The following is a 943,162-nucleotide window of genomic DNA, read 5'->3' on the forward strand; positions in this document are numbered from 1 at the left end:
AAATGGAAAGACGCGAGTGTGAGCGAATTGAGATGTACGGGAGTCAGAATGAAGTCTGAAAATTCTGCCAAAGAATTAAACACCAAACCGATGGCTTTGGTGCAGGCACATCCTCCTGCAGAGACAAAGAAGGAAATCTGGTAACTGACACAGACAACATGCTGAGGATATGGAAAGAACATTTTACCCAACTGCTAGTGTCCGATGTTGGCGGCGAAGAGGATACCGCAGAACCAATCCCTGATGATGGTATAGAATGTTTACCTCCTAGTCAGAATGAGGTCCAAGTAGCAGTAACCCGACTAAAGAACAACAAGGCAGCAGGAGCTGACGGGTTACCAGCTGAACTATTTAAGAGCGGAGGCGACACGCTGATAAGGCGTATGCATCAGCTTATCTGCGCAATCTGGCTAGAAGAACGCATACCCGATGATTGGAACCTCAGCATACTATGTCCCGTACACAAGAAAGGAGACAAGACGGAATGTGCCAACTACAGAGGAATAAGTCTCCTCCCCATCGCATACAAGATACTCTCGAGCGTACCGTGTGAAAGATTAAAACCTAAAGTCAATGAGATAATTGGGCCCTATCAATGCGGCTTTAGACCTGGTAAATCCACCCTAGACCAGATATTCACACTGCGCCAAATCCTGGAAAAGACCCGAGAAGGACAAATCAACACCTACCACCTCTTTGTTGTCTACAAAGCCGCCTTCGATACTCCTTGACGTTTACTTTAATAAGACTCTGCAGGATGACACTTGCTGATACGCGTTCCTCAGTAAGAATAGGAAAGAATCTCTCCGAACCATTTAATACCAAACGAGGTTTCAGACAAGGAGACAGCCTCTCGTGTGATCTCTTTAATATCCTGCTGGAGATTATACGAGATGCAGAAGTGAATAGATATGGCACACTAATCACAAGAGAGCACATGCTACTCGCCTATGCCGACGATATCGATATCATAGGTCGGTCACCGGAAGTAGTAACTGCAGCCTTTGAAAGAATCGAAAGAGAATCAGTGAAAATGGGTATGGCAATAAATGGAGATAAGACGAAATGGATGGGAACCACAACTTTGAGATAGTCAGTAACTTTATCTACCTCGGCACCGCCGTAATCGAAACGAATGACACCAGTTTTGAGATAAAGCGAAGAATAATACTGGCAAACAGATGCTACTTTGGACTAAGTAAGCAGTTTAGAAACAAGGCCACCTCTCGACAGACGAAGACTACACTTTACAAGACACTGATACTACCCGTGCTGTTATATGGTTCTGAAGCATGGGTACTTGTGAAAGCAGATGAGGCAGTGCTTGGAGTATTTGAGAGAAAGATTCTTCGTAAAATATATGGACCAGTTTGCGTTAACGGAGAATATAGGCGACGTATGAACAACAAGCTGGATGACGACGATAGCATAGTTACACGTATCAAAATATAACGGCTGCGTTGGCGGTGGTACACGCAAACCGGGAAGACCAAAAGCCCGATGGAAAGGTCAAGTGGTGGGAGACACCTCCAAACTTGGTGTCGGAGATTTTAGAATGAGCGCAGAAGATCGAGGCGCTTGGAACGCTATTCTACGTTCGGCTAGTGGAACAAATATTCTGTCGTAGCCAATTAAACACAAACAATTTGATTGCCTAAAGTCGTGGAAAAAATTCGAAAACCGAACAAGAGAAGACAAATTTTCGTCCTATCTTTACATCAAAATCGGTCCAGAGTTAGACGTTAGTTTTTCATCATCAGCTAAAATTATTGATGTTGGGGTATTAAGACATTTCCTATTTCCGCTGAGTTGCTACACATTTCATAATCAAATGCAACATTTGCCCATGAACATTCCATTAAAGAACAGGGGCAAACTTCAATCAACGAATAAGCCCAATGATTGAAGACCTTTTTATAGCCGTTTTGACTTCTCCCTTTGGTTATTGTCATGGGATTCGGATCCAATGTAATTATATATTTGCCATGTATGTATCGCCTAAGTTTCACTTCTTTCACATGATTTTCACTGCCATAACGAAGAAGACACATTTGTGAACTAATTTATTAAATATTTTGCATAAGACCTCGATGGTTCCCAGAATTCGTTTCAGGTTCAGATATAGCTCCAATGCAAATGCATTGTCCGATTTTTACATAGGGAGCAAAATAAATCACATTTATCGCAAAAAATTTACACAAATATGCGTTAAAAATTATATTCCACTGACTTCTTTTCAACTATTTTGGACTTATATCAACCTCGAGTATTAACTTTAGTCCGTGCATTATTATTACATTACATTCCAAATGCTGCACTTAGTAAAATATTACCTTGTTTTAGGGGCGTGACAAGAGGATATTATTCAAAATGCGTAGAAATTATTAATTTGTAAGTAGCATTTTTACAAGCGGATGATCTTTAAATGCGCATCGCAACACGGATGTGGTTGTAAGATTTTAAATGTTTAATGTATTCTTAAGAAGTGAATAACAATATGAGGTTTCGTTAGATTAAAAACTTCGATTCTCCTTCCTTTCCGATTTTTTTTTTTTTTTGAATACATTAGTCAGTTGTTTTGTTGTTATTACTTTTATAATTTTGGACATTATCAGATAAATGTTTATAAATGCTTTTCTTTGTGGCTTTGTGTAAGTGTGAGTGTGAGTGTGTGAATTTTTCTATTTTTTTGTGTTTTTATTATTGATTGCGCCTTTATAGCGGCAAGATTTTGAAAGTTGTATTGGCTGATTAACAATGATTTGCAGTTTCTTTAGGCATACAAAAAATACAGTATTTGCATTAAATTTTTATACTCAGTTTTAGCATTATATAGATATATATATTTATATATATGGGTATATATACTTGTATATTAAGGACCATATGCGGTATCAGTTGTGTTGTGGCTGTTTGTTTTTTCTTTTGGTAATAATTTTAACATTAAATTGTAAATAAGCTTAATACGTTTATGAATTACTCAATTTATTTACAGTGGTCAGTTGCTTCTTTTTATTTTAACGGTGAAATTGGCATTTTAGTTTTAATATTTTTCATTGCATTTTGGTTTTGTTCAAGGTACAGCACAAAATTGTTTTGTTTCGTTATTGTTATTTTTTCTAAAAAATATGTGAGTAACACTTTTTGAACGATTATCTCTTTTTAGTGGGTTCTGGTTGTTTTGTTCTTCATAGGTAAAAACAATGAAAATTCCCTAATATTTTATTAATACATTTCTTTTTTACTTTAGTATGGACAATTTAATATATATTTGTATTTTTTTTTTTTTTCATCTAGGCTAATTTGTTCGGTTAGGCATTTTGAGACAAAAGTAGCGGATCCACATTCAGTTAAGGATATTAAGAAAATTAAGGTTGTGTAACAATGGTGGACAAGCGGGAGACTATGAACGTTGTATGAACAGACTTGTAGTCAATAGTTAATTTGAAAAAACGTGTCATTCTTATTATCTACAAAGGACTGGAAACTATTTTTCCATGAAAGTATGCTGCACGCAAAAAATAAAACGTTTGAGACATTTTTACGAGAAACAAAATACTTTTATTTCGAAGTTTTTCATTTAGGTAACTAACTTTGTGTATTGTTAACGCTTTAGCAACTTCGACAGCTGTAAAAGTACCAAATTTTGTTGTAAAAGCAAAATCTCTTTAATTGCAAAAGCGTTTCGATAGGCGCAATCGAATATTCGTTTAACGGACAAATAATTATTCTCTTGTCCATCTCCTACTACAGAGAGAAAGTATTTAAGCGTATAGAGCAGTAATGGATATAAAATGATGTGTGGATGGTAACCTCGGAAATTGATAATTTTTAAAGTTTCGCCATAGGTACGTCCAATGACAAATATTATTAGAGCAACATGGAAGGCTTTTAATATAATTGTGTATTATAATGTCGAAATAAATCCAAATATATTCCGGAAGACTTAGAATTACCATGTAGATCTGCTTATAATTAGCAAAAATTTGAGTAAGAATTGTGTTACAACATAAATTGATTTGGTAATCTTTTCATATACGGAATCTATTTTAAAATTAAAAAGACTATACATATACATTAGCATGACGTTAAGCCAATTTGTAAGTAAAGAAAATCTAGTTGAAACTCCAAATAAAGTTTTATATATCAAGAATGAAAGGTATTTTCAGTGTTAAAAAACTTTAAGAAAATCCAACATTTTTAGAAAAGAAGTTTACTTGGCGAAAATTTCTTTTATGTGTAACGTTTTTTTTTTTGCTGGAATCTCGAAATTCACTTTTTGAATATATTTTTTAGGTCTAAAACTTTCCACATGGCGCCGGAGAGTTCAATTTCCGCATCAACCGTGTTGCAGTTGGTAGATAGTTCAACCCAAGCAATTAGAGTCTAATTAGTTCTATCTATTGAATGGATTTAAATAAATGGTGATTTCGATTCTGAAAAAAATATTACACAAATGTTGCACCTATTCGGGACAACATTTTGCAAATGTCGCCTCAACCCTCTCATAGTGTTTCACTCTTTGCATTTTCAATCGAACATGTTCACATGTCCATATGTAGTCATTTCGACCAAATATATTTCTCCGATTACTTTTTATACCCACCACCATAAGATGGGGTATACTAATCTAATCGTTCCATTTGTAACACCTCGAAATATTTCTCTAAGACTCCATAAGGTATAAATATTCTTGATCGTCTCGTCGTTCTGAATCGTCGTCGAAATCACGATAGAGGTCCAACGCGCAAAGCTAGCCGCATGAAATTTTGCACAGATACTTAATATCGGTGTAGATCGTTGGGAATTGCAAATGGGTTATATCGGTTTATATATAGATATAGCTCCCACATAAACCAATCTCCAAATTTGACTTCTTGAGCAACTGAAAGCCGCAATTTTTGTCCGATTTGGCTGAAATTTTGCATGTAGTGTTTCGTTATGACTTCCGACAACTGTGTAAACATCGGTCCAAATCGGTCTGCATAGCTCCCATATAAACCGGTCTCTCGATCATTCTTGTTCGGTTCCTAGAAGCTTTAATTGTTGCCAGTTTGACAGAAGTTTGGTATGTAGAATAAAATTATGCCCTACAACTTAATTTATTTTGTATAAATTGTTGGCCGAACATAGCACGCTTTTAGTTGTTTTAGTTAATAGATTTTAAAGCAAACTTCTTCTTCTGTTTTAACAAAATTTGCTTGAATGATAGCCGCTAATTTTAATTGTGACATTCTCCACCGTAGACTTAGCACGATGTTAAAAGTGCAACATTTTTTCAGGCTCTTTAGACAACGCGGTGTGGTTAAATTTTTTTGGACAAACGAACACAAAATTTCGAGTTCAGTGCAACGTGTCGAAAAAATTCAACATTTTTTTGCACAATCGAAATCACCATAAGTCATTCCTCAAATACATCTATCTAATCCTTTATCAAGCAATTGTATTGTCTAGAGATTTAGAGGCAGACAACAATAGCTTGTAAAATTTCATTCTTATCTACATTCAGATCTGACAAACGTGATGATTCTATGTTATGTTTACGACTGTGTGGCTTTTTGAATCTGGATTCTGACTGACACTATTTCACATCAAGTCTCTTTTATATTGTCTCCCTACCAACATGGGTTCCGGAAATCGAAATCGACGATAACAAATATTTTAGAATTTACCGATTTTAGTAAAACATTTGATAAAGTCAACCACAACCTTCTGTTAAGAAAAATAGATCTTATTGGTTTCAGTCCATCTTTACTAAAGCGGATCAGATCATATCTGACTAGACGTACTCAAAGAGTTAAATTTGGTTCTGCAGTTTCCAAATCAATTGTTGTCTCTTCAGGTGTTCCACACTCGAATATTTTGATGTATGCAGATGATGTAAAGATCTTCAGATCAACGAGAGACTCCGATGAACAGTGTTATCTTCAGTATGACTTTGAAGACCTTGGAATTCTTTTAGATCAACGCTTAAACTTCCGTTAACACATTTCAATGGTTGTAAACAAAGCACGTAGTGCTCTTGGTTTCATAAAGCGCTGAAGTAAAGAACTTAATGACTTCTCTGTGAAGAAAAACTTATATGCGTCGCTAGTTAGAAGTAATCTCGAGTACGGTTCAGTGGTATGGGATCCATACTACAATATTCATTCTGATTTGATAGAATCGGTTCAAAAACAATTTCTACTACAATATTTTGTTTTCGTCGAAATGGGCGGGACAGAAGTTCATTACCTTCGTATGAGTACCGATTAAATCTTATCAAGCTTCCTACATTAAAAAGTCGTAGAACCATGCATTACGTTTTTGACTAAATTAATTCATGCTCAAATAGATTCCTGCTTTCTTTTGAGTCGAATTTTCTTTGACGTTCCTATCAGACCTACCAGATATTTTGATCTTTTGAAAATTTCTTATTATAAAATCAACTATGCCTATAATGATCCTTTTCGGCATCTATGTTATCAATTTAATCAACTGAAAGATATAATAGATTTATCTGAGAATCGAGAAAGTTTAAAAAGGATGTTGTCTCAATGGAAAATTTTTCCGATATATTGTCTTCAAGAAATTTTTTTTAAATTATGTCTTTTGAGATATTAACCTTGATATTTTAAATTTCATTCAAATTTTGCTTTAACATTTCAGTTAACTTTTAGCACAATCAAAATAAAAAGACAATTTTATGGCGATTTTTTTAATTTGGCGCTTTTTCGCCAAAACACTGCCTACACTTTCTACATTGGTCAATGGTGAACGGCTCAAGTCTAAGTTGGGCATTGATTTCCACAGGCAAAAAAACAATTCATTTGCCATAAACGCAATTTTTGACAAGTAAACTTATTTTGTGCAAAACGTTGGAACTTTGTTCACGACAAAATTTGTCAAAATTTTGTGACAAATACAAAGTATATCCAATAAATACCATTCATTCCTACTGGCATAAACTATATTCTTATATACTTTTTTAATTTTAAAGGATATTAAGATATACAGTATACTTTAGAGCTGCGAAATTTTCGGCTAGTGATCTCCTTTTGCAGAAAAAACATTGGGCTTGTTTACGATGAAAGTACATGGTTTTTTTTTGTGATAAATGCATGACAGAATTCGTGGCAATTCCGTTCCATTTCACCTTTCCATCTTAATAAATAAAACCTTTATTTGGGGTTTCAACTAATTTATAACTTGCATATATATTCAATTGAATTTAATGCATATGCCAAAGGATATCTAATTATACCCTCCACCATAGGATGGGGGGTATACTAATTTCGTCATTCTGTTTGTAACTACTCGAAATATGTGTCTGAGACCCCATAAAGTATATATATTCGTGATCGTCATGAAATTTTATGTCAATCTAGCCATGTCCGTCCGTCCGTCTGCCTGTCGAAAGCACGCTAACTTCCGAAGGAGTAAGGCTAGCCGCTTGAATTTTTGCACAAATACTTCTTATTAGTGTAGGTCGGTTGGTATTGTAAATGGGCCATATCGGTCCATGTTTTGATATAGCTGCCATATAAACCGATCTTGGGTCTTGATATCTTGAATCTCTTAAAGGCGCAATTCTTATACGATTGTAATGAAATTTTGCACGACGTGTTTTGTTATGATATTCAACATCTGTGCCAAGTATGGTTCAAATCGGTTCATAACTTTATATAGCTGTCATCTAAACAGATCTGGAGACTTGACTTCTTGAGCTTCTAGGGGGCGCAATTCCTATCCGACTGGAATGAAATTTTGCACGACATGTTTTGTTATGATATCCAACAACTGTGCCAAGTATGGTTCAAATTGGTTCATAACCTGATATAGCTGTCATATAAACAGATCTGGGGACTCGACTTTTTGAGCTTCTAGAGGGCGCAATTCCTATCCGATTTGGCTGAAATTTAGCATGACGTATTTTTTTCTTACTTTCAACAACTGTGTCAAATAAGGTTTAAATCGGTTCATAACCTGATATAGCTGCCATATAAATCGATCTGGGATCTTGACTCCTTAAGCCTCTAGAGGTCGCAATTATTATCCGGTCTGTATCGGTCTATAGCCCGATACAGCTCCCATATAAATCGATCTCTCTATTTTACTTCTTAAGCCCCCAAAGGGCGCAATTCTTTTTCGAATTGGCTGAAATTTTACACAGGTCTCCAACATATAATTTAATTGTGGTCCAAACCGGACCATATATTGATATCGCTCTATTAGCAGAGCAAATCTTTTCTTATATCCTTTTTTTGCCTAAGAAGAGATGCCGGGAAAAGAACTCGACGAATGCGATCCATGGTGGAGGGTATATAAGATTCGGCCCGGCCGAACTTAGCACGCTTTTACTTGTTCAAATTAATGTTTTAAAATAATAACCAATTTACACTGACGGTTACAGCCGGATTTATGACTTACGTCTGTCGATTTTAGAAAGCGAAAACAGTTGACATGAGCCATCAATTCGTACTTAACCGTCGCACAGTGGGTCAAACGGCGAAAAATTTGGGAAGAAGTACACAAAGTCTGATCAAAAAGTAAACGTTGTTTCCAAATGCCACTATGGACATACACCTTAGGCAGTAATCGGCTTGTTGTGCGCTCTAAATATTACGAAAAATCCTTACAAAATCCTTAATTGTGTTTCATGCCACGCCCCTAAGTTGGTTCATGTCTAGTGTTGTGCCCACCTAAGTACCGGTGTGTTTTAGCCGTGAAAGCCGGGCATTGACATAGGAAATGGTCCAAAGTCTCATCATCTTCCCCACATGCTATCACTTGCCCTACCAATTTTGCATAAGTGAGCTCGTAGTCCTATGTGTCCCGTTACCATACCAAAAGCTATACTGACCTCCTTCTTACAGCGAATTTCGTGCGCTACGTATGTTCGATTATCTTTTTATACCCTCCACCATAGGATGGGGGGTATACTAACTTCTTATTAGTGTAGGTCGGTTGGTATTGTAAATGGGCCATACCGGTCCACGTTTTGATATAGCTGCTATATAAACCGACCTTGGGTCTTGATTTCTTGAGCCTCTAGAGTGCGCAATTCTTATCCGATTGGAATGAAATTTTTCACGACGTGTTTTGTTATGACATCTAACAACTGTGACAAGTATGATTCAAATCGGTCCATAACCTGATGTAGCTGCCATATAAACCAATCTTGGGTTTTGACTTCTTGAGCCTCTAGAGTGCGCAATTCTTATCCGATTGGAATGAAATTTTTCACGACGTGTTTTGTTATGACATCTAACAACAGTGCCAAGTATGGTTCAAATCGGTTCATAACCTGATATAGCTGCCATATAAACCGATCTTGGATCTTGATTTCTTGAGCCTCTAGAGTGCGCAATTCTTATCCGATTGGAATGAATTTTTGCACGTAGTATTTTGTTATGATATCCAACAACCATACCAAGTATTGTTTGAATAGGTTTATAATCTGATATAGCTGTCATATAAACTGGTCTGGGGACTTGACTTCTTGAGCTTCTAGAGGGCGCAATTTCTATCCGATTTGGCTGAAATTTTGCATGACCTATTAACTTTCAACAACTGTGTCAAATAAGGTTTAAATCGGTTCATTACCTGTTATAGCTGCCATATAAACCGATCTGGGATCTTGACTTCTTGAGCCTCTAGAGGGCGCAATTATTATCCGATTGGAATGAAATTTTGCACGACATGTTTTGTTTTGATATCCAACAACTGTGTCAAGTATGGTTCAAATTGGTCCATAGCCTGATATAGCTGTCATATAAACCGATCTTGGGTCATGACTTCTTGAGCCTCTAGAGAGCGCAATTGTTATCCGATTTGAATGAATTTTTGCACGTAGTATTTTGTTATGATATCCAACAACTATACCAAGTATTATTTGAATAGGTTTATAATCTGATATAGCTGTCATATAAACTGATCTGGGGACTTGACTTCTTGAGCTTCTAGAGGGCGCAATTTCTATCCGATTTGGCTGAAATTTAGCATGACCTATTAACTTTCAACAACTGTGTCAAATAAGGTTTAAATCGGTTCATTATCTGTTATAGCTGCCATATAATCCGATCTGGGATCTTGACTTCTTGAGCCTCTAGAGGGCGCAATTATTATCCGATTTGCCTGAAATTGTACGACGGATCGTCTCATGACCATCAACATACATGTTTATTATGGTTTGAATCGGTCTATAGCCCGATACAGCTCCCATATTAATCGATCTCTCTATTTTACTTCTTGAGACCCCCCAAAGGGCGCAATTCTTTTTCGAATTGGCTGACATTTTACACAGGTCTCCAACATATAATTTAATTGTGGTCCAAACCGGACCATATCTTGATATCGATCTTATAGCAGAGCAAATCTTTTCTTATATCCTTTTTTGCCTAAGAAGAGATGCCTGGAAAAGAACTCGACAAATGCGATTCGGCCCGGCCGATCTTAGCACGCTTTTACTTGTTTTTTTTTTGTCATATCAGCCATTTGGATTGTCAGTTTGTTTTTGACAGATAAACAGCTAGGACGTGTTTTGGTGTGCTCTTCGATTTTTGACTATTGATCAAATGGGTCACAGAAACTGTATTTAGATTTGTGTAAAAAGTGAAATGAAATGCGCAAGGACATTTGAAATGTTGACTGTGACGATTAGCGACTCTGCTATGAACAGAACACAAGTTCAATTGACAACAACCGATGAAAACATTGAAACAGTGAAGAAAATGATTTTGAAGACTCACTCGAATCACTAGAGTGGTTTTTGATGATATTGACATGGATGTTTTAGACATGAAACGTGCGAAGATTGTTCCAAAAATTGCTACATTTTGAGCAAAAATATAGTCGCATGGACATCGCTCAGGAGCTGTTGAAAATCGTCATCCAGATCATAACTGGTGATGAATTAAGGTTGTATGGCTATGACATTTAAACCAAAGCTCAATCATCCTAATGGAAACGTCCAGACAAGTCAGTCACTGTGTTGCATCATAAATTTTTGCCACAAGGTCGTACTGTCAATAAGGAATACTACCTTGAAGTTATGCGCGTTTTGCACAAAGCAATTCATCAGAAACGCCCAAACTTGTGGAAAACCCAATCATGGATTTTCCATAATAACGCACCAGATGCTTGTACTCAATCACCGTATTCATCGGACTTGGCCCTTGCTGACTCTTTCCTCTTCCCAAAACTGGAAAGAAAAAGCGATGATAGGAAAGCGTTTGCTACGATTGAGAGATAAAAGAAAAATCGAAACAGGAGCTGTTGGCTATACCAAAAAGCGCATTCCAGAAGTGTTTCGGGGGTTGAAAAAAAAAAACGCTGGTATTGGGGGGATTTCATTGAAGGGGACAATATAGTTGTTGATGAATAAATAATTATTTTTTGAAGAAATGTAAAATAACGGTTATTTTTTTATTATCGCACCTCCATATGAGCGGTAAAACATGTTCTAGACATTTGTAGGGGATAACATATGACTTACACGCAAAAAAATTATCTATATCGACCCATGTTTTGATATAGCTACCATATAGGTCAATTTCCAAATTAAACATCTAAATGCGTATGTTCAGATTTAGTTGAAATTTAGAACGGGAAGTTTTATTTGTCCAGTTCGGTCCAACTTTAGGTGTAGGTGCCATACAAACGTACACCCGATTTTTGGTATATTTGCTCTGGAAATCACATTTTTACTCCAATTTTTCTAAAATTTGGCGATATTCCTTCGGCATGGCAACAGAAGATTCCAATCCATGGCAAACCGATCAAAGATCGATCACAAATAGAGATTTTTGCACCGAGTTAGTGAAGTCTAGATGGAATTTAGAGTAGATAGAATCCAAGATAGGAAATGTTTTATACATCGTTGAAAAGGTATGGATACTTCCCTCAAAATAAGGTATATTGATTAAATAATGATCGGTTTTCATGTGTAATGGTGACAGGGACATTTATGTTGTCGGTTACAAAAAATCGGATAAAATAGTGATCTTTTCATGAGTCTTCTATGTTTTGCATACAAAGTGATATAGAGTTAATGTTCCTTATACATGTGTGCAATAATATGTGACGTAGTACTTGCCATGAATGAGGCCTATAGAAAAACCGTGCAATCAGTAGCAACGCGCCAGATGAAGGAGAGGTAGCAGGAGAAAAGGAGAGAGGAGAAACGTCTATTCCATAGAAAGAAAAAACGAAATGGAAAGACGTGAGTGTGAGCGAATTGTTATATACAGGAGTCAGAATGAAGTCCGGAAATTCAACCAAAGAATTAAACATCAAACCGATGGGTTTGGTGCAGGCACATCCTCCTGCAGAGTCAAAGAAGGAAACCTGGTAACTGACACAGATAGTATGCTGAGGATATGAAAAGAACATTTTACCCAACTGCTAGTGACCGCCGTTGGCGGCGAAGAGGATACTGCAGATCGTATCAATGATGATGGTATATAATGTTTACCTCCTAGTCAGAAGGAGGTTGAAGTAGCAGTGATCTGACTAAAGAACAACAAGGCAGCAGAAGCCGAAGGGTTACCCGCTGAACTATTTAAGACCAGAGGCGGCACGCTGATAAGGCCAGAAGAACGCATACCCGGTGATTGGAACCTCAGCATACTATGTCCCGTACACAAGAAAGGAGACAAGACGAACTGTGCCAACTACAGAGGAATAAGTCTCCTCCTCATCGTATACAAAATACTCCCGAGCGTACTGTGTGAAAGATTGAAACCTAAAGACAATGAGATAATTGGGCCCTATCAATGCGGCTTTAGACCTGGTAAATCCACCCTAGACCAGATATTCACAATGCGTCAAATCCTGGAAAAGACCAGAGAAGGACAAATCAACACCTACCATCTCTTCGTTGACCACAAAGCCGCCTTCGATACTCCTTTACGTTCAGATTTCAAGCCATGTCTGAGTTTGGCATCCCCGCCTAAAATTAATAAAACTCTGCAGGATGACGCTTGCTGATACGCGTTCCTCAGTAAAAATTAGGAAAGAATCTTTCCGAAGCATTATACCAAACGAGGTTTCAGACAAGGAGACAGCATATCGTGTGATCTCTTTAACATCCTGTTGGAGAAGATTATGCGAGATGCAGATGTGAATAGATATGGCACACTAATCACAAGAGAACACATGCTACTCCCCTATGCCGACGACATCGATATCATAGGTCGGTCACCGGAAGTAGTAACTGCTGCCTTTGAAAGAATTGAAAGATAGTCAGTGAGAATGGGTCTGGCTGTAAATGGAGATAAGACGAAATGGATGGTTTCAGCTCCCAAAAAGCCTTGCACAACCAAGCTTATAAAGAAAATGGAGAAAGTTGGGAACCAAAACTTTGAGACAGTCAGTAACTTTATCTACCTCGGCACCTCCGTAACCGAAACGAATGACACCAGTTTTGAGATTATGCGAAGAATAATACTGGCAAACAGATGCTACTTTGGACTAAGTAAGCAGTTTAGAAACAAGGCCACATCTCGACAAACGAAGATTACACTATACAAGACACTGATACTACCCGTGCTGTTATATGGTTCTGAGGAATGAGTACTTGTGAAAGCAGATGAGGCAGTGCTTGAAGTATTTGAAAGAAAGATTCTTCGTAAAATATATGGACCAGTCTGCGTTAGTGGAGAATATAGGCGTCGTATGAACCACAAACTGTATGACGACGATAGCATAGTTACACGTATCAAAATACAACGGCCGCGTTGGCTAGGTCATGTTGTCAGAATGGATGAAGAAGCTCTAGCAAATAAGTCGTTTGAAGGCAAAGACGGTGGTACACGCAAACCGGGAAGACCAAAATCCCGATGGAAAGATCAGGTGGTGGGAGACACCTCAAAACTTGGTGTCGGAGATTTTAGAATGAGCGCAGAAGATCGAGACGCTTGGAACGCTATTCTACGTTCGACTAGTGGTACAAATATTCTGTCATAGCCAATTAAAGTAAAGTAAGTAATTGGTTTAAACGGGGAAAATAACATTACGTTAAAAATCGACTTTTTCAACATTTTGGCTGCCACAACATCATTTATGGCTAAGATATGAAGAAATTTATTTTAAATTATTGGGAACATTTTAAGCTTTAATTGAAAGTAAAAAATGAAATTTAATAAAAAAAATAAGTAAAACCGTGCTAAGTTCGGCGGGGCCAGATCATGTATACCCTCCACCATGAATCGCATTTGTCAAGTTGTTTGGACGGATTCTCTTTATAGGCTGAAACTAAAAAAGGATAATGGGAGGCCATAAAAAGAAATCCCCAAGGGTTTTTTATTTTCTAGGATAAGAGTCGCGTTCTCTAGAGCCTCAAGAATTATAATCGGGAGATCGGTTTATGTGGAACCTATATCAGGTTAAGGATTGGAGCCAAAAATGGTACAACTTTGGGGTATCATAGACAAAGGTAACGTGCAAAATTTCAGCCAAAATGAATAAGAGCTGGGGCCTCCAGCGGCTTAAAAAGTATATTCGGTTGGTCGGTTTATATGGGAGCTATATTAGATTTTGGACCAATTGGAACCATACTTGGTGCATCGGTTGGATATCATAGTGCAAAATTTCAGCCAAATCTGGTAAGAGTTACTGCCTCTAGCGCCTCAAGAAGTATATTCGTAAGATCGGTTTATATGGGAGCTATACCTCAGGCGTCTAGCTTAACTCCTTCGAAAGGTAGCGTGCTTTCGACGGACGTACGAACGGACAGACGGACGGATATGGCAATATCGACCTAAACTGCAATGATGATAAGGAATATATACATATACTTTATGTGGTCTTAGACGAATATTTCGAGGTGTTACAAACGGAATGACGAAACTAGTACACCCCCATCCTATGGTGGAGGGTATAAATATTGGCCACATTGGTCTTGAGATAACGTGGTAGTTAGATATACTAGCACAATTTGTAATGAATTTCCAATTTCAACAACAATACAAAAAAGACAAAAATTAAACTATTCATTTCACGTTACCGCTGGCATCTTTAGATTTCGTCAAATTCTTTTTCCAGAGTATTAAATCAATATAAAAGAAAAAGATGTATAGCCCCTGGAAGGTTGGAGAGATGTAAAATACTCAACTTTGACAACCTGTATCTCACTCTGTGTTAAAGATATAGACCAACAACTCCATTTTTCTGAAAGGCTATGTCCTTCTTGTCCCTTACCTTAAGTACTGGCCCTGTTAAAAAGGAATAAAGACAATAAGTGAATTCTGATATGTGCTCTTATATTTTCTTTCCGTTATCCGTTTTGAAGGGAATTTTTATTGAATTTGACATTGTGTCAATAACCCTTCAGATATGGTATCACTTTACCTATATCTCTTCACTTATAGACCACGTCATCCAAGGTGTTGGACCCCGACGGAATCTCTACATTGATGTTGAAGAATCTGAATTCACCTGGAGTTGAGTACCTTACTACTGTCCTCAACCTGTCTTTAAACACTCTTATAGTTCCCGATGTCTGGAAAATGGGCAGTGATCCCGCTATTGAAACCTAGAAAGGATCCGAGTTTACGGGAGTCGTACAGACCTATCTCCCAAGTTTCGTAGGAGAATTTCCATTCGCCTAGCATTAACATGGATTTCGAAGACTGCATAGAACAACAACTGCTTTGCATGTAATAACAGCACACATTTGCCATGGCTTCAATCAGCCCAGGCCATGTGATAGGACGATCCTCGTGGCACTGTACCTATCGAAGGCATTCGACACGGTCAGCCAAGCCAAACTATTTTAGGACATCGCCAACACGTCCCTTCAGCCAGGCCTGGGTCGCGAATTATCTGTGTGATCGCCAGTCATTTGTGGAATTTAGGGATAAGAAGTTGAAGCACCGTAGAGTGAAACAGGGAGTTCCCCAAGGTGGGCGGATACCTCCGGCACTGTTTAACATCTACCTATCCTCCATTTCACCTCCTCCAGACGGCATAGAGATCGTATCATATGCGGACGATTGTACGATCATGGCATCAGGCCCCCCACCGATTGTTTACATATGCGATAGGTTAAACGTCTACCTCAACGAATTTGCCTCATATTTCGCTGCAAGAAATCTGAAGATATCTGCTACCAAATCTTCAGCCCCATTGTTCACTACAAATACGCGTGAGGTGAATACTGAGCTGACTGTGATGGTCGATGGAGAAATGATTCCGACCATCAAGTGTCCCAAAATACTTGGTGTCACATTTGTCACACATTCTCCCCACATAACACAGCAATTTGCGATAAAGTCAAAAGTAGAAACAAGGTCCTCAAGTCACTTGCTGGCAGCACTTGGGGTGCAGACAAAGAAAACTTGTTGACCACGTACAAAGCAATTGGCCGGTCTGTGGTAAGTTATGCAGCGCCAGTGTGGTCTCGTCAACTTTGTGGCATGCAGTGGAATAATATTCAGATCTGTCAGAATACCGCCCTCCGAATTGCGACGGGCTCCTCAGTTCTTATGTGGACCACCTCCATCAGGAGACAAAGATCAGTGCGAAGACATAATTACATGCTGTCTAACCAATGCTTTTTGAGCTGTTAGCGCAGAGACCATACAAATCATCATCTTGTCGATAGATATCCACCGCCCAGAAGCCTTAAGGTAGATTTACATGATCTAGAGCGTGAGGTTCAGCGCTACAAGAGAGAACCTCTAGATCAAGCGGCATATCAAGCAGGTCTAGACAACAGTCATGCAGACACGGTAGCAGATGCGTTGAATGGCTACCGGATGAATGTAGTTCTTGGAGAACGACCGCCTTACATTGCATCTAAAGAAATTGACTTCCCCCAGCAAACCAGAGTAGTTCTGGCTCAATTACGTTCCGGCAGATGCAGCCGCCTCAACTCCTACAGAGCAAGGATTGATGCCGACGTACAAGACGTATGTCCCGATTGTAACCAGTAACGATACACGTCATCTGTTGAACTGCCCAGCCAGATTCACTCGACTCAGACTCAGATCCCTGTGGATCTGAGTCTTAGTCGCAGAGTTCCTGGGTCTTGACACTCAACAAAATCAAGCAGACGAAAGGCAAAACACTGCTACAACAACAACTTATAGACCAAAATTAAGTTGGCGAATTTTTTCTTGAGCAATAGGCAGACGTATACCACATTAATGTAGTTCATTGCGTGGATCGGACTGGAGAAAGGGTAAGTAGCATATTGATATGCTTTGATAAATGTTAAATTTTACATAGATATAAGGAAGATCAGAAGAAGCGAAATACTTGTTGCACGAAAGGCGATCAGTTGTATCTCCATTCCCAAAACAACAAGGCCTATGAGCATAACTCCAGCCGACAAGTATGATTTTGAAAGCGCCAAAGAGAATACAGAATAGGGGGCAATGAAGGCGCTGGAGTGCAGCGGAATTGCCAACATGAGGTAAGAGAATGGACTCATCGGCGTAATGATAAGCAGCGATATATGACAGCAAAAAGCCAAAGCCAACAACAGGGCGAATGGAGCCCCTAGAGAGCCTGAAGGTCATATAATGCAGCACTTTATATTCAGATTATACAGTCCACTTAGAATTAGTTCTCAAAATTTACGAGAATTTGGGAATGATAAAATCTTAAATCTAAGTAGAGTCTATAATCCAAATGTGATAGTGCTGTATTTTACTGTTTCGTGTTTTTGGTCGCTCGTCGAATGCTTACAAATTTTAGAATGATTGCTTAGAATTTGGTGAATGAAAACTATCCGGAAAAGTACTGTCTGCAATGTAGTTGAATGGACAATTGGGAGTGATTGAAAAGAATCATATGGAATGAGCACACTACCTACCCAATATGGTTTGTATTTGATAGGTAAATTCAAAGGACGTACATTGGTAGGTTATATTTATATCGATATAATTGCAAAAGAGCGTCTGCGGATTGAATACCACTACTAACCAAGCTCGACGTTTTTTACCCCAACAGTCCCTTTCCATCGTACATATTCTGCTGTATCTATAAGTGTTGCGTACAAATATTGTAATTTTTTTAATGTTAACTGGGATTTAAGGCAATTGATTTACCATACGATCGAATTAAATTAAAAAAAGAAAACCAAATATGATATATGATAACAGATGCAATTCATCCTTTCAATAAATGGTTTTTACTTAAATGTTCGTGGTGGGGTTTTAAATGTTCCTTAACTATTTATATTCTTTAATCTTTTTTTCAAAACATTTTAATTGAACACAACCAGTAGTTTTTTAGACTATCTTCAAACAAAATTGCTCAACTGCAACGAATTTACATCAATAGCAAAGAATTTTTCTACACATGTAATGAACAGTGAGTAATTTTTTTTTTTTTTTTTTTGCATTATGGCAACCAATAAAACACTTTCCGAACAAACTCTTTGGGGGAACTGCAAAGGAATACACACATACAAACTTTGAATTTTGAACTATAACTTACGATATTTAGGCCTAAAATTTCTATATCAGATATCACTTTTTGCAGGCATCGTTAGATTTATTGATAGAGTCTACATTAAAATTGTTTCGAGAAAACACTCCGGTTTGGGCAAACATTTCTCACGATCCATAATTTATTCTCTTTTATTAGATTTATGAAACATTGTCTAGAGAAATTGAATTTGAAATTTCATAGTTTTGTTAGGAGATGCTTTTTGTGTAACTTCAAGTTTAGGACTATTCCGAGAGTTTTAGACGCGTGAACCGTTAATTACGTTTTATTAACTATGAAGTAGAATACAAAAATATTAAAATTAACTGTGGACGCCGACTTTATGGGAAAGAAAGAGAAAATAAAAAGCAAGAGGAAAGAGTAGGAACTGGCGGTTGTACAATATAGTTACAAGGTCGAAAATACCGATTTTAAAGTTGATTGGTGGTTTGAAACGGCGCTACGATACCATTGATAGGATCTGTGTTATTATGATAGTAAGGCTACACTGAAAGGAAAATGCTTCACCGCATCAATGCACGCGTTTCAATGAAAAGATACATTACTGTTCCTTTTTTTCATTTTGTGGTTTCATTAAATGAATGCAACAGAATTCATTGATCATTGATGGAATGAATATATTTTTTTCCAAAATAAAAATAAACTATGTGTATATTACAGTAATGATATCTATTACGATCCATCTAAAAGCAGTATAGAAGAAATTAAAAAAACACCAGTAAGGAAAGGCAAAAGTCGGTCGGTGCCGATTTTAAAATACCCTACACCTACCCTATAAGAACAAAGTGGAATCTTCTGGGTATTATAACTTAGTGCATTTGTTTGTAACACCCAGAAGGAAGAGAATAGACCCATGATAAGTATCGATTCAGAGTCACTTTCTGATTCGATTTAGCTATGGCCATCTGTCTGTCCGTCTGTCCATGTTAATTTGTGTACAAACTACAGGTCGCAGTTGTCATTCGATCGGTACCAAATGACCATTTTATTGCATTATTACTGCAAATCGGACGAATATATATATGGGAGCTATATCCAAATCTAGACCGATCTGTGCCATATTGCAGAAGTATGTCAAAGGTCTTAACTTAACTCACTGGCCCAAGTTTCGGCGACATCGGACAATAAATACGCCTTTTATGGGCCCAAAACCTTAAATCGAGGGATCGGTCTATATGGCAGCTATATCCAAATGTGATCCGATCAGAGCCAAATGAAAGAAAGATATCGAAGGGCCTAAGACAACGCACTGTCTTGAATTTCAGCAAAATCGAATAATAATAGTGGCTTTTATGGGCTTAAGACCCTGAATCTGAGGATCGGTCTATATGGCAGCTAAAAACAAATTTGGACCGATCCGGGCCAAATTAACGAAGGATGTCGAAGGGCCTAACACAACTCACTGTCCCAAATTTCAGCAAAATCGGATAATAAATGTGTCTTTTATTGGCCTAAGACTCTAAATCGGCGGATCGGTCTATATGGGAGCTATATTAAGATATAGTCCGATATAGCTCATCTTCAAAGTTTCAGCTCAATATCTCTAGTTTTGAAGACTGTAGCGTGATTTCAACAGAAAGACGGACGGACATGTCTAGATCGTCTTAGATTTTTACGCTGATCAAGAATATATAGGGTCGGAAATGGATATTTCGATGTGTTGCAAACGGAATGACAAAATGAATATACCCCCATTCTTCGGTGGTGGGTATAAAAATATGTGGAGTTTCAAACCGCATTGAATTCTACATTTAACTTTACTCAATTCAATCCACATATTAAACATACTTAAATATTTTGTGAAAATGTAGAGCCTGAATTGCCGTTATAAGTTCGTAATTTTTCAGGGGAGTGCAGACAATGGTTTTATTTGATAAAAACCGAATAGAGCCGGAGATATGAGCCAGTTGAAATCAACTTGTATGAATTTAATTTGGAATTTGCCAATTCAAACACTACTGATACAATCACAAACTCATCAAATCAATTGGCACTTGAATATTGTTTTGTCGTGTAGATCAGATTGAAGTTTTGCATGCATTTCGCTCAATAAAGTGCAATGCGAAAGGAATGGACGGGTTTAATCCAAAATTTCTTAAATTATTGTTACCTAAATGTCCAACTTTTTGTTCACATATTTTTAATACAATACTAACAAAGTCATATTTCCCTGCTTCCTGGAAGTTTTCGAAAATAATACAACTTCCAAAAAAATAGCGATTTTCGATCAATTACAGTTTTACTTTTTTTGTCAAAGGTATTGGAGAAACTTAGCCAGACATTAACTGAACGCCAATTTGGATACAGTAGTTGTATTACTGTTCTCACTGACCTAGTTGAAGAAATAAAATACAAAATGTATGCAAATGGCATGCTTACTAGTTTTACTGGATCACAGTAAAGCATTCGATAAAGTTAACCAAAAATTTTTGCTCGAGAATCTAAGAAAATCGACAAGCAGATTTAGAGATCTAAATCTGCTTGTCGATTGTTATCAACATGCCTTTGTATAAGAACACAATCTGTATGCCATAATAATCTAACATCGAATATTATAACAGTACATAGAGGAGTGCCACAAGGGTCAATCTGGAACCCTCTGTTGTTAAGCATGTGTGTGAATGATTTACCCTCAATTTTACGTCACTGTGATGTTCACATTTGCGCCGATGACGTTCAATTGTATGCCAGCTCTCAAAGCAACAATACGGTCCAGTGTATTAATGATACGAATAATGATTTGCCAAATATACATATACATTTTAACAACACACAACAAAGTAAATGTTGTGCGCCCACACGCATCGGATGTAACAAATCTCGGTGTAATCTTTAACAAAAGCTAAAACTGGACTAACCATATTTAAAGAAATATTGTTAAGGCATATGGCATGTTAAGAAATCTATAGGCTGTACAAAACTCAACCCCACTGAATATATGAAGGCTTCTTGCACAAGACCTATTTGGTGCCAGTGCTCCTGTATGGAAATGAATTATTTACCAACTGTAACTGTGCTAATAAACGTTTGTAGACCGAAGCGTATAATAAACGTTTGTCGACCGAAGCGTATAATATCAAAGCTAGATACATCTTTCAAAAAAGTTGGCGAGAGAGAATATCATCATACTCGTATAAATTTTTGACTTGAGCTCCCAGAATTTACTCAATTTAGGCTTGCCTGTTCCACAGAGCAGGAAGTCGGGAAACCTCAAACTTATGAATGAATCAAAAAAAAAAACCAAAACCTGCCTGAATCTATATTCCATTCTCCACGAATCGAATTTCTCATGTTCTTTCAACAAATTGTCGTATGCAAATCAGGCGATTTCATTCCTGTTCCTTAGTGGAATGTTCATGGGGAAAAATTTGCATTTCACTTTACTACCAAACGTCTTTTATTTGCGTCCAATATTGTCCCCAGTGACCAATATGGGTTTATTGGTAACCACTGTACTTCCGAAGACTTTTAATTTGAGTCTAAAATTGTCCCGGTCGGCCAATATTTCTCTTTGCACACAGAAAACAGATTCGTTGCCTAAACCATTTTTTTGCCAACCGAATGCTGATGGTTCCACATACTACGAAGGTTCATAAACAGTTCGGTAGTGAGAACCAATATGGAAATTGTGGTTATTTATTATTGGTACCAAAAATAGTACTGTATGGAAAAATTAAAAGAGCAGATTTTTAACATTTTTGTATTATTTATGTTTCTTTATTTAAAGAATCCCAATATGTAAATATGCAAGAAGATAATATCTTTTCTACAATAAACAGAGAAATATCTAGCAGGGAACTGCAAATTGCTTTCTCGTGCCTTGGAGCTATTATAACAAAATGGATTACGCCAACATGAAGAAATAGCTGCATCAGGTCAATAACCAACAACTGAACTATGCAGGCTTATCCAATAAAGTTAGTGAGCTCCTCGTAAATAATATGTGCACGAATTGATATACAGACTTCTTTAACTTTTACGTAGTATAATTGTTAAAGTCCATACGGGACATTTACTTTTGCACTTATAAATAGTACAATACTTAGCACAGTGAAGAAACAACTTTAATGCTTTTCCGGGTGTAAATGACAATAATACATTCGGTTAAAGTAACTGATTGGTTGCAGTACTAACTAATACCTTGTTTCCACTTGGGGCAAATCTAGATTTGCGACATTCCCATACATTTTCAATGTGAGCAAATATACTTATTTGAGGAGATTTGCAGCAAATCTCCTTCCAAATTCAACTGTAACGCTGCGTTTGCATTGAATACCAGTTATTATTGGGATGTTTGGGCAGCACTTTTTCTTAACATCTGGCGATTTCTTATTGAAATTATAAAATTTTGTAGTAATTTAATAAAATCGTTTCACAAACTTAATTACTAACCGCAATGTGTATGCTGAACACAATAAAAATGCCAATCACTATAAAAACGCTGTCACAAACGTCACTGTTGACAAATAAAAACCCCATAAATCGAAGTGGGAACGGATTTTGGAGATTATCTCAAATCAAGTGGATTTAGGCTCTAGTGGGAACATGGTTTAAAACAGAAATTGTATGCATATGACTAAAATCGTAATTGAGCTAACTCTTTGTTTGTGCTCTGTTAGGAGTTTTCAGATAATAAGTAGTTGATACAACAACTAGAGGCAAAACAAATTAATTTTTTATGCAGATGATTGGCTCAACCAATAGATTGGTTAATAGACATCTTCATTTAATGCTTTCAATAGTATCTTAATCAAGTTAACTACTGAATTAATATTTGGTGCAGACAATTAAAAATTATTTACCATTATCATCAATTTATACCTATAATCGAATTCCAACCAATGATTTCTCTGGGTGTGGCGGTTTGTTCGAAGGTTGACGCGCCCCTCAAGTGGGCTTAAGCCACTTGTAAACAACCGATTCGTACTCTACATCCAAATATAAAACGTTTCATTATTATAACTTACATTTTTTTTGCATAATGTAAGTGCCCTCGCAGTCATAGAATTTACATTGCATTAAAATTGTTTTTGTTGTAAAATCGAAACGGCTTGGATTACCGACACAAAATTTTAACAGAAGGTGGAGACTGTCGTCATTTATCGATTCCTATTAAAAACTGAACATCCCAAAATTTGGCACTTACATCTTTTTGGAGGTAAGGGAATGCGCTAGGATTTCACTTTTTTAATAAATCCAATCAAAATCAAATAAAATAATGGAGGGCGCCTTATTTGAAAACATAATAGCAGAAATAATAGCAGAAAAATTGGAACAGTGAGACCATAGAAGTGTCATGTAAAATACCACAACAAAAACAACTTTTAAAATTATTTTACTTTATGTTGGGCTAAACCATGAGGAATAATCTAAAATTTTAGTTCCTTTAAATGTTTGCCTGCACTTCAATTATAGCAATCATTTGTTTACCTTAATATTTCAACCGACATCCAATCCTATTTTAAGATGCGAAAATGGGCAACATGTGCGACAACATACAAAAGCTTTCATGACTCTATTCAATGTTCACTTTAGTGCTGACCAGAGGTATGCCCTCCAGCCGCGAACTAAGTTCTCGAAACAATTTTAAATTATATTGCAATTATGACGTGTGTGTGTGTGTGATAGAGAGAGTGTATGTGTATAGATATATATATATGTATGTATATAAAATTTGTAAGTTTCTCTTTATATTTGCTTTAAAAAAATATGTTTGTTGCTCCTATTTGTTGTTGCATTTTTATCTAGCTGTTTCTGTAGTTTTTGGGCTGTTCTTATATGAAATAACCTGAAGCATTGCCTTAAGAAGAATTTTGAATAAATTGTTGCATTTGTTTGCTTAAATGGGCGTTTTTAAATAGACATAATATTTGTGTTAATTTGGTTTCTTGTTGTAAATATATATAGTTTGAAGGGTATCGATGCTTTGGTATGAATTTAATAAAAGTGTATATGTTCTGTCGGGTCTATATTTTAAGTAATGTTAATAAATAAACGTTCTTTGTCCTTTTTCATGATCAATCCCAGCTGTTGAAGACCCATTAGCAAAGGGGCCTCTGTATTTGACCTCGTTGTGAGGGATCTGTGAGAGTGTATATGTATATGACTATGTATACCTGTGTATAAATATTAGGATAAATATTTGTCTACTTTGCTTGACGGAGTTCATACATGTATAAAAAACAGTGAAGCTGTATAATATTTGAAAATTTATTTAAGATTGTTGTTTCGGCATTTCATTGGATTTGTTTTCATTTTACCGAGAAGCTTAACTACAAATTTTACATATTCCAGTTTGGATGGTTGGTTTTGTTTTTTGTTTTTCTTTTGTTAGGTTGCTAGTGGGATCTGTAGTAGGAATTGTATTAGTAGTAGTAGGTATAGTTATGGTGTATGTATGTGTATAAGTTTTTACAATAGTACTTGTTAGTTCCGGCTGTCTGTTGCTTAAAAAAATTATTCAGACTAAAATACTGTTCATTGCTTTTCAATATTCACATTCAGTTTGACAATTCAAATTGTGTGGGAGTGTGGGGCGGGAGTGGCGAGTATTGTACAGGGGCATATCCTCCTACTCCCTTGGATGTGGCTTTCTTTAATCCTTCCTGGACTTGCGGTTGATTAATTGCTACGTTTTTGAGCCGTTGGCCTCATCCTTCTCCTCGTTGCGCTCATTGGAGTTATCACGTTGCAGCAAGGAACGATTCTCATCACTGGAACCACCTGCATCACCGCTGCCATCGTTGCCACTGTCTGCTGCTTCACCACGCAAATTAACGTTCGATGTAAATGTTGTTTCAGAATCTGTGAAAAGGCATGACAAGAAAATTTGTTTTTAAATCGAATCTTTTCACTTCTATAAATTAAGTATATAGTGACTGTACTCTGTACTTTGATGTTTGCCAATTATGTTTACATTATTCTACTTAGATTCAATGCACATATACGGCTAAAAAGTAAACGCTATGTAGCTATCAAAAACGTATAACACATATTAGACTTCGTATGTTATTACTAACAAATCCACAGTTGCGTAAATTACAACAATTTTGAAAATAATACAGTGTTAAGTCCACTACCACGCATTAATTATTGCACAAACTGGAAATTGTCTGCGTCAATGCTTTCAAACAGTTCCCACCTAAATCATCTTGCATGATTAGATTACATGACGCTACAGGTGAATTTGTTGAATCCTGAACTTGAAAAAGTCCCTAAGAAGGACCAAAAATAAGTAAAAGCGTACTAAGTTCGGCCGGGCTGAATCCTATATACACTCCACCATGGATCAAATTTTTCGAGTTCTTTTCCCAGTATCTTTGTTGTGCTGTTCAGGCTACAGACCGATTCAGAACATATTTGACACCTATGTTGAAGGTCATGGGAGAAAACGCCAAATCGGATAATAATTGCGCCCTCTAGAGGCTCAAGAAGCCAAGATCCCAGATCGGTTTATATGACAGCTATATCAGGTTATGGACCGATTTGAACCATACTTAGTACAATTGTTGGACATAACATAACAAAACACGTCATGCCAAACTTCAGCTAAATCGGATAGGAATTACGCCCTCTAGAGGCTCAAGAAGTAAAATATGGGAGCTGTATCAGGCTATAGACCGATTCGGACCATATTTGATATGTTGAAGGTTACGGTAAAAGCCGTTGTTCAAAATTTCGCCAAATCGGATAGTAATTGCGTCCTCTAGAAGCTCAAGAAGTCAAGTCCCAGATTGGTTTATGTGACAGCTATATCAGGTTATGGATCGATTTCCACCAAAAATTGCTCACTTGTTGGAAGTGATACCGAAACACGTCGTGCCAAATTTCAGCCAAATCGGATAAGAACTGCGCCCTCTAGGGGCTCAAGAAGTCAAGACCGAAGATCGGTTTTAGGGCAGCTATATCAAAACATTTGATAATAAACTTTTGAATTTCCAGACTAACATCAAGGAAATATTTGGACTCAAGCCTGTTGTTAAAGGTTCTACTACAAGTTTGCGTCAATTAAGCGACAGGCTAAACGCTAATATAAGGGCTCTTGGAACAATGTGTAAAAAGGAAGAAATTGCTGATGGTCTTCTGGTTTGCTTGGTTATGTCGAAGTTGGATACGTCAACACAGGCTAAATGGGAAGAGGGACTCCAGAACGATCCACTACCGTCATGGTCTTCGATGACTAACTTCTTCGAACGAAGATGCCGAATGTTAGAAAACCTTGAGCATACGGTTACACAAAAGGTGCCCAACCAAACGGTAAATAAGAAAACAAATAATTTTTGCCGAAATTCCCTTGTTGCTTCTGGCACTGCGTGCCATATTTGCATCCTTCGCGATGGTAAAGACAATATTATTACAAGCTGTTCTCATTTTTATACCCACCACCGAAGGATGGGGGTATATTCATTTTGTCATTCCGTTTGCAACACATCGAAATATCCATTTCCGACCCTATAAAGTATATATATTCTTGATCAGCGTAAAAATCTAAGACGGTCTAGACATGTCCGTCCGTCTGTCTGTTGAAATCACGCTACAGTCTTCAAAAATAGAGAAATTTTGCACAGAGTATTTTTTTGTCCATAAGCAGGTTAAGTTCGAAGATGATCGGATTATATCTTGATATAGCCCCCATATAGACCGATCCGCCGATTTAGGGTTTTTAGCCCATAAAAGCCACATTTATTATCCGATTTTGCTGAAATTTGGGACAGTGACTTCTGTTAGGGCCTTCGACACCCTTCGTCAATTTGCCCCAGATCGGTCCAGATTTGGATATAGCTGCCATATAGACCGATCCTTAGATTTAGGATCTTAGGCGCCTTAAAGCCACATTTATTATCCGATTTTACTTAAATTTGGGACAGTGAATTGTCTTAGGCACTTCGATATACTTCGTCAATTTGGCTCAGATCGGTCCAGATTTGGATATAGCTGCCATATAGACCGATCCTCCGATTTAGGGTCTTAGGCCCATAAAAGCCACATTTATTATCCGATTTTACTGAAATTTAAGACAGTGAGATGTGTTAGGCCCCTCAACATCCTTCGTCAATTTGGTCCAGATCGGTCCAGATTTGGATATAGCTGTTATATAGACCGATCCTCCGATTGAGGGTCTTAGGCCCATACAAGGCGCATTTATTGTCCGATGTCGCCGCAATTTGGGACAGTGAGTTGTGTTGGGCCCTCTGACATCCTTTTTCAATTTCACTCAGATCGATCAATATTTGGATATAGCTGCCATATAGACCGATATCTCGATTTTAAGTCTTGGTCCCAAAAAAGACGCATTTATAATCCGATTTAACTGAAATTTCACACATTGACTTATGTTAGGCTTTTCGACATGTTGTATGTGGTTCAGATCAGTTTATTTTTAGATATAGCTACTAAAAAGACCAATATTTTGTTATACATAACTGAGCATTGACTTGTACTTATTAGTATTTGGTCCTAATCGGATCATATTTCGATATAACTGCTATGGAACAAAAAGTATGGCCAAACTTAACGCCTTTTTACTTGTTTAAAATCTTTCGGCATCTTTGCGTCATTAGGAAGCAAAAAAGTTTGACCTTTGCCTTAATTGTCTGAGGAAAGGTCACCGATTATCGAAATGTAAATCAGGCACCTGTCGTCATTGCTCCATAAAACACAATTCGTTGCTACATATGGATAATAGTTCTGAAACGACCCCATCTATTGAAAACTATGCTGAAACGAAAGCCTCAGCCTCTCTAACAGGCAGTGAAGTGTTGTTGGCTACTGCTATTGTTTTAGTGAGTAATAAGTTTGGTGCTTTCATTGCCTGTCGGGCAATTTTAGATTCAGGGTCTCAGCTTAATTTCGTCACAACTCGTTTTGCTACTCAAGCACAGCTCAGAGTAAATTTGTCCCAGATTATAATATCAGGAATTGGGGAAGGTAGTTTGGTAGCAGACAAATCAACCGAGCTTGTCATAAAATCTTGCCATAATGAATATTCCACTTCGTTTGTTGCAGTGGTCATTCCTGCGATAACAGAATATCAGCCCAATTCGAATATCAATTTGAATAACTTTAATATTCCCACCAACGTCAAATTGGCAGACCCAGATTTCTATAAACGTGGAAGAATTGACATTTTAATCGGGGCTGGCCCATTTTTTTGAATTGATGAGCGTGGGCCAAATAAGATGTGGATACAATTCTCCAATTTTGCAAAAAACTTAACTAGGCTGGGTGGTATCGGGGGAGGCTCTACCCCATCGAAGTCATGTTCATTGGCAATTGCATGCAAGTCTAATTCTGATTCAAATAAAGAATCTCTGGTGGATTTGGTGAAAAGTTTTTGGGAAGTAGAACATAACTTCGAAGACAGCTCAAGACGATCAGACAAAGATAACTTTTTAGAAAGTCATTTCAAACAGTATACTACGAGACTTGACTCTGGTTAATACTCCGTCGCCTTACCTAAAAAGGAAAATATTTCTAGTCTTGGCGAATCTTATAATTGCGCTTTTAATAGATTTATGAATCTAGAAAAAAAACCTCAATAGACAGCCAAAACTCAAAGAGAAATATGTTGCATTTATAGATGATTACCTCAAATTAGGACATATGCCGCTTATCACAAGTCTCCCAAAATCAATTAAACTAAACACCGTAACATATGGTACAAAGCCTGCAGCATTCCTTGCAATATGAGCAATGCACTAGCTCTCTATGGACAAAGGAAGCTCCCTTCCAATCGGCACAGACATAATAAGGCGCGACTTTTACGTCGATGATTTAATATCTGGCGGTGATTCGATCAGAGAAGTGATCGAAATCAGAAAGCAAGTGACAGAGCTTTTAAGTCGTGGTAATTTTGATATAAGGAAATGGTGTACTAACGATTGGTCTGCTTTGGATGGAGTACCAATCGCTGATCGAGAAACGTTTTTGGAGTTCCACGATGGCACCGATATAACCGATGGGTTTAGTGCGGGATCCAAAATCTGACAATTTCATCTTTACACTGTCGCACATTTTGGACTCTAAACCAATAACAAAAAGAACTGTTTTATCTACCATCGCCGGTTTATATGACCTCCTTGGTCTAGTTGGCCCTGTAATCACTAAAGCAAAGATTTTTATGCAAAGTCTATGGAAAGACAAACTCGAGTGGGACGAAAGCTTGCAGCAGATTTTACATTCGGTTTGGCAGCATTACATATCATCTTTTTCTTTTGTTGATATTTATGTATTCCCAAGATTTGTTTCAATTTCAGGCTCGACAATCCAAATACACGGGACATGTGTGTACATAAGTTCAGAGATAAAGGGTGATTTTTTTGAGGTTAGGATTTTCATGCATTAGTATTTGACAGATCACGTGGGATTTCAGACATGGTGTCAAAGAGAAAGATGCTCAGTATGCTTTGACATTTCATCATGAATAGACTTACTAACGAGCAACGCTTGCAAATCATTGAATTTTATTACCAAAATCAGTGTTCGGTTCGAAATGTGTTCATTCACCGTAACGTTGCGTCCAACAGCATCTTTGAAAAAATACGGTCCAATGATTCCACCAGCGTACAAACCACACCAAACAGTGCATTTTTCGGGATGCATGGGCAGTTCTTGAACGGCTTCTGGTTGCTCTTCACTCCAAATGCGGCAATTTTGCTTATTTACGTAGCCATTCAACCAGAAATGAGCCTCATCGCTGAACAAAATTTGTCGATTCACTGAAAATGATTTCACTGAAAATGATTCACTGAAAATGATTTGGAAGCGTTGCTCGTTAGTAAGTCTATTCATGATGAAATGTCAAAGCATACTGAGCATCTTTCTCTTTGACACCATGTCTGAAATCCCACGTGATCTGTCAAATACTAATGCATGAAAATCCTAACCTCAAAAAAATCACCCTTTACAAGAGGAAGTAAAAGTAAATCTACTGTGCTCCAAATCTCGAGTGGCACCCTTAAAGGTTCTAACAGTACCAAAGCTTGAGTTGTCGGCAGCAGCGGTTCTTGCAGATCTGCTTGAATCAATTTCAAATACACTTGGAAAGCACATATAATACCACTGTTGGTCGGACTCTATGGTCGTTTTGTCGTGGTTTCAAGAGGAATCATCAAATTACAACATTTTCGTCACCAACAGAGTAAATCGTATACAAAAGTTAACAGAACATATGCTTTGGCATCATATTCCAACAGCAAACTACCCTGCCGACATTTTATCGAGAGGAGCCACGCCAGAAGAACTTCTTAGATGTAGTCTCTGGAAGGAAGGACCTAATTTTTTATACAAAAATCAGGAAGCTTGGCCAAATCGGAGGTAAGAAATCGGCAACCAAGAAAGTGCTATGTGTGCATATATGTGTGCTTCACAACAAAATTGGTTTTGGTTTCTGACCTATCGACATCATCTTTCCTTTCATCACTCAAGAGGTTTATTTCAATTCGTGGTAAGCCTAAAACCATTTGGTCCGATAACGCCACAAATTTTGTTTGGGGCCAAAAATGAGTTGGCTGAATTAAGGCAGCTATATTTTGACAAAACCCAGTTTCAAAAAATCCACAATCAATGCACGGAAGATGGAATAATTTGGAAATTCATTCCACCCCCATCGCCGCACTTCGGTGGCCTTTGGGAAGCCGCAGTTAAGTCGGCCAAGTACCACTTTAATAGAGCTGGGGGCCAATGTATTTTAACCTTCGATGAATTGCGAACTTTGGTATGCCAAATATCTGCTATTCTTAACTCTCGCCCTTTATGTCCGATTACGGAGGATCCAAATGACTTGGAAGTGCTGACTTCAGGCCATTTTTTAGCTAACGAGCTTCTCAGAACCAGATATTACAGACCTTAACATAAATATTTTAAACAGATGGCAAAAAGTTTGTAATATGCAACAAATTTTTTGGAAAAAATGGAGCAATTCCTACTTAACTCTATTGCAGCAACGATTGAAGTGAAAATCATCGAAAAACAAAATTTCTATTGGAGCAATGGTGCTTTTGGAAGACGAAAACCTTTCACCCCTGAAATGGCAAATGGGTCGAATAGTGGACACTGTAGCTGGGAAAGATGGTGTTGTGCAAGTTGTCTTGGTAAAAACTTCGAATGGAAGCTCGCGTCGACCAGAGGCAAAATTAGCGATACTGCCTATTGGAAATGAGAATGTTGAAAGTCATGGACTTCCAACGGGGGGAGGATGTTCAGAGAAGCCGCTGTGCCAGTCAAAGTAGTAGAACAACCAGTAGCAGCAAACACAACTGCATAGATTAAGGCAGCGACTGCATTTTAATCGTCACCAACCACTCGCCCACGCATATGTTCGTACATCGATATGTGTATGACTTACCATGCATTGATATGTACATCGATCTGTGTATGGCTAGCTGAGCATTTTTATGTATCTCGATCTGTGTATGGTTTGCTGTGTGTTTATATGTACGTCGATCTGTGTATGTTTTATCTATGCGTCTGGAGTTTGGAAACGTACATATTAACATCATTAAGGGCCATAAAAACCCAGCGGTCTCACTTAAAATTTATATGAAAATTTTTTGCATATTTTTTGCATGCACAAAAGAAATTGATTTTTTAAATTTTGTTCAGTTGCTACGCAGAAGTCAAATAAATCAATCGATTTCGATCGCAACAATTTGAAGTCTTTGTATACCCTCCACCATAGGATGGGGGGTATACTAATTTCGTCATTCTGTTTGTAACTACTCGAAATATTCGTCTGAGACCCCATAAAGTATATTCTTGATCGTCGCGACATTTTATGTCGATCTAACCATGTCCGTCTGTCGAATGCACGCTAACTTCCGAAGGAGTAAAGCTAGCCGCTTGAAATTTTGCACAAATACTTCTTATTAGTGTAGGTCGGTTGGTATTGTAAATGGGTCATATCGGTCTATGTTTTGATAAAGCTGCCATATAAACCGATCTTGGGTCTTGACTTCTTGAGCCTCTAGATTGCGCAATTCCTATCCGAATGGGATGAAATTTTGCACGACGTGTTTAGTTATGATATCCAACAACTGTGCCACGAATGGTTCAAATCGGTTCATAACCTGATATAGCTTTCATATAAACGGATCTGGGGACTTGACTTCTAGAGCTTCTAGAGGGCGCAATTCCTATCCGATTTGGCAGAAATTTAGCATGACGTATTTTATTCTTACTATGTCAAATAAGGTTCAAATCGGTTCATAACCCGATATAGCTGCCATATAAACCGATCTGGGATCTTGACTTCTTGAGCCTCTAGAGGTCGCAATTATTATCCGATTTGCATGAAATTTTGTACGACGAATTCCCTCATGACCATGAACATACGTGTTTATTATGGTCTGAATCGGTCTATAGCCCGATACAGCTCCCATATAAATCGATGTCTCTATTTTACTTCTTGAGCCCCCAAAGGGCGCAATTCTTATTCGAATTGGCTGACATTTTACACAGGTCTCCAAAATATAATTTAACTGTGGCCCAAACCGGACCATATCTTGATATCGCTCTAATAGCAGAGCAAATCTTTTCTTATATCCTTTTTTGCCTAAGAAGAGATGCGGGAAAAGAACTCGACAAATGCGCTCCATGGTGGAAAGGGCTAGAAAGGCAACTCTTGCACTTGCACAGTGCGGATTACACATTGGCTAAGCCGCTTTTTGATAAAAAATACTATATCTAAATATATCTAATAGAACCGATTGGAACTACAATATCCCTGGTACAAGAAGTTACATAGACCATAGAAGGATTATTTAAAAACTAGACGAGCAGGTGGTTGGGGTGTACTCTGAAGATCTACGACTGGTCATATCGAGAAGGTTACCCGACCACTGTAGTGTGTATCAAGCGGAGATCCTTGCAATTAAAGAAGTGGTGGAATGGCTAAGATAGAATTTCATAACAACTATTGGAATGAATATCTTCTCAAACTGAAAGGCAGTCATTAATTCCCTGGAAAACGTATTTCTGAATTCAAATACTGCCACTGTGGGTAACATGTATCTTCTGGTGAAAAGACAACTTCCGAACAAAATAAAAAATTTTAATCAAAATATCGAAGCAACTCGCCGAAATTTTTAATCAAATAACTGAATAGCCCAACCTTACAATAAGGCAAAGATATTCGCACAGAAAAATCTAAGTGTTTTTCTTTTTTGGTAACCAATACAAATGGAGGCCACCGTGGCGCAGAGGTTAGGCGGGCGCTATGACGCCGAACTCAAATCCCGGTGTGAACACCAGGAAAAATTTTTCAGCGGTGGTTATCCCCTTACAAATGCTGACGACATTTGAAAGGTATCCATCTAAGCACACGGTTTGAATTCTGCATTAAAAAGGAGGCCCCACATCATTGAGTTAAAACGTGAAAATATGAGAAGTTTGCCCCTGTTCTTTAATGGAAAGTTCATGGGCAAATTTTCAATTTACAATACAAAGTTTAACTTTTGTTTTATTATAAGGTCGCCGCCGATGAGTAACGACTACATTTTTTCATTAAAAACATTTCAATTATTTTTATCCATTTCACAGTTACATAATGATTTTGGGAATTTTTGGATTTCGAACAAAAATTTATATGAAATTTTCGCTAAACACAAAATTGTTAAGTTTTTTCGATAAAGACAAAATTTCTATAAATTTTTCTCTAAATACAAATTTTTGTTTTTAGTTGTGGTCAAAAAAATAGTTGCGCTAGCTATAGATAGACAGGCTTCCCTTAATAAATGAATTGAACTTTTTATAAAGAAATTTGTTATTTGGTTTCATTACACATTTCGATGGAATGCTCTGGTAATCGAATAATGTAAAAATCCTCATTTGACTATGTTCTAATTATGTTTAAAACTGCATCAAATAAAGATAGTAATCAAGTAATCCAAAAGATGAAATAAAAGCAAAGTCTACTCCTGTCCAAAATATAAATGAATCTAATCTTGGTCTCATCGGTTCTCTGACTCTCATTTATGACTTATTGCAAAGCACTTCACTTAACACTGCTTATTTTCGTCATTTAGCCTCTTAGCCATTTGTAATAACCAGTAAAACAAATTTGACAAATAACTAGTTTTAAGATACATCAAAGTTTATATGGTAGATGTTAAGAGAGAATTATTATCGATACAATGGATCAATTGGTAAATTTATCACAGAATTATGTGTGTATGTACATAGCTTAAGCTCAAATGATATCTTGGAAATGGAATGGGAATGGGGCTTGCGATGTGGCAAATAATGGATGCTATAATTCAAGAGTGCGGAGCAACTAAAAAACGAGTGCAAGTAAGTCATTTACGGTGCATATTTACATCATTGCATTTAAGTGGAATAGTTAGATCAACACATACAACATAAGGTACCACCAAACATTATTCGTTTCCACAAAAACATAACCAAGATATTGTAGAATATTCACAGACGGGCAGAGAGATATGTGGAGATAGGAAACATGCTTCATAGATGGTTTCGGTGTTAAAATGCGGCATCAAAAATGACTGAAGAATGTAAGGAACGAATGAGCATTCAAATAGTTTGGTTGAAATCGGAAAAAGATTTAGATCGATATTAAATTGATTGTATTCTGGATGGGACCAAACTGTTGCGTATGTGCTATTGATGCGAATATTTACCTAAACTACTGTCTCTATTCGTTGAGTCGTAACGGCTGCTGTCGCCCGACAAGTGGGAGGCGGCTCCTGCACGTGAAAGAACCGGCTTGACCTGTCGTAGGGCCTGCTCTTCCGCTGGGTAGCGTGGTGTTTGGAATTTCGTCGGCTTCGATTGTAGTGTTGCTGGGCCTGAGCGTTGCTGCATTAGGGTTCGATGCCTAAGGGGTGGTGGGGATATTGACTTAGCTAAAACTGAATGAGGTAATTTATTCGGTGAGTAATCACTGCCCGATTCGCCCTGTTAACGGAACAATGAAGGAATTATTTGGAGGCAACATGTTTTGGCATTCTGCAATATAATACTTACCATCACGGTGCCATTGTCGGAGACACCGGAACCAGACATGTTGTCCGCCAAGAGACGTTCACTTTCGGGATCCGCCAGAACTCGCGACACATCTGATTTGTTTTTCAGTATTGACTTTGATCTCCGATGGTGCTCCAAATTCGGTGATGCATCTATTGATTCTATCGATGAGGAATGTTTACTTTCAAATTTGGCTAAATAATTACAAGCAAGCAAAAACAACACCAACGTATATACATACATATATAGTATATAGAGGCAATTCCAGTAAATAATACATAGATACAAACATTACAATTAAAAGAAAATCGTTATATACACAAGGTACATTTATTCAAAAATGAATAAATAGATAAACACATAAATAGAAGGAAGAAAATCATAAGATATCGTATTGTTGCATCTTGACGCACAACCTAACGAGATTGTCGTGTGCTCATGTGTCAAATAAAATTTTTTACTTATGTTGAGATAGAGAGAGAACGGTAACGCGACTTTGGTAGAGCTACATCAAGTAAATTTTATCATCCAACTATACTGTTTATCGTCCAACTATGCTGTTCTTGGGAAGTTACTTAATTTTCTTGGATTTCATGTCCTTTTTTTACAATAAAAGTTTTTTTTTTACACCATAGAAAAGTTCAAGAAAACCGGGCTCCAAATCTTAATCAGCTGGTGAATTGACACTGACGCATTTAAATTGACCACAATGATCCCAAATAAACTTCACCATAAAAACAATAAGTAAAATTATAATGGTTGAAAATGGAAAAACAAAAAGCCTTATTTTTAAAATAGGCAGAAAATGTGTTGCTGTAAAAGCATAGACTGGTTTCCTAGATCGCGATTTCGTCTGGCACCACAACCAAACTCATCAGTAGGATCTGTTACACTGGGCACATGTTTTTTACAGCAAACTAAATGCAAATCCGTGAATTTTTATAATAAAGCATTGCAATGCCAAAGACGGTGGAAATCACACTATCCAACACAGATCAATTCTGTTATGACAACGTTGCCGAATACGAACTAATTCAGGAAATAACTAAAAAAGAGGTTTAAACCTCTGTAAAAATTCGAGAGCAATTATGTTTCCATATGTTCGTTCGGACATGCCAATAAAAGGCCGATTTGTTGCCATGTCCGATATGAACCGATTTGAACCATACTGAACACAGTAGTTGGAAGTGATACCAAAGCACTATGTGCACAATTTCAGTCAGATCCGATCTTAAATCTGCATCGGACAGCACTCATGTAAATTGCAAATTTGTCCATTAAAATTGCATTAAGGAATAGGGGCTCAGCGGTTCTCTCATATAAATGAGTGAGAGATGATTGTACATGGCATAGCATACCTTACAAATGTCGCCAGCATTGGGAGGGTATAGCCACTGTTCAAAATGTCCTCCTGATGTTCTTACCAAGACCTGAACCCAGGAATTCAGTTTCGTTAGCGGAAATGCTAACTTCTGAGCTACAGTGACCTCCAACAGCACTTTTTGGAATCAGAAAAGTATCCCCACTGATCCCTAATGGAATGCCTAGGATAAATTAGCATTTGCATCTACCAAGTATTAAGTGCTATTTTAATAAGAGTTTTGTATTCACAAAGCATTGCGTGGGGTAAAAAGTAATTAAAAAACAAGTAAAAGCGTGCTAAGTTCGGCCGGGCCGAGTCTTATATACCCTCCACCATGGATCGCATTTGTCGAGTTATTTTCCCGGCATCTCTTCTTAGGCAAAAAAGGATATAAGAAAAGAGTTGCTCTGCTATTAAAACGATATCAAGATGGACCATATCTTGAGGTTCGGACCACAATTAAATTATATGTTGGAGACCTGTGTAAAATTTCCGCCAATTCGTATAAGAATTGCGCCCCTTGGGGCTCACGAAGTAAAATAGAGAGAACGATTTATATGGGATCTGTATCGGGCTATAGACCGATTCAGACCATAATAAACACGTTTGTTGATGGTCATGAGAGGATCCGTCGTACAAAATTTCAGGCATATCGGATAATAATTGCGACTTCTAGGGGCAAGAAGTCAAGATCCCAGATCGGTTTATATAGAAACTATATCAGGTTATGAACCGATTTGAACCTTATTTGACACAGTTGTTAAAAGTAAAAATAAAATACGTCATGCAAAATTTCAGCCAAATCGGATAGGAATTGCGCCCTCTAGTAGCTCAAGAAGTCAAATCCCCAGATCTGTTTATATGACAGCTATATCAGGTTATGAACCGATTTCAACCATACTTGGCACAGATGTTGGATATCGTAGCGAAATACTTCGTGCAAAAATTCATTCAAATCGGATAAGAATTGTGCCCTCTAGAGGCTCAAGAAGTCAAGACCCAAGATCGGTTTATATGGCAGCTATATCAGGTTATGAACCGATTTAAACCATACTTGGCATAGTTGTTGGGTATCATAACAAAACACGCCGTGCGAAATTCCATTCCAATCGGATAAGAATTGCGCCCTCTAGAGGCTCAAGAAGTCAAGACCCCAGATCGGTTTATATGGCAGCTATATCAGGTTATAAACCGAATTGAACCATACTTGGCACAGATGTTGGGTATCATAACAAAACACGTTGTGCGAAATTCCATTCTAATCGGATAAGAATTGCGCCCTCTAGAGGCTCAAGAAGTCAACACCCAAGATCGGTTTATATGGCAGCTATATCAGATTATGGACCGATTTGAACCATACTCGGCACAGTTGTTGGATATCATAACAAAACACGTCGTGCAAAATTTCATTCTGATCGGATAAGAATTGCGCACGCTAGAGGCTCAAGAAGTCAACACCCAAGATCGGTTTATATGGCAGCTATATCAGATTATGGACCGATTTGAACCATACTCGGCACAGTTGTTGGATATCATAACAAAACACGTCGTGCAAAATTTCATCTCAATCGGATAAGAATTGCGCACTCTAGAGGCTCAAGAAGTCAAGACCCAAGATCGGTTTATATGGCAGCTATATCAAAACATGGACCGATATGGCCCATTTACAATACCAACTGACCTACACTAATAAGAAGTATTTGTGCAAAATTTCAAGCGTCTAGCTTTACTCCTTCGGAAGTTAGCGTGCTTTCGACAGACAGACGGACGGACAGACGGACGGACATGGCTAGATCGACACAAAATGTCGCGACGATCAAGAATATATATACTTTATGGGGTCTCAGACGAATATTTCGAGTAGTTACAAACAGAATGACGAAATTAGTATACCCCCCATCTTATGGTGGAGGGTATAATAAGTAAAAAGGCATTAAGTTCGGCCGGGCCGAACTTTGGATACCCACCACCTCGGGTATATATGTAAACCGCCTTTCATCAAAATTCGGTGAAAAATTCATAACTTATGTCCCATATCAGTTATATTAAAATATGTTCCGATTTGGACCAAATACAAAATGTCGAAAAGCCTAACATAAGACTTTGTCAAATTTCAGTGATATCGGATTATAAATGCGAATTTTATGGGGCCAAGACTTTAAATCGCGATATCGGTCTACATAGCAGCTATATCCAAATCTGGACCGATTTGGGCCAAGTTGCATAAAAATGTCGAAGAGCCTAACATAAAGCACTGTCTCAAATTTCAGCGACATCAGACAATAAATGCGTCTTTTATGGCCCCAAAACCTAAAACCTAGATATCGGTCTATATGGCAGCTATATCCAAATCTGGACCGATCTGTGAGATATTGCAAAAGTATGTCTAGGGGCTTAATTTAACTCACTGTCCCGAATTTCAGCGACATCAGACAAGAAATGAGCATTTTATGGGCCCAAAACCTTAAATCAGGAAATCGGTCTATATGGCAGCTATATCCAAATCTGAACCGATCTGGGCCAAATTGAAGACAGATGTCGAAGGGCATAAGAAAACTCACTGTCCCAAACTTCAGCAAAATCGGATAATAAATGTGGCTTTTGTGAGCCTAAGACCCGAAATCGGAGGATCGGTCTATATGGCAGCTATATCCAAATCTGCACCGATCTAGGCAAAATTAAGGCAGGAAGTCGGAGGGCCTAACACAACTCCCTGTCTCAAATTTCAGCAAAATTGGATAATATATGTGGCTTTTGTGGGCTTAAGACCCTAAATCGGAGGATCGGTCTATATGGCAGCTATATCCAAATATGGACCGATATGAGCCAAATTGACGAAGGATGTCAAAGGGCCCAACACAACTCACTGTCCCAAATTTCAACAAAATCGGATAATAAATGTGGCTTTTATGGGCTTAAGACCCTAAATCGGAGGATCGGTCTATATGGGGGCTATATCAAGATATAGTCCTATATAGCCCATCTTCGAACTTAACCTGCTTATGAACAAAAAAAGAATCTGTGCAAAGTTTCAGCTCAATATCTCTATTTTTAAAGACTGTAGCGTGATTTCAACAGACAGACGGATAGACGGACAGACATGTCTAGATCGTCTTAGATTTTTACGCTGATCAAGAATATATATACTTTATAGGGTCGGAAATGGATATTTCGATGTGTTGCAAACGGAATGACAAAATGAATATACCCCCATCCTTCGGTGGTGGGTATAACAAGTAAGAGCGTGCTAAGTTCGGCCGGGCCAAATCTTATATACCCTCCACCAGGGATCACATTTGTCGAATTCTATGCCCGGTATCTCCTTTTAGGAAAATAGAGAGAATTGAATATGAACTGTTATGCTATTAAAATTATATCAAGTTAAAGTCCGATTCGGTCCATAAACGAATGCTGAACATTGTGTAATATTTCCGTCCATTTGAATAAGAATTGCAACTTGCAGGAGCTCAAGAAGCAAAATCGCGAGATCGTTTTATATGAGCGCTGTATCAAGCTATTGATCGATTCAGATCATTCAGAATTTCTGCCAAATCGGATGAGAATTGCCCCCTCTAGGACTCAAAAAGTCAAGATCCCAGATCGGTTTATATGGCAGCTATATCAGGTTTTGTATTGATTTGCGCCATACCAATCACAGTTATTGGAAGTCATACCAAAAACAGTATGTGCAAAATTTCAGCCAAATCGGATGAGAATTGCGCGCTCTATTGGCTCAAAAAGTCACGATCCAAGATCGGTTTATATAACAGCTATACATATATAACAGCTATACATACAAACATAGTAGTTGGAAGTGATACCAAAACACTATGTGCACAATTTCAGTCAAATCCGACGAGAATTGCGTCCTCTAAAGGCTCAGGAAGTCAAGACCAAAGATCGGTTTATATGGCAGCTATATGAGGTTATGGACTGATTTGAACCATACTTGGCACAAATGTTGGATATAATAACGAAACACGTCGTGCAAAATTTCATTCCAATCGGATAAGAATTGCACACTCTAGAGACTCAAGAAGTCAAGAACAAGATCGGTTTATGTGGCAGCTATATCAAAACACGGACCAGTATGGTCCATTTACAATCCCAACCGACCTACACTACTTAGAAGTATTTGTGCAAAATTTCCAGCGGCTAGCTTTACTCCTTCGAATGTAATTTTGCTTTCGACAGACAGACGGACGGACGGACAGGCGGACGGAACCTGCCTTTACCTGACATACGTTGGAGTTTGTTTACGATAAAAGTACGTGCTTTTTGCGATAAATTCTTGCAAGAATTTGTGACAAATATAAAGTTGTTTACCCTGACAATACCTTTCATTCTTGATATACAGAACATTTTATTCGGGGTTTCAACTAATTTTGCACAATACAATAGGATGGGGGTATACTAACTTCGTCATTCTGTTTGTAACTCCTCGAAATATTCGTCTAAGACCCCATGAGGTATATATATTCTTGAACGTCGTCACATTTTAAGTCGAACTAGCCCTGTCCGTCCGTCCGTCCGTCCGACTGTCTGTCGAAAGCACGCTAACTTTCGAAGGAGTAAAATTTTGCACAAATACTTCTTATTAGTATAGGCTATATCGGTTCATGTTTTGATATAGCTGCCATATATACCGATCTGGGGTCTTGACTTCTTGAGCCACCAGAGGACGCAATTATTATCCGATTTGACTGACATTTTGAATGAGATGTTTTGTTATGACTTTCAACATCTGTGCCAAGAATAGTCCATAACCTAATATAGCTACCATATAAACCGATCTGGGGTTTTGACTTCTTGAGCCTCTAGAATGTGTAATTACTATCCAAATTGCCCTGAAACAGCATCGGGAGTAGAGTATAGCCTGAAACAGCACAACAGAGATACCGGAAAGAGAATTCGATAAATTTGATCCATGGTGGAGGGTATATAAGATTCGGCCCGGCAGAATTTAGCACGCTTTTCCACAATACTTAGCACAGTTGTTGAAAGTCATACCAAAACACGTCATGCCAAATTTCAGCCAAATCGGATAAGAATTACGCACTCTAGAGGCTCAAGAAGTCAACATCCAAGATCGATTTATACGGCAGCTTTATCAAAACATGGAGCGATATGGCGCATTTACAATACCAACCGACTTACTCTAATAAAAAGTATTTGTGCAAAATTTTAAGCTGCTTACTTTACTCCTTCGAAAGTAAGCGTGCTTTCGACAGACAGACGGACGGACGGATCAAGATTATATGCACTTTATGGGGTATTAGACGAATATTTCCAGGATTTACAAACAGAATGACGAAATTAGTATACCTCCATTCTATGGTGGAGGGTATAACAATTAAGAAAGGCAAGAGCCTACCTACTAAAGGCGGATCACACTACGTTATACCCTACACCACAGGAACTACGTACTCCTTTTAATATATATAACCTATTTAATTTGGCGGCTACCGTAGCGCAGAAGTAAGCGTGTCCGCCCATGACGCTGAACGCCTGGGCTCGAATCCTGGCGAGACCATCATAAAATTTGCAGCGGTGGTTATATCCCCTAATGCTGGCGACAATTGTGAGGTACTATGCCATGTAAAAACTTCTCCTCAAAAGAGGAGAAGGCCCTTACCATTGAGCTTAAACTTGAATCGGACTGCACTCATTAATATGTGAGAAATTTGCCCCTGTTCCTTAAAGAAATGTTCATGGGCAAATTTTCATTTGCAACCTATGTCTAAATATAGACATACTTTAATTTTGAATGGCTATTGAAATATCGAATAGAACCTTTTTAGATTTTCTTACGATTGTGGCTATTCCAGTCTCGAAAGCATATATCTGCTAAAATATATATATGGGAGCTATACGTAAATCTGGACCGATTTGTATGAAACTGTGCACACATGTTGGGACGTCAAATGAAACACCTCATGCAAAATTTTATAAAGACCGTAACAAAATTGTTGCTACTACCCTGCAAAACTAGGTAAGCGTATATCATTGCCCACTTGAATACCAGTAATCAAAATCTCATTACTCGTAGGATTACCTAAGATTATAAAATAACGAGTTACTTGTAATGAGTTAAATAATTCTGTTAAGTCTTAAAGCAAAATCAGTAGTTTTTATACCCACCACCAAAGGATAGGGGGAATATTCATTTTGTCATTCTGTTTGCAACACATCGAAATATCAATTTCCGACCCTATAAAGCATATATATTTTTGATCGTCGTATACATCTAAGACAATCAAGTCATGTCCGTCCGAATGTTTGTTGAAATCGCGCTACAGTCTTTAAAAGAGATTTTGTGCTGAAACTTTGCACATATTCTTGTTTTGTCCATACACGCAAAAAAAGTTTGGAAAATTTTTACGGCAAACAAAATACTTTTGTCATGTTTTGCTTTAATTGTAACCGTGTAACGTTTCGCTTCAACATATCAAACGTTAGCCATAAACGTGGTATTACTGAATGTAACTATGTGTATCTTAAACCCCTTAACAGATTCGTCTTCGGTTGAAGGACCTTCCTTTTGTTGTAAATCCAAAAACTTCTTAGCTGCAATAGTACTTCGATGCCGCAAACGATTATTCGTGTACCGTAGGAATAATTATTCTCTTGTGTATCTCTTGCTGGAGAAGGTGAGTATTTGAGCGTATAAACTAGTAGTTGGCAAAATACTCTATCTATTGCACGTTATATACGTATACAAGAAAATAATCCAAAACTTGCAAATAATTGCAATTATGTGCTAGTCACTGGTATAGACACATTTTTACACACAACATATTTTCCTTTTTTGTTCTTACTGAGCAAAAGCTGTCATATAAATCGATCTTGGATGTTGACTTCTTGAGCCTCTATAGGTCGCAATTCTTATCCGATTTGGCTGAAATTTGGCATGACGTGTTTCGGTATGGCTTCCAACAATTGTTCTAAGTATGGTGGAAATCGATCCACAACCTGAGATAGCTGTCATATAAACCGATCTGGGGTCTTGACTTCTTGAGCCTCTAGAATGCGTAATAACTATCAAATTTGGCCTGAAACAGCATCGGGGGTATAGCCTGAAACAGCACAACGGAGATATCGGGAAAATAATTCGACAAATTTGATCCATGGTGGAGGGTATATAACATTCGACCCGGCCGAACTTAGCACGATTTTACTTTCTTATTTATAGCATAACGAATATTGAAGGCTTTTATAAAACTGTGTTTCATAACATGGAAATAAATCCAAATATACTCTGAAAGGGTTTGAATTACGAACTGAGATCTGCCTACAATTCGTAAAAATTTGAGTTTGAATTATGGTAGAACATTAAATTGAACTTGGCATCATTTTCAATATGCGCAATCCATTATAAACGTTTGACTTTAAATTAATTAATAAATAAAAATAAAATAGTTGAAGCCCCGAATAAAATGTTCTATATATCAAGAATGAAAGGCATTGTCAGGGTAAACAACTTTATATTTGGCACAAGTTCTTGCAAGAATTTATCGCAAAAAGCATGTACTTTTATCATAAACAAACTCCAGCGTATTTCAGGAAAAGACAGGTTAAATTCGATGGGCTACATCTGACTATATCTTTATATAGCCCCCATATAGACCGATCTGCCGACTTAAGATCTTAGGCAAATTAAAGCCATATTAATTATCCGATTTCGCTGAAACTTGGGACAGTGAGTTGAATTAGGGCTCTCGAAGTCTTAGTTCAATTTGACCTAGACCAGTTGTTCGGTTTAAGGTCTTGGGCCCATTAAAGGCGCATTTATTGTCCGATTACTCTGAAATTTGGGAAAGCGAGTAGTGTGAGGCCCCTCGATATTCGTACTGAGTACGGTCAAGATCGGGCTACATTCTTAGATGTAGCTGTCGTATATACTGATCTCCCAATTTAGTTCTTGGGACCATAAAAGCACGTTTATGACTCAAATTCGCTGAAATTTGACAAAGTTGACTGAGTTAGACACTTCGTGTCCCATATGGCCCTAATCGGTTTATATTTAGATATGGCTGCGATATAGACCGGCCTGCTGATTTAAGGCCTTGGACATATAAAGGGCGCATTTATTGTCCGATTACGCTAAAAATTAACTCATGACAATCTTGACCTATATGCTTCAGATCGGTCTATATTAGGACATTGCTGTCATATATCGATCTCCCGATTTATGTTCTTAGGGTTACAATAGATGTGGTTTTTAACCGAGGAATTTGGTACAAAAAATTGTGTTAGACCCTTACATAGCATTCCTGAATATGGGGGAGATCGGACTTTATTTAGATATAGCTGCTATATAGGTTCATAAATGATGCATATTTCACCGTGCTATGGCGAAATGTGGTTAGTATATATATATTCGAAATGGTGGGTAACCATAGTTCGTCCAGGCCGCACATAATACCTCTTCACCTTCCTTTTATGATTTTGGGATTAATTTTGGGTTGTTTTTTAATTAATTAAACTTCCTTTAAACTGTTATTAAACATCTACACTTTTAAGAGTATTGAAATTTATCTGTTCACCCAAAAAAAATAAATGTAACCCCCAAACAAATAAATAAAAAAAAAAAATTAAAACCATGCTAAGTTCGGCAGGGCCGAATCTTATATACCCTCCACCATTGATCGCATTTGTCGAGTTCTCTCCCGGTTTCTCTTTTTTAACAAACAAAGGATAAAAGAAAATAATTGCTTTGCCTATTAAATTGAGTGTTGGAGACCACAGTAGGAGTCTATGTGTAAAATTTCAGCGAAATCGAATAAGAATTGGGCTTTTTAGGGCCTCAAAAAATAAAATAGCGAGATTGGTTTATAGGGGAGCTGTATCAGGCTGAAGACGGATTCAGACCATATTTGACACGTATATTGAAGGTCATGATAGAAGCCGTTGTACAAAATTTCAGCCAAATCCGATAATAATTACGCCCTCTTGAGGCTCAAGAAGTCAAGAAGTAGGCAGCTATATCAGGCTATGGACCATTTTGAACCATGTTTGGCACAGTTATTCGAAGTCATGACAAAACACCTCGAGCGAAATTTCAGCCAAATTGGTTAGAAATTGGGCCCTCTAATGGGTCAAGAAGTCTAGATCCAAGATCGATTTTTATGGCACCTATATCAGGTTTTAGACCGATTTACACCGTTTTTCGCACGCCATAACAAAATACCGCATGCAAAATTTCATTCAAATCGGATAGGAATTGCGCCCTCTAAAGGGCTCAAGAAGTCAAGATTGAAGATCGGTTTATACGGCAGCTATATCAGGTTATGGACCGATTTCAACCATACTCACCGCAGTTGTTGGAGATCATAATAAAACACCCTGTGTAAAATTTTAGCTAAATTGGATATGAATTGTGCCTCCTAGTGGCTCAAGAAGATCGGTTTATATGGCAGTTATGTCAGGTTATGGACCGATTTCAACCATAATTGGCACAGTTGTTAGAAACTTTAACAAAACATCTCGTGCAAAATTTCAGCCAAATCGGATACGAATTGCGTCCTCTAGTGGCTCAAGAACTCAAGATCCCCGATCGGTTTATATGGCAGCTATATCAAAACATGGACCGATATGGCCCATTTACAATCCCAACCGACCTGCAAAATTTCAAGCGGCTAGCTTTACTCCTTCGAAAGTTAGCGTGCTTTCGGCAGACAGACGGACGGACATGGCTAGATCGACTTAAAATATCATGACGACCAAGAATATATATACTTTATGGGGTCTTAGACGAATATTTCGAGTAGTTACAAACAGAATGACGAAATTAATATACCCTCATCCCGTGGTGGAGGGTATAAAAATACTTTTATTACGAAATTTTTCTTTTATTTTAATCGTTTCGCCTCAACAAATCAAACGTTAGCCATTAACGTTGCATTATTGAACTTTTCTTTTTTATTGTAGACCTCTTAGCAGCTTCGCTTACGATGAAAGAAAGTTATTGTTGTAAAACCAAATAAACAAATATTTATTCTCTTGTTTTATTCCTACTAGAAAAAAATTATGATTATTTGAGAGTACAGGCAATTGATGGGCAAAAATACTCGCATTACACTCACACTGTGTACGTAGGCAAGAAAATAATCCCATATAAGCTCATGCGTTTGCACCTACGAGTAACTGCAATTGTGTGCTTATCACTGGTATTGACATATAAAGACTCAAACATAACTTTTGTATACCCTCCACCATAGAATGGCGGTGTACTAATATCATCATTTCGTTTGTAACATATCGAAGTATTGGTCCAAGACCCCATATATGAGTTCAATGCCCACCATCGGGAGATCGATATATATGGCAGCTATATCCATATGTGATCCGATCAGCATCATATTCTGGGAGGATATTTAGGCGTTTCATATGGCACAATGTACTTAATTTCAGCAATATCGGGTAATAATTTCCTGTTTATGGGTGGAAGGCCTTCAATCGGGGATCGATCTTTATGGGGGCTATAACAAAAATGATCCGACTCAAAACATACTCGGCATGGACACCTTACACGGTAAGGTTAAATTTCTATGAAGTCGGGCCATAAATGCGGCATTTATGGGCCTGTGATTTCAATTAGATTTCCTTTTTTTGTGAATTAATTTGACGTAATTTTTATGTATGTTGGTTTTTTTCCTTTTTTTTAATAGAATGTGCATATTGAAAAGGATGCCAAGTTCAATTAAATGTTGAAACAATTCAAACTCAAATTTTACCAAGTATATGGTAATTTCATTTGACTATTTCACAACTAAATTTGATACACAATTATTGTAAAGGCATTCCATTTTTTCACAACTCCATTATGGTTTTGTACCATGATCAAAAATTACCTATGTGCGCTGTTGTTTTCGCACATTTAAATACCCACTTTAGGATGGACATTTCTTTATTGCGTAAATATTACCAAACGATGTATGTGCTTTAGAAATTATTTTCGCACTCTACCGAGCTGCTCAGTATACAGTCTTTTCTCAGTCAAAACAAAAAAGGAAAAAATGTTGTTTGTGGTAATAAGAGTGTTCGCGTACTCAAAAATTTGTGCACATTGTTTCGGGTATTTCATTTGCCAGCAAAATAGAACGGGACAGAGCAAAATTTTCAGAGTTTGGTAATTGAGAGCGTGCAAATTTTTACTGAAGGTTTTTTTCCCAGCAGAAACTTTCAGCATCGAACAGCTGTTTTATTAAAACCAGTTGTTTAATAGAACTCTCCTGTAAGTTTTTATTGGCAAATTTTTACGGGAAAACGAACTGACTTAATGTGTCTATACCAGTGACAATTGCAATTACGTACAAGCCTATGGCCTTGCTTGGGATTACTTTCTTGTGTACGTACACAGTAGTGTGCAATATTGTGAGTATTTTTTCCTATTACTGGTCTATGAGCTAGGATAGACCTAAGAGAATAAATATTGGTCCAGCAAACGAATAATCATTTTCGGCTTACGAAACACTTTTCCAATTAAAGACATTCAGGTTTTACAATAAAGTTAAGGTCCTTGTACCGTAGGTGAAGCTGCTAAGGGGTTTACAATAAACAATGTTAGTTATGTTCCAAAATACTACGTTTATGGTTTACGTTTGATAAGTTGAAAAGAAAAGTTACACGATTACCACATTAGAAAAACTTAATAAATAGAGCTTTTGCGAGCCTAAGGCGCTAAATCGCAGATCGGAATATATTGAGGACTATATCAGGATATAGTTCGATGTGGCCATAGTCGTACTTAACCTGCCTATGGACATAAAAATAATCTGTGCAAAGTTTCAGCTCAATATCTTAATTTTTAAGACCGTAGCGTGCTTTCAGTAGACATATTTTGCGATATTTGCGACGACCATGAATATTCTTTAGACAGTCCCACGTATTTTTCGATCTTTTGTTTCCAATAAGCAAAATATGCAATATTTTGGCGATCTAACTACTACTACTAAATTTCCTATGAACATTCCACTAAGGAATAGGGGATACTTCTAACATATGAATGAGTACAGTCCGATTAAAGTTTAAGCTAAAGATAAGGGGGCTCCTTTTTTATGCCGAGTCCGAACGGCTTACCGCACAGCTACACCACTTGGGAGAAATGTTTTAACATAGAGGGATACCTCACAAATGTTGACGGCATTACTAATAACCACCGCTGAAAATTTTTCTGATGTTCACGCAAGGATTTGAACCGAGGCGTTCGGCGTCATAGGCAGACATGCTAACCTCTGCGCCACGTTGGCGTGCGTTGCGATCGGTTAACGATTATCTGTTGACATGATTTCCAAATTTGACGTACTGATTTCTTGAGTATTTTCGGTCCTAGCACAAAATTGGCAAATAAAGGAAGCCTTCATGTGGCATTTATAATAAAAACTGTCTGTTGGGTATCCCTTCTATATCGTTTGGCTTTTTTTGTGATCAAGATAGAGATCGCATTTTTCATCCAATAATTTTCCATATACCACTTTTAAAGCTCATAGACAAATGCCATGAATTTTGGTAAAAATCGGTTCAGACTTAGATATACCTCTAATGCATATATTTAGGTCGATTTTCACTTATAATGATGTTTAGTACAATTTTCAAGCGATTTACACGATGTTTGGTATACCACGTTTTATTACCCAACTGAAAGCCTCTGTTAAATTTCAACTAAATCGGTATCGTGTTTGATTTATTGTGGTTTATAAACGGTGGATTTAAAAAACGTGGATTATAAAAAAATATTGAGTGCACTGTTTTTTTATACATACAACTGTTCCGTTCATTCCGTTTGCAACACATCGAAATATCCATTTCCGACCCTACAAAGTATATATATTCTTGGTCAGCGTAAAAATCTAAGACGATCTAGACATGTCCGTCCATCTGTCTGTTGAAATCACGCTACAGTCTGTAAAAATAGAGATATTGAGCTGAAACTTTGCACAGATTCTTTTTTTGTCCATAAGCAGGTTAAGTTCGAAGATGGGCTATATCAGACTTTATCTTTATATAGCCCCCATTTAGACCGATCCGCCGATTTAGGGTCTTAGGCCAATAAAAGCCACATTTATTATCCGATTTTTCTGCAATTTGAGACAGTGAGTTTCGTTGAGCCAGTCGACATCCTTCGTCAATTTGGCTCTGATCTGTCCAGATTTGGATATAGCTGCCATATAGACCAATCCTGCGATCTAGGGTCTTAGGCCCATAAAAGCCACATTTATTATCCGATTTTGCTGAAATTTGGGATAATTAGTTGTGTTAGGCCCCTCAAAATCCTTGTTTAATTTGGCACTGATCGGATCGGATTTGGATATAGCTGCCATATAGGCTGATCTCTCGATTTAAGGTTTTGGGCCCATAAAAGGCGCATTTATTGTCCGATTTCGCCGAAATCTGGGACAGTGAGTTAAGTTAAGCCCCTTCATATACTTCTGCAATATAGCACAGATCGGTCTTGATTTGGATATATCTGCCATATAGACCGATCTCTCGGGTTTAGGTTTTGGGGCCATAAAAAGCGCATTTATTGTCCGATGTTGCCGAAATTTGGGACAGAGAGTTAAGTTAAGCCCCTCCACATATTTTTGCAATTTGGTCTAGATCGATTAAGATTTGCATATAGCTGCCATATAGACCGATCCGCCGATTTAAAGTCTTGGCCCCAAAAAAGGACCATTTATAATCCGATATCACTGGAATTTGACACAGTCACTTATATTAGGCTTTTTGACATCCATGTTGTATATGGTTCAGATCGTTCTGTTTTTAGATATAGCTACTAAAAAGACCAATATTTTGTTATACACAATTGAACAATGACTTGTACTTATTAGTATTTGGTCCAAATCGGAACATATTTCGATATAACTGCTATGGGACCTAAGGTATGCAATTTTCACCGGATTTTGATGAAAGGTGGTTTACATATATACCCGAGGTGGTGGATATCTAATGTCTTTTTGCTCGTTTAGTTTTGGCCTACTCCTCGTCTGTAAGCTTTTTTTTCGATATTTTTGGCCGCAAAATTTCTAATAAAAAAATAATGTACGTTTTTGCCGGAGTATTAATTATAAGAATGTATTTAATTCTAAATTATGCCTATGGAAAAGACCTCCAGTATATATGGCAGCTTCTCATTTCGTCACACTGTCCACTGTTATGCAAATTAAGTACGCGAACGACTTTCGTAAACAAATAAAGTTTTCATCAACGGTTTATTTTTAGAATTGAAAGGTTTGAAATGCAGCGGAATAGATTCAAAAGTTTGCAGTAGTTAATACTAACAAAAATTCTGGGGGTACTTAGCACCCCCAGGAGCCCCCTATCAAATTTTTAAACAAATCTGGTGGTAATTGTGCCTTGTAGGAGCTTAAAAAGTCAAATTTGAGATCAATTTATTTGGCAGCTATTGGGTTGCTCAAAAATTAATTGCGGATTTTTCATATAGTCGGCGTTGACAAATTTTTTCAACGGCTTGTGACTCTGTAATTGCATTCTTTCTTCTGTCAGTTATCAGCTGTTACTTTTAGCTTGCTTTAGAAAAAAAGTGCGCGAAATTTTGTTTACATTTGTTTATTTGGCGTCAATTTTAATATGGGTACCACATGTATTGAAAGAAATTCATTTAACAAACCGAATCAACGCTTGTGATATGCACCTTAAACGCAATGAATTCGATCCGTTTTTAAAACGAATCGTAACTGGAGATGAAAAATGGATTGTTTACAACAACGTTAGTCGAAAACGATCATGGTCCAAGCATGGTGAACCAGCTCAAACCACTTCAAAGGCTGATATCCACCAACAGAAGGTTATGCTGTGTTTTTGGTGGAATTGGAAGGGTGTGGTATATTTTGAGCTGCTTCCAAGGAACCAAACGATTAATTCGGATGTTTACTCTTAACAATTGGACAAATTGAATACAGCCATCAAGGAGAAGCGACCAGAATTGGTCAATCGTAAAGGTGTCATATTCCACCAGGACAACGCTAGATCGCTCACATCTTTGGTCACTCGCCAAAAACTGAGTGAGCTTGGCTGGGAACTTTTGATGCATCTACCATATAGCCCTGACCTTGCACCATCAGACTACCATTTATTTCGAACTTTGCAGAACTCCTTAAATGGTAAAACTTTCGGCAATGATGAGGCTATAAAATCGCACTTGGTTCAGTTTTTTGCAGATAAAGGCCAGAAGTTCTATGAGCGTGGCATACTAAATTTGCCAGGAAGATGGCAAAAGGTTATCGAACAAAATGGCAATTATATATTTGATTAAAGTTCATTCAAAGTTTTATTAAAAATGCATTTACTTTCTTTTAAAAAATCCGCAATTACCTTTTCGGCAACCCAATACATCAGGTTATGAACCGCTATAGACCATACTTGGTACAGCTGTTGGATGTCAATGCAAAACATTTTGTGCACAATTTGAACGAAGTCAAGAAGTCAAGATCCGAGATCCGTTTGTATGGCAGCTATATCAGGTTGTGAACCAACTTAGACAATTCCTGGCACAGTTATTGAAAGTCAAAACTAAATAGCTCATCCGAAATTTTAGCCAAATCGGATAAAAATTCCGCATTCTACACACAAAAAAATTCGTTTGTGAAAGCATTAGACTTTTTACGATAAAAGTACAAATTTTCCTGTGCGAAAATCTTGCAAGAATTTAAAAGAAGGATAATCAATTTTTTTGCCAATTATAAGCAGATTTCAGTTGGTAATTCAAACTCTTTCGGAATTTTTTTTTTTTTTTGGGTTTATTTTAATGTTATGATACTCAATTATATTAAAAGTCTTCCATTTTGTCACAACTCCATTATATAGTTTGTATTATGATTTGTGTATTCCTTTATGCTTAAAAATAAATACTTATGGAAGATGTTTTTTTTTCTCAGCCATTAATATATATCAATTTGGGATGGATATAACTTTATTGCGTAGAAATTCCTGATTTGTTTTCTGTATCCAGCAGCTATTTGTCCGTTGTGCTAGTTATTGTTTCCATTGGAGATACCAGCATTTTTGGTCCTAAGGACTACTATTAAAAATTTAAATTTTCCAAGTTTACGCGCATTCGCACTCGACACAGTTGCCAATATACTGACTGCTCTATGGTCAGTAAAAACAAGTAAAAGCGTGCCAAGTTCGGCCGGGCCGAATCTTACATACCCTCCACCATGGATCGCATTTGCCGAGTTCTTCTCCCGGCATCTCTTCTTAGGCAAAAAAGGATATAAGAAAAGATTTGCTCTGCTATTATTATATTATTACATGTTGGAGACCTGTGTAAAATGTCAGCCAATTCGAATAAGAATTGCGCCCTTTGGGGACTCAAGAAGTAAAATAGAGAGATCGATTTATATGGGAGCTGTATCGGGCTATAGACCGATTCAGATCATAATAAACACGTATGTTGATGGTCATGAGAGGATCCGTAGTACATAATTTCAGGCAAATTGGATAATAATTGCGACCTCTAGAGGCTCAAGAAGTCAAGATCCCAGATCGGTTTATATGCCAGCTATATCAGGTTATGGACCGATTTGAACCATACTTGGTACAGTTGTGGATATCGCAACAAAACACGTCGTGCAAAATTTCATTCCAATCGGATAAGAATTGCGCACTCTAGAGGCTCAAGAAGTCAAGACCCAATATCGGTTTATATGGCAGCTATATCAGGTTATGGACCGATTTGAACCATACTTAGCACAGTTGTTGGATATCATAACAAAATACGTCGTGCAAAATTTCATTCCAATCGGATTAGAATTGCGCACTCTAGAGGCTCAAGAAGTCAAGACCCAAGATCGGTTTATATGGCAACTATATCAGGTTATGAACCGATTTGAACCATACTTGGCAAAGTTGTTGGATATCATAACAAAACACGTCGTGCAAAATTTTATTCCAATCGGATAAGAATTGCGCACTCTTGAGGCTCAAGAAGTCAAGACCAAAGATGGCAGCTATATCAAAACATGGACCGATATGGCCCATTTACAATACCAACCGACCTACACTAATAAGAAGTATTTGTGCAAAATTTCAAGCGGCTAGCTTTACTCCTTCGGAAGTTAGCGTGCTTTCGACAGACAGACGGACGGACAGACGGACGGACATGGTCGACATAAAATGTCGCGACGATCAAGAATATATATACTTTATGGGGTATCAGACGAATATTTCGAGTAGTTACAAACAGAATGACGAAATTAGTATACCCCCATCTTATGGTGGAGGGTATAAAAAGGAAAATATGTTGTGGTGAGTGAGAATATGACAATACCAGTGACGAGCACACAATTGCAATTAATTTCAAACCCATGGGATTGCTTGGGATTATTTTTTTTGTACGTACAGAGTAATTTGCAAAAGTGTGAGTAGGCTTTCGCATCACTGCTCTATACTCTCCTCGTCACCCTTTTTCCCTAGTAGGAGAGATGGTTAGGTTAGTTTAAAGTGTCGGTCCGCCATCAGACTCACTTAGACGTTTCCCAAATTGTGATACCACAGGAACAGGAGAAGGAAGATGCATTCTTGTTCCTACCGTTGAACCATTCGGATAGCTTTTAAACGACAAAGAAAATTAGAATTTTCAAATCCGCTAAATCAGACAAGTTCTCAAAGAAATGAGAAAATAAAGTGGAACTCCTTCTGACTGCCTGTACTGTAAGAGACACATACGACGTTCTTCCAGCTGCTGCAAAAGTCGTTACTTATGTCTGTAAGCATGTTTTTCGATCAGACATGTCGTCTGTTCTAGCCAGCAACAGTAAAGCGGTATAGATTAGGCTACATAACTTTAAATGTTCACAATTCCCATTTTGTGATCATCTATCATTTGTTGGCCTTCGGGCCTGATCCTGAAGACTTAGCTTTCCTATCGCTAGAGACATACCCACAGATTCCAGTCTCCATAGTATGTGTAGGGTAGTTCCTAATCTCGCAAGCTCGTCCAATTTACAATTCCCTGGATATCTCTGGGGCCAGGAACCCAGAACAGGGATATATTGAACTATTCAGCCATCACGTTGAGAGATCTGCGACAGTCGAGTACAGTTTTTGAATTCAGAAATATTGGGTTGCCCAAAAAGTAATTGCGGATTTTTCATATATTCGGCGTTAACAAATTTTTTCACAGCTTGTGACTCTGTAATTGCATTCTTTCTTCTGTCAGTTATCAGCTGTTACTTTTAGCTTGCTTTAGAAAAAAATGTAAAAAAAGTATATTTGATTAAAGGTCGTTCTAAGTTTTATTAAAAATGCATTTACTTTCTTTTAAAAAATCCGCAATTACTTTTTGGGCAACCCAATACGTTCTCCAGGGATTTAATGGCTGCCTGAGAGCCATTTATGCCAGTTGTCATTATCACATTATATCTTAGCCATTCCACCACTTCTTTGATTGCAAGGAATTCCACTTGATACACACTGCCATGGTCGGGTAACCTTCTCGATATGACTAGTTCTTCAGAGTACACCGCAAAGCCCATCTGGTTGACTAGTTTGGAACCATCCGCATATAAGTCTATGTAACTTCTATTACCAGGGATATCGTATTTCCAATATTGGTACAGTACTTTTTATCAAAAAACGATTCAGGCAGGGTGTTGTAATCCACACTGCCTGGATTATCAGACATTTAATCAAGGATAACACAGTGTCCGTTGCCGCCACATGACCAAAGAGAAAGATCCTTTGCCTTACAGCAGTGTTCGCCGCAATTTGTCTAGCCAGAGGCATTATGTGCAGCATTAAATTCTGTGCATCAGACGGTGTCGTCCTCAGTGAGGCTGTGATGCCCAATCAAGCCATCCTTTGGATCCAGTTGAGTATTGAACAGTAAGTGGACTTCTGAAGCGCCGTCCATCAGACCACAACACCATATAGCATTATTAGTCTGACAACTGTAGTATAATCGCAGTGCATGACACGCGATTTAAGCCCCCATCTTTCGCCAATGGCTATCTTACAGGTGTATATGGCAAGTGTTGTCTTACTTGCTATTTCCAAAATGTTGGATTTGAAGTTCAATTTCCTATACAGCAAAACACCAAGATATTTTGCGCTTTCAGTAAATGGAACATTCTCTCCTCCAAGGAGATAAGTTCCACTGAAAAGAATGCCTGCTGAAAAGAATTACCTCTGTCTTGCATGTATTTACGCCACTTTCGGTAGCCCACTTTCCTGTGACAAGCAGAGCTTCCTGAAGTATATTTTTAAGAGTGCTGTGAAACTTTTCCCTAATCACAATAGCCACGACATCCGCATACGCGACCACTGCTGACCCTACTTTTTAGATACACAGATCCTTAGCCTGCCGTAATGCATCTTTAGTAAGTAAGTTATTAATAAACTTTCTTACGGTAGAGTTGATGCTTAGAAACTTCAGCTCCTGCACGAATAACGTCGGTTGTACTTTATTGAAGCACCTTCAATGGCATGAAATGCCTTAATACAGTGAGCGATTGAGAGCGTGTGTGTTGGAAACAGGCGAAACTAAATGTGTTGAGAAATATGTCCGCCAATTTCCAAATGGATCCTGCGAAGTATTCGGATATAGGGTTTTTTTCACTTACTTTATAATTCACTTTCAATGGTTGTAGGTTCATATTTTACTTGTGGGAAGTTATAAGTGAACTAATACTTTGTAAAAACGATTTCGTAACTGTTAAGAAATTGTTCAACTCATAATTTTTTAGAGCTATTTGAAGTTCAACATTCCCTAAATTTTGTTTATTTTAACTGGTGTTGAGGTAAAATATTTTCTGAGTGTAGTATTCACAAAAAGTTTATGGCAAGGGACCTTCGTTTTATTGCCTATTCCGATCGGCTTGTCGCAGAGCAACATTATAAGTTACGACCGCTATCATGATCTGCACGTCCGTCTGTGAATAGACAAGGCTAGATCAACGTAGCATGTGAAGAATATATATGTACTTCATAGTATCGCAGGTCTATGTTTCGCGGTGTATAAACGGAGAAAGACTAGCTTAGTATATGTCCCATCCTATGACATACAAACATTGTATGTCCGCCTTCCTAATTTAGTGAACTCTTTTACCCAACAATGGCACGTAAGCATTTGATGGACGAAGTTGAACAACTTTTAATTTTTAACATATGATATGGAAGCAATCCAGCTTAAAAATTGTTTGCAGTCTATGAAATCAAACTAAATCTTTTAATAATAAATTTTAAAACAACATTGTGGACATATTTCATTAACTCAAAAAGCACATTCGCGGACATTTAATAATTAGGACTTTTGTATGACAGAACTTTAACACTTATATAGCTTTTAATGATGTCCTAGTGAGCCAAATAAAATGTTCTTCTAAAACTTTATTTGTAGAAATTTTACGAATTTACTATAATGTTGCACGAATTTACAAGTATAGTTAGACGACAAAATCCTGGATATTTTCATTGATGCCTGTTGACGCAGTTTTATAAAGTTGCATTTATTTTTGTACCTATGGTTCATTGACCTTCTAACCGAAGCAAATGAAGTTATTCACAAATGTACACAAAAATTTTGCGGAATTTTAGGAGTTTTGAAGACAAGCATATGAGTTTACCTTTGGGTCCAACATTTTGTATACCGAAGAGATGTTGATTTATAAGTTTGGTGGCAGTGGCTAGACTCTTGCCGGGCATAAATGAGGAACGTTTCTTTTTGCTGGTTGTACCGCTGGCCGGACTGTTTTCATTGCCCAGGTTATCCTGTGAGAGTTTGGAGTCTTCGAAACGGGCGCGAGGTTTTGAGATTTGCGTCGCCCCGGTGCTGGTGGAATGGGAGGATGACGAGGACGAGGGCATTACGGCTCCTGAGAAGCTCTGTTGGAATCGCGTTTTGCGATGTTTTGGCACTGGATTCTCGTTGAGGCTGATGTGACTGCCGCGATCGTGCGCATCGAAATTTTGATAGACATCATCCATGGGACTAAGACCGCCAGCTGCCAAGTTTCGCAAAGCCGTGTCACCAGATGCGCTCTTTTTCACATGGGCCCGTATCTGGCCCGAAGATGGCGTCGGCGGTAGACCCACCATATAACCGGTAGTTGTATTACCAGTCGAGTCTTTCTCCAGTGGATTTATATATAAATTATCCATGTCAATGTCCAGGGCACAAACTTCGTCGTTAAGATCCGACGTGAGATCGCCTTGAGACAAGAATGGGTGGGTTTGACAACTGGCATAGGTGTCCGAACTATCTACGCTTGCCAGATCGGCATTGTTATTATTGAAATTGTTATTCAAATTATTGTTGCTGAAATTGTTCCCCAGTGCTGTCACACCTTGTTGGCTTGTGCTCATTGGCAGCGGATGGCAAGTTCCCAGAGATGTTGTATTGAAATTGTTATTGTAATTATGATTAAAGTTGCTGATTGCGGCACTGGAACTGCTGCTCATATACGGTGGATATCTCAGAGTCGTATCTAATGGCAGAGCTATGGTTGTCGATGTTGTGGTGCCATACGATGACGACGTCGATGACGATTGTGAAATTGGCGCAAGGCCGGCGGCAGTGTGCGGCAGTGACGTTCTCACAACACCTCCACTGCCTGTTGAATACAACAGCTGACTTTGTGTCGTGCCTGTTGAGGTGGTCACAATGCCACCGCCCATCTGAAGCGACTGCAATTGATTAGGCATAAATACAGCGGTTGATGCCGATGGAATGGCGACTATAGGAGGTGTTGACGCTGCGGCAATGCCTCCAAATGGAAGTGAATTTTGTAGATGACGATTGGCTGCCTGCCGCATCTCATAACAAATGGGCTTATGGAAGTCCGATGTGGGAAGTGCTATAACACCTTCGGCATCTGTAAATTCCTTGAAATCCTAAAATGAATAAAAAAAAACCATTAGATATGTATTACGATTCGCATATTCAACTGCATACAGGTTTAGTACAGTAAGAAAATTTTGTAAGCAGCTGATATATTACTTCAAACTGTTTTCTTCTTATATAAAAAATACATACTGTTGTCTTTATCCGCAAACTTCAAAGAAAAAATTACTAAGATATCTCCATTTGTCCTTGTTATGAGAATTTTTTCTCAATCTGTATCTCAAAATTGCAGTTTTCCATACTTGTTGTTTTTAAGCATACTTAAAAACCAAAAATAAATTGTGTCCGAACATTTTTAACAAAAATCCCAAAAACAACCCTTTTGGCCAAAGATGGTTTCAAAATCATTTTAAGTAAATTTGTTGTGGAGGCTATAAATATTGTTACGTGCAAAAAATTTTTTCATGGGTTTAGGGGAAATCTGGAGTAAAACAAAAACATGTGCCTAATTGAGGAATCTGGAAAATTTGAGCTCGAGGGATTTTTCTGATTTTTTACTAAAAATTGCCTATTTTGAAGTACATGTATAAGTTGACATATCTTGTTCTAATTTTATTAAGAAGCATCTACAATATATACTCTCTTTAAACAAAAAAGAAAAAAATAAGGTATTTAAGAAAGTTTTTTCAATAAAGAGTAATCAATGAAATCACATTTTTGAACAAAAAGTGCAAAAAATACACTTTTTTCACATTTTTGTATAACTGTTAAATGAATAATCAGATGTGGACACTTTTTGGTAAAAATGAAAATCGAACCATTTGTATCGAATCGTATCGTATTCGAATCGAATGCATTTGTAAATTGCAAAATACGAAGCCAATCTCGCCAAAATTTCAACAAATACAAATTAAAACTCAAATATCCCCCAAACCAGTGGAGATTTTGTACACCTCTAGCGGGACTATTTGTATTTGTATTGTATATATTTTTATTGTGACAATACCCATACAAAAAACTAGGTCTTATATAAAGTATGGGTAAGGAAATCGTACAGTTTTGATTTGCATCTTAGCTATGAAGTACAAATTAAGTGATATATTTTAATTTTAACAAATTGAAGGCATCAATGAAAATTCAGAGATCAAAATAATACAAAACAAGTAAAAGCGTGCTAAGTTCGGCCGGGCCGAATCTTATATACCCTCCACCATGGATCGCATTTGTCGAGTTCTTTTCCCGGCATCTCTTCTTAGGCAAAAAAGGATATAAGAAAAGAGTTGCTCTGCTATTAAAACGATATCAAGATATGGTCCGGTTCGGACCACAATTAAATTATATGTTGGAGACCTGTGTAAAATTTCAGCCAATTCGTATAAGAATTGCGCCCATTGGGGCTCACGAAGTAAAATAGAGAGAACGATTTATATTAGATCTGTATCGGGCTATAGACCGATTCTGACCATAATAAACACGTTTGTTGATGGTCATGAGAGGATCCATCGTACAAAATTTCAGGCATATCGGATAATAATTGCGACCTCTAGGGGTCAAGAAGTCAAGATCCCAGATCGGTTTATATGGCAGCTATATCAGGTTATGAACCGATTTGAACCATATTTGACACAGTTGTTGAAAGTAAAAATAAAATACGTCATGCAAAATTTCAGTCAAATCGGATAGGAATTGCGCCCTCTAGAAGCTCAAGAAATCAAATCCCAAGATCTGTTTATATGACAGCTATATCAGGTTATGAACCGATTTGAACCATACTTGGCACAGTTGTTGGATGTCATAACGAAATACTTCGTGCAAAAATTCATTCAAATCGGATAAGAATTGTGCCCTCTAGAGGCCCAAGAAGTCAAGACCCAAGATCGGTTTATATGGCAGCTATATCAGGTTATGGACCGATTAAAACCATACTTGGCACAGTTGTTGGATATCATAACAAAACACGTCGTGCACAATTCCATTCTAATCGGATAAGAATTGCGCCCTCTAGAGGCTCAAGAAGTCAAGACCCAAGATCGGATTATATGGCAGCTATATCAGGTTATGGACCGATTTCAACCATACTTGGCACAGTTGTTGGATATAATAACAAAACACGTCGTGCAAAATTTCATTTCAATCAGGTAAGAATTGCGCACTCTAGAGGCTCAAGAAATCAAAACCCAAGATCGGTTTATATGGCAGCTATATCAGGTTATGGACCGATTTGAACGATACTTAGCACAGTTGTTGGATATAACAACAAAACACGTCGTGCGAAATTTCAATTCAATCGGATAAGAATTTCGCACTCTAGAGGCTCAAGAAATCAAGACCCAAGATCGGTTTATATGGCAGCTATATCAGGTTATGAACCGATTTGAACTATACTTGGCACAATTCTTGGATATCTTATTTGATCGGATAAGAATTGATCGGATAAGAATTGCGCACGCTAGAGGCTCAAGAATTCAAGACCCAAGATCGGTTTATATGGCAGCTATATCAGGTAATGGACCGATTTGAACTATACTTAGAACAGTTGTTGGATATCATAGCAAAACACGTCGTGCAAAATTTAATTCAAATCGGATAAGAATTGCGCACCATAGAGGCTCAAGAAGTCAAGACCCAAGATCGGTTTATATGGCAGCTATATCAAAACATGGACCGATATGGCCCATTTACAATACCAACCGACCTACACTAATAAGAAGAATTTGTGCAAAATTTCAAGCGGCTAGCTTTACTCCTTCGGAAGTTAGCGTGCTTTCGACAGACAGACGGACGGACATGGCTAGATCGACATAAAATGTCGCGACGATCAAGAATATATATACTCTATGGGGTCTCAGACGAATATTTCGAGACAAACAGAATGACGAAATTAGTATACCCCCATGTTATGGTGGAGGGTATAAAAAACAAGTAAAAGCGTGCTAAGTTCGGCCGGGCCGAATCTTATATACCCTCCACCATGGATCGCATTTGTCGAGTTCTTTTCCCGGCATCTCTTCTTAGGCAAAAACGGATATAAGAAAAGAGTTGCTCTGCTATTAAAACGATATCAAGATATGGTCCGGTTCGGACCACAATTAAATTATATGTTGGAGACCTGTGTAAAATTTCAGCCAATTCGTATAAGAATTGCGCCCATTGGGGCTCACGAAGTAAAATAGAGAGAACGATTTATATTAGATCTGTATCGGGCTATAGACCGATTCAGACCATAATAAACACGTTTGTTGATGGTCATGAGAGGATCCATCGTACAAAATTTCAGGCATATCGGATAATAATTGCGACCTCTAGGGGTCAAGAAGTCAAGATCCCAGATCGGTTTATATGGCAGCTATATCAGGTTATGAACCGATTTGAACCTTATTTGACACAGTTGTTGAAAGTAAAAATAAAATACGTCATGCAAAATTTCAGTCAAATCGGATAGGAATTGCGCCCTCTAGAAGCTCAAGAAATCAAACCCCCAGATCTGTTTATATGACAGCTATATCAGGTTATGAACCGATTTGAACCATACTTGGCACAGTTGTTGGATGTCATAACGAAATACTTCGTGCAAAAATTAATTCAAATCGGATAAGAATTGTGCCCTCTAGAGGGTCAAGAAGTCAAGACCCAAGATCGGTTTATATGGTAGCTATATCAGGTTATGGACCGATTTGAACCATACTTGGCACAGTTGTTGGGTATCATAACAAAACACTTCGTGCGAAATTATATTCCAATTGGATAAGAATTGCGCCCTCTAGAGGGTCAAGAAGTCAAGACCCAAGATCGGTTTATATGGTAGCTATATCAGGTTATGGACCGATTTGAACCATACTTGGGACTGTTGTTGGATGTAATAAGAAAACACGTCGTGCAAAATTTCATTTCAATCGGATAAGAATTGCGCACTCTAGAGGCTCAAGAAGTCAAGACCCAAGATCGGTTTATATGGCAGCTATATATCAGGTTATGGACCGATTTGAACCATACTTGGCACAGTTGTTTGATGTCATAGCAAAACACGTCATGCAAAATTTCATTCCAATCGGATAAGAATTGCGCACTCTAGAGGCTCAAGAAGTCAAGACCCAAGATCGGTTTATATGGCAGCTATATCAGGTTATGAACCGATTTGAACCATACTTGGCACAGTTGTTTGATGTCATAGCAAAACACGTCATGCAAAATTTCAGCCAAATCGGATAAGAATTGCGCACTCTAGATGCTCAAGAAGTCAAGACCCAAGATCGGTTTATATGGCAGCTATATCAGGTTATGAACCGATTTGAACCATACTTGGCACAGTTGTTTGATGTCATAGCAAAACACGTCATGCAAAATTTCATTCTGATCGGATAAGAATGGCGCACTCTAGAGGCTCAAGAAGTCAAGACCCAAGATCGGTTTATATGGCAGCTATATCAGGTTATAAACCGATTTGAACCATACTTGACACAGTTGTTGGATATCATAACAAAACACGTCGTGTAAAATTTCATTCTGATCGGATAAGAATGGCGCACTCTAGAGGCTCAAGAAGTCAAGACCCAAGATCGGTTTATATGGCAGCTATATCAGGTTATGGACCGATTTGAACCATACTTGGCACAGTTGTTTGATGTCATAGCAAAACACGTCACGCAAAATTTCATTCCAATCGGACAAGAATTGCGCACTCTAGAGGCTCAAGAAGTCAAGACCCAAGATCGGTTTATATGGCAGCTATATCAGGTTATGAACCGATTTGAACCATACTTGGCACAGTTGTTTGATGTCATAGCAAAACACGTCGTGCAAAATTTCATTCCAATCGGATAAGAATTGCGCACTCTAGAGGCTCAAGAAGTCAAGACCCAAGATCGGTTTATATGGCAGCTACATCAAAACATGGACCGATATGGCCCATTTACAATACCAACCGACCTACACTAATAAGAAGTAGTTGTGCAAAATTTCAAGCGGCTAGCTTTACTCCTTCGGAAGTTAGCGTGCTTTCGACAGACAGACGGACGGACGGACAGACGGACGGACATGGCAAGATCGACATAAAATGTCACGACGATCAAGAATATATATACTTTATGGGGTCTCAGACGAATATTTCGAGTAGTTACAAACAGAATGACGAAATTAGTATACCCCCCATCTTATGGTGGAGGGTATAAAAACAAGTAAAAAGGCGTTTAGTTCGGCCGGGACGAACTTTGGATACCCACCACCTCGGGTATATATGTGAACCACCTTTCATCAAAATTCGGTGAAAATTGCATACTTTATGTCCCATAGCAGTTATATTGAAATATGTTCCGATTGGGACCAATTACTAATAAGTACAAGTCACTGTTTAATTATGTATAGTAAAATATAGTTCTTTTTAGTATATATAGCTAAAAATAAAGCGATCTGAACCATATACAACGTAGATGTCGAAAAGCCTAACATAAGTCACTGTGCCAAATTTCAGTTAAATCGGATTATAATGCGCTTGTTTGGGCCCTAGACTTTAAATCGAGATATCGGTCTATATGGCAGCTATATGCAAATCTTTATCGATCTAGACCGATCTAACTCTCCATCCCAAATTTCGGCAACATCGGACAATAAATGCGCTTTTTATGGGCCCAAAACCTTAAGTCGAGAGATTGGTCTTTATGGCAGCTATATCCAAATCTGGACCGATCTGGGCCAAATTGACGAAGGATGTCGAAGGGTATAACACAACTCACTGTCCCAAATTTCAGCAAAATCGCATAATAAATGTGGCTTTTATGGGCATAAGACCCTAAATCGGAGGATCGATATGGCAGCTGTATCCAAATCTGGACCAAATTGACGAAGGGCCTAACACAACTCACTATCCCAAATTTCAGCAAAATCGGATAATAAATGTGGTTTTTATGGGCCTATGACCCTAAATCCGCGGATCGGTCTATATGGGGGCTATATCAAGATATAGTCCGATATAGCCCATCTTTGAACTTAACCTGCTTATGGACAAAAAAAGAATCTGTGCAAAGTTTCATCTCAATATCTCTATTTTTAAAGACTGTAGCGTGATTTCAACAGACAGACGGACGGACATGTCTAGATCGTCTTAGATTATTACGCTGATCAAGAATATATATACTTTATAGGGTCGGAAATGGATATTTCGATGCGTTGCAAACGGAATGACAAAATGAATATTCCCCAATCCTTCGGTGGTGGGTATAAAAAAAAGTTTAAAAATTGTACAAAATAACTATATAGTATATTTTTAATATTCGCAGTTTAACAATGTGTAGCTTATATAAATTTTGTTTAACTTATATAAGCTAATTAAAATTGTGCACAAATTGTTAAGAAAGATTGAATATGTTAAAAAGATTAAAAATCGAAGATTTAAACTGTTTTTTGTTACTTAAAGTTTGGATATTATTGGGAAGAGTTTTCCAGAGGCGTATTGCACTGATAAGAAACTGTTGCTCCGATATGCGATATTGGTGTCGTATTTGAATCACTTGTTTGTCTCTACTAGAATTAGCATAACGAACTATAGCAGGCAAATAAGACGGCTTATTTGTGTATATTTTTTTGTGCAGTGCCACCAGCGAACGTATTTTAAGGTATGACTCGAAAGTGACACCATATAACTGTTTGGCAAAGTCCCATATCCGATCTCTCCTACGCAAACCAAAAACATATCTAGAAACATCATTAAAGGCAACATATAATTAATTTTTAAGAACTGCATCACAATTTGAAAAAATTCCACAAGAATATAAAAGTTTTGGCAGGATATATGTTTTTGCCAAGAGCATTCTGATTTCTATGGGAGTATACGAGCGACTCATATATAAGGTCCTTAATACACCATACGCCTTGCCTACTGCCGAGTTAATATGATTCGCCCATGATAATTTATCATCAAAAACTACGCCAAGATTACTCGCTGAGGTCATCATATTGATTGCAGAACCATTAATTACAATATTAATATTTAGCGGCAATATTGTGCGATCTCTGGAAATGGCTATGCATTTTGACTTCGAGAGATTCAATTGAAGGAAATATTATTTTTAAAAATTTAGGATCCATTAGGTCAGATCCTACAGCATTATATTTAATTGATTTGACGGCATCGATGATGTCATATGGTTCAAAGTGTCCGAAATCAAAAAGCTGATTTGGAGTAATATCATTGTCTATGTAACTTAATACATTCCCATAAAAGTTAATACTGGGCCTTGGTAGAGATATATTTAAAAAACTTTCATTAATTGCATCCAAATCCACATTATCATTAACTGCTATATTATCGTCCGTTAACAAGCGTGTTTCTTCGATAACATTGCAGTTAAAATCGTAGACGAGCACATGGTATGTGTATGCAGATTGTAATTGAGTTTGTTTTTTCAATCGAATAGCCGCTTGCAGTATTTTATAATTCGAGTGTGTAAGATTTTCTTTTATATAGAAATTTGTGTTCGTATCAAAAAACAACATAGATAAAGATAAATTCAGATTAGTTTTCTTTCTTCTGAATTCACTCAAGATTAGGGAGCACTATCCACCCAAAATATAATTTTGAAAATCGGACCACAAATGAAGATTTGGCAGCCCGAACAATTTTCGAAATGCCGAGGTGACCAAATTTAGGGGCCTTCACACAATCTTGCTAACGCCTCATCTCTAAACGTTTCATATTTCGCTGGAATATGAAACAGTAAATTATATATTTAGACTCCCGATATCAGACCCATATATGGTCCAAATCTTACTTTATTAATATATAGCTGCTATATAAACCGATGTACTGATTTAGGGTCTTAAGAGCATAAAAGCCGCATTTATTACTCGATTTCGCTTAAATTTAAACAGTGAGTTGTTTTAAACCTTCTTTCATCCAACCCGAGTAGGGTTCATATAGACCGATATGCCGACATAGTGTCTAAACACGTAAAAGAATTTAAACAAGTAAAAAGACATTAAGTTCGGCCTGGCCGAACTTTGCAAACCCACCAACTCGGGTATATATGTAAACCATCTATCGCCGGTGAAATGCATTATCAAAGGGTGGCTACAAAAGCCAAATTCTTCAACATCTGCCTTATTTGTGCCCATGACCCGACGGAAGACAAAGGCGAGCAGACCAAGGATATTTTCTACGAGATTTCAACATAAAAATATCCACAAAGCCACATGGCTGTCACCCGATCAAAACACGAGGAACCAAATTGATCACGTTGCCATAGATGGAAGACATTCATCCAACGTGTTAGATGTACGATCGATCCGTGGAGCGAATATAGATTCGGATCATTACTTTGTTGCAGCAAAGGTTCGCACCCGTTTGAACATAGCGAGGAAAATACGATCTGACCCTGCACGGAAGCTGGACATTGAAAAGCTGCAAACACAACAAATGGCAGCGGCATACTCCTCTCGACTGACTCAACTGCTTGATGAAAGCACTCGTTGTTCCGATGATATAATGGCGCAGTGGCAAACTATTGTTCAATCCATGGAAAATGCCGCGAAATCTGTACTTGGGTACCGGAAGCCTCCTCCAAGAAACCCATGGTACGACCAAGAGTGTCGAGATGCTACTGAAGCCAAGAATGCTGAATATAGAGCAACCCTGCAATCAGTAGCAACGCCACATCAAGGAGTGGTATCGGGAGAGAAGGACAGAGGAGAAACGTCTATTCCGCAGAAATAAAAAAGAAATGGAAAGATGTGAGTCTGAGAGAGATGTACAGTAGTCAGAATGAAGTTCGAAATTCTACCAAGGAATTAAACATCAAACCGATGGCTTTGGTGCAGGCAAATCCTCCTGCAGAGACGAAGAAGAAAATCTGGTAACTGACACAGATAACATGCTGAGGATATTGAAAGAACATTTTACCCAACTGCTAGTGTCCGATTTTGGCGGCGAAGAGGATACCGCAGAACCAATCCCTGATGATGGTATAGAATGTTTACCTCTTTTTCAGAATGAGATCAAAGCGGCAGTGACTCGAATAAAGAACAACAAGGCAGCAGGAGCCGACGGGTTACCCGCTGAACTATTTAAGACCGGAGGCGACACGCTGATAAGGCGTATGCACCAGCTTATCTGCGCAATCTGGCTAGAAGAACACATACCCGATGATTGGAACCTCAGCATACTATGTCCCGTACAAAAGAAAGGAGACAAGACGGAATGTGCCAACTACAGAGGAATAAGTCTCCTTCCCATCGCATACCAAATACTATCGAGCGTACTCTGTGAAAGATTAAAACCAAAAGTCAATGAGATAATTGGGCCCTATCAATGCGGCTCTAGACCTGGTAAATCCACCCTAGACCAGATATTCACACTGCGCGAAATCCTGGAAAAGACCCGAGAAGGACAAATCGACACCTATCATCTCTTTGTTGACTACAAAGCCGCCTTCGATATTTCTTTACATTCAAAGGTATTTCAAGCCATGTCTGAGTTTGGTATCCCTTCAAAATTAATAAGACTATGCAGGATAACACTTGCTGATACGCGTTCCTTAGTAAGAACAGGAAAAAATCTTTCGGAACCATTTAATACCAAACGAGGTTTCAGACAAGGACACAGCCTATCGTGTGATCTTTTTAATATTCTGCTGCAGAAGATAATACGAGATGCAGATGTGAATATATATGGCAAAGAGAACACTTGCTACTCGCCTATGCCGACGACATCGATATCATAGGTCGGCCACCGGAATTAGTAACTGCAGCTTTTGAAAGAATCGAAAGATACTCAGTGAAAATAGGTGTGGCAGTAAATGGAGATAAGACGAAATGGATGGTTTCAGCTCCCAAAACGCCTTGTGCCTTGGGAACCATAACTTTGAGATAGTCAGTAACTTTATCTACCTCGGCACCGCCGTAACCGAAACGAGTGACACCAGTTTTGAAATTAAGCGAAGAATAATACTGGCAAACATATGCTACTTTGGACAAAGTAATCAGTTTGAAAAAAAGGCCACCTCTCGACAGACGAAGATTACACTATACAAGACACTGATACTACCCGTGCAATTGTATGGTTCTGAAGCATGGGTGTTTGTGAAAGCAGATAAGGCAGTGCTTGGAGTATTTGAGAGAAAGGTTCTTCAAAAAATATATGATCCAGTTTGCGTTAATGGAGAATATAAGCGACGTATGAACCACAAGCTGGATGACGACGATAGCATAGTTACACGTATCAAAATACAACGGCTGCGTTAGCAAGGTCATGTTGTCAGAATGGATGAAGAAGCTCCAGCAAAGAAGTCTTGTGAAGGCAAACCGGGAAGACCAAAAGCCCGATGGAAAGGTCAAGTGGTGGGAGACACCTCGAAACTTGGTGTCGGAGATTTTAGAATGAGCGCAGAAGATCGATGCGCTTTGAACGCTATTCAACGTTCAGCTAGTGGAACAATTATACTGTCATAGCCAATTAAAGTAAACTGAAGTAATATTGGGGCTATATCATGATATACTCCGATAAAGCCCATTTTTGAACTTAACCTGTCTATTGACAAAAAAAAAAAAAAAAAAAGAATCTGTGCAAATTTTCAACTCAATATCTCTATTTTTTAAGACTGTTGCGTGATGTCAACAGACAGACAGACGGACAGATGGACATGGCCAGATCGTCGCAGTTTTTTACGACTATCAAGATTATAAATACTTTATAGGGCCGGAAATGGATATTTCGATGTGTTGCAAACGGAAGGGCAAAGTAAATATACCCTCATTCTTCGTTGGTGGGTATAAAAAGTGAGTGGTGTTAAGATTACCGACGTCCGACCCAAATATGGTCTAGATATGGAACCCACCACCATGGATTCTGCGAAAATTTTCCACAAACCTGGATTAAGCACATATGTGTACTTTAAATACCAAATTTCTGCTAAATCATGTAAAAATTTAAATTTCTAAAGACCGTAGAAGATTATTCGGGGGATCGTTTTCTATGAGAGCTAATCAATTCAAGTGTTCTTCATACGTTATAAAAGGTATATACATAGATTTGTTATGTTATGTTATCTTCTAAGTAAGTAGTAACGAATCCTACAGCATGGTTTTTATTCAAACCGTCTGCCGGAAAATTGAGTTGTTGTTATACTTATTAATGATTTTATTTGAAATAATCAGTAGATAAACTCTTCTATTAGATCTTTTCTATATTTTAGTGCTTCTTTCAGGAATTTGTACAAGTTTAGCCAGCTTAAAACTTCCCCACAATTTAGGATATTAATAATTTCATTTCGGGACAAAAATATTTTGTTGAAGTATCTAACGCGTATACTTTTAAGAATTGGGCAATAACCCATAAAATGTTCCACTGTTTCTGCTTCCCCCAGGTTACACAGAGGACATCTTTGCTCATCTTCAGTCCTGTATTTATTAGAATTCAACCAAAGAAGATCTCCTCTAGCTTTCATTATTAAGGTCATTTGTACTTGGTCGTAATTATCATTGCAGTAAAGTGGGGCAGCCCTGAAGTCAAGGAATTCAAAGATGCGTTTTTCCCTTCGCTCAGCATGTTGCATACATTCAATATAGGCTTTGCTTTTTATTTCCGTCAAAAGTTTTTGTACTGCAGCCATCCAACAATTCTTATTCAATTTTACACTACTGCTCGGGATATTATACTCTGTTCGTTGACAAGAAAACTCCTTAAAACATGCTACATTTTTATCTGACAGTTTCGGCAAGTATATGTGGTAGTCTGTGACTCTCCAGATGAAATAGTACTTTTGCCAGGTATTGCAAATGTAGAGAATACGTAGGTATATATATATCCCGGCTCGTATCCGTAAACACGAACATTCCACTAAGGAATAGGGCCAAACTTCTCACATATCAATGAGTGCAGTCCGATTCAAGTTTAAGCTCAATGATAAGGGGTTTCCTTTTTATAGCCGAGTCCGAACGGCGTGCCGCAGTGCGACACCTCTTTGGAGAGAAGTTTTTCATGGCATATTACCTCACAGATGTTGCCAGCAATAGAAGGGGAAAACCACCGCCAGGATTCGAACCCAGGTGTTCAGCGTCATGGGCGGACATGCTAACCTCTGCGCTACGGTCGCCTACGGGATCCAAGGCAAAAACCTAATTTGGATTGGATTCAGGTTTTGTAGTTTCAAAATCCTCTTTATAAAATAGCGATACAGTTTATCCACCTCGCTAAAATATAAATACCCCCATATCTGTGCTCCGTAACTATGAATCGAACGGCAAACAGCTAAAAACATTTTCCATTTCGTCGTCAGGTTGATAGAAGGTTGAGAAATAATATTTCTCCATGTTGAATTTACTGACATTTTCGTTGCTTCTTCTTTTTTCAAGGTGCTTAGTAAAAGAAAATTTGGGTGTTAATATAATTCCCAAGTATTTATATTGGTTTACTATTCTTATGCTTTATCCTTTAAATGTCCATTTTTCATTAGCAGATAGCAGATTTCTGACTTATTCTGGTTCAATTCCATGCCCCATCTGTCACAGTATGATTCTAGGTTTTCTATCATCCGATGCAAAATTGCTGGGCTGTCAGCCATTATAAATATGTCATCCGCGTACATGAAGAGACGAATATTTGTTTCATCTACGAAAATACCGCTCTCAAGATGGTTGCGATATAAAGCAAATAGGATTGGCGACAATAATTAACCTTGATTTACACCAGTACAAGTATCAAAATACTCTGATATTTGGGTGCCTGACCAAACTGCTGACATTGTGTTTCCATAAATCTTTTCCACAAAACCGATGATTATTGACGACAGTCCTATTTCATGAACTCTATCGAAAGCTGCTTTAAAGTCTACGAGGAAGGCATAACCCTTTTTGTTTTCGCTTAATTTTAGATTGACTACTGCTGCAACGTTAAAGATATTATTGACAGTACAATAGCCTTTTCTGAATCCCACGTGTAATATGTAATATAATATATGTAATCATATATCATCAAAATACAACGGCTGCGTTGGCTAGGTCATGTTGTCAGAATGGATGAAAAAGCTCCAGCAAAGAAGTCTTTTGAAGGCAAACACGGTGGTACACGCAAACCGGGAAGACCAAAAGCCCGATGGAAAGATGAAGTTGTGGGAGACACCTCGAAACTAGGTTGGTGGGATTTAGCAGGCATATAAAGTAGTCTTTTAGTACTTCTATTGGGTTATAACAGGAAACATCATTATTATGCTGTCTGAGTTTATTCACCTGCGACCACCATGCCTTATTATTGGAAGTAACGTCTAGCTTCCTCTCTATTTGAGATTAATAATTTACTTTTTTGGCTTTACATAAATTACCATACGATTCTTTTGGTCCATGTAGGCGAACTTTTTGTATGTTAGAGCTCTTTGGATAAGAGCTTCGGATTTGGTGGTAGGGTTCAAAGTTTTCGATTCAAGGAGCTCTGAATCTTTGAACCATTATTATTTGTAAATGTAAACCTGCCTTCTCTATCACCTGGCGTTCGTCCATTCAAAATTATTAGCCCGTTATCATTACAAAATTTCAAATATTTTCTCCCATTCGAATTAATAATTTTATCATTTTCCAGCATCTCTGTAGGTACCTCTTGCTCCTCTCCGATCCGAACATTATGATCTCCCAATAACAATATTGCTTCCTTTACTACTCTTAACTCCGATTTCAAGTTATCGAAATCTTGATCCCAATCAGCACCTCTCAGCTATACTGGTAAAATTTTGAACCGAACCGAGTTAAACTCACATTGAAGGATAGCTTGAGCCCCTCTTCGTATAAAAACATGCTTGAAGTCATCTCTTTCTAAATCACTACGCACTCCATATAGTTGCCCACCGATGCCTTGACCTTTTGTGCTGTTCCTGGTAGCAGCATTCCAGTAAATTAAAAATAATTTTTAAATTTTCCTAAGTAGAAATTTTGTTTGGTTGTCTCAACATGAGTTTCCGAAAGCTTGAAAATATCATAGTTTTCTAAATATTCAAAGCTATATCAGATTATGGCCGGTCTTGTACCATACTTGGCACGAAAATTGTCATAACAAACACTCAGTGCAAAATTTCAGCAAAATCGGAAAATTAAGGCTTCTAATGGCTATATAAGTCGAATCGATGTACCACTTTATGTGGGAGTCATCCACTCCCATCCTATGGTGGCGGCTTTAAAAAGATGAATAACTTTTTTTGTTGTAGGCAGGTGCAGCTTATGCTTTACAGAAAATAGTTCTTAAGACCTTAAAAATAAAAAAACAAGTAAAAGCGTGCTAAGTTCGGCCGGGCCGAATCTTATATACCCTTCACCATGGATCGCATTTCTCGAGTTCTTTTCCCGGCATCTCTTCTTAGGCAAAAAAGGATATAAGAAAAGAGTTTCTCTGCTATTAAAACGATATCAAGATATTGTCCGGTTCGGACCACAATTAAATTATATGTTGGAGACCTGTGTAAAATTTCAGCCAATTCGTATAAGAATTGCGCCCATTGGGGCTCACGAAGTAAAATAGAGAGAACGATTTATATGGGATCTGTATCGGGCTATAGACTGATTCAAACCATAATAAACACGTTTGTTGATGGTCATGAGAGGATCCATCGTATAAAATTTCAGGCATATCGGATAATAATTGCGACCTCTAGGGGTCAAGAAGTCGAGATCCCAGATCGGTTTATATGGCAGCTATATCATGTTATGAACCGATTTGAACCTTATTTGACACAGTTGTTGAAAGTAAAAATAAAATACGTCATGCAAAATTTTAGCCAAATCGGATAGGAATTGCGCCCTCTAGAAGCTCAAGAAGTCAAATCCCCAGATCTGTTTATATGACAGCTATATCAAGTTATAGACCGATTTCAACCATACTTGGCACAGTTGTTGGATATCATAACGAAATACTTCGTGCAAAAATTAATTCAAATCGGATAAGAATTGTGCCCTCTAAAGGCTCAAGAATTCAAGACCCAAGATCGGTTTATATGGCAGCTATATCAGGTTATGGACCGAATTAAACCATACTTGGCACAGTTCTTTGGTATCATAACAAAACACGTCGTGCGAAATTCCATTCTAATCGGATAAGAATTGCGCCCTCTAGAGGCTCAAGAAGTCAAGACCCAAGATCGGTTTATATGGCAGCTATATCAGGTTATGGACCGATTTGAACCATACTTGGCACAGTTGTTGGATATAACAACAAAACACGTCGTGCAAAATTTCATTCCAATCGGATAAGAATTGCGCACTCTAGAGGCTCAAGAAGTCAAGACCCAAGATCGGTTTATATGGCAGCTATATCAGGTTATGGACCGATTTGAACCATACCCGGCACAGTTGTTGGATATCATAACAAAACACGTCGTGCGAAATTCCATTCTAATCGGATAAGAATTGCGCACTCTAGAGGCTCAAGAAGTCAAGACCCAAGACCGGTTTATATGGCAGCTATATCAAAACATGGACCGATATGGCCCATTTACAATACCAACTGACCTACACTAAAAAGAAGTATTTGTGCAAAATTTCAAGCGGCTAGCTTTTCTCCTTCGGAAGTTAGCGTGCTTTCGACAGACAGACGGACGGACGGACAGACGGACGGACATGGCTAGATCGACATAAAATGTCGCGACGATCAAGAATATATATACTTTATGGGGTCTCAGACGAATATTTCGAGTAGTTACAAACAGAATGACGAAATTAGTATACCCCCCATCTTATGGTGGAGGGTATAAAAATAAAATACGTCAAGCAAAATTTCAGCCAAATCGGATAGGAATTGCGCCCTCTAGTAGCTCAAGAAGTCAAATCCCCAGATCTGTTTATATGACAGCTATATCATGTTATGAACCGATTTCAACCATACTTGGCACAGTTTTTGGATATCATAACGAAATACTTCGTGCAAAAATTCATTCAAATCGGATAAGAATTGTGCCCTCTAGAGGCTCTAGAAGTCAAGACCCAAGATCGGGTTATATGGCAGCTATATCAGGTTATGGACCGATTTAAACAATACTTGTCACAGTTGTTGGGTATCATAACAAAACACGTCGTACAAAAAATTCCATTCCAATCGAATAGGAATTACGCCCTCTAGAGGCTCAAGAAGTCAAGATCCAAGATCGGTTTATATGGCAGCTATATCAGGTCATGAACCGAATTGAACCATACTTGGCACAGTTGTTGGATATAATAACAAAACACGTCGTTCAAAATTTCATTTCAATCGGATAAAAATTGCGCACTCTAGAGGTTCAAGAAGTCAAGACCCAAGATCGGTTTATATGGGAGCTATATCAGGTTATGGACCGATTTGAACCATACTTGGCACAGTTGTTGGATATAATAACGAAACACGTCGTGCAAAATTTCATTCTGATCGGATAAGAATTGCGCACTCTAGAGGCTCAAGAAGTCAAGACCCAAGATCGGTTTATATGGCAGCTATATCAGGTTATGGACCGATTTGAACTATACTTGGCACAGTTGTTGGATATAATAACGAAACACGTCGTGCAAAATTTCATTCTGATCGGATAAGAATTGCGCACGCTACAGACTCAAGAAGTCGAGACCCAAGATCGGTTTATATGGCAGCTATATCAGGTTATGGACCGATTTGAACTATACTTGGCACAGTTGTTGGATATCATAGCAAAACACGTCGTTCAAAATTTCATTCCAATCGGATAAGAATTGCGCACTCTAGATGCTCAAGAAGTCAAGACCCAAGATCGGTTTATATGGCAGCTATATCAAAACATGGACCGATATGGCCCATTTACAATACCAACCGACCTACACTAATAAGTATAAGTATAAGTATTTGTGCAGAATTTCAAGCGGCTAGCTTTACTCCTTCGGAAGTTAGCGTGCTTTCGACAGACAGACGGACGGACGGACGGACATGGCTAGATCGACATAAAATGTCGCGACGATCAAGAATATATATACTTTATGGGGTCTCAGACGAATATTTCGAGTAGTTACAAACAGAATGACGAAATTAGTATACCCCCCATCTTATGGTCGAGGGTATAACTAGGGCGAACATTTTTAAACAAATTTTTTCCTGAACTACTTAAATTCCTTCCACGAGGTTGTCTTAATGAGTAATTCAGTTTTGGCTAACTAAATATAAATGTCATATGATCATTATTTATATTCAAAAAAAAAAACATACTCTCACATTATTTTCATTCTAAACTTACCAACTTACTCACTTTCATACCCAAAATATTAAAATTATTAGAACAGATGCAGTTTTTAAATTTGCGTCATGAAACAAGGAAAAAGGCATAACCAAAAATTATTGGATTTGAACCCCTATTATACAAAACTACTTGGCATATTTCACATTAACAGTAATTGAATGTTTTCCAGCAAATTGCATCCAACTCCAAATAGCATTATAGGTATGACAACTGTTGGATAGAGCCAACACTTAGAGAAATTTGTAACAATAGAAATACTGCTGAAAATGGGACAGCAGATGTTTTTTTTGCTGACACAGCAAAGATTTTTTGCTATTTTCAGAATACAAGAAGTTGAAACATAAAAGCTTTTTTCACTTTGAAATAGGTTTATTTGGCAGTTCTATGAAGAAAATCTGTCACATAAACCTATTTCAAATTCTCATTAAGTTTTGTGAATAAGGCCGCAAGGGTATATTGCCCTCTTATCAATTAAAACAATTAATTTAATAAATTCTGCGTAATTATTCCAGGGAATCATTAATTTTTACATCCTTCACCATAGGATGGGGGTATATTAATTTCGTCATTCTGTTTGTATCTACTCGAAATATTCGTCTAAGACCCCATAAAGTATATATATTCTTGATCGTCGTGAAATTTTATGTCGATCTAGCCATGTCCGTCCGTCTGTCTGTCGAAAGCACTCTAACTTTTGAAGGAGTAAAGCTAGCCGCTTGAAATTTTGCACAAACACTTCTTATTAGTGTAGGTCGGTCGGGATTGTAAATGGGCCACATCGGTCCATATTGGGATATAGCTGCCATATAAACCGATCTTGGGTCTTGACTTCTTATCCATCATAAGATTTCATAAGATTTAATTTTAAGAAGCTAGGAGATGGGAAATATGACTTCTTCTTATGACATTGTCAAATGGCATGCTAAAATTAAAAGTACTTTTAAGTTTTAACTTGATGAACATTTTAACTTAATTTTTGTTCATTGCTATGTGTCTTAAATTCTCAAATAAGGAACTGCGTATAGTGCTTTATGTGGAAAAAATCCCTGGGGGCTCAATCATTTCCAATTATACATAAGCCAAATTTATCATTCGCCAAGTATCTAGTTTTGTGTTCTCTGGAATATCACTCTACAACGATCAGTACCTTGTGGAGTTTGCATTTGAAACAAGACAGTTCAATTTCTTAGTTTCTGTGTCATAATGTTCGTGTAGTGGCTAAGTATTTGATTTTTAATGGTGCATTTTAAAGCATTTAAATGAAAAAAAAGATATAATTGCATGCAGCAGATAATATGAAGAGTAAAGTGCAAAGAAGGTTTTGGTTTTTGTTATTGTGTTAACTTACCTCATGCCAATGTGCATACTCGTATATGGGTATCTAAATATCTTTGAGGTTGATTATTAACAAACTACCAAGGATTATCTAATTGATAATTTTTTACCCTATCTAGTTACAAAAGTGGTCCCAACATTTTTGAAAACGGCATACTTTTCAGAACATATATATTATGTGTCAATGTGCCACATTGACACAACGAGATTAAAATGGTTGACTTTCGATTTAAATCTCTCACCCAGTACCCAAAACACCTCCCATTCAGGATATATTTTATGACCTATCACAGCCTAACGAACAGGGACCCGACGATGGAACCATTAGCGACTTTATAAAGATTCGGAAGACTAATATAGGTAAAGAACCTAATACGAAAACATCAGGCAGTGCAGTGACAGGAAGGTCAATGCAGCCTATTCAGGTATACAGATAAACCTCCACTGGTGCGAGACAGCTACTCACGCTCTGATGGAGAAAATCAGAAAGGACAAGATTCATATTGGCTTAATTCAGGAGCCATGGACGACCCGGAGCAAAGTTTCTGGACTGAACCATATCAACTACCAATTATTCTCACACTGGTACTAGGCCGAGGACCTGTGTAAGGTTAGTGTTAAGTTAGGCAACGAGGTACTAATAGGGTGCGATTCGAATTCTCAACTTTTCGTGGGGTAGTACAATACTAATAAGCAGGGCCTATCTTTGGCAGGGTTCTTGAATAGTAACGACCTAATAACAATTAATATTGGTAATACCGCTACCTTTGTTAATAGGATCAGGAAGGAGGCTTTAGATGTGAAAATATGTATGGATAAACTAGTTCAGGTTCAGGATTGGAGGGTCTCCATGGAGCACCTTTCTCTGACCATCGCTACGTTAGGCTTAGAATAGCCCGCCAGCGCCGAATCCGATAAGCATCCGTAATAAGTTGAAAACCAAGTGGACAAAATTCGCAAGGCTCATGCAATACAATTAGAACACCAGAGCGGCAAAACGCGCCTCCTGGAAGCTTTATTGCGAACAGCTCGATAGCGTTAATGACGCTGCCAAGACTAAAAAGTCTCTCGAAAACCCATGTCCAAAATGAAACATTAAAAGACGAAATGGGAGTGAGACATGAGACTGCGGAAGACATATTGGGGCTTTTGATGAAAACACATTTTCCAGCTTCCAAACATTCAAGTCACCCGGATCAGATGGAATATTTCCTGTGTTTCTTGACATCTTGTCAATATTTTTATAGCGTGCCAGGGACTTGCATATACTCCGAAAGCCTGGCAGGAGGCAAGGGTGACCAATTAACCTTACGTCCTTTCTACTCAAAACCATGGAACGTATTGTGGACATCATGATAAAGAGTAGTACATCCAGCGAACTGCTCAAATACTAACAGCATGCCTATGTCAAGGGAAGGTCGTACACACTGGCGGTTTGCATTGACATCGTGGGGGCGTTTAACAATGCGCGGACCGACACATTGGTCGAATCCTTAGACCAGCGCCGAGTAGACCGCGTCCTTAGAGACTGGATAAACCATATGCTAAGAAACAGATGCATAAATTGCGGGTCCCATGATAAAAATATAAGGGAGGGAGTGGCACAGGGCACGCCACAGGGGGGGCATTATATCGCCACTCCTTTGGGTCACGCACCACGTTCTCTCCTTTGGGTGACGCACCACGTTCTCTCAATAGAACGATTTCAATATCTAACAAAGTCAAGTACTTAGGAATAATCTTGGAAAGGAAATTTAATTGGAAGTGCCACATCCAGGAGCATACTGAGAAGGCTCACAGGTGTTGAGCACTATGTAGACGGGCCGTAGGTTCGAAATGGGGCCTGAATCCGAGGATAGTCCACTGGCTCTACGGGAGCGTGATTAGACCAATACTTACTTACGCATTAATAGTTTGGATTGCTATGGAGAAAAAGTGCAACATAAGGATCATACAACAGGTTCAGAGAACATGTTGTCTTGGCATGGGCGGAGCGATGAGGACCACGCCCACCAAGGCACTGGAGACTATTCTACATATCCGATCTATGACATACAGATTTAGTGTGAGGCACCCACTGCGGCTATGAGACTTAAGGCGATGGGAGAATAGATTGAGGATGGGAGCAGCTCATACCATCGGACGCCCACTCTGTCCTCTAGCTTTGATCCATCCGTGCGGGTTTACATTGAGAGCCCATGGACTGAGATCTGTTCTAGGAGATCCAGGCGATCGCGGAATGCGTGAGGTGGCGCGGTGCTTACGCGAGAACGTCGAGTGTGAATGTCTTTACGGACAGTAAAATTGACATAAGGGCAATAACAACCAGGACGGTAAGGTTACGAACAATCTTGGAGTGTAAAAAGGAGATTAAAGCTTTCTCTTAGGATGGCACAATTCGCATCGTTTGGACAGGGGAGTGAGGTTGAATAAAGGGGCAGGTGATTTGGCAGTGAAGGTCAGCATGTAACACTATGGACCAGTGAAATAGTCGGTAGGAAGGCTCCGGAGGTGATCCGGATAATGAGAGGGCGGGGCTATTACTGAAAAGATGTAAGAAGGATGTCAGTATGGCTTTTGGTATCATCACGCGACACATAGGACTATGAGCTCACATATGCAGAATTGGTGGGGAGAGTGATAGCATTTGTTGGACATGTGGGAGGATGATGAGACTTTGGAACATCCCCTATGACATTACCCGGCTTTCGCGGCTAACAGATACCGGCACTTAGGTGGGGACACAATACCAGACGTGAACCAACTTAGGGGAGTGGTGCGGAAATCAATTACGGATTTGGTAAGTACTACGATATTCCCAACTAAAATTTTTCTTTTCGATGTTACTTTTTAGCATTTAGAGCGCACAACAAGGCGATTACTGGCTTAGGTGTATGCCCATAGTGGGATGGGGCGGATTAATATCCTCACCCTCTTTTCAATCTAACCTAACGGTCAGCAGATTTTTTTCCACGAGTGTAATAATTTTTTACAAACTTTCATTTCGACTGTCGAGATCACAATCTCAAACGAATATAGATATCCGCTTGAAGTTTTGCACAAACATTTCTCATTGATGTAGGTCGTTGGAGATGGCTAATGGGCAATATCAATTCAAATTTGGATACAGCTACCATACACACCGATCTCGCGATTTGAGTTCTTGATCCCATGGAAGCTGCAATTGTTATCCGATTTGGCTGAAATTTTGCACGTTGTGTTTTGGTATGACTCCCAACATGCGTGGTAAATATATGTATAATGTATGTATATGTGTATGACGTGTTATAGCTCCCATATATTCAGATCTCCTTATTAGCCTTCTATGGCCGCAAGAAGCTTCAATTTTAAGTACGTAAAGTACACATGTGCTCTTTAACAAAGTTCGGTTTTGTAATCTTTTAGTAGAATACATGGTGGTGGGTTCCTAAGATTCGGCCCGGCTGAACTTAGCATGTTTTTGTGTCGAATATACCATAACCATCCTACAAATGATAAGGGGCCTCCATCTTTATCCCGAGTCCGAACGGTGTGCCGCTTAGCGACACCACTTGGCAGAGAAATTTTAAAATGGCAGGATACCACACAAATGTAGCCAGCATTGGTAAGGGAATAACCGCCGCTGAATAATTTTTCTGATGTTAATGACAGCGTCATAGGCGGACATGCTAACCTCTGCGCCACTGTGCACAGTGTCACGACCGTAGCCAAAAAAACCCGAATGTAATTGATAGAGAATATGTAATTTGATAGAGAATACGTCAAGTAGTTTTATGTATATAGGGGTTATATTATGTTTAAGTGGCAGTCTGCCATCAGACTCACTTAGAAGTTTTCGTCCATTGGGATACCACAGGAACAGAAGAAGGAAAATGCCTTTTAGTTCCTACCGTTGAACCATCCAGATCGATTTAAAAAGCCCAACAACTTGCGAGTGTTCACATCCGCTAACAGACTGCTAGTGCGGGACACACATACAGAAGGTGTTCTATAGTATCTTCTTCCTCGATGTCCCTACAGCTTCTGCAAAAGTCGTTGCTGGCAACCTTCAGTCTGTCAGCATGTTTTCCGATTAGACAGTGACCTGTCAGTGACATGAGACGTCTGTTCTCGCCAATGACAGGAAAGTAGTAGACCTCTTCAAGGCCAGATAGTTTCGGTATGCTCACAGCCCCCTATTTGTGACCATCTATCATTTGTTGCCCTTTGGGCCTGGCCCTGAAAACTTAGCTTACATGTCGCTAGAAGCATACCCACAGAATCCAGTATCCCTGGAACGTGTAAGGTAGTTCCCAGTCTCGCAAGCTCATCTGCTTTAGAATATCTTTGTGGCCCGGCATCCAGAACTGGTGAATTTTGAACTGTTCAGCCATCTCGTTGATGGATCTACGACAGGGCGGTTTTTGTGTTCAGAAATACGTTCTCCAGGGTTTTAATGGCTGCCTGGCTGTCTGGGAAGATATTTATGCCAATCGTCGTAATGATATTATATCTTAGCCATTCCACCACTTCCTTAATTGCAAGGATCTCTGCTTAATACACACTGCAGTGGTCAGTGGTCTTCGATATGACCAGTTCTAGATCTTTAGAGTATACCCCAAAGCCCACCTGGTCGTTTAGTTTGGAACCATCCGTATAGAAGTCTATGTAACTTCTGTTACCAGGGATTTCGTGGTTCCAATCGGTTCTATCAGGAATAGTGATACAGTAATTTTTTAAAAAACCGGCTCAAGTAGGGTGTAATCCACATTGCCTGGAACCTCGGATATTGTATTAAGGATAACACAGTGTCCGTAGCCGCCACATGACCAATGAGAAAGCTCCCTTAACCTCATGGCAGTGGTCGCTGCCACAATGCCCAGAGGCATAAGATGTAGCATTAAATCCAGTGCATTAGATGGTGTCGTCCTCAGTGCGGCTGTGATGCCCAAACTAGCCATCGTTTGGATCCGGTTAAGTATTGAGCAGTATATACCCAATGCAGGACACGCGGTCTAAATCAACTTTTGCCAATGGCTCTCTTGCAGGTGTATAGGGCAAAAGTGGCCCTTCTTACCCTTTCCAAAATGTTGGATTTGAAGTTTAATTTCCTGTTCAGCAAAAGACCCAGGTATTTTGCGTTTTCTGTAAATGGAACATTCTCTCCACCCAAGCAAACAGGTTCCACTGTTGACAACTTGTATCTCCTGCTGAAAAGAGCTACTTCTGTCTTGCACGGATTTATACCCAGACCACTTTCGGTAGCCCACTTTGCTGTTGCACGCAGAGCTTTCTGAAGTATATCTCTTAGAGTGCTGGGAAACTTTCACCTAACCGCAATTGCCACGTAATGCCGTAATGCATCTTTTAGTTAGTAAGTTATTAAAAAATTTTCTTACGGTAGAGTTGATGCCCGGAAACTCCAACTCCTTCATGATTGACGTCGGTTTTACATTATTGAAAGCACCTTCAATGTCAAGAAATGCTACCATTGTGTATTCCTTGACGGCAAAAGAACCCTTTATGTAGCCGTCTAGGTCGTGAAGGGCTGTTTCAGTGGATTTGCTTTTACTATATGCATGCTGCTACCGCAACAGGTGATCTCCAGGGATCTTTGCCCTAAGATGTGTTTCTACCAACCTCTCAAGAGTCTTCAGCATAAAGGATGACAGACTAATAGGACAAAAATCTTTCGCCTTAGTTTGGTAGGGTTTTCCTGCTTTCGGAATGAAAATGACCTTAGTGTCTCTCCATCACACAGGTATATATGACATTCTGATACAAGCAGAATATATCTTCCTTAGCCAGGGATCCAGTCTATCAGACACAGCTTGTAATTCAACCGGTGATACATCATCAGAGCCTGGCGACTTAAATGAGTCGAAACTTCTTATCGACCAAAGGATTTTCGGCTTAGACACAATTTCCCTAATGGCCTCCGACGAATGCATCAGTGACAACCTCTTCTGGCGCCACGTTGTCCTTTGGAGAATTTCCCGGGAAATGTGTATCAACGAGTAGTTTTAGTATTTCCTCACTCACTTCTGAATATACACCACCGTAATAAGTATCGAGTACAGAATCTTCCTTAGCCTAGAGGTCTCAGATGTATCCTCCACGGAGCTGCAGAATTCTACCCAGGATTTGTTCTGAGCCTTTCTCAGCTCGCCCTTATATGTTCTTAGCTCAGCCTTATAGATGTCCCAATCGTTTTCTGCAGTCCTTCCCTAGACCAACCAGTTCTGGGATCCACCATGGCGGTCGCTGTTTGCCCCTTGGCTTGGCACTAGGACATGCTGACACAATCGAGTCATTCGGGGCCTTCGTGATCCGCTTGACCACTATGTCTATATCCTCCGTGGTTTCCACTTCCTTTTCTAGTCTTGAAGGCATAGTGGTGCAGAATTTATGCCGAAATTTATCCCAATCCGCCTCTCTTCGGTTTAGCCGCGGAGAGAACTAATACAACGATGACCAGAGAAGCTGTGGCCGTATTCTCCCACTTATATCTCCCGATACAAAGGTAATTCATCCTCACAAGATTCATTAGAACTTGTCATGATGAGGTGAGAAAGCCGAGGAATCACTATTCCTCAGCACACTGGGCACTTGCGGTCTGAACGATTCTCCTTAGAGTCTGCACTAACTGCTGCTGTCGAAGTACTTTCTGAGTTCCGTGCTTTCCCGCTGGCGCTCACTTTGAGCCCAATCCAACTTTGTGCCCCAACCACACAGGGCTTGTCGGGTCCCATTTCGATGGCATCCCCTCCTGTCTCGATTGTGTCAGGGGGATTTTCAGTCTCCCGCAATCCGCCAGAGTTTAACGATGTGGTCGATAGATCAACAGACAAGTGTGCAGCAACAACTGCTGAGTCGTCTTCTGATTCCCCATCCCCCCGCTTCTGTAGACCTTCAGTTTCAACTTGTTGAATCTGTAGGAACAACCCCTTCAGACTTGTTGAGGTCTGCGAGTCAGCCGGAGTTTAGTAAGAATACTGCATGTCTCCGGTCACCATCAGCCTCATCCAATCTATCAATCTTGCAGTTAGTGGTTGAAAGATTGGGATTACATTCCCTTAGTCTTCCAAGTATCGATTCAGGATCTAAGGGAATCCTTGGTATCCAAGCATGTGCCATTGGTCGAGAAGGAATATCTTCCTTCTTGACCAAATCTAGTGCTGCACCTGACCAGATATCGCCAACCTTTTTTAGCGCACAACGATACATTCCAATTGAGCGTAGATCGCCCAAGGCAATTAGTCTGTATCGGCCTCGATACCAGCCTGCATCGTCACAAACTGGAGGAGACCCAGGAAATTCCGAAAGGACATCGGAGTATACTGATGACAGTCCATTGACTATCCCACTCAAATTATTCCTAAGTATGCAGCCCAGTTTTTCTCCCTTGTCGACAATTGCCGTCAGGAAAGGTTCTTGGACCCATCTTACTGTTGTTCGCCCTAGTTCTTTTAGGCATGGGATGCCCTCTAGGTGACCGCAGCCTTTTGGCTGACTGCGGTGTAGTTTCCGAATCTAGATGTGTAGTCTTTAGAGTAGCCTGTGCAGCGAATCCCTGAGCCGAATTTATGGAATCTCTCTCCCTATCAGTGAGAGTCTTAGGATCATTCGCACCAAGCCTCTCAATAAACCTGAGAGCGATGCGTCGCCTATTATTCCAACCCCTTAAAGAACGTGTTGGTTTGCGCGGGGAAGGTCGATGGCCTAGGCAAATTATATGCATGCGAAGAAGTAATAGGTTCGGCCTTGTCTTTTAGACTCGAACCAGGTGTCTTCGTCAAAAGCCCCTTCTGACCAGTCGTCTATCGACTAGTGGAGCCTGGAGCAGTCGCTCCACCAGTCGAGGTTTCAGTAGCAGATAACATGCTACGGCCTGATACCACCACCGCAGCTGTTGGGTCTTTGGAGTCCATTCTAAGCCTTTTCCCGGGCTCTAGATCTGCCTCTCAACTGGAAACAGAAGCAAATCATCAACCGCATAATGGATACCTCTCTCCTTGAGTGACTTAAACCTTTCTTCCAAAAAAGGTGACCTATTACGAGTAGCAGGAAAATTCTTGTGGAATAACAATACGTCCGCTCCACTCAACGGTTCAAACAAGAGATCATATATGGGTTAAAATCCAAAGATTTTTTCTTTTTTTAATGACGAAAATTAAAAGCTACATCTGATCTCATAAATTTTAACATAAGGTAACGGTCGGTATAAAATGACTCAGTTGATTAGTTTGGAATGTAAATAATGTGGCAGTATGTTTTTATACCCTCCACCATAAGATGGGGGGTATACTAATTTCGTCATTCTGATTGTAACTACTCGAAATATTCGTCTGAGACCCCACAAAGTATATATATTCTTGATCGTCGTGAAATTTTATGTCGTTCTAGCCATGTCCGTCCGTCCGTCTGTCTGTCGAAAGCACGCTAACTTCCGAAGGAGTAAAGCTAGCCGCTTGAAATTCTGCACAAATACTTCTTATTAGTGTAGGTCGGTTGGTATTGTAAATGGGCCATATCGGTCCATGTTTTGATATAGCTGCCATATAAACCGATCTTGGGTCTTGACTTCTTGAGCCTCTAGAGTGCGCAATTCTTATCCGATTGGGATGAAATTTGGCACGACGTGTTTTGTTATGATATCCAACAACTGTGCCAAGTATGGTTCAAATCGGTCCATAACCTGATATAGCTGCCATATAAACCGATCTTGGGTCTTGACTTCTTGAGCCTCTAGAGTGCGCAATTCTTATCCGATCAGAATGAAATTTTGTACGACGTGTTTTGTTATAATTTCCAACAACTGTGCCAAGTATGGTTCAAATCAGTCCATATCTTGATATAGCTGCCATATATACCGATATGGGGTTTTGACTTCTTGAGCCTCTAGAGTGCGCAATTCTTATCCTATTGGAATGAAATTTTGCACGACGTGTTTTGTTACGATATCCAAAAACTGTGCCAAATATGGTTCAAATCGGTTCATAACCTGATATAGCTGCCATGTAAACCGATCTGGGATCTTGACTTCTTGAGCCTCTAAAGGTCGCAATTATTATCCGATTTGCCTGAAATTTTGTACGACGGATTCCCTCATGACCATTAACATACGTGTTTATTATGGTCTGAATCGGTATATAGCCCGATACAGCTCCCATATAAATCTATCTCTCTATTTTACTTCTTGAGCCCACAAAGGGCGCAATTCTTATTCGAATTTACACAGGTCTTCAACATATAATTAAATTGTGGTCCAAACCGGACCATATCTTGATATCGCTCTAATAGCAGAGCAAATCTTTTCTTATATCCTTTTTTTGCCCAAGAAGAGATTCCGGGAAAAGAACTCGACAAATGCGATCCATGGTGGAGGGTATATAAGATTCGGCCCGGCCGAACTTAGCACGCTTTTACTTGTTTTTGCCTAAGAAGAGATGCCGGGAAAAGAACTCGACAAATGCGATCCATGGTGGAGGGTATATAAGATTCGGCCCGGCCGAACTTAGCACGCTTTTACTTGTTTATACCTTACACTGCTGTATTACAGAGTATTATATTGTAACTTAGTGAATATGTTTTTAACACCCAAAGAGAAGAGTAAGTACACGAATCGACTCAAAATCATTTTCTGATTCAATTTGGCTGGGTCCGTCCGTCTGTCTGTCCATGTTAATTTGTGTACAGAGTACTGTTCGCAATTTCCATCCGTTCGCTTCAAATTTGGCACGGTCATTTTTTTTTTTTTGGCTTGAGACAAAGCGTATTGGAATTGGAAAAAATCAGTTCAAATTTGGATATAGCTACGATATTTATGTTCGTCAGATTCGGACAGATACTGCAATAGTATCGTCATTGAACAAATTCTCACGAAATTTGGCACTAGGGAGTCCCTTATCAGTCCCGACGTTACCGGTGAATTTGGGTGAAATTGGTTCATATACAGATATAGCTCCCATATATATCTATCGCCCGATTTCAACTTCTAGAGCCTCAACAAGCTCATGTATCAACCGATTTTCTCAAAACTTTGTACTACGCTTTCTTCTACGACTACCACAAAACGTTCAAACTTTGGTCCAAATCGGTTCAGCTTTGGATATAGCTATCGCATATATATTCTTCCGATTTGGACTAATATTGCAACAATGAAGTCATTTGTTAACCGATTCACATGAAAGGGCAGACGATTTGGCGGTGAAGGCAAGAGGACTGCCGTCAATAAACTTGGTTAACCCCAAACCTTTCAGGTCGACGCAGTCAGAGTTAAGGGAGTGGGCGACGAATGCGCATGCAACATTATGGAATAGCGAAACGGTCGGAAGGACGGCGAAAATCCTATGGGGGATCCAGATCGTGAGAAGACGAGGCTATTACTGAAAGGATGTAAGAAGCAGGTCAGTAAGCTATTGGAATCTTAAAGGGACACATGGGACTACGAGCTCACTTACGAAAATCGGTGCGGCAAGTGATAGCAGGTGAAGGGCATGCGGAGAAAATGATGATATGTTGGAGCATTTCCTTTGTCATTGCCCGGCTTTCGCCTCTAACAGATACCGGCACTAAGTTGGAGACGCAATACCAGACATGAACCAACTTAGGGGAGTGGCATTGAAAACAATTATGCATTTTGTGAGTATACAATATATAGCTCCCATACATATGTATCAACCGATTTTCACTTTTAGAGCCTTTGTCAGCCACCGTAGCGCAGAGGTTAGCATGTCCGCCTATGACGCTGAACGCCTGGGTTCGAATCCTGGCGAGACCATCAGAAAAAACTATCAGCGGTGGTTTTCCCCTCCTAATGCTGGCAACATTTGGGAGGTACTAGTCCATGTAAAACTTTTCTTCAAAGAGGTGTCGCACTGCGGCACGCCGTTCGTACTTGGCTATAAAAGGAGGCCCCTTATCATTGAGCCTAAAAACTTGAACCGGACTGCACTCATTGATATGTGAGAAGTTTGCCCCTGTTCCTTAGTGGAATGTTCATGGCCAAAATTTGCAATTTTTTTTGAGCCTTTGTCAGCGTATTTCTTAATAGATCTTCTCTAGATTTTGCACAATGTCTTTTTCTATGGTTTAAGCTACACTCGATCAAAATTTGTTATTCAAAACAGCAAAAATGTTTGCTAAAACAGCAGTTTTTATCTATTGAAAATGGGAAAGTAGACCTTACTGCTGTTCCAGCAAACATAGGACTGCTGCGTTACCAAATATTTCTTATTGCTATTTGAACTAATAAAATCTGCTGTTTTGAATACACAAGATTGCTGGAAAAAAATGTGTATGCTGCTTTTTATGGTTTGATGGTTTTGATTACTTTATCCATTTCTTGGAATTTTCTTAAAAATGTTGTTGGAAGAGATGATTATAATTTGTGGAATACTATTGTAATTAATGAAGCTATCTGATCTATTGGTATACATTTCGAAATATGGCTGAGCTAGCTCTCATTTTTATACCCTCCACCAAAGGATGGGGGCATACTAATTTCGTCATTCTGTTTGTAACACCCCGTCTGAGGCCCCATAAAGTATACATATTCTTGATCGTCATGCCATTTTAAGTCGATCTAGCCATGTCCGTCCGTTTGTCTGTCGAAAGCATGCTCACTATCGAAGGAGTAAAGCCAGCCGCTTGAAAATTTGCGCAAATACTTTATATTAGTGTAGGTCGGTTGGGATTGTAAATGGGCCAAATCGGTTCATATTTTGTTATAGCAGCCATATAAACCGATCTTGGATCTTTAATTCTTGAGCCAATACAGGGCACAATTTTTATCCAATGGGGCTGAAATTTTGCATGAAGTGTTTCGTCATGACTTCCAATAACTGTGCCAAATATGGTTTAAATCGTTCCATAACCAGATATAGCCGCCATATAAACCGATCTTGAATCTTGACTTCTTGAGCCACTAGAGGGCGCAATTCCTATCCGATATTATGATGTGCCAAGAATGGGTGAAATCGGGCCATAACCTGATATAGTTGTCGTATAAACTGATCTGGGGTCTTGATTTCTTGAGCCTTTAGAGGCCGCAAAACCTATCCGATTTCGCTGAAATTATGCATGACGTGTGTCGTTATGACTTTCAAGAACTGTGCAAAGTATGTTTTAAATAGGTCCATAACCTGATATAGCTGTCACATAAACCGACCTTGGATCTTGACTTCTTGAGCCTCTATAGGGCGCAATTATTATCTGATTTGGTTGAAATTTTGTACAACGGCTTCTCCCATGACCTTCAACATACGTGTTAAATATGGTCTGAATCGGTCTATAGACGAATACGGCTTACATATAAAACGACCTCCCAATTTTACTTTATGAGCCTCTAAAAGCCGCAATCCTTATTCGATTTGGCTGAAATTTTACACATTATTTCTACTATGGTGAGATAGCTCCAATAGCATAGCAATTCTTTTCTTTTATCCTTTCCTTGCTTTTGTTTGCCTAAAAAGAGACACCGGGATAGAACTTGACAAATGCGATCCATGGTGGAGGGTATGTAAGATTCGGCCCGGCCGAACTTAGCACGCTTTTACTTGTTGTTATTGCTCTGCTAATATGTACATGACTGGCATCGCTTTTTGTATCTAAATGAAAAAAGGGTTTTGAAAAGTATACATTTAGTGGTGATTGTAATCATCCACTGAGGCACACATTTACACTCGCCTTCATAATTAAGCAGCATTCATTTTCAGCAAACAACGGACTTTTCAGCAGTAAGCCTGCAGTACTACTATTGTAATAGCAGAACTACTGCTACAATAGCAGCAAAATCAACTACTAATATTCAGCAGAAAGTGTTTGCTTTTTTCAGCAAACTTTTTTCTATAAGTGTATGTATGCCAATTTTGGTTTTAATCTTTTAAGATTTATACAATATATATTTCTCATATATATCTTTAAGTCCCACAATATGTCGGTATTTTGGTAGATATCCTACATTTCATGCAATGTGCATACCCAATGTGGTGTAGGGTATCAAGAGTTCGGCTTCGCCCGACCTTAGCCCGTCCTTACTTGTTTTGAAGCTAAATATTGATCATATGGAAATTACAGTTTCTCAAAACTAAAATACTTGCTAGGACAAACTCGTGGAAGTGAATTCCAACTTAAGAGGATCAGAAAAAAAATTTTCGAAAAGGTTCGCTCTAGCTCCTTATTTTTATACCCTCCACCATAAGATGGGGGGTATACTAATTTCGTCATTCTGTTTGTAACTACTCGAAATATTCGTCTGAGACCCCATAAAGTATATATATTCTTGATCGTCGTGACATTTTATGTCGATCTAGCCATGTCCGTCCGTCTGTCCGTCCGTCCGTCCGTCCGTCCGTCCGTCCGTCTGTCTGTCGAAAGCACGCTAACTTCCGAAGGAGTAAAGCTAGCCGCTTGAAATTTTGCACAAATACTTCTTATTAGTGTAGGTCGGTTGGTATTGTAAATGGGCCATATCGGTCCATGTTTTGATATAGCTGCCATATAAACCGATCTTGGGTCTTGACTTCTTGAGCCTCTAGAGTGCGCAATTCTTATCCGATTGGGATGAAATTTTGCACGACGTGTTTTGTTATGATATCCAACAACTGTGCTAAGTATGGTTCAAATCGGTTCATAACCTGATATAGCTGCCATATAAACCGATCTTGGGTCTTGACTTCTTGAGCCTCTAGCGTGCGCAATTCTTATCCGATCAGAATGAAATTTTGCATGACGTGTTTTGTTATGATATCCAACAACTGTGCCAAGTATGGTTTGAAATCGGTCCATAACCTGATATAGCTGCCATATAAACCGATCTTGGGTCTTGACTTCTTGAGCCTCTAGAGTGCGCAATTCTTATCCGATTGAAATGAAATTTTGCACGACGTGTTTTGTTATTATATCCAACAACTGTGCCAAGTACGGTTCAAATCGGTTCATAACCTGATATAGCTGCCATATAAACCGATCTGGGGTCTTGACTTCTTGAGCCTCTAGAGGGCGCAATTCTTATCCGAATGGAATGGAATTTCGCACGACGTGTTTTGTTATGATACCCAACAACTGTGCCAAGTATGGTTTAAATCGGTCCATAACCTGATATAGCTGCCATATAAACCGATCTTGGGTCTTGACTTCTTGAGCCTCTAGAGGGCACAATTCTTATCCGATTTGAATGAATTTTTGCACGAAGTATTTCGTTATGATATCCAACAACTGTGCCAAGTATGGTTCAAATCGGTCCATAACCTGATATAGCTGTCATATAAACAGATCTGGGGATTTGACTTCTTGAGCTTTTAGAGGGCGCAATTCCTATCCGATTTGGCTGAAATTTTGCATGACGTATTTTATTTTTACTTTCAACAACTGTGTCAAATAAGGTTCAAATCGGTTCATAACCTGATATAGCTGCCATATAAACCGATCTGGGAACTTGACTTCTTGACCCCTAGAGGTCGCAATTATTATCCGATATGCCTGAAATTTTGTACGACGGATCCTCTCATGACCATCAACAAACGTGTTTATTATGGTCTGAATCGGTCTATAGCCCGATACAGATCCCATATAAATCGTTCTCTCTATTTTACTTCGTGAGCCCCAATGGGCGCAATTCTTATACGAATTGGCTGAAATTTTACACAGGTCTCCAACATATAATTTTATTGTGGTCCGAACCGGACCATATCTTGATATCGTCTTAATAGCAGAGCAACTCTTTTCTTATATCCTTTTTTGCCTAAGAAGAGATGCCGGGAAAAGAACTCGAGAAATGCGATCCATGGTGGAGGGTATATAAGATTCGGCCCGGCCGAACTTAGCACGCTTTAACTTGTTTAAATCTTAAAAACTATGTTCTTGAATGTGTAAACGTATAATTTGCATTTTCCTTCATTTACAAAAAGTTATTAATCTTTTTAATAACTACAACGCCCTCTTGAGCCTCTAGAGGGTGTAATTATGATCAGATTTTTCTAAAATTTCGCAAGATGACATCTGTTAAGAGTACCAAAATCTCCGCCAAGTATGGTCCAAATCGGTGTATAAACTAAGCTCTTGATTTGATTCACTGTTGAAAATTTCAATTTTGCCAGTCATTGCTTTAGTTTGCCTCTTATTTAAAACTTACGGTACAAGCCATTTGTTAAATTAGCTTTCAGTTATGTCATTTTTAAGATCTTGTTCTAAAGGGTGATTTTTTAGATATTATTTTCGGCAACACTGGTTTAAACAACTCACCCACGTTTCGTGTTTTGTTCCACTGTCAAACATCCTCAATTTGTTCTATAATTTAACCATGAATCGTCTTACAAACGAACAGCAGTTCCAAATTATTGACGTAAATAAGCAGAATTGTCGATTTTAGAGTGAAGATCAGCCAGAAGCATTGCAAGAGATACAGTTGTAATTATTACTGTACACCAACAAATTATTTATAAAACTACATACATTTGCTTTCTGTAAACTTATTGTCATATTCATTCCATATTTAACTTCAATAAAGACAAGACTGAATTCTTTGTATCAATAGGTTATGGGCCCAGACTCATAACTTGAAATTGCTAAAAGATAAAAGAGATTCGCGTTTGGTTATTCCAGTTATCCTGTGTGTCGGAGTAACGAGATTTTGCTGCTAGCTGGTTTGCTGCGTATTGGCAAAAATTTATTTTCGGAATAACGTTTGTCTAAGGATTTGGTAAATTGAAGAAAACATGGCCACGTACAATGGTCGAATTCCGCTGTTGAACGGGAATAATTTTGCAACATGGAAGACGCAGATGGAAGCGATATTGCACAAAAACAGATTATTGAACATCACTTCGGGAATAGAAAAATCTCCAGAAAGCAAGAGTCTGACATCGACTGCAACGAATGATGAAAAGATAGAATTTGAAAGAAAAGTCCAAAATTTCAAGGAGAGAGAAATGGATGCAAGGGCTGAAATTTTGCTGAGCTTGGAACCGAACATTGTGAACATGGTAAGGAACATCAAAACATCGAAAGAAATGTGGAGCTATTTGTAAGATACATTTGACCGCAAATCAACAAGAAAGAAAATCGAATGTTATAGAAAATTTTTGAATTTCAAAATGTCAGATAACCAAAATGTGTCAGAATTCATAATAGAATTTGACATTTGTGTATCTTCAATTATTGAAATGGGTGTCGAACTTGATGAAGATTTGCTGGCGGTTGTTTTGGTTGATGCGTTACCAGAAAAGTTTTCGGCGATTAAAGCTGCAGTGGATACAGCGAATGAATTTCCAAAAATTTCTGTTTTGAAATCAAGGCTGCTTGAAATCGGAGATAAGGATGAAACAAATCAAGATTCTGCAATGAAGGTAAATCATAATGGCAAAAAGAAGCAGTATGGATCCTCTAGCAATAAAAGAAATGGAGAAGAAGGTATGTTCAAGAATGTTATTAAATGTTATCGTTGTAAGAAAAAGGGACATAAGGCCAAAGACTGTAGAACAAATTTATCCCTTGAGAAGCCATCAAATGAACGATTTGAAGAAGATGCAAATAATTTTGGAGCCACAGAAAATGTTTTTTCTGCAATATCTTGTCACGATTGGATAATAGATAGCGGGGCATCCTCTCACATGTGCAATCAAGAATCGTTATTTGTCCAAATTGACTTAAGTTATAGAGGGACAGTCAAGTTAGCAGATAATACGGAGATTGATATAAAGGGCAAAGGGAAAGTCGGAATTTCCGTCACAGTTAATGGTCGTAGTAAATCAATTTACTTAGAAAACGCACTATTTGTCCCGGAATTGAAACATAGTCTTATATCAACAAGTAAAGCAACTGACTTAGGCTGTGAAATAAGGATGAAAGGCTCGAAAGCGATAATTTGCAGAAATGAGAACATTTTGGCAGAAGGTTATAAGCGAAATAACATTTATGTAGTTCGCATGAGTAGCGAGGTAACCAAATCAGTGCAAGCATCCGGAGAAAAAGACTTTAAATTATGGCATGGGCGTTTTGGACATTTAAATGCTAAAGATTTAATTAAATTGTCGTCTTATGAAATGGTCGTCGGGTTGCCAAATATAAGGAATGCGAATATAGACTGTACAACTTGCATTCGTGGTAAACAAAGTAGAACTCCTTTTCCACATAAGAACGAAAAATCATCAACAGAAATTTTGCAGTTAGTTCATACAGATCTCTGTGGTCCCATGAAATGTGAGTCGTTGGGTGGAAGTTACTATTTTGCAACGTTTATTGATGATTTTTCACGTAAAACGTATGTTTATTTTTTGAAACGTAAGGATCAATATTTGGAAAAGTTTAAAGAATTCAAATTGATGGCTGAAAATGAAACTAGCAAGAAAATTAAGACATTGCGTAGTGACAATGCTAAAGAATTGGTAAGCACTGAGTTCTCAAAGTTTTTGAAGGATAATGGGATAAAAAGGCAACTTTCTGCTGAATATACGCCGCAACAAAACGGAGTTGCAGAACGCATGAATCGGACTTTAGTGGAAATGGGTCGATGCTACATGCTAGAAGCAAATCTTCCAGTTAGTTTATGGGCAGAAATGATAAGTGCTGCTGTTTTTATTAGAAATAGATGTCCTACGAATTTAAATAATACAAAAACACCTGAAGAATTGTGGTCAGGAGCAAAACCGAGTGTGAAGCATTTGCGACAGATTGGATGCAAAGTATATGCGCTTAATAAGAAAAATAAGTCTAAATTTGATGCCAGAAGCGCTAAATATATACTGCTCGGATATTCAAATGAGTCAAAGGCTTATAGATTGTGGAAACCCGGAACAAAAACTGTCATAAAGAGTAGAGACGTTAGATTTATTGAGGACGAATTGTATAAACCCCAAGATAACACAGATGTTTAAATGTTTTACGAATTTCAATGTGCGAAACCCAACAATGTAGAAGCAAGAACATCGGATGACGTTGGTAATTCGGAAATTCAGGACAATACCATTAATGAATCCGGAAGAGGGCAAAATAATGAGATGTTGGATTGTGAAGATGATTTTGTTGACTCTATAAGTGGTTTAGAAGCAGAAAATGCTGTTGGATTACCAAATATCTCTGTGCAACCCACTGTACAGGGTGAGTCAATTAGAGAAAGGCTGAGATCCTGGGCTTTTAGAAATAAAAATGAATCTTCCAACAATGTATCTGAAAATTTAATGGACCCCAAGTCAGTACATGAAGCGGTGACTTCGAATGAAGCAGAACAATGGTATAAAGCAATGCAAGACGAATATTCGTCGTTAATGAAAAATAATACTTGGTATTTAACCGATTTACCAGAAGGGCGAACACCAGTGGGATGTAAATGGGTGTTTAAATCAAAAATTAAACCGGACGGAACAATACAGAAAAGAAAGGCCAGATTAGTAGCAAAGGGATACACCCAAGTACCTGGTTTGGACTACATGGATACTTATGCTCCTGTATTGAGGCAAACATCGTTGAGGTTACTTTACGCTTTAGCTGTTGAATATGACCTTCATCTCCGACAACTTGATGTGTCCACAGCTTTTTTAAATGGGAAGTTAGATGAAGAGATATACATGGAGCAACCCGAAATGTTTGTACAGGAGGCAAGTCGTAATAAAGTATGTAGACTTCAAAAATCTATATACGGGCTAAAGCAATCCGGAAGACAGTGGTTCAAATGCATAGATGCTGTAATCAAAACTTTTGGGCTTAACCAATCGAAATATGACCAGTGTATATACTATATACATAAAAATAACACAATTATGATTGTTGCATTGTACGTAGATGACATAGTCATTGCGAGTAATAGTATGGAATATACGAACGAATTTGTCCAGGCGTTACAATCGAATTTTGAAATTCGCGATTTAGGTATCCCTAAACATTGTATTAGTCTTGAGGTTGATGTAAAACCTAAGGAGGTGTCTATATCACAGTCGGGATACATAAAACAACTTGTGAAAAAGTATGGTTTGGAAAATTGCAAACCGGTACGAATACCAATGGATGCTAACATTAAACTGGAGAGCGAACCCATTTTTGAAAAAGAGGCAGAAAAAGTGGACGAGAAAGCATATCAGGAATTGATTGGATATTTGCTTTACATATCCCTTCACAGTAGGCCAGATATAGCGTGTGCTGTTAGCATGTTATCACAATTTTCCAAAAATCCACGGAAGCAACATTTAAACGCTGCTTTTCAAGTACTAAAATATCTCAGTACCAAAAGCAACGCAGTTATAACGTACAAAAAGACCTCAAAACCTATTATCGGATTTTGTGATGCCAGTTGGGCTCAAGACGTGAATAATCGAAAATCTCAATCTGGATTTTGTTTTGTGTTGGCAAATAGTGTAGTATCCTGGGAATCCAAAAAACAAAAAGTTGTTGCGACTTCTAGTGCTGAAGCAGAGTATATTGCTCTAACAGAATCCGCAAAAGAAGCATCATATTTAAACTATATCCTTGAAGAACTAGGATTTTCAAAAGAAGAACCGATCATTATATACACAGATTCTCAAAGTGCACAACAAATGGCTAAGTTTGGAGCTCATCATTCAAGAACCAAACACATTCGTTATAAATACCATTTCTTAAAGGATATTGTTGAACGAGGACTTGTTGAACTACAATATTTATCAACAGACAAAATGGTGGCCGATTTTTTCACGAAACCTGTGCCAAAGCCTAAACATTATTTTTGTTCAAACAATATTGGCATTAACTTTAATAGTTACGAATTTAATTTTTTAAAATGTTTGAAATGATTGTAGTTATAAAATCAATTATGTTGAGGAGGCATGTTGTAATTATTACTGTACACCAACAAATTATTTATAAAACTACATACATTTGCTTTCTGTAAACTTATTGTCATATTCATTCCATATTTAACTTCAATAAAGACAAGACTGAATTCTTTGTATCAATAGATACCAATGCATCCAGAAAAAGTCACAGTTTAGTGCGGTTTATGGGATGGTGGCATCATTGAACCTTGGGACGGCAGTACACCGAAAACTATGAGAAACAAAGGAATAGTAAAAACGGACCCCCTAACGTTTGCGACCTATGCAAACGAAAAAAGGTCAATGGTTTGCGGATTTGCGCCTGGAATGTTCCCACTCTTTATGGAGTAGGTGCAGTATACGCGCTGGCGGATGTATTAGAGAATACAACTCAGTTATTATCGCCTTTCAGGAAGTGCGATGGACTTGGAATGGCGTCACAATAACACCAAACGGTGACGAACTATACTATAGCTGCCATAACACGAGTCATGAATTTGGTTGTGGATTTGTGGTTAGTCGAAGACTGAAACACCTTGTCTCAAGCTTTACTCCGGTGGATGAGAGACTAGCCACAATCGGTATAAAAGCCAAATTCTTCAACATCAGCCTTATTTGTTCTCATGCCCCGACGGAAGATAAGAACGAGCAGACCAGACCAGTAGACCGAGCGCCTAGAGAGAGAATATGACCGCTGCTCCGCCCATGATATTAAAATTGTACTGGGAGATTTTAGTGCGAAGATAAGGAAGGAAGACATCTTTGGTCCGACAGTCGGAAAGTTTAGCCTCCACGAGATAACGTCCGATAATGGGTTGAGGCTAATAGATTTCGCCGCGACAAAAAACATGGTAGTAAGCAGCACCACCATGGCTGTCACCCGACGAAACCACGAGGAACCAAATTGATCACATTGTGATAGATGGAAAGCATTCATCCGGCGTTTTCGCAATAAAATCGGAATAAATACAGCATAAGAACGTATGGCCCTTGAAGCCTTCAGACCTAATATGGCTGATGAGTAATGGATATTTAATTACAAAATGCGTCCCATAGCGGTTGGTGTGTGTTGCGATCTCTGACTTTCCTTTCCCATTTGCAAAGAAAATCTCCGATCATTGAACTCGTCTCGAAAGAGATACAAACAAAAATTAAAAAAAAAATTAGTTTTTGGGAAAAAATATGTAAAAATATTAAAAAACCTTCGTACGAAAACTTCGAATATTTTTTTTAATCTTCTAATTTAAAAGGTTTTTGAAAAGATTAGTAAAATATTTCATAACAATTTTCATTTCCGATTTTTGTATTTTTGCATTTTTGTCATTAGGGGCAACGCTGTGCGCCGTTAGGACTCGGCTATTTAAAGGAGGCTCATTACAATTGAGCTTAAACTTGAATCGGACAGAACTCATTTTATCATTATATGTGAAATGTTTGCCCCTGTTTCTAAATGGAATGTTCATTGGTAACATTTGCATTGAATTGAATTTGCATTCATATTTTTAAAACCACCGCCATAGAATGGCACTAAGTAACTCCCATAAAATTGGTATTTCGGTTTGAATTCTTGACCCCTAGAAGCCCCAATTTTTAACTGAAACTTTACACGTTGTATTTTGTTATGACTTCCCCCAACCGTGCCAAGTATGGTCCAAATCTGTCCATAATTTGATATAGCTCCCATATAAACCTATCTCCCGATTTGGCATCTTGGCCCCCTGGAATCCATAACTGTTATACGATTTGGATCAAATTTTGCACGTTAGGCTATATTGAATTCCAACATCCATGTAAGGCAATCCAAAAGGGAAATGGGTAAAAGGAAAATGAAAACACTTAACTCTATATTAAACTATCCACAAACTAGAAAAACAATGTTAAAACTTCTTCAGTCTGCAGGAGTTCTTCGAGGTCTTGACGTCCTTCAAACGGTAAGTCTAATTTGTTGTATTAATATGATTGGAAATTTTTGAATTTGTATGTGCCACAAATTTGACATCTTTATCATTATGAGTTAATTTCCTTAAATAATTTTTCAACGCAAGGTTTTTAAGACAAAAAAAAAATAGAAAGGTAAAAAGTACAAGTCATTGTTCAATTGTGTATAACAAAATATTGGTCTTTTTAGTATCTAAAGGGTAATTTTTTTGAGGTTAGGATTTTCATGCATTAGTATTTGACAGATCACGTGGGATTTCAGACATGGTGTCAAAGAGAAAGATGCTCAGTATGCTTTGACATTTCATCATGAATAGACTTACTAACGAGCAACGCTTGCAAATCATTGAACTTTATTACCAAAATCAGTGTTCGGTTCGAAATGTGTTCATTCACCGTAACGTTGCGTCCAACAGCATCTTTGAAAAAATACGGTCCAATGATTCCACCAGCGTACAAACCACACCAAACAGTGCATTTTTCGGGATGCATGGGCAGTTCTTGAACGGCTTCTGGTTGCTCTTCACTCCAAATGCGGCAATTTTGCTTATTTACGTAGCCATTCAACCAGAAATGAGCCTCATCGCTGAACAAAATTTGTCAAAATTTGAACACATTTCGAACCGAACACTGATTTTGGTAATAAAATTCAATGATTTGCAAGCGTTGCTAGTTAGTAAGTCTATTCATGATGAAATGTCAAAGCATACTGAGCATCTTTCTCTTTGACACCATGTCTGAAATCCCACGTGATCTGTCAAATACTAATGCATGAAAATCCTAACCTCAAAAAAATCACCCTTTATATCTAAAAATAAACCGATCTGAACCATATACGACACGAATGTCCAAAATACCAACATAAGTCACTGTGTCAAATTTCAGTGACATCGGATTGTAAATGAGCCTTTTAGGGGGCCAAGATTTTAAATCGAGATATCGGTCTATATGGCACCTATATCCAAATCTGGACCGATCTGGGCCAAGTAGCAGAGCCTAACACAACTCACTGTTAAAAATTTCGGCGAAATCGAACTATATATGCGCATTTTATGGCGCCAAAATCTTTAATCGAGAGATCGGTCTGTATGGCAGCTATATCCAAATCTGTACAGATCTGAGCCAAATTAAAGAAGAATGTCGAAGGTCCCAACACAACTCACTGTTCATAATTTCGGCGACATCGGATAATAAATGCTCCTTTTATGGCCCCAAAACTTTAATCGAGAGATCGGTCTATATGACAGCTATATTCAAATCTGGACCGATCTGGGCTAAATTAAAGAATAATGTCGAAATATCTAGCACAACTCACTGTCCCAATTTTAGCAAAAATCGGACAATAAATGCCCTTTTATGAGCCCTAAACCAAATCTGGATCGATCTGGGCCAAATTGATGAAGGATGTCGAAGGCCCTCACATAACTCACTGACCCAAATTTCAGCAAAATCGGACAATAAATGTTGCTTTTATGGGCCTAAGACACTAAATCGGTGGATCGGTCTATATGGGGGATATATCAAGATATAGTCCGATATAGCCCATCTTCGAACTTAACCTGCTTGTAGACAAAAAAAGAATCTGTGCAAAGTTTCAGCTCAATATCTCTATTTTTGAAGACTGTAGCGTGATTTTAACAGACAGACGGACGGGCATGTCTAGATCGTCATAGATTTTTACGCTGATCAAGAATATATATACTTTATAGGGTCGGAAATGGATATTTCGATGTGTTGCAAACGGATGACAAAATGAATATACCCCCATCCTTCGGTGGTGGGCTTAAAAACCAAATATATATCCGATATTTTTTCCTCAATGTTTTCAATTTATTAGTAACTAGCTGACCCGGGCCGCTCCGATGCGCCTTCTTTTGCTTTATATAGAACAAAGTTTACCTTGTAATATATTTTCGACAATTAAAGAGCTTTTAGTAATATACCATGCTACGAAAATAGTATATCGCTTGACTAATAGTTTAACAATAAAAGTGCCTTTATCTGAATCCCATATGATCTTTATTGGTCTACGAATTTAAGTTTGGATGTAAAATGTACTCCATTCTTAAAATACTTTACTTCAGCCTTTACTTTAAAATATATATCGGATTCGTGTTCTACTCTAAAAGCCCTCTTATTTGAGCCTCATATTGCAATAGTCAGCAAATTCTTCCTATTTGGGTGGTGTTGTGGGGGTGGGGTGGCCCCATAGACACTTTTCCCTGAATATTGATATCAGATTCGTGCTTTACTCCCAAAGACCATTCATTTGAGTCGCATATTGCTATGGTCTCCTTTGGAGATGTTTTTGGGGAGAGGCGGCCCCCTAAACATTTGGACCCATATTTTCATATCAGATTCGAATTCTACACTTTTTATTTAAGCCCCATATTCCTATGGTCAGTAAATAAGTGCTGTTGGGAGGGTGTTTTGGGGAAGGGGTGGACCCCCAGAAACGAGGTCCCACATTTGGATATTAGATTCGTATTCTACTCGCAAATACCTTTCATTTGAGTCCCATATTGCTATGGTAGGTAAATATGTCCGATTTAGGGGTGTTTTGGGGGTTGGGGTGGTCCCCCTAACACTTGGTCCAAAAATTGGATATCAGATAAGTTTTCTAATCTTAATTATCTTTCATTTTAGTCCCATATTGTCGTGATTGGGGTATATGTATATGTTCGGTAGGTGGCCCCCCACCCTAGGTACCCCATCCGAAATTTGGATACTAAATTTTTAGTTTTAGGGTACTATATGAGAGCACACAAAATTTCGCTTAAATCGCACCGCCCATCTCCGAGATCTAGTGTTTCTGAAAATTAGGGTAAGGGGGAGGGTCCGCGCCCCTCTTCAGATATCAAAAAATACAGTACCCTATTTTCACCACGGGATCAGTAGGCACCATCTGTGAAAATTTCAAGAAAATCGGTTCAGCCGTTTCTGAGTCTATGAGGAACACACAAACATACAAACAAACAAACTGACAAGCAAACACAAATCGATTTTTATACCCTCCACCACAGGATGGGGGGTATACTAATTTCGTCATTCTGTTTGTAACTACTCGACCCCATAAAATATATATTCTTGATCGTCGCGACATTTTATGTCGATCTAGCCGTGTCCGTCCGTCTGTCTGTCGAAAGCACGCTAACTTCCGAAAGAGTAAAGCTACCCGCTAAAAATTTTGCACAAATACTTTTCATTAGTGTAGGTCGGTTGGTATTGTTAATGGGTCAAATCGGTCCATAACCTGATATAGCTGCCATATAAACCGATCTAGGGTCTTGACTTCTTGAGCCTCAAGAGTGCGCAATTCTTATCCGAGTGGAATGAAATTTTGCACGACGTGTTTTGTTATGATATCCAACTTCTGTGCCGAGTATGGTTTAAATCGGTTCATAACCTGATATAGCTCTCATATAAAAAGATCTGGGGACTTGACTTCTTGAGCTTCTAGAGGTCGCAATTCTTATCCGATTTGGCTGAAATTTTGCATGACGTATTTTATTCTTACTTTTAACAACTGTGTCAAATAAGGTTCAAATCGGTTCATAACCTGATATAGCTGCCATATAACCGCTCTGGGATCTTTACTTCTTGAGCCTCTAGAGGTCGCAATTATTATCCGATTTGCCTGAAATTTTGTACGACGGATCCTCTCATGACCATCAACATACGTGTTTATTATGGTCTGAATCGGTCTATAGACCGATACAGCTCCCATATAAATATATCTCTCTATTTTACTTCTTGAGCCCCCAAAGGGCGCAATTCTTATTCGAATTGGCTGACATTTTACACAGGTCTCCAACATATAATTTAATTTTGTTCCAAGCCGGCCCATATCTTGATATCGCTCTAATAGCAGAGCAAATTTTTTCTTTTATCTTTTTTTGCCTAAGAAGTGATGCCGGGAAAAGAACTCGACAAATGCGATCCATGGTGGAGGGTATTAAGATTCGGCCTGGCCGAATTTAGCACGCTTTTACTTGTTTAGTGTAATCTCAAAAGAGAAATGTTCTAGCATGACAATTTTTTTCTCCCTAGATATATAAATACATTACCATTACATATATGCATACATTACATATATGCATGGTTGCAAACCATTTAGTTGTTAAGATGCAGATCAGTCTCATCAAACAAGTTCGTATTTGATTCGAAAAAGAAAAGATAGACATAAGTATATACATATCAATATACAAATAGAATTGCACATAGGCAAGTTTGCTATGAATAAATGAATTGCATTGTTGGTTTAAATTGAAACATGAATCACTAAATTTTGTTTATTTTGCGGCGGTGATATAAGAAAAGAGCGAATAGATTTCGAGTAGGGGTCTTTACTAAGCCATTGATGCCGGTAAGACCAAGGTTGGGCGGGGTTATGATGCAATGTATTCCATAACACCAGGAATCTCATTATGTATTGTTTTTGTACTCGAAAACGACGATAGACAGCTGAGATGGGTTTCAACCATTTGGGGTTTCGTTTTTTGTTTTGATTGGTTGAACATATTTTTTTTGTATAAATTTCAAACTTCTTTTGGTTTTTTTCATGTTATAGTTTCAGATAAACGGGAGTCTATATAAATTATTTTGCTTATGTTGAGAGTAGGTACTGAGACATCAAGGAAACACGAATCCCCACCCGACTGAAGCTAGGCTCTTATGGCTCCCAGACTTTTTTGGTGTTCAGAGAACTTTGAAATACATATTTTTATTTGGGGACACTGACATAAACATATTGGTATAAAGAGCTCCAAAGGTTTTACTCAAATATGACCCGATTGGATTCGTTGACTGCTTGGAGAGAGGACTTAAATAGATTTCTGTTCCAAAGGTCAGCGAAATCGGATGACAAATATGTTTTTTATGGACTCAAGATCCAAAATCGAAAGCTCGGTGTTTATGGCAAATACGAGTATACCCAAATATGGTCCAATTTGGATCGCACTAGGTGCGGGCTTCTGAGAGGTGTAATATAAATCACTAATTCAAATATAAGTAAAGTCGGCTGAACAATAGAACTTTTATAGGCCAAAACCAATAATCGGTAGACCGATCTATATATCAGCTATATTAAGAAAAAAAAAAAAAACTATCCGATTTGACCCATATCTGGCATGGGAGAGGCTGGTCCAAAACAAGTTTTCGATTTAAATTTGTGGTAAATCAGTTAGAAAATAAACATTTTGTGGTCTCGGAAAGTAATGAATCTCTATAAAAAAGGAACCAGCAAGTTGTTTTTCCAAGGAGACAATTAGGAAAGTCAATATTTTTCAAAAGTATACTATCATTTTTATTTAAGGCACTTATATAACCGAACATGTTGCAAAATTATAATACATGATACAATTCAAATAAAGAAGGAAACAGTAAATAAATTAAAAAAAGTCACCAAGTGCAAATACTTTTTGTGATTGAAATCAAGATCTCCTTACACGTATATTAAAGCATTCATAGTTTCATTTAAAAACAATTAAATTTAACACCATCGCAACGACTTTGACGGTGTATATGTAGTTGTGTGTAGTAAGTAGTTGGCCGTTTGATAAAAATAACTCATGAGTAAAGGTTGGTACTATGTTCGTGAAAACTTTCTTTCAACATCATAAATGATAAGGAATTAATGCAAAAGAACAATAAATTTCAAAAATTTCTTGTGAATGTTCAGAAATAGAAATAGAAACAAGCCAGAAGTTGCTGCGGAGAGTAAACATAGTACCGGCCTAAAGTACATGTTGATAAGTACGTATATATAAATACATATACGAATATATATATATATATATATATATATATATATATACATGTGTGTGTGTGTATGTGTATTTATCTTATTCATAGATAGATAGTTAAGTGTGTAAATAAATAATTATGTTTGCACTTATCGTATATTAAACGTATAAAAAGATTTTACCAAAATTCTATGAATTTTCGTATGTCTTTTATATGTTGTTTTTGCAGCATTTTTGATTACTATTTTGTAGCATATTTTTAGGCGTTATCATTTAACCTTCAATTCAATAACACTAATAATGACTGACAATTTGATCTTAAAAACGAAACAAATAATGAAACTATATTAAAACAAGAACAAAAACAGCAAATTGAAATAAATATTACAGTAAAATAAGGCTTCTAAAATTAGTTAATTTAATTTTTACATATTTATGTATGTATAAAATTACTACTACATAAAACACGTATATTTCTCTATATTCACTATACTCTATGTGTTGGTGACATCTGGGATGCCCTTCGAGGTTTGGGTTTTGCATTAAGGTATTTTAATAAATTCGTCGGTACAGTTCGGAAATCGGCAGTCTGCCAATGTTAAACGGATAACTTGTTATGTTACTTTAGACACTATTCGCTCGCAATGGAATACACTCGCCTTGACATCTCTGATATCCCTTTAAAAAATGAATAAACAAACAAATTAAAATTTAATTGAAATGCAGAAAATAATTGAAAAACAGAAAATTAACCTAAAAAATAAAAAAACTAACAAAAAAAAAAAACCAATGCGAATATACATATATTACAAATATGCAAACATGTACATTTTAAAGTAAGCTTATTTAAAATGACCGTTGAAATTTGAATTTAATTATTTACACAATAACAAACACACACGCACTACAACAGCCGTTACCCTGCAAACATTTTTAGTCATGGACATTCCCGTGAATATATCTGATGTGACTGTTATATTCGCAGATAACATTGTGAAAAGTTGAAAGATTAACCGTTGTGAGAAAGTTTTTCTTTATCGTTCGCTTTTACTTCATTTTCTTTAAAATTAAGACGAATTGTTGCCTGGTATTCCCAATATTATTGATCTGCGTAAAAATCTAAGACGATCAATACATGTCCGTCCGTCTGTCTGTTAAAATCAGGCTACAGTCTTCAAAAATAGAGATATTGAGCTGAAACTTTGCACAAATTCTTTTTTTGTCCATAAGCAAATTAAGTTTGAAGATGGGCTATATCGGACTATATCTTAATATAGCCCCATATAGACCGATCCGCCGATTTGGGGTCTTAGGCCCATAAAAGCCACATTTATTATCCAATTTTGCCGAAATCTGGGTTAGTGTGTTATATAAGGCCCTTCGACATCCTTCTTCAATTTGGCTCAGATCGTTTCAGATTTGGATATAGCTGCCATATAGACCAATCTCTCGATTTGAGGTTTTGGGCCCATAAAAGGAGCATTTATTGTCCGATTTTTCTGAAATTTGAGACAGCGAGTTGAGTTAGGCTTTTCGACATCCTTCGTCAATTTGTCTCAGATCTGTCTAGATTTGGATATAGCTGCCAACCGATCCTCCGATCCTCCGACATCCTTCGTCAATTTGGCTAAGATCTGTCCAGATTTGGATATAGCTGCCAACCGATCCTCCAATTTAGGGACTTAGGCCCATAAAAGGAGCATTTATTGTTCGATGTCGCCGAAATTTGGACCAGTGGGTTAAGCCCGTTGACGTAATTCTACGTTAGGGCAAAGATCGGTCCAGATTTGGATATAGCTGCCCGGCCGAACTTAACGCCTTTTTGCTTGTTTTCACAACGTTTACTTTTCATAATAGGTCGGACTGGCCACCTTTTCATGGTGGGCTACCCAATTAACCTTTATTATTAACAATAAATTTTAGTAAAAGCCACAGAAAACTAGAATAGTTTGCATGCGTTTTCAAAAAGCAAGACAAAACAGTTGACACGTTTTCCTACATTTACGGTATGTTTACCAGAGCATAACCAGTCCTTAAGTCTGGGCAGAAAATATTACTGACATTTTGTCTTGAGAGTTCCCTAATTTATCCTTACGGAAATTTTGTCATTATTACAAATTTCATTAAAATTTGATCTTTAGAGACTTTTTTGTCTTTTGAGGAAAATTGCTCAAATTTGAACATTAACAGCGTCGCACTGACATTGCTCAGGAGATGTTTGAATCAGTCAGCGACGACCCAGATCTGTTAGATAGGTTCATAAGTAGTGATGAATCATGGGTTTATGGTTATGAAGTGAAAAACATAGCCAAGATCGAAAAAGTAGCGCCAAGTTCGGTCTACTATGAAGGTTTTGCTTACAGATTTCTTCGTTGGAAGGTGCATCATGAGTTCTTTGCAAAGCGTCGTACGGTCAATAAGGAATATAAACTGCAAGTTATACGGAAATCGGGGCCGATGAAAACTAATTGCTTTCTGGGATCAACGATCATTGATATGTAACGTTGCGCCCTAAGAAGAGATTGGTGAGATCTGGCCAGGGGCAGCACTGTATTTAGTCAAGAAGGAAAATATTCCTTTTCTAATCCATAGTTGCGGACTGTAACTCTATCCTTTCAACCACTGACTAGAAGATTGGTTGATTGGATGGGACTGGTGGTTATCGGAGACATGGAATTTTCGAACTAAACTCCGGCTGCTGCAAACCACAATAAGTCTGAGAGAGTTGTATCTTACGGTTTCAACAGTTGAAGCTGAAGGTCTATAGAACCGGTGGGGTTGGGAAACTGGGAGATGACCCAGCAGTAGCTGCTGGTCATATCTCTAAAGTCTGGCGGATTGCAGGACACATCCGGTTAGATTAGGCTCAAAGTAGACGCCATTGAGGAAGGATGGAGCTTATAAGTACTACGACGGCAGCAGTTAGTGAAGCATCTAAGGAGGAATCGTCCACACAGCAAGTCTCAAGCGCCCTGAAAAAGAGTGGTAAGGAAGCGTAAGGAAACTCATCATGACAAGATCGAACGAATCTTGTGAGGATGAACTTCGAGCGGACTCAGAAAACGAGGATTACGCAACAGTGGTGAAAATTCTTAATAATGACTATGGTCTGGTTTCTGCAAATAAATCTCCACCATTATAGGGCCGCACTTAAGGCCCTTCTGATGGCAGGAGGATTTCATATGGTTTCCTGGGATTTGATATGTTTCCTGGATTAATTATTCCTGGATTTAAACTACTCAAGGGTACGGGGAATGGAAGACACCGATCATGTATTCTTGCAAAGAGTCGTCTAAAAGTTTTTCTTCTTCCGTCGCTAAGCACCGAAGATTGAGTAGTATCCAACCTTGAAATCAATAAAACTCATTACTGGCTGACTTTCCTATATATGACACTCGATTCGAAGCCTTAAGTTGCTGGTCGAAACCACTTCTGCATGGAAAAAGAGCCTCAGTGTGGGAACTGATCTCGAATATATTATAACTTGCAATCTGGCGATCTGTAATAAAGGCAGAAGGTACCAGATGTTACCTTTGTATGTGAATGGGAAGTGTTAGATGACCATTGCTTCTGTGATGATCGTTATATTTGCTTAAGCAGGAGTTGTCCCGCGGCTAAACAGAAGAAATTTCGGCACACATTCTGCTTGACTATCCCCTTTAGACAGGAAAGCGAAGTGGCAATTGCGGAGGACATGGAAAAACGGTCAAGCGGATCACGAAGGCTATGAATGACTCGCTTGTGGCTTAGATCCAAATCAAGGGGCAAAAAGCGACCGCCATAATGGACGCCAGAACTGGTTGGTCTATGGAATGGTAGCGAAAAACACTTCAACGAGGGCACCACACGACTGGTTCGTGGTTTTCGCTTTTTTGAAGAGTTTTTCGCGACCATTCCATAGACCAACCAGTTCTGGGGTCCATTATGGCGGTCGCTGAGCTAATAAAATACAAGGGTGAGCTGAATGAACAAATTTCGGCAGGAATTCTGCGGCTCCGTGGAGGATACATCTGAGACCTCTAGGGTAAGGATGATCCTATCTTCGAAACCTATTACGGTGGGATACATTCCGAAGTCAGAGGATGTATGGACAATATCTAATGAGGTAACACTAGAACTATTCGTTGATACACATGTCCCGGGAAAATCTCCAACGCGCAACGTTGTGCCAGAAGAGGTTGTCACTGATATGCATTGGAAATAGGGAAAATGTGTCTGAGTCGAAAAATACTTTGGGTGATACAAAGTTTAGACTCCATTAAATCGCCAGGTCCTGAATATATATCACCAGTTGAACTACAAGCTGTGTCCGATAAACTGTCTCCTTGGCTAAGGGAAATACACTCAGCTTGTATCAATTAGTCTGTCATCCGTTCGTTCAATTAGTCCATCATCCGTTATGATGAAGACTCTAGAAAGGTTGATAAAAACATATCTTAGGGCAAAGATCCCTGGAGATCTCCTGTGGTGGCAACAGCATGCATATAGTAAGGCAAGTTCACTGAAACAGACTTTAACTTCCTAGTCGCTTACATAGAGGGTTCAAAATTTGAAACGGATGGACACGGAAATTAAATTTAAAGATAGCATCTTTGTTTTAAAATTTTGTTTCTTTCGCTTGTTTTCATTGCTAAAATCCTGCAATTAAAGAAAAATCTTAAATTTTGGGACACATTTTTTAGTGTAGGCATCAACACTACCGAAAGGAAGTTTATCAATAACTAACTTAGTAACAAGTAAAAAGGCGTTAAGTTCGGCCGGGCCGAACTTTGGATACCCACCACCTCGGATATATAAGTAAACCACCTTTCATCAAAATTCGGTGAAAATTGCATACCTTATGCCCTATAGCAGCTATATCAATATATGTTCCGATTTAGACCAAAGGTAAAAAGGAAAGAAAGGTAAAAAGTACAAGTCATTGTTCAATTGTATATAACAAAATATTGGTCTTTTTAGAAGTTATATCTGAAAATAAACCGATATGAACTATATACGACACGGATGTCGAAAAGCATAATATAAATCAGTGTGTCAAATTTCACTTTAAATCGAGAGATCGGTCTATATGGCAGCTATATGCAAAACTCGATCGATCTAGACCAAATTGCAGAAATATGTGGAGGGGCTTAACATAACCCTTTGTTCCTAAATTTCGGCAACATCGGACAAAAAATGCGTTTTTTATGGATCCAAAACCTAAAACCGAGAGATCGGTCTATATGGCAGCTATATCGAAATCTGAACCGATCTGAGCGATATTGACGGAATATGCCGAAGGGTCCAAAACAACTCACTGTCCCAAATTTCAGCAAAATCGGATAATAAATGTGGCTTTTATGGGCCTAAGACCCTATGTTGGAGGATCGGTCTATATGGCAGCTATATCCAAATCTTAACCGATCTGAGCCATATTGACGGAATATGTCGAAGGGTCCAAGACAACTCACTGTCCCAAATTTCAGCAAAATCGAATAATAAATGTGGCTTTTATGGGCCTAAGACCCTATATTGGAGGATCGGTCTATATGGCAGCTATATCCAAATCTGAACCGATCTGAGCCATATTGACGGAAGATGTCGAAGGGTCCAAGACAACTCACTGTCCCAAATTTCAGCAAAATCGGATAATAAATGTGGCTTTTATGGGCCTAAGACCCTATGTTGGAGGATCGGTCTATATGGCAGCTATATCGAAATCTGAACCGATCTGAGCCATATTGACGGAAGATGTCGAAGGGTCCAAAAGAACTCACTGTCCCAAATTTCAGCAAAATCGAATAATAAATGTGGCTTTTATGGGCCTAAGACCCTATATTGGAGGATCGGTCTATATGGCAGCTATATCCAAATCTGAACCGATCAGAGCCATATTGACGGAATATGTCGAAGGGTCCAAGACAACTCACTGTCCCAAATTTCAGCAAAATCGAATAACAAATGTGGCTTTTATGGGCCTAAGACCCTATATTGGAGGATCGGTCTATATGGCAGCTATATCCAAATCTGAACCGATCTGAGCCATATTGACGGAAGATGTCGAGAGGTCTTAGACAACTCACTGTCTTTAATTTCAGCAAAATCGGACAATAAATGTGGCTTTTATTGGCCTAAGACCCTAAATCGGCGGATCGATCTATATGGGGGCTATATCAAGATATAGTCCGATATAGCCCATCTTCAAACTTAACCTGCTTATGGATAAAAAAAGAATCTGTGCAAAGTTTCAGCTCAATATCTCTATTTTTGATGGCTGTAGCGTGATTTCAACGGACAGACGGACGGACATGTCTAGATCGTCTTAGATTTTTACGCTGATCAAGAATATATATACTTTATAGGGTCGGAAATGGATATTTCGATGTGTTGCAAACGGAATGACAAAATGAATATACCCCCATCCGTCGGTGGTGGGTATAAAAATTGCATTACGGCAGGTTTGTGATCTGCAGATCTAAAAATATGGGTCAGCAGAGGAATATCTCACGTAGGTGTATTGCTCCTTTACTTTGGAATATATCCATTAACAATGTATTATTGTCTCTGGAAGAAAAAGTTGTAAAAATTGGTATCGTGATGAAGTGACTATTGCGGTAAGGGGAAGGTTTCCCAGCACTCTTAGAGATATACTTCAGGAAGATCTACGTGTAACTGCAAAGTGGGCTACCGAAAGTGGTCTAGGCGTAAATCCGTACAAAACAGAAGTAGTTCTTTTTAGCATGAGATACAAGTTGCCTACAGTAGAACCTGTCTCCTTGGGTGGAGAGAATGTTCCATTTACAGAAAGCGCAAAATACGTGGGTATTTTGCTGGACAGGAATTTGAACTTCAAATCCAACATTTTTGGAAATGGCAAGAAAGTCAACTCTGGCCTTATGCACCTGCAAGATAGAGTTGGGGGTTTAAACGCGTGCCATTCACTGGTCTTGTGGACGGCGCTTCAAAAGTCCACCTTATGTTCAATATTCGGCCGGATCCAAAGGATGTTTTGCTTGTGCATCCCAGCCTCACAGAGGACGCCACCATCTGATGCACTGAATTTAATGCTGCACCTTATGCCTCTGGACATCGTGGCTAGCTTAATTGCTGTGAAAACTTCTATGAGGCTAAGGGAGCTTTCTCTTTTGTCATGCGACACCAAGAATTATGTTATCCTTGATACAATGCCCGAAGTTCCAGGTAGTGTGGTCTACACATTGCCTGAGCCGATTTTTAATAAAAAGTATTGTACCAATATTCCTGATAGAACAGATTGGAACTATGCAATACAATATCCCTGGTAATAGAAGTCACATTGACTACTACGCGGATGGTTCAAAACTTGACAACCAGGAGGTATTTGAGGTGTATTCTAAAGAACTTGCGCTGGTCATATCGATAATGTTACGCGACCACTGTTATGTGTATAAAGCAGAAATCCTTGCAATTAAAGAAATGTGAAATGGCGACGATTCGCATAAATGAACGACAATTCGCATAAATAAATTCTCAGAAAGCCAATAAATCCCTGGAGATCGTAATTCAGAATTCAAAAATCGACCTAGACAGATCTCTCAACGAGATGGCTTAGCAGTTCAAAGCCACATTCTTGTGGCCATCATAACAGGTGACTCTCTCATCGGAAAACATGCTTACAGGCTGAAGTTTGCAAGTAATGACTTCTGCAGATGCTGTGAGGACGTCGAAGAGCACTATAGACCATCTTCTGTGCGTGTAACCCGCACTTGCAGTCAGAAGGAGTTCCAATTTATGTTCTCTTTTCTTTGACAACTTGTCTGATTTAGCGGATGTGAACATTCGCAAGTTGTTGGGCTTTTTAACGCGATATGGATGATTCAATGGTAGATACTAGAAGATATCTTCCCCTTCCCTGTACCTGTAGACGAAAACGGCGAAAATTGGCTATTACACATATCAACGGCCCAGTTCAAGCATTGTTGTTTTTGCGCTAATTTTCACCAAAACACGCATTATTAATACCGTAGCCAATGTATTCCCGTACCTAGCTACATGTTACATTTTTATACCCTCCACCTCGTCTAAGATCCCATAAAGTATATATATATTCTTGATCGTCATGACATTTTAAGTCGATCTAGCCATGTCCGTCCGTCTGTCTGTCGAAAGCACGCAAACTTTCGAAGGAGTAAAGCAAGCCACTTGACATTTTGTAAAAATACATCTTATTAGTGTAGGTCGGCTGGGATTGTAAATGGGCTATATCGTTCGATGTTTTGATATAGCTGCTACATAAACCGATCATGGATCTTGACTTCTTGAGCCACTAGAGGGCACTATTCTTATCCGATTTGGCTGAAATTTTGCATGAGGTGTTTTATTATGACTTTCAACAACTGTGCTGAGTATGGTTGAAACCGGTCCTTAACCTGATATAGCTGTCATATTAAACTATCTGAGGTCTTGACTTCTTGACCGTCTAGAGGGCGCAATTCCTATTCTATTTGGCTAAAATTTTGCATGAGGTATTTCGTTATGACTTCTTACAACTGTGTCAAATATGGTTCAAATCGATCCACAACCTGATACAGCTGCCATATAAACCGGTCTGGGATCTTGACTTCTTTAGCTTCCGGAGGGCATAATTATTATCCGATTTGGCTAAAAAAAATACAACGACTTCTCCCATGACCTTCAACATACTTGTTTTATATGGTCCGAAACGGTCTATAGCCTCCCATATAAACCGATCTCTCTTTTTTACATCTTGAGCCCCTAAAGGGCGCAATTCTTACTCGAATTGGCTGAAATTTTACACAATGATTTCTACTATGGTCCCAACATTTAATTATGGTTCGAATCGGACTATAACTTGATATAGCTCCAATATTAAATCAATTATTTTCTTTTATCCTTTGTTTGCCTAAAAGGAGATATTGGGAAAAGAGCTCGACAAATGCGATATATGGTGGAGGGTATATAAGATTCGGCCCGGCTGAACTTTGCACGCTTTTACTTGTTTGTTTTTAAAACTGAAGAGCTCCATGAGAGGTAGACAACTATGTTACGATTGTGGAGATAAAAACTGCATCAAAGAAGGAGCTGAACAAGTTTGCAAAAATTTGGGCCATGGGAGGGAATTGTAAACTCGTCCGCTTTACAATTCACTGGGCCGTAGCCGCCACATGACATGATCTTAGCCTCACGGCAATGGTAGCAGCAATTTGTCTAGCCGCAATGTCCAGAGGCTAAAGGTAGTATTAAATTCTGTTCATCAGATGGTGTCGTCCTAAGTGCGGCTATGTTGCACAAGCAAGCCATCCTTTGGATCCGGTTGACTATTGAACAGTAGGAGGACTTTTGAAGCGCCATCCACTAGACCACAACACCATACAGCATTATATGTCTGACAACTGCAGTATATACCCAATGCATGACGCGCGGTCTAAACCCTTAATTTATTTGCCAATGGCCCTCTTGTAGGTGTATAAGGCAAGAGTGACCTTTTTTGACCTTTCCAAAATGTTGGATTCAAAGTTCAATTTCCTGTCCAGCAAAACACCCACGTATTTTGCGCTTTCTGTAAATGGAACATTCTCTCCATCCAAGGAGACAGGGTCCACTGTAGGCAATTTGTATCTCCTGCTGAAAAGAATTACTTCTGTCTTGCGCGGATTTATATCTAGACCACTTTCGGTAGCCCACTTCACTGTTGCACGTAGATCTTCCTTATGCATTGGATTGCCCAAAAAGTAATTGCGGATTTTTTAAAAGAAAGTAAATGCATTTTTAATAAAACTTAGAATGAACTTTAATCAAAAAAACTTTTTTTACACTTTTTTGTCTAAAGCAAGCTAAAAGTAACAGCTGATAACTGACAGAAGAAAGAATGCAATTACAGAGTCACAAGCTGTGAAAAAATTTGTCAACGCCGACTATATGAAAAATCCGCAATTACTTTTTGGGCAACCCAATATATTTCTTAGAGTGCTGGGAAACTTTTCTCTAACCGCAATTGCCACGTCATCAGTTTAGCGACGATTTTAACACCTTTTTCTTCCAGCGACATATGTTGTTAACTGCTATATTCCTAAGACAGTACACCTCCTTAAGGTGTTTCTCTGCTGACCCATATTTTTAGATCCACAGATCCCAAGCCTGCCGTTATGCATCTTTTAGTAAGTAGGTTATTAATAAACGTTCTTACGGTAGAGTTGAAGCCTAGAAACTCCAACTCTTTCATGATTGACGTCAGTTTTACATTATGGAAAGCATCTTCAGTGTCAAGAAATGCTACCATTCTATATTCCTTGACAGCGAGAGAACCCTCTATGTATCCGACTAGGTCGTGAAGGTCTGTTTCAGTGAACTTACGCTTACTATATGCATGCTGCTGCCGCGACAGGCCATCGCCAGGGATTTTTACCCTAAGATAAGTTTCAATTAACCTCTTAAGAGACTTCAGCATAAAGGATGACAGACTAATAGGACGATATCTTTCGCCTTCGTGTGGTAAGGTTTTCCTGCTTTCGGAATGCAAAATGACCTTCGCGTCTCTCTATCCCACAGTTATATATGACATGCTGATACAAGCAGGGTATATTTCCCTCAGCCAAGGAACCAGTTTATCAGAAACAGCTTGTAGTTCAACCGGTGATCATCAGGGCCTGGCGACTTAAATGAGTCGAAACTTCTTATCGCCCAAAGAATTTTCGGCTCAGGCACAATTTCCCTAATAACCTTCTACGAATGCTTACCAGTGACAATCTCTTCTTGCACCACGTTGTCCGTTGGTGAATTTCCTCGGGAAATGTGTATCAACGAGTAGTTCGTGTGGTGGTCTTGCGGCTTTCGCTCTGTCCAAGAGTTTTCTGCAGTCCTTCCTTAGACCGACCAGCTCTGAGGTCCACCATGGCGGTCGCTGTTTGCCCCTTGGCCTGGCACTAGGACATGCTGACACAATCGAGTCATTCAAGGCTTTCGTGATCCGCCTGGCCATTTTGTCAATACCCTGCGCAGTTTCCTTTTCTTGTCTAGATGGGAGAGACGTGCAGAATTTGTGCCGAAATTTATCCCAAACCGCCTTTCTTCTGTTTAGCCAAGGGACCACTACTGCAGTATTTTCTCCAAGGCTGAACTAATATAACGATGATCAGAGAAGCTGTGTTCATCCAACACTTCGCAGTCGCATATTCTTCCACCTATATCTTCCAATGCAAATCGCCAGATTGCAAATTATGTAAATTTATAAATTTTGCCCATGAACATTCCACTAAGGTACAGGGGCAAACTTCTCACACATCAATGAGTGCAGTCTGATTCAAGTTTAAGCTCAATGATAAGGGGGTTTTTTTATAGCCGAAGTCCGAACGGCGTGCCGCAGTGCGACACTTCTTTGGTGAGAAGTTTTTACATGGCATATTACCTCACAAATGTTGTCAACATTAGAAGGGGAAAACCAGAGCTAAAAATTTAAACTGATGGTCTCGCCAGGATTCGAACTCAGGCGTTCAGCGTCATAGGCGGACATACTCACCTCTGCGCTACCGTGGCCTCCGCAAATAATATTGCAAATTGATTGCAAATTATAATATATTTAATAAGCAGCTCACCCCTTTTTGACATCCGAACTTCCCCATATCTGGTGATGTGCATAAGCATCACTTCCTACAATGAGGCTCTTCTTCTCTACAGAAGCGGCTTCAACCAGCGACTTAAGGTTTGAAGGCGACATATCTGAATCTTGTGCCATATAGAGAAGCCAGCCAATAATGAGATTCATTTATTCCAGGGCTGGCTACTACTGAATCTTCAGCGCTTAGCGACGGAAGAAGAAAATTATTTAGACTACTCTTTGCAAAAATACAGGCTCTGTGTCTCCAATTCCCATACCCTTGAGAAGTATAAATCCCGAAATTCTTAGTCCACGTACCATTGCTCCACACACCCATGGTTCCATCAGGCCATCAGGAGGACCTTTAGTGCCGCCAAAGCGACCTTACAACGGCGAAAATTTAATTGCAGAAACCGGACCATAGTCAGGATTCAGAACTTCCACCACTGTTGTGTTAGCCTCGTCTTCTGATTCCACCAGGAGTTCATCCTCACAAGATTCGTTAGAACTTTTCATGATGAGTTTCCGTACGCATCCAGGGGCAGGTGAGAATGCTGTGGAACTACTCTTCCTTTCTGAGTTCAGTGCTTCCCCGCTGACATTGAGCCCAGTCCAGCATTGTGACCTACCCTGTGTGGGTGTCTTTTCAGTCTCCTGCAATCCGCCGGACTTTAGCAATGTGGTCGATAGTTCCTCAGGCAAGTGTTCAGCAAAAACTGCTGAGTAATAGTAGGGAATCTTTGGTATCCTAGCATGCACCATTGGTCGAGACGAAATATCTACTAAATCTAGTGCTGCATCTGGCCAGATCTCACCAATCTTTTTTTAGCGCACAACGATAAATTTATTTTGAGCGTTGATCTCCGAAGGCAATTAGACTGTATCGGCCCCGATACCAGCCTGCATCGACCCAAAAAATTCCGCAAGGACATCGGGGTATACTGCTGACAGTCCATTGACTATGCCACTACAATTATTCCTAGGTATGCAGCCCTGTTGTTCTCCCTTGTTGATAACTGTCATCACCAAACTATCCCTAACGACAAAAGCAAAGATTCTTCTACTCATCCTACTATTGTTCGTCCTAGTTCTTTTAGGCGTGGCATGCCCTCCAGGTGACAGCGAATCCCCGAGCCCAATTTATGGAGTCTCTTTCCCTCTAGTGAGAGTCTTAAGATCATTCGCACCAAGCCTCTCAATAAACCTGAAAGCGATGCGTCTTCTATTATTCCAACCTTTTAAAGAGCGTGTTGGTTCGCCGGGGAAGGCCAATGGCCTAGGTAAATTATACGCAAGCGAAAATAGAATGGGTTCGGCCTTGTCCTTGAATTAAAAAAAAAAATGTGAATAATTTTTTGTTTCTTTTTTTAACATTGTTAAACTTTAGTTTTTGTAATTTTTACGATGCAACCGAGTTGTTAAATGTCTAAATACTGCAGCTTGGCTGTTATACGTAGATCCTTCAGACAATCGAATATGGCTTTGTGGGATTGTATATTTGCAATAATTGGAAGGAATAAATAGATCTATTGGGCGATATGACATTTGTCGTTTTGGGCGAAATAACGCTACGTTGACATAAATGCATAGTATTGTGGTTGAGAACTTTGATGAACCATGAATAAATAATCACTTACTTAAGAAATGCAAAATTTGCGTTATTTTTGGAAAAAAACCGAGCTTATTTATTGTTTCATCGCCGTCGACTTTTTCGCAATTTTGATAATCACGAAAAATACCTTACAACGTATTTTCCAAATGAATGAAGCTATCTGCTCCAAATTTTGCAAGAGTTACTCTTACCGATGGAACTGTAAATTTGCCGATTTCTATGTACAATAAAGCTCTCATATGCGATGTTAAGCTCACAAAAACCCCTAGAAGGAAAATTGAATGTACTTTATTAAATACAGCCTTCTTTTATGGCCTTATACTTGATTTGATTTGGTTGAAATTTTGTTATGATATATTTACAACATTTGTGCTTCGTTTGTTCCCAATTGGTCAGAAATCTGATATTCCATAAAAACCGATTTGACTTCTTGAATACCCATAATATTGTTAGACATTTTGATGGCGGTTTACTGCTATGACTTACATACTTTTCGAGTTTGTTTGGGCTCCTTATAAACTGATCTCTTGGCCTCTAATTAAACCCTTTTAGAATCTACCAATGAAAAAAACGTCTAAAGAACTTGACCAATGCCATCCATGGCGAACCAAAGCGAACTATGGACTACAAGTCTATAATTTTTCGATAAAAAAACAACATAAATTCGTAAATAATACTTAATCCTAGTGGTTGCGTTAGTTTTTATACTCACCACCATAGGATGGGATTTTACTAATCTAGTCATTCCGTTTTTAACACCTCGAAATATTGATCGAAGACCCCATAAAATGTATATATTCCTGATCGCCTCGACATTCTGAGTCGATCTAGCTATGTCCGTCCGTCCGTATGTCGAAGCAATGATAGCGGTCGAACGCGTTAAGCTACTTTACTTTACTTTAATTGGCTATGACAGAATATTTTTTCCACTAGCCGAACGTAGAATAGCGTTCCAAGCGCCTCGATCTTCTGCGCTCATTCTAAAATCTCTGACACCAAGTTTCGAGGTGTCTCCCACAACTTGATCTTTTCATCGGGCTTTTGGTTGTTTGCCTTCAAAAGACTTCTTTGCTGGAGCTTCTTCATCCATTCTGACAACATGACCTAGCCAACGCAGCCGTTGTATTTTGATTCGTGTAACAATGCTATCGTCGTCATTCAGCTCGTGGTTCATACGTCGCCTATATTCTCCGTTAACGCAAACTGGTCCATATATTTTACGAAGAATCTTTCTCTCAAATACTCCAAGCACTGCCTCATCTGCTTTCACAAGTACCCATGCTTCAGAACCATATAACAGCACGGGTAGTATCAGTGTCTTGTAAAGTGTAGTCTTCTTCTGTCGAGAGATGGCCTTGTTTCTCAACTGCTTACTTAGTCCAAAGTAGCATCTGTTTGCCAGTATTATTCTTCGCTTTATCTCAAAACTGGTGTCATTAGTTTCGGTTACGGCGGTGCCGAGGTAGATAAAGTTACTGACTATCTCAAAGTTGTGATTCCCAACTTTTTCCATGTTCTTTATCTGCTCGGTTGTACAAGGCTTTTTGGGAGTGGAGACCATCCATTTCGTCTTATCTCCATTTACTGCCAGACCCATTTTCACTGACTCTCTTTCGATTCTTTCAAAGGCTGCAGTTACTAATTCCGGTGTCCGACCTATGATATCGATATCGTCGGCATAGGCAAGTAGCATGTGCTCTCTTGTGATTAGTGTGCCATATCTATTCATTTCTGCATCTCGTATAATCTTCTCCAGCAGGATATTAAAGAGATCACACGATAGGCTGTCTCCTTGTCTGAAACCTCGTTTGGTATTAAATGGTTCGGAGAGATTCTTTCCTATTCTTACTGAGGAACGCGTATCAGCAAGTGTCATCCTGCAGAGTCTTATTAATTTTGCAGGGATACCAAACTCAGACATGGCTTGAAATACCTTTGAACGTAAAGGAGTATCGAAGGCGGCTTTGTAGTCAACAAAGAGGTGGTAGGTGTTGATTTATCCTTCTCGGGTCTTTTCCAGGATTTGGCGCAGTGTGAATATCTGGTCTCGGGTGGATTTACCAGGTCTAAAACCGCATTGATAGGGCCCAATTATCTCATTGACTTTAGGTTTTAATCTTTCACACAGTACGCTCGAGAGTATCTTGTATGCGATGGGGAGGAGACTTATTCCTCTGTAGTTGGCACATTCCGACTTGTCTCCTTTCTTGTATACGGGACATAGTATGCTGAGGTTCCAATCATCGGGTATGGGTTCTTCTAGCTAGATTGCGCAGATAAGCTGATGCATACGCCTTATCAGCGTGTCGCCTCCGGTCTTAAATAGTTCAGCGGGTAACCCGTCGGCTCCTGCTACCTTGTTGTTCTTTAGTCGGGTTACTGCTACTTGGACCTCATTCTGACTAGGAGGTAAACATTCTATACCATCATCAGGGATTGGTTCTGCGGTATCCTCTTCGCCGCCAACATCGGACACTAGCAGTTGGGTAAAATGTTCTTTCCATATCCTCAGCATGAAAAACAAAGGAATAGTAAAAACGCGTTTAGCTAGCAGCTTGATTTGAATTTTGCACAGATACTTCGAATTGATGTAGGTCGTGGGGGATCTTAAATGGGCCATATCGGTTCAAATATGGATATAGCTTCCATATAAACCGATCTCCCGATTTGACTTCTTGAGCCTTTATAAGCCAAAATTTTTGTCCGATTTGGCTCAAATTTTGCATGTGGTGTTCTATTACGACTTCCAACAACTGTGCCAAATACGGTCCAAATCAGTCTATAACCTGATATAGCTTCCATATAAACCGTTCTCTCGATTATCCTTGCTCGGTTCCTAGAAGCTTTAATTCTTGCTAGTTTGACAGAAATTTGGTATGCGGAATAAAATTATGCCCTGAAACTAAATTTATTTTGTATAAATTTTTAGCAGAATCCATGATGGTGGGTTCGTAAGTTTCGGCCCGGTCGAACTTAGCACGCTTTTACTTGTTTGCCTTTATAAACGGTACCTGAAAATTATATTTTTGTCTAGAAATGTTTTTTGGAAAATATTTTATCAAACTACAAGGATCAGTAAGCCTAAAATATTACTCTACTTAAGCTTTTACTACATTTAAACCTACATATGTATATGGAAAAAACATACAAAATCAACCACTCTGGATTTTTAAGGAAATTTGGACTCCTTTAGCCTCAAAGAAGAAGTAATAGGTGGATATCTTGCCCCGTTGTTCCTGAGTTTTGACCTCTACAAAATTGCTAAAAACTGCTGTAGAGAACCTCTGTGAACTCCTTCTTAGCTCTGAACTCGCATTATATTGCTAAAGGCAACAGGGAAAACTTTAAGAAATGAAAGAATTCAAATTTTAAATGTAGTAAATTTTAGAATTAGTAAAAAACTTTAATGTGAGAAGTAATTACCACTCATCTTTCATTTCTTAAACAACTCCTGAATTTGTAAAAAACATAATAGATTTGAATGCTTAACAATTTGGTATTATCTTTGATAGTAGAAATAAAATACCGCATGCGATAGATGTACAATTGCGATTACAAACTGAACTGTTGAATAATAATATTTGTTGAAACAAGACAAATAAGAGGAACTTTAGAGCAATTTTCATTTTATGGTGGTCATAACTTAAAAAGGGCTAGTTTTGTTTTCAGTTGACTTGATACGTTTTTACCAGCTTGCAAAGTGAAAGAACTTTAAATTTTCTCAACTAGCCAGCCTTTGGGATGGGGAAATTTATAAGTGAAAGTTACTATTACCCCAATCCTCATAGATAGAGAATATCAAGTTTTCCTTCTTCTATCATACGCTTCAGTGCCATGTAGTTTTCAGGCGAAGGCGGTGGGCGTATCAGCCGCTTAAGCGGATACTCTTGGCCATGGAATGCAAATGAACGATCCTGGAATTTATGATTCAAGTTTACTAGAGGCATCCGCAATACAGCATCATATACATCTTGACATACTTAATTAATTAATGGACAATCACGACTTAATTTCATAACTTACACGTTACAATTTCTACAGATACAAAAGCTACACAACAACATAATGGGAAACACTTTTAGCGTTAGGAAGTACTTGGATGGCACCAACGAATATGTCAAGAGCCACTGCGAACAGTGCTATGTTACCTTATAGTACATACGAAAGGACACTTAAAGACAAAGTGAGCGTGTGTGCGTGTGTGCCTACGTACTGGGTAAAAACGACTTTGCGTAGTTCTGCTCTTTTATGGTATTGCAATGTATGAGTACTAGGGTGGCGACTTATTTTACAACCTCATATCCCTGCATCATATTTGGGTGAATTTTTATATAAGATTAGATAAAATCGTACATATAGGGTGATTCAATAAAAAAAAACCTCACGCACAAAATGATTTCAAATTTTTATTTCAACATTTTGGGCAATTTTAGAAGTCACTATAAGCAGTTATATAATTGAACACAAACTTAAGAGCTACATATATGTAACATTACATTGGATCATCAAACACACTAGGAAGTTTAATATTTACGTTGTCATTGGAGAGGATGAATTTTAGTGGGTGGTTGTCCTTGTTGCGGCAGAAGTTGTATAACTCTTGTATAACTTTGTTTCGGGAAATGTTGATTGGAGATTCATATTTTTTCCAACGTCAAGCATTTGAGAGCTTATGGGTAGTCATTTAGAGCTACAGAAAGTTCTTCTAAATCTTTAAAATATCTTGAGTACGATTTTTTTTATGCAACCTGATCCGGGCATCAGGCATCAGAATAAACGCAGGAAGAGTGAGAATGGTACGAGAGTTTTGGAGTGTATTGCAGATATTTAGGATCTGGCTAAACTTTACAAAAGGGATTTTATTCCTCTCGGTGATGTGACGGCTGCTTTTAATTGGTCATAATTTCTCTCCAAATCCAGCCCAAAGAATAAACCATCTTAAACATTCTATAGTCCTTCTGCGATTCTGTTCTCAAGGAGTTTCTTCTCCGTGCTTACCAAGTAATCCTTCACCCGAGTAGCTTTCTTTTATTGTAGATAGCCTTGTGGATTCCTGGCTGGCATGGGGTCGGGATGTTAATGCTCTCAGAGCAAAGCTGATGGCACACCGTTGCTGCCCATTGAAAAGACAGCGTTGAGCTTCTTTCATTGCATTTTCCCCTATATCTCTGTGGAAATGGTGATCCATTATTTGAGTATACTTTTAGGAACCACAGCCTACCTAGAAAATGCACCCATATCTATTATGTTGCCTCCATCAGGAGTTATGGCCTTATAAATATTCTGAGAGTTACGTTTTTTTATACCCACCACCGACGGACGGATGGTATATTCATTTTGTCATTCCGCTTGCAACACATCGAAATATCCATTTCCGACCCTATAAAGTATATATATTCTTGATCAGCGTAAAAATCTAAGACGATCTAGACATGTCCGTCCGTCTGTCCGTCTGTCTGTTGAAATCACGCTACAGCCTTCAAAAATAGAGATATTGAGCTGAAACTTTGCACAGATTCTTTTTTTATCCATAAGCAGGTTAAATTCGAAGATGGACTATATCGGACTATATCTTGATATAGCCCCCATATAGATCGATCCGCTGATTTAGGGTCTTAGGCCAATAAAAGCCTCATTTATTGTCCGATTTTGCTGAAATTAAAGACAGTGAGTTGTCTAAGACCTCTCGACATCTTCCGTCAATATGGCTCAGATCGGTTCGGATTTGGATATAGCTGCCATATAGACCGATCCTCCAATATAGGGTCTTAGGCCCATAAAAGCCATATTTATTATCCGATTTTGCTGAAATTTGGGACAGTGAGTTGTCTTAGACCCTTCGACATCTTCCGTCAATATGGCTCAGATAGTTCAGATTTGGATATAGCTGCCATATAGACCGATCCTCCAATATAGGGTCTTAGGCCCATAAAAGCCACATTTATTATCCGATTTTGCTGAAATTTGGGACAGTGAGTTGTCTTGGATCCTTCGGCATATTCCGTCAATATCGCTCAGATCGGTTCAGATTTGGATATAGCTGCCATATAGACCGATCCTCCAATTTAGGGTCTTAGGCCCATAAAAGCCACTTTTATTATCCGATTTTCCTGAAATTTGGGACAGTGAGTTGTCTTGGACCCTTCGACATATTCCGTCAATATGGCTCAGATCGGTTCAGATTTGGATATAGCTGCCATATAGACCGATCCTCCAACATAGGGTCTTAGGCCCATAAAAGCCACATTTATTATCCGATTTTGCTGAAATTTGGGACAGTGAGTTGTTTTGGACCCTTCGGCATATTCCGTCAATATCGCCCAGATCGGTTCAGATTTGGATATAGCTGCCATATAGGCCGATCTCTCGGTTTTAGGTTTTGGATCCATAAAAAACGCATTTTTTGTCCGATGTTGCCGAAATTTGGAACAAAGGGTTATGTTAAGCCCCTCCACATATTTCTGCAATTTGGTCTAGATCGATCGAGTTTTGCATATAGCTGCCATATAGACCGATCTCTCGATTTAAAGTGAAATTTGACACACTGATTTATACTATGCTTTTCGACATCCGTGTCGTATATAGTTCATATCGGTTTATTTTTAGATATAACTTCTAAAAAGACCAATATTTTGTTATATACAATTGAACAATAACTTTTACTTATTAGAATTTGGTCTAAATCGGAACATATATTGATATAGCTGCTATAGGGCATAAGGTATGCAATTTTCACCGAATTTTGATGAAAGGTGGTTTACTTATATATCCGAGGTGGTGGGTATCCAAAGTTCGGCCCGGCCGAACTTAACGCCTTTTTACTTGTTTTTGACTTGCATGGTCGTCCTCCAAACAAAAAAATTGATCCTCAGTATACTTTAAAGGCTATAAATCCTGATGGAAGTAACATAATGGCTTAAGGGAGCATATTCATGGTATATTGTGGTTCCTAAACGTAAGAATACTACAAGTATGGATCACCATTTGAATAGCTCTATAGAGAAAGCAATGAACTCATTTAGGGTTCACAACATGCCAACTTCATTCGTTATTATGGAAGATAATGCTTCAAAATGTGCCTCCAGTGACGTTAAACCCGAGTTTTTCTAATTAAAACATAGATTTATTGGTCTAACCCTCTCAGATCACCGTATTCAACCCTATTAAAAAACTCGCGATGCCCAGACCTTTGGTTCTGGGCATCGCGTTGCAAAATTGCAACTCTGCACACAAATCCCACAAAAGCAAAACGTTAAAGTTAAACAATTTTTAACTGCTAAAACCAATATCTACATGTGGCAGCCCTGAATGACGTTCATTTTCAAATATCAAAGTTGAACATTTTTTAACTTTACTGATTTGCTTTTGTGGAATCAGTGTGCAGAGTTGCATTTTTGCAAAGCGATACTTAAAAACAAAGCTCAACGCTCACATTCTGTTTTGGTCTTAAGTGTGCCGAATTAGCTATTCAAGCAAAAATTGAATTAAATACTTCATTGTTTTTTTATGAACCTCAGAAACTTCTTCGCCAATATTTTTTATTCCCACCACCATAGGATGGGGGTATACTTATCTAGCCATTGCGTTTGTAACAACTCGAAATATTCGTCTTAGACCCCACAAAGTAAATATATTCTTGATCGTTCCGACGTCCGTCTGTCGAAATCACAATAGTTGGAACGCGCAAAGATTGCCGCTTGAAATTTCACACCGATACTTAATATTGATGTAGGTCATTGAAGATTGCAAATCGGTTCAGATTTAGATATAGCTCCCATATAAACCGATACCCCGATTTGATTTCTTGAGCCCCCGGAAGCCTCAATTTTTGTCCGATTTGGATGAAATTTTGTATGTAGGGATCTGTTATGACTTGCCACAACTATGCTTAGTACGGTCCAAATCTGTCTATAATCTGATATAGCTCCCATATAAACCGATCTCCCAATTTTAATTCTTGAGACAAGCAGCAATTTTCGTCCGGTTTGGCTGAAATCTTGCACATAGTATTGTATAAAGACTTCCAAAAACTGTGCCAAGTACGGCCCAAATCGGTCTATAACCTTAACCGATCTCCCGATTTGACTTCTTGCGTACCTGGAAGCCTCAATGTTTGTCCGATTTGGCTGAAATTTTGCTTGTAGTGTTTTGTTAAGACTCCAAAAAACTGTGGTAAGTACGGCCCGAATCGTTCTAAATCCTGATATAGCTCCGATATAAACCGATCTCCCGATTTTACTTCTTGAGCCCCTGGAAGCCGCAATTTTTGTCCGATTTGGTTGAAATTTAGCACGCGGTGTTCTGTTACGACTTCCAACAACTGTGCCAAATACGGGCCAAATCAGTCTATAACGAGATATAGCTTCCATGTAAACCGGTTCCTAGAAGCTTTAATTCTTGCTGGATTGATTCAAGTTTGGTGTGTAGAATAAAATCATTCCCTTCAACTAAATTCATTTTGTATAATTTTTTGCAGAATCCTTGATGATGGGTTCCCAAGACCCGACAGGGCCGGGCTTTTTCTTGTTTATATACACTTTTTCCTGATCATGTCTTATGGGATTACCAATAAATTTTTTAATACCCACCACCATAGGATGGGGGTATACTAATCTAGTCATTCCGTTTGTAACACCTCAAAATATTCGTCTTATACTCCATAAAGTGTATACATTCCTAATCTGTGTCGATCTAGTCATGTCCGTCCTTCCGTCTGTCGAAATCACGATAGCGGTGTTCTGTTATGACTTCGAACTGTGGCTGATATTTTGCACGTAGTGTTCTGTTATGACTTCCAACTGTGCCAAGTACGGTCCGAATCATTATATAATATGATATAACTGCCATATAAATCGATCTCCCGATTTGACTTCCTGAGCCCTTACAAGCCGCAATTTTTGTCCGATTTGGCTGAAATTGAGCACGTAGTGTTTCGCTATGACTTTCAACATCTGTGCCATGTACGATCCAAATCGGCCCATAATCTTATATAGCTCAAATATAAATCCATGTCCCGATTTGACTTCTTGACCCCTTACAAGCCGCAGTTTTTGTCCGATATCGCTGAAATTGAGCACGTAGTGTTCTGTTATAACTTCCAACAACTGGCACGGCTCAAATTGGTCTATAGCCTGATATAGCTCCCATACCGATCTCCCAATTTGACTTCTTGAGCACTTACAAACTGCAATTTTTGTCCAATTTGGCTGAAATTTTGCACGTGGTGTTCCGTTGTAATTTCTATCAACTTTGCCAAGTACGGTCCGAATAGATCTCTAACCTGATATAGCTCCCATATAAACCGATCTCCCGATTTGACTTCTTGAGCCCTTTCAAGCCGCAATTTTTGTGCGATTTGGCTGAAATTGAGCATGTAGTATTTTGTTATGACTTTCAGCAACTATGCCAAGTACGGTCCAAATCGGTTTATAACCAGATTTAGCTCCTGTAATAACTGATCGCCCGATTTGCCTTCTGGAGTCCTTAGAGCCGAAGTTTGGAATATAGAATAAAATTATGCCCTTCAACTAAATTTATTATGTATAAATTTTTAGCACAATCCATGGTGGTGGGTTTTCAAGATTCGGCCCGGCCAAATTTAACCCGCTTTTGTTTTTTTTTTTCACTTAATTTCAATGAAACGTAAATTTTTCAAAATTTAAAACGGTGTCCCTAATTATATGGCCATCACTGTACTTTCAATTCAAAACGCTATACCTTCAACTAATTCTACATATAAACGAGACAGGTGAATCGATTTCTACGATCAATATCTCATTTTATTCATTCGTTATGCGGGTTTTCGCGAAGATTATAAGACATGACACATTTTTCAGTTTTGGATTTATATGATTTAAAATGAAAGAAAAATTTTATTTTTTTCACAAAGTGGTTTGTGCATGACCTTGGAATGGAATTAATAGGCAAGAACTGATTCATTCATGATACGGGAAATTATTTTTGAGAAAAAGAATCATCACCCTAATGAGTACAGTTGGTCTTTTCGGTTGGCAATTGATTATAAATGCACCGAATTTACGAAAATATTGACTTAGATTTTTATAAAGTACTAGCTGACCCGGGCCCGCTCTGCTGCGCCTTTTTTACTTTATATGCAACAAAAGTTTCCTTGGAATATTTATTTTAGACAATTAAAGAGCTTTAGTGAAATACCATGCTACGAAAATAGTATATCGCTTGACTAACAGTTTAACAATATAAGTGCCTTTATCGGAATCCCATATGATCTTAATTGGTCTACGAATTTAAGTTTGGATGTAAGGTGTACTTCATTCTCAAAATACTTTATTTCAGCCCGATATTCTCATGATATAAATATTAGCATCGCGCTCTTCTTTAAAATACCATTTATTTAAACCTTATATTGTCATTGGCTTAAAAGGAGTTTACAGGATTATCAAAGGTTTCAGGTTATCAAATTCTTTTTCTAATCTCAAATTCCTTTCATTTGAGCCACATATTGGCATGGTGGGAAAATTTTTTTCCTTTGGTGGTGTTTTGGTAAAGGGGTGATCCCTTTCCCTTATTGCAAAAGTCAGCAAATGTGTCCAGTTTGAGGTATTGGCCCTAAAAACTATGAATATTTAGTTCCACTCTCTTTATGATCCAAATTGTCTTGGTGAGCAAATATGTCCTATTTGGGGGTTGTTATGGTGGTGGGACGTCCGCTAGACAGTAAGCTCCTAATGTTGATATCAGATACGTGGTCTTCTCCCACATACCTTTAATTTGAGCCCCATATTTTCATAGTCGGCAAACACGACCGGCTTGGGGGGTGTTTTGTGGGATGGGCGGCCACTCAGTGAGATGGCCTTGAAAATATTTATCGGACTCGTGTTCCACTTTAAAAACCCTCTTATTTGAGCCTCATATTGCAATAGTCAGTAAATACTTCCTATCTGGGTGGTGTTGTGGGGGTGGCGTGGCCCCATAGACTCTTTTCCCGAATATTGATATCAGATTCGTGCTTTACTCTCAAAGACCTTTCATTTGAGCCCCATGTTGCTATGGTCGTATATTTGTCCCCTTTGGAGGATGTTTTTGGTGAGAGACGGCCCCCCAAACACTTGGTTCCATATTTGGATATCAGATTCGTATTCTACATTCAAATACCTTTTATTTAAGCCCCATAATCCCATGATCAGTAAATAAGTCCTGTTTGGGGGGTGTTTTGGGAAAGGGGTGGACCCCCAGAAACGTGGTCCCACATTTGGATGTCAGATTCGTATTCTACTCGCAAATACCTTTCATTTGAGTCCCATATTGCTATGGTCGGTAAATATGTTCGATTGAGGGGTGTATTAGGGGTTGGGGTGGCCACCCTAGCACTTGGTTCACCAATTGGATATCAGATGCGTTTCCTTATCCTAAATACCTTTCATTTGAGTCCCATATTGTCGTGATTGGTCTAAATATATGCTTGGTAGGTTTTAGGGTGGGGCAGCCCCCCTAGGTACCCCATCCGAAATTTGGATACCAAATTTTTATTTTTAGGGTACTATATGAGAGCACACAAAATGTCGCTGAAATCGCACCACCCATCTCCGAGATCTGGCGTTTCTGAAAATTAGGGTAAGGGGGAGGGTCCGCCCCCCCCTTCAGATATCAAAAAATGTAGTACCCTATTTTCACCACGGGGACCTTATGCACCATCTGTGAAAATTTTAAGAAAATTGGTTCAGCCGTTTCTGAGTTTATAAGGAACACACAAACAAACAAACAAACAAACCTACAAACAAACACAAATTGATTTTTATACCCTCCACCATAAGATGGGGGGTATACTAATTTCGTCATTCTGTTTGTAACTACTCGAAATATTCACCTGAGACCCCATAAAGTATATATATTCTTGATCGTCGCGAAATTTTATGTCGATCTAACCATGTCCGTCCGTCTGTCCGTCCGTCTGCACGCTAACTTCCGAAGAAGTAAAGCTAGTCGAAAAAGTAAAGCACAACTACTTCTTATTTGTGTAGGTCGGTTGGTATTGCAAATGGGCCATATCGGTCCATGCTTTGATATAGCTGCCATATAAACCGATCTTGGGTCTTGACTTCTTGAGCCTCTAGAGTGCGCAATTCTTATCCGATTGGAATGAAATTTTGCACGACGTGTTTTGTTATGATATCCAACAACTGTGCACAGTATGGTTCAAATCGGTCCATAATCTGATAAAGCTGCCATATAAACCGATCTTGGGTCTTGACTTCTTGAGCCTCTAGAGTGCGCAATTCTTATCCGCTTGGAATGAAATTTTGCACGACGTGTTTTGTTATTATATCCAACAACTGTGCCAAGTATGGTTCAAATCGGTCCATAACCTGATATAGCTGCCATATAAACCGATCTTGGGTCTTGACTTCTTGAGCCTCTAGAGTGCGCAATTCTTATCCGATTGGAATGAAATTTTGCACGACGTGTTTTGTTATGACATCTAACAACTGTGCAAAGTATGGTTCAAATCGGTCTATAACCTGATATAGCTGCCATATAAACCGATCTGGGATCTTGACTTCTTGATCCCTAGAGGTCGCAATTACTATCCGATATGTCTGAAATTTTGTACGACGGATCCTCTCATGACCATCAACAAACGTGTTTATTATGGTCTGAACCGGTCTATAGCCCGTTACAGCTCCCATATAAATCGTTCTCTCTATTTTACTTCTTGAGCCCCCAATGGGCGCAATTCTTATTCGAATTGGCTGAAATTTTACACAGGTCTCCAACATATAATTTAATTGTGGTCCAAACCGGACCATATCTTAATATCGCTCTAATAGCAGAGCAAATCTTTTCTTATATCCTTTTTTGCCTAAGAGGAGATGCCGCCAAAAGAACTTGACAAATGCGATCCATGGTGGAGGGTATATAAGATTCGGCACGGCCGAACTTAGCACGCTTTTACTTGTTATATATAAGATTAGGTGAATATATTAGGTGTCTGAAGCAGTAGTTGCCATTGTGTTAGTTTTTTCAGTATTTGTGTGCGAGATATCTCTTATAGCTACCGAAATATTAGAATTTAAATTTTTCGCCAAACTCGTTATCTTTTTTTTCAATTTATGTCCCTAGACTTATTTTCTGGGGGGCTACAACCGACTTATTGAAAATGACAAAAGACCACTATTTTAGTAATAGCTTTATTTACTATACCCACCAAATATTGATATGATACATAATATATTTTTATATTCTTTATCTCCTTTATATTTTAAGTCGATCTAGCCATGACCGTCTATCTGTGGAAATCACGATAGCGTTCGAACGAATAAAGATATCCGATCGAAATTTTGCTCAGTTACTACATATTAAAGCAATTCGTTGAGGTTTGCAAATGGGCCATATCAGTTCAAATTTTATTATAGCTCTGGAATAGGATGTTCATACGATTTGACTTCGTGAACGCCTAGAAGCCGTGATTAATATCTGGTTTGACAATAATTTTGTATGTGGTGTGTTTTATGATTTCCAACATCTGCGGAGAGTATGGTACAAATCTGTCTATAACTATTGGTTGCCCAAAAAGTAATTGCGGATTTTTCATATAGTCGGCGTTGACAAATTTTTTCACAGCTTGTGACTCTGTAATTGCATTCTTTCTTCTGTCAGTTATCAGCTGCTACTTTTAGCTTGCTTTAGAAAAAAAGTGTAAAAAAAGTATATTTGATTAAAGTTCATTCTAAGCTTTATTAAAAATGCATTTACTTTCTTTTAAAAAATCCGCAATTACTTTTTGGGCAACCCAATAGATACATGGGAGCTATAAACCAATTACCTTCTTATATATAAAATTGAATTTGTATTTGTTTGTCGGTTTGTTTGTTTGTTCCGTGTAGACTCAAAAACGGCTAAACCGATTACTTTGAATTTTTCACAGATTGTGTTTGGAAGGAAATATAGGCTATATAATTTTTTGATATCGGGAGGCGAGCGGATTCTACCCCTTGCCATCAAAGTAAAACTGCAAACTTTGCCCAAATCAATGAGTGCAGTCCGATTCAAACGTGGAGCGGAGTGGAGCGTGGAGCGGAGTGGAGCATGGAGCGGATTGGAGCGTGGAGCGGAGTGGAGCGTGGATCGGAGTGGAGCGTGGAGCGAAGCTGGCCTATTTTTGCAGGAGCGGAGCGGTGTTCAATCTCAAAATCCGACAAAATAGAAATCTTTAAACTAAAATTTTTTATACCCTCCACCATAGGATGGGGGTATACCAATTTCGTCATTCTGTTTGTAACTCTTCGAAATTACAGACCCCATAAAATGTATATATTCTTGATTGTCATGACATTTTAAGTCGATGTAGCCATGTTCGTTCGTCTGTCTATCGAAAGCACTCTAACTTTCGAAGGAGTAAAGCTAGCCGCTTGAAATTTTGCGCAAATACTTCCTATTAGTGTAGGTCGGTTGAGATTGTAAATGGGCCATATAGGTCCATGTGTTGATATAGCTGCCATATAAACCGATCTGGGATTTTGACTTCTTGAAACTCTTGAGGGCGCAATTCTTATTGGATTCGGCTGAAATTTTGCACGACGTATTTCGTTCCAAGAACTGTGCTATGTATGGTTCAAATCGGTACATAACCTGATATAGCTGCCATATAAACCGATCTTAAATCTTGGCTTCTTGAGTCACTAGTGGCCGAAATTCTTATCTGATTTGGCTGAAATTTTAGACGAGGTGTTTTGTTATGACTTTCAATAAATTTGTAAAGTATGGTTCAAATCGGCCAACAACCCGATAAAGCTGCCATATAAACCGATCTTGAATCTTGACTTCTTCAGCCAGTACAGAGCGCAATTGTAATCCGATTTGGCAGAAATTTCGGATGAGGAGTTTTGTTATAACTTCCAATAACAGTGCAAGGTATGGTTGAAATCGGTCCATAACCTGATATAGCAGTCATACAAACCGATCTTGAGCCTCTAGAGGACGCAATTCTTATCCGCTTTGGCTGAAATTTTGACGAGGTGTTTTGTTATGACTTTCAATAACTTAGTTAAGTATGGTTCAAATCGGTCCATATCTCGATATAGCTACCATATAAAACGATCTTGAATCTTGGATGAAATGTCGATTTGGATGACATTTTTCATGGTGTATTGTGTTATGACTTCCAACAAGTGTGCAACAAATATTTTTCAAATCGGTAACCTGATATAGCTGCTATATAATCTTGACTTCTTGAGCCTCTAAAGTGCACAATTATTTTCCTATTTGGCTGAAATTTTCTACAACGGCTTCTCCCATGGTCTTCAATATACGTGTTTAATGCGGTCTGAAGCGGTCTATAGCCTGATCTGCTCCCATATAAACCGATCACCCTATTTTATTTCTTGAGCCCCTAAAGGGCGGAGTTCTTATTAAAATTGCTGAAGTTTTACACAATCACTTCTACTATGATCTCCAACATTCGCCTCAATTATAAATAGTTCGAATCGGACCATAACTTCAGATATCTTCAATAGCATAACAATTCTTTTCTTTTCTCCTTTGTTTGCCTAAAAAGAGATATCGGGAAAAGAACTCGACAAATGCGATCTATGATGGAGGGTATATAAGATTCGGCCCGGCCTAACTTAGCGTATTAAAACAAAAATTGAAGAAAATTAAATTACCATGAGATAACTTAAGAGTCAACTTTCGTTAAATCTTTATCGAAAACATATGAGAGAACATAATTGTACCAATTTCAACTAGTTTCGTCTTAAAGTCGAAATAAGTGAAAACAAGCTAAAAGCGCTCTGGCCGAATTTTGAATACCATCCACAATTGATAGCATTTGTCAAGATCTGTACACGGTTTCTTTTTATAGACGGAAACAAAATAAGATCAAGGAACAAACTCAGTGAATTTTTATACCCACCACCATAGGATAAGAGGAATAGTCATTTAATCATTCCGTTTGCAACACATCGAAATACACATTTCCGACCCTACAATCGGTCGTCGTAAAATTCTAAGACGATTTAACGATGTGTGTATGTCCGCCTGCTGCTATCACTCTACAGCCTTTAAAAATTGACATATTGAGCTAAAGTTTGGCACATATTCGTATTTTGTCTCTACGCAGGTTGAATTCTTGAACGCATTAAATCGGATCATATTTAGATATAGCTAAATATCGATATCTCTCATGTATATCGATCTCCCAGTTTAGGGTCTTAAGCCCATAAAAGCCGCATTTATTATCCGATTTCGTTGAAATTTTAAACTACGAGTTGTACAAAGGCTTCGATATACGAACCCAAAATAGTCAATATCGGGCCATAATTGGATATAGCTGCCATATAGACCGATCCTCCGATAAAGGGTCTTAAACCCATAAATGGCCCATTTGTTACCCGCTGAAATTTGGAACAGTGAGTTACACTAGGCACTAGTGTAACTCACTGTTCCGACCAGAACATAGTCCAGATCGGATCATATTTAGATATAGCTGGCTTACAGATCGATCTGGCGAATTAGGGTTTTAGGCCCATAAAAGCCCCATTTATTACCCGATTTCGCTGAAATTTGAAACAGTGTTTTGCACTAGGCCTCTCATTGTCCGAACTGAACATAGTCCAGGGGCCGAATTACCGCATTCGTGAACGAGTAAAATCGTTGGAAATGAAAGCGAATGTTTAAATCGAGCATTATTGATAACAGATTAAACCTAAAAATTTCTATACAAGTGGTATAATACCCATTAACTACGAGATAAAATTTTATTCGACACGAAAGCGCTCTGGATCGATCGAAAGCCCCAGATCGGACCAAATTTGGATAAAGCTGGAAAATAGATCGATCTACCGATTAAGTGTCTTAAGCCCTTTAAAAGTCGTATTTTCCTATTTCGCTGAAATTAAGAGCAGTGAGTTGTATTAGATTTCCCATTGTTTGAACCAAGTTTTGTTCAGATCGAACCGAATTTGATGTACATTTGGAACATAGAGTTATACTAAGACACCCGATATCATAACCGCTTATGGTCCATATCAGACCCTATTTAGATAAAGCTGCCATATGGACCGGTTTGCCGATCTGGGATCTTAACCATTAAATCCTCATTTATAGTCTGATTTCTTTGAAGTTTTAAATTGTGACATATATAAACGTCTCGGTACCTACACTGAATATGAATCAAATCGGCCCATACTTGGACATTAATATAGATATACTAACAGGTTTATAATAAAATAATATAATAAATATGTTTATGGTGGTGGGTATCCAAAGTTCGGCACGGCCGAAGATGGATGATCTGTTTATATAGGAGCAATAGACAATGATTCAGACAATACTTGATATGGATGTTGGAGGTTATAGAAGTAATCACTGTGCAACATTTCGGCCAAATAGAATATAATAATTGCTCCCTCTAGACGCTTAGGAAGTTAAAACGGGAGATCGGATTATACGGGAATTAGCGGTAGAATTGCGCCCTCTGGGGGCTCAAGAAGTTCAATCGGGAGATCGGTTTATATGGGGGCTACAAACGGTTGAGAACCGATTGAGGCTTTACTTTACAAAAATGTGGGTGGTCATAAAAGAAACCGGTTTGCAAAATTTCAGCCAAATCAGATAAGAATTGCGCCTTGTAGAGCCTCAAGAAATCAATTCAGGTGTTCGGTGTATATGGGGGCTTCATAAGGAAATAAGCCAATATATGCTGAATATGGTGACGAATACATATAATTGGGGTTGAATATTGCTTGATGTTGTAAACGTAGTTACAAAATTTACAAATAAATAGTCAATTTAAATGTAACGGAGCGGAGCCAAAAACAAATGCCGGAGCGGAGCGTGGCGTGGAGCAGAAAAAAGTTTGCCGGAGCGGACAATGTACCCGCTCTGGAACCCTGGTTTAAAGTATCAAAGCTCGAAAATGGATGGATTAAAATTACAATCCACTGAAAAAAATATCTCGGGTAAACAGGTAAAACAGGTCTCTATTATTCCAAAAATATATATTTCTCATCCATAAACACCAGCGTTAAAGTCGGTAGTTTTTGGCGAATGAATTGGGTCCGCTTGCCGGAATGAATTTCAAATGTAGTTTTTTTCAATTTGAACGCATGATATATGTAATTGTATTACTCTGAAGTCGAAATGAAATTTCGGAATTTCATTTGAGGTATTGTGAATTTCAAAAAGAATAGATACTCCAAAATAGGATTTATTTAAGTTACAAAAGAATTTCAATTGAAGGGTTCTGAGTTGCATTCAAATGGAGTATTTGAACATCAAATAGGAATCAGAATTTATAATGGAATTTTCGGATAAAATATTTGAAGGTGAAATGGAATTTCTTAGTTTCGAATAGAATTTATAATTTTAATAAGTATGTTTTGAATTTTATTTGAAATGGTCCACTGTATAACACATGTATAAACTTAACATTGATAATTTGTTTATATTAATCTGGGTGTTTCAAAGATTTCTGCAAGTGTGTCCAATATTTATTATTAACTTTTGTCATATTACAATCTTCCTGAGAGTTCTAGCACACATAAATAAAATTATCTGAAAACACTAAGGGCTATGGTTACACGCATACACACGTTCACTTTACATTTTCAAGGACAAGACAAAAATAGAGTGCGAATAGCTCAATGCGAGGTAACCAACCGCAGTGATTCTCTTATTCTATGGTGCATGAATGGTGGAAACAAGTATTTTTTGTAGATACCTTTGTGGTGCAGAAGCAGCATTCAAACTCCACGGGCACATCCTGATCGTAGTTATCCAGGCGTTGGTTTTGCAAATTCTCTAGCGCCACCTGTCGACGCAGCTCGGCCACTTCCTACAAAATGTGTGTGGGGAGGACTTGTAGTGAATACATTCTCAATCGCAGATACAGTAATAAATTCAATTCAATTATTAAAATACAAATGCATAATTTAAAGATCAAATCAAAAACAATATCGGAAAAATAGTTGAATACATTGAAATCGTGTTTCATTGAACGGAAAAAAGGACATTTACTAATCTGTTACGCATATTCAGATCCATACACATGTAAATGTACAAATATAGATTCAATTATTATAATAAGAATAACAATGCGATAGTTATAATACAACAAATCAAAATATTGCAAAATGCTAAACAAAGGCGAGAAATGAAGACACGACACGAGACAAGAAGAAACCAATAAAACAAATCGAGAATCATAAATCACAAAAGTTAAGGATAAATCGTACAACAAATATAATTCAAGTGTGCAGATGCATTGGAGAGACTAAATAAGTATGCTACAAACTTAAATACATATAGATTGCAAGTGTTTATGCCGGCATGAAATATGTGTGCGTGCGTGTCATTTGATATGGCGCTATTGTATATTGAGGTGTGCACTGGCGGACGTAAGCAAGAGCTATGAGTACAATTCAAAATGTCATGTTTAATGCAGATACACTCTAAGTCGGAATTTAATAAACAGAGATTGCTTTTTATTAAACAAAAAAAAAAAAGAAAAACAAGTAAAAAGGCATTAAGTTCGGCCGGGCCGAACTTTGGATACCCACCACCTCGGGTATATATGTAAATCCCCTTTCGTCACAATCCGATGAAAATTGGATAACTTATTCACCCAAATTCGGCACGGACGTTGAGTGGACTTATAAATATAAGTCACTGTTGAATTTTGTATTTTAAATTTCAACAAAATCGGGTAGTAAATAAAGCTTTTATGAGCTTCAGACCCTTAACCGGCATATCGGTCTATATGACAGCTATATCTAAATACAGTCCTATTTTTACCATATTTAGGTCGGATGGCGGGTGTTCTAAAACTACTCACTGTTTCAAATTTCAGAGAAATTGGATAAAAAATAATGCTTTTATGGGCTTCAGACCCTTCCTCCCGATGAAGGGTCGGTCGGTCGGTCTAAATGACAGCAATATCTAAATAATCTCGATCTAAACCATATTTGGGGCGTATGTCGGGAGACCTAAAACTACAAACTGTTTCTAATTTCAGCGAAATCGGATAATAAATAGGGATTTTATGGGCCTTAGACCCTATATCGAGAGATCGGTCTATAGGGCAGCTATATCTAAATATAGTCCGATCTGAACCATATTTAGGTCAAATGTTGGCTGGCAAAAAACTACTCACTGTTTTCAATTTCAGCAAAATCGGATAAAAAATTAAACTTTTATGAGCTTCAGACCCTTAATCAGCAGATCGGTCTATATGACAGCTATATTTAAATATAGTCCGATCTGAACCATATTTGGGTCCTATGTTAGGAGGCCTAAAACTACTCACTGTTTCAAATTTCGGCAAAATCGGTCAAAAATATAGCTTTCATGGGCTTCAGTACCTTTATCGTGAGATCGTTCTATATGGCGGCTATATCTAAATATCGTCCGATCTGAACCCTACCCACTGTTACAAATTTCAGCGAAATTGGGCAATAAATAAAGCTTTTATGGGCTTCAGGCCCTTTATCGGCAGATCCGTCTATATGGCAGCTATATCTAAATATAAGTCGAACTGAACTATATTTAGGTAAGATGTTGGTAGGCCTAAAACTACTCACTGTTTTAAATTTCAGCGAAAGCGGATGAAAAATAAAGCTTTTATGGGCTTCAGACCCTTTATCGGCAGATCGGTCTATATGACAGCTATATCTAAATGTAGTCCGATCTGAACCGTATATAGGTGATATGTCGGGAGCCCTTAAACTATTCACTGTTTAAAATTTCAGCAAAATCGGATGAAAAATTATGTTTTATGGGCATTATACCCTTTATCGAAAAATCGGTCTATATAGCAGCTATATCCAAATATGGTCCCATTTAACCCGTTCAAGAACTTAACCAGCGTGTATCAAAAAGACGTATCTGTGCCAAATTTCAGCTCAATATCTCAACTTATGAAGCCTGTAGAGTGATTACAACAGACGGACGGACATACACACGATCCGAAATATATATACTTTGTAGAGTCGAAATATATATACTGTGTAGGTTGATATTTTGATGTGTTGCAAACGGAATGACTAAATGAATATACCCCCTATCTTACGGTGGTGGGTATAAAAAGTAAGAAAACACAAAAGTCGGGCGGAGCTAGCTATATAATACTCTACACCATCGAGCCTGTCTACCAGTATTAAGCAAATACGAGATCATGTTTAATTTTGTAAAGATTGCAAAAAAATTATGGCTACTATAGCCATAATAGTGCATACTGGTTGAAAGATCTGGTCCGATTTTGATGAAATGTGACACACAAATTGAGACAACAAATCAGGCCGAAACTGTGGCTGCTAAAGCCATAATGGGGCATATGGGATGAAAGATATGCAAAAATTTCTAGCCTTGGACTCCGACTCCAAAGAGAAAATTTATTTCGATTCCGACTCCGGAAAATATTTTTACGGTTTTTATTATAAGCATCATTTAGTCCCTCCGTTTACAGCTTATCAAAATATCCGTTATGGAATCTACAAGGTATACATATATATTCTCTATCGTCGGGAAAATCGAAACGCATTTACATATAACTGCCATATAGACCGTTATACCTTTTTAGGGTTTTGAACACATCACACTTATCTGATTTTTGGATGAAATTAAGTCCCTCGACATCCCTGCCAAATGTGGTCTCGATCGAACTACATTTATATTACATAGCCGCCATATTGACCGATATCGCTGAAATTTAAAATGGTGAGTTGGGCACTTATTATCCCATATCGCCCAAATTAAAAACTGTGAGTTGTATTTATTCTCTCGATATTCGGACCTAATATGGCCCCAATGGGTCCAGATTTGGATAAAGTTGCCATATAGACCAAATGCAAATTTGCCCATGTATATTCCATTAATGAGCAAGGGCAAACTTTTGACATATCAATGAGTACCTTTCGATTTTTATCTCCATGATAAGGGGCCTCCTTTTTATAGCCAAGTCCGAACGGCGTGCTGCTCTGCGACACCTCTTTGGAAATACGTTTTATATGGCATAGTGCCTCGCAAATGTTGCCAGCATTAGGAGGGGAAAACCACCGCTAAAAATTTTTCTGATATTCTAGGCAGGAATTGAATCCAAGCGGACAAGTAAGACCGTTGGGGTGTTAGTTCCAAAACAGGCGCCTTTATTACCCGGTTTGGCTACAATTGGGAGCAGTGAGTTTAAGTAGGCTTCCCGAAAACCCAAACGTATATAACCCATTGGCCCATCTGCTGATTTAGTGCTTTAAGCCTATAAAATCTGTACGAAATCTCGATTTCGTAAAAATTTAGTACAGTGAATCGCACTAGGGCCTCCGATGTCGGAATCCAATACTGTTTATAGACCTACCAGCCGATTAGGGTCTGAAGCCTCTTAATGTCGCATTCATTACCCAAATTTGCTGAAATGGTATGTATGGTCTAAAAACCATAAAAAACATTAATTACCAAAATCTGAAAGAGTGAATTGCACTATGCCATTCAATATTTATACCGGATATGGACCATTACATATATATAGACACTAATATACAATAAAATTATCTGTGGGTCTTTTCGAGTACTTGTTATTTTTACAACTTTATTTTAAATGTTTAAATAAAGAATAAACAAGTAAAAGCGTGCTAAGTTCGACCGGGCCGAAACTTGGGAACCCACCACCAAGGATTATGCAAAAAAATTTTTAAAAAAATAAATTTAGTTGAAGGGCATAATTTTATTCTTCATACCAAACTTCTGTCGAACTAGCAAAAAATAAAGCTTCTAGGAACGGAACAAGGGTGATCGAGAGATCGGTTTACATGGGAGCAATATCAGGTTATAGACAGATTTGGACCGTATTTGGTACAGTTATTTTAAGTCGTAACAGAACACCGCATGCAAAATTTTAGCCAAATCGGACAAAAATTGCGGCTTGTAAGGGCTGAAGAAGTCAAATCGCGAGATCGGTTTATATGGGAGCTATATCAGGTTATAGACCAATTTAGACCGTACTCGGCACAGTTGTTGAAAATAGTAACAAAACACTTCATGCTCCATTTCAACCAAATCGGACAAAAATTGCGGCTTCCAGGGGCTCAAGAAGTCAAATCGGGAGATGGGTTTATATGGGAGTTATATCTAAATCCGAACCGATATGGATGGCGGTATACTAATCTAGTCATTCCGTTTGTAACACCCCGAAATATTCGTCTAGGACCCCATAAAGTGTATATACTCTTGATCGTCTCGACATTCTGAGTCGATCTAGCCATGTCCGTCGGTCTGTCGAAATGACGATAGAGATCGAACGCGTAAAGCTAGCCGCTTGAATTTTGCACAGGAACTTAATATCGATGAAGGTAGTTGGGGATTGCAACTGGGCCATATCAGTTCAGATTTAGATATAGCTCCCGTATAAACCGACCTCCCGATTTGACTTCTTGAGCCCCTGAACGCCGCAATTTCCGATTTGGCATGTTATGGCTTCTTAAAACTATGCCAAGTATGGTCTAAGTCGGTCTATAACCTGATGTAGGTCCCATATAAACCAATCTCACGATTTGACTTCTTGAGCCCCTGTAAGCCGCAATTTTTGTCCGATTTGGCTCAAATTTTGCGGATAGTGTTCTGTTATGATTTCCAACAACTGTACCAAATACGGTCCAAATCAGTAAATATCCTGTTATAGCTTCCGTGTAAACCGATCTCCCGATCATCCTTGTTCGGTTCCTAGAAGCTTTAATTTTTGCTGGTTTGACATAAGTTTGGTATATAGAATAAAATTATGCCCTACAACAAAATTTATTTTGCATAAAGCATATTAGCAGAATCCATGGTGGTGGTTTCCCAAGAATCGGCCCGTCCGAACTTAGCACTCTTTTACTTGTTTATGTCCTAATTTACAATAATTCTACTAAATACGTAATTACATTTAACTATGGCCCGATCTGGATCGTACTTCTTTAAGGTTCCAAGAAATTTTACCAAAATCAGCCAATAAATCCGCCTATTAAAGGATTAGGACCTCAATGGTGAAGATCGAGCTTTGTTGTAACTGCGTCGAAGTACTGTCCAAACTGGACCGTTATTGGCAAGGATGTCAAGAGATCTAATACAACTCACTTCGGAATCATATTTGGCTAGGGCACGGAGGGGCTTAGTATATCTCACCGGTTCAAATGTTAGCGAAATCGAATAAAAACTGGGCATTTTTTGGGTCCAAGCCTTTGCATCGATCCGAATAAGACCTGCCTATGAATAGTAAGAACAAGTAAGAGCGTGCTAAGTTCGGCCGGGCCGAATTTTATATACCCTCCACCATGGACCGCATTTGTCGAGTTCTATGCGCGGTATCTCTTTTTAGGCAAACAAAGAATATTCAATAAGAATTATTGTGCTATTGGAGCTATATTAAGTTATAGTCCGATTCGGACCATAAATGAATGCTGAAAATTGTAGAAGTCATTGTGTAATATTCTAGTTCATTCGGATAAGAAGTGAGCCTTGTAGGGGATCAAGAAGCAAAATCGGGAGATAGGTTTATATGGCAGCTGTATCAAGCTAATGATCGATTCAGATCATATTAGACACGTATGTTGAAGGTCATGAGAGAGACCGATCGGATGAGAATTGCGTTCTCTAGAGGGTCAAGAAGTCAAGATCCAAGATCGGTTTATATGACAGCTATACCGGATTATGAACCGATTGGAATCATACTTAACACAGTTGTTGGAAGTGATACCAAAACAATAAGTGCAAAATTTCAGTCAAATCGGATAAGAATTGCGCCCTCTAGAGGCTCAAGAAGTCAAGACCCAAGATCGGTTTATATGGCAGCTATATCAAAACATGGTGGAGGGTATAAAAAATTAGCAAAAATGAGCGCGCGATGAACTTTCATAACAGACCACGAATTTGATAATTAAATTAGATAATTTGCAAGCTTTGTTCGTTTGTAATAGGATTCATGGTTAAGTTATAGACCAAACTGAAGATGTTTGACAGTGAAACAAAACGCGAAACGTGCGTGAGCTGTTTACACCAGTGTTGCCAAAAAGATAATAACTAAGAAATCATCAAATAGGGGTTTATCCTAATATAGCTCCCATATAAACCGATATTCCAACAATTGCTTCATTACTTGGCATAGCTCCAAGTTATCCTTTTTTTGCCTATAATGAGATATCGGTCATAAATGCGATCCACGGTGAAGGGCGTGCAAGATTCGGCCCGGCCGAACCTAGCACGCTTTTATTTGTTACTACTTGGATGTTGCAATGAATAAACAAATGTTAATTTTTTCCAGGTTTCGATAAGAAGAAATCGTCCACAATGGCGCAGAGGCAATCATGCCCGCCTATAACGTTGATCGCCTGTGTTCGAATCTTGCAGAAAAAATTGTCAGCAGTCGTTAGTCCCTCTCTAAAACTGGCGAGATTTGTGAGTTTTGTGCCTTGTAAAACTTCTCTCTCTTTCATCGCTCGACCTCTCGCCGTTAGAATTTGGCAATAAAAAGGAGGCCCCATATCATTGCGCTTAAACTTGAAATCTGGCACCACTCATCGATATGAGAGAGGTTATCCCTCTGTTATTTAACGGAATGCTCATGGACTTTCAAAGGGGAGCAAAGGGCCATGAAAAATTTACCAAGAGTTGGAATATCTCCAGAACAAAGAATTTGTTTCTTTAATCCTGTATAGGATTGCAGTAGGAAATGTGTTAAAGGTTAGAATGTGCGCCTATGACGCTGAACGCTTGGGTTCAAATCCCGGCGAGATTAGAAAAAACAAGTAAGAGCGTGTTTGGCCCGGCCGAATCTCTTTTTAAGCAAACAAAAGGCTCAAGAAGTGAAGATCCCAGATCGGTTTATATGGCAGCTATATCAGGTTATGTACCGATTCACGCCATACTTAGCACAGTTATTGGAAGTCATAACCAAATACCTTATGCAAAATTTCAGCCAAATCGGATGAGAATTGGCTCAAAAAGTCAAGATCCAAGATCGGTTTATATGACAGCTATACTAGATTATGAACCGATTTGAATCATACATAACACAGTTGTTAGAAGTGATACCAAAACACCACGTGCAAAATTTCAGTCAAATCGGATAAGTGTTCGCCCTCTAGAAGCTCAAGAAGCTCAAGAAGTCAAGACCCAAGATCGGTTTATATGGCAGTTAAATATATCAAAACATGGACCGATTTTCCTCATTTACAATCCCAACCGATCTACACTAATAAAAAGTATTTGTGCAAAATTTCAAGGACTAGCTTTACTCCTTCGAAAGCTAGCGTTCTTTCGACAGACAGACGGACGGACATGCATATTTCGAGGTGTTACAAACAGAATGACGAAATTAGTATACCCCCATCCTATGGTGGAGGGTATAAAAAATTCAAGCAGTGTTTATCCCCACCAAATGCTGGTGACTTTTGTGAGGTACTATGCCATTTGAAAACTTCTCTCCAAAGAGGTGTCGCACTGCGGCACGCCGTTCGGACTCGGCTATAAAAAGGAGGCCCTTTGTCATTGAGCTTAAACTTGAATCGGTCATCACTCACTGATATGTGAGAAGCATACCCGTGTTCTTTAATAGGTTCATGGACAAACCTTCTTCATTTGCATATCTTCTTTTTTGCCGGACTCTAAATAATAGAATAGATGAAATTCAAATTTTAAATTACGAAACTCAATATACAAAACACCATATTGAATGTTAAATAAAATAAATGTAGAAAACAAAAACATTCAAAATATATCCAAAAATATGGAGACATTCTTACAAATTTATCATAATATGTAAATAACTTTTATGGAAAAAGAACTGAAACGGAATGTTATTGAATATCAAATTGAAACATGCCTGATCCAAACCAAAATTCATATATAATCTTCCAAAGGTCTTTGTGTCGTTTTGATGATGTAAGCTTTGGTGGATGATCAAAAAGTCATGTACCGTATTTCACTTCTGTGGGTGACTGTCTATGCATGTAACAAAATTTATGACGATAGTTTTAAACTTTTTTTGGTGATAATTTCTTCTTAATAACGTTTGTTTTACGTAGACCTTAAACTGCCTGAATTGATTTTCTCTAATTTTTCACAAATTGTTACGAATGGTAATAGGGCACTTCATATTTGAAAATTGACCACCGTTCTTTCATTGAAAAACTAGTACGGAAAGGCAATAGTCGGGCGGTGCCGACTTTATAGTACCATACACCTACCTTATAAGTATAAAGTGGGCGGTTTTTCTAATTCTGAACCAATTTTGATGGACCTCGGCGGATGGAAATGGCAATATTATTGCAAATTATTTAAAATCTGACTAACATATTTATGAGAACTACATCTAAATCTGAACCGATTTCGACCAAACTTCTTAGATATTGCAGTAGGCATCGAGGAAAGCGTTGCACAACATTTTGGGAAGATCGATTTCTATGAAATTCACCAGAAATGTCGAGAGTCAAAAGAAAATCCATCCTGCCAAATTTCTATAGAATCGGGTAACAAATGGCCATTATACTGCGTTATTATTGCAAATCGAACGAACATATATATGGGAACTACATCCAAATCTGAACAGATTTTTTTCCAACTTCAAAAACTTCCAACTTCGTCTCTGCGCTAAAAAAAAATATGTACCAAATTTAAAGACGATCGGATGATATTTGCGACCTGAAGTTTGTACACAAATTAACATGGACAGACAGACACACAGGCGAACATAGCTAAATCGAATCAGAAAGTGTTTCTGAGTTGATCGGTATACTTATCAATGGGCCTATATCTCTTCCTTCTTGTCGTTACAAACAAATGGACTTAGTTATAATACCCTGTACCACAGCGGTCGTGTAGGGTTTCAACACCATATATATGCGCTGTTCTACTACTCCTTCTCCAGCAGGATATCAAAGAGATCACATGATAAGCTTTCTCCTTGTATGAAACCTCGTTTGGTGTTGAATGGTTCGGGGAGATTCGTGTTTCAGCAAGTGTCATTCTGCAGAGTCTTATTACGTTTGCAGGGATACAAAATTCAGACATAGCTTGAAGTACCTTTGAACATATAAGGCTTTCGAAAGCGACTTTTTAGTCAACAAAGATATGGTAAGTGTGGAGCTCTGTTTCTCTGGTCCTTTCCAGGATTTGGCTCAGGGTGAAATCCACCATAGACCAGAATGGTGGATTTAGCAGGCCTAAAGCCGCATTGATAGGGCCCAAATTATCTCATTGACTTTGGGGTTTTAATCTTTCACACAGTACGCTCGAGAATATCTTGAATGTGATAGGGAGGAGACTGTAGCTGACACATTCCGTCTTATATCCTTCTTGTGTACGGGACATAAGATGCTGTCGGTTCCAATCATCGGGTATGCGTTCTTTTCACCAGATCGCACAGATAAGCTGGTTAGGCATACGGCAAATCAGCGAGTCGCCTCCGGTCTTGTGCAGTTCAGGCGGCAACACATCGGCTCCTGCTGTCTTATTGTTTTCAGCCAGGTTAGTGCGGACCTTGTTCCGACTAGGCGATACACATTCCATCATCAAATTCTGAGATCTACCCATGGTCAACTTCATCAGACACCATCTGCTGGGACGCTGGGGAACAGCTATATATATATTCCCAGATTTCCTTCATTGTCTCTCCAGGGGGAGAATATACTGAAGGGCCTAGAGTCCCAATGTTAGCCCAGAGACGGCTCGAATCTGCCTGTTCACGAGGAAAAGGAAGGTCGGCCAATTTGAAGCACCACGTTTCCTTAATAGAACGATTTGGATATCTGACAAGGAGTAATCTTGGACAGGAAACTGAATTGGAAGTGCCACATTCAGTAGCGTACCGAGAAGGCTAAAAATTTTTGGACGGGCCCGAAATGGGGCCTGCATCCATGGATAATTCTCTGGCCCTACAGGAGCGTGATGAGACCAATACTTTCTTACTTCTCAGTAATTTGGCGGACTACGATGGAGAAAAATTGCAACGTAAGGATAATACAACAGGTTCAGAGAACATGTTGTCTTGGCATAGGTGGAGAGATGAGGACTTAAGGACAACGCCCACTAGGGGACTGGAGACTATTCTAGATATCAGACCCATAGACACACAGATTAAATGTGAGGCAGCAACTGTGGGACTAAAGGCGTTGGGAGAATGGATAGAGAATAGGAGCAGGTCATACCATCACGGTAAAATAGAGGCGAATAGAAGGAGGAATAGAGGGAGAAGGAATAGAAGAGGTTCCCGATAGGGCAGCTGAGATGACACTTGAAGTCGAGTGCGAGGCATAGCTGACATCGGCACAGTCATGAATAGGCGGAACTCTGGTATTGCCATCTGAAAGTCCATGCTTCTCAGACGGATCAGTCCTGCAGGCGGAGACCAGGGAGATTACGGAATGCGTGAGGCAGTGTGCTTTTAACGCGAGCACCTCTAGTTAGAGCTGGCAATATATCGATGACACTATCGATATTTAATTTTTTGGCAGAATATCGATTGATATTTTTCCGATGGATACTATCGCAAAATAAGCAATCCGACACTGTATCCTTTAAGATACATTGCGCCTATAGAGGGCGCAATTTCCAACTGACTTTATTAACCTTGGTTTAACTTGGTCTGTGCATTGATATTGCTTCTACATAAATCAAGATCAGATCAGTTTATATGGCAGCTATATCAGGTTATAGACTGATTTGAACCATATTTGTCAAAGTTGTTGGAAGACATAACAAACCACCTCATGCAAACCACCTTCAGCTAAATCGGATAGGAATTGCTCTCTGTAGTGGGTAAAGAAGTCCAGATTCAAGATCGGTTTATATGGAAGCTATATCAGGTTATGAACCATAAATAGCACAGTTTTTGGAAGTCATAATTAAGCACGACATGCAAAATTTCAGCCAAATATGATAAGAGGCTCAAGAATTCAATACCCTAGATCGGATTATATGACAGCTATATCAGGTTATAATCCGATTTGAACCATAATTGGCACAGTTGTTGGAAATCATAACAAAACACATCGTGCAAATTTCAGCCAAATCGGAAAAGAATTGCGTTCTCTAGTGGCTCAAGAAGTCAAGATCCCAGATCGGTTTATATGGCAGCAATATCAAAACATGGACCGATATGGCCCATTTACAATCCCAACCCACCTATACCAATGAGAAGTATTTGTGCAACATTTCAAGCGGATAGCTTTACTCCTTCGAAATTTAGTGTGCTTTCGACAAGCGGTCGGACGGACATGGCTATATCGATTTAAAATTTCATAACGATCAAGAATATATATACTTTATTTGGTCTTAGACGCATATTTCGAGGTGTTACAAACAGAATGACGAAATTTGTGTATTTTATTTATTTCATTAAAATCGGTCTAGATTTAGATATAGGTCCCATATATTTCTTTCATCCAATATGGTCATTCTAGGCTGTAGAAGGCATAGTTTTGGTCCGATCTTACCAACTTTGGTACGAAATGCTTTTTGTGACGTCTCAATATGTGTGAAAAATTTCATCAAAATTGGATTAGATTTATATATCTATAGTCCCATATATATATATATATATATATATATATATATATATATATATATATATATATTATCCGATATGCTCTTTTAAGGCGGTGTAAGCCACAATTTTGGTCCGATCTTCACCAAATTTGGCACGAAGTGCTTTTTTGACGTCCTAGTATGTGTGCAAAATTACATCAGAATCAGATCAGATTTATATATAGCTCCCATATATATCTTTCATCCGATATGGTCTTTAAAGGCTGTAGAAGGCACAATTTTTGTCCGATCATTAATAAATTTGGCACCAAGTGCTTTTTATGACGTCTCAATATGTGTTCAAAATTTCATCAGAATCGGATCAGATCTATATATAGCTCCCATATATAGTTTTCATCCGATATGCCCTTTTAAAGATGTAGTAGCTACAATTTTGGTCCGATCTCTACAAAATTTTTCATGAGATGTTTTTTTTTTTTTTTGTACCCACATTTAGTAGACTTCTTTATTGTAATTTTTCAATTGATTATTTGGGTGGGAGTAGAAAGTACGCTTTGGTAAAGTTTGGGAAAATGGTTTTAAACATAAAACCTGATGTAAACGTACTGCTCTAATTTAAATTACCTTTGACTTAACTACATTCACTGCTATTGCCATAGCTAAATTGCTATAAATTCTCAAAAGTTAATTTGCATTGCTTGTGGCACTTGTTTTATAATGCCAACCGATTCCGTATTGCTTGAAAAACTGCGATATATCTTTGTGCTAATAATTAAGAACAATTTCAGCTTTCAAGGAGGAAGAAGAAACATCGTGGGAATGATGAAAAATAAATGAATGAGTTGTAACCCAACTAAATATAAACAAGAATTTAAAAAGAAACAAATGAAATATGAATCTTTATTTAAGTCTCCTTTATCGGAATTTGAAAGGGTCTAAGTAAAAAACCAGAAAAGAAATATAAGAAGGAGAATGAAAGTATTTCGAAATAAAGCACATGTTCTGTTTGTAGAAGGAGGGGAAAAAAGCAATTTTTTCGTAATCGAAATCAAAGAAAATCTCATTCCAAATAACTTCAAAAATATATTAACTGATGTCCAATGATTAGTTTTGTTTTTATTTTTTCTCTTGAGCATAACCGGTGCCAATGTTAAAAATTTTCGCATTGTTTTTTTATTTAATTAAAATTTTATTTCCTTATAGCATTTTGTTTAAAAAAAACAGCCTCTAAATATCGTTCATGACATTATATAAATTAAATGAATGAAATTAAATTGGAATTGAATTAAGGAAAATACATAATTTGTATTTCAAAAAGTATTATTAAGTAGTAATTTTAAGGTATTTTATTATACCTCCTTACTCCGTCCCCGTAGAATCTATAATTTAAAAGGGTTTGTGTTTAAATTTTACAACAAATTCGTTATACAAGAGTTAAATACATTTGATATGGATAGTATGAAATCTTTACTGGCTATATATAAATGAAAAATAAAGCTTATCAATGAATTTTTACCAGAAATCCTACATGGAAAAAAACTAAAAATGCAAGTACCAAACGAAAAGGAATAAAAATGAAACTAAAATGAGGCCTAAAACAGAAACCTAAAATGTACATTTTGCCTGGTGTTTATTTATGTTGTTTTATTTTATAAACAAAACTTTAAAAAAATTACAACGATTATGTGTACAATGAAAAAGGTGGATAATTAACAACACAAAAACAATAACGGTTTCTTGAGTTTACTGAGATAACATTTTGATCAAAATATAGCTCTAAAAGTATCGTGTGTATGTATGCATGTACTTGTGTGTGAATTTGGGATAATGACTGACAATGTGTTGGATACATTTTCCGTTTTAAAATCCCACTGTGCATATGCCAAGAAATGTTCTGGCTTTATGTGGCATCTAATAAAAGTACAAATAATTTTTCTATGTGAATCTGTGTTTTTCACAAAGCTACATGGTCGATCACGTTGAGTGTTGAATGTACGATCGGTGCGGAAGCTAACATCAGTTCGGTTTGTTTTATTATTTTATATACGCCATAATCGTATTTTCTCTCTTATTTAGTGTGAAGAACAAGTAAAAAGGCGTTAAGTTCGGGCGGGCCGAACTTTGGATACCCACCACCTCGGGTATATATGTAAACCACCTTTTGTCAAAATCCGGTGAAAAGTGCATACCCATAGCAGCTATATCGAAATATGTTCCGATTTGGACCAAATACTATTAAGTACAAGTCATTGTTCAATATTGGTCTTTTTAGTAGTTACATCTAAAAAAAACCGATCTGAACCATATACGACACGGATGTCGAAAAGCCTAACACTCACTGTGTCAAATTTCAGTGAAATCGGATTATACATGCGCCTTTTATGGGCCCAAAACCTTAAATCGAGATATTGGTCTACATGGCAGCTATATCCAAATCTGGACCGATCTGAGCCAAATTGAAGAAGTATGTCGAAGAGCCTAACTTAACTCACTGTCCCAAATTTCGGCGACATCGGAAAATAAATGCGCCTTCTATGGGCCCAAAACCTTAAATCGAGAGATCGGTCTATATGGCAGCTATATCCAAATCTGAACCTATCTGTGCCATATTGCAGAGGTATATCGAGAGCCTTCACTTAGCGCATTGACCCATATTTCGGCGACATCGGACAATAAATGCACCTTTTATGGGCCCAAAAGCTTTAATCGAGAGATCGGTCTATGTGGGAGCTATATCCAAATCTGGACCGTTCTGCGCCAAATTGAAGAAGGCTGTCGAAGGGCCTAACACATCTCACTTTCCCAAATTTTGGCAAAATCGGGTAATAAATGCGCCTTTTATGGGCCCAAAACCTTAAATCGAGAGATCGGTCTATATGGCAGCTATATCCAAATCTGAACCGATCTGTGCCATATTGCAGAGGTATATCGAGAGCCTTCACTTAGCGCATTGACCCATATTTCGGCGATATCGGACAATAAATGCGCCTTTTATGGGCCCAAAACCTTAAATCGAGAGATCGGTCTATAAGGCAGCTATATCCAACTCTGGACCGATCTGGCCCAAATTGAAGGAAGAAGTCGAAGCACCTAACACAACTCACTGTCCCAAGTTTCAGCAAAATCGGATAATAAATGTGGCTTTTATGGGCCTAAGACCCTAAATCGCCGCATTGGCCTATATGGGATATCAAGATATAGTCCGATAAAGCACATCTTCGAACTTAACCGGTTTGTGAAAAAAATTAATCTGTGCAAAGTTTCAGCTCGATATCTCTAATTTGAAACATTTGTTTATAATTAAAATTTCTGTTTTGTTGTCAATTTGTTTCTATTAAACTTACAGACAAGCCATTAGAGTGAAATAAGACGAACCTGTAAAATACTTTGTATACCCACTACCGGAGTATGGGTGTATATTCATTTTGTCATTCCGTTTGCAACACATCGAAATATCCATTTCCCACCCTATAAAATGTATATTCATATTCTTGGGCGTCGTAAAAATCTAAGACGTTCCTACAATATCTATCCGTCTGACTGCTGAAATCACGCTACCTACAGTCATTAAAACAAGTAAAAGCGTGCTAAGTTCGGCCGGGCCGAATCTTATATACCCTCCACCATGGATCGCATTTGTCGAGTTCTTTTTCCGGCATCTCTTCTTAGGCAAAAAAAAAAGGATATAAGAAAAGATTTGCTCTGCTATTAGAGCGATATCAAGATATGGTCCGGTTTGGTCCACAATTAAATTATATGTTGGAGACCTGTGTAAAATGTCAGCCAATTCGAATAAGAATTGCGCCCTTTGAGGGCTCAAGAAGTAAAATAGAGAGATCGATTTATATGGGAGCTGTATCGGGCTATAGACCGATTCAGGCCATAATAAACACGTATGTTAATGGTCATGAGAGAATCCGTCGTACAAAATTTCAGGCAAATCGGATAATAATTGCGACCTCTAGAGGCTCAAGAAGTCAAGATCCCAGATCGGTTTATATGGCAGCTATATCAGGTTATGAACCGACCTGTTCTTTATTTGACATAGTTGTTGAAAGTAACAACAAAAAACGTCCTGCGAAATGTCAGCCTAATCGGTTAGAAATTGAGCCCTCTAGAAGCTCAACAAGTCAAGTCCCCAGATCTGTTTATATGTCAGCTATATCAGGTTATAAACCGATTTGAACCATATTTGGTACAGTTGTTGGATATCATAACAAAATACTACGTGCCAAAATTCATTCAAATTAGATAAGAATTGCGCCCTCTAGAGGCTCAAGAAATCAAGACCCAAGATCGGTTTATATGACAGCTATATCAGGACATAGACCGATTTGAACCATACTTGGCACAGTTGTTGGACATCATAACGAAATACTTGGAGCAAAAATTCATTCAAATCGGATAAGTATTCTGCCCTCTAGAGGCTCAAGAAGTCAAGACCCAAGATCGGTTTATATGGCAGCTATATCAGGTTATGGACCGATTTAAACCATACATGGCACAGTTGTTGGGCATCATAGCAAAACATGTCGTGCGAAATTCCATTCCAATCGGATAAGAATAGCGCACTCTAGAGGCTCAAGAAGTCAAGACCCAAGATCGGTTTATATGGCAGCTATATCAGGTTATGGACCGATTTCAACCATACTTCGCACAGTTGTTGGACATCATAACAAAACACGTCGTGCAAAATTTCATTCTGATCGGATAAGAATTGCGCACGCTAGAGGCTCAAGAAGTCAAGACCCAAGATCGGTTTATATGGCAGCTATATCAGGTTATGGACCGATTTGAACCATACTTGGCACACTTGTTGGATATCATAGCAAAACACGTCGTGCAAAATTTCATTCCAATCGGATAAGAATTGCGCATTCTAGAGGCTCAAGAAGTCAAGACCCAAAATCGGTTTATATGGCAGCTATATCAAAACATGGACCGATATGGCCCATTTACAATACCAACCGACCTACACTAATAAGAAGTATTTGTGCAAAATTTCAAGCGGCTAGCTTTACTCCTTCGGAAGTTAGCGTGCTTTCGACAGACAGACGGACGGACGGACGGACATGGCTAGATCGACATAAAATGTCACAACGATCAAGAATATATATACTTTATGGGGTCTCAGACGAATATTTCGAGTAGTTACAAACAGAATGACGAAATTAGTATACCCCCCATCTTATGGTGGAGGGTATAATAAGATATATTGAGATGAAACTTTGCACAGATTTTTTTCCGCAGGCAGGTTAAGTTCAAAGATTGGCCTAATAACCCATATAGACCGATCTGCCTATTTAAGATCTTAGGCGCATTTATTATCCGATGTCGCTGAAATTTGAGACAGTGAGTTGTGTTAGGCCCTTCGACATCCGTATTCAATATAGGCTTGATCGGAATATATTTGGATGCTAAGCCAATTCTTCAGAGGCCTTTCTACGTTCATGGCTACCATATATACAGATCTTTGGCCCATCCGCTGCTTTTTTAGACCCAAGAACTAAAATCGGGAGATCGGTATATATGATCATACGCGATAAGAATGTTGAGGGGCACACATCTCATTGTGGTAAATTCGAAATCGGAAAATGTATGGAAATTCGTTGGGGCAAAGATCTTTAATCATATGATCGGTATACAGTCGAGTCCGCTTAATAGAAAACAGTAAAATGCAAGAACTTTGTTTCAATTATCCGACGTTTTCAATTATGCGAAGCCCGGATAATTGAAATACGTTTCAATCAGGCGAAGTTTGTAGAATTAAAAATGTTTTCCATTAGTAGAACTTCTGTAACTTAAACGCTTTCTAATTAAGTGATCTGGAATTATAAAAATTATGAGGAATATATGCTGAGGCCACCGCAGCACAGAGATTAGCATGTCCGCCTATGACACTTAACGCCTGGATTCGAATCCTGGCGAGACCATCCGAAAAAATTTTCAGCGGTGGTTTTCCCCTCCTAATGCTGACAACATTTGTGAGGTATTATGCCATGTAGAACTTCTCTCCAAAGAGGTGTGGCACTGCGGCTCGCCGTTCAGACTCGGCTATAAAAAGGAGGTCGCTTATCATTGAGCTTTAACTTGAATCGAACTGCACTCATTGCTATGTAAGAAGTTTTCCCCTGTTCCTTAAAGGAATGTTTATAGGCAAAATTTACAAATTCTGTGAAGCTAGTTAGATACTAGTGCAATTAATTAAATCGTAACATTGACCAAACGAAAAAATATTTTAAGTACTGTTTTCAATTAAACGGACTTGATATCTTGGAATTGCGACTTTCTGGTATAACTTTGCATTTTAATTAAGCGAGTTTTGAATTAAAATCTGTTAAATTAAGCGCATTCGACTCTATATGATAGTAATGAGCATTGAAGGGCCTCTGGCGGGTGGGCTAAACATCCAAATATATTCCCATCAAGGCTGTATTGAACACGGATGTCGAGGGGCCTAATACAACTCACAGTCTCAAATTTCAGCGAAATAGGATAATAAATGCGCCTAAAGTCTTAAATAGGCAGATCGGTCACTATGTAGTAGTTAGCCCATCTTTGAACTTAACCAGCCCAAGGGAAAAATATCTGTGCAAAGTTTCAGCTCAGTATTTCTATTTTTAAACACTTAGCGTGATTTTAACAAACACACGCATGGCATTGCCAGATGGTCTCAGATTTCTACTGCGACTAAGAATATATTTACTTTTGAAGTGTCAGAAATTGATAGTTCAATGTTGCAAATGGCAAAATGAATATACACCATCATTCGGGGTATAAAAAAGGCTTCATATGAAGAATGTCCACATTGGACACGTCTAAGTTTAATAAAAGAAAATAGACTTTAAGCAAGTTTTTTCAATAAAAATTTTAAAATTTTTTGATCAAAAAATACATGTGCGACAAAAGACTTTTAAATTTTGTCGTAAATCCAAATCATGTATTAATAAAAATCGAACCACAAATGTTTTCGTAAATTGCAAAAATCGAAGCCGGCATTGGCGTAAATTCAAAAAAAAATTAAATTAAATATCCCCAAAATTAGAAAAGGTATTGTACAGTCAAGCGGACTATTTTGATGACATTTTTGAACACTATACAAAAATCAAGTATGGAAATCGCACCACGAATGAAGATTTGCCAGCCCAAACAATTTACCGAAATGCTGATGTGACCAACTTAAGGGCCTTGCCAATCACTATAAAAAAAACCAAATTGTGAAAATTGACCACAAATGAAGATTTGCAGCCAAAACAATTTACCGAAATGCTGAGGTGACCAAACCCAGCCCCACCTAGGACCTTGAAATTTTACACTTGATCTCGATAACACCTCAGCTCCAACCATTCAAAATAACAAAGTGTTATCTCAGCTCTTTCTCAAATGAAGGGTTCTTATAATTTTTGTTCGATTCTTTACCACTGGCACCGTTCAATAACAAATTACGTTTCGAACAACGAGACAGCTTACCGTGAAATATTTTAATATCCTGCTGCAGAATATTCTTCAAGGTGCAAATGTGAATAGGTATGGCACATTTTTCACAAAAGAATACATAATGGTCGCCTATGCCGACGACTTTGATGTTATCAGTTGGTCAGTGCACAGTGCAGTAACTGCATCCTTAGGAAGATCGAAGAAGAGATAATTAAATGGGTCTGTCAGATAATGGAGATAAACATAGTGGATGATACTAACGCTCGGAACGACCTGTAAACCAGGGCAGTGTAGGCGCAAAACCTCCTCTATGCAGACAACAGAAGAAGAGTACTTATAGTGGTTGAAAAAAACACTTTTCGTATCTGCTTTGATGGAGAATATTGGCGTCATGTGACTCACGAGCTGTATGACTAGTATAACGACGTTAGCTTATTCAAACGTATTAAAACACCACGATTATGTTCGCTAGATTGTGTTGTCGGAATGTATGAAGCCCCGGTTTGAAAGTCATTTCAAAATTAACTTGTGTACCATGCACGCAGAAAGAAAAGACGAAAACTCTGATGGAAAGATAAAGTGGAGGAAGGCATCTCGAAATTAGGTTCTGAAATAAGAGAACGAGCGCAGAAGATCAAGTTTCATGGAAATCTATTCTGTGTTCGGCAAGTCGAACAAATGTTTAGTGATAGGTAAGGTAAAAGTGGAAGACCTTTACACATTCAGTTAGACAATTCGTTGTTCATTGTGGTATTACAGTAGTGACGCACAGTGGGAGATCTAAAAAAAAAAAAAAAACTAGTAAAAAATATGCCGTGCTGAATCTCTTTAAAATTTGAAATGGTTAGAGCTGGGGTGTAAGCGAGATTGTGTGCACAATTTCCGGGCGCCTTTTGGCAGGACCCTAAAGTTGGTCACCTTCGTTATTTCGAAAATTTGTTGGGGCTGCCAAATCTTTATTTATAGTCCGATTTCGAAAATTCTTTCTTTTTCTGGATAGTGCTCAAATATATCTAAAATACGCTTGAGTTGTACAATATATCCACCGGTTTCTGGGATATACGAGTTTTAATTTTAAACAAGTATTTTCTTTGATTACCCTTTATTGTAATTTTGTTATAGTTGAAAGTCTTCTAACCAAAGACGAAACGCGTCCCATAGTGGTTGGTGTTTGTTGCTATCTGTGGTTTTCCCTTTCCATTTGCAATCTCCGATCATTGAGCTCATCTCGAAAGAAAAACAAACAAAAATTGTAAAATTTAATGATTTTCGCCTTAACAGGCGAAAAACTTGAAAATGAAAAAATTCGGCAGAGCCCGGTCAGGTTTCGAACCTGGGCATACGGCTTTCGCCGTTGCCGTTGTCTAGCGTTCGAAGCCATCAATACAACTTCCAGCAGATGCACAGAATCATGTGTACCACGGAAGTAGTGTCTATCAGAAAAAAGTCTGTCATTACACAAAAACACATTCATTGAGAAAAGTAAGCTGATTCTAGAACTAATAATGCAATTTGGGTAATTAATAAGAATCCTAGTAAAATTGTTGATAATGAAGGACCAGTATTTCCTAGTAATGTAAGTAATAAATGTCCAGCAATTATATTATCAGTTAATCGAACTGCTAAAGTTCCTCCACAGCTAATAGACAGGGTTGTAGAGCGTGGTTAATGTGGTAATTGTACCATAGATGCGTTTTCACAATTAATATGATTCAAATACTACATACCAACGCACGCCCTTGAAGCCATCACACATATGGTTGAAAAGTCTTCTAACCAAAGACGAAACGCGTCCCATAGTGGTTGTTGTGTTTTGCTATCTGTGGCTTTCCCTTTCCATTTGCAATCTTCGATCATTGAACTCGTCTCGAAAAAGAAACAAACGAAATTTGTTTCCTTTTTTGCTTGTGGAGAAGACCGTTTGTAGATGTTTTTTAAATGAAATATGAACAAGATATGTCAACTTATACGGGTGCTCTATGTACTTCAAAGTAGACAATTTTTGTTTTTTTATTCGGAAAAAATCCCTCAAGTTCAAAATTTCCAAAGCCCAGATCCCCCACTTGTTTACATGTTTTTTTTTTTTACCTCCACATGTCCCCTAAACAGCCTCCACAGCAAATTTACTATAAAGGATTTTGAAACCATTTTTGCCCGAAAGGGATATTTTAAGGGATTTTGTAAAAAAATTCAATTATTTTCGATTTTTTTTTTTTATTCTAAATTCTTTCAATTTAAATTTTCGTATTCGGAAATATTACATTTTTCCGCCATTTTTGGAATGAATGTAAGAGGCACGAATGTGAAAAAAGAATTACATGTAATAAGAAAAAAATACAGGAAAAATGCGATTTTCTGATACAAATTGAAAAAACAAAAGTATTTGCGAATGGTCCAGATTGGTGAATATTTTTATAAAACCCCAATATACCAAAAAAGCTGCATTTAATGGTTGATTTTGCTTAAATTTGAAAGAAAGAGTTGTTCTAGTTCCCTCGACATCTAAACCGAATATGGTCCACATCGAACCATATTTAGGTATTTTAGAGCCTTGAGGCCGTAGAAAGGTAATTTTTTCCAATTTCGCTGAATTTCCACTAGTTTTTCATGTGTTGAACTCTGAAGGGGGTCCACCCATACGAATTTTGAGCTTCGAGTTTAGAGGGGACATCTTAACGGTCTCCTTGTGGTGGGCATTGATCAAGTCTCCGTGACAAGTTTGGCTAAGGCACAAGGCATGGGGTACTCCGGGGCAATAGCCGTCTTTTTCAAGATTGGGAGGACTAGGATAGGCAAATGCTCTCATATTGAGCCATCGGGCGGTGCAGTGGCGGGACACTCGATAATGGCTAATAAACAGGGGGCCGACAACGAGGCAATCACCGACACTCTCAATATTGGGAAGACTAGGATAAGCAAAGATCCTAATACTAAAACATCAGGTAGTGCAGGGGCGAGAGACCCAACACAGTCTAACGAACAGGGACCCAACGACGGAACCACCAACGACTTTCTCGAGATTAGAAAGACTAGGATGAATAAAGATCCATCAGGCAGTGCAGTGACAGAGAACTCAATTCCGCCTAACGTACAGGGAGCAGACGCGAGACCATGACCTACTCTCAAGAAGCCCATTTACTCAAGATTTGGAAGACTAAGATAGGTAACGATCCTAATATTGGAACATCAGGCAGTGCAGGGACGGTAGATTCAATACAGCTTAACGAACAGGGACCCGACGATGGTACCATAACGCACTTTCTCAAGATACGGAAGACTGGGATAGGCAAAGATCCCAATATTAAAACATCAGGCAGTGTAGTGACGGGAAACTCAATGCACCCTAAAGAAAAGGGAGCACACGATTACACCATCACCCACTTCCAAGAAGCCCATACAATAGAGGACCAATGATTGAGGTCATTCACATAAACCCCCACCTGAGCAAGGCAGCTACACACGCTTTGATAGAGAAAATCAGCAAATGCAATATTCATATTGCCTTAATTAATGAGCCATGGACAACCCGGAACAAAGTTTCTGGACTGTACCATATCAGCTACCAATTATTCTATGCCAGCACAGGTACTCGGCCGAGGACCTGCGCTATTTGTCTGGCCAAAATTCGGAACACTTCTCAGAAGAAGACTTGGGAAAGATAATTTAGATTGTTCAAGCATAGAAGACATTGACGACAATGTCAACAGGATTACGACTGCACTAGTGGAGTCTTTCGAAGATAGTTTTCCTCTTCGAGAAAGGAAATCAGCCCAAGAAAACACCCTGGATGACCGGGGGAGCTCGTCGTAAAAAAAGCGAAGCTTTTCTGCGAATGCTATCGACCATCAATGACCCCGCCAACATGAAAAAGTTTCTCTCAAAAACCAATGTCCAAACTGAAACGTAAATAGACGACATGAGAGCGGAAACAACAGAGGACATGTTGAGGCTTTTGATGAAAACCCATTTTCCACTGTATACGATGAGACTCACGGAGACCGGAATTTCGGAAAAATTAGGTTGATCGAAGGCTTTTCATAACGGAATTTATGGTCAAGGAAGCCTTGAGGAGCTTCAAACCATTTAAATAATCCCCTTTGGACTGTATTTCACAGCTTAGCTGAGACTTGTATATACCCCAAAAGCCTGGCAGGAGGCAAGGTTGGTATTTATATCCAAGCCCGGCAAAGAAAGTTATTCGACACCGAAGGTCTTCAGACCTATAAGCCTTACGTCCTTTCTACTCGAAACCATGATAAAGAGTAGGACATCCAGCGATGTCCTACTCTTAACCGAACCAGCAATGCAGAGGGGCAGAAAAGGTCTTGCACATTGCATATGACTGGGCTAGACCCAGGGGTCTCAACGTTAACCCAGAGAAGACTGAAATATGCCTGTTCACGAGGAAGACGAAGGTGGGCCAATTTGACGCATCACGTTTCCTCAATGGAACGATTTCGATATCCGGCAAAGTCAAATACTTAGGGTGATTTTGGTTAGGAAACTTAATTGGAAGTGTCAGATTCAGGAGCGTACTGAAAAGGCTCACAGATTTTGGGCACTATGTTGACCTATGGGCCTGATTCGGAGGATAGTCTACTGGCTCAACAGGAGCGTAATTAGTTCAATACTTAATTACGCCTCAGTAGTATGGTGGACTGATATGGAGAAAAGTGTAACATAAGGACCATACAACAGGTTCAGAGAACATGTTGTCTTGGCATAGACGGAGTGAGGAGGACCACGCTCACTAGGGTACTGGAGACTATTCTAGATATCCGACCCATTGACATACAGATTAAGTGTGAGGCCTAACGTACAGGGAGCAGACGCGAGACCATGACCTACTCTCAAGAAGCCCATTTACTCAAGATTTGGAAGACTAAGATAGGTAACGATCCTAATATTGGAACATCAGGCAGTGCAGGGACGGTAGATTCAATACAGCTTAACGAACAGGGACCCGACGATGGTACCATCACGCACTTTCTCAAGACACGGAAGACTGGGATAGGCAAAGATCCCAATATTAAAACATCAGGCAGTGTAGTGACGGGAAACTCAATGCATCCTAAAGAAAAGGGAGCACACGATTACACCATCACCCACTTCCAAGAAGCCCATACAATAGAGGACCAATGATTGAGGTCATTCACATAAACCCCCACCTGAGCAAGGCAGCTACACACGCTTTGATAGAGAAAATCAGCAAATGCAATATTCATATTGCCTTAATCCATGAGCCATGGACAACCCGGAACAAAGTTTCTGGACTGTACCATATCATCTACCAATTATTCTTTGCCAGCACAGGTACTCGGCCGAGGACCTGCGCTATTTGTCTGGCCAAAATTCGGAACACTTCTCAGAAGAAGACTTGGGAAAGATAATTTAGATTGTTCAAGCATAGAAGACATTGACGACAATGTCAACAGGATTACGACTGCACTAGTGGAGTCTTTCGAAGATAGTTTTCCTCTTCGAGAAAGGAAATCTGCCCAAGAAAACACCCTGGATGACCGGGGGAGCTCGTCGTAAAAAAAGCGAAGCTTTTCTGCGAATGCTATCGACCATCAATGACCCCGCCAACATGAAAAAGTTTCTCTCAAAAACCAATGTCCAAACTGAAACGTAAATAGACGACATGAGAGCGGAAACAACAGAGGACATGTTGAGGCTTTTGATGAAAACCCATTTTCCACTGTATACGACAAGACTCACGGAGACCGGAATTTCGGAAAAATTAGGTTGATCGAAGGCTTTTCATAACGGAATTTATGGTCAAGGAAGCCTTGAGGAGCTTCAAACCATTTAAATAATCCCCTTTGGACTGTATTTCACAGCTTAGCTGAGACTTGTATATACCCCAAAAGCCTGGCAGGAGGCAAGGTTGGTATTTATATCCAAGCCCGGCAAAGAAATTTATTCGACACCGAAGGTCTTCAGACCTATAAGCCTTACGTCCTTTCTACTCGAAACCATGATAAAGAGTAGGACATCCAGCGATGTCCTACTCTTAACCGAACCAGCAGTGCAGAGGGGCAGAAAAGGTCTTGCACATTGCATATGACTGGGCTAGACCCAGGGGTCTCAACGTTAACCCAGAGAAGACTGAAATATGCCTGTTCACGAGGAAGACGAAGGTGGGTCAATTTGACGCATCACGTTTCCTCAATGGAACGATTTCAATATCCGGCAAAGTCAAATACTTAGGGTGATTTTGGTTAGGAAACTTAATTGGAAGTGTCAGATTCAGGAGCGTACTGAAAAGGCTCACAGATTTTGGGCACTATGTTGACGGGCCGTAGGCCCGAAATGGGGCCTGATTCGGAGGATAGTCTACTGGCTCAACAGGAGCGTAATTAGTTCAATACTTAATTACGCCTCATACAACAGGTTGATTACGGACCATACAACAGGTTCAGAGAACATGTTGTCTTGGCATAGACGGAGTGAGGAGGACCACGCTCACTAGGGTACTGGAGACTATTCTATATATCCGACCACTGCGGTTATGAGACTTAAGGCGATGTGAGAATGGATTCAGGATGGGAGCAGCTCATACCTTCGAGGTATAATCGAGGCGACGATAGGAAACCTGGACGGAAAGGAAGAGGTTTACCTGAGACGACACTTGAGGTTGAGTGCGAGGCACATATGACAGCGGCATAGTCTTGGACTGACGGAACTCTAATATTGCCATCTGGAAGATTATGTTACACGGATGGATCAAAAGTAGAGGACAGAGTGGGCCTGGGGGTCTACATTGAGAACCCAAGGACTGAGATCGGTTTTAGACTGCCTGACCATAATACGGTCCTGCAGGCGGAGATCCAGGCGATCACGGAATGCGTGAGTTGGTGTGTTGATAATGCGAGGACGTAAAGTGTGAACAACATTACGGGCAGTAAAATGGCTTTAAGGGCAATAACAACAAGGATGGTAAGATCATGAACAATCTTGGAATGTAAGAAAGAGATTAACGCCTTCTCTGATAATGGCACAATCTGCATCGTTTGTGTGTCGCGAGGTGGGCTCGGAGGCCACCGTAGAGCAGAGGTTAACATGTCCGTCTATGACGCTGAATACTTGGGTTAGAATCCTGGCGAGAACATCATGAACATTTTCAGCGGTGGTCACCCCTCCTAATGCTGGCGACATTGGGAGATACTGTACCATTTGGTATGGCAGGCATGTAAAACCTTCTCTACAAAGATGTGTCGCACTGCTGCACGACGTTCGGACTCGGCTATTAAAAGGAGGCCCCTTATCATTGAGCTTAAAAAAAAACTTGAAAACAGCACTCATTCCTTAATGAAATGTTCATGGGCAAATTTGCATTCTGGCCAGAAGACTACCGTCAATAAACTTGATTAACCCGAAGCCTTTCGGGTCGACGCCGTCCGAGTTAAGGGCGTGGGCGATGAATGCGCATGCAACACTGTGGAAGAACGAAACGGTCTGCAGGGCTACATCCTATGGAGAGATCCGGATTGTGAGAAGACGAGGGTATTACTAAAAGAAAGCAAATAGGATGTGGAGGAGGAGAGCTTTCGTCATCATAACAGGACACATAGGACTACGAGTTCATTTATGCAAAATGGGTGCGGCATCTGATAGCATGTGTAGGGTATGTGGGGAAGATGATGAGACGTTTGAGTATTTCCTATGTCATTGCCCGGCCTTGGCGGCTAAAAAACCCCCGTGGTTAGGTGGGGACACAATACCAGACATGAACCAACTTAGGGGCGTGGCAAGGAAAACAATTAGGAATTTTGTAAGTAGCACCGAATTCCAAACTTAGATTTTCTTTTTCGAGGTTACATTTTTAGTATTTAGAGCGCACAACAAGCCGATTACTGGCTTAGGTGTATGACCATAGTGGCATGGGGCGGATTAATATGCGCAACCTCTTTTTAACCTAACCTAACCTAACCTATATTTTTCTACACATAATTGCCTAAGCTTTGAAAAAATTAAAGCTTTATTTGTAACGAGCGTGGCACGTAAATGTAACGGGCGTTACGTAGTATCTTTATTTTTTAATTGTTTTTAATATGTTTTCTTAAACACAATGTAGTTAGACATACAACTTTCTCTTTTGAAAATATTCAATCGGACTATATCCTGATAGATCTATGGAGACTGATCTCCATATATATAACATCCGATTCACGGCGAAATTTGGTGCAATGATTCGTAAAAGACCCTCGGTATCCGAACAAGTAAGGGCGGCGACGACCAGAGAACGGTTTGGATGTCATTTTCATTGCCTGTGCCGTTCGTAAAAATAATGTATATTATCGTCTCCACACATCCTATCGAAACAACAGAATTCAACAATATTCATAAAAAGAGAATATGGCGAAAGCCGTACATTGCATTGCATGGCTTTTGTTTATCTCACCAAAAAAAGGCAACGCATATGCAGCGAATGGTGTGAATCATTTTAGTGTTGATTGAATAAAGCCTTATAGTTTTCAAAGAGAATATTTTTAAATACTTCGGACCCTCCCCCTTACGCCAAAACAACGGCCTAAACTAGAAGTATGCCGACCGGGACAATATGGAACTCAAATGAAAGCTATTTGGGAGAAGAGTACAATTTAGATATTTTAAATTGGATCCAAGTACTTAGATAGTCGCTTCGTCCACAAAACCACTCAAATAGGCATATTGGACGATAGTGAAAATATGGGACTAAAGTGAATGGTATTCAAGAGTAGTTTACGAATACGGTCTGTAAGGAGCAATATGCTATATAATTTGTTCTTATCGCAAGCGGATCTTACCCCTTACCATAAAACCACCGCCCAAAAATAAAATTGAATCGATAGGGACAATGTAGGACTTAAATGAAAGGTATTTGGGAGTAGAGTACGAATTTGATATGTAAGCTTGGGTTCAAGTATATAGTGAGCCGTCCCCACCCTAAACCCCCCTTTAAACATCCATATTGGTTGATAATGGCAACGTGGGACTCAAGTGGTGAGAATCATACGAATATGATATTAATATTTGTGTCGAAGTATCTGAAAAATATTTGAAAGAAGAGAACGAAACTGATATCTTTTTCAGAATCAAGTGTTGGGGTGGCCGCCCACCTCCAAAACACTCCACAAGTCGGACATATTTCTCGATCTTGGCAATGTTGGGCTCAAAAGAAAGGAATTTGGAAGTAGAAATTTTTATTGAATTTTGGTTCCAAGAGTCCGCCTCACCCCCATATTTAAATATTCTGAAAGCATGTCCTGTTCAGGAGTGTGGCGGAAACCTAGGCATTTGGCCCCAGAAGCGGATACCAAATTCGTGTTCTACTTCCAAATACCTTTCCTTTGAACCCTATATTACCATGGTCAAAAAATGTCCCATTCGGCGGCGTCTTTTGGGGCAGGGCGTCTTTTAAGGGAGGGTCCGGTCCCTTCCAATATCAACAAATTATATAGCCTATGGCTCCTTCCAGACCAATTTCCAGAAATAAATAAATTGCAAATTTTACCCACGAACATTCCATTAAGGAACAAGGGCAAACTTCTCACATATCAATGAGTGCTGTCCGATTCAAGTTTAAAGCTCAGTGATAAGGGGCCTCCTTTTTATATCCAAATCGGAACGGCTTGCCGCAGTGTGACACCTCTTTGGGGAGAAGTTTTTACATACCATTTTTATACCCTACACCATAGGATGTAAGTATACTAATTTCGTCATTCTCTTTGTAACTCCTCGAAATATTCCTCTGAGACCCCATAAAGTATATATATTCTTGGTCGTCATGTCATTTTAAGTCGATCTAACCATGTATGTCCGTCGACCGTCCGTCTGTCCGTCGTCCATCCGTTTGTCTTTCTGTCGAAAGCACGCTAAATTTCGAAGGAGTAACGCTAGCCGCTTGAAATTTTGCTCGAATACTTCTTATTAGTTTAGGTCGTTTGGGTTTGTAAATGGACCACATCGGTTAATGTTTTGATATAGCTGCCCTATAAACTGATCTTGTATCTTGTTGAGTCACTAGAGGGCGCAATCCTTATCCGATTTGGCTGAAATTTCGCATGAGATGTTTCGTTAGGATTTCCAACAATTGTGTTGAGTGTGGTACAAATCAAAACATAACCTGATTAAGCAGTCATATAAATCGATCTGGGGTCTTGAATTCTTCAAACTCTATAGGGCGCAATTCCTATCCGATTTGGCTGAAATTTTGCACGAGGTGTTTTGTTATGACTTTCAACACCTATGTTAAATATGGTTCAAATCGGTCCATAACCCGATATAGCTGCCACATAAACCGATCTTGAATCTCGACTTCTTGAGCCACGAGAGAGCGAAATTCTTCTTCGATTTGGCTGAAATTTTGCAAGAAGTGTTTTGTTGACTTCCCACAACTGTGCTGAGTATGGCGCAAATCGGTACATAACCTGATATAGCTGTAAACCGATCTGGAATCTTGACTTCTTGAGCATCTATAGATCGCAAATATTATACGAATTGGCTGAAATTTTGTACAACGACTTCTCTCTTGAACTTCAACATAAATGTCAATTATGGTCTGAATCGGTCTATTGCCTGATACAGGTTCCATATAAACCGATCTTCCTATTTTACTCCTTGAGCCTATTTTACTTCTTGAAGGCGAAATTTTTATTCGTTTTGGCTGACATTTTACACAACGATTTCTACTATGGTCTCCAACATTCAGATCAATAATGGTCTGGATCGGACGAAAGCTTGATATTATAGCTCCAATGTCATAGCAATTCTTTCCTTCTATCATCTGTTTGCGTAAAAAGACAAACAAAGAATATTGAATAAGAACTGTTATGCTATTGGAGCTATATCAAGTTATAGTCCAATTCGGACCATAAATGAATACTGAACATTGTAAAAGCCATTGTTTAATATTTCAGTTCATTCGGATAAGAATTACGCCTTGTAGGGGCTCAAGAAGCAAAATCGTAAGATCGATTCAGACCATATTAGACATGTATGCTGAACGTCATGAGAGAAGCCGTTGTACAAAATTTCAAATCGTATGAGAATTGCGCGCTCTAGAGGCACAAGAAGTCGAGATCCCATATCGGTTTATATGGCAGCTATATCCGATTTGAACCATACTTAGCACAGTTATTGGAAGTCATAACAAAGCCCTTCATGCAAAATTTCAGCCAAATCGGATGAGAATTGCGAGCTATATTGGCTCAAGCAGTCAAAATCCTAGATCGGTTTATATGGCAGCTATACTAGATTATGAACCGATTTGAATCATACTTAACACAGTTATTGGAAAAGATACCAAAACACCACGTGCAAAATTTCAGCCTCTAGAGGCTAAAGAAGTCAAAACCCAAGATCGGTTTATATGGGAGCTATATCAAAACAAGGACCGATTTGGCCTATTTACAATCCCAACAGACATACGCTTATAAAAAGTATTTGTGCAAAATTTCAAGCGGTTGGCCTAACGCCTTCGAAATTTAGCGTGGTTTAAACAGACAGTCGGACAGACGGATATGGCTAGATCGACTTAAAATGTCATGACGGTCAGGAATATATATACTTTATGGGGTCTCAGACGCATATTTCGAAGTGTTACAAGCAGAATGACGAAATTAGTATACCCCCATCCTACGGTGGAGGGTATAAAAAATGCATAAAAAAGCAATCGTAAAAAAATGAATGCATTTGAAAGCAACAGTGTTACATGCTGTTGTTGAATGAATGCAAGTCAAAAGCAACGAAAATATGAATCCGTTATAAAAGCGAATGGTCAATCAATCTGTTCTTTGGTACAGATCAAAGATGGTCAGTATGTCGGTATTTTGGGTTTTCGACTGTTAACTAGTGGTAAACGTCGAAAACGTCATATCTTATATATAACAAGTAAAAGCGCGCTAAGTTCGGCCGGGCCGAATCTTCTATACCCTCCACCATGGATCGCATTTGTCGAGCTCTTTTCCCGGCATCTCTTCTTAGGCAAAAAAAGGATATAAGAAAAGATTTGCTCTGTTTTTAGAGCGATATCAAGATATGGTGCGGTTAGTACCACAATTAAATTATATGTTGGAGATCTGTGTAAAATGTCAGCCAATTCGAATAAGAATTGCGCCATTTGGGGGCTCGAGAAGTAAAATAGAGAGATCGATTTATATAGGAGCTGTATCGGGCTATAGACCGATTCAGATCATAATAAACACGTATGTTGATGGTCATGAGAGGATCCATAGTACAAAATTTCAGGCAAATTGGATAATAATTGCGACCTCTAGAGGCTCAAGAAGTCAAAAAGTCAAGACCCCAGATTGGTTTATATAGCAGCTATATCAGGTTATAAACCGATTTGAATCCTCTTTGACACAGTTGTTGAAAGTAAGAATAAAATACTTCATAAAATTTTCAACCAAATCGGATAGGAATTGCGGCCTCTAGAAGCTCAAGAAACCAAGTCCCCAGATCTGTTTACATGACAGCTATATCACACCACCACACTTGGCACAGTTGTTGGATATCATAACAAAACACTTCGTGCAAAAATGCATCCAAATCGGATAAGAATTGCGCACTCTAAAGGCTCAAGAAGTCAAGACCCATGATCGGTTTATATGACAGCTATATCAGGTTATAGACCGATTTGAACCATACTTGGCACAGTTATTGGATATTATAACAAAACACGTCGTGCAAAATTTCATTCCAATCGGATAGGAATTGCGCACTCTAGAGGCTCAAGAAGTCAAGACCCAAAATCGGTTTATATGGCAGCTATATCGAAACATGGACCGATATGGCCCATTTACAATACCAACCGACCTACACTAATAAGAAGTATTTGTGCAAAATTTCAAGCGGCTAGCTTTACTCCTTCGGAAGTTAGTGTGCTTTCGACAGACAGACGGACGGACGGACATGGCTAGATCGACGATTAAGAATATGTATACTTTATGGGGTCTCAGACGAATATTTCGAATAGTTACAAACAGAATGACGAAATTAGTATTTACCCCCATTTTATGGTGGAGGGTATAAAAATCAATTTGTGTTTGTTTGTTTGTATGTTTGTGTGTTCCTTATAGACTCAGAAACGGCTGAACCGATTTTCTTGAAATTTTCACAGATGGTGCATAATGATCCCGTGGTAAAAATAGGGTACTACATTTTTTGATATCTGAAGGCGGGCGGACCCTCCCCCTTACCCTAATTTTCAGAAACGCCAGATCTCGGATATGGGTGGTGCGATTTAAGCGAAATTTTGTGTTTTCTCATATAGTACCCTAAAAATAAAAATTTGGTATCCAACTTTCAGATGGGGTACCAAGGGGGGCTGCCCCACCCTCAAACCAACCAAACATATATTTAGACCAATCACGACAATATGGGACTCAAATGAAAGGTATTAAGGATAAGAAAACGTATCTGATACCCAATTGTCGGACCAAATGTTCGGGGGACCACCCCAAGCCCTAAAACATCCCTAAATCGGACATATTCACCGACCATGGCAACTCAATCGAAAGGTATTTGCGAGAAGAGCACGAATCTAATAACCAAATGTGGGGAGACGTTTCTGGGGGTCCACCCCTTTCCCAAAACACTCCCAAACAGGACTTATTTACTGACCATGGTAATATGGAGCTTAAATAAAAAGTATTCGAATGTAGAATACGAATCTGATATCCAAATATGGGACCAACTGTTTTGGGTCCGCCTCTCACGAAAAACATCCCCCAAAAGGGGACAAATTTACGACCATATCAATATGGGGCTCAAATGAAAGGTCTATGGGAGTAAAGCACGAATTTGATATCAGTTTTCGGGAAAAGTGTCTATGGGACCACCCCACCCCCACAACACCACCAAAATAGGAAATATTTGCTGACTATTGCAATATGAGGCTCACATAAGAAGGTTTTTAAAGTGGAACACGAATCCGATATATATTTTCAAGGCCAACTCACTGGGTAGCCGCCCATCCCTCAAAACACCCCCCAAGTCGATCATGTTTGCCTACTATGGAAATATGGGGCTCAAATTAAAGGTATGTGGTAGTAGACCACGCATCTGATATCAACATTAGGGGCCAACTGTCCAGCGGACGTCCCATCATAACACCCCCAAATAGGACGTATTTGCTAACCAAGACAATTTGGGTCTTAAAGAGAGTGGAACTAAATATTCATAGTTTTTAGGGTCAATACCCCAAACCGGACATATTTGCTGACTTTTGCAATTAGGAGTTCAAATGAGATTACAAAACGAATTTTATATCCAATTTTGAGGGCAATGGCAATATGAGGTTCAAATAAATTATATATGGATATATGAGAATAGAGCACGTTGCTGATATATTTTCAGGGCTTAGTGTTTGGGGGACCACCCCAATCCCCAAAACTAAATCGGGCATATTTACCGACCATGTCAATGTGGAGCTTAAATGAAAGGTATTAGTGGGTAGAGCAAGAATTGATACCCATTTTCGGGACCAATTTTCTGGGGGAAAAATTTTTTCGACCATGCCAATATGTGGCTCAAATGGAAGGTATTTGAGATTTGAAAACGAATTTGATAACCTATTTTGGGACCATGTGTTTGGGGGACGCCTCATCCTGTAAACTCCTCTTAAGCCAATGGCAATATGGGGTTTAAATAAATGGTATTTGAGGGAAGAGCACGATGCTGGTATTTTTTCAGGGCCAAGTGTCTGTTGGACCACCTCACCGCCGAAAACACCACTAAATCAGACATCATGAGAATATCGGGCTGAAATGAAGTATTTTAAGAATGGAGTACACCTTACATCCAAACTTAAATTCTTAGACATATGGGATTCAGATAAAGGCACTTATATTGTTAAACTGTTAGTCAAGTTAACATGGTATTTCACTAAAAGATCTTTAATTGTCGAAAATAAATATTCCAAGTAAACTTTTGTTCCATATAAAGTAAAAGAAGGCGCAGCGGAGCGGGCCCGGGTCAGCTAGTACTTGTATAAAACGTATAAAAGGTAGTAATCATCATAAACCTCGAAAATGCTCCGCCACTTGTTTAGTTTCGACATCATATCATTGCTTAAGATTTGTTGTTGTTGCTATGCCGCCTATATACATTTTCCAAAACTTTAAATATGATAAAGAAAAAGTTTTTATTGTTAACCTATTTATAATCTGCCTTCCAGAGCAGTTTAACAACATTAAGATATTCACAAATGCCGCCAGTATGTATTAGTGAGGGAGAATAACAGTAAAAACAAGTATTGATGTTCTCGCCAGGATTGGAACTCATACGTTTTCTGTTATAGGATTGGAACTCATACGTTTGCTGTTCTGTTATATGAAAACAATTGCACGATTTCCTAATTATTTTTCAATTCTGTCAAAAACTTGTTTTTCGGCTAAGTTTATGACGTTTTTGACATACATATGTATTATACGTCGGAAATGTATATCATATGTGTCGAAGTTTCCGACAAACTATCACTGGTACAGACTATCCACATAAATCCGTGCACATCAAATTGGACCATATTTGGATATGGCTGCCATATAGATCGTTTCAATGTCTTGAGCTCTAAAAGATGAAATTTTATTCGATTTTGATAAAATATGGAACATGGAATGTAATGTCAAATAAAACAGTATCATACTGGTATTTAATTAAAACTACCATAAAGACCTGCGTTCCGTTTGACAAAAAAATGACAATTTTTTATACCCTCCACCATGAGATGGGGGGTATACTAATTTCGTCATTCTGTTTGTAATTACTCGAAATATTCGTCTGAGACCCCACAAACTTTATATATTCTTGATCGTCGCGACATTTTATGTCGATCTAGCCATGTCCGTCCGTCTGTCCGTCCGTCCGTCCCTCCGTCCGTCTGTCTGTCGAAAGCACGCTAACTTCCGAAGGAGTAAAGCTAGCTGATTGAAATTTTGCACAAATACTTCTTATTAGTGTAGGTCGGTTGGTATTGTAAATGGGTCTTGACTTCTTGAACCTCTAGAGTGCGCAATTCCTATCCGATTGGAATGAAATTTTGCACGACGTGTTTTGCTATGATATCCAACAACTGTGCAAAGTATAGTTCAAATCGGTCCATAACCTGATATAGCTGCCATATAAACCGATCTTGGGTCTTGACTTCTTGAGCCTCTATCGTGCGCAATTCTTATCCGATCAGAATGAATATTTGCACGACGTGTTTTGTTATAATATCCAACAACTGTGCTAAGTATGGTTCAAATCGGTTCATAACCTGATATAGCTGCCATATAAACCGATCTTGGGTCTTGACTTCTTGAGTCTCAAAAGTGCGCAATTCTTATCCGATTGGAATGAAATTTTCCACGACGTGTTTTGTTGTTATATCCAACAACTGTGCCAAGTATGGTTCAAATCGGTCCATAACCTGATATAGCTGCCATATAATCCGATCTTGGGTCTTGACTTCTTGAGCCTCTAGTGGGCACAATTCTTATCCGATTTGAATGAACGTTTGCACGAAGTATTTCGTTATGATATCCAACAACTGTGCTAAGTATGGTTGAAATCGGCCCATAACCTGATATAGCTGTCATATAAACAGATCTGGGGATTTGACTTCTTGAGCTTCTAGAGGGCGCAATTCCTATCCGATTTGGCTAAAATTTTGCATGACGTATTTTATTTTTACTTTCAACAACTGTGTCAAATAAGGTTCAAATCGGTTCATAACCTGATATAGCTGCCATATAAACCGATCTGGGATCTTGACTTCTTGACCCCTAGAGGTCGCAATTATTATCCAATATGCCTGAAATTTTGTACGATGGATTCTCTCATGACCATCAACAAACGTGTTTATTATGGTCTGAATCGGTCTATAGCCCGATACAGATCCCATATAAATCGTTCTCTCTATTTTACTTCGTAAGCCCCAATGGGCGCAATTCTTATACGAATTGGCTGAAATTTTACATAGGTCTCCAACATATAATGTAATTGTGGTCCGAACCGGACCATATCTTGATATCGTTTTAATAGCAGAGCAACTCTTTTCTTATATCCTTTTTGGCCTAAGAGAGATGCCGGGAGAAGAACTCGACAAATGCGATCCATGGTGGAGGGTATATAAGATTCGGCCCGGCCGAACTTAGCACGCTTTTACTTGTTTTATATTGTTATAGTTGGTTGAATATTTGGTTTTTGAGCTTCTAACAGCTTTTTTTTGTCAAACTTTACTAAAACTTGTTGTGGTTAGTTGTCTTACGCATCTCTATACCTATGGCAAAGACTGTATAAATCAATTTCTATATATGAATACTGCTAACACTTGTAAATGCCTTTGATGCGGATATTGTAATATGTGTAGTCAATTATAGTTAGAGATTTGGGGTAAAAGCAAGGTGGCGGTTATCAACCATCTGCACGAAATTAATGAATTTTTTTAATTTTTATTTTCCTTTTATGCGGACCTGCAAAACGAATGCACAGTGGGGAAAATTAACTTTTAGCAAAATGGATTGTGATGTTCTGGACTTTTTGTGTTGGCTGTGTGTGAGTGTGTGTGTGTGTTTACTACAATTTACAACATATAAGATATAGAATCGAAAGATAAACAAATTGATTGAAAGAATGAAAGTTGATGTGAACAGAACGTCATTTTACTGCTGCTTTTTGGTAATCTATACCATAATGACAGAGGGGAAGAGACTATTAAAGGAAGGCTACAGACGTTACTTACCCCTGGCTTTATCATCATTTGGACTGGCAGCTCTGAAGGTGGTTCATTTTCGTCGCCACCCGAGGTCGCCTGCACATTGCCGGTCGCCTGACTAGCAGCAGAGGGCAAGTGATGTTGCTGTTGCGGAACTGTGACATTGGGCACACTGGTCGTAACGGTGTTTGATGTCGGCACCAAGGCTGTGGATAGTGATTGACCAAGCTGGCCCTGTTGTTGCTGTTGCAACTGCAATGCTTGCTGCTCGCGTCGATAGCTTTCCATGGCCATCATAGATGTTTGCCGGGCGTTGGGGTTGTCGAAGGAATATGGTGGCACAGCATCCTGCTGATCTGGCCCTGTGGCATGATGCTGTTTAGGGGAGAAACAAACAAATGATATCAGAGACATGTGGCAAGTGCAAAGGTCACGATTTATTGTTCATGAAAATCCACGAAAGTTCGACACAATCGCAATCTATGATCGAAATTCCATGGACGGTCGCAACAAGAGAACATTAGACAAATTAAATTTACCTAAATTTTTAAAAAACAACATCATCATTATTAGTAGCACAAATTGGTTAGTCATTAAAGAGGGCGGTTAACATTTTTTTTTCGCTGCGGGTGGGACTGGGAGTAGTGGCGGCCTGGGGGCCAACCAAAAAATTAATGGAAAAAATTCATACTCACATGTGGTGCACTCGAGTTTCGCAGATTAGACACATGGTCGTAGTTCTTATAGCAACCGATGCCTGTCGTTGCCGGATTGCGTCCACTGGTCGAGTCACCTTCCGTGCTATTTCCATCCGTCTGCGAGAGATTGTGCCCTGTGGGTAACGATCGTCGTAGGGCTTTTGTTAAACGTTGCCAATTTTTAATGGATCTAGAGCGACTTTCACGCTTTTCTAACGTATGTACGTGGAAGTATATGTGTTGGCGTTTTATAGGTGTATATGTGTGTATGAGTGTGTTTTATAAATGTTGGCAATGGGAAGAGTGAGAGAAGGGGCAATGAAAATAGTAATTCGAGTGTTTTGTTTGTGACAAGCATATGTTAATGCAGATGACAAGGAGAATACCGATGATCATGGTTGGTGGCAGAGAACGGAGCAATATTGTTTTAGTTGTTGTTACGCAAGGAAGTAAGTTCGGAATGTTTGGGAGGGAGAGAGATAGAACGGACATTAGAAAGTTATGAACGTGCACATGGCCAGATAGTTAGGGTAGTTGTCAGTTGTTCAATTATTCGTTATTTAGTTCACAGGTGGTAGCAGTTACAAATGTCGTCATTGTGGCAATTTCACCACATTCAATTTAGTTTCGCAGGCCATAATTGGAGTGGGATTGTGTTGTTTCGTTTATGAACAATGTAGAATCGATCGATCGTTTGGTTTCCGTTATTTGTACACAGGAAATGATAGCAAATGTGTATGCGTGGGTTTTGATTAAAATGTCGTTGTAGTTGTTGTTTTCATTGTTGAGTTTTGATTTTGATTTTTTGTTAATATTCAATTTTAATTGATTCGAGCCGTTCATTGTTTCGTGTGGTTTTTATTAGATTTTGGTTTGACATTTCAGAGGCGGCCAGGAAGGAGCGAGCCAGCGAGCACACAATCAAGTTTACAAAAGAAAAAAGGAAATTTTGAATGAATTCCGTCTAGAATTGGCTTGGTGGGCATATTTAACACGCAGAACACAACAAACTTACAACACAAATGTATGTCTATATATATATACAGGGTGGCTGATGAAAGCCGCTACCAAAAAAAAATGTAATAACTTTTTTTCTATTTAATAATAATAATTTAATCATTAATTTAATTAATTAATTAATTAATTTAATTAATAATAATTTAATAATTTAATTTAACATGAATAAAAGAAAAATGTATTCCATACACCGAAAAAAAAATGTAGCAATATTCATCATTGTAGCAATATTCATCAGCCACCCTGTATATATATTGGCTGATTGCGATTGATTAACTGATTGATTGCATGAGATCGAGAATACAATTTTGTCGTTTTCGTCTTAACAGATCTAAGCCAACAAATGCATAGTAGTACAAGAGTTGTTGGTTACTTAGCAAAGTTAGGTTCGGGACGGGATTAAGAACACATACACGTATATAATAAGTTCGTTGGAAAAATCTCCAGTGGGATCAAGTTAATAAAACACTTATAGTAAATAACACACCATTTTAGTTACAACAAATACAAACATATTACTATATTAGCGATTACAAGACATGGCTTTCAAAAACCAATACTATTCCATGAACTCGTACGGCTTAATGAAGGGAAAATTTTATATATATCTCAAAAGTTATCCGAATAATTACAAACTGTAGTATGCTTAACAATGAATAGAAGTGAGTTTCTATTTTTCTTTATAATCTACATAGGATCAACTTGAACAATAAAGAATAACGCATATGCAATCCTCTCTTCATATGCCCAATTTAAAGAAATGATGAAGATACTCATTGGTGAATTGTCTGCTGATTTAAATTTTACACACCTTGACCAATAGGTATTGAAAAAATTACGAAAAAACCTAGAACTTAATGATATACACCTTAAAAGTAACTAACGTTTGATTTTAGCATTTCTGTTGCAATACTTCTACTGCAAGCAATTTACAAAAAATATTTCCTAACCATACACAAGAGTCTATAATGGTAAAGTCGCATCTATAATGGTAAAGTCGCACAAATAAATAAATTCAAAGGCGCATTTCACAATAAGTCCTTTAAGTCATTATTCCGCAGGAAACTTAATGACAAAACTCTTCAACGTTTTACGACAGGGAGTTTATGTGTACACACCCTGCATTTTAAAAAATACCTTGTTTTGGACAAAACTTCTCTGCTTTATTGCTTGTTAGAGGTTTTATCTTACGCTAAAAAAAAGGTTTATCTTACGCTTATGGGTGAACTATAAAACCATTTTATCTGTGCATTTGATTCCTTCTGCATATACAAAAAGGAAATCTTTTAATAGATACATGCTAGAATAACGCATACCCGACGTTTGCAACTTCAATTTACTATGTCCCGCATGGCTCTCGATGGAAATGCACTTGCCACATGAAACGACGGAAAACACGAAATCACCGGAATGGACATTGAGGTTCATCGAATGCTCATCATTACGGGCGTAATGGCAACCATGCATGTGGTGTTTGTACCCAGCCCAGCAAGGAAAGCTATGTGACACCAAAGGTTTGTAGATGTATAAGCCTAACGTCCTTTCTACTCAAAACCGTGGAACGTATTGTGGTTACCAGATCCAATCCTCGGACAATGGAATCCCTACAGACTGCATAAACCATATGCTAAGGAGCATATGGATAAATTGTGGGCGCCATAACATTAGGATAAATAAGAAATTGACCTATATGAGACCACCATGAATAAATATAAGGAGGGATTTGAACACGTTTGCTACGCAGACAATGTTATATTACATCGAAAGAGTAGGGATCCGAATCAGCTCTGAATAAAGGCCGATATGGCCTTGGAGACGGCATACTACTGGTCTAGTCCTAGGGCCCCGAAGACGAAGGTGGGCCAATTTGAAGCACAATGAACAGAACGATTTCGATATCCGACATGTTGAAATACTGAAAAGTGCTCTTAGACGCTTACCTGAACTGGAAGTTTCACATTTAAGAGCGTACTGAAGTTTCACATTCACTGTGATCCGTAGGCTCAAAATGGCACCGAGCATAATTTAAAGCAATACTGCCTTGTGTCTCAGTAGTTTGGTGAACTGCCATGGAGAAAAAGGCAACATAAAAACTCTGCAAGAGGTTCAGACAACATATTGTCTTGGAATAAGCGGGGCGATGAGTATCGCCCCTTCTAGGGCACTGTATGCTTTTCTAAATAACCGACCCATAGACATACAGTTTAAATATGAAGTAGGCGGCACTGCGGCAATGAGATTTAAGGCGTTGGGAGAAAGAACAGGAGTAGATCATACTATCGCCGCATAATCGAGATGATAATAAGATACCTAGATGGAATGGAAGAGGGTTTGGATCGAATTTCAAGACGACACTTGAGGTCGAATGTTATGCACTTCACCCAGCGGCACGGACTTTGACTCTGGTATTGCCATCTGAAATTTTATGCTATACGTAGGGATTAAAACTAGAGAAGAGAATGGGCCAGGAAGTCCACATTGTGAACTTAGGAGCTGAGATCTGTTTCCGACTGCTTGGCCATAACACGGTCCTGCTGGCGGAGATCCGGGCAGTTATAGAATGCGTGAAGTGGTATGGTATGGTAGCGCGGACATCGAGTGTGATTACTTTAAGGGCGGTAAACTGGCCGTCGGGGGTAACAAAAGGGGCCTAATTCCCGCGTTCGTAATCGACTTATTACAATCGCTTTTAGCATTTTTATGAAGATGATGACATCAATTATCGAATAATTCTATTCGAAACATCGGATAGAAATGTGCGAGTTTTTGCTCGCAGCAATTAACCTACCGTAAACTAAAAATTTTCATAGCTTTTCAAGAGATTGGGTAAAAAATAGGACATGGAAGTATATCTTTTGTAAAATAAAACAATAGTTATAATATATTCACACAATTAGTCCATTAGTTTGGACAAAAAATAGCTTTGAGCTTTGTGCAAAATTGGCAAAGCAAATTGTGATCAAATTGTCTACAAACATTACCAAAGCAAAACACCTAATTTTATTGCTGCTGGATATTTTTTTCAAGTAAATGCTTCTAACTTTATCCAATTATGAATTTAACCTTGACTGTTGTTGACGAAGAAAACAAACAATGATAAAGCACCATTGACTGTGATAAAGGCGACTTAAGCCTCGTATGTTTTAGGCCATAACGGAGTAAGGGAACACGAGAGGGCATAAAAGTTGGCCGAGGAGGCCACATGGAACTGTAAAACGGTCAGTAGGATAACTAAACCCCAAGTTAGGAGATCTGGATCATGAAAGGACGTGGTTATTAGTGAGAAGAAGCGTGAAGGAGGTCAAAATTGCTTTGGGTATCATTCGAGCACAGTTATACAGAATGGATGCGGCAAGCGACAGCGTGTGTAGGGCATATGCGGAAGATGATGAGACGTTGAAACATTTCCCATGACACAGCTAAACGACTTCGGCACTTTTGTGCGGATACGATATTAGATTTGAACCAGCTTAGGGGCAGAAAATGGAAACAATTAAGGACTACCTTTCCGATTAGGAGAACACAGCTGCCGTAGTTGTATGTCCATAGTGGCAAGGGATGGATTAGGATCCGCACCTTCTTTTCAATCTAATGTAACCTAAGGCGTAGCTACGTAGTCAGGGGTTGGGTTACGGGCCGAAAACTGAACGTACCTTAAGGCGTATTTCATTCATATTTTTTTATATGGAAACTGATAGTAATCCACTAGAAAAACTAACAGAGTACGTGCCCATTATGAAACGAATCACGCCAGTCTCCTCACTAGAGACAAAAATTGCACTACTCATGACACTGATACTGTTCTGAAGCGAAAGGAGACGGGGCAGCGTGAAATTGGTGGAACAGTTGGCGTTATTTGAGAGTAGTAGCGCAGTACGAACCATGAGCTGTTTGAAATTAGTGTTAAATAGTTTGAAATAAAGAACTCAGTATCCTAAAAATACACAAGCGAAGATGTAACAGCTGAAAAGTCTTGTTTATATAAACCTGCTGGGTCATGTTGAAGGAGAGGAATTACAACAAACACGTTTATTTTGTTAAAGGCGAGTATTTTGTGCCGATCTCAATTTGATGGGAAATTCTCTGGATCTGAAGAACAACTTGGCTTTTATATGCTTTATTTGGTTAAAATTAACTAACTGATAAATGATAGCTAACTCTTCGTTCACTACATACAATAGAAGATTACTCAGCTAAAGACTTTTTCCTTGGCCGAAGCATTGCGAGGCAACGAAACTTATCTTAAAAATTAAGATGCTATTCCTTAGTTAAAGTCTCTACAGTCTTCGCCCATTAACAAACTCTTGTTATTATTATCAAACTCTTGTTAAGTAATTCAATCGTTTTTTATGTAGGTTGGTATATGAAAATTTGTTCATCCACTCGAGGGGCCATGTTACTGGTCAACATTATGGATTTCGGCCAATTTTGAGAAAGATCCGTAGCACACAAGGGGTGTTACGGATATCTGAAAAAACGCAAAACTAGTTCCGACTTCTATAGGTCGGTATATGAAGAGTTGCTCAACGGCTAGATAAGCCTTAGAAGTTATTTTTCTATAATTCCGTAAAAATATTATTTACATGGACGAACAAAGTTTGATCCATACAAAGTATGTGTTCATAGAAATTCTTCCTTATAATTTTCTTCAAATTTCATATAGTTAATGTTTCTTAAATATCATATCTGTCCCTGAAATATACATACATTTCAGTTATAAATGAACCATGGAAATATATCATCTATGTTGTCGATCGGTATAAATACCAAATCAAATTACTTAAACGAAAGTTGAAATTGTCAAACTGTATTGCATCAACCTTTCTTAAAATAATAGAAATACATTCTCTCTTAACCATCATCGTAAAAATTTTGGAATAAAAACTTAATATAAGCCATATGTCCTTAATTTATATTATGCAAATATGTTATACTTTAACCTTTTGGCCCCTTTGACTAACAAAGTTACATGTATTGAACCCTCTTAGATCTCAATGAATGATCACCAAAAGGGTTCTCTTTTGCTAACCGATGACCTTCTGAAGTAGGTCAGCATGTCTGCTGTGAATGTAAATCAACCAAATCATCGAACCCTACATCACAAAAACATGCAATGGTCGCCTTTGTAGAATTAAAGCTTTTTTATGTAAATACAGGAAAGCTGAAACGAAGTGTTACCATTTAAAACGACCTTATTTTTGTATGAAAATATTTTTTAATGCCAAAAAAATGTGGAAGTAATCGTTATTTTAGAATCCAATGACTTATGCCCAATAAAACTATATTTTGCCTTGACTATTGCTTTAACCTTGACCTTTTGCCTTGACTTTTGCCAACAAGCGAATTGCAAGTTGCATGAATGTTATCTGACGGTGTTTTGGCTCATTCCGGTACAATGGCTTTCTTCAGCGCCTCCATACATGCATATTTTCATACCCTCCACCATAGGATGGGGGGTATACTAATTTCGTCATTCTGTTTGTAACTACTCGAAATATTCGTCTGAGACCCCATAAAGTATATATATTCTTGATCATCGCGATATTTTATGTCGATCTAGCCATGTCCGTCCGTCTGTCCGTCCGTCCGTCTGTCTGTCGAAAGCACACTAACTTCCGAAGGAGTAAAGCTAGCCGCTTAAAATTTTGCACAAATACTTCTTATTAGTGTAGGTCGGTTGGTATTGCAAATGGACAATATCGGTCCATGTTTTGATATAGCTGCCATATAAACCGATCTTGTATCTTGACTTCTTTAGCCTCTAGAGTGCGCAATTCTTATCCAATCAGAATGAAATTTTGCACGTAGTATTTTGTTATGGTATCCAACAACTGTGCCAAGTATGGTTCAAATCGGTTTATAACCGGATATAGCTGTCATATAAATCGATCTTGGGTCTTGACTTCTTGAGCCTCTAGAGGGCGCAATTCTTATCCGATTTGAATAAATTTTTGCAAGTAGTATTTTGTTATGATATTTAACAACTGTGCCGAGTATGGTTCAAATCGGTCCATAACCTGATATAGCTGTCATATAAACAGATGTGGGTACTTGACTTCTTGAGCTTCTAGAGGGCGCAATTCCTATCCGATTTGTCTAAAATGACGTATTTTATTCTTACTTTCTACAACTGTGTCAAATAAGGTTCAAATCGGTTCATAACCTGATACAGCTGCCATATAAACCGATCTGGGATCTTGACTTCTTGAACCTCTAGAGGTCGCAATTATTATCCGATTTGCCTGAAATTTTGTACGACGGATCCTCTCATGACCATCAACACACGTGTTTATTATGGTCTGAATCGTTCTATAGTCCGATACAGCTCCCATATAAATCGATCTCTCGATTTTACTTCTTGAGCCCCCAAAGGGCGCAATTCTTTTTCGAATTGGCTGACATTTTACACAGGTCTCCAACATATAATTTAATTTTGTTCCAAACCGGACCATATCTTGATATCGCTCTAATAGCAGAGCAAATCTTTTCTTATATTATTTTTCGCCTAAGAAGAGATGCCGGGAAAAGAACTCGACAAATGCGATCCATGGTGGAGGGTATATAAGGTTCGGCCGAACTTAGCACGCTTTTACTTGTTACTCCTTACCGGATTTTGCAAGCGCAGCAACTTCGTGTAGGTTAGTGTTCCTTTTGGAACTTGTCAGGCTTTGTATCCTTTCTCGGGATATTTTCAGATTTTTAGCCAATTTATTGCCACTATGGCCTGGATTTCGTTAAATTTGAGCCTTCACTAGCCAAACCATTCCAGGTGTTGTTGCAGTTTGTAACATATCGAAATATCCGTTTCCGACAATGTATATATATATATATATATATATATATTCTTGATCGTCGTAAAATTCTAATACGATCAAGTCTGTCTGTCGTAATCTCGAATACGGTCTAGATCGGATAATATCTTCATATAGCGCCCATATAGGCTGATCACCCGATTTAAGGTCTAAGGCCACTAGAAGCCGCATTTACTATCTGATTTCGCTGAAATTTGGCGCAGTTAGTTGTCCTCTGACCTTCGACATCCTTATAGCCCCGGAAAGACCGATCTCCCGGTTTAAGGTCTTAGCCTCACAGAAGCCGTATTTATAACCCAACTTCACTGAAAATTGGCACAGTATCACACATCTTAGGGCCCTCGATATCCGAATACGGTCCAGATCGGATAATATTTACATATACCACATGTCTTTCTGCTTGTGGTGTATTCGTTGGCCCCCTTTCCTTTCCCGCTTGGCGCGCAGTGGTTGACGCTATTGTCGCTGTCATCCCGCTGTTTAAGGCATAATACTAAACAGCAGGGGTATTCACGGCGATAAGAGAGTAGGTTTGAATACACTGTATACACTGATAACGTATACAATGTATTGGCGCAATTTTTGATGAGATTATAATACATTTTGCCAACAAACGAGGGTTTCGTTCGTAAATTATGACGTAAATTAATAGAAACGAGATCGTTCATTCTGACTAATAATTTATCGGTTAAATCAAAGGATACAATTTGGTGTAACTGGGCATGCAGAGATGCTGCCAGATCAAAAGAGGATGAATTAAGGACTTGGCGTCTGAACAAAAATTCCAATACCGAAATGCTGCGCAAACAAGCAAGAACTTCGTGTGTCAGTGTACTTAGAAACGAAAAGCTTCTTTACCAACATCGTCAACGTGTTAAAGTTATTGCTTCTCCGAACGGTCTTTCATAAAAAGAATAAAGGCCAACCCACACTTATCCTTGATAGTGTTCTTCGACGCTTGCTCATCTACCTTGCTTGCCGTACGGGAGTTTTCTCGGCGCGTTGGAAAATTGCGAACGTTCAGCCCACCCCAAAAAAGGTGGGGCGAACAACCCTGCGTATTAGCGGCCAATTGCGATATGCTCCGCTGTTACCAAGGTTATGAAGAGTATGGTTAACCATCATCTTGTTAGATACTTAGAGTCCAATGGCCGTCTTAGCGATAGAGAGTATGGGCTCCGCAGAAATCGCCCTGCAGGAGACCTAATAGCAGTTGGTGAGAGTAAGGTCGTGGCTCTGGACATCTCCTAGGCATTTAATAGGATCAGACACGGTCCACTTGTATCAAAGATGTAGCTTTTGGAGTCGGCAGTAACTTTGTTCGATTTATTTCGAGCTTTCTCAGAGATCGCTCTATACGAGTTGTTGTAGATGGATGCTCATCCGATGAGTATACATTGACAGCAGGTTTGCCACAAGGTTAGATTTCGAATCTAGTTTACTCATTTGCCGATGACAGTAGTCTGTATCACTCATATTCATTCGACCATAGGCCCAGTCCTCAAGAAATTGTCGACAGGAGGCGCATTATGGATGAGACGCTCTCCCAGGATTTGTTGGCCATTTCCGAGTGGGGTAGAATGAACTGAGTAGACTTGAACGCACAGAAGACTCAATACTGTTTCTTGTCTCACAAGCAATTCACTGACCCACTAAAATCGTCGATATCTATCGACGGTATAGATATTGAGCAGTCAGATGCTCTTGATGTTCTGGGTATGAATATACAATGTGATGTCCGTTGATCAAAACACGTATTGGAACTGTCGGAAGAAGCATTCAAGTTTTTGGGATTTCATAAGCAGTGCAGGAAGTACTTCACCTCTTCTGATCTTCTCAATATCTATACTACCTACATCAGGCCGAGGATGGAATATAACTCTCTTATAGGCAGGAGCTCCAAAATCATCCTTGGAGCTACTGGACCTGGTTCAACTGAGAGCGAGAGTAACCAACTCTATTGCTTCTCTGGAACATCGTTGAAATGTGGGTAGCGTTGTACTGCTCTACCGTTACTTTCATGGTGTGATCCAGGGATATTTGTCTTTTTATTACTGATGTTACAATGTTCACCAGGAATACAAGACTTGTCAGGAACTCACACCTGTTTGTAATTGATTGGCCAGTCGAACGAACCATGCATTACCAAGAATCCACTTCCGGCTAATGTCTTTCCCACCGACATTGACGTTCAGAACCTTAAGACGAATATCAATAAACACGACTTAATTTTTTCCCCTCCAATCCTTAACTTTCCTTATTGCCAACGCAATGCACTGCATATATAGGGGACATCCCCTGCGTGTTGGTAACGTGAGAAAAATAATACATAGGCTGATTTCACGATTTAAGGTCAAAGGACCATAGAAACCGCATTTATTAGCAGATTGCGCTGAAATTAAGAGCAGGTGGTTGTCCTCTGACCTTCGACATCCGTATTGAATTCATATTGGTTCACATCGGACAATATCTTCATATAGCTCCCATATAGACCAATTTCCCGATTGAAGGTCTTAGGCCCACAGAAGCCGCAATATTACCAAACTTCGCTGAAATTTGGCGCAGTTGTCTTGGGACCCTCGAAAGCCATACAGTATAAATCGAACAATACATTTTTATAGGCCCCAAATATACCGGCTCATAGAACTCGCTTACCCGATTTGTAACAAATTTTGAAAAGTGGGTCTTGCGACCATCGAAACTCGTATTGAATACGGTAAATATCTGCATGTAGTCCCCATCTAGGCCGATCTCCTAATTTAAGTTCTAAGGCACATAGAAGCCGCATTTTACATCAGGGTTTTGCTGAAATTTGTCGACTGTGTTGGAATCTTCGTCGTCCGTACGATCGTATGTTCAAATCGGATCATATTTGGCAATAGCTAACAGATACACTGAATCTACCGATTTATGATCGTTCACCAATAAATTGAGTATTTATTACACGATTTTGCTGAAGTATAGTCCTGTAGGTTGTATTAAACACCTACACGTCCGTCCCGAATATGGCGATGATCGAAGCATATCTGAATATAGCTGCCATATACACCGATATCCCGATTTGCGCACTTTCACTAATAAATGACATTTTTATATCCACCACCAAATGATGGGGGTATATTCATTTTGTCATTCCGTTTGCAACACATCGAAATATCCATTTCCGACCCTATAAAGTATATATATTCTTGATCAGCGTAAAAATCTAAGATGATCTAGACATGTCCGTCCGTCTGTCCTTCGAAATCACGCTACAGTCTTTAAAAATAGAGATATTGAGCTGAAACTTTGCACAGATTCTCTCTGTCCAACCACCTGTCCATAAGCAGGTTAAGTTCAAAGATGGGCTATATCGGACTATACCTTGATATAGCTGTCATATAGACCGATCGGCCTATTTAGGGTCTTAGGCCCATATAAACCACATTTCTTATCCGATTTTGCTGAAATTTGGGACAGTGAGTTGTATTAGACTCTTCGACATCCTTCGTCAATTTGGCCCAGATCGGTCTAGATTTGGATATAGCTGCTATATAGACCGATTTCTCGATTTAAGGTCTTGCGCCCATAAAAGGTGCATTTATTATCCGATTTTGCTGAAATTTGAGCAGTAAGTTGTCTTAGTTCCTTCCACATCTTTCTTTTCTTTGGCAATGATCGGTCCAGATTTGGATATACCTGCCATATAGACCGATCTCTCGATTTATGGTTTTGGGCCCATAAAAGGCGCATTTATTGTCCGATTTCGCCCAAATTTGGGACAGTGATTTGTGTTAGGCTCTTCGACATTTTTCTGCAACTTGGCCCATATCGGTCCAGATTTGCATATAGCTGCCATGTTGACCGATATCTCGATTTAAAGTCTTGGCCCCATAAAAGGCGCATTTATAATCCAATTTGACTGAAATTTGACACAGTGACTTATGTTAGGCTTTTCGACATCCATGTTGTATATGGTTCAGATCGGTTATTTTTAGATATAGCTGCTAAAAAGACCAATATTTTGTTATAAACCAAAATCCAAATTCCAAGTCCAAATTTTCGATATAACTGCTATGGGACATAAGGTTTGCAATTTTCACCGGATTTTGATAAAAGGTGGTTTACATATATACCCGAGGTGGTGGGTATCCAAAGTAACGCCTCTTTACTTGTTATTACCTGATTTCGTTGAATTTTAAAAGTGTTTGTCTTAGATCGGACTATATTTTGATTTACCTGCAACGGATTCATAAATGGTGCATTTTTACCGGGTTTTGTTGAAACGTGGATAATGTATACATCTGAGGTGGTGGGTAACCAAAGCTTAGTTGGTCCGAAATAAATGACTTTTTACGACCACCTGCCATTGCGTTTGGTAACGCTATCGATTTATGATACGATACACAAACATTTTGTTCACATTGAGAGTTTGAGTTTGTCAACAATAGACAGTTGTGATTTTCCAGCCAAATACACCGCAATCACAATATTAACAGTGCATTTCATCACAAATAAATTCAATTCAAAAAAACTCAGAAGCAATTGCTTTTGGTGGCTTGTACTTAGCTGCAATTTCTAGTTTGACTGAGATACCAGTGTGAACTTGATAAAACTTTGAGTCAGCTATCCTGCATGAATAATAGCTTTTTATGCTTATGCAACCCCACTCGATGCACAAGTCATGATACCATTAATTCAATCTTAACTTTATGATGAATGGCTATTAAATATAACTGAAGAAATAATTAAGTCTTATATACGCAGATGCTGGGCCGCTTACGGTAAGTGGAAAGTTCATTGACACACTAAGGGAACATAAAAATGCAAATTTTCCCATGAACATTCCACTAAGAAACAGGGCAAACTTCTCACATATCAATGAGTGTGTCCGGTTCAAATTTATGCTCAATGATAAGGCGGCCCCAGCGACATAATACTAACGGATTTAATTTTAAAGAAGTTGACAAGAAACGCAAGACCCAACATCAAATCAGAATTAGGACTATTTACAAGTTGTTAGATTAACCTTTGTATTCATTGACTGAGGAAAAAAATTTTCACTTCATCGGAAGAAGTGCTTTATCCAAAAGTGAGCTTAGTAGCATATAAGAACGAGATAGGTGTCAAGTAATTGTGCAGATCTTAGAAGTTGTTCTCTAAACAGCGATATATTTCCACAAATCTGTAAATGAGGTGTCGGATAAGTTCGATATCGGTCTAGAAATTCATAACTCTTATTAACGGTTTAAAACCAAGAAAAATGTTGTGCACTCTTTGGCTGTAGAATTGAGAAATTTAACAGATCATCATGAATAATAACATGGCTCATTTAAATGTCCTAAGGGAATTTAAATGCATACTCGTATGAAGGTAGGTAGTATGATAATTAGGAAAATGTGTTGGTCTGAGATTATATATGCGTGCGGGTGCTTTGTGAGTTCATTCAGAAAGGAATGTTGAAGAGCGGGTGGTGGTGATAGTAGTTGTAATGTTTCTGTATGAGGTAATTTTAAATTAACACAGTTTTATTCGATCGTATTGACCACCACGTTGATCAACAGATTCTGTTCTAGCTATACTCTGCGGTATACAAAAAAATACTTAATTCTCATGTGTCTCATCATATTTAAAACAAATTAAATATATACATTATGGGATGTGTTCTTTAATAGATAAAAAACAGATATATTTAGAGCCATGTATAGATCATTAAGCCGCACACAAACACTCAACCTGTGGAATGTGTTCAAAATAGGTAGGCAAATACTAAAAGTTGCGGGTAAAATCTTTAGAAAATTAATGGATATTTCAAAAAGATGTATTATTAAAAGGACATAAACTCTATAAGTAAAGGATGACACATTAATTTGATACAATAGGCAATTGATTTATTCATTGATTGCATGAAAGGTGTGATTACAAACAGAGTTGAAGTAGTATATGGGTAGTTAAAACCTTAAGTAATTGCAGAGACAAGTACCCACTAGGCAAGGAGACAAACAAATAAGCCAGTATTTTGTTACACATACACAACGCATACAATTAGTTTGATTGCAGTTTATATATGTTATACTAACGACATTGTACATATTATGTAGTATTAAGAATATGTATGCACAAATAGGTAAATTTAAAAAGTAGTGCATGCTTAAGATACGTTTTGAGAGATTAGAAAACATAACAAGGTTGTTAGTAAAGTGACGCAATTGAATAAAACAGACACAGTAAGAGAAAGAATTTGAAGAGCATAATCTCTACCATTTCAAGATAAAGGAACATTAAAATTTTTGTTTATGTCGAAATAGGTTATTTAAGGATATTTAGATTAAAAGAATGATGGTAGTTTGATATTGCATCTGTATCAAAAGCAATAAAACTAATAAACATTTCAATTAGTTCGTAAAAGTATTGCTTGGTCTTTTGCAAATCAGTTACATGATAGAAATTCCTTACAAACTAAACGATATCATCTAAATTTCATGTATTGAAATATAAAAAAACACATACAATACGATTAAAGAATCAAACAAACAACTTCATTCTTATTCAATCAATTACATATGTATTTGTAAATTGCTTTAAGGATTTTTGTTTTTGGTTTTAAATTGTGCCTGCAATAGACTTTCACACATTAGTTTTGTCAATTTTTTTGTCTCATTTGTGGGGCAATTTAATTTCTTGTAATTACACATCTGCACAATGATAGTTTTACCATTTAAGCATTCAAATACTCGTGTCAGACCTGATATGGGTTAACAATTGTTTTTGTAAAAAAGTCGTGCTATTTTTAATTCCACAAATGGAATCTTAGGCTTACAGCAAACGCGACGGGTAAAAGTGTTGTATCCGAAAAAATCCAAAGTCTTGGAGCGTGTCTGGCTACTATTATTAAGCAAATGCGAGAGCATGAATATTTTTTTAACAACCACACCATATATATATATATATATATATATATATATATATATATATATATATATATATATATATATATATATATATATATATATATATATATATATATATATATATATATATATATATATATATATATATATATATATATATATATACATATATATATATATATATATATATATATATATATATATATATACATATATATATATATATATATATATATATATATATATATATATATATATATATATATATATATATATATACATACATATATATATATATATATATATATATATATATATATATATATATATATATATATATATATATATATATATAGCGTTCGTCGTTGGATCAAAAAGGTGATAAAATCTTATCACAATTGGACAACAAATGAGACCTGCACCTGGATTACAGGAATACGTCGACGGACAGAAAGGCACACGAACAAAGCCATATCGAATCAGGAAGTAATTCTAAGCCGATCGGTGTGCTTACCAATGGTTCAAGCTTTTCTCCTTCTTAGCGTTGCAAGCAAAAGCACAAAGTTATCATACTCTATTCCACAGTTGCGGAGTTGCACGCAAAAAAAATTATCTGTTTCACATAAAATAAAATTTTGCCAAGTATACTTCTTTTCTGGAAAACATTGGATTTTGTTTACGATAAAAGTACATGTTTTTTGCTACAAATTCTTGCTAGAATTTGTGACAACTACAGTTTCTTTTTACACTGACAATTTCAATTGTTCGTGATATACGAAATGTTATTCGGAGTTTCAACTAGTTTTTCTTTAGTTCTAAATTAATTTAAAGTCATGCTTTTTCCTGTTATGTGGGTACACATATCTGTTATAAATGTTGGTAATATCAGCTATTTTGGATTGTCGGTTTGTTTTTGACTGATAAAAAGTTTAACCGTGTTTTGGTGTGCTATTCGAAAAAATGGATGAAAGAAACTATATTAAGATTTGTTGTTGTTGTTGTTGTTCTCGCAGTGTTTTAAACTAAAGCGGCAGCACCTGCCGATGAAGGAACCAAAAACCGCGGTTCAGAAGTGTTTCGAAGATTCGAAAAACGGAAAAAATTGGAAAAAAATCTGAGGAGGATTACTCTGATGGGGACAAAATAGTTATTGATGAATAAATAAATATTTGTGGAAAAAATTTAAAGTAAAGTTTCTTTTTTGATCAAGCCTTTTCCTTTTGATTTTTAAATAAATTATGCACATTGAAAATGCTACCAAGTTCAATGTAACGTTGCAACACAATTCTGACACAATTTTTTACCAATTTTAAGCAGATCTAAGTTGGTAATTTCAACTCCTCCAGAGTAATATATTCAATTTCCGAGTTAACCATCCGCCTATCAATTTCAATCAATCCTATGGTCTATAGGCTTTAATAGTCACCCTCTCTCTCTCTCTCTCTAGAAGGAGAGACACAAGAGAATAATTATTGAATTGGTAAACGAATAATCCTTTGCGGCTATCAAAACACTTTTGCCATTAAAGAGTTTTTGGTTTTACAACAAAAGAAAGGTACTTTTACCGTAGGCGAAGTTGCTAAAGGGTTTACAATAAACAAAGTTCTTTATATTCGATAATACTACGTTTATGGCTAACGATTGATATGTTGAAGCGAGACGTTACATAGTTACAATAAAAGAAAATCTTAGTAATAAAAGTATTTTGTTTCTCGTAAAAAACCTCAAACGTTTTATTTTTTTCGTGTGCGTATAAAATCGCAGGATAATCTTGATTATTGATATTACTTTTCTTACTGGCGAGCGTAGAAGTTAACGGTGAAGTTACCTACATAAACCTTTCGACCAATAGCAAATCTTTAATTTTTCGTGTTTGGCAGGAAGCATTGCTGTAAAAATTTTAGAGGCTGACGGCCGTTAAGTAGTCCGCTGAAGATTTACCTGTATATGGATTGGGCGTTGATCTGTATGTTACCACATACTAGCATAAAGCCTGCTCCTGATTTTATTGTTCTATGCTTATCTTGCTTAAGCGATCACTCCAATAATCAGGGAGGCCTGGGAAACAAACGCTGTCCCCACGGAATGGAAGAAGGGTCACAATCGCAAAGAAGGGTGACCTCACACAGTGTAAAAACTGGAGGGGGAATTACATTGTTCAACGCAATACATCAAGTGATGGCAAGCTTTTTTTCCGCGTATTTCGCCTGCATTTGACATCATATTGAAAAAGTAACAGGCAGGTTTTCGGCCAGGACGTTCTTCTGCCGACCACATTAACTCCCTGCACGCTGTTGAATAAGGGCATCCATGACAAAATCGTGACACTAAATAGGGAGCTATGTAGGAAAGCTGATGTTGCAGTCCGTTTCAATGGAAACGAGAACCGATATTTCGAAATCAACAAAGGAGTGCAAGGAGATGCAACCATGCGTCCTGTCACCGACGCTATTTCTAAGTATTAGAAGCAACCAATGCTAAGTCACTGTAAGGCATACGCTGGGGTATTAGCGACTTCCTCGGAGACATCGACTACGCGGATGATATATGCCTTTTTGCGCATCGCTTCGAGCACATAAAGGTGAAACTGGAACGATTGAATGAAAATGCTGCCAAAGTGGGCCTGAGGGTACAGATAGCAAAGACCAAGTTGAGTAGGATAGGAACATCAAATCTGACACCGCGCACTATATACGACCATGCCATTTAAGACGTTGACAACTTTTCCTATCTTGGCAGCAAAAAAAAATAATTGATCAGATGCAGACATACGCGCACGTATCATTAAGGCTAGAAGCGCCTTTCATTAACTGAACAAAGTTTGGAGATGCAGTGACATCTCACATAACACAAAAAACAGCATCTTCAACAGTAGTGTGAAATCCATTTTATTTTATGTTTGTACATCATGGAGCTGTGTCAGGCGACTACCCGCAAAGTTTTTATAATTCACTGTCTGCGATAAATACATTGAATTTTCCGGCCAAACCGTTTGTAAAATGAAGAATTGCAAATAAAAGCAAAACTTTTCTTGTCGATGTACAAATCCGGAAGTGAAAATGGACTTGGTTGGGTCATACCCTACCCCGCGCCATAATATAACCCATATGTCGTGGATTCAAGCCAAGGCTTTGGCTAACAATTGGATTATATATATACGTATATATATATATATATATATATATATATATATATATATATATATATATATATATATATATATATATATATATATATATATATATATATATATATATATATATATATATATATATATATATATATATATATATATATATATATATATATATATATATGTATATATAATATAATCCAATTGTAAATAAAGGACGTATATGTATATATATGCTTATCTTGGTAAAAGCTATCTTGAAAGCTAAAAAAAACGCTGAGCTTATCCATTTTAAGCTAGATGAAATAGGCCCGTATTGTCAAATGCTCAATAACCAATATTTGTTCGCCATAAATTTTTTTAGATAATAGATATTGCAGCAAAAAACATACTGATTTAATTCAATATGACATTCCCTCATTACTTATGATAAAATTTTAATAATTTTGCAGTGTTTCTAAACAGAATCGCGAAAAAAAAGACTTTGAACGCGAAAAATCTTACATAGTACGAGTCTGCAGTCGCAGTCTCGAAAAAACTTTGCAAAGTGGCTATAGTTGCTATAGTTGATGCCGAGGTAGCTTCTGATACTGACTTGGCGAAAGGAGATTTGGAATAAGAAACTACCGCAATAACCTACATTTTACTTAAAAATGGACTTGCAAGATCGATGTATTTTCTTTCCCATGGTTGTTCAGTTCCGGGCGATGAAAACACGTGTCACGGGTTTTTGACAAATACGCACCTATCTTCTAGCTACTTTTTTCATTCTAAATGCACCCCAATATCCGCCATCCAACATATTCTGTAGTTTTGAACTAAGTTAGTTTGGAACTATTTCACATGAATGTTCATTGCATGGGAGGAGTACAGCTTTTCGATAGTTAATGAATGTTTTCTTGCAAAATATGGACTTAAAAAAGCATATTTTCTGTTCTTTTCAGGCCAACCATATTTAGAATAATTTGCGATAACTTGTAAAATTTTGTCTTCTTTTGTATTCATCGATACAGCCGCAGAATCTGTGCCTTGTAATATACTTCATCAATATATAATACCTGTCATTCAGTTTTATCAAACTCTATGTCGTTTCTCATTGTTAGTCTTCATAATGCGTCTGTGTTCGTGTGATGAAATGTTGCTTTTAAACTTCATTCAATAACCATATGCTTGCAGTGCAATGGACCAACGTTAAAGTCGATACAATGTCATAAAAGAAAGTTTTCTAACAGGATTAAATACTATGGTAAGAGATTGATGATCTTTATTAACCCATTGACGCCTGACCCCCGGTTCCCCTGTCTGATTTTGATGAAATTTCATAATGAGTAATAATCTTTTTTAAGAAAACTAATTAAAAAAAAAAACAACAATTTCCTAAGCCACCAACATCAATTGCAAATTTTGCCCATGAAAATTCCGATTCAAGTTAAAGCTTAATGATAAGGGGCCTCCTCTTTATAGCAGTCTACTTTACGTCAATCCATTTCATTATGATACCTCTTTCCTAATTCGGGTCTAAGACAGCTCTATTCTTGGATATTTTTAATGGGTTAATACAAAAAGCTTGACACAGAAATATTGATGAAATTTCGTCACCCCAAAAATTTTGACAAGAGTCTCCTTCTTCATGTGAGAATAATTAACTTAATAGCCATTTAGTATTTTTGAGGCAACACATATTGCTTTTTCAGAGCCATCAGGAAATCTGTACGACAGAACTTACACCAACCCGCGTTTTGAGGTGTTGCAATAACTTAGTAATTTGTTAAGCGATCCTCACAAATTTTGTCACTATGGTTTCTCTTATGAATTTTCCGATAATCAGTAAATTTCATAGAAATCTGTTCAGATTTAGATAAAGGTCCCATATGTATGTATTTCCCGATCTTCTAAATATTTTGTACTACGATTTTTGTTTGTGTCTCCTACAATATGTCCGGATTTTGGTCGAAATTTTACATTTCTAATTTAAGCAAATTTTCGTTTGGACGACTCAACCTACAAACCTTAGCCCGTCCTTACTTGTTTTGTAATAAGTCTTTTTCGATTTTCTCAATACATCAAAAAGGGAATGAAAGACAATACGATAATATATACGAAATACGGTATTTGTATCCTGGATAACGGTAGTGTTGATAAGCGTACTATATCGTGCTCTTAGTATCGTGAAATTGTTTATTTAGTTACTCATAAATATCCCTTTGCATGACCGATAAAAGTTGCTCTTGTACAAGGTTGCTTCTCCAAAACTTCATCTATTCTATAAATTTATTGTTCAGAATCGATTAAAACATTGTTTCTCTCGTTTCATTGAGTTGGAGCGATATTACAAAGTAAAAAATTAATTAAACTCTTTCTAAAAGTTACAAAAATGCTCGCTTATTCATGTTGGTAATACCAGCTTGAACCTTACAAAAGGTCTGATTGGTATCATTGTTTTTCAGCAATGGCAAAATCATTTTATTGGTGGCATTTACCATTACAAGATAATGGAGTTTTCTCTGGAGGGCGTAAAAAGAACAACAGTTTTTTGATATAAAAATTTCAGGAAATAAAAAAGTCATTAATGTCCACAGATATCGTATATTGATAAAATGCAAAATTTTAATCAGAAATAAAACACGACAGTAAAAAAACCCGTTCTTGGCTAATTGTAATGTATAATAAAAACCAGATATATATATTAAAAAAACATGATAAAAGGCGTTAAGTTCGGCCGGGCAAAACTTTGGATACGCACCATCTCGGGTATATATATGTAAACCACCTTTTGTCAAAATCCGGTGAAAAATGCATACCTGCATGCCATGCATGCCCCATAGCAGCTATATCGAAATATGTCCCGATTTGGACCAAGTAAGTACAAGTCATTGTTCAATTGTGTATAACAAAATATTGGTCCTTTTAGTAGCTATATCTATAAATAAACCGATCTGAAACATATACGACACGGATGTCGAAAGCCTTACACTCACTGTGTCAAATTTCAATGAAATCGGATTCTTCATGCGCTTTTATGGGGTCAAGACTTCAAATCGAGATATTGGTTTGTCGAAGAGCCTAACACAACTCATTGTCCCAAATTTTGCCGATATCGGACAATAAATGCGCCTTTTATGGCCCCAAAACCTTAAATCGAGAGATCGGTCTATATGGCAGCTATCTTGACCGATTTGGGTAAAATTGAAAAGGGCTGTCGAAGCGCCTAACAGAACTCACTGTCCCAAATTTTGGCAAAATCCGATAATAAATGCGCATTTTATAGGCGCAAGACCTTAAATCGAGAGATCGGCCTATATGGCAGCAATATCCAAATCTTGACCGATCTGGGTAAAATTGAAAAGGGCTGTCGAAGGGCCTAACAGAACTCACTGTCCCAAATTTTGGCAAAATCCGATAATAAATGCGCCTTCTATGGGCGCAAGACCTTAAATCGAGAGATCTGTCTATATGGCAGCTATATCCAAATCTACACCGATCAAAGCCAAATTGAAGAAGAATGTTGAAGGGCCCAACACAACCCACTGTTCCGTATTTCGGCGAAATCGGACAATAAATGCGCCTTTTATGGATCCAAAACCTTAAATCGAGAGATCGGTCTATATGGGAGCTATATCCAAATCTGGACCAATCTGTGCCATATTGCTGAAGTATGTCGAGGCGCTTAACTTAGCTCAATGTCCCAAATTTCGGCGACATCGGACAATAAATGAGCCTTTTATGGGCCCAAAACCTTAAATCGAGAGATCAGTCTATCTATCAAATTGAAGAAGGCTGTCAAAGGGCCCAACACAACTCACTGTCCCAAATTTCAGCAAAATCGGATAATAAATATGGCGTTTATGGGCCTATGACACTAAATCGGCGGATCGGTCTATATGAGGGCTATATCAAGATAAAGTCCGATATAGTCCGTCTTCGAACTTAACCTGCTTATGGACAAAAAATAATCTGTGCAAAGTTTCAACTCAATATCTCTATTTTTAAAGACTGTAGCGTGATTTCAACGGACCGACAGACGGACATGGCTAGATCGTCTTAGATTTTTACGCTGACTATACATACTTTATAGGGTCGGAAATGGATATTTCGATGTGTTGCAAACGGAATGACATAATGAATATACCCCCATCCTTCGGTGGTGGGTATAAAATTATAAAAGCGAAAGTACTGATACGATATCTATGTCCAAAGATCCGTTGATCAGGCAATTTCTTTTCAGCAACTTTACAAAAATCAAATCTTTCCGCTTAACATAATTCTCAGGCTCATTATGCTCGACTCTACTGGGGTGAAAAAACAACTGATGTAAAGCTAGAACTCTCACATTTGACATTTCATATTCGTTCATTTAGGTACCAAAAGCAGGTATATATATAAACTACATAATCCGGTGAAAAATGCATAATGTATAAATTCATAGCAGCTACATCGAAATATGGTCCGATTTGGACCAAACTCGGCACGGACGTTGTGCCGGGGTCTAATACAATTTACCGTTCTAGAAACTAGAAAAGAATATTGGTCTATATGGCATCTTTATCCAAATATAGTCAGATCTCCACCATGTCACATCAGGGAGGATATGTAAGGGTCTAATACAGCTCATTTAACCAAATTTCAGCAAGATCTGTTAATAAATGCGTCTTTAAAAGGTCCATGGGCTTCAATCGGGAGATCGGTATATATGCAGCTACACATAAATATAGCCCTACCTTGACCATATTCTGTACGAATGTCGAGGAGCCTAGGGCAACACATGGTGTCAAATGTCATTTTATGGGCCCGAAACCTTAAATCGGCAGAGCGGCTATATAAAGATATAGTCCGATATAGCGCATCTTCGAACTATGGAGAAAAAAACTAATATATGCAAAGTAACAGCTTATTAATTTTATTTTTAAAGACTGTAGCGTGATTTAAACAGACAGGCGGGTGGACGGACCTGACTAGATCATCTTAGATTTTAACAACGATCAAGAGTATATACATTTAAAGAATGGTAAATATGGAGATCAATCTCCGTAGGGCTATATCAAAATATAGTCCGATTTTTCAAAAGAGTATGTTTTAAGTTTATCCTTTGTGATATAATGATAAAGATACTTTGTAATGCCCGCTACATTTAAGTGTAAATTGGGGGTATAGTATTAAATGATGTTCAGGTAAACTATTTCAAGGCAATCAAGAGGTTGGTGAAAGGCCTGCAAATTAAGCTATTTGTAAAGGCAACGCCCGTTATGCTAGTTTTGACGGACACTTTTCATACTGGCTGAACCCATGGTATAAAAAAGGCGAAGAAAATTGCACAAAGATTATATAAAGAGAAGCTTTTATATATAGATGTTCAGAAGATATATTCGTAGGTTTCAGTAATAATATAGCATTACCGTTTAAATGGAATTGAGTAATGAGGGAATATCCCACTGAACGAAATCAGCAAGTTTTTGCTTCAAAATCTGCTATCTAAAAAAAGTAATCACGAAAAGCGTAGTATCAGCCTTAAGGTATTAAACACGCCTGAATTCGGCAATCCCCTTCCTCATTCCGCCGTTGGGTAGTATTCATACATGGGTGTGAATATTTTTTTCTCTGTTTGGTGCTGGCAAACATGTGGGGTCGAACACAGTATGAGGCGAAAGGTCCTAGTCTCTTTTGTTTGCAATTTTTTTGTTGGCTGCTGGATAGCAAACAGTTTGTTTGTGGCTATAGAACATGACAATTTTTTGTGGATTTCACAGAAAATAAATATGAATAATTAATCAAACATACAGTATGGTTTTTATCTGTAATCGTTTTTATTTGGTTCCTTTGTTTGGTGATGGGGATGGTGGTGTTTATAACATCGTATCAGTGTCATACCAGCGGCGGTAATCATATCTTGTCAAGATTTGTAGGATCTATAACTAACATCTCAAACGCGTTTCTTTTTTGAAGAGAGTGATATACAATGAACCATATGGCAAAACCAATTGTTTTCTTTTTAGGGAAATTTTCCATTAGTGTACCATTGGTGTAAAATTTTCCTGCATAAGAAAGGAATATAGGAATGATTATTGCGTATTTTTGAGATATCTAAGAGTCCTTGTGGTAGAAAACTACTTAATTCCGCCGCTGGCATATTCCTCGGAGTATGCGGTGTGTGAAATTTCATTTTGACATAATTGTTTTCTTCTTTTTTGTTCATTTGAGGCTTACAACTTTTGTGTGCTTTGGTTTTTGGTTCTGGTTGCATTTTAATAACAGTTGCTAATAAAATTTGTAACAATATGTAGCATTGCGCACTAGCAATAATAATAATAATTATAAAACATTGTGTTGCAATCATAACATCTTAAGTATAATAATTAGAATAACAAATGACTATGGCTAAAATTGTATGCGGTTCGTTTACTTCGAAACTAAAGTGACATTTAAAAATCGCCAAATGTCATTTAACTTCGTGTCTATGTAAAACTAAGCTTTATTTAATAATAACAACAACTAAGTAACTAATATTCGCTAAATAAGGCATTGTCTTTCATCGTCGTCGTCAATTGTAAATGCATCTGCTAGAAATTTGATTCTGTATTGGTTTTTGCTTTCAATAACGCTTTAGGAACAAATTCGCATAAGTAATGTTGTCAGCAAAACTAAAAGTCTACACGTGAGAAGCAATAAAGGGTTTCAATATCACATGGAATGGGTAAATTATTTACTTGGAGCATAATGTAACGTTACGCACGCATCTTCTCATTAATGTTGAATCTCTTAATACTCACACCATTTCCAAACTAATATTTGCAAATTATAAAGGAACCCCCATAGAAGCAGGTCAAATTGTTTTAAACACCTCGTAATATTGATCTCAGTCCCAGAAGATACGGAGTTTTTCGGATCCAGCAATAAATGAACAAATCGTTTTTTCAGTATGCATGTATATTAGAACATTTTTGCCATAGACATTTTTTATACAAAACTAAAAATCAAAAAACAAAAAACACTTAGATATAGATATCATTAATGTCGAAACAAATGTTTGTGGCGTCAAACGACTTTGACCCCACAGAAACGGTCATTCCAAGAAAGCCAACGCCTAAGGATCAGGCGCTCTACCCACTAGGTTCCCATAATCGTGCATCCATATGGGAAAGCACCTCCTATTGTAATTCACATAAGATAAGAACTTTAAAAATATCTTCTTGCGTTGAAAATAAAAGGAATTATTTTCAGGATTTTTCGATTTGAAAACTATGTGTGGCGTCAGACACTGATACAAGTGTTTTTCAACTCTTTTATGGTGATATTATTTAGAAGTGTTCTTTCATAAGCCTGAAGTTTAAACAAGTAAAAGCATGCCAAGTTCGGAATCTTCTAAATATTTATACAAAATCAATATGTAGTTGCAGGGCATAATTTAATCTACATACCAAACTTCTGTCAAACCCGCAAAAATTATATTGTAGCTTTTAGGAACCGAACAAGGATGATCGAGAGACCGGTTTATATGAGAGCTATAACAGGTTATAGACTGATTTGGACCGTATTTGGTACAGTCGTTGGAAAACATAACGGAACACTACATGCAAAATTTCATCCAAATCCCAAAAAAAATTGCTGCTTCCATGGGCTCAAGAAGTCAAATCGGGAGATCGGGTTATATGGGAGCTATATCTAAATCCCAACCGACCTGCACTAATAAAAAATATTTGTGAAAAATTTCAAGCGCCTAGCTTTACTCCTTCGAAAGTTAGCTTGCTTGCGACAGACAGACGGACGGACGGGCAGATGACGACAAAATAAAGTGTTTTTTTGAAATATAATAAACTAGCTGAACCGGGCCCGCTCCGCTGCGCCTTCTTTTACTTTATATGGAACAAAATTATCCTTTGAATATTTATTTTCGACAATTCAAGAGCTTTTAGTGAAATGCCATGCTACGAAAGTAATATATGTATATCGCAAGAGCATAACAATATAAATTACTAACTGAATCCCATATGATCTTTACTGGTCAATGAATTCGCTCGCAGGGTTTACGGTCATTAACTATTGGGCGTTAGATATACTCCATTATTAAGTCTTTATTTCAGCTCGATATTGTCATGATATCCGATTTAAGGGTGTTTTCGGGGGCGCGATGGTCCCTTAAGTCACAAAATTATTATAGTGAGCAAATACATCCTATTTGGGCGTTGTTATGGGGGTGGGACGTCCCCCAAGCAGTTGGTCCTGAATGCTGATATCAGATTCGTGGTCTACTCCCAAATACCTTTCATTTTATCCCCATATTTCCATAGTCGGTAAACATGACCGGTTTCGGGATTGTTTTGGGGGATGGGGCAGCCGTTCAGTGACTTGGCCCTGAAAATATTCAGATTCGTGTTCTACTCTAAAATACTTCTTATTGGTCATCAAATACGTCCTATATGGGTGGTGTTGTGGGGGCGAGGAGGCCCCATACACACTTTTTCCCGAATATTGATATCTGATTCGTGCTTTACTCCCAAAGATCTTTCATTTGAGCTCCATATTGCTATTGTTATTTTTGGAAGGGGCGGCCCCCCATACACTTGGTCCCACGTTTAGATATCAGATTCGTATGCTACACTTAAATACCTGTTATTTGAGCCATATTGCCATGATCAGTAAATAAGTACTGTTTGGGGGGTGCTTTGCAGAAGAGGTGCACCCATAGAAATTTGGTCCTACATGTGGATAAATATGTCAAATTAAGGGGTGTTTGGGGGATTGGGGTGGTCCTCCAAACACTTAGTCCTACAATTGGATAGCAGATACGTTTTCTACTCTTAAATACCTTCCATTTGAGTCCCATATTGTCATGATTGGTCTATATATATATTTGGTAGGTTTCGGGGGTGGAGCTGAACTCTAGGGGGTACCCTATCCGAAATTTTTATTTTTAGGTTACTTTAAGAGAGCACACAAAATTTCACTTAAATCACGCCACCCATCACCGAGATCTGGCGTTTCTGAAAATTAGGGTAAAGGGGAGCGTCCGGCCCCCCTTTAGATATCAAAAATTTAGTACCCTATTTTCACCGCGGGATCATTATGCACCATCTGTGGAAATTTCAAGAAAATTGGTTCAGCCCATTTTGAGTCTATATAGAACACACAAACAAACATACAAACAAACAAACCGATAAACAAACACAAATTGATTTTTTATATAAGAGATATTTTTCCATCTAAAGAAAATTTTTAAATGCAGCACTTTACGTATTTATCATCCGCTCACAACCTCGTTTTTACCATATACGCTCACTCGCTCATATCTTCCGCCAAATGAAGGAGACACAAGAGATGATATTTACGATTAACGTTCAACGGTAAGGAGAAATGTTAAACGGTTACAATACAAATAATATTCCAAAACATGTTCCAAACGTTTTATTTTTTCCCCCGTACGGTCCAAATGATCACACAAGTGCAGGCAAATGTCAGAATTCATCCTTGATAAATTGTTTATAGCATGTAAATTTTTTCGATTATTTGAAAGGTCATATATAATCTATTGACGGACTATGCGAATAACGATTATTCGAGGGTACACCCTAGAAGATTAACAAACAACCACCATGGTGTTGTTGCTCGAGTTTATGTCACTTATAAATAAACTGGGACTGAGTCGGACTGTTTCTGAGATGACCGAGTATTTAAATATTAAAAAAAAAATTATTATTGGAAATGGTGTCGAGTATAACAAGAGCTTTCTGACTAAGGCTTACCGTGCATAATTTGTTTTTGTACGTATACACTAGATTTTGTTCGATTTAATATTTTTTCTATCTAAACTTAACTCGCATATGTTTTGGTTGTTGTTGCTGTTGGTATCCTCATCAAGTTTTTTCAATTAATTAAAAATCATTATCAAAAAAAGCTCATTTTGCTTTCATTGAGTCGTATAAACCTAAATTAATAATAATTTGTATACAATTTTATTATAATAATGTTTTTATAACAAATCCATATGTAAAATGTAAAGCGGATTATACCACACCTACATATATATGTTTATCTTTAAGGCATTATTGTAGTGTGATTTTTTTTAAGTTGCGTTTTCGAATGAGAAAATGAGTTTGCCAGACAAAGATATGCATGTAGGCTTAATGTGAGACTAACTGTAGGTTGACCAAAACTCTGGTTTTAGCCAAAATGATTATTTATTTATTTTGCTTGCTTTGGACGGAAAATTGTCTGAGAAAAGTTTTAAAATAATTTGATATTGCTATCACAACTGTTCATTTTGCAAAAGTACAAGTCTAAGTTAAAATAAAAACAAGTAAAGGCATTAAGATCGGCCGGGCCGATCTTTGGATACCCACCACCTCGGGTATATATGAAAACCCCCTTTCGGCACAATCCAGTGAAAATTGGATAGCTTATTCGACACGGATATTGAGTGGGACAATGAATATAAGTCACTGTTGAATTTTGTATTTAAAATTTCAGCAAAATCAGGTAATAAATAAAGCTTTTATGAGCTTCAGACCATTAATCGGTACATCGGTCTATACGTAAGCTATATCTGAATACAGTCCGATCTTTAATATATTTGGGTCGGATAGCGGGTGGCCTAAAACTACTTACTGTTTCAAATTTCAGCGAAATCCGTTAAAAAATAAATCTTTTATTCGCTTCAGATCCTTTATCGAGATAACTGTCTGTATGGCAGCTGTATCTAAATATAGTCCGATCTGAAGCATATTTGGGTCCTATGTTAGGAGGCGTAAAACTACTCACAGTTTCAAATTTCAGCGAAATCGGTTAAAAAATAAAGTTTTTATGGGCTTCAGACCTAAATGTAGTCCGATTTGATCCATATTTAGGTCGGATATCAGGAGGCGTAAGATAACCCTCTGTTTTAAATTTCAGCGAAATCGAGTGATAAATAAAGATTTTATGGGCTTCAGACCCTTTAGCGGCAGATCGGTATATATGGCAGCTATATATAAATATAGTCCGATATGGACCATATTTGGGTCCGATGTCGGTAGGCCTAAAACTACTCACTGTTTCAAATAAAAATAAAGAATTAATGGGTATTAGGCCCTTTATCGGAAAATCGGCTCATATAGCAGCTGTATTCAAATACGGTGCAGTTTGGCCCGTTCAAGAACTTGACCAGCGTGCATCAAAAAGACGTATCTGTGCCTAACTTCAGCTCAATATCTACATTTTTGAAGGCTTTAGAGTGATTACAACAGACAACAAGGACATCGGTCAATCGTCTTGAAATTTTACGACGATCTGAAATATATATACTTTGTAGGGTCGGAAATCGATATTTCGATGTGTTGCAAACGGATCGAACCCCTATCCTACGGTGGTGGGTATAACAAATGTGGACTATATTGAAATCGTACCTATCCATTTAATAAAAAAAGGGGGATTTTAAAATCAGAAAAAGCGCCTAATGCGTTGAACTTCTACATACGCCATAGAATGGTTTTATTGGCCTCAAACTAAATGAAAAAGAAAACTTAAAACTTTCAAATTTGTTGATAATTGTTGTAATTAGTTGCAAAAATCAACTTGGTAGATATTATGCGTCATTTGGGCATCACTTCAATTATTAACGCTTGGGGGCGTCGAAACTTTGTTGCTCAATTACGTTTTATAATTGCGTAAACCCTGTTTCATTTTTGTACCCGGTTTTATCAGCTGGAAAATAACAAACTAATAAAAGCTATAAACCTTTCTGTAAGATTGATTTTTCTGAAGGAGAACAAATTATTATGCAAAAAACAAGAACAATTCTCAGCATATGGCTGTTGAAAAACATGTCTGTCATTTGGCATCTAATCTCCGTTTTCAGTCATGTATGTAAAAGATTTTGAAACATTACTGATATGAGGGTTCAAAGTAAAGAATAAAACTTTACCTAAAATGGTCACTACATTACAATTATGGCTCAAGCATGTCGCATTGTAAACCCTACCAAAAAATACCATAGCATATCAATACTTTTATGTGCGCTTAGTCACAACCAAAACTCGATCTTTTTTTAATAAAGAATGCGATTGGTGACAGTTAGTTAAACGTAATGATTATTTAAATCAATTTCAAACTCACAGTGCAAAGAGTCCACCGATAATATTTACGTGCACAACTTTTACCATGTAATAGTTAATCTTCCTATGAAATAGCAAGTGATATATTGTATCAGTAATTTTCTTACACTTTACCAGACCAGTACCACAACCCCGTAACATATAACGAAAATCGTTTAGATAAATATGTTGAGTATCATCGTTTGCATTAACGATTATGGTATTAACAGAAATCGTTATCAAATTTTTTCTCTCTGGCAAATCTAACCAAAAAAAAAAAAACGAAAAACACAAAGAATAATCGACAAAATTAATAAATAATTCTTCTCATAGCCTAGAATTCTTCTTTTATATACCAAATAATTGGTCGTCGTTTAGTTAAAAAATGTTCTATTCGTTAGCGAAAACAGCTGATTTTAACGATGTCGATTATCGTTAAAAGTTGCTACTGAATACCAATTTCGATAACTGTTATCGCTTTTTAACTAAACGATTTTTGTGGACACCATATAACAATTGTGGAAAGAATATTAGTTATTTACTATCCTGTACAATGAAAATCTTAGCTGTAACAACATATATTTAGACAGATTCCCGAAAATCGTACTGCAACGAGCAGAAATGGAGCAAAGAAATATTATGCGAGGGACGAAAAGTGGTTGCTCCGCCAGGTAGCTGATAATACAAAGCAACGTACACCAAAACTTGCTGAAATTGCAGAGAAAAAAGTGTAATACTGAAACCATTCGACAAACCCAAACATCGCATAATTCGATAAGAGTTCGCTCCGGAATACGAAATCTGACACAGAACGAATACGGTCATGACTACCAAGCAAATATTTCCAAATGTATACCACTGAAGTGGTTCTGTAATGGTGTGGTTTTGTATGAGTGGGTCGCGTAGAAATTATTGTGTTAGTCGAAGAAATCAAGGATAACTTCTGAAAGATAATTTACAATATATGGCTGAATGTAGTTGTGATTGCGGACAACATTCACTGACTCCAAGTATAAATCCCACAATGTTCATGATTTATCCTCAACCCCTGGATTTGAATCACAGAAAAATATTAAAAACCAAAAGTGCTATGGGAAAATTCAGATTTCTTACACGAAGAACTTGGTCTATGCCTAAAACGTTCAAAGCTGGAAAGGAGAAGGAACTTGGTCTATGCCAAAAAGGCTCAAAGCTGGAAAGGATTTCTGACAAAACAACATATCTCGAAATACCAATTTTATAGGAAAGCGAAAAAAAACACATATATTAGCACAAAAACTCTTTGTGAATCAAGCTAAGCAAATGTGGGCAGCTAATAAGATAAAGTAGTCTCTGCAGATTTTTTTACACCAGGTTTCAAAATTCCAGCACTAACCGTTTCTGAAAAAATGTGTAAATAATAAAATATCAAATTTATTTTAAGCAACAAAAATTAAATTAGTGCATCCTATATCGAATTATGCTTTTTTGTGAAACTGACTTTCAATGAAAAAGTGGAAATATATCGAAATATGTTGCATTGTCAAAAGCACTCTTTTAAAAAAATTAGGGGCATACATTGAAATAAGTTATTTTGTCACAAGGATTTTTTTTGAATCTTTAAAAAAAAACGGGCAACTAAATTGATTTATGTTCTTTTGTCATATGCAATTTCACAAAAAAGCGGTAATGTGTTGATTTGACTAATTGGATAACTCTGCAACCAGAAAGAGTAGAAAAGCCCTGGTAAGACTGACTGATCAAAGGATACATTTATAATAAAAATCCTGGAAAATTCTCTTATCTCGAGATACGTTATTTTGCCAAATGTCCATTGATATAATACAAAGTAAACAATTTTTTCGCTAAAAAAAACTATTATTTGCGGATACTTTTGACTTAAAGAATGGAATAGATTTTTTTAACAATGACAATTTATATAAATATGTATTGTGTTAGCATGCAAAAAATAATAGATATGAGTACATTAATTAACTATCACAAATCGTAGTTTTGTAATAAAAAAAATCAATTGATAAGTTTATAGTAACTTTAATAATACATAATGCGCGATTACGGCTTAATTGATATTGCAGATTTTGCATGAGTTCAAACAAACACAATGCAGGACAAATGCTGCTAGAACCCATGATATGGTTAAAGCTCGATTCCTAATGAGAAATTAAGTTCTCAACGAATCTAAGTCAATTTCTTGCCGCTGACTTTTCATGTGTGTTAATTATAATTCCATTCAAGGCTTTGTCAAAAATCACATTACTGTGATATATGATTTAAGTCCCCTTGTTTATACTTTTCAAGAAACTAAATGAGATTATGTGCATAAGGTTAGGCTATAAATGTCTGCGGTAGTAATGTAGTCAATGACTGTAATGACTGAACCTATCGATAGGGTAGAGCAAATTTAAGAACCATTCCCGAATTACACTTATATTCCGGTTAAACAGGAACATAAAAGACAGTTCCTCGAGATAGACACCAAATCCTCATGTATTTTGTCTAGTGTTGATTTTTTTTTTCAGCTTTTCTATGTCTAGAATTTCACATGATGAGATTTTAGTATTTTATTCGGTGAAAATCGGACAAACTGGCAAAATAAGAAACGTGGTACATCGGCTGCAGTTATTGACATTCGGTGGCAACCTATGGTTAACAAAGGGAAATTCCAATGAATCTATTGTAACTATCTAAATTACCAAAAATAAGCAAGCTATGAAATGAAGACCGTAAGACGATGACCAGAGAATACGTTTGTATTGAAGATAGTCCTAACCAAAAATTTCGACTAAGGGTGTACCGATCCGCCAGTGTGTCTTGCAATATCTTTTCTGTAATCAATAAAAATCTTACGTTATAGCGATATTCATTCTCATTGCTATAAATTTCGACGCTTGACATGCTTGAGGCAAATAATGTAAAGAAATACAAAATATCAATGACTCGCCATAATAGTCAAATATAAGGTACATCAGCTTTAGTTTATCTGCTAAAATTGAAGCTTTTTCAAGGCCTAAATATACGTAACTCTGTACTTTTTTTGTTAATTTTCCGAATTTCTGTTTCTTCTGGTTAGATTTCATGTTGCCTATGGAAAAACAAGATTACAAGTTATCAAAGATGATAAAGATTTTCAAAGAGCAAGAGTTTGTAGAACAACTAAAGTTCCCAAAGTATTGTGATGTCGTTTTCAAATCATCGTGTTGCGGCCAATTTCAGGTAAGAACGTTTTAAAAAGAGTAGATAAATTGCACAGTCTTGCGTTTTCAATAATAAAAGTGATTAAATTTTCTCTATCAAGTGCTGATTATATTTGAAAAATCATTCATTCTTGTGCTGTACTTTTGCAAAGAAATGTGTGTAGCCAAAATAAACGTTACAAATTGAGCTTTGGAAAAAAAAACTTAAAAAGGCAAATTAATAGAAAAAGATTCAATGTCCTGACGAAAGCTTAAATCACAAACTAATTGAACAAATGCCTAGTAAGGAGCTGTTGTTCAGATTAGATTAGCAACAACAGAAAGGAGAGAAGTGTTTGGTGAACAACATTTAATACATATTTGGATGTTTCGGTAAGTTTTTAGCTTCGTTTACATTTTACAGGAATCACAACTGCAACTAAATTTAGTTGAAAAGATTTAAAATACCTTTTCCTTCATCATTTTTACATGGTCTCATTGATATTCTATGCTAACTTTCCTAGTACACCTAATAATTACACTATTGTATTACAGTAACATTACATGTAGTATGTCATTATTTGTTAACTTTTCATTCATGTTTGTTTTTTATTATTAATGGATATATAACTATACATACAAATGTGTTTGCGGGCGTCTTGCCTTATTGCAAAGATGTAAGATGTGGTTGTGGATCTTTTCTTTAATTTCATATATTTCTATACTATAGTTGTTTTTATTTTTCCTGATATCCGATCTATTTCTATACAAACCTAACTTGAACTAATGCTAATGTTTGCTGGAATGTTTATTGATGGCATATAAAATTTGGCATTCGATCGATGTTCCAAGGATTTGCATCGGAAACTGAAGATTTGTTTTAGAGGTATTTGTTTAAATGGGTGTCAAGTTCTTCCGAGGTACTAAGGTATAAGGTGCATGAAGTAAAAGATCTAAGACACGTTCATAATACGCTTTGTTGCAAAGGCAACCCTAACATAAGGTTTCATTTTCTATTCCAAAATTGCCGCTATATTTGTTAACTATTCGCATTGCGATATTTCTAGAAAGAAGAAAATGTGGTGAAATACCTTTAATCAACCCCCATTTTCGCATGGGTTTGCAAAACAAAGAGGTTATTTACTTCAAACTGTGTGGGAAATTATGTGAATTTTCGCCGTATATCATGTGCTGACATTAATTTAAGGAACAAATGGAAAGATCTTTCTTTTCGCAGTAGTGCTACAATAAACTAGATGGGAAACTATTTGAAATTTTGCCGTACATCATGTGCTGATATTAATTTGGGAAACAAATTGAAAAATCTTTCATTTCGCCTCATTCATAAGGGAATTCACTTCAATTAGTAGTCATTCATAACGAAAATATTCTTATAAAGCAGATATTCTTACGAACAGAATATAAAAGTTCACGAACCGAAAAACATTCTTAACTTTTTCCTCTGTCGTTAATAGAAGTGACAACTAGAAGAGGGATAAGTATTTGATCAGTTATAGATAATCGCTAGGATAAGATTTGGGTCCCTTTACATATACTAGGATTTGTTAAACCTGAAGAAGTCTAAAAAGTTAGACGAATTTGGTAAATTATTTTAAATGCTGAAAGTTAAACACAATATAAATGGGTTTACCACCTTCAAGATTTAATTAATTTGGGAAACAAATTGAAAGATCTTTCATTTCGCCTCATTCATAAGTGAATCCAGTCCAATCAGTAGTCATTCATAACGAAAATATTCTTATAAAGCAGATGTTCTTACGAACAGAATATAAAAGTTCAAGAATCGAAAAATATTCTTAATTTTTTCCTCTGTCGTTAATAGCAGTGACAACTAGAAAAGGGATAAGTATTTGATCAGTTATAGATAATAGCTAGGATAGGATTTGGGTCCCTTTACATATACTAGGATTTGTTAAACCTGAAAAAGTCTAAAAAGTTAGACGAATTTGGTAAATTATTTTAAATGTTGAAAGTTAAAAACAATATAAATGGGTTTACCGCCTTCATAATTTAATTTAATATGAAAGAAGTTGCTCTGAAGTTCCTTGCTTCTACAGCTGTATTTCAGTTTCGCCTATTATTAGTGCCCAATATTTCGGAAATTGGCCGTCTTTATAAATGACCGTATTTAAATTTCTTGAAATCTAAGAGACGATTTTTTTTGAATAATGTTTAATAAACTTCTAGTTTCTTTTCCTACTAAATATTATTTAATACTCGATGCTTAATCCCAACAAGTCCCAACTGCGGGAACTAGTTCCATCTCTTTCGTTCTTGCAGTTCCATAGTTCCATTTTATTTTGTGCACACCTTTTTTTAACATATCCATTTGTTCTGCCTTTTGTTAACTCATAGATCAACTGATTAATAAGCCATGTTTCTCAGTTTAATGCAACAACTAAATAAAAGTGTAATTTATTTAAATTACCAATAGCTTTCTATGTAATGATTTATGCAAAAAGGTGGTAATCACATTTATTGGTTTCCTATAATCAACATATCCAAATGGCTTTTCTACGCCTACATTCGTACTTTTTCCGCGTCGCAACTACTTGCTTAAACAGAGTATTCAGTTCGGCTTTCGGGAAAGTTGAGAAAAACTTTCACAAAATCTCAAAATTATTTTTAAAAATAATTGGATGAAATTTTGTCTGCAGATGAGCCATGACAAATTATAGTATTTGTACCGAGTATATGTAGAAATACAAAAATCTTATTGGAAATTTCAAAAATATCAGTTTTGCATGAAACCATAAAGATGGTCAAAAATTTAAAAGGAACTAAAGAACTAAGAACTAGTTGCTCTTGTGGAACGGAACTAAATGGATTGATCTCTAAAATTAACTAAAATTCCCACCTCTGAAAGTGACTGCTGCCAGGGGTAAATCAATTTTAGGCCTGCTGAAACAAGTAGTGTAACACAGCTAGGACCAAAGTAACCTTTTGCTCAAAATGTTTCCAGGATGAGTCGAAAATCGACACACATATCTACCTATTGTTGGTTGGGTGGATACTTCGAAGAATACTTTGCCACCGATCGAATAGCCAAAGGTCACCACCAGGAAATGTGTATTTCTGGATCTATGTATTGTAATGTTGTATTAACAAGGACATTGTGTTTTCTTATATTCTTAAAACTATTTTGTAAAATTAGGAAGTACTCTATCCGCTGTCATCGGCATCACTGTAACTGTTTTGCTGTTGACCGTCACGCTCCTCCAGAAGACTGCGATTCAGTTCTTGTATTCGGGCTGATAAGGCTCGGCGACGAGGTGTACAAAAGGATGGAATTGGTGGCGGCTCAATTAGAGTATTCTTTTCACCTGCGTGGTGCGGCACAAATTCGAATCAAATTTTTAATGGTCACCGATTTCATGTAATTGCACAGAACGACAGAGTATAGAAACCAAATTGATTGTATGAAAGGATTTTTAAGTAAGGCGGAGGTTGGTTAGGAAATTGTCATTTTGTTTTATGTTGCGTGAGTTTGGGGTAAAAGTGAAAGGATGATTGTCGAATTCGCATTATAGCAAAGTGGTGACAATGGAAGGGTGCCAATGTGTCGTGTGTGTGGAAATGTGGACAGTGTTGAGAGTGTTTTTTTTTTTAGGCCATTTGATGACAATGGGATTTTGATGGATTTTGAAATTAAAGAAAGAGACAAGAAGAAAAATTCAGTTTTACACATTTGTAGAATAAAACTTTCTATTTGTAATAAGTAATCGCTTCTTTTTATATATACTTGGCAAAGAAAAATTTGATTTGCTAAAAAATTTCAACTATAGAAATAATCTAGAAACTATGTATACGTATGTATGTAGTAGTTCATAAGAGTTTATACAATTGGAATAAGTACAACAGATGTATAGAAGTAAACATAAAGGAAACTATGCTAAGAAGCGAAAAGAAACGAAACCATAGTCAATAGTCTAAGTCTTGACCAAAGGTCCAATGTTGCCTTGAATCTTTCAGTTGATTATCTATAGTCGGGCAATATTGTTCTTCGAGCCATTTTGCACTCATAAACAAAAGATGCCGAAATTGTTTAAATTACAACTAAATATCATGCAATTTCTTCTCGGAATAGCTCATTTCTTATTGCTTTTTAAGATTTGTGTTTTTCTTTTATCCAACAGTTGTTGCTTCTACAACCTCTGTGGCTGCTGTTTTAATTTATTTCTTGCAATGTTACATACATAATTTATAATAATAATCAGCACTTGAACCAAACATATTTCAATTGGAAATAAACTATAGTAAAAGATCACAACTAAATTACACATTATAATTATTTTATAAGCTAATTTTTTTCGCAAGGTGTTGTATTGAAAGTGAATTCCTAGGAAATATAGTATAGTACACACTAGTTAGATGCAACAATGTAAAAAATGTCTTACTCAGAGATGCAGCTGGGCCAAAAAAAAAAAAAAACTTCAAATCTGATAACTTCATTATTAGAATATACGAGTGTAGTATGTTATTTACATAAATACTTTTATTCACAATGTAGCTCTTGACACTCCGCATGTATAATAACGGTTACTGGCAATTATTCTTACTCAATACTCTGTACAAAGCTTGATTTCGCGAATGTTTCGCAACCTTAATTTCTATGAAAGGAACATTGTGCGTCATTTATGAAGGAGATAATGGTAAAATAGTAAAAGTTTGCATAAATTTAAATAAATTCTTTGAGAATTGTGTTGTCAACATGATAATGATGTGGCGACAGAGAAAAAGCCTACAAAAACTGGTTAAACGGAATCTGTGAGACTAAGGGTATTTTAGAGCGACTAGCAACAGCGCAATATGCAACTGAACTGAAAATGATTTTTGAAATATTTTACCAGATCTTGTTAACGCTAATGTTCTCTGTGGTTTGAGTACATAAATAATAAGAGGACGAAATCTAAACTTCTGCCTCTCTCACTGATCACTTATTATTTGTTCGTAAAGTTATCTCCGTTTATAAGGGGTCTTGACAATTTGACTGAATTTAATTTGTGAACGCACTCTTACATGAAGCATCGATTTGTCACTGTCAGTTTAGCTGTAAACTCAATATTTTCATCATGTACTTTACCACGTGCGAACAACATCTACAAACCATAAACATTTACTACCGAAATTCGGAGTCGGCGAACGCTACTTTAAGAGCAATGAAGATTTTCAGTGACGAAGCTCATTTTTGGCTTTATTGGTTCGTCAATGAGCAAAGTATGCGTTATTGGTCAGGTGAAAATCCACATGTGCTTCACAAATAAATGTTTCATCTACAAAACTAACTGTTGTTTGGTATGGTTTACATTCCGGCGGCGTCATTGGTCCATACATCTTCGTCACGTTGCCGTAAATGGACAACGCTACCGCACAATGATCACTTGCCTTTTTTTGGCCTGAATTGGAAGATATGGGCCTGGACGACATATGGTTTAACAGAACGATGCCACACAGCACACGTTGCAATCGATTAATAAGAGAGTATGTTTGATGAGCGTGTTATTTGAAGAAATGCTCAAGTCGATTGGCCGCCTTGTTCATGCGATTTGACGCCTCTAGACTATTAACTTTGGGGCAACGGAAGTCATTGGTCTATGCCAACAAGCCGACGACAGGAAAAAGCGATTGTTTTGTCTGAAATGTGTGGCCGAGTCATCGAAAATTGGGTCCAACGTATTGACAGATGGAAACGTGACTGCGGTGGCAATACGATCGAAGTCGAGATCCATTCATAAAAGTTTTGACATAGTTTTAAAATATCTCAATCTAATTGGAAACCCCGATAAAAAAGAGACGCGTGACTTACTGGTTGCTGACTGACTGACTGATCATCGCCCAGACCTAACGGCTAAAGTTAGGATAATGAAATTTGACACCAATGTTGCTCTTGGGCCATAGGAACGGAATAAGTCGGAGTTTTCTGATATTCCTACGTTAAGGTACTAAAAACTACCAAACAGTACGAAAAGGTGAAAGCTTGCCCAGCGCGAACGGGATGGCCAAAAATTATGTAAAATTGTGTAAATGGTTCGAATTGATGAGCGTCTCGAAGAAATTAGATTTGACAAAATAATTTCTCAAAATAGTACAGGGAAAGGAGAATTAGTACGTTTAGTACCGCAATTGGTATTTTTTGGGACTTTCTTTGTAAATTGAGCAAGGGCTCTGAATTTTGGAACTTTGGCACACTTTGGCAACCTAAGTTGGTTGTTTTAATAAGTTTTTGGACATTTGTACATTTAGGTCCTAAAAAAGACCAAAAACGGAAAGAAATAGGTAAACTTTGCACAGGTCAAACAGTAAGAGATAGAACTCCGATATATGGCTTAACTGATTGTTGTTGCGATATAATATAGTATGGGTACATAGAAATAAATAAAAGCGTGCTAAGTTCGGCCGGGCCGAACCTTATTTACCCTCCATCATGAGTCATGTTTGTCAAGTGTTATGCCCGGTATCTCATTATAAGCAAACAAAGATTAATGGATAAGAATTGTTATGATATTGAAGCTATATAAGGTTGCGAACCGATACGAACCATTCATGATTTGGATGTTGGAGACCAAAGTAGAAGTCATTGTGCAAAATCAATCAGCTAATTCAGTTAAGAATTGCGCCCTTTAGGGACTCAGGATGGAAGATCTGAAGATCGGTTAGTATGAAAGCTATACCAGACTATGGACCGATTCAGACTATATTTGGCACGTATGTTGAAGGTCATAGGAAAAGCCGTTGTAAAAAAATTTCAGACAAATCGGATAAAAATGCATGTATATAACTGGAAGGTTTATATGGGAGCCATATCAGATTATGAACCGATTTACCTACACAGGATAGCTGCAAGCACCACACAGCCTGGAAAATTGAGGTCCGATCTGTCTAGTGTTCATTGCTGTCACGAAAAGCTTAGCTGCGAGCTACCGTCCACAGGTTGCGGAAAGTGGAATGCTCCATACGGAGCAGCTGCAAGGGCAGTCGCGGACAATCAGCGGGACCGATCGGAGAGTCTCATTGAGAGGGCGGGTGGCACCGGCTCTTGCACAAATACTGAGTGCCTATGATGCTCGATATGAAAAGGCGCCTTTAAATAACCAATGACCACCTTGTTCCCGCAGCGATCGGTCCTTTGGACGCTCTAGAGGCACAAGACGTCAAGACCCAAGATCGTTTGGCAGCAATACTAACATAGACCGCTATTTAGACCTACACTTATAACACACAGACATAGCTAAATCGACTTGAAATGCCAAGACGATCAAGAATTTACGATATTTACTTTGATACTCAGATCAAAATTTCGATGTGTCACAAATGAAATGACGAAATCAGTACACCTCCATCCTATGGTGCAGCGCATAAAAACATGAAAATTAGTACTGGAAACGGTTAAAAGAGTACGTTTAGTAACGCATGTGGTACCATCTTGTACTTTATTTGCGGATTAAGCTAGAGCTCTGAAATTTGGATTTTAGATACAGCCAGAAAATATATGTTTGACGACCAAATGATTTTTTGACATATCTTACATATTGGTATCAAAAAGTAATAAACAGTACGAAATAGTATTTTTACTTTTACAGAGAACGGAGACAGGCAAAATTAGATAATTTGCTCCTGATAAGGACATGGTAAGTTGTACCAAATACGAAATGCTGTAGTCGTACTTGTTTAAGTGCTGTAATTGGTATTATTTGGTACTTATTTTACATATTGAGCTAGAGCTCTGGAAAATTTGGCATATATGTAGGTACGACTTAACAGTATATATTGGGCGAGTGGAAGATTTTTTAAATTCGTACATTGGGGTACAAAGGCGTACAGATTGGTACTTTCTTTACGAATTGGGCTTAAACTTTAATGTTTGGGATACAGGTAACCTAGACAATATATATCGGCCGACTAGAAGAGTTTTTTTTTTAATTCGTACATTTAGGTGCTAGAACGTACAAAATGGTACTCTCTTAACCGATTAAGAAAAAGCTTTTAAAATTTGTCCATATAGGCACAGAAACGCACAAAATGGTATTTTCGTAACGGATTGAGCTACAACTCTAAATACAGTTACAGCTACAGCTCTAAAACAGTTAAAGCTCGTACATTTATTAATTAAAACGTACAAAATTATAATTTCTTTTCGGACTAAACTAAAGCTCTCAAGATTGGGGCACTACTGGCACACATTGGCAGTATAGATTGGGCAACAACATAGATTACTTGTCTGAAGTTCGAGCATTAAGGTACTAAAAAGCACAAAATGATACTTTTTACGGATTGGCTTAAAGTTTTCTAAATCGGGATACATTTATATCTTGACAATATATATTGGGTGACTTGAAGATTTTCCTGGGGTATCGTTATTCTTCGTAGTAGATGGTACTTTCTTCACGGATTGCTACAGATTTCTGAAATATAATGCGCAGTTATGAAAATATTCTATAGTCTGAGTAAGTCTTCCATTAAAACGAGGGTAGAACTTAAACAGGGTGGCGAAGCGGATCGGGATATGCTTGTTATAACATAATCATATGATCGTTATCTTCTCTTGCATAAGATGATAAGATGCATGATGTGAGGTTTTATTTAATACGATAACAAATTGAGCAACAAGAAGAAGCCATTAGCAATGCCGAGCAAGCCTTGTACCATCACCACCATGGAATTATAATTGTCAAATAAGTTATCAAATAAATCTTAAAAGTCATCCATTGTCAACAACACAGAAATGAATAATTGAGATATAAGTCTTTGGGCGATAATTTCAAAACTTATTAACTTAGCATTATCGCCGAATGGATAGAAACATATTCAGGAATCGAATTGTGTTAGAAAAATTCTTCCTCGTTTTAAAAAAATTCTTCCTATACGAATGAAACTATCTTAAAAAAAATTCACCGCCCATAGAATCATGTTTTGGCCATTCTCAACCACTGTGTCTGAAAGATTTTAAAATTTAATTAAAAAAATGTTTGTATTAAATAATGTCTTTATTGAAATTGAAAACATTTTAATCACAGTTAGTAAAAAAAAGTTCCGATTTAACTAAACGACCATATGAAATGGTCCTTCGATTTGAGCCCCAATCACAATCTTGAGCCGCAATTGTGAGCCGATTTGGCTAAAACTTTGCACGTAAAGTACTGTTATGACTTCCAATAACCGCTTTATGTACGGTTTAAATCGGTCTATAACTATATACAGGGTGGCTGATGAAAGCCGCTACCAAAAAAAAATGTAATAACTTTTTTTCTATTTAATAATAATAATTTAATAATTAATTTAATTAATTAATTAATTAATTTAATTAATAATAATTTAATAATTAATTTAATAATTTAATTTAACATGAATAAAAGAAAAATGTATTCCATACACCGAAAAAAAAATGTAGCAATATTCATCATTGTAGCAATATTCATCAGCCACCCTGTATATATATTAATGCTACTAAATTTCCTATGAACATTCCATAAAGGAACAGTTGTTACTTCTCTTATATCAATGAGTGCAGTCCGATTAATGTTTAAGCTCAATGATAAGGAGACCTCCTTTTTAATGCCGAGTCCGAACGGCGTGCTGCATAGCGACACCAGTTGGTAGAGAAGTTTTAACATGGCATGTAGCAGTTCAAAAATGTCGCCAGCATTAGTAAGGGGAAAACCACCACTGACATTTTTTTTCTGACGATCGGCACTAGTTCCATCCCTTTCACGTTATTTAATATATCAACAGCTGTTTTGATATTGAAGTTATCAATACCATTCACTTCATATCAGTCTTAATTTCATTTTATTATTAAGTTCTCATTGAAAAATTTGTAACAACTTTATTAAATATCTTATATTTTCTTTTTGTTTTGTAAAGACATATTGTATATGCGTTTAAGTGAAATTTGAACAAATTTGAACACAAAGACCAGACCCTTCATTTGGGTTTATGTAATTTGTATTAAATGTTCCTTAAACTCAGCCAATTTACTACAAAATGACGATTTTAAAAACATCTTTGCTGAAAAGGGTATTACTGTTTTTTTTTGTGAAAAATTCGGGTAGTATTAATTTTTGTTTTTTAAGGGCACTTTTATCTGCAAAATTCAAAAACTGATTTTTCTTAAAATTTTTTAAACTTTACAGAGATTTTATTTTTCCCTTAATTTTTATTCATTCATTTTATACATTCATTCATCTGACATATCCAAATGTTACCATCAATAAACAAATTTCTTGCAAGGCGGAGAGATCTTCTTTGTTTGTGTTTATGCTTTATTTGGAATCTAGGAATTAAATGGAACACTTTGCATTTTCTTTGCAGATTGCAGAGATGCAAAATAATTAAAAGGTTTTCAAAAATGTTTTTTTATTGTCAGCTATTTTCTAATTCTAAGATTTTACTCAAGCTTTTAATATAATTTTACTCAAGCTCTTAAGATAAATGACTGTGTAATTTGTAGAAATCCGCTGTTGATAAAGGGTGCAGTAGTTTATTGAAAACATTTTGATTTAAAACTAAATATAATAATAATGAAATAAAATCACCCATGGCTGTCAACTAATAAATAAGTTGGGCAACCATCGGTTTGGTAGTTATCCCTGCCAACCAAAAACAAATGATCTTGAACGCACGTAGGCAAAGACCTAAGGATTGATTTTTTCGATGAACGACTTTTCCCAAGACTACTATTTGATATCAGGAGCCCCTGAATGTTGCAATAGTTTGATTTAGCTGACATTTTGCACACAGTGTCGTGTTACAGCTTCCAACATTCATGATAAATATTGCCCAATAAGGTCTATAAACAGATGGCTCCCATTCAAATCGATCTCCCGATTAGTTTTCTACGGCCTCTTGAAGCTTTTATTCATATTTGATTTGGCAGAAATTTGGTACGTTTAGTACACATATGCCCTTCAACTAACTTTATTTGTGCACATTTTGAGCGGAGTCCATGGCGGTGGGCTCCCAAAGTTTGGTCCATTTTATACCCTCCACCATAGGACGGGGGTTTACTTATTTCGTCATTCTGTCTTTAACACCTCGAAATATGCGTCTGAGACGCCATAAAGTATATATATTCTTGTTCGTCATGTCGTTTAAATCGATCTAGCCATGTCCGTCCGTCTGTCTGTCGAAAGCACGCTAACTTTCGAAGGAGTATAGCTAGCCGCTTGGAATTCTGCACAAATATTTTTATTAGTCGGTCGGTTGGTATTATAAATGGGCCAAATCGGTCCATGTTTTGATATAGCTGCGGTGTTTTGGCATCACTTCCAACAAATTGTGCCATGTACGATTCAAATCGGCTCATAACCTGGTATAGCTGTCACATAAACCGATCTTAGATCTTGACTTCTTGAGCCAATAGAGCGCGCAATTCTCGTCTGATTTGGCTGAAATTTTCTACAACGGCTTCTCTCTAGATCTTCAACACACGTGTCTAATACGGTCTGAATCGATCAATAGCTTGGTACAGCTCCCATATAAACCTATATCCCGATTTTGCTTCTTGAGCCCCTACAAGGCGCAATTCTTATCTGAATGAACTGAAATATTACACAACGACTTCTACAATGTTCAGCATTCATTTATGGTCCGAATCGGACTATAATTTGATATAGCTCCAATAGCATAACAGTTCTTATTCGATATTCTTTGTTTGGCTAAAAAGAGATACCGCGCATAGAACTCGACAAATGCGATCCATGGTGGAGGATATATAAGATTCGGCCCGGCCGAACTTAGCACGCTCTTACTTGTTTTGTACTCTCCACCATAGGAGGGGGGTAAACTAATTTCGTCATTCTGTTTGTAACTCCTCGAAATATTCGTCTAAGATATTAAGTATATATATTCTTGATCGTCATGACATTTGAAGTCGATCTAGCCATGTCCGTCTGTCTGTGAAAAGCTCTTTTGAAGGAGTAAAGCTAGCCGCTTGAAATTTTGCACAAATATTTCTTTTTAGTGTAAGTCGGATGGGATTGTGAATGGGCTACATCGGTCCATGTTTTGATATAGCTGCCATATAAACCGATCATGGATCTTGACTTCTTCAGCCACTAGAGGGCAGAATTCTTATCCGATTTGGCTAAATTTTTTGCAGGAGATTTTTATTATGACTTCCAACAACTGTGCTGAGTATGGTTGAAATCTGTCCATATCCTGATATAGCTGCCATATAAACCGATCTGGAATCTTGGCTTCTTGAGGCACTAGAGGGCGCAATTCTTACACGAATTGGCTGAAATTTTACACAATGATTTCTCCAACATTCAGTTCAATTATGGTCCGAATCGGACTAAATCTGATATAGCTCCAATATTAAATCAATTATTTTCTTTTATCCTTTGTTTGCCTAAAAGCAGTTATTGGGAAAAGAACTCGACAAATGCGATCTATAGTGGAGGGTATGTAAGATTTGGCCCGGCCGAACTTAGCAAAAAAAATCGAATTAATTTCCAGCAAAAACTATGAAAGGACATATCATTACACACTGGAATGAATACCATTGATCAAAATCTTATTGCTCGTAGATTAAAACAATATGAGTACCATATCGCATAAATTGAAGTGGTTCAAAATTCAAAGGAACCTCTTGGACTCTTAGCGCGTCCAATTTATGGCCTTACCTTGCGGAATTCGTAATCAATAGGAATTTTCCACTACTTCGGTTCAGAGGATTTCCGAATGCCAGTGTCTGATAACCAAAACGGACTTCAGTTCGTTATCCTGAATTCAAATGATATGGGTTTGTGCCCAAATATGGGCAGGTCGTGCACCATAATCTAGAAGGGAATGTAGGGGTCCCACAAAACTCACTGTACGAAATTTCAGCAAAAGGGATATAAATTCTCCATTTATGGGTGAAAGTCCTAAAATCTTGGGATGTATTTATATGGGGTCAGTATCAAATATGTTCCGGTCTAAACCATACTCGACATGGTCTAATGCAGCTCACAGTGCAAATTTCAGCTAAATCGAGAAAAAGAAGGGGGTTTATAGGCCTTAAACTTTAAATATTGTCATCGGCAAATTTCAGCGAAATCGAGAAAATGAAGGGGGTTTATAGGCCTTAAACTTTATATATTGTCATCGGTATATAGGAGGTAAATATGTCCAAATCTAAACCTATCTGCACCATATTCGGCCGCAAAAAATCCCACTGTTCCGGATAGTAAATGCGCCTTTTATGGGTCTAAGACCTTAAATCGGGAGATCGGTCTACATGGGGGCTATCTCAAGATATAGTCCGATATAGCCCCTTAAAAATCTATGCCTAAAATAAATAACCAGTGCGAAGTTTTTCGCAATATCTTCTTGATTATCAGGGACAGATTAACAGATGGATATGGACATGGTAAGATCGTCTCAGAATTTAACGACAATCAAGATAAGTATATACACTTTGTGGGGTTGGAAATAGACATTTCGATAGAACGCCGAGTAAACATATATCGATATAGCCCATTTGCAACTAATAGGAACTATTCATGCAAGATTTCAAGCGTGTAGCTTTATTCCTTCGTGCTTTCGACTGACGAACGGACAGGGCTAAATTGACTCAGAACGTCTAGACGGTCAAGAATATATATACTTTGTTGGGTCTCAGATCAGTATTCCGATGTGGTACAAACGGATTGACGAAATTAGTATACCCCCATCCTATGGTGGAGGGTAGAAAAGGAATCGCTGGCAAGCTTTAGCTCGATTGATTTTCGATTTTAGCGTGATTTGATATGGTATATGGAAAGACGCGCAGATATGACTTATCAATCATCTTTGGTCAATTTTTAATGGCCAATTTGAGAGATGATTTCGCTCGAGCAGTCTCCAATAAGTTATTGTAATGAATATTGAGGATGATTTATGAATAGTGCAACATACTATACAGGCCCAGCCATTGTCGTTCGAGATTCGACATTCGCGTATATGCCATCTGGTGTATTTTACACATTTAATTGTACCATAAGATAAGGGGTCGTCTCTCGGCTTCTACAAAACATATTTTGACAAATAACTATTAGCGCGATACAGGCCCAGAAGTCGACGATATGCCAATCCAGAGTTTGCGGTACTTGTCTATTATGAAACTTTAGCCAACCGGTAACTGCGATCTATAGCAGGAATGGACTCAACATTGTATGCAGAGCCTGTTGATAAAAATAATAATACCCTGTACCACGGTAGTGGTGTAGGGTAGGTATTAAAATGTTTATTCTGTATAAATAGTTCACATCTCTCCCTGGTGTTGGGGTTCTCTGTCGGATATAAACGCTATTGGTCGTAACTTGGTAATGCGTATTGTAGCGCGAATGTGTTTGTGTGAGACATTTGTGGTGGATAATGCGTAACAAATAAAGGATATATCAGGTGAACTATGAGCCGTTTTGTGTTGGTGATATTTGGTGGTATACTGGGGTGTATGGGCAATTCTACTTATAAAATACTGCTGTATATTTATGTACATGTAATATGCATGTAAAGTTGTAACGTCGGTTATGTGTGTGTGTGTGTGTGTGTATGAGCTGTGTTGGTAAGTAAATTGTATGTACAGTTTGAAAGGTGGTTGATGTATTCTACTAACTCTATTCGAAAGCCATTGATTGCTTCAATAGTTAATTGATGTAATTAAATACTTTCGTACAACAGAGAGAAAGAAAATATGTGGAAACAACGAAAAAAGAAAAGAAGAAGATTCAACAAGAATTGGAATTCGTATTCACCTGACAGTTTTGAACTGAGGGGTTGTTTGGCTACATTTGTCGGTGTCTGTCTGGTTTTACCTTTGGGGTGTACGACGTTGGTTTGTTTGCTGCCTAGAAGAATACACATACATAGGTGGGTACAGAGGTAATGGCTTTTGGAAATTAGAACTGGTATTTTTTTGTTTTTAAATTTTTGTTTCGACTGGACGCAGTCTGGCTTACAACAAACTTAGCTGATGTTCAAATGTAATATAACTGAACTAAGAATTATTTTCTCTTTTGCGCTGTATATTGGTATTTGTGTTTAAGTATATATGCATTGTTGTTATTGTTTGTTGGTAACTTAAGGCGCAAATTTTCAACATAGCTTTAATCGATTGCACTTTACGATAAATCTAACGAAAAACTTTTGCCAAACTTAAAATAAAGCAATTTGGTTGATTGATTTCTTTGTCAGGGGTGTGTGTGCTCGTAATTGTACATAGGCCTCTGTCGCACTGTGTGTGAATTGTCTGTACACTGCATATATGTATTGTTAGTGTGTATATGCGTCTGTGTTATACTTTACAAATGCATAGTAATCAGATCAACAACAGCTTAATACGTTTATCTACTTAACTATGAACGTTTAAATTAAATGTAGCAGTACAAGGTATGCGGCGCCTGTCATGGTCGTTTTCGTCGTGTAATTTATGTGTGTACATTTAGGCAAATTGAATGGTTCTGCTTAAGGAAACACAATAGGATTACGTCTAGCATTGGCTAATACATTTGTCTTTCAATGGCTTATATCACTTCGCTAGGTCCAAGAGGCATGTAATTCCATGTAATTACCGACCACTGGTGATTGGATGCACATAAATGAAAAAATAAAGCAAACATATTATAGGAAACACTTTAAGTGGCCATAATTCGAAATTGATCGAATAAATTACAAATGCTAGCCAAAAGGAGTTTGGACCATCACGCAAGAAAATTGAAATTCGTTGTGTTTATGACTAATATCCATGTGATTTAAGAGTTTAATATCGTTTATTTTTTCACAAGGACGGTGACATAATCTTACTTTCAACACCCTATTCAAATCTGGACTGTGCTGGTATTATGATATAATTATTGTTCGTAAATGATTCATAAGTTTTAACGATGAAGCGAATTATTGTCTATCTTCAGCAACTTCGGATTCTATATTTGCCAATTAATGCATGCCATTTTAGCTCTGTAAATTTGACCGATGCACAATAGTTCAGTATCAATATCTACTGGCCAACAAAAGTCCACAACTTCCTTCTCAATTTTTTGTCTATCACATTAAGTGCCAAGCGGTCTTGACGAAAACCTTCCCAGGAGGACATTTTTTACTTAATAAAACCTCAAAAACTCATCCTAGAAGCATGAATGCTCTTGCAAAAGGATTTTTATACCCTCCACCATAAGATGGGGGGTATACTAATTTCGTCATTCTGATTGTAACTACTCGAAATATTCGTCAGAGACCCCATAAAGTATATATATTCTTGATCGTCGTGAAATTTTATGTCGATCTAGCCATGTCCGTCCGTCCGTCCGTCTGTCTGTCGAAAGCACGCTATCTTCCGAAGGAGTAAAGCTAGCCGCTTGAAATTTTGCACAAATACTTCTTATTAGTGTAGGTCGGTTGGTATTGTAAATGGGCCATATCGGTCCATGTTTTGATATAGCTGCCATATAAACCGATCTTGGGTCTTGACTTCTTGAGCCTCTAGAGTGTACAATTCTTATCTGATTGGGATGAAATTTTGCACGACGTGTTTTGTTATGATATCCAACAACTGTGCAAGGTATGGTTCAAATCGGTTTATAACCTGATATAGCTGCCATATAAACCGATCTTGGGTCTTGACTTCTTGAGCCTCTAGAGTGCGCAATTCTTATCCCATTGGAATGAAATTTTGCACAACGTGTTTTGTTACGATATCCAACAACTGTACCAAGTATGGTTCAAATCGGTTCATAACCTGATATAGCTGTCATATAAACCGATCTTGGGTCTTGACTTCTTGAGCCTGAATGAATTTTGGCACGTAGTATTTTGTTATGATATCCAACAACTGTGCCAAATATGGTTCAAATCGGTTTATAACCTGATATAGCTGTCATATAAACAGATCTGGGGATTTGACTTCTTGAGCTTCTAGAGGGCGCAATTTCTATCCGATTAGGCATTCATTGCGCAAGACGTTTTTTATTGTTACTTTCAACAACTATGTCAAATAAAGTACAAGTCGGTTCATAACCTGATATAGCTGCCATATAAACCGATCTGGGATCTTGACTTCTTGAGCCTCTAGAGGTCGCAATTATTATCCGATTTGCCTGAAATTTTGTACGACGGCTTCTCTCATGACCATTAACATACGTGTTTATTATGGTCTGAATCGGTCTATAGCCCGATACAGCTCCCATATAAATCGATCTCTCTATTTTACTTCTTGAGCCCACAAAGTGCGCAATTCTTATTCGAATTGGCTGACATTTTACGCAGGTCTCCAACATATAATTTAATTGTGGTCCAAACCGGACCATATCTTGATATCGCTCTAATAGCAGAGCAAATCTTTTCTTATATCCGTTTTTTGCCTAAGAAGAGATGCCGCGAAAAGAACTCGACAAATGCGATTCATGGTGGAGGGTATATAAGATTCGGCCCGGCCGAACTTAGCACGCTTTTACTTGTTTATATAAAAATCGCAACAAATTTTAGTGGTGTATATAAAAGAACTACAGGCTCTAAGCTCTTAGGTGTCGTACGGAGACGTACGATGTGCCACTCAATGTGCTATTTATTAGGAAGAAGGAAAAGTTTCCAGCACCCTTAGAGATATACTTCGGGAAGATCTAAGTGCGACACCGAAGTGGGCTACCAAAAGTGTGCTAGGAGTAAATCCGTCTAAGTCAGAAGTAATTCTTTTTTGCAGGAGATACAAGTAACCTACTGTGGCACCTGTCTTCTTGGGAGGAAATAATGTTTCATTTACATAAAGCGCAAAATACCTGGGTGTTTTGCTCGACAGGAAATTTAATTTCAAATCAAACGTTTAGGAAAGTACAAAAAAGGCAACTCTTGCCCTATACAACTGCAAGTAGGCGTTTTACATCGCGTGTCATAACTACAATGCTATATATTGTTGTGGCCTGGTGGGCGGCGCTTCAAAAATCCAGCTTCTGTAAAATACTCAGCCAGATCCAAAGAATGGTTTGCTTGTGCATCACAGCCGCACTTAGGACGACAACATCGGGTGCACTATATTTATTACTACACCTAATGTCTCTGGACATTGTGGCTAGACAAACTGCTGTGAGGCTAAGAGAGATTTCTCTTTGGTCATGCGGCGGCTACGGCACCGGGCCACAAAGATCTCCTAAAGCATTTTCATTCTCCTGTTTCTGTGGTATCACAATGGACGAAAACCTATATATGAGTCTGATGGCAGACTGCCACCTAAACCTAGCCTAACCTAACCGAATGATCGAAGTCTTTTCTTGCAATGTAAATGGAAAGTCGGGGGACATAACACACCAATCATTGTGCGACACTTTTCGTTCTTGGCAGAGGCTCATCCGGCTATTGAGGTGTTTGGACGCTTCAAAGGCAGAACATTGATAGATAGTGTTTGTATAGAGTTACTGCGAAAAGCATGTATTTATATTTTTCCACTCACCCACCGGACAGACAGACATGGCTAAGCAGAAGTAGGAGAGATTTTTTGAGTCGAATCGTACATTTTACCATAGCTACAGTAGTAGCACAGTTCATGTTTTATCCATAAATGCTATATAAATGTCTCCAGCTTTACTCCGGTGGATAAGAGACTAGCCAAAATTCGCAAAAAAGCCAAATTTTTCAACATCAGGCTTATTTGTGCCCATGCCCCGACGGAAAATAAGAACGAGCAGACCAAGGATATTTTGCAACAGTCGGATAACGTCCGATAATGGGTTGAGGCTAATATATTTTGCCGCGGCAAAAAACATGGTAGTTAGCAGCACCATCAACATAAAAATTATTCCCAAAGCCACTTGGTCATGTTGTGATAGATGGAAGGCATTCATCCAGCGTGTTAAATACACGATCGATCCGTGGAGCAAATATAGATTCGGATCATTACCTTGGTTCGCACCCGTTTGAATATAGCGCGAAAAGTACGATATGACACTGCACGGAAGCTGAACCTTGAAAAGCTGCAAAGAAAACAGATGGCAATGGCATACTCCACTCGACTGACCCAACTGCTTGATGAAAGCACTTCTTGTTCCTGATGATATAACAGCACAGTGGCAATCCATTGCCCACTCTGTGAAAAATGCCGCGCAATCTGTACTTGAGTATCGAAAGTCTCCCCCAAGAAACCTATGGTACGACCAAGAGTGTCGAGATGCTAATGAAGCCAAGAAAGCGGAATACAGAGCAACTCTGCAAGGACAGGTATCGGGAGTAAAGGAGAAACGTCTATTCCGCAGAAAGAAGAAGGAAATGGAAAGAGTGAGTGTTAGCAAACTGAGATGTACAAGAGTCAGAATGAAGTCCGGAAATTTTATCGAAGAATTAATCATCAAACCATTGGCTTTGGTTTGATGATTGCACATAATCCTGCAGATGCAAAGAAGGAACTTTGGAAACTGATACAGATGGTGTGCTGAGGATATGTAAAGAATATTTTACCCTACTGTTAGTGTCCGACGTTGGCGGCGAAGAGGATACCGCAGAACCAATGCCTGGTGATGGCAGCAGGAGCCGACGGGTTACCCGCTGAACTATTTTCGACCGGAGGCGACACGCTGATATGGCGTATGCATCAGCTTGTCTGCGCGATCTGTCTAGAAGAACGCATATGCGATGATTGGAACCTCAGCATACTATGTCTCGTACACAAGAAAGGAGACAAGACGGAGTGTGCCAACTACAGAGGAATAAGTCTCCTTCCCATCGCATACAAGATACTCTCGAGCGTACTGTGCGAAAGATTAAAACCTAAGGTCAATGAGATAAGTGGGCTCTATCAATTGGGCTTTAGACCTGGTCAATCCACCATAGACCAGATATTCACACTGCGCCAAATCCTGGAAAAAACCCGAGAAGAACAAATCAACACCTACCATCTCTTTGTTGACTACAAAGCCGCATTCGATAGCCCTAACGTTCAAAGGTATTTCAAGCCAGTTTGGTATCCCTGATAAATTAATAAGACTCTGCAGGATGACACTTGCTGATACACGTTGCTCAGTTAGAATACGAAAAAGTCTATCCGAATAATTCAATACCAAACGAGGTTTCAGACAAGGAGACTGTTTATCGTGTGATCTCTTTAATGTTCTGCGGGAGAAGATAATACGAGATGTAGATTTGAATAGAAATGGCACACTACTCACATATGGCACATGACATCGACGTCGATGTCTTTAGTCGGTCACTGAAAGCCTGCAGCCTTTGAAAGAATCGAAAGAGAATCGGTGAAAACGGGTCTGACAGTAAATGGAGATGGTATCAACTCCCAAAACGCATTTTACAACCGAGCACATAAAAAAAATGGAGAAAGCTGGGAATCACATTTTTGAGGTAGTCAACTATTTTTTCTGCCTCGGCACCGCCGTAACCGAAACGAATGCCACCAGTTTTTAAATAAAGCGAAGAATAATACTGACAAACAGATGCTACTTTGGATTGAGTAAGCAATTTAAAAATAAGTTCACCTCTCGACAGACGAAGATTAAACTATATAAGACACTGATACTACCCGTTTTGTTATATGGTTCCGACACATGGGTACTTGTGGTCCAGTTTGCATTGATGGAGAGTATCGGCGCTGTATAAACCACGAACCGTATGACGACATTGGCATAGTTAAAGGTATCAAAATACAACGGTTGCGTTGGCAGAATGAATGAAGAAGCTCCAGCGAAGAAGTCTTTTGAAGGCTATCACGATGGTGCACTCAAACCGGGACGGCCAAAAGACCGATGGAGGGATCAAGTGGTAAGAGACCCCTCGAAACTTGGTGTCAGAGATTATAGAAGCATCGCATAAGATCTAGGCGCTTGGAAGCACAAATCCCCTGTCATAGCCAATTAATCATAAACATGCCATATAAATGTGTAGTTTGTTTCCGAATTTCAAGCGCATCGATGTCAAGCGCTTTTACACAGCGAGGGTATGCAGGTGAGCCCGCTGCATACACCCAAAACACCTTGGGCGTGCGCTTAGTACACTTTAAAAGATTATAGGACCTCTAATCCTATTTCATACATCGTGTACCAATGAGTATTTTATATAGAGTTCAACACGCAGTGGTACAAATATACCAAGAAAGTGGTTAGAGGTATAGTTTTCTGTTAAGAAATCGCATTCGGGAACATGTACCTCCATTCACAAACGGGTCAAAACTAGTAAGAAATTATTTCACAATTTTATTCATAACAGCCCATATGAAGTTATTACGATGTTTCAACTCATAAAATTTACCACTGTGTATTTTATAAAATGTGGTACAAATCTACGAAGGATATGATTAGAGGTATATTTTTTTGTTCAGGCCTCCCATTAGCGAACGGATCAAATCCAGTATTGAATTATTTCATTCATAACAGCACACCTGAGGATATCACAATATTTTAGCTGTTAAAACTATTAATAATATTCAAAATTTAGGTTGAAAATCGAAATTGATACAAATATACCAAGGATGTAGTTTAACGGTTAAGTTTGAAGATCTTCATCGCTTTACAGAACCATACTAATGGAATGTGTATTAAACATGTGCAGAGGCCCTACGGAAAAATTGCAAAAATAAGTTGGTAACAGATAGATAAGAGTTTGACAGCTGATTTGCTATAAGCCGCTTAAACCCTTTGTTTCCCTACTCTCTGGGCGGAAGAATTGAATGTCTTGTCAATGCTAATACCTCGACCATCCAATTTTGGCCAAATTTGATATCACGATATTGAAGTGGAGTCGAAGTTGTCACTTAATAAATCAACGAGAAACTAGATCTGTCCTGTTTTGTTTTTTCATCGAAAAGCACTTCAACGATTTGTGCTGGAAGTTTTGATAAATCTTTTGTGGCAATCCCAATAAGAGATGGAAATACAAAAGAAACAGAATGTGATCAACTCTATAAAAAACGGTATAAATTTATGCATCAATGGTGTCATTGTCATACACAGACGTTGTTGAGAATATTGTCAACATGCCGGTTTGATTTTGTGAATGCGCTCTGTTGTTCCATACACCGGCCGTTGTGAACATCATCCATACAAAATGTGTATGCATATCAACCTTAAGTTCAAATGACACTCAAAACATTGTTTTAACATAGGAGGTTGTGATGCAATGCGGTAAGGCATCATGGGATGAATGGAACACAGATTCGATTCTCAGCAGCACTCAAAAAATTTGTTTCAATATTTAAAATATCTGTGCACTACAAGTTGAGAGAATATGAACGCCTGTGGACGTTTCGTTCACAAACACTGTTGTTGATTTAATAGCATTTGTGGTTGATCTGATAACATCTTTGTGTTGATTCATTTTTATGAACGCCGAGCTTGATTTTTTCTATGGATGTTGTATTATGAATGACAAGTCCAAAACTGTTATCAAAAAGAATACCACCAGGCTTAAGAATTTTGTATTTTCACATGTAAAGTTGGAGAAGAAAATCAGGTGAACACAAAAATAAAGTTCAACAACTAATTCAGTTATTCGTGTATAAGAAAAATGCTGTAAATTCGATGAAAATACCAATAGGTCTTTTGGTTAGAAACTGGAGTAAATACCATAAAGCTTGCAAAAACTTTTCAAGTTCAACTCAAGAACCAAATATTTTGTAACAATCGTCTTAGTTAGAAAGCAAATTCTTGTTTGAACCGTTGATTGAAGCGGACGTTTTATTATTTTGTTCCGCAAGAATATTCTGTAACTCATTTTAGGTAGTAATTTTCGGAAAAAGTCACTTAAGCAGAGCTACCATAGCATTATCCAATAGGCGGTTGATGATCTGCGACTGTTTCAAGTGGAGCTTCAAATCTAGAGCCCGGAAGTAGGTTAACTCCAAAGACCCAGCAGTTGCGATAGTGGTATCAGGCCGTAGTATGTTGTCTGCTACCGAGACCTCGATTGGTGGAGCGGCAGCGCCAGGCTCTACTAACCGACCGACGACTAGTCAGCAGGGACTTTTGGCGAAGACAACAGGTTACATACTTTAGGACAAGGCCGAATATATTCTATCTTCGCATGTCTATAATTTGCCTAGGCCATCGGCCTTCTCTGTCTAACCAATACGCGAATGATCCTAAAACTTTCACCGATTAGCAGAAAGGCTCCCTTTATTGGACACAGAGATTCGCTACTCAGGCTACCCTAAAGGCTACACGTCTAGATTCGGAAACAGCATCGCAATCGGGTAAAAGGCTGCGGTCTACCTGGAGAGCATCCCATGCCCAAATGAACTAAGGCGAACAATAGTAACATGGGTCCAAGGACCTTTGCTAATGTCGCTAAGGACAGTTTGGCGATGGTAGTTATCGCTGAGGGAGAAGAACACGACTGCATTCCCAGGAATAATTGGAGTAGGATATTCAATGGACTATCTTCTGTATACTCCATCATCCTTGCGGAATTACCTGGGCCTCCTTCAGTTTGTGGCGATGCGGGCTGGTGTCCGGCCGATACAAATTAATTGCTTCCGGGGATAAACGCTATATTGAAATGTATTGTTACGCCCTAAAAAGATTGGTGGGATCTGGCCAGGTGTAGCACTAAATTTAATGAAGAAGGAATATATTTTCTCTCGACCAATGGCACACGCTCGGATACCCTCAGATCCTGAGGCCGGAGACATGCAGTATTCGTTCTAAATTCCGGTTGCCCCAATTTCAACAAGTTGAAACTGGAGGTCTACAGAAGCGGTGCGCGGTTGTTGGCTGGAGGATTGCAGGAGACTGAAAATCCCCCTGCCACGATCGAAACAGTAGGGGAAGGCATCGAAACGGGACCTATCACGCCCTGTGGGGATGGGTCATCCGGTTGAATTGGGCTCAAGGTGTGCGCCAGCGGGGAAGGGTGGAACTCAAATGATACTTCGACAGCAGCAACTAGTGAAGCATCTAAGGAGGAATCGTCCACACAGCAATTGTCAAGTATCTTGAGAAAGAGTGGTTGCCCGGCTTTTTAACTGCCCCTGTATGCGTAAGGAAACTCATCATGACAAGATCGAACGAATCTTGTGAGGATGAACACCTGTCGGACATAGAAGAAGAGGCTAACAGTGGTAAAAATTCTGAACCATCTGTGTGTGGAGGATGGACTATGTATTCATGGATTTAAACTACTCAAGGGTACGGGAAATGAGAGATTCAGAGCCTGTATTCCTACAAAGAAAAGTCTAAATGTTTTTCTTCTTCCGTCGCTAAGCACTGAGGATTTAGTAGTAGCCAGCCTTGAAATAAACAAGTCTCATTACTGGCTGGCTTGCCTATATATGGCTGCCTTCAAACCTTAAGTCGCTGGTTGAAGCCGCTTCTGTAGGGAAGTAGAGCCTCATTGTAGGAAGTGATGCTAATACTCATCACGAGATATGGGGAAGTTCGGATGTTAATGAAAGGGGTGAGCTGCTTATCGAATATGCGATCTGGCGATTTGTAATAAAGGGGATAAACCGACCTCTATTACCGGACACAGGCAGGAGATACTAGATATTACCTTTGTATATGAAGAAAAAAAGAGCAAGAATATGCGACTGGGAAGTGTTGGATGACCACAGCTTCACCAATCATCGTTATATTAGTTTCAGCCTTGAAGAAAGTACTGCAGCAGTGGTCCCTCGTCTAAACAGAAGAAATGCGGATTGGGATCAATTTCGGCAACCATTCTGCACGACTATCCCTTCTAGACCCGAAAAGCAAGTGGAAACTGCCGAGGATATAGACATAATGGTCAAGCGGATCACAAAGGCCCGATGAGGCTCGCTTGTGTCAGCATGTCATAGTGCCAAGCCAAGGGGGAAATAGCGACCACCATGGTTAACCCGAAAACTGGGTGGTGTAAGGAAGGACCGCAGAAATCCCTTCAACAGGGTGAAAGTCACAAGTGAACCTCACGATTGGAACGTTCTTAAGGCTTAGCTAAGAAAATACAAGGGCGAGCTGAGAAGGCTCAGAACTATCCTGGGTGGAATTCTGCAGCTCCGGCGAGGACAATTCCGAGGCCTCTAGCCATAGGCAGATCCTATCTGCGAGACCTATTTAGGTCAGAGAATGTTTCGACAATGTCTAGTGAGGAAACAGTAGTCAAAAGTCCACCTACCATTCAAAAATCAGAGGGATCCGGATGTGCATCACAGCCGCACTGAGGTCAAAACCATCTGTTGCACTGAATGTAATGCTACACCTAATGCCTGTGGACACTGTGGCTAGACAAATTGCTGCAACCACTGTTGTGAGGCTAAGTGAGTTTTCTCTTTGGTCATGCGGCGCCTGCGGACACTGTGTAATTTTTGATACAATGCCCGATGTTCCAGGCAGTGTGGATTACAAATTGCTGATATAACCGATTAGAACTACAATATTCCTGTTAATAGAAGTTACATGGACTCCTATAGGGATGATTCCAAAAAGACGACAAAGCTGAAAAGCTTGGGAAGTGCGTATCAAGCGGAGGTTTATGCGATTAAAGAAGTGGTGGAAGTGGATATCTTCTGTGAGGATGTCGAAGAAGAAGAGATCAAAGAACATCAGATGTGTGTGTGTGTCGCGCACCGCCATTCAGAGGGAGTTCCACTTAAGGTTTTCATTTCCTTGAAAACTTCTATATATATATATATATATATATATATATATATATATATATATATATACGTATATATATTGGGTTGCCCAAAAAGTAATTGCGGATTTTTTTAAAAGAAAGTAAATGCCTTTTTTATAAAACTTTGAATGAACTTTAATCAAATATACTTTTTTACACTTTTTTTCTAAAGCAAACCAAAAGTAACAGCTGATAACTGACAGAAGAAAGAATGCTATTACAGAGTCACAAGCTGTGAAAAAATTTGTCAACGCCGACTATATGAAAAATCCGCAATTTCTTTTAGGGCAACCCAATATATATATGTATACATATATATGTATATAGGTATGTTGACAAGTTTAGATTGTGATTCCAGTCCCCAATTCACATTCATATACAATCCAATTTGATTGTATATATTATTTTTGTATAAAGATGTGAAGAAATTTTCTTCTAAGGAAACCTACTAGAGTTTTTTTACTCTCTCGGCCGTAGAATTTTGCGTCTGAACCAATGTGCATGTAAGCCTAGGAACGAGCTCTACATCTAGTGACATTTGCTGCCTCGCCTTACGATTATGTTACATTAATGAACAAACAGTCATTTTGAATGCAAATGTTCAAAATCGAGGCAGATACCGACGATTGAAAAAAAAAATAACAAATCCATTTCTATTTCAAAGCAATTCTATGTTCTTGTGAACTTTTTTTTTAACAATTTGCCTTCTGTTCTATATTGCTCACTTTTCCTAGCTGTGATACTTTTATATACATTTTAGAGTTCCTAGTCATGTCTTGACAAAATTCAAAGGCCATTTTACTACTATACATGTATACGTCTAATACTTAAAACTAAGCTATGAAGATTAAGGAGCCAAAGAAAAAATTAATGAACTGAATCAAACAAATATGGTTAAGGTGAGAATTTCTATCTTGAACTGATTTGTTTGTATTCAGTAAAACCAAAACAAAAGCGAAACATAAATATTGAAAATATGTTCGCTGCCTTTTTACAAATCATCGTAGTAGCACAAATTAGGAAAAAAAGTATACAAAATAAGGAGAGGAATAAATTGAAATAGGCATACAAATGAACTACCAATGAGCCTTGAAAAATAGAATATAAACAAAAATGCCATGCATTGTCTATTTTTCCCTGGCACATTATCCGACTATTACGGTGAACTAATTAAACTAAGGGCATGTTAATCGCTTCAGAGCTACTGAATGAATACAAAGATGGTAAGAAATGGCAAGATATCTAAAGTTAAGAAGCAAAATCGTATTATTACACTACAAAAAGTACCATGAGTGAGTGGTGATGGAAGACACAAAGGTGGGTCATAAAGTGACAGAAGTGATTGTGAACGCGATGTTGATGAGGGTCAAAAGCAAAAAAAAAACGGCATAACGGATTTGATGATGAAAATACACATTTAGACATTTCTATTATCGCTTATCGATTATTGCCCAAATGACAAATATGTGTGTCTTTTTTTTTGATTTTTCTCAAGTATTTGTGTGATTTATATATTTGATATCAAGATAAAAATAACAATATAAAAGTAAATATACGTATTTAGAGAGAGAGAGAGAATGAAGTATATAGGGACAATATGGATATGCTAGGTATGGATTTATACAGAAATACAATATAAATGGATTATTAGAAATTGAATTGGTGACTTACCTGTGTCGACGATGACATCGATGAGATCCATGGATTTGGCAAAGGCATCTTTCAGATTGATATGATGGAAAGAAACAATGCTACCCTCACGCTTCGCACGATCGAGCGCCTCGCGGCGTTTTAGCGCCTTCTCTCGCCGCATCTGATTCTTATAAAATTCAGCGAAATTGTTAACTATGATGGGAATAGGCAAAGCGATTACCAGAACACCGCATATGCAACACACAGTACCAATAACCTTTCCCAGTGCAGTAGTGGGATAGATGTCCCCGTAGCCAACAGTTGTCATTGTAATACCCGCCCACCAAAATGTTTCCGGTATTGAAACGAATTTTGTATCCTTTTCATCCTTTTCGGCAAAATATGCCAGCGAAGAAAATATGAGAACGCCCATAGCCAGGAACAGCATTAGTAGACCGAGTTCCTTATATGAATTGCGTAGCGTAAAGCCTAACGACTGCAGGCCCGTTGAGTGACGGGCCAGCTTAAGGATTCGCAGGATGCGCATGATGCGGAATACTTGCACCACCCGGCGCACATCCTGGAACTGGTCCGTTGCATTCTTGTTTGTCTCCAAGAGGAACAGTGAAACAAAATAGGGGAGTATTGCCAATAGATCGATTATATTTAGGCCGCCTTTGAAAAATTTCCACTTGTCAGGCGACGCACTAAACCTAAGTATATACTCTAGTGTAAACCACGATATACAAACGGCCTCAACCATAGCCAATTGTGGATTATCAGTTGGTGTACCCGTATCAACGTCATAATGTTGTAATTGTGGTAGGGTGTTCAACGTCAGGGCTATGGTAGACAGGACTATAAACAATATGGATATCACAGCGATAACCTGGACAGATCAATACATAGAAAGAGGGGGAGAGAGAGATACAGAAATATTTTGTTTTAATACAACCATAATTCGTTCACAAGAAAAACGACACCATACTCTAAACTACATATCGATATAATCGTTAGCCTAAATGTGATGGGATTCTCTAAATGTATCCTCCTTTTATTCTTTCTTTCATTTCTCGATTTGTAATTCTAATTGAATGGGAATGGGACATACTTAACCTACCCTACATGTGGGTCAGGGCAAGGGTCAAAGCCTATATTGAATGATCGGAGACAGAGTCTTCGTTTACACACACACTTCGATTATCGATTTGGGAGTTAGTCAGTTTTTGGGTTTGGGGAGTTTCAAGTCAAAAGCGCTGAAGATTGTTGTTGGATACTTTGTTGCAATAATGCATCTTAATATGTTAACATATGTCTAATTTTTCCAAGAAAACAAATTCGTATATATTCATTAAATCGACGAAAGAGGTTGGGGGGTAGGGAGGCAAATTGTTATTATTTTTTTTTTCGTTCAAAGGTGGGCTCAAACAAAACAAAAATCAGGGCTGGTTGGGATAAAATCTTAGAACAATTCATAAATAAAAACTTAAAACTGTTTTTTTCACAACATAGTTTTGTTTTTAAGTATTTTGTGTACGAGTATTGTTGATTTGTTCATACAAGTATGTATGTATTGACTGAATTTCGAAGCTGATCATGGTATTTGGACTATTTCGTTTCTTTTGGTCACCTAACAGAATGAAAACATGAAAACTATAAGTATGAAAAAAAAAAAACGATAGACAATAAATAATAAACAAAACAATACGAGATTCATTAAAACAAATTTAAAGAAATCTTACATTTTTGTATGAAATGGGATTGCTTTTAACAACTCGATCGACATTATACTTGGTTTACTTCCATTCATTTTTTACTGTGAGATCCATCAACTGCTGTGTATTTATTTGTAACTTCATCGCACAGCAGCTCAAACAAACGACTATTTGATCGCTTTATGGACAAATTATATGGCACATCAAATACTTCATCATGATATATGCAACTCGAATAAAGCTTTTGGAAAAGCTTAAAGATTCCGCACACATCATGTCCCTCAACATATGTGAAGAAATGATTACAAATTTCTATTTAAAATATGCATCACTTGACAACAAGCATAGGAAAACTCAAAACGATTTCGACTTTCAATCATTTGACCATCTGTACAAGTAATGCATACATATTTATTGTTATCAGTACATTTTTCATACATGATAAGATGTAACGTGTAAATTGCCCATAAGACAGATCAAGTATAACGCTTGCATTTGCAGATGTTTTTTTTTTGTAAGAAAAAAAAAACAAAAACAAAGATTTCAAATGCACATACCCTGCTAGGAGTTTCACCTTAGGTTCTCATTTCATTGAGAACCTATCTTATATAGGATGTAAACATTCGCAAGTTATTGGGTTTTTTAACGCGATCTGGATGGTTCAACGGTAGGAGTTAGAAGGCATCCTCCTATTTCTGTGCCTGTGGTATCGCATTGGATGAAAACGTCTAAGTGAGGCTGATGGCTGACTGCCACTTAAATCTAACCTACCCTGCCATTTTTTAACATAAGGTTCCTGAAATGTTAACAAACAAATTTCAGATTGAGCAACGCTCGTCAAGTTAACTTACTAGCTAAGATGTCGCTTTAATTTAACATAATTTTCCTATTTCGACTGCTAAGCACAAAACGCTCATTTTATTCGTAATATGGCTGAGGGTGTTTCCTTAAAGTGTAAAAAAATAATGTCTTCTAAACTAGTCTCTAGGCTTAATTTTTCAACAGGTGAAAAGTGAGAAGAAACCAATATTTAGACCTTTATCTCCTTGAGTAAGAACTTGTTTTCGTAGCTAGAACAAGTGGTCGTTACTAGGATACAAATGAATTGACAAATCCAGTAATTCAATTCAGGGTTAATTCATTTTAATTGTTCTTATTTTTTTTTTAAAGCATATCAATACACTGAGAAATAAAAAGTTTCTTTTTAAATGTATCATTTACTCAAAACATGTATTTTTTGCCAATAATATAAAGGCTTTTTTGAATAATTTCTGGAAAAAGAACTTAAGTTCAATTTAATTGTTTGATGTGGCAAAGAAATACTCGACTTCAGCGATGAAGCCTGGGGTAAAAGAGGGTGAGAAGTGGGATTTTGATTTGTCACAAATGAACTGTTTGATATTTGTGATTCGCGTACCAATTAACCTCCCCTCTTTTATTACATATGGTAAATGTTGTAGTTGTCAGACTTTATAAAAAAGAATATCCTCATTTGCAGGGTCAGAAATTCATATCCCGATATGTTTCAAATGGTATGAAATAATTAATAAACCCCCATCCTGCGTTGGTGGGTATAATATTATAAATAGCATTAGCAAATTTTAACACCTCGATGTGGAATAAGAGTAAAAAGCTTGTTGATCTCCAATTTGGGAATGTCCAGCAGCGATTCAATTGTCGAGTATCCCAAGCTGGTCTCGTATCTTTTATCACCTGGTAATGCAAATAGCAAATGTTTTGATCGATCGCTTATATCCGAATAACGGATGTGCAAAGAATGGCAAATTTGCTAACCTTTCGATGATAGCGTATGTGACAGATTCCAAAGGAACAAGCACAAGGCGTTGGTTTTGTAATATGCCAGCGAAAAAACTCCAAAACCGTGTCAACAGATAAAAACGCATTAAAATTGATACCCACCACTTTCGTTATATATACAGTCGAACTTCTCTATAACGTAGCAGTTGGAGATCGACGAAATAGAGAAAATAACAAAAATATTACCTAAGTGCTAAGAGAATACAGAAGCAAGTATTTGAATAAAAAGAAGTTTAGCTTTTCTTTTGCTGTGAAATATGAAGTAATTTTGATTGGTTTTCGTTTTTGCCACTTTTCTTTATCAACGATGTCTTCACAACGAGCAAGAAAAGAATAAATATGATCAGATTGTTGGTCCAGAAAGTGGAATGTTTTAATTATTTGCTGTTGTGATCTATCTCATCATGACTTTGTCATCATCTGAACTCAACTCAGACATTCTAATATTCGGAAATTTACTGAATTCAGTTGACGTACTGGTTTTTGAATGGTTTATTCTTTTTTAGAGTTTTCATCCGATTTGAATACACTGCTGCAATAGATAAACCTAAAGTGACATATTTCCCGTTTTGTTTGAAACGTTCCAATCAATCCGTCCGTCCACTTCAAAAATTATTTTAAACTGATATTATTCCTCACACACCACTGTTTTGTTTGGTTTTGAACATGCAACGCATTATTTGGTATATATGAAAAATGTATTTGAAAGTAATTTTTATTTTGTGGTTGTCTGCAAGTGCGTTGATGATCAACATTGAATGAGTTTTGTTTTGTTCCTATATTTTGGGGCAAAAGTCGGGCGGTGCCGACTATGTAATACCCTACACATACCCTATAAGTATAAATTGGGAGTTATATCTAATTCTCAACCAATTTTGATGGACTTGGGCGGTAGTTTTCAGATGGGCTATAAAAAAATCCGTATCAAATTTTGAGGAAACGGTTTTGCAAAATTTTTGGGAGATTAGCAAATAAATGCGTTTATAGTGGCTCTATAAGTGAAAATCGGGCGATCTATATGTATGTATATGGAAACTATATCCAAATCTGAACCGATTTTTTTCCAATTTCAATAGGCTTAATTTTTTGGCTTGAAAAACTGCGGGTGGCAAATTTGAAGATGATCAGTTGAAAATTGAACTAAGTTATAATACCCTGTACCACAGTAGTGATGTAGGGTATAAAAAGTTTGCCAAAAATTCGTTGTAATGAGATAAGTTTGTGGGAGAATTTGCACTTTAAAAAATCGTTGCAGAGAAATATTCCTTATTGGGAAATTTGTTTGGAGAGGTTAAACAAGGTGAAAATGGCTGAAAATTTTTTTGAAATCTGTATTGGTTAAAGAGAACAATTCGTTATAAATAATTTCAACTGTATATAAACCACTTCTAGTAAAAAATTGGTGAAAAATAAAGCTACACAAAAATATGACCCGCTCTTCACCAAATTCCGCACGGCTGTCGAGATCTTTCGCAAACCAAACGCAAATTTGTCCATTGACATTCTATTGATGAACAACGGGCAAACTCCTCTCATATCATTGAGTGCTGTTTCATACAAATTTCAGCCCAATGATAAGAGATCTCCTTTTTATTGCCGAGTAGTAGTAGTAGAGAAGTTTACACGGTTGATTACCTAAGAAAAATACCTCACTTGTGTCGCCAGCACCAGGAGGGGAAACCACCGCTAATAATTTATTCTGATATTCTCGCCGGGATATGCCCCAGGGGTTCAGCGTCAGAGTAAGACATGCTAACATATGAGCTGCGGTGGCTCCCTGTTCCAATTTTCAGTGAAATCTTAAATGATTATATGTGGCAGCTATATCCAAATATAGTCTGATCTGAAACGCACTCGGTAAAGATGTTTAGCGAAGTCGGCCAAAAAATGCGCTTTGTATGACCAAAGTCCTGAAATCGGAAGATTGCTACATATGAAAGCTGTATCCAAACAAAGTCCGATTTTAACCATCGATTAGTAAGATGGCGAAGGACTTGACATAACTTGCTGTGCCAAATTTCATCAAAATCGGGAAATAAATGCGGCTTTTATTGGCCCAAGACCTTTAATCGGAAATTCGGTGTATATAGCAGCTATACCCAAATATAGATCTAGATTGACTCGATAAGATATCGAGGAACTTAACGTAACTCGCTGTACCAAAATCCAACAAAATTGGAAAATAAATGCTCCTTTTATGAACATAAGAACTTACATCGACATAAGAACTTACACCGATATAGCCCATCTTCGAACTTTCAGCTCATTATCATTATTTTTTAAGACTGTAGCGTCGTTTCAACAGACGGACCGACAGTTAACCGCATATATAGATACGTTATGGGGTCGGAAACGGATATTTCGGTCGATACCCAACGGAACGACAAAATGAATACATCTCCATACATCGGTGGTGTGTATAAAAACAAATTTAATTGGCCGAATTGCTTCGAGGCGCTACCTTTGTTTTGGATCACAATTTATGGTAGCAATATAGTTTAAAATGACAAAGGGAATCTTTTTCGCTGATAGAGTATTGCGTTTTGAAAAGTCCCATGAGACGACAAAAACTATACTGTCAAGGTCAAGTTGTAGGTATAAAAAAGACGAATACAGGAAATATCTTGGGTACACAGTTGCATGTGGTAGACATCATGCCAGTTACCATTGTTGAGTTGCTAAGAAACGCATATGACTACTGGAGCATTCCGAATAAAAACCTTGTACGTGTAATTCAAATTAATAAACAAAAATAGCTGGCATTCATCGTTTCACAACTTGCAAAGTCGAAGCGTTTGAAATATCGGAAATTATTTCATCTTCAATAACCGAAAGATATTATAAGTTATCAGGTGATGGTAGTGCATGAGTGAAAAATGAATTTTTGCTATATGCAAATTTCATTTGTCCTGACTAAAGTTTCCATATATGTAAGATGCCTGATGCAGATATTCAGCAAAAGTAAAGTTATCCAAATCAAGGTATTTGCTTGGTCGCATCAACACCATGACAATCGATCCTAAGATCGCGCGATCTCGCGCCGCATAGCACCTTCATACGTAGGTTGAAGCATAATCTTGAATCGTAATTCAACAAATCGCCATCGCAGTCTAGACCATATGGCCAGATAACACTGCTCTTTTAGATAGGAGGCTGCTTGGAGAAAAGTTACAAATATGTTTATTTCAGCAAATGTAATATACATACATGCATCTTGTTGATGAATCTCATTTGGTTTATTGCACGATTTGAAGGAATAGAAGTTGGCATTTGTAATTCGTTTTGGCCGACAAATTTTATTTCATATAGCGCGCAATAAATTGTAAAAAATCAAAATTAAAAACCATTTAATTTGTTTGGCGTTATAAGAAATTTATCTTACTTTTTCACACAATCCGATTTCCTACAAATTTGCATAATTCATGTCATCTGTGTTCTTGGGAAAATATCAGTTTGGGAGAGGAAAATCAAAATTTTTCTTCTGGGTCGCCATCCACAGTGATGGCTGGTGTACATGGCAAATAGTTTCCTCCTACTTTCGAAGAGGAAACAATGGGCGTCTGTTGTTTGTATGTATGGTTTCAATGAGTATTCTAGAGTTTGGTATTATGTGGAGTGGGGGACCATGTGGAATGGTGCTGCGTGTGTGTGTGTTTTGGGACTGAGGATAAATGTCTCCGATTTTTGTTTTAGTCGGAAAAGGGGATAATTACGGTGAAGTTTCTTATAACAGTAATGCTCAACTGAAGATATACATTATTCGAATGAAAGAAAGAACAAAATGAGACGAAATTAATTTAACTTAAGATTAAGTAAATTTAACTTAAAACTATGACAAGAAACTCGAAGTAAATGCACATTGGTCTACGTGATAGTAGTGTATTTGTATGCGTGTCTGTGTTTGTGTGCGGACACAGTCAGTACTGGATACAAAGGACACTAGAGAGTGGGAGTTAGACTGATGAAAAAACGACGTTGACGACGCAAAGCAATTTGGACAAAATTACTTAACAAAAAGTTTGTAAATGATAAAGGAAAGCCAAAGCCAATCACAGATAGTTTTAAGGACGTTACAACAAAATCGTTAATTGAGTGTGAGGGGAGTTGGTATGATGGAAGGGAGGAAAGGGATAGGAGAAAATTGTGTAACGAATGGCAAAGAGGACAATGGAAACAGTACTAAATGCCCCTTTGGGTTCTTGTAGTTATTTTCAGGATTGGTGTTATACATGTTATTGTTGTTGTTGTAAGCAGTTGTTCGTTTTTTCAACCGGTCTATGGTACAGGCGTCGAACACAAAAAGTATGGAAATCAAAAAACATAAACGAATATTTAACGCAATTAAAAGACAGTAACAACAATAATAGTAATAATAGTAGTCGTTAAAGGAAGAAGAAGAAGAAGAATAAGAGAAGACGTAGAAATAGAGGAGGAGCAGGAGCAAGAAGAAGAAACTAGGTATTCTTCTACATGGTGGTACTTAAAAACAGGACGTAATGAGTAACTAATAACACACACACGAAAAATACTGTGAGCTCTCCATCCGCAATTTCTGAAGGTAGAGCCCCGTACAGAATGCCCAGGGGTGTGGCACTAATGCCACACACTGAGTCGGGGGCTTGGTGAGGAGCGCACGGTCTTTTTAGTGCTGTGGGTGACGTTGGTTCAAACTACTACGAGCATCTACAATTCCGGGTCTGCAGTCGATTTGATAATGATTTTAACAATGATTGCCATTGATTTGGTTGTTGATTAAGTTATAGCATTGTTTGTTCTTGTTCTTAATTGCATGACATCAATACTGATGATATCGTTGTCATTCATTCATTGATTTATTTATTCATTCTTTCATTTGTATTTGTTGTTTTGTTAAAACACAATAATGTTTTGCTTGATTGAAAAAAGAGTGTAGTTCGGGTTTTGGTGATACTAATGTTCTGTTGTGGTTACATTGTTTTAGTTTTTTATTGTTTCATAAACGAAAAACCAAATAAGGTCATAATGAAAGGGAACTCAAAAAATCCATCAATATTCAATAATTGATAATTGATAAAAAAAAGAGAATTGAACAACGAAAATAAAAGATCCTTATTCAACTAAACTCACTTCAATTGGGTGAACAAAACCAAAATGGAAACAATTTTAATGGAAACGCCATTGAAAACACACAGCGTTTCCAAATGAAACAACAAGGAGAAACCAAAGAAGCCAATTAATGCCACATAATATTGGAAGAAACGAACGAAAGGAACCAAAGAGAAACCTATAATTTAGTACAAAGGGACATGTATTTCAACAAGAGGATAGATAGGTCATGATACGTATCAATTGATGTAGTAGGTATAAAAAGTAATGTTTAACAAACAGCTCATTTAACAACATTGACAAAACGTTTTTCTTATTGATTTTTTTTCTTTCATGATATTTAAAATTACATTTTTGGTAAAAAAATAATAATGTTAGCTTTTCGCTTTCAAATCTTTCTTATTTAAACAAAACAAAAAACAAGTGTGGGTGTGAAAGAAAAATCCATAGGTATGGAAACGAATATAAACTAAAATTTCGCAAAAAAATGTCCACAGTTATATTTAGATAGGGAAATGAGGGAGAGAATCGAGTATTTTTCCACAAAACAGAATACATTTTGGAATTTCAAGATACAGATACATCCTTCTCAATCGCGGTTTATGGCTAGCACTTACACAAATCTTTTTCTGACCTGCCGATATTTGTCATATACGTGAATTTAGTTTTTCCTTTAAGCTCTACATCAGCACTGAATTGTTGGCATTAAGTTCGGCCGGGCCCAACATTGGATACCCACCACTACAGATATATTAATTAAATTTTCGGCAAAAATTCGCCATTAATGAAGTTAAAACATTTTTCGGGAAATCAGTATCTGCATATAACCAACAACGGTCCGATCTGGACCATTATTTGAAATGAAATTTAGGATCCAAGCACAACTCACTGCTACAAATTTTGCCACAACCGGGTAAAAATTTCGCTTTTTATGCGCGTAAAACCTTTAATCGAGAGATCTGTTATATGACAGCAATATCCAAATGTTGTCACATCTACCTCATATTCGTAAAGAAGATGAGGCGCTTAACACAGCCGTTTCAAATTTATTGTGGTTGCCTAGTGCGGCTGCTCAATTAAATAAATGAACGTTATTTCTCACTAGAAAGCAATGTATTTAATTGATTGCAAATGCAAATTTGTCCATGAACGATCCATTAAGGAACAAGGGCCAACTTCTCACATACCAATGAGTGCTGTCTGATTCAAATGATAAGGGGTCTCCTTTTTATAGCCAAGTTCGAACGGAGCGTCGCAGTGCGATGCCTCTTTGTTGAGAAGTTTTTAAATGGTCGCCAGCATTAGAAGGAAATAAGCACCGCAGAAAATTTTTTCTGATGTTCTCAGGTAAACCTCTGTGTTACGGTGGCCTCAGCCACTGAAAAGAAACTGCCAGACAACAGATGATCCCAGACAATACTCCTTCGGCGTACATTTCTAGGGTGGCCAAATGCTATCATCAGTACCGAAATCGGGTAATGAAGGAGTTCTTAATGGGTCCATGACAGCAAATCGGAAGATCGGACCATATTCGGCAAGGATAGATGTCAAATAAAACTCGCTATACCAAATCGAGTAATAAATGTGCGTTTTAAAGCGCCATCACCTGAAAACGGGATATAGGCCAATTTTGCAGCTAAACCCAAATTTTGTGCAATCTGAACTATATTCGACATAAATATCAGTGAGCCGAAGAGAACACTCGGTGCCAAACATCGGATTAAAAATTGTCCTTGAGTCTTGAGATCCGTCTATATGGGGCTATATCAAGATATAGTCCGATATAGCCGACTCCTACTCAATATACATATATATTTTGAAGGACTGTAGCGTGATTAAAACAGACAGACGGAGGAAGAATCAAGAATATATACACCTTGTATATTTCGATGTGTCACAAGCGGAATGACTAAACGAATATGCATACCCACGTTTTCAGTGGTGGATATGCAAATTTTTAACTATTAGTATTGTGTTTTCTCCAAGCAAAAAACACTTAAGTAACTGTGACAAAATCAGTATTATATTGCAACACTAAAAGCATATTCGATTCGTGTGAGCTGAATCGTATAGTCTCATTACGATAACGAGACTGAATATAAAATGTTCAAATATTCAAATATTCGAGACGAGCATCTGAATATAAAATATTCAAAAATAATTTTAGTTGAAATCGATGGAACATATATGTATGTACTACATCCTAGTTTGGTTTTATTTCTCAGAGCTATCATAGTATTCTCCTCTTAGCAATCTAAGTAATCTGTAACAAATTTACACATAATTCAATAGAATGTAAAACGTGCGTTTCCCAAGATTTCTAACAGATTCCAAGTCAATCGGTGCAAGTACTAACTGTTATATCTTACACTCAGAGAAATTTGTTAGTAAATATAGCAAACATGCTTGCTGTAGCCCCAGAAAATTTGCTGAAAATGTAATAGCACTAAATTTTGCTAAAACGGCAAACATTTTCTTCTGTTTTCAGACGAAAAAAAGTTGAAACTACCCTTACTATTTCATTAATATTTTAAAAATTTGTTTATTCAATCTTATTTTTAAATTTAGGGCATATGGTGTACATTTTTTTAAATTTTCAATAATCTTATAATTCTTTTGTGATTTTTAATAACAACAGACAATTTAAGAAATAAATTCATATTTATGCCTTCCATAAAAAAATTTTGGGCTTAAATTGCAAAAAAAAAATAATACTAATATACAGTAGAGGCTTTCATTGTCGCTTAGAAGTTAGAAAATTTGGTATTGTTTCCTTCAAAAGTTTTTAAAAATTTAATTTAAAATCAGAAAATCAGCAGGTTGCATCAGTGTATGATGATGGTAGCAAATTCATTTCTCTGAGTGTATGCCATCGTAGTGGTAAAGAACACAAACAATTACTATAGCCGCAATTATTTCAACAATTTTTAAATATAATATGCGATTTAAAAATTAGAAAATACCCTGTAAAATCAACAATTTACAGACAATATTCAGCTAAATTTTAAGAAGAAGTTTTTTGGTTCTTTAAGCGAGTAAATAATATCCACTTAAAAATGTTACGAAAAGTAGTTTGCCAACGTACAATTCTTTGACATTGAAAGTTTCTCGACATGTTTGTCAATACATTGAGGAAGTCAATAATCTCTTGTTAACGTTTTCTTCAATTTGTGGCATTTTTATTTGGCAAATGTTACCATTTTTAGTGTTCATAGAGCCTTCCACATTAAGTTTTTAGAAAATAACTCAAGCTTCTTCAAATCTCGCAAAGAAAATTTTATTCCCAGTACTTTGAAATTTTTTTTTTTTAAATCTTAAAAATGGAGTTTTAAGAGGTGTTATGGATAAAGAAGAACATCAGTCAAAGGGTCACCACGACCGGTTGATTCAAAATAACACCTCTTGTTGAAAACCTTATATTTCAATTTGAAGTCATTGTGTTATAAATGGTTAAGCAGTCGTAATGTAGTAAGACTCGGGTATGGGCTTATACTTCATTAAAAACAAAATTCGAAAAGTTATAATATGTCATGTAACAAATTTTAATCGGTATTTCCCTCACTCTCTTGTGAACTAATTATCTATTACTCAGTTATGTATCAATCGGGAATCTTTTATATGCTTGGAGTGCGATACAAGGAGAGATGATTGCATCGCAGGAATAACACGGTAGGTTGTGAGCAAACCAAAAGGCTTTGGGATGAACGATCGAAACGTTATGTATGCGAATAATTGTCTCTAGAGAAGATGCATGTGGGCGGAGTAATAGGAATCATTAGACGACAGAGCAGGTTAAGTACACATTTAACCGACATAAGCATTACAAAAGGTGATATCTGTCGATGGTGTCATAGCACTAACGTTCCGGAAGATAACTATCATTTCCTCAGCCAATGTCCAGCTTTATGTCGTAGCAGAAAAATGATACTTGAATCTTTCTTCTTTCGGGCATTAGAGGGTCTAAGAGGGGTAAGTCCAGTCAGACTCAATGACATCATGCTGGCGTCTAAATCGTATCAGAAAGTGCGTTGAATGAATCCGATGTAAACTCTGCGGCTGAAGTAGAAAAGATTGAGGAATCACATTGGGCCACATAGGGCCTCAGCGGACATGAATACTACGTTTTGGTTTCATCCTCACAAACCTAACCTTATCTATCAATTACTTTTTGAACTCAATCTTTTAGAATAAATCATGACGATGTACTAAACTGATAGATTGACGGCGGCAACAACTCGACAATTACTCATTGACATATTTTACAGCTTTTCGAAAAGTGAAAGGTGTCTTACTGATGTCCTTGCCTCCGTAAATGTATTGATCGATGTACATATTACTATAATTATTATTCAAATGTTTAAAAATCACGCATACATGCGCAATGTGCAACAATTCGAATCTGTTTTGTGGAAACTCGTTTTAAATGCAAGAAGGAAACTCAAAAACATTAAAACAACAAACCATTATTGAATTTCGTTGTAGTAACTAATCGATGGATAGTTTAGGTATTCCAAGTTATGTAGGAAATATGTACAGCAGTTGTGTAATCGCAGGTAAGTATTGTGAATGTTTTTGTACACCGGGTTCAAACGCATTCTCTACTTCAATGCATAGAACACATTTCTCCTCCGGCACGGTGGAATACATGGCATGGACTAGAGGAATGAAAACATAAAAGGGGTAGTGTGGTGGTGGCGGTGGTGTTTTTCCTAACATTTCCGTGGAAAAGTGTGAAGAGTCAGTACAAAGTAGTAGGTGTGTAGCGGTAAGTATACAAGTGGCGGTTAAAGTTTAAGAAAGCATAGGGGGATCCCTACCATACAAAAGATCATCATAGCGCATAGGTACAAATACATTTCATTAGGCTGTGGGGTGGGGGTTGGAATCGTTTTCAATCTCAACATACTCGGAAATATGTTAATATCTTTTCATATGTGTCCACATCTACCATGGAGACCACTGTACGCAACCACGCAGTAATTTAGTTTATAACTAAGTTATCAGCTGAAGCTTTCATTGCAAGAAAGTTTCATATCTTGATTGTAATGTTTCTTGTATCTGGCGTAAATAAGTGTTTCATAAAACCATTTTTTTTGTTTTGTTTACACACGGGTTGATAAATTGAAAATGTAAAAATTTTTTCTGTGGTATGAATACTGTTTTGTAGAGTTGGGGTTTCCACAAGGAGGGGAAATGTACGGAATTTGCATACAGTAGTGGGAGCATTAATATTTTTATTAGGGGTATTAGTAGTAGAAGTAGTAGCAGTATAAGAAAGTATAAGAGTATGATTAGTAAACATGCTTTCGTATAAATTGATGTATTTGGAAATATCGAGGGATCTTTAATTGCTTGTGAAATCACAAAAGTGTTCACACTATTTCGAAATAAAACTATCAATGGTTTTGGTAAAACCAAACAAAAATAAGAAGGGGGAAACAATGTTTTCGTTTAGCATTTGTGGTAGTTGTACTAGTGGGTTTTTTTTTAATTATTTGTTATTAAAATTTGAATAGTTCACGGAGATCATATCAGAGTATTTGCTTAGGAATGAAAATAAGGAAAACTAAAGAAAGAAAAAAAAAAACAACGATATCAAATGTCCAATACACAGGAACATTTCTTACAAGATAAAGTAAATGATAAAATAACCATTAATCATAGGATTAACTTAAATCAGGATCAGGAAAACAAATGTCTGGGAAAAAAATCAATAACGTAGTAGTGCTGCTTCTACAAAAGCACTCAAGCAACTAGAAAAAATTCAAAAACGAAATAAAAGTCATTCAAATCAGGACTCAGACCATGTTTGACATCAATCCATTCAAAAGGTACATCTCAAAATAAATGATTCTTCTAAGTGGTGGCGCACGAACATGCAAATCTGTTAAGGGGACTTCATCTTCTGGAGGGACTTAATCATCGACAAGGAATGATAGGGTTTTCGAAGAGGTGGGGTTGAGCAAAATTTTTTTTTTTTTTTTTTTTGCAAAATTACAAGGATCGTGCAATTTTTAATGACACAAATAAATAAAAAACATTCATACACAGGTACAACAATAAATACAGGTTTGTGTGTGTGTGGGTGGTTTGTGCATGGGTGTTGGAGCATCTGAGTTCTAGTGTATGTACTGTCTTGAAATTCTTCTCTCACTGAATTGATAGTTGCGGGGGTGGTGTGGGTGTATATGTATTAAGAAAGAGTGAGAGTTAGCAACAAATAAAAATTGAGCAAAAAGTTACAAAAAAATTTTATCAAGATTGAGAGGATTATACAGTAAGAGAAATTTGAATAAGGGCATATTTTATTTTGGAATATTTTTGTTTTTGAGGGAGCATGGGCGAATGATAGACTGGTAATGAGACTTACAACAAATAGAACAACAATTTTCAAATATAAATATGCCATTTATATTGATTCTTAAACAGTAAGCGTACCACATTACGAGGCTTTCTCTCTTCGTAACGGGTTTGCCCTTGGTATTATTCATTCATATATAGCTCCATAATAGTGACTTCCACGTCAATTATATTGCACTTAAGTTAACCTATGGTCATGAGCTTAGAAAGTATCTAAAGCACAAGTTTCATTAACAAACTCACACTAACACACAATTACATATGAGGCATTCCATTTAGTAAAAACGACTCACGGTGATTTGCATTAAGCTCTTTAATTTTGAATTGCAATTAGTAGAGTGAAGGTGCAAACACTTAGCCTAATCAAAACAAGGTTCATATTACAGCGTACCTGCTACAGAACAATGATGCAATCATGCCTTGACGAACGCATTCCCCATTATTGGTACCTGACACAATAAACGATGCATTGAACTATGAAATGATGGCAATTACTGGAATCCATTCGGGAAAGATGGATGTTGAAAGTAATTCCGAGGCATGACAGAGTTTGGCATTTGCTGCAATCCGTACTTCACAGTGGTCAATGGACCAAACTGAGATAGAACACTCTGTTAAATTAAAAATAACAGCTACAAGCTATTCTGTGGTAAACGAGATTTCATATAAAATTGTGTCATCCACTATAATAGGTACAATACGACAGACTACACATAGTACGGGTTTAAGGAGACAAAAATGATATCAAAACTGTAACCTTATAATTTGGATCACATGTCAAATAAAAATGAGTTATTTCATTACAATAGTAACATTACGAATATGGAAAAGGAGGCTCTAGAATAGCAATCGGGTGGCGGTTGATGCTTTGTAAAATTGTCCCAATTTTTATGTGGAATCTACATAAGATTCAATTAGTGAGTGTTATTAACTTCCTGAGCGCTATTGGTGTATATAAGAGAAGTTTTTTTGTATTCAAGTTTACGTGCTATTAAGTGATTGATTGGAAAATTTGAGTTATCTGTACGCACTTATTTAACACGACCTTTGATATAAACAAGGATACCCTATTCAAAGTAGCAATGTACAATTTCGTTTTTTTAATCCTGAAAGCGATAAGGAATGCATGCTGCACCATTTCTACATACAATTTGAATTCAACGTTTTGGTCATAATACTTCGTGTCCTCTTCTTATGTTTTTAGACAATGACTAACGAATACCTAGCATTTTAAATGGAATATGGTCTTTTAGATGGGCAACTGTGAGAGTTTACGGACTTAATTGTAACTTTTGGTGTTAATTGGAAATAATTTACAAGGAAAAATTCTAATTTAAACGAAGAAGAGCTCGTATTGAATAAAACAAAATATGTATGCAAGTTATAATAGATGTTTTTGAATTATTTTAAAAACGAACATCGTTGTATGCATACAGGTACATTACATAAAAACCACTGCCTTAGTTGTAAATTATACATCGTACATAGTTGCTTTCCGCCAGAGTCTAAAGCTGTCATTTAAATTTGAGCTCTCGGTTAAACGGCGAGCTTTGTAGGCGCTTGTTTGGAATATTCTTTATCCCTTTAAAGTATGATATCGACCTACCTCGGGATGATGCATAATGGCCACTGAAATCGTAATGTGAGACTTTCTTTTGAATAGTACTCAGGGTCCGAGATGCTACTGAAGCCAAGAATGCGGCGATGGCTTTGGTGCAGGCACATCCTCCTGCAGAGACAAAGAAGGAAATCTGGTAACTGACACAGACAACATGCTGAGGATATGGAAAGAACATTTTACCCAACTGCTAGTGTCCGATGTTGGCGGCGAAGAGGATACCGCAGAACCAATCCCTGATACTAATCCCTCAGCATACTATGTCCCGTACACAAGAAAGGAGACAAATCGAAATGTGCCAACTACAAGTCTCCTCCCCATCGCATACAAGATACTCTCGAGCGTACTGTGTGAAAGATTCAAACCTAAAGTCAATGAGATAAATGGGCCCTATCAATGCGGTTTTAGACCTGGTAAATCCACCCTAGACCAGATACTCACACTGCGCCAAATCCTGGAAAAGACCCGAGAAGGACAAATCAACACCTACCACCTCTTTATTGACTACAAAGCCGCCTTCGATACTCCTTTACGTTCAAAGGTATTTCAAGCCATGTCTAAGTTTGGTATCCCTGCAAAATTAATAAGACTCTGCAGGATGACACTTGCTGATACACGTTCCTCAGTAAGAATCTCTCCAAATCATTTAATACCAAACGAGGTTTCAGACAAGGAGACAGCCTCTCGTGTGATCTCTTTAATATCCTGCTGGAGAGGATTATACGAGATGCAGAAGTGAATAGATATGGCACACTAATCACAAGAGAGCACATGCTACTTGTCTATGCCGACGATATCGATATCATAGGTCGGTCATCGGAAGTAGTAACTGCAGCCTTTAAAAGAACCGAAATAGAGTCAGTGAAAATGGGTCTGTCAGTAAATGGAGATAAGACGAAATGGATGGTTTCCACTCCCAAAAAGCCTTGTACAACCGAGCAGATAAAGAAAATGGAGAAAGTTGGGAACCACAACTTTGAGATAGTCAGTAACTTTATCTACCTCGGTACCGCCGTAACCGAAACTAATGACACCAGTTTTGAGATAAAGCGAACAATAATACTGGCAAACAGATGCTACTTTGGACTAAGTAAGCAGTTTAGACACAAGGCCACCTCTCGACAGACGAAGACTACACTTTACAAGGCACTGATACTACCCGAGCTGTTATATGGTTCTGAAGCATGGGTACTTGTGAAAGCAGATGAGGCAGTGCTTGGAGTATTTGAGAGAAAGATTCTTCGTAAAATATATGGACCAGTTTGCGTTAACGGAGAATATAGGCGACGTATGAACCACGAGTTGTATGACGACGATAGCATAGTTACACGCATCAAAACACAACGGCTGCGTTGGCTAGGTCATGTTGTCAGAATGGATGAAGAAGCTCCAGCAAAGAAGTCTTTTGAAGGCAAACACGGTGGTACACGCAAACCGGGAAGACCAAAAGCCCGATGGAAAGATCAAGTTGTGGGAGACACCTTGAAACTTGGTGTCAGAGATTTTAGAATGAGCGCAGAAGATCGAGGCGCTTGGAACGCTATTCTACGTTCGGCTAGTGGAAGAAATATTCTGTCATAGCCAATTAAAGTAAAGTAAGTAAGTAAGTGCTCAGGGTCCTAAATTCGCGATGGAAATTTTAACGACATTCCGTACAAATCGGCGTCGATTGGTCTTCAACAAAAAAAAAAAAAAGTCAATCGAGACTAATGATGTAAATAACTAACACTTCAACTAATCTGTAATTTCTTCTGCTTCAAGTTGCTAAGTGAGATTTACGAGTTCTTTGAATTTTGTACATGTAATGGATGCTATGATATGACTTAGTTTTTAAATCGACTAAAATGTTAAATATGAACCTTAATAAAATCTATTGGTTGTTTTACAAAAGTTTGTTCGAATTCAGTTCACTTGTGATAGAATCCCTTGCTGCATTTTTATACCCTCTTTGGAGAGTATAAAAATTCAGCTGCTGCGCTGTCTAGGGTACACTGACCGATTTCGGCGCTTACTGATACTCCAGAAGGAACGTAGTGAAACGTTGCATACAGAAACAGACCTGTTAATTTGTGGTTATTCGTGGTTCACTAGAGAAACTTTAGATATATAACTTGAACTGCGAAATCATGGGTGTATATGAATTTGACAATTTAAAGACTACTATACTAAAATTTTAATTTGAATGAATTGACTAAAATTTGATGGGTTTTTTTTTGATTATTGCCTTTTATACTATTCTTCAAATTTAATAAGTAAGCCAGTTAAAGAAAATTTTGAAAGTACTTAATATTTTGAAGATTTCAATGTAGGTAATCGTCTGATCAAAAATTATGACAACCAGACAAATTTTAGCCAACTACAATGCACTCAACATATATAATCTCCCATAACATAACCGACTTATATATTGTTTTGGCAATATGTATATACAAGTTTTCGAAATTTTCTCATATATCTTGGCCCACGACATTTTCAAAATTTGGTGAAAATCATGTAGTAGGAAAAAGGTGTAAAAAAACTAATATCCCAATTCATAGGCGATCATAAATCAGCCCGTTTCAGATCTAATTATATTCTGCTGACCTTAAAAAACATTATTATCGATAACAGCATTTCAATTCATTTCAGGAAGTCATTTCTTAAACTCAAATTATTTGCAACGTTGCGGCCGTCCTATATGTAGCCCATATGAACTTATTGCAAACATTAGATGGCCAAATTGATTTGTTCTTGAAAATGAGGTATAGTAAGAACTAATCGAGTGACGTTAATGTGCTGACCCTAAGCCAGGGTAGGGGTGTAGGTTTTCGGCTAATCAGAGGATTACAGAAAGACGTTTTGGGAAAGGGACACTCATTTCCGGATTACCTAATCGATTTATCCCTAGTTCGTCTTGGATACTCTAATCCCACGAACGGAGTTATATGTGTTATCTTAGACATTACAGGATAACACAAAATTGTATTTAGTGGCACAGTAGCAGCGAGTAGCAACATTTTCAAGCACACTTGTTCAGCGACTCGATTTATGTTGATCCTTTTGTTTGGGTGGATGAACGGAGAGTGATTGCCTTCGTATGCACGTATCGAACATTCAGTTCGAATCACGTCATCGGCAATCAAACATGAATGTTTGAGTTTGTTCGGGACATTTGATTGTTCTACGCACATTCATCCAACTCGGTGCACATGCACTTAAAATAATAACAAACACTTGTTAGTTTTTCTGTTTCCTTAGGTTGAAATGGCTGAAAAAGTTGATAGTAGAAATTACACACCGTCTGGCCAACACAAAGTTCGGAGTTTTGTGTGGAGCATTTTGGCCGAAATTATTAAATCTGACGGACAATTATGTTAAGCGAAATTGTTTAGGCGTGACATTCCGTTATCAAAAAGACCATAATATAATTTATTTTGTTGTTTGTTGTTGTGTTATGGTTTCTAGTGGTCCACCAGCGTATAAATTCGAAAAAGGCTTATATGCATTGTTAATGAATTTGGTGTCCCAAATATTGAAAAAGTAAAATCTAGTTAATTTAATGAAATTAAATTTCCAATGTTTAGGTTTTTTGTTTTTTTTTTAATTTGTGTTAATTTATTGAAGCGAATGGCAATTTATGTAGCATGATTCCAATCAGACTTGTTCATTTGCACTTTGAACAAATCAAATCAAATACAAAAAACAGAAAAATCATATCAAGCACGAGCCTTAAAATTGAGCGTCACGTTCAGCAGAATCAATCACAGACCTCTTACCAAAACAAACATGTGAGTTGTTCGTTTGGAACCTAGTGCTTCAATCAATTCGATTTTGAATCACAACATTTTTGTTGGGTTTTGAGCGAGTTGAATAGACTAGTTTGACTTGTGCACACGATTGATTTTACTCGTTTTTCAAAACAATACACATGCATACTCGTTGCAGCTCTCTGCACAATACCAGCAGACTTGAGGATTTTTGTTTGGACCTATCGGTTGCTCTAGATCTGAACATGCTTATACTCCAACCAACCCTTTGGTTAGATGGTAATGGATTCGACGTTGTACTTATTAACATATCCTCCCTTGATAAAGACAGTGAATATAAGCTACAAAAGCTCAAATAATCGAAAAGGTATCAGAGTACATATTGTAGTTTAATAATTCATTGCTATTAGTTTTCGTATTTTATAGCGCCAAATGGTTGGGAAATATTAAAAAAAAATTAAATTGCAGTCCGTAATTTACTTCTGCAAAAAGCCATTGGCATCTGTTTAAAATCGGAGTAACTCCACGATAATAACTACATCAGATGTCCTCTTGAAATTTTAAACTATGTACATAAAAGTGATGACTTTCTTTCTTTCAAATTATTTTCTTTTGCATGAATGAATGAACTTTTGACTATTTAGGACTAAACAAATTTATTCGATTTATCACGCACAAATCTCTTTGAAATTATATTTTTGTGAAAATATTAATTTTTCTTTTTCTTCTTTTCAAATCATACAAATCCTAAACGGGAAAATGTGTCAAGTCTTATAACTTTCACAAAACAGCCACATAACCTATGAACAAAATGAGATATTGATCGAAAAAATCGGTTTACATACTTCTTTTTTATTAACAAATAAGTGAAGGTAGCTCTTTTGGAATCACCTTTGGAAAACCCGTTGACGACTTTTTAATGTTTCTCTGATTAAAAAAAAAATAGTGAGAAACAAAATGTTATGTCATTTTTATGATTAGGAAACTAATAAGCTCTGATAAATGTATGCTAAATTGCCTATTGGGTTTTTATCATAGCCACTCCGTTTACTTTCATTTTAATGAGCAAAATGAAAGAAATTTTTTTTATTGATGTGTGTGTTTTTCGTTAGCTACCTAATGTGAGTGGTTTTGTAACAGAAACCACATTTACAAAGGGTCACTAATTTGGAAGTTTTGAAAAATTTGCAACGTACATATGGTAACTCAGTTATATAGCCTCTGTTAAATAATAGGAGCCCATTTATAAATAGCCATTAATAAAATATTGAGGAATACGTGATATAAATTGGTGTTCATTGATCGGTTTGTGTCATGCAAGAAATTTCCCATTCAAGTTATTGACTACAATATAACATGTCATTAAAGTAGTGCTCTTTTAACACGGAGAACAGGTTCATTGTTCAGGTTTTCTTGTTCTTCTCCGTGTTTCAAGCACCATTAAGAAGATGCAACGTGGCAATTGTTAATGGGCCATTAAGTGAACGGAGTAAGTCGCATATAACTGAAAAACTACTAAAATTTCTAAAGTCCACTAATTGCTATAGAGCTTTAGTCGCTTTGGAGCAAAACATTGAACTTCCCGTTCAAGTCATTTGTGCAAAACTAACAAAACTTCTGAAAGACAACAAGCGCTGCAGAAAACACATATTTTTTAATGTACTGAAGGATGTGCAAAAAAGATGAGAACTACTACAAATTGAGAGCAAAGCCCCGCGTCGGCAAACCTGATGGTGCCAATACTATCCACCCATCCAAGCAAAAGAGGGCAACTCAGCGATGCTTGATTGTTCCAAAAATCGCACGGACTCATTCGAAAACAGTACAGAAAATCCTTGGGAGGATTACAATGCAACAATAAAACCAAAAATTTTGCCCATGAACATTCCACTAAGGAACAGGGGCAAACTTCTCACATACAGTCCGATTCAAGTTTTTAAGCTCAATGATAAGGGACTTCCTTTTTATAGCCGAGTCCGAACGGCGTGCCACAATGCGACACCTCTTTGGAAAAGAAGTTTTACGTGGAATAGTACCTCGCAAATGTTGCCAGCATTAGGAAGGGAAAACCACCGTTGAATATTTTTTCTGATGGTCTCGCCAGGATTCGAAACCAGGCGTTCCGCGCCATAGGCGGACATGCTAACCTCTGCGCTTCGGTGGCCCCGATTACAATGCAACATCAAGGAGAAAAGCGAAGCATAACGCAACAGGCAAAACGGCTTGTTGCAAACTCAAAGGTCTGTCATGCCATGTCAGTCAGGAATCAACAAGGCTATATACAAAGAAGCTGCTCAGGTGAAGGAGAACTTGGTAAGCGCGCTTTATCTGGAGAAGCATGCACTTTAACGGCAAACACCTTGAGAGCATTACCGTGGTCCTGAAGAATGTATCCAAAGAAATTAAGTTGACTGTGCTCAAACTAAAAGACTCCAGAATGTGTTATTCAAAACGGCTTGTTGCAAATTTAAAGGTCTGTCACCTGCTTTTCGTTGGCATTAAAGTCCCAACCCCATGTCAGTCAAGAATCAACAGGGCTAATTACAAAGAAGCTGCTCAGGTGAAGGAGAACTTGGTAAGCGCGCTTTATATGGAGGAGTAGAGCATGCACTTTGACGGCAAACACCTTGAGAGCGTTAAATATCAGTTCGTGGTCCTGAAGAATGTATCCAAAGAAATTAAGTTGACTGCGCTCAAACTAAAATACTCCAGAATGTATTATTCAATCGTGATGATAGTTGCCGATACAACAAGCGTGAATACCGGCAAAATGACAGGAGTTTTAGTTCGACTGCAGCAAATGTTCGAAGAAAACGGTCACACCCAAGCTCATCAGTTGCCAGCACCATGAGCTGGATCGCCTTTTTAGCGTTACCATGGACGATGAGCACTATGGATCGACTAGATTACCAAACATCGCGTACTTCTTTGCACACGAATTGATGAGTATTTATGGCAAATTGAAAGCAGCGTTTAGAAATTATAAAATTCAAATTAATGAAACAGGCGGCTGGAGAGAAGACATAAAGTTTCTCTTCCACCTCATTCGTGTCTTCCGTCACTTCACTGAGCGGAGTGAATTCCCTTTTGTAAAGTTTAATCAGACCTCAATCATCCGCAATGAACGCTGGAACCCTCGTGCCATTGTAGCTTTTCTTGCGTTTGTACTGATGCCCGAAACCCAAAACAGGTTACGTAAAATCTGTTAATTCATTTCTTACTCATGGGCTGATTATTAGTTTAGTAGTCAATTGTTTCGCGCTGAAGATATTGAAGAACTTTCTGTAACTCTGAATGACTACCCAAAAGCTCTCAAATATGAATCACTTTTTTCAACATTGCCCGGAGCAGCCAGTACTGTGAGCGTGCGTTCAAAGTTATGCAAGAGTTATATAACTCCTGCGGCAACAAAGACAACCTCCCACAAAATTTATCCTCTCCAATGACAAAGTGAATATTTAATTTCCTTGAGTATTTCATGATGTGACATGTATGTGGCTCCAAAAATTGTGTTCAATTATGTAACTGCTTACAGTGACTTCAAAAATTGCCCACAATGCCGAAATAAAATTTTTAAAAATCATTTTGTGCGTGAGGTTTTTTTTATCGAATCACCTTTTATTAAAGATTTTATCTTACGTTAAATAAAAGCTCATCAAAATATGATACAGGGAGATGAGGTTGTAAGAAGTCGTCACCTTAATGTACATATTAATACAGCTCAGTGCCAACAAACATTCCGTCGAAGAAGGTGCGACTTGCTCCTCCTTCTAGTAGCACAGCTACTTGTAGTAGCACGGGTACTTGTATTAGTACGGGTACTTGTAGTAGCACGGCTACTTGTAGTAACACGGCTACTTGTAGTAGAACGGCTACTTGTAGTAGCACGGCTACTTGTAATAGCACGGTACTTGTAGTAGCACGGCTACTACAGATTCATGGAAAGTAAGAATTGTGGTCTTGACAACATTAAAGAAGATATGAGACTATGTCTTCTATATTTTTGGAGAATTAAGATACCGGGCATACTATGGTCACTAACAAATAAATATTGTATATAAAATACTGTACGAAAATAAAGCTCTGTCATATACGTCACCATTTTTGAATAGACAAAACTTAACGGTCAGCCCCGTTGGTCATGTTAGTCGCAACTGTATTACAATGGACATAAAATAGTATTAGTGAGTCTGTTTAGAAAATTGACTCCCAATCCAATCTAACCTAATGATGTGCCCTACATGTCTCAAAGCTTGAAATATATAGTCTGATTTACGACTATATAGTCCAAAAATCAAGAAAGCAGGCTATTCAAAACTCATGAAAAGAACATGGATACCGGTAATAAAGGATACAATGGATGAAGTCTGTCGGATAATGCTATATTTCATTCCGAAGAAGGAAGAATTATGAAGGACAATGTCAAAATCAGCGACTGAACCTAACCTTGAATAAGAAGGATTAAAAGTAGAAGGTGTGAACCCTTGAAGCCTGACATGACTTCTTGACGATATATTTAAAGCTTTTCGACTTACAAATAAAGGGAGAACTTAAAAGAAGTTAAAACGACTTGAAACATACATCGATAAATCGATAAAATGCTCATTTTCAACAGCAATATAATATAAACGATAGACAGACGGATAAACACTCATGGGTCTGGTGACTGCGGATAACGTTTAGTAGCTAGGTGCTAAGATGCATGCTTTGAGCAGCACCTCCAAAGTGCAAAAAAGGCATCTTGGTTTGTAATTCCTGTATATTCTAGTTACGGCTAATCATTTGATTCGTTAATGACCTCATTTCGAAAATTATGGTAAAAGTCATCCAAGGAAAACTCGTCATCCTTAAGGAATCAGAAGACTGTTTCCAAATATGCCGGACTTGGGGTTCCATTGGGAAGTTAAGCAACAGATATGGATGTGATACGGAGAACGAAAACTTTTTCAGAGTGCTTTTTGTCAAGAAATTTTTGCAATTATGCATGTATATTGTCACGAACATTCGATTTCAATGTATAGTTTTTAATAAATAGACGTATTCCCTGAAGATGCCAACAAAACTTGAGGTAATGTAGGAGCAGATGAAACTTGAACATACCGCACTTTAAGGATGCCACAGGGAATGCCAATTTGCCCATGATCAAGAGCAAACTGCTCATCTATCAATGAGTGCAGTCCGATTCAAGTTTAAGCTTAATGATAAGGAAGGGTATAACCACAGCTGAAAATTTGTATACTGTGGCCTCTACCCAAGAAAACAGTGACTGATGTTTTTGAAACTAAACACAGGCCAAAATATACGAAGAAGAACTATCTCGAATCAGATATTTACAGACTGCATGGTGAACGGTAAATCGTAATTTTAAATGATTAAAAGGCAAAAATTTGCCACATTTAAATCATATTGGTTTGATTAAAGATCAATTGCAATTTATATTTGATATATATTACGCACAAATACAATAACATGTTACAATTTCTTTTTTTTTCATATATACATATATTTTTCTTTTGTAAATGTTGTTATTTTGATATTAAATGCATTTATACAAATCTCTCCCACTGTACAAAACATTAAGACATTGATTTTTGCAATATTAAATGTTATAGTTATTATTATTGTTAACTTGTTGATTGTGTTACAAACTTAAAATGGAAATAAATTCGAACAATGATGATGAGCAAATGATGGTATGATAACATAAAATCACAGACACCTCTAACGCAAGAAAGTACAACAAAGTACACAAAAGGAGCAACGGATTCAAATGAAACGGAAAATTCATATCGCTTTCATCTTACTTTATTTATTTTTTTTTTATTGCGAATAACATTTAGAATTATTTATACAACAAAAACCATAAAATATATTTTCTTTTTAACTTAAGCACACATAAGATAGCGAGTTGGAAAGGTTTTTTGCAAGAGTTAGAAGGGCCAAAACGATATGAATACAAACAACAAATAGACGATAATAAACTAAAGTGAACTTAATAGCTTACGGGGGTTGTGGGTGGGGTTTAAACTTCGAATTGTACAAGGGCACTCCTTCGTATATACGACGGACTACATACGAAACGGAAATGAAAATGTAAACGGAACAAATTGAATGAAATAAAAAACAAGAAAAAAAACAAAACGTCTGCTGCAATTATGTGTTTGAATTGATGGTTTTGTTTTGTTTTTATATGGGTTCACATACTTTTTTCGACCTTACTAAAAAACAAACAAAATTCGAGACAAACGGAATTGAATTTCAGTTTCAATTTTTTAGCAAACTTAAAATATAAGTTTGAGCACAGTTTGTATCATCATGTATTGTCTACAAGATATAACCATAGCCAATGTTTCGCTACGATACGAATTTGGTGGGAGATTATTATTTCATTTTTCTTTTTTTTTTTTTGCTTTGTTTTGTTTTGTTCTCAGCGTTGTGTAGCTCTATCGCTAGTTAGAGGCACTTGATCTAGGAAATTTTCGACTTCTAGACTATGTGGGAATGTTGTTATTGTTTGGCTTTAATTCTTTTCCAAAAATCAAAAATTCAGAAAACAAATAATGTGAAATAAATTAAAAAAAACGAAAATTTGCTCTTAATCGATAGTCATATGTACTATGCATTTGATAGAATAACTACAGGTCATATGTATATGTACTTTTATGCTATTTATCATCATATACATATATACACCCAAGGGTAAATGAAAAATTGTAAAAGTTACTTTCATTACTTGTAGTAGAATAGTACGTACATACATACATATGCACATGACACAATAACTGATTGTTTACAAGGCCACAATCTAAAAAAAGAAACTCTATGTATAAAAACTTTGGTGAAACGGAACCGAAACCAAAAACGTAAATCAGAATAGAACAAAACAAGACAAATCAAAACGAGAACTTAGTTCAATACGATCACTATCGGCAATTAAAAATTGGTGGCAAAAATCAAGAAAAAAAGTACATTTGTTCTCTTCCCGCGAAGGAAGAGGCAGAGAGTTGGCTGTTCAGATTTCTAACGAAATAAAATGAAAATCTAAAAAGCAAAAGTATTGGAATTGTTTGGAACTTAGGAGTTGAAGTTCTTGTATTGAATATGTATATAGTAGATATATATTATTTTTATTTAGTTGATTATGAGTATTCATTGACATTGACATTCTTATGCTGGGTGGTCTTTGTGGGAGTTATTTCATCTTTTTGTTTTTTTTTTTTGCTTTGTTTCAAGTTTTGAATTATTATTATTTTCTTGGTTACTTTCGAACGAAAACGACGAAACGAAAACGAAACGAAATACTGCCAAAACGCAAAGAGAAAACAAATAAACATAATGTTTTGTATACATACATATTACATTGTAAACAATTTGTTTTGGTTTTTTTTTTCTTTTTTTTCTGGTTTTACATAGTAATTTAATTTAAATGGTTCTCATATTTATCTTATTCTCAAAAAGGATGTGTTTAGGCGGTATATTAAGTTTTGAAACAAAGGCGTAAACAACTTAAAGTCAAATCAAAGAAACGAGTGTAACAAACAAACGTCTGGAATTTTGTTTGAATTCGTATCTTCTGGTGGACTTGGAAATTCAAAATCATAAGAAACTCAAAATGTGGGTACTTCATTCGTGGAACGATTGGAATAAAATTTTGAACAAACAAAAAAAATTACATAAAAGGTACAACTGGCAAAGAACTCTGGAAATTTTTCGCTTCTCTTAAAAAAGAAAGAGAAACAATAAATCATTTTTAAAAATAAAAACAAAAAAGTTGTAAAACCGCTAGTCACAGTAGGTCTGTGACAAGGACATGATGTCTCACGGGTAGTGTCGTTTGTTTTCCGGTAGAACATATTGCATTCGATTCTCATTTCACTGAAATGACTCAATTACGACTAGTAGACTTGAAGAAGGAAATCTAATTAATTGGTGAAAACAAGTTTATTGCTGGCACTTTGGACTGTTTGGACGCTTTGTTAAAATTCTGTTTTCGTTTTTCACGAAGCACTTTCAATTGAAAATATATAATGAAAATGTTTTGCACACCATAAAAAAAAAATTGAAAATTCATCTCAAACGGTTTAAGAAAAGAGTGATATAGGGGAAACTTTTTTGTCCAAATTTTTTTAGATTTGAGCCAAATATAATCAAAGATAATCAATTTTCAAACTTCTTAAGGAGATATTTCACTTGGTGTAAGATATTTCCCATAATATTAAGGAATTTTTTGTAAATATATTTGAAATATTAACTGTAAATAGGTTAAATGGATCAGTTTTATTTGATCTTCTTTTTTAAATTAACGGTACTACGTTCGCTTTTTGTGGGCTAAGTACCCCTCCCAGAAAAGTTTTAGCCCTCCCCCAGAATTTCAAAAATCGTATCGTGTTTTCACCTGTGAAAAACGAACATAATACCGGTTTTAGTAGTGAATCAAAAATCACATTTGGTATCAGTATCAATTAGTTTATTATTCTCTGCCGACCAAAAGATCGGAGTCGTACAGACATTTAAAGATTTTCTCCTTGATCGAAGGTTTTTGATAATGAACGAGACTGGAAAATAAACATGCTATTTTCATTTCGATAGCTGATTTATTCTCATTTTACTTAACAGATGGCTCCAAATTTCTTATTTTTTAATAAATTCAATTATTGAACTAAGCATCTTTATTTGTAAAAGATGCCATTGTTTTGATTTACCTGCCAATCGTTTAAGTGGGAATTTGATATAACTGCAAAAACCTTAAATTAGTGAATTTGTTCCCAAATTTCTACACAAATTATTCTTTAAGTACGAGTTTCATTTAATGACCCACAATATTTGTAAAGATGTGATAATTTTCACAAAAAAAAAAAAAAAAAAAAAAAAAAAAAAAAAAAAAAAAAAACAAGTAAAAAGGCGTTAAGTTCGGCCGGGCCAAACTTTGGATACCCACCACCTCGGATATATATGTAAACCACCTTTCGTCATAATCCGGTGAAAAATGCATATCTTATACCCCATAGCAGCTATATCGAAATATGTACCGATTTAGACCAAATAGTTATAAGTACAAGTCATTGCTCACTTGTGTTTAACAAAATATTGGTCTTTTAAGTAGTTATATCTAAAAATAAACCGATCTGAACCATATACGATGCGGATGTCGAAAAGCCTGACATAAGTCACTGTGTAAAATATCAGTGAAATCGGATTATAAATGCGCCAATTATGGGACCATGACTTTTAATTGAGATATCGGTCTATATGGCAGCCATATCCAAATCTGGACCGATTTGGGCCGAGTTGCAGAAATATTTCGAGGAGCTTAACTTATCTCACTGTCCCAAACTTCGGCGACATCGGATAACAAATGCGCCTTTTATGGGGCCAAGATTTTAAATCGAGAGATCGGTCTATAGGACAGCTATATCGAAAACTGGAAACAAATTAAAGAAAGATGTCAAAAGGCCTAACACAACTAACTGCCCCAAATTTCAGCAAAATGGGATAACAAATGTGGCTTTTATGGGCCTAAGACCCTTAATCAGTGGATCGGTCTATATTGCAGCTATATGCAAATCTGGACCGATCTGGCACAAATTGAAGAAGACTGTCGGATGGCCTAACACAACTCACGGTCCCAAATTTCAGCAAAATCGGATAATAAATGTGACTTTTTTGGGCATAGGACCCTAAATCGGCGGATCGGTCTATATGGGATTTATATCAAGATATAGTCCGATATATCCCATCTTCGAACTTAACCTGCTTATAGACAAAAAAAAAAAAAAAATCTGTGCAAAATTTCAGCTTAATACCTTTATTTTTAAAGACTATAGCGTGATTTCAACAAACAGACGGACGGACATGGCTAGATAGATAATCAAGAATATATATACTTTATAGGGTCGAAAATGGAAATTTTGGTGTGTTGCAAACGGAATGACAAAATGAATGTACCCCCATCCTTTGGTGCCCTTCACCATGGTTCGCACTTGTCAAGTTATTTGGCCGATATCTCTTTGTAGACAAACACAGGATAATGGATATGAATTGCTATGGTATTTCCGCTATTCCAAGTTATGAACCAATTGGGGCCATACTTAGTGTGGCTGTTGGAGACCAAAGTGGAATTCGGAAGATCGGTTTATATTGGAGCTATATCAGATGTGAACCGATTTGAGCCACACTTGGCGCCGTTGTTGAAAGACAGACGGACGGACATGACTAAATTGAAGAAGAATGTCAAGAATATATATACTTTGTTGGGTCTCAGATCAGCATTTCGATGTGTTACAAATAAAATGGCGAAGTAAGTATATCTCCTTCCAATGGTGGAGGGTATAAAAATAATTTATGCGAATGTTGTCAAACACCCACACATGCTGCACTATTCGGTGCCGAATAGGAGAAAACAGGGTTTCTTACTCAAACATTCACAAAAAAGGCAGAAAGGTGTGACTAAATATTACACTTTTGAACCAATACTGTGGCAGGTAGAAGAATCTGACAACTGTGAATTTTTTGCCTATAAACATAATAAAGATAAGTCCGAGTTTTGTTTTGCTTCCACAAATCGAGTGTTAAACATGTTTTGGGAGCTTAGACTATTGTGCTACGCTGTTGTTGTCCCAAAGACAATTTTTATACCTTCAACGATATATTGACATTCATTAAAAGATTGTTGTCTTCAATGAAATCACGAAAGGTTTAAGCCATACTAAGTACCATTTCAGATAAAAGTTTTTAATGCCAAGTGGATAGTTCCTTAAAAAATTTCGGAAATCTATAAAATAAATTCGCAGAACGCAATCTATAAATTCCGATTAGAATAACATATGTACAATATATCAAATCGGCAGATCCATTTATATTACAATTTTGTAATGTAATGCAAAATATCAACTAAATCGATTGAGAAATGCACCCTACAAGTCCAGTTTGTATAAGAGATACAAAAGATTTCGCTTAAAAGTTTAGCCAAATCAGATAAGAATTGCGCTCTCTGTATAGATCGATATGGCCCGTTTACAATCCTGACCGACCTACACTAGTAGAAAGTAATTGTGCAAAATTTCAAGCGGCTAGCTTTACTCCTTCGAAAGTAAGCGTGCTTTTCACAGAAAGACAGACAGAGGAACGGACATAGCTAGATCGACTTTAAATGTCATGACGATCAAGAATATATATACATTATGGGGTTTTGGACCAATATTTCGATGAGTTGTAAACGGAATGACGAAGTAAGTATACCACCATCATACGGTGGAGGGTATAACGACGAACAATCACACCGGCAAAGTATTTGTTTTTAAGCTTGATTGATTTGTGACAGCTATGAATAGTTAATCCTTCTGCTAACAATCCTCATTATTGATTACCATTTGCGTTCCCATTAATGTTTGATCCCAATTATTGTTGTTATTTTCCTTTTTATTATCTTTTTAGTTCACTGCAATTTTGTTTTACAAAAGGAGCGGAACTTCAGTATTCTACCAATAAAGATGACATTCAATTCGATCCTTATACTAAAGGGCCAATACCCATTTAATGTTTAGCAAATTTGTAAGAATCAAGAATTTTGATATGAATAACAATTAATGCAAATTTTTGTAGCAAGAGCCACTCGTTCACTATTTGATTGGCCAAAATTTGAGCGCTTCAAGTGTACACTGAAAAACTGTTTGTTCTAACGTCAAAGATTCAAACCAAAGATGTATATTTATATATGGGGCACCAACAAGCTCTCTGCATCTAGCTCTATTGTTGGCCAAAGTCTTAGCTAGATTCCACAATATATTGGTTGATTTCAACTCTGTTTTCGTGCAGCGGATTCATGTGTTTTTCGGGCGTCCCTCCTATGCTGTATTTGCGGCTTCTAGTCTATGACATTTCTTGCTTTATCACCGCGCGGTCGTCGTAGGATATGACGCAACAAGTCCATTTTCTCTTCCGGGTTTCTACATCGACAGGAGAAGTATATGTTCTATTTGAAATTTCTCATTTGATATACGATTTGGCCAGAAAATTTTAAGTATTTGTCGCAGGCAGGGATTTGGATTTGGATTTTGCAAGTAGTCGCTTGTGTCAAGCTTTAAGTTGGACAGACATATAATAAAATAGATTTCACACTACTGTTGAAGATTTTAACTTTTGCATTATATTTTATTTATATGAGATGTCACTATATCTGCAAAATTTTTTAATTTCGTCTTTGCTATGTTTGTTTATCTTCAGGCCTACTTTTCATTTAAGAGTTCCAATTTCGATGTCACTGTCTCCAAGAAAGTCGTATATCCAACGTATGTCCTAGGGTGCCTCAGCATTAGCAGCTTCTAACACGGAATCTAATAAAATTAAGAATAGCGTCGGCGATTTAATACAACCCTGCTTCACTTCTTTATCGATCCCGAAGGGTTGGCTCTTTTCCATTGAAGAGGACTGAAACTTTTGCATTCCTTTACAGCTTCCTAATTAGTGTCACGATCTTGTCAGGGATGTCCTTATTCAACAGCGTGCTCCACATTGAAGTTCTCGAAACTGTGTCAAACGCACACTCGAAGTCGATAAATAAAAGGTATAGGTGTGTATTAAGTTCTGCAGACTGTTCAATGATTATGCGCAGGCAGTTAATGTTGTCGGCACAACAACGTCCTGGCCAAGAACCTACATGTTCCTCCCTCAAGGTGATGTCAAGTACAGGAGAAATACGCTGCAGGAGAAGTCTTCCCATTTATTGGTTTATCGCGTTTAGCAATATAATCCCCCTCCAGTTTTTACACTGGTGATCGCTTGAGTTATGGGCTGTGTCCCATACCGCAACAGTGTCAGCGCCGGCAGATTTACCGTTTTTGAGTGGGATCAGAACGGTTACAATTTCATTGCAGGTGGCTGGGTTTGTGGATATATACCTATGAGGGTTTCGACACAGGCGCAGGGGGATTAGGAGTGTCGGAGTTTGCGTCCTCTGTGGCTGGTCCTTCGGAGCTGAAGAGGCCGCGCCATGGCTCCAACTGCTGTTCGGGTGATATTAATTCCGATCCTTCCTCTTATTTTATTATTGTCGTTTGCCTTATATTGATGCCGCTCATTTGTATTATTGACTCGTAAACACCACGCATGTTTCCAATGTTAGCTGCATTTTCGTCTTACTCTGTCAGTATATTAAAATATATTCTCTGCGAACTAGGCGTTTGATCAACGTGGCGGAGGCACGATATTCAGTCCTGGCTGCAGTTTTTGTTACACTTAAGTTTCCCCTTTTCCAATGTTTTATTTCCCCTATAGTTTCGTTGCTTATCCATGGGTTTTGGGATCGTCGAGCAATGCCTATGATAGAGGCCCATTATGTCGGTCCATGTATGGGTGTTATTTTGTAGCTCCTCCGTTAATATTGTCCTGTATTCGAGCGCTGTTTCGGGGTCTTTTAGGTTTAAGATTGAAACCTTTTTTGTTTGAAACCTTTTGACGACGGCTGGGCGTAGACGTAGAATGGCCACTACGAGCTTGTAGTCACTATTCAATAACATTAAAGAAATGTTATTGAATCTTATTTTCAATGGCATAAATTTTTGATGACGGTTAAAATATCGTTGAAGATTAGGAAATTGACTTTGGGCTAAGGACAACGTTCTACCTTAGTTAAAGACATAGAAATGCTTTACAAACGGGATCTTCTCTAAATGTTTACATTTTAAAAGTTAAGATGCTAAGTTCATTTCAATATATATTAAAAAAAAAATTGAGATCCATCTGCAAGGTAAAATTAGAAACAGTCTGCGATTGAAATTCGAATCGGAAGGTTATACTCGTATACTTATTGACACAAGTATAGCTACATTAATATATAAAGGGTGATTTTTGAAGAGCTATAGGAAAGTTTTTCCAAAAAAAAAAAAAAAAAAAAACATAAAATTCAGAAAAATTCACGAAATCTTTATTTGAGTCGATAGCACGGTCCATATAGTTTAATGTTTGAAGATTATTTCATGTAAATGTTGACCGTGACTGCGCCTCAAATGGTCCATCCGCTTAGTCCTATTTTGGCATACTCTTTTCAACATTTCGACTGGTATCTCACGAATAAATGCTTCAATGTTGTCTTCCAATGCGTCAATTGAAGTGGGCTTCTCTATATAGACATGAGCTTTAACATAGCCCCACAAAAAATAGTCTAAAGGCGTCAAATCGCACGAACTGGACCGGTCCCCGAGCGGACTATTGACCGGTCCCCGACGTGAAATAAATTTTTCACAGAACTCGGCTCTCAATAAGTCCATTGTTAAGCGTTCTGTGTGGCATATGACACCGTCGAGTTGAAACCATATGTCATGCAAGTTAAGCTCTTACATTTTCGGCAAAAATATGGATATCATCTCACGGTAGCGCTCACCATTCACAGTCACGTTACAATTCGCATTATCTTTGAAGAAGTACGGTCCAATGATGCCACCAGCTCTTAAACCCTCCAAACTGTGACTTTTTCTGGGTGCATTGCGATGTTTCTGGCGGATCTTCACTCCAAAATCGACAATTCTGCTTATTAACGTACCCATTGAACCAAAAATGAGCTTCGACGCGGAAGAAGAAGCGCGCGATGAACTTTCTTAACAGAGCACACGTTTTGACAAAAAATTCAATAATTTGCAAGCGTGGTTCATTTGTAAGACGATTCACGGTTGAATTATAGAGCAAATTGAAGATGTTTAACAGTGAAACAAAATGCGGAAAATGCGTGAGCTGTTTAATCCAGTGTTGCCAAAAAGATTATAGATAAAAATCACCCTTTAGAAAGCATCTTTATTTTGATATTTTGATTCACTTTTTTTGCTGGTAATCATAATGAAAATCCTTTGATCAAGAACAAAACCTTAAAGGTTTTATCGACATATTATTGGGTTGCCCAAAAAGTAATTGCGGATTTTTTAAAAGAAAGTAAATGCATTTTTAATAAAACTTAGAATGAACTTTAATCAAATATACTTTTTTTACACTTTATTTCTAAAGCGAGCTAAAAGTAACAGCTGATAACTGACAGAAGAAAGAATGCAATTACAGAGTCACAAGCTGTGAAAAAATTTGTCAACGCCGACTATAAGAAAAATCCGCAATTACTTTTTGGGCAACCCAATATTTTCAGTGTAAGTATGCAGTAAAATTTAAATTCTACATTGAAATGAATAAACTGCTTTCCGCCTTAAGGCAACCAATTGCAGGAAAATCTAATGAAATTTGTATCAACTAACCTACCTACGAAGTCTACAAAGTGTCACCAATAAATTTGCAGAAATTTGTTCAAAAAATTGTGCACAAAATGAAAGGAGGATCTTTTTGTAGCAAGTGGGCTTCTTTAAAAAAAAACATTTTCTGTATTAGTGGAATATTTTTAAATCAATTTTAGCAAGTTGCCGAGTGAATGAGTGTATGGAGAAAATGATAATTGCAAATGTATTTGTGGCAGATTGTCATTGCCAAAAATGTAATTTCCCTCTCCGTTATTGGGAGCGGTTTGCGAAGTATGAACTTAGCAATATGTTATACCTTAAACATGTTAGTATTTCAAGTAGGATTGCAATTTCTTTGTGGTCGTGGTATTTTCAATGAATGCTCAATGAAAATTATTGCAAAACGAAATTAAAAGTTTAATTGAACAAACTGAAAATAGAAAAGGAAAAATTATTGGAGATGTCCCCAAATATGTTGTAATTATTTCCATTTCGGGGTCCGTTGGGTAAGTGTGGAGCTAGCAATCTCTATCCAGGTTGTTAAAGCTTAAATTAAGTGAATATCAGAGAATGCTGAAAAGTGACGAAGGCAGAGAGAGAATGTGGAAGGCAGACAGAAGTTCAGATATTGTGGGCCAAAGGCTCGCTTGCTTGTGGTTATATAGAGAATAAAGCGTTTTATTTACAGACAAGCAGAAGCATAAGCATTGGGGCCGGGTTGAAGTCAGAATTGTTACATTGACAAATCGCTGTTATCGTTTACATTACAGCATTGTACAAGTGTACATAATTCTGGGGGCAGGGTCAAATCAGGTCACATCGGATAGTTGTTTAACGCGCTTTCAAATGGAAATGTATTACAACACGAATTTGGCCACTTCTCCCCAGAGGTCTTTATTCTACAATTATTTCGAGGATTTCTACAGCACACCTGCCGCCTGGTCATATCGCTTATTGCCCATTCCCAAACATTGTTGTTGATGTTGGTTGGTTAATTAGTTGTAGTTGTTGTTGTTGTTGCTATATGTTGCCCTTTGCGGTCTCCACCTTCAGTCCACCAACTTGGAGACCTTTTGTCGCACTAACATACTAACAACATATTTGGCTTTGAAATTTTCTCTTTATGAAAAAAACTCATTTGATTCGGTGATTTTGGTTAATATGTTATCTTAAAAAACTCTTATTATTGTCATTATTATTATTGTTATTGTTAATTGAAATATGGTAATATGATTATTAATAATATTGTAAGGTATTAGATAAAAAGGAATAGCAAGTGAATATATATATGATTTGTAAATTTCTCTCAACAAAATCCTTAGACTATAGATAATATATACTTTTGATTTTCTAGTTAATAAATTGAGGTTTTCTACCGAGTTAATATTGAGACAACGAAATGTCAATACAAATTTAAAATAAAAAGATAAGTAACTAAGCATAAACAAAATCAATGTAAACAATCGAAATTTGCAAATGAAATCAACAAATCATAACAAAGAAAGGGAGAAAGGATTCCAAAAAACAACGTTCAAATGTCGTCAATGACATTTCAATTATTCATCAACCCTACCGAAAAGAACTTGAAATGAGACGTTTTGTTTAAAGTCACACTTTTTAAAATGGGAAATATTCGCATTCGCGATAAAGGATGCTCGCTGCCCTTGTTGTGCATCAGAACATTTTTAAACACTCTAAGGCGAAACCCGCTCATCGAAATCAAGCACTTCCAATGAATATAGAAATATGAAACATCTAACATTTATATAAAACAACAAATTATTAATGAGGACAAACAAAAATGTTAATTATAATTCAATCGATTATTTAGAATAAAGGGTTTGTATGTGAGCATTGCTTGGAATATCGTTCGTTGTAAGTTATTCAAAAATGTAACAACTAACATATCGTCCCTTAACTGCCAAAAAGATGTAAGATGTATCACTTCTTTGGCTGATACATTTAGTGGTAAAAATGTATGTATGCATTTAAATAAAGATAACGCCGTTTTTTGACACTTACATCTTTTTCGCTGTCACATGATGGAATGGTCCAGATCGTACCTTTTTTATTTAGCTGTCGTATAGACAATCTGCGATTAAAAGAGAAAAGAATGGACCCAAACTGTACTTAATTCCCGATATCAACGAAATTTGAAACTGAGTTGTTTTGACACCTCAAAACCCTTGCCCGATTTTGGCTAGATCGGAAAATTATAAGTTTTAGAAAGATGCGTTATAAGTAGCGCTTTCGGCCTGGTTTTTAATTGTTTTATTTTGCTAGAGGACAGAGTGGGTCTGCATTGTGAACCCAGGGACGGAGATCTGTTTTAGACTGCCTGACTATAATACGGTCCTGCTGGCGGAGATCCGGGCAATCACGGAATGCGTGAGCTGGTGTGGTGTTAATGCGAGGACGTCGATTATGAACATCTTTGCGGTCAGTAAACCGGCCACCAGGTGATGATAAGTCTTTGCAGCATTTCCTATGTAATTGCCCGGCTTTTGCGGCTATCAGTTACCGGCACTTAGGTGGGGACACAATACCAGACATGAACCAACTTAGAGACGTGGCATAGAAAAAAAAGGATTTTGTAAGCAGCACGGAATTCCTAACTTAGATTTGGTTCTTCGAGGTTACTTTTTTACTATTTAGAGCTCACAACAAGCCAACTTCTAGCTTTGGCGTATGTCAATAGTGGCGTGAGGCGGATTAATAGCCGCACCCACTTTTCAACCTAACCTAACTGTTTTAGTAGTACTTCAACGGGGAATTGGCGCGGGCTGAAGTGACCAAAACTGGGCACTCCCTTCGTCCCATAAACACCAAATCCGTAAACTTCTCCCAAAGTTGATTAATTTAAATTCTACATTTTCCAATCGTCGGTTTGGGTGAGGGTGGGGCGCCTCTCAGATAATTAGTCCTATTTTTAAATATCCGATTTATTATGATAACTTAGATATTTTTTGTAGTTATTGCTTAATTTGTTTGAGGCGAAAATTATGTAAATGCGCTTCGCTGTCACAGAATTTATTTACCAAAATTAAAATGACACTTACATTAAAATTGTTTTTGTTGTAAAATCATAACGGTTGGATTATCGACACAAAATTTTAACAACAGGTGGTAACAGTCGTAGATTATCGACTCCTTTTAAAAGCTGAAAACTCAAAATTTAGCACTTACATCTTTTTTGGCGGTTAGGGGACGACATTTTCTGTTTTACCTAGAATATCAAATTATACTTTTCTCATATCAAGAAGAGCTGCCTGACTTCACCTTTGCTTAAGCACAGCCAAATGCAATTTGTGCACGGACAGAGCTCAAAATTCTCACATAACACTGATCGCTTAACCTTCGCCTAACCAAAGAATTTTGTGTACGCCATTTACCAATATCCACTCAGGTGACCCATTCACTAAAACAAATGTTTTAAGGAAAAAAAATGTTTTACATTAAAGGAAAAATTAAAAATGCTTGTTCTTGAAAGGAAAGAGAGCTTTGACTTACAATCACGAATGATTAAAAACAAGTAAAATCGCGTTAAAGCTTACATACCCTCGACCATAGATCGCAAATGACTGGTTCTGCGAATGACTTTTTCCAATATATAGAAGCTATACCAAGATATCGTCAAAACAAAGCATCTCATACAAAATTTCAGGTGAAGCGGATAATAATTACGCCTTCAAGAAGTCAAGAGCCGAGATCAATTTATATGGCAGCTATATGAGGTTATGGACCAATCATAATTGGCACAGTTGTTAGAAGTCAAAACAAAAATGCTAAATTGTAGCCAAATCGGATAGTAATTGCGGACAATCTAGAGGCTCAAGAAATCAAGATCTGAGATCGGTTTATATGACAGCTATATTAAAATATGGACCGTTTACAATCCCAACAGAATAGGAATTATTTGTGCAAAATCGCATGTATATTGCAAATTTGGCCATATATTCCACAGAGGGACAGCGAGGATACTTCTCTGATATAGATGAGTGGTGTTCGCTTCAAATTTTGGCTCAAAGATAAGAGACATCCATCTTTTTTTCTTTTCTTTATTTATCATTTGCTACAACTGAGTTGAAACTCATCAATTATTATTATTTATATTCATAAAGAGCAATGCTTATGGTTTTGTTGAGTAAGTAATTCATTAATTACACTCTAAAGGATTTTGTTTCTAAGACTTATACGATCAAATCCATGGGACATGTTCTTCGAAGTCTCGTGCCGTTACTGCTAATGTGTTCGTTAGCAGGCTTAGCACAGCCCCAAAGTTTAATATCATATAGCCATTAGCTTATTTTTAATAGAGACATTAGATATTGCTGAGAAAATCCAGTTGAGTTGTTTGAGCATTAGTTTTATTTCTTGAACTTTTTTCTTTACATGCTCTTTCCATTTAATTTTTGTATCTAGAGGGATTTGGATACAATTGATGAACAAAGGTGATGGGTTTATGTTGTTTTTATTAGTGAAAATCATGTGAACAAGTTACGACTTTTAATAATGTTTTTTTCAATTTACTTGTGGTAATTCTTCAATTTTCCCACATGCTAATTTTGCAATATCGCATGCAAATGTGGCTGTAGTGTGTGTATAGGAGAAATAAGAGTGGACCAAAAACACTACCTTGCTATTGTAGGTTTAAGTGACGAGTATTCAGACTCAATTTTTTACTCCTAAATACTGATCTTGTAGATATGATTTCAACATTTCATATAATTCTATGGGCAGGTATTTGTGAAATATATATAGAGACAAGCATGCCATATTTTATTAAAAGCTTGTCCTATCCAAGAAAACTGCGAAGCAAACTTATTTTCGTTCGATAGCTTTGTCAGCAATATTACGAATCTATGTGCCTGTTGAATCGTAAAATGGTGCTCACGATATCCGAATTGATGTGAGAGCATAAAATGTCTTATTTTAGGCATTGTTTTAATTCTAGAAGCAAAAAGCTTTTTCAAAAATTTTTGATAAATTTGGAAGTAAAGAGATTGGTCAGTAAGTTTTTGGTTCGTTCGGTATTTTACCGGGTTTTCCAACGTAGATTATTTCCGCAACTTTCCATTGTAGAGGAACGTGTTTCAGCCTAAAACATGTACAACAATTTGCGCAGCGCTTTTTCTGGTGGTTTTTTGACTATTTTTCCGGTTAAGTCATAACCAGGAGATTTGTTGATTTATAAATCTGCATTTTTCAAACTCTTCAGTTCACTAAGTGTAACTTTTTTGATGGTATGCGAATCTATTCTGTGATCCACCTCAACCTTTTCCTTTTGATGTTTATCTTGGCGGTGGACTAAAAACATTTGCATAATAAGTTGCAAAGTGCTTTCCCTTTTCTCTATCAGTTCTGATCCAATTTCCATGTCCATTTTTCAATGGCGGTAGTTTTGGCTTTACTTGGTTTAAATGCTTAGTTGCTTTCTTAAGTGGAAGAAAGGTTGCTTAAATAATGTGCCATGTTATTGTTTTCTATATCTCGCATTTAAATTCTTAGTTTAGAAGTTAATTGGTTAAAACTCCTTCTATTTTCGGGAGTTCTGTTTTTCTGCCACCTTTCTCTGGGCTAACGCTTGGTTATTATTAAATCTCGGACTATTTTGTGGGTAATTCTTGTTGTTTAGGTTTACATTTACATTTTCTAGAGTGCTTTTCCAACACGACTGCTGTTTTGACTGATTTAATTCCACTAGTTCGTCATCTGGTTCATTCGTTGATTTTAATGAAAATTTAAGGGCAATTTTTTTTTATCAAGAAGATATCTGAACAGATTCCAATTTGTTTAATATGATGTCAATCTAGCTGGTTTTGTCTTCTTTAGAATATTGCCTCCTACGGTCATGATAAATGGGGAATGATCTGATGATAATTCCACATATTTTGCAATATTAACATGGGATTTCTGTATATTTTTAACAACGAAGAAATCGACATTAGGAATAAGTAGGTTGACTCATTCCCTGATAAGGCGTGCCATTTAAAGTTTTCTATGACCTAGTATAATTTATATCCCTTTGTGATAGTAAGTCGGGATCCCCATAGCTTATTTTTGGCAATGAAATTTCCTTCTTATATGAAATGAGCTCCTAAACTTTTTAGCATTTTAGAACATTCTATTTCCCTTATTGAATATCATAGTGGAAAGTATACTGCTGCTATTTTAAAGGCATTGTTGGCTTTCAAATAAACAGTTACTAAAGCGATTTGGAAAAATGAGGTCTCCAATTTTATATCTTCATGATGTTGTCGAGTTTCTTTTATTATCACAGATGCTCCTTCTCGAGCTCGTTGCGATGGATGGATAGAGTTATAGATGTTATTGCCTTTAATGTTAGCGAAAGAAGAGGAAGTGATGTGACTCTCCGAAATAACAAGAATATAATTTTTGTCAGTTTTTAAGAACATTTCAATTTCACGTATTTTATTAATTAGAGTTTAACAGTTCCATGTTGAAACACGAAGAAACGGCATAATTTTATACATATTATTGTCGAGCGCAAACAATGTGCCGCAGATATTAGTGAAACCAGTCAATCACTATGGAGGGAGGCTAAAACACTTTGAATTTTGTCTAAAACAACATAAACTTTTTTATGGGCGCTAAGCCCACCCCTCACTGTCTTCTAACGCTTTCCCATGACTGAGAACCTCCCAATCTCGCCAGAAATAGTAAGGAGATAACAATCGATGAGAATTTTGCTGATGTTCTCGCCAGGCTTTCTGCGCCAAAAGCGACCATACCAAAATCTTCGCTTCAATGCCCCCATCGCATGCTTCATTCCTTCCAAACTATCTAAAACCCCGTTTACACTGCTCATTTAATCCGAATTTAAGGCTCTCGTGAGCTGATTTCATAAAGAGAAAACAGATGATCTAGCCATTAAAACCGGATTTAAAGAGCAGTGTAAACGGGGTTTAAGTGCGACATTAAACCATGTGACTCCTACTTCGAGGAACACTCTAAGAATTAAACAATATTTAGCAGAATTAATATTTAAACCAATAGCGAAATTGCACAAAAAGATATGTATATGTATAATATGAAATAAAACTTCTTTAAATGCATTTATTTCATTTAAATCTAAAGGGGTCACCAGGTGGGTATTGGTAATCAACGTAGAAATCTTCAAATATATTAATTTTAAAAGCGAAAATATTTTTCGAATTTAATTTCAAAAATATATAAAAATTTGGTCAGTGAGTTCAAGCCGCATCGAAATCATGCTAAAATTGAGTAGCCTCATATTTTTAGTAGCCGACATATAGGGGTCTTCTGTTATAAAGATTAATATCAAGGCCTTGTCCAACCTTTGGATTCCCGCAAAACGGACAATTGCAAGGGTGATCTTAACAGGTATTGCATGCTCTTGGAGCCATTGTATAACAAGTGTTGTTGGCCACGGTGTTTTTTTTCGATCACTAAACACCAAACAGTACATATTACACTTCTGTACCGATACCGATATGGGTACCATTGATTGAGAAAGTTGGAAAAGAATCAGTCTGTAAGCGGAGATATGGTTAATGGTAACTTCGCACCTCACGTCAAGTATGGTTCATATCTAGATGGCGACCATACTTTCTCAGCTGTTTTATGATTTAAAGAGCAAGCAGACAAATAAGTCTTTTTTTGTGCGTTCATACGGAAATCACTTCGTAATAGATTTAGCGAACCAGAATAATGGTGTGTTCCGACACTGACCTTTACAATCGCAACAATTTCAATTGTTGCCTTATCTTATTAAAATGAATATGTTATCGATTTAGGGTTGGAAAGAACGAAAAGGCGTGAGAAAAGAAGTGTTGTGGAAGTCATTTTAAAACTTGGTGTAGTACATTGCAGATCTGACGCAGACAATCGAGGTTCTGAAAGTAAGTATCAGTTTCCTTCTTTAATGGAACAGGATTCAATTAAAGGCATTCGCAAATGACTTTTAATGGAGTGGGAGTAAGAAGGAATAACTTCAACTTCTAAAGAACCCTTTCAATGATTGTGCAATAATGCAATGCGTCAACAGTAAATAATTTACTGATAGAAATTTTAGAAAAGTTGATTGTTAAGATGCCTTCATTGCACGGGTAAAAAGGTGCGGCTAATATACCTTAGAGAGATGGTCTTACCAAAAACACTCACATACAAACATTAGAATGAAACATTGAACTTAAGCACAAACTTAACAATTAACTGATAAAACATCTCCAATTTATAACACATCTTTAGAATAGGTACGCTATTTACAGTAGCATCTGAGAGCCATATATACACTATGTATGTAGTTCATAACGATCGCTAATTTGGCGATTTCTTTTGCTGTTGTGATGTTTTTGTGTCGATTTTTTTTTTGATGAGTGTTTTATTGGCCATTTACAAGTATGAATTGCTATGTTGACTTGGGTAAGATTTATTAGTAAACAGATTAGAGAGAAGTTTAAGTTTGCAGTTATAGGAAACTTGATCTCAACTCGATCGCACAACAAACAACAAAGCAAGAAAATAACTGAGAATAGCACAATTGACGGCAATAATTGGAAAAGGAAAGAAAAAAGACAATCCGCCTCGGATTCGTTATTATTGTATAGAGCGTGGCCACTGGTGAAGTAAGGCATTTTTACAGCTGTTTCTCGAAGAAGAAAAGGACCAGGAAGGGAAAGGAATAGAAATTGGGGAACCATTACAATAAATTAAGAAAAACCAACATAAAAGGTGATGGCTAATGAGAGAAGTTAGCGGAAATTCTTACACTATGCCAGTGGGCAAATAACATTTTCTTCAGTGCTTTAAAAACTAAAGAAAATCAAATGAAATTTTCCATTGGAGCAGAGAGCTTAGGTGCTCGATGGACTTGCCCATCACATTTAATGCGATGGGCGGCATCGAATAGTTAGATAGTGTAAAAACTTTTTCAATGAAAGGAACAAAAACAAATAATGATACAATAACTTGAAGGTAGGCACATAGGGAAAAGGACTTAACTTAAAACGAAAAAGTGAACTTAAGGTCAAAACTAAATCAAATATTCGTAAAAATACTTAAAAGGTGAGAGGAAATTCAAAGGTTAAAATTTGCATTGGTAGTTGCATTGAAAACCAATCGAACTTACCCTCGCTGCAAAACTTGTGTTCGGTTTCTCGAGCAACTCCCACAAGTACTTTTGATACTCAGCGCACTTCCCCTCACCGAATTCTTCTTCGTCCCGCTGCCGCAGTGATTCGGCTTCCTTGCGCATTTCCTCGTGCACATTTTCCTTGCGCTGGTGGTACTTGTGTTGACAGCAGGATTCCAGATAGAGCTCATCGACGCCCCAGTACTCGAGATCATCGCTAAAAGCGAGCACACACATCTCATCTACGATGTGCAGTTTGCCAGTGCGATAAAAATTGAGGATAGAACTGAAGCTTTTGGGATGCCGGTCGAAAAAGTACTCGTTGTCTACGAGCGAATAGTCATCGCAGAGTTCAATGATGGCCTCGTGGGTTGTGCATTCGCGCAGTCGTCCCAGGCGGGTGTGGGGAAGGCGTTCTAGTGTGCGCCAGAGGACTTCGTGTTTGACGCCGCCGACGTTGATAGACACGCGATTGTTCATTTGCTTCGACTGTGCTATCATAAAAGGCTCAGGAGGCGGGATGGAGGACATGGATCTGGAATGTGTCCGTTGGAGAGCGCCCGCATTGATTTGGCTCTGATGCAACTGGGAAGTTGTGGGATTCGAATGTGTGGGCGAGGTGATTGGGAATGGAGCGTAGCGAACTTCTTTGCCAGTGCCTCCACCAGAGGCAGATGTGGCGGTCGTGATGGCGGTGGTGGTAGGTGCATTTGTAGCATCTGGCGCCCATCCAACGGAAGCGACCGATGTGCCGCCCTGCATACCGCCAGCAGTGTGCGTAGTTGCGGCGGATGCGCCAGCAATGCTGCTACCATCAATATAATCCATGTTATTAGTAAGAGGGGCGCCGGGATTGTGGAGGGGCCCTCGGCCGTTTGCAGGACTTTGGCCAACGTTATAAACAACACTGCCAGCTGTTGGGAGAGATCCATCGCTGCTAATGTATGTACCAGTTCCACCGGTTCCCATTGCCCGGCTCCAATCGACATTACCGCTGGTGTCGTAGTAGGGCTGATTATCACAGCCGTCCCCGATATTGGCCGTTGTTGTGGTCGATGTTGCACTGTGACGTCCAAGTGTTTCGTTCTCGATCCAATTGTTGCCCTGTTGCTGTTGCTGGACGTTGAAATCCTGCTGCAGCTGTTGCAATTGTTTGTGCTTCTGCAAAACTTGCTGTGGCAGCTGTTGCTGATCGCGTTGTATTGACAATTGCTGTTGTTGCTGCTGTTGTTGTTGGCTTGTAGCCTGTCCACCATGCAATTGTCCCACCATTTGTAATACTCCATTATTGTATTGGGTCGGTGGTGTTGATGCACCCGTTTCCCAGCGTACCGTTTCACGGTCTCTATCACGTTCGCCGACCATAGATCCGCTAAATAAAAGAATAAAAATAGGATATTCTATTTAAAAACACTTCGAGTATTAAGTGAAATAATTTTCGGTGAACAGAAAACGATCGGTTGGGCCGAATCTTGAAATACCACGACCATGGTTTCTATTAAAAATTTTCAAAAATAAACAAATTTTTTGTTCAATTAGTCAAAAATGTATCCTGCGCTACGGGCTTCCATGGGCAGAAGAGGTCGGGAGTCATGAAAAACTTCTACGTTATATGTAAAATGTCAGCCAAAGCAATTGCGGCTTCTAGGGCGCCACGAAGTCAAATCGAAGGACCATTTTATACGGGATCTATATCCGAATCTGAACCGATATGGCCCATTGGCAACCCAACGACCTACGTTAATAAGAGGTGCAAAATTTCTAGTGAATATCATTATTCGTTTGACTGCTATCGAGATTTTAGCAGGCGGACTTGGTTCGATCGACTTAATATGTCGAGACGATCAAGAATATACAGTGGCTCAAAAAAGTTTTCGCAGTTGTTTAGCCCCGTAGCTCAGAGGTTAGCATGTCCGCCTATAACGCTGAACCCCTGGGTTCGAATCATGGCGAGAACATCAGAAAGCATTGCTCAGCGGTGGTTATCCCCACGTAATGCTGGCAACATTTGTGGCGTACTAAGCCATGTAAAAACTTCTCCCCCAAGAGGTGTCGCATTGCGGCACGCCGTTCGTACGCGGCTATCAAAATGAGGCCCTTATCATTGAGCTAACGACTTGAATCAGACAGCACTCATTGATATGTGAGAAATTTGCCCCTGTTTGTAAATGGAATGTTCATGGGCAAATTTCCAATTTTGTTTTACACTGAATATCAATAGAATGCACCATCGCTAACGTAAACGGTCTCCGCGACGTTAAATTCATAAAAATCTACAAATATAGCGAAAACCCTAAAATATATTTGAAGCCGATAAACATGGCCGCTAGTGCATTTGTCTTACAAATTTATTCTAATTTGTAATTATAATAAAGATTTTTAATAAATGAATAATTAATATGTGTGAAAATTAATATTAAAAGACACAATTATTTTTTGAAAAAGAAAAAAGTTTTACACGACTTTTGTATTTTGTTGATATTCCATTTCTCGTAATGTATGAATTTGTCTATTGGATTGGTGTCAGACGTTTTCACGGGTGTAAAAAGCACTCTACAATCATTTTTTAATAACTCTCGAACTCTGCAAGCCGTGTGTTTTGGGTCAACATTTTGTTGAAAATAAATTTTGCGTCAATTATGCCACGTTTTGAAAAATAAGTTGTGTACGTAAATTTTTTGACAGACTGTATGGAATTACAAACGGAATGACTAGACACCATGGATCGCATTCGTCGAGTTCTTTGCCCGTTATTTCTTTTAAGGCAAACAAAGGATAATGGATAAGAATTGCTGAATTGGTATTAGAGCTGTATCAAGTTATAATCCGATTCGGATCATAAATGAATTGAATGTTGAAGATCATAGCAGAAGTCATTGTGTAAAATTTCAGCAAATTCGGATGAGAATTGCGCCCTTTAGGGGCTCAAGAATAAGATCGGTTTATATGAAAGCTGTATTAAGCTAAAGACCGATTCAGACTATATTTGACACATATGTTGATCGTTATCGGAGAAGCCGTTGTGCAACTAAATCGGGTAGGCATTGCGCCCTCTGGAGGCTTAAGAAATATACTCGGGAGATCGGTTTATGTGAGAGCTACATCAGGCTATGAAGCGATTTCGACCGTTCTTGGAAGAGTTTTTGCGAGACAAAACAAAACACTTTATTCAAATCGGATAATAATTGCCCCTTCTAGAGGCTCAAGAAGTCAAGATCCCAGATCGGTTTATATGGCAGCTATATCAGGTTGTGGACCGTTATAAAGCATATTTGGCACAGTTGTTGAAAGCCATAATAAAACACCTCATGCAAAATTCATGCAAAAAAAAAATTGGATAAGAACTGCGCTCTCTAGTGGCTCAAGAAGTCAAAATTGGTTTATATGGCAGCTATATCAAAACATGGATTGATATAGCCCATTTACAATCCCAACCGACCTACACTTTGACGAATATTTCAAGGGGTAACAAACAGAATGACAAAATAAGTATACCTGCATTCTATGGTGGAGGTCATACAAATATTGGTCTTTCTGTAAGTTCAAAAATGATATAGTTTTTTCTTATTTTCGCGTCTTGGAGGAGAGCTTAATGATCAAGCGAACGTAACACACAAAGAAAAGGTTGCTTTTAACGTGTTTTTAAGAAAATAAATTGCCGGTTGTGTGGTAATGTTGTGGTAGGCACGCAGAGCTTGCCACAGTGACTGAAAGTGTTTGGGATTCACAAGACTAATTTGATCTTGAGATTTCTATCGTATCCAGGCGCCGTTGATAAAGCCATGGTAATACTCTTCCTCCGGGATAGTTCTAGTGTGGATGAACGTAACAACTTTGTTGAGCAGCTTCATCTACGGTGAAAGGACCTTCCTTTTGTTGTAAAACCAGAAACTCTTTAATTGCAAAAGTCATTCGATTGCCGCAAACGATTATACATGTAGCGGACGAATAATTATTCTCTTGTGTATCTTCTACTAGAGAGAATAATTATTCCTTCGGTTGGCAAAAATACCCACACTATTACACATTACTTTGTACGAACACAAGAAAATAATTTCAAGCAGGCTTGCAAGTAATTGCGATTGTGTGCTCGTCACTGGTATAGACATATTCTTACACACAACATTTTTATACCCTCCACAGTAGGATAGAGGTATACTAATTTCGTCATATATTCTATATTCTTGATCGTCGTGACATTTTATGTCGATCTAGCCATGTTCGTCCGTCTGTCTGTCGAAAGCACGCTAACTTTCGAAGGAGTAAAGCTAGCCGCTTGAAATTTTGCACGAATACTTCTTATTAGTGTGGGTCGGATGGGATTGTAAATGAGCCATATCGGTCCATGTTTTGATATAGCTGCCATATAAACCGATTTTGGGTCCTAACATCATGAGCCTCTAGAGGCCGCAATTCTTATCCGATTGGAATGAAATTTTGCATGACGTGTTTTGTTATGATATCCAACATTCGTGCCAAATACGGTTCAAATCGGTCCATAACCTGATATAGCTGCCATATAAACCGATCTTGGTCTTGACTTCCTGATCTTGTTCAGCATTCATTTATGGTCCGAATCGGACTATAACTTGATATAGGTCCAATAGCATAACTGTTCTTAATATACCCTGCACCATAGGATGGGGGTATAATAATTTCGTCATTTTGTTTGTAACACCTCGAAATATGCGTCTAAGACCCCATAAAGTATATATATTCTTGATCGTCATGTCATTTTAAGTCGATCTAGCCATGTCCGTCCGTCTGTCTACCGAAAGAACGCTACCTTTCGAAGGAGTAAAGTTAGACGCTTGAAATTTTACACAAATACTTTTTATTAGTGTAGGTCGGTTGGTCCATATAAGCCGATCTTGGGCCTTGACTTCTTGAACCTCTAGAAGGCGCAGTTCTGATACGATTTTATTGAAATTATGCACGTAGTGTTTTGGTATCACTTCCAATAACTACGCTAAGTATGGTTTACATTGGTCCACGTTTTGATATAGCTGCCATATAAACCGATCCTGGGCGCTTGACTTCTTGAGCCTCTAGAGGGCGCAATTCTTGTCCTATTTAACTGAAATTTTGCAAGTAATGTTTTGGTAGCACTTCCAATAACTACGCTAAGTTTGGTCTTAATCAGTCCATATTTTGATATAGCTGCCATATAAACCGATCTTGGGTCTGGACTTCTTGAGCCTCTAGAGGACGCATTTCTCGTCCGATTCAACTGAAATTTTGCACGTAGTGTTTTGGTATCACTTTCAAGAACTGTGCTAAGTACGATTCAAATCGGTACATAACCTGAAAAAACTGCCATATAAACCGATCTGGGATCTTGACTTCTTGAACCTCTAGAGGGCGCAATTCTCATCTTATTTGGCTGAAATGGCTGAACAATGGCTTCTCTGATGACCTTCAACATACGTGTATAATAGAGTCAGAATCAATCAATAGCTTGATACAGCTCACATATAAACCTATATCCCGATTTTGCTTCTTGAGCCCCTACAAGACGCAATTCTTATCCGAATGAACTGAAATATTACACAATGACTTATACAATGTTCAGCATTCATTTATGGTTCGAATCGGACTATAACTTGATATAGCTCCTATAGCATAACAGTTCTTATTGAATATTCTATGTTTGTCTAAAAAGAGATACCGCGCATAAAACTCGACAAATGCGATCAAGGGTGGAGGTCGAACTTAGCACGCTTTTACTTGTTCTTTTTTATTTTGACTGAGCAAAGAGCAGTATAATGAGCAGCTCGGACGTATGCGGATGGTAAACACGGAAACATCATTGTGGGAAAATGGAAGGTTTTAATAAAATTGAATATCATAACATCGAAATAAATCCAAACACACTCTTAAAGAGTTTGAATAACCAACTGAGATCTGATTGTAATTCGTAAAATTTGAGTTATATTATGTTACAGCATGAAATTGAGCTTGGTATCATTTTCAATATGCACAATCCATTTTAAACGTATGACGTTCAATTAATCTTATATAAAAATCAATTTGTGTTTGTTTGTAGATTTGTTTGTTTGTTTGTGTGTTCCTTATAGATTCAGAAACGGCCGATTTTCTCGAAATTTTCACAGATAGTGCACAATGACCCCGTGGTGAAAATAGGGTACTACATTTTTTGATATCTGATATATATGTTTGGTAAAGCCTACCAAATATATATATAGACCAATCACGACAATATGGGACTCAAATGAAAGGTATTTAGGATGAGAAAACGTATCTGATATCCAATTGTCGGATCAAATGCTAGGGGAACCACCCCAACTCCCAAAACACCCCTAAATGGGACATATTTATCGACCATAGCAATGGGGGACCCTCTCCCTTACCCTAATTATCAGAAACGCCAGATTTCGGATATGGGTGGTGCGATTAAACCGAAATTTTATGTGCTCTCAAATAGTACCCTAAAAATAAAAATTTGGTATCCAAATTTCGGATGGGGTACCTAGGGGGGCCGCCCCACCCAAAAAGCTACCAAATATATATAAATAGACCAATCACGACAATATGGGACTCAAATGAAAGTTATTTAGGATAAGAAAATGTATCTGATATCCAATTGTCGGACCAAATGCTAGGGGAACCACCCCAACCCCCAAAACACCCCTAAATCGGACATAAACAAACATGGGAAACTTTTCGCACAGCTTTTCAACTGACAAAATTTACTGCAAAACTACAGTCAATGAAAATTGTTATTCAATATAGCAAAAGTGTTTGCTAAAACAATAGTCTTTGTCAGCTGAAAATGGGGAAGCAGACCTGACTGCTGTTTCAGAAAACAAAGGCCTGCTGTTCAAGCAAACATTTTCGTCCGCTATTTCAACTTATAAAACCGTTTTTTTTAAATAAAAGAAAAAAGGATGGCTAAAGTCAGGCCAAACCGACCTTTTGGTACCCTACACCAAATGTAGGTACACAGGCTAAACGGACGAAATTAAAATTTGCTTTATATTCTAATGCCGAATTTGGACCAAAATCCGGTTGATAAATGCATTTCGATTAAGAAATGCGCTTCCAAAAGGCCCTAAAAGGCACTAGGAAAAGCGTACCAAGCTCGGCCGGACCGAATCTTGGAAATCGTCCATGGATTCTGCTAAAAATGTATACAAAATAAATTTGGTTCAAGGGAATAATTTTATTCTACGTACCAAACTTCTGTCAAACCAGCAAAAATTTAAGCTTCTAGAAACGGAACAAGGATGATTGAGAAACCCGTTTATATGCGAGCAATATCAGGTTAAAGACTAATTTGGACCATACTTGGCAGTTATTGGAATTCGTAACAGAACACCGCACGCAAATTCGACCAAATCGGAAAAAATTGCGGCTTGTAAGGAAGGACTCAAAAAGTCAAATCGGGAGATCGGTTTATATGGGAGCTATATCAGGTTATAAACCGATTTAGACCGTATTTGGCAGAGTTGTTCGAAGTCATAACAGAACACCATATGCAAAATCGGGAGATCGGTTTAAATGGGATTTAAATCGTACTTGACACAGTCGTTTAAAGTCATAACAAAACACTATGCGCAAAACTATAGCTAAATCGGACAAAAATTGCGTCTTTCAGGGTCTCAAGAAGTCAAATTGACCGACAGATCGGTTTGAATGGCAGCTATATTAGGTTATAGACCGATTCAGACCGTACTTGGAACAGTTGTAAGAAGTCTTAACAGACCACTGCAAATCGGACAAAAATTGAGGCTTCCAGGGGCTCAAGAAGTCAAATCGGGAGAGCTATATGGGAGCTTTATATAAATCTGAACCAATGTACCCCATTTGCAATTCCCAATGACCTACATCAACATTAAGTATCTGTGCAAAATTTCAAGCAGTTAGCTTTACGCATTCGACCGTAATCGTGATATCGACAGACGGACATGGCTTGATCGGCTCAGAACGTCGAGACGATCAAGAATATATATACTTTATGGGGTCTTAGATGAATATGTCGAGGTGTTACAAGCGGAATTGGATTAGTATACCACCGAGTCTACACACTGCTTTTAATACATAAAACCTATGTGAAATCTATTGGATTTACTTTAACAATAACACTTTGTTACTTTCATTTATTACTTTTTATGTTTTACCAAGATAGTCTTTGAAGTAATCTCTCACATAGCATACATATTTTTCATTTGAAAATATCTTCTTGTTACTTCTAATAAAACCTTTGAATTGAAAACAATTCGAAACATTCTTCGTCTTCTTGCATTAGCTGACCTCTTAATAGGTTATGGGCCTACGCTAAAATCTTTCGGGAACAGAACAATAATCCTTTGATGATTATTGATTATTATTGATATGATTATATAAAAGGAAGCTGAAAATGGATTTAAAGCTAACATTTCCCAAGTTAAGTACCAACAAGTAAGAAGGCGTTAAGTTCGGCCGGGCCGAACTTTGGATACCCACCACCTCGGGTATATATGTGAACCACATTTCGTCAAAATCCAATGAAAAATGCGTACCTTATGCCCCATAGCAGCTCTATAGATATCATCCGATTTAGACCAAATGCTTATAAGTACAAGTCATTGTTCAACCGAGAGATCGGTCTATATGGCAGCTATATCCAAATCTGGACCGATCTGAGCCAAATTGAAGACAAATATCGAAGAGCCCAACACAAGTCATTGTCCCAAATTTCGGCGACATCGGACAATAAATGCGCTTTTTATGGGCCCAAAACTTTAAATCGAGAGATCGGTCTATATGGCAGCTATATCCAAATCTGAACCGATCAGGGCCAAATAGAAGAAAGATATCGAAGGGCCTAAGGCAAATCACAGTCCCAAATTTCAGCAAAATCGGATAATAAATGTGGCTTTTATGGGCCTAAGACCATAAATAGGAGGATCGCTCTATATGGCAGCTATATCCAAATTTGGACCGATCTGGGCCAAATTGACGAAGGATGTCGAAGGGCTCAACGCAACTCACTGTCCCAAATTTCAGCAAAATCGGATAATAAATGTGGCTTTTATGGGCGTAAGACCATAAATCGGAGGATCGGCCTATATGGCAGCTATATCCAAATCTGGACCGATCTGGGCCAAATTGAAGAAGAATGTTGAAGGGCCTAACACAACTCACTGTCCCAAATTTCAGCAAAATCGGATAATAAATGTGGTTTTTATGGGCCTAAGACCATAAATCGGAGGATCGGTCTATATGGCAGCTATATCCAAATCTGGACCGATCTGGGCCAAATTGAAGAAGAATGTTGAAGGACCTAACACAACTCACTGTGCCAAATTTCATCCAAATCGGATATAAAATGTGGCTTTTATGGGCCTAAGACCATAAATCTGAGGATCGGTCTATATGGCAGCTATATCCAAATTTGGACCGATCTGAACCAAATTGACGAAGGATATTGAAGGGCCCAACGCAACTCACTGTCCCAAATTTCAGCAAAATCGGATAATAAATGTGGCTTTTATGGGCCTAAGACCCTAAATCGGCGGATCCGTCTATATGGGGGCTATATCAAGATATAGTCCGATATAGCCCATCTTCGAACTTAACCTGCTTATGGACAAAAAAAGAATCTGTGCAAAATTTCAGCTCAATATCTCAATTTTTAAAGACTGTAGCGTGATTTCAACAGACAGACGGACAGACGGACGGACATGTCTAGATCGTCTTAGATTTTTACGCTGATCAAGAATTTATATACTTTATAGGGTCGGAAATGAATATTTCGATGTGTTGCAAACGGAATGACAAAATGAATATACCCCCATCCTTCGGTGGTGGGTATAATAATTACCATTCCTGGAAATTTAATGTGGAAATGGTTCTCTTGGAAAGGGAATTGTGGAATCATGTTACGGACGCCATACCTGAATCCCCGAATGCAGCATGGACTCTAAAAGATGGTAAAGCTCGTGCTGTGTTTGGTTTGTCCATAGAAGATTCACAAAAAATTCATATAAGAAAGCTAACAACGGCAAAAGCATATTGGGATGCCCTCAAGACACAACATGAAAAGAAAAATTTAAGCAATCGTGTCAGTCTCCTCCGACAGCTATCATTGGAGCGTATGAACGAAAGCCAGTCAATGGAGAGTCACATCTCAGAATAATTGGAAATTGTGGGTAAATTGGAGGATCTCGGAGAAGAATTTCCCGAGCATAAGGTCGTGTCTTTCCTTCTTGGAAGCTTGCCGGAAGATTATAATATCTTGGTGTCAGCCTTGGAAGTTCGCCCGGAAAAGGATTTAACATTGGAGGTGGTAAAAAAAACTAGCGCAAGAGGCAAAACGGAGAAATGGTGCATTTGTCGGACAAGAAGCTGTGTTAAAAACCAGGAGCAAGAAACCAGGTTATAAACCGAAATGCTATCAGTGTGGTAAGAACGGACACATTAAAAGAAATTGCAACCAACGTCAAAATAAGCAGAGAGCAAATGCTAAATATACCTCAAAAGCGGTCTCAAATGCGTGTTTTGTTGCCGCTTCATCTCAAAATGAAAACATGTGGTTCATAGATTCCGCTGCAACTTGCCATATGACGTGTAACGGGAGTTTTTTCACGGAGCTTGATAAAAATTGTGCCAATGATGTGTATCTAGCTGATGGTACAATAAGCTCGCCAATGGTGTTGGCGAATGAATATTTTATGGTTTACATAAGGAAATTATGCCGAAATTGGAAAGAAGCTTTTTATTGTTGAAGAAAGAGAATGAACAACCTAATATACTACTTTGTATTGAATAATTAAAACAGAACATAGTTTGTTTGCTTTTGTAAATTTGTCATATTTTATAAATAGAAAAAATAAATTTTTTATTCGTTGTAAAACTCTTAACATAATAACAGGTTATGGGCCCTTCCGCGTTTTAAGATCGAAAATAAGGGTAATTCTGTGATTTATAACGAGGTCTTGAGCACAAGATGGCAACGAATATGCAATTGGAAAAACTTCGTGGAAGTGAAAACTTTGAAGACTGGAAGTTTGCAGTTGAGGCATATTTCCAAATGAAAGGTCTGTGGAAATCCCTTCAAGACACAGAAGAAAAAGAGGATAAGAATATTCAAGCAAAGGCGGAATTAATATTATTGGTTGACAAATCTGTTTATCCCCATATCCGAGAATGTGGTAGTGCGAAGGAAATTTGGACTGCATTAGCCACAGTTTATGAAGACAATGGTTTGGTAAGGAGAGTTGGATTAATTCAAAAATTCTGCTCAACAAAATTGAAAGATTGCACAAACGTTGAAGAATATGTGAATGAAATAATCAACTCCGCCCATAAATTGCGAGCTGTTGGACTTCATATGGACGAAGAATGGATTGGATCAATGCTTCTGGCTGGATTGCCCGACGAGTATAAGCCAATGATTATGGGAATCCAAAGTTCAGGTATTAAGATTACAGGAGATGCCATAAAACTAAAGATATTGCAGAATGTTAAGATTGAAGGAACCGAAATGGCGCTTGCAGGTAACAAAAAGAGAGTTGGAAAAAATAACAAAGGACCAAAATGTTACAATTGCAATCAATATGGTCATATTGCTGCCAAATGTCCTAGCAAGTCAATCAAGAAAACATTTAAAAAATACGAGAGCGGAAATTCTGGGATGGGAGCTTTTTCGGTACGTAATCTAAATAACAATGACTGGTTTTTTGATTCGGGTGCAACTGCCCACATGTGTTCAAGTTCGGAATTGTTTAGTAGTCGATATGAAGAAAAGAAAACAGAAGTAATAATTGCAAATAACACCACAATGAGTGTTGATGGAATTGGAAATGTTCACATGGTTTCGGCAGTAGGAAACTCCAGGGAAAACGTTTCGTTCAAAGATGTTCTTCATGTTCCTGATTTGTGCATTAACCTACTGTCAGTTTCAAAAATTGTTGAAAACGGATACAAAGTTGTATTTAACGGAAAAGGTTGGAAAGTTATCAATGATAGTGGCAAAACCATTGTTACTGGAGATTTGGTAGATGGAATGTTTCGTATGAATGTTTCAAGTAACAAATCTATGATATCTCAAAGAAAAGTTGAAGAAAGCAATTTGTGGCATAAGCGAATCGGCCATGTAAATAATGAAACGTTGAGAAAAATGGCTTCAGGAGCTGTTCTAGGTGTGAACTGTGAAATAAGCAATGATAACTGCATCTCTTGCTTAAAAGGTAAGATATCAAGAAATCCTTTTAACGACACGGGAACAAGAGTTGGTGGTACACTAGATTTAATACATACTGATCTCTGTGGTCCAATGGAGACATCTTCAATTGGTGGTTCGCAATATATTCTTACATTTATCGACGACTTCTCAAGAAAAGTATTTATTTATTTTTTGAAACGAAAATCGGAGGTTGCTGATAAGTTTGTTGAATTCAAAAGTTATGTTGAAAATCAAACAGGAAGAAAAATTAAATCCTTAAGAAGTGACAACGGCACAGAATTTTGCAATGGACAAATGAAGCGGATAATGATTGACAACGGCATTTATCATCAGACTACGGTACCATATTCACCTCAGCAAAACGGTGTATCCGAAAGAATGAACCGTACCATAGTTGAGAAAACGAGATGTCTTTTAGCTCAGTCTTGTTTGCCAAAAAAGTGTTGGGCTGAGCAGCAAACACCGCAGTTCATTTAATTAACCTGATTCCAACCAAAATACTCAACGATGTTTCGCCGGAAGAGGTTTGGTCTGGTAAAAAACCTTGTTTAAAGTATCTGAGAATTTTTGGATGCAAAGCCGTGATACACATCCCTAAACAAAAAAGGAAGAAGCTGGATTTAAAGGGGAAAGAAGCAATATTTGTTGGTTACGGTGATCATAAGAAAACTTACCGTTTTTATGATCCTGAGAAAAATAACATCGTATTGAGCAGAGACGTTAAATTTTTGGAGAATCAATTCTTTGAAGATGTGCCTAAAAATGACGATCCATTTTATAGTTTTCGCCGATGTGATACAGTGGGGGAAATATCTGATGATGATGATTTAAACGATACCTTGCAAGACTCAAATGATAAAACAGCTGAAGAAGATCAAAATGGGCAAGATAATTCAGAATCTGAATACTACTCGGACGAAGCGAATGGTTCATTACCTCATGGGCCTGCAAATGAATCTGAGAATGTAAATCCGATATCATCAGAAGTTGAAATCGCACCGTCGAAAAATTTACGAAAATCTACAAGAACTTCAAAGCCGGTAAGTAGATATGGATATGCATGTCATACATCAGATGAAGATGAGGAACCCAAGACCGTACAACAATCACTAGAAGGAATTAATAAACAAGAATGGAAAAAGGCAATGGATGACGAAATACAAGCCTTGTTACAGAATAGAACTTGGGAAATAACTGACTTGCCAAAAGTAAAAAAAACCAATTGATAGTAAATGGTGTTTCAAAATAAAACGCAATTCGAATGGTGAAATTGAGAGATATAAAGCTAGACTTGTCGTGAAGGGGTATTCTCAAAAGTATGGGATAGATTATGAGGAAACCTTCTCTCCAGTGGTGAGATATTTCTCAATACGTCTCCTTTTAAGTTTGGCAGTGCAACATAATCTTGACATAGACCAAATGGATGTAGTAACGGCGTTCCTTCAAAGCGACTTGAGTGAAGAAATTTATATGAAAATACCGGAAGGCCTTAAAGAAAACGATGGGAAAGTTTGTAAGCTACGGAAATCGTTATATGGTCTTAAACAAGCTAGTCGAATTTGGAATAAGAAGTTAGACGAAACTTTAAAGAAAATTGGTCTTACTCAGTCTAAAACCGAACCTTGCGTCTACTACAAATTAAATGAATTTGAAATAACATACGTTGCAATATATGTTGACGATATTTTGATTTTTACCAACAACAACGATTCTAAAATGAATATTAAGAAAAGACTATCAGAAAGTTTCAAAATGAAAGATGTTGGTGGTGCGCACTATATTCTGGGAATGAGAATCACAAGAGATAGAGAAAACGGAAAATTGTGGATAGATCAAGAACTGTATATCAAAAATGTATTGAAAAAGTTTAATATGCAAAATTGCAATTCTGTTTCTACGCCATTGGATGTAAATCAAAAACTAACGAAGGATATGTGTTCATCAAAGGAGAGTGAAACTTGTAACGTGCCGTATCAAGAAGCTGTAGGAAGTTTGACATATGCTGCACAAGTCTGTCGTCCAGATATATCATACGCAGTGGGGCTTTTGTCAAGATATAACAATAATCATGGAAAACCACACTGGGAAGCAGTTAAACGTGTAATGAGATACCTTAAAGGCACAGTGGATTATAAGCTTCAATTTTCAAAAGACAATAATGAGTATCTACAAGGATTTTCTGATGCAGATTGGGCAGGTGACCTTGATGAAAGGAAGTCTACTTCAGGATACGTTTTCATGTTTCAAAATGGGAGTATTTCCTGGAATTCAAAGAAACAGTCAACCACTGCATTATCAACAACTGAAGCAGAATATATGGCAGTATCAGCATCTGCACAAGAAGCATTATGGTTGGGATCCTTGTTCAAAGAATTGGGAAATTCTTCTTTTATCAAAATTAAATGTGACAACCAAAGTGCGATAAATTTGACCAATAATAGCACATACCATGCACGATCAAAACATATTGATATAAGACACCATTTCGTGAGGGAATTAGTCGAAGATAAAAAAATAGCTATCGAATACATAAACACTAATGATATGGTCGCCGATGTCCTTACGAAACCTTTATCAAGAATAAGACACTTACAATGCTGTGAGCTGATGGGATTAGGAGTTCAATCTAGTGGGGGTGTTGAAGAAAGAGAATGAACAACCTAATATACATACTACTTTGTATTGAATAATTAAAACAGAACATAGTTTGTTTGCTTTTGTAAATTTGTCATATTGTATAAATAGAAAAAAATAAATTTTTTATTCGTTGTAAAACTCTTAACATAATAACAGTTATCAGTCCCAAAGTTGACAATGCAAGGCTTCACAATAAAATTCGAAGGACAGAAGTGTTTGATAACTCTGAAAGGTGAGTTGTATGCTACTGCTACATTAAACGGAAATCTATGATACGGCTATGATGAAATTGTGTATTCACACTTGGCACCGTCGATTTGGTCACCGTGATATGGATGCAATAAAATCTGGTGTGAATAAGTCACTAATGTCTGGGATACAATTGGAGAGATGCAACTGTGAAAGTAAGTGTGAAGTGTGTTTAAAAGGAAAGATGACCCGGAAACCCTTTCTGAAGATTGCAGAAAATCGCGCAAAAAGCACACTCGACTTAATACACTGTGATTTGTGTGGTCCCATGCAAAATTGCACTCCAACTGGGGAAGCAATTCATAAAATCAAAGATTTTGTAGCATACACTGAAACAAAATTTGGTAAGCGTATGAAAACCTTGCGGACAGATAGAGGCGGAGAATTTTGCAACAAGGAGATGAAATCATTTCTAAATAGCAAAGGGATTCATCACGAGTTAACTGCTCCATATACACCCAAACAGAATGGTGTAGCTGAAAGGAAAAACAGTTCTGTTGCATATGCTCACGTCACAAAGAAGAAGCGCCAAAAGCTGGATGCTGTTGCAAGAAAATACATCTTCGTGGGATATTCTGATGAAACAAAAGGTTATCGTCTGCTGGATCCCAATGATAACATCATTATCATAAGTAGAGACGTAAGTTTTTTGGAAGAAGACAAGTCGAAAGTTGAATTTGCGGAAACTACATTCGAAGAAAATTGCGAAATCGGGCAAACATCAAATGACAACGAAGAAGTTATAAATGAGATACCAGATGCCATCGAAATTGCATCAGGAGATGAACCATTTGAAACCGCAAGTGATTCATTTACTTCCGAAGAAGATGAAGAAGAAGATGCAGTTATCCCAAAAAGGGTTTCACAAAGGTCAACAAAAGGTAAGAAGCCCAAGCGATATGAAGCGAATATGACAGCAATGAAATCAGAACCTCAAACGTACGAGGAAGTTATGAACCATCCAGAGAAAGAAAAGTGGATTCTTGCGATGAAAGATGAAATCCAGTCCATGTACAACAATAACACCTGGGATTTGGTAGAATTGCCCAAAGGCAGAAAAGCTATAAGTTGCAAATGGATTTTTAAAATAAAAACTTTGGTTGACGGAGGAAGTCGATATAAGGCACGACTTGTTGCAAGAGGTTTTTCACAGAAATATGGTGAAGACTACGACCATATTTTTGCTGCAGTTGTGAAACACGCAACCTTTCGAACATTACTTGCTGTTGCTTCACATAAAAATTTGAAAGTTCATCACATTGATATAAAAACGGCGTTTTTGAACGGGAATATTGACAGAGAAATTTTTATAAAACAGCCAAAAGGTTTCATCGAGGAAGGAAAAGAGAATCTGGTTTGTAAATTAAACCAAAGTATTTACGGACTCAAACAATCCGCTAGATGTTGGAATCAAAGAATTAATGATGTGCTCACAAATTTCGGATTCAGAAGGGGAAAAGCGGATAATTGTTTGTACGTGATGGAAGTGTCTGGTAATTACGTATACGTCCTAGTGTACGTAGATGATATACTTGTAGCAGCCAACTGCGATGATATTGTTCAAGAAGTAATATCATGTATATCGTCAAAATTCAAAGTAACATACATGGGAGAACTTAAATTGTATCTAGGGATGGAGGTATCAAGAGATGATAATGGATTATTTTATATATCACAAACTAGATATATAGACAAAATTATTAACCAGTATGCCCTTGATAAAGCAAAACCATCACTTATCCCGCTAGATACAGGCTACTTCAAAGAAACAAAGGATGAAGATTTATTGGAAACCGACAACAAATATCGCTACTACTTGGCTGGTAATTCCAGGCCAGATATTTCTGCTGCCGTTTCTATTTTATCGCGCAAAGTAAGCAAGTCGTCCAAAAGGGATTGGAATGAAGTGAAACGTGTGTTCAAATATCTAAAAGGGACCCGATGTGAAAAGCTTTGTGTAGGCACGAAAGACGTAAAGTTGACGGGTTATGCAGATGCCGATTGGACAGGTGACAACAAAGATCGCAAGTCAACTAGTGGATCTTTATTCGAACTTGGTCAAGCCACTAGCTTTGCAAGCCGAAAACAAAACTTCGTATCACTTTCATCAACTGAAGCAGGGATGGTGTCACTTGCGGAAGCAACACAAGATCTTATCGAAAAGCCACTTATATTTGAAGATAATCAAAGCTGTCTAAAAATACTAGACTCGGAAAGAATTAACCCACGCTGCAAGCATATTGATATTAAATACTTTTATATTAAAGATGTTAAGAATTCCAATGAAATAGAATATAAGTACTGTCCTACGGCTACTATGATTGCCGATATGTTAACTAAGCCATTAGGCAACATAAAATTGAGAACACTCAAAGAACTTGGCGGATTAATTAAATAATATTTATATAGTGTTATTGAGAAGGGGTATTGGATTTACTTTAACAATAACACTTTGTTACTTCATTTATTACTTTTTTTGTTTTACCAAGATAGTCTTTGAAGTAATTTCTCACATAGCATACATATTTTTCATTTTAAAATATCTTTTTGTAACTTCTAATAAAACCTTTGAATTGAAAACAATTCGAAACATTCCTCGTAATAAAATCAAGTCAGACTTTACTTGTGCTTACCTATTGATATATCGAATTGAACTTTTCTAAGATTTTCTTACGATAGGTGCTAAATTTTGGCAACTGCAGGTCATGTCGGATGAAAGATATATGTGGGAGCTATATCTAAATCTGGACTAGGACGTCAAATAAAACACCTAACGCAAAATTTTATTAAGATAGGAACAAAATTGTGGCTTCACAGCGTTAAAAGTTCATATCGGCTTCAAGATATATATGGGAGCTATATGTAAATCTGAACTGATTTTGATGAAAAGTCGCACTCACGGTGTAACGTAAAATGAAACACCTCACGCAAAATTTCGTTAATATCAGACCAAAATGGTTGCTACTACAGCCTTAAAAGTCAACATCGGATTAAAGATATATGGAAGTTATATCAAAGTCTTAACTGATTTTGTTCAAAATCCTTGGACCAAAAAATTTAATTTTGCTTAATTTTATGAAAATCGTACAACAAATGCGACCTGTACCTTGATCACAAAAATACATGGACAGACAGACGAACAGACGGATATAGCAAATTCGAATCAGGAAGTTTTTCTATGCCGATTGGTATACTTATCAATGGGGCTAAATCTTATCCTTCTTAGCGTCTTGTTTGTACCATTGAGTGGAGCGGACGTTTAGTTATTTCACTCAGCAAGAATTTTTCTGTAACTCGTAATTGGTCATTATTTGTGGAAGGAAAATTTAAGTCACTCAATGATAGCTACGATAGTGGTATCCATTAGGCGGTTGTTGATCTGCATATGTTTCCAGTGGAGCGGCAGATCTAGAGCCAGGGAGTAGGTTTAGAATGGACTCCAAAGACCCAACAGCTGCGGTGGTGTTATCAGGCCATCGCATGTTGTCTGCTACTGAAATCTCGACTGATGGAGCGGCAGCTCCAGGCTCCAACAGCCGACAGATGACTGGTCAGAAGGGGCTTTTGACGAAGACACCTGGGTCGAGTCTTAAGACAAGGCCGATCCTATTCTATCTTTTCGTGCCTATAATTTGCCCAACAGTGCCAAAGACCCAACAGCTGCGGTGGTGTTATCAGGCCGTCGCATGTTGTCTGCTATTGAAATCTCGACTGATGGAGCGGCAGCTCCAGGCTCCAACAGCCGACAGATGACTGGTCAGCAGGGGCTTTTGACGAAGACACCTGGGTCGAGTCTTAAGACAAGGCCGATCCTATTCTATCTTTTCGTGCCTATAATTTGCCTAGGCCATTGGCCTTCCCTGCAAACCAACACGCTCTTAAAGAGGTTGGAATAATAGAAGACGCATCGCTCTCAGGTTTATTGAGAGGCTTGGTGGGAATGATCCTAAGACTGTCTCTAATAGAGAGAGATGCTACCTAAATTGGGCTTGGGGATTCGCTGCACAGGCTACCCAAAGATTAGATTCGGAAACAGAATCGCTGTCGACCGAAAGGCTGTGGTCACCTGAAAGATATTCCTTATAGAAGCGGTGGGGAATCATGAGACAACTCAGCTGTTGTTGCTGAACATTTGCCTGGGAAACTGTCGACCACATCGCTAAAGTCTGGCGGATTGCAGGAGACTGAAAGTCCCCCTGCCATAATCGCCGCAGGAGGGGAAGGCATCGAAACGGGACCCGACAAGCCCTTTGTGGGTTAGACTGGTCTCAAGGAGTGCGTCATCGGGGGTGGACGGCTCTCAAAAAGTACTTCGACAGCAGCAGCTAGTGAAGTCTCGTGGAGAATTCGTCCACACCGCAAGTGTCCAGTGTCCTGAGGAAGAGTGGTTCCCCTGCTTTTTCACGTGCCCTGGATGCGTACGGAAGCTCATTATGACAAGATCTAACGAATCCTAGGAGAATGAACTCCTGGCGGAAGCAGATGACGAGGCTTATACAGCAGTGGTGGAAGTTCTGAATGCTGACTATAATCCGGTTTCTAGAAATAAATCTCCACCATTGTAAACCCGCTTCGGCGGCACTAAAGGTCCTCCTGATGACAGGTGGATTGGACGAGGTTCTTATCCGGGAACGATGGGTGTGTAAAGGAATGGTTCGTGGATAAAGAATTCCGGGATTTAAACTATACAAGGGTGCGGTGAATGGGAGACACAGAACCTGTATTCTTTCAAAGAGTAGTCAAAATGTCTTTCTTCTTCCGTCGCTTAGCACTGAAGAGTCAGTCGCAGCATTGAAATAAATAAGTTTCATACTGGCTCTCCTGTAGTCGAGAATAATGCTTCAAGCGCACAACTAATCGTCAGACTAATTAATGAGGAAGAGACGTATAAACCAGAGGGATGCACAGCCTTTAAGTTATGGTGGTGTTTCTGACTCAGATTCAGACAGCGATGGTGTCAAATAAACAATCATCTCAGTCGAATCGAGAGATGAGGGCAGCGGGATGACGGCAGATGTGAGCAATGGCTTTGCTAAGCTGACAAACAGATCGAAAAAGCGATCCGGGGCACGACGAAGAAGACAGCGGAGCATGTACCGGCAGCGCAATCGGGCGAAAGTGCAGGATGATGGAAGAGATAGAATTGACATTCCAAGCACTTCTACGGAAGATGGAAAAAGAATCGGATCACCCGAAGAGCATAACACAGCTAAATGCTGACTAAGAAAAAGAGCTCCCCGTTTTTAAGTACTTTGGGAAAACCAAGCCAGTCATCAATGCAGACCCCAGACAGTGTCCTGCGGAGGTAAACAAAGTCGGAACAGGAACGAAGGAAGCGCGTGCTGCCCCTTAGTCTTAATAGAGAACTATGACTTCTAAAAGGATGCCACAGCCATCACGGAAGGGGATGATGGTCGCCGAGAATAGTAAGGAGCCGTCCTCTTACGAGTGGCAAGGAAGCACAACAGAGATGAGATGACTTATGCAGTCATCAATACCGGCTGTGCATCCGGTAGGATTCCACCAGATCATCGGTCCCAAGTGGAGGATCTGATTAACGATCGGATTTTCGTACATGTGTGCTCTGTAGAGGGTCCACCCATACAAATGATGAGCTGCTGGTATAGAGGAGACTGTTTAGCTAAGACTAAAGGCATGTCGCAATACAGGAGCAAGGCTGTCTTTTTCAAGATGAGGGAAGACTAGGAAAGGCAGAAATCTTCATATTGAGACATCAGTCCGTGCAGTGGCAGGTGACTCACTACCGCCCAACAAACAGGGGGTTGGCGACGAGACAATCACTGCCACTTTCAATATTGGAGAGAATAGGATAAGCAAAGATCCTAATACTAAAACATCAGGCAGCGCAGTTGCGAGAGACCAAACACAGTCTAACAAACAGGATCCTGACGACGGGCCCATCACCGACTTAAAGATTCGGAATACTGGGATAGGTAAAGATCCTAATATTGAAACATTAGGCAGCGCAGCGACAGGGGTCTCAATGCAACCCAACGAACAGGGAGCCGATGATGGTACCATCACCTACTCCCAAGAAGCCCATTTACCTAACATTTGGAAGGCTAAGATAGGCAAAGATCCTAGTATTGAAACATCAGGCAGTACAGGGAATGGAAACCCAATACAGCTTAACGAATAGAGACCCGACGATGGAACCATTACCGACTTTATAAAGAGTCGGAAGACTATGATAAGTAAGGATCCTATTACGGTGAAACCAGGCAGTGCAGTGACAGGAAAGACAATGCAGTCTAAAGAACAGGGAGCGGACGATGAGATCATCACCCACTCCCAAGAAGCCCATCTAATGGAGGACCAATGATTGAGGTAATCGAGATAAACCTCCCAGCACTCTAAAAGATATACTTCAGGAAGCTCTACTTGCAACAACAAAGTGGTCTACCAAAAGGGGTCTAGGAATAAATCCGTGTAGTGGAACTTGTCTCCTTGGGTGGAGCGAATGTTCCAATTACAAAAAGAGCAAAATAAACACCGAGTGTTTTGGTGGACAGAAAATTGAACTTCAAATCCAACATTTTGGAAAGGGCAAGAAAGGCAACTCTTACCCTATACACCTGCAAAAGGGCCATTGGCAAAAGTTGTCATGTATTGGGTAAATACTGCAGTTGTCAGACCTATAATGCTATATGGTGTTGTAGTCTGGTGGACGGCGCTTCAAAAGTACACCTACTGATCAATACTCAACCGGATCCAAAGGATGGCTTGTTTGTGCATCGCAGCCGCACTGAGGATGACACCATCGGATGCACTGAATATAATACTACATCTTATGCCTGTGGACATTGTGGCTACCTAAATTGCAGGGAACACTGCCGTGAGGTTAAGGGAGCATTCTCATTAGTCATGTGGTGGCTACGAACACTGTGTTATCCTTAATACAATATCCGATGTTGCAGGCAGTGTGGATTACACCCTACCTGAGACGCTTTTTGATAAAAAGTACTGTACCTGATAGAATCGATTGGAACTACGATATCCTTGGTAACAGAAATTACATAGACTTCTATACGGATGGTTCCAAACTAATCGTCAGATGGGCTTTGGGATGTACTCTAAAGATCTAGAACTGGTCCAATCGAGAAGGTTACCCGACCACTGCAGTGTGTATTAAGCGGAGTTCCTTGCAATTAAGAAGGTGCTGGAATGGCTAAGATATAATGTCATTACGACGACTGGCATAAATATCTTCTCAGACAGTCATGCAGCCATTGAATCCCTGGAGAACGCGTTTCTGAACACAAAAACCGCCCTCGACCGTCGCAGATCTTCTTACGAGATGGTTGAACAGTTCAAAATTCACATGCATGCCTCTAGCGACATTTAAGCTAAGTTTTCAGGACCAGCCCCGAAGGGCAACGAATGATAGATGGTCACAAAGAGGGGGCTGTGAGCATTCCAAAACTATGTGACCTAATCTAGACTCGAAGAGGTCTACCGCTTTGCTGTCATTGGCTAGAACAGATGTCTCAGTCATTTTATCTGTCATGACATGTCACTGTCTAATCGGAAAACATGCTGACAGATAGAAGGTTGCCAGTAACGAATTTTGCAGAAGCTGTGAGGACATCGAAGAAGAGAGAGTATAAAACACCGCACTAGCAGTCAGAAGGAGTTCCACTTTGGGTTCTCATTTCTTTGAAAACCTGTATGATTTAGCAGATGTGAACTTCCGCAAGTTATTGGGCTTTTTAAAGCGATCTGGATGGTTCAACGGTAGGAACTAGAAGGCATTTTCCTTCTTCTGTTCCTGTGGTTTCACAATGGACAAAAACATCTAAGTGAGTCTGATGGCAGACTGCCACATAAACCTAACCTATCTTAAGGACCTAATAACCCTTAATATTAGTAACACCGCTACCCTTGTTAATAGGATTAGGGAGGAGGTTTTAGATCTGACAATATGTTCGGAAAATCTAATCAATGAGTTTCAGGATTGGAGGGTCTCAATGGAGCATTCCTTCTCAGAACATCGCTACATTAGGTTTAAAATAGCATGGTCAGCTTCTATAAGCTTCCGGAATAAGTTGAAAACCAACTGTACAAAATTCGAAAGACTACTCAGAAAAAGACTTGGGCAGGATAATGTAGATTGTCCAAACATAGAAGACATTGACAACAAAGCCAATACGATTACTGATGCAATTGTGGGGTCTATCGAAGATAGTTGTTCTCTTCGAGAAAGGAAATCACCCCGAGAAAACCCCTGGATGACTGGGGAGATTTGTAGCATTGGGAGATAGGTTCGCAGACTTTATAACAGAACTCGTCGTAAAAAGGCGGAAGTTTAATGGAATGTGTACTACACACGGCTCATGGAATGCAATAAGATTACCAGAGCGGAAAAAAGTGTCTCCTGGAAGCTATTCTGCGACCAGGTCGATAGAGTTAATGACGCCGCCAAGATGGGAAAGTTTCTCTCAAAAACCCATGTCCAAAATGAAACTTTAGTAGACGATATGGGAATGAGAGCAGAGACAACGGAGAACATGTTGGGGCTTTTGATGAAAATCCATTTTCCACAGGATACGAGTCCCGACTCACGGATACACCGGAATCTTGGAATAATGATGTTGATCGGAGATTTATAATTACGCAATTTATGGTGTAGGAATCCTAGAGGAGCTTCAAATCATTTAATTCACCCGGACCTGATAGAATATTTCCGGCCTGGCAGGAGGCAAGGGTGGTATTTATACCCAAGCCAGACAAGGCAAAATTTGCGTCACCAAAGGCCTATAAGCCTTACGTCCTTTCTACTTAAAACCATGGATCGCATTGTGGGTACCATGATAAAAATTATGACATCCAGCGGACTGTTCAAATACAAAGAGCATGCCAATGTCAAGGGAAGGTCGGTGGAGACTGCCCTGCACGAGGTTGTGTATAAAATAGAAGAATCCTTCCATGCCAAAACGCACACACTGTCGGTATGCACTGGTCCAATCCTTAGACCAGTACCAGGTGGACCCGGTCCTTAAAAGCTGGATAAACCATATGCTAACGAAGAGGTGGATAAATTATGTGTCCCATGACATAAATATGAAGGAGAAAGTGGAACAAGGCATGCCACAGGGGGGCCTTTTATCGCCACTTCTATGGGTGACCACCTTAAATTAACTATTACGGATGCTGACTGTTGGTGTAAGGAATTAAGGGGTAAGGAATTGAACCAGCTTTGCAGAAGAGCCGAAAAGGTCTTGCATATGGCATATGACTGGGCTAGACCCAGAGGACTTAATGTTAAATCAGTGAAGACTGAAATATGCCTGTGCACGAGGAAGGCGAAGGTGGGCCAATTTAAAGCACCACGTTTCCTCAATAAGACGATTTCTCACAGATGTTGGGCACTAAGTAGACGGGCCGTATCCGAGGATAGTCCACTGGCTTTACAGGAGCGTGATTAGACCTATACTGGCTTAAGCTTCAGTAGTGATGATGACAATGGAGCGATGATTTCTTAGTAAATGATTTTTACGGAGTAACGATCAATAGGCTGGTCAAGAAGGTTGAGCAGATGATAAGGACCCGGAAGGAAATGGTTCAGGAAAAAGGCAACAATAGCAGTTGCGCAGAATGAAGAAATCTGGGACTGCGATTGGAGAGGAAAGAAGAGTTTGGGCGCAGGGAGGAAGCAGCAGTAGGAAAAACGGCAATGCAACAGGAGGAGCCGTCAATAAGGAAATATTTTTTCCAAAAAATAGAAAAAATGGAGAAGAGATTGAAAAATGGTGAAGTCGATGAGAGAGATATCGAAGATAGTTTGCGGCAGTTGAATGGATTCTATGACAAACTGCTGGCAACGAATGAAATAGACGAGGAAGTCTTTGAACAATACGAGGAGATAACGGAGAGACATAGTATTCGACGAAATGTCATTGGAGAGTAAAAAAATGGAGAATGCAGAGGGAAAAGAAATTCGCAGCAACATCAGGTTAAGCGAAGTGAGGATCCCTAGTTCAGCGGCAAAATTGAGGATTGGGAGTCATTCCATGACTTATTTAAAAATTTGGTGCATAATTCTCTTCATTTTTCCGAAGTAGAGGAATTGTACAGGCTGAAGGCAGCCATTAAAGGAGAAACAGCTCAACTAATTCAACTTTTAAAAATATCCGAAACAAATTATGAAGCTGCTTTTGAATTATTGAAGAAAAGGTAAGAGAATAGGAAACGATTCTGGACCAACCAGTCAAGAATAGCGATACAGCGGCAAGTATAAGACGCATGTTTGACACTACCAAAAACTGTGTAATGGCGTTGAGGGGCATGAGTGTGTCTACGACGTATGCTGAACCATTTATTGCCAGAATAATGGTGAGAAAGTTTGATAAGGATGGGTTGCGGCGATATGAGCAACAAGTAAGGAAGCCGAGAGAAATTCAAACTTTGGATGATGTCTTAGAATTTTTGTAACAATAATACCTCGCGTTTGAAGTGGCGGGAGAGCAGGAAGTGAACGTGAAGAGAGCAGGAAGTGAAGAGTTATGGAAACAAAAATAATATGTAAACCAAATTTTGCTACTTTTGTGAGAAAAGTGGGCACGGAATAATAGAATACAGCAACATGGTGGCAATGACACCGGCATAGAGAAAACCTGCGGAAGGCGTGAAAAGAATTCGTTTCGTTTGTCTACTACACAGAACAGACAGAAAATGCAATAGTGTTGTGCGCTGCAACCAATGTGGAGGCAATCTCCATCATTATTTTCACAATGATGACCAAAAAAGCGATAATCAGCAAGTTAGTCCCACATCATCTATGGTAATTGAGAGAAAACAACAACAAGTTTTATTGGCAACAGCATTGGTGAAAGAAAGTGCGGGTAGCGACTGGAGAATTCGAGTTGCTACGGGCATAGATAGATCAACGGTCCCAGATAACATCAATTCGGAAGAAGCTTCGCAGATTTTGGGATTGCCAAAGATAAAAGAAAAAACGCAAATATACGGCTTGGGTGGTACTTTGGTTGGTGTGTCTAAGTACAAAGTAGTCTTAGATATAAAGCCAAGATTTCTAAGCAAACATGTATTCAAATCAATTCACCATCGATGGTACTACCTACGATAATGAGTCAGCAGCCAGGTGAATCCTTCGATATAGATATGAAGCAATGGCAAAACTGTACGTTTGCTGATCCATTCTTCAATAAATCCGATCGCATTTAACTATTAATCGGTGGAGACATTAACGACGACATAATGGAAGAAGGGCAGAAGAGAGAAAGCGGCCCGTTCTCAAAACAAACGAAACTTGGTTGGATAGTATCTAGAGCTCTATCCAATGGAATAAGCAAAGTGAAAAAAGTGCAGGTGGCTGCGACGAACCTTGAACGTTTTTGGGATGTAGAGGAAATGAAAGCAGAAGATCAGTGTACAAGTGATGACCAGTGGTGCATGCAGCATTTTGAAAAATTGACCGTTATTCGAGATGATGATCGAATTATGGTGTCATTAACTTTTGAGTCTGATATGGAACTAGGCGAATCCAAACCGCAAGCAATGACCAGGTTGTTGAATGGTGAAAAGAAGTTGGAGAAATATCCATCACTAAAAGCAGAATATATAACCTACATGAGAGGGTATCTGGAACTGTGTCATATGGTGCAAGTACCGATGGATATGAAAAGAAAATATTACTTACCGCACCAAAAAGTGGTTAGAGAGAATAGCCGAACAACGAAAGTGCGAGTGGTGTTTGATGCATCAGCGAAAACATCGAATCGAAGAAGTTTAATGACATAATGCACACTGGACCCAAACTTCAACGCGATATATTTGATATAATGTTGAAATGGCGTTTATGGAAGTATGTATTGAAAGGAGACGTGAAAAAAAGTGTATCGGCAGATTGTAGTGAGGCCAGAAGAACAAGAATATCAATACATACTTTGGAGAGAGAACAGAGCGGAACCAATAAAGCAATATCGCTTAACAACAGGAACATATGGCACATCAGCGGCGCCGTTTCTGTCAGTAAAGTCACTATCATGATAGGTGATTACTGCAAAGATGAAATGGTAAAAATATTATAAAAGAAGATTTTTATATGGATGTCCTCATGACTGGAGCGGATACTGTAGAGGGAAGTCAACATATTCTGCAAACAGTGGCACAGGAGCTGCAGAAGTTTAAGTTTCATTTGAGAAAATGACTTTCAAATGACCTAAAATTACGGAAATTGTAGCAAATCGAGGGCGCAATCAAGTTATATTGATTAAAGACGACGAGTCCATAAAAACCTTGGGTGTTGGGTGGGATCCCAATATGGACAACTTTCGATTCAACTTCAGCTTTAGTCATTTTGCACAAATGACAAAGAGAAAAGTACTGTCATTGGTGGCTAGAATTTTCAACCCATTGGGTTGGTTATCACCAATAACGGTGGTAGCAAAATTGATCGTTCAGAAGCAGTGGCTGTTAAATACAGATTGGGATGAGACGGTACCCGAGGAAATTTTGACGCAATGGCTAGAATTCGCAAATCATTTGGTTTCTCTTCATAAAATAAAAATCCCAAAATGGCTGGGTACATCGACAACTACAAAGTTCGAGCTTCATGGCTTTGCAGACGCGTCCGAGAGAGCATATTCCGCAGTAATATTCATTAAATGTGAAATGAGGGTGACTTTACTAACTGCCAAAAGTAAGGTCAACCCGATCAAAAATAAAAAGACGCTGCTAAAATTGGAGCTGTGCGGTGCACATCTGTTGGCGAGATTGTTGAATAGGGCAGAGAAAATCATAGGAAGAGAGACGAACATCTTTGCATGGACTGATTCAACAATCACGCTTGGGTGGATCCAAAATAATCGTAGCATGGACAAATTCATGAAAAATAAGGTGCAGGGTATAAATGTGCTAGTACAACAGCTACATGGAGATATGTGAGCACGAAGGAAAATCCAGCAGATATTATATCAATAGGTATTTAACCACATCGGCTAATGGACTATAAGCTATGGTGGAATGGTCCTGAATGGTTGCGGGAGCCTTCAAGTCAATGGCCTGAACTACCACAGAGGACTGCAGTGATAGCATCGACGATGGCAACAACAGAAGAAAGTTGGTTGATGTAATGACGAGATACTCGAGGTTTTCTAAAATGCGGCGTGTAGTAGCATACGTCATTCGATTTATCGAGAAGACAAGGAAAAAAACAAAATTTCATGAACTTATAGAAGCTGAAAACATATACTATCGCGCAATCAGCAAGTAATGTTTTCTAAAGAAATTGTATCTTTAAAAAGAGGATGTTTAATTGATCGAGGCAGCCGAATAGTTGGACTACATCCTTTCTTGGACAGAAGAGGCATACTTCGAGTTGGTGGTCGATTGCAAAATGCAAATATGTCCTTCAATCAAAAACATCTAATTGTATTGAATAAATCGAATCTGATTCGATTCCGCAATAGTGCGATCGTTTCATCTGGCAACTTTACATAGAGGAAACAGATTGACTGAAACCTCCACAAAACCCAGATATTGGATTATTGGCTTGAAGCAGCGATAAAAAGGTGTATACGATCATGCCCAAGATGTATACGTTACAGACAAGAGACGGCGAAGCAGATAATGGGTAACTTGCCAGATTCGAAGGTTACAACGGTGCAACCTTTCTCTTATACAGGAGTGGACTACGCTGGACCTATATGAATGAATTGTTCCAGGAACAGAGGGCAAAAGTGTTTTTAAGGATATATTGCTATATTTGTCTGCATGTCAACAAAAGCAATTCATCTGGAAGCTGTGAGCGATTTGTCCACATCGGCATTTTTGGCAGCCTTGAAACGGTTCTTTTCCAGAAGAGGAAAAAGTGCTAAAATGTATAGCGACAAGGGGACGAATTTTGTTGGAGCGAAAAATAGACTTGATGCTGACTACAGAGCAGTTATTCAAGGAAATCGAGACGTGATGCCAGTGCTGGCGGAGTGGCATTTTATTACCCCGGCAGCCCCTCATCAAGGAGGGATTTGGAAATGGAAATGGCCACATTACTGTGTCAAATTTAAGCGGTTTTAAACTCAAGGCCATTGGTGTATATGGATAATGAAGAAGTGGAATCTCTTGATTTTTTGTCACCGAGTTATTTCCTGATTGGGAGGCAGAGGACGGATGTAACGGAGCATGTAAACGATGTGGTAGGATCTCTCAACGAGTGGAAGCTGATAGAGAAGATGGAGAGAGATTTCTGGAATCGGTGGAAAGAGGAATATCTTTCAACGTTGCAGCAGCGAAGAAGGCGGAACCGGCCAGAGGTAAATTTGGCGAATTGAGATGTGGTCATCATTAAAAACGAATTGACACATCCAGTGAAATGGCCTATGGGACGAATCATTGAGACTCATCCGGGCATGGATTCTAAAGTTCGAGTTGTGTCCTTGAAGTTGCAATATTGCATATTAAAACGCCCTGTCCAGAAACTCTGGCTCGTTACAGCACATCCTCTTTGGCATGATGGATTCTGAGTACAGAAAAGTTGTAGAAGAAAACATGAGGAAACTATTGGGAAATCAGCATGACCTGAAATACCTTGTGCAAAAACAGATGTCTATTCTGGAATTGTCAGTGAATGTCATTCGCGAAACGACGGAAGAGGTAAACAGCAACTTTAAAAGTATAACAGAACGGGTGAACAATATGACGGAAGCGATGAAGGAGGTGTATTTGGTGTACAGCGAGTCCAACAAGTTTTTCATGGCGACGAAAAAATTGCACATAATCATAAGTGAGAAGCAGAGGGTACAAGCGAGGATAATCGCTGATAGATATAAATCATGGCAATGAAAATCCTTCATTGCTCACGCCAATTCAGCTCCAGGATAAGATACACCAGATGCTGGAGTATATACCTAAAAACCTGAGACTGCATGGAAAGAAGCATAATCAGCTAAGCACCATCTATGAAGGCGAAAGCACATATAATGGGCAATCAACTGGTGACATCTGCAGAAATACCATTATTCAACGATCACGTCTCCCAAATACACAGGGTAATACCTATGCCTGTTGTGTATATGGCATGATAGCAACGACGGATAGTCGTTGCAAGAGAACAGTTCATTCTATATAATTTTAATACGGATGCCTATCATTTGATGTCAGAGTTGGAATTAAGCAGTTGTCAGAGAATGTCTGCGGAAGAATACGTTTGTGATGGGGGATGGCCCTATATAGATGCGTATGATAATTCTTGCGAAATTTCGTCAGTGAAACCTCTTGCGCGTCATCAGTGCCGATTTGCGCCTACGAGTATTGAAACGTTCTGGGTTCAATTACATCAGCGAAATCATTGGTTATTGAAGATGTTCAACGCGACAACTGCTCACATGCAGTGTAAACCAGACACTCAGATGCTGCTGAAGATGCCATTGTATGGTATCATAAAGGTGGAGCACGGATGTCTTCTTCGAATGAAGGGTGGAGTAATACATGCTCCAATTAAATTAACATCAGAAAAGAATATGGAGATGAAGTTGAGCTTGCATACCGACGTGGAGAGTATGACCAGATGGAATGTGAGAACATTGGGGCCTATGACCATTGATCATGGAAAAGAGATTGGGCTTTTGAAGAACCAGATCAAAGAACTAAAAAAGGAGAAGTTCCTTATAAGAGGACTAAACTTTCATCATGTTAGCGGTCATTTATCACTAAGTATAATATTGGGTATTTTGATTATAGGTAGTATTATTTACTTATATTTGAAATGTAAATGTAAACGCAAGCAAAATATCGTTAAGATAGATTTAACTTCTCAACAGTCAACAGAAATAGTGTAATATTTAGTTTTTAGGCCCCGGGAAAATGTACATGGAACATGCTTTTGTTTATTCTCTAAAAATGTTACGTAAAATAAATCTATGAGCGTCAATGGTATTTTATGATTTGGGATAGCAGCCATTGATGCATCGAGCAGACACAGATTATTAGGATAATTAAAATTGAGTTGTGATAGGGAAGTAAAAACTGTGGAATGGAATTTTCCACTCATTTGAAGACCATGATAATGTTATCTAATGTTTGTTTAGGACTATGGCTAGGCTGACGCTAGCTAATGTTTGTTTAGGATCGTGACTTAGGCTGATGGGTTTGCTGTTGTAAAATATTTGGTTATGTTTCGTGGGGTATTCCGATTGGTTAGCTTAGGTTTAAGATTGAAAGAGAAAAGAGCTAGTTTAAGTTATATAGTTGTCTTTTTTTTACTTAGGATAAGAATTATTGTAGTTTATAAATTTTCAATAAATGATTGAATACTCAACGTCGAAAGTACGGAGATCCGGAACTATGTCGTCTTGGCATAGGGGGAGCGATGAGTACCACGCCCACTAGGGTACTGGAGACTATTCTAGATATCCAACCCATTTAAATACAGATTAAGATAAGGCTGCCACTGCGGCTATGGGACATAAGGTGATGGCAGAATGGAGAGAGTATGGGGGCAGCTCATACCATCGCGCCGATAGGAAACCTGGAAGGAAGGGAAAAGGTTTCCGATCGGATACCTGAGACGACACTTGGGGTCGAGTGCGAGGCACTGCTGCTAGTGGCACAGTCTTGGATTGACGGGATACTAATATTGCCATCTGGAAGATTATGTTATACGGGAGGATTAAAGCTAGAGGACAGAGTGGGACTGGGGGTCTACATTAAGAATCCATGAACTGAGATCTGTTTTAGACTGCCTAATCATAATACGGTCCAGCAGGCGGAGATCCAGGCGATCACGGAATGAGTGAAGTGGTGTGGTGCTAAAGCGAGAACGTCGAGTGAGAACATCTTAACGGCCATATGGGCAATAACAACCAGGAGGGTAAGGTCACGAACAGTCTTGCAGTGTACGAAGATGATTAACGCCGTCTCTGAAGATGGCAAAATCCTCGATGTTTGGGTGCCGGGCCATAATGGAGTAAGGGGGAATGAAAGGGCAGACGATTTGGCGGTGAAGGCCAGAGGACTGCCGTCAATAAACTTGGTTAACCCGAAGCCTTTCGGGTCGACGCAGTCCGATTTAAGAGCGTGGGCGACAAACTGTGGAACAGCGAAACGGTCGGTAGGACGACGAAAATCCTATGGGGGATCCATATCGTGAGAAGACGAGGCTATTACCGGAAGGAAGCAAGAAGGAGGTCACTATAGCTTTTGGTGTCAAAACGGGACACATACTACGAGATCATTTATGCAAAATCAGTGCGGCAAGTGATAGCATCTGGAGGGCATGCGGGGAAGATGTTGAGTAGTTGGAGCATTTTCTTTGTCATTGCCCGGCTTTCGCGTCTAACAGATACCGGCACTTAGTTGGGGACACTATACCAGACATGAACTAACTCTCGGAAAAGGTATTAATTAATGATTAAGGATTTGTAAGTAGCACGGAATTCCTAACTTTTTCTTTTTCGAGGTTATTTATTTTTTGTTTTTGTAGTTAGAGCGCAAAACAAGTTAAGTGTATGTCCATAGTGCAATGGGGCGAATAAAACTTTAGTTGCTGTAGGGAAGAAGCGCCTTATGTAGGAAGTGGTGCTAATGCACGTCACCAGATATGGGCATGTTCGGATGTCAACAAAAGGGGTGAGCTGCTTATCGAATATATTATTAGTTTCAATCTGGCGATTTGTAATAAAGGGGATAAACCGGCCTTTATAACCAGGAAGAGGCAAGAGGTACTAGTTATTACATATGTATCGAATGATATAAGCACAAGAATATGCGACGGGGAAGTGTTAAATGACCACAGCTTCTTTGATCATCGTTATACTAGTTTCATCCTTTAGCCATTCGGCTAAACAGAAGGAAGGCGGATTGGGATAAATATCGGCACAAATTCTGCTAGTCTATCCCTTTTGGACCAGAAACAGAAGTGGCAACTGCTCAGGATATAGACATAATGGTCATGCGGATCACGAAGGCCCTGAATGGCTCGCTTGTGTCAGCATGTCCTAGTGCCAAGCCTAGGGCAAGCAGCGACCGCCATGGTGGACCGTAGGTCTGGTTGGTCTAAGGAAGTACTACAGAAAACTCTACAACAGAGCGAAAGCCGCAAGAGCACCACACGATTGGGACATCTTAAGGCTGTGATGAGAAAATATAAGGGCGAGTTGGGAAAGGCTTAGAACGAATCTTGGGTAGAATTCTGCAGCTCCGTGGATAATACATCTGAGGCCTCTAGGCTAAGGATTATTCTGTCCTCGAGACCATTTACGGAGGGGTATATTCAGAAGTAAGAGAATGTATGGACAATGTCTAGAGCGAAAACATTAGAACTACTGGTTGATACACATTTCCCGGGTAAAGGCAAATCCACTGCAACAGCCCTACACGACCTATTTGGCTGCATAGAGGGTTCTTTCACTGTCAAGGAATATATTGGGTTGCCCAAGAAGTAATTGCAGATTTTTCATATATTCGGCGTTGACAAATTTTTTCACAGCTTGCGACTCTGTAATTGCATTCTTTCTTCTGTCAGTTATCAGCTGTTACTTTTAGCTTGCTTTAGAAAAAAAGTGTAAAAAATATATTTGATTAAAGTTCATTCTAAGTTTTATTAAAAATGCATTTACTCTCTTTTAAAAAATCCGCAATTACTTTTTGGTCAACCCAATATTATATTGGTACAACGGCTTCTCCCTTGGCCTTCAACATACGTGTGCAATATGGTCTGAATCGATCTGTAGCTTGATACAGCTCCCATATAAACCAATCTCCCGTTTTGCTTCTTGAGCCCCGTATCGGACAATAACATGAAATTGCTCCTCCTCGTCCTCCGTCCTTATTCATTATTCTTTGTTTGTCTAAAAAGAGATACTGCGCAAAAAACTCGATAGATGCGATCCATGGTGGAGGGTATAAACGATTCGGCCCGCCCGAACTTAGCACGCTATAACTAGTTAATACTCACTACCATACGATAGGGGTTTACAAACCAAACCATTTAGTTTGTAACATTTCGAAACATTGATTTGCGACAAATGCAGTACACATAATATTGACCGCTTTGACACTATAAATCAAACTAACCACGCCCGTTCGTTCGCCTGCACAGAAGCAAAGATACTTCTTTCCATTTGATGTAGGTCGGCAGGATTGCAAATGGGCCATTTTGGTTCCCATTTTTAGCAGAATTATTGGGGGTGGGTTTCCAAGATTTAGACCGGCCGAAATTTAGACGTTTTGGATTGTTTATGCTAATTAAATTGGTCACGTGTATATTATAATTGACTTACCGCTACATTTCATCTATGGCTCCTTCTTTCCGTTAGCACCAACAAAACCAACACTTGGAAAAATTCTTTATGATTAAGTTTTCACGTTCTCGTTATTCGCTTACATGCAGTTCTGAAACACTTTGCGTTGGTAATGGAAGTGTCTTTCTTAGCCTCCTGGGCTTCTGTTGTTATAGTTACTACTTCTTGGGCTTTAAAATTAAATCACAGGTGCTTTTCATAAATCGTATTGGATACTACGATTATGTCTTCTGCCTCATTGCAGGGAACAAATCAATCAATCTGAGCTATAGTTCCTCCTGCGACAGCCTTCTTTACTCAGGCGTCTGACATGCCAGCCACACGCTCTCTGTCCGAATGAAAGTGTAAAAACTGTCCTGCAAGTAGAAAAGAAAGAACACATACCATTTATGAAATACGACCAACTTATTGCGTTTATATGAGTGATTTAGCGGAGAGAATATCAAATGTAAACGCGTATGGCGATATTTTATGGTTAAATAAACCGATGAGGGCAGTTTAGTTGGTGGCAAAATATGTTTGATAACCGTTTAATCTTTTAACAAAGCAAATATTTATTCAGAACATTTACATTTTCTATCCCCATCAACCCCATTCCTCATTCCCTCGCACACACACAATTGCGTATTTATTTTATTTCGTTGGTTTATGATCCGATTACCTTTTTACTGCATGCGGAGTGCGCTACGACAAAACGATATCTCCCCCAACGAGACTAGACGCCTTCACATACATTTACATACATGCCAAAATATGCAACATTTGTTGTACCTTTGTTGTATGTTCTAATGTTTATGGTGAATCAAGTGCTAGATACGGTATTGAAATGGTATTTAGTTAGGGTGCTATCACACGACATGTATTTCGTACACCGTCTGCTACATATGAAACCATGAATGTGTAAATAGCGAACTGTATTTCTTTTCTCTTCATTGGCCAAACTAATTTCTGTCATTTGAATGAAAAGTCAGTTTCACAGACTTAACTTTATGTACTCGGAATAGAAAACCTATGTTTGTAGCAAGCATAAAATTTCACAAAATAACAACCAAAAATTTTAAATATTTTTGCTATTACTAATGTTTGCCTATAACGGCTGGTCATGTGTTTAACCACTTTAGTTATTTCTTCCCCCGTTAGGGAGTTGCATTATTGGGCATGAAAATTATGTAAGGAAGAAAAATTTGAATACGAGAGCTATATCTTAAACTGAAGCGATGTTCAACAAATTCACAGCATTTGTCCCTAGCTTAAAGAAGTGATATGTGCCAAAGTTTGGTAAGATTAGATAGCAAATGTGACCTGTACCTAGATTACAAAACACGGGCAGGCGGATTCGCGGTCAGACGGACAGGCTAAATCGAACTAGGAACTAATTCTGAGTCGATCGGTATACTATTAACTGCCAATTAGTGGTTCAAGGTGTAACTTGAGTTTAAGTAACAACGAGTGTCATATAAATGTTTACTTTGTGCTCATATTAAATTCTGAGACACAAACTCCTTCAATGGATCTCAAAATATGCAATTTTTACCAATTTTGGACGACCTGTTATCGATAATCGATTGTCATCATATGTCGTATTTCGCTTATTGAAATCAAAAGGAAGGGAGGATGTGCGTAAAAAAAACACTTTTTATACCCTTCTGTTTGTAACATTTCGAAATATAGGTAAGACCCCATCTTCCTTCCAAACATTTGGAAGTGACTTTCTCACTCCCTCCCAGAATAGTCACTTTTTAGGTCCTTTTGTATGATAGTTTGTAGAGATTATATGATTTACAACAACAAAATACATTACTGTCGGAATTCTATCATTTATGTTTCGCTAATTAGTTTCTCATAGTCAACTGTTATTGCTACAAATTTAAAAATAGATTTTTTGTTGTTGTTTTGGACGTTATCTCAAAAAACCCCAAACAAAAGAATGTATATTAACTGAGCCTTCTGTAATGAAGAAAGGCCGGTAGCACAGAGCGATAGCATACGCCTCACAATCGTAAGGTTGGCTGTTCATATCCCAGTCAGGGAAAATCGTTGCAAATAAAATCTTCGATTATTAATCTTGATTTGGAAAAGAAATAAATTAGAAAGAGAAATAAAAATAAGCCTCACCCTAAAAGGTAAAAAAAAAACATTAGCAAATAAAAATTTATTTTTTATTAATGACGCTGATAATCGAATTTTGCACTTTTTTAGTCCCTATTTAGTCACTCTTGTGTATATATCGCCAAGTGGAACGTTTTCTCCCGTACCGAGACACTTATAGGAGTAAAAAATGATATCGCCTGAGATTGTTTTCAACTTCAGTGAGTGCAGATTTAGTGACTCGAACGATAGAAAATGTTTGGAGGGTTCTTATATATAAAAATCAAATTATGTTTGTTTGTTTGTATGTTTGTGTGTTCCTTATAGACTCAGAAACGGCTGAACCGATTTTTTTTGAAATTTTCACAGATGGTGCATAATGACCCCGTGGTGAAAATAGGATACAACATTTTTTGATATCTGAAGGGGGGCGGACCCTCCCCCTTACCCTAATTTTCAGAAATGCCAGATCTCGGAGATGGGTGGTGCGATTTAAGCGAAATTTTGTGCGCTCTCATATAAAGGGTGATTTTTTTGAGGTTAGGATTTTCATGCATTAGTATTTGACAGATCACGTGGGATTTCAGACATGGTGTCAAAGAGAAAGATGCTCAGTATGCTTTGACATTTCATCATGAATAGACTTACTAACGAGCAACGCTTGCAAATCATTGAATTTTATTACCAAAATCAGTGTTCGGTTCGAAATGTGTTCATTCACTGTAACGTTGCGTCCAACAGCATCTTTGAAAAAATACGGTCCAATGATTCCACCGGCGTACAAACCACACCAAACAGTGCATTTTTCGGGATGCATGGGCAGTTCTTGAACGGCTTCTGGTTGCTCTTCACTCCAAATGCGGCAATTTTGCTTATTTACGTAGCCATTCAACCAGAAATGAGCCTCATCGCTGAACGGTGAATGAACACATTTCGAACCGAACACTGATTTTGGTAATAAAATTCAATGATTTGCAAGCGTTGCTCGTTAGTAAGTCTATTCATGATGAAATGTCAAAGCATACTGAGCATCTTTCTCTTTGACACCATGTCTGAAATCCCACGTGATCTGTCAAATACTAATGCATGAAAATCCTAACCTCAAAAAAATCACCCTTTAGTACCCTAAAAATAAAAATTTGGTATCCAAATTTCGGATGGGGTACCAAGGGGGGCCGCCCCACCCTAAAACCTACAAAACATATATTTAGATCAATCACCACAATATGGGACTCAAATGAAAGGTATTTAGGATAAGAAAACTTATCTGATATCAATCTGTCGAACCAAGTGCTACGGACACCACCCCAACCCCCAAAACACCCCTAAATCGGACATATTTACCGACCATGGCAATATGGAACTTAAATGAAAGGTATTTGCGAGTAGAATACGGATCTGATATCCAAATGTGGGACCACGTTTATGGGGTCCACCCCTTCCCCAAAACACCCCCCAAAAAAGACTTATTTACTGACCATGGGAATATGGGGCTTAAATAAAAGGTATTTGAGTGTAGAATTAAAATCTGATATCCAAATATGAGACCAAGTGATTGGGGGGCCGCCTCTCACAAAAAACCTCCCCCAAAGGGCCCCAATGAGGACACATTTACGACCATAGCCACATGGGGCTCATATGAAAGGTCTTTGGGAGTAAAGCACAAATCTGATATCAATATTCGGGAAAAGTGTCTACGGGGCCTCCCCACCGCCACAACACCACCCAACCCCTAAAACACCCCTAGATCGGACATATTTACCGATCATGGCAATATGGGACTCAAATGGAAGGTACTTGCGAGAACAATACGAATCTGATATCCAAATGTGGGACCACGTTTCTGGGGGGTGGACCCCTTCTCCAAAACACCTCCCAAACAGGACTTATTTACTGACCATGGGAATATGCGGCTTATAAGTAAAAGGTATTTGAGTGTAGAATTAGAATCTGATATCCAAATAATGGACCAAGTGTATGGGGGACCGTCTCTCCCCAAAAACATCCCCCAAAGGGTACAAATTTACGACCATAGCAATATGGGGCTCAAATGAAAGGTCTTTGGGATAAAGCACGAATCTTACATCAATATTAGGGAAAAGTATCTATGAAGCCACCGCACCCCCACAACACTACTTAAATAGTAAGTATTTGCAGACTTTTGCAATATGAGGCTAAAAAAGAGGGGTTTTAGAGTGGAACACGAATCCGATATATATTTTCAAGGCCAACTCACTGAGTGGGCGTCCATCCTCCAAAACACCCCCCAAGCCGGTCACATTTGCCGACTATGGAAATATAGGGTTGAAATTAAAGGTATTTGGGGAGTAGACCACGTATCTGATACCAACATTAGGGACCAACTGTCTAGAGGACGTCCCACCACCATAACAACCCCCAAATAGGACGTATTTGCTCACCAAGACAATTTGGGTCGTAAAGAGAGTGAAACTAAAAATTTATAGTTTTTAGGGCCAATACCCCAAACCGAACATATTTGCTGACTTTTGCAATGGGAGTTTAACTGAGATATGAAAACGAATTTGATATCCAATTTTGAGACCAATGGCAAAATGGAGTCGATGCTGATATATTTTCCGGGCATAGTTTCTGGGGGACCAACCCAAACCCCAAAACACCCCTAAATCGTTCATATTTACCGGCGATGTCAATGTGGAGCTTAAATGAAAGGTATTGGGGGGTAGAACAAGAATTGATAACCACTTTCGGGACCAATATTCTGGGGGTCTACCCCTTTCCCGAATTACCAGTCAAACAGCAATTTTTAGTGACCATCGTAATATGGGGCTCAAATAAAGGTATTTGGAAGTAGAATGCGAGTTTGATATTCAAATGTAGGACGATGTATTTAGGGCATCACCCCTTTCCCAAAACACCCCGAACGGGAAAAAATTTTTCGACAATGACAATATGTGGCTGAAATGAAAGGTATTTGAGATTAGAAAACGAAAATGATAACCTATTTTGGGGCCATGTGTTTGGGGGACGCCTTATCCTGTAAACTCCTCTTAAGCCAATGGCTACATGGGGTTTAAATAAATGGTATTAGAGAGTAGAGCAAGATGCTGATATTTTTCAGGCCCAAGTATCTGGGGGGATCACCTTTCCCCCGAAAACACCACTAAATCAGACATCATGAGAATATCGGGCTGAAATGAATTATTTTAAGAATGGAGTACACTTTACATCCATACTTTAATTCGTAGACCAATTAAGATCATATGGGATTCAGATAAAGGCACTTATATTGTTATACTGTTAGTTAAGCAATATACTATTTTCGTAGCATGGTATTTCACTTAAAGCTCTTTAATTGTCGAAGATAAACATGCCAAGAAAACTTTTGTCCCATATAAAGTAAAAGAAGGCGCAGCGGAGCGTGCCCGGGTCAGCTAGTAATATATAAACATGACATTAACGTCGATCTAGCCATGTCCGTCCGTCCGTCCGTCTGTCTGTCGAAAGCACGCTAACTTCCGAAGGAGTGAATCTAGCCGCTTTAAATTTTGCACAAATACTTCTTATTAGTGTAGGTCGGTTGGTATTGTAAATGGGTCATATCGGTCCATGTTTTGATATAGCTGCCATATAAACCGATCTTGGGTCTTGACTTTTTGAGCCTCTAGAGTGCGCAATTCTTATCCGATTGGAATGAAATTTTGCACGACGTGTTTTGTTATGATATCCAACAACTGTGCCAAGTATGGTTCAAATCGGTCCATAACCTGATATAGCTGTCATATAAACCGATCGTGGGTCTTGACTTCTTGAGCCTCTAGAGGGCGCAATTCTTATCCGATTTGGCTGAAATTTTGCATGACGTATTTTATTCTTACTTTCAACAGCAATATCAAATAAGGTTCAAATCGGTTCATAACCAGATAACCGTGTCGTATATGGTTGATTTCGGTTTATTTGTAGTTATAGCTACTTAAAAGACCAATATTTTGTTATACACAAGTGGACAATGGTTTGTACTTATAAGTATTTGGTCCAAATCGAAAAATATTACGATATAGCTGCTATGGGGCATAGGTATGCATTTTTCACTGGATTTTGACGAAAGGTGGTTTACATATATACCCGAGGTGGTGGGTGTCCGAAGACCGGCCGAACTTAACGCCTTTTTACTGGTTAAACTTAGGGTATATAATCGCATGCGTCTAGAAACCTCATTCACTATCAGTTTAATTCAGGGAACTCAGGTCCATTGTCTCGCCCCCAAAAGATTCAAAAGCGCAGAAGAACTCTGATAAAAGTTACGTCAGTACAATGCCAAACATTAAAATGAATATATTAGGAGCCAACATGCATGACAAAATGACCAGGCGGTCTGGAGAAGTTCTCTTCAATATTTAAATATATACAAATAATTTAATGTATGAAGATAATTTGGACGGGAGAAAAGGTATTTGTGTAGCCATAATCCTCCACCAACTCTAGCAATTTCAGGGCAGTCCCACAATAGGTGCTCAACCGTCTATGACACTTCCTCATCCCCACAAATCAGGCTTAAGTTCAAAGTCCTGACATCGCAATGGCTTTTCAGGATTTTCAGTTGTGAGAACGTCAGCTCCATCACATCTAGGAGAGGTCCCCTGAATAACCAAGTTACCTTGTATTGGGTACCAACTTGATCTTTCAGGGTTTACGTCAAGTCCATTGGCCAATTTTGGCAGCATACTATATGCACTCTGAATGACCGCACACCATGATGACAACGTCATACTCGTAGCCAACAAACTTTAACCTTCCTTTTCAAATGACCTGCAAATCCTACAGATATCCAAGGGCCAAAAAGGGGTACACAACCCTCCTTGTGCTGATTGTGCTCTAATCACAATCTTCCCATTTTTAGCCATTCGTTAGTATATGTAAACTATCCCGACTATCAATATCAGCATTCACTTGGTAGCTATCTACGGCTACAAAAGCCTATTGAAAACTATTTAAACCTGCCATCTTGGCGGTTTTGTGGGTAAAGCCGTTGAAGCTATTTGGAATTTTGGAAGTTTTTAAATTTTGTATTTCTTGCTTGGCACTCATTCTTTATTCTTGCTCTGATTGGTCGAATCAAATTTTCCGAAAATTTTAAATGTCACGGCGAATTGAATTTTCTTCGCCCTGTTTATAAATTTTGACATATCAAGTTCCCAAAAAAGATGCTTTGTGGTAACAATTCGCCGATGCGGACACCATATAAATACGCCTTGGCTTGGATGTTTCAGGTCATAGTAGAAGTCTTTGTGCAAAACTTCGCCCCATAGGGGCCCAAAAAATAAAATCGGTCGGGAGGTCGGTTTATATGGGAGCTATGCTGGTCATACTAACACGTATATTGGAAGTCATGAGAGAAGTCACTTCCCAAATTAAAAAAAAAAAAAAAACGGAAAAGAATTACAACTTCTAGAAGTATAATCTGGCGATCCGTTTATATGGTAGCTATATTAGGTTATGAACCGATTCGGACCATACTTGGCACAGTTGATGGAAGTCACGGCAAAACAAATTATACAAGATTTTAACCAAAACGGATTGCTAAAGAATTGCGCCCTTTAGAGGCTCAAGAAATCAATATCCTAAATCGGTTTACATGACTAACTGACTACACTAATAAGACAACCGACCTACACTAACGGACGGACATGGCTAAATCGACTCAGAATGTCAATATATATACTTTATGGAGGATCAATATTTCGATGTGTTAAAAACAAAATGACGTAATTAGTATACCGCCATCCTATGGTGGAGGGCAGCTTGAATTGAAAAACACCAAAATTAAAAATAAAACCGTAAAAATTTCAGAGAAACTTTATCGAAATATTGTTTAAAAAAAATATTTATGTGTTGTCTTTGAAGAGTATTGCAATAATTTTTCGCACAAAAATGTAATTAAAATTTAAAAAAAAAAGTAAAAAGTTTAATAAAAATTGATCTTAAAAAAATGCATTAGAATTTTGCCTTAAGGAAAAAATTCATTGAAATTTGTCTTTAGAGAGAATTGCATTGAAATGTTGTCTTTAGAAATTTAAAGAAAAATATCAATAAAATTTGTATCTTTAAAAATTTCTTGGTCTTAAAAAATGTCATCGAAATTTTGTGTTCGGAAAATTTTTTGTTCAGAATTTGTTTTAAAAATGGGTTCTTAAAAAATTGCATTAAAATTTTATTAAAAAAAAAACTGCATTGAAATTTTGTGTTTGGAAAAAATGTCATCAAAATTTTTTGTTTCGAAAATCATTAATTAAAATTTTATGCTTTAGAAAAAATTGTGTTATAAGAAAAACTGCATTGAAATTTTGTCTTTGGAAAGAGTTTATTAAAATATGCTCTCTATGTAGAATTTCAATCAAAATCCGTATTTTAGGAGTCATAGAGGGAATAGTTGTGCATAATTTTGAGAACATCTGTTGATAAATGCTATTGCAAAGGCTCTAGAATGGGAGCTGAACCGATTTCTATGTATTTCGTGAAAATCAGTTGACAAATGACGATATTAAGCAGTATTAGTCCAGATCGGACAAACATATGCATATTTGAACCGATTTCTTTCAATTTCAATAAAAAAGGACAAGCGGACAGATGGGCATAGCCAAATCGAAACAGAATGTAATTCTGAGTCGATCGGTGTGCTTCTTAATTTCTCTTTCTTGTACCACAGTTGAGGTGTAGATCAGAGATCTGCAGCGGTCGAATGCAACTCATGCCTCAACGCGTCATGTTTTAATTTTTGAAAGCCTCAAACAGAAAATTTCTATGTATTGAAAACAACACTACTTGAATGAACACACAAACACATGGCGTTTAAGGTGATGGGATTTTTAATACCCTACACCATACGATGTGGGTATACTACTTTAGTCATCCTGTTTGTAACTCCTCGAAATATTCGTCTTAGAACCCATAAAGTATATATATTCTTGATCGTCATGACATTTTAAGTCGATCTATGCATGTCCGTCCGTCCGTTTGTCTGACGAAAGCACGCTAACTTTCGAAAGGGTAAAGCTAGGCGCTTGAAATTTTCCATAAATACTTCTTATTTGTGTAGGTCGGTTGGGATTGTAAATGGGCGAAATCGGTATATGTTTTAATATAGCTGCCATATAAACCGATATTGGATCTTGATTTCTTGAGCCTCTAGAGGGCAAAATTCTTTTCTAATTCGGCTGAAATTTTGCATGAGGTGTTTTATTATGACTTTCAACAACTGTGCTGAGTATGGTTGAAATCGATCTATAACCTGATATATTGGTTGCCCAAAAAGTAATTGCGGATTTTTTAAAAAAAAGTAAATGCATTTTTAATAAAACTTAGAATGAACTTTAATCAAATATACTTTTTTACACTTTTTTCTAAAGCAAACTAAAAGTAACAGCTGATAACTGACAGAAGAAAGAATGCAACTACAGAGTCACAAGCTGTGAAAAAATTTATCAACGCCGACTATATGAAAAATCTGCAATTACTTTTTGGGCAACCCAATAGCTGTCATATAAACCTATCTGGGGTCTTTACTTCTTGAGTGTCCAGAGGGCGCAATTCGTTTCCGATTTGGCTGAAATTTTGCACAACGTGTTAAGTTATGACTTCCAACAACTATGCTAAGTATTTTTTAAATCGGTTCATAACCTGATATAGCTGCCATATAAACCGATCTGGAATCTTGGCTTCTTGAGCCCCTAGAGGACACAATTCTTATCCAATTTGCCTGAAATTTTGCATGAGGTATTTTTTTATGACTTCTAACAACTGTGTCAAATATGGTTCAAATCGATCAATAACCTTATATAGCTTCCATTTAAACCGGTCTGGGTTCTTGACTTCTTGAGCCTCCAGAGGGCGTAACTATTATCCGACTTGTTTGAAATTTTATACAACGACTTCTCCTATGAACTTCAACATACGTGTTAAATGTGGTCCGAATCGGAATAGTCTTCTTGAGCCCCTAAAGGTCGCAGTTCTTATTCGAATTGTCTGAAATCTTACACAATGACTTCTACTACTACTGTGGTCTTCAACATTCAATTCAAATCCGAATCGGACCATAGCTTGATATAGCTCCAATATTAAATCAATTATTTTCTTTTATCCTTTGTTTGCCTAAAAAGAGATATCGGGAATAGAACTCGACAAATGCGGTCAATGGTGGATGGTATATAAGATTCGCCCCGGCCGAACTTAGCACATTTTTACTTGTTTTTGTATGTTAACGCATGATACATGAAAAAATGATGAAACATTCAAACCAACGCTAAATTGCCATAAAATCTTACTTTGCACTCGTAAGACGGTGATGTAGTGTTACCGTTGTGCGACTAATGTCGGAATTTCCTGCCTTTTTGGAGTCAAATGACATTTAGTTTAACCTTTTAAAGCTGACAACTTTTCTACTATACTTCCTGCAAAAGTGCGACTTACAAATTCTTACAAGACCCTGTCTACTATTTTTTGAGGAAAAGTTTGTTTTTACTTCTTTTTAATCGAATTTTTATGCGACCTTTTCAAAAATCTCAACGGTAAACCTGTTTTAAACTATCAACAGAACTACCAAGATAACAATTTTCCATCCCAGACCATTACTAAAGCAACACCGCAGCATCATCACTATGATTTGATTGAATGCTCATCCTTTTTGTGCCATTCCAGGTGTTAGTTGTCTCTCTATTGCTCTGATTCTTTTATATACAACAACGCTTTTGACGAAATGTATGAAGGCAAACGATGTTACACGACGAATCATTTATACGAACAAACATCCAAACGTGCAAATGAGTGTCATGACTTTTATTCATATGCCTCATAAGAAAGTGCAGTGGGCTGTTGCTGAGTTGATTTCAGTTTGCGTTATGTGTTGACATCCATTTTTTGGAGTATAACGCAAATCAAAACAAGTAAAAAGGCATTAAGTTCGGCCGGGCCGAACTTTGGATACCCACCACCTCGGGTATAAATGTAAACCACCTTCCATCAAAATCCGGTGAATATTGCATAACTTATGTCCCATAGCAGTTATATCGAAATATGTTCCGATTTGGACTAAATAGTAAAAAGTACAAGTCATTGTTCAATTGCGTATAACAAAATATTGGTCTTTTTAGTAGCTATATCTAAAAATAAACCGATCTGAACCATATACGACACAGATGTCGAAAAGCCTAACATAAGTCACTGTGTCAAATTTCAGTGAAATCGGATTATAAATGCGCCTTTTATGGGGCCAAGACGAGAGAATCGAGAGATCGGTCTACATGGCAGCTATATCGAAATCTGCACCGATTTGAGTTAAGTTGCAGAAACATGTCGAAGAGTCTATCATAACGCACTGTCCCAAATATCAGCGAAATCGGATAATAAATGCGCCTTTTATGGACCCAAAACCTAAAACCGAGAGATCGGTCTATATAGCAGCTATAACCAAATCTGGACTGATCTGTACCATATTGCAGAAGTATGTCAAGGGGCATAACTTAACTCACTGTCCCAAATTTCGGCGACATCGGGCAATAAATGCGCCTTTTACAGGCCTAAAACCTTAAATCGAGGGATCGGCAGCTATATCCAAATCTGATCCGATCAGGGCCAAATTGAAGAAGGATGTCAAAGGACCAAATACAACTCACTGTCTCAAATTGCAGCAAAATCGGATGATTAATGTGGCTTTGCCCAAGACCCTAAATCGGAGGATCGGTCTATATGGCAGCTTTATCCAAATCGGGACCGATCTGAGCCTAATTCACAAAGGCTTAATACCCTGAATCGGAGGATCGGTCTATGTGGCAGCTATATCCAAATCCTAACCGATCTAAGCCAAATTGAAGAAGAATGACGAAGGGCCCAACACAATTCACAGTCTCAAAATTTTGGCGACATCGGAAAATAAATGCGCCTTTTATTGATCTAAAAGCTTAAATCTAGAGATCGGTCTATATGGCAGCTATATTTCAATCTGGACCGATCTTGGCCAAAATGAAGAAGAATGTAGTAGGTCCTAACACAACTCACTGTCCCAAATTCAACAAATGTGGCTTTTATGGGCCTAAGACCCTAAATCGACCCTATTTAGGGCCTAAGACCCTAAATAGGGTCGGAAATGGAAATTTCGATGTGTTGCAAACGGAATGACAAAATGAATATACCCCCATCCTTCGGTGGTGGGTATAAAAATTTCCCGTCATATAAGGCCTCAATGAAAATCAGCAATTGTTATAGCTCAAAAAATTTAACAAAATATTTTCTCAATATTCTTAATATTCTCAATATTTTTGGACACCGTTTTAAAGACTTGTTGCATTTGAAGGTTTCTTTATTTAAAAAATAAATTAATGGCGATAAGCCTACTGCTTTTGACACCAGGTGCGAAATTAGAAGTATTGCGGCTTAGAAATAACAAGTAAAAGCGTGCTAAGTTCGGCCGGGCCGAATCTTATATACCCTCCACCATGGATCGCATATGTCGAGTTCTTTTCCCGGCATCTCTTCTTAGGCAAAAAAAAAGGATATAAGAAAAGATTTGCTCTGCTATTAGAGCGATATCAAGATATGTCCGGTTTGGACAACAATTAAATTATATGTTGGAGACCTGTGTAAAATATCAGCCAATTCGAATAAGAATTGCGCCCTTTGTGGGCTCAAGAAGTAAAATAGAGAGATCGATTTATATGGGAGCTATATCAGGCTATAAACCGATTCAGACCATAATAAACACGTATGTTAATGTTCATGAGAGAATCCGTCGTACAAAATTTCAGGCAAATCGGATAATAATTGCGACCTCTACAGGCTCAAGAAGTCAAGATCCCAGATCGGTTTATATGGCAGCTATATCAGGTTATGAACCGATTTGAACCATATTTGGCACAGTTGTTTGAAATCATAACAAAATACTTCGTGCCAAAATTCATTCAAATTGGATAAGAATTGCGCCCTCTAGAGGCTCAAGAAGTCAAGACCCAAGATCGGTTTATATGACAGCTATATCAGGTTATAGACCGATTTGAACCATACTTGGCACAGTTGTTGGATGTCATAACAAAACACGTCGTGCAAAATTTCATCCCAATCGGATAAGAATTGCGCACTCTAGAGGCTCAAGAAGTCAAGACCCCAGATCGGTGTATATGGCAGCTATATCAGGTTATAGACCGATTTGAACCATACTTGGCACAGTTGTTGTATATGATAACAAAACACGTCGTGCAAAATTTCATTCTGATCGGATAAGAATTGCGCACTCTAGAGGCTCAAGAAGTCAAGACCCAAGCTCGGTTTTTATGGCAGCTATATCAGGTTATGGACCGATTTTAACCATACTTATCACAGTTGTTGGATGTCATAACAAAACACGTCGTGCAAAATTTCATCCCAATCGGATAAGAATTGCGCACTCTAGAGGCTCAAGAAGTCAAGACCCAAGATCGGTTTATATGGCAGCTATATCAAAACATGGACCGATATGGCCCATTTACAATACCAACTGACCTACACTAATAAGAAGTATTCGTGCAAAATTTCAAGCGGCTAGCTTTGCTCCTTCGCAAGTTAGCGTGCTTTCGACAGACAGACGGACGGACAGACGGACGGACATGGCTAGATCGACATAAAATTTCACGACGATCAAGAATATATATACTTTATGGGGTCTCAGACGAATATTTGGAGTAGTTACAATCAGAATGACGAAATAAGTATACCCCCCATCTTATGGTGGAGGGTATAAAAATATTTTTATTGAATATTTTTTTTAATCTTTCAAATTTGAAAAAAGGTTTAAATTTAAGCGCTCGGAGCCGAGCAATCTTCATGAAGTGGGAGTCGGGTCAAAACTGCTGAACTTCGCAGCCCTTGTTCAGATATCCCAACTTCTTGAAAAATTTAATTAGATTTAAGTTCACTTGCATACCTAAAAAAGGAATTGTATATACCAAACGACACAAAAAAAATCTTAAGGGCGAAATCAAGGGCCAATTTAACTACCATTGTGTTAAATTTTCATTTATATGGGGCTCACCTGTCCCTCTTCCTTAGTTGAATGTTCATGGGCAAATTTGCATGCCCCAGTAGAGATGCAGGGTGTAAAAATAAATTTTTAGGGAAATTGTGAATGCATAAAGGATGTTTTGTCCTTTCAAAACAAATGTATTTGACCGAGAGCATAAAACTCACACCTTATTCGCCATATTCTTACATATTGTACCCTAGTTTTAGTATGGTTAGATAAGTGAAATAAATTTTTCCTTGGCTATCACCTTAATAAAACTTAAGGCCACTCCATATATTATTTTCTATTGTATTTAAAAGTGTATTCCCGCTTTGGGCTTTTACAATGGCCCTTCAAGTTTTAAGTGGAATTTGTTCTCAGGTAAAATTTATTGTTTTGCTTTGTCGAGTTGTTGAAAATCTAAAGGTCATCTTCGAGTGGTATACTCATTTGTGCTGCATGACGAAGCTAACCCTGATAAGGTCCTAGTGCATATGCATCAATGTCCATGTATTTGCGCATTTTTGCAAGTCTACTACAAATAGTTCAACTATTTATAGCTAGTACGTATTCACCATGTGGCAATCAAGGATTTACACACTTTCATAGCTGAAATCATTAGGAGAAGGATGTTGCATACGACCGCATTCTGGTGTTTTCACAATGTCCATATACTCGCATGTGTAATTGTGTGTTCGTGAGTTTTTGCCTAAATGACTGAATAATTATTATTGGCAATTTTCCAAAAAGCATTAAAATGCAATTAATTTATTCAAATTGTATTGCTTTACTGCAGCGGATAAGCAAATCAAATGTGCTAATAGCATTTATGTGAAATACTGGCTAAAACAAAAAAAAGCATATTCACATGGACAGTAAAGCTTTCAAAGAGAAAATGAGACGATATATAACTGTGGGTAAACTATATCAGAGTCTGAGTCGGTATTGATAAATTTAAAACTGATGTACAGTGGGAGAAAATCGTGTGAGAACGGATAGAGATATCTCCAGCGTGATCGTGTGCAAAATTCCAAGGATCTTGGGAGTCTTTGGCAGGCCCCTAAAGTTGGTCACCTCGGTATTTCGAAATTTTGTTGGGGCTGTTGAATCTTCAGAAAAAAACGAATAGAGACATCATAAAAATTCTTTTTGAATTTTGCAGATGAAAGTGTCATTAAAACACCAAAAATTAATTCTGCCTGAATTTTGTTACAAATATCCCCAAAATATGAATATGAATTAAAAAAGTATTAGCCCGTATGGGAAATCTGGGTTTTGGAATTTGAGAACTCGAGGGGTTTTTTTAATTTTTTTAATAAACAAATGCCTATTGCCTATTGAAGCACGTATAGCACCCGTTTAAATTGACATATCTTGTTCAAATTTCAATTTAAATGCATCTACAATATGTCGTCTTCATAAAAAAATATTAAGGTATTCAAGCAAGTTTACCAAAAAATTCAGTTGACACGTTCTCACACGGCATATTTTTTACTGGTTTTTTTTCACTTTTTTCCGCAGTGGTTTCTAATATCAAAAACCGCTCCGCTCCGACGAAATGTAAAACCTTAAAATTCACATTCCCCATAGGATGGGGGTATACTAATCTAGTCATTCCGTTTGGAACACCTCGAAATATATTTTCAATTTTCTTGAAAGGTCCGCCCATCCGTCTGTGGAAATCACTATAGCGGTCCAATGCGTAATGCTAGCCTCCCGAAACTTTGCACAGATATTTTTTTATGCAGGTCATTGGAGATTGCCAATGGGCCATATCGGTTTAGATTTGGATACAGTTCCCATATAAAGCAGTCGTTCGATATGATTTCTTAAGCCCCTAGAAGCATTAGTTATTATCCGATTGGGCTGAAATTTAGCATGTGGTATTCTGTTAACTCTTTCGATAATCGTGCCAAGTACGGTCCGAAACGGTCTACAACCTGATATAGCTTCCATATAAACCAATTTACCGATTTGACATCTTAAGCGCATAGAAGCTTCATTTGTTATCCGATTGATCTGAAATTGTGCACAAGGTGTTCCGTTATGACGTCTAACAATCGTGCTAATTCCCATATAAACCGATCTTCCGATTTGACATCTTGAACCTCCGGAAGCCAAAATTGTTACCCGGTTTCGCTGAAATTTTTACCATAGTATTTTGTTATGACTTCCAACATCCTTGGTTAGTATTGTCCAAATCTGTCTATAACATGGTATAGCTCGCATCAGGGATGTAGTCAAGATTTTATTTTGGGGGGAGGGGTCCACGCCACATTTTTTCAAAATCGAAAATTGCCAAAATTCTTCTTTTACTGTGAAATTGGTAAGAAACCTCAAACTTTGTTTGAAAATGGTGGTCAATACTAGGTGCAGGAACTGGCATTTGGTTAAGGTCAGAGTTGAATTTTGTACTGCTTGCCGACACATTATTTATAAGCCGATCTCAATCTTCCAATGCTTTCGAAATGTGGGAGACTTTTCGAATATATTAGTTTTATATAGTTTTGGCGAATGTTTTGGCGAATCAGCTTCAGTATGATGAAATTTTGTCTTTTGGGCTCATCTGAATTTGCTCTCAAGCTAGTGTTATGATTTCAACAAGTTATTGTTTGTGTCGGTCAATTGGTTTTAAATAACTTTTATTTCCATAAAATTTTACGCAAACAAATTTAAAAAATTAAGCAAACTTTATTAAATTCGATCGAAAACCCCTTTTTGATGGAAAGGATGTCCGGTAAAAATTGCATCCAACTATTGGCGTACATGCCTACAATTTGCATCATGTCCTTATAAGTACTAAAGTTTTCCTTATTTATTGGAGATAATGTAATAAAAGGTGGTACAACTAAAAATCAGAAATACGAAGAAAATTTCCCGTTATTGCAGTTGTAAATTTTTTTCTTTCTTTGGCCTCTAATTTTTACTCGGTAGATGAAATAAATGACCACCGTAAGTGTAATGTAAAACTTGATCTCATAGATAAAAGTCTGCTGACTAATATTATATTAGCATATTCCTTACTTAAGGTTGGTATTAATATCTTTTCATTGTAATCTTTTCTTTATAAAAAGATTTTTTGAGAGAAAATCAATAATTCAAAAAGTAAATTTTAAAAGTTTTTAAAAAATAGTTTACTTTATCCCACACTACGGTCAAAGCCTACAGAACTAATGAATTTCTACGAAAATCAACGCTGCTTGCTATTGACTGATATATTTCGTTCTTAACTCTCTATGATCTCCGTAACAATTACAGAGAAGAAACGAAATGGTTTCATTTGAAATAATTATTTTTAAATGTACACTAAAGAAAACGGTCCTTAAAGAAAATTCTATAACTCATTAAATTCGAATGGATAGAAAAATACCCGAGAATAGAGCTGCCTTAGAAGAATTCCAGCTCGAGCTATGAAAGAGGTATCGTTACGAAATTTGGATTGGCGTAAAGTGGATGGCTCAAAATTGTTATAAAGGAATTTTTCCCATGATATAAGGTCATGTTTTGGGGGAAATTGGGATGTCGAAAGTTGGCAATTTTTTTGCATCAAACATTTTTCAAACAAATTTTTTTCCAAATTTTAAGAAATGCGATTTCTGGAATACTTTTGAGTGTCTTGTTTCTATATTAAAAAAAAAAACAATTTATTGGAATTAAATTAAATCCACCTTTCTTCGCTTGATGGTTATGTCTTGTTATAAATACATAATGGCTCAGGAAATTAAAAGATTTTTTATTTTTTCAAGATAAATTTTTTGTTTTTTAATCGTTGTAAAATAAAGTTTTAAAAAAATTACTTCGTCATAATAAGTGCCTTAAATTGTGAATATATTTCAAATTTCATCCAAATTGGACAAGGGAATCGAAGCTATTTAAGAAATTTATTGAAAATTGTCTAAGAAAAAATTTAAGAAAATGTTTCCGTTTATATATTACACCAGCTGACCCGGGCACGCTCCGCTGCGTCTTCTTTTACTTTATATGGGACAAAAGTTTTCTTGGAATGTTTATCTTCGACAATTAAAAAGCTTTTAGTGAAATACCATGCTACGAAAATAGTATATCGCTTGACTTACAGTTTAACAATATAAGTGCCTTTATCGGAATCCCATATGATCATTATTGGTCTACGAATTTAAGTTTGGATGTAAGGTGTACTCCATTCTTAAAATACTTTATTTCAGCCCGATATTCTCATGATATCTGATTTAGTGGTGTTTTCGGGGGTGAGGTGGTCCCCCAGACACTTGGCCCTGAAAAAATATAAGCATCGTGCTCTTCTTTAAAATACCATTTATTTAAACAACATATTGTCATTAGCTCAAGAGGAGTTTACAGGATGAGGCGTCCCCCAAACACATGGCCCCAAAATAGGTTATCAAATTAGTTTTCTAATCTCAAATACCTTACATTTAAGCTACATATTGGCATGGTCGGAATTTTTTTTCCTTTGGGGGTGTTTTGGGAAAGGGGTGATGCCCTAAATACATCGTCCTATATTTGGATATCAAATTCGTATTCTACTCCCAAATACCTTTATTTGAGCCCCAGATTGCGATGGTCACTAAAAAATTGCTGTTTGTGGGGTATTTTGGGAAATTGGTCCCGAAAATGGGTAGCAATTCTTGCTCTACCCCCCAATTCCTTTCATTTAAGCTCCACATTGATATGGTCGGTAAATATGCCCGATTTAGGGATATTTTGGGGATTAGGGTGGTCCCCCAAACACTAAGCCCGGAAAATATCTCAGCAACGTGCTCTATTCTCATATATATATACATAATTTATTTGAACCCCATATTGCCATTGGCCTCAAAATTGGATATCAATTTCGTTTTCCAATCTCATTTAAACTCCTTATTGCAAAAGTCGGCAAATATGTCCAGTTTGGGGTAATGAATATTTAGTTCCACTCTCTTTATGATCCAAATTGTCATGGCGAGCAAATATGTCCTATTTGGGGGTTGCTATGGTGGTGGGACGTCCGCTAGACAGTTGGCCCCTAATGTTGATATCAGATACGTGGTCTACTCCCACATACCTTTAATTTGATCCCCATATTTCCATAGTCGGCAAAAACGACCGGCTTGGGGGGTGTTTTGTGGGATGGGCGGCCACTCAGTGAGTTGGCCTTGAAAATATATATCGGATTCGTGTTCCACTTTAAAAATCCTCTTATTTGAGCCCCATATTGCAATAGTCAGTAAATACTTCCTATTTGGGTGTTGTTGTGGGGGTGGTGTGGCTCCATAGACACATTTCCCGAATATTGATATAAAATTCGTGCTTTACTCCCGAAGACCTTTCATTCGAGCCCATTCATTCGATGGTCGTATATTTGTCCCCTTTGGGGAATGTTTTTGGAGAGAGTCGGCCCCCCAAACGCTTGGTCCCATATTTGGATATCAGATTCGAATTCCACACTCAAATATCTTTTATTTAAGCCCCATATTACCATGGTCAGTAAATAAGTCCTGCTTGGGGGTGTTTTGGGGAAAGGATGGACCCCCAGAAACGTGGTCCCACATTTGGGTGTCAGATTCGTATTCTACTCGCAAATACCTTTCATTTGAGTCCCATATTGCCATGGTCGGTAAATATGTCCGATTTCTTATCCTAAATAAATACAATACCTTTCATTTGAGTCCCATATTGTCGTGGTTGGTCTAAATATAGGTTTAATGGTGGGGCAGCCCCCCTAGGTACCCCATCCGAAATTTGGATACCACATTTTTATTTTTAGGGTACTATATGAGAGCACACAAAATTTCGCTTAAATCGCACCACCAATCTCCGAGATCTGGCGTTTCTGAAAATTAGGGTAAGGGGGAGGGTCCGCCCACCCTTCAGATATCAAAAAAATGTAGTATCCTACATTACCCACGGGGTCATTATGCACCATCTGTGAAAATTTCAAGAAAATCGGTCCAGCCGTTTCTGAGTCTATGAGGAACACACAAACATACAAACAATAAAACAAACAAACAAACAAACATACAAACATACAAACATACAAACAAACAAACCTACAAACAAACAAACATACACAATTTGATTTTTATATATAAGATTTATGTCTTTAAGAAAAACTGTGTTGAAGTTTAGCCTTAAAAAAATATTACGCTAAAATTTTGTCTTTAGAAAAAATTTCATTAAAATTTGTTAGGAATATAAATTAAATAAAATTTTGTACCGTCAATCCAAGACTGTGCCGATGGCAGCAGTGCATCGCACTCGACTTCAAGGATCATCTCAGGTATCCGAACGGAAACCTCTCCCCTTCCTTCCAGGTTTCCTATCATCGCCTCGATTATACCGCGATGGTATGAGGTGCTCGCATCTTCAATCCATTCTCCCATCGCCTTAAGTCTCATAGCCATAGTGGCTGCCTCACACTTAATCTGTATGTCAATGGGTCGGATATCTTGAATAGTCTCCCTAGTGGGCGTGGTCCTATGCCAAGACAACATGTTGTCTGAACCTGTTGTATGGTCCTTATGTTGCACTTTTTCTCCATAGCAGTCCACCAAAGTACTGAGGCGGAAGTAAGTATTGGTCTAATCACGCTCCTGAAGAGCCAGTTGACTATCCTAGGATTCAGGCCTCATTTCGAGCCTACGGCTCGTCTACATAGTGCCCAGCATCTGTTCAAATCCCTCCTCAGTCAGCATCCGTAATAGGTTATTTATGGTGATCATCCATAGGAGCAGCGATAAAATGCCCCCCTTTGGCGTGCCCTGTGCCACTTTCTCCCTTATATTCATGCCATTGGACACACAATTTATCCACCTATTCCTTAGCATATGGTTTATCCAGTCTCTAAGGACCGGGTCCACCCGGTACTGGTGTAAGGATTGGATCAGTGTGTCGCTCCGCACATTGTTAAAAGCCCCCTCGATGTCAATGCATACCGCCAGTGTGTACGTTTTGGCATCAAAGGATTCTTCTATTTTATGCACAACCTTATGCAGGGCAGTCTCCACCGACCTTTCCTTGACATAGGCATGCTGTTTGTATTTGAGCAGTTCGCTGGATGTCATACTCTTTATAATGGTGTCCACACTACGTTCCATGGTTTTGAGTAGAAAGGACGTATGGGTCTGTAGGTCTTAGGTGTCGCATAACTAGCTTTGCCGGGCTTAGGTATAAAAAACACCCTTGCCTCCTGCCAGGCTTTCGGAGTATATGAAAGTCCTAGGCACACTGTGAAAATTTTCGCCAGACGAGGCGCCAGATAGTCTGCCTCTTTGTGTAGTAACGCCGGAAATATCCCATCAGGTCCGGGCGACTTAAATGGTTTGAAGCTCCTCAAGGATTCCTTCACCACAAATTTGGTTGCTATAAACCTTCGATCAACGTCATTATTCTAAGATTCCGGTGTCTCCGTGAGTCCCGTCGTATCCTGTGGAAAATGGGTTTTCATCAAAAGCCTCAACATGTTCTCCGTTGTCTCTGCTCACACTCCCATATCGTCTACTTAAACTTCATTTTGGACATGGGTTTTTGAGAGAAACTTTTTTTATCTTGGCGGCGGCATTAACGCTATCGACCTGTTCGCAGAAAAGCTTCCAGGAGGCACGTTTTGTCGCTCTGGTAATCTTATTGTATTTCTTGAGCCGTGTGTAATACACATCCCAATAAACTTCCGCCTTTTGACGACGTGCTCTGCTGACCTCTTTCCCAATATTGCGAATCTGCCCGGTCATCCAGGGTCTCTCTTGGGTTGATTTCTTTTCCCGAAGAGGACAACTATTTTCGAAGGATCCCACCAGTGCAGTCGTAATCCTGTTGACATTTTCGTCAATGTCTTTTGTGCTTGGACAATCTAAATTATCTGCTGACCTCTTTCCCAATATTGCGAATCTGCCCGGTCATCCAGGGTCTCTCTTGGGTTGATTTCTTTTCCCGAAGAGGACAACTATTTTCGAAGGATCCCACTAGTGCAGTCGTAATCCTGTTGACATTTTCGTCAATGTCTTTTGTGCTTCGACAATCTAAATTATCTTTTCACCATCGAAATAACTCCAAATAAACTATAATTGGCAAACATTTTAGTTTGAATTATGATACAATATTAAATTGGCATCATTTTCAATGTTTTATTTGTTTCCATGGATATAGAAAACAATTAGATTTAAGGGATCTGAATGTACTCCGATGCTACACCAAATTTTATGATGTGAACATGGGGTCGGGGCACAAAAAACCGACGCAATAGGAAATTTTTGTTTCGTAATAAAAGTCTTTTTAAAAGAATTGTAAATTTATCCCATAAAAATTATTAAATAAATAATAAATAATTAAATAAAAATGATGTAAAACCAAGAAGAGCGTGCTAAGTTCGGTCTTGTCGAATTTTGAAAGCCCACCACCATTGAATCTGCTAAAACTTTCTACATACCAAATTTTTGTATACCCACCACCGACCCTATAAAGAATACATATTCTAGATCGTCGTAAAAATCTAAGACGATTTAGCCATGTCCGTCCGCCCTTCTGTCTATTGAAATCACGACACAGACTTTGAAAATAGAGATATTGAGCTGAAACTTTGCACAGACTCTTTTTTGTCTTAAGGGAAGTTAAGTTCGAAGATGGACTATAACGGACTATATCTTGATATAGCCCCCATATAGACCGATCTACCGATTTAAGGTTTTAGCCAAATAAAAGCCACATTAATAATCCGACTTTGCAGAAATTTGGAACAGTGAGTTGTAATAGGCCCTTAGACATCTTTTTCATTTTGGCCCAGATCGGTCCAGATTTGTATAAAGCAGCCATATAGACCGATCTCTCGATTTAGGGAGATCGGTCTATAAAAGGCTCATTTATTGACCGATTTCGCCGAAATTTGTGACAGTGAGTTGTGCTAGGCTCTTCGGCGCATTTTTTGTCCGATTTCGCTAAAATTTTCGAAAGAGGCCAATATTTAGTTATACAAAATTGAACAGTGACTTGTATTAATTAGACCACTAAATGTCTGTACCGAATTTGGTCCAAATCGGACCATTTTTCGATATAGCTGCTTTGGGTGCATAAATAAAACATTTTTCACCGGGATATGATAAAAGGTGGGTAACATATATATATGGGTATCAAAAAGGTCGGCTCGGCCGAGTTAAATGCCTTTTTACTTGTTTTATAGCAGACAGATGTACACAGTTTTACTGTTTTTAAGTTCAACCTTGAGTTCTTCTTGTATTTTATTTAAATTAGAATTCGATATTTCATATCAAAATCGTGCTTTGTTTTTTATTTGGACATATGACATCTTAAAAATTCACTCCATTGAAACATTGATAAATAAATTAAATAAAAAGAAAACTGAGAGACCCGAGCTTAATTTAAAAATCAGCAACTTTGAAAACTAAAACAGTCCAAATATCAAAAAAAAAAAAAATTCTTAGAGAAATTTTTATCGAAATATTGTTTTAATTGCTACCATTGATTCTGCTAAAAATTTATACAAAACAAATTTGGTTGAGGGGCATAATTTTTTTCTACGCACCAAATTTCTGTCAAACTAGCTTAAATTAAAGCGTCTAGAAACCGAACAAGGATAATCGAGACATCGGTTTGTATGGGAGCTATACCAGGTTATAGACAGATTTGAACCAGTTTGTTGGAAGTTATAACGGAAATTTTAGCTAAATCGGACAAAAATTGTGTCTTCCAGTGGCTAAAGGTATCCTATGTGAAAAATTTCAGCCAAATCGGACAAAATTGCCGCTTGTTAGGGTTCACTAGTCAAATCGGGAGATCGGTTTATATGGGAGCTACATCAGGTTATTGACTGAGTTGGACCTACATGGCATAGTTGCTGGAAGTCATAACAGAACTTTGTGCAAATTTTTACCCAAATCTGACAAAAACTACGGTTTTCAGGGACTCAAGAAGTCAAATCGGGAAATCGGTTTATATGGGAGCTTTATCCAAATCTGAACCGATATGGCCCATTCGCAATCGCCAACGATCTACATCAATATTAAGTATCTATGCAAAAAATATGCAAGTGGCTAGCTCTACGCGTTCGACCTAATCGTGACCAACGGACGGACGGACGTACGCGCGGACATGGCTAGATCAACTCAGAATGTCGAGACGATTAAGAATATATATACTTTATGGGGTCTTAGATCTATATTTCGAGATGTTGCATGGTGGTGGGTATACAAATTTGAATAAAAATATTGTCTTTAGAAAACCTACTTTAATTGGCTACCACAGAATATTTATTCCACTAGCCGAACGTAGAATAGCGTTCCAAGCGCCTCGATCTTCTGCGCTCATTCTAAAATCTCTGACAAAACTTAATCTTTCCATCGGGCTTTTGGTCTTCCCGGTTTGCGTGTACCACCGTGTTTGCCTTCAAAAGACTTCTTTGCTGGAGCTTCTTCATCCATTCTGACAACATGACCTAGCCAACGCAGCCGTTGTGTTTTGATGCGTGTAACTATGCTATCGTCGTCATACAACTCGTGGTTCATACGTCGCCTATATTCTCCGTTAACGCAAACTGGTCCATATATTTTACGAAGAATCTTTCTCTCAAATACTCCAAGCACTGCCTCATCTGCTTTCACAAGTACCCAAGCTTCAGAACCATATAACAGCACGGGTAGTATCAGTGTCTTGTAAAGTGTAGTCTTCGTCCGTCGAGAGGTGGCCTTGTGTCTAAACTGCTTACTTAGTCCAAAGTAGCATCTGTTTGCCAGTATTATTCTTCGCTTTATCTCAAAACTGGTGTCATTCGTTTCGGTTACGGCGGTGCCGAGGTAGATAAAGTTATTGACTATCTCAAAGTTGTGGTTCCCAACTTTCTCCATTTTCTTTATCTGCTCGGTTGTGCAATGCTTTTTGGGAGTTGAAACCATCCATTTCGTCTTATCTCCATTTACTGCCAGACCCATTTTCACTGACTCTCTTTCGATTCTTTCAAAGGCTACAGTTACTACTTCCGGTGACCGACCTATGATATGGATATCGTCGGCATAGGCGAGTAGCAGGTGCTCTCTTGTGATTAGTGTGCCATATCTATTCACTTCTGCATCTCGTATAATCTTCTCCAGCAGGATATTAAAGAGATCACACGATAGGCTGTCTCCTTGTCTAAAACCTCGTTTGGTATTAAATGGTTCGGAGAGATTATTTCCTATTCTAACTGACGAACGTGTATCAGCCTTTAGAAAAATGTCATTAAAATTTTGTCTTAAGGAACATTTTTTTCATACTTTTGTCAATAAATTGCATTAGAATATTGTGTTAAGAGAAAAAAACATTTAAAAATTTATGTTCAACGCATGCCACTTTAATTTTGTCTTTAGAAAAAAGTCTCATTGAAATTTTGTATTTAGAAAAATTTAAGAAAAATTTTAATGTAATTTTTCTTTAAAATGTTTTGGGAAATTTTATCTTAAAAATGTTTTCGAAAGATGTTTTTTAAAAATTTTTTTATTAAAATTTTGTTTTTTAAAAGGTTTTCAATGAAAAAATCTTTGGAAAAAATTGCTTTGATAAAATTGAGATTCCATTGCAGGATATTGTAGCTTGCAGTGGCTTACGATATCAGGTTAAAAGCCGGTTTTGATCATACTTAGCACGATTGCTGAAAGTCGTAACGGAACACTATGTGCACAATATATACTTTCGAGGTGTTACAAACGAAATGAATAGACTAGTTACACCCATACTATAGTTATGAATTGATGTTTATCAGTTTTCTGGGAAACTGGACGTACTCCAAAACTGCACCAAAAATTTTTACTTCGTTTAGCGGATGTGGAACTAACAGACAATGGAATATTTTCAAAACTATGAGAATGAAAAACAGACAAAAATTCTGAAAAATCACGGCGTAGAAACTTTGAAAACAACTTAAAAACTCAAAAAGTAAAAAAAAATTATGTACAATATCCCAGCTCCTTGCTCAGAGGTTGCATGTCCGCCTATGACGATGAGCGCCTGGGTTCGAATCCTGCCGAGACCATTAGAAAAAATTTCCAGCGGTGGTTTTCCCCTCCTAATGCTGGCAACATTTGTGAGGTAGTATGCCATGTAAAAACATCTCTCCAAAGAAGTGTCGCAGTGCGGCACGCCGTTCGGACTCGGCTATAAAAATGGTCCCTTATAATTGAGCCAACGACTTGAATCGGACTGCTCTCATTGATATGTGAGAAGTTTGCCCCTGTTCCTTAAAGAAATGTTCATGGGTAATATTTGCATTCCATTTTTATACCCTCCACCATAAGATGGGGGGTATACTAATTTCGTCATTCTGTTTGTAACTACTCGAAATATTCGTCTGAGACCCCATAAAGTATATATATTCTTGATCGTCGCGACATTTTATGTCGATCTAGCCATGTCCGTCCGTCCGTCCGTCTGTCTGTCGAAAGCACGCTAACTTCCGAAGGAGTAAAGCTAGCCGCTGGAAATTTTGCACAAATACTTCTTATTAGTGTAGGTCGGTTGGTATTGTAAATGGGCCATATCGGTCCATGTTTTGATATAGCTGCCATATAAACCGATCTTGGGTCTTGATTTCTTGAGCCTTTAGCGTGCGCAATTATTATTCGATCAGAATGAAATTTTGCACGACGTGTTTTCTTATGATATCCAACAACTGTGCCAAGTATAGTTGAAATCGGTCCATAACATGATATAGCTGCCATATAAACCGATCTTGGGTCTTGACTTCTTGAGCCTCTAGAGTGCGCAATTCTTATCCAATTGAAATGAAATTTTGCACGACGTGTTTTGTTATTATATCCAATAACTGTGCTAAGTATGGTTCAAATCGGTACATAACCTGATATAGCTGCCATATAAACCGATCTTGGGTCTTGACTTCTTGAGCCTCTAGAGGGCGCAATTCTTATCCGATTGGAATGGAATTTCGCACGACGTGTTTTGTTATGATACCCAACATTGTGCCAAGTATGGTTAAAATCGGTTCATAACCTGATATAGCTGCCATATAAACCGATCTTGGGTCTTGACTTCTTGAGACTCTAGAGGGCACAATCCTTATCCGATTTGAATGAGTTTTTGCACAAAGTATTTCGTCATGATATCCAACAACTGTGCCAAGTATGGTTGAAATCGGTCCATAACCTGATATAGCTGTCATATAAACAGATCTGGGGATTTGACTTCTTGAGCTTCTAGAGGCCGCAATTCCTATCCGATTTGGCTGAAATTTTGCATGACGTATTTTATTTTTACTTTCAACAACTGTGTCAAATAAGGTTCAAATCGGTTCATAACCTGATATAGCTGCCATATAAACCGATCTGGGATCTTGACTTCTTGACCCCTAGAGGTCGCAATTATTATTCGATATGCCTGAAATTTTGTACGACGGATCCTCTCATGACCATCAACAAACGTGTTTATTATGTTCTGAATCGGTCTATAGCCCGATACAGATCCCATATAAATCGTTCTCTCTATTTTACTTCGTGAGCCCCAATGGGCGCAATTCTTATACGAATTGGCTGAAATTTTACACAGGTCTCCAACATATAATTTAATTGTGGTCCGAACCGGACCATATCTTGATATCGTTTTAATAGCAGAGCAACTCTTTTCTTATATCCTTTTTAGCCTAAGAAGAGATGCCGGGAAAACAACTCGACAAATGCGATCCATGGTGGAGGGTATATAAGATTCGGCCCGGCCGAACTTAGCACGCTTTTACTTGTTTAAACTGTCTATATAATGTACTTTCTTTTTAATTTTAAAGCAATAGGTATTATTAAATCTAAGCTATTATTTGTCATACTTCGGTATGTTTAGAGGTATGTTATTATTTTTTGCACTTCAGTATTTGTACGAAGTCTTCATTATTTATCATCTAGTGGCATGTATACTCTGAAGCACTTTCCTTGAAGGTCGTGCCCATGTTAAAGCATTATTGCGGATATATCCACTAGTAAGTGGTTACACAATCTTGTTTCGGGATATCCACTGACTTATGAATTATCCCTGACTTATGGGATAATTCATGCATTCGAAGGTGAGGGTAAAAAGATGGTGCGGATATGGGGCGTTTCAATATCCGCACCCTCTTTTTATCCTTACCTTTGAAAGAATAAATTACGGACACATACCTAAGCTTGTAATCGCCTAGTTGCGCGAAAGCCGGACAATGAATGTTTTAACGTCGCACCATCTTCCCCACACGATCTACATATGCTATCACTTGCCACACCGATTTTGCTAAAATGAGCTCGTAGTCCTATTTGTCCCGTTATTATACCGAAAGCTATACTGACCTCCTTCTTACTTCCTTGCAGTAATAGCCTCGTCTTCTCACGATTCGATCCGATCCCTTAACTCGGACTGCGTCGACCCGAGGGCTTCAGGTTAACCAAGTTTATTGACGGCAGTCCTCTGGCCTTCACTGCCAAATCGTCTGATCTTTCATTCCCTCTTACTCCTCTATGACTCGTCACCCAAACGTTGCAGATTGTGCTATCCTCAGAGAAGGCGTCAATCTTCTTCTTACACTGCAAGACTGTTGGTGGCCTTACCTTCCTGGTTGTTATTGGACAGTTAACTGTCGGTAAAGATGTTCACACTCGACGTCCTCGCGTTGTGTGATCGCCCGGATCACCGCCTGCAGGACTGTATTGTGGTCAGGCAGTCGTAGAAAGATCACAGTTCTTGGATTCTCAACGTAGACCGCCAGGCCCACTCTGTCATCTAGCCTTGATCCATCCGTGTAGCATAATATTCCAGATGGTAATACCAGAATTGCGCCTCGCACTCGACGCACTCAAGTGTCATCTCAGACATCCGATCGGAAACCTATTCCATACTTATCAGGTTTCCTATTGTCGTCTCGATTATACCGCGATGGTATGACCTATGACCTATCTCCTCCATCCATTCTCCCATCGCCTTTATCGGAATCGCCCTGAAACTTTTTGGTCAATTTTTATTTTGAAGATTTTTCATGACCTATTTTTGGGCATAAGCTATTCTAAAAACGACAAATTACCACTTGTTTTAAAGACGCACTTTCAGCCTGTCGAAATACATGCAAAAGTACGTCATAATGTCAAACTATTGCAATTTTATAATTAATAAATACTGTAAAAACTCATCAACATTTTGGCGTTGCCATATGACAAAACCTGAGCGATCCGGGTTGGGTCTCACAGCCTAAGTGGCTGCCTCACACTTAATCTGTATGTCTATGGGTCGGATACCCAGAATAGTCTCCACTGCCTTAGTGGGCGGGATGCGCTTGACTTCGCGCATTTCAAGACAACATGTTCTCTAAACTTGTTGTATTACACTTACGTTGCACTTTTAATACATCGCAGTCCACCAAACTGATGAGAAGTAAGGTATAATTGGTCCTATCACGCTTCTGTAAAGCCCGTCTGCATAGTATCCAACATCTGTGAGCCTTCTCGGTACGCTCCAGAATGTGACACTTCCAAGTTTCTTGTCCAAGATCACTCGTAAGTATTTGACCTTGTCAGATATCGATATCGTTCTATTGAGGGAACGTGGTGCCTCGAATTGTCCAACTCCCTTTTTCCTCGGAAACAGGCAGATTTTGAGTCCTCTCTGCCTTAATATTGAGACCCTTAGGTCTAGCCCAGTCGTATGTCATCTGCAAGACCCTTTCGGCCCTTCTGCATAACTGATTCGGATCCTTAACCTTAAGAAGTGTTATAACTAAGGCTGCGGAGTCGAGTAATTTTGACTCGACTTCGACTCCAGGGAAATTGCTCGATTCTGACTCCGGTTTCTGTTATGACTCTTGATTTAGCAAGCAATAAACTGTATTCTACAACAACAACAACAAAAAAACAAGACCTTGACCAAAATTGGAACAAATTTGGATATAGCTCCCACCAGGGATTGCGCCAGGATTTTATTTTCGGAGGTGCCCCATCCCACATTTTTCAAAATCAAAAAATAGCCAAAATTCTTCAGTTACTGTGAAAAATTGAATTAAAAAAAAAAAAAAAACACGTAAAAAGGCGTTAAGTTCGGCCGGGCCGAACTTTGGATACCCACCACCTCGGGTATATATAAAACACCTTTCATCAAAATCAGGTGAAAATTGCATACCTTATGTCCCATAGCAATGTATATCGAAATATGATACGATTTGGACCAAATACTAATAAGCACAAGTCATTGTTCAATTATGTATAACAAGATATTGGTCTTTTTAGTACCTATATCTAAAAGTAAACCGATCTGAATCATATACAATATGGATGTCGAAAAGCCTAACATAAGTCAATGTGACAAATTTCAGTTGAATCGGATTATAAATGCGGATATAATATGCAAATCCTGATCGAACTAGACCAAATTGCAGAAATATGTGGAGGGGCTTAACTTAGCTCTCTGTCCCAAATTTCGGCAACATCGGACAATAAATGCTCATTTTATGGACCCAAAATATTAAATCGAGAGATCGGTCTATATGACAGCTATATCCAAATCTGGACCGATTTGAGTGAAATTGAAGAAGGATGTCGAAGGGCCTAACACAACTCATTGTCTAAAATTTCAGCTCAATCGGACAATAAATGCTTCTTTTATGGGCTTAAAACCCTAAATTGGAGGATCGGTCTATATGGCAGCTATATCCAAATCTGGACCGATCTGAGCCAAATTGAGGAAGGATGTCGAAGTGCCTAACACAATTCACTGTACCAAATTTCAGCAAAACCGGACAATGAATGTGGCTTTTATGGGCCTAAGACACTTAATCGGAGGATTGGTCTATATGCAGCTATATCCAAATCTGGACCGATCTGAGCCAAATTGACGGAGGGTGTAGAAGGGCCTAACACAACTCATTGTCCCAAATTTCAGCAAAATCGGATAAAAAATGTGGATTTTATTGGCCTAAGACCCTAAATCGGCCGATGGGTCTATATGGGGGCTATATCAAGATATAGTCCGATATAGCCCATCTTCGAACATAACCTGCTTATGGACAAAAAAAGAATCTGTGCAAAACTGCAGCTCAATATCTTTATTTTTGAAGACTGTAGCGTGATTTCAACAGACAGACGGACGGACATGTCTAGATCGTCGTAAATTTTTACGCTGATCAAGAATTATATATACTTTATAGGGTCGGAAATGGATATTTCGATGTGTTGCAAACGGAATGACAAATTGAATATACCCCCATCCTTCGGTGGTGGGTATAATAAATAAATCTTGATCAATTTTGACGAAGAACAATCTACATTCTGCTTATATTATATCGCTTAATGCTCCTTCGAACTTCATTAAAATCGATCGAAAATGCATTTTTGATAGAAAAGATGTCTGGTAAAAATTGCATCCAACTATTGCCGTATATAATTTGCAACATATCTTTAAAAGTCCTAAGGTTTTCCTACTTTATTGGAAATAAAATAAGAAATGGTGGCAGAACTAAAAATCGGAAATACGAAAAGATTTTTACGTTTTTGCAGTTTTCATTTTTTTCTTCTTTCTTTTCTAGTAAAATTTTTTCGCCATTAATCATGTTTAAAAATAAAAATCGAATCATAAATGTGTTCGTAACTCGCAAAATACGAAGCTAATCTCGGCCAACATTTCCAAAAATAACAAATAAAAGCGTGCTAAGTTCGGCCGGGCCGAATCTTGGGGCTCACCACCATCAATTCTGCTAAAAATTTATACAAAATAAATTAGGTTGAAGGGCATAATTTTATTCCACATACCAAACTTCTGTCAAACGAGCAAAATTTAAAGCTTCTATGAACCGAACAAGGATAATCGAGAGACCGGTTTATATGGGAGCTATATCAGGTTATAGACTGATTTGAATCGTACTTGCCACAGTTGTTGGAAGTCGAAATAGAACACTACATGCAAAATTTCAGCCAAATCGGACAAAAACTGTGGCATCCAGGAGCTCAAGGAGTCAAATCGAGAGATCAGTTTATATGGGAGCTATATCCAAATCTAAACCATTTGCAATTCCCAAATACCTACATTAATAGTTAGTATATGTGCAAAATTTCAAGGGGCTAGCTCTACGCGTTCGACCGCTATCGTGATTTCGACAGATGGACGGTCATGGGTATGTCAAGAATATGTTTACTTTATGGGGTTTTAGACGAATATTTTGAGGTGTTACAAACGGAATGACTAGATTAGTATACCCCCATTCTATGGTGGTGGATATGAAAATTAAGAGTCGGATATCTCGAAACCAGGGGAGATATTGTAGATCTCAAGCGGACATTTTTTGAGGGATTTTTTAAGTACTATCCAGCAAGAAAAGACCGTAAATAAAGATTTGGCAGCCCGAACATATTTTCGAAATTCCGAGGTGACCCTGCCGAGAGGCGGTCGAACCACCTACGGCCTTGAAATTTTGTATATGGCTCCTAAGCACTTACTATTTCAAATTTCAAAGAGTGGTCATTTTCCGTTCTCAAATGGCATATTTTTACTAGTTTTTGCCGAAGTTACCTGTAAGTGACTTACATACTTTCTCTCTTGGAAAATTTTCTGGCGCGAATCGAACAAATTTTAGGGTTATTAACACAAATAATGAATTTATTTGATGAACCAGTTTTAGCGGTCAAACAAACAAACAAATTTAGAGAAATTACTTTTTTTCTCTGTGAAAATTGTGGAAAGTGTTGAATATGTAATAACATCGCATGCCTACTTTCCTATTAAAAAGGACAGTGATTCCCAATTGAGCAACGTAAGCCAATGTAATTTTAAAATGTCAGGGTCAGACAGGTAATTACAAGACTACTTCTGCTAATGTTACAACAATCCATATGATAATGGATAATACAATAACAAGTAATGCCTTTCAAACAATTTACAAACTTTCTTACCTTTTTAGTTTCCTCAGTTGTGGGTGGAGAAAACTTTCTGGAGCCAAAATAGCTGCCATTTTAACATTTCTATAAATATTTATTTGTTCGAAACTCTGATTTGCATAAATTGTGAGTCATGCTTGAGAGGTGTTAGGGCCACTGGCAAGTAAGTGAAGGTTAGGCAATCTGTTGTGTAATGTCGACGTAACGCCTAAATTTGTCCATCAGAATGGAGTTTTTATGCAAAACATTCACACGCACATTTCAATAATATATTGGTCAATGAAAATGAAAATGTAATGATGACTGCCACCAACACGGTATTTCGTCGGAAACTCCTGCACGAATATGGAAGAGCTTGTGGTCAACAGCACAGCTCAATGTACTTAAATCGTAAAAGCAAACGTTCCATCCTGGAATACAATACCCAAGAATGGCAGAGTCTTAAATTGTTCATTTAAAATAACCACTAAAAAAACGAGGGAGAAACGGTGAAAGTTCGAAATACTGACGAAGGATAATGGGGCATGGGGCTGGCATGCAAAATTGCCATATGTTTCAAAAGAACTAGTTAACACTTACATGAACTGGTTTTCGCCATGTTCTCAGGTACACATGTAACGCACATCGCCATGTTATTTTTAACTACACGGAAATACAGATCCCACAAACTATCGGCAGCAATAACAACTACTGTGTACGGTATGTCTGCCTAGGGGAAAAGTATATGCCACTGGCTGAAAAACTTTCACTTGAAAATTGCGACGCCACTGACCCAACCCTTGACAATGGTATGAATTTTAAAGCGCAAAGCTTTAACTCTACTTTGCAGTAATCAGCAAGCGGAAAATTAGCAAGGCGGTAGGAGCCGATGGGTTACAGGCTTCCGAGCGTACTGTGTGAACGATTGAAATCTAAGGGCAATGAGATAATACGACCCTATCAATGCTGCTTGTTCTGCGGTAGGCCAATGGCTTCGTGAAAACATTTCTTAAAAAATTTTAACTAGAAATTTTTGGTAAACAGATGATTGTCATTGTTCGCATTGTTCGAAGTCAGTCGTAGGCTTAAGAAAAAATCCACGTTAAGGGTTTGTTACTTATTCTTATGGTTAAATAAGATATGTGCGATAACGGACGATATCTTTAAGAACTAGACCTAGCGGTCGATATCTTTAAAGAGCTTAATTATATTTCATGTCTCGTTGGCATTTGCAGCCGCTTTCAAATTTCTATAATTCATGAAATGTTCATGCGCTACAACATTTTTAAGTGGCAATTTGGGACTCAATTTAAGAAATTTGTCTTAATTGCTTCAGCCACAGCCAAAATACAATTATCCAAACCAATTGACATTCTGTTGTTATTCCACTTGTTGGTTCTCGCTCCTCATTTAGGCTGTTTTGGCTAGCAAAAGCTGTTCCATCGCGTGCAAAATAATCAACATGAACAATAAAGCGCTGTTCAAATGCAAGGGTAGCGCCAGGTCTACCTGTCAACAAAACATAGAGCGCGCCCAATTAACATTGTTAATGACTGAAAAGAACGTGTAAATTACTTTGTTATAAGAAGTTCCTCCAAATTTATAAGGACGATTTCAGTTGAAGAAAACACCATCTGGGAAACCTTTAAAAGGAATTCCACATCGTTGCGAATATCTAAGGAAAGTCCCTCGTCACATCAAACTATTTTAACCCTATTTTGTTAAAAAGGTGTTTTTTAAATCACTGTACTCGACGCCACCATTGTGGTACAGGGTATTACAACTTAGTGCATTTGTTTGTAATACCCAGAAGGAAGAGATATAGATCCATTGATTAGCATAACGATCGTCTCAGAATCATTTTCTGATACGATTTAGCTATGTCTGTCCGTCCGTCCATGTTCATTTGTGTACAGACTACAAGTCGCAATTTTCATTCGATCGTCTTCAAATTTGGCACCTACATTTTTTTAGCGTTGAGACGAAGCCTATTGAAACTGGAAAAAATCGGTTCGGATTTGAATATATCTCCTATATATATGTTCGTCCGATTTAGACTAATATCGAAATTTGGCAGGAAGGATTTTGTCTTGGCTCTCGACATTAATGGTGAATTTCATTGAAATCAGCTCAAATATTGAAGATATTTGGAAAATGTTGCAGTCTAACTTGGCAGCAGTTTACACTCGGCTAACTTGGCAGCAGCTTATTTATTTTTGACCATTAAAGAGCTTTTAGTGAAATAACATATAACTAAAATAGCATATGTATATCGCTTGACTAACAGCATAACAATATAAGTGCCTTTATCGGAATCCCCTATGATCTTTATTAGGCTATGGATTAGCTCTCCATTCTTAAAAGACTTTATTTCAGTCCGATATTCTCATAATGTCCGATTTAGGGGTGTTTTCGGGGGTGAGGTGGTCCACCAAACACTTGGCCCTGTAAAAAATATCAGCATCGTGCTCTTCTCTCCAATGCCATTTATGTAAACCCCATATTGCAATTGCTTTAAGGAGAGTTTATAGGCCTCCCCCAAACCCTTGGCCCAAAATTGGTTATCAAATTAGTTTTCTAATTCTAATACCTTTCCTTTGAGCCACATATTGGCTGGTCGGTAAATTTTTACCCTTTGGTGGGTGTTTTGGGAAAGAGGCGGTGACCCAAATATTTACATGGTCGCACATTTGGACATCAGATTCGTATTCTTCTCCCAAATATCTTTATTTGAGCCCTATAGTGCGATGGTCAGTTCCAAAAGTGGGTATCAATTTTGTGCTCTACTCCCTAATATCTTTCATTTGAGCCCCACATTAACATGGTCGCCCCTGAACACTTTTGAAATACCTTTCAAATACCTTTCGAAATACCTTTCATTTTATACCCATATTGTCCCAATCGGTAAACATGTCCGTCCGGGTGTGTTTTGGGATGGGCGTCCCCCCAGGTTATTTGACCCAAAAATTTAATACCAATTTCGTGTTTTTGGGGTACCATAAGGTGGCATACATTAATTCGTTTAAATCGGGACGCGCATCTCTGAGATCTGGAGTTTTTGGAAATTTGTGTATGGGGGAGGGCCCGCCCCCCTTCGGATATCAAAAATGTAGTACCCTATTTTCAACGGGGGCCCAAATTCTGCCATCTGTGAAAATTACATGAAAATCGGTTTAGCCGTTTTTGAGTCTATACGGAACAGACAAACAAATAAATAAACATAGCGCAACAATTTAATTTTTATATAATAGAAGAAACATTTACGTTTGTCGCTAGGTCATTTGACATCAAATAATTGGCAAAGAAGGAAAATTTGTTTACAGTTGCAATAACGTAGAAATCTCTTGGTGTTGCTGATTTTTTGTTCTGCCACCTGTTCTTATTTTATTTCCAATAAATTAGGAAATCTTTAGGCCTTATAAAGACATGGTGGAAATTATAAACATATACGAAAATAGTTGGATGCAATTTTTAACGGACATCTTTTCCATCAAAACCGGATTTTCGATCGATTTTATTTAGGTTCGCAGGAGAAATTAGTGGCATCATTTAAGCAGAATGTAGATGGTTCTTCGTAAAAGTTGGTCACAATTTATTTTTATACCCACCACCGAAGGATGGGGGTATATTCATTTTGTCATTCCGTTTGCAACACATCGAAATATCTATTTCCGACCCTATAAAGTATATATATTCTTGATCAGCGTAAAAATCTAAGACGATCTAGCCATGTCCGTCCGTCTGTCCGTTTGTCTGTTGAAATCACGCTACAGTCTTTAAAAATAGAGATATTGAGCTGAAATTTTGCACAGATTCTTTTTTTGTCTATAAGCAGGTTAAGTTCGAAGATGGGCTATATCCGACTATATCTTGATATAGCCCACATATAGACCGATCCGCCGATTTAGGGTCTTAGGCCCATAAAAGCCACATTTATTATCCGATTTTGTTGAAATTTGGGACAGTGAGTTGTGTTAGGCCCTTCGACATCTTTTGTCAATTTGGCTCAGATCGGTCCAGATTTGGATATAGCTGCCTTATAGACCGATCCTCCGATTTAGGGTCTAAGGCCCATAAAAGCCACATTTATGGTCCGATTTCGCTGAAATTTGGGACAGTGAGTTGTCTTAGGCCCTTTGACATGTTTCTTTAATTTGGTCCAGATCGGTTCAGATTTGGATATAGCTGCTATATAGACCGATCCTCCGGTTTAGGGTCTTAGGCCCATAAAAGCCACATTTATTATCCGATTTTGATGAAATTCGGGGCAGTGAATTGTGTAAGGCCCATCGACATCCTTCGTTAATTTGGCTCAGATCGGTCCAGATTTGGATATAGCTGCCATATAGATCGATCCTCCGATTTATGGTGTAAGGCCCATAATAGCCACATTCATTATCCGATTTTGCTGAAATTTGGGACAGTGAGATGTGTTAGGCCCTTTGACATATTTCTTCAATTTGGTCCAGATCGGTTCAAATTTGGATATAGCTGCCATATAGACGGATTTCTTGATTTATGGTTTTGGGCCCATAAAATGCTCATTTATTGTCCGATGTCCCCGAAATTTGGAACAGTGAGTTAAGTTAAGCCCCTTGACATACTTCTGCAATATCGCACATATCGGTCCAGATTTGGATATAGCTGCCATATAGACCGATATCTAGATTTTAGGTTTTGGGGCCATAAAAGACGCATTTATTGTCCGAAGTCGCTGAAATTTGAGACAGTGAGTTTGGTTAGGCTCTTCGACGTCCTTCTTCAATTTTGCCCAGATCAATTTAGATTTGAATATAGATGCCATATAGACCGATCTCTGGATTTAAGGTTTAGGGCCCATAAAAGAGGCATTTATTATATACCCGAGGTGGTGGGTATCCAAAGTTCGGCCCGGCCGAACTTAACGCCTTATTACTTGTTTGAAATATTTTACAATTATACAATAGTTGCTTAATGTTTTCAGTTTGTTTGAGTAAAATGTTATGGATTTAAAAGTCATTTAAAACCAACAGACCGACGCAAACAATAACTTGTTGAAATCATAAAACTATTTTGAGAGCAAAAATAAGTTCAAACGAAAATATTTCATCAAAATAATGAAGCTGGTTCTCTGAAATGATCACAATAAATCTAATATATTCGCAAGGACTACCATACTTTGAAGGGTTTGAAAATTAGAATCGACCTATAAACAGTGCAATCAAATCTAAATTCAGCTCTGACTTTATGACCAAATGTCACCGCCGTTACAATTTCACAGTAACACAAAAGTTTTGGCAAATTTCAATATTGAAAAAATGTGAAAAAATAAATTCCTCACTGATGTGAGCTATTTCTTAATCTGAACCGGTTTGGAGTAAATTTGGCAGCCGTATCGAGACATCAAATAGTATACATCTTTTACCAAATTAAATAATGCTCGGACTAAAAATGTGGCTACTACAACCATAAAAGCACATATCGGACGAAAAATATATATATATGAACCTATTTTTTCCAAATTTTATATTTTTTATTCCTAGAATATTAAAAGACATTTTTGGTAGTTTTCCTCACGATTGAACGCTTCCCTGAATTGATCTCCACTGTGAATGCCAAATAACCCACTGTGCAATGCAACAACGTTTCGTCCCTTCTCTTCAATCCACAGCTGGTGGAAGTTTTTGTTTGTTATTCGAACGCTTCTTTATACCATACACCACCACTGTGCTACAGGGTATTACAGATTTGGGAATTTGTTTGCAACACTAAGTATGAGAAGAGCTAGACCCATCGACAAGTATACGGATCGGCTTAGAATGACTTCCTGATTCGATTTAGCTATGTCCGTCTGTCTGTCCATGTATTCTTATAACCACGGTATAGGTCGCATTTGTTGTCCGTTTTTCAGAAAATTTTGCATAAGTCTCATTTTTGATTGAAGGACGAGCGCTATTGATTTTGAAAAAAATCGATCCAGATTTAGATACAGCTTCCATATATATCTTTCATCCGATATGCACTTTTAAAGCTGTAGGAGCCACAATTTTTGTCCATAATTTGGCACGAAGTGCTGTTTTGTCATGTCCCAATATGTGTCCAAAATTTCGTCAGAATCGGATCAGATTTGTATATAGCTCACATATATATCTTTCATCCGATAAGCCCTTTTAAAGCTGTAGTAGCCACAATTTTCGTCCCATCCTTACAAAATTTTGTAGGGGATGTTTTTTTTTGACATCGCACTACATGCAACATTTCATAAAAATCGAATCAGATTTAGATAAAACTCCTATGTATATCTTTTATGCGTTTCGACTTTTAAGGCTGTAGAAGCCACAATTTTCATACCATCATAGGAGAATCGTAGAAAGTTCTATTCGAAATTTCAATAGGGATGCAAAATTAAAGTCTGACTAAATTTGGATATAAGTGCTATAAATTAAAAGAATTACGTAGACTCGGTGGTGTAGGGTATTATATAGTCGGCTCCACCCGACTTTTGCCTTTCCATACTGATTTATTATTACTGTTATTTTTCTTGAAAACACAGCAAAAACTGCATCACTTGAATCTGTTGTTGTAGTCACATTTTCATTTGGAGGTGGCGATCCTCGTCAAGCTCCTGTAGGTGAGCAAGTTCGTTCCGGTCCGGGAATCTGTGAAAGGTTAGCTTTCTTCCTTTGGGTATTTTTTCTGGTTGCGATATTTTTCATTTAAATCTTTTCTTCGTTTAATTTTATTTTTTTTATACCCTCCACCATAGGATGGAGGGTATACTAATTTCGTCATTCTGTTTGTAACTACTCGAAATATTCGTCTGAGACCCCATATATATTCTTGATCGTCGCGACATTTTATGTCGATCTAGCAATGTACGTCCGTCCGTCTGTCTGTCCAAAGCACGCTAACTTCCGAAGGAGTAAAGCTAGCCGCTTGAAATTTTGCACAAATACTTCTTATTAGGGTAGGTCGGATGGTATTGTAAATGGGCCATATCGGTCCATATTTTGATATAGCTGCCATATAAACCGATTTTGGGTCTTGACTTCTTGAGCCTCTATAGTGCGTAATTCTTATCCGATTGGAATGAAATTTTGCACGACCTGTTTTGTTATGATATCCAACAACTGTGCCAAGTATGGTTCAAATCGGTTCATAATCTGATATAGCTGCCATATAAACCGATCTTGGGTCTTGACTTCTTGAGCCTCTAGAGTGCGCAATTCTTATCCCATTGGAATGAAATTTTGCACGACGTGTTTTGTTATGATATCCAACAACTTTGCTAAGTATGGTTGAAATCGGTTCATAACCTGATATAGCTGCCATATAAACCGATCTTGGGTCTTGACTTTTTGAGCCTCTAGAAGGGGCAATTCTTATCCGATTTGAATGAATTCTTGCACGTAGTATTTTGTCTTGATATCTAACAACTGTGCCAAGTATGGTTCAAATCGGTTAATAACCTGATATGGCTGTCATATAAACAGATCTGGGGTCTTGAGCTTCTAGAGGGCGAATTATAGGAATTGCGCCCGATTTGGCTGAAATTTTGCATGACATATTTTATTCTTACTTTCAACAACTGTGTCAAATAGGGTTCAAATCGGTTCATAACCTGATATAGCTGCCATATAAACCGATCTAGGATCTTGACTTCTTGAGCCTCTAGAGGTCGCAATTATTATACGATTTGCCTGAAATTTTGTACGACGGATTCTCTCATTACCATCAACATACGTGTTTATTATGGTCTGAATCGTTCTACAGGCCGATACTACTCCCATATTAATCGATCTCTCTATTTTACTTCTTGTGACCCCAAAGGGCGCAATTCTTATTCGAATTGGCTGACATTTTAAAGAGGTCTACAACATATAATTTAATTGTGGTCCAAAGCGGACCATATCTTGATATCGCTCTAATAGCAGAGCAACTCTTTTCTTATATCCTTTTTTGCCTAAGAAGAGATGCCGGGAAAAGAAGTCGACAAATGCGATCCATTGTGGAGGGTATATAAGATTCGCCCCGGCCGAACTTAGCACTCTTTTACTTGTTTTAAATTTAATTTTTCTCTCCTTCTAACAACTCCATCAACAATTATGCTGTAGACATTTTCAGCAAACAAAAGATTCTTCAGGAGTTATTCTGCTATTCTGAAATTACAAACATTCAACTTTAATATCAGAAGTACTGCCGTTGTAGTAACAGTCAGCAGACATGTGAGCTATTATCGGCAGACTCTTTTCAATGAAACATATCATCAAAAAATTCACGCTGCAGTGGCAATCAAAAGACTAAAGATCTGAAAATATTCCGTGGAAGGATGCAAAATATATTGACATACAAGCTCAAGGTTAAGCGTTATAATTTCCATAAGGCATACGATCTTTCACCGAACAAAAAAGTTAGAATGGAAAGAGCAAAGAGTTGCAGATTTTGCCCAAACTCTCGTCGTATCATAGTGTTCATCAATTTCCAAAGGCTATTCGTAAACTGCTGTTTTTCACTTCATTTCGTCCACACAGTGGCTGCCCATTTGTCTGATGCCAATCCGATTGACTTTTTCTTATAGGGTCATTTTAGAAAGCAAAGTCAAAAAAATATGCCAGTTTTCAATCGTGGCCTACGAGTTCCGTGAAGGTCGGCCAAGCACGGTTATTGTATCAGAGAACATTGATGCCGTGCGTAAATTATATCATGTGACATACTGTCGGGTAGAGGTATTCTAAAGCATTTCTTCTACCAGCATGCGTTCTATATTGCATGAACAGATCCTGTCTATTAGTGCAAAGAAATTTTGAAAAAATACTATCGCGGTGCTTAAAAATACGTTTATAAGATCGTCACTAGTAGCGAATTATGGATCCATACGTATGAACTGGAAACAAAACAAGTAAAAAAGGCGTTAAGTTCGGCCGGGCCGAACTTTGGATACCCACCACCTCGGGTATATATGTAAACCACCTTTCATCAAAATCCGATGAAAATTGCATACCTTATGTCCTATAGCAGTTATATCAAAATATGTTCCGATTTGGACCACATACTAATAATAACAAGTCATTGTTCAATTGTGTATAACAAAATATTGGTCTTTTTAGTAGCTATATCTAACAAGTAAAAGCGTGTTATGTTTGGTCGGGCCGAATCTTATATACCCTCCACCATAGATCGCATTTATCGAGTTATTTTCCCGGCATCTCTTCTTAGGCAAAATAGGATAAAAGAAAGGTTTGCTCTGCTATTAGAGCGAAAACAAGATATGGTCCGGTTCGGACCACAATTAAATTATGTGCTGGAGACCTATGTAAAATGTTAGCCAATCCGAATAAGAATTGCGCCCTTTGGGGGCTCAAGAAGTAAAATAGAGAGATCGATTTATATGGGAGCTGTATCAGGCTATAAACCTATTCAGACCATAATAAACACATATGTTGACGGTTATGAGAGGATCCGTCGTTCAAAATTTCATGCAAATCGGATAGTAATTGCCACTTCTAGAGGCTCAAGAAGAAGTCAGCCAAATAGGATAAGAATTGCACCCCCGAGAAGCTCAAGAAGAAGTCCCTGGATCGGTTTATGTGACAGCTATATCAGGTTATGGGTCGATTTGAACCATACTTAGCACAGTTGTTGGATATCATAACAAAACACGTGGTGCAAAATTTCATTCCAATCGGATTTGAATTGCGCTCTCTAGAGGCTCAAGAAGTCTAGACCCAAGATCGGTTTATATGGCAGCTATATCAAAACATGGACCGATTTGGCCCATTTACAATCCCAACCGACTTACAATAATAAGAAGTATTTGTGCAAAATCTCAAGCGGCTAGCTTTACTCCTTCGAAAGTTAGCGTGCTTTCGACAGACAGACGGACGGACATGGCTAGATCGACATCAAATGGCACGACGATCAAAAATATATAAAGTTTATGGGGTCTAAGACGAATAGTTCGTGTACTTACAAACAGAATGACGAAATTAGTATAACCCCGTCCTATGGTGGAGGGTATAACAATAAAACGGTCTGAACCATATACAACATGGATGTCGAAGAGCCTATCATAAGGCACTGTGTCAAATTTCAGTTAAATCGAATTATAAATGCGCCTTTTTTTGCGGCCAAGACTTTAAATCGAGATATCGGTCTATATGGCAGCTATATGCAAATCTAGACCAAATTGCTGAAATACAATATGTGGAGTGGCTTAACTTAGCTATCTGTCCCAAATTTTGGCGACAACGTACAATAAATGCGCTTTTTATGGGCCAAAAACCTAAAACCGAGAGATCGGTCTATATGGCAGTTATATCCAAATCTGGACCGATCTGTGCCATATTGAAGACGGATGTCAAGGTGCTTAACTAAACTTACTTCCCAAATTTCGACGACATCGGACAATAAATGCGCCTTTTATGGACCCAAAATCTTTAATCGAGGGATCGGTCTATATGGCTATATCTATAGTTATATAGCTATATCCAAATCTGATCCGATCAGGACATGTCTAGATCGTCTTAGATTTTTACGCTGATCAAGAACACATATACTTTATAGGGTCGGAAATGGATATTTCGATGTGTTGCAAACGGAATGAGGGTATAAAAAAATCGACCCTGTGGGTCTTCGAAGATGGGCCAAATCCTACCAACGCTGATCGTGGTAGAAGCACTTCAAAGCAAACGGTCGCCTGTTCTTTCGGCAAAACGGGTCATGTAGTAACTTTTCCGCTTGAGCATTGTAGCACAGTCAATTCTCAGTGACACCCCACAATTTGATTGCCAGAAGTCTTCGGAGAAATTCGAAAAACGAACAAAAGAAGACGAATCATTGTTCACCATGACAATGCGAGCTCTCTCACATAGGCTCAAACCAGTACCTTTTTGACCGACAAAAACGTCTAATTGGTGGGTTATCCGCCACACAGCTCTGACTCGGTACATTAAGATAAAAATGCGTGGTCATTGATTTTCGTTGCCAGAAAATGCTTTTGAAGCGTTCGATAACCATCCTTTGGAGGTGTCTCAATAGGAGTTAAAAAGTGCTTAAAGAATTGGTTTGAATTCATGCAAAAGTGTATATATCTTGTTGGAGCATACTTTGAAAAACATTAAACCCATGATTGATGATAAAAATTAGAATTTTCTTTATATAGTAGCCCAGAAAATAATATAGTAGCCCGTAGGCTGACGAAAGTCCTTGTGCGGGAATGGGCCAAAATGCCGACAGTTTATATTCGTGCAGCTTGCAACTTTTGACCGACTTATGGCAATAGTCAAGGCACAAAGCGCTCATATAGAATAACAGAGATTGGATTCTGGCATAAAGATTATTTCCAAACGATTTTGTCATTTGAATCAATAAAAAATATTTCAAAACAAAAAAAAAAAAAATTGTTGAATTAATAACACTTCGTGTCAGCTAACTTGAAAAAAACAGTGCACAAAATCATTGAGCAATACCGAAAACTAAATTTGAAGAAGTTATCTGACACTCCAAAGATATTAGAGGAACGCGCTAGTTTTACAAAGCACGAGCATTTGACTATGAGAGAGCTGTGTTCAAAATGGGTTAACCAGTTGAACAAAAACACCAGTGTATCTCGTCACAAGTCGCTTGTTAACATGACTAAACTGAGCGAACTACGTTTCACATTGATTTCGGATCCCCCTTATTTATCAGATTTGACCTTTAGCGACCATCACCTATTCGCAAACTTATAAAAACCTTCGAATACAAATAAAAATAATTTTGAAAAACAACAGCTTTGGTCGAAAAACGGCAACAAAATTTGTTTATTTTACTGCAACAATTTATTTTGAATCTTAGCGACCGAAAGTACAAATTTGTTGTTGAAGGGCACTCTTTGCAACCCAGTGTGTAACAACAACAATATATCATAAGCAAGGCAGAAAACCATTAAACCAGCTACCACATGTGCATTGCTCCACGCATCGCAGATGGTTAATATATAAAGACGCACTCCAGGTGCAACGATTAGAAATAAACGAAGAAAATTAAGAGAATATTAGGAGAAGTAAGTCTTACGAAAGAAACACAAAAAAAAACGTTAGACTTCTAATCGTTGCACCTAGAAGCCATTTTTTTTTTTGGGAGAGGAAAATATTATCTATAAGAATCTTCTGTCTATGGCAGGCACAGCTTCGGTGCGGTGGTGTTTTTATTTTCTTTGCTCGGCTCGCGCTGCTTGTCTCGTTCGTTTACTGCCGCTCTCGGGCTTTTCTTTGTCACCCTCTCTATTATTACCCTTAAACACAAATTTTCATAAATTTTGAACTCATTATAGTTGGTAGTCTTGCACGCATCCTCTAGCCTACTGCCACCATCTTCCTCATGATGTAATAACTCAATAAGTATTAGTGCGCAGTAATAAGTGTGCCAATTAAAGTATAATACTTAATACTTTTGTCTGTCAAGTCTCTACAGGCCTACTTCCACAAATAATGTCTTGAATTCAATGCTTAAATTCGTTGAGAGTTTAAAGTTTCACATACAAATTTGGTAGTTGGTTTTTTTTTAAGAGTTATTTTTTCTGTGATGAAAAGAGATTGTCTCCAATGATAAGGTGATTGCTGAAACTGAAACCTATTTTGGGGATTTTTAATCCTTTATGCCCCCATCCATTTTTTTTGAAATTTTCTTCAAAATGTTCCTTATTTCATCCCTTTTGTACCCTACAAAGGAATTCTTGTGACGGCCATATTTGTATGAGATACAACTTATTTACAAGTAACAGTTTCAGCGAAACAGACAATAAATCCGCTTTTTAAGGGATTAAGTCGCTAAAATGAAATATCGGTCTATATGGCAGCTATACCTATATAGTGTGATCCGATTAACTCACTATTTCAACGGAATCGGCTAATAAAGCTTTTGTGGGCTTCAGAACCTTAATCGGCATATCGATCTATATGAAAGCTATATCTATTTATAGTCCGATCTGAGCCATATTTGGGTCGGTTGTCGGGAAGTTGAAACGAACTCACTGTTTCCAATTTCAGCGAAATTGGGTAAACAATAAAGATTTTATGGGCCTTAGTCCTTTTATCAGCAGATCGGTCTATATGGCAGCAATATCTAAATATATTTCGATCTGAACCATATATGGGCCGGATGTAGGAAGGCTTAAAACAATTCAATATTTTAGGAAAATCGGAAAAAATAAAGCTTTTATGGGCTTCCGACCCTTTATCGGCTGATCGGTCCATATTGGGGTCGGATGTCGAGAGACTTAACTCACTGTTTAAAATTTTAGCGAAATTGGGTAAGAAATAATGCTTTTATGGAAGCCACCGTAGCGCAGAGGTTAGCATGTCCGCCTATGCCGCTGAACGCCTGGGTTCGAATCTTGGCGAGACTATCCGACAAAAATTTTCAGATGTGGTTTTCCCCTCCTAACGCTGGCAACTGAAGTACTATGCCATGTAAAACTTCTCTCCAAATAGGTGTCGCACTGTGGCACGCCGTTCGGACTCGGCTATAAAAAGGCGACCCCTTATCATTGAGCTTAAACTTGAATCGGACTGCACTCATTGATATGTGAGAAGTTTGACCATGTTCCTTAGTGGAATGTTAATGAGCAAATTTTGCATTTCCATAATGCTTTTATGGTCTTTAGACCTTTTTTCGGCAGATCGGTATATATAGCAGCTATAATCATATATGATCGGATATGGCCCGTTCAAGAGCTTAACTTGCGTGTAGAAAAAAGACGTATTTGTGCCAAATTTCAGCTCAAAATCTCAAGGCCGTAGATGATTGCAACAGTTGAACGGACAGACGGACCGATGGACAGACACACTGACATCGTTATATCGTTTTAGATTTTACGACGATCCGAAATATATATACTTTGTAGGGTCGGACAACAAGCCGATTACTGGCTTGGGTGTATGTCCATAGTGGCATGGGCCAGATTAATATCTGCACCCTCTTTTCAACCTAATCTAACCTGGCGTAGGGTCGGACATGAATGTTTCGATGTGTTGCAAACGGATTTAATAAATTAATGTACCATCTTCGTCCGATTTGGACTTATACTGCAATAACATCGCAATTTCTTTACCGATTTGCAAATTGCAAATTTGCCCATGGACATTCAATTAGGGAACAGGGGCAAACTTCTCACATATCAATGAGTTCTGTCCAATTCAAGTTTAAGCTCAATGTAAAGGGGTTTCCTTTATAAAGCCGAGACCGAACGGCGTGCCGCAGTGCGACACCTCATTGTTGAGACGTTTTTGCATGACTGCCATACCAAATGGTACAGTACCTCACAAATGTCGCTAGCATCAGGAGGAGATTACCACCGCTGAAAAAATTTTTATGTTCTCGCCAGAATTCGAACCCAGGAGTTCAGCGTCATAGGGGACATGCTAACCTCTGCGCAACGGTGGCCTTCAACCTAATTTTGTTTACCGATTTAGTGTAGTCAAAAGCTTAATCCCGTTATATTACCGTTTAATGGCTATATTTCTCTTCAAATCCTGAACCTTCTTTAGCCAAACCTCTTTCAACAATTCACTCAAAATACAACGAAAAAAAAAATCAAACAGAGAATCAATGTATTTGTGCATAAACTGTCGTCTTGAGAAGAACCTCAAACCATTACACTGCGTATAAAAAGTGCAGGTGTTCAAGTAGATTTGTGTAAAGCCTTTTAAGAGAGATGTGTGTTTTGTCAGCGAGTTTGAGTCTGCCTTTGTGTGCTACTTACAGCCTAACACAAAGAATTTCTTCAAGATTTTGCTTATGGCAAAAAAAAAACTATTGTGTTAAAAACAATTTGCTAACAATGGTAAGTGGCGAATAAAGGCCCTAAGTTTCCTTTGTTTCGTATCTAAGATCAAAAGATGAATGTCGACAATGTCAGCGTACAAACACATCAAACAGAAACACGTTTTCGCCTGGATTCGAACCCTGTCATTCAGCTTCATGCATTTTATATCATGGCCATATTTTGATTTGGCCAAAGATAAATTTTTATAACATATCTAATAAACAGAACACTGACAAAAAGTTGCCCCAAAATTTAAGATTTTTCCTTATTTGTAGGACTTTAGTAATGAAAACGAGCCAGAGAACCAAAACTTTAAAATAAAGGTGCAATCTTTAAACTAAATTCTCTATTTACTAGCAGACATGACCATCCGTTTCAAATTTTGATCGCTGATTTTTTTATTGAAATTTTAATTTTTAAAGTATATAAAGGGTGATTTTTTTGAGGTTAGGATTTTTATGCATTAGTATTTGACAGATCACGTGGGATTTCAGACATGGTGTCAAAGAGAAAGATGCTCAGTATGCTTTGACATTACATCATGAATAGACTTACTAACGAGCAACGCTTGCAAATCATTGAATTTTATTACCAAAATCAGTGTTCGGTTCGAAATGTGTTCAAATTTTGACAAATTTTGTTCAGCGATGAGGCTCATTTCTGGTTGAATGGCTACGTAAATAAGCAAAATTGCCGCATTTGGAGTGAAGAGCAACCAGAAGCCGTTCAAGAACTGCCCATGCATCCCGAAAAATGCACTGTTTGGTGTGGTTTGTACGCTGGTGGAATCATTGGACCGTATTTTTTCAAAGATGCTGTTGGACGCAACGTTACGGTGAATGAACACATTTCGAACCGAACACTGATTTTGGTAATAAAATTCAATGATTTGCAAGCGTTGCTCGTTAGTAAGTCTATTCATGATGAAATGTCAAAGCATACTGAGCATCTTTCTCTTTGACACCATGTCTGAAATCCCACGTGATCTGTCAAATACTAATGCATGAAAATCCTAACCTCAAAAAAATCACCCTTTATATGTATGAAAGCATGCAAAGTTTGGCCGCGTCGAATCTTGGGAACCCACATCCATGGATTCTGCTAAAAACTAATATAAACAAGTAAAAGCGTGCTAAGTTCGGCCGGGCCGAATCTTATATACGCTCCACCATGGATCGCGTTTGTCGAGTTCTTTTCCCGGCATCTCTTCTTTGGCAAAAAGGTTACTCTGCTATTAAAACGATATCAAGATATGGTCCGGTTCGGACCACAATTAAATTATATGTTGGAGACCTGTGTAAAATTTCAGCCAATTCGTATAAGAATTGCGCCCATTGGGGCTCACGAAGTAAAATAGAGAGAACGATTTATATGGGATCTGTATCGGGCTATAGACCGATTCAGACCATAATAAACACGATTTGTTGATGGTCATGAGAGGATCCATCGTACAAAATTTCAGGCATATCGGATAATAATTGCGACCTCTAGGGGTCAAGAAGTCAAGATCCCAGATCGGTTTATATGGTAGCTATATCAGGTTATGAACCGATTTGAACCTTATCTGACACAGTTGTTGAAAGTAAAAATAAAATACGTCATGCAAAATTTTAGCCAAATCGGATAAGAATTGCGCACTCTAGAGGCTCAAGAAGTCAAGACCCAAGATCGGATTATATGGCAGCTATATCAGGTTATGGACCGATTTGAACCATACTTGGCACAATTGTTGGATATAACAACAAAACACGTCGTGCAAAATTTCATTTCAATCGGATAAGAATTGCGCACTCTAGAGGTTCAAGAAGTCAACACCCTAGATCGGTTTATATGGCAGCTATATCAGGTTATAAACCGATTTGAACCATACTTGGCACAGTTGTTGGATATCATAACAAAACACGTCGTGCAAAATTTCATTCCAATCGGATAAGAATTGCGCTCTCTACAGGCTCAAGAAGTCAAGACCCAAGATCGGTTTATATGGCAGCTATATCAAAACATGGACCGATATGGCCCATTTACAATACCAACCGACCTACACTAATAAGAAGTATTTGTGCAAAATTTCAAGCGGCTAGCTTTGCTCCTTCGGAAGTTAGCGTGCTTTCGACAGACAGACGGACGGACGGACGGACGGACGGACATGGCTAGATCGACATAAAATGTCGCGACGATCAAGAATATATATACTTTATGGGGTCTCAGACGAATATTTCGAGTAGTTACAAACAGAATGACGAAATTAGTATACCCCCCATCTTATGGTGGAGGGTATAACAAAAGTTACTTGAATGGCATAATTTTATCCTACATACCACACTTCTGTCAAAACAGCAAAAACAGAAGCTTTTAGAAACCGAACAGGATAATCGAGAAAATTTATATGGGAGCTATATGTTATAGACTGATTTAGACCGCACTTGACACAGTTGTTGAAAGTCTTAACAGAACACCCCATGCAAAATTTCAGCCAAATCGGATCAAAATTGCCACTTGTAAGGACTCATGAAGTCAATTCGACAAATCGGTTTATATGGAAGCTATGCCAGGTTATAGACCGATTTGGACAGTACTATATATATACTTAATGGGGTCTTAGATTAATATTTCGAAGTGTTACAAACGGAATGACGAGATAAGTATACCCCCATCCTATGGTGGTGCGATTAAAAATTTTACATTAAAAGACGCTCTTATTCGTAAGGCTTTTTATCGCCTTCAACTAGGGTTCACAGTTGTCGTGTCACAAGATCAATTTCCCAACTTTCAACGATATTTTGACCTTCATTTTAGAGTTTTGTGTTTAATAATAAGACGCAAAGTTAAGGATTTAAATTACCATTTATAATAAAATAAACTTACAATTAAGCAAAATGCCAATATCACCAAAGGGAATGTTTCCTTAAACAGTAGGAAAATTGTTCTATCTATCTATCAATATATTGGGTTGCCCAAAAAGTAATTGCGGATTTTTTAAAAGAAAGTTAATGCATTTTTAATAAAAATTAGAATGAACTTTAATCAAAAATACTTTTTTACACTTTTTTTCTAAAGCAAGCTAAAAGTAAAAGCTGATAACTGACAGAAGAAAGAATGCAATTACAGAGTCACAAGCTGTGAAAAAATTTGTCAACGCCCAATATATAACAAGTAATAGCGTGCTAAGTTCGGCCGGGCCGAATCTTATACACCCTCCACCATGGTTCGCATCTGTCGAATTCTTTGCGCAGTATCTCTTTTTAGGCAAACAAAGAATAATGAATAAGGACGGAGCAGGAGGACGAGGACGAGGAGGAGGAGCTATATCAAGTCATAGTCCGGGAGCTTTATCAAGCTATAGATCGATTCAGACCATATTGCAGACGTATGTTGAAGGCCATGGAAGAAGCTTTTGTACAAAATTTCAGCCAAATCGGATTATAATTGCTTTCGCTAGAGGCTCATAAAGTTAAGATCCCTGGTCGCTTTATATGGCAGCTATATCAGGTTATGTACTGATTTGCGCCATACTCATTACAGTTTTTGGAAATCATATCAAAACACCTCATGCAAAATTTCAGCCAATTCGGGTGAGAATCGCGCCCTCCACCGGCTCAAGAAGTCAATATAAAAGATCGGTTTATATGGCACCTATACCAGGTTATACTTTGCACAAATATTGGAAATGATACCAAAACACTACGTGTAAAATTACAGTCAAATCGGATAAGAATTGCGCTTTCTAAAAGCTTAAGATGTCAAGACCCAAGATCGGTTTATATGGCAGGTATATCAAAACATTCACCGATTTGGCCCATTTACAATCCCAACCGACCTACACTAGTAAGAAGTATTTAAAGCGGCTAGCTTTATTCCTTCAAAAGCTAGTATGCTTTCGACAGATAGACAGACGGACGGAGAGATGGAGGGACAGATGGACGGACAGAGGGACGGACATGGTTAGTTCGAGATAAAATGTTACGACGATCAAGAATATATATACTTCATGGGTTCTTGGACGCATATTTCGAGGTTTTACAAACAGAATGACGAAATTAATATACCCCCTTCCTATGGTGGAGGGTATAAAAATTAGTTTGTATTTGTTTGTTTGTAGGTTTGCAAATTTGTTTGTTCCGTATAGACTCAAAAATGCTAAACCGATTTCTTTGTAATTTTGACAGATTGTGGCGAGTTGTCCGGAAGGAGCAATAGTCTAAATAATTTTTTGATATCGCAAGGGGGGCGGACCCTCCCCCTTATACCAAAAGTACTACCCAAAAATAAAAGTGGATCGATTGGGACAATATGCGACTTAAATGAAAGGTATTCAAGAGTAGAGTACGAATTCCGTATTAAAAATTGGATTCAAGTAATTGAGGGGCCGCTCCGACCCCAAAACCGCACAAAATAGGTTTATTGGGCGATAATGACAATATGGGACTCGAATGAAAGGTATTCGGAAGTAGATAACGAATATGGTCCGGAAGGAGCATTATGTTATATAATTTTTTGATATCGCAAGGGGGGAGGATCCTTCTCCTTACACCAAAAGTACACAAAAAAAAAATATGGGACTTAAATGAAAGGTATTCAAAAGTAGAATACGAATTCCATATTAAAAATTGAGTCCAAGTAATTGAGGGCCGCCCCGACCCCAAAACCCCCCATATAGGTTTAGTGGACGATTGACAATATGGGGCTCAAATGAAAATTATTCGGGACTAGATTACGAATATGGTCAGGAAGGAGGTATAGACTATGTGATTTGTTGATGTTGGAAAGGGGCGGATCCTCCCCCGTTACCACAAAATCGCCACCTAAAATCAAAAGTGAACCGATAGGGACAATATGGGTATCAAATGAAAGACATGGAGATTAGAATACCAATGTGATATAAAATCTTTGGTTCAAGTATCCAAGGGGTCGCCCAACTCCAAAAACTGCTCCAAACAGACTACGAATATGACATATAAAACGAGGTCCAAGTAATTGATGGTCGCCTCATCCCCGATAAGCTCCCAAATGGGAATATTACTCGAACATAGCTTGATGAAAATCAAATGAAAGGCATTTAAGAGCAGATTCCAAATATGACATTAGACTTTGTGTCCAAGAATCTAGGTGGTCCTTCACCTCCCATAATCGCTTCCAATAGTTTATTTGACCTATTAAATAATGGGGAATCAAGTGATAGATTTTTTAGAGTGCGTCATTCATATTTGTGCTCGAGTAGCAGTGTGGCGCACAACCCTCCACGCCCTTCACAAAACGCCAATCATGACAATATGGGTTTAAATTAAAGGTATAAGGCTGTGAACTGCGAATCTGATATCATTATTCTGCTCATATATCTAGCGGACCACCTCTACCCAAAACAGTCGATCAATTATAATGACCTAACGGGACACTGTGTAATTTAACTAATGTGTGGGGACACAAATAAATGTAGGCCGCCATAGCCCCGGAATTATAACGTTCAGCGTGGTAGCAGGAGTTGCAAACCTTAACGTTCAGGTTGCAACCATTTTTAGCTCATCGATAGACAAGACCAAACGACGTGTTGCTGGGCAACACTTTTTTGTTCGAAAGTTTTATATGGTTTAATAGTAAGAATTATCGCCGCCGCACCAAATATATAGACTGGCAAATTAGTTCTTTACCACAGAAAATCGTTTAATATGGCAATTTGATTTTATTTAAAACAAGTAAAAAGGCGTTAAGTACGGCCGGGCCGAACTTTGGATACCCACCACCTCGGGTATATATGTAAACCACCTTTCGTCAAAATCTGGTGCAAAACTCATACCTTATGTCCCAGAGCAGAAATATGTGGAGGGGCTTAAGTTAACTCTTTGTCCACAATTTCGCCTACATCGGACAATAAATTCGCTTTTTATGGCCCCAAAACCCAAAACCGAGAGATCGGTCTATATGGCAGCTATATCCAAATCTGGACCGATCTGTTCGATAATGTAGAAGTTTGTCAAGGGGCTTAACTTAACTCACTGTCCCAAATTTCGGCGACATCGGACAATAAATGTGTTTTATGGGCCTAAGACCCCAAATCGGAAGATCGGTCTATATGGCAGCTATATCTAAATCTGGACCGATCTAAGCCATACTAACGGAGGATGTCGAAGGGTCTAAGACAACTCACTGTCCCAAATTTCGGCAAAATTGGATATTAAATGTGGCTTTTATAGGCCTAAGACCCTAAATCGGCGGATCGGTCTATATGGGGGCTATATCAAGATATAGTCCGATATAGCCCATCTTCGCAAAATTGGATAATAAATGTGGCTTTTATAGGCCTAAGACCCTAAATCGGCGGATCGGTCTATATGGGGGCTATATCATGATATAGTCCGATATAGCCCATCTTCGAACTTAACCTGCTTATGGACAAAATAAAGAATCTGTGCAAAATTTCAGCTCAATATCTCTATTTTTAAAGACTGTAGCATGATTTCAACAGACAGACGGACGGACATGTCTAGATCGTCTTAGATTTTTACGCTGATCAAGAATATATATACTTTATAGGTTCGGAAATGGATATTTCGATGTGTTGCAAACGGAATGACAAAATGAATATACCCCCATCCTTCGGTGGTGGGTATAAAAATACTAAAGGATGACTATTTAATAGTGGTATGAATGACTATTCATAGACAACCACCACATGATGATCCGCTCTAAGCGAGTAGCACTAACATTTAAATTAGCGCCATCTGTCAGTCTTCAATTGGATTTACTTTATCCAATTGAAAACAGCCAGTAAATGACGCTAATTTGGAGAAGCCAACATGAAAAGAGAGTGGGCAGAGTGATAAAATTTATTCATCCAGCATGTATTGTATATTTAATATAACAACCTATCGGTCCTTTGAATAAAGAAAAATATTGGGTTGCCCAAAAAGTAATTGCGGATTTTTTAAAAGAAAGTAAATGCATTTTTACTAAAACTTAGAATGAACTTTAATCAAATTTACTTTTTTTTACACTTTTTTTCTAAAGCAAGCTAAAAGTAACAGCTGATAACTGACAGAAGAAAGAATGCAATTACAGAGTCACAAGCTGTGAAAAAATTTGTCAACGCCGACTATATGAAAAATCCGCAATTACTTTTTGGACAAACCAATAAAATATAGGAATTTCGTTGCTGTTGTTTGCGGTATGATTTTTTTTTTCCCACCCAAGACGGTATTTAAGGTAGTTTAGTTGCCAATCTTTGGCATAGAAAAACAAGTAAAAAGGCGCTAAGCTCGGCCGGGTCGAACTTTGGATACCCACCACCTTGGATATATATGTAAACCACCTTTCATCAAAATCCGGAGAAAATTGCATACCCATAGAAGTTATATCGAAATATAATCCGATTTGGACCAAATACTATTGTAATAAGTACAAGTAACAAAATATTGGTCTTTTTAATAGCTATATCTAAAACTAAACCGATCTGAACCATATACAACATGGATATCGAAAACCCTAACATACGTCAATGAGTCAAATTTCAGTTAAATCGGGTTATAAATGCGCCTTTTTTGGGGCCAAGACTTTAAATCGAGTGATCGGTCTATATGGCAGCGAGTGATCGGTCTATATGGCAGCTATATGCAAATCTTGATCGATTTAGACCAAATTGCAGAAATATGTGGAAGGGCTTAACTTAATTCTCTGTCCCAAATTTTGGCAACATCGGGCAATAAATGCGCCTTTTATGGGCCCTAAACATTAAATCGAGAGATCGGTCAATATGGCAGCTATATCCAAACCTGGACCGATCCGATTGAAATTGAAGAAGAATGTCGATGAGGCTAACACAACACAATGTCCCAAATTTCGGCGACATCGGACAATAAGTTTGCTCTTTATGGCCCCAAAACCTAAAACTGAGAGATCAGCCTATATGGCAGCTATATCCAAATCTGGACCGATCTGTGCCATAATCCAGAAGTATGTCAAAGGGCCTAACATAACTCACTGTCCCAAATTTCAGTAAAATCGGATAATAAATGTGGCTTTTATTGGTCTAAGACCCTAAATCGGCCGATCGGTCTATATGGGGACTATATCAAGATATAGTCCGATATAGCCCATCTTCGAACTTAACCTGCTTATGGACAAAAAAAAGTCTGTGCAAAGTTTTAGCTCCATATCTCTCTTTTTGAAGACTGTAGCGTGATTTCAACACATAGACGGACAGACGGAGGAACATGTCTAGATCATCTTAGATTTTCACGCTGATCAAGAATATATATACTTTATAGTGTCGGAAATGGATATTTCGATGTGTTGCAAACGAAATTACAAAATGTATATATATATTGTACCTTCGGTGGTGGGTATAAAAATAGGTATAAATATATCTACCTTAATTTTCAAAAACGACTTATCTCGGAGTTGTGTGAGGCGACTTAAGCGAAATTTTGTTTGCACACTTACAGCGACCAAAAAACAAAAAATTTGGCATCAAAATCTAAATTGGGGTGCCTAGGAGGGCCGCACACAGCCAAAACCTGTCAAACGGATTTATAGACCAATCACTGCAATATGGGACTCAAATAAAAGGTATTTGAGAGAAGAAAACAAATCTGATATCCAATTACAGAATTAATTGTTTCGTAGGTCACCCCACCCCCATAAAACTCCCCAAATCGGACATATTTACCGACCATGGCAATATGGATCTGAAATGAAAAGACTTTGGGAATAGAGCATGAAATTGATTTTCACTTTTGGGACCAAGTCTCTGGGGGTCCACCACACCCCAAGAAGGACTTTTACTGATAATTGCAATGTGGGGTTTAAATATGAGGTACTTGAGTTTAGAAAATAAATACGAAAATTAGAATACAATTTCAACAACGCAGAAATTTTCGAATTTAGAGTACTCCTCTCCAACATAGCATAATCGGGCGCAGCAGAGCGAACCGGGCTTATATATAAAAATCAATTTGTGTTTGTTTGTTTGTGTGTTCCTTATAGACTCAAAAACGGCTGAACCAATTTCCATGAAATTTCCACTGATGGTGCATAATGATCCCGTAGTGAAAATAGGGTGCTACGTTTTTTGATATCTGAAGGGGGGGCGGAACCTCCCCCTTACCCTAATTTTCAGAAACGGCAGAACACGGTGATGGGTGGTGCGATTTAAGCGAAGTTTTGTATGCTCTTTTATAGTACCCTAAAAATAAATATTTGGTATCCAAATTTCGGATGGGGTACCTAGGGGGGCCGCCCCACCCTAAAACCTACCAAATATATATTTAGACCAATCACGACAATATGTGACTCAAATAAAAGATATTTAGGATAAGAAAACGTATCTGATATCCAATTGTCAGACCAAGTGTAAGGCTACCACCAAACCCCGAAACTCCTCTAAAACGGACATATTTACCGACCAATTACAGTCCCAATATGGGACTCAAATGAAAGGTATTTGCGAGTAGAATACGAATCTGATATCCAAATGTGGGACCATGTATTTCGGGCACAGCCCCTTTTCCAAAACACCCCCCAAAGAGAACAAATTTTGGGGCCAAGTTTTTGAGGACGCCTCATCTCATAAACCAATGGCAATATGGGATTTGAATAAATGGTATTTGAGCACGTTGCTGATATTTTTTTCAGGGCCAAGTGTCTAGTGGACCACCTCACCCCCGAAAAACCCCCCAAATCGGACATCATGCCAATATCCGGCTGAAATAAAGACTTTTGAGAATAGAGAATATCAAACACCCAAACGTTAATGACCCTAAACCCTCCGAGCGAATTCATAGACCAATAAAGATCATGTAGGATTCAGATAAAGGCATTTATATTCTTATACTGTTAGTTAAGCGATATACATATACTATTTTCGTAGCATGGTATTTCACCAAAGGCTCTTAATTTGTCGAAAATACATATTCAAAGCATAATTTTATTCCATATAAAGTAAAAGAAGGCGCAGCGAAGCAGGCCCGGTTCAGCTAGTCATCTATAAAGTGCAAATGCAAATTTTGCCCATGAACATTTCACTAGGAAACAGGGGCAAACTTCTCACATATCAATGAGTTCAGTCCGATTCAAGTTTAAGCTCAATGATAAGGGACCTCCTTTTTATAGCCGAGTCCGAACGGCGTGCCGCAGTGCGACACCTCTTTGGAGAGAAGTTTTACATGGCATAGTACCTCACAAATGTTGCCAGCATTAGGAGGGGAAAACCACCGCTGAAAAATTTTTCTAATGGTCTCGCCAGGATTCGAACCCAGGCGTTCAGCGTCATAGGCGGACATGCTAACCTCTGCGCTACGGTGGCCTCCAATCTATAAAGTAAGTTTGCTAATTTGTGACTCGAATCTCTAAAAATAGGACAACAATTATTTCAGTGTAGAGTCAACACTTTATTAAATTTGTTTCACAAATTTTACTTTGTAGACATGAATTTATAAGTTTTTATGTAAATAAGGTGTTCGTTTTTTAAATTGTAGTGTTGACGAAAACTCAAAACTGATAATGCTGATCAAAAATCGGAAACTACAGCCGATTTCCCAAAATATTCATTAGCATGATCAAGATACAATATGGAGAACAGCTGGCTCATCGCAATAATTTGAATAAAATAAAAACGGGTTTAAAATCAAATCCTAAGTCTTTCTACAAATTTTTTAATTGTTTAGTGGTTTACCTAACTTTCTTAAATATGGTTAAATGCCATCGAACACGGATTTAGATATACCAAACATTTTAGCCGATGTTTTTTGTGAATACCTGTTCTGATACACTTTGCACAGGCGACTAAGAATATCCTTCTATCATTGGATATTCTTTTAATAGAAATGTACCATTGATGGATGAAGACACTATAGAATAAAACTTACGGTCAATAAAATCTACGTTTCTTGCTAGTTCGGACGGTGTCCCGGCTAGCATTTTGAAACAGTGTGCCCATCAACTATCCTATACCTCATTGATACTGTTTAATCATTCATTAAGATCGGGATATCTACCGCAGATATTGAACAAAACTTTTATTATGCCATTATTTAAATCTGACTGTCGTAATGATGCCTGTAATTACAGGGGTATCTCCATACTTAGAGCTATTCCCAAGTTAATGGAGATATTAGCTGAATCTATTTCTCATCAGGCTTCCTCATTGCTTCCTTCATGTCAACACGGATTCAGGAAATCACACTCAACCGTAATAAATCTTTTTTGGAGTTTACGTGTCTTGTCGACTATGCTTTCAGAGGCAATATACAGATTGATACGTATGCACGATTTTTAGTAAAGCGTTCGATAAAGTAAATTATACACCCCTGCTGATGAAATTAGACTTATATATATTTCAGTAATTCGGTGTTAAAATCATATCTGATTGGCCGTACACAAAATGTGAAATTTGGTAATGCGATCTTTAAGACAATCATTGTTTCATCCGGTGTTCCCGAAGTAGCCATATCAGCCCGATCTTGTTTTGTCTATTTATTAAAGATTTACCTACCATACGTAATAAAGCATTTTAATTTAGATGTTTGCCGATGATGTGAAAATCTGCAGGTCCTTAAATAACCCAGATGATCAGTATTACCCAGCCCGACTTTGATCTCTTTTATGAATGGTTCGATATAAACGTTTTGCAATTGAATATTTCCAAATGCAAATTAAAACGTTTTTCAAGACGATATCCTTTTATTTCAAATTATTTTATCGGATTCTATGAGCTTGAATCAGTAGATTCATTAAATATCTTGGATTACTTATGGATCCTCGTTCAAACTTTCGTCACCATATCTCTATGGCAGCTGGTTAAGCTTACGGTGCCCCTGGTTTTACGAAACGTTGGAGCAGAGAATTTAATGATACTTCTGTGACCAAAAATTTATAAACTTCTAAAATACGTTGCAACCTAGAATACGGATCTACAGTTTGGGATCCTTACTGTACTCTTCACTCTTATCTGATTGAATCAATACAAAAGCAATTCCTCTTGTTTCGCCTCCGAAGACATGGGTGGGATCTCTACCTTCGTATGAGTTTAGACTGGGCCTTTTTAAACAACCTATATTGTCTAGCCGGAAAACAATGTTGAGTGTTACATTTGCTGAATACCATCCATGGAAAATTTGAGTTTGACTTTCAATGTCCCGATCAGACGTACCAGGTATTTTAAGTTATTACGTATAACATGTTATACAACAAATTTTCCAAACAGTGATCCTCTTCGTCGTATATGCTATCAATTCAACAAGTTCTATATAATATCATAAATATATCTGAGAATCGAGACACATAAAAAAAAAAATATTATATTGCATTTGAACAGTTACTCTTATATAATGTTATATATTTTTATACCCACCACCATAGGATGGGGGTATTCTAATCTAGTCAATCCGTTTGTAACACCTCGAAATAATGATCTCGGATCTCATAAAGTAAGTACATTTTTGATCGTCTCGAAATTCTAATTCCAACTACCCATGTCCGTCCGTCTGTCGAAATCACGATATCGGTCGAACGCGTAGAGCTAGCCGCTTAAATTTTGCACATATACTTTATATTGATGTAGGTCATCGGGGATTGCAAATGGGCCATATCAGTTCAGATTCGGATATAACTCCCATATAAACCAATCTCCCGATTTGACTTGAAGTCACAATTTTTGTGCGATTTTGCTGAAATTTTGCACATAGTGTTTTGTTATGACTTCCAACTGTACGGCCCAAATCGGTCAAGAACCTATATAGCAACCATATAAATGGATCTCCCGATTTGACTTCTTGAGCCCCTGGAAGCCTTAATTTTCAACTGATTTGGCTGAAATTTTGCACATAATATTTTGCTATGACTCCCAACGACGGAGCCAAGTACGGTCCAAATTGGTCTATAACCTGATAAAGCTCTCATATAAACCAATCTCCCGATATGACTTCCTGAGCCCCTGGAAACTGCAATTTTTGTCCGATTTGGCTGAAATTTTGCGCATAATGTTCTAACTTGACTTCCAACAACTGAGCCAAGTACGGTTTAAATTTATGTATAACCTGATACAGATCCCATATAAACCGATCTCCCGGTTTGACTTTTTCTCCCGACAATTTTCATTTGATTTGGCTGACATTTTATACATGGTGTTCTGTTATAACTCTCCACAACTGTGCCATGTACGGCTCACATTGGTCAAGAACATAATATAGGTCCCATTTAAACTGATCTCCCGATTTGACTTCTAGATCCCTTAGAAGCCGCGATTTTTATCCGATTCGGTCCGGCCGAACTTAGCAAGCTTTTACTTGTTTTATGTTATTTACAAAGAAATTCAAATTTCAGAGAAATCGAGTAATAAACGTACTTTTGTGGCCCCTAAAACTTAAATTAGGAGACCGGTAATATGGAAGCTAAATCCAAATCTAGGCCGTTTTAAACAGGGATCGCGAGGAGCCTAACACAACTAAGTGCGCCTTTTATGGGCCCAAAACATAAATCGAGAGATCTGTCTATATGACAGCTATATCTAAATCTAGACCGATCTGCGCGGTATTAAACAAGAATGTCCAGAAGCCTAACAGAACTTACTGTCATGAAATCCGATAAAATTTAACCTGCCATTTTCGAACTTAACCTGCCTATGGACAAAAGAAGAATCGGTGGAAAGTTTCAGCTCAATATCTTTATTTTCGAAGACTGTAACATGATTTCAACAGACAGACGAACGGACATGGCTAGATCGTCTTAGACTTTACGACGATCAAGAATATACATACTTTATAGGGTCGGAAATTGATACTTTGACGTGTTGCAAACACCCCCATCTTTCGATGGTGGGCATAAGAAGGTAAACCATATTTCAAATTTATTAAGAATAGCGATAATCTCGAGGAGAACAACAAAGAAAGCAATGTTTTTAATGTTGCTTGTTGTGATGTGATGAACCACTAAATATTTTAGAGCTACCATGTCGATATCTAAAGGATTGCAATGTTCGGTTTTTTAAAACTTCGAGCAATCAATATCGTCCTCCTCCTCGGGTCCTCCTTTTTATGCTGAGTCCGAACGGAGTGCCTCATAGCGCCACTTGGTAGAGAAGTTTTATCATGGCAGTATTCCTCACAAATGTAGCCAGCATTAGTAAGGGGGTAACCACCTCTGAACATTTTTCTGATGTTCACAATGGGATTTGAACCCTGGCATTCGGCGTCATAGGCGGACATGCTAACCTCTCCGCCACGGTGGTCTCCCAAATTTGCATTTACTTATGCTATTATCCGAGCTCATTTCAATGGCTTTGTCTATTTGGTACCACTTGACTCAATATTCGACATGTGTATATTAACACTATTTGTGGTTTGGCTTAATTGGTGCCAAATTTATTCTGACGAAGTAAGAAGGGCACGTGAAGTCGTTTAGGATAAGTGCCCTGGCGATAGAGAAGATGTCACTGATTACAGAAATGTTCTACCGACATCTCCCTCATCCTTAATACTTGGCACACATGTGACACCGAATATCACACGCGAAAGCTAAATAAATATTTGCTTACTTGGGCAGAAGAAGTTTGAGGAATGTTTATTAAATCGGCTGTTATCGCCCAATTAATAGGCTTTTAGGGATGGCCAAAAACAAACATGTGTACCATGTCAAACGTGTACATTTGGCAGTGGCATATGAGGAACATATTCCCCTTGAATAGATTTCATCGACGGACTACTCGGCAACAAAGAAGCCCGAAAGTACCTTTGAATGGCGCACACAAGTATCAATGCTCTGTTAGGCAGGCGGACTGTCACCTGTCTTGTTTCGGGTTCTCTTCTCTCACAACAAACTCTAACCCAAAGCCAAGGCAAGTGCTGTGGGTCGAACGTGTTCTTCCAGTTTAGTATGGTGGGCGACGTTGCTTTAATCACCAATATCATGATAAATAATGGGGAAAACACGGCAAATGTTTTCTATTGTTTTCTCGTTTTTGCGATATCATTATTCAATAATTTAGCAATTTTTGTTTTATTGTGAGGTAAACAAAAAACAAAAGCCAAATATTTGGACTCATAAAAGAGATAAATATGCTCTCGCCCCCCTCGCATACTCATTTTAATCTCTCCACCGGCTGTTGTCAGAGGTCTAAAAACATCTCAATACACACGTTCCTGCTTGGTATTCAAATGTACTTTTCCATCTTGTTGTTTGTTTTTTTGTTGTGGACGCAATTGTTTATATGAAATAACAAAATAAAAATATAATCGCTTTCGATGACGACGCTCGGTAGGATCATAATACGGTATCCAAGTATGAGCAAAAGTGTAGAGTATACCCTACTTAGGGCTGAGAGGAACTACCTATATGAAGTTAAGTCCAAAAGACGTAGTGGTTATAGGCACAGTGGAACATTTTCGGGCAAAATTTTAAAAAGTTGGTCATTTTCATACTTCTGAATACTCCAACATAGTATACCCTACTTAAGGCTGAGAGGAACTACCTATACGAAGTAAAGTCCAAAAGACGTCGTGGTGGTAGGCACAGTGGAAAATTTGCGGGCAAAATTTTAAAAAGTTGGTCATTTTCATACTTTTGAATATTCCAACATAGCAGATACTGGTCTGGGAACTTACAAAATATATATATGCTCTCGATTGCTATGACATTTTGATGTTGACCTGTCTGTCTGTAAGATACCACTATAGTGCAGAGGTTAGCATGTCCTCCTATGACCCCGAACCGCTGGGTTCGAACCCTGGTAAGAATATTAACTGCGGCACGCCGTTCGGCTATAATAAGGAGGTGTGGACGGACTGAACTCATTTGTATGTGAGAAGTTTGCCTCTGTTCCTTAACGGAATATTCATGTGTGAATTTGCATTTTTGTCCCTTTGTCAAGCTGAAATTTTGAACAATGATTATACGGCAAGTATGGCCCGTATCCGCCCATAACTTCTTACCGCTTCCATTAACACCGATCTCACCATTTGACTTTTTGCGCCCATTGGGAACACACATCTTTTCCGATTTTACTGACATTTTCAACTATCTCACCCGATCAAATCGCGAGAAAACTGGCTATTAGAACCAAAATGTCATTCTGATTCAAGTTTTCAGCCACCTCGTCGCTCTGGATTACAATAGAAACCTGAAGTGGTTGACTAAGCCAAGGTGTCGCCTCACTGGTCAACTTTGTTCCTTCTACTGATATTCACAACCAGAGAAATATGTCTTCTAATATCAGCAAACCTTGTCTGCTGACATTAATTAAAAATTATTTTTATTCTTTTGACCGAAACTATTTAAAATTTTTGTACCTCTAAACATCAATGGAAGCATTTGCTATACATTAATACACATTTTTGACAATTTTATGTGTACATTTCCTACACCAGAGCAGTTTTTGTCTGCTGTTATTCGAAATCGTAAAAAATTTTTCAAGTTGGTAAAAATTAGAAAAAAATTTGTGGCCTTGAAGAGGCCTACCGCTCTGCTGTCGCTGGCTGAAACAGACGTCGCAGTCATTGTGTCCGCCATAACGGGTCACTGTCTGAACGGGAAACATTCTCACGGAAGGTTGCAAGGAATGACTTCTGCAGAAACTGTGAGTATGTGGAGGAAGAAGAGACTATAGAAAATCCGCTGTGTGTGTGTCCCACACTGGCAGTACCACTTAGTTTCTCGTTTCTTTAAGAACTTGTCTGATTTAGAGAATGTAAACAGTTGCAAGAAGTGGGCTTTTTAAAGCGATCTGAAGTCAAACGATACGTTAAAAAGAGGATGTACATTTGAGGCTAAATCCTCGCTGTGCACAAATCTAAATATTTTTGTTTAGATTGAAACTGGTAGTTTAAAAAATTCTCATCCTAGCTGAAGCTATTTATGACTGACTATACCTATTTATGGCATGAACTTGGTGCTTTAGTGCGTTTGTTAGAGAGCATGAGTGTACTTCACATTCCAAACTGCACCTAATGTATGTACGTGAAGCAATACCTACACAAAATATCGCCAAAAAATGTCTCTAAATACTTATAACCCCCTATATAAACCGATTTCCTAATACGACTTCTTGCGCCTCTGGGAGTCTTAATAAGATTAGATTTTATTTATTCACAATAATACAGATACAATTGCGTTAATTAGTGAAACGTAAAGTACACCCAAAAACGTTTAGTGGAGAGATGTTGGTAAAAAACTTAACTGGATGTCTCTTCAACATATACAATTGATATTAAGGGTGATTCTTTAAGAGCTATAGGAAAGTTTTTCTAAAAACAAGTAAAAAGGCGTTAACTTAGGCCGAGCCGATCTTTGGATACCCACCACCTTGGGTATATATGTAAACCACCTTTCATCAAAATGCGTCTTTTATGAACCCAAAACCTTAAATCGACAGATCGGTATATATGGCAGCTATATTCAAATCTTGTGGGTCTTAACTTAACCCACTGTCCCAAATTTCGGCGACATCGAACAATAAATGCGCCTTTTATGGACCCAAAACCTTAAATCGAGAGATAGGTCTATATGGCAGCTATATCCAAATTTGAACCGATCAGGGTTCAAATTTAAAAAAGATGCCTAAGGGCCTAAGACAACTCACTGTACCAAATTTCAGCAAAATCGAATAGTAAATGCGGCTTTTATGGGCCTAAGACCCTAAATCGGCGGATCGGTCTATATGGGGGCTATATCAAGATATAGTCCGATATAATCCATCTTCAAACTTAACCTGCTTAACCTTAACCTTAACCTGTGAACTTAACCCTAAATCGGAGGATCGGTCTATATGGCAGCTATATCCAAATCTGGACCGATCTGAGCCAATAAGACGAAGAATGTCGACGGGCCTAACATAGCTCACTGCCCAGATTTCACCAAATCGGATAAAAATTTTACTTTTATGGGTCTAAGACCCTAAATTGGCGGATTGGTATATATGGTAGCTATATCTAAATCTGAACCCATCTGGGCCAATTTGCCGAAGGGCCCAACACAACTCACTGTCCCAAATTTCAGCAAAATCTGATAAAAAATTTGGTTTTTATGGGCCTAAGACCCTAAATCGGAGGATCGGTCTATATGGCAGCTATATAAATATATATAATCTGAACCGATCTGAGCCAAATTGACGAAATATGTCGAAGGGTCTAACACAACTCACTGTCCCAAATTTCAGCAAAATCGGATAATAAATGTGGCTTTAATGGGCCTAAGACCCTAAATCGGCGGATCGGTCTATATGGGGGCTATATCAAGATATAGTCCGATATAATCCATCTTCGAACTTAACCTGCTTATGGACAAGAAAAGCATCTGTGCAAAGTTTCAGCTCAATATCTCTGTTTTTAAAGACTGTAGCGTGATTTCAACAGACAGACGGACGAACATGTCCAGATCGTCTTAGATTTTTACGCTAATCAAGAATATATATTCTTTATAGGGTCGGAAATGGATATTTCGATGTGTTGCAAACGGAATGACAAAATGAATATACCCCCATCCTTCGGTGGTGGGTATAAAAAACGCATAAAATTCAGAAAAATACATGCAATCTTTATTTGAATCGATAGGCATGAGCTTTAACATAGCCCCACAAAAATAGTCAAAAGACGTTAAATCGCACGATTTAGGTGGCCAACTGACCGATCCCGAACGTGAAATAAATTGTTCACCGAACTCGCCTCTCAATAAGTCCATTGTTACGCGTGCTGTGTAGCATGTTGTTGTTGTTGTAACCACATTTTTCAAGTTATTAAAAGGCGCCAATAACTCGCCTTGTCATATCGAGCATCATAGGCAATCAGTATTTATGCAAGGGCCGTTGCCACCCGACCTCTCACTATGACTCTTCACTCGATTTCGCTGATTGTCCGCGACTGCAGTTACAGCTGCTCCGTATGGAGCATTCCACTATCCAACTGTGGACGCGGCCGGTAGCTCGCAGCTAAGCTTCTCATGACAGCAATGAACACCACACAGATCGGATGTCAATGTTCCAGCTAATGTGGTGCTCACAGTTTTGCCGTACTGGGCTGTGTGGCATGTGGCACCATATTGTTGAAACCACATGTCATGCCAGTCAAGCTCTTGCATTTTGGATAAAAAAAGTTGGATATCATCTCACGGCAGCGCTCACCATTTACAGTTACGTTTCGATTCGCATCTTCTTTGAAGAAGTACGGTCCAATGATGCCACAAGCCCATAAACCGCACCAAACTATGACCTCTTTCTGGATGCACTGGCAACTCTTGCAATGCTTCTGGCTGAACTTCACTCCAAAATCGACAATTCTGCTTATTTACGTAACCATTGAGCCAAAAATTTTTTCGATAAAAAAGTGGAACTTCATCCAACTTTCCAAAAGCCCCAAGAATGCTGCTTTGCGGTAGATCGTTCGGCTTCAATTCTTGCACCAGCTGTATTTTGAAAGGCTTTACACCTAAATCCTTCAACACAATTTTCCACGTTGTTGAGTAACAGATTCCCAACGAATCTATAACATTGGCCGATACAGCTGCGGGGAAAACCGCTGAACATTTTTTTTCTGATGTTCTCGCCAGGATTCGAATCCAGGCGTTCAGCGTCATATGCGGACATGCTAGCCTCTGCGCCACGATGGCCTTCATTTTGAGAGTAAAATTCAATACGTTCCAAGCGTTATTCGTCTCTAAGACGATTCATGGTTAAATTACAGACCAAACTGAATATTTTTGACAGTGAAACAAAACACTTAACGTGCGTGAGCGGTTTAAACCACTGTTTTCAAAAAGATGATAGCTAAAAAGTCACCCTTTATATTTTATATTAATTAAAAGTGATAAATACACTTTCTTATCTTCCTCTATTATCGTTTCCTGGAAAAGAAGTGTGCCATCTGCCATAAGTACTACCTGATTAGCAAACTGTAGGGCATCGTTTTTGTCTATCAATTTTTTAGTTTGGGATATAATAACGAACAACTGCGAATTTGAATGGCAGAAGCAACCATGAACAGACGTTTTGTGTTCTGATGGCTTAGTAGTGACGTCACTACAGTGTTTAAACTTATTTTCCAAGTTTCTGTTGATATTATTATTATTGCTGTTTGATATTCCGGCTGTTCGCCTGTTTCGTTGGTATGCCAAATTCGCTTTTGTTTTGTTGATTCTCATATTCCAACTTGCGATAACGATGATGAAGATGATGATTTCGATGATGATGGTGATGGCTATGGTAAGATGGCAATGTCGATGATGATAATGATGTTTGTTGGCATTGCTCCAGCAACTGCTGCAAACTTTTTTCATATTCGGTCATAGCACCGAAAACAACAACTGAAAATACTACAATTCTCAGTATGAGAATAAGTTTTTTTGTTGTTGCCTTTGTTCTCCTCTTCCTTTTGTATTGGAAGATAAAAAGTTTCTTAATTTTGTTTTAAATATCGCTTCTTGCCAACATATGATACCCGCACTCACACAATGTTTACAAATACCGGAGATAGCGTAAACAAAATTTTAACGGAGTACCGGTATTTATTTTGCACTCTCATTTATTTACAATTGTTTTTTTTCTTTCTTTTTTTTTCTTTCTTTTAGCCTTATTATTAACATGGGAAATAAATTTTAATTGCTTTATTTGAATAAGTAGCAATAATTTGCATATGAGGCTGTCAAAGTTCAGTTCCTTTTTTGAATTTAATAATAACTTTTTCCCAGCAATATACAAACAACAACAAAAAAACGAAGGCCGGTAAAGTCGCTTTTACCGGAAGATGAAATATTTGATCTCTATGAAAATTTACGAAGCTTACATTCACAACCTATAAAGGGGCAGTTAAGAGGAGACTAGCCACTTGAATGAAAATCAAAAAGGTAAAATTCTGGAGAGGTTTTATAATTTCACATAAAATGATTCCGCTGAGAAAATACTATTGAAAAATTAGCACAGTTTACCGGAGGTTAAATACTAAAAGGCAAAAGCCAAGTAAGTGAAATTTAGAGCTATACGGTTTAAGAAGTTATATTGGGCGTAGGACAGAAAATCAATCTTCAATCAAATTCGGTTCGGTAACTATTGGGTTGCCCAAAAAGTAATTGCGAATTTTTTAAAAGAAAGTAAATGCATTTTTAACGAAACTTAGAATGAACTTTAATCAAATATACTTTTTTTACACTTTTTTTCTAAAGCAAGCTAAAAGTAACAGCTGATAACTGACAGAAGAAAGAATGTAATTACAGAGTCACAAGCTGTGAAAAAATTTGTCAACGCCGACTATATGAAAAATCCGCAATTACTTTTTGGGCAACCCAATAGTAGTCAAGGCATACAACTTCACAAACTAAATTACTATTGGAACTCGAGAAGTCTATTAGAAAGATCGCATTATTTAGGAGCTTTAGTCGATACCGCACAACGGTTGTACGATTTAGTGAAAAATCCTGCTTAAGTGATACTTGATTGAAAGAACTATTAATTTTAAGAGAATTCGCTTACGCTTAACCGTAAAACAGCTTAACTGGGCTTTACAATTTGGGATTTTACATCCCAAATATTTTTTATGTGAATCTAAAATCGAATCTGTATTTGCAAATATTCTTGTCATCAATAAAATTTGCATTTCGCTCATAATTGGCCCAGGTCTTTTAAAGAGCACTACTGACCATTGCCCTTTTCAATTCAAGGAATTTTGTTCATTATAAATGCGGTAATATCAAAATTCGCTTTCACTTATGCATTATCGCATAAGTGCAAAAGAATTTCACTTCTACGAACTACGCTTTGCTGAAAATGAGGTAATGGTGGCAGTCTGCAAGAATACTCACTTCAACAATTTAACACAGGAACACGGTTAGAAATGCAATAGAGGACTGGATAACGATGTATTTTTCACATGATTTATTTACAAAATTGGATATCATTATCAATTATGGTATTAAAAAGGTACAAGTAGAAGGTCTAACAACAAAGGCTCTTGACCAAGACTTGTCAAATTTAGCAACTCTGAAAGTTGTACACTTCGTTTGTTACATATGAACGATTGATATGAACAAGTGTAAGCGCATTAAGTTCGACCGTGCCGAATTTAATATACCCTCCTGCATGGATCGCATTTGACACGTTCTCAACTATATAAGAGATACATCAAAAAATGCGACGTTAAAAATTTCAGCCAAATAGGATAATATTTGCGGCCTCTAAAGGCTCAAGAATTCAAATGGAGCGATCGGTTTATATGGGGCCTGTATTTGGTTGCAGACCGATAAGAGCCATACTTGGTACAGTTATTGGAATAGCAAATCTTTGTGTGCAAAATTTCAACCAAATCGAGGCTCAAGAAGTCAAACCTGAAGATCGGTATATATGGCAGTTATATTAAAACATGGACCGATATGGCCCATTTACAATACCAACCGACCTACACTAATAAGAAGTATTTGTGAAAATTTTCAAGCGGCTAGCTTTACTCCTTCGGAATTTAGCGTGCTTTCGACAGACAGACGGACGGACATGGCTAGATCGACTTAAAGTGTCGCGACGATCAAGAATATATATACTTTATGGGGTCTCAGACGAATATTTCGAGTAGTTACAAACAGAATGACGAAATTATTATACCCCCCATATTATGGTGGAGTGTATAAAAATGGCACATTTGAAAACAACGCTCAACAACACTTGATGTCTCATTCCTTGGCTTGCTTTTGCTTCATATGACACTCATCTGAGTTGTGCTTATGTTGAAAAACAGATCCATTGAACCATTAGCAAAACATTCGTGCATCTCTCACTCTATTGTATATGTGTTTCCAGCTAACTTTGTTTTTAGGTGGCATGTGTAACAGACAATTGCTTTAACCAAAGTGGCTATTGAGTGCCAAATTTTGGGTCTCTTGAAGATCTCTGTTAGGCCAAGGCCACGAAGTCGAAGATCTCTATGGATTATATTGCACAATGGGTATCATTTGGGTGCTTAGCCATAGTGGGTTAAGGGAAAATGAGCAAGTAAAAAGGTGCTAAGTTCGGCCGGGCCGAACTTTGGATACCCACCACCACGGGTATATATGTATATATCCACCTTTCATCAAAATCCGGTGAAAATTGCATACCTTATGTCCCATAGCAGTTATATTGAAATTTGGTCCGATTTGAACCAAATACAAATAAGTACAAGTCACTATTCAATTGTGTATAACAAAATATTGGTCTTTTTAGTAGCTATATCTAAAAATAAACCGATCTGAACCATATACGACACGGAAGTTGAAAAGACTAACATAAGTCACTATGTCAAATTTCAGTGAAATCGAATTATAAATGCGTCTTTTATGGGTCCAAGACTTTAAATCGAGATATCGGTCTACATGACAGCTATATCCAAATCTGGACTGATTTGGGCCAAGTTGAAGGAAAATGTCGAAGAAGCTAACACAACTCACTCTCCCAAATTTGTGCGAAATCGGACAATAAATGCGCCTTTTATGGGCCCAAAATCTTAGATGGAGAGATCGGTCTATATGGCAGCTATATTCAAATCTGGATCGATCTGAGCCAAATTGAAGAAGGACGTCGATGAGCCTAACACAACTCACTGTCTCAAATTTTAGCGACATCGGACGATAAATGCACCTTTAATGGCCCCAAAACCTAAAACCGAGATATCGGTCTATATGGCAGCTATATCCAAATCTGAACCGATCAGGGCCAAATTAAAGATAACACAACTAACTGTCCCAAATTTCAGCAAAATCGGATAATAAATGTGGTTTTTATGGGCATAAGACCCTAATTCGGAGGATCGGTCTATATGGCAGCTATGTCCAAATCTAGACCGATCTGAGCCAAATTGACGAAGGATGTCGAAGAGCCTAACACAACTCATTGTCTCGAATTTCAGCAAAATCTAAATCGGAGAATCGGTCTATATGGCAGGTATATCCAAATCTAGACCGATTTTGACCAAATTAACGAAGGATGTCGAAGGGCCTAACACAACTCATTATCCCAAATTTGAGCAAAATCAGATAACAAAATATATGGGGACTGTATCAAAATATATTCCGATATAGCCCATCTTCGAACTTAACCTGCTTATGAACAAAAAAGGAATCTGTGCAAAGTTTCAGTTCAATATCTATATTTCTAAAGATTGGAGCGTCATTTCAACAGATCGTCGTAGATTTTTACGCTGATCAAGAATACTTTATAGGGTCGGAAATGGATATTTCGATGTGTTGCAAATGGAATGCCAAAATGAATATACCCCCATCCTTCGGTGGTGGGTATAACAAAGCGAAATTAAAATAAACCTTACTGTATGACCCACAGAGGTTAGCATGTCCGACTATGACGCTGAACGCCTGAGTTAAAATCCTGGCTAGAACATTAGAAACAATTTAAAACATGCCAAGTTTGACCGGACCGAATCTTTGAAAGCCACCACAAGGGATTCTGCGTAAAATAAACACAAAATAAAATAAGTTAAAAGGGAAAATTTTACTTTAATAAAGCTTTTTCAGATTATAGACCGATTTCAATCGTACTTGGCACAGATGTTGGAAGTCATAACAAAATTTCATAGCAAAATTTCAGCCCAATCAGATAGCAAATGCAGTTTCTAGGGGCTAAATATGTCAAAACGGGACCTCAGTTTATATGGGAGCTACATCCAAATCTGAGCCGATACGGCCCATTTGCAATTCCCAACGATTTAAGAAATATCTTTTAAGAAGATAGCTTAATGCGTTCGACCGCTATCGTGATTTCGACAGACGGACGGACATGGCTAGATCGACTTTAGGTATATATACCTCATGGGGTCGCAGATCAATATTGAAAACGGAATGACTAGGTTAGTTTACTCCCCATCTTATGATGGTGTTAATAAAAAACGAAGCTAAAATAATTCTTACTGTATGAGCCACAGAGGTCAGCATGTCCGCCTACGAGGCTGAACGCCTGGGTTTGAATCCTGGCGAGAACATCAGTGCTGTTCTTCCCTCCTAATGCTGGGGACATTTGTGAGGTACTATATCATGTAAAAACTTCTTTCCAAAGAGGTGTCGCACACCATCTTTAAAGATGGTGTCAGCTCCGATTTGTGTAAAATCAATGAAACAAAGTTACATGCTGACGTTATCAACAAAATGTATGAAATGCATTGCTACGCTCCATGTAAGGGCAAAGAGCAGTTGTAGATCTACCAAATACTTTGGTATGTAAGTAATTTATAAAAAAATCTGATCAAAAAATAACCGTTATTTTAATTTTTTTAAAGTATTTATTTACTCATCAATGACTATCTTGTCCCCTTCAGAGTAATACTAACCTCATCCTTCCGTTTGTAGCTCATCGAAGTAATGATCTGATTAAGAGGTCTGATCAAAATTATGCGTTCTTGACTGTTTATCATTTTCTTGCCATCTGTCCACGAAGAGGATTTCTATACAGGAGATTTTTTTTTTTTTTGAAGTAAAACTATTAGAATTTATAGAACAAACATGTACTATCGCCTGCATTGATTCACTCTTCCATGTGATTTTGTGATTCCTAAGTTTCGCCTCATAAAATGTACATTAAATAATTCTGTTTGTTGACAAATATCTCATCTCTAAGGGAGCAAAAAAGGATCAATTACAGTTTGAAATTGAAACATTGGCCGTAATTGTTTCGAGTTAAAAGTTTTTTTTTTACCCCTAAACCCCATATCCGCTGTCAATTTCGCAAACTTATCCATGTGTGACGAAGACATTTTTCTGCGTGGCTGGCGGAGAATTCGTTTTGAGTTTCTCGCTCTGATATGTGCTTTCCCCGGCATTTTGTTCAAAGTGCTGCAGCAATAAAATTCTCGAAATTCTCGAAGACAGCTGCCGTTTGGAACACATGCTGGGAAAATTACAGAACATACAAAGCATGCACTTTCACAACACCCCAAGGACATGGAGGGCTGCAAAAACTGCAAACGCCAACTAACAATATGTCTCATAAAGATTTGAAGCCAACAACCCAGAACAAATATATAAAAAAAAAATCTTTCATGCTTTTTTGAGAATGCTGAGACAAAAAAAAAAAAAAAAAAACGGAATGGCATGGCTCGAAGAAGGAGAGAAACCCGCTAAAATCTCTTTATTTCCGTTGGTTGTCTTAAAAAGATTTGCAATTTCGTTGGCCCGAAACACAAGTTTTGATGCCAAAGTGTCATTTTACTTTCAATGTGAGTTTGGTTTTACGACATACTTAGCAACCACAGTATAAAGCGAATTGACACAGATTTAGAGTGGAACAATTCTTTTGCCACTGGTAAACCCTCCATCATCAGCCAACCAGCTAGCCAGCAAATGGACACATCAGACACCCCTTATCAAGGACATTAAAATCCTGTCAATATTTTTGAAATGCTAAAAGGAATATAAAGAATTCAAGTTTGTTGTTCAATTAGAAAACTTTTTAATTAATGCTGTGCAATTTACAATTATTATTCCTCCTCCAGTAACCTGAAAGGAAAGCCCAAAGTAGCAACACAGGACAATGTGGCAGTGCGACGACATTTTAAATTTAAACCATGAAATTTAATATGCTACACTCTCATCAGGCTCTCATTAACAATGCGGCAAAAAATCCACTTGAATCATAGGAAAATAGCAGAACTGCAGGAAGCCCAAACTCACAACGGCAGATTCTGTCTCTTCCCCTGGAAATTAAACTTTAAAAGATTAATTTCCAGGGGAAATTGACAAATATTCACGAAAAATTCTAAGATTTCGCACACGCACATATTCAAGGACATTCATACATACGAACATATATAGGCATTATGCCCTAAGTGGCTGTCAATGTCTGAACAAAACACTTGTTTATCATTTTTGTAAGCCGCAATTAAACAAACTGCTAGCCCGAACCCCCCAAAAGTTCATGGTAATGAATCAATCTCGTAGGCAGGAAATCACATTGACAAGGCTTTGGTATCCTTTTCATTAGATTCGGGATTTTCGAAGCACTTGTTCAAGGATAACACCCTAACAACCTGGAGGTGGTGTTCGTGGGCTTCAAATTTGTTGCATTGACATCAGCGGTTAGCTTTTTATTTGCATAACTTCGACAAGAAGAATCAGTGGTGAAGGGAATATGGTCGCATATCAAAATCTCAAATGGTTAAAATGTTTGCAGTTGATGTACATTCAGTCGATCGTTTGTAATTATTCAATAATATTAAAATGGGACTAAAATAAGAGATCAGGAACGGATATATGTGGAAGGAATAGTTATATTCTAACTAATCTTAACCATTTTTAGCATACAATAACTGGGAAAACCGATCAAATGTTTCAATATGAATATGTGTTTTCCGTTTTTTCAGTTTTTCGTGTTATGTTTTCTCATTTAAAATGTTTTTCATTACAGCCAAAACTAAAAAAAAACATAAGAGTAGCCGCATTTCCTCAGTTTAATGTCCTTTCTTGGTCATAAGATTTATAGATTTTCATGCATGATGAAAAGGCCAATTTTCATACCAAATTGAAATTGTTTAACTTAATATGAAACTTATTAAAGTTTCGAAAATAGTTAAGGCATTTCTACATGTTGAAACATTTTTTGCAATTTTACTCATGAATATTTCATGCTAAACCATATATGGGCAATTCCATTATAACGGGCGATACATTGTTACTGAAATATGCGAATGTTTCTGCAGCTAAATCAAAATTTCACGATCTGTCTTCAAAAGTTGATCATAATGTTACTTTTACGCTCATGGGAAACTTGTCCTCTCGTTCTTCCAATTTGGTTACACTGTGGAACACAATAAAAAATAACAGGAAAACTGCTTGGATTATTAAAGAAGAGGCAAAAACAGAAAACAGGTGCATCGGCGTTGATAGTTTACATCGGAACGTAACCAAACAAGAGTGGGTAAGTTCCTCGGTTCTAAATATTCCGCCACCGATAACTTGCAGTTCTTTAATTTTTGGTGTATGGCACTCTCCAAGGGGTCGTTTTGGTCTATTTTCTAAAAAAGTATTAAAAACAAATTAAAAATTAATTTGTGGCTGATCAAAACATTCAACAAAAATGTTCCCCATAAAATTCTACTAAAACTTCACAAAACTTCACCTAAAAGCCAGAAATTTTCCAAAATGCAGAGTACACTTTGGGGTATTAGGTTGATTAGGTTAGGTTGAAAAGAGGGTGCAGAGGGTGCATATTAATCCGCCCAATGTCACTATGGACATACACCTAAGCCAGTAATCAGCTTGTTGTGCGCTCTAAAAAGAAAGTTTTAAGTTAGGAATTCCTTGCTACTTATAAAATCTTTAATTATTATCCATGCCACTCCCATAGCTTGGGTCAGGTATCGTATCGTGACCTCACCTAAGTTCCGGTGTCTGTTAGCCGCGAAAGCCGGGCAATGACAAAGGAAATGCTCCAACGTCTTATCATCTCCCCAACATGCCCTACACATGCTATCACTTGCCGCACCGATTTTGCATAAGTGAGCTCGTAGTTCTATGTGTACCGTTTTATCACCAAAAGTAATAATTTCACGATCCGGATCACCCCATAGGATTTTCGCGACCTGAAAAGCTTCGGGTTTACCGACGGCAGTTCTCTGGCCTTCACCACCAAATTGTCTGCCCTTTCATTCCCCCTTACTTCGCTATGGTCCGGCAACCAAACGATGCAGATTGTGCCATCCTCAGAGAAGGTGTTATTCACCTTCTTACACTGGAAGACTGTTCTTGACCTTATCCTCCTGGTTGTTATTGCCCTTATAGTCATTTTACTGTCCGTAAGGATGTTCACACTCGACGTCCTCGCGTTAGTACCACACTACATCACGCATTCCGTGATCGCCCGGATCACCGCCTTCAGGACCGTACAGTGGTCAGGCAGTCTAAAACAGATCTCAGTCCTTGGGTTCTCAATGTAGACCACCAGGCTCACTCTGTCTTCTATATTTGATCCATCCGTGTAATATGATCTTCCAGACGGCAATATTAGGGTTCCGTCAGTCCAAGACTGTGTCGCTGGCAGCAGTGCCTCACACTCGACCTCAAGTGTCGTCTCAGGTATCCGATCGGAAACCTCTACCCTTCCTTCTGATTTCCTATCGTCGCCTCGATTATACCGCGATGGTATGAGTTGCTCCCATCTTCAATCCATTCTCCCATCTCCAATGCCCTAATTCGAGTGATTCTCATCGCTCCGCATATGCCAAGACAACATGTTCTCTGAACTTGTTGTATGGTCTTAATGTTGCACTTTTTCTCCATTGCCACCAAACTTCTGAGGCGTAAGTATTATATTGGTTTAATAACGCTCCTGTAGAAGCAGATGACTATCCTGTCGGATAGTCTGTGGACCTTCTTAATACGTTCCTGAATGTGACACTTCCAATTAAGTTTCCTGTATTAAGGAGCCATGGACGACCCCTTGCTGACTTTCTCCATCAGAGCGTGAGTAGCTCTCTCGCTCCGGTGAAAGTTTATCTAGATGACCTCAATCATTGGCCCTCCATTAGATGAGTTTCTTGGGAGTGGGTGATGGTGTCATCGTCTGCTCCCTTTTCTTTAGGGTGCATTGAGTTTCCCGTCACTGCACTGCCTGATGTTTTAATATTAGGATCTTTGCCCATCCTAGGCTTCCATATCTTGTGAAAGTCGGTTATGGTTCCATCAGCGGGTCCCTGTTCGTTAGGCTGTATTGAGTCTGCCGTCCCTGCACTGCCTGATGTTTCAAAACTAGGATCTTTACCTATACTAATCTTCCAAATCTTGAGTAAATGGGCTTCTTGAGAGTAGGTTATGATCTCATCGTCGTCTCACTGTGCGTTAGTCGGAATTGAGTTATCTGTCACTGCACTGCCTGATTTTTCAGCATAAGGATCTTTATCGCTCCTGGTCTTCCTAATTTCGAAAAAATCGTTGATGGCTCCGCCGTCGGTCCTTGTTCCTTAGGCTTTGTTGGGTCTCTCGCCCTTGCACTGCCTGAAGTTTTAGTGTTAGGATCTTTATTTATCCTAGTCTTCCCAATATATAGAGAGTCGGTGATAATCTCGTCGTCGACCCCCTGTCCTTTAGGCGTTTTTGAGAGTCTCGCCACTGCATCGCCTGATGGCTCAATATGAGGATATCTGCCAATCCTTGTCTTTCCAATCTGAAAAAAGACGGCCATGGCCCCGTAATGCGCCATGCCTTTAGTCTTAACCAAACTTGTCACTTGTCCTATCGAATGCACAGCTGATATCAATGATTACATAAGTCATCTCAACTCTGTTGTGCTTCCTTGCCACTCCGGCGTAAGAGGGCGGCTCCTTATCACAGTCCTCCATGAAGACTCAGGGTCGTTGCTGTTCCGACTTTGTCTCCCTCCTTTGTCTCCAAATTTGTTAGAGTAAAACTGGAGAATCAATTATATCAATATATATATCAATTGTATACCTATGATTTACCAGAACCACAAAATACTGTTGTTATTACCTTTGCCGACGATACCGCAACACTGGCAGTTGCAGATTCTGAAAGTGATGCAAATCATAACTTGCAGCACTATCTGAATAACATAAAAACGTGGGCAGAAACATTGCGAATAAAACTTAATCACAGTAAATCAGCACATAAAAATTTTACCAATATACACATCCAAAAATTGCCGTTGTATATAGACAACTTTGAAATTCCTTACTCGATCGATGCCAAATATCTCGGAATGACCTTAGATACAAATTGCGGTGCTAAGAAGAAATGTCAGGAGTGTTTAATATGCAATGGTCTAAACTTAAATATCTAATTGGTAGAAGATCGGTTCTAGCAATCGAAAATAAACTTTTAATCTACATCCAACAGCTGAAACCAATCTGGCTTTACAGCATGCAATTTTGCGGATGCACCACCAATGAAAACATCCAGCAAATCCAAACATTCAAAAACAAAGTTCTAAGAAGCATTGTAAACGCTCCTTGGTACGTCCGTAATAAAGACATCCATAAAGATCTTCAGGTGGAAACGGTAAGACACGTTGCCGTAAACCTCAATAATTCTGCAGGTGTACGTTGAAGACTGAACCGGAAGAAGCCGTGTGATCTTCTAAGTTTTTAAATTTTGTACATAAATATTAAATATTAAAAATATAATATATTATAACTATGTAGGTCTGGAAAAAAATTGCTTGTTATCATTAAGAACTAGTTGCAGTCACTAAATAGCACAAAAAAGCGAACTGGAGGGTTCAACGCTAGGAACTATAAGGCATCTTCCTTCTTCTGTTCCTGTGGTATCACAATGGACGAAAACGTCTAAGTGAGTCCGATGGCAGACTGCCACTGAAACCTAACCTTACCTTATGTTTATACGCAAGTCTGCCTAGCATAATATTTGGTTTTGTAGGAGGTTTTAAGTGGTATATAAGGATGTTATTTTTAATAAAAAGATTACGTGTCTTGAAAGCACTCATTCTGTAAAGAACTTGTTTTCTCTCTTTGCATATGGAATATAATTTTAGCGAAAACTGCACTTTATTACCTATGGTGGAAAACATTTACATTTTGTCTTCGAAATGGAGCGTCACGGAGATGCGCTGCCGAAAATTTATTTTGTGCAAATATTGGCCCAATGTCATATCAATAAACGAACTTCTTGTTCGTAAGAAATAAAAACCCAAAATGAATATGGATTGGCCATATCTTATGAAGACCCGATGGAGACATTGTTAAAATCGCACATCAATGTAACCCGCGAGGTCACCGACGTTCAGGAAGACCTCATATGTGATGGCCAAGATCTGTGGAAGGAGAACGCGAATCGCAGCAAAAACTATGGAAACAAGTTAAAAACTTTGCAAAAGAGCGATCGGTTTGCATAATAACAGGCATTAGATATCACTTATGTCTTTTTATGTGATAACTTCGAACATTCTGCACCACAGTATTGGTGTGGGATATGAACAGTGCTCAATTTAATAATACTTCAATCGATGGGTTTTAGCCCCTAAAAAGATAAATCTAGCTACGCCAATGCCATTGGATGAAAAAAAATTCTGCATCGTAGTCACTAAAAAAGCGTAACCAGAACAAACCCACATGTATCTCTGGCCGTCAAAAAAAGGACAACATCAAAACAAGAAGAGGGCGCCCTTTACCACGAGAACATTAAAAGCATTAGCTGTCAAATCTTATAACATGAAACTCTAATACAATAGCATGCTCAAACATAAACACAAAGATATTTTACTGCCCGAATGGCCGCCCATTCACCAAACTCACACAAGTCAATGAACCAACTTGTGGGCATTAACAACTTAATATATCAACTAAACAAAACAACTAAGCTTATACCACGCACTTGTTTAGATGTTGCCTGTTTTGACTTTTTCAAATAGATTTAAAATGTAAATATCCTACACCATTAGTGTGGTACAGGGCATTTGCTTGTTAGAGATAAATCTATTAACAACTATATGGACTTTGTAACACCCCGAAATATTGATCTAAGACCACATAAAGTGTAAACATTCTTGATCGTCTTGACATTTTAAGTCGTGTCGGTTCGTCTGTTTATCAGTCCATTTGTCGAAAGCACACCAATTTTCGAAGGAGTTAAGCCAGACGCTTGAAATTTTACACTAATACTTCAAATACTAATGTAGGTCGGTTGGGATTGCAAATGGCCAAATCGCGTATCAACCGATCTGCTGACCATACCTCTTGAGCTTCTAGAAGGTGCGATTATTATGCAATTTGGCTGAAATTCTGAATATGATGTTTTGTTTGACTCCTAACAACCGTGCCAAGTATGGTCCAAGTCAGTCTATCACCTGACATAGCTCCCGCATAAACTGATCTTCAGATTTGACTTATTGAGTGACTATAGGGCGTTGGAGGGTATACATGATTTGGCGATGCCGAACTAAATGCCCTTTTATTTTTATACCCTCCACCATTTCGTCATTCCATTTGTAACACCTCGAAATATTCGTCTAAGACCCCATAAAGTATATATATTCTTGATCGGCATGGCATTTTTAGTTAAGAGTGACACTCTATTTTCTAAACCGACTCACTTGGACTATTTTAGTCCATCGTGATAACAAAGTAGTGACAGACCTGGCCTCTGGTGGGAATCGAAGCCACGACCCCAGGGCTTGTAATCCGAGCACGCTTCCAACTCGGCTACCGGTTCGACCAGCTTTAGATATAGCTCCCATATATTCGTCCAACTTGGACCTAACATTGTTATAATGTGGATCTTCACAAAACTTCTCTCGAAGCATTCTCTTGACTCTTCGTTTCCGTTGGATTTTATCACTCAGTATGAACGTGGTGTTTATTACCATTGCAAGAACTCGAATTGCGATATTTAGCATTTCCGACGAACATGGTTACAAATCACCTCAAGGTTGCCTGTGTGTGCAAGGAAAATATAAAAAGAAATATTGGAAAAGTATGAGCAAAATCCAACGAAAGGGGTTCCTGGAAGAAACACTTCGAAGCAAATGGTCGCCCGTTTCTTGGATACAACTAGCCATGTGGCCACTGCTCCGCTTGAGTAACGTAGGAGGTCAATACTGACTCGTACACTATACTTTGTATGCCTGAAGTCTTCAACTTTTTCCTGTTGATGAAAATGTCAACAGGATTACGACTGCACTGGTGGGATCCTTCGAATATGGTTGTCCTCTTCGGGAAAGGAAATCAGCCCAACAAAAACCCTGGATGACCGGGCAGATTCGCAATATTGGGAAACAGGTCCGCAGACTTTTTAACAGAGCACGTCGTAAAAAGCGGAAGTTTATGGGGATGTGTATTACACACGGCTCAAGGAATACAATAAGATTACCAGGGCGGCAAAACGTGCCTCCTGGAAGCTTTTCTGCGAACAGGTCGATAGCGTTAATGACGCCGCCAAGATAAAAAAGTTTTTCTCAAAAACCCATGTCCAAACTGTAACTTTAGTAGACGATATGGGAGTGAGAGCAGAGACAACGGAGGACACGTTCAGGCTTTTGATGAAAACCTGTATTCCACAGGATATGAAGGGACTCACGGAGACACCGGAATCTTGGAATATTGACGTTGGTCGAAGGTTTATAATAACGGAATTTATGGTGAAGGAATCCTTGAGGAGCTTCAAACCATTTAAGTCACCCGGACCTGATGGAATATTTCCGCCGTTACTACAGTAAGAGGCAGACTATCTGGCGCCTCGTCTGGCGAAAATTTTCACAGCGTGCCCAGTAGTTTCATATACTCCGAAAGCCTGGCAGGAGGCAAGGGTGGTGTTTATACCTAAGCCCGGCAAGGCAAGCTATGCGACACCAAAGGCCAGACCCATAAGCCTTACATCCTTTCTACTCAAAACCATGGAACGTTTTGTGGACACCATGATAAAGGGTAGGACATCCAGCGAACTGTTCAGATACAAACAGCATGCCAAGGGAAGGTCGGTGAAGACTGCCCTGCACGAGGTTGTGCATAAAATTAAAGAATCTTTCGATGCCAAAACGTACACACTGGCGGTATGTATTGACATCGAGGGGGTTCTTAAGAATGTGTGGCAGCACAGAGGGGCATTTTATGAAATGACCTATTACGGATGCTGACTGAGGAGGGATTTGAACCTGTCTGCTGCACAGACGATGTTATAATACTTCTAAGATGTAAGGATCCGAACGAGCTATGCAGAAGGACCGAAAGGGTCTTGCATGTGGCATAGACTGGGCTAGACCCAGAGGTCTCAATGTGAACCCAGAGAAGACTGAAATATGCCTGTTCGCAAGGATGACGAAGGTGGGACAATATCAATATCTGACAAGGTCAAAAACTTAGGTGTGATCTTAGACAAGAAACTGAATTGGAAGTGTCATATTCAAGATCGTACTGAGAAGGCTCACAGATGTTGGGCACTATCTAGACAGGCCGTAGGCTCGAAATGGGGTCTGAATCCTAGGAAAGTCCGGTGGCTCTACAGGAGCGTGATTAGACCAATACTTACTTCCGTCTCGGTAGTTTGGTGGACTGCTATGGAGAAAAAGTGCAACATAAGGACCATACAACAGATTCAGAGAACATGTTGTCTTGGCATAGGCGGAGCGATGAGGACCACGCCCACTAGGGCACGGGAGACTATTCTATATAGATAGATATCCGACCCATTGACATACAGATTAAGTGTGAGGCAGCCACTGTGGCTATGAGACTTAAGGCGATGGGAGAATGGATTAAAGATGAGAGCAACTCATACCATCGCGGTATAATCGAGGCGGCGATAGGAAACCAGGAAGGAAGGGAAGAGGTTTCCGCTTGAATACCTGTGACGACACTTGAGGTCGAGTGCGAGGCACTGGTGCCAACCGCACAGTCATGGACTGACGGAACCCTAGTATTGCCATCTGGAACATCATGTTACACGAATGGTTCAAAGCTATAAGACAGAGAGGGCTTGTAGGTATACATTGAGAACCCAGGAACTAAGATCTGTTTTAGACTGCCTGACCAAAATACGGTCCTGCAGGCGGAGATCCGGGCGATCACGGAATGAGTAAAGTGGTGTTGTGCTAACGCGATGACTTCGAGTGTAAACATCTTTACCGACAGTAAAATTGTCATAAGGGCAATAAGAACCAGGACGGTAAGGTCACGAACAGTCTTGCAGTGTAAGAAGGAGATTAATGCCTTCTCTGAAGGTGGGAAAATCCGCATCGTTTGGGTGCCGGGCCATAACGTAATAAGGGGAAATGAAAGGGCACACGATTTGGCGGTGAAGGCCAGAGGAATGCCGTCAATAAACTTGGTTAACCCGAAGCCTTTCGGGTCGACGCAGTCCGTGTTGAGGGAGTGGGCGACGAATGCGCATGCAACACTGTGGAACAGCGAAACAGTCGGTAGGACGGCGAAAATCTTATGGGGTGATCCAGATCGTGAGAAGACGAGGCTATTACTGAAAGGAAGGAAGAAGGAGGTCTGTATAGCTATTGGCATCATAACGGGACACAGGGACACTTATGTAAAATCAGTGCGGCAAGTGATAGCATGTGTAGGGCATGTGGAGAAAATGATGATAATTGCCCGGCTTTTGCGGCTAACAGACATCGACACTTAGGTGGGGACACCATACCAGACATAAACCATCGAAGTAGCGTGGTATGGAAAACAATTAATGATTTTGTAAGTAGCACGGAATTAATGATTTAAATTGTCTTTTTCGAGGTTACTTTATAGTTTTTAGAGCGCACAACAAGCCGATTACTGGCTTAACATCTAAGCCATGTCCATAGTGGAATGGGGCGGATTAATATGTGCACCCCCTTTTCAACCTAACCTAACTTTTAGAAGAGAACAACTATCTTTAATGCAGGGTAAGATACATGGTGACAAAGTTGGCATCTTTCTACTTCACCAACATTCTGGGTACTATAACTTTTGACCTATTCAACCGATATGCATGATATATGATTCTGAAGAAAAATTACGCGTACATGACCATGACAGGGTGAAATACCTTGCATTTTTCCACTCTTTTGAATTGTATAATGAATTTATAATGTATATGCGTTAAATTCCTCAAAAATTCTGTCAGTATGCACAAAAATGATAACTTTTTTCGAATTTAGATATATCACCTATACATATCCTTTATCCGATATGGAGTTTTAAGGCTGTAGCAGCCACAACTTTGGTCCATTCTTTACCAAATATGGCACGGGGGGCTTTATTTGACGTCTTCATTTCATAAAAATCGTTTCAGATTTGGACTGTAGTAGGCACAATTTTGGACCGATTTTTACAAAATTTAGCGTGAGCTGTTTTATTTAAAGTCCCAAAGCGAGTGCAAATTTTCATATAAATCGGTCTAGATTAAGACATAGCTCCTAAGGCTATAGAAGCCACTATTTTAGTCCGATCTTAAAAAGATGTAGTACGAGGTGTTTTATTTGACGTCTTAATACATGTGCAAATTTCCCAAAATTCGGTTTAAATGTAGATATAGGTCCCTGATAAATCTTTCATCCGAAATAGACTTTAGCCTCTAGAAACCACAATTTTCGTTCGATATTGGATGGGACGTTTTATTTGACGTTCCAATACGTGCGCAAAATTTCATTAAAATCGGTACAGATTTAGATATAGCTCCAATGTATATATTTTATCCGATGTGGATTTTTTTGTCACATATCTACAATATAGAGCGTAAGATGTTGTATTTGACGCGTGTCTTCAAAATTGGCACTGTTTCCGATATAACTCGCATATAATCTTTTAACCGATATGACCGATATTAAGGATGTGGAAATCCAAATTTGTTGTACTATCGTAGGAAAATCTTACAATGTTCTATTTGATTTTTCAATAGGTATCCACATTAAAGTCTGACTAGATTTCGAGATAAGTTCTACATATAACAAGTAAAAGCGTGCTAAGTTCGGCCGGGCCGAATCTTTTATACCTTCCACCATGTATCGCATTTGTCGAGCTCTTGACACGGTATCTCCTGTTAGGCAAACAAAGGATATAAGAAAAGATTTGCTCTGCTATTAGAGCAACATCAAGATATGGTCCGGTTTGGACCACAATTATATTATATGTTGGAGACCTGTGTAAAATGCCAGAATTGCGCCCTTTGGGGGCTCAAGAAGTAAAATATAGCGATCGATTTATATGGGAGCTGTTTCGGGCTATAGACCGACTCAGACCATAATAAACACGTATGTTGATAGTCATGAGAGGTTTCGTCTTACAAAATTTCAGGCAAATCGGATAATAATTGCGCCCTCTAGTGGCTCAAGAAGTCAAGACCCCAGATCGGTTTATATGGCAGCTATATCAGGTTATTGACAGATTTAAACCATACTTAGCACAGTTGTTGAATATCATTCCAAAACACTTCGGGCAAAATTTCATTCCAATCGGATAATAATTGCGCACTCTAGAGGCTCAAGAAGTCAAGACCCAAGATCGGTTTATATGGCAGCTATATCAAAACATGGACTGATACGGCCCATTTACAATACCAACCGACCTACACTAATAAGAAGTATTTGTGCAAAATTTCAGGTGTAGGGTTTTATAAAGTGGGCTCCGCACGACTTTTGCCTTTCCTTACTGGTTCATAATGGCGTAGTTTCTACTTGTCAAATGTCAACGAATAAAAGCTTCGGTAGTTTTACCGGGATGATTCAAAACAACAACTCTTATAAGAAAACACTTTATGACGCATAGTGATTTAACATCCGCCCCATGCCACTATGGACATACCCCTAAGCCAGTAATCGGCTTGCTGTGCGCTCTAAATACTAACAAGTAAAAGCGTGCTAAGTTCGGCCGGGCCGAATCTTATATACCCTCCACCATGGATCGATTTTGTCGAGTTCTTTTGGCGGCATCTCTTCTTAGGCAAAAAAGGATATAAGAAAAGATTTGCTCTGCTATTAGAGTGATATCAAGATATAGTCCGGTTCGGACCGCAATTAAATTATATGTTGGAGACCTGTGTAAAATTTCAGCCAATTCGAATAAGAATTGCGCCCATTGGGCGCTCAAGAAGTAAAATAGAGAGAACGATTTATATGGGAGCTGTAACGGGCTATAGACCGATTCAGACCATAATAAACACGTTTGTTGATGGTCATGAGAGGATCCGTCGTACAAAATTTCAGGCATATCGGATAGTAATTGCGACCTCTAGGGATCAAGAAGTCAAGATCCCAGATCGGTTTATATGGCAGCTATATCAGGTTATAGACCGATTTGAACCATACTTGGCACAGTTGTTGAATGTCATAACAAAACACGTCGTGCGAAATTTCATTCCAATCGGATAAGAATTGCGCACTCTAGAGGCTCAAGAAGTCAATACCCAAGATCGGTTTATATGGCAGCTATATCAGGTTATGGACCGATTTAAACCATACTTGGCACAGTTGTTGGATATCATAACAAAACACGTCGTGCAAAATTTCATTCCAATCGGAGAAGAATTGCGCACTCTAGCGGCTCAAGAAGTCAAGACCCAAGATCGGTTTATATGGCAGCTATATCAGGTTATGGACCGATTTGAACCATACTTGGCACAGTTGTTGGATATCATAACAAAACACGGCGTGAATACACTAATAAGAAGTATTTGTGCAAAATTTCAAGCGGCTAGCTTTACTCCTTCGGAAGTTAGCGTGCTTTCGACAGACAGACGGACGGACGGACAGATGGACGGACATGGCTAGATCGACATAAAATTTCGCGACGATCAAGAATATATATACTTTATGGGGTCTCAGACGAATATTTCGAGTAGTTACAAACAGAATGACGAAATTAGTATACCCCCCATCTTATGGTGGAGGGTATAAAAATAAAGATATAGTCACAACAAGTAAAAGCGTGCTAAGTTCGGCCGGGCCGAATCTTATATACCCTCCACCATGGATCGCATTTGTCGAGTTCTTTTCCCGGCATCTCTTCTTAGGCAAAAAAGGATATAAGAAAAGAGTTGCTCTGCTATTAAAACGATATCAAGATATGGTCCGGTTCGGACCACAATTAAATTATATGTTGGAGACCTGTGTAAAATTTCAGCCAATTCGTATAAGAATTGCGCCCATTGGGGCTCACGAAGTAAAATAGAGAGAACGATTTATATGGGATCTGTATCGGGCTATAGACCGATTCAGACCATAATAAACACGTTTGTTGATGGTCATGAGAGGATCCATCGTAAAAAATTTCAGGCATATCGGATAATAATTGCGACCTCTAGGGGTCAAGAAGTCAAGATCCCAGATCGGTTTATATGGCAGCTATATCAGGTTATGAACCGATTTGAACCTTATTTGACACAGTTGTTGAAAGTAAAAATAAAATACGTCATGCAAAATTTCAGCCAAATCGGATAGGAATTGCGCCCTCTAGAAGCTCAAGAAATCAAATCCCCAGATCTGTTTATATGACAGCTATATCAGGTTATGGACCGATTTGAACCATACTTGGCACAGTTGTTGGATATCATAACGAAATACTTCGTGCAAAAATTAATTCAAATCGGACAAGAATTGTGCCCTCTAGAGGGTCAAGAAGTCAAGACCCAAGATCGGTTTATATGGTAGCTATATCAGGTTATGAACCGATTTGAACCATACTTGGCACAGTTGTTGGGTATCATAACAAAACACGTCGTGCGAAATTCCATTCCAATCGGATAAGAATTGCGCCCTCTAGAGGCTCAAGAAGTCAAGACCCAAGATCGGTTTATATGGTAGCTATATCAGGTTATGGACCGATTTGAACCATACTCGGCACTGTTGTTGGATATAATAAGAAAACACGTCGTGCAAAATTTCATTTCAATCGGATAAGAATTGCGCACTCTAGAGGCTCAAGAAGTCAAGACCCAAGATCGGTTTATATGGCAGCTATATCAGGTTATAGACCGATTTGAACCATACTTGGCACAGTTGTTGGATATCATAAGAAAACACGTCGTGCAAAATTTCATTCTGATCGGATAAGAATTGCGCACGCTAGAGGCTCAAGAAGTCAAGACCCAAGATCGGTTTATATGGCAGCTATATCAAAACATGGACCGATATGGCCCATTTACAATACCAACCGACCTACACTAATAAGAAGTATTTGTGCAAAATTTCAAGCGGCTAGCTTTACTCCTTCGGAAGTTAGCGTGCTTTCGACAGACAGACGGACGGACGGACGGACGGACGGACAGACGGACGGACATGGATAGATCGACATAAAATGTCACGACGATCAAGAATATATATACTTTATGGGGTCTCAGACGAATATTTCGAGTAGTTACAAACAGAATGACGAAATTAGTATACCCCCCATCTTATGGTGGAGGGTATAAAAAGTAACCTCAAAAAGGACAATTTAAATCAGCAATTCTATGCTACTTACAAAATCTCTAACTGTTTTCCATACCACGCTACTTCGATGGTTTATGTCTGGTATTGTGTCCCCACCTAAGTGTCGATGTCTGTTAGCCGAGAAAGCCGGCCAATGACATAGGAAATTCTCCAACGGCTCACCATCTTCTCTACATGCCCTACACATGCAATCACTTTGCATGCTCTCTGAACCTGTTGTATTATTCTTACGTTACACTTTTTCTCCATTGTAATCCACCAAACTACTGAGGCGTAACTAAGTATCGGTCTAATCATGTTCATGTAGAGCCAGTGGACTATCCTCAGATTCAGGCCCATTTCGAGACTACGGCCCGTCTACATAGTGTCCAACATCTGTGAGCCTTCCCGGTATGCTCCTGAATATGACGCTTCCAATTCCGTGTCCTGTTCAAGAGCACTCCTAAGTATTTGGCCTTGTCAGATATCGAAATCGTTCTAAATAAAATATGATTTATTGCTTTACCCGATTGACCTTACGAGAGTGAACGTAAGGCTCCGTACATAGTAAACAGACTATTTAAATTTTTATCCATGGCAATTAAAACAGAACCACAGATATATACATACTACTACCAAAGAAAATAATGTTTACTCACCTGTGGTTACAGCATTGTTTATTTTAAATAATATACCGAAAAAGATAAGAAAGACCAACATGAAAATCGGTTTTTAGTTAATTCGGATGAAATGTTAGTAGTCCAATGTGGAATATAAAATAATGTAATGGGTAGCATTTGGTATTTAAAATAAGCACAATGGAGAAAATTCTTTTCACGGATCTCAGTCACAGTGCATTTGCAGTAAAAATGGCAAAATAATGTTACGGTTGGACAAAAAGCAAGAACAAAGGTTTCATAGCCTCGACGTTGAATATGTTTCCATTAATTAAAATCATTCAAGTGTTTTCTGGAAGCTCCTTTATACTCTTCAACTGGAAGGAGTGTATTATCTCTCTCTCTCTCTCTCTCTCTCTCATTTTCTGTCTCTTCCATCTCAGAAAGCGAGGCGCAAGTGCCTTCATGGCAACAAGGAATCCTCTCGATGGGAATGGTAGGAATATAAAAAAAGTTTGAGAATTGTTGAAAATCCTACAAACTCAATTCCACCAATGCAAAAACCTTCCTCAGGGATAACACGATGGTTCCCCTTTGTTGGCAAGGGTTGAAACCCTGACACAGAATATAAACGATATGTTTCCACCGTGTAAAGAAGAATGTACAACCAGTGACGTCATCGGTCTCCTTCCTTTACCCCAATGGAATGTGTGAAAGAACATGTCCAAATGTATTTAAACGCTTATACACAGTCACAAAGACCGACACACGTTCACAAAAGTTACAACAAGGACGACCTAGATTCATCGAGGCTTTTTGACTCACACTCATACACGCACGCTGAGAGATACACTACAAAAGAATGGCAAAAGTAAATAAAACTAAACGGGAAAATATAGACGAAAACTCTGGGGAAAGAATTGTGAAAGATATGGGCGTAGGGAGGTTGTATCATAATGTTAGAGCAATACTCATGAAGTTTCGAATTTTAACTCTTATCTATTTTTATGTGAAGACGCAATCATGAAGGAATGAAAACTGCCATCGCATAGGTGTTACAAAAAGAGAAATAATTGAAAAGGCGAGACGGTTTCAAGGTCTGCTGCTTAATTATTTTCGATTACACTCAAAAGTAAAATGTGAAGAAAGTGTGATTGTTTACTCTTCACTTTGACAAGGTAATAGAGCAAATAGTTCTTCAATAATGTTTTATTCACTTTATAATATAAAGATTTGATCCATTTTGGGTTGGCATATTGGCGGGGGAGTTTTAATTTATTAATTATATATATTTTTTGCGTAAACTTACAAAATAAATTTTACAAAATAAATCTGATGGGTTGTCAGAAACTCTAACGCATATTACATACATTTTGGACCAGGTAAAATACCAGGTAAATAGCTAATGCTTGGGTATTTATTGAGTAAATTCCCAATATATAAATTTTTTGGGTATTTATAAATTTTCGGATATTATGGTAATGAAATCATTTTTAATAAAAATTTTGATGATGTCGTATTCTCTGTGTATAAACCTTACCTTCTGATCTCATAAATTCGTAACTTAGGTATATATAGCCGATATATAGACCGATATCCAGACTTAAAGTTTTACGGCAATAAATTAGTTAGTGTTAGTCATGTTAAATGTGGTCAAGATCAGATCATATTTGGATATAGTTGGATATAAACCGAGCTGAGCCTATAAAAGGGGCATTTTCATCCGATTTCGATGAAATTTGAAACAGTAAGCTTTGGTACCCCCTTACACCTTTTTGTTGAATATCGTGCAGATATTCGTGCAGATATGGATATAGCTGCAAACCGATTTCCCGATTTAGAGTATTGATCCTCCTAAAGGAGCAGTTTTCATCACATTTTGCTTAAATTCCCTACGGGAAATGGGACAGATCCCAAACCTGTCACGGGATAGGTCCTCTGGTGATAGGAACTGGTCCCAGTTCTCGTCCCCTTACATGGAAAATACCCATCACTTTTCTTAAGGTTTGTCGCTCGAGGTGACGAATTGCCACAATTCGTATACCGTAGGATAGGTCCTGGGACAGTTCGAAAAGGATGAGTATACTTCGCAAGTATTTTAAAGGGAGATAACATTAGTTAGCAAATATATTTGAGGGATAAGCATTTTTTAACAATAATTAAGCTTTTTTTTTTCAAAAAATAATTAAGAATCATAAGTAATGACAATTGAAACTTTTCATTCCCAGTAGGATATATCCTGTGACAGGTAACAAATTCTCCAGTTTCTCAAGACTTTAAGTCTGGAGATATATACATAACATAATTCCGATGTTTGCAAAATGTTTTTATATCCAAGATATCTGCAAAGTTATAAATACTCATCTTTTGGGTATATATGGGTAAACACCCGGGTGTTTAACCAATTTACCGGGTAAATGCCTTTTAGATATTTACCCATCGCCCATCTCTATACATACGTCGAAAGTCCGTAAACCTAACCAAAAACAAGTAAAAAGGCGTTTAGTTCGGCCAGGCCGAACTTTGGATACCCATCACCTCGGCTATATATGTAAACCACCTTTCGTCAAAATCCGGTAAAAATGCATACCTTATGACCCATAGAAGCTATATCGAAATATATTTCGATTTGGACCAAATGTTAATAAGTACAAGACTTTGTTCAATTGTGTATAACAAAATATTGTCTTTTTAGTAGCTATATCTAAAAATAAACCGATCTGAACCATATACGACAAGGATGTCGAAAAGCCTAACACTCACTGTGTCACTGCGTCAAATTTCAGTGCGATCGGATAATCTATATGACAGCTATATCCAAATCTGGACCGATTTGGAACAAGTTTCAGAAAAGCCCAACACAACTTACTGTCCCAAATTTCGGCAAAATCGGACAATAAAGGCACCTTTTATGGCCCCAAAACGGTCTATTTGGCAGCTATATCCAAATCTGGACCGATCTGTGCCGTAATACAGAAGTATCTCGAGGGGCTTATCTTAGCTCACTGTTCCAAATTTCGGCGATCAAGAGATCGGTCTATATGGCAGCTATAGCCAATTTTAGACCGATCTGTGCCAAGTTGAAGGAGGCTGTCGAAGGACCTAACACAACTCACTGTCCCAAATTCTGGCAAAATCGTATAATAAATGTGGATTTTATGGGCCTAAGACCCTAAATCGGCGGATCGGTCTAAATGGCAGCTTTATCCAAATTCAGACCGATCTGGGCCAAATTGAAGAAGAATGTCTAAGGGCCTAACACAATTCACTGTCCCGAATTTCAGCAAAATCGGATAATAAATGTGGCTTTTATGGGCCTAAGACCCTAAATCGGCGGATCGGTCTATATGGGGGCTACATCATGATATAGTCCGATATAGCCCATTTTCGAACTTAACCTGCTTATGGACAAAAAAAAAAGAATCTGTACAAAGTTTTAGCTGAATATCTCTATTTTAAAAGACGGTAGCGTGATTTCAACTGACAGGCGGACGGACATGGCTAGATCGTCTTCGTCGATTTTTACTCTGATCAATAATATATATACTTTATAGGGTTGGAAATGGATATTTCGATGTGTTGCAAACGGAATGGCAAAATGAATATACCTCCATTCTTCGGTGAAGGGTATAAAGATAGTTTTTGGAAGAGTTAAAAGATAATAAGAAAGTCGTACAACTACTTCCAACTTTCGTGAGCTTATGATTATGGCCACAATGGTGCATAGGTTAGATGGTGCGTCTATGACACAAAACGTCTGGGTTCGAATCCTAGCGAGAACATCAAAAACATTTTCAGCCGCTATTTCCCCTCACTAACACAGGTGGCATTGTAAATATCTGAAGGTGGTAAAAATGCTGCGCAATGTGGATCGCTGACTATTCGACAATCAAAACAAAGATTTGATGTCAAAACTGAATACTTATCTTAGTTTTATGACGCTTACTTCATTTTATGCAACTTTGACATTCACAACTTTTTGACAGGCGAAAAATTAAAAAAATCGTCATAGGACCATCTCTGATTCTTGCTCATTCTGGTATTACATGTCAAAACCAGCAAGGAAGGTCAAAATACTGGCGGTGCCAACTATATAATACCCTACTCCTACACTATAGGTACAAAGTGGGACCCATATCTAATTCTGAACCAATTTTGATGGGCCTCGGCGGATGTTTTTAGATAGGTTAGTAAACAATCTGTATCAAATTTCGAGCAAATATGCTCAAACTGTTGCAAATACAGTTGGCAAATTACAAAATTATTGCAAATTAGTCAAAATCTGACCAACTTATATATAGGAGCTACATCTTAATCTGAACCCATTTTGACCAAACTTCTTGGATATTGTGGTAGGCATCGAAGAAAGAATTGTTCACAACTTTGGCAAAATTGGATAATAATGCGCTTGCAGAGATCCTAGAAGCGAAAATCAGGCATTTCACAGAAATGGCTGAACCGATTTCTGTGAAATACACCAGTAATATTAAAGGACATTAAAAATCCTTGAGAGAATCGGCCCTTTACTGCAATATTTCTCAAAATCAGACGAACATACATATGGGAGATATATCTAAATCTGAACCGAATTCTAGCAAACTTCTTAGATATTGTGTTGGTCGTTGGGGAAAGCGCTGTACAAAATTTTGACAAGATTGGCCAATAAATGCGGTTGCAGTGAAAAAGTGAAAATCGGGCGATATATATACTTATATGACAGCCATATCTAAATCTGAATCCATTTCTATGAAATTCGCCAGTATTGTCAAGAGTCATAAGAAAATCCTTCCTGCCAAATTTCCAGAGAATCGTTTGAAAAATTATCATTTTATTCCATTATTACTGCAAATTGGACGAACATATATATGTGAGCTATATCTTAAAAGTCATCGAGGAAAGCGTTGTACAAAGTTTTGGGAAGATTGGTCAATAAATTCGCTTGCAGTGGCTTACACAACTCACTGTCCCAAAACTTGGATCCTATTCCTGCGCAAATTATATGCCGATTTGGATAAAACTTGGCCTGGGTTTGGAAGCCATATACTCGATTATATCACAGGGGAGTGAGAGTAATAGACTTTAATAGCAAAACACAATATTTCATTACTTCAATATTTATAAGCTTACTCGGCTGTCAGTAGGATATGACGTCGCAGTGATATATAATTTTATACAGATTCTCAATAGAATATTATATTCCTTCAACAGTTCACTTTTCAATTTTATGTAAACTCTTTATTTACTTTGCCGTTTACCTTTCGCTCGCCATTATTACGTTTATAATCATCATTTGTCGCCACTTAATTGAAATGGAACATGAACATCTGTACAATAACTTTGTTTAAAAAAAAGCCAAATGAAAATTGAAGCGATTTTTTTTTTCAATACAATTTTATGATGTACTATTTCGTGACACCCTCCACAGATTTGTCATTTTTAGCATTCGCTAATTATACGGAGAATGCCTACTTGGTAACATTCGGTCACGCGATTTTCACTGTGTCAAGTGTGAATGTGAAATGTTTAACATTTTATAGAAAATTGTAGTAACTAAGTGAAAAATACATAAAATATGTGGGAAATTGTTATTTGCCAGCTGGAAGTAGTTTAATGATATTGACAATTGCACAATGACCACCGTGGAGAGGAAATTTGCTTAGGGACAGCTGTATTACATCACTGTTGGACAAATTACTTCTCGTATAAGCTTTCAAGAAAGTCAATAAGGGTGTGAAGAATTGAACTCAAAATGAACAAACCAACTGCTTTGGTCTCCTCTCGATATGAAATGCAGTAAAAGAGATCCATTTGTCAGTACCAAGTAAAAATGTCAGTAAATTCAGATGGATCTACATTTTTATTTGTCCATGAAAGTGGAACCTACGGCAAACTTTGGCAAACTTCTGGAAGTTTTAATGATGGTCGTAACGAAAGGAGCCGACGACCCTGCGACATGTCAGCTTATTCTTCGCGACAATGCCCGTAGCGTAACGTATGACAGATGGGCACAAATTCGATAATCGCTGCATGGATATGTCGTTCAATCTAAATTTGAAGAAGCCTATGGCTTTACTGCCATTGTCTAGAAAAGAGATTTTTATACTTCCCACCATGGGATGGGGGTATACTAATTAAGCCATTCCGTTTGTATACTACGTTTGGGGGTATACTAATCTAATCATTCCTCGAGATATTCGTCTGAGATTCCATAAAGTATATATGTTTTTGATAATCTCGACATTCTGAATCAATTCGTCTACCGAAATCACGATAGCGGTCTAAGGCGTAAAGCTAGCCGCTTGAAATTTTGCACAGATACTAAATATTTATGTAGGTCGTTGGGGATTGCAAATTGTCCATATCGGTTCAGATTTAGATATAGCTCCCATATAAACCGATCTTCTGATTTGACTTCTTCAACCCCTGGAAGCCGCAATTTTTGCCCGATTTGGCTGAAATATGATAAAGCTACCATGTAAAACGGTCTCTCGATCAAACCTGCTGTGTGCGTGCCCTGCTCTGACTAAAAATAAAGGTTTTTGTCTTTTAATATCTGAATAATAATAGGCATACTTATTTCGTCATTCCATTTGTAGCACCTCGAAATATTCATCTTAGACCCCATAAAGTATATATATTCCTGATCGTCATGACATTTTAAGTGGATCTAGCCATGCCCGTCCGTCCGTCTGTCGAGAGCACGCTATCTTTCGAAGCAGTGAAGCTAGATGCTTGGTATTTTGGATTGTAAATGGACCATATCGGTTCATGTTTTGATATAGCTGCCATATAAACCGGTCTTGGATCTTGACTTCTTGAGCCACTAAACAGCACAATTTTTATCCGATTTGGCTGAAATTTTGCACGAGGTGTTTTTTATGACTTCCGGCAACTGTGCCAAGTATTGTTGAAACCGGTCTTTAACCTGATATTGCTCCAATATAAACCAATATGACTTTTATGACTTCCGACAACTGTGCCAAGTATTGTTGAAACCGATCTTTAACCTGATATAGCTCCAACATAAACCAATATCCGATATTGACTTCTGGAGCCACTAGAGGGCGCAAATCTTATCCGATTTGGCTGAGGTGTTTTATTATGACTTCCAACAACTGTGCTAAGTATGGCGAAAATAGCTCCTATATGAAGCGACCTCAGATCTTGACTTCTTGAGCCTCTAGAGGGAGAAAGTCTCACCCGATTTGGCTGCAATTTCGTAAAACGGCTTCTCCTGTAATCTTCAACATACTAATTGGACCATAACTTGATATAACTCCAATAGCTTAGCAACTCTTATCCATTATCCTTTGTTTGCCTAGAAAGAGATACCGACTAAAGAATTTGTCATATGCGATCTATGGTGGAGGATATATAAGATTCGGCCCGGCCGAACTTAGCACTCTTTTACTTTTATAATTTTACATGCTTCATTTCGCATTAAATCTTTTTGAATCATTTAGAAAACTCCCGAATTTTTGACTTTTCCACATAGCACTTATAATATTTAAACCCTACATCACAGGTGTGGTGTTGGGTATCATAACGTTGTGCATTTGTTTGCAACGCTAAGAAGGAGAAGAGCTAGACCCATTGATAAGTGTGCACAGAAAAAAATAGCTCTTGAAAACCCAGCTAACAAATCTGTATCTGAAATTCTGAAATTCTCAACGAATTTTAGCATTCAACCGAAGACATTATTTGGTGAAGTACGTAAGTAAGATTCTACAAGAGACTTGACAAACAAAATTATTGAAAGTTATGGAATTTCAACAAATTCTTTAGTTGGGGTGGTTTGAAAATAGGCGTACTACCATGTAGAGCACAAAACTCCCATTCCATTCATCACTTGCAAACCCAGGTTCGAGTCCCCCGGTCGGTCAAAAATAGTTTTTATTTTTTTTTTTTCATTAAACTTATTTTAGAAAATAAGTTTAATGAATCTTGATTTCTTGAGCCTCTAGAGGTCGCAATTATTATCCGATTTGCATGAAATTTTGTACCACGGATCCTCTCATGAACATCAACATACGAGTTTATTATGGTCTGAATCGGTCTATAGCCTGATACAGCTCCCATATAAATCGATCTCTCTATTTTACTTCTTGAGCCCCCAAAGGGCGCAATTCTTATTCGAATTGGCTGACATTTTAGACAGGTCTCCAACATATAATTTAATTGTGGTCCAAACCGATCCATATCTTGATATCGCTCTAATAGCAAAGCAAATATTTTCTTATATCCTTTTTTGCCTAAGAAGAGATGCCGGAAAAGGAACTCGACAAATGCGATCCATGGTGGAGGGTGTATAAGATTCGGCCGAACTTAGCACGCTTTTACTTGTTTGTAACTTATTTAATTGAAACACTTATTACTGTGCAGCAGTACATATTGATTTATTTTATCATAAAGAAGATGCTGTCGGTAGGGGCTAGAGGGTGCGTGCAAGACTACCAAACATGAGATCACGAGTTCAATACTCTGGGTACCAAAATTATTAAAATTTTTTATTAAGAGTAATACAATAGTAGAGAGTAACAGAGGAAAACCCGAGAGCAGCAATAAAACGAACGAGACAAAGCAGCGCAAGCCGAACAAAGAAAACAAAAACACCACCACTCGAAGCAAAGCATATGCATTGGCTGGTTGATGGTTTTTTGCCTTGCTTCTGGATATATTGTTGTTGTTGTTATATGATTGCTTGCAAAGAGTGCCTTTCAAAAACAAATTTGTACTTTGGGTCGTTGAGATTCAAAAAAAACAAGTAAAAGCGTGCTAAGTTCGGCCGGGCCGAATCTTATATACCCTCCACCATGGATCGCATTTGTCGAGTTCTTTTCCCGGCATCTCTTCTTAGGCAAAAAAGGATATAAGAAAAGAGTTGCTCTGCTATTAAAACGATATCAAGATATGGTCCGGTTCGGACCACAATTAAATTATATGTTGGAGACCTGTGTAAAATTTCAGCCAATTCGTATAAGAATTGCGCCCATTGAGGCTCACGAAGTAAAATAGAGAGAACGATTTATATGGGATCTGTATCGGGCTATAGACCGATTCAGACCATAATAAACACGTTTGTTGATGGTCATGAGAGGATCCGTCGTACAAAATTTCAGGCATATCGGATAATAATTGCGACCTCTAGGGGTCAAGAAGTCAAGATCCCAGATCGGTATATATGGCAGCTATATCAGGTTATGAACCGATTTGAACCTTATTTGACACAGTTGTTGAAAGTAAAAATAAAATACGTCATGCAAAATTTCAGCCAAATCGGATAGGAATTGCGCCCTCTAGAAGCTCAAGAAGTCAAATCCCCAGATCTGTTTATATGACAGCTATATCTGGTTAAGGACCGATTTCAACCATACTTGGCACAGTTGTTGGATATCGTAACGAAATACTTGTGCAAAAATTCATTCAAATCGGATAAGAATTGTGCCCTCTAGAGGCTCAAGAATTCAAGACCCAAGATCGGTTTATATGGCAGCTATATCAGGTTATGGACCGATTTAAACCATACTTGGCACAATGTTGGGTATCATAACAAAACACGTCGTGCGAAATTCCATTCCAATCGGATAAGAATTGCGCCCTCTAGAGGCTCAAGAAGTCAAGACCCAAGATCGGTTTATATGGCAGCTATATCAGGTTATGAATCGATTTGAACCGTACTTGGCACAGTTGTTGGATATCATAACAAAACACGTCGTGCAAAATTTCATTTCAATCGGAGAAGAATTGCGCACTCTAGAGGCTCAAAAAGTCAAGACCCAAGATCGGTTTATATGGCAGCTATATCAGGTTATAAACCGATTTGAACCATACTTGGCACAGTTGTTGGATATCATAACAAAACACGTCGTGCAAAATTTCATTCCAATCGGATAAGAATTGCGCACTCTAGAGGCTCAAGAAGTCAAGACCCAAGATCGGTTTATATGGCAGCTATATCAAAACATGGACCGATATGGCCCATTTACAATACCAACCGACCTACACTAATAAGAAGTATTTGTGCAAAATTTCAAGCGGCTAGCTTTACTCCTTCGGAAGTTAGCGTGCTTTCGACAGACAGACGGACGGACGGACGGACGGACGGACGGACAGACGGACGGACATGGCTAGATCGACATAAAATGTCACGACGATCAAGAATATATATACTTTATGGGGTCTCAGACGAATATTTCGAGTAGTTACAAACAGAATGACGAAATTAGTATACCCCCCATCTTATGGTGGAGGGTATAAAAATCCGCAGCGCAGAGGTAAGCATCTCCGTCATGAATGCTTGAGTTTGAATTCTGGCAGGAACATCAGAATAATTTTCAGCGGTGGTTATGCCCTCCTAATGCTGGCTTCATTTGTGAGGTACTTTGCCATGTTAAAACTTCTCCCCATAGAGGTCTCGCTCTGCGGCTCGCCGTTCGTCGAAATATCATCAAATCGGTGCAGATTTAGATACAGCTCCCATATAAATCTTTCTTCCGATATGGCATTTTGAGACTGTAGAGCCACAACCGCCGTAGCGCAGAGGTTATCATGTCCGCCTATGACGCTGATCGCCTGGGTTCGAATCCTGGCTAAACCATCAGAAAAAATTTTACAGCGGTGGTTTTCCCCTCCTAATGCTGGCAACATTTGTGAGGTACTATGCCATGTACAACTTCTCTCCAAAGAGGTGTCGCACTGCGGCACGCCGTTCGGACTCGGCTATAAAAAGGAGGCCCCTAATCATTGAGCTTAAACTGGAATCGGACTGCACCCATTGATATGTGAGAAGCTTTCGCCTGTTCCTTAGTGGAATGTTCATGGGCAAAATTTACAATTTATATTTTAGAACCACAACTTTGGTTAGAAAATTTAGCTGGAGGAGTTGTATTTGATGTCCCAGTATGTAATAAATATTTCACCAAAATTGGTCCAGATTTAAACATAGCTCCCATACATATCTTTCATCCGCTATGAAGCCGCAATTTTGGTCCCAACTTAACGAAATTTTGCATCATACGTTTTATTAGACGTCCCAGTATGTGCACAAAATTCCATCAAAATCGGTCTAGATTTAGATATATATATTTCATTCGATATGGCCTTTAAGGCTGTTACAGCCACAATTTAGATTCGATATTTCAGGCGGCGTGCAAAATTTAAGTCTGACTAGATTTCATCGTAGGTTCTTTGTGTTAAAAGTAATACGTAGACGTGGTGTAGGGTGTTATATAGTCGGCGCCGCCCAACTTTTGTCTTTCCTTACGGTTATTTTATATGCACATGCTCAAGCATATAATTGTCATTCACTAGGAATATACAATAGTTTTGCGCCTACAGGCAATGATTTCAAATTCCACAATCACTATGAAGTGATGACACTTGATAGTTAAACTTTGAATTGATAATAATACATAGAAATATTACTGTAATGCCTTTTACTGGGCTCGAAAACAAATTAAAACGACATGTTTAGTAATATTTTTTTCTTAGTGAATTTGTTTGTAACACCCGGAAGGTAGAGATCTAGACCCATTGATAAGTATACCGATCGACTCGGAATCATTTCCTGATTCGATTTAGCTGCGTCCGTCTATGTTGAATTGTTTACAAAGTACAGTTCGGAATCTTCACCCAATCGTCTTCAAATTTGGCACGGGCATCATTTTTGGCCTAGAGAAAAAACCTATTGAAATCTGAAAAAATTGGATCAGATTTGAATAAAGCTCCCATATATATGTTCGTCCGATTTGGACTAATACTGCAATTGTATCGTAATTTATGAACCGTTTCTCACGAAATTTGACACAAGGAAGTCTCATATAAGTCTTGACATTACTGCTGAATTTGATAGAAATCGATTCAGATACAGATATAGCTGCTATATATACCCATCGCCCTACTTTTAATTCTAGAGCATCGATCTTCTCAACTACCACAAAATGTGCGGATTTTGGTCGAAATTGGTTCAGACTTGGACATAGCTTTCTTATATATATTCGTTCGGTTTGGCCCAATATTGCAATAACGTGATCATTTGTTAACCGATTCACATGAAATTTGGCACAAAGGATTCCCTTATGACTCCCGAAATTGTAAAAATCAATATTACTTATAGAGCGTTTGTCAGCGTATTTCTTAACAGATGTTCAATAAACTTAGATAAAGTTAGCATTAGTTCATCCTATTTGCCTAATATTGCAATAATTTGGTCGTTTGTTAACCGATCTTCACAAAATTCGTCACTAAATTTTCTTTTATGTCTCTTCTGATCACTGGTAAATTTCATAAAAATCTGTTCAGATTTAGATATAGCTCCCGTATATATGTATGTATCTCCCGATGTTCAATTTTAAGGTCTTTGCTTACCCAAACTTCAACCGATCTTCTCAATATTTTGCACTACGATTTTTTCTATGACTCCCACGATATGTCCGGACTGTGGTCGAAATTCTACATTAGTAGATGAAAAACTTGTAAAATAGAAAGTCGATAGTTATTGGTGCAAACTAATTTTTAGTAAATATAAATTTTATGATTTTGTATTTCGTGATGTAAAATATTTTTTGTATCCATGTTACAGATCTCCTGCCGATAATTGACGATGTCAATGAAAATATCGAGGAGATCGAGGAATTCCAATAAAAATGTAACCTAAAGGCATTGTTTTGCCTTTTAATCACGGATCTATAACCGAACTAATTTGCGAAAATAAAAATCGTAGGTCAACCATAAACAACATAATTAAATTACACGGAAGTCACACCGAAAGGAAATAGTATAATCATGCTATATTCGACATTTAAACGCAAGTACTCCAATATTCCAGACACATCAAAATGTCTTCGGATTTAAAAACTTCAACAACATTTCTGATAAAGTGCAAACAAACAGGTATAATCCCCAATTTTCATTTCTTATGCAACAAAGAATATCCAAACCATATTCCAACAACAAAGTAAAATCCCTCCAAATATCGAGAGCTCTCTAAACAGACACATCGATAATTTTTATCTCAAAATCATAAAACTTCTCATACAAGAAAAGCACAAACAGACCCATGAAATGATGACAAAAATTCAGAGAACGCAAGAGAAATTATTAGACGAAGATGATTTGAGAGCTGTGTTAGGTTCTTCGACATTTTTCTGTAACTTGGCCCAAATCGGTCCAGATTTGGACATAACTGCCATGTAGACCGATATCTCGATTTAAAGTCTTGGTCCCATTAAAGGCGCATTTATAATCCGATTTCACTGAAATTTGACACAGTGACTTACGTAAGACTTTTCGACACCCGTGTCGTATATGGTTCTGATCGGTTTATTTTCAGATATAGCTACTAAAAAGACCAATATTTTGTTATACACAATTGAACAATGACTTGTGCTTATTAGTATTTGGTCCAGAACGAAACATATTTCGATATAACTCTATGGGACATAAGGTATGCAATTTTCACCGGATTTTGAAGAAAGGTGGTTTACATATATACCCGAGGTGGAGGGTATCCAAAGTTCGGCCCAGACGAACTTAACGCCTTTTTACTTATTAGCCTTACGATTTTCAAAAATTATGGTAAAAACTTTTCACTAAGCACATCCTATAAATGTTATAAAGAAGGTGATCCAAATTTCTGTTATCTCGCTGTAAGATTGGCCTTTTACAAATTTATAAGGAACATAGGGCCGTTACAATTGATTTCCAATTTAGTTTATCAAAGTAAATTATTTTTTTTTATTCCACCCAGAGTTTAGATCTCTAGTTGATGATATCGTTTGTGGATCCGCCAGTGTTGTCGACTTCCTCTTCCACTTCCTCTATAGTTTCATTATTCATCTGTAGCGTATGTGTTGTTGAGGCAATCGTGGCGCAAAGGTAAGCCGATCCGCCTATAACGCCGTACGCCTGCTTTCAAATCCTGGCGAGACCATTGCAAAATATGTTCCACGGGGGCAATTCCTCCTAATGCTGGCGATATTTGTGTGATACTATGCCATTTTAAAAAACGCATTCATGTAAAAACTTCTCCCCAAAGAGGTGTCGCCATACGACACGGCGTTCGAACTGGACTATAAAAAGAGGACCCTTATAATTGGGCTTAAACTTGAATCGAACATCACTCATTGCCTTGTGAGAAATATACTTTCTGTTCCTTAATGGAATGGTCGTGGACAAATTTGTCTGTGTTCGCTATGTTAATTCGCATTCTTCTGGCCTGCCCCATGCTTATTTTTAAACCAACTGCGGCGACCGTTTTTTTGGAGTAAGCTCCGCATATTTTGCATAGCAGAAAACGTGTGGGTGAGGTATATATATGTCGTAGGCATAGTCAATATCTTCAAGTCTCTTTAAGAGTTCTCACGTAATACCACTTTTGTGAGTGGTCGTTATCTGCATTACAATACACAAATACAAAAGACGCAAGCTTTTAGACATTTCTGTTGTCGTTTATTAGGCCTTCATGGTCTTCATTGAGTGTTTGCCTTCAGTGTTGACCTTCAGTCAATCGACTCTTCTACAATAACCCTTAAGCTTTTAACCCATTAACGGCGAATAGCTAGAGAAATTCCCACACAAAAGAGCTGGCTTAGAAAACTTCTAGCTCGAGTTAGGTAAGAGATATCTCAATAAAGATGGGAATAAACAAGTAAAAGCGTGCTAAGTTCGGCCGGGCCGAATCTTATATACCCTCCACCATGGATCGCATTTGTCGAGTTCTTTTCCCGGCATCTCTTCTTAGGCAAAATAAAAGGATATAAGAAAAGATTTGCTCTGCTATTAGAGCGATATTAAGATATGGTCCGGTTTGGACCACAATTAAATTATATTTATGTTGGAGGCCTGTGTAAAATGTCAGCCAATTCGAATAAGAATTGCGCTCTTTGTGGGCTCAAGAAGTAAAATAGAGAGATCGATTTATATGGGAGCTGTATCGGGCTATAGACCGAGGAGGCTCAAGAAGTCAAGATCCCAGATCGGTTTATATGGCAGCTATATCAGGTTATAGACCGATTTGAACCATACTTGGCATAGTTGTTGGATATCATAACAAAATACTACGTGCAGAAATTCATTCAAATTGGATAAGAATTGCGCCCTCTAGAGGCTCAAGAAGTCAAGACCCCAGATCGGTTTATATGACAGCTATATCAGGTTATGAACCGATTTGAACCATATTTGGCACAGTTGTTGGATATCATAACAAAATACTACGTGCAGAAATTCATTCAAATTGGATAAGAATTGCGCCCTCTAGAGGCTCAAGAAGTCAAGACCCAAGATCGGTTTATATGACAGCTATATAAGGTTATGAACCGATTTGAACCATACTTGGCACAGTTGTTGGATATCATAACGAAACACGTCGTGCAAAATTTCATTCCAATCGGATAAGAATTGCGCACTCTAGAGGCTCAAGAAGTCAAGACCCAAGATCGGTTTATATGGCAGCTATATCAGGTTATGAACCGATTTGAACCATACTTGACACAGTTGTTGGATATTATAAGAAAACGCGTCGTGCAAAATTTCATTCCAATCGGATAAGAATTGCGCACTTTAGAGGCTCAAGAAGTCAAGACCCAAGATCGGTTTATATGGCAGCTATATCAGGTTATGAACCGATTTGAACCATACTTGGCACAATTGTTGGATATCATAACGAAACACGTCGTGCAAAATTTCATTCCAATCGGATAAGAATTGCGCACTCTAGAGGCTCAAAAAGTCAAGACCCAAGATCGGTTTATATGGCAGCTATATCAAAACATGGACCGATAAGGCCCATTTACAATACCAACCGACCTACACAAATAAGAAGTATTTGTGCAAAATTTCAAGCGGCTAGCTTTACTCTTTCGGAAGTTAGCGTGCTTTCGACAGACAGACGGACGGACGGACGGACGGAGAGACGGACGGACATGGCTAGATCGACATAAAATTTTACGACGATCAAGAATATATATACTTTATGGGGTCTAAGACGAATATTTCGAGTAGTTACAATCAGAAAGACGAAATTAGTATACCCCCATCTTATGGTGGAGGGTATAAAAAAAAACCAGGCAAAAATGTTAAGTTTGGCCGGGCCGAATTTTATATAAACTTCACCATGAATCACATTTTGTAAAGTTTTTTGAATGACTTTTTCGAATATATATGAGCAACATCAAGTTATTGACCGATATGGACCGTATTTGTCATGGGTTTAAGAAGTCATAGAAAACTACGACATTTCAGGCAAATCTAGTAATAATTGCGCCCTCCAGAGGCTTAGAAAGTCAAATTAGGAGATCGGCTTATATGACAGCTATATCAGGCTATAAACCGATTTAGACCATACCTGACACAGTTGTTGGAAGTCATACAAAAACGATATATGTAGAATTTCATCCAAATTGGTTAATAATTGCGCTGTATAGAGGCTCAAGAAGTCAAATCTGGAGATCGATATATATGGCGGCTTTATAGGTTGTATTCTGTTTTTAGTTGTGAAAAGCTTTAACAAAATACATTTATTGGTTTGCCCAAAAAGTAATTGCGGATTTTTTAAAAGAAAGTAAACGCATTTTTAATAAAACTTAGAATGAACTTTAATCAAATATACATTTTTACACTTTTTTTTTCTAAAGCAAGCTAAAAGTAACAGCTGATAATTGAAAGAAGAAAGAATGCAATTACAGAGTCACAAGCTGTGAAAAAATTTGTCAATGCCGACTATATGGGCAACCCAATATTTACTCAAACAAATTTACGGCCAATTTTCTGCACCAACACAATCCTGCCATCATATTACACTCGGATTAATTGCTACTTTAAAGTCATTAGCCAATAAAAAGCATTTACATTTTTCACACAATTTCCATTTACACTTTTTTATATGGAGTTTGACAGTTGTTCACGTGAAAAATCAGTCAACCCTTATTGACTGATTTAGACCATATTTGGCAATTGTTGGTATCACACCAAAACGATATTTGTATAATTTCAGCCCAATCGTATGAGAATTGCGCCCTCTAGAAGCTCACGAAGTTTAATGGTGAGATGGGTTTATATGGCAGCTATATCAAGTTATAAACTGATTTTAACCATACATGACATAAAACTGCATGTACAAAATTTCAGTCAAATCCTACATGAACTGCGCTCTCTAGAAGCTCAAGAAGTCAATACCCATGATCGGTTTATATGACAGCAATATCGAACAATGGACCGATTTGGCCTATTTACAATCCTAGCCGACTAACACTTATAAGAAGTTTTTGTGCAAAATTTCAAGTGCCTAGCTTTACTTCTTCGTTAGCATGCTTTCGACAGACAGATGGACGGACATGGACTTAAAATGACGTTCAATAATATATATACTTCATGGGTTCTAGGATACCTGCATCCTATGGTGGGGGGTATAAAAATGTTCACGTTATATAAGTTATGTTGTGGTGGAAAATTGGCTTGAGGAAAATTAGGAATTTTCTACAGTTGCAAAGTTTATACAAAAAGTGTTCTCGAAATTGTTGGATCTAAGATTTTAGGAAAAAGTTAAGTGTGTTGTAGCATTTGATGGTTTCTATATTTAAAAATATGCTTTATGGCCTTAGCCCTTTATCTTGTTGAAAATTTTAGCTTTGTTAACCATTTCTTCTATCGGTCAGGTCAATTTTCTTAGGTAAGTATATAACCATTCCTTTTGTCAATTTTGTTAAAAATATCCATTATACCGAAAACTATGAATGAAGGGTAATAGTATTTGAGCGCTAATGTCGGTATATGTCATAAATAACTCGTGAAAATGTCCGGACATTTAGCTTTATTGATTTTCTGATTTTAAGGCTTCTTTTTTCTTATAGATATCGGGTAGGTTGCCAGAATTTATTGGTATTCTTCTGAATACTAAAGCTTGACTTTTTTGAGGTTATACCTACTCAGAACGTTTTGACATACGAGCGCTATTTGTGTTGTTTACAGTAATTTAAAAGATCTATCTCGTCCAAAAAATGGAATTCATTCGTGAACAGTTGATACAACCCTAAGGATAGTGGGGCCAGCATACATTCAATATTGCATGAACATGTGACCGTAAAAAAATTTGTTAGTTTCCTGATTTGGCACCGTATAACTTCTTTTTATTCCCGTACGTAAAAAATAAAATAATGGGCCAACGTTTTTCGACACCTGAAGAAGCGGTTGATGCGTTCAGAATGCATGTTTTGGAGATACCTCAATCAGAGTGGCAAAAGTGCTTCGACAATTGGTTCAAACGCATGCAAAAGTGTATAGATCACAATAAAGCGATTTTCGATGACCAATATTTGTTTTTGTTCTCTAATCCCGAAATATAAAAGGCAACCCTCGTATATAAAAGGAAACAAGTAAAAGAGTGCTAAGTTCGCACGGGTCGAAACGCGTTTGTCAAGTGCATTATAGACAAACAAAGGGTAATGGATAAGCATTTCTATGATATTGGAGCTACATCAGGTTATAGACCGAATCAGGCCATACTATGCTTGGATGTTGGAGACCATAGTAGAAGTCATTGCGCAAAATTTTGTCCTATAAGGTATCCAAAAATAAAAAGGAAAAATCGATTTATTTGGGGGCTATATTAGGTTCTGGACAGATTCGTGCCATACCTAACTCATAAGAAAAGCCATAATAAAAACTTTCACCAAAATCGGAAAAAAATACGGGTAAATTTTTCTTTACTTTAAGCGAAATATTGCTTTTAGAGATAATATTGTTGATGCATTGTCTTTAGAGAATCATTCAACAATTTTTTTTTTTCACAAAAATGTCATTGAAATAAAAGAAAAAAGCAAAGAAAATCTCCGATCATTGAGTAACAAGTAAAAAGGCGTTAAGTTCGGCCGGTCCGAACTTTGGATACCCACCACCTCGGGTATAATGTAAACCACCATTCATCAAAATCCGATGAAAATTGCATACCTTATGTCTCATAGCAGTTATATCGAAATATGTTCCGATTTGGGCCAAATACTAATAAATACAGAAGCTATATCTAAAAATAAACCGATCTAAACCATATACAATACGGATGTCGAAAAGCCTAGCATAAGTCACTGTGTCAAATTTCAGTGAAATCGGATTATAAATGCGCCTTTTATGGGGCCAAGACTTTAAATCGAGATATCGGTCTATATGGCAGCTATATCCATATCTGGACCGATTTGGGCCAAGTTGCAGAAAAATTTCGAAGAGCCTGACACAATGCACTGTCCCAAATTTCGGCGACATCGGACAATAAATACGCCTTTTATGGCCCCAAAACCTAAAACCGAGAGATCGGTCTATATGGCAGCTATATCCAAATCTGGACCGATCTGTGCCATATTGCAGAAGTATGTTATGGACCTTAACCTAACTCACTGTCCCAAATTTCAGCAAAATGGGATAATAAATGTGGCTTTTATGGGCCTAAGACCCTAAATCGGAGGATCGGTCTATATGGGGACTATATCAAGATACAGTCCGATATAGCCAATCTTCGAACTTAACCTGCTTATGGGCTAAAAAAGAAGCTGTGCAAAATTTCAGCTCAATATCTCTATTTTTAAATAACGCAGCGTGATTTCAACAGACGGGAGGAAGGACATGTGTAGATCGTCTTAGATTTTTACGCTGATCAAGAATACCCACCCTCCGGTGGTGGGTATAAAAAGGCGTTAAGTTAGGCCCGGCCGAACTTTGGATACCCACCATTTCGGGTATATATGTAAACCACCTTTCGTCAAAATCCGGTGAAAAATGCACAGCGTATGTCCCATAGCACCAATATCGAAATATGTTCGGATTTGGACCAAATACTAATAATAATTTCAATTGTGTATAACAAAATATTGGTCTTTTTAGTAGCTATATCTGAAAATAAACCGATCTGAACCATATACGACACGGATGTGGAAAAGCCTAACATAAGTCACTGTGTCAAATCTCAGTCAAATTGGATTATACATGCGGCCCAGACTTTAAATCGAGTATTGGTCTATATGCCAGCAATATTCAAATCTAGACCGAACTGGGCTAAATTGATGAATAATGTCGAAGGGCTTAACACAACACACAGTCCCAAATTTTGGCGAAATCAGATACTAAATGCGCCTTTTATAGGCTCAAAATCTTAAATCGAGCGATCGGTCTGTATGGCAGCTATATTCAAATCTGAACCGATCTAGACCAAATTGAAGAAGGATGTCGAAGGGCCTAACACAACTCATTGTCCCAAATTTCGGCGACATCAGACAATAAAAGCGCGGATCGAGAGATAGGTTTATATGGAAGCTATATCCAAATCAGGACCGATCTGGGCCAAATTAAAGAAAGATGTCGAAGGGCCTAACGCAATACACTGTCCCAAATTTCAGCAAAATCGGATAATAAATGTGGCTTTTATGGGCCTAAGACCCTAAATCGGCGGATCGGTCTATATGGGGGCTATATGAAGACATAGTCCGATATGGCCCATCTTCGAAGTTACCCTTAGCTTATAAAAAAACAAGTTCGGCCGGGCCGAATCTTATATACCCTCCACCATGGATCGCATTTGTCGAGTTCTTTTCCCGGCATCTTTTCTTAGGCAAAAAAGGACATAAAAAAAGATTTGCTCTGCTATTAGAGCGATATCAATATATGGTCCGGTTTGGACCACAATTAAATTATATGTTGGAGACCTATGTAAAATGTCAGCTAATTCGAATAAGAATTGCGCCCTTTGGGGCTCAAGAAGTAAAATAGAAAGATCGATTTATATGGGAGCTGTATTGGGATATAGACCGATTCAGACCATAATGAACACGTATGTTGATGGTCATGAGAGGATCCGTCTTACAAAATTCCAGGCAAATCGGATAATAATTGCGATCTCTAGAGACTCAAGAAGTCAAGATCGCAGATCGGTTTATATGGCAGCTACATCAGGTTATGGACCGATTTGGACCACACTTAGCCCAGTTGTTGGATATCATAACAAAATACTACGTTCAAAAATTCATTCCAATCGGATAAGAATTGCGCCCTCTAGAGGCTCAAGAAGTCAAGACCCAAGATCGGTTTATATGGCAGCTATATCAAAACATGAACCCATATGGTCCATTTACAATACCATCCGACCTACACTAATAAGAAGTATTTGTGCAAAATTTCAAGCGGCTAGCTTTATTCCTTCGGAAGTTAGCGTGCTTGCGACAGACAGACGGACGGACAATGCTAGATCGACATAAAATGTCACTACGATCAAGAATATATATACTTTATGGGGTCTCAGACGAATATTTCGAGTAGTTACAAACAGAATGACGAAATTAGTATGCCCCCCATCCTATGGCGGAGGGTATAAAAAAGAATTTGTGCAAAGTTTCAGCTCAATATCTCAATTTTTAAAGACGGTAGCGTGATTTCAACTGACAGACAAGGTCAGACATGGCTAAATCGATTTTTACGCTGATCAAGAATATATACACTTTACATGGATGGAAATGGATATTTCGATGTGTTGCAAAGGAATGACAAAATGAATATGGCTGATTGGATGAAATTCTGCACAGAGTTTTCTGTTATGACTTCCAACAACTGTGCCAAGTACGGTTGAAATCGGTCTATAACCAGATTTAGCTCCTATATTTTAGCAGAATCCATGGTGGTGGGTTCCAGAGATTCGGCCCGGCCGAACTTAGCACGCTTTTACTTGTTTTGTACTATAAACTGCCAACGACCTACATCAACCAGATATAACTGAAAGATTTCATGCGGATAGCCTTATTCGTTCGAACGCTATCGTGATGTCGACTATCTGTTGAACGGAATAACGGTAGACAAAATTAACCTGTTAACAACGAATAGTTGGAAATATACCCAAGAATAGAACTGTCTTCATAAAATTTTAGCTCGGGTTAGGAAATTATATAAAAAAAATAAAAAAGCAAAAATATTTGCTGTTTTGAACTAGTGAGGATGAAGCTGGAGGACATCACGCACCAAACTTGGCGAGGTTCGTTTCGCCCTTATTGGGGTTCTTAGTGCACATGAGTTGTGCATTCTTTAAAGGTCGCGATAACCGCAAGCCAATTTCTCTGGCTTCCAGGGGAAGTGACCAACGTTCTGAACTAGTTGCACAGCACAAATAAAACAACAACAACAAGTAAAATCGTTCTAGGTTCGGCTTGGCCGAATCTTGGGTACCGATCACCACAGATTCTGCTTAAAATGTACCCATATTAACTTAGTAAGTGTTTGAATTATTTTGTAACAATAAAATCAGGTATTGATTGAGGCTTCAATGTTCTCAAGAAGTCGTTTCGGGGTTTCAGGGGCTTATATATATTTATGAACCAATCGGGGTAGGATTCGTCGAAAGTATATGAGGAGGATATAGGTGTACTTCACATACAAAATTTCAGCCAAATTCGGAAAAATTAAGGATTGTAGGAGCTCAAGAAAATAAATCCGGAAATCGGTCCATATGATGGTTATATATACAGCGTACGCCAGAGAAATTTACTTTTTTGAAGAAACTCCCGAGCGATGAGTTGTTACTTACTCCAGTCAGTTGCAATCAAGCTCTGGTCTAGGCAGAAGCTGGCCTTCGCCTTCGAGAATTGTAAAAAATATATACCAAACTTTTGTCAAGCCAGCTAAAATTAAAGCTTCTAGGAACCGAACAAGGATAATCAAGAGACCGGTTTATATGGGAGGTCATAGACTGACACCGTCAGACAGAAGTCAAATCGGGATATCGGTTTATATGGAAGCTATATCAGGTATCGACCGTTTTGAATTGTAAATGGCACATTTTTGGAAGTCATAACAGAACACTATCTGTAAAAATTTTGCCAAAATGGACAAAAATTGCTGCTTCCGGGGGCTCAAGAAGTCAAATCGGGAGATCGGTTTATATGGGAGCTATTCAAATATGAACCTATGTGCCCATTTGCAATCCTCAACGACATATTTACATCAATAATTAGTATAAGTACAAAAATTCAAGCGGCTAACTCAACGCGTTCGACCGCTATCGAGATTTCGACAGACGGACGGCGGACATGGCTCGAGAGGACTAATAGTCGACGTGTTATAAATGGAATGAATAGATTAGTATACGCCCATCCTATGTTGGTGGGTATAAAAATCGGCTTAATCAGTATGAGGGGGTTGCCATTTAGCCAATTAAATTTTCAAGATTGCATGAAAAAAAGGGATATGACATTCTCAAAAAAAAAAAAAAATAATAATTAAAAGAATAACTTAAGTACTTTTGTTTTCATTGATTGGGTTTGACTTGACGTGAGGAGGGCACAAGTGTACTGTACGTACCAAATTGGAACCAAATAAAGTGAAAATTGAGGCTTCAGAACATAAGTTCTTGTGCCACGTATCAGCCAAGTAATTTACAAATTAAGTCCTCTAGAGGCTCAAGAAGTCAAAATCGGGGATGGGTTTTAGAAGGGCAATCCCCGAAAATCCACATCATTATCTTCATTCGCTCGAACGCTATAGTGATTTCGACAGACGGCTAGATAGGCTAGATCGACTCTGAACGTTAAGACAATCAAGAGTATATGTACTTTATAGGGTCTCTGATCAATACTTCGAGGTATTATAAACGTATACCACCCATCCTGTAGTGTTGGATATAAAAACTTGTAAATATATCGACGACCATGGTCAATAGGGGTTTTTTTAACTATCAAAATTACAGATGCAATTATGTTTGCAATAATAAGGACAGTATTGCCATATACACAAATTTTGTAAAATATGAAAATTCTGCCGAGTTTTGTTATGTTTTTTGTTTTCCTTAAGTTTTATATTTATTTATTTATTATACATATATATATATATATATATATATATATATATATATATATATATATATATATATATATATATATATATATATATATATATATATATATATATATATATATATATATATAAATCAATTTGTGTTAGTTTGTTTGTTTGAGTCCTTATAGACTCAGAAACGACTCAACCGATTTTCTTTAAATTTTCACAGATGGTGCATAATGATCCCGTGGTGAAAATAGGGTACTACATTTTTTGATATCTGAAGGGAGGGCGGACCCTCCCCCTTACCCTAATTTTCAGAAACGCCAGATCTCGGAGATGGGTGGTGCGATTTAAGCGAAATTTTGTGTGCTCTCATAAAGTACCCTATAAATAAAAATTTGGTATCCAAATTTCGGATGGGGTACCTAGGGGGGGGGGGGGGGTGCCCCACCCAAAAATCTACCAAACATATATACGCCATATAACATTTGGCATCGAACAGATTGAGTACTTTCGCCCTGATATGTTATGACCTCTTATAAACAAAACTATTTGAACATAATAATGATTATATTTCACCAAAATATGTCATGTCTAGAGATGGGCGAACGGTAAATAGCCCAATGTTATTTATTGGCTTGAATCCCATCTCTGGTCATGACCAAAAACTCATCCCAAATATTCACACTCGGAAATTTTTAAAAAGTCATTTGAGAAATAAATTGAAGTGAATGCTCACGGGCAAAATTATGAAAATGATTGATGGTGTTTATTTATTTAACAGCATGGATGCAAATGAAAATTGAAATTGGTAGACATTTGCTGTGGGCATTGCCAGGAGATCAATTTATGTCTAGTGGTCAACGGAAAAGATATTTGCCCATATTTGTTTATACATTGCTAGCAATGCTCTTAAACATGCATTCTTATACAAACCTTACTTTTATTTATTATAGAAAAAGATTTACAAAAAATCCATTGCTGAACGAAAACATCCCAATGAAATGAGACCCATCGATAAGCCATTATTACAATTGGGTGTGATGTGATTATCGATGAAAGCCGACGAGAGGAGAAACGGAGAGAAATGGTATGGAATTAAAAACAATCATTATCATTGTTTGGCAGCCAATACAAATATCATACATTGTAATAATCATATCCATATTAGTATGTATGTTGGCAATCTAAAATTATTTTGTTTATTATGGCCCAACCCCATATAAACAGTATCAATGCATTATATTCAAAAGTCTAACGAAAATTGTTTAAGAGAGCGTTACTAATTCTTGCTGTTGGACAAACAAAACCAAGCGACACATGATCATGTGTTCAATAATTTTAAAAGATGGCCTTAAAATCTAAATGAGATATTGTACAGCTTAACACCATCAAGTCTTGGGCTTTTTAAGAACTATTCAGACTAGCTGAACCGGTACCATGTCGGCTCCGCTGTGTACTACTACTGTGGTGCAGGAAATAACAACTGAATGCATTTGTTTGTTACACCCAGAAGGACGAGAGAAAGACTGGATGATAAGTATACGGATCGCAGCACTTTAACTTAATGAAGTTTTCTACAAAGACTAAATGTCCATAAAATTTTTTCTAAGGACAAAATTTCCAGAAAATTTTCTTAAAAAAAAAATCATAAAATTGTTGTAAAGACAAAATTTGCATGAAACTTTCGCTGCAGACAAAATTTTATTGAATTAAAAAAAAAATTAAGACGAAATTTCAATAAATTTCTTCTAACGACATAATGTCAATGAAATTTTTCTTAAGATAAAGTTGCTGTTAAATGTAGCGAAGGGTAAATGTCATAAAAATATACTAAAAAAAGACACAAAGGGTTCTTGGCCGATTTAAATATCTTAGTTCGGCCACTTCGTCAGCAGCACCATTCGAGTCAGCAATAAATTTGGTAGCATCAGCCTAACCAATTTGTTTACCTTTTTATACGCTCCAACAATCCTTGGTTTATCCTTGGTTTGTCTGTAAAGATATGCCTAGGATAGAACTTGATAAATGCGATCCTTGGTGGAGGGTTTATAAGATTCGGTTCGGTCGAACTTAGCACGATTTTTTAAATTTCTCTTATTCACTTTACGCTAATCCAAATTACATTGGGATAGCTCTTACCTAACTCGAGCTAGAAATTTTCTAAGCCAGCTCTGGTGTTGGGTATTTCTCTACCCGTTCGGCATTAATGGGTTAAAAGCTTAAGGGTTATTGTTAAAGAGTCGGTTGAAAGAAGGTTAACACCATATGCAAACGCTCAATGAAGGCCATAAAGGCTTAATAAGCGACTGAAATCTCTAAAAGCATGGGTCTTTTGTATGTGTGTCTTGTGATGCAGATAACGACCACTTACGGAAGTGGCATAACGTGGGAACTTTTAGAGAGACTAGAAGATATTGACTATGCCGACGAGATTAATGTGCTTCCTCACCGACACGTTTTCTGATATGCAAAACATACTGAGCCTATTCCAACAAGCGGTAGTCGCAGTAAGCTTAAAATTAAGCTTACGGAGGACGAAAAATATAAGAATTATCACAACAAACACAGATATGCTAAAACTTTGTCCACGACCATTCGATTAAGGAACAGAAAGTATACTTCTCACAAGTCAATGAGTGCTGATCGATTCAAGTTAAGCCCGACTGATTTTTAATTAGTAGATAGATTCGGATTGCTAACAAAATTTAGAATAATTTTTCTGTATCATATTTTGAAATCCGATTCTTCAGTTAAAAGTAATGCGATGACAAAAAATTTCCAGTCGGTTTACAAACTGTCTCACAATTTCAAATCGTTGTAGGTCCAATAACTTATAAACCGATTGAGATATACTAAACATTTCCGCATGTTTTTTGTAGAGTTTTATGTCCTCTATCTTTAAATATTTAATCAAGCCGATCGGTCCATAAATGACTGTTTGGCAAGTCAGACAAAATTTGACATGCTCGAGGTGGCCAAATTTGGAGCCCCATGGATCAGCCTTTGGACACTAGAGTCTCCAAATTTTGCATACATATTGGAAAACGCTTCAACACTGACTAACTATAGTTTATTATTTCCATGATTTTTCGATTTGGCAACACTGTGCGCCGTGACGTAATCCGACATCTCTTTGGGGAGAAGTTTTTACATGACTGCATTTTTTCCACTCAACAGGTAACCTCTTTCACCTGTGATCCCATATATGCAGTCCACAACAAGTTGATCGGATAATTTGTATAACTCTCAAACCATTGAACATACTTTCATCTCACTGGAGCGTCCCCTTTACTTAGTGGACGTCTCCTACATTTCAATTCACTGTAAAAACAAAACCTGGCCCTTGGAGGCCCCCGTCGAAATGTCTTTAAAGTAGGCTAAGTTAGGTTAACGACCTAATAACACTTAATATTGGTAACACTGCTACCTTTCTTAATAGGATTAGTAGGATTAGGGAGGAGGTATGAGATGTGACGATATGTTCGGAAAATCTAAACGATGAGGTTGAGGATTGGAGGGTCTCCATGGAACACTCTTTGTCAACAGGATTACGACTGCACTGGATGGATCAAAACTAGAGAACCGAGTGGGCCTGGGGGTTTACATTGAGAACCCTGGGACTGAGATCTGTTTTAGACTGCCTGACCATAATACGGTCCTGCAGGCGGAGATCCGGGCGATCACGGAATGCGTGAGGTGGTGTGGTGCTCCAACGTCTCATCATCTTCCCCGCATGCCCTACACATGCTTTCACTTGCCACACCGATTTCACATAAGTGAGCTCGTAGTCCTATATGTCCTGTTATGATTCCAAAAGCTTTACTGCCTTCTCACTTATTTCCAGTAATAGCCTCGTCTTCTCACGATGCGGATCTTCTCATAGGATTTTCCCCTTACTCGGCTATAGCCCGGCACCCAAACGATGTGGATCGTTCCATTCTCAGAGAACGCGTTAAGCTCCTACACTCCAAGGCTGTTCGTGGCTTTACCCATCTGGGTGTTATTGCCCTTATGGCCAATTTAATGTGGCGCGGTTTCTGCATTTTCGTCGCAAAAATCATATCTTTTGTGCCGAGTGAGAATGATCTAAGCGGCATATGACATTAAGGTGCTTAGTTATGGCTTATCAAATTTGTGGAAAAATGGTCACTAAGTGAAGTAATATTTATACCCTACATCACCACTGTGGTACAGGGTATTACAGTTTTGTGCATTTGTTTGCAACACTAAGAATGAGAAGAGCTAGACCCTCGATAAGTATACGGATCGGATTAGAATCACTTCCTGATTCGATTTATCTATGTCCGTCTGTCTGTCTGTCCACGTATTCTTGTAATCATGGTACAGGTCGCATTTGTCGTCCGATTTTCACAAAATTTTGGACAAGGACAAACGCTATTGATTTTGAAAAAAATCGGTCCAGATTTAGATATATCTCCCATGTATATCTTTCATCCGATGTGCCCTTTTAAAGCATTAGAAGCCACAATTTTGGTCCGATCCATACAAAATTTGGCACAAAGTGTTTTTTTACGTTCCAATATATGTGCAAAATTTCATTGAAATCGGTCCAGATTTAGATATAGCTCTCATATATATCTTTCATACGATAAGCCCTTTTAAAGCTGTAGTAGCTACAATTTTGGTCCGACCTCTACAAAATTTTTCGTGAGATGTTTTAATTGGCATCCCAATACGTGTGCAAAATTTCATCAAAATCGAATCAGATTGAGACAAAACTCCCATATATATACATTTAATGCTTTTCGACTTTAAAGGCTGTAGAAGCCACAATTTTCGTACCATTGTAAGAAAATCGTACAAGGTTATATTCGATTTTCAATAGGTATACAAAATTAAAGTCTGACTAGATTTGGATATAAGTCCTATTTATTAAAAGTATTACGTAGACTCGGTGGTGTAGGGTATTATACAGTCGGATCCGCCCAACTTTTGCCTTTCCTTACTGGTTTTCTTTGATTTTCGATTTTTTTCTTCTTTTTTAAGGTTTTAATATAATAATTATCAACCAAAATTAAAATTTTTTTTTTTCAAAAAATTTGATATTTTTTTTGCGGGAATTTTAAGTTATGAAGCCTATAACTTTTAGTAGGGAGGGCATTCTTTGTCGATTTTCTTGGGAGAATTTTGTAACTTTTCCAATGGTATAATCGGGTTTTCAATTGGTAAAGAAACAGTGCCACAATTCCAAAAATACCTACGATATCTTGACTGAAATCTTTAAAAAGAATTTTTATAACTCCAATATCTCATAAAAAGTCAAAGATATTCCAGACATCTATTCACGTTTTGTTTTTGTAGGATTTTAAGAACTCTATCTTCTGCAAAAAAAAATCGTGACGATCGGCATATAAATCCCAATTTGGCAGCACTATGAAATGCTAGAGGTGACCTATATTCACGTCCCATGTCAGCTCCGGGACCTACTAGTGTCTTCAAATTTTGCATAACTATTAAAAACCATAGCCGCATTCACTATATCAAGTTCCGTGTAGATATTCTTATCCGTTCAAATGTTATGATTATTCCAAGGATTTTCGACTGTGGGACACTTCTTGAAGCACGCTTATTCACATTTTTTGACTGTAAAAAAATTGGGGCAACTGCGGGCAGCAAAACTTTTTTGAATTATGGCGAGGGTCATTTGGGGTTATTTTTATACCCTCCACCATAGGATGGGAGGTATACTAATTTCGTTTGTAACTACTCGAAATATTCGTCTGAGACCCCATAAAGTATATATATTCTTGATCGTCGTGACATTTTTTGTCGATCTGGCAATGTCCGTCCGTCCGTCTGTCCGGCCGTCTGTCCGCCCGTCTGTCTGTCGAAAGCACGCTAACTTCCGAAGGAGTAAAGCTAGCCGCTTGAAATTTTGCACAAATACTTTTTATTAGTGTAGGTCGGTTGGTATTGTAAATGGGCCATATCGGTCCATGTTTTGATATAGCTGCCATATAAACCGATCTTGGGTCTTGACTTCTTGAGCCTCTAGAGTGCGCAATTCTTATCCGATTGGAATGAAATTGTGCACGACCTGTTTTGTTATGATGTCCAATAACTGTGCCAAGTATGGTTCAAATCGGTTCATAACCTGATATAGCTGCCATATAAACCGATCTTGGGTCTTGACTTCTTGAGCCTCTAGAGTGCGCAATTCTTATCCGATTGGAATGAAATTTTGCACGACGTGTTTTGTTATGATGTCCAACAACTGTGCCAAGTATGGTTCAAATCGGTTCATAACCTGATATAGCTGTCATATAAACAGATGTAGGGACTTGATTTCTTGAGCTTCTAGAGGGCGCCATTCCTATCCGATTTGGCTGAAAGTTTGCATGACGTATTTTATTCTTACTTTCAACTACTGTGTCAAACAAGGTTCAAATCGGTTCATAGCCTGATATAGCTGTCATATAAACCGATCTAGGCTCTTGATCTTGATCTTGACTTCTTGAGCCTGTAAAGGTCGCAATTCTAATCCGATTTGCATGAAATTTTGTACGACGGATTCTCTCATGACCATCAACATACGTGTTTATTATGGTCTGAATCGGTTTATAGCCCGATACAGCTCCCATATGAATCGATCTCTCTATTTTACTTCTTGAGCCTCCAAAGGGCGCAATTCTTATTCGAATTGGCTGACATTTTAGACAGGTCACCAACATATAATTTAATTGTGGTCCAAACCGAACCATATCTTGATATCGCTCTAATAGCAGAGCAAATCTTTTCTTACATCCTTTTTTGCCTAAGAAGAGATGCCGGGAAAAGAACTCGACAAATGCGATCCATGGTGGAGGGTATATAATATTCGGCCCGGCCGAACTTAGCACGCTTTTACTTGTTTTATTTTCCATTAAAGTTGAAAATGAGTGAGCACATTTTAAATAGTGACTTACCTGAAGAAGCTCAAAGAAACAATTATTATTTTCTATTGATAATTCTACACTTATTTAGAAAATCCTTCCATAGACAAAATAAAAAATTACAATTCATTAGCTAGTTTTTGAGATGTAACACTTGAAATCGAGCCAAATTACCAGAAAATTTTGTGTTTTTCTGAAAATCGATAAAGGTCAACTTTGAACGGCCGTATCTCCTAAACTGTTTTCCAAACCTGTTTCCTCTGCCCGCGCCAAAGTGCGTCGGCCCGATTTAACCGCGATACTTTGACCTGCTCCTATCATCTATCCACTCTCCCATCGCCCTTAGTCTCAAAGCCGCAGTGGCTGCCTCACACTTAATCTGTATGCCAATGGGTAGGGTATCTAAAAAAGTCTCCAGTGCCCTAGTGGGAGTGGTCCTCATCGCTCCGCTAATTTCCAGACAACATGTTCTCTAAACCTATTATGTGATACTTATGTTGCACTTTTTCTCCATAGCAGTCCACCAAACCACTGAGGCGTACGGAAGTATTGGTCTAATAACGCTCCAGTAGAGCCAGTGGACTATTCTCGGATTTAGGCCCCATTTCGAATCTACATCCTGATTGCGATACTCCAATTCAGTTTCCTTTCGGCCTGGGCCTCTGGGTTAACGTCGAGACTCCTAGGTCTAGCCCAGTAATATGCCATCTGCAGCACCCTTTCGGCCCTTCTGCATAGCTGGTTCGGATCCCTACCGCTTAGAAGTATTATAACATCGTCTGTTTAGCAGACGAGTTCAGATTCATCCTCAGTTGGCGTCCGTAATAGGTTATTTATGGTGATCACTCATAGGAGTGGTGATAAAATTCCCCCCTGTGACGTGCCCTGCGCGACATTCTTCCTTATATTTATGTCATGGAACCCACAATTTGTTCACCTGTTCCATTGCACATGGTTTATCAAGTCTACTAAGGATCCGATACCCCGGTACTGGTCTAAGGATTGGATCAATGTGTCGGTTCGCACAATGTTAAAAGCCCCCTCGATGTCAATGCATGCCACCAGTGTGCAAGATTTGGCATCGATGGATTCTTCTATTTTATGCACATCCTCGTGCAGGCCAGTCTTCACCGACCTTCCCTTGATATAAACATGCTGTTTGTATTTGAGCAGTTCGCTGGATTTCCTACTCTTTATCATGGTATCCACAATGCGTCCCATGGTTTTGAGTAGAAAGGACGTAAGGCTTGTAAGCCTGTAGGCCTTTGGTGTCGTATAACTTGCCACACTTGGCAGGAGGCAAAGTTTTCGGTACGCAGTGAAATATAGTGGCCAGATGGGGCGCCAGATAGTCGGCCTGCTGCTGTAGTAACACCGGAAATATTCCACCAAGCCCTGGTGACTTTAATGGTTTGAAGCTCCTCAAGGCTTCCTTGACCACAAAATCCGTTGTGATAAGCCTTCGATCAGCTCTATTTTCCCAAGATTCCGTTGGCTCCGTGAATCGCGTTATATCCCGTGGAAAATGCGCTTTCATGAAAAGCCTCAATATAATCTAATAACATTTAAGTTTGAACAGGGTTTTTGAGAGAAATGTCATTAACGTAATCGACCTGTTCGAAGAAAAGCTTCTAGGAGGCACGTTTTGCCACTCTGGTAGTCTTAGTGTATTCTTTGAGCCATGTATAAAACACATCTCAATATACTTACCCTTTTTTACGACGTGCTCTGTTATAAAGTCTACGGACCTCTTTCCCAATGTTGCGAATCTCCCCGGTCATTCTGGATTTTCACGGGCCGATTTCCTTTCTCGAAGAGGATAACTATCTTTAAAATACCCCACTACTGCAGTCGTAATCCTGATTACATTGTTGTCAATGCTTGAACAATTTTATTTAACTTGCTCAAGTCTTCTTCTGAGTAGTTTTAAGAATTCGGAGCTGGCCGATGGTCACAGAAGGAGTGCTACATGTAGACACTCCAATCTCGAACTTCATCGATTTGATTTTCCGAACATATTGTCACATCTTAAACCTCCTCCCTAATCCTATTGACAAAGACAGCTGTGTTACCAATATTAAGTATTATTTGGTAGTAAGTATTCAAGAATCCTGCCATGGCTTGGTCCCGCTTATTAGTACTGGTACTACCCCACAAAATGTGGTTAGAGTTCGCAACGCGCCCTATTAGTACATCATCTCCAGTTTCTTTTGCCTTCCTCACCAGCCGTTTTAGCTCCGACGTAGGTGGCGGTGTTGGAGAGTCGAAAGGCAGATAAAGTGGTGCCATGTATGATCCACCGTCTCCCTGTCTCATCGCTGTTGCATACTACGTTGACAGATAATTACTTTAATGTGTGGTACACAGATGTTTTTCTCCTGGAACATAAACTTGAGGTGCGTTGTTTGGCAAAGGTTCGAGACGAAAACTCAGCCGCAGGGTTGTTTCAAAAAATGCTGGTTGTCGGGTAGGGTGCTCTATGTTGTCGTAAAAGTGTGTTGTACCCTAATGTGGCAGCCCTTGAATGATGAAGGACTCTAGCGGGTTAGTAGTCAAATGTTCTGGATAGAATTTTAGTGCAAAGTCGTCTTGAATAGTCACCGATAACATGCAGATTAATCGTGATTTGCACTATATAGTACTAAAATAAATCACAGCAATTATGAAAGAAGGCGTATGGGGTCTAAGACAAGATCGTAATTAAAAAAGTTTTAATAAGATAATTTTCAGTTAAGATAAGTGTTAAAACAATTAATTTTTCATAAGAAGAAGTTAAAATTTTCAGCCACATCTTCTATTGAAAAAATTCGATTAAACAATTATTGAATTAATTATTTTTTAATTTTTGTTTGTTTCTTCTTCGAGGTGAGCTTAATGATCGGACACTTTTTTGCAAATGGAAAAGGAATGCCAAAAATAGCAACACATGCCAACCGCTATGGCACGCGTTTCGTCTTTGGTTAGAAGATTTTTCAGCCATATTAGGTGTGATGATTTCAAGGGCCGTGCTTTGGAATGTTGTATTTGAACGCATTAATTGCGAAAACGCCTCTATGATATAATTACCACATTAACCACGCTCTACAACAACTGTATTATTAGCTGTACTTTTTCCCAAAGCATGTGGTTTTGTGTAATGATCTTACACAATTCAATCTTACAATAAAACTTAGATATCTGCACGGCAGAATTTAGTCAGCCTGTAAATAGTGATTTGACAAGCAATTTAAATTTAAGCTCTTGTTTTATGGCCAAGTGTCGCAGCCAATAGGTCTATTCCTGAACCACGAATCGATTAAAATTTTCCATAAAAATTGGAGGTGTTTTCATCCATGTCACAGTCACATAAGTGTTTTGAGAAATTTTCGAACCACGATTCCAATGCGTGCTAGTTTTGGTTGAAATGTTTCAGGTTTATACATAGCTCCCTTCTATATTTTCGTCAGATTTACAATTATACTACAGTTATATTGTCATTTGCTAATCGATCCACACAAAATTTTGGCCGAAACTTTCTCTTGTGACTCTTCTTATCACAGAATTATTTCTAAGAAACGACCAAGATTTAGATAAAGCTCTCGTATATATGCCTCGCCTGATTATCACTTCTAGAGTTTTTACTAGCGCAATATCCAACAGATCTTCTTTAAACTTTACACAAAGCGTTCTCCCATATGTACGGATTTTCAACATAATATGTTCGGATTTTTGTCGCAATCGATTCGGATCTAGATATAGCTTCATGTACATACATGCTCATCCAACAGTATCTAATTCTGAAATAATCTTTTGATCCTTGGCGCTATCATATATATGTATCTCCCGATTTTCACTTTCTGGGCCTTTTCAAACGTATTTAAAAACCAATCTTCTTTAAAATTTGCACAACGTATCCCGGTATTTGGTGGAAATTCTTCATATCAAATTTTAATAAACTTCAGTTTCGACGACTTAGCATGCATACTAGGGTGATAACTTTATGATTTTTTTTTTATGTGATTCATTAAACAATGCATTCAAAGCATTGCTAAAAGTATTCCTGTTATTGAATATTATCTATCAATTTGATATTCTTGCGAAGTGAGAACTGAAGTATGCAATATGCTTATGATTTCGTCAGCGTATGAGTGCTGAAATTGCAGTTGGATCAATTCAATGTTGCTTATACGCAACCAGGTACTAATTGCTAAATATCTCAGCCAATTTGCCTTACATATACAGTCAGTCTAAAAAACGTGAATTTATTATACCCTCCACCATAAGATGGGGGGTATACTAATTTCGTCATTCTGTTTGTAACTACTCGAAATATTCGTCTGAGACCCCATAAAGTAGATATATTCTTGATCGTCGCGAAATTTTATGTCGATCTAGCCATGTCCGTCCGTCTGTCTGTCGAAAGCACGCTAACTTCCGAAGGAGTAAATCTAGCGGCTTGAAATTTTGCACAAATACTTCTTATTGGTGTAGGTTGGTTGGTATTGCAAATGGGCCATATCGGTCCATGTTTTGATATAGCTGCCATATAAACCGATCTTGGGTCTTGACTTCTTGAGCCTCAATTCTTGAGCCGGCAATTCTTATCCGATTGAAATGAAATTTTGCATGACGTGTTTTGTTATGATATCCAACAACTGTGCCAAGTATGGTTCAAATCGGTCCATAACCTGATATAGCTGCCATATAAACCGATCTTGGGTCTTGACTTCTTGAGCCTCTAGAGTGCGCAATTCTTCTCCGATTGGAATGAAATTTTGCACGATGTGTTTTGTTATGACATCCAACAACTGTGCCAAGTATGGTTCAAATCGGTCTATAACCTGATATAGCTGCCATATAAACCGATCTGGGATCTTGACTTCTTGATCCCTAGAGGTCGCAATTACTATCCGATATGCCTGAAATTTTGTACGACGGATCCTCTCATGACCATGAACAAACGTGTTTATTATGGCCTGAATCGGTCTATAGCCCGATACAGATCCCATATATATCGTTCTCTCTATTTTACTTCTTGAGCCCCCAATGGGCGCAATTCTTATTCGAATTGGCTGAAATTTTACACAGGTCTCCAACATATAATTTAATTGCTGTCCGAACCGGACCATATCTTGATATCGCTCTAATAGCAGAGCAACTCTTTTCTTATATCCTTTTTTGCCTAAGAAGAGATGCCGCCAAAAGAACTCGACAAATGCGATCCATGGTGGAGGGTATATAAGATTCGGCCCGGCCGAACTTAGCACGCTTTTACTTGTTTTTGTTTGTTTGTTTCTCTTTCGAGACGAGCTCAATGATCGGAGATTTTTCTTTGCAAATGGAAAAGGAAAGCCAGAGCTTGTAACACACACCAACCCCTATTGCGCGCGTTTCGTCTTTGGCTAAAAGACTTTTCAACCGTATTAGGTGTGATGGCTTCAAAGGCCGTACGTTGGAATGTTGCATTTGTATCGTATTTATTGCGAAAACGCCTCTATGATTCAATTACCACTTTAACCACGCTCGACAACCCTGTCCATTAGCTGTAGTTTTCCCAATGCTTGTGTTTTCGTATTATTACCGATTTTTTGTCTGCAACAATTACACTCTTCCATGGTATGCACATGATTCTGGGCATCTGTTGGAAGTTGTATTGATGGCTTCGAGCGCTAGACAACGGCAACGGCTCCCGCCGTTGCTCCGTGTGCTCAGGTTCCAATCCGGCCCGGGCTTTGCCGAATTTTTTCATTTTCAAGTTTTTTGTCTGTCAGGGCGAATATCATTAAATTTCACAGTATTCTGTTGTTTCTCTTTCGAGGTGAGCTCAATGATAGGAGATTTTTCTTTGCAAATGGAATAAAAATAAAGTGAAGTAATTTTTTTTATACACTTCGGTTATGTAGCAAAAAACCAGCTACAAATTCTCTTGACGTAACATATTGTAATAGGATTCTTTCCATTTTGCTGAATCGCATATTCATCTAGCCAATACTACGCACTAAACAAAATTTTCCATGAACATTCCATTAAGGAACAGAGAATACTTCTCTCATATAAATGAGTGCAGTCCGATTAAAGTTTAAGCTCAATGATAAGAGCTATTTTATGCCGAGTCCGAACGGTAGAGAAGTTTTAACATGGCAGAATACTTTACAAATGTAGCTAGCATTAGTAAGGGGTCAACCACCGTTGAAAAGTTTGTTGATGTTCACTCCGGAATTTGGTGTGCGAAAGCATTTGTGGTCCGATTTTTATTTTGATGCGCGATTTAGATTGGTGACAAAAATTATAATTTTTTGCCGCAGAAAGTGTCCATCTTTGATAACTCAGTAAAAAGTTATACAGTTTAGTATTCAAACAATTTGAAAAAAAAGTTTTTAGTTTTTATTGAGAAACCTTAGTATATGGGGAATTGAGGCTCTGCATTTTAATAACTCAAGAGGTTTTTCCAATTTTGTTAATTAAAAAAATGCCTATTTTGAAATGGATAAAGCATCTGTTTAAGTTGACATTTCTTGTCTAAACTTCACTTTAAACGCATTAACAATATGTCCTTTTCAGAAAGAACAAAGAAAAGATTAAGGTATTTGAGCAAGTTTTTTCAATAAGGACTAATCAATGAAAACACCTGTTTTGACCAAAAACTGCAAAAAGACACTTTTTTCATATTATTTGATGTCTAAGCTGTCTAACTTTTATCCAAGTTATCAAAGGTAGACACTTTTTGCTGCAAAGTAATTGTAATTTTTGTCACCAATCTAAATCATTTATCAAAATGAAAATCGAGCTACAAATTCCTTCGTTAATTTCAAAATTAAAAGTCGAATATCCCCAAAACCAAAAGTGATATTATACAATTGATGTAAACTTCATGTAGGGTTTTTTGAGCACTAGTCAGAAAAAAAAATTTGGAAGTTGGGTCACAAATGAAGAATTGGCAGCTATAACAAGTTTTCGAAATGCCGAGGTGACCAAATTAAGGACCTTGCCACGAGGTGCGCGGACCACCTAGGGCTTTGAAATTTTGCACATGATATTGAAGTCATGCAGGTTTCTACTCATATATTTATATTGGTAATGATTAACATTTATATTTAGTATCGTAGTTCCTTTTGGAACAAAGAACCATATGTTTTAATTGGTTTGGAGGGGCAAATTGTTTCAAACTTACTGAAAAGCAAACTCTATGTTATGATTTCCAAGCTTATTCCCTATTCTTAATATCTAGCCATGAAAAGAATAAACCGCTTAAAATTTTTGTTTTACTTCTCTTGTTCCACATGTACCCATATTTGGAATTAATATTAGTATACTGGCTTAATTTTTATACCCTCCACCATAGGATGGTGGTATACAAATTTCGTCATTCTGTTTGTAACTCCTCGAAATACTAGTCTAAGACCCCATAAAGTGTATATATTCTTGATCGTCGTGACATTTTATATCGATCTAGTCATGTCCGTCCGTCTGACTGTCGAAAGCACAGCTAACTTTCAAAGGAGTAAAGCTAGCCGCTTGAAATATTTCAAAAATACTTCTTATTAGTGTAGGTCGGTTGGGGTTGTAAACAGGCCATATCGGTCAATGTTTTGAAATAACTGCCATATAAACCGATCTTGGATCTTGATTTCTTGAGCCTCCACAAGGAATAATTCATATCCGATTTTGCTGAAATTTTGCATAAGGTGTTTCGTTTTGACTTCCAACAACTGTGTTAAGAATGAATCAAATCGGTTTATAACCTGATATAGCTGCCATATAAACCGAACTGGGGTCTTGACTTCTTGAGCCACTGGGGGGCGCAATTATTATCCGATTTAGCTGAAATGTTGTACAACGGTGTCTCCCATGACCTTTAACGTACGTGTCGAATATGGCCTGAATCAGTTGAAAGCCTAATACACCTCCCCTATAAACCGATCTCCTTATTTTACTACTTCAGCCCCTAAAGGGTGTAATTCTTACTAGATTTGACTGAAATTTTGCACAATGACTTCAACTATGGTCTCCAATATTCAATTCAATTATGGTGCCGAATTAACAATAAATTGATAATGTTACAATAACATATCAAATGTTTTCGTTTACCCTTTGTTTGCCTAAAACGAGATACCGGGAAGTGAGCTCGACAAATGTGATTCATGGTGGAGGGTATATAAGATTCGGCCCGGCTGAACTTAGAACGCAGTTACTTGATTTTTTCTCTTACGATGCAACAATACTTGGATTTTTTACCTATTGCATATGCACGATATAGTTGCCAAAAAAATAAAACTGAACAGAAACATTGGAAGTGCATGTTAAACAAGTGGTCATCACCGTTCTTCGCCATGTGGGTGCATTTAATTCAATTGGCAACAAAAATATTGTCGAACATGGGCATGGAATATTCATGAGATACATTTTTTACCTAACAAGAAAAAGAAAAGACAAAAAGTGCATAGGGATCCATACCAGAGGTAAGGAAACCCCGTGTCAAAGCCAGATAGTATTGTAAAAACAATATACAATGCTTTAATGCTGAGTGCGAAAAGTATATTAAGCGTTTATTTTCACAAAAGCTGGGGTACTCGCCAGTTTATTTAAAAAATAAACCATATTTCCATAGTAGTGACAGACTAAAGCCACTGGTGACTTCAAAAAGATACTATGCTCTGATATATGTATGTATGAATATGGTAGCAATATATTTATCTCTATCTGAACTTAGCGACAAGTAATTTGAGAATGTAAAGTGCAAATTTTTTGCGAAAATTGTTAACAGGTGATCAATCAGAAATATTTTGACGGCATTAAGAGGAAATAATTAAAAACAAGTCAAAGCGTGCTAAATTCGGCCGGGCCGAATCTTATATACCCTCCACCATGGATCGCATTTGTCGAGTTCTTTTCCCGACATCTCTTCTTAGGCAAAAAAAGGATAAAAGAAAAGATTTGCTCTGATATTAGAGCTATATCAAGATATGGTCCGGTTCGGAACACAATTAATATATATGTTGGAGACCTGTGTAAAATGTCAGCAAATTCGAATAAGAATTGCGCCATTTGGGGCTCAACAGAGAGATCGATTTATATGGGAGCTGTATCAGGCTATAGACCGATTCAGACCATAATAAACACGAATGTTGATGGTCATGAGAGAATAATTGCGACCTTTAGAGGATCAAGAAGTCAAGATACAAGATCGGTTTATATGGCAGCTATATCAGGCTATGAACCGATTTGAACCATACTTGGCACAGTTGTTGAAATTGAAAGTAAGAATAAAATTCGTCATGCAAAATTTCAGCCAAATCGAATAGGAATTGCTCCCTCTAGTGGCTCAAGAAGTCAATATTCAAGATCGGTTTATATGACAGCTATATTAGGTTATTGACCAACTTGAACCATACTTGGCACAGTTGTTGGATATCATAGCCAAATACCTCGTGCAAAATTTAATTTAAATCGGATAAGAATTGCGCCCTCTTGTGGCTCAAGAAGTCAAAATTCAAGATCAGATTATAAGGCAGCTATATCAGGTTATTGACCGATTTGATCCTAATTTAGCACAGTTGTTGGAAGTCATAACGAAACACATCGTGCAAAATTTCATTCTAATCGGATAAGAGGCTAATCTAGAGGCTCAAAAAGTCACGACCCAAGATCGGTCTATATACCAGCTATATCAGTTTATGAACCGATTTGAACCATACTTGACTCAGTTATTGGATATCATAACAAAATACTTCGTGCAAAATTTAATTCCAATCGGATAAGAATTGCGCACTCTAGAGGCTCAAGAAGTAAAGACTCAAAATCGGATTACATGGCAGCTATATCAAAACATGGACTGAATTTGCCCATTTACAATACCAACCGACCTACACTAATATTAGGTATTTGTGCAAAATTTCAAGCGGCTAGCTTTATTCTTTCGAAAGATAGCGTGCTTTCGACAGACAGACGGACGGACAGACGGACGGAGATAGCTAGATCGACATAAAATGTCAGACGATCAAGAATATATATACTTTATGGGGTTTCAGACAAATATTTCGGGTAGTTACAAACAGAATGACGAATTTAGTATAACCCTATCCTATGGTGGAGGGTATAAAAACGAAACAATGGGGGTTTTAATGAAAATAACATCTATCTCAGCATCTATGTAGACAAAGGAAGATTTGAGAAGGTTTCATTAATAAGATATTGTCCTGTAGGTAAACGGGGATGTTAGTCTTTTTAGTTATTCATCATTCCATACGGAAATTTTCATACAATCTTATATATAAAAATCAACTTGTGTTTATTTGTATGTTTGTGTATTCCTTATTTTTTCTTGAAATTTTCACAGATGGTGCATATTGACCCCGTGGTGAAAATAGGGTACTACACTTTATGATATCTGAAGGGGGCGCGGACCCTCCCCCTTACCCTAATTTTCAGAAGTGCCAGATCTCGGAGATGGGTGGTGCGATTTAAGCGAAATTTTGTGCGCTCACATATAGTACCCTAAAAATAAAAATTTGGTATCCAAATTTCGGATGGGGTACCTAGGGGGCTGCCCCACCCTTAAACCTACCAAGCATATATTAAACCAACCACGATAATATGGGACTCAAATGAAAGGTATTTAGGATAAGAAAACGTATCTGATATCCAATTGTCGGACCAAGTGCTAAGGGGGCCACCCCAACCCCCAATACACCCCTCAATAGGACATATTTACCGACCATGGCAATATGGGACTCAAATGAAAGGTATTTGCGAGTAGAATACGAATCTGACATCCAAATGTGGATCCATGTTTCTGGGGGTTCACCCCTTTCCCAAAACACACCCCAAAGAGGACTTATTTACTGGTCATGGGAATATGGGATTTAAATAAAAGGTATTAGAATGTAAAATACGAATCTGATATCCAAATATGGGACCAAGTGTTTGGGGGCCGTCTCTCAACAAAAACATCCCCCAAAGGCTAAAAATTTACGAACATAGCTATGGGTCTCAAATGAAAGGTCTTTGGGAGTAAAGCACGAATCTGATATCAATATTCGGGAAAAGTGTCTATGGGGCCACGCCACCCCCACAACATCGCCCAAGTAGGAAGTATTTACTGACTATTGCAATATGAGGCTCAAAGAAGAGGGTTTTTAAAGTGGAACACGAATCCGATATATATTTTCAATGCCAACTCACTGAGTGGCCGCCCATCCCACAAAACACCCCCCAAGCCGGTCGTTTTTGCCGACTATGGAAATATGGGGATCAAATTAAAGGTATGTGCGAGTAGACCACGTATCTGATATCAACATTAGGGGCCAACTGTCTAGCGGACGTCCCACCACCATAGCAACCCCCAAATAGGACATATTTGCTCGCCAAGACAATTTGGATCATAAAGAGAGTGGAACTAAATATTCATAGTTTTTAGGGCCAATACCCCAAACTGGACATATTTGCTGACTTTTGCGATAAGGAGTGAAAATGAGATTGGAAAACGAATTTGATATCCAATTTTGAGGGCAATGGCAATGGCAATATGGGGTTCAAATAAATGATATATATATATATATATATATATATATATATATATATATATATATATATATATATATATATATATATATATATATATATATATATATATATATATATATATATATATATATATATATATATATATATATATATATATATATATATATATATATATATATATATATATATATTTATATATATATATGAGATTAGAGCACGTTGGTGATATATTTTCCGGGCTTAGTGTTTGGGGGACCACCCTAATCCCCAAAATACCCCTAAGTCGGGCATATTTACCGACCATATCAATGTGGAGCTTAAATGAAAGCAATTGGGGGGAAGAGCAAGAATTGCTACCCATTTTCGGGACAAATTTTCTGGGGGTCTATCCCTTTCCCACAATACCCCACAAACAACAATTTTTTAGTGACCATCGCAATATGGGGCTCAAATAAAGGTATGTGGGAGTAGAATACGAATTTGATATCCAAATGTAGGACCATGTATTTAGGGCATCACCCCTTTCCCAAAACACCTCCAAGGAAAAAAATTTTCCGACCATGCCAATTTCGGCAGCTATATCAGGTTATGGGCCGATTTGAACTATACTTAGCACAGTTGTTGGATACCGTAACAAAACACGTCGTGCAAAATTTCATTCAAATCGGATAAGAATTGCGCACTCTAGTGGCTCAAGAAGTCAAGACCCAAGATCGGTTTATATGGCAGCTATATCAGGTCATGGACCGTTTTGAACCATACTTAGCACAGTTGTTAGATATCATAACAAACCACGTGGTGCAAAATTTCATTCCAATCGGATAAGAATTGCGCACTCTAAAGGCTGGAGAAGTCAGGACCCAATATCGGTTTATATGGCAGCTATATCAGGTTATGGATCGATTTGAACCATACTCGGCACAGTTGTTGGATATCATAACAAAACACGGTGTGCAAAATTTCAAAATTTCGGATAAGAACTGCGCACTCTAGAGGATCAAGAAGTCAAGATCCCAGATCGGTTTATATGGCAGCTATATCAAAACATGGACCAATATGGCCCATTTACAATACCAACCGACCTACACTAATAAGAAGTATTTGTGCAAAATTTCAAACGGCTAGCTTTGCTTTTTCGGATACATCTATACCTTGGCGACAAGTTTTGGGCGATCGAAAGATTTTTTTCAAAGTCGTACATTTAGGTACTTAGACATACAAACTTATACTTTCTCTATGAATTGAGCTAGAGCACTCAAAATTGGGATTGGGTTCACCTTGACATTAAATATAGGGCGACTAGAAGATTTGTTTTTAATTCTTGCATTCTGGTACCAAAACATCATTAAATAATTGAAAATAAATACATTTATGAAGAAACCAAAAATAATGTTTGTTTGTTTCTTCGTCTAAGGGCTGGTATTGTTTTCTGCTTCGGAATAGGCGCTGAAATTTTCTAATTTTTTCTCGAGCTAAATTTGACAGCAATTAAATGTTTTTGTTTGCATACCAAAACACATTTATTTATCTGCACTTCTTGTTTTCTCTATTTTATAAACTTTTTCTCAAATAAATAAAAAAAAAACGAACCACTGAAACCAACAAAACAAACAAAAATGATGCCGGCAATAGTTTTAAGTGTTGCCACTATAGTAGCTTTTTGCCATTTTCCTCGCTATAAGCAGAGTACTACTTTTTCGCCTATTTTCAGCCAAGATTTTGCCGCAGTTTTTTTTATATGGAGTTTGACAGCATTCCGCCTGAAAAGCTGAACAGAATACTCAGCTTAAGTTTACAAATTTGAAAACCCGTGCTTTGAAAATTAAAAAGTGTAACTGCAGAGTCTTACTTTACTTTAATTGGCTATGACAGAATATTTCTTCCGCTAGCCGAACGTAGAATAGCGTTCCAAGCGTCTCGATCTTCTGCGCTCATTCTAAAATCTCTGACACCAAGTTTCGAGGTGTCTCCCAAAACTTGATCTTTCCATCGGGCTTTTGGTCTTCCCGGTTTGCGTGTACCACCGGTTTGCCTTCAAAAGACTTCTTTGCTGGAGCTTCTTCACCCATTCTGACAATATGACCTAGCCAACGCAGCCGTTGTATTTTGATGCGTGTAACTATGCTGTCGTCGTCATACAGCTCATGCAGCTCGTGGTTCATACGTCGCCTATATTCTCCGTTAACGCAAACTGGTCCATATATTTTACGAAGAATCTTTCTCTCAAATACTCCAAGCACTGCCTCATCTGCTTTCACAAGTACCCATGCTTCAGAACCATATAACAGCACGGGTAGTATCACTGTCATGTAAAGTGTAGTAAAAAACTGCAGAGTCCAGCTGATAAGACTGATAATTCGTATCATGTTGCTTAGTTCTAGCTGTCCGCTCTCGCTGTAGGCTAGGATGAGTTATTTCGTACTATTTAGCACATTTTGATACCAAAATGTACGAAAGAACATTTTGTCACCCATTACGATCCGCATCGTTTGGGTGCCGGGCCATAGCAGAGTAAGGGGAAATGAATAAGCAGACGATTTGGCAGTCCAGAGGACTGCCGTCAATAAACTTGGTTAACCCGAAGCCTTTCGGATCGACGCATTCCGAGTGAAGAGCGTTGGCTGCGAATGCGCTTTTAATACTGTGGAATAGCCAAACGGTCGGTAGGAAGATGAAAATCCTCTGGGGACATCTGGATTGTGAGAAGACGAGGCTATTGCTGAAAGCAAGGAACCTGTAGGTCAGTATAGCTTTCGGTTTCATAACAGGACACATAGGACTATGAGCTCACTTATGCAAAATCTGTACTGCAAGTGATATCATGTGTAGAGCATGAGGAGAAGATGATGAGACGTTGGAGCATTTCCTATCTCATTGTCCGGCTTTTGCTGCTAACAGACACCGGCACTTGGGTGAAGACTCAATACAAGACATAAACCAATTAAGGGGCGTGGTATGGAAAACAATTGTACTAACCAATGTTCGCCTGACTATTCATAGCGTCAATCATATGAGAATTCTCATGAAGCCCTAATCTTAAATTTGTGTGGGTAGGTGTAAGAGCATTTTCGCTCAAGGGAAAAAAAGTCGAAAATATGTGTTTATAGCATGCATATTTTGAGAAGTTTTTACTGATGGAGGATTGACTCCTAAGGCATATTTATATCTCTACATGTTGGAAGCGATATGTGAATCCGCCACTGAGTTGTCTTTGTCCAAAAGTTTATTGATCAGACAATTTCTTTTCAGTAACTTCAATAATCAAGTATTCCCTTCCTTACATAATTCTCATGGCCATTAAGCTTGACTCTCTCTGAATAAGAAAAGAAAACAAGTAATGCAAGTCAAACGTCAGGCGGTGGCGACAATATAATACCGTACAACTACCCTATAAGTGTTAATTGGGCAATAACAATATATGGAAGCTTTATCTTATTCTGAAAGGATTCTGTGGGATTTTGACAGAAGTATTCAGATGAGTGATAAAACAATCGGAACCCGTATTCGGGAAAATCCGTTTTTAAGTTTAGTTTTTTTAACTGCGGGTTTATTAGTGCAAATCGGGGATGCACATATATATGTATACGGAAGCCATATCTCAATCTGAGCCGATTTCGATAAAATTTACTTGAAATTTCGACTGTCATAAGAAAGTGGTATCTGCCAAATTCCATGAGGATTGGCTGAAAAATACCCACATTATCGAAAAATTATTGAAAATCGTTTTTAAGTATACATATAATGGAGCTATATCTAAATCTGAACTGATTTCGGCCAGAACTTGTTCAAAAAGTGGAAGGCTATGGGCCGATTCGGACCATACTTGGACTGAATTTTAAGGGTTTTTTGAGTAATCATTGTGCCAAATTTCAGCCAGATCAGATAAGAAATGCACTCTCAAGAAGAACATAGCGAGATTAATTTATATGGAAGCTATATCTGATTGTTTGTTGAGAAAGAGTAAACATCAAATCGTCAGTGTTCAAATTTCAACCAAATCGGATAATAATTGCGCCCTCTAGAGGCTCAAGAAGTCATTATGATGGATGGTTTTATATGGGGGCTATACCCAAATCTGAATAGATATGGCCCATTGGCAGTACCCAACGACCTGATTTCGGAAGTGAATGCCGCCAACACTTTGTTTAACCTTGGGCTTTATTATCTTGCATATATAAAAAGACTCTTTAGTTATATACTACATTGCAAAAAGTGGGTATATAACATTTTTGCAGTTCCACTTGTTGATAACCCATATCCGTTTTTGCTGTCGCTATTGTGTTATCGCAACGAAAGACAACGACGAGCAGACCAAGGATATTTTCAACGAGCGCCTAGAGATTTTAATGCGAACATAGGGAAACAAAATATCTTTGGTCCAACAGTCGGAAAATTTAGCTTCCACGAAATAACGTCCTTTAAAGGGTTGAGGCTAATAGATTTCTCCGCGCCAAAAAGCATGCAGCACCAGATTTCAACATTAAAAAAAAATCACATAGCCACCTGGTTGCACCCATATCATGAAGTAAGAAATCAAATTGATCACGTTATGATTGATGGAAGGCATTCATCCAGCATGTTAGATATACCATCGATCCGTGGTGCGAATATAGATTGGGATCATTACCTTATTTTTAGTAAAGGTTCGCACCCGTTTGAATATGGCGAGAAAAGTACGATCTGACACCGGCAACAGATGGCAAGGGCATATAACACTCGACTGACCGAACCGCTTGATAAAAACACTCCTAGTCGCGATGGCAATCCATTGCCACTACTAATAAATTTCTCCGTTATGGAACACGGGATACTACTCTCAGATCAATGAATGCAGTCCGATTGAAGTTTAAGCTCAACTCCTGTGAAAATTTTTCTGGTGTTCACGCCGTGATTTGAACCCAGTCGTTCGGCGTCACTAGCCTTTGCGCTACGGTGGCCTCCGTAACGCCTTCATGGAAAATGACGCAAAATCCGTAATTTGGTGCCAGAAGCCTCCCCCAAGAAACCCATGGTACGACCTAGTGTCGAGATTTTACTGAAGCCAACAATGCGACACACAGAGCAACCCTGCAATGAGTAGCAACGTGCCAGATGAAGGAGGGGTATCGGGAGAAAAGAAAAAGGAAATGGAAATATTTAAGTGAATTGAGATGTACAGGAGTCAGAATAAAGTCCGAAAATTTTACCAAAAAATCACACATCAAACCGATGACTTGGTTCTTGCACATCCTTCTGCAGAGATATTCTGAGGTTATTAAATGAACATTTTACCCAGCTGCTAGTGTCCGACGATGGTGACGAAGAGGATACCGCAGAACTAATGTATGAGCGTACTGTGTGGAAGATTAAAACCTAAAGTCAATGAAATAATTGGGCCCCGGAAGGAATAGAAGAGGTTTCCGATCGGATACCTGAGATGATACTTGAGTGCGAGACATTGCTGCCAGCGGCACAGTCTTGGATTGACGAAACCCTAGTATTGCCATCTGGTTCGATCGAAGCTAGAGGACAGAGTGGACCTGGGGGTCTACATTGAGAACCTGGGAATGAAATCTGTTTTCACATCCTGACAATAATACGGTCCTGTAGGCGGATATCCGGGCGATCATGGAATGCGTGAGGCGGTGTGGTGTTAACGCGAGGACGTCGAGTATCTTAACGGACAGTAAAGTGGCCATTAGGGCAATAAAAACCAACACGGTAAGGTCACTAACAGTCCTTGTGTGTAAGAAGGACATCAACTCCTTTTCTGAGGATGGCACGATCCGCATCGTTTGGGTGTCCGGCCACAGCGGAGTAAGGGGGTATGAAAGAGCACACGGTTTGGCAGTGAAGCACAGAGGATTGCTATCAATAAACTTGATTAACTCGAAGCCTTTCGGGTCGACGAGTCCGGTCGGTAGGACGACTCAAATCCCATGTGGAGATCCGGATCGTGAGAAGACGAAGCTATTAGTGAAATGATGTAAGAAGGAGGTTAGTATAGCTTTCGGTATTAGAAAAGAACATATAGGAAAACGAGCTCACTTATGCAAAATCGGTGTGTATTTCCCAGCTTTCGCAGCTAACAGACACCGCCACTTAGGTGAGGACACATTACCAGACATGAACCTTCGAAGGGGCGTGGTATGCAAAACAATGTAAGTAGCACGGATTAGATTTTCTTATTCGAGATTACTTTATAGTAATTAGAGCGAACAACTAGCCGATTACTGGCTTAGGTATACGTCCATAGTGGCATGGGGCGGATTAACATTCGCACCCTCTTTTCAATCTCGGCACCGTCGTTACCGAAACGAATGACACCAATTTTGAAATAGAGCGAATAATAATTTAAATGCAACTTTGGATTAAGCAAGCAGTTTAGAAATAAGGCCACCTCTCGACAGACGAAAAATATATTATACAAGACACTGATACTGCCCGTATTGTTATAGGGGTCCAAGGCAGTGAGTACCAGTACTTAGGGTGTTTGAGAGGAAGATTCTTTGAAAATGTATGGACCATTTTGCATCGATTGAGAGTATTGTCGCCGTATGATCCACGAACTGTATAGTTGTCAAAGTACATAATACAACGGCTGCGTTGGCTAGTTCATGTTTTTAGAATGAATGAAGAAGCTCCAGAGAAGACGTTTTTTGAAAGCGATCACGGTGGCACATGCAAACCGGGAAAACCGTTTGGTCTTCCGATGAAAAATCAAGTGGTGAAAGACATCTCGAAACTTGGAGTCAGAGATTTTAAAAGGAGTACCGAAGATCGACGTGGTTTCTTAGTTCGGCTAATGGGACAAATGTTCTGCCATAGCAAATTAGAGTATGTGTCGGGATGCATAGGTAATTATTGTAAGGAATATGGCTATATTTACCCCAACTGCGACAGTTGTGCTTCTTTACGTATCCATTCAGCCAGAAATGAGCCTCATCCCTCATTTTTCAACAAAATTGTAGGATTCCATTGAGCTGGACATTTGCCACAAAGCACGAATTTTGATGTTAAATTTCATAGATTTGTAGTGATGAAAAGTCAGAGTATACGAAACCCTTTTCACTTTTCCAGATGACGTTTGGACACAATTATCATCTAGTGCTACCACCCCGAAGAACTAAATCCATTAAAAAATCAACCTTAAAGGTTGGTACTATGTTCGTTTTTCGCGATATTTATTCACGATTTTGTTAATACAATCGGTTTTTTTTTTTGTTTTCAGATAATAGATTTTGAAGCAAAAAAGCTTGCTCATTTCATTCTGTAGGACATTCCCTCATTACTAGTGAAAAATTTTAATAACATTATTATGTTATCATTGAGATTGTTAGAGTGTTTTACAAAAAGTTATAACGAAAACTTGTGATTTTGACTGAAAAAACGAACATTGTATCGGCTTTTATTTTAAAATTGGGTTGAACATGAAGCGATTTTACGTTTAGCTCTTCGGTCTTCTTGTATATAAAAGTTATACTGGCGTATTCCGTTTTCACAGAGGCTTGCGCATATAGGTAGTCATAAATTCATGCGATTTTCTTTTCATTTGTATTACGTTTCGTTTGCAACACATCAATAGCTGTAGCAGAAATGAGTGAATACGTTGTGTCTGCTAAAGCTGGTATTACGCGATATGTAGTTATATACATATTTTCAAATATGGCATCTCTGAAAGTTATACACACCGTGTGATACTTACGAAAAATTTTATATGGATAGTGGATTTTTTAATAAATACGAGTATGCAATTGCTTCGATTAAAGCGAGCATTTATTTAATCGAACTTGCATAGAACTTGCATGTCTAAAAAAAAATATACAATACATATGAGAATGTATGCCGATAAGAGCGAGCTCTGTTCGTATTTGTCGAAGTCTTCCGGATGCAGAATTGGACGGTAATTAGTAAAGCACATATCGTCTAATAGCACCATAAGAAAAATTTTATTAAATTTATTTAAACCAAATTGTTTAATAAGCACTTTTTCAAAAACTAACACATTTCTACTTCAACTACACAAATATACACGAGGACTTTACGAGGGTTGCATTTCGGGATTTGAGAAAAAACAAGTAAAAGCGTGCTAAGTTCGGCCGGGCCGAATCTTATATACCATGGATCGCATTTGTCGAGTTCTTTTCCCGGCATCTCTTCTTAGGCAAAAAAGGATATAAGAAAAGATTTTCTCTGCTATTAGAGCGATGTCAAGATATGGTCCGGTTCGGACCACAATTAAATTATATGTTGGAGACCTGTGTAAAATGTCAGCCAATTCGAATAAGAATTGCGCCCATTGGGGGCTCAAGAAGTAAAATAGAGAGAACGATTTATATGGGAACTGTATCGTGCAATAGACCAATTCAGACCATAATAAACACGTTTGTTGATGGTCATGAGAGTCGTACAAAATTTCAGGCAAGAAGTCAAGATCCCAGATCGGTTTATATGGCAGCTATATCAGGTTATGAACCGATTTGAACCTTATTTGACACAGTTGTTGAAAGTAAGAATAAAATACGTCATGCAAAATTTTATTCCAATCGGATAAGAATTGCGCACTATAGAGGCTCAAGAAGTCGATATTCAAGATCGGATTATATGGCAGCTATATAAGGTTATAGACCGATTTGAACCATACTTGGCACAGTTGTTGAGTATCATAACAAAACACGTCGTGCAAAATTCCATTCCAATCGGATAAGAATTGCGCGCTCTAGAGGCTCAAGAAATCAAGACCCAAGATCGGTTTATATGGCAGATATATCAAAACATGGACCAACATGTCCCATACCATACCATACAATACCAACCGATCTACACTAATAAGAAGTATTTGTGCAAAATTTCAAGCGGCTAGCTTTACTCCTTTGGAAGTTAGCGTGCTTTCGACAGACAGACGGACGGACGGACATGGCTAGATCGACATAAAATATCGCGACGATCAAGAATATATACACTTTATGGGGTCTCAGACGAATATTTCGAGTAGTTACAAACAGAATGACGAAATTAGTATACACCCCATCTTATGGTGGAGGGTATAAAAAAAATATTAATCATCGAAAATCGCTGTATTGTTTTTCAAAATATTCCCCATTGCGGTCTACACACTTTTGCATGCGTTTGAACCAATTGTCAAAACACTTTCGCCACTCTGATTGAGGTATCTCCAAAACATGCATTCTGAATGCATCAAACGCTTCTACAGGTGTCGAAAATCGTTGACCTATCATTTTATTTTTTACGTACGGGAATAAAAAGAAGTCATTCGGTACCAAATCAGGACTATACAGCGGATGACTCATCAATTCGATATTTTGAGTACCAACAAGTAAGAAGGCGTTAAGTTCGGCCGGGCCGAACTTTGGATACCCACCACCTCAGGAATATATGTGAACCACATTTCGTCAAAATCCAATGAAAAATGCATACCTTATGCGCCATAGCAGCTCTATAGATATCATCCGATTTAGACCAAATGCTTATAAGTACAAGTCATTGTTCAACCGAGAGATCGGTCTATATGGCAGCTATATCCAAATCTGGACCGATCTGAGCCAAATTGAAGACAAATATCGAAGAGCCCAACACAAGTCATTGTCCCAAATTTCGGCGACATCGGACAATAAATGCGCTTTTTATGGGCCCAAAACTTTAAATCGAGAGATCGGTCTATATGGCAGCAATATCCAAATCTGAACCGATCAGGGCCAAATAGAAGAAAGATATCGAAGGGCCTAAGGCAAATCACAGTCCCAAATTTCAGCAAAATCGGATAATAAATGTGGCTTTTATGGGCCTAAGACCATAAATCGGAGGATCGGTCTATATGGCAGCTATATCCAAATTTGGACCGATCTGGGCCAAATTGACGAAGGATGTCGAAGGGCTCAACGCAACTCACTGTCCCAAATTTCAGCAAAATCGGATAATAAATGTGGCTTTTATGGGCGTAAGACCATAAATCGGAGGATCGGCCTATATGGCAGCTATATCCAAATCTGGACCGATCTGGGCCAAATTGACGAAGAATGTTGAAGGGCCTAACACAACTCACTGTCCCAAATTTCAGCAAAATTGGATAATAAATGTGGCTTTTATGGGCCTAAGACCATAAATCGGAGGATCGGTCTATATGGCAGCTATATCCAAATCTGGACCGATCTGGGCCAAATTGAGGAAGAATGTTGAAGGGCCTAACACAACTCACTGTGCCAAATTTCATCCAAATCGGATATAAAATGTGGCTTTTATGGGCCTAAGACCCTAAATCTGAGGATCGGTCTATATGGCAGCTATATCCAAATTTGGACCGATCTGAACTAAATTGACGAAGGATATCGAAGGGCCCGACGCAACTCACTGTCCCAAATTTCAGCAAAATCGGATAATAAATGTGTCTTTTATGGGCCTAAGACCCTAAATCGGCGGATCGGTCTATATGGGGGCTATATCAAGATATAGTCCGATATAGCCCATCTTCGAACTTAACCTGCTTATGGACAAAAAAAGAATCTGTGCAAAATTTCAGCTCAATATCTCAATTTTTAAAGACTGTAGCGTGATTTCAACAGACAGACGGACGGACTAGACATGATCGTCTTAGATTTTTACACTGATCAAGAATATATATACATGATCGTCTTAGATTTTTACACTGATCAAGAATATATATACTTTATAGGGTCGGAAATGAATATTTCGATGTGTTGCAAACGGAATGACAAAATGAATATACCCCCATCCTTCGGTGGTGGGTATAAAAATGCAGTTTTGGAGCCGATGCGTGAGAGCTCTCATTGTCGAGGTTAAGAGTGATCAGTTTTCGGCGGTTGGTTTTCCTGATTTCCTGGAAGACAACTGGCAAACAAATGGTTGTGTACCACTCAGAATTGACTGTTCTAGTGCTACGATTGCGACACGTCCAGTTTTTCCGAAAAAACATGCGATCAGTTGCTTGTAAGTGCTTTATGCGCCAGTAACTTTTGTTGGATTGGGCTCATCTTGAAACACCCATACAGTCGATTGCCGTTTACTTTCAGGCTCATACACGTAAATCCACCATTCATCACCTGTCACGATGTCACTATGTCATAGACGTGTTTCGAAGCAGCGCGATCATACTTTTGGAGCATTTCTTTCGACCGATCGACACGAGCTTGTTTTTAACGCGATTGACAAATTGTATGGGATCAAACGCGAACAATTTTTGTTGACGGTCACATGTTCATGCAATATTGAATGTATGCTGGTCCCACTAATATCTAAGGTAGTCTCAATCTCACGATAGGTCACATGACGATATTGCAATATCAGTTGGCGCACAGCATCAATGGTTTTTGGAACAACAACTGATTTTGGACGACCTTCACGAAATTAATCTTGGAGTGAACTACAACCTCGGTTCATTTCACCATACCGTCGATAAACACTGGTCCTTAATGAAGCTTCATTGCCATCGGTGCACTGTTGTTCAGTTAATCCACGTCGAAGGTTTTAAAAAATAATCGCACGAAATTGTTGGCAATGTAATTCCATTTTTTGGGCGACATGAATCTTTTAAGTTTCTCTAAACGACACAAATAGAGTTCGTATGTCAAAACATTCTGAATACGTATAACCTCACAAAAGGTCAAGCTTTACGATAGGGCTGTCAGTTGCCAGATTGCAACCAAGGGCTTTCCAATCCCGAAATATAAAAGGCAACCCTCGTATCAGAATGTATATTTCCATTAATGTGATGTCAGAGCATCATAAGTATAATAAAGAAATCTGCCATGAAAGAATGTATATCGATATGGACTTTTTTCATTTTGTATGTATGTTCAATGAAATTTAAATAAACAATAATTCCCTATTCGCATATGAGAATTGAAACGAAGAGTTTAATGTGATAGCAACCACACAACGACAACAACAACAACAGCAACCACAAATACTGTGATCAGTGAGGCATAAAAACAATTCCAAGGTCATCAATTGTTTTCCTCGCAATTAATTTCATTTGTTTCACAACAAATAAAAGCGATTGCTTCTCAGGTTTTGTGTAAACAATAATAAGAGGACCAAAGAGATCCAATATGATTTTTCTTTGAAAACATGCGGTGCGTGATAGTCAATTGTGTACAAATAACGAAAACCTCAACACTTTTTGAGTCCCAATCGATGGAAAGAATTTCAGTGAATCGGCTGAAAAAGCCTCAATGTGGGATTATTCTATCAATTACAGAATTTATTCCATTTTTAATAGTAGCCCAAAATACTGACGCCAGCCTTAATAACATAGGCACCACACCAAGAATATGAACAAATTAATTGTTGTATCCCTCGCCACACACTGAGGGCGCAAAAAAAGAGTGGAAATAAGTCTGACATTTTTGAATCGGTAAAAATATCTCTGGAATACCACCGTGGTGCAGAGGTTAGAATGCCGTCCTATAACGCTGAACGATTGGGTTCCAGATCTGGCGAAAACATAAAAAAAATTTCCAAAAGATGTCTCTAAGAATTTAAATTATTGTTTAAGTTTACTTGTTAGAATTCCATAAAGCAGGAATTGGACGACTACTATAACTCAAAATGGATTTTGGAAAGCAAACGAGCGGCATTGAAATTGTCAGTTGACGAAGTAGGTTCTCACACGTTGCAGTTGGAAATTAATCGACATGAATAAAATAGTGTAGTAAAGAACAATCGACATTTGAAGCACAAAAATGCTCCGAGCTCAACCTATTATTGATGAAAAGAGAAAACTTAATGTAAAGAGTGTCATTCAACCGCATCTGAACACACATACAGTCGGACCTCGATTATCTGGAATGCCTAGGACCGGAGGCACTTTTTTTTAATAAAAATTAAAGTTTGTTTTATAATTTTATGCAAAAAGAGTAAATTATTGTGTTTTTTTATATTTCTTATAATTTTTAATAGAATATAATAATATTAAATTACGAGAAAGCATGTATAGACATATTTTTGGGCATCAGATTCATCTGAACATTTGTCAAATCTATAATTTCATAATGAAAAGAAAAAACAACGAATTGGGAAGGATTGTTGTTGCACCTGTCCCATCTTTTCATTTCCTCAGTGTTAAACTCATTCAATATATTTACGTCTGAAACAGGAGTAGAATAAATTTTTAAATCTATTCATTAATTCCGGTTATATTAATTTTCTGGGCGAGGCAATTTACCCAAGACATTTTGTAAAACTGCAGACTAAACAAATTTGCAGCCATTATCAATTGAGCAAGGTGTCTTCTTTATGCTACATGACTAGTCTTTGCACAATATATAACGAAATGCAATTTATTTATTTTATTTATGGATTTATTGTCTACACAACAAGATAATAATCTTATAATTAGATTGTAGATTTATTGTTATATAATACATCCGACTTAAGTAGTTTCTCAATAAATAAACTGGGTTACAATAAATAAAAAGTGAATCAAAACAGTGTTTACAAATAAAATATGTAAAAAAACACCTCGGGTATATATGTAAACCACCTTTCATCAAAATCCGGTGAAAATTGCATACCCATAGCAGTTATATCGAAATATGATCCGATTTGGACCAAATATTAATAAGTAAAAGTCATTGTTCAATTGTTTATAACAAAATATTGATCTTTTTAGTAGCTTTATCTAAAAACAAACCAATCTGAACCATATGCAACATGGATGTCGAAAAGCCTAACATAAGTCAATATATCAAATTTCAGTTAAATCGGATTAAAAATGCGCCGTTTTGGGGCCAAGACTCTACAACGAGATATCGGTCTATATGGCAGCTATATGCAAATCTTGATCGATTTACACCAAATTGCATAATATATGGGGAGGGGCTTAACTTAACTCTCTGTCCCAAATTTCGGCAACATCGGATAGTAAATGCGTCTTTTATGGGCCCAAAACATTAAATGGAGAGATCGGTCTATATGGCAGCTATATCCAAATCTGGACCGATCTGTGCCATAATCCAGAAGTATGTCAAGTAAAATTGAAGAAGGATGTCGAAGGGCCTAACACAATTCACTGCCCCAAATTGCGGCGACATCGGACAATAAATTAGCTTTTTATGGCCCCAAAACCTAGAAGAGAGAGATCGGTCTATATGGCAGATATATCCAAATCTGGACCGATCTGGACCGATAATCCAGAAGTATATCAAGGGGCTTAACTTAACTTATTGTCTCAAATTTCGGCGGCATCGGACAATAAATGCGCCTTTTATGGGCCCAAAACCTTAAATCCAGGGATCGGTCTATATGGCACCTATATTCAAATCTGATCCGATCAGGGCCAACTTGAGAAAGATGTCGAAAGGCCTAAGACAACTCACTGTCTTTAATTTCAGCAAAATCGGATAATAAATGTGGCTTTTATGGGCCTATGACCCTAAATCGGCCGATCGGTCTATATGGGGACTATATCAAGATATAGTCCGATACAGCCAATCTTCGAACTTAACCTGCTTATGGACAAAAAAAAAAAAATCTGTGCAAAGTTTCAGCTCAAAATCTCTATTTCTAAAGACTGTAGCGTGATTTCAACAGACAGACAGACAGACAGACGGACGGACATGTCTAGATCGTCTTAGATTTTTACGCTCATCAAGAATATACCCCCATCCTTCGGTAGAGGGTATGAAAATTTAGATTATTGTATTTATTGGGTATGTGCTCTACAAGTGAGTGGTAGTGTACATATATATGGCCCGATTTTTACTTCTAGAGCCACTGCAAGCATATTTATTGACTAATCTTCCCAAAAACTTGCACACCGCTTTCCTCATAGACTACCACAATTTCTAAGAAGTTTGTCCAAAATCGATTCAGACTAAGATTTATAGATATAGCTCTCATATAATCGTCCGATTATGAGTAATATGGAATAACGTTGTCATTTGTCAAACGATTTTCACGAAAATTTCACGCAATTCTCTTATAACTGTTGGCATTTTCGTTAAATTTTCAGATTGACATCTCGCTCAGAAAAATATCAAAATTGCTTTCAATCATGAAATTAAGTAATCCAAATAATTTTTTAATTGCAACTGCTTCAATCACGAAAATGATAATATTAAAGTTTTTTAAGAAGTAATTGAAAAAAAAAATTCAATTTAAACAAGTTAAAAGGCATTAAGTTCGGCCGGGCCGAAATTTGGATACCCACCACCTCGGGTATATATGTTAACCACCTTTTGCCATAATCCGGAGAAAAATGCTCCATTTATAAACCCATTGCAGCTATATTGAAATATGGTCCGATTTCGACCAAGCACGTCACCGACGTCCAGTGGTACAATAAATACAATTCACTATTCAAGTTGTTTAAACAGAATATTGGTCAATATGGCAGTTTTAATCATCTGAACCATATAGGATACGGATGTCGAAAAGCCGTAAATAGGTCGCTATGCCAAATTTTGGCCAAATCGGATAATAAACGCGCCTTTTATAGGCCCAAGACCTTAAATCGGGAAATCACTATTTGTATGGCAGCTATATCCAAATATAGACCAATGGGAGCCATATTGAACACGGACGTCGTAAAGCATAGCACAGCTCACTGTATCACATTTCAGAAAAACAGGGTAATAAACCCTGCTTTTATGGTCCAAGGACTAAAATCGGTAGATCCGTATGACAGCTATATCCAGCTAAGACCGATCTGAAACATATAGGGCACAGATGTCGTTAAAACTTACATAAGTCAAAGTGCCAAGTTTCAGCGAAATCGGGTAATAAATGCTACATTTATGCGCCCAAGACCTTAAATCGGGAAATCGGTATATAAATCAGCTATATACAAATACAGACCGATCTGATCCATATTGGCCACTGATGTCGAATAGCCTAACATAGGTCATTGTGCAAAATTTCTGCGAAATCGGGTAATAAATGCGCTTTTATGGGCTCAAGACCTTAAATCGAGAGATCAGTCCACATGGCAGCTATATCCAAATATAGCCCATACTCAGTACGAACGTCGAGAAGCTTAATAAATATGGCTTTAATGGGCTTCAAACTTTAAATCGGCAAATCTGTATATATAGGGGCTACACAAAAAAAAAAAAAACAAGTAAAAGCGTGCTAAGTTCGGCCGGGCCGAATCTTATATACCCTCCACCATGGATCGCATTTGTCGAGTTATTTTCCCGGCATCTCTTCTTAGGCAAAAAAGGATATAAGAAAAGAGTTGCTCTGCTATTAAAACGATATCAAGATATGGTCCGGTTCGGACCACAATTAAATTATATGTTGGAGACCTGTGTAAAATTTCAGCCAATTCGTATAAGAATTGCGCCCTTTGGCGCTCATGAAGTAAAATAGAGAGAACGATTTATATGGGATCTGTATCGGGCTATAGACCGATTCAGACCATAATAAACACGTTTGTTGATGGTCATGAGAGGATCCGTCGTACAAAATTTCAGGCATATCGAATAATAATTGCGACCTCTAGGGGTCAAGAAGTTAAGATCCCAGATCGGTTTATATGGCAGCTATATCAGGTTATGAACCGATTTGAACCACAGTTATTAAAAGTAAAAATAAAATACGTCATGCAAAATTTCAGCCAAATCGGATAGGAATTGCGCCCTCTAGAAGCTCAAGAAGTCAAATCCCCAGATCTGTTTATATGACAGCTATATCATGTTATGAACCGATTTCAACCATACTTGGCACAGTTGTTGGATATCATAACGAAATACTTCGTGCAAAAATTCATTCAAATCGGATAAGAATTGTGCCCTCTAGAGGCTCAAGAAGTCAAGACTCAAGATCGGTTTATATGGCAGCTATATCAGGTTATGGACCGATTTAAACCATACTTGTCACAGTTGTTGGGTATCATAACAAAACACGTCGTACAAAAAATTCCATTCCAATCGGATAAAAATTGCGCCCTCTAGAGGCTCAAGAAGTCAAGACCCAAGATCGGTTTATATGGCAGCTATATCAGGTTATGAACCGAATTGAACCATACTTGGCACAGTTGTTGGGTATCATAACAAAACACGTCGTGCGAAATTCCATTCTAATCGGATAAGAATTGCGCCTTCTAGAGGCTCAAGAAGTCAAGACCCAAGATCGGTTTATATGGCAGCTATATCAGGTTATGAACCGACTTGAACCATACTTGGCACAGTTGTTGGATATCATAACAAAACACGTCGTGCAAAATTTCATTCTGATCGGATAAGAATTGCGCACGCTAGAGGCTCAAGAATTCAAGACCCAAGATCGGTTTATATGGCAGCTATATCAGGTTATATACCGATTTGAACTATACTTGGCACAGTTGTTGGATATCATAGCAAAACACGTCGTGCAAAATTTCATTCCAATCGGATAAGAATTGCGCAGTCTAGAGGCTAAAGCAGTCAAGACCCAAGATCGGTTTATATGGCAGCTATATCAAAACATGGACCGACCATGGACCATTTACAATACCAACCGACCTATACTTATAAGAAGTATTTGTGCAAAATTTCAAGCGGCTAGCTTTACTCCTTCGGAAGTTAGCGTGCTTTCGACAGACAGACGGACGGACGGACAGACGGACGGACGGACATGGCTAGATCGACATAAAATGTCGCCACGATCAAGAATATATATACTTTATGGGGTCTCAGACGAATATTTCGAGTAGTTACAAACAGAATGACGAAATTAGTATACCCCCCATCTTATGGTGGAGGGTATAAAAAAATTTAGGCCTTTTTACGAGAAACAAAATACTTTTATTATGAAGTTTTTCTTTTGTTGTAACTATGTAACCTTTGGCTTCAACATGTCAAACGTCACCCATTCACGTTGTATTATCGAATTTAGCTAACATTATTTATTGTAAACCCTTTAGCAAATTCGCCTACGTTAAAAAAAAAGTGTTTCAATAGCCACAAACGGTGATTCGTTTATCGGACCAATAATTATTCTCTGGTGTCTGTCCTACTACAGAGAGAGAGAGAGAGAGAGAAGGTAAGTATTTAAGCGTATAGACCAGTGATGGATCAAATGTGATATGCGGATGGTAAACTCGGAATTTGACAATTTTTATAGTTACGTCCAATGACAACAAAACATGTAAAATCGTGCTAAGTTCGGCCGGGCCGAATCTTACATACCTTCCACCATGGATCGCATTTGCCGACTTCTTCTCCCGGCATCTCTTCTTAGGCAAAAAAGGAAATAAGAAAAGATTTGCTCTGCTATTATTATATTATTACATGTTGGAGACCTGTGTAAAATGTCAGCCAATTGGAATAAGAATTGCGTCCTTTGGGGGCTCAAGAAGTTAAATATAGAGATCGATTTATATGGGAGCTGTATCGGGCTATAGACTGATTCAGATCATTATAAGCACCTATGTTGATGGCCATGAGAGGATCCGTAGTACATAATTTCAGGCAAATCGGCAAATAATTGCGACCTCTAGAGGCTCAAGAAGTCAAGATCCCAGATCGGTTTATATGGCAGCTATATCAGGTTATTAACCGATTTGAACCATACATGGCACAATTGTTGGGTATCATAACAAAACACGTCGTGCGAAATTCCATTCTAATCGGATAAGAATTGCGCCCTCTAGAGGCTCAAGAAGTCAAGACCCAAGATCGGTTTATATGGCAGCTATATCAGGTTATGGACCGATTTCAACCATACTTGGCACAGTTGTTGGATATAACAACAAAACACGTCGTGCAAAAATTCATTCAAATCGGATAAGAATTGTGCCCTCTAGATGCTCAAGAAGTCAAGACCCAAGATCGGTTTATATGGCAGCTATATCAGGTTATGAACCGATTTGAACCATACTTGGCACAGTTGTTGGATATAACAACAAAACACGTCGTGCAAAATTTCATTTCAATCGGAGAAGAATTGCGCACTCTAGAGGCTCAAGAAGTCAAGACCCAAGATCGGTTTATATGGCAGCTATATCAGGTTATGTATCGATTTGAACCATACGTGGCACAGTTGTTGGATATCATCACAAAACACGTCGTGCAAAATTTCATTCTGATCGGATAAGAATTGCGCACGCTAGAGGCTCAAGAAGTCAAGACCCAAGATCGGTTTATATGGCAGCTATATCAGGTTATGTATCGATTTGAACCATACGTGGCACAGTTGTTGGATATCATCACAAAACACGTCGTGCAAAATTTCATTCTGATCGGATAAGAATTGCGCACGCTAGAGGCTCAAGAAGTCAAGACCCAAGATCGGTTTATATGGCAGCTATATCAGGTTATAGACCGATTTGAACTATACTTGGCGCAGTTGTTGGATATCATAACAAAACACGTCGTGCAAAGTTTGATTCCAATCGGAGAAGAATTGCGCTCTCTAGAGGCTCAAGAAGTCAAGACCCAAGATCGGTTTATATGGCAGCTATATCAAAACATGGGCCGATATGACCCATTTACAATACCAACTGACCTACACTAATAAGAAGTATTTGTGCAAAATTTCAGCGGCTAGCTTTAATCCTTCGGAAGTTAGCGTGCTTTCGACAGACAGACGGACGGACGGACGGACAGACGGACGGACATGGGTAGATCGACATAAAATGTCGCGACGATCAAGAATATATATACTTTATGGGGTCTCAGACGAATATTTCGAGTAGTTACAAACAGAATGACGAAATTAGTATACCCCCATCTTATGGTGGATGGTATAAAAATTATGCATAAGCATGACATTAATGCTACAATAGTTGAAGCCCTGAATACCATTTGTTATCAAGAATGGAAACTATTGTTAGTGCAAAAAAAACTTTATATTTGTCCCAAATTCTTGCAGGAATTTATCGCCAAAAAACATGTACTTTTATCATAAACCAAATCTAGCGTTTTTCAGAAAAGAAAATGCGAAAATGTCTTTTAGGTGGAACAAAGAATTTTTTTGCGTGTGTATACAGATAAAGTCTGATATAGCCCATCTTCGAATAAGGACAAAAAAAATATATGCAAAGTTTCAGCTAATTATCTTCATTTTTAAAGACCGTAGCGTGATTTCAACAGACACGGACATGTTGCAAACAAAATGACATATTGAATACACCCCCATTCTTCCGTCGACGTACATTCATTTAATGTATTCAGTTAATGTTTTAATTGATGAAATAACAAAAATTACAGAAGTTTTTTGGGATTGCCATTGGGTCTGCTATTAATTTACCGAAATGTGGAACGGTTTGACTTTTTAAATCTTCTTCAGGTTATATCACAAGTGGTCGCGTAAGCTGATGACGTGGCAATTGCGGTTAGGGGAATGTTTCCCAGCTACAGCAAGTGGGCTACCGAAAGTATTCTAGATGTAAATCCGTGCAAGACAGAAGTAGTTCTTTTCAACGGGAGATACACTCTGCATACAGTGGCACCTGTGTCTTTGGGAGGAGTGAATGTGTCATTTACCGAAAGCGCAAAATAGCTGGGTGTTTTGTTGGACAGGAAATTGGACTTTAAATCCAACATTTTGGAAAGGGAAATAAAGGCAACTCTTGCCCTATACACTTGCAAGAGTGCCGTAGACAAAAGTTGGGGGTTTAGACCACGCTTCATGCATTGGGTATGTTCTGCAGTTGTCAGACCAACTACTGTTCAATACTCAACCGGATCCAAAGGATGGCTTGTATGCACAAAAAAGCCACACTGAGGACGACACCATCTGATGCACTGAATTGAATGCTACATCTAATGCCTCTTGACATTGTGGCTAGACAAAATTCTGCGACCACTGACGTGAGGCTACAGGAGCTTTATTTTTGGTAATGTGGCGGCTACGCCAACTGAGTTATTCTTGATACAATGTCCGATGTTCCAGGCAGTGTGGGTTACACGCTACCTAAGGCGCATTTGGGTAAAAAGTACTGTACACTATCTCTGATAGAACCGATTAGAACTACGATATTCCTCGTAAAAGAAGTTACATAGACTTCTATACGGATGGTTCCAAACCAGACGACCAGGTGGTCTTTGGGGTGTACTCTAATGATCTAGAACTGGTCATATCGAAAAGGTTACCCGCGCTCAGATCTCTCATGGAGATGGCTGAACTGTTCAAAATTCAACTGTTCTGGGTGCCGGGCCACCAAGATATCCCAGATCTTTGTAGAGCGTTCGAGCTTGCGAGACTAGGAACTACCTTTCACATTCTAGGTGAACTGGAATTTGTGGGTATGCCTCCAGCGACATGTAAGCTTAGTTTTCAGGACCAGGCCCGAAGGAAAACTAATGATAGATGGTCACAAAGAGGGGGATGTGAGCGTTTCAAAACTATGCCCAAGGATATAATTGGTTAGAAAACTGTTACAATAACAAAAAGATTTTGTTTTCCCACAATGTGATCCACGGAAATATGAAATCAAATGCGTATTATTCGGAATTGACTGCTGAAGCTGTTCATAGAGATGGTAATGTTTTGTCTTTAAGAAGTAAAACACACGTTATATTGGCCCTCGCAGAACTTTGGTTAACGACCGCTATGGATGTTGTTAAAAATGTCCACAAATTCGCTCAGTTATGTGGTGGTAATTATACCCACCACCGAAGGATAGGGGTATATTCATTTTGTCATTCCGTTTGCAACACATCGAAATATCCATTTCCGACCCTATAAAATATATATATTCCTGTTCAGCGTAAAAATCTTACACGATCTAGACATATCCGTCCGTCTGTCTGTTGAAATCACGCTACAGTCTCTAAGAATAGAGATATTGAGCTGGAACTTTGCACAGATTCTTATTTTGCCCATAAGCAGGTTAAGTTCGATGATGGGGCTATATCGGACTATATCTTGATATAGCCCCCATATAGACCGATGGGCCGATTTAAGGTCTTAGGCCCATAAAAGCCACATGTATTATCCGATTTTGCTGAAATTTGGGACAGTGAGTTGCGTTAGGCCCTTCGACATCCCTCGTTAATTTCGCCTAGATCGGTTCAGACTTGGATATAGCTGCAATATAGACCGATCCTCCGATTTAGGGTCTTAGGTCAATAAAAGCCACATTTATAATCCGATTTGGTCAAGTTTGGGACAGTGAGTTGTGGTAGGCCCTTCGACATCCTTCGTTAATTTGGCCCTGATCGGATCAGATTTGGATATAGCTGCCATATAGACCCATCCTCCGATTTAGGGTCTTAGGCCCATAAAAGTAACATTTTCTATCTGATTTTGTTGAAATTTGAGACAGTGAGTTGTGTTAGGATCTTCGACAGCCTTTGTCAATTTGGACCAGATCGGTCCACATTTGGATATAGCTGTTATATAGACCGATCCTCCGATTTAGGGTTTTAGGCCCATAAAATCCACATCTATTATTCGATTTTTCTGAAACTTGGGGCAGTGAGTTGCCTTAGACCTTTCGACATCCTTCGTTAATTTGGCCCAGATCGGTCTAGATTTGGATATAGCTGCTATTTAGACCGATCTCTCGATTTAAGGTTTTGGGCCCATAAAAAGAGCATTTATTGTCCGATGTCGCCCAAATTTGGGACAGTGAATTGTGTTAGGCTCTTTGACATTTTTCTGCAACTTGGTCTAAATCGGTTCAGATTTGGATATAGCTGCCATGTAGACCGTTATCTCGCCTTAAAGTCATGGCCCCATAAAAGGCGCATTTATAGTCCGATTTCACTGAAATTTTACACAATGTTATGTTAGGCTTTTCGACATCCGTGTCGTATATGGTTCAGTTCGATTTTTTTTTTTAAATATAGCTATTAAAAATACCAATATTTTGTTATACACAATTGAACAATGACTTGTACTTATTAGTATTTGGTCAAAATCGGAACATATTTCGATATAACTGCTAAGGGACATAAGGTATGCAATATTCACCGGATTTTGATGAAAGGTGGTTTACATATATACCCGAGGTGGTGGGTATCCAAAGTTCGGCCAACTTTGGATACCCACCGAACTTAACGCCTTTTTTTGATCCTATAAGTTCGCTAGATCCAACAGAAGAATGATGATTGTACCCTTCCACATGTTTTGCAAGGTATCAGCAATGCACATACTTTTAAAACAGAATTTAATAAAAACTTATTTTCTAGCACTTCGCAAAATTTTATTTATTTTTTCGTTAATATAAAATTATTTTTTATAATTCTTTTTTTTAATATTTTTACTATATTTTTTGTGTCTTTGCTTTATACCTTGCTTATTAATAAGTACATTTTTTATATATTTTCTAATTTGGATGTGGATTTTGCTATTTTGTTGCAATTTTTATACCTTCCACCATAGGATATGAGTATACTAATTTCATCATTCTGTTTGTAACTCCTCGAAATATTCGTTTAAGACCACATAAAGAATATATATTCTGGATCGTCATGACATTTTAAGTCGATCTAGCCATGTCCGTCCTTCTGCCTGTCGAAAGCACGCTAACTTTGGAAGGAGTAAAGCTAGCCGCTTGAAATTTCGCACGAATAATTGTTATAAGTGTAGGTCAATTGGGATTGTAAATGGGACATTTAGGTCCATGTTTTCATATAGCTGCCATATAAACCGATCTTGAATCTTGATTTCTTGAGGTGGTTTGTTATGATTTCCAACAACTGTGCCAAGTTTGGTTGAAATCAGTCTAAATCCTGATCATTTGAGCCTCTGGAGAGCCCAATTCCAATCTGATTTGGCTGAAATTTGGCATAACATTTTCGTTATGACTTTTCTTAATATAGTTTAAATCGGTCCATAACCTGATATACAATAGCTGCCATATAAACCGAACTGGGATCTTGACTTCTTGAGCCTCTAGAGAGCGTAATTATTATCCGATTTGGCTTATAATTTGTACAACGGCTTCACCCATGACCTTCAACATACGTTTCAAATTTGGTCTAAATCGGTCTCCTCCCATATAAACCGATCTCCATATTTTACTTCTTGAGCCCAATTCCCATTCGAATCGGCTGAAACTTTACACAAAGACTTCTACTGCGGCCTCCAATATTCAGTTCCGAATCGGACCACAACTTGATATTGCTCTAATAGCATAGCAATTCTTTGCCATTATCATTTGTTTGCCCAAAAAAGAAGTTACCGGGAAAAGAATTCGACAAATGCGATCCAAATACAAATACAAATGGTGGAGGGTGTATAAGATTCGGCCGGCCGAACTTAGCACGCTTTTACTTGTTTAATAGAAAATTGAATAAATTTCAGTCACAACTGTAATTGAAAAATTTAATTATTAAATCATTTAATTTGGTAATTGAAAAATGTTTATATTTTTTTTCTGTGGATAAACATTGCCTTGTTTTCACTTTAGGAGCTATAGTTATTACCAGCTGAAAGATTTGCTCGAAATTTGATGAGGATTGTTTATAACCCATCTGAAAACTTCCACCGAGGTCCATCAAAATTGGTTCAGAATTAGATGTGTACTTATAGGGTAGGTGTAGAGTATTTTATAGTCGGAACTGCCCGTCTTTTGCCTTTTCTTACCCGTTTTTGACTGAGCAAAGAACAGTCAGTATGTTAAGCAGTTCGGTCGTGTGCGAATGGTAAATTCAGAAAATCACAATTTTTAAAGTTTCGCCTTCACTGCCAATCGTCTGCTCTTTCATTCTCCTTTACACCACTATGACCCGGTACCCAAATAAAGCGGATTTTGCCATCCTCAGAGAAGGCGTTAATCTCCTTCTTACACTTCAAGGCTGTTCCTGAACTTACCGTCTGGTTGTTTTCGTCGTGATGGCCAGTTTACTGTCAGTAAAGATGTTCATACTCCACGAACTTGCGTTAACACCACACCACCTCACTCATTCCGTGATCGCCTGGATCTCTGCCGACAGGATCTTATTATGGTCAGGCATTCGAAACAGATCTCGGTGCTTGGGTCCTCAATGTAGACCCTCAGTCTCACTCTGTCCTCTAGCATTGATCCATCTGTATAGCACGATTTGCCTGATGGCAAAACAGAGTTCCGTCAATTCATGACTTTGCCTCTGGCAGCAGTGTCTCGCACTCGACCTCAAGTGTCGTCTCAGGTATCCGATCGGAAGTCTCTTCTAATCCATTCGAATTTCCCATCGTCGCTTCGATTATACCACGATGGTATGAGCTGCTCCTATCCTCTATTCATGCTCTAATTGCCTTAAGTCTTTGGGTCGGATATCTTGTGGGCGTGGTCCTTATCTCTCCGCCTATTCCAAGACAGCATGTTCTCTGAACCTGTTGTATTATTCTTACATTGCATTTTTATACCCTCCACCATAAGATGGGGGGTATACTAATTTCGTCATTCTGTTTGTAACTACTCGAAATATTCATCTGAGACCCCATAAAGTATATATATTCTTGATCGTCGTGAAATTTTATGTCGATCTAGCCATGTCCGTCCGTCCGTCCGTCCGTCTGTCTGTCGAAAGCACGCTAACTTCCGAAGGAGTAAAGCTAGCCGCTTGAAATTTTGCACAAATACTTCTTATTAGTGTAGGTCGGTTGGTATTGTAAATGGGCCATATCGGTCCATGTTTTGATATAGCTGCCATATAAACCGATCTTGGGTCTTGACTTCTTGAGCCTCTAGAGTGCGCAATTCTTATCCGATTGAAATGAAATTTTGCACGACGTGTTTTGTTATTATATCCAACAACTGTGTTAAGTATGATTCAAATCGGTTCATAACCTGATATAGCTGCCATATAAACCGATCTTGGGTCTTGACTTCTTGAGCCTATTGAGGGCGCAATTCTTATCCGATTGAAATGAAATTTTGCACGACGTGTTTTGTTATGATACCCAACAACTGTGCCAAGTATGGTTTAAATCGGTCCATAACCTGATATAGCTGCCATATAAACCGATCTTGGGTCTTGACTTTTTGAGGCTCTAGAGGGCACAATTCTTATCCGATTTGAATGAATTTTTGCACGAAGTATTTCGTTATGATATCCAACAACTGTGCCAAGTATGGTTGAAATCGGTTCATAACCTGATATAGCAGTCATATAAACAGATCTGGGGATTTGACTTCTTGAGCTTCTAGAGGGCGCAATTCCTATCCGATTTGGCTGAAATTTTGCATGACGTATTTTATTTTTACTTTCAACAACTGTGTCAAATAAGGTTCAAATCGGTTCATAACCTGATATAGCTGCCATATAGACCGATCTGGGATCTTGACTTTTTGAGCATCTAGAGGTCGCAATTATTATCCGATATGCCTGAAATTTTGTACGATGGATCCTCTCATGACCATCAACAAACGTGTTTATTATGGTCTGAATCGGTCTATAGCCCGATACAGATCCCATATAAATCGTTCTCTCTATTTTACTTCGTGAGCCCCAATGGGCGCAATTCTTATACGAATTGGCTGAAATTTTACACAGGTCTCCAACATATAATTTAATTGTGGTCCGAACCGGACCATATCTTGATATCGTTTTAATAGCAGAGCAACTCTTTTCTTATATCCTTTTTTGCCTAAGAAGAGATGCCGGGAAAAGAACATGACAAACGCGATCCATGGTGGAGGGTATATAAGATTCGGCCCGGCCGAACTTAGCACGCTTTTACTTGTTTTTTTTTCAAGGCAGTCCACCAAACTACTGAGGCGCAAGTTAGTATTGGTCTAATCACGCTCCTGTAGATCAAGTAGACTATCCTCGGATCCATTTCGAGTCTACGGCAAGCTCCTTTCGGCCCTTCGGCATAGCTGATTCGGATCCTTACCTCTATGTTACATTGTTTTGTAATATTGAATAAGAGTGGCAGATTGAAATAGAGTGACAGAGTGACAAATTGATGAATCTTTGTTTGTCATATTGTATCAGGAAACCGAAAATTTCGCTGGAGATTCGTACGGAACTTGAGACAGTAGTTGTAAATTTTAGCAGAAGATATAACCCCCTTATGGTTTCCGTTTGCTGAAAGCGCAAAATACTTCATAGAGTTTCTGTACGAACAAATCCAGGACCATGTCGATTTTTACCTAGACCTAGGTTTTAATTATCTGATCAGAGTGCATGAAAGTGGCGGACCGTCTCAACGGTCAAAGTGGAATTATTATGCGTGCCTGGCTATGTGAATATTCCAGGTTATTTGAGAACAGATATATGTTTGGAACATCTTTACGACGAACAATATTATTCTTTGCTAAGTTTTTTGTTGTTGTTGTGATTATGTAACACATCCTTCCAATGTTAAACGTTAGATATAAATGTGCCACTATCTCCTTCTTATATATAACAAGCAAAAGCGTGCTAAGTTCGGCCGGGTCGAATCTTATATACCCTCCACCATGGAGCGCATATGTCGAGTTCCTTTCCCGGCATCTCTTCTTAAACAAAAAATGATATTAGAAAAGATTTTCTCTGCTATTAGAGCGATATCAAGATATGGCCCGGTTTAGACCACAATTAAATTATATGTTGGAGATCTGTGTAAAATGTCAGCCAATTCGAATACGAATTGCGCCTTTCGGGGGCTCAAGAAGTAAAATAGAGAGATCGATTTATATGGGATAAACACTTATGTTGATGGTCATGAGAGGATCCGTCGTACAAAATTTCAGGCAAATCGGATAATACTTTTGACCTCTAGACCTCAAGAAGTCAAGATCCCAGAACGGTTTATATGGCAGCTATATCAGGTTATGAACCGATTTGAATCATACTTGACACAGTTGTTGGATATCATAACAAAACACGTGGTGCAAAATTTCATTCTAATCGGATAAGAATTGCACACTCTAGAGGCTCAAGAAGTCAAGATCCCAGATCGGTTTATATGGCAGCTATATCAGGTTATGAACCGATTTGAATCATACTTGACACAGTTGTTGGATATTATAACAAAACACGTGGTGCAAAATTTCATGCTAATCGGATAAGAATTGCACACTCTAGAGGCTCAAGAAGTCAAGACCAAAGATCGGTTTATATGGCAGCTATACCAGGTTATGGACCGATTTGAACCATACTTAGCACAGTTGTTAGAAGTGATACTAAAACACTATGTGCAAAATTACAGTCAAATCGGATGAGAATTGCGCCCTCTAGAGCCTCAAGAAGTCAAGACCCAAGATCGGTTTATATGGCAGCTATATCAAAACATGGACCGATATGGCCCATTTACAATACCAACCGACCTACACTAATAAGAAGTATTTGTGCAAAATTTCAAGCGGCTAGCTTTACTCCTTCGGAAGTTAGCGTGCTTTCGACAGACAGACGGACGGACATGTCTAGATCGACATAAAATGTCGCGACGATCAAGAATATATATACTTTATGGGGTCTCAGACGAATATTTCGAGTAGTTACAAACATAATGACGAAATTAGTATACCCCCCATCCTAAGGTGGAGGGTGTAAAAATCAATTTGTGTCTGTTTGTAGGTTTGTTTGTTTGTGTGTTCCTTGTAGACTCAGAAACGGTTGAACTGATTTTCTTGAAATTTTCACAGATGGTGCATAATGATCCCGTGGTGAAAAAAAGGTACTACATTTTTTGATATCTGAAGGGGGGCGGACCCTCCCTCTTACCCTAATTTTCAGAAACGCCAGATCTCGGAGATGGGTGGTGCGATTTAAGCAAAATTCGGTGTGTTCTCATATAGTGCCCTAAAAATAACAAGTAAAAGCGTGCTAAGTTCGGCCGGGCCGAATCTTATATACCCTCCACCATGGATCGCATTTGTCGAGTTCTTTTCCCGGCATCTCTTCTTAGGCAAAAAAGGATATAAGAAAAGAGTTGCTCTGCTATTAAAACGATATCAAGATATAGTCCGGTTCGGACCACAATTAAATTATATGTTGGAGACCTGTGTAAAATTTCAGCCAATTCGTATAAGAATTGCGCCCATTGGGGCTCACGAAGTAAAATAGAGAGAACGATTTATATGGGATCTGTATCGGGCTATAGACCGATTCAGACCATAATAAACACGTTTGTTGATGGTCATGAGAGGATCCATCGTAAAAAATTTCAGGCATATCGGATAATAATTGCGACCTCTAGGGGTCAAGAAGTCAAGATCCCAGATCGGTATATATGGCAGCTATATCAGGTTATGAACTGATTTGAACCTTATTTGACACAGTTGTTGAAAGTAAAAATAAAATACGTCATGCAAAATTTCAGCCAAATCGGATAGGAATTGCGCCCTCTAGAAGCTCAAGAAATCAAATCCCCAGATCTGTTTATATGACAGCTATATCAGGTTATGAACCGATTTGAACCATACTTGGCACAGTTGTTGGATATCATAACGAAATACTTCGTGCAAAAATTAATTCAAATCGGACAAGAATTGTGCCCTCTAGAGGGTCAAGAAGTCAAGACCCAAGATCGGTTTATATGGTAGCTATATCAGGTTATGGACCGATTTGAACCATACTTGGCACAGTTGTTGGGTATCATAACAAAACACGTCGTGCGAAATTCCATTCCAATCGGATAAGAATTGCGCCCTCTAGAGGCTCAAGAAGTCAAGACCCAAGATCGGTTTATATGGTAGCTATATCAGGTTATGGACCGATTTGAACCATACTCGGCACTGTTGTTGGATATAATAAGAAAACACGTCGTGCAAAATTTCATTTCAATCGGATAAGAATTGCGCACTCTAGAGGCTCAAGAAGTCAAGACCCAAGATCGGTTTATATGGTAGCTATATCAGGTTATGGACCGATTTGAACCATACTCGGCACTGTTGTTGGATATCATAAGAAAACACGTCGTGCAAAATTTCATTCTGATCGGATAAGAATTGCGCACGCTAGAGGCTCAAGAAGTCAAGACCCAAGATCGGTTTATATGGCAGCTATATCAAAACATGGACCTATATGGCCCATTTACAATACCAACCGACCTACACTAATAAGAAGTATTTGTGCAAAATTTCAAGCGGCTAGCTTTACTCCTTCGGAAGTTAGCGTGCTTTCGACAGACAGACGGACGGACGGACGGACGGACGGACGGACGGACAGACGGACGGACATGGATAGATCGACATAAAATGTCACGACGATCAAGAATATATATACTTTATGGGGTCTCAGACGAATATTTCGAGTAGTTACAAACAGAATGACGAAATTAGTATACCCCCCATCTTATGGTGGAGGGTATACAAATTTGGTATCCAAATTTCGGATGGGGTATCTAGGGGGGCCGCCCCATCCTCAAACCTACCAAACATATATTTAGGCCTATCACGACAATATAGGACTTAATTGAAAGGTATTTAGGGTAAGAATATGTATCTTATATCCAATTGTCGGACCAAGTGTTATGGGAACCACCCCAACCCCTAAAACACCTCTATATCGGACTTATTTACCGATCATGGCAATATGGGATTCAAATGAAAGGTATTTACGAGTAGAATACGAATCTAATATCCAAATGCGGGACCACTTTTATGGTGGTATTCCCCCTTCCCCCAAATACCCCCAAACAGGACTTATTTACTGACTATGGGAGTATTTGAGAATAGAATTCGAATCTGATATCCGAATATGGGACCAAGTGTTTGAGGGGCCGACTCTCCAAAAACATCCCCACAGGCTAAAAATTTACGACCATAGCAATATGGGGCTCAAATGAAAGGTCTTTGGGAGTAAAGCACGAATCTGATATCAATATTCGGGAAAAGTGTCCATGGGGCCACCCCACCCCCACAACATCGCCCAAATAGGAAGTATTTACGAACTATTGCAATATGAGGCTCAAATAAGAGGGTTTTTAGGGTAGAACTCGAATCCGATATATATATTTTCGAGGCCAACTCACTGAGTGGCCGCCCATCCCCCAAAACACCCCCCAACCCGGTCGTGTTTGCCGACTATGGAAATATGGGGCTCAAATTAAAGGTATGTGGGAGTAGACCACGTATCTGATAGCAACATTAGGGACCAACTGTCTAGGGGACGCCCCACCACCAAAACAACCCCCAAATAGGACGTATTTGCTCACCAAGACAATTTGGGTTTTAAAGAGAGTGGAATTTAGTATTTATAGTTTTTAGGGGCCCAAACCGGATATATTTTCTGACTTTTGCAATTAGAAGTTTAAATGAGAATAGAAAACGACCTTGATATCCAATTTTGAGACCAATGGCAATGTAGGGTTCAAATAAATGATAACACCGGGCTTAGTGTTTGGGGGAACACCTCAATCCCCAAAACCCTAAATGGGTTATATTTACCGACCATGTCAATGTGGAGGTTAAATGAAAGGCATTGGAGGGTAAAGCAAGAATTGATATCCACCTTCCGGACCAAATTTCTGGGGATCTACCCCTTTCCCAAAAAACCCCACAAACAGCCATTTTTTACTGACCATCGCAATATGGGGGTCAAATAAAGGTATTTGGGAGAAGAATGTGAATTTCATACCCAAATGTATGGCCATGTATTTAGAGCAACACTCCTTCCCCAAAATACCCCCTAAAGGGTAAAAACTTTTCGACCATGCCAATATGTGTCTCAAATGAAAGGTGTTTGAGATTAGAAAATGAATTTGATAACCCATTTTGGGCCATGTGTTTGGAAGATGGCTCATTGTGTAAACTCCCCTAAACCAATGGCAATATGGCGTTTAAATAAATAGTATTTGAAAGAAGAGCATGATGCTGATATTTTTTCAGGGCCAAGTGTCACCCCCGAAAACATCCCTAAATCAGACATCATGAGACTATCGGGCTGAAATAAAGTATTTTGAGAATGGAGTACACCTTACATTCAAACTTAAATTCGTAGACCAATAAAAATCATATGGGGTTTAGATAAAGGCACTTATATTGTTAAACTGTTAGTCAAGCGATATAGTAGCATGGTATTTCACTAAAAGCTCTTTAATTGTCGAAAATATGTATTCCAAGGAAACTTTTGTTCCATATAAAGTAAAAGAAGGCGCAGCGGAGCGGGTCCGGGTCAGCTAGTTTAATGTAAAAGTCACTTTGCCACACCACAACTTCGTTTGTGGTATATGTAAAGGATGTTAGGAATTGAAAGGGCGATTAAGAAACCTAGTGGATTGTTTTATTAAGGGTCAATATCAGGGAATATTTGGCTAAAATATTTTATATTTGTCACCGAGTTTTGTGTGAATGTATCTTAAGATACTTAAGATATATTATTGTAAGACATTTAAATTTGGTCTGCGAACCCATGAAGTATATATACTCTTGATCCTCTTAACATTCTAAGAGGCAAGATCAGCCATGTTCGTCAGTCCATCCATCTGTCCGTGCTCCTGCCAGTACTTCTGTGGAAATCACAATAATGAGTGAATGCTAGCCGCTGGCAAATCTGCACACCTTTCACTTCTTATTGATTAAGGTTGTTGGGGCTTCCAAATGGGCCATATTGGTTCAGTATAAAATGGTCCTTCGACTTGAATCTCGAGCCGCCAGAAGCTACCATTTGTATCCGATTGGGCTAAAATTTTGCACGTAGATTTCTGTTACTACTTCCAACAATCGTGACAAATATGATCAGTGAAAAGTCGTTATAGCTCCCATATAAACCGACCGTAGTTGTTATCTCATTTGGCGAACTTTTTGCACGTAGTTTGTGTTAGGACTTTCGTCATAATTGGTTTGTATTGTTCAGGTCTATTATTTTGGGTAAACTTTTAGCAGAATCCATGGTGGTGGGTTCCCGAGATTCGACCCGGTCGAACTTAGCACGCTTTTACCTGTGCATTATGTTCTTGTTTGTCGTGCCGTTTTTGTGTCTCCTTTTTTTATACCCTCCACCATAAGATGGGGGGTATACTAATTTCGTCATTCTGTTTGTAACTACTCCAAATATTCGTCTGAGACCCCATAAAGTATATATATTCTTGATCGTCGTGACATTTTATGTCGATCTAGCCATGTCCGTCCGTCCGTCCGTCTGTCTGTCGAAAGCACGCTAACTTCCGAAGGAGTAAAGCTAGCCGCTTGAAATTTTGCACAAATTCTTCTTATTAGTGTAGGTCGGTTGGTATTGTAAATGGGCCATATCGGTCCATGTTTTGATATAGCTGCCATATAAACCGATCTTGGGTCTTGACTTCTTGAGCCTCTAGAGGGCGCAATTCTTATCCGATTGGAATAGAATTTCGCACGACGTGTTTTGTTATGATACCCAACAACTGTGCCATGTATGGTTTAAATCGGCCCATAACCTGATATAGCTGCCATATAAACCGATCTTGGGTCTTGAATTCTTGAGCCTCTAGAGGGCACAATTCTTATCCGATTTGAATGAATTTTTGCACGAAGTATTTCGTTATGATATCCAACAAGTGTGCCAAGTATGGTTGAAATCGGTCCATAACCAGATATAGCTGTCATATAAACAGATCTGGGGATTTGACTTCTTGAGCTTCTAGAGGGCGCAATTCCTATCCGATTTGGCTGAAATTTTGCATGACGTATTTTATTTTTACTTTCAACAACTGTGTCAAATAAGGTTCAAATCGGTTCATAACCTGATATAGCTGCCATATATACCGATCTGGAATCTTGACTTCTTGACCCCTAGAGGTCGCAATTATTATCCGATATGCCTGAAATTTTGTACGACGGATCCTCTCATGACCATCAACAAACGTGTTTGTTATGGTCTGAATCGGTCTATAGCCCGATACAGATCCCATATAAATCGTTCTCTCTATTTTACTTCGTGAGCCCCAATGGGCGCAATTCTTATACGAATTGGCTGAAATTTTACACAGGTCTCCAACATATAATTTAATTGTGGTCCGAACCGGACCATATCTTGATATCGTTTTAATAGCAGAGCAACTCTTTTCTTATATCCTTTTTTGCCTAAGAAGAGATGCCGGGAAAAGAACTCGACAAATGCGATCCATGGTGGAGGGTATATAAGATTCGGCCCGGCCGAACTTAGCACGCTTTTACTTATTTTCATTTTCACTGGTGGTTGATTGTCAAAGCTGTTTTGGCCGACACACAGTCTTCTATGGCTGGCTGCCATCATCACCCTTCACTACTCGTCAAACTTGGCATCACGATTGCGCATCAAGCGGACGATAATGCTGCCGAAAGTAATGCTGCCGTTATTCTAGGGCATTTTGCTCGACGCTCGTTTCTATTTTGATCTTGAGATTATTTGTTTACATGCATGCATTGGCCCCCCAGTAATTCTAGTATAGTTCAAGTGTAAATGTCATCCATTCGTCTGTCTGATGGTATAGCCTCCTCTCCCACGGCAAATGTTTCACATCATTATCAAGCAATAACACTCACATAAGTACTACTTCTTGCAAACATGTATAAACAATCATACAAAAAAAAAAAACATACATACTTACATATGTGAGTTCAAACAGAAAACCATATTTACGGGGATAGTTTTTCTGCTCACTTCAAGGTGGAGGTCAATACATTTCAATGTATATTGTTTAGACGAAAAGTGCTACAAACAGTATATCTAATTAAGTGTTTTATTCGTCCTTCAATGGTCTGGTAAGAATACAACACTAACAATTCTTGATTGGTAGAGCAAGAAGAACAACTAGCAAAAAGCCAATCTATGGCCACAAGATGACCATAAGAAACTCAACCGATTTAGTTGAATATTCTGGACGAGTTTCTGAGGCAAACTTGACGCACTATGTAAAAATGCGGTGCGGCAAGTGATAGCATGCGTAGGGCATGCGGGGAAGATGATTAGACGTTGGAGCATTTCCTTTTTCATTGCCCGGCTTTCGCGTACCGGTACCGATACCGGCACTAAGGTGGATACACAATATCACACATGAACCAACTTAAGGGAGTGGTTACAAACAATCAAGGATTTTGAAAGTAGCACGGAATTTCTAACTTAAAATTTTCCTTTTAGAGGTTACTCGTCACAAAACGGTCACAACATCTGTTAAGAGTCGATTATTATTAATTATGCATTTGAGCATAATAAACGAAGCCACGTTGTTGTTTGGATCGGATCGCAGAAAAACAAATTAATGCGTGTTATACCGAAATTCGTTTGACAGGCAAAGTATGATCCTGAGTATGGAATTTTCTAATTCGAATAATCGCCATGCGGAAAAGTTTGTTGTCTCTTTAAGGTCATTAATGGCATAATGCAAAATTAGAAATATCCATCAAATTCCAATGTTCGAATTATTACGGTATCGTATCTGGAACTGGTCAACCAAGCCCAAAATAAATGCGTCCCATTATTAGAACAACAAAGCACTGTTCCCCACTAAAAGTTGAAACAAAGCCACAAACCAAAGGAAACTATAGCATATGCCCACATTGCTGGTCGGAACTCAAGTGTTTGCTTCAGAACGTGCAGATATCACCCAAAGAATTCTATTTCACTGTATGGAATAGAAAATCCCAAATGCAATGACCTTCTTCTTGTGAATGCATCACGGCTATGCAATGACTGCATCGTTATTTTTCGCTCCGTCCACAGAAGCACAAAACAAACTTGCACCAGATTTGAGATGAAGGCATGCCTCATTGAAGGACGGACTCGATGAGCGTACATAACGTCACTGTTTGCTTGTTCATGTGCATTTGCCCACACCACCATCAGCGCCATAGCAAACGCTACGCCACGATGGTCTTATGAAGTCATATAATCCCACACAATGTGGCCTAAAGAGCTAAGAACATAAGACGGAAACGAAAGCCTTAAAAAAAGCTTTTGCAGCAGGTTCGCTAGATAATGTGGGAATAAAATATATTTTTTGGCAAGTGTTTTCCGTTCACACACCACTGTTATTCATTAACAAAAATGTGTGCTTATTGATAAAATACGAAAAACTTTCTTTTAAGTTGAATAACTTTTACTTAATCGAGGATAACAAAACTCATTAGATTGGCAAATAAAACACGTCTTATATGCTATTTGTGCAGCTAAATAAATATCGTGTCGAAACCAATTTTAGGCATAATTTTATTCAGCTCAATTGAATTCCACATTGAATTGGATGCAAAATAACAAGAAGTCGCTGAAATAAATGAAACTATTGATCCATCGAGCTGTGCACCTGAACAATTTATATTTATATTTGACACATCAAAAAACTTTTTTTGTTTAAGTTTATTTTTATTAAATTTCGTTTTTGGTATCACGTATGTAGCAAACATACGTGATACCAAAAACAAGTTAAATCGTTCTAAGTTCGGCCGGGCCGTATCATCTATATCCTCCACCATGGATGACATTTGCCAAATTCTTTAAACGACTTTTTCGACTAGAAAAATACCAGTCATATAAAACACCACTTCCAAAATTTTAGGCGAATCGAGTTATAATTGAAATAACAGCAATAACAGTTTATATACCGATCCAAACCACACTAAGAACAGTTGTTGGAAGTCATACCACAACGACATATGCAAAATTTCAACCATATTGGACAAGAATTGCGCCCTCTAGAAGCCCAGGAAGTCTAATCGGAAGATCGGTTTATATCGCGGCTATATCAGAATATAGACTGATTTAGACCATACTAAACACAGTTGTTGGATGTCCAAATAAAACACTTCATGCAAAATTTCTCTAGAGGCTCAAGAAAGTCTCAAGTCTATTCGAAAGATCGGTTTATATGGCAGCTATATTAGGTACTAGACAATATTCGGCACAGTTGTTGGAAGTCATACCAGAACATTATGTGCAAAATTTTAGCCAAATCGGACACAAATTCCTGCTTGTTAGGGCTCAACAAGTCAAATCTGGAGATCAGTTTTTATGGGAGCTAAATTCAAATATGAACTGATATAGCCCATTTGCACTCCCCAATGACCTACATCAATAGTAAGTATCTGTGCAAAATTTCAAGCAGCTAGCTGTACGGGTTCGAGGCCACCTTAGCGCAGAGGTTAGCATATCCGCCTATGCCCTTGAACGCCTGAATCGAATCCTGGAGAGACCATCAGAAAAATTTTTCAGCGGTGGTTTTTCCCTCCTAATGCTGGCAACATTTGTGGGGTACAATGCCATGTAAAAACTTCTCTCCAAAAAGGTGTTGCACTGCGGCACGCCGTTCGGACTCGGCTATTAAAAGGAGGCCCCTTATCATTGAGCTTAAAACTCGAAGCGGACTGCACTCATTGATATGTGAGAAGATTGCCCCTGTTTCTTAGTGGAATGTTCATGGGCAAAATTTGCATTTTAGCTGTACGCGTTCGAATGCTATCGCGATTTCGACAGAGACGGTGAAGAATATATGTGTATAAACTTTATGGAGTCTTGGATCAATATTTCAAGTTGTTACAAATGGAATGACTAGATTAGTATACCCCCATCCAATAGTGGTGGGCATAACAAACAAAAGTCCGGGATATAAAACAAGTAAAAGCTTGGTAAGCTCGGCCGGACCGAATCCTTGAAACCCATCCAAATGGATTCCGGTAAAAATTTCTAGTTCCACTTAAAATGTCACGACGATCAAAAATATATATATATACTTTATGGGGTCCTAGACGCATATTTCGAGGTGTTACAAACGGAATGACGAAATTAGTATACCCCCATCCTATGGAGGAGGGTATAATAAACAAAAGAGGTTTAATGATAAATATAATAAACAAGTAAAAGCGTGCTAAGTTCGGCCGGGCCGAATCTTATATACCCTCCACCATGGATCGCATTTGTCGAGTTCTTTTCCCGGCATCTCTTCTTAGGCAAAAACAAGTAAAAGCGTGCTAAGTTCGGCCGGGCCGAATCTTATATACCCTCCACCATGGATCGCATTTGTCGAGTTCTTTTCCCGGCATCTCTTCTTAGGCAAAATAAAAGGATATAAGAAAAGAGTTGCTCTGCTATTAAAACGATATCAAGATATGGTCCGGTTCGGACCACAATTAAATTATATGTTGGAGACCTGTGTAAAATTTCAGCCAATTCGTATAAGAATTGCGCCCATTGAGGCTCACGAAGTAAAATAGAGAGAACGATTTATATGGGATCTGTATCGGGCTATAGACCGATTCAGACCATAATAAACACGTTTGTTGATGGTCATGAGAGGATCCGTCGTACAAAATTTCAGGCATATCGGATAATAATTGCGACCTCTAGGGGTCAAGAAGTCAAGATCCCAGATCGGTATATATGGCAGCGATATCAGGTTATGAACCGATTTGAACCTTATTTGACACAGTTGTTGAAAGTAAAAATAAAATACGTCATGCAAAATTTCAGCCAAATCGGATAGGAATTGCGCCCTCTAGAAGCTCAAGAAGTCAAATCCCCAGATCTGTTTATATGACAGCTATATCTGGTTAAGGACCGATTTCAACCATACTTGGCACAGTTGTTGGATATCATAACGAAATACTTGTGCAAAAATTCATTCCAATCGGATAAGAATTGCGCCCTCTAGAGGCTCAAGAAGTCAAGACCCAAGATCGGTTTATATGACAGCTATATCAGGTTATAAATCGATTTGAACCATACTTGGCACAGTTGTTGGATATCACAACAAAACACGTCGTGCAAAATTTCATTTCAATCGGAGAAGAATTGCGCACTCTAGAGGCTCAAAAAGTCAAGACCCAAGATCGGTTTATATGGCAGCTATATCAGGTTATAAACCGATTTGAACCATACTTGGCACAGTTGTTGGATATCATAACAAAACACGTCGTGCAGCTATATCAAAACATGGACCGATATGGCCCATTTACAATACCAACCGACCTACACTAATAAGAAGTATTTGTGCAAAATTTCAAGCGGCTAGCTTTACTCCTTCGGAAGTTAGCGTGCTTTCGACAGACAGACGGACGGACGGACGGACGGACGGACGGACGGACGGACGGACGGACGGACAGACGGACGGACGGGGTCTCAGACGAATATTTCGAGTAGTTACAAACAGAATGACGAAATTAGTATACCCCCCATCTTATGGTGGAGGGTATAAAAAGGATATAAGAAAAGATTTGCTCTGCTATTAGAGCGATATTAAGATATGGTCCGGTTTGGACCACAATTAAATTATATTTATGTTGGAGACCTGTGTAAAATGTCAGCCAATTCGAATAAGAATTGCGCTCTTTGTGGGCTCAAGAAGTAAAATATAGAGATCGATTTATATGGGAGCTGTATCGGGCTATAGACCTATTCAGACCGTAATAAACACGTATGTTAATGGTCATGAGAGAAAACGTCGTACAAAATTTCAGGCAAATCGGATAATAATTGCGACCTCTAGAGGCTCAAGAAGTCTAGATCCCAGATCGGTTTATATGACAGCTAAATCAGGTTATGAACCGACTTGTACTTTATTTGACATAGTTGTTGAAAGTAATAATAAAAAAGTTCTTGCGAAATTTCAGCCAAATCGGATAGGAATTGCGCCCTCTAGAAGCTCAAGAAGTCAAGTCCCCAGATCTGTTTATATGACAGCTATATTAGGTTATGAACCGATTTGAACCATATTTGGCACAGTTGTTGGATATCATAACAAAATACTACGTGCCAAAATTCATTCAAATTGGATAAGAATTGCGTCCTCTAGAGGCTCAAGACGTCAAGACCCAAGATCGGTTTATATGACAGCTATATAAGGTTATGGACCGATTTGAACCATACCTAGCACAGTTGTTCGATATCATAACAAAACACGTCGTGTAAAATTTCATCCCAATCGGATAAGAATTGCGCACTCTAGAGGCTCAAGAAGTCAAGACCCCAGATCGGTTTATACGGCAGCTATATCAGGTTATGGACCGATTTGAACCATACTTGGCTCAGTAGTTGGTTTATATGGCAGCTATATCAAAACATGGACCGATATGGCCCATTTACAATACCATCCGACCTACACTAATAAGAAGTATTTGTGCAAAATTTCAAGCGGCTAGCTTTACTCCTTCGGAAGTTAGCGTGCTTTCGGACGGACGGACGGACGGACGGACATGGCTAGATCGACATAAAATTTCACGACGATCAAGAATATATATACTTTATGGGGTCTCTGACGAATATTTCGAGTAGTTACAATCAGAATGACGAAATTAGTATACCCCCCCCCCCCCCCCATAACTAACAAAATTTTGTTGAATGATATAATTTCATTCTACACACCAAATTTCTGTGCCAAGTTGTTGAAAGTCGTAACAGTAACCGCATGTAAAATTTCAGCCGAATCGGACAAAAATTGACGGTTTATATGGGTGCTATATCAGGTTATAGACCGATTTGGAGCGTGCTTGACACATTCATTGGAAACCATAATAAAATACTACATACTTAATTTCAGCCAAATCGGGAGATCGGTTTATATGGGAGCTATATCAGGTTGTAGACCGATTTGGACTGTACTCGATACAGTTAGATCGACTCGGAACGTCGAGACGATCAATAATATAAATACTTTATGCAGTTTTAGATGAATATTTCGAGGTGTTACAAACGGAATGACTATATTAGTGTACTTCCATCCTTTGGTGATAGGTAGAAAAAAGGGAACAGTTTAGTTTTTAATCCACCAATTCATGTTTTGAACACAATTGCGACGCGACAAACAGTCTCTATTTGATACACTAGTATCAAATCTATAGTTATTTAGACTGAATTAGTTGTCATTGTCTATATATATGGGTATAGCATTCGAATTTTGGATGAAACCATTCTTGTCGAGGTATGAGACAGGCTAGTACAAAACCTGATCTTAACGTTGGAACTATATAGCGATCATCAGTCTTGGAAGGCACCATTATCTAATTATTGATTTCACATTCTATTGCCTTGACTATATGATTCCGAATAAGCTTGATAATGAAGACGTCAATCCTTATAGTATTAGCTTTGTTATATAATATCGTAGTCGATGCAAGCTTTTTATAGTTATTTGATCCTGATCTAAAAGAAGAGGCACAAGGACGCAGGCAATTCCTTTCCAATTTAAGCATTCGTTCCATGTCGGATGCTGATATAGTAAACGATATTGGACAACTATATGTCAAAGTAGAACCTTCAAGGGTCTGGCACGGGATAGCTGTGAGCACCACACAGGCTGGAACATTGAACTCCAATTTGTGCTCATTGCTGTCACGAAAAGCTTAGCTGCGAGCGTCCATAGGTTCCGGATAGTGAAATTCTCCATACGGAGTAGTTGCAACGGCAGTCGCGTACAATTTGCGGTATCGAGCGGAGAGTCTCAGTGAGAGGTCGTGTGGCACCGGCTCTTGCACAAATTCTGAGTGCCTTCCATGCTTGATATGACAAGGCGAGTTATTGGCGCCTTTAAATAACCAATAGCCTCCCTGTTCCCGCGGTGGTCGGTCCTTTGGACCTACAGGAGCTTGACGAGGATCGCCACCTCCACATGAAAATGTGGCTAGAACAACAACAACAACAATAGGGGTTGTACACTATGATCTATATATCTAGAGTAAAACAAACATCCGTAATTGAAAAATGCCCATCTCGCCTTTTCTAATTGGATATTTACGTGTTTGTCGAAGTATAAAAATTTATCCATACTTATTCCCAAGTATCTTACGACCTCCTTATTGGGCATCTGTTCATTATTCGGGGAGCATATAGCAAATAGTTTTCAATGCTTTAGTAAATTGTGATTGCCTTTGCCGACTGGGGGACGAAATAAAATAGTTTCGCATTTGTCGCGTACCTACTAACCATATTTAATTTATGCTGAAGATGACATGAAATTTTTGAACACTGTCGACGTGATAAACGATTATGTCGTCTGCAAACCCTATGGATTTCCCTATTTTTCCAAGTAGATCAAAAATAAATATGTTAAAAAAGGTTGGAGCACACACTGCGCCTTGCTGAATCCCTTTTACCATGTAATACTCATGAGCACTGAGATCGTCAAGGCTGCTGATGGAAAAATGTCTTTCGCTGATCATGTCACATATAAAAACAAGTAAAAGCGTGCTAAGTTCGGCCGGGCCGAATCTTATATACCCTCCACCATGGATCGCGTTTGTCATGTTCTTTTCCCGGCATCTCTTCTTAGGAAAAAAAGGATATAAGAAAAGAGTTGCTCTGCTATTAAAACGATATCAAGATATGGTCCGGTTCGGACCACAATTAAATTATATGTTGGAGACCTGTGTAAAATTTCAGCCAATTCGTATAAGAATTGCGCCCATTGGGGCTCACGAAGTAAAATAGAGAGAACGATTTATATGGGATCTGTATCGGGCTATAGACCGATTCAGACCATAATAAACACGTTTGTTGATGGTCATGAGAGGATCCATCGTACAAAATTTCAGGCATATCGGATAATAATTGCGACCTCTAGATGCTCAAAAAGTCAAGATCCCAGATCGGTCTATATGGCAGCTATATCAGGTTATGAACCGATTTGAACCTTATTTGACACAGTTGTTGAAAGTAAAAATAAAATACGTCATGCAAAATTTCAGCCAAATCGGATAGGAATTGCGCCCTCTAGAAGCTCAAGAAGTCAAATCCCCAGATCTGTTTATATGACTGCTATATCAGGTTATGGACCGATTTCAACCATACTTGGCACAGTTGTTGGACATCATAACGAAATACTTCGTGCAAAAATTCATTCAAATCGGATAAGAATTGTGCCCTCTAGAGCCTCAAAAAGTCAAGACCCAAGATCGGTTTATATGGCAGCTATATCAGGTTATGGACCGATTTAAACCATACTTGGCACAGTTGTTGGGTATCATAACAAAACACGTCGTGCAAAATTTCATTTCAATCGGATAAGAATTGCGCCCTCAATAGGCTCAAGAAGTCAAGACCCAAGATCGGTTTATATGGCAGCTATATCAGGTTATGAACCGATTTGAATCATACTTAACACAGTTGTTGGATATAATAACAAAACACGTCGTGCAAAATTTCATTTCAATCGGATAAGAATTGCGCACTCTAGAGGCTCAAGAAGTCAAGACCCAAGATCGGTTTATATGGCAGCTATATCAAAACATGGACCGATATGGCCCATTTACAATACCAACCGACCTACACTAATAAGAAGTATTTGTGCAAAATTTCAAGCGGCTAGCTTTACTCCTTCGGAAGTTAGCGTGCTTTCGACAGACAGACGGACGGACGGACGGACGGACAGACGGACGGACATGGCTAGATCGACATAAAATTTCACGACGATCAAGAATATATATACTTTATGGGGTCTCAGATGAATATTTCGAGTAGTTACAAACAGAATGACGAAATTAGTATACCCCCCATCTTATGGTGGAGGGTATAAAATGCGCTAGTTCTCGTACTGAATTTCAACCAAATTTGGTTTCGAATACTGGGGACAACGCACAGTGGGAGAAAATCGAAAAAACTACTAAAATATATGCCGTGTGAGAACGGGTTAGGATATCTCTTTGAATTGCAGTGGTTATAGGTGAGGTGTTGGCAAGGTCGTGTGCAAAATTTCAAGTCTCTACCTTATTTCACCGAGACCTTCTTCGTATTTTGCAATTTACGAAGGCATTTGTGGTTAAATTTTCATTTTTAATGAACAAATTCTAAGAAAAAATTGTGAATTGTGCAGATTAAAGTGTCCTTAAAAAACCAAAACTATGCTCAGCACGATTTTTTTGCAAAAATCCGCAAAATACCCATTTCGGGAAAAGATGGTTTCAAAATTGGCATCTTTTTGTAAATTTTCTGTGGAGGCTACAAATACATTAGGTGAAAAAAGTTTTTTGCATAGGTTTGGATGACGCTTAAAGTAAAAAAAAATAATCCCAAACGGTGGATCTGGGCTTTGGAATCCAAGAACTAGGTGATATACATATGTATTACGAAATATATATATCACCCGTTTGAGTTGACATATCTTATTTAAATTTCACTTAAATCGCATCTACAATATGTCCACTTCACAAAAAAAAAATTAAGTTATTTTTTTTTAAAGACCAATCAATGAAAATACTTGTTTTGACCAAAAAATGCTTAAAATACAATTTTTAAATTTTTTTGATTTGTATAACTTTTAACTGAATAACCAGTTGTGGACACTTGTCGCGGCAAATTCGTTGTAAATTTTGTCACAAATACAAATCTTATATATATAAATCGACTTGTGTTTGTTTGTTTGTATGTTTGTTTGTGCGTTCCTTATAGTCTCAAAACCGACTGAACCGATTTTCTTGAAATTTTCACAAATGGTGTATAATGATCCCGTGGTGAAAATAGGGTACTACAACGCCAGATCTCGGTGATGGGTGGTGCGATTTAAGCGCAATTTTGTGTGCTCTTTTAAAGTAACCTAAAAATAAAAATTTTGTATCCAAATTTCGGATAGGGTAACTAGGGGGGATACCCCCACATAAAACCTACCAAATATGTAAATAGACCAATCATGACAATATAGGACCCAAATGAATGGTATTTAAGAGTAGAAAATGTACCTGCTATCCAATTGTCGGACTAAGTTTTTGGGGAACCACCCAAAAACACCCCTAAATCGGACATATTTAGTATCCAAATGTGGGACTAAGTTTCTATGGGTGCAACCCTTCCGCAAAACACCTCCCAAACAGGACTCATTTACTGATCATGGCAATATGGGGCTCAAATAAAAGGTATTTAAGTGTAGAATACAATTCCGATATCCAAATGTGGGAATACGTGTATCCCCTTCTAAAAACAATCCCAAAGAGGACAAATTTACTATAATATCAATATGGGGCTCAAATGAAAGATCTTTGGGAGTAAAGCACGAATCTGATATCAATATTCGGGAAAAAGTGTGTATGGGGCCCCATCCCCATAACACCACCCATAAAGGACGTATTGCTGACCAATAAGAAGTATTTTAGAGCAGAACACGAATCTGATATATTTTCAGGTCCAAGTCACTGAACGGCCGCCCCATACCCCAAAACATCATGTCATCATGTCATGTTTGCCGATTATTGAAATATGGGACTCAAATGAAAGGTTTTGGGAGAAGACCACGAATCTGATATTTACATTCGGAACCAATTCCCTCGGGGACGTCCCACCCCCATAACAACGGCCAAATAGGACGTATTTGCTCACTATGACAATTTTCGGTCTTAAAGGGATCTCGATATTGATAGTTTTTAGGGCCCATACGCTAAACCGGAGGTTTAGAGGTATATGTGAAAGGTATTTGAGGTTTGAAAACGAATTTGATATCCAATTTTGAGGCCAATGGCAATATGGGGTTCAAATAAATGATATTTGAGAGTAGAGCACGATGCTGATATATTTTCAAGGCTAAGTGTTTGGGGGACCACCCCACTCCCCAAAACACCCCTAAATCGGGCATATTTTCCAACCACGTCAATATGGGGCTCAAAAGAAATGTATTAGGGGTCTACCCCTTTCCTAAAACACCCCACAAACTTCTTGAGCCCCTACAAGGCGCAATTCCTATCTGAATGGACTGAAATATTACTCAATGACTTCTACAATGTTCAGCTTTCAATTCATTTATTGTTCGAATTGGACTATAACTTGATATAGCTCCAATACCATAACAGTTCTTGTTCACTATTCTTTGCTTGCCTTAAAAGATACACCCCGCAAATAACTCGACAAATGCTATCCATGTTGGAGGGTATATAAGATTCGGCCCTGCCGAACTTAACTCACTCTTATTTGTTTTACAGTACAATACTTTTACATCAGAAACCTGAACGAACGAGCTTAAAAGTTTCAAATGTTTATGGAAATAATTGAGGCACTCCAACAAATAACGGGAAAAAAAACATAGTACACGTAGATAAAAAACAAGTAAAGGTGTGCTAAGTTCGGCCGGACTGAATCTTATATACCCTCCACCATGGATCGCATTTGTCGAGCTCTTTCCACGGTATCTCTTTTTAGGCAAACAAAGGATAAAATAATTTTGAATATTGGAGACCATAGTAGAAGTCATTGTGTAAAATTTCAGCCAAATCAAGTAAGAATTGCGCAATTAAGGGGCTGAAGAAGTAAATTAGAGATATCGGTTTATAGGGGAGCTGTACTAGGCTATAAACCGATTCATACCATATTCGAAACGTATGTTAAAGGTCATGGGAGTAGCCGTTGTACAAAATTAGAGCAAAATCGGATAATTCTTGCGCTTCTAAGGGGCTCAAGCAGTCAAGACCCCAGATCGGTTTATATGGCAGCTATATCAGGTTATGTGCCGATTTGGACTATTCTTAGCACAGTTGTTGAATGTCATAACAAAACACCTCATGCAAAATTTCAGCTAAATCGGATAATAAGTGCGTCCTCTAGTGGCTCAAGAAGTCAAGACCCCAGATCGCTTTATATGGCAGCTATATCAGGTTATGCACTGATTTGAACTATTTTTAACACAGTTGCTGGAAGTCATAATAAAACAATTCATGCAAAATTTCAGCCAAATCGGATAAGAATTGTGCCCTCTAGCGGCTCAAGAAGTCAAGATTCCAGATCGGTTTATATGGCAGCTATATCAAAACGTGGACCGATATAGCCCATTTACAATCTCAACCGACCTACACTAATAAGAAGTATTCGTGCAACATTTCAAGCGGCTAGCTTTACTCCTTCGAAAGTTAACGTGCTTTTGACAGACAGACGGACGGATATGGCTAGTTCGACAAAAAATGTAATAACGATCAAGAATATATATACTTTATGGGGTCTTAGAAGAACATTTTCGAGGAGTTACAAACAGAATGAAGTAGGGTACACAACCGCATTTTATTTTGTCCGACAGTGTATATCCAAATAGGGGAGGCCACTGTGGTGCCAAGTTTAACATGTTCACAAATGATGCCGAACGGCTGGGTTGAAATCCCGGCATAAACATCAGAAAAAAGTTTCAGCAGTGGATTTCCCCTTACTAATGCTGTAATCATTTGTAAAGTATCCAGTCGTATTATAACTTCACTACCAAGTTTCTCGCTATGCGGCTTGTTGCAATTCACACAAGCATTTTGTGAAGTACGTAATCTAATGTGAATTAAGGCGGTAACCAACGCCTGTTATTAAATTTTAAACAGGCGAACAAGCAAAAAATTATTTTCTAGCCTTTCGATCCTCCCTAATATAACAAAAAAATGTGTCTGTGCATGTTACTTTTATTATTATTAATATATAATTCTGATTGTTTTAGTATCTCATTTTAATGCATTAAGCACGCGTGCGCTATACACATGTTGTATTATTTGTTATTCATATAAAAACAAATTTAAAATGTTAGCTGATGCTCCAACAAGAATCTAACTACACAAATGTTTGCACTATGTAGATTTTTTTAGTGTATATGCACTTAGAATGAGTTTATGCACATTAAAATGATGTCGATGATGCTCTTTCGAAAATAGATTTATGACGCAATGATGCTTACCTACCACAATTCTATCGGCTGATTCTCCCCACTATGTTTATGCTGAATCTGCAAAGAGAGGCGAATGAAGAAAATGAATAAAATTAAATGTGAATTGTAACACTTAAGTCAATATCAACATAGAAAACGTGTGTAAATTTCTGTTTTAAAAACTTCTGCATGACACATACTAGATCTAGAAAACGAATGGAATATTTTTGGCAAACTATACTATAACACAATATTTAAGTACTTGCACATTCGTATTTTGCACTTTTAAAAATACTATGAATTCAAAAGTCAAAATTCCCATTTCATCGACTAAATTTAGTTTTATTGTGTTCTGTGAATGGACTAAAATAAATGTAGAGAATGCAATATTTCTCAGTATCTATATTTGAATTTAATATTTATTGTCGCATTCATAATTTAACGGGAGAAAAGAAAAACAAGTAAAAGCGTGCTAAGTTCGGCCGGGCCGAATCTTATATACCCTCCACCATGGATCGCATTTGTCGAGTTCTTTTCCCGGCATCTCTTCTTAGGCAAAAAAGGATATAAGAAAAGAGTTGCTCTGCTATTAAAACGATATCAAGATATGGTCCGGTTCGGACCAAAATTAAATTATATGTTGGAGACCTGTGTAAAATTTCAGCCAATTCGTATAAAAATTGCGCCCATTGGGGCTCACGAAGTAAAAAAAAAATTCATTCAAATCGGATAAGAATTGTGCCCTCTAGAGGCTCAAGAAGTCAAGACCCAAGATCGGTTTATATGGCAGCTATATCAGGTTATGGACCGATTTGAACCATACTTGGCACAGTTGTTGGATATCATAACAGAACACGTCGTGCAAAATTTCATTCCAATCGAATACGAATTGCGTCCTCTAGAGGCTCAAGAAGTCAAGACCCAAGATCGGTTTATATGGCAGCTATATCAGGTTATGAACCGATTTGAACCATACTTAGCACAGTTGTTGGATATAGTAACAAAACACGTCGTGCAAAATTTCATTTCAATCGGATAAGAATTGCGCACTCTAGAGGCTCAAGAAGTCAAGACCCCTATATCACGTTATGGACCGATTTGAACCATACTTGGCACAGTTATTATACCCTCCACCATAAGATGGGGGGTATACTAATTTCGTCATTCTGTTTGTAACTACTCGAAATATTCGTCTGAGACCCTATAAAGTATATATATTCTTGATCGTCATGACATTTTATGTCGATCTAGCCATGTCCATCCGTCTGTCCGTCCGTCCGTTCGTCCGTCCGTCTGTCTGTCGAAAGCACGCTAACTTCCGAAGGAGTTTAGCTAGCCGCTTGAAATTTTGCACAAATACTTCTCATTAGTGTAGGTCGGTTGGTATTGTAAATGGGCCATATCGGTCCATGTTTTGATATAGCTGCCATATAAACTGATCTTGGGTCTTGACTTGTTGAGCCTCTAGCGTGCGCAATTCTTATCCGATCAGAATGAAATTTTGCACGACGTGTTTTGTTATGATATCCAACAACTGTGCCAAGTATGGTTCAAATTGGTTCATAGCCTGATATAGCTGTCATATAAACCGATCTTGGGTCTTGACTTCTTGACCCCTAGAAGTCGCAATTATTATCCGATATGCCTAAAATTTTGTACGACGGATCCTCTCATGACCATCAACAAACGTGTTTATTATGGTCTGAATCGCTCTATAGCCCGATACAGATCCCATAAAAATCGTTCTCTCTATTTACTTCGTGAGCCCCAATGGGCGCAATTCTTATACGGATTGGCTGAAATTTTACACAGGTCTCCAACATATAATTTAATAGTGGTTCGAACCGGACCATATCTTGATATCGTTTAATAGCAGAGCAACTCTTTTCTTATATCCTTTTTTGCCTAAGAAGAGATGCCGGGAAAAGAACTCGACAAATGCGATCCATGGTGGAGGGTATATAAGATTCGGCCCGGCCGAACTTAGCACGCTTTTACTTGTTGGATATCATAACAAAACACGTCGTGCACAATTTCATTCCAATCGGATAAGAATTGCGCACTCTAGAGGCTCAAGAAGTCAAGACCCAAGATCGGTTAATATGGGAGCTATATCAGGTTATAGACCGATTTGAACCATACTTGGCACATTTGTTGGATATCATAGCAAAACACGTCGTGCAAAATTTCATTCCAATCGGATAAGAATTGCGCACTCTAGAGGCTCAAGAAGTCAAGACCCAAGATCGGTTTATATGGCAGCTATATCAAAACATGGACCGATATGGCCCAGTAACAATACCAACCGACCTACACTAATAAGAAGTATTTGTGCAAAATTTCAAGCGGCTAGCTTTACTCCTTCGGAAGTTAGCGTGCTTTCGACAGACAGACGGACGGACGGACAGACGGACGGACGGACATGGCTAGATCGACATAAAATGTCACGACGATCAAGAATATATATACTTTATGGGGTCTCAGACGAATATTTCGAGTAGTTACAAACAGAATGACGAAATTTGTATACCCCCCATCTTATGGTGGAGGGTATAACAAGTAAAAGCGTGCTAAGTTCGGCCGGGCCAAATCTTATATACCCTTCACCGTGGATCTGATTTGTCGAGTTATTTTCCCGGCATCTCTTCTTAGGCAAAAAAGTATATAAGAAAAGATTTGCTCTGCTATTAGGGCGATATCACGATGATTATGTTGGAGACTTGAGTAAAATGTCAGCCAATTCAAATAAGGATTGCGCCCATTGGGGGCTCAAGAAGTAAAATAGAGAAATCGATTTATATGGGAGCTGTATCAGGCTTTAGACCGATTCAGACCATAATAAACTCGTATGTTGATGGTCATGAGAGGATCAGTCGTACAAAATTTCAGGCAAATCGGGTACTAAGTGCGACCTCTAAAGGCTCAAGAAGTCAAGATCCCAGATCGGTTTGTATGGAAGCTATGTCAGTTTATGAACCGATTTGAACCATACTTGTCACAGTTGTTGGATATCATAACAAAATACTTTGCGCAAAAATTCATTCAAATTGCGCCCTCTAAAGGCTCAAGAAGTCAAAACCCAAGATCAGTTTATATGACAGCTTAATCAGGTTATGAACCGCTTTGAACCATACTTTGCACAGTTGTTGGAAATCATAACAAAACACGTTGTGCAGAATTTCATTCCAATCGCATAAGAATTGCGCACTCTAGAGACTCAAGGAGTCAAGACCCAAGATCGGTTTATATGGCAGCTATATCAAAACATGGATCGATATGGCCCATTTACAATCCCAACCGACCTAGATAAATAAAAAGTATTTGTGAAAAATTTCAAGCGGCTAGCTTTACTTGGGAATGTTCACATCCGCTAAATCAGACAGGTTCTCAAAGAAATAGGAAAGTGTTGTGTAGTCTCTTCTTCCACGACGTCCTTACAGCTTCACCAAAAGTTGTTTTTAGTAACCTTTAGTCTGTCAGCATGTTTTCCGATCAGACAGTGACCTGTCATGACGGATACAATGACTGAGACGTCTGTTCTAGCCAGCGACAGCAATGCGGTAGACCTCTTTATGTCTAGATTTGGCCACATAATTGTGAAATGTTCACAACCCTCGTTTTGTGGCAATCTATCATTCGATGCCCTTCGGGCCTGATCTTGAAGATGAATATTGAACTCTTCAGCTATCTCGTTGAGAGATCTGCGACAGTCGAGTGCGGTTTTTGTGTTCAGAAATTCATTCTCCAGAGATTTGATGGCTGCCTGGCTGCCTTTTTCCCATTCCCCTCTCCTTTAATTGCAAATATCTCCGCTTGATACACACTACAGTGGTCGGGTTACCTTCTCGAAATGACCAGTTCTAGTTCTTTAGAGTATACCTCAAAATTCACCTGGTTGTCTAGTTTGGAACCATCAGTATAGAAGTCTGCCATTACTAGGGATATCATAGTTCTAATCCATTCTATCAGGAAAAGATGTACAGTACTTTTTATCAAAAAGCGGCTCAGGTAGGTTGTAATCCACACTACCTGGAACATCGGACATTGTATCAAGGATAACACAGATTCCGTAGCTGGCGCATGATCAAAGAGAATGCTCCCTTAGCCTCACAGCAGTGGTCGCAGCAATTTGTTTAGCCACAATGTCCAGAGGCATTAAGTGTAGCATAACATTCAGTACATCAGATGACGTCGTCTTCAGTGTTGCTGTTATGCGCAAACAAGCCATCCGTTGAATCCGGAAGAGTATTCAACAGGAGGTGGATTTTTAAAGCACCATCCACCAGATTACGAGTACAACCCCATATAGCATTTTAGGTCTGCCAACTGCAATATACTCAGTGCATTGCACGCCGTTTAAACCCCCAACTTTTGCCAATGGCTCTCTTGCAGGTATATAGGACAAGAGTTGCCTTTCTTGACCTTTACAAAATGTTGGATGTATAGTTCAATTTCCTATCCAGCAAAACACCCAGGTTTTTTGCTCTTTCTGTAAATGAAACCTTCTCTCTCCCAAGGAGACAGGTGACGCTGTGGGTAGCTTTTATCTTCTGCTGAAAAGAACAACTTTCATCTAAGCCGGATTTACGCCAAGTCCACATCAGATAGCCTACTTCGCCGTCGTGTGTCGAGCTTCCTGAGTAAGTAAGATATTTATAAACCTACGGCTGCTTCATGATTGACGCCGGTTTTATATTATTGAAAACACCTTCAATTTTAAGAAATGCTATCATTGTATATTCCTTGACAGCGAGAGAATCCTCTATGTAACCGACTAGGTCGTGAAGGGCTGTTTCAGTGGACTTGCCCTTATTATATGCATGTTGTTGCCGAGACAGGCGATCTCCAGGGATCTTTGCTCTAAGATATTTTTCTATCAAACTCTCCAGGGTCTTTAGCATAATGGATGATAGGACGAAAAATTTTCGCCTATGTGTGGTGTTTTCCTGCTTTTGGAATGAAAATGACCTTTGTGTCCCTCCGTCCCACAGGTATATACGACATGCTGATACAATCAGAGTACATCTCCCTTGGCCAAGGAGCCAGTCTGTTGGACACAGCTTGTAATTCAACCGTTGATACATCATCAGGGCCTAGCGACTCAAAAGAGTCGAAACTTTTTATAGCCCAACGGATTTTCGACTCAAACACAATTTCCCTAATAACCTCCGACGTTTGCATACAAGACAACCTGTTCTGGTGCCACATTGTACCGGAAAATCACGAGCAGTTCTGTATCAACGAGCAGTTCTAGTTTTTCTTTACTAGACAATGTCCATGCATTCTCTGACTTCTGAATATATCCCACCGTAATAGGTCTCAAGGATAGGATCTTCCTTGGTATACAGGCCTCAGGTCCGCTGTGATCAGCTTGACCCTTGTGTCTATGTCTTCCGCAGTTTCCCCTTTCTTTTCTGGTATAGAAGGGATAGTCTGTTTAGCCGAGGGACCACTTCTGCAGTATTTTCTCCAATGCCGAAACTAATATAACGATGATCAAAGAAGATGTGGTTATCCAACACTTTCCCGTCACATTTCCTTCCGCTTATATCCTCCGATACAAGGGTAACATCTAGTGCCTCTCGTCTATTCCTGGTAATAGAGGTCGGTTTATTCCCATTATTACAAATCACCAGATTGCAATTTATAGTATATTCGATAAGCAGGTCATCTATCAGAACTTCCCCATATCGGTAATGTGCATTAGCACCACTTCCCACAAAGAGGCTCTCTTTCCCTGCAGAAGCGGCTTTAACCAGCAACTTAAGGCTTGATGGGGGCATCTCCGAATCGTGTGTCATCTATTGGATCGCCAGCCAGTAATGAGGCCTATTAATTTTAAGGCTGGCTGCTACGGAATCTTTAGTGGTTCACGATGGAAGAAGAAAACCATTTGGACTACTCTTTCCGTACCCTTGAGAAGTTTAAATCACGGAATTCTTAATCCACGAACCATTTCTCCACACACCCAGGTTTCCTGGCTAAGAACCACGCAAAATCCTCCTGCCATCAGATGAACCGCCGAAGCGGCCTTATTATGGTGAAAATTTATCTGCGGAAGCCATACCATAGTCAGGATTTAGAGTTTTCACCACTGTTAGCCTCGTCTTCTGGGTCTGCCAGGAGTTTATCGTCTCAAGATTCGTTCGATCTTGTCATGACGAGTCTCCTTACGCATCCAGAAGCAGTTGAGTAAGCATTGAAGACACTTTTCCTCAGGACACTTGACACTTGCGGTGAGAACGATTCTTCCATAGATGCTTTACAAGCTGTTGCTGTGGTAGTTCCGTCCTTCCCCGCTGGCGCTTACCTTGAGCCCAATCCCACACAGGGCTTGTCTTGTCCCATCTCGACGTCTTTCACTTTACTCCTGCAATCCGCCTGACTTTAGAGGTGTGGTCGATAGTTCTTCAGATTATCTTCCTTCTTGACTAAATCCTGTGTCGTCACAGACTGGAAGAGGTGCAGGCTTATCCGCAAGGACATAGAAGTATACAGATGACAACCCATTGACTCTCCCACTCCAATTGTTCTTAGGTATGCAGCCCTGTTCCGCTCCCTTGTCGACAAATACCATCACCAAGCTGTCCTTGAAGACATAAGCAAAGGCCCTTGGACCTATATTACAATTTTTCACCTTAGTATTTTTGGGCGTGAGATGCTCCCCAGGCGACCGCAGAATTTTGGTGGGCATCGGTGCTGTGTCCAAGTCCAGAGGTGCAGCCTTTGGTGTGGGTGTAGGTCGTTCAGCGAATCTCCAATTCCAATTAATGGAGCCTCTCTTCTTATCAATGACAGCTATAGGATCTTTCGCGCCAAGCCTCTCAATAAACAGCATAGCGACGAGCATTTTAGTATTCCAACCTCTTAAATAGTGTACTGGTTTGCCAGAGAAGGCCGATGGTCGAGGCAAATTACAGGCATGTCGGAATAGCAATAGAACAAATTCAACCGCACGTTTTTATAAAGATCCACCATTGGTTTATATGGGAGCTGTATCAGTTTACGGACCGATTTAAACCATTATTGGTTCAGATGTTAGAGGTTATAGTAGAAATCGACGTTCAAAATTTCAGTCAAATCGGATAAGAATTGCACTCTCTATATGCTCAAGCAGACCTAAAAGGGAGTAGGTCTAGAATAGACTCCAAAGACCCAACAGCTGTAGTGGTGGCATCAAGCCGTAGGATGTCTCCAGCTACTGAGACCTCGATAGGCGGCTGTGCCAGCTCCACTTGTCGACAAACGACTGGTCTGCAGGAGATTTTGGCGAAGATACTTGGTTCGATTCATGATGGCATACCGAATCTATATTTTATCTTCGCATGTCTATAATTTGCGTAGGCTTTTGGATTTCTCTGGCAAACTAATACGCTCTTTGTGGGCTTTTAATAACAATAAAAGTCGCATTCCTCTCAGGTTTATCACAGCACAGACTATCCCAAAAGCTACACGTCTAAATCCCCAAAATAACTAAAGCGAACAACAGTAAGAATAGCTTAGTGATGATTGTTGTCAACAAAGAAGAAGAACAGGGCTGCATACCTAGGAACGATGTAGTGATATTATTAATGGACTGTCATCTGTATACTCCGACGTCCTTGTGGTTTTTCCTGGGCCTCTTCCAGTTTGTGACGATGCAGGTTGGTGTCGGGGCCGATCCAGCGTTGATCCGCGAAGACAATTAGCTTGCCTGGATACGTGGATACCAAGCGTGGCATAGATCCTGACTCTGTACTTATGAATTTAAGGGACTGTATTAATAATATTTCAACCATTGGTAGATTGGAGTCTGACGGCAATCGTAGATCTCAACCAGCCTGAAGGAGTTGTATTCTATGGATTCAACAAGTTGAAGCTGAAGGTCTAAAAAACCGAAAGGGTTGGGGAATCAAGAGAAAAATCGGTGATTGTTGCTGAAATCTTGTCTGAGGAACTATCAACTACATTTCCAAAGTCTGGCGGATTGCAGGAGACTGAAAATTCCCCCCGTCACGATCAAAATAGGAAGGAAAGGCGGCGAATTGGAACGCGACATCCTCTGTGTGTGTGGGTCATACGGTTGGATTTGGCTCAGGGCGTGCGGCAGCGGAAAAGGACAGAACTCAAAAACGTACTTCGACAGCTGCAGCTGGTGAAGCATCTATGGAGGAATCGTCCACATCGCACGTGATTAGTGTCCTGAGGAAGAGTGGTTCCACGGCTTTCTCAACTGCATGTGGATGTTTAAGGAAATTAATAATGACAAGATCGAACGAATGTTGTGAGGATGAATTCCTGGCGGACTCGGAAAATGAGGCTAGGCTAAGGAAAATCCTATCCTCGAAACCTATTCAGAAGTAAGAGATTGTATGGACAATGTATACTGAGCAAACACTAGAATTACTCGTTAATACACATTTTCCCCGAAACTCTCCAACGGACAGTGTGGCGCCAGAAGAAGTTCCCACTAATATGTATTTGTTGCAGTTTATTGAGAAAATTGTCTCTGAGACGATACAATTTTTGCAAGGACCTAATGTTGTATCAACGGTTGAATTACAAGCTGTACTCGTATCCCATAGACTGACAACTTCGCTACATACCCTCCACAACGCATCGCATTTTTCAAGTTATTTGCCCGGTATCTCTTTATACACTTAAAGAATTTTTTTAGTAAACGAGCAACATTAATTAAAATTGCAGTAGAAAGTCTGTTAAAAGTGGGACAGCAGTTTTTTTTTTGCTAAAAGCGTTAAAAGTTAAAAAAAAGTATAAAAATTTCAAATCATTTTATTTCTCATCCTATGTTTCAATTTTACAAGCATATACCGTACAACTTTTTCAGTTTTCTACAATTTGGTACTATTTGAACGAATTTAAATACCAGCAGACGAAATAATTAATACTACTAACGGATTCGCACAGCGAAAAATTTACGAAGTTTGGATGAAGCTGAAATGATCTGGTTTGTAAAATTTCAAGTGTGAACAATAAAGCTTAAATTGAAATGCATTAAAATCGTTTGTTCTGGCTGAAATGTTAGGGTATAATACAATAGACCGTACGAATAGACCCTTTGAACCGAAGCCATGGGCAATATTTACAAGAAGCTATTTTTTTAAAATAAATGGCAAAAAACCAATTTTGAGTTTTTTTTATTGGATTAAAAAACTATCCTTGAAAACCATTTTTTAAAAATTATGTTAATCTAGTCACAAAAAGGCTGTATTTTAATTTAAACTTGAATCGCACCATGCCACATCTTCCTCAATGAAATATTCGTGGGCATATTTGCCTTTGCAACTAGAAGCAATTTCATGGTAGGTTGGGATTATGTAGCAGTCTGCCATCAGGCTCATGTAGACGTTTTCGTCTCTACCGTTGCACCTACCAGATGGCTTTAAAATGCCTAATAATTTGCGAATTTTGACATCCGCTAAATCAGACAAGTTCTCAAAGAAATTAGAACCTAAAGTGGAACTCCTTCTGACTGCCAGTGCGGTACGCACAGCCTACTTTAGTCTCTTGTTTTTCGATCCTGCCATGACGGACACAATGACTGAGACGTCTGTTCTAGCCAGTGACAGCAAAGCGGTAGACCTCTTCAAGCCTAGATTAGGCCACATAAATTTGGAATGCTCACAGGCCTCTCTTTGTGGCCACCTATCATTTGTTGCCCTTCGGCCTGACCCTGAAGACTAAGCTTACATGTCGCTAGAGGCATATCCACAGATTCCAGTTCCCCTAGAATGTGTTAAGTAGTTCCTAGTCTTGCAAGCTCGTCCGCTTACAATTTCCTGGGATTCTTACGGTCGTGTTGATTCCTAGAAACTCCATCTCCTTCTGGATTGACATCGGTTTTACATTATTGAAGGCATCTTCAATGTTAAAAAATGCTATCATTGTACAGCGAGAGAAACCTCTGTGTAGCAGACTATGTCGTGAAGGGCTGCTTCAGTGGATTTGCCCATAATATATGCATGTTCTTGTCGAGACAAGCGATCTCCAGGGATCTTTGCCCTAAGGTAGGTTTCTATCAACATCTCAAGAGTATTCAGCCTAAAGGATGACAGCCTAATAGGACGAACATTTGTTGGCTTCGTGTAGTAAGGTTTTCCTCCTTTCAGAATGAAAATGACCTTCGTGTATCTCCATCTCGCAGGCTTATATACCATGCTGATACAGGCAAAGTATATCTCCCTAAGCTAAGGAACCAGTCTATCAGTCACAGCTTGTAATTTAACCAGTGATACATCATCAGAGCAACTTAAAGAAGTCGAAACTTTCTATCGCCCAAAGGATTTTCGGCTCAGACACAATTTCCCTAATAACCTCCGACGAATGCAAACCCGTGACAACCTCTTCTGGCGCCCCCTCGTCCGTTAGAGAGTTACCCGGGAAATGTGTATCAGCGAGTAGTTCTAGTGTTTCCTCCCTAGACATTGTCCATACATTCTCTTACTTCTGAATATACTCCACCGTAATAGGTCTCGTGGACAGAATCTTCCTTAGCCTAGAGGCCTCAGATGTATCCTCTACGGAGCTGCAGAATTCTACCCAGGATTTGTTCCGAGCCTTTCTCAGCTCGCCCTTACATTTTCATAGCTCAGCCTTATAGATGTCCCAATCGTGTGGTGCTCTTGTGGGCTTCGCCTTTATTAAGAGTTTTCTGCAGTCCTTCCCTAGACCAACCAGCTCTGGGGTCCACCATGGCTATCGCTATTTGCCCCTTGGCTTGGCACTAGGGCGCTTACATCTTCCGATAAAAAGGTAATATCTAGTACCTCCTGCCTGTTCCTGGTAATAAAGGTGATAAACTTTATTATAAATCGCCAGTTTGCAACTGATAAGCAGCTCACCCCGTTCCTTCATATCCGAATTTCCCCATATCTGGTGATTTGCATTAGCATCACTTCCTACAATGAAGAGCCTCATTCCCTGCATATTTAATGCAATAGAAAAATTGTTCGTAGTGTATTCCAAATAAGCGGCCCTAATCGATCCAAATATACAAACAAACAACAAAGAGTTGATTTAATGGTAAACTCTAAATCATCAGATTCGTTGTAGAAAATCGCACAACAGAGAAAACACAGCATTTTCCCCTCGTGCATTATATACAAAAATGCTCCAAGAAACTCGAAAAGCGGATGTGCCGAAACTTAAAAATAGTTTGAGGAAAATTCATTCGCATCTAAATTTAGTTGTAAATGTTGTCTGTTTGTAGAAAGAGCACATCAACCACCTGACGGAATACACGGCATACATTGGCCACAAGCATTTTATATGCCATGTACGATGTAAGATGAACAGCGTCGAAATCGTCAGAAATACACACAACAACAACTTGTTTCGTTTCAGTTCATGACGTTAATTCTGATGGCGATGAAGATTATGATGATGCTGACGCTGACGCTGACTATGATGGCGGTGGTCACTTCATCACCACATCGAAATGCATCTGGGTGATATGAATACATTTGCATATGGCCACATAAGTTCGAAGTCATAAAAAACACAACCATAATTTGTTTATACAACACCAAGAATGTAGAGCCAGATTAATGTGCCCTTCTTAGGGGAAGTAGGATTCTGGCTTTTTCTCAGTATATCGCATTATCGTTTGCCATCAGTTTGAACGAAAACAAGCAAAAGCGTGCTAAATTTGGCCGGGCCGAATCTTATATACCCTGCACCATAGATCGCATTTGTCAAGTTCTTCGCCCCCATATCTCTTTATATAGGGCTAAGAGTTGCTATGCTATTGGAGCTATATCGTATAAGAATTGTGCCCTCTATAGGTCCAAGTATTGTAATCGGGAGATCGGTTTATATGACAGCTATATCAGGTTATGAACTGATTTAAACCATACTAAGCACAGTTATTGGAAGACATAACAAAGCACCTCACGCAAAATTTCAGCCAAATCGGATAAAAATTCCGCCCTCTAGTGGATCAAGAAGTCAATATCCAGGATCGGTTTATATGGCAGCTATATCAAAACATGGACTGATATGGCCCATTTACAAACCCAACCGATTTACACTAATATGAAGTATTTGCGAAAAAGTTTGAAGCGCCTAGCTTTATTCTTTGCTTCGAAGGTTAGCGTGCTTTCGACATACAGAGCTAACGGATGGACGGACGGACATGGCTAGATCGACTTAAAATGTCATGACGATCAAGAATATTTATCCTTTATGGGGTCTTTGACGAATATTTCGAGGTGTTACAAACGGAATGACGAAATTTGTATGCCCCCATCCTATGGTGGAGGGTATAAAAAAAAAAAAAAAAACAAATTTGTATGAACCGCATATAAAATAAGACTTTCTCCGCACTGCTTAAAATTCAAGGGCTACTATTACCTACTAATTTTAGAAAATTGTTTTGTTTTGGAAAACATGAATGTATTTCACTACATACGATGCTTAGGGACATACGTATTCAAATCAGCATTTCAAGCTTTTAAGAGTTATATTAAACAAGTAAGAGTGAATTAAGTACGATCCGGCCGAATCTAATATACCCTCCACCATGGATCGCATGTGATAAATTCTTTGAATGACTTTTTCAAATATATTAGAGCTATATCAAGATAAAGACCGATCCATACGGTACGGTCAGTCATGGAAAATTCCAAAAACCTGCAAAATTGCAGGCAAATCGAGTAATAATTGCGCTCTCCAGAGGCTTAGAAGCAACATTGGGAACATTTAGAAGCTCAAGAAGTCATATCGGAAGATCGGTTTACATGATTTAGACCATATTTGGCACAGTTGTCAAATGGCCCATTAACAATTCCAACCGACCTACACTAATAAGTAGTAGTTGTGCAAAATATCAAGAGCTTAGCTTTCAACTTTTGAAAGTAAGCGTGCACTCGACAGAGAGACAGATAGACATACAGACGGACGGACACGGCTAGAACGACTCAGATAAGATCAAGAATATACATATATACTTCATGGGGACAAATATTTCAAGGTTTCACAAACGGAATGACGAAATCAGTATACCAACATCCTATCGTGGATGTTACCCCATCGAGATTTGAGCCAATTCGTTTAAGACACATACATAACGACGGAAACCTATTTCCCTCATCTCTGATCAATATTTGAACAATTCCATGGCTCCTTTCAGTGCCGAAAAACGTTTACCATGTGATCTGACCGAATATGGACATAGTTATAGCAAGGTATATTTAGTGTTTCAGCATAGAAGATCTCATCGGTGACATCGTAGATGAGGAGAATTAAGCGTGGACGATTCGCACCTTCCAGCCGTTTAAATCGCCCAAACCAGACGGGATAATCCCTGCGCTACTGCAGGAGTTCCTGGGGTCACTCTGCCATAACTGGAACGGATTTTTAGGGCAAGCCTGACAAGGGAGGTCAGTGTGGTATTTATCCCCATGCCGGTATAAATAAGCCACATTACTGCAAAGAATTAAAGGCCAATCAGTCTGTCATAGTTTTTTCTTAAAACACTGAAAAACTGATTGACCTGATGGTAAGGGAGGAAGTGAATCCGAAGAATATCAGTGGGGCACAACATGCAGACCTCAAGGGGAGGTCGGTCGAATCGATCCAACATGAAGTGGTACGAGATGTCTCTCCGGCAGAGGAAGTACACGATGGCGGCCTTCCTCGATATTGAGGGAGCATTAAATAACGTGAAGATGGGGTCAATAGTCGGTGCCGTAGACCGCATGGGGATCCACCCGAGTGTCTCTAGGTGGACTGATAATATGCTTCGCGGCAATATTATTGATGTGGAGTTGAGAGAAAGCGTGATCAGAAGGCGGGGAACACTTCAAGGAGATGTGTTTTCGCCGATTCTCTGGAAACTGGTGATAAAATAAGTACTATTGCATCTCAACGGATATGGCATGGAACAAATAACATATGCGAACGACGTCGTCCAGCTGATTCGAGGCAGATTTCTATCGACGATCATCGAGATTATGGAAACGTCACTGTGGAGGCTATAGAGATGGGCTACGTGAAATGGGTTGATGACGAGCCCAAGAAGACGGAGTTGACCCTCTTCACTCGGAGATATGAGACACCGGATTTCAGATTCTCGTGTTTGGACGGGATCACTCTGCATTTGTCAAAGAAGGCGAAATACCTAGGACTAGACTAGAAACTGTCCTGGAAAAGGAATGCGGAGAATGTGCTCACATATGGAGCACTGGTAGGTTGGAAGGCTGTGGAGAAGTGTACACGGATCAAGGCGCTTCGAAAAGTACAGAGACTGGCCTGCGTCGAGATCACGGGAGCGTTAAGATCCACACTGAAGCGGGTCTGGAGGCAATATTCAGTTTACAACCTGTTGAGGTATATACAGAGATGTTGTTTCGCATTCGCTTTCCCGGAAAGTAGAAATGGGAAGCGTCCCAGTCTGGGACGGGACTGGGATTTTACTCGGTATATATGTTAGTTAGATTGCCTGATGAGTGCACGATCTTTCAGGCAGAGGTCTTAAACGTTATGTTGGGCGCGAAGTAGATCTGGAGGATGGACCGGCACCTTCGAAACTCAGGATGATGTATGTGATCAGTATGGCGGCGCTGTGATCGGTATGGCGGCAACTCAAGGACTATGAGGTCAAAGTGTGCGACGGAGGGTTTTGGGGCGCAGAAAAGGCTCCTGGCTTATGACGTTGTGTTGGCTTGATTTCGCGGACACATTGGTGTTCTGGGGAATGGGAAGTTGGACGAGTATGCCAGGAGGCTCATATGTCTTCTGTCATAGTAGAGGAGTTGTCCAGTTGGGAGGCGGTGGCAAGGTGGAAGATTGTGGTTCGTTATTGGATTGCCAAGACACTTTGGCTAGCGGTTGCCCGGAAGAGAACGAGGGAGTTGCTTAAGTGGTCACTGAGTATGATTACAGGTGTCATAACCGGACACTGTGCAATAGGCCATATGGCCGCGGGCATAGGAGTCCCGCACTACGACTACTGTGCACAATATTTTGATGAGGAAGAGGAGACGATCGAACACCTGCTCTGCTCAAGCCCGGGTATACAGGGGCATAGGCTTTCCATCGTATGGAGGCTGTGTCTCTAAGGAGTCTTCTCAGATTCGAGGATAAGACATGTTTGATTCCCCTTCGGACGGAGCGGAGGGCAGTGTATCATCATGATTTTTCACCAGGTCTTGCTTTTTCCCTTTTCTTCTTTTTCTTGCTAGGGTGTCACAATGATACGGACTGGCCTCCGAATGAACACATCTTTCGGGGTGGGCTACCCATTCAATCTAAACCTTAAACTAGTGTTTCAGCTGATATATGAAATTCAACTTGGCTTAAGCAATAACAACATTTTGGATTCCTGTAAGAACCATAAGGTTCATTGCTGTAGATCAGGCGTGCACAAAGCTAAAATTTTCATTACGATAGCGTTGATGCTCAATCCACACGTATTCTTATTATTATTATACACATGCATGAGTGTACGCATACTTTTCAACGTTGGACAAGAAAGGAAAAGTTTTCATTTTCTTATTTTTATGCCAGGTGCATTTATAAGGTGACCGCTTCGGCGAATTGCTTCAACAAATGATCTTTTTTGGGAACTAAATATGTCAACATTTGTAACAGGGCGAAAAAAATTCGATTCGCCTTGACATTTGAAATTTTCGGCAAATTTGCTTCGACCAATCAGGCAAGAAGAAAGAAATTTTTTATTTTTTGGGTGTCAAGCAAGAAAAAATATATTTAAAAATTTTTCAAATCCCCAGAAGCTTTACCCACAAAACCACCAAGATGGCAGGTTTAAATAGTTTTCACGAGGTTATTGCAGCGGGAAAATAGCTACCTTTGAACTTCCACGGTATACCATGGTAGTTCTAGCTCAATTCCTATTGGGCTGAAATTGGTTCCAATTTCATAGACGTGTTTCTCGATTAAAACCAGGGACCACACATGACATGAGTCATGCTCTTGGATATTTGCGTGATTTACAGTTCAATTGCAAATTCAAGACTTTAACGTCGCGCTGGACACATAGCGGAATTAAGCATTAGAGACGGTTGAGCACGTTTTGTGGCACTGCCTGAAACTGCGGGGGTAGGTGCAGGATTATAACTAAACGAACAGCAATTTTCCTGTGTAAATTATTTTCAATCTCATAGTCCTTTCGACATTCTTGATTACAAAAAGGGCTTGAAATGGCAGATTGAAGAGAACTTCTCCAACCCACCTGGCCCCCATTATTTTCATGCATTTTGGCTCTTTATCAAAAGTCATTTTCGTTCCGTCAAATACAGTTGAACCCCGATTATCCAGGCCTCAATTAACCGGTTGTCCCTGTTAACCGGCATGCTGTGATTTTGGTTTTGGACCTCTATTAACCGTGCTTACCACTACTTTTATCATGTGCACTTCGCACATGATAAAGGGTGATTTTTTTGAGGTTAGGATTTTCATGCATTAGTATTTGACAGATCACGTGGGATTTCAGACATGGTGTCAAAGAGAAAGATGCTCAGTATGCTTTGACATTTCATCATGAATAGACTTACTAACGAGCAATGCTTGCAAATCATTGAATTTTATTACCAAAATCAGTTTTCGGTTCGAAATGTGTTCAAATTTTGACAAATTTTGTTCAGCGACGAGGCTCATTTCTGGTTGAATGGCTACGTAAATAAGCAAAATTGCCGCATTTGGAGTGAAGAGCAACCAGAAGCCGTTCAAGAACTGCCCATGCATCCCGAAAAATGCACTGTTTGGTGTGGTTTGTACGCTGGTGGAATCATTGGACCGTATTTTTTCAAAGATGCTGTTGGACGCAACGTTACGGTGAATGAACACATTTCGAACCGAACACTGATTTTGGTAATAAAATTCAATGATTTGCAAGCGTTGCTCGTTAGTAAGTCTATTCATGATGAAATGTCAAAGCATACTGAGCATCTTTCTCTTTGACACCATGTCTGAAATCCCACGTGATCTGTCAAATACTAATGCATGAAAATCCTAACCTCAAAAAAATCACCCTTTAAAAGTAAAATTCTGGGATTCTCCTTTTTATTTTGAGCTAAAGTTCATCTGTCCGAATGTAATTGGAAAATGGCAGGTCAAGGTCTTTGTTCGAAAATGGCTCCAACAATAAAAGAGAAAAGAAGAGATCGAGAAATTCTTTCAATTCAGAAACAATTAGAACTGATAAAAGATCACAGTATATATACATCTCTGTTGGTTTGTAATCAGAAAAATATGATGTAGCCAAACAAACGTTACATAATAATACAAATGGCTAATAGAAGCGAAGAATACGAGCAATTGGGAATATCAAAGAATCAGACGAAGGACCCAGAAATTCCGCATAAGATTAAGCAATAGAGGTATACAGTGTTATATTCGAATTTTTGAAAACAAAATTAGTCCACAAAATTTCAAAGCTATATTTGCCCAGGTTCACACATAAAAAAACATACATAATGAAATTTAAAAAAAAAACTCTATTAATCGCGTTTTCGCTTTTCCGTGCTAAGCTTGGTCCCGATCGAACCGGATAATCGAGGTTCAAGGGTAATTTTAATTTTAGTCACGGAAAGAGTTAAAACAAGTAAAAGCGTGCTAAGTTCGGCCGGGCCGATTCTTATATACCCTCCACCATGGATCGCATTTGTCGAGTTCTTTTCCCGGCATCTCTTCTTAGGCAAAAAAAGGATATAAGAAAAGATTTGCTCTGCTATTAGAGCGATATCAAGATATGGTCCGGTTTGGACCACAATTAAATTATATGTTGAAGACCTGTGTAAAATGTCAGCCAATTCGAATAAGAATTGCACCCTTTGTGGGCTCAAGAAGTAAAATGGAGAGATCGATTTATATGGGAGCTGTATCGGCCTAAAGACCGATTCAGACCATAATAAACACGTATGCTAATGGTCATGAGAGAATCCGTCGTACAAAATTTCAGGCAAATCGGATAATAATTGCGACCTCTAGAGGCTCAAGAAGTCAAGTTCCCAGATCGGTTTATATGGCAGCTATATCAGGTTATGAACCGATTTGAACCTTATTTGACATAGTTGTTGAAAGTAACAATAAAAAACGTCTTGCGAAATTTCAGCCAAATCGGATAGAAATTGAGCCCTCTAGAAGCTCAAGAAGTCAAGTCCCCAGATCTGTTTATATGACAGCTATATCAGGTTATGAACCGATTTGAACCATATTTGGCACAGTTGTTGGATATCATAACAAAGAACTACGTGCCAAAATTCATTAAAATTCGATAAGAATTGCGAAGTAAAGACCCAAGATCGGTTTATATGACAGCTACATAAGGTTATGGACCAATTTGAACCATACTTGGCACAGTTGTTGGATATCGTAACAAAACACGTCGTGCAAAATTCCAATCGGATAAGAATTGCGCACTCTAGAGGCTCAAGAAGTCAAGACCCCAGATCGGTTTATATGGCAGCTATATCAGGTTGTGAACTGATTTGAACCATACTTGGCACAGTTGTTGAATATAATAACAAAACACGTCGTGCAAAATTGCATTCCAATCGGATAAGAATTGCGCACCCTAGAGGCTCAAGAAGTCAAGACCCAAGATCGGTTTATATGGCAGCTTTATCAGGTTATAAACCGATTTGAACCATACTTGGCACAGTTTTTGGATATCATAACAAAACACGTCGTGCAAAATTTCATCCCAATCGGATAAGAATTGCGCACTCTAGAGGCTCAAAAAGTCAAGACCCAAGATCGGTTTATATGGCAGCTATATCAACACATGGACCGATATGGCCCATTTACAATACCAACCGACCAACACTAATAAGAAGTATTTGTGCAAAATTTTAAGCGGCTAGCTTTATTCCTTCGGAAGTTAGCGTGCTTTCGACAGACAGACGGACGGACGGACGGACATAAAATTTCACGACGATCAAGAATATATATACTTCATGGGGTCTCAGACGAATATTTCCAGTAATTAGAATCAGAATGACGAAATTAGTATACCCCCCATCTTATGGTGGAGGGTATAAAAATGTAAAGAGCATAAATCACACATACAATCTCATTTTTATACCCTCCACCATAGGATGGGGGTATACTAATTTCGTCATTCTATTTGTAACTACTCGAAATATTCGTCTGAGACCCCATTAAGTATATATATTCTTGAGCGACATTTTATGTCGATCTAGCCATGTCCGTCCGTCTGTCCGTTCGTCCGTATGTCTGTCGAAAGCACGCTAACATTCGAAGGAGTAAAGCTAGCCGCTTGAAATTTTGCACAAATACTTCTTATTAGTGTAGGTCGGTTGGTATTGTAAATGGGTTATATCGGTCCATGTTTTGATATAGCTGCGATATAAACCAATCTTGGTTCTTGACTTCTTGAGCATCTAGAGTGCGCAATTCTTATCCGATTGGAATTTTGTACGACGTGTTTTGTTACGATATCCAACAACTGTGTCGAGTATGGTTCAAATCGGTCCATAACCTGATATAGCTGCCATATAAACCGATCTTGGGTCTTGGCTTCTTGAGCCTCTACAGTGCGCAATTCTTATCCGATTGGAATGAAATTTTCTACGACGTATTTTGTTATGATTTTCAACAACTGTGCCAAGTATGGTTCAAATCGGTCCATATTTTGATATAGCTGCCATATAAACCAATCTTGGGTCTTGACTTCTTGAGCCTCTAGAGAGCGCAATTCTTATCCGATTGGAATGAAATTTGGCACGACGTGTTTCGTTATAATATCCAACAACTGTCTCGAGTATGGTTCAAATCGGTCCATAACCTGATATAGCTGCTATATAAACCGATCTTGGGTCTTGACTTCTTGAGCCTCTAGAGTGCGCAATTCTTATCCGATTGGGATGAAATTTTCTACGACGTATTTTGTTATGATTTTCAACAACTGTGCCAAGTATGGTTCAAATCGGTTCATAACCTGATATAACTGCCATATAAACCGATCTGGGATCTTGACTTCTTGAGCCTCTAGAGGTCGCAATTATTATCCGATTTGCCAGAAATTTTGTGCGACGGACCCTCTCATGACCATCAACATACGTGTTTATTATGGTCTGAATCGGTCTATAGCCTGATACAGCTCCCATATAAATCGATCTCTCTATTTTTCTTCTTGAGCCCCCAAAGGGCGCAATTCTTATTCGAATTAGCTTACATTTTACACAGGTCACCAACATATAATTTAATTGTGGTCCAAACCGGACCATATCTTGATATCGCTCTAATAGCAGAGCAAATCTTTTCGTATGTCCTTTTTTGCCTAAGAAGAGATGCCGGGAAAAGAACTCGACAAATGCGATCCATGGTGGAGGGTATATAAGATTCGAACCGGCCGAGCTTTGCACGCTTTTACTTGTTATTTTTTGCACTTCTGCTGTAGGTCAGCGATGCCACACTCTATACGGTAGCGTAGATGACAATTCACACGCGTTCTTATACGACTTCAAAAAGTATATATGTATATTCTTGATCGTCACGAATTGCGAATCAGCGGTCGGATGAAAATAGATATCCACTTTTTTGCACAGATACTCGTACTTCTTTATTGATGCAGGTAGTTAGGAATTGCAAATGGCCAACATCAGCCTTGATTTGTATATAGATTTGTATATTGAGCCCCTGGACCGCCATTATTGTCCTATTTGGCTGAAATTTTGTACGTGGTGTTGTGTTGCGACTTCTAAAAACAGTGCTTAGTACGATTAAAATCGTTCTACAACTTGATATAGCTCCCGGAAGCCGCAATCGTTATCGGATTTGGCTGAAATTTTACACATAGTGTTCTGCTACTTCCTTCAATCACCATGTCAAGTACGGTCTCCCGATTTGATATCTTGAGCCCCTGGAAGCCGCAATTGTTTTCCAATTTCGCGATATTCTGCAAGTAGTGGTTTATAATGGCTTCCAACATCCATATAACGTGAAATAGTTCAAACATAAACTGATCTCCCGATTAGCCTTCTACATCCCGCAGAAGCTCAAATTTTTGGCTGATTATGCAGAAATTTGGTAGGAAAAGTACACATATACCCTTCGGCTAAGATGATTCTTTTTTTTGCAGAATGTATGGCGTAGAGTTTCCAAGATTCGGCCTGGCACATTTTAGTTCGTTCTTGGTTGTTACATGTTGTAATTCTTAGACTTTGGCAGGCATTTCTTCTAAATTCTATTTTTACGGCACATCAAAGAACTTTGTGCCTCTCATTTGGAATTCTCATTTAAATTAATATTCGAAAACACATTATTTACGCCCAAAAGTGCATATATTGGTGAGTTCAAGGACTTTTACGCCACTGTTTAATCAACAACAATATGTGCTGCACCCCAACGTTTCTGTACCTGTACCGGATCAATGTATTGTACATATCTGAAGGGTGCTTATCTCAACAGTCACAATAGTCGCAAACTAATTTTCTTAAGTTGTCTGCTGTTGTCGATTGTTTTTGCCCTGTTACTGACGTTTCCCAATATGAATAGTAGTTTATATGACATTTGTTGAATTGTGCCCGCCATGTCAACTGGTATATGGTTGTGCTGAACGATCCCATCAATAGGACACAGCAGCGACAACAAAGGGCGATGCGTGCAGACACCAGTGCTTTTGTGTTTTGTGCGATGTGACCCCACCAATACACAGTGGAATAGAATCGAAAAATACTAGTAAACAAGTAAAAAGGCATTAAGTTCGGCCGGGCCGGGTACCCACCACCTCGGATATATATGTAAACCCCATTTCGTCACAATCCGGTGAAAATTTGATAACTTAAGCACCCAAATTCGGCACGGGCATTGAGTGGTCTAATATATATGACAATATTCAATTTTGTAGAACAATATATTGGTCTTTTTGGCAGATATATCCAAGTATAAATTGATCTGCACCATATTGAGGTTGGATATCGTGAGGCTCAAAAAAACTCACTGTTTCAAATTTCAGCGAAATTGGGCAATAAATGAAGCTTTTATGGGCTTCAGACCCTTTATCGGCAGAACGGTCTACATGGCAGCTATATCTAAATATAGTCCGATCTGAACCATATTTGGGTCAGATGTCGGGAGGCCTGCTGCTACTCACTGTTTGAAATTTCAGCAAAATCGGATAAAATATGAAGTTTTTATGGGCATTAGACGCTTTATCGGAAAATCGGTCTATATAGCAGCTATATCCAAATATGGTCCGATTTGGCCCGTTCAAGAACTTAACCAGTGTGCATCAAAAAGACGTATCTGTGCCAAATTTCAGCTCAATATCTCAATTTTTTTAAGGCCTTAGAGTGATTACAACAGACGGACGGACATCGTTAAATCGTCATAGAATTTTACGACGATCCGAAATATATATAGACTTTGTGGGGTCGGAAATTGATATTTCGATGTGTTGCAAACGGAATGACTAAATGATTGCGTTTGCCATTGCGAACGGATACAGATAACTCTTTAAAAATTTGAAATGATTAGAGCTGAGGGGCTATCGAGATCATGTGCAAAATTTCAAGGCACCAGGTGGTCTGGGCGCCTCTTTGTGGGGCCCTTAAGTTGGTCGATTTCTAAAAATGTTAACACATGATTCATTTCCACATTCGTGCCTCTGACATTCATTTATACCAAAATAAATTCTGCCGGAGTTTTTTGCACAAATCCCCAAAATTCCCATTAAGGGCAAAGATGATTTAAAAATCGGACTTTTTAGTATATTTGCTGTGAAGCCTACAAATATTGCTTGGTGCCAAAATTTGTTTGCATATGAAGTAAAAGGAGCAAAAGCTAGAATGGGGGATTCTGGCTTTGAATTTTCAGAACTCAAGGGTGTTTTACCAATTAAACAAAAAAAAAAAAGAGATGAAAATTTTGAAGTACATATTTTAACCGTTAAAGTTTACATATCTTATTGAAACACCTACAATATGTCTTCCCTACAAAAAAAAAGGAAAAAGTTAAGGTATTAAAGCAACTTTTTTTTATAAAGACTAATCAATGAAAATACTTTTTTTGACCAAAAAATTCCAAATATCTTCTTTTTGACATTTTTGACATTTTTGACTTCTAAACTGTATAACTTTTAACTGAATTATCAACTGTTGACGCACCAATCTAAAAACCGCACCATGACAAAAAAAAACTGAAAATCAAACCACAAATGCCTTCGTAAATCGCATAATACAAAGCCAAAATCGGGCAAAATTTCATGAAATTAAAATTAAAATTCGATTATTCCCAAAACTGGAGATATTGTATACTACAAGCAGGCATTTGTAGCCACTATCTATTTCAAGTTTCAAAGAGTAATCTTTATCTGTTCTCATATGGCATATATTTTAATAGTGTTTTTCGATTCTATCACACTGTGCAATAGTCCTTTTGAACCAGCAACAAAATATAATCAGACTGATGGCTTATGCACATCGCGTGAGTTTGCCAATCATAGAACCATACATGTCTGCAACTCTCAAAGCGCCACAATGGGGGTAGGTATACAATATCATGTGTTGGTAACAGTTTTTGGTTAAATTTCCATTCAGAAAGGTTGTTTAAAATAGCCACATTCAAGCATTGGCCAATTGAAAATATATCGGAGTAGGAGTACGTAAAAAGTATAAGTTGGAAGTTTTATCGAGTTGTTCAAAACTCATTTTGTTCACTACAGTAAACGACTACACATAATCAGGCCTGAAAACAGCTCTTCAAAGGCATTTTAATCGAAGGACCGCATGCCTTCTAAAATAAAGCTTCCAAGAGAATTACCTTGCAACTTTTAAAAATTTGACAAGGGGTGCCTCAACCAGGGATTTTGAGCGGAACGCAAGTATATTCTTGCCTTCCTTCAGACCCCATAAAGTATATATATTTTTGATCATCATGACATTTTATGACGATCTAGCCATGTCCGTCCGTCTGTCTGTCGAAAGCACTCTAACTTTTGAAGGAGTAAAGTTAGCCGCTTGGAATTTTTGCAAAAATACTTCCTATAGGTGTAGGTCGGTTGGGATTGTAAATGGGACATATCGGTCCATGTATTGATATAGCTGCCATATAAACCGATCTTGAAAATTGACTTCTTGAGCCACTAAAGCACGCAATTCTTAACCGATCTGGCTGATATTTGGCATGAGATGTTTTTTTATGATTTTTAACAAACGTGTCATGTATGGGTGAAATCGGTGCTTAACCTGATATCACTGTCATGGGGTCTTGACTTCTTGAGTCTTAAAGAGCGCAAATTCCATTTGATTTGGTTGGAATTTTGCACGACATATGACTTTCAACAACTGTGCAAAGTATGGTTTAAATTGGTCCATAACCTGATATAGCTGCCATATAAACCGATCTGGGATCATGACTTCTTGAGCCTCTATAGAGCGCAATTATTATCGGATTTGGGTGAAATTTTGTACAACGGCTTCTCCCATAACCTTTAAAATACGTGTCAAATAAGGTCTGAATCGGTCAATAGCCTAATACAGCTCCCCTATAAAACGATCTCCTTATTTTACTTTTTGAGCCCCTAAAGGGCGCAATTCTTATTCCATTGAATCGAACCATAATTTGATATAGCTCCAATAACAAAGCAATTATTTTCGGTTTACATGGGAGCCGAATCAGCCCATACTGGACATGGATTTTGAAGGACGTAGGAAAAATTATAATGCAATATTTTAGCCAAATCGGATAAGAATTGATTCATGTGGGCGCTATATCAAAACCCTAACGACCTACATCGAAAGGAAGTATAAGTGCAAAATTTCAAGCGAATAAATACTCGCTATCGTGATTTCCACAGGCAAATAAAGAGATGGACGGATAGAAAGGCTTGGCTAAATCGTCTTTATATGTCATGACCAGTGTTGCCATTTTGGGTAGGTTCCTACCAAAATTGGTAGGGTTTTATTCTCTTGGTAGGTTAGTAGGCTGATTTCATTTCTTGGTAGGATTTTCCAACATACATATACGTAAATAACTGAAAAAATCACCAGGAATAACTCAAAACTAATTCGCTTAATGTATTTTCTGTGTATTCGTTAGGAGTGCAAAATAAAACCATGGATGTGACTGCTTCAAATTTCAGACAAAAGGGTGTATGCATTGATATTGACACTAACTGGTACGAGTATTAAAGGATCTCTTCTAAATTTCGTAAAACTGGGTAGAAAATGGGGGGTTTGTGCTTTTAATGCCTTCAGTCGGAAGACTGGCAAATGTGGTAGCTGAATCCAAATATGGCCAAGTCTGGTCCATTTAACTCAGTGTAACGGCGGAAATGGGTAGTAAAAGAGCCTTTCTGAGCTCAAACACTTAAATTGGGAGATCGCTTAATCCAAACTCGGTACGGCTGTTGAAATTTAAATTGGGGACGAAGTACGATTTACCAACTCAAGAATTCTCATCGGGAGATCAGTATAAAGGGCTTTATATCAAGATATAGACCATTTTTATACCCTCCACCATAGAATGGGGGTACACTAATTTCGTCATTCTGTTTGTAACACCTCGAAATATGAGTCTGAGACCCCATAAAGAATATATATTCTTGATCATCATGTCATTTTAAGTCGATCTAGCCATGTCCGTCAGTCTGTCAGTCGAAGGCACGCTAACTTCCGAAGGAGTAAAGCTAGCCGCTTGAAATTTTGCACAAATACTCTTTATTTGTGTAGGTCGGTTGTTATTGTAAATGGGCCAAATCGGACCATGTTTTGATATAGCTGCCATATAAACCGATCTTGGGTCTTGACTTCTTGAGCCTCTAGAGGGCGCAATTCCCGTCCGATTTCACTGAAATTTGCACGTGGTGTGTTGGTATCACTTCCAACAACTGTGCCATGTACGATTCAAATCGGTTCATAATCTGGTATAGCTGTCATATAAACCGATCTCAGATCTTGACTAATTGAGCCAATAGAGGGCGCAATTCTCACCCGATTTGGCTGAAATTTTGCATGACGTGTTTTGTTGTGAGTTCCAATAACTGTGCGAAGTATGGCGTAAATCGATAAATAACCTGATATAGCTGCCATATAAACCGATCTGGGATCTTGACTTCTTGAGCAATTCTCATCCGATTTGGCTGAAATTTTGTACAACGGCTTCTCTCATTATCTTTAACGCACGTGTCTAATATGGTCTGATTCGATCAATAGCTTGATACATATAAACCTATCTCCCGATTGTGCTTCTTGAGCCCCTACAAGACGCAATTCTTATCGGAATGGTTCACTAATGTCTTGTCCCAAGGTCAATTTCCAAACATTCAATGATATTTGGGCCTTCATTTTAGATTTATGTCGCTAATAATAAGGAAGCAAAGTTAAGGATTTATAAACCTACCATTGAAAATAAACAATCCTTAATATAAAGGAAAGTATTTTTCACCAATGGGAATGTTTCCTTAAAAAGTTTGAAAATTGATAATTATTAAATTAAGTTAGTTAATATCTGGCCCGAATCTTTAAAATAAGGACATTAATTCTCAATGTAGAGTATATTTTGTTCAAATTGGATCATTTTCTAACCTTTTAAAATAACGGCAAACAAAATATCTGCTTATATAATATATACTATGGCAACACTGGTTTAAATAGCTTACGCACGTATCATGTTTTCTTTCACTGTCAAACATCTTCAGTTTGGTCCATGAATCGTTTTAACCATGAATCGTCTTTCAAAGGAACAACGTTTGCAAATGATTGCATTTTATTATCAAAATGCGTGCTCTGTTAAGAAAGTTCATCGCGACGAAGCTCATTTTAGGCTCAATGGGTACGTAAAGCAGAATTGTCGATTTTGGAGTAAAGCATGGCAAGGGCTACCAATGCATCCAGATAAAGTCACAGTGTGGGCTGGTGGCATCATTGGACCGAACTTCATCAAAGATGATGCGAATCGTAAAGTAACTGTGAATGGTGAGCGCTAACATGAGATGATATCCAACTTTTTTTTTTTGCCCAAAATGCAAGAGCTTAGCTTGCATGACATGTGGTTTCAAGTCGTAACAATGGACTAATTAAGAGGCGAGATCGGTAGACATTTTATTTCACGTTCGGGACCGGTCTATCGGCCACCTAGTTCGTGCGATTTATTGTCTTTAGATTATTTTTTGTGGGGTTATGTTAAAGCTCATGTCTATGCTCATGAACATTCCACTAAGAAACTGGGGCAAACTTCTTACATATCCCTAAGTGCTATCCGATTTAAATTTTAAGCTCAATGATAAGGGGCCTCCTTTTTACAGCCGAGTCTGGACGGCGTGCGCAGTGCTACACCTCTTTGGGGAGAAGTTTTAATATGACATATTACCTCATAAATGTCGCTAGCATTAGTAGGGGATAACCACCTCTGAAAATTTTTCTGATGTTCTCTCCAGGATTCCAAACCAGGCGTTCAGCGTTATGGGCACATGCTAACCTCTGCGCTACTGCGGCCTTATTCGCAAAATACTTGCCGAAATGTTGGAAAGAGTATGCCAAAATTGGACTAAGTGGATGGATCATTTGAGACGCAGTCACGTTCAACATTTGCATGTAATAATCTTTAAACATTAAGTTATATGGACCGTACTATCGATTCAAATAACGATATCATCCATTTTACTGAATTTTATGTGTTTTGTTTTAACAACTTTTTTATAACTCTTAAAAAATCATCCTCTAATAGTAGTCTAGATTACCCGCTTCTTTGCATTTTATTTTGAATTTTGTTTCAGGTAACCGGCATTATTATAGATAAAAGGTCTCTTACTATTTCAATGTATGTATTTAGTTATGAATGTTGTGTAATCCGTTAATAACCAGTAAGGAAGGGCAAAAGTGCCGCTGTATAATAACCTACATATAAGTACAATGTGGGAGCTAAATCCAATTCTGAACCAATGTTGATGGACTTCGGCGGATGTTTTCGGATGGGTTATTAAACAATCTGTATCAAATTTTGAGCAAATATGTTCAAACTGTAATAACTACGGTTCACAAATAACAACATTATTGGAAATTACCCAAAATCTGACGAACATCTATATGGGAGCTATATCTAAATCTGAACCGAATTCAAACAAAATTCTCAGTCATCGGCGAAAGCGTTTTGGCAAGATTGGTCAAAAAATGTATTTGCAGTGGCTCTAGGAGTGAAAATCGAGCGATATATATATATATATATATATATATATATATATATATATATATATATATATATATATATATAGATATATATATATATATATATATATATATATATATATATATATATATATATATATATATATATATATATATATATATATATATATATATATATATATATATATATATATATATATATATATATATATATATATATATATATATATATATATATCGCTCGATTTTCACTCCTAGAGCCACTGCAAATACATTTTTTGACCAATCTTGCCAAAACGCTTTCGCCGATGACTGAGAATTTTGTTTGAATTCGGTTATATATTCGAATATATATATATATATATATATATATATATATATATATATATATATATATATATATATATATATATATATATATATATATATATATATATATATATATATATATATATATATATATATATATATATATATATATATATATATATATATATATATATATATATATATATATATATATATATATATACTAACTGAACCGGGCCCGCTCCACTGCGCCTTCTTTTACTTTATATTTGGAACAAGATTTTCTTTTGAAGATTTATTTTCGACAATTAAAGAGCTTTGAACGAAAATAGTATATCGCTTGACTAACAGTTAAACAGTATAAGTGCCTTTATCTGAATCCCATATGATCTTTAGTGGTCAACGAATTTAAGTTGGGATGTAAGATATACTCCTTTCTTAAAATACATTAGTATTTTATTGCCGATATTATCATGATGTCTAATTTAAGGATGTTTTCGGGAGTGAGGTGATCCCCCAGACACTTGGCCCTGAAAAAATATCAGCATCGTGCTCTTCTTTCAAATACCATTTATTTAAACCCCATATTGCCATTGGATTAAGGGGAGTTGACACGAAGAGGCGTACCCCAAACACATGGCCCCAAAATAGGTTATTAAATTCGTTTTCTAATTTCAAATACCTTTCGAAATTTATCAGTAAAGTGCTCTATTCTCATATATCATTTATTTGAACCCCTTATTGCCATTGGCCTCAAAATTTGATATCAAATTTGTTTTCTAATCTCAAATACCATTCATTTAAACCCCTTGTTGTAAAAGTCAACATATATGTCCGGTTTGACGTATGGGCCCTATAAACTATGAATATGGAGTTCCACTGTCTTGAAGACCCAAATTGTCTTGGTGAGCAAAAACGTCCTAGTTGGGGGATGTTATGGTGGTGGGTCGTCCCTTAGACAGTTGGTTCCGAATGTTGATATCATATTCATGGTCTACTCCCAAATAAATAACATTTGAGCCCCATTTTCCACAGTCGACAAACGTCGGCAAAAGTATGGCAAATGAGATCCATGGTAGAGGATATGTATGATTTGGCCCGGTCAAACTTTTCCCGCTTTTACTGTTGTCACTCGATTCGTACGCCTAGTCATTGAAAACAGCTTATTTCCCTTTATAATATCAGCTGTTTCAATGACTTGGCGAACGAATCGAGTGACAAAACGACTATTAAAAGGAGGCTCTTATATACTTCATCCCAATTTTTAATACCATATTTGTATTCTACACCCCAATACCTTTCATTTGATACCCATATTGTTCCTATTCCACTTTTGATTTAAGGTGGTGTTTTGGAGTAAAGGGGAGGGTCCGCCCCCTTCTAAAAATCCCTTTCTCCTTCCTCACCATTTTCGTAATCTTCTCCCAAATACCTTCCATTTGAGTCCCATTATTGTCCATTACACCTATTTTAGGGGGTTTGGCGTCGGGGCGGCCCCCCAGTTACTTGGATCCAATTTTTAATGTGAAATTCGTAGTCTACTCTTGAATACCTTTCATTTGAATCCCATATTGGTTCTCTTTTATTTTGGGGTCTACACTCAAGTACGTCTTATTTATACCGCACATTGTAATGGTCAGTAAAACTCCTTCTTGGGGGGTGGTGGACCCCCAGAGACTTGGTCCCAAAAGTGAGAGTCAATTTCGTGCTCATTTCCCAAAAACCTTTCATTGAAGATGCATATTGCCATGGTCGGTAAATATGTCGGATTCGAGGGGTTTTATGGGGTTGGGGTGACGCACGAAACACTTAGTTCCACAATTGGATATCAGATTCGTTTTCTACTCTCAAATACCTTGAATTTGAGTCCTATGTTGTAGTGATTGGTCTATAAATCAGTTTGCCGGGTTTTTGGGGTTGGCGGCCCTCCTAGGCATCCCACCCCAGATTTCGATATAAAATTTTTTGTTTTTAGGTCGCCGTAAGTGTGCAAACAAAATTTAGTTTAAATCGCCCTACCCATCGCCGAGATCTGGTGATTTTGAAAATTAGGGTAAGGGGGAGGGTCCCTCTCTCGTCACAAAACAAAAATTACGTTTCCTATTTTCATCACAGGTCCACAATGCACCATATGTGAAAATTTCAAGAAAATCGGTTCAGGCGTTTTTAAGTCTATATATTTTACACATAAATAAAGAAATCGACAAACAAACAAAAATTAACTTTTATTTATATATTGTAGATAGCTGAGCCCGGCCCGCATCGATGTGCCTTCATTTTCACCACGCGGAAAATATGGTTCTTATTCTTACTCTAACATTTTGACAACTTTTTAACTAATAAGACTTTTTTGCAAAAATTTTTTTTTTCTATAGAAATAAACTACCTTAAGTACCGTCTTGGGTGAAAAAGTTAAAAAATTTAAAGGACCGATAGGTTGTCATAACAAAGATACATGCTGGATGATTAATTTTCTCTCTGTTCATGTTGGCTTCTCCAAATTAGCGCCATTTACTGGTTGTTTGCAACTAAATCCAATTGGATCACGTAAAACCAATTGAATTAAATGTTAGTGCTGCTCGCTTAGAGTGGATCGTCATTTGGTGGTTGTCCATGAATAGTCATTCATAGACAACCACCATACCATATGACTACCTATTATATAGTTATCATTTTTTCTTTTGTATACCCTCCACCATAGGATGGGGGTATACTAATTTCGTCATTCTGTTTGTAAAACCTCGAAATATGCGTCTGAGACCCCATAAAGTATATATTCTTGATCGTCATGTCATTTTAAGTAGATCTAGCCATGTCCGACCGTCTGGTATTTTGCACAAATACTTTTTATTACTGTAGGTCGGTTGGGATTTTAAATGGGCCAAATCGGTCCACGTTTTAATAAAGCTACAGTTTAAACCGATCTTGGGTCTTGATTTCTTCAGCCTATAGAGGGCGCAATTCTCGTTCTATTTGACTAAAATTTTGCACGTGGTATTTTGGTATCACTTCCAATAACTGTGTTTAGTATGACTCAACTCGGATCATAACCTGATACAGCTGCCATATAAACCGATCTTGGGTCTTGACTTCTTGAGCCTCTAGAGGGCGCACTTCTCGACCGATTTGACTGAAATTTTGCACGCAGTGTTTTGGTATCACTTCCAATAACTGTGTTTAGTATGATTCAACTCGGATCATAACCTAATACAGCTGTCATATAAACCGATCTGGGATCTTGACTTCTTGAACCTATAGAGGGCAGAATTCTCATCCGATTTAGCAGAAATTTTGTACAACGGTTTCTCTCATGACCTTCAACATAAGTGTTTAATAGGGTCTGAATCGATCAATAGCTTGATACAGCTCCCATATAAACCTATCTCTCGACTTTGCTTCTTGAGCCCCACAAGGCGCAATTCACACACATACACAATGACTTCTACAATGTTCAGCATTCATTTATGGTCCCAATCGGCCTATAACTTGAAATAGCTTCAATACCATAACAGTTCTTATTAAATATTCTTTATTTGCCTAAAAAGAGATACCGCGCATAGAACTCGACAGCGAGTTCTGCGATCCATGGTGGCGGGTATATAAGATTCGGCCCGGCCGAACTTAGCACGCACTTACTTGTTTTTAATCAAATCAAATTGCCATGTTAAAGGATTTTCTGTGGTAAAGAACTAATTTGCCAGTCTATATATTTGGTGCGGTGTCGATAGTTCTTACTATTAAACCATGTAAAACTTTTGAACAAACAAGTAAAAGCGTGCTAAGTTCGGCCGGGCCGAATCTTATATACCCTCTACCATGGATCGCATTTGTCGAGTTCTTTTCCCGGCATCTCTTCTTAGGCAAAAAAAGGATATAAGAAAAGATTTGCTCTGCTATTAGAGCGATATCAAGATATGGTCCGGTTTGGGCCACAATTAAATTATATGTTGGAGACCTGTATAAAATGTCAGCCAATTCGAATAAGAATTGCGCACTTTGTGGGCTCAAGAAGTAAAATAGAGAGATCGATTTATATGGGAGCTGTATCGGCCTACAGACCAATTCAGACCATAATAAACACACATTCTAATGGTCATGAGAGAATCCGTCGTACAAAATTTCAGGCAAATCCGATAATAATTGCGACCTCTAGAGCCTCAAGAAGTCAAGATCCAAGATCGGTTTATATGGCAGCTATATCAGGTTATGAACCGACTTGTACTTAATTTGACATTGTTGTTGAAAGTAACAATAAAAAACGTCTTGCGAAATTTCAGCCAAATCGGATAGAAATTGAGCCCTCTAGAAGCTCAAGAAGTCAAGTCCCCAGATCTGTTTATATGACAGCTATATCAGGTTATGAACCGATTTGAACCATACTTGGCACAGTTGTTGGATATCATAACAAAATACTACGTGCCAAAATTCATTCAAATTGTGGAAAATTAATGGTGGGTTCCCAAGATTCGGACCGGCCGAACTTAGCACGCTTTTACTTTTCTTTGCATTTTTCATCTTTACGTGTAGGGAAATTCCAATAAAAACTTTTGAATGGCCTCTGCTCGAATGCTATCTCCAGGCATTTTGTCCCATTCCAGTACTATGGCTATCTTCAGAGCATCCATACTGGCTTATTTTTATACCCTCCACCATAGGAAGGGTGTATACTAATTTCGTCATTCTGTTTGTAACTCCTCGAAATATTCGTCTAAGACCCCATAAAGTATATATATTCTTTATCGTCATGACATTTTTAGTCGAACTAGCCATGTCCGTCCGTCTGTCCGTCCGTCCGTCTGTCTGTCGAAAGCACGCTAACTTTCGAAGAAGTAAAGCTAGCCGTTTGAAATTTTGCACGAAGACTTCTTGTTAGTGTAGGCCGGTTGGGATTGTAAATGGGCTATACCGGTCCACGTTTTGATATAGCTGCCATATAAACCGATCTGGGATCTTGACTTTTTGTGCCGCTAGAGGGCACAATTCTTATTCGATATGGCTGAAATTTTACATGAGGTGTTTTATAATGACTTCCAACGACTGTGCTGAGTATGGTTGAAATCGGTTCATAACGTGATATAGCTGTCATATAAACCTATCTGGGGTCTTGACTTCCTGAACGTCTAGAGTACGCAATTCCTATCCGATTTGGATGAAATTTTGCACGACGTATTTTGTTATGACTTCCAATAACTGTGTTAAGAATAGTTCAAATCGGTCCATAACCTGATACAGCTGCCATATAAACCGATCTGGGATCTTGACTTCTTGAGCCGCTACATGGCGCAATTATTATCCGATGTAGCTGAAATTTTGCATGAGGTGTTTCGGTAAGACATTCAACAACTGTGCTAAGAATAGCTCAAATCGGTCCATAACCTGATATAGCTGCCATATAAACCGATATGGGATCTTGACTTCTTGAGCCTTAAAGAAGGGCAAGAATTATCCGATTTTGCTCTAATTTTGTACAACGGCTTCTCCCATGACCTTTAACATATGTGTCGAATATAGTATGAATCGGTTTATAGTCTAATACAGCTCCCCTATAAACCGATATGCCTATTTTACTTCTTCAGCCCCTTAAGTGCGCAATTCTTACTTGATTTGGCTGAAATTTTACACAATGACTTCTACTATGGTCTCCAATATTCAATATTCTTTTATCCTTTGTTTGCCTTAAAAGAGATACCGTGGATAGAGCTCGACAAATGCGTTCCATGGTGCAGGGTATATAAGATTCGTCCCGGCCGAACTTAGCACGCTTTTAATTGTTTTTTTGTACCCACCACCGAAGGATGGGGGTATATTTATTTTGTCATTTCGTTTGCAACACATCGAAATATCCATTTCCGGCCCTATAAAGTATATATATTCTTGATTAGCGTAAAATTCTAAGGATCTAGACATCCGTCCATCTGTCTGGTGAAATCACGCTACAGTCTTTAAAAATAGAGACACTAAGCTGAAATTTTGCACAGATTCTTTTTTGTTTATGAGCAGGTTATGTTCGAAGATGGGCTATATCGGACTATATCTTGATATAGCCCCCATATAGACCGATCTGCCGTTTTAGGGTCTTAGGCCTATAAAAGCCACATTTATTATCCGATTTTGCTAAAATGTGAGACAGTGAATTGTGTTAGGCCCTTCGGCATCCTGCGTCAATTTGGCCCAGATCGGTTCAGATTTGGATATAGCTGCCATCTAGACCGATTCTCTGATGTAGGGTCTTTGGCCCATAAAAGCCAAATTTATTATCAGATTTTGCTGAAATTTGGGTCAGTGAGTTGTGTTAGGCCCTTCGACACCCTTCGTTAATTTGGCTCGAATCGGTACAGATTTGGTTATAGCTGCGATATAGACCGATCCTTCGATATAGGGTCGTAGGCCCATAAAACCAACCTTTATTATCCGATTTTGCTGAAATTTGGGACAGTGAGTTGTGTTAGGCCCATCGACATCCTCCGTCAATTTGGCCCAGATCGGTCCAGATTTCGATAGAGCTACCATATAGACCGATCTTCGGATTTAGGGTCTTAGGCCCATAAAAGCCACTTTTATTACCAGATTTTGCTGAAATTTGGGACAATTGGCCCTGATCGGATCAGATTTGGATATAGCTGCCATATAGACCGATCCCTTGATTTAAAGTTTTGGGCCGATTTATTGTCCGATGTTGCCTAAATTTGGGACAGTGAGTTAAGTTAAGACCCTTGACATACTTCTGCAATATGGCACAGATTGGTCTTGATTTTGATATAGCTGCCATATAGACCGATCTCTCGGTTTTAGGTTTTGGGGCCATAAAAGGCGCATTTACTGTCTGATGTTGCCGAAATTCTGGAAATTGGTCTAAATCGATCAAGATTTACATAAAGCTGCCATATAGACCGATATTTCGATTTAAAGTCTTGGCCCCAAAAAAGGCGCATTTATAATCGGATTTAACTGAAATTTGACACAGTAACTTATGATAGGCTTTTCGACATCCATGTTGTATATGGTTCAGATCGGTTTATTTTTAGATATAGCTACTAAAAAGACCAATATTTTGTTATACACAATTGAACAATGACTTGTACTTATTCGTATTTGGTCTAAATCGGAACATATTTCGATATAACTGCTATGGGACATAAGGTATGCAATTTTCACCGGATTTTGATGAAAGGTGGATTACGCCTTTTTACTACCTTACCTTGCTCTCCAAAATGGCACATATAAAAACTTCCGTAGGCTTGGCATCGCAATGAAGTGCGGAATATTATTTTTTAGCCATTCTTGGTTTACACGTGTTTTTATACCCACCACCGTAGGATGGGGGAATATTCATTTTGTCATTCCTTTTGCAACACATCGAAATATCCATTTCCGACCCTATAAAGTATATATATTCTTGATCAGCGTAAAAATCTAAGACGATGTAGACATGTCCGTCCGTCTGTCTGTTGAAATCACGCTACAGTCTTTAGAAATAGAGATATTGAGCTGAAATTTTGCACAGAGTCGTGTTTTGTCTATAAGCAGGTTAAGTTCGAAGATGGGCTATATCGGACTATATCTTGATATAGCCCCCGATCCGCCGATTTAGGGTCTTAGGCCCATAAAAGCCACATTTATTATCCGATTTTGCTGAAATTTGCGACAGTGAATTGTGTTAGGCCCTTCGGCATCCTGCGTCAATTTGGCCCAGATCGGTCCAGATTTGGATATAGGTGCCATATAGGCCGATCCTCCGATTAAGGGTCTAAGGCCCATAAAAGCCACATTTATAATCCGCTTTCGCTGAAATTTGAAACAGGAATTTGTGTTGGGTCCTTCAACTTCTTTCGTTAATTTGGACCAGATCGGTTCAGATTTGGATATAGTTGCCATATAGACCAATCCTCCGATTTCGGGTCTTAGGCCTACAAAAGCCATATTTATTATCCGATTTTGATGAAATTCGGGACAGGGAGTTCTGTTAGGTCCTTCGACTTCCGTCGTTAATTTTGCCTAGATCGGTTCAGATTTGGATATAGCTGCCATATAGACCGATTTCCTGATTTAAGGTTTTGGGCCCATAAAATGCTCATTTGTGGTCCGATGTCGCCGAAATTCGGAACAGTGGGTTAAATTAAGCCCCTAGACATACTTTTGCAATATCGCACAGATCGGTCCAGATTTGGATATATCTGCTATATAGACCGATATCTAGGTTTTAGGTTTTGGGGCCATAAAAGACCCATTTATTGTCTGATGTCGCTGAAATTTGAGACAGTGAGTTTAGTTAGGCTCTTCGACGTCCTTCCTCAATTTTGCCCAGATCGGTCTACATTTGAAAATAGCTGCCATATAGACCGATCTCTCGATTTGAGGTTTTGGGCCCATAAAAGAGGCATTTATTGTCCGATTTCGCCGAAATTTGGGACAGTGCTTTAAGTTAGGCTCTTCGACATTTTTATCCAACTTGGCCCAAATCGGTCCAGATTTGGATATAGCTGCCATGTAGACCGATATCTCGATTTAAAGTCTTGGCCCCATAAAATTCGCATTTATAATCCGATATCACTGAAATTTGACAAAGTCTTATGTTAGGCTTTTCGACATCCGTGTCGTATATGGTTCAGATCGGTTTATTTTTAGATATATCTACTGTACTTATTAGTATTTGGTCCAAATCGGAACATATTTTGATATAACTGATATGGGACATAAGTTATGAATTTTTCACCGAATTTTGATGAAAGGCGGTTTACATATATAGCCGAGGTGGTGGGTATCCAAAGTTCGGCCTGGCCGAAATTAACGCCTTTTTACTTGTTTATGATGGTGCCGAATCTTGTTGGAAATATATGGGTGCAGCTTTCAAAATGTTTTCCGTACAATAAAACACAAATACTTTGCAGCCAGGCTTGATGAAAACGAAACGATTGGAGAGCGGTTTTCAGAGGTCACAGCTGCCCATTCCATCACTTAAGATGGAAAATATTGCGGATGGCTGTTTACTCAAATTCTCGTACCTGCGCTCGGTTTGCTAAGCACGATCGGCTTAGTAGTTTATGAATTGCTTAATTGGGAAATTGTTTCGAAAAATTTTAGCTCAGGAAGTTAAATCCTGAGATTTACTATTCATTGGAATCGCACATTCGCAATCTCCAATGACCTACACCTATAAGGAGTGTCCAATCCAACATTTTAAGTGGATAATTTTTTAGTTCGAAAGCTATGGTGATTTCGACTAAAGTATAAGTGAACGACGAACGGCCGTCGCACAATGGGACGTATTTGACTCCAAGACAATTCGGGTTTTCAAGATAGTGGAGCTCTATATTGATAGTTTTTAGGGCCCATAGCCCAATGTATTTGAGATTAGAAAACGAGTTTGATATCCAATTTCGAGGTCAATAGCAATATGGGGTTTACATAAATGATATATAGATATATTAGAATAGAGCACGATGCTGATATATTTTCAGGGCTAAGTGTTTGGGGGACCACGCCACTCCCCAAAAGATCCATAAATCGGGCATATTTACCGACCATATACCCATAATTGATACCCACTTTCGGGATCAATTTTCTGGAGGTCTGCCCCTTTTCCAAAATACCCCACAAACTGACCATCGCAATATGGGGCTCAAATAAAGGTAGTTGGAAGTAGAATACGAATCTGATATCCAAATTTGGGACCATGTATTTCGAGCACGCTCCTTCCCCAAAGGGTACAAATTTACCGATCATGACAAAAGTTATGTGAAATTAGAAAACGAAATTGATAACCAATTATAGGGCCAAGTGTTTGGAAGACGCCTCATCCTATAAAATATCGCTAACCCAACGGCAATATGGGGTTTAAATAAATGGTATTTGAGAGAAGAGTCAAGCGATATGTATATATTATTTTCTAGCATGGTATTTCACTAAAAGCTCTTTAATTGTCAAAAAAAAAATATTCAAAAGATAATTTTGTTCCATATATGTAGAGTAAAAGAGGGCGCAGCGGAGGCGGCCCGGTTCAGCTATGGATGGAAAAAAAATAGTGGAAATAAGTCTATCATTTGTGAATGGATAAAAATATATTCACGAAATTTTAGATAGTTGTAGCTGTGGTGTAATTCATTGGTGGGCCTTCAGTGTTAATCACCTCGGCCCTACAAAATTTTGTTCGCACTGCCAAAAGCCCTTTATAGGATTTTTAATTTTTTTATTTGCTTTAAAGGTGCTCAGACATTCTTACAAAAAATAGCTAATTTGAAATCTTTAAGTTAATTTTTGTTTTAAACGAAAGAATAAATTTTTTTGACAAAATATGCAAAAAATTTTCTTTCTTAAATTGTTTGGTTTTTAACTGTAATAACTTTTGACTGAAAAACCAAACATAAACATTACTGCAGCAAAAACTGTTTTCAAATATCCAAATCAGTTAAAAAATGAAAAATCGGTTAAGAAATGCCTTCACATTAACAAATTAAGAGACCAGCCTCTGGGAAAATTAAAAAAAAAATGGTTGAATTTCTTTGACACTTTAAAATATAGCTCGCACACAAAAGCATGTTTTTGTGGGGATTTTCAATCCCTTTCCAGAAAATAAAAAATGTTGAAATTGGGTCCATAACAGCAGCCGTAACAAAATTTTTTTGGGCCGGGTGACCAACTGGGAAGACCCACCAATGAGCCCACTCGCCTTCCAGATCGCGTGCCAGATCGATATTTTAAGTTGCTACAAACTAAATGAGAGACTTATATGTATACACAAGGGTAGACCAGCATTTCCAGTAAAATTGAATTTAAGTAAAACTACGCCTATGGTGATTGCATAGGCAGAATGCATGAAGCCGAAGTGGAAAATGTGGGTAAAAAATCCTTTTTATGAACAAACAGGTGCACACCCGAATAAAAAAAATCACCTGGGTTAGGATGTGGACTAATATGGGTGCGTACAAACTCCATATTGCATGAAATTTGACAGAATGGTGGCGATGTTGTGATGTGGTTGCAAATTGCAAATTTTGCTTATGAACATTCCACTAAGGAACAGGGGTAAACTTCTCACATATCAATGAGTGCAGTCCGATTCAATTTTAAGCTCAATGATAAGGGGCCTCCTTAGTATAGCCGGGTCCGAACGTCGTGCCGCATAGTACCTCACAAATGTTGCCAGCATTAGGAGGGGAAAACCACCGCTGAAAAATTTTTTTTCTGATGGTCTCGCCAGGATTCGAACCCAGGCGTTTAGCGTCATAGGCGGACGTGTTAACCTCTGCGCTATGGTGGCCTGTGATGTGGTTGCAGGATCTTTTTCCCGACTTAAGACTCGAGATATTGACTGTTATGATAATGTATAAACTTGAAGCTAATTACATCAATGGTATAAGCGTTTTGTTAAAGTTCAATCGACAAATTAAATATCGTAAATATGTTTACGCTACTGAGGTTGGGCACACATGCCTTGTAAATTAAATATTAAATCAACTTGAAATCGCATTTGTAACTGAAATTCCCATACCCTATATTTGGTATAGGGATTTTCACAAATCCACAGAGTTAAAAGTGTTACATTTGTTAATCTCAAGAAAGCAAATATATAGTGATATGTCTCTTTAGGAGTTTAATCAATATATAGTCCGATTTTGTTCATATTCTAACTTAGCCAACCACGGTAGGGTATTTGGCTCTCATAATGGCGCTTAATTGGAGTTTTTAAATCTCCGATACGTATAATAATCGATTTTTGATATACGACAAAATACCCATAATTCGAAAACGATATCCGAAAATACAGCAATAATTCGTTTACTTTGATCGCTACGATTGCTGAAAAATTAAACGTTTTCAAAGTTTCTTTGAAAAGGGAACAAAACGGAAAATTGCATAAACTAAATTAAAAAAAAAAAAACAAGTAAAAGCGTGCTAAGTTCGGCCGGGCCGAATCTTATATACCCTCCACCATGGATCGCATTTGACGAGTTCTTTTCCCGGCATCTCTTCTTAGGCAAAAAAAAGGATATAAGAAAAGATTTTCTCTGCTATTAGAGCGATATCAAGATATGGTCCGGTTTGGACCACAATTAAATTTTATGTTGGAGACCTGTGTAAAATGTCAGCTAATTCGAATAAAAATTGCGCTCTTTGTGGGCTCAAGAAGTAAAATAGAGAGATCGATTTATACGGGAGCTGTATCGGGCTATAGACCGATTCAGACCATGATAAACACGTATGTTAATGGTCGTACAAAATTTCAGGCAAATCGGATAATAATTGCGAGCCCTAGAGGCTCAAGAAGTCAAGATCCCAGATCGGTTTATATGGCAGTTATCTGATTATGAACCGACTTGTACTTTATTTCAAATAGTTGTTTAAAGTAACAATAAAAAACGTCTTGCGAAATGTCAGCCAAATCGGATAGGAATTGCGCCCTCTAGAAGCTCAAGAAGTCAAGTCCCCAGATCTGTTTTTATGACACCTATATCAGGTTATGAACCGATTTGAACCATATTTGGCACAGTTGTTGAATATCATAACAAAATACGTTGTGCAAAATTTCATTCCAATCGGATAAGAATTGCGCCCTCTAGAGGCTCAAGAAGCCAAGACCCAACATCGGTTTATATGACAGCTATATAAGGTTATGGACCGATTTGAAACATACTTGCCACAGTTGTTGGATATCGTAACAAAACACGTTGTGCAAAATTTCATTCCAATCGGATAAGAATTGGGCACTCTAGAGGCTCAAGAAATCAAAACCCCAGATCGGTTTATATGGCAGCTATATCAGGTTATGGACCGATTTAAACCGTACTTGGCACAGTTGTTGGATATCATAACAAAATACGTCGTGCAAAATTTCATTCCAATCGGATAAGAATTGCGCACTCTAGAGGCTCAAGAAGTCAAGACCCAAGATCGGTTTATATGGCAGCTATATCAAAACATGGACCGATATGGCCCATTTACAATACCAACCGACCTACACTAATAAGAAGTATTTGTGCAAAATTTCGAGCGGCTAGCTTTACTCCTTCGGAAGTTAGCGTGCTATCGACAGACAGACGGACGGACGGACGGACAGACGGACGGACGGACGGACAGACGGACGGACGGATGGACAGACGGACGGACGGACGGACAGACGGACGGACGGACGGACAGACGGACGGACATGGCTAGATCGACATAAAATTTCACGACGATCAAGAATATATATACTTTATGGGGTCTCAGACGAATATTTCGAGTAGTTATAAGTCAATGATTTTTTTTTAATATCAAGCCTTCAACTTCAGTTATTCAGCAACCTAAAATAGTTATTTTACTCTACAATTGTCTCTCGGAATGATTTTTTAAACTTTTTCAAAATTGATCAAATTTGCACATGTATTGGAAAAAAATCATTCTGAGAAATTTTAGATATACCTAGCTGTAAACTTACTCACTGTGTTCGTGAAAATTGCAACATTTTTAGTTTTTAATGGCTACCAGCTGAACCGGGACCACTCCGCTGCGTCTTATTTTACTTTATATGGATCAAAATTATCCTTTGAATATTTATTTTCGACAATTTAAGAGCTTTTCGGGGCCTTTTCGGGGTGAGGTGGTCCTTTAGATGAGATGAGATGAGGCGTCCCCAAACATTTGGCCCCAAAATTTGTGTTTTGGGAAAGAGGCGGTGCCACAAATACACGGTCCCGCAGACTCGTATTGTACTACCAAATACCTTTATTTGAGCCCCATATTGCGATAGTCAGTAAATAATTGTTGTTTGTGGGGTATTTTAGGGAAGGGGTAGACCCCCAATACATTTAATTTGAGCCCCACATTGATGTGGTTGGTGAATATGCCCGATTTAGGGGTGTTTTAGGGAATGGAGTGGTCTCCCACACACTTAACCTTAAATATATATTAACATCGTGCTCTACATCCTAAATATCATTTATTTGAACCCCATATTGCCATTGGCCTCAAAATTGGATATCAAATTCGTTTTCTAACCTCAAATACCTTTCACATAAACCCCTAAACCACCGGTTTAGGGTATTGTCATGGTGAGTAAATACGTTTTATATGGGCGTTGTTATGGAAGTGGGACGTCCCCTAGGCATTTGGTCACGATTATTGATATCAGATTCGTGGTCTACTCCCAAATACCTTTCATTTGAGCCCCATATTTCCATAGTCGGCAAACATGACTGGTTTCGGGGGTGTTTTGGGGGATGGGGCGGCCGTTCAGTGACTTGGCCCTGAAAATATTCAGATTCGTGTTCTACTCTAAAATACTTCTTATTGGTCAGCAATACGTTCTATATGAGTGATGTTATGGGGGTGGGGTGGCCACATATACATTTTTCTCCCAAATGTCGATATCAGATTCATGCTTTGGTCCCACATTTGGATAGCAGATTCGTATTCTACACTTAAATACCTTTTATTTGAGCCCCATGTTGCCATGATCAGTAAATAAGTAAGGGTGTTTTGCGGAAGGGTTGCACCCCTAGAAACTTGGCCCCACATTTGAATACCAAATTCGTATTCTACTCGAAAATACATCTCATTTGAGTCCCATATTGCCAAGGTCGGCAAATATGTCCGATTTAGGACTGTTTTGGGGATTGAGGTGGTTCCCCAAACACTTAGTTCTACAATTGGATAGCAGATACGTTTTCTACTCTTGAATACCTTTCATTTGAGTCACATATTTTCATGGTCTATATATATATTTGAAAGGTTTTGAGGGTGGGGCTGCCCCCCTAGGTGCCCCATCCGAAATTTGGAAACCAAATTTTTTTTTAGGTTACTTTAAGAGAGCACACAAAATTTCGCTTAAGTCGAACCACCCTTCACCGAGATCTGGCGTTTCTGAAAATTAGGGTAAGGTGGAGGGTCCGCCCCCCTTCAGATATCAAAAAATGTAGTATCCTATTTTCACCACGGGATCATTATGCACCATCTGTCAAAATTTCAAGAAAATCGGTTCAGCCGGTTTTGAATCTATAAGGAACATACAAACAAACAAACCTTCAAACAAACACAAATTAATTTTTATATATAAGAAGATTTCCAATTTTCGAATAGTAACAAGTAAAAAGGCATTAAGTTCGGCCGGGCCGAACTTTGGATACCCACCACCTCGGATATATATGCAAACCCCCGTTCGTCACAATCCGATGCAAATTGGATAACTTACGCACACAAATTCGGCACGAACATTGAGTGGTCTAATAAATATAAGTCTCTGTTGAATTTTGTATTTTAAATTTCAACAAAATCGGGTAATAAATAAAGCTTTTATGTGCTTCAGACCCTTAACCGGCATATCGGTCTATATGACAGATATATCCAAATACAGCCCGATCTTTACCATATTTGGGTCGGATGGCGGGTGGCCTGAAACTACTTACTGTTTCAAATTTCAGCGAAATGGGATAAAAAATAAATTTTTTATTCGCTTCAGACCCTTTATCGGGATATCCGTCTGTATGGCAGCTACATCTAAATATAGTCAGATCCGAACCATATTTGGGAAGGACATCGGGAGACTTAAAACTACCCACTGTTTCAATCCAAACCATATTTGGGGCGGATGTCGGAAGACCTCAAACTATCCACAGTTTTAAATTTCAGCGAATCGGGTAATAAATAGAGCTTCAGATCCTTTATCGGGAGATCGGTCTACATGGTAGCTATTTCAGCGAAATCAGATGAAAAATAAAACATTTATGGGCTTCAGACCCTTTATCGGCAGATCGATCTACATGGCAGCTATATCTGAGCTATATTTGGGTCCTATGTTAGCAGGCCCAAAACTACTCACTGTTTCAAATTTCAGCGAAATTGGTCAATAAATGAAGCTTTTATGAGCTTCAGACCCTTTATTGGCAGATCGGTCTATATGACAGCTATATCTAAATATAGACCGATCTGAACCATATTTGGGTCAGATGTCGGGAGACCTACTACTACTCACTGTTTAAAATTTCAGCAAAATCGGATAAAATATAAAGTATTTATGGGCATAAGACCCATTGTCGGAAAATCGGTCTAAATAGCAGCTTTATGCAAATATGGTCCGCTTTGGCCCGTTCAAGAACTTAACCAGCGTGCATCAAAAAGACTTATTTGTGCCAAATTTCAGCTCAATATCTCAATTTTTGAAGGGTGTAGAGTGATTATAACAGACGGGCTGACGGGGGGACAGACACACGGACATCGTTAAATCGTCTTAGAATTTTCCGACGATCCGAAATATATCGAAAATTTATATTTGGATGTGTTGCAAACGGAATGACTAAATGACTATCATACAGTAGTGGGTATAAAAATAATATTCGGCACGTGTTTTCGGGTGAAAGATATATATTGGATCTATAGTACATCGATTACCAAATTTGGAAATGATCGGATGAAAGATATATATAAGAGCTATATCTAAATCTGAACCGATTTCGATGAAATGTGGTAGAGGTATTGAAACATCAAATTGTACATCTTTTACCATATTTGGTAATGATCGGACTAAAATGTGGCTTCCACAACCATAAAATCACATATCGCATGATAGATAAACATGGGAGCTATATCTAAATCTGAACCGATTTTTTCCAATTTGGATATTTTTCGTTCCTTGGCCATAAAAAACATTTTTGGATTTTCATCAAGATTGGGCGCTTTTCTGCATTGATCACCATTTTGAAAGCACAATACCCCACTTCGCTTTCTAAGAAACTGAGTGAACCGATTTTAATACCCTCCACCATTGGATAACGGTATACTAAATTTGTCATTTCTTTTTAAAAACCAAGAAATATTGATCTTAGAGCACATAAAGTATATATAATGATGTTAATCACATTTTAAAACGAGCCTGTCATATCCGTTGGTCAATCGAAAGCACGCAAACTTTCGAACGAATAAAACTAGCCGCTCAAATTTTACACTAGTACTTCTTATTGAATGTCAATGAGCCAAATAGGTCCATGTTTTGATATAGCTCCCATATAAACCGATCTCCCGATTATAGCTCATGAGCTTGTAGAGGGCGCAAATCTTATCTGTTACGGCGAAATTGTGCATGATGACTTTCATATTACCTTCCTTCAATAGCTGTAACAAGTATGGTCCGAATCGATCCAAAACCTGATATAGCTCTCATAGCAACATATCTTCCGATTATATTTCTAGAGCCTCCAAAGGGCGCAATTCATATCCGTTTTGACAAAAATTTAGCAATAACTTTTTTTATGACGTCTAACCGTACTCCCAAGTATGGTTCGAATCGGTCTATAAACCGATTTCCTGAGTTGACTTCTTGAGCCACTAATTATTACCCGATTTGAAAACTTTGTCTTCAACATCCGTGCTAACCTGATATAGCTCCCATATAAATCGATCTCTCGATTTGACCTCTACAGCACACTTTGAAATTCTATCCAAATATACAAAAAAGAGTCCATGGGATTTATTGATCTGTTTTTAAAGAGAAACTGTGCACAGAAATTTAGAAACGCTATCCATGACTGAGGGTATACAAGATTCCGCCCGACCGAACTTAGAACATTTTAACATGTTTTCAACTTTTTTGCAAAATTTGAAAAAACCGATCAAAATAACGATCTGTTCTTTGTACACAATTCAACATGGACGGGCAGACAGACATGTCTAAATTGAATCAGCAAAGATTCTTAGTTGATCGATATGCTTAACAACGGCCCTAAATTTTTCTTCATTTGTGTGTTACAAACAAATTCACTCAATTATATTGCCCTGTAGCTGGAGTAGGTAATAAAGATAATTTTTCCTGATATCCATAAGCAAAGATTACTATCTCCCTTTGTCATATCGAGATACTATGGAAAACAAATGCGATCAAAGCACTTGACTATATTTTGTGCTTCAACTACAAAGGGGGGATTGTTGTCAATACAAAATGTTATAGGCGAGTATGAGAAGACAAAACAAGCTTATGGCGGCTTAGCGCTAAAGTATCATAAAAGTAACACTTATGACATTTTCAAGACATCTTAATGACTTAAAATTGTCGGCATTGTGGGGATTTTATACCGTTTGCATGCCTTACGAGTGGCTTCATTTGATAGCATCATCCGTACAAGTGGCACATGAGAACTCGCAAATAAATGGCTTGTGCACTCTTGAAAATGCAAAAGGAATTGGATTGGTGGCCAGCGATTGTGGCACTGAGTCCTTCCGGCATTTTATGGCAATTTTGTCTACCGAGAGAGTGTGTGCTAGAAACTGGGGTTTGTTTGGTTTAACGCATTTGAGCTATTCAAGATTTTAATCGTCGTAGTTTTTTCCTTGTTATCATGCTGTCAGGATGCTTAAAATAGTGGCGAAGATGTGTGGATATGTGAGTGCAACTAAAAACAAAAACACTTAAACACTTAAACACAAAACCACAAACATTGCTAAGGGTTAGTAACTGGTTAAGTTTATTTCATGATAACTCAACATTATAGATGTTTTCAACAAAATTCAAATTGTCTGTCAGTATTGATAAAATTTTTCACTTTCACAGTGCAACCATTTTACCAATTGTAAACCGCTAGATATATAGACGTATTTTCCTTAGTAAACGGAGAAAAATAAGAACGGATAAGTGAATGGTTCGGCATGTAATCAATCTGAAATTCTTTATGAAGGCAGGTGTTCGAGGTTTTCTTCCCTTCGATAAAAGCTCAAAATTTACTTTTTGCACCCAACGCATCAGGCGTTTGTAATATATATTTTTTTCTATCAACCAACACGCAAGGGATGTCCCCTATGAATGCAGTGCATTGCGTTGGCGAAAAGAAATTAGGAATTGGAGGGGGAAAAGGATGCTGTGTTTATTATACCCTCCACCATAGGATGGGGGTATACTAAATTCGTCATTCTGTTTGTAACTACTCGAAATATTCGTCTGAGACCCCATAAAGTATATATATTCTTGATCGTCGTGACATTTTATATCGATCTAGCCATGCCCGTCCGCCTGTCTGTCGAAAGCACGCTAACTTCCAAAGGAGTAAGGCTAGCCGCTTGAAATTTTGCACAAATACATCTTATTAGTGTAGGTCAGTTGGTATTGTAAATGGGCCATATCGGTCCATGTTTTGATATAGCTGCCATATAAACCGATCTTGGGTCTTGACTTCTTGAGCCTCTAGAGTGCGCAATTCTTATCCAATTTGGCTGCAATTTTGCATGAAGTGTTTTGTTATGATATCCAACAAATGTGCCAAGTATAATGTGATATAGCTGCCATATAAACCGATCTTGGGTGTTGATTTCTTGAGCTTCTAGAGGGCGCGATTCTTATCCGATTTGGCTGAACTTTGGCATGACGTATTTTATTCTTACTTTCAAGAACTGTGTCAAATAAGGCTCAAATCGGTTCATAACCCGATATAGCTGCCATATAAACCGATCTGGGATCTTGACTTCTTGAGCCTCTAGAGGTCGCAATTATTATCAGATTTGCCTGAAATTTTGTACGACGGATCCCCTCATGACCATCAACATGCGTGTTTATTATGGTCTGAATCGGTCTATAGCCCGATACAGCTCCCATATAAATCGATCTCTCTATTTTACTTCTTGAGCCCCCAAAGGGCGCAATTCTTATTCGAACTGACTGACATTTTACACAGGTCTCCAACATATAATTTAATTGTGGTATAAACTGGACCATATCTTGATATCGCTCTAATCTTTTCTTATATCCTTTTTTCCTAAGAAGAGATGCCGGGAAAATAACTCGACAAATGCGATCCATTGTGGAGGGTATATAAGATTCGGCCCGGCCGAACTTAGCACGCTTTTACTTGTTGACATTTGTCTTAAATCTCTGGATATTAAAGTGGGTGGGAAAATCATTAGCCGGAAGGCGATTCCACATACGAACGGTTCGGGCGAAATAAGAATTCTCTATATAATGCTTTGTGCGTTCCGCTGGCCAATGAATTACAAACGGATGCGAGTTCCTGGAGTGAGGGGAGTGATTGATTGCTATCCGGCAGGGAAGAGTTCCCTTCAAATATATCGTCCAAAAGGTTAGCTGGAGTAGATGAAGAACTACCCTTCTCACGAGCGACCAAAATCTCTTTCTTCCTCGTGTAGAAGTAAGAACCTTAGTACGCAGACACTGTTCGTAAAGAAATTTTTCGCACTTAAGCACATTGGCATACGAAGATCTTGCCTGCTTGCGCAGCAGTTCAGTATTAGCATTTATTTCAAGCGCCAGTTGCGGAATGTCACCTCTTTCGATCTGACTGCATATCTGCATGTTTGGTTAAACCAATTTTTGTCGTCTGATTAAGCCGTTATAGTCTTAACTGGAATAAATGTCCTCTTTCCATTTAAATTTATCTTCTCAATCATTTCAGTAGGAACATTTATATTGTCATCTATCATCATCCCGCTTCGGGACTGGAAAGGAAGCAGTACGCAGAGCAGAATACGAAAAAGATGCTGAAACAATGCAGTGATCGGAGTTACCAAGAGGTGCAAGAGTATCACCTTCATACTTTTCAGGGTGTGAAGTTAAAAAAGTCAAGAGTATTATTTTGGTGCCCTTGGACACATGCGAAGTGCATTATATGTGATCCAATCAGGATCCTGTGAGTCCAGGTGCTGTCGCCTTTGGAACACTACATCATTACGTATATATACCGCGAGGCCTCTGTGCGAAATAAAAAGGGACGGAGTGTGGTACCCAGGCATGGGAAAATCCTGTGGTTCTAGAATGTTAGGACTCTTTAAAGTATAAATATTTTTGATTATCAAGCAAGTCTAGGACGGTTCAACTATGTCAGTTCGTCCATCTGTTATTATGCTACAGTCTCTATCCCAGGAGATGGGCTAAACTCGTATCTAATACATATTTATTTTTAAACGGCCAAGGATTTCATAAAGACGATTTTTTGGTACATACTACGGCCAAACGGCTGAATAGATTTTAGTGAAATTGGCATCAATTAAAAGATATTTTTCTAGAGAAGCGACGAAAATGAGTAATTAATTTTCAATAAAACTAGAAGAAGCAAATTGTTGTTGGTTTTTTTCCCAAAGTATTCATTATGGGTGTGGATGCAAACCATGGATGGGAGAGTAAGAGAAACAAATGGTGCGAGAGAAAGAGTATAACTATTTGGGTGAAGGTTTTGCGGGGGTGTGATGTACGTAGCTCTACTTGGCATGTAGGTCAGCCAATTCCTTAAGCTGTAGAGTGCGAAGCATTGCTTTTTGATTGTTGTTGTTTGGATATGTTTTGCGAGGCTGCAAAACAATGCAAAAAAAATTTAATTACAGGTCATATCGAGCCCTTCCCGCGAAAATGATGTAAGTTAAATTTTTTTCGATTTTCGTTGTTTGATGGATATCAACAGAGGATACTGAATTACATCTCCTCTCCAAATATGGGTGATGTACAACCGTTGTACCGTTGGAGGAATGGTTTGTGGACTAAGAATTCCGAGATTTAAACAACTCTAGGGTACGGAGAGCCTGTATTCTTGCAAAGAGTAGTCTAAATGTTTTTCTTCTTCCGTCGCTAAGCACTGAAGATTTAGTAGTAGCCAGTCTTGATTCAGAGATGCCGCCTTTCAGCCTTAACTTGCTGGCTAAAGCCGCTTATGCAGGGAAGATGAGCCTCATGCAGGAAGTGATGCTAATGCACATCACCAGAAATGGGGAAGTTCGGGTGTCATTGAAAGGGATGTGCTGCTTATCGAAGTTGCAATCTGGCGATTTGTATAAGGGGAATAAACCTACCTTTATCACCAGGAACAGGCTGGAGGTACTAGATGTTACCCTTGTTTCGGAGGATATAAATAGAATGATATGTGATGGGGAAGTGTTTGATAACTACATCTTCTTTGATCATCGTTATATTAGTTTCGGACTAGGAGAAACTACCGCACAAGAGTTCCCTCGGCTAAACAGAAGAAAGACGGATTGGGATAAGTTTCTGCACACATTCTGCACAACTATCCCTTCTATACCAGAAAAGGAAGGGGAAACTGCGGAGGACATAGGCACCATGGTCAAGCTGATCACTGAGGACCTGAACAACTCACTTGTGTCATCATGTCCTAGAGCTACGCCTTAAGATTCTGGTTAAAGCCGCTTCTGCAGGAAAAAGGGCGTCTTTGTAGGAAGTGATGCTAATGCGCATTACCGGTATGGGGTGGTTCACATGTCAACGAAAGGGATGACCCGCTTATCGAATATATTATAAGTTGCAATCTGGTGATTTATAATAAAGGGAATAAACCGACCTTAATTACCAGCAACAGGCAGGAGGTAATAGATATTAAATTTGTATCGGAAGAAGGAAACGCAAGAATATGCGATTGGGAAGTGTTGGATGATCACAGCTTCTCTGATCATCGTTATATTAGTTCCAGCCATGGAGAAAATACTGCAGAAGTGGTCTCTCGGCTAAACAGGAAAAAGAAGGATCGGTAAATTGATCAATTTCGGCACAAATTCTGCGTGGCTATCCCTTGTAGGCCTGAAAAGGAAATGGCAACTGCGCAGGATATATATATAATGGTCAAGCGGATCACAAAGGCCCTGAATGACACGCTTGTTTCAGCATGTCCTAGTGTAAAGCCAAGGGTCAAACAGCGATTATCATGGTGGGCGAAGCCACAAGGGCACAAGGGCGACGTTAATAAGGCTAAGTTAAGAAAATATAAGGGTGAGCTGAGAAAAGCTCAGAACAAATCCTGGGTGGAATTCTGCAGCTCAGTAGAGAATACATCTGAGGCCCCTAGACTAAGGAAGATTCTGTCCTCGAGACCTATTACGGTGGGATATATTCGGAAGTCAGAGAGTGCATGGCCAATGTCTAGTGAGGAAACATTAGAACAACTCGTTGAAACACATTATCCGGGAAATTCTCCAACGGACAACGTGGCTCTTGAAGAGGTTGTTACTGGCATGCATTCGTCGGAAGTTATTAGGGGAAATTGTGTCTGAGTAGAAAATGCTTTAAGTGATAAAAAAAAGTTTCGACTCCTTAAGTCGCCAGGCCCTTATGATGTATCACCGGTTGAATTACAAGCTGTGTCTGATAGACTGGCTCCTTGGCTTAGGGAGATATACTCTGGTTGTATCAGCATGTCGTATATACCTGTGGGATGGAGGGATAAAATGGTAATTTTCATTCTAAAAGCAGGAAAAGCTTACTTGCTTTACTTTTATCCTGAATGCTCTTGAGAGGATGATGAAAACATATCTTAGGGCAAAGATCCTTAGAGATCACTCTAAGAGATATACTTCAGGAAGCTCTACGTGCAACACCGAAGTGGGCTACCGAAAGTGGTCTAGGTATAAATCCGTGCAAGACAAAAATAATTCTTTTCAGCAGGAGATACAAGTTTCCTACAATGGAAACTGTCTTCTTGGGAGGAGAGAATGTTCCATTTACAGAAAGGACAAAATACCTGGGTGTTGTGCTGGACAGAAAATTGAATTTCAAATCCAACATTTTGGAAAGGACAAGAAAGGCAACTCTTGCCCTATAAACCTGCAAGAGAGCCATTGGCAGAAGTTACATACCCAGCTGCAGTATAGTGGGTATGTACTGCAGTTGTCAGACCTATAATGTTTTATGGGTTGTGGTCTGGTGGACGGCGCTTCAAAAATCCACCTACTGTTCAATAGTCAACCGGATAAAAGGAATGACTTGTTTGTGCATCACAGTCGCACTGAGGACGACACCTTCTGATGCAATTAATTTAATGCAAAATCTAATGCCTCTGGACATTGTGGCTAGTTAAATTGCTGCAATGACTGCCGTGAGGCTAAGGGAGCTATTTCTTTGGTCATGCGGCGGCTACGGACACTGCGTAATCGTTGATAAAATATCCGATCCACGCTACTTGAGTCGCTTTACTGTACCACCATTTCTGACAAACCCGATTGGATCTACGATATCCCTGGTAATAAAGGGTGATTTTTTTGAGGTTAGGATTTTCATGCATTAGTATTTGACAGATCACGTGGGATTTCAGACATGGTGTCAAAGAGAAAGATGCTCAGTATGCTTTGACATTTCATCATGAATAGACTTACTAACGATCAACGCTTGCAAATCATTGAATTTTATTACCAAAATCAGTGTTCGGTTCGAAATGTGTTCATTCACCGTAACGTTGCGTCCAACAGCATCTTTGAAAAAATACGGTCCAATGATTCCACCAGTGTACAAACCACACCAAACAGTGCATTTTTCGGGATGCATGGGCAGTTCTTGAACGGCTTCTGGTTGCTCTTCACTCCAAATGCGGCAATTTTGCTTATTTACGTAGCCATTCAACCAGAAATGAGCCTCATCGCTGAACAAAATTTGTCAAAATTTGAACACATTTCGAACCGAACACTGATTTTGGTAATAAAATTCAATGATTTGCAAGCGTTGCTCGTTAGTAAGTCTATTCATGATGAAATGTCAAAGCATACTGAGCATCTTTCTCTTTGACACCATGTCTGAAATCCCACGTGATCTGTCAAATACTAATGCATGAAAATCCTAACCTCAAAAAAATCACCCTATAGAAGTTACATAGACTTCTTTACGGATGGTTCCAAATTAGACGACCAGGTGGGTTTTGGGGTGTACTTTAAAGATCTAGAACTGGTCATACCACTGCATTGTGTATCAAGCGGAGATCCTTGCAATTAAGGAAGTGGTGGAATGGCTAAGATATAATGTCATAACGACGAATGTCATAAATATTTTCTCAGCCAGGAAGCCATTAAATCCCTGGAGAACATACTTCTGAACACAAAAACTGCCCTCGACTGTCGCAGATCTGTCAACGATATGGTTGAATAGTTCAAAATTCATCTCTGGTTGCTGGGCCACATAGATATCCCAGGGAATTCTAAAGCGGATGAGCTTGCGAGACTGGGAACTACCTTACACATTTCAGGGAAACCGTAATCTGTGTGTATGCCTCTAGCGACATCTAAGCTAAGTTTTTAGGACCAGGCCCGAAGGACAACTAATGATAGACGGTCACAAAGACGAGGCTGAGAGCATTCCAAAACTATGTGGCCTAATCTAGGCTTGAAGAGGTCTACCGCTTTGCTGTCACTGGCAAGAACAGACGTCGCAATCATTGTGTCCGTCATGACAGGATATGTCTAATTGGAAAACACGCTGACTGACTGAAGGTCGCCAGTAAAGACTTTTGCAGAAGCTGTGAGGAAGAAGAGGAGATACTAGAATACTTCTGTGTGTATAGCCCGCATTAGCAGTCAGAAGGAGTTCCACTTAAGGTTCTTATTTCTTTGAGAACCTGTCTGATTTTACAGATGTGAACATTCGCAAGTTCAAGGGCTTTTTAAAGCGATCTGGATGGTTAAACGGTAGAAACTAGAAGACATCTTCTTTCATCTGTTCCTGTGGTGTCACTATGGACGAAATCGTCAAAGTGAGTCTGATGGCAGACTGCCACGTAGACCCAACCTAGCCATGTACCGTTATGAAATGAGAGCGAAATGATATTGGTTTTAGCGCCATTTAAAGTTTGTTCACATTTTTGCGTGACCTTGATAAATCTCTTACATCAAAATTGCATATTAACAAAGTATGAATAAGTTGACAATTTTAACAAGAAATTAGTTTTTGTCTAAAAAGTTTTGCAACAGATTATTATTAACAACGTAAACTTTATCTTTACTGCTTAAATTTGTAAATGTGATTTGTAAAAAAATGGGAAAGTATGAAATAGTAAGGGAAATAATGCTCTACACTTTAAGTTTAACTTAGGCCATTCCATTATATGATGGCTTCATTTATATATGGACACATTTTTATGGTCTTTGGCACAGGTGTTCAGGAGCATCATATCTAATGAGAGCAATATCAAATTCTGAACCAATTTCGATGAAATATAAGCATCCTGGTAGTTATGAATCCATTTAGACCATATTTGGCATAATTTTTGGCAAAACACCTCATGCACAATTTCTGCTAGGTTATGGTGAGAGTGGCAGTCCTTTACAGACTCACTTAGACAATTTTAAGTTAATTGTGATACCACAGTAGCGACAGACCAAGGCTTCTGGCGGGAATCGAACCAACGACCCCAGCACTGGTAATCCAACCACGCTACCAACTCTGCTAAATCGCATAACAATTGCGCTCTCTTAAGGCTCAAGAAGTCAAGATCCCAGATCGGTTGATATGGCAGCTATATTAGATTATGAACCGATTTGGACTATACTTAGTACAGTTATTGGAAGTCATAACAAAACATCTTGTACAAAATTTCAGACAAATCGGGTAAGAATTGCGCTCTCTTGAGGCTCAAGAAGTAAAATCGAGAGATCGGTGTACATTGGAGCCATACCAAAACATGGATTGATATACCCCATTTGCAATCCTAAACGACCAGCGCTAATAAGAAGTAAAGCACCTAGCTTTACTCCCTCGTAAGTTATCGTGCTTTCGGCAGACATGGCTAAATCGACTTAAAATGAAATTTTGCGCCATGATTTCTTCTATGGTCTCCATCATCTAAACCATGTATTAGCCAATCGGTCCATAGCCCGATGTAGCTCCAATAACATAGCAATCATTATCCATTATCTTGTATATAAAAATCAATTTGTGTTTGTTTGTAGATTTGTTTGTTTGTTTGTTTGTGTGTTCCTTATAGACTCAGAAACGGCTGAACCGATTTTGCGAACCGAAATTTTCACAGATGGTGCATATTGACCCCGTGGTGAAAATAGGGTACTACATTTTTTGATATCTGAAGGGGGGGCGGACCCTCCCCCTTACCATAATTTTCAGAAACGCCAGATCTCGGAGATGGGTGGTGCGATTTAAGCGAAATTTTGTGTGCTCTCATATAGTACCCTAAAAATAAATATTTGGTATCCAAATTCCGGATGGGGTACCTAGGAGGGCTGCCCCACCCTAAAACCTACCAAACATATATTTTGACCAATCACGACAATATGGGACTCAAATGAAAGGTATTTAGGTATGAGAAAACGTATCTGATATCCAATTGTCGGACCAAGTGCTAAATCGGACATATTTACCGACTATGGCAATATGGGGCTCAAATGAAAGGTATTTGCGAGTAGAGTACGAATCTGATATCCAAATGTGGGACCACGTTTCTGGAGGTCCACCCCTTCCCCAAAACACCCCCAAAACTGGACTTAATTACTGATCATTAGAATATGGGTCCTAAATAAAAGGTATTTGAATGTAGAAAACGAATCTGATATCCAAATATGGGACCAAGTGTTTGGGGGCCGCCTCTCACCAAAAACATCCCCCAAAGGGGGAAAATTGCAACCATAGCAATATGGGGCTCAAATGAAAGGTCTTTGGGAGTAAAACACAAATTTGATATCAATATTCGGGAAAAGTGTCTATGGGGCCACGCCACCCCCACAACACCACCCAAATAGTAAATATAAGTGAGATTTGAAAATGAATTTGGATATCAAATTTTGAGGGCAATTACAATATGGTGTTCAAATAAATGATATTTAGATATATCAGAATAGAGTACGTTGCTGATATATTTTCCGGGCTTAGTGCTTGGGGGACCACCCCTTCCCTAAATCGGGCGTATTTACCCACCACGTCAATGTGGAGCTTAAATTAAAGGTATTGGGGGGTAGAGCAAGAATTGATATCCTTTCTCGGGACCAATTTTCTGGAGGTCTACCCCTTTCCCAAAATACCCCACAAACTGCAATTTTTTAGTGACCATCGCAATATGGGGCTGAAATAATGGTATTTGGGAGTAGAAAAGGATTTTGATATCCAAATGTAGGACCATGTATTAAAGGCATCACCCCTTTCCCAAAACACCCCCAAAGGGAAAAAATTGTTCTACCATGCCAATATGTGGCTCAAATGAAAGGTATTTGAGATTAGAAAACGAATTTGATAACCTATTTTGGGGCCATGTGTTTGGGGGACGCCTTATTCTGTAAACTCCTCTTAAGCCAATGGCAATATGGGGTTTAAATAAATGGTATTTGAGAGAAGAGCACGATGCTGACATTTTTTCAGGGCCAAGTATCTGGGAGACCACCTCTCCCCCGAAAACACCACTAAATCAGACATCATGAGAATATCGGGCTGAAATGAAGTATATGGAGTACACCTTACATCCAAACTTAAATTCGTAGACCAATAAAGATCATGTGGGATTCAGATAAAGGCACTTATATTATTAAACTGTTAGTCAAATTAGCATGGTATTTCACTAAAAGATCTTTAATTGTCGAAAATAAACATTCCAATGAGACTTTTGTTCCATATAAAGTAAAAGAAGGCGCAGCGGAGCGTGCCCGGGTCAGCTAGTAAAGATATAAATAATAAACATCGAGAATTAAAAATTTAAAAGCAACTCCTTTTAATTATTTATATATATTTTTTTTTTGTTTTTGTATATCTTCTTTTTCTTCCTGCAAAAGTGAAAAAAAAGATGAAAGCACAGACGACTGTGGATTTTGTCGTTTTTTCTAAGTTGTGGGTGGGGATGCCAATGGGACTTCCATTACACCAGACATGACTGTAAACATGCATTATCACAGTCAGTCACAGGCATATCCCAATTCCCAATACCACAAATATTGCATTCCATTATCCTTTTCAAGCACCCCGCTGACTTGTCTAGAGGCCTCTCTGTTGGCCCTCATGATGGGCGTCGTAGTTGAGCACTGGATCTTCGTCCCCAACACAAGTTAATTGCCCAAAGTGGTGGGGCTCTAGCTTTTAGAGTGTTCAGATAGTTGCTCACTGTTGTTGTTGCTCTATTGTCTTTGATATCATTTAGCGATAGGTTCTTTGTTCGCACATTTCTTCGAGTGGAGGCGGCAGCCATGGATATCCTACTTGTGATAAGTACGCACTTGCGATTGGAAGATTGGTTTGGGCGTACATTAGGCCAATTATTTAAGTGCTTCTACAGTTGAATAATGAATTATGAATACCAAGACTATATTTAAATGTAATTTGATGGTGCCTTCTGTCCTTACCGCGCACATTTGAAAATGGCTTAGCCATCTTCTTGCCTCCTACAAATTTCCAAAGTGCCATCAAGGGTTGTAGGTTGCTTTGAATCATGCCACAATTAAACGCTAATTCAATTGACAACCTATTTTTTAGCAATCATCGCTTTGATGTCTTAAAATGTGTGTCACGCTGATGGCGATGATGACGGTATCGAGGAAAATGTAATTCTTATTGTATTTGCATAAATCAATAATTTGAGTGGTTCTTAAGGACTTTTCGAACACAAAAGGATTCAAATTTCATTTTTCATTCAGCCACTGTAGTTGGCGACTTATGCATGTCACTTTCCATTTGAAGAGTCTTTTCAACTTAACTTTCACCAAAAGGATAACAATCAGCTTTTTTATTCGGTTTCATGATGAAGAATAATAATCGACGACATTAAATGCTCAACTTTTGCGCACATCTTTATACGATACTCGATTTCGCATTCAATTGCTGTTTTGGTTTATTTGGCTTAAATAAGAATTGACTTTTGTCGTTGTTATTTAAATATGTTGACATTGTCAACTTTCTGTGCATCATATCACAAGGCATACAAACATAATTTTTTTTTGTTTCTTCTTTTTATACCATCCACCATAAGATGGGGGGTATACTAATTTCGTCATTCTGATTGTAACTACTCGAAATATTCGTCTGAGACCCCATAAAGTATATATATTCTTGATCATCGTGAAATTTTATGTCGATCTAGCTATGTCCGTCCGTCTGTCCGTCCGTCCGTCCGTCCGTCCGTCCGCCCGTCCGTGTGTCTGTCATAAGCACGCTAACTTCCGAAGGAGTAAAACCAGCCGCTTGAAATTTTGCACAAATACTTCTTATTTGTGTAGGTCGGTTGGTATTGTAAATGGGCCATATCGGTCCATGTTTTGATATAGCTGCCATATAAACCGATCTTGGGTCTTGACTTCTTGAGCCTCTAGAGTGCGCAATTCTTATCCGATTGGAATGAAATTTTGCACAACGTGTTTTGTTATGATATCCAACATCTGTGCCAAGTATGTTTCAAATCGGTTCATAACCTGATATAGCTGCCATATAAACCGATCTTGGGTCTTGACTTCTTAAACCTCTAGAATGCGCAATTCTTATCCGATTGAAATGAAATTTGGCACGACGTGTTTTGTTGTTATATCCAACAATTGTGCCAAGTATGGTTCAAATCTGTCCATAACCTTATATAGCTGTCATAAAAACTGATCTTGGGTCTTGACTTCTTGAGCCTCTAGAGGGCGCAATTCTTATCCAATTTGAATGAATTTTGGCACGTAGTATTTCGTTATGATATCCAACAACTGTGCCAAATATGGTTCAAATCGGTTCATAACCTGATATAGCTGTTATATAAACAAGTCTGGGGACTTGACTTCTTGAGCTTCTAGGGGGATCAATTTCTATCCGATTTGGCTGAAATTTCGCAAGACGTTTTTATACCCTCCACCATAAGATGGGGGGTATACTAATTTCGTCATTCTGTTTGTAACTACTCGAAATATTCGTCTGAGACCCCATAAATTATATATATTCTTGGTCGTCGCGACATTTTATGTCGATCTAGCCATGTCCGTCCGTCTGTCTGTCTGTCCGTCTGTCCGTCCGTCCGTCCGTCTCTCTGTCGAAAGCACGCTAACTTCCGAAGGAGTAAAGCTAGCCTCTTAAAATTTTGCACAAATACTTCCTATTAGTGTAGGTCGGTTGGTATTGTAAATGGGCCATATCGGTCCATGTTTTGATATAGCTGCCATATAAACCGATCTTGGGTCTTGGCTTCTTGAGCCTCTAGAGTGCGCAATTCTTATCCGATTGGAATGAAATTTTGCACGACGTGTTTTGCTATGATATCCAACAACTGTGCCAAGTATAGTTCAAATCGGTTCATAACCTGTATAGCTGCCATATAAACCGATCTTGGGTCTTGACTTCTTGAGCCTCTAGCGTGCGCAATTCTTATCCGATCAAAATGAAATTTTGCACGACTTGTTTTGTTATGATATCCAACAACTGCGCCAAGTATGGTTGAAATCGGCCCATAACCTGATATAGCTGCCATATAAACCAATCTTGGGTCTTGACTTCTTGAGCCTCTAGAGGGCACAATTCTTATCCGATTTGAATGAATTTTTGCACGAAGTATTTCGTTATGATATCTAACAGCTGTGCCAAGTATGGTTGAAGTCGGCCCATAACCTGACATAGCTGTCATATAAACAGATCTGGGGATTTGACTTCTTGAGCTTCTAGAGGGCGCAATTTCTATCCGATTTGGCTAAAATTTTGCATGACGTATTTTATTTTTACTTTCAACAACTGTGTCAAATAAGGTTCAAATCGGTTTATATCCTGATATAGCTGCCATATAAACCGATCTGGGATCTTGACTTCTTGACCCCTATAGGTCGCAATTATTATCCGATATGCCTGAATTATTTGTACGATGGATCCTCTCATGACCATCAACAAACGTGTTTATTATGGTCTGAATCGGTCTATAGCCCGATACAGATACCATATAAATCGTTCTCTCTATTTTACTTCGTGAGCCCCAATGGGCGCAATTCTTATACGAATTGGCTGAAATTTTACACAGGTCTCCAACATATAATTTAATTGTGGTCCGAACCGGACCATATCTTGATATCGTTTTAGTAGCAGAGCAACTCTTTTCTTATATCCTTTTTTGCCTAAGAAGAGATGCCGGGAAAATAACTCGACAAATGCGATCCATGGTGGAGGGTATATAAGATTCGGCCCGGCCGAACTTAGCACGCTTTTACTTGTTTATTCTTACTTTCAACAACTATGTCAAATAAAGTACAAGTCGGTTCATAACCTGATATAGCTGCCATATAAACCGATCTGGGATCTTGACTTCTTGAGCCTCTAGAGGTCGCAATTATTATCCGATTTGCCTGAAATTTTGTACGACGGATTCTCTCATAACCATTAACATACGTGTTTATTATGGTCTGAATCGGTCTATAGGCCGATACAGCTCCCATATAAATCGATCTCTCTATTTTACTTCTTGAGCCCACAAAGGGCGCAATTCTTATTCGAATTGGCTGACATTTTACACAGGTCTCCAACATATAATTTAATTGTGGTCCAAACCGGACCATATCTTGATATCGCTCTAATAGCAGAGCAAATCTTTTCTTATATCCTTTTTTTTGCCTAAGAAGAGATGCCGGGAAAAGAACTAGACAAATGCGATTCATGGTGGAGGGTATAAAGGATTCGGCCCGGCCGAACTTAGCACGCTTTTACTTGTTTTTATTGCAATTAGTTTAGCCTTCCTGATTTTATATGTCAGTCGTAATCGTAATTTTTCTAGAAAAATTAGTTTGATTCAATAGATTTTCTAGAAAACCTTTGATTTTGAAAGTTCAACTGTCCTTTATTTACAATTGGAGTATATTAATTACATTACAAACAAATAAAAGGTATTAAGTTCGGCCGGGCCGAACCACTTCGGGTATGTATGTAAACCACCTTTTATCATAATCCAGTGAAAGATGCACCTTTAGCACTTTATCAAAATATGACCCGATTTGGACCAAATCCGGCACAAGCATAGAGTGGAGTGACACAAGTCACTATTAAATTTTTGTTCAGTTTTGATATTTTTGGCAGCTACATCCAAATAAAGACCGATCTGAACCATTTACGACACGGAAGTCGAAAAGCCTAACGTAAGTCGCTGTCTCAAATTTCAGAGAAATCGGATAGCAAATGCGCTTTCTATGGGGCCACGAGCTTCAGTCGAAAAGCTCATGGTCATCAAGAAGGACATCGAGGGTCCTAACAGCAAAATCGGATAAATGTGGCTTTTATGGGTCTAAGTTCTTAAATCGGCAGATCAGTCTATAGGGGGGCTATAGAAAGATATAGTGCGATATAGCCCTTCTCCGAACTTAATCTGCCTGTGAAAAAACAAGTACAAGCATGCCAACTTCGGCCAGGCTGAATCTTGGGGACGCAACACCAAGACACAAAAAGTCAAATCGGAAGATCGGTTTATATGGGAACTGTATCAGGTTCAGGTACCGATTCAGACGGTACTTGACACAGTTGTTGCAAGTCATAACATATCACCACATGCAAAATTTCAGCCAAATCGGACAAAAATTGCGGCTTCCAGGGGCTCAAGAAATCAAATTGAAAGATCGGTTTATATGAGAGCTATATCTAAATCTGATCCGATATGGCCAATTTACAAGCTTAGCGCGTTCGACCGCTATCGTGATTTCGACAGACGGACGAACATGGCTTGATCGACACAGAACGTCGAGGCGATCAAGTATATATACACTTTATGGGATCTTAGACGAATATTGCGAGGTGTTTCAAACGGAATGACTAGATTAGTTCGAGTCCTATGGTGGTGGGTATAAAAATATCAAGAACATTATCTACTCGTATACATAAAATGTAATTTTTTATACCCACCACCAAAGGATGGGGGTATATTCATTTTGTCATTCCGTTTGCAACGCATCGAAATTTCTATTTCCGACCCTATAAAGTATATATATTCTTGATCAGAGTAAAAATCAAAAACGATTTAGCCATGTCCGCCCGTCTGTCTGTTGAAATCACGGTACAGTCTATAAAAACAAAGGTATTGAGCTGAAATTTTGCACAGATTCTTTTTTTCCATAAGCAGGTTAAGTTCGAAGATGAGCTACATTGAACTACGTCATGATATAGCCCCTATATAGACCGATCTACCGATTTAAGGTCTTAGGCCCATAAAAGCCACATTTATTATCCGATTTCGCCCAAATTTGGAACAATGAGTTGTGTTAGGCCCTTTGACATCTACTTTCAATTTGGTTAATATCGGTCCAGATTTGTATACACCTGCTATATATACCTATCTGCCTATCTAAGTTTTGGGCCAATAAATGGTGCATTTATTGTCCGATTTCGCCGAAACTTGGGACAGTCAGTTGAGTTAAGACCTTCGACATCATTCTTTAGTATCGGCTATATCGGTCTAGATTTGGATATAATTGCCATATAGACCGATCTCTCGATTTTAAGTCTAGGCCCCATAAAAGGCGCATTTATTATCCGATTTCGCTGAAATTTCACACAGTGACTTATGTTAGGCTTGTCAACATTCGTGTCCTATATGGCTCAGATCGGTCTATATTTGGATATAGCTGCCAAAAAGACCAATATAGAACCAAAATTATATAGTAGCTGGTATTTATCAAAATTGGGCAATATTTCGATATAACTGCATAAATAATGCATTTTCACCAGTTTATGACAAAAGGTGGTTTACATATATACTCGAGATGGTGGGTATGCAAAGTTCGGCCCGGCCTAACTTAGTACCTTTTATTTGATTGTTATATTAGGACAGTGAAACTATCAAAATCAGAGGTTTTCTAGTAAATCTTTTGAAACAAACTATTTTTTTAGAAAAAAGACGATTATGACTGATAAAGACAATCAGGAAGGTAAAACTACAATAATTGCAGTAATGAAGAATAAACAGAAAAAATATGTTTCTATACCTATTGAGATGATAATCGAATAAGAATTACGCCCTCTGTTGGCTCAAGAAGTCAAGATCCACGATGGGTTTATATGGCAGCTATATCAGTTTATGGACCGATTCGAACTATACAAAGCACATTTGTCGGAAGTCAAAACGAAACACCTAAGCCAAATCGAAAAAGAATTGCACCTTCTTGTGGTCCTTGAAGTCAGGATCCAAGATCGGTTTATACGGCAGATACATCACACATGGACCGATATGGGCCATTTGCAATCTCAACCGACCTACACCTATAACAAATAATTGTGCCAAATTTCAAGTGCCTAGCTTTGCTCCTTCGAAAGTTAGTGTGCTTTCGACAGACAAACAGACGGACGGACATGGCTAAATATAAAATACATAGTTTGTTGGGTCTCAGATCAATATTTCGATGTAAAATCGGAATGACGAAATAGTACCATCCTATGGTGAAGGGTATAAAAATTTTAGAATTAAATTTTTTGCTGAACCATTTTTCACTACTTTGTGAATCCGGGCAAAATTGCTCGACTCCAACTCCAAGATCCCAACCCCACAGCCCTTGTTTAAACCATATTCGGCACAGATGCTGAACGATAGTACCATGCACTACTCGTTGAACTATTTGAAGTGTGTAGAAAAATATCGCAAATTTTGAATCTTGTTGGGAGATGTTTTGCTTTCGTCTACGATTCTTGACCATTTTTAAAAGTGGATTTAGCAATCTGTGTAAAATTTTGGTGAATAACAAAATTAAGTGGACGCGGGCACGTTTCGTATGTTGACTGTGACAAAAGCAACATTTATCGATGGTAAAAAATATGCATACCTGAATAAATCATATGTGGAGGCCACCGTAGCACAGGAGTAGCATGTCCCTTATCATTGAGCATAAACTTGAATCTGATAATTGGTATGTGCGAAGTTTGCTCCTGTCCCTTAATATGATGCTCTTGGCTAATTTGTACTTGCAGATCGAGTAATTATCGATACTTCAGTTTTTATGGAGGCTACTAACTGACCCCGACCCGCTCCGCTGCGCCTTATTTTACTTTATATGGAACAAAATTTTAATTGGAATATTTTTTTCGACAATTAAGGAGCTTTTAGTGAAATACCATTCTACGAAAATAGTATACCGCTTACAAACAGTTTAACAATATAAGGGCCGTTATCTGAATCCCATATGATCTTTATTGGTCTACGAATTTAAGTTTGGATTAAAGGTGTACTCCATTCTTAAAATAATTTTTTCAGCCCGATATTCTCATGTTATCTGATTTTGGGGTGTTTTCGGGGGTGAGGTGGTCCCTCAGATACCCGCCCCTGAAAAATATCAACATAGTGCTCTTCTCTCAAATACCATTTATTTAAACCCCATATTGCCATTGTTTTAATGAGGCGTCACCCAAACACATGGCCCCGAAATAGGTTATGAAATTTGTTTTCTAATCTCATTTGAGCCACATATTGACATTCATTTGAGCCACATATTGGCATGGTCGAAAAAATTTTACCCTTGGGGGGGTGTTTTGGGGAAGGGGTGATCCCTAAAATACTTGGTCCTATACACTTTTATTTGAGCCCCATATTGCGTTGGTCAGTAAAAAATTGCTGTTTGTGGGGTATTTTGGGAAAGGGGTAGACCCCCAGAGAATTGGTCCCGAAAATTGGTATCAATTCTTGCTCTACACCCCAAGACCTTATATTTAAGCTCCACATTGACATGATTGGCAAATATGCCCGATTTAGGGGTGTTTTGCGGATTGGGGTGGTCCCCCCACATTGCAAATGCAAATTTTGCCCATTAAACATTCCACTAAGGAACAGGGGCAAACTTCTCACATATCAATGAGTGCAGTTCGATTCAAGTTTTTAAACTCAATGATAAGGGACCTCCTTTTTGTAGCCGAGTACGAACGGCGTGCCGCAGTGCGATACCTCTTGGGAGAGAAGATTAACATGGCATAGTACCTTACAAATGTTGTCAGCATAAGGTGGGGAAAACCACCGTGGAAAATTTTTTCTGTTAATCTCATTTAAACTCCTTATTGCAAAAGTCAGCAAATATGTCCGATTTGGGGCATTGGCCCTAAAAATTATACATGGTCTACTCCCAAATAATTATAATTTGAGGCCCATATTTCCATAGTCGGCAACATGACCGGGTTGGGGGGTGTATTGGGGGATGGGCGGCCACTCAGTGAGTTGGCCTTGAAAATACGTATCGGATTCGTATTCTACTCTAATAACCCTCTTATTTGAGCTTCATATCGCAATAATCAGCAAATATTTCCTATTTGGGTGGTTTTGTGGGGGTGGGGTGGCCCAATAAACACTTTTCCAGAATATTGATATCAGTTTCGTGCTTTACTCCCAAAGACCTTTCATTTGAGCCCCATATTGCTATGGTCGTAAATTTATTCCCTTTGGAGGATGTTTTTGGGGAGTGGCGGCCCCCCAAACGCTTTGTCCCATATGTGGATACACTTAAATACCTTTAATTTAATCCCCATATTCCCATGGTCGGTAAATAAGTCCTATTTGGGGGGTGTTTTTTGGGGGGTGTTTTTTGGGGGGTGTTTTTTGGGGGGTGTTTTGGGGGAAGGGGTGCACTCCCAAAAACGTGGGGATATTAGATTCGTATTCTACTCGCAAATATCTTTCATTTGAGTCCCATATTGCCATGGTTGGTAAATATGCCCGATTTAGGGGTGTTTTGGGGGTTGGAGTGGTCCCCCTAATACTTGGCCCGACAATTGGATATCAGATACGTTTTCTTATCCTAAATACCTTTCATTTGAGTCCCATATTGTCGTGATTGGTCTTAATATATGTTTGGTAGGTTTTATTATGGGGCGTCACCCCGAAATTTGGACACAAAATTTTTATTTTCAGGATACTATATGAGAGCACACAAAATTTGGCGTAAATCGCACCACCCATCTCCGAGATCTGGCGTTTCTAAAAATTAGGGTAAGGGGGAGGCTCCTCCTTCAGATATCAAAGATATCAAAATGCACCATCTGTGAAAATTTCAAGAAAATCGGTTCAGCCGTTTTTGAGTCTATAAGGAACACACAAACATACAAACAAACACAAATTGATTTTTATATATAAGATATATATTTTTTACCTATTAATTTGAGGCCATAAATGTATAGGAAGCCATAAGTGCCCTTCACGCTCCAAATTTCATCGCTGAAATCAAATATGCATATTCTTTATAGGGCTGGAGATCAATATTTGGAGGTGTTACAAATGGAATGACTAGGTTAGTACACCCCCAACTTTTGGTGGTGGTTCTACAAATACAGTTCTAGCTGCACGCTGAAAATAAAACTTTTGAGACATTTTTACGAGAAACAAAATGTTTTTATTACGAATTTTTTCTTTTAATATAACTATGTAACGTTGCGCCTCAACATATGAAACGGTAGCCATAAACGTAGCATTATTAAATGCAAGAAGCTTTGTGTATTGTAAACCCTTTAGAAACTTCGCCTACGGTTAAAGTACTTTTCTTTTATTATAAAAAGTGTTCTCATAGCCGCAAACCATAATTCGTTCGCTGGGCCAATAATTATTCTCTTGTGCCTCTCCAATAAGAGAGATGGAGAGTATTTAAATGTATATATCTGTGATATACAAAAAGTAATGGGCGATGCTAAACTCGGAAATTGACAATTTCTAAAGTTTCGCCACAGGTACGTCCAATGACAAAAATCATAAGATCGACACGGAAGGTTTTTAATTGATAAAAGTTTGAGTTAGAATTATGTTACAACATTAAATTGAACTTGGCATCCTTTTCAATGTGGACAATCTATTTTAAAATTAAACAAGTAAGAGCGTGCTAAGTTCGGCCGGGCCGAATCTTATATACCCTCCACCATGGTCGCATCTGTCGAGTTCTTTGCGCAGTATCTGTTTTTAGGCAAACAAAGTATAATGAATAAGGACGGAGGAGCAGCTATATCAAGTTATAGTCAGATTCGGAGCTCAAGAAGCGAAATCGGGAGATCGGTTTATATGGTAGCTGTATCAAGCTATAGATCGATTCAGACCATATTGCTCACGTATGTTTAAGGCCATGGGAGGAGCCGATGTACAAAATTTGTGCCGTATCGGACGAGAATTGCGCCCTCTAGAGGTTCAAGAATTCAATACCCAAGATCGGTTTTTATGGCAGCTATATTATGGACCGATTAGGACCATACTTCGCACAGTTGTTCGAAGTGATATCAAAACACTGTGTGCAAAATCAAATTCAGTCAAATCGGACGAGAATTGCGCCCTCTAGAGGCTCAAGAGGTCAAGACCAAAGATCGGTTTGTATGGCAGCTAAGTCAAAACATGGACCGATTTGGTTGGATACAATCCCAACCGACCTACACTAATAAGAAGTATTTGAGCAAAATTTCAAGCGGCTAGCTCTACTCCTTCAAAAGTTAGCGTGCTTTCGTCAGACAGACGGACGGATATGGGTAGTTCGACTTAAAATGTCACGACGATCAAGAATATATATACGTTATGGAGTCTTAGACGCATATTTCGATGTGCTTCAAACAGAATGACGAAAATAGTATACTCCCATCCTATGGTGTATACGTATTCAATTTAGTAGTAAAGAAAAACTAGTTGAAGCCCTGAATAACGTTTTTTGTATCAAGAACGAAAGTGCAAATAAAATTATATTTGCCACAAATTCTTGCAAGAATTTATCACAAAAGAGCATTTACTCTTATCGTAACAACATTTCAACGTTTTTTAGTTTCCCATGTGAAACGTTTCCTATGTGAAACGAATTATATTTTTGCGTGTGCTTTCTGGGACAGTTATTGGGCCTATAGTGCATGGCGAAAAAATACAGACATTCATGAACAGATAAAAACTTTCTTAAAACATACAAAAGTTGAAATATTTTTATGATTAAGGCTCGTGCTATGTTCGCTATTCACTAATTTTTTTCGCGATAACTTTATTTAGACAATAGATTTTGAACCATGCTGATTTCATTCAATAGGACTTCCCTCATTACTAATCATAAAATTTTAATAAACGTTTTATGTCAACATTGAAATTTGTTCAGTTTTTCAAAAAAGTAATACTGAAGAATATTGGTATGTCAATAACGAACATAGTACCAGCCTCTAGTCATTTATATAAGTTACTAGCTGGACCGGGCCCGCTTTGCTGCGCCTTCTTTTACTTTATATAGAACAAAATTTTCCTTGGAATATTTATTTTGGACAATTAAAGAGCTTTTGGACAATTAAAGAGCTTTTGGTGAAATACCATGCTACGAAAATAGTATATCGCTTGACAAACAGTTTAATAACATAAGTGCCTTTTTCTGAACCCCATATAATCTTTATTGGTCTACGAATTTAAGTTTGGATGTAAGGTGTACTCCATTCTTAAAATACTTTATTTCAGCCCGATATACTCATGATGTCTGATTTAGGGGTGTTTTGGGGGTGAGGTGTCCCCCAGACACTTGGCCCTGAAAAAATATCAGCATCGTGCTCTTCTCTCAAATACCATTTATTTAAACGCCATATTGCCATTGGTTTTGAGGGGAGTTTGCAGGATGAGGCGTCCACAAACACATGGCCCCAAAATAGGTTATCAAATTCGTTTTCTAATCTCAAATACCTTTCATTTGAGCCACATATTGCCATGGTAGAAAAATTTTTAGCCTTTGGGGGGTGTTTTGGGGAACGGGTGATGTCCTAAATACATGGTCCTACATTTGGATATCAAATTCGCATTGTACTCCCAAATTTGTGGGGTATTTTGGGAAAGAGGTAGACCCCCAGAAAACTGGTCCCGAAAGTGGGTATCAATTCTTGCTCTACCCGCCAATACCTTTCATTAAACCCCACATTGACATTGTCGATAAATATACGCGATTTAGGAGTGTTTTGGGTGGTCCCCCAAACACTAAGCCCTGAAAACATATCAGCAACGTGCTCCATTCTCATATATTTGAACCCAATATTGTCTTTGGCATAGAATTGGATATCAAATTTGTTTTCTAATCTCAAATACCATTCACTTAAACCCCTTATTGAGAAAGCCAGTAAATATGTCCGTTTTGGGGTATGGGCCCTAACAACTATGAATATCGAGCTCCACTGTATTGATGACCCAAATTATCTTGGGGAGCAAATTCGTCCTACTTGGGGGTTGTTATGGTGGTGGGACGTCCCCTAGACAGTTGGTCCGGAATGTTGAGGTCAGATTCATGGCCTACTCCCAAATACCCTTCATTTGAGCTCCATTTTTCCATAGTCAACAAGCGTGACCGTTTTGGGGGGTGTTTTGGATGATAAGATACGTTTTTATACCCTCCACCATAAGATGGGGGGTATACTAATTTCGTCATTCTGTTTGTAACTACTCGAAATATTCGTCTGAGACCCCATAAAGTATATATATTCTTGATCGTCGCGACATTTTATGTCGATCTAGCCATGTCCGTCCGTCTGTCCGTCCGTCTGTCCGTCCGTCCGAAAGCACGCTAACTTCCGAAGGAGTAAAGCTAGCCGCTTGAAATTTTGCACAAATACTTCTTATTAGTGTAGGTCGGTTGGTATTGTAAATGGGCCATATCGGTCCATGTTTTGATATAGCTGCTATATAAACCGATCTTGGGTCTTGACTTCTTGAGCCTCTAGAGTGCGCAATTCTTATCCGATTGGAATGAAATTTTGCACGACGTGTTTTTCTATGATATCCAACAACTGTGCCAAGTATAGTTCAAATCGGTCCATAACCTGATATAGCTGCCATATAAACCGATTTAGGGTCTTGACTTCTTGAGCCTCTAGCGTGCGCAATTCTTGTCCGATCAGAATGAAATTTTGCACCACGTGTTTTGTTATAATATCCAACAACTGTGCCAAGTATGATTCAAATCGGTCCATAACCTGATATAGCTGCCATATAAACCGATCTTGGGTCTTGACTTCTTGAGCCTCTAGAGTGCGCAATTCTTATCCGATTAGAATGAAATTTTGCACGACGTGTTTTGTTATTATATCCAACAACTGTGCCAAGTATGGTTGAAATCGGTCCATAACCTTATGTAGCTGTCATATAAACCGATCTTGGGTCTTGACTTCTTGAGCCTCTAGAGGCCGCAACTCTTATCCGATTGAAATGAAATTTTGCACGACGTGTTTTGTTATTATATCCAACAACTGTGCCAAGTATGGTTCAATTCGGTTCATAACCTGATATAGCTGCCATATAAACCGATCTTGGGTCTTGACTTCTTGAGCCTCTAGCGTGCGCAATTCTTATCCGATCAGAATGAAATTTTGCACCACGTGTTTTGTTATAATATCCAACAACTGTGCTAAGTATGGTTCAAATCGGTCCATAACCTGATATAGCTGCCATATAAACCGATCTTGGGTCTTGACTTCTTGAGCCTCTAGAGTGCGCAATTCTTATCCGATTGAAATGAAATTTTGCACGACGTGTTTTGTTATTATATCCAACAATTGTGCCAAGTATGGTTCAAATCGGTCCATAACCTGATATAGCTACCATATAAACCGTTCTTGGGTCTTGACTTCTTGAGCCTCTAGAGGCCGCAATTCTTATCCGATTGGAATGGAATTTCGCACGACGTGTTTTGTTATGATACCCAACAACTGTGCCAAGTATGGTTCAAATCAGTCCATAACCTGATATAGCTGTCATATAAACAGATCTGGGGATTTGACTTCTTGAGCTACTAGAGGGCGCAATTCCTATCCGATTTGGCCGAAATTTTGCATGACGTATTTTATTTTTACTTTCAACAACTGTGTCAGATAAGGTTCAAATCGGTTCATAACCTGATATAGCTGCCATATAAACCGATCTGGGATCTTGACTTCTTGACCCCTAGAGGTCGCATTTATTATTCGATATGCCTGAAATTTTGTATATAGTGTTCTGTTACGACTTTCAACAACTGTGCCAAGTACGGTCCTAGTCGGTCTATGACACGATATAGCTCCTATATAAACCCGTTTTTCCGATTTGGCTTCTTGAGTCCTTACAAACCGCAATTTTTGTCCGATTTGGCTGAAATTTTCAAATCGGCAGATTAGTTTATATGGGATCTTTATCAGGTTATAAACCGACCGATCTGTGCAAAATTTCAAGCGGCTAGCTTTACGCGTTCGACCTCTATCGTGATTTCGACAGACGGAAAGACATCGCTAGATCGACTCAGAACCTCGAGACAATCAAGAATATATGTACTTAATTGAGGTCTTAGACGAATATTTTTTAGGTGTTACAAACGGAATGACAAGATTAGTATACCCCATCCTATGGTGATGGATATACTAACGCACAACGTTGAGTGGAGCGGACATGTTTTCATTTCGCTCCTAAAAGAAAAATATCCGTATCTAGAAATAGGCCCTACATATTACGAAAAAAGTTTAAAGCCTTTTTGGAGTAGGATCAAAATGAACTCCAAAGACCCAACATCATGTTGTCCACCATTCCTATAGGTGTGGATGCCTTGGCACCTGTAGTCGAGGGTGATGCTTCAAGTGCACAACTAGTCGTCAGACTAATTAATGAGGAAGAGACGAATAAACCAGAGGGATGCACAGTTCGTTCCCAGCATTTAAGTAAAGTTGGTGTTCCCGACTCGGATTCAGACACCAACAGTGCTAATGAAACAGTGATCGCAGTCGAATCGAGAGATAAGGGCAGCGGGATGACGGTGGAGATGAGCGAGAGTTGCATTTTTCAACGCAGCGCTAAATAACAAAGCTCAACGCGCTCATTCTATTTTGGCCTTTAGAGTTATGCACGCTGATGTTTAAAACTGCACTTAAAAACAATAAGGTTTGATTTGTTTTCAGGAGCAGTCTGCCATCAGACTCACTTAGACGTTTTCGTTCGCATCTGAAAGTGCCTTCTAGGCCCTACCATTGAACAATCCATATTGCTATAAAAACCCTATCAACTTTCGAATGTTAACGTCCGCTATATCAGACAAGTTTTCAAAGAAGTGAGAACCTAAAATGTAACTGCTTCTTCTTACCAATGCGGGACACACATACAGTGAATGTGCTATAGTTTCCTCTTCCCCGACGTATTCGCAGTTTCTGCAGAAGTCTTTACTTACAATCTTTAGTGTATCAGCATGTTCCCGATTAGTTATAACTTGTCATGCAGGACACAATGACTGAAATGCTTGTTCTAGCCAGCGACAGCAAACAGATGCACTTCTATAAGTTTAGACTGGTTCTTATAATTTTTTAATGTTCACAACCCACACTTTGTGACCATCTGTCTGTCGTTGTTATTCGGGCTCGATCCTGAAACCTAGCTGACATGTCGCTAAAGGCATCTGTGAGTACAGGTTCCAGTTCCCCTGGAATGAGAAGATCTCGCAAGCTTGTCAGCCTTACATTTCCCTGAGATATCTATGTGGCTCGACATCCTGAACCCTACTTACAATATTTAGTGTATCATCATGTTCCCGATTAGATATAACTTGTCATGTCGGACACAATGACTGAAGTGCTTGTTCTAGCCAACAACAGCAAACAGATGCACTTCTATAAGTTTAGACTCGCAAGCTCGTCAGCCTAACATTTCCCAAAAGATATCTCTGTGGCTCGACATCCTGAACAGCTGAATTTTGAACTGTTTTGGCAGACATCTCGTTGAGAGATCTGTGACAATCGAGGGCTGTTTTTGAATTCAGAAATACATTTTCCAGGGATATAATGGCTGCCTGGCTGTCTGAGAAGGTATTTGTACCAGTCGTCGTTATGAAGACTTTATATTATAGCCATTCTACCACTTATTTAAATGAAAGGATTTCTTATTTAAATGGATACACACTATAGTGGTCGGGTCACCTTCTCGATATGACTAGACCTAGCTATGCAGAGTACATTCCAAGCCCACCTGGAAGTCTAGTCTAGACCATAGCTAGAATTCAGAATTTCTACCGACGTTCCTTAAGCCTCGTCGTCAGAGTCCTCCAGGTGTTCATGGTCGCAAGATTCGTTCGAGGCCACAGTACCGAAGAGGCAATATTTGTGAGATACTTTATCATTTAAAAACTTCTCTCCAAAGAGGTGTCACACAGCGGCACGCCGTTAGCACTGGGCTATAAAAAGAAAGTCTCTTATCACTGAGAGTATACTTGAATCGATAGCACTAATTGATATGTGAGAAGTTTGCTTCTGTTCCTCAACGGAATGTTTAGTGGCAAATTTGCAGATTCGTTAAATCTTGCCGTGATGAGTTTCATTTCGCATCCAGGGACAATTGATAGGGCAGAGAAACCAATTTTCCTCAGGACCAAGGCTGTAGAGTCGAGCAATTTTGACTCGACTCCGGAATGTATTTTTTTTTTTTTGTTAATACCATTTTCTGCTTTGTCCGGAGGCGGAGTACAGATAATTTTCTCAACTCCGATTCCGGACAAAATTGCTCGATTCTGGCGTGGACGATTCCTCCTTAGGTGCTTCACTAGCTGCTTCTATCCTTCGCCGCTGACACACCTTGAGCCCAATCCAACCGGATGATCCATGCTCTTTTGATCGTGACAGGGAGATTTTCTGTCTCCTGCAACCCTTCAGACTTTACAAATGTGGTTGATAGTTGCTCAGGCAAGAATTCAACGACATCATTTAAGTCGTCTTTGGTTCTCCAAAGCCACCGCTTAGATTCACCTTCAGCTTCAACTTGTTGAATCCATAGGATACAACTCGTTTAGACATATTGAGGTCTGCGACAGCCAAAGTTTAATACGAATACGGCATGTCTCCGATTGCTATCACCCTAATCCAATCTACCTGTTGTCCAGTCGGTGGTTGAATGATTGGGAGGACACCGTAGCGCCGAGGATAGCATGTTCGCCTATGACGCTGAACGCCTGGGTTCGAATACTAGCGAGACCACCAAAAAAAAATTCAGCGATGGTTTTCCCCTCCTAATGCTGGCAACATTTGTGAGGTACTTTGCCATGTAAAACTTCTCTCCAAAGAGTTGTCGCACTGCGGCACGCCGTTCGGACTCGTCTATAAAAAGGAGGCCCCTTATTATTGAGCTTCAAATTGAATCGGACTGCACTCATTGATATGTGAGAAGTTTGCCCCTGTTCCTTAGTGGAATGTTCATGGGCAAAATATGCAAATATATGGTTGAATGATTGGGATTACAGTTCCCTAGTCTCCCAAGCATGTATTCAGGATCTGAGGGAATTATTGATATCTACACGCAAAAAAATAATTCGTTTGACATAAAGGAAATTTTCGCCAAGTCAACTTTTTTTTCTGAAAAAAGTTGGACTTTGTTTACGATAGAAGTATATGATTTTTGCTATAAATTCTTGCAAGGGTTTGTGACAGATTTTTGAAGATGTTTATACCCCCCACTATAGGATGGGGGTATACTAATTCCGTCTTTTTGTTTGTAACACCTCGAAATATGCGTATAAGACCCATAGAGTATATTCTTGATCGCCATGACATTTTAAGTCGAACTAGCCATGTCCGTCCGTCTATCTGTCGAAAGCAAGTTTACTTTCGAGACGCTTGAAATTATGCACAAATACTTTTTATTCGTGTAACTCGGTTGGAATTGTAAATGGGCCAAATCGGTTGCAAAGAACTCGACAAATGCGATCCATGCAATCAACTAGTTTCTATTTATAAATTAATTTAACGTCAAACGTTTGAAATGGATTGTGCATATTCAAAAGGATGCAAAGTTCAACTAAATGTTGTAACACAATTCCAAATCAAATTTTTACGAATTATTAGCAGTTCTCACTTGATAATTAAAATTCATTCAGAGTATAAATATACTTTATTTCGATGTTATAATGTACAGTTATATTAAAAGCCTTTTATGTTCGCACAATTTCATTTCGTACAGTTATATTAAAAGCCTTTCATGTTCGCACAACTCCATTTCGGTTTTCTATTATTATCTGCTGTGTTCATTATGGTATAAATAAAACGAAAAAATGGTTGATGTTGTTTTCTCACATTGGGGGGATTTCTTATCGCGTAAATTTTACCAAATAATGTATTTGACTTAGAAGTTCTTGCTGTATTTTCTTTTGCCTGGCAGTCATTTGTGTGTTGCTCTAATGATTTCTGTCATTGGACATACCAGAATTTTTGTACCGAAACTTTAAAATTTTCACTTTTCGAGTTAACCATCTGCACTCGTCCGAGCTGCTAAATACTGACCGCTCTTTGCTCAATCAAAAAAAAAAAAAAAAAAAGAAGAAAAAGTTGTTTGTGAGAATGTGTCTATGCAAGTGACGAGCACACAATTGCAATTATATGCTGGCCTATGAGTCTGCTTGGCATTATTTTCTTGTGTACCGGAGTGTTTTTGCCAACCACTGGTCTATACGCTCAAATACTCACCTTTACTCTCCAGTAGGAAAGACACAAGAGAATCATTATTGGTCCAGTACACAAATAATCGTTTCTGGCTATCGAAGTATTTGTGCAATTAAAGGGTTTTGGCTTTACAACAAAATGAAGGCCATTTTACCGTAGACAAAGCTGCTAGAGGGTTTACAATAAACAAAGTTAGTTACGTTCAGTAATACTACGTTTATGTCAAACGTTTGATATGTTCAAGCGAAACGTTACACGGTTACAACAAAAGCAAAACTGTCTGAAAAAAGAATGTTGTCTGTTGTTAAAATTTCTTAAACGTTTTATTTTTTGCTTGCATGTGCCATTGACAAAGCAGAAATATCTTCCTTCTTGACTAAATCCAGTGTTACGCCTATGTCGCGATTTTCTCGTGAGTCGTAATTTTATTGTATGTAATGAGCCCGATTTCACTAACTCACGCTCAAATAAGAAGAATTTTAGATGAATCACGGTGCCGTGACCACGCTTCACACGATAACTTACGACTCACGTGCATATCTTTAGCAACTATTCTTATCTCGTCAAATAAAGTGACTTAAAAGTTTGTTAACTTTGAATCACAGATGCATAAAACAATAAATTTTTTATGTGATATCATCTCAATCAATCTACTCCGAAAAAAACGGACTCTTTAAAGTAAGTCCCCATGAAATAACCCCCTAAAATCGAAAATTTAACCAGTCCCCAAAATGTTCTATGGAAAGCAAAAACAACTATTTTTTGGCAGTTTATTCATGATGAAATAACTCCTCAATCTCAAAAATGAAACAAACCCTCAAAGTTTTTGGGTAGTTGTTTCATTTTATTATAACAAACAAAACGTCAAAACCAGATACTCGCTTTTAAAAAGAAACAAGTAAAAGCGTGCTAAGTTCGGCCGGGCCGAATCTTATATACCCTCCACCATGGATCGCATTTGTCGAGTTCTTTTCCCGGCATCTCTTCTTAGGCAAAAAAGGATATAAGAAAAGAGTTGCTCTGCTATTAAAACGATATCAAGATATGGTCCGGTTCGGACCACAATTAAATTATATGTTGGAGACCTGTGTAAAATTTCAGCCAATTCGTATAAGAATTGCGCCCATTGGGGCTCACGAAGTAAAATAGAGAGAACGATTTATATGGGATCTGTATCGGGCTATAGACCGATTCAGACCATAATAAACACGTTTGTTGGTGGTCATGAGAGGATCCGTCGTACAAAATTTCAGGCATATCGGATAATAATTGCGACCTCTAGGAGTAAAGAAGTCAAGATCCCAGATCGGTATATATGGCAGCTATATCAGGTTATGAACCGATTTGAACCTTATTTGACACAGTTGTTGAAAGTAAAAATAAAATACGTCATGCAAAATTTCAGCCAAATCGGATAGGAATTGCGCCCTCTAGAAGCTCAAGAAGTCAAATCCCCAGATCTGTTTATATGACAGCTATATCTGGTTATGGACCGATTTCAACCATACTTGGCACAGTTGTTGGATATCATAACGAAATACTTGTGCAAAAATTCATTCAAATCGGATAAGAATTGTGCCCACTAGAGGCTCAAGAATTCAAGACCCAAGATCGGTTTATATGGCAGCTATATCAGGTTATGGACCGATTTAAACCATACTTGGCACAGTTGTTGGGTATCATAACAAAACACGTCGTGCGAAATTCCATTCCAATCGGATAAGAATTGCGCCCTCTAGAGGCTCAAGAAGTCAAGACCCAAGATCGGTTTATATGGCAGCTATATCAGGTTATGAATCGATTTGAACCATACTTGGCACAGTTGTTGGATATCATAACAAAACACGTCGTGCAAAATTTCATTTCAATCGGATAAGAATTGCGCACTCTAGAGGCTCAAGAAGTCAAGACCCAAGATTGGTTTATATGGCAGCTATATCAGGTTATAAACCGATTTGAACCATACCTGGCACAGTTGTTGGATATCATAACAAAACACGTCGTGCAAAATTTCATTCCAATCGGATAAGAATTGCGCACTCTAGAGGCTCAAGAAGTCAAGAACCAAGATCGGTTTATATGGCAGCTATATCAAAACATGGACCGATATGGCCCATTTACAATACCAACCGACCTACACTAATAAGAAGTATTTGTGCAAAATTTCAAGCGGCTAGCTTTACTCCTTCGGAAGTTAGCGTGCTTTCGACAGACAGACGGACGGACGGACGGACGGACAGGCGGACGGACAGACGGACGGACATGGCTAGATCGACATAAAATGTCACGACGATCAAGAATATATGTACTTTATGGGGTCTCAGACGAATATTTGGAGTAGTTACAAATAGAATGACGAAATTAGTATACCCCCCCTCTTATGGTGGAGGGTATAAAAAGTTCGAGGGAATTTTTTATTTCTCTTGCATTATACACTCATAAAAAAAAAATATTAGCTACTAATAGAACTTTTATAAAGGTACAAATATTTTCAGCGCACTTCAAGCGTACTCGCATTAGGGATCCAAAAGATTCCACTAAATCTCAGTTTCTCAACTATTTTTATGCCCACCACAGAAGGATGGGGGTACATTCATTTTGTCATTCCGTTTGCAACACATCGAAATTTACATTTCCGACCCTATAAAGTATATATATTCTTGATCAGCGTAGAAATCTAAGACGATCTAGCCATTTCCGTCCGTCTGTCTATTGAAGTCACGCTACAGTCTTTAACAAGTAAAAAGGCGTTAAGTTCGGCCGGTCCGAACTTTAGATATCTACTACCTCGGGTATATATGTAAACCACCTTTCATCAAAATCGGTGAAAATTGCATACCTTATGTCCCATTGCTGTTATATGGAAATATGTTCCGATTTGGACCAAATAGTAATAAGTACAAGTCATTGTTCAATTGTGTTTAACAAATTATTGGTCTTTTTAGTAGCTATACCTAAAAATAAACCAATCTGAACCACATACAACACGGATGTCGAAAAGCTTTACTTAAGTCACTGTGTAAAATTTCGGTGAAATCAGATTATAAATGGGGCCAAGACTTTAAATCGAGATATCGGTCTACATGGCAGCTATATCCAAATCAACACCGATATATTTTCGATTCCAATTTTGCCAAGCTAATTTATAGAAAATACCCTTTTGTAAGAAAATGCCATAATAACTGTTACAACTTTTCTTTCCAAAATGGTTAACACTAAAACTCACAATGGGCTTAAATTATTCCAAGTATGTTTATAGAAGACTCAGAGATTTATTCATCTGTGGATGAAACTACCAACCGGGAAAACAATTCCACAGGATCCGCTAGATTTGCTAAGACAAAATGCAAAAAACTTGTCCTTTTATAGCTCAAACACCTGCAAGGATTTTATTCATATAATTCTCCCTATTGTCAATCTAAAGTTGAAGACTCAACGCAGGTCTTCATTTAATGTGAATTTGTATATATACTGAACTATTAAATTTAAAAGTTTGAGCAAATTCCCTAAATCTGTTTCAATTTTAAAAAAATTTTGGGGAATCGTTTCATTTGTTGGGGAATTTTTTAATTTTCAGTTTTGGAGAGTTACTTCGTGGCGCCACAAAAAAAAAAAACATAACGCAAATTTTGATTAAAATATTCGTCAAAAATGTTTGTCTTATATTGAAAAGTGTTCCTATACTCTATTTACAAAATATTATTACACTTTTCTGAACGAATTAATCAAGCATTTAAAAAAGTGACTTGTATTGGTTCATGGGAATATGTATGTTTTCAATTTAATATAGACATATTTGTTCCACAAAAATATTGTACCAAAAAAATGGAGATATAAATGGAGATATACCTTACATAACAGCCAACGCGAATATTTATTTTAATATAATTAACTACACAATAACAAAAAACATACACATATATCTTTAAAATAGTACAACATCAAATGTAATTCCGAATACTGTTGCAATCAAGCTAATGCGATTGAACAGTGAACTAAATTCTTTCATTTATAATTTTGTTGGTGATTGTAGTGCTTGTTAAAGTGGGGCATATTCAACTTAACTGGGTATTCATTTCAGAAGCAACAAACTAACGGTCGACACACGGTGCCAGCCATTTATTATTGGTATGATAGTTATGCAAAATGCGACTAATACCATATTTACCCTATACCACGAAAAGACTTAGATTGCATTTCAGCTCGTTGAATACTTTCACATTTAATACGAATGCATGAAAAAACTATACGGACATTCAATTGCAACCAGATTCATATATTACCTAGCACAGTAATCGAAATCAAATCAATCACAAAAGTTAAGCAGTGTAAAATGTTCTACAAATTTCTAGGTACGGGACGTTCGTGTATCATATCAATAACAGGTTGTCAAATTGAGCTCTTTTGACCTCTCTTACCTTTTGGAAGCTATATCTCCAGAACTACATAACCGTGCTCGCTATTAACTCAGCTACCGGGACGCCAAACTCGGTGGTAAAAAATTCTCTTTGTAAAATGTAGGATACATCGAAGCATTGTTCCACCCCATGCCACTATGAACATGCATACATATAAGCCAGTAATCGGCTTGTTTTGCGCTCTAAATATTATAAAGTAAACTAGCAAAAGAAAATCTAAGTGAGGAATCCCTTGCTACTCCCTAAATCTTTGACTGTTTTCCATATCACGGCCCTCAGTTGGTTCATGTCTGGTATTGTGTCCCCACCTAAGTACCGGTGTCTGTTTGCCGCGAAATCCGGGCAATGACATAGGAAATGCTCCAACGCCTCATTATCTTCCCCTAATGCACTACACATGCCAGCACTTGCCGCAACGATTTTGCATGAGTGAGCTATGTGTCCCGTTATGATACCGAAAGCTATACTGACCTCCTTCTTACTTCCTTTCAGTAACGATACGACAATGATTTTACTCATGACTTCCAACTGACTTTATTAACCTTGGATTTATTTGGTATGTGCATTGATATTGCTTCCATATAAATCGATCTCCTGATTTTTACTTCACATTTTCGTCTTAATTATTGGTGATAGGAAATTAACGATTGTATCGATACTATCGATATTTATTATTAAAAGTATCGAAAATATCGAACGTTGCGATTTTCTATCCTCAAGCTCACTCTGTTCTCTAACTTTGATCAATCTGTTTAACAGGATATTCCAGATGGCAAAACTAGACTGTGCCGCTGGCAGCAGTGCCTCGCACTCGACCTTAAGTGTCGTCTCAGATATCCGATCGGAAACGTCTTCCATTCCTTCTAGGTTTCTTTTCGTTACATAGATTACACCGCGATGGTATGAGCTGCTCCTATCCTCAATCCATTCTCCCATCGCCTTAAGTCTCATAGCCTCAACTGCTGCCTCGCACTTAATCTTATTACTTACTTAGTCTCTAGTGCCCAAGCAGCCGTGGTCCTCATCGCTCCGCCTATGCCAAGACAAGTTCGGCCGGGCCGAACCTATAGAACCCTCCACCATGAATTCTGCTAAAAATTATCTTGTGTATCTTATTTACAAAATTTCTGCCAAATCACTAAAATATTAGAGCTTTTCCGGTTCAAATTTCGATCGCTGATTGTTTCTTATTTTACTTCAGAGATGACTTTTTGAAAAATTATTTTTATAGCCTCCACCATAGGATGGGGCTATACAAATTTCGTCATTCTGTTTGTAACACCTCGAAATATGCGTCTAAGACCCTATAAAGTATATATATTCTTGATCGTCATGACATTTTAAGTCGATCCAGCCATATCCTTCCGTCTGACCGTCCGTCTGTTGAAATTGAAATTTCGCACAAATACTTTTTATTAATGTAGGTCGGTTGGGATTGTAAATGGGCCAAATCGGTCAATGTTTTGATATAGCATCCATATAAACCGATCATGGGTCTTGACTTCTTTAGCCTCTAGAGGGCGCAATTATCATCCGGTTTGACTGAAATTTTGCACGTGATGTTTTGATATCACTTCCAACAACTGTGCTAAGTATGTTTCAAATCGGTTCATAACCTGATATATCTGCCATATAAACCGATCTTGAATCTTGGCTTTTGAGCCGCTACAGGGCGCAATTTTCATCCGATTTGGCTGAAATTTAGCATGAGATATTTTGTTTTGGCTTCCAAGAACTGTGCTTAGTAAGGCGAAAATCGGTACATAACCTGATAAAGCTGCCATATTAACCGATCTGGGATCTTGACTTCTTGAGCCTTTAGAGGGCGCAATTCTCATCCGATTTGGCAGAAATTTTGTACAACGGCTTCTCCCATGACCTTCAACATGCGTTTCCAATATCGTCTGAATCGATCTATAGCTTGATACAGCTCCCATATAAACCGATCTCCCGATTATGCTTCTTAACTCCCTACAAGGCGCAATTCTTATCTGAATGGACTTAAATATTACGCTATGACTTCTTCAATGTTCAACATTCAATTCGTTTATGGTCCGAATCGGACTATAGCTTGAAATAGCGCCAATAGCACAACAGTTCTCATTCATTATTCTTTGTTTGACTAAAAAGAGATACCGCGCAAGGAACCCGACAAATGCTATCCATGGTGGTGGGTATATAAGATTCGGCCCGACCGAAGTTAGCATGATCTTACTTGTTTTTAACTCAAAGAACTAAAGACGCTCGCATTTGTAAGGCTAGTTTTGGTCTTTTATTAAGATACACTGTTGCCTTGCCCCAAAGTCCATTTCCCAACTTTCAACGATATTTTAACCTTCATTTTAGGTTTTTATACCCTCCACCATAAGATGGGGGGTATACTAATTTCGCCATTCTGTTTGTAACTACTCGAAATATTCGTCTGAGACCCCATAAAGTATATATATTCTTGATCGTCGTGACATTTTATGTCGATCTAGCCATGTCCGTCCGTCTGTCCGTCTGTCCGTCCGTCCGTCCGTCCGTCCGTCCGTCTGTCTGTCGAAAGCACGCTAACTTCCGAAGGAGTAAAGCTAGCCGCTTGAAATTTTGCACAAATACTTCTTATTAGCGTAGGTCGGTTGGTATTGTAAATGGGCCATATCGGTCCATGTTTTGATATAGCTGCCATATAAACCGATCTTGGGTCTTGACTTCTTGAGCCTCTAGAGTGCGCAATTCTTATCCGATTGGGATGAAATTTTGCACGACCTGTTTTGTTATGATATCCAACAACTGTGCTAAGTATGGTTCAAATCGGTTCATAACCTGATATAGCTGCCATATAAACCGATCTTGGGTCTTGACTTCTTGAGCCTCTAGCGTGCGCAATTCTTATCCGATCAGAATGAAATTTTGCATGACGTGTTTTGTTATGATATCTAACAACTGTGCCAAGTATGGTTTGAAATCGGTCCATAACCTGATATAGCTGCCATATAAACCGATCTTGGGTCTTGACTTCTTGAGCCTCTAGAGTGCGCAATTCTTATCCGATTGAAATGAAATTTTGCACGACGTGTTTTGTTATTATATCCAACAACTGTGCCAAGTACGGTTCAAATCGGTCCATAACCTGATATAGCTGCCATATAAACCGATCTGGGGTCTTGACTTCTTGAGCCTCTAGAGGGCGCAATTCTTATCCGAATGGAATGGAATTTCGCACGACGTGTTTTGTTATGATACCCAACAACTGTGCCAAGTATGGTTTAAATCGGTCCATAACCTGATATAGCTGCCATATAAACCGATCTTGGGTCTTGACTTCTTGAGCCTCTAGAGGGCACAATTCTTATCCGATTTGAATGAATTTTTGCACGAAGTATTTCGTTATGATATCCAACAACTGTGCCAAGTATGGTTCAAATCGGTCCATAACCTGATATAGCTGTCATATAAACAGATCTGGGGATTTGACTTCTTGAGCTTTTAGAGGGCGCAATTCCTATCCGATTTGGCTGAAATTTTGCATGACGTATTTTATTTTTACTTTCAACAACTGTGTCAAATAAGGTTCAAATCGGTTCATAACCTGATATAGCTGCCATATAAACCGATCTGGGAACTTGACTTCTTGACCCCTAGAGGTCGCAATTATTATCCGATATGCCTGAAATTTTGTACGACGGATCCTCTCATGACCATCAACAAACGTGTTTATTATGGTCTGAATCGGTCTATAGCCCGATACAGATCCCATATAAATCGTTCTCTCTATTTTACTTCGTGAGCCCCAATGGGCGCAATTCTTATACGAATTGGCTGAAATTTTACACAGGTCTCCAACATATAATTTTATTGTGGTCCGAACCGGACCATATCTTGATATCGTCTTAATAGCAGAGCAACTCTTTTCTTATATCCTTTTTTGCCTAAGAAGAGATGCCGGGAAAAGAACTCGACAAATGCGATCCATGGTGGAGGGTATATAAGATTCGGCCCGGCCGAACTTAGCACGCTTTAACTTGTTGTTTTTAATAACAAGAAGCACAGTTAAGGATATAATGACCCACCATTCAAATTAAAAGATCTTTAACCAAAGGAAATGTTTCCTTAAAAAGGAAACATTTCCTTTTTTTAACCAAGTTTGCTTATCTTTGGCACGAATCTTTAAAATTACGATAGCAACTTTTTCAGTGTGGGAGCTATAAGGATATTGATGGTCATAAAAATCATGACCTTAACCAATAAAGAGTATTTGTGCAAAATTTCAAGCAGATATATTTATTTGTTTAACCGTTATCGTGATCTCGACAAACGGACGGACATGGCTAGATCGACCACGGCTGCGGAGTAGGAGTCATGGAGTCAAAAAAAGAAAAAAATGTTCCAACAAAAAATTTAAATTTAATTTTTATAGAATAAAACAAGTAAAAACTTGCTAAGTTCGGCCGGGCCGAATCTTGGGAACCCCCATCATGAATTCTGCTAAAAATTTATACAAAATAAATTTAGTTGAAGGGCACAATTTTATTCCACATACCAAACTTCTGTCAAACCAGCAAAAAATAAAGCTTTAAGGAACCGAACAAGGATAATCGAGAGAGGTATATGGGAGCTACATGAGGTTATAGACTTATACTGTACTTGGCACAGTTGTTGGAAGTCATAACAGAATACCGAATGCAAAATTTCAGCCAAATCGGACAAAAATTGCGGCTTGTAAGGGCCCAAGAAGTCAAATCGGGAGATCGGTTTATATGGGAGCTATATTCAAATTTGAACCGATATAGCCCATTTGAAATTCCCAGCGACCTACATCAATATTAAGAATCTTTGCAAATTTTAAGCGGCCTTCGACCGCTGTCGTGATTTCGACAGACGGATGATCGGACGAACGGACATGGCTAGATGTACTCAGAACGTCGAGACGATCAAGAATATATATATACTTTATGGGGTCTCAGACGAATATTTCGAGGTGTTACAAACGATTAGTATACGCCCATCCCATGGTTGTGGGTATAAAAATATTATGTAGCTACTTTTATAGTAGACTGTTGTATTAAATTTTGCTGTTATTATCGATAAATTATCTATCGATATTTTGTATGGAAGTCGTATTTGGTTTCCCATATTGATATAACATATCCTGACGCTGCATTTAATTCAAAATGCAAAATATTAATAGATAAATTAACTAAAAAACGGAAATTAAAAAATAAAACAGACAAGTTTCCAGGGATTTTTTTTAAAGAAAAAATCATCAAATTATCAAAATATTGTTTTTAGAGAATATGCTGTTGATGGGACATCTATAAAGAAATTTTCAATAATTTTTTTCACAAAAAAATCATTGAAATATAAAAAAAGTTGTATTAAAATTTCGTCTTAAAAAATTGTTATAGTTTTGTCTCAAGGAAAAATTCATTAAAATTTAGTCTTAAGCTAAAATTTCAGTTAAATTTCTCCGATCATTGAGCTTGTCTCGAAAGAGAGATTGCAAATGGAAAAGGAAAGCCAAAAAAGCAGCTCGCACCAACCACTATGGGACGCGCTTCGTTGGTTAGAAGACTTTTCAACCATATTAGGTGTTATGGCTTCAAGGGCCGTGCGTTGGTATGTTGCATTTTTTTGCCTTCAGCAAATATTTCATTAAATTTTTAAAAATTTCATGAAGAATTAGAACTTTATCTTAAGAAAAACCAATAGAATTTTGTCTTTCGAATGAAATCTCACTAAAATATTATCTTTAGAAACAATAAAAAAATATATCAATATAAAATGTTGTCTTTAAAAATTTCTTTGAAATATTGTCTTAAAAATGTCCTTAAATTGCTGCGTTTAGAAATTTTTTTAATTAAAAAGTTTCATTGAAAACTCTTAGAAAAAATTTTATTAAAATATTGATTAGAAAAACTTCATTGAGTTGGAAAAATATTTTATTAAAATTTTGTGCTTTAGAAAAATCTCAGTGAAATTTTGCCTTAAGAAAAGAGTTTGTGAAATTTTGTTTTTGAAAAAAAATTTAAGAAAATCTTGTCTCTCAGGACACAAAATATTTCTTTTATATATGAAATCAGTCGAGCCGACCATGCGATACCCTACACCACATTAGGTTTTCAGATTAATTCGTCGAAATTAAAAATTTTTTAATTTTATATTTAGAATTTCGACCAAAATCAGTACATAGAGAAAATCATTATGCTAAATGTTGATAAGATCGGTTGATAAATGCGTGTTCAAAGGCTCTAAAATTGAAAATCTGGAGATACATACATATATGTGGGAGATATATGTTGGTTAGTTAAGTTTAGTTCGGTTTAAGTGGCAGTCTGCAATCAGACTCACGTAGACGTTTTCGTTCAATGTGATACCACAGGAACAGAAGAAGGACATATGTCAATCTGAACCGATTCTATAAAGTGTATTAGGTTAGGTTAGCTTGAAAAGAGGGTGCGGATGTTAATCCGCCCATGCCACTATAGACATACACCCAAGCCTGTAATCGGCTTGTTGTGCGCTCTAAATCCTAAATATAATATAAAATGTATTAGTGATCACAAAGGTTATTAGAGAAATCTTCATGGAAAATTTCGTGAGGATCGGTTATCAAATGACCAATATATTGCAGAACTAGTTAAAATCGGACAAAAAATATATGGGAGTTATATCTAAATACAAACTGATTCCAATAAAACTCAGTGTACATAAAAAGCATAAAAGAAACTTTCGAATCAAGTTTTGCGATTTTTTAAATATATATGGAAGCTATATCTTAATCCGAGACGATTTCAACCAAAATCGGCACACAGTTAAACTCTGTTAAGAAATATTCTGAAAAAGCCAACAGAACTGGTACCACATATATAGTGGCACGGATATGTCTACATACGAGTACCTATTCGTAAGAGGCAGCTCCATATACTAATAATAACGTTATTACAGCCTCCAGCATAGGAATTGGTTGTACTAATTTCGTCATTCCGTTTGTAGGTTAGGTAAGTTTTAAGTGGCAGTCTGACATCAGACTCACTTAGACGTTTTCGTCCATTGTGATATAACAGGAACCGAAGATGGAATATGCCTTCTATTTCCTACCGTTGAACCATCCAGGTCGCTTTAAAAAGCCCAAATACTTGCGAATGTTCATATCCGATAAACCAGCCACGATCTTAAAGAAATGGGAACCTAAAGTGGAACACACACATAGAAGGTGTTCTATAGACCCTCCTTCTTCTTCGATGTCCTCACAGCTTCTGCAAAAGTCGTCGCGGGCAACCTTCAGTCTGTCAGCATGTTTTCCGATTAGATAGTGACCTGTCATGACGGACACAATGACTGAGACGTCTGTTGTAGCCAATAATAGCAAAGCGGTAGACCTCTTGAAGTCTAGACGAGGTCGCATAGTTTTGGAATGCTCACAGACCCCCCTCTGTGACCATCTATCATTCGTTGTCCTTCCGGCCTGGTTCTAAAAACTTAGCTTACATGTCGCTAGAGGCATGCCCACAGATTCCACTTTTCCTGAAATGTGTAAGGTAGTTCATAGTCTCGCAAGCTCGTCCGCTTTACAATTCTCTGGGATCTCTCTGACACCCCTGTACCCAGAACAGGTGAATTTTGAACTGTTCAGCCATCTGTTCTGAGAGATCTGCAACAGTCGAGGGCGGTTTTTGTGTTCACAAATACGTTTTCCAGAGATTTAATGGCTGTCTGAGCAGATATTTATGCCATTCGTCGTTATGGAATTATAACTTACCCATTTCACCACTTCCTTAATAGCGAGGATCTCTGCTTGATACACACTACAGTGATCAGGTAACCTTTTCGATACGACAAGTTCTAGATCTTTAAAATATATCCCAAGTCTTTTATTTGGTGCTTTAATTTGGATCCATCGGTATAGAAGTCTATGTAACTTCTGTTACCTGGGATATCGTAGTTCCAATCGGTTCTATCAGGAATAGAGGTACAGTACTTTTTATCAAAAAGCGGCTCAGGTAGGGTTTAATCCACACTGCCATGAACATCGGATATTGTATCAAGGATAACACTGTGTCCATAACAGCCACATGACCAATGAGCCACAATGTCCAGAGGCTTAAGATGTAACATTGAATTCAGTGCATCAGATGGTGTCGTCCTCAGTGCGGCTGTGGTGCACAAACAAGCCATCCTTTGGATCCGGTTAAATATTGAGCAGTAGGTAAATTCGAAGCGCCGTCAACCAGACCACAATACCTTACAGCATTATAGGTCTGACAACTGCAGTATTTCCCACTGCATGACACGCGGTATAAACACATCACTTTTGCCAATGGCTCCCTTGCAGGTGCATATGACAAAGGTTGCCTTTTTTGTCCTTTCCAAAATGTTGGATTTGAAGTTCAATTTCTTGTCCACCACAACACCCAGGTATTTTGCGCTTTCAGTAAATGGAACATTCTCTCCAGCCAAGGAGACAGGTTTCACTGTAGGCAACTTGTATCACCTCATGAAGAAAACTACTCCTGTCTTGCACGGATTGTCATTGTATATTCCTTGCCAGTGAGAGAACGCTGTAGCCGACTATCTTGTGAATGGCTGTTTCAGTGGATTTGACTTTACTATATGTATGCTGTTGCTGCGACAGGCGAACTTCAGGGATTTTTGCCGTAAGAAGCAACCTCTCAAGAGTCTTCAGTATAAAGGATGATAGACTTATAGGACGAAAATCTTTCGCCTTCGTGTAGTAGGGTTTTCCTGCTTTCGGAACGAAAATGACCTTGGTGTCCCTCCATCCCACAAGTATATATGACATTCTGATACAAGCAGGGTATATCTCCCTAAGCTAGGGAACCAGTCTATCAGACACAGCTTGTAATTCAACCGATGATATATCATCAGGGACTGGCGACTTAAAGGAGTCGAAACTTTTTATCGCCCAAAGGATTTTCGGTTCAGACACTATTTTCCTAATAACCTCCGACGAATGCATACCAGTGACAACCTCGTCAACAGCCACGTTGTCCGTTGGAGAATATCCCGGGAAATGTGTATCAACGAGTAGTTCTAGTGTTTCCTCACTAGACGTTGTCCATACATTCTCTGACTTCTGAATGTACTCCACCATAATAGGTCTCGAGGACAGAATCATTCTTAGCCTAGAGGCCTCAGATGTATCCCCACGGAGTTGCAAAATTCAACTCAGAATTTTTTCTGAACCTTTCTCAGCTCGCCCTTACACATTCTTAGCTCAGCCTTATAGAGGTCCCAATCGTGTGGTGCTCTTGTGGCTTTTGCTCTGTTGAAGAGTTTTCTGCGTCCTTCCTTAGACCAACCAGCTCTGGGGTCCACCAAGGCGGTCGCTGTTTGCCTCTTGGTTTCGCATAAGAACATGCTGACACAAGCGAGTAATTCAGGGACTTCGTGATCCGCTTTCCTTTTCTGGGATAGAAGTGCAGCATTTGTGCCGAAATTTATCTCAATTCGCCTCTCTTCCGTTTAGGGACCACTTCTGCAGTATTTTCTTCAGGGCTAAACTAATATTACGATGATCAGAGAAGCCTGTATTCTTGCTTAGACTACTCTATACAAGAATACAGGCTCCGTGTCACCCATTCCCCGTGCCCTTGAGTAGTTTAAATCCGGAATTTGTAGTCCACGAAGCATTCCTCCACACACTCATGGTTCCTGGATAAGAACCACGTCAAATCCAACTGTTATAAGGAGGACCTTTAGTGCTGCCGAAGCGGCCTTACAATGGTTGAGATTTATCTGTAGAAACCTGACCATAGTCAGGATTCAGAACTTTCACCACAGTTGTGTTAGCCTCGTCTTTTGATTTCACCAGGAGTTCATCCTCACATGATTCGCTAGATCTTGTCATGATGAGCTGTGGAATCATTCTTCCTCAGGACACTGGAAACTTGCGGTGTGGACAATTCCTCCTTAGCTGCTTCACTAGCTGCTGCTATCGAAGTACTTTTTGAGTTCCGTGCTTCCCCTCTGGCGCACACTTTGAGCCCAGTCCAACTTTGTGATTCCCTCACACAGGGCTTGTCGGGTCCCGTTTCGATGCCTTCCCCTCCTGTCTCGATTGTGGCAGAGCAAGTGTTCAGAAACAACAACAGGCAAGTGTTCAGAAACAACTGCTGAGTTGTTTCCTGATTCCCTAAATCTAAATCTAGGGCTGCACCTGGCCAGATCTCACCACTCTTTTCTAGCGCACAACGATACATTTGAACTGAGCGTAGATCGCCGAAGGCAAATAGTCTGTATCGGCCTCGATACCTGCCTGCATCGTCACAAACTGGAGGAGACCCAAGAAATTCCGCAAGGACATCGGAGTATACTGATGATAGTCCATTGACTATCCCACTCTAATTATACCTAGGTATGCAGCTCTGTTTTTCTCCCTTGTCGACAACTGCCAACTGTCGACACTGTTGTTTGCACTAGTTCTTTTAGGCATGGGATGCTCTCCAGGTGACCCGAGCCTTTTGGCTGACTGCGGTGCAGTTTCCGAATCTAGACGTGTAGTCTTTGGGGTAGCTTGTGTAGCGAATTCCCGACCCCAATTTAGGAAGTATCTCTCCCTATTAGTGAATTTCTTAGGATCATTAGCACCAAGCCTCTCAATTAACCTAAGAGCGATTATTCCAACCTCTTAAAGATCGGGGAAGGCCGATGGCCTAGGCAAATTATAGGCATGCGAAGAAAGAATAGGTTCGGCCTTGTCGTTAAGACTCGAACCAGATATCTTCGTCAAAAGCCCCTGCTGACCAGTCGTCTTTTAGCTAGTGGAGCCTGGAGCAGCCGCTCCACTAGTCGAGGTTTCAGTAGCCGACAACATGCTACGGTCTAATACCACCACCGCAGCTGTTGGGTTATAGTAGTCCATTCTAAGCCTACTCCCGGGCTCTAGATCTGTCGCTCCACTGGAAACAGACGCATATCTTCTACCGCCTCTATCGTAGCTATCCTTGAGTGACTTAAATCTTTTTTACCAAAAATAATGACCTATTACGAGTTACAGGAAAATTCTTGCGGAGCGAAAAAACTAAACGTCCGCTCCACTCAACGGTTCAAACAAGAATCGAGACACCCTTTAGTTGTTAGCCATGCACTTGCTAGCCAAACATAGAATGGATGCCCAAGCGCATCGATTTTCCGCGCTTCTTCTCCAATTTCTGACACCCACTTTCGAAATGTTGCTCTCCACTTGGTCACTCCATTCCGTTTGTAACACTTTAAAATATTCGTCTAAAATCCCACAAAGTATATATATGTATTCTTGATCGTCATAACATTTTATGTTGATCTAGCCATATCCGTCCGTCCATATGTCTGTTGAAAGCACGCTAACTTTCGAAGGAGTACAGCTAGGCGCTTGAAATTTTGCAAGCGGATGTGATTGTTAATGAGCCATATCAGTCCAAGTTTTGATATAGCTGCAATATATACCGATCTTGGATCTTGACTTCTTGAGCCACTTGAGGGCGCAATTCTTATCCGATTTGGCTCAAATTTGTCATCAAATGTTTTGTCATGATTTAATACAACTGCTCTTAATATGGTTTAATCGGCCTGTAACCTGATATAGCTCCCATATAAACCGATCTGAGCCTTTAGAGGGCGCAATTATTATTCAATTTGAGTGAAATTTTGTGTAAGTTGTTTTGTTTTGTCTCGCAACCTCCGTGCTTAGTATGGTCCAAATCGATGCATAGCCTGATGTAGCTCCCATATAAACCGATCTCCCGATGTTACTTCTTAAGCCTTTGGAGGGCGCAATTCTTATCTGATTTTACTGAAATTTTATACAACGGCTTCCCCCATGACCATCAATGTAAACGTCAAATATGGTCTGAATCGGTCTATAGCCTGATACAGCTCCCATATAAATCGATCTCCCGATTACTTCTTGAGCCTCTTACGTTTTTAAAAAACAAAATTTGAATGACAGATTTTCTAAAAACCAATTTTAAGAGAATTTTTTGAAAGGCAACATCGCAATGAAAACATACATGACTTCAGATAAATTATTTCAAAATCTCAAACTGTTATAATATTTTTGTAAATTTTGTCAATTTTACAGACAGACAAAATTTCAATTAAAATTTCTCTAAAGAAACATATGAGTGAAAAATCCTCTAAGGATAAAATTTGGCCCTGTACATCTGAAAATTATCTTTTAAAGACAAAATTTCAATAAATATTTTTTAAACGTCAATTAAATATTTTCTAAGGAAAAAATTTTGCTTCAGCCAAAATTATTTTTCAAAGATATCAATCAAGATGTTATCTTTAGAAAACTTATGATAAAATTTTAATCAAATGTTTTCCAAAACAAAGTTTCTATAAAAATTTTCCTAAAGACAAAATTAAAATAAGGTTGGGTTTAAAAACACTAATTTGATGAAATTTTTTTAAAAACAAAATTTAAATAAAAGGTTTCCTACAAACAAAATTTAAATGAATTTTCTAAAAAATTTTAATTGAATTAACTGTAAATTCTAAAATTTATTTAAATCAAAATTTAACAAAATTTTCTCTAGACTTAAATTTGGGAAAAAAATTTACAACTCTTGGAATTTTTGACTGTCTTTCAAGAAAATCTTGGTATTGTTATCGTTTTTAATTTTTATCATTTAAGTTTTTCATTGAAATGTTTCTGTTATATAACAATTTTACAAATAATGATTTTCTAGGGGTACATAGGAAAAGCCAAAGAGCTGATCAACCAAATTCCCAAAAACTTGACAAAATGGGGAAATCGTTCAAAAAAGGTGAGATTTCTATTATAAGCACTAAGTCACCATCCATCAAAAAACGATTTTCGGTCGATTTAAATGATGTTTGAAGAAGAATTTGAGCCCGTCATTTGAGAAGAATTCAGGTGGTTCTCTTATAAAAATTGGTCAAAATGTATTTCCTTCAAATGCATCTAAAAACGAGCAAATATGCAAACTGTAATAACTACGGATGAGAAATGACAACATTATTGCAAATTATCCAAAATCTAACAAACATATATGTGGTTTCCATATCTAAATCTGAATCAACTTACACTAAACTTATTAGATATTGTGGTAGTTGTCGAGTCAAGATTGGTCAATTAATGCGCTTACTGTGACTCTAGAAGTGAAAATCGGTCGATATACATATATGGCAGCTATGTCAAAATCTGAACCGATTTCTATTAAATTCACCAGTAATATTGTGAGTCTTTATGATATCCTTCCTGCCAAATTTCGAGAAAATCAGTTAACAAATGGGCACTTTATTGCAATATATCGGGCGATTTCGACCGATTTCTATGAAATTCACCAGTAATATCGAATATCAAGGGAGAACACTTCCAGCCCAATTTCGACAGTTTCGACAAATGACTACGTTATTGCAATATTAGTTCAAATCGAACGAACATATATATGGGAGCTGTATCCAAATCGGAACCGATTTTTTCCAATTTCAATAGGCTTTGTCCCTAGGTTGAAAAACATGCCTGTACCAAATTTTAATACGATGGGACGAAAATTGCGGCCTTTACTTTGTGCAGACATTAACATGGATAGACGGAAAGACGGAGTGATAGACAGACAGACTGACAGACAGACAGATGGACATAGCTAAATCGAATTGGAGATAAGTTTCTTACTCGGGATATAAATACTGATTCAGATCAAATTTTTACGTATGTTGGAAGTTATAGCAGACGTAACTGTGCAAAATTCCAGCAAAAAAAAAATTCGTTTCTCATAAAAGAAATTTTCGTCAAGTAAACTTCTTTCTGAAAAGCGTTGAATTTTGTTTGCGATAAAAGTGATTTTTTTGCGAATTTGTGACAAATTTAAAGTTTTTTACACTAACAATACCTTTCAGTCTAATACATAAAGTGTTATTCGAGTAGTTTTTTTTACTTATAAATTAATTTTAGTATTAAAATAGATTGTGCATATTGATAAGGATGTCAAGTTCAATATTATGTTGTATCATAATTCTATCTCAAATTTTGCCGATTTTAAGCTGATCTAAGTTGGTAATTCAAACTCCTCCAGAAGATATTTGGATTTATTTGGAATTATATTAAAATTTTTTTGGAATTATATTATAAGCTTTCCATGTAGCTCTAATAATTTTTGTCATCATAAATAAAAATTTTTTTTTACCTCTGGCGAAAGTATAAAAATCGTAAATTTTCGAGTTTAATATCAGCACTCGACCGAACTTCTGTGTGAGAGAATAGGTCACTGGTATACCAGTGACGAGCACTCAATTGCAATTATGTGCAAGCCCATGGACTTGCATGGGATTATTTTCTTGTATACGTACACAGAAATGAGCAATAGAGTGAATTAATTAAATTCGGGGGATTGGTTTATATGAGAGCTATATCAGGTATCAAACCATACTTGGTACATAGAATGTCATAGAAAAAGCGATTGTGTAAAATTTCAGCCAAATCGGATAAAAATTGCGCTCTCTAGAGGCTCAAGAAGTAAAGGCTGATTTTTTAAGATGTATAGGAAAAATTAAAACAAAAAAAACATAAAATTCAGAAAAATTAATGAAATCTCTATTTGAATCGAAAGTACGGTCCATATACAATAATTTAATGTTTGAAAATTATTTCACGCAAATGTTGACCGTAACTGCGCTTCAAATGCAACATCACTTTAGTCCAATTTTGGCATACTCTTTCAAACATTTCGGCTGGTATCTCACGAATAAATGCTTCAATGTTGTCTTCCAATATGCCAATTAAAGCGGGCTTGTCTGTGTAGACACAAGAAATAGTCTAAAAGCGTTAAATCACACGATCTAGGCGTTCATTTAACCGGTTTCGAAGGTGAAATAAAATTATCATTGAACTCGCCTCTCGATAAGTCCATTGTTACACGTGCTGTTTGGCATGTGGCACCGTGTTGTTGAAACCACATCCAATGCAGGTCAAGCTCTTGTATTTAGTCAAAAACAATTAAAAAGGCGTTAAGTTCGGCCGGGCCGAACTTTGGATACCCACCGCCTCGGGTATATATGTAAACCACCTTTCACCAAAATCCGGTGAAAATTGCATTCCTTATGTCCCATTGCAGTTATAACGAAATATGTTCTGATTTGGACCAAATACTAATAAGTACAAGTCATTGTTCAAATGTGTATAACAAAATATTGGTCTTTTTAGTAGCTATATCTAAAAATAAACCGATCTGAACCATATACGACACGAACGTCGAAAAGCCTAACAAAAGTCACTCTGTCAAATTACAGTGAAATCGGATTATAAATGCGCCTTTTATGGGGCCAAGACTTTCAATCGGGAGATCGGTCTATATGGCAGCTATATCCATATCTGCACCGATTTTGGCTAAATTGCAGAAAAATGTCGAAGAGTTTAACACAACGCACTGTCCCAAAATTTCAGCGAAATCGGACAATAAATGCGCCATTTATAGCCCAAAAACTTTAAATGGAGAGTTGGGTCTATATGGTAGCTATATCCAAATCTGAACCGATCAGGGTCAAATTGAAGAATAATGTCAAAGAGCCTAACACAACTCACTGTTCCAAATTTCAGCAAAATCGGATAATAAATGTGGCTTTTATGGGCCTAAGACCCTAATCCGATCGGAGTATCGGTCTATATGGCAGCTATATCCAACTCTCGACCGATCTGGGCCAATTTGACGAAGGATATCGAAGGACCTTACACGACTCACTGTCCCAAATTTCAGTAAAATCGGAAAATAAATGCGTCTTTTATGGCCCCAAAACCTAAAACCTAGATATCGATCTATATGACAGCTATATCCATAACTGGACCGATCTGTGCGATATTGCAGAAGTATGTCAAGGGGCTTAACTTAACTCACGGTCCCAAATTTCGGTGACATCGGACAATAAATGCCCCTTTTATGGGCTCAAAAACCTTAAATCGAGAGATCGGTCTATATGGCAGCTATATCCAAATCTGGACAAATTTGGGCCAAGTTGCAGAAAAATGTCGAAGAACCTAACACAACTCACTGCCCAAATTTGGGCGACATCGGACAAAAAGTGCGCTTTTTATGGCCCTAAAACCTAAAACCTAGAGATCGGTCTATATGGGAGCTATATTTAAATCTTTACCGATCTCTCCCATATTGCAGAAGTATGTCAAGGGGCTATACTTAACTCACTGTCCCAAATTTCGGCGACATCGGACAATAAATGCCCCTTTTATGGGCTTAAAAACCTTAAATCGAGAGATCGGTCTATATGGCAGCTATATCCAAATCTGAACCGATCAGGGCCAAATTAAAGAAAAATGTGGAATGGCCTAAGACAACTCACTGCCCCAAATTTCAGCAAAATCGGTTAATAAATGCGGCTTTTATGGGCTCAAGACTCTAAATCGGAGGAACGGTCTATATGAAAGCTATTGCATATCCACATCTAGACCGATCTGGGTGAGCTGTTTAGACCAGCGTTGCCAAAAAGATAATTGCTAAAATATCATCCTTTATAATCCGGAGATCGGTTGGTATGGGAACTATATCCTAACATGGACCGATTTTGCCCATTTACAATCCAAACCGACCAACAATAATAAGAAGTATGACGAAGGAATGACGAAATTAGTATACCCCCATTCAATAGTAGAGGGTATAAAAATGTAAATTGTAGTCACCACTCCATTTGTTTTCTTCCACTGTCAATCGAATCAAGTACATACTAGGCGCCCCCTTCAAAGAAGCGAAAATAAAAACAGTTGCAGTGCAATCTATGACAAGAAAAAGACAACTTAAATGCAACTTAGAAACAAGAGACCCAGTTTTTGGCACTAGGCACAGAGAAATCTCCTGTCCCCACTCCCAAAATAAGAAATGAAACGAAAATACCTATAAGTGAAACTATTAACCTTTGACATGCATTGTAGCTACGAGCATTGCGTTTGTGTACTCGACTTAGTATGTCGATGTGATATGGGTCGGACTTCCTAGGCGGAAGGGTGAGCAGTAAGTCCTTAGGCTTAGATTCAAAACTAACACCGACACCACACAAACAAATTTCAATTTATTTGGCCCATTCTAGTTGTAGGTGTGCAAAACTCTAGAGCCTCGTTGCATTTTGTGCTTTGAAAGGCCTATGACGTATGACACTGCACGTTTTTCGTTAGAATTCTTACTGCCATCTACCACCACCGCACTCCTGCACGACAACAGTTTTGAGGAAACTTGGATTTAAGTTCATCCCTCTTTGGATCATGTCATCGTTTATCGAGGCATTCTTATTATGTACAGCTCTTCGCATGTTTTCAAAGGTTTTTCGATTGGGCAATTACGTCACATAGTTGTCCTTTCCCTTGTCTATTCAGTGTGGGTGGAGAAAGACCAAATAGTACTTCTTAATATCTAGTTGTTATTGTTATTCAATGCGATGCCTTCTTTGGCAGTATTTTTGTTAGTAAGCATGGAGCCAAATATATGAGAGCTCCTCTTTCTGGGTCAGAGCGCATAAGCGCACCCCATCCACCCCTGGCCGACCACTATCGCATCCTGCCGCCGAAAAAGTTGTAAGGAACCTTAATGGAAAATATAGTTATGGTGAAGTCGGCTTTTCGGCTGCGGCAGAGGGCGGCATGAATTGCCACAAAATTTATGTCAGACAGCTGCCGTCGTACCACACTTCTTTTTACGAGTTTTCAACAAATAAAATAATAAAATTTTCATTTCAGTCCGGAGATGTTATTGACTGCGTCTGACAGCAATGATTTGACGGTGCAGGATTTACATAGATAGAAGTATCAAACTATCTAATATTAATTCTGTTTCAGTGATTGACAGGAGTTATTTTATTAAGCTTCCTTTATTACTGTCATATCTCCGCTTCTCCCCCAATACGAACTACGTTAATGGTAACAGCCATTAAAATTTAGAGGAAATAAATTTAAATTTAAGAACTGTAACTTAACCCGAAACGAAGACAAATTTTCCGAGGAATGACTCTCGAACTGTAATGTTTGTGACGAAAATGGTAAAAGTCTATTTTGTGGATTTTGGCTATGGATTGCCATGGTCAGTAAAATAGTCCTGTTTGGACTTGTTTTGGGGAAGGGGTGGACCCCAGAAACTTGGTCCAACGCTTGGATATCAGATTCGTATTCGTACACCCAAATACTTTTTATCTAAGCCCCATATTGCCATGTTCAGTAAATAAGTCCTGTATGGTGGGTGTTTTGGAAAAGGGGTGGAACCCAGAAACTTGGTCCCACACTTGGATACCAGATTCGTATTCTACTCGCAAATACCTTTCATTTGAAAGTTGGTAAATACGGTAGGTAAATACGTCCGTGCTATTGTAGGTAAATACGTCCCATTTAGGGGTGTTTTGGGGGTTGGATAACAGATAAGTTTTCTTATCCTAAATACCTTTCATTTAAGTCCCGTATTGTCGTGGTTGGTCTAAATATGTATTTGGTAGGTTTTAGGGTGGGGCGGTCCCTCTAGGTACCCATCCGAAATTTGGATACCAAATTTTTATTTTTAGGGTACTACAAGAGAGCACACAAAATTTCACTTTAATAGCACCACCCATCACCAAGATCTGACGTTTCTGAAAAGTAGAGTAAAGGGGAGGGTCCACCCCTCCGTCAGATATCAAAAAATGTAGTACCCTATTTTCGCCACGGGATCATTATGCACCATCAGTGATATTTTCGTGGAATTGGTTCAGCCGTAAGGAACACACAAACAAACACAAATTGATTTTCTTCTCTCAATCTCTTATTTTTTCCGAGCCCTATACTGGCACGGTCAGGAAAGTCCTTTTTGGTATACTTGTACGGCCTTTCAGATATTACACCCCAATGTGGATATCGTATTGGTGCTCTACTTCCAAATACATTTTTTGGAGCCTTATATTACTATGGTCGGTATATAAGTACTTTTGGGGGTGAGGTAGACCGTTATATGCCAGATTCGTTCTCTAGTCTCAAATATGTTTAATTTGAGCCCCATATTGTCATTATTGGTTTATATTTCCATTTAGCGGACTTTGGAGGTGGCGCGACCCCCATAGGTATCCCACCCTTAATAAGGATACCAAATTTCTTTTTTTGAGTTTAATCCACCCATCTCCGAGATCTGGAGTTTTCGAAAATAAGGTCAGGGGGGAGTCCGCCCATTATAGTTTGGGTATCAAATTCGTTTTCTATTATCAAATACCTACTATTTGCTTATGATGCTCGAAATGACTAGGCGAGATATTCACACTGCGCCAAATCCTGGAAAAGACCAGAGAAGGACAAATCAATACCAACCATCTCCTTGTTGACTACAAAGCCGCATTCGATACTCCTTTACGTTCAAAGGTATTTCAAGCCATGCTTGAGTTTGGTATCCCTGCAAAATTAATAAGACTCTGCAGGATGATACTTCCTGATACGCATTCCTCAGTAAGAATAGGAAATCTCTAGGAATCTCTCCGAATCATTTAATACCAAACGAGGTTTCAGACAAGGAGACAGCCTCTCGTGTGATCTCTTTAATATCCTGCTGGAGAAGATTATACGAGATGCAGATTTGAATAAATATGATACACTAATCACAAAAGAACACATGCTACTCGCCTATGCCGACGACATCGATATCATAGGTCGGTCACCGGAAGTAGTAACTGCAGCCTTTGATAGAATCGAAAAAGAGTCAGTGAAAATGGGTCTGGCAGTAAATGGAGATAAGACGAAATGGATGGTTTCAACTCTCAAAAAGCCTCTCACAACCGAGCAGATAAAGAAAATGGAGAAAGTTGGGAACCACAACTTTGAGATAGTCAGTAACTTTATCTAACTGAAACCAATGACATCAGTTTTGAGATAAAGCGAAGAATAATACTGGCAAACAGATGCTGCTTTGGACTAAGTAAGCAGTTTGGAAACCAGGCCACCTCTCGACAGACGAAGATTACAATATACAAGACACTGATACTACCCGTCCTGTTATATAGTTCTGAAGCATGGGTACTTGTGAAAGCAGATGAGGCAGTGCTTCAAGTATTTGAGAGAAAGATTCTTCGTAAAATATATGGGCCAGTTTGCGTTAACGGAGAATATAGGCGACGTATGAACCACGAGCTGTATGAGCTGTATGACGACGATCGCATAGTTACACGCATCAAAATACAACGGCAGCGTTGGCTAGGTCATTTAGTCAGAATGGATGAAGAAGCTCCAGCCAAAAAGTCTTTTGAAGGGAAACACGGTGGTACACGCAAACCGCGTGCCACATAGCGACACCACTTGGTAAAAAGTTTTAACAAAGCAGGATACCTTACAAATGTTGCCAGCATTAGCAAGGGGATAACCACCGCTCAAAATTTTGTTGATGTTCATCCAGGGATTTGAACCCAGGGATTCGGTGTCATATGTGGACATGCTAGCCTCTGCGCCACGGTGGCCTCCAAAGCTTGAATTTGATATACCCCAGACAAATAACAAAAAAAAAATTGCTGCTTTTCATCTAAATTAGGCCAGTAATTGAACAGCAAAATGTTCACTACCTTGAACACGATTCCAAATGGAAATTTGCTCATAAATATTCCATTAAGGAACTGGGGCAAACTTCTCACAAATCAATGAGTGCTGTCCGATTCAATTTTAAGCTCAATGATAAGAGACCTCGTTTTTATAGCCGAGTCCGAACGGCGTGCTGCAGAGCGACACCTCTTTGGGGAGAAGTTTTTACATGGCAAAGTGCCTAACAAATGTCGGCAGCATTAGGAGAGGATAACCACCGCTGGATGAAAAATGCCAAGTGGAGCCAAACTTTCGGGAACGTGGCGCGGAATGATTACTGTAATGAGATTAGTTACTAAAAGCATTGTGGAAATTACAGCTCCAGTCAATCCACATCACAATACAAAAGATTTTGTTAACACTCTGCCATAGAAAAAAGGCAATATTCGACAACTAGCAGCTAATAAAACATGATTTGGCAACAAATATAGTACGAATTGGATCTATCTGTTTCCACACAACATATCCTACATATATTGAAGCAATATTTTGACCTTTTATAGCAATGTAAAGCTCAAATACGTCCACAACCGAGCTCTAATTTTGATTGCGAAAAATAACAATTTGGGGGGAAAAACTCTTTTTGTATAATTTTTTGACGAAATAAACTTCAATATTGATGGACCCGATGGTCATCGTTAATATTGGAGCGGATTCTCGGTAGCCTCGACAAGAGTGCTGCAACCAAAACCATGGCCACGGATCCCTTATGGTATTTGGTGCACCTGGAACACTTGGAAAGTTGTAAGTGTTCTTTGCTTCAACTAAAATAAATGCAGAACTATATAAATCCTCCTTGACAAAAACATAATTGAATTTGCTGACGAATCCAAATATCCAAATGGGACAAAACTTTTTTGAATATATGTATAGTTGATGATCCCCTGAACAATAAAAACCAAGATTAGAAGCTTGATACGTTTGAATAGTTAACCATATCTCCATGTTTTTGTGAAAAAATATAAACATTTTAAAGTCGTCAGAAATTTATTATCTTATTTTTGATCTACTCTAGCAAAATTTGTAAAATTAGTTCAATGTCTAAAACAAATGGACTTGAAAATTCAAGTTCATAAGACTTTTAGTTTTTCCGAAAAAAATTCGTACAAATTATACGAAATCATGTTAAATTCCACCTACTACAACCAGGATATATGATAATTTAATACCCCTTGGAATGGTGCATAATATAGGATGATTTTTTATGAGCTATAGGAATGTTTTTCAAAAGAAAAACACATTAAATTCAGAAAAATGCATGAAATCTTTATTTGAATCGATAGTACGGTCCATATAATTTAATGTTTGAAGATTATTTCATTCAAATGTTGACCGGGACTGCACCTAAAGTCCATCCGCTTAGTCCAATTTTTGCATACCATTTCCAACATTTTGGTCGGTATCTCACGAATAAATGCTTCAATGTTGTTTTCCAATGCGTCAATTGAAACCAATGCGTCAAAACCAAACTGTAACTGTGGCATTTCGAAAATTGTTCGGGCTGCTACACCTTCGCTTGTGGTGCGATTGCCAAATATGTTTTGCCTAATGTTAGGTTAAATTGGCAAAGTGCCATCAGGCTTACTTAGACGTTTTCGTCCATTGTGATACCACGGGAACAGAAGAAGGAAGATGCCTTATAGTTCCCACCAATGAATCATCCAGATCGCTTCGAAAAGCCCAACAACTTGCGAATGTTCACACCCGCTAAATAAGACAAGTTCATAAAGAAATGAGAAGCTAAAGTGGAACTCCTTCAGACTGCCAGTGCGGGACACACAAATCATCAACCTCTCAAGAGTATTCAGGATAAAAGATGACAGACTTCGTGTGATAAGGTTTTCCTGCTTTTAGAGTGAAAATTACCTTGGCCTCCCTCCATCCCACAGGTATATACGACATGCTGATACAACCAGAGTATATCTCCCTAAGCCAGTCTATTGGACAAAACTTGTAATTCAACCGGTGATATATTATAAGGGCCTGGTGACTTAAAGAGTCGAAACTTTTTATCACATAAAGCATTTCCGACTCAGACACAATTTCCCCCAATAACTTCCGTCGAATGCATGCCAGTGACAACCTCTTCTGCCACCACGTTGTCCGTTGGAGAATTTCCGGGAAATGTGTTTCAACGAGTAGTTCTAATGTTTCCTCACTAGACATTGACGTGGAGGATACATCTGAGGCCTTTAGGCTGGAGCTGCAGAATTCTACCCAGGATTTTTTCTGAGCCTTTCTCAGCTCGCCCTTATATTTTCATAGCTCAGCCTTATAGATGTCCCAATCGTGTGGTGCTCTTGTGGCTTTTGCTCTGTTGAAGAGTTTTCTGCAGCCGTTCCTTAGACCAAACACCCCTGGGGTCCACCATGGCGGTCGCTGTTTGCCCCTTTGCTTCACACTAGAACATGCTGACACAAACGAGTCATTCGGGGCCTTTGTGATTCTCTTGACCATTATGTCTATATCCTCTGTAGTTTCCACTTCCTTTTCTGGTCTAGAAGGGATAGTCGTACAAAATGTGTGTAGAAATTTACCCCAATCCGCCTTTCGTCCGTTTAGCCGAGGGACCACTTGTGCACAAAACAAGACTTAAATTAATATGACGATGATCGGAGAAGCTGTGGTTATCCAACACTTCCCAGTCACATATCCTTCTGCATTCGTTTATTTTTCGAACTTTCCCAAATATGGTGATGTGCATTAGCATCAACGTTCTACAATGAAGCATTCTTTCTCTGCAGAAGCGGCTTCATTTAGGAACTTAAGGCATAAAGCCTGCATCTTTGAATCGTGTGCCATATATAAGAAAGACAGCCAGTAATGCGACTTATTTATTTCAAGGCTGCCACTAAATCTTCATTGCTTAGCGACGGAAAAAGAAAAACATTTAGACTTCTTATTGCAAGAATACAGGCTTTGTGTCTGCCATTCGCCGTACGCTTGAGTAGTTTAAATCGAGGAATTCTTAGTCCACCAACCATTCCTCCGCACACCCATGGTTTCTGGATAAGAACCACGTCAAATCGATTATTTTAGTTCAATTTTGCAAAAAACTTAACTTTGCCGATAGTATCGATTGTGAAAGATTGGGATTACAGTCTATTAGTCTCGCAAGTATGGATTTGGTATCTGAGGGAATCCTTGGTATCCAAGCGTGTGCTATTCGTCGTTTAGGAATATCTTCCCTCTTGACTAAATCCAGTGCTGCTCCTGGCCAGATCTCGCCAGTCTTCTTTAAGGCGCAACGATACATCTCAATTGAACGTTGATACCCAACAGCAATACATTTTTATCGGCCCCGATACCAGCCTGTATCGCCACAGAAAGGAGAAGGCTCAGGCAATTCCGCAAGACCATCGAACAACATACAGATGACAGTCCATTGACTATCCCACTCCTATTGTTCTTAGGTATGCAGCACTATTCTCCTCCCTTGTCGATAACTACCATCACTAAGCTGTCTTTAGCGACTTTAGCAGAGGTCTTTGGACCCAAATGACTATTGTTCACATAAGTTTTTTTTGGCATGAAATGCGCTCCAGGTGACCGCAGACTTTTGGCGGACTGTGGTGCCGTTTCCGAATCTAGTCGTGCAGCCTTTGGGGTAACCCGTTTAGCGAATCTCCGGCCTAATGGATACCACTATCGTAGCTTTCCTGTGTACGTAAAATTGTTTACGAAAATAACTACCTATTACGAGTTACAGAAACTTACTGCGAAGCGAAATAACAAAACGTCCATCCACCCTCCCACCCCTCCTTCCAAGACAAATAGTCCTAATCCTCCCAATAATCAATAACCAGTTCCGGTCATTATTCGATAGCGACGGTTATTTGTCAATGACAATGCCATGATAAAGTAAATTTCAAAGCCAACACCAATAAATGTAGTGACTTTCGTTGTCCAACGTATATGTCACTTAGAAATATATGGTGGTCCTACCAAATTTGTGATTTTGTTCCGTTTCTTCAACAAGACACGCACATTAAACCTTTATATCCGCTTTCGAAACAGGTAACAAATAGAACAGGTGCCTATCAACCATTGGCGAAAAGCAAAAGGTCGTATGGGTTAAAGGACAAAAGAGTTGACCGAAAGATAAACATTGAGGTCGCCGTGTGAACATGATTTCAATGTATTTTACAACAATCATCAAATAGCACAAATTGAGCTTATAAAAAAATTTGGTGAAAGCTTTACTTGTGATTGACTTACATTTAATTTATCAATAATGATTACTAGCGTCAGTCCATGCTCCATGCCCTTTAAGAGTAAAATGGGGTGTTTTTTCATGTCGTCAAGCAGTACGCGCTTATTTAAAGGACATATTGATAAAGGGTGATTTTTTTGAGGTTAGGATTTTCATGCATTAGTATTTGACAGATCACGTGGGATTTCAGACATGGTGTCAAAGAGAAAGATGCTCAGTATGCTTTGACATTTCATCATGAATAGACTTACTAACGAGCAACGCTTGCAAATCATTGAATTTTATTACCAAAATCAGTGTTCGGTTCGAAATGTGTTCATTCACCGTAACGTTGCGTCCAACAGCATCTTTGAAAAAATACGGTCCAATGATTCCACCAGCGTACAAACCACACCAAACAGTGCATTTTTCGGGATGCATGGGCAGTTCTTGAACGGCTTCTGGTTGCTCTTCACTCCAAATGCGGCAATTTTGCTTATTTACGTAGCCATTCAACCAGAAATGAGCCTCATCGCTGAACAAAATTTGTCAAAATTTGAACACATTTCGAACCGAACACTGATTTTGGTAATAAAATTCAATGATTTGCAAGCGTTGCTCGTTAGTAAGTCTATTCATGATGAAATGTCAAAGCATACTGAGCATCTTTCTCTTTGACACAATGTCTGAAATCCCACGTGATCTGTCAAATACTAATGCATGAAAATCCTAACCTCAAAAAATCACCCTTTATTATGTATTAATTTGTAAAAGCATTAATAGAGGAGAAGCATTAATAGAGGAGAAGCAGCTGCAAAGAAATGTATGCAACCGCTCAATACAGGCATTGTCTAATTGACCGTTTGTAAGTTACATCGGTATTCTTATCACTTGTCAATATAAGACCCGTGAAAATATGCACCCAGAGAAATAATCTACTGTCTAATACTAAAGGTTCTCATTTCTTTGAGCACTCGTCTTATTTAGCGGATCATTCACAAGTGGTTGGGCTTTTTAAAGCGATCTGGATGGTTCAACGGTAGGAACTAGAAGGCATATTTCTTATCCTGTTCCATTGTTATCATAATGGACGAAAACTTCTAAGTATGTCTCATGACAGACTGACACTTAAACCTAACCTAAACCTGTACAATATAGAGAACCTAGGGAACGAAATCTATTTTCTCTATCTATCCGGGCGATCACGGACTGCATGAGGTGGTGTGGTGTTAACGCAAGTACCATCATTACAGATGGTAAACTGGCCTTCAGGCAATATCAAGCAGGACGGTAAGGTCACGAACAGTCTTGGAGTATACGAAGGAGATTAATGCCATCTTTGAGGAAGGCACGATCCGCATCGTTTGGATGCCGGGCCATAACAGAGTAATGGGGAATGAAAGGGCAGACGATTTCTTATATTCATTTGAAGAAATTGTTTAGAGAACTTTTCCAAAGCGATCCGTGGTGAAGGAAATAGAGGTAGTCCCCCAGTTATTTGGCTTCAAATTTGAATGTTCAATTCATGTATTTCCCGTACTTTAAGTTTATGAACAAAATTTTGGCTGAATTGGTTCAATCTGCTAAATTTTCATCAGTGTTTGAGTCTATAAGAAAATAGATTATAATAAAAAAGAAGATATGCTCATATTGGACGTAGTCCAATTTTGTTTTTGTTTAAAAACATTCAGTAGTTCCCGTGGGCTCGTATGAATAGAATCCTACGAAACCCCTAACTACCAACTTTTGTAATCGCCAAATCTTTTTTTTTTTTTTTTACAGAAAAAAAACTGCCGATATGTGTTGCGTACATATGGTTATGCCTGTAGGTTTACTTTCCGTAATGGTTGTTGTTTCCTTTTACTGCCGAAGCACTTTTACGAGTTTTCATCATGACTCAATATTTACCACAGCACAACCCAACTATATCCGCAAAATTTCAGCACCACCCACACACCAACGCGCAGAAACATAACTCAATTTTACGCCCCAAAAGCACTCACCGATTTTTTACCCTTCCATCATCAAATTACTACCTACAACTTGCAAGAGCAATTGAGAGTCAAACTTTGACATTTTGGCGTTTCTTGTTTCGTTTGTTTTACTGTGCTAAAAATAGTTTCCGGAATATTGCCATTGTTAAGGAACATAGAATGTGGCTCCTCAACCAACACATCTGCACCCACAACGTCCAATATACCATCGCACAGTGGGCCAAATGGCAAAAAAATTGGAAATAAGTCTACAACTTTTTATCTGTTGATTTTAGCCATACAAAATGTTCTAGACATTTGTAGAGGAGGACATAGGCTTTCAGAAAAGTGCTGTTGTTGGTCCATATCTTTAATACAGGGTGAGCTACAGGGTGTCAAAGTTGACCACTTTTGACTTCTCCAAGCTTCTGGGGGCCATAACTTTTGATCTACTCAACCGATTTACATGATTTAGGACTCTAGAGAAAGAGCTTGACAAGATCTAAAAAACTTATGCATAAAGTACCATGCCATCGTGTACTGTTAAGGAGTTATGAATTGTTTAATTTTAAAATATGAAAATTTGGCCTTGGTTTTTTTCAGTGTTTTTTAAATAACTCCGTCAATTTTAAAGCTATAAACTTCATACTTCACACAAATTATGCCAGCATATGTGTGCATAAAATACAAAAGGAATCACGTGAATATCTTTGGCGGTTTAAAAATGGCATCGTTTTCAATATGAAAAATATTTTTTTTGTCAAAAAATTGCAAAATTTTTCAAAAAAGATACTCCCATTTCCTTTAAGTTTTCGCAAACTTTGGCCATCAAAGCATTATCATTTCTTTCCATTTTCACAAAGTCGAGGTATTAAGAAAAGTTTTAAGTGCTAATTTGGCTAATTTCGATATCAAACAACACCGTTATCTTAAGACCAAAATGGCCAATTTTTTTACTAAACTTCAAAAGTTTCTCACTGGAAAAAAAGTTCCACGGGGATTTTTTCGCTTTTTTTGAACTTAAATGAAAGCTTAAAATGTTCCCAACATTTTAAGGTATGTCTCGCCATATCCTAGCCATAAATGAGATCGTAGCGATCAAAATACTGAAAAAAGTCAATTTTCAAGTAGTGCTATATTCATTGCTAAAAAACAAGTATTACGTCACATTTTATTGCAAAGATGTTAAATAAACTTTTATTTGGTAACACTTCTTCTACAAAACACAAAAAGAATCATGGAAATATCTCTATTCTATTCCATTTTATGGAACCGGCAATAAAAAAGTCAATTTTTCAAAAAAGTCGAATTTCCCAAATTTTGTTTTTGTTGTCCTAATTGCACATGACACACTATAGCCATATTTACGCAACATACCTTATCGTAAAGGAAATTTTCATACCTTTCCAACGATGTATAAAACATTTCTCAACTCGGATTCTATCTACTCTAAAATTCATTTACACTTCATTAAACTCTATATAAAAATGTCTATTTGTGAAATGGAACCTTATATGGGGCCTACACTAAAACATTGATAGATTTGCCCAGGGTTTACAATACAAATGTGTTAGAATAAAAAAAGGTCTCCTGCCAAAGTTTAAAAAAATTGGAATAAAAATATGTGTTTTAGAGCGAAAACACTTCGCATCGGCGTGCGTTTGTATAGTACCTACATCTATTTTTAATGTAAGCTGATGATTTTTGAATAAAAAGTAACCTAGAAATATACCTGCATATATATATATATTTGTGTTAAGATTTGATGCAGACAAATGTTACCTGTTTCGCTATGTCGAATTCCCAGGAAATCCACCGTATCAATGAATGTGAAAAAACCTACCCATAAAAAATTCATTGTCATTTTTTTTAACCAAATTCGAGTCCAGGTAAATAATTATAGAAGAGTAAGTAAAAAGAGGCACTTTGGACCCCTTTTTACGATTGCGTCTGATACCTGAAATGGGTCATTAATTGTGAATATATTGCATAAATATTTGAACAAAATCCAAATTTTCTTCATTATATTTTGTAGAGGCGTAAAGGACATTTATAAGTTATGGAAGTCATACTGAAGTATTCCACTCTTTCGAAAATTGTATGGGACATCAAAAATGATTCCAAATCATACACGGAGTCATTTAAGGAACTTGTTTACACTTTGGACCACATATATGGAATAAGGCTAAATAAAGACGCTTTAGACAAACTTGAAAAATTCTACAAATCATTTGAGAGAAGGTTGCCAGAATGTTCATTCGCAAAAATCAAGTTTTTCAAAATGTATGAGAAGTGGCTGAAATCGGAACTACTTATTGAAATTAAACCGCTGATTCCCGGCCGGCCTAGCAAAGCATACGACGAAGTTACGGAGAAAACCAAAAAGAAAAAACAAGAGGAACTATTGGCGGCACATCCGCCAAATTTAATAAAAGATACGTTCAAAACAGCATTGTTAAAAACACAACCAAAAAATGTTGGACGAATTGTCGATGTTTTACCATTAGCATCTCCGAAAAGGGTAAAGAGAATGGTAGAAAGTATTCCAACTCCAAAATCGACTACAGAATTCACGGAGGAAGATGCACTGGCCCTGATTTTGAACCTAGGCCTCTCAAGAAACAAATACTCAACAATGAGGAAGGCTCTTCGTGAAAAAGGATGGGGTTGTTTACCCTCAAAACATAAATTGTACAACACCAGGACGAAAATGGTGCCATCAAATATATACGTGGACGAATTAAAAGCAAGAGTGAAACTTGCTGATCTTGTTGAAAATACAGCTGTTAGAATTATTTCTAATTTTACTGAAGAACAGTTGAACACATGTAATAATTCCGAAGTGGTTTTGATCAGCAAATGGGGTTGTGATGGATCATCTGGATTTTCCGAATATAAGCAACAAACAGAAATAGATACCAACTTCGCATCAATTTTCATGGCATCATTAGTACCATTGAGAATGAGATTGTACAAGGACCAATCTTCATCATCGAAAGAAAATGCATTTCAAGATATATGGATAAATAGAACACCTGGGTCAAAATATTTATGTCGCCCAATTCGGTTTGAGTATACAAAGGAAGACCGGAACACAACACGATCTTTGGTGAACGAAATAAAGGAAGAAATTGCTGCATTACCCATGATTGTTATAAACCAATTGGGAAGAAATATAAAAGTTTCGTTTCAACTACAACTCACTATGATCGATGGAAAGGTGGCAAACGCATTAACTGGCGTTATGTCCAATTGGAGATGCAATATTTGTGGCAAGAAGAATGGGCAATTCGAGGACAAGTCTGATGAAAATTTAGTAAACGAAAATGCGCTCAATTTCGGTATTTCGCCCCTGCACTGTAGAATTCGATTCATGGAGTATTGTTTGCATTTATCGTATGACCTTAAATATCGGACTAGCCCTGGAAACCGCGATGTCTCTGCTAGAAACAACCAAGATCTTCACAAAATGAGGCAGGAAGAGAAGAATCGAATCCAGTTGGAGTTTAAACAAAAGGGACTTATAATAGATAAACCTCTTTACGGATACGGAAGCACAAATGATGGCAACTCGGCAAGGCGGTTTTTTGAGGACCCCGTATCGACATCTAAAATAACCGGTCTTGATGAACACTTGCTAAGACGATTCAAAGTGATTTTGGCTGTAATCAATAGCAAAAAGATGATAAATTCAACCAAATTTGAAGCTTATAGTAATGACACAAAAAACATTTTATCTGATTTATATTCGTGGAAAGCTTTAACACCGACAGTACATAAAGTCTTACATCATGGCAAGGAAATTGTGGAATACAACATACTTCCGTTAGGAGAACTTACAGAAGAAGCTCAGGAATCCCGTAATAGAGATGTTAAACAGTTCCGGCTTTTCAATACCCGAAAGAGCACCAAATTTAACCAAAATTATGATTTACTTCAATATTTATTGTTATCGTCTGATCCGGTACTATACAGCATCAGAACTAAATGGCTACCAAAAATATGTGACGATATAGATAAGGACGATCCCGATGCCATTCAAATTAAAGAGCTTTTAAATTTTGATACCTTAGATTATTTGGTAGAGAATAAAATCAAATAATACAAAACTAAAATGCTTTTTTATTTTGGGAGTAGCTAATATACATATAAACGCACGCCGATGCGAAGTGTTTTCGCTCTAAAACACATATTTTTATTCCAATTTTTTTAAACTTTGGCAGGAGACCTTTTTTTATTCTAACACATTTGTATTGTAAACCCTGGGCAAATCTATCAATGTTTTAGTGTAGGCCCCATATAAGGTTCCATTTCACAAATAGACATTTTTATATAGAGTTTAATGAAGTGTAAATGAATTTTAGAGTAGATAGAATCCGAGTTGAGAAATGTTTTATACATCGTTGGAAAGGTATGAAAATTTCCTTTACGATAAGGTATGTTGCGTAAATATGGCTATAGTGTGTCATGTGCAATTAGGACAACAAAAACAAAATTTGGGAAATTCGACTTTTTTGAAAAATTGACTTTTTTATTGCCGGTTCCATAAAATGGAATAGAATAGAGATATTTCCATGATTCTTTTTGTGTTTTGTAGAAGAAGTGTTACCAAATAAAAGTTTATTTAACATCTTTGCAATAAAATGTGACGTAATACTTGTTTTTTAGCAATGAATATAGCACTACTTGAAAATTGACTTTTTTCAGTATTTTGATCGCTACGATCTCATTTATGGCTAGGATATGGCGAGACATACCTTAAAATGTTGGGAACATTTTAAGCTTTCATTTAAGTTCAAAAAAAGCGAAAAAATCCCCGTGGAACTTTTTTTCCAGTGAGAAACTTTTGAAGTTTAGTAAAAAAATTGGCCATTTTGGTCTTAAGATAACGGTGTTGTTTGATATCGAAATTAGCCAAATTAGCACTTAAAACTTTTCTTAATACCTCGACTTTGTGAAAATGGAAAGAAATGATAATGCTTTGATGGCCAAAGTTTGCGAAAACTTAAAGGAAATGGGAGTATCTTTTTTGAAAAATTTTGCAATTTTTTGACAAAAAAAATATTTTTCATATTGAAAACGATGCCATTTTTAAACCGCCAAAGATATTCACGTGATTCCTTTTGTATTTTATGCACACATATGCTGGCATAATTTGTGTGAAGTATGAAGTTTATAGCTTTAAAATTGACGGAGTTATTTAAAAAACACTGAAAAAAACCAAGGCCAAATTTTCATATTTTAAAATTAAACAATTCATAACTCCTTAACAGTACACGATGGCATGGTACTTTATGCATAAGTTTTTTAGATCTTGTCAAGCTCTTTCTCTAGAGTCCTAAATCATGTAAATCGGTTGAGTAGATCAAAAGTTATGGCCCCCAGAAGCTTGGAGAAGTCAAAAGTGGTCAACTTTGACACCCTGTAGCTCACCCTGTATTAAAGATATGGACCAACAACAGCACTTTTCTGAAAGCCTATGTCCTCCTCTACAAATGTCTAGAACATTTTGTATGGCTAAAATCAACAGATAAAAAGTTGTAGACTTATTTCCAATTTTTTTGCCATTTGGCCCACTGTGCATCGGAACGAAATTAATCATAAATTTAATAAATTTTTTAATAGCCCTTTCGCCGACTTCAGTCACAGCTAAAACATCTGCGTCATGGAGCGATGGCAAAATATTAGAATTCATCATAGTGTTATTAAAATATTGAAATAGTGAAATATTGAAAATGGACTTTTGGAATATTGTTTTTATACACTATACGCAAAAAGAAAAATTTGTAAGCCATAAAGAAAATTTTCGATAAATAGACGATTTGTTTTGTGGAAAGTGTTGCGACTTTGTTTTAATAAAGAATTAAATTGTAGTAGAATTTGTGACAATTCAAGACTTTTTTAATCCATATAGTACATAGCATAATATTGGCTTAACTTCATTTATGGCTTTGTTATATGTTCTGTTACATTCCTCTTTTTTATGTTGAAGCAAAAATTGGTTATAGGTGTCATGTTCTTTTCCTTGCTCCATTGGCGTAGCTAGGTACCCGCCAGAATTTTCGTTGGTATTTACTACTGTAACTGTTAATACTTTTCCACAGTAGAGTTTCTCCGTGCGGAGTTTCCATGCTACTTCTCCCATCGGACGCCTACCCAGGTTGTGGATAGGGGAAAGCTCATCGGATATGACGGGTACCGCAGAAATAAAATATGCGGGGCGAACCAAAAAATTAGCACAAGAAGGATCCGCCTGCGCGGATATGAATACGGACACGGTGTGTTCCTCGACAACAACTCCCATATGTAGTTTTTCTTTAAATTATTGCACAAGGAATACAGCAGACCTTAAGACAAAGATGTAATGAAGTTTTTCGAAAATGGATGGAAGGCTTCAAACTTAATTGTGAATCATAACATCGAAATGAATACGAACAAACTATGGCAAATATTAGGTTATCAGGTGAAATTTGATTACAATTGTTTAACCCATAAGTGCATAGTGTCCTTTTTATCTGACGTTTTTATTACTTAGGCCACGTGTTCATTTACGTGCATATTTTTGAAAACTAAACAGAAGAGCAGTAAGAACATATCACAATTTACAGTTATTCTATAATTTTGATAAAGTTTCCACTTTAAAATTCTTGTCTACTAACAAAAATGAGAAAAATTAATGATACCTTAACGGGACCAATATTATCATATCCTATTAATCCTAACAATATGCGAGTTCAAATTATGCTTAATTTAAAGCAGATTGGGCGCATTACTTGCATATCGTCCTTTAGAAACGACGATCTCCAAAAACTAAGTTTCCTCTTTTATATAAACAGGTAAAAGCGTACTAAGTTCGGCCGGGCCGAATATTATATACCCTCCACCATGGATCGAAATTGTAATCTTAGTAATCGGCAACAGTCAGTCTATGTAGGTGATTCAATATCAGAGCCAATTCTAGTGCCCAAGGGAGTTCCACAAGGCTCAATAATTGGCCCGCTCCTTTTTTCGCTCTACGCCAAATCCTTATGTATGCTGATGACGTTCAGTTATTCCTTAGCGGCTCTGTTAATAATATTAATGAATGCGTTGCAAAACTCAACGAGGACCTACCCCATTCCTATAAGTGGGCTACAGCAAATGGTTTAAAATAAAAGATTTAGTTAACGAGACCTGGATATCACTATAAATCAACAGAAAATTGATATTGTGTCTAGTGCAAAGAATTTAGGTGTGATTTTTAACAGTTCTTTAGCTTGGTCAAATCATTTAAATGTTATTGCCGGGCAGACATATGCAAAGCTGCGTGCACTGTGGATAATGCACTCTTATACACCAACCGAAATACGAATTCTCTTATCAAAGACATATCCAATTCGTAGTCTGATATATGAGAGTGAACTTTTTCGAACTGCGATTCACTAAGCCAACGAAAATTAAATGTAGTATTCAACAGCATTATTAGGTATGTCTATGGTATAAGAAGGACTCAATATGTTTCTCACATGGCTACTTCCCTTTATGGCTGTAGCTTCCACAATCTACTAAGAACTAGATCTCTACTATTCTTACATAAAATTATTTGGAAGCAAACACCTAAATACCTCTATGACAAATTAATATTTGTCCGATCTAGAAGGGTAGCAAACGTGTCCCTTTAAAAAGAAGTAGCTTAGTATCTGAATGGCAGTTTTATACGAGTACCACACATCTTTGGAATACTCTTCCACACAATATCCAAAACATCACCAAAGCGTCAATTTTAAAAAAAGGCTTTCCATTTTTCTTCGATATTAGTAGTTTTCAAATTTTTTTTCTTTTTAACAATATTATTTTCTAACCTATTCTAAAGTTTATTTTAAATATTTCACAAGATTCTAAAGTTTATTTCTATTATATTCCTGTAATATTTGAAAATGTTTATTCCTTTAAAACTTGTTTTATTATTTCTTAGGAAGGATACATGACTGATCTTATAAGCCTGCTCTATTACTATTAGATTTAATCTTGTTGTGTAGGTATTCATTAAATAAATAAATAAAATAAAAAATATATATGGATATCTCGATTTATGGTCTTGATACAGTATTAGACCCATTTATTAGACGATGTTGCTGAAATTTTTAACACTGAATTGTGGCGAGTTTGGTCTAAATCGGACCATACTTCAACCACCACAGAAATGACAAAAAACTAAAAAAAAACAGAAGTAAAATCGCGTTAAGTTCGGCCGGGCCGAATGTTATATACCCTCCACAATGGATCCCATGTGACAAGTTCTTTGAATGACTTTTACAAATATATAGCAACTAAATTTAGTTATAAACCAATAGGGACCGTATTTTTCATATTTATTAGAAGTCATAGGAAAATACCACCTCCAAATCGAGTAAAGATTTCGCCCTTCAGAGACTTAGGAAATCAAATTAAGGGACAGGTTTATATGGCAGCTATATCAGGTTATGAACCAATTTAGACCATACTTCATCACATCGAACTATAATTGTCTAAGTGAGTCTGTAAAGGACTGTCACTCTTACCTAACGTAGATTATACTTGGCACAGTTGTTGGAGGTCGTAAAAAAACGATGCGTTCAAGGAGGAGGACTAGATCGGTTAATATAGCAGCAATATCAGGAAGGGGCAACGCAGTTCGAGCTAAGGGCGTAAGCGACGAACGCGCATATAATACTGTGGAACAGGGAAACAGTCGGTAGGATGACGAAAATCCCATGGGGAGATCCGGTTCGCGAAAAGACGAGGCTATTACTGGAAAGAAGTAAGAAGGAGGTCAGTTTAGCTCTCGGTAACATAAGGGGCACATATTACTGCTAGCTCACTTATGCAAAACCAGTGCGGCAAGTGATAGCATGTATAGGGGATGCGAAGACATGCATCTCGAATGCATCGAAATCTATGAAATGCTTACAAAACCAAATAAGCTCGACACTTTGTTCTACTGGCATATATATCGACATATGTCGGATGAACATATATATGGGAGCTATATCAAAATCTAATCAGAAAGTGATTCTGAGTCGATCGGTATAATATTGTATAATAGCCTGTACCACAGTAGTGGTGTAGGGTATAATAAATGTATTTGTATAACAGTTCTTTATAATTATACCCTCCACCATAGGATGGGGGTATATTAATTTCGACATTCCCTTATATTCCGAAATATTCGGCTATGAATCCATGAAGTATATATATTTATATGTATATATCTTATATATAAAAATCTATTTTGTTGTTTGTTTGTATGTATGTGTGTTCCTTATAGACTCAGAAACGGCTGAAATGAATGAAATGAATGATCCCGTGGTGAATATAGGGTACTACTTTTTTTGAAATCTGAAGGGGGGCGGACCCTCCCCCTTACTCTAATTTTCAGAAACACCAGATCTCGGAGATGGGTGGTGCGATTTAAACGAAATTTTATGTGCTCTCATATAGTACCCTAAAAATAAAAATTTGGTATCCAATGGGGTAGCTACGGGGGCCGCCCCTAAACCTACCAAACATATATTAAGACCAATCACGACAATATGGAACGAAAGGTATTTAGGATAAGAAAACGTATCTGATATCCAATTGTCGGACCAAGTGTTAGGGGGACCACCCCAACCCAAAAAAACACCCCTAAATTCGACATATTTACCGACCATGGCAATATGGAACTCAAATGAAAGGTATTTGCGAGTAGAATACGAATCTGATATCCAATTCTGGGGGTCCACCCCTTTCCCAAAACACCCCCCAAACAGGACTTATTTACTGACCATGGGAATATGGGGCATAAATAAAAGGTATTTGAGTGTAGAATTAGAATCTGATTTCCAAATATGGGACCAAGTGTTTCGGGGGCCGCCTCTCTCCAAAAACATCCCCCAAAGTGGACAAATTTACGACCATAGCAATATGGGGCTGAAATAAAAGGTCTTCGGGAGTAAAGCATCAATCTGATATTAATATTCGGGAGAAGTGTCTATGGGGCCACCCCACCCCTACAACACCACCCAAATAGGAAGTATTTGCTGACTATTGCAATATGAGGCTCAAATAAGAGGGTTTTTAGAGAGGAATACGAATCCGATATATATTTTCAAGGCCAACTCAATGAGTGGAAATATGGAAATATGGGGTACAAATGAAAGGTATTTTGGAGTAGACCACGTATCTGATATCAACATTAGGGACCAACTGTCTAGGGGACGTCCCACCATCACAACAACACCCAAATAGGACGTATTTGCTCACCAAGACAATTTAGGTCTTAAAGAGAATGAAACTAAATATTTATAGTTTTAGGGCCAATACCATAAACCGGACATATTTTCTGACTTTTGTAATAAGGAGTTTAAATGAGATTAGAAAACGAATTTGATATCCAATTTTGAGGCCAATGGCAATATGGGGTTCAAAAAATGATATATATATATATGAGAACAGAGCACGTTGCTGATATATTTTCCGGGCTTAGTGTTTGGGAGACCACCCCAAAACCCTAAATCAGGTATATTTACCGACCATGCCAACGTGGAGCTTAAATGAAAGATATTGGGGGTTAGAGCGAGAATTAATACCCACTTTCTGGACAAATTTCCTGGGGGTACCCCTTTCCCAAAATACCCCACTAACAGCAATTTTTTACTGACCAATATGGGGCTCAAATAAAAGTATATGGGAGTATAATACGAATTTGATATCCAAATGTAGGATCTTAGGGCATCATCCCTTCCCCGAAACACCCCCCAAAAAGTAAACATTTTTCGACCATGCCAATGTGTGGCTCAAATGGAAGGTATTTAAGATTATAAAACAAATTTGATAAACCATTTTGGAGCCATGTGTTTGTGGGACGCCTCATCGTGTAAATTCCCCTAAACCATTGACAATATGGGGTTTAAATAAATGGTATTTGAAAGAAGAGCACGATGCTGATATTTTTTCAAGGCCAAATGTCTGGGGGACCACCTCACTCTCGAAAATACCTCTAAATCAGACATCATGATAATATCGGGCTGAAATTAAGTATTTTATGAATGGAGTAAACCTTACATCCAAACTTATATTCGTAGACCAATAAAGATCATATGGGATTCAGATAAAGGCACTTACATTGTTAAACTGTTAGTCAACGATATACTATTTTCGTAGCATGGTATTTCACTAAAAGCTCTTTAATTATCGAACATAAATATTTCAAGGAAAATTTTGCTCTATATAAAATAAAAGAAGGCGCAACGGAGCGGGCCCGGGCCAGCTAGTATATATGAATATATATCGCATGTTCTTTGGCCTAGAGACGAAGCCTAATAAAATTGGAAAAAACCCCACTTTATACTTATAGGGTAGGTGTAGGGTATTATACAGTTAGCGCCGCCCGACTGGTTTTTAAATATGAAAAGCCGAATAAATTAACATCCGTTAGACCCAAATTAAAACAAATGCAGAAAATTAAAAAAAAACTTATTTTAATAAAACTATTCACTTACCTTTTACACGAATTCGTATGTTTGACATATGTCCTTCGTATTGTTTTTAGAATGTTTTTTTAATTCCTTAAGCTGGTAACTTTTTTTGTGTTTCCACTTTTCTATTCTTGTTTATTTAGTAGGTTAAAATTTTTTCTGAAAGTAAAAAAGGTAGAATAAATTTGTTAGTTCGCATTAAATAGAGACAAAAAATTCTTTCCTTTATAGTTTTGAAATAGTTCCTTTGTTCATTCATATGCACAAGCAATTAAACTAAAACAAGTAAGAGCGTGCTAAGTTCGGCTGGGCCGAATCTTATATACCCTCCACCATTGATCGCATTTGTGGAGTTCTATGCGCGGAATCTCTTTTTTGACAAACATTGAATATTGAATTAAGAACTGTTATTCTATTGGAGCTATATCAAGTTATAGTCCGATTCGGACTATAAATGAATGCTGATTGACATTGTAGAAGTCATTGTGTAATATTTCAGTTCATTCGGATAAGAATTGCGCCTTGCAGGGGCTCAAGAAGCAAAATCGGGAGATAGGTTTATATGGGAGCTGTATCAAGCTATTGATCGATTCAGACCATACTATACACGTATGTTGAAGGTCATGAGAGAAGCCCTTGTATAAAATTTCCGCCAAATCGGATGAGAATTGCGCCCTCTAGAGGTTCAAGAAGTCAAGATCCCAGATCGGTTTATATGGCAGCTATATTAGGTTCTACATCGATTTACGCCATACTTAGCACAGTTATTGGAAGTCATAGCAAAACACCTCATGCAAAATTTCAGCCAAATCGGATGAGAATTGCGCCCTCAATTGGCTCAAGAAGTCAAGATCCAAGATCGGTTTATATGACAGCTATACCAGATTATGAACCGATTCGAATCATACTTAGCACAGTTGTTGAAAGTAATTCCAAAACACTACGTGCAAAATTTCAGTTAAATCGGATGAGAATTGCGCCCTCTAGAGGCTCAAGAGTCAAGACCCAAGATCGGTTATATGGCAGCTATATCAAAATATGGACCGATTTGAACCATACTTACTACAGTTGTTGGAAGTGATACCAAACCACTACGTGCAAAATTTCATTCAAATCGGATAAGAATTGCGCACTCTAGAGGCTCAAGAAGTCAAGACCCAAGATCGGTTTATATGGCGGCTATATCAAAACATGGACCGATATAGCCCATTTACAATACCAACCGACCTACACTAATTAGAAGTATTTGTGCAAAATTTCAAGCGGCTAGCTCCAATCCTTCGGAAGTTAACGTGCTTTCGACAGACAGACGGACGGACGGACGGACAGACGGATGGACATGGCTAGATCGACATAAAATTTCGCGACCATCAAGAATATATATACTTTATGAGGTCTCAGACGAATATTTCGAGTAGTTACAAACAGAATGACGAAATTAGTATACCCCCCATTCTATGGTGGAGGGTATAAAAAGTATTATCATGGCATTGGAAAAAACAAAAATAGACAAAAATGTATTCAAATGTATGCATATTCTGGAGAATGCTCCAACTTCTGCCAACGAGAAAAAAACGACAACAAGCAAGAGCAATACGGAAGCACAAATTATTCACCCCAGGAGCGAGGGAATGAATAACTGGCTCTAAGCTTACAAATGACCAGGCCTGGGTATGACTATGAAAGTTTCAGGATATATCGTCAAACCGAATTAGTATAGGAACTGGGAGCAAAAGAAATTCGACGTGCTCTTTTACGTATATTTTACATTTTTGTTCTCCAAACAAAGGGAAGTAAATGAGAAATTGATTCATGAGAAATAAAGCACACAAAGAGAAAATAATAATTCGTATAAAGTAGAAGCTTATTAGAAGAAAGGCGGAATAAATTTCGGCACACATTCTGCACGACTATCTCTTATATACCAGAAAAGGAAGTGGAAACAGCGGAAGAAGATATAATGATCAAGTGGATCACGGAGACACTGAATGGCTCGCTTGCGTCAGCATGCCCTAGAACCAAGGCAAGGGACCCTATACCTGGTTGGTCTAAGGAAGGGCGCTACAGAAAATGTTTCAAAAAGGCGAAAGCCACAAGAGAAAATCCAAGGGCAAGCTAAGAAAGGCTCAGAACAAATTCTGGTTGGAATTCTGCAGCTCCGTGGAGGATACATCTGAGACCTCTAGGTAAAACAAAATTCTATCCTCGAGACCTATTACCGTGGTATATATTCAGAAGTCCGAGAATGTATGGACAATGTCTAGTGGATAAACACTAGAACTACTCGTTGACACACATTTTCCGAGAAACTCTTTAACGGACAACGTGGCACCAGAAGAGTTTGTCACTGATACTCATTCGTCGGACGTTATTGGGGAAATTATGTCTGAGTCGGAAATACTTTGGACGATAAAAAGTTTCGACAGGCTCTAATGATGTATCACCCGTTGAATTACAAGCTTTGTCCGACAGACTGCCTGCTTGGTTTAGGGAGATATACCGCACTTTAATCGTACTGCACATAAAGATCGTTTTCATTCCAAAAGCAGTAAAATCTTACCGCATGAAGGCGAACGATTTTCGTCCCATTAGTATGTCATCTTTTATGCTGAAGACTTTAGAACGGTTGAAAAAAAAAATATATTAGGGCAAAGATCACTGAAGATCGCCTGCCTCGGCGACATCAAGCTTGTAGTAAGGGCAAATCTCCAGAAAAAGCCCTTCATCACTTAATCGCCTGCATAGAGGGTTCTCTCGCTGTTAAGGAATACACAAGGGTAACATTTCTTGATATTGAAAGTGGTTTCAATAATGGAAAACCAACGTCAATCATGAAGGAGTTGGAGTTTCAAGGCATCAACACTACCTTAAGAAGGTTAATTAATAACATACTTACTAAAAAGATGCATTACGGCATGTTTGGGATCTGTAGATCAAGGATCACCTCTACTTTGGAATATCGCCATTAAAAATATGTTATGTCTCTGGTAGAAAAAGGCGTAAAAGTGGTCGCATATTCTAATGACATGGCTATTGCGATTAGGGGAAAAGTTTTCCAGTTTGATTTGATTTTCTGAACGCTCAAAATACATGTATGCTTTGCTGGACTTCCTGTCAAAAACTTCAACTTCAAATCAAAAATTTTAAAAGAGCAAGAGAGCCAACTCTTTCTCACCTCTTAGAGAGTCACTGGTGACAGTTTGGGGCTTAAACCGCATGTCATGCATTGGGTATGTACTGCAGTTGTCAGACCTTCAATGGTACATGGTACTGTTGTCTGGTGGACGGCGCTTCAAAATTCCATCTACTGTTCAATACTCAACCGGATCCAAAGAATGGCTTGTTTGTACATCGCAGCCGCACTGAGTACGACACCATCTGATGCACTGAATTAAATGCCTCTGGAAATTGTACCTGGACAAATTACTGGAACCACTGTTGTGAGGAAAAGGAAGCTTTCTCTTTGGTCATGCGGGGGCTACGTACACTGCTTTTTTTTTGATACAATGCCTGATGTTGCAGGCGGTGTGGAAAGTGCCGTAACACAATTCCTGATAGAACCAATTAGAATTGGCTACATAGACTTTTACAGTAATGGTTACAAACTAGACGGTCATATGGGCTTTGGGATGTACTCTAAGAACAAAGACCATATCGAGAAGGTTACTCCACCACTGTAGTGTATATCAAGCGAATATCCTTGCAATTAAAGAAGTGCCGCACCAGCAGTCAAAAGAAGTTCCACTTTAAGTTCCCATTTCTCTGCCAACTTGTCTGATTTGGCAGTGAACATTCGCAAGTAATTCGGATGGTTCAACAGTAAGAACCAGAAGTCATCTTCTAGTTGTCCTGATTCTGTGGTGGACGAAAACGTCTGAGTCCCACCTAAACCCAACCTAATCTAAGTGGGTTAGAATTCTAGTTATATCCACTATCTAAGGATTGGGTTTATACTAATCTAGTTATTCCGTTTATAACACATCAAAATATTGATCTGCTATCTAGGTAAGGTTAGGTTAAAGTGCCAGTCTGCCATCAGACTCACTTAGACGTTTTCGTCAATTGTGATTCCAAAGGAACTGAAGAAGGAAGATGTCTTCTAGTTCCTACCTAGTAAAGTGTATTTACGAGTATTCTTGATCGCCTTGACATTCTAGGACAACCTTGCATTGAGCTCTTGGAAACCGCTAATGTAATTCGATTTGTCTGAAATGTTGAACGTAGCTTTCTGTCAGGACTTCCAGAAACCGTGCCAAGTAAATCAAATCGGTCCATAATGTGATATAGCTTCCATATAAACCGATCTCCTGATTGGAGATCTTGAGCTTCTGGAAGTCGCTCATTGTTGTCCAGTTTGTCTGAAATTCTGCACGTAGTGTTCTATTATGACTTGCAGCCTCCGTGGTAAATAAGGTCCGAATCAGTCTTTTACCTGCTATAGCTTCTTATAAACCGATCTGCTGATTTGTCTTCTACGGCTCCATGAAGCATTAATTTTAGTCTGAATTGGCAGATTTTTTTATATTAATGTAATCTTTTAGTGGCATAACAATCTAACAATCTGGTAAGACCGAAATCGCGATCAATGTAGCCTGCTCAACACATTTTACACACCACATTGCTGAGACTTCTTAAAGGGTTTTTGTTGTTTGGCTTTTCTATTCGAGGTGGAAACAAAAACGAAACACTTTGTTCTATGCTGGACTCTCTTCCAATAACAAAATGAAAAAAAATTCTCTAAAAAATTATTATATATCCTTTTTCTCTTGATTCTAGTTTTATAGTTTTAATTAAAATTTAATCTGTATGAAAATATTATTTAAAAATTATCTTTTAATAAAATATGTTGCTTGTTAGTCTAAAAAAAATTAAAGATGCGGAAACACAATTGTTAAACGCTGAAATGATCACCCTGACTAATTTATATTTTAAACTAATTATTTCAAATGAAACCATTTCGTTTCTCTTTGTATTCCATAATTTACAATACCGTATTTTTGGCAATTGATACGGATCTCATAGTGATAAAGAGTCAAAATCTATCAGCCAATAGCAAGAAGCGTAGATTTTCATAAAATTTTATTAGTTGGGCAAAGTATAGTATTTTAGAAATAGGAAAGATTTTGGTTAAATCTTTTTAGTCAGCAGACTTTTTTCTATGAGAACAACCAGGATGCACTTATAAGGTGAGGTCATGCAAACAGCTGAGTCCAATTTTTATACTCACCACCATAGGATGGGGTATACTTATCAAGTCATTTCATTTGTAACACCTCGAAATATTGATCTGCGACTCCATAAAGTGTGTATATCTGGATCGTCTCGACATTCCGAATCGATCTACCCAAGTCCGTCCGTCCGTCTGTCGAAATCGCGATAGCGGTCGAACGCGTAAAGATAGCCGCTTGAAATTTTGCACAGATACCTACGTTGGGGATTGGAAATGTCCATATCGGTTCAGGTTTAGATATAGCTCCCATATAAACCGATCTCCCGATTTTATCCCAGTTTCTATGGCTTCAATATTCCCCCCCACCGGTCGCATCTTACACCCCGCACTCAGTCCGTCAGCTATAAGTCTTCTGTATCGTCGCCTCTACTTGTTTTAAAAGGTGTCCCTCAGGTATCAATTCTGGGTCCTCTTCTCTTTTCATTGTCCAGTAACGACTTGGCGAGTCAATTGTCATATTGTGAAGCACATATGGATATATATTTATATATATATATATATTTATATCGGCAGTCCAAGGGATGAGATTGCTGAAAACGGCTGTGAGTTGTTTGCTAATTGCGACTCGGTAAGTAGAAGTAAGCTAAACACCTTTTTTAATAGCGTTACTCGTTATGTATTTGGCTGGATACGGCGCAACTCCATCTTTGAATACTCTTTATCCCCGTATGGCGTCTCCTTACAGCACTTGTTGTACATAAGGTCACTTACTTTTACTTTACAGGCACCACAATATCTGCATTGATTCATTGATTTCGCCAGATCTATTAGAGGAAACAACAAGTAAAAGCGTGCTAAGTTCGGCCGGGCAAAATCTTATATACACTCCACCATGGATCGCATTTGTCGAGTTCTTCTCCTGGCATCTCTTGTTAGGCAAAAAATCATATAAGAAAAGATTTGCTCTGCCATTAGAGCGATGTCAAGATATGGTCTGGTTTGGACAACAATTAAATTATATATTGGAGACCTGTGTAAAATGTCAGCCAATTCGAATAAGAATTGCGCAGTTTGGGGGCTCAAGAAGCAAAATATAGAGATCGATTTATATGGAAGCTGTATCAGGCTATAAACCGATTCAGACCATACTAAACACGTAGGTTGATGGTCAAGAGAGGATCCGTCGTACAAAATTTCAGGCAAATCGGATAATAATTGCGGCCTCTAGAAACTCAAGAAGTCAAGATCCCAGATCGGTTTATATGGCAGCTATATCAGGCTATGAACCGATTTGAATCTTATTTGACACAGTTGTTGAAAGTAAGAATAAAATATGTCATGCAAAGTTTCAGCCTAATCGGATAGAAATTGCGCCCTCTAGAAGCTCAAGAAGTCAAGTACCCAGATCTGTTTACATGACAGCTATTCAGGTAATGGACCAATTTGAACCATACTTTGCACAGTTGTTGGATATCATAACAAAACACGTCATGCAAAATTTAATTCCAATCGGATAAGAAATTCGCACTTTAGAGGCTCAAGAAGTTACGACCCAAGATCGGTTTATATGGCAGCTATATCAAAACATGATCCGCAGTTGTTGAAAGTGATACCAAAACACCACGTTCAAAATTTCAGTCAATTTCAGCGCGCTCTAGAGACTCAAGAAGTCAAGACCCAAGATCGGTTTATGTGCCAGCTATATCAAAACATGGACTGATATGGCCCATTTACAATCCCAACCGACCTACACTAATAAAAAGTATTTATGCAAAATTTCAAGCGGCTAGCTTTAGTCCTTCGAAAGTTAGCGTGATTTCGACAGACAGACGGACGGATAGATGGACGGACATGGCTAGATCGACATAAAATGTCACAACGGTCAAGAATATATTTGCTCAATGGGGTCTCAGACGAATATTTCGAGTAGTTACAAACAGAATGACGAAATTAGTACACTCCCATCCTACGGTGGAGGGTATAAAAAATCATTTCCGCAATTCATTGGAGGCTTGTTTCTGAATGACATATGTTCATTTTCGCTGTACGACTCTAGAACTCACTTCCTAACGATCTGCAATTACTCCGTAACTCGCAACATTTAAAACCAGACTTTGGAAACATTTAACTGCATTTAGTTTATGATTTATTTATTTATTTTATTCTTATATACTTACCTTAATTTCTTTTTTTTTGGATCAACGAAGACTGTTAATTCCTCTTTAATTAATAAATTAATTTTTGTTTTTTCTTTTAAATTCAAATCTACAAAGCCACAAATGTTAGTATATAGTGTATATGTGTATATATGTATGTATATGTGTGTATGTGTATGTATGTATATATTTAATAGTATTTTTAATAAATACACCAATTTGTATCATTTTATTTCAATCTAATAAATTATTCATTCAAAATCTGTGATGTATTGTGTAGCTAAAGCTTCTTAGTTTTAAGTCCTTTCTATATACAATTGTTGAAAAAAATAATCCGCACTTTAATTATAAGAATTTTATATTCTTGTTGTGCGGGTGTAAATATATAAATTACAAATTACAAAAAATTATTTCCTGAGACGTTGAAAGCCGCAATTTTCGTCCGATTTTGTAAAAAATTTTCACTTAGTGGTTGATACGGTCCAAATCAGTCTATAACCTGATATAACTCCCGATCTCCTAATTTGATTTCTTGAGCCCTTCCATGCCGCAATTGCATGCGGCGTTCTGTTACGACTTCCAAAAACTGTGCCAAATACGGGCCAAATCAATATATAACCTGATATAGCTCCCATATGTCTCGATTATCCGTGTTCGGTTGCTAGAAGTTTTAATTTTTCTGGTTTTGACAGAAATTTACTATGTTGAATAAAATAATACCCTTCAAAGAAATTAAGCCAATATGAATTTTTAGCAGAATCCACGATGGTGGGTTCCCAAGATTCAGCCCGGGCGAACTTAGCACGCCTTTACTTGTTAGTTCTACCACCTTTTCTTATTTTATCTCCAATAAAATAGGAAAATAACAGAATTTGTAAAGACATGATGCAAATTTTAGCCATATACCACAATAGTTCCATGCAATATTTACCAGACATCTTTTCCATCAAAAAACGGATTTTCGATCGATTTTAGTAAAGTTCGTCGTAAAAATTGGTCAACATTTATTATTTGGAAATATTAAAAACTTATAGTTGCTTAATTTTTATACCCTCCACCATAGGACGGGGGTATACTTATTTCGTCATTCTGTTTGTAACTACTCGAAATATTCGTCTGAGACCCCACAAAGTAAATATATTCTTGATCGTCGTGACATTTTATGTCTATCTAGCCAGGTCCTCCGTCCGTCTGTCTGTCGAAAACACGCTAACTTTCGAAGGACTAAAGCTAGCCGCTTGAAATTTAGCACTAATACTTTTTATTAGTGTAGGTCAGTAAATGGGCCAAATCGGTCCATGATTTGATATAGCTGTCATATAAACCGATCTTGGATCTTGACTTCTTGAGCCTGTAGAGGGCGCAATTCTCGTCCGATTTGACTGAAATTTTGCACGTAGTCTTTTGGTATGATTCAAATCGGTTTTTAATCTGGAACTGCTGTCATAGAAACCGACCCTTGATCTTGACTTCTTGAGCCAATAGAGCGCGCAATTCTCATCCGATTTGGCTGAAATTTTGCGTGAGGTGTTTTGTTATGACTTCCAATAACTGTGCTAACGGCACATAACCTGATATAGGTTATGTACCATTCATCCGATTTGGCAGAAATTTTGTACAACGGCTTCTCTCATGACTTTCAACATACGTGTCTTATATGGTCTGAATCGATCAATAGCTTGATACAGCTCCCATATAAACCTATCTCCCGATTTTGCTTCTTGAGCCCCTACAAGGCGCAATTCTTATCCGAATGAACGTATATACAATATTACACATTGACTTCTACAATGTTCGGCATTCATTTACGTCCAAATCGGACTATAACTTGATATAGCTCCAATAACATAACAGTTCTCATTATATTTTCTTTGTTTGACTAAAAAGAGATACGGCGCATAGAACTCGACAAATGCGATCCATGGTAGAGGGTATATAAAATTCGGCCCGGCCAACCTTAGCACGCTCTTACTTGTTCAATTTGTTTGCGTAACATTTTATGAAAATAAAAGTCATTTAAAACCAACTGACCGACATAATCAATAACCTGTTGAAATCATAAAACTAGTTTGAGAGCAAATTCAAATGAGCGCAAAAGAAAAAATTTCATCAAAATATTAGAGCTGATTCGCCTAAAATGCATCACTGTAAAACTGAGATATTCGCAAAGGCAAGCACATCTGCAATGGGTGCTGGACGTCCACTAAGGATAATATTCGGCTGATAAAATGGAGCCTCATTGGTTACAGTATCCTGATAAATATCCTGCAAGCTGTTCTGTACGAGGAGGTTGCAAGTAGATCGGTGATGTATTGTCGGATCAAGTCTCTAAACATCCAGATACACCTAATTTTGTTTGCCTGTTAGGGCGAGGATATTTTCTCTAATGATGTGTAAATTTCTATTCGAGATGAGCTAAATGATCGAAAATTTGAATACAATAAATAATTAATGACACAAGAGATACACCACACCAAATATGATTTGACGCGTGTCGAACGCTGGATACGAGGTTGTATTTATCTCGAAGAAATTGCGAAAGAACCTTCATGAAATGCATACAACTCTTAGCTCGACACTTTTTATACCCGCCACCGAAGGATGGGCGTATAAACATTGTGTCATTCCGTTTGCAACACATCGAAATATAGATTTCGGACCCTAGAAAGTACATATATTCTTGATCAGCGTAAAAATCTAAGGAGATCTAGACATGTCCGTCCGTCTGTCTGTTGAAATCACGCTACAGTCTTCAAAAATAGAAATATTGTGCTGAAACTTTGCACAGATTATTTTTTGTTCATTAGCAGGTCAAGTTCGAAGATAGGCTATATCGGACTATATCTTGATATAGCCTCCATATAGACCGATCCGCCGATTTAGGACCTTATGTCAAAAAAAAAGCCACATTTATTATCCGATTTTGCTGAAATTTGGGACAGTGAGTTGTGTTGGACCCTTCGATATCCTCCTTTAATTTTGCTTAGATCGGTCTAGATTTGGATATAGCTGCCATATAGACCGATCCTCCGATTTAGGGTCTTAGACCCATAAAAGCCACATTTATTATCCGATTTTGCTGAAACTTGAGACAGTGAGTTGTCTTAGGCCCTTCCACATAGTTTCCACAGGTTTTGGGCCCATAAAAGGCGCATTTATTGTCCGATGTCGCCGAAATTTTGAACAGTGGGTTAAGCTAAGCCCCTTGACATACTTTTGCAATATGGCACAAATCGGTATAGATTTGGATATAGCGGCCATATAGATCGATCTCTCGGTTTTAGGTTTTGGGGCGCTAAAAGGCGCATTTATTGTTCGATGTCGCTAAAATTTGAGACGGTGAGTTGTGTTAGGCTCATCGACGTCCTTCTTTAATTTGGCCCAGATCGGTCCAGATTTGAATATAGCTGCCATAGACCGATCTCTCGATTTAACGTTTTGGGCCTATAAAAGGCAAATTTATTGTCCGATTTCGCCCAACTTTTGGACAGTGAGTTGTGTTAGGCTCTTCGTCATTTTTCTGTACTTGGGCCAAATCGGTCCAGATTTGGATATAGCTGCCATGTAGACCAATATCTCGATTCAAGGTCTTGGCCCCATAAAAGGCGTATTTATAATCCGATTTCACTGAAATTTAACACAGTGACTTATGTTAGGCTTTTTGACATCCGTGTCGTATATGGTTCATATTGGTTTATTTTTAGATATAGCTACTAAATAGACGCAATTAAATAATGACTTTTACTTATTAGTATTTGGTCCAAATCGGAACATATTTCGTTACAACTGCTATGGGACATAAGATATGCAATTCTCACCGGATTTTGATGAAAGATGGTTTACATATATACCCGAGGTGGTGGGTATCCAAAGTTCGGCCCGGCCAAACTAAACGCCTGCTTACTTGTTCCATTGTTAATTGTAGAGTTACTTTCTATTCCACATATCTGCAATTGTTTCCAGAGCATACACTTGTGCATCGTTTGGAAGTTGTGTCGATGGCTTCGAAAGCTAAGATGGCTGCAACCGTTCACGCCCCTTTGTCGTGAGTTCGAAATACATCCAGGCTCTACAGATTTGTTTGTTATACCCTCCATCATAGGATGGGGCTGTGACGTAGCCAGGATTTTCTTTTTTTGGGGGGAACCCCACATTTTTCAAAGTCGACAATTGACAAAATTCGGTTACTGCGAAATTTGTAAAAATACCTATAAAAAATTTTTTTTTGAAAATTGTTGTCGCATTAGGTATAGAATCTGACCCATCAGCGGTGACATTTGGTCATAAAGTCGATCCTAATCTATCAAAGCCTTCAAAGTGTGGTTGTCTTTGTGAATATCTTAGATAGGAAGTTTCGGCGAGTCAGCTTCAGTATTTTGATGCATTTTTTCATATGCGATTATTTTTGCTCCCAAAATTTTCAATAGGTTATTGTTTGTGACGGTTTTTTGGTTTCCCTAAAATTTTTCGCAAACAAACTGAAAACATTAAGGAACTGCAATTGTCAAATAGTTCAAAAATTAAATGTTGACCAATTTTTACAAAGATCTTTCTTCCTTTTTCGAACTTTATAAAAATTGATCGAAAATCCGTTTTTAATTGAAAACATGCAGTTAGAAATTGCATACAACTATTGTCCTATATGCTTACAATTTTCGTCATAACTTTCTAAGTCCTAAAGATTTGTTAAATTGTTGGAGATACAATAGAAAAGGTGGTAGAACTAGAAACCAAAAACACCAATTAACAACATCAACGTTATTGCAATTGTAAACTTTTTTTTCTCTGTCCCCTCATTGATGTCAAATGACCTAGCGGCATACGTTAGTGTAATATAAAACTTGCTCTCATAGATAAAAGTCTGATGACTAATATTATTCTAACACATTTGCTTACTTAAGGTGAGTATTATGTTCGCGTTTCCCAGTGCAAATTAATTTTTTTTTACGATTACATTTTTCATTTCATTGTTTTTCAGATTAGGTTAGGATAGGTAAGGTTGAAAAGGGGGTGCAGATATTAATCCGACCCACGCCACTATGGACATACACCTAAGCCAGTAATCGGTTTATTGTGCGCTCTAAATACAAAAAAGTAACCTCGAAAAAGAAAATCTAAGTTAAGAATCCCATGCTATTACGAATGTTTTACAGTTAGTAACTCTTATCAATGATGGATTTAGACAGAGAAAACAGACTGATGCTATATATACCGACTTTAGTAAGGCGTTCGATAAAGTCAATCATGGCCTACTTTTGTTTAAGCTCGGTAAAATAGGGTTTTCTCCTGTATTATTAAATTGGATTACTTCTTACTTATCTGGACGTGTTCAGAATGAACACTTCGGCGATTCTTGAAATCTGGTGTTCCACAGGGCAGTCATCTGGGTCCAATTATTTTTAATCTGTTTATACATGATTTACCTTCTGTTATTAAAAATTCTTCAATCTTAATGTATGATGACGTCAAAATTTTCCAATCGCTTTGTATTCCTTCTGAGCAGGATTTGTTACAACTCGATCTTGATAACTTTTGTTTGTGGTGTAATGTAAATTCAATGGAACTAAATATCTCGAAATGTGAATGAAAATGTCTTTCTATAGAACGCAAAACTTGTCAAAAAAATATCATCTTAAATGTCGTGAAATTGACATAGAAGAAACGTTTCTAGATCTTGGCATCCTCTTAGATCGTAAATTAAATTTTAGACAACATACTTCTATGATGGTGAATAAGTCTTTAAGTTCTCTTGGATTTATGAAAAGATGGAGTAAATAATTTGATGACCCTTCAGTTACTAAGAACTTGTATATTTCTCTTGTCCAAAGTACACTTAAATATGGATCTGTTATCTGGGATCCGGTTTACACTATTCACAACAATAAAATGGAGTCAGTACAAATGTTTTACACGGGAATTTGAAGTCTGAATTTTTGTTGAGCAGGCTTAATATTACCGTTCCTTCAAGACCAACGAGAAATTTTCAACTGCTTAGTATTCAATATCATCAAAGCGATTTTGCAAATAATGAGCCATTTCGTCTTATTAGTTAAGATTTTAATAAATATTATCATATTTTTGATCTTACTGAGGATAGATACTCATTAAAACGAAAAATTATACTATACTTAAATCCTAGTTAAATATGAATGTTGTTTGTATATATGTATATTTATATTAGTCTGTAAGGATATATGTATCTATAGACTTCAGAATAATAATAAAAAAACAATTAAATTTTTTTCTTTAGACAAAATCATTTTAGGTGGGTGGGGGCTCGGGCCTGAGAGCCGCCCCTGGCTACGTCCCTGGGATGGGGGCATACTAACTTAAGTATTCCGTTTGTAATACCTCGAAATATTGATTTAAGACCCCATAATATATATATTCTTGACATTTAAGTCGATCTACCCATGTCCACCTGTCTGTGGACAGCACATTAACTTCCGATGGAGTAAGCTAGGCGCTTCCAATTTTGAACAAATACTTCCTATTAGTGTAGGTCCATTGGGATTGTAAACGGGCCATATCGGTCCATATTTAGATATAGCTCCCATACAAACAGATCTCCAGATTTTACTTCTTGTGCCTCTATAGGACGCAATTCTTGTCCGATTTTGCTGAAATTTTTAACAATGACTTCTCCAATGATCTACAACTTACGTGCCAAGTATAGTTTAAATAGACCCAAAACCTGATATAGCTCCCATATGAACCAACCTGCCGATTTGATTTCTTCAGCCTCTATAGGGCGCAATTCTTATCGGATTTGGCGGAAATTTTGTGCCATGACGTATTCTAAATGGATGTATCAAGTATGGTATGATTCGGTCCAAAACCTGATATAGCTCCTATATAAACCGATCTCATGATTTTACTTCTTGAGCCTCTAGAGGCCGTATTTCTCATCCGATTTTGCTGAAATGTTCGACAGTCACTATATATATGATCTCTAACAAACCTGTTAAATATGATCTGAATCGGTCCATAGGCTGATAAAGCTCCTATGCAAACCCATCTCCCCATTTTTCTTCTTAAGTTCCTCTAGTGCGCAAAATTTGGTTGAAATGCAAGCCAAGTAGGGCCCGAATCTGACATCCATTATCCTTTTTATGCCTATAAAGAGATAATGGGCAAAGAACTTGACAAATGCGATACATGTGTAGGGTATATAAAATTCGGCCCGCCCGTACTTAGCACGCTTTTACTTGTTATGCCCTCCACCATAGGAAGTGGTATACTAATTGTCATTCTGTTTGTAACACCTCGAAATAGGCATCTAAGACCCTATAAAGTATATATATTCTTCATCGCCATGACATTATAAGTCGACCTAGCCATGTCCGTCCGTCCGTCTGTCGAAAGCACGCTAACTTTCGAAAGAGTAAAAATTTTGCACAAATAATTTTTATTAGTGTAGGTCAGTTGGGATTGTAAATGGGCCAAATCGGTCCATGTTTTGATGTAGCTGCCATATAAACCGATCTTGGGTCGTAACTTTTTGAGCCTCTAGAGGGCGCAAATCTCGTCTGATTTGGCAGAAATTTTGCCTTAGGTGTTTTGTTATGACTTTCAACAACTGTGGTAAGTATGGCGCAAATCGGTACATAACCTAATATACCTGTCATATAAACCGATCTGGGATATTGACTTCTTGAGCCTCTAGAGGGCCAAATTCTCATCCGATTTGGCAGGAATTTTGTACAATGGCTTCTCATATGCGTGTTCAATTTGGTCTGAATCGATCTATAACTTGATACAGCTCCCATATAAACCGATCTCCCGATTTTGTTTCTTGAGCCCCTACAAGGCTCATTCTTATCCGAATGCATCGAAATATTACACAATGACTTCTAGAATGTTAATCATTCAATTCACTCATTCATTATTCTTTGTTTGCCTATAAAGAGATACTGGCCAAAGAACTTGACAAATGTGATCCATGGTGGAGGATATATTAAATTCGGCCCGGCCGAACGCGCTTTTACTTGTTTAATTATACCCTCCACCATAAGATGGGGGGTATACTAATTTCGTCATTCTGTTTGTAACTACTCGAAATATTCGTCTGAGACCCCATAAAGTATATATATTCGTGATCGTCGCGACATTTTATGTCGATCTAGCCATGTCCGTCCGTCTGTCCGTCCGTCCGTCCGTCTGTCTGTCGAAAGCACGCTAACTTCCGAAGGAGTAAAGCTAGCCACTTGAAATTTTGCGCAAATACTTCTTATTAGTGTAGGTCGGTTGGTATTGTAAATGGGCCATATCGGTCCATGTTTTGATATAGCTGCCATATAAACCGATCTTGGGTCTTGACTTCTTGAGCCTCTAGCGTGCGCAATTCTTACCCGATCAGAATGAAATTTTGCACGTTTGTGTTTTGTTATGATATCTAACAACTGTGCCAAGTATGGTTCAAATCGGTCCATAACCTGATATAGCTGCCATATAAATCGATCTTGGGTCTTGACTTCTTGAGCCTCTAGAGTGCGCAATTCTTATCCGATTGAAATGAAATTTTGCACGACGTGTTTTGTTATTATATCCAACAACTGTGCCAAGTATGGTTCAAATCGGTTCATAACCTGATATAGCTGCCATATAAACCGATCTTGGGTCTTGACTTCTTGAGCCTCTAGCGTGCGCAATTCTTACCCGATCAGAATGAAATTTTGCACGACGTGTTTTGTTATGATATCTAACAACTGTGCCAAGTATGGTTCAAATCGGTCCATAACCTGATATAGCTGCCATATAAATCGATCTTGGGTCTTGACTTCTTGAGCCTCTAGAGTGCGCAATTCTTATCCGATTGGAATGAAATTTTGCACGACGTGTTTTGTTATTATATCCAACAACTGTGCCAAGTATGGATCAAATCGGTTCATAACCTGATATAGCTGCCATATAAACCGATCTTGGGTCTTGACTTCTTGAGCCTCTAGAGGGCGCAATTCTTATCTGATTGGAATGGAATTTCGCACGACGTGTTTTGTTATGATACCCAACAAGTGTGCCAAGTATGGCTCGAATCCGCCCATAACCTGATATAGCTGCCATATAAACCGATCTTGGGTCTTGACTTCTTGAGCATCTAGAGGGCACAATTCTTATCCGATTTGAATGAAATTTTGCATGACGTATTTTATTTTTACTTTCAACCACTGTGTCAAATAAGGTTCAAATCGGTTCATAACCTGATAAAGCTGCCATATAAACCGATCTGGGATCTTGACTTCTTGACCCCTAGAGGTCGCAATTATTATCCGATATGCCTGAAATTTTTTACGACGGATCCTCTCATGACCATCAACAAACGTGTTTATTATGGTCTGAATCGGTCTATAGCCCGATACAGATCCCATATAAATCGTTCTCTCTATTTTACTTCTTGAGCCCCAATGGGCGCAATTCTTATACGAATTGGCTGAAATTTTACACAGGTCTCCAACATATAATTTAATTTTGGTCCGAACCGGACCATATCTTGATATCGTTTTAATAGCAGAGCAACTCTTTTCTTATATCCTTTTTTGCCTAAGAAGAGATGCCGGAAAAAGGACTCGACAAATGCGATCCATGGTGGAGGGTATATAAGATTCGGCCCGGCCGAACTTAGCACGCTTTTACTTGTTTCTTATTTTGTTTATTCCTCCTGACATGTCACGGAGGCGGTTTTAGCTTGGCGATTTGGAAATTTAGAGAGAAACTCACTATTATGTGTAACTTTAAGGTTTCGATCTAGTATTTCTGAATTCCGCGAAGATTTTACCAAGATGTTCCTTACCCAGACTGAGGTCCCTCCCTCGAAACATTGGTTTACAACTATATGGGAGGACAGGATGATCAAAACATCACTAGCAAAGATCTCGATTAGAACGATTGTTACAGGAGAAACACCACAATGCAGAAGCTGCAAGTACGTCGAGAAAAAGGGAATAGAATAACGGCTGTGCGCTTTTCCTACTCTGGCAACAACAAGTTCCACTTTAGATTCTGATATGTCTGAATTGGCAAATGTAGATAATTGCAGTTGTAAGTCCTTTTAAAGCGATCCGAATGGTAAGAACTAGAAGGCATCTTCCTTGTCATTTTTCTATGATATCACAATACACTGAAATGTTTAAGTGAGTTTGACTATGCAGAAATATTTCATCCAAGCGAAGACCATCAATATAAACTTTTTGAGCGTGATGACCGGTCACCACTAAAGATAAAGAAATAATGAAATTAAATAATTTTGGGTTATTTCGTAGCGCCGAAATCTTTTATTATTAGAAAATGGTCATAACACCTAATGGGCCTTATTACCGCTATATGGGCGGCCTTAACGCGCACTATCATTTTTATGACCGCTCATATGGCGGTCGTAAAGTCCAAAATTGATTCTGGACATTATGGCAGGTCGCCTCTATTTCTCATTGGTTGTTAAGAATTCGCTTTAAAATATTCATAACATGTCTGGGCTTTTACGATTTTTGATCACTTTGTGATAAAATTTCCAAAAAGACTGCAAAAACTATTTGGCACATCACTAAAGTTCAAGGACATGGCTAGTTGAGAGCTGCGAAGCAGGGCAAGGACATGAACGTGGTGGAATGCATCTATAAAAAAAAAAACAAAAGAATGATGGAAAACCTGAAAGAGCCAATGTCAATCACTTTCGCAATCCACAGAATGCTTAAATGGCATCATTAAATGTTAATAACAGCATCTATATTTTTGCATTAATTTCATTCAATTCACACACACACACACAGACACACATACATACATATGTATAAAATAGATGTTGGCTTTATCAATTGCTGTACAAAAGATTTTTTGATTGTAAGTTTGTTTAAAATTATAATTGCAAGCTAAGGCGGCAGAAGCATGGTCAAGGAAATTATCTCTGGTGTGGTTTGGCACTATAGACGTAGATGGGGGATATTTGTATGCATGAATGTATAATAATTGCACGATTTATTCAAATAAACATGCACTTTGCACAAAAACATGAATTGAAATTGTTAACCACTTTTGCAATATTAATATTTTATTCTTTCAGTCAGTTTTGCCTGATATTGCCAAGAAGATGCTTTCTTTCGTGAATACATTTTTATTTATTTGATGTCAATGCTACAATTGGGCATTCGTTTTACTCCAGTAATACTCCGAGGGAACGAATAAAGTACGAACCTTTAACAAAATTCGACCAAGGAGGAAGGAGTAGGGAGTGTTCCTCTCAATGCCATTGTATCGAAATTTGTAACACAACACATTTTCATAATTTATTCACTTAGGAAATTTCCCATTAAAAATTAATCATACGCCACGGTTCATTACACTCGGCTTCTTTCCTTCACGTTATTATCGCTGGCAGGGTGTTTCTTGCCTCTATTTTTTCCTATCCGATGGGAATATTTTTATGTATTTTTTTGTTTTCTTGATTGGTAATTCTTTGCATTTCTTGTCTAATATTTGAGACAGTTTCTCTTTTTTGGTGTCTTTTTTTCGTAAAATGCACAATATTTGTGGTGCCTTCTATCTGACGTGTTCTTTGGAACTGTGTCTACAAAGTTTGCATGTTCTTGATTTCAAGACCAAAAAAGTGGAAAGCGCACAATCACAACAAATTGTGTTTCGTTGGAATGTGTTTTCCATCTCTCACTCGCTGGGAATTGACTCTTTCTCTTCACATCCTTTGACGCGTTTCTTTGTACCAATGTTAAAAGAGAGCGAGAGTGAGGTTTGAACATTGGAAAGAGATAGGCAATTTCAAAATCTCTGGTGAACATTGAATGTTCTGTTGGCAGACTTTTTGTTCTTTTGGCCATTCGGTGGCTTTTAGCTTTCCTTGTCATATTTGAAAATGTATAAGAATGGGTTTTAGATGGTCGGTTTGGTTTTGGTGTGAGAAACGCCAAGAGCGAAAGAGAGAGAGAGAGAGAGAGAGAGAGAGTGTGTAGTAGTAGAGGTCAAGCATGGAGCATTGCTTTTATTGTTTGGCATGTTGGTTATTCTCAGTTTACTCCTCATTATGTGTGTTATTTTCCAACTTTATTTTTTCTCTTTCTCTCCTTCCGGGCCAGGCACTCGCAAACTCGAGTGTACAGTGCAACGTAGCTTTCACATCTTTGGTCTGGTGAGTTTCCTTTTCTCTGAACCCGTTCCTTTAACACTGACCTACATTAGGTGTCCGCAAAGACGTAGCCATAGCCATCATCATCATCAGTGGTGCCGAGCAGGCATAATAAATAAATACCTGCTCTAGAGGAATAACAATTAAGTGTGCGATAAATACATTCAGCAACCTTGATTTCTCACATCATCGTGACATGCTGTAGTATGGAAGTAGAAGCGTTCATAAAATAACTCAACACCGCCAACTGGAGACTCTGCGGCCACAATTGCCATCGAATGTGTGGTAGTGAACCCCATCCTTTTGTGGCAACTCACTCGTTTGCTTAGCAATCAGGCAAGCAAACAATTTCGAATCAATTTGCATTAAAATGGTTTTAATAAAATTATTATTTGACATGGAAATCTATGCCAACATAAGCGGCGAAAAGGCTGATTCAAGTGCACAAAAGGAGTTCATCTATTATGCACATACCGTCGGAATATAGATTTTAAGTTTTCAAAAAATCTAAAACACTTTACCTCGAGGAGGGAGTCAGCATACGCCTGATAAAGCTTTGTCTGATTGCATTTTTGAAACACATCTTCTGGTGGAATTCTCTTTTCTATTTCTAAGAATATCATTTTACTAAACAGAGAAAACAGAGTAGGCACTTTTTACTATAATTGGCATCGTTTAAAATCTGCTGTTATAGTTAACTTGACGACGGAAAATTACTTGCCTTTACTTTAACGGCAAAACACAATAAATCAAGAGCCAAGCTTTTGAGTGCTTGGCTCTTGATTTATTGAAATTTTGTTTTGAACGATTTCAAAACATAAACTGACAGAAAAGGGACAGCAATATGCCAAAATGTATTCGGTTTATTGGCAGATATTTTTAATACCATTTGATATCAATTTAATACCTCACACATTGGTGTTCTTGGTGTCTCAGTGGCAAAACAGTTGTTTAGCTTTGAACTTAAAATACCATTAAAAGTCATGGTTTTAATTTAATAAAATGTTTTAGTACGATTTTTGCGCGTAAGCACGTATACAAATACTCGAAAGCTGTGAAAAAGGAAATAATACAAACTAAAGGGTGATTTTTTAAGAGCTATAGGAAAGCTGTTCAAAAAAAAAAAAACACATAAATTTCAGAAATATGCACGAAGTCTTATTTAAATCGATAGTACGGTCCATATAAAAAGCTAAAAAATCACCCTTTATAATGAAAGAAGAACGGAATTCAACAGGATATTTTAGTTGTTATTGAGACATGCTGGATCGATGGTGGGGAATTCAGATCCGAAAATGTAACAGTTAATCACTCTGGAAATCAACAGGAAACCCATAGAAAATGAGTTGCAATCATTGTAACAGAACAAGTAGCAGAAAGAACCACAATGTTAAAATTGATGGCGAACCAGTGATTCCAATATGCATGAAATAGAAGCATTTTACAGTGGTATTGAAGAACTTATGGCAAAGCGATATAGAGTTATTCCAGGAGATTTCAATGCAAAATTCTGCCAAACGAGGTGACAGATGAAACTGGAAAATACGAACTTGGAGAACGAAACGAGAGAGGTGATAGTCTTGTACAAGCCAACACATTATTTAAGCTGCATCCCAGAAGGCTTTACAGTGTATAGTAGCGTGATGACTTTTTACAACCTCATATTCCTGTATCATATTTTGATGAGTTTTATTCCAAATTAGACCCAAATCTTACATTTAAGGTGATTCGATAGAAAAACCTCACGCCCAAAATGATTTCAATATTTTTATTTTGGTAATTTGTTTAAGTCACTGTAAGCAGTTATATAATTGAACACAAGCTTTAGAGCCACATATATATCCATTTGGATTTTAGTGGAAGGTTGTCTTTGTTGCGGCAGGAGTAATATAAGTCTTGCATAACTTTGATAGCAAGTTTACAGAACTGATTATTCCGGACAATGTTGGTTGAAGATTCATCTTTTTCCAGTGTGCCTTTAAGCATTTGAGAGCTTTTGGGAAGTCAGTCAGATCATTGATCATTGGGAAGTCATTGATCATTGATCAATTCTTCAAAACAATTGATCAATGATCAGTCCATGAGTAAGAAATGAATGAACAGATTTAACGCAACCTGTTGTTTTCATGCACCAGAATTAACGCAAGAAGAGCTAGAATGGCATGAGAGTTCTAGCGGGCATTGCATATGTTTGGGATTTGGATAAACTTTACAAAAGGAAATTCACCCCTCTCAGTTAAGTGACGGAAGACAAGAGGAAGAGAAACTTCATGTAATCTCACCAGCCGCCTGTTTCTTTAATCCGAGTTTAACCATTTTTGGAGGCTGCTTTAAATTTATCATAATTGCTCATCAATTCCTGCACAAAAAAAGTACTTTATGTTTGGTGATCTAGTCGATCCGTAGAGCTCATCGTACATGACAACGCAAAGAACGCGATGCAGCATATGATGCTGGGAATTTATGAACATGGATGTGGGGTGACCTTTATTTTCGAACATTTGCTGCGGTCGAACCTGAATGCCTGTCTTTTTGCCGTTATTCACCATCACAATCGATCCACACACTTTGAACTCATCCAACACATTCTGGATTCCTTTTGCGATTGTTTGAGCTTTCCCATCTTTTAATTTGGGCGTAGTCAACTTAATTTCTTTGGCTTCATTCTTGAGTACCACGGCCTGATATTCAATGCTTTCCAGGTGTTTGCCATCAAAATGCGTGCTTTCCAAGAATTCCTCACCCGAGCAGATTCTGTGGATTCCTGACTGACATGGGGTTGGGATTTCAATGTCTTTAGCGATGAGCTGGTGGCAAAACGTTGCTGCTCTGTGGGACGACAGCTTCGAGCTTGTAACAAGGTGATTTGCAATGCCGGTTATGCATTGCTTCCTTTTTCTCGTCGATGTTGCATTGTTATCCTCCCATGGGTTATCTGTACTGTTGGCGAATGAGTCCGTGCTACTTTTGTTAGTAAGAGTGGAAACAGTCACTTACATTGCCCTCTTTCGCTTGAACGGATGTATGTTTCAAGATTTTATTGGCACCAGCAGGTTTGAACCAGCCAACGCGGCCTTTGGTTTCAACTTGTAGTTTTTGAACTTCTCATCTTCTTGGTTATGTCAAACAATTCCTTCATTATATCAAAATTTTGTTTTTTTTTTTTTTTGCAGCGCTGGTTGACTTTCAGAAGTTGATATTGATCAGATATATGTGGGACTTTAATCAATGTTTTGCCCCAAGGGACTTAAGCTCAATAGCAATTAGATCGATCCTCTCTCTCCGTGGACTTAAGAAATGGTGGGACCAAAGACGTGGTTTTTTATGAGCATGTGACTTCGTTTAGTTAATGGTCCATCCATAACTGCCACATTATATCTTCTTGATGGTGCTAAAAACTGGGCTATGTTCTTTGTCCAGGTTTCCATGTTCTTTTCCGTATTAAACGAGTTTTTTTTTTTTTTTTGAATGACATATATTTTATTAAAGACACAAATCGATTAATCAATAACTCGTCACCAAAGTGGTATCTGTAACAAAATCATCACCAACAGGTAGTCAGCGGAAAAAACACATCAATTACAAATGCACTCTTATTTTCCTCCTTAAAATGAATGTCAACGCAGTGGCTATAAAAAAAAAACCCAAAAGCCAATTTAGCATCAGAGGATTTAAATGAGGTACATTCATTAAATTGTTTGTAAAACGAAGTTTGCAAGTCGATCAATATCTAATTTTATTCATAGGTTATGTTTTTTGCGAAAGTTAAACGACTTGAAACATTTTTACATTTTAGATTTGTATAATAAAAAAAAAGAATAAATGTAAATTTCTTCACAAAAATATAACTTCAAAGGGGTTTTAGCGTTACTTTCTAATTTATTTAAATGGAATAAACGTTATTTGGAAATCATCATAGGATAATAGAAGAAATATTATAAGAAATCATATGGATTACATAACCGATATTTTTCATGTATATCTAAATGTTCAAAATATACGGGGGCAGATATTCCATCAGATGACATCTGAAGGGATATCAGATTAGTCCATCTATTGATGGTTAATATACAAACGAAACTTTCTACCGCTCGAAAAAGAAAAAACATACCCAGAGACGATATGATGATGAATGAACACAAGGACCCAAAAATAAGAAGCGAAATTATACATCAACGTGCAACTAGGTGATATTAGCGAAGTAAATACGGACATCTTGTAGAATAAGATAAAATATACTCCAAACACAACGGGACATAATTCTCTTGGAAACCGCCCAGTTAAAAAAGGAGGCATAGATCACAGACAAAATTCTTTATCTTTGTAAAGAAAAATCTTAGTATAAACATAAAAACTACGAAAGGTACTGGGAGTCAAATAAAGAATCTCGGATGGCGATCAGAATAACAGAGAATGATTTACTGCATCGTAAATTCGAGGAATTAGAACAACTACGGAGGCAACATGATGATTTCAACCTCCATAAAAAATTTAAAGAGGCTGCAGGAATCCAAGGAAAACGAACCATTTAGTTCTATTTGACCAAAACAATGTTTGCTATTTTTGATCTGATGGACAGGAAACACATTCACAGAAAAGGTATGGGAACAAGAGAAGCGCTAATTAGTATTCAAATACTAATACAACAGTGCCGGGTAGCAAATATGGACGTATTTATTTGCTTTGTGGATTGCGAAAATGTCTTTGATTGGATCCAATACGACAAACTAATGCACACATTATACTCTATAGGCATCAATGGGAAGGAACTTCGCTGCATAAAAAACTGATGTCGATGGGGATATGACTGATAATATTTCTATATCTAAAGTAGTGAGACAAGTCTGCATCCCTTCACCATGACTTTTCAACGTATACTCCGAAAAACTATTTGAAGAAGCTATTTTAAGCGAAAACATGAGAAGCGAATTAAATGGGACTTTACTAAATAGCAGCAGATATTCTGATGGCACCACACTATTAACTGGTAGCATAGTTTTGTCACCAGAAACTGACAAAACCTATGTGCGTAAGCGAATCATATAAAATAGATTTTATTTATGATTTTCAGTAAGAAGAATGTTAGCGCCAATTTTTTACTTAAACTATGTGATATTGAAATTGAGAGAGTAAAATTAAATGAAAATTTGGCCATGAATATTATATTAAGGAACAAGGGCAAACTTCTCAAATATCACTTGGTGCTGTCCTATTGAAATATTAAGCTCATAAATAAGGAGCCTCCTTTTTATATCCGCTTTGGGGAGTAGTTTCTACATGGCAAAATACCTCACATATGTCGCCAGTATTAGGAGCAGATAACCACCGCTGAAACTTTTTTCTGATATTCTCGCCAGGATTCGATCCCATGCGTTCATCGTCATAAGAGGACATCCTAACCTCTGCGCTACGGTGACCTCCGAGTTGTTACCTGGGAGTTGTTATCATGGAAATCAATGGAAAATTTCGAAAGAAATTAAACCCGAATCGAAATGGCAATGAACATTTTACTCAAAAACATCAAAGTGCTCATCAGCCAGGATATAGTAGGATAAACCAAAACTCGCTTTATAAAATATTTAATATGGTCCGTACTAGTATATTGTCAATAAAGGTAATGATGTGCCCAAATTAGAAGTATTGCAAATGTGGATATGGCGCAAAATACTAAAATTTTATGGTGTTACCAACGATGAAGTACTACGAAGGATAAACCCTAGCAGAAAATTGTATGTCGAACATTATAAGAAGAAAAACGTCACACTTGGCACACAATTTCAGAAACAATAAATAAATAAATTCATACAGCAGATCCCTTAAGTAAAAATGGAGGGTAATCGCACCAGAGGTAGAAGAGAAATGTCATGGCTGAAGAATACCCGATGAAAATACCCTTATATTTATAAGCAGCGAGAGACTGGGAACTGCATTTAGCGATATAATATACTAGCTGGACCGGGTCCCCTCCGCTGCACCTTCTTTTACTTTATATGGAGCAAAATTTTCCTTGGAATATTTATTTTCGACAATAAAAGAGCTTTTAGTGAAATACCATGCTACGAAAATAGTATATCGCTTGACTAACAGTTTAACAATATAAGTGCTTTTATCTGAATTCCATATGATTCCATTCCATTCCATTTATTTTGTCTCCGAATTTTAGTTTGGATGTAAGGTGTACTCCATTCTCAAAATACTTAATTTCTGCCCGATATTCTCATAATGTGTGATTTAGGGGTGTTTTCGGGAGAGAGGTGGGGTGGTGTTTTGGGAAAGGGGTGATGCCTTAAATACATGGTCCTACATTTGGATATCAAATTTGTATTCTACTCCCAGATACTTTTATTTGAGCACCATATTGCGAGGGTCAGTAAAAAATTGCTGTTTGTGGGGTATTTTGGAAAAGGGGTAGACCCCCAGAAAATTGGTCCCGAAATTGGGTATCAATTCTTGCTATACCCCCCAATTCCTTTCATTTAAGCCCCATATTGACATGGTCGGTAAATATGCCCGATTTAGGGGTGTTTTGGGGAGTGAACACTAAGCCCTGTAAATATATCAGCAACGTGCTCTATTCTCATATATTTGAACCCCATAATGCCATTGCCTCAGACTTGCATATCAAATTCGTTGTCTAATCTCAAAAACCATTCACTTAAACCCCTTATTGAAAAAGCCAGCAAATATGTCCGGTTTGGGGTATGGGCCCTAAAAACTATGAATATCGAGCACCACTGTCTCAAAGACCCAAACTGTCTTAGTGAACGAACATGACCGGTTTGGGGGGCGTTTTGGGGGATGGGGTGGCCACTGATTGACTTGGCTTTGAAAATATATATCAGATTCGTGTTCTACTCTAAAATACCTCTTATTTGAGCCTCATATTGCAACGGGCAGCAAATACTTCCTATTTGGGTGGTGTTATGGAAGTGGGGTGGCCCCATAAACACTTTTCCCGAACATTGATATCAGATCCGTGCTTCACTTCCGGAGACCTTTCACTTGGTCCCCCAAACACTTGGTCCTACAACAAACACTAGGTCCTACAATTGATTATCTGATACATTTTCTTATCTTAACTGCTTTTCATTTGAGTCCCATATTGCCATGATTGGTCTATATAAAGGGTGATTTTTTTGAGGTTAGGATTTTCATGCATTAGTATTTGACAGATCACGTGGGATTTCAGACATGGTGTCAAAGAGAAAGATGCTCAGTATGCTTTGACATTTCATCATGAATAGACTTACTAACGAGCAACGCTTGCAAATCATTGAATTTTATTACCAAAATCAGTGTTCGGTTCGAAATGTGTTCATTCACCGTAACGTTGCGTCCAACAGCATCTTTGAAAAAATACGGTCCAATGATTCCACCAGCGTACAAACCACACCAAACAGTGCATTTTTCGGGATGCATGGGCAGTTCTTGAACGGCTTCTGGTTGCTCTTCACTCCAAATGCGGCAATTTTGCTTATTTACGTAGCCATTCAACCAGAAATGAGCCTCATCGCTGAACAAAATTTGAACACATTTCGAACCGAACACTGATTTTGGTAATAAAATTCAATGATTTGCAAGCGTTGCTCGTTAGTAAGTCTATTCATGATGAAATGTCAAAGCATACTGAGCATCTTTCTCTTTGACACCATGTCTGAAATCCCACGTGATCTGTCAAATACTAATGCATGAAAATCCTAACCTCAAAAAAATCACCCTTTATATATTTGGTAGGTTTTGCGTGGGAAGGTTGGGTTGAAAAGAGGGTGCAAATATTAATTCCCCCCATGCCACTACCGACATACACCTAAGCCAGTAATCGGCTTGTTGTGCGCTCTAAAAACTATAAAGTTACCTCTAAAAAGAAAATTTTAGGTTAGGAATTCCGTGCTACTTACAAAATTCTTAATTGTTTTTAATACCACTCCCCTAAGTTGGTTCATGTCTGATATTGTGTCTCCACCTAAGTACCGGTATCTGTTCGACGCGAAAGCCGGGCAATGACAAAGGAAATGCTCCAACGTCTCATCATCTTCCCCGCATTCCCTATACATGCTATGACTTGCCGCACCGATTTTATATTTGTTAGCTCGTAGTCCTATGTGTCCCGTTATGATACCAATAGCCTCCTTTCAGTAATAGCCTCGTCTTCTCACTATCTGGATCCCCCCATAGGATTTTCTCCGTCCTACCGACCGCTGTTCGCTGTTCCACAATGTTGCATACGCATTCGTCGCCTATTCCCTTAACTTGGACTGCGTCGACCCGAAGGCTTTCACCGCCAAATCGTCTGCCCTTTCAATTACCCTTACTCCGTTATGATACCAATAGCCTCCTTTCAGTAATAGCCTCGTCTTCTCACTATCTGGATCCCCCCATAGGATTTTCTCCGTCCTACCGACCGCTGTTCGCTGTTCCACAATGTTGCATACGCATTCGTCGCCTATTCCCTTAACTTGGACTGCGTCGACCCGAAGGCTTTCACCGCCAAATCGTCTGCCCTTTCATTTACCCTTACTATGGCCCGGCACCCAAACGATGCTGGTTTTGCCATCCTCAGAGAAGGCGGTAATCTCCTTCTTACACTGCAGGACTGTTGGTGACCTTACCGTCCTGGTTGTTATTGCCCTTATGGAAATTTTACTGTCGGTAAAGATGTTCACACTCGACGTCCTCGAGTTAGCACCACACCACTTTACGCATTCCGTGATCGCACGGATCTCCGCCTGCAGGACCGTATTATGGTCAGGCAGTCTAAAACAGATCTCAGTCCCTGACTTCTCAATGTAAACCCCCAGGCCCACTCTGTCCGCTAGCTTTGATCCATCCGTGTAATATGATTTTCCAGATGGCATTACTAGGGTTCCGTCAATCCAAGACTGTGCCGATGGCACCAGTGCCTCGCACTCGACTTCAAGGTTCATCTCAGGTATCCGTTCGGAAACTTCTTTCCTTCATTCCAGGTTTCCTATCGTCGCCTCGATTATACCGCGATGGTATGAGTTGTTCCCATCCTCAATCCATTCTCCCATCGCCTTAAGTCTCATAGCCGCAGTGGCTGCCTCACACATTATCTGTATGTCAATGGGTCGGATATCTAGAATAGTCTCCAGTGCCCTAGTGGACAACATGTCCTCTGAACCTGTTGTATGGTCCTATGTTGCACTTTTTCTCCATAGCAAGACCCTTTCCGCCCTTCTGCATAGCTTGTTCGGATCCTTAGCATATGGTTTATCCGGTCTCTAAGGACCGGGTCCACCCCGTACTGGTCTTGGATCAGTGTGTCGGTCTGCACATTTTTAAAAGCCCCCTCAATTCTTCTATTTTATGCACAACCTCGTGCAGGGTAGTCTCCACCGACCTTCCCTTGACATAGGCATGCTGTTTGTATACGAGCAGTTCGCTGGATGTCATACTCTTATCATGGTATCCACAATACGTTCCATGGTTTTGAGTAGCAAGGACGTAAGGATTATGGGTCTGTAGACCTTTGGTGTCGCAAAACTTGCCTTACCGGGCTGGGGTATAGACCCCATCCCTCCTAGGTACCCCATCCGAAATTTGGATACCAATTTTTTTTTGTAGCTTACTATATGGGAGCACACAAAATTTCGCTTAAATCGCACCACCCATCTCCGAGATCTGGCGTTTTTGAAAATTAGGGTAAAGAGGAGGACCCGCTCCCCCTTCAGATGTAAAAAAAAAAATAGTACCCTAATTTCACCACGGGATCATTATGCATCATCAGGGAAAATTTCAAGAAAATCGGTTCAGCAAACACAAATTGATTTTTGTACATAAGTAGAATACTTAAAAATACCAAACCTTATATGTACGAAACAAAATTAGTTAATATTTTGAATTAGTTAATATTCTGAATAACGGATTTGCAATAAAATAAAAAAAGAAGAAGAAGGAAGTTATCAATAATGAAAACATGATAAAATCTCTTGCGTGGTAAACGATGGTATGTTGGTGTATTCTTATCTTATGAAAACCACTTCAATGGAAATTGCATCAATTGCTGAATACAAAGAATCCAGATTGGTCGCGGTGTAACATTATTTTTATACCCTCCACCATAGGATGGGGGGTATACCAATTTCGTCATTCTGTTTGTAACTACTCGAAATATTCGTTTGAGACCCCATAAAGTATATATATTTTTGATCGTCGCGACATTTTATATCGATCTAGCCATGTCCGTCCGTCCGTCCGTCTGTCTGTCTGTCGAAAGCACGCTAACTTTCGAAGGAGTAAAGCTAGCCGTTTGAAATTTTGCACAAATACTTCTTATTAGTGTAGGTCGGTTGGTATTGTAAAACGTCCATGTCCATGTCCATGTCCAGGTCCATGTTTTGATATAGCTGCTATATAAACCGATCTTGGGTCTTGACTTCTTGAGCCTCTAGAGTGCGCAATTCTTATCAGATCGGAATGCAATTTTGCACAACGTGTTTTGTTATGATATCCAATGATTTGCCAAGTATGGTTCAAATTGGTCCATAACCTGATATAGCTGCCATATAAACCGATCTTGGGTCTTGACTTCTTGAGCCTCTAGAGTGCGAAATTTGCACGATATGTGTTGTTATTATATCCAAAATCTGTGTCAAGTATGGTTCAAATCGGTCCATAACCTGATATAGCTGTCATATAAACCGATCTGAGATCTTAACTTTTTGAGCCTCTAGAGGTCGCAATTATTATCCGATTTGCCTGAAATTTTGTACGACGGATTCTCTCATGACCATCAACATACGTGTTTATTATGGTCTGAATCGGTCTATATAGCCCGATACAGCTCCCATATAAATCGATCTCTCTATTTTACTTCTTGAGCCCCCAAAGGGCGCAATTCTTATTCGAATTGGCTGACATTTTATACAGGTCTCCAACATATAATTTAATTGTGGTCCGAACCGGACCATATCTTGATATCGCTCTAACAGCAGAGCAAATCTTTTCTTATATCCTGTTTTGCCTAAGAAGAGATGCCGGGAAAAGAACTCGACAAATGCGATCCATGGTGGAGGGTATATAAGATTCGGCCCGGCCGAACTTAGCACTCTTTTGCTTGTTTTATAATTATTTGATTTTTGTGATAATAATATTGGAATCAAAACCAAATGGGTTTGGTACTAAAACTATATCTTTATATGGCACACGAATCAGAGATGCCGCCTTCAAGCCTTAAGTTGCTGGTTGAAGCCGATTCTACAGGGAAAAAAACAGCCTCATGGTAGAAAATGATGCTAAAGCACATCACCAGATGTGAGGAAATTTAGATATCGACCAAAGGGGTGAACTGCTTATCTAATATTATAGAAGTGTTAGAAGTGGTCCCCCTACTAAATTGGGATTGATTTCGTCACACATTCTGCACGGCGGAAGACATCGACATAATGGTCAGACGGATCACAAAGGCCCTGAATGACTCGCTTGCGTCTGCATGTCCTAGAGCCAAATCAAGGGGCAAACAGCGACCGCCATGTGGACCCCAAAATTTATTGGCCCAAGGAAGAGCTGCAGAAAACGTCTATAAGGCTGAGCTAAGAAAATCCAAGAGCGAGCTGAGAAAGGCTCAGAAAAAATCTTGGGCGGAGTCCGGCACCTCCGTGGAGGATATATTTGAGGTCTCTATTACGGTGGGATTTAATCAGAAGTCTGAGAACGAATGGGCAATGCCTAGTGAGGAAACTCGAGAACAACTCGTTGATACAAATTTCCCAGGAAACTCTCCAACGGACCACATGGCGTCAGAAGAGATTGTCACTGATTTGCATTTGGCTGAAGTTATTGGAGAAATAGTGTCTGTGTCGAAATTCCTTTGGTCGATAAAAAGTTTCGACTCCTTAAAGTCGCCATGCTCTGATGATGTATCCATGGCTTTGGGAGATATACTCGTCTTGTATCAGCATGTCGTATAAACTTGTAAGTTGGAGGGACACCGAGGTCATTTTCATTCCAAAAGCAGGAAAGCCTTAACACACGCAGGTGAGAGATTTTCGTCCTATAATTTGTCATCTATTTTGCTGAATACTTTGAGGAGGTTTATAGGAACATATCATAGGGCAAAAATCCCTGGAGATCGCTTGTCTCAGCAACAGCATGCATATACATAGTATGGGCAAGTCAAATGAACCAGCCATTCACGTACTCGGCTACGTAGAGGGTTTTCTCTATGTATGGTTGCATTTCTTGACATTGAAGATGCTTTAAATAATGTAAAACCGAAGTCAATCATAAAGGAGCTGGAGTTTGTAGGCATCAACTCTACCGTAAGAAAGTTTATTAATAACTTACCTACTAAAAGATGCATTACGACAGGTTTGGGATTTGTAAATCTAAAAAGATGGATCAGCAGAGGAACAACTCAGGGAGGTGTACTGACTTCTCTACTCTGGAATATAGCCATTAGTAATATATGATTGTCTCTAGAAGAAAAAAGTGTAAAAGTGGTCACGTGTGCTGATGACGCACAGTGGGAGAAAATCGAAAAAAAAAACTAGTAAAAATATGCCGTTTGCGAACGGATAGAGATAACTCTTTGAAATTTGAGAGGTTATTGTGCATAATTTCGTAGGGCCTACGTTATCCGGGCGCCTCTTGACAGGCAACTAAAGTTGGTCACCTCGGCTTTTTGAAAAATTATTCGAAAAGCCGAGGTGACCAGTTGGTCAGATTTTCATTGGGTATATATTGCAGTTGTCAGACCTATAATACTATATGGTGTTGTGAGGATGATAACATCTGATTCACTCATTTGAATGCTACACCTAATGCCTCGGAATATTGTGGCTTGACAAATTGCTGTTGCTGGCTAAAACAAATTGTGTCCGTCATAAGAGGTCACTGTCTAGTGAGTCTGATGACAGACTCCAGTTAGGCAATACCAGTTCGGTAATAAGGCTAGTACCAAACGGTAGCAATCATTTAATTTTTCATCCATTCCATACGGCATTGCTTTGTTATCAAAACCGGTTGGTACTAAAATGAGCACGTCTGTTATCAAATCTCCTCTGGGTTTAAACTATCGGTTTCCAATTTGTTTAAGCTTCAGTGTTTCTTACGACAATATTTTTAAAGTTTTCTTTGTTTTCGAGAAGTTGGAACGAATTGTGTTCAATTATAATGGTGTTCGAATACAAATCGTAATATATTTCGGACATAGCTAAAATTATAAATTCTATTATAACTTATTTTTTTTTTTTTAATTTTTACGGAGAGAGCAAATGTAACTTAAGAGTTTCTTTACATTTTACAGAGTCTTTGTTTGCGGTGGAAAATAGTATCGTAAGTAAATAAGAAACTTGATTGTGGTGTTTGCTGTATTGAAAATATATTTTATTACAGATATTGGATTAAGTTCTCCATTTCCACTCAGAGCATTTGTTTGGCAAGCTTCTGACTCCTCTTAAATACAGTGTTGGGTCCCCAGATGCTCATGTGCTATTCAACACATATTTTTGTGGTGTTAAGATGAGGAACTTGACGTTTTTAATCTTGGTATTCGCTATAATTAGCCTAACAAATTGTGGGCGAAGACCGAGTTAAAGTTTGAGAAATATCAATTTACAGGCGGCTGATAATATAAGTGTCGATGAGTTGGATTCTGCCAATGGAAAATTAGAAGCTCTCATCAGATTTAGATGGATTGCGTGCTGGCAATCGATCGTAAATGAATGCAATTTTTAGATAGCAAAATGTATCTGTTGATTCCTCAACCATTCCGTGAAGTCTTGCGCGACATCTAGGGATGCGCAGGCCAGTTACCAGTTTTTAAAAAAAAATTCTTTGGCTTGACAAATCTAAATTATCTTGCCCAAGTCTTCCTCTGAGTAGCTTTCCAAATTATATCCAGTTGTTTCCACCTTATTCCGGAAGCTTATCGAACTTGACGCTGGCCGTGCTATTCTAAACCTAATGTAGCAGTGGTCAGAGAAGGAGTGCTCCATGCAAGAAGTGCTCGAGCAATTTTGATTCGACTCCTACTCCGAACAAAATTGCTCGACTTCGAGTCCGAAGTCTACTCCGTGCACTAAAAATTCTATGTATTATAATGACCGGCATAGAATGAGTATGAGGTCCAACCTAGGCAAGATGAGTATCAAATGATTGGGAGCAGATTACGACTATATAAGAATAAGTCTAAAAATTGGACCTGGGAAAGACCTACGGGGTCTTGAAGACTTTGAACCTTCTTGGGTTAGGCAATTTGGGTATCGAATGAAGGGTATTAATAAGTAGCTTATATAAACGTAAAATAATAAATAAGTTACACTCACCTGCGACGATTGTTTCCAATTTCGTTTTTATTCAAAAATTTAGGATGAAAAGAAGAAGGATGATGATAAGTACGAAAACATCACATCGTGAGCGTAAAGGAAGCCCATATTAAATATACTCCTAAGCTATACTAACACCAGGGCGATCCCCAGGTAGCGCCAATGACAACAATAGGGAGCACGTTCAATGAATTTTCTAGAGAAAATATTTCAATGAAATTTTTCAGAGAAAACTTTTCAATGGTATTTTTTTAAGGACACAATTTTAATGATATTCTTTCTTAGGATATAATTTTTTTTTTTTGTTGTTAAAACATTTTTTTCTATTTTATCCGTAGTCGGAGGCGAGCTCCGAGAAAAATTGCTTGACATCACCCTATTAGTACTTCATTTCCTGTCTGTTTTGCCTTCCTCACCAGTCATTGCAGCTCCCACGTAGGTGGGGGTGTCGTGGAGTCGAAAGGAAGGTAAAGTGATGCTCCACCTCCTTTCTGTCTCATCACTGTTGCATCCGACGTTGACAACAAATTACAAATTTTGCCCATGAACATTCCACCAAGGAACAGAGGCAAACTTCTTACATATGAATGAGAACAGTCCTATTTAAGTTTAAGCTCCATTATAGGGGGCCTCCGTTTTATAGCCCAGTCTGAACGGTGTGCCGCAGAGCGACACCTCTTTGGAGAGAAGTTCTTGCACAATGGGGTAAACCCCATTTTAGAATAGCATTTTGTTTCCGCTTGGGACCTGTTTTGCTGCGGTCATATCTGGTAGTACATACCAGGGCTTCGGAGTCGGAGACGCGCAATTTTGGCAGGAGTCTAGAAAATTATCTCGACACGATAAAAAAATTTGTTATTTTTATACTAGAAGGTGTTTTAAATTTAAACTCGAGGTCTTTCTGTTTTTTATTGAAATTAGTTATCGATAATACGCATATGAAAATCGTGTTTTGTTTCTCATTTGGATATATCATATCTTGAAAATGCATTTATTTATTTTATTTATTTATTTCAAAATTCCCTAATAATAAACCTAATTGGCCAGATAATCGTATTACACTGTAAGAAAAACTTATGTAAATAAATACTTTATAATAGAATATATATCAAGTAAAAAGTATAGGAAAAAAGTTAAATATTTTTGTTTGTTTGGCTCCCCAGCCATAATTTTACATAAATAAACATGATAAAATAAAAGTCCTAAACAACAATAACGTAAATGAAACAAATTATAGAATTTCTGAATAGTCAAACGTACATTTTACAGACTCATAAGCCGCAAAGTGTCTACGAGTTTTCAGTCGGAATACATTGTTGGTATGGGAAAAAATTCGAAGTTCCGCTGGCTAAACATTTCAACAACTAGCAGTACGAACAATAAAGGATTTTTCAAACACAGTCTACAAGCGTGCTAATTTCGGCCGGGCCAAATCTTATATACCTTCCATCATGAACAGCATTTGTCAAGTTCATTGCACAGTATCTTTTTTAGCCAAACAAAGGATATATATCAGGTTGTATATCGAACCGGGCCATACTTGGTTTGGATATTGGACACCAAAGTAAAAGTCATTGTGCAAAATTTCGTCCTATAGAGGTTCAAGAAATGAAATCGGGAGGTCGGTTTATATGGAAGCTATATGAGGTTTTGCACCGATTCAGGTCATATTTAGCACGTATATTGGAGGTCATAGGAGAAGCCACTTTTCAAAATTTCAGCAAAGTCGGAAAAGAATTACGCCTTCTAAACTGTATATATCCAAACCTGAACCGATTTCTTTCAATTTTAAAACAAAAAGACAGAAGAATGGACAGATATATGTACATAGCTTAATCGAATCAGAAAGTGATGCTGAGTCGATTGGTATGCTTGCTATTGGGTCTGTCTCTCTTCCTTGTACGACAGTAATAGTGTTGGGTATAAAAATATTAAAAACTTGCACCCGTTTTTTAAGTAAGCTTAATTTTTGAACAGTTTGAAAGTCCAAACTCAGAAATTGGACAAAATAGTTTTTAAGTATTTTAATTTTTTTTTGTAAGTTTTATAAACTGAAATCAATCTGGATCAAATTACCGATTGCAACCTACATGAATAAGAAGTCCCTATGAACATTGTTATGCTGATAGCCTTATTCGTTTGAACGCTCCCGTGTTTTCGGCTATCTGTTTAACGGACTGACGAATATGGGTACACTAATTTAACACATTAATACCCAATGGGTAGAAATATATCCAATAATAGAATTGTCCTCAAAAAATTCTAGCTCGAGTTAGGACAGAGTTATGCTATTGAATTTTGGATTGGCTTGAAGTGGACAAATGAAGCCATTTAAAGAAAATTCCCGTCATATAGGTTAGGTTAGGTTCAAAACAGGGTGCGTATATTAATGCGCCACATGTCACCATGAACGCACACCTAAGCCAGCAATCGGCTTGTTATGCACTCTAAATACTAAAAAAGTAACCTCGAAAAAGAAAATTTTAGTCGGGAATTTCGTGCTGCTTACAAAATCCTTAATTGTTTTCCATACCACGACCCTTAGATGGTTTATTTATGTCTCGCATTGTGTCCCTACCTAAGTGCCGGTTTCTGTTTGCCGCAAAAGCCCGGCAATGACATAGGAAATGCTCCAACGTCTCATGATCTTCCCCACATGTCCTACACATGCTATCACTTGTCGCAACGATCATTAAGGCTTTGTCGAAAATGGTCAATTTTTATAGTTCAAAAAATCAAACAAAAATGTGTCCAATTTCTTAGGAGAAGGATTTCTGGAAACCATTTTAGAGTTTTGGAGCATTTGATGGTTCGATATTAAAAAAATAATTAGTGGAAATATACCCAATAATAGAATTGTCTTCTTATCTTCTAGCTCGAGTTAAGACAGAGTTATGCTAACGAAATTTGGATTGGCGTAAAGTGGACGAATGAAGCTAGTTAAAAATTATCCGGAGGCGGATATTAATCCGCCGGTTTTATGTCAAAGTCATTAATATCCACTTTTCTTCGGCAAATGGTCACAAATTATTAAGAAAAAAAATTATTTTTATTGCAATGCTAGGAGTCGACTCCGGAGTCGGAATCGAGCAATCTTCCCGGAGTCGGAATCGAGTCAAAATTATTAGACTCCGCAGCCCTGATGTATACACATGTAACACTGTGGAACAGCGAAACTGTCGGTAGGACGACGGAAGTCCCATGGAGAGATTCGGATCATGAGAAAACGAGGCTTTTTCTGAAAGATAGACGGAAGGAGATCAGTTTTGCTTTCGGAAGCATAACAGAACACATAGGCAAGTGATTTCTAACAAAGATTTTTGTATTTCTTTCCAAGGTTACTTTTTATACCCACCACTATAGGATGGGGGCATACTAATCTAGTCATTCTGTTTGTAACACCTCGAAATATTGATCTGCGACCCCAAAAAGTATATATATTCTGGATCGTCTCGACATTCTGATTCGATCTAGCCATGACCGTCCGTCCGTTAGTCTGTCGAAATCACGATAGCGGTCAAACGCGTAAAACTAGCCACTTGAAATTTTGCAAAAAACACTCAATATCGATGTAGGTCGTTGGGGATTGCAAATGGGTAATATCGATTCCGACTTAGATATAGCCCCCATATAAATCGATCTCACAATTTGATTCTTGAGCCCCTAGAACCCGCAATATTTGTCCGATTTAGCTGAAACTTTACATGTAGGGTTCTGTTATGACTTCCAACACTGCGCCAAGTACGGTCCAGATCCGTCTATAACCTGATATAGCTCCCATATAAACCGATCTCCCGATTTCACTTCTTAAGCCCCTGGAAGCCGCAATTTCTGTTATGACTTCCAACAACTGTGTCAAGTACGGTCGAAGTCCGTCTATAACCTGATATAGCTCCCATATAAACCGATCTCCCGATTTGATTCTTGAGCGCTTACAAGCCGCAATTTGTGTCTGATTTTGCTGAAATTTTGCATTTTGTGTTCTTCCAATAACTGGGCGGAGTATGGTCCAAATCGGTCGATAACCTGATATAGCTCCCATATAAACCGACATCCCGATTTGACTTATTGATCCCCTGGAAGCCGCATTTTTAGTCCGATTTCGCTGAAATTTTGCACATAGTGTTGTATTATGACTTCCAACAACGAGTACGGTCCAAATCGGTCTATAGCCTGAACCTCCCAATACGGACTGCTTGCAGACTGGTCTGATAAAGAATCAAAAATGGATCATTCTTACACAAAAAATAAAAATCAGTTTCAACTATTGTTCCAAATAATTGAAAATAATAATATCAATCACAGTTTTTGAAAAAGGCGATTGAAGAAATTTTCTATTAAAAATATTCCATTAAAAAAATTATTTAAATCCAATCCAATCAATTTTTTGTCTGATCCAATTGAAAAAATGATTGATTTTTTAACAAATTTCAATCAGCTTTTAAATTGATCCAATCAAAAAAATAATTTAAATTTTTGAGATATCCAATTAATTTTTTAATTGGATCAATACAAAATTTAATTGATAATATCAAACTTTTTGCGAAAAAGCGCTATATAGCACACACCCTTGATTTCGAGGCAACATGGTTCACATATGTATAACTCCTGGAACAAGAATTGGTGATTTATGTATTGGTCCATGATCACTCCTTAAAAACAAAACACATCCGGCGGTTCTACCAAAAAAGGAACGGAAAATATAGTTTTTCGAATTATAAGAGGAAAAGTAGCGAGGCAATAACTTTATGAATTACATGCATTCTGGAAGTAAACCCAACAGAAAAACATTTATCTAGAGTGTATTATAAAAAGATTAATACTCAAGAAGCCGTTATGCCATTGATATGCAAATTTTGATCATTAAAAAGATTAGAATTGCGTCTAGATTTAAAAAGATTTATTTTTGTACCTCGATTCATTCGCCAATTCAGTGAGAACTACTGTTTTCCCTCTATAAAATTAGTTGTTTTGCAAAAAGTTCAGATTCAATAAACAAAATGATTAAATCAATTAATCAATCAAGAAACACAAGATATAAACAAACCAATAGAATCATCTTTTAATAAAGGGTGATTTTTTTGAGGTTAGGATTTTCATGCATTAGTATTTGACAGATCACGTGGGATTTCAGACATGGTGTCAAAGAGAAAGATGCTCAGTATGCTTTGACATTTCATCATGAATAGACTTACTAACGAGCAACGCTTGCAAATCATTGAATTTTATTACCAAAATCAGTGTTCGGTTCGAAATGTGTTCAAATTTTGACAAATTTTGTTCAGCGATGAGGCTCATTTCTGGTTGAATGGCTACGTAAATAAGCAAAATTGCCGCATTTGGAGTGAAGAGCAACCAGAAGCCGTTCAAGAACTGCCCATGCATCCCGAAAAATGCACTGTTTGGTGTGGTTTGTACGCTGGTGGAATCATTGGACCGTATTTTTTCAAAGATGCTGTTGGACGCAACGTTACGGTGAATGAACACATTTCGAACCGAACACTGATTTTGGTAATAAAATTCAATGATTTGCAAGCGTTGCTCGTTAGTAAGTCTATTCATGATGAAATGTCAAAGCATACTGAGCATCTTTCTCTTTGACACCATGTCTGAAATCCCACGTGATCTGTCAAATACTAATGCATGAAAATCCTAACCTCAAAAAAATCACCCTTTATAACAAATCGTCTTTTGATATAATCAAATTATTTTTGGCTTAAAAGAAGTTTTGAATTTTTGCGTAAACCAGACGAAGTTCATACACCGAACGAAAAATGTATACCAACGGTATTGATAGTAAAGTAATACCTAAAAACTTTCGTATGGTATGGATCAGGAAATGACGTATTGTTTTGGAACTCACGGTATTGCCTAACTTTCCTGGAATGACACCTTCAGGAGACTTTGGCCATTCTAGATTTTTCAGGGTACAACTGTATCAGATCGAACATTACACTTACAAGCCGATCAAGTAAACAGATGTAGTAACGAATATCTTTAATTCGATTGTAGTGTTTAGTAGTATATAGTAAAAATAGCGTCTTATCGGCTTTTAAAGCATGATATCGCTAAAATGATAAAACAAGTTGAACATCAATTGTTCGCATGGAAACAACTATGCATGGCCGGTTTTTGAACAAAAGGTATTTTAATCGATTTTAGAATTTAAATAAAAAATCCCAATGCCTTATTAAAGAAATGTGAAAACTTTCCGTGAAATGTAATTAGTATCTAGTTAAACATTTAATGGCAGTAAGTGCAGCTGGGGTTAAGTTTTAATGCAGTAAAAGTTTAACTAAAATGGTGGTTTTAAATTTTTCATGAACTATTAGTCGGTTTATTCAAATGATGTTAAGTGGTTTGGTGCGACATGAGACACAAACACATGAATATTGATATTCGCCTAAACAATACCTAAAAGTGACACCACGTTTTCTTTTGCTGGCCAACATTTGGGTAAAATTGGAATAACGGAATACGTACTTCCAACTTATATACATACACATGTCAGAACTTAAATATGTTTTAATAACGTTTTTTTCTGGCCCAGTTCGCAAAAGTGTCAATACATATGTGACATACAAAAAAAAATTGGAAGCATGCTGCCATATAAGCTGTTTGCAGTTTGCAGCTGCTTGCCACACACTAAATACCAAAATGTTGCATTTTCCTTTTGTGGGGTGTTTTGCGGTCGTCACAAGTCATTTCCGCTAAGTGGATTGGATGCGTGTTACATAAAGCACAAATGCTACAGTAATAGCATTTGGGTAAGTCTTATTGGAAACTGACACGTTCCAACACAGCGACTTCAAGGTCGAAAAAAAGCTACCGTTACACTTGCTGAAGTATTATCGAAATATGTATGTATGTATCTAATGTTGTATTATTAATATGCCAATTGGCGTTTTCTGCGTATGTATGAACAATCTTCAGAATCCAAGCAAATAAATCTGGTTAGATTTTTCAGATATAAAAACTGAAAATAACTGACTGTCAGGGTAGTTGGCAGTTTAGATATAAACAAGTAAAAGCGTGCTAAGTAAGGCCGGGCCGAATCTTATATACCCTCCACCATGGATCGCATTTGCCGAGTTCTTTTCCCGGTATCTCTTCTTAGGCAAAAAAAGGATACATATAAGAAAAGATTTGCTCTGCTATTAGAGCGATATTAAGATATGGTCCGGTTTGGACCACAATTAAATTACATTTATGTTGGAGACCTGTGTAAAATGTCAGCCAATTCGAATAAGAATTGCGCTCTTTGTGTCCTCAAGAAGTAAAATAGAGAGATCGATTTATATGGGAGCTGTATCAGGCTATAGACCGATTCAGACCATAATAAACACGTGTGTTAATGGTCATGAGAGAATCCGTCGTACAAAATTTCAGGCAAATCGGATAATAATTGCGACCTCTAGAGGCTCAAGAAGTCAAGATCCCAGATCGGTTTATATGGCAGCTATATCAGGTTATTAACCGACTTGTTCTTTATTTGACACAGTTGTTGAAAGTAACAATAAAAAACGTCTTGCGAAATTTCAGCCAAATCGGATAGGAATTGCGCCCTTTAGAAGCTCAAGAAGACAAGTCCCCAGATCTGTTTATATGACAGCTATATCAGGTTATGAACCGATTTGACACAGTTGTTGGATATCATAACAAAACACGTCGTGCAAAATTTCATTCCAATCGGACAAGAATTGCACACTCTAGAGGCTCAAGAAGTCAAGACCCAAGATCGGTTTATATGGCAGCTATATCAGGTTATGGACCGATTTGAACCATACTTGGCACAGTTGTTGGATATCATAACAAAACACGTTGTGCCAAAATTCATTCTGATCGGATAAGAATTGCGCACGCTAGAGGCTCAAGAAGTCAAGACCCAAGATCGGTTTATATGACAGCTATATCAAAACATGAACCGATATGGCCCATTTACAACACCAATCGACTTACACTAATAAGAAGTATTTGTGCAAAATTTCAAGCGGCTAGCTTTACTCCTTCGGAAGTAAGCGTGCTTTCGACAGACGGACGGACAGACGGACAGACGGACGGACATGGCTAGATCGACATAAAATGTCACGACGATCAAGAATATATGTACTTTATGGGGTCTCAGACGAATATTTCGAGTAGTTACAAACAGAATAACGAAATTAGTATACCCCCCATCTTATGGTGGAGGGTATAAAAATCAATTTGTGTTTGTTTTTAGGTTTGCTTGTTCGTTCCTCATAGACTCAGAAACGGGTGAAACGATTTTCTTGAAATTTTCACAGATGGTGCATAATGATCCCGTGGTGAAAATAAATAAAAGGTATTTGAGTGTAGAATTCGAATCTGAAATCCAAATATGGGACCAAGTATTTGGGGGGCCGCCTCTGCCTAAAAACATCCCCCAAAGGGGATAAATTTACGAACATAGCAATATGGGGCTCACAAAACACCCCCCAAGCCGGTCATGTTTGCGGACTATGGAAATATGGGGCGCAAATTAAAGGTATTTGGAAGTGGACCACGTATCTGATATCAACATTAGGGACCAACTGTCTAGGGGACGTCCCAACACCATAACAACCCCCAAATAGGACGTATTTGCTCATCAAGACAATTTGGGTCTTAAAGAGAGTGGAATAATATTATATTTATAGTTTTTAGGGCCAATACCCCAAACCGGACATATTTTCTGACTTTTGCAATAAGGAGTTTAAATGAGATTAGAAAACGAATTTGATATCCAATTTTGAGGCCAATGGCAATATGGGGTTCAAAAAAATTATATATAGATATATGAGAGTAGAGCACGTTGCTGATATATTTTCCGGGCTTAGTGTTTGGGAGACCATCCCAATCCCCAAAACCCTAAATCAGGTATATTTACCGACCATGTCAACGTGGAGCTCAAATGAAAGGTATTGGGTGTTAGAGCGAGAATTAATACCCACTTTCCGGACCAATTTTCTGGGGGTCGAACCCTTTCCCAAAATACCCCACAAACAGCAATTTTTACTGACCAATATGGGGCTCAAATAAAGGTATTTGGGAGTAGAATACGAATTTCATATCCAAATGTAGGGCCATGTATTTAGGGCATCACCCCTTCCCCAAAACACCCCCCAAAGGGTAACAATTTGTCGACCATGCCAATATGTGGCTCAAATGAATGGTATTTGAGATCGGAAAACAAATTTGATAACCCATTTTGGGGCCATGTGTTTGGAAGATGCCTCATCGTGTAAACACCCCTAAACCAATGGCAATATGGGGTTTAAAAAATTGGTATTTAAAAGAAGAGCATGATGCAGATATTTTTTCAGGGCCAAGTGTCGGGGGACCACCTCACCCCCGAAAACACCCCTAAATCATGATAATATCGGGCTGAAATATAGTATTTTAAGAATGGAGTACACCTTACATCCAAACTTAAATTCGTAGACCAATAAAGATCATATGGGGTTTAGATAAAGGCACTTATGTTGTTAAACTGTTAGTCAAGCGATATACTATTTTCGTAGCATGGTATTTCACTAAAAGCTCTTTAATATTCGAAAATAAATATTCCAAGGAAACTTTTGTTCCATATAAAGTAAAAGAAGGCGTAGCGAAGCGGGCCCGGTTCAGCTAGTATTTATATATTAAAATAAATTGTAGTTGAACCCAACCTCAGCATTTCGCGCATAATATATCTACGTATTGAGCCACAGGAAGAGATGTGGTAGGAAGTTATGCTTCTGTCAGTCAATATTAAGACACTTAAATTAAAGATGAATAATTAAATATTCCAATAGAATAGGGTAACATTAATATACATAAATACCTAATTTCCATTGATGTGGCTGAAGTTTAGCTTGAAGTGTTTTGTTCAACTTCCAACAACTATGCAAAGTACGGTCCAAATCGTTTATTTTCATGATACAGCTCACCTACAATATAAACAGATCTCCCGATTTTATTTTTTGAGCCACAGTAGGGCGCAATTCTTATAAGATGTGGCTGAAATTTTGCACGATGACTTCCACTTTGGTTTCCAACAGCAAAACTAAGTATCGGTTCATAACCAGATATAGCGCCAAAAACATAGCAATTCTTATCCATAATCCATTGTTTGTCTTTAAGGGATATCGGGAAGAGAACTTGGCAAATGCGATCCATGGTGAAGGGTATATAAGATTCGGTCCAGCAAACTTAGTACGCTTTTACTTGTTCTGTTTACACTCCTCCAATTCACAATATAAATTTACAGTCGAACTTCTCTATAACGGACTTCCCTATAACAAATTGTTCTCTATAACGAATAAAAATTGAAAAGACATTTTTTTCTAGCTATTTTCACCTAATTGTTTTTATACCCACCACCGAAGGATGGGGGTATATTCATTTTGTCATTCCGTTTGTAACACATCGAAATATCCATTTCCGACCCTATAAAGTATATATATTCTTGATCAGCGTAAAAATCTAAGACGATCTAGCCATATCGGTCTGTCCGTCTGTCTGTTGAAATCACGCTACAGTCTTTAAAAATAGAGATATTGAGCTGAAATTTTGCACAGATTCTTTTTTTGTCCATAAGCAGGTTAAGTTCGAAGATGGGCTATATCGGACTATATCATGATATAGCCCCCATATAGACCGATCCGCCGATTTAGGGTCTTAGGCCCATAAAAGCCACATTTATTATCCGATTTTGTTGAAATTTGGGACAGTGAGTTGTGTTAGGCCCTTTGACATATTTCTTCAATTTGGTCCAGATCGGTTCAGATTTGGATATATCTGCCATATAGACCGATCCTCCGGTTTAGGGTCTTAGGCCCACAAAAGCCACATTTATTATCCGATTTTGCTGAAATTTCGGACAGTGAATTGTGTAAGCCCCATCGTTAATTTGGCTCAGATCAGTCCAGATTTGGATATAGCTGCCATATAGATCGATCCTCCGATTTATGGTGTAAGACCCATAATAGCCACATTCATTATCCGATTTTGCTGAAATTTGGGACAGTGAGTTGTGTTAGGCCCTTTGAAATATTTCTTCAATTTGGTCCAGATCGGTTCAAATTTGGATATAGCTGCCATATAGACCGATTTCTTGATTTATTGCCCGATGTCGCCGAAATTTGAAACAGTGAGTTAAGTTAAGCCCCTTGACATACTTCTGGAATATCGCACAGATCGGTCCAGATTTGGATACAGATTTGGATACAGACCGGTATCTAGGTTTTAGGTTTTGGGGCCATAAAAGACGCATTTATTGTCCGATGTCGCTGAAATTTGAGACAGTGAATTTGGTTAGGCTCTTCGACGTCCTTCTTCAATTTTGCCCAGATCGGTCCAGATTTGAATGTAGCTGCCATATAGGCCAGTCTCTGGATTTAAGGTTTAGGGCCAATAAAAGAGGCATTTATTGTCCGATTTCGCCGAAATTTGGGACAGTGCTTAGTGTTAGGCTCTTCGACATGTTTATGCAACTTGGCCCAAATCGGTCCAGATTTGGATATAGCTGCCATGTAGACCGATATCTCGATTTAAAGTCTTGGCCCATAAAAGGCGCATTTATAATCCGATTTCACTGCAATTTGACACAGTGACTTATGTTCGGCTTTTCGACATCCGTGTCGTATATAGTTCAGATCGGTATGAGGTATATGAGTATAAGGTATGAAATTTTCAGCGAATTTTGATGAAAGGTGGTTTTCATATATACCCGAGGTGGTGGGTATCCAAAGTTCGGCCCGGCCGAACTTAACGCCTTTTTACTTGCTAAAGCACAAGTTTAAATTTTCACCCAAAATAGTCTCTTGACAACGAATTTTTAGCAAACTTTGTTTTTTTATACCCTCCACCATAAGATGGGGGGTATACTAATTTCGTCATTCTGTTTGTAACTACTCGAAATATTGGTCTGAGACCCCATAAAGTATATATATTCTTGATCGTCGTGACATTTTATGTCGAACTAGCCATGTCCGTCCGTCTGTCCGTCCGTCCGTCCGTCCGTCCGTCCGTCCGTCTGTCTGTCGAAAGCACGCTAACTTCCGAAGGAGTAAAGCTAGCCGCTTGAAATTTTGCACAAATACTTCTTATTAGTGTAGGTCGGTTGGTATTGTAAATGGGCCATATCGGTCCATGTTTTGATATAGCTGCCATATAAACCGATCTTGGGTCTTGACTTCTTGAGCCTCTAGCGTGCGCAATTCTTATCCGATCAAAATGAAATTTTGCACGACTTGTTTTGTTATGATATCCAATAACTGTGCCAAGTATGGTTCAAATCGGTTCATAACCTGATATAGGTGCCATATAAACCGATCTTGGGTCTTGACTTCTTGAGCCTCTAGAGGGCGCAATTCTTATCCGATTAGAATTAAATTTCTCACGACATGTTTTGTTATGATACCCAACAACTGTGCCAAGTATGGTTCAAATCGGTTCATAACCTGATATAGGTGCCATATAAACCGATCTTGGGTCTTGACTTCTTGAGCCTCTAGAGGGCGCAATTCTTATCCGATTAGAATTAAATTTCTCACGACATGTTTTGTTATGATATCCAACAACTGTGCCAAGTATGGTTCAAATCGGTTCATAACCTGATATAGCTGTCATATAAACAGATCTGGGGATTTGATTTCTTGAGCTTCTAGAGGGCGCAATTCCTATCCGATTTGGCTGAAATTTTGCATGACGTATTTTATTTTTACTTTCAACAACTGTGTCAAATAAGGTTCAAATCGGTTCATAACCTGATATAGCTGCCATATAAACCGATCTGGTATCTTGACTTCTTGGCCCCTAGAGGTCGCAATTATTATCCGATATGCCTGAAATTTTGCACGATGGATCCTCTCATGAGCATCAACAAACGTTGTTTATTATGGTCTGAATCGGTCTATAGCCCGATACAGATCCCATATAAATCGTTCTCTCTATTTTACTTCGTGAGCCCCAATGGGCGCAATTCTTATACGAATTGGCTGAAATTTTACACAGGTCTCCAACATATAATTTAATTGTGGTCCGAACCGGACCATATCTTGATATCGTTTTAATAGCAGAGCAACTCTTTTCTTATATCCTTTTTTGCCTAAGAAGAGATGCCGGGAAAAGAACTCGACAAATGCGATCCATGGTGGAGGGTATATAAGATTCGGCCCGGCCGAACTTAGCACGCTTTTACTTGTTATTTCTTGCTTCTATTTCAAAACAAAACGACAAAAACACTTTAAAAAGTCTCAACATTTGTGATGTGTTAAATGTATCAATGGGCGGGCTGCAATGATCGCGATTTCGGCCTTTGCCAAGGGCCTCGTCAGACTGCTATGCCACCAAAAGATTATATGCTTCCACCTACCCACTAATTAGTGAGCAGTGCAATGGTAGAAGCATGCCCTCTGAATGAAATGTTGGGTCTTGTTATTCAACTTCTTATTATAGCGCAATAAGAGAAAGTTAAATTCTAACAGCCAACATCTCTTCAAAGAGACATCTAACATCAACAACACACACAAAGTTAAAGACTTGTTATCCAGACAAACTTCGCTTGTCATAGAATAACTTTTCAATATGTAAATATTAACCCCATATTTCTCGACGAGCTGATCGTGCTTCTATTCATTCTTTTGCGCTTCTTTAGTTTGGTCACACTTTTTGGTTTGCCTAAAAAGAGATACCGCGCATAGAACTAGACACATGCGATCCATGGTGGAGGGTATATAAGATTCGGCCCGGCCGAACTTAGCACGCTCTTACTTGTTTTTATTAAAGTTTTCGCAAAAAGAGATGGGAGTAAACGAATCTCATTCAATATTCATCATTAACGCACTTGCAGGCAGCCCAAAATAAAAATTGCTGTAAAATACGTTACATTACATTGCATTGACTAGTACGTTTAGTTTCTCGTATACACCCAGCAAGGCCAAAACAGTGGCGTGAAGATCGGTTTGTATGGCAGCTATATACAATCAGCTATATATTATATATATCTGCCATTTATATGACTGCTATATATAATAATGGCGCATTTGTATGCATATAAAATATAACATAACAAATCGGCAAATTCAAAATGTCCATGAAATTGATTTGGCCCATTTACAATATCTATACGCAACGTAAACGAAATTTTTGACAAGTATACTTTGTTTGGAAAAAACTTTGACTATGTTTATGACCAAAAATGCAATTACCTTTTATGATAACTTTTTTCAAGAAGTTGTGACAAATAAACATTTTTTTGCTCAGGAGGCAAAATTTCGGTCAAAATTGTCAACAGTCATGAGATAACGGGGGCCACAGTAGCGCAAAGGTTAGCATATCGCCTTAACGATCTGTATTTTGTACACAAATAAAAATGGACAGAACAACGGACACGCACGGACGGACCGATTTTGCATAAGTGAGCTCATAGTCCTATGTGTCACGTTATGATGCCGAAAGCTACACTGACCTCCTTCTTACTTCCTTTCAGTAATAGCTTCGTCTTCTCATGATCTTGACCGTCCAACCGACCGTTTCGCTGTTCCACAGGGTTACAAGCGCGTTCGTTGTCCACGCCTTTAACTCGGACTGCGAAGACCCGAAAAGCTTGGTGTTAACCAAGTTTATTGACGGCAGTTTTCTGACCTTCATTGCCGATACGCCTTCTTTCTCATTCCTAGTTACTTACGGACATAGCTTAATCTAATGAAGGAGGGATTCTGAGCCGATCCTTATACTTATCAATGGGGCTTATGTATTCCGTGGTAGTGGTACCAATACTGACTACTGGCTTACCGATAATTACTCAATAAAAATACCCAAAAATGGTGAGATACAAGATAAACAAAGCAGGTGATTCAACTTTTCGTGTAACAAAGCATCTGTTTTTTTGTTTTGGTTTGGTAAAATGTCACGGCGAACAAAAATGTATACATACTTCACAAGGTGTAATACCAATACTTCGAGGCGCTACAAACGGAATGACGAAATAAGTATACCGAAGGTGCCGGGTATAGAAATATATGGAGGCTGCATAAAAATATTGTTCAATTTGTCCATGGTGTCCATGGTATCGATTTGTCCATGGACCATAGTCAATGGTCGCGTTACAAATTTTTGGAAATGTAGATCGTTTATAAACAGATCTTTATCATTTTCGATGTGCATGTAGATAGATAAAATAAAAAATAAAGAAATTTCAGCCAAATCAAATAAAAACTACGACTTTTATAGGCGTTAGATGATAAATCTTGAGGTCGGTCTTTATTGGTCTCATAGTGGATGCTGATGGGCATAATACTATAATTTTCCCGAATTTCCAGCCAAATCGGATATGAAATACGCCTTTTACGAGCTAAGAAGTCAAATTGGTAGATCAATCTATATAAGGGCTATATTAAAACCAATAAGGAAAGGCAAAAGTCGGGCGTTGCCGACTATTTAAATACAAATTGGGAGCTATATCTAATTCTGAACCAATTTTGTTGGACCTCGATGGAGGTTTCCAGATGGGTTATAAAACAAACCGTATCAAATTTCGAACAAATATGCTCTAATTGTAACTACGTAACTATATATATATATATGCATATGTATGCTAAATATTAATCTGAAACGATTTTTATAAAATTTAAAAAAAATTTCAACAGTTACAAGAAAATTATGTATGCCAATTTTTGCGGCAATTTATTGACAAATGACCACATTATTGCAAATTACTCAAAGTCGGACGACCATATACATAAGAGCTGCATCTAAATCAGAACCGATTTCAACCAAACTTTCAGAAATCGTGGTGGTTGTAGAAAAAAAGTGTTGCGTAAAATATTGAGAAACTTGGTGAATAAATAGCTCTAGAAGTGAAAATCGGGCGAAATGTGTACACATAAGTCAAAATATGAACTAAAAACTTGCAAAAATCGAAGAGTGTGGTGTGTGGATGTTTTTCCTCTTCAGGAGTTGATAGGCTCGTAAAAATTGACTCTAAAATGACTGGAAAGCACTATGTAAATATTTTGGAAGAAAATCATTATAGCAGTGCGGAGGAAATGGGCTTGAAGGAGTTCATCCTTCAGCAAGACAACGACCCCAAGCACACGAGTAAGATCGGTAAAAATATTTTAAAGAAAATAATGTTTGAAAATTAGAATGGACTGTTCAAAACCCTGATCTAAACCCCATAGATCATCTTTGGGCTATCCTAAATGACAAAATCCCAATGGAATCCAGATCAAATCTTCAAACATTTTGGGAAAATATGCAAAGTAAATGGAGGGCGATTCCAACAAATACTTTCAAGAACCTTGCTTTAATAATGCCGAAAAGAATGAGAGAAGTCATAAATAACAAAAGAGGAGCAACTTCGTATTAAGTTTTAAAGTTATTTAATTTTTTTTAATATTTGTTACTTTACTTTATTTTGTCACTTGAAATTCATTATATGCCATATAGTTTGTATTATAAATAGAAAATATAAAGTATGAATTTAATGTAAAGTTCATTATTAGATAAAATATTAACCGAATTAAAAATATAACTATAATTTATAAACATTTGAAAACAACAAATATATGTTTCAATCTAAAAATAAACATATAATAAACATATTTAAAACGAACTTTTCTTTTTGTCCGACAGTGTATATGGGAGCTATATCTATATCTGAACCGATTTCTATGAAATTCGCCAGTAACGTCGAGAGCCATAGAAAATCTTTCCTGCCAAATTTCGAGTAAATCGGGTAACATATGACCACATAATTGCAATATTAAACAAAGTCGGATGAACATATATATGAGAGCTATATCTAAATCTGAACCGAATTCGATCAAAATTTTTAGATATAGATTTGAAAGAAATGTACCAGAAATTTCGAGAGTCATAAAAAATCCTTCCTGCCTAATTATTATAATATTGCAATATTAGCCCTAATCGGACGAACATATATATATAGGAGGGTTATCCAAATCTGAGCCGATTTTTCCAATTTTAATAAACTCTACCAAATTTGTTATTCAAAACAGCAAAAATGTTTGCTAAAACAGCAGTTTTTGTCTCTGAAAATGGGAAAGCAGACATTACTGCTGTTTCAGCAAACATAGGTCTGTTGTATTTGCAGACATTTCGGTCAGCAAAATTAGTAAACAAAATCTACTGTTTCAAGTTAGTTGCTTTAATTACTTTAGGCATTTTTTTAGAATTTTTCTAGAAATTTTGTTGAAAAAGGTGATTTTATTTGTGGAATATTACTGTAAAGAAGAAATGTGACTGAGATCGCTCGATTTTTTTTTTTTTTTTTTTGCTCTACTTCTGTGTACTGGCATGGTCGTTTGTATCTAAATTTAAAGGAAAACTATTGTGGACAGTATACTTTTAGTGGTGATTATAAACATCCACTGAGACGTACATTTACATTTGTATTTTATTTTTATACCCTCCACCATAAGATGGGGGGTATACTAATTTCGTCATTCTGATTGTAACTACTCAAAATATTCGTCCGAGACCCCATAAAGTATATATATTCTTGATCGTCGTGAAATTTTATGTCGATCTAGCCATGTCCGTCCGTCCGTCCGTCCGTCTGTCTGTCGAAAGCACGCTAACTTCCGAAGGAGTAAAGCTAGCCGCTTGAAATTTTGCACAAATACTTCTTATTAGTGTAGGTCAGTTGGTATTGTAAATGGACCATATCGGTCCATGTTTTGATATAGCTGCCATATAAACCGATCTTGGGTCTTGACTTCTTGAGCCTCTAGAGTGCGCAATTCTTATCCGATTAGAATGAAATTTTGCACGACGTGTTTTGTTATGATATCCAACAACTGTGCCAAGTATGGTTCAAATCGGTCCATAACCTTATATAGCTGTCATATAAACCGATCTTGGGTCTTGACTTCTTGAGCCTCTAGAGGGCGCAATTCTTATCCGATTGGAATGAAATTTTGCACGACGTGTTTTGTTACAATATTCAACAACTGTGCCAAGTATGGTTCAAATCGGTCCATAACCTTATATAGCTGTCATATAAACCGATCTTGGGTCTTGACTTCTTGAGCCTCTAGAGGGCGCAATTCTTATCCAATTTGAATGAATTTTGGCACGTAGTATTTTGTTATGATATCCAACAACTGTGCCAAGTATGGTTCAAATCGGTTCATAACCTGATATAGCTGTCATATAAACAGATCTGGGGACTTGACTTCTTGAGCTTCTAGAGGGCGCAATTTCTATCCGATTTGGCTGAAATTTCGCAAGACGTTTTTTATTGTTACTTTCAACAACTATGTCAAATAAAGTACAAGTCGGTTCATAACCTGATATAGCTGCCATATAAACCGATCTGGGATCTTGACTTCTTGAGCCTCTAGAGGTCGCAGTTATTATCCGATTTGCCTGAAATTTTGTACGACGGATTCTCTCATGACCATCAACATACGTGTTTACTTTGGTCTGAATCGGTCTATAGCCCGATACAGCTCCCATATAAATCGATCTCTCTATTTTTCTTCTTAAGCCCCCAAAGAGCGCAATTCTTATTCGAATTGGCTGACATTTTACACAGCACATTTAATTTAATTGTGGTCCAAACCGGACCATATCTTGATATCGCTCGAATAGCAGAGCAAATCTTTTCTTATATCCTTTTTTGCCTAAGAAGAGATGCCAGGAAAAGAACTCGACAAATGCGATCTATGGTGGAGGGTATATAAGCTTCGGCCCGGCCGAACTTAGCACGCTTTTACTTGTTTCTTCTAACATCCCCTTCATAATTCAGCAGCACTCATTTTCAGCAAACAACAGGTTTTCTAGCAGTAAGCCTGTTGCTCCGAAATTGCACAACTACTGCTGTAATAGCAGAACTACTGCCACAATAGCAGCAAAATTAACTACTAATATTCACTCTCGAACCCCGGTAGGCTGGACGACAGGACCTCAATAACTTTTGGCGACGTAATCGTGACTGATCCGAAGAGGTGCGCTAGGTTGTTCAACCGTCAATTTATTGTGCATCTCGAGAGTGACAGGGCTAGGAGGAGAGCCATTCGTCGTATCCGAGCAAATCTTTTCTTATATCCTTTTTTGCCTAAGAAGAGATGCCAGGAAAAGAACTCGACAAATGCGATCTATGGTGGAGGGTATATAAGCTTCGGCCGAACTTAGCACGCTTTTACTTGTTTCTTCTAACATCCCCTTCATAATTCAGCAGCACTCATTTTCAGCAAACAACAGGTTTTCTAGCAGTAAGCCTGTTGCTCCGAAATTGCACAACTACTGCTGTAATAGCAGAACTACTGCCATAATAGCAGCAAAATTAACTACTAATATTCACTCTCGAACCCCGGTAGGCTGGACGACAGGACCTCAATAACTTTTGGCGACGTAATCGTGACTGATCCGAAGAGGTGCGCTAGGTTGTTCAACCGTCAATTTATTGTGCATCTCGAGAGTGACAGGGCTAGGAGGAGAGCCATTCGTCGTATCCGTGGTCTCCGAGCCGAAGAGCAGCCATCAGAATTTAACGCGGACGAAGTTACAATTGTCATCCGTGGCGACACGGACGCTGAAGAATCTGGATCAACCTGAAGTCGAGTACCTTACGACTGCCCTCAACCTGTCTCCGAATACTCTTATTGTACCCGAAGTCTGAAAGATGGGCAGAGTCATCCCGCTACTGAAGCCTGGAAAGGATCCGAGTAAGGGGGAGTCGTGAAGACTCTTGCCTCTTATTTCGCTGCAAGAAATTTTAAGATATCTGCCACCAAATCTTCAGCCACATTGTTCACTACATACACGCATGAGGTGATGTTCGACGGAGTGACAATTTCGACCCTCAAGTGTCCCAAAATACTTGTTGTCAAATTTGACAGCTCTTACGAATTTTTCCCACATGCCACAGGAATTTGCGACAAAGTCAAAAATAGAAACATGATTCTCAAGTCACTTGCCGGCAGCACTTGAAGTGCTGACAAAAAACCTTGTTGACAACGTACCAAGCAATTGACCGGTCTGTGGTAAGTTATGCAGGGTCAGTGTGGTCCCGTCAGCTTTGTGACACGCAGTGAAATAATATACAGATCTGTCAGAATGACGCCTTCGAACTGCGACGGGCTGTCTCCTCAAAAACAAAAATCCTAACCGTCCGAAGACCTAACTACATGCTGTCTAAGCAATACCTTTTGGCTCTTATCGCAGAGAAGCCTTAAGGAAGGTCTACGTGGTCTAGAGCGTGAGATCCAGCGCTACAAGAGAGAACGTTTAGATCAAGCGGCGTATCAAGCGGCCCTAGCCAACATTCATGCAGACACGGTAGCAGATGAGGTGAATAGCTATCGGGTGAATGTGATTCTAGAAAAACGACCGCCTGCTGAAGAAATTGACCTCCTCCGGCAAACCAGAGTAATTGTGACTCAATTACGATCCGGCAGATGCAGCCGCCTCAATTCCTACAGAGCAAGGATTAATGCCAACATGCAGGATGTCCCGATGGTGACCAGGAACTGCCAAGCCAGACCCACTCGTTTCAGACCAACACTCTGGACGCACCCCATCCTAGTCGCAGAGTTCCTTGATCTGGACACTCAACATATTCAAGCAAATGAAAGTTAGAACACAACACACTGTTACAACAAAAACAACAGCAGATAGTGTCCCAGATATAAAAATCTAATTCATAGTTTGCTTCCAAAGATCTTTTAATTGATACCCATATTGATATCAGCTTTTTGAAGAAGGGGCGTTCCTCCAGGTTCTTTGCAGATTCAGGTTTTTATGCTGCTAGAAAGGTGCTAATAGATAAACAACCTAAAATCAAACGTTTGGGGGTGAATGATAAGTTTGGAGGATAAGTTTATCCACCACAATAGGACGAGGCGATCTTATAAGGTAATACGTTTCAAATTTAAATGGTTCATTTCGTTTGGTTTTTGCTTTCGTTTCCATATAAACTTTTATAAAGATTTAATTTTCTGAGTTCCTAAAAACCCTTGTTTTAAACAAATTTGGCCTTAATTAGGTACAAAACAAACTTCTTCAAAATAATCCAAATAAACATTGTTAAATTGGCTAAATTTTGAGCAGAGCGTATAGTGGTGGGTATCCACTAAGGTTTGGCCCTGACAAATTCGTTGTACTATTTACTGTATAATTTGTGCAACTACAATAGGCATAACACACTATGAAATGACATACACAGTCTTTGTAGCAAGTCACTTGCCTACCATTAAAGGTACCCATCTATCTACAATTTGGGAGGACAAGCAACTCTTTTGCCACCCGGAATGTCTTTATCACATCATAAAACATGGTATGATGTTAACCAAGTCCTCATAAATTAACCAAATTAATGCAGAACGTAATGGAGACGCCCGTTTAAGGATAATTAAAAATTATTTCATATTCCATTACAACAGAGGGAAGGGGTCTTCATCGCATCATACATCAGTATCCTGCAATTGTTTCTGCGACATTTAATAGCACACAGTACGCTCTCGCATTATGTGTCGGTGTGTGTATGAGTCAATATCCTTTTCTCTAATATATGCACATATCTAAGTATGGAGGTATTACACAGCCATTTGCATGAGAAAGTCTGCATATTCTTCAAATTCTTTGTAAAAGTGGAAACGTATCTCTAAGGAAACAAAACCAAAAACTACTTTTGGCTTCAAACATTGAAACACACGCACATTATTACGAATGTATATATATTTATAATATCGCTCTTATAAAAGGATAAACATTCCATTATTGAAGCGATTACGTCATGTAAGTCTTTAAGATTACATAACTATTTTTTCAAGTAAATTTCTAAAAACAATTCTGGTCGAAAATATACAATGTTTAATGCGAGCCTCCCGTTTCAAGCTTAAGCTCAATAATATTTACAGTCCAATCTAAACATGCATCAATTAATTTTGTTCTCAAAGAATGACTATGCACTTGCGAGATGTACTGAAAACAAGGTAGGTATTTATCTGGCTTAACGTCAAGTGTGGAACGACTAAGACTAAAACCAGCAAGTCGGGCGGTGCCGACTTTATAATACCCTACACCTACCCTATAGATACAAAGTAGGAGCTATATCTAAGTATGAAACAATTTTGATGGACCTCGCCGGATGTTTTCAAATGGGTTGTTAAACAATCCGTATCACATTTCGAGCAACTATGTTCATAATGTAATAACTACGGTTGACAAATGACAACATTATTGCAAATTACCCGAACATTGATGAACATATATATGGGAGCTATATCTAATTCTAAACCCAGTTCGAGCTAACTTCTCAAATAATGTGGTACTCGTCGAGAAAAGCGTTGTGCAAAATGTTGGCAAAATTGGTCAAAAAATGCGATTGCAATGGCTCTAGAAGTGAAAATCGGGCGATATACATATATGACAGTTATATCAAAATCTGAACCAATTTCTATGAAATTCATCTATAATGTCGAGAGTCAATAGAAAATCCTTCCTGTCATATTTCGAGAGAATCGATTAACAAATGACAATTTTATTGCATTATTACTGCAAATCGGGCGAACATATATATGGGAGCTACATCCAAATCTGAACTGATTTCAATGAAATTCATCTGTAATGTCGGGAATCCTTCCTGCTAAATTTCGAGAGAATCGGTTAACAAATTACCTTTTTATTGCAGTATTACTGCACATCGGACGAACATATATATGGGAGCTATATCTAAATATGAACTGATTTTTTCAAATTTCAATAGGCTTCATCTCTAGGCCGAAAAACATGGATGAAAATTGCGACCTGTAGTTTGTACACAAATTAACATGGAGATAAATCGAATTAGAAAGTGATTCTGTGTCGATCGGTATACTCATCAATGGGTCTATCTCTCTTCCTTTTGGGTTTTACAAACTAATTATAAAACCCTGTACCACTTAAGTGGTGTAGGGTATACAAATTATTGATTTTAAATTGTTATACCCTCCATCATATGATGGGGGTGTACTTATTTCGCCATTCTTTTTGTGACTAATCGTGATATTCCTCTAGCACCCCATAAAGTAAATATATTCTTGATCGTCATGACATTTTAAGTCGATCTAGCAATGTTCGTCCGTCTGTCTGTCGAAAGCACGCTAACTTTCGAAGGAGTAAAGCTAGCCGCTTGAAATTTTGCACAAATACTTCTTATTAGTGTAGGTCGGTTGGGACTGAATATATCGGTCTATGTTTTGATATAGCTGCCATATAAACTGATCTTAAATCTTGACTTCTTGAGCCACTAGACGGCACAATTCTTATCCGATTTGGCTGAAATTTTGCAGAAGGTGTTTTATTATGTCTTCCAACAATGGTGCTTAGTATGGTTGGTCGCTAACCTGATATAGCTGTCATATAAACCTATCTGGGGTCTTGACTTCTTGAGCGTCTATAGGACGCAATTCCAATCCGATTTGGCTGAAATTTTGCACAACGTGTTTCGATGTGACTTCTAACATCTGTGCTGAGTATGCCTTAAATCGGTCTATAGCCTGATATAGCTGCCATATAAACCGATCTGAATATTGACTTCTTGAGGCACTAGAGGGCGCAATTCTTATCCGATTTGGCTGAATTTTTGCATGAGATGTTTTGTTATGACTTTTAACAACTGTGTTAAATATGGTTAAAATCGATCCATAACCTGATAAAGCTGCCATATAAACCGATCTGGGGTCTAGATTTCTTGAGCATCTAGAGGGCGCAATTCCAAATTGGCTGAAATTTTGCACAAAGTGTTTCGATGTGGCTTCCAACATCTGTGCTGAGTATGCCTTAAATCGGTCTATAACCTGATATAACTGCCATATAAACTGATTTGGGATCCTGACTTCTTGAGCCTCCAGAGGGCGTAATTATTATCCGATTTGGCTGCTGAAATTTTGTGCAGCGGCTTCTCCCACGACCTTCAACATACTTGTCAAATATGGTCCGAATCGGTCTATAGCCTGATACAGCTCCCATATAAATGGATCTCTCTATTTTTTTTCTTGAGCCCCTAAAGGGTGCAAGTCTTACTCGAATTGGCTGAAATTTTACACAATGACTTCTACTATTGTCTCCAACAATCAATTCAATTATGGCCGAATCGGACTATAACTTGATATTACTCCAATATTAGTCAACTATTTACTTTTATCCTTTGTTTGCCTAAAAGGAGATATTGGGAAAAGAACTCGACAAATGCTATCTATGGTGGAGGATATATAAGATTCGGCCCGGCTTTTCATACACTCCTCCTTCACCATCCAAAAATAAAACGTTTGGAATATCTTAGCAACAAACAAATCTGTTTTATTAAGGAATAATATTTTCGTATATAGAAGTCACTTCGTGAATGGTAAGACTTTCAGTAACTTCATCTGAGGTAAATGATGGATATTTAAATCGAAAATTCAAAAATTCTTTTGAGCCATTTTTTTTTGTTTACCTCCACGCATGTTATGTTTATCTCTTGTGTCTCTTCTCTTTGACATAGAATAAGAGAGCTAAGCTTAGCGGAAGCGTTTGGTGGGAAGGCTGTCGTGTGCGGACATAAAGTCAGAAAGTGATAAATTTTCAAATTTCACTACTGGCACTATACAACAAACAACACATTACATGCAAAAAATTATTCATTAGCAATAAACGAATCTTGCGACCAGTAAATTTCTATTGTAAAGAAACATTGGACAAAATTGCACAAACTGTAATAATAAAGAAAAAATCTGTAAGGAATAAAATTTTTCCTGCGGATTGGTGCAAAATTTAAATAACTACTGCCCTATGTAAATCGGGCGATGTATATAAATGTATGGGAGCGAGGGACGATGTTTTTCTTTTATTGTTTCGCTTAAACATATCAAATGTTAGCCATTAACGTATCATTATTGTACGTTACTAACTTTGTTTGTTGTGAAGCAACTTCACCTTTTTTTGTTGTAAAAACAAAAACTTTTTCATGGCAAAGTGTTTCGATATCCGCTAACGATTATTCGTTTACCGGACCAATAATTATTCTCTTGTGTCTGTCCTACTAGAAAGAAAGGGAAAGTATTTGAGCGTATAGACCAGTGATAGGCAATAACTTATTGTACATTATTGTGTGCTTAACACAAGAAAATAATCCCAAGCACATCCATTAGCTTCCACATATTTACAATTGCCAATGTTATCGACACATTCTCACATATTATATTCTTCCTTTTTATACACACCACCGAAGGATGGGGTTATATTCATTTTGTTATTTCCGAAATATAAATTTCCGACCCTATAAAGTATATATATTCTTGACCGTCTTAAAAATCTAAAACGACCTAGCCATGTCCGTCCGTCTGTCTGTTGAAATTACGCTACAGTCTTTAAAAATAGAGATATTGAGCTGAAACTTTGCACAGATTATTTCTTTGTCCATAAGCAGGTTAAATTCGAAAACGGGTTATATCGAACTATGTCTTGATATAGCCCCCATATAGACCGATCTGGCGATTTAGGGTCTTAGGACCATAAAAGCCACATTTATTATCCGATTTTGCTGAAATTCGGTACAGTGAGTTGTGTTAGGCCTTTCGATATCCTCCGTCAATTTGGCCCAGATCGGTCCAGATTTAGATATAGCTGCCATATAGACCGATCTGCCGATTCAGGGTCTTGGGCCCATTAAAGCCACATTTATTATCCTATTTTGCTGAAACTTGGGAAAGTGAGTTGTGTTAGGCCTTCCGATATCCTCCGTCAATTTGGCCCAGATCGGTCAAGAATTGGATATAGCTGCCATATATACCGATCCACCGATTAAGGGTTTTAGGCCCATTCTCGATTTAAGGTTTTGGGCCCATAAAAGGCGCATTTATTGTCCGATTTCGCCGAATTTTCGGACAGTGAGTTGTGTAAGGTCCTTCGACATTCTTCTTGAATTTGATCGGTACAGATTTGGATATAGCTGCTATATAAACCAATCTCCCGATTTAAGGTTTTGGGACCGTAAGAGGCGCATTTATTGTACGATTTCTCTGAAATTTGGGACAGTGGGTTGTGTTAGGCTCTTCGACGTTTTTCTGCAACTTGGCCCAAATCGGTCCAGATATGGATATAGACCGATATCTCGATTTAAAGTCTTGGCGCCATAAAAGGCGCATTTATAAACCGATTTCACTGAAATTTGACACTGTGACTTATGTTAGGCTTTTCGACATCCGGTTACATCCGATCTGAACCGACATCGACATATGGCTTAGATCGGTTTATTTTTAGATATAGCTACTAAAAAGACCAATATTTTGTTATACACAATTAAACAATGACTTGTACTTATTAGTTTTTGGTCCAAATCGGAACATATTTCGATATAGCTGCTAGGGCATAAGGTATGAACTTTTCACCGGATTTTGACGAAAGGTGTTTTACATATTGTATATACCCGAGATGGCGGGTATCCAAAGTTCAGCCCGATCGAACTTAACGCCCTTTTACTTCTTCATTTTAACTGAGCAAAGAGCATTCAGTATGTTCAGCATCTCGGTCGAGTGCGTATGTTAAACTGGAAAAGTGAACATTTTTAAAGTATCGCCTTAGGTACAAAAATACTCGTATGTCCAATGCCAAAAATCATTAAAGCAACTGACTAACGTTTCATTTAAAGTATAACAAATGCATCTGATTATAATACAAAACTTCGGCCTTGCAGAATTTTGGGAACCCACCACCGTGGATTCTGCTAAAAATTTATACAAAATAAATTAAGTTGTAGGGCATAATTTTATTCTACATACCAAACTTCTGTCAAACCAGCAAAAATTAGAGCTTCTGGGAACCGAACAAGGACGACCTAAAGACCGGTTTACATGGAGCTATATCAAGTTTTATACCAATTTTGACCGTACTTAGCACAGTTGTTGGAAGTCATAGAATACTACATCCTTAATTTCAGTCAAATCGGACAAAAAATCGGACAAAAATTGCGGCTTCCATGGGCTCAAGAAGTCAAATCGTGAGATCGGTTTATATGAGAGCTATGTCAGATTATAGACCGACTTGGCACAGTTATTTGAAGTCATAACAAAACACAACATGCAAAATTTCAGCACAACCGGACAAAAATTGCGGCTTCCAGGGGCTCAAGAAGTCAAATCAGGGGATCGGTTTATATGGAAGCTATATCTAAATCTGAACCGATGTAGCCCATTTGCAATCCCCAACGATCTACATCGATATTAAGTATCTGTGCAAAATTTCAAATGGCTGGCTTTACGCGTTCGACTTCTATCGAGATGTTGACAGACGGACGGACATGTCTAGATCGATTCAGAACGACGAGACGATCAAGAATATATATACTTTATGGGGTCTTAGACAAATATTTCGAGATGCTACGAACGGAATGACTAGGTTACTATACCCCCATCCTATGTTGGGGGTGTTCGGCCGGGCCGAAACTTATAAACCTTCCACCATGGATTGCATTTGTCGAGTTCCTTGCCCTGTATCTCTCTTTAGCCAAACAAAGGATACTGGATAAGAATAGCTATGCTAGTAGAACTATATCATGTTATGGTTCTATTCGGACCATAAACGAATTGAATGTTGAAAACCATAGTACTAGTCATTATGTAAAATTTCAGCCAATTCGAACAAGAATTGCGCCCTATAGGGGCTAAAGAAATAAAATCGTAGATCGGTTTATATGGGAGCTCTATCAGGCTTTATAACGAATGAGACCATATTTGACACGTATATTGAAGGTCATGGGAGAAGCCGATGTACAAAATTTCAACCAAATCGGATAATAATTGCGCCCTCCAGTGGCTGAAGAAGTCAAGATCCGAGATCGGTTTTTAAGGCAGCTATATCAAAACATGAATCGATGGCCCATGGCCCATTTACAATCATAACCGACCTACACTATTAACAAGTATTTGTGCCAAATTTCAAGAGCCTAGCTCTACTCATTTGAAAGTTAGCGTGCTTTCAACAGAGAGACGGACAGACGGATTGCTAGATCGCTAAAAAATGTCATGACGACCAAGAATTTATAGCCTTTATGGAGCCTTATATGAATATGGTGGAAGGTATAACTAGGAAGAAGACGAATATTCATATACACAAGAATGATGTAAAATTAAATAAAGAAAAACTGGTTGCAACCTCATAAGATATGTGTTATACATCAAGAATAAAAGGTATGTCAACGTAAAAAGAACTACTTTCATCGTAAAAAGTCCAAAGTTTTTCACAAAAGTCGTTTACTTGTCGAAAATTTCCTTTATGTGAAATGAATTGTTTTTTTTTTTTTGTGCATATAACAATAAACAGAAAGAGCATTATTATACTAGGTTCGGGTAATGCACGGTTGCCATACTTGCAGGGTTCAAACTTATAAACAATATTATTTTCGAACAGCTATAACTTTAAACCCGACAATCTATTTAAAAGCGCCCAAAGAGTTTTTTCTACAGAAGTTGCTAATTTTTAAAACACAAAATTTAAAAACAAGAATTATAAATACATATATATGGGAGCAATATCCTAAAGCTGATTCAATCTAAATCAATATCTGAATTCACCAGTAAAGTCTGGAGTCATAAAAGAATCCTTCGCGACAAATTTCAGGAGAATCAATGAACAAATAACCAACTTATTTGTATATTAGTCCGAATCAGACGAACATATACATGGGAATCTAAACCGATATTGACTAAAGTCCAGAGATATTGTGGCAGTTGGAAAAAAAAAATTTGCAAAATTTTGAGAAGATCTGTTGATAAATGCACTTGCAAAGTCTGTAGAAGTGGAAATCGGGCGTAACATATACATGACAGCTGTATCTATCTGATCCGATTTGTATAAAATTCACCAGTAGTGTCGAGAGTCATAAGAGAATACCTCGTGGGAATTGGTAAACAAATGACGATGTTATTACAATCGGATGAACATTAAGAATGTTGGACTGAGTTGATTAATTAATTTGTATCTCCTTCAAATATGGCTGTCCTAAAGTTTCCCTAATTGTGTTGAAATTTGATGAAATAAGGAATATTTTGAGGCAAGTATGAAAATATCGATTCGAAAAAAACAAAAATATTTAAACTATGTATAACAAAATTAAAAATTTACGTAATTCTCAAAAAAAAAAAATCTTAAAGCGTTTTTTTATCCATTAATTTGATTTAAAGTTAAGGTGGTTCGAAATTTCGATAAAAAGTTTTAATCCTGACAGTATGGCAAACCTGTATTACACGGACCTAGAATCATGCTCTTTCTTTAGTTTTTACATACAAATACTAAAACATACATACAACACATTATACAAGGAAAAAATATCCGTATCTGGGTATAGGTACCTATTACGAAAATGTGTAACCCTTTCAGGAGTAGGCTCAAAATGAACTCCAAAGACCCAAAAGCTGAGGTGGTGGCTTCAAACCGTAGCATGTTATCTGCCCCTCTTATAGGTGTGGGTGCCTTTACACATGTAGTCGAGAGTAATGCTTCAAGCACACAACTAGTCATCAGACTAATTATTGAGGAAGAGACGGATAATTCGGAGGGATGCACAGTTCGACCCCAGCCTTTAAGTAAAGGTGGTGTTTCCGATTTAGATTCCGACAGAGACTGTGTCAATGAAACAGTCATCGCAGCCGAATCGAGAGAAGATAACAGCGGAATGACGTAGGAGGTTAGCGTTGGCTTTGTTACGCACACAAGAATACCGAGAAAGCAATCCGGGGGTCGACGAAGGAGACAGAGGATTATGTACCGGCAGCGCAATCGGGCGAAAGTGCAGGATGGTGGAAGAGATGGAACTGACATCCTAAGCACTTCGACGTAAGCTGGGAAGAGAATCAGATCTCTCAAAGAGCAAACACAGCTAAGACACTAAAAAAAAGGCTCCCCTCTGTCAAGTACTCTGGGAAGACCAGGTCATCTCTCCCGCAATGGAGACTCCAGACAGGGTCCTGAGGAGGGAACGTAACAAAGCCGGAAAAGGAGCTATGGAAAGGGCCCCTGAGTCTTTATGGACTTCCAAATGGATACCGCATCACGGAAGGGGAAGATAGTCGCTGAAAAAGGTAAGGAGCCGCCCTCTTATGCAAGGAAGTACAGTAGAGATGAGATGACTTATGCAGTCATCGATATCGGCAGTGCATCCGGTAGGAATCCACCAGATCATCTGTCTCAAGTGAATTTTCTGGTAAACGAACGAGTTTTCGACCATGTTTTGAACTCGAAAGGGGCTCCACCCATACGGATTATCAGCTGCGAGCATAGAGGGGATATCTCAACGCTGCGCTTTGCATCAGCGGAATGTATTGATACCGTCAAAAAGCTCGTTGGAAGTATCAACACTTCCTGGGGCGCAAAGCTCGACCTTGTGAGAAAGATCGACATCCCCCAGCTCACAAAGGCGACGGTCTTCATCAAGGATGTGGGTGGCGAATTTTAGACGGAACGCATGTTGGAGATCTTAAACAAACAAAACCACGAGTTGGCCGTGGAGAAATGGGAGGTCTTCCACAGTGAAGAGAAGGAGGATGGAACTCTCCTTGTGTTGGGCATTGATCAGGTCTCTGTGACAAGTTTGGTTAAGACTAAAGGCATGGCGTACTACGGGACCAAGGCCGTCTTTTTCAAGATTGGGAAGACTAGGATAGGAAACTATCCTTATATTGAGTCGTCAGGCGGTACAGGGGCAGGATAATTAATACCGCCTAACAAACAGGTGGCCGACGACGGACCCATCACTGTTTTTCTCAAGATTCTGAAGACTAGGATAGGTACAGATCCTAATGTTCAAACATCAGGCAGTGCAGGGACAGGATTCTCAATGCAGCCTAACGAACAGGGAGCCTACGATGAGACCGTCATCTACTCCCAAAAAGCCAATTTACTTAAGATTTGGAAGGCTAGGATAGGCAATTATACTAATATTGAAACACCAGGCATTACAGGGACGGGAAACTCAATACAGCCTAACGAACAGGGAGCAGACGATGGAACCATTACCGCCTTTATATAGATTCGGAAGATTAGGATAGGCAAAGAACATTATGATGAAATACAGTGACGGGAAAGTCAATGCAGCCTACTGAGCAGGGAGCGGACGATGAGACCATCAACTACCCCCCAAAAACGCATCTAATGGAGGGCCAATGATAGAGGTCAACCAGATAATCAGCAAGGGCAAGATTCACTTTGCCTTACTTCAGGAGCCATGGACGACCCGGAATAAAGTTTCTGGATTGAACCATATCAACTACCAATTATTTTAGGCTATCTCTGGTACTCGGCCAAGGACCTGCATTATTTGTCATAACAATTTAAATTATATGTTTTCCCCAGAGGTTTCAACGTTGAATGCAACAGTGATGAGCCATACCTGGCGTCACTTTATCTACCGTTCGACTCTCCGACATCGCCAGCCATGTCGGAGCTGCAATGGTTGGTGAGGAAGGCAAAATAGTTAGGAAATTAGGTAATAATAGGGTGCGATGCGAACTCTCACCACTTTTCTTGGGGAAGTACCAACATTAATTTGCGGGGCCAAGCCCCGGCAGAATTCTTGAATACTAACGACCTAATAACGCATAATATTGGTAACACCGCTACCTTTGTTAATAGGATTAGGGAGGAGGTTTCAGATGTGACAATATGTTTGGAAAATCTAATCGATGAGGTTCAGGATTGGAGGGTCTCCATGGAGCACCTCTTCATTTACCATCGCAACGTTAGGCTTAGAATAGCATAGCCATCGCCAAATCCGATAAGCTTCCGTAAAAACTTGAAAACAAACTGGCCAAAGTTCGGAAGGCTACTGAGAAGAAGACTTATGCCAGGTAATTTGGATTGTCTAAACATGGATGACATTGACGACAATGTCAACCAGATAAAAACTGCGCTAGGAGGTCTTTCGAAGATATTTGCCCTCTTCGGGAAAGGAAATCAGCCGAAGAAAAACCCTGGATGGCCGGGAAAGAGGTCCGCAGACTTTTTAACAGAGCACGTCGTAAAAAAGTGGAAGTATATTGGGATGTGTATTACGCATGGCTCTTGCAATACAATAGGATTACCAGGACGGCAAAAGGATACCTGAGACGACACTTGAGGTCGAGTGCCAGACAATATTGCCATCAGGAAGATCATGTTACATGGATGGATCAAATTTAGAGCACAGAGTGGGCCAGGGGATCTACATTGAGAACCCAGGGACTGACATCTGTTTTAAACTGCATGACCATAATACCGTTTCTGCAGGCAAAAATCGGGGCGATCACGGAATGCGTGAGTTGGTGCGAGGACGTCAAGTGAGAAAATCTTTACGAACAGTTAACAAGCCATCAGGACAATAACGCGAAGAAAGGTCACAAACAGTCTTGGAGTGTAAGGCGAACATTAAGGCCTTATCTGGGTCATAGCGGAGTAAGGGGAATTGAGAGAGCAGACGATTTGGCAGTGAAGGCCTGAGGACTGCCGTCAATAAACTTGGTTAACCCGGAGGTATTACTGAACGTAAGTAAGAAGGAGGTCAGTATAGCTTTCGATAGCATAACAGGACACAGGACTGTGTGATCATTTATGCAAAATCGGTGCTGTAAGTGATATCACGTGTAGGGTATGTGGGGAAGATAACGAGACGTTGGAGCATTTCCTATGCCATTGCCCGGCTTTCGTGGCCAACAGACACCGGCACTTAGGTGGGGGCACAATGCCAGACATGAACCAACTTAGGGGCGTCGTATGGAAAACAATTAAGGATGTTATAACTAGCACATATTTCCTAACTTAGGTTTTCTTTTTTAAGGTCCTTATTTGTATTTAGAGCGCATATTTGTATTTAGGTGTACGTCCATAGTGTCATGGCGGGGATTAATGTCAGCACCCTCTTTCCGTTCTTGAACTTATTTAAACTGGAAAGAGATGAAGGGTCTGTTTTTTTGTATTATACGTTTAATTCAAGTCAGGTGTACTGTAAAGATGTCCAGTGCCAAGTTGTTATCGATATTACGCAATAACAGTTCATATAATGGGCATTGCAATGTACTGTTAAAAAAACAGGGGTATTATTGGGTTGCCCAAAAAGTAATTGCGGATTTTTCATATAGTCGACGTTGACAAATTTTTCACAGCTTGTGACTCTGTAATTGCATTCTTTCTTCTGTCAGTTATCAGCTGTTACTTTTGGCGTGCTTTAGAAAAAAAGTATATTTGATTAAAGTTCATTCTAAGTTTTATTAAAAATGCATTTACTTTCTTTTAAAAAATCCGCAATTACTTTTTGGGCAACCCAATATTTCTCGTTGGTACAGTTGCTGTGTTTCATTTCAGTTCTATCCAAGACATAGCAAGACAGATGTCCTGGATAGAATTTCAGTGCAAAATTTTTCTTGGATAGTAGTATATGGGGAAATATATGATTTTTTGTGATGTGAAACAAATTTTTTAAATCTACTTATCGTGAATTAAAGGATTTGAAAATACCTTCGAATGACAAACAATTTTTATACCCTCCACCATAAGATGGGGGGTATACTAATTTCGTCATTCTGTTTGTAACTACTCGAAATATTCGTCTGAGACCCCATAAAGTATATATATTTTTGATCGTCGTGAAATTTTATGTCGATCTAGCCATGTCCGTCCGTCTGTCCGTCCGTCCGTCCGTCCGTCCGTCCGTCCGTCCGTCCGTCCGTCCGTCCGTCCGTCCGTCCGTCTGTCTGTCGAAAGCACGCTAACTTCCGAAGGAGTAAAGCTAGCCGCTTGAAATTTTGCACAAATACTTCTTATTAGTGTAGGTCGGTTGGTATTGTAAATGGGCCATATCGGTCCATGTTTTAATATAGCTGTCATATAAACCGATCTTGGGTCTTGACTTCTTGAGCCTCTAGAGTGCGCAATTCTTATCCGATTGGAATGAAATTTTGCACGACTCGTTTTGTTATGATATCCAACAACTGTGCCAAGTATGGTTCAAATCGGTCCATAACCTGATATAGCTGCCATACAAACCGATCTTGGGTCTTGACTTCTTGAGCCTCTATAGGGCGCAATTCTTATCCGATCAGAATGAAATTTTGCACGACGTGTTTTGTTATGATATCCAACAACTGTGCCAAGTATGGTTCAAATCGGTTCATAAACTGATATAGCTGCCATATAAACCGATCTTGGGTCTTGACTTCTTGAGCCTCTAGAGTGCGCAATTCTTATCCGAATGGAATGGAATTTCGCACGACGTGTTTTGTTATGATACCCAACAACCTTGCCAAGTATGGTTGAAATCGGTCAATAACCTGATATAGCTGTCATATAAACAGATCTGGGGATTTGACTTCTTGAGCTTCTAGAGGGCGCAATTCCTATCCGATTTGGCTGAAATTTTGCATGACGTATTTTATTTTTACTTTCAACAACTGTGTCAAATAAGGTTCAAATCGGTTCACAACCTGATATAGCTGCCATATAAACCGATCTGGGACCTTGTTTTTTCTCACATATATCGTAAAAAATTTTCACAAAGTTGTGTTACGCACGCTACAAAAAATTTAAGTGTCTTTTGAGGTGAGTGTATTTGTTGGTCATTATACCCTCCACCATAAGATGGGGGGTATACTAATTTCGTCATTCTGTTTGTAACTACTCGAAATATTCGTCTGAGACCCCATAAAGTATATATATTCTTGATCGTCGTGACATTTTATGTCGATCTAGCTATGTCCGTCCGTCTGTCTGTCGAAAGCACGCTAACTTCCGAAGGAGTAAAGCTAGCCGCTTGAAATTTTGCACAAATACTTCTTATTAGTGTAGGTCGGTTGGTATTGTAAATGGGCCATATCGGTCCATGTTTTGATATAGCTGCCATATAAACCGATCTTGGGTCTTGACTTCTTGAGCCTCTAGCGTGCGCAATTCTTATCCGATCAGAATGAAATTTTGCACGACGTGTTTTCTTGTGATATCCAACAACTGTGCCAAGTATGGTTCAAATCGGTCCATAACCTGATATAGCTGCCATATAAACCGATCTTGGGTCTTGACTTCTTGAGCCTCTATAGTGCGTAATTCTTATCCGATTGAAATGAAATTTTGCACGACGTGTTTTCTTATTATATATAACAACAGTGCCGAGTATGGTTCAAATCGGTCTATAACCTGATATAGCTACCATATAAACCGATCTTGGGTCTTGACTTCTTGAGCCTCTAGAGGGCGAAATTCTTATCCGATTGGAATGGAATTTCGCACGACGTGTTTTGTTATGATACCCAACAACTGTGCCAAGTATGGTTCAAATCGGTCCATAACCTGATATAGCTACCATATAAACCGATCTTGGATCTTGACTTCTTGACTCTCTAGAGGGCACAATTCTTATCCGATTTGAATTAATTTTTGCACGAAGTATTTCGCCATGATATCCAACAACTGTGCCAAGTATGGTTCAAATCGGTTCATAACCTGATATAGCTGTCATATAAACAGATCTGGGGATTTGATTTCTTGAGCTTCTAGAGGGCGCAATTCCTATCCGATTTGGCTGAAATTTTGCATGACGTATTTAATTTTTACTTTCAACAACTGTGTCAAATAAGGTTCAAATCGGTTCATAACCTGATATAGCTGCCATATAAACCGATCTGGGATCTTGACTTCTTGACCCCTAGAGGTCGCAATTATTATCCGATATGCCTGAAATTTTGTACGATGGATCCTCTCATGACCATCAACAAACGTGTTTATTATGGTCTGAATCGGTCTATAGCCCGATACAGATCCCATATAAATCGTTCTCTCTATTTTACTTCGTGAGCCCCAATGGGCGCAATTCTTATACGAATTGGCTGAAATTTTACACAGGTCTCCAACATATAATTTAATTGTGGTCCGAACCGGACCATATCTTGATATCGTTTTAATAGCAGAGCAACTCTTTTCTTATATCCTTTTTTGCCTAAGAAGAGATGCCGGGAAAAGAACTCGACAAATGCGATCCATGGTGGAGGGTATATAAGATTCGGCCCGGCCGAACTTAGCACGCTTTTACTTGTTTTAAGCTAATTTTGCGATCTTCACTTCAAGAGTGTTATTCCATGATTTGAAGATTAACAAACGACATTTTTAAATTTGTCTCTAAACAACACAAAATTCTTACAATTCTTTATCTAAAGCCGTGAACCCTATGTGGCGTGACGGACATTAGCTTATAAATGAAAAGAGTTGTATTTATTTCAATGGAATAATGCATGTTATCATTTTTTAGCAACATTTTAGAGAAGTTTTATGCTTTAAGATCAATTTTTAAATTAATATTCAATTATATATATATAAATTTAACATTTTGATTAGTAGTTTATGGTCTCTAAATGCAAAAGTGGATATTGGCTCGTATGGCAGCTATATTTAATTATGGAGCCATCAGAGCCATATTCGATATGGGTACTCGAAGGAATCAAAGTGCTTCGAACAAAAATTTTCAAATTAGATACAAATTGAGACATTTATGAGCTTAAAAGGAAAAATAAGAACATGCAATGAAAAAACTTCTCTTCTAATTTTAAAGAGTCGCAAACTTAATTTAAAGTTGATCAAATTTTCAACTGTTTTTATTTTAAATAGTAGGTTAATAGATCTTTAACTTTGTGTCTTTTTATAAAAGATAAAAATTTAAACTCAAGGTCAAAATATCGTTTAAGATTAGGAAATTGACCTTGGTACAAGACAACAGTGAACCGTAGTTAAAGACGCAAAATAGAATAACAAATAGGAGCGTCTTGAGATGTCTGGTTTTTAAAGGTTAAGATGTTAAGCCTAACAAGTAAAAACGTGCTAAGTTCCGCCGGACCGAATCTTGTGCACCCTCCACCATGGATCGCATTTCTACTTTTTCCAATATCTTTTTATAGGCGAACAAAGGATAATGGATAAAAATTGCCATGCTATTGGGGCCATATCAGGTTATGGACCGATGAAGTCCATACTTGGTTAGGATGTTGGAGACCATAGAAGATGTCATTATGCAAAATTGCAGCTAAAACGGATAAGAATTGCGCCCATAGGAGCTCAAGAAATAATATCGGGAGATCGGTTTATATGATAGCTATATCAGATTATCGACACGCATGTTGAAGGTCGTAGGAGAAGCCGTTGTACAAAATATCAGCCAAATCGTATAAGAATTGCGCCCTCTAGAGGCACACGAAGTATAATAGGGAGATCGGTTTATGTGGGAGCTATATCAGGTTCCGAACCGATTTGAACCATACTTGCCATAATTGTTGGAAGTCAAAACAAAAGACCTCGTACAAAATTTAAGCCAAATCGAATTGGAATTGCGCCGTCTAGAGGCTCAAGAAGTCAAGAACCGAAATCGGTTTATATGGCAGCTATATCAATTTATGAACCGGGTTTGACCATACTTGCCATAGTTATTGAAAGTCACAACAAAGTCACAAACGAAATTTCAACCAAATACGATAAGAATTGTGCCTTCTAGGGGCTCAAGGAGTCAAGATCCAAGACCGATTTATATGGCAGCTATATTATAATATGTACCGATGTGGCCCATTTACAATCCCAACTGACATAAGTTGATAGGAAGTATATGTGCAATATTTCAAGCGATTAGCCTTACTCCTTCGAAAGTTAGTGTACTTTCCACAGACAGACAGACAGACGGACGGACATGGCCATCAAGAATATACATACATTACCTAAGACCAACATTTCGATGTGTTACAAACGGGATGGCGAAGTATACCCCGATCTTGTGGTGGCAATCTATGAACTAAAATAAAAATCAATCAGCTATTAAAATTTGAAACGGATGGTCATTTCCGTTAGCACATAGGAAATGAAATGTTAAAATATCATATTTATTTCAAAGTTTTGGTTCTTTGGCTCGTTTTCATTGCTAAAATCCTACGAATAAGGAAAAAATCTTAAATTTCCGGCCAACTTTTTTTTTAGTGTATAAAATATGTATGTTCTTGATTGTATTGACAATCTGATTGGATCCAACAATGTTCATCCGTCCGTTTGTCTGTGGAAATTACGATAGCTTTTGAACGAATTAAGATATCTGCCAAAAATTGGCACCGATACTTCTTATTGATGTAGGTCGCCATATCGGTTCAGATTTGCCCCCATATTAGCCGATCGCCGATTTTGACTTTTTGAGCCCTTAGGGACCAAAATTTTCACGCAATTTGGCTGAAATTTAGCACAACGATTTATGTTATAACTTCCAATGTATGTACCGAGTATGACCCGAGTCGGTCTTTAAACAGATATAGCCCTCATATGAACCGATCCTTCGAGTTGCCTTCTTGAGCCACTATGAACCTCAATTTCCATCCGATTTGGTTGCAATTTGGTATGTGAATTATACAACACTCACGCTAAATCCCACCCAGATAGGTTCATATATGTATAAAGCACCCACATAAATCGATCTGAGGATTTAACTTCTAGTGCTCCTATAATCTTTAGTGTTTGCCGTATTTGGTATGAGAAGTATACTTGTGGCCTCCAATACTCATAAAATGATATACAATAGTTCCTTCAAGACCGATGTCCCGATATAACCACTAGAGACCATTAAAGCCTCAATTAAAACAATTCAAACACAAACTGAGTTAACAAGGGTACATTTTAAGCAGAATCCCAAGATTCGGCTTGGCCGCACTTAGGCAGTCTTTACTTGTTTTCTATATGCAGTTTAAGTTCTGGAATGGGCCAAATCGTACTACATTTGTATATAGCTGCCAAACGGACCTATATCCCTGTATTGGCTCTTGAACCCGTAACATTCGCATTTATTATCCGATTTCGTTGAAATTCGGAACAGTGAGTTGTACTATTCCCTTCCGATATCCACACCGAATATGGTCACTTTCTGAACATATTTAAATATAGCTGCCGTATATATAAATTGGCAGATCGATTTATAATAGTCAAAATATATGAACAAACTACCTTATATGGAGTCAAATAAAATTAGTGGAAGATTTATCATGATCAATATTAATGCCAATTTTACGTGTTTTTATTCCCACTATCATTGTTTTTACCATGACGTAATTATGTTTGCAACACTCTGACATATACAAAGAAAAAAAATGGCCAACAATTTAAGATTTTTTCCCTATTCGTAGAATTTCAACAATGAAAACGAGCCAATGCACCAAAACTTAATAATAATCATCATATTTTCAAATTTAGTTTCCCATTTACTAACGACCATGACCATCCGTTTCATGGTCATGAAACCGGCTGCCAATCCCATGGCAGCCGGTTGTACGTACCGGGAGAGGCACATCCCGGAGTGCCTTCTCCGCACTAACACCTGCAGCTTGCACAGTTGTCACGGCTACAATGTGCTACGTAAGGATCGCTCAAGGAATGGAGGTGGGGGATTGGCCTTCGTTATACACCATTTCGTGCAGTATAGACCTATCTCGCCTGCGCTTGACGCTAGTGACCCATACATGGAATGTATGGGGGTAGCAGTCAGGTCTGGTACTGCCGACATAGAGATATACAACGTGTATATACCGCCGGTTGGTAGCTGTGTCCCGATTAATGGCCAGGCTTACAACCCCGACATAAGTGGGTTGGTATTTGGCCATAATCGTCTGGTTCTGGGGGATTTTAATGCGAATCACACGTCATGGCATTCTCCCCTAGGTAACGACCAGTGTGGCATAGCTTTGGCAAAGCAGATAGATAGCTCCACGTATTGCACGGTGAATGAGGATGCCCCCACTAGGATTACGAGGAGATGCAGCAGCTCGCCAGACATCTCAATTGCATCCCCTGATCTTCTGAGTGACGTCTCCTGGCAAGCCGTCATCTCTTTGGGGCCAGACCACCTCCCCATAATTCTCTCCATCGACCGACCACCCGACTTCATAGCCTCTGAGCGCGGGACGTTTATCAATTATAAGAAGGCCCATTGGACTGGCTTCAGAGTATACCAATCGCCGCTTCAGTGAACTGCCACCCCCCTCTGATGTGCTTGTGGCCGAGAGGAAATTCCGAAACATCATTAACGCAGCAGCCGCTCGCTTTATACCAGCCGGTCAAATACCGCAAGTGCGACCCAATTTCCCGGCGCAAGCAGTGGTACTCGCAGACGAGCGTGATGGGATTCGTGCTATGGACCCCGCTAACCCCAGAATCAGTGAGCTGAATCTGGAAATAATCAGGGTAGTCAACGAACATAAGCGGAATTTGTGGCTGGAACACTTGGAGCAATGTAACTTAGGCACCGGTGCAGGCAAACTGTGGGCCACTGTTAAGTCACTCTTGAACCCCGGTAGACGGGACGACAGGACCTCAGTCACTTTTGGCGAGATAACCGTGACTGATCCGAAGAGATGCGCCTGGTTGTTCAACCGTCAATTTATTGTGCATCCCCATATAGACAGGGCAAGGAGGAGAGCCATTCGCCGTATTCGTGGTCTCCGAGCCGATGAACAGCCATCACAATTTACCGTGGGCGAAGTTACGAATGTCATCCGCGGCGCCAAATCTTCCAAGGCGTTGGGCCCCGACGGAATCTCTACATTGATGCTCAAGAATCTGGATTCACCTGTTGTTGAGTACCTTACCACTGTCCTCAACCTGTCATTGAACACTCTTATAGTTCTCGATGCCTGGAAAATGGGCAGAGTGATCCCGCTACTGAAGCCTGGAAAAGACACGAGCTTGGGGGAGTCGTACAGACCGATCTCCCTTCTCTTACCAGTGCCAAAGACGCTTGAAGCATTGCTCCTCCCGAGCCTCGTAGGAGAATTTCCATTCGCCGAGCATCAACATGGATTTCAGAGACTGCACAGCACAACAACAGCTTTGCATGCCATCACCACACACATTTGCCGTGGCTTCAATCAACCCAGGCCATGTGATAGGACGGTCCTCGTGGCACTGGACCTATCGAAGGCATTCGACATCACGTCCCTCCAGCCAGACCTGAAACGATGGCTCGCGAATTATCTGTGTGGTCGCCAGTCATTTGTGGAATTTAGGGATAAGAAGTCGAAACACCGTAGCGTGAAACAGGGAGTTCCCCAAGGCGGGATGATATCTCCGGCTCTATTTAACCTCTACCTATCCTCCATTCCACCCCCTCCAGACGGCATAGAGATCGTATCATATGCGGACGATTGTACGATCATGGCATCAGGCCCCCCACCCACTGATGACATCTGCGATAGGTTGAACGTCTACCTCAACGAGCTTGCCTCATATTTCGCTGCAAGAAATCTGAAGATATCCGCCACCAAATCTTCAGACACACTTTTCACTACAAATACGCGTGAGGTGAATTCTGAGCTGACTGTGATGGTCCATGGAGAAATGATTCCGACCATCAAGTGTCCCAAAATATTTGGCGTCACATTTGACAGCTCTTACACTTTCTGCCCACATGCCACAGCAATCTGCAATAAAGTCAAAAGTAGAAACAAGGTCCTCAAGTCACTCGCTGGCAGCACTTGGGGTGCAGACAAAGAAACCTTGATGACCACGTACAAAGCAATTGGCCGGTCTGTGGTTAGTTATGCAGCGCTAATGTGGTCACGTCAACTTTGTGACACGCAGTGGAATAATATTCAGATCTGTCAGAATGCCGCCCTCCGAACTGCGACGGGCTGTCTCCTCAGTTATCATGTGGACCACCAGTGCGAAGACATAACTATTGGGTTGCCCAAAAAGTAATTGCGGATTTTTCATACAGTCGGCGTTGACAAATGTTTTCATAGCTTGTGACTCTGTAATTGCATTCTTTCTTCTGTCAGTTATCAGCTGTTACTTTTAGCTTTCTTTAGAAAAAAATGTAAAAAAGTATATTTGATTAAAGTTCATTTTAAGTTTTATAAAAAATGCATTTACTTTCTTTTAAAAAATCCGCAATTACTTTTTGGGCAACCTACATGCTGTCTAAGCAATACCTTTTGGGCTGTTATCGCCGAAACCATCCAAATCATCATCTTGTCGATAGATACCCACCGCCCAGAAGCCTTAAGGTAGATCTTCACGACCTAGAGCGTGAGGTTCAGCGCTACAAGAGAGAACATCTAGATCAAGCGGGTCTGAACAAAATTCATGCAGACACGGTAGCAGACGCGGTAATTGGCTACTGGGTGAATGTAGTCCTAGGAGAACAACCGCCACCCATTGCACCCGAAGAAATAGACCTCCCCCGGCAAACCAGAGTGGTTCTGGCTCAATTACTTTCCGGCAGATGCAGCCACCTCAATACTCACAGAGCTAGGATTGATGCCGACGTGCAAGATGTATGTCCCGATTGTAACCAGGGACCGCACGATACACGTCACCTGTTTAACTGCCCGGCCTGACCCAGTCGACTCAGACCCAGATCACTGTGGACGCACCCCATCCTAGTCGCAGAGTTCCTGGGTCTTGACACTCAACAGAATCAAGCAGACGAAAGATAGAACACAATAAACTGCTACAACAACAACAGCCATCCGTTTCAAATTTGGATCGCTGAATGATTCTTATTTTGCTTCACGGATGACTGTCCAACTAAGTAAAAAACAACAAGTAAAAGCGTGCTAAGTTCGGCCGGGCCGAATCTTATATACCCTCCACCATGGAGCGCATTTGTCGAGTTCTTTTCCCGGCATCTCTTCTTAGGCAAAAAAGGATATAAGAAAAGATTTGCTCTGCTATTAGAGTCATATCAAGATATTGCACTCTTTGGGAGCTGTATCGGGCTATAGACCGATTCAGACCATAATAAACACGTATGTTGACGGTCATGAGAGGATCCGTCGTAAAAAATTTTAGGCAAATCGAATAATAATTGCGACCTCTAGAGGCTCAAGAAGTCAAGATCCCAGATCGGTTTATATGGCACCTATATCAGGTTATGAACCGATTTGAACCTTATTTGACACAGTTGTTGAAAGTAAAAATAAAATACGTCATGCAAAATTTCAGCCAAATCGGATAGGAATTGCGCCCTCTAGAAGCTCAAGAAGTCAAGCTTGGCGCAGTTGTTGGATATCATAACAAAACACGTCGTACAAAATTTCATTCCAATCGGATAAGAATTGCGCACTCTAGAGGCTCAAGAAGTCAAGACCCAAGATCTGTTTATATGATAGCTATATCAGATTATGAACCGATTCGAACCATACTTGGATATCATAACAAAACACGTCGTGCAAAATTTCATCCCAATCGGATAAGAATTGCGCCCTCTAGAGGCTCAAGAAGTCAAGACCCAAGATCGGTTTATATGGCAGCTATATCAAAACATGGGCCGATATGGCCCATTTACAATACCATCCGACCTACACTAATAAGAAGTATTTGTGCAAAATTTCAAGTGGCTAGCTTTACTCCTTCAGAAGTTAGCGTGCTTTCGACAGACAGACGGACGGACGGACAGACGGACGGACATGGCTAGATCGACATAAAATGTCGCGACGATCAAGAATATATATACTATATGGGGTCTCAGACGAATATTTCGAGTAGTTACAAACAGAATGACGAAATTAGTATACCTCCCATCCTATGGTGGAGGGTATAAAAATTTTACCTAAACAAGTTAAAGCGTGCTAAGTTCGGCCGGGCCGAATCTTATACACCATCCACCATGAATCGCATTTGTCGAGTTATTTTCCCGGTATCTTGTTTTAGGCAAGCACATGATAAAGGGAAAGAATTGCTATGATATTGGAGCTATAATATCAAGTTATCGTCCGATTGAAACCATAATTCAACGGAATGTTGGAGACCATAATAGAAGTCGAAGTGTAAAATTTCAACCAATTCGAAAAAAAATTGCGCCCTTAAAGGGGTCAAGAAGTAAAATAGGGAGATCGGTTTATATGGGAGCTGTGTCATGCTATGAAACGATTCAGATCATAATTTACACGTAAGTTGAAGTTTATGAGAGAAGTCGTTGTACAAAATTTCAGCCAAATCGGATAAGAATTGCGCCCTATAGAGGCTAAAGAAATCAAGACCCCAGATCGGTTGATATGACAGCTATATCAAGTTATGGACCGATTTAAACCACACCTAACACAGTTGTTGAAGTCAAGATCCAAGATCGGTTTATAGGGCAACTATATCAAAACATGGACCGATATGGCCCATTTACAATCCCAACCGACCTACACTAATAAGAAGTATTCGTGCAAAATTTAACATCTTTAAATTGAGGTTGCTAATTGGCTCGAATCTTTAAAATATCAAAGGACAAACATTTTTTAGTGTAGGCAATGAATCCTGAAAACTATATATTTTAATGATACCAATGAGCAAGTCACGTTCGTTCGAAGGACTGTCTGTTAAAAGCGTGCTTACTTTCATACAAGTGAGGCTAGCCGCCATTGCAATAGCAATTAAGGTGGCAAATTTCGTCGAAAACAATGGAATTTTTTAAATTCTGAAAGGGGGGCTAAGCACCCCCAGAGGCTTTTCTACTTTTGCGGTCTGTCATATAAACCGATCTCCCGATAATGCTTCGTAAACCTCTAAGGGCGCAATTCTTATCCGATTTGGCTGACATTTTGTACAACGTCTTCTCCAAAGACTTTCAATATACGTATTAAATATGGTCTGAATCGGTCTATAGCCTGATACAGTTCCCATATAAATCAAACCCCTGATTTTACTCTTTAGCCCGTAAACGGCGCAATTCTTATCCGAATTTTGCTGAAATTACACAAAGACTTTTACTATGGTCTCCAACATTCAATTGAATTAAGGTATAGCTCCAATAGCGAAAATTTGTCATAAATGTGTTAAAATATATAAGGATATGTTGATCACGTTTTTTACAACTATAAACAGAGTAAAATTTATGCAAAATTTTGTCCATGAACATTCCATTCTCAATGATAAGGGGTCTCCTTTTTCTAAACGAATCCGACCGGCGTGGCGTAGTGCGGCATCTCTTTGGGGAGAAATTTTTACATGGCTGCCATACCATTTTTATACCCTCCACCATAGGATGGGGGTGTATTAATTTCCTCATTCCATTTGTAACACTTCGAAATATTTTTCTAAGACGCCATTAAGATATACATCCGAGATCGTCATGGCATTTTAAGTCGATCTAGCCATGTCCGTCCGTCCGCCCGGGTTATTCTTATTGAGCTTCTACAGAACGCAATTCTTATCCGTTTTGGGTGAAAATTTGCACGTAGCGATTTGTTTTGACTCTTAATAACTGCGCAAAATATAGTCTGAATCAGTCCACAACCTGATATGGCCGCCTTATAATCCGATCTCCGGAGCTCGAGCTTCTAAAGGGCGCAATTGTAGTCCGATTTGGCTGAATTTGAAAATTTGCCCGTGTTGCTTTGGTATTACTTTCAACAACTCTGGCAAGTATGGTCTAAATCAGTTCATAACCTGATATAGCTCCCATACAAATCGATCTCCCAATTTCCTGAGCCTCTTGAGGACGCAAGTATTTGGCTAGAATATTGTATTTGCCTGACTTCTAAAAGTCACGTCAATTACAGCCCATATTGGTCTTTAATTTGATATACATAGCTTTTATATATTTGGAAAAGTCATTCAAAGAACTTGTCGTATACCATCTATGGTGGAGGTTATATAAGATTCTGCCCGTTGGAATTAAGCGCGCTTTTACTTGCTTCAAATGGCTTAGTGCCTCAAAAATGTCGCCAGAATTAGGAGGGAATAACCATCGCTGACGTTGCTAACCTCTGCCTCCTACTAAAAACGGAGTACCCTGCTTTATATGTCCAATTGACTTTCGTACTTTAATCCCAAATGGCAAATGTCTCCAATATAGTCCCGATAGGAAGATAGTCCGGCTTGATGCCGGTGTTGTGTTGATAAACTATACCTTGCGCTGAGAACCAAGCCTCGCACTTGTAATTCTAATACACAACCAACTCTGGGCCCATTGCGCTCAGTGTTCGGGAATAGTAGCAGTTTTTCTGGTCATGGATCGATTTACGTATACATTTATGTGACATACACCATGCTGGGGCTAGCGTATCCTACAAAACAAGCCACAGGGGAATCTCCTGCATCCGCACAAGTACAACTACGTTCTCGTAATAGTTGTACGGTTGAGTGCTTCCTTTTCGGTTGCCTACACCACCATTGTTACTGTCGCCATAAAAATAAGTGGCCACATTATGCCTACAACCTTTTTATCTTGAGCGAGTGTGTCTAATTTTCTTTACAGCAGAAGCGGCCACAGCTAAAACTTGTCGCGCAATGACAACGCCATGGCAGAGGAGATGAAGCGAACGAAAACACAAAAATGTGGCTTTAGGAAAGAAGGATGACAACGCGGCTGAATGCACACATAATATCAAAGAGGCGACCAACACCATCACCCCCTTTCTCACTTGCGTGCCCCTCACAACAAAGCTATTGTTATCAAAAACCCCTGCCCCTATGTACCGTTGTCGTTTATAACATGACTTCAGGCTGCCAACCCCAATATGGTTTGTTTGCTTTGGTGAAAAAGTTGCCTTCTCGAGGATAGAACCAATTTTGTGAAAAATGTCCTGGCCTCTGGTGTGTTCGTCTGTCGCATGTGTCTTTATTCACCACGGACACCAACACCAACAACGGCAATGATAAAAAAAAACGAAGTTGGCCACGAAATTGGGTTCGTTTTCATTTCATTATTGTGAGAGCATCGCGAATGCTTTGCTAGTTTGCTTTGGCTCGAATTTATTGAGAAAGTGAAGTTTTCGAGTTCCACATCTTTTTTCCATTTTCACTTTGAGTTGTGAGCATTGTTGTGGCATTACGCTCACTATTGCATCGGCCAGGACGTTATGCCTTGGAAAATGTGGCCAAGAGGGTGGATTGACTTGAGGGTGGATTTTCTTAAGTTTGGTGTTTCGTTAGCTGCTGCTATTGCTGGTGCTCGATATTGGTGTTGTTGAAAATTCCACTTGGCTTTCTCTTCATAACTTTCTGGTGTTTTCTCATTTTGCGTTGTTTTTGAAGTGCAAAGAGGAGTTGGGGGCGGAGGTTAAATAACATTGAAAGCACAAATTGGTGGAGTACGAGCAGCATAGATTGGGGTGGCGTGGTATGCAATAAAATGGAATGAAGGAAACAGGCCCACTGCAATTATTATCTCGTCGAGCCCAATAATATTGATTAACTTCCATGAAGAAATTTTTAAAATATGCTTACTACGCTTACGAATTCTTCGTTTTGGTAGGCTTTTACTATAGGTTGTTACTTGATTTTTATATAAAAGAAAAAAAGGAGACAATATTAGGCTTATTTACATTTTTTTAATAATCACCTTCTTTGCTTCCTTTGTTGTTGGTTTACCTTCAAATTTGTTTTAGATATTTGGATGGATTTTGGTAGTATTGAATTGCTTTATATTGTATTGACCTTTTTGTATATACACTATACTTTTTTTCCACATACATACGTAACTCACATTCACACTTGGGTATGGATTTCAGATTTTTGTATAATTGAATTTTTTATCTTAAATTTTTATAATTTTTTTCAGCACTTTAACACACGATTCACTTTTTCAGGAATTAGAGAATATATATATATGGTCGCATCTAGGTACATCTAATATACACATGAATTGCTGGATTGGTTTCTAATAGGGTTTTCCCTTTTTTCTATCAGATTATTTGATTTCAATTGAAATAAATTTTAATGCACTTTTTCATCAGAATTTCATCAAACTGAAGCAGTCGAACGAATTTTCGTTTTTCTCACTTTTTTCTTTGCCACTTAGTATATATTTTCACCCAGTTTCAAGGTAATGCCAAAAAATAAACTACCAATTATTTTGGGCGCTTTGAACGCGCACGCACGCACTTGTATTTCAAGTCAATACGTCCGTTTTCAGCCGTGGCCGTTACTCCACTGAAAAGTGAAAAGTTTTTCCAACGAAAACTTTGGCGTTTTTCCACTGGCCGCTCTCGCAAACTTTCACTCTTGCATGTGCTCTTGGCAGAGGTACGAGTAAGTGCGGCACATGAGCATTCCGTCGTGTATTTTCCCCCAACAACATGCTGTTCCTTCCGCTCTGTTTGGATTTACTACATTGGGTGGGATTCGGAGATATTTATATTTTGTTACTCGTATCACTCATGGCAACTTGTCTTTATACTCTCGGGCTCTCTCGTGGCTGTTGTGTTATTTCATTGTCGTCATTACACATGTTGTTGGAAAGCTCGCTAAAGCGGACAAGTAAACGGTTTCGTACTGTTTTGTTTTTATACCCTCCACCATAAGATGGGGGGTATACTAATTTCGTCATTCTGTTTGTAACTACTCGAAATATTCGTCTGAGACCCCATAAAGTATATATATTTTTGATCGTCGTGAAATTTTATGTCGATCTAGCCATGTCCGTCCGTCTGTCCGTCCGTCCGTCCGTCCGTCCGTCCGTCCGTCCGTCCGTCCGTCCGTCCGTCCGTCCGTCTGTCTGTCGAAAGCACGCTAACTTCCGAAGGAGTAAAGCTAGCCGCTTGAAATTTTGCACAAATACTTCTTATTAGTGTAGGTCGGTTGGTATTGTAAATGGGCCATATCGGTCCATGTTTTGATATAGCTGTCATATAAACCGATCTTGGGTCTTGACTTCTTGAGCCTCTAGAGTGCGCAATTCTTATCCGATTGGAATGAAATTTTGCACGACTCGTTTTGTTATGATATCCAACAACTGTGCCAAGTATGGTTCAAATCGGTCCATAACCTGATATAGCTGCCATACAAACCGATCTTGGGTCTTGACTTCTTGAGCCTCTATAGGGCGCAATTCTTATCCGATCAGAATGAAATTTTGCACGACGTGTTTTGTTATGATATCCAACAACTGTGCCAAGTATGGTTCAAATCGGTTCATAAACTGATATAGCTGCCATATAAACCGATCTTGGGTCTTGACTTCTTGAGCCTCTAGAGTGCGCAATTCTTATCCGAATGGAATGGAATTTCGCACGACGTGTTTTGTTATGATACCCAACAACCTTGCCAAGTATGGTTGAAATCGGTCAATAACCTGATATAGCTGTCATATAAACAGATCTGGGGATTTGACTTCTTGAGCTTCTAGAGGGCGCAATTCCTATCCGATTTGGCTGAAATTTTGCATGACGTATTTTATTTTTACTTTCAACAACTGTGTCAAATAAGGTTCAAATCGGTTCACAACCTGATATAGCTGCCATATAAACCGATCTGGGACCTTGTTTTTTCTCACATATATCGTAAAAAATTTTCACAAAGTTGTGTTACGCACGCTACAAAAAATTTAAGTGTCTTTTGAGGTGAGTGTATTTGTTGGTCATTATACCCTCCACCATAAGATGGGGGGTATACTAATTTCGTCATTCTGTTTGTAACTACTCGAAATATTCGTCTGAGACCCCATAAAGTATATATATTCTTGATCGTCGTGACATTTTATGTCGATCTAGCTATGTCCGTCCGTCTGTCTGTCGAAAGCACGCTAACTTCCGAAGGAGTAAAGCTAGCCGCTTGAAATTTTGCACAAATACTTCTTATTAGTGTAGGTCGGTTGGTATTGTAAATGGGCCATATCGGTCCATGTTTTGATATAGCTGCCATATAAACCGATCTTGGGTCTTGACTTCTTGAGCCTCTAGCGTGCGCAATTCTTATCCGATCAGAATGAAATTTTGCACGACGTGTTTTCTTGTGATATCCAACAACTGTGCCAAGTATGGTTCAAATCGGTCCATAACCTGATATAGCTGCCATATAAACCGATCTTGGGTCTTGACTTCTTGAGCCTCTATAGTGCGTAATTCTTATCCGATTGAAATGAAATTTTGCACGACGTGTTTTCTTATTATATATAACAACAGTGCCGAGTATGGTTCAAATCGGTCTATAACCTGATATAGCTACCATATAAACCGATCTTGGGTCTTGACTTCTTGAGCCTCTAGAGGGCGCAATTCTTATCCGATTGGAATGGAATTTCGCACGACGTGTTTTGTTATGATACCCAACAACTGTGCCAAGTATGGTTCAAATCGGTCCATAACCTGATATAGCTACCATATAAACCGATCTTGGATCTTGACTTCTTGACTCTCTAGAGGGCACAATTCTTATCCGATTTGAATTAATTTTTGCACGAAGTATTTCGCCATGATATCCAACAACTGTGCCAAGTATGGTTCAAATCGGTTCATAACCTGATATAGCTGTCATATAAACAGATCTGGGGATTTGATTTCTTGAGCTTCTAGAGGGCGCAATTCCTATCCGATTTGGCTGAAATTTTGCATGACGTATTTAATTTTTACTTTCAACAACTGTGTCAAATAAGGTTCAAATCGGTTCATAACCTGATATAGCTGCCATATAAACCGATCTGGGATCTTGACTTCTTGACCCCTAGAGGTCGCAATTATTATCCGATATGCCTGAAATTTTGTACGATGGATCCTCTCATGACCATCAACAAACGTGTTTATTATGGTCTGAATCGGTCTATAGCCCGATACAGATCCCATATAAATCGTTCTCTCTATTTTACTTCGTGAGCCCCAATGGGCGCAATTCTTATACGAATTGGCTGAAATTTTACACAGGTCTCCAACATATAATTTAATTGTGGTCCGAACCGGACCATATCTTGATATCGTTTTAATAGCAGAGCAACTCTTTTCTTATATCCTTTTTTGCCTAAGAAGAGATGCCGGGAAAAGAACTCGACAAATGCGATCCATGGTGGAGGGTATATAAGATTCGGCCCGGCCGAACTTAGCACGCTTTTACTTGTTCTATCTACTTTATGCTTTGTCTTTTCGTCTTTTGGCTGTTTTTGCACTGTTTTGTTACAATTTGGCTCATTTGTTTTCATTTTGTTTCGATGTGCATAATAAAAAAATTGGATTTTTTCACAGTATATTTCAAAAACTTTCGTGTGTGTCAGCAGCGTAGGCTAAGAGGGGTCCGATATTGCTGGTTCCTTCCACTGCTGCTTTATATTGTTCCCTTACCGCCAAAATGATTTAAATAAAAAACAAGTAAAAGAGTACTAAGATCGGCCGGGCCGAATCTTATATACTCTCCACCATGGATCGCATTTGTCGAGTCCTTTTCCCGGCATCTCTTGTTAGGCAAAACAGGATATAAGAAAAGATGCTCAGCTATTAGAGCGATGTCAAGATATGGTATGGTTTGGACCACAATTAAATTATATATTGGAGACCTGTGTAAAAAGACAGCCAATTCGAATAAGAATTGCGCCCTTTGGGGACTCAACAAGTAAAATAAAGAGATCGATTTATATGGGGAGCTGTATCAGGCTATTGACCGATTCAGACCATAATCAACACGTATGTTGATGGTCATGAGAGGATCCGTCGTACAAAATTCAGGCAAATCGGATGATAATTGCGACCTCTAGAGGCTCAAGAAATCAAGATCCCAGATCGGTTTATATAGCAGCTATATCAGGTTATGAACCGATTTGAACCTTATTTGGTACAGTTGTTGAAAATCATAATGAAATACGTCATGCAAAATTTCCGCCAAATCGGATAGGAATTGCACCCTCTAGAAGCTCAAGAAGTCAAGAACCCAGATCGGTTTATATGACAGCTATATTAGGTTACATACCGATTTGAACCCTATTAAGCACAGTTGTTGGAAGTCATAGCGAAACACGTCGTGCAAAATTTCATTCCAATCGGATAAGAATTGAGCCCTCTAGAGTCTCAAGAATTAAGACCCAAGATCGGTTTATATGGCAGCTATATCAGGTTATGGACCGATTTGAACCATACTTTGCACAGTTGTTGAATATCATAACAAAACACGTCGTGCAAAATTTCATTCCAATCGGATAAGAATTGCGCTCTCTAGAGGCTCAAGAAGTCAAGACCCAAGATCGCTTCATAGGGCAGCTATATCAAAACATTGACCGATGTGGCCCATTTACAATCCCAGCCGCACTACACTTATAAGAAGTATTTGTGCAAGCGGCTAGCTTTACTCCTTCGAAAGTTACTGTGCTTCGACAGACGGACGGACATGGCCAGATCGACATAAAATGTCACGACGACCAAGAATATACTTATGGGGTCTTAGACGAATATTTCGAGGTGTTACAAACAGAATGACGAAATTGGTATACCCCCATCCTATCGTGGAGGGTATAACAAACAAAAAGGCATTACATTCGGCCGGGCCGAACTTTGGATACCCGCCACCTCGGGTACATATGTAAACCCCCTTTCGCCACAATTCGGTGAAAATTGGATAACATATGCACCCAAAATATAAGTCACTGTTGAATTTTGTATTTCAAATTTCAACAAAATCGGGTAATAAATGAAGCTTTTATGAGCTGTAGATCCTTAATCGGCATATTGGTCTATACAACAGTTATATCCAAATACAGTCCGATCCGAACCATATTTGGGATGGATGTTGGGAGACCCTAAACTACGGGCTGTTTCAAATTTCGGCGAAATCGGTTAAAAATTAAGCTTTTAAGGACTTCAGACCCTTTGTCAAAAGATCGGTCTATATGGCAGCTATATCTAATTATAGTTCGACAACTATATTAAGCTCGGTAATCGGGAGGCTCAAAACAACTCACTGTTTCAAATTTCAACAAAATCGGATGATAAATAAATCTTTTATTGGCTTCAGACTCTTTAGCGGCAGATCGGTCTATATGGCAGCTATATCTAAATATAGTCCGATATGAATCATATTTGGGTGCTATGTTGGGATGTCTAAAACTACTCACCTTTTCAAATTTCAGCGTAATCGGTTAGAAAATAAAGCTTTTATGGGCTTCAGACCCTTTGTCGAGAGATCGGTCTATATGGCAGCTATATCTAAATATAGTCCGATTTAATCCATATTAAGGTCAGAATGTCGGAAGGCCTAAAACTACTCATTGTTTCAAATTTTAGCGAAATTGGGTAACAAATAAAGCTTTTATGGGCTTCAGACCCTTTACTGGCTGATGGATATATATGGCAGCTATATCTAAATATAGTATGATCTGAGCCATACTTGGGTCAGATGTCGGGATGCCTTAAGCTACTCACTGTTCTAAATAAAAAGGGATTTATGGGCATTCCACCCTTTGTCGGAAAATAGGTCTATATACCAGCTATATCCAAATATGGTCCGATTTGGCCCGTTCAAGAACTTAACCAGCGTGCATCAAAAATACGTATCTGTGCCAAATTTCAGCTCAATATTTCAATTTTTGAAGTCTGTAGAGTGATTACAACAGACGGACGGATAGACACACGGACATCGTTAAATCGTCTTTGAATTTTGTGATGATCCTAAATATATATATAATATATATATTTCGATGTGTTGCAAACGGAATGACTAAATGAATATGAATCCTACGGTGGTGGGTGTAAAAATCGAACTTTGCAGAAGGAGTTTCTAAATGAATTCACCTCAATGGAAAGGTAAAACATAGATGCAGTTTTCTACGATTAGCAATATAGTCCCCATTAAGATCTATACATTTTTGGATGCGTTTGAATCAATTGTCGAAGCACTTTTGCCACTCTGATCTCCAAAACATGCATTCTGAACGCATCAACCGCTTCTTCAGGTGTCGAAACACGTTGACCTATCATTTTATTTTTTACGTAGGGGAATAAAAAGAAGTCATTCGGTGCCAAGACAGGACTCTACGGCGGATGACTCATCAAAACGATGTTTTGAATGCTCAAAAATGCAATTATTTGAGCCGATGTGTGAGAGGTGAAGAGTGATCCGTCTTCGGCAGTTGATTTTCTTAATTTCTTGGAAGGCAACTGGCAAACAAATGGTTGTGTACTACTCAGAATTGACTGTTCTGCGTTACTCTAGTGGTACGATTGCGACATATCTAATTTTTCCAAAAATAACAGGCGATACTTTGCTTGGAAGTGCTTCGTTCGCGAGCAATTTTTGTTGGATTTGGCTCAATTGAAACACCCACACAGTCGAATGCTCTTTACTTTCGGGCTCAAACGCGTAAATCCAGGATTCATCACCTGCCACGATGTCATAGACGTGTTTCGAAGCAACGCGATCGTATTTTTGGAGCATTTCTTTCGAGCAATCGATACGAGCTATTGCCAAAGATGGGTTTCTACCTGGTATATACCCAATGCTTGCGTATTTATTGGATAAATACCCAATAAATACCTTTTCAGGGTATTTATAATTTTACAAATATCTTGGGTGTAAAAACATTTTCCAAATAATTGTTGATGATGTCTTCTTATATTCTTTGTATATAAACCTGACCTTCTGCTCTCAAAAAATCGGAATTTTGTTATATATAGTCGCTATATATATATCGATCTCCAGACTTAAAGTCTTTAGGCAATATTCAACCATATTCAACAAACTTGTGGAGGAGTCTTACAGAATGCGATGTGCCAAATTCTATTCAAGTCGGATGAAAAATGTTCCTTTTATAGGAACAATACACTTTATAGGGTGATCGGTCTATATGGCAACTATATTCAAATATGGTCCGATCTGAACCACATTTGACAGGAATGGGAAGGGGAGTACCAGAATTCATTGTGCCAAACCTCATCGAATTCGGGTAATAAATGGATCTTTAATGACCTTAATACCCTATATCGACGATCGGGCGGTGGGTCTACAGGGCAGCTGTATCTATATATAGTCCGATCTGGACAACGCTTTATAGAATTGGGTAGGGGTCTACCAGAACTCGCAGTGCGAAATTTCATCGAAATTATATGAAAAATGCCCAATTTATTGCCTCAAGACTTTTAGTGTGAAAATCGGTCTATATAGACGCTGATATATAATTCCGATTTTATGGGAATAGAAGGTCAGGAAGGTTATTTACAAAGTATACGAAATCATTAAAAATTTTTTGGAAAATGGTTTTATACCCAGCTTTTGGGTATAAATGGGTAAATACCCGGTTATTTACCCAATTTACCTAGAAAATACCATTTGGTATTTACCCATTGCCCATCTCTAGCCATTGGCAAATTGTGTGGGATCTAACGGGAACAAATTTTTTCGAAAGTCAAATGTTCATGCAATATTGGATGTATGCTGGTTCTACTAATGACAAGGTTGTCTCAATCTCACGATAGGTCGCATGACGATCTTGCACTATCAGTTGGCGCACAGCATCAATGGTTTTTGGAACAACAACTGACGTCCAAGCCCTTCAAGTAATTCGTCTTGGAGTGAACTACGACCTCGGTTGAATTCACCATACCATCGATAATCACTGGTCCTTCCGGGAGCTTCATCGCCAAAAATTGAATTAAGTTCATCGATGAACTGTTGTTGAATTAATCCACGTCCAAGTTATACACCGATTTGGACTTTACTTAGTACAGTTGTTGAAAGTCATAACAGAACACTACATGCAAAATTTCAGCCAAATCGGATAAAACTTGCGGCGTGTAAGGGCTGAAGAAATCAAATCGGGATATCGGTTTATATGAGGTAATAGACCGATTTTAACAGTACTTGGCACAGTTGTTGGAAGTCATAGCAAAACACTATATGCAAAATTGTAGCTAAACCTGATAAAAAGGGCTCAAGAAGTCAAAACGGGAGATCGGTTTATATGGGAGCTATATAAGGTTATAGACCGATTTGGTCCGTACTTGGCACAGTTGTTGGAAGCCATTAGACAACACTGTGTGCATAATTTTCTTCAAATTTATTTATTGCGTTTTCCAGGCGCTCTAGAAGCCAAATCTGAAATTTTAACCGATACATCAATAAGAGGTATCTATGCAAAATTTTAAACGGCTAGCTTTCGACCGCTATCGTGATTTCGACAGACGTACGGACGTGGCAAGATCAACTCGAAATGACGCGACGATTCAGAATATATATTCTTTATGAGGTGGCAGATCAATATTTCGAAGTGTTACAAACGAAATGACTAGATAGTATACCCCCCACCTATGGTGATGGGTATAAAATTGAAGATGGAGTCATACAAGTCTGTTCCGCTTTTCACGGAACTTTACCAACTTAAGTCGATCAAAATCATGCGATTTCAGACTTTCTTAATTTCTATATAACAGTAAAGTTTGAAGGCCGCCTTTGCGCATAGGTCAGCATGTCCGCCTATGACGCTTAACGCCTGGGTTCAAATCCTGCGTGACCATCAGAAACATTTTCAGCTGTGGTTTTTCCCTTCGAACGTTGGCGACATTTGTGAAGTGAAGAGCTTCTCCTCAAAAACGTGTCGCACTGTGGCACGCGGTTCGGACTGTGCTATAAAAAGGAGGCACTTTTTCATTGAGCTTAAACTTGAATCGGTCTGCACTCATTGCTATGTGAGAAATTGGTCCTTATTCCTTAGTGGAATGTACATGGGCAAAATTTGCATATTTTACAAGTTTGGCTGGTTATACTTGTAGTCATACCGGTAATATATTGTATAAGTTTATGATTATAAGTTATTGGCTGAACCGGGCCTACTGCTTTTCCTTTCTTCATATTCGATGATTTAAGAGCTTTTAGTGATATTCCATGCTGCTAAAGTGGCATATGTATATCGCTTGACTAACGGTATGTTACTTCTAAATGTTTTGATATGAATCATATATTATTTTTCGGCCCATGAGATCGCTCAAAGGTTTGGGTTACTTTAGTTTGGATGTTAGATGTATTGGATTGCCCAAAAAGTAATTGTAGGTAATATAGTAGTAATATAGTCGGCGTTGACAAATTTTTTCAACGGCTTGTGACTCTGTAATTGCATTCTTTCTTCTGTCAGTTATCAGCTGCTACTTTTAGCTTGCTTTAGAAAAAAAGTGCGCGAAATTTTATTATTTGGTTTGTTTGGTGTCAATTTTGTTGTAATATGGGTACCACATGTATTGAAAGAAATTCATTTAACAAACCGAATCAACGCTTGTGATATGCACTTTAAATGCAATGAATTCGATCCGTTTTTAAAACGAATCATAACTGGAGATGAAGAATGGATTGTTTACAACAACGTTAGTCGAAAACGATCATGGTCCAAGCATGGTGAACCAGCTCAAACCACTTCAAAGGCTGATATCCCCCAAAACAAGGTTATGCTGTCTTTTTGGTGGGATTGGAAGGGTGTGGTATATTTTGAGCTGCTTCCAAGGAACCAAACGATTAATTCGGATGTTTACTGTCAACAATTGGACAAATTGAATACAGCCATCAAGGAGAAGCGACCAGAATTGGTCAATCGTAAAGGTGTCATATTCCACCAGGACAACGCTAGGCTGCACACATCTTTGGTCACTCGCCAAAAACTGAGTGAGCTTGGCTGGGTGTGGTATATTTTGAGCTGCTTCCAAGGAACCAAACGATTAATTCGGATGTTTACTGTCAACAATTGGACAAATTGAATACAGCCATCAAGGAGAAGCGACCAGAATTGGTCAATCGTAAAGGTGTCATATTCCACCAGGACAACGCTAGGCTGCACACATCTTTGGTCACTCGCCAAAAACTGAGTGAGCTTGGCTGGGAACTTTTGATGCATCCACCATATAGCCCTGACATTGCACCATCAGACTACCATTTATTTCGATCTTTAGAGAACTCCTTAAATGGTAAAACTTTCGGCAATTATGAGACTATAAAATCGCACTTGGTTTAGTTTTTTGCAGATAAAGGCCAGAAGTTCTATGAGCGTGGAATACTAAATTTGCCAGGAAGATGGCAAATATATTTGATTAAAGTTCATTCTAAGTATAGTTCAATCTTAAAATCGTATATTTGGTGCCGCTATATCCATATTGGAAGTGGGACGTCTTCGCAAACATTTCGCTTCGAATGCGGATATAAGATTCGTTCTTGTCTCCACCAATACCTTTCATTTGAGCCAGATATTGACGTGGTTGGAAAATTGGGACTCCTCACGCAAATGACTATCATTTGAGCCGACATTGCCATAGTCGGTATATATACTTGGTTTGGGGGGAGTTTATTGGATAAGGCGTCCCCCAAACTCTTGGCCCTTAATCAGGTATAAGATTTCTTTCAAATTCCTTTTACTTCAGCGTCTTATTGCCATAATCGTCAAACATGTCCAGTAATATATGTCACCCTGACACTAAGCTCTGAAAAACAACAGTATTGTGCCTTACTCTCAAATACCTTTTTTGAGCCCCATATTGACATTGGTTTAGGAAGAGTTTATGTAATGAAGCTTTCCACAAACACTGGGCAAGAAATTGGATATCAAATTCGATTTCTTCTCTCAAATACCTTTCATTTGAACTCCTCATCGCCATTATAGGCAAATATGTCCGGTTTGGCGGTTGATTATGGAGTGGGTGCTGAAAAGCTATCATCATCGTGCTCCACTCTCTCAAAAACCATTTATTGGGGCCCCAAATTGTCAAGGTCAACAAACAGGTCCCATTTGAGGGGTATTATGGGTGAGGAAAGGCTGCCATATACCTGATCCCGGATGTTGATATCATGTCCATTTTGAGGGTTGTTATTGGGGTGGGATGGCCGGTTAGTTAGATAGTTCAGAAAATTTATGTCAGATTCCTGTTCTACTCGCAAAGATCTTTAATTTTTTTTAGTTGTAGTTTATTCATAAAACTTCTATACAACTAAATTCATATATCACCTCATCGCCGTAAGACATTGTAGAGCCAGTAGCTGGCATTTAACGCAAATCAAACATTTGTATGTAGAGGTTAGGTTAGGTTTAAGTGGCAGTCTGCCATCACTCCCTTAGACGTTTTCGTCCATTGTGATACCACAGGAACAGAAGAAGGAAAATGCCTTTTAGTTCCTACGGCTGAACCATCCAGATCGCTTTAAAAAGCCCAGTAACTTGCGAATGTTTACATCCGCTAAATCAGACAGGTTCTCAAAGAAATGAGAACCTAAAGTGGAACTCCTTCTAACTGCTAGTGCGGGGCACTCACACAGAAGTTGTTCTATAGTCTCTTCTTCCTCGATGTCCTCACAGCTTCTGCATAAGTCTTTGCTGGCAACCTTCAGTCTGTCAGCATGTTTTCCGATTAGACAGTGACCTGTCATGACGGACACAATGATTGAGACGTCTGTTCTAGCCAATGACAGCAAAGCAGTAGACCTCTTCAAGTCTATATGAGGCCACATAGTTTTGGAATTCTCACAGCCCCCTCTTTGTGACCATCTATCATTCGTTGCCCTTCGGGCCTGGTCCTGAAAACTTAGCTTACATGTCGCTAGAGGCTTACCCACAGATTCCAGTGTCCCTGGAGTGTGTAAGGTAGTTCCTAGTCTCGCAAGCTCGTCTGCTTTAGAATACCCTGGAATATCTCTGTGGCCCGGCATCCAGAACAGGTGAATACGTTCTCCAGGGATTTAATGGCTGTCTGAGAAGATATTTATGCCAGTCGTCGTAATGACATTATATCTTAGCCATTCGACCACTTCCTTAATTGCGAGGATCTCCACTTGATACACACTGCAGTGATCGGGAAACCTTTTCGATATGATCAGTTCTAAATCTTTAGAGTACATCCCAAAACTCACCTAGTCGTTTAGTTTGGAACCATCCGTATATGTAACTTCTGTTACAAGGATATCGTAGTTCCAATCGGTTCTATTAGGAATAGTGGTACAGTAATTTTTATCAAAAAGCGGCTCAGAAAGGTAATCCACACTGCCTGGAACATCGGATATTGTATCAAGTATATCACAGTGTCCGTGGCCGCCCCATGACAAATGAGAAAGCTCTCTTAACCTCACGTCAGTGGTCACAGAACAATGTCAGAAGGCATTAGATGCAGAATTTAATTCAGTGCATCAGATGGTGCTCAGTGCGGCTGTGATGCCCAAACAAACCATCCTTTGGATCCGGTTAAGTATTGAACAGTAGGTGGACTTTTGAAGCGCCGTCCACCAGACCACAACAACATATTGCAATATAGGTCTGACAACTGCACTATATACCCAATGCATGACACGCGGTCTAAATCCCCAACTTTTGCCAATGGCTCTCTTGCAGATGTATAGAGCAAGAGTGGCCCTTCTTGCCCTTTTCAAAATGTTGGATTTGAAGTTTAGTTTCCTGTCCAGCAAAATACCCAAGTATTTTCCGCTTTCTGTAAATGGAACATTCTCTCCACCCAGAAGACAGAGTCCGCTGTAGGCAACTTGTATCTTCTGCTGTAAAAAACTACTTCTGTCTTGCACGGATTTATACCCAGACCATTTTCGGTAGCCCACTTTGCTGTTGCACGTAGAGCTTCATGAAGTACATCTCTTAGAGTTCTGGGAAACTTCCCCTAACCGCAATTGCCACGTCATAAGCATACGCGACCACTTTTACGCCTTTTTCTATATTCCAAATATTCCTATATGGTTATATTCCAAAGTAGAGGACACAGTACACCTGCTTGAGGTGTTCCTCTGCTGACCCATCTTTTTAGATCCACAGATCCCAAGCCTGCCATAATGCATCTTTTAGTAAGTAAGTTATTAAAAAACTTTCTTACGGTAGAGTTGATGCCTAGAAACTCCAACTCCTTCATGATTGCCGTCGGTTTTACATTATTGAAAGCACCTTCAATGTCAAGAAATGCTACGATTGTATATTCCTTGACAGTGAGCCGACTAGGAGAAGCAAAGATCCTAATACTAAAATATCAGGTAGTGCAGTGGCGAGAGACCCAACACAGCCTAACAAACAAGAATCCGACGACGGACCCATCACCGACTTAAAGATTCGGAATACTGGAATAGGTAAAGATCCTAATATTGAAACATTAGGCAACGCAGCGAGAAGAGACTCAATGCAACCAAACGAACAGTGAGCCGATGATGGTACCATCACCTATGAAGCCCATATCTGGCATCACTTTATCTCTCCGACACCGCCACCCACGTCGGAGCTGCAACGGCTGGTGAGGAAAGCAAAACAGCCAGTATCAAGGTACTCATAGGGTGCGATGCAAACTCTGACCACATTCCGTGGGGTAGTACCAACACTAATAAGCGGGGCCAAGCCCTGGCAGAGTTCTTGAATACTGACGACCTAATAACACTTAATATTGATAACACAGCTACATTTGTAAAAATGATTAGGGAGGAGGTATTCGAAGTGACGATATGTTCGGAAAACCTTATCGATGTGGTTCATGATTGGAGGGTCTCCATGAAACACTCTTTCTCTGACCATCGCTACATTAAGTTTAGAATAGCACGGCCAGCGTCGAATCCGTTAAGCTTCCGGAATAAGTTGAAAACCAACTGGACAAAATTCGGAAGGCTACTCAGAGGAAGACTTGGGCAAGATCATTTAGATTGTCCAAGCATAGAAGAGATTAACGAAAATGTCAACAGGATTACAACTGCACGGGTGAGGTTCTTCGAAGATCGTTGTTCTCTTCGGGAAAGGAAATCAGCCCAAGAAAAACCCTGGATGACCGGAGAGATTCGCAATATTGGGAAAGAGGTCCGCAGACTTTTAACAGAGCACGTCGTAAAAAAGTGGAAGTTTACTGGTATGTGTATTACTCACGGCTCAAGGAATACAATAAGATTACCAGTGCGGAAAAACGTGCCTCCTGTAAGCTTTTCTGCGAACAGGCGAATGCGTTAATGACGCCGCCAAGATACAAAAGCTTCTCACAAAAACCCATGTCCAAACTAAAGCTTTAGTAGACGACATGGGAGTGAGCGCAGAGACAACGGAGGACATGTTAAGGCTTTTGATAAAACCTGTTTTCCACAGGATACGACGGGACTCACGGAGACACCGGAATCTTGGAATAATGACGTTGATCGAAGGTTACCGTGAAGGAATCCTTGAGGAGCTTCAAACCATTTAAGTCACCGAACCTGATGGAATATTTCCAGCGTTACTACAAAAAGAGGCAGACTATCTGACGCCTCGTCTGGCCAAAATTTTCACAGCGTCCCTTGCAGAGTATATGCAAGTCCTTGCACAGGACTTGCATATACTCTGATAGCCTGACAAGTGTGGTGTTTATACCTAAGCCCGGCAAGGCAAGTTATGCGACACCAAAGGCCTACAGACCCATAAGCCTTACGTCCTTTCTACACAAAACCATGGAACGTATTGTGGACACCGTGATAAAGAGTATGACATCCAGTGAACTGCTCAAGTACAAATAGCATGCCTATGTCAAGGGAAGGTCGGTGGAGTCTGCTCTGCACGAGGTTGTGCATAAAATAGATGAATCCTTCGATGCCAAAACGTACAAATTGGCGGTATGCATTGATATCGAGAGGGATTTTAACAATGTGCGGAACGACACATTGAACCAATCCTTAGACCAGTACCGGGTGGACCCGGTCCTTAGAGACTGGATCAACCATATGCTAAGGAACAGGTGGATAAATGATGTGTCCCATGGCATAAATATAAGGGAGAATGTGGCGAAGGGCACGCCACAGGGGCATTTTATTTCCACTCCTATGGGTGACCATCATAAATGACCTATTACGGAAGCTGGCTGAGGAAGAATCTGTTATAATACTTCTAAGATGTGAGGATCCGAACGAGCTATGCAGAAGGGCCGAAAGGGTCTTGACTGGGCTAGACCCAGAGGTCACGAGGAAGACGAAGGTGGGCCAATTTAACGCACCACGTTTCTTCAATAAGACGATTTCGATATCTGACAAGGTCAGATACTTTGGAGTGAACTTGGACAGCAATCTGAAATGTAAGTGTCACATTCAGGAGCGTACTGAGAATTCTCACAGATGTTGGGCACTATGTAGACGGGCCGTAGGCTCGAAATGGGGGCTGAATCCTAGGATAGTTCATTGGCTCTACAGGAGCGTGATTAGACCAATACTTACTTATGTCTCAGTAGTTTGGTGGACTGCTATGGAGAAAAAGTGCAACATAAAGACCATACAACAGGTTCAGAGAAGTTGTTGTCTTGGCATAGGTGAAGCGATGAAGACCACGCCCACTATGGCACTGAAGACTATTCTAGATATCCGACTTATTGACATACAGATTAAGTGTGAGGCAGCCACTGCGGCTATGAGACTTAAGGCGATGGGAGAATGGATTGAGGATGGGAGCAGCTCATACCATCTCGATGTAATCGAGGCGACGATAGGAAACCTGGAAGGAAGGGAAGAGGTTTCCGATCGGATACCTGAGATGAACATTGAAATCGAGTGCGAGGCACTGGTGCCATCGGCACAGTCTTGGATTGACGGAACCCTAGTAATGCCATCTGGAAAATCATATTACACGGATGGATCACAGCTAGAAGACAGAGAGGGCCTGGGGGTATACATTGAGAACCCAGGAACTAAGATCTGTTTTAGACTGCCTGACCATAATACGGTCCTGCAGGCGGAGATCCGGGCGATCACGGAATGCGAGAAGTGGTGTGGTGCTAACGCAAGGACGTCGAGTGTGAACATATTTACCGACAGTAGAATTGCCATAAGGGCAATAATAACCAGGACGGTAAGGTCACGAACAGTCGTGCAGTGTAAGAAGGAGATTAACGCCTTCTCTGAGGATGGCAAAACCCGCACCGTTCGGGTGTCTGGCCATAACGGAGTTAGGGGAAATAAAAGAGCACTACGATGTGGCGGTGAAAACCTTCGGGGCGACGCAGTCCGAGTTAATGGAGTGGGCGACGAATGCCCATGCAACATTGTGGAACAGCGAAACGGTCGGTTGGATAGCGAAAATCTTATGGGGGGATCCAGATCGTGAGAAGACGAGGCCATTACTGAAAGTTAGCAAGAAGGAGGTCAGTATAGCTATTGGCATCATAACGGGACACATAGGACTACGAGCTAGGGCATGCGGGTGAGATACGTTGGAGCATTTCCTTTGTCATTGGCTTTCGCGTCTAACAGATACCGGCACTTAGGTGAAGACATAATACCAGACATGAACCAACTTAGGGAGTGGTATTGAAAACAATTAAGGATTTTGTTTCTTTTTAGAGGTTACTTTATAGTTTTTAGAGCGCACAAAAAGCCGATTACTGGCTTAGGTGTATGTCCATAGTGGCATGGGGCGGATTAATATCTGCACCCTTTTTTCAACCTAATCTAACCTAATATGATGAAAATCTTTCGACTTTGTGTGGTTGAGTTTTATCGCCCAAAGGATTTTCGGCTCATATACAATCTCCCTAGTAGTCCCCGACGAATCCATATCATTGACAACCTCCTCCGGCGCCACGTTGTCCGTTGGAGAATTTCCCGGGAAATGTGTATCAACGAGTAGTTCTAGTGTTTCCTCACTAGACATTGTCCATACATTCTCTGACTTCTGGATATACCCTACCGTAATAGGTCTCGAGAACAGAATCTTCCTTACCCAAGAGGCCTCAGATGTATCCTCCACGGAGCTGCAGAATTCTACCCAGGATTTGTTCTGAGCATTTCTAAGCTCGCCCTTATATTTTCTCAGCTCAGCCTTATAGATGTCCCAATCGTATGGTGCTCTTGTGGCTTTTGCTCTGTTGAAGAGTTTTCTGCAGTCCTTCCTTAGACCGACCAGCTCTGAGGTCCACCATGGCGGTCGCTGTTTGCCCTTTGGCTTGGCACTAGGGCATGCTGACACAAGCGAGTCATTCAGGACGAGAACTTCGTGATCCGCTTGACCTACGTAGTTTCCACGTCCTTTTCTAGTCTAGAAGGGATAGTGGTGCAGGATTTGTGCCGAAATTTATCCCTATCCGCCTTTCTTTTGTTTAGCCGAGGGACCACTACTTCAGTATTTTCTCCAAGGCTAAAAATGATATAACGATGATTAGAGAAGCTATTGTTATCCAACACTTCCCAGTCGCATATTCTTTCCCTTATATATTCCGATACAAATTTAATATCTAATACCTCCTGCCTGTTCCTGGTAATAAAGGTCGGTTTATCCCCTTTATTACAGATCGCCAGATTGCATCTTATAACATACTAGCTGACCCGGGCCCGCTTTATATGGAACAAAAGTTTCCTTGGAATATTTATTTTCGACAATTAAAGATTTTTTAGTGAAATACCATGCTACGAAAATAGTATATCGCTTGACTAACAGTTTAACAATATAAGTGCCTTTATCTGAATCCCATATGATCTTTATTGGTGTACTCCCAGATACTTGACCCTGAAAAAATATCAGCATCGTGCTCTTCTCTCAAATACCTTTATTTAAACCCCATATTGCCATTGGCTTAAGAGGAGTTTACAGGATGAGGCATCCCCCAAACACATGGCCCCAAAATGGGTTATCATTTGGATATCAAATTCGTATTCTACTCCCAAATACCTTTATTTGAGCCCCATATTGCGATGGTCACTAAAAAATTTCTGTGTGTGGGGTATTTTGGGAAAGGGCAAGACCCCCAGAAAATTGGTTCCGAAAATGGGTATCAATTCTTACTCTACCCCCCAATACTTTTCATTTAGGCCCACATTGTCATGGTCGGTAAATATGCCCGATTTAGAGTGTTTTGGGGAATAGGGTGGTTGCCCAAACACTAAGCCCGGAAAATTTATCAGCAACGTGCTCTATTCTCATATATATATATATATATATATATATATATATCATTTATTTGAACCCCATATTGCCATTGGCCTCAAAATTGGATATCAAATTCGTTTTCAAATCTCATTTAAACTCCTTATTGCAAAAGTCAGAAAATATGTCCGGTTTGGGGTTTTGGCCCTAAAAACTATGAATATTTAGTTCCACTCTCTTTACGACCCAAATTGTCTTGGTGAGTAAAATACGTCCTATTTGGGGGTTATTATGGTGGTGGGACGTCCCCTAGACAGTTGGTCGCTAATGTTGATAACAGATACGTGGTCTACTCCCAAATACCTTTAATTTGAGCCCCATATTTCCATAGTCGGCTTGGGGATGTTTTGGGGGATGGGCGGCGATTCATTGAGTTGGCCTTGAAAATATATATCGGATTCGTGTTCCACTTTAAAAGCCCTCTTATTTGAGCCTTATATTGCAAAAGTCAGCAAATACTTCCTATTTGGGTGGTGTTGTGGGGGCCCCATAGACACTTTTCGCGAATATTGATATCAGATTTGTGCTTTATTCCCAAATACCTTCCATTTGAGCCCCATGTGGCTATGGCCGTAAATGTGTCCCCTTTGGGGGAGGTTTTTGGGGAGAGGCGGCCCCCCAAACACTTGGTCCCATATTTGGATATCAGATTCTGTTCATGGAACAGGCTTTTGTTGATTCTCTAAAAATGTAACCTAAAATAAATCTATGAGCGTCAATGGTATTTTATGATTTGGGATAGCAAACATTGATGCATCGAGCAGATACAGATTGTCAGGGTAATTAAAATTGAGTTGTGATAAGGAAGTAAAAACTGTGTGAATGGAATTTTCCACTCATTTGAAGACCATGATAATGCTATCTAATGTTTGTTTAGGATCGTGGCTTAGGCTGGTTGGTCTGCGGTTGTAGAATATTTGGTTATGTTTCGTGGCGTATTTCGATTGGTCAGTTTAGGTTTAAGATTGAAAGAGAAAGAGCTAGTTTAAGTTATATAGTTGTCTTTTTTTTAATTAGGATAAGAATTATTGTAGTTTATAAATTTTCAATAAATGATCAGTACGAATTTAATACTCAACATCAATAGTTCGGTAACTATTATTGGTCCTTCGATAATAAAAGAATCAGTAACGGATTAAAGTCGGGAGAATTCGGGAGAGTTTGAAAAGAAAAAGTTTAGTGTTGTGTACGTGTTGATAAAAAAAAAACACAATAGCTAATATGGAGAAATTCGTGGAAGCGCAGAAGAATTTAGCTGAAAGTATGGTGAAAATAAAAAATAAGTTGAGTGAAGAACGGCTGACCAGAGCAGGGTTCGATCAATTGGAGAGAAATTATCATGATTCAGTCAAGAAATTGAAGAGTAATCATGAAGTGATGATGACAATAGAGCCCAAGAGCGATGATTACTTCGTAAAAATCCTTTACGAAAGTTTAAGTTATATAGTTGTCTTTTTTTTAATTAGGATAAGAATTATTGTAGTTTATAAATTTTCAATAAATGATCAGTACGAATTTAATACTCAACATCAATAGTTCGGTAACTAGATTCTAATTCTGCACTCAAATACCTTTTATTTAGGCCCCATACTCTCATGGTCAGTATATAAGTCATGTTTGGGGGGTGTTTTGGGGAAGGGGTGGACCCCCAGAAACGTGGTCCCACATTTGAATATCAGATTCGTATTCTACTCTCATATACCTTTCATTTGAGTCCCATATTGCCATGGTCGGTAAATATGTCCGATTTAGGGGTGTTTTTGAGGGTTGGGGTGGTCCCCCCTAGCACTTGGTACGACAAATGGATATCAGATACGTTTTCTTATCCTAAATACCTGAAATATAGGGTAAGGGGGAGGGTCCGCCCCCCTTCAGATATCAAAAAATGTAGTACCCTATTTTCACCACGGGATGCACCATCTGTGAAAATTTCAAGAAAATCGGTTCAGCCGTTTCTGAGTCTATAAGGAACACACAAACATACAAAGAAAGAAACAAACAAACCTACAAACAAACACAAATTGATTTTTATATTGGGTTGCCCAAAAAGTAATACAATATAATATTCAATAAGCAGCTCACCCCTTTCGTTGACATCCGAACTTCCCCATATCTCGTGATGTGCATTAGCACCACTTGCTACAATGAGGCTTTTCTTCCCTACAGAAGCAGCTTCAACCAGCGACATAAGGTTTGGAGGCGGCATCTCTGAATCGTGTGCCATATTTAGGGAAGCCAGCCAGTAATGCGAGTTGTTTATTTCAAGGCTGGCTACAACTAAGTCTTCAGTGCTTAGCGACGGAAAAAGAAAAACATTTAGACCACCCTTTGCAAGAATACAGGATCTGTGTCTCCCATTCCTCGTACCCTTGAGAAGTTTAAATCACGAAATTCTTAGTCCACGTACCATTCCTCCATACACCCTTGGTTCCTGGATAAGAACCACGACGAATCCCCCAGCCATCGGGAGGACCTTTAGTGCCGCCGGTGGTGGAGATTTATTAACATTTACAATGGTGCAGATTTATCTTTAGAAGCCGGACCATAGTCTGGATTCAGAACTTCCATCACCGTTGTATTAGCCCCGTCTTCTGACTCCTCCAGGAGTTCATCCTCACACGATTCGTTAGAACTTGTCATTGTAAGCTTCCGTACGCATCCAGAGGCAGGTGAGAAAGCAGTGGAATCACTCTTCCTCAGGACACTGGGCACTTGCGGTGTGGACGATTTCACATTAGATTCTTCACTGCTGCTGTCGAAGTACTTTCTGAGTTCTGTGCTTCCTCGCTGACACACTTTGAGCCCAGTCCAACTTTGTGACCCACCCACACAGGGCTTGTCGGGTCCCCTTTCGATGCCTTCCCCTCCTGTGTCGATTGTAGCAGGGGGATTTTCAGTCTCCTGCAATCCACCAGACTTTAGCGATTGCGGTCGATAGTTCCTAAGCAAGTGTTCAGCAACAACTGCTGAGTCGTCTCCTGATTCCCCAACCCCACCGCTTCTATAGACCTTCAGTTTCAACTTGTTGAATCCGTAGGATACAACTCCTTTAGACTTGTTGAGGTCTGCGAGAGAGCCAGAGTTTAGTACAAATACTGCATGTCTCCGGTCACCATCAGCCTCACCCAATCTATCAATCATCCAGTTGATGGTTGAAAGATTGGGATTACATTCCCTTAGTCTTCCAAGTATCGCTTCAGGATCTGAGGGAATCCTTGGTATCCAAGCATGCGCCATTGGTCGAGAAGGAATATCTGCCTTCTTGACTAAATCTAGTACTGCACCTTGCCATATCACACCAATCTTTTTTAGAGCACAACGATACGTTGCAATTGAGCGTTGATCGCCGAAGGCAATTAGTTTGTATCGGCCTCGCTACCAGCCTGCATCGTCACAAACTGGAGGAGACTCAAGAAATTCCGCAAGGACATCGGAGTATACTGATGATAGTCCATTGACTATCCCACTCCAATTAATCCTAGATATGCAGCCCTGTTCTTCTCCCTTTTCAACAACTGCCATCACCAAACTGTCCCTAATGACATTAGCATTAAGTTAGGCCGGGCCGAACTTTGGATACCCACCACCTCGGATATATGTATATATTAACCACCTTTCGTCATAATACGGTGAAAATGCATTATTTAACTAATATAACATAAGCAAACATAAGCCTGTGCAAATTTCAGAGAAATCGGATAATAAATGGCCCTTTTATGGGACCAAAAAAATGCTCCTTTTATGGGCCCAAAACCTTTAATCGAGAGATCGGTCTATATGACAGCTATATCAAAATCTAAACCGATCTGAGCCATCTTCAAGAAGGATATCGAGGGGCCTTACGCAACTCACTGTCCTACATTTCAGCGAAATCTGACAAAAAATGTGGCTTTTGTGGGCCCAAGACCTAAGAGTGTAGCGTGATTTCAACAGACAGACGGACGGACATGGCTAGATCGTCTTAGATTTTTACGACAATCAAGAATGTATATACTTTATGGAGTCGGAAATGGATATTTCAATGCGTTGCAAACGGAAAGACAAAATGAATATACCCACATCCTTCGGTGGTGGGTATACAAATTAAAAGTAATTTCTTGGGCAAAAATATTTTTTACCGACTAAGGATGTGTTTCACGTGATGGCCCGAATATAAAGGGAGGATTTTTTAAGAGCATTTTCAAAAAAAAAAAAAAACACAAAAAATTCAGAAAATACATGAAATCTTTATTTAAATCGATACGGTCCATATAATTTATTGTTCGAAGATTATTTCATGCAAATGTTGACCGTGACTGCGCCTCAATATTCCATCCGCTTAATCCAATTTTGGCCAGTATCTCACGAATAAATGCTTCAATGTTGCCTTCCAGTTCGTCAATTGAAGCGGGCTTGTCTGTATAGACATGAGCTTTAACATAGCCCCACAAAAAATAGTCTAAAGGCGTTAAATCTCACGATCTTGGCGGCCAATTGACCGGTCCCGAACGAGAAATAAATGTTCACCGAACTCGCTTCTCAATAAGTCCACTGTTACAAGTGCTGTGTGGCATACGGCCACGTCTTGTTGAAACCACATGTCATGAATTTTGGGCAAACAAAAAAAGTTGATAGCGCTCACCATTAACAGTTACGTTTCGATTTGCATTATCTTTGAAGAAGTACGGTCCAATGATGCCATCAGCCCATAAACCGCGCCAAACTGTGACTTTTTTTGGGTGCATTGTTAGCTCTTTCAATGCTTCTGGCTGATCGTCACTCCAAAATCGACAAATCTGCTTATTTACGTACCCATTGAGCCGAAAATGACATTCGTCGTAAAATGGAAGAAGCGCGCGATAAACTTTCTTAACAGAGAACGCCTTTACAATTTGGTACTTGCAAAAAAATGGATAGCGATGTAGGGTTCTTTAAGCATTATAAATATATTCAATGCAAGTCATGTGGACTGGAAAGATTGTTATCGTTATCAAGCAATAACAGTCGATAACACGTGCTATATCGTATTTAAATATTGGTACAGTTGCTGTGTTTTTATCTTATAAGTGCAGGTCATAAGATCCGCATACAGTTTCAGTGCAAAGTTGTCCTGGATAGTTATCGATATCTTGCAATTACAGATAATAATAAGCGGTTGATCGTGATTTGCACTACGTAATACTGAAAAAGTAAAGGTGAAAACAAAATTAGGAACAGAAAATGTCTCTCCAAAAACCCCAATTTCCTCTCCGAATCCCCATCAAATCTAAAAGTCAAAAATGTAGTCCCCTTTGGAAAATAAATCCCCATTACTGGCAACACTGCACCACAACACATGTTCTTTAGTGTTGTGGCGGTGGTTTGTTATATCGTCCACCATAGGAAGGGGTGGGGAGGGGAGGACCAAAACTTTAATATTCCGTTTGTAACACGTCGAAACATTGGTACAAGACCCCTTAGAGTATGTATTCCTGATCACTTTAAAATTTTAAGTCGACCTCGCCATGCCCGTCCGCCTGTCTCTCTGTGGAAAGCACGCAAACTTTTGAAGGAGTAAAGCAAGGCGCTTGGAATTTTGGTTTGGTAGGTCGGTTGGGATTGTAATCCACATCGGTTGGGAGTGTAATCCATATAATCCATGACCATATCGGTTCATGTTTTGATATAGCTGCAATATAAACCGATCTTGGATCTTGACTTCTTGCATCTCTAGACGGCGCAATTCATATCCGATTTGGCTGAATTTTGTATGAAGTGTTATGTTATGACTTCCAACAACTGTGATAAGTATGGTCAAAATCGATTCGTAACTTGATATAGCTGTCATATAAACCAATTTGGATCTTGACATCTTGAACCTCTAGAAATTTTGCCTGAAGTCTTCCGTTTTGGCTTCCAATAATCATGTTATGTTTGGTGTAAATCGGTTCATAAACTGATATAGCTCTCTTATGCGGGAGCTAGATGTCCCGATTATACTTCTTGAGCCTCCAGAGGGCGCAATCTATCTTCGATTGTACAACGACTTCTCCTACGACCTTCACTATACGTGCACAAATATGTTCTGAATCAATTCATAACTTGATATAGCTCCCATATAAACCGATCTCCCCATTTTACTTCTTGAGCCCCTATAGCGTGAAATTCTTATCCGATTTAGCTTCAATTTAGCAAAATGACTTCTACTTAGGTCTCCCATATCCAAACCGCTTATGGTCCTAATAGGTCCATAACCTGTTATGGCTCCAATAGCATAGCAATTTTTATCCATTATCCTTTTTGCCTATAAAGAGATACTGGGCAAAGAACTTGACAAATGCTATCCATGGTGGAGGGTACATAAGATTCGGCCCGGCCGAACTTACCACGCTTTTACATGTTTTATTTTCTTTGTTCTGCTTACGCTGCTTGTTCTCGTTCGTTTACTGCCTGCTATCGGGTTTTTCTCCGTCACTCTCTACTACTCCAAAACAGCGAAACCCAAATTAAAATAAGACTGTATTCACACATACTCTCTTTAAGTATATTTTTTTATTCGCTCAATATGTAAAATATCATAGAAAGTAAAGAAAAAGTATTTAAATTTTCTTATTTTATGTTTATTTTTTCAAAACATGTTTTTTTTATATCGAGATATTTAAAATTACTTAATTATCATTTTGGACATCACAGCTCTAAAAACAATTTTATTATATTTGCCGCAGCGGAATTTGAACTCTTGATCTCATATTTAGTAGCCTTGCACGGATCCTCCAACCTACCGACATCACTTTGTTGATGAAGAAATAATTCAATGAGGATTACTACACAGTAATAGGTATCTTAATAAAATTCCATTATAAAAAAATTTTAAAAACAGATTTAAAAACATTTTTGAAACGAAATATATACTTTTTAAGACGAATTTTCTAAAATAAGTTTAAAGAAAAATAAATAAAAACGTGCTAGGTTCGGCCGGGCCGAATCATGGAACCCACCACCATGGATTTAAATTTAGTTGAAGGGCATAATTTTATTCTACATACCAAACTTCTGTCAAACTAGCAAAAATTATAGCTTCAAGGACCGAAGTAGGATGATAAGCAGACCGGTTTACGTTGGAGGCATATCAGGTTTTAGACTGAACAGTAAGTGGACGTTTGAAGCGCCGTCCACCAGACCACAACACTATATAGCATTATAGGTCAAACAACTTCAGTATATACCCAGTGCATCACACGCGTTTTAAACCCCCAACTTTTGACAATGGCTCTCCTGAAGGTGTATAGGGCAAGTATTGTCTTTCTAGTCCATTCTAAAACTTTGGGTTTGAAGTTCAATTTCCTTCCTGCTAAACATCTAGGTATTTTGCGCTTTCAGTAAATGGAACATTCTCTCCTCCCAAAGAGACAGGTGCAACTGTAGGTAACTCGTGTCTACTTCTAAAAATAATTACTTCTGTTTTACACGAATTTACACCTAGACCACATTCGGTAGACCACTTTGCTGTGTCACGTAGAGCTCCCTGAAAAATATCTCAAGAGTGTTGGGAAACTTTCCTCTAACCGCAATAGCCACATCATCTACATACGCGACCACTTCTAAACCTTTTTCTTCAAGAGACAATAATATATTGACAATGGCTATATCGCAAAGTGGAGGAGACAGTACACCATCGTGAGGTGTTCTCTGCTGACCCATCTATTTAGTAAGTAAGTTATTAACAAACTTTCTTACGGTAGTGTTGATGCCTAGAAACTCCAGCTCCTTCATAATTGACGTTGGCGATTTACAGGCGGTCTTCATGGATCTTTGCCCTAAGATATGTTTCTGCCTTTAGAATGAAAATATGGCAGGAAACCCGTCCAACCTACAAGTATATACGACATGCTGGTACAAGCAGAGTAGGCCTAGGCCAAGAAACCAGTCTGTCGAAGACAGCTTGTAACTCAACTGGTATTACGTCATCAGGTCCTGGCGTTAAACGAGTCGAAAATTTTTATCACCCAAAGGATTTTCTGTTCAGACACAATTTTTCCTATAACCTCCGACGAATACATACTAGTGACAACCTTCTTTAGAGCCACGTTGTTCATCGGAGAGTTTCCCAGGAAATGTGTGTCAACAGTAATGTGTGCTTACAGTAACTTTAAAGATTCATCTCGCCCAAAAAAATTTAATAAAATCGTGAACATTTTCGTACAATTATTTTTAACAACTTTCGACGTGAATTATCTCAACTACAGTGCATCGATGAACATAATTCAATTTTTGGCGATGAAGCTTCGTCAGGGACCAGTGATTATCGATGGTATGGTGAATTCAACAGAGGTCGTAGTTCACTCCAAGACGAATTTCGTAAAGGACGTCCAATATCAGTTGTTGTTCCAACAAGTAAAAATGCGTTAAGTTCGGCCGGGCCAAGCTTTAGATACCCACCACCTCGGGAATATATGTAAACCACCTTTCGTCAAAATCCGGTGAAAAATGCATACCTTATGCCCCATAGCAGCTATATCAAAATTTGTTCCGATTTGGACCAAATACTAATAACTACAAGTCGTTGTTCAAAATATTGGTCTTTTTAGTAGCATAACAAAATCGGATTATAAATGCGCTTTTTGTTGGGCCAAGACATTAAATCGAGATATCGGTCTATATGGCAGCTATATCCAAATCTAGACCGATTTGGGCCAAGTTGCAGAAAAATGTCGAAGAGCTTAACGCAACTCACTGACCCAAATTTCGGCGAAACCGTACAATAAATACGGCTTTCATGGCCCCAAAACCTTAAATCGAGAGATCGGTCTATATGTCAGCTATATCCAAATCTGGACCGATCAGTGAAAAATTGAAGAAGGCTGTCGAGGGGCCTAACACAACTCAATGTACCAAATTTTGGCACAATTGGACAATAAATGCGCCTTTTATGGGCCCAAAGCCTCAAATCGCGAGATCGGTCTATATGCAGCTATATCCAAATCATGACCGATCTGGGCCAAATTAAGGAAGAATGTTGAGGGGCCTAACACAACACCCAGTCCAAAATTTCAGTGAAATCGGATAATAAATGTGATTTTTATGGGCCTAAGATCCTAAATCGGCGGATCGGACTATATGGCAGCTATATCCAAATCTGGGCCGATCTGAGCAAAATTGAAGAAGACTATCGAAGGCCCTAACACAATTCACTGTCCCTAATTTTGGCAAAATCGGACAATAAATGCGCCTTTTATGGGCACAAAACCTTAAATCGAGAGATCGGTCTATATGGCAGCTATATCCAAATCTGAACGGATCTGGGCCAAATTGAAGAAGGATGTCAAAGGGCCCAACACAAGTCACTGTCCCAAATTTTGGTGGGACCAGCATACATTCAATATTACATGAACATTTAACCGCCAAAAAGTTTGTTGGATCCCACACAATTTGTCAATCGCTCAAAAAAGGCTCTTGTCGATTGGTCAAAAAAATGCTCCAAAAATACACAATGATTGCATTTTTGAGCACTCAAAACATCGTTTTGGTGAGTCATCCGCCGTATAGTCCTGACTTGGCACTGAATGATTCTTTTAATTCCCGTACGTAAAAAATAAAATGAGAGGTTAACATTTTTCGACACCTTAAGAAGTGATTGATGCGTTCAGAATGCATGTTTTAAAGATACCCTAATCAGAGTCATGCTTCAACAATTAGTTCAAACACATGTACTACAATATTCATTCTGATTTGATAGAATCGGTTCAAAAAGAATTTCTATTATTTTATCTCCATCGCAATGAGTGGGGCTGAAGTTAATTACCTTCGTATGAGTACCGATTAAATCTTATAAAGCTTCCTACATTAAAAAGTCGTAGAACCATGCTAAACATTACGTTCTTGACTAAATTAATTCATGGTCAAATAGATTCTGCTTTCTTTTGAGTCGCATTATCTTTAACGTTCCTATCAGACCTACCAGATATTTTGATCTTTTGAAAATTTCTTGTTATAGAATCAACTATGCCAATAATGATCCTTTTTGGCACCTATGTTACCAAGTTTATCAACTGAAAGATATAAGGAAATATTATTTTTAAATTCTTAGGTTAATACATTTGTAAACGTTTTTTATTAGTCTGTAAGGGTATTTATTATCTATAGACTTAAATAAAAACAAGTAAAAGCGTGCTAAGTTCGCCCGGGCCGAATCTTATATACCCTCCACCATGGATAGCATTTGTCGAGTTCTTATCCCGACATCTCTTCTTAGGCAAAAAAGGGATATAAGAAAAGATTTGCTCTGCTATTAGAGCAATATCAAGGTATGGTGCGGTTAGCATCACAATTAAATTATATGTTGGAGATCTGTGTAAAATGTCAGCCAATTCGAATAAGAATTGCGCCCTTTGGGGGCTCGAGAAGTAAAATAGAGGAATCGATTTATATGGAAGCTGTATCGGGCTATAGACCATTTCAGATCATAATAAACACGTATGTTGATGGTCATGAGAGGATCCGTAGTACAAATTTTCAGGCAAATCGAATAATAATTGCGACCTGTAGAGGCTCAAGAAGTCAAGATCCCAGATCGGTTTATATGGCAGCTATTGGGTTGTAATATAGTCGGCGTTGGCAAATTTTTTCAACGGCTTGTGACTCTGTAATTGCATTCTTTCTTCTGTCAGTTATCAGCTGTTACTTTTAGCTTGCTTTAGAAAAAAAGTGCGCGAAATTTTGTTTTCATTTGTTTGTTTGGCGTCAATTTTAATATGGGTACCACATGTATTGAAAGAAATTCATTTAACAAACCGAATCAACGCTTGTGATATGCACATTAAACGCAATGAATTCGATCCGTTTTTAAAACGAATCATAACTGGAGATGAAAAATGGATTGTTTACAACAAAGTTAGTCGAAAACGATCATGGTCCAAGCATGGTGAACCAGCTCAAACCACTTCAAAGGCTGATATCCACCAAAAGAAGGTTATGCTGTCTTTTTGGTGGGATTGGAAGGGTGTGGTATATTTTGAGCTGCTTCCAAGGAACCAAACGATTAATTCGGATGTTTACTGTCAACAATTGGACTAATTGAATACAGCCATCAAGGAGAAGCGACCAGAATTGGTCAATCGTAAAGGTGTCATATTCCACCAGGACAAGCTAGACCGCACACATCTTTGGTCACTCGCCAAAAACTGAGTGAGCTTGGCTGGGAACTTTTGATGCATTCACCATATAGCCCTGACCTTGCACCATCAGACTACCATTTATTTCGATCTTTGCAGAACTCCTTAAATGGTAAAACTTTCGGCAATGATGAGGCTATAAAATCGAATTTGGTTCAGTTTTTTGCAGATAAAGGCCATAAGTTCTATGAGCGTGGAATACTAAATTTGCCAGGAAGATGGCAAAAGGTTATCGAACAAAATGGCAATTATATATTTGATTAAAGTTCATTCTAAGTTTTATTAAAAATGCATTTATTTTCTTTTAAAAAATCCGCAATTACTTTTTAGGCAACACAATATATCATTTGAACCTTCTTTGACACAGTTGTTGAAAGTAAGAATAAAATACTTCATGAAAATTTTCAACCAAATCGGATAGGAATTGCGCTCTCTAGAAGCTCAAGAAGCCAAGTCCCCAGATCTGTTTATATGACAGATCAAATCGGATAAGAATTGCGCACTCTAGAGGCTGAAGAAGTCAAGACCCAAGATCGGTTTATATGACAGCTATATCAGGCTATAGACCGATTTCAACCATAAGAGGCACAGTTATTGGATATGATAACAAAACACTTCGTGCAAAAATTCATTCCAATCGGATAAGAATTGCGCACTCTAGAGGCTTAAGAAGTCAAGACCCAAGATCGGTTTATATGGCTGCTGTATCATGTTATGAACCGATTTGAACCATACTTGGCACAGTTGTTAGATATTATAACAAAACACGTCCTGCAAAATTTCATTCTAATCGGATAAGAATTGCGTACTCTAGAGGCTTAAGAAGTCAAGACCCAAGATCGGTTTATATTGCAGCTATATCAGGTTATAGACCGATTTGAAACATACTTGGCACAGTTGTTGGATATCATATCAAAACACTTCGTGCAAAATTTCATTCCAATCGGATAAGAATTGCGCACTCTAGAGGCTTAAGAAGTCAAGACCCAAGATCGGTTTATATGGCAGCTATATCAAGTTATGAACCGATTTGAACCATACATGACACAGTTGTTGGATATCAAAACAAAACACGTCGTGCAAAATTTCATCCCAATCGGAAAAGAATTGCGCACTCTAGAGGCTCAAGAAGTCAAGACCCAAGATCGGTTTATATGGCAGCTATATCAAAACATGGGCCGATATGGCCCATTTACAATACCAACAGACCTACACTAATAAGAAGTATTTGTGCAAAATTTCAAGTGGCTAGCTTTACTCGTTCGGAAGTTAGCGTGCTTTCGACAGACAGACGGACGGACGGACAGACGGACGGACATGGCTAGATCGACATAAAATGTCGCGACGATCAAGAATATATATACTTTATGGGGTCTCAGATGAATATTTCGTGTAGTTACAAACAGAATGACGAAATTAGTATACCCCCCATCTTATGGTGGAGGGTATAAAAAGTGTATAAAAGTGTATGTTAATGGGGAATATTTTGAAAAACAATAAAGCGATTTTCAATGATTAATATTTGTTTTTGTGTTCTCTAATCCGCAAATATAAAAGGCAACCCTCGTATTTACTTAACTCAGCCCTATAGACGTCCCAGTCGTGTGGTAGCCTTGTGGCTTTCACTCTGTTGAAGAGTTTTCTGCAGTTCTTGCTAATTGCCCCTTGGCTTGCCCTAAGACATGCTGACGCAAACCTCCTGCCTGTTCCTGGTAATATTATAAAGATGGGTTTATTCCCTTTATGACAAATCGCCAGATTGCTATTTCTAATATATTCGGTAAGCAGCTCACCCCTTACTATTATATCCCAACTTCCCCATATCTGATGATGTGCATTAGCATCACTTCCTACAATGAGGCTCATTTTCCCGCCAGAAGCCGCTTCAGCCAGTAACTTACGGCTTGAAAGGGCAACTCTAAATCATGTTTCATTTATAGGGAAGCTAGCTATTAACAAGACATCTTAAAGAAAAACATTTAGACTACTCTTTGCAAGAATATAGGCTCTGGGCCTCGCTCTCTAGAAAGGAATCCGATAAGCTTCCGAAATAAGTTGAAAACCCAATGGCCTAAATGAAAAACCCTGGATGGCCAGGGAGTTTCCAACGTTGGGAAAGAGGTCGGCAGGCTTTATAGAGGACGCCGTAAAAAAGCGGAAGTATATTGGGATGTGTATTGCACACGGCCCATTGCCAGAGCGGCAAAACGTGTCTCCTGGAAGCTTTTCTGCCGACAGGTCGATAGCGTTATTGACGCCGCCAAGATGAAAAAATGTCTCTCAAAAAAAGCATTTTCCACATGATACGTCGGCACTCACGGAGACACTGGAATCTGGGAATAATAAGATTGATCGAAGGCTTATCATTGCAGAATTTATGGTAAAGGAAGCCTAGAGGAGCTTCAAACCATTTATTTCGGGCGTAACTACAGAAGGAGGCGCCCTATCTGGCCTGAATTTTCACAGCGTGCCTAAAAATGCATATACTCCGAAAGCCTGGCAGGAGGAAAGGGTGGTTTTTATACCCAAGCCCGGCAAGGCAAGTTATGCGACACCAAAAGCCTACAGGCCTATAAGCCTTAATACAACAGGTTCAGAGAACATGTTTTCTTGGCAAAGGCGGAGCGATGAGGACCATGCCCACAAGGGCTCTGAAGACTATTCTAGATATCCGACCCATGGAAATACATGTTAGAAATACAGATTAAATTATAGCCACCACTGCGGCTATAATTTAAGGAGATAGGTGAATGGATAGAGGATTGGCAGTGCAGGTCAGAGGACTGCCATCAACAAATTTGGTTAGCCCGAAGCCTTTCGGGTCGACGCAATACGCGTTAAGAGCGTGGGCTATGTACACTGTTATAAAACATTTTGGAACAGCGAAAGGATCAGCACGGAATTTCTAACTTAGATTTTCTTTTTCGAGGTTACTGTTTATGTATTTAGATCTCACAACATCTTCCTTTTCCTGTACCTGTAGTATCACAATGGACGAAAACGTCTAAGTGTGTCTGTTTAAAATAGTTTTTATGAAATGTAGTAATAAACACAAAATTTTAATTATAACAAGTAAATAGGTATTATATATATTAATATATATATTAACTACATTTCGTCATAGTAAGGTGAAAAGTTCATCATTTATGAATCCATAATAGCTATATAAGTATAGTCCGATCTCCACCATATTCAGAAGGGCTATGTCTATGGTCTTACACAACTCTTTATACCAATTTCATAAATCGGTATATGTTCTGGGCAGCTATATCAAAATCGGACAATAAATGCCCCTTATTTAAAGGCCTTTAATCGGGAGATGGGGCTATATCGCATACCACTCTAAATTTTTTTAAATGTAACAAGTAAAAAGACGTTAAGTTCGGCCGGGCCGAACTTTGGATACCTACCACCTCGGGTATATATGTAAACCACCTTCCATCAAAATCCGGTAAAAAATGCATACCTTATATCAAAGTATGTTCCGATTTGGACCAAATACTTAAAAGTACTAGTCATTGTTCAATTGTGTATAACAAAATATTGGTCTTCTAGTAGCTATATCTAAAAATAAACCGATCTGAACCAAATACAACATGGATGTCGAAAAGCCTAACATAAGTTTCTGTGTCAAATTTCAGTGAAATCGGATTATAAATGCTCCTTTTTTGGGGCCAAGAATTTAAATCGAGATATCGGTCTATATGGCAGCTATATGCAAATCTTCATCGATCTAGACCAAATTGCAGAAATATGTGGAGGGGCTTAACTTAACCCTCTGTCAAAAATTTCGGCAACATCGGAAAATAAATGCGCTTTTTATGGCCCCAAAACCTAAAACCGAGAGATCGGTCTATATGGCAGCTTTATCAAAATCAAGACCAATCTGTGACATATTGCAGAAGTATGTCAAGGGGCTTAACTTAACTCACTGTCCCAAATTTCGGCGACATCGGACAATAAATGCGCCTTTAATGGGCCCAAAACTTTAAGTCAAGGGATCGGTCTATATGGCAGCTATATCCCAATCTGATCCGATCTGTGCCATATTAGAGAAGTATGTCAAGGGGCTTAACATAACTTACTGTCCCAAATTTCGGCGACATTAGTCAATAAATGCGCCTTTTATGGCCCCAAAACCTAAAACCGAGAGATCGGGCTAAATGGCAGTTATATCCAAATCTTGACCGATCTGTGCCATATTGCAGAAGTATGTCAAGGGGCTTAAGTTAACTCACTGTCCCAAATTTAGGCGACATCGGACAATAAATGCGCCTTTTATTGGCCCAAAACTTTAAGTCAAGGGATCGGTCTATATGGCAGCTATATCCAAATCTGATCCGATATGTGACAAATTAACGAAAGATTTTGAAGGGCCTAACACAACTCATTGTCTCAAATTTCAGCAAAATCGGATAATAAATGTGGCTTTTATGGGCCTAAGACCCTAAATCGGAGGATCGGTCTATATGGCAGCTATATCCAAATCTGGACCGATCTGGGCCAAATTGACAAAGGATGTCGACTGGCCTAACGCAACGCATCATTCCAAATTTAGCAAAATCGGATAATAAACGTGGCATCATTCCAAATTTAGCAAAATCGGATAATAAATGTGGCTTAATGGGCCCAAGACCCTAAATCAGAGGTTCGGTCTATATGGCAGCTATATACAACTCTGGACCGATCTGGGCCAAATTGACGAAGGATGTCGAAGGGTCTAACACAATTCAGTGTCCCAAATTTCAGCAAAATCGGATAAAAAATGTGGCTTTTATTGGCCTTAGTCCCTAAATCGGCGGATCAGTCTATATGGGGGCTATATCAAGATATAGTCCGATATAGCCCATCTTCGAATTTAACCTGCTTATGGACAAAAAAAAAGAATCTGTGCAAAGTTTCAGCTCAATATCTCTATTTTTAAAGACTATAGCGTGATTTCAACAGACAGACGGACAGACGGACAGATATTGGTAGATCGTCTTAGATTTTTACGCTGATCATGAATATATATACTTTATAGGGTCGGAAATTGATATTTCGATGTGTAGCAAACCGAATGACAAAATGAATATACCCCCATCCTTCGGTGGTGGGTATAAAAATTTCCGATATTCTTTTGTTATTGTGAAGTTATTGGTAAATGTAGTACAAATTTTAAATTGGAAATTGTGATCGCTAATGCATTGAGGAACTGACCCATCGGCGGTGAAATTTTGTCATGAAATTAGAGCTAAATTTTGTACTGCTTGCCAACACAATATTAATAGACTGATCCTTATCTTTCATATCCTTAAAAACGCGCTTGTCTTTGCGGATATTTTAGTTTTATAGTCATAGTTTCCGCGAATCAGCATCATTTTTTAAAAAATTTTAATTCCCTCTTATACTAGTTTTATGATTTCAAAACGCTATTGTTTGTTTCTGTCAATTAGTTTTAAACAGGGATTCGGAACGGGTACCTTTTATCCGCTCTGCTCCACTCCCACTCCGGCAATTTTTGTGTCGCTCCGCTCCATGCTCCATTTCTTTTAGGTAAAGGTTAGATTAGGTTGAAAAGAGGTGCCAGAAAAGAAAATCCAAGTTAGGAATTGGGTGCTACTACAAAATCTTTGTTTTCCATACCACGCCCCTAAGTTGGTTTATGTCTGGTATTGTGCTCCCACCTAAGTACCGAGTCTTTAAGCCGCGAAAGCCAGGCAATGACATAGGAAATGCTCCAACATCACATCATCTTCCCCACATGCCCTACACTTGATGCACCGATTTGTATCATATGTGTCCCGTTATGATACCAAAAGCTACACTGACCTCCTTCTTACTTCCTTAACTACCTTTCAGTAACAGCCTCGTCCTCTCCCAATCCGCTGTTCAATAGTTTTACATGCGCATTCGTCTCCCACGCCATTAACTCGGACTGCGTCGACCCGAAAGGCTTCGGGTTAACCAAGTTTATTCACGGCAGTCCTCTGGCCTTCACCGCCAAAACATCTGCCCTTTCATTTCCCCTTACTTCGTCATGGCCCGGCACCCAAATGATGCGGATTGTGCCATTATCAGAGAAGGCGGTTATCTCTTTATATTCCAAGATTGTTCGTGATCTTACCGACCAGGTTGTTACTGCCTTTACTTTTAAAGTGACTATTTATTTTTAAAAATTTCTTCTTATACATATGAAGTGATATAATTTTGACATTATGTTTACAAAATCAAGCAATATTCAACTCCGATTATATGCATTCTTGATAGCCGTCTATATCGGGCTATATTTTTATATGATTATATGATTTTATATGATTTCATATGATTTCTTGGCTGAAATTTTGCATGACGGGTGTTTTATGACCTCCAACTTTATTGTAAAGAGTAATCACAATCGGTCCATAACTGTTTATAACACCCATATAAAACGATCTCCTAATTGTACTTCTTGAGCTTAAAGGGGGTGCAATTCTTATCTGATTTGGGTGAAATTTCGCATAATTTCTCCGAACATTTCCAACTCCCGTATAATCGGATCTCTTGCATAATTTCTCCTAACATTTCCAACTCCCGTATAATCCGATCTCCCGATTTTACTTCCTAAGCGTCTAGAGGGCGCAATTATTATTTAATTTGACCGAAATTTTGCATAATGATTTCTCTTATAACCTCCAACATTCATGCCAAGTGTGGTCTGAATCCGTGTCTATTGCTCACATATAAACAGAACATTCGACTTTAGTCCTTAAGCATATACCGATAGCAAATACTAACCAAATTTTTAAAAAATAAGTAAAAAAAATCGCCCTTGCCTAAGTTTGAATACCCACCACCATAGATATTATTATATTTATTATCGTATTTTATTACAAACCTACTATATCTATATTAATGTCCGAGTATGATCCGATATGGATCATATTCGGTTCAGGTACCGATAAGTGTATATAAGACATAGTTTAAAACTTAAAGGAAATCAGGTTATAAATGAGGATTGTATGGCTTAAGATCCCATATATGCATGTCGGTCCATATGGCAGCTACAATGTATCCAAATATGGTCTGATATGGGTCATACGCGGTTCGGATATTGGGTGACCTAGCTCCATGTTCCAAATTTATATGAAAGTATGGTGTGATCTGGACCAAACTTGGTTCGGACAACGGGAATTCTAGGAATACGCCTTTTTGTGAGATTAAGACCCTAAATCGGTAGATCGGTCTATATAGAAGCTATATACAAATTTAGTCCGATCTCGACTATGTTCAGCTTTGCAATGAGCAACTCACTGTTCCAAATTTAAGCGAAATCGGGTAACAAATGGGGCTCGTATGGGTTTAAGATCCTTAACTGGCAGATCGTTCGATGTAACAACTTATCTTACTATCTACTTATCTTTAATACTGTTCTAAATTTCAACAAATTTGTGTGATAATCGCACCCTTAAATCGGTAGGACGGTCTATGTGGCAGCTATATCTAATTATGGCCTGATATAGACCTCTTTCGGTTCGGATATCGGGGGCCTTAGTGCAACTCACGGTTTATAATTTCAACGAAATCGGAAAATAAATGCTGCTTTTATGGGCTTAAACCCCAAACAGGAAGATCGGTCTATATGGCAGCTATATCTAATTATGATCCGACTTTGCTCGCTCAAAAACTTAACATGCGTATAGACAAAATAGGAACCTGTGCCAAACTCATTCGACAATCCATAACGTGTGCGGAAGATTTAGCAACTCTTCGCGACGATTATTGCGCAAACCATTGCGTTATAATCGTTCAGAACACTTGTTATACCCTCCACCATAAGATGGGGGTATACTAATTTCGTCATTCTGTTTGTAACTACTTAAAATATTCATCTGAGACCCCATAAAGTACATATATTCTTAATCGTCGCGACATTTTATGTCGATCTAGCCATGTCCGTCCAACTGTCCAACTGTCCGTCCGTCCATCCGTCTGTCTGTCGAAAGCACGCTATCTTCCGAAGGAGTAAGGCTAGCCGCTTGAAATTTTGTAGTGTAAGTCAGTTAGTATTGTAAATGGTTCATGTTTCGATATAGCTGCCATATAAACCGATCTTGAGTCTTGACTTCTTGAGCCTCTAGAGTGCGCAATTCTTATCCGATTGGAATGAAAATTTGCACGACGTGTTTTGTTTTGATATCCAACAACTGTGTCATGTATGGTTCAAATCGGTCCATAACCTGATATAGCTGTCATATAAGCCGATCCTGGGACTTGACTTCTTGAGCCTCTATAGTGCGCAATTCTTATCCGATTCGAATGAAATTTTTCACGACGTGTTTTGTTTTGATATCCAACAACTGTATAAGGTTCAAATCGGTCCATAACCTGATATAGCTGCCATATAAACCGTTCTTGGGTCTTGACTTCTTAAGCCTCTAGAGTGCGCAATTCTATCCGATTAGAATGAAATTTTGCACCACGTGATTTGTTATGATATCCAATAACTGTGTCATGTATGGTTCAAATCTTGGGTCTTGACTTCTTAAGCCTCTAGAGTGCGCAATTCTTAACCGATAGGAATGAAATTTTGCACCACGTGTTTAGTTATGATATTCAACAACTGTGCCAAGTATGGTTCAAATCGGTTCATAACCTGATATAGCTGCCATATAAACCGTTCTTGGGTCTTGACTTCTTAAGCCTCTAGAGTGCGCAATTCTATCCGATTAGAATGAAATTTTGCACCACGTGATTTGTTATGATATCCAATAACTGTGTCATGTATGGTTCAAATCTTGGGTCTTGACTTCTTGAGCCTCTAGAGTGCGCAATTCTTATCCGATTTGGATGCATTTTTGCACGAAGTGTTTTGTTATGATATCCAACAACTGTCCCAAGTATGGTTCAAATCGGCCCATAACCTGATATAGCTGCCATATAAACCGATCTTGGGTCTTGACTTCTTGAGCCTCTAGAGTGCGCAATTCTTATCCGATTGGAATGAAATTTTGCACGACGTGTTATTATCATATCCAATAACTGTGCCAATTATGATTATGTTTGTTTGTTATGTTATGTTTTGATATGATATCCAACAATTGTGCCAAGTGTGGTTCAAATCGGTTCATAACCTGATATAGCTGTCATATAAACAGATCTGGTGACTTGGCTTCTTGAGCTTCTAGAGGGCGCAATTCCTATCCGATTTGGTTGAAAATTTTCATGAAGTATTTTATTCTTACTTTCAACAACTGTGTCAAAGAAGGTTCAAATCGGTTTATAACCTGATATATTGGGTTGCCTAAAAAGTAATTGCGGATTTTTTAAAAGAAAGTAAATGCATTTTTAATAAAACTTAGAATGAACTTTAATCAAATATACTTTTTTTACACTTTTTTTTTTGACTTTCAATAACTGTGCCAGGAATTGTCTAAGTTGGTTCACAACCTGATATAGCTGCCATACAAACGGATCTCGGATCTTGACTTCTTGACTTCGTTCAAATTGTGCACAAAATGTTTTGCATTGACATCCAACAGCTGTACCAAGTATGGTCTATAGCGGTTCATAACCTGATGTATTGGGTTGCCGAAAAGGTAATTGCGGATTTTTTAAAAGAAAGTAAATGCATTTTTAATAAAACTTTGAATGAACTTTAATCAAATATATAATTGCCATTTTGTTCGATAAGCTTTTGCCATCTTCCTGGCAAATTTAGTATTCCACGCTCATAGAACTTCTGGCCTTTATCTGCAAAAAACTGAACCAAGTGCGATTTTATAACCTCATCATTGCCGAAAGTTTTACCATTTAAGGAGTTCTGCAAAGATCGAAATAAATGGTAGTCTGATGGTGCAAGGACAGGGTTATATGGTGGATGCATCAAAAGTTCCCAGCCAAGCTCACTCAGTTTTTTGCGAGTGACCAAAGATGTGTGCGGTCTAGCTTGTCCTGGTGGTATATGACACCTTTACGATTGACCAATTCTGGTCGCTTCTCCTTGATGGCTGTATTCAATTTGTCCAATTGTTGATAGTAAACATCCGAATTAATCGTTTCCGAATTACCACACCCTTCCAATCCCACCAAAAAGACAGCATAACCTTCTTTTGGGGGATATCAGCCTTTGAAGTGGTTTGAGCTGGTTCACCATGCTTGGACCATGATCGTTTTCGACTAACGTTGTTGTAAACAATCCATTTTTCATCTCCAGTTATGATTCGTTTTAAAAACGGATCGAATTCATTGCGTTTAAGGTGCATATCACAAGCGTTGATTCGGTTTGTCAAATGAATTTCTTTCAATACATGTGGTACCCATATTAAAATTGACGCCAAACAAACAAATGTAAACAAAATTTCGCGCACGTTTTTTCTAAAGCAAGCTAAAAGTAACAGCTGATAACTGACAGAAGAAAGAATGCAATTACAGAGTCACAAGCCGTTGAAAAAATTTGCCAACGCCGACTATATTACAACCCAATAGCTGCCATATAAACCGATCTGGGATCTTGACTTCTTGAGCCTCTAGAAGTCGCAATCCTTATCCGATTTGCCTGAAAATTTGTACTACGGATCCTCTCATGACCATCAACATACGTGTTTATTATGATCTGAATCGGTCTATAGCCCGATACAGCTTCCATATAAATCGATCCCTCTATTTAACTTCTCGAGCCCCCAAAGGGCGCAATTCTTATTCGAATTGGCTGACATTTTACACAGATCTCCAACATATAATTTAATTGTGGTGCTAACCGCACTATATCTTGATATCGCTCTAATAGCAGAGCAAATCTTTTCTTATATCCCTTTTTTGCCCAAGAAGAGATGCCGGGATAAGAACTCGACAAATGCGATCCATGGTGGAGGGTATATAAGATTCGGCCCGGCCGAATTTAGCACGCTTTTACTTGTTTGTAAATCATCTGAGTTGACTTTCGAGTTTGTTTTTATTTTCATGCCTGGTACGTTTAGGACTTCTTGGACCGAATTATGTTTTTTGATGTTTTGTTTTGAGTGGACAACTTCCACAACACCAAACAGTATTCTCACTTGGTTTATTTCACGATTGGTACTTACAGTAATACAAATATTTTTTTGTACTTGTTACGGTTTCGATAAGTTGTAATGCACATCAAGATGCATTTTTAGATCTTCCAACCGAATAACGCGCAACTCTTTTAGAACAATATTTAAGAAATTTTCCATTGCACTTATCAGTTACTCAACCAGGCGAGTAATGCGCAACTCTTCCAGAAGAGTATTTTATGAATCTTCCAAAACATTCACATGTTACTCTTCCACACTCTCGTTCCAAGACTCGTCTGACTTACTCTTTAGTAACTCATGTGGAAGATTCGCAAAACACTCTTCCAGAAGGTTAGTCTTGAGGACACAACTTTTCACTACTGGAGAATCGTCTACGACTTTTAGACGAGCTCGTCCGCGATCGTAACCTTCATCTAGAAGATTCGCGGAAGATTGTTTGGTGATCAAAATGTTTGCAAAGTATATATAAATAGTTTGTAGTGTCGGAAATGGGTATTTTGATGTGTTGCAAACTCAATGAATATATCTCCTTTCCTATGGTGGTGGATATAATAATCCATGGAGTTTGTTGCTTAATCCTTTCTACTTTAGCTCGTTTTCACTTGTTTTGACTTTAAGATCCAACTTTTTAAATTTTGTTGAAATCTTTTTTCTAAAATATTTTCGATAACAATTTAACGAAAGTTAACTCTAAAGTTAATGTAATAATTTAAAATTTTTGTTTTAATTCACCAAAGTAACAAGTACGTAAACTAAAAAAATGTGTATTTTAAAGATTTTTATTTCATGGGAGCGGAGCGTATTTTGAGATTCGAAACCGCTCCGCTCCGGGTTCAAAAAATTTCGCTCCCGCTCCGGAAAAATAGACCTGCTCCCCTCTGCTCCGAATCCCTGGTTTTAAATGACTTTTATTTCCATAAAATTTTAGTCAAACAAACTGAAAACATTTAGCAACTATAATCGTTGTTATTTCAAACAAACAATTCTTGACTAATTTTTACGAAGATCAATCTACATTCTGCTTTAACGATGTCGCTGAATTCGCCTTTTAACTTTATTAAAATCGATCGAAAATCCGTTTTTGATGGAAAAATATTACCGTTAGAAATTGAATTCAACTATTTATTGGAGATGAAGTAAGAAAAGGTGGTAGAATTTAAAATCATGAATACGAAAAGACTTCTACGTTATAACAGTTGTTAATTTTTTTTTTTTTTTTTTTTTTTTGCTTTATCAAGTGTATTTGGTTTATTGTCGTCAACTAATAAACAATTTATGTCCTCCTCAAAAATGATAATTTACAAAAAGAAAATTATTTTCAAATATTCACTAGAAAGCTTTCTTCACATCGTAGGCTAGTCTGATAATTGTTGTTAAATGCGGCAAACATATGTGTGATATAAAACTTGCTCTCATAGAAAAAAGGCTGCTGACTAATAGGATTTAACAAAATGTTTTTCCTTTTTTTTGTTTGTTTCTCTTTTGAGACGAGCTGAATGATCGAAGGTGCAAATGGAAAAAGAAAGCCAAAGGTAGCAACACACACCAAGCACTATGGGACGCGTTTCGTCTTTGGTTAGAAGACTTTTCAACCATATTAGGTGCGATGGCTTCAAGGGCCGTGCGTAGGTATGTTGTATTTAAATCGTATTAATTGCGAAAACGCATCTATGATACAATTACTACATTAACCAAGCTCGACAACCCTGCTTATTAGATGTACTTTTTCCAATACATTTATTTTTGTGTAATGGCAGACATTCTGTCTGTGGTAAATTACACTTTCTTCCGTACCACACATGATTTTGTGCATCTGTTGGAAGTTGTATTGATGGCTTCGAACGCTAAGACAACGGCATTGGCTCTCGCCGTTGCTCCGTGATCCCAGGTTCGTATCCTGGCCGGGCTCTGCCGAATTTTAATTTTTCAAGTTTTTTTGCCGGTTAGGGCGAGGTCGTTAAATTTTATAATTTATAAAGACGAGCTGAATGATCGAAGATGCAAATTTTATTTTTATACCTACATACCACCGAAGGATGGGGGTATATTCATTTTGTCATTTCGTTTGCAACACATCGAAATATCCATTTCCGACCCTATAAATTATATATATTCTTGGTCAGCGTAAAAATCTAAGACGAATTAGACATGTCCGTCTGTCTGTTGAAATCGCGCAACAGTCTTCAAAAATAGAGATATTGAGCTGAAACTTTGCACAGATTCTTTTTTTTTTTCATAAGCAGATTAAGTTCGAAGATGGGCTATATTGGACTATATCTTGATATAGCCCCCATATAGACCAATCCTCCGATTTAGAGTCTTAGGCCCATAAAAGCCACATTTATTATCGGATTTTGCTGAAATTTTGGATAATGAGTTGTGTAAGGCCCTTCGACATCCTTCGTCAATTTGGCTCAGATCTATTAAGAGGTCAGCTAATGCAAGAAGACGAAGAATGTTTCGAATTGTTTTCAATTCAAAGGTTTTATTAGAAGTAACAAGAAAATATTTTCAAATGAAAAATATGTATGCTATGTAAGAAATTACTTCAAAGACTATCTTGGTAAAACAAAAAAAGTAATAAATGAAAGTAACAAAGTGTTATTGTTAAAGTAAATCCAATACCCCTTCTCAATAACACTATATAAATATTATTTAATTAATCCGCCAACTTCTTTGAGTGTTCTCAATTTTATGTTGCCTAATGGCTTAGTTAACATATCGGCAATCATAGTAGCCGTAGGACAGTACTTATATTCTATTTCATTGGAATTCTTAACATCTTAAATATAAAAGTATTTAATATCAATATGTTTGTAGCGTGGGTTAATTCTTTCCGAGTCTAGTATTTTTAGACAGCTTTGATTATCTTCAAATATAAGTGGCTTTTCGATAAGATCAATTTTGAAATCCTTCAGCAATTGCTGCAACCATATACACTCTTGTGTTGCTTCCGCAAGTGACACCAACTCTGCTTCAGTTGATGAAAGTGATACGAAGTTTTGTTTTCGGCTTGCAAAGCTGATAGTGGCTTGACGAAGTTTGAATAAATATGCACTAGTTGACTTGCGATCTTTCTTGTCACCTGTCCAATCGGCATCTGCATAACCCGTCAACTTTACGTCTTTCGTGCCTACACAAAGCTTTTCACATCGGGTCCCTTTCAGTTATTTGAACACACGTTTCACTTCATTCCAATCCCTTTTGGACGGCTTGCTTACTTTGCGCGATAAAATAAAAACGGCAAACTGGCCTGGAATTACCAGCCAAGTAAAGTAGTGAACCAAGAGCCATGCGATATTTGTTGTCGGTTTCCAATAAATCTTCATCCTTTGTTTCTTTGAAGTAGCCTGTATCTAGTGGGATAAGTGATGGTTTTGCTTTATCAAGGGCATACTGGTTAATAATTTTGTCTATATATCTAGTTTGTGATATATAAAATAATCCATTATCATCTCTTGATACCTCCATCCCTAGATACAATTTAAGTTCTCCCATGTATGTTACTTTGAATTTTGACGATATATAAGATATTACTTCTTGAACAATATCATCGCAGTTGGCTGCTACAAATATATCGTCTACGTACACTAGGATGTATACGTAATTACCAGACACTTCCTTCACGTACAAACAATTATCCGCTTTTCCCCTTCTGAATCCGAAATTTGTGGGCACATCATTAATTCTTTGATTCCAACATCTAGCGGATTGTTTGAGTCCGTAAATACTTTGGTTTTATTTACAAATTCTCTTTCTCTTTTCCTTCCTCGATGAAACCTTTTGGCTGTTTTATAAAAATTTCTCTGTCAATATTCCCGTTCAAAAACGCCGTTTTTATATCAATGTGATGAACTTTCAAATTTTTATGTGAAGCAACAGCAAGTAATGTTCGAAAGGTTGCGTGTTTCACAACTGCAGCAAAAATATGGTCGTAGTCTTCACCATATTTCTGTGAAAAACCTCCTGCAACAAGTAGTGCCTTATATCGACTTCCTCCGTCAAAGTTTTTATTTTAAAAATCCATTTGCAACTTACAGCTTTTCTGCCTTTGAGCAATTCTACCAAATCCCAGGTGTTATTGTTGTACATGGACTGCATTTCATCTGTCATCGCAAGAATCCACTCTTCTTTACCTGGATGGTTCATAACTTCCTCGTACGTTTGAGGTTCTGATTTCATTGTTGTCATATTCGCTTCATATCGCTTGGGCTTCTTACCTTTTGTTGACCTTAGTGAAACCCTTTTTGGGATAACTGCATCTTCTTCTTCATCTTCTTCGGAAGTAAATGAATCGCTTGCGGTTACGAAAGGTTCATCTCCTGACGCAATTTCGATGGTATCTGGTATCTCATCTATAACTTCTTCGTTGTCATTTGATGTTTGCCCGATTTCGCAATTTTCTTCGAATGTAGTTTCCGCAAATTCAACTTTCGACTTGTCTTCTTCCAAAAAACCTTCGTCTCTACTTATGATAATGGTGTTATCGTTGGGATCCAGCAGACGATAACCTTTTGTTTCATCAGAATATCCCACGAAGATGTATTTTCTTGCAACAGCATCCAGATTTTGGCGCTTCTTCTTTGTGACGTGAGCATATGCAACAGAACCAAAAATCTTAATATGTTTCATGCTTGGCTTTTTCGATTGTCATTCCTCATAGGGTGTTACTACGTTGGTAGACGATTTTGTAGATAATTTGCAGTGTTAACTGCCTCTGCCCAAAATTTCACATCCATATCTGCATCAAAGAGCATGCATCTTGCCATTACCATTAGGCTTCTGTTTTTCCTTTCAGCTACACCATTCTGTTTGGGTGTATATGGAGCAGTTAACTCGTGATGAATCCCTTTGCTATTTAGAAATGATTTCATCTCCTTGTTGCAAAATTCTCCGCCTCTATCTGTCCGCAAGGTTTTCATACGCTTACCAAATTTTGTTTCAGTGTATGCTACAAAATCTTTGATTTTATGAATTGCTTCCCCAGTTGGAGTGCAATTTTGCATGGGACCACACAAATCACAGTGTATTAAGTCGAGTGTGCTTTTTGCGCGATTTTCTGCAATCTTCAGAAAGGGTTTCCGGGTCATCTTTCCTTTTAAACACACTTCACACTTACTTTCACAGTTGCATCTCTCCAATTGTATCCCAGACATTAGTGACTTATTCACACCAGATTTTATTGCATCCATATCACGGTGACCAAATCGACGGTGCCAAGTGTGAATACACAATTTCATCATAGCCGTATCATAGATTTCCGTTTAATGTAGCAGTAGCATACAACTCACCTTTCAGAGTTATCAAACACTTCTGTCCTTCGAATTTTATTGTGAAGCCTTGCATTGTCAACTTTGGGACTGATAACTGTTATTATGTTAAGAGTTTTACAACGAATAAAAAATTTATTTTTTTCTATTTATACAATATGACAAATTTACAAAAGCAAACAAACTATGTTCTGTTTTAATTATTCAATACAAAGTAGTATGTATATTAGGTTGTTCATTCTCTTTCTTCAACACCCCCACTAGATTGAACTCCTAATCCCATCAGCTCACAGCATTGTAAGTGTCTTATTCTTGATAAAGGTTTCGTAAGGACATCGGCGACCATATCATTAGTGTTTATGTATTCGATAGCTATTTTTTTATCTTCGACTAATTCCCTCACGAAATGGTGTCTTATATCAATATGTTTTGATCGTGCATGGTATGTGCTATTATTGGTCAAATTTATCGCACTTTGGTTGTCACATTTAATTTTGATAAAAGAAGAATTTCCCAATTCTTTGAACAAGGATCCCAACCATAATGCTTCTTGTGCAGATGCTGATACTGCCATATATTCTGCTTCAGTTGTTGATAATGCAGTGGTTGACTGTTTCTTTGAATTCCAGGAAATACTCCCATTTTGAAACATGAAAACGTATCCTGAAGTAGACTTCCTTTCATCAAGGTCACCTGCCCAATCTGCATCAGAAAATCCTTGTAGATACTCATTATTGTCTTTTGAAAATTGAAGCTTATAATCCACTGTGCCTTTAAGGTATCTCATTACACGTTTAACTGCTTCCCAGTGTGGTTTTCCATGATTATTGTTATATCTTGACAGCATATGTCAAACTTCCTACAGCTTCTTGATACGGCACGTTACAAGTTTCACTCTCCTTTGATGAACACATATCCTTCGTTAGTTTTTGATTTACATCCAATGGCGTAGAAACAGAATTGCAATTTTGCATATTAAACTTTTTCAATACATTTTTGATATACAGTTCTTGATCTATCCACAATTTTCCGTTTTCTCTATCTCTTGTGATTCTCATTCCCAGAATATAGTGCGCATCACCAATATCTTTCATTTTGAAACTTTCTGATAGTCTTTTCTTAATATTCATTTTAGAATCGTTGTTGTTGGTAAAAATCAAAATATCGTCAACATATATTGCAACGTATGTTATTTCAAATTCATTTAATTTGTAGTAGACGCAAGGTTCGGTTTTAGACTGAGTAAGACCAATTTTCTTTAAAGTTTCGTCTAACTTCTTATTCCAAATTCGACTAGCTTGTTTAAGACCATATAACGATTTCCGTAGCTTACAAACTTTCCCATCGTTTTCTTTAAGGCCTTCCGGTATTTTCATATAAATTTCTTCACTCAAGTCGCTTTGAAGGAACGCCGTTACTACATCCATTTGGACTATGTCAAGATTATGTTGCACTGCCAAACTTAAAAGGAGACGTATTGAGAAATATCTCACCACTGGAGAGAAGGTGTCCTCATAATCTATCCCATACTTTTGAGAATACCCCTTCACGACAAGTCTAGCTTTATATCTCTCAATTTCACCATTCGAATTGCGTTTTATTTTGAAACACCATTTACTATCAATTGGTTTTTTTTTACTTTTGGCAAGTCAGTTATTTCCCAAGTTCTATTCTGTAACAAGGCTTGTATTTCGTCATCCATTGCCTTTTTCCATTCTTGTTTATTAATTCCTTCTAGTGCTTGTTGTACGGTCTTGGGTTCCTCATCTTCATCTGATGTATGACATGCATATCCATATCTACTTACCGGCTTTGAAGTTCTTGTAGATTTTCGTAAATTTTTCGACGGTGCGATTTCAAATTCTGATGATATCGGATTTACATTCTCAGATTCATTTGCAGGCTCATGAGGTAATGAACCATTCGCTTCGTCCGAGTAGTATTCAGATTCTGAATTATCTTGCCCATTTTGATCTTCTTCAGCTGTTTTATCATTTGAGTCTTGCAAGGCATCGTTTAAATCATCATCATCAGATATTTCCCCCACTGTATCACATCGGCGAAAACTATAAAATGGATCGTCATTTTTAGGCACATCTTCAAAGAATTGATTCTCCAAAAATTTAACGTCTCTGCTCAATACGATGTTATTTTTCTCAGGATCATAAAAACGGTAAGTTTTCTTATGATCACCGTAACCAACAAATATTGCTTCTTTCCCCTTTAAATCCAGCTTCTTCCTTTTTTGTTTAGGGATGTGTATCACGGCTTTGCATCCAAAAATTCTCAGATACTTTAAACAAGGTTTTTTACCTGACCAAACCTCTTCCGGCGAAACATCGTTGAGTATTTTGGTTGGAATCAGGTTAATTAAATGAACTGCGGTGTTTGCTGCTTCAGCCCAACACTTTTTTGGCAAACAAGACTGAGCTAAAAGACATCTCGTTTTCTCAACTATGGTACGGTTCATTCTTTCGGATACACCGTTTTGCTGAGGTGAATATGGTACCGTAGTCTGATGATAAATGCCGTTGTCAATCATTATCCGCTTCATTTTTCCATTGCAAAATTCTGTGCCGTTGTCACTTCTTAAGGATTTAATTTTTCTTCCTTATCAGCAACCTCCGATTTTCGTTTCAAAAAATAAATAAATACTTTTCTTGAGAAGTCGTCGATAAATGTAAGAATATATTGCGAACCACCAATTGAAGATGTCTCCATTGGATCACAGAGATCAGTATGTATTAAATCTAGTGTACCACCAACTCTTGTTCCCGTGTCGTTAAAAGGATTTCTTGATATCTTACCTTTTAAGCAAGAGATGCAGTTATCATTGCTTATTTCACAGTTCACACCTAGAACAGCTCCTGAAGCCATTTTTCTCAACGTTTCATTATTTACATGGCCGATTCGCTTATGCCACAAATTGCTTTCTTCAACTTTTCTTTGAGATATCATAGATTTGTTACTTGAAACATTCATACGAAACATTACATCTACCAAATCTCCAGTAACAATGGTTTTGCCACTATCATTGATAACTTTGCAACCTTTTCCGTTAAATACAACTTTGTATCCGTTTTCAACAATTTTTGAAACTGACAGTAGGTTAATGCACAAATCAGGAACATGAAGAACATCTTTGAACGAAACGTTTTCCCTGGAGTTTCCTACTGCCGAAACCATGTCAACATTTCCAATTCCATCAACACTCATTGTGGTGTTATTTGCAATTATTACTTCTGTTTTCTTTTCTTCATATCGACTACTAAACAATTCCGAACTTGAACACATGTGGGCAGTTGCACCCGAATCAAAAAACCAGTCATTGTTATTTAGATTACGTACCGAAAAAGCTCCCATCCCAGAATTTCCGCTCTCGTATTTTTTAAATGTTTTCTTGATTTACTTGCTAGGACATTTGGCAGCAATATGACCATATTGATTGCAATTGTAACATTTTGGTCCTTTGTTATTTTTTCCAACTCTCTTTTTGTTACCTGCAAGCGCCATTTCGGTTCTATCAATCTTAACATTCTGCAATATCTTTAGTTTTATGGCATCTCCTGTAATCTTAATACCTGAACTTTGGATTCCCATAATCATTGGCTTATACTCGTCGGGCAATCCAGCCAGAAGCATTGATCCAATCCATTATTCATCCATATGAAGTCCAACAGCTCGCAATTTATGGGCGGAGTTGATTATTTCATTCACATATTCTTCAACGTTTGTGCAATCTTTCAATTTTGTTGAGCAGAATTTTTGAATTAATCCAACTTTCCTTACCAAACCATTGTCTTCATAAACTGTGGCTAATGCAGTCCAAATTTCCTTCGCACTACCACATTCTCGGATATGGGGATAAACAGATTTGTCAACCAATAATATTAATTCCGCCTTTGCTTGAATATTCTTATCCTCTTTTTCTTCTGTGTCTTGAAGGGATTTCCACAGACCTTGGAAATATGCCTCAACTGCAAACTTCCAGTCTTCAAAGTTTTCACTTCCACGAAGTTTTTCCAATTGCATATTCGTTGCCATCTTGTGCTCAAGACCTCGTTATAAATCACAGAATTACCCTTATTTTCGATCTTAAAACGAGGAAGGGCCCATAACCTGTTATTATGTTAAGAGTTTTACAACGAATAAAAAATTTATTTTTTCTATTTATAAAATATGACAAATTTACAAAAGCAAACAAACTATGTTCTGTTTTAATTATTCAATACAAAGTAGTATATTAGGTTGTTCATTCTCTTTCTTCAACAATAAAAAGCTTCTTTCCAATTTCGGCATAATTTCCTTATGTAAACCATAAAATATTCATTCGCCAACACCATTGGCGAGCTTATTGTACCATCAGCTAGATACACATCATTGGCACAATTTTTATCAAGCTCCGTGAAAAAACTCCCGTTACACGTCATATGGCAAGTTGCAGCGGAATCTATGAACCACATGTTTTCATTTTGAGATGAAGCGGCAACAAAACACGCATTTGAGACCGCTTTTGAGGTATATTTAGCATTTGCTCTCTGCTTATTTTGACGTTGGTTGCAATTTCTTTTAATGTGTCCGTTCTTACCACACTGATAGCATTTCGGTTTATAACCTGGTTTCTTGCTCCTGGTTTTTAACACAGCTTCTTGTCCGACAAATGCACCATTTCTCCGTTTTGCCTCTTGCGCTAGTTTTTTTTACCACCTCCAATGTTAAATCCTTTTCCGGGCGAACTTCCAAGGCTGACACCAAGATATTATAATCTTCCGGCAAGCTTCCAAGAAGGAAAGACACGACCTTATGCTCGGGAAATTCTTCTCCGAGATCCTCCAATTTACCCACAATTTCCAAGAATTCTGAGATGTGACTCTCCATTGACTGGCTTTCGTTCATACGCTTCGATGATAGCTGTCGGAGGAGACTGACACGATTGCTCAAATTTGACTTTTCATGTTGTGTCTTGAGGGCATCCCAATATGCTTTTGCCGTTGTTAGCTTTCTTATATGAATTTTTTGTGAATCTTCTATGGACAAACCAAACACAGCACGAGCTTTACCATCTTTTAGAGTCCATGCTGCATTCGGGGGTTCAGGTATGGCGTCCGTAACATGATTCCACAATTCCCTTTCCAAGAGAACCATTTCAACATTAAATTTCCAGGAATGGTAATTATTGGTACTTAACTTGGGAAATGTTAGCTTTAAATCCATTTTCAGCTTCCTTTTATATTTTTCCTTTGATGATTATTGTTCTGTTCCCGAAAGATTTTAGCGTAGGCCCATAACCTATTAAGAGGTCAGCGAATGCAAGAAGACGAAGAATGTTTCGAATTGTTTTCAATTCAAAGGTTTTATTAGAAGTAACAAGAAGATATTTTCAAATGAAAAATATGTACACATGCTATGTGAGAAATTACTTCAAAGACTATATTGGTAAAATATAAAAAGTAATAAATGAAAGTAACAAAATGTTATTGTTAAAGTAAATCCAATAAGATCGGTTCAGATTTGGATATAGCTGCCATATAGACCGATCCTCCGATTTAGGGTTTTAGGCCCATAAAAGCCACATTCATTATCCGATTTTGCTGAAATGTTAGACAGTGAGTAGTGTTAGGCTCTTCAACATCCTTTGTCAATTTGGCCCCCATCGGTCCTGATTTAGATACAGCTGCCATATAGACCGATCCTCCAATTTATGGCCTTAGGCCCACAAAAAGCTCATTTATTTTCCGATGTCGTAATTTGGAACAGTGAGTTAAGTTAAGCCCCTTCACATACTTCTGCATTATGGGACAGATCGGTCCAGATTTGGATATAGCTGCCATATAGGCCGATCTCTCGGTTTAAGGTTTTGCGGCAATACAAAGCGCATTTATTGTCCGAAGCAGACGCAATTTGGGACAGTGAGTTGTGTTAGGTCATTTTAGTCCATTTCGTGGCTGCTTTGACTTATTTTTCTTTTCGCAGAAAAAAACAGGTGAAAACACAGGTATGTCTTTATGTTGGGGACAGTTACTTTTTTCACAAGTACGCATTCGTGGTTTTCGGTCCTTTTCTTGTTATACACACATCGTATTAAAAACAAATAAAAATGCATTACGTTCGGCCGGGCCAAACTTTGGATACGCGCCACCTCGGGTATATTACGTTAACCCCCTTTCGCCACAATTCTGTGAAAATTGGATAACATATTCACACAAAATTCGTCACGGACATTGAGTGGTCTTATAAATATAAGTCACTGTTGAATTTTGTATTTCAAATTTCAACAAAATCGGGTAATAAATAAAGCTTTTATAAGCTTCGAACCCTTAACCGGCATATCGGTCTATATGACAGCGATATCTAAATACAGTCCTATCTTTGGCGGGTGGCCTAAAACTACTCACTGTATAAAATTTCAGTGAAATTGGATAAAAAATAATGCTTTTATGGTTTCAGAACCTTTTCGGGAGATCGGTCTATATGACAGCTATATCTAAATATAGTCCCATTTGATCCATATTTAGGTCAGATGTCAGGGGGCTTAAAATAACCACTGGTTCAAATTTGAACGAAATCGGGTGATAAATAAAGCTTTTATGTGCTTCAGACCCTTCAACGGCAGATACAGGGTGGCTGATGAATATTGCTACAATGATGAATATTGCTACATTTTTTTTTCGGTGTATGGAATACATTTTTCTTTTATTCATGTTAAATTAAATTATTAAATTAATTATTAAATTATTATTAATTAAATTAATTAATTAATTAATTAAATTAATTATTAAATTATTATTATTAAATAGGAAAAAAGTTATTACATTTTTTTTTGGTAGCGGCTTTCATCAGCCACCCTGTAGGTCTATATCACAGCTATATCTAAATATAGTCCGAACGGAACCATATTTGAATTTTATGTTGAGAGGCGTAAAATTACTCACTGTTTCAAATTTCAGCGAAATCGGATAAAAATAAAGCATTTATGGGCATTAGACCCTTTATCGGCAGATCGATCTATATAGCAGCTTTATCCAAATTTGGTCCGATTTGACCAGTTCAAGAACTTAATCAGCGTGCATCAAAAATACGTATCTGTGTCAAATTTCAGCTCAATATCTCAATTTTTGAAGGCTGTAAAGTGATTACAACAGACGGACGGACATCGTTAAATCGTGTTGAATTTTACGACGATTCGATATAACGTTAGATTAAGATAGGATTGGTTGAAAAGAGGGTGCAGATATGTATCCGCCCCATGCGACTATAGACGTACAACTAAGCCAGTATTCGGCTTGTTGTGTGCTCTAAAAACTATAAAGTAACCTCTAAAAGAAAAATTTTAAGTAACAAATTCCGTGCTACTTACAAAATCCTTAATTGTTTTCAATACCACTCCATTTCAATACCAAGTTGTTTCTTGTCTGGTACTGTATCCCCACCTAAGTGCAGGTATCTGTTAGACACGAAAGCCGGGCAATGACAAAGGAAATGCTTCAACATCTTATCGTCTTCCCCGTATGGCCCTACACAAGCAGTCGCTTTCCACACCGGTTTTACATATATGAGCTCGTTGTCCTAGGTGTGTCGTTATGATAACAATAGCTATACTGACCACCTTCTTGCTTCCTTTCAGTAACAGCCTCGTTTTCTCACGATCTGGATCCCCCATAGGATTTTCGCCCTCCTACCGACCGTTTCGCTGTTCCACAAGGTTGTCTCACACTTGATCTGTATGTCAATGGGTCGGATATCAAAAATAGTCTCCAGTGCCTTAGTGGGCGTAGTCCTAATCACTCCACCTATGCCAAGATAACATGTTCTCTGAACCTGTTGTATGGTCCTTATGGTTCACATTTTCTCCATAGCAGTTCACCAAACTACTGAGGTGTAAGTAAGTATTGGCCTAATCACGCTCCTGTAGAGCCAGTGGACTATCTTAGGATTCAGGCCCCATTTCGAACCTACGGCCCGTCTACATAGCGCCCAACATCTGTGAGCTTTCTCAGTGCGCTCCGCAACGTGGCACCTCCAATTCAGTTTCCTATCCAAGATCACTCCTTAGTATTTGACCTTGTCTGATATTGAAATAGTTTTATTGAGGAAACGTGGTGGGTCAAATGAGCCCACCTTCGTCTTCCTCGTGATAGGTATATCACGAACAGGCATATTTCAGTCTTCTCTTGGTTAACATTGCGACCTCTAGCCCCAAATTGGCTCACCTTCGCCTTTCTCGTGAACAGGCATATTTCAGTCTTCTCTTGGTTAACATGCAAGATCCTTTCGGTCCTTCTGCAGCTGGTTCGGATCCTTACCCTTTAGAAATATTATGTCCCTCCTCAGTCAGCATCCGTAATAGGTCATTTATGGTGGTTACCCATATGAGTGGTGATAAAATGTCCCCCTGTGGCGTGCCTTGTGTCACTTTCTCCCTTACATTTACGTCATGGTACACACAATTTATCCACCTGGTTTATCCAGTCTCAAAGGACCGGGTCCACCAGGTACTGGTCTAAGGATTGGATCAGCGTGTTGGTCCGCACATTGTTAAAAGCCCCCACGATATCAATGTATATCGCCAGTGTGTACGTTTTGGCATTGAAGAATTCTTCTATTTTATGCACAACCATGTGCAGGGTATTCTCCACCGACCTTCCCTTGACTCTTTATCATGGTGTCCACAATACGTTCCATGGTTTTGAGTAGAAAGGACGTAAGGCTTATAGGTATATATATAGGTTTGAGTATAAATACCACCCTTGCCTCCTGCCAGACTTTCGGAGTATATGTAAGTCCCATCCACGCTGTGAAAATATTGGCCCCGGTGGGGCACCAGTTAGTCTGCCCTTTGAGTAGTAACGCCGGAAATATTCCATCAAGTCTGAATGACTTAAATAGTTTGAAGCTCCTCAATGATTCCTTCACCATAAATTCCGTAATTATAAACCTTCGATTAACGTCATTATTACAAGATTCTGGTGTCTCCGTGAGTCCCTTCGTATCCTGTGGAAAATGGGGTTTCATCAAAAGCCTCAACATGTGCTCCGTTGTATCTGCTCTCACTCCCATGTCGTCTACTAAAGTTTCAGTTTGGACATGGGTTTTTGAGAGACTTTTTTATCTTGGCGTTGTCAAAAAAATAAGAAAAGCTTCCACGTTCTGGTTATCTCATTGTATTCTTTAAGCCATGTGTAATACACATCCCAATAAACTTTCTTACCGCGTGCTCTGTTAAAAAGTCTGCGGACCTTTTTGCCAATATTGCGAATCTACCCATCCAGGGGTTCTCTTGAACCGATTTCCATTCCCGAAAAGAACAACTATCTTCGAAGGACCCCACCAGTGAAGTTGTAATCCTGTTGACATTTTCGTCAATGTCCTCTATGCTTGGACAATCTAAAATTATCTTGCCTAAGTCTTCTTCTAAGTAGCCTTCCTTATCGGATTCGGTGCTGGCCGTGATATTCTAAACCCAATGCAGTGATGGTCAGAGATAGAGTGTTCCATGGAGACCCTCCAATCCTGAACCTCCTCGATTAGATTTTCCGAACACTTTCTCACATCTTATACCTCCCCCTTAATCCTATTCACATATGTAGCGGTGTTACCAATATTATGTGTTATTAGGTCGTTAGTATTTAAGAACTCTGCTAAGGCTTGGCCCCTCTTATTAGTGTTGGTACTACCCCACGAAATGTGGTGAGAGTTCGCATCGCACTCTATTTGTACCTTATTTCCTGTCTGTTTTGCTTTCTTCAGCAATCTTTGCACCTCCGATGTGGGTGGCGGTGTCGGAGAGTCGAAAGGCAGATAAAGTGATGCCAGGTATGCTTCACCGTCTCCCTGTCTCACCACTGTTGCATGCCACGTTGATAAATCTGGGGAAATTATATAAATTAAATTTCTATGACAAATAACAAATAGTCACGGAGACTTGGTCAATGCCAACCACAAAGAGAGTTCCTTCCTCCTTCTCCTCCTTGTGGAACACCAACCACTTCTCTGCGACCAAACATTGGTTTTGCTTGCACAAGAATCGCAACACACGTTCCGTCGCAATTTTACTCCCCCACCCCTTGATGAAGACCGTCGTTTTTGTGAGCTGGGGATGTCCAACTTTCTCACAAGGTCGAGCTTTGCGCCCTCCCAGGGAGCGTGGATACCTTTGACTAGCTGTATGACGGTATTATACATTCCGCTGACACAAAACGCAGCGTAAAGATGTCCCCACTTTACTCCCAGCTCATCATGTTCGAAAATGCGCTCGTTAATCAGATCCTCTTGGGATCCTACCGGATGCACTGCCGATATTGATGACTGCATAAGTCATCTCATCTCTATTGTGTTTCTTGCCACTCTGGCGGAAGAGGGCAGCTTTTTCCGTGATGGCTGTGCCCTCCTTTTGGAAGTTACAGTCCTCCATGAAGATTTAGGGGCCGTGAGCTCTTCCGTCGTTCCTGTTCCAACTTTGTCTACCCTCGCAAGACACTATCTGCAGTCTCCATTGCGCGATGGCTGGCTTGGTTTTCCCACAGTACTTGAAAGCGGGGAACTCTTTTTCTTCTTCAGCATTTTAGCAGTGTTATGCTCATGGGGAGATTTAATTCTCTTTCCAGCTTCCGTAGAAGGGCTTGGCATGTCAGTTCTAACCCTTCCAGCATTCTGCTCTTTCGCCAGATTGCGCTGCCGGTACATTCTCCCTGTCTCTTAAGTCGTGCCCTGGGTCACTTTCTCGGTCTGCTTGTGAGCTTAGCAAAGCCATCGCTCACTTCTGCCGTCATCCCGCTGCCCTCACCACTCGATTCGGCTGCGATGACTGTTTTACACCGTCGCTGTCTGAAACATCACCTTTACTTAAATGCTGGGGACGAACTGTGCATCCTTCTGGTATAACCGTCTCTTCATCAATAATTAGTCTGACGACTAGTTGTGCGCTTAAAGCATTACTCTCGACTACAGATGCCAAGGCAGCCACATCTATGGGAGGGAAGAACAACATATTACGGTTTGATGCCACCATTGAAGCTGTTGGGTCTCTGGAGTCCATTTCTAGCCTATTCCAAAAAGGCTTAAAATTTTTTCGTAACATGTAGTACCTATTCCGAGATACGGATATTTGTTCTTTGAGGAGCGAAATAAAAACGCGACCGCTACACTCAACGACTACTCTCTTTAGAATCGAAGGACATTTATTAAAAAATATATCTATTTATTATTATACCCTCCACCATAAGATGGGGGGTATACTAATTTCGCCATTCTGTTTGTAACTACTCGAAATATTCGTCTGAGACCCCATAAAGTATATATATTCTTGATCGTCGCGACATTTAATGTCGATTTAGCCATGTCCGTCTGTCTGTCCGTCTGTACGTCTGTCCGTCCCTCCGTCCGTCTGTCTGTCGAAAGCACGGTATCTTCCGAAGGAGTAAAGCTAGCCGCTTGAAATTTTGCACAAGTACTTCTTATTAGTGTAGGTCGGTTGGTATTGTAAATGGGCCATATCGGTCCATATTTCGATAAAGCTGCCATATAAACCGATCTTGGGTCTTGATTTCTTGAGCCTCTAGAGTGCGCAATTCTTATCCGATTGGAATGAAAATTTGCACGACGTGGTTTGTTATGATATCCAACAACTGTGCCAAGTATGGATCAAATCGGTCCATAACCTGATATAGCTGCCATATAAACCGATCTTGGGTCTTGACTTCTTAAGCCTCTAGAGTGCGCAATTCTTATCCGATTGGAATGAAATTTTGCACGAAGTGTTTTGTTATGATACCCAACAACTGTGCCACGTATGGTTCAAATAGGTTCATAACCTGATATAGCTGCCATATAAACCGATCTTGGGTCTTGACTTCTTAGGCCTCTAGAGGTCGCAATTCTTATCCGATTGGAATGAAATTTTGCATGACGTGTTTTGTTATGATATCCAATAACTGTGCCTATTATGGTTGAAATCGGTCTATAGCCTGATATAGCTGTCATATAAACCGATCTTGGTCTTGACTTCTTCAGCCTCTAGAGTGCGCAATTCTTATCCGATTTGAATGCATTTTTGCACGAAGTGTTTTGATATGATATCCAACAACTGTGACAAGTGTGGTTCAAATCGGTTCATAACCTGATATAGCTGTCATATAAACAGACCTGGGGACATGGCTTCTTGAGCTTCTAGAGGGCGCAATTCCTATCCGATTTGGTTGAAAATTTTCATGAAGTATTTTATTCTTACTTTCAACAACTGTGTCAAAGAAAGTTCAAATCGGTTCATAACCTGATATATTGGGTTGCCTAAAAAGTAATTGCGGATTTTTTAAAAGAAAGTAAATGCTTTTTTAATAAAGCTTAGAATGAACTTTAATCAAATATATAATTGCCATTTTGTTCGATAACTTTTTGCCATTTTCCTGGCAAATTTAGTATTCCACGCTCATAGAACTTCTGGCCTTTATCTGCAAAAAACTGAACCAAGTTCGATTTTATAGCCTCATCATTGCCGAAAGTTTTACCATTTAAGGAGTTCTGCAAAGATCGAAATAAATGATAGTCTGATGGTGCAAGGTCAGGGCTATATGGTGGATGCATCAAAAGTTCCCAGCCAAGCTCACTCAGTTTTTTGCGAGTGACCAAAGATGTGTGCGGTCTATCGTTGTCCTGGTGGAATATGACACCTTTACGATTGACCAATTCTGGTCGCTTCTCCTTGATGGCTGTATTCAATTTGTCCAATTGTTGGCAGTAAACATCCGAATTAATCGTTTGGTTCCTTGAAAGCAGCTTAAAATACACCCTTCCAATCCCACCAAAAACACAGCATAACCTTCTTTTGGTGGATATCAGCCTTTGAAGTGGTTTGAGCTGGTTCACCATGCTCGGACCATGATCGTTTTCGACTAACGTTGTTGTAAACAATCCATTTTTCATCTCCAGTTATGATTCGTTTTAAAAACGGATCGAATTCATTGCGTTTAATGTGCATATCACAAGCGTTGATTCGGTTTGTTAAATGAATTTCTTTCAATACATGTGGTACCCATATTAAAATTGACGCCAAACAAACAAATGTAAACAAAATTTCGCGCACTTTTTTTCTAAAGCAAGCTAAAAGTAACAGCTGATAACTGACAGAAGAAAGAATGCAATTACAGAGTCACAAGCCGTTGAAAAAATTTGCCAACGCCGACTATATTACAACCCAATAGCTGCCATATAAACCGATCTGGGATCGGTTCGATTTGCCTGAAAATTTGTACTACGGATCCTCTCATGACCATCAACATACGTGTTTATTATGATCTGAATCGGTCTATAGCCCGATACAGCTCCCATATAAATCGATCCCTCTATTTTACTTCTCGAGCCCCGAAAGGGCGCAATTCTTATTCGAACTGGCTGACATTTTACACAGATCTCCAACATATAATTTAATTGTGGTGCTAACAGCACCATATCTTGATATCGCTCTAATATCAGAACTAATCTTTTCTTATATCCCTTTTTTGCCTAAGAAGAGATGCCGGGATAAGATACCGACAAATGCGATCCATGGTGGAGGGTATATAAGATTCGGCCCGGCCGAACTTAGCACGCTTTTACTTGTTTTTTCCTCCTTTTTTTCAAATTTAATTCTACTGCTCTAAAACGGCATTTTTATACCCTCCACCATAGGATGGGGAGTATACTAATTTCGTTATTCTGTTTGTAACTACTCTAAATATTCGTCTGAGACCCCATAAAGTATATATATTCTTGATCGTCGTCACATTTTATGTCGATTTAGCCATGTCCGTCCGTCTGTCTGTCGAAAGCACGCTTACTTCCGAAGGAGTTAAGCTAGCCGCTTGAAATTTTGTACAAATACTTCTTATTAGTGAAGGTCGGTTGGTATTGTAAATGGGCCATATCGGTCCATATTTCGATATAGCTGCCATATAAACCGACCTGGGTGTTGACTTCTTGAGCCTCTAGAGTGCGCAATTCTTATCCGATTGGAATGAAATTTTGCACGACGTGTTTTGATATGATATCCAACAAATGTGTTAAGTATGGTTTAAATCGGTCCATAACCTGATATAGCTGTCATATAAACCGATCTTGAGTCTTGACTTCATGAGCCTCTAGAGGGCGCAATTCTTATCCGATTGGAATGAAATTTTGCACGACGTGTTTTGCTATGACTTCCAACATCTGTGCCAAGTATGGTTCAAATCGGTTCATAACCTGATATAGCTGCCAAATAAACCGATCTTGGGTCTTTACTTCTTGAGCCTCTATAGGGAGCAATTCTCATCCGATTGGAATGAAATTTTTGCACGACGTGTTTCGTTATGACTTCCAACAACTGTGCCAAGTATGGTTCAAATCGGTTCATAACCTGATATAGCTGCCATACAAACCGATCTAGGATCTTGACTTCTTGAACCTCTAGAGGTCGCTATTATAATCCGATTTGCCTGAAATTTGTAAATTTGAATTTTGTACGACGGATCCTCTCATGACCGTCAACATACGTGTTTATTATGGTCTGAATCGGTCTATAGCCTGATACAGCTCCCATATAAATCGATCTCTCTATTTTACTTCTTGAGCCCCAAAAGGGTGCAATTTTATTCGAATTGGCTGACATTTTACACAGGTCTCCAACATATAATTTAATTGTGGTCCGTGACGAACCATATAGTGATATCGCCCTATTGGCAGAGCAAATCTTTTCTTTTGTCCTTTTTTTGCCTAAGAAGAGATGCCGGGAAAAGAACTCGACAAATGCGATCCATGGTGGAGGGTATATAAGATTCGGCCCGGCCGAACTTAGCACGCTTTTACTTGTTTCTTATATCCTTTTTTGCCTAAGAAGAGATGCCGGGAAAAGAACTCGCCAAATGCGATCCATGGTAGAGGGTATACAAGATTCGGCCCGGCCGAACTTAGCACGCTTTTACTTGTTTGTTTTAATTTATACAACTGTGTGTTCCTCGTTCTTTGCAAAAAATAAGTTAAAATCCACATTCAGAAGCAATGAGTTTTAGGTTTTTCTTATTATTGTTGTTATGACATGTTGATATTTATAATTAACATAGTACAAACTTAAGTTACGTTCAGATTAGTCAAATATTTGACCCACCTTGCTCTACCATTTTTGCCCAAAATATGTAAAATTCAAACATTCTTGGTTTTGTATTCACATTAGACACATTTATTTGACACATTTTGTTTCTCCAAAATCAAATAACATAAGATCATAAAAGCCTTTTTATTTTCCCTACATTCGATTGAATGTAACATTTGTGTTTCCTTGTATGACGTCACAAAAAATATGTTCCGATTTGGACCACGTTTCACAAAAAAGTGTGGGGAGTCTACCAAAACTCACTGCCTTAATTTTCATCGAAATCGGATAAAACTTGCTCCTTTAATGGGCGAAATGCTTAACAAATAAACGGAAATGTTGGGTGCGAGTACAATCCAAACTCTAATTCATAACTACTTTCTTTTCGAATTTTATTTGCAAAAGGTCAACTTTTCGACTTCATCAAAAAGTCGGATTTTGCAAAAAGTAGACGTTACGACATTTTGTCAAAAATTGTACAAGTTTTTGCAAACTTTTGCCATCAAGATCTGATAATTTCTTTGTATTTTCAAAAAGGGGAGGTGTTAAGAAAAATTTTAAATTCAAAATTGGCGCATTTTATGTCTTAACCACCAGGCCCTCTTAAAGCCAATATGGCTAATATTTTTGCTGAATTTCAAAAGTTTATACTCTCCCGCCTATTTCTTTAAAGCTTCAAATGGGCTATATATATGCTAGCCGACTTTCAACTAGTGTTTTTCTGAATGTTAAAACCCAAATAGAACATCACATTTTATTGCAAATATGAGTAACGAACTCTATCACTAACTCTATAAAATCCAAAAAGAAATACAAAAATATCTCTATTCTATCCGATTTTATGTATCAGGCATTATAAAAGACGATTTTTCGAAAAACTTAGAATTTTCTTATTTGTGTTGTTGTCGTCACCATTAAACATTAAACAAGTAAGAACGTGCTAAGTTCGTCCGGGCCGAATCTTATATACCCTCCACCATGGATCGCATTTGTCAAGTTCTTTTCCCGGCATCTCTTCTTGGGCAAGAAAAGGATATAAGAAAAGATTTGCTCTGCTATTAGAGCGATATCAAGATATGGTCCGGTTTGGACCACAATTAATTTAATTGCCTAAGAAGAGATGCCGGGAAAAGAACTCGACAAATGCGATCCATGGTGGAGGGTATATAAGATTCGGCCCGGCCGAACTTAGCACGCTTTTACTTGTTTGTTTTAATTTATATGTTTTATATTTATGTTGGAGACCTGTGTAAAATGTCAGCCAATTCGAATAAGTATTGCACCCTCTGGGGGCTCAAGAAGAAAAATAGAGAGATCGATTTATATATGAGCTGTATCGGGCTATAGACTGATTCAGACCATAATAAACACGTATGTTGATGGTCATGAGAGAATCCGTCGTACAAAATTTCAGGCAAATCGGATAATAATTGCGACCTCTAGAGGCTCAAGAAGTCAAGATCCCAGATCGGTTTATATGGCAGCTATATCAGGTTATGAACCGATTTGAACCTTATTTGACACAGTTGTTGTTGCAAAATCTCAGCCAAATCGGATAGGAATTGCGCCCTCTAGAAGCTCAAGAAGTCAAGTCCCCAGATCTGTTTATATGACAGCTATATCAGGTTATGGACCGATTTGAACCATACTTGGCACAGTTGTTGGATATCATAACAAAATACTTCGTGCGAAAATTCATTCAAATCGGATAAGAATTGCGCACTCTAGAGGCTAATGAAGTCAAGACCTAAGACCGGTTTATATGGCAGCTATATCATGTTATGGACCGGTTATTGGTTATGGTTATTTATTCTTAGAGCCGAACGTAGAATAGATGCCCAAGCGCATCGATCTATAATCGCCTTCAAAAGACTTCTTTTCTGAAGCCACTTCATCCATTCTGATAAAACATGATCTAGCCAATGCAAACGATTTCAAACAAAAATACATTTGTGCTAAAATTTAGCTTCCATAAACATAAAACTATAAAAATGCATCTTACATTTATGCACACATAAGACATAATCCCAAAATTTGCTTGGATATGCATAAACTTTGGCAGGAGTTATTTATGCCACAAGAATAAACCAAAGAGCAATGAATCATAAAATTGGAAACAGTTCTTAGGTTAGGTTAGGTAAGAGTGGCAGTCCCTTACAGACTCACTTAGACAATTTTAAGCGCATTGTGATACCACAGTGGCAACAGACCAAGGCTTCTGGCGGGAATCGAACCCGCGACCCCTGCACTGGTAATCCAAGCACCGGGCACCCGGTAGCCGAGTTGCAACGTTAGCAAAGCCAAACTGTGCCGCTTTTTTTTCCTGTGCAGCTTTCTTTTCGACAATTCGACTTTTTAATCATTGAAAGTCGACTTCGACTTTTCTACACAAAAAGTGGACTAATCGATTAGTCGAAAGTCGACCAATGACACGCCGTGTAAATATAAAAACTTGCGCGTATGTCTTTGGAGAGCCTTCAGGCTTCTTTGCAGACATTTTAAAAAGCCTGCTGTACACCTCTTTCTGCCGCTGGGAAGGCAACGTTGAACATATTTATACCCTACACCACCACTGTGGTACAGGGTATTATAACTTAGTGAATTAGTTTGTAACACCCAAAAGGAAGAGAGATAGACCCATTGATAAGCATACCGACCGACTCAGAATCACTTTCTGATTCGATTTAGCTATATCCGTCTGTCTGTCTGCCTGTCTGTCCATGTTAATTTGTGTACAAACTACAGGTTGCAGTTTTCATTCGATCGTCTTTAAATTTGGTACAGGCATGTGTTTGGCCTAGAGACAAAGCCCGTTGAAATTGGGAAAAATCGGTTCAGATCTGGATATGGCTCCAATATATATGTTCGTCCGATTTTCAATAATAATGCAATGAAATCGTCATTTGTTAACCGATTCTCTCGAAATTTGGCACGACTTTCGACATTACTGGTGAATTTCGATTTAGATTTAGATATAGCTCTCACATATATATCTCCCGATTTTAACTTCTAGAGTCACAGCAAGCGCATTTATTGATCCATCTTGCCAAAATTTTGCAAAACGCTTTCCTCGACGTCTGCCACAGTATCTGAAGGGTTTGCTCGAAATCGGTTCAGATTTAGATATAGCTCTCATATATATGTTTGTCCGATTTTCAGAAATAATGCAAGAAAGTGCTCATTTTTTAACCGATTTTCTCGAAATTTTGCAGGAAGTATTTTCTTGCTGGTGAATTTCGATATTGCTGGTTAATTTCATAGAAATCGGTCCATATTTAGATGTAGATGTCATATATGTATATCGTCATATTTCCACTTCAAGAGCCACTGCAAGCGATTTTTTTGACCATCTTGCCAAAATTTTGCACAACGCTTTCCTCGACGACTAGTACATTGTCTGAGAAGTTTGCTCAAAATCGGTTTAGAATTAGATATGCCACCCATATATATGTTCGCCAGGTTTTGGGTAATTTGCAATAATGTTGTCATTTGTCAACAGTAGTTATTACAGCATGAACATATTTGCTCGCCGAGGTCCATCAAAATTGGTTCAGAATTGGATACAGCTCCACATTGTACTTATAGGGTAGGTGTAGGGTATTATACAGTCGGCACCGCCCCACTTTTGCCCTTCCTTACTGGTTTTAATTGTACGAATTAAATTGTTATTCAATAGTATAAATTGTTCTTCGACCAAGATTATAATATGTTCCCTTTCACACATATATAATGCGAAAAGAATTGCGAATGAGTTAAATATATGTCTAGCTTCTATCACATACAGGTAAAAAGTGGCGTGGCTAGATAAACAAAAATTCAAGAAAAATAAAAGTATGGTTCTTGTCTCTACATAAAATGTTATGTTTTTGTTATAATTTTAAAGTGTAACAAATTAATTGTGAAAAAGTTTGCGCTGAAATATTCTAATGCCGTATGTGAACAATTAGAGTGGATAAATACCAAACCCAACAAATTGGAGGGTATTGTAGAATGTAAACATGGTATTTATAAATACATATTATAAATATTTTCTTTTTATACCCTCCACCATAGATGGGCTCATACTAATTTCGTCATTCTGTTTATAACTCCTCGAAATATTCCTCTGAGAACCAATAAAGTATAAATATTCTTGATCGTCATGTCATATTAAGTCGATCTAGCCATGGCCGCCTGTCTGTCCGTCCGTCCGTCTGTCCGTCCGTCTATTCGTCCGTCTGTCTGTCTAAAGCACGCTTACTTTCGAAGGAGTAAGCCTTAGTGTAGGTCGGCTGGGATTGTAAATGGGCGATATCGGTCCGTGTTTTAATATAGCTGCCATGTAAACCGATATTGGATCTTGACTTCTTGAGCCTCTATAAGGCGCAATTTTGCACGTGGTGTTATGTTATGATTTCTAACAACTGTGTCAAGTGTGGTTCAAATCGGTCCATAACCTGATATAGCTGTCATATGTGAATTAAAAGAAACGTCTAAGTCAGTAGAGTTCGAATCTAATGTTGATATAAGGATTCAAGAATCTTGGACACGTCCAGCCGTCCTGTCGTTCAGCAGGATATGTATATCGTGACAATAAAGGACTGAAATAAATTTTCTTTTGGGTCTTAGCGTCGGGGCGAGCGACCCTCTCCTCCCAAAAAAACAACACCAAGCTATCATGTAAGACGACCGAGAATATATTGCACTCAAATGAAAGGATATGTCAGAGGACAATCCACTTCCCCCATATCCTTCCCAAAAAAAGGAATGAAAAATAATATATAAAGGCTGATCAGGATAGAATAGGACACCAATAAAAGGTTTTTGGTAGTAGAGTACACTTTTTACCCACAAATTGGGATAGACACAGGAGGAACTACTGGTCTTTAAAAATTGGGTGTCCCAAGTGGTAGCTTTGAAATATGATTTTAAATGTTAATTACCAAAACTACAACGAAATAATAATTAGTGTGGATCTATACTAGACCCGTTGCCCCGAATATCTTGATAGCCACCATCAAAATGCTAGACATTATGGGGCCAAACAAAATCCTGCTCTAGGACGATGCTGATATTGTTTCATTGTCCGCCCCCTAAACTCTCTTTAAACCGGACATGTTTGCCTACAATAGCAATAAGGCGCACAAATAATAGTTATTTGATAGTAGAAAACGAACATGAACGAATATGAACATCTTTACCGATAGTAAAATTGCCACAAGGGCAATAACAACCAGGACGGTAAGGTCACGAACAGTCTTGCAGTTTAAGAAGGAGATTAACGCCTACTCTGAGGATGGCAAAATCCGCATCGTTTGGGTGCCGGGCCATAACGGAGTAAGGGGAAATGAAAGGGCAGACGATTTAGCGGTAAAGGCCAGAGGACTGCCGTCAATATACTTGGTTAACCCGAAGCCTTTCGGGTCCACGCAGTCCGAGTTAAGGGCGTGGGAACAGCGAAACGGTCGGTAGGACGGCGAAAATCCTATGGGGGGATATAGATCGTGAGAAGACGAGCTTTTTACTGAAAGGAAGCAAGTGGCAAGTGATAGCATGTGTAGGGCATGCGGGGAAGATGATGAGACGTTGGAGCATTTCCTTTGTCATTGCACGGCTTTCGCGTCCAACAGATACCGGTACTTAGGTGGAGACACAATATCAGACATGAACCAACTTAGGGTTCATGACATGAACCAACTTAGGGGTCATGTTTAAGGATTTTGTAAGTAGCATGGAATTCCTAACTTAAAATTTTCTTTTTAGAGGTTACTTTATAGTTTTTAGAGCGCACAAAAAGCTGATTACTGGCTTAGGTGTATGTCCATAGTGGCATGGGGTGGATTAATATCTGCACCCTCTTTTCAACCTAACCTAACCTAGAAGAAAACGAATTTGATATCCAATTTTGAGGCCAAGTGTTTGGGGGTCGTCTCACCCCTTAAAATCCCCCTAAAGCAATGGCATTTGGGGCTCAAACAAAAAAGAAATTTGAGAGTAGATCACGATGCTGATATTTTTTCAGGGCTAAGTGTGTTGATGGCCGCCCCACCCTACATACCCCACAAACTGGACATATTTGTGGATTATGGCAGATGGATTGAGGCGTCCCTCACAAAACGGCTGTATGGACAAATTATGACAATATGGGGTTAAAATCATAGGTTGTGGACTGCGAATATGATATCTTTATTCTGCTCATATATCTAGCGGACCACTTCACCTCGAAACAGTTGATCAATTATAATGACCTAACAGGACACTGCCGCCGTACCCTCAAAGTTATGACGTTCAGTGTGATAGGAGCAGTTGCAAACCTTAAGTCAAGGTGGCCGCCATTTTTAGCTCATCGACAAGGAGCCTTCTTTTCCTAGACAAGTCCAAACAACGTGCTGCTGGGCAACACTTTCATGCTCAAAAGTTTTACATGGTACAATTACTCAGAACTTAAAGACCTGCAAATTAGTTCTCTACCACTAAGAATCGTTTAATATGGCAATTTGATTTGATTTAAAAAAGACAAAATTATGACTATTTAATAGGTAGCCATATAGTCAGTCATAGACAACTAACACATGATGATCAATGTTATAGGCGCTAAGACGCTCCTCCAAGCAAGTAGCAACGTAGACAAAGGAAATTTATAGATTCAAATTCTCGGTAGTTCATATGTGATTGCGCAAGCATCCAGAGCGACATGGAACGGAGAACTTTTAAGTTATTTTGTTAACATTTTGGGTATTAAAGTCTAAACCTTTCCCTTATCGATGGCAGCACTAACATTTAAATAAGCGCCATCTATTCTGTTTGCAAATGGATCAACTGAATGGAGACGCCACCACGAACAGAGAAATGGCAAAGTGGTAAAAATTTATCATGCAGCAATTATCTATGTTATGACAACCTATCGGTCCGTAAAATAAAGAAAAACAAGTAAAAGCGTGCTAAGTTCGGCCGGGCCGAATCTTATATACCCTCCACCATGGATCGCATTTGTCGAGTTCTTTTCCCGGCATCTCTTCTAAGGCAAAAAAGGATATAAGAAAAGAGTTGCTCTGCTATTAAAACGATATCAAGATATGGTCCGGTTCGGACCACAATTAAATTATATGTTGGAGACCTGTGTAAAATTTCAGCCAATTCGTATAAGAATTGCGCCCATTGGGGCTCACGAAGTAAAATAGAGAGAACAATTTATATGGGATCTGTAACGGGCTATAGACCAATTCAGACCATAATAAACACGTTTGTTGATGGTCATGAGAGGATCCGTCGTACAAAATTTCAGGCATATCGAATAATAATTGCGACCTCGAAGGATCAAGAAGTCAAGATCCCAGATCGGTTTATATGGCAGCTATATCAGGTTATGAACCGATTTGAACCTTATTTGACACAGTTGTTAAAAGTAAAAATAAAATAGGTCATGCAAAATTTCAGCCAAATCGGATAGGAATTGCGCCCTCTAGAAGCTCAAGAAGTCAAATCCCCAGATCTGTTTATATGACAGCTATATCAGGTTATGGACCGATTTCAACCATACTTGGCACAGTTGTTGGATATCACAACGAAATACTTCGTGTAAAAATTCATTCAAATCGGATAAGAATTGTGCCCTCTAGAGGCTCAAGAAGTCAAGACCCAAGATCGGTTAATATGGCAGCTATATCAGGTTATGGACCGATTTGAACCATACTTGGCACAGTTGTTGGATATCATATCAAAACACGTCGTGCGAAATTCCATTCCAATCGGATAAGAATTGCGTCCTCTAGAGGCTCAAGAAGTCAAGACCCAAGATCGGTTTATATGGCAGCTATATCAGGTTATGGACCGATTTGAACCATACTTACTACAGTTGTTGGATATCATAACAAAACACGTCGTGCATAATTTCATTCTGATCGGATAAGAATTGCGCACGCTAGAGGCTCAAGAAGTCAAGACCCATGATCGGTTTATATGGCAGCTATATCAGGTTATGGACCGATTTGAACCATACTTGGCACAGTTATTGGATATCATAACAAAACACGTCGTGCAAAATTTCATTCCAATCGGATAAGAATTGCGCACTCTAGAGGCTCAAGAAGTCAAGACCCAAGATCGGTTTATATGGCAGCTATATCAAAACATGGACCGATATGGCCCATTTACAATACCAACCGACCTACACCAATAAGAAGTACTTGTGCAAAATTTCAAGCGGCTAGCTTTACTCCTTCGGAAGTTAGCGTGCTTTCGACAGACAGACGGACGGACGGACGGACATGGCTAGATCGACATAAAATTTTACGACGATCAAGAATATATATACTTTATGGGGTCTCAGACGAATATTTCGAGTAGTTACAAACAGAATGACGAAATTAGTATACCCCCCATCTTATGGTGGAGGGTATAATAAAGTCTAGGAATTTCGTTGCGGTTGTTTGCTGTACTATTTTTTGCGTTCCTATCAGACCTACCAGATATTTTGATCTTTTGAAAATTTCTTATTATAAAACCAACTATGCGAATAATGATCCTTTTCGGCACCTATGCTATCAATTTAATCAACTGAAAGATATAATAGATCTATCTCAGAATCCAGAAAGTTTAAAAAGGAAAATTATATTATTTTTAAATTCTTAGGTTAATACATTTGTAAATATATTGTTATTAGTCTGTACGGGTATTTATTATCTATAGACTTAAAATAAAAAAAAAAAAATTTACAACGCTTTTTATTTGTTCGACAGGAAGGGTTTTCTTATTTCTCTTAATATTACTTGTGAATTTCACCGAAATCCGTTCAGATCCAGATATCTTATACTTAAAAATCAATTTGTGCTTGTTTGTAGATTTGTTTGTTTGTTTGTATGTTTGTGTGGTCCTTATAGACTCAGAAACGGCTGAACCGATTTTCTTGAAATTTTAACAGATGGTGCATAATGACCCCGTGGTGAAAATAGGGTACTACATTTTATGATATCTGAAGGGGGCGGCGGACCCTCCCCCGTACCCTAATTTTCAGAAACGCCACATCTCGGAGATGGGTGGTGCGATTTAAATTTTGTGTGCTCTCATATAGTACCCTAAAAATAAAAATTTGGTATCGAAATTTCGGATGGGGTACCTAGGGGGGGTGTCTTACCCTAAAACCTACCAAACATATATTTAGAGCAATCACTACAATATGGGACTCAAATGGATAAGAAAACGTATCTGATATCCAATTGTCGGACCAAGTGCTAGGGGGACCACCCCAAGCCCCAACACACCCCTAAATCGGGACCACATTTCTGGGGGACCATCCCCTTCCCAAAACATCCCCTAAACATGACTTATTTACTGACCACGGGAATATGGGGCTTAAATAAAAGGTATTTGAATGTAGAATACGAATCTGATATCCAAATATCGGACCAAGTGTTTGGAAGGCCGCCTCTCATTAAAAACATCCCCCAACGGGGACACATTTACGACCATAGCAATACGGGGCTCAAATGAAAGGTCTTTGGGAGTAAAGCAAGAATTTGATATCAATATTGGGGAGAAGTGTCTATGGGGCCACCCCACCCCCACAAAACCACCCAAATAGTCAGTATTTTCTGACTATTGCAATATGAGGCTCAAAAAGGGGGTTTTTAAAGTGGAACACGAATCCAATATATATTTTCAAGGCCAACTCACTGAGTGGCCGCCCATCCCCCAAAACACCCCCAAGCCGGTCATATTTGCCGACTATGGAAATAAGGGGCTCAAATTAGAGGTATTTGGGAGTAGAACACGTATGATATGATATCAACATTAGGAACCAACGGTCTAGGGGACGTCCCACCACCATAACACCCCCCAAATAGGACGTATTTGCTCACCAAGACAATTTGGGTCTTAAAGAAACTGGAACTAAATATTCATAGTTTTTAGGGCCAATACCATATACCGGACATATTTGCTGACTTTTGCAATTAGGAGTTTAAATGAGATTAGAAAACGAATTTGATATCCAATTTTGAGGGCAATGGCAATATGGGGTTCAAATAAATGAAAATAAAATGTTGCCGATATTTTTTCCGGGTTTAGTGTTTGGGGGACCACCCCAATCGCCAAAACACCCCTAAATCGGGCATATTTACCCACCATGTCAATGTGGTGGGTATTGGGGGTAGAGCAAGAATTGATACCCATTTTCGGGACTATTTTTCTGGGGGTCAAAATACCCCACAACTAAAAATTTTTTGGTGACCCTCGCAATATGGGGCTCAAATAAAGGTATTTGGGAGTAGAATACGAATTTGATATCTAAATGTAGGACCATGTATTTAGGGCATCACCCCTTTCCCAAAACATTCCCAAAGGGAAAAAAATTTTCGACCATGTCAATATGTGCCTCAAATGAAAGGTATTTGAGATTAGAAAACGAATTTGATAACCTATTTTGGGGCCATGTGTTGGGGGGATGCCGCATCCTGTAAACTCCTCTTAAGCCAATGGCAATATGGGGTTTAAATAAATGGTATTTGAGAGAATATAATGTACATCATTTAACTTCGCTTGAGTTAAAGTCTTAAGGTTGATTTGGCTGATCTTACAAACAGCCTTTTCCACGGCTATGAAAACAGAGACGGCGGGAGCCATCAATAAGCTAGCTAGCAGTCGGGATTATGGGGGAGTCCGTGTCTCAGTTTTCTCTAACCGCACTGTTATTACAAAATTTTATATAGACTCCCTTGGATTAACTATAATTCATTTTACTTTATAAAATCTACGTAGCCAGACAACCATAGTAAAAAAAAACAACACAAGGCCCCTCTATGGTTATATAAAAAATATTGAGAATAAAACTGAAAAAAGTATTGATCCCACCATAAACCAATGGATCTACCAGATGGATAGATCCGCGCCTCAAAACCCTCACCAGCCTAATTTCCTAGAGGCGTATATTTTCCTAGGAACCCACATTGCAACCCCCTTACACAACCGATCACACAGGAGACCTTAGAATGAGTTTAACGCAACATTATGCTCGACTTGATATCCATTTCAAAACAATTTTTGGGAAACAATTCAAATATTTTATTACTTAACACGATGATTAGGAGAATACATATATAGAATAGAGAATAGTACATGACTTCATTATGAATATAGAAAATATCTAATTTCGTAAAATTTTTATATTTTCTAAACCGTAGACTAGATTCTAATTAATACTAATACTTTTTAAAATTTGTAGTTATTTTTGATAATTTAAATAGGAATATTCCAAAGAGTGCCTTTTCTTTCCTAAAGTCTTTGTTTTCTCTTCCTATTGTTACATTTTATCCATTTTGGCTATTATGAAATTTCTCAAGAATAACGATTCGTAACACTGTGCCTCTATGCAATCTTCATTCATTGATCTTTTTCTCTAAATATTATCAATGAAGCACAACAAAATCCATGAATGAGTTTCAAGTTCAAAGCGTAGCCGTAAAACAAAAAAAACTAAACGTATGTATGTTTTTTTTCACATTACAGTTTGCCATATATATGTCTGTACACTGTGACTTAAGAATTTACGATTAAGGGCACTGATAGCAACAAAATTATGGTTTCATTCCAACCATTCCTCTCTTTTGTGTGGGAGGTATTTTTCTATGCTTTGCGTTCTCATTCATAAATTGTAAATCATCATTATTCATATGGATACATTTTCTCTTTTTAATGATAATTAAGGTACTCTACTCACCATACCAAACCAACACGTTGTGGTCTCAGCGATCGATGGGTTGATGATAATTATGTTCTGATGGAAATAGACTTTTGCTAGATATGAAGAGACTCGTAAGATGGTTAATTATCGATATGATGCTGATGATTAATAAGAATACTGGAAAAAAAAATACCTGGCAATGGTCGAATTAAGATAAAGATATTAAACTAAAGTTAAATCTAGCTTCTTGTAAAAGATACAAAACAAGTAAAAGCGTGCTAAGTTCGGCCGGGCCGAATCTTATATACCCTCCACCATGGATCGCATTTGTCGAGTTCTTTTCCCGGCATCTCTTCTTAGGCAAAAAAGGATAAAAGAAAATATTTGCTCTGCTATTAGAGCGATATTAAGATATGGTCCGGTTTGGACCACAATTAAATTATATTTATGTTGGAGACCGGTGTAAAATGTCAGCCAATTCGAATAAGAATTGCGCTCTTTGTGGGCTCAAGAAGTAAAATAGAGAGATCGATTTATATGAGAGCTGTATCGGGCTATAGACCGATTCAGACCATAATAAACATGTATGTTAATGGTCATGAGAGAATACGTAATTTCAGGCAAATCGGATAATAATTGCGATCTCTAGAGGCTCAACAAGTCAAGATCACAGATCGGTTTATATGGCAGCTAAATCAGGTTGTGAACCGACTTGTACTTTATTTGATATAGTTGTTGAAAGTAACAATAAAAAACGTCTTGCGAAATTTCAGCCAAATCGGATAGGAATTGCGCCCTCTGAAAGCTCAAGAAGTCAAGTCCCCAGATCTGTTTATGCGACAGCTATATCAGGTTATGAACCGATTTGAACCATACTTGGCACAGTTGTTGGATATAATAACAAAATACTACGTGTCAAAATTCATTCAAATTGGATAAGAATTGCGCCCTCTAGAGGCTCATGAAGTCAAGACCCAAGATCGGTTTATATGACAGCTATATAAGGTTATGGACCGATTTGAACCATACCTGGCACAGTTGTTGGATATCATATCAAAACACGTCGTGCAAAATTTCATTCCAATCGGATAAGAATTGCGCACTCTAGAGGCTCAAGAAGTCAAGACCCAAGATCGGTTTATATGGCAGCTATATCAGGTTATGGACCGATTTGAACCATACTCAGTACAGTTGTTGGATATCATAACAAAACACGTCGTGCAAAATTTCATTCCAATCGGATAAGAATTGCGCACTCTAGAGACTCAAGAAGTCAAGACCCAAAATCGGTTTATATAACAGCTATATCAGGTTATGAACCGATTTGAACCATACTTGGCACAGTTGTTGGATATAACAACAAAACACGTCGTGCAAAATTTCATTCCAATCGGATAATAATTGCGCACTCTAGAGGCTCAAGAAGTCAAGACCCAAGATCGGTTTATATGGCAGCTATATCAGGTTATAAACCGATTTGAACCATACTTGACACAGTTGTTGGACATCATAACAAAACACGTCGTGCAAAATTTCATCCCGATCGGATAAGAATTGCGCACTCTAGAGGCTCAAGAAGTCAAGACCCAAGATCTGTTTATATGGCAGCTATGTCAAAACATGGACCGATATGGCCCATTTACCGACCTACATTAATAAGAAGTATTTGTGCAAAATTTCAAGCGGCTAGCTTTAATCCTTCGGAAGTTAGCGTGCTTTCGACGGACAGACGGACGGACGGACGGACAGACGGACAGACGGACGGACGGACGGACAGACGGACGGACATGGCTAGATCGACATAAAATTTCACGACGATCAAGAATATATATACTTTATGGGGTCTCAGACGAATATTTCGAGTAGTTACAATCAGAATGACGAAATTAGTATACCCCCCATCTTATGGTGGAGGGTATAAAAAATTATAACGCCATTAAAAGGCTAGTGGTCGCGCCATTCGATGCAAAACTTCTGGTTTTGTCATCTTTTAAATTGTAGACAAGAGTGGGGCCAGATTTTCATTCGTTGGTATACTTTGGAACACTATTTTAGAACAAAGTGCTCCATAAATTGAGGGTCTTCATATTCTTCGGAAACTTAGAAGGTCATCTTCCCGATCCCAGTAGGATTATAGGTGCTCACTTGGCTTAAAATAAATTCACTGCCGCCGTGTGGTGGGGCTGCCTATAGCACTTATAAAGGCCTCTGTCGAGTATTTCCAAGTGCTCTTAAACCAGAGAACTGTGGCACTTAGCACTGGACAGCCTGTTCTTGTATGATATCTGGTTCTTGGGAAGGTTTAATGAGGGAAGAAAAAAAACTAAGGGCTCTGGTGGTATGTGAAGACAAAATGAAAAGACTTCTGCCACCAGACCCGTTTTTAATAATTCCTTGTCTTCTTTTTTTTCTGCCGATGCTCCACGTTTACTCCGATTTCTTGGTTCAATGGGATGACAATTTGGACTTGGAAATTAATGTAAACCACGTGCGGACAATCGCAAGTATCCCTTTTCCTTCGCCAATTTCTATAAAAATAGTCGTCGTTTTACAAAAATAATTTTTTATGCACCATTTTCTCAAGATTTACCTTTTCCAACACAATAAAGAATTTAAGTCCCTTATAAGGGAAAATTATTTTAGAATTTTAATTGGATGACGAGATTTCACAAGATTTACAGAGTTTTAACTAATTCCACTGATCTTTCTCGATGTGTGATCTCTTTGAATATTGATTGAAAAAGGAAGCTGTAAAATATTTGTGCAAACAAGGTAAGCAGCAGTGTTGGAATAATGAGCAGTTTCACCGTGCTAAGTAACTAGTACGATAAAGAGTACTAGGAGCTAGCTATGATTAGTCGATTGACTAACTACGTGTGTACGTAACTTGTACTGTATAAATCAGGCAGCACCGCCTGGTAAATTACGGGTAAAGTCAATTAGGTTTTTTTATTTGCCGATTTAGATTTAAGATACAAAAAATTAATTCCAGCCAAAATGTAAGAGAGTCTAGAGGCATGACATAAGAACTTAGTCTTGCTATAACAAGAAGAGCACGATGCTGATATTTTTTCTGGGCCAAGTATCTGGGGGACCACCTTTCCCCCGAAAGCACCATTATTCTCACGATATCTGAATATCGTGAGAATATCGGGCTGCAATAAAGTATTTTAGGAATGGAGTACACCTTACATCTAAAATTAAATTCGTAGACCAATAAAGCTCATATGGAATTCAGATAAAGGCACTTATATTGTTAAACTGTTAGTCAAGCGATATACTATTTTCGTAGCATGGTTTTTCACTAAAAGATTTTTAATTGTCGAAAATAAATATTCCAAGGAAACTTTTGTTCCATATAAAGTAAAACAAGTTAAAGCGTGCTAAGTTCGGCCGGGCCGAATCTTATATACCCTCCACCATGGATCGCATTTGTCGAGTTCTTTTCCCGTCATCTCTTCTTAGGCAAAAAAGGATATAAGAAAAGAGTTGCTCTGCTATTAAAACGATATCAAGATATGGTCCGGCTCGGACCACAATTAAATTATATGGTGGAGACCTGTGTCAAATTTCAGCCAATTCGTATAAGAATTGCGCCCATTGGGGCTCACGAAGTAAAATAGAGAGAACGATTTTTATGGGATCTGTATCGGGCTATAGACCGATTCAGACCATAATAAACACGTTTGTTGATGGTCATGAGAGGATCCGTCGTACAAAATTTCAGGCATATCGGATAATAATTGCGACTTCTAGGGGTCAAGAAGTCAAGATCCCAGATCGGTTTATATAGCAACTATATCAGGTTATGAACCGATTTGAACCTTATTTGACACAGTTGTTGAAAGTAAAAATAAAATACGTCATGCAAAATTTCAGCCAAATCGGATAGGAATTGCGCCCTCTAGAAGCACAAGAAGTCAAATCCCCAGATCTGTTTATATGACAGCTATATCAGGTTATGAACCGATTTCAATCATACTCGGCACAGTTACTGGATATCATAATGAAATACTTCGTGCAAAAATTCATTCCAATCGGATAAGAATTGGGCACTCTAGAGGCTCAAGAAGTCAAGACCCAAGAACGGTTTATATGGCAGCTATATCAGGTTATGGACCGATTTAAACCATACTAGGCAGTTGTTGGGTATCATAACAAAACACGTCGTGCGAAATTCCATTCCATTCGGATAAGAATTGCGCCCTCTAGAGGCTCAAGAAGTCAAGACCCAAGATCTGTTTATATGGCAGCTATATCAGGTTATGGACCGATTTGAACCATACTTGGCACAGTTGTTGGATATCATAACAAAACACGTCGTGCAAAATTTCATTCTGATCGGATAAGAATTGCGCACGCTAGAGGCTCAAGAAGTCAAGACCCAAGATCGGTTTATATGGCAGCTATATCAGGTTATGGACCGATTTGAACTATACTTGGCACAGTTGTTGGATATCATAACAAAACACGTCGTGCAAAATTTCATTCCAATCGGATAAGAATTGCGCACTCTAGAGGCTCAAGAAGTCAAGACCCAAGATCGGTTTATATGGCAGCTATATCAGGTTATGGACCGATTTGAACTATACTTGGCACAGTTGTTGGATATCATAACAAAACACGTCGTGCAAAATTTCATTCCAATCGGATAAGAATTGCGCACTCTAGAGGCTGAAGAAATCAAGACCCAAGATCGGTTTATATGACAGCTATAGACCGATTTCAACCATAAGAGGCACAGTTATTGGATATGATAACAAAACACTTCGTGCAAAAATTCATTCCAATCGGATAAGAATTGCGCACTCTAGAGGCTTAAGAAGTCAAGACCCAAGATCGGTTTATATGGCAGCTATATCAAAACATGGACCGATATGGCCCATTTACAATACCAACCGACCTACACTAATAAGAAGTATTTGTGCAAAATTTCAAGCGGCTAGCTATACTCCTTCGGAAGTTAGCGTGCTTTCGACAGAAAGACGGACGGACGGACGGACAGACGGACGGACAGACGGACAGACGGACGGACATTGCTAGATCGACATAAAATGTCATGACGATCAAGAATATATATACTTTATGGGGTCTCAGACGAATATTTCGAGTAGTTACAAACAGAATGACGAAATTAGTATACCCCCCATCTTATGGTGGAGGGTATAAAAAGGCGCAGCGGAGCGGGCCCGGGTCAGCTAGTAGCTCTCATATATATACCGCTCAATTTTAACTCCTAGAGCCACTGCAAGCGCACATATTGACCCTTCTTCCCAAATTTTGTACAACGCTTTCCTCGGTGACTACCACAATATCTAAGAAGTTTGCTTGAAATCGGTTCAGATTTAGATATAGCTCCCATATATATATTCGTCATATTTTAAGAAATATGGCAAAAAAAGTGCCATTTGATAACCGATTCTGTCGAAATTTGGCAGGAAGGATATCATTATGACTCTTAATATTACTGGTGATTTTCATAGAAATCGGTTCAGATTTAGACATAGCTGCCATATATGTATATCGACCGATTTTCACTTCTAGAGTCACAGCAAGCGCATTTGTTGACCAATCTTAATAAAATTTTGCGCAACGCTTTCCTCGACAACTACTACAATATTTAATAAGTTTGGTCGAAGTCGGTTCGGAATTTGCAATAATGTTGTCATATGTCATCCGTTTAAAGCTGATCTAAGAAAATGTAAGGGCGAGCTGAGAAAGGTTCAGAAAAAATCCTGGGTAGAATTCTGCAGCTCCATGGAGGATACATCTGATGCCTCTAGACTAAGAAAGATTCTGTGATTGAGACCTATTGCGGTGCGATATATTCAGAAGACAGAGAATGTATGGACAATGTCTAGTGAGGAAACACTAGAGCTACTGGTTGCTACACATTTCCCGAGAAATTCTCCAACGGATAACGTGTCGCTAGGAGACGTTATCACTTGTAGGCATTTTTCGGAGGCTATTAGGGAAATTGTGTCTGAGCCGAAAATCCTTTGGGCGATTAGAGGTTTCGACTCCTTTAAGTCGCCAGGCGCTGATGACGTATCACCGGTTGAATTACAAGCTGTGTCTGATAGACTGGTTGAAGGTGCTTTCATTAATGTTTTTACATTCAACATCAATCATGAAGGAGTTGGAGTTTCTAGGCATCAACTCTACCGTAAGAAAATTTATTGATAAATTACTTACTAAAGGATACATTACGGAAGGCTTGGGATCTGTAAAGATGGGTCAGCAGAGGAACACCTCAAGGAGGTATACTGTCTCCTCTACTTTGGAATATAGCCATTAAAAATATATTATTGTCTTTGGAAGAAGGGGGTGTAAAAGTGGTCGAGTATACTGATGACGTGGCAATTGCGGTTAGGGCACTCTAAGAGATATAAAGGGTGATTTTTTTGAGGTTAGGATTTTCATGCATTAGTATTTGACAGATCACGTGGGATTTCAGACATGGTGTCAAAGAGAAAGATGCTCAGTATGCTTTGACATTTCATCATGAATAGACTTACTAACGAGCAACGCTTGCAAATCATTGAATTTTATTACCAAAATCAGTGTTCGGTTCGAAATGTGTTCATTCACCGTAACGTTGCGTCCAACAGCATCTTTGAAAAAATACGGTCCAATGATTCCACCAGCGTACAAACCACACCAAACAGTGCATTTTTCGGGATGCATGGGTAGTTCTTGAACGGCTTCTGGTTGCTCTTCACTCCAAATGCGGCAATTTTGTTTATTTACGTAGCCATTCAACCAGAAATGAGCCTCATCGCTGAACGGTGAATGAACACATTTCGAACCGAACACTGATTTTGGTAATAAAATTCAATGATTTGCAAGCGTTGCTCGTTAGTAAGTCTATTAATGATGAAATGTCAAAGCATACTGAGCATCTTTCTCTTTGACACCATGTCTGAAATCCCACGTGATCTGTCAAATACTAATGCATGAAAATCCTAACCTCAAAAAAATCACCCTTTACTTCAGGAAGCTCTATGTGCAACAACAAAGTGGGCTACCGAAAGTGGTCTAGGTATAAATCCGTGCAAAACAGAAGTAGTTCTTTTCAGCAGGAGATACAAGTTGCCTACAGTGGAACCTGTCCCCTTGAGAGGAGAGAATGTTCCATTTATAGAAAGTGTAAAATACCTGGGTGTCTTGCTGGACAGGAAATTCAACTTTAAATCCAACATTTTGGAAAGGGCAAGAAAGGAAACTCTTGCCCTATACACCTGCAAGAAAACCATTGGCAAAAGTTGGGGGCTTAGACCTCGTGTCATGCATTGGGTATATACTGCAGTTTTCAGACCTATAAAGCTATTGGGTTGCCCAAAGAGTAATTGCGGATTTTTTAAAAGAAAGTAAATGCATTTTTAATAAAACTTAGAGTAAACTTTAATCAAATATCCTTTTTTTACACTTTTTTTCTAAAGCAAGCTAAAAGTAGCAGCTGATAACTGACAGAGGAAAGAATGCAATCACAGAGTCACAAGCTGTGAAAAATTTGTCAAAGTCGACTATATGAAAAATCCGCAATTACTTTTTGGGCAACCCAATATATGATGTTGTGGTCTGGCGGTTCAAAAGTCCACCTTCTGTTCAATTCTTAACCGGATCCAAAGGATGGCTTATTTGTGCATCACAGCCGGACTGAGGACGACACCATCTGATGCACTGAACTTGATGCTACATCTTACACGCTACAAATTGCAGCAACCACTGCCGTGAGGTTTAGGGATCCTTCTCATTGGTCATGTGTACCACTATTCCCGATAAAACCGATGAGAACTACAATATCCCAGGTAACAGAAGTTACATAGACTTCTATACGGATGGCTCCAAACCAAACGACCCGGTGGGCTTTGGGGTGTACTCTAAAGATACTTGAAGGAAGTGGATTTAATGGCTGACAGCCAGGCAGCCATTAAATCCCTCGAGATCGTATTTCTGAACATAAAATCCGCCATCGACTGTCGCAGATCTCTCAACGAGATCGCTGAACAGTTCAAAATTCAGCTGTTCTGGGTGCCGGGCCACAGAGATATCCCAGGGAATTGTAAAGCACACTAGCTTGCAAGACTAGGAACTACCCTACACATTTCAGTCATACTGGAATATGTGGGTATGCCTCTAGCGACATGTAAGCTATGTTTTCAGGACCAGGAACGAAGGACAACGAATGATAAATGGTCACAAAGATGGGGCTGCGAGCTTTCCATAACTATGTGACCTCATCTAGATTTCAAGAGGTGTAACGCTTTGCTGCCATTGGCTAGAACAGACGTCGCAGTCATTGCGTCCGTCATGACAGGTCACTGTCTAATCGGAAAACATGCTGACAGACTGAAGGTTGCCAGCAACGACTTTTGCAGAAGCTGTAGGGACATCGAAGAAGAAGTGACAATAGAACACCTTCGGTGTGTGTGACCCTCACTATTGATTTAGCAGATGTGAACATTCGCAAGTTATTGGGCTTTTTGAAGCGATCTGGATAATTCAACGGTAGGAACTAGAAGGCATCTTCCTTCTTCTGTTCCTGTGGTATTACAATGGACGAAAACGTCTAAGTGAGTCTGATGGCAGACTGCCACTTAAACCTAACCTAACCATCCGTAGTTATTACAGTTTGAACATATTTGCTCGAAATGTGCCACGGATTGTTAAATAACCCATCTGAAAACATTCGGCGACATCCCTCAAAACAGATTCAAAATAAGAGATAGCTCCCACTTTGTACTTATAGGGTAGGTGAAGGGTACTTTCCTTACTGGTTTCTTAAAAAATTTCGAACGAGTATGTGTACAATCAATTAATAAGCGTGGTAGCGTGCCTTTCGTAGTATGAAAACAAAAATCCGCCAAAGTTTTATACGAATACATTTGTATTAAAAACATTTTTCGTATTTTTGGGTAGAGATTCTAAAGAAAAAAGATAAAATGGTTTTTGTTAACGAGGAGTTAGAGAGCATAATCGTTAGTGCAAATGATTTTTGTCGGCAAATTTAACCAAACGACTAAACGATTTTCGTTATAAATTACAAAATTTCAGTGCTGACGCTAACACCGACTCACCGACGCCTCAAATTATGCTTTACAGAACTAAGTTTTTTTTAGTATAGACACACACCACAGGGTGTACAATCTTTACGGTAACTAAGCACATGGAAATTCTTCACAAGTAACCCTATGGGCATGGTAGCTGTTAATTTTGAAAAGAAGTTATAAACCATTCGCATCCATACGAGAGTAGAGCTGGCAAAAAATTGATGGTACTATCTATATTTAATTTTGTGACTAAATATCGAAAGTTATTTTTCTTCTATCGATATTTTAACAAACATTCGCCATTTGCAAAATTAAAAAAAAAAATTACAACTAAAATCGTGCTAAGTTCGGCTGCGGAGAATCTGTAAACCCACCACCATGGATTCTGCTAACAATTTATACAAAATATATTTAGTTGAAGGGCATAATTATACCCTCCACCATTGGATGGGGGTATACTAATTTCGTAATTCTGTTTGTAACCCCCATCTAGCCATGTCCGCCCGTCTCTCTATCGAAAGCACGCTATCTTTGGAAGGAGTAAGGCTAGCCGCTTGAAATTTTGCACAAATACTTTTTATTAGTGTAGGATGGCTGGGATTGTAAATGTGCCAAATCGGTCCATGTTTTGATATAGCTGCCATATAAACCGATCTTGGGACTTCATTTATTGAGCCTCTAAAGGGCGCAATTCTCTTCCGATTTGACTGACATTTTGCATGAGGTGTTTTATTATGGCTTCCAACAAATGTGATATGTAATTAATAGGTCCATAAACTGATATAGTTGTCATATAAACCTATCTGGGGTCTTAACTTCTTGAGCGTCTAGAGGACGCAATTCCTATAAGATTTGGCAACAACTGTGTCAAATATGGTTCAAATTGATTCATAACCTGATATAGCTACTATTTAAATCGATCTGGGTCTAAATTTCTTGAGCCTCCAGAGAGTGTATTTGGTATCCGATGTGGCTGAAATTTTGTACAACGGCTTCTCCCATGACCTTCAATATACGTCTCAAATATGATCCGAATCGATCTATATCCTGATACAGCTCCCATATAAACCGATCTCTCTATTTTATTTCTTGAGCCCCTAAAGGGCGCAATTCTTACTCGAATTGGGTGAAATTTTACACAATGACTTCTACTATGATCTCCAAGCTTGTTTGAACCGTTGAGTGAAGCGAATGTATTGTTATTTCATTCCGCAAGAAGTTTCCCGTAACTCGTAATTGGTCACTATTTTTTGAAGAAAAATTTAAGTCACTCAAGGATAGCTGCGATAGAGGTATTCATTAGGAGGTTGATGATCTGCGTCTGTTGATCGGCAGATGTAGAGCCCGGGAGTAGGCTTAGAATGGACTCCAAAGACCCAACAGTTGTGGTGGTGGTATCAGGCCGTGTTGTCTGCTGCAGAAACCTCGACTGGTGGACTGGTTTTATTATACGTACCAAACTCCTGTCAAACCAACAAAAATTAAAGATTCTAGGAACCGAACAAGCATGATCGAGAGACCGGTTTACATAGGAGCTATATCAGGTTATAGACCGATTGGGACTGTACTAAACACAGTTATTGGAAATCATAACGAAACACCACATGCAAAATTCCAGCCAAACTGGACAAAAATTGTGGCTTGTAAGGGGCTCAAGAAGTCAAATCGGGAGATCGGTTTATATGGGAACTGTATCAGGTTATAGATCGATTTAGACCATAATAGATACAGTTTTTAGAAGTCATAACAGAACACTACATGCAAATCCAAATCCAAAAAAATTGCGGCTTACAGGGGCTCAAAAAAGTTAAATCGAAAGATCGGTTGATATGGAAGCTATATCTAAATCTGAACCAAGATGGCCCATCGACCTACATCAATACTAAGTATCAGTGCAAAATTACAAGCGGTTATCTTTACGCGTTCGACCGGTATCGTGCTTTCGGCTGATGGGCAGATGGACATGGCTAGATCGGCTCAGAATGTTGGGACGATCCAGAATATATATACTTTATGGGGTCACAGGTCAATATTTCCAGGTGTTAAAAACGGACTGACTAGATTAGCATATCCCCATCCTATGGTGGTGGGTATAAAAAGGGGAATTTACTTAGTCCCAGTTTTCGCTTTTTTAGTTTGACGGAGTAGAAAACACGACGAACATTTCTCAATAGCAAAAGGCATTAAAATATCATTGCGGACTCATTTACTCGCGTGGACTTGCATGTAACCGAAGTCTTTCCTAGAGGGCCAGGGTTTTGGACACGGTTTGCAAGCAAACTCATTGATCCTCTTTTAGGCCGATGTTATGTGGTTCTTTACGTTAAATTCCTGGTGATGGCAGTTGCCGCAGAAATTAAGACGTCCCAGCAGTATGTATGAACTTGTGTCTGGTAAAGACTGATTTGCCTCTGAGTTTCTTCGGGCAGACAGTCCACTTATAACTTTACCTAGGATGCTTGCTTGGCGGTTCGTCGGTCAACTTGTCTATATTCCTTCGAACTCTTTTTCTTTTCTTGTTTTATTTTGCAAAAACTAAGAATTTTAGACTGAAATGTATGTTCTTTTTTTACTCTACACCACTACTGTGGTACAGGGTATTATAACTTAGTGAATTAGTTTGTAACACCCAAAAGGAAGAGAGATAGACCCATTGATAAGTACACCGATCGACTCAGAATTACTTTCTGATTCGATTTAGCTATGTCCGTCTGTCCATGTTAATTTGTATACAAACTACAGGTCGCAGTTTTCATCCGATCGTCTTCAAATTTGGTACAGGCATGTTTTTTGGCCTAAAGACGAAGACTATTGAAATTGGGAAAAATCGGTTCAGATCTGGATATAGCTCCAATATATATATATTCGTCCGATTTTCAGTAATAATGCAGTAAAATGGTCATTTGTTAACCGATTCTCTTGAAATTTGGCAAGAAGGATTTTTTTACGACTCTCGACATTACTGGTGAATTTCGTGGAAATCGGTTCAGATTGAGATATGGCTCTCATATATATATAGCCCGATTTTAACTTGTAGAGTCACATCAAGCGCATTTATTGATCCATCTTTCCAAAATTTTGCAAAACGCTTCCCTTGACGATTAGTACATTGTCTGAGAAGTTTGCTCAAAATCGGTTCAGAATTAGATATGCCACCCATATATATGTTCGCCAGGTTTTGGGTAATTTGCAATAATGTTGTCATTTGTCAACCGTAGTTATTACAGTGTGAACATATTTGCTCGCCGAGGTCCATCAAAATTGGTTCAGAACTGGATACAGCTCCCACATTGTACTTATAGGGTAGGTGTAGGATATTATAGAGTCGGCACCGCCCAACTTTTGCCCATCCCTACTGGTTTGCTTTAAAGTTAATGACATTAACGATAGTATCGATAGTTATCGATATTTTTTTAACAAGTAAAAAAGCATTAAGTTCGACCTGGCCGAACTTTGGATACCCACCACCTCGGGTATATATGTAAACTACCTTCCATCAAAATCTGGTGAAAATTGCATACCTTATGTCCCTTAGCAGTTATATCGAAATAAGTTCCGATTTGGACCAAATACTAATAAGTACAAGTAGATATAGCTAAAAATAAACCGATCTGAACCATGTACAACATGGATGTCGAAAAGCCTTATATAAGTCACTTTGTCAAATTTCAGTGAAATCAGATTAAAAATGCGTCTTTTAAGGGGCCAAGACTTTAAATCGAGATATCGGTCTACATGGCAGCTATACCAAAATCTGGACCGATTTGGGCCAAGTTGCAGCAAAAAGTCGAAAAGCCTAACACAACTCACTATCTCAAATTTCAGCGACATCAGACAATAAATTCGCCTTTTATGGCCCCAAAACTTAAAACCGAGAGATCGGTCTATATGGCAGCTATATCCAAATCTTTACCGATCTGTACCATATTGCAGAAGTATGTCAAGGAGCTCAACTTAACTCACTGTCCAAAATTTCGGCAACATCGCACAATAAATGCGCCTTTTATGGGCCCGAAACCATAAATCGAGAGATCGGTCTCGACAAATGCGATCCATGGTGGAGGGTATTTAAGATTCGCCCGGCCGAACTTAGAACGCTTTTACTTGTTATTTGTGTTCTGGTAATGAATGGAGTTCATCGGATTTCACAATAATTTTATAGGTATTTTCGCTGCTAGTGAAGGAAAATTATGAGGCTTTAGGCTCTAATTATTAGTATGGGTCTTTTTCTGTAAACGAATTTATAAATTCAGCTTATTTATATTTTTGCCAAAATTTCAATGAAAGCCTCCATTAAAGTTGTTTTAAGTGAGATACATAATAGATCTCCGGATACAAGAGAATAATTATTGGTAAACGAAAAACCAGGCTATCTTCGTACTATACTAAGGTTCTATTTTCACTTTTCACAGCTATTAACTAGTTTTGTAACGGATCAATGTAGATTAAAATTGTAACGTAAGACGATGACATTTGAAGCAACATTTCCTTCCTAGAAAAAATAAAATTCTTTTGAAATATGAGCTCCGATTTTTATAAAATTCACCATTAGCGTTCGGAGTCATAAGAGAATCCCTCGTGCAAGATTTCGTGAGAATCAGTAAATAAATGACGCTGTTATAACAATCGGAAGAACATTGAGAGTTGGACTGAGCAGATTAATTAATATGTATCTCATACAAATATGGCTGTCCAAATTTTCCTTTCTAAGGTTTAAAGGAGATGAAGGAGAGAAAAATTTTAGGTAAGTTTGGAAAAATCGAAGGGGATATTAATCCGCCCATGCCACTATGGACATAAGTCAGTTATCGGCTGTTGTGTGCTGTAAATACTGAAAAGTAACCTTGAAAGTAACATTCCAAAGGAGCTGGAAACTGTAAGTATGCCTCTAGGGACTTGTTAGCTAAAATCCCTCAATTTATTAAAGTTTTGCAACTGTTTACTACAGGTTGAATATACGGAAATAATAATCAGCGATGGCCTTAGACACCACAAACTTTCAATGCGTGAAAACGCAACCAACAATTTGCAATTAGACATGGTCTAAAACACACGCAACTTAAATTAACAAACAAAACATCAGGCGCTTAATTTAGTGTTCTTCTTGCCGGGCGTTATGATAAATGAGGGCTTAATTTGTTTTTAGACCTGAAATGGTGTTTCCCATTGGCTTATGCTGCTCATCAAGCCGGTTTTAAATAACCTATTAAAACCCTATTTCATTCTTCATTTGGTTGCAGTCAAACATCGAAAAATGTTATTCAGCAGTGAGCAACAAATATGTGACTAGGGGTTTTCCCAAAGCCCTATTTCTTTACATTGATATGAAGTGAAAGCAAGAAAAAACAAGTAAAAGAGCTTTAAGTTCGTTCGGGTCGAATCTTATATACCCTCTATCGTGGATAGGATGTGACAAGTTCTTTGAATGACTCTTTTAAATATATAAGAGCTTTATCAAGTTATAGACCGATATGGATCGTACTTGTCATGGCTGTTAGAAGTCAAAGAAAAATACCCCCTCCAAAATTTCAGGCAAATCGTATAATAATTTCGCGCTCCCGAGGCTAACAAAGTCAAATTGGGAGATCGGTTCATATGGCATCTGCATTAGGTTATGACCTGATTTAAACCATACTTGGCACCGTTGTTGGAATTATAAACAAATCGCCCTCTAGAAGCTCTAGAAGTCAAGACCCCAGATCGGTTTATATGGCAGCTATGTCAATACATGGACTGATTTTACCCATTTACAGTCCAAACCGATCTACACTAATAGAAAGTAAAGGGTGTTTTTTAGCTGCTGTCTGTTTGGCAACACTGGTTTAAACAGTTCACGCACGTTTCGTGTTTTGTTTTACTGTCAAACATCCTCAGTTTGGTCTATAATTTAACCATGAATCGTCTTACAAAAGAACAACGCATGCAAATTATTGAATTTCATTATCAAAATGCGTGCTCTGTTAAGACAGTTCATCGCGCGAGTTACGATAGCACAATCCCAACCTTAATAACATTTCCTAATCCACCTACGTTATAATATTTCCAAATAAATTTCATATAAGAACATGTAGGTCACTTCATTTCATTTCATTCCATTTCAACACCTGGTTGCTACATTTAAGAACACACAAACATACATACATACGTAAAAGCTCACACAGTCATCCAGGTGCATCTTTTTGCAACAGTTTTCTCACAGTCATTTTACATACATACATACAAGCTGACACAGTCATTCAACTGCATCTTTAGCAATAGTTTTCTCACAGTCATTTTTGTTAAGCTAAGCTATTCTGTAATTTCTATTGTTAAGTTATTGGTACTTGTGAAAAAATTTGAATAAAGAAAATGACTCCCGTTCTGACAACCAACTAGTGAAGTTGTTATTAATTAACTGGCGCAGTCGAAAAAAAGTTGAGTGCATATCAACTTCGCTCCCGCTTTCAAAATCTATTAAAGCATATAATAGAAGGAAGCAAATCTATTACGGAATATAATAGAAAAATAAATATTAGTGCTAAGTGAATTATAATAACAAAAAAAAGATTCTATATTTATCAAAAAATTAATAAGTGAAAAAATAAAACAAAAGACAAAACGAATAGTAAAGTATTAAAAAACATTCAATCTATAAAAAACCAGCTTATAAGTGACACATTAAAAGAAAAGACAACGAGAATATCAAACTACTCAATAACCAACAAAGGAAAAGAAATAAAAACAAAGGAAAATAATTATAGAAACTGTCAAAAAATTTTTTTTAACAATCAAGCAGTGATTCAAATAAAACACAAGTAAAACACCACTACCTCTCCTTCGAGAGTCACCAGTGACAATAAATCTCCTTAGGAAGATCGCCCAAATAATTTCTCTGCTAAAATCAACGAATTGAATATTTCGTCTACCTCCCTTAAGGCGGAACATCATAAACGTCCCGAATTGCAACCTTTGAATCTGAAGAAGTCCATAGAACCTACACCACCCTCGCATATCTCCGCTTCGCATAACAGCAAAAGTACCAATAGTCAGAGCAGCAGCACCCTTAACAACTCGAACAACAAAACAGCCACTACAACATCAACAACAACGCTGGACATGGAACTACTTCTAGTAATAATAGGGTAAATAGATATAATCTAATTATTAAGCACACATAAACATAAATAAATATTAAATATATGAGAAAAGCAAACCGTTCAAAACCATATTCAAAAATATTCAGACACCTTGTACCAATACCAGAACACGTAGAAATGTCCTTAAATAACCTACCCCCAACTAACCATCTTGAAAATACCAATGTTCAGTCATCAGGACAAACAAGACCCTCATTAATCCTTGATTCCCTGAAGATTCCAGACATAGTCAAAGACCTCCCCGTTTTTGATGGAAATCCAAGATGCTTACACGAATTTCTTACTAATGTTGAAGAAATTCTAGGCCTACTTGTCGAGATTGACGGTACGAACTACGCCAAAATTATTCTTAGGGCAATTCGAAATAAGATAGTGGGACCAGCAAATGAGATACTAAATATTTATGGCACACCATTAATATGGGAAAATATTAAATCCAACCTAATACTTCACTACTCCGATAAACGAAATGAGACTTCATTAATCCGAGACTTGCACAATCTACGACAGACAAATCAAACCGTTCAGGAGTTTTATAGTTCAATCATAGAGATTCTATCAACCATAAACAATAATATTATGATTCACGAGACAAATTCAAGTGTGATAGAGGCGAAACAGAAACTATTTGCGGAAATGTGTTTAAACACCTTCCTGTCAGGACTAAAGGAGCCTTTAGGTTCGAGTATTAGATCCATGAGACCTAATACGATGGCAGAGGCACTTTCATTTTGCATAAACGAACAGAATATGTTCTATGTAAAGAAACAGTCAAATTACACAAATTTTCTGCCACGACAGGACAATAGAAATTTTTTCCCCACACAACCATATAATTCAAGATTTAGAAATGGTTTCATCCCACAGGTTGCAAGGCAGACTTATCCCATGACACCTTTCACATTTAGCATTCCTGGAAATCAGAATCAACCAAGATTTAGTCCGAATCCTCAAACTAATAGGGCAAATATTTTCGGACAAAATAGACCCTCTATCCCCTTTGCCCAACGGAATTACTCTCCTGACGGACAGAACATACAGACTTCCAACAACCCCAATAACTTGAATACTCAGAGAAATCGGCAAAACATATTACCACCCCCGGAACCCATGGACATTAGTTCGGGCTACACTCACCTGAGAAGACCTACGAGTACACAAGTCCGTAGAAATATGACCCAGCCACAGAATTTGCATAATATAAATTTTTCGAACCCACCGTACACATATTTAGATGATTACTACCAAGAAGACATTGCTTGTATCCAGGGAAATGACTATAGTCAAGAACCTATAGAACCTTTAGGGCATAGCGTTGAGGAAAGTCATTTCGACAACGAGATTGACGACTCGGAAAATTTTCAGTCGAGAGCCTCGCAGGACCAACTGGATACTTAGACGTAAATGTACACGGACAGACCTTACCCTTCATTGAGATATCCTCTCCTTTCGATAGACCATTAAAATTTTTAATCGATACAGGTGCTTCGGCATCATTCATAAACCCAGAAATTGTTAATCCAAACGAATGTGAGACTTGTGCTCCTATTATTATGACAACGTCCCTCGTCAGTCACACCTTGGATAGGAAAATTAAATTACCAATGTTTTTAGAATTCAGAACCGAAGGTGAAATAGAATTTTACGTGTTCAAATTTCACAATTATTTCGATGGATTAATTGGAGTAGATATTTTAAATAGGTTGAAAGCTAAAGTAGATTTTGGTAGGAAATCCCTGATCACCAACTCTATCGAAATCCCATTTAAATTTAGACCAAACTTTTCATCAGGGAAATTCCATATTCCGCCATGTTCGAAACTTGTCATTAAATGCCCAGTAGATACCAAAAACGGCGACTTTTTTATGAGAAAAACGTTTTTGGAACCCGACTTATTTATTTCTGAAGGTATTTACTTCTCGAGAGAATGGCACAGTTTCGTCGAAATTGTGAACAACTCGGACAAGGAAAAAATTCTATGCATTGAACAACCGATAAAGACAATCCCATATGCGAAGGCGGATTTCATTGAAGTTAACAACTTCAATATAGATGCGGGAACCCCGAACCTCACTAATAACGTATGGAAATCCATTCGGATGAACCATCTAAATGTTGAGGAAAGGAAGGCTTTAATAAACCTCGGCAAAAATTTCGAAGATATATTCTTCAAGGAAGGCGAAACCCTTACCTTCTCTAACCAAATCAAACACCGAGTAAAGACGTCGGATGACATACCAATATTCACTAAATCTTATAGATATCCTTATATACATAAGGAAGAAGTAAGATGTCAAATCGATAAGATGCTACGACAGGGTATTATTAAACCGAGTTTCTCCCCCTGGAGTGCTCCCGTGTGGATAGTCCCTAAAAAGAAGGACGCCAGTGGCATCCAGAAATGGAGACTTGTGATCGATTATAGGAAGTTAAACGAAAAAACTATATGCGACAAATATCCAATACCCAATATTACGGATATATTGGATAAATTGGGAAGAAGCATGTATTTTTCGACACTTGACCTGGCAAGCGGCTTCCACCAGATTGAAATGGACCCAAGAGATGTTTGTAAAACGGCATTTTCTGTTGATGGAGGTCATTTTGAATTCGTACGAATGCCCTTTGGCTTGAAGAATGCCCCATCAACATTCCAACGGGTCATGGATAATGTCTTGAAGGACCTAATTGGAACAGTTTGCTTAGTCTACTTGGACGACATAATTGTTTACTCTACCTCATTGCAAGAACACACGGAGAATTTGAAGAAAGTTTTCGAGCGACTCAGAGAGTCAAACTTGAAAATTCAGTTAGATAAATCCGAGTTCCTATGCAAAGAGTGTGCATTTTTGGGACATATTGTTTCCACAGAGGGTATTAAGCCAAATCCCGAAAAAATTAAGGCTATACGAAAATTTCCTATCCCCAAAACACAAAGGGAGATCAAGTCCTTTTTAGGGTTATTGGGATACTACCGGAAATTTATTCAGAATTTTTCGAATATTACGAAACCTTTTACTGAATGTCTGAAGAAAGGTCGGAGAATACGTTTCGACGAACGGTATGTAAAGGCATTTGAGACCTGCAAGGACCTTTTAACTAATGACCCGATTCTTCAATACCCAGATTTTTCAAAACCTTTCAATCTCACTACGGATGCTAGCGACTTTGCTCTTGGAGCGATTCTTTCCCAAGGAACAATTGGGGCGGACAAACCGATATGCTATGCTAGCAGGACATTGACCGACACTGAACTTAACTATTCCACTATAGAAAAGGAACTGTTGGCCATTGTCTGGGCGACGAAGTATTTTCGGCCCTACCTATTCGGCCGAAAATTCAAGATTATAACAGACCACAGGCCACTGACCTGGATTATGAGTCTGAAAGAGCCGAATTCGAAACTAGTTAGGTGGAGGTTGAAACTAGAGGAATTTGATTATGAGATAGCATATAAGAAAGGGAAACTTAATACAAACGCTGATGCGTTGAGCCGCATCAAGATAGACAATTGTGAGATTTCGAAGACCAGCGAAATTGGCATCAATTTACTTGAAAATGTTACGGATGGATCGACGATTCATTCTGCGGACGAGAATTTTGACGATGGGATCCCCATATCGGAGCGACCCATTAACGAGTTCAACATCCAAATTATACTCCAAATACGTGACAGGGCACCTGCCATGGTGCTGGAGACTATATTCAAGAATAAGATGAGGAAGACAATTAGTAGACCGGAATATAACGAGACTACCATGACAGAGATCTTCAGACAACACATACCTTCGAAGAAGCTATGTGCTATAATGTCTGACGACGAGAATTTTAGGATACTTCAAAGCACATATTCAAAATTTTTCTCCAATAACAAACTTTTCAAACTAGTGAGATGTAAAGTCATGCTAACCGATATTAAAGACATCGCCGAACAGGATAGACTTATTAGTGAGTACCACGTCAATCACAACCATAGGGGCATACAAGAATCATACGAACACCTTAAACGGGAATACTTTTTCCCATATATGAAAAACAAAATTGCAAGTTACATAAACCTTTGTGAGACTTGTCAAACACTTAAATATGATAGAAGACCACCGAAGCCGAAATTTGAAAAACCCGAAACTCCGAGTAGCCCTTTGGATATAATCCACATAGATGTCTACTGCATAAATAAGCGAAATATCTTGACGTTCATAGATAAGTTTTCGAAATACGCAGCAGCATACTCCTTAGATTCAAGAAATAGTCTATCCATTTTAAAGAGTATAAAACACTTTACTAGCCTGCACGGCATACCCCGAAAAATCATCTGCGATCAAGGCACAGAATTCAGCGCCTCTATTATAAAAGATTTTTGCAAAATGAACAACATAGAAATTCATTATACATCGTTTCAACAAAGCACTGGTAATTCCCCGGTAGAAAGACTGCATTCGACAATAACGGAAACATACAGGATCATCTTACAGAAATATAAAAATTCCGAACTCCCATTGGACCACGACGAAATTCTAGCAGAAGTCATAATGACATATAACAACTCCATTCACTCATCGACTAAATTGACCCCTTTTGAACTATTTTATGGTAGGACTCAAAGTTTCGAAAAGAATTTAACTTATAACACCGAACACGATTACCTACGAAGGTTACAAGATTTTCAGAATCATCTATACACAATGGTAAAAGAAAAGTTGTCAAAGGATACAGAGAAAAGAATCGACAAATTAAACGTCAATAGAGACACACCTGACAATTTTATTCAAGACGAAAATATTTACAGAAAAGAATGTAGACGCAATAAAATAACCCCGAGGTTCTCGAAACGCTTAGTAAAACAGGACGGAAAAGTAACCCTACTTACTTCCAATAATCAAAAGTTACATAAATCCAAAATAAAAAGGAAACGTAAAAACTATACCTAATTTTCTTTTTAGATTAGCTTGGACGCAAGCTCATATAAGAATAGTCAATGTGGGAGAAGGACAAGGCATCATTCCTCTGAAACTGGGAAGAGGCAAAATTATAACAGACTACAATCATTTAATACATATAGTAAACCTGGAAGCCTACGCTAATAACTTAATACAATTAGAGAAGACAATAGATCACTTTAACACAACCAAATTTTCGGAAACTGCACTAAAAACTACTAAATTGAAATTAAAAGAATTATCAACGAAACTACATATATTAACACCGAAATATAGGCAAAAAAGAGGACTTGTAAATGTTTTGGGATCTGCTATTAAAGTAATAACGGGAAATATGGATAATGAAGATGCCGAGAGATTGAACAAGGATATAGACAACTTACTAACAAGTAATAACCGTATTAATAACACACTTACCCAACAACTAATTTTAAACACCAACATGATAACCAGATTCGAAAATATTACTAATTACATCAACAATGAACAAATAGCTATAACAAAGTCAATAAGAAATATTCAAGATCAGACCCAAAACTCCCTCAACCCAACAATAAATACTCTAATGCAAATTCAACAACTAAACCAACTAAACTACAATATTGACATACTAACTCAACACCTTAACAATGTGGCTGAAGCACTAGTACTATCTAAGTTAAATATTATTCCTAAATTGATTCTAGACCCATTAGAGCTAACTGCAATTTATAAGACCTTATACAATGCAACACATATACAATCCTCAGAACACTTATACGAACTATTAGAACTGAATGCGTATTATAACAACACGAACATAATATTTAATATAAAAATCCCTATTTTGTGCAACAGTGTCTTTGATTTTTTCCATGTTATACCAATACCATTTAATAAGACTTTAGAAATCATAAGCGAAAAATATGTACTAGCAAATAAAAATGAACTTGTTATGATTAAAATTAGATGTAAAGAAATAGAAAAGGAATTTTACTGTAATGAAAATAACGCATTAAAATCACATATAAATACGAATTGTATAAAGGATATCATGTATAAAAACCAAACAGCATCATGCCATTTAAAAGATATAGGACAAAAAATAGACATTATACGTCCAGAGAATGATTATTTGATACTTGTAAACCCCCCAACACAACAAATATATACACATTGCAATAACCTCACTCAAACCTACACAATAAATTCTTCATCATTAATCTATTTTACAAATTGTAAAATTGCCATCAATGATATATGGTATAACAATGAGAACGACATTTTCTGGGACAACGGCAAGCTATTTGAAATGCCACCCAGCTTTAATAACAACATTGTTATTCTTTCGAAACAAGAAGAAATAACAATTCCCAAATTAAACGAATATAGATTTCAAAACACAGAATTAATACAAAATTTGGAAAAAAGCTCTACAAAAAATTTTAAATTGACATATACAGCATTCAGCTCACTAACTGTTCTAACTATCATACTAGTTATCATCATTATCTTGAAGAAATCAACTTCAATTATTTATTCATTAGAGCAACGAATTAATGAAGTTCCGGCCACAAATTGCCCCAAGCCCTTATGGCCCTCACTTCATTTTAGGGAGGGAGGAGTTACGATAGCACAATCCCAACCTTAATAACATTTCCTAATCCACCTACGTTATAATATTTCCAAATAAATTTCATATAAGAACATGTAGGTCACTTCATTTCATTTCATTCCATTTCAACACCTGGTTGCTACATTTAAGAACACACAAACATACATACATACGTAAAAGCTCACACAGTCATCCAGGTGCATCTTTTTGCAACAGTTTTCTCACAGTCATTTTACATACATACATACAAGCTGACACAGTCATTCAACTGCATCTTTAGCAATAGTTTTCTCACAGTCATTTTTGTTAAGCTAAGCTATTCTGTAATTTCTATTGTTAAGTTATTGGTACTTGTGAAAAAATTTGAATAAAGAAAATGACTCCCGTTCTGACAACCAACTAGTGAAGTTGTTATTAATTAACTCGCGCTTCCTCCATTGAGCGACTAAGCTAATTTTTGTCTTTGGGGTTCGTAAATAAGCAGAATTGTCGATTTTGGATTATGCCGATTGTAGATCAGCCAGAAGCATTGCAAGAGCTACCAATGCATACAGAAAAAGTCAGAGTTTGGTGCGGTTTGTGGGCTGGTGGCATCATTGGACCGTACTTCTTCAAAGTTGCTGTGAATCGTAACGTAACTGTGAATGGTGGGCGCTATCGTGAGATGATATTTAAGCTCAATATGCAAGAGCTTGACTTGCATGACATGTGGTTTCAACAAGACGGTGCCAAACACCACACACCATGCGTAACAATGGACTTATTGAGGGGCGAGTTCGGTAAACATTTATTTCACGTTTGAGACCGGCCAATTGGCCGCCTAGATCGTGCGATTTAACGCCTTTAGATTTATTTTTGAGGGACTATTTTAAAGCTCATGTCTATATAGACAAGTCCGCTTAAATTGACGTATTATTTAGAAGGCAACATTGAAGCATTTATTAGTGAGATACCGGCCGAAATGTTGGATAGAGTATGTCAAAATTGGACTAAGCGGAGGCAGTCACGGTCAACATTTGCATGAAATAATCTTTAAACATTAATTTATATGGACCGTGCTATCGATTCAAATAAAGATTTCATGAATTTTTCTGATTTTTATGTGTTTTTTTAACTTTCCTATAGCTCTTAAAAATCACCCTTTATATGTGCAAAATTTTAAGCAAATAGCTTTACTTCGTCAAATGTTAGAGTGCTTTCGACAGACGGACGGACGGACATGTCTTGACGGTTCTTAGACGAATAGTTCGAGATGTTACAAAAGGAGTGACGAAAATAGTATTCCCCCATCTTATGGTAGAGGGTATAAAAACAAAGTAGATGTAAATATGATATTTCGGGTTCACTTCGATCAGACCGTAAAACTATCATTAAGCGGGCATAACATTGGAATTATTAATTAAAGTTTTATCTTAAAACGGTGTAAATTTGTTTCTACACATTAATTGACTGTTTTTATAAAACTGGTGCCACATTTCCATCAGAACCAATGTGCGCAAAGTAGTAAAAACGTGTTAAATTCGGCCGGATGAATCTTATATACCCTCCATCATGGATCGTATTTGTCAAGTTCTTTGCACGGGATCTCTCTTAGGATAGTGGATGAAATTGCTTTTGGAGCTATATCAGGTTATGGACTGATTCAGGCCATACTTGGCACGTGTGTTGAAGGTCATTAGAGATGGCATTGTGCAAAATTGCATCAAAATCAGACAACAACTCAAGGGGCTCAATAAGCGCAATCGAGAGATCGGTTTATATGGGAATTATATCAGGTTTTAAACCGATTCAAACCGTACTTGGCACGTGTGTTGAAGGTTATTGGAGATGTCGCTTGGCAGCCGAATCGGATAAGAATTACGCCCTTAAAATGCTCAAGGAGTATAATCGAGAGACGGGTTTATATGGCAGCTATATCAGGTTTTGAACAGATTCGTACCATACACACTTGATGAATGTCATAAAAAACGCCTTAGTGCCAAATCGGATAAGAATTGTGCTCTCTAGAGGCTCATGGATTATAATCGCGAGATCGGTTTATATGGGAGCTATATCAAAACATGGACCAATATAGCCCACTTACAATCCCAACCAATCTACACTAATAGGAAGTATTTGTGCAAAACTTCAAGCGCCTACACAGAAAGAAAAAAATCTTGGTATTAATGATTGATTAATTGATTGATTAATGATTAACATTTATGAAGACAAGTAAAAACGGCGTTAAGTTCAGACGGGCATATATACCTCGGGTATATATGTAACCACCTTTCTACATCCCCCCCCCCCCCCCCCACCTCGGATATATATGTAAACCACCATTCGTCATAGTGCTGTCAAAAATGCATAATTAATGCCCACATAGCAGCTATATCGAAATATGGTCCCATTTGGACTTAATTCGGTACGACCATTGAGTGGTCTAAAAAGTACAAGTCGTTGTTCAATTTTGTAGAAAAAATATTGGTATTTTTGGTAGCTATATCCAAATATAGACCGATCTGAACCATATACGACACGGATGTCGAAAAGCCTAACATAAGTCACTGCGTCAAATTTTACCGAAATCGGATTAAAAAAGAATCTATGCAAAGTTTTAGCCGAATATCTCTATTTTTAAAGACTGTAGCGTGATTTCAACAGACAGACGGACGGACAGACGGACATGGCTAAATCGTCTTAGATTTTTACGCTGATCAACAATATATTTTCTTTATAGGGTCGGAAATGGATATTTCGATGTGTTGCAAACGGAATGACAAAATGAATAAACCCCAAATCTTCGGTGGTAGGTATATAAATGTTTAATTACTTCCAAATGAAACTTTTCATAACATTTGTGAAACACGTTTCATAAATCATAAATCAATGAAACATGTCGTAACCAGTGTTGCCACTCAAGAAAATTATTTCCTACCAAAATTTAAGAAAAGTCCTACCAAATCCGACCAAAGCCTACTTAATGTTCTACAATCTAAAAATTTGGTATATGTTTCTATACACATCACCGAAAAGTTGGCTATATTGCTATTTATATACATTCCAAATCATACAAAGCATTCATCAAAGATGATTTATATATATATAGCACCATTGATACCGATCTCGCGATAAGAAAACTTGAGTTCATAAATGTTGTATATTTTTGACCTGATTTCAATGAACAACTGTGACGAGTATGGATTAATCGATCTCCCGATTTAAGCGTTTGTTCCCAGAAATACGCTTTTACAACCCATATTCGCCTTTACCGTAAGTCACATACACCCCTCAACATCTGGATATGTACCAGATCTGAATATATTTGTATGCAGCTGCCATGCAGCCCTATTCTCCGATTGAAGGCATTGAACAGCTGAATTTTAAGCGCACAAAAGCCGCATTTCTGACTCAGAATTTACGAAATTTGGAAGAGGTCCTTTAACACTCGAACCAGTTACTTTCAATATCAGAACATACGCTCTTTTTTCTAAAATTTAAAGCAGTAAGACGCCATGTGTCAATATTTGGCCCCTCAAAACCATGGTTTTATTCTGCACTCTTAACGAATACACACAGATAAAAACAAGTAAGAGCGTGCTAAGTTCGGCCGGGCCGAATCTTATATACCCTCCACCATGGATCGCATGTGTCTAGTTCTATTCGCGGTATCTCTTTTTAGGCAAACCAAAAAGTGTGACCAAACTAAAGAAGCGCAAAAGAATGAATAGAAGCACGATCAGCTCGTCGAGAAATATGGGGTTAATATTTACATATTGAAAAGTTATTCTATGACAAGCGAAGTTTGTCTGGATAACAAGTCTTAAACTTTGTGTGTGTTGTTGATGTTAGATGTCTCTTTGAAGAGATGTTGGCTGTTAGAATTTAACTTTCTTTTATTGCGCTATAAGAAGAGGTTGAATAACAAGACCCAACATTTCATTCAGAGGGCATGCTTCTACCATTGCACTGCTCACTAATTAGTGGGTAGGTGGAAGCATGTAATCTTTTGGTGGCATAGCAGTCTGACGAGGCCCTTGGCAAAGGCCGAAATCGCGATCATTGCAGCCCGCCCCTTGATACATTTAACACATCACAAATGTTGAGACTTTTTAAAGTGTTTTTGTCGTTTTGTTTTGAAATAGAAGCAAGAAATAAAAACACATTGGTCTAAGCTGGTTCAACCAACAACAAAATGAAAAATTTTGTGACCAAACTAATATAATATTGAATAAGAACTGTTATGCTATTGGAGCTATATCATGTTATAGTCCGATTCGGACCATAAATGAATGCAGAACATTGTAGAAGTCATTGTGTAATATGTCAGTTCATTCGGATACGAATTGCGCCTTGTAGGGGCTCAAGAAGCAAAATCGGGAGATAGGTTTGTATGGGACCTGTATCAAGCTATTGATCGATTCAGACCATATAAGATACGTATGTTGAAGGTCATGAGAAAAGCCGTTGTTCAATTTCTGCCAAATCGGAAAGCAGTTAGCGTGCTTTCGACAGACAGACGGACGGACATGGCTAGATCGACTTAAAATGATGTGACGCTCAAGAATATACATACTTTATGGGGTCTGAGAAGCATATTTCCGGGTGTTATAAACAGAATGACGAAAGTAGTATTCCCCCATCCTATGGTGGAGGGTATAATAATTTTGAAAACAGCAACTTTTGGAGAAAAAACATCGACGAAAATTCCTTAATTCTCGGTATGGTGGTGTTTTTATTTTCTTTCGCGCTGCTTTTCTTGTCCGTTTACTGCTTTACTTTCAAGTTTTTTCGCTGCCACTCTCTGTCTCTCTATTAATACCCTATAATCCAAATTTGTTAATTTGGCATCGCTTGAATTTAACTCATGATTGCATGTTCGGTAGTCTTGTACGCATCCTCTGGCCTACCAACATCACTTTATTTGTGCTGAAATAATTTAATAAGCATTATTGTACAGTAATAAATGTGTCAATAAAATTCGATTTCAAAAAAAAAAATAAAAAACAAGTAAAAGCGTGCTAAGTTCGGCCGGGCCGAATCTTATATACCCTCCACCATGAATCGCATTTGTCGAATTCTTTTCCCAGCATCTCTTCTTAGGCAAAAAAAAGATATAAGAAAAGATTTGCTCTGCTATTAGATCGATATTAAGATATGGTCCGGTTTGGACCACAATTAAATTATATTTATGTTGGAGACATGTGTAAAATGTCAGCCAATTCGAATAAGAATTGCGCTCTTTGTGGGCTCAAGATGTAAAATAGAGAGATCGATTTATATGGGAGCTGTATCGGGCTATAGACCGATTCAGACCATAATAAACACGTATGGTAATAGTCATGAGAGAATACGTCGTATAAAATTTCAGGCAAATCGGATAATAATTGCGACCTCTGGAGGCTCAAGAAGTCAAGATCCCAGATCGGTTTATATGGCAGCTAAATCAGGTTATGAACCGACTTGTACTTTATTTGACATAGTTGTTGAAAGTAACAATAGATAACGTCTTGCGAAATTTCAGCCAAATCGGATAGGAATTGCGCCCTCTAAAAGCTCAAGAAGTCAAATCCCCAGATCTGTTTATATGACAGCTATATCAGGTTATGAACCGATTTGAACCATATTTGGCACAGTTGTTGGATATCATAACAAAATACTACGTGCCAAAATTCAATCAAATTGGGTAAGAATTGCGCCCTCTAGAGGCTCAAGAAGTCAAGACCCAAGATCGGTTTATATGACAGCTATATAAGGTTATGTACCGATTTTAACCATACTTTGCACAGTTGGTGGATATCATAACAAAACACGTCGTGCAAAATTTCATTCCAATCGGATAAGAATTGCGCACTATAGAGTCTCAAGAAGTCAAGACCCAAGATCGGTTTATATGGGAGCTATATCAGGTTATGGACCGATTAGAACCATACTTGGCACAGTTGTTGGATATCATAACAAAACACGTCGTGCAAAATTTCATTACAATCGGATAAGAATTGCGCACTCTAGAGGCTCAAGAAGTCAAGACCCAAGATCGGTTTATATGGCAGATATATCAGGTTATGGACCGATTTGAACCATACTGGGCACAGTTGTTGGGTATCGAAACAAAACAAGTCGTGCGAAATTCCATTCTAATCGGATAAGAATTGCGCCCTCTAGAGGCTCAAGAAATCAAGACCCAAGATCGGATTATATGGCAGCTATATCAGGTTATGGACCGATTTGAACCATACTGGGCACAGTTGTTGGATATAACAACAAAACACGTCGTGCCAAATTTCATTTCAATCGGATAAGAATTGCGCATTCTAGAGGTTTAAGAAGTCAAGACCCAAGATCGGTTTATATGGCAGCTATATCAGGTTATAAACCAATTTGAACCATACTTGGCACAGGTATTGGATATCATAACAAAACACGTCGTGCAAAATTTCATTCAAATCGGATAGGAATTGCGCCCTCTAAAAGCTCAAGAAGTCAAATCCCCAGATCTGTTTATATGACAGCTATATCAGGTTATGAACCGATTTGAACCATATTTGGCACAGTTGTTGGATATCATAACAAAACACGTCATGCAAAATTTCATTTCAATCGGATAAGAATTGCGCACTATAGAGGCTCAAGAAGGCAAGACCCAAGATCGGTTTATATGGAAGCTATATCGGGTTATAAACCGATTTGAACCATACTTGGCACAGTTGTTGGATATCATAGCAAAACACGTCGTGCAAAATTTCATTCCACTCGGATAAGAATTGCGCACTCTAGAGGCTCAAGAAATCAAGACCCAAGATCGGTTTATATGGCAGCTATATCAAAACATGGACCGATATGGCCCATTTACAATACCAACCGACCTACACTAATAAGAAGTATTTGTGCAAAATTTCAAGCGGCTAGCTTTACTCCTTCGGAAGTTAGCGTGCTTTCGACAGACAGACGGACGGACGGACGGACAGACGGACGGACATGGCTAGATCGACATAAAATGTCGCGACGATCAAGAATATATATACTTTATGGGGTCTCAGACGAATATTTCGAGTAGTTACAAACAGAATGACGAAATTAGTATACCCCCCATCTTATGGTGGAGGGTATAATAAACAGTAAAGTAAAAGTAGGGCATAATTTTATTCTACATACCAAACTTCTTTCAAGCCAGCAAAAATTAAAGCTTCTAGGAACCGAACAAGGATGATCGAGAGACCGGTTTACATGGAAGCTATATCAGGTTATAGACTGATTTTGGCCGAAATTGGCACAGGAAGTCGTAACAGAGCGGGAGTCTTGTGTGCTACATGGTAACACGCGCATTTTAACAATTAACTCAATTTGTTGAAAGTTCGCAAAAAAAATCAATTATTTTGCCTGTCAAGTCTCTACAAAACCTACTTCAACATATAGTCTTCAATTCAATGTTAAAAATCGTTGAGAATTTAAAGTTACACATACAAATTCTGTAGTTGGTTTTTTCTCAGGGATATTTTGTCTGTGCATAATCGGCAAGAAATTGAATAATTTTGAGTTATCCGTGGCAATTTTTTCAGCAATTAACTTGGTATTTATGTGATGGAAAAACCTACCAAAAATTGAGGCCAGCCTACCAACCTACCAAAAGAATAAAAACCCACCAATTTTGGTAGGAACCTACCAAAAACGGCAACACTGGTCATAACATTTATGAAAATTAAACATATATGTAGTTTATGGAAAATTTTCATAACATTTGAGCATTTTGCATAACATTAAATAAAATCATAAAATTTATAATAGTAATAGCCCAACCGGCCCGCTCTGCTGCGCCCGATTATGCTATGTTGGAGAGGAGTACTCTAAATTTGAAAATTTCTGCGTAATTGTAGTTGAAATTGTATTCCAATTTTCTTATGGATTTTTCTACACTCAAGTACCTCTTATTTAAACCCCACATTGCAATGGTCAGTAAAAGTCCTTCTTGGGGTGTGGTGGACCCCCAGAGACTTGGTTCCAAAAGTGAAAGTCAATTTCGTGATCTATTCACAAAGACCTTTCATATAAGATCCATATTGCCTTGATGGGTAAATATGTCCGATTTGGGGAGGTTTATGAAACACTTGGTTCCGCAATTGGATATCCGATTCGTTTTCTACTCTCAAATACTACTCTCAAATTTTAATATCAAATTTTATGTTTTTAGGTCGCTATATGTGTGCAAACAAAATTTCGCTTAAATCTCCGAGATCAGTCGTTTTTGATAGTTAGGGTAGATATTAGGTAGCCCAAAAAGTAATTGCGGATTTTTTAAAAGAAAGTAAATGCATTTTTAATAAAACTTAGAATGAACTTTAATCAAATATACTTTTTTACACTTTTTTTTCTAAAGCAAGCTAAAAGTAACAGCTGATAACTGATTGAAGAAAGAATGCAATTACAGAGTCACAAGCTGTGAAAAAATTTGTCAACGCCGACTATATGAAAAATCCACAGTTACTTTTTGGGCAACCCTATATATTTATATCTATTTTTATACCCTCCACCATAGGATGGGGGGTATACTAATTTCGTCATTCTGTTTGTAACTACTCGAAATATTCGTCTGAGACCCCATAAAGTATATATATTCTTGATCGTCGCGACATTTTATGTCGATCTAGCCATGTCCGTCCGTCCGTCTGTCAGTCGAAAGCACGCTAACTTCCGAAGGAGTAAAGCTCGCCGCTTGAAATCTTGCACAAATACTTCTTGTTAGGTTAGGTCGGTTGGAATTGTAAATGGGCCATATCGGTCCATGTTTTGATATAGCTGCCATATAAACCGATCTTGGGTCTTGACTTCTTGCGCCTCTAGAGTGTGCAATTCTTATCCTAAATGAAATTTTGCGCGACGTTTTTTGTTATGATATCCAACAACTGTGCCAAGTATGGTTCAAATCGGTCCATAACCTGATATAGCTGTAATAAAAAAAAACTGGGGATTTGATTTCTTGAGCTTCTAGAGGTCGCAATTATTATCCGATTTGCCTGAAATTTTGTACAACGGATCCTCTCATGACTATCAACAAACGTGTTTAATATGGTCGGAATTGGTCTATAGCCTGATACAGCTCCCATATAAATCGTTCTCTCTATTTTACTTCTTGAGCCCCCAATTGGCGCAATTCTTATTCGAATTGGCTGAAATTTTACACAGGTCTCCAACAAATAGTTAAATTGTGGTCCAAACCGGACCATATCTTGATATCGCTCTAATAGCAGAGCAAATCTTTTCTTATATTCTTTTTAACCTAAGAAGAGATGCCGGGAAAAGAACTCGACAAATGCGATCCATGGTGAAGGGTACATAAGATTCGGCCGGCCGAACTTAGCACGCTTTTACTTGTTTTCTATGGCAAAGATTGACAATTAAACCACCTTAAACACCGCCTTGGGTGGGAAAGTTAAAAAATAATACCGCAAACAGTAGCAACAAAATTCCTATATTTTATTTTTCTTTATTCAAAGGACCGATAGGTTGTCATAATAAAGATACATGCTGGATGATTAATTTTCTGCAAATTAGCGCCATTTACTGGCTGTTTTCAATTGGATCAACTGACTCCAATTGGAACAAGTAAATCAAATTGAAGACTGCCAGATGGCGCTAGTGTATATGTCAGTGCTACTCGCTTAGAGTGGATCTTCATGTGGTGGTTGTCCATGAATGACTATTCACCACCATACCATTATTAAATAGTAATCATTTAGTATTTTTATACCCACCACCGAAGGATGGGGGTATATTCATTTTGTCATTCCGTTTGCAACACATCGAAATATCCATTTCCGTCCCAATAAAGTATATATATTCTTGATCAGCGTAAAAATCTAAGATGATCTATACATGTCCGTCTGTCTATTGAAATCACGGGACAGTCTTCAAAAATAGAGATATTGAGCTGAAACTTTGCATAGATTCTTGTTTTGTCCATAAGCAGGTTATGTTCGAAGATGGGCTATATCGGACTATCCGCCGATTTAGGATCTTAGGTCAATAAAAGCCACATTTAGTATCCGATTTTGCTGAATTTTGGTACAGTGAGTTGTGTTAGGCCCATCGATATCGTTCGTCAATTTGGCCCAGATCGGTACAGATTTGGATATAGCTGCCAAATAGAACGATCCTCCGATTTAGGGTCTTAGGTCCTATTTGCTGAAATTTGGGACAGTGAGTTGTGAAATGCCCTTCGACATGTTCGCCCATTTGGCTCAGATCGGTCCAGATTTGGATATAGCTGTCATATAGACCGATCTCTCGGTTTTAGGTTTTGGGGCCATAAAAAGCGTATTTATTGTCCGATGTTGCCGGGACAGAAAGTTAAGTTAAGCCCCTACACATATTTCTGCAATTTGGTCTAGATCGATGAAGATTTGCATATAGCTGCCATATAGACCGATATCTCGATTTAAAGTCTTGGCCCCAAAAAAGGCGCATTCATAATCCGATTTCACTGAAATTTGACACATTGACTTATGTTATGCTTTTCGACATCCATGTTGTATATGGCCAAACTTAACGCCTTTTTGCTTGCTTTTCAATCAAATCAAATTGCCATATTAAACGATTTTCTATGGTAAAGAACTAATTTGTCAGTCTATAAATTTGGTGCGGCGGCGATAGTTCTTCCTATTAAACCATGTAAAACTTTTGAACAAAAAAGTGTTGCCCAGCAACACGTCGTTTGGTCTTGTCTATCGATGAACATTATAATTTCGGGGCTATGGCATTAATTTGGCATTAATCGACTATTTTGGGGTGAGGTGGTCCGCTAGATATATGAGCACAATGATGATATCAGATTCGCAGTTCACAGCCGTTGTATACAGCCGTTTGGTGGAGGGCATCTATATGAGGGTTGTGAGCCACGCTGGCACTCGAGCTCAAATTTGAATGACGCACTCTAATCTAAAAAAAAAACTATCACTTGATTCCCCATTTTTTAATAGGTCAAATAACCTATTGGAGGCGATTATAGGACACAAAGATTAATGTCATATTCGTAATCTGCTCTCAAATGCCTTACATTTGAGGGGCGACCATCAATTACTTGGACTTCGTTTTATATATCACATTCGTAGTCTACTCCCGAATACTTTTCATTTGAGTCATATATCGATATATACGTCCAATATGTCTATTTGGAGCAGTTTTTGGGGTTGGGCGACCCCTTGGATACTTGAACACAAGATTTTACACCACATTGTTATTCTTATCGCCAATTTCTTTCATTTGATACCCATATTGTCCCTATCGGTCCACTTTTGATTTTGGGTGGCGTTTTTGTGGCAACGGGAGAGGGTCCGCCCCTTTCCAACATCAACAAATTGCATAGCCTATACCACCTTTCTGATCATATTCGTAATCTACTCCCAAATACCTTTCATTCGAGCCCCATATTGTCATTATCGTCCAATAAACTTATTTTGGGGGTTTTTGCGGTCGGGGCGGAAACCCAATTACTTGGACCCAATTTTTAATACGGAATTCGTACTCTTCTCTTCAATACCTTTCATTTAAGTCCCATATTGTTTTTTTATACATATAGATAGATGTAATAACAATGTAACGAGTACGATGATGATAATAATGTTTTTAAAGTAATGTTGCTTTTATCTTTGTTTCATATTTCCTCATTTTGAAACAGAGGCAACCCAATTTTTATACCCACCACCGAAGGATGGGGGTATATTCATTTTGTCATTCCGTTTGCAACACATCGAAATATCCATTTCCGACCCTATAAAGTATATATATTCTTGATCAGCGTAAAAATCTAAGACGATCTAGACATGTCCGTCCGTCTGTCCGTCTGTCTGTTGAAATCATGCTGCAGTCTTTAAAAATTGAGATATTGAGCTGAAATTTTGCACAGATTCTTTTTTTGTCCATAAGCAGGTTAAGTTCGAAGATGGGCTATATCGGACTATATCTTGATATAGCCCCCATATAGACCGATCCGCCGATTTAGGGTCTTAGGCCCATAAAAGCCACATTTATTATCCGATTTTGCTGAAATTTGGGACAGTGAGTTGCGTTGAGCCCTTCAATACCCTTCGTCAATTTGGTTCAGATCGGTCCAAATTTGGATATAGCTGCCATATAGACCGATCCTCAGATTTAGGGTCTTAGGCCCATAAAAGCCACATTTTATATCCGATTTGGATGAAATTTGGCACAGTGAGTTGTGTTAGGCCCTTCAACATTCTTCGTCAATTTGGCCCAGATCGGTCTAGATTTGGATATAGCTGCCATATAGACCGATCCTCCGATTTATGGTCTTAGGCCCATAAAAGCCACATTTATTATCCGATTTTGCTGAAATTTGAGACAGTGAGTTGTGTGAGGCCCTTCAACATTCTTCGTCAATTTGGCCCAGATCGGTCCAGATTTACCTATAGCTGCCATATAGGCCGATCCTCCGATTTAAGGTCTTACGCCCACAAAAGCCACAATTATTATCCGATTTTGCTGAAATTTGGGACAGTGAGTTGCGTTGAGCCCTTCGACATCCTTCGTAAATTTGGCCCAGATCGGTCCAAATTTGGATATAGCTGCCATATAGACCGATCCTCCGATTTATGGTCTTAGGCCCATAAAAGCCACATTTATTATCCGATTTTGCTGAAATTTGGGACTGTGATTTGCCTTAGGCCCTTCGACATCTTTCTTCTATTTGGCCCTGATCGGTTCAGATTTGGATATAGCTGCCATATAGACCGATCTCTCGATTTAAAGTTTTGGGCCCATAAAAAGCGCATTTATTGTCCGATGTCGCCGAAATTTGGGACAATGACTTGTGTTGGGCTCTTCGATATTTGTCTTCAATTTGGCTCAGATCGGTCCAGATTTGGATATAGCTGCCATATAGACCGATCTTTCGGTTGAACAATGACTTGTACTTGGTCTAAATCGGATGATATCTATAGAGCTGCTATGGGGCATAAGGTATGCATTTTTCATTGGATTTTGACGAAATGTGGTTCACATATATACCCGAGGTGGTGGGTATCCAAAGTTCGGCCCGGCCGAACTTAACGCCTTCTTACTTGTTTGTCATTCTGGTTTTTTAAGCAGTCCGCAACAGCAAACGAAAAAGCTATTTGTCCTTCCCAAAAACCTTTCTTTATATTTATAACAAGTAAAAGCGTGCTAAGTTCGGCCGGGCCGAATCTTATATACCCTCCACCATGGATCGCATTTGTCGAGTTCTTTTCCCGGCATCTCTTCTTAGGCAAAAAAGGATATAAGAAAAGAGTTGCTCTGCTATTAAAACGATATCAAGATATGGTCCGGTTCGGACCACAATTAAATTATATGTTGGAGACCTGTGTAAAATTTCAGCCAATTCGTATAAGAATTGCGCCCATTGGGGCTCACGAAGTAAAATAGAGAGAACGATTTATATGGGATCTGTATCGGGCTATAGACCGATTCAGACCATAATAAACACGTTTGTTGATGGTCATGAGAGGATCCGTCGTACAAAATTTCAGGCATATCGGATAATAATTGCGACCTCTAGGGGTCAAGAAGTCAAGATCCCAGATCGGTATATATGGCAGCTATATCAGGTTATGAACCGATTTGAACCTTATTTGACACAGTTGTTGAAAGTAAAAATAAAATACGTCATGCAAAATTTCAGCCAAATCGGATAGGAATTGCGCCCTCTAGAAGCTCAAGAAGTCAAATCCCCAGATCTGTTTATATGACAGCTATATCTGGTTATGGACCGATTTCAACCATACTTGGCACAGTTGTTTGATATCATAACAAAACACGTCGTGCGAAATTCCATTCCAATCGGATAAGAATTGCGCCCTCTAGAGGCTCAAGAAGTCAAGACCCAAGATCGGTTTATATGACAGCTATATCAGGTTATGGACCGATTTAAACCATACTTGGCACAGTTGTTGGGTATCATAACAAAACACGTCGTGCGAAATTCCATTCCAATCGGATAAGAATTGCGCCCTCTAGAGGCTCAAGAAGTCAAGACCCAAGATCGGTTTATATGGCACCTATATCAGGTTATGGACCGATTTAAACCATACTTGGCACAGTTGTTGGATATCATAACGAAACACGTCGTGCAAAATTTCATTCCAATCGGATAAGAATTGCGCACTCTAGGGGCTCAAGAAGTCAAGACCCAAGATCGGTTTATATGGCAGCTATATCAAAACATGGACCGATATGGCCCATTTACAATACCAACCGACCTACACTAATAAGAAGTATTTGTGCAAAATTTCAAGCGGCTAGCTTTACTCCTTCGGAAGTTAGCGTGCTTTCGACAGACAGACGGACGGACGGATGGACGGACGGATGGACGGACGGATGGACGGACGGACGGACAGACGGACGGACATGGCTAGATCGACATAAAATGTCACGATGATCAAGAATATATATACTTTATGGGGTCTCAGACGAATATTTCGAGTAGTTACAAAAAGAATGACGAAATTCGTATACCCCCCATCTTATGGTGGAGGGTATAAAAAGCAGTAAGGAAAGGTAAAAGTCGGACGATGCCGAATGTATAATACCCTACACTTATCCAACAACTACAAAGTGGGAGCTATGTCCAATTCTGAACCAATTTAATGGACCTCGGTGGATGTTTTCAGGTGGGTTATTAAACAATCCGTATCAAATTACGAGCAAATATGTTCATACTGTTGTAACTACGGTTGACAATTGACAACATCGAGCCCGAGCCCCCTCCAAAAATGATTTTGTCTAAAGAAAAAATGTGTATTAAATTTATTCTAAACAAAAAATTTCATTAGCATTTATATAATGACAAAATTTCATATTTAAAATGTTCTACAAAGACCACATTTTGCGAAGGTCAGGGACGCCTTAAAATTATTTTTCTTAGGGACAAAATTGTAATAAAATTCTTGGTAAAAACTAAATTTTCATGAAATTTTTTCTAAAAAAATGTTAATGTTATTTTTCTGGAGATACAATTTCAGCGTAATACTCTTATGACAAAAATTCAGCATTGGCCGGAAACTCTTCGAAATTATTTTGTTAAGAAAAAAATTTTATTAAATATTTTCTAAAGACTACATTATAATGATTTTTTTTTTTTTTGAGGACTAACTTTTAGCGAAAAACTCTCTAAAGACAACCTATCCTCGAGATTATTATTTAAAACCAAAATTTCAATTTAGCATAAACATTTTTAAAGTCTTTTTATTATTATAATGCTTATCTGTTCCAAACAAAATTTTCATAAAATTAAAACCTATAAAGCCTGACCCTCGATTCCGTTGTCCGATTTGGATGAAATTTTATCACTATATATTAAACAGAAGCATGATTGACTGATTGGCTGATTGACTGATCAACACCCAGCCCAAACGACTAAAGCTAGAGTCACGAAATTTGGCACGAATGTAGGGTTGTGTCGTACGCGCTATACGGCGGAGTTTTGCGATATTCGTTTCGTTTAGGTACTAAAAAGTACGAAATGGTTAGTGCGAATAGATGGGGCTAGAATTATGATTAAAAAGCGTCTGGAAAAAAAGAATTAGTGACAAAAATTAGGGCGAACTGGTAAAGCTAGAACTTCGAAATTTGGCTTAAATGATTGTTGTTGCGAAATAAAGGGGTTAGACAGAAAAAAGTAAGATCGTGCTAAGTTCGACCGGGCCGAATCTTATATACCCTCCACCATGGATCGCATTTGTCTAGTTCTATGCGCGGTATCTCTTTATAGGCAAACAAAGAATATTTAATAAGAACTGAATTGCTATTGGAGCTTTATCAATTATTGTCCGATTCGGACCATAAATGAATGCTGAACATTGTAGAAGTCATTGGGTAATATTTCAGTTCATCGGATAAGAATTGCGCGTTGTAGGAGCTCAAGAAGCAAAATCGGGAGATAGGTTTATATGGGAGCTGTATCAAGCTATTGATCGATTCATACCATATTAAACACGTATCTTGAAGGTCATAAGAGAAGCCGTTGTACAAAATTTCTGCCAAATCGGATGAGAATTGCGTCCTTTACAGGCTCAAGAAGATCCCAGATCGGTTTATATGGCAGCTATATAAAGTTATGTACCGATTTGCGATTTGCCATACTTAGCACAGTTATTGGAAGTCATAACAAAACACCTCATGCAAAATTTCACCCTAATCAGTTGAGAATTGCGCGCCCTATTGGCTCAAGAAGTCAAGATTCAAGATGGGTTTATAGAGTACAATATACCCAATGCATGACACGCGGTCTTAGCCCCCATCTTTTGTAAATAGCTCATTCTTGCCCTTTCCAAAATGTTGGATTTTAAGTTCGTAATCGCCAGTAATCGACTTGTTGTGCGCTCTAAAAACTATAAGGTAAGCTCTAAAAAGAAAATTTTAAGTTACGAATTCCGTGCTATTTACAAAATCCTTAATTGTTTTCAATACCACTCCCCAAAGTTGGTTCATGTCTGATATTGTGTCTCCACCTAAGTGCCGGTATCTGTTAGACGCGAAAGCCGGGCAATGGCAAAGGAAATGCTCCAACGTCTCATCATCTTCCCCGCATGCCTTACACATCCTGATAGCATGTGTAAGGCATGCAGCACCGATTTTACATATGTGAGCTCACAGTCCTATGCTTCTTGCTTCCTTTCAGTAATAGCCTCGTCTTCTCACGATCTGGAACCCCATATAGGATTTTCGCTATCCTACCGACCGTTTCGCTGTTCCAAAATGTTTCATGGGCATTCGTCGCCCACTCCCCTAACACGGACTGCGTCGACCCGAAGACTTTCACCGCCAAATCGTCTGCCCTTTCATTTCCCCTTACTCCGCTATGGCCCGGCACCCAAAACGATGCGGATTTTGCCATCCTCAGAAAAGGCGTTAATCTCCTTCTTACACTGCAAGACTGTTCGTGACCTTACCGTCCTGGTTGTTATTGCCTTTATGGCAATTTTACTGTCGGTAAAGATGATCATACTCGACATCCTTACGTTAGCACCACACCACTTCACGCATTCCGTGATCGCCCGGATCTCCGCCTGCAGGACCGCATCTCAGTCCCTGGGTTCTCAATGTAAACCCCCAGGCCCACTCTGTTCTCTAGCTTTGATCCATCCGTGTAACTTGATCTTCCAGACGGCAACACTAGAGTTCCGTCAATCCAAGACTGTGCCGATGGCGGCAGTGCCTCGCACTCGACTTCAAGGTTCATCTCTGGTATCCGGTCGGAAACCTCTTCCCTTCCTTCCAGGTTTCCTATCGTCGCATCGATTATACCGCTATGATATGAGCTGCTCCCACCCTCAATCCATTCTCCCATCGCCTTAAGTCTCATAGCCACAGTGGCTGCCTCACACTTAATCTGTATGTCAATGGGTCGGATATTTAAATAGTCTCCAGTGCTCTAGTGGGCGTGGTCCTCATCGCTTCGCCTACGCCAAGACAACATGTTCTCTGAATTATGTGACACTTCCAATTCAGTGTCCTGTCCAAGATCACACCTAAGTATTTGACCTTGTCAGATATCGAAATCGTCTTTTTGAGGAAACGTGGTGCGTTAAATTGGCCCACCTTCGTCTTCCTCGTGAACAGGCATATTTCAGTCTTCTCTGGGTTAACATTGAGACCTCTGGGTCTAGCCCAGTCATAAGTCATATGCAAGACCCTTTCGGCCCTTCTGCATAGCTCGTTCGGATTCTTACCCATTAGAAGTATTATAACATCGTCTGCGGGTTCAAATCCCTCCTCAATCAGCATCCGTAATAGATCATTTATGGTGGTCATCCATAGGAGTGGTGATAAAATGCTCCCTGTGGCGTGCCCTGTGCCACTTTCTCACTTATATTTTTGCAATGGGACACACAATTTATCCACCTGTACCTTAGCATATGGTTTATCCAGTCTCTAAGGACCGGGTGCACCCGGTACTGGTCTAGGGATTGGATCAGTGTGTCGGTCCGCACATTGTTAAAAGTCCTCTCGATGTCAATGCATACCGCCGGTGTGTACGTTTTGGCATTGAAGGATTCTTCTATTTTTACACCACCGCGTGCAGGGCAGTCTCCACCGACCTTCCCTTGACTTAGGCATGCTGTTTGTATCTGAACAGTTCGCTGGATGTCCTACTCTTTATCATGGTGTCCACAATACATTTCATGGTTTTGAGTAGAAAGGACGTAAGGCTTATGGGTCTGTAGGCCTTTGGTGTCACATAACTTGCTTTGCCGGGCTTGGGTACAAACAATACCCTTGCCTCTAGCCAGGCTTTCGGAATATATGCTAGTCCCAGGCACGCTGTGAAAATGTTGGCCAGATGAGGCGATAGATAGTCTGCCTCTTTCTGTACTAACGCTGGAAATATTCCATCAGGTCCGGGTGACTTAAATGCTTTGGAGCTCCTCAAGGATTCCTTCATCATAAATTCCGTAAATATCCTGTGGAAAATGGGTTTTCATCAAAAGCCTCAACATATCGTCTACTAAGTTCAGTTTGGACATGGGTTTTTGAGAGAAACTTTTTTATCTTGGAGGCGTCATTAACGCTATCAGAAAAGCTTCCAGGAGGCATTTTTGCCGCTCTGGTAATCTTATTGTATTCCTTGAGCCGTATGTAATACACATCCCAATAAACTTCCGCTTTTTTACAACGTGCTCTGTTAAACAGTCTGCGAAAGAAAGAGGTCCCAATATTGCGAATCTCCCCGGTCATGCAGGGTTTTTCTTGGGCTGATTTCCTTTCCGAAGAGGACAACTATCTTAGAAAGACCCCATCAGTTCAGTCGTTATCCTGTTGACATTTTCGTCAATGTCTCTATGCTTGGACAATCTAAATTATCTTGCCCAAGTCTTCTGCTGAGTAGCCTTCCGAATTTTACCTAGTTGGTTTTCAACTTATTGCGGAAGCTTATCGGACTCGGCGCTGGCCGTGCTATTCTAAACCTAATGTAGCGATGGTCAGAGAAAGAGTGTTCCATGGAGACCCTCTAATCCTGAACATCTAATACCTCCTCCCTAATCGTATTAACAAAGGTAATACGATTAAGAACAATTCTCATTAAAATTTTATTTTGGAAAATATTCAATTATAGAAAATTTAAATAATTTTTGTTTAAAACAATCACAAAAATTTTATTTTTTGAAAAAATTACATTGCGATCTGGTCTTTAAAAAATTGCATTGACCCATTAACGATGAAAAATACCCAAGAATCGAGCTGCCTTAGAAAAATTTTAGCATGAGTTAGGAAAGAGGTATCCTACAGAAATATGGATTTGCGTAAAATGGACGACTGAAACCAGTTAAATTAATTTTTTCAGTCATGTTTTTGAGAAAAATTGCTTGTCGAAAGTCGGCAATTGTTCATATCCCAAAAATCTAACGAAAAGATTTCTTAAAATTCTTAGGAGTGAGATTTCTGGAATTAGTGTCCAGTCGCATTTGATGGTTTCTATATTAAAAAAAGTTTATTGCAATAGTTCCTTGTTTTTTGACAGCAGGTGCGATTTTATCTCAAAGTCTATAAATCCACCTTTCTTCGCTAAACAGTCACAAAATATTAAGAAAATAATTTTTTTTGTTGGGAATACATAGAGTCTTGGGAGATAAAAGGATTTTTTTAAACAATTTTTAAAATTCAAAACATTTCAAAAAAATGCTACGTCATATAAATTCTATAAATTATGAATATATGAAATTTCATCAAAATTGAATCGAATATTTTGCCTATAGAAACAATTTAAGGAAAATATTGTTTGGGACATATAAACATAATAAAAAGACTTTAAAAATGTTTAGGCAAAATATGGTGTCGCATTAAGCAGGCACACAAAATTTTATTGAAATTTTGGCTTTAAAAATAATCTCGAGGTTACGAAATCGTTAGAGAACCTTTTACTGAAATTTTGTCATTAAATTTTAGCGTTTAGAAGAAGTTTGATTGCTTTTTTTGCAAAAATGTTGTCTGTATAAAAAATTTAATTAAAAAATTGTCTTTAGTAAAATTTTAAACAATTTTTGTCTTTAAAAATATAATTACGAGGGGTCCAGCCTTTGCTGAAGTTTTTTTCATTAAAGAAAGTTACGCCGATTTAAAAAAAAAAAAAATTAAGGAAAAATTTCAATAAAAATTTGTTTTTAGTAAGAATTTCATTACAATTTTGTCCTTAAGAAAAATAATTTTAAGGTGGCCCTAGCCTCAGCAAAATGTTGTCTTTGTAGAATATTAAAAATATGAAATTTTGTCATTTAAAAAAAATGTACCGACATTTTTTGTTTAGAATAAGATTAATTTAAGTTTTTTCTTTAGACAATATCATTTTGGGGGTGGCTCGGGACCGATAGCCCCTCCCTCCTAGCTAAGTCCATGACTCCCATATAAATAGATCTCTCGAGTTCACGCCTGGATCCCCTGGAAGCCAAATTGAAGATTTTAGAGGAACAATTTCAGCCAAATCGGATAACATTTGTGGCTTCTAAGGATTCAAGAAATTATTGTAAATCGCTGAATTGGTTTATATGGAGCTACATCAGCTTCTAAACCGATTTGACCATACTAACCACAGATGTTGGAAATTATACCAGTACACTACGTGCCAAACTTTAGTTCCATCGGGTAAGTTAGGTTAGGTTGAAGAGAGGGTGTGGATAATAATCTCCCCAATGCCACTATGGACATATTCCTAGGCCAGTAATCGGCTTGTTGTGCTCTCAAAATGCTAAAAAAGGAACGTCGTCAGCTTTGGAATATAGGCATTAACAATATATTATTGTCTCAGGAAGAAAAAGGTGTAAAAGTGGTCGCATATGCTGATGACGTGGCAATTGCGGTTAGGGAAAGTTTCCAAGCAATCTCCTTAAAAAAAAAAACCGCAAAATACCTGGGCGTTTTTCGGGACTGGAAATTGAACTTCAAATCCAACACCCTGCCTGAACTCCTTTTTGATAAAAAGTATTTTGTCACCATTCCGCATAGAACCGATTGGAACTCAATATCCCTGTTAATAGAAGTAACATTGACTCCAAACTAGACGGCCAGTTGGGCTTTGGGGTGTACTTAAAAGATCTATTTATCGAAAAGGTTACCCGACCACTGCAGTGTGTATCAAGCGGAGAGCCTTGCAATTAAGGAAGTGGTGAAATAGCTTCCGATATAATGAGACAGCCAGAAAGCCATTAAATCCCTGGAGAACGATATCTGAACACAATAACCGCCCTCGACTATCGCAGATCTTCCAACGAGACCCGATGGAGTTCTTTATCGGCAAGTGCTGCCGCCTCAGTGTATAACACACTGCTACAACAACATGTGGCCTAATCTTGACTTGAGAGATCTACCGCTTTACTGTCACTGGCTAGAACAGACGTCTTAGTCATTGTGTCCGTCATGACAGGTCACTATCTAATCGGAAAACATGCTGACAGACTGAAGGTTACCAATAACGACTTTTGCAGAAGCTGTGAGTGCATCGAAGAAGAAGACACTATAGAACACCTTCTGTGTTTGTGTCCCCCCGTTCTGGCAGTCATAAGGAGTGAGAACCTGTCTGATTTAGCTGATGTGAATGTTCGCAAGTAGTTAGGCTTTTTAAAGCGATTTGGATTTATTAACGGTTGGAACTAGAAGTCTTCTACCTTCGTCTGTGCCTGTGGTATCACAATGGACGAAAACGTCTAAGTGAGTCTGATGGCAGATTTTCTAACCTCGAAAAAGAAAAGTTCAGTTAGGAATTCCGTGCTACTTACAAAATCCTTAATTGTTTTTCATGCCACTCCACTAAGTTGGTTCGTGTCTGGTATAGTGTCCCCACCTAAGTGCCGGTATCTGTTAGATGCGAAAGCCGGGCAATGACATCATCTTTCCCGCATACCGCACACATACTACCACTTCATCGATTTTACATAAGTGAGCTCGTAGTTCTATGTGTTCTGTTATGATACCGAAAGCTTAACTGACCTCCTTCTTATTTCCTGTTAGTAATAGCCTCGTCTTCTCACGATCTAGATCTCCCCATAGGATTTTCGGCGTCCTACCGACCGTTTTGATGTTCCACAGGCTTACTTGCGCATTCGTCGCCCACGCTCATATCTCGGACTGCGTCGACCCGAAAGGCTTTGGGTTAACAAAGTTTATTGACGGCAGTTCTCTGGCCTTCACTGCCAAATCGCCTGTTTTGTCATTCTCAGTTACTCCGCTGTGGCCCGGCAGCCAAACAATTTGGATCGTGCCATCCTCAGAGATGGCGTTAATTTCCTTCGTACATTCCAATACTGTTTGTGATCTTACCGTCCTGGTTGTTATTGCTCTTATGGCCATTTTACTGTCGGCAAAGATGTTCATACTCGACGTCCTCGCGTTAACAACACACCACCTCACGCATTCCGTGATCGCCCGTATCTCCGTCTGCAGGACCGTATTGTGGTCACGCAATCTAAAACAGATATCAGTCCCTGGGTTCTCAATATAGACCCCCCAGGCCAACTCTGTCCTCCTGCTTTGATCCATCAGTGTAACATAATCTTCCATATGGCAATACTAGGGTTCCATCAATCCAGCGCCAGCGGCATGGCTGCAGTGCCTCGCACTCGACCTTATGTGTCGTTTCAGGTATTCGATAGAAAAACTTTTCCATTCTTTCCAGGTTTCTTATCGTTACCTCGATTTTACCGCGACAGTATAAGCTGCTTCCGTCCTCAATCTATTCTCCCATCGACTTAAGTCTCATAGCCGCAGTGGCTGCCTCACACTTAATATGTATGTCAGTGGGTGGGATATCTCGAATAGTCTCCAGCGCCCAAGTGGGAGTGGCCCTCATCGCTCTGCCTATGCTAAGACAACATGTTCTCTGAACCTGTTGTGTTATACTTACGTTGCACCTTTTCTTCATCGTAAGTAAGTATCGGTCTAATCAAGCTTCTGTGGAGCCAGTGAACTGTATTCGGATTCAGTCCTCATTGCGTGCCTACATAGTGTCCAACATCTGTGAGCCTTCTCGGTACGCTGCTGAATGTGACATTTCCAATTCAGTTTCCTGTCCAAGATCACTCCTAATTATTTGACCTTGTCACGCCTAAGTATAAGACCTTGTTCTATTGAGGAAACGTTGTGCATCAAAATGGTCCAACTTTGTCTTCCTCGTGAACAAGCAGATTTCAGTCTTCTCTGGGTTAACATTGAGACCCGTAGGTCTAGCCCAGTCGTGTGTCATCTGCAAGACCCTTTTGGCCCTTCTGCATATCTGGTTCTGATCCTTACCCCTTAGAAGTATTATATTTACATCGTCTGCATAGCAGACGGGTTCAAATCCCTCCTCTGTGGGCATCCGTAATAGCATATTTATGGTGGTCACCCATGGGTGTGGCGATAAAATGCCCCTCTGTGACGTGCCCTGTGCCACTTTCTCCCTTATATTTATGTCATCGGATCCACAATTTTCCACCTGTTTCTTAGCATATGGTATGTCCAGTCTTTAAGGACCGGCTCCACCTGGTACTAGTCTAAAGACTGTATCAGTGTGTCGGTACACACATTGTTAAAAGCCCCCTCGATGCCAATGCATACCGACTCTATGTCATCATACCATCGGGTAATAAGTACCACAGTTAGGTACTCAAGAAATCCAGTCGAAGGACCACATTGTATGAATGCTTTATGCAAATCTGAACCGTGATGGCCCATTTGCAATTCCCAATGACCTACATCATTAAAAAGTATCTGTGCAATACTTCGAACGGCTGGCTTTATGCGTTCGACCGCTACTAAATTTCAGCAGACGGACGGACGGATGTAGCTAGATCGACTAAGAATGGTCTGCCGATCAAGAATATTTATTCTTTATTGGGTCGCAGATCAATATGTCGAGGTAAACTTTGCACAGATACTTTTTTTTGTCCATAGGTAGCTTAAGTTTGAAGATGAGCTATATCGGACTTGTAGCATACAACGCTAGGTCTAGTAAACCCCAAGATGGTCTGAAATGTTTGAGCTGAAATCAGCAGCACGCAGCTAGCTTCCGGCTTCTGTCTCGTCGGCAATGGGGAGGTTCTTTAAGGCTGAAAACTCAAACTATGGGATGTCTACACTATATTATTTTAAAAGTGTGCGTGCGAAAGATAGAAGAGAGGGAGAGAGAAATAGAGAGAGGAAAGTAAAAAAAGGGGGAATTTTCAAGAGAGGGTTTTGTCTACCACCGATGCAGAGATGTTCACATCGTAATACGCCCGCCCATCCATGACCAGGACTAAAACCCAAAGTTATATCATATTTATCCATTGGTCCCACTGTACCTACCCTTCAAATGTTTGTAGCCCCGGAATCACAAAACGGAAATTTAGCTAATATTCATTATGTTGTTTATTAAACAAAATCCAAAATAATCCATTAAAATTCTAGAAAAAGCTAACTTGAACTTTCACATAACCTTAATCCTAAACAGCATTAATAAATTCATTAAAACAATTTCCAGATAATTGACGTTCATTGTGGCCTAGACCAAATCTAATTCAAGTAACAATAATTATTTAGATAGCAACTAGTCCAATAATAATTTAGGCAACAATGATTCTAAAAACAACTATCCCTTTACTTTAAATCAAATGTGCATGCAAAATTTAAAAATAAAAGAAAATGTAAAAGAAAAGTTAATGGCAAAAACTTTAATTAAGAATGAAAATCCATTTAAAATTTCATTCTGGTTCGGGGATATGAACCTGCGACCCACTGTGCCGTGGTGGATTACATTCGAAATGCATTGGATGTATGTATGTAGCTTTAATCAGAATTATTTCTCTGTATGGTACATTAAAGTGCACCAAGTGCTTTCTCTTCCTCCCATATACTGCCTTACCCACGAGAGTTACCAAACAAATATCATCCAAACCAAAATGGAATTATTTAAAAAAAAAACAAAAATTAATTAATCTAATTAATTAATTAGACAAAAAAAAATAAATTTTGAAAAGAAAAATTAAATGACCGAACCCGGGCTCGATCCCACGACCTCTCGCTTCAGAGTCAGCGACCCCCACCACTGAGCCAACCAACCACTTGATGGGATGATGGCTAAGCGGCCATTTGATCACTTTGAATGATATTTGCTTAGTTACACCAAAAAAACAAGGTGAATACCACGTTGAACTTCGGTGGGTATTAAAATCTAATCAAAAAGGGTGTTTAATTACTCACTTTGAAAAATGTCCCCCGTTGAAAGATCTTTCAAGTGTTCCGGTTCCGGGATATTTACCAACACAGCGATTCCAAGGAGGTATTTAAAAGCAGATATGGACAGGAAATTGGTGAAATCAGCAACAAAGCACTTACACACTCACGCATTCAATGTCTATGTTTTTTTCCTTTTTTTTTTTTGTCTTTAACCACTGTCTTTTACTTTCTTTTTAAAAAAAATTTTAATTTTTAGCACAACAGTTTTAGCTATTTTTCTTTATTTTATTTGTCTCTAGACTTTTTCTTTTTACCATTGAAATTGCACAACACTTACAAAAGTTTGAGTTCTAATTTTTTTCCTATCAATATTTATAGCTATTTTTACTTTAAATAATACTTTTTTTTTTTTTTTTTGTCTTTAACCAATTTTGATATATTCTCCTTAAAAATTTTAGTTCTGGACGTTTGAGAGACTTAGTCAACAAAATTTTACACTTTCTAAAACACTTCTTGGTCTGGTAACCAGACGCAGGGCCAAGTTTCCACAATCTTCACAAATTACTCGATGAAATGCCCAAAAGCCGTCGGCGAATTTCTCCCAAATTCATCATCGAAAGGATATGCGGGTTTGTCGATGAGGGTTTCCCGTTCCCAAAAAAAAAGAATCGGCCTTTGATGGTCCAAACAGCTAACATCAATCTCAGACAAAGCTAGTCCAGCCAGGCGAATGGGGATCAACCAAAAAAAAGGTTAAAAGTTCCAAAAAAAAATTGCAGCAGGAGCAGTCAAGATGCAATAGTAAAAGGCTCCAATAAGTGCAGCAGAAAAAAAATATATTGCTGAAGCAAAAAAAAAATCAAAAAGAAAAAAAAGCAAAAAAAACAACAAAAAAAATAGAATCTAAAAAAAATCATTAGCGACGGGATTCAATAGTCTCACCACTTAAATGGCTCCAGAAAATTTATTGAAATAGACAATTTCAATGAGCCTAACTTCTATTTATAAAATAAAAAGCCTTGGAAATAATGCGCTAATTCAGCTAATTTTCGTTAAATTGTTGCGGGAACTGCGTATACGTATACGTACTAAAAACCAATACAAAAATAAAACCTTCCTCAACACAATCAAGCCAATGCTAATATGGATCTCAAGGCCCAGATCAAGCCCCACGGAGGTCCTATACAAGCACTTGGAGAAAAACCACAACTCCGACAGACCCACCCACACTATAGGAATAGCCTAGCGGTTAGTGACGTCGCCTTGCAATCCGGAAGCCCAGGTTCGAATCCCGGACCGGTCGAAATAAATTTTATTGTTCTAACGCCTGATGTTATTCAAACGCGTGAAAAGAAAAAAAAAAAATAAAAAAAATAGAAAATAAGAAAAAATAGAACAAAATTTGTAGCTAAATTGTAGCAAAAAAAATATAAAGCAGAAAGCAGAAAACCAGCGACAAGTCACCCTACAATCCCCCCCACCAAAATCAGGTTTGGGGGTTTCATAGAAGACCACAAAGCTGACAATGCCTGGAGCTGATTGAAATTTCTCTTACATACGAAGGTCCTTTGCATGATAAATACCAATTTTCTTCCCACTTAAGTCCTCTATTTCGTAGTAGCACGTTCCTATCTTCTTCCGGACTCTAGCTTTTAAAAATGGTGGTGCCAATTTGGAGTTATACCCCTTTTCAAAACAGCTTTGAGAAAAATTTCTCCTGTAGACCTCTTGCCCTACAATGAAGTTAACAAGCCTAGATCGCAAATTGTAATTACGTTCATTCTGCTGCCGCCGTTTCTCCATATTTTTAGAAGCTCTATCTCTGATTATATCAAAGTTATCTCCACGATCAAATTTAATAGCCCTGTCTTCTAGCATCTCCAGTTTTCTGAGCAAAGAATAGGTATGCCCATGAGTTACCATGTGTTGACCGAAAGCCATAAAGTAAGGTGTAGTGCCTATCGAAGTGTGTATCGAAGAACGTAAAGAGCAAGCGATGCTGCTGAGGTACTCATCCCAATTACTTTGATCGTGTTTCAAGTAAGCCCTTATTGCGGACAGAACTGAACGGTTGACCCGCTCAGAGGCATTCGATTGGGGCGAATGAACAGCCGTAAAAACATGACGGATTCCGAAACTTGAAAGAAATTTGGAAAAATTACTCGACTTAAATTGGGACCCATTATCTGAAACAATTGTTTCAGGCGTTCCAAATACATGAAAAATCTTCTGCTCCAGATACTTGGTAACCACATCAGTGGTGAACTTCTTAACGGGTTCTAAAAAACAAAATTTGGACAAATGATCGACGGTAATAAAAATACCAACATTTCCAGACTTCGATCTAGGGTAAGGACCTAAAAAGTCTATAAACAGCTTTTGAAAACATCTTTCCGTTTCCGGTGTCTTTCCCATCGGTGGACGCATAACGATGTTCGGGTGTTTAGTTCCCTTGCAAATTTCACACTTATTAACGAAGTTCCGAACGTCATTTACTAGATTCGGCCAAAAATAAAATCTTCGAATTCTTTCCAACATTTTGTTTATGCCGCAATGAGACGATATGGGGTCGTTATGCGCTTTAATTAACAAGTCGTTAACCATTTCCTTGGGTATCCATAATTTCCAGGCGAAGTTATCCTGTAACTGCTCTCCGGTGCAGTGCTCCGCGCGTCTATAAAGGTAACCGTCAATAACTCTCAGATCCGGTGTCTTTACAATCGTCTTATTGACCGTTTCCAACAACCCGAGGTAATGTTCGCTCTTGAAGTGAGGCGATTCTAGATCGACAAATAATCCGGACCCATCTAAAGCCGTAGTCTCAATTCCGGACAGATCCTCCGTGTTGGCACGGGATAGTGCATCTGGAACTACATTTCTGCTACCTTTACGATGCTCTATATTGAATCTAAAGCCCTGAAGTCTCAAAGCCCATCTTGCCAACCGAGAATTGAGGTCAGTTTGGGACATGAGCCACTTCAATGACGCATGGTCAGTGATCACTGTGAACTCATGTCCTTCCACATACGCTCTAAACTTTTTAATGCTTAGCACGGCGGCTAAACATTCCTGTTCGGTGACAGAGTATTTGCGTTGGGCTTGATTGAGCTTCTTCGACATGAAGGCGATGGGAAACTCGTCGCCCTCCGCAGTTTTTTGCACCAGCACGCCTCCTACACCAGTACTGCTAGCATCACAGTGTATGTAAAACGGCTGTGAGAAGTCAGGACTATGCAGCACTGGGGCAGTGGACAAAATGGACTTTAATTCATCGAAAGCTAATTGCGCATTATCGCACCATACAAATCTACGATTAGTTTTGAGCAAATCAGTTAAAGGAGAGGTAATAGAAGCGTAGTTCCTAATGAACTTCCGGTACCAACCGGACATACCCAGAAACCGTCTTATTTGTCGGACCGAACGCGGCGGTGGAAATTCAACAATGGCAGATATCTTGTCAGGATCTGTTCGTATTACCCCGTTTCCTACGACGTGACCAAGGTATTTGACTTCGGGAACGCAAAATTTCGACTTTTCAATATTAATAGTCAAGCCCGCCGACCGAATTCTATCCGCCACTTCCTTTAAAACTTCCATATGCCGATCGAAGGAGTCAGAGATTATCAATTAGTCATCCAGATAAACAAACACTTCCGTTCTCAAATGCGCCGGTATCACCTTGTCCATCAACCTTGACATGGTCTGTGGCGCGTTACAAAGGCCAAAGGGCATGACCTTGAAGTGGTACAAGGGTCGGCCAGGAACGGTAAATGCTGTTTTATCTTTCGACGACTTATCGAGGGGAATTTGCCAGAACGCATCTTTGAGGTCCAAGCTCGTTATGTACTCGGCGCGAGGAAGTCTACTCAGGATGCCGTCTATGTGGGGCAAAGGATAAGCATCCTTGACCGTCACTGAGTTTACCTTCCTGCTATCCAAGCACAAACGAACTTTCCCAGGCTTGCGAACTAACACCATTGGCGAAGACCAGGCACTTTCCGATTCTTCGATAATGTCCATCTCTAACATCCTATCGATTTCGGCATAAATAAGTTTTTCTATGGCTGGTGAAACCGGAAAGTGTCGTTGTTTAATCGGAGCTACTTTTCCAACGTCTATAACATGCGATATGACATTTGTTCGGCCCAAACCTTGCTTCGAAAACGATGGAAAGCTATTAATGGTAGATTGCAAACGACCACGTTCAATATCTGTCAAAGTTCCTAAGGTAGAAATCTCCGAAAGAACCGGTGAAAACAATCGGGTATTAATTTCCGATACGAGACCCATAGGTAATAAATCAAAAGCGCGCCAAAAATCGATGCCTAAGTACAAATCTTGCGACAGACCGGGAACAATATATAGTTTAATTGGCTTGGAAAGGCCTCTAAAAGAAATGGGGGTACTGATGACACCAGAAACAGGCTGACATTTGCCATCAGCTGTCTTTACAAAAGAGCTAAATTTCTTAATATCCTTACTTGACTGTAAAGCGTATAATGCAGCATTTGAACCTAAGCAACTAACAGAAGCTCCTGTGTCTAAAAGGCCGTTAATCATCTTACCAAGCAGTTCAACTTGCGCGTAAGGTCTTATATCATTAGGTTTGTCATATATGGAACTTAGCAGCAAATGCCGCGTATGATTAATTTGTCGCCAAAAATTCCTCATACGTCCGGTGGACCTCACTCTTCTAACAGAGCTAACTGCCTTACCAAAAATCTCGGCTCTTTTCGCATTATATTCCGCTAAGCGGACATGAAATGGTTTAAAATATGTTGGGGGATGTGGAGAAGATTTAGGTGGCGAACTGAGTTTTGAATCAGAACCAGAACGTAAAACTTTAACATTGTTGTTCGGGACTAAATCGCATTTTCCAGTCGGACTAATTGGACTATCATTCAGAGTTGTCAAAATAGAAGGTGTAGAATTGGGTTTAAGATCAGGTTGATTGTCGACAGTATTAACAGGGCTTAATCTGTGCTTGCACAAGGATTCTTTAGGGGTTTGCACGCACCTTTCGGTGCATTCGCTGAAGAGTTTTTTGAACTACAAACAGAACACTTTGGTCTATAAACATTTGAAGCACCGCATCCGTAGCAAAACACCCTGCGATCTTCCATACAATCGTGGTAGCGGTGCCCAGTTTTCTGGCAATTCCAACAAACCAGAGAAATAGCAGAAACCTGCTCCTCATTTTCCTCAGAAGATTCCAAAGGGGCATCCAAAATCTCGTTAATTTTGCCGCGATGGCCAACTGGTTTAGAAAAAGTCTGTTTCCTGGCAACATCTTGCATGAAAAACTCCCTACGGCGACAAATTTCACGTAAATGAGAAACAGAAGAAATGTGTAAATTGAGAATTTCATGTTGAATCTCCGGCAGAAGATTCCTTCTTAAAATTTCGACTAAAACATTCTCAGATAAAGGTTCAGATAATTTATCGGCAATGCTAACAATGGCCTCATAAAAGGTGTCAAAGGACTCACCAGACCGCTGCTTCCGGTCCCTAATCATCTCACGGAAGTCGACATCGGTGCGAGTGTCACGGTACTGTTTCCGTAAAGCCCTGCATAAATCCGGCCAACGAATCCTAGAAACCGACCTGTGGTACCGCCAGTAAAAATCACTAGCCTTAGCATCAAAAAGGGTAGAAATATGGCCACAAAGTAAGTCAAAATCACCATTCAGGGTTTGATTTGTCAATGCCTCAACTCTATATAAGAAATTGTCGATGGACATGCCATTAGAATCACCTGTAAATTTAATTCGCCAATTAAGAATAATATGTCCAGCCTTATCTGGACGTAAAGAAACATACGAATGGGATGATGGTTGTCGATCAGACGTAGGACCATGCCTCCTATCCTGGGAATGATTCAAAGGATTACCCCTATTATCGTCATTGTTATTCTCTGGCAAACCTAATAACCTTTCAATGGTTCGAACTTCAACAGGGGTTGAGGGTGGAGGAAAAACATGTCGGGACGAAATATTGTCCTGGGGAACAGTATTCAACCTACTAAAGCCTGCAGCCAAATTAGTCTCGATGAGACTCGACAATCTTTGACTAACAGTCGCCAACAGCTCATCATGCTGTGCCCTCACTGCCTCTTCAACCATGCTCCTAATTGGATCAGTCTGACCGGCATCAAAATTCTGGGAAGTAGACGGGTTATCACCCTGATTCATTACAGTCGCAGCTACATCTGCTTCCTCATTACTGTGAGGAGAAGTCGTATTTTGAATACCAGAAGGAGAAGTCGTGTAGTTGCCATCTACACTGTTAAAGAGAACTTACGCGTTTTGTTGGTGCTCCTGAAAAAACTTATCCCTTTCCTGTAGCAGTGGTTGGCCTGCCTCCAAAAGACGTTAAATTTTTGCCCCGGAATCTGGAGAACCTCGGTGAACGTTTGTGGGACTTTGCTTTTTACACGGTTCGCCATTTTTCGCAATTTAAAAATTAAAAATTTTGGTAAAATAAAGCCAAACACTGGAAAGAAGAAATTTTTGCTGTTAACCGGTGAGAGCAATATTATTCAGCACTCTGTACAAAACAATAATCAGCTGGTATGTTTGACATTTCTGTTGTGGTGTGTTTCGTATGTGATTTCGATTACCAACACTGAAAAGTGCTGCAAAGTTCTAATTAGCCGTTAACACTTTGAAAGCCAAAAGTCAGGGTTCGAAAAATATCACCGGTAGTGGAGAATATATTTAGAACTATTTTACTAAAAAGGTATGCAAAACACATCCAGTTATCAGCAACCAAAGCGAAAATTGTTAGAAACATCACCAGAGATAAACAACATGGCGAAGAAACCTGTAGGAAATATGGACGTAAGTGATTTGATGGAGTTAATGAAAACTACAATGAATGGACTGTTGGAGGAAAAGCTTGCCAATCTTCCTACAAAACAAGATATAGAAGAAGTAAAAGATGGAGTATTAGCTGCCAAAGCCGAAATTGCACAACTAAAAGCTGAAAATCAAATGTTGAAAGATGAGATAAGCACATTGAGGGTCAAAATGCAGGAAGGTGAAGATAGTTTACGTTGGCTGGAACACCAAATATCGAACTCAAGACTCATTTTCAAAGGAATATCAAACATAAAACCACCGCTAAATGCTGTTATGCAGATATGCACGGAAAGATTGAATATCTCGCCTACAATCACATCAGCCCGCACAATTTTCGAACGAAATGGTACGCAAACCGTAATTGCCGATTTTGGAAATGAGAGTAATGCAATGGAAGTGCTCCGAAATACAAGAAATTTAGCAGGTACATCCATTTCGATAGATCGAGACCTTAATCCAAGAAGGCAGAAGAACAAAGTAGCCATGTTAATGGTCAGAAAGGAAATTTTAAACGAATCTAAAAAGTTTAAAATTATTGTAAGAGAGGACAGAATGAAGATCAATACCAAATGGTTCACCTGGGACAGTCGTAGTAATCTAATGTGTGGACGTGAAAAAGCCGAATCCGTTCTCAAGTCATTGTACGGAGAAGATATACGTACAACTTGCTTTAACAACATTTTTGAGAAAATTAATTCAAAAAACTAAAAACAAGGCGCGCTAAAGATAAAATAAAAATTCCCCATGATAATAAAAACAGCTTTAAACTTAAGATAATCTCCTATAACATCAATGGATTGTCTAATAAATATTTGTATCCACTTTTTTACGTATTTAAATGAATTCGATATTATTATTCTATTGGAAACCCATCTTATCATGGAAAATACAAGACAGGCAGAAAAATACTTTCCCGATCATTGTATAAACTGGATAAATGCTACAAGATTAAGCCGATTTGGAAGGGCAATTGGTGGAGTTATGATAGGTGTAAAAAGGTCATTAACAAAATATAACATCAGCTACCACTTTCATAGCACCAATGAAGTACAATGCTTGCATATCAAAACTGCCTACTCCACGCTGCGAATAATACCATTATATCTGAGAAGCGCAAACTGGTCTAATGATTACTCGATTGTTAAGAACTTCGTGGAACAGTCAGATTGCGATAATTACATTCTAATCGGAGACTTAAATATACGTATAGGCAATTTACAGCAAGATATTGCTCCACTATATAGAGAGCTATTTCCTGCTGGAAAAGCAATAAGAAAATCCAAAGATGAGGAAATAAATGCAAAGGGCCGAACATATTTGGAATTCTGCAACGAAAATAATCTGATGATTCTAAATGGGCAAACCAGAGGTGATGAAAATGGGAATCTTACGTTTATTAGTACTGTTGGGGAATCTGTGAATGATATCTGTTCAGTATCTCAATCTTTGTTGAAATATGTGGAAGGCTTTCATGTTGATGAAAAAATATGGTCTGACCATCTACCAATAGTTCTAACATTGGAATTAAACTCGCCGAATAATGCTGAAAAAAAGTTGAAATTATTACCTAAATTGCACTGGAAGGATGCAGATAAATATATTTACCAGAGCAAGCTTAATAGAAATTTGCAAACTATTCTGGAAAACAATGAAAGAATATGTCTAAAAGATTTGACTGGAGTTATAACAGCATCATCAGAAGCGACAATCACGTCAAAATTCACACCAAAGATGAAATGGTTCAATGAAACATGTCATTGGGCCAGAAGAAAGGTTTTTGAAAACTTGCGCAAATTTAGAAAAAATAACAATGAAATACAGAAGCAAAAATACTTAAGCGCAAAAAAGAAGTACAAAGAAGTATGTGAGATGAGCAAACGTAGGTACTTTTGTCTCATTAATGAAAAAATTAACAATATTAAAAATGGCAAAGAATGGTGGAAGCTAGTAAAAGAAATAAATAATCAAGAGCTTAAAATAAGTCATAAAATCTCAGTCGACATGTTAAAAGACTACTTCATACGGCTTTTGAATCCTGAGCAGACTTCATTACCAATACTATATGCCCCAATGCTAGCAACAGACCACTTGTTGGATATGGAAATTACAGTGGACGAAGTTAAAGATATGCTACAAAATGTTAAACTGCACAAAGCGCCAGGGGAGGACAGAATTCCGTATGAATTTTTCATACACGCCACTGAAGGGTTTCTATCGGAATTAGCTCGTGGATACAACAAAGTGTATGAAAATGCAGATGTGGAAGATACATTTATAAAGACCATAATATTCCCGATCCACAAAAAAGGTTGTCTTAGTGATGTTTCGAATTATAGAGGAATCTCCTTTATGAACTGCGTTGCTAAAATCTTCATGGGAATCCTCAATGAAAGGCTTATTACCTGGATTGAAACACGAAAGTTACTGCTGGAATATCAGGCTGGATTTCGCAGAAATTATTCAGCCGCAGACAACATTTATAACCTTGCTGCAATAGTTAATATCAAGATGGCAGAAAAAAAGAAAGTATATGCCTTCTTCGTTGACTTCAAGGCTGCATTTGATAATGTCAGTCGAAGTCTACTAATTTATAAACTACATGAACTTGGTATTTCCTATAAATTTGTTAAAATGGTAGAAAGCATTTATAAAAACACAAAATCAGCAGTTTGGGCAGGTGAGGAAATATCTGAATATTTTGATACATTATCGGGCGTGAAACAAGGCTGTCTGTTATCCCCGCTGCTTTTCGCGTTATATCTCAATGACCTCCATGATTTTTTAAAAGGTGGCTTGTATATAGAGGGCTTGAATATAAGATTATTGCTATACGCCGACGATATCGTTATTTTGGCTGAGGATAAACAGATACTTCAACTTATGATAACGAATTTAGAAAAGTATTGCTCTAAATGGAATTTAACGGTCAACATGGCAAAGTCGAAGATAATTGTATTTCGAAAAGGAGGCAGATTAGCCGAACAAGAAAAATGGGTTTTTAAAGGAGAACAAATTGAGATAGTTTCACAATATAACTACCTTGGAGTAATTGTAACGCCACAAATGTCCTTTTTAAAACATATACAAAATCGAAATAGCCAATCGAAGAGTGCCATAAACGTCACATGGAAGAATTTTATAAATAAAGATGAGGTGCCCTTGGCCCAAAAGTGGAACATGTATCAAGCTGTGTGCAGGGCAATCCAATCATATGCTGCGCAAGTGTGGGGCCATTTACATTTTGACGAAGTAGATAAACTACAACGATTTTTTCTAAAACGTGTTCTGAGATTACCTGAATCAACACCAAACTACGCTATTTCAATTGAAACAGGTCTTGATGCTGGCCACATTTATACACTTAAACTGCACTTAAATTATATTTGGAGGACATTGTTTCAATATAACCAAGAAAGGTTACCGTGTCAATTAAGTAAAATAATAATTCGGAAACAGCTATTTTGGGTTAGATCCTTAAATGATTTATTAACCGAACTGGATATGCAGACAATAGAGGAAAATATTTCACCAAATGTCTGGAAATTTATGGAAGCGGCTCTTATAGAACGTGTAGCAACCAATAACAGAACAAAGGATTTGCGTAGAGCACGGCAAAGTAACTCACGTATCTATAAACACTTAGATCTAACACGAGGCACATGTTATTTCAATGGTAATTTCAACAGACAAGAAATCTCCTGGATTTTTAAAGCAAGGTGCGACCTAATTTGTCTTAGTGGAAATCGTTATATATCAGGCACAGATGAAAACAACAACTGTACTATTTGCAATATAAATGAAAAGGAAACACTTCAGCACTTTCTCGGTAACTGTCCAATTCTCAGAGAAATTAGAATACAAATATTTGGTAAACCCCACCTTCAACAACACGAAATCGTATCAATACTAGATGGACATGATGGGGCTGATTGGAAAAAATTAGTGTCTTATCTTATATCGGCGCTTAGATATCGAAAACTTATACTTAATGAATACAATTAAAACAAAACATAACGAAAAAGCCAAACAAACAAGAAACAAGAATATATGCTCTCTTTAACATATAAGTAAATGTACATATTTTTACCGACTGACGACATAATGTCATAGTCGTGAATCCACTTTATTTTTTTGTTTTGCCCAATTGTAATTAAAATTACATTTATATTTAAGAAAATTTTGAATTGTACCAATTATTAAGAAGAAATAAAGTGATACTACTACTAAGTCGTATTTTGAATCCCAGCTCGAGAAGAATCAAATTCCCTAGCTCTTTGTGTCTGTGACCTGGTACCCATGGGTGATGGAGCAATTCCTGCATGTGCCGCTGTGGACATACTAAGTGAAGTCAAAACGGTGTCACAAACAGGGCAATTGGGGCACGTCTTAGTGTGATTTGTGAGACATGACTTATGAAATACGTGTCCACAAGCTGTAGTGTAAGAATAGGCCGCCTTAGCCACCGATGTACAACATATTCCGCACTCTGGATGACGACCAGTGTTCGACAAATCTTCCGAACTATGACGTAAAGGCATTATAAAAACCAAAATGTACGCAAAAAAAAAAGTTATAGTATTGATCGACCTTCTCTATTCGAATCCGACTACAAATTCTAAGTAACTGCCACAATATTTCGACTTCGTTCAAATATAAATAAAAAATATACAGTAAAACCACCAAGAAATAGCTCTTTCCTGATCCCGGGGAAATCAAAAACTTTTGAAGGGTATAAAAAAAAGTAGAAAAATCACCAATCTCTTAAAATTCAGAAGAAATAGAAAAGAAGAAGCAAGAGTTGAGTTTAGACGGTACTAATTTGAACTTAAGACAAATAGTCTATTCCGGACTAAACTAAAAGAATATTTAGGGTATCAACATCATTAACAGCACCCTAACCGGTCTGGCACTAGCAAAAAAAAAGTCCAATGACAGCATTTCCAGATTAAAGAGAAGTCAATGTTGAAAATACAAAGGGATAGATTGGGGGATGAGTTGCGAATAGGTCGGCCTGACAATAGCTTTCAAATCCATAGACAGCTTCCAAACCTATACAACAACCAACCGATAGATATAAACTGAAAAAAAAAAGATCTCTAGAGGGAAAATGAAATATAGTTAAGGACCCACACTGCCTATTTGGAATAAAACCCAAAGATGGAAAAAAAAATAATGAATAATTTGTGTGTCGGGCCCCACGTTGGGCGCCAAAATATAATGTAGCATACAACGCTAGGTCTAGTAAACCCCAAGATGGTCTGAAATGTTTGAGCTGAAATCAGCAGCACGCAGCTAGCTTCCGGCTTCTGTCTCGTCGGCAATGGGGAGGTTCTTTAAGGCTGAAAACTCAAACTATGGGATGTCTACACTATATTATTTTAAAAGTGTGCGTGCGAAAGATAGAAGAGAGGGAGAGAGAAATAGAGAGAGGAAAGTAAAAAAAGGGGGAATTTTCAAGAGAGGGTTTTGTCTACCACCGATGCAGAGATGTTCACATCGTAATACGCCCGCCCATCCATGACCAGGACTAAAACCCAAAGTTATATCATATTTATCCATTGGTCCCACTGTACCTACCCTTCAAATGTTTGTAGCCCCGGAATCACAAAACGGAAATTTAGCTAATATTCATTATGTTGTTTATTAAACAAAATCCAAAATAATCCATTAAAATTCTAGAAAAAGCTAACTTGAACTTTCACATAACCTTAATCCTAAACAGCATTAATAAATTCATTAAAACAATTTCCAGATAATTGACGTTCATTGTGGCCTAGACCAAATCTAATTCAAGTAACAATAATTATTTAGATAGCAACTAGTCCAATAATAATTTAGGCAACAATGATTCTAAAAACAACTATCCCTTTACTTTAAAAACAGGAAACAAAACTAAAAGGCTAACAGCCTAGCTAAATGACAAATAAACCTAACCGGTGTATGTGCAATTTCAAAGAAAAAAAAAAAAAAAAAAAAAAAAAAAAAAAAAAAAGCTGAAAGAAATATATCCCATTCGGATATCATGGGGTTAATTTAAATCACATGTGCATGCAAAATTTAAAAATAAAAGAAAATGTAAAAGAAAAGTTAATGGCAAAAACTTTAATTAAGAATGAAAATCCATTTAAAATTTCATTCTGGTTCGGGGATATGAACCTGCGACCCACTGTGCCGTGGTGGATTACATTCGAAATGCATTGGATGTATGTATGTAGCTTTAATCAGAATTATTTCTCTGTATGGTACATTAAAGTGCACCAAGTGCTTTCTCTTCCTCCCATATACTGCCTTACCCACGAGAGTTACCAAACAAATATCATCCAAACCAAAATGGAATTATTTAAAAAAAAACAAAAATTAATTAATCTAATTAATTAATTAGACAAAAAAAAATAAATTTTGAAAAGAAAAATTAAATGACCGAACCCGGGCTCGATCCCACGACCTCTCGCTTCAGAGTCAGCGACCCCCACCACTGAGCCAACCAACCACTTGATGGGATGATGGCTAAGCGGCCATTTGATCACTTTGAATGATATTTGCTTAGTTACACCAAAAAAACAAGGTGAATACCACGTTGAACTTCGGTGGGTATTAAAATCTAATCAAAAAGGGTGTTTAATTACTCACTTTGAAAAATGTCCCCCGTTGAAAGATCTTTCAAGTGTTCCGGTTCCGGGATATTTACCAACACAGCGATTCCAAGGAGGTATTTAAAAGCAGATATGGACAGGAAATTGGTGAAATCAGCAACAAAGCACTTACACACTCACGCATTCAATGTCTATGTTTTTTTCCTTTTTTTTTTTTTGTCTTTAACCACTGTCTTTTACTTTCTTTTTAAAAAAAATTTTAATTTTTAGCACAACAGTTTTAGCTATTTTTCTTTATTTTATTTGTCTCTAGACTTTTTCTTTTTACCATTGAAATTGCACAACACTTACAAAAGTTTGAGTTCTAATTTTTTTCCTATCAATATTTATAGCTATTTTTACTTTAAATAATACTTTTTTTTTTTTTTTTTTGTCTTTAACCAATTTTGATATATTCTCCTTAAAAATTTTAGTTCTGGACGTTTGAGAGACTTAGTCAACAAAATTTTACACTTTCTAAAACACTTCTTGGTCTGGTAACCAGACGCAGGGCCAAGTTTCCACAATCTTCACAAATTACTCGATGAAATGCCCAAAAGCCGTCGGCGAATTTCTCCCAAATTCATCATCGAAAGGATATGCGGGTTTGTCGATGAGGGTTTCCCGTTCCCAAAAAAAAAGAATCGGCCTTTGATGGTCCAAACAGCTAACATCAATCTCAGACAAAGCTAGTCCAGCCAGGCGAATGGGGATCAACCAAAAAAAAGGTTAAAAGTTCCAAAAAAAAATTGCAGCAGGAGCAGTCAAGATGCAATAGTAAAAGGCTCCAATAAGTGCAGCAGAAAAAAAATATATTGCTGAAGCAAAAAAAAAATCAAAAAGAAAAAAAAGCAAAAAAAACAACAAAAAAAATAGAATCTAAAAAAAATCATTAGCGACGGGATTCAATAGTCTCACCACTTAAATGGCTCCAGAAAATTTATTGAAATAGACAATTTCAATGAGCCTAACTTCTATTTATAAAATAAAAAGCCTTGGAAATAATGCGCTAATTCAGCTAATTTTCGTTAAATTGTTGCGGGAACTGCGTATACGTATACGTACTAAAAACCAATACAAAAATAAAACCTTCCTCAACACAATCAAGCCAATGCTAATATGGATCTCAAGGCCCAGATCAAGCCCCACGGAGGTCCTATACAAGCACTTGGAGAAAAACCACAACTCCGACAGACCCACCCACACTATAGGAATAGCCTAGCGGTTAGTGACGTCGCCTTGCAATCCGGAAGCCCAGGTTCGAATCCCGGACCGGTCGAAATAAATTTTATTGTTCTAACGCCTGATGTTATTCAAACGCGTGAAAAGAAAAAAAAAAAAATAAAAAAAATAGAAAATAAGAAAAAATAGAACAAAATTTGTAGCTAAATTGTAGCAAAAAAAATATAAAGCAGAAAGCAGAAAACCAGCGACAAGTCACCCTACAGACTATATCTCGATGTAGCTCCTACTTGGACCGATCTCTCTATTTTAGGTCTCAGGCCCATAAAAGCCACATTTATTACCCGATTTGGTTGAAAATTGATACAATAATTTGTGCTAAAACCCCGACTTTTGTGCCGAATATTGTTTAGATCGGTCTGTATTTATATAAAGCCCAATTCCATTTATTATCTGATTTGGCGTGAATTTGGTACAATGGTTTGTATTTTGATCTTCGACATCGGTACTGAATTTGGTTGAAATCGGTCTATATATTAATATAGCCCCCATAAGAGCTGCCAATTGGCCGATTTCGATTACCCTCAACCTTAGGATGGGGGGTATACTAATTTTGTCATTCTGTTTGTAACTACTCGAAATATTCGACTGGGACCCCATAAAGTATATATATTCTTGATCGTTGCGACATTTTATGTCGATCTAGCCATGTCCGTCCGTCTGTTTGTTCGTCCGTCCGTGTGTCTGTGGAAAGCACGCTAACTTCCGAAGGAGTAAACCTAGCCGCTTGAAATTTTGCACAAATACTTTTTATTAGAGTTGGTCGGTTGGTATTGTAAATGGGCCATATCGGTCCATATTTTGATATAGCTGCCATATAATCCGATCTTGGGTCTTGACTTCTTGAGCCTCTCGAGTGCGCAATTCTTATCCGATTGAAATGAAATTTTGCACGACGTGTTTTGTTACAATATCCAACAACTGTGCCACGTATGGTTCAAATCGGTCCATAACCTGATATCGCTGTCATATAAACCGATCTGGGTAGTAGGAAGTTATACCAAAAGTAGTAGGAAGTTATACCAAAACGACATAAACAAAAATTCAAGCAAATTGGATAAGAATTGCGCCCTCTAGAAGGCCAAAAAGTCTAATCGAGCAAACGGTTTATTTGGTACCTATATCAGGTTATGGACGGATTTAGACCGTACTTAAAACAGTTGTTCGTATTCCGTCTGTCCGCCGTCCGTCCGTCCATCCCAAACTTTGCACGTGGTATTTTGGTATCACTTCCAACAACTTTGCTAAGTATGGTTCAAATCGGCTCATAACCTGATATAGCTGTCATAGCCTCTTACTCCTTACTGTCTGTCCTTGAGCCTCTTACTTTACTTTAATTGGCTATGACGGAATATTTCTTCCACTAGCCGAACGTATTGGGTTGCCCAAAAAGTAATTGCGGATTTTTTAAAAGAAGGTAAATGCATTTTTAATAAGATTTAGAATGAACTTTAATCAAATATACTTTTTTTACACTTTTTTTCTAAAGCAAGCTAAAAGTAGCAGCTGATAACTGACAGAAGAAAGAATGCAATTACAGAGTCACAAGCTGTGAAAAAATTGTCAACGCCGACTATATTAAAAATCCGCAATTACTTTTTGGGCAACCCAATAGAATAGCGTTTCAAGCGCCTTGATCTTCTGCGCTCATTCTAAAATCTCTGACACCAAGTTTCGAGGTGTCTCCCACAACTTGATCTTTCCATCGGGCTTTTGGTCTTCCCGGTTTGCGTGTACCACCGTGTTTGCCTTCAAAAGACTTCTTTGCTGGAGCTTCTTCATCCATTCTGACAACATGTCCTAGCCAACGCAGCCGTTGTATTTTGATGCGTGTAACTATGCTATCGTCGTCATACAGCTCGTGGTTCATACGTAGCCTATATTCTCCGTTAACGCAAATTGGTCCATATATTTTACGAAGAATCTTTCTCTCAAATACTCCAAGCACTGCCTCATCTGCTTTCACAAGTACCCATGCTTCAAAACCATATAACAGCACGGGTAGTATCAGTGTCTTATAAAGTGTGGTCCTCGTCTGTCGAGAGGTGACCTTGTTTCTAAACTGCTTACTTAGTCCAAAGTAGCATCTGTTTGCCGGTATTATTCTTCGCTTTATCTCAAAACTGGTGTCATTCGTTTCGGTTACGGCGGTGCCGAGGTAGATAAAGTTACTGACTATCTCAAAGTTGTGGTTCCAAACTTTTTCCATGTTCTTTATCTGCTCGGTTGTACAAGGCTTTTTTTTCTTCTTGAGCCTTTAGAGGGCATAATTCTCATCCGAAATTTTGTACAACGGCTTCTCTCATGACCTTCAGCATACGTGTCTAATATGGTCAGAATCGATAAATAGCTTGATACAGCTCCCATATAAACCGATCTCCCGATTTTGCTTCTTGAGCCCCCCACAAGGCGCAATTCTTATCCGAATGTACTGAAATATTACACAATGACTTGTACAATGTTCAGCATTCATTTATGGTCCGAATCGGGCCATAACTTGATATAGCTCCAATAGCATTACAGTTCTTTTTCAATATTCTTTCTTGGACTAAAAAGAGATACCGCGCATAGAACTCGACAAATGCGATCCATGGTGGAGGGAATATATGACTCGGCCCCGCCGAACTTAGCAAGCTCTGTCTTGTTCCAGCTGCCATTAGCCGTTGTAACTGAATAAAACTAATAGAATGCGAATGTTGTCTTTTCTGAGCATGGAGTGACCCATACGAAGTCATGGTTTCAAGTTTATGCTTTATTAACATTGGCATGAAATTAATTAATTATGACATTCGAAAAAACACTTTATCAAAAGCATTTTTTGCGGAGGCAAATCATCTCTATTTTCTTTAACTTCGAAAATCTGAACATCACGCGAAGTGAGAAGTTTTATTACTCACGGCTCATTGCTTTATGTTCGCTCTTAGCCAGCATCCGTTAAATTCGTCTATATTCGCTATGAACCGATATCGGCAAGACAAAGTAAGTGTGGATAAGACTCTTCTTATGTCTAAACTACATCAAATGTTCGCAAATAGCATAAGTGAAGATGCTGTTGACTTTATTTGTGCCTTTTTATGGCTAACACAACTCAAAGATAACGCTCTCTCTCACACTCACGTTCGCGAAGTTCGAAAAGTAACAAATCAGCCAACAACGCCAAACAAGCCATGTTTGTCCGTTACTTAGATAAAACAAACAAAAACCCAACAACAGCAGCGGCCAAAAACGCTGTGTGCTGACCTTCGCTGGCTGATAGAGCCAAGTCAAGACAGGTAATAATTGTCAAAACTAACAAAAACACGCCAATAAAATATATGCGTTTTATTACAATCTGAATGCTGGCCGAGAGACAATGTAAATAACATCAACAATAGCACAATCGATAAATAAATAATACCCAAATGACAACAATTCCATTCCAAGCTCGGGTTGGCTATGGCCAAACTTCCGGTCTTGTTTGTTGTTTCCCCTACCCTTTGTCTGTCGCGCTTATTTTGATGACAGAAGTATTTAATTGCCGCAGCATATCACCCACAATTGAAAACAAAATTTATAAATCTCAGTTGCAATGTGTCGTACTCTTTAAGTGACATCTAACTACAATTTTCAATATATCTGACGATTGTGTTCGCTTTTTAAGCAGCTTATAATTTAATCTAATATCTAATTGCACATACAAAAACGCTTATATCTTATTAGAAGAGATCAAAGATACTCCAATGTCGTTAGAACCGTGAAATACTATATCAAAAATTATTGCCAAATGAACTAAATCCCAAATTAAACAAGTAAGCACTGGCTTAAGTGGGGCGAAGCCGACCTTTTGATAAACTACACCATAGTGGGTATGCAGGCTAAGTCGTTGAAATTAAAATTTGCTTAAACTTGATATGGGAGTCATAGAAGAAATCGTTGTGCAAAATTTTGAGAAGGCCTTAAAATGAAAATCGGGGGATATAGATATATGGGGGCTATATCTAAATCTAAACAGAATGCTATGGAATTTACTACTGATCAGAGGAGTCATAAGAAAAACCTTAGCGAGAAATGAATAAATTATTGCAATATAAGTCAACATCGGACGAAAATATAAATGGGAGCTATAACTATAGAAAAAGACATTGTGCAAAATGTAGAGAAAATCTGTTAAAAAAATACGCTGACAAAGGTTCTAAAAATGAAAATTGGATTGGACGAAAATATAAATGGTCGCTATAGCTGTAGAAAAGACATTGTGCAAAATGTAGAGAAAATTTGTTCAAAAAAAAAAAAAATACGCTGACAAAGGTTCTTAAAGTGAAAATTGGATGATGCATAAATATGGGGCCAGGGACGTAGTCAGGATTTTATTTTTTCAAAATCGAAAATTGCCAAAATTTTTCTGTTACTGTGAAATTGGAAAAGATACCTTAATTTTTTTTTAAAATTATCGTCGCTACTGGGTGCAAGAATTGACCCATCAGCGGAGTCATGTGGTTAAAATCGGAGCTGAATTTTGTACGGCTTGCCAACACACTATTTGTCTTTGCGAATATCTTAGTTTTACAGTGATAGTTTCGGCAAATCAGCTTCATTATTTTGATGAAATTTGTTCTTTTGCGCACATTTTAATTAGATCTCAAACTAGTTTTATGGTTTCAACAGGTTATTGTTTGTGTTGGTCGATTGGTTTTAAATTACTTTTATTTCCATAAAATTTTACGCAAACAAATTAAAAAATTAAGGAACAATAAATGTTAAATATTTCAAAAATAAAAAAAAAAAATTTTTGACCAATTTTTACTATGAGCCATCTACGTTCTACTTTAATGGTGATACTTATTTCTCCTTCCATGGCTAAACAATTAAAGGTGGCCTCATTTGTTTAACAACTACATATCATATGGTGCAATCCGCCATCTTGTCATCAATATGTCATTTCAAAATTGGCATTGTTCTCAACACAACCAAAGAAACTCGCTCTCGTTTGTGCCAGTTAAATAAGAGAAAGAGAAACTCAAACAAAGAGAACGTGCAAAAAATGTGGAAGTTTGATGAGAATGTAAACACAGAAATTACATTTTAATGCCGTCAACTGGCCGGCTGTTTTCAGCCTTTCGCGTGTGACCACTTTCATTAATCCACCTTCGAACTTTATTACAATCGATCGAAAATCCGATTTTGAAGGAAAAGATTGCATCCAACTATTGTCCTATATGGCTATAATTTGCATCATTTCCTTATAAGTCCTAAAGTTTTCCTAATTTATTGGAAAAGAAAAGGTGATAGAACTAGAAATGAGAAATACGAAATGCAAGGAGATTTCCACGTTATTGCAGTTGGAAACTTTTTTCTTACTTTGCCCACTAATTTTTTCTCTGTAGATGTAATAAATAGATAATTGATGTCAAATGACCTAGCGAAAACCATAAGTGCAATATAAAATTTTATTCTCAAAGATAAAAGTCTGCCGACTAATATTATTTTAACACACTTCCTTACTTAAGGTGGGTATTAAGTTCATGTCATTGTTATCTTTTCATTGCAAAAAGATTTTTTTGAAGAAAATCATTAATTCAAAATGTAAATTTTAAATTTTTTTAAAAATTATTTCACTGTGCCCAACTCTACGGTCAAAGTCTACAGAACTTACAAATTTCTACCAGAATCAGGGCTGCTTGTTATTGACTAATAGATTTCGATCTTAACTCACTATGAGTACCGTATCAATTGCTTTAAATGCTGTATTGTGAAATCCCAAGGAAAAAAAAGAATGGTTTCATTTGAAATAATTATTTTAAAGTGTACATCTGGGTTACTCGGTCTTTAAAGAAAATGTCACTAACCCATTAAATACGAAAGGGTGGAAATATATCTAAGAATGGAGCTGTCTTGGAATAATTCCAGCTCGAGCTAGGAAAGATGTATCCTAATGATATTGGGATTACCGTAGAGTGGACGACTAAAAATTGTTAAAAACAATTTATGACGTGATATAGTGTCATGTTTTGGGGGAAATTGATTTGTTGAAATTCGGCAATTTTTTATATACAAAAATTTTGCATTTGATGGTTTCTATACTTAAAAAATAAATTTATGGCGATAAATCAGCAGGTGCTATTTTATCTCAATGGAATTAAATCCACCTTTCTTCAGTAATGGTTATAAAATATTAAAAGCATGATTTTCTTGTTGTAAATACATTGTGGCTTAGGAAATAAAAAGAATTTTTTTTTTTCAAAAATGTTTACATTATTTTTTTTTGTAGTTAAAGAAACTTAAAAAAATGACTACGTCAATATAAACGCTTTAAATTATGAATATATGAAATTTCATCCAAATTAGACAAGAGAGTCAAGGATCAAGCGTAATAAGTTAAAATTGTGTCCTTAAAAATATTTATTAAAATTGTCTATAAAAAAATTTAGGAAAATGTGTTCACTTGAAAGGATGTTATTGAAATTTATCGAAATCTTTCTTTAAAAAAAAATTCGGAGATGCCCGGGCCTGAGACACATTTGCCTTTAGACATATTTCGTTGAAATTTTACCTTTAGAAAAAAAATGTCTTTCAAGTTCTATCGTGGTCCCAGAATTCGAACCTGGGACCACGGAGCAACGGCGAGAGCCAATGCCGTTGTCTTAGCGTTCGAAGCCATCAATACAACTTCCAACAGATGCACAAAGATCATGTGTGGTACGGAAGAAAGTGTAATTTATCACAGACAGAATGTTTGCCATTACCCAAAAATAAATGCATTGAAAAAAGTACAGCTATTACGCAGGGTTGTCGAGCTTGGTTAATGTGGTAATTGTATCATAGATGCGTTTTCGCAATGAATTCGATTTAAATACAATATACCAACGCACGGCCCTTGAAGCCATCACACCTAATATGGTTAAAAAGTCTTCTAACCAAAAACGAAACGCGTCCCATAGTGGTTGGTGTGTGTTGCTACCTTTGGCTTTCCTTTTCCATTTGCATTTTCGACCATTCAGCTCGCCTCGAAAGACAAACAAACAAAAATTGTAAAATTTGATGATCTCGCCCTACCGGGCAAAAAACTTGAGAAAATACTTCATTTTGTATTTTATTTTCTGGTTTTTATACCCTCCACCATAAGATGGGGGGTATACTAATTTCGTCATTCTGTTTGTAACTACTCGAAATATTCGTCTGAGACCCCATAAAGTATATATATTCTTGATCGTCGCGACATTTTATGTCGATCTAGCCATGTCCGTCCGTCCGTCCGTCTGTCTGTCGAAAGCACGCTAACTTCCGAAGGAGTAAAGCTAGCCGCTTGAAATTTTGCACAAACACTTCTTATTAGTGTAGGTCGGTTGGTATTGCAAATGGGCCATATCGGTCCATGTTTTGATATAGCTGCCATATAAACCGATCTTGGGTCTTGACTTCTTGAGCCTCTAGAGTGCGCAATTCTTATCCGATTGGGATGAAATTTTGCACGACGTGTTTTGTTATGATATCCAACAGCTGTGCCAAGTATAGTTCAAATGGGTCCATAACCTGATATAGCTGCCATATAAACCGATCTTGGGTCTTGACTTCTTGAGCCTCTAGAGGGCGCAATTCTTATCCGATTAGAATGGAATTTCGCACGACGTGTTTTGTTGTGATACCCAACAACTGTGCCAAGTATGGTTTAAATCGATTCATAACCTGATATAGCTGCCATATAAACCGATCTTGGGTCTTGACTACTTGAGCCTCTAGCGTGCGCAATTCTTATCCGATTGGAATGAAATTTTGCACGACGTGTTTTGTTATTATATCCAATAACTGTGCCTAGTATGGTTCAAATCGGTCCATAACCTGATATAGCTGCCATATAATCCGATCTTGGGTCTTGACTTCTTGAGCCTCTAGAGGGCGCAATTCTTATCCGATTAGAATGGAATTTCGCACGACGTGTTTTGTTGTGATACCCAACAACTGTGCCAAGTATGGTTTAAATCGATTCATAACCTGATATAGCTGCCATATAATCCGATCTGGGATCTTGACTTCTTGACCCCATAACCTGAAATATATCGGTCTATAGCCCGATACAGATCCCATATAAATCGTTCTCTCTATTTTACTTCGTGAGCCCCAATGGGCGCAATTCTTATACGAATTGGCTGAAATTCTACACAGGTCTCCAACATATAATTTAATTGTGGTCCGAGTCGGACCATATCTTGATATCGTTTTAATAGCAGATCAACTCTTTTCTTATATCCTTTTTTGCCTAAGAAGAGATGCCGGAAAAAGAACTCGACAAATGCGATCCATGGTGGAGGGTATATAAGATTCGGCCCGGCCGAACTTTGCACGCTTTTACTTGTTCATTTTGTTTTTGTTTCTATTTGTGACAGAAAGCATAATAAAAATATTTAAAATGTAGTGTCGCAATATGCATTGACCAAGCGCAATAAATTGTATTGAAATTTTGGCTTTATAAAATAATTTCGAGGTAGGCGGGGCAAAAGTGTGTCTTGAGAAAATTTATCACTGAAATATAGTATTTAGAAAAAAATCACTAAAATATATTTTATAGAAAAATTTTTATTGAAATTTTGTATTTAGGAAAAATTTAAATGAAATTTTAGGGCCCGGTCTAATGAAAATGTTACGTTGAGTTATAACAACGAGACAATCACGGCATCTCTCAACATTGGAAAGACTAGGCAAAGCAAATATCCTAATACTAAAATATCAGGCCGTGCAGTGGCGAGAGACCCTAACAAACAGGATCCCGACGACGGATCCATCACCGACTTAATGATACGGTATACTGGGATAGGTAAAGATCCTAATATTAAAACATTAGGCAGCGCAGCGACAGAAGTCTCACTGCAACCCAACGAACAGGGATCCGATGATGGTATCATCACCTACTCCCAAGAAGCCCATTTACTTAAGATTTGGAAGGCTAAGGTATTTAAAGATCCTAGTATTGAAAGAGCAGGCAGTACAGGGAATGGAAACCCAATACAGCTTTACTGACTGACTTTATAAAGAGTCGGAAGACTAGACTAGGCAAAGAACCTAAAACGATGACATCAGGCAGTGCAGTGCAGTGACAGGAAAGTCAATGGCGTCTAATGAACAGGGAGCAGACGATGCCCATTTAATGAAGGACCAATGATTGAGGTAATCCAGATAAACCTCCTCCGCAGCGAGACTGCTACATACACTCTGATAGAGAAAATATTGCCTTAATTCAGGACCCATGGACGACCCGAAAAAAAGTTTCTGGACTGAACCATATCAACTACCAATTATTCTATGCTAATTATTGGGATGTGTATTACGCACAGCTCAAGGACTACAAAAAGATTACCAGGGCGGCAAAACGTGCCTCCTGGAAGCTTTTCTGCGAACAGGTCGATAGCGTTAATGAAGCCGCCAAGATAGAAAATTTTCTATCAAAAACCCATGTCCAAACTGAAACTTTAGTAGACGACATGGGAGTGAGAGCAGAGACAACGGAGGACATGTTGAGGCTTTTGATGAAAACCCATTTTCCACAGGATACGAAGGGACTCACGAAGACACCGGAATCTAAAAATAATGACGTTAATCGAAGGTTTATAATAACGGAATTTATGGTGAAGGAATCCTTGAGGAGCTTCAAATCATTTAAGTCACCCGGACCTGATGGAATATTTCCAGCGTTAGTACAGAAAGAGGCAGGCTATCTGGCGCCTCGTCTGATAGCCATCATATACTCCGAAAGCCTGGCAAGAGGCAAGGGTGGTGTTTATACCCAAGCCCGGCAAGGCAAGTTATGCGACACCAAAGGCCTACAGACCCATAAGCCTTACGTCCTTTCTACTTAAAACTATGGAACGTATTGTGGACACTATCATAAAGAGTATGACATCCAACGAACTGCTCAAATACAAACAGCATGCCTATGTCAAGGAAAGGTCGGTGGAGACTGCCCTGCACCAGGATGTGCATAAAATAGAAGAATCCTTCGATGCCAAAACGTACACACTGGCGGTATGCATTGCCATGGTGGGGTCTTTCAACAATGTGCGGAGAAACACACTGATCCAATCCTTAGACCAGTACCGGGTGAACCCGGTCCTTAGAGACTGGATAAAACACATGCTAAAGAAACAAGTGGATAAATTGTGTGCCCCATGACATAAATATAAGGTAGAAAGTGGCACAGGGCACGCCACAGGGAACATGTTATCGCCACTCCTATGGGTGACCACCATTAATGACCTATTACGGTTGCTGACTGAGGAGGGATTTGAACCCGTCTGCTACGCAGTCGATGTTATAATACTTCTAAGAGGTAAGGATCCGATCGAGCTATGCGGAAGGGCCGAAAGGGTCTTGCATATGGCATATGACTGGGCTAGGCCCAGAGGTCTCAATGTTAACCCAGAGAAGACTGAAATATGCCTGTTCACGAGGAAGACGAAGGTGGGCCAATTTAACGCACCACGTTTCCTCAATAAGACGATTTCGATATCTGACACGGTCAAATACTTAGGTGTCATCTTGGACAGGAAACTTAATTGGAAGTGTCCCGTTCAGGAGCATACTGAGAAGGCGCACAGGTATTGGGCACTATGTAGACGGGCAGTAGGCTCAAAATGGGTCCTGAATCCGAGGATAGTCTACTGGCTGTACAAGAGCGTGATTAGACCAATACTTACTTGCGCCTCAGTAGTTTGGTGGACTGCCATGGAGAAAAAGGACCATACAACAGGTTCAGAGAACATGTTGTCTTGGCATAGGCGGAGCGATGAGGACCACGCCCACTAGGGCACTGGGGACTATTTTAAATATCCGACCCATTGACATACAGATTAAACGTGAGCCAGCCACTACGGCTATGAGACTTAAGGCGATAGGAGGATGGGAGCAGCTCATACCATTGCGGTATAATCGAGGCGACGATAGGAAACCTGGAAGGAAGGGAAGAGGTTTCCGACCGGATACCTGAGATGAACCTTGAAGTCGAGTGCGACGCTCTGCTGCCATCGGCGCAGTCTTGGATTGACGGAACCCTAGTATTGCCATCTGGAAAATCATGTTACACGGATGGATCACAGCTAGAAGACAGAGAGGGCCTGGGGGTATACATTGAGAACCCAGGAACTAAGATCTGTTTTAGACTGCCTGACCATAATACGGTCCTGCAGGCGGAGATCCGGGCGTAAAGTGGTGTGGTGCTAACGCGAGGACGTCGGGTGTGAACATCTTTACCGATAGTAAAATTGCCATAAGGGCAATAACAACCAGGACAATAAGGTCACGAACAGTCTTGCAGTGAAAGGAGATGAACGCCTTCTTTGAGAATGGCAAAATCTGCCTCGGGCGCGAGCAAGCTATGTCCGGAATTATAAGGGAATTTTTTTTGTGCCAAATTTCTTGTGAATCGATTAACAACTAATCACATTATGGACGAATATACAATGACTATATATCATACATATGTATTTATGGCAGCTATAACCAAATCCGAACTGATGTCGACCAAAATCTGCACGTTTTGTGGTAGTTGTTGTTGTTGCAGGTTCTTGTGTTTAGTCTTTCGTCTGCTTGATTCTGTTGAGTATCCAAACCCAGGCGCTCAGCGACTAAGTTGGGGTGCGTCTAGTGGGATCTTGGTCTGAGTCGAGTGGGTCTGGCTGGACAGTTAAACAGGTGACGTTTGGTCCCTGGTCACAATCCGAACATACATCTTGCACGTCGGCATCAATCCTTGCCCTGTAGAAGTTGAGGCGGCTGCATCTGTCGGAACGTAATTGAGCCAGAACTACACTGGTTTGCCGGGGGAGGTCAATTTTTTTCAGTTGCAACGGGAGGCGGTCGTTCTCCAACGACTAAATTCACCGGTAGCTATTCACCGCATTTGCTACCGTGTTTGCAAGTCCTGACAGATTTCAATATTATTCCACTGCATGTCACAGAGCTGACGAGACCATACTGGCGCTGCATAACTTACCCCAGACCTGCCAATTGCTTTGTACGTTGTCCACAAGGTTTCCTTATCAGCAACCCAAGTGCAAACGGCAAGTGACTTGAGGACCTTCTTTCTACTTTTGACTTTATCGCAAATTGCTGTGGCATGTGGGGAGAATGTGTAAGAGCTGTCAAATGTGACGCCAATTGTTTTGGGACACTGGATGGTCGGAATCAATTCTCCATCGACCATCACTGTCAGCTTAGTATTCACCATACGCCTATTTGTAGTGAATAGTTTGCCGGAAGATTTGGTGGCAGATATCTTCAGATCTCTTGCAGCGAAATATGAGGCAAGTTTGTTGAGATCGTCGTTCAACCTTCCGAAGATATCTTCAATAGTCCGGGGGCTTAATGCCATGATCGCACAATCATCAGCATTTGATACGATCACTATGCCGTCTGGGACTAGAACCCCCAATCTACCCATCTTCCAGACATCAGGAACTATAAGAGTGTACTCAACTCAAGGTAGATCCAGATTCTTCAGCATCAGTGTAGAGATTCCGAGGAGGCCAAACGCCTCGGATAATTTGGCGCCATGGATGACATTCGTTACTTCCCCACGGTAAATTATGATGGCTGTCCATCGGCTTGGAGACCAGGGTCACGACGAATGGCTCTCCTCCTAATCTTGTCACTCTCGGAATGCACAATAAAGTGTCGGTTGAACAACCTGGCGCATCTCTTCGGATCAGTCAAGTCAGTCGAATTCCGCTTATGTTCGTTGACTACCCTGTTTATTTCCTGATTCATCTTCTTGATGCTGGAGTTAGTGGGGTCCGTACAACGAATCCCATCACGCTCGTCTGCGAGTACCACTGCCTGTGCCGGGTAATTGGGCCGCACTTGGAGTATTCGACCGACTGGTATAAAGTGAGCGGCTGCTGCGTTAATGATGTCTCGGAATTTACTCTCGGCAACTAGCACATTCGATGGGGTGTCAGTTCACTGAAGCGGCGATTGGTATACTCTATGAGGCCGACATAATCGGCCTTTTTATACCCTCCACCATAAGAGGGGGGGTATACTAATTTCGTCATTCTGTTTGTAACTACTCGAAATATTCGCCTGAGACCCCATAAAGTATATATATTCTTGATCGTCGTGACATGTCCCTCCGTCTGTCCGTCTGTCTGTCTGTCGAAAGCACGCTAACTTCCGAAGGAGTAAAGCTAGCCGCTTGAAATTTTGCACAAATACTTCTAATTAGTGTAGGTCGGTTGGCATTGCAAATGGGCCATATCGGTCCATGTTTTGATATAGCTGCCATATAAACCGATCTTGGGTCTTGACTTCTTGAGCCTCTAGAGTGCGCAATTCTGAAATTTTGCACGACGTGTTTTGTTATGATATCCAACAACTGTGCCAAATATGATTCAAATCGGTCCATAACCTGATATAGCTGCCATATTAACCGATCTTGGGTCTTGACTTCTTGAGCCTCTAGAGTGCGCAATTCTTCTCCGATTGGAATGAAATTTTGCACGACGTGTTCTTTTATGATATCCAACAACTGTGCCAAATATGGTTCAAATCGGTCCATAACCTGTTATAGCTGCCATATAAACCGATCTTGGGTCTTGACTTCTTGAGCCTCTAGAGTACGCAATTCTTATCCGATTGGAATGAAATTTTGCACGACGTGTTTTGTTATGACATCCAACAACTGTGCCAAGTATGGTTCAAATCGGTCTATAACCTGATATAGCTGCCATATAAACCGATCTGGGATCTTGACTTCTTGATCCCTAGAGGTCGCAATTACTATCCGATATGCCTGAAATTTTGTACGACGGATCCTCTCATGACCATCAACAAACGTGTTTATTATGGTCTGAATCGGTCTATAGCCCGTTACAGCTCCCATATAAATCGTTCTCTCTATTTTACTTCTTGAGCCCCCAATGGGCGCAATTCTTATTCGAATTGGCTGAAATTTTACACAGGTCTCCAAAATTGCGGTCCGAACTGGACCATATCTTGATATCGCTCTAATAGCAGAGCAACTCTTTTCTTATATCCTTTTTTGCCTAAGAAGAGATGCCGCCAAAAGAACTCGACAAATGCGATCCATGGTGGAGGGTATATAAGATTCGGCCCGGCCGAACTTAGCACGCTTTTACTTGTTCTGATTGATAAACGTCCGGCATTCAGAGGTTACGAAGTCGGGTGGTCGGTCGATGGTTAGAATTATAGGGAGGTAGTCTGATCCCAAAGAAATGACGGCTTGCTAGGATACGTCACTCAGGAAATTAGGGGATGCAATAGAAATGTCTGGCGAGCTGCTGCATCTCCTCGTAATTCTAGTGGGGGCATCCTCATTAACTGTGCGAAACGTAGACGTGATGCGACTTAAAGTCTCCAAGAACCAAACTATTGTGGCCAGACAGTAGCCCACTTATGTCGGACTTGTACGGTTGGCCATTAACTGGGTTACAACTACCTACTGGCGGTATGTAAAGGGTGATTTTTTTGAGGTTAGGATTTTCATGCATTAGTATTTGACAGATCACGTGGGATTTCAGACATGGTGTCAAAGAGAAAGATGCTCAGTATGCTTTGACATTTCATCATGAATAGACTTACTAACGAGCAACGCTTGCAAATCTTTGAATTTTATTACCAAAATCAGTGTTCGGTTCGAAATGTGTTCAAATTTTGACAAATTTTGTTCAGCGATGAGGCTCATTTCTGGTTGAATGGCTACGTAAATAAGCAAAATTGCCGCATTTGGAGTGAAGAGCAACCAGAAGCCGTTCAAGAACTGCCCATGCATCCCGAAAAATGCACTGTTTGGTGTGGTTTGTACGCTGGTGGAATCATTGGACCGTATTTTTTCAAAGATGCTGTTGGACGCAACGTTACGGTGAATGAACACATTTCGAACCGAACACTGATTTTGGTAATAAAATTCAATGATTTGCAAGCGTTGCTCGTTAGTAAGTCTATTCATGATGAAATGTCAAAGCATACTGAGCATCTTTCTCTTTGACACCATGTCTGAAATCCCACGTGATCTGTCAAATACTAATGCATGAAAATCCTAACCTCAAAAAAATCACCCTTTACAAGTTGTATAGCTCCATCTCGGCAGCACCGGATCTGACTGCTATCCCCATGCACTCCATGTTGGGGTCACAAACACCAGGCGCAGGCGAGATGGGTCTAAACTGCAAGGAATTGTGTATCACAGAGTCCAATTCCCCCCTACATTCCTTAAGCGATCCTTACGTGGCCATTTGTCGAATATATTGCCGAAAGGGAGTGGTCGGGGAACTCACATAGTCCGACGACGAGGACGCCGAAGGCGAAGACGATGACGATGACGCTTATGACCCACTGCTGCCCATGTTTGCACAGCACTTTGCAATATATATTCTGTGTGACTACGCTCCCGTAGCGACGTAAAGCCAGAGCAAGATCGGAAATGTACCCACTCCATGCATCGGTTACACCTCACCGACACCGACCGATGATGGAGGTGGTTCTGGCAAATCGAACAGAACCAGGGTCCGGAGTTCTTTTTATTCCCGGCCTGGACGGGAAGCGAGCGGAAAAGGCACCCCTAGCCTCTCCCATGACGAAAAAAGGACGAACACGTACGCCTCAGTGCACGTGTTCGTCCTTGACGATGAGGATTCCATTGGGTCAATCCGGTGCGTACAAGAGACTCGCTTGTAGCAAATTTTGTAAGAATCGGTTCTCAAATGACGTTATTATAGCCGTATTAATCCAAATTGGACCAACATATTAATGGGAGATATATTCAAATCTGAACCGATTTTCAATAGGCTTTGTTTCTCGGCCAAAAATTATGCCCATGCAAAGTTTGAAGACTATCGTATGAAAATTGCGCCTGTACTTTCTATACAAATTAACAAGGACAGGCATGTGGAGGGATGGACGGACAGACGGACATAGTTAAATCGAATGTGATTCTGAGTCGATCGGTATACTTATCAATGGATCTAGCTACTGGGTTTTACAAACAAATGCACTAAGTTAATTTTTCTTTGATATTTGTTACTGACCATACAATTTTTTTTATTTTGTTATAAGTTGTTTTTGCTGGGCCGAATCCTATATACCTGCCACCATGGATCGCATTTGTCGAGTTCTTTGCCCGGTATCTCTTTTTAGTCAAACAAAGAATAATGGATAAGAATTGATATGCTATTCAAGTTATGATCCGATTCGGACCATGAATGAATTGAATATTGGAGACCATAGTAGAAGTCATTATATGCAATTTCAGCCACTTATGATAAGAATTGCGCCCTTTAGGGGCTCAAGAAATAAAATCGGGTGACCGGGTTATATGGGAGCTGTATCAAGCTACACCTCGCTTCAGACCATGTACAAAATTTCAATCAAATCGGATAATAATTGCGCCCTCTAGAGGCTTAAGAAATATAATCCGGAGATCGGTTTATATGGAAGCTATATCAGATTAAGAACCGATTTAGGCCGTATTTGCCATAGTTGTTGGAAGACAAAACGAAACACTTTACACAAAATTTCAGCCAAATCGGATAATAATTGCGCCCCATAGAAGCTCAAGAAGTCAAGATCCCATATCGGTTTATATGGTAGCTATATCAGATTATGAACAGATTTGGACCATATTAAACACAGTTGTTGGATTAACAAAACACCACGGTCAAATCAGATAAGAATTGTGCCCTCTAGCGGCTCAAGAAGTCAAGATCCAAAATCGGTTTATATTGCAGCTATATCAAAACATGCACCGATATGACCCTTTTAGAATTCCATCCGATCTACACTAGTAAAAAGTAGTTTTGCCAAGCTCCTAGCTTTACATTTTTAATGTTATCGTGCTTTCGACCGACAGACGGACGGAGGGATGGGTGGACATGGCAAGATCGACTTAAAATATCATGATCGAATCAGCTTAAAAAATTGGTTAATTGAAGAAAATAACCTGGACTAATTGATTTTAAGGACTTTTCGCATATTTGAAATACAAATTTTGTTGAAAGAATCAAATTTTAGAGATATTAGACATTCAGAGATATGGCCAACATTATGATTATATTAACTTAACAACACATATTTTTCATAAATTTTAAAATCACAAGTCTGAATTTCTGTTAATGAAAAACATTCTGTTTTTTACAAACTTCGTGTAATTGAAACGTATTTCAATTTTCCGGACTTCGCTTAATTGAAACCTTTGGCTAACTGTAAGAAATTTCCTGTATTTTGCTGTTTATAATAAGCGGACTCGACTGTAGGTGTGAGGTGTTACAAACGACATGGCCAAATTAGTATACCAATTCCTATGGTGGAGGGTATAAAAACTGGACACCGCGACACATGTATAATAATAAATGAGAAATTGCCCTGGACGGCTTCAAAATTCATCTACTGTTCAGTACTCAGTCAGATCCAAAGGATTGCTTGTTTTTGTATCCCAGTCGCACTGAGGACGACACCATCTGACTAATGCTACACCTAATGCATCTGAACATAGTGGCTAGTTAGATCGTTGAAACCACTGCTATGAGGATAAAGATGATTTCTCTCTGGAACTTCGGCGGCTGCGAATACTGTGTTTTCCTTGATATAATTCTCGATGTTCCATACAATATTATTATACCCTCCACCATAAGATGGGGGGTACACTAATTTCGTCATTCTGATTGTAACTACTCGAAATATTCGTCTAAGACCCCATAAAGTATATATATTCTTGATCATCGTGAAATTGTATGTCGATCTAGCCATGTCCGTCCGTCCGTCCGTCCGTCCGTCCGTCTGTCTGTCCGTCCGTCCGTCCGTCTGTCTGTCTGTCCGTCCGTCCGTCTGTCTGTCGAAAGCACGCTAACTTCCGAAGGAGTAAAGCTAGCCGCTTGAAATTTTGCACAAACACTTCTTATTAGTGTAGGTCGGTTGGTATTGTAAACGGGCCATATCGGTCCATGTTTTGATATAGCTGCCATATAAACCGATCTTGGGTCTTGACTTCTTGAGCCTCTAGGGTGCGCAATTCTTATTCGATTGGGATGAAATTTTGCACGACGTGTTTTGCTATGACATCCAACAACTGTGCCAAGTATGGTTCAAATCGGTGTATAACCTGATATAGCTGCCATATGAACCGATCTTGGATCTTGACTTCTTGAGCCTCTAGAGTGCGCAATTCTTATCCGATTGGAATGAAATTTTGGCACGTAGTATTTTTTTATGGTATCCAACAACTGTGCCAAGTATGGTTCAAATCGGTTCATAACCTGATATAGCTGTCATATAAACAGATCTGGGGACTTGACTTCTTGAGCTTCTAGAGGGCTCAATTTCTATCCGATTTGGCTGAAATTTCGCAAGATGTTTTTTATTGTTTCTTTCAACAACTATGTCAAATAAAGTACAAGTCGGTTCATAACCTGATATAGCTGCCATATAAACCGATCTGGGATCTTGACTTCTTGAGCCTCTAGATGTCGCAATTATTATCAGATTTGCCTGAAATTTTGTACGACGGATTCTCTCATGACCATTAACATATGTGTTTGTTATGGTCTGAATTGGTCTATAGGCCGATACAGCTCCCATATAAATCGATCTCTCTATTTTACTTCTTGAGCCCACAAAGGGCGCAATTCTTATTCGAATTGGCTGACATTTTACACAGGTCTCCAACATATAATTTAATTGTGGTCCAAACCGGACCATATCTTGATATCGCTCTTATAGCAGAGCAAATCTTTTCTTATAAACCCTTTTTTTGCCTAAGAAGAGATGCCGGGAAAAGAACTCGACAAATGCGATCCATGGTGGAGGGTATATAAGATTCGGCCCGGCTGAACTTAGCACGCTTTTGCTTGTTTGTTTAATAGTACCGTACCACCATTCCTCATAGAACTGTTTGGAATTACGATATGCCTGGTAATAGAAGTTACATAGACTTATATAAGGGTGGTTCTACAAGATGACCAAGTGGGCGTAGGTGTGTACTCTGAAGAGCTCGGACTGATCATATCGGGAAGGTTACCCGACCCGAGCGGAGATCCTTATAATTAAAGAACTAGTGGAATGTCTAAGATATAATGTCATAAGAGAGACAGGCAGCCATTAAATCCGTGGAAAACGTATATCTGAATTCAAAAACCGCCCTCTACTGTCGAAGATGCCTGAACAGTTGAAAATTCCGCTGTTGTGAGCGCAGGGCCACAGAGATATCCCAGGGAATTGTAAAGCGGACTAGCTTGCGAGATCAAAAACTATCTTACACATTCCAAGGAAATGTACGATTTCAACCTACATAAAGATGAAGGAGCATATTCGTTTGCCGATTTTAGAAATTTAAATTACGACGATTTAGATAATAAATTTGGATGAATCGATTGGGGTGAATTTTATTTAGTAGTCTCGGTGGATCAGCAACTTGATTTCCTACACAGTAATGTAGAATTTTAGTACAATGCGACTGTTCCTATAGAGAGGAAACTCACCGACATGAATTGTGTGCATTGGTATCATAAAAAATGCCATACAAGACTCAAAACTCCGGAACTACATGATGAATTTCGGGCCGCGAGGAGAGGGATTAAAAATTTGATAACAGCGACAAAGACGAAATATTATTCCACTCAACTCAGTCGAAGCTTTAGACTCCAGAGGTAAATGGAGAATTAATAAGTAAATTGGAATTGGAAAGACTTAAGAGATTGGTATTTGTCCCGAAGATCCTGAGGCACTAAACAGAGCCAGTACACCATCCGTGCAGGCGGATTTCTCGTTTTATAGTGTTGATGGTAGAAGTCCTAATGACATACTTGGCGAAGGTAGTTTTGAGTTTCGGTGTGTCTCTATTGAATAGGTCTTGGAATGCTATGCGGCAGTCAAATCTAACGCTATAGGTCCCGATGGAGTCGACCCTAGGTTTATACGCATTTTCGTTCCTCGGAATTTCATAACCCACTTGTTTAATAATATCCACACTTCTAGCACTTCTCCATCTAATTAGAAGTATACAAAAATTATCCCACTACCTAAAACGGATAAAGGATATCGGCCAATTGCCATTCTATTCTATGTTTCGAAAATTTTTGAGAAAATCATTCATAAACAAATCAGGCGTATTTCAGCATGGGATCTCTACTACCTGATGTGCAGTCTGGTTTGAGGCCTATCTGCAGTTGCACGACAGCTTTGTTAGAAGTTTCTGAATCTATAAGAGCGAATATTGAGAATGTTTTCTTGTTCTCCTTGATCACTCGAAAGCATTCAATACCGTTGACCACCGGAATCTTTTCATCAAACTTCGCCATTTTTTCGGTTTCTATAGCACGTCAACTAGACGTATAATGTCCTACCACACTAATAGATCACAATCGGTATTACAGAGACCTCGAAATCGCAACCATTAGCAGTAGCAAAAGGAGTTCACCAAAGATCGATTATTGCTCCACTTCTTTTTTCAATGTATGCTAATGATCTTCCTGACCAACTGACTAATAGCCGAGTGCACATGTATGCAGACGACGTTCAAATTTACTGGAGTAGCCATCTGAATGATATTATTCAGTCCGTCGTGAACCTAAATAGTGATCTTCGCAATGTGTGTAGATGGGCCTGGGCGAATTGTCTCCTCCTAAACCCTAACAAATCAAAGAGTTAGATTATAAATACAAAAGAATAGGAAAATCTCCCTTCAAAACATCGACGTATATGTTAACAATGAAAAGATTCGGATAGTCCTCACAGAGAAGAATTTGGCGGAAATATTTAACAGTTCACTTGGTTGGACAAGTCATATTAATGCAGCCGTTGGATAAACTTTTACTAAACTACGTACACTATGGCATACCCATTCATTCACACCACTTAGAATACGAGGTATCTTGGCCAAGACAATATTGGTTCCAGGGCTGTTATATTTGCTGCTGTTGTGTGCTCTTTGGAAATTGTGACTCAAGTCGGCATAAATTGAATGTTGCTTTTAATGCCATAATACGATATATCAATGGTTTGAGAAGAACCCAACACGTCTCCAACTATACAAATTGCCTTTAAGGATACGGTTTGACTCTTCCCTTAAATTGAGATCTTACAATTTCTTCATGGCTCTTTTACAAGTTATGAGCAATGCACATATTTTTAAAACAGAGCTTAAAAACTTATTTTCTAACACTTCACAAAATTTTATTTTTATTTTCGTTATTATATAATTATTTTTTAATAATTCAATTTTTTTTATATTTTTACTATATTTTTTTGTTCCTTCGCTTTATACATTGCTTATTAATACGTACATTTTTATGTTTTCTAATTCGGATGTGGTTTTTTAAATTTTTTGAGTATACTAATTTCATCATTCTGTTTGTAACTCCTCGAAATATTCGTCTAAGATAAAGTGAATATATTCTTGATCGTCATGACATTTTCAGTCGATCTAGCCAAGTCCATCCGTCCGTCTGTCTGTCGAAAGCACGTAAACTTTCGAAGGAGTAAAGCTAGCCGCTTGAAATTTTGCGCAAATACTTCTTATTAGTGTAGGTCGGTAGGGATTGTAAATGGGCTCTATCGGTCCACGTTTTGATGCCATATAAACCGATCTAGGATCTCGACTTCTTGAGCCGCTAGAGGGCACAATTCTTATCCGATTTGGCTGAAATTTTCATGAAATGTTTTATTATGACTTTCAACGACTGTGTTTAGTATGGTTGAAATCGGTCCATAACCTGATATAGCTGTCATATAAATCGATCTGGGGTTTTGACTTCTTAAGCCACTAGAGGACGCAATTATTTTCCAATTTGGCTGAAATTTTGCACGATGTATTTTATTGCGATTTCCAACAACTGTGCTAAGTATAGTTGACATCGGTCTTTAACCTGATATAGCTGCCGTTTAAACCAATCTATGATCTTGATTTCTTGAGCCTCTAGAGCGCGCAATTATTATCCGATTTGGCACAAGATTTGTACAACGGCTTCTCCCATGACCTTATTTCCCATGACGTGTCATGTATGGACTGAATCGGTGTATAGCCTGATACAGCTCCCATATAAACCGATTTCCCTATTTTACTTCTTGAGCCCCTAAAGGACGCAATTCTTATTCGATTTGGCTGAAATTTTACACAATGACTTCTTTATTTTCATTAATCCCTTGATGGCTTAAAAAGAGATACCGAGAAAAGAATTCGACAAATCCGATCCGTGGTTGAGGGTATGTAAGATTTGGTCCGGCCGAACTTAGCACGCTTTTACTAGTTTTAATTAATATGCCCTTTTTTTCGTTTAGCTTAACTACACAATGAATAATTTATACTCCTAAGGACATGCGGCCGATATAAATTATTGCATTCACTCACAAAGAGCAAGCAAAATTTTAAGATTTCAGCAATTAAGAAGTTGCAAAGTTTGAGCTGAGGAAATTTTTCTCGAAAATTTGGACAAAATTTATGACCTGTACTCGGCGGCCACCGCACCTATGACGCTGAATGACCACGTTTGAATCCTGGCGAGAACATCAGAAACAATTTCCAGCGGTGGTTATCCGCTTCTAAAGCTAGCGACATTTGTGGATACAATAAAATATTCAATGTTATTTACATTTCTTGGCGATTTGATGAAGGCAAATTTTTGGAAAGGAAGTTTGAACTCAGAGTTGTTGTATTCGCGTTAATAACAACACTTGCTAAATGTTTCCTTAAAAAATGGGATTTTAAAAGCTCCAGCATGAGATGGATTTACTCGAATTTCGGCATTCCGTTTGTAACACCTCTAAACATTGGTGAAGGACCCTAATGAACTTTCAACCCCCATGACGTTTTAAGTGTCCGTATATCTGTTGAAGTCGCAAAAAACTTTTTATCAAGTACAGCTAAAAGCTTCAAATATTGCCCACAGCACTTCTTATTGGAATAGCAAATGATTCAAATCCGAATCGATTTTCCCATTTGACTTCTTCCGCCCCTAGGAGGCACATATCTTATCCGATTCAGCAAAACTTGTGCATAAAGACTTCTGTTATGGCTTTCAATCCATAAAACCTGATCTCTAGGTTTGACTTGTTGAGAACCTGCAATAAGCTATATTGAACTCTTTATATATTAGTAAAAACTAGTAAGTATGTGCTAAGTTCGGCCGGGCCGAATCTTATAATAATAAGGATAAGAATTTCGCCCTCTATTAGCTCAGTATATCTAATCGGGAGATCGGTTTATAACAAAACACCACGTGCAAAATCAGATAAGAACTGCGCCTCTAAAAGCTCAGGAAATTAAGACCCAAGATTGGTTTATTTGGTAGCTGTATCAAGACATGGACTGATTTGGCCCATTTAAAATCCCAACCGACCTACACAAATAAGAAATAATTGCGCAACATTTCAAGCGCCTAGCTGTTTACTCCTTCGAAAGTTAACGTGTTTGCGACAGACAGACGGACATGACAAGAGTCCACAGGGATGTCACTTGGGTCCATTACTTTTTATTATTTATTTTACTAATCTTCCTCATGTTATTAATTTTTCTAAAATGCTAATGTATTCTGATGATGTGAAGCTTTTTATTCATACGAACTCACTTGTGGATTCAACTTACTTGCAGTACGATCTACACTCTCTTGTCAATTGGTGCAGTGCAAATGGAAGTCTTTAATACTTTAAATTAAACGTTGGTCTAAGGAGTTCAATGACAATTCACTAAGAGCTTATTTGTAAGCTAAGTTCGTCCTATATTGGAATATGGGTGTGTCATATGGAGCCCGTTTTACAATAACTACTCTGATAGAATTGAATCTGTTCATTCAATTCAGATTCAATTTCTGATTTTTGCTTTGCGTGGCCTGATTGCAACCATCGGAATGACTTCCGTCTTACGGAAGTCGTTTACTGTTGATTGATCTTCCGACACTTGAATTACTACGGAGTCTAACCAATTCCTGACACCCGAGGTAACATTTAATGTTCCCTCTCGAAGAACTCGAAATTTTTTACCGTTAAGGTTGTTGCTCGCGAGCTCTAATTACGAGACAAGTGACCCATGGAGGTCCTTAGGTGCTGTATACAATAGCTTATGTACTACTATATATTTAAGTGATCCGTTGCACGTCACAATGAATTTGATATTTCATATGTAAGATTGTATGTAAAGTAACAGCCTTGTTTGTTTTGTTTACTTTACAATTGAGATTCATTATCCTAATTATTGATCACTTCTAGGCTCAATATCTATGGCATCATATTCTACAACTTCCTCCGTGGGACAATAGAACCTGACCTTTGAGCATTAATTGTCAGTTTTTAGCAATCGTTGTCCCTATTTATTTGCCTCTCCTTCGGCTCTGGCACATAATCTACCACTCCCTCTGCGGCACAGAAGAACTTTGCCTTTTGCATAGGCCGATTGATCATCTGGCACCCATTCTACAACTCCCTCTGTGGACCAGAAGAACACTGCTAATGAACGGCTATCTTGTGATTATGTTAACCTCACAGTTATGAGTTGTTTTTGAAAATCACTGTTTATATGTTACTAGCCTAACCGGGCCCCCTGCGCTGTGCCTACTTTAACTCTCTTATATCTTTATATAGTGAGGACACTTCGCCCTGAAAGCGGATATTGAATTCGTGCCATTGTAGCTATGACGCTGAACGCGTTCGAATCCTGGCGAGAACATCGGACAAAGCGGTGTTTATCCCCTCTTAATGTTGGCGATATTTGCGAGGTACAATACCACGCATGGTCATTTAAAAAATGTTCCGCAAAGAGGTGTCGCACTGCTGGACGCCGTTCGGACTCGGCTATAAAAAAAAGGTCCCTTATCATTGAGTTTAAACTTTAATCGGAAAGCACTCACTGATATGTGAGAATTTGACCCTTCTCGGTTCCTGATAGTAATGTTCTTCCTTAGGGTAATGTTCTCTTTAGGGGAGGGATGTCACCTCAGACATGTCGACTCAAATATGGATATCACATTCGTGATTCACTTCCAAATCCCTTTAATTTGAGCCTAATATTGCCGTGGCCGGTAAATATGAACCGTTTGGAGAGTGTTTTGGGGTTGGGCTGCCACCGGAACCTTGCAATGAAATTAGATATCAAATTCGTTCTTTATTCCCAACGAAAATGAAGTTCAGTTTAGGGGGTTCTTTAGGGCGTACCCCAAAACACTTTGTTCCAAAATTGGATATAAAATTCGTTTCCTACTCTCAAATATCTCTCATTTGAGTCCCATATTGTCATAATGGGTCAAATAACCCATTTGACGACTGAACGCAAATTTTAATGTCATATTCGTAATCTACTCCCTTATACCCTTCATTTAAGTCCCATATAGCTATGGTCGGCTAATATGCCCATTTGGGGGTATTTGGGGATGAGCGACCTCCAATTACCTGGACCTAATGTTTTATGCCATACTTGTAATCTACTACCTAATACTTTTCATTTGAGTCCCATATTGACATGAACTTCGAATAAATCTGTTTAGAGGAGTTTTAGGGTTGGGTCGCGCCACTGGGTACTTGGACCCAAATTTTAATACCATATTCGTTTTCTGGTCTCAAATACCTTTCATTTGATACCCTTATTGTGCCCATCGGACCAATTTCGGGGGGCGTTTTTGGGGTAAGGGGGAGGGTCCGCCTCCCTCCCGATATCAAACAATTATATAGCCTATGTTTCCTTCCAGACCAACTTCGCTAATCGGTTCAGTCGTTTTTGAGTCTATATGGAACAAACAAACAAACCGACAAACAAACACAATTGAATTTTATATATAAGAAGATTTGTTATTATGTAGGTATATATTACTCACTGGCTGAGGTACTATCTGTAGCCGATTATAGAACCACGACTAACCCGCTACATTCCGTAGTTTGGTGTGTACGCGCTCTCCACTCTTGGGGTGGCGTTCCCTCGCTCGGCAGGGGCGGGTGAAAAGGCGTGGTAACGAACGAACGAAGAATATATATACTTAATGGCGGCTAAGATGCATATTTTGAGGTGTTACAAACGGAATGACGAAATTAGTACACCCCCATTTTATGGTAAAGGGTATAAAAACATAACAAATGCAATTCTTGTTGGGAGGCATGTATATAGACAAACATTCGATTTTACTGCAATGAAATATATCATCTAATCCAAAATGAGATTTTGGTATATTTGTTCAAATTAAAATCGAGTTGGTGTAGGGAAACGGTAGTAAATGCGCCATCCGTCCTAACGATCTGCAAATCTATCAATTATTTATGACGCTAAGAAGTCTAGGCCGAGTGTACAAATTAAAATAGGACTCTGAATTTGTATTCTTACTCAAATTTAGAACGGACTTATGCGATCGACTTGGAGATTTTTGCCAATAAATCATAAAAAAGCATGTGGTGTCCATAGTTTTAAGCCCACAATTAAAGAACAAGAGAAACAGCGGCCTTTTATGTGCTCAAAACCGACACTATTGATTTAATTTTTAGCACATAAATATACGAATTATTTCATTCTTATAGGAAAGCAAAAAAAATAAAATTTGGGTCGTAGCCCCCCAGGGAAAATGTCTAGCTACGCCAATGATATTAGTATACCCTCCTATGATCCTATGGTTGTCGGTATAATAACACCTAAGCGACGGTGGTTGCGCGGTAACTCTTTTTAAGCAAACAAAGAATATTGAATAAGAACTGTTATTCTATTGGAGCTATATCAAGTTATAGCCGTATTGGGACAATAAATGAATTGAATGCTGAACATTATAGAAGTCATTGTGTAATATTTCAGTCCATTGGATAAGAATTGCGCCTTGTAGGGGCTCAAGAAGCAAAATCGGGAGAACGGTTTATATGGGACCTGTATTTAACTATAGATCGATTCAGACCATATTAGACACGTATGTTGAAGGTCGTGGGAAAAGTCGTTGTACAAAATTTCTGACAAAACTGATGGGTATTGCGCCTTCCAGAGGCTCAAGAAGTCAAGATCCCAGACCGGTTTATATGGCAGCTGTTTCAAAGTTTGTACCGATTTGCGCCATACTAAGCACAGTTGTTGGAAGACATAACAAAACACGTCATGCAAAATTTCAGCCAAATCGGATGAAATTCACGCCCTCTAGCTGCTCAAGAAGTAACGATCTTAGATCGATTTATATGACAGCTATACCAGGTTATGAACCGATTTAAACCATACTTAGCACATTTGTTGAAAGTGATGCCAAACCATCATGTACAAATTTCAGTCAAATCGGATGAGAATTGCGCCGTTTAGAGGCTCAAGAAGTCAAGATTCAAGATCGGTTATATGGCAGCGATATCAAATATGGACCGATATGGCCCATTTACAATCCCAATAGATATACACTTGTAGGAAGTATTTGTGCAAAATTTCAAACGCCTAGCTTTATTCCTTCGAAAGTTAGTGTGCTTTCGACAGACAGACGGACGGACATCACTAGATCGACTTAAAATGTCATGACGATCAAGAATATATATACTTTATTAGGTCTATTTCGAGGTGTTTCAAACAGAATGACGAAATAAAAACGAATTAAGATATTTTAATAGCCTTTTTTGAAATTTTCGGATAAAAGTGGCTTCAAAAAACCAAAAAAAATAAACTTTGCTCAATTTTTTTTATAAAAATCCTTAAAATACCCATTCTGACAATACTTACTTCAAAGATTTATCTGTATCCTTTCTCGAATTGCATTCTTTTTACTAGTCTTTTTCGTTTCTATACCAATTTGCGTTGGAGCATTTTATATTTCGTTGTCTGGGTAACAAACACTGGCACTTAGGTGGGGACACAGTGCCAGACATGAGCTGACTTAGGAGCGTGTTATGGAAGACAATTCTGTGCTAATAAAAAAATGGTGACTAAGATTTTTTTTCGACGTTACTTTTTAGCCGATTACTGGTTCAGTTGTATGTCCATAGTGGCATGGGATGGATTAATATCCACATCCTCTTTTCAGCCTTACCTAACCTACGAAAAATAACAAATAAAAATCCTCAAAACGCAAAGCTGAAATCTCCATATCATTTTTTGCCCATAGGTTAAAAAAAAAATACCGTTTTTGCCAACTATAAAATACCATTTTTTCTAACACATAAAATTCATAAAACACAGACTGCCGTATACCGAAATAGGTTTTGAACGTATACGACAACAAATAAAACAAGTAAAAGCGTGCTAAGTTCGGCCGCGCCGAAGTTCTCGAGTTCTTTTCCCGGCATCTCTTCTTAGGCAAAAAAGGATATAAGAAAAGAGTTGCTTTGCTATTAGAGCGATATCAAGATATGGTCCGGTTCGGACCAAAATTTGGGAGACCTGTGTAAAATTTCAGCCAATTCGAATAAGAATTGCGCCCATTGGGGGCTCAAGAAGTAAAATAGAGAGAACGATTTATATGGGAGCTGTATCGGGCTATAGACCGATTCAGACCATAATAAACACGTTTGTTGATGGTCATGAGAGGATCCGTCGTACAAAATTTCAGGCATATCGGATAGTAATTGCGACCTCTAGGGATCAAGAAGTCAAGATCCCAGATCGGTTTATATGGCAGCTATATCGGGTTATGAACCGATTTGAACCTTATTTGACACAGTTGTTGAAAGTAAAAATAAAATACGTCATGCAAAATTTCAGCCAAATCGGATAGGAATTGCGCCCTCTAGAAGCTCAAGAAGTCAAGTCCCCAGATTTGTTTATATGACAGCTATATCAGGTTATGAACCGATTTCAACCATACTTGGCACAGTTGTTGGATATCATAACAAAACACGTCGTGCAAAATTTGATTCTGATCGGATAAGAATTGCGCACGCTAGAGGCTCAAGAAGTCAAGACCCAAGATCGGTTTATATCGCAGCTATATCAGGTTATGGACCGATTTGAACTATACTTGGCACAGTTGTTTGATGCAAAATTTCATTCTGATCGGATAAGAATCGCGCACGCTAGAGGCTCAAGAAGTCAAGACCCAAGATCGGTTTATATCGCAGCTATATCAGGTTATGGACCGATTTGAACCATACTTGGCACAGTTGTTGGATATCATAGTAAAACACGTCGTGCAAAATTTCATTCCAATCGGATAAGAATTGCGCACTCTAGACGCTCAAGAAATCAAGGCCCAAGATCGGTTTATATGGCAGCTATATCAAAACATGGACCGATATGGCCCATTTACAATACCAACCGACCTACACTAATAAGAAGTATTTGTGCAAAATTTCAAGCGGCTAGTTTTACTCCTTCGGAAGTTGGCGTGCTTTCGACAGACAGACGGACGGACGGACGGACATGGCTAGATCGACATAAAATGTCGCGACGATCAAGAATATATATACTGTATGGGGTCTCAGACGAATATTTCGAGTAATTACAAACAGAATGACGAAATTAGTATACCCCCCATCTTATGGTGGAGGGTATAAAAACAATAACAATAAAACTTTCTCAATTTTATACGACAAAGACAACTCCGAAATTTTTTTTTTGAATGAGAATTTTATTATAATATGAGTTCCATCAGAATTAGAATTAGACATAGGTCCCACCTTGTACTTATAGGGTAGGTGTAGGGCATTATACAGTCGGCACCGCCCTACTTTTGCCTTTCCTTACCGGTTTTTATTTTATTTTCGAAAACTTAATTAGCCTTCGCAAATTTATACATTAAACTAGCTCTTACAATGTGATGGACTTCATACTGACAATCTTCAATACCAATGGTATAAGCTTTAGTAAAAATTTGCAAAGTATTTTTTTTTTTCTTTACAAAATTTTTTTGGTATATCATAGATTACAATTTAGGATATAATAATCCCTACTGATGGCATTTTTTAACCTGGGTTAAATTTTTTCAATAGGTAGTAGGAAAAAATTTTAGGAAATTTCCATACCCAGTTCAACTTTATGAACTACTAGCTGACCCGGGCCCGCTCCGCTGCGCCTTCTTTTACTTTATATTGCGCCTTCTTTACTTAATTGGAATATTTTTTTTCGACAATTAAAGTGCTTTAAGTGAAATACTACTTAAATACTACTACGAAAATGGTATATCGCTTGACTAACAGTTAAACAATATAGGTGCTTTTATCTGAATCCCATATGATTTTTATTGATCTACGAATTTAAGTTTGGATGTAAGGTGTACTCCATTCTTAAAATAATTTATTTCAGCCCGGTATTCTCATGATATCTGATTTAGGGGTATTTTCGTGGGTGAGGTCACTTGGCCCTGAAAAAATATCAGCATCGAGCTCTTCTTTCAAATACCATTTATTTAAACCCCTATTGCCATTGGTTTAGGGGAGGTTACACGATGAGCCGTCCCCCAAACACGTAGTCCAAAAATTGGTTATCAAATTCGTTTTCTAATCTCAAATATTTCATTTGAGCCACACATTGGCATAGTTGAAAAATTTTTACCCTTTGGGGGGTGTTTTGGAGAAGCGGTGATGTCCTAGATACATGGTCCTATATTTGGATATCAAATTCGTATTCTACTCCCAAATACCTTCATTTGAGCCCCACATTGCGATGGTCAGTAAAAAATTGCTGTTTGTGGGGTATTTTGGGAAAGGGATAGACCCACAGACAATTGGTCCCGAAAGTGGGTATCAATTCTGGCTCTACCCCCCAATACCTTTCATTTAATCTTTACATTGACATGGCCGGTAAATATGCCCGATTGAGGGGTGTTTTGGGGAGTGGGGTGGTCCCCCAAACACTAAGCCCGGAAAATACAAGAGCAACGTGCTCGAATCTCATATATCAATATATCATTTATTTGAACCCCATATTGCCATCGGCATCAAAGTTGGATAACAAATTGATTTTCTAATTTCATTAAAACTCCTTATTGCAAAAGTCAGCAAATATGTCCGGTTTGTGGTATTGGCCCTAAAAACTAAAAATATTTAGTTCCACTCTCTGTAAGACCCAAATTGTCTTGGTGAGCAAATACGTCCTATTTGGGGGTTGTTATGGTAGTGGGACGACCCCTAGACAGTTGGTTCCTAATATTGATATCAGATACGTGGTCTACTCCCAAAATTCCTTTAATTTGAGCCCCATATTTCCTTATTTGGTAAACATGACTGGCTTGGGGGGTGTTTTGAAGGATGGGCGGCAACTCAGTGAGTTGGCGTTGAAAAAATATATCGGATTCTTGTTCTACTCTAAAAACTCTTTTAGTTGAGCCTCATATTGCAATGGTCAGAAAATACTTCCTATTTGGGGAATGTTTTGGAGGATGGGGCGGCCACTCAGTGAGTTGGCGTTGAAAATATACATAGGATTCGTGTTATATTCTAAAAACCTCTTATTTGAGCCTCATATTGCAATGGTCACAAAATACTTCCTATTTGGGTGGTGTTGTGGGGGTAGCCCCATAAACCCTTTTCCCGAATATTGATATCAGATTCGTGCTTTCCTCCAAAAGGCCTTTTATTTAAGCTCCATATTCCGTATTCAGTAAATAAGTCCTGTTTGGGGGGTGTTTTGGGGAAGGGGTGGACCCCCAAAAACGTAGTCCCACATTTGGATATTAGATTCTTATTCTACTTGCAAATACATTTCATTTGAGTCCCATATTGCCATGGTCGGTAAATATGCCCGATTTAGGGGTATTTTGGGGGCTGGGGTGGTCGCCCTAACACTTGGTCCGACAATTGGATATCAGATACGTTTACTTATCCCAAATAACTTTCATTTAAATCCCATATTGTCGTGATTGGTCTAAATATATGTTTTGGTAGGTTTTAGGATGGGGCGGCCCCCTAGGTACCCCATCCGAAATTTGGATACCAAATTTTTATTTTTAGGGTACTATATGAGAGCACAAAAAAATTTCGCTTAAATCACACCAGTAAGGGGGACGGTCCGCTCCCCTCCATATATCAAAAAATGTAGTACCCTATTTTCACCACGGGATCATTATGCACCATCTGTGAAAATTTCAAGAAAATCGGTTCAGCCGTTTCTGAGTCTATAAGGAACACACAAACAAACAAACACAAATTAATTTTTATATATAAGACTAGCTGACCCGGGCCTGCTCCGCTGCGCCTTCTTCTACTTTATATGGAACATAAGTTTTCTTGGAATATTTATTTTCGACAATTAAAGATCTTTTAGTGAAATACCATGCTAACTTGACCAACAGTTTATAAATATATAAGTGTCTTTAACTGAATCCCATACGATCTTATGTCTGATTTAGTGGTATTTTCGTGGGAGAGGTGGTCCCCCAGATACTTGACCTGAAAAAATATCAGCATTGTGCTCTTCTCTCAAATACCATTTATTTGAACCCCATATTGCCATTGGCTTAAGAGGAGTTTACAGGATGAAGCGTCCCCCAAACAAATGGCTCCAAAATAGGTAATCAAATTCGTTTTCTAATCTCAAATACCTTCCATTTGAGCCATATATTGGCATGGTCGAACAATTTTTTCCCTTTGGGGGTCTTTTGGGTGATGCCCTGAATACATGGTCCTAAATTTGGATATCAAATTCGTATTCTACTCCCAAATACATTTATTTTAGCCCCATATTGCGATGGTCACTAAAAAATTACTGCTTGTGGGGTATTTTGGAAAAGGGTTAGACCCTCAAAAAACTGGTCCCGAAAATGGGTATCAATTCTTGCTCTACCCACCAATACCTTTCATTTAAGCTCCACATTGTCATGGTCGGTAAATATGCCCGATTTAGGGGTGTTTTGGGGATTGTGGTGGTCTCCCAAACACTAAGCCCGGAAAATATGTCAGCAACGTGCTCTATTCTCATATGTATATATATCATTTTTTTGAAACCTATATTGCCATTGCCCTCAAAATTGCATATCAAATTCGTTTTCTAATCTGATTTAAATTCCTTATTGCAAAAGTCAGCAAAATGTCCGGTTTGGGGTATTGGCCCTAAAAACTATGAATATTTAGTTCCACTCTCTTTAAGACCCAAATTGTCTTGGGTCCTGGGTACGTCCTATTTGGGGGTTGTTATGGTGGTGGGACGTCCGCTAGACAGTTGGCCCCTAATGTTGACATCAGATACGTGGTCTACTCCCACATACCTTTAAATTGAGCTCCATATTTCCATAGTCGGCAAACATGACCGGCTTGGGGGGTGTTTTGGGGGATGGGCGGCCACTCAGTGAGTTGGCCTTAAAATATATATCGGATTCGTGTTCCACTTTAAAAAACTCTTTTATTTTAGCCTCATATTGCAATAGTCAGAAAATACTTACTATTTGGGTGGTGTTGTGGGGGTGGGGTGGCCCCATAAACCCTTTGCCCGAATATTGATATCAGATTCGTGCTTTACTCCAAAAGACCTTTTATTTAAGCTCCATATGCCCATGGTGCGTAAATAAGTCCTGTTTCGGGGGTTTTTTGGGGAAGGGGTGGACCCCCAAAAACGTGGTCCCACATTTGGATATCAGATTCGTATTCTACTTGCAAATATCTTTCATTTGAGTCCCATATTGCCATGGTCGGTCAATATGTCTGATTTAGCTGTGTTTTGGGGCTTTGGGTGGTCCTCCTAGCACTTGGTCCGACAATTGGATATCAGATATGTTTTCTTATCGTAAATACGTTTCGTTTGAGTTCCATATTGATGTGATTGGTCTAAATATATGTTTGGTAGGTTTAGGAGTGGGGCGGCCCCCGTAGCTACCATATTGCCATTGGCCTCAAAATTGGATATCAAGTTCGTTTTCTATCATTTAAACTCCTAATTGCAAAAGTCAGAAAATATATCCGGTTTGGGTCATTGGCCTTAAAAGCTATGAATACTAAATTCCACTCTCTTTAAAACCCAAATTGTCTTGGTGAGCATATATGTCCTATTTGGGGGTTGTTATGGTGGTGGGGCGTCCCCTAGACAGTTGTTCCCTAATGTTGATATCAGATACGTGGTCTACTCTCAAATACCTTTAATTTGAGCCCCATATTTCCATAGTCGGCAAACATGACCGGCTTGGGGGTGTTTTGGGGGATGGGAGCCCCTCAGTGAGTTGGCCTTGAAAATATATATCGGATTCGAGTTCTACTCTAAAAACCCTCCTATTTGAACCTAATATTGCAATAGTTAGCAAATACTTCCTATTTGGGTGGTGTTGTGGGGGTGGGGTGGCCCCATAGACACTTTTCCCGAATATTGATATCAGATTCGTGCTTTACTCCCAAAGTCCTTTCATTTGAGCCCCATATTGCTATGGTCGTAAATTTGTCCCCTTTGGGGGATGTTTTTATGGGGAGGCGGCCCCCTATACACTTGGACCAATATTTTAAAATCAGATTCGAGTTCTACCCTAAAAAACCTTTTTTTTAAGCCCCATATTCCCATGGTCAGTAAATAAGTCCAGTTTGTGGTGTGTTTTGGGGAAGGGGTGCACCTCCCAGAAACGTGGTCCCACATTTGGATATCAGATTCGTATTCTACTCACCAATACCTTTCATTTGAATCCCATATTGCCATGATCGGTAAATATGTCCGATTTTGGGGTGTTTTGGGGTTGGGTGGTGTTGTGGTGGTGTTGTGGTGGTGGAGTGGCCCCATAGACACTTTTCCCGAATATTGATATCAGATTTGTGCTTTACTCCCAAATACCTCTTATTTGAGCCCCATGTGGCTATGGTCGTAAATGTGTCCCCTTTGGGGGAGGTTTTTGGGGAGAGGCGGCTCCCCAAACACTTCGTCTCATATTTGGACATCAGATTCGAATTCTACACTCAAATACCTTTTATTTAAGCCCCATATTCCCATGGTCAGTAAATAAGTCCTGTTTGGGCGGTGTTTTGGGGAAGGAGTGGACCCCCAGAAACGTGGTCCCACATTTGGATATCAGATTCATGTTATACTCGCAAATACCTCTCATTTGAGTCCCATATTGACATGGTCGGTAAATATGTCCGATTTAGGGGTGTTTTGGGGCTTGGGGTGGTCCCCCTAGCACTTGGTTCGACAAATGGATGTCAGATACGTTTTTTATCCTAAATACCTTTCATTTGAGTCCCATATTGTCGTGATTGGTCTAAATTTATGTTTGGTAGGTTTTAGGGCGGGGCGGACCCCCTAGGTACCCCATCCGAAATTTGGAGACCAAATTTTCATTTTTAGGGACTATATGAGAGCACACAAAATTTCGCTTAAATCGCACCACCCATCTCCGAGATCTGGCGTTTCTGAAAATTAGGGTAAGGGGGAGGGTCCGCCCCCCTTCAGATATCAAAAAATTTAGTACCCTATTTTCACCACGGGAACATTATACACAATCTGTGAAAATTTCAAGAAAATCGGTTCAGCCGTTTCTGAGTCTATAAGGAACACACAAACATACAAACAAACAAACACAAATTGATTTTTAAATATAAGATTTGCAATTTCTTCGGCACATTTTCACAACATGAGAGAAAGTTTTCATAAAGCGTTTTAAAATTTGTATGCCAAATTTGGGTAAATTTTTTACTACATAATATGTACCCTTTTTTTCAGTGTTTATATAATTTTACATTTTAGGCTTGGCAGAGATAAATCATTTTAACTTGCGGATATTACCATTCAATCTTCTTTTTTTATTATTTCCACGAATCACATTGGACATAGTATTGGAGACCAACGATTTTATGCACTAAATTAGTTCTCCTTTCAAATCGGTTTTTTTTTTTAAAGCGCATCAATTATCTGCGCTGTTTTTTAATTATATAAAATGAAATAATAGGAGAACGGAAATAAATCTGAACATTTATTCATTTCGTACATATTGGCAAAACCTTTTGAGGCATCAACATCTTCAATAAAACCATTTTCTAACAAAACACCCGGCACTGCTGTAAAAATTAGAGCGATATTTATGGGAGGCTTTTAATAATAGTGCGGTCACAAATTGAATAGGCCCCATAGACCAAAACTAACTTTAAGATCTACAATTTTGCTTTCAAAAGAACCTTAACATCGTCGATAGAACTAAAACAAACCAAACCAAGTAAAAAGGCACTGGATACCCACCACCTCGGGTATAAATGAAAACCCCCTTTCGTCACAATCCGGTGAAAATTGGATAGCTTCTACATCCGAATTCGACATGGATATTGAGTGGTCTAATAAGTAAAGGTCACTGTTCAATTTTTATACCCTCCACCATAGGATGGGGGTATACTAATTTCGTCATTCTGTTTGTAACTACTTGAAATATTCATCTGAGACCCCATAAAGTATATATATTCTTGATCGTCGTGACATTTTATGTCGATCTAGCCATGTCTTTCCGTCCGTCTGTCTGTCGAAAGCACGCTAACTTCCGAAGGAGTAAAGCTAGCCGCTTGAAATTTTGCACAAATATTTCTTTTTGTGTAGGTCGGTTGGTATTGTAAATGGGCCATATCGGTCCATGTTTTGATATAGCTGCCATATAAACCGATCTTGGGTCTTGACTTCTTGAGCCTCTAGAGTGCGCAATTCTCTTCCGATTGGAGTGAAATTTTGCACGACGTGTTTTGTTATGATATCCAACAACTGTGTTTTGTTACGACGTGTCTTGTTATGATATCCAACAAGTATGGTTCAAATCGGTCCATAACCTGATAAAGCAGTCATATAAACCGATCTTAGGTCTTGACTTCTTGAGCCCCTAGAGGGCGCAATTCTTATCCGATTTGAACTAATTTTGGCACGTAGTATTTTGTTATGATATTCAACAACTGTGCCAAGTATGGTTTAAATCGTTCATACCCTGATATAGCTGGCATATAAACCGATCTGGGATCTTGACTTCTTGAGCTTATAGGGGTCGCAATTATTATCCGATTTGCCTGAAATTTTGTACGACGGATTCTCTCATGACCATCAACATACGTGTTTATTATGGTCTGAATCGGTCTATAGCCCGATACAGCTCCCATATAAATCGATCTCTCTATTTTACTTCTTGAGCCCCCAAAGGGCGCAATTCTTATTCGAATTGGCTGACATTTTACACAGGTCTTTGGGATAGTGAGTTGTGTTAGGCCCTTCGACATCCTTCGTCAATTTGGCTCAGATCGGTCCAGATTTGGATATAGCTGTCATATAGACTGATCCTCCGATTTAGGGTCTAAGGCCCATAAAAGGAGCATTTATTGTCCGATGTCGCCGAAATTTGGGACATTGAGTTAGGCTAAACCCCTTGACATAGTTCTGCATTATGGCACAGATCGGTCAAGATATGGATATAGCTGCAATATAGACCGATCTCTCGGATTTAGGTTTTGGGGCCAGAAAAAGCGCATTTATTGTCCGATGTCGCCGCAATTTGGGAAAGTGAGTTGTGTTGGGCCCTTCGACATCCTTTTTCAATTTCACTCAGATCGATCAAGATTTGGATATAGCTGCCATATAAACCGATATCTCGATTTAAAGTCTTGGACCCAAAAAAGACGCATTTATAATCCGATTTACCTGAAATTCGACACATTGACTTATGGTAGGCTTTTCGACATCCATGTTGTATATGGTTCAGATCGGTTTATTTTTAGATATAGCTACTAAAAAGACCAACATTTTATTATACATAATTGAACAATGACTTGTACTTATTAGTATTTAGTCCAAATCGGATCATATTTCGATCAGTGTGATAGGGTTTTCCTGCTTTTGGAATGAAAACGACATTTTTGTGTCCCACCTTCCCACAGGTATATTCAACATACTGGTACAAGCAGAGTACATCTACCTTATATAAGGAGCCAGTCTATCGAATACAGCTTGTGCTTCAACTGGTGATACATCATGAAGGTCTAGCGTCGAAACTTTTTACGCCCAAAGGATCGTCGGCTTAGACACAATTTCCCCAATATCCTCCGATGAATGCATACCAATGACAACATCTTCTGGCGCAACGTTGTCCGTTGGGGATTTATCCGGGAAATGTGTATTAACAAGTAATTCTAGTATTTCCTCACTAGATATTGTCCATACATTCCCCGACTTCAAAATATTTGCTCATCGGCATGCTACTTGGGCTCGACTATTAAAGGGGGCTTCTTTTCAAATAAATTTGCAATCAAACCCGCTCCACTGAGCTTTCGCTTTCAAGACGTAGACCAACGTCAACTCTGTAACTTAACCTACTCTCCAACAGCTCTCTGTGTACGTTCGATAAGCCTTCCCTATAACAGTTTAACATAAACTTGGATATACGCACTCTACTAAATAAATTTTTATCTATGACAAAGATAGCCACATAAACTACCTGAATTATCTATCTTAGAGTCGGAAATTTGCAAAAAAATAGTACAGCAAACAACCACAACGAAATTCCTAGACTTTATTTTTCTTTATTTTACGAATCGATAGGTTGCCATAAGAAAGAAAAATGCTGCATGATCAATTTTTACCACTTTGCCCTCTCTCTGTTCGTGGTGGCGTCTCCATTCAGTTGATCCATTTGCAAACAGAAAAGATGGTGCTTATTTAAATGTTAGTGCTGCCATCGATAAGGGAAAGGTTTAGACTTTAATGTAAACAAAGTAACTTAAAAGTTCTCCGTTCCATGTCGCCCTGGATTCATGCGCATTCACATATAAACGACTGAGAATTTTATATTTCTCCCATCTGAGCTTTTTTGAACATATATTGGATTGCCAAAAAGTAATTGCGGATTTTTCATATAATCGGCGTTGACAAATTTTTTCACAGCTTGTGACTCTGTAATTGCATTCTTTCTTCTATCAGTTATCAGCTGTTACTTTTAGCTTGCTTTAGAAAAAAAGTGTAAAAAAATATATTTGATTAAAATTTCATTCTAAGTTTTATTAAAAATGCATTTACTTTCTTTTAAAAAATCCGCAATTACTTTTTGGGCAACCCAATATTATTTTGAATCTATAAATTCCTTTGTCTATGCTTCTACTCGCTTAGAGCGGCATATCGCCTATAACATTGATCATCATGTGTTAGTTGTCTACAAATGACTATATACCACCTGTTGAATAGTCATAATTTAGTCTTTTTTAAATCAAATCAAATTGCCATATTAAACGATATTCAGTGGTAGAGAACTAATTTGCCGGTTTTTATATTAGGTGCGGTGGCGACAGTTCTTAGTAATTAAGCCATGTAAAATTTTTGAACATGAAAGTATTGCCCAGCAGCACGTTGTTTGGACTTATCTAGGAAAAGAAGGCTCCTTGTTGATGAGCTAAAAATGGCGGCCACCTTGACTTAAGGTTTGCAACTGAACGTCATAACTTTGGGGGTACGGCGGCAGTGTCCTATTAGGTCATTATAATTAATCAACTATTTCGAGGTAATATGGTGGTCCGCTAGATATATGAACAGAATAAAGATATCATATTCGCAGTCCACAACCTTATACTTTGAATTTAACCCCATATTGTCATAATTGGTGCATACAGCCATTTCGTGGGGGACGCCTCACACCATCTGCCACTTGAGCACAAATTTGAATGACGCACTCCACTTAAAAATATCTATCACTTGATCCCCCATTGTTTTAATTGGGAGGTAAAGCACCATCTAGATTATTAGGCACAAAGTTTAATGTCATATTCGTAATCTGCTACCAAATGATTTTAATTTGAGGCTCATCTAGCTAGGATCGAATTATATTCCCATTTGAGGGTCGGGAGACCCCCAATTACTTTGACCTCATATTTTTGTCACATTCGTAGTCTAGTCCCGAATACCTTTCATTTGAGTCCCATATTGATATTTACGTCCAATATGTTTGTTTGGGGGAGTTTTTGGGGTTGGACGAACCCTCGCATACTTCATCCCAATTTTTAATACCATATTCGTATTCTACTCCCCAATACCTTTCATTTGATATCCATATTGTTTCTATTGGTCCACTTTTGATTTTAGGTGGTGTTTTGGGGGCAACGGGGGAGGGTCCGCCCTTTCTAAAAAGCCCTTTCTCCTTCCCCACCATTTTTGTAATCTTCTCCCAAATACCTTCCATTTGAGTCCCATATTTATATTTACGTCTGTAGCGGATGCATTTTTATAAGTTAAATATATTAAAATTACTTTACTCATTTTAAGTTTATTTCAATTATTTGATGGAAAGAGTCCAGTTTAAATTATTTAGCGAACATGAAGTAACTTTTACTTTCGAGTGTAGGAATGAATATTATTGTTTCTATCAGTTAAATGTTACAGTAAAGTATAAGAGATTCAATTATTTTGAGAGTTAATGTTTTGTTCTTTTGATCTCAGCATTGAGTGTATTTTTTATCTCTTGTTTTCTCACACAATCTTTTGTATAACGTATATATAAAGAGAGAAGCTTAAACACATACGACTCTACTGTCAACAGACATATTGAGTGATTGTTTTGCTTGTCTCTTTTCGCTTGTGATATTGTTTTTATGATTATATAGTTATTACTCAATATTTTCGAATTCTTGTTTGTCATCGCTTACTTTCAATTCAATGTTATTTTCTAATTGCCTATATAAGAAGATGCACAAACCAGAAATTGGTATTCTTGGAGTTGCAGCCGCCAATAAAGGTTGAAAATAAAATAAACTAAAGAGTTTTATTTAAGCCCAAGATAAAAAAAAAATACGGAGTGGACGAAATTAGACAATTGTCTGTTTCGACCCTCCAATTCAAAAATATTAAGTCTATACCGAAAATAAAAACGTTTTTGGACGGAAACGTCTGGCACGTTATATTTTCGGAATAAAGACATATTATTGTATAAAAATTAAAGTAAACAAAATAGAATTATAATCAAATTAAAAAACCCAAAACCTTAGGCTAGCGGATTCTTCACGAACGCTACAGGTGGCGCCCAACAAAATCAAAGTCCCTTAAAAAAACCAAAAACTCAAATTTCTACAAATCGACATCAAACATCACTGAAGGATTAATAAAAAAAAACAAGTAAAAAGGCGTTAAGTTCGGCCGGGCCGAACTTTGGATACCCACCACCTCGGGTATATATGTAAAACACCGTTCATCAAAATTCGGTGAAAATTTCATAACTTATGTCCCATATCAGTTATATCAAAATATGTTCCGATTTGGACCAAATGCTAATAAGTACAGTAGCTATATCTAAAAATAAACCGATCTGAACCATATACGACACGGATGTCGAAAAGCCTAACATAAATCACTGTGTCAAATTTCAGTGAAATCGGATTATAAATGCGCCTTTAATGGGGCCAAGACCAAGTTGCATAAAAATGTCGAAGAGCCTAATACAAAGCACTTTCCCAAATCGGACAATAAATGCCTCTTTTATGGGCCCAAAACCTTAAATCGAGAGATTGGTCTATATGGCAGCTATATTCAAATCTGGACCAATCTGGGCAAAATTGAAGAAGGACGTTGAAGAGCCTAACAAAACTCACCGTCGCAAATTTCAGCGACATCGGACAATAAATGCGTCTTTTATGGCCCCAAAACCTTAAACCTAGATATCGTTCTATATGGCACTATATCCAAATCTGGACTGATCTGTGCGATATTGCAGAAGTATGTCTAGGGGCTTAACTTAACTCACTGTCCCGAATTTCGGCGACATCGAACAACAAATGAGCATTTTATGGGCCAGAAACCTTAAATCAAGAAATCGGTCTATGTGGCAGCTATATCCAAATCTGAACCGATCTGAGCCAAATTAAAGAAAGATGTCGAAGGGCCTAAGAGAACTCACTGTCCCAAACTTCAGCAAAATCGGATAATAAATGTGGCTTTTATGGGCCTTAGACCCTAAATCGGCGGATCGGTCTATATGAGGGCTATATCAAGATATAGTCCGATATAGCCCATCTTCGAATTAACCTGCTTATGGACAAAAAAGAATCTGTGCCAAATTTCAGCTCAATATCTCTATTTTTAAAGACTGTAGCGTGATTTCAACAGACAGACGGATATGGCTAGATCGTCTTAGATTTTTACGCTGATCAAGAATATATATACTTTATAGGGTCGGAAATGGATATTTCGATGTGTTGCAAACGGAATGACAAAATGAATACACCCCCATCCTTCGGTGGTGGGTATAAAAACTGCGTCATTGTTCGCCGACGGCTGTTTGTGATCGCCTTTATTAATCCTCAAATAGCGATACTTGTTGTTGCTGTCAAGGTGTTGAGTTACATTAGCTGTTGTTGTTGACGTGGGAGTTTTAAAGGAGTTGTAAAAACAGGGTTACCAAGTCTGTAAATAAAGCAAAAATCTCGGGAAATGAGACGTAGTCCCCGAAATACTCCACCTGTGGTACGGTAGGCTGCTCCAAACGTAGTGGACGGAGAACACCCTAGCGGCTCTGGTGTTATTCAGCCTAATGTTTCCCAGCAAAGCATAAATTCAGGTATAAGAGGTCAAAATCCTAATATTCCTATGTCAAACGAAGCTAGGCCTCTATCTAATACTGCGCCATACCACGTGTTTTTTAATGTCACTGAAGATATGTTCAGGAATCTTTTGGGAGGATTAGCAGTCAGGCAAGAAACCAGAACGAGTACATTTAGCACGTGCTATATCGCAATAAAATCTTCTACTTTAGTAGAAGATTTTATTGTCTATAAAGAGTCAGAAAATATAGCCAATGTACATGCTTTAAACAGCCTTCCATTACTACTTGAGGGTTACGCTTCAACATGGTGGCAGGGTGTGAAAGATGAGGCAAAAACCTTCGACGAGGCAATAGATCTTCTCCGAAAGGTGTTCGCTCCACCAAAATCTGACTGGCGCATATATAGCGAGATATTTATGGAAAGACAAGAAACTTTAGAGACCACTGATTCGTTTATATGCCGAAAAAGATCTCTTTTTGCCCAGTTATCAGAGAAAATTATGATCGATATGATTTTTTCTCAACTAAATTTGCTGATCAGAGAGCGAGTAGGTCGAAGTACTATTTCAACATTTCAGGAGCTACTCAACAGAGCCAGAGAAGTGGAAATGTTGGCTAATAAAAAATAAACTGGAAAGAGTAGAACGAAAAATAGATTTCGAAAATCCTGAGAAAAGGCCCATAAAATGCTTCTATTGTCGAAAGAAAAATTATAGCGTAGATAACTGTTATAAAAAGCAAGAAGCTGAAAAGACTGGCATGCTTAAAGTCCAGGAAATGAAGCTTAATTGCTACGGATGTGGTGCTGCTGGATACTACCGGTCAAACTGTCCTTACTGCAATAAAGAGAAATCGCAAACCACTGGTGAAAAACTAGATTTCAACTCTTTACATGCAAGTTTGGCAGGAAAAGATGTTCCTGTAACTGAAATTAATATAAATGGACTTAATGGGGAGGCATATATTGACACAGCAGCCAGGACAAGTGTTGCTGGTCAAGTTCTATTTGAAAAGCTTAAACAAAAAGGACTACCGTTTAAAAAGGTTTGTGCAGAAATTATTCTTGCCGATGGTATAGCTCGAACCAAAACGGTGTATTCTACGACTGCGAATATAATAATCGGAAAAAGATTTAAGCAGATCAATCTCATATGTTTGCCCAACGCTAAAGGAAATAGAACACTTCTTGGCATTGATTTCTTAGCAGAATGTGCCATAGTTATTGACCTCGCTCAGAGAGCATGGCATTTCAAAGATGAGCCTAAGAAAACATTCCTTTTTAAAATGCAGAAAGCTGTCTCGCTTAATAATATTAGCGTCGATGAAAAGGAGGAAACATATAGAAAGGATGTTAAAGATTTCTTCCGATGTTTCGAATGGTCTAATGCGAAGTCCAATGAATATTCGCCAGGATTCACAAACAAAGTTTTTGGAGATTCTCTTCCACAAGATTTGGAAACAGAGCAAACTTCAGAACTGTTTCCACCTCTAAAGAAAACCAAATTTGATGAATATTGTGACGACATTTTCAAACCAATAGAACTGAGCTCCATTGAGATTAAACTCCGAGACAATGAGGCCACGGAACTAAATTCCGCTGAAAAAGAAAGTTTGGAATCTTTGTTGGTAGCGGAAAGAGATATATTTAATGACATCGAAACCCCTATAACGCAAGTCGAGCATTATATAAACATCAGTTCGCATAGTCCCATCTCCACTGCTCCCTATAGGATTTCCCGAAAAATTAAAATGTTATTAAAGCATGAATTGGAGCAAATGTTACTCAAAAGTATTATAACGGAAATAGAATCATCCTGGGCGTTTCCTGTCGTTTTAATTCCCAAAAAAGATAACAAAATTAGATTGTGCGTGGATTACAGGCGCCTAAATGCGATAACCACAACTGACACTTATCCGCTTCCAATGATGGATGATTTCCTTCACACGGCAAAAACTACTCCCTTCATGTCTACTCTGAACTTGAGATCAGGCTACTGGCAAATAAAAGTGGCTGAATAAGACTAACCAAAAACAGCTTTCACGACACCGTTCGGAATATACGTATTTAATAGAATGCCATTTGGCCTTAAAAAACGCTCCGGCGACCTTTCAGCGTTTGATTGACAAATTTCGAAATGGTTTGCCTAATATAACAATCCTTGCATATCTCGATGACATTATTATATGTTCTGCTAACTTACATGCACATATCTCAGATCTCAGACAATCCTTTCGTAGATTAAAGCATTTTGGATTTCACCTAAATCGCGAAAAGTGTCATTTCTGTTTACCCAAAGTGAAATATCTTGGACATATTTAAACGACGAAAGGTCTTAGGGTTGACCCAGACAAAACAAAAGCCATTTGCGATCGTCCTAGGCCAACAAATGCTAAAGAAGTCATATCATTTATGCAAACATGTTCATGGTACATGCAATTTATTCCCTCATTTGCAGATGTCTCAAAGCCATTATCCGATCTTACCAAAAAAAAGTCAAAATGGATTTGGTCAGAAAAAGAACAATGCTTTCGATAAACTGAAGTTGCTACTCGTCTCGCCGCCCATACTTAAGCTAGTTGATGAAAGCAAGCCATTTAGTATCCTCACAGACGCCAGTAACTATGCGTTGGGGGCTGTGTTGATCCAGGGGGAGAAGGATGAGGAACCCCTATTGAATACGCAAGTAGACTTCTATTACCGGCAGAAAGAAATTACTCGACCACGGAACGGCAGACACTAGCAGTTGTGTGGGCTATTCAAAAATTCCGAGGCTATATTGAAGGACCTGAAGTGCAAGTTTTAACAAACCACCAACCTCTAAAGTGGCTCTTCAGTTTAAAAAGTCCTACTGATAGGCTCGCCATGTGGGCTTTACAATTGCAAATGTACAACATCACCTTCGGGTACACGCCAGGACGTATGAACGCTGTCGCTGATACATTGTCAAGACCTCCATGTCCTACTGAAAACTATGAAAAGATGCTCTGTGATATTTGCTCAATAACCATCGACTTTCCACGAAAAGGTGCAGATGAATTTAGAAAAGCGCAGCTGGAAGATGAGGATATAAGAAATATTGTTTCTTCGTTTGAAACGAATGATGAAACTGTAGCACGGTACATCAATAGAGGTTATATGATGTTGGATGGAGTTTTATACAGATAATCTTCAGATGAAGATTCAGAGAATGGTCAGTTAGTGGTACCAAAATCCATGAGAAATATTATCCCTTATAATCACCACGATGAACCAACTGCTGGATACTATGGCATTGACATTTCATCATGAATAGACTTACTAACGAGCAACGCTTGCAAATCATTGAATTTTATTACCAAAATCAGTGTTCGGTTCGAAATGTGTTCATTCACCGTAACGTTGCGTCCAACAGCATCTTTGAAAAAATACGGTCCAATGATTCCACCAGCGTACAAACCACACCAAACAGTGCATTTTTCGGGATGCATGGGCAGTTCTTGAACGGCTTCTGGTTGCTCTTCACTCCAAATGCGGCAATTTTGCTTATTTACGTAGCCATTCAACCAGAAATGAGCCTCATCGCTGAACGGTGAATGAACACATTTCGAACCGAACACTGATTTTGGTAATAAAATTCAATGATTTGCAAGCGTTGCTCGTTAGTAAGTCTATTCATGATGAAATGTCAAAGCATACTGAGCATCTTTCTCTTTGACACCATGTCTGAATCCCACGTGATCTGTCAAATACTAATGCATGAAAATTCTAACCTCAAAAAAATCACCCTTTATTAGTCGCATAACGCCTCATTATTATTGGCCAAAAATGAGTGCCGAAATTAGCCAATATGTAAAATCATGTATCGAATGCAAAAGATACAAACCCACCAACATGAAGCCTGCCAGATTGTTCCAGACTGTATGCAGTAACCAAAGATTTGAGATTATTACAAAAGATCTCTTCGGCCTATTGCCTCAAACGCCGCGGGGAAACCAGTGGATCTTAATAGTTGAAGACTAATGTAGCCGATGGACCGAGTTGTTTGCTCTGCGTGAAGCTTCAGCAGAAAAATGCGCTGTCCTACTTTTAAATTAAATATTTTTGAGATACGGTATACCAAGGAGAGTCCATTCTGATAATGGTTCTCAATTTATATCATCTGTAATGCAAAAACTTACATATTGTCTTAAAATCGAGCAGACATTCACCCCCGTATACCACCCCGAAGCTAACCCTGTGAAACGGAAAAGTATAGATCTAAAAACCCAACTTTTGAATCTGCGTTGGTAGTGACCACAAGACTTGGGACCAAAACTTGCCTGCAATTCTATTCTCTATGAACACCTCGAAGTGCGCATCAACCAATTACACCGCAGCTTACCTTACGTTTGGGAGAGAACTGAGGACACCGATACAAGTTCAACTTGATTTTTGGGCAATAGTTAAAGCTGAACATTTCATTCCCCAAATTACACCGCTTCTTCTTCGCCTGGCCGATACTTTAAAAAGAGCAAAGGAAACCGTAGAGAATATGCAGGACCGAACTAAGACATATACTGATTCAAAAAGGATCCCACAAAATAAAATTTGCGTTGGCGACTATGTTCTCGTTTCAACCCACATTTTAAGCAACAAGGATAAAGGCCTCTCATTAAAGTTTGTGCCACGTCGGGACGGACCATACATCGTCATCAGCAAGAAAGCTTCTTGCAGCTACACTGTCGCAGCAGTCGAAGCCCCAGATGTACCACTGGATACTTACCATGTATCGGACCTTACCCTATATGAGGGACACAAAGAACCTCCTGTATACCCTCTAAGATTAAGAGGACGCCCAAAACACAACAACAATGTAGCTCTTACGAAAAACCCACGGGGCCCACAAAAACAACAACAGACAAAAATGATCCTGTGTATCAGCAAAAACAACAACACACATCAACCTCAGCCATGTCAACTAGTTCCGAGCACTCCGAGAAAGAGTCCAATTTTCCACTTAGACGATCCATCAGAAATATAAAGCCAATAAAGAAATGAAGTGCTGCCACATCATCAGGGACGATTTCTGAGCCAGAGGGGGAGGCTGTAGCGGATGCATTTTTATAAGTTAAATATATTAAAATTACTTTACTCATTTTAAGTTTATTTCAATTATTTGATGGAAAGAGTCCAGTTTAAATTATTTAGCGAACATGAGCTAACTTTTATTTTCGAGTGTACGAATGAATATTTTTGTTTCTATCAGTTAAATGTTACAGTAAAGCATAAGACATTCAATTATTTTGAGAGTTAATGTTTTGTTCTTTTGATCTCAGCATTGAGTGATTGTTTTGCTTGTCTCTTTCGCTTGTGATATTGTTTTTATGATTATATAGTTATTACTCAATATTTTCGAATTCTTGTTTGTCATCGCTTACTTTCAATTCAATGTTATTTTCTAATTGCCTATATAAGAAGATGCACAAACCAGAAATTGGTATTCTTGGAGTTGCAGCCGCCAATAAAGGTTGAAAATAAAATAAACTAAAGAGTTTTATTTAAGCCCAAGATAAAAAAAAAAATACGGAGTGGACGTAATTGGACAATTGTCTGTTTTGACCCTCCAATTCAAAAATATTAAGTCTATACCGAAAATAAAAACTTTTTTGGACAGAAACGTCTGGCACGTTATATTTTCGGAATAAAGACATATTATTGTGTAAAAATTAAAGTAAACAAAATAAAATTATAATCAAATTAAAAAACCCAAAACCTTAGGCTAGTGGATTCATCACGAACCCTACACATCCAATATGTTTGTTTAGGGGAGTTCTTGAGGTTGGACGACATCTCGCATACTTCATCCCAATTTTTAATATCATACTCGTATTCTACTCCCCAATACCTTTCATTGATACCCATATAGTCCCTATTGGTCCACTTTTGATTTTAGGTGGTGTTTTTGGGGGTGGGTTTTTGGGGAGGGTTCGCCCCATTTCAATATCAAAAAAACTAAAAAGCCTTTTCCTCCTTCCTGACCATTTTCGTAATCTACTCCCAAATACCTTTCATTCGAGTCCCATATTGTCATTATCTTCCAATAAACCTATTTTAGGGGTTTTGTGTTTGGGGCGGCCCCCCAGTTACTTTGATCAAATTTTCAATATGAAATTCGTAGTCTACTCTTGAATACCTTTCATTTGAATCCCATATTGTTCCGATCGGTTCGCTTTAATTTTGAGGTCGTACCTTTAGGGTAAGGGAGAGGGTCCGCCGCCCTACCAATATCATTAATTTATATAACCTATTGCTCCTTCCGGACCACTCCCCACAATCTGTGAAAATTAGAAAGAAATAGGTTCAGCCGTTTCTGAGTCTATACGGAACAAACAAATTTACAAACCCACAAACAAACAAACAAATCCACAAACAAACATACAAACAAACACAAATTCATTTTTATATATATAGATTTCAAAATTACACGATGCGAATATATATTTCGTAAATACTAACTATTAAAATAACAACGTTCACACATTTTGTTTTCAATGGCTTTGGAAAAATTCCCAAATAAGTCGCATAGGAGTAAGCACCATATACATAATATTTTATATAAAAGTGTTGAGTATAGATATGTAATTTTATTTTCATTCTAATACTTTCCATCAAAGGTGTCCGTCTGTTATTAGTAGTATAAAACCTTTGTGTTAAAATATTCCATCACTGCATAAATTGTAGATCGCATTTCATTTTTGAAAGTTCCTGCAAAGTAAAATAAATATCACTAAAAAAAAAACAGAATAATTTATGTTTTTTTAATTGCTAATGCTTACCCAAATTTTAAGACGTTTCACTCTGTATCTTCAGCCTATTCGATTCGGAAGCGATTAGAACGAATTTCTGTATACCACTGCAGCATAATAAATTTCTTCCTCCTATTTTATTCTGAGACAAGAATGGAAAACATTTTTTTTTTTTTTTTGTTTGTTTATTGAGTGTAACACCAGCACAACAAGATTATATCTTATATGTTAATGTGCTGATTCGCAATAGAGTATATAAAATAATGATTATTCTTTTTAAAAGGATATTAACTAATCTTAACATTTTAAATTATAGTAGTAAATATTAAGGACATTTAAAGAAAAATAATTCGTAGTTCATTTAAAAAATTTAAATAGCTTATTTTTGAATGAAGTTGCATTGCTTATGCTCTGTATGTTGGGAGGTAGGTTGTTCCAGAGACGCGTACTATGTACAATGTACTGTCGTTCAGAGGTTTGTGTGGCAAATCGTGGTTGAATGAGTTTTAGGCCACGGTTGGATCTGGCGAATTTCAGATGTTTGTGTAGGTATTCAGGTTCTTTTGTGTAGATTACCTTGTGCAGAAGAAGTAGACATCTGACATTCAGTAAGTTTGAAAAAGTTAAGTTAAATATTTGGTATGTAAATTGTGATATACGAGCTTGTCGACTTTTGTTAAACACATATCTTGCAATATCATTGTAAGCAACATTAAGCTTTCTACTGGTGTCTGCATCACAATTCGCAAATATCTCGCATCCATATAACAATGTGGGAATTAAATAACTTTTTGCAAGTAACATTCGGATGTGAAAAGGAGTTGACAAGCGAACAGTCCATAAATTTCGCAGCATCCCACGTACTTTGCCAACTGTTGCATTAATGTGATTTGTCCACGTTAGGGTTGAATTAAAAGTCAATCCTAAATTTGTGGCTACTTGTACAAGATTCACTACAGAGTTACCAATTTTCCCAACGAGATCATCAGTTATTGTCACATTTCTTTTACTTATCAGAATCAGGTTGGTTTTGGATGGATTTAAACATAATGCATTATTAACAGCCCAACAATGTATTAAGTCTAAATCAATATTTATGTTAGACACACAGGTTTGGATATCTTTCAGTTTGCAGTATGTGTAAAGTTGGACATCGTCAGCATACATTATTTGAACAGAAAGAAGAGATGGATATCGTGACCTACCAAATTTATCTTGGCAATTTTATTTCATACTAGTCGAATCGGGCCCGCTCCGCTGCGCCTTCTTTAACTTTTTTATATCTCTTTATGCTGGGGACACTTCACCTTGAATGCGGATATCGAATTCGTGCCATTGTAGCCTATGACGCTGAACGCTTTCGAATCCTGGCGAGAACATTGAACAAAGCTGTATTTATCCCCTCTTAATGTTGACGACATTTACGAGGTACAATGCCATGCATGGTCATTAAAAAAAGTTTCCCCAAAGTTGTGTCTCACTGCGGGACGCCGTTCGGAATCGGCTATAAAAAAGGGTACTTGAACCTAAACTTTAATGCCATATTTGTGTTCTGGTCTCCAATACTTTTCATTTGATACCCTTATTGTGCCCATCTGACCACTTTCCGATATGGGTGGCCTTTTTGTGGTAAAGGGGAGGGTCCGTCTCCACCAGATATCTAAAAATTATATAGCCTATGTTTCCTTCCAGACAAACGTACACAATCTATGAAAATTTTAGGAAAATCGGTTCAGCTAAGTATCATATAGTTATAATGGGTCTAATGGCGTTTTTGAGAGTTGGCGTGACCCCCTATACTTCGATCTGATTTTGTATGGCAGATTCCAAACCTACTCCCGAATACCTTTCATTTGAGCCCCCTATTGAAATGAACGTCCAAAACGTCTGTTTGGGGCAGTTTTGGGATTGGTGCGGCCCGATGGGTACTTAGACTCAAATTTTAATACCATATTCGTATTCTACTATGCAATACCTTTCATTCGATACCTATATTGTCCCTATCGGTTCACTTTTGATTTTAGGTTGTGTTTTTGGCATAAGGGATAGGGTCCGTCCCCCTTTCGATACCGAAAATTATATAGCCTATGTTTTCGAGTAAATCGGTTCTGCCGTTTTTCAGTCTATACGGAACAAACCAACCGAGTCCCATACACCGTGATTGGCTAATGTGCCCATTTTGGGCGTTTTTGTGGGGTGGGGTGACCCCCTATACTACGACATCAATTTGTATGCCAGATTCGTTATCTACTCCCGCATACTTTTCATGATAGCCATATTGTCCTTATCGGTCCACTTTTCAGTTTGGGTGGTGTTTTTGGGGTAACGGTGGAGGATCCGCCCTCTTCCGTTACCAATAAATTATAAAGGCTATTCCTACTTTCTGACCTTATTCGTAATCTACGAATACCTTTCACTTGAGTCCCATATTGTCATGATCACTAAACAAACCTATTTTAAGGGCGTTTGGGGCTGGGGCGGCCCGCCAGGTACTTGGACCCTATTTTTATAAATTCGTACTCTACTCTTGAATACATTTCATTTGAATCCCATATTGTTCCGATCGGTCCATTTTTATTTTTGGGTAGTACTTTTGGGGTAAGGGGGAGGGTCCGCCCCCTCCCGATATTAAAAACCTACACAAGACCAACCTACACAATCTGTGAAAATTTCAAGGTAACCAGTTCAGCCATTATAGAGTCTATACGGAACAACCAAACAAACCGACAAACAAACACAAATTGAATTTTATATATAAGACTAGCCGAACCGGGCACGCTCCGCTGCGCCTTCTTTAGCTCTCTAATGTTTTTTTAGGATGGGGACACTTCGCCCTGAATGTGAATATCGAATTCGTGCCACTGTAGCCTATGTCCGCCTATGACGCTGAACGCATGCGTTCGAATCCTTGCGAAAACATCGGACAAAATTTAAAACGGTGGTTTTCCCATCTTACTGCTGGCGACATTTGGGAGGTACCATGCCATGCATGGTCATGTTAAAAGTTCTACCCAAAAAGGTGTCGCACTGCGACACCCCGTTCGTACTCGGCTATTAAAAAAATGTCCTTATTATTAATAAACTCAACTTGAATCGGGAAGCACTCACTGATGTGTCAGAAGTTTGTCCCTGCTCGGTTCCCGGGAAAATTTTTACTCTACCTCCAAATGTCTTTCTTATGAGTCCCATATCACCGTATTGGTAAATATTTCCGGTTTAGGAGGTATTTCGAGGGTGGTCACTTGGCCATTCAAGAAAATATAAGATTCGTGCTCTGCTTTCAAAAGTATTTCATATGAGCCCCATAATGGCATGATCGGTAAATAAGTTGTGTTTGAGGGTGGGGTGGAACCCAGGGCCTTTGTCTCGAAAATTAACATCGATTTCACGAAAATTGATTAATTTTCGGGTTGGGGCGACTCCCAAAGCACATGGCCCTATATGGTCGTGATTGGTCTATATATCCATTTGGCGAGTATTGGGCGGCACCCGTCCCCAACAATAGAAACCATATTTTATTTTTGGTGACTGTGAGAGTGCAACAAATTTTGAATTACAATCACATTACAAATCTCTGAGATCTCGTATTTTTGAAAATTAGGGTAATGGGGGAGATATTTCGACTCAAGTCTTATAAAGGGTGATTTTTTTGAGGTTAGGATTTTCATGCATTAGTATTTGACAGATCACGTGGGATTTCAGACATGGTGTCAAAGAGAAAGATGCTCAGTATGCTTTGACATTTCATCATGAATAGACTTACTAACGGGCAACGCTTGCAAATCATTGAATTTTATTACCAAAATCAGTGTTCGGTTCGAAATGTGTTCATTCACCGTAACGTTGCGTCCAACAGCATCTTTGAAAAAATACGGTCCAATGATTCCACCAGCGTACAAACCACACCAAACAGTGCATTTTTCGGGATGCATGGGCAGTTCTTGAACGGCTTCTGGTTGCTTTTGAAAATTAGGGTAATGGGGGAGATATTTCGACTCAAGTCTTATAAAGGGTGATTTTTTTGAGGTAAGGATTTTCATGCATTAGTATTTGACAGATCACGTGGGATTTCAGACATGGTGTCAAAGAGAAAGATGCTCAGTATGCTTTGACATTTCATCATGAATAGACTTACTAACGGGCAACGCTTGCAAATCATTGAATTTTATTACCAAAATCAGTGTTCGGTTCGAAATGTGTTCATTCACCGTTCAGCGATGAGGCTCATTTCTGGTTGAATGGCTACGTAAATAAGCAAAATTGCCGCATTTGGAGTGAAGAGCAACCAGAAGCCGTTCAAGAACTGCCCATGCATCCCGAAAAATGCACTGTTTGGTGTGGTTTGTACGCTGGTGGAATCATTGGACCGTATTTTTTCAAAGATGCTGTTGGACGCAACGTTACGGTGAATGAACACATTTCGAACCGAACACTGATTTTGGTAATAAAATTCAATGATTTTCAAGCGTTGCTCGTTAGTAAGTCTATTCATGATGAAGTGTCAAAGCATACTGAGCATCTTTCTCTTTGACACTATGTCTGAAATCCCACGTGATCTGTCAAATACTAATGCATGAAAATCCTAATCTCAAAAAAATCACCCTTTATATAAAAATCAATTTGTGTTTGTTTGTTTGTGTGTTCCTTATAGACGCAGAAACGGCTGAACCGATTTTCTTGAAATTTTCACAGATGGTGCATAATGATCCCGTGGTGAAAATAGGGTACAACATTTTTTGATATCTGAACCTAATTTGATATCCCTTAACCTAATTTTCAGAAACGCCAGATCTCGGAGATGGGTGGTGCAATTTAAGCCAAATTTTGTGTGCTCTCATATAGTACCCTGAAAATAAAAATGTTGTGTCCAAATTTCGGATGGGGTGGTGTGACTCCCCACCCTTAAACCTACCAAAAATATATTTAGACCAATCACGACAATATGGGACTCAAATGAAAGGTATTTAGGATAAGAAAACGTATCTGATATCCAATTGTCGGACCAAATGTTAGGGGAACCACCACAGCCCCCAAAACACCCCTAAATCGGGCATATTTACCAACCATGGCGATATGGGACTCAAATGAAAGGTATTTGCGAGTAGAATACGAATCTAACATCCAAATGTGGGACCACGTTTCTGGGGGTCCACCCCTTTCCCAAACAGGACTTATTTACCGACCATGGGATTATGGGGATTAAATAAAAGGTATTTAAGTATAGAATTCGAATCTGATATCCACATATGGGACAAAGCGTTTGGGGAGCCGCCACATCTCAAAAACATCCCCAAAGGGGTTAAATTTATGACCATAGCAATATGGGACTCAAATAAAAGGGCTTTGGGAGTAAAGCACAAATCTGATATCAATATTCGAGAAGAGTGTTCATGGGGCCATCCCACCCCCACAAAACCACCCAAATAGGAAATATTTGCTGACTTTTGCAATATGAAGCTCAAATAAGAGGGTTATTAGAGTAGAACACGAATCCGATACATATTTTCAAGGCCAACTGAGTGGCCGCCAAACCCCAAAACACCCCCAAGCCGATCATGTTAGCCGACTATGGAAATATGGGCCTCAAATTAAAGGTATTTGGGAGTAGACCATGTATCTGATATCAACATTAGGGACCGACTGTCTAAGACACATCCCACCACCATAGCAAACCCCAAATAGGACGTATTTGCTCACCAAGACAATTTGGGTCTTAATGAGAGTGGAACTAAATATTTTTAGTTTTTAGGGCCAATACCCCAAACCGGACATATTTGCTGACTTTTGCAATAAGGAGTTTAAGTGGGATTAGAAAACGATTTTGATATCCATTTTAGAGGCCAATGGCGGTATGGTTCAAATAAATGATATATAGATATATGAGAATAGACCACGCTGTTTATATATTTTCTGGGCTTAATGTTGGGGGACCATGTTGGATAATGTTGGAGGCGACCGTAGCGCAGAGGTTAGCATCTCCGCCTATGACGCTGAACCGCTGGGTTCGAATCCTGGCGAGGCCATCAGAAAAAATTTTTCACGGCGTGCGCAATGTGATACTTCTCTCCCAAGAAGTATCACACTGCGCACGCCGTTCGTACTCGGCTACAAAAAGGAGACCCCTTATCATTGAGTTTAAAAACTTGAATAGGACTGCACTCATTGTTATGTGAGAAGTTTGCACCTGTTCCTTAGTGGAGTGTTCGCAGACCAATAAATATCATATGGGATTCAGATAAAGGCACTTATATTGTTAAACTGTTAGTCAAGCGGTATACTATTTTCGTTGCATGGTATTTCACTATTGTCGAAAAAAAATATTCCAATTAAAACTTTGTTCCATATAATATAAAAGAAGGTGCAGCGGAGCGGGCCCGGGTCAGCTGGTATTTATTTATTTATTTATTAAATATCTGAAATCCTAGTACAACAAGACATAATATCTTATAAATTACAGTACTAGGTATAAGATGAAGACTTTTAAATACAGTAGATACAATTTCAAACTATAAATATATAAAAGTAAAAGTATAAAAATTAAGATTAAAAATAATTATGTAGATTACGCATTACTGCAAATATATTGACAAATCCTTTTTGAAGCGAGATGCGTTGCTAACTATTTGTAATGTTGTGGGGATGTTGTTCCAAAGACGAATGGTATTTATCAAAAAGTGGTATTCAGACTTAGTTTTTCTGTAGCGTAACTGGATAATTTTTCTTCCACGATTGGAACGAGCGAATTGCAATTTCGTATAAAGGTATGACGGTTCGCGAGTGTAGATTATTTTGTGTAGGAATGTAATACACCTAAATTGGAGTAAGTTGTCGAAACTCATGTTAAAAATTTTATACGAGTATGACGATATTCTCTCCCGCCGACTTTTTTGAAAGATATATCTAGCTATGCTATTGTATGCTACGGTCAACAATCGTTTATCAGCACTATTACAGTTGGCAAATAATTCGCATCCATACAGGAGCACTGGGACCAAATAGGTCTTTGCAAGCAGCATTCGAATATTCAGTGGGGTTGAGTTTTGTACAGCCCATAGATTTCTTAACATGCCATATGTCTTTGCAATATTTCTTTGGATGTGATTAGTCCAGTTTAAGCGTTCGTTAAAGATTACACCGAGATTTGTTGCATTCAACACAAATTCAATAACCGAGTTATTAATGTGTATTGGGGGTAGACTTTCTTTGTTTACTTTGTTGTTTGATATTAAAATGCATTTTGACTTTGTTGGATTGATTGTAAGATGGTTGCTGCTGGCCCATGTATATATGTTTAGTAAATCATTGTTTATATCATCAATACACTGGGCTATATTGTTTTTTTGTGATCTGGCATACAATTGAAATAAATGTGAACATCACAGTTACGTAAAATTGATGGTAAATCATTCACATACATGCTAAACAACAAAGGGCCCAAGATAGACCCTTGTAGCACTCCTCTATTGACTGTTATTACATTCGATGTTAGATTATTATGGCATACAGATTGTGTTCTATTATATAGATATGTTGATAACAATCGACAAGCAGATTTAGCGAAATTGAATAATTTTCTTAGTTTCTCGAGCAAAATTTTATGGTTAACTGTATCAAATGCCTTACTGTGATCTAGTAAAACTAGAATGCACGTCATATCCTCATCCATTTTGCATCTTAATTCCTCAACTAAGTCAGTGAGAACTGTAATACAACTTCTTTGTGCCCTGTATCCAGATTGACGTTCAGTTAATAAATTGTGTCTGGCTATGTAATGATTGATCTGTTCGCATAAAAGTTTCTCCAATACTTTTGACAAAAAAGGTAAAATTGCAATTGGTCTAAAATCGCTATTCTTTTTTGGAAGTGGTATTATTTTCGAATACTTCCAGGAAGCAGTGAAATAAGACTTTGTTAAAATTGTATTAAATATATGTGTAAAGAAAGGTAGACATCTGGGTAACAATAATTTAAGAAATTTTGGGTTTAACCCGTCCATTCCTTCAGCGTTGGACTTTATTGAGCGAAATGCATGCAGAACTTCTGTCTGATCTACACAACGAAAAGAGAAGGAGTTTTGTGGAACAAAACAATTTCTCAGTGTCAATTGGTTTGAAAAGTTAGTGACTGGATCAGTGGTGTTTAAATTAGCAAATTGTGAGTTTAATTCATCCAAGTTGACTTCAACAGGTGCTTTATTTTTTTGTCATATTCCGATGTTGCGTATGATCTTCCATTTAGATCCACTATCGACTGCAGTAGAGAATTTTTGCTGATAATATTGGTTTTTTGCAGTCTTTATTGAATCCGAAACTTTTTTTCCTGGCTTTTTGAACTGATCGTAGAGCAAGTGGGTTTTAAAACGGTTCCATCTCTTGTACAGCTCATCTCTGTAGTTAATTAGGCGTCTGATCTCTTGGTTAAACCATGGCTGTTGATTGTTGCACACAATTCGAGATTTTAAGGGAACACAAGCGTTGTAAAGATTTGTGATATGATACTCCATATAATCTATTTGATCTTCGACAGAGTCTAAATTATAGACCACGCTCCAATTAATTTCATTTTCTAATGTCCAGAGACTGTGGAAGTCAATTTTGCTAAAATCTCTGTACACTGTTTGAGATTTTGCTCTGTCAACAAAGGTGTCATAAGTAATGAAAATCAGATCATGTTTTGAGAAAGTTGATGCAGAAAGTTGATCGTATAGTAATATTTTAGACGTGCAGTTGACAAAGAAAGCATCAAGAAGTGTGTTTCCAGCAGAGGAAAAATGTGTTGGTGTTGATGTATTTACTGAGTAGAGACCCAGTGTATTCATAGACTCCATAAGTTTTTTCTCAACTAAGAGATTGCTGTTAAAGTCTCCAGCGATGATAACATCATTGTAGTAAACCGAATGTGTTTCAATTACGCGTAATAGATTATTGAGTGGAATATTTCGGTTGGGTCGGTATAAAGTTCCCAAAAGAATTTTAGATCCTTTTGTTATCAGCTCCAAGAATATATATTCAATTTCACTATCGGTTTCAGACTTGATTTTTACGCTGCATTTTAATTCCTTACGAATGTATATACACACGCCGCCTGCATTGGATACTCCATCAGCTCGAAATAGATTGTAGTCCGAAAGATTATATACAAAATCATTAAGTTCTGGGTGGAACCACGTCTCGGATACACATACAATATCGATGCTGGAGGAAGTAAATATGTTTCTAAGCTCGTCCATTTTGTTGTTAAGGCTTTGTGCATTGATGTGGACAATAGAAATTCCATGTTTTTGTTTCGAGAGCACTCTAACCATTCTGTATAAACCGTCATTGGAATAGTGTCCTATATTAGTCATCGATACAAATGATTAAAAAGCAACGCATGTAAATAGTAGTTGTATGATTTAATGGGATTATGACATTGGTTGGTGAGATAGAGGTTATTTCTAGTATTAATAAAATATTCTGGTAAAGTACTAATTTTATGTAATTTATGCAAAGTTTTAATAATCTTAAGAAATTAATTTTTGTTGACGCCGAATTAAAGTTGTTCAATATTGTTTTCCAAGCGTAAAATATTTGGTTCATCTGTCACACGAAAAAATTGGTCGAGTTGATTTAATGAATCCACGCGAGTACCTTTTTCTTCGTTTTTAATCTTTACATATACGAGCCCGCGTAATGTAAATGCAGTAGAAATTAGCTTTTGCCTTTTCATTTTGAGAGCTGTCTGAAATATTTTGTAGTTATCTTTAGTTAAGTCTTCATTTAAAAAAAAGTGTTTGTTCGAATGAAAACCGCACATATCCAGAGAGAGTTGTCTACCTGTTTCACGTTTGTATGTAGAGACAGTTCTAAGAATGAAGTTTCGATCAATTGGAGAAAAACATTTCACAAATATAGGTCCATCGACAGATTTGATTCTATTATTACGAATGCGGTGTATAGAAGCTATGTTAGGTGTTGCAATTTTGAGTGAGTCACATAATAACGAAAAAATGGCAAAAAGATCTTTGTTCACTGTGTTTGGTATGCCACACAATTTCAAATTACATGAGACGTTGATGTTTTCTTGGTGATTTAATTTAATTTTTAAATCACTGATTTCTTTTTTAAGGTCCTGTATTTGAGGTAATAAAATTCGTGCTCCACTCCCAAATTCTTTTAATTTGAGCCCCATATTACCATGGTCGGTAAGTATGAACCGTTTGAAGTGTGTTTTGGGGCTGGGGCGGCCACCGGCACTTTGCCCTGAAAATATATATCAAATTCGATCTTGAATCCCAACTACCGTTGATTTGAGCTCCATATTGCCATAATCGGAAACGAAGTTCAGTTAGGGGGTGCTTTAGAGCGTACCCCCAAACACTTGTCTCCAACATTGGATATCAAATTCGTTTTCTACTCTCATATACCTTTCATTTGAGTCCCTAATTGTAATAATGGGTCAATCAACCAATTTGACTTATTTTTGGGAGGAAAAGCGCCACCTAGGCCTGAACGCAAGTTTTAATGTCATAGTCGTAATTTACACCCAAATACCTTGCATTTGAGTCCCATATTGATATGGACGTTCAATTGTGTGCTTTTAGAAGTTTTGGGGTTGGGGCAACTTCCTCAGTACTTGGACCCAATTTTTACACCCACCACCGAAGGATGGGGGTATATTCATTTTGTCATTCAGTTTGCAACACATCGAAATATCAATTTCCGGCCCTATAAAGTATATATATTCTTGATCAGCGTAAAAATCTAAGAGGATCTAGGCATGTCCGTCCGTCTGTATGTTGAAATCACGCTACAGTTTTTAAAAATAGAGACATTGAGCTGAAACTTTGCACAGATCCTTTTTTTGTCCATAAGCAGGTTAAGTTCGAAGATGGGCTATATCGGACTATATATTGATATAGCCCCCATATAGACCGATCGGTCGATCTAGGGTCTTAGGCCCATAAACCACACTTATTATCCGATTTAGCTGAAATTTGAGACAGTGAGTTATGTTAGGCCCTTCGACATCCTTCGTCAATTTGGCCCAGATCGGTCCAGATTCGGATATAGCTGACATATAGACCGAACTCTTGATTTAAGGTTTTGGACCCATAAATTGCGCATTCATTGTTCGACGTCACCGAAATTCGGGACAGTGATTTAAGTTAAGCCCCTCGACATACTTCTGCAATTTGGCCTAGATCGATCAAGATATGGATATAGCTGCCATATAAACTGATCTCTCGATTTAAGGTTTTAGGCCTGTAAAAGGCTCATTTTTTGCACGATGTCGCTGAAATTTGGGACAGTGCGTTGCGTTAGGTCGTTCGATATTCTTCTTCTATTTGGCTCAGATCGGTCCAGATTTGGCTATAACTGTCATATAGACCGATCTCTCGATTTGAGGTTTTGGGCCCATAAAAGGCGCATTTATTGTCCGATGTCGCCAAAATTTGGGACAGTGAGATGCGCTTCGACATTTTTCTGCAACTTGGCCCAAATCGGTCCAGATTTGGATGTAGCTGCCATGTAGACCGATATCTCGATTTCAAGTCTTGGCCCCATTAAAGGCGCATTTATAATCTGATTTCACTGAAATTTAATACAGTGACTTATGTTAGACTTTTCGACATCCGTGTCGCATCTGAACCATATCGGTTTATTTTTAGATATAGCGACTGAAAAGACCAATATTTTGTTATACACAATTGAACAACGACTTGTACTTATTAGTATTTGGTCCAAATCGGAACATATTGCGATATAACTGCTATGGGACATATGGTATGCAATTTTCACCGGATTTTGGTGAAAGGTAGTTTATATATATACCCGAGGTGGTGGGTATCCAAAGTTCGGCCCGGCCAAACTTTACTCCTTTTTACTTTTTATTATCATATTCGTATTCTACCCTTCAACACCAATCATTTGATATCCATATTGTACTTATGGGTCCACATTTGATTTTGAGTGATGTTTTTAGGATAACGCCACCTTCCAATATTAGCAAATTATAAGGCCTATTCCTTCTTTCTGACCATCTTTGTAATCTGCTCCCGAATACCTTTTTTTGAGTCCCATATTGTCGTGCTCGTGCAATTAATCTATTTTATGGTGTTTTGGGGTTAGGGTGGGGGGCCGCCCTAAATTGCACGCAATTTTTAATATAAAATTCGTACTCTACTCCTAAACACCTTTCATTTGAGCCGAATATTGTCCTGATCGGTACACTTTTATTTTTTAGTATTACTTTTGGTTTGACCCCCTTCCGATATCAAAAAACTATACAGCCTATGTTTCCTTCCAGATCAACCTACACAAACTGAGAAAATTTCAAGGTAATTGGTTCAACCGTTTTTGAGTCTATACGAAACAAACAAACAAATGTAAAAGATGGATTTTCCTTTTTAAATAAGAATTTGGGTCAAATAAACCTTTAAAGGTTTCTAAGGACATTTTATTTAGAGTTTCTAACATGGATCTATTTACCCTATCCAAAGTGAAGTCACAAATTCTTGTATTATGATATTCTAAGTTTTTAATATTGTGATTATTGAATGAATAAAACAACGTGTTTAAAAAGCAACTTTATAAATTCATAAAAGCCATGCTTGGTATTGCTGAGAAGAATGGCTTTATTTACCTCTGCTGCAAAATCTGTCAACCTAAGTTTATTTCAAACTAAATTTTAAGTAAAAATTTTTAGTTGAATTAAATTTATTCAATTATACTCAAATTTGAGAAATTCGTAAACTATTTTGAACGAATATTTATTCAAATTGAAGAATATAGGTGTATAGGAAGCGTTAAACTCAACATAATAACATGTTTATATTGGGTAAATAAAAACATTGTTTGCTAAATATTCCTATTTAACTTGTTGAATAGAAACTTGGTTAAGTAAAGTGACTTCCCAAAGCCAAGTTAATGAACTATTTGTCACTTATTACAGATAAGTACAACTTACTACAAATTTGCATTTCTTTTTGTTTTAATCAAAATTTAACCAAATAAGATTGAAATTTGCAAACTTTTTGGAATAAGTGTTATGCTCTATTTTATGCGCACAATTTATCTGAGTGTACAAACAACAACCGATTGACATATAATTTGTCTCAAATGTTGCCGATACCTAGGAGAAGAAATACAAATATATAGTTTTTGGTATATTCCTTTAAAGTGATACAACATCAATATTTAACATCCGATTGGGCCGAAATTTACTGAAAACGTTGTCGACGCATTATAGAACATATATGGAGCTTAAAAAAAAAATCGGTTCAGATACATATAGTTTTAAAGTTTTTCCTTGTAAATGCTCTTGTCCCACATTTAACAGCCGATTGAACCAAAATATACCATATATGTTGGCAAATGAAAATAAAATATAGGATAAGTTTTAGATAATTTGAATCAGATTTAGATACAATGCTAATATATATGCACTAACATCCCGGTGGTCCGCTTCGCTACCCCCGTTTTTGATACCCCTTTTTAGTGTAGGAATTCCAAAAACCTAGGAAGGCACTCAGTTTATCATATTATGCAATTTGTAATAATGGCGTATAAAAAATTTCAGAAATCGGTCCTCTTCTGTGAATAAAGTTCCAAGAATAACAATACATCGGAAAAAGCATTTAGCCGCCCAATATATATTGCAAAGGTCTAAATGAATCGCAATTTTTAGCACTTTAGCTCAATTTGTAAAGAAAGTACCATTTTGTATGTTTTACTACCACTTTTTGGTACCAAAATGTATGCATATTAAATGGATTATTTGTCACCTATTATGTATTTGCTTCTTGGACATGCCAAATTTCAGACTACTAGCTCCATCCATGAAGAAAGTACCAAATGGTAGCATAATGTGCGAATGGTGAATAGATAATGTAGTCACCCATCATATATTTCTTAATTGTACCTACATGCCAAATTTAAGACCTCAAGCTCCATCTGAACAGAAACTACAAAATGGTACCAATTTGGGAATTTTGAATAGATCATTTAGTCATCCATCATTTATTTCTTAGTTGCACATTTATGTCAAATTTCGGACATCTAGCTCCATCTATAAAGAAAGTACCAAATAGTATCAATTTTAGTACCAAAATGTCCGAATTGTGAAAAATTGTTTAGTCGCCCATGATATATTTCTAAGATTTACCAACATGCCAAAATTCAGATATGCACCTCCATCTGCACAGAAAGCACCAAATGGTACCAATATTGGTAAATGCACGAAATGTAAAAAAATCATTGTCACCCATCATACTTATCTTAGTTGTTCTTACATGCCAAATTTCAGACCTCTAGATCCATCTGTAAAGAAACTACCAAATGGTAACAATTTTGTTACTAATGTACGTATTCTGCCCTTACCAATACCATTTTTTTTTTTATACCCTCCACCATAAGATGGGGGGTATACTAATTTCGTCATTCTAACTACTCGAAATATTCGTCTGAGACCCCATAAAGTATATATATTCTTGATCGTCGTGACATTTTATGTCGATCTAGCCATGTCCGTCCGTCTGTCCGTCCGTCCGTCCGTCTGTCTGTCGAAAGCACGCTAACTTCCGAAGGAGTAAAGCTAGCCGCTAGAAATTTTGCACAAATACTTCTTATTAGTGTAGGTCGGTTGGTATTGTAAATGGGCCATATCGGTCCATGTTTTGATATAGCTGCCATATAAACCGATCTTGGGTCTTGACTTCTTGAGCCTCTAGAGTGGGCAATTCTTATCCGATTGGAATGAAATTTTGCTCGACGTGTTTTGCTATGATGTCCAATAACTGTGCCAAGTATAGTTCAAATCGGTCCATAACCTGATATAGCTGCCATATAAACCGATCTTGGGTCTTGACTTCTTGAGCCTCTAGAGGGCACAATTCTTATCCGATTTGAATGAATTTTTGGACGAAGTATTTCGTTATGATATCCAACAACTGTGCCAAGTATGGTTGAAATCGGTCCTTAACCTGATATAGCTGTGATATAAACAGATCTGGGGATTTGACTTCTTGAGCTTCTAGAGGGCGCAATTCCTATCCGATTTGGCTGAAATTTTGCATGACGTATTTTATTTTTACTTTCAACAACTGTGTCAAATAAGGTTCAAATCGGTTCATAACCTGATATAGCTGTCATATAAACCGATCTAAGATCTTGACTTCTTGAGCCTCTAGAAGTCGCATTTATTATCCGAATTGCCCGAAATTTTGTACGACGGATTCTCTCATGACCATCAACAAACGTGTTTATTATGGTCTGAATCGGTCTATAGCCTGATACAGATCCCATATAAATCGCTCTCTCTATTTTTTTACTTCGTGAGCCCCAATGGGCGCAATTCTTATACGAATTGGCTGAAATTTTACACAGGTCTCCAACATATAATTTAATTGTGGTCCGAACCGGACCATATCTTGATATCGTTTTAATAGCAGAGCAACTCTTTTCTTATATCCTTTTTTGCCTAAGAAGAGATGCCGGGAAAAGAACTCGACAAATGCGATCGATGGTGGAGGGTATATAAGATTCAGCTCGGCCGAACTTAGCACGCTTTTACTTGTTTTTAATTTTTTCTTTTCACCCTCATCATTTTGCACCAGATGTCTTTTAATTCAAATTTCAAAATTCTACCTCTATCCATCCGCCCTGTGTAAAGTTCACCCATTTCGCGCCATTTTGGATTTTTTTTTTTGTACCTAAATGTACAAATTTCCAAAAACTCTCACTACTTCAATTTACAAAAAAAGTACCAATCGCGTTGCTGAACGTACTATTTCTCCTACTTTCGGTTTGATTTTTCAATTTTTTTTTTTACCAAACCTTATTTTTTCGAGACGCTCTTTCATGAGTCCAAGAACATTATTGCCCTTGCCCTTTCCGTTTGCGCTGGGCAAATTTATACCATTTCGTACTTTTTGATACTTGTTAATACCTAAACGTACGAATATCAAAAAATCCAGCCTTATCTCGTGCCTATGACCCAAGACCAACATTCGTGCGAAATTTCACGATTTGTGCTTTAGCCGTTTGGACTGGGCGATGATCAGTCAGTCACGCTACTCTTTTATATGTATAGATACTAAACTATTTCGTAGAAATTAAACACTCTATGCCCTTACATAGAGCGTAGCACTACAATACATACATTTTGCGGTTGTCATCAGTATGTAACTTTCATTGTTTCATTGGTTTTACATACCGGAGCTGACATGACCTACACTTTGAAGAACCTAGAATAACAAAAAGATTTTCGAAAAAATTTCAATCAAAATGTCTGGTATTTTATAGTGTAGTGTGTTTACATATGTCGCTGAATATGGATTTACATAAATAACAATAACAATTAAGAAAATAGATCTGCATAAAATCACAGACTACTTATTTAAGCTTTAACAATCGTTATTTGAAATATGTGCCGAAGAGGTTGGGCAAAAACTGGCATACAAGCAATACACACAACATGATACACAAAATATAATATGTTTTTGGAATCGACTTATTTCAAAAAAAACTCTAATAATCCAAATGGAGCAAAAAGGGGAAATTTTTTTAACATATATGTATATTCGGTGATCCCCTGAATTAGAAAAATCAAGATTCGAAGCTTGATGCATTTGAATAGCCAACTATATCTCCATGTTTTTCTAAAAAAAACCTAAAAATTTTAAGGTCATAAAAAAATTTTATATTACGATATGAAAATTTTTGATTTCTACTGTAGAAAAATTTGTGAAATTAGTTCAGCACACGAATTATACATTTTCAAAAAAAAAATTATATTGAAAATATAACAAAAGTGCATGCGTGAACCTACTACACCAGGATAAATGACCAAAAACCATATTTTTCCGGAGAAGTTCTTGCATGGCACAATGTCGCTAGCTTTAAAATATCAAAACCACCGCTGACCATTTTTGCTGATGTTCTTGCCAAGACTCGGCGTTCCTATAGGTCTATGTTATATTCGGGTTTTGGAGGTTTTAAGGGTAGAGCGGCACCCAGAAACGTAGCCTCAAATTTGGATGTCAGATTTATACTCTTAAGTATAGACAGTTGTATGAATATCTTGATTTCTGTTGTTATACCCTACACAACAAATTCACTAAGTTATAATACCCTGATAACTTAGTGAATTTGTTGTAACACCCAGAAGGAAGAGTGATAGACCCATTGATAAGTACACCGATCGACTCAGAATCACTTTCTGGTGCGATTAAGCTATGTCCGCCTGTCTCTCTGTCCATGTTAATTTGTGTACAAAGTACAGGTCGCAATTTTCATCTGATCGTCTTCAAATTGGCACAAGCTTTTTCTTGGGCCTGGAGACGAAGTCTATTGAAATTGAAAAAAAATCAGTTAAGGTTTCGATATAGCTCCCTTATATAAATGTTCCTCCGATTTGGATGAAAATTGCAATTATATATTTATTTATTAAACCGATTCTCACGAAATCTTTCTTTCTCACGAGTGATTCTCTTGTATTCTCAACATTATTGGTGATTTGGACTAGTAATGCAATAATTTGGTTATTTATTGACCGATTCACACAAAAATTGGCACAAAAGATTCCATTATGACTCCCGGTATATCTATTGAATTTAGTATAAATCAGTTCAGATTTAGATATACAATAGATCCCACATTTATTTTCGTCCGATTTTGAATAATACTCAATAATTTAGTTATTTTTTAACAAAGCTTCACAAAATTTGGCATGAAGGTTTCTCTTGTAACTATTCCGATGACTTATGAATTACATAGAAATTTGTTCAGTTTTAGATAAAGCTTCCATATATGCATCGCTTGATCTTCACTTTTAAGGCCTTTACTAAACCATTTATCAATCGATCTTCTCAAAAATCTGATTTAAGCTAATTTTAAATTAGACGACTTAGCCTGTATATCCAATGTGGTGTAGGGTATCAAAAAAAAAAAAAAAAAATCAAAAATCAAAAATACGTAAAAGCGTGCTAAGTTCGGCCAGGCCGAATCTTGGGAACCCACCACCATGAATTTTTATATAAAACTAGCTGACCCGCTCCGCTGCGCCTTCATTTACTTTATATGGAACAAAGTTTTAATTGCAATATTTTTTTTTTGCCAATTAAAGAGCTTTTAGTGAAATACCATGCTACGAAAATAGTATATCGCTTGACTATTAGTTTAACAATATAAGTGCCTTTATCTGAAACCCATATTGTATTTATTGGTCTACGAATTTAAGTTTGGATGTAAGGTGTACTCCATTCTTAAAATATTTAATTTGATGTCTGATTTAGTGCTGTTTTCGGGGGAGAGGTGGTCCCCCAGACACTTGGCCCTGAAAAATGTCAGCATCGTGCTCTTCCCTCAAATACCGTTTATTTAAACCCCATATTGCCATTGGCTTAGATGAGTTTACACGATAAGGCGTCCGGCAAACACATGGCCCCAAAATTATCAAATTCTTTTTATAATCTCAAAACCTTTCATTTGAGCCACATATTGGCAACGTCGAAAATGTTTACCCTTTGGGGAGTGTTTTGGGGAAAGGGTGACGCCCTTAATAAATACATGGTCCTACATTTGGATATCAAATTCGTTTTCTACTCCCAAATATTGCGATGGTCCGTAAAAAATTGCTGTTCGTGGGTTATTTTGAGAAAGGGGTAGACCCCCAGAAAATTGGTCGCGAAAGTGGGTATCAATACCTTTTCATTTAAGCTCCACATTGACATGGTCGGTAAATATGCCCGATTTATTCTCGATTTCAATATACCAGCAACGTGCTCTATTCTTATATAACTATATATCATTTATTTGAACCCCATATTGCCATTGGCCTCAAAATTGGACATCAAATTCAGCAAGTTTGGGGTATTGGCCCTAAAAACTAAAAATATTTACTTCCACTCTCTTTTCGACCCAAATTGTCTTGGTGAGCAAATACGTCCTATTTGGGGGTTGTTATGGTGGTGGGACGTCCCCTAGACAGTTGGTCACTAATGTTGATATCAGATACGTGGTCTACTCCCAAATACCTTTAATTTGAGCCCCATATTTCCATAGTCGGCAAACATGACCGGCTTGGGGGGTGCTTTGGGGGATGGGCGGCCACTCAGTGAGTTGGCCTTGAAAATATATGTCGGATTCGTGTTCTACTTAAAGACCCTCTTATTTGAGCCTCATATTGTAAAAGTCAGAAAATACTTATTATTTGGGAGGTGTTGTGGAGGTGGGGTGGCCCCAGAGACATTTTTGTCGAATATTGATATCAAATTTGTGCTTTACACCCAAAGGCCTTTCATTTGAGCCCCTTATTGCTATGGTCGTAAATTTGTCCTCTCTGGGGATGATTTTGGGGAGAGGCGGCCCCCAAACACTTGGTCCCATATTTGGATATCAGATTCGTATTCTACATTCAAATACCTTTTATTTAAGCACCATATTCCCATGGTCAGTAAATAAGTACTGTTTGGGGGATGTTTTGGGAAGGGGTGGACTCCCAGAAACTTTGTTCCACATTTGGATATCAGATTCGTATTCTACTCGCAAATACCTTTCATTTGAGTCCCATATTGCCATGGTCGGTAAATATGTCCGATTTAGGGGTGTTTTGGGGCTTGGGGTGGTCCCCCTAGCACTTGGTCGGACAATTGGATACCAGATATGTTTTCTTATCCTAAATACCTTTCATTTGATTCCCATATTGTCGTGATTGGTGTAAATATATGTTTGGTAGGTTTTAGGGTGGGGCGGTCCCCCTAGGTATCCCATCCGAAATTTGGATACCAAATTTTTATTTTTAGGGTACTATATGAGAGCACACAAAATTTCGCTTAAATCGCACCACCCATCTCCGAGATCTGGCGTTTCTGAAAATTAGGGTAAGGGGGAGGGTCCGTCCCCTCTTCAGATATCAAAAAATGTAGTACCTTATTTTCACCACGGGGTCATTATGCACCATCTGTGAAAATTTCAAGAAAATAGGTTCAGACGTTACTGAGTCTATAAGGAATACACAAACATACAAACATACAAACAAACAAACAAACCTACAAACAAACACAAATTGATTTTTATATATAAGATAAATTTAGTTGAAGGCCATAATTTTATTCTACATACCAAACTTCTGTCAAACCAGCAAACATTAAAGCTTCAAGGAACCGAACAAGGGTGATCGAGAGACCAGTTTACATGGGAGCCAAAACAGGTTATAGACTGATTTGGACCATATTTGGCACAGTTGGTGGAAGTCAAACAGAACAATACGTCAAACATTTCTACCAAATCGGATAAAAATTGCGGCTTTCAGGGGCTCAAGATGTCAAATCACGAGATCGGTTTATATAGGAGCTATATCAGGTTATAGGCCGATTTGGATAGTATTTGTCACAGTTCTTGGAAGCCACAACAGAACACCACATGTAAAATTTCAGCCAAATCGGACAAAAATTGCGGCTTCTAGAGGCTGAAGAAATCAAATCAGGAGATGGGTTTATATTGGAGCTATATCTAAATCTGAACTGATATGGTCCATTTGGAATCTCCAACGATCTACATCAAAACTAAGTACCCGTGCGAAGTTTCAAGCGGCTAGCTTTACGCGTTCGACCGCTATCAAGATTTCGACAAACGAACGGACATTTCTAGATCGACTCAGAACCTCGAGACGACCAAGAATATATATACTTAATGGGGTTCGAGGTGTTACAAACGGAATGACTAGATTAGTATACACCCATGTTGGTGGGTATAAAAATATATGGCTTACTACGCTGAACCAATTTTCTTATAATTTTCACAGATTGTGTAGGTTTGTCTGGAAGGAAACATAGGCTATATAATTTTAAGAACTCGGATGGGAGCGGACCCTCCCCCTTACCCTCAAAATGCTATCCAAAACCAAATGAGGACCGATAAAAACGATATGAGCATCAAATGAAAGGTATTGGAGACTTGAAAACGAATATCATATTAAAATTTGGATTCAAGTATCCTGCGGACCGCCCAGCCCCAAGACTCCTCTAAACAGATATATTCGACGATCATGTCAATATGGAACTCAAATGAAAAGTATATAAATATGGCATAAAAAATTACGTCCAAGCAATGGGAAGTCGCCCCACCCCCAAATAGAATATTAGCAGATCATGGCTATATGGGAAAATAGATATCAAATAAAGAACGAATTTGATATCTATTTTCAGAGCAAAGTGCCGATGGCCGCCCCAGCCCCAAAACACCTTCCAAAAATATTTATTTATCATATTTACCGACTATGGCAATATGGGGCTCAAATTAAAGGGAATTTTGAGAGGAACATTAATTTGATATCCATATTTGAGTCGAAATGTCTGAGGTTCCATCCCTCCCCTACAAAGCACTTCTCATACTCCCAATTTTCAAAAACACCAGATCACGGAGATTGGTAACGCGATTCGTTCGAAATTGTTTTTGCACTCTTACAGTCACCAAAAACAAAACATGGTTTCTATTGTTGGGGTCGTGTGCCTCGGGGGCCATCCAAATCCCACCAAATGGATATATAGACCAATAGATCAACGACAATATAGAGCTCAAACTAAAGTTGCTTGAGAAAAAAAAAACGAATTTGATATCCAATTGCAGTGCCATGTGTTTGGGGAGCCGCCCTACTCCAAAATACCTCCCTATTATATAAAAGTTATTTAGGGCGGAAATTGATCGATTTTCGGGATATTGATACTCATTTTCGGGACAAAGACCCCAGAGTCTACCCCAACCTCAAACAGAACTTATTTACCGAACATGCCATTATGGGACTCATATAAAATGTATTTGATAGTTGAGCACGAATCTTATATTTACTTTATCCCTAAACCGGAAATCTTTACCAGTACAATAATATAAGACTCAAAAGAAAGGCATTTGGGAGTAGAGTGAAAATTTGCCCAGGAACCGAGCAGGGGCAATCTTCCCACACATCAATGAGGGCTTTCCGATTTATGATAAGGCTTAAACTCAATGATAAGGCAGGCTGCACTGCGCCGCTCGGCGCCTTTTTGAAGTGAATTTTGTGACCATGCATTTGGTACCACGCAAATGTCGCCGGTATAACCACCGCTTTAAATTTCTTCCGATGTTCTCGCCAGGATTCGAACGCAGGCGTTCAGCGTCATGGCGGACATAGACTTCAGTGGCACGAGATAATATGGATATTCAGGGCGAAGCGTCTCCACCTTAAAAAGATATAAGAGTGTTAAAGACGGCGCACAGGAGCGGGCCCGGTTCGGCTAGTATATTATAATTTTTGTTTTATTTTATAAAATAAATGTCCTATTTTTGCCGAATTTCTCAAAAATAGAGGAAAATTGGTTATTTACGATAGGTAAATTTTTACAGGAAAAACTCGCACATTTCTACTCGCAGCTCCGAATATAATTAACAGATTATGTATGCCATAATCCAAAAAATACGACACTCGATCGTAATAAGTCGATTGCGGATGAGAGAATTGGCCCCCTGTATTGTGAATTATGGAATACAAAAAAAAAAAACGAAATGGTTTCATTTGCAATAGTTTTTTTATACCCTCCACCATAAGATGGGGGGTATACTAATTTCGTCATTCTGTTTGTAACTACTCGAAATATTCGTCTGAGACCCCATAAAGTATATATATTCTTGATCGTCGCGACATTTTATGTCGATCTAGCCATGTCCGTCCGTCTGTCCGTCCGTCCGTCCGTCCGTCCGTCCGTTCGTCCGTCTGTCTGTCGAAAGCACGCTAACTTCCGAAGGAGTAAAGCTAGCCATTTGAAATTTTGCACAAATACTTATTATTAGTGTAGGTCGGTTGGTATTGTAAATGGGCCATATCGGTCCATGTTTTGATATAGCTGCCATATAAACCGATCTTGGGTCTTGACTTATTGAGCCTCTAGAGTGCGCATTTCTTATCCGATTGGGATGAAATTTTGCACGACGTGTTTTCTTATGATATCCAACAACTGTGCCAAGTATGGTTTAAATCCGTTCATAACCTGATATAGCTGCCATATAAACCGATCTTGGGTCTTGACTTCTTGAGCCTCTAGCGTGCGCAATTCTTATCTGATTGGAATGGAATTTCGCACGACGTGTTTTGTTATGATACCCAACAAGTGTGCCAAGTATGGTTAGAATCCGCCCATAACCTGATATAGCTGCCATATAAACCGATCTTGGGTCTTGACTTCTTGAGCCTCTAGAGGGCACAATTCTTATCCGATTTGAATGAAATTTTGCATGACGTATTTTATTTTTACTTTCAATAACTGTGTCAAATAAGGTTCAAATCGGTTCATAACCTGATATAGCTGCCATATAAACCGATCTGGGATCTTGACTTCTTGATCCCTAGAGGTCGCAATTATTATCCGATATGCCTGAAATTTTGTACGACGGATCCTCTCATGACCATCAACAAACGTGTTTATTATGGTCTGAATCGGTCAATAGCCCGATACAGATCCTATATAAATCGTTCTCTCTATTTTACTTCGTGAGCCCCAATGGGCGCAATTCTTATACGAATTGGCTGAAATTTTACACAGGTCTCCAACATATAATTTAATTGTGGTCCGAACCGGACCATATCTTGATATCGTTTTAATAGCAGAGCAACTCTTTTCTTATATCCTTTTTTGCCTAAGAAGAGATGCCGGAAAAAGGACACGACAAATGCGATCCATGGTGGAGGGTATATAGGATTCGGCCCGGCCGAACTTAGCACGCTTTTACTTGTTAAAATGTAAATGCATCAGTGTGACCATTTTGGGGTTTTAAAACTGTGAATCCAAATCCCTAAAATGTTTAATTTCATTGCAATTTATAATAAAATATTACTAATTATTTTTTGGAAATCATATTCATTATTAACTAAAGTTTGTAAGGCTTACAAGCAAAATCTATCATTTAAGGACAATTTTTAAATAATATTTTTCTACACATAATATATATCAATTAAAATAAGAAAACTAGGTCTAAGAGAAAACTGTTATAGAATTATATATTAAAGATTTTTTTTTTAATTGCATGAAGATTTTGGCTTAGAGCCAATTTAAATAATTTTTCGTTTAAAATAATCTAAAATTTTTTTATTTTTTGATAACTTGCAATTCAAAATTTAAAAAAATTTGTGCTTGAAAAAAGAACATGGTGTCGTTTGAAAATATGTTACTGAAATTAATTCAAACCTTTGTTTACAGGGAGAGCAAATCTTAGCAACATTTGTTCTTTAAGCCTAGTACTGACTTCAATTTTGCTAAACATCAATTAAATTTTTTGAAATCTCACAATGTTTTCAACAGTGTTGCTGTTTTGTTTAATAGTAACTTAAGTATTGGGTTGCCCAAAAAGTAATTGCGGATTTTTCATATAGTCGACGTTGACAAATTTTTTCACAGCTTGTGACTCTGTAATTGCATTCTTTCTTCTGTCAGTTATCAGCTGTAACTTTTAGAAAAAAAGTGTAACAAGTAAAAGCGTGCTAAGTTCGGCCGGGCCGAATCTTATATACCCTCCACCATGGATCGCATTTGTCGAGTTCTTTTCCCGGCATCTCTTCTTAGACAAAAAAGGATATAAGAAAAGAGTTGCTCAGATATTAAAACGATATCAAGATATGGTCCGGTTCGGACCACAATTAAATTATATGTTGGAGACCTGTGTAAAATTTCAGCCAATTCGTATAAGAATTGGGCCCATTGGGGCTCACGAAGTAAAATAGAGAGAACGATTTATATGGGATCTGTATCGGGCTATAGACCGATTCAGACCATAACAAACACGTTTGTTTATGGTCATGAGAGGATCCGTCGTACAAAATTTCAGGCAAATCGGATAATAATTGCGACCTCTAGGGATCAAGTAGTCAAGATCCCAGATCGGTTTATATGGCAGCTATATCAGATTATGGACCGATTTGAACCTTATTTGACACAGTTGTTGAAAGTAAAAATAAAATACGTCATGCAAAATTTCAGCCAAATCGGATAGGAATTGCGCCCTCTTAAAGCTCAAGAAGTCAAATCCCCAGATCTGTTTATATGAACGCTATATCAGGTTATGGACTGATTTCAACCATACTTGGCACCATTGTTGGATATCATAACGAAATACTTCGTGAAAAATTCATTCAAATCGGATAAGAATTGTGCCCTCTAGAGTCTCAAAAAGTCAAGACCCAAGATCGGTTTATATGGCAGCTATATCTGGTTATGGACCGATTTAAACCATACTTGGCACAGTTGTTGGGTATCGTAACAAAACACGTCGTGTGAAATTCCATTCCATTCGGATAAGAATTGGGCCCTCTAGAGGCTCAAGAAGTCAAGACCCAAGATCGGTTTATATGGCAGCTATATCAGGTTATGGGCCGATTTAAACCATACTTGGCACAGTTGTTGGATATAATAACAAAACACGTCGTGCAAAATTTCATTTCAATCGGATAAGAATTGCGCACTCTAGAGGCTCAAGAAGTCAAGACCCAAGATCGGTTTATATGGCAGCTATATCAGGTTATGGGCCGATTTAAACCATACTTAGCACAGTTGTTGGATATAATAACAAAACACGTCGTGCAAAATTTCATTTCAATCGGATAAGAATTGCGCACTCTAGAGGCTCAAGAAGTCAAGACCCAAGATCGGTTTATATGGCAGCTATATCAGGTTATGAACCGATTTGAACCATACTTGGCACAGTTGTTGGATATAATAACAAAACACGTCGTGCAAAATTTCATTCTGATCGGATAAGAATTGCGCACGCTAGAGGCTCAAAAAGTCAAGACCCAAGATCGGTTTGTATGGCAGCTATATCAGGTTATGAACCGATTTGAACCATACTTGGCACAGTTGTTGGATATTAGAACAAGATACGTCGTGCAAAATTTCATTCCAATCGGATAAGAATTGCGCACTCTAGAGGCTCAAGAAGTCAAGACCCAAGATCGGTTTATATGGCAGCTATATCAAAACATGAACCGATATGGCCCATTTACAATACCAACCAACCTACACTAATAAGAAGTATTTGTGCAAAATTTCAAGCGGCTAGCTTTACTCCTTTGGAAGTTAGCGTGCTTTCGACAGACAGACGGACGGACAGACGGACGGACATGGCTAGATCGACATAAAATGTCACGACGATCAAGAATATATATACTTTATGGGGTCTCAGACGAATATTTCGAGTAGTTACAAACAGAATGACGAAATTAGTATACCCCCCATCTTATGGTGGAGGGTATAAAAAAGTATATTTGATTAAAGTTCATTCTAAGTGTTATTAAAAATGCATTTACTTTCTTTTAAAAAATCCGCAATTACTTTTTGGCAACCCAATATTTTTGGCGTGTAAAGCATTGTTTTGATAGTAAACAGTTGTATGTTCACTCCATTGTTACCATATGATTGTCAACCAAACCAAAAGCAATTTTTTACACAATATTGGAAGTTTACTAGAAGTCCACTATTTAATATTAAAGAACATTAGCATAAAACAAGTAAGAGCGTGTTAAGTTCGGCCGGGCCGAATTTTATATTGTATACTCTCCACCATGGATGGCATTTATCGAGTTTTTTGCGCGGTAGCTTTTTTTGGCAAACAAAGAATAATGGATAATAATTGTTACACTATTGGAGCTATATCAAGTTATAGTCCGATTCGGACCATAAATGAATTGAATGTTGAAGACCATAGTAGAAGTTATCGTTGCCTTGTAGGGGCTCGAGTAGCATATACGGGAGATCGGTTTATATGGGAGCTATGTTAGGCTATAGATCGATTCTCTCCATGTTGGACACATATGTTAAAGGTCATGGGGGAAGCCTCTGTACAAAATTTTAGCCAAATCGGATAAGAATTCCGTCCCTTAGAGGCTTATGAAGTCAAGATGCCAGATCGGTTTATATGGCAGGATATGTACCGATTTAAACCATACTTAGCGCAGTTATTGGAAGTCATAACCGAACATTTCGTGCAAAAATTCAGCCAAATCGGATAAAAGGCTCAAGAAGGCAACATCCAAGGTCGGTTTATATGACAGCTATATCAGGTTATAGCCCGATTTAGACCATACTTAGCACAGTTGTTGGATGCAAAATTTCAGCCAAATCGAATGAGAATTGCTCCTTCTAGAGGCTCAAGAAGTCGAGATCGGTTTATATGATAGCAATATCAGGTAATAGACCGATATGGCCCATTTACAATCCCAACCGACCTACACTGATATGAAGTATTTGAGCAGAATTTCAAGCGCTTAGCTTTACTCTTTCGAAAGTTAGCGCGCTTTCAACAGACGGACGGACATGGCTAGATAGACTTAAAATGTCATGACGATCAAAAATATATATACTTCATGAGGTCTTAGACGAATATTTCGAAGTGTTACAAACGGAATGACGAAATTAGTATGTCCCCATCCTATGGTAGAGGGTAGAAAAATGGAATATATACAATGGCATATACAAATATAAGTTGCCATTATTCTATTATTTCCAGGACTTGCTTGACAATATGATGACCAGAAGTGTATTTTTGAGTTACTGGAGAAAGTGGAACAGTTTCTAAAGCCCAGATAAAACACTCGTCCGTGTGATAGAGCTGGCAAAATATCGATGGAACTATCGATATTTAATTTTTTGGCTGAATATCGATTGATATTTTTCCGATGGATACTATCGCAAAAGTTAATTTTTTTGCAAAAATAAGCAATCCGCCACCGAATGTAACATTTAAGGTACATTGCTCATATAAAGGGAGCAATTTTCATCCGATTAGGCTAACATTTTGTACAATTATTTCCCTCATTCTCTTTGATTTCATGATTTTTACTTCACACTTTCGTTTGAAATATAGGTGATGGGAAATTAACGATTCCATCGATATTTATTATTAAAATGTTACGATCATCAATAGTTTGCCAGTTTGCCAAAAGAAAAACTGGCTATCGTTCTGGAGTAAGTTAAATTTAGAATATTTTCATTGTGATAGCATTTCTTTAAACAATTATACAATTTAAGGCACTTTGCATAAGGTACGTTGCAATGACATCTTGCATCCACATTATCGTATCACCAAGCAACATTTTGGTTTGCTGTGGAGTAAGTAATGCACTCAAAGACGAAATACCACCGAAGTCCAAAGAAGAGTTGTCGAAGATTGAAGCTTCTTTTTCAAAATGGAACTTTCCAAATTGGAAAGGACGTGTGTTTGAAATGTCCACCTAATTCTGGCAGCATGTTTCATAATTACAAAGTAAGAATGCATTTGTGTTTTAAAAATTGATTCTGAATTTTAATTTTTCTTAGGGTTTTTCAGCATTGTCCTATTGGCTGTTGCAGAGGGGGATTATCGGTTTACATATGTATGTTGACATTGGCGCATATGGTAGCGAGGGTTATGGAAATGTCATCCATATTGCACACTAGGAAGTGCAATTCGCCATAATCAACTGGAGTATCCAGATGACAATGCAGAAATACAAAATCCCCCATGTGTCCTTGTTGCCGATGACACTTTTCCTCTTCATCAACGCATTATGATACCATATTACCCTCAAGAGCATATCATCTGACTGAAAAATAAGAAATGTTTAATTATCGCTTAAGTCGAAGTCGACGGTGCATAGAAATTTGGCATTTGGTTTCATGTGCTCTGTTATACCCTCCACCATAAGATGGGGGGTATACTAATTTCGTCATTCTGATTGTAACTACTCGAAATATTCGTCTGAGACCCCATAAAGTATATATATTCTTGATCGTCGTGAAATTTTATGTCGATCTAGCCATGTCCGTCCGTCTGTCCGTCCGTCCGTCCGTCTGTCTGTCGAAAGCACGCTAACTTGAGCCTCTACCTGGCGCAATTCTTATCCAATTTTAATGAATTTTGGCACGTAGTATTTTGTTATGATATCCTACAACTGTGCCAAATATGGTTCAAATCGGTTCATAACCTGATTTAGCTGCCATATAAACCGATCTGGGATCTTGACTTCTTGAGCCTCTAGAGGTCGCAATTATTATTCGATTTGCCTGAAATTTTGTACGACGGATTTTCTCATGACCATTAACATACGTGTTTATTATGGTCAGAATCGGTCTATAGCCCGGTACAGCTCCCATATAAATCGATCTCTCTATTTTACTTCTTGTTATACCCTCCACCATAAGATGGGGGGTATACTAATTTCGTCATTCTGTTTGTAACTACTCGAAATATTCGTCTGAGACCCCATAAAGTATATATATTCTTGATCGTCGCAACATTTTATGTCGATCTAGCCATGTCCGTCCGTCTGTCCGTCCGTCCGTCCGTCCGTCTGTCTGTCGAAAGCACGCTAACTTCCGAAGGAGTAAAGCTAGCCGCTTGAAATTTTGCACAAATACTTCTTATAAGTGTAGGTCGGTTGGTATTGTAAATGGGCCATATCGGTCCATGTTTTGATATAGCTGCCATATAAACCGATCTTGGGTCTTGACTTCTTGAGCCTCTAGAGTGCGCAATTCTTATCCGATTGGAATGAAATTTTGCACGACGTGTTTTGCTATGATATCCAACAACTGTGCCAAGTATAGTTCAAATCGGTCCATAACCTGATATAGCTGCCATATAAACCGATCTTGGCTCTTGACTTCTTGAGCCTCTAGCGTGCGCAATTCTTATCCGACCAGAATGAAATTTTGCACGACGTGTTTTGTTATGATATCCAACAACTGTGCCAAGTATGGTTCAAATCGGTCCATAACCTTATATAACTGCCATATAAACCGATCTTGGGTCTTGACTTCTTGAGCCTCTAGAGGGCGCAATTCTTATCCGATTAGAATGGAATTTCGCACGACGTGTTTTGTTATGATACCCAACAACTGTGCCAAGTATGCTTCAATTCGGTTCATAACCTGATATAGCTGCCATATAAACCGATCTTGGGTCTTGACTTCTTGAGCCTCTAGAGGGCACAATTCTTATCCGATTTTAATGAATTTTTGCACGAAGTATTTCGTTATGATATCCAACAACTGTGCCAAGTATGGTTGAAATCGGTTCATAACATGATATAGCTGTCATATAAACAGATCTGGGGATTTGACTTCTTGAGCTACTAGAGGGCGCAATTCCTATCCGATTTGGCAGAAATTTTGCATGACGTATTTTATTTTTATACCCTCCACCATAAGATGGGGGGTATACTAATTTCGTCATTCTGTTTGTAACTACTCGAAATATTCGTCTGAGACCCTATAAAGTATATATATTCTTGATCGTCGTGAAATTTTATGTCGATCTAGCCATGTCCGTCCGTCTGTCCGTCCGTCCGTCCGTCCGTCTGTCTGTCGAAAGCACGCTAACTTCCGAAGGAGTAAAGCTAGCCGCTTGAAATTTTGCACAAATACTTCTTATTAGTGTAGGTCGGTTGGTATTGTAAATGGGCCATATCGGTCCATGTTTTGATATAGCTGCCATATAAACCGATCTTGGGTCTTGACTTCTTGAGCCTCTAGACTGCGCAATTCTTATCGGATTGGAATGACATTTTGCACGACGTGTTTTGTTATGATATCCAACAACTGTGCCTAGTATGGTTCAAATCGGTCCATAACCTGATATAGCTGCCATATAAACCGATCTTGGGTCTTGACTTCTTGAGCCTCTAGAGTTCACAATTCTTATCCGATTGGATTGAAATTTTGCACGACGTGTTTTGTTATGATATCCAACAACTGTGCCAAGTAAAGTTCAAATCGGTCTATAACCTGATATAGCTGCCATATCAACCGATCTTGGGTCTTGACTTCTTGAGCCTCTAGAGTTCTCAATTCTTATTCGATTGGAATGAAATTTTGCACGACGTGTTTTGTTATGATATCCAACAACTGTGCCAAGTATGGTTCAAATCGGTTCATAACCTGATATAGCTGCCATATAAACCGATCTTGGGTCTTGACTTCTTGAGCCTCTAGAGGGCGCAATTCTTATCCGATTGGAATGAAATTTTGCACGACGTGTTTTGTTATGATATTCAACAACTTTTGAAAGTATGGTTCAAATCGGTTCATAACCTGATATAGCTGTCATATAAACCGATCTGGGATCTTGACTTCTTGAGCCTCTAGAGGTCGCAATTATTGTCCGATTTGCCTGAAAATTTGTACGACGGATCCTCATGATCTCATGACCATCAACATACGTGTTTATTACGATCTGAATCGGTCTATAGCCCGATACAGCTCCCATATAAATCGATCTCTCTATTTTACTTCTTGAGCCCCCAAAGGGCGCAATTCTTATTCGAATTGGCTGATATTTTCCACAGGTCTCCAACATGTAATAATATAATAATAGCAGAGCAAATCTTTTCTTATATCCTTTTTTGCCTAAGAAGAGATGCCGGGAGAAGAACTCGACAAATGCGATCCATGGTGGAGGGTATGTAAGATTCGGCCCGGCCGAACTTAGCACGCTTTTACTTGTTTTTTATTGCCTTTCTCGCACAATGTTTTGTGGTCCAGAAAGAGCAAACAAAATTTTGATCGCGTTTGTGTAATGTAATTCCTCAATCACTTACCCAAAAATTCACCATTTTCATCTGGAATAATGAATCCTAATACTGGAAGGCATCCTGTTATAGGTCAGTTAGTTAAGAAGGAAATAACAGCGTTTGTTAATTCTGAAGTTGGTTCTTACCATGTAATTACCACGTAAGTCTGTTTTTTAAAATTAACAAACAATTTTTATTGTTTGGTATTTATCTTCTTCTTCTTTCTTATATATAACAAGTAAAAGCGTGCTAAGTTCGGCCGGGCCGAATCTTATATACCCTCCACCATGGATCGCATTTGTCGAGTTCTTTTCCCGGCATCTCTTCTTAGGCAAAAAAGGATATAAGAAAAGAGTTGCTCAGATATTAAAACGATATCAAGATATGGTCCGGTTCGGACCACAATTAAATTATATGTTGGAGACCTGTGTAAAATTTCAGCCAATTCGTATAAGAATTGGGCCCTTTGGGGCTCACGAAGTAAAATAGAGAGAACGATTTATATGGGATCTGTATCGGGCTATAGACCGATTCAGACCATAACCAACACGTTTGTTTATGGTCATGAGAGGATCCGTCGTACAAAATTTCAGGCATATCGGATAATAATTGCGACCTCTAGGGGTCAAGTAGTCAAGATCCCAGATCGGTTTATATGGCAGCTATATCAGGTTATGGACTGATTTGAACCTTATTTGACACAGTTGTTGAAAGTAAAAATAAAATACGTCATGCAAAATTTCAGCCAAATCGGATAGGAATTGCGCCCTCTTAAAGCTCAAGAAGTCAAATCCCCAGATCTGTTTATATGACAGCTATATCAGGTTATGGACTGATTTCAACCATACTTGGCACAGTTGTTGGATATCATAACGAAATACTTCATGCAAAAATTCATTCAAATCGGATAAGAATTGGGCCCTCTAGAGGCTCAAGAAGTCAAGACCCAAGATCGGTTTATATGGCAGCTATATCAGGTTATGAACAGATTTGAACCATACTTGGCACAGTTGTTGGATATAATAACAAAACACGTCGTGCAAAATTTCATTTCAATCGGATAAGAATTGCGCACTCTAGAGGCTCAAGAAGTCAAGACCCAAGATCGGTTTATATGGCAGCTATATCAGGTTATGAACCGATTTGAACCATACATGACACAGTTGTTGGATATCAAAACAAAACACGTCGTGCAAATTTTCATTCCAATCGGATAAGAATTGCGCACTCTAGAGGCTCAAGAAGTCAAGACCCAAGATTTGAACCATACATGACACAGTTATTGGATATCATAACAAATCACGTGGTGCAAAATTTCATTCTAATCGGATAGAATTGCGCACTCTAGAGGCTTAAGAAGTCAAGACCCAAGAACGGTTTATATGGCAGCTATATCAGGTTATGAACCGATTTGAACCATACATGACACAGTTGTTGAATATAATAACAAAACACGTCGTGCAAAATTTCATTTCAATCGGATAAGAATTGCGCACTCTAGAGGCTCAAGAAGTCAAGACCCAAGATTTGAACCATACATGACACAGTTGTTGGATATAATAACAAAACACGTCGTGCAAAATTTCATTTCAATCGGATAAGAATTGCGCACTCTAAAGGCTCAAGAAGTCAAGACCCAAGATCGGTTTATATGGCAGCTATATCAGGTTATGAACCGATTTGAACCATACTTGGCACAGTTGTTGGATATAATAACAAAACACGTCGTGCAAAATTTCATTCTGATCGGATAAGAATTGCGCACGCTAGAGGCTCAAAAAGTCAAGACCCAAGATCGGTTTATATGGCAGCTATATCAGGTTATGGACCGATTTGAACTATACTTGGCACAGTTGTTGGATATCATAGCAAAACACGTCGTGCAAAATTTCATTCCAATCGGATAAGAATTGCGCACTCTAGAGGCTCAAGAAGTCAAGACCCAAGATCGGTTTATATGGCAGCTATATCAAAACATGAACCGATATGGCCCATTTACAATACCAACCGACCTACACTAATAAGAAGTATTTGTGCAAAATTTCAAGCGGCTACCTTTACTCCTTTGGAAGTTAGCGTGCTTTCGACAGACAGACGGACGGACGGACGGACGGACAGACGGACGGACATGGCTAGATCGACATAAAATGTCACGACGATCAAGAATATATATACTTTATAGGGTCTCAGACGAATATTTCGAGTAGTAACAAACAGAATGACGAAATTAGTATACCCCCCATCTTATGGTGGAGGGTATACAAATTAATTTGTGTTTGTTTGTTTGTCTGTTCCGTATAGACTCAAAAACGGCTGATCCGATTTTCTTGAAATTTTCACAGTTGGTGGATAATGATCCCGTGGTGAAAATACGGTACAATATTTTTAGATATCTGAAGGGGGGCGGACCCTCTCCCTTACCTTAATTTTGAATAACGCTAGATCCCGGAGATGAGTGGTGGGATTTAATCGAAGTTTTGTGTGCCCTGTTATAGTAACCTATGAACAAAACATTAGTATCTAAATTTCGGATGTGGTACCTAGGGGGCCGCCCCACCCCTAAAATCTACCAAATATATATAAAGACCAATCACGACAATATGGGACTCAAATGCAAGGAATTTAAGATTAGAAAACTTATCTGATATCCAACTGTCGGATCAAGTGTTTGGGGGACCATCCCAATCCCCAAAACACCCCTTAATCGGATATATTTACCGACCATGGTAATATGGGACTCAAATGGAAGATATTTGCGAATAAAATATGAACCTGATATCCAAATGAGCGACCAAGTGTTTGGGGGCCGCCACTTCCCAAAAGCACCCCAAACAAGTCAAATTTACGACCATAACAATATGGGTCTCTTTCCTCAAAAACCCCTCAAAGGTAAAAATTTGCAGACCATGCCAATATGTGGCTCAAATGAAAGGTATTTGAGATTTGAAAACTAATTTGATAACCAATTTTGGGCCAGTGTTTGGAGGCGCCTCAACCCATATACTCTACTTAAACCAATGGCAATATGGGGTTAAAGGAAATGGTATTTGAGACAAGAGCACGAGGCTTATAATTTTTTCAGGGCCGGGGGTCTAGGGGACCACCTCACCCCCCCAAAACACTCTTAAATCGGACTTCATGAGAATATCGTGCTCAAATAAAGCCTTTTTATACCCACCACCGAAGGAAGGGGGTATATTCATTTTGTCATTCCGTTTGCAACGCATCGAAATATCCATTTCCAACCCTATAAAGTATATATATTCTTGATCAGCGTAAAAATCTCAGACGATCTAGACATGCCGTCCGTCTGTCTGTTGAAATCACGCTACAGTCTTTAAAAATAGAGATATTGAGCTGAAATTTTGCACAGATTCTTTTTTTGTCCATAAGCAGGTTAAGTTCGAAGATGGGCTATATCGGACTATATCTTGATATAGCCCCCATATAGACCGATCCGCCGATTTAGGGTCTTTTGCTGAAATTTGGGACCGTGAGTTGTGTTAGGCCCTTCGACATCCTTCGTCAATTTGGCCCAGATCGGTCCAGATTTGGATATAGCTGCCATATAGACCGATCCTCCGATTTAGGGTCTAAGGCCCATAAAAGCCACATTTATTATTCGATTTTGCTGAAATTTGGGACAGGGATTTGTGTTAGACCCTTTGACTTCCTTCGTTAATTTGAACCAGATCGGTACAGATTTGGATATAGCTGCCATATAGACCGATCCTCCGATTTAGGGTCCTAGGCCCACAAAAGCCAAATTTATTATCCGATTTTGATGAAATTCGGGAGAGTAAATTGTGTTAGGCCCATCGACATCCTTCGTCAATTTGGCTCAGATCAGTCCAGATTTGGAAGTAGCTGCCATATAGACCTATCCTCCGATTTATGGCCTTAGGCCCATAAAAGCCACATATATTATCCGATTTTGTTGAAATTTGGGACAGTGAGTTGTGTTAGGCCCTTTGACATCCTTCGTCAATTTGGCTAAGATCGGTCCAGATTTGGATATAGGTGCCATATAGACCGATCCTCCGATTTAGGGTCTTAAGCCCATAAAAGCCACATATATTATCCGATTTTGCTGAAGTTTGGGACAGGGAGTTGTGTTAGACCCATCGACTTCCTTCGTTAATTTTGCCTAGATCGGTTCAGATTTGGATATAGCTGCCATATAGACCGATCCTCCGATTTCGGGTCTTAGGCCCACAAAAGCCACATTTATTATCCGATTTTGCTGAAGTTTGGGACAGTGAGTTGTCTTAGGCCCTTCAACATCTGTCTTCAATTTGGCACATATCGGTCCAGATTTGGATATAGCTGCAATATAGACCGATATCTAGGTTTTAGGTTTTGGGGCCATAAAAGACGCATTTATTGTCTGATGTCGCTGAAATTTGAGACAGTGAGTTTAGTTAGGCTCTTCGACGTCCTTCTTCAATTTTGCCCAGATCGGTCTAGATTTGAATATAGCTGCCATATAGACCGATCTCTCGATTTAAGTTTTTGGGCCCATAAAAGAGGCATTTATTGTCCGATTTCGCTTAAATTTGGGACAGTGCTTTAAGTTAGGCTCTTCGACATTTTTATGCAACTTGGCCCAAATCGGTTTAGATTTTGATATAGCTGCCATGTAGACCGATATCGCGATTTAAAGTCTTGGCCCCATAAAATTCGCATTTATAATCCGATATCACTGAAATTTGACAAAGTCTTATGGTAGGCTTTTTGACATCCGTGTCGTATTTGGTTCAGATCGGTTTATTTTTAGATATATCTACTGTACTTATTACAATAGTATTTGGTCCAAATCGGAACATATTTTAATATGACTGATATGGGACATAAGTTATGAATTTTTCACCGAATTTTGATGAAAGGCGGTTTACATATATACCCGAGGTGGTGGGCCCGGCCGAACTTAATGCCTTTTTACTTGTTAGAATATCAATAAACCCTTTCGAGCGAATTCGTGGTCCATTAAAGATCATAAGGGATTCAGATAAAGGCACTTACATTGTTATACTGTTAGTCAAGCGAGGATGGTGTTTCACTAAAAGCTCTTTAATTGTCGAAAATAAATATTAAAATGATAATTTTGTTCCATATAAAGTAAAAGAAGCCGCAGCGGAGCGGGCCCTGTCCAGCTAGTTATTTATAAAAATATACTTGTGTCATTTTTTTCGAATATTAAAAAGCGCCTTAACAATTCTTCTTTAAATTCAGGGAATTTCGCTAAAGATCAAACACACGCAAACCAAATAAAATGTTGGTTTTAAATCAAATGGCTATTTTATATTAAACCAAATGGCGAGTTTATTAACAAATTAAATCACCCACAGTTGTCAACTAATAAATAAATTAGACAACCATTGGATTGGTAGTTACCCCTATGGTAAATGCCAGCCAAAAATAACTGATCTGAATGCATAGACTACAAAAAGAACTGTGACAAAATCCAGCGTTTTTCAGAAAAAAGTTTACTTGGCGAAAATATCTTCTATGTGAGACGAAAAATTATTTTGCGTGTAAGTATAAGAGGCTACGCAAAATGTTAACAACTCAAGAACGAGGGTCCGCTTTTCTTGGTCTAATTTTCAAAAAAATTAAATCGCAAAGATAGATTAACCGATTTATTCGAGTTTTTTTGGTAATGCCATCCCAATAACCAATACCCGCCTTACCAAACATGTTAACCGATTGCAACAGTACGTGTATGGCATCCAGCTTTTGAGGCCAAATATATATATTAGACAAGTTAGGATAATCTGGGATTTAAATGAAATGTATTTGGGAGTAGAATACAAATTTGACAACAAATTTTGTGGTCAAATGTTTAGTGGGCCACCCTTCCCCCAAGCCGGTAAATTGTATCCACCATAGCAATAGAGCTACTAGGCCCGCCTGCAGGTTGCTGCAACTGCAGTCGTGGTGATCGGTCCTATAGACCAGAACATGATGAAATGAAAATCAAATGTGTTCTAAAACTGTTTAGTTTTTGAAATAAAATAAAAAAATAAAGATATAGTCACAAAAAGTGCAAATCTAAAAATTTAATCAACAACTTCTTTGATAAAGGCTTCATTCAGTAGGTAAGCTGATAGTTTTTCATGCTCCATTTGCATAATTTCGGTTTGCAGATTTCCCCGATAATACATCGGGCAATTGCTTCGAGAAAGAGTCGATATAGATGAGGAAAGCTTTATTTTTAGTTTTATCAGTATTGTTTCGTGCCGACGACATTTTCATGGCTGAAGTCAATGCAACTACTCGATCCGAGTTTTCCGCAATTTTTGTCAAGATTGTAGCATTTTCAACATGACTCTCATTCATTCGAGTTTTAGTAATTTCGACCAGGGCTTTTATAGACTCATTGACTTGAGTAGTATTTTCTTCCATTTTTGTTAAATAACTCATGCGGCCGTTGGATTTCACTTTATTCTTCTAAAAATGTAAACATTAAGGAATATATATATAAAATGAATATATCAAAACGAACCACGAATACTACACAAATAAAAACAGGTAAAACCAGAATCTTATATAACCTCCACCTTGGAACGCATTTCCCAAGTTCTTTTGGATTTATTCTATTTCTAAACAAGTAAAAGCGTGCTAAGTTTGGCCGGGCCGAATCTTATATACCCTCCGGCATCTCTTCTTAGGCAAAAAGGATATAAGAAAAGATTTGCTCTGCTATTAGAGCGATATCAAGATATGGTCCGGTTTGGACTACAATTAAATTATATGTTGGAGACCTGTATAAAATGTCAAGATGTAAAATAGAGAGATCGATTTATATGGGAGCTGTATCGGGCTGTAGACCGATTCAGACCATAATATACACGTATGTTGATGGTCAAAAGAGGATCCGTCGTACAAAATTTCCGGCAAATCGGATACTAATTGCGACCTCTAGAGGCTCAAGAAGTCAAGATCCCAGATCGGTTTTTATGGCAGCTATATCAGGTTATGAACCGATTTAAAACTTATTTGACACAGTTGTTGAAAGTACAAATAAAATACGTCATGCAAAATTTCAGCCAAATCAGATAGGAATTGCGCCCTCTAGAAGCTCAAGAAGTTAAGACGCAAGATCGGTTTATATAACAGCTATATCAGGTTATGGACCGATTTGAACCATACTTGGCACAGTTGGTAGATATCATAACAAAACACGTCGTGCAAAATTTCATTCCAATCGGAAAAGAATTGCGCCCTCTAAAGGCTCAAGAAGTCAAGACCCAAGATCGGTTTATATGGCAGCCATATCAAAACATGGACCAATATGGCCCATTTACAATACCAACCGACCTACACTACTAAGAAGTATTTGTGCAAAATTTCAAGCGGCTAGCTTTACTCCTTCGGAAGTTAGCGTGCTTTCGACAGACATGGCTAGATCGACATAAAATGTCGCGACGATCAAGAATATATATACTTTATGGGGTCTCAGACGAATATTTCTAGTAGTTACAAAGGGAATGACGAAATTAGTATACCTCTCATCCTATGGTGGAGGGTATAAAAACGTATCCAGATCGAATAATAATTGGAAGTCATAATAGAAGTCACTGTTAGGGGATGTTTATATAGTCGTTTGTTGTGTGTCCATATTTGGCGTACATTTATAAAGAACAATTTTAATCATTCACAACTTTTTAAAGGACGACCTCTGTGCACCGCCGCAGATTCCGATGGTTTAGTTTTTTGTTTTTATGTGGTAGTTTTGAAATACTGGAAAGCATTGTTAACTTTTCTGCGGGATAAGTTCAAAGTCTGAGTAACGCGAGCACCACTTTAGTATTTTTTGCAGTCCCCTATTTACAGCTGGGCTTATAAAAGCGTCTTTTATTACCCGGTATTGACAAAATTGTGAACAGTAAATAGTAAGTTAAGTAAGCAATAGTGAATAGTTAGGTCAGTCGTGTGGAGTGGAGTATGCCGCTTCCATCTGTTTTGTTTGCAGATTTTCAATGTCCAGCTTCCGTGCAGTGTCAGATCGTTCTGTACTCGCCATGCTCAAATGGATGCGAACCTTTGCTGCAACAAGGTAATGATCCGAATCTTTATTTGCTGCACGGATCTATCGTAAATCTAACACCCTGGATGAATGCCTCCCATTTACCATAACGTGATCTATTTGGTTTCTCGTATTTTGATCGGGTGACAGCCATGTGACCGTCTTGTGGAGGCTAAACTTTCCGACTGTTGGACCAAAGATGTCTTCCTTCCCTATCTTCATATTAAAATCTACCAGAACGATTTTAATATCATGGGCGGGACAGCGGTCATAGTATCTTTCGTCCCAGTCTTCGGTCGGGGCATGGGCGCAAATAAGGCTGATGTTGAAGAATTTGGCTAGCCTCTCATCCAACATAGTAAATCTGGAGACAAGGTGTTTCAGTCTCCGCCTAACTACAAATCCACAACCAGATTTATGCCTAGTGTTATGACAGCTATAGTATAGTTTGTCACCGTTTGGTGTTGGTCTCTATAAAGAGTGCGAATATTCCAGGTGCAGATACGCAAATCATGGTCCTTAAAATGTTGGTGGTGGCCGTCAACATGGGTTGGATCCGATTTTTTACCCACCCACCGAAATATTCGTCTAAGACCCCAAAAAGAATATATATTCTTGTTCGTCTCGATGCTCTAAGTCGATCTACCCATGTCTGCCCGTCCGTCTGTCAAAATCACAATATCTGTCGAACGCGTGAAGCGTGCACAAATACTTAATATTGATGTAGGTCATTGGGGATTACAAATGGGTCATATCGGTTAAGATTTCGATATAGCTCCCATATAAACCGATCTACCGATTTGACTTCTTGAGCCCTTACAAGTCTCAATTTATATCCGTTTTAGCTCAAATTTTGCGTGTATGACTTCCAACAACTCTGCTTAGAACGGTCCGAATTCTTGTTTGAACCGTTGAGTGGAGCGGACATTTTGTTGTTTCGCTCCGCAAGAATTTTCCTGTAACTCTTAATAGGTCATTATTTTGGCAAAAAAATGCAAGTCACTCAAGGATAGCTACGATAAAGGTATCCATTAGGCGGTTAACGATATGCGTCTGTTTCCAGTGAAGGGCAGATCTATAGCCCGGGAGTAGGCTTAGAATGGACTCCAAAGACCCAACAGCTGCAGTGGTGGTATCAGGCCGTTGTCTACTACTGAAACCTCGACTGGTGGAGCGGTTGCTCTAGGCTCCACTAGCCGACAGACGACTGTTCAGCAGGGGCTTTTGACGAAAACTGGTTCGAGTCTTAAGGACAAAGCCAAGCCTATTCTTTCTTCGCATGCCTATTATTTCCTTAGGTCATTGGCCTTCCCCGGCAAACCAGCACGGTCTTTAAGAGGTGGGAATAATAGAAGACACATCACTCTCAGGTTTATTGAGAGGCTTGGTGCGAATGATCCTAAGACTCTCACTAATAGGGAAAGAGGCTCCCTAAATTGAGCTCGGGAATTTGCTGCTAATAGAAAACGCATCACTCTCAGGTTTATTGAGAGGCTTGGTGCGAATGATCCTAAGACTCTCACTAATAGGGAGAGAGGCTCCTCACCCCAAATACTACACGTCTAGATTAGGAAACTGCACCGCAGTGAGCCAAAAGGCTGCCATCACCTGGAGGGCATCCCACGCCTAAAATAAAAATAATATAAATAAAACTAGGACGAGCAATAGTAAGATGGGTCCAAGAAACCTTTCTACTGGGGATAGTTTGGTGATGGCAGTTGTCAACAAGAGAGTATAACAGGGCTGCATACCTACCAAGTAGCGGAAAGAGGCGAAATACATGCATACGCATATGCCTCCAAATGCAGTACTTCCACACAAATTTAAACATCATTTCAAAATAACATTGTGTCTCATTGGCACGATGTCATACACCTCCCATTGCTCGATATATGCCTGCTGAAGGGCCTGCAAAATATGTCCATTTACGAGTCCTACAAAAACAGTGTTTTGGACTGGCCTGGAACAACACCAATTAAAATTAGATATTTGTGTGACCTAAAAAAGCAAAAAATAGAAAGAACAATTTTTTTTTCATTTTTAGGCAATATTTTTTGAGACATTTTGCCCCTTTTCGCGTGTTAATTATTATTTCCATACCGCTTCAACACTTTTTTGAAGTCCACTTTTTGCTGCCAGTGTGATTTGAAATCAGGTGCCTTCAAATGCAAAGCGCATACTCTACCAACTCAGCTGCCACACAACTAATGTAATGAACGGCAAAAGGTTTACTTTAAATTAACAACAACATTGTAGTAGACAACATTCCCCTTCATTACAGTTGCAGGTAGACGTACGTGCATGCAATACGTCAAGGGTAAAAATGCTCATGTACAATCCGAATCCATTTCTAGCGCAAAATACTGATTTATTATACCCACCACCGTAGGATAGGGGGTACATTCATTTAGTTTTGCAACACATCGAAATATCAATTTCCGACCCTACAAAGTATATATATTTTGAATCGTCGTAAAATTCTAAGACGATTTAACGATGTCCGTGTGTCTGTCCATATTTGGATATAGCTGCTATTGTAATATGATAACTTGTTATACTCGTATTTATAAGAAACTTTTGATGAAACTAAGTAGACTAGCTTGTTCCTTTAATGTTGTTTGTTTGAATAATATAATAAAAAGAGTCAGTTTGTTGACAGAAGCTTTACAATTCAGGTGTGGGGTTCCCAAAAAAAAAAAAATAATAAATAAAAAAAAAGAAGACTCAAAAAAAAATTTTTTTTTTTTTTTAAATATGGATTCACGCCCTACTCGAGAAAGAATTATTTCAGCTTTGAAAGCTTCAAATGTGGAATTTCCAGAAACAGCGTCAATTGCACAATTGAGAACATTATATGATTCTTTGCAAGTTAACGGTGGTCCATCAAAGCAGACTGAATTGCCTTCTGGAAATGTGGTTTCTTCTGATTCTGCTGGGAATTCATCTGTAACTGTCACTACAATGTCATCCAATACTTTGAATGAAACTCCCGTTATTAAATCCGCAACTGCCGATCCTGAAAATTTGCTTCAGTCATTTCAATGTAATGGTGAGTCCACAAATCAAACTGAATTGGTTCTTGGAACTGCCGCTTGTTTTTCTGCCGCACGGACTTCAACCGATTTAATATCTAGAAATACATTGAGTGTCGCTTTTAATAACAGCGAAATTGGCGTATCCTGTGCAAATCTTCGGCAAACACAGACTTCAGTGCCTCCTTCCGTAATTTCTTCCGTACCTTCCGTCTATAATTCTTCTGCTTCCGTTCCTGTAAATACAGTTCAAAGACAATTTCCTGGTACTTCAGGGACTGCTGCTTCTGTTTCTGCCGCCCGGACTTCATCAGTTATTTCCGATTTAATGAATACAAATACATTGGGTGTCGCTTTTAACAATAGAGCAATTGGCGTGTCCTGTGTCCCGCAAACACAAACTTCCGTACCTCCTTCCGTATCTTCTTGTGTTGTTTCTTCCGTACCCTCCGTCAATTATTCCTCAGTTTCCGTTCCTGCAAACTTACTTCGAGGACAATTTTCTAGACCTTCTGTTCCATCACAGGTAACAGACCCTTTCATTCGTTCAAGCGTTTTATCCCGTGAAGCTGATGAACTAGAGAGTGAAATTAGAGTTTTGAGATTGAAGCAAGAAATGTTGGCTCTTCGAAACCAAATTGAATCTTTAGAAAACGGTGGAAAAAAGGTTTCTACAAATATCAATTATGACGAGCTCTCTATGATGGTTCCGAAATTTTCTGGGAATGATGGACGAAATATTAAAAAATGGATAAACTCTTTTGAAAGCTACACTATAAATATGACTGACCAAGAAAAATATATGTGCTTAAGATATTTGCTGGTTGGAACTGCGCGAGAGTTCATGGAAAATTCAAATTACAAAGAATATAAGGAGTTGAAGAGATCGCTCTTAGACATTTTCAAGAGAACGGTAACGCAAGAAGAAGTTTATCAAAAATTGCGTTTGCGCAAGTTGAAGCCAACAGAGCCGTGTATTGCCTATATAGTAGCAATGCAAACTATTGCAGCAGAAGGCGAAATCAACGAGCAAGAACTGGTTGACATTATAATAGACGGAATGGAAGATAAAACCAACAACATATCCATTCTATACGGATCAAACTCATTACAAGAATTGATGCATGGAATAGATAGATACGAGAAACGCAGGTCAAAAACAGTCAGTACTCATAAAGAAGGCCGTGACAATACTAAAGGCATACGATGTTTCAATTGCTCTCAATTTGGACATATGAAGAACACCTGCAATAAGCCTCGACGTCCACCGGGATCTTGTTTCCATTGTTTCCAAATGGGACATTTTTACAAGGATTGTCCTAAAAGGATGAATGTTACTGCTCCCATATTTTGTAGTAATGATATTGTAGACACAACACAAATGGTAAGTGTGGCCTTTAAATATTCTTGTGGATCCAAATATACTAATTCTGCGAATATTTCGTGCTTGATCGATTCCGGTAGCCCAATTAGTTTGGCTAAGATGTCTTTATTACCGACTGGTGTGATACGTTCGAAGAATTTAATACCAACTTCGTATGTTGGAGTTGGCAATTCCCCTTTGAAAATATATGGAAATATTTCTTGTTTAAAAAATTAAAAAAATCGTCTAAACAAATAGAATTACTTGTTGTTCCGAACGAGAGCATTCATGTTCCAATGATTCTTGGACGGAACTTTATGCATGCATTTAATGTAAAATTACTTCAAGTCAAGGAAACTACGAATGATATAGAAGTATTTGAATCCACAAGAAAAATAAATGACAATAATAATATAACCTCGGTGTCTACACCATCTACGATAAGCAATTCTTATGATAGTCCTGTGAATTCCCAAGTGATACGTACGGACGATATTGATCTAAATCCTTTGTTAAATTCATTCCAGAAGAAGACTTTAGAAGATCTTATTCATAATCGTTATATAACTCCAAAGGGAATTGATAAAAAGTCATCTGATTATAGGATGCAGATTAAATTATCTGATGATATTCCAATACACTGCTCTCCCCGTAGATTGTCGGTTCGTGATCGTGAGGAAACGCAGAAGATTGTTAGTGAATTGTTAGAAAGGAAAATAATACGTTACAGCAATTCTCCATACACGTCAGCAACTGTGTTGGTAAAGAAAAAGACAGGGGAAACGCGGATGTGTGTCGATTATCGAGCGTTAAACAAAAAGACTATTAGGGATAACTTTCCTTTACCCCTCATCGAGGACTGTATTGAGAGCATATCAGGCAAAAAATGGTTTAGCCTCATGGATTTGAAGGATGGATTTTTCAACATAGAAATGCATAATGATTCAATTCCATACACTTCATTTGTAACCCCATTTGGACAGTACGAGTATTTGAAGATGCCATTTGGTTTAAAGAATGCTCCAGCAAACTTTCAACGCTTTATAAATGGTATATTTCGCGACTTAATAGAGGACCATAGAGTGGTTATATATATGGATGACATATTGATTGCATCCTCTGATTTCGATTCTCATGTTCAGACATTGGCGGTTGTACTTGGACGTGCTTTTGAGTACGGATTACATATCAAGTTAACTAAATGTAAATTTGGTTATCAGAGTTTAGAGTATTTAGGATACTTAATCAGCCCAAAAGGTATACGGCCGACAGAAAAATCACTTGCGAGCTGTGAAACAAATACCAATGCCAAGGAATCATAGGGAATTACAAACTTGTCTTGGGTTGTTTTCCTACTTTAGGAAATTCGTTCCGTCATTCTCAAATATTGCAAGGCCATTGTTAGATTTGCTTCGTAAAGAGAAAAAATTCGTTTTCTCTGAAGAATGTGTAAAGGCCTTTAGTGAATTAAAGTCTCGTTTACTTCGGGCCCCAGTATTAGCTATCTATAACCCTAAAAGCGATACGGAGTTACATTGTGATGCAAGTTCTCATGGATTCGGAGCAATATTGATGCAGCGTCAGGATGATAAAAGGTTCCACCCCGTAGCATTTTTTTCAAAGGCTACAACCAATGCAGAATCGAGATATCATAGCTTCGAACTGGAAACACTCGCAATTATTTACGCGTTGCGCCGGTTTCGTGTGTATTTAGAAGGATTACATTTTACCATAGTCACAGATTGCAATTCACTTACAATGACCTTGAACAAGAGACAAGTTAATCCTCGGATATCCCGCTGGGCATTGGAACTAGAGAACTATGACTATTCTATCGAACACAGGAAGGGTTCTTCTATGGGTCATGTGGATATGTTAAGCAGATGTATAGAAAAGGAAATATCCCCTCATGTGGGATGTAACATGATTTGCTCTGTAGATTCGAATCAACTCGATGTCCAAATTCAACTGACCCAAGCTAGAGATCCTGTTATTAAGGACTTATGTAAACGTTTGGAAAAGGAAGAGATATGTGATTTTGACCTAATAGACGGTCTCTTATTTAAGAAAGTGGGTGCAACCGTTTGTTTATATGTCCCAAAGGAAATGGAAGATAATGTGATAAGAATGATACATGAGAAGCTTGGACACCTGGGGACAGATAAATGTTATTATAAGATTCGAGAGAAGTTTTGGTTCCCAGACATGCGCAATAAGATAGATAGCTTCATTAAGAATTGTATAAAATGTATCATTTATGCTGCTCCAGCTAGAATAAACCAACAGAACATGTACAGCATTCCAAAGGTGGCGGAGCCATTCGATACGATACACGTGGATCACTTCGGACCACTTCCATCATTAAAATCGAAAAGAAAACACATTTTAGTGGTAGTTGATTCTTTTACAAAATTTGTTCGACTTTATCCTGTAAATTCGACGAGCACTAAGGAGGTTTGTTGTTCTCTCGAAAAGTATTTTAGTTATTACAGTAGACCAAGACGCCTAATCTCGGAAAGAGGATCATGTTTTACGTCATTGGAGTTTTCTGAATTCATTTTGAAAAATAATATTAATCATGTTAAGGTGGCGGTTGCCTCTCCACAAGCAAATGGGCAGGTTGAGCGTGTAAATCGTATTATTAAGTCCATGTTGAGCAAATTGAGTGACCCAATAGATCATTCCGATTGGTCATTGAAATTGTCCCAGGTGGAATATGCTATCAATAACTGTGTTCACAGTTCTACAAAGGAAACCCCAGCGAAGTTACTCTTTGGAACGAATCAACGAGGGGTGGTGGTAGATAAGCTGTCGGAATATCTAAATGAGAGAATGGGTAATGAGGAGAAACTAAATTTGAGGGATATGAGGGTTAAGGCATTGAATTCTATACAGCGATCTCAGAACTACAACGAATTATACTTTTCCAAACATCATGAACCGGCAAAACGTTACGATGAGGGTGATTATGTTGTTATTATGAATATTGACAATACAGTTGGGAAGAATAAGAAATTTTGTGAAAAATATCGTGGTCCCTACATTATTGAAAAAGTATTAGATAATGATCGCTACGTTGTGAGAGATGTTGACAATTGTCAACTGACACAGATCCCATATAAGGGTATAATTGAAGCAAAGCGACTTCGGAAATGGTTGACACCTACGTTATAGATTTATGTTATTGGTCACACTTATATAATATACACAATTTTTATATCATGATTGTGGGCAATCATATTGTCAGGTTGGCCGAATTGTAATATGATAACTTGTTCTTCTCGTATTTATAAGAAACTTTTGATGAAACTAAGTAGACTAGCTTGTTCCTTTAATGTTGTTTGAAAAATATAATAAAAAGAGTCAGTTTGTTGACAGAAGCTTTACACTATATAGAACTATTTTCTGACAAAGGGTCTCATGCCCATAAATGCTTTAATTTTAATCCGATTTCGCTGAAATATATATTTGTATATAGCTGCCATATATACCGATCTGCCGATAAAGGGTCTGAAGCCAACAAAAGCTTTATTTATTACCCGATTTCGCTGAAATTTGGAACAGTAAGTAGTTTTACGCCTCCTAACATAGGACCAAAATATGATTCAGATCGGACTATATTTAGATATAGCTGTCATATAGATCGGTAAAGGGTCTGAAGCCCACAAAAGCTTTATTTATTACCCGATTTCGCTGAAATTTGAAACAGATACCTTACCCAAGTATGGATCAAATCTGACTACATTTAGGTATAGCTGCAATATAGACCGATCTGCGGATAAAGGGTCTGAAGCCCATAAAAGCTTTATTCATTACCCGATTTCGCTGAAATTGGAAACTGTGAGTAGTCTTAGTTCTCCCGACATCCGTCCTAGATATGGGTGGCGATAAAGCGAAGCGATTAAAAGATTTATTTTTTTTCCAATTTCGCTGAAATTGAAACACTAAAAACAGTAAGTAATTTTAGGCCACCCTCTATCCGACCCAAATATGGTAAAGATCGGACTGATCTTACCTACTAGCCGAACCGGGCCCGCTCCGCTGCGCCTTCTTTAACTCTCTAATATCTTTTTAGGGTGGGGACACTTCGCCCTGAATGCAGATATCGAATTCGTGCCATTGTAGCATATGACGCTGAACTCGTTCGAATCCTAGCGAGAACATCGGACAAAGCGGTGTTTATCCCCTCTTAGTGTTGGAGACATTTGGGAGGTACAATGCCACGCATGGTCATTTAAACTGCACTTTGCACTGAAAATAGATATCAAATTCGTTCTTTGTTTTCAACGGAAATGATGTTCAGTTTAGGGGGTGCTTTAGGGCGGACCCCAAAACACTTGGCTCCAAAATTCGATATCAAATTCGTTTTCTACTCTCAAATACCTTCCATTTGAGTCCCATATTGTCATCAATGGGTCAAATAACCCATTTGACGTATCTTTCGGAGGAAAAGGGTCACCGTCTAGGTGAACGAAAAATTTTAATGTCATATTCGTAATCTACTCCCTAATACCTTCATTTGAGTCCCATAAAGCCATGGTCGGCTAATATGACCGTTTGGGGGTGGGCGACCTCCCATTACTTGGACCTAATATTTTATGCCATAATTGTAATCTACTGTCTAATACTTTTCATTTGAGTCCCATATTGACATGAACTTCGAATATATCTGTTTAACGGAGTTTTGGTGTTGGGGGGTCCGCTGGGTACTTGGACCCAAATTTTAATATCATATTTGTGTTCTGGTCTCCAATACCTTTCATTTGATACCTGTTTTTCACAGTAGTACCGGAAGTGGGAGAAATAGTACGTTTAGTAACGCAATTGGTACTATTTAGTACTTTCTTTGTAAATTGAGCTAGAGCTCTGAATTTTTGATCTTAGGTACACCATGGCAAACTTAATTGAATGACTAGAAGAGTTTTTGGAAATTTGTACATTTAGATACCAAAAAAAGTAAAAAAATGTACGAAATGGGTGAGCTTTGTAAAGGGCGGATGGATAACGCTAGATTTTAGAAATTTGTCTTGAAAACATCTGCTGAAAAGGAAAAATTGGAAAAAATAGTGCTGGTTATGTATGAAAACGTACTGTTAGTACCACAATTGGTACCATTTGGCAATTTCATTACAGATGCAGCTAAAGGTCTGAAATTTTGCATGTCGGTAGAAATAGAAAATACATGATGGTTGACTAAATGGTCTATTCAAAATTAGTACATTTTGGTAACAAAATTGGTACCATTTGGTACTTTCTTTATAGATGTATCTACATGTCCAGGATTTGGCATGTAGATACAACGAGGAAAATTTTGATAGGTGACTAAATTATCTATTTAAAAAATCGAATCGATTTCATTTGGGATTTTTCTTTATTGATGGAGCTACGGGTCTGAAATTTGGCACGTAGGTACAACTAGGAAAATTTGATGGTTGACTAAATGATCTATTTTAAATTCGTACATTGTAGCAGAAAGGGCAAAATAATACACAATAGCTCATCTCTAGCTACAGCGAACGGGAACAGCTAAAATTAGCCAATTTGACAAACGTTATCGCAGCCTTGACCAAAATATGACATGTGGAAGAATATGTACTAATTGTGGTGCAATTTTTATCTTGAAAGTATATATTGGGCAACTAGAAGATATTTTTTATTCGTGCATCTTTACGGAGTAAGATAAAGCTCTCAAAGTTGGGCAACTATTAACGACAAGTTTTTGGCGATGAAAAGATTTTTTTTTTCAAAATCGTACATTTAGCTACTAAGACATGCAAAATGGTACTTTCTCTACGAATTGAGCTAAAGCACTCAAAATTTAGAATCGGGTACACCTTGACATTAAATATAGGGCAGCTAGAAGATTTGTTTTTAATTCGTGCGTTTAGGTACTAAAACATTAAAAATTGTACTTTCATTACAGAGTGATCTTAAGCTCTCAAAATTGGGATGCGGCTATACCTTAACGAAGCGGACCGCCGGGATGCTAGTTGTATATAAATACATTCATGAAAATAACACTAATAATGTTTGTTTATTTGTTTCTCCTTGATTTGAAAACTAAATAGCGTAACTGCAGAGTCTGAAAAATGGAAATTTTGCCCATGAACATTCCACTAAGGAACAAGGGCAAACTTCTCACTTATCAAGCCGAGCCGAGTCCGAACGGCGTGCCACAGTGCGACACCTCTTTGGAGAGAAGTTTTACATGGCATATTACCTCACAAATGTTGTCAGCATTAGGAGGGGTAAGCCACCGCTGAAAATTTTTTCTGATGGTCTCGCCAGGATTCGAACCCAGGCGTTCAGCGTCATTGGCGGACATGCTAACCTCTGCGCTACGGTGCAGAGTCTAAATCCGTAAAAATTCAATGTTGTTCATTTGAGTACATATATATACGAATATCAGAAATATCTTCTAGTCACTCAATACATACTGTCAAAGTGTAACTGTATCCCGAATTTCAGAGCATCAGCTCAATACATAAGGAAAGTGCCATTTTTAATACCAAAATGTAAAAATTAAAAAGAAAATTCTAGTTGCCCACAATATACTGTCAAAGTGTAACTGCATCTCAAATTTACAATTTTCAACGTTTTAGAAATTTAATGAACGAATTTCAAAAAATCTTCTATTTTGAACGTTTAGGTACCTATATGTACGATTTTCAAAAAATCTTCAAGTCGCCCAATATATGCTTTCAAGGAACCAATTACACTACAATTAGTAAACTTTCTTCCACTCCTGGTACGATTCGTTACGACATATCGTATTTCTGTCAAGACTGATAATTCGTATCATGTTGCTTAATTCTAGCTGTCCCCGCTCGCTGTAGGCGAAGATAAACTATACCGTACTATTTAGCACTTTTTGATACCAATATGTATGAAAAGAACATTTGTCACCCATCACGATCCACATCGTTTGGGGCCATAGCGGAGTGAGGGGGAATGAATAGGCAGACGATTTGGCGGTAAAGACCAGAGGACTGCCGTCAATAAACTTGGTTAACCCGAAGCCTTTCGGGACGACGCAGTCCGAGTTAAGGGAGTGGGCGACGAATGCGCATGCAATATTGTGGAACAGCTAAACGGTCGGAAGGACGGCGAAAATCCCATTGGGTGATCCAGATCGTGAGAAGACGAGGCTATCAGTGAATGGAAGCAAGAAGGAGGTCAGTATAGCCAATTGCGGTACTAAACGTGCGCTTTCTCTCATTACCAATACTATTTTTCCATTGCTTTTTTTCATCCTCATAATTTTGTAGCAGAGGTCATTTAAGACAAATTTCTAAATTCGTAATTTGTTGGTACTTTTTTTACGTCCTAAAAATGTAAAAATTTCCAAAAACTCTTCTAATCATCCAATTAAGTTTGCCATTGTGTACTTAACTTTGAAAATTCAGAGCTCTATCCCAATTTAAAAAGAATGTACCAAATAGTATCAATTGCAGCACTAAACGTACTATATCTCTCACTTCCGGTACTATTTTAGAAGATTTTTTTCACAAAATTTTATTTTTTCAAGAGCTTTTTAATTTGAGCTCAAAATCTTTCTCCCAGCACTTTCCGTTCACACTGCACAAATATGCACCATTTCGTACTATATTGGTACTATTTAGTACCTTAACGGATGAATATCGCCAAACCCAATCTTTTTCCGCGTCTACGATCTAGCTTTAGCCTTTTAGGCTGGGCAGTAATCAGTCAGTCGGTAAATCACGCGTGGATTTTATATATAAAGAAGAAGAGAATATTAAAGATAAGGTGCATTGGATCATTTTGAACTCAAATTGAGGAATGTTTACTGCCCTATTTTAAGAAATGAAGAAGCAGTGAGTATCGCTTCTTTTGGAGCCGATAAGCAGGCATATTAAAACAACAATATTCTGGGACTTCTCCAGTTTGTGACGATGCAGGCTGGTATCGTGGCCGATACCGACTAATTGACTTCGGGAAACAACGCTCAATTGAAATGTATCGTTCTGCTCTAAAAAAGATTGGTGAGATCTGGCCAGGGGCAGCACTAGATTTAGTCAAAAAGTAAGATATTCCTTCTCGACCAATGGTGCGTGCTTGGTTATCAAGGATTCCCCCAGATCCTGAATCGATACAAGGAAGACTAAGGGAATTTTATCCCAATCTTTCAACCATCGACTGGAAGATTGGTAGATTGGATTAGGCTGATGGTGACCGAAGACATGCAGTATTTTTACTAAACTCCGGCTGTCTCGCTAACGTCAACAAATCTGAAGGGGTTGTGTCCCACGGATTCAAAAAGTTGAAACTGAAGATCTATAGAAGCGGTGGGGTTGGGGAATCAGGAGACCGCTCAGCAGTTGTTGATGAACAATTGACTGAGGAACTATTGTCCACACAGCTAAAGTCTGGCGGGTTGCAGGAAACTGAAAATCCCCCTGCCAAATTGGATACAGGAAGGGATGGCATCGAAGCGGGACCCGAGAAGCCCTGTCTGGGTGAGTCACAAAATGGGACATGGTTCAAGGTTAGCGCAGTGGAAAAGTACGGAACTCAAAAAGTACTTCGAGAACAGCAGCTAGCGAAGCATCTAAGGAGGAATCGTCCAAACAGCAAGTGTCCAGTGTCCTGAGGAAGAGTGCTTCCACAGCTTTCTCACCTGTCCCTGGATGCGTACGGAAGCTCATCATGACAAGATCTAACGAATCTTGTGAGAATGAACTCCCAGCGGACTCAGAAGGCGAGGCTAACACAACAGTGGTGGAAGTTCTGACTCCTGACTATGATGCGGTTTCTACAAATAAATTTCCACTATTATTAAGGCCGCTTCGGCGGCATTACAGGTCCTCCTGATGGCAGGGGGATTTGACATGGTTTTTATCCAGGAACCATGGGTGTGTGGAGGAATGGTTTGAGGACTAAAGATTCCAGGATTTAAACTTCTCAAGGGAGGCATAGAGCCTGAATTCTTGCAAAGAGTAGTCTACATATTTTTCTTCTTCGCTGGTTGAAGCCGCTTCTGTAGCAAGAAGAGCCTCATTGTAGGAAGTGATGCAAATGCACATCACCAGATATGGGGAAGTTCGGATATCAACCATAGGGGTGAGCTGCTTATCGAATATATTATAAGTAGCAATCTGGCGATTTGTAATAAAGAAAATAAACCGACTTTTATTACCAGGAATAGGCAGGAGGTACTAGATATTACCTTTGTATCGGAGGATATAAGTGGAAGAATATGCGATGGAATCTTTATATTAGTTTCAGTCTTGGAGAAAATACTGCAGAAGTGGTCTCTGGGCTTAAAAGAAGAAAGGCGGATTGGTATAAAATTCGACACAAATTCTGCACCTATATCCCTTCTAGACCAGAAATGGAAGTGGAAACTACGGAGGATATAGACAAAGTGGTCAAACGGATCACGAAGGATCCGTTTGATCGCTTGTGTCAGCATGTCCTAGTGCGATGCCAAGGGGCAAACAGCGACCGCCATGGTGAACCCTAGAGTAGACAACGAATCTGATATCAACCTTCAGGACCAACTATCTAGGGGACGTCCCAACATCATAAAAACCCCCAAATAGGACGTAGTTGCTCATCAAGACAGTGGAGCTCGATATTGATAGTTTTTGGGGCCCATACCCCAAACTCGCTTGTGTCAGCATGTCCTAGTGTGATGTCAAGGGGCAAACAGAGACCGCCATGGTGAACCCCAGAGTAGACCACGAATCTGATATCAACCTTCGGGACAAACTGTCTAGGGGACGTCCCAACGTCATAAAAACCCCCAAATAGGACATAGTTGCTCATCATTCAACTTGGGTCATCAAGACAGTGGAGCTCGATACTGATAGTTTTTGGGGCCCATACCCCAAACTGGACATATTTGCTGACTTTTGCAAGCCCCTTTTCAGCTCCTTATTAAATTAAAGCTATTTGAGATTAGAAAACGAATTTGATATCTAATTTCGAGCCCAATGCCAATGAGGTTCAAATAAATGATATATACATATATGAGAATAGGGCACGTTGCTGATATTTTTTCAGGGCTTAGTGTTGGGGGACCACCCCACTCCCCAAAACTGAAATCGATACCCACTTTCGGAACCAATCAATTTTCTAGGGGGTACCACTTTCCCAAAATGGACCACAAACAGCAATAATTTACTCACCATCGCAATATGGGGCTTAAATAAAGGTATTTGGGAGTTGAATACGAATATTCAACTGTGGGACCACGTATTTGGGGCACCGCTCTTTCCCTAAAACCCCCCAAAGTGTAAAAATTTGACGGCCATGCCATTATGTGGCTCAAATGAAAGGTATTTGAGATTGGAAAACTAATTTAAACCAATTTTGGGGCCAAGTGTTTGGGGAACGCCTCATCCTATATACTCTACTTAAACCAATGGTAACATGGGGTTTCAATAAATGATATTTGAGACAAGAGCACGATGCTGATATTTTTTTCGGGGCCAAGTGTGTGGGGGACTACCTCACCCCCATAAACACTCCTAACTCGGACATCATGAGAGTATCGGGCGGAAATAAAGTCTTTTTAGAATGGCAATAAGCGAGCGAATTCGTGGTCCAATAAAGATCATATGGAATTCAGATAAAGGCACTTATATTGTTATATTGTTAGTCAAGCAATATGCATATACATTTTTCGTAGCATGGCATATCAGTAAAAGCTCTTTTTGTCGAAAATAAATATTCAAATGATAATTTTGTTCCATATAAAGTAAAAGAAGGCGCAGCGGGCCCGGTTCAGCTAGTTTAAATATTGGGTTGTCCAAAAAGTAATTGCGGATTTTTTAAAAGAAAGTAAATGCATTTTTAATAAAACTTCGAATGAACTTTAATCAAACATACTTTTATTACACTTTTTTTCTAAAGCAAGCTAAAAGTAACAGCTGATATCTGACAGAAGAAAGAATGCAATTACAGAGTCACAAGCTGTGAAAAAATTTGTCAACGCCGAATATATGAAAAATCCGCAATTACTTTTTGGGCAACCCAATATAATGAGTATTTTCTCATCCTTCTGGGTGTTATGCACAAATGCACTTAGATGTAATACCCCGGACTAAAGTAGTAGCCGAAAGTATAAATATATACTCGGTTGGAATGAAATGTTATGAGTGACTTGGGGATGTTGGAAACCAAGCAACGGTTCTGAAAGGTTTTAACTTGGCATAATCCAGGCTTATCTGGGTCGGGGCGTTAGTGGTGCATCCCCCGGAAAACACGAAGGAAAAAAACGAAGAAGAACAAGTAAAAGCCACCATGGATACTGTTAAAAATGTATACAAAATAAATTTAGTTGAAGGGCATAATTTTATTCTACATACCAAACTTCTGTTAAACCCGAAGAAATTAAAGCTTCTAGGAACCGAACGAAGATGATCGAGAGACTGGTTTACATGGTAGCTATAAAGGGTGATTTTTTTGAGGTTAGGATTTTCATGCATTAGTATTTGACAGATCATGTGGGATTTCAGACATGGTGTCAAAGAGAAAGATGCTCAGTATGCTTTGACATTTCATCATGAATAGACTTACTAACGAGCAACGCTTGCAAATCATTTTCAGTGAATCATTTTCAGTGAAATCATTTTCAGTGAATCGACAAATTTTGTTCAGCGATGAGGCTCATTTCTGGTTGAATGGCTACGTAAATAAGCAAAATTGCCGCATTTGGAGTGAAGAGCAACCAGAAGCCGTTCAAGAACTGCCCATGCATCCCGAAAAATGCACTGTTTGGTGTGGTTTGTACGCTGGTGGAATCATTGGACCGTATTTTTTCAAAGATGCTGTTGGACGCAACGTTACGGTGAATGAACACATTTCGAACCGAACACTGATTTTGGTAATAAAATTCAATGATTTGCAAGCGTTGCTCGTTGGTAAGTCTATTCATGATGAAATGTCAAAGCATACTGAGCATCTTTCTCTTTGACACCATGTCTGAAATCCCACGTGATCTGTCAAATACTAATGCATGAAAATCTTAACCTCAAAAAAATCACCCTTTATAAGGTTATAAATTGATTTCGGACAGTTAGGTTAGTTTTAAGTGGCAGTCTGCCATCAGTCTCACTTAGACTGTTTCATCCATTGTGATATCACAGAAGCAGAAGAAGGAAGATGCCTTCTAGTCCCTACGGCTGAACCCTCCAGATTCCTTTAAAAAGCCCAATAACTTGCGAATGTTCACATCCGATAAACCAGACAGGTTCTCAAAGAAATGAGTTCCTAATGTGGAACTCCTTGTGACTGCTAGTGCGACACACACATACACAGAAGTTGTTTTATAGTCTCTTCTTCTTCGATGTCCTCACAGCTATTGCAAAAGTCGTTGCTGGCAACCTTCATTCAGTCAGCATGTTTTCCGATTAGACAGTGACCTGTCATGACGGACACATTGACTGAGACGTCTGTTCTAGCCTATGACAGACAAGCGGTAGATCTCTTCAAATCTAGATTAGGCCACGTAGTATTGGAATGCTCACAGCCCCCTTTTTGTGACCATCTAACATTCGTTGTCCTTCAGGCCTTGTCCTGAAAACTTACCTTACATGTCGCTAGAGGCATACCAACAGATTCCAGTATTCCTGGAATGTATAGGGTAATTCCTAGTCTTGGTAGCTCGTCCGCTTTACAATTCCCTGGGATATCTCTGTAGCCCGGCACCCAGAACAGGTGAATTTTGAACAGTTCAGTCATCTCATTGAGAGATCTGCGACAGTCGAGGGCGGTTTTTGTGGTCAGAAATACGTTCTCCTGGGATTTAATGGCTATCTGGCTGTCTGAGAAGATATTTATTCCAGTCGTAGAAATGACATTATATTTTAGCCATTCTACCACTTCCTTAATTGCAAGGATCTCCGGTTGATACACACTGCAGTGGTCTGATAACCTTTTCAATATGACCAGTTCTAGATTTTTAGAGTACACGCCAAGGCCCACCTCGTTGTTTAGTTTGGAACCATCAGTATGGAAGTCTGTGTAACTTTTGTTACTAGGGATATCATAGTTCGGTTCTATCAGGAATAGTGGTACAGTATTTTTATCAAAAAGCGGCCCAGGTAGGGTGTAATCCACACTGCCTGGAACATCGGATATTGTGTCAAGGATAACACAGCATCCGTAGCTGCCACATGACTAATGAGAAAGCTTCCTTAACCTCACTGCAGTGGTCGCTGCAATTTGTCTAGCCACAATGTACAGAGGCATAAAATTAAATTCAGCCCATCAGATGGTGTCGTCCTCAGTGCGGTTATGATGCACAGACAAGCCATCCTTTAGATCCGGTTAAGTATTAAGCAGTAGGTGGACTTTTGAAGCGCCGCCCACCAGACCACAACCCCATATAGCATTAAAGGTCTGACAAGTGCAATATAGACCCAACTAGCTGAACCGAGCCCGCTCAGCTGCGCCTTCTTTTACTTTATATGGAACAAAATTATCATTTGAATATTTATTTTCGACAAGAAAAGACAAAAACTTTTAGAGATATGCCATGCCACGAAAAAAGTATATGCAGCCCGGATCGCTTGACTAACAATATAACAGCATAAGTGCCTTTATCTGAATTCCATATGATCTTTATTGGACCACGAATTCGCTTGGAGGACTTAATGTCATTCTAAAAAGACCGCCCGATTTTCTCATGATGTCCGATTTAGGAGTGTTTACGGGGTGAGGTGGCCCCCTAGACTCTAAGTCCTGAAAAAAATTCCAGCATCATGCTTTTGTCTCAAATATCTCAAATATTGCCATTGGTTTTAGTAGAGTATATAGGATGAGGCGTCCCCACAAACTCTTGGCCCCACATTGGTTTTCAGATTAGCTTTCCAATCTCAAATACCATTCATTTGAGCTATATAATGGCATGGACGGCAAATTTTTACACTTTGGGGAGTTTTTAGAGAAAGAGCGGTGCCCCAAATACATGGTCCCACAGTTGGATATTCGTATTCAACTCCCAAATACCTTTATTTAAGCCCCATATTGCGATGGGGAGCAAATAATTGCTGTTTGTGGTCTATTTTGAAAAAGAGGTAGACCCCCAGAAAATTGGTCCCGAAAGTGGGTATCAATTTCATATGAGCCCCACATTGACATGGTCGGTAAATATTCCGGATATAGGGGTGTTTTGGGGAGTGGGGTGGTGCCTAAACACTAAGCCCTGGAAAAAAAATACCAGCTACGTGCTCCATTCTCATATACCTATATATTAGTTATTTAACCCCACATTGGAATTGGCGCCAAAATCAGATACCAAATTTGTTTTCTAATCTCAAATAGCTTTTATTTAAGCCCCTTATTTCAAAAGTCAGCAAATATGTCCGGTTTGGGGTATGGGCCCCAAAAACTATCAATATCGAGCTCCACTGTCTTGAAGACGGAGGCCACCGTAGCGCAGAGGTTAGCATGTCCGCCTATGACGCTGAATGCCTGGGTTCGAATCCTGGCGAGACCATTAGAAAAAAAATCAGCGTTGGTTTTCTTCTCCTAATGCTGGCAACATTTGTAAGGTACTATGCCATGTAAAACTTCTCTCCAAAGAGGTGTCGCACTGCGGCACGCCGTTCGGACTCGGCTATAAAAAGAAGGCTCCATATCATTGAGCTTAAACATGAATCGGGCTGGACTTATTGATATGGGAGAAGTTTGCCCCTGTTCCTTAGTGGAATGTTAATGGGCAAAATTTGTATTTTTACTGTCTTGAAGTCCCAAATTGTCCTGGTGAGCAACTACGTCCTATTTGGGGGTTTTTATTGTCTTGGGACGTCCCCTAGACAGTTGGTCCCGAATGTTAATATCAGATTCGTGATCTTCTCCAAAATACCTTTCATTTGAGGCCCATATTTCCAAAATCGGCAACCATGAACGGTTTGGGGGATGGGACGGCTACTCATAGGCTCGGCCATCAATATATATATCAGATTCATGTCCTACTTTAAAATACCTATTATTTGAGGTCCATATTGCAATGGTCAGCAAATACTTCCTATTTAAATGGTATGAAGGGGGTGGGGTGGCCCCATAGAAACTTTTTCCCGAAGATTGATATCAGATTCGTGTTTAACTCCCAAAGATTTTTCATTTGAGCCCCATATTGATATGGTCGTAAATTTGTCCTCTTTGGGGCATATTTTTGAGGAGGGGCGGCCCCCAAATATTTGGTCCCACATTTGGATATCAGGGGGTTGGGGTGGTCCCCCAAACACTTGGTCCGACAATTGGATATCAGATACGTTTTCCAATCTTAAATACCTTTCATTTGAGTCCTATATTGTCGTGATTGGTGTTTATATATATATTGAAGTTTTAGGGGTGGGGCGGCCTCCCAGGTACCCCATCCGAAATTTGGATACCACATTTTTGCTTTTAGGTTACTTTAAGAGAGCACACAAAATTTCGCTTAAATCGCACCACCCATCTCCGAGATCTGGTAAGGGGTTGGGTCCGCCCCTCCTTCAGATATCAAAAAATTTAGTACTCCATTTTCACCACGGTATCATTATGCGCCATTTGTGAAAATTTCAAGAAAATCGGTTCAGCCGTTTTTGAGTCTATAAGGAACACACAAACAAACAAACAAACAAGCAAACAAACTGACAAACAAACGCAAATTGATCTTAAAATATAAGATGAAGAAATAATAAAAAAAGCTAAATAAAACTGGAAAGAAAAGGCAAAAGTCGGGCGGTGCCGCCGTATAATACCTAAATGACAACATTATTGCAAATTACCCAAAATCTGACGAACATATATGTGGGAGCTATATCTAAATCTGAATCGATTTCGACCAAACTTCTTAGATATTTTGGGAAAGCGTTGTGCAAAATTTTAGCGAGGTTGGTCAATAAATGCGCATGCAGTGGCTGTGAAAGTGAAAATCAGGCGATATACATACATGGCTATATAGCTATATCGCAATCTGAAGCTATTTCTATGCTATTTCACCAGTAATATTAAAATATGTTATAAAGTGTAATTTTTTAGTTATTAACTTTTTGGCAACACTGGTTTAAACAGATCACGTACGTTTCGTGTTTGGTTTTACTATCTAATTATCTTCAGTTTGGTCTATAATCGTCTTACAAACGAAAAACGCTTGCAAATTATTGAATTTCATTATCAAAATGCTGTGAAGAAAGTCCATCGCACGCTTCTTCCAAAATGGAAGAGCTTGACTTTCATGACATAAGGTTTCAATAAGACAGTGTCACATGCCTCACAGCTCACGTAACAATGGGATTATTAAGAGGCGAGTTCGGTGAACATTTTGTTTCACGGTCGGGACCGGTCAATTGGCCACCTAGAATCGCACGATCTAGGTGGCCAATTGACCGGTCCCTTTTTACTATTTTTTGTGGGGCTATGTAAAAGCTCATATCTATACAGACAAGCCCGCTTCAATTGGCGTATTGGAAGACAACATTGATGCATTTATATGAGAGATACCGGCCGAAATGTTTAGTTGACTATTAAAACGAATTAAGCATCGAATCTTGGCTATCAAATGAAAGGTATTAGAGAGAAGAATACGAATATGGTATTAAAAATTGGATCCAAATAACCAGGGGACCACCCCATCCCCAAAACTCACCCAAAACAGGCATATTAGACGTACATATCAATATGGGACTCAAATGAAAGGTATTCGGGAGTAGACTATTAAAAATTAGGTCCAAGTAATTGTGGGTTGCCCCACCCCCAAAAAGCCCCCTAAATTGGAGTATTATTTGATCATAGCTAGATCAGACTGAAATGAAATTAATTTTTGGAGCAGATAACAACCGCATGACATACAATTTTTTTCCAAAAATCTAGGTGGTGCTTTATCTCCCAAAATCGCCTTTAATAGGTTATTTGACCCATTTAACAATGAGGCATCAAGTGATGTATATTTTTGAGTGGTGTGCGTCATTCAAATTTGTGCTCAAGTGGCAGATGGAGTGTGGGGCACAACCCTCATATAGACGCCCTCCACCAAATGACTGTATACACCAATCATGACAATTTGGGGTTAAATTAAAGGTAAAAGATTGTGGACTGTGAATCTAGTATCTTTATTCTGCATATATATCTAGCGGACCCCCGGCCGATACGGGATGACTATGAGCACCGCATAGGTTGGAACTTTGAGCTCCGATTTGTGTGGTGCCCAACGTTATCACGGGAATCTTAGCTGAAAGCTACCGGGCGCGTCCACAGGTTGCGGATGGTGGAAAGCTCCGTTTTTATACGGAGTAACTGCAAATGCACTGGCTCTTAATTAAATACTGAGTGCCAATGATACTCGAGATGACAAAGCGAGTTATTGGCGCCATCAAATAACCAATGGCCAACATCAGCCTCTTTTCCTAGGTTAGGGGCGGCTGGCGGCGAGCGTTGGATCTTGGAGCAAGCGGCTCGCCACAACAAGGGATACGTGTGCAATCCCACAAAACCCATCCGGTTGAGGCGCTGGGCCTGTAACCCGCCCCCGGAAAACTGAGAACTACTATGAGAAACAAAGGAATAGTAACAAGTAAAAGCGTGCCAAGTTCGGCCGGGCCGAATCTTATATACCCTTCACCTTCTTAGGAAAAAGGATATAAGAAAAGATTTGCTCTGCTATTAGAGCGATGCCAATATATGATCCGGTTTGGACCACAATTAAATTATATGTTGGAGACCTGCGTAAAATGTCGGCCAATTCGAATAAGAATTGCGCCCTTTGGTGGCTCAAGAAGTAAAATAGAGAGATCGATTTATATGGGAGCTGTATCGGGCTATAGACCGATTCAGACCATAATAAACACGTATGTTGATGGTCATGAGAGAATCCGTCGTACAAAATTTCAGCTAAATTGGATAATAATGGCGACCTTTACAAGCTCAAGAAGTCAAGATCCCAGATCGATTTATATGCCAGCTATATCAGGTTATGAACCATACTTGGTACCGTTGTTGGATATCATAACAAAATACTACGTGCAAAAATTCATTCCAATCGGATAAGAATTGCGCCCTCTAGAGGCTCAAGAAGTCAAGACCCAAGATCGGTTTATATGGCAGCTATATCAAAACATGGACCGATATGGCCCATTTACAATACCAACCGACCTACACTAATAAGAAGTATTTGTGCAAAATTTCAAGCGGCTAGCTTTACTCCCTCGGAAATTAGCGTGCTTTCGACAGACAGACGGACGGACGGACAGACGGTCGGCCATGGCTAGATCGACATAAAATGTCACGACGATCAAGAATATATACACTTTATGGGGTCTCGGACGAATATTTCGAGTAGTTAAAAACAGAATGACGAAATTAGTATATCCCCCATCCTATGGTGGAGGGTATAAAAACGGACCCCCTTACGTTGACGACCCACGCAAACGAATATACGTATAAGTATACGCGCTGGCGGATATATTAGAGAAGCACAAGGCAGATATTACCGCCTTACAGGAAGTGCCATGGACTGGAAATGGCGTCACTACAACACCAAACGGTGACGAACTATACTATAGCTGCCATAACAAGAGGCATGAATTTGGTTGTGAATTTGTGGTTAGTCGGAGACTGAAACACCTTGTCTCCAGCTTTACTCCGGTGGATAAGAGGCTAGCCACAATCCGCATAAAAGCCAAATTCTTCAAAATTAGCCTTATTTGTGCCTATGCCCCGACGGAAGACAAAGACGAGCAAACCAAGGATATTTTCTACGAGCGCCTAGAGAGAGAATATGACCGCTGCCCCGCCCATGATATCAAAATCGTTCTGGGAGATTTTAATGCGAAAATAGGGAAGAAAGACATTTTTGGTCCAACAGTCGGAAAGTTTAGCCTCCACGAGATAGCGTCCAGTATTGGGTTGAGGCTGATAGATTTCGCCGCGGCAAAAAACATGGTAGTTAGTAGCACCAGATTTCAACATAAAAATATTCACAAAGCCACATGGCTGTCACTCGATGGTCCAGTTTGGACCACAACTAAATTATATGTTGGAGACCTGTGCAAAATTTCATTCCAATCGGATAAGAATTGCGCAGTCTAGAGGCTCAAGAAGTTAAGATCCAAGATCGGTTTATATGGCAGCTATATCAGGTTATGGACCGATTTGAACCATACTTGACACAGTTGGTGGATATCATAACAAAACACGACGTGCAAAATTTCATTCCAATCGGATAAGAATTGCGCACTCTAGAGGCTCAAGAATTCAAGACCCAAGATCGGTATATATGGCAGCTTTATCAAAACATGAACCGATATGGTCCATTGACAATACCAACCGATCTACACTAATAAGAAGTATTTGTGAAAAATTTCAAGCGGCCAGCTTTACTCCTTCAGAAGTTAGCGTGCTTTCGACGGACATGGCTAGATCGACATAAAATGTCGCGACGATCAAGAATATTTAAACTTTATGGGGACTAGACGAATATTTCGAGTAGTTACAAAACAGAATGACGAAATTAGTATTCCCCCCCATCCTATGGTGGAGGGTATAAAAAGAAAATGGAAAGACGTGAGTGTGAGCGAATTGAGATGTACAGGAGTCAGAACGAAGTCCGGAATTTCTACTAAAGATGGCTTTAGTGCAGGCACATCCTCCTGCAGAGACAAAAAAGGAAATCTGGTAAGTGACACTGATAACATGCTAGGATATGGAAAGAACATTTTAGCCAACTGCTAGTGTCCGATGTTGGCGGCGAAGAGGATACCGCAGAACCAATCCCTGATAATAGTATAGAATGTTTTCCTCCTAGTCAGAATGAGGTCCAAGTAGCAGTGACCCGACTAAAGAACAACAAGGCACCAGGAGCCGACGGGTTACCCGCTGAACTATTTAAGACCGAAGGCGACATGCTGATAAGGAGTATGCATCAGATTATCTGCGCAATCTGGCTAGAAGAACACATACCCGATTATTGGAACCTCAGCATACTATGTCCCGTACACAAGAAAGGAGACAAGACGGAATGTGCAACTACAGAGGAATAAGTCTCCTCCCCATCGCATTAAAGATACTCTCGAGCGTACTGTGTGAAAGATTAAAACCTAAACTCAAAGAGATAATTTGGCCCTATCAATGCGACTTTAGACCTGGTAAATCCACCCTAGACCAGATATTCACACTGAGCCAAATCTTGGGAAAGACCCGAGAAGGACAAATTAACACCTACCATCTCTTTGTTGACTACAAAGCCGCCTTCGATACTCCTTTAGGTTCAAAGGTATTTCAAGCCATGTCTGAGTTTGGTATCCCTGCAAAATTAATAAGACTCTGCAGGATGACACTTGCTGATACGGGTTCCTCAGTAAGAATAGGAAAGAATATCTCCGAACCATTTAATACCAAAGGAGGTTTCAGACAAGTATATAGCCTATCGTGTGATCTCTTTAATATCCTGCTGGAGAAGATTATACGAGATCACAAGAGAACACATGCTACTCGCCTATGCCGACATCGATATCATAGGTCGGCCACCGGAAGTAGTAACTGCAGCCTTTGAAAGATTCGAAAGAGAGTCAGTGAAAATGGGTCTGGCAGTAAATGGAGATAAGACGAAATGGATGGTTGCAACTTCCACAAAGCCTTGCACAACCGAGCAGATAAAGTAATTTTATCTACCTCGGCACCGCCGTAACCGAAACGAATGACACCAGTTTTGAGATTAAACGAAGAATAATACTGACAAACAGATACTTTCGACTAAGTAAGCAGTTTATAAACAAGGCCACCTCTCGACAGACGAAGACTACACTTTACAGGGCACTGATACTACCCGTGCTGTTATGTGGTTCTGAAGCATGGGTACTTGTGAAAGCAGATGAGGCAGTGCTTGGAGTATTTGAGAGAAAGATTCTTCGTAAAATATATGGACCAGTTTGCGTTAACGGAGAATATAGGCGACGTATGAACCACGATTGTATGAGCTGTATGACGACGATAGCATAGTTACACGCTTCAAAATACAACGGCTGCGTTGGCTAGGTCATGTTGTCAGAATGGATGAAGAAGCTCCAGCAAAGAAGTCTTTTGAAGGCAAACACGGTGGTACACGCAAACCGGGAAGACCAAAAGCCCGATGGAAAGATCAAGTTGTGGGAGACACCTCGAAACTTGGTGTCAGAGATTTTAGAATGAGCGCAGAAGATCGAGGCGCTTGGAACGCTATTCTACGTTTGGCTAGTGGAACAAATATTCTGTCATAGCCAATTAAAATAAAGTAAAGTATATTTAGCGGACCACCATTACGTTTCATTTGATCAAGCATTATGATCTAACAGGACACTGTAATTTAATTATTTTTGGGGACATAAATTAATGTAGGCCGCCATAACCCCGAAGTTATGAAGTTCAGTGTGATAGAAGGAGTTGCAAACCTTAACGTCAAGGTGGCCGCCATTTTTAGCTGATAAATAAGGGGCCTTCTTTTCCTAGACATGTCCAAAGTATGTGCTGCTGGTTTTACATGGTTTAGTCACTAAGTGACAAATCTTACCACCGCACCAAATATATAGACGGTCAAATCATTTCTTTATCATAAAGAATCGTTTAATATGGCAATTTGATTTTATATAAAGAAGACTAAATGATGAATATTTAATAGGTCATATAGTCAGTTATATACAACTAAGCCACTCCAAGCGATTAGCACCATAGAAAAAGAAAATCTATAGACTCATAACAAAATGTTCAAAAAAGCTCTAACAGATAGGAGAAATGACACATTCTCAAACGTTTATATGTGATTGCGCAAGGATCCGGGGCGACATGGAACGGATAACTTTAAAGTTATTTTATTAACATTTGGAGTGGTCAATATTGATCATACAGCATTTATCTTTGTTATGACAACTTATCGGTCCCATGAAAAAGGAAAATTAAATTTAAGAATTTGGTTGCGGTTGTTTTAACTGTCACACCCTAAGACGCACCTTAACAATTGGTGTTTTAGGTGTTTTAAGTCCCAATATTTGCCACAACATAAAAATAGATATAAATACAAACCATTTCTATAGAAAAAAGAATTTTATAGAAAAATGTGAGTTAAAATATTGTCAACATTTTAGAGAAAATTTTAGAACAATAAGAAACAAATTTTTCGCGTGGTGAAAATGCAGGCGCAGCGGAGCGGGTCTGGCTCAGCTAGTATATATATAATCTTCAAACATTAAACTATATGGACCATACTATCGACTCAAATAAAGATCACATGCATTTTTCTGAATTATATGTGTGTGTGTTTTTTTTTTAACTTTCCTATAGCTCTTAAAAAATCACCCTTAATATAAAAATCAATTTGTGTTTGTTTGTACTGTAGAATAATAAACGGCTGAACCGATTTTCTGAAAATTTTCACAAATTGTGTAAATTTGTCAGGAAGAAAACACAAGCTACATACTTTTTAGATATCAGATGGGGGCGGAGTCCCAAAATTTGAGTAACCCCTTCCCATGTTGAAGCTTTTAGTATCCCACTGTTTAAGGAAATATTTAACAAGCGTTTTTATTAAGGCAAATACAACGATCTGGATGGTTCAACGGTAGGAACTAGAAGGCATCTTTCTTCTCCGGTTCCTGCCGTATCACAATGGACGAAAACACTTAAGTGAGTCTGATGGCAGACTGCCACTTAAACCGAACCTTAGGCAAATACAACAACCATTGCAAAAAATTGCCTACATCGCCAAGTATGTCATAAATTTTTTTTGCTCTTTGTGAGTACTCGACCATAATTTATATCGGCAGCATATTAGTAGAATTTTTTTCACCACTGTTCACTTTTAGAATCAAAATTTCACAGTGGAATAGAATTTTTTTATAGTGTAGTTTAGCTAGACGAAAATAAGTGTATATTAATTTAACGGTATTTTTTGCAAACAGAGAACGCATACCCTCCAGTTTTTTAATTACGAAACTATATTGACGACCGGTTACCGATAACACGTACCGTAACGGCATTCAAAATTGGGAAATTCAATCTTTGAGATCCATTGGAGGATTTTACTTTTTAGAATTTAATTTGATTACAAAGAAAACATTTATATGCCTCTTATTGTAAACTTAACAAAAGTTACACTTAGAACCACTACTTTGGCAGTTAATAGTGTATCAATCGACTGGGGCGACTACGACCATTTGAGTGATATATGTATATATACATGGGAACAATATCTTAATATGATACGATTTTTGCCAAACCTGAAGCGATTGTTGTTGGACTTAAAATCTGGAAAAATCCGTCGAGGTCCATCAAAATTGGTTCAAAATTAGATGTAGCACCCAATTTGTACTTATAGAGTAATAGGGTATTTTATAGTCAGCACCACCCGGCTTTTGCCTTTCCTTACTGGATTTTGTATATAGTTAATTAGTCAGTAAGGATATTTGTTATATATATAGGCTTAAGAAAAAAAAAAAATCAAATGAAGAATTGTCAACACTGCGTTACAAGTGTCACATGATAGGTTGCTTTCGTGAAATTAAATTGCGAAATAAATTGAAATTGCGAAATAAATAAGAAGAATTAAAAAAAAAAAAACATTGGTAGATCGGTCTATATGGCAGCTATATCCATAAAGTACGATCTTATCTTCAGCGAAATCGGATTATAAATAAAGTTTTAATGCGCTTCAGACCCATACTGGCTGATTGGTCTGAATGGCAGCAATATCTAAATATAATCCGACCGGAACCATATTTAGGTCAGATGTCGGGAGACTTGAAACAACTCACTGTTTCATAGTTCCGTGAAATCGGGCAATAAATAAAGCTTTTATGGGCTTCAGATCCTTTATCGGCAGATCGGTCTATATGGCAACTATATCTAAATATAGTCCGATCTGCACCGTATTTAGGTCAGATGTCGGGAGGCTTAAAACAACTCACCATTTAAAATTTCATCTATATCGGACAATTAATTAAGCTTTTATAGGCCTTAGACACGTTATCGGCAGATCGGTGTATATTTGTGCTGGATATTGGGAGGCTTAAAACAACTTACTGATTCAAATTTCAGCGAAATCGGGTGATAAATAAAGCTTTTATGGGCTTCAAAACCCGTATCGGCAGGGCGGTCTATATGGCAGCTATATCTAATTATAGTCCGATCTGAACCATGTTTGGGTCGGATGTCGGTGAAGCTTAGAACAACTTTTAAAGAAAGAGGAATTAAATTCCTTTATTTTGTCCCGAAAACTATCCTTCGATATTAAAACCTAATTAAACTTACTATAAG

General features: G+C 38.4%; 3 protein-coding genes across 13 annotated transcripts; 2 read left to right on the plus strand and 1 right to left on the minus strand.

The window, feature by feature from the left end:
- Positions 1-24,591: 24,591 nt before the first annotated feature.
- Positions 24,592-690,971, minus strand: LOC106089736 (potassium voltage-gated channel protein Shab). 11 transcript variants are annotated; one of them, XR_009396471.1, is made up of 15 exons: positions 690,913-690,971; positions 609,924-610,058; positions 491,957-492,000; positions 313,330-313,706; positions 278,992-280,366; positions 234,368-235,217; positions 221,875-221,967; positions 174,050-174,264; positions 173,382-173,729; positions 136,446-136,559; positions 57,370-58,636; positions 35,419-35,612; positions 35,073-35,349; positions 34,791-34,937; positions 25,214-25,242 (listed from the first exon to the last, which is right to left on the minus strand). XR_009396471.1 is itself a non-coding variant. In XM_059360498.1 (14 exons), exons 5-14 carry the CDS (start codon positions 280,357-280,359, stop codon positions 25,067-25,069), a joined length of 4,869 nt encoding a protein of 1,622 aa, XP_059216481.1. In that variant the 5' UTR covers positions 280,360-280,366; positions 313,330-313,706; positions 491,957-492,000; positions 609,924-610,058; positions 690,913-690,971; the 3' UTR covers positions 24,592-25,066. The 11 variants fall into 11 exon arrangements, 10 of the variants coding, with proteins under 10 accessions (XP_059216481.1, XP_059216480.1, XP_059216485.1 ...); XM_059360498.1 differs by lacking the exon at positions 34,791-34,937 and having other exon boundaries at positions 24,592-25,242; positions 35,419-35,579; XM_059360497.1 differs by lacking the exon at positions 34,791-34,937 and having other exon boundaries at positions 24,592-25,242.
- Positions 690,972-817,456: 126,485 nt separating this feature from the next.
- Positions 817,457-818,849, plus strand: LOC131994069 (uncharacterized). Its single transcript, XM_059360274.1, has 2 exons — positions 817,457-817,695; positions 817,806-818,849. Exon 2 carries the CDS (start codon positions 817,914-817,916, stop codon positions 818,739-818,741), a length of 828 nt encoding a protein of 275 aa, XP_059216257.1. The 5' UTR covers positions 817,457-817,695; positions 817,806-817,913; the 3' UTR covers positions 818,742-818,849.
- Positions 818,850-868,947: 50,098 nt separating this feature from the next.
- On the plus strand, positions 868,948-870,207 carry LOC131997116 (uncharacterized). Its single transcript, XM_059367483.1, has one exon. The coding sequence runs from the start codon at positions 868,948-868,950 to the stop codon at positions 870,205-870,207; it is 1,260 nt and encodes a 419-aa protein (XP_059223466.1).
- The last annotated feature ends 72,955 nt before the right edge of the window (positions 870,208-943,162 follow it).

This window comes from Stomoxys calcitrans, chromosome 1 (genome assembly GCF_963082655.1).
Source record: "Stomoxys calcitrans chromosome 1, idStoCalc2.1, whole genome shotgun sequence".
NCBI lineage: Eukaryota > Metazoa > Arthropoda > Insecta > Diptera > Muscidae > Stomoxys > Stomoxys calcitrans.

Coding starts and splice junctions, on each gene's coding strand:
- LOC106089736 (XM_059360497.1), bottom strand. CDS start 280,359: ATGGTCGGCGAACGTGATAGAGACCGTGAAACGGTACGCTGGGAAACG. Junction 136,560..173,381: donor AAATGATGATAAAGCCAGGG/GTAAGTAACGTC, acceptor CACATTTTGTAG/GAAGTGGCCGAGCTGCGTCG. Junction 25,243..35,072: donor GAATAGAGACAGTAGTTTAG/GTAAATATTCGC, acceptor GCCTTTTCACAG/ATTCTGAAACAACATTTACA.
- LOC131994069 (XM_059360274.1), top strand. CDS start 817,914: ATGCAAAACACATCCAGTTATCAGCAACCAAAGCGAAAATTGTTAGAA.
- LOC131997116 (XM_059367483.1), top strand. CDS start 868,948: ATGCTTAAAGTCCAGGAAATGAAGCTTAATTGCTACGGATGTGGTGCT.